The sequence below is a fragment of the Macaca thibetana genome, chromosome 7, assembly GCF_024542745.1.
Source record: "Macaca thibetana thibetana isolate TM-01 chromosome 7, ASM2454274v1, whole genome shotgun sequence".
Lineage (NCBI taxonomy): Eukaryota > Metazoa > Chordata > Mammalia > Primates > Cercopithecidae > Macaca > Macaca thibetana.
In genome coordinates, this window is record NC_065584.1 from 893607 (window position 1) to 1853606 (window position 960000).

Consider the following 960000-nt stretch of genomic DNA (forward strand, 5'->3'; position numbering starts at 1 on the left):
TCAAAACCATGTCATATTAAGTAATCCGAGGTTTCTCACTGTGAATTAAGGTTTCTAAACATTAGAATAGTAAGAGAGTATAATGAAATTTTTGTGAAGTTTATAAAGAAAGATGAGGATATGTTTTTTGCTTTAGATTATTTTGTTTTCCAGTTTACAGGGCATTTCTACTGGTTTTAAATTAACAACCACTGTTTACGTCTCACCCCTTTTTAAAAACAACTGCTGAGATTTTATTAATATTCCATAGCTGGAGTTTTGAAGTAAAAGCTCTAGTATCTTTGTATTAGTGTGAATGTGTGCTGGTATGTATGTGTTAATATGTAGGTATATATATGTTGTTATGCGTTGTGGCTACAAGGTACAAAATTGCCTTTAAAATAAGTAACTATTTTTAAATAAAGGAGCCGTAAATACATGTTAAGTACCTGTGACATAAATTAATAGTTAATAAATGAGCTGGCTTTAAAATCATTGTTAGAGCAAAATTAGAGATATTTTCAGAATTATCAGCTTACCTTATTGTTTATATTAATTGATCAAGTGATTTTCTATTTAAAATCACAGCTAGATATTATATGGTGTGCAAACTTTTTATAAAGATTATGAAATTATAAACCTAGTTAAACCCAGAATGATTTTTGTTATTTGGCAAATAATATGTTTAATATTGCTGTTTTAATAAAAAACAGGTAAATAGTTATTAGAAAAACAACCATTTAATTAAACATAAGATTTTTACTTAGGTAAATACATGAAATTCATGGGTTATAACATGGTTAACAAGGAAAAGACTTTAAAGTGTGAGTATTATAGCTTTCGTAAATAATCTAGGTAAACTCCTTAAAAATAAACTACATAAATGTAATAAAGTAAACCTTTTGCATAAACTTGTTCTACAATTTAAAATTGTAAAGTTTAATTAAGTAATAAATATTGACTAAATGTTTAAGTCATTACTAATTGTTTTAAAATATATATACTATAAAAACTTATTTTTTAAAAAAGTTTGTTCTTACAAAAAGAACTTATTTAATTCAAAGATTTCTTATAAAACATCATAAACATAACCAGTAAATAAGAGAGATTTAAAGAAAGTTACAGAAATAGAGAAATATTTTTGATAAGGAAAGTTGAAAAAATTATATGAGAAAGAATCTTGTATGATAACATTTATCCTGAAATAAAAATGACTTTAAGGAAGAGTGATGTTTAGAATAAAACAATATGTTCAAGTATGCCACACACTATTTGTGGCATACTTGAATTGTTCAAGTATGCCACAATGTTCCATTGTACAATGTATGTGCAATGGAACAACGCCACAACGATACTCCTCGAGAAGAACAACTCCAAGACACATAATTGTCAGATTCAACAAAGTTGAAATGAAGGAAAAAATGTTAAGGGCATCCAGAGAGAAAGGTCGGGATACACATAAAGGGAAGCCCATCAGACTAACAGCAGATCTCTCGGCAGAAACTCTCCAAGCCAGAACAGAGTGGGGGCCAATATTCAACATTCTTAAAGAAAAGGATTTTCAACCCAGAATTTCATATCCAACCAAACTAAGTTTCATAAGTGAAGGAGAAATAAAATTCTTTACAGACAAGCAAATGCTTAGAGATTTTGTCACCATCAGGCCTGCCCTACAAGAGATCCTAAAGGAAGCACTAAACATGGAAAGGAACAACAGGTACTAGCCATTGCAAAAACATGTCAAAATGTAAAGTCAATTTCCACTGTCATATTAGCCATGAATGTGGGATAGATGGGTGCTCCTAAGAGATCCATAACTTGCCCATTTTGATGGGTTTTCCAGAAGATGTGAGAAGCCACTTTGTTTGCAAAGCATCCCAGAGCCATGCCCTGCTCCACACACATGAGTGCTCATTTCCTGGTCTTTGGTTAACTGTAAAACGCTCATCAGTGCACCTGGGCTAATTTCACATCAGGTAGAGGAATGTGTTCTAAAGGAAAGCTAAAGTTGCAATAGCAAGTCCTGCTCAGTAACCTTCAGCTTCATTGATTTTGTGTGACCCATCAACTAATTACATTACATCAAGGTTCTCAATGGGAGTTTCTAAGAAGTATAAGGGATGTACAGAGTTCCCTAATTAAAATAATACAATTGTGAACACAACCTCAGTATTCAACCATGTTTCCACCCTTCACACCCTTCACCACAAAGGAATTTTCATCTCTTCTGGAAGTTGGGTTCGTTTTGAAATTAGTGATTGTTTTTCATTTTAATATCTCAAGATTATCATATGTGACTATTTTATCAGAAAGTGAGTATGGGAACTTGAACTAAACAACTGAAAACAAATTCACAACTAATTAAGCAAGATGACAGAATGTGATTGGCTCCGGGCTTTGATAATTCAGCAGTTTATGTACCTAGACGTTAAACTTACCCATCTTCCTGTTACCTTCATGATACAGTCAACTCCCATTATCAAAGAAATGGTGACTGCATTCCCAAGGGTTATGCACAGTTACAAAAATGGACTGGGTAAGCTGAGGAGTTGATTGTTTAAATTCCCGTTTGAAGACGTGGAATCAGCTATTTCTTGAATGGCTCACAATGACTCCAGCTCCCTCACAGAGCTCAGACAGAAACCTCACTTGAGGGTAGGAGCTGGGCTGCAGGGAGCACTCAGTACTCATAAAGGTGAAAATGAGCTGTCAGATGGAACTTCACTGTCACCTCAACATGGAATATATTGTTTCATTTCATTAGCACTCTTTACATAACGATTCATTTGTTTTGGTCTGTTCGTTACTTGTATTTTTCAAAGGAATCTCACTTGAATCTTTACTCTTTTGTATTTTGTCTCCAGGACAAGTTTGGGAAGTGTTACCTCCAGCATCATAACATGATCTAGTGACCTGACACATTTGTGGCAAAGAATACCTACCAATTCAGAAGCTCTTTGGTTTTCCTTCCATGAAATAGAATTATTTCTTCTGTTCTGTGTATGAGTGTATCCTAGCAATCCTGTACACACCCCCATAGATGTCTACAAGCCTATGAATTATTCTCTGTAAATAAAAATTTATATCAATTTCCCTCAATGTTCATAATTCTCATGAAGGTGAGGAATGTCTTTCTGGATCTGTTTAAACAAAATGTCCAGAGACCACCTGGTAGGTAAGGAGTTCACCTGACTCTGGATGTTGGGTCTGTGTCTTTCCCTCTCTTGTTCCACAGGTCAGCTCACTTGTTCAGTCCTAACAAGAGAGCCCAGGTTTGTCCTTATGTTAAAACACACCCAACTTCTGATGACTCTCCTGTTTCCCATATCCATGGAGATAGATTATTTATTATATAATTCACCAAATGACCAAGATGCAATACCGCAAACTCTAAGGTATTTTCATGCAATTCAATGAAGCAGAAAGTCTTTCAGACACAAGTGTACCTGACACGATAAATATGTGGGTGAGGACTCTGGGCTTGAGTGTCATTGTCCAGCCATTCTTCAGAAGTGTGACTTGCCAGGGAAGAACCAGAGTTCCTTGTGCTCTCAGAGGGGAGGGCTCACAGATGTCCTCTCTTGTTCCCAGGAAAGGCGATTGCACTAATCTTGATGATGAGACTATGCTCCTGTGCTGACCTATTATAGTTTTTGACTGAAATTGTCACTGTGATCCCCAATCTACATCTATTCACACAGAAGTGTATAAAGGTCAGGCCACATTCTCAGCATCATACATTGACATGGTTGGAGATACGTCCCACTACCTTCTCCTGAGATGCAGACAGAATCCCAAACTTCAAACGTTCACAAAATGTAAGGTCTCCGATTTTTTTCTTCTTTTTTATGACGCACTCTCTAGGACAGATATATTCCCTCTAACCATGATGGATATTCTGAATTACAATAAACATTGCATGGATGTAGGTTTATATAAATTCACTATGACGAATATATTTTTCTGCTGCCCTAATGTTTTGAATGGAGATTTGACAATTTAGATAACCTGGATGTTTGGTTGGTTTCATATAAATCTTCACGGGTAGAACAGCATTGAACCTATTCCAAAATCTGTCCTCGATCCATGATCACACTCATCTCCCAGACCAGCTCCTTGAGCACATCTCCCTACCTGGAAGAAGAGGACTCTGGGCTTGGTGAGGGGAGGCCCCAGGAAGAGAACTGAGTTCTCAGAGTGCACAGCCAGCATCCTCCTCTCAGGGTGAGCCCTGAGACTGGGACCTCCCTCATCCCTTTTCACCTCTCCATACAAAGGCACCACCCACATGCAAATCTTCACTTAGGCACCCACAGGAAACCACCACACATTTCCTTAAATTCAGGCTCCAGCTCACATGGGAAATGTTCTCTGAGAGTCACGGACCTCCTGGGCAAGAACATGAAGCATCTGTGGTTCTTCCTCCTCCTGGTGGCAGCTCCCAGATGTGAGTGTCTCGGGGATGCAGATATGACGATATGGGAGGCTGTCTCTGATCCCAGGGCTCACTGTGGGTCTCTCTGTTCACAGGGGTCCTGTCCCAGGTGCAGCTGCAGGAGTCGGGCCCAGGACTGTTGAAGCCTTCAGACACCCTGTCCCTCACCTGCGCTGTCTCTGGTGGCTCCATCAGCGGTGGTTATGGCTGGGGCTGGATCCGCCAGCCCCCAGGGAAGGGGCTGGAGTGGATTGGGAGTATCTATAGTAGTAGTGGGAACACCTACTACAACCCCTCCCTCAAGAGTCGAGTCACCATTTCAACAGACACGTCCAAGAACCAGTTCTCCCTGAAGCTGAGCTCTGTGACCGCCGCGGACACGGCCGTGTATTACTGTGCGAGAGACACAGTGAGGGGAGGTGAGTGTGAGCCCAGACACAAACCTCCCTGCAGGGAGGCGGAGGGGGCGGGCGCAGGTGCCGCTCAGGACCAGCAGGGGGCGCGCGGGGCCCACAGAGCAGGAGGCCGGGTCAGGAGCAGGTGCAGGGAGGGCGGGGCTTCCTCATCTGCTCAGTGCTCTCCCTCCTCACCAGCACCTCAGCTGTCCCCGGGGCTCCTCTTTCTTTGATATCTGTGGTTCTGCTTCCTCACATTCTTCTGCCAGAAAAGAAAGGAGGAAGGCACATTTTCCGCTTACAATTGAGGTTTCACCGATTACTAGGAACTTTCCTACAAGTTCCTGCATGGCCCATTATTCCTTAGTGATTAAAAATATATATATTCTAATGCTTCTCACCATCTCTTGGTTTGTGTCATCAATCGAATTGTGCCCTCTTTGGAATTCATATACTGAAACCTTAAATTCAATGGATCTATATTGGAATTTTAATGATACAATTAAGGTTAAATGTGGTCAGAAGTGTGAGACCTAATGCAATAGACGTGCTGTCTTTATAAGAAGAGGAAATGACACCAGAGACCTCTCACTTTTCACGTGCACGCAGAGAAGAGGCCATGTGGAGACGCAGTGTATTAGAAGGTGCCCCAGTGCATGCCAGGAAGAAGCCGCACCAAGAACCAACCCTGCCAGCACCTTGATCTTCAACATTCAGACTTCAGAATTGTAAGAAAATCAATATTTGTTGTTTAAGCCACCCACTCCGTGTTGTCTTCTTAGGAAGACCCAGACAGACTAATAACACATAACTCATAACACTGTTAGCACTGTACCCTGGATGGAGAATCAGCCCACTGAGGCTGGGCACATCTCTCAGATTTCTACATAAAGTAGGCAAAAAATAGTAGCTGTAGTATGAAAACTTGTCATGTTCCTGTTGACCAATTTCTGGGCAAAGTGTTTTAATGAAGCCCTTGGGGCTTTGTCACAAAAGTTGTCTTTTATCTTTTCTGATGACCTAATTAATGGACAATGGGTACCAGCTGGATGGAAACTGACCACTGACCATCTTCTGTTGTCTCCTTAGTATGCCACAGAAAAGCTAAGCAACATCACTCTATGTCTTCAACTTTCTAAATTTGCACTGAATCTATTGCTAAATGAGGAGTTACATGAGGTCTGAGTTTTGTTCCCTTCTTCCCAGTCTTCCTCAATTACCAACGGAAGAAGAGACTTTCAATGAAAATTGGCTGTGAATGCCCCCAATGCACATCACTTTTTTAGGTCCAGGAACTTTATTTGGGGGATAGTGGAATACACTTTTAAATAGAAAGCCCTAAAGCACATACAACAGCTGAAGGAATGGCCACTGTGCACCTGAAGGCTGATGATGCAGATGGTAGGGTACCTTTCTCCAAGATGGTCCTGGGTGTGTGATGGTTGGATGCATCATGCATATGGAATTAAGGACTGGACTGAAGTAGAAACAAGGGACATATCCCATAGGAAAACAAGAAAAGAACAGATGAGCATCCGTGAAGACAGGTAATTAAATTTGTTGAGTTTAAGATGAAATATTTTTCTGAAGTTTATAATGTTCTTAGCTAAATATGAATCTTTTCAACAAACTGAGGATTAAAAGAAGAATGGAGTTAGAAGATGATATTGAAAAAATGTCCTGAGAGAGCAGAAAGAAAATTCACACAAAACTGTCACATGGCAGAGGCCAGAGTGGAGCTGATGCAGCAATGTCATTTTTCTGCAGACCTAATTGAGACCCTTTGGTGTTTAAGGCAGGCCCAGAGTTGAAGAACTCCTTTAGTTTTTGCTTCTCTGGGAAAGGTCTTACCTATCCTTTATTTTACAAAAAGATTTACATGGCAAAGTTTCTTGGTTGGCAGAGTTTTGTTTGTTTTTCATTCTTTTTCCCCCAGCAATTTGAATACAGTCATGGGCCACCTAAGAATGATTCAGTCAGCAATAGACCACATATATGTTTGTGGCCACATAACATTGTAATACCGTATTTTCACTAAGGATGTTCCATATTTAGATGTGTTTAGATAGAGAGATACTTACCACGGCGTTTCAGTTCCCTGCAGTGTTTGGTGCAGTAACACTCTGTACAGGTTAGTTGTCTGGAAACATTGTGCTATTCCACATAGTCTATGTGTAGTAGGATATTCCTTGTAGGTTTGTGTAAGTTCTCCCTGTGATGCTTGCACAATGATGACATTGACTAGAAATACATTTCTCAGAAATAATCTCTATCAATAAACCATACATTATCTAATATAATTCCGCTCCATTCTGAACTGAAAATCTTTTACTGAGAAATCTGCTAAATCTGCTCTTTTACTTTCTGTTTTCAAAAACCTTTCCTTTAATAATGTGGTTTCAAACTATCTTTGATTTTTCTCATTTGGCTTACCTTATTTAAAATATATAGAGCTTCATGGATGTGGACGAATATTTGCTTCTCCAGATTTAGAAAGTTTCTATGCTATTACTTCTTTAAAAACCTTTCTGCCTCTCTTGCTCTGTCTCTCTTTCTCTGTCTCTCTCTCTCTGTCTCTCACCCTCTTTCTTCACTACCCCTTTTGTCTTATCTTTGCATAACTCCTCAATGCATAAAATTTCATTTTCACTGTGCTTCCTGACTCATAAGTCTTTAACTCTTTTTTATTTCTTTCATTTAAGTTTTTCTTCTCTGTCTCTACTATTTCAAATGATCTTTCTTTGAGTTTACTGTTTCTTCTATTACTTGATCTAGTCTGGTCTAAAATCCTCTGTTAAAAATTTTGTCTGACTTATTGTATTCTTCAGCATCAATATTTTTGTTTAGTCATCTTTTAAATGTTTTATCTCTATTAAAATTCTCACATTGTTCTTGCGTGATGCCACTAGCTCATTGAACATGTTTCTAACATTTATTTTAAATTTTCTTCCAGGTAATCCATATGCTTCCTTTTTGTTGATGTCAGTTTCTGGATCTTTATGTTGTTCTTCTGTTTGGACCATGTGCCCCTCCTCCTTCATTTTCCTTGACTATCTTTGTTGCTACCTGTTCATTATAACAAAAGCCACCATACACTCTTCAAAGACGAGGCTTATAGAGATCATCCTCACCAATCAGTCCAGGCAGTTATTTAGATCTCTGAAAACTTCATAGTATTCAAACTTCTGTCTCTGTTCTTAATGGTCCCTGGGTTTTAGAGGATGATAGATTCTGCCAGAAATCACAGGTAGGGGAGGTAGAAACTATTTAATCAAGCAGCCCCTTGAAAATTTGGACCACTGGACAAAGTTTTGTTCTTCATGTATGATTCATCAAGATAATGTTAGTTCAAGCTTCTCTCAACCAGTCACTAAACATTGAAATTTTATCATTTCTTATTTGAATCTGGGGTTTATTCTTTGAGTATTTAGGTAAAATTACAAACTAGTTTAAATCTGCCTATTTGGCAAACTGATCTGTTGCTGAATTTCCCTTTTCTGTGTTCTCTCTGTGCATTTAAATCTAAATCTGTATTAGACATGCATCTAGAATGTGGAAAAGTGTCTTAAAGTTCTTTAATTTATTTAATTTAATGGGGTTTCCAGAAGATTTGAAAATCTCCGTTGTTTATAAAACACTTGACTATCGGTCAATACTTTTCTCTTTAATTTTTCTCTCTCCTCTTCCATTATGTATAATAAGCAAGGAGAAATGAAGACACACCATCGACAGTTTGCTTAGACATCCCACCACCTAAAATTCTAACTGTCACCTACTAATTCTTACTTCATCCAATGTAACATAACTAAGATATAAATTCTATAACCAGGTACACATAGTTTCCAATTCTAATACCACGTTTGTGACAGAAACAAAGCAGATGTGCTCTCTGCGAGGTGGTCATCTGAGGTCTGAGATGAGGGGTCACACAGGTATTTTTATGATATTTAAGGGATTGGGCAACAACAGTGATAACAATTCTGATCATCACTAACTCTTACCGGAAAGTTTACAGGTAAAGTTACTGCTGTTATTTGATTTTAACACCTAATTAGAATGAAGCTCAGAGGAAGAGGTCACATCCTAGGTCACACAGTGAGGAGGAATGGAGCTGTGCTCTGCTCTCCACACTACGCACAAGATCCCAGGCATGAGCCCAGGTTCCACTGACACGTGGCATCTGGAGGGCAGTTCTCGGGGGATGATCTTAGCGCACCTACTTCCTGGGGCAGGCCGCTTCCTTCTTTCAGTTGTGCACTTGCTCGTTCTACCAGCTCTGAAGTGCATTGCCTTGAATTATTCATATTCTCTCCCTTACTATGGCAAAAAGTGTAGATATTAAATTTTCAATTCATTCTCTCTGAAGCACACTGCTTTAGCAGAAAAGAATAAATCATATTCCTTCATCTCCCTCACAGTCCAAGATTCCTGAAGACAGAGCCGATGTGATGTACTCATAGGGGTATCTCTGCTCCACCTATGAGGAGGTGGCCTTGGTCTTCAAGTTTCAGCAATTCTGGGAAGTCTAGGATAACTCCATCCCCTCCTCACTGCTCTGCAGCTCACCTGAGAACAACTTTCTCATTTGAATATCATCTGTTTAAGGAATACAAGTCCCTGCTTTAGGATTTGGGGCCTGAGTGCACCTACTGGATCCAGCCCAGGACTGGAGATACTTTCCAGAACACAACTTCACCGGAGACATGTCCAGTCACACTGTTTTACTTGCACAATTTCAGCTTCCTCAGAAGAAAATTAAAATTGCTGAGACTTTTTCATAAACGTTGTGCCATGTCCTTTTTCTGTTTCCTTGCCTGTTCATGTACGTCAGACCACGTACCACTTATATGTAATGAGATCAGAATTCTGCCTCCAGTAACACATCTGAGGTGACACTTGATTGTACTTTCGGTTTAGGCTCCAAAATGTAGATTATAAAATTCATCAACCTCATTTTTATGTCAAAAGAAATCTGCATAATCTGAATGTCAACATTTTTTGGAATCTATTAAATAACTGAAGTAGCAAGAAATCATTTTAAATGCCTGTGGTGTATTTAGGTGTCCTATTAATAATCATTTTAAAAACTAGCTAAAAGGTTTTTAGACTTTTACTTTTGGTTCAGGGGTACATGTGCAGGGTTTGTTATATAGGTAAATTGTGAGTTATGTGGGTTTGATATACAGATTGTTTTGCCACTAAGGTAATAAGTATAGTGCTTAATGGGTAGTTTTTCAGTTCTCACCCTTCTCCTATCCTCCACACTTGTGTAGGTCCCAATGTGTGTTGTTTTCTTCTTTATGTCAATATGATTAGCTCCCACATGTAAGTGAGAACAGGTGGTATATAGTTGTCTGTTACTCTGTTAATTTGCTTAGGATAATGACCTCCAGATCCAACTACGTTGCTGCAAAGAACATGTTCTTATTCTTGTTATGACTGTGTTGTATTTCACACTCAAACATACAGAAATCAATGTGTTGGGAAAAAGCCAAGTGTTGGTAAAGAAGCTGAGGCAGGGCTTGCATATCTGATGTAATATCCAGGGATCAGGGCATAAAACCCCTCGTGGCCTTTGGAATGTGTCTAGACTTGCTGGTTCTTGCTTCTAGCCCTCCCAGGCTCCTAGATCAATTGTATTCCCATTATCTCAAGCAGCAGAACATGTTCCATATAAATATTAAACCATCACAGCTGTAGATCGTGTGCTTGCCCTTTCGACCCCTACATTCTCACCACCTGTTTCTTTGTTTGATCACCAATAAATAGTCTGGGCTTCCAGCGCTTGGGCCTTCACAGGCTCCACACTCGCCATGGTCCCCTGGTCACACTTTCTCTCTCAAACTGTCTTTTTCTCTTTTCTTTGACTCTGTTGGACTTCGTCGTCCCAATGCCCTGGTGTTGTGCTTGATCACCCCAACATTTCTGGCACCCAATGTGGGGTGACAAAGACCCCGGTGAAGGAATGGCAGAGCATGTAAAAGTGGAGGCTGCATCATCAAAGGACACCTGATCATGATTAAAACCATCTCGGAGGGAAAGCTGAGAGCTCAGCAGAACCAGGGTAACAATGGAACAAAGTGAAAGCAAACGTTCTGCTTATTTAAATTTCTTAAGGCATTTATTACGAAGAAGGGAAGTGAAAGTTAGTACTCAGAATATGTTATCACTGATTAGTAGAGGAAGGCAGTTTTTGCCCATGATTCCCAGAACAAGGGACTATGGAGTTGGATGAATGGGAGAGAATTGGCAGATATTTTTTAAAAAGCATATAAAGATGGAGCAAAATTCCAGTCTGTTTGGTCAATGTAGGCACTAATAAAGGCAGCTTATGAGCCATTTCAAACAGATGATGAGGCGCATTCAGATGAGAAAGAGGAGGACAAGTTTAAAAAAACTACAGATTCTGAATGTGAAGAATAGAAACCAGAGGAAAATAAAGGAAAACTAAAAAGTATGTTTTACTAGCCCATCAGCTCAACTGCTGAATTAAGTGAATGGCCACCTCCTCTCTCTCCCCTTAATGGGCGAGAAAAAGTATTAGCTACAAAACTTACTGCTCCTGTAGTTACAACATTAAAACCTGGAGCAATTGGTGGTGCTGTACAAAATTCCATTCAAAAGGCTAGAGCTGACAGACACCTTGAAGCATGGCAATTCCAGTTTCTCTAATTGAACCACCTTTCCATTTAAACTGTTAAAGGTATTCACACAGGCCATTAGTCAATATGGGCCTACTCTCCTTTTGTGCAAAGTTTGTTAAAAAATGTGACTCTTGATAATAGGTTAATACCATATGATTGGCATACTTTGATAAAATCTGTTGTCACTCCATCTCAGTACTTGCAGTTTAAAACCTGGTGGTCTGATGAAGCTCAAACTCGGGGAAGGGAAAATACACAAGCACAGCCACCTGTGCCAGTTTCCTTTGAACAGACAATGGGAGTCGGCCCTAATTGGGGTCCATTAAAAATCAAGCGGTAATGTTGGATGTTGCCATTGTTCAGCTGCACTCTGTGTGCTTACGGACATGGGAAAGGATAAATGTTACAGGGGAATAATATCCTCAGTTCTGTCCAACACGGAGCTAAAGAACCAATATTGATTTTTATTGCTCGGCTCCAAGAGGCTGTAAATAAAGCCATAACTGATAAAACAGATGAAGATGTAATGCAGCTTCTTGCATATGATAATGCTAATGCAGAGTGTCAAACTGCTATTAGACCCCTGAGAGGGAAGCCTCACTTAGCTGAATATATTAAGGCTTGCAATGGCATTGGAGGTAACTTACATAAGGCTACTCTTTTAGCTCAGGCTATGGCTGGATTAAGAGTTGGAAAAATTATGCCCCATTTCTCAGGCTCTTGCTTTAATTGTGGGCAATTTGGACACAAAAAAAGGAATGTAGAAAAGGAAGTCAAAAGGCAAGAACTACTACCACCAAACAACAGAAAAGCCCCAGTGTGTGCCCCTGTTGTGAAAAAGGCCATCACTGGGCAAGTCAGTGTCATTCTAAATTTAACAAAGATGGACAACCTCTTTTGGGAAACGGCATAGAGAAACTAGAAAGCATCTGTAAATTGAACATCAGCAATAAAAAAAAAAAAAAAAAAAGTGACCGATACATAAACCATTACTGGTGAACTCCAGACATGATGCTAAGTGAGAAAAGTCAGTCTCAAAGATCAAAGGGACACAGCTGTAAGCACCACGGTCATCCTCAGGTGTCAGTGGTTTGGGCTGGGCTTTCTCTGTCCCTTTCTTGACCAGGCCCGGATGTTGAGCTCCGCCACTTGCCAATGGAAAAATCCCACTATTTTCAATCATGCACTGAGGTTTCAAGTGCTTCACACAGACTGGAACAAACACGGGCTCCTTTGAACAGTGTCTGGCATTTGTTCCAACCACAAGAGAACGTCCCCCCGCTCTCTCCCTCCTCGTTTCTCTCCTGCAAGCCAGCAGCCCTGCAGTTTAGTCTGCATCTCCCATACATCCACCCATCTTGTTCCAAGGGCCTTCCACTACACCCTCCACTGTTTTTGAGAGCACTGGCAGACTTTGAACTTTTCCACAGTCTGTTATTGAAGTTAGGATGATTAGGACCAAATTAAGGATGATATTTTGTGACTGAATTCCAGCACTCCCTCTCCCCTGGGACAGAGCGCATAACCACGATTCTGCAGGTGGAGACAAAGTTGAGGGTTTTTCTTCCTCAGCATAGGAAATGAGCTCTAAGTGGAGGGTTGGGCAGAAGCTTCCCACCTTCCCAACACTTTGGTTATGCTGGAGCGGAACCTCTGCCTAAGGACAGAGCTAGAAATCAGGGACCCAATGTTTCCAGTGGCACTGGACCCAGGGCAGAGCCCCCATCCATGAATGGGGCTCCATGGAAGAAGTGAGTCTCTGGCTCTCAGTAGCTCTTGTCCAGAACTGAGCCTCAGCATCACGTGCTGTGGGCAGGGTCAGAGGGCCAATGTCCTGGCCCCTGGGGAAGAGTTTCCTCTGGTGGGAGCTGGTAGAAGGTGTCCTGCCTTCTTGGCTGCATCTTCTGTAGTGGAGGTTACATCATGCTGAGCTTGGATGTGGAAGGAAGTAGGAACATCTTAGATCAAATATAATGACTGACCTTACTGAGTTTTCTAGATTTTCCTGAATAAATGTTTCTTCACTTGCTGTATGCTGTCAGAGCCTTTCCAAACCCTGTAATTTTCCAAAATAATTTTCACTGGTCTCCTGAGGGCAGGGATTCATTGAGCCCCTCATGCTGTCAAAGAGAAATAAAACTTTTTTCACTTTTTAGAGAACATCCATGGGCTATAAAATAATGGATTGGCTTTTCCTCCAACACTTTACAGACAACATCACTTTTCCTCTTGCTTGTAAGGTTTTAACCAGAAGAATGCTGTCATCATCTTTTCTCTTCTTTTGGAAGGAATTTCTATTTGTCTTTGATTTTCAGCATGTACTTCTATTTGTCTCTGATTTTCAGCAGTTTTAATAAGATTTACCTAAATGTGTGTGTGTGTGTCGAGGGGTGTTATCATGCTGTTCTGTGTTCTCTGAGATACATGGATTCTTTGTTTACTCTGTCTCCATTTTTGTGAAAACAATTAGAAAGAAAATCTGTATAATCCCAGAAAGGAGCCTCCCTGATGTGAGTGGAGAACCGCGTGGGGGCGCTCAGAACCCACTGAGCACAAGAGCCAGCCTCAGGGCAGGTGCAGATGGGGGTTAAGGTCTGGTTTCCTGTCAGCACTGTGGCTTCCTCTCCATAAAACAGATTCCTCTGGGGCACCTTTCTAGATTCTTTATCCTGCTCTTCCTATGAAGTCTCTGAAGAAGAAGTATTTGTCATAACAAGAGAAAACCTTTCTCACATGCACCAAAGGCAGAGTCACCTGCAGTCATTTACTCCTGTTTCTCAACATCAATAAGCTATCAGTGCTTCTGAAGTTAATCAGTTAAATCTATAAAGATGCTGTGTTTAACTCAGCATTGCAGCCCAGCTCAACAGAACTCCAAGGGCCAGTCAGCAGCAGGCAGGATAACGTGCATGCTGGGCATTGGGGCAGAGGGGGTTAGCATCCAGTGCAAGAGAAGAAAGGCCGCGTGGTGGTCACTGTCAGGACTCCAAGCCCACAGTTCCAATTGTAGGTGATCCCTGGCAAAGGAAGAGAGACCCCACCAATGTTTAGTGTGGATGTCGAGTCTGATGGTTCCACACTCACACCCCAGGTGAATATAAAAAGTTTTATTAACTCTATTTTTGGGGTGTCTGCTGAGAGCAGCACAGGCTTCTCAAGAAATTACAAACTGGAATTTCCTCATTAGAGCAGGAAAGGAGGCTGGCTCAGGGCTTTCTAATGATTTGGTGGTGGGGTCAGGGGGTGTGTTTCTACTCAGGAGAAGGAGCTTGTATGATTTAAACCTCACACGGGCATCAGATAAGGGAGCTTCCGTGATTTCTTAACTAGATTTACCACATGCAGAGGACAAGGAGGAGGAAGAATAAACCTTAATTCATTAGTATTGAGGCACCAAAAATAGGACCTGACACTTTATTCTCCCTAGCAGCTTAAGAAAATGAGTGAAAAAGAGAAATAAGAGTCTACTATGTGTGAAAAGCAAACAGGTCTAAAGAAAATAAAAATTTTTTTACTGTAAGCACATAATAAAAAGAAAGAGAAGAAGGAATGAGACAGGCAGAGGTGCTGAATCAATGCCCTGTGTGGGGTCTTTTCATTATCCACAGTCATCAGTTTATTCTGAAGGTCTCAGGTCAGCTTCCTGCTTCAAAATATCACAGGCCCTTACAGTATATGTGAAAACGCTCGGTTTGTCGTTCTTCACTAAAGTAGCCTTATAATTAGATGAACTTCTGAATTTAATCTCCAGTTATGTTAAATACAAAACAAAACACAATCTACAATTTAGGAAAGTGAGAGTTTATCTTTTATCAAGGGTTACAGCCATCCCGTATGCTGGAAAGCATAGCTTTTGGTAAAGATGAGAGAAAGGCACTCCCACGAAGAAGGGGTTGGGCAGAAGCTTTATGCTGAAGGGTTTGGTTAAACAGACACAATCGACAGGTTATAGGAGGGGCTATGGATGTTCATGGAGGTGGTCCTGACATATATATACTGGACACACATGCATGTAACTTATGACCCCTATTTACTTACTAGTGAAGACTTAGCATTTAAATTCATTACAGTCAGGCCCTATGTGCCAAAAGCAGAAGCAGAGACACAAAGGTACTCAGTGTGCAGCCTCTGTAAACGGCCAGAGCCAGGCCACGGTCAGTGGTCTCTGATCAGGAGAAAGGTCCTGATATGAGTCTAGTGTTCAAGCAAAGCTGGGGTTATGACTTGTGGAACTGGGGTCAGTTCATCAGGGGATGGGCTGCAGTTGTCTTCACAGTGCTTGTCTCAGTGCCCGTGCTTACTGAGCCACTAGAGATAAAGAATCACCTATTGGCAGTTAGAACATAGTTTATCTTTCAAGTGTAGGAGTGAGTGGCAAAACCCTTGCCTGACATGGCTTTAGGTCTTATTTATAATTTGACATCTTATTGCCACAGGGAGTCTGTTCTGTCAGTCTTATGATCTCTATTTTAACATTAGTGTTGGTCATTGTTGTGTCTAAACCGCAAAGGGGAGTGGGTATAAGAGGCGTGTCTGATCTTGTCATGGCTGGGAACTCAGTTTTAGGCTCTTCTGAAGTCCCTTAGACAAACAGATGGACTATTTAGTCAGTTGGGGCACTTAGGATTTTATTTTTAGTTTACAGTTCATCAATATGAACCCAAGTATTGACATTGTGCAAATTCACTGCTGGGTTGTGGTTGAAATCACCTGGTAAGATTCCTTCCAAAGTAGTTCAAGAGCAGTGTTCCACGCTGATGTTTCTTCCAATAGATATAATTCCCTGTTTTAATGTCGTTAGAGGCTATTGAAAAGATGTAGGAAAATGGTAGCTTTAATCTGTTGATGAATGGAGTGTGTAAAATACAGTCATCACTTTCAATACTTTGTCATGTGTGCATGTACTAGGAAGAGGGGAGCACTGCAGGTAAATTTCTAAGTGTATGTGTCTTCCAGCTACCAAACCATAGGCTAATAACTGATATCTCCCTGAGGGACTTGACTATAATGCTCTGATGCTAGGGAGAGAACATTTGGCCAAGGAAGTTCAAGATTTTCTTAAGGTTTTGACAATGTTAGTTCAAGGATGACAATTTTCTTCATCGTCTTCAGAAGATTGTGGATGGGACAGATGCTGAGTTACATGAGTAATGCTGATGACTTCTGAGTTTAGATAGTATTATAAACAAGACTGTTTGGTGTGATGATCCACTACAATACGTATTCTTTTAGTTGTTTTGCCATTTCAGTTTCCTTTAGGATTTTACTTTCTAAGTTACATTTGTCAGGTTCCTAAAATGTAGTCATGCATCTGAAATTTATTCTTTTGTTAAGAATTTTTACATGTTCCAGAAGATGTGAGAAGCTTCTTTGTGTGAAGAGCATCCCAAAGTCAGGCACTCCTCTAAAACATGTACTTAATCCTTGCTTTGGCTTATTGATGAGCTCTGTTGACCACAATAACTTCTGTCATATGGGCTGACTTTACATCAGGTGGAAGAACACATTCTGAATGCACTACTATTTGAGTGCATAACCTCCAGTTCTGTTACTGACGTATGATTCATCAGAGATGATATTAGATCAAGGATTTCCATGGGAATCTAATCTAAAAGATGTAAACAAACTTTCCTAGTTTAGATAACATTGCTGTGAGCTCACTGCTCGTATTCAGCCAAGTCTCCTGCCTATCACACTGAATCCACACTAACTTTAACCTAAAAGTTAGCACTTGTTCTAATGTTCAGATATGTTATTTTTTATTTTAATGTCTCTAGATTATAATGTGTGGCTATTTTAGCCAAGAGTGAAGGAAAGCAATGATAACTGACTATAAATGAGAAAAGCACAACCTAATGATATGAAAGTCAGGACATGAGTGTCTTCAGACTTGTCTATTTCAAGAGTTCATGTACCCAGGGGATTTGTTTTCTCAATTTTACACAGAGCAACACCCAAAATGTCCATTTCCCCTCCCATTGACTCTTATCATCTGTTGCTATGTCAGTTTGCTTAGAATTTTGGTCTCCAGCTCCACCCAATTTGCTGCAAAAACAGGATTTCATTCTTTTTTACAGCTGCATAGTATTGCACTGTATATAAGTACCATGTTTTTTATCCAGTCTATAACCGATGGGCATATAGGTTGATCCCATGTCTGTGGTACTGTGAACTGTGCAGTGAAACACACATGAGTGGATGTGTCTTTTTGTTACAATAATTTGTTTTTTCTTGGGCATATACCCAGTAATGAGATTGCTGAGCGGAATGGTAGCTCTGCTTTAATTTATTCATGAAATCTCCACACTGATTGCCACAGTGCTTGGAGCAAGTTACATTTTCACCAAAAGTATGTAAGTGTTCCCTTTTCTCTATAGCTTTGCCTGCATCTGTTAATTTCTGATCTTTTACTGATAGTAATTCTGACAGGTGTCAGACAGTATCTCCTTTGGTGTTGATTTGCACTTATCTCACAATTGATGATGCTGTGCATTTTTATATGTTATTTATTCACTTGTATGTCAGTGTTTGAGAAGCTTCTGTGCATGTCCTTTCCCCATTTTTAATAGGGTTATCTAGTTTATACTGATGATTTAAGTTCCCTATAGATTACCATGTTACACACACTAAGATAACCAGTATTCAAAAATGAATAGAAAAACATAATCACTTGTAGGCAAAGACACATTGAATTTGGAATGGTCATGGTTGCCAGTTGGTATTGAAATGGGACAGCAACTTTGGAAAATGGTCTTCATGGAAAACCTCATACAAAAATGTACCTAGTGTCACCACTCACAGTAGTTAAATGGAGAATACAGCTCAAGTGCCCATCGACTGCCACATGGATGAAGGTGCTGCAGTGTCTCTGTGTGTTTCTAACCCACAGGGATGAAGATGCTACGGTGTGTCTGTGTGTCTGTAACCCACAGGGATGAAGATGCTGCAGTGTGTCTGTGTGTCTGTAACCCACAGAGATGAAGACGCTGCAGTGTGTCCGTGTGGCTGTAACCCACAGGGATGAAGATGCTGCGGTGTGTCTGTGTGTCTGTAACCCACACGGGTGAAGATGCTGCGGTGTGTCTGTGTGTCTGTAACCCACACGGGTGAAGATGCTGCGGTGTGTCTGTGTGTCTGTAACCCACAGGGATGAAGACGCTGTGGTGTGTCTGTGTGGCTGTAACCCACACGGGTGAAGATGCTGCGGTGTGTCTGTGTGTCTGTAACCCACAAGGATGAAGACGCTGCGGTGTGTCTGTGTGTCTGTAACCCACACGGGTGAAGATGCTGTGGTGTGTCTGTGTGGCTGTAACCCACACGGGTGAAGATGCTGTGGTGTGTCTGTGTGGCTGTAACCCAGCTTTAAAGAGGAGTGAAGCACTGACATAGGCTGCAACTTGGATGAACTTTGAAAACATTGACTGAGTGAACTGAGGTAGACACAGAAGTCCGCATCCCAAATTGTCTCATGGATATGAAGTATGGAGAGCAGGAAATCCCCAAGAGACGGATCTTAGGAGGTGAGTGGAGGGGAAACAGAGAGTGACTGCTTAATGGAAGTGAGGTTTCCTTTTTGGTGAACAAAATGTTCCAAAACCAAATAGTGGTGATACTTGCACAGCATTGCGAATATGTAAAGTATCACTGGCTATACACATACCGAGGGCTAAAATGGTAAATTTTATGTTATGTGTATCTTAACACAGTAAAAATGAGTGCCACATTTTGTTTAGTGAATCAACAACAATAACATCTCGGTTTAAACGCTGGATTCCACAACAGAACCAGGACTTCCTCCTGGAGCTGGATCCATCAGCCCCCAGGGAAGGGACTGGAGTGGGTCAGGTGCACAGGTTATGAAGGGAGCACAAATTCCAACCCACTCCTCGAGAGTCCAGTCACCACCTCCAGATCTATATCCAAAAACAGGTCTTCCTATGACTGAGCTACGGGAGCAACAAGCACACATCCATGTTTGTTTGTTTGTTTTTCAGAGAGAGTCTTGCTGTGTCACCCAGGCTGGAGTGCAGTGGGACAATCTTGGTTCAATACAACCTCCACATCATGGGTTCAAACGATTATCCAGCCTCAGCCTCCAAGAAGCTGGGACCACAGGCACCCATCACCACACTTGGCTAATTTTTGTATTTTTGGTAGAGATGGGTTTTCACTATGCTGGCCAGGCTGGTCTTGAACTCCTGACCTTGTGATCCACCTGCCTTGGCCTCCAAAAGTGCTGGGATTTCAGGTGTGAGCCACTGTGCCCAGCCACAAACAAGTATTTTTTAAACAAAAGACACAGTGAGGAGACATCAGTGTGAGCCCACACACAAACCTTCCTGTTGGGGTTTACAAGACAGCAGAGGGTGCTGAGGACAGAAGCCAGCACCCAGGAACCAGCAGGGAAACCCAGGGGGCACATAGCACCGCATGAGGTCTCAGGACCACTGTGGGGCTCAGTGGTCAGGCAGGCTCAAGGGTCAGCCTCAGAGCAGGTGTAGCAGGTGGGGAAAGGCCTGAAGACAGGTTTTAGTGTCACCTTCTCATTCCACCACTAGACACTACATCTATTCTAATGTGTATGAGTGTTTATGTATTTAGAGAATAACATTTATATTATGAATCTATAGCCATATGTGGGTGCATCAAGTTACCCTCTTCAACCTATGTGGACTCTGTTCATTAGGAATCAGTCCATGCATTTGAGGACCTCACGAATTAATACTTACATAGAATCACTTTATTTTCAGTCTCCTTTCCTCCCTCTTTCTTTCTTTCTCTCTCACACACTGACATACGCACGGGGTGCCGTAAGGTTAATTATCTGAGGTATTACAGACTATTGATTCATTTGCAACTTGACCACTTTAGCTGCTGTTCATGTTGCTGTAAGATCTAGAACATGTTTCTCTGCTGTGTACTCCTCTAAGCTGAGGAGCAGCTTTATTTCAAATACACAGAAACTGAAAACAATCCAAATACCAATCAGCACCTTTATCAGTAAACAAATTGTGGAAAAGTCGTTTATTGGAATAGTACCCACTACTACAGTCAGTTAATGTTGGATCCGATCTATCAATTCACAAGTACATGCAATGAGTATAATGAGCCAAAGCACATACATATGATTCCGTTTTATAAACTGTACAAAGTGAATACTCATTTGAAGTTACATAACAAAGATCACTAACTGACTTCTCCATGGTAAGAGAAGTGAAGGTATAGGAAGGAGAAATTGCGGGAGACAAAGACAAATTTGAGAGGCGAATTGATTTGTTTTCTCTGTGAATGGTGATTAGGTCAATGTCTGTCAAATGGTGAACATACTATGTGAAGATTATGTCAGTATTCCTTCATTAAAACTATTAAAAATAAAAGTATAATGTGGTAGAAGATGAGGACAGAAATAAAAATAATACAAGAAAAGTCATGAACTCCTGAATACTCACATGAATTAACCCTCAGTTTTTCTATATTACTTAGAAGGACACCAAGATACAGCCAAATAATATCACAGTATCATTATAAGAAGATTGTTTTGTAAACCTCACTTGGAATTTCTAGCTCTTTCCTAGAGTTAATTTAGGGAACAGTTGGATTCAATTGTGAGAAACATAGGCCAGACACCGAGACTGGCTCTTACCAGATGTGAGCTCTTAGACATGTCACATGGCCCCTCTATACTTGGGGGTTTACATTCACATCTGTAAATGAAGGAAGCATTGACTCGCAAAGAACATATTTCATGTGCATGTAAAAGTATGAAGGCTAATGAGAATTAATTACTTATGAAGTATAATCACCCACATCCACTCTTGGACACAGCGCACTGTGATGCATCCCTTACAGATCTCATTATATAGTAGGAGACATGCAAATAGGGTCCTCCCTCTGCTTATATGAAAACTAACCTAGCCCTGACCCTGCAGCCCTGGGAGAGGAGCCCCAGCCCTGAGATTCCCAGGTGTTTCCATTCGGTGATCAACACTGAACACAGAGGACTCACCATGGAGTTTGGACTGAGCTGGGTTTTCCTTGTTGCTATTTTAAAAGGTGATTCATGGAGAAATAGAGATGTTGAGTGTGAATGAACATGAGTGAGAGAAACAGTGGATCTGTGTGGCAGTTTCTGACCAGGGTGTATCTCTGTTTGCAGGTGTCCAGTGTGAAGTGCAGCTGGTGGAGTCTGGGGGAGGCGTGGTACAGCCTGGGGGGTCCCTGAGACTCTCGTGTGCAGCCTCTGGATTCACCTTTGATGATTACGCCATGGGCTGGGTCCGCCAAGCTCCAGGGAAGGGTCTGGAGTGAGTCTCTGGTATTAGCTGGAGTGGTGATAGCACAGGCTATGCAGACTCCATCAAGGGCCGATTCACCATCTCCACAGACAACGCCAAGAACTCCCTGTATCTGCAAATGGGCAGCCTGAGAGCTGAGGACACAGCCTTGTATTACTGTGCGAGAGACACGGTGAGGGGAAGTCAGTGAGAGCCCAGACAAAAACGTCCCTGCAGGAAGACAGGAGGGGCCTGGGCTGCAGACGGCACTCAAGACCCACTGAGCACAGGGTTCGTTCTGGGACAAGTTGCTCAGGAAGATTAAGGGCTGGTTTCTTTTCAGAGTCTTAGCAATTTCTCCATCTAACAGTTTCCCCAGGAACCCTGTCTAGATCTGTGATCTGGATCTACTGAGACTGCCTGTGTCACCTTCCTCATCTGTGACTTTGGGGGAGCTGATCGTGGACACTCCAGTGTGTAGGATTTCTTGGTGACAGCAATTGTGTCTTCTGTCTAGGCATGTCTAGGGCAGCAGGCCTGAATTGGTCAAACCCTGCGCATTCCTAAAAAAGTAAATAACTAAAAATTTTAAAAGAAAACTTTTCTTCATTTATGGCTCTCTCTTACCTCCTGGGATGAGGTGTCCAAGTCCATAAAATATTCCACCTGATAACAGTGTCTGTGGATGTCTGCAGCCTTGGAACATGCGGTACGAGTTCAATCACAGGGATTTAGAGTGAGTGCCTGCTGTTGTTATGCTGGGGAGGGCTGTTGTCTGAGTACTGTGGTCAGTTACCCAGGTGTTCCATAGTCTATGATTCATTCCCAAAACACAGCCGTGGACAAGAAAGCTCGGGGCACTCCCCTGGGTATCAACACTTGACACATGTCATCTTACAGCACAGCTGGACAATTACACATGTGCAGGAGGCTCCCCTGTGGGAGGACCCCTGAGAGCTTGTGCCTGGATTCTCCAGGGCTTCACTCCTTGTGCCTTTTTTTCATGTATTATCAATTGTATCATTTTGCTGTAATAAACTGTTCCTGTGAATATGACAGTTCTCAGGAGTCCTGTGTTTTTACTGAGTTTTGAGCCTGAGGGTGGCAGATGCAACCTCTCAATGCAGTTGTATCAGAAGAAGGATTTCCTAGAGAGACCCTGAATCAATGACACGTGGCTGAAGCATTGTTTGGAAACATAAATACTCAGGTGTGAAGTGACAGAATCTGATACCTGGGTGGAAACAGAATTACCTGATCTGAGACAACAGCTGAACCGAAGTAGATGTCTGGAGGTAAATGCAATTTAGAAATGATAACTCATACTCCCATAGAGCTGGCTCAATCGATACATAAGGAAACATAAAATGATAAGAATCAGCCTAAATATGCAATTATTATTTGTGAGAATTAAGTGAACATCTGGGAGAGTGACTGCAGGGAAGTGGCAACGCGCCGACCTCAGATTTTGGCCAATCTCATTTCTGGCTGATGGGCTCACGTGCACTACCTAAGGGGGCAATTATGCTGGGATGACAGAACGAAGCTTCACAAACTCTATCCACCCAGAAGGTGGCTCAGGTGGTGATGTGGGGAAACATCACCATAAAACAACTAAAATGAGGGAGGATAGTGACAAGGGGCTCTGCTTTTGAGCTTTAGCTTAATATTTTTTGTTAATCTGGACTTGGACAATGTCTAATGTAAAAGTGGACTTTGCTTTGAGTGCCTTAGAATGGAGGAGAATGCAGGGGTCAATGTTGCGCCCAGAGATTACTATAGAACAACAGTAGATGGTTGAACATGACCCAAACACAAAGCCTCTTGTTGCTGATGGGACACCGCCCTCCTCTACCGCACAAGAGCTTCTCCAAAGTGTGTTTACCCTGAGAATTGAGATTGCCTTTCTCTTGTAAGTGAAAAAAAAATAGAACACTCCAAATAAAGAAGTTGTAATGCTGTATATGTAAGACATTCTAATACGGGTTAATGATAACTTGGAATATGCATCCACTTATCTTTGTATTTGTATAAATTCATGGGAGAAAGTGCAATTTTGTTAGATGGATTTATTGTTCAGTGATGAAGTCAGGGCTTTAAGGGGAGTCATCACTTGGATGGTGTATGTTGTACTCATTAAGTATTTTCTCATCCCACACACCGCTCCCACCCTCCAGACCACCAAGTCTCCAATATTTATTATTCCACACTCTGTATTCGTGTGTACATATTATTTAGTTCTTACTTACGTAAGTGAGAACATGTGGTATTCAACTTTACTCTTCTAAGTTATTTAACTTAAGATGGTGGTCTAAAGTTTCATCCATGCTACTGTAAAATACATAATTTCATTTTTTGTTATTGAGTAGTAATTAAATGTGTGTTCATATATATTCACAAATATATATAGTGTATTTGCGAGGGTGTATATGTGTGTCTATATATATGTACATAGACATGTACAGCATGTTTTCTTTATCTAATCATTCAGTAATAGACACTGAGTTTGGCACCAAATATGTGCTACTGTGAATAATGCAACAATAAACATAAATGCAGGCATTTGTCTAATATAAAATTTACTTTCCTTTGAGACGATACCAAGTAGTGGGGTTGCAGAATCAAATATTAGTTCGATTAATAGTTCTTTGAGAAATTTCCATACTGTTTTCCATATAGCTTGTACTAATTTACATTTTCTCCAACAGTGTATATGCACTACTGTTTCTCTGTATCCTCACCAACATCTGTTTTCTGTTCAGTTTAGTTTTTATTTTTAACTTTTTAATAATAGCTAGTCTGACTGGTCTAATATGGTTTCTCATTGTGACTTTAAATTGCATTTCTGTGATGATTAATGCCATTGATTATTTTTTCGTATGCTGGTGGATGATTTTTATCTCCTGTTTTGAAAAATAAATGTCGGTTATTTGCTCACTTTAAAATGAGGTTATTTGTGTTTTCTTGTGTTGTTTTTGTTTCTTGCACATTCCAAATATTAGCTGTCAGACGTAGTGTTTACAAATATTTTTTGTCATTCTGTAGGTTTTCTGTTAACTTTGTTGATTTTTTTATTTTGCTGATACATGCGTTGCTTCTTATTTGTATGAAGCCTAAATTGTCTATTTTGGTTTAGTTCTGTTTACTTTTAAGGTCATAGTCATGAATTCTTTGCCTAGGACAATGTCCAGAAAAACATTTCCTAGGATTTCATCTACAACCTTCAGACTCTCAGGTCTCCCAGTTAAGTCTTTTATAGGTTTTGGCTTAACTTTTGCACATAGTGAGAGATATGGGTCCAGTTTTATTCTTCTGCAAAGAGCCTTTCAGTTTTTGCTGCACAATTTATTGAACAAGGTGACGTTTTCCCAGGATATGCTTTTTGTCTAGTTGGTCACAGTCAGTTGGCTGCAGGCTTGTGACTTTATTTCTGGAATGTCCATCCTGTTCCACGCATCTATGGTTCTCTGCTTGTTACGTGTGTATAAAAATAGTACTGTCTTTTGTATGTTTTTTCCATCATTTTAAAACTTTGCTGAATTAACACATCAATTCTAGGAGTATTTCTAAAGAATATTAGTTTTTTAAGTATAACATCATATTATCAGCAAACACAAAATAATTTGACTTTCTCTTTTCCAATTTGGGTGTCTTTATTTCTTTCTCCTGCCTGACTACTCTGGCCAAGGTTTCAAGTTCTATATGGATTAAGAGTGGTGAAAGTGGGCATCCTTGATGTGTTCTGAGTCTTACGAGGAATACTTTCAACATATTCCTATTCAGTATAATGTTGGATGTGAGTTTGTCATATATAATTTCTATTCATTTGAGGTATTTTTTCCTTCTATTCTAATTTTGTTGAGGGTTTTTATCATAAAGAAATCCTAAATGTTATCAATTGCTTCTTTGTTTTGGACCTATTGACATGATTATATGTTTCTTTGTTTTGCATTTTGTTTATGTGGTGGATCACAGTTATTGATACATGAATGTTGAGCCACCCTTGCTCCCTGAAACAAAACTTAGTAGATTGTGGCATTTTATCTTTTTGATATGTGATTGGATTCAATTTTCTTGTGTCTTGTTGAGGATTTTTACATCTATAGTCATCAGTGATATTGATCTGTAGTATTCCTTTTTGAGTCCTGGCATGGATGTGGTATCAGGCTGTTAGTGGCTTTGTGGAATGAGTTAGGGAGAAACACCCTCTACTCAATTTTTTGAAAAAGTTTCGGTAGAATTGCTAGCAGATCTTTTTGTATATTGGGCAGAATTCACCATTTAAAATCATCTGTTTTAGGGCTTCTTTGTTGAGACTTTTTAAAATTACTGCTTGAATATCACTAATTTTTGTTAGTCTCTTCAGGATTTTTATTTCTTCCTGTTTCAATCTTGGGAGATTGCATGTTTTCAGACATTTATCTGTTCACCCTAAATTTTCTAGATTGTTAGCCTGGAGATGTTCATAGTAGTCTATGTTGATCATTTATATTTCTATGGCATCAGTTGTAATCTTTTCTTGTTTGTTTCTCCTTCTGCTTATTTAAATTGTCTGTCTACTTGCCTAATCTAGCTAGTGGTCTGTAAGTTTTGTTTATCATCTCAAAAACCCAATGTTTTATTTTGTTGGTTCTTTGTATTTCTTGGTTCTTAACTTTATCTAGTTCTGCTCTGGTCTTTGTTATTTGTTTTCTTCTACTGTGTGTTTGGTTTGTTGTGGTTTTTCTAATTCTTTGATATGTAATGTTAGGTTGTTAATTTGTAATCTTTGGATCTTTTTGATGAGGTCATTTAACACTATAATCTTCCCCCTTAGCACAGGTTTTTGCTGCAAAGGTTTTGGTATGCTGCTTCTCTATTTTTATAGATTTCAAAGCATGTTACAATATCCTTTTTAATTTTATCATTGACCCAAATTTCATTCAGTAGCAGGATGTTTAATTTTCGTGTGTGTGTGTGTGTAGTTTTGAGTATTCTTCTAGGGTTTGATTTCTAGCTTTATATTACTGTGGTCTGACAAGATAATTCATTTTTTAAAAAGTTGAGACTTTTATTTCTGGCAGAGTATATAATCCATCTTAGAAAATATTCCTTGCTAATGGGAAAAATGTATATTCTGCAGTCATCAGAATTGAATGTTCTGTTAATATCTTTCGGGTTTATTTGGTCTAGAGTCCAATTTCAGTCTAGTGTTTCCTTGTTGATTTTCTTTCTCAATGATTTCTCTAGGATTGTCAGATGGGCATTGAAGTCCATCACAATTGTATTGTTATCTATGTTCTTCCTTAGGTCTAATAGTATTTGTTTTATGAACATGCGTTTTCTGGTGTAGAGCGCTTATATATTTAGAACTCGTATTTTTAATCAATCATTTTATCATTATGTAATGACTTTCTTTGTCTTTAATTACTGGTGTTTACTGAAAGTTTGTTTTTATGATATAAGCATAGCTACTCTTGCTTGCTTTTGGTTTCCATTTGCATGAAATATCTTTTTTCACCCTCTTGATCTTGAATCTCTGATTTTTTACCAATTAAGGGAGTTTCACGTCAGCAGCATAAATTTCAAAACTCTTTTTTATTCTTTCTACCAATGTATATATTTTAGGTGAAGAATTTAACTTATTTATATCCAAACTTAATAGTGATATGTGAGGTTTGGATCCTGTTGTCATGTTAATCATTAACTAGTGGCTTTGTAGTCTTAATTGTGTAATAGTTTTGTGAGTGAATTTTATAATTTTGTGTTGTTTATGATGGTGAGTATTGACCTATGGCTTCCATATTTAGGACTCCCTTGAGCATTTCTTGTAGTTCTGGTCTAGTGTAAATAAATATCCTTAGCATTTTCTTACCTTAGAAATACTTTATTTCTCCTTCATTTATGAAGCTTGGTTTAGCAGGATACAAAATGAATTATTGACATAGAATTTTTTTCCTTTATTTTTTCTTTAAGTAGTCTGAAACTGAGAGTTCAATCTTTTCTATCTTATAAGTTTATGTTGAGAAGTGCATTGTTAGTTTAATAGAATTTCAGATAAATAGACACTTTTTTTGTGAATTTTAGAATGTTTTTCTTCCTATTTACTTTAGATAGACTGAGGACTGTAGATCTTGGTTATGTCTGTTTTCCAGTGTCTTGTCATGGAGTTTTCTGAACTTCTTTTATCTGCATGTGAAAATCTCTAGCAAGACTAGGGATATTTTCCTCAATTATTTCATCAATTTGGTCTTCTAAAAATTTTTGCTAATTTTCTCCCTCAGGAATATCCACGATCCACTGTTTCAATTGTTTTACATAATCCTATACTTCCTAATGATTTTGTTCACTTTTATCTGACTGAGTTAACTTGAAATATCTGCTGTTAGGTTTGATGTTCTTCCTTTAGTTTAGTATAGTCCATTGTTCAAGTTTTAAAATGTATTTTCTAATTATAATTCAATGAAGTTTTTATTCCCTGAAGATTATTTTTTAAAAATCAAAGTCTTAAGTTAAACTTGAATTTTTCTGATTTTTGGTTTTTGTTTTTTGTTTTTTGACACAGAGTCTTGCAGTGTCACCTGGACAGGAGTGCAATGGTGTGATCTTGGCTCACTGCAACCTCCGCCTCCCGGGTCCATGCAATTCTGCCTCAGCCTCCTGAGTAGCAGGGATTACAGGCACACACCACCACACCAAGCCAATGGTTTGTATTTTTAGTAGAGATGGCTCTTCACTATGTCGGCCAGACTGGTCTAGAACTTCTGACCTCATGATCTCCCCTCCTCGGCCTCCCAAAGTGCTAGGATTACAGGCATGAGCCACAATGCCTGGCCTGAGTAGTTCTGATTTATTTGTATTGGTTCTCGAATCTCTTTTGGATTTAAATGAGATTCTTTAAAATAAATGTTTTGAATTATCTGAGATTTCAAATATATCATGTTGTTTAGATTCTATTGCTGGAGAGCTAAGGTGATATCTGGGGTCTTATAATTCTGCTTTTTCATACTTCCAGAATTGCTTATCTGCTTGCTTTTCATTGGCTAACTATCTGTTACTATTTTTGAACTTATTTTGATTTTAATGAAAATTTCATTCCCTTTAGAATGTGAATATCATGCATATTGGGTGGGTCTTTTTACTAGGTCTTGGTTTACTCAGTGGCAAAGACTCGGTAATTGTTTCTCACCTATAGATGGTCATTATTTAGAGACTTTCTGAAATGATGGTTGTAAAATAATGTACTGGGCCTGTGAACAGGCTCACTGCCTCCTGCAGGTCCTAGATAGTGGAGGCCTCAGGAACTGTTTCTCATTTGGGATGCATTTGTTTCAGCAGATTTTATATTGGGTTGTTAAGTTTACCCTTCACGTTAGTAGGTGGTCTTACAGGTTTGAGCTGACTGTGGCAGAAGCAGATGAGTACAAGCTTGATATCTGTGCACAGGGAGAAGCTCTCCGTTGCCTCAGGCAATGGGTTGGTCCAAGAAATGCACAGTGACCTGAGTTATCTGCTGAGCTCCTGACAGGGTGACAAACATGAGCCACTCAGCCTGGCAAGCAAAAGCACCAGTCGTGATGGAAATGACCAGGTGAGGGGCATCTACTCAGTGTGATTTATTTTGTTATTAATAGTTTTAGTGTTGTGCCTTTTCCAAATTCCAGCTTTAGTAGTAACATACTGAGCATGTGAGCAGGCCCGTGGTCTTTTGCGGAGCTGGAATCACAGAAGTATTGAGAAGCTAATCTCATTTTCAACTGCTGTACACTGGTGGTAGCGGCTTTGTATTAGGTCATGCAGTTTGAACACCAGGCCAGTAGGTGGCGCGTGCAGGTAAGAGCCGGCTATGGGGGCAGCAGAAGGATTTACGCTTTACCAGTGGTTAAAGTGGGAAATTTGTCACGTTCCAGATCTTAGAGAAAAGACTTTTAGTTGTTTCTCATTCATTATAATACTACCTGAAAGTCTCTGGAACACAACTTTTTATTATGTAGAGATGCGTTCTTTCTATACCCATTTTTATTTTTTTCCTGAGAGGATGTTGAGTTTCATCAAATGCTTTTTCAGCATCAATTGAAAAAATAATATTTGAATTAAAGATCTAAATGCAAAACCTAAGACTATAGAAACTCCGGATAATACCCTAGGCAATACAATTTAGTACATAAGAACTGGCAAAGACTTTATTCTGAAAATGATAGAAGCAATTTTAACAAAATCAAAAATTGACAAATGGAACCTAAGTAAACTAAAGAGCTTCTGCATAGCAAGATATACTATCAACAGAGTAAACAGGCAACCTCTAGAATGGGAAGTAAAGTATTTGCCACCTATACATCTGACAAAGGTCTAACATTTATAATATACACGGAATTAAACAAACATACAAGAAAGAAAAAGTGGTCAAAGGACATGAAAAGACACTTACAAAAAGACCTACATGTGGCCAAATAGCATAGGAAAACATGCTGAATATCACTATCTTTGGAGAAACACATATTAAAACTACAGTGACGTACCATCTCACATCAGTCAGAATGGCTAATCTTAAAAAAAGTAGTAACAGATGCTGGTAAGGTTGCAAGAAAAAGGGAACATTTATACACTTTTGGTGGGAATATAAATTAGTTCAACCATTGTGGAAAGCAGTGTGGTGATCCCTCCAATAACTTAAAACTGAAGTTTCATTTGACCCAACAATCCCACAGCCGGACAGACACCTAAAGGAATATAAACATGTAGGTTCACTGCAACACTATTCACAATAGCACACACATGGAATTTACCTAAATGCTCACAGTGGCAGGGACTGAAAATCCTCCATTAGCTGCCTGTCTGTAGCACTGAGTTGATTGACAATCTTCAGAGTCATCCATGAAGAAGAGTTCTGAGGTTCATCAGATACTTGTAGACACTCAGGTGAACCAAAGGAATTAACTGAATTGAGGGCTGCCAGCCAATTCCATGTCACTAAGAATAATTGCCATCTTAGTGTAAAGGTCTGAATACCCTGTATGACAGGCTGATTCAAAAAAATCCAATCCCACGGAGGCTCCACAGCAACGCTTACAGTTCTTTCAAGGAAGAAATAATCTCCAAGTTAAGTGAGTCATTACAGATGTTCTGAGCTACGGTAAACATTGGATTAGGACCAGATTTGTCTGAGTTCAATGTAATTATTATACTCAGCTGCTGGTCCCATATGGCCTGAATATGGATAATTTAAATGAGCCTGGCTGTGTGATTTGTTATATGAAAATCTGAACTAAATAAACATAAAGAGCATGTCTGGACTAGCATGAGGCTGAGAGATCCTGGGAGCCCCCCCCCCCCATACTCTTATCGCCCTTTCCTCCAGGAACATCCCGGTTCTCAGGGTGTGAATCCACTTAGATGCCTGCATGGCTGTATTACCAGGAGACCAAATCTCTGATAAAACACTGAGACCTTCTTCAGGCAGACAACCCGTTTTTACATCCTTATGTATGTGGGGAAAGGTAATCCATCCCCATTACAAGCCCATACCTACAGGCTTCCTTTATCATGAAAATAGCTACAATTAGCCAAAAGGGGCACATTTACAAAAATTTTCCTGTGATGTTCCATCGAGAAAAGAGCAAAAATCAGCTTCACACCTGGAGACTTCCTGTATCGGGCACAGTCCAGAGAAAGAAGATCACCAGAGTATTAAGATTCATCTGTAAGAACTTGTAATGCTTCCGTGTTCCACACATTTACCACACATTCACCAGTTTAGTCAATACGGATTAAATATGAGAGTGTGGCAATGCACAAACTCTATCTGAGGAGGAAAATAGGATAAAAAAAAGTTCAGGAAAATAGAGCAATTTGAAGCCTCTGACAACAGCAACTTCAGCACCAAGGAAATGATTTCACCCTCACTGGCCTCAAATTTACTTTTCATGGCACGTCTGCAGGGTTCAAAAGTGAGACCAGGTGAATTCAATGTGCATGCAATTCCCAGGTGTCTACTTGTATTCTGTTTTCTTTACTTCTGTTTCCAGAAAGTAGACACATACCATCCTTAGTGCCAGTGTAGGGAGTGTTTTCCTTGACATGGATACCAGAAAAGAAAGGAAAAAAGTGGGCCGATTAATGTTAAAATTAGCCACAGTGTGTGTGTGTGTGTGTGTGTGTGTGTGTTGTGTGTGTGTGTGTTATTTGAATACTAGAGTTGAGTTGGGCTTCTGTCCACGTGCAACTGCACCTGCAGGTATTCTCAGGTGCAATAATCAACTGCAGGACCCTAAAGAAAATAAGAATCCCCCACCAAATCCCTGAAGAGTTTTTGGGTTCACCATATGTCAAACGATTCAGTGCCTCTGGAGCTCCAGGAAAGGGTTCCCCAGTGATGCATGAGATCTTTTCTTTGGGTCTCCCTGTACAGTTCTCTGGGGTTCCTAAGGCCAATTCAGTATTTCAAATCATGGTGTGAGAAGCATGTTGTGTCACGAAAGAAGAATTCTGAGCCAGGGCACAGCCACTTTATACCGGGCTAGAGACACTGGTAGGAATATACTCTCTAAGTTCAGACAGAAATGCTCCTGCTGGGTAGGAGCTGGGTTGCAGGGGGTGCTCTGGATAAACCCAGCACAGGTTCCCGCCCCAGAACAGGTGCACAGCAGACTGGGGAGGGGTTCCTCTCAGGGCCCCGGACTTCCTTTAAAAATATCTAATATAAGTATTTCACAAGAACTTCTGATGTTTGTATAAATATTCCATTCAATTTGGGAGCATTTATCAAACTAGAAGTTGTAATGAGAACCACTTTCACAATGGGGATTTCAAACTCTGCTAGTTATCTTAATAGTAAGCAGCTGGAGGTCAGGAAGAGCTCCTTTCTTTCAAATCAGTGCAATTTTTGGACAAACACACTCATTCCCAAAATAACGCATTCACATATTAAGGTCTAGAAATGGTTCAAGTTGTCCCTGATTCATTCAAATGTGGATTCAAAGTGAGGTGCATGTCCTGGGGGAGCTTGTTCTCCAGTGGGGGAAGCTCTGTCAATACAGAGTTCAGGGATGTGTAGGGGACACATGGCCTCTAAGAGGATTACGGCTTGAACTCTCAGCTTCTACAACTGTGTCGTCCATGTGTCATGTATTTGCTCTTTCTCATACTGGGTCAGGAATTGGGCTATTAAATAGCATCCTTCAAGAATATGCAAATCACTGAGGCTAATACAGATAACTCTGTGCCCTGAGAGCATCACCCAACAACCACACCCCTCCTCGTGACCACACCCTACCATGGACAGGACCTACAGGATCCTCTTCTTGGTGTCAGCAGCAAAACTTAAGGGGCTCCCCAGTCCCAGGGCTGACAGAGAAACCAGGCCAGTCGAGTGAGACTTCCCGCGATCCTGTTTCCTCTTCACCGGTGCCGACTACCAGGTGCAGCTGGTGCAGTTTGGGCCTGAGGTGAAGCAGCCTGTGGCCTCAGTGAAGGTCTTCTGCAAGGCTTCTGGTTACAGCTTTACCACCTATGGTATGAATTGGGTGAGACAGGTCCCTGGAGAAGGGCTTGAGTGGCCAGTACACTCAAAATTCACCAAACTAAGGTCAAATGCCCAAGTTGCAATGCTGCAAACTCTAAGGTATGTTCATGGAATTCAATGAAGGAGAAAGTCTTTCAGACACAGGTGTACCTGACATGATAAATATGTGGGTGAGGACTCTGGGCTTGAGTGTCATTGTCCAGCCATGTTTCAGAAGTGTGACCTGTCAGGAAAGAACCAGAGTTCCTTGTGCTCTCAGAGGGGAGGGCTCACAGATGTCCTCTCTTGTTCCCAGGAAAGGCAATTGAACTAATCTTGATGATGAGACTATGCTCCTGTGCTGACCTATTATTGTTTTTGACTGAAATTGTCACTGTGATCCCCAATCTACATCTATTCACACAGAAGTGTATAAAGGTCAGGCCACATTCTCAGCATCACACATTGACACGATTGGAGATACGTCCCACTACCTTCTCCTGAGATGGCAGACAGAATCCCAAATTTCAAACGGTCACAAAAGGGAAGGTCTCAGATTTTTATTTTTTTTATGACGCACTTTCTGGGACAGACATATTCCCTCTAACCATGATGGATATTCTGAATTACAATAAACATGGCATGGATGTAGGCTTGAATAAATTCACTGTGACGAATATATTTAACTGCTGCCCTAATGTTTTGAATGGAGATTTGACAATTTAGATAACCTGGATGTTTGGTTGGTTTCATATAAATCTTCACGGGTGGAACAGCATTGAACCTATTCCAAAATCTGTCTTCGATCCATAATCACACTCATCTCCCAGACCAGCTCCTTGAGCACATCTCCCTACCTGGAAGAAGAGGACTCTGGGCTTGGTGAGGGGAGGCCCCAGGAAGAGAACTGAGTTCTCAGAGGGCACAGCCAGCATCCTCCTCTCAGGGTGAGCCCTGAGACTGGGACCTCCCTCATCCCTTTTCACCTCTCCATAGCAAGGCACCACCCACATGCAAATCCTCACTTAGGCACCCACAGGAAACCACCACACATTTCCTTAAATTCAGGGTCCAGCTCACATGGGAAATGCTCTCTGAGAGTCATGGACCTCCTGTGCAAGAACATGAAGCACCTGTGGTTCTTCCTCCTCCTGGTGGCAGCTCCCAGATGTGAGTGTCTTGGGGATGCAGATATGACGATATGGGAGGCTGTCTCTGATCCCAGGGCTCACTGTGGGTCTCTCTGTTCACAGGGGTCCTGTCCCAGGTGCAGCTGCAGGAGTCGGGCCCAGGACTGGTGAAGCCTTCGGGAGACCCTGTCCCTCACCTGCGCTGTCTCTGGTTACTCCATCAGCAGTGGTTATGGCTGGAGCTGGATCCGCCAGTCCCCAGGGAAGGGGCTGGAGTGGATTGAGTATATCGGTGGTAGTAGTGGGAGCACCAACTACAACCCCTCCCTCAAGAGTCGAGTCACCATTTCAAAAGACACGTCCAAGAACCAGTTCTCCCTGAAACTGAGCTCTGTGACCGCCGCGGACACGGCCGTGTATTACTGTGCGAGAGACACAGTGAGGGGAGGTGAGTGTGAGCCCAGACACAAACCTCCCTGCAGGGAGGCGGAGGGGGCGGGCGCAGGTGCCGCTCAGGACCAGCAGGGGGCGCGCGGGGCCCACAGAGCAGGAGGCCGGGTCAGGAGCAGGTGCAGGGAGGGCGGGGCTTCCTCATCTGCTCAGTGCTCTCCCTCCTCACCAGCACCTCAGCTGTCCCCAGGGCTCCTCCTTCTTTATTATCTGTGGTTCTGCTTCCTCACATTCTTCTGCCAGAAAAGAAAGGAGGAAGGCACATTTTCCTCTTACAATTGAAGTTTCGCCGATTACTAGGAACTTTCCTACAAGTTCCTGCATGGTCCATTAGTCCTTAGTGATTAAAAATATATATATTCTAATGCTTCTCACCACCTCTTGGTTTATGTCATCAACTGAATTGTGCCCTCTTTGAAATTCATATGCTGAAACCTTAAATTCAATGGATCTATATTGGAATTTTAATGATACAATTAAGGTTAAATGTGGTCAGAAGTGTGAGAACCTAATGCAATAGACGTGCTGTCTTTATAAGAAGAGGAAGAGACACCAGAGACCTCTCACTTTTCACGTGCACGCAGAGAAGAGGCCATGTGGGGACGCAGTGTATTAGAAGGTGCCCCAGTGCATGCCAGGAAGAAGCCGCACCAAGAACCAACCCTGCCAGCACCTTGATCTTCAATAGTCAGACTTCAGAATTGTAAGAAAATCAATATTTGTTGTTTAAGCCACCCACTCCGTGTTGTCTTCTTAGGAAGACCCAGACAGACTAATAACACATAACTCATAACTCTGTTAGCGCTGTCCCCTGGATGGAGAATCAGCCCCCTGAGGCTGGGCACATCTCTCAGATTTCTACATAAAGTAGGCAAAAAATAGTAGCTGTAATATAAAAACTTGTCATGTCCCTGTTGACCAATTTCTGGGCAAAGTGTTTTAATGAAGACCTTGGGGCTTTGTCACAAAAGTTGTCTTTTATCTTTTCTTATGACCTAACTAATGGACAATGGGTACCAGCTGGATGGAGACTGACCACTGACCATCTTCTGCTGTCTCCTTAGTATGCCACAGAAAACCACACCAACATTACTCAATGTCTTCAACTTTCTAAATTTGCACTGAATGTATTGCTAAATGAGGAGCTACATGAGGTCTGAGTTTTGTTCCCTTCTTCCCAGTCTTCCTCAATTACCAAGGGCAGAAGACACTTTCAATGAAATTTGGCTGTCAATGCCCCCAACACCACATCACTTTTTAAAGTCCAGGAACTTTATTTGGGGGATAGCGAAATACACTTTTAAATGGAAAGCCCTAAAGCACATACAACAGCTGAAGGAATGGCCACTGTGCACCTGAAGGCTGATGAGGCACATGGTGGGGTCCCTTCCTCCAAGATGTTCCTGGGTGTGTGATGGTTGGATGCCTCATGCATATGGAATTAAGGACTGAACTGAAGTAGAAACAAGGGACATATCCCATAGGAAAACAAGAAAAAAACAGATGAGCATCCGTGAAGACAGGTAATTAAATTTGTTGGGTTTAAGATGAATTTTTTTTCCAAAATTTTTAATGTTCTTATCTAAATATGAATCTTTTCAACAAACTGAGAATTAAAAGGAGAATGGAGTTAGAAGTTGAGAGAAAAAAGTCCTGAGAGAGTAGAAAGAAAATTCACACAAAAGTGTCACATGGCAGAGGCCAGAATGGAGCCGATGCAGCAATGTCATTATTCTGCAGACTTAGTTGAGACTCTTTGGTATTTAAGGCAGGCCCAGCGGTGAAGAACTCCTTTAGCTTTTGCTTCTCTGGGAAAGGTCTTACCTATCCTTTGTTTTACAAAAAGATTTACATGGTAAAGTTTCTTGGTTGGCAGAGTTTTGTTTGTTTTTCAGCTATTTGAATACAGTCATGGGCCACCTAACAATGTTTCAGTCAACAATAGACCACATATATGTTTGTGGCCACATAACATTGTAATACCATATTTTCATTAAGGGTGTTCCATATTTAGATGTGTTTAGATAGAGAGATACTTACCATGGCGTTTCAGTTCCCTGCAGTGTTTGGTGCAGTAACACTCTGTACAGGTGAGTTGTCTGGAAACATTGTGCTATTCCACATAGTCTATGTGTAATAGGATATTCCTTGTAGGTTTGTGTAAGTTCTCCCTATGATGTTTGCACAATGATGACATTGACTAGAAATATATTTCTCAGAAATAATCTCTATCACTAAACCATACATCATCGAATGTAATTCCTCTCCATTCTGACCTGAAAATCTTCTGCTGAGAAATCTGCTAAATCTGCTCTTTTTCTTTCTGTTTTCAAAAACCTTTCCTTTAGCAATGTGGTTTCAAACTATCTCTGATTTTTCTCCTTTGGTTTACATTATTTGAAATGTATAGAGCTTCATGGATGTGGACGAATATTTGCTTCTCCAGATTTAGAAAGTTTCTATGCTATTACTTTTTTAAAAAAATCCTTTCTGCCTCTCTCGCTCTGTCTATCTCTGTGTGTCTCTCTCGGTCTCTCTCTCATTCTTCCTTCACTACCCCTTTTGTCTTATCTTTGCATAACTCCTCAATGCATAATTTCATTTTCAGTGTGCTTCCTGACTCATGAGTCTTTAACTCTTTATTTCTTTCTTTGAAATTTTTCTTCTCTGTCTCTACTGTTTCAAATGATCTTTCTTTGAGTTTACTGTTTCTTCTATTACTTGATCTAGTCTGGTCTAAAATCCTCTGTTAAAAATTTTGTCTGACTTATAGTATTCTTCAGCATCAATATTTTTGTTTAGTCATCTTTTAAACTTTTTATCTCTATTAAAATTCTCTCATTGTTCTTGCCTGATGCCACTAGCTCATTGAACATGTTTCTAATATTTATTTTAAATTTTCTGCCAGGTAATCCATATGCTTCCTTTTCATTGATATCAGTTGCTGGATCTTTATGTTGTTCTTCTGTTTGGACCATGTTCCCCTCATCCTTCATTTTCCTTCACTGTCTTTGTTACTACCTGTTCATTATAACAAAAGCCACCATACACTCTTCAAAGACGAGGCTTATAGAGATCATCCTCACCAATCAGTCCAGGCAGTAATTTGGGTTTCTCAAAACTTCATAGTATACAAACTTCTGTCTCTGTTCTCAATGGTCCCCAGGTTTTAGAGGATGATAGACTTTGCCAGTAGTCACAGATAGGGGAGGTAGAAACTATTTACTCAAGCAGCCCCTAGAAAATTTGGACCACTGGATAAAGTTTTATTATTGATGAATGATTCATCAAAATAATGTTACTTCAGGCTTCTCTCAACCAGTCATTAAACATTGAAATTTTATCATTTCTTATTTGAATCTGGGGTTTAATCTTTGAGTATTTAGGTAAAATTACAAACTAGTTTAAATCTGCCTATTTGGCAAAATGGTCTACTGCCGAATTTCCATTTTCTGTGTTATCTCTTTTTGCATTTAAATCTAAGTCTGTATTAGACATGCATCCAGAATGTGGAAAAATGTCTTAAAGTTCCTTAATTTATTTAGTTTAATGGGGTTTCCAGAAGATGTGAAAACCTCCTTTGTTTATCAAACACTGACTATTGGTCAATAGTTTTCTCTTTGATTTTTCTCTCTCCTCTCACATTATCTATAATAAGCAGTGAGAAATGAAGACACACCATCGACAGTTTGTTTAGACATCCCAACACCTAAAATTCTAACTGTCACTAATTCTAACTTCATCCAATGTAACATAAATAAGATAAACTCTATAACAAGGTACACATAGTTTCCAGTTCTAATACCACGTTTGTGACAGAAACAAAGCAGGTGTGCTCTCTGCGAGGTGGTCATCTGAGGTCTGAGATGAGGGGTCACGCAGGTATTTTTATGATATTTAAGGGATCGGGCAACAACAGTGATAACAATTCTGATCATCACTGGCTCTTACCGGAAAATTTACAAGTAAAGTTACTGCTGTTATTTCATTTTAACACCTGGTGAGAATGAAGCTCAGAGGAAGAGGTCACATCCTAGGTCACACAGTGAGGAGGAATGGAGCTGTGCTCTGCTCTCCACACTACGCACAAGATCCCAGGCACGGGCCCAGGTTCCGCTGACACGTGGCATCTAGAGGGCAGTTCTCAGAGGATGGTCTTAGCACACCTGATTCCTGGGGCAGGGCGCTTCCTTCTCTCAGTTGTGCACTTGCTCCTTCTGCCAGCTCTGAAATGACCACTTGCATTGCCATGAATTATTCATATTCTCTCCTTTATTATGGCAAAAAGCATATTTATTAAATTTTCAGTTCATTTTCTCTGAAGCACACTGTGTTAGCAGAAAGGAATAAATCACATTCCTTCACTTCCTACACAGCCAAAGATTCCTGAAGACAAAGCTGATGTGCTGTACTCATAGGTGGATTTCTGCTCCACGGAGGTGGCCTTGGTCTTCAAGTTTCAGCAATTCTGGGAAGCCAAGGACTCTCCATCTCCTCCTCCCTGCTCTGCAGCTCACCTGAGAACAGCTTTCTCATTGGAATATCATCCTTTTAAGGAATAAAAGTCCCTGCTTTAGGTTTGGGGGCCTGAGTCCACCTACTGGATCCAGCCCAGGACTGGAGATATTTTCCAGAACATAACATCATCTGAGACGTGTCCAGTCACACTGTTTTACTTTCACAATTTCAGTTTCCTCAGAAGAAAATTAAAATTGCCGAGACTTTTTCATAAGCATTGTGACATGTCCTTTTTCTGTTTCCTTGCCTGTTCATTTATGTCCAACCAGGTGCCACATCTATGTAATCAGATTAGAATCCTGCCTCAAATAACACATGAAGAGGACCTTTGGTTGTACTTTTGGTCTTTGCTCCAAAATGTAAAGATTACAAAAGCCATCACCTCATTCTTACGTCAAGAGGTGTCTGCACAATCTGATCTTCAATACCTTCAGGATTTCATCAAAGGAATGAAATTCCAATCAAAAATTTCCCACTCCCAAAACGGGAGAGACAGGCATGTCCAGAATGACAGTTGGCTCTTGCTTTACTGGAACAGAACCTGCGGAAGAATATATATACACACACACACACACATGTACATATACACATACATACATACATATATGTACATACATATATACACATACATATATATGTATACATATATACATGCATATACACACATATATATATTTTTAAAAAGCTGTTGAGGGCACTTACATGGTAAGCACTATAGACGTCTGAAAGACAGATGTGGACTATGGTGAAGTGACAGTTCCAGAGTCCTCAGTCTTCTGGACTTTCCCTCCAGAAACCTCCAGATTCGAAAACATACAATCCAAATATGTTTCCTTTCGGTCAGAAGTGAGGAAGTTATAATTGCTGAAAAATATACCAAGAGCCTTCTCCAAAAGATCTTACAGGGAAGAACTTTTCCAGCACCTTGTCCTATGTGAAGAAAGGCAAATCTGCCATTCCAGATCCCTCCCCCATTCTTCCATGATTATATGAAAATGTAAGTAAATAGTGCATAGACAGGTAAGATGTAAGTAAATAGCCTAGGTAAGATGTAAACAAATAGTTAGTCCAGGTAAGATGTAAGCAAATCCAGGCAAATAGTCTAGGGAAGATGTAAGCAAATAGTCCAGGGACACTGAAACCACAAAAGGGAGTAAAGATGAAAGTTGAGCTTTTCCTGTGGAGACGCCTGGTCAAGGTCACAGCCACTGCAGAAACCTCACTGCAAGGCAAGGCGGGGCTGGAGGGGGCGCTCAGGAGCCACCAAGCACAGGTTCCAACCCCAGAGCAGGTGTACGGAAGGATGGGGAGGAAGTTTCCTCTCAGGTGTCTTCCTTTGTCAACAACAACAACAACAACAAAAACTATGTGTTCAAGATGTTGCTGATGTGCCTTCAAACATCCTGTTACATCAGAACCATTCATATAATTTAAGGCAATGAGAACTATTTTTTAAAGTGGGTTTCTAAGACTATAAATATCTTAATAGTGATGATATAAAGAATAGGAATAGTTTTACTAATTGAATGGATACAGAATTGTGGGAACCACTGTATTCCTGTGAATAAAAAGGTCAGATTTCAGTGTTCAGTAATGTTGCCTACATTGTGCATTTGACAGGGCAGTGATGGATCTGAGAGTGTGGCAGGTACACAGACGCAGTGAGTAAGAAACCAATACGTAAAGATGAGGATCTATGGATATGAACTGAAAGTACATAAAAACTTCATGAAATTCTATTAAATGGAGTAGGAAATAAAACCAAGATTTATTCAAAACACAAATTCCTTGCCAATTTTTTTTGGAGTAGTGAATTCATAAAGAACTCCAAATATCTCTTCCATCTTTTGATTCCTATTGTCCGTGAGATGAGAAAATCAACTCTATTTATGCATCACAGGGCAAATCTGTAAATCAAGGGTGGTTCTGTTGAAGATCCTGGTGGATCAGGATGTCAGGCAGGTGCCGGAGACACTGTCTCAGGAGCGCCCAGATGATCTCAGAGGGACCTGCTGGACACTCACGTGGGACATCAGCACTCACTTTCTCAGAGTCAACGTGAGCTGTGGTTGATGCCTGATGGGACCAGGATGGGGTCAAAGCACCTGGTCAGTGTCATGAAGAGTGATGGTTCCAGAATCATCCATGTGGTCTCCATGCTAATCAAATGTGGGTTCACAGTGAGGAGCATGTCCTCTGGGTGCTTGCATTTCAGTGAAAGGATGTCTGGCCACAAAAAGTTTGTAAATGGAGTAGGGCATCCATTTCTTCAAGCAGGATTAGGGCTTGGACCATCAGAATCCCACTCGTGTAAGGCTGATGTGCCATTCATCTACTGTTTCTTATCCTGAATCAGGGTCTTGAGTTATGAAATGCTCTGACTCATGAATATATGAATAACCTGAGATCCACGGAGGTAATTATGGATATGTCTCAGCCCTGAGAGCATCACCCAATAACCACATCCCTCTCCCAGAGAAGCCCCTGAGAGCACAGCTCCTCATTATGGACCAGACCTAGAGGATCCTCTTCTTGGTGGCTGCAGCTACAGGTAAGGGGTTACCAAGTCCCAGTGATGAAAAGGGGATTGAGTTCAGTCAAGTGGGCTTTCATCCATTCCTGTGTCCTCCCCACAGGTGCCCACTCCCAGGTGCAGCTGGTGCAGTCTGGGGCTGAGGTGAAGAAGTCTGGGTCCTCAGTGAAGGTCTCCTGGAAGGCTTCCAGATACACCTTTACCAGCTATGTTATGCACTGGGTGCGACAGAACTTTGGACAAGGGCTTGAGTGGATGGGATTTTAGTTATTTGAGAGATTTTTCAAATAGCATTTATTCCATAAGCAAATTTCAGAGATTGTAGAATGAATCAAATTAAGATACCTGATACAGAACTTCCTCTGAATCGATCTTTGTAAACATCAATTTCTGAATCAATGTTGTAAATATTTTGGAACACAAACACAAGTTCACATTTTAACTCTACTTTTATCTCTATTTTAAAAATGCCAAAAACTATCATTTTGTGCGTGTAACATTTTGAATTCCTACCATCAATGCATGATATTTCCTGTTTTTCCACATTCATACTGCCATTTATCCTCATGAGATTTGTGAGTTTTAACCATGCTAATAGGTGAGTAATTGTATCTAATTTTTCTTTAAATGCACATGTTCTTAATAAAAAAATCATATTTAACAATTTTTATATAATTTTTGGTGAGATGCCTCTCCCGATATTTGGTTGATTTTTAACTGCATTGTTTTCTTTTGATTAGTTGTAAGTTTACTTGCATATTGATTATAAAAGTCATTTAACAAATTTAAAAAATTGGCCGGGGTGGGTGGCTCACAGCTGTAATCCCAGCACTTTGGGAGGCTGAGATGGGCGGATCACGAGGTTAGGAGATCGAGACCATCCTGGCTAACACAGTGAAACCCCGTCTCTACTAAAAATAAAATTAAATTGAAAATCAGCCAGGTGTAGTGGCGGGCGCCTGTAGTCTCAGCTACTCCAAAGGCTGAGGCAGGTGAATCGCATGAACCCAGGAGACGGAGCTTGCAGTGAACTGAGATCGCGCCACTGCACTCCAGCCTGGGCAACTGAGCAAGACTCTGTCTCCAAACAAACAAACAAACAAAACAAAACAAATGAAAAGGATTGATTTAACAAACATATGACTTGGAAGTATTTTCTCCCAGTCTGTGGTTGCCTTTTTCTCCCTTATCAGTGGATATTGAAGAAAAATGTTTGTGTGTGTGTGTGTGTTTAAACAAATTTAGACCAAAAAAAATTATTCTTTCGTAGATCATGTATTTGGCATTATATGTGAAGTCTCACTATAAAATACACTATTCGTGATTTTTTTTTTCCCCGTGTCTCTAATCTCAGGCCACAATCAACTCGTGAGTGTTTAGCCTTCACCTATTGATTGGAGGACTATCCTCCTGAGATATTTGGAACACTTCTGTAAGGAGATGTGTTCTTCTTCCCATTGTTTGTTTATTTAATCATCTATTAATATCCGTATTGATTTATGGATGTCAATTCCATAGTCTGAAAAAGATCCATGCTACATTATTCATTTTATTGTTCAAATCGCCACAGCTTTATTAGGTGCTGGGCGCTGATTTAGTTTGCATCCTGCATCCTTACAGCACAGCTCATCCTTTTGTTTTTGAACACTTCCCTGTTTCCTGGATATTATAATAAATTCTAAGCTCATTTTCCATATTACCTTTTTCATACATAGAATTAGCCATTTTTATAAAGAGTGCTTATTTCTGATTTTAAAGTATAATATTACAATAAAATATTGTGATACTGGGTATGTGTGTTGTTAATGAGGTGTAAGTACTTCTGGGACCTCTCAATGAATTGGCCTAGTAAATGTGCATGTTTATATGAACCCATGTTTATGGACACTTCAAAACTGTTTATGTATCTAATCTTCTGTAACTTGATTACATTAAAAATGAGAAGACACTGGACTCTCCACCCAACTATGCTACAACATGGACCTTTCTAGTCTTCCTTCCTTGACTGTCTATAACCACCCACTGCAAAGTGAGGAACCCCATCCCACCATATGCCATTTTATTACTTAGCTGCACAATTTCAGGACACATGCAGAGCAGCATCAGAAATGTAATGTTGTACCATTGTAGGAAACATGTTTATCTATTAGAATAGAGTGCTTATGTGTGGTTTGTTTACAATTAAAACTTACAGAATCTCCTCATTTTCAAAGTTACTTATGTCAGCAACTTCATTTTCCACTTTCTTCTGTGAAGTCATTTCAATTACACGATATCGTTTCATTTGTTTGAAATTCTGTAAAAGCCAAAACTATAGTCAAGTAAACAGGATATTCCAGGAATTTAGAGGGTGGGTGTAAAATAAGTAAAACAGGCTCTGTTTAAGAAGAGTAAGAATATTCTAGTGATATGCAATGGTTGAGACGTGACACAATTAATTTGTCTAAGCTCATAATTTTGTGATGGGAAATATAAACCTAAATATATACAATGAAAATATATTTAGCAGTTCATTAACCTCTGGATTAAATGCATACTCTATAAAATTATCTAATAACGTATTTGGGACCATGGGAATGTTACGAGATACATGCAGCAAAGAATGAAGTGATTTTCCTGACTTGCATATATGATGTTTCCATTCAATGAAGACCTTTAATTAAGACGAAATCTACTTTCTATGTGGCCCAGACTTTTTCTTCCTGACAAGCAAACAACCCAGAACATTCTTTTCTTTCTTTGAGAAAAGTTTTCCCCAAACTTCAGCTCAGTTCAGACATACACTGTCCCTGAATGGACATTTACCCTCAGATGGGTACACACACCTGTCAATGTGTGGGCTCTTCTGTCAGAAAAACACACCTTTCCTCATGTGGATTCTTCCCTCAGACAAACCCACATGTCCCCACATGGACTCTTTCCTCAGACCACCACATATGTCCTTACAATTACTCAGGAAACAGACATTTCCTCATGTGGACTCTTGTCTCAGACAAACATGTCTCCTTGTGAACTCTTCACTCAGATAAGTACACACATTTCCACATTGACTGTTTGCTGACATAAGAACATATATCCAATGTTGAATAATTTTGTGGCAAAATGATACCAAGATAATTATAATTATAAAACTCCTTCCAGACAAGATGTAGATACACATTTTTTTTTTTTTTCATTTTAACTTAACTTTGCCTCATTGTCAGGAACAGTGGTTTCCAACTCTAAATGTACTGATCACAGACAGATGCCTGTTTTCTCTGGAAACATATTTCTTATGTTCTTACTGGTCTTATTTGTTGATAATGTTTGCTGCTATGAAGATACCTGGACAGTGTCCACATTAGAGACTGAGAAAGAGCGATGAGCAGATTAACCCTGTGCATCCAGACCCAAGAATCCTTTGACCCTGCCATCTCTGAAATGTAGACACAGAGGATGGATGAGCAATGCTGAGCGGTGCACCCATGACCACAAAAAGAAATACATGGAAATGTGTCCCCTCCCCTCCTTATGAAAGACAACTCATCCCCTGTTCCTTCAGGCCCTGGTGAGGAGCCACTCCATGTCTGTGCCCTTCCTCAGTGTCCTCACCATGGGGTCTGCACTGATCTGGGCTTCCCTTCTCATCACCCTCAATATTAGTGTCCCTTGTGAATCAGGTCCAGCTATGGCTGCTCCACACGGGGCTGTTCTCAGTCTGTTCCTTCTGTGTTTGCAGAAGACCTGTGTGAAGCTCACTGGTGGAGTCTGAGGTGGAAAAATTGTACAGCCCAGTGGTTCACTGAGCATCTCCTGCAAAGCCTCTGGATTCACCTTCACTGACTGCAGTATCAGCTTGGTCCAGCAGGCTCCATGACCAGGGCTGGTGTGGGTGGCAAGAGGAAGAAATTCAAGAGGAAGTTTTTACGTGCACTCTTACGTGCACGGTCTGACTGACATCTTTACTTCTGTTATCACGTTTGTTCTGTAAATCACAACGAATGGTGCATTCTTCATCTATTATACATTTGTTAAGTCTTTTTTGGTGTCTTTCAAAAAAACTGGTAACTTTATCCTATGTAATACCTGTTAAGTCCTAAAAGTGTTTTTTGATGTCTACTTTGTCTGAAATTTACACAGCTACTATAGCTTTCTTTTGGTTCATATTTTCATAATCCATGTTTTCTCATCTTTATCTTTTCTATTTGTGAATATGTAGGATAACTTTCTTGTACAAAGCTAACAGTTGGGTCTTGCTTTTTTTAAGCAACTATAACAAATTCTATTTTAAAACTAATATTATTTTTTCTTTTAGTTTTGTTTAAATTAGCATTTTATGATGTTTATTTCTCTATTAACAGATTATATAATTCACATTTTATAAATATGGTATTGATTACCATAACTTTTACAATAAGAATTGTATATAATAAGATTATAATGTAAATACTGTGATGGCCTTGATCTGAAGTACAGAGATAGTGTAACTGTGTACTTTGAATTCCTCCTTCCAACTGGTCTGTCAGTTTGCACTTATATATTCTATAAAATATAATATGTAATTTTGCATCACTTTATACCCATACATTATAACAATTACAAAGATAAAAATTACAATTCATCTTGATGTTCCCTTTTTTTTACAATCTTAATTTCTTTGTATAGATCTATGTTTTTAGTGCATATCACATGGTTATTAGCAGATAAACTTTGTAAAATGTGCCCTGAAATATGAATGTGTTGACAAATTGTCTCAAGATCTTTTTTTTAAATGATATAATTTTACTTGCCTTTCACTTTTAATGAAATTGTAATGTATGTAGAATTCCAGTTTGCATTTCCCTTGTTACTTATTTTCTTGTATTTATTTTCTTCCTGGAGACAATCACATATTACATTCTGCTGGGCCTTCATTAACCACATTTCTGTGAATCCAGTCAGGGCTGGGTTTCAAGTGTATGGTTACCCCAGCTAAGGGAGTTGAAGTCAGCTTCTACTGTTCACAAAAACTTCAGATTCCTCTGGTGATACCTGCTTTTGTTTCCCTGTTTTGCTTTGGGTTTTCACATGTCATTCTTCCCAGAGAGAGCCTGTCTCTTTTAGTTGTGGCAGATGCATCCTGCTGACACATTTACTTGGTGATTGTTTGTGTGGTGAAAGGGCTTGGACACAGGGGCACATTCTCCAACCTTCTGACCTAGTCTCCTTCTTAGCTATGGGTGGTGAGACTGGCTCTGAAGCATGGCCTTACAAGCGTTCCTGTTCCTTCCCTTTGCCAAGTGTCAGAGTGTCTCTTCCCAGTCGCAGTGGTTGTCAGTGTCCTCAGCTTCTGACCCACTGTCCTTACCCCACAGATTCAGGATTTCATTCTGCAGGAAAGAGATGGGAGGTGTTTCTGGGTAGAGTTTCCTTGGTGTCCTCTGTTTCCTTGTGTTCTAGTTGATTCTACCAGTGTCCACAGGACACAAGATTTAATAAATGTCTCCTTCATACAGTGAAGGGGGACTCAGCATTGAACAGAGCTGCTGTTCTTCCTCCCTAGTCCACACCACAGGACAGCAGGTAGGTGAGTTGTCTGGGGATTTCCTCAATTCTGTAGGAAAAGCCTTGAAGTGCCCAGAGTTTCACATTCTCACACCATTAGCACGCATGACCTCAAGCAACTCATTAAACTTTTCCAGGTTAGATTTTTCCATCTTAAATACCAGGCCATGAGTGGCACCTGACCCAGGTACTGTAATAGATGGACTCAAGGTCTCTCTGCAGGCCCATATTTTCTCAGATTTCAGGGGGATTTTTTCTCTGTGACATCAACTCAGATATGTTGAAGGGTTTATTTTTTGTAGTCGTTCAAGTTTTTTGTTAATGAGGTCAGAATAAGATCATCGTTTTCTCATTTATTCCATTCCCATGCTTAGTATCTGCTTTCTAAACAAAATTCAGAAGCTAAGACAACAAATCAAATACCCATTACTTGGTGCATTGTTAAACAATTTGAGAAATATTCATGTCTGAAATACAATGAACCGCTGAAATCAAGGCATGCCTCCTTCACATAAGAACATGGGGACATTATCAAATAATTGTGCTGAGTGAAGGAAGCTAAAGAATTCACAGGAAATTTCATGTTACATAATTTGTATAAAATTAACATGGAGATCTAAATTTTTCTGAGAATAGGGTGGTGAGAATAACAAGGTGGTGAAATAAAATTACAGAGAAGTGAAAGAAAAAATAAGAGGGCTAATTCAATTGCTAACAACATGATCGAAGTGCGGATTCAATGACTGCACACATATATCAACATTTTCCAAATGCTGCACTGTCAATTTGATTTCATTATTGATGGATGTTTTGAATAAAGCAGCAACAAAAATGAATATATTTGCTGAGAAATAACAAGAGATGAATATTGACACTTGAATTATCACAGACTCCTGAAAATACACCCATGGGAACACTGATTGCATATTTCAGGAAAACACTAGAAAAAGCAAAATTACATAAAGTTGTTATGACAGGTGAGACATCCTGAAAACCTCTCTAGACATATCCCACACTGCCCTGGAGTTGTCTCATAGGAGCAGTCTCCTCCAGTGTTTGGAGGCACAGACAGAGATAATAGGGCTAACTCTGGCCAGATGTGTGTTATCAGACACATTGCACAACTGCTCTGTTCTGTGTGTAATTTATCTTCTCTAAAAATGTAACATTGACACTTGCATTAAATATATTCTGCAAATATGTAACAATTAAATAAGCTGATGTGTGCTAAATGATTATCAAGGCACAATCACATAATCTGAAGCTATATTTTCCAGAGGTAGGATTACCCCCAGTGTTTTCCAGGACACACTCATCTGCTCTGGGCACTGCCTTCTCCTCAGTTGTCCCACCCCTGAGCTTGCTATATAGCAGGAGACATGCAAATAGGGCCCTCCCTCTACTGATAAAAACCAGGACAGCTCTGACCCTGCAGCTCTGAGAGAGGAGCCCAGCCCCAGAATTCCCAGGTGTTTTCATTCAGTGATCAGCACCAAACACAGAGGATTCACCATGGATTTTGTGCTGAGATGGGTTTTGCTTGTTGCTATTTTGAAAGGCGATTTATGGAAAATGAGAGATGTTGAGTGTGAGGGGACATGAGTGAAAGAAACAGTGGATATGTGCGGCAGTTTCTGACCAGGGTGTCTGTGTTTGCAGGTGTCCAGTGTGAGGTGCAGCTGGTGGAGTATGGGGGAGGCTTGGCAAAGCCTGGTGGGGGTCCCTGAGACTCTCCTGTGCAGGCTCTCAATTCACCTTCAGTAGCTACTACATGAACTGTGTCCACCAGGCTCCAGGAATGGCCTGGAGTGGGTTGGACAAGTTAATCCTAAGGGTGGTAGTACATATCTCACAGACTCCGGAAGGGCCGATTCACCATCTCCAGAGAAAATGCCAAGAACACGCTTCATCTGCAAATGAACAGCCTGAAAACCAAGGACACAGCCTTGTATTGTACCAGAGACACAGTGAGGGGAGTACAGTGTGAGCCCAGACACAAACCTCCCTGCAGGGCCATGCAGGGAGGTTTCCTTTCTCAGGTGCAAGAGGCAGGCTTGTTTTTGCAGGACTCTGGAGTCTTATTAGGTTGCGATATTTTACTATGGTTATTTGTCATGAATTTTTTTATTGAGAATTGTGTTTTAGTATTTTTTAAATTTATATGTAAGGGTATTTTTTAAAAATACACACCTTCAAGGAATAATTCTTCCTAATAATTTGCACTTGTTCTTTTAGAATTCTGTTAACATCTGTTGATATCAGCTATTACGTAGCTATAGAGACATTAATTTATATCTATAGACATATGTGTAAATACACAAAGTTATGCATACATGTGTAGTCTTTGTATTTATTGTAATAAAATAACAGAAAATATATAAAATAATTATAGAATATGTCCTAAAGAATGAAGCTCAATGATTAACTTAATATAAATTATAGTAATCCATAACTCCTTTTGATCATTCTCTATAGTTTACATAAATTGATGTCTATTTGTAAGCTTAAACATAGTGTATTGGTCTTTTTGAAATAGCCAAGAACAAATTTCAAATGCCCCTGTCACACACACACACAAAAATAAGGATTTGAGACGATATATATGTCAACTAGCTCGATTCAATTATTCTGATTTGCAATCATAAATCATGACATAGCTTTATTCCCTATAAATATATACAATCAAAATGTCTCAATTTTCAGTGAAGTTTTAACTACGTATTTTCTAATCCGTCCTAGGTCATTAATGTTTTCTCCCAGTCAGGATGCGATTAGATTATCCTGAGAAACTCATTTACCCTCCTGCCTCCTGAAGGCTTCAGGAAGCAGCTCCTAGATGGGCAGAAGCCGGCAAATGTGTGTGTCCACACAGGAACTAGAGCCTCTCTCGCGGATTAGGTCTCCTCCTCACGATTACAGGGCTCTTCAGTTTTCTTAACCAGGCTGTTGTACTAGATAAGCACAAAACAATTTCATTATGCTTTGCTTCAATTTTTCAAAACAACATAAAGGTAGTAATTTTAACAATAAACATATTACAAACTACTTATACATGAGACCTTCCTGTGCTTCAAGGTTTTTTCTCAGGACTTTGTATGTATTACATAATTTCCATTTTTTTTCTGAGATGGAATTCTGATGTCTCCTTATTACATATTATTCTTTTAATTTAATTCTTAGAATGATTCTTTCCAGAGCCCCCGCCCGGCCCACCTGGCGGAATGGAGTGGCGCCAGAGCTGAGCCAGGCGCACAGGGGTCGCCACATGTGCTGCGCAGGGAGCGATGCACAGCGGGCGGAGAGCGAGCACCAGAGGCCTGGTCGGAGAGGCTGCCTGAGCAGCGCCAGAGATGGGAGAACAGCCCATTTTCACCCCGCAGGGCAGGTCTTCCAGATTGACCCCAACACCAAGAGCCACAGGCGGTCACCGTTTCCTGCTTCTATGATGTCACAAGGAACAGCTTTCGGATGGTTAGTGTGGACGGAGCCAAGGTGCCCATAAAGAGCACAATCGCACCAAGTATGACCTTCACCAACACGTCACACACGTCTGGGCAGTGGGCCGACAGCAGAGCCAACATGGCGTTTGGTTTGGGGATTTCCACTGAGTAGCAGCTGACAAAGTTTGCAGAGAAATTCCGGGAGGTGGAAGAAGCTGCCAAGATAGGCAAAAACAAGACCCAGGAGAACATGGAGCCCTCGAGTGATCACCCCTGAGAACCCGGGCGTGGAGCCTCATCTTCTACTCCGGCATCCAGTGTCAACGGGACGGACGATGGAAAGGCCTCTCATGCCGCTGCAGCCGACCGGCACCTGCAGTCTGGGAACCACAAGCTGAAGGCGGCCTCGATGCAGGGCGCTGCCCACGGGAAGAGGCGGGAGATGGAGCTGCAGGCCCGGCGGGAGAGCGACGCCCGGCTGCCCACGGCGCTGCAGGAGTCGGCGGCCAGCGCGGAGCAGAGGAAGAGGCCGTGAGATCCACAGAGAGAAGGAGAAGAACACGCAGCTGAGGAGGAGGATGGAGGAGCTGGAGGCCGAGCTCCGAGAAAAGGAAGCAGAGCTGGAAGATCTCCGGAAACAAAGTGAACTCACACCTCAGCTCAGGTCAGAGCGCGACGGCGTCTCTGAGAAGATTGAGGCGGCAGAGAGAGGATCAAAACCAGGAAGACAAAGCGCGTTCCCTAAAGACAGAGGCTGAGGAGAGCAAATCCCGACAGCGCCACCTGGAGGTGGAGGTGAAGAGCTTCCTGGAGGTGCTGGACCGGAAGATCCACGACCTGCATGACTTCTGCCCAGGCCTCTCAAGCTGGCCACTGACAACTAGGGCTGTCCGAGGCCGGGGTCCCCCACCATGAGTCCCAAGCGTGTGTGCGAGACCAGATGGCGCTAGAACGTTCCCTGTGTGCGTTGCTTCTGTAAATGCAGGCGCAGTTTGTCGTGTCTCCAAACCAGTTGTGCCGTCCACTCACTCCTTTCCAGAATAGAAATCTCCTGTCGCTTCTCTGGCCTTGTGGGCGTGTGGACAACTGGAAGATTCTGACTCAGGAATCCAGAACCAGGTCTACCTTCAACATTTACGCAGTCAGGCCAGGGATGTTTATATCTTTCATAAGGGCTGTTGCAACCATATGAACTGAAAAAAAGCACTTTGTCGTATACACAAAGTTCTAAAAATAATTGTTTTAATTATTATAGAAAAAGAAAATTAGGCCAAGCTTGTTTCCTCTTAGATTTTCTTGTTTTATATTACTCTATCTATACATATGTATTTTATACATATATAAATATATGTGTATATATAAGTATATAATATATATGCATATACAAACATATTATTTATTTATTAATTCTCTTAACTTTTATTTTAAGTTCAGGGGTATATGTGTAGGATGTACAGGTTTGTTACATAGATAAATTGTGTCATGGAGGTTTGTTGTACAGATTATTTCATCACCCAGTGAAATGGTTCAGCTGTGTCTCCACCCAAATCTCAACTTGAATTCCCACGTGTAGTGGGAGGAACCTGATGGAGGTAATTGAATCAAGGGGGCAGTCCTTTCCCATGCTGTTCTCATGATAGTTAATAAGTCTCATGAGATGTGCTGGTTTTGTAACAAGGAGTTTCTCTGCACAAGTTCTCTCTTTGCCTGCTGCTATCCATATAAGATGTGACTTAGTCCTACTTCCCTTATGCCATGAATGTAAGGCCTCCGTAGCCATGTGGAACTGTGAGTCCAATAAACCTTTCGACTGTATAAATTACCCTGTCTCAGATATGTCTTCATTAGCAGAGTGAGAAAAGACTAATACAGTAATTGGTACCAGTAGATGACTCACTGCTGTAGATACCTGAAAATGTGGAAGTGGCTTGGAGACTGGTTCACAGACAGGGGTTGAAATAGTTTGGAGTGCTCAGAAGAAGACAGAATAGGTAGTAAAGTTTGGAAAGACTTGGTGAATGGCTTTGCCCAAAATGCTGATAGGGATATAAACAATTAAGTCCAGGCTGGGATGGTCTCAGTTGGGGATGAGGAACTTATTGGGAACTGGAGCAAAGATGACTCTTATGTATGAGCAAAAAGACTGGTAGCATTTTGCCCCTGCCCTAGAGATTTGTGGAAATTTAAACTTGAAAGAGATGATTTAGGGTATCTGGTGGAAGAAATTTCTAAGCAGCAAAGCATTCCTGAGGTGACTTGGGTGCTGTTAAAGGCATTCAGTTTTATAAGGAAAGCAGACCATAAAAACTTGAAAAATTTACAGCCTGACAATGAGATAAAAAAGAAAATCCTGCATGAGTTACCAGGAAACAAATGTTAATCTTCAAGACAATGGGGAAAATGTCTCCAGGGCATGTCAGCCGTCTTCACAGCAGCCCATCCCAGTAGAGCCCTAAAGGTCTAGCAGAAAAAAATTCTTATGGGAACCAAACCAAGGGCAATCCCAGCCTTAGCAGCCCTGGGACCTGAAGCCCTGCATCCCAGCAACTCCAGCAATGACTAAATGGGGCCAAGGTATATCTTGAGCTGTTGCTTCAGAGGGTGCAAACCCCAAGCCTTGGTAGCTTCCATGTGGTGTTTGGCCTGCGGGTGCATGGAATACAGGGATTGCAGTTTGGGAACCTCCACTTAGATTTCAGAGGATGTATGGAAATGCCTGGATGCCCAAGCAGAAGTTTGCTGCATGGGTGGGACCCTCAGGGAGAACCTCTGCTAGGGTAGTGTGGAAGGGAAATATGGGGTTTGAACCCTGCCACAGAGTCCCTACTAGGGAATGACCTAGCAGAGCTTCGAGAAGAGGGCCGCCATCCTCCAGACCCCAGAATGATATATCCACCAACAGCTTGCATTCCGTGCCTGGAAAAGCTGCAGATACTCATCACCAGCCTGTAAAAGCAGCTGTGAGGCAGGCTGTACCCTGCAAAGCCACAGGGCCAGAGCTACTCAAGACCATGGGAACCCACCTTTTGCATCAGCATGACCTGAATTTGGGACATGAAATCAAAAGAGATCATTTTGAAGCTATAAGATTTGACTACCCTGCTGGATTTGGACTTGCATGGGGTCTGTAGCTCCTTTGTTGTGGCCCATTTCTCCCATGTGGAATGGCTGTATTTACCCAATACCTATACCCCCATCGTATCTAGGAAGTAACTAACTTGCTTTTAATTTTTACAGGCTCATAGGAGGAAGAGACTTGTCATGTTTCAGATGAGACTTTGAACTGTGGACTTTCAAGTTAACACTGAAATGAGTTAAAACTTTAGGGGAACTGTTGGGAAGGCATGATTGGTTCTGAAATATGAGGACTTGAGATTTTGGAGGGGGCAGGGACATAATGATATGGTTTAGTTGTGTCCCCACCAAAATCTCATCTTGAATTCTGACACATTGTGGGAGGGACCCAGTGGGAGGTAATTTAACCATGGGGGCAGGTCTTTCCCTTGCTGTGCTCATCATGGTAAATAAGTCTCACGAAAACTGATGGTTTTATAAGGGGACATTTCCCAGCATATGCTCTCTGTTTGCCTGCTGCCATCCATGTAAAAAATGACTTGCTCATCCTAGACCTCTGCCATGATTGTGAGGCCTCCCCAGCCATGTTGAACTGTGAGTTCATTAAACTTTTTATTCTGTATAAATTTCCCAGTCTCAGGTATGTCTTTATGAGCTGTGTGAAAACAAACTAATACACCCAGTATTAATCTCAGTGCTTATTAGTAATTTTTAGTTATTTTTCCTCATTCTCTTTCTCCTCCCACCCTCCAGCCTCCAAGAGGCCCCAGTGTGTGTTGTTTCCCTCTGTGTCCATGTGTTCTCATCATTTAGCTCCCACTTATAAGTGAGAACATGTAGTATTTGGTTTTCTGTTCCTGTGTTAGTTTGCTGAGAATAATGGTCTCCAGCTCCATCTATGTCTCTGCAAAGGACATGATCTCATTTCTGTTTATGGCTACTTAGTAGTTCATGGTGTATGTGTCCCACCTGTCATAGCCTGGGAAGTTCTTGCAACTCTCCTATGCAGCCTCTGGATTCACCTTCAGTAGCTACTGAATGAGGTGAGTCCACCAGGTTCCAGGAAAGGGGCTGAATTGAGTAGTAGATATAAAGTATAATGGAAGTCAGATATACTATGCACACTCTCTGAAGGGTAGATTCACTGTATCCAAATAAAATTTCGAGAACTTGCTATGAGAGTAAATGGCCGTGTATCACTGTATTTAAGAAACTAAGTGATGGGAAGTCAGTGTGAGACAAGACACAAAATTTCCTGCAGAGACGTGAGGAGGCTGGGCTGAAGGGGAAACTCAGCACCTAAATGAGACAGGGGCAGCCCTGGGACAGGTGCAGATGGAGGTCAAGGATTGCTTTTCTTCAGGTCTGTAGCTTCCTCTGCATGTAAAATACAAAATTGCAGATAAAAATTATTTACCAAGTTTAAAAAATGCCATTTACCAAATATGTGATTTGCAAATGTGTTCTCCAAGTCTGTGGTTGTCTTTTCACTGCCTCATCAGTGTATACTGCAGAAACATTTATATTTATCTCTGTGTCTGTGTGTGTGCATGTGTGTGTAAATTTGGATAAAGTAACATGTAAAGTTTTATTATTTCTTCAATCATGTTTTTGCATTATGTCTGAAAACTCAGAATAAAATCCACTAACACTGAAAATATTTTCCATTCTCTAATCTCATGCGACAATTAACTAATGAGTATTTAAACTTCACTCACTTGATGAGAGGACTATCAACTTAAGTCATTTGGATTATTCTATAAGGGAGATGTGTCCTTCTTTCTATTTGTCCTTGATTTAATTACCTAGTAATTTCAGAAATTGTTCAGGGGTGTTTACTTCATACTCTGGTGTAGATCCATGCTACATTATTCATTTTATTGCTCAAGTAACCAGACTTTAATTTAGAGGATGTGAGCTCATTTACTTTGCACTCTGTATCTTTATGATACAAACCATCCTTTTGTTTCTTAACATTTCCCCATTTCCTAGTATTACAAGAAATTCTAAACTCATTTTCCTGTATTATATTTTCCATACATAGAATCAGCCATTTCTCCAAGGATTTCTGGCTTCTGGTTTGAAGAATTGTATTAAAGTACAACATTATGATGTTGGGTGTGTGTACCGTTAATGTGGTGTCGGGGATTCTAGGGACTCTAAGCTAACAGTAGCATTTGAATATTAACCCACGTTTATGGGCACATGGAAACTATTTATATATCTAATCTTCTGTACCTATATTGCATTAAACATGAGAACACACCAATGTACTTACCTTACTGTCATACCACATATAGACTTTTAACTTTTCTTCCTTGCCTGCTCATAACCATCCACTCCAATATGAAGAATTCCACTCCATCACATGTCATTGAATTATTTAGTTGCACAATCTCAGGTCACATGCACAGCGGTATCAGATTTAAGCTGTACTTGTTTGGAAGCATGTTTATCTACTAAAGCACGGTGCTTCTACGCAGTTTCATTACAGTTTAGTCTTACAGAATCCCCTAATTACCAACGTTATTTAGGTGAGAGATTGTGTGTGTCACCTTTCAAAGTGTAGTTATTTCAAATACACTATATAATTTTATTTCAAATTTCATAAAACTAACTTATAGATAAAGTAAGCGTATGAAGATTTTCCAGGAATTTAGAAAGAGGGTATCATGCAAGTGAATTGAGCACTGATTAAGGGTGGTGATACTTATTTTAAATCATATGCAATGTTGGACACATGACACACTTAATTTGTCAACACTTAGAATTTAATGACACCAGGTGTGAACCTAAATATATACAACTTTTAAAAAGTACGTAGCTTGTCATGAACTCCAAAATGAAATGCAGACTGTATAGAAGTCTCTGGCAACTTTACTCAGTGTGGGCAGCGATGGCATGAGATGCAGGCAATGAAGAATAAGGTAACTTTCCCCATTTCCATATAAGTTGTTTCCCTTCACGAGATACCTTTCTTTCAGCAGGCTCCCATGTGAGTCAGTTTCCTTCCTCACAAGCAGGTCACCCAGAGGATTCTCATCTTCCCTTAACTGAGAAGTTTTCCCCAAACTCCAGTTCAGACTAGCTCACACTGTCCCTAAATGGGCAATTACTTTTAGATATGTGCCCACATCTGTCCCTGCACGTACTCCTCCCTCAGACAAGCACACGCATTGCTTTGTGGACTCTTCCCTCAGAAAACCACAAATGTCCCCACAATGACTCCTTCACATAAGCATGCCTGTCTGATGCTGAACTGCTGTGTGGCAAAATTAGCTCAGAATACAAGCAGTATGGACTCCAGCCCTAATAACGTGCAGGTCTGCATTTTATTTTTAATTCTAACTGAAGACTTTGCCTTCTTGTTAAAAGCAGTGGTTTATAGTTCTACATGCAGAGACTACAGGCAGACATATGACTCCTCTGGAAAAGTTTATTTTAGTGTATTTACTGGGTTATTTTGTTAATTAACATTCACTCTATAGAGACACCTGAAAAGGGCCCTCATCAGGGAACAAGAAAGTGTAGTTTGCAGATTAACTCTGAGCATCCAGTCCCAGGAATCCCTTGACCTGCCCTTCCTGAAATCCAAAGGCAGAGGGGGGATGACAACTGCTGAGTAGCAAACTTATGTCCACAGGGAGGAGACATGGAAATGTGGTCATTCCCATGCTCATGAGGAGCAGCTCATCCCCTGTCTCTAGTGGCCTGGTGAAGAGCCACCCCACACCTGCACCTTCCTCTGTGTCCACACCATGGGGACTGTGCTGATCTGGGCTTTCCTTCTAATCACTCTCAATATTAGGGCCCTTGTGGATCAGGCTCAGTTTTGGTTGATCCAGATGGGGCTGTTCTCAGTCTGTTCCCTCTGTGTTTGCAGAAGCCCTGTGTGAAGTTCTCTGAAGGAGACAGCGGGAATAATGGTACAGCCAGGGGTTCTGTGAGTCTCTCCTGCAAACACTCTGGATTCACCTTCACTGACTGCAGCATCAGCCTGATCCAGCAGGCCTCAGGATCAGGATTGGTGTGGGCAGCTGCAGGGAGAAATTCAAGAGGAAGTTCTCAGTGGTGCCCTCCATGACTACAAAGAAGGTTCACAGTCCCCAGGACACTCTTACGTGCATGGTCCAACTGACATCTTTACTTCTTTATCATGTTTGTTCTGTAAATCACAACGAATGGTGCATTCTTCATCTATTATACATTTGTTAAGTCTTTTTTGGTGTCTTTCGAAAAAACTGGTAACTTTATCCTATGTAATACCTGTTAAGTCCTAAAAGTGTTTTTTGATGTCTACTTTGTCTGAAATTTACACAGCTACTATAGCTTTCTTTTGGTTTATGTTTTCATAATCTGTGCTTTCCCATCTTTATCTTTTCTATTTGTGAATATATAGGATAACTTTCTTGTACAAAGCTAATAGTTGGGTCTTGTTTTATCAAATCAACTATAATAAATTCTATTTTAAAAGTAATATTATTTTTTCTGTTATTTTTTGTTTAAATTCGTAGTTTATAATGATGTTTATTTCTCTATTAACAGATTATTTAATTCATTTTTTATAAATATGGTATTGGTTGCCATAGGGTTTACAATAAGAATTGCATATAATTAGATTCTAATGCAGATACTGTGATGGCCTTGATGTGAAGTACAGAGATAGTGTAACTGTGTGCTTTGAATTCCTCCTTCTCCCCAGTCATTCTTGTTTATCCTCAGTTGGCACTTACATATAAAATATAATATATATTTTATTGCTTTATATAGTTATATGCTATAGCAATTACAACGATAATAACTGCACTTCCTCTTGATTTTCCCTTTTTTTACAATCTTAATTTCTTTGTATAGATCTATGTTTTGAGTGCATGTCACATGGCTACTCACAGAGAAACTTTGCTAACATGTGCCCTGAAACATGAATCTGCTGACAAATTGTCTCAGGATCTTTTTTAATGACATAATTTTATTTGCTTTCACATTTTTATAAAAATGAAATGCATGTATAATTTCAGTTTGCATTTCGCTTGTAATTTATTTTCTTACATTTATTTTTTTTTCCAGGAGATGATCACATATTACATTCTGCTGGGCCTTTATTAGCCACGTTTCTGTGAATCTACTCAGGGTTGGATTTCAAGTGTATGGTTGCCACAGCTGTCAGAGTTGAAGTCAGCTTCTCCTGTTCACAAGAGCTTCAAGTTACTCCAGTGATACCTGCTTCTGTGTCCCTGTTTGGCTTTGGGTTTTCACATTTCATTCTCCCCAGAGACAGCCTCTTTCAGCTGTGACAGGTGCATCCTGCTGACACTTTTACTTGGTGATTGTTTGTGTGGTGAAGGGGCTTGGACACAGGGGCACATTCTCCAACCTTCTGACCTAGTCTCCTTCTTAGCTATGGGTGGTGTGACTGGCTCTGAAGCATGGCCTTACAAGTGTTTCTGTTCCTTCCCTTCCCCAGTGTCAGAGTGTCTCTTCCCAGCCACAGTGTATTTTCATCAGTATCCTCAGCTTCTGACCCACTGTCCTTACCCCACAGATTCAGGATTTCATTCTGCAGGAAAGAGATGGGAGGTGTTTCTGGGTAGAGTTTCCGTGGTGTCCTCTGTTTCTTTGTGTTCTAGTTGATTCTACCAGTGCCCACAGGACACAAGATTTAATAAATGTCTCCTTCATACAGTGAGGGGGGACTCAGCATTGAACAGAGCTGCTGTTCTTCCTCCCCAGTCCACACCACAGGACAGCAGGTGGGTGAGTTGTCTGGGTATTTCCCCAATTCTGTAGGAAAAGCCTGCAAGTGCCGGGAGTTTCACACTCACACCATTAGCACACACATCCTCAAAACTCATGAAACATTTCCAGGTTAGCTTTTTCCTTCTTCAATATGATGCAGTGAGTGGCACCTGCCCCAGTTACTCTAATAAGTGGACCCTAGTTCTCTCTGCAGGCCCCGATTTTCTCAGAATACAGGGATGTTTTTTTCTCTGTGACATCAACTCAGATATGTTGAAGGGTTTATTTTTTGTAGTTATTCATGGTTTTTGTTAACGAGGTCAGAAAAAGATTATTTTCTCAATTTTTACATTATAATGCTTAGTATCTAATTTCTAAATAAAATTCAGAAAGTGAGACAACATATCAGGTATCCATTATTTCGTGCATTGTCAAATAATTTGAGAAATATTAATGTACCAGAATACGATGAACCGTTGAAATCAAGGCATGCCTCATTCACATAAGAACATGAGGATATTATAAAATAATTGTGGTGAGTGAAGGAAGCTGAAGAATTCACAGAAAATCTAAAGTGATTTTATTTGTATGAATTGTAGAAGATGCAACTACTGTAAATTAACATGAAGAAGATCTGAATTTTCTGAGAAAAGGGTGGTAAGAGTAACAAGGTGGTGAAATGAAATTACAGATAAGTGAGAGAAAAAAATAGAGTTTAATTTAATTGCTAACAGCATGATTGAAGTGCTGATTCAATGACTGCACACATATATCAACATTTCCCAAATGCTGCACTATCAATTTGTTTTCATTATTAATTGATTTTAATAAAGTAGTAACAAAAATGAATATATTGGCTGAGAAAAAGCAAGAAAGAGATAAATATTGACACTTGAATAATCACAGACTCCTGACAATACACACATGTGAACACTGATTGTATATTTCAGGTAAACACTACAAATGGTAAAATTACATAAAGTGTTATGACAGGTGGGACATCCTGAAACCCCCTCTAGGCATGTCCCACACCACCCTGGAGCTGTCTCAGGGGAGCCGACTCCTCCAGTGTTCAGCGTCACAGGCACAGATAATAGGGCTAACTCTGTCCAGATGTGTGATATTGGACATATTGCACAGCTGCTCTGTTCTGCATGTAATCATCTTCTCTAAAAATGTGACATTCACACTTGCATTAAGTACATTCTACAAGTATGTAAAAATTAAATAAGACGATGAATACTAAATGATTATCAAGACACAATCACATAATCTGAAGTTATATTTCCTGAGAGATAGAATTGACTCCAGTGTTTTCCGGGACACTCTCATCTGCTCTGAGCACTGCCTTCTCCTCAGCCGGCCCACCTAGAGCTTGCTATATAGCAAGAGACATGCAAATAGGTCCCTCCCTCTTCTGATGAAAAGCAGCCCAGCCGTGACCCTGCAGCTCTGGGAGAGGAGCCCAGCCCCAGAATTCCCAGGTGTTTCTATTCGGCGATCAGCACTAAACACAGAACACACCATGGAGTTTGTGCTGAGCTGGGTTTTCCTTGTTGCTCTTTTGAAAGGTAATTGAGAGTGAAGTAGAAATACTGTGTGTGAGTGGACATGAGTGAGAGGAACAGTGGATATGTGTGGCAGTTTCTGACCTTGGTGTCTTTTTGTTTGCAGGTGTCCAGGGTGAGGTGCAGCTGGTGGAGTCCGGGGGCGGCTTGGCAAAGCCTGGGGGGTCCCTGAGACTCTCCTGCGCAGCCTCCGGATTCACCTTCAGTGACTACAACATGCACTGGGTCCGCCAGGCTTCAGGGAAGGGGCTGGAGTGGGTCTCAGGTATTAGTTATACTGGTGGTAGCACATGGTACGCTGACTCCGTGAAGGGCAGATTCACCATCTCCAGAGAGAACGCCAAGAACACACTGTATCTTCAAATGGACAGCCTGAGAGCTGAGGACACGGCCGTGTATTACTGTGCGAAAGACACAGTGAGGGGAAGTCAGTGTGAGCCCAGACACAAACCTCCCTGCAGGAACGCCGGGGAAATCAGCGGCAGGGGGCGCTCGGGACCCACTGATCAGAGTCAACCCGGAAGCCGGTGCACACGGAGGCTGATTTCCTGTCAGGATGTGGGACGTCATCTTTCTACAGTTCCTCTAGTGAACCTCTCTGAGTTCAGAATTCTCTGATTACCAATGTCATCTCTACATATTTTTTAAACGACTATTTATTATGATAACCTATTTTCATATGCACAAAATGCAGATTGTTGCTTACAGAGATGAAAAGTCCTCACCAGGATCAGAGTCCTGAGGAAGCTCAGCGGTGCCTGGTGAGTTTTCTCCAATCAGACCCAGGACAGAAACCTCAGGGAGATTCCTGGACTAGAACAGTCTTTGGAATTCTGATCGCAGTCAATAGAGAGGCTGGGCCAGGGTCAGTGTCATGTAGAAGCTCACAGGTTTCTCGTCTGACCCTTCTCCTGACACTAAAGCCAGTCAGTATCAGCACTGACCTAGTGCTGCTTTTGCTCACAGACTTCGTTCTTTCTTTGTAGTGTTTGTTCTTCCTTTTAAATTTTATTTTCCTGCTTTCTGAAAAAGAAAAAGGTGGTCTCAATGGTCTCCATTCCAGGGCTCAAGGCATTTTCTTGGAGCTCAGGTGGGGCTCAGGCTGTGTCTCCTGCAGCAACGTGGGAGAGGTTGATGGAACTTCGTTCTCTCCCCATTTTCTCAGGACCCTCCACTGTGTTGTGTGTAGACTCATCTGGGAATGCAACTGGTCGTTAATAGTGAAAGGGATAAACTTATTTGATCAAAATGGGATGTGGATGTGGAATTAACCCTGTTCTGTGCAAACTATCAGACTCATCTGCTTCAGCAGTAGTGTTAGAAAGAGGTTGTAAAATTTATCGGAATCAAAACGGAGCCACTTATGAAGCTGGGGAAGGCGATGAAGCTGGGAAAGGCCATGAAGGTTCTAACACCCATATTCCTGGTAACAAGAACTATCATAAATAGACTCTGCACAACCACAACTTTGCACCGAAGCCACCACAACCATAAAATAATTACTTTTCCAAGAATATCTGCCCATCAAACTGCCTGTACAACCTTATACCAATGTCACCCCTGTTACTGATCCTTCTACCCCAGGATAATTGTCTCAAAACAACTGATGTAATACTCCTCATTTTTCCTTAATTTTTTTTCTTTCCATACCAACCTGAATGCACCCATACATATTTCAATTGCAATACACATCCTAGAATAAATATTATTATATTTTAATAATATAATATTATTATATTGTATTTTAGAGTCTCTTTCTGCCTGTTATTCAGTTGACAAGCTACAGATGGACATGCCACATTTCTGTGAGATGTAGAGAATGACACTTTTTAGACATGGCTAGGAATATCCAATTTCCCTAAGTGATCCCTCAATAAATGCAGGCTGGAAGTCCCGGAGAGAGATGAAGCTGCTGAATCACCATGGAATTTCATTTTCTCCAGTTCTGCTCTGAGGCCCACCCATTTTATCAATGATAATCTACTTAACCTAGAGTCAGCTGATGACAGGTTTAATAGCATCTATTAAGTAAATTCACAACAAGATATATATATACACACACACATATATGTGTGTGTGTATGTGTGAGTGTATATATATATGATATATATTTAAGATGGAGTCTCACTCTGTCACCCAGGCTGGAGTGCAATGACATGATCTCGGCTCACTGTAACCTCTGACTCCCAGGTTCAAGCAATTCTTCTGTATCAGCCTCCCCAGTAGCTGGGACTACAGGCACACGCTACCACATCTGGCTAATTTTTGTGTTTTTAGTAGAGACGGGGTATCACCATATTGGTGAGGCTGGTCTCAAACTCCTGACCTCGGATGATCCACCCGCCTCAGCCTCCCAAAGTGCTGGGATTACAGGCATGCACCACTGCAACTGGCTAACACCGCACATATTAATATTGGATTGAATAACTACATAGTCTACCATCAAACTTACCATTACCCAGAGGGAAGAATCTCTAAAATGACATCTATATTTTTATGGTGTAAAACTGACCACTTTACAATCAGGCAATTATGATTTTGCTAATGAGTTGTAGTTGTGTGTGTATTTTGGATATAATCCCTTTTTCAGATGCCTGGCTTGTAATTATATTCTCCCATTCTGTAGGTTGGAATTATTTCCACGCTTTGCAGACTCTTTTTGTTGTGTTGTAATTCCACTTGTTCAATTCTGCTTTTGTTGTCTGTGCCTTTAATTTGAAATATAGGAAATCATTCTTAGTATTATTTTCTGGGTGGGGGAAATTTTACAATTGCAAGCCACACGTTTAACTATTTAACCCATTTAGAGTTGATTTTTGTGTTTATTCCAAACTAAAATTCTTAATTCTTTGTAAGCATAGATCCAGTTTTTCTAAAAGCGAGACATCAGAAAGACTAGAATATTCTAAATTGACCACAAAGTTTCATTTAAGTGGTTTGTTTATTTAGTTCATCAAATTTGACATAATCCCTTGTTGCAAGAAATCCAAGTGAAATAATAGTAGTCGTCCAAGTTTGGTGTGTCTAAAAAGGCTTATAATAAATAAATATTTAAAAGTACAAATATAGATATGATGATCATATTGTGTTGCTATGTGCTATAATGTCTTTTTATAAAGTTTTTTAATTTGGAATATTTTGTTTTTATTTAAATATTAAATATATACCAAAGATATTTCATGATTAATACTGGATAAAATACAACAATAAAATTAATACAGATGAATACACCCTCCCACAAACACACACCCACACAGAAAAAAGTGAAGATTTTAAACCAACTGTGTATCTGATCCTATCTCACTCTCTGTGTACTCAGGAAGAAGTAATTTTGCTAACTTTTATGCTCATTTTTCAATTGCTTTTAGATGTATTACACATAAATATGTAACCTTAAACAAAATGCTACTGAGCTTTATATATCTTTGAATATTATTTAAGTGGAATTATATATATAAATAATAGGTAGCAAAAATTTTTTCATTCCTTGTTGTGAAACACTTGGGTTGATTCCATTTATTGCTGTAATAAACATTTCTGTTGTGAACTTTATTATTCAAGTACCTTTACATTCATTTGTGTACTAGTTTGCTTCCTATGCATTATGTTTAGATTTTTAAAAATTTTTTAATTGCTTTTAATGGGTTTATAAAATTTACATTTTTTTCCAGCAATGTATGAAATTTCCATTATGGTAATCTTTACCAACCTTTGAACTAACCAGAACTTAAACATTTGTTTGACTGGAGTATGTAATTTATTGATTTTTGATTTTCATTTTCCGCATTGTTGATGTTTTCAGTATAGTTTCCAGGAGGTTGTTGGCTATTCAGATTTCCTCTTCCATAAAATGACTATTTAAAAATTTTGCCCACTTATTTTCTATGTCATTCGTTGGTTATTTAAAAGAGTTCTTTATATATATTTTTATTAAAACCTTTAACACTGTTTATATATATATATATTTATATATATATTTCTAGTTGGTAGCCTTTCTGTTTTCTGCATAGTAAATACTGATGAATTCTTAGTGAGACATATCAATCTTTTATTTAAAACCTCATGGTTTTTTATTCCTAGGATTTCCTTTTTCATACTAATCATAAACATATAACCTGCAATGTTTCATAATTTTTTTTTTGTTTTCATGAGTTTTTAACACATTTAGAATTGCTTTCTCTGTGTGAAATGAAATAGAGATAAAATTATATTTTTATATGAATTAAAAGTAGCAGGGGCTGGGCGCGTTGGCTCACGCCTGTAATCCCAGCACTTTGGGAGGCTGAGGAGGGTGGATCACAAGGTCAGGAGTTCAAGACCAGCCCGACCAATATGGTGAAACCCCGTCTCTACTAAAAATACAAAAATTAGCTGGGTCTGGTGTTGTGCACCTGTAATCCCAGCTACTCAGGAGGCTGAGGCAGGAAAATTGCTTGAATAGCCTGGGCAACAGAGCGAGACTCCGTCTCAAAAAAAACCCCACACAAGTTCCCCTGGGATCAATCAATAAATATTTCTTTCCAAGCCCTATTACTCCTGTTGTTAAAGATTCGTGGTGTTTTTCAAAGTTTGGGGAAATTATAGCCTTTTGGCTTTGACTGCAGCAGAAAAGTAAATGTGAAGCTATGAAATCACTCAGCGAATTTATTGTTTTGACAATTAATATAATGTATTTTAAATGAAAAAACCTGCCCATTAAATATTTTTGTTTGTGCCTGAAATATATTGAGTTTGCCACATTGATCCATTAAATTATGCTATATAGTTAGAATAAATTTAAAAAATTTTTTGTTTTATAGTATGGGATACAAGTTTTTTAAGAAAGTAAATTAATACAGAAGTACATGAATGATTACTCAATATGACATTTGTATCTTAATTCAGCATTTGAGCATAATTTTATACTCAAATAACTTATAAGTGGAAGACTAATCACACTCTAACTTTCCTGATTTTTAATAATTTTGCTAGCTTCATAAGTTAGAAAAATAATCACAAAATTTCTCTTTCTATTTTACATAACATAGATCAAATTTAAAATAGTAACATTTTGTGTTTATTTTATACTACAATTTTTGTCTGTGATAAACTAGATGATCTCTCAACCACTTAGAGAAGTTCATGCTGACTTTTATATACATTTTGTTTCAATATAAATTCTTGCCATGAATCAAAAGTACCTTCAAGAGAAAATGATTTGAACTAAACAACTCATATGATTTGGAAACACTTTTATTGTAAGCCTTTAATCTAAACTTTCTGACTCAAACAGAAAGAGATTTTTAACAGTCCACTCCATTATTATTTCTACTGGGTCCCTATCTTAAAATTGAGAATATGTATTCCCCAAAGTAAAATGTATACATATAGAAAGTACATATTTATCTTTAGAAAGCATTCTTCCTTGATACTTTTATAGGGCTTCTTTTAGACTAAATGCAGGCAGTGATTTGTTTTTAATTTGGTGACAATATTAAACCGATATCTGAATTATTATAAAATACATTTTCTCTGTATTAAAATATCTATCTTTATTTTCTATGAGAGTTCTACTAAAACTATTAAGACAATTAGAATGGATTATTGTTTCATAGTACAAATTTGCATTTAGGAAAGAAAGGAAAACTAAAAGTGTTGACATTTGACTCTATTTTTGTTGTTGTGGTTGTTGTCGTTGTTGTTGTTCGAGTCAGGGTCTTGCTCTTGCTCTGCTGCCCAGGGTGGAATGCAGTGTTGAATCATCGCTCAACAGTCTCCACCTGCTGGGCTCAAGCCATCCTCCCACCTCAGCCTCCTGTACAGCTGTGACTACAGGCAGGTGCTCACTACTCAGCCTGGATAAATTTTTGTATTTTCTGTAGAGATGGGATTTTGCTATGTTGCCCAAGCTGGTGTCCAACTCCTGGGCTCAAGCGATCCACCCGCCTTGGCCTCACAAAGTGTTGGGAATACAGCTGTTTCCGGGAGGCTTTTTTTTATTGTTTTTTAAATTATTTTTCTTGCAAAGTAGGTGATACCATTTGACCCAGCAATCCCGTTACGGGGTATATACCCAAAGGATTTTAAATCATTCTACTATGAAGACACATGTGCACATATGTTTATTGCAGTACTCTTAACAATAGCAAAGACTTGGAACAACCCAAATGCCCATCAAGGATAGACTGGATTAAGAAAATATGGCACATATACACCATGGAATACTATGCAGCCATAAAAAAGGATGAGTTCATGTCCTTTCCAGGGACATGGATGAAGCTGGAAACTATTATTCTCAGCAACCTAACACAGGAACAGAAAACTAAACACCACATGCTCTCACTCATAAGTGGGAGTTGAACAATGAGAACCTGTGAACATGGGGAGGGAAACATCACACACTGGGGCTTGTTGGGGGGTGAGGGGCTAGGGGAGGGATGGCATTAGGAGAAATACCTAATGTGGATGATGGGTTGACGGATGCAGCCAACCACCATGGCACCTGTATACCCATGTATCCCAGAACTTAAAGTATAATGATAATAATAATAAAAGATCCTGCAAAAAAGTACCAAAACATGTGTGACAGTAGGGAAAGAAGTCTGAGTGGAATCTGCCTCTGATTCCAGGACATTTCACCTTGTATGAGTGGTGACGTTCTACTGATTGAGTCAGGGCCTTATTTCAACCTTCGCACAGCAGGGGCTGCACACAAAGTAGCAGGGAAGAAGGACCTGTCACCTTATCTGCTCTGCGCTGTTACCACATCCCCACTAAAAAGAAACCTTACATTTGTTTATTAAAATGTGCTGCTCTGTGCATGGAAGAAAAAGAAAAAAATTAAAATCTAACATGTATGTGCATATTGGTAGGGGCTTCACAGTAGTTACTCACTGCTTAGAAAGTGTCTCTCTTTAAACTTTCATCACTTTATTTCCTTTGAACATTTGCCTTCAATTAGAAAATTAGTTATTTATAAAATTTTTGTTGGTACATAATAGGTGTATATATTTACCAGCTCCATGAGATGTTTTCATACAATATGAAATAGGCACATGATGGAGAATGAGGTGTCCATCCCCTCAATATTTTATTCTTTGAAATACAAAAAAAAATTCCAATTACATTCTTTAAATTTCTTTAAAATATACCATTAAGTTATTATTGACTATAGGCACCTATTGTGCTTTCAAAAAGTAGGTCTTATTAGTGTTGACCCAGTAGTGGATTTGCTGGGTAAAACGCTACCTCTGTTTTATGTTCTTTGAGAAATCTCCACTCTGCTTCCCAAAGTGGCAAGACTAATTTTCCATGTGTGGTTTACTTCCACATCTGTACATGAAGAAACATTGATTCCAACAAAATGTAATTTACACAAATAAGTAAAACTAAAATAGTGTAATCAGTTCAAAGTGCTTATCACAGCAAAATTTTATAATAAGAGTATTTTCCAAATACCATCATTGTCACCAAACTCCTGCAAGGCACAGTCACCTTATCTGGACCCATCTTTTCCTCAGGCGTCCCACCCCAGAGCTTACTATATAGTAGGAGATATGCAAATAGGGCCCTCCCTCTGCTGATAAATCCAGCCCAGCCCTGACCCTGCAGCTCTGGGAGAGGAGCTCAGCCCTGGGATACCCAGGAGTTTCCACTTGGTGATCAGCACTGAACACAGACCACCAACCATGGAGTTTGGGCTGAGCTGGGTTTTCCTTGTTGCTATTTTAAAAGGTAATTCATGGAGATCTAGAGATGTTGAGTGTGAGGGGACATGAGTGAGAGAAACAGTGGATATTTGTGGCAGTTTCTGACCTTGGTGTCTCTTTGTTTGCAGGTGTCAAGTGTGAGGCGCAGCTGATGGAAACTGGCGGAGGCTTGGTACAGCCTGGGGGGTCCCTGAGACTCTCCTGTGCAGCCTCTGGATTCACCTTCAGTGACCACTACATGCAGTGGGTCCGCCAGGCTCCAGGGAAGGGGTTGGAGTGGGTAGGATTAATTAGAAACAAAGCTGATGGTGAGACAACAGACTACGCTTTATCTGTGAAAGGCAGATTCACCATCTCCAGAGATGATTCGAAAAGCATCACCTATCTGCAAATGAACAACCTGAAAACCGAGGACACGGCCGTGAATTACTGTGCGAGGAACACAGTGAGGGGAGATCAGTGTGAGCCCAGACACAAACCTCTCTGCAGGGGCGCGCGCGGCCACCAGGGGGCTCTCGGGACCCACTGCGGACAGGACCAGTCCCAGGAGCAGGTGCAGGGGGAGGTTTCCTTTCTCCTCAGCTGGAAAAAAAGTTAGGTTTGTATTTGCAGAACTCTGGAGCATTCTAGGCTGTGTTATTTTATTACTCGTATTTATTATAAATTTATTATTAAATTTTAGGAATTACTAAAATTCTGTATATATGTATCATTTAAGTATATACTTTCAAGAAATAAACATTCCTAATTATTTTCACTGATTCTTGCAGAGTTTTAGTAACATTTGTTGACATCAGCAACTATATAGCTATAGGGACATAAATTTATACTCATAGACATATGTGCGGACCAGGTGTGGTGCTTCACACCGTTCACCACAAAGGAATTTTCAACTCTCTTGGAAGTCGGGTTCATTTTAAAATTAGTTATTTTTTTCATTTCAATATCTGAAGATTATTGTATCTGACTATTTTAGCAGAAAGTGAATTATGGGAACTCGAACTAACCAACTGAAAATAAATTCACAACTAACTAAACAAGATGCCAGAATGTGATTGGCTCTAGGCTTTGTTAATTCAGCAGATTATGTACCCAGGCTTTAAATTTACCCATATTCTTGTTTCCTTCATGGCACAGTCAACTCCCGTTATTTAAGAAATCGTGACTGCATTCCCAAGGTTCATGCACAGTTATAAAAATAGACTGGGTGAGATGAGGAGTTGACTGTTTAAATTCCCCTCTGAAGAAGCAACATCAACTCAACAAACCACCTCTTTTCCCCCTGTGTCTAGAGCTATGTCACAGGCCACATGGACCTAAGTCCTTGATGAAGATAGCAGGACTACATAAATTGGGCTGATCGTTTTTATGCTATGAAATTAGTAGACAGCACTGCACTCCAGCCTAGGCAAGGGAACAAGTCTTTGCCTGTAAAATAAAAAAGAAAGATACATTAAGAGACACTGACTTTGACATTTTGGATAATAATATTTTCACGACCCAAATTTAATCACACCCACATTGTTACCTACATCTTCACTGAAAAGTTCCTAGTCATGCTGATTTCCATCAACATTCCACGTGTTCAAATCTGAACATCCAAGACAATCTGGAGAATAAAATACACTGAGGGCAGCGATACAGGTGTATATTCAGCACCTCTTAACTCAGGAGGACTCAATACACTCTGGCACACTGCTACCTTTCTGAATGGCTCACAACGACTCCAGCTCACTCTCCATCCTCCTCAAATATCTGGTCCCTGTTTGCCCTATGTTCACTCTCTGCTCTTAGTCTATGCTCTGAAGTCTTCGCAGAGGTGAAAATGAGCTGTCAGATGGAATTTACTATTTCATTTAATGACCACTCTTCCCATATGGCTGATTTCTTTTGGACTGTTCATTACTGTTGATTTTCAAAGAAACTTCACTTGAATCTTTACTCTTTTGCATTTTGTCTCTATAACACTGTTGGGAAGTTTTACCTCTAGCATTATAACATGATCTAGCCACCTGCCATATTTGCGGCAAACAATACCTACAAATTCAGAAGCTCTTTGGTTGTCTTTCCACCAAATACAATTCTTTCTGTTCTCTGTGTGAGCATATCCTAGCATCCCTGTACACACCCTCATAGATGTTTACAAGCCTGTGAATTATTCTCCATAAATAAAAATGTATCTCAATTACCCTCAATGTTCATAATTCTGAGGGTGAGGAAGGTCTTTCTGGATCTGTTCAAACAAAAGGCCCAGAGATCCCCTGGGAGACAAGGAGTTCACGTGGCTCTGGGATGTTAGGTCTCTTTCCCTCTGTTGTCCCACAGGTCAGCTCACTTGTTCAGCTCCTCAGGAGAGAGCCCAGGTTTATCCTGATTATACAACACTCCCAACTTCTGGTGATTCTCCTGCTACCCACATCCATGGAGACAGATTATTTATTATATAATTCACAAAACTAATGTCAAATGCCCAAGTTGCAATACCGCACACCATAGGGTATGTTCATGCAAATCAATGGAGGAGAAAGTCTTTCAGAGACAGATGGATCTGAATTGGTAAATATGTAGGTAAGGACTCTGGACTTGAGTATAATTTTCCAGCCATGTTTCACAGGTATGACCTATCAGGGAAGGACCAGAGTTCCATGTGCTCTCAGAGAGGAGGGCTCACAGATGTCCTCTCTGGTTCCCAGGAAAGGTAATTGCACTAAACTTGGTGATGAGACTATCCTCCTGTGCTGACCTATTACAGTTTTTGACTGAAATTGTCACTGCAATCCCCAATCTGCATATTTTCACAGAGAAGTGTTTACAGGCCAGGCCACATTCTCAGGGTCACACATTGAGAACGATGGAGACATGTGCCACCACCTTCTCCTGAGATCTCAGACAGAATCCCAAATTTCAAAAGGTCCCAGAAGAGCAGCTCTCAGATTTTTTTTTTCCTTAAATGACGCACTCTCTGGGACAGATATTTTCCCGCTACCTATGATGGATGTTCTGAATTGCAATAAAAAATTGCATGGATTTAGATTTGTATGAACTCACTGTGATTAACATATTCAGCTGCGGCCCTAATATTTTTGAATGGAGATTTGACAGTTTAGATAACCTGGATGTTTGGTTGGTTTCATATAAATCTTCAAGGGTAGAACAGCATTGAACCTATTCCAAAATCTGTCCTTGATCCATGATCACACTCATCTCACAGACCAGCTTCTTCAGCACATCTCCCTACCTGGAAGAAGACGAATCTGGGCTTGGTGAGGGGAGGCCCCAGGAAGACAACTGGGTTCTCAGAGGGCACAGCCAGCAACCTCCTCACAGTGTGAACCCAAAAGACTGGGGCCTCCCTCATCCCTTTTCACCTCTCCATACAAAGGCACCACCCACATGCAAATCTTCACTTAGGGACCCACAGGAAACCACCACACATTTCCTTAAATTCAGGCTCCTGCTCACATGGGAAATGCTCTCTGAGAGTCACGGACATCCTGTGCAAGAACATGAAGCATCTGTGGTTCTTCCTCCTCCTGGTGGCAGCTCCCAGATGTGAGTGTCTCGGGATGCAGATATGACGATTTGGGAGGCTGTCTCTGATCCCAGGGCTCACTGTGGGTCTCTCTGTTCACAGGGGTCCTGTCCCAGCTGCAGCTGCAGGAGTCGGGCGCAGGACTGGTGAAGCCTTCGGAGACCCTGTCCCTCACCTGCGCTGTCTCTGGTGGCTCTATCAGCAGTTACTACTGGAGCTGGATCCGCCAGCCCCCAGGGAAGGGACTGGAGTGGATTGGACGTATTTCTGGTAATAGTGGGAGCACCGACTACAACCCCTCCCTCAAGAGTGGAGTCACCATTTCAACAGACACGTCCAAGAACCAGTTCTCCCTGAAGCTGAGCTCTGTGACCGCCGCGGACACGGCCGTGTATTACTGTGCGAGACACACAGTGAGGGGAGGTGAGTGTGAGCCCAGACACAAACCTCCCTGCAGGGAGGCGGAGGGGGCGGGCGCAGGTGCCGCTCAGGACCAGCAGGGGGCGCGCGGGGCCCACAGAGCAGGAGGCCGGGTCAGGAGCAGGTGCAGGGAGGGCGGGGCTTCCTCATCTGCTCAGTGCTCTCCCTCCTCACCAGCACCTCAGCTGTCCCCAGGGCTCCTCTTTCTTTGATATCTGTGGTTCTGCTTCCTCATATTCTTCTGCCAGAAAAGAAAGGAGGAAGGCACATTCGCAAATAACTGCTGAGTGAAAGTAGCTGAAGAATTAAGAGAGCACTTCATAACTTCTATTTGTATAAACTTCAGAAGGTACAATTATTCTCAAGTAGTAAAGAAGATTTGAAATTGGTGAGAATTGGGTGTTGAAAGTAATGGGGTAGTGAGATGAAATTACAGGGAAGTGACAGAAAGATTTAGGGGTCAAATGAATTGTACACAACTTAATTGAAGCCCTGATCAAAGGGTTGCACACACACATTAACATTTTCCAAATTGTGCAGTATATGTTTGAATTAATGATTTATTAATTGTACTTAAAGCAGTAGCAAAGGAAAAAATCAGTATGTTGGTTGAGGAGGAGCAAAAAATAGATGGGTATGAACACTCAAAACGTCTCAGACTCTTGAAAATGCACATGCATGAACAGTGGTTCTCTCTAGATATTTTAGGAAAATAGCAGAATACAAAAAAAGAAAAGAGAGATGTCCTGGCAGGGGTGGAATCCTGCAGACCTCACTAGGCATGTCCCACACTGCCCTGGAGTTGTCTCAGGAGAGGAGTCTCCTCTAGGGGCACAGAGGCACAGGCAGAGATAATGGGGCGAACTCTATCCAGCTGTGTGACCTGGAATGCATTGTACAACCACTCTATTCTGTATGTAATTTATCTTCCTTAAAATGTAACATTCACACTTGCATTAAAAGTACTCTGTAAATATGTAAAAATGAAATAAGATGATGACTGCTAAATGATTATCAAGGCACAATCATATAATATAAAATGATGTTTTCCTGAGTGATAAGATTACTACCAATCTCCCCCAGGGCACTTTATCTGCTCTGAGCCCTGCCCCTCCTCAGGATTCCCATCCCAGAGCTTTCTATTCAGTAGGAGACATGCAAATAGGTTTCTCCCTCTGCTGATGAAAACCAGCCCAGTCCGGACCCTGCAGCTCTGGGAGAGAAGCCCCAGCCCTGGGATTCCCAGGGGTTTCCATTTGGTGAACAGGACTAAATACAGAGGACTCACCATGGAGTTTGGGCTGAGCTGGGTTTTCACTGTCCTTGTTTTAAAAGGTGAACTAGAGAGATTGAGTGTGAGTGAATAAATTTGAGGGAAACAGTGGATATGTCCGGCAGTTTCTGACCAGGATGTCTATATGTTTGCAGGTGTCCAGTGTGAGGTACAACTGGTGGAGTCTGGAGAGGACCCAAGACAACCTCGGGGGTCCCTGACACTCTCCTGTGCAGACTCTGGATTAACCTTCAGTAGCTACTGAATGAACTTGGTTTCCCAGGCTCCAGGGAAGGGGCTGGAGTGAGTAGTAGATGTATAGTATGATGGTAATCAGATATGTTATGCACAATCTGTGAAGAGCAGATTCACTGTCTCCAAAGAAAGTGCCAAAAGTCACTGTATTTGCAGGTGAACAGTCTGAGAGCAGAGGGCGTGGCTGTGTATTACTGCATGTGAAGCACGAGGCACGAGGCAAGAAGACGTCAGTGTGAACACAGACACAGAATTTCCTGCAATGATATGGGAGGAGGCTGGGCTAAAGGGGGCACTCAGAACCCACAGAAAACTAGGGCAGGTGCAGATGGTTGTCACGGGCTGCTTTCCTTCAGGGTCTGTGGCTTCCTCTGCATGCAACAGTTTCCCTGTGAGCCTCTCTACATTTATGATTCTGTGGCTACCCCTGAGGTCTCTGGATTAGAAAAGTTTATTATAAGAAGAGGAAACATTCTCATTTGTCACCAAGGCACATGTAAGTAATGGAGGCATAAAAATGCGCAGGAGCTGGGTGAGGCTCTAGACTCCGTCACCCAAGGATGCCAGTCTCTCAGCTAGTGCTGGAGATGGGTAGGAATTTGATGGAGCTTCCCTAACTACCTCGTGGTCTAAGTTAAGTCCAGAGAGGCCATTGGTACCTCCCAGAGCACAGTTGTCCATCAGGAATCTTTCTCCCATGTGTCCCAGCAGCAGCCACGCCTCAGTATCTCCACTGTGCACAGCCATTGTCTGGGAGGAGCTCCCCGGATGGGTGTCTTTGGCACACACCAGGTGACGGGTGTCAGAGTGCAGTGCAGCAGCTGGCGGCCTGGTCTATTGGGCTCCCTGATGCTGGAGGGACGGGAGGTGCATTTTCAGGGCCAGCACCCTTTTTATGGGTTTTTATATAAAAACAATTATTTTAAATCATTTTCTCAGATGACATAGATAACTAAGAACATAATCTGCAAAGAAATCGTAATTTTCAATGTTACCCCAAATGTATAGTTTCCTGATTCTGTGTAAGATCCAGACATATTATTGCCTTCCTCATGAGAAATTGTGCTAGTAAGTCTGAAATCAGTTTTTTCTCATATTCTTTGTTTTCTGCCCAAGTACAGAGATCTTGATTAAAGTAAGTTAGGTTCTTTCCACACACTAACGCTCACTTCCCACAGAGAAAGAGCAGAGGTTGTCCTCACTCTGAGTCTGAGGGAGGAGCTGTTCCTGTACAACTCAGAGCCTGAAGAGACCTCCAGGTGCAGCTTCAGAGAGTCAGGTATTTCTCCGTGTAAGTGACCTCCAATGCCTGTGATTGCTGCTCAGGTCTAATTGTGGGTTCAGAATTAGGACACCCTTTATATGATCCCATCTGAATCCTAATCTTAAAATCACAATTATCATGGACAGAGATAGTTCAATGCCCATTCTCCTGACATCAGTTTCTCTTTATTATAGGGTTCCAAGTATGGAGAAAATGTGAAAATATATTTGTGTGAATCTAACATCACAATCCACTGCATTACTCTAGGAAACACAAAAATTGAACACAAGTAAGCTCTTCATTCTCATAAAAATGTGTGTATTTTGGGAATTTCAATGTGTTATCCAGAACCTGTACATGCAAACAACTGTGTTTCTCAGTGCAGGCTTGGCCTGGTGAAGCTCTCACAGACCCTCTCCATCACCTGCGCTGTCTCTGGATTCTCCATCATAAATAGTGCTTCCTGCTGGAGCTGGATCCATCAGCCCCCCGTGGGAGGTACTGGAGTGGATCAGGTGCATAGGTCATGAAGGGAGCACGCATTACCTCCCTCTCCTCAAGAGTCCAGTCACCAACCCCAGATCCATATCCATAAATCAGTTCTTCCAACAGCTGAGCTACGTGAGCAGCAAGCACATAGCCGTGCATTTTTAAAACAAGACACAGTGAGGGAACAACTGTGTGAGCTCACACACAAACCTCCCTGTAGGGGTGCATAGGACAGCCGGGCTTGCTCAGGACCCCAGAGTCCCTCAGGAAACCAGGCAGCACTCAAGACCATTGCAGAGGCACTCAGGTCACCAGGGGCTCTCAGGAACCATCGAAGAAAAACAGGACACCAGAGGGCGCTCTGTACAGCAGGATGACTGTGGTCCTGGAGTAGTGAGCCTTAAGTCATCAGCAGTTGTGCACCAAAAAATAGTGTGACAACTTATTCTACATAGTAAGAATAAAAATAATGAATAAGAAAGAAGATAAGGGTTCAGTATGGGTGGACAACACCCAGGTCTACAGAAATGAGATGACTTTAAAAATATAAGCAAAGACTAATGAGAAAAAGAAGGAGGGGATGGGGAATTAGACAGGGTCCTGGTCTAATGTCTTGGGTAGAAGTTTCTCACAATCAAGGACTATCAGCTTATTCTGCAGGTCTTAGGTCAGCCATCTGCTTAAAAACATCAGAAATGCCAGAGGATCTATGAGGGTGCTCAGTTTAACATCTCCTATTTGAGTAGCTTTACAGTTGTGTAAAATTCTTAATTGATTCTTTTTTGTTTGTTTTTAGGGACAGGCTCTCATTCTGTTGCACAAAGTATGGTTGTGTGATCATAGCTCACTGTAAATTTGAGCTCCTGACTCACATAACTTTTCCATCTTAGCTTCCTGAGTATCTCCAAGTAGATGGGCACACCACCCCTACCCTCCTTATTTTTTAAACATTTTTTCATAGAAATAGCGTCTCTTTATGCTGCCCAGGCTGGCTGCGATTGCCAGGTCTCGTGGGGGTTCCCTCACTTTGCTTCTGAAAGTGGTGTGATTATACGGATGATCCACTGCATCTGGCCTGCATTGAGTCTTCAGTTGTAAAATATGAACCCGATAATTAACTGCCTGAATGTTTTCTGAAGTGAATTAGTTTAAAGTATCTGATAAGATTCCTTCTGATATGATTCAAGAGCAGTATTTTCTGCTGATGTTCCTTCTAATTCCCTTGCTGAAGATCACAGGGGATTCTGGACAAAACGTAGTAAAAAGGCCGCCTTAAACTCTTCATTATTAGAGTGGCTATCACACAGGAATCACTTTCAGTATTTTGTAACACATGCATGCAATAGAACAAACATGATCTCTGGGGGTAGAGTCTATAAACGGATGGGCCTTTTAGCTGCCAAGTCATAGGGTAATAACTGATGCACCCTGAGGGGTGGACCATGATTCCACAGTACTAGTGAGAGAACCCTGGGCCAAGAAAGTTTTACATTTTATACAAATTGATAATTTTTATGTAGAGATGCCATTTTTTAAACATTCCCAGAAGTTTGTGAGTGGGATTGACTGTCTTGTATGAACAATGACAATGCCCTCCTTGATTAGATAATATTGTAAACTAGGCCGAGCTAGCGTGTTTGCTGTATTGAATCACTGTATATTTTTTAGCTCCATGTTAGCTTTTTGTTTGCCTGTTAGCATTTGCTTGAACATGATATTTATCAGCTTGAAATTCTCTCAGCCCCGAAGAAGGGGCTAGATTTTCTTTTATACTTTGGATTAGAGAGGGGAGGGGGATTCTAGCTGTAGCAATCTTACAGAAGTAAAACAGATAAAAAGTTAAAAAGACAAATGGTTACAGGAAAACAAACAATTCCGGGTGCAGGGGCTTTGAATTCATCACAAGGTGACAGGTGTGGGGGCTCTGAGGGACACAAACGCAGGGGCTTTATGGTGCTATCTCCCTAGCGAATTCCTGGGAACTGTGGACATTGCTTGCCACGGTACCTGATCAGTGAATGGGACTCTTTGATGTGCTGAGAGTCAGCTTACACAAGTTAACTCCTTGAGGAAGGGGGTGGGTAAGGAGTCCTTGATGTCTTGCAAATGAAGGAGCCAAATGGAGTCTGTCGGTTTTCTCAGCTAAGGGGGAGTCTATTCATATTAAAACAAGGTTAGGTAGCTGAGGGAGAGTCTATTCATGTTAAAACAAGGTTAGGTATTACAACTATTTTATGAGAGACAAGACAACTTTAACAATTTTCACTGCAGGCATGTCTAGGCAAGTCCCCTGTGCACAATGACCTTGATGTGTTGGAGATTCTATGGGGACCCTCTCCTGTCTGCCTAGGAGAATACTCTGCCTCCTACCTCTATCATTTTCCTCTTTGAAGAAGTACATCTAACTGTCCTTAGAATACAGCCAAAGACCAATCTTAATTGCTTCCAGCTGATGGGGGATGCTGTTTGGGGGAAGATCTCTCTTGGAGGCCTATCTAAGTGACCCCAGGAAAAGGGAGCCATTATCCCAGGCTTCAGTTGCATGACCATTTGGAATTTGATGGTTTGAAAATGAGAAGAGACAAATCGGGTTATTAGAAGACATGTATCAGAACCAAACAAGTTGGTAAAGAGTTTGAAAAACAATTCCAAAGCTGCTGACACGCCCAGATAACTGGTGACTGTAGTTATGCCTGCGAAATGTGGGTGCATGGGGCTTGGCTTTTTTGATAGCTCCCTGGGATTTATTTTCCCAAAGAAACCACCAGGTTAGGGGCACCCTATTTATTCCCATCACCTGGCATGATTTGAAGGATAATTGCTTAGAATTAAAATATTGATCCAGATTTTTTATATTCCCCACCGCTTTTTGTTTCTTCTGGGCTGTAGCCAGAGATCATTGACTGCCCCTCAGGAATAAGCAGAGTTACTCTAAAATGCAGGCAAATGCTTAAACAACTGAGGAGATTCGAGTTTAAAGACAAGTGTGTGATATGTTTTGAAATACAACGTTTCTCCTTCCAGTTTTGGTTTTTGTTAGAAGCAAATAATGATAAGACTGAGTTGTTTGCAAAATAAACTTTAGTCTTAAACTTGGCCTGTTTATTTGCATGAAGTCCAGCAGGAATATTAATAATAATTCTGTAGAAAAATTCTTCAAGCACTAGCAGCTTCAAAGTCTAACACTAAGAGCATATGCATCCTCAAGCAACTCACTGAATATTTCCAAGCCAGCCTGTTCCAATCTTAGATACCATCCAGTGATATCTGCCCCAGGTACACTAATATATGGGTCCCGGTTCTCTCTGCAGCCTCCTCTCGCCTCAGATTTCAGGTTGTGTTTATTGTTTGCTTTCTCTCTGATTTCAACTCAGATATGTTGAAGATTTTTTTTTTTATTTGTAGTTGTCCAGGTTTGTTGTTTTTTTTTTTTTTTTTTTTTTTTTTTTTTGAGACGGAGTTGTCCAGGTTGTTGTTAATGAGGCCTCAGAAGCCTCCCGAGTAGCTAACAGAGCATAGTTTACTCGGGGTTTTTACATTCCGATCTCCCGTGGTTCCGCCCGTCTCGGCCTCCCAGTAGCTGAGCTTTTCTCTATCAAATCCATTAACTGCTTTTCTCTATCAAATCCATTAACTGAGAGAACAAATCACATTTGGTTACAGGTGAATAATTAAATAGTTTGGCATATATTTATGTACTAGAATCTAATGCAGCTTGAAATCAAGGCATGCCTCACTCATATAAAAACGTGGCTAAATTCTCAAGTAATTGTGCTTACTGAAAGAAACTAAGGAATTAAGAGTAAATTTTACATGACACATTTGTAGAAATTTTAGAAGTTGCCACTATTGTAAATTAACATGGAGAAGATTTCAGTTTTTCTGAGAATATGCTGTTAGGAGTAATGGGGATGTGAGTTGAATTTCAGAGAAATAAGAGAAAGATTTCAGGATTAATTTAATTATTCAAAACCTGGTTGAAGTGCTGAGTAAATGGTTGCAAACATAGGTCAACATTTTTCAAATCATTCACTATACATTTGAATTAATTATTTATTAATTGCACTTGAATAAAGCAATAACAAACTGATGAAATAATATTTGACTAAAATGGAGCAATAAACAGATCAACATAGATCAACATTAACACAAAGAATATGACTGACTTCTGAAAACATACACATGAAACGTGATTCACTCTACATATTTAGGTAAATTACAGAAAGTTGACATAACAGATGGGGAATCATGCAGACCTCACTAGGTGTGGGCCACACTGCCCTGGAGTTGTCTCAGGAGAGCAGCCTCCTCTGGTGAATAGAGCACAGTCCCAGATAATAGGACTAATTTTTTTTAGATGTGTAATCTTAAACATACTGCACAACTGCTGTGTTCTCTATGTAAATTATCTTCTATAAAATATAACATTGAAACATGCATTAAATATATAGTGTAAATATGTAAGAATAAAATAAGATTATGAGAGCTAAATGTTAATCAATCCACAATCACATAATATAAAATTATATGTTCCTGAATGATATAATTATTCCAGTCTCCCCCAGGACACTTCATCTGCACTGAGCCCGGCCTCTCCTCCGATGTCCCACCCCAGAGCCTGCTATATAGTGGGGGACATGCAAATAGGGCCCTCCCTCTGCTGATGAAAACCAGCCCAGCCCTGACCCTGCAGCTCTGGGAGAGGAGCCCAGCCCTGGAAGTCCGTGGTGTTCCATTCGGTGATCAGCACAGAACACAGAAAATTCACCATGAAGTTTGGGCTGAGCTAGGTTTTCCTTGTTGCTATTTTAAGAGGTGATTCATGGAGAAATAGAGAGATTGAGTGGGAGTGGACATGAGTAAGAGAAACAGTGGATATGTGTGGCAGTTTCTGACCTTGGTGTCTCTCTGTTTGCAGGTGTCCAGTGTGAGGTGCAGCTGGTGGAGTCTGGAGGAGGCTTGGTTCAGCCTGGGGGGTCCCTGAGACTCTCCTGTGCAGCCTCTGGATTCACCTTCAGTAGCTATGGCATGGACTGGGTCCGCCAGGCTCCAGGGAAGGGGCTGGAGTGGGTGGCAGTTATATGGTATGATGGAAGTAAGAAATACTACGCAGACTCTGTGAAGGACCGATTCACCATCTCCAGAGACAATTCCAAGAACATGCTATATCTTCAAATGAACAACCTGAAATTGGAGGACACGGCCGTGTATTACTGTGCGAGAGACACAGTGAGGGGAAGTCAGTGTGAGCCCAGACACAAACCTCCCTGCAAGAACGTGGGGGGAAATCAGCTGCAGCGGCTGCTCAGGACCCACTGATCAGAGTCAACCCAGAGGCCAGTGCACACGGAGGCTGATTTCCTGTCAGGATGTGGGACGTCATCTTCTGACAGTTCCCCAGGGAACCTCTTAAGTTTAGAAATCTGTGCCTAACAACGTCTTCTCTATGTATTTGAAAGAAATTATTTTAATATGGGGACCTATTCTCACCGGCACAAAATGCAGATTGATGCTTACAGGGATGAAAATTCTTCAACCACGGTCACCAGGATCAGAGTAGTGAGTAAGCTCAGGGCTTCCTAGTGAGTCTTCTCCAGTGAGACCCAGGACAGGGACTTCAGTGAGGTTCCCTGACTAGAACAGTCTTTACGGATCCTGGTCACAGACAATAGAGAGGTTGGGCCAGGGTCAGTGTCATGCACAACCTCACAGGTTTCACGTCTGGCCCTTCTCCTGACACTGAAGGATGCAAATCAGCATCTGCACTGATCTGGTGCTTCTTTTGTCCCTAATCCATTTACTTTCTTTTGTAGTCGTTGTTCTCATTTTTCCATTTGCTTTTCCTGCTTTCTGGAAAAGGAAGATATTTTCCCTGTGGTCAAAATTCCAGGCCTCAAGCCCTTTCCTGGCGCTCAGGTGGGTCTCAGGCTGTGGCTGCCACAGTCACGCGGGAGAGGCTGGTGGGACTTTCTTCACTCCTCCTCACTCAGGACCCTCCACCGTGTTGCATGGAGACTCATCTGGAAATGCAAGTTGCCAGTGGGGACTGAAGGGGACAAGCTTGTTTGGTTAACGTGGGATGTGGATGTGTTTCTAATCCTGTTCTGAAAAATCTTCACACAGTAACGTTCTTCACTAGTGGTGTGAGGAAGAGGGTGTGAAAGTTGTCAGAATCAAAATGGAGCCACTTGTGTTATAATCTTTACAGGTGAAGCTGGAGAAGGTCATGAATAGAGGGTTCTCATGAACATATCCCTGATAACAAGAATGGATATTGTGGGGATATCTGCCCTGCCAGTCCCTGTCCATCTTTAAACTGATTCCACCTTTTTTATTCTTCTATCCCAGGATAATTGTCTCAAAACAGCTCGTGTAAGCCTCCTCGATTTTCTTTTAAAACACTTGTCTTCATTTGCCTGCTTAAATATGCCCATGCATATTCCCATTGCAATGCTCATTTTCAAATAAATATTATTTGATTTTGGGGAGTCTCTTTCTGTCTGATATTTAGGTGTGACAAGCTGCAGTGGGACACACCACTTTCCTGTGAGATGTAGAGGATGACGATTTTGGGGGATGGCTGGAAACATCCAATATCCTCAGGGCCGGCCATCAGTAAGTGCAGGCTGGCAGTCAAAGAAACAGCTGAAGCTGCTTAATCACTATAGAGTTTTACCTTCTCCAGGTCTGCTCTGATGGAATCAGGGCCAAGCAGGTTAGCAATGATAATCTGCCTAACACAGAGTCAACTGATTACGTTTTAATAACCTCTATTACAAAATTCACAACACCGCCTGGATTAGTGTTTGATCAAATAACTACAAAGCATTGTCCAGCCAAGTACACCATAAGACGGACCGTTACCCATGGAGGAAAACACTTAATATGAGTTCTAGGTTCTTACATTGTTAAAGGTGTAAAACGGATTATTTTTAAATGAGGCGATTTTTATTTTTGCTATTGAGTTGTAAAAGTTTCTTTTATATTTGAACATTTAAACTTTTTCAGATATATGGCATATTATCCAATTCTGTAAGTTGTAATTATTTTGTTGCTTTGCAGAATCTTCTTTAAAATCTATTCTTCCAGTTGTTCAATTCTGCTTTTTTTGTAGGGGCTTTGAATGTAAAATCCTGAAAAAGATTGCTAATTTTTAAAGGTTGGGAGTTTTACAATTACAGGTATTACATTTAAATATTTAAAACATTTAGAGTGTAATTTTGGGAGGCCGAGGCGGGCGGATCACAAGGTCAGGAGATCGAGACCACGTGAAAACCCCGTTCTAAAAATACTAAAAATTAGCTTAATCCCAGCTACTCGGGAGGCTGAGGCAGGAGAATGGCGTGAACCCGGGAGGCGGAGCTTTGAGCCGAGATCACAGAGCGAGACTCCGTCTCAAAAAAAAAAAAAAAAAAAAAAAAAAAAAAAAAAAAAAAAAAAAACATTTAGAGTGAAATTCTACCAGTTTCTTAATTATTTTCATGTGAAAACCAGTTTTCATAACATCCTCTTTCAAAGACACTATAATTTAGTCATTTTATATTGATAGTTCTCATGCTGAAAATCAGTTTGTCATCAATATGTGGGTTTATATCGAATCTCTCTATATGCATTTATGCCAATATCTTTCGATGTTTGTAAATAAATGTTGAGGCCTGGAAGTGAAATGCTCAAGCTTTATTCTCGCCTTGTTACAGATATTAGACCAAAACATTGTAACCTTTTACTATTAAGCATAATAACAGCTGTGACTTTTCTTAATGGCTTTTATTATGCACAAGTTGTTTTCTTGTCTTCCTACTTTGTTCAGAGTTTTTATAATGAAACCCCGATTTTTTCAATTTTTTTCCTGTGTCTGATGAAATGTTACTGAGATATTTTTTCTTTAGTTTTTTAATGTGGTATACCAAGTTGATTGATTTGAGGATGTTGAATCAACTGTGCATCTCAAGAATAAATTTGAGTAGCTCACGGTGTATGGTCTTTTAAAAGACTTTAGAATTTAGTTTACTAACATTGGGGATTAAGTTATGTCTACTAATGATATTGGTCTGTAGTTTTCTTTTATCGTGATGCCTTTGTCTATTACTGGTAAAACTATAATGGTAGCCTGCTAGAGTTTAGAAGGTATACTGCAGACTGCCTTTAAAATACATTTCATCAGTGGAGAAATGGTGATAGTTTTTTCTTCAGTTTTCTCTTGGGAAGAATTTCATGTTGTTTAAAAGATATTTAGAATGACTTAACCTTGCTTATGGGCTTACATTTTATTCCTTTCTTTCATTCTTTTTGAAGAACCGCTTACCTTTCCTATTTAATTTTAGGTTTATTTTTATATTTGTGCAACATATTTTGAGGTGAAACTTGGTGGATTTTTTTCTAATAAGTTAGAAAAAATAAATCATTTAATTGACTACTTTATTCAGGTTGATTTGTTGAGTATTTGCGAAAGGCCAGTTCTTTAACCTATGACATGTAACAAATCCCAAATGGCAGTACCTCATTGTTTACTTAGCTTTTGTACTTATATTTTTCAGAGGAAAAATCGCTACTGTAATTTGTAAATAGCCAATACATAATTGTATTGTATGCATATCTGTGACTGTTTGCAGTGTTATCTCCGAGAAACAGATAAATAAAGTTTCTTTAGATGTATAAAAAAAAGAATTTGGAAGGTTGACCCTTCACAATTTTTAAAGGAGTTAGAGAAGGGCTGGCATTACTTCTTTAAATGTTAAGTCTCACTTTATGATGTAACATACAACATATCACAGAGAATGTTCAATGTGTGCCTGAGAAAGATGTGAATTATGTGGCTCTTGGTTGGAAGATTCTATACATGTCTTTCAGGTAAAATTGTTCAATAGTGTTGTTCAAGTTCAGAGGCATGTTAAGAATTTTCTTTCTGGATTTGCTATACATTATGATCATGAGGTATTAAGGTCTTTGCTTTTTTTTATTGTTTTCTATTTCTCTATATCTCTTACAGTTTCCTTAATGCAGTTATATTTGTAGTTGTACACATGTGTAAAAACTAAAATCATAGTTGCTAAATGAGTTTTATGGCACAGTCAATTTATAAGTAATATTTTTCCAAATGCTACCATTGCCACTAAACAATGGCAGTCTGCCATCTGCTCTGGGCACTGCCTTCTTGTCAGGCGTCCCACAGCGGAGCTTACTATAGAGGAGGACGCATGAAAACAGGACTCTCCCTCTCCTGGTGAAAACAATTCCTGACCTGCAGCTCTGGGAGAAGAGCCGCAGCCCTGGGATTCCCAGGGGTTTCCATTTGGTAATCAGGACTGAACACAGAGGACTCTATGGGGATTGAGCTAAGCTGAATTTTTCTTGTTGCTGTTTTAAAAGGTGACTCATAGAGAAATAGAGTGAGTGAGAATGATATGAGTGGATATGAGTGAGAGAAACAGTGGATATGTTTGGCAGTTTCTGACCAGGATGTGTGCGTATTTTCAGGTTTTCAGTGTGAGGTGCAGCTGATTCAGTCCACAGAGGACCTGAGACAACCTGGGAAGTTCCTGAGTCTCTCCTGTGTAGCCTCCAGATTCGCCTTCAGTAGCTACTGAATGAGCTGAGTTCACAAGACTCCAGGGAAGGGGCTGGAGGGAGTAATAGATATAAAATATGATGGAAGTCGGATATACCATGTAGACTGTGTGAAGGGCAGATTCTCGATCTCCAAAGACAACACTAAGAACTCGCTGTATCTGAAAATGAACAGTTGGAGAGCTGAGGACATGGCCCTCTATGGCTGTACAGAAGGTCCCAAGTGAGGACGCATCAGTGTGAGTCCAGACACAAAATTTCCTGCAAAAGAAGGAGTCTGGGCTGAAGGGGACAATCAGCACTCACAAACCAGGAGCAGCCCCAGGGCAGGTGCAGATGGAGGGAGGGCAAGGGCTGCTTTCCTTCGGGGTCTGTAGTTTCCTCTGCTTCTAACATTTCTCCTCTGAGCCCCTGTACCCTTTGTGCCCACCGTGAGTCCCTGGATTAGAAAACTAATTTTCTAATTAGTTTTCTAATAGTTATATGTTCCAAAAACAGAGGTAAATATTGGAGGCAGAAAAATGCACAGGCGGCCGGGTGAGGCTGTAGACACTGTCACCCCACAATGCCAGACTCACAACTAGTGCTGGAGAATGGTAGGAGTTTGATGGAGCTTCCCTAACAACCCTGCTGTCCAAGATAAATCCAGCAAGGCCACTGGTGCCTCCCTGAGCACAGTTGTCCATCAGGGATCTCCCACGTGTCCCAGCAGCAGCCATGCCTTAGTGCCTCCACCAAGCACCATCACTGCCTTGGAGGAGCTCCCAGGATGGGTGACTTTGGCACACACCAGGTGACGGGTGTTAGAGTGCAGTCCAGCAGCTGGCAGCCTGGGCTATTGGGCTCCCTGATGTTGGAGGGATTGGAGGTGCATTCTCAGGGCCAGCACGCTGCGGATTTTTATACAAAAAACATGATTTTACTTCGTTTTCTCAGATAACATAGATAATAACACAGTCCGCAAACAATTGTAATTTTCAACTTTACCTCAAATTCATTATTTCTTAATTCTGTGCAGGATCCAGACATGGCATTGCCCTTCTTATGAGAAATTGTTCAATCTAAACTGAAACTAGTTGTTTCTCATATGCTTTGCTTTCTCTCCATGTGCAGAGATCTTGATTAGAGTAACTTTGATATTTTCCACACACTCACCCTCACCTCCCCAGATAAAGACCAGAAATTGTCCTTACTCTGAGTCTGAGGGAGGAGCTGTTCCTGTAAAACTTTGGGCCTGCAGAGACCCCCAGGGGCAGCTTCACTGAGTCAGGTGTTTCACTCCCTGTGATTGCTGCTCATGTCTAATTGTGGGCTAAGAATTAGGACACTCTAGGTTATCACAGGTCAAGCCTATTCTAAAAATCATTATCGCACACAGTGATAATAATTCAATGTTCACTTTTCTAACAGAAGTTTGTCTTTTTTATTTGGTTGCAAGTTTGAGAAAAATATGTGATAATTTTTTTTTGAATTTAACCTCAAAATCTACTGAATTGTTCTAGGAGACTCACAAATTGGACAAAAGTGAGCTCTTTATTCTCATAAAAATATGTGTATTTGGGAATTTCACCATGTTGTCCAGAACCTGTTGACATCACCACCTATGTTTCTCAGAGCACTTTTGGCTTGAGACGTCCTTGCAGACCCTCTCCTTCACCTGCACTGTCTCTGGATTCCCCATCATAACCAGTGCTTCCTGCTAGAATTATATCTGCCCCTAGAAGATGGGCAGGAGTGGATCAGGTGCATGGGTTGTGAAGGGAGCACAAATTACAACCCACTTCTCAAGAGTCCATATCTATATTCAAGAAAAAATTTTTCTTACAGCTGAGCTCTGTGTTTAGTGAATACATAACTATGCATTTTTAAGCAAAAGAAACAATGAGGGGACTTCATTGTGAGCATAGACACAAACCTTCCTGCAGAGGTGCATAGGACCAGCAGGGGGGACTCGGGGAAACTCAGGGTCTTAGGATGATTGTTGGGACTTAGGATGAGCAGGATCAAGGCTCAACATCAGGGCAGGTGAAGCAGGGCAGAAAAGGGGCTGTAGATGTGGGTTGTTTTCACCATCATATTTCACCACCAGACCCCTCCACTACATCTTTTCTAATCTGTCTGACTGTTTATGTGATTAGAAAATGGCATTTATGTAAACACTAATATATACCCATATGGGGGTGCATCAAGTTGTCCTCTCCATCTTATGTGGACCTTGTCCATCAAGCACTAAATCCCTGTATTTACTAGAGTACCTCATATGTTATGGTCTAAACATGTAAGGTTTCTTTGTTTCTTGGTCTCTCCTCCATTCTCTCTCTTTCACACAAAAACACAAGGACTGACACACACACACAGAGCTCCCCAACTTTAATTATCTGATGTATTGAAGCAAACTGATTAACGTGCAACTTTTCCACTTTGACTCCCATTAATGTTGTGGTAAAAATAAGAACCATGCGTTTCTCAGCTGGGCACTTCTCTAAGCTAAGTAGCAGCTTGCTTTATTATAACCAGAGACCAAAAGTGATCCAAGTGTTAGTCAGCAGCTTAACTGGTAAACAAATTATGCAAAATTCATTTACTGGAATAATACCCACTGTTACAATCAAGTACTGCTGGATGCACTCAACACCATGCCTAAAATAACAAGTACCTGAATAAGTAAAATAAGGCAAACAAATACAAGTTCATACATATAATTCCAGTTCTATAATTTCTATAGAGTAAAAATGAATTTAAAGTTACATAAAAAGATCCATAGTTGACTGTGGATGTGGTACAAGAAGAGAAGGTATAGAAAGGAGAAACTGCAGGAGAACAAAAGGAAATTTCTAGGGTAATTGATTTTTTCTGTGTTAATAAAAGTGAGTATTATGTCAATATTTGTAAAATTGTACAATTTATGTAAAGATTATTTGCTAATTTCACCTCATTAAAATATTGCAAATTTTAAAATGTATAATTTGGTAGAAAAGGTGCTAGAGATGAATAAAACACGTAAAAATTCAGAGACTCCTGAATATACACATGAATGAACCCTGGACCTCGCTATACTTTTAGGGAAACACTAGAATAAAAAAACATCATGACAGGATTTCAGTACATGAAGGGAGCTTCTCAAACCCCAGGAGGCATGTCCAACTGTGTCCTGGAGTTAACTCAGGGAGCAGGCATGTCCTTTGGAAGGAGCCATGACACCAAGCTCCCAGCATCCGTTGTAGATGACACCATGCAAATGCCAAGAGATCTCGACTAAAATTTTACATGGATGTTGAGTCTGATTATGGAACACACTCACACCAAGTGAGTATGGAAAGGTTAATTACCTACATCCTTGAGGTGTCTTCTGAGAGCAGGGCAGGCCTCTCATGAAGCTCCCAAATGGCTTGGTAGAGCAGGGAAGGAGACTGGCTCAGGGTTTTTATCATGGTTTGTTGGGGGACTGGGGAGAGCATCCTACTTGCAGGAAGGGTTTTGTGGGGTTTCAAGGTCCAAATGGCATCAAATGAGGGAGCTCCTGTGATTTCTAACTAGATTTACCTTGTGTGCTTAAAAAAAAGCAAATGATGGAGGAAAGAGATCTGAATTTATCAGCAGTCAGGCACAAAAATAAGAGTCTGATGACGTACTCTAGCAAGTATAAAAATGATGAGTAAGAAAAGAGTCAAGAGTCCAATATGGGTGAACAAACAGGTCTGCAGAAAATGCGAAGATTTTTTTTTTTTTTTTTGAGATGGAGTCTCGCTCTGTCGCCCAGGTTGGAGTGCAGTGGTGCGATCTCGGCTCACTGCCAGCTCCACCTCCCGGGTTCACGCCATTCTCCTGCCTCAGCCTCCCGAGTAGCTGGGACTACAGGCGCCCACCACCATGCCTGGCTAATTTTTTGTATTTTTAGTAGAGACAGGGTTTCACCGTGTTAGCCAGGATGGTCTCGATCTCCTGACCTCGTGATCCACCCGTCTCAGCCTCCCAAAGTGCTGGGATTACAGGCGTGAGCCACCACGCCAGGCCGCGAAGGTTGTTTATAAACGAAGAATAATGAGTAGGAGGAGGATGTGAAGAAGGATTCTGGTACAATGTCTTGTGTGAAAGGTTCTCACGATTCATGATCATCAGTTTATTCTGAAGGTCTTAGGTCAACTGTCTTCTTCAAAGTATCAGAAGTGCCAGAGGATATGTGAGGACACACAGTTTAACTTCCTCTAGTTGAGTAGCTTTACAATTGTGTAAAATTTTTAATTCTTTTTGTTTGTTTGTTTGTTTTTGAGACAGGATCTCACTGTTTCACAGGTTGAACTGCAGTGGTGTGATCATAGTTCACTGTGATTTTAAATTTCTGGCTCATAGAATCCTCCCACCTTAGCCTGCTGAGTAGCAAGTTGCTATGTTTAGAGGGCCTTCATCTACACCCATCTGATTATTTTTATTCATTTTCTCATAGAAACTAGGTCTGCATGTGTTGCCCAAGCTGCTTTTGAACACCTTGTCTCATGCAATTCTGCAGGCTTGGCCCCTCAAAGTGTTGGGACTACAAGTGTGAGCCGCCTCATTCAGCCTGAATTGATTTTTTGATGTAAAATATGAACCCAATAATTGATTCCCTGGATGTTTTCTGCAGTGTTTTGGTTAAAAATACCTTAACAGACTCCTTCCAATGTGGTTGAAGAACAGTATTTTTCCCGAATGTTTCTTCCAACAGACATGATTTCCTGGTTGAAGGTCACAAGAAACAGTTAAAAAGTTATAGTAAAAAGGCAGCCTTAAACTGTTGGTGATTGCAGTGTGTATGGTACAGGAATGACTTTTAATAATTTGTAACACATGCATGCAGCAGGAAAAAGGTGAGTGATGAGGGTCAAATCTCTGCATGTATGGGTCTCCTAGCTACCAACTCATAGGGTAATAACTGATGTGCCCTGAGGAGTGAACCATGATGCCACACGTGCTAACAGGAGAACACTTGGCCAAGGAAGTTCAACATTTTATTAGTTTTTATAATTTCTATTTAAAAATGTTATTTTTTTCAACCTTTCCAGAAAATTGTAAGCAGGACTGATTCTGTATTAGATGAACAATGGCAATGACTCCCATGCTTAGATAACATTATGAGGTCGGTAAGATTCTGGTTTGATGTACTGATCCACCGACTACAACATTATTTCAGTTTCCATGCTAGGTTATTGTATGTTTCTTTGCATTTACTTTCAAAGTTATATTAAACTGGACTCTATAATGTAATAATTCATCCGAATGTTTCTTCCTCTGCTGTATATTTTGAGGGGTTTCTAGAAGATGTAAGAATCCCCTTTGCTTGCAAAATATTCCAAAGTCATGCAGTGCTCTAAAACATGTATTTAATTCGCCCTACTAAATACAATAACTTCTGCCTTCTGGGCTGATTTTACATCGTGTAGAGAAATACATCCTAAAATAAGTTTGTACTACCAATATGAATTACTGGATAATAACCTTCAGTTTTTTTTTTGAAGTGTTATCCATCAATATATAATCTTAAATCAAGGATCTTAACAGAAATCTTACCTAAGGGATATTTAATTGTTTAAAATATTTACATAATAGAGATGTGAGCCCAAAGTATCCAGTCATGTCTTCTGTCTATCACATTACGAACTACACAGTAACTTTGACTACATTTGGGACTTGTTATAATTTTCAAATTAGTTATTTATTTATCTTAATGCCTCTAGATTATTATATGTGCCTATTTTAGCAGAGCATGAACAAAGACAATATAGGCTAACTAAATAATTAGAAAAATCACAATCTAATGAAACAAGAAGCCTGGATATGAGAGGCTCCAGGCTTGGTTAATTTGACAGCTCATGTATCAAGGTAATTTCTTGTCTCAATTTTCCACACTGATGCATCCAGAAAGTCAGCTTCACTCCCGCAGTGACTCCAGTCATGCAGAGACATAGGGACAACATTCCCAAGGGTCACATATTGTCTGGAAGTGGGGAATAGACAATACTGAAACTCTCCTCTGAAGGACCACGAAAGCCCCAACAGATCATCTCCCCTGCCTCCATGACTAGAACTGCACCACGTGCCCATGTGGACAGTCATCCCTGATGGGGATAATAAGACTCCATTGATGAGGCCAACAATTTTATCATATAAATTACTAAAGACTGATATAAAGGTTTCAAAATTTAATCTAACTGTGTTCTTCCATGTCCACCACATCCGCCAGTGATCCTGTGATACCTTGTTTTTTTTTTCTGCTTGACTTTGTCTCTTCACCTTGTTCTGCCCTCCAGAGAATATCTTTCAGCTTCATCGGGTGCATTCCATTGTTATATTTATCTGCCATTTGCTAAATTAGTGGAATGCATTAGACTAAAGGGGGAGTCTCTGATCCCTCCTGGGTCTGTATTCCTAGGAAGGCATTGTGACCTGAGTCTGAATGTGACTGTATTAATCAGGGTTCTCTTAGGGGAACAGAATTAATACATATATATCTCATATATATATTTACTTTATATATATACACACACACACAGAACTTATATATATATATCTCTTATATATACTTAATAAACCCATACAAATTTATGGGTTTATTTATAAACCCATATTTATGTATGGGTTTATTAGGTATACATAATAAAAGAGGGTTCTCTTAGGGGGACAGAACTAATAAATATATATCTCAGATATATTTACTATATATATCTACAGAACTAATATATGTATCTTATTATATATACTTAATAAACCTATGGGTTTATTAACTACAAACTTACACAATTGCAAGGTTCCACAATAGGCTGTCTGTAAGCTGAGGATTAAGGAGCGTCAGTCCGAATCCCAGAACTGAAGAACTTGGAATCTGATGTTTGAGCATCCAGCACAGGAGAAATGTGTAGCCTGGGAGATTAGGCCAGTCTCTTCTATGCTAATTTGTCACCTAGTAAGGCTAGCAGTTATTGTAAGAATAATAACATATTTTCATAGAATACCTACATCTTCAAGGTGAGTAGTACCTTTATTTGTAATAATTAGAAATGAGAAACAATAGAAATATCAAGATTTATAGATGAACAGTAATGATATGCTAATTTACTGTAATAATATCCATAATTAGAATAAATACATTGTTGATGCTCAACATGGTTAATCACCAGTAGTTATGATGAGTGAGAGGCAACACAAATAAAACACATACTATATAATTCCTGTATAATAAATTCATGAAACTCAAAACTAAATAATAAATATGAAGGATGGACTCCGAATATTGTTTTCGTAAATGAACAGGTGAGCACAAGTAGAATTACATTTTGTTTTGTTTGCCTTTTTTGAAGAAAACAAAAAATAGGAAAACATTCCATGCTCATGAATAGGAAGAATAAATTATCATGAAAATGGCCATACTGGCCAGGCGTGGTGGCTGACGCCTGTAATCCCAGCACTTTGTGAGGCCGAAGCGGGTAGATCACAAGGTTGGGAGATCGAGACCATCCTGGTGAACACGGTGAAACCCCGTCTCTACTAAAAATACAACAAAATAAAAAATAGCTGGGCGTGGTGGTGGGCACCTGGAGTCCCAGCTTCTCTGGAGGCTGAGGCAGGAGAATGGTGTGAACCCGGGAGGCAGCGGAGCTTGTAGTGAGCGGAGATTGCATCACTGCACTCCAGCCTGGGCTACAGAGTGTGACTCAGTCTCGAAAGAAAGCAAGAAAGAAGAAAAGAAAAGAAAAGAAAAGAAAAGAAGGAAGGAAAGAAAGAAAGAAAAGAAGGAAAGAAAGAAAAGAAAGAAAACAAAGAAAGAAAGAAAAGAAAGAAAAAAAAAAAGAAAGAAAGAAAGAAAGAAAGAAAGAAAGAAAGAAAGAAAGAAAGAAAGAAAGAGAGAGAGAGAGAGAGAGAGAGAGAATGGCCATACTGCCCAAAGTAACGTATAGACTCTATGCTATTCCCATCAAGCTATCATTGACTAGCCTCACAGAATTAGAAAAAACTACTTTAAATTTCATATGAAACCAAAAAGACCCCTGATAGCCAATACAATCCTAAGCAAAAAGAACAAATCTGGAGACATCACCCTATCCAACTTCAAACTATACTACAAGGCTGCAGTAATTGAAACAGCGTGGTACTGGTACCAAAGCAGATATATAGACTAATGGAACAGAACAGAGGCCTCAGAAATAACACCACACATCTACAACCATCTGATATTTGACAAACCTAACAAAAGCAAACAATAGAGAAAGGATTCCCTATTCAATAAATGGTGTTGGGAAAAATGGCTAGTCATATGCAGACAACTGAAACTGAACCCATTCCTTACACCTCACACAAAAATTAACTCAAGATGGATTATAGACTTAAACATAAGGTCTAAAACCATAAAAACCCTAGAAGAAAACCTAGGCAATATCATTCAATACACAGGCATGGGCAAAGACTTCATGACTAAAACACCAAAAGCTATGGCATCAAAAGCCAAAATTGACAAATGGGATCTAATTAAACTAAAGAGCTTGTGCACAGCAAAAGAAACTATTATCAGAGTGAACAGGCAACCTACAAAATGGGAGAAAATTTTGGAATCTCTTCATCTGACAAAGGGCTAATATCCAGAATCTACAAGGAACTTAAAGAAACTTACAAGAAAGAAACTAACAACCCCATCAGAAAGTGGGTGAAGGATATGAACCGACACTCCTCAAAAGAAGACATTTATGCAGCCAATAAATGTATGAAAAAAGGCTCATCACCACTGGTCATTAGAGAAATGCAAATCAAAATCACAACGAGATACCATCTCACGCCAGTTAGAATGGGAATCATTAAAAAGTCAGGAAATTACAGATGGTGGAGAGGATGTGGAGAAATAGGAATGCTTTTACACTGTTGGTGGGAGTTTAAATTAGTTCAACCATTGTGGAAAACAGCGTGGCGATTCCTCAAGGCTCTACAACCAGAAATATCCATTTGACCCAACAATCCCATTACTGGGTATACACCCAAAGGATTATAAATCATTCTACTATAAAGACATACACAGATGTATGTTTTTGGCAGTGCTAATCACAATAGTAAAGACTTGGAACCAATCTAAATGCCCATCAGTGATAGACTGGATAAAGAAAATGTGGCACATATACACCATGGTATACTATGCAGCCATAAAAAAAGATGAGTTCGTGTCCTTTGCAGGGACATGGAGGAAGCTGGAAACCATCATTCTCAGCAACCTAACACACGAACAGAAAACCAAGCACTGTATGTTCTCACTCATAAGTGGGAGCTGAACAATGTGAACACATGGACACAGGGAGGAGAACATCACACAACCGGGCCTGTCAGGGGGTGGAGGGTAGGGAAGTGATGGCATTCAGAGAAATACCTAATATAGGTTACAGATTGATGGGTGCAGCAAACTACCATGGCATGTGTATACCTATGTAACAAACCTACACGTTCTGCACATGTATCCCAAAACTTAAAGTATAATTAATAATAAATATTAAAAATTGCAAATGGCATAGATGATCACTATCTAATGATGAAGGGATCAATTCAACAAGACAACATCACAATTCTAAATTTATATGCACCAAACACTGGAGGAACTAGATTCATGAAACAAGTACTACTTGATCTAATAAATGAGATAGATAGCAAAACAATAATAGTGGGAGACTTTAATACACTACTCCCAGCACTAGACATATCTTTGAGACAGAAAGTCAACAGAGAAACAATGGACTTAAATGACTCACTGGAACAAACAGATGTAGCAGATATTTACAAAACATTCTGTCCAGAATCTACAGAATAAACATCCTTCTAATCAGCACATGCAACATTTTCAAGATAGAACATACAATAGACCACAAAATTAATCTCAATATATTTTTAAAACAATTAAATTATATCAAGAATCTTCTCAGACCACAGCAGAGTAACACTAAAAGTCAACTCTCTAAAGAACCCTCCAAACTGAATACATAGAAATTAAGACATCTGTTCCTGAATAATATCTGGATTAACAATGACATCAAGATGAAAATTTAAAAGTTATTTTAATTAAATGATAATAAGGAGACAAGTTATGGAAACCTCAAGAAATACAGTGAAATCAGTGGTAAGAGGAAAGTTTATAGTGCCAGTTGCCTACGTCAAAAAGTCTGAAAGAGCACAAATTGACAACCTAATGTCATGCCTAAAGAAACAGGACAAACAAGAACAAACTAAACCTAAAACCAGAAGGAGAAAAGAAATAACAAAGACCAGAGCAGACCTAAATGAAATTCAAACAAAAAATACAAAAAAAAAAAAAAAAAACAAAAAATTGGTTATTTGAAAAATAAGCAAATTCATGGACCATTAGCTAAAGTAACCAAGAAAAAAAGAGCAAAGATCCAAATAAGCTCAATTAGAAATGAAATGAACATTAAAATCTACATCACTAATATAAAAATAAGTTGAGACTACTATGTACACCTTCATGTACACAATCTAGAAGGCTTAAAGGAAATGGACAAATTTCTAGAAACCTACAACACTCCTAGATTAAATCAAGAAAAAACAGTAACTTTCCATAGACAAATAACAAACAGTGAGATTGAATCAGTAATTTAAGAATTGCCAACAATAACAGCAACGAAATAGGGTCAGGTGAATTCAAAGCTGAATTCTATCAAAAATTCAAAGAAAAATCGCTACCAATTCTATGGAAACATTTTTTTTAATTTAGAAAAAAAAACTTCCTAAATTATCCAATGAAAATAGTGTAATCCAGATTCCAAAACCAGGAAAGAACACACACACACACACACACACACACACACACACACACACCAGATGAATTTTGCTGATAAATACATATTTAAAAATACTAATAAAAATAGCTCACCAGGTCCAACAGCACATCAAAAAGCTAAATCACCATGATCAAGTGGGTTTCGTGTCAGAAATGCAGGGATTATTTGAACATACACAACTCAATAAAGGTGATAAATCACATAAACAATTAAAAACAGAAACCATATTATTAGTTCAATAGACGCAGAAAAAGCATTTAACAAAACTCAGCATTCTATAAACAAACTAGGCATGGAAGGAGCCTACCTCAAAATAATAAAAGTTATACATGAAAAATCCACAGCCAGCATCATACTGAATGGGAAAAGTTAAAAGCATTCCCCGCGTGAACACAAAAAATACAACAATGCACATGTTCACCACTTCTGTTAAATAGAGTTCTGGAAGTTCTAGGCAGAGCAATTAGTCAGGAGAAAAAAATAAGGGCATCTAAATTGGAAAGAGATAGTCAAACTATCACTGTTTACAGATGAAGTGATTATATACCTAGAAAATCCTAAAGAGTGTTCCAAAATACTCTTAGTTTTAATAAATGAATTGTCAGTGTAAAAAATAAATGTATACAAATTAGTAGCACTGCTATACATGAAAAACAACAAAGCTGAGAATCAAATCAATAACTTCATCCCTTTTACAGCAGCTACAAGAAGATAGAATTCTTAGGAATATGCTTAACCAGAGAATTGAAAGATCTCTTCAAGGAGAACTACAAAACACTGCTGAAAGAAATCACAGATGACATGAACAAATGGAAATGCACCCCATGCTCAATGATCAAAAGAATGAATATTGTGAAAATGACCATAGTGCACAAAGCAATCTGCAGATTCAATGCAATTCTTATGAAAATACCCTCATTATTTTTTACAGAATTTTAAAAAATGCTAACATTTATATGAAACAAAAAGGAGCCCAAATAGCCATCAAAATCCTAATTTAAAAACTGAGGCATCACATTACTAAACCTCAAATTATACCACAAGGCTAAAGTTACCAAAATAACATGTTACTGAAATAAAAGTAGGCACATAGACCATTGTAACAAAATGGAGAACCTAGAAATAAAGCCAAATGTTTAAAACCAACTGATGTTTTGCAAAGCATATAAAAATATAAATTGGAAAATAGGCACTTTATTTAATATCTGGTACTGGGAAAATTAGCAAGCCATATGTAAATCGATAAAACTGGATTTCTATCTGTCACCATATAAAAGATCAACTCAAGACGAGTCAGATACTTAAATATAAGACATTAAACTCTAAAAATCCAAGAAAGCAATATGCAAAAACACTTTTAGACATCAGGGTAGGCAAAGAATTTACAGCTAAGACCCCAACAGCAAATGCAACAAAAACAAAAATAAATTTATGTAATCTATTTAAACTAAAATGCTTTTGCACAGCACAATTAATAGTCAACAGAGTGAAAAGATAACCCAAGAATGGGAGAAAATATGTGCAAACTACACATCTGACTAAAGATTCATATCCAGAATCTACACAAGACTTAAGTTGCTGAGAAAGAGACAAATAATTCTATTTAAAAGTGGACAAGGGACATACATAGATATTTCTCATAAGAATATATACAAATGGCCAACAAACATGAAAAACTGTGTAACATCACTAATCATCAGGAAAATACAAATTAAAACCACAATCAAACATCACCTTATCCTGCAGGAATGGCCATTATAAAAAGTCAAAAAAAAAAAATGGAATACTTGTACTCTGCTGCTGAAAATGTAATTTAGTACAACCTCTATGGAAAACTCTATTGAGGTTACTTAAAAAGCAAAAAAGTAGATCTACTATTTGATCCAACAATCTTACCGCAGGATATCTCCCCAAATAAAACAAAGTCATTATATGAAAAAGACACGCATATATGTATGTTTATAGCAGCACAATTCAAAATTGAAAAGATGTGGAACCAATTTAAGTGTCCATTCACTAATGAGTTCATAAGGAAAATATGGCATATAGACACCATGAAATATTACTAACTCATTAAAGGGAATGACATAATGTCTTTTGCAACAACTTGGATGAGGCTGGAGACAATTACTGTAAGTGAAGTTACACAGGAGTAGAAAACCAAAAACCGTGTGTTGTCACTTGTAAGTGGGAGCTAGGCTATGAGCTTGCAAAGGCATACAGAGTGATTTAGTAGACTTCAGAGACTCAGAAGTTAAAGAATAGGTTAGAGACTACAGAGAAAATAACTACACTTTAGATACAGAGTGCACTATTCAGGTGATGAGTCTATTAAACTCTCAGAATTTACTAGTATGTAATTTATCCATCTAACAAAAAAACACCTTTAACCCAAAAGCTATTGAAATTTTAAAAAATCAACCCACAATATCTTTTGTATACACTAAGAAATTTTTATTCAAAATTAAAATCAAGAAAACAATTATAATTAGGACAGCTTATAATTTATAAAATAAATGTTACAGAAACAAATTTAACATGACAAAAAAATCTGCACAATGAAAGTTATAATGTATTGATGAAAATTGAAAAAAACAAATAAATGGAAGGCTACCTTATGTTCATGTGTTGGAGGAACTTATCTCGTGAATATATTCACACTAAGCATTTACAGATTCAATAAAATCCCATACAAAATTCCAAAGACATCCATTTACATAAATTGGAAAAAAAATCTCTATAATGTGTATGGCTGGGTTGATTGACCCGGACTATCAAGGTGAAATCAGACTACTACTCCACAATGCAGGTAAGGAACATAATGTCTGGAATACAGGAGATTCCTTTGGGTATCTCTTAGTATTACTTTGCCATGTTATTAAGGTCAATGGGAAACTACAACAACCCATTGAAGGCTGGACTACAAATGGCCCAGATTCTTTAGGAATAAAAGTTTGGGTCACTTTACCAGGTAAAAACAAACATGACCAGCCAAGTTACTTGGTGAAGGCAAAGAAAATGCAGAATGGGCAGTAGAAGATGGTAGTTATCAAAAACAGGTATGACTATGTGACCAGTTGCAGAAATGAGGACTGTAATTGTCATGAGCATTTCCTCCTTATTTTGTTAAGAATATATTTGTGCAAGTATATAACTATACTAAGAAAATAGCTTGACTATATTATTATTTTCTTTGAGCATTTTTTCCTTATTTTGTTAAGAATATATTTGTGCAAGTATATAACGATACTAAGAAAATTTTGACTATATTATTATTTTCTTTATCATGTAACATAAGATTTGTTCACTTAATATCAGCATTTAAATGTTAACTTTATGTAGTGACATCTAGGTTAAGAATAAGTGCACTTTCAGTTGTATGAAGGATAGATGTATTATGTTAAGCATAATTATGACCTTATCATTGTCTTTATTTGGATATCAAGCATGATTTCACGTGATGTGTAAGGTGCTAAGTTGACAAGGGGTAGGCTAGTGATAGTTAATATTAGTTGTCAACTTGATTGGATTAAAGGGTGCCCAGGAGGCTGAAAAAGTATTGATTCTGAGTATGTCTCTGGGGGTGTTGCCAGAGGAGGCTGACATTGGAGTTAGTGGACTGCAAGAAGAAGACCCAGCCTCAATGTGGTTGGGCAACATCTAATCAGCTGCCAGCACAGCTAGGATAAAGCAGGTGGAAGAAGATGAGATAACATTGCTTGCTTCACCTTATGTTTTTGTTTTGTTTGTTTTGTTTTCCATACTGGCTGCTTTTTTCCACTCCTCCTGCCCTTGGAGATAAGACTTCAGACTCTTTGGCGGTTGGACTCTGGAGCTTGCACCACGGGCTTGCTGAGGTCTTTTAGGCCCTCGGCCAGAGACTAAAGGCTGCACTGTTGACTTTTTGGTTTTGAGACTTTTGGACTCAGACTGAGCCACTACCAGTTTCTCTCTTCCCAAGCTTGTAGAAAGACTATCATGTAATTTTCATCTTGTAATTGTGTGAGAAAATTATTTCTAATAAACTATACATATATATACATATATATATGTTATATTAGTTCTATTTCTCTGGAGAACACTAACACAACTTTGATACACAAAACAACATTGTTGTAGTCACAAAAATTTTGCTAACTAAAATAAGCCAACACATACAAGTGCATAAAGTATGATTCTATTTCTACAATTTATAAAAAATTAAAATGAATCTAAAGTAACAAAAAAGATCAGTAGTTGCTTAAGGACAGAGTGGAAAGTTATGTATTTCCAAATGTTACAAATGACACTCTTATCTACTGTGGGCATTGCTCTCTCCTCAGGAATTTCACCCCAGAACTGACTCTAAAGCAGGAGACATGCAAATCGGTTCCTGTTCATGTACTAACTAACACTTCCTAACACTTCCTTTTCATGTACTTCCTTGACTTACTTGTTGATGAAGGTTAATAAAATATCTAAACCAGGTTCACATTAAAGAAAAAGAAAAGAGTGATGAGAAAATTAAGACAGAGCACCCAGTTCCAGTGATTCTGTGATCCTGCACTCCCTGAAATCTAGAGGCAGAGGGATGAGCCCTGCTGAGCAGTGCAGTTATCCACGGGGAGTAAGAGGAGAAAGAGGTGAAAATGTGCCAGCCCACGCTCATAAAATGAAGCTAATTCCCTCTCCACAAATGTCCTGGTGGGAAGCCACCTGATGTCTGTGCCCTTCCTCAGTGTCCACACCTTAGGGTCTGTGGTGATCTGGGCTTCCCTTCTAATCACTCTCAGAGGTAAGGTCCCTGTGCATCAATGCAGTTGTGGCTGCTTCTCAGCCTGTTCCCTCTGTTTGTAGGAGTCTTACATGAAGTTCACTGGTGGAATGTGGGAGAGAAATGGCACAGCCCAATAATTCTCAGAGCCTTCCTTACAAAGCCTCTGGATTCAAATTCAATGACTCTAGCATGAGCTCAGCCCAGCAGGCTTCAGGACAAAGGTTGGGGTGGGCAGCAACAGTGAGTGTTTCAAGTGGAATTTGTTAGTGGTACCCTCAATTGATACAAAGAAGATTCATATTCTACAGGGACACCCTTCTGAGCACAGTGTCCCTCAAAATGGCAAACCTGAGATCCGAGGACAAGGCCGTGTATTACTGTTAGAGAGACAGTTAGGGGACATCTGTGTGAGCCCAGACAAAAAACCTCCCTGCAGAGAGACAGAAGGGGACTGTGAGGTAGGCACTGCTCAGAACCACAAGGGGGTGATGCGGATGCCAGGGAGGGCTTAGGAGACACCAGGGGGCGCTCAGGAACCACAACGGGGTTCTCATAACCACAAGGGGGTGCTCAGGATATGAGGGGGCCACTCAGAACCACCAGAGGGCACTCAGGACACCAGGGGATGCTCAGGACACCAGGGGACACTCAGGACCACCAGGGGGTGCTCAAGACAAAAGGGGATGGTCATAACCACCAGGGGGCGCTCAGGACACCAGGGGATATTCAGAACCACCAGGGGGCGCCCAGGACACCAGGGGGGCACTGATAACCAGGAGGGGGTGCTCAGGACACCAAGGGACACTCAGAACCACCAGGGGGCGCTCAGGGCACCAGGGGACACTCAGAACCACCAGAGGGTGCTCAAGACAAAAGGGGATGGTCATAACCACCAGAGGGCGCTCAGGACACCAGGGGAGGCTCAGGACACCAGGGGACACTCAGAACCACCAGGGGGCGCTCAAGACAACAGGGGACGACCATAACCACTAGGGGACGCTCAGGACGCCCGGGGATATTCAGAACCACCAGGGGGTGCCCAGGACACCAGGGGACACTCAGAACCACCAGGGGGCGCTCAGGACACCAGGGGAGGCTCAGGACAACAAGGGATGCTCAGGACACCAGGGGACACTCAGAACCACCAGGGGGCGCTCAGGACACCAGGGGAGGCTCAGGACAACAAGGGATGCTCAGGACACCAGGGGACACTCAGAACCACCAGGGGGCACTCAGGACACCAGGGGAGGCTCAGGACAACAAGGGATGCTCAGGACACCAGGGGACACTCAGAACCACCAGGGGGCGCTCAAGACAACAGGGGACGACCATAACCACTAGGGGACGCTCAGGACGCCCGGGGATATTCAGAACCACCAGGGGGTGCCCAGGACACCAGGGGACACTCAGAACCACCAGGGGGCACTCAGGACACCAGGGGAGGTTCAGGACACCAGGGCACGCTCAGAACCACCAGAGGGCGCTCAAGACAAAAGGGGATGGTCATAACCACCAGGGGGCGCTCAGGACACCAACGGGTGCTGATAACCAGCAGGGGGTGCTCAGGACACCAGGGGATGCTCAGGACACCGGAGGACTCAGAACCACCAGGTGGTCACAAAGGAAACCAGGGGACATTCATAACCACCAGGGGCGCTCATAACAACAAGGGGTGCTCAGGACACCAGGAGGCTCTCAGAACCACCAGGGGACGCTCAGGACCATAATAAGGGAGTGCTCAGGACACCAGGGTTCGCTCAGGATAGCAGGGAACGCTCAGAACCACCAGGGGGCGCTCAGGACACAAGGGGGCACTCAGGTCGCAGGGATTTTCTTGGGAGGCAGCTCTCTATCAAGTGCTTGAGGATGGTGTGGGGATGGTGTGTTTGTTTTTTTAGACCTTGTGATCTCTTACCTGGTGAAGCAAAAGTCTTCCCAGGATCTCTTGCCATTTCTTCCTTGGAATGTATGTTTTTCTCGTCTACAAAATCTTAACTTAGAACCATAATTCAATTAAACTTGTAATTCTTTATATTTTTGTAATAATAATAGCAATAATATATAAGTAAATTTTAAAATGAAGAAATTGTGTGTGTTTACTTTAAGCTATTTCCACAAACAGATTTCTGTTTTCTGCACTGTGTCACTCACACTATTTTGAATGCTTTTCTACCAATAACTCAGCATATGAATGTGTTGAGTTTATTTTCCTTTCATCTGCTGTTTATGGAGATGAAACATCACTTTAACTGTTTCTGTCCTCCACTTTGGTGGCTCCTGGGGTTCTGACCCTCAGTCTATTTCTCCACCTTCCCTTCTTCTGTTCACACCTTTTATATTCCTCAGTTTCCACTCAAGGAATCGGCAAGTCCATTTACTTTGTCTCATCCATGTCTGGTGAATCAGTTCCCTTCTCTTCATGATCACTGAAGCCAACCAAGTCTGGGTAGGTAACAGTCCTTAGAATATGCTCATCTACCTGCAGACTCCTTGCTTTCCTCACCTTTTTCTAGGGTCCTGCAGACATCACCCCCTTCCATCCCCCGCTTCCCTAAGTACCCCACAGTGGGCTCTGCAGCTCCTGCTGCCCTCTGTGTGCTCAGCCCTTGGGCTCACTACGGCTTTGATGATAAAGCCCAAATCCCTATTGTCTTCGCACACTTTCTGACCACCGTCTAGCAAGCTGCCATTGTGAGTGAATCCTGGGAACCCTGGGCTGCCTTTAGTTCTACATTAATGGATATTCTCTAGCATCCAGGAATACTGTCAAATAAACAACATATAGAGTTTATGTTAAAAATTCATGTAAAACAATTGCAGAATAAAAAAATTATTTAAAGTTGAAAATGTTATCTTTTAAGTTTAATACTTAATATTTTATTTTAAGATTTAAATGTAATTTAAATTGGAAAAAGATGACAAATTTTAAAAAATACAATGTTATTTCAACAAATTGTGTAATAAAATTTTAATAGAGATGTTTGCCTTATTATTACATTTATTTATAATGTATAATGTATTATTACATGTAATTAAAAAGTATGCTGCTAGCAAAAATGAGAAATAAGCCATAAGAGAATATATAAGGAATACCATTGTATATTTCAATGATGCCTTTTCCAATAATGGCAGTTACAGTTTTACTAAAACATACATTTACATATATTTCTTAATTTATATTGAAATAGACATTCATAGAAGAATATTATTTTGGACTAAAACCTCAAACTATAAATACAAACAAATTCAAATCAATTAATTAGAATAATATAGAAACAAATGTATGTTGCTTGCTTTGGTGTTCAGAAATGTGTTTCATTGCTGTGTATGTTTGTATTTGTGTGTGACCATAAAATTTTAAAATACATTATTTAACTTACATAGTCGTAGAAATCTAAGTTTTTCTTTTTTTCACGTTCATTAAAAATTAACAGAAAACACACACACACAAAATCCTAGGCCAGGTGCAGTGGCTCAGGTCTGTAATTTCAGCACTTTGGGAGGGTGAAGTGAGTGCATCACCTGAGGTCAGGAATTTGAGACCATCCTGACCAACATGGTGAAACCCCATCTCTAGTAAAAATATAAAAATTTGCTGGATGTGGTGGCAGCAGCAATCCTAGCCACTGGGGAGGCTGAGGCAGGAGAACTGCTTGAACCTGGAGGCAGAGTTTTTAGTGAGCCAAGATCACGCCTCTGCACTTTAGCCTGGGCAACAAGAACAAAATGCTGTTTAAAAAAAAAAAAAAAAAAAAATTCTGGAGAGCATTTGAAATGCCTGTGGTGTATTCAGGTGTCCTAATAAACAAAATAAAAATAAATTTAAAAAAATTTTTAAAAAAACTAGCTAAAATGTTTTTAAACTTTTGTTTTTGGTTCAGGGATACATGTGCAGGGTTTGTTATATAGTTAAATTGTGAGTTATGTGGGTTTGATATGTGTTGCCACTAAGGTAATAATTGTAGTGCCTAATGGGTAGTTTTTCAGTTCTCACCCTTTTCCCACCCCCCACAATCGAGTAGGTCCCAGTGTGTGTTGTTTTCTTCTTTAAGTCAATATGATTACATCCCACTTATAAGTGAGAACAAGTGGTAGTTTTCTGTTACTGTGTTAGTTTGCTTAGGATAATGACCTTCAGATCCATCTATGCTGCTGCAAAGAACGTGTCCTTATTCTTGTTATGACTGTGTTGTATTTCATGCTCAAACACACAGAAATCAATGTGTTGGGAAAAAGCTGAGTGTTGGGAAAAAAGCAGAGCCAGGGCTTGCATATATGACATAATGTCCAGAGCTCAGGGCATAAAAACCCTCCTGGCCTTTGGAATGTGTCTAGTCTTGCTGGCTCCTTGCTTCCAGCCCTCCCAGGCTCCTAGATCAATTGTATTCCCATTATCTCAACTAGCAGAACATGTTTCATATAAATGCTAAACCATTACAGCTGTAGATCATGTGCTTGCCCTTTAGACCCCTACATTCTCACCACCTGTTTCTCTGTTTGATCAACAATAAATAGTCTGGGCTTCCAGAGCTCGGGGCCTTCACAGGCTCCAACACTTGAAATGGCTCCCTCGTCAAACTTTCTCTCTCAAACTGTCATTTTCTCATTCCTTTGACTCTGCCGGACTTTGTTGCCCCCATTGACCTTGTGTTGGGTCTGATTACCCCAACATTCCTGGTGCCAAATGTGGGGCGACAAAGACCCTGGTGAAGAAACGCCAGAACATGTAAAAGTGGAGGATGCATTGTCAAAGGACACCCGATCATGATTAGAAGAATCTCAGAGGGGAAGCTGAGAGCTTAGAATGAACCAGGGTAACAATGGGACAGAGTGAAAGCAAACATTCTACTTATTTAAATTTCTTAAGGCGGTTATTATGAAGAGAGGAACTGAAAGTTAGTACTCAGAATATGTTATCACTCTTTAGTATAGGAAAGCAGTTTTTGCCCATGGTTCCCGGAACAAGGGATTATGGAGTTGGATGAATGGGAGAGAACTGGCAGATACTTTTTAAAAAGCATCTAAAGATGGAGCAAAATTCCAGTCTCCATTTGGTCAAAGTGGGCGCAATAAAGGCAACTCTTGAGCTGTTTCAAACAGATGATGAGGCAGATTCAGATGAGGAAGAGGAGGATGAGTGTACAAAACTAACTTCAGATTCTGAATGTGAAGAATAGAAACCAGAGGAAAATTAAAAGAAAGGAAAACTAAAAAAATATATGTTCTACTAGCCCGTCGGCTCCACCTGCTGAATTAAGTGAATGGCCACCTCCTCGCTCTCCCCTTAATGGGCAAGAAAATGTATTAGCTACAAAACTTCTCCTGTAGTTACAACATTAAAACCTGGAGCAATTGGTGGTGCTATACAAAATTCTATTCAAAAGGCTAGAGTCAACGGAGACTTTGAAGCTTGGCAATTCTAGTTACTCTAATTGAACCACCTTTCCATTCAAGCAGGCCATTAGTCGATATGGACCGAACTCTCCTTTTGTGCAAACTTTGTTAAAAACGATGTGGCTCTTGATAATAGGTTAATACCATATGATTGGGATACTTTGACAAAATCTGTTCTCACTCCATCTCATCCAGGTTAAAACCTGGTGTGCTGATGAAGCTCAAACTCGGGCAAGGGAAAATACACAAGCACGGTCACCTGTGCCTGTTTCCTTTGAACAGTTAATGGGAATCGGCCCTAATAGGGGTCGATTAGGGGTCAAGCAGTAATGGAGAATTTTGCCATTGTTCAGCTGCACTCTGTGTGCTTACCGGCATGGGAAAGGACAAATTTTACAGGGGAAAAATATCCTCCTTTCAGTTCTGTCCGACAAGGACCTAAAGTACCATATATTGATTTTTATTGCTCAGCTCCAAGAGGCTGTGTATAAAGCCATAACTGATAAAACAGCTCAAGATGTTGTAATACAGCTGCTTGCATATGATAATGCTAATGCAGAGTGTCAAACTGCTATTAGACCCCTGAGAGGGAAGGTTCATTTTGCTGAATATATTAAGGCTTGCAATGGCATTGGAGGTAACTTACATGAGACTACTCTTTTGCTCGGGCTATAGCTGGATTAAGAGTCAGAAAAAATATGCCCCTTTTCTCAGGCTCTTACTTTAATTGTGGGCAATTTGGACACACAAGGAATGTAGAAAAGGAAGTCAAAAGGCAAGAACTACTACCATCAAACAACGGAAAAGCCCTGGTGTATGCCCCCATTGTGAAAAAAGGCCATCACTGGGCAAGTCAGTGTCATCTAAATTTAGCAAAGATGGACAACCTCTTTTGGGAAATGGGAAGAGGGGCCTGCCTGAAGCCCCTCAGCAAATCAAGGCATACCTGGCACAGCCAGTGCCCTTACAAATGTACAACAATTGTCCCCCACCACAGCAGACAGTGCTGTCGTAGAACTTTGCAGCACAATTCCCATCTCCTTGCTTCCTGAGAACCACCAAAAAAGGTCTCTATGGGAGTTAGGGGACCCTTACCCTCCAGAACAGTTGATCTATTACTTGAAAGATCTAGAGGTGTCGCTGTGCATATTGGAGTAATTTGTTATGATTACATCGGAAAAATTCAATTAGTTATTAGTTCCTCAGCTCTGTGGTCTTCCTCCCGAGGAGAAATAATTCCTAAATTGTTGCTGTTACCTTACGTAAAACTGTGAAGCAGCACAGTGAAAAGAAAAGGAGGCTTTGGTAGTACTAATCCAACAGGAAAGACTGTATATTGGGTTAATCAAGTGTCTGACAAAAGACCTATTTTTACAATAGACCTGCTGTTGGATGCTTACAGATTGACACATAGGCCTGGTTGGTTGTAGTCCCTGGAAAAAATAAATTATGGGCTGCCTTGTATAGGGCAAATAGTCATCTTGAAGCTTCAGTTTCATGATTAACCTGCCTCTCCTAGAGAAAAACAGATTTAATGAGCACACAGGCATGATACGGGCTGTGTGGGCGGCAAGCCACCCAGGTGCCAAGGCAAGAGCCTGAGGCCACGAGCTTTTCCAGTATAATAAAATATATAAAATAACAAGAGTTATACTAGATAGAGATCATAGACATGATTATATATAAGTATCATTAATCATTAGTTTGTAGTAATTACTCTTTATTCCAATATTATAATAATCTTCTCTACAATCATAACCTGGGCAAAACCAGGCCATACAGAGATAGGAGCTGAAGGGACATGGTGAGAAGTGACCAGACAAGGGTGTGATCCTTCTGTTATGCCCGGACAGGGCCACCAGAGGGCTCCCTGGTCTAGCAGTAATGCCAGTGTCTGGAAAGGGAGACTGAAGGGACCCATGGATCCCAACCATGGATCAGGTTCCCCCCAGTAAGAGCTATGAGACAGTTGAATTTTAATGCAAAGATGGAACGAGCTCGGACCGGAGTCATACTGACATCAACCCCCATAACATGGGGACAGATCAAGAAAACCACACAGGAAACAAACTGCTGGAGCGCCAGGGTTTTACCTTTGCTGGGATTCAGAGATACAATAGATGCTTAACAGACCAATGTTTTCTGACTGAGCTCCTCTCTACACTGAATACGAGAGACCCTAATTGGCAGGAATATCATCGCCCCTATTCAGCATGAAGAAGTTACAGAAGACGGTCCTTCATCCTTCTGCAACCCCTAGGATGAAGGGTCCTCTTGTAAAAGGGAAAGGGGAGGTTGTGGGAAGCATTCAAACCAGAGCAACTCCATTTTGAATAAGGGATACGAAAAATGAAGCCGGATCACCAACCAGCAATTAAGGGCCGCAGAGCCTGCAATTGCCTTGCTCAATTAAAAGAGGCTACCTTTTATGCTAGTAATAATGATAGCTGTGGCGGTTTTACAAAAAAGAGAAGGGGGCATTTTGGGAAAAAGCTGTGTTGGGAAAGAAGCTGAAGCAGGGCTTGCATATCTGACATAATGTCCAGGGCTCAGGGCATAAAATCCCTCGTGGCCTTTGGAATGTGTCTAGACTTGCTGGCTCCTTGCTTCTAGCCCTCCCAGGCTCCTAGATTGATTGTATTCCCATTATCTCAAGTAGCAGAACATGTTCCATATAAATGCTAAACCATCACAGCTGTAGATCGTGTGCTTGCCCTCTTGACCCCCTACATTCTCACCACCTGTTTCTTAGTTTGATCACCAATAAATAGTCTGGGCTTCCAGAGCTCAGGGCCTTCACAGGCTCCACACGCGGGATGGTCCCCTGGTCACACTTTCTCTCTCAAACTGTCTTTTTCTCATTCCTTTGACTCTGCTGGACTTCGTCGCCCCAATGACCTGGTGTTGGGTCTGATCACACCAACATCAGTGATTGTGATTCATCACATAAACCGAAGGAAAAAAAATGCAATAATCTTATTGATCAATATTATTTTCCGTGTAAATCTCCCCCAGGAAATCTTTCATCTGCTCTTGATCCTCCTCTCTCCCCAGGCATGCCAACCCAGAGCTTGCTATATAGTAGGAGACAGGAAAATATGACCCTCCCTTAACTGATGAAAACCAGCCTAGCCCTGATTCTGCAGCTCTGGGAGGGAAGCCCCAGCCCTGGAATACCAAGGTGCTTCCACTCAGTGATCAGCGCTGCACAATGAAGACCATGCCATGGAGTTGGGGCTGCACTGGGTTTTGCTGTTCTAAAAGGTGATTCAAGAAGAACTAGAAATATTGAGTGTGAGTGGAGGCGAGTGAGAGAAACAGTGCAGTTGTGTGGCAGTTTCTAACAGAATGTCTCTGTGTCCACTGGTGTTCAATGTGAGGTGCAGCTGGTGTAGTCTGGGGGAGGCTTGGCACATCCTGGGGGTCCCCGAGACTCTCCTGTGCAGCTTCTGGATTCACCTTCAGTAGCTATGGCATGCGCTAGGTGCGCCAAGCTCCAGGGAAGGGATTGGAATGGGTCTCACATTAATCCTACTGGTGGAGGCACATACTACCCAGACTCCGTGAAAGGCCGATTCACCATCTCCAGAGAAAACACCAAGAACTCACTGTATCTGCAAATAAACAGTTTGAAAGCTAACGACACAGCTGTCTATTACAGTGCGAGAGATCCAATGAGGAAAAGTCAGTGTGAGCCCAGACACAAACCTCCTTATAGGAACGCTGCCAGGAAATCAGCTGCAGGGGACACTCAGGACCCAGTGATCAGAGTCAACCCCAGAGGCAAGTGCACATGGAGGTTAGGGGCTGGTTTCCTTTCAGGATGTGAGACTTCATCTTCTTCTGGCACTTTCACTACAGAATCCCTCTAACTTTAGAATTCTGTGCCTACCACTGTCATTTCTCTCTGTGTGTGTGTGCATGTGTATATATATGGACATATTTTCCCATGCACAAAATGTATATTGACACTTATAGAGAAGAAAAATTATCAACCATTGTCAACAAGATCAGAGTCCTGAAAAATTTTAGGGGTTCTAGCGAGCCTTCTCCAATCAGACTCAGAAGAGGAACCTCAGTGAGATTCCCTGATTTGAATCCTATTTATGGATTCTGATCATATGATCATAGCCAAGGGAGAGTCTGCACCAGAGTCAGTGTCATATAAAACCCCACAGCTTCCATATATGAACCTTCTCTTGACAGTGAAATATAAAATACAGTATCAGCGCTGAGTTAATTTTTTTTTTTTTTTTTTGCTTTTGACATTATTATGGTGAGTCACTTTTCTCACCACAATGTTAGACTGTGAAAGTTGTCAGAATCCAGATGGAACAATTTGTGTTAAAACCCTGGGAAATGGAACTGGGAAGGCCTTGAGGGAGGGTTCTCACACACGTCTTCCATAACAAGAAGTGTCATCGATTCTGCAAAACCACAACCTTGCAAAAAGGCCAGCACAACCTTAAAATAATTACTTCTCCAAGTACATCTGCCCAGCACTGCCTGTCCAATATTAGGCTGATGCCACCCCGTTATTGGTCATATTCTCACAGGTTAATTTTCTCAAAACCGCATATGTAGCCCTCCTCATTTTTCCTTTAAAACACTTGCCTCATTTACCCACCCAAATGTGCCCTTGCACATTCCCATTGCTATGCTTATTCTCAAGTAAATATAATTTTATTTTAGAGTTTCTTTCTGACTGATATTCAGGCTTAATCTGCAGACGGACATGCCAATTTCTCTGAGATATAGGGGATAATAATTATGAGAGGTGTCTAGGGATGTTCATTATTTGTAAGACCAATCGTAAACAAATGCAGGCTGGAAGACTCAGCTGAACCTGCTGAAACACCATGGCATTTTACCTTCTCCCATTCTGCGCTGATTGGAATCAGATCCAACCAGGATATCAATGCCAAGCTACCCAAGCTAGAGCCAACTGATTACAGCCTTAATAGCAACAATGGGGTTTTCATTTCTGCTTGCCTTTGTATTGTCACCTTGTTCCATCCTCTAGAGGATCTATTTAAGCCCTTCGGATATTGGTTTTAGAGGCTTGCCCCTAAAGTTTAATTTCTTAGTTCTGTAGTGGTGATAAGGGAGGTGGGTCTGGATGTGTTTAGAAGTGCGGGCTCTCATTCTCTCCCAGATAGATACATTGGTACAGAATGATTTATGTGACTGCCCACTTTCTAGGGGACAGATGTTCAAGAGAACAGGAAGGCTCTTCACTATTTGGTCCCTGAGAATTTTACTCTGGAGCACATTCACCACCCTTGACTTCAAGCAATCCAAAATAAATTTGAAGCCTTATGTTGTAGTTGACTATATTTCATATGGCAGGCTCTGCCTCAGGTAATCTCATACCCTGACTTTGTTACTCTCTACAAGAACTTGTCTCTCCCTAAATTTCAGATTTGTTGTTTGTCTTAAAACTTCTATTATCTGAAGTGTTAAAGACAATTTGCCAAATTTTATATTTTTGTTTGTTATTGTTGTCGTTGTTGTAAAATACAAAATAAAAAATTCTTATCTATGTACTTCTCCAAGTGGAGTAGCAGATATTTTTGGTAAAACCCAGAGTAACAGAAGATTCCACATATTAATTAGTTGCTTAATAGGAAAAATGATTACATTGAATTCATTTACTGAAATAATACACATCAGTTTTAATCAAATATCTGATACACATAACAATAAGGTAAAATATCTAAGTACTTATGCTGAGTAAAATAAGACAAATAACTGTAATTACAAAATTCTTCCATTTCTATAAATTCTGGAAAATAAAAACTCATCTACAATAATCTAATGAAGGTCAGTTGTTGCCTGAGGAAATGGTAGAAGGGAAAGGGAAAGGAGGAGGAAATGTCAAACAGGACAAAAAATTGAGGGGACTCACTTGTCCACCTTATTTGATAGTGGTGAAAGTTATGTGATGTTTATCAATTGGATACTTTAAATATGTGAAGTTAAAATCTCAAATCTCATCAAATTTATTAAAAGTAAACAAATGAAAAAATTAGACAAGAACTCATAGAACATGGATAACAGTATTAAATGCCAGTCACACCTGAAAATTTATCTGCATGAACCTTAGTTCTCGTCATAATTTTAGGTGAACACTAGAGTGTAACAGAATCACAATGTTCTCATTATAGGCAATGAGTTTTGCAAACCACACTAGACATGTCCAGCTCTGTCCTGGTTCAGGGAGCACAGTCATGAGGAGCACAGGTTCAGATACCGGAACTCACTCATCTCAGACATGAGCACTTAGACACAGACATAGGCACTCTGTGACCTGGTTTACTTTCACATCTGTAAACGGAAAAAACCTTGAGTGTCACAGACATAATTTACACACATATTTAAAGCTAAGTGTTTATCACAGCACAATTTCTTAGTAAGAGAGCATATTTTCCAAATACCATCAGTCACCAAACTCCTGCAGGACACCATCAGCTTCTCTGGGCAATGCCTTCTCCTCTGGTGTCCCACCCCAGACTTTTTATTTAGTAGGAGGTATGCAAAGGACCCTCCTTCTCTGGTGAAAACCAGCCCAGGCCTCACCCTGCAGTTCTGAGAGAGGAGCCTCAGCACTGGAATTCTAAGGTTTTTCCACTTGGTAATCAGTACTGAACACAGAGGACTCACCATGGGGTTTGGGCTAACCTGGGATTTACTTATTACTATTTTAAAAGTGGATTCAGGGTGAACTAGAGATTTTGAGTGTGAGTGGATAAAGGTTAAAGAAACTGAAAATATATGCCAGTTTCTGACCAGGATACCTCTGTGTTTTCAGTCGTCTAGTGTGAGGTGCAGTTGCTGAAGTCTGGGGGAGACTTGGAACAGCCTGGGGGGTCCCTGAGACTCTCCTGTACAGTATCTGGGTTCACTTTCAGTAGCAACTGGATGTACTGGGTCTGCCAGGCTCCAGGGAAAGGACTTGAGTGGGTCTCATGTGTTAGTAGTGATTGGAGTAGCACACGCTACACACATTCTGTGAAGTTCTGATTCACCATCCCCAGAAACAATGCCAAGAACACCCTCTATCTGGAAATGAACAGTTTGAGAGCTGAGGACACGACCATGTATTACTGTGCCAGACAGTGCAGGGAAGTCAGGGTAAGCCCAGACACAAACCTCTGTGCTGAAACACATGGAGGAAATAGACTACAGGGGGCGCTCAGGTCCCACTGATCAGATTCAACCTCAGATGCAGATGCAGATAGAGGGTAGGAGCTGGTTTTCTTACAGTGTTTGGAACTTCTTTCTCCATCTGACGGTTTCCCCGAGAACCTCACTAATTTACAGTTCTCCAAATATACACCTTGTAAAAACAAATCTCCAAATATATACCTTGTAAAAAGTTGCAATATAAAGGCCTAGTCTCACAGGCACAAAATGCATATCACCACTTCCAGGCATGAGACGTCTTCAACCATAGTCACCAGGATCAGAGACATGAGGAAGCTCAGTGGTGCCTGGTGGGTCTTCTCCAATCAGACTCGGGACAGGAAACTAAGTTTAATTCCCTGATTAGAAAAGGCTTTGGAGATTCTGATTTCAGCCAAGAGAGAGGCTGGGCCAGAGTTAGTGTTATATAGATCCTTCTAGCTTTCACGTCTGACTCTTCTCCTGATATTAAAGTATGCAAAGCTGTATCAACACTCATCTCTTGCACCTTTTGCTATCAATCCATTTTCATTCTTTTTAGTTGTTCTCACTTTTTCACTTTTTTTCTGCTCCATGAAAAAGAAAGATGTGATCGATATGGTCTATATTCCAGGGCTCAAGTTTTTTCGCTGGAGCTCAGGTGGGCTCAGGCTGTGGCTCCTGCAGCCACGTGGGGAGAGGATGATGGGACTTTCTTCTTTCCCCAGTGCTTGGGACCCTCCACTGTGTTGCGGGAAGGGTCATCTGGAAGTTTGAACGGCCCAGGGGGACTGAAGGGCATACGCTTGCTTGTTCAGAATGAGATGTGGATGTTGAATTGATTCTGTGTTGTGCAAACCAGAAGAGTTTTTGAACATTGTCGGAATCAAACAATTACGGGTTTTGCATTTAAATATTTAAAGCATTTAGAATTAAGTTTTGTGTTTATTCTAACCTAAAATTCTTAGCTCTTCACATGTGAAAATCCAGTTTTCATAACTCGCTCTTTGAAAGGCAATATAATTTAGCCATTGTATATCGATGGTTCTCACACTGAAAATCAGCTGGCCATCAATATGGGGGTTTGTATCTAAGCTGTCTGTATGCATTTATGCCACTGCCATTCTGATTTATTACTCTGTTTGTACTAAATGATGAGGCCTGGAAGTGAAATCCCTAAAGCTTTATTCTTACCTTGTTACAGATAATAGACCCAAATATTCTAACCTTTTACTATTGAGTATAATAGCTGTGACTTTTCTTAATGACTTTTATTATATTCAAGTTGTTTTCTTGTCTTTCTAATTTATCCAGAGTTTTATAATGAAACCCTGAATTTTTTCAAATTTTTTTCTATGTCTGATTAAAAGTGAGGTTTTTTTAGTTTTTTTGATGTGGGTGTACCAAATTGATTTGAGGATGTTGAATCATCCGTGCATCTTAGAATAAATTTGAGTTGGTCATGGTGTATGGCCTTCTAAAAAACTTTATAATTTAGTTTACTATTTTGGGGGTGGTTAATTTATGTCTACTGATGATATGGATCTATAGTTTTCTTTTTTTCTTATGCCTTTGACTATTACTGGTACTACTGTAATGGTAGCCTCAAAAAAAAGAGTTTGGAAGGTTGACTCCTCACCAATTTTTGAAAGAGTTAGAGAATGGTTGGCATTACTTCTTTGAATGTGTTAAGGCTAATTTTATTATGTAACATATCACGGAGAATGTTCAATGTGTGCTTGAGAAGTATGTGTATTATATGGGTTTTGGTTGGAAGGTTCTATAAATGTCTTTCAGGTAAATTTGTTCAATAGTGTTGTTCAAGTTCAGAGGCTTAAGAATTTTCTTTCTGTATTTGCTATATATTATTGTGATGAGGTATTAAGGTCTTCTCTCTTTTGTATCATTTTCTATTTCTCCCTTTATATCTCTTAAAGTTTGCTTAAAGTAGTCATATTTGTATTTGTACACAGGTGTAAAAAATAATAATTGCTAAGTGAGTTTCATGGCACAGTCACATTATAAGTCATCCTATTTTCCCAAATGCTGCCATTGCCACTAAACTCCAGGAGTCTCACATCTGCTCTGGGCACTGCCCTCTCCTCAGGCATCCCACATCAGATCTTGCAATGGAGGAGGAGACGTGAAAACCATGCCCTCCCTCTCCTGGTGAAAACAAGCCCAGACCTGGTCCTGTAGCTCTGGGAGAAGAGCCACAGCCCTGGGATTCCCAGGGTTTTCCATTTGGTAACCAGCACTGAACACAGAGGACTCACTATGGGGTTTGAACAAAGCTGAATTTTTCTTGTTGTTATTTTCAAAGGTGACTCACAGAGAACTAGAGTGAGTGGATATGAGTCAGAGAAACAGTGGATATGTTTGGCAGTTTCTGACTGAGATGTTCGTGCATTTGCAGGTTTTCAGTGTGAGGTGCAGCTGATTGAGTCCATAGAGGACCTGAGACAACCTGGGAAGCTCCTGAGACTCTCCTGTGTAGCCTCCAGATTCGCCTGCAGTAGCTTGTGAATTAGCCAAGTTCACCAGTGTCCAGGGAAAGGGCTGCAGTGAGTAATAGGTATAAAATATGATGGAAGTCAGATATGCCATGGAGACTATGTGAAGGGCAGATTCTCCATCTCCAAGGACAATGCTAAGAACTCGCTGTATCTGCAAATGAATAGTCTCAGAGCTGAGGACATGGCCCTCTATGGCTGTACATAAGGTCCCAAGTGAGGAAACATCAGTGTGAGTCCAGACACAAAATTTCCTGCAAAAAGAAGAAAGGAGTCTGGGCTGAAGGGGACACGCAGCACTCACAAAACAGGTGCAGCCCCAGGGCAGGTGCAGATGGAGGGAGGGCAAGGGCTACTTTCCTTCAGTGTCTGTGGTTTCATCTGCTTCTAACATTTCCCCTCTGAGCCTCTGCACATTTCTGTTTTGTGCCCACGTGAGGTCCCTGGATCAGAAAACTAATTTAAAAGAGGAAGCATTCTCATATGTCCCAAAAACAGATGTAAGTATTGGAGGCAGAAAAATGCACAGGCGGCCATGTGAGTCTGTGGATACTGCTACCCCACAATGCCAGACTCACAAGTAGTGCCAGACTCACAAACTCCCACCGGAGAAGGGTGGGAGTTTGATGGAGCTTCCCTAATGACCCTGTTCTCCAAGTTATCTCCAGCAAAGCCATTGGTGCCTCACTGAGCACAGTTCTCCATCAGGGATCTCCACTGTGTCCCAGCAGCAGCCATGCGTTAGTGTCTCCACTGTGCACCATCATTGTCTGGGAGAGGCTCCCAGGATGGGTGTCTTTGGCACACACCAGGTGACAGGTGTTAGAGTGCAGCCCAGTAGCTGGCGGCCTGGTCTACTGGGCTTCCCTGATTTTGGAGGGATTTGGAGGTGCATTCTCAGGGCCAGCACACTGTGGATTTTTATATAAAAACCACGATTTTACTTCGTTTTCTCAGATGACATTTAATTAATAACACAATCTGCAAACAATTGTAATTTTCTACTTTACCCCAAATTCATTGTTTCTTAATTCTGTGCAGGATCCAGACATGGTATTGCCCTTCTCATAAGAAATTGTTCGATCTAAACCGAAGCCAGTCATTTCTCCTATTCTTTGGTTTCTCTCCATGTGTAGAGATCTTGATTAGAGTAAGTTTCATTCTTTCCACACACTCACTTTCACCTCCTCAGATAAAGAGCAGAAATTGTCCTCACTCTGAGTCTGAGGGAGGAGCTGTTCCTGTACCACTCGGGGCCTGCAGAGACCGCTAGGTGCAGCTTCACTGAGTTAGATGTTTCACTCCCTGTGATTGCTTTTCAGGTCTAATTGTGGGCTCAGAATTAGGACACTCTTAAGTTATCACAGGTCACTCCATTTCTAAAAATCATCATTATCACACAGAGTGATAATAATTCAATGTTCATTTTTCTAACAGCAGTTTCTCTTTTTTGTTTGGTTGCAAGTTTGAGAAAAGAAACGTGCTAATATTTTTTAATCTAACCTCAAAATCTACTGAATTGTTCTAGGAGACTCACAAATTGGACAAAAGTGAGCTCTTTATTCTCATAAAAATGTGTGTATTTGGGAATTTCACCGTGTTGTCCAGAACCCGTTAACATCAACAACTGTGTTTCTCAGCACACTTCTGGCTTGAGACATCCTCACAGACCCTCTCCCTCACCTGCACTGTCTCTGGATTCCACATCATAACCAGTGTTTCCTGCTAGAATTGTATCTGCCCCTAGAAGATGGACAGGAGTGGATCAGGTTCATGGGTTGTGAAGGGAGCACAAATTACAACCCATTTCTCAAGAGTCCATATCCACATCCAAGAACCAATTCTTACAGCTGAGCTTTTGTCTACTTGAATACACAAGTATGCATTTTTAAGGAAAAGAAGCAATGAGGGGACTTCGTTGTGAGCCTAGACACAAACCTCCCTGCAGGGGTGCATAGGACCAGCAGGGGGCACTCGGGCAGTACGGGGGCTTAGGATGATTGTCAGGGGTCAGGATGAGCAGGATCAACGCTCAGCATCGGGGCAGATGCAACAGGGCAGAAAAGGGGCTGTAGATGTGGGTTGTTTTCACCATCATTTTTCACCACCAGACCCCTCCACTACATCTTTTCTAATGTGTCTGTTTCTATGATTAGAAAATTGTGTTTATGTAAACACTAATATATACCCATATGGAGGTGCATCAAGTTGTCCTCTCCATCTTATGTGGACCTTGTCCATCAGGCACCAAGTCCCTGTATTTACTTGAGTACCTCATACATTATGGTCCAAACATGTGGGGTCTCTTTTTTCTTGGTCTCTCCTCCTTTCTCTCTGTGTCACACAAAAGCACATGAACTGACACATGCAGAGAGCTCCCCAACTTTTACTATCTGATGTATTGAAGCAAACTGATTAGTGTGCAGCTTTTCTGCTTTGCCTGCTATTCATGTCATGTAAAAATAAGAACCATGTGTTTCTTAGTTGGTTACTTCAATAAGCTAAGTAGCATCTTTGTTTATTATACCCAGAGACCAAAAGCGATCCAAGTGTTAGTCAGCAGCTTAACTGGTAAAAAAATTGTGGAAAATTCATTTACTGGAATAATACCCACTGTTACAATCAGGTACTGCCAGATACACTCAACACCATGCTTAAAGTAACAAGTACCTGAATGAGAAAAATAAGGCAAAAAAATACAAGCGCATATGTATGATTCCACTTCTATAATTTCTATAAAGTAAAAATGAACTTAAAGTTACATAAAAAGATCTGTAGTTGACTGGACATGGTACAAGAAAGGAAGGTGTAGAAAGGAGAAACTACACGAGAGCAAAAGGAAATTTCTAGGATAATTTATTTTTTCTGTTAGGAAAAGTGAGGATTATGTCTACTTGTAAAATTGTACACTTTATGTAAAGATTCTTATTTGCTAATTTCATCTCATTAAAATATTGCAACTTTTAAAATGTATAATTTGGTAGAAAAAGTGGTAGAGAGAGAGATTAATAAAATATATAAAAATCAGAGTCCTGAATATACACATGAATGAATCCTGGATCTCACTATAATTTTAGGGAAACACTAGAATACAAAAACATAATGACAGGATTTCAGTACATGAAGGGAGCTTCTCAAACCCCAGGAGGCACGTCCAACTGTGTCCTGGAGTCAACTCGGGAGCAGGCATGTCCTTTGGAAGTTGCCGTGACACCAAGCTCCCAGCATCCGTTGTAGCTGACACCATGCAAAAGCAGAGATCTCGACTAAAATTTTCTGTGGATATTGAGTCTGGTAATGCTACACACTCACACCAAGTGAGTATGGAAATGTTAGTTACCGGCATCCTTGGAGTCTGCTGAGAGCAGGGCAGGTCTCTCATGAAGGTCCAAAGTGGCTTGATAGAGCAGGGAGGGAGACTGGCTCAGGGTTTTTATCACGGTTTGGTGGGGGGCTGGGGAACCATCCTACTTGCAGGAAGGGTTCTGTGGGGTTTCAAGGTCAAACTGGCATCACATGAGGGAGCTCCTGTGATTTCTAACTAGATTTTCCTTGTATGCTTAAAAAAAAAAAAAAAAAAGATGGAGGAAAGAGCCTTAAGTGGTCAGCAGTCAGGCCTAAACACGGAGTCTGAAGATTTACTCTAAATAGCAACTATACAACTGATGAGTAAGAAACGAGACAAGACTCCAACATGGATGGACAACAGCCAGGTCTGCAGAATATGAGAAGACTGTTTATAAGCAAAGAATAATGTGTAGAACGAGGATATGGAGAAGGATTCTGGTCCAATGTCTTGTGTGGAAGCTTTTCATGATTTGAGATCATCAGCTTGTTCTGAAGGTCTTAGGTCACCTGTCTTCTTCAAAATATCAGAAGTGCCAGAGGATACATGAGGATGTGCAGTTTAACTTCTATTTCAGTAGCTTTACAATTGTGTAAAATACTTAATTCTTTTTTTTTTTTTTGAGACGGGGTCTCACTCTGCTGTGCAGGTTGGACTGCAGTGGTGTGATCATAGCTCACTGTGATTTTGAATTCCTGGCTCATAGAATCCTCCCACCTCAGCCTCCTGAGTAGCAAGTAGCTAGGTTTCCAGGGCTCTTTATCTACACTCAGCTGATTCTTTTCATTCTTCTTTTTTTTCGTTCTTTTTTTTTTTCTTTTTTTTCTTTTTTTTTTTTTTTTTTTGAGATGGAGTTTCTCTCTTCTTGCTGGAGTGCAGTGGCATGATCTCAGCTCACTGCAATCTCTGCCTCACAGGTTCAAGCGATTCTCCTACCTCAGCCTCCCGAGTAGCTGGGATCACAGGCATGTGCCACCACGCCAGGCTAATTTTGTATTTTTAGTAGAGATGGGGTTTCTCCATGTTGGTCAGACTGGTCTTTAACTCCCTACCTCAGGTGATCCTCCTGCCTTGGCATCCCAGAGTGGCTTGGATTACAGGCATGAGCCATCACACCTGACCTCTTCATTTTTATTCATATGTTCATTCAGCAACCCCTATGTCTTCCCACTGATTTCTTCAGTTTCCTCTTTACTGCCTTTTCCTTTTGAATAAGGTTGTCACTCCTGAGGGAAGATGGGAGGTGGGCCTGGACAGGGATTTGGTGCATTCCTCTGTCCCCTCCCAGTTCTGATTGGTTTCTCCAGTGTCTGTAGAAGAGCAGTTTTGATGGCTTTACCTCTGCAGATAATTTCTCTTGCAAGGTAGTGGTGATGGGGAGGTGTGTCTGGATGCATTTCAGCTGTAGTTGCTGTTTTGCTTTCCCAGACAGCACCGTCCCAAGGGGGGGTAGAGGCTGGAGCATTTTGTGATGTGTCCCCAGGACTGAAGAAAAAAGTTCAAGAGCAGGAGGAATTCCTCAACTGTATACACTCTGAGAATTTAAACAATAACTTCACTATCACACAGAATTGAAACCATCCAAAGAATATGTCTACTTTAATCTTGTGCTAGCTTAAATGACATTTGGCAGCCTCTGCCCCAGAAAGATTATCATCTGCTCCTGTTTATTTCCCTGCAAGTCCTTATCTCTCTTCAGATTTCAGATATCTTGTTTGTCCTATAACATCAAAAATCTGATGTATTTAAGAAAAATGTGCTAATTTGCAGATCAGTAAGTTTAGTGTTGCTGTAAGAATAATAACACATTTTTTATGGGATGCCTACATCTCCAAGCTGAGTAGCACCTCTGTGTGTAATACTCAGAAACTAGAAATGATTCAAGAAGATATATATACATATATATATATATATATATCACTAATGACATGCTAATGTACTGTAATAATATCCATCACTAGAATCAAGACATTGTTGATGCTCAACTTGGTTGCATCACAAGTAGTTATGATGAGTGAGAAGCCACACAAATAAAACACATACTATATAATTCCCGTATAGTAAATTCTTGAAACTCAAAACCAAAGTATTTAATGTGAAGGATTGACTCAAAATATGGCGAGGGAAGAAAATAATTGGGAAGAAGGAATTGCACAGGAACACAAGGAAACTTTTAAGTGTCATTTATTTGTTCATTATCTGAATGTTTCTTGTGGATGCACAGATGAGCACACGTGGAATTACATTTTGTTTTGTTTGTTTGTTTCTGAAGAGATGTGGTCCTACTCTGTGACCCAGGCTGGAGTGCAGTGGTGGGATCATAGTTCAATGTAGCCTCCAACTTCTGGTCTCCAACAATCCTGCTGCATCTGCCATCTAAGTAGCTGAAACTACCGTTGTGTGCCACCAGGATCGGCTTGAGCACTTGTTAAACCAAACATTTCATGCAATATTTACTGTATAGTAATGATGTCTCAATAAGAGTATTACAAATCAATGAATGAATAATTTGTTCAGTACAGATTCATGGAAAAATAGACACTAACATGATGAATGTCTGACATTTATGAAAATACAACCGCATAAAATGTGTTCTCTTTACATTCATTAGGTAAACACAATAGTGCATACACATCACACCATGCTTTCATTACAGGAAGAAAGTTCTGAAAATATCACTGGGGTGACCCACACTGTGTTGGGCTTGATTCAGGGAGCAGCCAGGCCCAGTGGTGAGAAGCACAGACCCAGGTATCTGGGCTCACTCTGACCAAATGTGATCTCTGGGAACATTGTACCACCCATCTGTGCTTCTGCTGCTAATTTTCCATCTTTAACATGGAAATAACATTGATACTACATACCATTGATTTCTCCACATATGTAAAAATTAAATAAGATGATTGCTGATAAGTTTAAATATATGCAGTTTTCACAGGTCCATTGTACTTCAGTAAAACTATTTTAAAATAAGTTACAAATACAATTGTAGGTTTAAAGAGTTTATCACAAAACAAATTTATAATAAGAAACTACATTTTCCAAAATCGTATCAATATCTCTAAACTCCTGCAGAACACTCATCTGCTCTGGGCCCTGCCCTCTCCTCAGGCGCCCCACCCCAGAGCTTGCTATACAGTTGGAGACATGCAAATAGGTCCCTCCCTCTGCTGATGAAAAGCAGCCCAGCCCTGACCCTGCAGCTCTAGGAGCTCCAGCCCTAGAATTCCCAGGTGTTTCTATTCGGTGATCAACACTGAACACACAGGACTCGCCATGGAGTTTGGACTGAGCTGGGTTTTCCTTGTTGCTATTTTCAAAGGTGATTCATGGAGAATGAGTTGAATGTACGTGAATATGAGTGAGAGAAACTGGGAATATGTGTGGCAGTTTCTGACCAGGGTGTCTCTGTTTGCAGGTGTCCAGTGTGAGGTGCAGCTGGTGGAGTCTGGGGGAGGCTTGGTACAGCCTGGGGGGTCCCTGAGACTCTCCTGTGCAGCCTCTGGATTCACCTTCAGTAGCACCAGGATGAACTGGATCCGACAGGCTCCAGGGAAGAGGCTGGAGTGGGTGGCCGACATAAAGTATGATGGAAGTGAGAAATACTATGTAGACTCTGTGAAGGGCCGATTCACCATCTCCAGAGACAATGCCAAGAACTCCCTCTATCTGCAAATGAACAGCCTGAGAGCTGAGGACACAGCCGTGTATTACTGTGTGAGAGACACAGTGAGGGGAGGTCAGTGTGAGTCCAGACACAAACCTCCCTGCAGGGGCGTATGGAACCACCAGGGGGTGCTCAGGTTACACAGAGGGCAGGGGCAGCCCCAGGGCAGGTGCAGCCCCAGGGCAGGTGCAGCCCCAGGGCAGGTGCAGCCCCAGGGCAGGTGCAGGTGGAAGTCAAGGGCTGCTCTCCTTCAGGGTCTCTGGCTTCCTCTCATCTAACAGTTCCCCAGAGGGCCTCGTATATTTACAGTTATATACCTACTACTGAGGTTTCTAAGTTTGTAAAGTTTATTATAAGAGGAACCGCTATCAAACACCCCTAAAGCAGGTGTCACAGATGGAGAAAGAAAAGGGGACAAGAAGCCGGGTGAGGCTGTGGACACTGTCTGCCCAGGATTCAAGTTTCACAAGCAGTGAGGGAGAAATGGGGAGTCTGATGGAGCTCCCTAAGTACCATGTGGTCCAAACTAAGTCCAGCAGGGCCATCAGGCCTCCTTGAGCTCTAGGTGCCCATCAGGGATCCGCCACGTGAGCGGCAGCTGCCGTGCCTTTTCATCTCCGCTGTGCCCACTCACTGTCTGGGATGAGCTTCCAGGACGTGTGTGTTTAGCACCAACCAGATGATGGACCTCAGAGGGCAGCAGCTGGTGCCCGGACCATGGGCTCCCTAATGCTGGAGGAATGGGAGGTGCATTCTCAGGGACAAGGCACTGTTGATGGATTTTTATATAGAAACCACGATTTTACTTGCTTCTCTCAGGAGACACAGAGGATGCCATTAGGCTATCATGCCTCACTTCTATTCTGAAAATCACCCTCTTTATAGTAAAAGAAAATTCAATATCCGTTCCACTGAAAGTAGTTTCTTTTTAATTTGGTTGCAAGTTTACCACATATGTGCCTGAATTTATTCTCAGAATCTGCTGAATTGTCTAGAAATCTCACAAATTGAACAAAAGTGAATTCTTCATTCCTACCAAAATGTGTGTATGTAGGAATTTCAGTTAGTTTTCCAGAACCCGTGCACACCGACCACCGTGTTTCATGGTCATTTATTGGCCTGGTGAGGCCCTCACTGACCCCCTCCCTCACCTGTGCTGTCTCTGGATTCTCCATCACAGCCAGCGCTTCCTGCTGGAGCTGGATCCGCCAGTCCTCAGTCAAGGGGAGTGGATCAGGGGCATAGGTCACGAGGGAGCACAAATTCTAACCCACTCCTCACGAGCTCAGTCACCATCTCCAGATCCATGTCCAAGTGTCAAATTTTCTTGCAGCTGAGTTCTGTGACCAACTGCCACAAACTTGTGTTCTTGTGAGAGGAACAGAGAAGACGTCAGTGTGATCCCAGACACAAACTTCCCTGGAGAGGGGCCCAGGACCAACAAAGGGCACTCCGGCTCCATGAAAACCCGGCCCAAGTTGGAGAATGGGTTGCCCGTAACCCTCACATTTCACCATTAGATACTCTACGCTATGCCTATGCTAAGGTGCGTGTATAATTAGAGTATGTTATTTATATACGTGTATAATCACATCTAGTGTAAGAATTTGTTGCTTCTGCCTTATGTGACCATTAAAGACCACATCTCTCACCTTATTCAATGCCTTGTAAAGTATAATACTTTTATGTAAGATTTATCTCCTTGTGTTTCTTCTTCTGTCTGTATTCTCTCTCTTTCTCTCTCTCTCTCTCTCTCTCTCTCTCTATCTCTCTATCTCTATGTCTCTCTCACACACACAAATATACAAACACACAGTGGTTGGCAGTATATAGGCTAATTAAGAATACATTCCCATATGCTTTAAAAACAGCAGTTTTACAATATGTGACTTTAATTTTTCAAAGAAAACTAAATCCAACTGCCAGTGATTTATGTGATTTTAAAAATTTAAATTGTTAATTTTTGTTTTCATCAATCCTCGTATGTGTACTATTGTATTCTCTCAGGTTATCTGCTGCCTTCATAGAATTGAACATGTGAAACTCTGCATTTAAATTTCTGTGACTCGAGACCGGTGAGCAGTAAGTAAGAAGTCAGTCTCCTGACCCTTCCCGGCAGCCGCAGATTCCTGAAGGCAGAGCAGGTGTAATGACCTCGCAGTGGACCAAGGCCCTCAAAGGTGACGTTGGACCTTGAGTTCCAGCATATCTTGGGAGGTCAAGTGGATGCTTGTGAAAGAAATAGTGGCTATGTGACAGTTTCTAACCAGAATGTCTCTGTGTTTGCAGGTGTCCAGTGTGAGGCGCAGCTCACAGAGTCTGGGGGAGACTTGGTACAGCTTAGAGGGGTCCCTGAGGCTCTCCTGTGCATCCTCTTGATTCTCGTTCAGTAGCTATGGGATTCACTGGGTTTGCAGGCCTCAGGGAAGGGGCTGGAATGGGCTGCAGTTACATGGTGTTGTGAAACTCATCAATACGATGCAGCCTATGTTAGGGGCAGACTCACCATCTCCAGAGACAACACCAAGTACATGCTGTACAAGCAAATGAACAGCCTGAGAACCCAGAACACGGCAGCGTAATACAGTGCAGGAGACACCATGATGGGAAGTCCACGTGGGCTCAGAGACAGACCGCCCTGCAGGACACGGGGGATGGCTTGGCTGCAGGGGGCACTCTGCACCCACAGGAGACAGGAACAGCCCAGGGCAGGGGCAGGTGGAGTTCAAGGACTGCTTTCCTGTCAGGCCCTGTGGCTTCTTTTGCACCAAATGTGTTCTCCTGGGAGCCTCTCTGTATTTATGGTTATCTGCCTACCACTGAGGCCTCTGGATTGGAAAAGGTTACTACTAGAAAAAAATTTCTCATATACCCCTATGGAATGAATCACTAATTGAGGGAGAAGATGTCACAGGAGGCCAGGGAGGCTGTGGAAACTGTCGGACGTGGATGCAGATCTGATGACAAAGACATGAGAAATCAGGGAACTCTGATCAAACCTCCTAATTACACCATGGTCCACTCTAAGTCTAGTAAAGCCATTGATGCCTCCCTGGGCCAAACCCACCCATCAGGGATCTCTCCTGTGTCCCAGCAGCAGACACGACTTACAATCTCCACTGTGTATAATCACTGTCTGGGAGGGGCTCCCGGAACACGTGATTTGCATTAACCGGGTGATGGATGTCAGAGAACAGCAGCTGGGTGCCTGGTCTGTGGGTTCCCAGATGTTGGAGAAATGGGAGGTGTGTTCTCAGGGGAAACACACTGTTTATGCATTTTTATATAGAAACCATGATTTTTCTTGCTTCTCTCAGACGACATAGAGAATCAAAAGAATCTGTAAACAACTGTCCACATTTCTCCTGAACTACATGCATTATTTCTTAATTCTGAGTAGGAATTTGGCAGAGCATTGCCTTTCTCCTAAGAAATTGTTCAATCCAGGCTGAAACCACATGGTGATCACATTCTTTGGTTTCGTTCAGGTGCAGAGATCTTGAATAGAGCAGATTTGGTCCTTTCCACACACTAAGCCTCACCTTCCTCAGAGAAAGAGCAGAGATGGATCCAACTGTGTCTGAGGTGGGAGCTGCTTCTCCACACCTTGGAGCTTGCAGAGACCCCCAGGTGCAGCTTTATTGAGTCAGGTGTGTCTCCATGTGGGGGACCCTGCTGCCAGTGATTGCTGCTCAGTTCTAAATGTGGGTTCAGAATTAGGACACTTAGGTTATCACGCCTCAAATATTACCATCATTGTAGATAGAAATAATAATACAAGGCCAATTGTTGTCACTTGTTTCTTATTACCATCAAAGTTTGAAGAGACAAATTGTTACCATATATTTGCATAAATCTAATGTCAGAATCTCTCTTGAATTGCTCTTGAATCCTTGCAAACTGGATAGAAGCAGATTCTTTTTTTTTCCTATACTAGTGTATTTTGGGATATCAACGTTTTGTCCAGAACCTGTGAGTACCAATAACTGTGTGTTTCAGAAATGACTGTGAGATTCAGTCATTGTGATCGAGTGGGAAAACCAGTTCACTTTATCTTAGATATATGGATGGAAGCCCAAGGTAGAGGCTTGTCATTGTTTCTGTACCTGCTGCCTTGGGAGTGTCTGCATTTCTTATGCTGTGTCCTGGGTCTCTACCCCAAAGGCTCCCCTACACCATGGCACTCACCTGTGCCTGTGCATGCCCCTGCCCGTGCCCTCCATGAAATATCTGCTTTGGCTCAGGAAGAACCGCCCTGCCTTTTTTTCCTCCTGCCGCTGGTCCACATTCTTCTCCACCCACAGGCTCTCAGCAGCACCTCCCATCCACACTGACCCTACATGGGGTCATACCTTGTTCACCACTTCTCTTTTCTTCTGAGCCTTGCCTTTTATTCCAACAGCCTGTTTCCATCTCACCTGGACTTGTGTACAGGAAAGTGTTTACCGAGCAGGCTTGGGTTGTGCAAACCCTGAAAATTCCCAAAAAAGTGCTTTCTCAAGCCAGGTCCATATTCAGCTCCTGGGAGATGATATCTGCCTTTTTGGCAAACTCCTCCTGGTAGTGTTATTAAAGCACTTGATTAAGGTAAGGTTCACATCTGTAAAACTACACATGATTTAACATAGTTAACTCAGTGAGTTCGGAGTCAAGTGTACATCTATCTGCAAAGTTGTCCCCACCATCAAGGTGATAACCATAGCAATCACTTCCAAGACATTCCTCTTATCCCTCTTAATATTATGATTATTTTATTAGTTAAAATGTATTTTTGTTTGTGTTTGTCTGTGTCTCTCTGTGTGTAGCCTGGGTGCACACTATACTAGCTGTTTTCATAATGACTTATGGTGAATGCCTGTTATTGCTCAAGGGGCCGGCATCTGAGCACTGGAGGTCAGTCGTGCAGGTGCCACACACATCTGTGACGGGCCCCAATAAACAGCACTGGGTCCCAGCACTCAGGTGAGTTTCTCTGGTGGACAATGCTTCACACGTGGTGTCATACATCACTGCTGGGAGAATTAGGGACAAGAGACTCCTCAGGGAAAGAACACCTGAGTGCTTGTGCTTGGATTCTCAGGGCCTTCTCCCTAGTGCCTTTGCTTGTTTTAATTCATATTCATTTGCTATAATAAAGCTGCACCCATGAGAATAACAGCTTGTCTTGAGTCCTTTATTTCTATTGATTATGGGGCCTGAGGATGACCCTGGGACACTCAACACAATTACATCAGAGGTGGAGAATGCTAGAAAGTTCCTGACTTGTGACACATGGCTAGAGGACTGTTTATAATATCAAAGGATGAGAAAGTGTGGGATAAAAGACATTCAATGCCCAGATGGCTATGGAATCATATGGCATGAGATGGCATGGCTGCTCCAATAAGCAGCAGGAAGTAAAAGTGATCCATGGAATTTAGAAATGACAGACACAGCTTCCCAGGAGTTGTTTCCTGAATAAGGAAATGTAAAGGTAATGAAGAACAACCCAAATATGCAATTAATATTTGTGACAGCTAAAATAATAGTAAAAAGATGCATATCTAGCCCTGCACTGTGCTCTGTGAGCCGAGGCTGCTAGACTCCCATTCACCACCAAAGGGTACAGTTGTCCAGAAACAACACCAACACACAAGAGCCACACAGAAGGTAGCCCAGGAGTGGAAACTGGCTTCATTTTGTGATATGATTGATATCATTAATTGATATCATCGGATTGTGAACAAAGTTAGCCAATGGACTGTGAGAATGACTGACATAGCAGTGTCACTGGCTTCCTGTGCTGCAGATGAGAGGAGAATGTTTGGGAGGATGCTGGACCCACAGTTCAAAACAGACACATGACAGATGGCTGTCTCTGATCCCAACCTCAAGTAGGATGTTCCTGATGCACTGGATCCCCGATCCTGTATAGCTTTAGAACCTGTGTAGTTTGTGTTTCCTTGGCTTCTCCTTTGGATCTTTTAGGTGCTAAGGAAATGAGAATGGTTCACCATAAAACAGGGCAGGCAAAGGGGATAATTAAGGGCCTCTTCCAAGCAACGTTGGTATCATAAAATAAAAGTTAAAGAATGAAAGAACTAAACAAGAAGGTGCTGGGGTTGACACAAAGGACTTAAAACAGCACTACCAGGAGTTGGGTGGAGCAATGGGGATCCCTTCAGGTCCATCAGCAATTCAGAGACCTAAACAACTATTCCCTATTCATGTTGAATTGGCAGAGTGTGAAATCTAGAAGACAAAATGGCCAGGAAAATTGTGTGATTTTTGCATGGGTGAAGGTCTGGCAAGTTAATCAATTTGAGGACTGTTGAAGGCCTGAGGTGGTCCTGCCCTTGCTTGGTGCCAAGACCATAGTCCAACTCGTGAAACTGCCAGGGAAGAGAGAGTAGTTTTTTTGGTAGTTCTTGTTATCAGGCATATGTGCATTTGAATTTTCTCTTCATGGCCTTTCTTGGCTCTATTTCTCATTTTTTTAACATACATAGTTTCATCTAGATTAATTACCTTCACAGGGTCACAGAGAAGGGTGGAAGAAGGCAGGCCCTGGGATGAGTCTCAAAGAAACATGGAAAATTGTGGAGAGGGACAATAGCAGGGTGTAAGGAATTATTGAGACCTTATTCTGCCCCCTCCCAGGAGGCTCAGGCCAGTCTTTTTCTGCATTTGAGGTTCTGGGTTATAAACCCTGTAGACTCTTCCCTTCAGGGCAGGGTGACAACTATGCAAATCCAAGTGGGGGCCTCCCCACTTAAACCAAGGGCTCCCCTTCACAGTGAGTCTCCCTCACCGCACAGCTGGGATCTCAGTGCTTCATTTCTGTCCTCCACCACGATGGGGTCAACTGCCATCCTCGCCCTCCTCCTGGCTGTTCTCCAAGGTCAGTCCTGCCCAGGGTTTGAGGTCACAGAAAAGAATGGGGAGAAAGGAGCCCCAATTCAAATTTTGTATCTCCCCCACAGGAGTCTGTGCCGAGGTGCAGCTGGTGCAGTCTGGAGCAGAGGTGAAAAGGCCCGGGGAGTCTCTGAGGATCTCCTGTAAGACTTCTGGATACAGCTTTACCAGCAGCTGGATCAGCTGGGTGCGCCAGATGCCCGGGAAAGGCCTGGAGTGGATGGGGAGCATCTATCCTGGTGATTCTGATACCAGATACAACCCGTCCTTCCAAGGCCACGTCACTATCTCAGCCGACAAGTCCATCAGCACCACCTACCTGCAGTGGAGCAGCCTGAAGGCCTCGGACACCGCCACGTATTACTGTGCGAAAGTCACAGTGAGAGAAACCAGCACTGAGAGCACCAAAAACCCTCCACAGTGCAGGTGCAGAGTGAGCTGCCAGAGACTCCCTCCCCAGGGACCTCTCTATCATCCGCGGAGGAAACACTTTTTGTCCTCAGGAGCCAGAACCAGAGAACAACGTGGGAGGGTTCCCAGCCCCTAAGGCAACTGGATAGGGGACCTAACCATGGGAGGTGGATTCTCTGAGCGGGCTCTTGTGTGTTCTACAAGGTTGTTCATGGTGAATATTACATAGTTAACACCAAAAGCCTGCCTAACAGGCACCTCTTCAATATGACAGTATTTTAATTAGTGAAAATTTTACACAGTTAATCATTGCTTGCTTGCCTTCCTCCCTCCTATCCGCTCTCACTCCCTCCTTTTATTTTCTACTTAGTTTTACAAAGTCATTTAATCACTTTTTGAAATATTAATAGGTTCTCTTGTTTTTGTTATTGTTTTCATTAATAATATGCCCTGAATAATTCATCTTTGTGCCAATTCATAAGTATTCGGTATAACAAAGACTTCCTTCATAAGTAGATTTCCTGCAAATATTTTAGAACCTGTTTGGTTTAGGATAAATTAAAATAAATAGATAGGTTGTATGTTTTTTAAAATTTATCAAAACTGAACCACTAAGAAATAAAAAATCTGGGCTGGGCGTGGTTGCTCATGCCTGTACTCGCAGCACTTTGGGAGGCCCATGCGGGTGGATCACCTGAGGTCAGGAGTTCGAGATCAGTGTGACCAACATGGCGAAACCCCATCTCTACTAAAAATATGAAAATTAGTTAGGCTTTGTGGTGTTCCCCTGTAGTCCCATAGTCCCAGCTACTCGGAAGACTGAGGCAGGAGAAGGACTTGAACCTGGGAGGCAGAGGTTGCAGAAAGCTAAAATTGAGCCACTGCACTCCAGACTGGGCAACAGAGTGAGACTTCAATTCAAAAAAAAAAAAAAAAAAAAAAAAAAATTCTGAACAGACCAGTGAGTAAAGAGATTGAGTCAGTGGTTTTTCAAACATCTCAAATCAAAGAAAAGTCAAGAACTTCATGGATTCATTACTGAATTTTATCAAAAAAAAAAAAAATAGAATCTCTACTGAAATTTCCAACAAAATAAAAAGGAATACATCCAAGCTTGTTTTGGAAGGCCCTATTTCCAAAGCAAGGAAAAGAAACTACAAATAAATGAAATTACAGGCTAATACCCCTGATTATCATAGTTTCAAAAACTCTCAAGAGTGATGACAAACAAAATTCAACAGCACGTTAACAATAGAATTCACCATGATCAGGTGTGGTTTATCTCTAGGATGCAATGAAGTTTCAGCCTGCACAAATAAAGGTGATATATCAAAATACTGAACGACTAAAACTATATGTCCATATCAATAGATTCAGAAAGAGCCGCTGACAGAATCCACCACACTCTCATTATAAAGAATCTGAACAAATGCATAAAATATATACCTCAACACAATAAAGACAACATAAAACAAACCCACATCTAACATTATACTCGATGAGGAAAATTTTGTCTTCCTCTAAGACTAGAAACTAGACAAGATCCTCACCACCACTAATATTATTCAACATAGCACAGGGGGTTTTAGACAGAAGAGTTAGGCAGGAATAAGATACAGAAGTCATCCATACAGTAATGAATAAATGTAAGACATATTTTTTCATATTATATGCTCTTATTTATAAAAAGTCCGAAAGACTCCACGGAAGAAGGTTGGAAGCAATGAAGAGATTCAATAAGTTTCCAGAATAAAAAAATCAAACTTATATTCCAAGATGGCAGGTTAGAGGCACTGCTAGCATCCCTCTTCCACTTGGAAGGACAAACTAATTGGAGAGATGAACATTGTGGACTTATTTTCAAGAAGCAATGCAGGAACTGAACAGAAAGACTGAAATAATCTGCAGATTTTCTGAAAAAAGCAGGAAGCTGCAGCACACACTGTGAGTCAGGTGAAGGGCTGGGAGTCCCCAGAGTTTGAGGGGAGAGTTTGCCTCTGGGATACACACGCCCACCTGGGATCCTGAAAGTCCAGGCCACAGGAGAAGGCTCTAAACTCACCCCGTGCCAGCACCCACTCTTGGAGGGTCGTGGAATGTAAAAGTAAGGGCAGTGGCAGGAAGACCCTTCCATAAGCCCCCAGATCTCATTGCAGTCTGAGGACAGCTATTTCCTAATGGTCTTCACAGAGGACCCTGGGGAAAACAGCCAAAACTTTCAGGCACTGGTCACAGGTTGAAAGAAGCTCTCAACAGGGGTGTGTGATGTAACCTCGGGTGGGGACGAACTCCCTTGGCCAGGGCCCGGGCAGGGAAGAGCGCTGGTGCCCGGCTTTGCAGCAGACAGGAAGGGGCATGGCATGAAACCCACGGCTGCAGTCTCCATGGGGACAGCTTATGACTCCTGGCATTTGCAGATACTGATCACAGGTTGACTGGAACTGATCTCGTTGCTGCCAGTGGAAAACCACGGGGATGCATCTGCGTCACCAAGTGTGTGGGAAGTGTGTGGGGCTTACCACCAGCTGCCACTCCCCACTCCCAGAACAAACTTCTGTGCAGCAGAGGAAGACATGGTCCCCTCTGGAACATCAACCCAGCGGCCTGTGAAGCACCCCTGTCCCCACACCCACAGAGGCTGCTGCTTGCCCTGCACACGGATACTCAGTGCAGAAACCCACTTGGGCCAGCCCTCACCTTGCTTTGTGCAGCCACCTGCCCTGGCAGCTTAACACAAAGGACGGCATCTTTTGGAAGCTACATGGCCACACCCACTGCCTGAGGATACACAGTAGCCCCTATTCCTGGGCAACATAAGCCAAGCAAAACCCCTTTGTTAATACCGTAACTGGTGCTCTTTTGCAAGCAACACCTCCAAGCAGGAGTCCAATCAACAGTCCATCACAGTATCTCCTGGTAGATAACACTGCACCCAGAAAGGAGGAAATGACTGTGTGATCTCAGGACACCTTATCCCCTGTCCATGAAGGGGATACCACCTGATGTCTGTGCCCTTCCTCAGTGTCCACACCTTAGGGTCTGTGCTAATCTGGGCTTCTCTTCTTATCATTCTCAGAGGTAGGGTCCCTGTGGATCCAGCCTAGCTGTGGCTGCTTCTCAGCCTGTTCCCTCTGTGTTTTTATGAGTCCTACATGAGGTTCACTGGTGGAATCTGGAAGAGAAATGGTACAGCCCAACAATTCTCAGAGCATTTTATACAAAGCCTCTGAATTAATCTTCGTTGACTTTAGCATGAGCTCAGCCCAGCAGAATTCAGGACAGGAGTTGGTGTAGGAAGCAACAGGGAGTCATTCAAGTGGAATTTGCCAGTGGTACCTTCTATGAATTCAAAGAAAAATCATAATCCTCAGGGACACCCTTGTCAGCACAATCTCCCTCAAAATGACTAACCTGAGAGCCAAGGACAAAGCCATGTATTACCATGAGAGACTCAGTTAGGGGACATCTGTGTGATGAGCCCAGACACAAATCTCGCTGTAGAAAGACAGGAGGGGACTGTGTGGTACACACTGATCAGAAACATGAAGGGAAGCTCAGAACCAGTAGGAGGCTGACAAAGGAGGGCTCAGAAGTCACCAGGGGGTGCTGAAAACCACCTGGGGGTGGTGAAGACACCAGGGGGGGGTGCTGAGGACACAAGGGGGTGCTCAGGACACCAGAGTCTGCTGAGAACCTCCAGGGGGTGCTCAGGACACCAGAGTCTGCTGAGAACCTCCAGGGGGTGCTCAGGACATGAGGTGGTGCTCAGGACACAAGAGGGAACTCAGAACCACCAGGGGGCGCTCAGGACACTAGGGAAAGCTAAGGACACCAGAGGGAACTCAGAACCACCAGGGGGCGCTCAGGACACCAGCGGTCGCTCATTACCACCATGGGGCGCTCAGGACATGAGTTGACACTCAGGACACAAGGGGGAGCTCAGAACCACCAGGGGGCACTCAGGACACCAGGGGACACTCAGGACACTCAGGGGTTGCTCAGAACCACCAGGGGGTGCTCAGGATATGACGTGATGCTCAGGACAAAAGGGGGAGCTCAGAACACCACATGGCTGTCAGGACACCAGGGTTCTCTTAGGAAGCAGTCCCTCATCAGGTCACGGTGGCTTTCTTTAATCCTTATGATTCCTGACCTGGTGAAGCCAAAGTATCCCAGGATCTCTTGCCATTTCTTCCTTGGAATCCATGTTTCTCTTACCTACAAAATCTTAACTTAGAACAGGAATTCAATTAAACTTCATATTAATTAATCTTTATATTCTTTATATTTTTGTAATAATACTAGCAATAATATCTCAGTAAACTTTTAAAATGAAGAAATTGTGTATGCTTACTTCAAACTATTTCCACAAACAGATTTTTGTTACTGTACTGTGTCAGTCACACTATGTAAATGTTTTCTAACAATAACTCTGCATATGCATGATGTTGAGTTTCTTGCTCTTTCATCTGCTAATTGTGAAGATGAAACACCACTTTAAGGGCTCCTGTCTTCCACTTTGGTGGTTCCTGGTGTTTTGCCCCTCCGTCTGTTTCTCCACCTTCCCTTCTTCCATCCAAACCTTTTATATTCCTCAATTTCCATTCAAGGAAACATCAAGTCCATTTACTTTGTCTCATCTACGTCTGGTGAATGAATTCACTTTCCTTTATGATCGCTGAAGCCAACCAAGTATAGGCAGGCAACAGTTCTAATATGATCATCTACCTGCAAATGCTCTGCCCTCTTCACCCCTTTCTAGGGTCCTGCAGACATCCGCCCAACACATCCCCCCCCACCCATCCCCCCCACACATCCCCTCCCTTCCGTAAGTACCACAGAGTGGGCTCTGCAGCCCCTGCTGCCCCCTGTGTGCTCAGTCCTGGGGCTCACTAGTGCTTTGATGATAAAGCCCAAATCCCCATGTGTTTGCACACTCTCAGACCACCCTCCAGCCAGCTGTCACTGTGAGTGAATCCCTGGGAACCCTGGGTTGATTTTAGTTCTATATTTATGGATATTCTCTAGCATCCAGGAATGTTGTCAAATAAACAACCTATCGAGTTTATGTTAAAAATTTGTGTGAAGCCATTGCAAAAGAAAAAACAATCTTTAAACTGGAAATTGCTATTTTTAACTTAACACTTAATGTTATTTTAATTTAATATTTAAATGCTATTTAAATGTTGATGATTTTTTTTTTTTTTTTTTTTTTTTTGGAACGGAGTTCGCTAATATGGCCAGATTCAGCTCAAATGCCTATTTAAATGGAAAAAGGCGCCTGCCACCTCGCTGATTTTTTGTATTTTTGTAAAGTACAGGTTAGCCAGGATGTTATTTCCTCGTGAATGCGGGTTACAGGCTTGAGCCACCGCGCCCAGCCAAGCTGATGACTTTTGTAAAGTACAATGTTATTTCAACCAATCGTGTAATAAAATTTTAATAGAGATATTTGTATTATATTTATAATAAATGCATTAAAACATTTATTTAAAAAGTATGCTGTTAGTAAAAATGGGAAATAAGCCAGCACAGAGTATATAAAGAATACCATTGTATATTTCAATGTTACATTTGTCAGTAATGGCAGTTACAGTAAGCTTTACTAAAACATGTGTTTACATATATTTCTTAATTTACAGTGGAATAGACAGACTTACTCGTTGAAGAACGTTACTTTGGACCGAAACCTTAAACTGTAAATACAAATAAATACATACAAATTCAATAGAATAACATAGAAACAAATGCATTTATATTTGCCTGTGCACATATATGTTTCATTGCTAGGTGTCTGTATATATGGGTGTGACTATGAAGTTTCAAAATACATTATTGTATAGTTACATAAATTTAAGTTTTTTATGTTAGATAATAATAGAAAACACACACAAAAATATTCTAGAGAGCATTTGCAATAACTAAGGTGTATTCAGGTATTGTATTAATGAAGAAAAACTAGCCAAAATGTTTTTAAACTTTCATTTTAGATTCAGAAGTACTTGTGCAAGTTCTGTTTAGTAGGTAAATTGTGAGTTATGTTGGTTAGATGTACAGATTATTTTGTCACCAAGGAAATAAGCATAGTACCTGGTAGGTAGATTTTCAATTCTCACCCTCCTCCCACCCTCCACACTCAAGTAGGACCTCATGTCTGTTGTTTTCTTTGTGTCAATATGATTAGCTCCCACTTACACATGAGAACAGATGGTATGGATTTTCTGTTACTGTGTTAGTTTCCTTAGGATAACAACCTCCAGCTCCATCTATGTTGCTGCAAAGAACATGATCTTATTCTTCTTATGACTGTGTTGTATTCCATTCTCAAACTTACAGAAATCAATAAACGTGATTCATCACATAAACACAAGTAAAAATAAAAACCACATAATCATCTCATTGATCAATATTAACATTCAATGTAAATCTAAATCTCCCCTAGGAATCTTTCATCTTCTCTTGGCCCTCCCCTCTCCTCAGGCATCCCAAACCAGCGCTTTCTATATATTAGGAGACATGAAAATAGGGCCCTCTCTCAGCTGATGAAAAACAGCCCAGCCCTGACTCCGCAGCTCTGGGACAGAAGCCCCAGCCCTGGAATACCAAGGTGCTTCCATTCAGTCATCAGCACTGAACACTGAACACATGCCATGGAGTTGAGGCTGCGCTGGGTTTTGTTTGTTGTTGTTCTAAAAGGTGATCAAGAAGAACTAGAAATATTGAGTGTCAGTGAATATGAGTGAGAGAAACAGTGGCAGTTTCTGACCAGAATTTCTGTGTGTTTGCAGGTATCCAATGTGAGGTGCAGCTGGTAGAGTCTGGGTGAGGAGTGACACAGCCTTGGGGGTCCCTGCGACTGTCCTGTGCAGCCTCTGGATTCACCTTCAGAAGCTATGGCATGCACTAGGTGGACCAAGCTCCAGGGAAGGGGCTGGAGTCAGTCTTACATGAATGCAAGTGGTGGAGGCACATACTACTCAGATTCTGTGAAGGGCTGATACACCATCTCCAGAGAAAACACCAAGAACTCACTGTATCTGCAGATAAACAGCTTGATTGTTGATGCCATGGCTGTCTATTACTGTAAGAGACACAGTGAGGAGAAGTCAGTGTGAGCCCAGACGGAAACCTCCCTGCAGGAGCGCTGGGGAGAAATCAGGTGCAGGGGTCCGTCAGAGGCCACTCCAGAGGCAGGTTCACATGAAGGTTAGAGGTTGGTTTTCTCTCACGATGTGGGACTTCATCATCTTCTTCTGTCACTTTCTTTAGGGAGCCTCTTCATTTTAGAATTCTGTGTGCACCACTGTTATATATATACACACACACATATATATAATCATGATAATATGAGGACATATTTTCCCATGCACAAAATGTAGATTGACAGAGAAGAAAAATTATCAACCAATGTCAAACATATCAGAGTCCTGAAAAAGCCTAGGTGTTCTGGTGGGTATCGCCAATCAGACTCAGTACAGTTAACCTCAGTGAAATTCCATGATTCAAATACTATTTATGGATTCTGATCATACCCAAGAGACAGTCTGCACCAGAGTGAGTGTCATATAGAACCTCACAACTTCCTTATATGACCCTTCTCTTGACAATGAAGTATGCAATTGAGTATCAGCAGTGATTTGATTTTTCTTTTGCTTTCCATATTCTTTCCTTTTAGTTATTGTTTAGTCATTTCTTTTGCTATATCTATTTTTTTTCTTAGTTGTGGCTTTCACTTTTTCATTTGCTTTTCCTGCTTCCTGATAAAGGAAGACATACTTTCTGTGGTCTAAATTCCAGGGCTCAAGCCTTTTCCTGGGGGCTCAGGTGAGTCTCAGGCTGTGGCCCCTGCAGCCACGTGAGAGAGGCTGATGGGACTTTCTTCCCTTCTCATGACTCAGAGCCCTCCATGGTGCTGTGGAGAATCATCTGAGATGCCTGTGGCCATTAGTGGTGAAGGTGATGAAATGTGGATGTGGATGTGGATTTGATCCTGTGCTGTGCAAACAGTCATAGAGTCACTTTTCTCACCATAGTGTTAGAAAGAGACTGTGAAAGTTGTCAGAATCCAAATGGAACAATTTGTGTTAAAACCCTGGGAAATGGAGCTGGGAAGGCCATGAGGGAGGGTCTCATTACACACGTCTTCCCTAACAAGAACTGTCATAGATTCAGCCAAACCACAACATTGCACAAAGGCCAGCACAACTTTAAAATAATTACTTCTCCAAGTACATCTGCCCAGAGCTGCCTGCACAATATTAGCCTGATGCCACCCTGGTTATTGATCATTTTATCCCTGGTTAACTGTCTCAAAACCGTATATGTGGCCCTCCTCATTTTTTCTTTAAAACACTTTCCTTATTTAACTACCCAAATGTGCCCATGCACATTCCCATTGCAATGCTTATTCTCAAATAAATATCACTTTACTTTAGAGTCTTTTTCTGTCTGATATTCAGGTTTGACACGCTGCAGATGGACTTGCCAATTTTCTGTGGGATACAGGGGATAATAATTATGAGAGATGTCTAAGCATGTTCAATGTTCATAAGACCAGCCGTAAATAAATGCAGGCTGGAAGTCTCGGAGAGAGCTGAACCTGCTGAAACACCATGGCATTTTACCTTCTCCCATTCTGCTCTGACTGGAATCAGACCCAACCCAGGTTATCAATGACAATCTACCTAAGCTAGAGGCAACTGATACAGTATTAACAGCAACAATGGGTTTTCCTTTTCTGCCTGGCTTTGTATTGTCACCTTGTTCCATCCTCTAGAGTATCTATTTCAGCCCTTCGGATGCTGGTTTTAGAGTCCTGCCCCTAAAGTGTAATTTCTTAGTTCTATAGTGGTGATAAAGGAGAAAGAGGTGGGTCTGGATTTGTTTTAGAAGTTCAGGCTCTCATTCTCTTCCAGACACTCTGGTACAGAATGATTTATGGGATTGTCCCCTTTCTAGGGGAAAGATATTCAAGAGAATAGGAAAGCTCTTCAGTATTTGGTCCCTGAGAATTTTACACTAGAGCACATTCACCACTCTTGACTTCAAGCAATCCAATATGTATTTGAAGTATCTCATATGGCAGACTCTGCCTCAGGTAATCTCATACCCTGACTTTGTTACTCTCTGCAAGAACTTGTCTCTCCCCAAATTTCAGATTTGTTGTTTTTCTTAAATCTTTGATTATCTGAAGTATGAAAGACAATTTGCCAAATTTCTTATTTTCTGTTTATCTGTTATTGCTGATGTTGTTGTTGTAAAATACAAAATGTATATATATTTCTTATCTATGTACTTCTCCAAGCTGAGGAGCAGATATTTTTGGTAAAACCCAGAATAACATAAGCTTCCTCATATTAATTAGCTTCTCAATAGGAAAAATAATTATAGTACATTTGTTCACTGTAATATTCCCCATCATTTATAATGTATAAATATCTGATACACACAATGACAAGCTAAAACATCTAGGTATTTATGGTGAGTAAAATAAGCCAAACGAATAAGTGTATATACTACATTATTCCATTTCTATCAATTCTGGAAAATGAAAACTAATCTATAATAATTTAATGAAGAACAGTTGTTGCTTGAGGAAATGGCAGAAGAAGGGAAAGGGATAGGAGGAGGAAATGTGGAACAGGAGAAAAAATTGAGGGGAATTCACTTGCCCACTTTCTTGACAATAGTGATAGTTATGTCATGTTTATCAATGTATACTTTAAGGATATGAAGTTTATTGTCTCTCAATTAAACTTTTAAAGTTTATTACAAGCAAACAAATAAAAAATTAGACAAAAAGAACTGATAGAAAATGGATAACATATGTTAAATGCCAATTACCTGAAAATATATCTGCGTGAACCTTAGTTCTCTCCATAATTTTAGGTGAACGCTAGAGTGTAGCGGAATCACAATGTTCTCATTACAGGCAGTGAGTTCTGCAAACCGCAGTAGACATGTCCAGCTCTGTGCTGCAGTTGGTTCAGGGAGCACAGTGATGAGAAGCACAGGCTCAGATACTGGAACTCGGTCATCTCAGACGTGAGCACTTAGACACAGACATAGACTCTCTGTGTGTGGGTTTACATTCACATCCGTAAATGGAGAAAACTGAGTCTCACAGACATAATTTACACACATATTTAAAAATATAATGCGGTGTTTGGTGCTAAGTGTTTATCACAGCACAATTTCCTAATAAAAGTGCAAATCTTCCAAATACCATAAGTCACCAAACTCCTGCAGGAGACTCCATCATCTTCTCTCGGCAATGCCTTCTCATCATGTATCCCACCCTAGAGTTTTTTATGTAGTTGGAAATATGCAAAGGACCCTCCTTCTCTGGTGAAAACCGGCCCTGCCCTCACCCTACAGTTCTGGGATAGGAGCCCCAGCCCTGGAATTCCAAGGTTTTTCCACATGGTGATCAGCAGTGAACACAGAGAACTCACCATGGGGTTTGTGCTGACCTGGCATTTACTTGTTACTATTTTAAAAGTGGACTCAGGGTGAACTAGAGATTTTGAGTGTGAGTGGATAACAGTTAAGGAAACACTGAAAATATGTGCCAGTTTCTGACCAGGATGCCTCTGTGTTTTTGGGTGTCCAGTGTGAGGCACAGTTGGTGGAGCCTGGGGTAGACTTGGTACACCCTGGAGTGGGGTCCCTGAGACTCTCCTCTGCAGCCTCTGGATTCACCTTCAGGAGCCACTGGATGCACTGAGTGTGCCAGGCTCCAGGGAACAGACTGAAATGGATCTCATGTATTAGCAATGATGGGAGTAGCACACGTTACGCACATTCTGTGAAGTTCTGATTCCCCATCTCCAGAAGCAATGTCAAGAACAAGAACACACTATATCTGGAAATGAACAGTTTGAGACCTGAGTACACAGCCATGTATTACTGTGCCAGACACACAGTGAAGGGAAGTCAGGTTGAACCCAGACACAAACCTCTCTGCAGAAACACATGGAGGAAATCGGCTACAGGGGGCGCTCAGGACGCACTGTCAGATTCAACCTCAGAGGCCGGTGCAGATAGAGGGTAGGAGCTGGTTTTCTCAGTGTTTGGAACTTCCCTCTCCATCTGACAGTTTCCCAGAGAACCTCACTAATTTAGAGTCCTGTGCCTACCAAACAAATCTCCAAATATATACCTTTTAAAAGGTTGTAGTATAAAGGCCTAGTCTCACATGTACAAAAACCACTTCCAGGCATGAGAAGTCCTCAACCATGGTCACCAAGATCAGAGTCCTGAGGAAGCTCAGGGGTGCCTTGTGGGTCTTCTCCAATCAGACTCAGGACAGGAAACTAATTTTAATCCCCTGATTAGAAAAGGCTTTAGGGATTCTGATTCCAGCCAAGAGAGAGGCTGGGCCAGAGTCAGTGTCACGTAGAACCTCACATGTTTCCTGGATGCCCCTTCTCTTGATATTAAAATATGCAAAGCCGTATCAGCACTCATCTGGTGCCCCTTTTGCTGTCAATCAATTTTCTTTCTTTTTATTTGTTCTCACTTTTTCATTTTCTTTTCTGCTCCCTGAAAAACAAAGATGGGGTCCATATGGTGTAAATTCCAGGGCTCACGTTCCTTGGCTGGAGCTCAGGTGGGGCTCAGTCTGTGGCTCCTGCAGCCACATGTGGGAGGATGATGGGACTTTCTTCTTTCCCCAATGCTTGGGACCCTCCACTGTGTTTCATGGAGACCCGTCTGGAAATTTGAGTGGCCCAGGGGAACTGAAGGGCATAAGCTTGTTTGGTGACAATGAAATGCAGCTGTGGAATTGATTCTGTGTTGTGCGAACCAGAAGAGCTTTTGAATGTTGTCAGAATCAAAACGGAGTCACTTTTGTTAAAACTTTTAGAAATGGGACTGGGAAAAGCCATAGAGAGAGGGTTCTCACACACTTATACTTGGTAACAAGAACTACCACAAATAGAGCCTTAAAAAGCACAGCCTTGCCCCAAATCCACCACAACTTTAGGAAAAAGTTACTCCCGCAAAGATATGTCCTCATGTACTGTGTGTCCAACTTTCCCCTGTTGCCACCCTGTTATTAATCTTTGCAGCCCAGGAAAATTGTCTCAAAGCAACTTACTTAACCCTTCTCATTTTAACTTTAACAGCCTAAGAATTTACACCCTGAAGTAATTGCCTCATTTAATATTAGTGTTAATATTAGCGCCCTTCTGACAATCTTTGAAGCTGTTTTTCTGTTTTTGTCTGATGTTTCTTGCAACATAAAAAATGGGAATGCGAGGTTTTTTGTTTTGTTTTGTTTTGTTTTTTTACCATATAAAGGACTTTTAGGAAGATATGATGGAAAGGCAACCTTAATGTATTGTTCAGTGTTTCTGCCTAACACATCAATCTCTTAAAATATATTGCTGTGTCTTCATGTGATAAAGCAGACACCGACACTGAAGATAAAAGAAAAAATGTGCGTGCCTTCCACATTCCAAATCATAAAGTGGTGCTGGAGGTGTTTCTGATGAAGTGAATCACGGGTCATAAGTGCTAGTGCAAGTAGCTTTGGAAAATGGAGTTCATAGGTTTCTTAAAGATTTGCTAGTTTTAATTTAAGAATATTATTTACTATTTATTTTTAGTTCAAGCTTTCCAGAGGATTCTTGGTGGTAATGGCAGTGTAGTATTTAAGAATGACGAATGGACTCACAGCGTTATTTTGTAATATTTTCTGTAGGGTGTACATGTCAGTCACTTGACATAAAAGCTCATGTTGGAGCAGTGTGAAGAAGAGGCGAGAACGACCCCCAGACCGACCAAAGCCCGGGCGCGCTGCATCCCGCGTCCAGCACCTACGTCCCGCCGCCGTCGCCACTATGCTCAAGAGAAAGGCTGAAGGGGATGCTAATGGAGATAAAGCCAAGGTGAAGGACGAACCACAGAGAAGATCCGCGAGGTTGTCTGCTAAACCTGCTCCTCCAGAGCCCAAGCCTAAAAAGGCCCTGCAAAGAAGGGAGAGAAGGTACCCAAAGGGAAAAGGGGAAAAGCTGATGCTGGCAAGGAGAGGAATAACCCTGCAGAAAATGGAGATGCCAAAACAGAGCAGGCACAGAAAGCTGAAGGTGCTGCAGATGCCAAGTGAAGTGTGTGCATTTTTGATAACTGTGTACTTCTGGTGACTGTACAGTTTGAAATACTATTTTTTATCAAGTTTTATTAAAATGCGGAATTTTACTTTTTTTTTTTTTTTTTTTTTTGAGAAGCTATGTTGTTAGTGCACACACTGAACACTTCCCGGGTTCACGCCATTGTTGTTTTTGGGGTACAGAAGGGGCATATTTTAGTCACTAATAGAAAGTCTCCAAAGCTGAATTGATGTGGGGAAAAGGCGCCTTTCCCTTGCATTGTTGTTTTTGGGGGAAGGGGCATATAGTTTTCTCAAAGCTGACTTCCACCTTTCCCTTCTAGTTTTGAGCTCCCTTGGAGGAGGGAGTCCCTGACTTTAACACACACGGCCACCTTGGCACAAAAGCCTTGTGGTATGGAAAAACAAATTTGTTTTTATGTCCTCTTCTCCCTTTCCATCTTTCGGTATAGACTCAACTCCCTTAAGCCCAGACATCTGTTGGGACCTGACCCCTAGTCATTGGTTACCAGTGTGTCAAGCAATCTGGACTTTCCAGTGATGCCACTGAGATGGCACCTGTCAAAACAGCAGTGGTTCCATTTCTAGATTGTGGATCTTCAGATAAATTCTGCCATTTTCATTTCACTTCAAGAAAGTCAGAGTCGGCTTGTGAAAAGTTGTTAAACAACATGCTAAATGTGAAATGTCAACCCTCACTCTAAACTTTCCCTGTTCAGAGCATCAGATGAAGACTTCATTGGGTTTTATAGTGGCTTTCTGATTTTTGGTAGTCCATTGAAGAAGGGAGTTTTAAAGTTGTTGTATACTGTTAACGATTATCTGCCCATGTCCTGCCTGAAATACCATGATTGTTTATGGAAAGTATCTTTAATAAAGCTGGATACAGTTTGGCTTGGGAAAAAAAAAAAAGCTCATGTCACTGATAGAAAAATGAAAATTCAGCCGATTTTAATAACTGCACTGGAAATAGTCCTTGGCAATGAGTGCTTCAAGACAACCACAAAATAAATAGACAAAATACTAAAATACAGCAGGAATCTGATCTCAATTTCTCTGACTTATATGGACAAGCCTGTTCCACATCCAAATTATTGTTCAAACTCCAGGAAAAAATACACTTTTGGATTCTGGAAGCTAAAAGCTCTCTCGTTAGATAGTGCTAAAGTACCTGTGAAATGCAGAATTGTGTTCATGAAGAAGATGACTTCACTGTGATTTTTTTTCTTTTTGTTTTTGCCTGTTGACAGCTTCCCAATCTGTCTCAGATGTCAAGCCCTGATCTATGGGGTGAATGTGGTTGCACATGACTAGCAGAGACTGATTCTTCATCTCCCAGTGCCCTGTCTTTGGAGCAGCTACAAAGTCAGCCCTAGACTAGAAGAGTCCACACGGACCTTCTGCATCACTTATGTCTCTGGTCACTCGGCTACAAACAGTGCTTATGACTGGGCCTGAATCTGCCAGCTCAGGAAAGGGCTGGAATGGATGGAGTGCATTGGTAGTGATGGTGGGGGTCCTACCAGCCTGTGGCAAATGGAAGCATCTCTTTTTTATCAGGCTGAATAACGTTGTCGTGTTTTCTTATACCACTTTTACTTCATCCCTTTGTCCATTACCAAACACTTAGATTGTTTTTATATATTGGCTGCCATAAATAGAGCTGCAATTAACATTAGAGTGCAGGTGTTTTTACAAGTTTATTTCCTTTGGCTCTATTCCCAGAAGAGGTTTGCTGAGTCATATTGTATTTCCATTTTTGATGTATTTATGAGCTGCTATACTGTTTTTCATAATGGTGGGACTAAAAATAGTATAGTTATCATGAAAAACAGTTTCAGTTTTGACATGATCCAAACACAATGTTTGATCCTGGATATCTATAGGAGTTTTTAATAAAATTGGTGAATAAATTAAAAAGCAGTAAGCAAAATCAGCAATTCAGAAATAGTGTACCCAGATGGTCTTTCTCTCAGAAATGAAAGAGAAATAAGATATTTCTCAGGTGAGATAAACTAAGATGTTTTCTTTACACTTGATGGATCATACAAGAAATATTTAAGGGAATTTTTGTATAAAAGCCAGCATGAAAACCATCACCTTGGAAAAAAACACACAAAAATTATATTTCAATGGTAGAAACAATAAAAAAGAGAAAAGAAACATTATTACTACAAAACAACATCAAATCATAAAACCAAACAGAAAGAGAATAAACAAAGATAGAATAGTGAGCCCCACAGACGGCAGGAGAGAGACCCAGGCTTGGTAGAGTGTGGACCAGTGAGGGGGAACCAGGGCAAGTTGTACATGAGAACACGCCCTACTACGGGGAGCTCTCCTTAAAATCCAAAACTATCCTAAATTTTAAACATATTTACTTACAAATTTTAAAACATACAGAAAGACACCACGATAACAAAAGATAAAGGAAAGGTGGATTTGCATATTAAAATATAAAAAATGTGTATTTCTGAATAAATGATAATACTTATGAGGGGGGACAAGTTTATTCTATCATGGGAAATGATTTAAGAGAAGAACATTCAAAATGCTTATGGCCCTAATGAGGAAGCTTCAATTATGAATATGAATAGAGTTATCTCACTACAAGGGTGATGGCTTGAGAAACTTCAAGTTTTGCAAAGAAACAACCTCATCTGGTAAAAATTATAAAAACTCAGCCTTTAATATCAAAGCAAATTATTCTAAGAACATGCAGTAAATAAAAATCATTGATTGTTATAATGTGCTCCTACTGACTGAATGGTTATGACCCCCATAAGGCATATGTTGGAATCTCAACTCCAGTGTGATGGTGGTAGAGGTGGGGTCTTCATTCTCCTTTGAAAGTTTTGAGGCACCGTCTCCTGAGTGGAATTGGTGCCCTGATAAGATACCCCAGAGAGCTCCTCTTTCTTTCCACCAGGTATGGAAGAAGGTGGGACATCACCAGATACGAATCTCTAACGCATCTTTATCTTGAACTTCCCAGCCTTGAAAATCGGGACATATACATTTATGTTACTTCTGGGTCACCCAGTCCGTGGTATTCTCTCACAGCAGTTCAGTCTCAGCAAGTGCAGTGAGGACCCAGAATACTTGAGAGAAGAGCATTACCCTCTTCTTTACATCTCAGGATCACAGAATCTTGACTTTGGGCTGAACTGAGCAGAAGGTGGTGCTTCCCTCTCCCCCAGATCTCAGTTGACGTCATGGTGTCGGGTCTTTATGGCGGAGACTAAATTCCAGTCTGTGATTTGGTGGATGCCTTTCTCCTCCCAGCCTCACTTACAAGACAGAGTTTCTATGCCATGTATTATAGGCCATAAACTGGTGTACCCCAGTGATTCTCACACCAGCTCACCTGTGGGGCAGAGGTTCTGGGGAGCTTCCTGGGAGAGGCACAATGAGATCATAGGAGTCCACCACTCCCACGCAGTTTTCTGTACTTAAAGCAGGAATGTCCCTCTGAGATACTTGAACCCTTTCTTCTGCACCAAGATAGAGTCTGGTATATTTTTATAGTGATAGAGGCAGGGCATAAAAACAGTGATACAAAGCTCTCTCTAAAGGCTGTGCCTTGATTTGCAGTTGAATGAGAGTATTTTCAACCCTAAAGTTCACCTAAAATGTTAGTGGTTTTCATGGTAAGTAATTAATAGAAAGCTGATACCTCCATGAGAGCAATATAGAAAACAACAGTCCACTCATTTTTAACAGACAGAATAAGAAAAACTGTAATTGAAGAATAACCAGCTGGGCACCGTGGCACAGCCTCGAGTTCCATTTACTTGGGAGTTTGAGGTGAGAGGATCACTTGAGCCAAGGATTTCAAGCCTAGCCTGAAAACACAGCTAGACTCCATTTCCTCAAAAAAATAACATTTTGGGGTCAGGACAAACCTCAAAAACTGCCCCAAAAAGAAGCCAAATTTAATTGCATCAGATTGTTGATCAATTTATGTTACAAAACAATGTCTTCATTCCAGAAATGAGCACAGTGTAACATCTAGATGGGATGTTAAGAGACACAAATGGTCAAGTAGAATTAGGCTGTCAAAGGCAACACTGCCAAATGACAGCGTTTCCATGGAAACTGTGTGTACATCCAGGACTGCCCCTGTGAACGATGACATCAGACTCTTCACAGTGTCAGTGTCGAGGACAGAGACATCACTCAGACAAGCCAAGGGACTTCAGAAATATATAAGCAGAAATACAGTGTGCAAGTATGTAAAAATGAAATTAGATGATGACTGCTAAATGATTATCGAGATATGATCACATACTATGAAATAATATTTTCCTGAATGACAGGATTGCTACCAATCTCCCCCAGGACACTCTCTACTCTGTGCACAGCCCTCTCGTCAGGCATCCCACCCTGAGCTTGCCATATAGTAGGAGACATGCAAATAATATCCCCCTTGGTGCTGATGAAAAGCAGCCCAGCCCTGACCCTGCAGCTCTGGGAGAGGAGCCCCAGCCTTGGGATTCCCAGCACTGAATACAGGAGACTCGCCATGGAGTTTGGGCTGAGCTGGGTTTTCCTTGTTACTATTTTAAAAGGTGATTCATGGAAAACTAGAGATATTGAGTGTGAGTGGATATGAGTGAGAGAAACAGTGGTTATTTGTGGCAGTTTCTGACCAGGGTGTCTCTGTGTTTGCAGGTGTCCAGTGTGAGGTGCAGCTGGTGGAGTCTGGGGGAGGCTTGGTCCAGCCTGGGGGGTCCCTGAGACCCTCCTGTGCAGCCTCTGGATTCACCTTCAGTAGTTCTGCTATGCACTGGGTCCGCCAGGCTTCTGGGAAAGGACTGGAGTGGGTTGGCCGTATTAGAAGCAAATCTAACAGTTACCCGACAGAATACGCCGCGTCTGTGAAAGGCTGATTCACCATCTCAAGAGATGATTCAAAGAACCCGGTGTATCTGCAAATGAACAGCCTGAAAACCGAGGACACGGCCGTGTATTACTGTGCTAGAGACACAGTGAGGGGAGGTCAGTGTGAGCCCAGATGCAAACCTCCCTGCAGGGGCGCTCGGGACCCACTGAAGACGGGACCGTTCCCAGGAGCAGGTGCCAGGGGGAGGTTTCCTTTCTTCTCAACTGGAGAAGTCAGGTTTGTGTTTTCAGAACTTTGGAATCTTACAGGTTGTTACATTTTTATACTGTTATTTAGTATGTATTTATTATCATTTGTATTTAAGTTTTAATAATTTTGAACATTGTATGTAGTGTTATTTTTTAAAAACATATACTTTCAAGGAATAATTATTCCTAATTATTTGCAGTTATTCTTCCAGAGTTTTATTAACATATCTTGCTATCAACAACTACATAGCTATGGGAACATAAATTTACACCTCTAGACATAGGTCTGAATACCACAAACCTGTGCATAAATGTGTAGTCATTTATATTTAACATTATAATAAAGTAATTTTAAAAATATGTCCTAAATGGTCAAACTTATTGAGAACTAAACATAAATTATTGGAATAATCCATAATTGATTTCAAAAATGTTACATTGTTGATATTAATTAATATCTATTTCTTTACTTAAACATTATATATTGGTCATTTCAAAATAGATAAATTTCAAATGGCCTTGATGCAAAAAATGAAAAGATTTTGAGGTGATGAATAAGCTGATTAGTTATATTTAATTATTCCATATTGTATTAATATATCACAGCATTGCTTTGTACCTCATATATATATAACCATAATTTATCATTTTTCAAAACAATTATTTAATCCATCCTAGGTCATAATCTTTTTTTCCCTGACCAGGTCTGATTGGATTGTCCTGAGAAACCCATCCACACGCCTGCCTCCTGCAGGCTTCTGAGAGGAGCTCCATGAAGGACAGAAGCAGGTCCCCTGTGTTGAGTCCACACGACCTGCAGCCTCCCTCTCCTTGGATTAGGGCATCTCCTCGGGATCACAGGGGTCTTCATTTTGTTGGAAATCCAGGGCACAATTAGAAATTTCAGCAGTAATAGCTGGAAAAACATTGAGACCATATTTAACTTAGTACTTGTGCTCTCAAATACCTTATTTCCCCAAAGGGTGTTCCCAGTTACTATTTTACACATGATATTTGTAATTAATACTAATAAGATAGGTTAAAATATTATCTCAATTATTTAATGACTTTTGATTATAACAAAATACATGTTCCACATCTTTTTGACCAGTTTGTTTTCTCTATGAAATGCATGTTTATTAAGTTATTATAACTGGATGTCACCCTTATCTTTCTGATTTCTGGGATTTAATACTAGCAGGTATTGTTGAGTATATTTTATTAATTCATATTATATTGTTCACATTTTCAGTATTTTATTATTTGCATTATTTACTGATTTTTAAACTAGTTCTTATACAGTATTTTTAATTTTCCATTTTTATGAGATGTAATTTCTATATAAGGAATAATGCATAGATCTGCAATGTACCATTAGAGGATTTCTGGCAAATAAAAACACACTTGTCTCCAACAGCCAAGGTCGGATGAAGAGGAGGCCCATCCCCCAGCACAAGTGGCCTTCTCTGTGCTTCCAGTCAGCTCCCACATTTAACACAATGTTTTGATTTCTGCCACTGTAGATTCATTGTTCATGTTTTGAGCTTCATATAAATGGACTCAACCATTATAGACCCCTTTTCTGGTAAAGGGCTACTTTTTTATGTTTGATGTTTATTTAGGCTATTTCATATGTAAAACTGCATCTGTATATTGACATTTAGTCACTTAACAGACTGCCTCTGATATAAAACCTCAAAGTTTTGATATATATGGAGAAAGAGAGAGAAACAGAGAGAGACAGCGAGAGAGAAATTTTATACTTGAGTCAGTCCATTTAGCAATAAATGACAATAAGCTGATCCATTTTCCTGTCAATGTACTTTGAATTTCTTTCTGGTTTATTAACATCATAAGCAAAGCTGCTACAAATATTTTTTTCTATTTATCTTTTCTCACTTTTTATTGAGAAAATGTGGAAATATACATTTCTTCATCATAAAACTAAGCTTAATTCATTCAGCTTTATGGAACTATAATTGACAATAAAACTGTATAATTTAAGGTGCACCAGTTGATGTTTTGGTATAAACTGTAAAATTTTCACTATGACCAAGGAGATAGCATATCTATTACCTCACAGTTACCATTTTCCTCCTTTATTATGTATGTGTCCGATGAGAACAACTGAGATCTATCCCTTTTCCAGAGATCAAGTTTGCAATACAGTGTTGATAACTATAGTCCCAGCGCTTTACATTAGATCTCCAGAACCCATTCAACCTGCACAACTGAAACTTTATGCCCTTGACAAGCATCACTCTGCTTCTCCTCCTCCCAGCCCTGGAAACTACTTTCCTACTCTCTGCTTCTAAGAATTTGAATATTTTAGATTCCACATGTAAATGAGATAATGCAGCATTTGTCTTTCTGTGTCTGGCTTATTCCACTCGGTATTATGTCCTCCAGGCCCATCCAAGTTGTTGGAAATGTTATAATTTCATCATTGTTACAGGTCATGTAATATTCCATTGTATGTATATACATTTCCTTTATACACTCATTTGCCTATGGTCATTAACTTTAAAAAATTCTAGACCATTGTGAATAACGTTGTAATAAACATATTTTTTACTTACTGATTTTATTTCCTTTGAATACACAGCCAGAAGTGGGATCACCAGATCACATAATAGTTTTACTTTCAATTTATAAAATAACCTCTACTACCACTCCACTGAATAATTCCCTTTTCACCAGCCAACTGTCAGCATTTTATCTTTTGTCTTTATGATAATAGTCATGGTAACTAATGTGAGGTGATATCTCATTGTGGTTTTGAGTTGGATTCCCCTGATAAATAGCAATGTGGAGCACCTTTCCATGTCCTGCTGGCCATGCATATGTCTTCCCTTGAATACAATGTCTATGTACAGTTTTGCCATCTTAATCAAGTTATTTTTTGCTATTGTATGGGTTCTTTACACATTTATGTAGATCCATTTGTCAGATACATAGTTCCACATATTTTTCTGTGATTTTGGTATCAAATCCAAATAAATCATTTTCCAGATCAATTCCAGGAAGCTTTTTTTTTCTCTATTTTCTTCTATAAGTTCACAATTTTAGATTTCATATTATATTCAAGCCTTGAGTGCATTTTTAGGTGATTTTTGTATATGATATGAAATAAAGTCTCATTTTTTTCTGCATATGTATGCCCAGTTTTTACACCAAAATCTGGCAGAGACACAAAAGCGGGAAATTTTAAACCAGTATTCCTGATGATAGACCTAAAAATGTTCAAGAAAATACTAGCAAATTGAATATAGCAGCACATTAAAAAGTTATTACATTATGATCAAGTAGATTTTACTCCTTTCATGCAAGGCTACTTCAACATACACAAATCAATAAAGGTGATTCACCACATAAGCAGAATCAAAAGCAAAAACTATATGATTATCTCAATCGATCCAGAGAAACTTTTGGTAAGATTCAACATTCTTCATGATAAAAACCCTCAACAGACTAGACATCAAAGAAACTTACCTTAAAATGACAAAAACCATGTATGACAAACCCACAATTAACATCATACTTGAATCAACAAAAGCTCAAATCATTCCCCTTCATAATTGAACAAAACAAGAATACCCACTCTCGCCACTCCTATTCTTTTTTTTTTTTTGAGACGGAGTCTCGCTCAGTTGCCCAGGCTGGAGTGCGTGGCCGGATCTCAGCTCACTGCAAGCTCCGCCTCCCGGGTTTACGCCATTCTCCTGCCTCAGCCTCCCGAGTAGCTGGGACTACAGGCACCCACCACCTCGCCCGGCTAGTTTTTTGTATTTTTTAGTAGAGATGGGGTTTCACCGTGTTAGCCAGGATGGTCTCGATCTCCTGACCTCGTGATCCGCCCGTTTCGGCCTCCCAAAGTGCTGGGACTGCAGGCTTGAGCCACCGTGCCCGGCCTTGCCACTCCTATTCAACATTGTACTGGATGTTCTAGCCAGAGAAATCAGACAAGAGAAAGAAATAGAAGACATTCACATAAGTAAATAAGACTTCAAACTGTCTCTTTTTGCTGTTGATAGGATCCTATGCATAGAAAAGTCTAGACTCTGCCAAAAGAATCCTAGAATTGCTAAACAACTTTGGTGATGTTTCAGGACACATAAAAAATATACAAAAATCAGTAGCTTCTTTATACACCAACGACATCCAGGCAGAGAAAAATAAATGACACAGTACCACTTACAACATCTACAAAAATAGAAATACCTAGGAATACAGCTAACCAAGGAGGTGAAAGATCTCTACAAGAAGAACTATAAAACACTTCAGAAAGAAATCAGAGAGGAAACAAAGAAATTGAAAAAAATTCCATGCTCATGGATTGGAAGAAATAATATCACAAAATGGCAATATTATCCTTCAAATTTTACAGATTCAATGTTATTACTATCAATATACCAGTTTTATTCTTCGAGAAATATAAGAAAATATTCTAAAATTTGTATGTAACCAAAAAAGAACCAAAATAGCCAGAGTAATCCTCAGCCAAAATAACAATGCCAGGGATATCACACTATTTGACTTAAACTCTACTATAAAGCCACAGTAACAAAAACTTTTTGGTACTGGTACAAGAACAAACACATACACCAATGAAGTAGAATAGAAAACTCAGAAATAAAGCTGAAAACCTACAACTCTGTTTTTTGACAATCCTTAAAAAAATAAACAAGCAATGGGGAAAATACAACCTAGTCAATAAATGGTGCTGAGATAACCTGCTAGCCATATGCAGAAGACGGGAACTTGACTCCTAACTATCACCACATGAAAAAGAAAATTAACTCAAAATGGATTATAGCTTTAAACTAAGACTTCAAACTACAAAAAAATCTAGAAAGACAACCTAGGAATACTCTTCTCTGCATTGGCCATGGCAAATTACTGGCTCTGAGACTTGTCGCTACACTACTACATAAGAGTGTTTTTCATATAATTAAACAAAATGTTGACCCTGTGAAATTTTCTACTTTTTCTTCATGTTTTGGTATTATATCTAAAATTTCAGAAGTTTAAAGCGAGCAAGAATTTTTATCATGTGCCAAAGCCTATGCCATAATTCACAGATGCAGGTTAAACTCCAACTCTTTGAATGAAGAAATACCAACAAAATTTTGTGTAATTATACTGTTTTAGATAAACATCCTTTTTCTCTCATATATTTTAATTATTCATTTATTAACAGTATGTTTTTATAAATATTTAATACTTTGGTCAAAATCAAATTCCGTGTTATATTATTCAAATTTTTCCAGCTCTTTGGAAAATGGGAGCTTCTTCCAGTTGCCCCCTTCATCTTTTTGACATATCCCAATTTTTTTGTGTTTTTTTTGCATTTTTAAGTTTTTTTTTTCTTTTTTTAAAATTATGCTTAATGTTCTAGGGTACATGTGCACAACGTGTGATTTGTTGCATATGTATACATGTGCCATGCTAGTGTTCTGCACCCATTATGCTAGTGTTCTGCACCCATTAACAACAGGCCCCATCATTTACATTAGGTATTTCTCCTAATGCGGTATGCCCTCCCCCATTGCCCCCGGACCCCAAAAGTGAGGAAGAAGAAGCCCCAGTGTGTGATGTTCCCCCTCCTGTTTCCAAGTGATCTCATTGTTCAGTTCCCACCTATGAGTGAGAATATATGGTGTTTGGTTTTCTGTTCTTGTGATAGTTTGCTGAGAATGATGGTTTCCAGCTGCATCCATGTCCCTACAAAGGACATGAATGCATTCTTTTTTATGGATGCATAGTATTCCATGGTATATATGTGCCACATTTTCTTAATCCAGTCTGTCATTGATGGACATTTGGGTTGGTTCCAAGTCTTTGCTGTTGTGAATGGTGCCACAATAAACATACGTGTGCATGTGTCTTTATAGCAGCATGATTTATAATCCTTTGGGTATATCACCAGTAATGGGATGGCTGGGTCAAATGGTATTTCTTGTTCTAGATCCTTGAGGAATTGCCACACTGTCTTCCACAATGGTCGAACTAGTTTACAGTACCACCAATGTGTAAAAGTGTTCCTATTTCTCCACATCCTCTCCAGCACCTGTTGTTTCCTGACTTTTTAATGATTGCCATTCTAACTGGTGTGAGATGGTATCTCATTGTGGTTTTGATTTGCATTTCTCTGATGGCCAGTGATGATAAGCATTTTTTCATGTGTCTTTTGGCTGCATAAATGTCTTCTTTTGAGAAGTGTCTGTCCACATCCTTTGCCCACTTTTTGATGGGGTTGTTTTTTTCTTGTAAATTTGTTTGAGTTCTTTGTAGGTTCCAGATATTAGGATTCCCTATTTAATAAATGGTGCTGGGAAAACTGGCTAGCCATAAGTAGAAAGCTGAAACTGGATCCCTTCCTTACTCCTTATATAAAAATTAATTCAAGATGGTTTAGAGGCTTAAATGTTAGACCTAAAACCATAAAATCCCTAGAAAAAAACCTAGGCAATACCATTCAGGACACAGGCATGGGCAAGGACTTCATGTCTAAAACACCAAAAGCAAAGGCAACAAAAACCAAAATTGACAAACGGTATCTAATTAAACTAAAGAGCTTCTGCACAGCACAAGAAACTACCATCAGAGTGAAAAGACAACCTACAGAATGGGAGAAAATTTTTGCAATCTACTCATCTGACAAAGGGCTAATAGTCTTTTTAAGTTTTTAAATAATTATGTGGGATACATTTGTGTTACATAAATATATTGCATAGTGATGAAGTCTGAGTTTTTAAAGTAAGCTCACCAGATATAGTACCTTGGAACCATTAAGTGATCATTGATCTCATTCTCAAATCTTATGAGTCTCCCATGTCTATTATTCAATTCTCTGTGTCTATGTGTACCCATTATTTGGCTCCTACTGATAAGTGAGAAAAAGACATATTTGGCTTTCTGTTTATGAGTTGTTAGACTTAAGACAATGACCTCCAGTTCCATCCATATTGCTGCTGGAGATATAATTTCATGCTTTTTTATGATGAAATTATTTTTCATTGTGTATATACACCACATCCTCTTTATCCAATTATCCATTCCTAGACACTTAGGTTAACTCTATATCTTTGTTATTGTAAACAGTGCTGCAATGAACATAAGAGTGCAGGCATTTTTTGACACAATGATTTATTTTCTTGGGTACATATCATGGAGTGGGATTGCTGATTGATACATCTGTTTTTAGTAGAGAAGTCTTTGCAATTTTTTTCACACAGTTTGCACTAATTTACATTATCAACAAGTGTATAAATGTGATTTCTCTGAATTCTCATCCATATCTATAATTTTTTGACTTCATAATAATAGGCACTTTGATGTAAAGTGTGTCTCACTGTTGATTTAATATTCATTTATCTGATGATTAGTGTTGTTCAGCTTTTTTTTTTTTTTTTTTTTTTTGAGACGGAGTCTCGCTCTGTAGCCCGGGCTGGAGTGCAGTGGCCGGATCTCAGCTCACTGCAAGCTCCGCCTCCCAGGTTTACGCCATTCTCCTGCCTCAGCCTCCGGAGTAGCTGGGACTACAGGCGCCCGCCACCTCGCCCGGCTAGTTTTTTGTATTTTTTAGTAGAGACGGGGTTTCACGGTGTTCGCCAGGATGGTCTCGATCTCCTGACCTCGTGATCCGCCCGTCTCGGCCTCCCAAAGTGCTGGGATTACAGGCTTGAGCCACCGTGCCCGGCCAAGTATTTTTTAGTAGAGACGGAGTTTCACCGTGTTAGCCAGGATGGTCTCGATCTCCTGACCTCGTGATCCGCCCGTCTCGGCCTCCCAAAGTGCTGGGATTACAGGCTTGAGCCACCGCGCCCGGCCTCAGCTTTTTATTTCCATGTGCTTTTTTGCCATTTGAATATCTTCTTCACAAAATGTCTATTGATGTCTTTTGCCCACATTTTAATGGTATAATTTATTTATTTGTTGCTGTTGTTGAGTTGTTTGTGTTCTTGTTAGATTCTAGATGTTCTTTATTGCACAGTAATGGAATAAATCTAAAAATCAATTGCAAAAAACTGTTGAAACTAAAAATATGAGGCAATTTAACAACACAATTTTGACCAATCATTGGCTCACCAATAAAATTAAGATATTAATTTTTAAAAATACAAAGAAAAATGAAGATACAACATACCAAACCCTCTGAGATACAGGAAAACCAGTACTAAGAGGGAAGCTTATGGTTCTAAATGTCTACTAAAAAATAGATTACAAACTGCAGTCTACTGATTTACTTCAAAGGAACTAGATAAATTAGAACAAACCAACCCCAGAGCTAGAAGAAGAAAATAAATAAAGATCATAGCAGAATTAAAAAAGATTGAAACAAAAAAGCAAAATATAAGAAATCAACAAAATAAAATGTGGTTATTTTAAAAGATGAACACAATTGATAGAGCACTAACGAGGTCAACCAAAAAAAAAAAAAAAAAAAACCACAGAAGATTCAGATAAGCACAAGCAGAAACGATAAAGCTGGTATTACAACTGACCCAACGAAAATACAAAAGATTATCAAAATATACTGAATATCTCTATGCTCACAAGCTAGAAAATCTAGAAGAAATCAATAAATTTCTGGAAATATTCAACACCCCCCACAATTAAATGAGGAAGGAAAATAAATCCTAAATTAACCAATACTGGTAATAAGATTGAATCAGAAATTGAAAATCTCCCAACCCCCAAAGCCCAGAACCAGATAAATTCAAGGTCTAATTTTACCAGATGTACCATTCTTACTGGAAATATTCCAAAAGATTAAAGAGATTATTTCCCAGCTTTGTCTAAAAAACTCGTATCACTTGATACCAAAATCAGGCAAGGATACAACTACAACAACAAAAAGCTACAGGGAAATGTCCCTAATGAACGTAGACACAAAATAGTAAACAAAATACTAGCTAACTGAAAACAACAGCACAATAAAAAGATAATACCTCATGACCAACTGGCTTTTATTCTGGGGATGCAAATCTTGTCTCAAATAGACACATCAATTAATATGATTCAACATACAACATAATTAAAAACAAAAAACATAAGACCATCTCAATGGATGCAAAAAAGTCATTCAATAAAATTCAATGTCCCTTCGTGAAAAATTCCTCAACAAGCTTAGCATCAAAGAAACCTAACTAAAAATAATAAAAGCCACATACAAAAACCAACAAAAACTCTTAAATCAATAGAACAGGGATCTTCTTAAATTTTGTAATAACCTATGCAACTGATTTATTCAATGTGCTGGACTTGGTAGTGAAGGAATGAATGACTTTAACTGGAAAAAAAAAGCCACGTACAACAAAACAACATCATACAGAATGAGAAAAAGTTGCAAAAATATTCCTGAAGAATGTGAACAAGAATGCACACTTTCACCACTCCTATTCGACATATTACTGAAAGTCCTAGCCAGAATAATCAGAAAAGAAAAAAGAAATGTACGTTTCAAGTTCCAAGCTGAGGAATCCAGGAGTGGAGTACCCAGAGACTCATTTTTTAATCAATGGATAACATCCAAACTCCTGGCATATCCCTTAGAACACAGGACTTACAGGTGATAGAGGCTGTTTATTTTGGGTTAAATGGAGTTGATAGATGGAGGGTGTTAAGTAAAAATGACTACATAAGCTGCATGCTTTGTGTCAAATGGTTGTAGTTTTCTTGTCCAGCCTGCTGTTTCTGAGCCACACTGTATGAAAGTCCTCAATAAACTCTATGTCTTGTTCACTGATCTGGGTTTATTTCCTCGGTCTGTTGTACATGATGCCAGTCCTATTGGAGTCAATATTGGTCTGGTGTGACACCCAGTGAACCTGGAAAACACGTCAAAAAAATCACATGATCACCCAGAAAATGGAAATCTAAAAAGAGGAGACCCCTGCAAAAACCCTGTGCAGGCTGTTAATTTCTATGTAGGGCCCAACATCTATCCATGATGGATGGGGCCCAGTGCGTGAGTATGGGGATCCTGCCAAACACCAAAAGTCCTGGAAGAACCACTTCAGTGGGTGCATCTTACAAAGTGAAAGTCAGATGCCCAAGATGTTGCGTTTTCAGGTGGCTGGTTCCTCCTGACTCCACTCTGAGTAGCCACTGACAGCTCACCGTGTAGGCTACAGTGTATCAGTCATAAGAAGAGCTACTCCTAGAAAAACATGCCACACCAGCTCAGACTAATCAAGAGACTTTCTGTCCTGCCTATGGAAGCAGAATGGTGAATTGGGGACTGCGGCTTGTTGAGTAGCACATTTGAAGGATTTCTGACCATACGCAAATTAGTTAGGGCTATGATGACTAAATTGTCATGGGACTCTAAGACCCAGTTCCCATGAAGAGCTCTACGGGGAGGAGGATGAAGATTGGGATAAGTCCATGGGGGTCCCTGTCCTCTCTACACATCTGCTGGCTACCACCAAGGTAAAAATGGGCCAAATGTACCAGCAGAGACTAGCCTCCGAAGACGTTTCCTCACCTGAAATAAGGAAACACACCACAATGTGGATTCCACCACTGCAGAATTGCTGACACTTAGAAATGCACTCAGACAGAAGTAGAGAGTTGATCACAGGATGGCTTCTTCATCTGTGAGGCATGCGGGGGGGGAAGGGCATTATACTCCCAGAACTCAACATTAGTAAACTGACATCCATCACAAACCATCTGGGCCTGAGGCAGCACCTCGATGGTGTCAGTGATGGAGATTGGACCATCCCCCTCCTTAGCTGGGGGGTTGCAGGCTGCGGGGAACCCTGGTGAAATGAGGGAGATTTCCAGTTTACTTGTGTGTTCTCACATTGCTAGAAAGAAATACCTGAAACTGAGCAATTCATGTAGAAAATAGGTTTAATGTATTCATGATTCTGCTGGCTGTACAGGAAGCATGATGATAAATCTGTTTAGCTTCTGGAGAGGCCTCAGGAAATTTACAATGACAGTGAAAGGCAAAAGGGGAGCAGCCATTTTATATGGTGGGAGCAGAAGCAAAGAAAGAGTGAGCGTGGAGCTGCTACACACTGTTAAACAACCAAAGCTCATGCGAACTCATTTACTATCACAGCAAGGGGATGGTGCTAACCATTAATTATAAATCCACCCCCATGCTACAACCACCAGGCCCCACCTCAAAAATTAGGGAAGCAAAATCACATAAAGTTGTTATGACAGGCATGTCCCACAGCGCCCTGGAGTTGTCTCAGGGGAGCAGTCTCCTCCAGTGTTTAGAGGCACAGGCACAGACAACAGGGCTAACTCTGGCCAGATGTGTGATATTGGACACATTGCACAACTGTTCTGTTCTGTATGTAATTTATCTTCTTTAAAGTGTAACACTGACACTTCAATTAATATATTCTGCAAATATGTAAAAATAAAATAAGATGATGACTGCTAAATGATTATCAAGGCACAATCACATAATCTGAAGTTATACTTTCCTGAGAGATAGGATTAGTGCCCATGTTTTCCAGGACACTCTCATCCGCTCTGGACACTGCCTTCTCCTCTCAGGCGTCCCACCCCAGAGCTTGCTATATAGCAGGAGATATGCAAATAGGGTCCTCCCTCTGCTGATAAAATCCAGCCCAGCCCTGACCCTGCAGCTCTGAGGGCAGAGTCCAGCCCCGAATTCTCAGGTGTTTTCATTTGGTGATCAGCACCAAACACAGAAGACTCACCATGGAGTTTGTGCTGAGCTGGGTTTTCCTTGTTGCTATGTTAAAAGGTGATTTAGGGAGAACTAGAGATATTGAGTGTGAGTGGATATGAGTGAGAGAAACAGTGGCTACGGGTGGCAGTTTCTGACCAGGGTGTCTCTGTGTTTGCAGGTGTCCAGTGTGAGGTGCAGCTGGTGGAGTCTGGGGGCGGCTTGGCAAAGCCTGGGGGGTCCCTGAGACTCTCCTGTGCAGCCTCTGGATTCACCTTCAGTGACCACTACATGGACTGGGTCCGCCAGGCTCCAGGGAAGGGCCTGGAGTGGGTTGGCCGTATTAGAAACAAAGCTAACAGTTACACGACAGAATACGCCGCGTCTGTGAAAGGCAGATTCACCATCTCAAGGGATGATTCAAAGAACACACTGTATCTGCAAATGAGCAGCCTGAAAACCGAGGACACGGCCGTGTATTACTGTGCTAGAGACACAGTGAGGCGAGGTCAGTGTGAGCCCAGATACAAACCTCCCTGCAGGGGTGCGCGTGGCCACCAGGGGGCGCGGGGAACCCACTGAGGACGGGACCTGTGCAGGGGAAGGATTGATTTCCTTTCTCAGCTGCCGGAGGCGGGTTTGTGTTTGCAGGACTCTGGAGTCTTATAAGGTTGCAATATTGTGTATTGGTCATTTCAAAACAGCCAAGAACAAATTTCAAATGTTCTTGTCACCAAAGTAAGTATTTGAGGACTTGAGGTGATATATATGTCAATTAGCTCGATTCAATTATTCTATATTGCATTTATAAGTCATAACATAGCTTTGTACCCCATCAACATATGGAGTACAACCAAAATTTCTCAATTTCCAATGAAATTTTAATTACGTATTTTTTAATCTGAGGCTTCTCCTTGGATTAGGCCATCTCCTCAGGATTACAAGGCTGTTCAGTTTTCTCTACATGCTGTTGTAACAGATAAGCACAAAACACTTAATTTCATTATGCTTTGCTTTAGTTTTTCAAAACAACATAAAGACAATTTTTTTTTTTTTTTTTTTTTTTGAGGTGGAGTCTCGCTCTGTCCCCCAGGCTGGAGTGCAGTGGCCGGATCTCAGCTCCCTGCAAGCTCCGCCTCCCGAGTTCACGCCCTTCCCCCATCAGCTCCCGAGTACAGGCACCGCCACCACGCCCGGCTAATTTTTTGTATTTTTTAGTAGAGACGGGGTTTCACCGTGTTAGCCAGGATGGTCTCAATCTCCTGACCTCGTGATCCGCCCGTCTCGGCCTCCCAAAGTGCTGGGATTACAGGCTTGAGCCACCGCGCCCGGCCAAGATAATAATTTTAACAACAAACACATTACAGCCTACTATACATGAGATGCTTCTCATGCCTCAAGGTTTCTATTCAGGACTTTATATGTATTACATATTTTCAATTTTTTTCTGACATGGAATGCCAACGCCTCTGTATTACAGATTATTCTTTTAATTTATCCCTTAAAAATAATTTTTCCAAAGTCCCATTCAAAACCAGGGTATCATTAGAACTTTGAGGTGTAAGCGTTGGACCAGCATTGAGAATGCATTCAATTTAGTTCATGTGCTCTCAAATATCCTTTTCTTCTTTAAAAGTTGTTCTCAGTTATAATACCGCACAAAATATTAACAATTTATACTAATGATACAGGTTAGATATTGTATAAATAATTTAATGACATATGATTGGAAAAAACTACATGTTCCATCTGTCTTGACTATTTTTTCTTCTCTATGAAATGTATGCTAATTAATTATTAAGTTTCTGGTGTTACTGTTATCTTTTCTTATTTCTGGGATTTAATTTTAGGAGGTATACTGAAATACATTTTACTAATTCATATAATAATGTTCATGTTTTGGATAGGGTTTTAATATTCATTGTATTATTTACTGAATTTTGAACTATTCTACACTTTTTTTGTTTTTATGAGATAAAATTTACATATGAGAAAAAATGCATAGATCTGAAATGTGTCACTAGAGAGTTTCTGGCAAATGTGAATCCCCTTGTCCCGAACACCTAAGGCAGCCTGAAGAGCAAGTCCATCCCCCCAACATGTGTCTTTTTCGTGCCTGTGGTCCACACCTATATGGGGAAATGTTTTGATTTATGACACTATATATCCATTTTTTTCTGTTTTGAGCTTCATATAAATGGATTCAAACATTATAGACCTTTTTTTGGTAAGGGGCTACTTTGCTATTTTTTAGGTTAATTCATGTTATTTAATGTATGAAATTAGATCAACATAGTGTCATTCATTCAATTAATGGGCTCACTCTGATATGAAACCTCAAAGTCTTCATGTGTATATGGAGAGAGAGAGAGGGAGGAAGGACAGAGATTTTATATCTGAGACAGTCCATTAAGTAAATATATGACAATACATTGATCTATTTTTTGTCAATGGACTTTATATTTGTTTCCAGTATATGAATATTATAAGCAAAGCTGTTATAAGTACCTTAGTGTAAGTTTTTCTATGTTGTCTCACTTTTGTTGAGAAAATATGAAATACGTTTTTCTTTGTTGTAAGAGTAAGTTTAAATTTTGTCAGTTTTATTGAGGTAGAAATAAAATTTTTAAAAAAATGTATAGGTTTAAGGTGCACCACTTCTTGTTTTGGTATCTATTAGTCCATTCTCACCCTGCTATATAAAATGCCTGAGACTGAGTAATTTGAAAAAAAAAACCGGATGTTTAATTGGCTCACGGTTCTGCAGGCTGTACAGGAAGTGCAGTGGCTTCTCCTTCTGGGGAGACTCAGGAAAGTTAGAATCATGGCAGAACACAAAGGGGATAGGCACATCACATGGCCAGAGTAGTAGCCACAGGAAGCAGGCAGGCGTGTGGGGGGGACTACACACTGTTAGACAACCAGATCTTGTGATTACTCATGCACATCCATGAGAACAACACCAGGAGTCCGTGCTGAACCATTATTAATGAAAGCCCCGCCCCATGACCCAGTCATCTCCCACCAGGTTCCACTTCAGGATTTAAGATTATAATACAACATGAGATTTGGGCCAGGACACAGATTCAAACCATATCAGATACATATTGTAAAATGTTCATCATAGTCAAGGTAATTTGTATATTCATCTTCTCACAGAGCTACCATTTTTTGCTTGCTTGTTTGTTTTTTGAGACAGACTTTTGCTCTTGTCGCCCAGGCTGGAGTTCAATGGCACCACCTCGGCTCACTGCAACCTCCAACTCCTGGGTTCAAGTGATTCTCCTGCCTCAGCCTCCCGAGTAGCTGGGATTACAGGAGCCCACCACCACACCTGGCTATTTTTTTTTTTTTTTTTTTTTTTTTTTTTTTTTTTTTTTTGTACTTTTAGTAGAGACAGTTTCGCCATGTTGGCCAGGCTGGTCTTGAACACTTGACCTCAAGAGATCTGTCTGCCTTGGCCTCCCAAAGTGTTGGGATTACAGAAGTGAGCCACCACGCCCAGAACATTTTATTATTTTAAAAATGTACTGCATGTGAGTTTGTGTGTGTGTGTGTGTGTCTCATGAGAACACCTAAGATCTACCCTTTTAGCAAAAATCACTTTTACAATACGGTAGTAAATACAGGAAAATTGGCGTACATTAGATCTCCGGAACTCATTCACCCACACAGCTAAAACTCTGTACCCTTTGACCAACATCACCCGATTTCCCTCTCCTCCCAGGTCCTGGGACCCACTAATCTACTCTCTGCTTTCAAGAGCTTGGATATTTTAGATCCCGCATGTAAATGAGATCATGCAGCATTTGTCTTCCTGCATCTGGCACATTCCACTTAGCATCATGTCCTCCAGGCCCATCCGTGTTGCTGCAAATGCCAGAATTTCCTTCTTTTCAAAGCTGAATAAAATTCGGGTTTTATGTGTACACATTTTCCTTAAACATTCATTAATCTATGGTCATTAAACTCTTACACAAATAATCTGGCAGGGAATGTGTGTTTAACATAATAATTTTATTTCATTTGGATATATAACAAGAAGTGGGATCACCAGATCATATGATAACTTTATTTTTCAATTTATTGAGTAACCAATCCTACCACACCATATGAGTATTCCCTTTCCCCACATTCTTGCAAACACTCGTTATATTTTGTCTTCCTGATAATAGCCATTTTAAGTGGTTTGAGGAAATATTTCACTGTGCTTTAGATTTGAATTTCTCTGAAAATTAGTAATGTTGAGAACCTTTTTAGGCTCAGTTTTTTATGAGTGTGTTATCTGAAAAAAAAGTCTATCAAGGTTTTTTCCCTTTTATCAGGTCGTTTAATATTTGCGCATATTTTTTTTCCTGTGCTTTTGCTATTAAATTCAAATAATCATTTCTGAATCACTGACAGGAAGTTTTTTCCATGTTGTCTGTGAGTTTGTGGTTTCAGGTTATGTTCATTTTTAGTTGATTTTTGTACATGGTGTAAGAGAAGGTCTAATTTTATTTCTTTTGTGTATGGATGTCCAGTTATACATCATTTACTGAGGAGACTGTCTTTCTTCACTATTTCCTCTTGGCATACAAAATCAGCAAGATACATAATTTAAAAAGAAAACATCATATGAATATTCCTGATGAACACAGACCTAAAAGTTCTCAACAAAATACTATCAAATGGAATCCAGAAGCATTTTAAAATGTAATACATCATGATCAAGTGGGTTTTACCGCTGGGATGCAAGGTTTATTCAACATCCACAAATCAATAACTGATTCATTGTGTAAGCAGAATAAAGGCAAAAACCATGTTATCTCAATAGATGCTGAGAAAGCTTTTGATGTGATCCAACACTCACTTGTAATGAAAACCCTCAGCAGAGTAGGCATCAAAAAACACACCCCAAAATAATAAGAGCCATCTATGACAAACCTACAGTCAACATTATACTGAATGAGTAAAAGCTCAAACCCCATGAGAACTGAAACAAGACAAGGATTCCCTCTCTCACCACTCCTATTGACCATAGCACTGAAAATCCTAGTCACAGCAACCAGGTAATAGCAAAAATAAAAGGCAGCTGATATGGTTTGTACTAGTGCCCCTACTCAAATTTCATGTCGAATTGTAATTCCCAGTGTTGGGGGTGGGGCTTGGTGAAAGATGATTCTATCATGAGGATGGGTCTCCATCTCTTGTGCTGTTCTGGTGATAGTCCTCAGGAGATCTGGTTTCAAAGTATGTGTCACCTCATTCCTCTCTCTTCCTCCTTCTCCTGCTCTGTAAGACATGATGCTTTCCTTTCTGTCATGATTGTTGGGTTCCTGAGGCCACCCTCAGTCATACTTCCTGTACAGCCTGCAGAACCATGAGACAATTAAAAATCTTTATACATTACAGTCTCAGGTGTTTCTTTAGAGTGTGCGAATGGACTAATACAGAATCCAAATAAGAAAAGAAGTCAATGTATCTGTCCAAATTGATGATATAATTATATACCTAGAAAATTCTAAAGACTCTGCCAAAATAATTCTAGAATAGATAAACAACTTTGGTAAAATGTCGAGATATAAAATCAATGTACAGAAATCACTAGCATTTCTATATCCCAACTACATCCAAGCTGAGAGTGAAATCAAGAACACAATCCTATTCCACTTGCAATATCCACAAAGAAAAGGAAATGCCTGGAATACAGATAACAAACAAGGTGAAAGATCCTTACAATATGAACTACAAAACACAGCAGAAATAAGTCATAAATGACATAAAAAATGGGAAAACATTTCATGCTCATGATTGGAATAATCAATATTGTAAAAATTGTCATACTGCCAATAGAAATTTACAGATTCAATACTATTTATGTAAAACTATCACCATCATTCTTCACAGAATTAGACAAAAATGTATATATATTCTAAAAGTTATATGGAATCAAAAAGCCCCTGAGTAGCCTAAGCAATTCTAAGCAGAAAGAATCATGACAGAAGCACCCTGATACCTGACTTTACACCATAAAGTCACAGTAACCAAAACAGCCTGGTACTGGTACATAAGCAGACACGCAGAAAAATGGAACAAAATAGAAAATAGAAATAAACCTGCACACATAAACCATCTGATATTTGATAAGGCTGACAAAAACAAGCAATGGGGAAAAAACTCTGTATTCAGTAAATGGTGCTGCGATAACTGGATTTGTCAGATATACAGAATGCAAAAGTGAAGGAGGCTGGGCAGCTTCGACTTAGATTTCAGAGGATATGCAGAGGGCCCTGCAGGCCCAGCAAGAAGCCTGCTACAGCAGTGGAGCCACCACAGACAGCCTCTACTAGGGCAGTGCCAAAGATGGGGAAAGAGAGGGTTGGAGCCCCAGTTCACAATCCCCACTAGGGCATTTTAAATTAAAGCTGTGGGAATATGGCCATGACCCTCAAGGTCTCAGAATGATAGAGCCAAAGGCAGCTTGCACTCTCAGCCTGGAAAAACTTCGGGTACTTGACTCTAACCTGTGAAGGCGGCCCCATAAGCTGTGCTCGGCTATAAGGATGAAATGCCTGAGGTTTCTGGGACCCCTTCAGCCCAGGGTGCCCTGGTTGAAGTACATCAAGTAAAGTGAGATTATTTTGTAGTTTTAAGATTTAATATCTGCTCTGCTAGGCTTTAGGTGTGTGGGAGGACTACTGGATATTCCTTTGGACATTTTTTTCCTTCTGTATTAACGATATTTAACCAATGCCTGTGGCACTCTTACACACTGGAAGTAAATCACTCTTTAAAACATTTGCCAGGCCGGGCGCGGTGGCTCAAGCCTGTAATCCCAGCACTTTGGGAGGCCGAGGCGGGCGGATCACGAGGTCAGGAGATCGAGACCATCCTGGCTAACACAATGAAACCCCGTCTCCACTAAAAATACAAAAAAATTAGCCGGGCGTGGTGGCGGCGCCTGTAGTCCGGGCTACTCGGGAGGCTGAGGCAGGAGAATGGCGGGAACCCGGGAGGCGGAGCTTGCAGTGAGCCGAGATCGCGCCACTGCACTCCAGCCTGGGCGACAGAGCGAGACTCCGCCTCAAAAAAAAAAAAAAAAACCTTTGCCAGCTCATAGCTGGAAGGAAATTACCTTAAGACTCAGATGAGACTTTGGAATTTTCAGTTGGAGGTTGACCAAGTTAAGACTTTTGGAAACTATTAAAAAAAAAAAAAAAGATCATTTTGTAACTTATGAAGGGCATAAGATCAGGGGCACAAGAGTGAAATGATACAGTTTAGATGATTGTCCCCTCCAAATCTCATGGCAAAATGTGATCCACAATATTTGAGGTGGGGCCAAGCAGGAGGTTTTGGGACATGGGGAAAGATTCCTCAGGAATGGCTTGGTAACCACCCCATGGAAATAGGTGAATTATTACTGTATTAGCTACGGTGAGATCTGATTATTAAAAGGAGTCTGATGACCCTCCTCCCCTCTCATGTTTCCCCCTCACCATGTGACATAGCCTCCTTCCCCTTTGCCTTCCACCATGATCGTAAGCCTTCTGAGGCCCTCACAAGAAACAGATGTGGGTGCCATGCTCCTCACACAGCCTGCAGAACTGTAAGCCAAATAAGCATCTTTTATTTGTAAATCACTTGGCCTCAGGCATTAATATACAGCAATGCAGAATAGACTGAAATACACTGCCCAAAGCAATATACAGAGTCAATGCAATTTCCATCAAGTAACCAATAAAATTAATTACATTTTTTTAAATATCCTAAAATTTATATGGAAGCAAAAAAGAGCCTTTTGATTCCATATAATAGCAAAAGCCATCCTAAGAAAAGGAAACCCCGCTGGAAGGATCACATTCCCTGACATCGAATTATACTATACAGATATAGTAAGAAAGACAGCATGGTACTGGTACCAAAACAAAACAAAAAATATTAGACCAGGTACGTGGTGGCTTATGCCTGTAATTCCAGCACTTCAGGTGGTAGAGGCTGGTGGAGCACCTGAGGTCAGGAGTTCAAGACCAGCCTGACCAACATGGTGAACCCCTGTCTCTACTAAAAATGTGAAAAACTAGCTGGGCCTAGTGGCCCATGCCTGTAATCTCAGCTACATTGCAAGCTGAGGCAGGAGAATTGCTTGAACCCGGGAGGTGGAGGTTGTAGTGAGCCAAGATCGTGCCATTGCACTCCAGCCTGGGTGACAAGAGCAAAACTTCATCTCAAAAAAAAAAAAAAAACTAATGTAACAGAATAGAGAGCCCAGAAATAAAGCCAAATAACTACAACCACCTGTTCTTTGGCAAAACTGACAAAAATATGCACTGGAGAAACAACCCTGTATTCAATAAGTGGTGCTGGGAAAATTGGACAGCCACACGTAGAAGAATCAAACCAGACTTCTATCTCACCATAGACAAAAATTAACTGAATATGGATTCAATAATTAAATGTATAAACTGAAACTATAAAAATACTTGAGGAGAATGTAGGGAAAATTATCCAGACATTGGACTAGGCAAATAAAATATGACTAAGACTTCAAAAGCAAATGCAGTGAAAACAAAAATAGACAGAGAAAACTTAATTGAACTAAAGATTTTCTGCACAGAAAAAGAAATAATCAACATGGTACACAAACAGCCTACAGAATGGTAGAAGGTATCACTTCACCTCAGTTAAGATGGCTCTTATTAAAAAAGAAAAAAGAAAAAAAGCAAGGTGTGGTGGCTCATGCCTGAATCCCAGCACTTTGGGAGGCCAAGACAGGTGGATCACTCGACATCAGGAGTTTAAGACCAACCTGTCCAACATGGTGAAAACCCATCCCTCCTAAAAATGCAACAATTAGCTGGGCATGTTGACTGGCACCTGTAGTCCCAGCTACTTGGTAGGTTGAGGCAGAAGAATCGATTGAACCTGGGAGTTGGAAGTTGCAGTGAGGTGAGATGACGCCACTACACTCCAGCCTGGGTGACAGGAGTGAAACTCTGTCTCAAAAATGAAGGAAGAAAGGAAGGGGGAGGGAGGGAGGGAGAGAGAGAGAAAGAAAGAAAGAAAAGAAAGAAAGAGAGAAAGAAAGAAAACTAACAAATGCTGGCAAGGTTGGGGAGAAGGTGAACTAGTACAGTCAGTCACTATGGAAAGCAGTGTGGACATACCTCAAAGAACTACAAATAAAATTGCCAAATGACCCAGAAATTTCACTACTGCAAGTTTATCCAAAAGCATGAAAATAATTATATCAGAGATTTCTTACTCCCAGTGTATATGACAGGACCTTTCGCAATAGCCAAGATATGGAATCAAACCAGGTGTCGGACAGCAGATGAATGGTTAAAGATGATGTGGTGCAGATACGTGATGAGATACTAGTCATCCGTAAGAAAGGAAATCCTGTTATTTTTGGCAATGAGGATGGAACTGGAGGACATTATGTGAAATGAAATAAGCCAGGAACAGCAAGTAATACACCTTGTTTTCTCACTCATATATGGTAGAACAGAGGATACTAGAGTCTGGGAACGGTAGGGGAAGAGATAGGCAGAGATTTGTGAAAGAATACATTAGAATTAGATAGGAGGAATAGATTATAATGTTCTTTACCACTGTGGGATAAATGTATTTAACAATTATATGCAGTTTCAAATAGTAAGAAGAAGGATATTGAGTGTTCCCAACAAAAAGAAAACGTTTCAGATGATGGATATATTAATTATCCTTATCTGACCCCTAAACACTGTTTCAAAACATTGCTATGTACCTCATGAATATTTACAATCATTATTTGTCTATTAAAATTATATTAGAAAACACAAACTTCACTCGAAGTAATGTAAATGGAGGCTTTGGAATACACCTGGAGATAAGGGGAGGGAATGGAATACATTACAGACCTAGCATTCAATGGCAAGAGGAGCTCCCATTGGCTTTTTGTATTTGCAGCACTGAGTAAATCTAACATTTATCAAAGCTTCCCTCTACAATAAAGACCTGAGTCTAGGGAAATCTTGCAGATAGTCAGATATGCAGAGGGAAGAAGCAGTAGTAGAGGGTTGCTGGCCCATTTAACAATAGCTGGAATGATAATTATGCATGTAGAGAAGCCAACATTGATTTAAATAAGTTGCATCACTGAATGACATAAAAAAAAATCCAAGGGAAATCTTTAAATAAAATTGATAGTGAAACTATTTTGGGTGAAGAAATGTTCACTGAAGTTAAGTGAGCCATTAAAGCTGTTAACTACAGTAACCACTGGATTGGATCCAGCTTTGTCTGAATTCAGGGTGATTATTACTGGCTCAGGGAGGGGTCAGAAATCAAGATGGATAGGTGGTACCAACCCAGAAAAGTCAGGGACCAGAAAGATTCATAGCTGAATTTTTTCAGATGTACAAAGAAGTGTTGCTACCAATCCTAGTGTAACTATTTCCCAAAAATGAGGATAAAGGACTCCACCCTAAGTTATTCTGTGAGATCAGCATTATTCTGATAACAAAACCTAGCAGAGACTTAATTTAAAAAGAAAACTTTAGGCCAATATATCTGATGCAAAAATGCTCAATGAAATACTCACAAACTGAACACAGCAGCACATCAAAAAGCCTAATCTACCAACACTTTGTTCCTGGGATGCAAAGTTGGTTCAATATATGCAAATCAGTAAATGTGATTCATCACATAAACAGAATGAAAAACAAAAACCATGTTAACCATAGACACAGAAAATGTTTTGAATAAACTTTAGCATTCTTTCATATTAAAAACCATCAACAAGGCATGAAGGAACACACCTCAAAATAATTAAGGGTCATCTTCGACAAACTCACAGCCAACATTATACTGACTGGGCAAAAGCTGGAAGCATTTTCCCCTGAAAACTGGAACAAGAAAAGGACACCCACTCTAACCACTCCTATTCATCATTGTCATGGAAGTCCTAGCCAGAGCATGCAGACAAGAGAAAGAAATAAAAAGCATCAAATCAGGAAGAGAGAGTGTCAAACTATCCCTGCAGATGAAATGATCATATTCCTGAGCCTGTAGTTTGGTGATTAACATTAATTTAGAAAACTTGTCAGTCATCATTGTTTAAATATTTCTTCTTAGCCTTTCTCTGTTTTTTTCTATTTCCCATTATGTGCATGTTATACCTCTGCAACTGTCCCACAGTTCTTGGGTAAGCTGTTCTGGTTTTATATGTAAGTTGTGTGTGTGTGTGTATCTGTGTGTCTCCGTGTGTGTATATTTGTATTTGTGTGTTTACTGTTCTAAAAATACATTTTTTCTTTTTGCTTTTCAGTTTGGGAAATTTCTATTGAGATAGTTTTAAGTTCAGGTTTTTGTCTGCAGCTATGCCCCATCTACATATAAGTCCATTGAAAGAATTACTTGATTCTGTTAGAAAATTCTTGATATCTACTTTTAGTTTCCTTTTTTAGAATTTGCATCATTCTACTTGCATGACACAGCTGTTCCTGCATGCTGTCTGCTTAATTCATTACAGCTCTTAGCATATTAATCATAGTGGTTTTAAATTCTTTGTTTGGTAATTCCAACTCAAATGGCATAGCTGAGTCTCATTTTAATGCTTGTTCTGTCATATCACATGATTATACATTTCTTTTAGTATATATCATTATTTTCACAGGCAGAATTTATGTAACAGGTGAAAGAAACTGCTGTAAAGAGGCCTTTAGTGATATCATTGTAACTTGTGGATGAAACGTGTTTCATAATCCTCTGGTTATGGCTTAATGTAGCAAGTTTAGGTCTTTGAAAATAAATCCTTACATGAGCATGAAAAGATAAGCCATAGATTTGGAGAATTTCCTCACAAATCAAATATTTGGAAAAGGACTTTTATCACGAATAATAAAAATTATCTTACAATTGAACAATAACAAAACCACACAATTTAATTTTAAAATAGACAAAGACCTGAATAGAAAGAAGCCTCATCCAAAAATAAATATAAAAAGTGATCTGCATGATTTTCAGGTATTTGTATGTTTAATATTCAAAAAATACTACTATCCTGTTACAATGGGTAAAACACACAGTATAGACAGTATCAAATTGTGATGAGGAAGCTGAAAAACAGAACATTCACTCCATGTTGGAGGGAAGGGGATGCTGAAGTGGCACATATACAACTACAGTTAATAATTTATTGTATATTTCAGAATAGCTAGAAAGATAAGATTTAGAATGTTCTTAACACAAAGAAATAATCAGGTACCTGGATTTGACTGCAAATAATATACTTTTATCAAAATATCATGCATATCCCTTAAAGGTTTTGAACCATTCTGTATCTATATAAATTAAACATTTTTTAAAAACAGTGCAGGGGAATCCAGCTAATTGCTGATTCCCATTAGATGTGATGTTCCGCATAATCTGTAAACTAATCAGAATCTGTGGGTTTGTAAAGGACTTTAGAAATCAACTAGACTAAACGTTTCTAAAGATAAGTCTCCCAAGTTTAATTATTTTCCTAATGGGTGGTGATTTTGAACATAGAAGAAATGTTAACAGTTGTTGCTGGTAAGTTTTCTTCTAGTCTCGGGGGAAAAGGTTTGTAGGGAGGAATCTGGGACAATCTTTTAAGTCTCAACTTCAATGTGATTATCTCAGTAAATATTTTCTGATACCCCTGAGTAGAAGTCTCATATATCTCCTATGAATTAAAAGTAGAATTCTAAGCACCCAGCTGACTGAATGGAACATTCCTCTTCAACAAGGAGTTCCATGGACACTAGAAAACCTAGTTTAGGCTGTGTTAGAAATAGAACATCAGAAATGCACATTATACATTCCTCCCTTTGGAATTTAAGCAGAAGTAACCAGCATTTTCATTAAAACAGATTTAAGGCTCAGAAAACAGGTTCCGTGTAGCAGTAAAATACCAAATTCTAACCTGACTCAAGAATAGCATCACATCACAGAGAGCAGGCCTGGAAAGGAATCAAAGTTATTCACCCTAAAATATATTTCTTTGAAATATTTTACAATCGCCCTGCATAGTTTTTTGCAAGAGAAATTTAAATTCTGTAGATAATCTGCTTCCCTTTCAAGGTGTCTGTATTATACTGAGGAGATTAGCTGAGAGTCTAGTATCTTTTAAATCTCTTAATTGAAAATATTTGCTGTCTATTGCCTCTAAGGGTGGTCACAAAAGAGGCTTCATCTACATAATAAGAATCTTGTTCTCCAAAACCCGTTATCTTAACCCAGACACTTTTTTTGTACTAGTTTCAGGTCTTTTGATAAAAATTTAAGTCTTTCAATCAATTGCCAATCAGAAAATCATTTAATTCACCTGTAAGCTGTAATCTCCTCCCTATACTGCCTCACTTCTAGCGGTTTTGTCTTTATGCAACAAGTTAACATATATCTCACGTGTATCAATTGATGTTATTAAATTTAACCTGCAATCAAGTCATTTTGGGCACATGTTCTCAAGATCTTCTGGGGCTGTGTCACAGGGCATGATCCTCACATTTGGCTCAGAATAAATCTCTCTAAATATTTTGCAAACTTGGCTTTTTATTAAGAGTTCTAACAGAACCTACTCTGTGGTCTTTGTTACATCCACAAGTATGATGTTAGTAAACATTAGTTATTAAAATAAGCACATGTTGGCAATTTCTTATGAAGTTACACAGAGACCTTCTATGGGATCAATTGTAAATGTTTCAAAGTATTTCTGCAGTTATTTCAAAATTTATGTTCCACAGATACTTCTATCAGATTCCTTACGTCAGCTAATTATTTGCTTTATGACTTTTGCATTTTTGTAGATGATCACAATTTGTTTTATGAGTTTTTTGTAGATGATCATGCCCTATCTCTTCTGGGCCTTTATTGTAGAAAACTGTATGAAACTACTCAGGACTACATCTGAAAGTCCTTACTGCAGTGGGTGCCCGAATTGCTGTGGGTTTCCTCTGCAGCCACCAGACACTCAGATTCATTCAGTGAAATCTTAATTTTGTTTCCTGCTTGGCTTTGGGCCTTAATCTTGTGCCATCCTGAAAGACTCTGTCTTTCAGGTCCCCGTGGTCATCCCAGAGCCACAAGGACCTGACAATTGTCAATGTGGTGGGAGGGGTTGCACTGAACGGACACTCTCTGTCCTTCTGAGGGAGCCATACTCCAGGCAGACATCACAGTCCCGACTCGGTGTGTCCTTCCAAGTATCCCTGCGCCTCCTGCAGGTGTGATGCTGATCCAGAAATCTTCCTCTCATTCCTGGGTAGAGGGTCTTCTTGTTTGTTCCCAGATCTTCTTCCAGCAGCCACTATGTCTTCCCACTGATGTCTTCAGCTTCCTCTTTTCTGCCCTTCCCAGCAGGATGAGGCTGTTTTTCCAGAGGGAAGAGAGAGGAGATGGGAGATGAGGCTGTTATTCCTGAGAGAATGGACAGAGCTTTGGAGCTTTTCTTCCTTCCGTCCCAGTTTCTATGAGTTCCTCCAGTGGCTGTAACACAGAGGTGTTAGTGGCTTTGCCCCAGTATGTTAATTCTTTGGTAATGTCGTGGTGGCAGGGGAGGTGGGTCTGGATGCATTTCAGCCACAGCTGCTGTTCCACTTTCCCACACAGAAACATCTTGGGAGGGAGAGGCTGGAGATTTTTGTGATGTCTCCTCAGTCCTGGCAGAAAAGGTTTCAATAGCAGTAGGAATCCTCAGTTGTATGTCCTCTGATAATTTAAACAATAACTTCTTTACTATACTCAACTCTAAACAATCTAAAGAATATGTCTAAGTTAATCCTGCATTAGCTTATATGACATTTGCTGGCCTCTACCCCAGATAAGTTCATATTCTCTTCCTGTTTGTTCCTGCAGGTCACTGAGTTTCACAAGATGTAAGGTCCCTTGTTTGTCCTATAACATCAATAATCTGATGTTTTAAAGAAAATGTGCTAATTTCCAGCTCAGTAAGGTTAGTTGTTGTAAAAGTAATACAATGTTTTCTGGGATGCCTGCATCTCCAGGCTGAGTAGAAGCTTTATTTGTAACACTCAGAAACTGGAAGTAACAAAAATATTAAGGAGCTTTATAAATAGCAGGGGTGCACTCATTAACTGGAATACTGTTCCTCATTACAATGAACACATTCTTCATACACAACCAAATTACTGACTCGCAAGTAATTATGCTGAACAAGAAGCCACACAAATGAAATAGAAACCGTAAGATTTCACTTTAACCAAATCTTGAAAAATAGATCTGAAGTAACAAACATGAGGGACTGACTCAGTACGGTGAGAGAAAAATGACTGGGAGGCAGGAATTGGAGGAACCCAGGGAAACTTTTAAGTGTGATGCATTGTTATCTTGACTGTTATCTTGTTATTTGGGAAGTACAAGTGAGCACATTTGAAATTGCATTTTTTTCCTTTGGAGACATGATCTTGCTTTGTCACCCAGGCTGGAGCTCAGTGGTGAGATCATATAGCTCTCTGCAGCCTCAGACCCTGGGTCTCCAGCAGTCCTCCTCCCGCTACCGTACGTAGCTGGGACTACTGGTATGTAAGACAATGCTCGGCTTCAGAGCTTATTAAAATGCACACATTAATTAAGCAATACTTATTACACAGCAATAATGCCTCAATAAGACTATTGCAAATAAGTGGATAATTTGTTCAATAAACATTGATGGAAAGATAGATGCTAACATGAGAAAATGCGTGACACCCAAGAAAATGAAACTGTAGGAAATGTGCTTTTCTTTACAATTATTAGGTAATCACAACAGTGCATACACATCACACCGTGTTCTCATTACAGAGAAGAGGTTCTGCAAACCTCACTAGCTGCGACCCCTATGTACTGGGCTTGGTTCAGGGAGCAGTCAGGTCCAGTGGTGAGAAGCACAGGCCCAGATACTCAGGCTCACTCTGACCAAATGTGAGGTCTGGGGACATTGTACCACCCATCTGTGCTTTTGTTGGTAATTTTTCATCTGTAACATGGACATGGCATTGATACCACATACCATGTTTCCTCTACATATGTAAAAATAAAAGATGATTGGTGCTAACTTTAAATATACACAGCTTATGTAGATTGATTGTACCTCAATACCACTGTTTTAAAATAGAAATTACAAAATTGTAAGTTTTATAGGTTTTAACATTTTATCACAGAACAAACTTTCAATAAGTAACCACAATTTCCAAAATGCTATCAATATCAAATATCTCCCCCAGGACACTCTCACATGCTCTGAGCCCCACTCTCTCCTCAGGCCTCTCACCCCAGAGCTTGCTAAATAGTAGGAGACATGCAAATAGAGCCCTCCCTCTGCTGATGAAAACCAGCCCAGCCCTGACCCTGCAGCTCTGGGAGAGGAGGCCCAGACCTGGCATTTTCAGGTGTTTTCATTTGGTGATCAGGACTGAACACACAGGACTCACCATGGAGCCATGGCTGAGCTGGGTTTTTCTTGTTGCTATTTTAAAAGGTAATACATAGAGAAATAGAAAAAGTTGAGTGTGAGTGAATCAGAGTGAGATAAACTGGATATGTGTGGCAGTTTCTGACCAGGGTTTCTTTTTGTTTGCAGGTGTCCAGTGTGAGGTGCAGCTGGTAGAGTCTGGGGGAGGCTTGGTCCAGCCTGGCGGGTCCCTGAGGCTCTCCTGTGCAACCTCTGGATTCACCTTCAGTAACTACTGGATGTTCTGGGTCCGCCAGGCTCCAGGGAAGGGGCTGGAGTGGGTCTCAAGTATTAGTGGTAGCAGTAGTAGCACATACTACCCAGACTCTGTCAAGGGCCGATTCACCATCTCCAGAGACAACGCCAAGAACACGCTGTATCTGCAAATGAACAGCCCGAGAGCCGAGGACACAGCTGTCTATTACTGTGCGAGAGACACAGTGAGGGGAAGTCAGTGTGAGCCCAGACACAAACCTCCCTGCAGAAACGTTCAGGCGAAATCAGTGGCAGGGGGTGCTCAGGACCCACTGATCAGAGTCAACCCAGAGGCCGGTGCTATAGAGGCTGATTTCCTGTCAGGATGTGGGACCTCGTCTTCTCCTCACGGTTTCTCCAGTGAACCTCTCTAAGTTTAGAATTCTGTGCTTCCTAATGTCATCTCTACATATTTTTAAAAATATCATTTTAATATGAGGACCTATTCTCACATGCACAAAATGCAGATTGATGTTTACAGAGATGAAAAGGCCTCAACCATGGCCACCAAGATCAGAGTCCTGAGGAAAGTGAGCAGTGCCTGGTGAGTCTTCTCCGATCAGACCCAGGACAGAAACTTCAGGGAGATTCCAGGACTAGAACAGTCTTTGGGATTCTGATCACAGCCAATAGAGAGGCTGGGCCAGGATCAGTGTCATGTAGAAGCTCACAGGTTTCTCGTCTGACCCTTCTCCTGACACTAAAGCCAATCAGTATCAGCACTGACCTGGTGCTCCTTTTGTTCCCAATCCATGTTCTTTCTTTGGAGTGTTTGTTCTCCCTTTTTATTTGCTTTTCCTGCTTCCTGAAAAAGAAACAGATGACCTCTGTAGTCTACCTTCCAGGGCTCAAGGCATTTTCTTGGAGCTCAGGTGGGGCTCAGCCTGTGGCTCCTGCAGCCACGTGGGAGAGGCTGATGGGACTTCCTTCCCTCCCCATTTTTTCAGGACCCTCCACTGTGTTGTGTATAGACTCATGTGGGAATGCAATTGGCCATTAACAGTGAAGGGGATAAACTTATTTTATCAAATGGGATGTGGATGTAGAATTAACCCTGTTCAAGCCGTCAGAGTCATCTGCTTCAGAAGTAGTGTTAGAAAGAGCTTGGGAAATTTATTAGAATCAAGATGGAGCCACTTGTGTTAAAATCCTAATGAATGAATCTGGGGAAGGTCATAAAGGAGGGTTCTAACGCACATGTTCCTGATAACAAGAACTATCATAGACTCTGCACCGCCACAACCTTGCAAAAAACCCATCACAACCTTAAAAGAATTATGTCTCCAAGTATATCTGCCCAGCAACTGCTTGTTCATCCTCACACCGATGTCACCTCTGTTACTGATCCTTCTAGTCCAGGATAATTGTCTCAAAACAGCTGATGTAACTCTCCTTATTTTTCCTTCATTCTTTTATCTTCCTTTACCAACCTGAATGTACCCATACATATTTCAAATGCAATACACATCCTAGAATAAATATTATTACATTTTATAATCTCTTTGTTATTCAGGGTTGACAAATTACAGGGGGACATGCCACATTTCTGTGAGGCGTAGAGGATGACAGATTTTGGAGATATCTAGGAATATCCAATGTCCAGAAGATCATCTATCAAGAAGTTCAGGCTGAAAGTCCCAGAGAGAGGTGAAGCTGCTGAATTACCATGGCATTTAATTGTATCCAGTTCTGCTCTGATGGAATCTGGCCCACTCATTTTATCATTGACAATCTACCTAACCTAGAGTCAACTGATGACAGTTTTAATAACATATATTAAGTAAATTCAGACCCATATATATATCTGTTTATATTTGAGACGGAGTCTCACTCTGTCGCCCAGGTTAGAGTTCAATTGCACGATCTCAGCTCATTGCAACCTCCACCTCCGGTGTTCAAGCAATTCTCCTGTCTCAGCCTCCAGAGTTAGAACCATATATATATACACACACACACACGTGTGTAGAAATATATATACATATGTGTGTGTGTGTGTGTGTGTGTGTATATATATATATTTGAGACGGAGTCTCACTCTGTCACCCAGGCTGGAGTACAATGGCATGATCTCAGCTTATTGCAACCTCTGCCTCCCGGGTTCAAGCAATTCTCCTGCCTCAGCCTCCCAAGTAGCAGGGACTACAGGCACAGGCCACCGCGTCTGGCTAATTTTTGTATTTTTAGTGGAGACAGAGTTTCACCATATTGGTCAGGCTGGTCTCAAACTCCTGACCTCAGGGGATCCACCCAACACAGCCTTTCAAAGTGCTGGGATTACAGATGTGAACCACCACGCCCTGCTAACCCTACATATATTAATTTTGGATTGAATAACTACAAAGTCTACCCTAACCGAGTGTACCATAAAACTTTCCATTACCCAGAGGGAAGAATCTTTAACATGAGATCTATGTTCTTCATTTTTTTAAGATGTAAAACTGACCATTTTACAATCAGACGATTATGATTTTGATAATGAGGTGTAGAAGTTGCATGTATATTGTGGATATTAACACTTTTTCAGATGTATGAATTGAAATTATATTCTCCCATTCTGTCTGTTGGAATTTTTTCCACGCTTTGCCAGCATCTTTTTGTTGTGATGTAGTTTCACTTGTTCAATTCTGCTTTTGTTGTCTGTGACTTTAATTTGAAATACAGGAAATCATTCTTATTATTATTTTCTGGGTAGGGAAATTTTACAATTGAAAGCCATACATTTAACTGCATATCCCATTTAGAGTTGATTTTTTGTGTTTACTGTAAACTAAAATTCTTAATTCTTTGCATGTGTAGATCCAGTTTTTCTAACCCTCTCTTAGAGAGAGACTATGATTTATCCATTGTATATTGTTGGTTGTCATGTTGAAAATCAGTTTGCCATCGATATATCAGTTTATTTCTGAGCTCTTTCTATATATTATTGCCAATGCAGTCCTGTTTTTATTTACGTATCAAAATGTGCATATTTTGTGAATTTCAACGTGCTGTTCAGAACCTGTGCATGCCGACAACTGTGTTTCTCATTGCCCTCTTGGGCTTGTGAAGCCCTCACAGACCCTCTCCCTCATCTGTGCCGTCTCTGCATTCTCCATCACAACCAGTGCTCCCTGCTGGATCTGGATCCATCAGCCCACAGGGAAGAAACCGGACTGGATCAGGTGCACAGCTCATGAGGGAGTGCACAACCTAACCCACTCCTCAAGAGGAGTCCAGGCACCATCTCCAAATCCACATGCAAAAAAACAGTTTTTCCTACAGCTGAGCTACCTGAACAACGAGTACACATTAATAAGTACAGCCATTAATTTTTATAAAATAAAACACAGTGAGGGGAAATCATTGTGAGTTCAGAAGCAAACTTCCCTGCAGGGGCGCTCAGGAGCAACAGGAGACGCTCCTGACACCAGGGGGCGCTCAGGACACACATCAAGGCAGGTGCAATTAGGGGGAAAAGGTGCTGTAGATGGGATTTGGCATCACCATCATATTTCACCACTGGACACCCAGTTTATTCTCATGTACGTGATTCTTTATATTATTAGAAAGTGGCATTTATATAAATATATAACCATATGTAGGTGCATCAAGTCGTCTTCTCCATCTTACGTGGACCTTTTCCCTTAAGACTCTGAGTCCCTGTACTTATTTGAGCACCTCATAAATTATGGTCAGTTATGTACAATCTCTTTCTCTTCTTTCTGCCTTCTTCTCTCCTACTCTCTCAGTCACAATCTCACACACACACACAATTCTACAACTTCGATTGCCTGATGTGTTGAAAACCATTGATTAAAGTGCAGTTTTTCCAGCTTACCTGCTGTTCTAAGAATAAGAACGTTGTGTTTCTCAGCTATGTACTTTTCTAAGATAATAGTACTTTAAAAAAAAAAATAGCCAGATACTGAAAGCAATCCAAATATCAATCAGCAGCTTAATAAACACATTGTGGTAAATTCATTCACCGGAAAAAAACACCTATTGTTACAATAAGGTACTGCTGACTACACTCAAAAGTAAGGGTAAATTCACAAGTATGTATGATGAGTAAAATAAGACAAACACATACAAGTCCATACATACTATTCAACTTTTATAAATTCTATGAAATTAAAGCTAATCTAATGTTACATAAATAAAACCAGTAGTTGACTCTGGACATGGTGTGAGAAGGGGAGGTTAGGAAGCAGGAATTATAGGAAAACAAAAGGAAATGTTGAGCATAGTCGGGTTTTTTCTATGTTGAGAAAGGTGATGGTTATGTCACTATTTTTCAAATTGTACACATTATGGGAGGGCCACTATTTGCTATTTTCACCTCATTAAACTATTACAAATTTAAACACATATAATATGGTAGAAAATGAGTTAGACAGAGATGAATGAAATATAGAATAGAAAAAGAAAATCACAGAACAATGGCATAAGAACTTCACTCATCAAACTGAATAAATTTTAAATTTCTCAACACAGAATTAAATATTTTATTAAATATATATGAGAAATCAAAGACTCCAGAATATGCACATGAATAAACCCTAAGTCTACCTATATTCCTAGGGAAACACTAGAATACAACAAAATAATGTCATGATTTCATTACATAACGGGGGTAAACAAACCATACCAGGCATGCCAACTCTCTTCTGGAGTTGGGTCAGGGAACAGGTGTATCCTGTGGTTAGGAGCAGTGGCACCAAGCTCACAGCATCAGTTCTAGTTGACACTATAAATAGGCCAAGAGATCACAACTAAAATGCAGTATCGATGTCATATCTGGGGGTGCCGCACACTCCCCCATGTGAATATGGAAAGGTTAATTACCTCTTGGAGTGTCTGCCGAGAGTAGTGCTGGTCTCTCAGGAATTTCCAAAATGGCTTGGTCGAGCAAGATAGGAGACTGGCTCAGGGATCCTATAGTGGCTTGGTGGTGAAGGCAGAGTGAGGGGTCTCACTCACAGAAAGGAGTTTGTGGGGTTTGAACCTCCAAATGGCTTCAAATAGGGAATTCCTGTGATTCCTGACTAGATTTACCTCATTTGGGAAAGAAAAGAGATGAGGGAGGAATGAGCGTTATCAGCAGTTAGACATCAGAACAATAGTCTGATGACTTACTCTATGTAGAAACTATAAAAATCATGAATAAAAAAAGATCAGGCTGGGCGCAGTGGCTCACGCCTGTAATCCCAGCACTTTGGGAGGCTGAGACGGGCAGATCACGAGGTCAGGAGATCGAGACCATCCTGGCTAACACAGTGAAATCCCGTCTCTACTAAAAATACAAAAATTAGCTGGGTGTGATGTAATCCCAGCTACATGGGAGGCTGAGGCAGGAGAATGGCGTGAACCCGGAAGGCAGAGCTTGCAGTGAGCCGAGATCGCGCCACTGCACACCAGCCTGGGTGACAGAGCGAGACTCCGTCTCAAAAAAAAAAAAAAAAAAAAAAAGATCAGTCCAATATGGGTGGACAATAACCAGGGTTTACACAAAATGAGAAGACTGATTTTAGAATAAGCAAATAATAACGAAAAGAAGGAGGAAAATGAAGAGAAAGAGGTGAAAGGTACGGGACAGGGGATTAGACAAGCATCGTGTTCCAATGACTTTTGTGGAGAATTTTCACTATCTAAGATCATCCGCCTATTCTGAATGTCTTAGGTGAGATGCTGGCTCCAAAACATCAGAAGTACCAGAGGATTTCTGAGGATTCTCAGTTTAGTATCTTCTATTTGAGTAGCCTTACAATAGTGTACAATTCTTGCTTATTACTATTACAATTAGAGATAGGGTCTTACTCTTTCACACAGGTTGGAGTGCAGTTCACTGTTACCTTGAACTTCTGGCCGTAACAATCCTTCTGTTTCAGCCTCTTGAGTATGTAGGACTAGAGGTGTGCATCACCAAACCCAGCTGAGTTTTTTAAAAAGTTCTTCCATAGAAATGGGATCTCTCTATATTGCCCAGGCTGGTCTCAAACTCCTAGTCTCATATAAATCCCCTTCTTCTGTTTTGCTTCTCAAAGTAGTGGAATTAAAGGCATGAGCTACCACATCTGGTCTGAACTGACTATTTAGTTGCAAAATATCAACCCAAGAATACTCCCTGAATTTTTTTCTGCAGTATTTTGGTTAATAGTGCCTGATAATATTTATTCCAATATGTTTCAACAGTAGATTTTTTTCCTGAGGTTTCTTCCAATGGACACAATTTGGTGGTTGAAGATCACAAAATACTGTTAAAAGATGACTTGAAAGGCAACATTAAACTTTTGGTGATTGGAGTATAATACAAAAATTACTTTCAATATTGTGTAACACATGCATGCAATAGGACAAAGGTGAACAATGAGGACAAAATTTCTAAATGAATGAATCTTCCAGCTCCCGAGTCATAGGGCAGTAACTGATATGTCCTGAGGGAGGGACCCTGATGCCATAGTGCTAGTGGGACAACTCTTGGCCAAGAGAGTTTCCATATTTTATTAAAGTTTTATAATTTTTTATTTAAAGATGCCAAGTTATCAACATATCCAGAATATTGTGATTGGGATTGATTCTGTATGATGTGAACAACGGCGATGCCTTCCATATTTAGATAATATTACACACCAGCTTAAGATTGAGTGTTTGATGTAATGATGCACCCGAACATTATTCCAGTTTTCATACTAGTGTTTCATTTTTCTCTTTATTTTCATTTGGTTTCAAATTCATATGTCAGGTCTCTAACATGTAGGAATTCATTTAAAAGTGTCTTTTCTTGTTGTCTATTTTGATGGGGCTTCCAGAAGATTTAAAAACTTCCTCTGCCTGCAGCACATTTTAGATTCTGCGCTACTGTAGAACATCTGTATTTAATCCTGGTCTTTAGTTAATTTACAAGCTCTAATAAGTGCAATAACTTCTGCCTTCTGAGCTGATTTACATCAGGTAGGAGACTATATCCTAAATGAAAATTTGTATTAGTGATATAAATTATTATTTCATAACCACCACTTTTATTATTTAAGTGTTATTCATTAAGAAACAAGTGTATTCAAGTGTTTTATTTACTGACAATTTCTCAATTGGTGAAGGGCATTAGTCTAAAGGGTCCATATTCCTGGGTCTGTATTCCTAGGAAGGCATCATGACCCTGAGTCTGGGCGTGACCTTGCGAGTATTTCTCACCCTCCGCCAGATGAGATGCTGGTCTGTGTGTTCTTCCTCCTTCCCCTGGGGTAGTGTCCTCCTGCTTTCCCCAGGTGCTCCCTCCCACAGCTCCAGTGTTGTCCACTGACACCACCACCTTCCAGTTCTGCTGCTCTGCCCTGCAGACTAAGGCTCTGATTCCATAATATAGAGAGAGGAGCTGCTTCTCAACGGACCTTTGGTGGGGACCTCTGTTCCCATCTCAACTTCTGAGGGGTTGAAACAGTGTCCCTAGGATTCTGGTTTCAATGGTTTGCCTTGGCAGAGCAAATTCTTAGTTCTGTAGTGGAAATAAAGGAATTGGATCTGAATACATTTTAGAAGTGTAGGCTCTTCTTTTCTCCCAGACAGACACTTCGAGAAAGGATTTTTATGACTGTCCCCTTCTTCGGGGAAAGGGTTTCAGGAGGATAAGTTAGCTTTTAATATGTGGTTCCTTAAAATCTCACACTACAAAACACCACACTCAATTTCAAGCAATCCAATATACATTTGTATTTTTTTTTATTGGAAGAGCTTATATTTCATATTCCAGACTCTGCCACAGGTAATTTCAAACCCTGGCTTTGTTAATCACTATGAGAACTTACTTCTCCCTAAACTTGAGATTTATTGTTGGTTTTGAAACTGTAATTACCCAAAGTATTAAAGAAAATTTGCAAAGTTTCATCTTCCATGTTTATCTGTTATTGCTGATGCAGTTTAAAAAATAAGACAAATATATTCATTTTCTATATACATTTCCAAGTTTAGTAGTAGATTTTTTAAGACCCAGAATGATAAAAAAAAATTCAAATATTGTTCAGCTGCTTAATAAAAAAAAATTAGGGTAAATGTTTGCTAGAATACTACCCAGCATTTATAATAAGTAAATGTCTGATATACATAACTACAAGGTAAAATATCTAATTATTTATGCTAACTAAAATAAGCCAAACAAATAAGAATATATACTATATTTCATTTTTTAAGTTCTGATGAATTAAATTGAATCTGCAGCAATGTAAAGATCAGTAGTTGTCAGGGAAATGAGTAGAAGAAAGAAAGGGAAAAGGAGGAAGAATATAGAAGAACAAAAGGAAATGTTGAGAATTTTCTTGTCCACCTTGATAACGATGATGGTTACATCATGTTTATCAACTGTACACTTTATATATGTGAAAGTTTATTTTCTCCAAACTAAAACTTATAAAATTCATTACAAGGAACACATGGAAACTTAGACAAAGAAGGAGTGACAGAATAATAGAAAAAATGTACATTAAATTTCAGAAATACTTAAGAATTTATCTGCCTGAACCCTGGTTCTCACCATATTTTTAGGTGAATGCTAGAATGCAGCAAAATCACACATGTTCTCAACACAGGAAATAGGTTCCACAAATCACACTAGGTACGTCCACCTCTGTCCTGGAGTTGGTTCAGGGAGTAATTGGGGCCAGTGATGAGGAGCACAGGCCCAGATACTAGGGTTTAACCCATCCCAGATATCAGCTCTTAGACACATACTGAGCATACATGGAGAAACCATTGGCTCTGATGAAACATAATTTACACAAATATGTAAAAATAAAATAGGGTGATCATTTCAAAGTGTTTATCACAGCATAATTTTATAAGACAGCATATTTTCCAAATACCATCATTGTCACCAAACTCCTGCAAGGGACAGTCATCTCATCTGGGGACCGTCTTCTCAGGCGTCCCATCCCAGTGCTTGCTATATAGTAGCAGACATGCAAATACTATCCTCCCTCTCCTGATGAAAACTAGCCCAGCCCTGACTGCAGCTCTGGGAGAGGAGCCCTAGCCTGGGATTCCCAGTAGTTTCCACTTGGTGATCAGCACTGAACACAGACCACTAAGCATGGAATTTGGGCTGAGCTGGGTTTTCCTTGTTGCTATTTTGAAAGGTAATTCATGAAGAACTAGAGATAATGAGTGTGAGTGGACATGAGTGACAGAAACAGTGGTTATGTGTGGCAGTTTCTGACCTTGGTGTCTCTGTGTTTGCAGGTGTCCAGTGTGAGGTGCAGCTGGTGGCGTATGGGGGAGGCTTGGAACAGCCTGGGGGGTCCCTGAGACTCTCCTGTGGATTCACCTTCAGTGACCATTACATGAGCTGGGTCCGCCAGGCTCCAGGGAAGGGGCCGGAGTGGGTAGGTTTCATGAGAAACAAAGCTAATGGTGGAACAACAGAATACGCCACGTCTGTGAAAGGCAGATTCACTATCTCAAGAGCTGATTCCAAAAGCATGGCCAGTCTGCAAATGAGCAGCCTGAACACCGAGGACACGGCCGTGTATTACTGTGCCAGAAGCACAGTGAGCGGAACTCAGTGTGAGCGCAGAAACAAACCTTCCTACAGGGGCGCGTGGATCCCCCAGGCGGCGGTTGGGACCCACTGAGGACGGGACAGGTTCCAGGAGCCGGTGCAGGGAGAGGTTTCCTTTCTCATTAGCTGGAGAAGTCAGGTTTGTGTTTGCAGGACTCTGGAGAATTCTAGGCTGTGACGTTTTATTACTTGTATTTATTATGAATTTATTATTAGTATTTAAATTTTAGTAATTTTTAAAATAATATATATATATTTAAGTATACACCTTCATGAAATAAACATTTCTAATTATTTGCACTGATTCTTCCAGAATTTTATTAACATGTGCTGACATCAGCAGCTATAAAGCCATAGGGACATAAATTTATAATCATAGAAAGATGTATAGGCCGGGCGCGGTGGCTCAGCCATGTAATTTCACCACCTTGGAAGGCCTAGGTGGGCGGATCACATGAGGCCAAGAGTTCGAGACCAGCCTGAGCAACACGGTGAAACTCTGTCTCTACTAAAAATACCAAAATTAGCCGGGCGTGTTGGCACGTGCCTTTAATCCCAGCTACTTGGTAGGCTGAAGCAGGAGAATCACTTGAATCTGGAATGCATAGATTGCAGTGACCTAAGATGGCACCACTGCACTCCAGCCTGAGCGACAGAGCAAGATTCCATCTCAAAAAATAAAAATAAACAAATAAAAACAAAGAAAAATGTATAAATGCACAGACCTACTCATAATGTGTAGGAATTAATAAACATTACAATAAAATAATTCTAAAAAATGTCCTAAAGAATCAAATTTAATGATGAGCTAAATATAAAATATCAGAATATTTCATTATTGATTTTATTTTTAATTGTTTACATCAATTGATTTATATTTGTTCATTTAACTACTGTTAAATAACGGTCATTTTAAATGTGGTTGTCACAATAAATGATAAGAATTTGAGGTGACGAATAATTATCTTAATCATTTCTTAGTAATTGTATACAGTATTCACAAATCATAACATTACTTCTTACCTTGTAAATATAAGGCGCTGCAGGAGTCGGCGGCCAGCGCGGAGCAGAGGAAGAGGCCGTGACATCCACAGAGAGAAGGAGAAGAACACGCAGCTGAGGAGGAGGAGCGAGGAGCTGGAGGCCGAGCTCCGAGAAAAGGAGGCAGAGCTGGAAGATCTCCCAAAACAAAGTGAACTCACACCTCAGCTCACGTCAGAGCGCGACGGTGTCTCTGAGAAGATGGAGGCCGCAGAGAGACGATCAAAACCTGGAAGACAAAGCGCGTTCCCTAAAGACAGGCGCTGAGGAGAGTAAATCCCGACAGCGCCACCTGGAGGTGGAGGTGAAGAGCTTCCTGGAGGTGCTGGACAGGAAGATCCACCACCTGCATGACTTCCGCCCAGGCCTCCTAAGCTGGGTACAGACAACTAGGGTTGGCCAAGGCCCGGGTACCCGCCGGTGAGTCCCAGGCGTGTGTGTGAGACCAGATGGCGCTAGGACGTTCCCTGTGTGCGTTGCTTCTGTAAATGCAGGCGCAGTTTGTCGTGTCTCCAAACCAGTTGTGCCGTCCACTCACTCCTTTCCAGAATAGAAATCTCCTCTGGCTTCTCGGCCTTGTGGGCGTGTGGACAACTGGAAGATTCTGACTCGGGAATCCAGAACCAGGTCTACCTTCAACATTTACGCAGTCAGGCCAGGGATGTTTATATCGTTCATAAGGGCTGTTGCAACCATATGAACTGAACAAAAAATTTTTCTAATCCAAATACTGATATTCTTTTCACCAAGCCACCGGAGTCCTTTTATCAAATAGCATTCAGAGTATTTGAACGCCCACCAGGCGCCAACCCCGGAGGGAGCAGAGAGAAAACAACATTCCTCTCCGTCAACATCGAGAGGCTTTAGTGGAGACTTACCGAGAAATGGAAAACAGGTTTCTGGTGGCTGCATTTTCTGGCCTGGGAATCGCCTCCATCCCCAATCCTGCCCCCTGCCCCCCAGTTTGTGTGGTTGCGACAATGTTCCTTTTTCGGTTTTAATTTCTGAGCAGATGATTGTGGTGTGGGAACAGCACACAGTGAGGGTGTCTAGCACAATGCGTGGCACAAAGTAGGTGCTTAATAAATATTTGTGTGGCTCCTGCCTGTAATCCCAGCACGTTGGGAGGCTGAGGGAGGCAGAACACCTGCCTTAAAAAAATTATATTTTTCAAAGCCCCACTCAAAACCAGGGTATTATTAGAGGTGTAATAGTTGGACCAATATTGAAAATACATTCAATTTAGTTCATGTGATCTCAAATATCCTTTTTTTTAAAGTTGTTCTCAGTTGTAATATCATACAAAATATTAGTAATTTACACTGATGACACAGGTTACAATATTGTATACACAATTTAGTGGCATTTGATTGGAAAAAATACATGTTCTTCTTGTCTTGACTATTTTTTCCTTCCGTATGAAATGCTTATTAATTATTAAGTTTCAGATGTTACCGTTATCTTTTTGATTTCTGGGATTTAATTTTAGTAGGTATACTTGAATGCATTTTATTAATTCATACAACAATGTTCACATTTTGGAGAGGTTTTAATATTAATTTTACTGTTTACTGAATTTCAAACTACTCTACATTTTATTTTTATCAGATAAAATTTACACATAAGAAAAAATGCATAGATCTGAAATGTGTCACTATAGAGTTTCTGGCAAATGTGAATACCCTTGTCCCCAACACCTAAGGCAACCCGAAGAGCAAGTCCATCCCCACAACATGCGTCTTTCTCTGTGCCTGCGGTCAACTCCTGTATGGGGAAAGGTTTGGATTTCTGACACTATAGATTTCTTTTTCTCTGCTTTGAACTTGTATAAATGGAATCAAACATTATAGACATTTTATTGGTAAGGGATTTCTTTGCTATTTTTGAGGTTAATTCATGATATTTAATATATAAAATTACATCAACATATTGACATTTATTCAATTAATGGAGTGACTCTGATATGAAACCTCAAAATGTTCATGTACATATGGAGAGAGAGTGAGAGAGAGGAAGCAGAGAGATTTTATATCTGAGTCAGCGCATTATGTAAGTAAATGACAACATTTTGATTGATTTTCCTGTCAATAGACTTTAAATTTGTTTCCAGTTTATGAATGTTATAAGCAGAGCTGTTACACATATTTTAGTGTAAGTTTTCCTACGTTCTCTTCATTTTTATTGAGAAAATATAAAGTATGTATTTCTTTATTCTAAGAGTAAGTTTAATTTTTTTCAGTAGTATTGAGGTATAATTGAAATGTTTTAATAATGTATATGTTTCAGGTACGCCGCTTGATGTTTTGAAATTGTATTGGCCCATTCTCATATTGCTATAAAGAAATACCTGAGACTGAGTAATTTGAAAAAAAAAAAAAAGATGTTTAATTGGCTCACAGTTCTACAGGCTGTACAGGAAATGCAGTGACTTCTCCTTCTGGGGAGACTCAGGAAAGTTATAATCATGGCAGAAGACAAAGGGGAGTAGGCACATCACATGGCCAGAGCAGAAACCACAGGAAGTAGGAGGGGGTGTCTACACACTGTTAGACAACCAGATCTTGTGAGAACTCACACACTGTTGTGAGAACAGTACCAGGAGTTGATTCTAAACCATTCATGAAAGACTCACACCGTGACCCAGTCATCACACACCAGGTCCCACCTTCACAATTGAGGATTATAATATAACATGAGATTTGGGACAGGACACAGATCCAAACCATGTCAGATATACATTGTGAAATGCCCATCAGCCCTTGTTATCATGTCATTTGATATTTGCTATTGGGTTGTATGGGTTATTTATACATTTGGATAGAACTTCTTGTCAGATACATAATTGCACATTGGTTTTCCTATGCTTCTGGTATTAGATTCAAATAAATCATTTCTGAATCAATGACAGAAAGATTTTTCCATGTTGACTGTGAGTTTATGGTTTCAGGTTATGTTCACTTTTAATTTATTTTTGTATATGGTGTTAAAGATGGTCTAATTTTATTTATTTTACAATTTTTTTTTTAGTTTTTACATCATTTATTGATGAGACTGTCCTTCCTTCACTGTATGTTCTTGGCATACAAAATCAGGAAGACATTTAATTTAAAAAGAAAGTATCATATGAATATATAAACAACTTTGGTAAAATGTCGGGATACAAAATCAATATATAAAAATCACTAGCATTTCTATACCCCAAGTATATCCAAGCTGAGAATGAAATCAAGAACACAATCCTACCCCACCTATGATATTCACAGAAAAAATGAAATGCCTGGAAATACAGGTAACAAACAAGGTGAAAGATCTCTACAAGGCGAACTACAAAACACAGCAGAAACAATTAATAAATGACACAAATAAATGGGAAAACATTTCTTGCTTATGGTTTGGATGAATTCATATCATAAAAATTGTCATATTGCCCAAAACAATGTACATATTCAATACTATTTGCATTAAAACTATCACCATAATTCATCAAAGAATTAGAAAAAGAAATCTATTCTAAAAATCATATGGAATCAAATAGCCAGAGCAATCCTAAGCAAAAAGAACAATGCCAGAAGCATCATGATACCTGAATTTAAACTACATCATAAAGTCACGGTAGCAAAAACAGCTTGGTAGTGGTACAAGAGCAGACATGCAGACAAAAATGGAACAAAATAGAAATCAGAAATAAAGCTTCACACCTACAACTATCTGATAATTGACAAGTCTGACAAAAACAAGCAATGGGGAAAAAACTCTGCATTCAGTAAATGATGCTGGGATAACTGGATTCTGGCAGATAGGTAGAATGCAAGAGTTAAGGAAGCTGGGCAACTTCTTCATAGATTTTGGAAGATGTGTAGAGAACCCTTAATCCCCAGGAAAAAGCCTGCTGCATGTATGGAGCCACTACAGAGAGCCTCTAATAGGGCAGTGCCAAAGATGGGGAAAGATAGGATTGGAGGCCCCAGTTCAGAGTCCCCACTAGGGAACTTCATAGTAAAGCTGTGGGAATGTGGCCACAACCCTCAAGATCCCAGAATGGTAGAGCCAAAGGCAGCTTGCACTCTCAGCCTGGAAACACTTCTGGCACTTGACACTAACCCAAGAAAGTAGCCTCTTGGGCTGCGCCCACCTATAGGGATAAGATGCATGAGGTTTCGGGGACCCCTTTGTTCCAGTGTGCCCTGGTTGATGTACATCAAGTAAAGGGATTATTTTTGTAGCTTTAAGATTTAATATCTGTCCTGCAAGGCTTTAGATGTGTGTGGGGCCTGTTGCCAGTTCCTTTGGCCAATTTATTCCCTTTGGATTGACAATAATTACCCAATGCCTGTGGCACTCTTGCCCCTTGGAATTAAAAAACTCTTTAAAACATTTTTCAAACTCACAGATGGAGGGAAATTGCCTTAAGACTCAGATGAGTCTTTGAAATTTTCAGTTGGATGTTGATAAAGCTAAAAGCTAAGGCTTTGGAGAACTATTGAAAAAAGAGGATTTTGAAATATAAGACAGACATGAGAGCAGGAGGCACAAGAGGTAAATGATATAGTTTAGATGATTGTCACTCCCAAATATCATGGTGAAATGTGATCCACAATATTTGAGGTAGGGCCTACTGGGAGGTTTTGAGTCATGGGGAGAGATCCGTCAGAAATGGCTTGGTGTTCACCCCATAGTAATTAGTGAATTCTTTACGTATTAGCTACTGTGATATCTGATTATTCAAAAGAGTCTGGCAACCCTCCTCCCCTCTTATGTCCTCCATCTCACCATATGACACAGCCTGCTTCCCCTTTGCCTTCCACCATGATTGTAAGCTTCCTGAGGCCCTCACAAGAAACAGATGCTGGTGCCATGCTTCTCATACAGCCTGCAGAACTGTCAACCAAATAAGCCTCTTTTCTTCATAAATTACTTGGCCTCAAGTATTAATTTATAGCAATGAAAAATAGACTAATACACTGCCCAAAGCAATATATAGGTTCAACACAATTTTTATCAAGGAAACAATAAAATTGATTATATATACTTTTAAATCCTGAAATTTATATGGAATCACAGAAGAGCCTGAATAGCAAAAGCAATCCTAAGAAAAAGGAATGAAGCTGCAAGTACCACATCCCCTGACTTCCAATTATACTACAAAGATATAGTGAGAAAGACAGCATGGTACTGGTACAAAAACAAACAAACAAACAAACAAAAAAAAAACCAGATTAATGTAACAACATAGAAAGCCCAGAAATAAACCCAAATATCTACAACCAACTGTTCTTTGACAAAACTGGAAAAGATATACATTGCAGAAACAACCCTGTATTCAATAAGTGGTGCTGGGAAAATTGGATAGCCACATGTAGAAGAATAAAACCAGACTTCTATCTCACCATAGACAAAAATTAACTGAATATGGATGCAATATTTAAATGTATAAGCTGAAACTGTAAAAATACTTGAAGAAAATGTAGGAGAAAGTTCTCTGGACATTGGCCTAGGCAAATAAAATATGACTAAGACCTCAAAAGCAAATGCAATGAAAACAAAAATAGACAAACAGGACTTAACTGAACTAAAGATCTTCTGCACAGAAAAAGAAATCATCAACATGGTGAACAAAAAACCTGCAGAATGGTAGAAGGTATCATCTCACCTCAGTTAAGATGGCTTTTATCAAAGAAGAAAAATAAACACTAACAAATGCTGGTAAGGATACAGAGAAAAGAAAACTTTTATGCATTATTGGGGAGAATATAAACTAGTACAGTCACTATGAAGAGCAGGGTGGAGATACCTCAAAAAAACTACAAATAGTACTAACATATGATCCAGCAATTCTACTACTTGCAAAATTATCCAATGGAATGAAAATCATATCATATCAGAGATTTCTTATATGATAATCACAGTACCAGAGATTTCTGTGCCCCAATGTATATGGCAGGACCTTTCATGATAGCCAAGTTATGGAATCAACCCATTTGTTGGACAAGAGATGAATGGTTAAAGATAATGTGGTGCAGATACATGATGAGGTATTGTCAGCTTTAAGAAAGGAAATCCTGTTATTTGTGACAATGAGGATGGAATTGGAGGACATTATGTGGAATGAAATAAGCCAGGAACAGAAAGTAATATGCCCTATTTTCTCACTCATATGTGGAAGCGAAAAGAAAATTAGTCTCATAGAAGTAAAGAGTAGAACAGAGGATACTAGATGCCGGTAAGGATAGGGCAAGAGGGCAAGATAAGCAGAGATTTGTGACAGAATACAACATTACAGTTAGGTAGGAGGAATAGATTGTAATGTTCTTTACAACTGCAGGATGAATATAGTTAACAATAATATGTAGTTTCAAATAGTTAGAAGAAGGATATTGAGAGTTCCCAACAAAAAGAAAATGTTTGAGATGAAGGATATATTAATTATCCTAATCTGATCCCTATATATTTTATATATCAAAATATCACTATGTACCTCATGAATATTTACAGTTATTTTTGTCTATTAAAATAATATTTAAAAATAACAAAAAATTCATTGGACGTGTAATAAATGGAGGTTCTAGGATAGGTCTTGGGATAAATAAAGGCTCTGGGATAGGTGTGGGGATAAAGGGAGGCTCTGGGATACATTACCGGCATAACATGTCAATGGGCAGAGGAGCTTGCAACAGATTTTTCTATTTGTAGCACTGAGTAGATCAGACATTTCTCAAAACTTCTCTCTACAATAGAGAGCTGAGGTCCAGAGGGGTCTTGCAGACAGGTATGCAAAGGGAAGAGTCAGGAGTAGAGGTTTGCTGGCCCATTCAACAATAGTAGGAATGATCATTATGCATGTAGGGAAGTCAAGATTGTTTTAAAATAAATTGCATCATTGAATGAAGTGTAAAAAAACCAAATTCAACAGAAATCCTTAAATATTATTCATAGTAAAACTGTTTTGGGTGAAGAAATGTTCTCTGAAGTTAAGTAAGCCAGTAAATCTGTTAAGGACTACAATAAACATTGAAATGGATTCAGCTTTGTCTGAGTTCAATGTGATTATTACTGGCTCAGGCAGGGTCAGAAATCAAGATGGATGGGTGGTACCAACCCAAAAAAGCCATGGCCCAGAAAGATTCACAGCCGAATTTATTCAGATGTATAAAGAAGAGTTGCTACCAATCCTAGTGTACCTATTCCCCCAAAACAAGGAGGAAGAAATCCTCCTTGAATTATTCTATGAGACCAGCATTATGCTGATAACAAAATGTGGCAGAGACTTAATAAAAAGGGATACCTTTAGGCCAATGTTCCTGATGCAAAAATGCTCAGTGAAATACAGGCAAACTGAACACAGCAGCACATCAAAAAGCTAATCCACCATGATCATGTAGGCTTCGTTCCTCGGATGCAAGGTTGGTTCAACATACGCAAAACAGAAAATGTGATTCATCACTAAACAAAACTAAAAACAAACAAACAAACAAACAAAAAAAACACCATGTTGTCAATAGACACAGAAAAGTTGTTCCATAAAATGTGACATTCTTTCATATTAAAAACCCTCAACTAGGCCTGAAGGAAAATACCTTAAAATAATAAGAGCCATCTATGACAAACCCACAGCCAACATCATACTGAATGGGCAAAAGCTGGAAGCATTTTCGCCTGAAAACTGGAACAAGAAAAGGACACCCACTCTAACTGTTCCTGTTCATAATAGTCCTGGAAGTCCCAGCCAGAGTATGCAGGCAAGAGAAAGAAACAAGCATCAAATCAGGAAAAGAGGGTTTCAAACTATCCCTGCAGATGAAATGATCATAGTCCTGAGTCTGTAGTTTGGTGACTGACATTAATTTGGAAAAAGTGTCAGTCATCAGTGTTTTAAATATTTTTTCTTAGCTTTTCTCTGTTCCTTCTCTTTCCTATTGTGGTCATGTTATACTTTTGTAATTGCCTCATAATTCTTGGATAAACTGTTCTTTTTTTATGGGTTCGTGTGAGTGTGCTTGTATGTGTATCTTTGTGAGTTTACTTTTTAAAATATATATAGACTTTTCTCTTTGTTTTTCAGTTTGGGAGACTTGTATTTAGATATTTTTAAGTTCAAGGTTTTTCCTCAGCCATGCCCTGTATACATATAAGTCTATTGAAAGCATTACTTAATTATGTTACAATATTCTTGATATCTACATCTTTCTTAGAGTTTGCATTTTTCTACTTGCATGACACAGCTGTTCCTGCATGCTGTCTGCTTAATTCATTACAGCCCTTAGCATATTATTCATAGCAGTCTTAAATTATTTGTTTGCTAATTCCAACTTATATGGCATAGCTGAGTCTCATTTAATGCTTGTTCTGTCTTACCACACTGTGATATAGTATGACTCATGATATTTTTTTAGCCAGAAATTATGTAAAGGTGACAGAAACTGCTGTAAAGAGGCCTTTAGTAATATCATTGTAGGGTGTGGAGAGAAAGGTGTTTCATAATCCTATGGCCACGGATTAATCTAGCAAGCTTAGGCCTTTGAAAATAAACCCTTACATGGCAGTAAAAATATAAGCCATATATTTGGAGAATTTCCTTGCAGATCAAATGTTTGGAAAGGGACTTTTATCACAAATATACAAATTACCTTAGAATTGAACAACAAAACCACATAATTTAATTTTAAAATAGGTAAAGTCCTGAATTGAAACCACATCTAAAAATAAATATAAAAATGTGATCAGCTTGATTTACATTAGGTATATGAATGTTTACTATTCAAAAATACTGGTAACCTATCAGAATGGGTAAAATACACAATATAGACAGTACCAAATGCTGATCAAGAAGCTGAAAATTAGGAGCTTTCACCCCTTGCTGGTGGGAATACTAAAATGGCACATAGACCACTACAGTTAATAATTTAATGTGGGTTTCAGAATAGCTGGAGGATCAAATTTAGAATGTTCCTAACACAAAGAAATAATCAATTATTCAGATGAAGGATATCCCAGTTGTCCAGATTTGATCACTGCCATAATATTCTTTTATCAAAATATCACATATACCACATAAAGGTTTTGAACTATTGTGTATCTATATGAACTAAACATAAAAAAATACAAATGCAGAGGAATCCAGCTAATTGCAGATTCCCATTAGATGGGATGTTCTGCATAATCTGTAAACGAACCAGAATCTTTGGGTTTGTAAAGGACTTTAGAAATCAGCTAGACTACTTGCTTCTAAAGAGAAGTCCCCCAAGTTTAATTATTTTCCTAACGGGTGGCTATTTTGAACACACAAGAAATGTTAACATTTGTTCCTGGTAAGTTTTCTTCTTCTACTGTCAGGTGGAAAGGTTTGCAGGGAGGAATCTGGTGTCATCTTTCAACTCTCAACTTCAATGTGATTACCACAGTAAATATTTTCTCATACCCCTGTCTAGAATAAGTCTCATATATGTCCTATGAATGAAAAGTAGAATTCCAAGCACCCCAACTGACTGGATGGACCCTTTCTCTTCAAAAAGGAGTTCCAGAGACTTGAAAACCTAGTTCACGCCATGTTAGAAACGGAAGATCAGAAATGCCTCATACCGTCCTCCCTTTGGAATTCAAGCACAACTAACCAGCATTTTCATTAAAACCAACCTTAAACCTCAGAAAACAGATCCGTAGTAGCAGTAAGATACCAAATTCCAACCTGACTCAAGAATAGCATCACATGACAGGTAACAGGCTTGGAAAGGAATCAAAGTCTTTTACCCTAAAATATATTTCTTTGACATATTTTTAAATTGTCTTTCACAGTTATCTTTTGTGAGAGAAATTTACATTTTATAGACAGTCTCCTTCCCTTTCCTGGTATTTTTGTTATACTGAGGAGATTAGCTGAGAGTCTAGAATCTCTTAAATGTCTTAATAGAAAACATTTTCCATCTATTCCCTCTAAGGGTGGCCATCTAAGAGGCTTCATCCTCATAAGAAGTATCTTGTTCTCTAAAACCAGTTATCTTAACCCAGACACTTTTTTTTCCAGGTCTTTAGATTAAAACTTAAGTCTTTCAATCAATTGCCAATCAGAAAATCTTTGAATCCAGCTATAAGCTGTAATCCCCTCCCCACACTGCCTCCCTTCTAGCTGTCTTGTCTTTATGGAGCAAATCAACATATATCTCACATGTATTGATTGATGTCTGTCTCTCTAGGACATTAAATTTAAGCTGCAATCAAACCACTTTGGGCATATGTTCTCAAGATCTTGTGGGGCTGTGTCACAGGGCACGGGCCTCACATTTGGCCCATAATAAATCTAAGAATTTTCCATTTGGAAGGCCGAGACTGGAAGATAACCTGAGGTTGGGAGTTCGAGGTCAGCCTGACCAACATGGAGAAACCCTGTCTCTACTAAAAGTACAAAATTAGCCGGGCATGGTGATGCATGACTGTAATCCAAGCTACTCAGGAGGCTGAGGCAGGAGAATGGCTTGAACCTAGGAGGTGGAGGTTGCAGTGAACCGAGATTATGCCATTGCACTCCAACCTGGGCAACAAGAGCAAAACTCTGTCTCCAAAAAAAAAAAATTCCAAAGTTGATTTTTTATCAGTAGTTCTAATAGAACCTACTGTGTGATGGTTGTTATATTCACAAGCATAATAGTAAAAAAGTATTAGTTATTAAAAATAAACACTTGTTGGCAATTTCTTATGAAGGTACACAGAGATGAACTATGGAATCAAATGTAAATGTTTCAAAGTATTTATGCAGTTATTTCAAAATTTATGTTCCACAGATACTTAGATTCCTTATATCAGCTAATTACTTGGTTTATGGTTTCTTCATTTTTTGTAGATGATCATACACTATCTTTTCTAGGACTTTATTGTAGAAAATTGTGTGAAACTAGTCAGGGCTACAAATTTGAAAGTCATTGTCGCAGTGGCTGCCGGAATTGAACTGCGTTTCCTCTGCAGTCACCAGACACTCAGATTCCTCCAGTGACAACTTAATCTTGTTTCCTGCTTGCCTTTGGGTCTTAATCTTGTGCTATCCAGCAAAACTCTGTCTTCCAGATTCCCCAGCTCATCCCAAAGCCACATGGACCTGACAATTGTCAATATGGTGGGAAGGGTTGCACTGAACGGGCACTTTCTGTCCTTCTTAGGGAGCCATACTGTAGGCAGACATTGCAGTCCTGGCTCAGGGTGTGTCCTTCCAAGTATCTCTGCCACTCCTGCAAGTGCAATGCTGATCCATGCATCTTCCTCCCGTTTCTGGGTAGAAGGTCTACTTGTTTTTTCCCAGATCTTCTTCCAGCAACCACTATGTCTTCCCACTGATGTCCTCAGCTTCCTCTTTTCTGCCCTTCCCAGCAGGATGAGACTGTTATTAACAAGGGAAGAAAGAGGAGATGGGAGATGAGGCTGTTATTCCTGAGAGAATGGACAGAACTTTTGAGCTTTTATTTCTTCTGTCCCAGTTTCTATGAGTTCCTCCAGTGCCAGTAACACAGAGATGTTAGTGGTTTTGCCCCTGCGTGTTAATTCTTTGGTAAAGTCGTGGTGGCACGGGAGGTGGGTCTGGATACATTTCAGCCACAGCTGCTGTTCCACTTTCTCACACAGAACCATCTTGGGAGAAAGAGGGTGGAGATTTTTGTGATGTGTCCTCAATCCTGGGAGAAAAGTTTTCAATAGCGATAGGAATCCCCGTCAATCGTACGTCTTCTGAGAATTTAAGCAATAACCTCTTTATTATACTCAACTCTAAACAATCTAAAGAATATGTCTAATTTAATCCTGCATTAGGTTATATGACATTTGCTTACCTCTACCCCAGATAAGGTCATATTCTTCCTGTTTATTCTGGCAAGTCATTGACTTTCTCAAAATGTAAGGTCTATTTTTCATCCTATAACATTAACCTTTCTTACTAAAGAAAATGTGCTATTTTGCAGCTCGGTAAGGTTAGTTGTTGTTTTAAAAATAATATATATATATTTTTTTGGGATGCCTACATCTCCAGGCTAACTAATACTCAGAAACTGGTAATCATACAAATATTAAGGAGCTTTATAAATAAATGGTAGGGGTGCAGTCATTAACTGAAATACTGTTCCTCATTAGAATCAACACATTGTTTATACACAGCCAAATTACTGACTCACAAGTAATTATGCTGAGCAAGAAGCCACACAAATGATATGGAAACTATAAGATTTCACTTTAACAAAATCTTAGAAAATATATCTGAAGTAACAAAGATGAGAGATTGACTCAGTATGGTGAGAAGGAAATGACTGGGAGGCAATAAGCAGAGAAATAGGGGGACGCTTTTAAGTGTAAGTCGTCATTATCTTGACTGTTATTTTGGATGCACAGGTGAGCACATGTGAAATTACATTTATTTTTCCTTTGGAGACATGGTCTTGTTTTGTCATCCAGGCTGGAGCTCAGTGGTGAGATCATAGTTCTCTGCAGCCTCAGAACCTGGGTCTCCAGCAATCCTCCTCTGTCTGCCCTATGTAGCTGGGACTACGGGCATGCACCACCATGCTCGGCTTCAGTGCTTATTAAAATTTTATTTTATAGCAATAATGCCTCAATAAGCGTTTGGCAAATGAGTGGGTAATTTGTTCAATAAAGATTTATAGAAAGACACTCACATGAGAAATGTATGACACTTGAAATAAAACTGTAGAAAATGTGCTTTTCTTAACATTTGATAGGCAATTACAACAGTGCATACACATCACACCATGTTCTCATTACAGAGAAAAGGTTCTGCAAACTTCACCAGGTGCGACACCCTGAAGTCGGACCCAGTGGTAAGAAGCACAGGCCCAGATACCCAGGCTCACTCTGACCAAATGTGAGCTCTGGGGACATGGTAGAAACCATCTGTGATTTTGCTGGTAATTTTTCATCTGTAACATGGAAATAAAATCGATACAACATACCATGTTTTCTCTGCATATGTAAAAATAAAAGATGATTGGTGCTAACTTTAAATACATGCAGTTTATGTACATCTATTGTACCTCAATACAACACGTTTTAAAAAAGAAATTACAAAATTATAACTTTTATTACATTTTAAGGTTTTATTACAGAAAAAACTGACAATAAGAAACAACAATTTCCAAAATGTTATCAATATCACAAATCTCCCCCAGGACATTTTCACGTGCTCTGAGCCCCACTCTCTCCAAAGACCTCTCACCCCAGAGCTTGCTATATAGTAGGAGACATGCAAATAGAGCCCTCCCTCTGCTTATGATAACCAGCCCAGCCCTGACCCTGCAGCTCTGGGAGAGGAGACCCAGACCTGGCATTTTCAGGTGTTTTCATTTGGTGATCAGGACTGAACACACAGGACTCACCATGGAGCCATGGCTGAGCTGGGTTTTTCTTGTTGCTATTTTAAAAGGTAATACATAGAGAAATAGAAAAAGTTGAGTGTGAGTGAATCAGAGTGAGATAAACTGGATATGTGTGGCAGTTTCTGACCAGGGTTTCTTTTTGTTTGCAGGTGTCCAGTGTGAGGTGCAGCTGGTAGAGTCTGGGGGAGGCTTGGTCCAGCCTGGCGGGTCCCTGAGACTCTCCTGTGCAGCCTCTGGATTCACCTTCAGTAACTACTGGATGTTCAGGTTCCGCCAGGCTCCAGGGAAGGGGCTGGAGTGGGTCTCAAGTATTAGTGGTAGCAGTAGTAGCACATACTACCCAGACTCTGTCAAGGGCCGATTCACCATCTCCAGAGACAACGCCAAGAACACGCTGTATCTGCAAATGAACAGCCTGAGAGCTGAGGACACGGCTGTCCATTACTGTGCGAGAGACACAGTGAGGGGAAGTCAGTGTGAGCCCAGACACAAACCTCCCTGCAGAAACGCTCAGGGAAAATCAGCTGCAGGGGGCACTCAGGACCCACTGATCAGAGTCAATCCCAGAGGCAAGTGCAGATGGAGGCTGATTTCCTGTCAGGATGTGGGACTTCATCTTCTCACAGTTTCTCTAGTTAACCTCTCTAAGTTTATAATGCTGTGCTTACTAATGTCATCTCTACTTGTTTTTAAAAAGATCTTTTTAATATGAGGACCTATTCTCGCATGCAAGAAATGCAGATTGATGCTTAGAGAGATGAAAAATGCTCAACCATGGTCACCAAGGATCAGACTCCTGAGGAAACTCAGCAGTGCCTGGTGAGTCTTTTCCAATCAGGCCCAGACAGAAACCTCAAGGAGATCCCTTGACTAGAAGTCTATGAATTTTTATCACAGTCAAGAGAGAGGCTGGGCCAGGGACAGTGTCATGTAGAACCTCACAGGTTTCACGTCTGACCCTTCTCCTGACACTAAATCCAATCAGTATCAGCACTGACCTGGTGCTCCTTTTGCTCCCAATCCATGTTCTTTCTTTGGAGTGTTTGTTCTCCCTTTTTTATTTGCTTTTCCTGCTTCCTGAAAAAGAAACAGAATGGTCTCCACGGTGTACATTCCAGGGCTCAAGGCATTTTCTTGGAGCTCAGGTGGGGCTCAGCCTGTGGCTCCTGCAGCCACGTGGGAGAGGCTGATGGTACTGCCTTCTCTCCCCATTTTCTCAGGACCCTCTACTGTGTTGTGTGTAGACTCATCTGGGAATGCAACTGGCTGTTAATAATGAAGGGGATAAACTTATTTGGTCAAAATGAGATGTGGAATTAACCCTGTTCCATGCACACTGTCAGAGTCATCTGCTTCAGAAGTAGTGTTAGAAAGAGCTGGTGAAATTCATTAGAATCAAGATGGAGCCACTTGTGTTAAAACCCTAATGAATGAAGCTGGGGAAGGCTATGAAGGAGGGTTCTAGCGCACATATCCCTGATAACAAGAACTATCAAAAAGAGACTCTGCACAACCATAACCTTGCACAAAGGCCACCACAACATTAAAAGAATTACTTCTCCCAGTGTATCTGCCCAGCAACTGCCTGTTCAACTTTACACCGATATCCCAGCCCAGGAAAATTTTCTTTAACATCTGATGTAACCCTCCTCATTTTTCCTTTATTCTTTATCTTCCTACACCAACCTGAATGCACCCATACACATTTCAATTGCAGTGCACATCCTAGAATAAATATTATTATATTTTAGAGTCTCTGTCTGTTTTTCAGGGTTGACAGGCTACAGAAGGACATGACACTTTTCTGTGAGATATAGAGGATAACCATTTTGGGAGATGTCTGGGAATATAAAATGTCCGTAAGATCATCCATCAATAAGTGCAGGCTGGAAGTCCCAGAGAGAGGCTAAGCTGCTGAATCACCAAGGAATTTCATTTTCTCCAGTTCTGCTTTGAGGGAATCAGGCCCACCCATTTTACTTGTCTTAAGTAAATTCACAGTGTTGGAGTGAGTAAATACAAAGTCTACCCTAACCAAGTGTACCATAGAACTTACCATTACCCAGAGGGAAGAATCTTTAACATGAGATCTATGTTCTTAAATTTTTTAAGTGAAAAACTGATCACTATCCAATCAGGCAAATATGATTTTGCTAATGAGTTGCAGATGTTGCATGTATATTTTGGATATCAACCCTTTTTCAGATGCATGACTTACAATTGTATTTTCCCATTCCGTAGGTTGGAATTTTTTGGATGCTTTGCAGAATCTTTTTCTTTTGATGTAGTTCCACTTGTTTAATTCTGCTTTTGTTTTATGTGTCTTTAATGTGAAATATAGGAAATCATTGTTAATATTTTCTGGGTGGGGGAAGTTTTACAATTGCAGACCATATGTTTAAATATTTAGCCCTTCAGAGTGATTTTTGTGTATATTCTAATCTAAAATTCTCAATTCTTTGCATATGTAGATCCAGCTTTCCTAACACACTCTTAGGGAGAGACTTGGTTTATCCATTGTATATTGTCGGTTCTCATGCTGAAAATCAGTTTGCCATTGATATATCAGTTTATTTCTGAGCTCTTTCTGCATATTTATGCCAATGCCATCCTATTTTTATTATTCTATTTTTGTTATTGCTTTTGAAATCTGGAAGTAAAGTGTCACCAAGTTTATTTTTTTCCTTTTTACAGATACTATAGCAAAATATTTTAACCTTTCACTCTTCCGTATGATAAAAATATGGCTTTAAATATGAATAATTTTATTATGTACAGGTTATATTCTCGTATCTCTACTTTTTAGAGGCTTTATCATGAAATCTTGAATTTTTATATGTTATTTTCTGTGGTGAGAAGTTGATTCTTTTCCTTTATTCTCTTAATTTAACGCATCAAATTTATTGATTTGAAGATGTTGAATCATCAGTGCATCTCAAGAATAACTTTGAGCTTGTCATGGTGCAGAATCCTTTTAAAGTCTAATAGAACTTAGTTGACTATGATTTGGGAGTAGTTTATTTATATATACTAAGAGCATTTGTCAGAAGTTTGATTTTCTTCTTTTGCCTTTGTCTAGTACTGGTAATACACTGATTAGAGACTCTTAGAAAGAGTTTAGAAGGTGGGCACCTCACAAATTTTTTAAAAAGTTGGAGAATCATTGGCATTACTCTTTTAAGTGCTGAAAGTCATTTTTTATCTAACATATAACCCATCATGAAGAATATTTATAGTGTGCTTGGGAAGCATGCATGTTTACACTGCTGTTGGTTGGAATGTTCTGTAGATGTCTATTAGGTCAGTTTGTTCAACAGTGCTTGAGTCCACGGGCTTCCTAAGAATGTTTCTGTGGATGTTCTATACATTATTGAGGGTGAGGTGTTGAAGTCTCCTCAGTTTTTTATTGTTTTCTAGTTCTCCTCTTATATGTCTTAATGTTTCATAAATGTAGTTATATTTCTATTGTTTCAAATATGTGAAAGAGAAATAAAATAATAATTGCTAGTCATTTTAATGAGAAAATCACCTAACAGGAAATTATATTTTCCAAATGCTGCCATCAACAGTAAACTCCCCCAGGAGTCTCACATCGGCCCTGGGCTCTGCTCTCTCCTCAGGCGTCCCACCTGAGCATTTGCTACAGAGGAGGGGAAGTGAAAATAGGGCCCTCCCTCTCCTGATGACAACCAGTAAAGCCCTGACCCTGCAGCTCTGGGAGAAGAGCCCCAGTCCAGCATTACCTGGAGATTCGATTTGATGATCAGCTCTGAACACACGTGGCTCACCATAGAGTTAGGGCTGAGCTGGGTTTTCTTGTTGCTATTTTAAAAGGCAAAAAAATGGAGAACTAGCGATATTGAGTGTGAGTGGATGTGAGTGAAAAAACAGTGATTATATGTGGCAGTTTCTGACCAAAATGTCCCTAGTTTGTAGGTGTCTAGTGTGAGGTGCAGGTGATGGAGTCTGGGGGAGAGGCAAGAGGAGAAAAGTGCGCAGGAGGTCGGTTGTGACTGTAGGCACTGTCAGCCCACTATGCCAATCTCACAACCAGTGCTGGAGAAGGGTGGGATTCTGATGGAGCTTCCTAACAACCCTGTGGTCCAAGCTAATTCCATCAAGGCCATTGGTTCCTCCTGGAGCATAGTTTCCCATCAGGAATCCCCCATGTGCCCAGCAACAGCCACACCTTCGCATCTTCACTGTGCACAGTCATTGTTTGGGAGGAGCTCCAGGATGTGTCTCTTTGTCAAAAACTGGGTGATAGATGTCAGAGAGCTGTGCTGGGTTCCTGGTCCAGGTGCTCCCTGATGTTGGTGGTATCGGAGGTGTGTTATCAGGATGGAAATACCGTTTATGGATATGTACATAAGAAAACATGATTTTCCTTGGTTCTCTTAGATGACATAAAGAAGCAAGAGTGCAGCCTGCAAACAATTGTAATTTCCTACTTTACACCAAGTTCATAATTTCTTGTAAACTTTGGTTTCTGTCCAAGTACAGAGATATTGATTAGAGTGAGTTTGCTTCTTTCCACACACTCACCTTCACCTCCCCCAGATAAAGAACAACCTGTCCGCACTCTGAGTCTGAGGGAGGAGCTGTTCCTGTACAACTAAGGGCCTGCAGAGACCCCCATGTGCAGCTGTGCAGTCAGATGTTTCCTCATGTAGGGAGACCTCCACTGCCTGTGATTGCTGCTTAGGTCTAATTGTGGATTCGGGATTACGACACACTTTAGGCTATCACAGGACAATCTGATTCTGAAAAATCGCCATTATCATAGATTGAGCTAACAACCCAATGCCCATTCTTCTGTCAGCACTTTGTCTTTCTTATTTGGTTGAAAGTTTGAAGAAAAAATGTGACCATATACTTGTCTCATTCTAACTTCAGAATCTGCTATTTGCACTTGGGGACCCACAAATTGCAAAACAGGGAGCTCCTCATTCTCATCCACACAGGGAGCTCCTCATTCTCATCCACACAGGGAGCTCCTCCTTCTCATCCACACAGGGAGTTCTTCATTTTCATCAAAAGGTGCTTATTTGTGAATTTCAGCATGTTGTTCAGAACCTGTGCATGCCGACAACTATGATTCCCGGTGCACTCCTGGCCTGGTGAAGCCCTCACAGACCCTCTCCCCCACCTATGCCATGCCTGCATTCTCCATCACAACCAGTGCTTCCTGCTAGAGCTGCATCATCAGCCCCCCAGGGAAGGGACTGGAGTGAATCAGGTGCACAGGTCATGAGGGAGTGCACAATTCCAACCCACTCCTCAAGAGTCCAGTCACCATCTCCAGATCCACATCCAAAAAACAGTTTTTCCTACAGCTGAGCTCCCTGAGCAACGTGTACACAACCATGGATTTTTACACAAAAGACACAACGAGGGGAAAACATTGTGAGCCCAGACAAATCTCCCTGCAGGGAAGCTCGGGAACAGCAGGAGACGCTCAGGACACCAGGGGGCGCTCAGGACACACATCAAGGCAGATGCAATCGGGGGAAAAGGTGCTGGAGATGGGGTTTGGCATCACCATCATATTTCACCACTGGACACCCTCCACTATGTTTGTTCTCATGTACGTGATTATTTGTATTATTAGAAAATGGCATTTATAGAAATATATAACCATATGTAGGTGCATCGAGTCGTCCTCTCCATGTAATGTGGACCTTATCCATTAAGACTCTGAGTCCCTGTATTTATTTGAGCTCCTCATAAATTATGGTCAATTATGTAGGATCTCTTTTACTTCTTTCTCCCTTTTTCCCTCCTCCTCTCTCACTCACAAACTCTCTCTCTCTCTCACACACACTCACACACACACACAGAAAGAGAATTCTATAACTTCAACTACCTGATGTATTGAAGACAATTGATTAAACTTCAGCTTTTCCAGTTTAGCTGCTGTTCATATTGCTGTAAGAATAAGAACATTGTGTTTCTCAGCTGTGTACTTCTCTAAGATGAGTAGCAGCTTTTAAAATAATACCCAGATACTGAAAGCAATCCAAATATCAATCAGAAGCTGAATCAGTAAACAAATTGTGGTAAATTCATTCACTGGAAAAACACCCACTGTTACAATCAGGTACTGCTGGATACGCTCAACAGCGAGGGTAAATTCACAAGTACATATGATGAGTAACATAAGACAAACAAATATAAGCCCATACGTATTATTCCACTTTTATAAACTCTATAAAATGAAAACTAATGTTACATAAAGAAAAGCAGTAGTTGACTCTGAACGTGGTGTGAGAAGGGAAGGTGGAGGAAGCAGGAGTTATATGAAAACGAGGAAATTTTGAGGGTAGCTGATTTTTTTCTGTGTTGAGAAAGGTAATGGTTATGTCACTATTTTCAAATTGTACACGTTATGGGATGGCTATTATTTGCTAATTTTACCTCATTAAAATATTACAAATTTAAACACATATAATTTGGTAGAAAATCAGTTAGACAGATGAATAAAATAAGTGAGAAATGGAAAAAAGAAAATCACAGAACAAAGGCATTAAGGACTTCACTCAACAAACTAAAGAAATTTTAAATTTCTCAACACTGAATTAAAGATTTAATTAAATATATATGAGAAATCAAAGAATCCGGAATATACACGTGAATAAACCCTATGACTACCTATATTTTTAGGGAAAAACTAGAATACAACAAAATAATGTCATGATTTCATAACATAAAGGGGGTTAATCAACTACACCAGGCATGTCCAGCTCTGTCCTGGAGTTCACTGAGGGAACAGGTGTGTCCTGTGGTTAGGAATCGTGGCACCAAGCTCACAGCATCAGTTCTAGTTGAAAGAATGCAAAGGCCAAGAGATCTCAACTCAAATGTAGTGTGGATTTCACATCCAGGGGTGCCACCCATTCCCCCATGTAAATATGGAAAGATTAATTACCTCTTGATGTGTCTGCCAAGATTAGTGCTCGTATCTCAGGAATGTCCAAAATGACTAAATACAGCAAGAAAGGAGACTGGCTCACGGTTCCTATAGTGGCTTGGTAGTGGAGGCAAAGTGAGGGTTCTCACAGAAAGGAGTTTGTGGAACTTGAACATCCAAATGGCATAAAATGAGGGAGTTCCCATGATTCCTAACTAGATGATTCATCTCGTGTGAGAAAGAAAAGAGATGATGCAGGAATGAGCCTTAACTTATCAACAGTCAGGCTCAAAACAATAGTCTGATGATTTATTCTATGCAGCAACTACAAAAATCATGAGTATGGGTTGACCAGGTCTACAAAAAAATGAGAAGACTGTTTAAAAGAATAAGCAAATAATAATGAAAAGGAAAAACGAGGAGAACGAGGTGAAAGACACGGTGCAGGGGATTAGACAAGGGTCCTGTCCCAATGTCTTGTGTGGAGACTTTTGACTCTCTAAAATCATCTGCTTATTCTGAATGTCTTAGGCGAGCTGTCTGCTCCAAAACATCAGAAGCCCAGAGGATTCCTGAGCATACTCACTCTAATATCTTCTAATTGAGTAGCCTTACAATTGTGAAATATCCTTAGTTATTGTTATTATAATTAGAAATAGGCTCTCACTCTGTTGTACAGGTTGGAGCGCAGTGGCACAATCATAGCTCACTGTATCCTTGAACTCCTGGCTCACACAATCCTTCTGTCTCAGCTTCCTGAGTAGCTATGACAAGAGGGGTACACCACCACAACCAGATGATTTAAAAAAAATCTTTCATAAAAATGGGGTCTCCAACAGAGCGAGACTCTGTCTCAGAAAAAAAAGAAAAAGAAAAAGAAATGGAGTCACTGTGTTGCCCAGCCTGGTCTTGAACTCCTAGTCTCATATGATTTGCCTGGTTTCGCTTCTCAAAGCAGTGGAATTATAGGCATGAGCCACCACGTCTGGTCTGAACTGATTCTTTAAGCACAAAATATCAACACAAGAATTGATTCCCTAAATTTTTTCTGCGGAGTTTTGGTCAGTAGTGCCTGATAAGATTTATTGCAATATGTTTCAACAGCAGATTGTTTTTCCTAATGTTTCCTCTGGTATACATAATTCCATGGCTGAAGATCACAAAACACTGTTAAAAGATGACATAAGAAGGCCACCTTAAACTTTTGGTGATTGAAGTGAGTATAATACAAAAATTACGTTCAATATTGTGTAACACATGCACGCAACAGGACGGAGGTGAGCAATGAGGGTCAAATTTTTCAATGTATGAATCCTACAGCTTCAGAGTCATAGAGTAGTAACTGATGTGTCCTAAGGGAGGGACAAGAGTGCCATAGTGCTAGTGGGATAACTCTTGGCCAAGAGAGTTTTCATATTTTAGCTGGGCGCAGTGGCTCACGCCTGTAATTGCAGCACTGGAAGGCCTAGGCGGGTGGATCACGAGGTCAGGAGATTGAGACCATCCTGGCTAATATGGTGAAACCCCATCTCTACTAAAAATACACACACACACACAAAAATAGATGGATGTGGCGGCGGGCGCCTGTAGTCCCAGCTACTTGGGAGGCTGAGGCAGGAGAATGGTGTGAACCCGGGAGGCTGAGCTTGCAGTGATCAGAGATCCCGCCACTGCACTCCAGCCTGGGCAACAGAGTGAGACTCCATCTTAAAAAATAGAGAGAGAAAGACAGAGTGAGAGAGAGAGAGAGAGAGTTCATATTTTATTAGAAGTTTTTGTATTTTTTACTTAAAGATGCCATTTTTCAACATATCCAGAATATTGTGAGTGGGGTTGATTCTGTACGATATGAACAATGGCAATGCCTTCTATGTTTAGATAATATTACAAACCAGGTTAAGACTGCGTGTTTCATGTAATGATGCACCTGAATATTATTCTAGCTTCCATACTAGTGCTTTGTTATTCTCTTAGTTTGCATTTGGTTTCAAATTTACATGTCAGGTCTCTAGAATGTAGGAATTTATTTAAGGGTGTCTTTTCTTGTTGTTCATTTTGATGGAGTTTCCAGAAAATTTAAGTAGAGCAAATAAAATATGCTCTGCCTGCAGCATGTTTTAGAATTCTGCACTACTGTAGAGCATCTGTATTTAATCCTGGTCTTTGGTTAATTGACAAACTCTAGTAAGTGTAATGACTTCTGCCTTATGGGCTGATTTTACATCAGGTGGAGGAATATATCCCAAATGAAAGTTTGTACTGGTAATATAAATTATTACTTAATAACCACCACATGTATTATTTAGGGGTTACTCATCAAGAATTAATGTTAAATCAAGGGTCTCAATGAGAATAGTACTTAATGGATATACAAAATATTTTGCTAATCTAGATAAAATAGATGTGAACACACTCTTAGAATCCGGCAAGGTCTCCTGTCTACCACATTATTAACCACACAGTAACTGACATCACTTGGGGCTTTTTCTAATTATCCAGTTAGTTACTTATTTATCTCAAGGCCTCTGGATTATTATGTGCGACTACTTCAGCAGAAAGTGAAGAAACACAACTTAGGCTGACTAAACAATGAGGAAAATCACAACCTAATGAAACAAGAAGCCTGGATGTGAGCAGGCCCAGGATTGAATAATTTGACAGCTCATGTGCCCAGGAAGTTTCTTTTCTCAATTCTCCACACTGATGCATCCAGAAAGTCACCTTCACCACCGCCCCCCTCCCAGTGACTCCCATCATGCAGTAACACGGTGACAACAGTCCCAAGGGTCACACACATATATATTGACTGGAAAAGGGGCAGAGACAGTTCTGCAATTCTCTTTTCCTGAAGGAAAAGGAACAACTCAGCAGACCGTCTCCCCTGCCTCCATGACTAGAACTGTACCAGGTGCCCAGGTGGACACTCGTCCCTGATGGGGATAATAAGACGCCATTGAAGAGGCTGACAATTTTATCATAGAATTTACTAAAGACTGAGATAAGGGTTTCAAAAACTAATTGAAGTCTGTCCTACTATGTCCACCAGAGACTACAGATCATCCAATGATACCTTCTTTGTCTTTTCTGCTTGACTTTGTCTCTTCACCTTGTTTCATCCTCCAGAGAATCTCTTTCAGCTCCCTCGGGTGCACTCAAGTGTTTTAATTACTGACAATTTCTCAATTGGTGAAAGACATTAGACTAAAGGGTCCATATTCCTAGGTCCATATTTCTTAGTCCACATTCCTAGGAAGGCGTTGTGACCCTGGGTCTGGGTGTGACTTTCTGATTGTTTCTGACCCTCTTCCAGATGAGATGCTGGTCTGTGTGTTCTTGCCCCTTCCCCTAGGGATAGAGTCCTCCTGTTTTCCCTGGGTGTTCCCTCCCGCAGCTCCAGCGTTCTCCATCGGTGTCATCACCTTGCAGATCTGCTGCCCTGCCCTGCAGACTAAGGCTCTGATTCCATAAGAATGACAGGGGAGCTGCTTCTCAATAGATCTTTGGTGGGGATGTCTGTTCTCATCTCAATTCCTGAGGGGTTGAACCAGTGTCCCTAGGATTCTGGTTTCAGTGGTTTTCCTTTCAAGAGTAAATTCTTAGTTCTGTGTGGGAATAAGGGAATTGGGCCTGAATACATTTTAGCAGTGTGGGCTCTTCTTTTCTTCCAGACAGACACTTTGAGAAAGGAAGATTTTTGTGACTGTCCCCTTTCTTGGGGAAAGGATTTCAAGAGGATAGGTTAGCTTTTCAGTATGTGGTCCCTTAAAATTTCACACCACAAAACAACACATTCTATTTCAAGCAATCCAATATATATTTTTATTTTTTATTGGAATAGCCTATATTTAATATTCCAGACTCTGCCTTAGGTAATTTCATACCCTGACTTTGCTCCTGTCTACAAGAACTTGCTTCTTCCTAAACTTCAGCTTTATTGTTTTTTTGAAACTGTAATTATCGGAAGCCTTAAAGAAAATTTGCAAAATTCCATATTCCATGTTTACCTGTTATTGTTGATGCATTTTTAAAATGTATTCATTTCCAAGTTTAATAGCAGATTTTTAAGACCCAGAATAATAAAAAATTCAAATATTATTCAGCTGCTTAATAAAAAACAAATTCTGATAAATTTTGTTTGCTGGAACACTATCCAGAATTTACAATAAGTAAATGTCTGATATATACAACTACGAGGTAAAATATCTAATTATTTATGCTAACTAAAATAAGCCAAACAAATAAGAATATATACTATGTTAGTTCATTTTTATAAATTCTAATAAAATCAAATGAATCTGCAGCAATATAAAGATTTGTAGTTGCCAGGGAAATGGTAGAATAAAGAAAAGGAAAAGTAGGAAGAATATAGAAGAACAAAAGGAAATGTTGAGAATTCTCTTGTCCACCTTGATAAGGATGATGATTACATCATATTTATTAATTGTATACTTTAAATATGTGAAAGTTTATTATCTGTAACTAAAACTTATAAAATTTATTACAAGCAACAAATGGAAACTTAGACAAGGAAGGAGTGACAGAAAGACAGAAAAAAACGTATATTAAATTTGAGAAATACTTAGGAATGTATCTGCCTGAACCGTTGTTCTCACCATATTTTTAGGTGAACGCTAGAATGCAGCAAAGTCACACACGTTCTCAGTACAGGAAATGGGTTCCACAAACCACACTAGGCACATCAACCTCTGTCCTGGAGTTGGTTCAGGGAGTAATTGGGGCCAGTGATGAGGAGCACAGGCCAAGATGCTGGAGCTTACTCATCCCAGATATCAGCTCTTAGACATATACTGAGCATCTGTACATAGAGAAACCATTGGCTCCAACAAAACATAATTTACACAATTATGTAAAAAGAAAATAAGGTGATCTTTCCAAAGTGTTTATCACAGCTTAATTTTATAACAAGACAGCATATTTTCCAAATACCACCATTGAGAGCAAACTTCTGCAAGGCACAGTCATCCTGTCTGGGCCTGTCCTCTCCTCAGGCGTCCCACCCCAGAACTTGCCATATAGTAGGAGACATGCAAATACCGTCCTCCCTCTGCTGATGAAAACCAGCCCAGCCCTGACTCTGCAGCTCTGGGAGAGGAGCCCCAGCCTGGGATAGCCAGGAGTTTCCACTTGGTGACCAGCACTGAACACAGACCACCAACCATGGAGTTTGGGCTGAGCTGGGTTTTCCTTGTTGCTCTTTTAAAAGGTGATTCATGGAGAGCTAGAGAGATTGACTGTGAGGGGACGTGAGTGAGAGAAACAGTGGATTTGTGTGGCAGTTTCTGACCAGGGTGTCTCTGTGTTTGCAGGTGTCCAGTGTGAGGTGCAGCTGGTGGAGTCTGGGGGAGGCTTGGTACAGCCTGGGGGGTCCCTGAGACTCTCCTGTGCAGCCTCCGGATTCACCTCGGGTAACTCTGACTTGATCTGGATCCGCCAGGCTCCAGGGAAGGGTCTGGAGTGGGTCTCATACATTAGTAGTGGTGGTAGCATATACTACTCAGACTCTGTGAAGGGCCGATTCACCATCTCCAGAGACAACGCCAAGAACACGCTGTATCTGCAAATGAGCAGCCTGAGAGTGGAGGACACGGCTGTGTATTACTGTGCAAAAGACACAGTGAGGGGAAGTCATTGTGTGCCCAGACACAAACCTCCCTGCAGGAACGCTGGGGAGAAATCAGCTGCAGGGGGCGCTCAGGAGCCACTGATCAGAGTCAATCCCAGAGGCAGGTGCAATGGAGGCTGATTTCCTGTCAGGATGTGGGACTTCATCTTCTTCCGACAGTTTCTCTAATGAACTTCTCTAATTTTAGGATTCTGTGCTTCCTAATGTCATCTCTACATATTTTCAAAAGATCATTTTAATATGAGGACATAACCTCTCATGCACCAAATGCACAATGATGCTTACAGAGATGAAAAGTTCTCAACCATTGTCACCAGGATCAGAGACCTGAGGAAGCTCACGGGTGCCTGGTGAGTGTCTTCCAATCATGCCCAGGACAGAAACCTCAGGGAGATTCCTGGACTAGAACAGTCTTTAGGGATTCTGATCGCAGCCAATAGCAAGGCTGGGTGAGGGTCAGTGTCATGTAGAAGCTCACAGGTTTCTCGTCTGACCCTTCTCCTGACACTAAATCCAATCAGCGTCAGCACTGACCTGGTGCTCCTTCGCTCCCTATCTATGTTCTTTCTTTGGAGTGTTTGTTCTCCCTTTTTTTATTTGCTTTTCGTGCTTCCTGAAAAAGAAACAGATGGCCTCCGTGGTCTACCATCCAGGGCTCAAGGCATTTTCTTGGAGCTCAGGTAGGGCTCCACCTGTGGCTCCTGCAGCCACGTGGGAGAGGCTGATGGGACTTCCTTCCCTCCCCATTTGCTCAGGACCCTCCACTGTGTTGTGTGTAGACTCATCTGTGAATGCAGTTGGCTGTTAATAGTGAAGGGGATAAACTTATTTTATTAAAATGGGATGAGGATGTGGAATTAACCCTGTTCAAACTGTCAGTCATCTGCTTCAGAAGTAGTGTTAGAAAGAGCTGGTGAAATTTATTAGAATCAAGATGGAGCCACTTGTGTTAAAACCCTAATGAATGAAGCTGGGGAAGGCCATGAAGGAGGGTTCTAACACACATGTTCCTGATAACAAGAACAATCATAAATAGACTCTGCACAGCCACAACCTTGCAAAAAAGCCATCACAACCTTAAAAGAATTACTTCTCCAAGTATATCTGCCCAGCAACTGCTTGTTCAACCTCACACTGATGTTACCTCTATTACTGATCCTTCTAGTCCAGGATAATTGTCTCAAAACAGCTGATGTAACCCTCCTCATTTTTCCTTATTTCTTTATCTTCCTTTACCAACCTGAATGCACCCATACATATTTCCATTGCAGTGCACATCCTAGAATAAATATTATCACATTTTAGAGTCTCTTTCTGCCTGTTATTCAGGGTTGACAAGCTACAGGTGGACATGCCACATTTCTGTGAGACGTAGAGGATGACAGATTTTGGAGATGGCTGGGAATATCCAATGTCCAGAAGATCATCCATCAGTAAGTGCAGGCTGGAAGTCCCAGAGAGAGGCGAAGCTGCCGAATTACCATGGCATTTAATTGTATCCAGTTCTGCTCTGATGGAATCAGGCCCACCCATTTTATCATTGATAATCTACCTGACCTAGAATCAACTGATGACAGTTTTCTAACATATATTAAGTAAAATCAGAAAAAAAATATATATATATATATACACACACATACATACATATATATGACCATTTCTGGCTAATTTTTGTATTTTTAGTGGAGATGGGGTTTCACCATGTTGGTCAGGCTAGTCTCAAACTCCTGACCTCAGATGATCCACCCAACTCAGCCTTTCAGAGTGCTGGGATTACAGGTGTGAGCAACCGCGCCCGGCTAACACCGCATATATTAATTTTGGATTGAATAACTACAAGTCTACCCAACCAAGTGTACCACAAAACTTTCCATTACCCAGAGGCAAGAATCTATGTTCGTAATTTTTTAAGGTGTAAAACTGACCATTTTACAATCAGACGATTATGATTTTGCTAATGAGTTGTAGAAGTTGCATGTATATTGTGGATATTAACACTTTTTCAGATGCATGACTTGAAATTATATTCTCCCATTCTGTCTGTTGGAATTTTTTCCACGCTTTGCCAGCATCTTTTTGTTGTGATGTAGTTTCACTTGTTCAATTCTGCTTTTGTTGTCTGTAACTTTAATTTGAAATACAGGAAATCATTCTTAATATTATTTTCTGGGTGGGGAAATTTTACAATTGAAAGCCATACATTTAACCATATATCCCATTTAGAGTTGATTTTTTGTGTTTATCGTAAACTAAAATTCTTAATTCTTTGCATGTGTAGATCCAGTTTTTCTAACACCCTCTTAGGGAGAGACTTTGATTTATCCATTGTGTATTGTTGGTTTTCAGGCTGAAAATCAGTTCGCCATCTATATATCAGTTTATTTCAGAGCTCTTTCTATATATTATTGCCAATACAATCCTATTTTTATTTATGTATCAAAATGTGCATATCTCTAAATTTCAACATGTTGTTCAGAACCTGTGCATGCCACAGCTGTGTATATCAGTGCACTCTTGGCCTGGCGAAGCCCTCACAAGACCCTCTTCCTCACCTGTGCTGTCTCTGAATTTCCCATCACAACCAGTGCTTCCTGCTGGAGTGGGATCCATCAGCTCCCCAGGGAAGGGACTGGAGCGAATCAGGTGCACAGGTCATGAGGGGAGTGCACATTCCAACCCACTCCTCAAAGTCCAGTCACCATCTCCAGATCCACATCCAAATAAACAGTTTCTCCTACAGCTGAGCTACCTGAGCAACGAGTCCACAACCATGATTTTTATAGAAAAGTGACAGCGAGGGAAAGACGTTGTGAGCCCAGACACAAACCTCCCTGCCGGGAAGCTCAGGAGCAGCACGAGGCGCTGAGGACACCAGGGGGCGCTCAGGACACATCAAGGCAGGTGGAAGAGGGAAAAGGTGCAGGAGATGGGGTTTGGCATCACCATCATATTTCACCACTGGACACCCGCCACTATGTTTATTCTCATGCACGTGATTCTCTGTATTATTAGAAAATGGCATTTATATAAATATATAACCATATGTAGGTGCATCAAGTCGTCCTCTCCATCTTCTGTGGACCTTTTCCAAAAAGAATCTGAGTCCCTGTTTGAGTACCTCATAAGTTATGGTCAATTATGTAGGATCTCTTTCTCTTCTTTCTCTCTTCTTTCCTCCTCTCTCACTCACAAACTCACTCTCACACACAGAATTCTACAACTTCAGTCACGTGATGTGTTGAAGATAATTGGTTAAAGGGCAACTTTTCCAGTTTAGCTCCTGTTCATATTGCTGTAAGAATAAGAACGTTGTTTCTCAGCTGCGTATTTCTCTACGATGAGTATCAGGTTTTAAATAATACCCAGACACTGAAATCAATACAAATATCAATCAGCAGCTTAATCAGTAAACAAATTGTGGTAAATTCATTCACTGGAGAAACACTCACTGTTGCAATAAGGTACAGCTGGATACACTAAACAGCCAGGGTGAATTCACAAGTACGTATGATAAGTAAAATAAGACAAATGAATAAAAGTACATACATACAAGTCCTCTTTTATAAATTCTATAAAATGAAAAGTAATCTAAAGTTACATAAAGAAAACCAGTAGCTGACTCTAGGCGTGGTGTGAGAAGGGAAAGTGTAGGACCCAGAAATTGTAGGAAAATGAGGAAATTTTGAGCATAGTTGATTTTTTCTATGTTGAGAAAAGTAATGGTTATGTCACTATTTGTCAAATTGTACACATCACAGGATGGGTATTATTTGTTAATTTCACCTCATTAAAATATTACAAATTTAAACACGTATAATTTGGTAGAAAATGAGGTAGACAGAGATGAATAAAATATATGATAAATAAAAAAGAAAATAATAGAACGTTGGTTTAAGGACTTCACTCATAAACTGAAGAAATTTAAAATTTATCAACACAGAATTAAAGATTTAGTTAAATACATATATGAAATCAAAGACTCCTGAATATACACATTAATAAACCCTAAGCCTAACTCTATCTTTAGGGAAACACTAGAATACAACAAAATAATGTCATGATTTCATTACGTAACAGGGGTTAATCAAACCACACCAGGCATGTCCAGCTGTGTCCTGGGGTTGGTTCAGGGAACAGGTGTGTCCTGTGGTTAGGAACCATGACACCAAGCTCACCGCATTTGTTCTAGTTGACACCATAAAAAGACCAAGAGATCTCAACTAAACTGTAGTGTGGATGTCACATCTGTGGGTGCCGCACACTCCCCCATGTGAATACAGAAAGGTTAATTACCTCTGGAGGTGTCTGCCGAGAGTAGAGCTGGTATCTCAGGAATGTCCAAAATGGCTTGATGGAGCAAGAAAGGAGACTGGCTCAGGGTTGCTCTAGTGGTTTGGTGGTGGAGGCAGAGTGAGGGTTCTCTCTCACAGAAAGGAGTTTGTGGGGTTTCAACCTCCAGATGGCATCAAATGAGGGAGTTCCTGTGATTCCTAACAAGATTCACCTTGTGTTGGAAAGAAAGGAGGTGACGGAGGAATGAGCATTAAGTTATCAACAGTCAGACATCAAAACAATAGTGTGATGACTTATTCTATGTAGCAACTATAAAAATCGTGAATAAAAAGATCAGTGTCCAATATGGGTGGACAACAAGCAAGTCTACAAAAAAATGTGAAGTCTGCTTATAAGAATAAACAAATAATGAAAAGTAGGCCTGAAATGAGGAGAAAGGGGTGAAAGGCATGGGGCAGGGGATTAGACATGGGTCCTGTTCCAATGTCTTGTGTGGAGTCATTTCACCATCTAAGATCATGCGCTTATTCTGAATGTCTTAGGTCTGCTCCAAAACATCACAAGCACCAGAGGATTCCTGAGGATATTCATTTTAATATCTTCTATTTGAGTAGCCTTACAATTATGTAAAATTCTTAGTTATTGTTATTATAATTAGAGAATAGGGTCTCACTCTATCACACAGGTTGGAGTGCAGTGGCACAATCATAGCTCACTGTAACCTTGAACTCCTGGCTCACATAATCCTTCTGCCTCAACCTCCAGAGTAGCTAAGACTAGATGGATGCACCATCACACACAGCTTATTTTTTTTAATCTTTCATTGAAATGGGGTCTCTCTATGTTGCCCAGGCTGGTCTCAAACACATGGTCTCATGTGATTCCCCTGGTTTTGCTTCTCAAACTGCTGGAATTATAGGCATGAGTCACCATATCTGGACTAAACTGATTCTGTAGTTGCAAAATATCAACCCAAGAACTGACTCCCTGAATTTTTTTTTCTGCAGTGTTTTGGTTAATCATGCCTGAAAAGATTTATCCGAATATGTTCCAACAGCAGAATTTTTTCAGATGTTTCTTCCAATAGACATAATTTCTTGGTTGAAGATCGCAAAATACAGTTAAAAGATGATATAAAAAGGCAACCTTAAAATTTTGGTGGTTGGAGTGAGTATAAAAATTGCTTTCAGTATTGTGTAACACACACCTCCTGCAGTAGGACGATGGTGAGCAATGAATGTAAAATTTCTAAATGTATGAATCTTCCAGCTCCCGAGTCATAGGGCAATAATGGATGTGTCCTGAGGGCGGGACCAGAATGTCTTAGTGTCAGAGGGATAACTCTTGGCCAAGAAATTTTCCATAATTTTTAAAGTTTTTATATATTTTTATTTAAAGATGCCATTTTTCAACATATCCAGAATATTGCTCATAGGACTGATTTCTGTATGATATGTACAACGGCAATGCCTTCTATGTTTAGATAATATTAAAACCAGGTTAACACGCACTGTTTCCTGTAATGATGCACCAGAACATTATTCGAGTTTCCATATTAGTTTTTTTTTTCTCTTTGTTCCCATTTGGTTTCACATTTATATGTCAGGTCTCTAGAATGTATGATTTTATGTAAAACTGTCGTTTCTTGCTGCACATTTTGATAGGGTTTCCAGAAGATTTTAAAACCTCTGCTTGCAGCACATTTTAAAATTCTGCACTGCAGTAGAACATCTGTATTTAATCCCAGTCTTCTGTTAATTGACAAGGTCTAATAAGTGCAGTAACTTCTGCCTTCTTGGATGATTTTACATCAGGTAGAGGAATATATCATAAATGAATGTACTAGTAATATAAATTATTAGTTAATAACCACCACTTTTATTAGGCATTAGTCATCAAGAAATAATGCTAAATCAAGGGTCTCAATGGGAATGTTACTTAAGGCATATACAAAATATTTTGTGAATCTAGACAAAATAGATGTGAACACACACTTAGTATCCAGCCATGTCTCCCGTCTATCACATTATTAACCACACAGTAACTGTCTTCACTTGGGACTTGTTCTAATTTTCAAATTCATTACTTATTTATGTTAATACTTCTAAGTTATGATGTGCGACCATTTTAGTAGAGAGTGAAGAAAGACAACCTAGGCTGACTAAACAATGAGGAAAATCACAACCTGATGAAACAGGAAGCCTGGAAGTGAGTGGCTCCAGGATTGAATAATTTGACAGCTCATCTTCCCAGGCAGTTTCTTTTCTCAATTTTCCACACTGATACATCCAGAAAGTCAGCTTCTACCCCCAGGGGACTCCCATCATACAGTGACATGGTGACAACATTCCCAAGAGTCACACACATATGTTAAATATTGTCTGGAATTGGGGATGAGACATTTCTGCAATTCTCCTCTGAAGGACCAGGAACACCTCAACTGACCACTTCCCCTGCCTCCATGACTAGAACTGCACCACATGCCCACATGGACCTTCATCCCTGATGGGGATAATAAGACACCATTGATGAGGTTGACTGTTTTATCATATAAATTACTAAAGACTGATATAAAGGTTTCAAAAACGAATTGAAGTCTGCCCTACTATGTCCACCAGAGACTACAGATCCTCCAATGATACCTTGTCTTTTCTGCTTGACTTTGTCTCTTCACCTTGTTCTGTCCTCCAGAGAATCTCTTTCAGCTCCCTCAGGCGCATTCAAGTGTTTTATTTAACTGACAATTTCTAAATTGGTGAAAGACATTAGACTAAAGGGTCCATATTCCTAGGTCCACATTCCTTGGTCCATATTCCTAGGAAGGCATAGTGACCCTGGGTCTGTGTATGACCTTGTGAGTGTTCCTGACCATCTTCCAGATGAGATGCTGGTCTGTGTGTTCTTGCCCTTCCCCTGGGGTAGAGTCCTCCTGTTTTCCCCAGGTGTTTGCTCCCACAGCTCCAGTGTTCTCCATCAGTGTCATCACCTTGCAGATCTGCTGCCCTGCCCTGCAGACTAAGGCTCTGATTCCATAAGAAAGACAGGCGAGCTGCTTCTCAATAGATCTTTGGCGTTACCATCTCAATTCCTGAAGCATTGAACAAGTGCACCTAGGATTCTGGTTTCAGTGACTTGCCCCTGCAGGGTAAATTCTTAGTTCTTTTGTGGGAATAAGGAAAATGGGTCTGAATACATTTCAGAAGTGTGGGCTCTTGTTATTTCCTAGACAGACACTTGGGGAAAGAAAGATTTTTGTGACTGTCCCCTTTCTTGGGGAAAGGGATTCAAGAGGATAGAATAGTTCTTGAGCATATGATCCCTTACAATTTCACACTACAACATGCTTACCACACACAATTTCTAGCAATCCAATATATATATATGTGTATATATATGTGTGTGTGTGTATATATACACATATATATTTCTCTTGTAATAGGTTATATGTCATATTCCAGACTCTGCCATAGAAATATATAATTTCAAATCCTGTCTTTGTTACGCTCTACAAGAACTTGCTTCTCCTTAAACTCCAGATTTGTTGTTTGCTTGAAACTTTAAATATTGAAAGTGTTAAATAAAATTTTCAAAATTCCATCTTCTCTGTTTATCTGTTATTATTGATGCAGTTGTTAAAACAAGAAAAATATATTCCTTTTCTATGTACATTTCCAGGCTTAATAGCAGATCTTTAGTAAAACCTAGAAAAATTTAAAAAATCAAATATTGTTCAGCTGCTTAATAGAAAAACAAATTACGGTAAATTTGTCTGCTAGAATACTACCCCATATTTATAATAAAAAAGTCTGTTATACCAAACTGACAGGTAAAGCATCTAATTATTTATGTTAAGTAAAGTAAGCTAAATAAATAAGAATATATACTATGTTATTTCATTTATATACATTCTGATAAATTCAAATGAGTCTGCAGCAATATAAAGATCAGTCGTTGCCAGGGAAATGGGTAGAAGAAAGAAAGAAAGGGAAAAGGATAAAGAATATAGAAGAACAAAAGGAAATATTGAGAATTATCTTGTCCACCTTGATAATGATGACGGCTCCATCATGTTTATCAACTGTACAATATAAATATGCAAAAGATTATTATATGTAAACTAAAACTTATAAAACTTATTACAAGCAAACGGATACTTAGACAAGAAAGGAATGATAGAAAGATACAAAAAGTGTGTAATAAATTTCAAAAATGACTAAGAATTTATCTGCCTATATCCTAGTTCTCACCATATTTTAGGTGAATGCTAGAATGCAGCAAAAATCACACAAGTTCTCACTACAGAAATTGGGCTTCACAACCATCCTAGGCATCCCCAGCTCTGTCCTAGAGTCGGTTCAGGGAGTAACTGGGGCCAGTGATGAGGAGCACAGGCCCAGATACCGGGGCTTGCCCATCCAGACATGAGCTCTTAGATACATCCTTAGCCCATTTTCTATGTGTGGTTTACTTTCATATCTGTACATAGAGAAACACTGTGACAAAACATAATTTACACATACATGTAAAAATAAAATAGAGTGATCAGTTCAAAGTGTTTATCACAGCATAATTTTATAAGACAGCATATTTTCCAAATACCATCATTGTCATCAAACCTCTGCAAGGCACAGTCATCTTATCTGGGCCCTGTCCTCTCCTCAGGCGTCCCACCCTATAGCTTCCTATATAGCAGGACACATGCAAATAGGGTCCTCCCTCTGCTGATGAAAACCAGCCCAGCCCTGACTCTGCAGCTCTGGGAAAGGAGCCCCAGCCTGGGATTGCCAGGAGTTTCCACTTGGTGACCAGCACTGAACACAGAAGACCAGCCATGGAGTTGGGGCTGAGCTGGGTTTTCCTTGTTGCTCTTTTAAAAGGTGGAGAACTAGAGATACTGAGTGTGAGGGGACATGAGTGAGAGAAACAGTGGATATGTGTGGCTGTTTCTAATCACGATGTCTTTGTGTTTGCAGGTGTGCAGTGTGAGGTGCAGCTGGTGGAGTCTGGGGGAGGCTTGGTCCAGCCTGGGGGGTCCCTGAGGCTCTCCTGTGCAGCCTCTGGATTCACCTTCAGTAACTCCTGGATGAGCTGGGTCCGCCAGGCTCCAGGGAAGGGGCTAGAGTGGGTTGCCCGTATTAAAAGCAAAGCTGATGGTGGAACAGCAGATTACGCCGCGTCTGTGAAAGGCAGATTCACCATCTCAAGAGACGATTCAAAGAACACACTGTATCTGCAAATGAACAGCCTGAAAACCGAGGACACGGCCGTGTATTACTGCACCACAGACACAGTGAGGCGAGGTCAGTGTGAGCCCAGACACAAACCCCCCTGCAGGGGTGTGCGGGGCCACCAGGGGGCGCGCGGGACCCACTAAGGACAGGAAAGGTCCCAGGAGCAAGTGCTCGGGGAGGTTTCCTTTCTCCTCAGCTGGAAAAGTCAGGATTGTATTTGCAGAACTCTGGAGCATTCTAGGCTGTGATATTGTATTACTCGTATTTATTATGAATTTATTATCAATAGTATTTAATAACTATTAAAATTCTGTATATAAGTATTTTTAAGTATACACTTTCAAGAAATAAACATTCCTAATTATTTGCACTGATTCCTTTAGAGTTTTATTAACATGTGTTGACATCAGCAACTACATAACTATAGGGACATAAATCTATGGCCATAGAAATATGTACCCGCCAGGCGCGGTGGCTCATGCCTGTAATCCCAGGTTTTTGGGAGGCCGAGGCAGATGAATTACTTGAGGTTATGAGTTCGAGTCCAGCCTGGCCAACATGGCAAAAGCCCCTCTCTACTAAAAATACAAACAGTATCCGGGTGTGGTAGCACACACCCGTAATCACAGCTACCCGGGAGGCTGAGGTAGAAGAATTGCTTGAACCCAATAGACGGAGGTTTCAGTGAGTCGAGATTGTGCCACTGTATTCCAGCCTGGGCAACAGGGCAATACACCATCTTACAAAAAAAAAAAAAAGAAAAAGAGAGAAAGATGTATAAATACACAGACCTATGCATATATGCTAGGCATTCATATTAAACATTAAAATAAAATAATTCCAAACATATATCCTGAAGAATCAAACTTAATGATGGACTAAGTGTAAATTATTAGAGTAATTTCTAATTGATTTCAGTTGTTTTTATTTGTTTACATGAATTGATTTCTAGTTGTTCATTTAAAAGTAGTGTATTGATCATTTCAAAAGAGCTCAGAGTAAATTTCAAATGTCAATAAATGATAAGAATTTGAGGTGTTTAATGACAGTTATCTTAATTCTTAATTATCATAGTTATTCCATATTACATTCACAAATCATAACATTGCTTCTTACCTTGTAAATACAAACAACCATAATTTATGAATTTAAAATAAATTTTATTTTAACTTTTTAAATTTATCCCAGATTATTATCTTTTCTTGTCTTCCAGATCTCATTGGATCATCTCAAGGGCCCACCCACACCCCTGTCTCCTGAAGGCTTCTGGGAGTGGCTGAGGGATGTGCAGAAGCAGGATCCCCATGTGAGTCCACATGACCTGGAGCCTCCCTCTCCTTGGATTAGGCCATCTCCTCGGGATCACAGGGCTCTCCATTATCCTCACCTCGCTGTTTTTTTTTTTTTTTTTTTTTTTGGTTTTTGTTTTTTTTTTTTTTTGAGACGGAGTCTCGCTCTGTCGCCCAGGCTGGAGTGCAGTGGCCGGATCTCAGCTCACTGCAAGCTCCGCCTCCCAGGTTTATGCCATTCTCCTGCCTCAGCCTCCCGAGTAGCTGGGACTACAGGCGCCCGCCACCTCGCCCGGCTAGTTTTTTGTATTTTTTAGTAGAGATGGGGTTTCACCGTGCTAGCCAGGATGGTCTCGATCTCCTGACCTCGTGATCCGCCCGTCTCGGCCTCCCAAAGTGCTGGGATTACAGGCGTGAGCCACCGCGCCCGGCCATCACCTCGCTGTTGTACCAAACAAGCAACATCACACTTCAATTCACTATGCTTTGTTTTAATTTTCCAAAATGACATGAAGGCAATAAATTTAACAGTAAGTTGATCAGAAGCTAATAGGTCGAGGCTTTTTCCATATGCCAGGCTTCTTCTCAGGACTTTCCATGTGTTAGGTATTTTCCATTTCTTTATGAGACGAGATACTAACATATCCACATTGGAGATTCTCCTTCTAAGTAGGCTCTGGGTCACTCACTCCTTTTATAGTAATCACCAGACAAGTCCCATAGAGAAGGAGTTGGAAAATCCCGGGGTGAACCAAGATCGCATGGAGCCCTGTAGTGTTTAATAATGTCATGGAGTTAAAGTCAGTGAGAAACAGCTTTAGTTGTGCACGGTGACTGAATTTGCACATTACTCTAGCAAAGCGTCCTTCACATGACAAATACAAAGGTCAATTATTGGATTAATATGAATGGCATCACAGTAGGAAAACTGATGTCAAAACCTGACACCCTTTAAATTAAATTCTGTCTTATACAAGGTGGGGATGGATTGACACCCAAGTGAATGTTGCTCTTCAGGGCCCGGCACTTGGAAGAGCCCCTCTAGGGCACAGTGAAGGCCCCTATAAACGTGGCTGAAATCACCACATTCAATGAGTTTTGTAGAATAATTGCTGAAGAAGTCAGCTGGAAGTGCCCTGAAATCTCACACCTTCTGCATAGAGAACTCCAAAATAATTGTTATGCGCTTGAAAAACACGAACATGGAATTAGCACTAATGAGTTTTGACGATGAAATAGCTCTCTTCCAAGTTGCGGGTCTATCTTTCTCTCCTGCCAGCAAAGTCAACATGATTGCTTTCTTGTCTTAGACAAAGGAGTTACAACAGCTCCTTCTCTTCTGAGTCACAGGCTTGTGAACTCTCTCCCCAACAGCTGGGTTGTCAACTACAATATTTCCTAAAAATAAATAAAATACTTCATGAAACTAAATTCAAGGGGAACAAAATCATTTTGTTTCCTTCATAATTTTTGTTTAAAGTGCTAACTAGTAAAGAAAGACTATTATATTTTATAAATTTGTATCTATAATTAATTATTTTGAAGGAGAAATCATTTATAGGGCCATTACATTGTCTTAAATAACACACGTAGTGTTTTAAAGATCAAATTCCCTCCAAATGCAGAAATACATACTATGAAAGCTCCAGAGAAGAGATGCCCCCCAAGGGTCATGGCAGTCTCAGGAAAGCCTGAAATCAGTCTCTCCCCTGTTGCTAGGACAGGGCTCCAAACATGCAAATTACCCTTCAATCTCTTGGGTAAAATTTCACTCTCATCATGTGGGAGCTGATGAATCTCTTCTCAGACAAGACAGAAAATCTCTGGAGAAGGCAGAGCTGTGGTCTCAAAGAAAATGAGATGGCCTGTCTTCTCCTGTGCATGTTGACAGCTACCCAAGGTGAGTGTTTCAGATATCACATCTAGGTCTTTGAAATATTTGTGACTGCAGGTGACTGACAGAAACTGATTGTCCTTGTCCCTAGGTATCCTGTCTCAGGTGCAGTTGCAGGAGTTGGGTCCTGGACTGGTGAAGCCCTCTCAGACCCTCTTCCTCCCCTGCACTGTCTCTGGTTTCTCCATAACAACCAGTGGCACCTACTGGCATTGGATTCAAAAGCCACTGGGAAAAGGGCTGTAGTGGCTGGGAGAAATAGGTTATTCTAGAGTCACCAGATACAACCCATCCTTCTGGAGCCACAGCAGCATCTCCTGTGACACATTGAAAACACCGTTATTCCTCCAGCTGAGCTCTGTGACCTCGGAGGACACAGCTCTGTGTTATTGTGTGAGAGGCACATTGAGGGAACATCAGTGTGAGCCCAGACACAAACCTCCCTGAAGGATAGTGGAGGACACCAGAAACACTCAGGACACACCACGAATGGGGTCTAGACCCAGGGGAAGGTACATGTGGTGACATTTTTTAAGGTATTGTTTTTTTAAATTACTATGTAGAAAAAAATATATACTTATTTTAGAGTATACATTAATCATGTCTCCATGACACTGCTTGAGGGATAGACACACAGATCAATGGAAAAGAATATGAGTGACTTTGGACAAGAACAGAAACTGTAAAACTTCTAAATATAGGGGACAAGCTGTAAGACAGTGGACTGAGCAACAATTTTCTGGATATTATTGCCCAAACATAGGCAACAAAAGCAAAGATAGGCAAATGGAATTGCATCAGACTACGAACTTCTGCAGATCAAAGAAAATAATTAACAGAATGAAGAAACAATCCACAGGTTTGGCAAAAAATTTACAAAATTAGGCATCTGATAAGGGGAATGTATCCAAAATATATAAGAGAGCCAAACCACTTCATAACAACAACAACAACAACAAAAATGACAACAACAAGTGACCTTTTTAAAAATAACCAAAAGATTTGAATATACATTTTTCAGAAGAGTAAATACAATTAGAAAACAGATACATAAAGAAGCTAAACATGACTAATAATTAGAGAAATTTAAATTTAATCCACAATTAAGTATCACCTCATAGATGTTCGAATGACTATCTTCAAAGAGATGAAAAATGACAAGTATCTTTGAGGAAGATGTGAAGAAAAGAGAATTTTTGCACACTGTTAGTGAAAATGCAAATTATAAGGTGATTATAAATAACATATAAAAGCCTTTCAAAAAATAGAAATAGATCTATGATAGTATCCAGCAATGCCACTACTGACCATGTATTTTTTAAAAAATGAAATCGGCATGTCAATGATATATCCACACATCCATATTCCTTGCAGCATTATTTACAATAGTAATAATATGGAAACATCTTAAATTCCCATCACTGGGTGAATGAATAAAGACAACAAGTATATACACATTGGAGTGATGTTCATCCTTTAAAAAAAAGGAAATTCTGCATTTGTGACAACATGCATGAATCTAATGGACCTTAATCTGAGTGCAACAAACCAGACACGGGAATACAATAATTCCTAAGTTGACTGTAGTGTATCAAATTGTAAAATCATAGAAATAGGGGGTAGAATGTTGGTTACAAGATACTGGAGGGATGGACTGGGAAAGGGGAAGTTTTGATCAAAGTGTAAAATTTTCCAACTGGACAGAAGGAGTAAGTTATGCACAGACTAACAACAATACCCGCAAGGTATTATATAGTTCAGAATTGCTAAAAATGTAGATATTAAAGTTTTTCCCACTGAGAAATGATAAAATTTTGAGGTGTTGGACATGTTAGGTAGCTTGACTTACCCATTCCAAAATGTACACCTGTAGCAAACTACATATCATATTCCATAAACACATACAATAAATATTAGTCATTTATCATTAAATAATTTTTATATTTAAATAATTGTATTAAGAAAATGAAGAGAACAGAGTACAATTGCAAGAATATAGTTTATACTTACGTGTCTTATCATGAATTTGCAAAATAATATAGAAAGAACTTTTAACATTCAATAAAAAGACAATTCAACAAAAAGTGGTTTAAAAAAACAGTTGTATCATCACAGAAGATTCAGAAATGATACATAAGCATATAAAGAGTTTCATTCTCTTAAAATTAGAATTCCATATGACAAGCAATTCCTCCTGATCTGCCTGGGTGGGAGGCACAATAAAGAACGCTAATAGTGATTTACTGAGCTTTATAGCTGTGTGTTCATCTGTGCTCGCTCAGAGGAAGGAATGGAAAAGAAGAAGGAAAAAGCAAAGGATGTAAACGGGAAAAGAAAGGGGAAAGGAAAGGGAAGAAGGAAGGAAGGAAGGAAAAAAGGAAGGAAGGAAGGAAGGAAGGAAGGAAGGAAGGAAGGAAGGAAGGAAGGAAGGAAGGAAGGCAGGCAGGCAGGCAGGCAGGCAGGCAGGCAGGCAGGCATTGGAAGTCATTTTATTGTGTGCAGAGGCAAGCCTCCGACTCTTCCACGTCCATTTCTACTCCAGTCCAATCAAAGTCCAATGAATATATTTTCTAAGTTAAAGAATTTTAAGCTTTTTAAGTATTGCTAAAAAAACGACTCAGCTGTTTAAATTTTGTCAAATTACTTCAATTAATGAAGTCAGTCTAGTTTTGGGGGTCTATCAAGGCCATCAGCAAAAATAACACATGAAGATATGACATTAAGACATATGAAAACTTTCTGAAAGCTCCATAAATCAAATCCGCATTCCCATTTTTTCCAAGCCCAGATCATCAAATACAGACCCAGAGCGAACGGGCCTTGCTCCTGGACATGGACAGAGCCCAGGACACCCGGCCACATGGACCTGGGCATCCGGGGGCGGAGCGGCCTCTGTCCTGCAGGGGGCGACATAGGCCCTCTGAGCCCAGGGGCGGCCCAGAGGCCGCGCACAGGAAGGCGGGGAAGGGACTTCCGATCAAAGCCAGGGTCTGCTTCTCCCTGCCAGGTGAAAATAATAGTCTTCCAACCACTGAGACCTCCTCACTCGCTTGACTTTGTGGGACAAGTGACCTCTTTGTGGCCCACACTTGCAAAGCAGATTGAAAAGCATGGGCCTGGAGCAGAACCCAAGTGTGGGGTTGGCCACATGACGCCTCCTCGTTTGTTTATTTCATCTTCTCTCACAGCCTATCACTCAAAGGACTCTGTGAATTAAGTGGTTGTCTCATGTGAAGGACAGTTCTCCAGGTGGCCTTGAGCACCCCAGTTCTCCTTCCTCTTCAATGTAGTTCTCAAAAATAACCATAGAATGTTCTGGAAATGCAGCATCCTGAGATAGGGAGGAACTGCCTGGAAAAGCCCAGGCCTTGCTTCTGTTCTTCCCAAAGGATGAACCATCTTGAGTTAGGGAGAAACTGCCAGGGACATCCCAGTCTTTGTTCTTTTCTCTTCTGGAAGCAGGATGTCCTACAGAGCTTTATCAAAGGGGGTCACTTAGTCCGTGGAGGTACACCACAGGGTGGTCTCTTGTCAGGGCTCTCAACTGTGACACAAGTGGGGCACAGGCTGACAAGGCTCCATCCACTGTAGGGAGATGTCTTGAGCCTTGGGAGACCAGCTCACAACAGATCCCAGGCTTCTGTTGTCCCATGCTGCCTTCCTATAAGTAAGAATCCAATTAATGTAACGTGCTGCATAAGAGTGTGTTCTCCCTTGCTGAACTCAGACACATTGGTCAATTTTTAATGGTGAGCCTGCTTTGTACCATGGCTTACAATATGCATGCGTAACTAGTCTGTCTCCCCTGTCAAATGACATTACTCCACATCAAATCTAGCTCAGGTGCCTTATACAGAACATTCGCAATTACCCTCTTCATTCATAAAATTGACTCCATTAATTTCAATTATCTATATGCTATGCTCACCTAATATGGTGTTATTCTCATGGTTTTAAACAGATTATGTTTAAATCAACTAAAATAACAATCATAAAAAATATATTTTGAAGTCAGGTAATGTGTGTCTTCATATATCTATGTATGCTTAGGATACCTTTGGCTATTTTGGGTATTCTGTGTATATGTCTATATATAAACACGTATATATGTGTATATATATGTGTATATACATTCATATATATCCATATACATACATATATATGGATTTTCTTTTTATTTCTGTGGAGAACATCATTGTAGTATTCATGAGAATTGCATTGATTCTGTAGATTGCTTTGTCTGCATGGACATTTTAACATGGTTGATTCTTCCAGAACACTAACCAGGAATATTTTTCCACTTTGTGTCCACTTTAATTTATTAATCAATGTTTTATACATTTTATGGTAAAGTTTTTTTTACATTGATGATCACACATTATATGCCTGTATAAAAACATCACATACATCTCAGAAATAGAAATATATACAACTATCATGAGGGCATAATAATAGAAACGTGTGTGTGTGTGTGAATACATATATAGCTAATTTATTTAAAGTCAGACACATACTTTTTACTGCTTGGAAGGTCTTGTGTCTAGACTGTACAAAAAACCTGTAAAAAATCATCTTAAATAATACTAAAAACAGAATTATAAAGTAATTGAAAATCTTAACAAATACTTCCCCAAAGTAAATGCATAACTGAAAAACAAAAATCTGAAAAGATGTCCAATGTCAATAGTCATAATTAATACAATTGCCAAATAAAAGAGCAATTATGATGTATTTAAACAGGTAAGTAGGTCCTCAAAATGTGCTATACTCCTACAATTAACACTATTCAGCCATAAAAACAAAGTGGCAATTAATTCAGGAATAACTACTTATTTTTTGTTAGGTTAAAGCAGATGGGCAAAAGTGACTATGTACTGTATAATTCCATTCATGAGACCTTCAAGAAAAGGTAAAGTTAAAGTGATAAAAATAGATTAGTGGTTGGTAGGACTTTTAGAGAAAGAGAATAATTTGACTTTGGAAAGCTCAGGGGATTTCATTTAGAGTAGTACAAACTCTGACATTGTGACATGGCTAATTTCTTAGTATGTTTGTTCTGAATTAACAACGTAAGTTTCAACCAATTCATGGTGATTTTATATGTTCTGCTTGCTGAAGGAGATGTGTTCATTTTGTAAAACACTTTGCTAAGATGCAGCTGAGAGGCTGTTGAAATGGGCACTGAGCAAATTTATTAACTAAATGTACAAGAACAAATTATTTAGCAATTGGTGATTGAGTGGAGTCAGGCATTTCCTTGAGATTGGGTGTAGGGATGTTATTCTGTAAGTTCACGATGTTAAGGTTGCAATGCTCCCTGGTGAGAGACCACTAATTTTTCAGGAATTTACTGAAATACAGGTAGGGGCAGAAGAAGGGTCTTAGTCACACTTCTGAGCTTTCCTGAACAGACAAACGTTCCAGAAAACAAAGTTGATGTGATGTCCTCACAGGGACCACAGCCTCTCAGAGGTAACCTTGTCCTGGAGTTCCACCATGTCCTGGGAAAACAGGAACACATCTGTCTCCGATTCCTTGTTCTGCACTTCCCCTGGGAATGACTTCCTTATTAGAGTGTCTTCTGTTTAAGGAATAAAAGTTCCAGTTCCTGGTGTCAGGGCCCAGATGAACCTAATGGATCCAGCCCAGGGGAAAGAATAACCTCCCAGAACATGACCTCTATTAGATGTAACTGGCTCTCAACTGGTGTACTTTCTGAATGGCCATTTTCTCAGAAGAAAATTAAAATTGTTGAGAATTTCTCATAAGGGTTCTGCTGTGTCATTCTTCATTGTCCTTGCATGTTCGGTTATGTCTATCCAGATTCCACTTATATGTAGACAGATTAGAGTTCTGCTTCCAGTAACAGGTCAAAGATTACCATTGAGAAAACTTTGGGACTTTGCTCAACCATGTCAAAATCTTGAAAGTCACTGCCCCCATTTTTACAAGAAACATCCACACAATCTGAACATGGATTATTTTTTGAATTCACCAAGTGTATTAGTCCATTTTCACGTGTCTGATAAAGAAATAATCGAGACTCTGCAATTTACAAAAGTAAAAGTTTTAATTGATTAACAGTTCCACCTGGCTGGGGAGGCCTCACAATCGTGGTGGAAGGCAAGGAGGAGAAAGTCACATTTTACATGGATGGCAGAAGGCAAAGAGAGCTTGTGCAGGCAAAGTCCCATAATTTTGAAGCCATCAGATTTCACGAAACTATTCCAATTAAGAGAAACTGTCCAAAATGAAGGGGCTAAAGGCAAACATGCAACTCCAAATTTCAGCAAGGCAGTAAAATCTGAAAGCTCCAAAATAATCTCCCTTGATGCTTTGTTTCACATCTAGGTCATGCTGATGCACGAGGTGGGTTCCCATGGTCTTGGGCAGCTCCACCCCTGTGACTTTGCAGGGTATAGCCTTCCTCCTGGCTGTTTTCACAGGCTGGCATTGAAAATCTGTGGGTTTTCCAGGTGCATGGTGCAATCTGTAAGTGAACCTACCATTCTAGGGTCTCGGGAATGGTGGCCATCTTCTCACAGTGCCACTAGGCAGAGCCCCAGGTGGAACTCTGTATGGGGGCTACAACCCCACATTTCCCTTCTGCACTCCCTTAGCAGATGTTCTCCATGAGTGCCTGACCCTGCAGCAAACTTCTGCCTGGATATCCAGACATTTTAATGCATCTGCTAAAATGTAGGTGGAGGCTCCCACACCGGGATTCTTGACTTCTGTACACCCACAAGCTCAACACCAAGTGGCAGTTGCCTAGGCTTCGGGCTGGAATGCTCTGAAGCCATGGCCTGAGCTATACCTTGGCCTCATTGAGTCACAGCTGGAGCAGCTAGGATGCAGGGCTACTACATGAGAAGCACAGGACTGGATGGAGGTTGGTTGCCCTCTTTGGCAGTGACTGACATCTGGAAGGACATTCTCCATCACATCTGGGGAATGCATATAATGGTATGTGGATATGGATGCCTCCACATCTATGCTACCATGAAGTCACCAGGCAGAGAAGCTAGCCTGCATTCAGCTCCTCCAGGATGTCTCCCCACAGAAAATGTGGCCCACTGGCTACATAAGAGGATAGGACATTGGTGACAGGATATCCTTTGAAACATAATGCAGGATTGGGGCGTACCCCTACAATAAAATGGCACAGTACTCATGTGTCAGCAGTGCCCTATTTATGTGCAGGAATGCCCCAGACCCTTGCTGCATGACACAGGACAGATCACCCAGGGCTGGAACCCATGACAGTGGTGGAAGGTAGACTACGTAGGGCCTTTTCCTCTATCTGAGGGCTCCTGCTGTGCTTGCACTTGTGCAGACAGCTGAACAGGCTCATGCAGGCGTATCCCAGCAAGGCTGCCACCCAAAAGACCACCATAAAAATACTGGAGCAGTGAAGTGAGCCTACTGCATCTCCACCAAAATCAACAGTGACTGGGACTTATGCTTCACTAGACACAAAGTTCAGGAATGGATGGAGGCCCTGGATATCAACAGGCATTTCCACCTGCCAAACAACCCACAGCAACAGGGCTGATTGAAGAAGTAGAGAAACCTCCAGTAACAACTCCAGAAGGAGACATGCTCTCTAGCTGTCACCGCTCACCAACAGCCATTCACACCCTGAATGAACATGGGCATTCCCATTGCTCCAATGCATATACTTTTCTGATGCAAGGACATGATGCCACCATCGGGATCCAGGTTGACAATATAAGGGACAGTATATTTTGCCCTCATGTGGGAGTCAAAGTAACATGCTCTTGCCCTTGACACAGGATCTTCCTGTGTTCAGGTGAGTAGATTATTACATGGCCCTGGACATGGCAAACCAGCCTCTGATGGTTTAGTTTTTCTACTCCATGGAGGAAGGGCCTATAACAGGAGATACAGGTCACATTATTTTACACCCTACTCCTCCTCATGCTTCTAAATAAGGAGTCCTTGTCTTCCCTTATGGAAGGGATCATCTTTTCATTATGGACTCACAATGGGGGACAGTTCATTCAGTGTTGTAAACCAGGCACTGGGCCCCACCAGGGGTGGTGGTCTCTCAGAACAATACAACTTCCTGTGCCTTGTTAAGTGGCCGTGACATGACTTGCCCTTTCTTGTGCCCACTACACATCTTACCTTCCACCCACAGAAGGAGTGCAGCAAACTTCTTCACTGACTGAGTGGTGGCAGATGGTAGCCTTTCTTAAGAACAAAATGAACAATTAGATATGTGGAGAGCAGCCTCTCTTCTCCACTGTGGACCTGCCATGGTGCATTCAAGTAGCTACAGCTAAACTGAGACCCTGGAACCTTTTCTGTACTCGGCATAATGATCTTCACCTATTCCCATTAGAAACAACTGCAGTTCATGCAATGAGTTTCCCATCAAGGAGATGAGGTGACGTATTTTCCGTGTAGTACAGGATCAGGTTAATGTTACCCCACTGTGAAGTGGGCTGTACATGATGGGCTACAGTTGATGAGGGCAGTGCAGATGCAGACAGTGGTTCGTGCACCCTTATGTATTTAAAGAAGTGATAATAGCATGCCTCAAGCTAAACCCCATAATATGGGATGGCTCCCCCCACAGCAATGTAACCCACCTCTCCAGATAACCACAGATGTGTGACTGGCGTGGCAGTGTGACTCTCTCCAGATGTCAGCCCACTCCTCACTTCGGGGATGCCTATGGGCACACAACACCCATGGCTGGCCTTATCTACCCTCTAATTGGACTGGTAGTTTGTTGCCAGGATCACTGTGTTCCATTCAGACACCAGCTCTACTAACTGGGAGAATGTAAATGTCAGACACCACCACAAGCATGAAGCCTGGTGGATTTACCCATTGTTTGCATTTGCCTCCCAGATGGCTGGCAACAACTGATGAACAGTTGCCAGTTAAGTCCCTGGCTAAACACACGGCCATGGCCTTCAGTGATACCTACAATGCTATTCCTCTTCTCTCTGAAGACACCACCCAAATCAGACACATTAGTTTCCAAAAATCTCGTGGCCTAGATATCTTCACTGCTGCTCACAACAAAAGCTGCACATTAAAACAGAATGCTGTGCACATATCCCTGATAACGCTCGGAAGATAACCCCAGCCATAGTGGCCCTGGGTACCCATATTTCAGCTACAGAATCTCTGTCTTATGACCCTATAACCGTGTGGTTGAACCAACTCCCAAGTGCTTGGGAAAGCTTTCCATAGGGCGTGACTGCTGTTATGCTCTTTATTCTCTTTTGTTGTGGTCTGGATTGCGGCTGTAGCACGTGGTAGCAATGCCCCTCCACACACCTGGCCCCAAGGAAATCGGGGAAGAAGGGCCTGATAAGAAAGTGATGGCCATTCAACAGTATGCCGGGGTGGAATCTACAGGAGGTGGACCTAACAGAAATAACTCAACCATATCCTGAAGTCAATCCAATGGTCTAAGAAGAATGCCTGTCTGGAGTTCAGACCTAAGGAATCCAGGAATAGCCAACCTGGGGATGAGCTCCTTATCTGTGAAGGACACCCAAGAGAGGTCGTGGTAGGTGGGTCACTTGAGCTTAGCAGTTTGACAGCAACTTTGGCAAAATCACAAAACCCCATCTCAATAGAAAATACAAAGAATCAGCCAGTCATGGTGGTCATGTGTCTGTAGTTCCAGCTACGTGGGAGGCTGATGTGGGAGGCTCACCTGAGCCAGGGCTGGGAGGTCGAAACTGCAGTAAGCTCTGTTGGTGTCAACATAGACAGACCCTGTCAAAAAAAAAAAAAAAAGAGAAACAAGGTCCGAGGTCATCGGAAACCCAGTTTTATCTTCTGAAATGTTGACATGCAGGACATATAGGGAATCCAGGCTCTTTTTCTTATGTAAAATGGAGATTTTCAGGGAGATGGTGGTAAGTAAAAATTGCTCTATAAACTGCATGCGGCCGGGCGCGGTGGCTCAAGCCTGTAATCCCAGCACTTTGGGAGGCCGAGACGGGCGGATCACGGGTTCAGGAGATCGAGACCATCCTGGCTAACACGGTGAAACCCCGTCTCTACTAAAAATACAAAAAAATTAGCCGGGCGTGGTGGTGCATGCCTGTAGTCCCAGCTACTCGGAGGCTGAGGCAGGAGAATGGCGTGAACCCAGGAGGCGGAGCTTGCAGTGAGCCAAGATGGTGCCACTGCACTCCAGCCTGGGCGACAAAGCGAGACTCTGTCTCAAAAAACAAACAAACAAAAAAATGCATGCTTTTAGAAATGGTAGTGGTTTTCCTGTGTATCTCCTGCCTCTCAGACATGGTGCCGCCCCTATTTTAGTCAATAGAGGTCTAGAAGGACAATCTCATTATTTAATTCATGTGTTTGTTTTATCACTGTTCTGTCTTGAAAATCCTGGTATATTCTCTGTACAAGTTCTTTAACAAACATACAATTTTCAAATATTCTCTCCAAATCTGTGCCTTTTTAAAAATTCGCTCAACAGCATTTCTTTTTTTTCACATAAAAACTTAAATTTTGGATGCAGTGATTTTTCTTTCATATTTTAGTGGTGTTTTTGGTATTATATCTAAAAACTCATTGCTCAATCCAAAGCCATAACCTAAGTTTTCCATATTCTAAGTGAAGGCCACTCTCAAGTGAGGAGTTTTAAGTTTCACTGATTTGAAAAAGGGGGAATCACCGCAAGTGTTTCGAGTTATTGTTTAAGGGATACTTTTCTATTTTCCCACATTTGTCTTAGTTATTAAATCACCTGTTAATATCAATATGTACTCATGGATATTTACTTTACACTTTGGATTAAAACAAAATATGAATGTTATTAATATTTTTCTTAAAATTATTTTAGTACCTTTATTCAAACATAAGTGATATATTAAAGAGACGTACATATTTGATGTATGCAACTCAATAAATTTGAGGATAAGCATACACCCATAAAACCACCACCACCATAAAGGCTGTAAACACATTCAACATCTCAAAATATTTTTTAGCCTCTTTATTATTTGTGTGTGCGTATGTGTAAGAATACTAAATATAAGATCTAAATCCTTACCAATTTTAAGTATACAGCACGTATTGTTGGTCATAAGCATGGTGCAATACAGTAGATCTCCAGAACTTATTTAACTTGTAGATCTCCAAAATGTATTTAAGTTTCACAGCTGAAAATGCATGCCCTTTTACCATCAACTGATCATTTCACTGTGAAAAATTATTGAATGAACATAACAGTGCAGATATCTCTTTAAGATTCTGATTTCAATTATTTTGGTTGCATCGCCCAAAGTAGAATTCCTTGGTCATATGGTGGTTCTATTTCGAATTTTCTGAGGAGCCTCCATACCGTTTCTCACAAAGATTTACATTTCATAGGAAGTGTACATAGGTTCTTTATTTTCTATTTTCTTACTAAAATGTGTTATCATTTGTGGTTTTCATAATAGTCATTCTAACAGGTATGATGAGATAGCTCATTGTGACTTGGACTTGCATTTTACTAATTATTAGTGATGTTGAGAACCTTTTAACATACATTTTCATCATTTGTATGTTAATTTTAAAATGTATATTCAGGTTCTTTCCCGTGTTTAATCAAGTTATGTATGTTTATATGTATGTGTGTATATATGTATTAGCTCTCTGTTACTGAATAATGAGATTCTGCTACATAGTTTGTATGTTAACCCTTATCAGATATGTTGTTTGTTAATATGTTTCCCACATCATACTGAGCCCTCTCATTTTGGTACTTATTTTCTTTGTTGTGCAGAAAGATTATAGCTGGATAATATCCCACTGACTTATTCTTGATTTTATTACCTGAACTGTCAGTGTTTTATGTGAAAAATTGTATCCAAGACAAATATCAAAGATATTGTTCTTACATTTTTTCTGTAAGTATCATGATTTCTGGTCTTATGTTTGCCTTTAATACATGTGAAGTTTTATGTATGATGTATGATAGGGACTGTTTCATTCCACTGCATATGAATATCCAGTTTTTCAAAAAAATGAATAGATTACCTTTTCTCCTTTGCATATTTTGCTTGCTTATTGAGGAATAGTTGAGCATCTATTTTTGAATTTATTTTAAGTTCTGTATTCTGTTCCATTGATTGAAGTATCTGTCCTTTTTTTCAGTGAAATACTTGTATTAGTCCATTTTCACACTGCTGACAAGGACATACCCTAGACTGGGCAATGTACAAAACAAAGAGGCTCAATTTGACTTACAGTTCCATGTGGCTAGGGAAGCCCCACAATCAGGGTGGAAGGCAAGCAGGAGCAAGTCACATCTTACATGGATGGCAGCAGGCAAACAGAGAACTTGTCCAGGGGAACTTCTCTTTTTAAACCATAAGCTCTCCTGAGACTTATTCACTATCACAAGAATAGCATGAGATAGACTTGCCCCAGTGATTCATTTACCTACCACAACACCTGGAAATTCAAGATGAGATTTGGATGGGCCACAGCCAAATCATATCATTACTTCTCTGATTATTATACATTTGTACTAGAATATAAACAAAGTGTGATACTTCCACCATGTTCTTAGTCAGGATTGCTTAGGCTAGCTGGGGTCTTTGTGATTCCATATAAATTTTAGAATGTTTCCTCTGTATTTGTAAAGCATGCCATTGGGATTTTGATACAAATTGCTTTGAATCTGTAGATTACTTTGGTTCTATTGACATTTTAACACTATTAATTGTTCTTATTCATTAACATAGGTTCCTTTCCATTTATGTGCTCTTTCGTTAATTTTCTTCTTCAGCATTTTCTTATTTTCAGGATAAAAATATCTTAACCTTGTGCTTAAATTTGTTCACATGTATGTTATTATTTTTATTACTATTGAGAATTAGCTTGCTTTATTAAATTTCCTGTTAGATGACTTGTGGTTAATGTAAAAAAATGCAATTTATTTTTGTATGCTGTTTATGTATCATCCAAATTTACTTAATTTATTTATAATTCTAATGTCTTTGTTGGAGCCCTTAAGGTTCTGCATATGCAAAATCATTAAAAAGATAATGAAGGTAAGAAAGTATCCCTTCAAACAAAAAATCATGCTATTTGCGGAAATAATTTTGTTTCTTAATTAAATGAATTTTATGTTCTTCTATTGCTTAATTACTCCAGTTTTGACTAGAAGTTCTATGAGGAATAGAAATTTTGAGAGTGGGCATACTTTTCTATTTTCTGACCTTATATATGTCTTATCTTTTTTTTTTTTTTTTTTTTTTTTTGCCTTTGCATATGTTGTGATCAGTGGGCTTTCATACAGGACTTTTATTATGTTGAGGTGTGCTCTTTTCATACCTGAGAGATTTTATCATAAAAGGCTTGAATTATCTTAGATGCTTTTGTGTAACTATTGATATGACCACACCGTTTTTTTCTACATTTTCTTAATGTGGTGTATTTATTTCTGGAGGTGATTCAGCAAGTGCACGTTGGCTGATTTGCACTTGTTGAATCACATCCAGAAATAAATCTAACTTCATTATGTTTTTCTTCCTTTTCAAATTTTAATTTTAAGTTCTGAGGTACATGCGCAGTATGTGCAGGTTTATTCCATAGGTAAATATGTGCCATGGTGGTTGGATACACCTATCAACCCATTACTTAGGTATTAAGCCCAGTTTTATATCTTATCATACACTATCAAAATTGGTTTACTAACATTCTTTTTCAGTATTTTCACATCTTTGTTTATTATATCCTTGGCTTCTAATTTTCATTTTTTATAACTTATGTCACTAACTTGGCATCGTGGTAATGCTAGTTGCATAAAATGGGGTCAGTACTGTTACTTGTGCTTCAATGTCTCATACAAGTTTCAAAGGAATTGATGATAACTTTTAAATATGTAATAAAATTCTCAAATGAAGCCATCTAATCTTGGTCTTTCCTTTTTGGGGAGCTTTGTGACAGTTGATTCAATCTCTTTACCTATTAGTCTGCTCATTTTTTAAATTTATAATTCAGTCTTGATAGGTTGCATGTTATGCTCTGATCTGTATTATTTTCTCATTTTTTTCTCAGTTTCTACTTACATATGCTATAAAAATGTAGTATTGGCATTTTATAATTGCTTTACACACTTTATAAAGAAAATAAAAATGTAAAAACTGAATTTCAACCTAGTTTTTCCATTTTTGACAATCTGTATTTTTTTTTATAGATTCAGGTATTGGATGTATTTCATATGGCTACTCACCTGGAAACTCTGCTAATATGTCTACTGAAGAAATAATGTGCTGGAAATAGTTTTTTTCAGGATCTATTGGTCTGACAGAATATTTATTTGTCTTAGATTTATCATCTCCAGAGACAATATAAAGAAGATGCTGTATCAGTAAATGGGCAATCTGCAAACCAAGAACACATCACTACATTACAGTGCAAGAGAAGCACCTAAGGAAAAGCCGGTGTGAGCCCAGATTCAAACCTCCAGGGACACATGGGGGAAATCAGCTGCAGGGCATGCTCAGGACCCACTGATCAGAGTCAACCCCAGAGGCAGGTGCACAAAAAGGTTAACAGCTGCTTTCCTGCTTGGTTCTTTCTACAAGAACTCGTTTCCCCCAAGATTTCCTTGTGCATGAAAGGAAAATAAATTTTGAGACCCAGAATCACAAGCCCAAGGGCAAAGTGCAGCTGGAAACAGCTGGGCAAACACGCCTCTGTTCCTTCCCTCAAATGACAGCTACTAAGGTTTTAAAAAGCTGCATGCCTCCTTCAGAATTTCACCACAAGGAAAACCCTTGTGAACCAACAACAGGCAGAATAATTTCTCTGCTCACGTCAGTCAAATGCAATTCTGATTGTTACCTTTGCTCTATTGTTTCTCTGCATGAATAGTAGGCCTATGTGACTATTCCTGCAAATTGTGCATTTGGTTAAAGGCTAATCAAAAACTCAAAAGAATGCAACCAGGCCGGGCGCGGTGGCTCACGCCTGTAATCCCAGCACTTTGGGAGGCCGAGGCGGGCGGATCACAAGGTCAGGAGATCGAGACCATGGTGAAACCCCGTCTCTACTAAAAATAGAAAAAATTAACCGGGCGCAGTGGCGGGCGCCTGTAGTCCCAGCTACTCGGGAGGCTGAGGCAGGAGAATGGCGTGAACCCGGGAGGCGGAGCTTGCAGTGAGCCGAGATTGCGCCACTGCACTCCAGCCTGGGCGACACAGCAAGACTCCGTCTCAAAGAAGAAAAAAAAAAAAAAAAAAAAAAAAGAATGCAACCATTTTTCTCACATCTAACTATGATCTGTAAGCTCTCTCCCCACTTCAAGTTGTCCTGCCTTTCTGAACCAAACCAATGTACTTCTTACATATATTGATTAATGTCTCATGTCCCCCTAAACTGTATATAACCAAGCTGTGCCCCACAATCTGGGGCACATATCCTCAGGACTCCCTGAGGCTGTGTCACTGGCATGTCCTTAATCTTGGAAAAATGAACTTCCTAAATCTATTGAGATTAGTCAACGATACTCTTTGGTTTACAGGTTTCTTTTTTTATCTCATAACTTCAATGATCTGAAATATTAAAGAAAATTTGCCAAACTGCTCATTCTCTTGTTTAATCTGTTATTGTATTTGTAAAGGGAAACATATTTATATAAGTTATGTATAATTAATAATTTATGTACATTATGAAGCTGAGTAGCAGAATTATTAATAAGACCTAGAGTAATAAAAAATTCAAGTATCAATTAGCAGCTTAATAGAAAAACAAATTATGCTATATCTGTTTGCTGAAATGCTACCCAATATTTATAAGAAATAAACACACACAATAAAACGGTTTAATTCTCAGTATTTCTACTGAGAAAAATAAGCCAAATAGATAAGAGTACATACTATATTATTTCATTCTTATAAATTCTAGAAAATAAATGCTGGCCTAAAGAAATATGAAAACATCAGTAGTTTTATAAAGAAATGGTAGAATAAGGGAAGGAGGAAAAACAAAAAAAGTAAGAGAACAAGAGGAAAGTTGAGGGGAGTTGACTTGTCACTTTCTTGAAAATAGGGGTTTTTTCCAATGTTTTCTATTGTACAGGTTAAATATTTGAATTTTATTTTCTGTCAATTAAAACTTATAAAATTTATTACAAGTAAACAACTGACATTTTCAACAAAAAAAAGAAATATAGCAAGGAACAAATAAATATGTTAAATGTCAGGTATACCTAAATATTTATATGTCTGAACATTGTCTCCATATTTTCAGGTAAATGCAGCAAAATAAGACAGGTTTGCGTGACAGGAAGTGGATTTTACAAACCACACTAGGCACGTTTAGCTGTGTCCCAGAGGTAGTTAAAAGAGCAATGGAGGTCTGCTATGAGGAGCATAGGCCCAGATTCTAGCACTCACTCATGCCAGATATAAGCCCTCAGACACATACAGAGACCCTCCATGTGTGGGTTCACTTTTACATCTATAAATGAAGAAACCATTGACTCCTAAACACCATAATTTATACACACAGGTAAACATAATTAAAAATGTGATAGTTATTAAATGTTTATCAACAGAACATTTTCACAGTAAGACAGCATTTTCCCAAATGCAATCATTGTCATCAAATCCCCAGGGACACTCTCATCTGCCCCAGGCCCTGCCCTCTCCTCAGGCGTCCCACCCCAGAGCTTGCTATATAGTAGGAGACATGCAAATAGGTCCCTCCCTCTCCTGATGAAAACCAGCCCAGCTCTGACTCTGCAGCTCTAGGAGAGGAGCCCAGCCCTGGGATTCCCAGGTGTTTTCATTTGTGATCAGCACTGAACACAGAAGACTCATCATGGAGTTTGGCCTGAGCTGGGTTTTCCTTGTTGCTATTTTAAAAGGTGATTCATGAGGAAATAGAGATATTGAGTGTGAGTGGACATGAGTGAGAGAAACAGTGGATATTTGTGGCAGTTTCTGACCTTGGTGTCTTTTTGTTTGCAGGTGTCCAGGGTGAGGTGCAGCTGGTGGAGTCTGGGGGCGGCTTGGCAAAGCCTGGGGGGTCCCTGAGACTCTCCTGTGCAGCCTCTGGATTCACCTTCAGTAACTACTGGATGTACTGGGTTCGCCAGGCACCAGGGAAGGGGCTGGAGTGGATCTCAGCTATTAATAGTGGTGGTGGTAGCACATACTATGCAGACTCCGTGAAGGGCAGATTCACCATCTCCAGAGAGAACGCCAAGAACACACTGTATCTTCAAATGAACAGCCTGAGAGCTGAGGACACGGCTGTCTATTACTGTGCGAGAGACACAGTGAGGGGAGGTCAGTGTGAGCCCAGACACAAACCTCCCTGCAGGAACGCCGGGGAAATCAGCGGCAGGGGGCGCTCGGGACCCACTGATCAGAGTCAACCCAGAGGCCGGTGCACACGGAGGCTGATTTCCTGTCAGGATGTGGGACGTCATCTTTCTACAGTTCCTCTAGTGAACCTCTCTGAGTTCAGGATTCTCTGATTACCAATGTCATCTCTACATATTTTTTAAATGATTGTTTTACTCTGAAAACCTATTCTCATATGTACAAAATGCAGATGATCCTTACCGAGGAGATGAGTTCCCAGCCATGGTCGCCACCATCAGAGTCCTGAGGAAGCTCAGGCTTCCTGGTGAGTCTTCTCCAGTCAGACTCAGGACAGGAACCTGAGGAAGATTCCTGACTAGAACTGAGTATGGCTCCTCACAAGAGGGCGCTAGCTGCGGGCGGCTGTTCCTGCAGACCCCTGATTCGGCGGCGGGTGACTAAAACGTACACTGACACAGGTATTCCGCTTTGCCAGTTCAGCTGAGGGTCCGAGGCCGCTGACTGACTCCAAGGAGAGTCCTGTAAAGAATGGCAGCAGCGGCCCTGAGCAGCTCGCGCTCCAGGCGTTTATTTAGTATAGAATTCAAAACAGAAGCTCTGAGTCAACACACTTGTGGATAATTAACATGATTAAGAGAGTAATTCTATGAAGGAGTAAAGCTCAGGGACTGCGGTCTAAAGTAAATACCATTAGGGTGCGATATCCTTGGTCGACCTCCCCCGAGAGGTTCATCAACCCTAGTATTTACCCTATGCCTAATGCTCTAAGGTTAGAACCGGCCGCCTTCAGCCTGTTCAATTATTACAAGCTATGTAACCTTTCAGCCTTCCAAAAGGTTTGTGAATATTCCCTATAACTTTCCCTAATATGTCCCTTTAATATTTCTGCCACCACCCTGAGTGATTCCCAACAGGAACAGTCTTTAGGGATTCTGATTACAGCAAAAAGGGAGGGTGGGCCAGGGTCAGTGTCATGTAGAACCTCACAGGTTTCTCGTTGGACCCTTCTCCTGACACTGAAGTATGCAAATCAGCATCGATACTGATCTGGAGCTTCTTTTCCTAATTCATGTACTGTCTTTTTTAGTTGTTGTTCTCATTTTTCCATTTGCCTTTCCTGCTTTCTGGAAAAGGAAGATATTTTCCCTGTGGTTAAAATTCCAGGCCTACAGCCCTTTCCCTGGAGCTCAGGTGGGTCTCAGGCTGTGGCTGCTGCAGTCACACAGGAGAGGCTGGTGGGACTTTCTTCACTCCTCCTCACTCAGGACCCTCCACCGTGTTGCATGGAGACTCATCTGTAAATACAAGTTGCCAGTGGGAACTGAAGGGGACAAGCTTGTTTGGTTAACACAGGATATGGATGTGTTTCTAATCCTGTTCTGATAAACTTTCACAGAGTAATGTTCTTTACTAGTGGTGTGAGGAAAAGGGTGTGAAAGTTGTCAGAATCAAAATGGAGCCACTTGTGTTATAATCTTTACAGGTGAAGCTGGAGAAGGTCATGAATAGTGAGTTCTCATGCACACATCCCTGATAACAAGAACTACAATAATTGTCTCAAAATAGCTCATGTAAGCCTCCTCAGTTATCTTTTAAAACACTTGTCTTCATTTACCTACTTAAATGTGCCCACGCATATTCTCATTGCAATGCTCATTTTAAAATAAATATTATTTGATTTTGAGGAGTCTCTTTCTGTCTGATATTTAGGTTTGACAAGCTGCAGATGGACACACCGCTTTCCTGTGAGATGGAGGGGATGACAATTTTGGGGGATGGCTGAAAACATCCAATATCCTGAGGGCCAGCCATCAGTAAGTATAGGCTGGAAGTCTCAGAAAGAGCTGAAACAGCGTAACCACCATGGAGTTTTACCTTCTCCAATTCTGCTCTGATGGAATCAGGGCCAAGCAGGTTAGCAATGATAATCTACCTAACATAGAATCAACTGATAACTTACACCTTTAATGATGTCTATTAAAAAATTTACAACACAACCTGGATTAGTGTTTGATCAAATAACTACAAAGTATTGCCCAGCCAAATACACCATAAGACGGACCACTACCCATGGAGAAAAACATTTAACATGAGATCTAGGTTGTCACATAGTTCAAGGTATAAAACTGATTATTTTAAAATGAGGCTATTTTTCTTGTTGCTATTGAGTTGTAAAAGTTTCTTTTACATTTGGACATTAAAACTTTTCAGATATATGGCATGTTATCCAATTCTGTAAGTTGTAATTATTTTGTTGCTTTGCACAGTCTTTTTTATAATCTATTCCCACTTGTTCAATTCTGCTTTATTTTGCAGGTGCTTTGAATGTAAAATCCAGAAAAAGATTGCTAATTTTTAAGGGTTGGGAGTTTTACAATTGCAGGTATTACATTTAAATATTTAAAGCATTTAGAGTGAATTTTTGTGTTTATTCTAACCTAAAATTCTTAATTCTTTTTATGTGAAAATCCAGTTTTCATAACACCCTCTTTGGAAGACACTATAATTTAGCCATTTTATATTGATGGTTCTCATGCTGAAAATCAGTTCGTCATCAATATGTTGGTTTATATCTAAGCTCTCTATATGCATTTATGCCCATACCTTTCTATGTTTGTAATAAATATTGAGGCCTAGAAGTGAAATGCTCAAGCTTTGTTCTTGCCTTGTTACAGATATTAGACCAAAACATTCTAACCTTTTACTGTTAAGTACAATAACAGCCGTGACTTTTCTTAATGGTTTTTATTGTGTAAATGTTGTTTTCTTGTCTTCCTACTTTGTACAGAGTTTTTATAACGAAACCCTGATTTTTTCATTTTTTTTCCTGTGTCTGATGATATGTTACTGAGATATTTTTTCATTAGGTTTTTAATGTGGTGTACCAAATTGATTGATTTGAGGATGTTGAATCAACTGTGCATCTCAGGAGTGAATTTGAGTTGCTCATGGTGTATGGTCTTTTAAAAGACTTTAGAATTTAGTTTACTATCGTTGGGGATTAAGTTATGTCTACTAATGATATTGGTCTGTAGTTTTCTTTTATTGTGATGCCTTTGTCTATTACTGGTAAAACTATAATGGTATCCTCATAGAAAGAGTTTAGAAGGTATACTGCAGACTGCCTTTAAAATACATTTTATCAGCGGAGAGATGGTGATAGTTTTTTCCTCAGTTTTCTCTTGGGAAGAATTTTATGTTGCTTAAAAGATATTTAGAATGACTTAACATGGTTTATGGGCTTACATTATATTCCTTTCTTTCATTCTTTTTGAAGAAGTGCTTAACTTTCCTATTTATTTTTAGGTTTATTTTTAGACTTGTGCAACACATTTTGAGGTGAAACTTAGTGGATTTTTTTCTAATAAATTAGAAAGAATAAATCATTTAATTGACTATTTTATTCAGGTTGATTTGTTGAATATTTGCTAAAAGCCAGTTCTTTTTTTTTTTTTTTTTTTTTTTTTTTTTTGAGACGGAGTCTCGCTCTGTCGCCCAGGCTGGAGTGCAGTGGCTGGATCTCAGCTCACTGCAAGCTCCGCCTCCCGGGTTCATGCCATTCTCCTGCCTCAGCCTCCCGAGCAGCTGGGACTACAGGCGCCAGCCACCTCGCCCGGCTAGTTTTTTTGTTTTTTGTTTTTGTATTTTTTAGTAGAGACGGGGTTTCACCGTGTTAGCCAGGATGGTCTCCATCTCCTGACCTCGTGATCCGCCCACCTCGGCGTCCCAAAGTGCTGGGATTACAGGCTTGAGCCACCGCGCCCGGCCTAAAAGCCAGTTCTTTAAGCCATGACACACAATAAATCGCAAATGGCAGTACCTCATTGTTTACTTAGCTTTTGTACTTATATTTTTCAGATGAAAAATCGCTACTGTAAATTGTAAATAGCCAACACATAATTGTATTGTATGCAAATCTGTGACTGCCGGTTATCTCCAAGAAACAGATACATTTCTTTACTATATATAAAAAAAGAGTTTGGAAGGGTGACTCCTCACCAATTTTTGAAATACAGAAGGGCTGGCATTCCTTCTTTAAATATTAAGACTCATTTTATGATGTAACATACAATGTATCACAGAGAATGTTCAATGTGTGCTTGAGAAGGATGTGTATTACATGGCTCTTGGTCGGAAGGTTCTGTAAATGTCTTTCAGGTAAAATTGTTCAATAGTGTTATTCAAACTCAGAGGCATATTAAGAATTTTCTTTCTGGATTTGCTATACATTATTCATGAGGTATTAAGGTCTTCTCTTATTTTTATGTTGTTTTTTATTTCTCTCTTTACATCTCTTACAGTTTCCTTAATGCAGTTATATCGGTATTTGTACACATGTGTAAAAAATAAAATCATAATTGTTAAGTGAGTTTTATGGCACGGTCACATTATAAGTAATATATTTCCAAATGCTACCATTGCCACTAAACTCCTCCTGGAGTCTGCCATCTGCTCTGGGCACTGCCTTCTTCTCAAGCATCCCACGCTGGAGCTTGCTATAGAGGAGGAGACATGAAAACGGCCCTCCCCCTCCTGGTGAAAACAAGCCCAGACCTGGCTCTCCAGCTCTGGGAGAAGAGCCACAACCCTGGGATTCCCAAGGTTTTCCATTTGGTAATCAGGACTGAACACAGAGGACCTACTATGGGGTTTGAACTAAGCTGAATTCTTCTTGTTGCTATTTTCAAAGGTGACTCATAGAGAAATTGAGTGAGAGTGAGTGGATACGAGCGAGAGAAACAGTGGATATGTTTGGCAGTTTCTGACCGAGATGTCCATGCATTTGCAGGTTTTCAGTGTGAGGTGCAGCTGATTGAGTCCATAGAGGATCTGAGACAACCTGGGAAGTTCCTGAGACTCTCCTGTGTAGCCTCCAGATTCGCCTGCAGTAGCTTCTGAATTAGCTGAGTTCACCAGTCTCCAGGGAAGGGGCTGGAGTAAGTAATAGATATGATATATGATGGAAGTCAGATATACCATGCAGACTTTGTGAAGGGCAGATTCTCAATCTCCAAAACAATGCTAAGAACTCGCTGTATCTGCAAATGAACAGTCTAAGAGATGAGGACATGGCATGTATGGCTGTACATAAGGTCCCAAATGAGGAAACATCAGTGTGAGTCCAGACACAAAATGTCCTGCAGTAGGAAGAAAGGAGTCTGGGCTGAAGGGGACACTCAACACTCACGAAAGAGGTGCAGCCCCAGGGCAGGTGCAGATGGAGGGAAGGCAAGGGCTGCTTTCCTTCAGGGTCTGTGGTTTCCTCTGCTTCTACCATATCCCATTTGAGCCCCTGTACATTTATGCTTTGTGCCCACCATGAGGCCCTGGATTAGAAAACTAATTTAAAAGAGGAAACATTCTCATATGTCCCCAAAACAGATGTAAGTATTGAAGGCATAAAAATGCACAGGCGGCCGGGTAAGGCTGTAGACACTGCCATGTCACATTGCCAGAGTCACAACTAGTGGTGGGGAAAGGTGGGAGTTTGATGGAGCTTCCCTAATGACCCTGTGGTCCAAGCTAAATCCAGCAAGGCCATTGGTGCCTCCTGAGCACAGTTGTCCATCAGGGATCTTCCATGTGTCCCAGCAGCAGCCATGCCTCCGATCTCCACTGTGCACAGCCGTTGTCTGGGAGGGGCTCCCAGGATGGGTGTCTTCGGCACACACCAGCGGATGGGTGTCAGAGTGCAGTGAGGCAGCTGGTGGCCTGGTCTATTGGTCTTCCTGATGTTGGAGGGATGGGAGGTGCATTCTCAGGGCCAGCACCCTGCTTGTGGATTTTCATATAAAAACCATGATTTTACTTCGTTTTCTCAGATAACATAGATAATTAATAACACAATCTGCAAACAATTGTAATTTTCAACTTTAACCCAAATTTATTGTTACTTAATTCTGTGCAGGATCCAGACATGGTATTGCCCTTCTCATGAGAAATTGCTCGATCTAAACCAAAACCAGTTGTTTCTCATATTCTTTGGTTTCTCTCCATGTGCAGAGATCTTGATTAGAGGAAGTTTGGGACTTCCCACACACTCACCCTCACCTCCCCAAGCAAAGAGCAGAAATCGTCCTTAAACTAAGTCTAAGGGAGGAGCTGTTCCTGTACCACTCAGGGCCTGCAGAGACCCCCAGGTGCAGCTTCATTGAGTCACGTGTTTCACTCCCTGTGATTGCGGCTGAGGTCTAATTGTGGGCTCAGAATTAGGACACTCTAGGTTATCACAGGTCAATCCTATTCTAAAAATCATTATCACACATAGTGGTAATAATTCAGTGTTCATTTTTTCTAATAGCAGTTTGTCTTTTATATTTGGTTGCATGTTTGAGAAAAGAAATGTGATAATATTTTTTGAATTTAACCTCAAAATCTAAATTGTTCTAGGACACTCACAAATTGGACAAAAGAGAGCTCTTTATTCTCATAAAAGTGTGTGTATTGGGGAATTTCACCGCATTTTCCAGAACCTGTTAACATCAACTATGTTTCTCAGTGCACTTTTGGCTTGAGACGTCCTCGCAGACCCTCTCCCTCACCTGCACTGTCTCTGAATTCCCCACCACTACCAGTGCTTCCTGCTAGAGTGTATCTGCTTACCCCTTGAAGATGGACAGGAGTGGGTCAGGTGCATGGGTTGTGAAGGGAGCACAAATTACAACCCATTTCTCAAGAGTCCATATCCCTATCCAAGAAAAATTCTTACAGCTGAGCGCTTGTCTAGTGAATACACAATTATGCATTTTTAAGCAAAAGAAACAATGAGGGGACTTCATTGTGAGCATAGACACAAACCTCCCTGCAGGGGTGGATAGGACCAGCAGGGGGCACTCGGGGCACCTTGGGGCTTAGATGATTGTTGCGGCTTAAGATGAGCAGGATCAAGGCTCAACATCAGGGCGGGTGAAACAGGGCAGAAAAGGGGCTGTAGATATCAGTTGTTTTCACCATCATATTTCACCACCAGACACCCTCCACTACATCTCTTCTAATGTGTCTGAGTGTTTATATGATTAGAAAATGGCATTTATGTAAACACTAATATATACCCATATGGAGGTGCATCAAGTTGTCCTCTCCATCTTATGTGGACCTTGTCCATCAAGCACTAAGTGCCTGTATTTACTACAGTGCCTCATACATTATGGTCCAAACATGTAAGGCTTCTTTTTTTTTTCATCTCTCCTCCTCCATTCTCTCTCTCTTTCACACAAAAACACATGAACTGACACAACTTTAATTATCTGATGTATTGAAGCAAATTGGTTAATGTGCAGCTTTTCCACTTTGGCACCCATTTATGTTGTAAAAATAAGAACCGTGTGTTTCTCAGCTGGGCACTTCTCTAAGTAGCAGCTTTATTTATTATAACCAGAGACCAAAAGTGATCCAAGTGTTAGCAGCTTAACTGGTAAACAAATTGTGGAAAATTCATTTACTGGAATAATACCCACTGTTACAATCAAGCACTGTGGGAATCACTCAACACCATGCTTAAAATAACAAGTACCTGGCCGGGCGCGGTGGCTCAAGCCTGTAATCCCAGCACTTTGGGAGGCCGAGACGGGCGGATCACGAGGCCAGGAGATCGAGACCATCCTGGCTAACACGGTGAAACCCCGTCTCTACTAAAAAATACAAAAAACTAGCCGGGCGCGGTGGCAGGCGCCTGTAGTCCCAGCTACTTGGGAGGCTGAGGCAGGAGAATGGCGTAAACCCGGGAGGCGGAGCTTGCAGTGAGCTGAGATCCGGCCACTGCACTCCAGCCTGGGCGGCAGAGCGAGACTCCCTCTCAAAAAAAAAAAAAAAAAAAAAAAAAAAAAAACAAGTACCTGAATAAGTAAAATAAGGCAAAAAAAAAAAAAAATCCAAGTTCATACATATAATTCCAGTTCTATAATTTCTATAAAGCAAAAATGAATTTAAAGTTGCATAAAAAGATCCATAGTTGACTGTGGATGTGGTACAAGAAGAGAAGGTGTAGAAAGGAGAAACTGTAGGAGAACAAAAGGAAATTTCTAGAGTAATTGATTTTTTCTGTGTTAATAAAAGTGAGTATTATGTCAATATTTGTAAAATTGTACAATTTATGTAAAGATTCTTATTTGCTAATTTCACATCATTATTGCAAATTTTATACTGTATAATTTCGTAGAAAAGGTGGTAGAGATGAACAAAATACGTAAAAAGCCAGAGACTCCTGAATATACACATGAATGAACCCTGGATCTCACTATACTTTTAGGGAAACACTAGAATACAAAAATGTAATGACAGGATTTCAGTACATGAAGGGAGCTTCTCAAACCCCAGGAGGCATGTCCAACTGTGTCCTGGAGTTAACTCAGGGAGCAGGCATGTCCTTTGGAAGGAGCCATGACACCAAGCTCCCAGCATCCGTTGTAGATGACACCATGCAAATGCCAAGAGATCTCAACTAAAATTTTACGTGGATGTTGAGTCTGATTATGGAACACACTCACACCAAGTGAGTATGGAAAGGTTAATTACCTACATCCTTGAGGTGTCTGCTGAGAGCAGGGCAGGCCTCTCATGAAGCTCCCAAATGGCTTGGTAGAGCAGGGAAGGAGACTGGCTCAGGGTTTTTATCATGGTTTGGTGGGGGGCTGGGGAGAGCATCCTACTTGCAGGAAGGGTTTTGTGGGGTTTCAAGGTCCAAATGGCATCAAATGAGGGAGCTCCTGTGATTTCTAACTAGATTTACCTTGTGTGCTTAAAAAAAAGCAAATGAGGGAGGAAAGAGATTTGAATTTATCAGCAGTCAGGCACAAAAATAGAGTCTGATGACTTACTCTAAATAGCAAGTATAAAAATGATGAGTAAGAAAAGAGACAAGAGTCCAATATGGGCGAACAAACAGGCCTGCAGAAAATGCGAAGACTATTTATAAGCAAAAGAATAATGAGTAGGAGGAGTATGCGGAGAAGGATTCTGGTCCAATGTCTTGTGTGGAAGCTTTTCACGATTCGAGATCATCAGCTTATTCTGAAGGTCTCAGGTCAACTGTCTTCTTCAAAATATCAGAAGTGCCAGAGAATATGTGAGGATGCACAGTTTAACTTCCTCTATTTGAGTAGCTTTACAATTGTGTAAAATTTTTAATTAATTCTTTTTGTTCGTTTGTTTGTTTTTGAGATAGGATCTCACTCTGTTGCACAGGTTGAACTGCAGTGGTGTGATCATAGGTCACTGTGATTTTAAATTTCTGGCTCGTAGAATCCTCCCACCTCAGCTTGCTGGGTAGCATGTTGCTAGGTTTAGAGGGCCCTTCATCTACACCTAGCTGATTCTTTTTATTCATTTCTTCATAGAAACTAGGTCTGCCTATGTTGCCCAAGCTGCTTTTGAACACCTTGTCTCATGCAATTCTGCAGGCTTGGCCCCTCAAAGTGTGGGGACTACAAGTGTGAGCCACCTCATCCAGCCTGAATTGGTTTTTTGTTGTAAAACATGAACCCAATAATTGATTCCCTGGATTTTTTCTGCAGTGTTTTGGTTAAAAGTACCTTAACAGACTCCTTCCAATGTGGTTGAAGAACAGTATTTTTCCTGAATGTTTCTTCCAATAGACATGATTTCCTGGTTGAAGGTCACAAGAAACAGTTAAAAAGTTATAGTAAAATGGCAGCCTTAAACTGTTGGTGATTGCAGTGTGTATGGTACACGAATGACTTTTAATAATTTGTAACACATGCATGCAGCAGGAAAAAGGTGAGTGATGAGGGTCAAATCTCTGCATGTATGGGTCTCCTAGCTACCAACTCATAGGGTAATAACTGACGTTCCCTGAGGAGTGAACCATGATGCCACACGTGCTAGCAGGAGAAGACTTGGCCAAGGAAGTTCAACATTTTATTACAGTTTTTATAATTTCTATTAAAAATGTTATTTTTTTTTCAACCTTTCCAGAAAATTGTAAGCAGGATTGATTCTGTATTAGATGCACAATGGCAATGCCTCCCATGCTTAGATGACATTATAAGGTACGGTAAGATTCTGGGTTTGACGTACTGATCCACTGACTACAACGTTATTTTAGCTTCCATGCTAGGTTATTGTTTGTTTGTTTGCATTTACTTTCAAAGTTATATTAAACTGATCTCTATAATGTAATAATTCATCCAAATGTTTCTTCCTCTGCTGTATATTTTGAGGGGTTTCTAGAAGATGTAAGAATCCCCTTTGCTTGCAAAATATTCCGAAGTCATGCACTACTCTAAAACATATGTATTTAATTCCGGTATGTGACTTGCTGAAAAGCTCTACTAAATACAATAACTTCTGCCTTCTGGACTGATTTTACATCATGTAGAGAAATACATCCTAAAATAAGTTTGTACTACCAACATGAATTACTGGATAATAACCTTCAGTTTTATTTTTGAAGTATGATCCGTCAATATATGATCTTAAATCAAGGATCTTAACAGAAATCTTACCTAAGGGATATATAATTGTTAAAAATATTTATATAAGAGAGATGTGAGCCCAAAGTATCCAGCTATGTCTTCTATGACATTATGAACTACACAGTAACTTGGACTTCATTTGGGACTTGTTCTAATTTTCAAATTAGTTTTTTAGGGCCGGGCGCTGTGGCTCACGCCTGTAATCCCAGCACTTTGGGAGGCCAAGGCGGGCGGATCACGAGGTCAGGAGATCGAGACCATCCTGGCTAACACGGTGAAACCCCGTCTCTACTAAAAATACAAAAAATTAGCCGGGCGAGGTGGCGGGTGCCTGTAGTTCCAGCTACTTGGGAGGCTGAGGCAGGAGAATGGCGTGAACCTGGAAGGCGGAGCTTGCAGTGAGCTGAGATCCGGCCACTGCACTCCAGCCTGGGTGACAGAGCGAGACTCCGTCTGAAAAAAAAAAAAGAAAGAAAAAATAATTATTTATTTAGCTTAATGCCTCTAGATTATTATATGTGGCTATTTTAGCAGAGAGTGAACAAAGACAACCTAGACTGACTAAATAGAAAAATCACAATCTAATGAAACAAGAAGCCTGGATATGAGAGGCTCCAGGCTTGGCTAATTTGACAGCTCATGTATCAAGGTAATGTCTTATCTCAGTTTTCCACACTGATGCATCCAGAAAGTCAGCTTCACTCCCGCAGTGACTCCAGTCATGCAGAGACATAGGGACAACATTCCCAAGGGTCACATACGTATATTAAATATTGTCTGGAAGTGGGGAATAGACAATACTGAAACTCTCCTCTGAAGGACCAGGAAATCCCCAACAGATCATCTCCCCTGCCTCCATGACTAGAACTGCACCACGTGCCCATGTGGACAGTCGTCCCTGATGGGGATAATAAGACTCCATTGATGAGGCCAACAATTTTATCATATAAATTACTAAAGACTGATATAAAGGTTTCAAAATTTAATCGAATTCTGTTCTTTCATGTCCACCAGATCCGCCAGTGATCCTGTGATACCTTGTTTTAGTTTTCTGCTTGACTTTGTCTCTTCACCTTGTTCTGCCCTCCAGAGAATCTCTTTCAGCTTCATCGGGTGCATTCCATTGTTACATTTATCTGACATTTGCTAAATTGGTGGAATGCATTAGACTAAAGGGAGAGTCTCTGACCCCTCCTGGGTCTGTATTCCTAGGAAGGCATTGTGACCTTGAGTCTGAATGTGACTGTATTAATCAGGGTTCTCTTAGGGGAACAGACTAATACATATATATCTCGTATATATATTTACTTTATATATATACACACACAAACAGAACTAATATATATATCTTATATATACTTAATAAACCCATACATATATATGGGTATATAAACACCACACATCTACATATATATGTATGGGTGTATTAAGTATATATAATAAAAAAGGGTTCTCTTAGGGGGACAGAACTAATAAATATATATCCATATCTCATATATTTATTATATATATACAGAACTAATATATATATATCTTATATATACTTAATAAACCATATATATGTAGATGTGTGGTGCTTATAAACCCATATATACATGTGTGTTTATTAAGTATTAACTTACATAATTGCAAGGTTCCACAATAGCCTGTCTGCAAGCTGAGGAGTAAGGAGAGCCAGTGCGAATCTCCAAACTGAAGAACTTGGAATTTGATATTTGAGCATCCAGCACAGGAGAAATATGTAGCCTGGGAGCCTAGGCCAGTTTCTCCTATACTAATTTGTCACTCAGTAAGGCTAGTAGTTATTGTAAGAATAATAACATTTTCATGGAATACCTACATCTTCAACCTGAGTAGTACCTTTATTTGTAATAATTAGAAATGAGAAACAATAGAAATATCAAGATTTATAGATGAACAGTAATAATATGCTAATTTACTGCAATATCCATAATTAGAATAAATACATTGTTGATGCTCAACATGGTTAATCACAGTAGTTATGATGAGTGAGAAGCAACACAAATAAAACACATACTATATAATTCCTGTATAATAAATTCATGAAACTCAAAACTAAAGTAATAGATATGAAAGATGGACTCCAAATATTGTTTTTGTGGATGCACAGGTGAGCACAAGTAAAATTACATTTTGGCTTTTTTTGCCTTTTTTGAAGGAAACAACAAATGGAAAAACATTTGATACTCATGGATAGGAAGAATAAATTATCATGAAAATGGCCATACTGCCCAAAGTAACTTATAGACTCTATGCTATTCCCATCAAGCTATCATTGACTAGCCTCATAGAATTAGCAAAAACTACTTTAAATGTCATATGAAACCAAAAAAGACCCCTGATAGCCAATACAATCTTAGCAAAAAGAACAAAGCTGGAGGCATCACCCTATCTGACTTCAAACTACAAGGCTGCAGTAATTGAAACAGCGTGGTACTGATACCAAAGCAGATATATAGACTAATGGAACAGAACAGAGTCCTCAGAAATAACACCACACATCTACAACCATCTGATATTTGACAAACCTAACAAAAGCAAACAATAGAGAAAGGATTCCCTATTCAATAAATGGTGTTGGGAAAACTGGTTAGTCATATGTAGAAAACTGAAACTGGACCCCTTCCTTACACCTTATACAAAAATTAACTCAAGTTACAGACTTAAACATAAGGTCTAAAACCATAAAAACCCTGGAGGAAAACCTAGGCAATATCATTCAATACACAAGCATAGGCAAAGACTTCATGACTAAAACACCAAAAGCTGTGGCATCAAAAGCCAAAATTGACAAATGGGATCTAATTAAACTAAAGAGCTTCTGCACAGCAAAAGAAACTATTATCAGATTGAACAGGCAACCTAGAAAATGGGAGAAAATTTTGGAATCTCTCCATCTGACGAAGGGTTAATATCCAGACTCTAAAAGGAACTTAAAGAAACAAGAAAGAAACTAACAACTCCATCAGAAAGTGGATAAAGGATATGAACTGACACTTCTCAAAAGAAGACATTTATGTAGCCAACAAATATATGAAAAAAGACTCATAATCACTGGTCATTAGAGAAATGCAAATCGAAATCACAACGAGATATCATCTCACGCCAGTTACAATGGGAATCATTAAAATTCAGGAAATTACAGATGGTGGAGAGGATGTGGAGAAATAGGAACGCTTTTACACTGTTGGTGGAAGTGTAAATTAGTTCAACCATTGTGGAAAACAGTGTGGCGATTCCTCAAGGCTCTATGACCAGAAATATCCATTTGATCCAGCAATCCCATTACAGGGTATATACCCAAAGGATTATAAATCATTCTACTCTAAAGACATATGCAGACGTATGTTTATGGCAGCACTAATCACAATATTAAAGACTTGGAACCAATCTAAATGCCCATCAATGATAGACTGGATAAAGAAAATGTGGCACATATACACCATGGTATACTATGCAGCCATAAAAAAAGATGAGTTCATGTCCTTTGCAGGGACATGGAGGAAGCTGGAAACCATCATTCTCAGCAACCTAACACACGAACAGAAAACCAAGCACTGCATGTTCTCACTCATAAGTGGGAGTTTAACAATGTGAACACACGGACACAGAGAGGAGAATATCACACAACCGGGCCTGTCAAGGGGTGGGGCATAGGGGAGTGATAGCATTTGGAGAAATACCTAATATAGGTTACGGATTGATGGGTGCAGCAAACCACTATGGCATGTGTATACCTACGTAACAAACATGCACGTTTTGCACATGTATCCCAAAACTTAAAGTATAATTAATAATATTAAAAACTGCAAATGGCATAGATGATCATTATCTAATGATGAAGGGATCAATTCAACATGACAACATCACAATTCTAAATTTATATGTACCAAACACTAGAGGAACTAGATTCATGAAACAAGTGCTACTAGAGCTAAGAAATGAGATAGATAGCAAAACAATAATAGTGGGAGACTTTAATACACTACTTCCAGCACTAGACATATCTTTGAGACAGAAAGTCAACAGAGAAACAATGAACTTAAATGACTCACTGGAACAAATAGATGTAGCAGATATTTACAAAACAGTCTGTCCAGAATCTGCAGAATAATTAATCAGCACATGCAACATTTTCAATATAGAACATACAATAGGCCACAAAATAAATCTCAATATATTTTTAAAACAATTAAATGATATCAAGTATCTTCTCAGACCACAGCAGAGTAACACTAAAAATCCACTCTCTAAAGAACCCTCGAAACTGAACAAATACATAGAAATTAAGACGTCTGTTCCTGAATAATATCTGGATTAACAATGACATCAAGATGAAAATTTAAAAATTATCTTAATTAAATGATAATAATGTGACAAGTTATGGAAACCTCAAAAAATACAGTGAAATCAGTGGTAAGAGGAAAGTTTATAGTGCCAGCTGCCTATGTCAAAAAGTCTGAAAGAGCACAAAGTGACAACCTAATGTCATGCCTAAAGAAACAGGACAAACAAGAACAAACTAAACCTGAAACCAGAAGGAGAAAAGAAATAACAAAGATCAGAGCAGGCCTAAATGAAATTCAAACAAAAAATACAAAAAAAAAAAAAAAAAAAAAGAAACAAAAAGTTGGTTATTTGAAAAATAGGCAAATTCATTAGTTACAGTAATCAAGAAAAAAAGAGCAAAGAACCAAACAAGCTCAATTAGAAATGAAATGAGACATTAAAATCTACATCACTAATATAAAAATAAGTTGAGACTACTATGTACACCTTCATGTGCACAATCTAGAAGGCTTAAAGAAAATGGACAAATTTCTAGAAACCTACAACACTCCTAGATTAAATCAAGAAAAAACAGTAACTTTGCATAGACAAATAACAAACAGTGAGATTGAATCAGTAATTTAAGAATTGCAAACAATAACGGCAACGAAATAGGGTCAGGTGAATTCAAAGCTGAATTCTATCAAAAATTCAAAGAAGAATTGCTACCAATTCTATGGAAACTTTTTTTTAGTTTAGAAAAAAAATCCTTCCTAAATTATCCAATGAATATAGTATAATCCAGATACCAAAACCAGCAAAGAATACACACACATACACACACACACACACTCTACAGATGAATTTTGCTGATAAATACATATTTCAAAATACTAATAAAAATAGCTAACCGGCTCTGAAAGCAGATCAAAAAGATAAATCACCATGATCAAGTGGGTTTCATCTCAGAAATGCAGGGATTATTTGAACATACTCAAGTCAATAAAGGTTATAAATCACATAAACAGAATTAAAAACAGAAACCATATTATTAGCTCAACAGATGCAGAAAAAGCATTTAACAAAATTCAGTACTCTTTAAAGATAAAACTCTAAACAAACTAGGAATAGAAGGAGCCTACCTCAAAATAATAAAAGTTATACATGGAAACCCCACAGCTAGCATCATACTGAATGGGAAAAGTTAAAAGCATACCCTGCGTGAACACAAACAATACAAGAACGCACATGTTCACTACTTCTGTTAAACATAGTTCTGGAAGGTCTAGCCAGAGCAATTAGTCAGGAGAAAAAAAATAAGGGCATCTAAATTGGAAAGAGAGAGTCAAACTATCACTGTTTACAGATGAAGTGATTATATACCTAGAAAATCCTAAAGAGTGTTCCAAAATACTCTTAGTTTTAATAAATGAATTGTCAGTGTAAAAAATAAATGTACACAAATTAGTAGCACTGCTATACATGAAAAACAACAAAGCTGAGAATCAAATCAATAACTTCATCCCTTTTACAGCAGCTACAAGAAGATAGAATTCTTAGGAATATATTTAACCTAAGAGTTGAGGATCTCTGCAAGGAGAACTACAAAACGCTGCTGAAAGAAATCACAGATGACATGAACAATGTAAATGCACCCCATACTCAACGATTGAAAGAATGAATATTATGAAAATGACCATAGTGCACAAAGCAATCTGCAGATTCAATGCAATTCTTATGAAAATACCTGCATTATTATTTTACAGAATTTTTAAAAATGCTAAAATTTATATGAAACAAAAAAGATCCCAAATAGCCATAGAAATCCTAATTTAAAAATTGAGGCATCACATTACTAAACCTCAAATTATACCACAAGGCTAAAGTTACCAAAATAACATGTTACTGAAACAAAAGTAGGCACATAGATCATTGTAACAAAATAGAGAACCTAGAAATAGAGCCAAATATTTAGCCAACTGATGTTTTGCAAAGCATATAAATATATAAATTGGAAAATAGGCACTTTGTTTAACTGGGAAAATTAGCAAACCACACATAAAACAATAAAACTGTCTTTCTATATGTCACCATATAAAACATCAACTCAAGATGAGTCAGATACTTAATTATAAGACATTAAAAATCTAAGAAAGCAATATTGTAAAAACACTTTTAGATATCAGGGTAGCAAAGAATTTATAGCTAAGACCCCAAAAGCAAATGCAACAAAAACAAAAATTTATGGAATCTATTTAAACTAAAATGCTTTTGCACAACACAATTAATAGTCAACAGAGTGAAAAGATAACCCACAGAATGGGAGAAAATATGTGCAAACTATACATCTGACAAAAGATTCATATCCAGAATCTACACAAGACTTAAGTTGCTGAGAAAGAGACACATAATTCCATTTAAAAGTGGACAAGGGATATACATAGATATTTCTCATAAGAATATATACACAAGGCCAACAAACATGAAAAACTGTGTAACATCGTAATCATCGGAAAATATAAATTAAAACCACAATCAAATACCACCTTATCCTCCAGGAATGACTATTATAAAAAGTCAAAAAACAAAATGGAATGCTTGTACACTGCTGCTGAAAATGTAATTTAGTACAACCTCTATGGAAAACAGTATTGAGGTAACTTAAAAAGCAAAAAAGTAGATCTACTATTTGATCCAATAACCTTACCGCTGGCTATCTACCCCAAAAAACCAAAGTCATTATATGAAAAAGACAAAGTCGTTATATGAAAAAGACACGTGTATATGTATGTTTATAGCAGCACAATTCAAAATTGAAAAGATGTGGAACCAATTTAAGTGTCCATTCACTAATGAGTTCATAAGGAAAACATGGCATATAGACACCATGGAATATTACTAACCATTAAAGGGAATGACATAATGTCTTTTGCAGCACCTTGGATGAGGCTGGAGACAATTATTTTAAGTGAAGTTACACAGGAGTAGAAAACCAAAAACCATGTGTTCTCACTTATAAGTGGGAGCTAGGCTATGAGTTTGCAAAGGCCTACAGAGTAATTTAGTGGACTCTAGAGACTCAGAAGGGAAAGAATAGGTGAGAGACTACAGAGAAATTACCTACATTTTAGATACAGTGTGCGCTATTCAGGTGATGAGTCTATTAAACTCTCAGAATTTACTGCTATGTAATTTATCCATCTAACTTTTAAAAAACACCTTTAACCCAAAAGCTATTGAAATTTTAAAAAATCAACCTACAATAATATCTTTTGTATACACTAAGAAATTTTTATTCAAAATTGAAATCAAGAAAACAATTATAATTAGGACAGCTTATAATTTATAAAATAAATGTTACAGAAATAAATTTAACAGGATAAAAAATCCACACAATGAAAGTTACAATTTATTGATTAAAATTGAAAAAAAACAAATGGAAGGCTACCTTATGTTCATGTGTTAGAGGAACTTATATCGTGAATATATTCACACTAATTTACAGATTCAATAAAATCCCATACAAAATTCCAAAGACACGCATTTACATAAATTGGAAAAAATATCTCTATAATGTGTATGGCTGGGTTGATTGACCCGGACTATCAAGATGAAATCAGACTACTACTCCACAATGCAGGTAAGAAACATAATGTCTGGAATACAGGAGATTCCTTAGGGCATCTCTTAGTATTACTTTGCCATGTGATTAAAGTCAATGGGAAACTACAACAACCCATTGAAGACTGGAATACAAATGGCCCAGATTCTTTAGGAATAAAAGTTTGGGTCACTTTACCAGGTAAAAACAAAACATGACCAGCCAAGTTACTTAGTGAAGGCAAATAAAATGCAGAATGGGCAGTAGAAGAAGGTAGTTATCAGTAACAGGTATGACCATGTGACCAGTTGCAGAAATGAGGACTATAACTGTCATGAGCATTTCCTCCTTATTTTGTTAAGAATATATTTGTGCAAGTATATAACTATACTAAAAAAAAGCTTGACTATATTATTATTTTCTTTATCATACAACATAAGATTTGTTCACTTAATATCAGTATTTGAATGTTGTAAACTTTATGTAGTGACATCTAGGTTAAGGATTAGTGCACTTTCAGTTGTATGAAGGATAGATGTATTATGTTAAGCATAATTATGACCTTATTACTGTCTTTATTTGGAGATCAAGCATGATTTTAGGTGATGTGTAAGGTGCTAAGTTGACAAGGGGTAGGCTAGTGATAGTTAATATTAGTTGTCATCTTGATTGGATTAAAGGGTGCCCAGGAGGCTGAAAAAGTATTGATTCTGAGTATGTCTCTGGGGGTGTTGCCAGAGGAGGCTGACATTTGAGTTAGTGGATTGCAAGAAGAAGACCCAGCCTCAATGTGGTTGGGCATCATCTAATCAGCTGCCAGCACAGCTAGGATAAAGCAGGTGGAAGAAGATGAGATAACATTGCTTGCTTCACCTTATGTTTTTGTTTTGTTTGTTTTGTTTTCCATACTGGCTGCTTTTTTCCGCTCCCCCTGCCTTTGGACATAAGACTTCAGGCTCTTTGGTGGTTGGACCGTGGAGCTTGAACCACGGGCTTGCTGAGGTCTCTTAGGCCCTTGGCCAGAGACTAAAGGCTGCCCTGTTGGCTTTTCTGGTTCTGAGACTTTTGGACTCAGACTGAGCCACTACCAGTTTCTCTCTTCCCAAGCTTGTAGAAAGCCTATCATGGAATTTTTGTCTTGTAATTGTGTGAGAAAATTATTTCTAATAAACTATTTTTATATATACATATTATATATTAGTTCTATTTCTCTGGAGAACACTAACACAACTTTGATCCACAAAACAACATTGTTTTATTCACAAAAATTATGCTAACTGAAGTAAGCCAACACTTACAAGTGCACAAAGTATGATTCTATTTCTACAATTTATACAAAATTAAAATGAATCTAAAGTAACAAAAAAGATCCATAGTTGCTTAAGGACAGAGTGGAAAATTATGTATTTCCAAATGCTACAAATGACACTCTTATCTACTGTGGGCATTGCTCTCTCCTCAGGAATTTCACCTCAGAACTGACTCTAAAGCAGGAGACATGCAAATCGGTTCCTGTTCATGTACTAACTAACACTTCCCAACAGTTCCTTTTCATGTACTTCCTTGACTTACTTGTTGATGAAGGTTGATACCTTAAAAATATCTAAGCCAGATTCACATTAGAGAAAAATAAAAGAGGGAGGGGAAAATTAAGCTAGAGCACCCAGTTCCAGAGATTTTTTGACCCTGCACTCCCTGAAATCTAGAGGCAGAGGGATGTGCCCTGCTGAGCAGTGCACAGTTATCCACGGGGAGAAAGAGGAGAAAGAGGTGTAAACGTGCCACCCCACGCTCATAAAATGAAGCTAATTCCCTCTCCTCAAAGGTCCTGGTGGGAAGCCACCTGATGTCTCTGCCCTTCCTCAGTGTCCACACCTTAGGGTCTGTGGTGATCTGGGCTTCCCTTTTAATCAGTCTCAGAGGTAAGCTCCCTGTGGATCAATGCAGCTGTGGCTGTTTCTCCACCTGTTCCCTCTGTTTGTAAGAGTCCTACATGAAGTTCACTGGTGGAATCTGGGAAAGAAATGGCACAGCCCAATAATTCTCAGAGCCTTCCTTACAAAGCCTCTGGATTCAAATTCATTGACTCTAGCATGAGCTCAGCCCAGCAGGCTTCAGGACAAAGGTTGGGGTGGGCGGAACAGTGAGTGTTTCAAGGGAAATTTGTTAGTGGTACCCTCCACTGATATAAAGAAGGTTCATCTTCTACAGGGATACCCTTCTGAGCACAGTGTCCCTCAAAATGACAAACCTGAGATCTGAGAACAAGGCTGTGTATTACTATTAGAGAGATAGGAGACATCTGTGTGAGCCCAGACAAAAAACCTCCCTGCAGAGAGACAGAAGGGGACTGTGTGGTAGGCACTGCTCAGAACCACAATGGGGTGATGCAGATGCCAGGGAGGGCTTAGGAGACACCAGGGGGTGCTCAGGAACCACGAGGGGGTGCTCATAACCACAAGGGGGTGCTCAGGACACGAGGGGCCACTCAGAACCACCAGAGGGCACTCAGGACACCAGGGGAGGCTCAGGAAACCAGGGGACGCTCAGAACCACCAAAGGGTGCTCAAGACAAAAGGGGATGGTCACAACCATCAGGGGTGCTCAGGACACCAGGGGACATTCATAACCACCAGGGGCGCTCAGGACACCAGGGGGCGCTCAGGACACCAGGAGGCTCTCAGGACACAAGAGTTTTCTTGAGAGGCAGCTCTCTATCAAGTGCTTGGGGATGGTGTGTTTGTTTTTTTAGACCTTGTGATTTCTTACCTGGTGAAGCAAAAGTCTTCCCAGGATCTCTTGCCATTTCTTCCTTGGAATGTATGTTTCTCTCGCCTACAAAATCTTAACTTAGAACTAGAATTCAATTAAACTTGTAATTCTTTATATTTTTGTAATAATAATAGCAATAATATCTAAGTAAATTAGAAATGGAGAAATTGTGTATGTTTAAGCTATTTCCACAGACAGAGTTCTGTTTTCTGCACTGTGTCAGTCACACTATTTTGAATGCTTTTCTACCAATAACTCAGCATATGAATGTGTTGAGTTTATTTTCCTTTCATCTGCTGTTTATAGAGATGAAACATCACTTTAAGGGCTTCTGTCTTCCACTTTGGTGGCTTCCGGGGTTCTGACCCTCAGTCTATTTCTCCACCTTCCCTTCTTCTGTTCACACCTTTTATATTCCTCAGTTTCCACTCAAGGAATCAGCAAGTCCATTTACTTTGTCTCATCCATGTCTGGTGAATCAGTTCCCTTCCCTTCATGATCACTGAAGCCAACCAAGTATGGGTAGGTAACAGTCCTTAGAATATGCTCATCTACCTGCAGACTCCCTGCTCTCCTCACCGTTTTCCAGGGTCCAACAGACAGCACCCCATTCCATCCCCCCTCCTTATGTACCAAACAGTGGGCTCTGCAGCTCCTGCTGCCCCATGTGTGCTCAGCCCTGGGGCTCACTAGGGCTTGGATGATAAAGCCCAAATCCCTATTGTGTTCGCACACTTTCTGACCACCCTCTAGCAAGCTGCCATTGTGAGTGAATCCTGGGAACCCTGGGCTGATGTTAGTTCTATATTAATGGATATTCTTTAGCATGCAGGAATATTGTCAAATAAACAACATATAGAGTTTATGTTAAAAATTCGTGTAAAACAATTGCAGAATAAAAAACATTATTTAAATTTGAAAAAGTTTTCTTTTAAATTTAATACTTAATATTTTAATTTAATTTAATATTTAAATGTAATTTAAATTGGAAAAAGCTGACAATTTTTTTAAATGCAATGTTATTTCAACAAATTGTGTAATAAAATTTTAATAGAGATGTTTGCCTTATTGATTGCTACATTTATTTATAATGTATAATGTATTATTACATGTATTTAAAAAGTATGCTGCTAGCAAAAATGAGAAACAAGCCTTAATATATAAGGTATACCATTGTATATTTCAGTGATGCCTTTTCCAATAATGGCAGTGACAGTATGTTTTACTAAAACTTACACTTACATATATTTCTTAATTTATATTGGAATAAACAGACATTCATAGAAGAGTATTATTTTGGACTAAAACCACAAACTATAAATACAAACAAATTCAAATCAATTAATTAATTAGAATAATTTAGAAACAAATGTATGTTGCTTGCTTTGGTGTTCAGAAATGTGTTCACTTTTGCCCCTGCACATATATGTTTCATTGCTGTGTGTGTTTGTATTTGTGTGTGACTATAAACTTTTAAAATACATTAACTTACATAGTCATAGAAATCTAAGTTTTTCCTCTTTTCACGTTCTTTAAAAATTAACAGAAAACTCACAAATAAAAAAAAAAATCCTATGCCAGGTGCAGTGGCTCAGGCCTGTACTTTCAGCACTTTGGGAGGGTGAAGTGAGTGCATCACGTAAGGTCAGGAGTTGGAGACCAGCCTGGCCAACATGGTGAAACCCCATCTCTAGTGAAAATATAAAAATTAACCAGATGTGGTGGCAGCTGCCTGTAATCCTAGCTACTGGGGAGGCTGAGGCAGGAGAATTGCTTGAACCTGGAGGCAGAGTTTTCAGTGAGCCAAGTTCGTGCCACTATACTTCAGCCTGGGCAACAAGAACAAAATGCTGTTTAAAAAAAAAAAATTCTGGAGAGCATTTGAAACGCCTGTGGTGTATTCAGGTGTCCTAGTAATCATCATCATCATCATCTAGCTAAAATGTTTTTAAACTTTTGTTTTTGGTTCAGGGATACATGTGCAGGGTTTGGTATACAGTTAAATTGTGAGTTATGTGTGTTTGATATACAGATTGTTTTGCCACTAAGGTAATAATTGTAGTGCCTAATGGGTAGTTTTTCAGTTCTCACCCTTTTGCCACCCTCCACAATCGAGTAGGTCCCAGTGTGTGTTGTTTTCTTTTTTAAGTCAATATGATTACATCCCACTTATAAGTGAGAACAAGTGGTAGTTTTCTGTTACTGTGTTAGTTTGCTTAGGATAATGACCTTCAGATCCATCTACGCTGCTGCAAAGAACATGTTCTTATTCTTGTTATGACCGTGTTGTATTTCATGCTCAAACATAGAGAAATCAATGTGTTGGGAAAAAGCTTAGTGTTGGGAAAAAGGCCGAGACAGGGCTTGCATATATGACGTAATGTCCAGGGCTCAGGGCATAAAAACCCTCATGGCCTTTGGAATGTGTCTAGTCTTGCTGGCTCCTTGCTTCCAGCCCTCCCAGGCTCCTAGGTCAATTGTATTCCCATTATCTCAACTAGCAGAACATGTTCCATATAAATGCTAAACCATCACAGCTGTAGATCATGTGCTTGCCCTTTCGACCCCTACATTCTCACCACCTGTTTCTTTGTTTGATCACCAATAAATAGTCTGGGCTTCCAGAGCTTGGGGCCTTCACAGGCTCCACACTTGAAATGGTTCCCTCGTCAAACTTTCTCTCAAACTGTCTTTTTCTCTATTCCTTTGACTCCGCCGGACTTTGTCACCCCCATGACCTTGTGTTGGGTCTGATTACCCCAACATTCCTGGCGCCAAATGTGGGGCGACAAAGACCCTGGTGAAGAAACGCCAGAACATGTAAAAGTTGGAGGATGCATTGTCAGAGGACACCCGATCATGATTAGAAGAATCTTGGAGGGAAAGCTGAGAGCTCAGCAGAACCAGGGTAACAATGGGACAGAGTGAAAGCAAACATTCTGCTTATTTAAATTTCTTAAAACAGTTATTATGAAGAGGGGAAGTGAAAGTTAGTACTCAGAATATGTTATCACTCTTTAGAAAAGCAGTTTTTGTCCATGGTTCCTGGAACAAGGGATTATGGAGTTGGATGAATGGGAGAGAATTGGCAGAGATTTTTAAAAAGCATGTAAAGATGGAGCAAAATTCCACTCTGTTTGGTCAAGGTGGGCGCTAATAAAGGCAACTCTTGAGCCATTTCAAACAAATGATGAGGCAGATTCAGATGAGGAAAAGGAGGACGAGTGTGCAAAACTAACTTCAGATTCTGAATGTGAAGAATAGAAACCAGAGGCAAAAGGAAGATACATGTTTTAAACTTGTATTTAAAAAAATACATGTTTTACTAGTCCATCGGCTCCACCTGCTGAATTAAGTGAATGGCCACCCCCTCTCTCTCCCCTTAATGGGCAAGAAAATGTATCAGCTACAAAACTTCTCCTGTAGTTACAACATGAAAACCTGGAGCAATTGGTGGTGCTATACAAAATTCCATTCAAAAGGCTAGAGCCAACAGAGACCTTGAAGCTTGGCAATTCCAGTTACTCTAATTGAACCACCTTTCCATTTAAGCTGTTAAAGGTATTCACGCAGGTCATTGGTCAATATGAACCGAACTCTCCTTTTGTGCAAACTTTGTTAAAAAAGATGTGGCTCTTGATAATAGGTTAATACCACATGATTGCGATACTTTGACAAAATCTGTTCTCACTCCATCTCATCCAGTTTAAAACCTGTTGTGCTGATGAAGCTCAAACTCAGGCAAGGGAAAATACACAAACACAGCCACCTGTGCTGGTTTCCTTTGAACAGTTAATGGGAATCGGCCCTAATAGGGGTCGATTAGAAAATCAAGCAGTAATGGAGAATATTGTCATTGTTCAGCTGCACTCTGTGTGTTTATGGGCATGGGAAAGGACAAATGTTACAGGGGAAAAATATCCTTTCAGGTCTGTCCGACAAGGACCTAAAGTACCATATATTGATTTTTATTGCTCAGCTCCAAGATGCTGTGTATAAAGTTGTAACTGATAAAACATCTCAAGATGTTGTAACACAGCTTCTTGCATATGATAATGCTAATGCAGAGTGTCAAACTGCTATTAGACACCTGAGAGGAAAGGCTCATATTGCTGAATATATTAAGGCTTGCAATGGCATTGGAGGTAACTTACATAAGGCTACTCTTTTAGCTCAGGCTATAACTGGATTAAGAGTCAGAAAAAATATGCCCCATTTCTCAGGCTCTTACTTTAATTGTGGGCAATTTGGACACACAAGGAATGTAGAAAAGGAAGTCAAAAGGCAAGAACAGGCTCAAGCCTGTAATCCCAGCACTTTGGGAGGCCGAGACGGGCGGATCACAAGGTCAGGAGATCAAGACCATCCTGGCGAACACGGTGAAACCCCGTCTCTACTAAAAATCCAAAAAACTAGCTGGGGCGAGGTGGCGGGCGCCTGTAGTTTCAGCTACTCGGGAGGCTGAGGCAGGAAAATGGCGTAAACCCGGGAGGCGGAGCTTGCAGTGAGCTGCGATCTGGTCACTGCAGTCCAGCCTGGGGGCAGAGCGAGACTCCATCTCAAAAAAAAAAAAAAAAAAAAAAAAGGCAAGAACTACTACCATCAAACAACCGAAAAGCCCCAGTGTATGCTCCCGTTGTGAAAAAGGCCATCATGGGCAAGTCAGTGTCATTCTAAGTTTAGCAAAGATGGACAACCTCTTTCAGGAAATGGGAAGAGGGGCCCACCTGGAGCCCCTCAACAAACCGAGGTGTACCTGGCACAGCCAGAGCTCTTACAAATGTACAACAATTGTCCCCCACCACAGCAGACAGTGCTATCATAGACCTTTGCAGCACAATTCCCATCTCCTTGTTTCCTGGAGAACCACCAAAAAAGGTCTCTATGGGAGTTAGGGGACCCCTTACCCTCCAGAACAGTTGATCTATTACTTGAAAGATCTAGAGGTGTCACTGTGCATATGGGAGTAATTTTTTGATTACATCGGAAAAATTCAATTAGTTATTAGTTCCTCAGCTCTGTGATCTTCCTCCCCAGAAGGAACAATTCCTCAGTTGTTGCTGTTACCTTACATAAAACTGGGAAGCAGCACAGTGAAAAGAAAAGGAGGCTTTGGTGTAGTACTAATCCAACAGGAAAGGCTGTATATTGAGTTAATCAAGTGTCTGACAAAAGACCTATTTTTACAGTAGACCTGCTGTTGGATGCTTACAGATTGACACACAGGCCTGGTTGGTTGTAGTCCCTGGAAAAAATAATGGGCTGCCTTGCATAGGGCAAATAGTCATCTTGAAGCTTCAGTTTCATGATTAACCTGCCTCTCCTAGAGAAAAATAGATTTAATGAGCACACAGGCATGACATGGGCTGTGTGGGTGGCAAGCCACCCAGGTGCCGAGGCAAGAGCCCGAGCCCATGAGCTGTCCCAGTATAACAAAATATATCAAATAACAAGAGTTATACTAGATATAGATCATAGACATGATTATAAGTATCATTAATCATTAGTTTGTCATAATTACTCTTTATTCCAATATTATAATAGTCTTCACTCTACAATCATAACCTAGGCAAAACCAGGCCATACAGAGATAGGAACTGAAGGGACATGGTGAGAAGTGACTAGAAGACAAGGGTGTGATCCTCCTGTTATGCCCGGACAGGGCCACCAGAGGGCTCCCTGGTCTAGTGGTAACCCCAGTGTCTGGGAAGATGCCCATTACTAAGTAGACGATGATCTAGTGGTAGCATCAGTGCCAAGGAAAAGCACCCACTGCTTAGACTGGGAAAGGGAGTCTCCCTTACCTCGGGGAAGTTTAGAGAAGATTCTACTCCACCACCTCTTGTGGAGGGCCTGTCATCACTCAAGCCTGCCCACAGTTATCCAGAGGCCTGTCTCCCTGTGATGCTGTGCTTCAGCAGTCACGCTCCTGGTCTGCTTTCATGTTCCACCCTGTACACCTGGCTCTGCCTTCTAGATAGCAGTAGCAAAATTAGTGAAAGTATTAAAAGCCTCTGATATGCAGAAATATGGCATAAGCTGTCTCGCTCTCTCTCCTCCTCAGCTTCCAAACAGGAAAGGGGCCCCCTGTCCAGTGGACACATGACCCACATGACCTTACCTATAATTGGAGATGGCTCACACTCCTTACCCTGCCCCCTTGTCTTGTATCCAATAAATAGCAGTGCAGCCTGCCATAGGGGCCACTACCGGTCTCAGTGTCTTGGTGGTAGTGGTCGCCTGGGCCCAGCTGTCTTTTCTTTTATCTCTTTGTCTTGTGTCTTTATTTCTATGATCTCTCATCTCCACACACAGGGAGAAAAACCCACAGACCCTGTAGGGCTGGCCCCTACAGGGCTGAATGTGTTCATTGTGGTGTTTGTGGCTTTTATGATTGGAATGTTCAACCTCTACTCCTACTGCATTGGTGGAAAACCAAATGAAGCCTTCACAGTAGTTTAAGAGAGTTTTAAGACACTGTTCTGGGCTATCTTTGGGCTTTCTGAAGTGAAATCAGTAGTCATCAACTATAGCCACAAATTCATTGAAAACATTGGTTATGTTCTTTATGAAGTCAATAATGTTACAATGGTCATTGTTTTGCTAAATATGTTAATTGCCATGATCAACAGTTCATTGCAGGACATTGAGGATGATGCTGATGGGGAGTTGAAGTTTGCAGGGGCCACGGTCTGGTTTTCCTGATTTGGGGAGGGGAGAGCACTTCCTGTTCCCTTCAATCTGGTGCCAGGTCCGGGGTCCCTGTTTTGTCTTTTGCTGAAGCTTAAAGGGTGGATTCTGAGCTCTAACCAGGGTTATCGGTAAGGTTTCCAGGAAGATATAGAGATAAGTAAGTCGAGATAAGTAAGGAAAGACAGGAACTTGCAGGAACTAACAGGTACCACAGGGATAGATAGGGATAGGAGAAGACTAGCAATATAAGGTCAGTGACCTAAGGTACAAAAGTAAAGACTAGCAATATAAGGTCAGTGCCCTAAAGAGGTACAAGAGACTAGCAAAGACTAGCAGAGATTTGTAGGGACAGACATGAACATTCTGAATTATGGAAATTAGCTATGGCTCTCAAAGTCCAATCAAAATCTGAGAGGGCAAATACAAAAGGAATAGAGGGGAGGGAGGTAAGGATAAAAATGCTCTTTCTTTTCTCTCCAACAGGACCTTTTGGTCTTTTAATTAATCAAAGGGTGGATACATTGGTGTCTGCAGTCTTTGCTGATGCACAAACATTCCATTCTTTAATCTTAATGCTGCAGGCCTTAGAAAAAGATATGGTCACATACAAAGAGCTGGGAAAAAGGAAAGATAATTATATGGGGAAGAGGATTTGCTTGTATCTCTCCAGGTGACCATCAGGTGCCTTTGTGGGTGCCCACCAAATATCTGAAGATCTATCATGAGCCACAGCATCTAGTGGACCCACCTGTATAGGGCAAATTGAAGGTTTGAGAAGCTTCAATTTGCTTTCTTTGTGCCTTCTGTTAGAAAGGGCCTGTTTCTCATTATCAATGGCTTCCTGGCTATAGCCACAGAAGTTTTTGCATCTGTTTTCCTAGATTTACTAATGTGGGGTTGAGGGTATGCTTGTGTTTTTGCAGGAGATGAATGAACAGTTTGGGTGCCCTCAAGATGTGTACAACTGTGGAATGAGAGACTGGAGGGGACCCATGGATCCCAACCATGGATCAGTTCCCCCAGTAAGAGCCATGAGCCAGTTGAATTTGAATGAGAAGATGGAACGAGGACCAACTGGGAGTCACACTGACATCAACCCCCATAACATGGGCACAGATCAAGAAAACCACACAGGAAACTGAGAAACTGCTGGAGCGCCAGGGTTTTACCTTTGCTGGGATTCAGCGATACCATAGATGCTTAACAGACCAATGCTTTCTGACTGAGCTCCTCTCTACACTGAATACAAGAGATCCTAATTGGCAGGAATATTATTGTCCCTATTCAGCATGAAGAAGTTACAGAAGACGGTCCTTCATCCTTCTGCAACCCCTAGGATGAAGGGTTCTCTTGTTAAAGGGGGGGAGATATGTGGGAAGCATTCAAACCAGAGCGACTCCATTTTGAATAAGGGATACGAAAAATGAAGCCGGATCACCAACCGGCAATTAAGGGCTGCACAGCCTGCAATTGCCTCGCTCAATTAAAAGAAGCTACCTTTTTTGCTAGTAATAATAGCTGTGGCAGTTTTACAAAAAAGAGAAGGGGGCATTTTGGGAAAAAGCTGTGTTGGGAAAAAAGCTGAGGCAGGGCTTGCATATCTGACATAATGTCCAGGGCTCAGGGCATAAAAACCCTCGTGGCCTTTGGAATGTGTCTAGACTTGCTGGCTCCTTGCTTCTAGCCCTCCTAGGCTCCCAGATGAATTGTATTCCCATTATCTCAAGTAGCAGAACATGTTCCATATAAATGCTAAACCATCACAGCTGTAGATCGTGTGCTTGCCCTTTCGACCCCTACATTCTCACCACCTGTTTCTTTTGATCTCACCATCTGTTTCGTTTGATCACCAAGAAATAGTCTGGGCTTCCAGAGCTCAGGGCCTTCACAGGCTCCACACTCGTGATGGTCCCCTGGTCACACTTTCTCTCTCAAACTGTCTTTTTCTCATTCCTTTGACTCCGCTGGACTTCATCACCCCCATGACGTGTTGGGCCTGATCACTCCACATCAGTGATTGTGATTTATCACATAAACCGAAGAAAAAAACGCAATCATCTTATTCATCAATATTATTTTCCGTGTAAATCTCCCCCAGGAAATCTTTCATCTGCTCTTCATCCTCCCCTCTCCCCGGGCATGCCAACCCAGAGCTCGCTGTACAGTAGGAGACATGAAAATAGGACCCTCCCTTAGCTGATGAAAACCAGCCCAGCCCTGACTCTGCAGCTCTGGGAGGGAAGCCCCAGCCCTGGAATACCAAGGTGCTTCCATTCAGTGATCAGCACTGAACACTGAAGACATGCCATGGAGTTGGGGCTGCACTGGGTTTCGTTGTTCTAAAAGGTGACTCAAGAAGAACTAGAAATATTGAGTGTGAGTGGAGGCGAGTGAGAGAACAGTGCAGATGTGTGGCAGTTTCTAACAGAATGTCTCTGTGTCCACTGGTGTTCAATGTGAGGTGTAGCTGGTGTAGTCTGGGGCAGGCTTGGCACATCCTGGGGGTCCCCGAGACTCTCCTGTGCAGCTTCTGGATTCACCTTCAGTAGCTATGGCATGCGCTAGGTGCGCCAAGCTCCAGGGAAGGGATTGGAATGGGGCTCACATTAATCCTACCGGTGGAGGCACATACTACCCAGACTCCGTGAAAGGCCGATTCACCATCTCCAGAGAAAACACCAAGAACTCACTGTATCTGCAAATAAACAGTTTGAAAGCTAACGACACAGCTCTCTATTACAGTGCGAGAGATCCAATGAGGAAAAGTCAGTGTGAGCCCAGACACAAACCTCCTTATAGGAACGCTGCCAGGAAATCAGCTGCAGGGGTCACTCAGGACCCACTGATCATGTACATGAATATGAGTGAGAGAAACAGTGGATATGGGTGGCATATCCACAGTGGATATGGGTGGCAGTTTCTGACCAGGGTGTCTCTATGTTTGCAGGTGTCCAGTGTGAGGTGCAGCTGGTGGAGTCTGGGGGAGCCTCGGTACAGCCTGGGGCGTCCCTGAGACTCTGCTGTGCAGCCTCTGGATTCACCTTCAGTAGCACCAGGATGAACTGGATCCGACAGGCTCCAGGGAAGAAGCTGGAGTGGGTGACTGACATAAAGTAGGATGGAAGTGAGAAATACTATGTAGACTCTGTGAAGGGCCGATTCACCATCTCCAGAGACAATGCCAAGAACTCCCTCTATCTGCAAATGAACAGCCTGAGAGCTGAGGACACAGCCGTGTATTACTGTGTGAGAGACACAGTGAGGGGAGGTCAGTGTGAGTCCAGACACAAACCTCCCTGCAGGGGCGTATGGAACCACCAGGGGGTGCTCAGGATACACAGAGGGCAGGGGCAGCCCCAGGGCAGGTGCAGCCCCAGGGCAGGTGCAGCCCCAGGGCAGGTGCAGGTGGAGGTCAAGGGCTGCTCTCCTTCAGGGTCTGTGGCTTCCTCTCATCTAACAGTTTCCCAGGGAGCCTCTGTGCATTTACAGTTATGTGCCTGCTACTGAGGTTCTAAGTTTGTAAAGTTTATTACTACAGGAAGGACCATTACGAAACATCCCTGGCAGGTGTCACTGAGAAAGAAAAGTTCACAGAAGGCCAGGCGAGGCTGTGGACACTGTCCACCCAGGATTCAAGTTTCACAAGCAGTGAGGGAGAAATGGGGAGTTTGATGGAGCTCCCCCACCACCATATAGTCTAAACTAAGTCCGGCAAGGCCATCAGGCCTCCCTGAGCTCTAGGTGCCCATCAGGGATCCGCCATGTGCTCGGCAGCTGCCCTGTCTTTTTATCTCCGCTGCGCCCAGTCACTGTCTGGGACGAGCTTCCAGGACGTGTGTGTTTGGCACCAACCGGATGATGGACCTCAGAGAGCAGCAGCTGGTGCCCGGACCATGGGCTCCCTAATGCTGGAGGAATGGGAGGTGCATTCTCAGGGACAAGGCACTGTTGATGGATTTTTATATAGAAATCATAATTTTGCTTCCTTCTCTCAGGAGACATAGAGAATCAAGCATGCAGTCTGCAAATAATTATAATCTGTACAATTACCCCCAGTGGGTTATTCCTTAATTCTGTGTAGGGTCCCACCATAGAGTCGCCTATCTCATGAGGAATGGTTGAATCTAGAGTGAGTCCATATGTATTTCATGTTTTGGCTTCTGTCCATGTTCAGAGATGTAGAGTAGAGTAAGTTTGGACCTTTCCACACACTAAGCCTCGCCTCCCCCACAGAAAGAGCAGAGACTTTGAGTATTCTTGAGTGTGGGGTAGGGGCTGGTCTTGCACACCTCAGCCTGCGGAGAAGCCACAGGCAGTGTTATAGACTTGGGTGTTTTCTCATTCAGGAGGGGTGACATCCACGGCCTCTGATTTCTGCTGAGATATAAGTGTGATTGCAGAATTAGGATGCCATTAGGCTATCATGCCTCGCTTCTGTTCTGAAAAATCACCCTCTTTATAGTAAAAGAAAACAATTCAATGTCCATTCCCCTAAAAGGAGTTTCTTTTTAACTTGGTTGCAAGTTTACCATATATGTGCCTGAATTTATTCTCAGAATCTACTGAATTGTCTAGAAATCTCACAAATTGAACAAAAGCGAATTCTTCATTCCTACCAAAATGTGTGTATGTAGGAATTTCAGTGTGTTTTCCAGAACCCGTGCACACCGACCACTGTGTTTCATGGTCATTTATTGGCCTGGTGAGGCCCTCACTGACCCCCTCCCTCACCTGTGCTGTCTCTGGATTCTCCATCACAGCCAGCGCTTCCTGCTGGAGCTGGATCCGCCAGTCCTCAGTCAAGGGAGTGGATCGGGGCATAGGTCACGAGGGAGCACAAATTCTAACCCACTCCTCACGAGCTCAGTCACCATCTCCAGATCCGTGTCCGAGTATCGAATTTTCTTGCAGCTGAGTTCTATGACCAACTGCCACAAACTTGTGTTCTTGTGAGAGGAACAGAGAAGACGTCAGTGTGATCCCAGACACAAACTTCCCTGGGGAGGGGCCCAGGACCAACAAAGGGCACTCAGACTCCATGAAAACCCGGCCCAAGTTGGAGAATGGGTTTCCCGTAACCCTCACATTTCACCATTAGATACTCTACACTATGCCTATGCTGAGGTGTGCGTATAATATAATTAGAAAATGGTATTTATATACGTGCATAATCATATCTAGTGTAAGAATTTGTTGCTTCTGCCTTATGTGACCATTAAAGACCACATATCTCACCTTATTCAATGACCTTATAAAGTATAATACTTTTATGTAACATTTATCTCCTTTTTTGTGTTTCTCCTTCTGTCTGTATTCTCTCTCTTTCTCTCTCTCTCTCTCTATCTCTCTATCTCTGTCTCTCTCACACACACAAATATACAAACACACAGTGGTTGGCAGTATATAGGCTAATTAAGACTATATTCCCATATGCTTTAAAAACAGCAGTTTTACAATATGTGCCTTTAATTTTTCAAAGAAAATTAAATCGAACTGCTAGTGATTTTTATGTGATTTTTAAAATTTAAATTGTTAATTTTTGTTTTCATCAATCCTCGTATGTGTACTATTGTATTCTCTCAGGTTATCTGCTGCCTTCATAGAATTGAACATGTGAAACTCTGCATTTAAATTTCTGTGACTCGGGACCGGTGAGCAGTAAGTAAGAAGTCAGTTTCCTGACCCTTCCCCGCAGCCGCAGATTCCTGAAGGCAGAGCAGGTGTAATGACCTCGCAGTAGACCAAGGCCCTCAAAGGTGACGTTGGACCTTGAGTTCCAGCATATCTTGGGAGGTCAAGTGGATGCTTGTGAAAGAAACAGTGGCTATGTGACAGTTTCTAACCAGAATGTCTCTGTGTTTGCAGGTGTCCAGTGTGAGGCGCAGCTCACAGTCTGGGGGAGACTTGGTACAGCTTAGAGGGGTCCCTGAGGCTCTCCTGTGCATCCTCTTGATTCTCGTTCAGTAGCTATGGGATTCACTGGGTTTGCAGGCCTCAGGGAAGGGGCTGGAATGGGCTGCAGTTACATGGTGTTGTGAAACTCATCAATACGATGCAGACTATGTTAGGAGTAGACTCACCATCTCCAGAGACAACACCAAGTACATGCTGTACAAGCAAATGAACAGCCTGAGAACCCAGAACATGGCAGCGTAAAACTCTGCAGGACACACTGTGATGGGAAGTCCACGTGGGCTCAGAGACAGACCGCCCTGCGGGATGGGGGGGGTGGCTTGGCTGCAGGGGGCACTCTGCACCCACAGGAGACAGGAGCAGCCCAGGGCAGGGGCAGGTGGAGTTCAAGGGCTGCTTTCCTGTCAGGCCCTGTGGCTTCTTCTGCACCAAATGCATTCTCCTGGGAGCCTCTCTGTATTTATGGTTCTCTGCCTACCACTGAGGCCTCTGGTTTGGAAAAGGTTACTACTAGAAAAAAATTTATCATATGCCCCTAAGGAATGAATCACTAATTGAGGGAGAAGATGTCACAGGAGGCCAGGGAGGCTGTGGAAACTGTCAGATGTGGATGCAGATCTGATGACAAAGACATGAGAAATCAGGGAACTCTGATCAAACCTCCTAATTACACCATGGTCCACTCTAAGTCTAGTAAAGCCATTGATGCCTCCCTTGGCCAAACCCACCCATCAGGGATCTCTCCTGTGTCCCAGCAGCAGACACGACTTACAATCTCCACTGTGTATAATCACTGTCTGGAAGGAGCTCCCGGAACACGTGATTTGCATTAACCGGGTGATGGATGTCAGAGAACAGCAGCTGGGTGCCTGGTCTGTGGGTTCCCAGATGTTGGAGAAATGTGAGGTGCGTTCTCAGGGGAAACACACTGTTTATGCATTTTTATATAGAAACCATAATTTTTTCTTCTCTCAGAGGACCTAGGGGATCAAGAAAACAAGCCTGTAAACAACTGTAATGTTCGCATTTCTCCTGAATTACATGCATTATTTCTTAATTCTGAGGGGATTTGACAGCATTGCCTTTCTCCTAAGAAATTCTTCAACTCCAGCCTGAAACCAGATGGTGATCACATTCTTTGGTTTCGTTCAGGTGCAGAGATCTTGAGTCAAGCAAATTTGGTCCTTTCCACACACTAAGCCTCACCTTCCTCAGAGAAGGATCAGAGATTGATCCAACTGTGTCTGAGGTGGGAGCTGTTTCTCCACACCTTGGAGCTTGCAGAGACCCCCAGGTGCAGCTTTATTGAGTCAGGTGTGTCTCCATGTGGGGGACCCTGCTGCCAGTGATTGCTGCTCAGTTCTAAATGTGGGTTCAGAATTAGGACACTTAGGTTATCACGCCTCAAATGTTACCATCATAGTAGATAGAAATAATAATACAAGTCCAATTGTTGTCTGTTGTTTCTTATTACTATTGGAGTATAAGTTTGAAGAGACAAATTGTTACCATATATTTGCATAAATGTCAGAATCTCTTGAATTGCTCTTGAATCCTTGCAAACTGGATAGAAGCAGATTCTTATTTTTTTTCTATACTCGTGTATTTTGGGATGTCAACATTTTGTCCAGAACCTGTGAGTACCAATAACTGTGTGTTTCAGAAATGACTGTGAGATTCAGTCATTGTGATCGAGTGGGAAAATCAGTTCACTTTATCTTAGATACATGGATGGAAGCCCAAGGTAGAGGCTTGTCATTGTTTCTGTGCCTGCTGCCTTGGGAGTGTCTGCATTTCTTATGCTGTGTCCTGAGTCTATACCCCAATGGCTCCCCTACTCCATGGCACCCGTCTGTGCCTGTGCATGCCCCTGCCCATGCCCTCCGTGAAATATCTGCTTTGGCTCAGGAAGAACCCCCCTGCCTTTTTTTCCTCCTGCCCCTGGTCCACATTCTTCTCCACCCACAGGCTCTCAGCAGCACCTCCCATCCACACTGACCCTACATGGGGTCATACCTTGTTCACCACTTCTCTCTTTTCTTCTGAGCCTTGCCTTTTACTCCAAGAGCCTGTTTCCTTCTCAGCTGGACTTGTGTACAGGAAATGGTTTATGGAGCAGGTTTGGGTTGTGCCCTGAAAGTTCCTGAAAACGTGCTTTCTCAAGCCAGGTCCATATTCAGCTCCTGGGAGATGATATCTGACTTTCTGGCAAACTCCCCCTGGTAGTGTTATTAAAGCACTTGATTAAGGTAAGGTTCACATCTGTAAAACTATACATGATTTAACATAGTTAACTCAGTGAGTTTGGAGTCAGTGTACATCTGCAAAGTTGTGTCCACCATCAAGGTCATAACCATAGCAATTACTTCCAAAACATTCCTCTTATCTCTCAATATTATGATTATTTTATTAGTTAAAATGTATTTTTGTTTGTGTTTGTCTGTGTCTCTGTGCGTGTAGCCTGGGTGCACACTATACTAGCTGATTCCATAATGACTTATGGTGAATGCCTGTTATTGCTCAAGGGGCTGGCATCTGAGCACTGGAGGTCAGTCGTGCAGGTGCCGCACACATCTGTGATGGGCCCCAGCACTCAGGTGAGCTTCCCTGGTGGACAACGCTTCACATGTGGTGTCATTCATCACTGCGGGGGAAAATGGGGACAAGAGACTCCTCAGGGAAAGAACATCTGGGAGCTTGTGCCTGGATTCTCAGGACCTTCTCTCTGGTGCCTTTGCTCATTTTAATTCATATTCATTTGCTATAATAAAGCTGCACCCATGAGAATAACAGCTTGTCTTGAGTCCTTTATTTCTATTGATTATGGGGCCTGAGGATGACCTTGGGACACTCAACACAATTACATCAGAGGTGGAGAATGCTAGAAAGTTCCTGACTTCTGACACATGGCTAGAGGATAGTTTATAACATCAAAGGATGAGAAAGTGTGGGATAAAAGACATTCAATGCCAGACTGGCTACAGAATCATATGGCATGAGATGGCGTGTGTGCTCCAATAAGGAGCAGGAAGTGAAAGTAATCCATGGAATTTAGAAATGACAGACACAGCTTCCTAAGAGTTGTTCCCTGAATAAGGAAAAGTAAAAATAATGAACAACTCGAATATGCAATTCATATCTGTGATAGCTAAAAATAAAAGTAAAAAGATGCACATCCAGCCCTGCACTGTGCTCTGTGAGCTGAGGCTGCTAGACTCCCATTCACCACCAAAGGGTACAGTTGTCCAGAAACAACACACAACACACAAGAGCCACACAGAAGGTAGCCCAGGGGTTGGGCTGGCAAGGAGAATCCACTAGACAACTAGAACAAGGAGGACAGTATGGAAAGTGGCATCATTTGGTGATATGATTGGTATCATTAATTGATATTATCGGATTGTGAACAACGTTAACCAATGGACTGTGAGAGTGACTGACTGGCAGCCTCTCTTGCTTCCTGTGCTGCAGATGAGAGGATAATGTCTGGGAGGATGCTGGACCCACAGCTCACAACAGACACATGACAGATGGCTGTCTCTGATCCCAACCTCAAGTAGGATGTTCCTAATGAGACAGCTTTCCTGGTGCACTGGATCCCAGATCCTGTATAGCTTTAGAACCTGTGTAGTTTGTGTTGCTTTGGCTTTTCCTTTGGATCTTTTAGGTGCTAATGAAATGAGAGTGGTTCACAAGAAAATGGGGCAGACAAAGGGGATAGTTAAGGGCCTCCTCCAAGCAATGTGGATGTCATAAAATAAAAGTTAAAGAATGAAAGAAACAAGAAGGTGCTGGGGTTGACACAAAGGACTTGAAACAGCACTACCAGGAGTTGGGTGCAGCAACGGGGATCCCTTCAGGTCCCTCAGCAATTCAGAGACCTAAACAACTATTCCCTATTCATGTTGAAATGGCAGAATGCGGAAATCTAGAAGACAAAACGGCCAGGAAAAAATGTGTGATTTTGCATGGGTGAAGGTCTGGCAAGTTAATCAACTTGAGGACTGTAGAAGGCCTGAAGTGGTCCTGCCCTTGCTTGGTGCCCAGGCCATAGTCCAACTCATGTGAAATTGCCAGGGAATAGAGAGTAGTTTTCTTGGTAGTTACTGTTATCAGATATACATGTATTTGAATTTTCTCTTCGTCGCCTTTCCTGGCTCTATTTCTCATTTTTTAACATACCTAGTTTCATCTAGATTTGTCACCTTCACAGGGTCACAGAGAAGGGTGGAAGAAGGAAGGCCCTGGGATGGGTCTCGAAGAAACATGGAAAATTGTGAGGGACAATAGCAGGGTGTAAGGAATTACTGAGACCTTATTCTGCCCCTCCCAGGAGGCTCAGGCCAGTCTTTTTCTGCATTTGAGGTTCTGGGTTATAAACCCTGTAGACTCTTCCCTTCAGGGCAGGGTGATAACTATGCAAATTCAACTGGCGGCCTCCCCACTTAAACCCAGGGCTCCCCTTCACAGTGAGTCTCCCTCACCGCACAGCTGGGATCTCAGTGCTTCCTTTTCTGTCCTCCACCACGATGGGGTCAACTGCCATCCTCACCCTCCTACTGGCTGTTCTCCAAGGTCAGTTCTGCCCAGGGGTTGAGGTCACAGAAAAGAATGGTGAGAAAGGAGCCCCAATTCAAATTTTGTATCTCCCCCACAGGAGTCTGTGCCGAGGTGCAGCTGGTGCAGTCTGGAGCAGAGGTGAAAAGGCCCGGGGAGTCTCTGAAGATCTCCTGTAAGACTTCTGGATACAGCTTTACCAGCTACTGGATCAGCTGGGTGCGCCAGATGCCCGGAAAAGGCCTGGAGTGGATGGGGGCGATTGATCCTAGTGATTCTGATACCAGATACAGCCCGTCCTTCCAAGGCCAGGTCACCATCTCAGCCGACAAGTCCATCAGCACCGCCTACCTGCAGTGGAGCAGCCTGAAGGCCTCGGACACTGCCACGTATTACTGTGCGAAAGACACAGTGAGAGAAACCAGCACTGAGCCCATCTAAAACCCTCCACAACGCAGGTGCTGAATGAGCTGCCAGAGACTCCCTCCCCAGGGACCTCTCTATTCATCCGGGGAGGAAACACTGGCTGTGTGTGTCCCCAGGAGCCAGAGCCAGAGAACAACATGGGAGGGTTCCCAGCCCCTAACACAACTGGATGGGGGACTTGAATGTGGGAGGTGGATTCTCTGACGGTGTTCTTGTGTGTTCTACAAGGTTGTTCATGGTGAATATTACATGGTTAACATCAAAAGCCTGCCTAATAGGCACCTCTTCAATATGACAGTCTTTTAATTAGTGAAAGTTTTACACAGTTCATCCTTGCTTGCTTTCCTCCCACCTATCCACTCTCACTCCCTCTTTTATTTTCTATTTCATTTTCCAAAATCATTTAATCCCTTTTTGAACTATTCATAGATTCTCTTTGGTTGGTTGTTGTTTTCCTTTCAATATGTACTGAATAATTCATCTTTGTGCCAATTCATAAGTATTTTTGTATAATAAAGACTTCTTTCATAAAAATTGGATAAATTAAAATAAATAGGTAAATTTTTAAAAACATACCACCTATCAAAACTGAACCATTTAGAAATAAAAAATCTGGGCTGGGCATGGTTGTTCATTCCTGTAATCCCAGCACTTTGAGAGGCCATGGCTGGTGGATCACCTGAGATCAAGGGTTTGACATCAGTCTGGCAAACATGGTGAAACCTCATCTCCACTAAAAAAACCAAAAATTAGCTGGACATAGTGATGCTTGCCTGTAGTTCTGAATACTCAGGAGCCTGAGGCCAGAGAATGGATTGAACTGGGAGGCAGAGGTCGCAGTAAGTTGAAATCAAGTCACTGCACTCCAGACTGGGCAATAGAGTGAGACTCCATCTCGAAAAAAAAAATCTGAACAGACCAATGAGTAAAGAGATTGAGTCAGTGATTTTTCAAACATCTCAAATCAAAGTCAAGAACTTCATGGCTTCACTACTGAATTTTATCAAACATTAAAAAAAACCTAGAATCTCTATTCAAATTTCCAACAAAATAAAGAGGAAAAAATATATCCAAGCTTATTTTGGAAGTCCCTATTTCCAAAGCAAGGAAAAGACACTACAATAAATAAAACTACAGGCTAATATCCCTGATTATCATAGTTTCAAAAACTCTCAAGGGTGATGACAAGCAAAATTCAACAGCACATTAACAATAGAATTCACCATGGTCAGGTACGGTTTATCTCTAGGATGCAATGAAGTTTCAACCTGCAGAAATAAATGTGATATATCAAATAAAAATATTGAAGGACTAAAACCATATGTACCATATGTCCATGTCAACAGATGCAGAAAAAGCCTCTGTCGAAATCCACTACACTCTCATTTTTAAAAATCTGAACAACTTATGCATAACAGATATATACCTCAACATCATAGAGAACACATATCACAAGCCCACATCTAACATTATACTCAGTGATGAAAATTTTATTTTCCTCTAAGACTAGAAACTAGACAAGCCGCTCCCTATCACCAATATTATTAAACACAGCACTGGGCGATCTAGACAAAATAGGCAAGAAGAAAAAAATAGAAGTCATCCACATAGTAATGAATACGTTTAAAATATATTTTTACATATTATATGCTCTTATTTATAAAAGCCTTAAAGACTCCACCAAAAAAGATTGAAACTAATGAAGAAATTCAATAAAGTTGCAGAATCCAAAATCAAACTCATATTTCAAGATGGCAGGTTAGAGGCATTGCGAGCATCCCTCTTCCACCTGGAAGGACAAACTAATGTGGAGAGATGAACACTGTGGACTTATTTCCAAGAAGCAATGCAGGAACTGAACAGAAACACTGAAATAATCTACAAACTTTCTGAAAAAGCAGGAAGCTGCAGCGTATGCTGTGAGTCAGGTGAAGGGCTGGGAATACCCAGCATTTGAGGGAGAATAGCCAAAAATTTCAGGCAGTGGTCGCAGGTTGAAAGTAGCTCTCAACAGGGGTGTGTAATATAACCTAGGGTAGGGATGAACTACCTTGGCCAGGGCCTGGGCAGGGAAGTGTTAAAAGTGGGCTGCAAGGTCAGGAGCCATGGGTGCAGGAGCTGGTGCCCGACTTTGCAGCAGACAGGAAGGGGCATGGCATGAAACTCATGGCTGCATTCTCCACGGGGACAGTTATGACTCCTGGCATTTCCAGGTATTGATCACAGGCTGACTGGAACTCATCTCACTGCTGCCAGTGGAACAACATGGGAGTGGCTCCGCCTCATCAAGGATGTGGAAACTGTGGGGGCTACCACCACCTGCCATTCCCCACCCCCTGCCCAAACTTCTATGCAGCAGATGCAGGTGTGCTCTCCTCTGGAACATCATCCCAGTGGCCTGAGAATCATCCCTGTCCCCACACCCACAGCAGCTGCTGCTTGTCCTGCACACAGAGACTCAGAGCAGAAACCCACCTGGCCCAGCCCTCACCTTGCTTTGTGCAGCCACCTGCCCTGGCAGCTTAACGCAAAGGACGGCATCTTTTGGAAGCTACATAGCCACACCCACTACCTGAGAATCCATAGTAGCCCCCGTTCCTGGGCAACATAAGGCATGCAAAAATCCCACCGCTAATAATGCAGCTGGTGCTCTTTTGCAAGCACCACCTCTTAGCTGGAGGCCAACCAACCGTCCATTATAGTATCTCCTGGTAGACTAACAGTGCATCCCGGAAGGAGAAAATGACTGTGCGATCTCAGTTATCACCATGACCTGCACCACTCTGGATGACCAGGAGGTCATGAGTCTCTCCATGTGACCACTGCATTACTACCATAACCAGCATTCAAGAAAGCCAGCACAAGAAGGCCATCAATATCCAAGGAATTTCATAGAGTCTCCATCACTGTCCTGCCTGCCACTCCCATCAGACCTGGTTCTGCTGCTCACTGGTGAAAAATGTGAGGACAGTTCACATCACCGGATCACTTACAGACATTTGCCAACACCAGCCTGAATTGTGTCAACTTTGCTGGGCAGCTAGACTTAGAGGAGAAACAACACTCACAGTACTATGGATCCCAGGTTCTCCTCCTCTTAGGGGAAGGGAGTGCACCACATCGAGGGAACACCCCATGGGACAAGAGAATCTGGATGGCAGGCCTTGAACACCAGATCCCTCCACTGGTGGGAAACTTCTTCTAGCAGAAGTACAGTTGCAGCGCTGGGCTCAGCTGGGAAAGTCTTCAGTTCTGTCTCAACAGTCAGACAGTCCTATTGCTTATGAAGAATCTTGAAGAGGAGGAAGTCTTTCCCCCTTGTACACCACTGTAGGCACACTTGGGGCCTCTCCCACAAGACCTCAGCATGGGCGCAACTATAGACAGCCTTTCTGGAACACATCATGGTGACTGCATTCCCCAGAAAGAGCACTTTCTAGGTTCAGGCTTGCACGAGACACAGAGTCACAATTCCTCTCTGTTTGGCACATCAACATTTGTACAGATGAAAAAACATGCCTGTCTTATCTGAATCGCTGGAATACTGGGACAGCAGTGTGTCTGAGAGGTGGACAAATTTCCTACTGACCTGACAAGAGAGCTGAGGTGGCTCCAAATCTTCCCCCGATAAGACCTCAGTGTGACTCACTAAAAACTCTTCCAGCCAACTCTGTAAAGGCTGGGACTTAATTTTCCCACATGCTTTAGCCACAACTGGTTTCTACCCAGGGACAAGTCCCCCACTGATCTGAAGCCTGAACCACCAAACAAGTAAATAAATCACTTGGGGGAAAATAAAATAAATATGTGCATGCCACAGAGGAATGAGACATGGATTAAGAGACCTTTCCCATTCTAACCCCATAGAAGATAGTGAACTTGCTCACACACTAAGCAGATTTCTACTACAACCAACACACAGGAAAGCCATCATGCAAAGACTCTGTATAACCATGGAATTCTGACAGAGTCTTCACCCCTCTGAGCACTGGAAACCAAATCAGATTCTAATTAAATATAAGCATTAAAGTCTAATTCTTACAGGAAAAAATACATTTAAAAACAAACACAAGAAACAGTCAAATCAAACATAAATTCAATAACAATTAGAACACCTACCAAAATGAGAGAAAATGAGAAAAATAACTCAGGAAATATGAGCAAACAGGGTGCTATGACAGTGCAAAAAGATCACACTACCTCTCCAGCAATAACCCTTAACCAAAATGTAGTCTTTAAAATACTAGAAAAGAAAATCTGAATGTTGATTAATAAGCTACTCAAGAAGATAACAGAAAAAAGGTGAAAATCATCATAAATTTATAAAATAGTTCAGAATATAAATACACATTTTTATAGAGAGATATCTATCCTAAAGAGAAACCAATCAGAACTTTTGAAAATTAAAAAAAATGCAGGGAATTGGAAAGGGAATTACAAACTGCCATGGAACATTTGGAAAATAGACTAGCAAAAAGTAGAAGAAACAACAATAGACTAGAAACAGTACAAAATAAAAGTAGAAGTAAAATATTCAGGGGAAAAAAGGAAACAGTAGAAGAAAAAAAGAATCCAAAAGTAGGAAGACTAGACTATTTTTGAAATAACCCAATCAGACAAAAATAAATTTAAAAAGAGTCAAAAGAAGTGAACAAAGTGTCCAGGAAATATGGGATTATGTAAAATGAATAAACTTAAGAATAATTGGTGTTCCCGAAGAAGAAAAAAATAATAAGTTTGGAAAACTTCTTTAAAGGAATAATTGAAAACTACTTCTCTGGCCTGACTAAAGACCTAGATATCCAAATCCAAAAAGTTCAAGGAACTCCCGGGAAATTCATTGCAAAAATACCTGCACCAAGCATATACAGTCATCAGGCTACCTAAAGTCTACATGAAGGAAATAATTCTAAGAGCAGTAAAACAAAACAAAACAAAACAAAAGAAACCCATCAGATTAATGGAAGACTTCTAAGCAGAAACTTCACAAGACAGACAGATTAAGGTTCCATCTATAAACTCCTTAAACAAAACCACTTTCAACCAAGAATTTTTTTATCCCGACAAATTGTTTCATAAACAAAAAATAAAGTCATTTTCAGAAAAACAAATGCTGAGGGAATTCATCACTACCAAACCAGCACTACAAGAAATGCTAAAAGAAGTTCTAAAACTTGAAACAAAAGGCCAATATGGACAAAAATGGAACCTTTTAAAAATTAAAAACTCACAAGGTCTATAAAACAATAATACAATATCAAAGAATAAACAAAACTAGGTAACAACATGACAAAGAGAAGAGTAACTCATATCTAAATATTCACGTTGAATGTAAATGGTAAAACAAAGCAATGGCATGATAGATAAAAAATCACAATGTAAAATCTGATGTCTTTAAGAGACTCACCTAACACACAAAGATTTATGTAAACTCAAGACAAAAGCATGGAAAAAGGAATTTCACAAAAATAGAAACCAAGAGGGAGCAGGACTGGCTATTCTGATATCAGACAAAATGGAATTCAAAGCAAAAACAATTTAAAAAGACATAGATGATCACTATACAATGATAAAAGGATAAATTCAACAAAAAATTACAATTATACATTTATATGCAGCAAACACTGGAGGAACTAGATTCATAAAACAAGTACTGCTAGACCTAAAAAACTGAGAGAGTTAGCAAAACAATCATAGTGGGAGACTTTAATACAATAACGACAGCACTAAACAGATCTTTGAGACAGAAAGTCAACTGATAAACAATGCACTTAAATGACTCACTGGAACAAATGGATGCAGCAGATATTTACAGAACATTCTATCCAAGATCTGCAGAACATACATTCTTCTAATCAGCACATGCAACATTCTCTAAGGTACAGCATATACTAGGCCACAAAAGAAGTCTCAATAAAATTTTAAAACAATGAAATCATATCAAGTATCTTCTTAGACCACAGCAGAATAAAACTAAAAATCGACTCGCTAAAGAACTGTCGAATATGAACAAATACATAGAAATTAAGAAATCTGCTTCTGGGTCTCTACTAAAAATATAAAAATATTAGCCGGACATGGTGGTGGGCACCTGTAGTCCCTGCTACTCTGGAGGCTGAGGCAGGAGAATGGCATGAACCCAGGAGGCGGAGCTTGCAGTGAGCCGAGATCGCGCCACTGCACTCCAGCCTGGGTGCAGAGTGAGACTCTGTCTCAAAAAAAAAAAAAAAAGTCATCTGCTTCTGAATACTATCTGGGTTTACAATGATATCATGATGAAAATTTAAAATTTATCTTAATTAAATGATAACAATGAGACAAGTTATTGAAACCTCAAAAATAAGGCGAAAGCAGTGACAAGAGGGAAGTTTATAGTGCCAACTGCCTACATCAAAAAGTCTGAAATAGCACATATTGACAACCTAATGTCACACCTCAAGAAACTGGAGAAATAAGAACTAAACCAAGACCCAGAAGAAGAAAAGAAATAACAAAGATCAGAGCAGAACTAAATGAAATTCAAACCAAAAAAAAAAAAAAAAAAAAAAAGAAAAAAATCAATGAAACAAAAAGCTGGTTATTTGAAAAAATAAACAAATTCATGGGTCATTATCTAGATTAACCAAGTTAAGAAGAGCAAAGATCCAAATAAACTCAATTAGAAATAAACGGAGACATTACAATCTACACCACTGATATAAAAAATAATTTGAGACTACCAAGTACACCTTCATGTGCACAATGTAGAAGACTTATTTCTAGAAACCTACAACTCTCCTAGATTAAATAAAAAAGAAACAGTTACTTTGAATAGACACATAACAAACAGTGAGATTGAATCAGTAATTCAAGAATTGCCAACAATAACAACAATGAAATAGGGCCGGGTGAATTCACAGCTGAATTCTATCAAAAATTTAAAGAACAGTTGCTACCAATTTTGCTGCAACTATTTTTTTAAATTTAGATAAAAAATAATCCTCCCTAAATTATTCTATGAAGCTAGTATAACCAAGATACCAAAACCAGGGAAACACACACACACACACACACACACACACTCTACAGATGAATTTCCCTGATAAATATAGATGCAAAAATACACAAAAAGTAATAGCTAACTGAGTTCAACAGCACATCAAAAAGATAATTCCTCATGATCGAGCAGGTTTCATCTCAGAATTGCAGGGATTATTTGAACATACACAAGTTAATAAATGTAATACATCACATAAACAGCATTACAAACAAAAACCTTTTGATTGTCTCAATAGATGCAGAAAAAGCAACAAAATTCAAAATTTTTTAATGATAAAAACTGTAAATAAATGAAACATGGAAGAAACCTGCCTCAAACTAATACAATTTACATATGAAAAACCCATAGCCAACATCATGCTGAATGCGAAAAAGTTAAAAGCATTTCCCCCTGAGAACACAAACAATACAAGAATGCCAATGTTCACCAATTCTATTCAACATAGTTCTGGAAGTTCTAGCCAGAGCAGTTAGTCAGGAGAAAAAAAAATAAGGGTATCCAAATTTAAAAAGAGAACGTCAAACTATCACTGTTTACAGATCAAGTGATTATATACCTAGAAAATCCTAGACGCCTCCAAAATACTATTAGGTTTAGTAAATGTTACAAAATAAATGTACACAAGTTAGTAGCACCACTGTACATCAACAACAACAAAGCTGAGAATTAAATCAAGAACTCCATCCCTTTTACAGAAGCTGCAAAAAAGATAGTATATTTACCAATATACTTAACAGAAAGGGTAAAAGATCTCTACAAGGAGAACTACAAAACATTGCTGAAAGAAATCATAGATGACACAAACAAATGGAAATGTATCCCCTGATCATGGATTGGAAGAATCAGTGTTGTGAAAATGACCATACTGCCCAAAGCAATCTACAGAATCAATGCAATTCTTATGAAAATACCCACATTATTTTCTACAGAATTAAAAAATAATAAAGCTAAAATTTATATGAAACCAAAAAAAGCCCAAATAGCCAAATAAATACTAGTAAGATAATAAAAGTTGGAGCCATACATTACTGAACTTCAAATTATACCACAAGGCTGTAGTTACCAAAACAACATGGTACTGATATAATGTAGGCTCATAGACCATTGCAACAAAATAGAGAACCCAGAAATAAAGCCACATATGTAAAGCCAACTGATGTTTTGCAAAATGTACCAAAATATAAATTGGAAAACAGACATCAAATTTAATAAATGGCACAAGGAAACCTAGCAAGCCACATGTAAAAGAATAAAACTGGATTTCTATCTGTCACCATAAAAAAGATCAACTCAAGATGAATCAGATACTTAAATATAAGACAATAAATTCAAAAATTCTAGAAAACAATATTGGAAAAACACTTTTAGACGTCAGGGTAGGCAAAGAATTTATAACTAAAACCCCAAAAGCAAATGCAACAAAAACAAAAATAAATGTATGGAACCTAGTCAAACAAAAGTGTTTCTGCACAGCAGAAATAATAGTCAACAGAGTAAAAAGACGACTCACACAATGGGAGAAATTATGTACAACCTTCACATCTGAAAAAAGATTAGTATCCAGAATCTACAAAATATTAAAACAGGTCACTAAGAAAGAAACAAATAATCCCATTTAAAAGTGGACAAGGGACATAAATAGATAGGTCTCAGAAGAAGATATACAAATGGCCAACAAGCATACGAAAAACTGTGTAACATCACTAATTATCAGGAAAATACAAACTAAAACCACAATCAAGTAACACCTAATCCTGCAAGAATAGCTATCATAAAAAGTCAAAAAACAAAAGGGAATGCTTATACACTACTGGTGAAAATGTAATTTGTTATAACCACTATGGAATACACTATTGAGATTTCTTGAAAAGCCAAAAAGTAGATCTACTATTTTTTTTTCTTTTTTGAGATGGAGTCTCACTCAGTCACCCAGGCTGGAGGGCAGTGGCACAATCTTGTCTCACTGCAACCTCCACCTCCCATATTCAAGCGATTCTCCCGCCTCAGCCTCCGGAGTAGCTGGGATTACAGGCACCCACCATCATGCTAGGCTAATTTTTTTTTGAATTTTTGTAGAGATGGGGTTTCACTATGTTGGCCAGGCTGGTCTTGAACTCCTGACCTCAGCTGACCCTCCCGCCTCGGCCTCCCAAAGTGCCTGTGCCCGACCAGATCTACTGTTTTATCCAGCAATCTCACTACTGGATATCTACCCAAAGGAAATAAAGTCATTATATGAAAAAGACATGTATATGTATGTTTATAGCAGTAGAATTCAAAACTGAAAAGATGTGAAATAAATTTAAGTGCCCATTGACTAATGAGTTCCTAAAGAAAATATGACATCACCTGTAATCCCAGCACTTTGGGAGGCCAAGGAGGGCGGATCACGATGTCAGGAGATCGAAACCATCCTGGCCAACATGGTGAAACCCTGTCTCTAGTAAAAATAGAAAAAAAATTAGCCAGTCCTGTTGGCATGCACCTGGAGTCCCAGCTATGCAGGAGGCTGAGGCAGGAGAATCACTTGAACCCAGGAGGTGGAGGCTGCAGTGAACCGAGTTCATGATACTGCACTCCAGCCTGGGGAACAGAGCAAGACTCTGTCTCAAAAAAAAAAAAAAGAAAAAGAAAGAAAAGAAAAAGAAAATGTGACATATATCCGTTATGGAATACTACTAAACCATTAAAGGGAATGACATAATGTCTTTTGCAGCAACTTGGATGAAGCTGGAGGCAATTATTATAAGTAAAATTACACGGGAGTAGAAAAGTAAAAACTGTGTTTTCTCACTTATAAGTGGGAGCTGGGCTATGAACTTGCAAAGGCATGCAGAGTGATATAAGGGACTTTAGAGACTCAGAAGGGAAAGAATAGGAGGGAGACTAGAGAGAAAATAAATACACTTTAGGTAGAGTGTACACTATTCAGGTGGTGAGTGTACTAAAATCTCACAATTTAATGCTATATAATTCCTCCAAAAATATTTACCCCAAAAGCTCTTGAAATTAAACAAAAATCAACCTACAAATATAAGTATCTTCTGTATACACTAAGAAATGATTATTCAAAATTAAAATCAAGAAAATAATTCTAAATACAACAGCTTAAAATTCATAAAATAAATTTTACTGAAATTAACAAGGATACAAAATATCTGCACGTTGAAAATTATAATATATTGATTAAAATGGAATAAAACAGAAATAAATGGAAGGCTATCTTGCGTTCTTGTGTTGGTGGAACTTATATTGTTAACATGTCCACCCTAACCTAAGCATTTACAGATTCAATGTAATCCCATTCAAAATTTCAAAGACATGCATTTACATAAATTGGGGGAAAAAAAAAGCTATCTAACTTCAATGGCTAGGGTGATTGACCTGGACTCTCAAGTTGAAATCAGACGACTTACTCCACAATGGAAGTCAGAAAGGGTATGTCTGGATTACAGGAGATTTCTTAGGGCATCTCTTTGTATTACTTTGCCATGGGATTAAAGTCAAAGGGAAACCACAACAACCTAATTCAGGCAGGAATGCAAATGGCCCAGAATCTTCAGGAATAAAAGCTTGGGTCACTCAATCTGGTTAACAAACCCTGACCAGCCAAGATACTTGCTGAAGCCCAAACAAACAAACACAAACAAACAAACAAACAGAATGAGTAGTAGAAGAAGGTAGTTATCCATACCAGGAACGACCATGCGACCAGAAGTTAGGACTATAATTGTAATGAGTATTTCCTCCTTATCTTAAGAATATATTTCTACATGTATATAACTGTACTAAGAAAATATCTTCATTGTGCCAGACTCAGTGGCTTACACCTGTAATCCCAGCACATTGGGAGGCCAAGGTGGGTGGATCACCTGAGGTCTGGAGGTCGAGACCAGCTTGAACCCGGGAGGTGGAAGACAAATACAAAGATTAGCCTGGTGTGGTGGCAGGCGCCTGTAATCCCAGCTTCTTGGGAAGCTGAGACAAGAGAATATCTTGAACCCTGAACCCTGGAGGTGGAGGTTGACAGTGAGCCAAGATTGCGCCACTGCACTCTAGCCTGGGCGACAGACTGAGTGTCCATCTCAAAAACAAACAAGCAAACAAACAAAAATATATTCATTTGAATTTGTTTTCTTTTTATCCTGTATCATAAGATGTATTGACTTCATATCAGCATTTAAATGTTGTTAACCGTATGTAGTGGCATTTAGGTTAAGGATTAGTGACTTTCAGCTGTATGAAGGATAGCTGTATTACGTTAGGCATAACTACGACCTTATTATTGTCTTTATTTGGAGATCAAGCATGATTGCAGCTAGATATGCAGGGGTACTAAGTTGACAAGAGGTGGGCTTGTGATGGTTAATACTAGGTGTCAACTTGACTGGATTAAAGGATGCCTAGAAGGTTGGGAAAGTATTGTTTTTTGGTGTGTCTCTGGGGGTTTTGCCAGAGGAGGCTGACATTTGAGTCAATGGACTGGAAGAGAAAACCCTCCCTCGATGTGACTCGGCACCATCCAATCAGGTACCAGCACAGCTAGAATAAAGCCGGCGGAAGAAGATGAGATAACATTGGTTCCTTTGCCTTCTGTTTTTGTTTTGCTTACCTTACTGGCTGCCTTTTGGTCTCCTCCTGCCCTTGGACATAAGACTTCAGGCTGTTTGGCGGTTGGATTCTGCGGCTTGAAGCAGGGGCTTGCTGAGGGCTCTTGGGCCCTTGGTTAGAGACTGAAGGCTGCGCTGTTGGTTTTTCTGGTTTTGAGACTTTTGAACTTACACTGAGCCACTACCAGTTTCTCTCTTCCCAAGCTTTTAGAAAGCCTATATGGAACTTTCTTCTTGCAATTTTTGTGAGAAAATTCTAATAAGCTATTTTTCCTATGTACATATGTTATATTAGTTCTGTTTCTCTGGAGAACCCTGAGTAATGCAACTTTGATACACAAAACAACATTGTTGTATTCACAAAACTTTATGCTAACTAAAATAAGCCAACATAAAAGTGCATAAAGTATGATTCTATTTCTACAAACCATAAAAAATGAAAATGAATCTAAAGTAACAAAAAAGATTAGTAGCTGCTTAGGGACAGAGTGGAAAATTATATTTCTTCAAATGCTAAAAATAACATTCTCATCTACTATGGGCATTGCTCTCTCCTAAGGAATTTCACCCCAGAACTGACTCTATAGCAGTAGACATGCAAACAGGTTCCCGTTCGTGTACTAACTAACACTTCCTAATACTTTCTTTTTGTGTACTTCCTTGACTTATTTGTTGATGAATGTTGATACCATGAAAATATCTAAACAGGGTTCACCTTAGAGAAAAAAAAGAGAGTGACAGGAAGATTATGCCAGAGCATCTAGTTCCAGTGATTCTTTGACCCTGCCCTCCCTGAATTCTAGAGACAGAAGGATGATCCCTGCTGAGCAGTGCACACTTGTCCAGGGAGAAAGAGGAGAAAGAGGTGTAAATGTGCCCTTCCCATGCTCATATAATGGCCTATGGACAGTTCATTCCCTGTCCATAAAGCGAATGTCAACTGATGTCTGTGCCCTTCCTCAGTGTCCACAACATAGGTTCTGTGCTAATCTGGGCTTCTCTTTTATCATTCTCAGAGACAGGGTCTCTGTGGATCAAGTCCAGCTGTGGCTGCTTCTCAGCTTGTTCGCTCTGTGTTTGTAAGAGTCCTACATGAAGTTCACTGGTGGAATCTGGAAGATAAATGGTACAGCCCAATAATTCTCAGATACTTTTTTACAAAGCCTCTGAATTTACCTTCATTGACTCTATCATGAACTCAGTCCAGCAGGCTTCAGGACAGGGGTTGGTGTGGGGGGCGACAGTGAGTCTTTCAAGTGCAATTTTTTAGTGGTACCCTCCATCAATACAAAGAAAAATCATAATCTTCAGGGACACCCTTATCAGCACAGTCTCCCTCGAAATGACCAACCTGAGAGCCGAGAACAAGGTCATATGCTACTCTGAGAGACACAGTTAGGGAACATCAGCGTGGTGAGTCCAGACACAAACCTCCCTGCAGGGAGACAGGAGGGGACTGCCAGGTAGACACGCTCAGAACCGCCAGGGGGCGATGGAGAAACACAGGATTGCTCAGGAACCAGCAGGGGACTCTCAGAACAACCAGGAGGCACTCAGAACACCAGGGGTTGCTCAGGAACCGCCAGGAGATGCTCAGAACCAGCAGGGGGAGCTCAGGAACCACTGGGAGGTGCTCAGGAATAACCACGAGTCGCTGAGGAATGACGAGAGGGCGCTAAGAACCGTCAGGGGACATTCAGAACTATCAGGTGGTGCTCAGGACACCAGGGGATGTTCACGACACCACGGGGTGCTCAGGAACAACCACGGGGTGCTTAGATCCACCAGGGGGCGCTCAGGACACGAGGGGGAGCTCAGAACCACCAGGAGGCGATCAGAACAACAGAGGGCGTTCAGGACACCAGGATTTTGTTAGGAGGCAGCTCCTCATCAGGTCGCTGGGGAGGGTGGGTTTCTTTATTTCGGCCTTGTGATTCCTGACCTGGTGAAGCAAAAATCTTCCAGGATCTTTATTTATTTCTTCTTTAGAATCTATGGTTTCTCTCACCTACAAAACCTTAACTTAGAACCGAAGTTCAATTAAACATTTAATTCTTAATATTGTTATAATAATACTATAATATCTCAGCACAACTTTAAAATGAAGAAATTGTATATGCTACTTCAAACTATTTCCACAAACAGATTTTTGTTTCTGTGCTGTGTCAGCCACACTATTGTAAAGGTTTTCTAACAATAACTCAGCATATGCGTGGTGTTGAGTTTCTTTCTCTTTCATCTACTGATTGTGAAAATGAAACACCACTTTAAGGGCTCCTGTCCTCCACTTTGGTGGCTCCTGGTGTTCTACCCCTCAGTCTGTTTCTCCACCTTCGCTTCTTCTGTCCAAACTTTCATATTCCTCAATTTCCATTCAAGGAATCAACAAGTCCATTTACTTTGCCTCATCTATGTCTGGTGAATCAGTTCACTTCCCTTCATGATCACTGAAGCCAATCAAGTATAGGCAGGCAACAGTTCTTAGAATATGTTCATCCAGACTCATTGCCCCCCTCAGCCCTTTCTAGGGTCCTGCAGACATCACCCCCCCCCATCCCCTCCCTTCCCTGATTACCACAGAGTGGGCTCTGCAGCTCCTACTGCTCTCTGTGTGCTCAACCCTGGGGCTCCCTAGGGCTTTGATGATGAAGTCCACGTCTCTAAAGTATTTGTACACTCTCAGACCACCCTCTAGCAATCTGCTGTTGTGAATGAATCCTGAGCATCCTGGGCAGATTTCGGTTTCACATTGCTGAATGTTCTCTAACATTCAGGAGTATTAGCAAATAAACACCAGTGTGAAATTTGATGCAAAAAATATTTAAAGGAATACTTTCCAGTAGAAATATTTTAATATGAGTTTTATGAAAATACAATAATACAATCAATAATATAATAAAATTTTAATAGTAACGTTTATTACTTATTCAATTTATAAATAACTGACTGATATTCAAAAAGGATGTTGCTAACACACATGAGAAATAAACCAACACAGAGTTCATAAGTAAATACCATTGTACATTTAAATAATATAATTTTCAAGAATGGCATTTATGTTAACTTTTACCAGAACATGCATTGAAATGTATTTGTTTATTGACATTGGAATAGACAGAAATATATATAGAACATTATTTTAGACTAAAATCTCAATTACTATAAACACAATAATTTCAGTTCAATAATTAAAATATGCAAAAGGTATGTATTCTTTTTGTGTTTGAATATGCATTCATTTTTGCTTTTGCACATGTATGTATCGTTGCTGAGCATGTGTGGTTTTTTTGGTGTGTGTGTGTGTGATTATGAAGTAGAAAATACATCATTAACTTACAAAGTTATAATAATCAAAGTTTTGCCATGTTGAAAGATAATAGAGAACACACGAGTAAAAAATCATAGAGTACTTCCAACGCTTCAGACTTCTACAGGAGTCGTATCAATAATGAACCTACTAGTTCAAGGTTTTTAAAAAGACAGATATAAAATAAGCTATGTCAAATTGAATTAATAGAATACTGCTATGCAGTTGAGAGAAACATCATACAATCAGGCTCACTACTGGCCACACAAATGCTTATGATAATAATATCTGTAATCAATCATATTGTACAAAATAAAATAAGTATATAAATATCACTTCCATTACTGGAATTTAGTATTAGTATTAGATACTTCTAGTATTTTCCTGATACAAATAAACATTTGTCAATGTCTTAGACATTTCAAAATTATTTTAAAAAATAATTTGCCATAATGTTATGTAATAATATCATTTTCAATAACCTATTCCATAAATTCTTATGCTTTTTATTTTTATCATAGTACTTTTACAGTTTACACACTTTTGATTTGGAATAATTATAGATGAGCAGAACAATTTTAGAAGAAATACGTACTGTGGTCCCTTCCATCTCCAAGTTTCTTCTAAGATTAACATTTACATAAACATGGACATTCTACTAACATATTTATACCTATACATTTATATTCATTAGACTCCAGACATTATTGGAACTTCAACAATTTTCCAGTATTTTTCTCTTTTCTTTTCCTTTTTTTTTTTAAATATGAGGTTTGACTCCACACTTGCTTTTGTTTGTTTCTTTGTTCCAAGGTTCAACCCCAGTCACCACATTGAATTCAATCACTCTTTACCTCTAATCTTTCCTGGTTAATTGGAATCTGTATTCCTGCTGTTTTCCAGTTGAACATTTTATAAATGAAAATTAGCCAAGTAGGTTTATACTGCCATTTAGGTCACTTACATCTTTTTGTAATTTTTAACTGTCTGTTCTTTCAATCACAATTAGTATTGAATTTTACATTTACTATAAATACTAGTTTATGTTCTGAAACATTTGTTAGATCTTTTTGGATGTCTTTTAGAAAAGTAAACCCTTCATTCTGTGTAACATTTTTCTTCAGTAGTAACAGTATATTTCCTAATGAGTACTTTGTCTGAAATTAAAATAACTTCTTAATAATTCTTTTCATTCATATTTTCATGGAACATGTCATCCCACATTTAACTTTGTATTTGTGAAAATATAGAGTAATTTTCTTGTAAAAAGCTAAAAGTTAACTCTTTCCTTTTTAAAGAAACTATGACAAATTATCATTTTTAACTTGTATCTCCTCTTTTTGGTTATGATTATTATTATTGTTTTGAGATGGAGTCTCGCTCTTGTTGCCCAGGCTGGAGCGCAATGGTGAGATCTCGGCTTACTGCAACCTCAGCCTCCTGGGTTCAAGCGATTCTCCTGTCTCAGCCTCCCAAGTAGCTGAGATTACAGGCATGCGCCGCCACACCCAGCTAATTTTGTATTTTTAGTAGAGACAGGGTTTCACCATGTTGGTCAGGCTGGTCTCGAAGCCCCGACGTCAGGTGATACCCCTGCCTCAGCCTCCCAAAGTGCTGGGATTACAGGTGTGAGCCACTGTGCCCAGCCTGTTAATTATTGTTTCAATTTGGCATTTTATTGTAAAGTTTATCCTTTTTATTAACTTACTTTATGACTTAATTTATTTTTATTAATATTTTCTTGGCTACCACAAGGTTTACGATAATAATTTCATATCATCAGATTCTAACTCAGATAATATTTTTGTATGTAGTACAGAGATATTAAAACTATGTACTTTTAATTCCTCTTTCTAATTTCTTGTTCTTTCCTCTGTTGCTTTTTTATATGCAATAGGATATAATATGTCAATTTTTATTACTGCTTCACATAGTTATATGTTAGAATAATCACAAATATTAAACATAAATTTCTACTTTATTTTTTCCATTTTTGACCATTTATGTTTTTTTGGATAGATTGATGCTTAGATTCTATATTGTGTGGCTGCTTGCCTGGAAAATTGACTAAAACATCTCCTGAATGATGATTGTGCTAGCTATGCATTTTCTCATTGTCTATATGTCTGACAGAGTATTTGTCTTTGAATTTAAATGAAAACAAATTTTTTTGAGATGGAGTTGCCCAGGCTGGAGTGCAATGGCTCGATCTTGGCTCACTGCGACATCCACCTGCCCGGTTCAAGTGATTTTCTTGTCGCAGCTTCCTGAGTATCTGGGATTACAGGCACGCACCACCACGACTGGCTAATTTTTGTATTTTTAGTAGAGGTGGGGTTTTACCATGTTTGGCCAGGATGGTCTCGAACTCCTGACCTTGTGATCTGTTGGGAGCAAGCCCCCAAAATCTGGCCATAAACTGACCCCAAAACTGACCATAAATAAAATCTCTGCAGCACTATAACATGTTCTTAATGGCCCTAACGCCCAAGCTGGAAGGTTGTGGGTTTACGGGAATGAGGGCAAGGAACCCCTGGCCCACCCAGGGCGGAAAAGCGCTTAAAGGCATTCTTAAGCCACAAACAATTAGTATGAGCGACCTGTGTCTTAAGGGCATGTTCCTGCTGCAATTAATTCAGCGCATCACTTCGTTTCCCATAAGGGATACTTTTAGTTAATTTAGTATCTATGGAAACAACGCTAATGACTGGTTTGATGTTAATAAATATGTGGGTAAATCTCTGTTCAGGGCTCTCAGCTCTGAAGGCTGTGAGACCCCTGATTTCCCACTTCACACCTCTATATTTCTGTGTGTGTGTCTTTAATTCCTCTAATGCCGCTGGCTTAGGGTCTCCCTGACCGAGCTGGTCTGGGCAGTGATCTGCCGGCCTCAGCCTCCCAAAGTGCTGGTATTACTGGCGTGAGCCACCCTGCCTGGCTTTGTATTTTTTTGGAACTCCACGAACGCCCACAGGGCACAGCTTTGGTTGATTTTCCCTGCAAGTAGGAAAGGGGGATCCAGATATGTGACAGTGACTGCAGCTCATTTCCCCTAATAAACCCCGCAGGACAGAAGAGGAGTTCTATAGATTTTCCCCAATTCTGTAGAAAGAGCATGCAAACACTAGGAGCTTCACACTCTAGAAAGATTAGCACCACCGTCCTCAAACAACTCATTGAAGATTTTCAAGGTAGTCTTTTTTTATCTTAAATGCCATTCAGTAGCTCCTACCCCATGTGAAGGAGTATGTGGGTCCTGGTTCTCTCTGCAGGCCCCGAGCTCCTTAGATGTCAGGAGGGATTTGTTTGTTTGTTTGTTTGTTTTTTACCCATGATATCAATTCTGATACAATAAGTTTTTCTTTTTATCTTTATCTGTAGTTGTCCAGGATTAGGTAAAAATAATATTATACTTATATGATTTTTACATTCCCTCACTGAGAAGCTGCTTTCTATATAAAAGACGGAAACTGAGAGTATAGTTCAAAAATCCACATCAGGTGAATAGTTGAATAACTTGAGATGTGTTCACATACTGGAATACAACTCAGCGTTAAAATCCAGGCATGTCTGATCCACATAGAAGCATTGCTACATCCTCAAATAATTATAGTCAGTGCAAAAACTAAATAAGTGTACATGTCATATAGTTTCATTTGTGTAAATTATACAACTATTCAAAAATAACATGAGGAAGATTTTACTTTGAGAATAGGCTGGTGGGCACAGTGTAGTGGAGAGAGAAAACCACAGAGCAGTGTGAGGAAAATTCAGGAGTTACTTCAATTGTTAACAACTTCTTGAAGTGTTTGTTGAATAATTGCAAATCGAGTTCAACATTTTCCACATGGAACGCTCTAAACTTGAATTAATTACTTATTATAATTAAATAAAGCAGCAAAAATGAAGAAATGAATATATTAGTAGAGAAGGAAAAATAAGAGGAGGGATGTAAAAATTTAAGCGATCAGAGTCCTGAAAATACACGTGCATGAACCCTGATACTCTCTATATATTTCACATAAATTCCAGAATACAGAAAATTACACAAAGTTGCTATGACAGGTGGGGAATCCTGCAAACCTCACCAGGCATGTCCCTTGCTGCTCTGGAGTTGTCTCAGTGGAGCAGTCTCCTCCAGTGTTAGGAGAGCGGTGCAGATAGTGGGCAAACTCTGTATGTGTGATCTTGGACACATTGCACAACCTTTCTGCTCTGTATGTAACTTATCGTCTGTAAAATATAACATTGATACTGACAGTACATATATATTCATATATGCATATAAATAAATATGTATATATGTACATATAGTTTAGATGCATAAAAAATAAAATGATGAATGATAAATGCTTATTAAGGCACTATCAGGCAATATAAAATTATATTTTCCTGAATGATGTGATTACTTTAATCTCCCCCCAAGACACTGTCATCTGATCTGGGCAATGTCCCTTTCTCAGACATCCCACCCCAGAACTTGCTATATAGTAGGAGACATTCAAATAGGTTCCTCCCTCTGCTGATATGAAACAGCCCAGCCCTGACCCTGCAGCTCTGAAAAGGAAGCCCCAGCCCTGGGATGCCCAGGTGTTTCTATTTAATGATAGAGACTGAATTCAAACAACTTACAATGGAATCCAGGCTGAGCTGGGGTTTCCTTGCTGCTACTTTAAAAAGGCGATTCATGAAGAACTAGAGATATTGAGTGTGAGTGGATATGAGTGAGAGAAACAGTGGTTGCATCTGGCAATTTCTGACCAGGATGTCTCCGTGTTTGCAGGTGTCCAGGGTGAGGTGCAGCTGGTGGAGTCTGAGGGAAATTTCGTGCAGCCTGGAGGGTCCCTGAGACTCTCCTCTGCAGTCTCTGGATTCACCTTTAGCAGCTATGATTTGGACTGGATTCGCCATGCTCCAGGAAAGGGGCTGGAGTGGGTCTCTGGTATTAGTATTGCTGGTAGCACATATTATGCAAACTCTGTAAAAGGCCGATTTGCCATCTCCAGAGACAATGCCAAAAACACACTATATCTTCAAATGAACAGTCTGATAGCTGAGGACACAGCCATTTATTACTGTGTGAATGAAGCACAGTGAGGGGAAGTCAGTGTGAGCCCAGACACAAACCTCCCTGCAGGAACGCTGGGGGGAAATCAGCTGTAGGGGGTGCTCAGGGCCCACTGATAAGAGCCAACCCCAGAGGCAGGTGCGGATAGAGACTGACTTCCTGTCAGGATGTGGGACTTCATCTTCTTCTGACAGTTTCTCTAGCGAACCTAAGTTTAGAATTATGTGCTTCTTCATGTCATCTTTACATATTTTTAAAAATATCATTTTAATATGAAGACCTATTCTCACATGCACCAAATGCAGATTGACGCTCACAGAGATGAAAAGGCCTCAACCATGACCACCAAGATCAGAGTCCTGAGGAAACTCAGCGGTGCCTGGTGAGTCTTCTCCAATCAGACCCAGGACAGAAACCTCAGGGAGATTCCCTGACGAAGTCTTTATGAATTTTGATCACAGCCAACAGAGAGTCTGGGCCAGGGTCAGTGTCTTTCAGAACTCACAGTTTGCACGCCTGATCCTTTTCTTGACACTAAAGCCAATCAGCATGAGCACTGACCTGGTGCTCCTTTTGCTCGCAATCCATGTTCTTTCTTTGTAATCTTTGTTCTCCCTTTTTGATTTGCTTTTCCTGCTTCCTGAAAAAGAAACAGATGGTCTCCGTGGTCTACATTCCAAGGATCAAGGCATTTTCTTGGAGCTCAGTGGGGCTTAGGCTTGCTCCTGTAGCCAGGTGGGAGAGGTTGATGGGATTTCCTTCTCTCCCCATTTTCTCAGGAACCCCCTCTGTGTTGTGTGTAGAATCATCTGAGAATGCAATTGGCCATCAATAGTGAAGGGGACAAACTTATTTGATCAAAATGGGTTTTGGATGTGGAATTAACTCTGTTCTATGCACATTGTCAGAGTCATCTTCTTCAGAAGTAGTGTTAGAAAGAGCTTGTGAAATATCAGAATCTAAATGGAGCCACTTGTGTTAAAACCCTAATGAATGAAACTGGGGAAGGCCATGAAGGAGGGTTCTAACACACATATTCCTGATAACAGGAACTCTCATAAATAGACTCTGCACAGCCACAACCTTGCACAAAGGCCACCACAACCTTAAAAGAATTAATTCTCCAAGTGTATCTGCCCAGCAACTGCTTTTTCAACCTTACACTGATGTCACCCTTGTTATTGATTCTTCTAGCCCAGGATAGTTATCTCGAAACAACTTGTGTAAACCTTCTCATCTTTTCTTAATTCTTTATCTTCCTATACCAACCCGAATGCACCCATATATATTTCAATCACAATGCACATCCTAGAATAAATATTATATTTTAGAGTCTCTCTCTGTCCATTATTCAGGGTTGACAAGCTACAGGTGGACATGCCACATTTCTGTGAGATGTAGAGGATGACAGCTTTTGGAGATGGCTGGGAATATCCAATGTCCAGAAGATCATCCATCAGTAAGTGCAGGCTGCAAGTTCCAGAAAGAGGTGAAGCTGCTGAATCACCATGGAATTTTATTTTCCCGAGTTCTCTGACGGAATCAGGCCCACCCATTTTTATCAATGACAGTATACCTAACACAGAGTCAGCTGATGACAGTTTTTGTTTTGTTTTGTTTTGTTTTTGAGATGGAGTCTCACTCTTTTGCCAAGGCTGGAGTGCAGTGGCACGATCTCAACTCACTGCCACTTCTGCCTCCTGGTTTCGAGCAATTCTCCTGCCTCAGCCTCTGGAGTAACTGAGTTTACAGGCATGTACTACCATGCCCAGCTAATTTTTGTATTTTTAGTAGAGACGGGGTTTCACCATGTTGGCCAGGTTGGTCTCCAACCACTGATCTCAGGTGATCTGCCTGCCTGGGCCTCCCAAAGTCCTAGGATTACAGGTGTGAGCCACCATTCCAGGCCGATGACAGTTTTAATAACATCTGTTAAGTAAATTCACCAACACCACCTATATTAGTGCTGGATCGAATAACTACAAAATCTATCCTAACCAGATGTACCATAAAACTTACAATAACCCATAGAAAACAATAACATGAGATCTATGTTCCTAATTTTTCTAAGGTGAAATACTGACAACTTTACTATCAGGCAATTATGATTTTGCTAATGAGTTGTAGAAGTTGCATGTATATTTGGGATTTTAACACTTTTTCAGATGCATGACTGCAATTAATATTCTCCCATTCTGTAGGTTGTAATTTTTTCCACTTTGCAGAATGTTTTTGTTTTGATGGAATTCCACTTGTTCAATTCTGCTTTTGTTGTGTATGTCTTTAATGTGAAATATAGGAAATCATTGCTAATATTATTTTTGGTGGGGGAAATTTTACAAATTCCACTGGCTTCCTAATAATTATTTTGTGGATGTTCTATATATTATTGAGGGTGAGGTGTTGAAATCTCTTTTTTATTGTTTTCAATTTATCCCTTCATATCTCTTAAAGTTGGTTAGTGCAGTTATATTTCTATTTAATGTAGTTATATTTCTCTTCTATTTCTATTTTTACAAATATGTAAAATAGAAATAAAATAATATTTGCTTAGTATTTTTAAAGGGAAAATCACATAATAATAAATTATATTTTCCCAAATGCTGCCATCACCACTAAACTCCTCCAGGAGTCTCACATCTGCTCTGGGCTCTGTCTGTCCTTTGGAGTCACACCTCAGTGTTTGCTGCAGAGGAGGAGACATGAAAATAGGGCCCTCCCTCTCCTGATGAAAGTCATCCCAGCCCTGATCCTACAGCTCTGGGAGAAGAGCCCCAGTCCAGAATTACCAGGAGTTTTGATTTGATGATCATCTCTGAATGCACGGGGCTCACCACAGAATTAGAGCTGAGCTGGGTTTTTCTTGTTGCAATTTTAAAAGGCAAATAATGGAGAACTAGGGTTATTGAGTGTGAGTGGATATGAGTGAAAAAACAGTGATAATGTGTGGCAGTTTCTTACCAAAATGTCCCTATGTTTGTAGGTGTCTAGTGTGAGGTGCAGGTGGTGGAGTCTGCAGGAGAGGCAAGAGGCAGAAAAGTGCACAGGAGGCCGGGTGAGATTGTAGCCACTGTCAGCCCACTATGCCAATCTCATACCTAGTGCTGGAGAAGGGTGGGAGTCTGATGGAGCTTCCTAACAACCTGTGGTTCAAGCTAAGTCCATTAAGGCCATTGGTTCTTCCCATTGCATAGTTGCCCATCAGGAATCTGCTATGTGCACAGTTATTTTGTGGGAGGAGCTCGAGCCTTTGTCTCTTTGTCAAAAATTGGGTGAAGGTGTCAGAGAGCTGTCCTGCGTGCCTGGTACAGTTGCTCCGTGATGTTGGAGGTATGGGAGGTCCATTGTCAGGGTGGAAAAACCATTTATGGATATGTGCATGAGAAAACTTGATTGTACTTGGTTCTTTTAGATGACATGGAGAAGCAAGCACGCTGCCTGCAAACAATTGTAATTTCCTACTTTACCCAAGTTCATGGTTTCTTGTAAACTTTGGTTTCTGCCTAAGTACGAAAATACTGATTAGAGTGAGTTGGGTTATTTCCACACACTAACCTTCACCTCCTCCAGGTAAAGAGTACATTGTCCTTACTCTGAGTCTGAGGGAGGAGAGGGTCCTGTACAACTAAGGACCTGCAGAGACCCCCATGTGCAGCTTTGCAGAGTCAGATGTTTCCTCATGTAAAGAGACCTCCACTGCCAATGATTGCTGCTCAAGTCTAATGTTGGATTCAGTATTAGGACATCCTTTAGGCTATCACAGGTCAACCTTATTCTGAAAATCACCATTATCATAGATAGAACTGATAACCCAGTGCCCATTCTCCTGACAGCACTTTCTCTTTCTTATTTGGTTGAAAGTTTGAAGAAAAAACGGGGCCATTATTTGTCTAAATTTAACTTCAGAATCTACTATTTTCTTTAGTGGACCAAGAAATTTCAAAACAAGTGAACTCTTCATTTTCATCAAAATGTGCATATTTGTGAATTTCAACGTGTTGTTCAGAACCTGTGCATGCCAACTACTGTGTTTCCCGCTCACTCTTGGTCTGGTGAAGCCCTCACAGACAATCTCCCTCAACTGTGCCGTCTCTGTATTTGCCATCACAACCAGTGCTTCCTGTTTGGGCTGGATCCATCAGTCCCCCAGGGAAGGGACTGGAGTGAATCTGGTGCACAGTTCATGAGGGAGTGCACATTCCAAACCAATCCTCAAGAGGAGTCCAGTCACCATCTCCAGATCCACATCCAAAAAACCGTTTTTCCTACAGCTGAGCTACCTGAGCAAAGAGTACACAACCATGAGTATTTATACAGAAGCCACCGCGAGGGAAAGACGTTGTGAGCCCAGATACAAACCTCCCTACCGGGAAGCTCAGGAGCAGCACCAGGCCCTGAGGACACCAGGGGGCACTCAGGACATACATAGCAAGGCAGGTGGAAGAAGGAAAAGGTGCTGGAGATGCGGTTTGGCATCACCATCATATTTCACCGCTGGACACCCGCCACTATGTTTATTTTCAGGTACATTATTCTCTGTATTATTAGAAAATGGCATTTATATAAATACATAACAATATGTAGGTGCATCAAGCTGTCCTCTATCTTATATGGACCTTTTCCAAAAAGAATCTGAGTCCCTGTGTTTATTTGATCACCTCATAAATTATGGTCAATTATGTAGGATCTCTTTCTCTTCCTTCTCTCTTCTTTCCTCCTCCTCTCTCACAAACTCACTCTCACACACAGAATTCTACAACTTCAGTCACGTGATGTGTTGAAGACAATTGGTTAAAGGGCAGCTTTTCCAGTTTAGTTTCTGTTCATATTACTGTAAGAAGAAAAACGTTGTTTCTCAGCTGTGTATTTCTCTAAGATGAGTATTAGGTTTTAAATAATACCCAGACACTGAAAGTAATCCAAATATCAATCAGCAGCTAAATCAGTAAACAAATTGTGCTGGAAAAACAGCCACTGTTACAATAAGGTACAGCTGGATATGCTCAACAGTGAGGGTATCGTCACAAGTACGTATGATGAGTAAAATAAGACAAATGAATACAAGTACATGCATACAAGTCCTCTTCTATAAATTCTACAAAATGAAAAGTCATCTAAAGTTACATAAAAAAACCCAGTAGTTGACTCTAGACGTGGTGTGAGAAGGGAAGGTGTAGGAACCAGACATTTTAGGAAAACGAGGAAATTTTGAGTGCAGTTGATTTTTTCTATGTTGAGAAAAGTAATGGTTATGTCACTATTTGTCAAATGGTACACGTCACGGGATGGGTATTATTTGCTAATTTCACCTCATTAAAATATTACAAATTTAAACACGTATAATTTGGTAGAAAATGAGGTAGACAGAGGTGAATAAAATATATGATAAATAAAGAAAATCATAGAACGTTGGCTTGAGGACTTCACTCATAAACTGAAGAAATTTTAAATTTCTCAACACGGAATTAAATATTTATTTAAATACATACACGAAATCAAAGACTCCTGAATATACACATGAATAAACCCTAAGCCTAACTATATCTTTAGGGAAACACTAGAATACAACAAAATAATGTCATGATTTCATTACATAATGGGGGCTAATCAAACCACACCAGGCATGTCCAGCTCTGTCCTGGAGTTGGTCCAGGGAACAGGTGTGTCCTGTGGTTAGGAACCATGACACCAAGCTCACAGCATTTGTTCTATTTGACACCATAAAAAGACCAAGAGATCTCAACTAAAATGTAGTGTTGATGTCACATCTGTGGGTGCCGCACACTCCCCCATGTGAATACAGAAAGGTTAATTACCTCTGGAGGTGTCTGCTGAGAGTAGAGCTGGTATCTCAGGAATGTCCAAAATGGCTTGATCGAGTAAGAAAGGAGACTGGCTCAGGGTTGCTCTAGTGGTTTGACGGTGGAGGCAGAGTGAGGGTTCTCACTCACAGAAAGGAGTTTGTGGGGTTTCAACCTCCAGATGGCATCAAATGAGGGAGTTCCTGTGATTCCTAACGAGATTCACCTTGTGTTGGAAAGAAAGGAGATGATGGAGGAATGAGCATTAAGTTATCAACAGTCAGACATCAAAACAATAGTGTGATGACTTATTCTATGTAGCAACTATAAAAATCGTGAATAAAAAGAAAAGATCAGTGTCCAATATGGGTGGACAACAACCAAGTCTACAAAAAAAGAGAAGACTGCTTATAAGAATAAGCAAATAATAATTAAAAGTAGGACTGAAACGAGGAGAAAGGGGTGAAAGGCACGGGGCAGGGAATTAGACATGGGTCCTGTTCCAATGTCTTCTGTGGAGACATTTCACTATCTAAGATCATCCGCTTATTCTGAATGTATTAGGTCTTCTCCAAAACATCACAAGTGCCAGAGGATTCCTCAGGATATTCATTTTAATATCTTCTATTTGAGTAGCCTTACAATTGTGTAAAATTCTTAGTTATTATTATAATTAGAGTATAGGGTCTCACTCTGTCACACAGGTTGGAGTGCAGGGGCACAATCATAGCTCACTGCAACCTTGAACTCCTGGCTCACATAATCCTTCTGCCTCAACCTCCTGAGTAGCTAGGACTAGACGGATGCACCATCACATGCAGCTGATTTTTTTTAAATCTTTCATGGAAATGGGGTCTCTCTATGTGCCCAGGCTGGTCTCAAACACAAGGTCTCATGTGATTCCTCTGGTTTTGCTTCTCAACGTGGTGGAATTATAGCCATGAGCCAACATATCTGGACTGAACTGATTCTTTAGTTGCAACATATCAACCCAAGAACTGACTCCCTGAATTTTTTTTCTGTAGTGTTTTGGTCAATAGCGACTGAAAAGACGTATCCTAATATGTTCCAACAGCAGAACTTTTTTTCCCGATGTTTCTTCCGATAGACATAATTTCTTGGTTGAAGATCGCAAAATACTGTTAAAAGATGACATAAAAAGGCAACCTTAAAATGTTGGTGATTGGAGTGAGCATAAAAATTGCTTTCAATATTGTGTTACACACACCTCCTGCAGTAGGATAAAGGTGAGCAATGAAGGTAACATTTCTAAATGTATGAATCTTCCAGCTCCCAACTCATAGGGCAATAACGGATGTGTCCTGAGGGAGGCACCAGAATGTCTTAGTGCTAGTGGGATAACTCTTGGCCAAGAGATTTTCCATATTTTTAAAAGTTTTTTTTTATTTAATGATGCTATTTTTCAACATATCCAGAATATTAATAGGACTGATTTCTATATGATATGAACAATGGCAATGCCTTCTATGTTTAGATATTACAAACCAGGTTAAGACTCAATGTCTCCTGTAATGATGCACCAGAACATTATTCTTGTTTCCATATTCGTTTTTTTCTCTTTGCATTTGGTTTCACATTTGTGTGTCAGGTCTCTAGAATGTATGATTTTAAAACTGTCATGTCTTGCTGTCCATTTTGATAGGGCTTCCAGAAGATTAAAAAACCTCTGCTTGCAGCACATTTTAAAATTCTGCACTACCGTAGAACATCTGTATTTAATCCTGGTCTTTTGTTAATTGATAAGGTCTATTAAGTGCAATAACTTCTGCCTTCTTGGATGGTTTTAGATCAGGCAGAGGAATATATCATAAATGAATGTACTAATAGTATAAATTATTACTTAATAACCACCACTTTTATTACTTAGGTGTTATTCATCAAGAAATAATGCTAAATCAAGGGCCTCAAAGGGAATATTATTTAAGGGATATACAAAATATTTTGTGAATCTAGACAAAATAAATGTGAACACACACTTAGTATCCAGCCATGTCTCCCGTCTATCTCATTATGAACCACACAGTAACTGACTTCACTTGGGACTTATTCTAATTTTCAAATTCATTACTTATTTATGTTAATACTTCTAGGTTATGATGTGTGACTATTTTAGCAGAGAGTGAAGAAAGACAACCTAGGCTGACTAAACAATGAGGAAAATCACAACATGATGAAACAGGAAGCCTGGAAGTGAGTGGCTCCGGGATTGAATAATTTGACAGCTTGTCTTCCCAGGTAGTTTCTTTTCTCAATTTTCCACACTGATGCATCCAGAAAGTCAGCTTCACACCCCAGGGGACTCCCATCATATAGTGACATGGTGACAACATTCCCAAGAGTCACACACATATATTAAATATTGGCTGGAGCTGGGGAAGAACCATTTCTGCAATTCTCCTCTGAAGGACCAGGAACACCTCAACTGACCACTTCCCCTGCCTCCATGACTAGAACTACACCATGTGCCTACATGGACCTGAATCCCTGATGGGGATAATAAGACACCATTGATGAGGTTGACTATTTTATCATATAAATTACTAAAGTCTGATATAAAGGTTTCAAAAACGAATTGAAGTCTGTCCTACTATGTCCACCAGAGACTACAGATCCTCCAATGATACCTTGTCTTTTCTGCTTGACTTTGTCTCTTCACCTTGTTCTGTCCTCCAGAGAATCTCTTTCAGCTCCCTCGGGTGCATTCAAGTGTTTTATTTACTGACAATTTCTCAGTTGGTGAAAGGTATTAGACTAAAGGGTCCATATTCGTAGGTCCATATTCTTTGGTCCATATTCCTAGGAAGGCATCATGACCCTGGGTCTGTGTATAACCTTGCGAGTGTTCCTGACCCTCCTACAGATGAGATGCTGGTCTGTGTGTTCTTTCCCCTTCCCCTGGGGTAGAGTCCTCCTGTTTTCCCCAGGTGTTTGCTCCCGCAGCTCCAGTGTTCTCCATCGGTGTCATCACCTTGCAGATCTGCTGCCCTGCCCTGCAGACTAAGGCTCTGATTCCATAAGAAAGACAGGCGAGCTGCTTCTCAATAGATCTTTGGTGTTACCATCTCAATTCCTGAGGCATTGAACAAGTGCACCTAGGATTCTGGTTTCAGTGACTTGCCCCTGCAGGGTAAATTCTTAGTTCTGTAGTGGGAATAAGGGAGCTGGGTCTGAATACATTTCAGAAGTGTGGGCTCTTGTTCTTTCCTAGACAGACACTTGGGGAAAGGAAGATTTTTGTGACTGTCCCCTTTCTTGGGGAAAGGGATTCAAGAGAATAGGATAGTTCTTGAGCATATGATCCCTTACAATTTCACACTACAACATGCTTACCACACACAATTTCAAGCAATCCAATATGTACTTATATTTTCTCTTGTAATAGGTTATATATCATACTCCAGACTCTGCCATAGAAATACGTAATTTCAAACCCTGCCTTTGTTACTCTGTACAAGAACTTGCTTCTCCTTAAACTCCAGATTTGTTGTTTGCTAGGAACTTTAAATATTGGAAGTATTAAACAAAATTTTCAAAATTCCATCTTCTCTGTTTATCTGTTATGGTTGATACAGTTGTAAAAATAAGAAAAATATATATCTTTTCTATGTACATTTCCAAGCTTAATATCAGATCTTTAGTAAAACCTAGAAAAATAAAAAAAATCAAATATTGTCCAGCTGCTTAATAGAAAAACAAATTATGGTAAATTTGTCTGCTAGAATACTACCCAATATTTATCATAAAAAATTATGTTATACCAAACTATCAGGAAAAGTAGCTAATTGTTTTTGTTAAGTAAAGTAAGCCAAACAAATCAGAATATATACTATGTTATTTCATTTATATACATTCTGATAAATTAAAATGAATCTGCAGCAATGTAAAGATCAGTAGTTGCCAAGGAAAAAGGTAGAAGAAAGAAAGGGAAAACAACAAAGTATACAGAAGAACAAAAGGGAATATTGAGAATTCTCTTGTCCCCCTTGATAATGACGGTTCCATCATGTTTATCAACTGTACAATATAAACATGCAAAAGATTATCATACGTAAACTAAAACTTATAAAATTTATTACAAGCAAACACATGGATAATTAGACGAGAAAGGAATGATAGAAAGATAGAAAAAAATGTATATTGAATTTCAAAAATACCTAAGAATTAATCTGCCTAAATTCTAGTTCTCACCATATTTTAGGTGAATGCTAGAATGCAGCAAAATCACACAAGTTCTCACTACAGAAACTGGGCTTCACAACCATCCTAGGCATCCCCAGCTCTGTCCTGGAGTTGGTTCAGGGAGTAACTGGGGCCAGTGATGAGGAGCACAGGCCCAGATACCAGGGCTTACTCATCTAGACATGAGCTCTTAAATACACCCTTAGCCCATTTTCCACATGTGGTTTACTTTCACATCCGTACAGGGAGAAATACTGACTGCGACAAAACATAATTTACACATACATGTAAAAATAAAATAGGGTGATCAGTTCAAAGTGTTTATCACAGCATAATTTTATAAGACAGCATATTTTCCAAATACCATCATTGTCACCAAACCTCTGCAAGGCACAGTCATCTTATCTGGGCCCTGTCCTCTCCTCAGGCGTCCCACCCCAGAACTTCCTATATAGTAGGAGACATGCAAATGGGGTCCTCCCTCTGCTGATGAAAACCAGCCCAGCCCTGACTCTGCAGCTCTGGGAGAGGAGCCCAGCCCTGGGATTCCCAGGAGTTTCCACTTGGTGACCAGCACTGAACACAGACCACCAGCCATGGAGCTGGGGCTGAGCTGGGTTTTCCTTGTTGCTCTTTTAAAAGGTGATTCATGGAGAGCTAGAGATACTGAGTGTGAGGGGACATGAGTGAGAGAAACAGTGGGTATATGTGCTGTTTCTAATCACGATGTCTTTGTGTTTGCAGGTGTGCAGTGTGAGGTGCAGCTGGTGGAGTCTGGGGGAGGCTTGGTCCAGCCTGGGGGTTCCCTGAGACTCTCCTGTGCAGCCTCCGGATTCACCTTCAGTAACTCCTGGATGAGCTGGGTCCGCCAGGCTCCAGGGAAGGGGCTGGAGTGGGTTGGATTTATTAAAAACAAAGCCGATGGTGGAACAGCAGCATACGCCGAATCTGTGAAAGGCAGATTCACTATCTCAAGAGATGATTCAAAGAACACACTGTATCTGCAAATGAACAGCCTGAAAACCGAGGACACGGCCGTGTATTACTGTACTAGAGACACAGTGAGGGGAGGTCAGTGTGAGCCCAGACACAAACCTCCCTGCAGGGGCGCGCGGGGCCACCAGGGGGCGCTCGGGACCCACTGAGGACGGGACAGGTCCCAGGAGCAGGTGCAGGGGGAGGTTTCCTTTCTACTCAACTGGAAAAGTCAGGATTGTATTTGCGGAACTCTGGAGCATTCTAGGCTGTGATATTATATTACTTGTATTTATTATGAATTTATTATCGTTAGTATTTAAATTTTAATAATTATTAAAATTCTGTAAGTATTTTTAAGTATATACTTTCAAGAAATAAACATTCCTAATTATTTGCACTAATTCCCCCAGAATTTTATGAACATTTGTTGACATCAGCAACTACATAGCTATAGGGACATAAATCTATGGTCATAGAAATATGTACACGCCGGGCGCGGTGGTTCGTGCCTGTAATCCCAGGTCTTTGGGAGACTGAGGCAGGTGAATTACTTGAGGTTAGGAGTTCGAGACAAGCCTGGCCAACATGGCAAAAGCCCGTCTCTTTTAAAAATGCAAAATGTATCCGGGTGTGGTAGCACACACCTGTAATCCCAGCTACCCGGGAGGCTGAGGTAGAAGAATTGCTTCAAGCCAGCAGATGGAGGTTGCAGTGAGCCGAGATGGTGCCACTGTACTCCAGTCTGGGCAACAGGGCAATTCACCATCTCACAAAAAAAAAAAAAGAAATAAAAAGAGAGAAAGATGTATAAATACACAGACCTATGCATATATACTAGGCATTCATATTAAACATTAAAACAAAATAATTCCAAATATTTTCTGAAGAATCAAACTAATGATGGACTAAGTGTAAATCTTTAAATTCCTAATTGATTTCAGTTGCTTTTATTTGTTTACATGAATTGATTTCTAGTTGTTCATTTAAAAATAGCATATTGGTCATTTCCAAAGAGCTCAGAGTAAATTTCAAATGTCACAATAAATGATAAGAATTTGAGGTGATTAATGAAAACTATCTTAAATCTTAATTATCATAGTTATTCCATATTACATTCACAAATCATAACATTGTTTCTTACCTTGTAAATCTAAACAACCATAATTTGTGAATTTAAAAGAAATTTTAAAAAAAATTTATCCCAGATCATTCTTTTCTTGACTTCCAGTTCTCACTGGATCGTCTCAAGGGCCCACCCACACCCCTGTCTCCTGAAGGCTTCTGGGAGTGGCTGATGGATGCGCAGAAGCAGGATCCCCATGTGAGTCCACATGTCCTGGAGCCTCCCTCTCCTTGGATTAGGCCATCTCCTCGGGATCACAGGGCTCTTCATTATCCTCACCCCGCTGTTGTACCAAACAAGCAACATCACACTTCAATTCACCATGCTTTGTTTTAATTTTCCAAAATGACATGAAGGCAATAAATTTAACAGTAAGTTGATCAGAAGCTAATAGGTCGAGGCTTTTTTCATATGCCAGGTTTCTTCTCAAGACTTTCCCTTTGATAGGTATTTTCCATTTCTTTATGAGATGACATACTAATATATTCATACTGGAGATTCTCCTTCTAAGTAGGCTCTGGGTCACTCACTCCTTTTATAGTAATCACCATACAAGTCCCATATAGAAGGAGTTGGAAAATCCTGGGTTGAACCAAGATTGTGTACAGCCCTGTGGTCTTTAATGTCATGGAGTTAAAGTCAGTGAGAAACAGCTTTAGTTGTGCATGGTGACTGAATTTGCACATTACTCTAGCAAAGTTGCCTTCCCATGACAAATGTGAATGCCAATTATCAGATTAATATGAATGGCTTCACAGTAGGAAAACTGATATCAAAACCTTACATCCTTTAAATTAAATTCTATCTTTGACAAGATGGGGATGGATCAACACCCATGTGAATGTTGCACTTCAGGGTCCGGCACTTGGAAGAGCCCCTCTAGGGCACAGTGAAGGCCCCTATAAACGTGGCTGAAATCACCACATTCAATGAGTTTTGTAGAATAATTGCTGAAGAAGTCAGCTGGAAGTGCCCTGAAATCTCACACCTTCTGCATAGGGGACTCCAAACAAATTGTCATGCGCTTGAAAAACATGAACATGGAATTAGCACTCATGAGTTGTGACGATGAAACAGCTCTCTTCCAAGTTGCGGGTCTCTTTCTCTCCTGCCAGCAAAGTCAACATTTCTGCTTTCTTGTCTTAGACAAAGGAGTTACAACAGCTCCTTTTCTTTGAGTCACAGGCTTGTGAAGTCTCTCCCCAACAGCTGGGTTGTCAACTACAATATTTCCTAAAAATAAATAAAATACTTCATGAAACTAAATTCAAGGGGAACAAAATCAGTTTGTTTCCTTCATAATTTTTGTTTAAAGTGCTAACTAGTAAAGAAAGACTATTATATTTTATAAATTTTTGTTTATAATTAATTATTTTGAAGGGGAAATAATTTAGGGTCATTACATTGTATTAAATAACACATGTAGTGTTTTCAAAATAAATTCCCTCCAAATGCAGAAACACATTCTATGTAAGCTCCAGAGAAGAAATGCCCTCCAAGGGCCACGGCAGTCTCAGGAAAGCCTGAAATCGGTCTCTCCCCAGTTGCTAGGACAGGGGTCCAAACATGCAAATTTCCCTTCAATCTCTTGGGTAAAATTTCACTCTCATCATGTGGGAACTGATGAATCCCTTCTCAGACAAGACAGAAAATCTCTGGAGAAGGCAGAGCTGTGGTCTCACAGAAAATGAGATGTGCATGTTGACAGCTACCCAAGGTGAGTGTTTCAGATGTCACACCTAGGTCTTTGAAATATTTGTGACTGCAGGTGACTGACAGAAACTGATTGTCCTTGTCCCTAGGTATCCTGTCTCAGGTGCAGTTGCAGGAGTTGGGTCCTGGACTAGTGAAGCCCTCTCAGACCGTCTCCCTCCCCTGCACTGTCTCTGGTTTCTCCATAACAACCAGTAGTACCTACTGGCATTGGATTCAAAAGCCACTGGGAAAAGGGCTGTAGTGGCTGGGAGAAATAGGTTATTCTGGAGTCACCAGATACAACCCATCCTTCTGGAGCCACAGCAGCATCTCCTGTGACACATTGAAAAAACCGTTATTCCTCCAGCTGAGCTCTGTGACCTCAGAGGATACAACTCTGTGTTACTGTGTGAGAGGCACATTGAGGGAACATCAGTGTGAGCCCAGACACCTCCCTGAAGGATAGTGGAGCACACCAGGAACACTCAGGACACACCACGAATGGGGCCTAGACCCAGGGGAAGGTTTACGTGGTGACATTTTTTAAGGTATTGATATTTTCAATTACTATTTGGAAAAAAAGTAACATACTTATTTTAGGGCATGCATTAATCACGTCTCCATGATACTGCTTGAGGGATAGACACACAGATCAATGGAACAGAATAAGAGTGACTTTGGACAAGAACAGAAACTGTAAAACTTCTAAAGAAACATAGGGGACAAGCTCCAAGACAGTAGTCTGAGCAACAATTTTCTGGATATTATTGCCCAAACATAGGCAACAAAAGCAAAGATAGCAAATGGGGTTGCATCAGACTACAAACTTCTGCAGATCAAAGAAAATAATTCACAGAATGAAGAAAAATCCACAGGTTTGGCAAAAATTTTACAAAATTAGGCATCTGATAAGGGGAATGTATCCAAAATATATAAGAGAGCCAAACCACTCCATAACAACAACAACAACAAAAACAACAATAACAACTAGTGACCCTATTAAAAATAACCAAAATATTTGAATATACCTTTTTCAGAAGAGTAAATACAATTTGAAAACAGATATATAAAAAAGCTAAACATGACTAATAATTAGAGAAATTTAAATTTAATCCACAATTATCACCTCATAGAATGACTATCTTCAAAGAGATGAAAAATGGTAAGTATCTTTGAGGAAGATGTGAAGAAAAGGGAATTTTTGTACACTGTGAGTGAAAATGCATATTATTAAGGTGATTATAAATAACATATAAAAGCCTTTCAAAAAATAGATCTATTATAACATGCAGCAATGCCACTACTGACCATGTATTGTTTTAAAAATGAAATCAGCATGTCAATGAGATATCCACACATCCATATTCCTTGCAGCATTATTTACAATAGTAATAATATGGAAACATCTTAAATTCCCATCACTGGATAAATGAATAAACAAAACACAGTATATGCACATTGGAGAGATATTCATCCTTTAAAATAAAAGGAAACCCTGCATTTGTGACAGCATGCATGAATCTAATGGACCTTACTCTAAGTGCAACAAACCAGACACAGGAGTACAATAATTCCTAAGTTGACTGTAGTGTATTAAATTGTAGAATCACAGAAATAGGGAGTATAATGTTGGTTTCAAGGTACTGGAGGGATGGACTGGGAAAGGGGAGGTTTTAATCAAAGTGTAAAATGTTCCAATTGGACAGAAGGAGTAAGTTATGCACAGACTAACAACAATAGCCACAAGGTATTATGTATTTCAGAATTGCTAAAAAAGTACATATTAATGTTTTTCTCACTAAGAAGTGATAAAATTTTGAGGCGATGGACATGTTAGGTAGCTTGATTTACCCATTCCAAAATGTATACCCGTAGCAAAACTACATATCATATTCCATAAACACACACAATAAATACTTGTCATTTTTCATTAAATAATTTTTAAGTTAAATAATTGTATTAAGAAAACAGAGAACAGAGTACAATTGTAAGAAAATAGTTTATACTTATGTGCCTTATCATGAATTTGCAAAATAATATAGAAAGAACTTTTAACATTCAATAAAAAAGACAAGTCAACAAAAAGTGGTGTTAAAAAAGTTGTATCATCACAGAAGCTTCAGAAATGATATATAAGCATACAAAGAATTTCACTCTCTTAAAATTAGAATTCCATATGACAAGCAACTCCTCCTGACCTGCCTGGGTGGGAGGCACAATAAAGAACGCTAACAGTGATTTACTGAGCTTTATAGCTGTGTGTTCATCTGTGCTCGCTCAGTGGAAGGAATGGAAAAGAAAAAGGAAAAAGCAAAAGATGTAAGGGGGAAAAGAAGGAAAACAGAGAGAAAAACAGGAAAGTAAATGAGAAAGGAAAGGGAAAAAGGAAGGAAGGAAGGCAGGCATTAGAAGTCATTGCATTATGTGCAGAGGCAATCCTTGGACTCCTCCACATCCATCTCTACTCCAGTCCAATCAAAGTCCAATGAATACATTTTCTAAGTTAAAGAATTTTAAGCTTTTTAAGTATTGCTAGAAAAAACCACTCAGCTGTTTAAATTTTGTCATATCACTTCCATTATTGAAGTCAGTCTAGTTTTGGGGGTCTATCAATGCCATCAGCAAAAATAACACATGAAGAAATGACATTAAAACATACGAAAACTTTCTGAAAGCTCCATAATTCAAATCTGCATTCCCACTTTTTCCAAGCCCAGATCACTAAATATAGACCCAGAGTGAGCAGACCTTGCTCCTGGACATGGACAGAGCCCAGGACTCCCGGCAACTTGGACCTGGGCATCTGGTGGCGGGGCAGCCTCTGTCCTGAAGGGGGCGACATAGGCCCTCTGAGCCCAGGGGTGGCCCAGAGGCCACTCACAGGAAGGCGGGGAAGGGACTTCCTGTCAAAGTCAGGTGCTTTTTCTCCCTTCCTGGTGAAATTGATCGTCTTCCAACCACTGAGACCTCCTCACTCGATTGACTTTGTGGGACAAGTGACCTCTTTGTGGCCCACACTTGCAAAGCAGATTGAAAAGCATGGGCCTGGAGCAGAACCCAAGTGTGGGGTTGGCCACATGATGCCTCCTCGTTTGTTTATTTCATCTTCACTCTGAGCATATCACTCACAGGGCTCTGTGAGTTAAGTGGTTGTTCCATGTGCAGGACTGTTCTCCAGGTGGCCTCGAATACCCCAGTTCTCCTTCTTCCTTAATGTAGTTCTCAAAAATAACCATAGAATGTTCTGGAAATGCAGCATCCTGAGATAGGGAAGAACTGCCTGGAAAAGCCCAGGCCTTGCTTCTGTTCCTCCCAAAGGATGAAACATCTTGAGTTAGGGAGAAACTGCCAGGGACATCCTGGGCTTTGTTCTTTTCTCTTCTGGAAGCAGGATGTCCTACAGAGCTTTATCCCAGGGGGTCACTTAGTCCGTGGAGGTACACCACAGGGTGGTCTCCTGTCAGGGCCCTCGACTGTGACACAAGTGGGGCACAGGCTGACAAGGCTCCATCCACTGTAGGGAGATGTCTTGAGCCTTGGGAGACCAGCTCACAACAGATCCCAGGCTTCTGTTGTCCCATGCTGCCTTTCTATAAGTAAGAATCCAATTAATATAACGTGTTGCATAAGAGTGTGTTCTCCCTTGCTGAACTCAGACACATTGGTCAATTTTTAATGGTGAGCCTGATTTGTACCATGGCTTACAATATGCATGTGTAACTAGTCGGTCTCCCCCGTCAAATGATATTACTCCACATCAAATCTAGCTCAGGTGCCTTATACAGAACATTCTCAATTACCCTCTTCATTCATAAAATTGACTCCATTAATTTCAATTATCTATATGCTATGCTCACCTAATATGGTGTTATTCTCATGGTTTTAAACAGATTATGTTTAAATCCACTAAAATAACAATCATAAAAATTATATTTTGAAGTCAGGTAACATGTGTCTTCATATATATATATGCTTAGGATAGATTTGGCTATTTTGGGTTCTTTGTGTATATATATAAACACATATATATGTATATACATTCATCTATATATCCAAGTGTATGTGCGTGTGTGTGTGTGTATATATATATATGGATTTTCTTTTTATTTCTGTGGAGAATATCATTATAGTTTTCATGAGAACTGGATTGATTCTGTAGATTGCTTTGTCCAAGTGGATATTTTAACACTGTTGATTCTTCCAAAACATTAACAAGGAATATTTTTCCACTTTGTTGTGTCTACTTTAATTTATTTAATCAATGTTTTATACATTTTATTGTAAAGTTTTTTTTACATTGATGATCACACATTGTATGCCTGTATAAAAACATCACATGTATCTCAGAAATAGAAATATATACAACTATCATGAGGGCATAATAATAGAAAATTATGTGTGTGTGTGTGTGTGTGAATACATATATAATTAATTTATTTAAAGTCAGACGCATTCTTTTACTGCTTGGAAGGTCTTGTGTCTAGAGTATACAAAAAAGTTGTAAAAATCATCTTAAATAATACTAAAAATAGAATTATAAAATAATTGGAAATCTTAACACTTCCTCAAAGTAAATGCATGATTGACAAACAAAAATCTGAAAAGATGTCTAATATCAATACTCATGATTAACATTCAAAATTGCCAAAAAAAGAGCAATTATGATGCATTTAAACAGGTCAGCAGGTTCTCAAAATGTGCTATACCCGTACAATTAACACTATTCAGCCATAAAAACAAAGTGGCAATTAATTCAGGAAGAACAACTTATTTTTGTTAAGTTAAAGCAGATGGGCAAAAGAGACTATGTACTGTAAACTTCCATTCATGAGACCTTCGAGAAAAGATAAAGTGATAAAAATAGATTAGTGGTTGGCAGGACTTTTAGGGAAAGAGAATAATTTGACTTTGGAAAGCTCAGGGGATTTCGTTTAGAGTAGTACAAACTGTATGACATTGTGACATGGCTAATTTCTTAGTATGTTTGTTCTGGATTAACAACATGAGTTTCAACCAATTCATGGTGATTTTATATTTTCTGTTTGCTGAAGGAGACATGTTCATTTTGTAAAACACTTTGCTAAGATGCAGCTGAGAGGCTGTTGAAATGGGCACTGAACAAATTTATTAACTAAATTTACAAGAACAAATTATTTAGCAATTGGTGATTGAGTGGAGTCAGAAATTTCAATGAGATTGGGTGTAGGGATGTTATTCTGTAGGATCACGATGTTAAGGTTGTAATGCTCCCTGGTGAGAGACCACTAATTTTTCATGAATTTACTGAAATACAGGTAGGGGCAGAAGAAGAGTCTTAGTCACACTTCTGAGCTTTCCTGAACAGACAAAGGTTCCAGAAAACAAAGTTGATGTGATGTCCTCACAGGGACCACAGCCTCTCAGAGGTAACCTTGTCCTGGAGTTCCAGCACATCCTGGAAAGACAAGAACATCTGTCTCTGATTCTTTGTTCTGCACTTCCCCTGGGAATAACTTCCTCATTGGAATGTCTTCTGTTTAAGGAATAAAAGTTCCAGTTCCTGGTGTCAGGGCCCAGATCTACCTACTGGATCCAGCCCAGGGGAAAGAATATAACCTCCCAGAACATGATCTCTATTAGATATAACTGGCTCTCACCTGGTGTACTTTCTGAATGGCCATTTTCTCAGAAGAAAATTAAAATTGTTGAGAATTTCTCATAAGTGTTTCGCTGTGTCATTCCTCCTTGTCCTTGCATGTTCAGTTATGTCTGTCCAGATTCAACTTATATGTAGAGAGGTAACAGTTCTGCTTCCAGTAACAGGTGAAAGATTATGTCTGAGAAAACTTTGGGACTTTGCTCAAACATGTAAAGATCTTGAAAGTCATTGCCCCCATTTCTACAATGAGAAACAGCCACATAATCTGAACATCAGTTGTTTTTTTTTTTTATTCACCAAGTGTATTAAACCTTTTTCACGCATCTGATAAAGACATGACAGAGACTCTGCAATTTACAAATGTAAAAGTTTTAATAGACTAACAGTTTCACGTGGCTGGGGAGGCCTCACAATCATGGTGGAAGGCAAGGAGGAGAAAGTCACATTTTACATGGATGGCAGAAGGCAAAGAGAGCTTGTGCAGGCAAAGTCTCGTAATTTTGAATCCATCAGATTTCATGAAACTATTCCAATTAACAGAAATTGTCCAAAATGAAAGGGCCAAAGGCAAACATGTAACTTCAAATTTCAGCAAGGCAGTAAAATCTGAAAGCTCCAAAATAATCTCCTTTGATGCTGTCTCACATCTAGGTCATGCTGATGCATGAGGTGGGTTCCCATGGCCTTGGGAAGCTCCACCCCTGTGACTTTGCAGGGTACAGCCTTCCTCCTGGCTGTTTTCACAGGCTGGCATTGAGAATCTGTGGTTTTTCCAGGTGCATGGTACAATCTGTAAGTGGATCTACCATTCCAGGGTCTGGGGAATGGTGACCATCTTCTCACAGTGCCGCTAGGCAGAGCCCCAGTGGGAACTCTGTATGGGGGCTTCGACCCCACATTTCCCTTCCGCACTCCCCTAGCAGATGTTCTCCATGAGTGCCCAACCCTGCAGCAAACTTCTGCCTGGACATCCAGACATTTTAACGCATCTGCTAAAATGTAGGTGGAGGCTCCCACACCTGGATTCTTGACTTCCGTACACCCACAAGCTCAACACCAAGTGGAAGTTGCTTAGGCTTCAGGCTTGAACCCTCTGAAGCCATGGCCTGAGCTGTACCTTGGCCCCATTGAGTCACAGCTGGAGCAGCTAGGATTCAGGGCTACTACATGAGCAGCACAGGATTGGATGGTGGTTGGCTGCCCTCTTTGGCAGTGACTGACATCTGGAAGGACATTCTCCATCACATCTGGGGAATGCATAAAATGGTATGTGGATGTGGATGCCCATACCACACCTATGCTACCTTGAAGTCACCAGACAGAGAAGCTAGCCTGCATTCAGCTCCTCCAGAATGTCTCCCTATAGAAAATGCGGCCCACTGGCTACATAAGAGGATAGGACATCCTCTTGTTTTATCACTGTTCTGTCTTGAAAATCCTACTATATTCTCTCTACAAGTTCTTTAACGAACATGCAATTTTCAAATATTCTCTCCAAATCTGTGGCTTTTAAAAAATTTGCTTAACACAGCGTCTTATTTTTTTTACATAAAAACTTAAATTTTTATGTTTGAGTGGTGTTTTTTCATATTTGAGTGGTGTTTTTTTCATATTTGAGTGGTGTTTTTGGTATTACATCTAAAAACTCACTGCTCAATCCAAAGCCATCACCGTAAGTTTTCCATATTCTAAGTGCAGGCCACACTCAAGTGAGGAGTTTTAAGGTTCACTGATTTGAAAAAGGGGGAATCACAAGTGTTTCAAGTTATTCTTTGAGGGATACTTGTCTATTTTCCCACATGTGTCTTAGTTATTAAACCACTTCTTAATATTAATATGTATTCTTGGATATTTACTTTATACTTTGGGTTAAAACAAATGTTATTAATATTTTGTTAAAATTATTTTAGTACCTTTAGAAATGCTAGTGATTTTTGCACATTGATTTTGTATCCTGAGACTTTGCTGAAGTTGCTTATCAACTTACGCTTTTGGGATGAGACAATGGGGTTTTCTAGATATAGAATCATGTCGTCTGAAAATAAAAATAGTTTGACTTTCTCTCCTACTATTTGAATGCACTTTATTCCTTTTGGTGCTGGATTCCCCTGGCCAGAATTTCCAACACTACGTTGAATAGAAGTGGTGAGAATGAGCATCCTTGTCTTGTGCGGGATTTCAAGAGGAATGCTCCCATTTTATATTAGCCACTGATAGTCTTGAACAAATGTTTAATATACTTTTTCAATAGGATAATTCCTTAAATTGAATATGTATTTATATGGATAATATTTTCTGGCTTCCCCTTCATCCCTGCATGTCCCTGTGTGATTGTTCTTTTCAGTGGAACATGGACATAATCGATGTTCTTATTAACTATTTCCTCGCAATCTGTTGCAGAAATTAATATATGTGTGTATCACAGACCTTAATCTTTGGTGGACAAGAGCTAACAAAGAAAGGTACCAATTTTTTTTTTTTTTTTTTTTTTTTTTTTTTTTTTTTTTTTTTTTTTTTTTTTTGAGATGGAGTCTCGCTCTGTCACCCAGGCTGGAGTGCAGTAGCACGATCTCGGCTCACTGCAAGCTCCGCCTCCTGGGTTCATGCCATTCTCCTGCCTCAGCCTCCCCAGTAGCTGGGACTACAGGCGTCCGCCACCACCCCCGACTAATTTTTTGTATTTTTAGTAGAGACGGGGTTTCACCATGGTCTTGATCTCCTGACCTTGTGATCCGCCCGCCTCGGCCTCCCAAAGCTCTGGGATTACAGGCGTGAGCCACCGCGCCCGGCCAAAAGGCACCAAATTTTAACAGCCAGTACATCCCAGGACAACCTATAGAGTTACCATCTCCTCCAAACTCTAGTTTCAAGATAGCTCCTGAGTGATTTTTAACATGTGCCGAGCACAGGTCTTCCCGATTGACCCCAACACCAAGAAGAACTGGATGCCTGCAAGTAATAGGCGGTCACTGTTTCCTGCTTGTATGATGTCACAAGGAAGAGCCATCGGATCGTTAGTGTGAACGGAGCCAAGGTGACCATAAACAGCACAAGCACACCAAACACGACCTTCACCAACATGTCACAGAAGTCTGGGCAGTGGGCCGACAGCAGAGCCAACACGGTGTTTGGTTTGGGGTTTTCCTCTGAGCAGCAGCCGACAAAGTTTGCAGAGAAATTCCAGGAGGTGGAAGAAGCGGCCAAGACAGCCAAAGACAAGAACCAGGAGAAAATGGAGCCCTCGAGTAATCAACCCTAAGAATCCTGGTGTGGATTCTTCTACTCTGGCATCCAGTGTCAACGGGATGGAGGATGAAAAGGCCTCGCACCCTGCAGTACAGGAACAACAAGCTGAAGGCGGCCAGGACGCAGAGCGCTGCCCACGGGAAGAGGTGGTAGATGGAGCTGCAGGCCCGGCGGGAGAGCGACTCCGGCTGCCCACGGCGCTGCAGGAGTCGGCGGTCAGCGCGGAGCAGAGGAAGAGGCCGTGACATCCACAGAGAGAAGGAGAAGAACACGCAGCTGAGGAGGAAGATTGAGGAGCTGGAGGCGGAGCTCCAAGAAAAGGAGACAGAGCTGGAAGATCTCCGAAAACGAAGTGAACTCACACCTCAGCTCAGGTCAGAGCGCGAGTGTGTCTCCGAAGATGGAGGCCGCAGAGAGAAGATCAAAACCTGACAAAAGTGCGTTCCCTAAAGACAGAAGCTGAGGCGAGCCAATCCCGACAGCGCCACCTGGAGGTGGAGGTGAAGAGCTTCCTGGAGGTGCTGGACAGGAAGATCCATGACGTGCGTGATTTCCGCCCAGGCCTCGCCAAGCTGGGCACCAGTAACGAGGTCTAGACGAGGCTCACCACCCGACCGTGAGTGCCAAGTGTGTTTGTGAGACCAGATGGCGCTAGGATGCTTTGAAACAATTGCTTAATGGAGACTTATCAAGAGATAGAAAACAGGTTTCTGGTGGGTGTATTTTCTGGCCTGGGAATCGCCTCCATCCACGATATTGCCCCCTGCCACCCAATTTGTATGGTTGCGACAATATTCCTTCTCTTGGTTTTAATTTCTGAGCAGATGATTGTGGTGTGGGAACAGCACACAGTGAGGGTGCCTAGCACAATGCGTGACGCAAGGTATTTGCTTAATAAATATTTGTTCAATAAAAAAAAGAATTATTTTTTTCCAAAGCCCCAATCAAAACCGGGGCATTATTAGCGGTATAATAGTTGAGCCAACATTGAAAATACATTCAATTTAGTTCATGTGCTCTCAAATATCCTTTTTTCTTTTAAAGTTGTTCTCAGTTGTAATATCACACAAAATATTAGTAATTTATACTAATTACACAGTTTAAAATATTGTATAAATAATTTAGTGACATTTGATTGAAAAAATACATGTTCCACATGTCTTGACTATTTTTTCCTTCTATATGAAATGTATGTTTATTAATTATTAAGTTTCAGGTGTTACCATATTTTTGATTTCTAGTATTTAACTTTAGTAGGTATGCTTGAATGCACTTTATTAATTCATGTACTAAAGTTCATATTTTGGATAGGGTTTTAATATTAATTGTACTATTTGGTGAATTTTAAACTATTCACTTTTTTTAATGAGATAAAATTTACACATAAGAAAAAAATTCATAGATCTGAAATATATCACTAGAGAGTTTCTGGCAAATGTGAATACCCTTGTCCCCAACACCTAAGGTAGCCTAAAGAGCAAGTCCATACCCACAACACATCTTTCTCTGTGCCTGCGGTCCACTCCTACATGGGGGAAAGGTTTTGATTTCTGACACTATAGATCTAATTTTTTTCTATTTTGAACTTCATAGAAATTTAATCAAACATTATAGACCTTTTATTAGTAAGGGGCTACTTTTCTATTTTTGAGGTTAATTCATGCTATTTAATGTATTAAATTAGATCAACATATTGTCATTTATTCAATTAATGGACTGACTCTGATGTGTAACCTCAAAGTTTTCTTGTATGTATGGAGAGAAAGAGAGAAATGAGAGAGATTTTATATCTAAATCAGTCCATTAAGTAAATAAATGACAATGATTTATTTTCCTGTCAATGAACTTTAAATTTATTTCCAGTTTGTGACTATTATAAGCGGAGCTGTTACAAATATCTTACTGTAAATTTTCCTATGTTCTCTCATTTTTATTGAAAAAATATGAAGTATATTTATTTATATAAATATAAAGGGACCACCAGGTCCCACCTTCACAATTGAGGATTATAATACAACATGAGATTTGGGACAGGATACAGACCCAAACCACATCAGATATACATTGTAAAATGTTCATCATAGTCAAGGTAATTTGTATATCCACCTCCTCACCAAGCTACCATTTTATTTTTTTTAAATCTACTACGTGTATGTATATGTGTGACTGATGTGTGTATACATATATGCATATATATATATATATGTTTTTGTTTTTTGAGACCAAGTCTCGCTCTGTCACCCAGGCTGGAGTGCAGTGGCGTGATCTCAGCTCACCGCAAGGTCCGCCTCAAGGGTTCACACCATTCTCCTCCCTCAGCCTCCCAAGTAGCTGGGAATGCAGGTGCCCGCCACCACGCCAGGCTAATTTTTTGTAATTTTAGTATAGAGGGGGTTACACCGTGTTAGTCAGGATGGTCTCATCTCCTGACCTCGTGATCTGCCCACTTCGGCCTCCCAAAGTGCTGGGATTACAGGTATGAGCCATTGCGCCCAGCCTAAAGTATGTATTTATTCTAAGGGTAAGTTTAAATTTTTTCAGTTGCATTGAGGTATGATTAAAATATTTTAATAATATATATGTTTAAGATGCCCCGCTTGATGTTTTGATGTTGTATTAGTTCATTCGTACACTAGTATAAAGAAATGCCTGAGACTGATTAATTAAAAAAAGATATTTAATTGGCTCAAAGTTCTGCAGGCTTTACAGGAAGTGCAGTGGCTTCTTCTTCTGAGGAGACTCAGGAAAGTTAGAATTATGGCAGAAGACAAGGGGGAGTAGGCACATTACATGGCCAGAGCCGAAGCCCGTAGGACGTTGCGGGGGAGCGGGGGTGGTGTCTATACTTTGTTAGACAAACAGATCTTGTGAGAACTCATGTACTGTTGTGAGAATAGAACCAGGAATTGGTTCTAAATCATACATAAAAGACCCACCCCATGACCCACTCATCTCCCACGAGGTCCCACCTTCACAATTGAGGATTATAATACATGAGATTGGGAGAGGACACAGATCTAAACCATATCAGATATACATTGTAAAATGCTCATCACAGTCATGGTAATTTGCATATCAATCTTCTCACAGAGCTACCATTTTTGTTTTTTAATATACTATGTGTGTGTATATGTGTGTGTCTGATGAGAACACCTAAGATCTACCCTTTTAGCGAAAATCACTTTTACAATACAGTATTAAATACAGGAACACTGCTGTAGATCAGATCTCCAGAACTCATTCAACGTGCACAACTGAAACTCTGACAGTTTAGCCAACATCACCCGATTTCCCTCTCCTCCCAGGTCTGGTACCCGCTATTCTACTCTCTGCTTTCAAGAGCTTGAATATTTTAGATCCCACATGTAAATGAGGTCATGAAGCCTTTGTCTTTCTGCATCTGGCTTATGCCACATATTTCAGGCCCACCCATGTTGTTGCAAATGTCAGAATTGCCTTCTTTCCAAGGTGAATAAACTTCAGTTTTATGTACACACATTTTTTATACATTCATCAATATAAGGTCATTAAATTATTTTACAAATTTATACTTTTATAAATTACCTTGCAGAGAACATGTGTTTGACAGCTCCACCTCCTGAGTTCAATACATTCTTCTGCCTCAGCCTCCCGAGTAGCTGGGACTACAGGCGCCCGCCACCATGCCTGGCTAATTTTGTTTTTTTTTTTTGTATTTTTAGTAGAGACCGGGTTTTACCATGTTTGCCAGGATAGTCTCTATCTCCTGACCTCGTGATCCGCCCGCCTCAGCCTCCCAAAGTGCTGGGATTACAGAGGTGAGCCACCGTACCTGGCATGACATCAAAATTTTATTTCCTTTGAATATAAAACAAAAAGTGGGATCACCAGATCATATGATAGCTTTATTTTTCAATTTATTGAGCAGCCAATCCTACCACACCATATAAGGATTCCCTTTTCACCACATTCTTGCAAACATTTATTCTCTTTTGTCTTGATGATAATAGCCATTTTAAGTGGTGAAAGGTGACATCCCAGTGTGCTTTTCATTTGAATTTCTCTGATAATTAGTAATGTTGAGAATTTTTATGCTCTGCCTTTCATGTGTATGTCTCTGAAAATAAATCTATCCAGGTTTTTGCCCTATTTATCAGGTCATTTGACATTTGCTATTGAGTTGTATGGGTTATTTATAAATGTGGCTAGAACTTCTTGTCAGTTACATAATTTCACATAGTTTTTCCTCTGCTTTTGGTATTAAATTCAAATAAATCATTTCTGAATCAATGACAGAAAGTTTTTTCCATGTTTTCTATGAGTTTATGGCTTCAGGTTATGTTCATTTTTAGTTGATTTTTGTATATGGTGTTACAGAAGGTCTAACTTTATTGATTTTACAATTGGATTTTTAGTTTTTACCTCATTTATTGAGGAGACTGTCCCTTTCTTCACTGAGTGTTGTTAGCATGCAAAATCAGGGAGACATTTAATTTAAAAAGAAAATATGAGATGAATATTCCTGATGAACATAGACCTAAAAGTTCTCAACAAAATACTTGCAAATAGAATCCAGAAGCACTTTAAAATGTGATCAAGTGGGCCTTAGCCCTGGAAGGCCAAGATCATTCAACATCCACAATTCAGTAACTGTGATTCACCATGTAAGCAGAATAAAAGCAAAAGCCATATGATTATCTCAAGAGATGCTGAGAAAGCTTTGATAGGATCCGATATCCACTCATAATAAAAACTCTCAACAAGCTAGGTATCAAAAAATACCTCAAAATTATAAGAGCCATCTATGACAAGCCAATAGTCAATATTATACTGAATCAGCAAAAGCTCAAACCCCTTGAGAACTTGAACAAGATGAGGATGTCCTCTCACCACTCCTATTGAGCATAGCACTGGAAATCCTAGTTAAAGCAACCAGGCAATAACAAAAATAAAAGGGAGCTGATATGGTTTGTATTTGTGTCCCCAACCAAATTTCATGACAGATTGTAATTCCCAGTGTTGGAGGTGGTATCTGGACAAAGGTGATTCTGTCATGTGAATGGGTTTCCCTCTCCTGGGCTGCTTTCATGATAGAGCTCTCAGGACATCTGGTTTCAAAGTACGTGGCACCTCCTCTTTCTTTCTCCTGCTCCAGCCATGTAAGACATGATGCTTCCCTTTCTGTCACGTTTGTCGGGTTCGTGAGGCCTCGCCAGCCATGTTTCCTGTACAGCCTGCAGAACTTGAGATAATTAAAAATCTTTATAAATTACACAGTCTCGGGTGTTACTTTATAGTGTGAAAATGGACTAATACAGCATCCAAATAGGAAAAGAAGTCAATGTGTCTGTCCAAACTGATGATATAATTCTATGCCTAGAAAATTTTAAAGTCTCTGCCAAAATAATTCTAGAATAGATAAACAACTTTGGTAAAGTGTCTGGATACAAAATCAATGTACAAAAATCACTAGCATTTCTATACCCCAACTACTTCCAAGCTGGGAGTGAAATCAAGAATACAATCCTACCCCATTTACAGTATTCACACACAAACAGTGAAAAGCCTGGAAACACAGGTAACAAACAATTGAAAGATCTCTACAAGGTGAACTATAAAACACAGCAGAAACAAATAATAAATGACACAAATAAATGGGAAAACATTTCATGATCATGGATTGGAAGAATCAATATTGTAAAAATTGTCATACTGTCCAAAGCAATTTACAGATTCAATACTATTTGCATAAAATAGGGAGGTTTTGGGTCATGGGGAAAGGTTCTTCAGAAATGGCTTGGTGTCCACCCTATGGTAATTAGTTAATTGTTTATGTATTAGCTAATGTGACATCTGATTGTTCAAAAGGGTCTGGCAACCTTCCTTCCCTCTCATGCTCCCCCTTTCACCACGTGACATAGCCTGCTTCCCCTTTGCCTTCCACCATGATTGTAAGTTTCCTGAGACCCTCACAAGAAGCAGATGCTGGTGCCACGCTTCTCATACAGCTTGCAGAACTGTCAGATAAATAAGTCTCTTTTCTTATAAATTAACCTCAATTATTAATTTATAGCAATGCAAAATAGACTAATACACTGCCCAAAGCAATATATAGATTCAACGCAATTTCTATCAAGGAAACAAAATAATTGATTCTATATATTTTTTAATATCCTAAAATTTATACAGAATCAAAAAAGCCTAAATAGCAAAAGCAATCCTAAGAAATAGAAACGAAGCTGGAAGTACTACATTCTTTGACTTCAAATTGTACTACACAGATATAGCAAGAAAGACAGCTTAATACTGGTATTAAAAAAAAAAAAAAGATTAATGTAACCGCATACAGAGCCCAGAAATAAAGCTAAATGTGTACAACCTACTGCTCTTTGACAAAACTGGAAAAAATATACATTGGAGAAACAACCCTGTATTCAATAAGTGGTGCTGGGAAAATTGGATATCCACATGTAGAAGAAGAAAACCAGACTTGTATCTCACCATAGACAAAAATTAACTGAATATGGATGTGATATTTAAATGTATAAACTGAAACTATAAAAATACTTGAAGAAAATGTAGGAAAAAGGATAATTGACCTAGGAAAAAAAAAAAAAGACTAAGACTTCAAAAGCAACTGGAATGAAAACAAAAATAGACAAATGGGATTTAACTGAACTAAAAATCTGCACAGAAAATCAAATAATCAACATGGTGAACAACCAACCTGCAGAATGGTAGAAGGTATCATCTCACCTCAGTTAAAATGTCTGTTATCAAAAAAGAAAAATAAACACTAACATGCTGGTAAGGATTCAGAGAAAAGAAAACTTTTATGCATTGTTGGAGAAAATGTAAACTAGTACAGTCACTATGGAGAGCAGTGTGGAGGTACCTCAGAAAACTGCAAACACAACTACTATATGATCCAGCAATTCCACTACTGCAAATTGATCCAAAGAACATCATTATATCAGAGATTTCTGCACCCAGATGTATATGGCAGGACCTTTCACAAGAGCCAAGATATGAAATCAAACCAGGTGTTGGAAAAGAGATGAATGGTTAAAGATAGTGTGGTGCAGATACATGATGAAATACTATCATTCATAAGAAGGGAAATCCTGTCATTTGTGGCAATGAGGATGGAACTAGAGGACATTATGCAAAATGAAATAAGCCAGGAACAGAAAGTAACACACTTTGTTTTCTCACTCATACGTGGAAGCAAAAAGATTAGTTTCATAGAAGTAAAGATTACAACAGGATACTAGAGGCTGGGAAGTGTGGGGGAAGAGGGCAAGATAGGCAGAGATTTGTAAAAGAATACAACATTAGAGTTAGGTAGGAGGGTTGAGATTATAATGTTCTTTACCACTGTGGGATAAATATAATTAATAATAGCATGTGGTATCAAATAGTTAGAAGGATATTGAGTGTTCCCAATTAAAAAAAGTTTGAGATGAAGGATATGTTAATTATCCTAATCTGAATCCTATACACTATATGTATCAAAACATCACTATGTACCTCATGAATATTTACAATTATTATTTGTCTATTAAAATTATATTTTAAAATAACACAAAATTCATTGTTAGTGACATAAATGGAGGATCTGGGATAGGCCTGGGGATAAACGAAGGCTTTGGGATAGGTGTGGGGATAAAGGGAGGGCTCCGGAATACATTAACGGCATAACATGTCAACGGGTAGAGGAGCTTGCATTCGATGTTTCTATTTGTAGCACTGAGTAGATAAGACATTTCTCAAAGCTTCTCTCTACAATAGAGACCTGAGGTCCTAGCGCTTTATGCAGTGGCGGCTGAATACAGTGACACTGGGCGCGTGGTGAGAAGCAGTGCAAGGTCAGCTCACTGGACCCTCCGCCCTGAACTGCAGATGAGCCGGGGGCCCCCAGACAGGCCTGGCTTCTGCACTGCAGACACTGGAGACTTCGCTGTGGCCGCCACCCAGGAGCCCTGACCTCAAAGCAGCGGGAACCTCTCTGCCCACCTTGGGAAACTGAGGGCAGCAGTGGCCTCTCCTAGCCAGGACCCCGCAGATCCCGGGTCTCCAGCCCCAAACCTGCGCAATGTAAAGGAAGTCCCCGCTGAGCTACAGGGACCCAGCACCTCTGGGTGGGCGTGGCGGGGCGGGAAGCACGGGGGCAGCTGCGACAGAGATGCGCGGGGGCTACTGGGAAGTGGGCGGTCCGAAAGGCGCAGGGCTGATGGGACGTGGGCTGACCGGGGACGCGTCGGGGCCGGCGGGACGTGGGGGATCCGGGGATGCCAGGGGGCAGCTGGGGCGTGCGCGGTCCAGAGACGCCCCAGTCGCCAGGAAGCGGGGTTAGGACTTAACGCCTCCTTCTCTTCTGTCCCAGTTGGAAGAGACCCACCCAGTCCTGACAAGGGACAAAGGCCTTAGGGCAAGAAAGGTAAGCAGAGTCCTGGAAGATGATGTGGGGAATAGGGAGCAGCCACCGGATGGTTATCATTCTTCTACCAGACCTTGACATGGATGGGGAGAAACAGAGAAGAACCTTCCACGTTTGTCCCACTGGACATGCCCACCACCCTTTACCAGCCCTTTCTAGAAGGCCTGTGCGTAACACATGAAAAAGCTGCTCTTGACCGTCCCCTGACCTTTTAAAAGAACACATTTGCTGCATCGAACCCGCCTAGATGTAACGAGGTTTGCAATGTATGATAGAGTCAGAAAATTGCACGTCTTGTAAGTTACCATGTGCTTTGCTTATTTATTTATTTATTTATTTATTTATTTATTCATTCATTCATTTATTCATTCTTGAGACGGAGTCTCATTCTGTCGCCCAGGCTAGAGTGCAGTGGCAGGATCTTGGCTCACTGCAACCTCTGCTTCCTGGGTTGTAACAATTCTACTGCCTTAGCCTCCAGGGTAGCTGGAATTACAGGTGTGCACTGCCACGCCTGACTAATTTTTGTATTTTTTGGTAGAGATGGGGTTTCGCCATGCTGGCCATCCTGACCTCAGGTGATCCACCTGCCTTGGCCTCTCAAAGTGCTGGTATTACAGGTGTGAGCCACCGTGCCCGGCCACCAATTACCATGTGCTTTTTACAAAATCATAGCATAGGGGTGTCTTCTGGAAATGGCATTTTGAAGTGGAGTTATTGAACCACCCCTGGAAGGGACACAGGAACCACACGTCTACGTTAATTCCGTGGGTGAAAGGACACGGAGGGGAGACCTGGGCAGGAAAAGAAGAGGGTTCCATATGCCAGGCTGCTCATATTTAGAAGACATTTTCATATCGTTGTCATTGTTTTCTTGTGTGTTTTCTTGTGTGCATTTGATTCCTCGCTATTGTATACATCATTGGCAATGCTAAGTATTCTTTTGAAATATCTAGTCTTTCTAGATGTTCTGAAGTGCCTGATATATGTTAAAATTACAGATAGTAAAATAATAAATTTTGTAAGTATCTGTTTGTTAAAATTCATACGCAGTGTTTTATTTTATTTTGATGTTGGTGGGGGGAATGGCCAAATCCCTGCTTGAGTAGCACACATTGTGTTTGTGCTCTGGTTCAGGGGAGGAGAGAAGAGGAGAAAGTGCAGAGTTCTAGGCCTCTGTGTGCACCAGGAGGCGAGATTAATGGTCATCTCTTCTGTATGTGTGTTTTTATTTACCTATGGATATTGTGTGTATAAAGGATGAACAAGTCCTATTTATAACATCTAATCTTTCCAGGTGTTAAACAGGTTGCCAGTGTATGACGGAAGTAGAGTTAATGAATGAACACAGCTTGTACATATTGTGTTAAAATTCATAAAAAGCCTGTCTTCTGAAAAGGACCCTTGGGACCTCCCGCTGCGCCCTCTGGCCCCAGCTTCAGGAAGACCTGGCCAGGGGAAGGTGGGCGGCATGAGCTGCTGCTGGCTACCGGGAAGGTGGAGGAGCCCGGGCCGCATCCGCCCCGGCCACCGCCGCCGCAGGCTCGCGCTGTTCTGGTTGCTGGGCTCTGCGCGGGCCGCGTCGGGGCGCCTGCTGGGAGCGAGGAGGCGCCATCCTGGCTGGCCTCCTCCAGGAGGAGGCTCGGGCCTGCACATGCTCAGTTCTCGCGGATGGGCGCGGGCGCTGGGGCGACGCCCTGCTAGGGGGAGCTGCTGGGGTGCGGGGCTGCTGGGGCGCCGCCCTGTTGGGGCGCCGCTGAGTCGCCTGGGTGTGAGGACCTCGCGCTGGCGCCTCTGGGGAAGGACACGGAGCCACCAACGGGGAGCCAAGGGCTGCAGCTGGTGCCCGACGCCCCCGGGAAGGCCCTTCCGCCAGCGCCTGCGGGTCCGAGCTTGGAGCGGCTGCTGCCCGCTGAGGCGCCAGCGACGTCGGGAGCTCCTGGGAGTCAGTGTTTTGTGCTGGTCTTGCCACGTCCTCTGAAAACTCGGGATTTTGTCACTGGATTGGTGACAGGAGGTGAGAAGGTTTTTAGATGTTGCCTTCGCTGGCCGGGCGCGGGGCTCAGGCCTGGAATCCCAGCACTTTGGGTGGCCGAGGCGGGCGGATCTCTTAAGCTCAGGAGTTGGAGAAGCTGCCTTTGCAGTAATTGTGGTCTTAGGTTCAGCTGAGTAAGAAAAAGGGCTTTTCTTTGAATTAGCTGCTTTTGTGATTTCTCTCAGGCTCATCTTTTGTCAGTTAAAAATCCAGTGGTAGGTGTAGCTTAGTGACGGGAAATTTTTGGTTTAGTTTTGGCTGTACGTAAGACTTGGAAATTTTTTTTTTTTATATTCTAGTGTCAGCAAATCCAGAAGGATGTCAGATTAAACACGAATTTAACAAATTTGGCTGGGCGCGGTGGCTCATGCCTGTAATCCCAGCATTTTGAGAGGCTGAGGCGGCGGATCACGAGGTCAGGAGTTGGAGAACATCCTGACCAACATAGTGAAACTCTGTCTCTACTAAAAATACAAAAATTACTGGGCGTTGTGGCGGATGCTGTAATCCCAGCTACTCAGGAGGCCGAGGCGGAAGAATCGCTTGTAACTGGGAGGCAGAATTTGCAGTGAGCCGAGATTGCGCCACTGCACTCCAGCGTGGCCGACAGAGTGAGACTTCGTCTCAAAAAAACAAACAAACAAAAAAAGTTTTTTTTCATTGGAACGCTGCTCATCATTTTAAATAACAAAAGTTTGATAGACTCATAAAGGAACTAAATTCACAAGTACATATAAGTAAAATAAGCCAAAAAATACTACATCCTGTATGACTGCATTCTTATACATTCTACAAAATAGAAGCTAAAGTAACATGAAGGTCGGTAGTTGAATGGCGAAAAGGTGAGAGAAAAGAGGGAGGAAGGAGGAGTTGCAAGAGAACAAGAAAAAATGTTGAGGGTAATTGATTTGTTTTCTATCTTAATAATTGTGATGGTTACATCAATAATTTCCAAATTGTACATTTCGTGTGTTATTAAAATTTTATATTATTCAAGCTATTACAAATAAATACATGTATAAATCACATAAAAAGTCAGATATTTCTGAATGTACAATGAATAAACCCCAGGTCTATCTCAATTTTTTGGAAGATTCTAAAATGCAGCAGTTAGTTTGCTTAATGCAGTTATATTTCTATTTGTACAAATATGTAAAAAATGAAATAATACTTGCTAAGTAATTTTAATGGCAAAATCACATAATAAGAAATTATATTTTCTCAGATGCTGTCATTGACACTAAGCTGCTCCAGGAGTCTCACATCTGCTCTGGACATGGCTCTCTCCTCTGGTGTCCCAACCCAGAGCTTGCTATAGAGGAGGAGACACACAAATAGGGCCCTCCCTGTCCTGATGAAAACCAACCTTGCCTGTGTCTATGGGAGAAGAGCCCCAGTCCAGAAGTACCGGGAGTTTCCTTTTGGTGGTCAGGTCTCTGAACACAGAGGACTCACTATGGAGTTTGGTCTCAGCTGGGTTTTCCTTATTGCTACTTTAAAAGATGGCTCATGGAGAACTAGCGATATTGAGTGTGAGTGGTCATGAGTGAGAGAAACAGTGGATATGTGTGGCAGGTTCTGACCAGGTTGTCTCCGTATTTGCAGGTGTCCAGTGTGACATGCAGCTGGTGGAGTCTTTGGGAAGCTTGTTGTAGCCTGGGGCATACGTGAGACTTTCCCTTGCAGCCTCTGGATTCACCTTTTGTAGGTACTGGATGAGCTGGGTCCACCAGGCTCCAGGGAAAGGGCTGGAGTAGGTCTCATTTTTGAGTAGTAGTGGAGGCAGCACAAGCTATGCGGACTCTGTGAAGGGTCCATTCACCATCTCCAGAGATGATGCCAAGAAATCACTGTATCTACAAGTGAACAGCCTGAGAGCTGAAGATAGTGCTATGTATTACCGTGGTGGCACTGTGTGCATCTCTGGCTTCAGGGACATGCAGAGATGCTGCTTTGGTGTGTTCCCGGGCTCCTGTTTTGGGGACACCAATTTTGGAATTTGCAGTATCCTTGAGTCCAGTGCATTCATGGTGGCATTGTATCTGTGTTGTGCATTGGCAATGAGTCCAGGATACATGCAGCTGATGCTGTGTCTTGTGAGGACAACAACTACCAAATGATCCTATTAATAAATAGGCAAATGACTTGAATACACATTTTTCAAAAAATATGTACAAATGACATATAGATATATAAAAATGTTAAATAGAAGTAATAATTTTAAAAATTCAAATTTAATCTACAATAAATTATCACCCCATACCTGTTAGAATAGCTATTTTTAAAGAAGATGAAAGATAACCAGTATTGGGGCAGATGTGGAGTAAAGGGAGCCCATGTATACTATTACTGAAAACGTCAATTAGTACAGACATGATGAAGAATACTATGAAGTTCCTCAAAACATAAAAAAAAAACCTACCATAGTATCCATCAACCCCACTGTTGGCCATGTATCCAAAGGAAGTAAAATCAGTATGAGAAAGAGACATCTGCACCCCTATGTTCATTGCAGGAATATTTATGATAGTAACGATGTGGAAACATCCTAAATTACCATCAATGGATGAATTACTAAAGAAAATGCAGTATGTACCCAATGGAGTAATGTTCATTTGCAACAGCATGCATGACTCTAGAGGACCATATGTGAAGTGCAACAAGCAGGCGCAGAAGACAAGTAATTCGTGTATTTCATTGTAGTCTATTTAAATGGTAGACACCCCATTTCCATGGATAGGGTGATTCTAACCTTCTATAAACCTGCTCCAGCCTTTCAGTTAAATCACTATCATAGGGCGGATTAGTGGGCCAGAGAGATGGGGCCTGTGAACATGAGTGATTCTGGCCCGTACAATCATAATATAATTGGCCTCGAGGGGCCCAGTCTATAATAGTTCCAAATTCGTTTTTTCGTAATACCACCGCAGTATCAGCCACACGTTCTTCCCAAACTAAGACTTCTGGGTCTTTTGATTCTTTGGGAATTTCCTTGTGGCAAGGTTTTCCCTTAGGCCTAAATTTTAATGATCTTTGATAAGAAGAGTCCTGTAAATTATTTATTTGTGACCCAAGTGACATTCCATTTACCATGTGATAAGTCAATTTACTGGTGGGACTGACAGTGGGTACTTCTACCAACCAATTTTGGGTTGTAGGCATTAAGCATTCCAGTGCCTTCCCAGGCAAATAGGATGATAATGATACCCAATGGAAATGTTTATCATCATTCCTTCTTCTTCAGGTTGGCCAGGGCCACTGTCATCTGTGGGGCCTGGTACCCATGCACTATTATTAGCATATATTTCAATAGGATTATCCATCCAAATGACTGCCCGGATTAAGGGTGGGAAAGGCACATAGGCCCAGTAAGTATAATTAGCTGCAGCTGCTTCTGCAGACATAGGGAGACTTACCACTGTTGATACAATCATTAAACCTGCAAGCAGCATATTCTCTGGAGCTTGTGTTACCCTTGTGTTCATCGGGCTTTTTTCAGCTAACTGTGTCAGCTTCTTTAGTTGGGCCCAGGTCAGCAGCTCCACTTTCTTGGTCGATGGCAACTTCATCTGTTCTTCTGATATCACCATTTTGTTCACCTGGGGAGTTGATGATGCTCGATTGCAGGTTTTCCGTCTCTGCGGAGGCACTTTTCTTTGCATCTCTGATGGGTTCATTGTAGAACTTTAAATGTCTAGTGGGTATCCAAACAGGAAGCTGATTTTCTCCTGGTGAAACACAAGCAAAACCTCTCCCCCATGTTATAACCTTCCCTATTTCCCATGTCTTAATTTTGATGTCTTTCCACCAGATCAGTTTTCCCTCATGTGGGCTGTTCTTTTTACCTGTAAAATGTTCTGCAGAAGTAGTGGTCTGATTTCTATAAATGTTTAAAAAATTTAAAGTACAGAGTGCTAGATTAAGTTGCATCTGGGGAGTGTTATACTCCTTACTCTCTTTTTCCTTTTTTTTTTTTTTTTTTTTTTTTTTTTTGGAGACGGAGTCTTGCTCTGTCGCCCAGGCTGGAGTGCAGTGGCCGGATCTCAGCTCACTGCAAGCTCCGCCTCCCGGGTCTACGCCATTCTCCTGCCTCAGCCTCCCGAGTAGCTGGGACTACAGGCGCCCGCCACCTCGCCCGGCTAGTTTTTTTTTTTTTGTATTTTTTAGTAGAGACGGGGTTTCACCGGGTTAGCCAGGATGGTCTCGATCTCCTGACCTCGTGATCCGCCCGTCTCGGCCTCCCAAAGTGCTGGGATTATAGGCTTGAGCCACCGCGCCCGGCCTTTTTTTCCTTTTTTTGTTTAACCAATTGAGCTTTGAATGTTCTATTACTTCTTTCAACTATGGCCTATCCTTGGGAATTATAAGGGATTCTTGTATGGTAATTTTCCACTGATTTAAGAATTTTTGAAATGCTTTATTACAGTATCTTGGCCCATTATCTGTTTTAATTTTTTCTGGAACTCCCATGACAGCAAAACAAGATAAGAAGTATCTTTTAGCATGGGAATTACTTTCTCCTGTCTGGCAGGTTGCCCATATGAAATGTGAATAAGTATCAACTGTCACATGGACAAATGACAGTTTTGCAAATGAAGGTACGTGTGTGACATCCATTTGCCGTAACGCATTAGGACATAGACCTCTGGGATTAACTCCTACCTCCTGAGTGGGCAGGTGTAGGACTTGACACTGAGGACAGTGTTGTACAATATTTTTTGCCTGTTTCCACGTGATATCCAATTTATTTTTTAGTCCTGTTGCATTTACATGAGTCAGGGCATGAAGTTCTTGTGCTTCCATGAAGGCAGATGATACTAGCAAGTCAGCTTGTTCATTTACCTTAGTTAAAGGCCCTGGTGAATTAGTATGTGCTCAAATATCAGTAATATAAAATGAGAAATTTCTTTTTCTTACAGTTTTTTGTAACGGATTAAACAACTGATTTAACTGATCATCCATACTATATTTGATTAGGGCTGTCTCGACATCCTTTGTAGCCTGTACTACATATGCAGAATATGAAACAATGTTAATAGGCTGATTAAAATCTTGTAACACTGAAATGACAGCAACCATCTCTGCTCTTTGAGCTGAGTGATCTTGAGTTTCAGTGACCTGTTCTTTCGGCCCGGTGTAAGCAGCTTTTCCATTGCTGGAACCATCAGTAAACACCGTCAGAGCATTTTCTAAAGGTTTATGTCTGGTAATTTTAGGTAAAATCCAAGTAGACAATTTTAAAAACTGGAAGATTTTTGGTTTTGGGTAATGATTGTCAATGATTCCCACAAAATCAGCAAGACCAATCTGCCATGCAGCAGAATTGATAGAGGCTTGTCTAAGCTGTTCCTTATTTAAAGAAACAATGATTTTTATCTGGGTCACTTCCACACAATTTTACTATTCGTAGTCTTGTCTGACCAATTAATGTAGCCATTTGATCTAAGTACAATGTAAAAGTCTTAATTGTACTGTGAGGAAGGAAGGACCACTCCACAAGATCTGCATTTTGAACAATAATACCTGTTGAAGAATTTACAGTAGCAAAAATCAAAAGTTGGAGTGGAGCTAAGTGATCTATTTACTTGTGCAGACCGAATTTTTTCTTCAACTAATTCAATTTCTTTAGATGCCTCTGGAGTTAATGTTCTTTTACTATTCGAGTCCGGATCTCCTCTCAAGATAGAGAACAAATTTGACATGGCATAAGTAGGGGTGCCTAGAGTTGGCCGAATCCAATTAGTATCTCCTAGCAATTTTTGAAAGTCACTTAATGTTTTTAATGTGTCTTTTCTTATTTCTATTTTTTGTGGTTTAATTTTTCTTTCCTCTACCTGCATTCCCAAGTAATGGAAAGGAGTGGAGGTTTGAATCTTACCAGATGCTATTGTCAGTCCTGGGTTTGCAACCTCTGTCTGCAGAAATGTGTGACGGTCAATTAATTTGTCTCTCGTTTCCGCAGCACACAAAATATCATCAACACAATGAATGATGTAACAGTCTGAAAACCCGCCTCTAACTGGCTGAAGAACTTGAGCTGCAAAAGTCTGACAAATAGTTGGACTATGAAGCATTCCCTGAGGTGAGACTATCCACTGAAACCTGGTGGCTAGTTCTTTATTATTTATGGCTGGTATAGTAAAAGCAAAATTTTCAAAATCCTGTTTTTCCAGACGAATGGTAAAAAAAAGCAATCCTTTAAATCAATTATAATTAAAGGCCAATCTTTGGGGATCATGGCCGGAGAGGGCAGCCCAGGTTGGAGAGGCCCCGTAGGTTGAATTACTGCATTAACGACTCTTAAGTCAGTTAGTATGCGCCATCTGCCAGATTTTTTCTGCAATATAAACACAGGAGAATTCCAAGGTGAAAATGAAGGCTCAATACATCCCTTTTCTAATTGTTCCTTTGCTGATAATGTAAAGCCTCCAGCTTTTGTTTTGGTAGTGGCCACTGATTTACCCACACAGGCTTTTCTGTTTTCCAAGTTAATGGAATGGGTTTTGGAGGCTCTACAGTGGCCACTCTTAAAAAGGATGCCATATCCTTTTCTTTCTGAATTTCCCTCAGCCTCAATTGGGACGTTTTAATGCCTTCTCCATTCTTCCCTAGTCCTTTGCCAGGTTGATATCCCATTTTAGCCATGATTCTTTGACTGGTGGGCTGTATAGGGAGACTGGAATAGTAATCTCTGCATGCCACCGTTGTAACAAGTCTCAGCCCCATAAATTAATTGGAATATAAATAATCACAGGCTGGACTGTACTCTCTTGATTATCAGGTCCTAGAAGATGTAAAATCATGGCACTGTGATACACTTCTGAGGCGGTGCCCACACTGACAAGTCCTGTAACAGGCTTTTGTTTAGGCCAATTTTTTGGCCACTGATTTAAGGCAGTGATAGAAACATCAGCCCCAGTATCCACTAATTCTTCAGCTGCTTTCCCTGAATAGTGACTGTGCACACAGGTCTATTCTCTGAGACCTGACTAGCCCAGTAAGCAGCTTTTCCAGCAGGATTGGTACTTCCAAACCCTTCTATTCTTTTTGTTTTGCTATCCCCAATTTTAATATAAGGCAAAAGCAGTAATTGAGCAAGTCTATCGCCTGGATTGGCACTTCAGGGAACAGTGGAGCTGATCACTAACTGAATTTCCCCTTTATAATCTGAATCAATTACCCCAGTACGAATTCGGACTCCCTTCAGATTTAGACTTGAAGGCCTACCATCCCTTCTGGCAGTGGGCCATATATCCCTGTAGGAATCTTTTGTGGGGGCTCTCCAGGGAGCAAAGAAACCCTTTGAGTAGAACATAAATCTCCTGCTGCGCTGCCTGCTGTGGCAGGGGACAGCAGTTGTATTGTTGTAATTGGCTGACTCCCTGAGATGGTGATATTTGCTGTGGAGGTTGTTGTCCCTGAAAACCCTGAGGAACAAACGGCTGAATCAGAAATGCCCCACTTTGTTGCAGGACCTGAGGCTGGCCCCTCTTCCTGTTCCAACAACGGTTGCCCATTTTTATCAAATTTAGAATGACATTCCTTAGCCCAATGTTTTCCTTCTCCACATCTTGGACATAGGTCAGGTGGCTCTTTATTTTAACTCTGTTTATTTAAGACTGGTCAATTCTTTTTTAGATGACCAATTTGACCACAATTATAACATTTTCCCCCAAACGTTCTAACTTGTCCTCCTAAAGCAATGCCTGTAATTGCTTGAGCCATTAGCATTGCCTTATGCATAGCTCCTCCAATCCCATCACAAGCCTTCACATATTCTGTAATTACATCAGCTCCTGCTGGAACTTTTCCTCTTAATGGTTTTATGGCCGATTGAAATTCTGGATTTGCATTTTGATAAGCCATTATTTCTACAACAACAACTTTTTGGGCATTATCATCTGCAATAGATTTTTGAACGGCATCTTGCAACCTTGCTACAAAGTCTGGATGTGGCTTTTTAGAGCCTCGTCTGATTGAATTAAAAGAAGGGCAGGTGGCTCCTGGGTCCTGAATTTTTTCCCAGGCCCTGAGGCACATAGCCCTTAGTTGTTCAGTAGCCTCATTCTGCATTACTGATTGTTGGTTAATAGTGCTCCAATTTGGACCTGTTCCTAGCAATTGGTCTGCATCTATATTAACAACAGGATAAGTGACCTGATTTTTCCGTACCTGTTCTTGTACTCCATCCATCCACCGGGTTTTAAACTGTAGAAACTGAGAGGGTGAAATGGAAGATTTAGCCAAAATTTCCCAATCATAAGGAATAAGTCTATTTCCATGAGCAATGGAATCTAATAATGTTCTCATATAAGGAGAGTTGAGTCCATGTTGTTTAACTCCTTCCTTCATATCTTTTAACATTTTCATGGTGAAAGATTCATATCTAGGCTCAGTTGGGGCAGACGCTCCTGCTTGACTCCCTTTCCCAGCCGGTATCAGTTGTAAAGTTACCGAGTACTGCCATGCCTCCAGATCTCCCTGTTTTCCGGCAGTATCAATGGTTTCATGCAGTGTACTACCTTGTCCACTAGGGGGTGCTGTAGGATCAAACGCCGTCGCCGTGGGTTGCTGATACAGTGCCTTGCTATTTGGCACAGGACACACCGCCTGAGATCTATACTGAACCTCTGGAGGCGGCCGATACTGAAATTCGGCTGGCGGCCAGTATTGATAACCTACCAGTGGTTGGGTTTTATTTTCTACCGACTGATATTGTGGATACTGTGTCCGGACGGGCATTGCTGGGATAGAAACTCTATCCTTTTCTACTTGATATTCTCTTGGGGTTTGTACTTGTCTAAACTGCATTTGAGATTTTAATGTCACAGGCATCTGAACTGCGGGAGGAGGAGTCGATGGCCATCGTGGTTTCGACTCTGATGGCCCAAATAATTCTGGACCTCCTTCCCTCAATTTTGATGATTCAGGATATATCACCTCCTGTAATTGATTATAGTCAACATTTTGCATTGATCAAGCCATCACCGGCTCTGCTACATTTTTACAATGTGAAATTTCCATTCCTTTCTTGAAGTCTGTCCCTGCCTCTTCACAATCTATTACACAGCTTTTAGGGGCATCAGAAACTGAAACGCTATCTTCTTCTATTTGAAACGGTACTAAAGTTGCTTTAATGATGGCCCAATCATTCCATACTGTAAGTGGGATGATTTTACCTTCTCTACTTGCTTGTTTTAATTCTTTGCCAATTTGTTCCCAATCTTTTAGATCTAAAGTTCCCTGTTCTGGAAACCATGGGTAGAATTGTTCTATTGTGTGAAATAGCGTAATTAGATTTTCTGTAGAAGCTTTAACTCCCCCTCTTCCTAAGAGAACTTTAATGAAGCTGAGACAAGAGGCACATTTACTTTCAGTTCGCCCCATTGTTACCCTGGATTCCCCTGAGTGCACAAGCTTACCGCAAGGCTCACCGTGGACATACTCGGGAATCTCTCGTCGACTGTCCTCAATGCTCATGTTCTTAGCGTACCTTCACCCTAGAGAAAGGCACCCACATTCGGTGACAGATGAAGGGGTGGCCTGCCCCTCCACACCTGTGGGTATATCTCATCAGGTGTGATGAATGACTGAGAAAAGAAATAAGACACAGAGACAAAGTATAGAGAAACAACAGTGGGCCCAGGAGACTGATACTCAGCATACGGAGGACCTGCACCAGCACCGGTCTCTGAGTTCCCTCAGTCTTTATTATTATTTTCATTATCTCAGCAAGAGAAATGTGGTAGGAGAGCAGGGTGATAATAAGAAGAAGGTCAGCAAAAAAAATGTGAGCAAAAGAATCAATGTCATAATTAAGTTCAAGGGGAGGTACTATGCCTGGATGCGCACATAGGCCAGATTTGTGTTTCCTTCTTGCCCAAACATCTTAGTGGAGTAAAGAATAACAAAGCAGCATTGCTGCCAACATGTCTCATCTCCCGCCATAGGGCGGCTTTTCTCCTATCTCAGAAGTGAAGAAATGTACAATCGGGGTTTATACCTAGACATTCAGTTCCCAGGGGCAGGCAGGAGACAGTGACCTTCCTCTAACTCAACTGCAAGAGGTTTTCCTCTTTCACTAATCCACCTCGGCACAGACCCTTTATGGGTGTCAGGCTGGGGGATGGGCAGGTCTTTCTCGTCCCATGAGGCCATATTTCAGACTATCACATGGGGAGAAACCTTGGATAATACCCAGCTTTCCAAGGCAGAGGTCCCTGCAGCTTTTCACAGTACATTGTGCCTCTGGTTTATTGAGACTAGAGAATGGCGAAGACTTTTATCAGGCATACTGCTTGTAAGCATTTTGTTAACAAGGCACGTCCTGCACAGCCCTTAAACCTTGATTCCATACAACACATGTTTTTGTGAGCTCAAAGTTGGGGCAAAGTGGCTGAGGCAAAGTGACTGGGGCAAAGTTACAAATTAACCTCATCTTAGCAAAGCAATTGTTCAAGGTACAGGTCAAAATGGAATTTCTTATGTCTTTCCTTTCTACGTAGATACAGTAATGGTCTGATCTCTCTTTTCCCTACATGAGTGTTTTTGTGTTTAGAGAATAATATTTATATTATAAATATATAGCCATATGTTAGGCTCTTCAACCTCAACTTGAACTTAAGTGGAGCCCATTCATTAGGAATAAAGTCCCTGTACTTGAAGATTTCATAAATTAATAATTATCTTTTTTCAGTCTCCTTTCCTCCCTCTTTCTCTCGCATACACTGACAAACACGCAGGTGCTATAACTAATTACCTGATATATTAAAGCAAATTGGTTCTTTTGCAACTTAACCAGTTTAGCTGTTGTTCATGTTGTTGTAAGATTAAGAACATGTTTCTCAGCTGTGTGCTTCTCTAAGCTGGGCAGCAGCTTTATTTGAAATACACAAACTGAAAATCTAAATATTAATCAGCAGCTTTATCAGTAAACAAATTGTGGAAAAGTCGTTTATTGGAATAGTACCTACTACTGCAATCAATTAGTGTTGGATATGATCAACAGCGTGGTTCAGTTCACAAGTACATATGATGAGTATAATTAATCAAATCACATACATGTGATTATGTTTTATAAACTGTACACAGTGAATACTCATTGCAAGTTACATAGAAAAGATCCCTAACTGACTTCTCAATGGTAAGAGGAGGGAAGGTGGAGGAAGGGGAAATTGCAGGAGAAAAAGAGAAAATTGTGAGGTGAATTGGTTTGTTTTCTCTGTGAATGGTGATGATTATGTCAGTATTTGTCAAATTGAGAACATATTAGGTGAAGATTATAATTTGCCAATATTACCTTATTAAAAATAAAAGTATAATTTTGTAGAAAAAGACTGAGAAAAATAATACAAGAAAAGCCATAGACTTCTGAATACACATGCAAATTAATCCTCAGTTTTTCTGTATTGTTTAGAAAAACACTAAGATACAACCAAATTATATCATGATATCATTATATTAAGAAGATTTTGTAAACCTCACTGGAAATTTCTTGCTGTGTCCTAGAGTTAATTTAGGGAGCAGTTGGATCCAGCCCTGAGAAACACAGGCCAGACACTGAGAATAGCTCTTACCAGATTGAGCTCTTAGACATGTCACATGACCCCTCCATGCTTGGGGGTTTACATTCATATCTGTAAATGAAGGAAAATTTGACTCTCACGGAGCATAATTCATGTGCATCTAAAAGTAGACATGTCAATGAGAATTAATTATTTATGACATATAATCACTCACATCCACTCTGGGACACAGCCCACTCTGAGGCATCCCTTCCAGAACTCACTATATAGTAGGAGACATGCAAATGGGGTCCCTCCCATTGCTGATGAAAAGCAGCCCAGCCCTGACCCTGCAGCTCTGGGAGAGGAGCCCCAGCCCCGGGATTCCCAGGCGTTTCCACTCAGTGATCAGCACTAAACACAGAGGACTCACCATGGAGTTTGGGCTGAGCTGGATTTTCCTTGTTGCTATTCTAAAAGGTGATTCATGGAGAAATAGATTGGGTGTGAATGGACATGAGTGAGAGAAACAGTGGATATGTGTGGCGGTTTCTGACCTTGGTGTTTCTGTGTTTGCAGGTGTCCAGTGTGAGGTGCAGCTGGTGGAGTCTGGGGGAGGCTTGGTCCAGCCTGGCGGGTCCCTGAGACTCTCCTGTGCAGCCTCTGGATTCACCTTCAGTAACTACTACATGCACTGGGTCCGCCAGGCTCAAGGGAAAGGGCTAGAGTGGGTAGGTTTAATAAGAAACAAAGCTAACAGTTACACGACAGAATATGCTGCGGCTGTGAAAGGCAGATTCACCATCTCAAGAGATGATTCAAAGAACACGCTGTATCTGCAAATGAGCAGCCTGAAAACCGAGGACACAGCCCTGTATTACTGTACTAAACACACAGTGAGGGGAGGTCAGTGTGAGCCCAGACACAAACCACCTTGCAGGGGTGCGCGTGGCCACCAGGGGGCGCCCGGGACCCACTGAAGATAGGACAGGTCCCGGGTAACTGAAGAGCAAGTCCATCCCCCAACACAGGTCTTCCGCTGTGCCTGCGGTCAACACCTGCATGGGAAAATGTTTTGATTTCTGGCACTGTAGACCCATGTTTTTCTGCTTTGAACTTCATATAAATGGAATCTAACATTATAGACTTTTTTTTTTGGTCATGGCTACTTTTGCTATATTTGAGGTTAATTCATGCTATTTAATGTATAAAATTAGATCAACATATTGTCATTTATTCAATTAATGAACTGACTCTGATATGAAACCTCAAAGTTTTCATCTATATATGGAGACACAGAGAAAGGACAGAGATTTTATATCTGAGTCAGCCCATTAAGTAAATAAATGACAGTACATTGATCTGTTTTCCTGTTGATGGACTTTAAATTTGTTTCCATTTTATGAATATTGTAAGCAAAGCTGTTGCAAGTATCTTAAGTTTTTCTATGTTCTCTCATTTTTATTGAGAAAATATGAAGTATGCATTTCTTTATTATAAGTTTAATTTTTTTCACTTGTATTGAGGTATAATAGAAGATTTTTTAAAAGTATATATTTAAGGCGCTCCACTTGATGTTTTGATGTGTTATTGGTCCATTCTCACATGGCTAAAAAGAAATGCCTGAGACTCAGAAATTAAAAAAAATAAAAAGATATTTAATTGGCTCACAGTTTTGCAGGCTGTACAGGAAGTGCAGTGGCTTCTCCTTCGGGGAGAATCAGGAAAGTTAGAATCATGGCAGAAGACAAAGAGGGGCAGGCACATCACATGACCAGAGTGGAAGCCACAGGAAGTGGGGGAGGTCTACACACTGTTAGACGCCCAGATCTTGTGAGAACCCACGCACTGTAATGAGAACAGCACCAGGAGTTGGTGCTGAACCATTCATGAAAGACCCACCCCATGACCCAGTCACTTCCCACCAGGTCCCACCTTCAGGATTGAGGATTATAATACAACATGAAATTTGGTCCAGGACACAGATCCAAACCATATCAGATACACATTGAAAAATGCTCATCATGGTCGGGGTAATTTGTATATCTATCATCTCATAGAACTACCATTTTATTTTTACTGTGTGTGTGTGTATGTGTCTTATGAGAACACCTAAGATCTACCCTTTTAGCAAATCTCATTTTTACAATACAGTATTAACTATAGGAACATTGCTGTATATTAGATCTCCAGGACTCATTCACCCTGCACTACTGAAACTGTAACCTTTGACCAACATCACCTGATTTCCCTCTCCTCACAGGCCTGGGACCCACTATCCTACCCTCTGCTTTCAAGAACTTGGATAGTTTAGATCCCACATGTAAATGAGGTCATGAAGCATTTGTCTTTCTGCATCTGGCTTATTCCACTTAGCATCATGTCCTCCAGGCCCATCCGTGTTGCTGCAAATGTCAGAATTTCCTTGTTTTCAAAGCCAAATAAAATTCCTATTTAAGTATACACATTTTCTTTATACATTCATCCAATTTACAGTCATTAATTTATTTTACAAATCCACACTGTTATTTATAATCTTGCAATAAATATGTCTGGCAAAATAATTTTATTTCCCTTGAATATATAACAAGAAGTGGAATCATCAGATGACATGATAGCTTTATTTTCAACTTGTAATCAATCACACCACAAAATGTTCCCTTTTCCCCACATTCTTGCTAACATTTGTTGTCTTTTTCATTTCTGATAATAGCCATATTAACTTGTGTGAGGTGATATCGCATTGTGCTTTTGATTTGAATTCCCCTGATAATGAGGAATGTTGAGAGCCTTTTCATTTACTATTAGCTATGTGTTTGTCTTCTGAAAAAAAATCTATCCAGGTTTTTGCCCTTTTTTATCAGGTCATTTGCTATTTGCTATTGAGTTGTATGGTTTATTTATACATTTGGATAGAACTTCTTGTCAGATACATAATTGCATATAGTTTTTCCTGTGCTTTGGTATTAAATTCAAAGAAATCAGTTCCGAATCAATGGCAGGAAGATTTTTTTTTCCTCCTTGTCATTTATGAGTTTATGTTTTCAGGTATTATACCCATTATTAGTTGATTTTTATATGGAGTTAGAGAAGGCTTAATTTTATTTCTTTTGCATATGGATGCCTGGTTGTTACACCATTATTGAAAAGACTGTCTTTCCTCTACTGTGTGTCCTTGGCACACAAAATCAGGAAGAGACACAATGACAAAAGAAAATATCAGATGAATATTCCTGATGAACATAGACCTAAAAGTCCTCAACAAAATACTAGCAAATGGAATCCAGAAGCACTTTAAAATACAATACATCATGATCAACCGGGCTTTTCCCCTGGGATGCAAGGCTGGTTCAATATCCACAGTGACTGTGATTCACCATATACACAGAATAAACGCAAAAACCATATGATTACGTCAATAGATGCTGAGAAAGCTTTTGATAGGATCCAATATCCACTCATGATAAAAACCCTCAACAGACTAGCCATCAAAGAATCATACGTCAGAATAGTAAGAGCCATCTATGACAAACCCACAGTCAACATCATACTAAGTGAGCCAATTAAAACACTTGTCTTTATAAATTACCCAGTCTCAGGTGTTTCTTTACAGTGTGAGAATGGACTCATACAGGATCCAAATAGGAAAGGAAGTCAATCCGTCCGTCTTCGCTGATGATACAATTCTACACCGAGAAAATCCTAAAAACTCTGCCGAAATAATTCTAGAATAAACAACTTTATTAAAGTGTCAGGATACAAAATCAAGGGACAAAAGTTACCAGCATTTCTAAACCCCAACCACATCCAAGCTGAGAGTAAAATCAAGAACACAATCCTATCCCACTTACAATATCCACAAAGAAAATGAAATGCCTGAGAATACAGATAATAAAAAAGGTGAAAGATCCCTACAAGGGGAACTACAAAACACAGCTGAAATAAATCATAAATGACACAGATAAATGGGAAAACATTTCATGCTCATGGATTGGAAGAATTAATATTGTAAAAATTGTCATACTGCCCAAAGGAATTCATGGATTCAATGCTATTTACATAAAACTGTCACCATTGTTCTTCACAGAATCAGAAAAAAATCTAATTGAAAATTTATATGGAACCAAAAAAGATCCTGAATGGCTAAAGCAATGCTAAGCAGAAGGAACAATGCCAGAGGCATCATGATACCGACTTTACACCGTAATGTCATGGTAACAAAACCAGCTTGGTACTAGTACAAGAGCAGACATGCAGAAAAAAATTGATCAAAATAGAAAACAGAAATATAACAATTTAGTATTTTGTTAAGGGTGGCGAAAACAAGCAATTGGGAAAAAACACTCTATATTCAGTAAATGGTGCCTGGATAAGTGCATTCTGATAGACATGCAGAATGCAAGAGTGAAGGAGGCTGGGCAGCTTCTACCTAGATTTCAGATATGTAGAGAGCCCTGCATGCCCAGGAACAAGCCTGCTGCAGAAGTGGAGCCACCACAGACAGCCTTTACTAGGACAGTGTCAAAGATGGGGAAAGATGGAGTTGGAACCCCCATTCAGAGTCCCCACTAGGGCACTTCATAGTAGAGCTGTGGGAATGCAGCCACAACCCTCAAGATTCCAGAATGGTAGAGCCAAAGGCAGCTTGCACCTCAGCCTGGAAAAGCTTCTGGCACTTGACTCTAACCTGTGAAAGCAGCACCATAGGCTGTGCCCAGCTATAGGGATGAGATGCCTGAGGTTATTGGGACCGCCTTTGTCCCAGTGTGCTCTGGTTGAAGAACATAAAGTCAAGTGAGATTATTTTGTAGCTTTAAGATTTAATATCTGCCCTAATAGGCTTTAGGTGTGTGTGTGGGGGTGGGGTGCTGTTGGCCATCCCTTTCACCAATTTATTCCTTTTGTGTTGACAATATTTACCCAATGCCTGTGGCACTATTGCACCTTGGAAGTAAATAATTATTTAAAACATTTTGCAAGCTCACAGCTTGGGGGAAGTTACCTTAAGGCTCACATGAGACTTTGGAACTTTCAGGTTGAGGCTGACCAAGTTAAGACTTTTGGGAACTATATATATTTTTTAAAAAGATGATTTTGCAACCTAAGAAGGACATAAGATCAGGGGACACAAGAGTGAAATGATACAGCTTAGATGATTGTTGCCTGCAAATCTCATGGTGAAATGTGATCCACAGTGTTGGAGTTGGGGCATACTGGGAGGTTTTGGGTCATGGGGAAAGATCTTTCAGGAATGTCTTGGTATCTACCCCATGGCCATTAGTAAATTATTTCTGTATTAGGTAGTTTGCGATCCAGTTATTAAAAAGGGTCTGGCAATCCTCCAAATCTCTCATGTCTCCTGTCTTACCATGTGACACAGCCTGCTTCCTCTTTCCCCTCCACCATGATTGTAAGCTCCCTAAGGCCCTCACAAGAAGCGGATGCTGGTGCCATGCTTCTCACACAGCCTGCAGAACTGTCAGCCAAAGAAGCCTCTTTTTTATAAATAACTTGGCTTCAGATATTAATTTATAGCAATGCAAAATGAACTAATACACTGCCCAAAGCAATATACAGGTTCAATGAAATTTCTATCAAGTAACCAACATAATTGATTACATATATTTTTTTAAATCCTAAAATGTATATGGAATCAAAAAAGAGCCTGAATAGCAAAGTAAATCATAAGAAAAAGGAACAAACCTGGAAGCACCACATTCCCTGACTTCAAATTACACTACACAGATATAGTAAGAAAGACAGTATGGTACTGTTACAGAAAAAGAGTGATGTTATAGAATACAGAGCACAGAAATAAAGCCGAATACCTACAACCCATTGTTCTTTGAGAAAAATGACAAAAAATATACACTGGAGAAACAACCTTCTATTCAGTAAGTGGTGCTGGGAGAATTGGACAGCCACATGTAGAAGAATAAAACCAGACTTCCATCTTACCATAGACAACAATTAACTGAATATGGATTCAATATTTAAATGTATTAACTGAATCTATAAAAATACTTGAAGAAAATATAGGGGACAGTTCTCGGGACATTGGCCTAGGTAAACAAAATATGACTAAGACTTCAAAAGGAAATGCAATGAAAAAAAGTAGACAAACAGGACTCAACTGAACTAAAGATCTTCTGCAAAGAAAAAGAAATAATCAACTTGGTGAACAAACAGCCTGCAGAATTGTAGAAAGTATCATCTCACATCAGTTAAGATGGCTGTTGTCAAAAAAGAAAAACATGCTAACAAATGCTGGTAAGGACACAGAGAAAAGAAAACTCGTATGCATTGCTGGAGTGAATGTAAACTAGTACAGTCACTGTGAAGAGCAGTGTGGAGGTGCCTCAAAAGTACAAACAGAACTAACAAATGATCCATCAGTTCCACTACTGCATTTTTTTTTTATACATATACTTTAAAATCTGGGATACATGTGCAGAACATGCAGCTTTGTTACACAGGTATACAGGTGCCATAGTGGTTTGATGTACCCATCAACCTGTCATCTGCATTAGGTATTCCTCTAATTCTACCCTTCCCCTTGGCCCCCACCCCCACCTTCTGATATGCCCCAGTGTGTGATGTTCACCTCCCTGTGTCCATGTGTTCTCATTGTTCAACTCCCTCTTATGAATGAGAACATACGGTGTTTGGTTTTCTGTTCTTGTGATAGTTTGCTGAGAATGATGGTTTCCACATTTTCTCCAGCATCTGTTGTTTCCTGACTTTTGTAATGATTGCCATTCTAACTGGTGTGAGATGGTATCTTATTGTGGTTTTGATTTGCATTTGTCTAATGACCAGTGATGGTGAACTTTTTTCATATGTTTGTTGGCTGCATAAATGTCTTCTTTTAAGAAGTGTCTGTTCATATCTTTTGCCACCTTTTTTGGGGGTTGTTGGGTTTTTTCTTATAAATTTGTTTAAGTTCTTTGTAGATTCTGGATATTAGTCCTTTGTCAGATGGATAGATTGCAAAAATTTTCTCCCATTCTGTAGGTTGCCTGTTCACTCTGATGGTAGTTTCTTTTGTTGTGCAGAGACTCTTTATTTTAATTAGATCCCATTTGTCAATTTTGGCTTTTGTTGCCATTGCTTTTTGTGTTTTAGTCATGAAGTCTTTGCCCATGCCTATGTCCTGAATGGTATTGCCCATGTTTTCTTCTAGGGTTTTTATGGTTTTAGGTCTTATGTTTAAGTCTTTAATCCACCTTGAGTTAATTTTTGTGTAAGGTGTAAGGAAGGAGTCCAGTTACTGTTTTCTGCATATTGCTTGCCAGTTTTCCCAACACCATTTATTAAATAGGGAATTATTTCAGCGTTGCTTGTTTTTGTCAGGTTTGTCAAAGATCAGATGGTTGTAGATGTGTGGCATTATTTCTGAGTTCTATGTTCTGTTCCCTTGGTCTATATATCTGTTTTGGTACTAGTACCATGGGATTTTGGCTACTGCAGCTTTGTAGTATAGATTGAAGTCAGATAGCATGATGCCTCCGGCTTTGTTCTTTTTGCTTAGTTGGCTATACAGGCTCTTTTTGGTTCCATATGACATTTAAAGTAGTTTTTTTCTAATTCTGTGAAGAATGTCAGTGGTAGCTTGAGGGGATAGCATTGAATCTATAAATTACTTTGGGCAACATGGCCATTTTCACAACACTGGTTTTTCCTATCCATGAACATGGAATATTTTTCCATTTGTTTGTGTCCTCTCTTATTTCCTTGAGCAGTGGTTTGTAATTCTCCTTGAAGAGGTCCTTCACATCCCTCATAAGTTGGATTCCTAGGTATTTAATTATCTTTGTAGCAATTGTGAATGGGAGTTCACTCATGATTTGGCTCTCTGTTTGTCTGTTATTGGTATATAGGAATGCTTGTGATTTTTGCACATTGATTTTGTATCCTGAATCTTTGCTGAAGTTGCTTACTAGCTTAAGGAGATTTTGTGCTGAGACAATGGGGTTTTCTAAATATACAATATACATCTGCAAACAGAGACAGTTTGACTTCCTCTCCTCCTATTTGAATACCCTTTATTACTTTGTCTTGCCTGATTGCCCTTGCCAGAACTTTCAATACTATGTTGAATAGGAGTGGTGACAGACGGCATCCTTGTTATGTGCCGGCTTTCAAAGAGAATGCTTCCAGCTTTTGCCCATTCAGTATGATATTGACTGTGGGTTTGTCATAAATAACTCTTATTATTTTGAGATACGTTCCTTTGATACCAAGTTTATTGAGAAGTTTTAGCATGAAGGCTTGTTGAATTTTATCGAAGGCCTTTTCTGCCTCTATTGAGATAATCATGTGGTTTTTGACATTGGTTCTGTTTATGTGATGGATTATGTTTATTGATTTGCATATTAACATATGCCAGCCTTGCATCCCAGGGATGAAGCCGATATGATCGTGGTGGATAAGCTTTTTGATGTGCTGCTGGATTTGGTTTGCCATTGTTTTATTCAGGATTTTCGCATCATTGTTCTTCTGGGATATTGGCCTGAAATTTTCTTTGGTGGTTGTGTCTTATGCAGAGTCTTGACTTTTCCTTTTTTTTTTTTTTTATGGAGTCTCGCTCTGTCGCCCAGGCTGGAGTGCAGTGGTGCGGTCTCAGCTCACTGCAACCTCTGCCTCCTGGGTTCAAGGGATTCTACTACCTCAGCCTCCCGAGCAGCTGGGACTACAGGCGCAAACCACCATGCCAGGGTAATTTTTGTGTTTTTATTAGAGATGGTGTTTCACCATATTGGCCAGGCTGCTCTCAAACTCCTGCCCTAGTGATCCACCTACCTTGGCCTCCCAAAGTGCTGGAATTATAGGCATGAGCCACTGCGCCCGACCAGTGTAATTCTTAATTCTGCAGTGGGAATACAGGAAGTGAGTCTGAGTGGATTTCAGAAGTGTGGGCTCTTTTTTCTTTCCCAGACAGACACATTGGGACAGAAAGATTTCTGTGACTGTCCCCATTTTTGGGAAAAGGGATTCAAGAGAATATGAAAGCTCTTCATGATGTGGTTCTTTAGATATTCATACTGCAACATGTTGACCACACTCGACTTTAAGCAATCCAATATATACTTGTGTTTTTAGTTATACCTTACATTTTACATGCCAGGCTCTGCTTCAGTTCAGCTCATACCCTGGCATTGTTACTCTCTACATGAAATTGCCTCCAGCTAGATTTCAGATTTAATGTTTGTCTTAAAACTTCGAGCATCTATAGTATTAAAAAATTTGCAAAATTCTGCCTTCTCGGCTTGTGTTATTGTTGATGTTATGGTAAAAAAAAAAATAAGTAAAATATATTCTTCATATATGTACATTTCCAAGCTGAGTAGCAGATTTTTTTAGTAAGACCAAGAGTAAGAAAAGAAATATTTGTAAGCTGTTTAATAGAAAAACAAATTATTGTAAAATTGTTCACTGAAATAGTACACATCATTTATAATAAATAAATACCTGATATACAGAATAGCAAAGTAAAATATCTAAGTATTTGTGTTGAGTAAAATAAGCCAAACAAATAAGAGTATATACTACGTTATTTCATGTTTATACATTCTTATAAGTAAAAATGCATTTAAAGTAATATAATGAAGATCAGTAGTTGCCAGGAGCGATGATAGAAGAAGGGAAGGGGAAAGGAGGAGGAATATTGCAGAACAAGAGGAAATGTTGAGAAGAATTCACTTGTCCACTTTCTTGATAATGATGACAGTTACATCATGTTTATTAATTGTGCATTTTAAATATGTGAAGTTTATTATCTTTCAATTAAGCCTCATAAAATGTATTACAAGCAAACAAATGGAAACCTAGACAGGGAAAGAGTAACCAAAAGATACAAAAATATGTTAAATGTCACAAGTACCTGAAAATTAGTGTGGCTGGACCCTAGTTCTCTCCATATTTTCAGGTGAGAGCTGGAGTGCGGCAACATCACACATGCTCTTATTACACAAAGTGGGTTCTGAAAACCACACTAAGGACATCCAGCTTTGTACTGAAGTTGGTTTAGGGAGCAGTCAGAGCCGGTGATGAGGAGCACAGGGCCAGATACCGGGGTTCACTCAACCCAGACATGAGCTCCTAGATGCATACAGAGCCCCCTCCATGTGTGGGTTCACTTCTACATCCATAAATGGAGAAAATATTGACTCCTATAGAACATAATTTACACAATTATTTAAACAGGAAATAGATTCATCAGAGCAAAGTGTTTATCACAGCACAATTTCATAATAATGTGGCATAATTTCCAAATAACATCATTATCAGCAAACTTCTTCAGAGCACGGTCTTTTTATCTGGGTACAGCCTACTCCTCAAGCGTCGCACCCTAGAGTTCGTTATATATTAGGAGACATGCAAATAGGGTCCTCCTTCTACTGATGAAAACCAACCCAACCCTGACCCTGCAGCTCCGAGAGAGGAGCCTTAGCCCTGGATTCCAAGAACTTCCTCTTGGTGATCAGCCCTGAACACAGATCGCCAACCATGGAGTTTGGACTGAGCTTGGTTTTCCTTGTTGCTATTTTAGAAGGTGATTCATGGAAAACTAGAGAGATCGAGTGTGAGTGCATATGACTGAGAGAAACAGTGGATATGTGTGGCAGTTTCTGACCAGGATGTCTCTTTGTTTGCAGGTGTCCAGTGTGAGGTGCAGCTGGTGGAGTCTGCGGGAGGCTTGGTCCAGCCTGGCCGGTCCCTGAGACCCTCCTGTGCAGCCTCTGGATTCACTTTCAGTAGCTATGGCATGCACTGGGTCCGCCAGGCTCCGGAAGAGGGGCTGGTGTGGGTTTCATACATTGGTAGTAGTACCATGTACTACGCAGACTCCATGAAGGGCCGATTCACCATCTCCAGAGACAATGCCAAGAACTCGCTGTATCTGCAAATGAACAGCCTGAGAGCCGAGGACACGGCTGTGTATTACTGTGTGAGAGACACGGTGAGGGGAGGTCAGTGTGAGCCCAGACACAAACCTCCCTGCAATGATCCCCGGGACCATCAGGGGGCACCCGGGACACTGTGCTTGGGGCTGTCTCCAGGCCCAGTGCAGGTGCTGCTAAGAGTTGGCTTTTCTGTCTTGGTCTGGTGATGCCTCATTGTCAAATTTCCCCGGGGAACTTCTCTAGATTTGTAATTCTGTACTAACATTTCATGTCTCTAAATGCAAAACTTTTTTTCCAATTCTGTTTCTGTTTTGTTTTTTTGTTTGTTGTTGTTGTTGTTACAGAAGGACACATCCTCACCTCCACAGAAACCAGAGTGTCACTCTGGGGTCAACAGGATGAGAGTTCTGAGGATGCCCCCAGAATCTGGAGAGTGTTTTCTATTTAGACTCAGGGCAGAGACCTCCATGGGAATTTCTGATTAGAACAGGCTTTGAGTTCTGATAGGAGCCAAGAGAGAGGCTCACCCAGGGCCAGGGTCCTTAAAACCTTATGGTTTTCATGGCTATCCCTCCTCGTCTTGTAAAACTAGGCACGTCTGACTCAGACTGATTCAGTTGACCCTCTTTCTGCAAATCCATTTTCCTTCTCTGTAGACTTGATTCTCACAGTCTACTTTCTTCTTCTCTTCCCTGAAAACAGAGGATGTGTTTTCTGTAGTGAAATTCCCAGGGCTTGGGTCTGCAGGACCTGGGTAGGCTGAGGGAACTTTCTCACTCACCATTGCCTGGACACTCCTGCTGTCTTCTGTGCATGGAGGCATTTGGAAAATGGGGTGGACATTAGCCAAGAAGGGAATAATACTAGTTTTGTCCAATGGAATACGGATGTAGCGGTGATATTGGGCTTCTCACACTGTCACATATTTGCACTCTCACCTGTGACTTTGAGGAGAGCTGAGGATGGACACTCCATTGTACCCTGAGCTCTGGGTAACAGTAATTGTAGGATCCGGCTAGGCATGCCGAAGGTCAATACTGCTGGCCATCGGGAAAGACGGGTTAGAATTCCTAATCTAGAAGTAACCAGAAAAATGGACACCCAGCAGCCCATGCCACTGCTCTGCCTATGGAGTAGCCATTCTTTATTCTCTTACTTTCCTAACAAACTTGCTTTCATTTTACTTTGTGGATTCACCCGAATTGGGACCCCTTTCTGGTAACATTTGTGTTATTATTGGTTTTCTAAACAGAAAACTCCAAGAAGGGATGAAGATTCCCTGCATTTTTTAATAACTACATCCACCCCTCGGAGAGAAAATGCACAGGGGGTGGAATGAGCCTGGGAAGCTGAAGGCATATGATGGAAGCCTGTGTCTGAGTGAAGGAGAGAGAGAGGGTGGATTGGATGGAAGTTTCTTACATTGCTGTGCTGTGCAAGGAAGATGCAAAATATAATTAAGTCCTGTGCAAGTCAGTGCTACCTCTCAGGGAATCCTCATGACTCCCAGAAATGGCTCTGCTTAGGAATAGCTGTGGAGTCAGTCCTTTCATTGGAGTAGACCACAGGACATGGGCCTCAGCACACGACATGCCACAGATGTCAGAAAGCAGCTGCTGGAAACCTGATCCACCTGCATTTTGCTGCCTGTAGGATGATGGAGGGAGGTGCATTCTCAGAGTCAACGCAGTGTTTGTGGATTTTTATAGAGAACACCTGCTTTTACTGTATTTTATTGGAAAATATATGAACAAGCGTGCACCTGTGAACAATTGTACTTTTCACATTTATTTCCCTTGCATTATTTATTAATTCTACATGAGGCTTTGGCACAGAGTTGAGTTTTTTCATGGGTATTGTTCAAAGGATCGAGAACATGCATTTTCCACTTTCACTGGTTTTTCTTGATGTGCAGACACCTTGAGTAGAGCACATCTGGCCCTTATCCACACTACCTCTTGTGTCCTCCGGGAAAGAGCAGAGATTTGTCTGACTGCAGAATCTGGGGTAGGAGTCTGCACACCTCTGAGCCTGCAGAGAAGCCCAGAGAAGTTTTATGGAGTCAGAGGGCTATCCCATGTAGGGGAACCTCTAGCTTCCCCACTGCCAGAGATTGCTGGTCAGCTGTAATTGAGGGGTTCAGTATTAGAGCACCTGGGAGCCTATCTCAACACAGCTCCGTTATGTAACTTATCACCATTAGACTGCAGGTAGTAACTCAATCTTGATTTTTCTGACCTGATTTTCTCATTTATTTGTAAGTTTGGTTATAGAAAATGTTATCTTTTGGTTTATGATTAAAACCTCGGAATTTTTTGAACTTTTCAGGAATAATACCAAATGTGTCCAGTTTGGGGGAAATGTAAATGAATGTCCATGTAATATGTGTGTGTGTGTGTGTGTCTGTGTGTGTGTATGTCAGCCAATTACACCCCAATGAACATAATTGCTTAGTTATACAGTCAAACTACAATGAGATTTGCTGAAAATTGCCTGCAGTGTTGTCTGTGACGCTGACCCTGTCACCTTACTGTGATGAAGCTCAGTGTACAGGCAAGTACGCATGGGAGAGCTAACAGGTTCAGCCCCCAGGACAGGCTGAGCTCCTGAACTGGAGCCAGACATAGGACTGGGCATCTCAGAAGCAGATCCCCCAGCCCTCCTTTATCTGGGCTGCATGGGCAGCAGAGGACCAGCAGGAGATGCTCAGAACTCACAAAAGGCAGAGCCCCAGTGAGGAGCAAATGCAGCGAGGAACCAGCCAGGGAGCCTCTGACTACCATCAAGGGTTGTCTTATTTGCTTAACAGCATCCAACCCTCAGGAGACCATTCATCATGTTCCTTAGACCTCATGCCCTTCATGTCCCAAAGAAAAACAGACATAAAAATGACTGTGCAGTTAGCTCTTTGAACCTGGGTTATTTTTCTTAGAACGTCATCTTCATCATCAGCATCATGGTCATCATGTCAAATTCAACACGCAAATCTAGTCACTGTAAAGACAGTTTCATGGAGTGATTCATGTAAAATCATGCCATTCTACAGAGAATCTATTTCAGATTCCGAAAGTGGATTAAACTGTTGTATTTAACTGCCAATTGTGAAATTGGTGGAAGTCATTAGACAAAAGGAAAAGTCTCTGACCTCTCATGGGGCCATGTTTCTAGAAAATCATTGTGATCCTGAGCCTGAGTGTGACATTCCAAGTGTTCCTGACCCTCCTTCAGATGAGATGCTGGTCTGTGTGTTCTTGACCCTTCCACTGGGGTAGAGTTCTCCTGTTTTCTTCAGTTCTTCCCTCCCACTGCTCTAATGTTCCCTATTGATGTCACCATCTTCCAGATCTGCTGCCATGACCAGCAGATTAAGGCTCTGATTTCATAAGAGAGGGGAGATGCTTCTCAATAGATCAGTGAGTTCCTCATCTCCACATGAGACCACCTCAGCCTGGACATCATTGTTCAAAAAATATCAGCATTTTTGTCAAAGCCAAGTAAGTCTCTAGGAAGTTCCAAACTATCCCACATTTTCCTGTCTTCTTCTGAGTCCTGGAGACTGTTCCAATCTCTGCCCATTACCCAGTTCCAAAGTCGCTTCCACATTTTTGGTTATCTTTTTCAGCAATGTCTCACTCTACTGGTACCAATTTACTGTATTAGTCTGTTATCATGCTGGTTCCAACACTGGACAATTTACAAAAGAGGTTTATTGGACTTACAGTTCCATGTGACTGGGGAGGCCTCACAATCATGGCAGAAGGTGAAAAGCACATCTGGCATGGTGGCAGGCAGGAGAAGAGAGATCGTGCAGGAAAACTCCCCTTTTAAAACCATCAGATCTCGTGAAACTCATTCACTATCACGAGAACAGCACAGGAGAGACCCGCCCCCATATTTCAATCACCTTCCACCAGGTTCCTCCCACGACATGGGGACTGTGGGAGTTACAACTCAAGATGAGATTTGCATGGGGACACAGACAAACCATATCACTGACCCTTCTTCACATCATCTCTCATGACCCCAGGGAAAGAGCAGAGATTTGACTGACTGCAGAATCTGGGGTAGGAGCTGCTCCTTCCGAACTTAAAGCATTCAGAGGCGCCCAGCCCAGTTTTATGGAGTAATAGAGTTTTCCCATGTCTGGGGACCCCTAGTGTACCCATGGCCCATTGCTGGTTGGGTATGATTGAGGGGTTCAGAATTAGAGCACTTGCTAGCCTATCTCACCGCAGCCCCATTATGTAACTTACCACCATCAGACTTCAGGCAAGGGCTCCATATTAATTTTTCTGACACAATTTTCTTACCTCATTTATTTGTAAGTTTGTTTATAGAATTTTATTTTACTTTAAGTTCTGGGATACATGTGCTGAACCTGCAGGGTTCAGTTCCTTATTCAAGTCTTAGAATTGCTCAACTCATCAAGAATAATACAAAATGTGTCCATTTTTGGGGAAATGTAAGTGAACATCCAAGCACAATTTTTTGTGTGGATATATCAGTTACACCCCTATGAACATAATTGCTGGTCCTCACCAATCTCAAAAGCATCTAGATCTTCAACTTCCTAGCCTTGAGAATTCAGAAAAATATGTTTATGATATTTCTGAGCCACCCATTTTATGGAGTTCTGTTATAGCAGCTGAAACAGACTAAAAGATTTGCCAAGTGTCATTAAGGGCAGTGAGATTCCACCATACTTGAGAGACGAGCATTACTCTCTCATTTGCAGCTCAGGATGACAGAAACTTGACCTTGAGCTGATCTGAAAAGAAGATGGTGCTTCCTCTCCCTCAGATCTCAGTTGAAGCCATGGTGTCAGATCTCTACGGTGGAGACTAAATTCCAGTCTGTGAGGTGATGGATGCCTGTCTCCTCCCAGCCTCACTTATGAGACAGAGTTTTCTTGCCATGCACTATAGACCAAGAACAGACGGACCCCAATTATTCTCACCCCTGCTCACTTATATGGCAGAGGTTCTGGGAAGTTTCCTGGGAGAGGTATAATGAGACTATGTGAGTCCATGACTCTCCTACAGTTTTCTGCTCTTAAAGCAGGACTGTCACTCTGAGATGTATGAATAATTTCGTGTGCACCAAGGCAAAGGCTGTTATATTTTTATAGGTAAAGATGCAGGGCACAAAAACAGAGATACAGCACGCTCTAAATTGTGTGACTATATTTGCAGTCCAATGTGAATAATTTCTACACTAAAGTTATCCTAAAACACACAATGTATTTTTATTGTAAGTAACTAATGAAAAGGTGACAGCTCCATGAGAGCAATAATACAGTTGGTTTAGCAGAGAGAATGAGAAATAGCATAATTTAAGAATAATCAGATGGACACTGTGCCATGTGCCTGTATGTTCAACTAGTCAGGATGCTAATGTGGGAAGATCACCTGAGCCCAGGATTTCAAGGCCAGCCTGCAAAATATTTCTAGACCCATTTTATTGAAAAATAACATAACGTTCTGGGTCATGACAAACCTCAAAAACTGATCCTCCAAATAGGAATGAATTTAATTGCATTAGATTGTGGATCGATTTTTTACACAAAACAGTGACACCATGCCAGCAGTGAGTACAGAATAACATCCAGTTGTTATTTGAAGAGATATAGACTCCCAAACAGAGACATGAAGTAGAGACTGTCAAAGGCAACAGTGCCAAATGACTGCTTTTCCACTGACGCTGTGTGTATATCCAGGAATGCACCTGTGAGTGACGACATCACGTCCTTCATAGTGTGAGATAAAGAGACATTGCTACCCATCTGACTAAGGATTAATAACCAGAATATACCAGGATCTCAGACAACTCCAGAGGAAAATCACCTAGTAATCTGAATAAAAAGTAGGCAATAATTATTTCTCAAAATAAGACTTTCAAATTGCAAACAGACATATAAAAATGTGTTGTACAACACTGATCATTAGAAAAATGCAAAACAAAACTACAGTGAAATATCATCTCATCTGATTTTAAAATGATTTTAACCGAAAGCCAGACAGAAACAAATACTGGCAGGGACATGGAGAAATGGGAACACTCATAAACTATTGGTGGGCATTTAAATTAATACAACCACTATGGAGAACAGTTTAGAGTTTCCTCAAACCTAATAATAGCGTTATAGAATCTAGCAATCTTGCTGCTGGCAAGTACCCTCCACCCACAAAGAAAAATGTTTTTTGCACTACCATGTTTGTTACAGCACTGTTCATAATAGCCAAAATTTGAAAGCAACCTAAGTGCCTATTAACAGATGAATGGATAAATAAAAACTGGTACATATAGGATGTGGATTAATGTTACACCGTGAAAAGAATGAGATTTTGTCATTTGCAACAACATGGATGAAACTGGAGTTCATTATATTAATTGAAATAAGCCCAAAACCAAAACACAAACTTCACATATTCTCATTTATTTGTGAAAGTTAAAAATTAAGACAATTGAACTCATGGAAATAGAGAGTGAAAGGATGGTCACCAGAGTCTGGGAAGGTCTATGGTGGATGGGGATTACTGGGGATGCTCAATGGGTAGAAAAAGTGGTTAGAAATAATAAATAATACAGAATATTTGATAACAACAGACTAAGCATAGTCCTTAATAACATAATTATAGATTGTAAAATAACTAAATGTGTGTAAATGGAATGTAGGTAAATAAAATAATACTTGAGAGGATGTATAAACCATTCATCACAATGTGTTTATTATGCATTTCATGCTGTATCAGTCAGGTACCCCATAAATATACACATATATCATTTACCCACGAAAATTCAAAATTAAAGTGTTTATGAATCTAATCCTCTGTATCTATATTACCTTACACCTAAGAACATACTGGTTTCTTCATGCTACTGAGATCCACATAGACATTCATAGCCTTCTTTCTTTGCCTGTCCATAATCCCACACTCCAAATTGAGGAAACCTCTTCTACCATATGAAATTAATTTACTTAGTGCACAATTTCAAAATACACAAAATGTGTTAGAATTGTTAAACTGACCCTTGTTGAAAATATGTTTATCAACTACTGTCCAGTGCTTATGTGCAGCATATTTATATTTTACAATCACAACATCAAATTCTTACCAAAGATACTTGATTATTTTATTCGTGCCCTACCTTCTACAGTGAAATTAGTTCAAACTTTTTTTTTATCATTGTTAGATATTGTATATAGATTTCATTTTATTCTGTGTTTCATGACCAGCTAAATACTTTTGAAGTTGCATGCATTTAGGTTAACACTTTGTTTCAAAAAATTATGAGTTTTCACAAATTATTTAAGACATGTGTTTATCATTGGACATCATGAAAATAGTTTCATTGTGATTTAAAAGTATGTGTTTCACCTAATCCACACACCTTCTCTCCAAATTCCTCAAAGGTTTACTGGATCTATATTTTTGTGTTTGGCAAAATAGCCTGGCTATTCTCTTAGCCTTTTTTGCAAAGCATCAAGATTCACTTTCACTGACTACAGCATGAATTGGGCCCAGATGGCTGGAGGAGAGGGGCTGGAGTGGGTGGTAGCAGCTCTGCACCAACACGAAGAAGATTTACAATACCCAGGGATAACACTTAATATCACAATCACCTTTAAAATGATCTACGTGAGATCTGAGGAGTAGGTAGTGTGTTACTGTGAAAGACACAGCGAGGGCCATCTATGTGTCTAGAGGCAAACTTTCCTGCAGGAAGACAAGAGGGGACTTTGTGGTGAATGGGCTCAGAACCACCAGGTGGCGCTCAGGATGGTAGGGTGTGCTCAGGACACCATGGGGTGCTCAGAACACTAGGGGGCGGTCAAGACCAGCAGGAGGCATTCAGAATAACAGGGGACACTCAGGACAGCAGGGGGCACTCAGGACACCAGGGGGTGCTCAGGACACCAGGGAACACTCAGGACCAGCAGATGGGGACCCCAGGCGGTGCTCAGGATGCCAGGGGGCGCTCAGCACAAGCAAGGGGCACAGAATCATGAGGGTGCAATTCCAGACCACCAGGAAACCCTCAGGACCACCAAGAGGTTCTCAGAATCCACCCGGGGTAACACGACAACCTAAAGGCACAGAAGACCACCAGGAGACACTCATGACCACTGAAGAACATTGAGGACACCAGGGGTTCAGGACCAACAGAGAGTGCTCGGGCCACCATGGGGCTCTCTGCAACCACCAGGGAATCAATTGTTCAGGACACTAGGGTTCTCTTAGGAGGAAGATCCACATTGGTGCCTGGGAAGGATGAGGTTTGCTTTTAGACATTGCTGATTCCTGAGCTGGTCAAGCAAAAGTCTTCCCAGGATCTCTCACCATTTCTTCCTTGTAACATATGGTTTCTTTCACATACAAACCCTTAACTTAGAACAGGAATTCAATTCAACTTTTAACCCTGCATATTTTTAGAATAATGCTAGCAATAGTAATTCAATGTGTTTTAATAATAAGAAATGGTGTATGCCTAATTCAAACTTTGGTTCCATGCATGGGTTTTGTTTTTTGTGCTGTGTCAGTCACACAATAGTAAATCCTTTTCTAACAATAACTCAGCAGTTTCATGGTGTTAAGTTTCTTTTCCTTTTGTCTCCCTTTTGTGGAGGTGAAAAACCACTTTCAGGGGTCAGTTCCTCCACCTTTGTTGAGTTCTGGGGTTCTACTCTTCACACTGTTTCTCCTCCTTCTCTTCTTCCATCAAATCCTTTTGTCTTCCTCAGTCTTCCAGTAAGGAAACAACAAGTCCCTTTATTTTGTCTCCTCCATGTCTGGTGAATCTGTTCACTTCTCTTGGTGATAACTGAAGCCAAACAAGTTTAGGAGGATAACAGTTCTTATAATATGCTCATCTAGGCCGGGCATGGTGTCTCATGCCTGTAATCCCAGCATTTTGGGAGGCTGAGGCGGGTGGATAACTGAGGTTGGGAGTTCGAGACCAGCCTGGCCAACATGGCAAAACCCTGTCTCTACTAAGAATGCAAAATTAGTCAGGCATGGTGGCAGACACCTGTAATCCCAGCTACTTGGGAGGCTGAGGCAGGAGAATGGCTTGAACCCCAGGGCAGGAGGTTGCAGTGAGTTGAAATCATGCCACTTCACTCCAGCCTGGGTGACAGAAAGAAACTGTGAAAAGAAAGACCGACAGGCAGATGGAAAGAAGAAAGATGAAGGAAGGAAGGGAGGGAGGGAGGGAGGGAGGGAGGGAGGAAGGAAGAGAAGGGAAAGAGAGAAAGAGGAGAGGAGAAGAAAAGCGAAAAAAGAAAAGAAAAGAAAAGAAAAAGAATATACTCATCTACCTGCAGACTCTCTGACCTCCTCACCCTTTTCTAGGTTCCTGCAGACCCCACAACATCAAGTCTTTTTCCTAAGTACCTCAGAGTGGGCTCTGCTGCTCCTGCTGCTCCCTGTGTGCTCAGCACTGAGGCTCACGAGCGCTTTGATGATGAAGTTCAAACCCCTAAAGTGTTTGCAAACTCTCAGACCACCCTCTAGCAAGCTGCCATTGTGAGTGAATTCTGGGAATCCCGGGCTGATTTCAGTTCCATATTGCTGGATGTTCTCTAGCATCCAGGAGTATTGGCAAACAAACATCTAGAATTTGCATTGAAACTTTATGCAATATCAATGGTAGAAAACAATCCTAATTTCTAAATAAGAACATTTTATCCTGACTTTTATAAAAATATAATGTGAAGGGCCGGGCACGGTGGCTCACAGCTGTAATCCCAGCACTTTGGGAGGCCTAGGCGGGCCGATCACGAGGACAGGAGATCGAGACCATCCTGGCTAACACGGTGAAACTCCGTCTCTAATAAAAATACAAAACAATTAGCCGGGCGTGGTAGTGGGCGCCTGTAATCTCAGCTTCCTGGGTGGCTGAGGCAGGAGAATGGCATGAACCCAGGAGGCAGAGCTTGCAGTGAGCCGAGATCGTGCCACTGTACTCCAGTCTGGGCAACAGAGCGAGACTTCGTCTCAAAAAAACAAAAACAAAAATTATATATATATATATATAATGTGAATTTTACAATAATGTAATAAAATTTTTAAAGTGATGTTTCTTATATTTTATTAAATGTATTAATAATTGACTGATATTTAAAGCATACTAATAGCATAAATGACAAATAAACCAACACAGAAAAGCTATACATAAATACCATTGTACATTATTTAATTTGGCAAGAATGGTATTTACTTTAAGTTCTGCCAAAACTTGCCTATAAATATATTTGTTTACAGGCATTAGGATAGAGAAGCAATCACACAGAACAACAACATTTTGGAATACTACATTATACTATAAAACAGTAAATTCAATTCAATTAAATAATTAAAATAATATTAAATAAATTCGTGTTCTGTTTTGGTATTTGGATATGTGTTCATTTTTGTATTTTCTTTTTTGTATCTTTAGTAGAGATGGGGTTTCACCATGTTGGCCAGGCTCGTCTCAAACTCCTAACCTCAGGTGATCCACCCACCTCGGCCTCCCAAGGTGCTGGGATTACAGGCGTGAGCCACCGCACCCAACCCATTTTTGTATTTTCACATGTATGTTTCAGTACTGAGCATATGTGTGTATGTGTATGTGGGATTATAAACTTATAAAATACTTTATTCATCTATATAGTTATGCAAATTAAAGAGTTTCATGTGAAGAGACAGTAGAAAACACAAAAGGAGAAGAGTTATAGAAAGCATTTGCAATACCTAGGGCCTACAGAGGAGTTGTATTAATATGAAAAATAGTAGCTTAATATTTTGGAAATGACACACACAGTAACAAATATCTATATGAAATTAATAAGATATTGGCACGAAGTTAAGAAAAAATTAACATAAGTATGCTCACTATTGGTCTATAAAATGCCTATAATAATAACACTTTTTATTTATCATATTATAGAAAATAAAATAACTATATAAATAGCACTCTTTTTGCTTGATAGCATTAGGTAATTCACATGTTTTTTGATACAAATAAACATTGGTCATTTTTTATGGTAATTTCAATATTTTCTTCTAGAATATATGTTCATAATTATAATTGAAATTATAGAATTTCCAGAAACTTATTTTTTCAGTTGTGACATGTATTCTTATGATTGTCTTTTTACATTAATATACCTTTGATTCAGAGTAATAATAGACAAACAAAATAATTATAAAGTTGATACAGTGTGTTCCCACCTCCAAGTATCTCCTAAGATCAATATCCTCCATCATCATAAGACATGGTGTTAACATATTTACATTGATAAGTTGAAAATTATTCCATGCCAGACCTTATTTTATTTTTTCAATAATTTCTTTTGTAAACTAAAAACAAAATTCTAAGCTTCCTCAAGCAACTGAATGAACCCAACCTTCAGCCAAGGGGATTTCAAAGTAAATTCTAAAACTTGTTCCAGCAATGATGGGAAAGTGAGAGGTCAGACATGACTCATTAATTCTCCTCTCATTGGAATTAAGGCGCCAGTGGCCAGCATTAGCACTAAAACAAAGATCTTAAGACTGACAAAACTACATTTTTGCTATAAACACTCTTTATAGAAAAAAGACACAAAATTACAACCTGATTCTAGCATAACATCACATGACAAACAGGAAGACCTAATGATCTATTCTCTATGAAGTCTGCTACCTGGAGGCTTCATCTACATAATAAGAACTATAATCTCCACAAACCCTTGTCTTAATCTAGACACTCATTTGTGAGGAGTGTATTACCTTACATTTCAACCAATTACCAATCAGAAAATCTTTAAATTCACCTATGTCCTGAAAGCCCAGGCATCATCTTTTCCTGCCTTTCTGGACTGCATAAATGGTATAGCTCACATGTGTTGATTAACATCTACCTGTAACTTCTGACCCACTAAAATATATAAAATCAAGCTGTAACCAAACCATTTTGGACACATATTCTCAGGAACTCCTGGAGTGGTGTCATGGGCCTTGGCCACTCATATATATCTCAAAATGAACTATTTTAAATATTTCATAGTTTGTCCCTTTTAGTGGATATCTTGTTTTTCTTTTCTTTTTCTTTCTTTCTTTCTTTCTTTTTTTTTTCTTTTTGAGACGGAATCTCTCTTTGCTGTTGCTTTTGTATATTTGTTTGTTCCCAGACTCCATCAAGTTCATCACTTTGAATTCAGTTGTCATGTTCCTTTATTCTCTTCTGGTAAATCACAGTTTGTATTTCTGAAGTTTTCCAGGTGAATATTTTATAGATACAAATGTATCAAGTAGGTTGAAAGTGCCATTTGGGACACTCCTATCTTTATTATTTAATCATTGCTTGTTTTGTCGATCACAGTGAGTGCTGATTTCTCCATCTTCTATGTATGTTAGTCTATTTTCTGTTCCAAATCCATTTTAAATGTATTTTGGAAAGTTGATCCTATTATTCTATGTAATATTTCACTTGAGTCACAAAGGTATTCATTTTATGATTATTTGGTCTGAAATTCATATAGCTATTCAAGTTTTCTTTGGTTTATATTTTCATGGTATATATTTTTCTATCCTTATTTTTTCTATTCATGAATATCTAAAGAAGTTTTCTTGGAGAGAGAGAATTGCTGGGTCCTAATTTTTTAGTTGACTATGAGGAATTATTTCTTAATGATATTACTCTTTTATCCAATTATTCTTGTTTTAATTTTGTTTCTATTAACTTATTATTAATTATTACATGACTAATATTTTATAGGTTATCATAAGGGTAACAATAAGACATTTCTATGATTGAATTCTAATTCAAAAATGTAATACCCCTTTACATATAGAACAGAGATATTATAACCGTATTTGTCTATTTTCTCTTTTCTATCCCTTTTAAATTTTCTCAATTTGTAGTAATGTATGCTATAAAAATGGAGTATTGGAATTTTATCATTGCTTTACACATTTATATAATAAAAGAAATACAAATGCAAAAACAAAATTTAAACCTCATTTTTCCATTGTTGACAATCTTTATTTTTTTTGGATAGATTCAGGTAATGGATATATATAATATGGCTAGTCACCTAGAAAGTCTGCTAAAATGTCTATGGAAAGATTATTGTGCTGGGAATAGATTTTCTCAGGATTTATTTGTCCTACAAAATATTTATTTTTCTTTGATTTGTCATCTCCACAGACAATGTCAAGAAGATGCTGTATCTGCAAATGGGCAATCTGCAAACCAAGAACACATCACTATATTACTGTGCAACAGAAGTGCATGAGGAAAGGCCAGTGTGAGCACAGACGCAAACCTCCAGGGACACATGGGCAAATTAGCTGCAGGGGGCGCTCAGGACTCACTGATCAGAATCAATCCCAGAGGGAGGTGCACAGAAAGTTTAGGACTGCTTTCCTGCAAGGATGGAAAAAAAAACTTTCTCCATCTGAGAGTTTCTCCAGGGAACTTCTCTAATTTCAGAATTCTGTGCCTACCTACCAATGCCATCTCTAAATTTTTTAAAAATATTGTGTTATGAGGACATATTCTCCCATGGACAAAATGCAAACTGACACAGAGATGAAAAGCACTGAACCATGGTCGCCAGAAATGGAGACGTGTAGAAGCTCAGTGGGACCTGTTGAATCTTCTCCAATCACACTCACAGCAGAGAACTTACTGGGTCTCCCTGACTAGAATAGTCTTTAGGGATGGTGATACCAGCCTAAAGATGGTGGACTATGGTCAGAGTCATATAGAATATGGGGACCACTACAGTTTTTATGTCTGACCCTTCTCCTGACGCTAAAGTATGCAAATTAATATCAACACTGATCTGGTGCTTCTTTTGATTCTAATTGATTTTCTTTCTTTTTAGTTGTCATTCTCACTATTCTTTGGATTTTCCTGCTCCCTGGAAAAGGTAAACGTGATCACCATGATCTCAACTCCAGGGCTGAAGCCCCTTCCCTGTAATCAGTTTGGGCTCAGGCTGTGGCTACTGCAGCCATGTGGAAGAGGCTGAAGGTACTTTCGGCTTCCCTGGAAATGCAGTAGCCATTTGTAGTGAAAGAAATAAGCTTGGCTGGTTAAAATGGGAGGTGGATGTAGAATTAATTGGTTACTACGTAAACTGTCCTTCTTCACCAGTGCTTTTAGGACAAGATTGTGAAATTTGTAAGAATCAAAATGGAGTTGCATGTGTTAAAATCCTGACAAACGGAGTCAGGGAAGTGTAGGGAGAATTCTCACACACATATCCCTGATAACAAGACTATCATAAAATAATTCTTGCACAAAGGCCAACACAACCTCCCAATCATGACTTCTGCCAAGGCATCTCCTCAAAACTACTTGTCCAGCCTTAGATTAATGCCATCTGAATTACACTGATCGTGTTACTATCACTGCTCCTCACCACAGATGCACTACCCTACTGAGTCCTGAAACCTGACTCCATCCCATAGAGTAGGGCAGAGATGAGGGCAATGCAAATCTCCACCAGCTCCACCCTCCTCTGGGTTGAAAAGCAGAGCACAGGGCCTGGCTCAGTGACTCCTGTGCCCCACCATGGACACGCTTTGCTCCACGCTCCTGCTGCTGACCGTCCCTTCATGTGAGTGCTGTGATCAGGGACTCACTCAGGGATAAAACATCTGTTCTCTCCTTTGTGGGCTTCATCTTCTTCTGCTTTCTCCACAGGGGTCTTCTCCCAGGTCACCTTGAAGGAGTCTGGTCCTGCGCTAGTGAAACCCACACAGACCCTCACGCTGACCTGCACCTTCTCTGGGTTCTCACTCAGCACTTCTGGAATGCGTGTGAGCTGGATCCGTCAGCCCCCAGGAAAGGCCCTGGAGTGGCTTGCACGCATTGATTGGGATGATGATAAATACTATAGCACATCTCTGAAGAGCAGACTCACCATCTCCAAGGACACCTCCAAGAACCAGGTTGTCCTTACAATGACCAACATGGACCCTGTGGACACAGCCACATATTACTGTGCACGGAGACCACAGAGACACAGCCCAGGGCACCTCCTGTACAAGAACCCAGGCTGCTTCTTATTGGTGCTCCCTCCCCACCAATGCAGAACAGGAAAGTGCGGCTGAGATGCCATTTCCTGCTAGGGCCTGGGTTTCCCATCACCACTAGACTCAGAGCCCTGTCTTCCTCCTTCTTGCATGTCTCCTGTTAATGGTTCATGTCTCCTGTTAATGGTTCATGCAAGCAGCAGCTGTATCCTGTTTGACAGATTCAGCATGAAATATCTCTGTTACTTGGGCCAGATGCATCACTGTTATGTGGCCACCAGATTCTTGGGCTCATACCACCCCAAAGGGCAGAATACAAATCAGCAGAACATATGCCTTTATTAAACTGCAGGAAATGACATTGGAGAAAAATGTAGGGATAAGAGAGCAGGAGGAATTGTGAAAATCCAGATAATAGCTTTTCTTGTAGAGAGAAAGTTGCAATCATAAAGTAATTTTATAAAACAATAAAATAGATGGAATATGTCCTCATCATGGAGTGTCTCACAGTGTCAGTGCACAAATAAATTTCTAAAAATGTCACAGGGTAGGTGTGACACAGGAGGCTTATTTCCACACAAGGAGCCCATAAATATTTCCACACAAGGAGCCCAGGTAAGTGAAAATCCAACTCTTAGAAAGGGAAGTGCCTCAATTCGACTTCAGAAACCCACCTCAGTGAGTCTGAGGAGCAATGTGGAAAAGAAATGGGAAATCCAACAATATCTTTCTTATGAAAATCCTAGCTCATGTTTGAACACGAAACACAACTGTCCACAATTTTAGGAAAATCATCCCATGGCAACAAATGACTATACTCAAAAGCTACTAAACTAAGAGAGTTTCAGCAATGAGCAGGTCAGTGCTGATATCCCGGGAGAATCAAGGCTCTCAGGCACATTGTGCAAAACCCAGAATTGAGCCACACAATCTACGGCCAAGTGATCTTTGACAAAGGTAACAAAAATATGCACGGGGAGGAGCACACGCTCTTCATGCCATGTTGCTGGGACAATTGGACTGCCATATGCGGAAGAATGAAACTGGACCCCAACATCTCAACATATACATAACCAACAGAAAATGGACTGAAGGCTTGATTATAGGACCTCAGACTACAAACGTACTTGAAGGAAACCCCAGGAGAACTCCTCTGGACATTGGGCTTAGTAAATAATTTATGACTAAAACCTCAAAAGCACAAGCAATAACATAAAAAAATAGACAAATGGAACTTAAACTAAAGAGCTTCCACACAGAAACCGAGTGAACAGACAAATTACAGAATGATAAAAAATATTTGCACACATTGCATCTGGCAGGGGACTGATAGGCAGAATTTACATGGAACTGAAACAACTTCACCACAACAACAGGTACGAAAAACAACCTCATTAGAAAGGACACGAGTAGGAATTTTTTTAAACAACACATAAAACTGGACCATAGATATGTAAACAATACTAAACACCACTAATTATCAGGGAGATGCAATTGAAACAGCAAAGAGATATCTTACTCCAGTCAGACTGGCTCTTATTAAAGAGGCAAAAATAAGAGACATTGGTGAGGATTGAAGGCAAAGGGAACTGTCAGTCACTGTTGGTGAGGATGTAGATGAGCACAGCCTCTGTGGAAAACAGTATGGAGATTTTTCAAAGAAATAAAAGTAGGACTACCTTTGATTCAGTAACCCCACCACTGCGTAACTACCCAAAGGAAAAATAAATCATTATATCAGAATGATAATCAGACTTTTGTTTTCCTGCAGAACTATTCACAATAGCACAGACATCAATCTAAGGAATTATCCTGTGTCTAACAAAAGATAATTTTATAAAGAAAATGTCACATATATACAATTAAATACTATCCAGCCATATTAAGGAATGAAATCATGTGTTTTGCAGCTACATGGATGGAACTCGAGGTCATTATTTTAAGTGTAATAACTGAGAAACAGAAGAGTACATACTACATGTTCTCACTTACAAATGGGAGCTAAGTAATATCTGCACAGGGACACAAAGAAAGCAATGATGCACGTTGAAGTCTCAGAAAGAGAGGAGAGCAAAAGGTGGGAGAATGGTGGGAAATTACTTAAGGGGTACGATGTACATTATTTGGATCATGAATACATTAAAGCCAAGACTACTATGCAATATATATGTAACAAAATTGCAGTCACTCCCCATAAATTTATACATATAAAATAAAAACAAATACAATTAAAATATGAAATTATTAACAGTTGATCAATAATCCTGAAAATTAAAATTTATGATCAATAAATGAAAATAATATTAGTTGAACTTCATCGAATTTTAAAACATTGTCTACTCAAGTGACTATCAAGAAAATGAAGGACAAGCTTCAGAGGAGAAAATATTTGCAAATCATGTATCTACCAATGTAATTATAATAAGAACCTGCAAAACTCAACAGTAAAAAGAAGCAATCTGTTTAAAAATAGGCAAAGGTTTGTGCAAACCTTTTATCAAAGAAGATGTATAGATGACACATCAGCATATGAATGTGATTTTCTATTAGAGAAATGCAAATAAAGATCAAAAGGAGACACGACTCTAGGCTTTAGAATGACAAAAAATAAAGAAGAAATGCTGGCAGTACCAGTGTCAGTGAGCATGCCAGGACCCTAGAGACTAAAATATTGCTAGTACAAAATGAAACAGGTTCTGGGGAAAACTATTTACAGTTTCTTATCAAATTAAACATGTCCTTAATCTATGACCTAGGAATCTCACTCCTGAGTATGTGCTACAAAGGATTAAAATCATATGTTCACACACGTGTATTCAGATATTTAACATTGTGTGTGTGTGTGTGTGTGTGTGTTAGAAACTAAAAACAACATGAATGTCTTTCAATATTTGACACAAAGCATTGGAGGTGAACTCCAGACTTTCTCCTGAGTGAGAGAAGCCCTGCCTGAAAGATCCCCAGAAACACAGTCACGGATATCACTGTCACCCTCGCATGTCACTGATTTGGGCTGGGCTCTCTCTGTCTCTTCCCTGATCAGGACCAGATGTTAAGCTCCACCACTTGCAGTTGCAAATTTATATTTTCAACAATGCACTGAGGTCTAAATTGCTCTACAGACTCAACCAGACAAACATGGGTGCCTTTGAACAAACAGTGCCTGACACTTGTACTGACCCCAGGAGAACTCTTCCCCACTCTCTTTCTTCTTGGTTCTCTCCTGCAAGCCAGGAGCCCTGCAGTTTAGCCTGGATCTCCCCTGCATCCATCCATCTCCTTCCAAGCGCATTTGACCACAGCCTCCACTGTTTTTGAGAGCATTTGTGGGCTTTGTAATTCTCCACACTGTTGTAAATGAAATCAGATCCTTCAAGACCACATTTAGGACTCTATTTTATGACTAAATTTTAGCAACCACACCCCCTGCTCCTGAGACAGACAGAGCTCCTAAATAAGGTTCTGCAGGTGGAGATTAGGAGCATTTTTCATCTTTAATGTAGGAGCTGAGTGCTCAGTGGAGGGATGAGGAGAAGCTTTCCACTTTATCAGCATGCAGATCCTGCTGGGGTGGACCCTCTGCCATAGGGGTAGGGCTGGGAACCAGGCAGCCCATGTCCTCCGTGGGGCTGCACCCAGGGCAGAGGCTCCATCCATGAGTGGGGATGTGTGGAAGAAGTGAGTCTCTGGTTCTCAGTAAGTCTTGTCAAGGACTGAACCTCAGCAGCATGACCTGTGGGCAAGGTCAGAGGGCCAATGTCCTGGCCCCGGGGGAAGAGTATGCTCTGGTGGGAGCTGGGCAGAAGGAGTCCTGTCTACTTGGCTGCAGCCATCTGTGGTGGAATTTACATCATGCTGAGCTGGGGCATAGAAGGAAGGAAAAGAATCTTTGATCAAATATGAATATCATGGCTGACCTTACTGAGTTTTTGTAGATTATCTCGAATAAATGTTCCTTCACTTTCTGTATGCTGATAGGGCCTTTCCAAACCTGTCAATTTTTCAAAATAAGTCTCACCAGTTTCATGGAGGCATGAATATGTCGAACTCCTTATACTGTCATGTGAGATGTGGAACTGTTTCCTTCACTGATTATAAAATAATGGGTTGACTTTTTTTCCAACACTTACACATACCATCAATTGTCCTATTGCTTATATGGTTACAACCAAAGCAATGCTGATATTATTCACATCTGTTCTATTGCAAGGTACGCCCTCTACTCGCGTCCACTTGCTGGCATGTATTTCCATTTGTCTGTGTGTTTTAGTAATTTGAAAATGATTGACCTAAGAGTGTGTGTGCGTGTATGTGTGTGTCGTGTGTGTGTGTGTGTGTGTGTATGTCAAGGACTTATCCTGCTATTTGCTATTCTCTGACCTGCACTGATCTATGACTTAAAATTTCTCTAATTTTGAGGAAAAAAGTATAGGGAAAGTGAGTTTGAGTCCAGACACAAACCTCACTGAAGTGGGCACAGGATTCTAACCCCAGGGGTGCTCAGGACACACTGATCACAAGAGCCAGCCTCAGGGGCAGGTGCAGATGGAGGCTAAGGTCTGGCTTCCTGTCAGCACTGTGGCTTTTTCTCCACAAAACATCCTCCCTTGAGGAATTCATCTGGACTCATGATTCTTTGCTTATCTCCAAAGTCTCTGAAATGAAAATGTTTGTTTTAATAAGAGAAAAACTTTCCCACATGTGCAAAAGACAGTCTCCTATGGTCACTTAATCTTGTCTTTAAATGTCAATTAATTATCAATGCTTCTGAAGTAAATCAGCTAAATCTATAAAATACACTTCGTTTAACTCAACCCTGCAGCCCAGCATGACAGCACTGACAGGGCCAGCAAGCAGCAGGCAGGTTACGGTGCATGCTGAACAATGGGGCGGAGGGAGTTAGCATCCAGTGCAAGAGAAGAAAGTGCCCGTGGTGGTCACCATCAGGACCCAAACTCACAGCTCCAATTGTAGATGACCCCGTGCAAAGGAAGAGATACCCTCACCAATGTTTAGTGTGGATGTCGAGTCTGATGGTGCCACACTCACACACCACGTGAATATGGAAAGATTTACCAACTCCAATTTTGAGATGTCTGCTGAGGGCAGTACAGGCCTTTCAAGAAAGTCCAAACTGGCTCAGTAGAGCAGGAAAGAAGGCTGTCTCAGGGTTTTTATAATGGTTTGGTGTTGAAGGAATGGTGGGGCTTCCTACTAAGGGGAAGGAACTTGTGTAATTTGAACCTAGTACTGGCATCCAGTGAGGGCACTTCCATGATTTTCTACTAGATTTCCCATGTGCGGGGGACAAAGGTGAAGGAAGAGGATAAATCCTGTCATCAGTAGTGAGGCATCAAAATAGAGTCTGATGACTTATTCTACTTAGCGACTTCAGAAAATGAGTGAAAAATAAGGTAAGTGTTCACTCTGGGTGGACAGCAAATAGGTCTACAGAAAATACTTTTTTTAAGTATAAGCACGTAATAAAAAGAAGGAGAAGAACAAATTGAACAGGGATCTTGGCCCAATGTCCTGATCTCACTCTGTGAGATCATCAGCTTGCTCAGGGGGTCTCAGGTCAGGTCCTTCTTCAATAGATCTCAGGCCTTACAGGATATATGGGAATGTCCTTTCCTGGAGCAGCCTGACAACTGGGCGGGTTTATGAGCTTATTCCTCGGTTGCAGTACATGAAAAATCATTCAATCTACAAATTTGGAAAAATAAGCCTGTAGTTTTTATAAAAGATTACAGCCATTTCACAGGCTGGGAACACAGCCCTCAGTAAAGACAAGAGACAGGCACTCCCGAGGAGGAGCGGTGCGGCAGAAACTTTATGCTGAACGTGTTGGATAAACAGACATAATCAATAGGTTACAGGAGGGGCTACGCATGTTCATAAAGGTGGTCATGACACATGAATATGGGAACAAACATACATGTAACATGTGACCCCTGTTCACTTAGCAGTGGGGGCTTAGCATTTAAATGTGCTGCAGTTAGGCCCTGTGTGCCAAAAGCTGGAGCAGAGGCACAAAGGCCCTCAGAGCGCAGCCTCCATAAATGGCCAGAACCAGGCCGTGGTCAAAGGTCTTTGATCAGGAGAAAGTTCCTGAAATCAGTCTCGTGTCCAGTCAAAGCTGGGGTTATGGCTGTGGAACAGGGGTCAGTTAGTCAGGGGATGAGCTGCAATTGATTAAATCGTGCTTGTCTCAGGGTCAGTGCTTATTTAGCTGCTAGAAAAAAAATAACCTACTGGCAGTTAGAGCACAGTTTATTCTTTTATAAGAGTTGGGGTGAGGAACATAACCCCCTCCTGGCATGGCCTTAGGTCTTGCTTGTAACTTGGCATCTTATTGCCCCAGAGAGTCTGTTCCGTCAGTCTTATGATCTCCATTTTAACGTTAGTGTTGGTCCGTGTTGTCTCTGAACTGCCAAGGGGAGTGGGTATAATGTGGTGTGTCTGATCCATTGTTCTGTACAGCTGGGAACTCAATTTTTAGGTGTTTTTGGTGCCCCCTTGGCCAAGAGGGGGATCATTCCATCTCGTGGGATGACTACAATTTTACTTTTAGTTTAAAGTTTATAAATATGAACCTAAGTATTGACATTCTAAAAGTCACTCCTTTGTTTTGGCTAAAAGTACCTGGCAAGAGTCAGTTTCAAGAGAAATGAGGTTCAAGAACAGTATTTTCTGATAACTTTATTTGCGATAGACACATGAGAGACTGTTGAAAAGATGTAGTACCAAAGCAACCTTAACCTGTTGATAAATAGAGTTGGTATAATACAGAAATCACTTTCAATATTTTGTAACACATGCAAACATGCAATAAGACAGCAGTGAGCACTGAGTGCAAAGTCTCGAAAGGTATGATCTTTCAGCTACCAAATAATAGGGTAATAACGGACGTATTCTGGAGGAGTTGACTATAGTACCATAACACTAGGGGGAGAACTTTTGGCCAAGGAAGTCCAAGATTTTCTTAAATTTTTTTTTTTTAATTGTTTGAGACAGAGTCTCACTCTGTTGCCCAGGCTGGAGTGTGGTGGTGCAATCTCGACTCACTGTGACCTCCGTCTCTTTGATTCAAGCGATTCCTGCCTCGGCCTCTTGAGAAGCTGATGTTACAGGCGTGTGCCACCATACCCAGCTCATTTTTTGTATTTTTAGTAGAGACAGGGTTTGCCATGTTGGCCACAATGGTCTTGCATTCCTGACCTCAAGTGATCCTCCCACCTTGGCGTCCCGAAATGCTGGTATTACAGGCGTGAGCCACCACACCCAGCCGAGATTTTCTTAAAGTTTTGAAAATTTTAACTTATGGGTTACAATTTTCTTCACATTTCCAGAAAGTTGTAGACAGTATTTATTCTGTGTTATATGAGTAATTGTAATTCCTTCCATTTTATATAGTATTATAAACAATTTTAAGGCTGCTTGCTTTGTATAATGATCCACTACTATAGATAAGTAGACAGATGATAGATGGATAGATAGATACATACATACATATGTACGTACCTCCTTAGAGATATAGACGCACACATAAATACATAGATAGATAGAGTTACAGATATATTTTAGTTATTATGCTACTTTTTTCTTTGCCTTTACTTCCTATGTTGTATTAGTCAGGTCTCTAGGACTTAGGAGTGCATTTACAATTCCTTCCCTTGTCCGTTTTGATGTGTTCTAGAAGATGTGAGAATCCTTTTGTGTGCAGATCACTTCAAAGTCATGCACTACCCTTGCAATATATGTGTTTATCTATGTCTTTGCCTTACTGACAAGCTCTGCTGAGTGCAGTTATTTCTGCCATCTGAGCTAACTTTACACTTGGTAGAGAAATATATTCTAAATGGAGGATTCCACTATTAATTTAAATTACTAATTCATAACCTCCAGCTTAATTGTTGAGGTATAATCTATCAGAGATGATATTAGATCAAAGGTTTCCAATGAAATCTAATATAAGGGATGTGAACAAATTTTCCTAATTTAGGTAAAACAACTCTGAGCCCATTCTTAGTATCCAGCCATGTCTCCTATCTATCACACTGAATCCCACACTAACTTTGACCTAACATGTGACTTGTAAGCTTCAAATATAACGTTTTGATTGTAATGCCTCTAAATCAGGATGTGTGGTTATTTTAGCCAAGAGTAAAGAAAAGCAATTTAACTTACTATAAATGAGGAAGATTAAAACCTAATTAAAGAGAAACTGGGATATGAGTGGCTCAAGACTTGGCTCTTTTAAGAGTCTATGCACCCAGATAATTTCTTTTCTCAATTTTACACACAGGCACACCCAGAATGTCAGCGTCATCTCCCATTGACTCACATCATCTCTTTCTTCATCAGCTTGCTTAGAATTTTGGCTTCCAGCTGCATCCATGTTGCCACAAAAGACATGATTTTATTCTTTTTCCATGAATGCATAGTATTCCATGGTGTAAATGTGCCATATTTTCTTGATCCAATTCACCATTAATGGACACATAGGTTGGATTTATGTCTTAGGTATTAAGAGTAGCATAGCAATGAGCATATACGTGGGTATATTATTTGGTAGAATGATTTATTTTCTTTTGTGTATATACCCAGTTATGAGACGGCTGGGCCAAATGGCAACTCTGCTTTAAATACTTTGCAAATCTCCAGACTGCTTTCCACAGTGCTTGGACTAATTCACATTCCACCCAACAATGTATGAGTGTTTCCTGTTCTCCGCAGCCTCGCCAGCATCTGTTTTTGTTTTGTTTTGTTTTTTTAATTTTTAGTAATACTGATTTTGACTGGTATGAGATGGCATCTCATTGTGGTTTTGATTGATTAGCATTTCTCTGATGATTAGTGAGGCTAAACGTTTTTTTCATATGTCCTGGCCACTTTGTGTATTTTTGACAAGTTTACACTCATGTCATTTGCCTATTTTTAAAATGTGGTTATTATTTTTTCTTGCTTGTTGATTTATATTTCTTATAGAATCTGGATATTGGACTTTCATCAGATACATAGTTTGTGAATAGCCTCTCCCATTCTGAAGGACCTCTGCTTACTCTCTTGATAGTTTCTTTTGCTCTGTAGAAGCTCCTTAGTTTTATAAGGTACCACAGACAGAATTTTGACTTGCTTCAATTGCTCTTGAGGACTTTGCCAAAATTTTCTTGCCAAAAACAATTTTTAGACAAGCATTTCTTAGGTTGTATCCCAACATTTTTATAGTTTGAGGTCTTATACTTAAATTTTTACTCCATTTTTTGTTGATTTTTGTTAATGGTGAGAGGTAGCCATCTAGCTTCCATCTTCTGCATATGGCTAACCAGTTATCCCAGCACCATTTATTAAATAGTGATACATTTCCTCATTGCCTGTTTTTAGTGTGCTGGTGTACGATCTGATGGTTGTAGGTGTGCAACTTTATTTCAGAATTTTCTATTCTCTTTCAGTGGCCTATGTGTCTGTTTTTGTACAGGTACCAAGCTATTTGGTTCCTGTGGCTTTGTAGTATAATTTGATGTCTTATAGTGGAATACCTTTGACTATATTCTTGTTATTTAAGATTGCTTTTGTTTTTAAAACTCTTTTTTGATTCCATATAAATTTTGAAATAGTATTTCTTCTAATGCTTTAAAATAATATTGTAGTTTGATAGTAATAAGCATTGAATCTGGTAATTTATTTGAGCACCACAAAAGTTGATAGCCATAAATGACTTCATCAAGGAGTTAGAAAGATCTCAAATTACTAATCTTAACCTTCCACCTAAAGGAACTAAAATAATCTCAAAGCTATCAGAGAAAAACAAAATTAGAGAAGAACTTAATGAAATTCAGATACAAAAATGCATATGAAATATCAATAAGCCCAAGAGTTTCTTCTTTGTAAAATAAAGAAGATTGACTGATAGACCCCTGGCTGGTTTTAGAAAAATAAAGAAAAAGAAGCTCCAAATAAGTACAATCAGAAATAATAAAGTACAATCAGAAATTACAACTGCTCCCAGAAGAATACACAGAATCTCAGGCTACTTTATGAACACATATTAGAGAATCTGGAGAAAATGAATAAATTTTGGAAAGCACAAAATCTCCCAGGATTGAATCAGGAAGAGATTGAAACCCTAAATAGAGCAATACCAACTTCTAAAATTGAGTCAGTAATAAAGAACCTACCAAGAAAAAGAAACCTTGACAAGATGAATTCACGGCTGAATTCCACCAGACATACAAAGAAGAACTGATGGCAGTTCTACCGAAACTACTCTAAGAAAATCAAGGCATAGAGGCTCCTTCTCAACTAATTCTATGAAGCCAGCATCAGCCTTATACCAAAATATGGCAGAGACACAACAAGAGATGAAAACTCAAGACAAATAGTTCTCATGATCATCGGCTTCAAAATTCTCAATGTAGGAAATCAAATTCAGTAGTTTATCAAAAAGTTAACACACCACAACCAAGTAGGCTTTATTCTGCAGGTGAAAGACTGGTTTAACCTATGCAAAGCAATAAATATGATTCTCTACTAAAGAGAATCAAAAGCAAAAACCATGTGAGTATCCCAGCAGATGCAGGAAAAAAGCTTTCGATAAAATCTAACAACCTTCATGAAAAAAACCCCTCAAAATTATAGACATTGAACGAGCACACCTCAATCGAATGAGCCATCTATGACAAGCCCACAGCCAACATCATACTGAATGGGCAAACACTGGAACTATTTTACTTAAGAACAGAAACAAGACAAGGATGCCCGCTCTCACCACTTCTCTTCAGTGTAGTACTGGAAGTATTTACCAAATCAGGCAAGAGAAAGAAATAAAAGGCATGTAAATAAAAGGAAAAGAAGAATGCAAGCCATCTGCTTTCACTGATGATATGATTCTATACCTAGAACATATTGAAGGCTCTGCCAAAATCTTATAGTATTGATACATTAGGAATGTTTCAGGATACAACATCAATGTACGAAAATCACGGTAACATTTCTATTCACCAACAACGTTCTGGCTGAGAGTGGAATCAAGAACTTGCTCTCCCAAGAGCCACCAAGACAATGGAATACCTAGGAATACAGCTAAGCCAATAAGATGAAATATCTCTACTAGAAAAACAGCAAAACACTGGTGAAAATATCAGAGATAAAACAAATAAATGGAAAAATAACCATTCCATGCTTATGAATTTAAAGAATAAATATAAGAAAAAGTTTTAAAATTTGTGACTAATTCTACATGGCAATGCGATTTTTTTCAACATCTGCAGAATATTGTGGATGGTAATAGCGGTTCAGCATTTGAGTAATGGAAATACCTTACAGAATCGCTTTGTAACAATTGCTTCCTGTAGTGGGTGTGCTTCAGTTACCTGATGAGAACATCAGCATGCCACAGGTTGAAAACAAAATCTGTTTATCAATTGAAAAGGCTGTAGGCTTTTGTCAAGTAATTACTTCAAGTCATTCAGAAAAACAGCAGACAGTAAATGAAACTTGTTCAAATTCCATGGATAGTAGAAGCTGAAGAAAATCCACCTAAAAGTGTCCAAAGGCCCCCGAGCCTGGGTTCCTTGGCAAGTCCCACCTTCACAAATTTTCCAGGATTTTGTTTTTAACTGATTTATACATGAGCAGGACATAACCTCAGGTGTCTTAAAATTTCCCGCACGTGTTGATTTAAGACTGTATTCAATTCAGCAATCCCATATAGAAGAGTTTAACAAAGAAATTGAATTAGTATTCATTTGAAATTATCTGACACAGATTATCTGAGTGAAGTAGATTGTCAAGAGTTTTCCATTATTTTAACTTAAAATCAGGGGCTAAGTGTCGATATTTGATAAAGACATCTTTGAATCTCTCAGGAAATTTACCTCCTGAGGGTTCAGATAAGATCGTACACTAGGTTAAAATGACATGTTTGGCGCAATGAACTGGAACAACACTCACTTTAGCTTTCATGTTACCTCTTTTTCTGCACTGACTTCCACCTTTTCCTTACTCAAGCATATGGGATGGAAGAGTGCTTCTAACAGGTCCTTAACTTGCCCATTTCAATGGATTTTCCAGAAGACATGAGAAACCACTTTGTTTGCAAAGCATCCCAAAGCCATGTCCTGCTCCAGAAACATGTGATCTCATTTCCTGGTCGTTTCTTAACCGCCACACTCTAATCAGTGCATCTGGGCCAATTTCAAATGAGGTAGGACAATGTGTGCTAAAGTGAAGCTAACATGGTAATAGGAACTCCTGTTTGAAAACCTTTCGTTTTATTATTGGGTAGGATCCATCAACATATCGCATTAGTTGAAGTTTCTCAACGGGAGTTTAATAAATATAAGGAATGCACAGAAGTGTTTCCTAATTAAAATAAAACATAACAATTACCTAGGTTGTGAGTTCAGGCTCGGTAGTCTGCTATGTCCATGCCCATCACTCTGTGCACCACAAACTAATTTTGACCTCAGCAGAAGTGGGGTTAATTTTCAAATTAGTAATTTTTTTCCAATTTATTTAGATGATTATGAATGACTATTCTAGCAGAAAGAGAATCAAGGGAACTTGAATTAAATAACCAGAATTTAAAATGACAAACAATTGATCCAGATGTCAGGATGTGAGTGGCTCCAGGCCCAGTTAATTCAAAATTTCATGTGCCCAGGTTCTGTAGTTTCCCAAAATTACACATCTCCATTCCACCTTCATGCCACAGTTGAATCCCACCATGTAAGACATGGCGACAGCATTCCCAGAGGTCATATGCAATTCTGAAAATGGAATAAGCAAAGTGAGGAGATGATCGTTTATATTCTCCTCTAAGGAGGAAGAATTGCCTCAACAGACCACCTCTCCCGCATCTGTGACTGGAACTATGTCACAGGCACACGTGGAGCTAAATCCCTCAAGGAGATAATAGGGCAACATTAATCAGGGTGATCATTTTTATACTACAAAATTCATAGATGCCCCTGCATTTCAGCCTGGGAGACAGAGCAAGACCCTGTCTCTAAGAAAAAAAGAACAACAAATTAATAGATACTGACACCAACATTTTACATAATGAAGTTTTCATAACCTAATTTTAAATACACTCACATCATTACATAAATCTTCCCAGAAATATTCCTAGTCATGTTGAGTTTCATCAACATTTCCAGTGTTCAAATCTGGACATCCAAGAGTTTGAGGATAAAGCAAAATGAGGACAGTGAAACTGGTGTCTATTCAGCACCTGTTAACTCTGGAGTACTTAATACACCCTGGTACACTGCTGCTTCTCTGAATGGTTCACAAAGACTCCAGCTCACTCTCCATCCTCCTCAAACATCTGGCCCCTGCTTGCCCTAAGTTCACCCTCTGCTCTTAGTCTGTGCTCTGAAGTCTTCACAGAGGTGAAAGTGAGCTGTCAGATGGAACTTCCCTCTCACTTCAACATGGAATTTACTGGTACATATAAATATCACTCTTTCCATGATAGTTGATTTCTCTTGACCTGTTCATTATGGGTGATTCTCAAAGGGATCTCATTTGAATCTTTATTTCTTTGCATTTTCTCTCCATGACAATGTTGGGAGGTTTTACCACCAGCATTATAACATGATGTAGTGAACTTACACGTGTGTGGTTAACAACATCTACAAATTCAGAGCTCTTCGGTTTTATTTCCAGCAAATATAATTGCTTTCCTTCTGTGTATGAGCACATCCTAGAAACCTGTACACACCCACATAGATATATACATGTCTGTAATATTTTCTTCTCTGTAAGTGAAAATTGATCTCAATTTCATACCAAGTTCATCATTTCCCTGAAGGTGAGGGCAGGTTCATTTGCATCTGTTCAAACAAAAGGCCCAGACACCAGCTGGTGAGGAGCTTGCCTGCTTCTGGGTTTTGGATCTCTCTCTTTCCCTTTGCTTACAGATAGGTACATCAATGGGACCACCAACTACAACCCGTCCCTCAAGAGTCGAGTCACCATTTCAATAGACACGTCCAAGAACCAGTTCTCCCTGAAGCTGAGCTCTGTGACCGCCGCGGACACGGCCGTGTATTACTGTGCGAGCGACACAGTGAGGGGAGGTGAGTGTGAGCCCAGACACAAACCTCCCTGCAGGGAGGCGGAGGGGGCGGGCGCAGGTGCCGCTCAGGACCAGCAGGGGGCGCGCGGGGACCAGAAAGCAGGAGGCCGGGTCAGGAGCAGGTGCAGGGAGGGCGGGGCTTCCTCATCTGCTCAGTGCTCTCCCTCCTCACCAGCACCTCAGCTGTCCCCAGGGCTCCTCTTTCCTTATTATCTGTGGTTTTTCTTCCTCACATCCTCACTGCAGGCAAGAAAGGAGGGAGAAATTTATCTGTTTACCATTGAGGTTTTAACAGTCACTGGCACCTTTTTTTTTTTTTTTTTTTTCCGACAAATTCCCACAAGGCCCATTTTACATTCTTGAAAAGCAAAATATTCCAAGGCTTCTTGCCATCCCTTGATTGGTGTCATCGACTGCATCGTGTCCTGCTCATAAATTCATATGCTGAAACCCCAGTCCCAGTGGCTCTGTATTTGGAGAGAGTGATTTTTTAGAGGGCAAAAACCCTAATCCAGTAGGACTCTTGTCCTTATGAGAAGTGGAAGACATCAGAGACCTCTCTCTCCACATGCACACAGAGGAGAGGCCATGTGAGGACGCGCTGCACGAGAGGGTGGCCCTTTGCAAGCCTGGAAGAGGCCTTTCAAAAAAATAACCCTTTCTGCACCCAGATCTTGGACGTCAAGACTCCAGAACAGTAAGAAAATTAATATTTATCTCAAACAACCTAGTCTGTGGTATCTTCTGATGGAAAGCCAAGCAGATTCACAGATACAATTGTGTTAGCTCCGTCTCCTGGAGGGAGAAGCAGCCCACCAAGGCTGGACACATCTCTCAAATTATTTTTATAAAGAAAAATATGGCCGGGCGCGGTGGCTCAAGCCTGTAATCCCAGCACTTTGGGAGGCCGAGTCGGGCGGATCACGAGGTCAGGAGATTGAGACCATCCTGGCTAACACGGTGAAACCCCGTCTCTACTAAAAAATACAAAAAACTAGCCGGGCGAGGTGGCGGGCGCCTGTAGTCCCAGCTACTCGGGAGGCTGAGGCAGGAGAATGGCGTAAACCCGGGAGGCGGAGCTTGCAGTGAGCTGAGATCCGGCCACTGCACTCCCGCCTGGGCGACAGAGCAAGACTCCGTCTCAAAAAAAAAAAAAAAAAAAAAAAAAAGAAAAGAAAAATATATCCAAGAAAACCCCACCACATATCTGCTGAGTCATTTACTTAGCAGGTGTCTTCTGATATCAGCCCTGGGGCCTGTGTTCTAGGTCATGTCTCTCACTTTCCACTCTGAGAATCCATGTAGATAATGAGAACCAGACAGATGGAGTCCTGATTCCTGCCCACCTTCTGCTTCCCCCAAAGTATCCCACAGGAAACTACTCCAGCATCATCCCTGTGTCTTCTACTCTCTAAAATCCCACTAAAGCTGACCCTAAACCAGGAGCTGTTGGGGGCTGGACTCTTGTTCTCTTCTTCTTAGTCTTCCATAAGGTCCAGGTGCAGAGTAGAGCCTCAATAAAGATGGAGCATCAATTCCCCTAACCACATCATTCCCTTACATCCTTGTCATGCATCTTTCCTCTGTGGGCGCCCAGGGCACGTTACACAAGAATTGCCTCAAACTGGCCTCAGCTGATCTTCTGAGACCACAGGTCATGCACATGTACCATTCCAGGTCATGCAGGCTCTACTGCAGGACAGACCTGTGTCCTGTGGGGCACAGACACCTGCTGACCCCGGGTCTTCTCTAATAACTCACACACCTGGTGTCAGTGTATGTTCAGATGGCCCCTCAGTGCAGCACACTAGGGTGATCAGCCTCACAGGTGGCCTTGTCAGTCAGTGGACAGAAAATAGGATGGGCAGGCTGGTCCCTCCCATCATTGATGATGTCCTAGTGAATTTTAAATAAATGAAACGAAATTAACAGCAAAGGGGAGGAATAAGTACCTGCATCTGGGAAGTATACAGGGTCCCAGAACTGTACTGGGAGTGGGTGTGAGAGGCCCTTCTGGGTGTGAAAGCTGAAGGAATGATCACTGTGCAGGTGGAGGCTGATGGGGCAGCTGGCAGCTTACATTTCCTGAAGCTGTTCCTGGGTGCGTGATGGTTGGATAGTCCATGTACATGAAAAGGAGGGCTGGACTCATGTAGCAACAAGGAAATTATCCCATGGGAATGGAAGGAAAAAACGGAGATGTACAACCCTGGAGACAGCTCATTAGATTTAGAAAAAAAAGTTTAGATAGTTAGGATAAAAAAAGCCTCTGGCAAAAACATTTCTTCTAACAAAAATCAGCTCAAAAGTTACTTCTTTTCTAATCACACACAGTTCAACAAAATCACTTCTAGCAAAGAGCAGCCTGAAAGATCAGGCTCCAAAACACAGATAAGTGACTCTGCCACAGAGAGGGTGTGTCTGGGTGTAATCTCCAAACTTCACACACATAGGATGGGTCCCAGTAAAAATAGTGAGCCTTGTGAGCACGGGCCTTTCCTTTTCTGGGGGCATGCTAAGATAGGAAAGCCGGAACCTTGCACAGGGTTTGGGATGCCTGCAACTACAAGAGGTACCTGGGACCAGGCACAGAAACCCCTCCTGCCCTTTTAGCACATGCATGGTGGAAGGAGATAAGCAGCATGGAGTAGTGCTCCCCTGCATAACAAAAGCATGAGGTGGGGCTGCCAGAGACTTCATGCTATGCAGATGGCACACCTGGTACTAATTGCTTTTGCACCCTATGTTGATAAGATACACTTTCCCCAGTAGCACATTTATAAAAATCCTTACATCTGGCCGGGTGCAATTACTCACGCCTGTAATCCCAGCACTTTGGGAAGCCAAGGCGGGTGGATCATGAGGTCAGAAGATCAAGACCATCCTGGCTAATATGGTGAGACCCCGTCTCTACTAAAAACACAAAATATTAGCTGAGAGTGGTGGCGGGTGCCTGTAGTCCAGCTATTCGGGAGGCTGAGGCAGGAGAATGGTGTGAACCCGGGAGGCGGAGCTTGCAGTGAGCCAAGATCACACCACTGCACTCCAACCTGGGCAACAGAGCGAGACTCTGTCTCAAAAATAAAAATAAAAATAAAAATCCTTAAATTTTACTGTGGCACAGCAACCTATTTGGGAGTCCTCTCTGTGACAGAGAGTTTTTTTTTTCTTTTACCTATTGAAGTTCTGCTCTAACCTCACCCTTCGTGTGTCTGCATCCCTGATTTTTACGACCATGACACAAAGAACCTTGGATGATATTACAGACAATGAGGCTGCTATATGGGAAAGTGCTTTGGGCAAACCTGCCTCCCATTCTATTCAAAGTCATTCCTCTGAGCCTCACCTGAGACAAATACATATCTGATTGCTTCCTCTTCACTATCATTTATGTAAAAATGAAGATTCACTGAGTCAGACTAAATTGTGTATTCAGTGGAAGGCTAATAAATGACTCAAAAGAATGCAACCTATTGTCTCTTATCTACTTCTAACCTGCAAGCCCCCATTTTGATTTGTCCCGCCTTACAGGAAAAAACTGATGTACATTATGCATATATTGATTGATGTCTCATGTCTCTCTAAAATGTATAAAAGCAAGCTGTACTTCAATCACCTTGGGCACATGTCTCAGGACTTCCTGAATGTGGAATATCATAAGGTTTCTCTTCAAATAGCCTGATCAATCCTTTATTCTTTAATCCACAGTACCCCTCCCCTTCCCTTTACTTCTCTTTTTCTTTCTTTCTGCCTTTACTACATGCCCAGGCATGCCACAGCACGAGTGGCTTATCAGTACTAGCTCACATTCTGTTCCATATCTGGGGAGAAAACCAGCTCTTTAGCTCACCACAGATGACCCCTTTCCCTCTTCCCTCTCTGCCTTACATGCACACTAACAAAAAGTTCAAATGTTTAGCCAATCGGTCCTATATTAGATTGTGTAGTCTGACCCCAGCCAATGGGAAAAGGCACAAGGGCAGGATTTGTATGAGGATTAAAAGTTTTCGTCCTCTGTTGTGCTGTGTGCTCTTGTGGTGACTGCCCAAAGAGAAGCACCCCTCTGTGCAGAAGTAAATTTGCTTTGCTGAAAAATCCTTTTTCTGAGTGCTCGTTGTCCTTAAGACTGCGAGCTTTATTTCCAACACTGAGGCTAGATCATAGGTGGATTCTTAACTTTGGCAAAATAAATGTATTAGTCTGTTCTCCTGCTCCTAATAAAAACATAACCAAGACTGGGTAATTTATAAAGGAAAGAGGGTTTAATTGACTCACAGTTCCACATGGATTGGGACGCTTCAGAATCATGTCAGAAAAGCAAGGGACATCTTACATGGTGGCAGACAAGCGAGAGCTTGTGCAGGGGAACTCCCCTTTATAAAACCATCAGATCCAATGAGACTTACTCACTTTCATGAGAACAGCATGGGAAAGACTTGCCCCTATGATTCAATTACCTCTCACTGGGTCCTTCCCGTGACACACAGGAATTGTGGGAATACAATTCAAGATGAGATTTGGAGGGGGACACAGCCAAACCATATTAATAAGCTTCCTAAATTGACTGAGACCTGACTCAGATATTTGTTGTTTATCCTACTAACGTACAGCCTCCAGAGTTGCAAGGCCTATATCAGTTTTCAGGATTTTTCCCCTTTGGGTTGTTTGTTGTTTCCTCCTTTATTTTCTATGTTTTACTTCTCTTTTTCTCCCACAGTTTTCTTATTAATGGGATGTGAGACTTCCCAACATTGGAAACACAGGAAACAGTGAACTATACTAACAACATAGAACCTGCTTGTCTAGGACTACTACCTCCTACCCATGAAAGATAAAACAAAACAGGAGACCAGAAACTCATTTGGTTGTAAAATGCTTCCTCTGAAAGATTTTGAAAAGGAAAAGGTGGGGAAAATATGAAAGGAAAATAAAAACTTGTGATCTCAATTCATTACGTCATGGCGGGGGGACGTAAAGATGATCTACACAAGAAACCGATTTTCCTTTCATTCTTAAGAAAATAGTTATAGATAAAAAAGTTAAATGTCTTCACAGATAGTTACTCTTAGTTCCTTTTATTTATGTAAAGTGCTGACTTAGTGCAGGAAAAGTACATAATTTTCTATTTCCCTGTGTGCTTCTTTTTCATAACATATAAATTTTCATCCCATCCCTCTTTCCTCTCTAGCCAGCTTTTCTCCCCCTTTTTGTATTGAAAGCCCTAAAAATCATCTTTGGGGAACAGCATTAACCACACACTCTTTTGTGTGATTACTTTAATTTTCATTCCAGGCATGCCCTAACTTTGGCAAAATTTATTTTAATTTGATTGTGATCTGTCTCAGAAATCTTTGGTTGCTACTAGGAAATATCCCAAATTAGGAGTCAATAACTGTAAGAATCAGATATACTACTGTGTGCGTGTGCTTGTGTGTGTGTGTGTGTGCATGTGTGTACAAGTATGTTTTAATTTTCGTGGGCTTTGAGCCATGTAGTTCTCTCTGTGAAGATACTGTTTGGCATGACCTTTGAATAGAGTATTCTAAAAGAAATGAGGCTCTTATGAATTCTCTGAAAGTTTCTGGACTCCTCGTGGCCCTTGACTGTGTCATTGCATCTGACAGTCCCAGGGAAGAGACTCTCTGGTGGTTTCATAGAATCTGTGCTTGGGCTCTCCCTGCAGTTTACTGGGTATAGTAATGACAAGTCACTGTTTCAAGAGATAATTTCAAAAGCATAAGATGCTGCTGAAAGAGCATTGTGAACAGGGGACAGCCCCTTCATTCTGGGAGAGCAACATTGGGAGAATATGCTCTGTGAGCCCAAACAGCACCCTCCCCTGCAGGGTGAGGGCAGAGCTGCAGGGCAGGCCCAGAACCCACTCAACACAGAAGTCAGCCCTGGAGCTGCTGCAGAGGAGTCTGAAGGGAAAATTTTTTCCAGCACCTGAATTACACTCATTTCAGGAAAAAAATGCTATTAAAAAGTTAAAATAAGTAATTAATGTTCAGGAACAGTGGTTAACACCTATAATCCTAGCAATTTGAGAGGCTGAGGTGGGAAGATTACTCGAACCTAGGAGTTTGAGATCAGCCTGTGAAACATAGTGAGGCTTCATCTTTATTTTTGAAAATAAAATAAAAATAAAATAAAATATAAAAAATTTAGCAAAAACTACTGATGTGTCTTTCCATATCCCATCATACTTGGAGCGTTTACCTAACCCAGTGAGTCAATGAGAACCAAACTTGAAAGGAGAAAATTTTAGAGTTTTCAGATATCTTAGGAGTTGGAAGATGTAGAACAAAAATAATTTTATCAATTCAATGTGCACAAATATTGAGAGACACACTCATGCCAGGAGTTCAACCTGCAGAGGGCAAAACCCAAAAAAGGTTGAGGCTTGAAGGTGAGATCATTTTGAGGACCATGTCCTGTGGGAGTTTGTTTCTCTGTTAGAGGAGTTCTGTCCTCATGAAATTCTGGACATGCCAGGGGACAAGTATCAGTAAATAAACATCAGAACTTGAACCTCAGCTTCCCACTGTTGCATTCTCCATGTGTCATCTCTCTGTTATTTCTCATGATCGATCAGGTCTTTAGCTATGAAATATTCTGCCTAATTAACATGTAAATAGCTTGAAGTCTACTGAGTTAAACATGTATATTTTCTCCTGTTTTTCCCAGTTGTTCCCTCCCACAGCTCCAATATTCTCCACTGTTATCATCTCATTCTAGATCTGCTGCCATGCCCTGCAGTTTAAGGATTTGATTCCATGACAGAATGGAGGTGACTCTCGATGAAACTTTGGTCAGAACCTCGATTTTTATTTCATTTCCTCTGGGGCTCCACCAGTGCCTCTGGAATAATGGTTTCAGTGGCTGGCCCTTGCAGGGTAGGTAATTCCTCAGTTCTGTAGTGCTGATGAGGGAGGTGGGTCTGAATGCATTTCAGAAGTATGGGCTCTCCCTCTCTCTCTTACACACTTTGGGAAAGGAGCACTCTTCTGACTGTCCCCATTCTAGGGCAAAGGGATTCAACAGAATAGGAATGCTGATCAAAGAAAACCTTCAGCCGAATTAAATTTAAAGAAGTTTAACAGAGCAACAGATGATTCGTGAATCAGGCAGCCCCCCAGAATCACAGTAGATTCAAAAAGACTTTAGTTCAGCCACGTGGTGGAAGAAGATTTATAGATTTAAAAAAAAATGATGTACAGAAATCGGAAGTGAGGTACAGAAACAGCTGGATTGGTTACAGGTTGGAATTTGCCTTATTTAAACACAGTTTGCACACTCGAGAGTGTATGAGTGGTTGAGGTATGGCTGCTGGAATTGGCCAAGACTCAGCTATTGTTACAGGTGCATACTCCTACGTCAGGTTTTCAATGTTGTCTCCCTATTCAGGCAGGTTATGGTTTGTCCACAAAGACTCAAACATAGAAGTACGGAGTCCTTCTCAGGCCGTATATAATTCACTTTATCAGTGCCCTTCAGTATGTGGTTGCTGAGAATTTCACACGGCAACACGTTTACCACGCTGAAATTTAAGCAATCCAACACATGTTTATAGCTTTATCTTGTAATAGGCTATATGTCATATGGCAGCCTCTGACTCAGTTTAACACCATAGCTTTGTTTCTCTCTACAAGAACTTGTTTCTCCCAAGATTTCCATATTTGTGAAAGGAAAATAAATCTTTGGGACCCCCAAATCACTAAGCCAAAGGGAAAAGTCAAGCTGGAAACTGTTTGGGGCAAACCCCCTCCATTATTTCCCTAAAATGATAGCTGCTAAGGTTTTACAAAGCTACACACCTCCTTCAAAATTTGACCACAAGGAAAACCCTTGTGGACCAAGGACAGACACAGTGATTTTTCTGCTCACGTAAGTCAAATGCACATCTGATTGCTATGTTTGCTCTATTGTTTTGCCAACGTAGACTATGGTCTATGTGACTATTCCTGTAAATTGTGCATTCAGTTAAAGGCTAATCAGAAACTTAAAAGAATGCAACCGTTTGTCTCATAACTACCTATGATCTAGAAGCTCTCTCCCCACTTCGAGTTGTCCTGCCTTTCTGAACCAAACCAATGTACATCTTACATATATCGATTAATGTCTCCTGTCTCCCTAAATTGTATAAAACCAAGCTGTGCCCCACAACCTTGGGCACATATCATCAGGACTCCCTGAGGCTGTGTCACTAGCATGTCCTTAATCTTGGAAAAATGAACTTCCTAAATCTATTGAGATTAGTCTTGGATAGTCTTTGGTTTACAGGTTTGTTTTCTATCACATAACTTTAATTATCTGAAAAACTAAAGAAAATTTGCCAAACAGCACATTCTCTTGTTTAATCTGTTATTGTTTTGTAAAAAGAAATATATTTATATAATTTATATATAATTTTCCATCGATGTACATTACCAAGCTGAGTAGCACACTTATTAGTAAGACTCAGAGTAATAAAAAATACAAGTTCAGTTAGCAACTTAATGGAAAAACAAATTATGCTACATTTGTTTGCTGAAATGCTATACACTATATATAAGAAATAAACAAACACCACCAAAAGCTTTAATTCTCAATATTTCTATTGAGAAAAATAAGCCAAATAGATAAGAGTATATACTATATTGCTTTATTCTTATAAATTCTAGAAAATGAAAGCTAGTTTAAAGACATATGAAAACATTAGTAGTTTTATAAAGAAATGGTAGAAGAAGGGAAGGAGAGAAAACAAAAATCATATAAAAGACCAAGAGGAATGCTGAGGGGAGCTGACTTGTCACCTTCTTTAAAATAGGAATTTTTTTTCAACGTTTACTATTGTACAGGTTAAATGTGAATTTTATTATCTGTCAATTAAAACTTATAAAATTTATTACAAGTAAACAACTGAAATTTTAGACAAAGAAGGAATGATAGGAAGGAACAAATAAATATGTTAAATGTCAGGTATACCTAAACATTTACCTGCCTGAACCTTTTCTCCATATTTTTAGGTAAATGCAGCAAAATCACACAGGTTCTTGTGACAGGAAGTGGATTCTGCAAGCCACACTAGGCACTTTTAGCTCTTTCCTGGAGTTGATTAAGAGAACAACTGAGGCCAGCTGTGAGGAGCATAGGTCGGGATACTAGGACTCACTCATGCCAGATATAAGCCCTTAGACACATACACAGCCCCTCCATGTGTGGGTTCACTTTCACATCTGTAAATGAAGAAACCACTGACTCCTACAAAACATAATATATACACATAGGTAAACATAAGTAAAAACGTGACGGTTGTTAAATATTTATCACAGAACAATTTCACAATAAGACAGCATTTTCATAAATATAATCATTGTCATCAAAACCCCCACGGACACTCTCATCCGCCCTGGGCCCTGCCCTCTCCTCAGGCGTCCCACCCCAGAGCTTGCTATATAGTAGGAGACATGCAAATAGGTCCCTCCCTCTCCTGATGAAAACCAGCCCAGCCCTGACCCTGCTGCTCTGGGAAAGGAACCCCAGTCTTGGGATTCCCAGGGATTTTCATTCGGTGATCAGCACTGAAGACAGAAGACTCACCATGGAATTTAGGCTGAGCTGGGTTTTCCTTGTTGCTGTTTTAAAAGGTGACTCATGGAGAACTAGAGATATTGAGTGTGAGGGGACATGAGTGAGAGAAACAGTGGATATGGGTGGCAGTTTCTGACCTTGGTGTTTCTGTGTTTGCAGGTGTCCAGTGTGAGGTGCAGCTGGTGGAGTCTGGGGGAGGCTTGGTCCAGCCTGGGGGCTCCCTGAGACTCTCTTGTACAGGCTCTGGATTCACCTTCAGTAGCTACTACATGTACTGGGTCCGCCAGGCTCCAGGGAAGGGGCTGGAGTGGGTCTCAGCTATTAATACTGGTGGGGGTAGCACATGGTACACAGACTCCGTGAAGGGCAGATTCACCATCTCCAAAGAGAATGCCAAGAACACACTGTATCTTCAAATGGACAGCCTGAGAGCTGAGGACACGGCTGTCTATTACTGTGCGAGAGACACACAATGAGGAGAAGTCAGTGTGAGCCCAGACACAAACCTCCCTGCAGGAACGCTGGGGAAATCAGCGGCAGGGGGCGCTCGGGACCCACTGATCAGAGTCAACCCCAGAGGCAGGTGCAGACGGAGGCTGATTTTCTGTCAGGATGTGGGACTTTCTTTTTGCAGTTTCTCTGGTGAACGTCTCTAAGTTCGAAATTCTGTGCTTACCAATGTCATCTCTACATATTTTTAAAATGATTATTTTACTATGAGAACCTATTCTCATATGCACAAAATGCAGACTGATGCTTACAGAGATGAAAACTTCTCAACCATGGTTGCCTTGCAGGGCTTCCTGGTGAGCCTTCTCCAGTCAGACTCAGGACAGGAACTTCAGAAAGATTCCCTCATGAGAATAGTCTTTAGGATTCTGATTACAACAAAGAGAGAGGCTGGGCCAGGGGTCTGCATCATGTAGAACCTCACAGGTTTCATGTCTGATCCTTCTCCTGACACTGAAGTATGTAAATCAGAATCAGCACGGATCTAGTGTTGCGTTTGCCTGCCATCTATGGTTTTTTTTTTTTTTTTTTTTTTAGTTTTAGTTGTTGTTCTTCCTCTTTCATTGGCTTTTCCTGCTCCCTGAAAAAATAAAATGTGGTTTCTGTGGTCTAAATTCCAGGGCTCAAGCTCTTTTCTTGGAGCTCAGGTGGGTCTCAGGCTGTGGCTCCTGCAGCTATGTGGGGGAGACTGATGAGACTGTCTTCACTCCCATTGCTCAGGACCCCACACTGTGTTGTGTGTAGACTCATCTGGGAATGCAAATGGCCAGTGGGAACTGCAGGCGATAAGCTTGCTTGGTCAACATGAGATGTGGATGCGGAATTGATCCTGTGCTGTGCAAACTGCCATGGGGTCACCTTCTTCAGCAGCAGTGGTATAAAGTGGGTGTCAAAGTTGCCAGAATAAAAACGGAGCCACTAGTGTTAAAACCCTGATGAATGAAGCTGGAGAAGGCCATGAGGGGGGGTTCTCACACTCATCCCTGATAACAAGAACTATCGTAAATAGACTGAAAAACCACAACCTTGCACAAAGGCCACTTGCACAAAGGCCACTGCAACCATAAACCAGTTACTTCTCCAAGTGCATCCGCCCAGCATCTGCCTGTTCAACCTTACACTGATGTCACCCTTGTTGTTCATTCTTCTAGCCTAGAATAATTGTTTCAAAACTGCTCATCTAACCCTTCTCATTTTTCTTTCAAAACCCTCGTCTTCCTTTACCTACCTGAATGCAAACATGCATATTCCCATTGTGACGGCCATCCTCAAATAAATATTATTTTATTTTAGAGTTTATTTCTGTTTGTTTTTCAGGTTTGACAAGCTACAGATGGACAGGCCACCTTTCTGTGAGATGTAGAGGATGACAATTTTGGGGGGTGGCTAGGGATGTACAATGTCCATGAGATAAGTCATCAGTAGGAGAAAGCTCGAAGTGTCAGAGAGAGCTGAAGTGTGAATCACCATGGAGTTTCACCTACTCCGGTTCTGCTCTGATGGAATCAGGCACACCCAGGTTATCAGTGACAATTTACCTAACCTAGAGGCAACCAATGACATTTTAATAACATGTATAAAGTATATTTACAACACCCCCTAGGTTAGTATTGGATCGAATAACTGCAAAATGTAACTTAGCCAATTGCACCATAAAACGTACACTTGCCCATGGAGAAGGACCTTCAACATGAGATCTATGGTCTTAAAATTTTTTAAGTTGTAAAACTGAGCATTTTACAATTAGGCTATTATAATTTTGCTGAGTTTTACAATCTACATGTATATTTTGGCTATTCTCACTTTTTCAGATGCATGGCTTGCAACTATATTCTCCCATTCTGTAGGTTGGAAATTTTTCCTTGTGTTGCGGGATCTTTCTATTTTGATGTTGTCCCACTTGTTCAACTCTGCTTTTGTTGTCCATGCTTTTAATGTAAAATCTAGAAAACCATTTCTAATTTTTTTGAGGGAAAGAAAATTTTACAATTGCAGTCCATACATTTAACACTTTAACCCATTTAGAGTGTTTTTAAAATTAAATCTGACGTAAAATTCTTAATTCTTTGCATGTGTAAATCCAGTTTTTCTGACCCCCTCTTTGGGAGAGACTATGATTTAGCCATTATATATTCTTGGATATAGTCCTATTTAGCCATTGTATTTTCTTACGTATTTATTTCACACTGAAAATTTGTTTGCCATCAATATATCAGTTTATTTCTGAGCTTTCTACATGAATTTATGCCAATAACATCCAGTTTTTATTACTCAATTTTTAAATTAATTTTGAAATTTAAAAGTAAGATGACTCCAAGTTTGTTCTTGCCTTGTTACAGATATTGGGACAAAATATTTTAATCTTTCACCATTAAGTAGGATAATAGCTATGGCTTCTCATAATGACTTTTATTATTTACAGGCTATTATCTTGTATTACTACTGTGTTTAGAGTTTTTATCATGAAACTTTGCATTTTAAAATGTAATTTTCTGTGTTTGGTGAGAAGTTAATGAAATTTTTTCTTTTATTCTCTTTATTTGGTATACCACATACATTGATTCGAGGACATTGAATTATTGCTGCATCTCAAAAGTAAATTTGAGTTGGTAATAGTGCACAATTCCTTTAGTCTTGTGGAATATAGTTGATAATTATTGGGCAGGTGGTTTATTTTTGTATATTAGGAATATTGGTCTGTAGTTTATTTTTCTGCTCTTGCCCTTGTCTATTAGTGGTAATTTGGTAATTGTAGCCTTATAGAAAGCGTTTGAAAGGTGGGTGCCACACCAATTTTTGAGAAAGTTAGAGAACTTTAGCATTACTTACGTAAATGTTGAGACTTATTTTTTTCCTTTAACATATAACCTATCATGGAGAATATTTAGTCTGTGCTTGGGAAGCGTGCATATTATGCTGCTGTTGGTTGAAATTATCTGTAGATGTCTGTTAGGTTACTTTGGTTAATAGTGTTGTTCAAGTCCACTGTTTTCTTAACAATTTTTTTTCTGGATGTTCTATGCATTATTGAAAGTAAGACATTGAAGTCTTCTATTTTCTTATTGTTTCTTATTTATTTCTTTATAACTCTTAAAGTTTGCTTAATGCAGTTATATTTCTATTTGTATAATACAAATATGTAAAAAAAATAATAATTGCTTAGTAATTTTAATGGCACAGTCGCATAATAAGAATTTAAACTTTCCCAAACGCTGCCATTGCCTCTAAACTCCTCCAGGAGTCTCCCATCTGCTCTGGGCCCTCCTCTCCCCTCAGGCGTCCATCCCCAGATCCTGCTATAGAGGAGGAGACCAGCAAAGAGGGCCTTCCCTTTTCTGATGAAAACCGGCCCAGCCCATGTTCTGTAGCTCGGAAAGAAGAGCCCCAGCCTTGTTCCCAGGTGCTTCCACTTGGTGATCAGGAGTGAACACAAGTGACTCACAATGGGATTTTGACAGAGCTGGGTTTTCCTTGTTGTTGTTTTTAAAGGTGATAGATGGAGAACTGGAGATATTGAGTGTGAGTAGATAGGAGTGACAGAAAGGGTGGAATACGTGGCAGCTTCTGATCACAGTGTCTCTTTGTTTGCAGGTGTCCAGTGTGAGTTGCTGCTGGTGGAGATTTGGTATAGCCCATGGGGGTCCCTGAGACTCTCCTGTGCAGCCTCTGGATCCACCTTCAGTAGTTGCTGGATCAGCTGAATAGGCCAGGCTGCAGGGAAGGGGCTGCAGTGAGTAATAGATGTAAAGTACAATGGAAGAAAGACATACTAAGCAGACTCTGGGAAGGGCAGATTCACCGTCTCCAGAGACAACGCCAACAACTCGCTGTATCTGCAAATGAATAGTCTGAGAGCCGGACTTGGCCCTGTATTGTTGTGTGAAAGATGCCAAGTGATGGGACATCAGTGTGAGCCCAGACACACAATTTCCTGCAGGGAGAAAGAAGGAGGCTGGGCTGCAGGGGGCACTCAGCACCCAAATAACACAGGGGCAGTTCCAGGCTCAGGTGAAGATCAAGGTTAAGGTCTGCTTTTTCGGGGAGGGCCTGTGGATTTCTCCGACTCTAACAGTTCTCCTGGAATCCTCTGTTTATTTGTGGTTCTGCTCCTACCATGAAGTTTCTGAGTTAGAAAAGTTTGCTATTATAGGAGGAAATACTCTCACATATCACAAAGGCAGTTTTAATTGATGAAGGTAGGAAAATGCAGAGGAGACCAGGTGAGGCTGTAGACACTGTCAGCCCATGATGCCAATCGTACAACTAGTGATGCAGAAGGGTGGGAAGCTGATGGAGCTTCCTAACTACCCAGTGTTCCAAGCTAAGCCCATCAGTGCCATTGATTCCTCCCTGAGCACAGTCGCCCGCCAGGAGTCCCCCATGTGCCCAGCAGCAACCACACCTCAGTATCTTCGCTGTGCACAGTCATTATCTGGTAGGAGCTTCCAAGATGGTTGTCTTTGGCACAAACCGGTTGATGACTGTCACAGAGTGGCAGCTGAGTACCTGCCTGGTCCATGGGACTCCTCGATGTTGAAGAGATGGGTGGTGCATTCTCTGGGCCAACACACTGTTGATGCATTTTCGTATAAAAACCATGATTTTACTTGATTCTCTTAGATAACATAGGAAAGCAAGAATGCAGCCTGCAAACAATTGTAATTTTCTACTTTATCCCAGGTTTATTGTTTCTGAATTCTATCTAGGATCCAGGCACAGTATTGCCTTTCTTATAAGGAATTCTTCTACCTATGCTGAAGCCATTTATTTCTTATATTCTTTGGTTTCTGTCCAGGCACCAAAATCTTAAGTAGGAAAATTCTTTTTTTTCCACACACTAATATTCACCTCCTGAAGATAAAGGACAGTCTGTCCTTACTTTGAATCTGAAGTAGGAGCTGTTCCTGTACAACTCAGGGCCCTCAGAGATGCAAATGTTCAGAGTCAGATGTTTCTCCTTGTGGGGTGACCTCCCCTGCCAGTGATTGCCGCTCAGGTCTAATTGTGGATTCAGAATTAGGACACCTTTAGGTTATCATGGGTCACCCTTGTTCTGAAAATCACCATTATCATAGATAGAGGTAATAATCCAATGCCCATTCTCCTGACAGCAGTTTCTCTTTTTTATTTGGTTGAAAGTTTGGGGGGGAATGTGACCATATATTTATCTGATTCTAACCTCAGAATCTACGATTTGCTTTAGGATACCCATAAATTGGGCAAAGGGAGCTCTTTATTCTCATCAAAATGCGTATTTCTGTGAATTTCAACATGTTGTTTAGAATCCATTCATGCCAACAATGTTTCTCAGTGCACTGTTGGCCTGGTGAAGACCTCACAGAGAGCCACTCCCTCACCTGTGCTGTCTCTGAATTCTCCATCACAACCAGTGCTTCCTGCTGCAGCTGGATCCGCCAGTCCCCGGGGAAGGGGCTGGAGTGGATCAGGTGGACAGGTCGTGAGGGAGCACAAATTCCAACCCACTCTTCGGAGTCCAGTCACCATCTCCAGACCCATGTCCAAAAAAACAGGTTTCTTTTACAGTTAAGCTGCCTGAGCAAGAAGTACACAACCATGGATTTTTAGACAAAAGACAAAGTGCGGGAAAGTCATTGTGAGTCCAGACACAAAGCTCCCTGCAGGGCAGCTCAGGAACATCAGGGGATGCTCAGATCACCAAGGGGAACTCAGGACACCAGGGGGCGCTCAGAACACATCAAGGCAGGTGCAATAGGAGGGAAAAGGTGCTGCAGATGGGGTTTTGCATCACCGTCGTATTTCACCACTGAACACCCGCCACTATGTTTATCCTAATGTATGTGATTGTTTGTCTTATCACAAAATGATATTTCTAAAAATATAAAACCTTATGTAGGTGCATGAAGTTGTCCTTTCCTTCTTATGCAGACTTTTTACATTAAAACTAAGTTCCTGTTTTTACTTGAGCACCTCATAAATTATGGTCAGTTATGTAGGATCTCTGTTCTTTTCTGTCTCCTTTTCTCTCTGCTTCTCTCTCACACACAAACTGACATACACAGAGTTCTATAACTTCAATGACCTGATGTACTGAAGACATCAGGTTTAAAGTGCAGCTTTTCTTGTTTAGCTGTTGTTCATGTTGAAAGAATAAGAACATGTTTCTAAGCTGTATACTTCTCTAAGCTGAGTAGCTGAGTAGCAGCTTTCTTTTGTTTCTTGTTTGTTTGTTTTTGTTTTTGTTTTTTGGGACAGAGTCTTGCTCTGTCTCCCGGGCTGGAGTGCAGTGGCACAATCTTGGCTCACTGCAAGCTCCGCCCGCCTCCCGGGTTCACGCCATTCTCCTGCCTCAGCCTCCCGAGTAGCTGGGACTACAGGCGCTGCCACCAGGCCCAGCTAACGTTTTGTATTTTTAGTGGAGACGGGGTTTCACCATGTTAGCCAGGATGGTCTTGATCTCCTGACCTCGTGATCTGCCCGCCTTGGCCTCCCAAAGTGCTGTAATTACAGGTGTGAGCCACCGCGCCCGGCCGCAGCTTTCTTTATAATACTCAAATACTGGAAGCAATCCAAATACTGATCAGCAGCGTAATCAGTAAACAAACTGTGGTAAATTCATTCATTGGAACAACACCCTCTATTCCAGTCACGTACTGTTGGATATGCTCAGCAGTGTGGGTAAATTCACATGTAGTTATGATGAAAAAAGTAAGCTAAACAAAAGTACACATATGATCCCACTTTTATAAATTCTATAAAATGTGAACTACAGTTTCATAAAGATCAGTTGTTGACTATAAACCTGGTGTGAAAAAGGGAAGGTGTAAAAAACAAGAATTACGGAAAAACAAGAGAAAATTTTGAGAGCAATTGACTTTTTCTATGTTAATAAAGGTAATACTTATGTCATTATTTGTCAAATTGCACACATTATGGAATAATTATTATTTGCTCATTTCACCTCATTAAAATATTAAAAATTCAAACGTATAATTTGGTAGAAAATGAGTTAGACAAAGACAGATAAAATATATGAGAAATAAAAAAGGAAAATCACAGAAGAATGGCATGGTGACTTCACTCATCAACCTGAAAAATTTTTAAATTTCTCAACACAGAATTAAAGGTTTAGTTAATTATATATAACATGTATAAAATATATGTGATATAGCTATGTATTATACATCATATATAATATATTGTACATAATTATGTATTATATATTCTCTTTATATATAACATATGAAAAATCAGACCCTTCTGAATATACACATGAATGAACTCTGACACTCCTTATATTTTTAGGGAAACACTAGCATACAGCACAATAATTTTGTTATTTTGTTACATGACGGAGATTTATGAAATCACACCAGGCATGTCCAGCTCTGACCTGGAGGTGGTTCAGGAATTAGGTGTGTCCTGCCGATAGGAGCTGTGACACAAAGCTCACAGAATTAGTTGTATATGATGCTATATAAAGGCCAAGAGATCTCAACTAAAATGCAATGTGAATGTCACATCTGTGGGTGCTGCACACTCCCCCATGTGACTATGAAAAGGTTAATTACCTCAAGAGGTAATTACCTCAAGAGGTAATTAACCTGCCAAGGGTAGTGAGGGTCTCTCATGAATGTCTAAATTGGCTTAATATGGCAAAAAAAAAAAAAAAAAAAAGAGACGGATTCAGTGGATTTAGTGTTTTTTAGTGGTTTGGTAGTCCAGGAAGAGTTAAGTTTCTCATTCATACGAAGGGGTTTGTGGGATTTGAACCTCCAAACAGCATCAAATGAGTGATTTCTAACTAGATTCACATTGTTTGGTTTAAGAAAAAGAAGATAATTGAGGAATGAGCCTTAAGTTATCAGCAGTCAGGCATCAAAAAAATAATCTGATGATTAATTCTGTGTAGCAACTATAAAAATAGTGAATAAAAAAGAGATCAATGTCCAATATGGGTGGGCAACCAGCAGGTCTACAAATAATGAGAAGACTGTTCATAAGCATGCGAAAACAATGAAAAGAAGGAGAAAAAGAGAAGAACATGAAAGAGGATGGTGGGAGTTAGACAGAGGTCCTGTTTCAATGTCGTGTGTGCAGACTTTTTACTATCTAAGAGCATCAGCCTCTTCTGGATGTCTGAGGTAAGCTGCCTGCTCGGAAACATCAGAAGCACCAGAGGATCTCTGAGGATGCTCAATTCAATATCTTGTATTGGAGTAATCTTACGATTGTGTGAAATTCTTAACTGAGTTTTGTTTTCGTTTATGTTTAGAGACAGGGTCTCGCTTTGTCACAAAGGTTGGAGTGCAGTGACACAATCATAGCTCACTGTAATCACAAAATTCTCGCTCACACAATTCTCCTGCCTCAGCCTCCTGAGTATCCAGGACTAGAGAGGTGCACCACCATACCCAGCTGATTTAAAAAGTTTATTATCACAGAAATGGACTCTCCCAAAGTTTCCCTGGCTGATCTTGAACTCCTGGTCTCATGTGCTTCTCCTTGTTTTACTTCTTGAAGTGATGAAATTATAGGCATGAGCCACCACATCTGTTCTGAATTGATTTGTAGTTGTGAAATATTAACCCAATAATTAACTCCCTGGGTTTTGTTTTGTTTTGTTTTGTTTTTTCAGTGTTTTTGTTAAAAGCATCTGATAAAGGCCTGGCAAGGCGGCTCATTCCTGTAATCCTAGCACTTTGGGAGGCTGAGGTAAGCAGATCACTTGAGGTCAGAAGTTCGAGACCAGCCTGGCCAATATGGCAAAACCCTATCTCTACTAAAAATACAAACATTAGCTGGGCGTGGTGGCCCATGCCTGTAGTCCCAGTTACTTGGGAGGCTGAAGCAGGAGAATCACTTGAACCAGGGAGGTGGAGGTTTGCAGTGAGCTGAGATGGGGCCACTGTACTCCAGCCTGGGTGAGAGCTGCGAGACTCTGCCTCAAAAAAAAAAAAAAAATTACTGATAAGATATCTTATCAGTAGTTAAACAGCACAATTTTGTCCTGATGTTTCTTCCAATAGACATAATTTCATGGCTGAAGATCACAAAATACTATTAAAAAGATGTAGTAAAAAGGCAACCTTAGACTCTTAGTGATTCTCTTGAATATAACACAGTAATCACTTTAAATATTTTGCAACATATGCATGCAATATAACAAAATCTTTAAATGTATGGACCTTCCAGCTACCAAGCCTTAGGATAGTAACTGATGTGACCTTAGAAGTGGACCGTAATGCCATAGTGCTAGTGGGATAACCCTTGGCCAAGAGAGTTTTGATATTTTATTAAAATTTTTATAATTTTTTAATTTAAAGATGTCTTTTTAACAACATATCCAGAATATTGTGAGTGGGATTGATTCTGTATGATATGAACAATGGCAACGCCTTTTTGTTTAGATAATATCATACACCAGGTTAAGACTGAATGTTTGGTGTAATCATGCATCAGATCATTATTCTAGTTTCCGTACTACATTGTTGTTTTTCTCTTTCCTTGCATTTGGTTTCAAATTTATATGTCAGGTCTCTAGAATGTAGGAATTCATTTAAAGTGTCTTTTCTTGTTGTGCATTTTGATGGAGCTTCCAGAGGATTTGAAAACTTCTCTGCCTGCAGCACAGTTTAAGATTCTGACTATTGTAGAACATCTGTATTAAATCCTGGTCTTTGGTTAATTGACAAGCCCCAATAAGTGCAATAATTTCTGCCGTATGGGCTGATTTTACATCAGGTAGAGGAATTTATCCTAAATGAAAATTTGTACTAGTGATATAAATTATTAGTTAATAGCCACCACGTTTATTATTTAAGCGTTATTCATCAAGAAACAATGTTAAATCAAGACTCTCAAGGGGAACAGTACCTAAGAGATAAACAAAATATTTTGGTAATCTAATAAAATAGATGTGAACACACTCTTAGTATCCAGCCACGTCCCCTCTCTATCACATTATTAACCATGCAGTAACTGACTTCATTTGGGACTTGTTCTAATTTTCAAATTAGTTACTTGTTAATCTTCATGCCTCTAGATTATTATGTGTAACTCTTTTAGCAGAGAGTGAAGAAGACAACCTAGGCTGACCAAACAATGAGGAAAATCACAACCTGATGAAACAAGAAACCTGGATGTAGGTGGCTGCAGGATTGAATAATCTGACAGCTCATGTGCCCAGGAAGTTTCTTTTCTCAATTTTCCACACTGATGCATCCAGAAAGTCAGCTTCACAACCCCAGGTGACCCCCATCATGCAGTGACATGGTGACAACATTCCCAAGGGTCACACATACATATTAAATATTGTCTGGAAGTGAGGAAGACACATTTTTGCAATTCTCATCTGAAGGACAAGGAGCACTTCAACAGACCATCTGCCCTGCCTCCATGACTAGAACTGCACCACATGGCCCCATGGACACTCTTCCCTGATGAAGATAATAAATATCCTTTAATGAGACTGATCACTTTATCATATAAATTACTAAAGACTGATATAAAGATTTCAAAAACTAATTGAAGTCTGCTCTTCTATGTTCACCAGAAACTACAGATCCTCCAATTATACCTTCTTTGTCTTTTCCATTTGACTTTGTCTCTTCACCTTGTTCCGTCCTTGAGAGAATCTCCTTCAGCTCCCTCAGGTGCATTCAAGTGTTTTATTTAACTGATAATATCTAAATCGGTGAATCGCATTAGAGAAAAGAGTATATACTCCTAGGTCTGTACTCCTTGATCCATATTCCTAGGAAGGCATTGTGGCCCGGAGTCTGGGCATGACCTTCCGAGTGTTCCTGACCCTCCTCCAGAAGAGATGCTGGTCTGTGTGTTCTTGCCTCTTCCCCTGGGGTAGAGTCCTGTTTTCCACAGTTGTTCCCCACCCAGCTCCAGTGTTCTCCATTGGTGTCATCACCCTCCAGATATGCTGCCCTGCCCTGCAGATTAAGGCTCTGATTCCATAAGAAAGACAGGGGAGCTGCTTCTCAATAGATCTTTGGTGGGGACCTCTGTTCCCATCTCAGTTCCTGAGGGATTGAAACAGTGCCCCTACGATTCTGGTTTCTGTGGCTTGCCTTTGCAGAGTCAATTCTTCATTCTGTAGTGGAAATAAGGGAATTGGGTCTGAATACATTTTAGAAGTGTGGGTTCTTATTTACTCCCAGACAGAAGAAAGGAAGATTTTTGTGACTGTCCCCTTTCTTGGGGAAAGGGTTTCAAGAGAATAGGTTAGTTTTCCAGTATATGGTCCCTTAAAATTTCACACTACAAAACACTTAGCACAGTCAATTTCAAGCAATATAATATAGATTTGTATTTTTTCTTGCAATAACCTGTATTTCATATTCTAGATTCTGCCTTAGGTAATTTCAAACCCTGGCTTTGTTACTCTCTAAAACAACTTGCTTCTTCCTAAACTTCAGATTTATTGTTTGTTTTGAAACTATAATTATCAGAAGTATTAAAGAAAATTTCCAAAATTCCATCTTCCATTTTTATCTGTTATTGTTGATGCAGTTTCAAAAATAAGAAAAATATATTCATTTTCTATGTACATATCCAAGCATAATAGCAGATTTTTTTAAGACCCAGAATAATAAAACATTGAAATATTGTTCAGTTGCTTAGTAAAAAAATTATGGTAAAATTTGTTTGCTAGAATACTACCCAACATTTACAATAAGTAAATGTCTGATATACACAACTATAAGGTAAAATATCAAATTATTTATGCTAGCTAAAATAAGCCAAACAAATAAGAATATATACTATGTTATTTCATTTTTATAAATTCTGATAAATTCAAATGAATCTGCAACAATATAAAGATTAGTAGTGACCAGGGAAATTATAGAAGAAAGAAAGGGAAAAGGAGGAAGAATACAGAAGAATAAAAGGAAATGTTGAGAATTTTCTTGTCCACCTTGATTACGATGCCGGTTACGTCATGTTTATCAACTGTACACTTTAAATATGTGGAAGTTTATCTGTAAACTAAAACTTACACAATTTACTGCAAGCAACAAATGGAAACTTAGGCATAGAAGAAGTGATAGAAAGATAGAAAAAAGTATGTTACATTTCGGAAATATTTAAGAATTTATCTACCTGAACCCTAGTTCTCACCATATTTTTGGGTGAACGCTAGAATGCAGCAAAATCACACTTGTTCTCACTACAGAAAGTAGGATCCACAAACCACACTAGGCACCTCCAGCTCTGTCCTGGAGTTGGTTCAGGGAGTAGTTGTGCCCAGTGATGAGGAGCACAGTTCCAGATATCAGGGCTTACTCATCCCAGACATGAGCTCTTAGACACATCCTGAGCATCTGTAGTTGGAGAAACTATTCGCTCCAACAAAACATAATTTACACAAATATGTAAAACTAAAAAAGGATGATCCGTTCAAAGTGTTTATCACAGCATAGTTTTATAATGATACAGCATATTTTCCAAATATCATCCTTGTCAGCAAACTCCTGCAAGGCACAGTCAACTTATCTGGGCCCCGTGCTCTCCTCAGGCGTCCCACCCCAGAGCTTGCTATATAGTAGGAGACATGCAAATACGGTTCTCCCTCTTCTGATGAAAACCAGCCCAGCCCTACAGCTCTGGGAGAAGAGCCCCTGCCTGGGATTCCCAGGAGTTTCCACGTGGTGACCAGCACTGAACACAGACCACCAACCATGGAGTTTGGGCCGAGCTGGGTTTTCCTTGTTGCTATTTTAAAAGGTTAATTCATGGAGAAGTAAAGACACTGAGTGTAAGGGGACATGAGTGAGAGAAACAGTGGTTATGCGTGACACTCATATCCACTGTTTCTCTGTCTCTGTGTTTGCAGGTGTCCAGTGTGAGATGCAGCTGGTGGAGTCTGGGGGAGGCTTGGTCCAGCCTGGCGGGTCCCTGAGAGTCTCCTGTGCAGCCTCTGGATTCACCTTCAGTGACCACTACATGGAGTGGTTCCGCCAGGCTCCAGGGAAGGGGCTGGAGTGGGTAGGTTTCATTAGAAATAAAGCTAAAGGTGGGACAATAGAATACGCCGCGTCTGTGAAAGGCAGATTCACTATCTCAAGAGATGATTCCAAAAACGTCACCTATCTGCAAATGAACAGCCTGAACACCGAGGACACGGCCGTGTATTACTGCACCACAGACACAGTGAGGGGAGGTCAGTGTGAGCCCAGACACAAACCTCCCTGCAGGGGCGCGCGGGGCCACCAGGGGGCGCTCGGGACCCACTGAGGAAGGGACAGGTCCCAGGAGCAGGTGCAGGGGGAGGTTTCCTTTCTCATTAGCTGGAGAAGTCAGATTTGTGTTTGCCGGACTCTGGAGCATTCTAGGCTGTGATATTTTATTACTTGTGTTTATTATGAATTTATTATAGTTATTATTTAAACTTTAGTAATTTAAAAATTACATATATGTATACACTTTCAAGAAATAAACATTCTTAATTATTTGCACTGATTTTCCAGAGTTTTATTAACATTTGTTGACATCAGCAGCTACATAGCTATAGGGACATGAATTTAAACCCATAGAAAGATGTACAGGCCGGGTGCGATGGCTCACACCTGTAATCCCAGCACCTTGGAAGGCCTGGGTGGGCAGATCACTTGAGGCCAGGAGTTCGAGACCAGCATGGGCAACATAGTGAAACTCCGTCTCTACTAAAAATACAAAAATTAGTCGGGCACAGTGGTGCGCGTCTGTAATCCCAGGTACTCGGTAGGCTGAAGCAGGAGAATCGCTTGAACCTGGAAGGCAAAGATTGCAGTGAGCTGAGATGGTGCCACTGCACTCCAGCCTGGGCAACAGAGCAAACAAAAAACAAAACAAATAAAGAAAATGTATAAATACAATACGCACATGTGTGTAGACATTCATATTAAACATTACAATAAAATGATTCTAAAAATATGTCATAAAGGATCAAACTTAATGATGACCTAAATATAAATTATTAGAGTATTTCACAATTGATTTTGGTTATTTTTAATTGTTTACATGAATTGATTTATATTTGTTCATTTAACTACTGTTAAATATTGGTCATTTCAAATGAGGTTGTCACAACAAATGATAAGAATTTGAGGTGATGAATGATAATTATCTCAATTATTTCTTAATTATCTTAGTTATTCCATATTGTATTCACAAATCATAACCTTGCTTCTTACCTTGTAAATATAAACAACCACAATTTGTGAATTTACAATAAGTTTTTTTACTTTAATTTTTAAAATTTATCCCAGATCATTAAGTTTTTCTTCACTCCCAGATCTCATTGGGTCGTCTCAGGGGCCCATCCCCACCCCTGTATCCTGAAGGCTTCTGGGAGTGGCTGCGGGACAGGCAGAAGCAGGCGACCCATGTGAGTCCACAGCACCTGTCCTTGGATTAGGCCATCTCCTCAGGATCACAGGGCTCTTCATTATCCTCATCCCGCTGTTGTACCAAACAAGCAACATCACACTTCAATTCATCATGCTTTGCTTTACTTTTCTAAAACATCGTGAAGGTGATAATTTTAACAGTAAATGTATCACAACCAAATAGGATAAGCCCTTTTCCGTGGGACAGAGTTTCTTATCAGGACTTTACATGTACTATCTGTTTTCAATTTCTTTGCAGAAGAGATACTAGTTGCTCCATATTGGAGATGATTACTCTAAGTCATCTCTTAAAATTAATTTTTCCAAGGACTCAAACAAGTCCACGATATAATTACAAATTTGAGGTGTAAGACCTGGACCAACATTGAGAATATATTAACATTTAGATCATGTGCTTGCAAATATTGTTATTTTCCTGTCGGCTGTCCCAGTTATGATTTTACACAAAATATTAGTAATTTAATAAACCAGGTTAAAATATTATATCACTAGTTTAACTAATAAGTAATAATATAAAATGTTATATTATGCATAACTAATAATATAAAATGTATATATAATATATAACTAATAATATAAAATGTATAACTAATAATATAAAATGTTCCACATTTTTTTAGCCATGTTTTACTTATCTGTGACATGTGCGTTTATTAATTTTTCATTTCCATATGTCCACTTTATCTTTTTTATTTCTGGGATTTTATTTTAGTAGATATAGGTGAATGCATTTTAATAATTATTGTAATAGTCACATTTACATTTTCTATTTGAATTTTCTTTACATTTTATTAAGATTTTAATTTCAATATAAAATATTTTCATGCAAATGTCTATTTTCTATATTTATGAAATAAAATTAACATATACAAAAATGCAGAGATCTTCAATGTACAGTTTGAAGGTTTCTGACACACGTGCACACATTTATCTCCAGCACCTAAGTTAGGATGAGGAGCAGGTCCATCTCCAAAACAAGTATCCTCTTCAGTGCTTCCAGTCAGCTCTCACATAAGGATTTTGTTTTCAAATTTAATTTAGATACAGAGGGTTCATGCGTGGACTCGTCACCTGGGATTATTGAGTGATGATGAGGTTTAGAATACAGACTCCATCACCCCCTCCCACCACTCTCCAGCAGTCCACAGTGTCTATCATTCCCGTATTTACGTCCATGTGTGCTCAATGCTGAGGTCCCACTTAGGAGAATATATGGTATTCGGTTTTCTGTTCCTGCATTAATTTGTTTAGGATTAAGTGTTCCAGCTCCATTCATTTTGCTGCAAAGGACATTATTTCATTATTTTTTCATGGCTGTGCAGTACTATATATTGCAAATGCACTACGGTTTGTGTATTCAGTCTACCATTGATGTGCATCTGGGTTGATCTATGTCTTCACCACTGTGAATAGCACAGCAATGAACATACACACGCATGTGTCTTTTTGGTAGAATTATTTGCTTACTTTATAGCGTATACCCAGTAGTGGGATTGCTGGGTAAAATGAGATCTCTGTTTTAAGTTCTTTGAGAAATCTCCAGTCTGCTTTTCATAGTGGCAACACTAATTTATATTCCCCTCATCAGTGTATAAGTGTTGTCTTTTCTCCACAGCCCCACCAGCATCCACTGTTTTTTGACTTTTTAGTGATATCCATTCTGAGTGGTGTGTGGCTGCTCACCTATGATCACCTCATCTTTGATAAGACTGATAAAAATAAGCAATGAGGAAAGGACTCCCTGTTCAATAAATGGTGGTAGGACAACTGGCTAGCCGTATAATGAAGATTGAAGCTAGATGTCTACTTTCAACATATATAAAATTAACTCAAAATTGATGAAAGTTTTAAATGTAAGACCTCAAACCATAAAAATCCTTGAAGACAACCTAGGAAATACTCTTCTCGACACCAGCTTTGACAAAAATAAATTTGACTAAGTATCCAAAAGCAATTGCAACAAAAAAATAGACGAGTGGGACCTAATTAATGAGTTTCTGCACAGCAAGATAAACAAACAGGCAAACAAAATTATCAGCAGGGTAAGCAGACAACCTACAGAATGTGAGAAGATATTCACAAACATTGCATCCAACAAAGCCGCAATGCCTAGAATCTATAGGGAACTAAAACAAATCAAGAAGCAAAAAACGAACAACTCCATTAAAAATGGGCCAATTCATTAAAAACGGTTTGGCTCTGTCCCCACTCAAATGTCAACCATAATTATATCTCCCAGAATTCCCAGGTGTTGTGAGAGGGACCGAGGGGGAGGTAATTGAATCATGGGGGCCGATATTTCCCATGTTGTTCTCTTGATAGTGAATAAGTCTCACAAGATCTGATGGGCTTATCAGGGATTTCCGCTTTTGCTTCTGCCTCATTTTCTCTTGCCACCGCCAGATGAGGAGTGACTTTTGCCTCCCACCATGATTCTGAGGCCTCTCCACCCATGTGGAACTGTAAGTCCAATTAAACCGCTTTTTGTTCCCAATTTCGGGTATGTCTCTATCAGCAATTTGAAATTGGACTAATACGTGGGCAAATGACATAGACACTTCTCAAACGAATACATGCAAGTGACCAGCAAATATATTTTTTAAATGTTTAGTATCACTAATTGTTACAGGCTGAAGAGAAAATGGGGGTCGTGACCAAATTAGTATACCACTGGAGACTGTACGAGTAAACAGAAAACTGTTCTCATGAAAGCAGGATGATGGAAAGCCGACAAACTGCGTCTGCCGCCAGAACCATTGCTGAGGCTTGTCACTCCCACCAGCGCAGTGTTCCTTGTGATTATCTGTAGGAACATCTGAAGGCTGTTGTACAAAAAGCAATTATGTATAACTGTGATAAATCAAGCAGCTGACCAACCGTTACCTCTCTTCCCCGCTCTTTCTACCTAATAAAAAAGAAGGGCTGTGGAAGCTCATGGCTGCCTCTGTTCACTAGAAGAAAGGAGCCCCTGACCCCTTCTTTCAAAACATATCTTTTTGTCTTTGTCTTCATTTCTGCGTTCGTCTCACTTTGTTCACCTCGTAGTAACTGACAACAACAACTCATCATCAGAGAAATGCAAATAGAAAAATGTTCTGATTTCTGTTGGTATAGGTCCATTTTTCTTGTTTTGAATTTCATATAAATGGAATAAAATATTGTAGATCATTCTTGTAAGTCACTACTTTTGCTATGTGTGAGATTCATTCATGTAATTGCATCTATCAAGGTTTTGTCATCCTATATATACAAATGTATGTACTCATGGACAGATAGATATTTCATCTCTGCATCAGTCTATAACATTAATAAATGACAGTTTATTAAGTAAATAAATCAGTTCATTAAGTGAATGAGTAACGATATGTATATCTATTTTCCTGTTGATGGAATTTAAATTTGTTTCCAATATAAATCTCACAAACAAATCTGTTATACATACCTTCGTACAAGTTCTTCTGTTTATATTCTCATGTTTATATTAAATATGTAGAAACATAAGTATGCATTATAACTTTTCAGCCTTATGGAGCTATCTCTGACAAATAAAATTGTATATATTTAAGGTACACCACTTACTGTATTGACGTACTTGGGGAAATGCACGTCGTGATCACGGTAATTGGCATGCCTATCATCTCAGAGAGTGATCATTTTATGCCTTCAATTTACTGTGTGTGTGAAAAAATCACCTAAGATCTACTCTCTGGCAAAAGATATGTTTATAATACAATATTCGTTAGTATAGTCACATTTCTGTATGTTTGATCTCCAGAACTGTTTAAACCCATGTATTAATACATTCTCACACTAACATTAAGGAACTACCTGAGACTGGGAAATTTATGAAGAAAAGTGGTTTAGTTGACTCAGAGTTCCACCGGCTTAACAGGAAGCATTACTGGGAGGCATCAGGAAACTTACAGTCATTATGGAAAGTGAAGGGGAAACAAGGACCTTCTTCACATGTTGGCAGGGGAGAGAGAAAGAGCAAGAGGAGATGCACCAAACTTTTTTTTTTTTTTGAGGCAGAGTCTAGCTCTGTTGCCCAGGCTGGAGGGGTGCAGTGGCACGATCTCAGCTCACTGCAACCTCCACCTCTTGGTGGACGCAGCATTTCTCTTTCTGTGTCTGGCTTATTATTCTTAGCATAATGTTCTCTATGTTGTTGCAAATGTAAGAATTTCCTTCTTTTCAAAGGCTGAATAATATTCAATTTTCTGTATATATAACCCACATTTTATCTGTTCATTCGTAGATTGACTTTGACTTATTTTCCGTATCTAGGCTATTATGAACAATCTCACAATCAACATATATTTGTCATACTTACTTTATTTTCCTTAGATGTATATGCAGAAGTGGGTATACTCTTATGTTCAATTCATTGCATAATCTTCATGTTGTTTATTTATAATGGCTGTACTAATTTACATTTTCTTCCAAACCATACATAGATACCTTTATATCACATTTTCAGGTCTATGTTGAAGTCTTGAATCTATTTTTAGCTGATTTCTGTATTGTGTGAGATAAGGCCCCTTTTATTTCTGCTGCCTATGGATATCCTGTTTTCACACCACTTGTTGAAGAAAGTGTCATTTCTCTATTGTGTGTTCTTGGCAACTTGCCAAAGATCAGTTTACTGAAAACAAATGGGTTGATTTCCAAGTTGTCTACAATGTTGCATTGGTTTATATGTCTTTTTAAATATCAAGTTTTGATTTTTATAGATTTGATTTTGAAATTATAGATTATGACATATTCAGCTCTGTTACTTTTGTCCAAAATTACTTAGGCTATTTGAAGTCTTCATATTTTTGTATAAATTGGACCCTTTTTTACATTTCTGTAAAATCATTCCGTGGAGATTATTTTATTGGCACATAATAGATAAACCTAATTATGGGAACGTGTAATATATTGATACATTTATAAATGTGTAAAGATCAGATCAGGATTGGTATATCTATCACATTAAACATGGATATTTTCTTTATGCTAGGCACACTGGAATTACTTTCTTCCAGCTATTTTAACGTGTACATTAGATTATTGTTAGCTATAGTCACCTTACTGATCAATGAAACACTTAGATTTTATTTCTCCTATGTAACTGTATGTTTTTATTCAGTAATCAACCTCTCTTTATCTCATTTTCTCTTGTATCCATCCAGGCTTCTGGTAACCAATAATCTAGTCTCTATCTTCAGGAAATCCAATTTTTTAGTTTTCACATAAAAATAAGAAGATGCAATATTTGCCTTTCTTTACGTGGCTTATTAACCTAACATAATGACTTCCAGTTCCATTCACATTGTTGCAAATGACAGCATATCATGTTTTATGGCTGAGTAATATTCTATTGCATACACAGATTACATTTTCTCTATCCTTTTGTCTACCTACAGACAACTGAGGTTGCTTTCATATCTGGGCTATTGTGAATGGAGCTGCAAAGAACATGGAGTGCACATGTCTTTATGAGGTGTTGATTTTATCTTCTTTAGTACATACTCAGAAGAGAAATTGCCGAGTCATAAGGTATTTCTATGTTTAATTTATTTTGGAGTCTTCATATTACTTTGCACAATAGTGGAAACACAAATGGAGTAACCATTATAAAAGCAGTTTCAGATTTTAAATATGATCCAAAAACAAATAATGTTTGATCATGACTCTCATTGAGAGTCTCTAATGGATCTGCTGGAAATGCAGGAATTTTTTTAACCTTGTTGAGAAAATTATGAGTTTGCACCTTTCTTTTAAGGCTGAAAATTGTCATGATTCAGGATGCATACTGTTGGTAGTTTTCAGAATGGTACAGCAAAAATCATAATGAGAAGGCAACAGAATGAGGGAGAGAGAATGAGAGTGAGAGTCTGGACAACAGAAAGAAAAAATACATTTCGCGAGAGGAGAAACTGCTGGACATCAGTGTTGGGTTTTTGGACATAGACACATATGTACTGAGTGAGAAACAGTGATGTCAAGGGAGGAGTCTAGGATTTGTTCACAGCATGGTTCTATGGTAAAGAAATAATCCAGGTACACTGTGAAGCAACCACTTGCTGGAAAGATTAGCTTGACTAAAAAGGAGCTGACTGTGAAAATTGAAAATAAGGGGAAAATGGCCTCAAAGTCATTCTCCCATTACAGGCTGAGGTATAGAAGTACAGAATGTTTTCTTGGGTAAGACCTAGGGGTGTCAATGTGCTGCAACAACTCAGAAGGCTGCTCACCACATCTCCACTATTCCAGCTCTAGACAGTGCTCAAAGGTACAACTCAGTTCACCACCTCTGATCGTGCAAGCTGTTATACTTGGTGGCTTACATGTGGAATAAACCTGGGTATGCACAGTATGCAAGAGTGAACATGGCTTAGTGTCTTGCTTGCTGTCTTGTTTTTTTTGGGGGGGGGGTTTGTTTTTGTTTTTTTTTTGGAGATGGAGTGTTGCTCTGTCACCAGGCTCGAGTGCATTGGCATGATCTTGGATGACTGCAACCTCTGCCTCCTGGGTTCAAGCAATTCTCTTGCCTCAGCCTCCCGAGTAGCTGGGACTACAGGTGCATGCCGCCACACCCAGCTAATTTTTTTTTTTTGTATTTTAGTAGAGATGGGGTTTCACCATGTTGCCCAAGCTGATCTTGAACTCCTGAGCTCAGGCAATGTGCCTGCCTCAGCCTCCCAAAGAGCTAGGATTACAGGCATGAGCCACCGCGCCTGGCTGGCTTGGTGGCTTTCATATAGATTTCAAAGGATGTATGATGAAAGCTGGCTGCCAAGGAAAGAGTATACCTCAGGTTCAGAGTACACACAAAGTAACTTTTTCAGGGCAATGCTGAGGTGAAATGAAGAGTTAAATCCCTCACAAAAGGTTTCCACCAGAACACTGTCCAGTGAAGCCGTGGAAAGAAGGCCACTGCCCTCTAGAACCCAGAATAATAAATCCAATAGCAGCTTGCATCTGAAGCCTAGAAAAGCCAAAGGCACCTATCTCTAAATTGTGAGAGCAGCCACATTGGCTGCACTGAAAAAAGCCACATAAGTAAGGTTGGTTACAGCTTTGGGAGCCCATACCTCGCAGAAGACTGCAAGACGTGGAGTCACTGGTCACTTTGGAGGTTTACGATTGACTGCCTGTCCTGCTAGGTTTTAGACTTGCATAGAGCCTATTACCCATTCATTTAGCAAATTTCCCTCTTTTAAAATGGAACTGTTTACTGAATGTCTGTACCAACATTTTATATTTAAATTAAATAACTTGTTTCTAATTTTACAGACTCATAGGTAGAAGAAATGTGGACTTGAGCCTCAGATGAGACTTTGGACTTTGGACTTTAAGTTAATGCTGGAACAAGTTCAGATTTGAGGGGCAAATTTGGAGGGGCGGGACTATTGGAAAGGAATGATTGCATTTTGCAATATGAGCAAGATACAATATTTTGGATGACAGAAGAGGAACTATGTGATTTCTATGTATGTCCATTCAAAGTCTCATGTTTGACTGTTATTCCCAATGTTGGTTGGAGGTTTTGCATTATGGGGGCAGATTCCTCGTGAATGACTTAGCGCCGTCCACTTGGTGATGAGTGAGTTCTCGCTTAGTTCACACAGGATCTGATTGTTTAAGAGAACTTTGGATCTCCCCCTTTCCTTTTTCCCCTGCTCACCATGTGACGCTCCTGCTTCCCTTTGCCTGTAATTATAACCATAATTATAAGGTTTTCGAGACCCTCACCAGAAGCAGATGGCAGCAGCACACTTCCTGTACAACCTTCAAAACCATCAGCCAAATTAAAACCTATTTTTAAAAAATTACTCATCTATAAAGGTATTCTTTTATAGCAATTATGGAATTGTTATAAGAAAGAAAGTACTGAATTTTAAAGGAGATGATGAGGGTGGAACATCAGAATGAAATTACTGTCCTCATAAGAAAACACACCAAAGACTCTCTCTCTTTCTCTCTCTCTCACACACACACACACACACATCCCACAATGAAAAGGTCGTATGATCAAGTAACAATATGATGGCTGCTAGGAGCCAAAAGTGGGGCTCTCAAAATAAAACCTATCTTGTCAACATCTTGATCTTGGAGTTCCCAGCATTGAGAACTGAGATAAAGTTAATGTTGCATAAGTCACCAAGTATGATAGTTTGTAATGGCAGCTTAAACTGACTAAAGAAAATTTGGGATTAAGAAGGGGGATTCTGATGTTATAATTATGTCAATATCACGAAAGTAGCTTGGAATTGGGTTATGTATACAAGGATGGATACCTTTGACATACATGAAGAAATTTGTATATTAAGGGTCATTCTAATAGGCAGAAATGAGTAGAGTGGTACTGGAAAATGGAGGAATAGTGATCCTTATCATAAAGTTGTTAAAAAGAACTTGGCTGGACTGTATTATAATATTTAGTGAAAGAGAACTTGTGAGTAGTGAGAACTTGTGAGTAGCTGAGAATAATTCTAAATAAAGTGTTGAAGATATTCCTTGGTTCCTCCTGAGTGCTTATAATAAGAGAGAAAGATAAATTAATATCAGAAAAAAAAAACAAAAAGAATACAAAAATTGAGGGTTTAGAAAGATCTCAACCTATCCATATTATAAAAATTAAAAAGTATACTTTACAAAGAACACTAAGTATGTGGCTTGAATATCACTCAGTAAGAAGCTTATGTTATTATATGATAGAAACATTTCAGGTTTTAAAGAATGAGGATTGACACAAGACATATTTGATGAATATGGTTAGATTTTTCAGATTTAACAGAGTAGGATGATAGAGCTACTTGGCTGCAAATGTGCGCCATTCTTCCAGAAAGGAGAAAAATAAACTTTAAATTTATTTAGAACCATCATGACCACTGCCTTTATTTCATCAGGCCAGAAAGACTGTTTCCAAAACCTTGGGGAAGAAACCACCCAACAGAGGCTTGGGTTGGGAGCACCCAGCATGCCCTGTGTGTAGGGCTGCATGAGGCCTTTGAGATAGGCCCTTGGTCTAGCAGTGCCTCAGGAGCGGTGCCTCTGCCTGAAGCCTTGGAGGTGATTCTGCTGCCCCAGTAAGCTGGGAAGGAAAAAGGAAAAAGATTGTTCCAGAGAAGATTACACTGGAGACTTAAAGCCTACAGCAATTTGTTTTTCTATGTATTGTATTTGCTGGGGACATACTACCCATTTTTCCCTATTTTTCCTTTGGCAATGAAACTGTCTATTCCATGCCCAATTCACCATTAAAATTTGAAATTACATAACATTTCTGGTTCTCTGAACTGAACATGTATATCAGCCCAAAATTCGTATTGTATAATCCTAATCCCCAATGTGATGGTATTAAAAGTGTGGGCCATTGAGAGATGATTAGGTGAAAAGAATGAAGACATCATAAATGGAATTAGTACTCTAATAAAAATATATGAGAAAGATTTTCTGTCTTGAGGTATTCCATCATGAGATAATACAATAAATATACAACCATCTGCAAACCAGGAAGGAAGCCCGGAGCAGACACCTGATCATCTGTCTTGGGCTTCCCAGTCTTCAGAACTGCTAGTAATACATGTGTATTGGTTAAGTCACTCATTCTATAATAGTGTGTTATCACAGTCAAAATAAAATACCTCGTTTTAAAGGTTCCAAGTAGATGAGGAATTTGTTTCAAAAATAATTATACCTCAAACCTCACTTATATCTGATTCAGTTTAAAGTTTAAGATATGGTTTAAATATTGAGTTTAAAGTTGATGCTTGGATGAGTTAAAAACAATGAAACTGTTAGAATGGAATAAATAAATTGTGAATGTCAAATCAGCATGAATTTCTGGGAGAAGTAGATAAAGAATATTATGGACCGAATTGTGTTTCCCCAAATTTATATTATAAATCCTTAACCTCCAGGGAGTTGATATTTCAACATGTCTTTGGAAGGCAATTATTTCTAGTTGAGGTAATGAGGAAGGATACCTCATGATGTGATTCCTACCTTTATGAGAAGAGATACCAGAGAGTTCACTGACCAATGTCCTTTAGTGTTTCATAAAGGTTTTTTTCTAGTTGTTTCTTAGTTTCAGATCTTAGTTAAAGCCTTTAAATCATATCCATTTGATTTTTATATATGGTGAGAAATAGTAATTTACTTTCATTCTTCTGCAAAAGCATTTCCAGTATTCTCAGAATCACTTACTGATGAGACTGTCCCTTTCTCAATGTATGTCTGGGAACTTTGTTGAAAATAAATTGGATTTTAATGTATGAATTAATTTCTGGATTTTCTATTATGTTCCAATGGTCTATGTGGGTTTTTTTGTGTATGTGTCACTACCATACCGCTTTGGTTATTGAATATTTGTACCACAATTTGAGGTTATATAGTATGAAGCCTTCCATTTTGTTGCTTTTGCTCAAAATGGCTTTGGCTATTCTGGGTCTTTTGTGTCTCCCTGTAAATTTTAGAAATGCTTTTTCTATGTTTGTGCAGAGTGCCATTAGTATTTTAATAGAGAATTAATCTAATTTGTAAATAATATTGGGGAATATGGACACTTTAAAACTATTAATTCCTCTGAACCATGAACATGGAATATTTCAGATATATTTTCAATTTGTTTGTGTCCACTTTATTTTTAATCATCCATCATTTCTGGTTTTCTTTAGAAATCTTTCACTTATTTGGTAACACTCATTCCTAAGTATATTTTTTTAGCTACTATAAAAGAAACGCTTTTTTGATTTCTTACTCGGATGTTTTGCTGTTGTCATTTAGCAATGCCACCAATTCTTGTATGTAGATGTTGTATTCTGCAACTTTACAATTATAATAGTTTTTTGAGGAGTGTTTAATTTATTATTATTATATAATATCATATGGTCTACAGACAGACAATTTTATTTCCCCTATTCCAAATGTCAGGCCATTTCTTTTTTTATCTTGTCTAATTGCTGTGGCTAGAATTACGGTACTATGTAGAAGTGGTGGAAAAGAGCATTTTTGTCTTGTACCACATCTCAGAGGAAAGGCTTTCAATTTTTCCAGTCCTGGTATAATGCAAGCTGTGGGATTTGCATATCTGGACATTATTATTTTGAGATACGTTTCTTGTATAGAAAGTTTGTTGAGAATTTCTATAAGAAATGGAGGTTGAATTTTTTCGATGACTTTCTAGAACCAATTAATCATAAAGTAATACAATAATAAGCAGGTCAGTACAAGATTCATAAATTAGTGGAAGCTGATGATTTGCACCGCTGCCATAGAGTAGGATCATTATACAACTCATAATGTTGATGGAAAACCATAATGCTGCAATAATTAAAGGCTGGTGATTCACACCGGGCTCTATTGAGAGATTTGGTTGTCAACTGCAAAAAGCAAGACTAAGGGGCACTGAGAAACATGATTCAGTTAGCCAAATTTCACTTCATATCATCTTAACTTCTAATATTAATTTTTAGTACTAGCACAGTCCTATTTTCTCAGTATATTTACTCACAGGTTATAGTACATATCTTAGATAATTCATGGTTGTTTTACTCTAAAAATTAACTCAAGAAAATTCATTTCCTAGTATGGATGGCAAATGTAAATTCATACACCTTAGCCCAATCTTAATAATTTCCCATACTCCGAAACACTATTACAGCCAAAGGCAAGAGAAAGGCAGTTATAGATGAGCTTTTCTGAGGTCAGTTATGTAAAAACCCAATGACTATTGTCTATAAACTTGAATGTCACTTTCTTCTGAAGGGGTGGCCTGCCCCTCCACACCTGTGGGTGTTTCTCATTTGGGGGAATGAGAGACTTGAGAAAAGAAATGAGACACAGAGACGAAGTATAGAGAAAGAAAAAGTGGGCCCAGCGGACCGGCGCTCAGCATTCAGAGGACCCGCGCTGGCACCGGTCTCTGAGTTCCCTCAGTATTTATTGATAATTATCTTTACCATCTTTTAGAAAAAGAGAAGTGGCAGGACAATAGGGTCACAGCAGGGAGAAGGTCAGCAGAAAAACATATGAATAAAGATCTCTGTGACATGAATAAGTTTAAGGAAAAGTGCTGTGCCTTGATGTGCATATGCAAACATCTCCATAATCATTTTTAGTGCATAAAGAGCAGCATTGCCGATAGCACATCCCACCTCCGGCCCTAAGGCGGTTTTCTCCTTTCTTGGTAAATAGAACATACAATCGGGTTTTACACCGAGAGGTTCCATTGCCCAGGGACGGGCAGGAGACAGATGCTTTTCTCTATCTCAACTGTCAAGAGGCCTTCTTTCCTCTTATACTAGTCCTCCTCAGCACAGACCCTTCACGGGTGTCAGGTTGGGGGACGATCAGGTCTTTCCCTTCCCACGAGGCCATGTTTCAGACTATCACATGGGGAGAAACCTTGGACAATACCTAGCTTTCCTAGGCAGAGGTCCCCGCGACCTTCCACAGTGTACGTGTCCCTGGGTACTTGAGATTAAGAGAATGGTGACGACTTTTACCAAGCTTACTGCCTTCAGGCACTTGTTTAACAAAGCACACCCTGCACAGCCCCAAATCCATTAAACCTTGAGTCACCACAGCAAAGGTCTCTTGCAAGGACAGGGTTGGGGGTAGGGTCACAGATTAACAGCATCTCAAATACAGAACAAAATGGAGTCTCTTATGTCTACTTCTTTCTATATAGACACAGTAACAGTCTGATCTCTCTTTTCCGCACATTCTTCCCTTCCATGAGCTACATCTAGGCCATTCTCTGAATCTGAGAAGGTTGTGCGTGTGTAATTATTTCATCTCACTGCCCCTTAGTCTTGTTTTCTCCAGTCGACAACCAAATATCTCGACAATAGAGCCCAGCGTAAATCCCCAGACTTCAATTATTGCAGAACTATGGTTTCCCAACAAGGCTATGAGTTATAGAATGATACTACTTTATGGCAGCACTGCAAATGACTATCTTCCACTAATTTATGAATCTCAGAATGGCTAGCATGGAGGTGTGTATGTGTTAGTGCATTGCTCTCGAAATGTTCAGTGTCTGTCCACTATTTTATGTAGTAATGAGGACAATGTGAACTGAAGGGAGTCCCCATGGCCTTATGAGCACGGAGACCACATCCAGTGCAGGTGCAGAGCGAGGCTGTAACAACCAGTCAGCTGCTCCCTCAAGAAGCTTCCAATTCCCTTGTTCAAAGCATCTGCTCAATCATGGGTTGAGAAAAGGGAAGTCATGCCTGCAGGCTACTCTCTCTACAGAGCTGACAGGGCACAAGGACAACATTGATTATTCTTGGAACATGCCTATAGGAATGCAGTTGTGTGCAGACACACTGATAAGCACACAATTCTTTACACAGTATATTTTTAAATGTTTTCTTTTTATTTATCCTCTCCAATTAAAAAATCATCACTTTTTCCCCTAATCAAAGAGGATTTTGATCAGAATGCTTGTGAGGACTCCCCTGCTCTCCCAGATGCCCACCCTCATTTCTCTTGAAGGGAGGAAAAACATCAGCTCTCTTGATTTCTACTCTCATCCTCTAGGACTAAAACCAGAAGGATACATGCCCCCTGGGTGAGCATCCAAGAAGACCCCGTCTCTGGGAGCAGGAGCCTCAAGCCTTGACTGAGAACCATGGTCCTGAAATGAGACGATGTCCCCCATGGAGAGCACATGTGGACGCCCACACCTGAGGGCTCACTGCGCCTCACCACAGATGCACTCCCCTACTGAGTCCTGAGACCTGAGTGCACCCCATAGAGTAGGGCTCGGATGAGGAGATGGAAATATCCACCAGCTCCACCCTCCTCTGGGCTGAAAAGCAGAGCACAAGGCCTGGCTCAGTGACTCCTGTGCCCCACCATGGACACGCTTTGCTCCACGCTCCTGCTGCTGACCGTCCTGTCCTGTGAGTGCTGTGGTCAGGGACTCCTTCAGGGGTGAAACATCTGTTCTTTCCTTTATGGGCTTCATCTTTTTATGCTTTCCCCACAGGGGTTTTGTCCCAGGTGACCTTGAAGGAGTCTGGTCCTGCGCTGGTGAAACCCACACAGACCCTCATGCTGACCTGCACCTTCTCTGGGTTCTCACTCAGCACTTCTGGAATGGGTGTGGGCTGGATCCGTCAGCCCCCAGGGAAGGCCCTGGAGTGGCTGGCACGCATTGATTGGGATAATGATAAATACTACAGCACATCTCTGAAGAGCAGACTCACCATCTCCAAGGACACCTCCAAGAACCAAGTGGTTCTAACAATAACCAACGTAGACCCTGTGGACACAGCCACATATTACTGTGCACGGAGACCACAGAGACACAGCCCAGGGCGCCTCCTGTACAAGAACCCAGACTGCTTCTCAGGGGTGCTCCCTTCCCACCAATGCAGAACAGGAAAGAGTGGCTGAGATACCATTTCCTGCCAGGGCCTGGGTTTCCTATCCCCATCTCACTCAGAGCCTTGTCTTCCCCCCTCTTCTTTACTAAGGAATGGCATGTTGCCTGTTAGTGGTTCATGCAAGTAGAGGCTGTATCCTGTTTGACAAAGATTCAGCATGAAAAGTTCCTGTTACCTGAGCCAGATGCATCACTGGTATGTGGCCACCAGTTTCTCAGGCTCATACCACTTTATGGGACCAAATACAAATGCCTATAGGATATGCCATTCTTAAACTGCAGACATTATGTCAAAGAAGAATGTGGAGATAAGAGAGCAGGAGGAATTGTGAAAATCCAGATAACATCTTTTCTTGTAGAGTGGAAGTTCCTTAGTCAAGTATTTTCATGAAACAATAAGACAGATGGAATGTGCCCTCACCATGGATTGTCTCACACTGGCAGTGCACAAATACATTTCTAAAAATTTCATCGGATATGTGTGATGCATGAGGCTTATTTCCACACAGGGAGCCCATAAATACCCAGATAAGTTAAAAATCCGACACTTGGAAAGAAAAATGCCTCATCTTGACATCACAAACCCATCTTAGTAAGTCTGAGGAGCAATGTGGAAAAGAAATGGAAAATTCAATGGCACATTTCTTATGAAATTTTTAGCTCAATGTTGAACATAAAAACAGAATTGTCCACAGTTTTAGGAAAGCCATCGCATGACAACGAATCACTACACTCAGAAACACCACTGAGTCTATAGAGTTCGAACTGTGAGCAGGTCAGTACCGAGGCCTCAGGAGAATCAAGGCTCTTGGGTACAGTGTGCAGAACCTAGAATTCAGCCACACAATCTATAGCCAAGTGATCTTTGACAAAGTTAACAAAAATTAACAAAAACAACAAACTAACAAAAATAATAATAAAATTTAAAAGAATATATCCAATGCTGGGGAAATTGGATAGCAACATGCAGAAGAACAAAAGTAGACCCCCACCCTCAACACATACATACTCAACACAAAATGAATTAAAGACTTACATGTAAGACCTTAACTATAAATGTACTCAAAGAAAACACCAGGGCAACTCTTCTGGTCATTGACCTGGGTAAAGAATTTACGACCAAGCCCCCAAAAGCACATGCAAAGAAAAAAAATAGACAAATGAGCTTAATTAACCTAAAGCATTGTTTACACAGCAGCAGAGTGAACAGGCAAATTGCAGAATGACAGAAAATTTTTGCACAGCTTGTCTGTGACAAGGAACTAATATGAAGAATTTGCAAGCAACTCAACTCGACAACAACAACAGCAACAAGAACCAAATAACCTCATTAAAATTAGCAAATGACATGAATAGATACTTTCAAAAGAACACATAAAATGGATACTAAATATATAAACAATGCTCAGCATCACTAATCATCAGGGAAATGCAAATTAAAACCACAGTAAGATATCATTGTACACCAGTCACAATGACTATTACTGAAATTTCAAAAATATCAGATGTTGGTGAAGATGGAAAGGAAAAACAACCCTTAGACACGTTGATGAGGATGTAGACAAGGACAACCTCTATGGAAAATGGTATGGAGATTTCCCAGAAAAAAACAAGAAATGGAACTGCCATTTGCTTTTGTTTTTGTTTTTGAGACGGAGTCTTGCTCTGTCTCCAGGCTAGAGTGCAGTGGTACAATGTTGGTTCACTGCGACCTTTGACTCCCTGGTTCAAGCAATTCTTCTGCCTCAGCCTCCAGAGTAGCTGGGACTAAAAGCATGAACCATTCACGCCCAGTTAATTTTTGTATTTTTAGTAGGGGCAGAGTTTCACCACGTTGGCCAGGATGGCCTTGATCTCTTGACTTCCTGATCCACCCACCTCAGCCTCCCAAAGTGCTGGGATTACAGCCATGAGCAACCTCACCTGGCTAGAACTGCCTTTTGATCCAACAATCCCACTATTGGGTAAATACCCAAAGCAAAATAAACCATTATTTCAAAAAGATACCCACACTTCTATGTTTATCACAAAACTATTCTCAGTAGCACATATATCAACCTGAGTGTCCACCAACAGATGATTTTATGAAAGAATACAGCATGTGTGCACAATTCAATACTAGTCAGCCACAATAAGGAATGAAATTGTGTCTTTTGCAGCAAGATGCATAGAACTGGGGGACAATATAACTAGTGAACTAATTCACAAACAGAAGGTCACATGCACACATTATTACTTATAAGTGGGAGGTAACAATGTGTCCACAAGGATATGGAGAGAGAAATGATGAACATAGAGACTTAGAAGGATGGGAGGGTGGAAGGTGGGAGCATGATGAGACATTACCTAATGGGTACAATGTAGATTATTTGGGTGATAGTACACTAAAAGCCAAGACCACTATGTAATATATCCATGTGTAAAAGTTGCATTCATAGCCCTTAAATTTATACAAATAAATATGCAAACAAATAAAATGAAAAATACAAAATAGTTAACAGTTGACCTATGATCTTAAAAATTAAAACTTAAAATATGATTCGTAAATGAAGTTAATATCAGTTGGACCCCAGTACATTTAAAAACTTTTTCGACTCAAGTGACTATAAGAAAATTAATGTCAAGTTTCAGATGAGAAACTGTTTGCAAATCATATACCACCAATGTAATTATAATAAGAACTTTCAGAACTCAACCGTGAAAAAACAAACAAACAAACAAACAAACAAGAAACAACCCGTGGATAAAATAGGCAAAGGTGTGCGCAGACATTTCATCAAAGACGATGTGCGGATGACATATGAGCATATAAACAGGCTCTCAACAGGATTTTCCATTAGAGAAATTCAAGTCAAGCCCACAATGCGACACCACTATACACTTTTTAGAATGGCTGAAATTAAGAAGAAATACAGATAATACTAATGCTGGTGAGCGTACCAGGTTCCTAGAGTCTGAAACATTGCTAATGGGAATGCAAAATGAAATAGTTACTCCATAAAGTAATTTTTAGTTTTTTCTAAAATCAAACATACCCTTAACACACGACCTCAATATCCCACTCCTGAATATTTGCTTCAGAGAAATACAATCTTATATTCACACAAAACTTCTTTTCAAGTATTCAAGATATTGTGCATGTGTGTCTGTGTTAGAAACTAAAAGTAACATAAATGTATAAAATTTGAATGGGTAAACAAAGTAGGAAGCATCTATAAATTGAATACCATCAGCAATAAAAAATAACAAATGACCCATACACAAACCATTACAGGTGAACTCCAGACATGACGCTAAGTGAGAGAAGCCAGTCTCAAAGATCAAAGAGACACAGCTGTCAGCACCACAGTCATCCTCAGGTGTCAGTGGTTTAGGCTGGGCTTTCTCTGTCTCTTTCCTGACCAGGCCCAGATGTTGAGCTCCGCCACTTGCAGATGGAAAATCCTACTATTTTCAGTCACGAACTGAGGTTTGAATTGCTTCACTGACTGAACCAAACAAACATGGGCTCCTTTGAACAGTGTCCGGCATTTGTTCCAACCACAAGAGAACGTTCCTTAGCTCTCCCCTTCCTTGGTTCTCTCCTGCCAGCCAGCAGCCCTGCAGTTTAGCCTGCATCTCCCATGCATCAACCCATCTCCTTCCAAGGACCTTCCACCACACCCTCCACTGTCTTTGAGAGCACTGGCAGGCTTTGAACTTTTCCACAGTTTGTTGTAAATGAGTTAGGATGTTTGTGACCACGTTCAGAACCATATTTTATGACTAAATTTCAGTCCCCTTCTCTCCTGGGACAGAGTCCCTCCCCAAGGTTCTGCAGGTGATAACAAAAGCGAGCATTTTCCTCCCTTAGTGTAGGAGCTGAGAGCTCAGTGGAGGGCGGGGGACAGACTTCTCACCTTCTCAGAACACCACTCCTGTTTGGCTGGGGTAGGCGGAATTGCTGCCGTAGGAGCAGGGCTGAGACCCAGGGACACAGTGTTCTCAGTGGTTCTGTGCCCAGGGCAGAGCCTCCATCCATGAGTGGGGCTGCATGGAAGAAGTGAGTCTCTGCTTCTTAGTAGCTGTCGTCCAGAACTGAGCTGCAGCAATGAATCGCTGTGCGCAGGGTCAGAGGACCAATGTCTGGCCCCGGGGAACAGCGTTCTCAAACGGGAGCCAAGGAGAAGAATGCCGGTCTTTTTGGCTGTACCCGTCTGTGGTGAAGTATATGTCATCCTGAGCTGGGCTGGGGAAGAAAGGGAGAATATCTTGGAACAAATATAATGGCTGACCTAACTAAATTTTTGTAGATTTTTTGTGTGTAAGTGTTTTATTTTTTTGCTTCATGTTATTAAAACCCTTCCAAATTGTATACTTTTTCAAATTAATTTTCCAGGTTTTATGAGGCTATAGACTCATGCTGACGTAACAAATAGAACTCTTTAACTTTTTAGGGAACCTTCACTGGTTGTAAAATGATGAGTTTTTTTCTTCCAACATTTTACAGATACCATCAACTGTCCTCTTGCTTGTAAGATTTTCAACAGAAAAATGCTGTCATTATTTTCTTCTGTTCTTTTGCAAAGCATGCCTTCTCTGCTAACCTTTACTTGCTGTCGTGCATTTCTGTTTGTCTTTAGTTTTCAGCAGGTTGAAAATAGTTGGCCTAAGGGTAGTGTGTGTGTGTGTGTGTGTGTGAGAGAGAGAGAGAGAGAGAGTGAGTTATCCTGCTGTTCTGAGTTCTCTGAGATGCACGGATCCACGGTTTACTCTGTCTGCAATTTGGGAAAAACACCTAGAGAAAAAGTCAGTGTGCACCTAGACACAAACCTCCGTGAGATGGGCACAGGACCACATGGGGGCACTGAAGATTCACTGAGCAGGACAGCCAGCCTCAGAGGCAGGTGCAGATGGACGTGAAGGTCTACTTTCCTGGCGGTGCTGTGAGTTCCTCTCCACATGACAGTTTCCTCTTGGGGAACTCCACTGGATTCATTATTCTTTGGTTACCTCCAAAATTTCTGATTTAGAAATGTTTGTTTTAATAAAAGAAAAACTTTCTTATATGCACCAAAGGCGGAATCACCTCTAGTCACTTTTGTCCCAAAATGTCTATAAATTATCAATGCTTCTGAAGTAAATTAGCCAAATGTATAGAGGCTGCAGTGTCAGACTCAACACTGTAGCCCAGCTCAACAGGACTCAAAGGACCAGGGTGAAGCAGGCAAGATAAAGTGCATGCTGGGCATCAGGGCTTAGGGAGTTACGTCCAGTGAGAGAGAAGAAAAGCCCCATGGTGGTCCTTGTCGGGACTCCAAGCTCACAGCTCCAAATGTAGTTGACAACGTACAAAGGAAGGGAGACCCCCACCCATGTTTAGTGTGGATGTTGAGTCTGATGGTGCCACACTCACACCCCAAGTGAAACTGGATTCACCAACTTTATTATTGAGGTGTCTGCTTGGAGAGATAAAGGCATCTTAAGAAAGTCCAAGCTGGCTCAATAGAGCAGGAAACAAGGCTGGCTGAGAATTTTATCACAATTGTCTGGTGGGAAAAGGGTGAGAGTTATTGCTCAAGTAATATGGAAAAAGGCAAATCGAAAAAGGCAAAGAAGGAGGAATAAGCCTTAAGTAATCAGTAGTGAGGCATGTAAAATATCTATCAACTTATTTCACTTCGCAGCTTAAGAAAGTGAGTGAACAATAAAAGATAAGGGTCCAGTATGGTGGACAGAAAACATGTCTGCAAAAAATAAGAATTTGTTTGACTCTAAGCACATATACAATAAAAATTCAGATGAGGAAATGGAGAAGGAATTAGACAGGAGTCTTGGACCAACGTCCTGGGTGGAAGCTTTTCACTATTCAAGATCATCAGCTTGTTCTGAACGTCTTAAGTCAGTTACCTGCATCAATGTGTCCAGGCCTCATAAGATCTATGAGAATGTTAGCCTTACCCTGGTAAAGCTACTTAACCAGAGTAGCCTTAAAATTGGGTGGGATTCTGAATTTATTCTTTACTTGTGTTACCTGTAATATCACATAATATATAAATTTGGAAAGTGAGACTATATATTTTTATAAAGGGTTATAGTCATCCCACAAGCTGGGAAGCTTTGCCTCCTGCAAAGACCAGAGACAGGCACTTCCGTGGAGGAAGGAGATGGGAAGGTTTATGCTTAACGGGTTGGAGACATATTCAACAGGTTACAGAAGGAGCTATGGCTATTCATGGAGGTGGTCCTGACACATGCATACTGAACACACATGCATGTGACATGTGACCCCTGTTCACTTAGCAGTGGGGACTTAGCATTTAAATGCATTACAATTAGGCCCTATGTGCCAAAAGCTGAAGCAGGGACACCAAGGCCCTCAGTGTGCACCCTCCGTAAATGGCCAGAACCAGGCCGTGGTCAGTGGTCTCTGATCAGGAGAAAGTTCTTGAAATCAGTCTGACGTCCAATCAAAGCTGGGGTTATGGCTGTGGAACAGGGGTCAGTTAGTCAGGGGATGAGCTGCAATTGGATAAATCGTGCTTGTCTCAGGGTCAGTGCTCATTTCACTGCTAGGGAAAAATAATACCCTATTGGCAGTTAGAGCACAGTTTATTCTTTTATAAGAGTTGGGGTGAGGATAGTAACCCCCACCTGGCATGGCCTTAGGTCTTGTTTGTAACTTGGCATCTTATTGCCACAGAGAGTCTGTTCCGTCAGTCTTATGATCTCCATTTTAACATGTTGGTCCGTGTTGTCTCTGAACCGCAAAGGGGAGTGGGTATAACGTGGTGTGTCTGATCTCTCGTTCTGCCCAGCTGGGAACTCAGCTTTTAGGTGTTTTTGGTGCCCCCTTGGCCAAGAGGGGGACCATTCAATCTCGTGGGGTGTCTGCAATTTTACTTTTAGTTCAAAGTTTATAAATATGACCGTAAGTATTGACATTCCAAAAGTCACTCCTTTGTTTTGGCTAAAAGTACCTGGCAAGAGTCCTTGCAATGAGGTTCAGGAGCAGTATTTTCTCCTGACTTTATTTGCAATAGACACAGGAGAGACTGTTGAAAAGATGTAGTACCAAAGCAGCCTTAGTCTGTTGGTGAATGGAATTGGTATAATACAGAAACCATTTTCAATATTTTGTAACACATGTATGCATGCAGTAAGACAGCAGTGAGCCAGCAGTGAGCACGGAGTGTAAAGTCTCTAAAAGTGTGATCCTTTCAGCCACCAAATAATAGGGTAATAACCGATGTATTCGGAAGGAGTTGACTCCAATACCATAACACTAGGGGGAGAATCTTTGGCCAAGGAAGTTCAAGACTTTCTTAAATTGTTGTTCTTGTTGTTGTTTGAGACAGAGTCTTACTCTGTTGCACAGGCTGGAGTGCGGTGGTGCAATCTCGGCTCACTGTGACCTCTGCCTCCCTGGTTCAAGTGATTCCTTCCCCAGCCTCCCAAGTAGCTGGCATTACAAGCATGCACCATCATGTTCAGCTAATTTTTTGTATTTTTTTAGTAGAGATGGGGTTTCATCATGTTGGCCAGGCTGGTCTCACACTCCTGACCTCAAGTGATCCTCCTGCCTCGGCCTCCCGAAGTGCTGGATTACAGGTGTGAGTCACCACACTCGGTCGAGATTTTCTTAAAGTATTGAAAATTTTAATTTAAGGGTTACAGTTTTCATCAACATTTCCAGAAAATTGTAGACAGGATATATTCTGCATTGTCTGAGTAATGGTAATTCCTTCCATTTTTAGACAGCATTATAAAAAATTTTAAGGCTGTTTGCTTTGTATAATGATCCACTACTATAGATAATTAGATAGGTGACAGATAGATAACTAGATAGATAGACATACACACATACATACATAGGTACATAGATAGTGTTATAGATGCACAGATAGATATATAGACAGATATAGTTACAGATATATTTTAGTTTTTATGCTACTTTTTTATTGCCTTTACTTCCAATGATATATTAGTCAGGTCTATAGGATGTAGTAGTGCATCTAAAATTCCTTCCCTTCTTGTCCATTTTGGTGTGTTCTGAAAGATGTGAGAAATCTTTTGTGTGCAGATCACTTCAAAGTCATGCACTACTGTTGAAATATATGTTTTTAGTCTATATCTTGGACTCATTGAAAGCTCTGCTGAGTGCAATAATTTCTGCCATTTGAGCTAACTTTACACTAGGTAGAGAAATATATTCTAAATGGAGTTTACACTATTAATATAAATTACTGATTCATAGCCTCCAGCTTAATTATTGAGGCATAATCGATCAGAAATGATATTACATCAAAGGTTTCCATGGAAGTCTAAACAAGGGATGTGAACAAATTTTCCTAATTTAGGTAAAATAACTCTGAGCCCATTCTTAGTATCCAGCCATGTCTCCTATCAATCACACTGAATCCCATGCTAACATTGACCTAACTTGGGACTTGTAAGTCTCAAATATGACGTTTTGATTGTAATGCTTCTAAATCAGGATGTGTGGCTCTTTTAGCCAAGAGTAAAGAAAAGCAAATTTAGCTTACTAAAAATGAGGAAGATTAAAACCTAATTAAATGGAAACTGGGATACGAGTGGCTCCAGATTTGGCTATATTAATAGTCTATGTGTCCAGATGATTTCTTTTCTCATTTTACACACAGATACACCCACAACGTCAGCTTCATCTCCCATTAACCCTCATCATTTCTTTCTTCATCAGTTTGCTTAGAATTTTGGCTTCCAGCTGCACCCATGTTTCACAAAAGACATGATCTTATTCTTTTTCTATGACTACATAGTACTCCATGGTGTACATGTACCATATTTTCTTTATCCACCATTAATGGACATGTAGGTTGCTTTTTTGGTCTTATGTATTAAGAATACCATAGCAATGTAAGTGGGTGTATTTTTTTTGGAAGAATGATTTATCTTCTTGTGTGTATATACCCACTTACGAGATGGCTGGGTCAAATGATAGCTCTGCTTTAAGTACTTTTCAAATCTCCAGACTGCTTTCTATGGTGCTTGGACTAATTCACATTCCACCCAACACTGTATAAGTGTTTCCTGTTCTCCACAGTCTCGCCAGCATCCATTTTTTTTTTAATTTTTTAGTAGTACTGATTTTGACTAGTGTGAGATGGCATCTCATTGCGGTTTTGATTTGCATTTCTCTGATGATTAGTGATGCTAAATATTTTTTCATATGTTCTGGCCACTCTATGTATTTTTGAGAAGTTTATGCTCATGTAATTTGCCTATTTTTAAAATGTGGTTATTTTGTTGTTACTTGTTGATTTCCATTTCTTATAGAATCTGGATAATGGCCCTTTGTCAGATGCATAGTTTGTGAATATCTTCTCCCATTCTGTAGGCTCTGTTTATTCTCTTGATAGTTTCTTTTACTCTGTTGAAGCTCCTTAGTTTTATCAGGTGCCACATACAGAATTTCCTGCCACATACAGAATTTCCATTTTTTGTAATTGATTTGGGGGACTTTGCCAAAAATTTCTTGCCAAAAAAATTTTTGGGAAGAGTATTTCTTAGGTTGTCTTCATGATTTTTTATATCTTGAGGTCTTATACTTAAATCTTTAATCGATTATGTGTTTATTTTTGTTAATGGTGAAAGTTAGACATCCAGGTTGCATCTTCTGCATATGGCTAGCCAGTTATCCCAGCACCAATTAATGAATATGGATACATTTCCTCATTGCAGGTTATTAGTGTCCTGGTGTAAGATCAGATGGTTGTAGGTGTGCAGCTTTATTTCTGAGTTTTCTACTCTCTTTCAGTGGTCTATGTGTCTGTTTTTGTGCAGGTACCAAGCTATTTTGGTTCCTGTAGCTTTAAAGTATAATTTGATGCCTTATAGTGGGATACCTTTGACTACATTCTTGTTGCTTAAGATTGCTTTGGCTTTTAAAGTTCTTTTTTGATTCCATATAAATTTTAAAATAGTGTTTTTCTGATGCTATAAAAATAATGTTGGTAGTTTGATAGGAATATCATTGAATCTGATCATTTCTTTGGTTACCATCAAAGTGTATAGCCATAAATGACTTGATCAAGAAGTTAGAAAGGTCTCAAATTAGTAATCTTAACTTTCCACCTAAAAAAACTAAAAAAGTCCTCAAAGCTAGCAGAAAAAAATAATAAAATTAGAGAATAACCTAATCACATTCAGATAAAAATGCATACAAAATATCAATAAACCTAAGAGTTTCTTCTTTGTTAAATAGATAAAATTGATTGATAGACCACCTAGCTGGATTAACAAAGATAAAGAAAAAGAAGATCCAAATAAGTAGAATCAGAAATGACAAAGATGATACTACAACTGATCCCAGAAGCATACAAAAATTCTCAGACTACTATCAACTTTATGCACACATATTAGAGAATCTGGAGTAAATGAATAAATTTTGGGAAGCACAGGATCTTCCAAGATTGAATCAGGAAGAGATTGAAACCCTAAATAGAGCAATATCAACTTCTAAAATTGAGTCAGTAGCAAAGAACCTACGAAGAAAAAGAGACCTGGACAAGATGAATTTACAGCTGAATTCTACCAGACATACAAAGAAGAACTGATGCCAATTCTACTGAAACTACAAAGAAAATCAAGGCATAGGGGCTCCTTCTCAACTAATTCTACGAAGCCAGCATCAGTCTTATGCAAAAATATGGCAGAGACAGAACAAGAGGTGAAAACTCAATAAGAATATTTCTCATGATGATCGGCTTAAAAATTCTCAACATAGGAAATCACATCCAGTAGTATATCAAAAAGTTGACACAACACAACCAAGTAGGTTTTATTCTGCAGATGCAAGGCTGCTTTAACTTATGCAAAGCAATAAATATCATTCTCTACTAAACAGAATCAAAAGCAAAAACCATGTGAGTATCCCAGCAGATGCAGGAAAAAAGCTTTTGATAAAAATCTAACAACCATTGGTCTATATCTCTGTTTTGGTACCAGTACCATGCTGTTTTGGTTACTGTAGCCTTGTAGTATAGTTTGAAGTCAGGTAGGTTGATGCCTCCAGCTTTGTTCTTTTGACTTAGGATTGTCTTGGCAATGCGGGCTCTTTTTTGATTCCATATGAACTTTAAAGCAGTTTTTTCCAATTCTGTGAAGAAAGTCATCAGTAGCTTGATGGGGATGGCACTGAATCTATAAATTACCTCAGGCAGTGTGGCCATTTTCATGATATTGATTCTTCCTATCCATGAGCATGGTATGTTCTTCCATTGAGATATAGACTAATGGAACAGAACAGAGTCCTCAGAAATAATACCACACATCTACAGCCATCTGATCTTTGATAAACCTGAGAAAAACAAGAAACGGGGAAAGGATTCCCTATGTAATAAATGGTGCTGGGAAAATTGGCTAGCCATAAGTAGAAAGCTGAAACTGGATCCTTTCCTTACTCCTTATACGAAAATTAATTCAAGATGAATTAGAGACTTAAATGTTAGACCTAATACCATAAAAACCCTAGAAGAAAACCTAGGTAATACCATTCAGGACATAGGCATGGGCAAGGACTTCATGTCTAAAACACCAAAAGCAATGGCAACAAAAGCCAAAATTGACAAATGGGATCTAATTAAACTAAAGAGCTTCTGCACAGCAAAAGAAACTACCATCAGAGTGAACAGGCAACCTACAGAATGGGAGAAAATTTTTGCAATCTACTCATCTGACAAAGGGCTAATATCCAGAACCTACAAAGAACCCAAACAAATTTACAAGAAAAAAACAAACAACCCCATCAAAAAGTGGGCAAAGGATATGAACAGACATTTCTCAAAAGAAGACATGCATACAGCCAACAGAAAAAGCCAACATGAAAAAATGCTCGTCATCACTGGCCATCAGAGAAATGCAAATCAAAACCACAATGAGATACCATCTCACACCAGTTAGAATGGCGATCATTAAAAAATCAGGAAACAACAGGTGCTGGAGAGGATGTGGAGAAATAGGAACACTTTTACACTGTTGGTGGGATTGTAAACTAGTTCAACCATTATGGAAAACAGTATGGTGATTCCTCAAGGATCTAGAACTAGAAGTACCATTTGACCCAGCCATCCCATTACTGGGTATATACCCAAAGGATTATAAATCATGCTGCTATAAAGACACATGCACATGTATGTTCATTGTGGCACTAATCACAATAGCAAAGCCTTGGAATCAACCCAAATGTCCATCAGTGACAGACTGGATTAAGAAAATGTGGCACATATACACCGTGGAATACTATGCAGCCATAAAAAAGGATGAGTTTGTGTCCTTTGTAGGGACATGGATGCAGCTGGAAACCATCATTCTCAGCAAACTATCGCAAGAACAGAAAACCAAACACCGCATGTTCTCACTCATAGGTGGGAATTGAACAATGAGATCACTTGGACTCGGGAAGGGGAACATCATACACTGGGGCCTATTATGGGGAGTGGGGAGGGGGGAGGGATTGCATTGGGAGTTATACCTGATGTAAATGACGAGTTGATGGGTGCTGACGAGTTGATGGGTGCAGCACACCAACACGGCACAAGTATACATATGTAACAAACCTGCACGTTATGCACATGTACCCTAGAACTTAAAGTATAATAATAATAATTAAAAAAAAGAAAATTAAAAAAAAATCTAACAACCCTTCATGATAAAAACTCTCAAAAGTCTAGGCATTGAAGGAGCACACCTCAATCTAATGAGCCATCTATGACAACGCACAGCCAACATCATACTGAATGGGCAAACACTGGAACTATTATCCTTAAGAACAGAAACAAAACAAGGATGCCCACTCTCATCACTTCTATTCATCATAGTACTGGAAGTATTCACCAGATCAGGCAAGAGAAAGAAATAAAAGCCATCAAGAAAAAAAAAGAAAAATGCAAACCCTCTGTTTTCACTGATGATATGATTCTATACCTAGAAAATATTGAAGACTCTGCCAAAAGTCTCCTAGTATAGATACATTAGTTTAGGAATGTTTCAGGATATGACATCAATGTATGAAAATCACAGTAATATTTCTACACACCAACAACATTCTGGCTGAGAGTGGGATCAAGAACATGCTCTCCCAAGAGCCACCAAGACAATGGAATACCTAGGAATACAGACAGCTAAGCCAATGAGATGAAATATCTCTACTAGAAAATCAGCAAAACACTGGTGAAAAATATCAGAGATAAAACAAATAAATGGAAAAATAAACATTCCATGCTTATGAATTTAAAGACTAAATGTAAGAAAATGTTTTAAAATTTGTGATTAATTCAATGTAGCAATGCCATTTTTTTCAACATTTGCAGAATATTGTTGAAGGTAATAGCGGTTTGGCATTTGAGTAATGGAAACACCTTACAGAATTGCTTTGTAACAATTGCTTCCTGTAGTGGGTGTGCTTCAGTTACCTGATGAAAACATCAGCATGCCACAGGTTGAAAACATAAAATCTGTTTATCAATTGAAAAGGCTGTAGGCTTTTGTGAAAGAATTACTTCAAGTCACTCACAAAAACAGCACACAGTAAATGAAACTTGTTCAAATTCCATGGAGAGTGGAAGCTGAAGAAAATCCACCTAAAAGTGTCCAAAGGCCCCCAAGCCTGGGTTCCTCGGCAGGTCCCAACTTCACAGATTTTCCAGGATTTTGTTTTTAACTGATTTACACATGAGCAGGACATAACCTCAGGTGTCTTAAAGTTTCCCACAAGTGTTGATTTAAGACTGTATTCACTGACTAACACGGTGAAACCCCGTCTCTACTGAAAAATACAAAAATCTAGCTGGGCGAGGTGGCGGGCGCCTGTAGTCCCAGCTACTCAGGAGGCTGAGGCAGGAGAATGGCGTGAACCCGGGAGGCGGAGCTTGCAGTGAGCTGAGATCCGGCCACTGCACTCCAGCCTGGGCGACAGAGCGAGACTCCGTCTCAAAAAAAAAAGACTGTATTCAATTCAGCTATCCTATGTAAAAGAGTTCAACAGAGAAATTGAATTAGCATTCATTTGAAATTATCTGACACAGATTATTTGGGTGAAGTAGATAACCAAGAGTTTTCCAATTTTTAACCTAAAATCGGGGGCTAAGTGTTGATAATTTATAAAGATATCTTTGAATCTCTCAGGAAATTTACCTCCTGAGGGTTCAGATAAGATGGTACACTAGGTTAAGATGACAGGTTTGGCGCAATGAACTGGTACAGCATTCTCTTTAGCTTTCATGTTATCTCTTTTTCTGCACTGAATTCCATCTTTATATTAGTCAAGAATATGGGATGCAAAAGTGCTTCTAAGAGGTTCTTAACTTGCCCATTTCAATGTTTTCTTTTTTTTTTCCAGGAGACGTGAGAAACCACTTAGTTTGCAAAGCATCCCAAAGCCATGTCCTTCTCCAGAAACATGTGATCTCATTTACTGGTCTTTTCTTAAGTGACACTCTCTAATCAGTGCATCTGGGCCAATTTCAAATAAGGTGAAGAAATGTGTCCTAAAGTAAAGACAACATTGTGTAATAGGAATTCCTGTTTGAAAACCTTTCGTTTTATTATTGGGTAGGATCCATCAACATATCGCATTAGTTGAAGTTTCTCAACGGGAGTTTAATAAATATAAAGAACGCACAGAAGTGTTTCCTAATTAAAATAAAACATAACAATTACCTAGGCTGTGAGTTCAGGCTCGGTAATCTGCTATGTCCGTGCCCATCACTCTGCACCACAAACTAATTTTGACCTCAGCAGAAATGGGGTTAGTTTTCAAATTAGTAACTTTTTTCCAATTTAATTTATTTAGATGATTATGAATGAATATTTTAGCAGAAAGGGAATCAAGGAAATTTCAACTAAATAACCAGAATTTAAAATGACAAACAATTGAACCAGATGCCAGGATGTGAGTGGCTCCAGGCCCAGTTAATTCAAAACTTTATGTGCCCAGGTTCTGTATTTTCCAAAATTACACATCTCCATTCCACCTTCATGCCACAGTCGACTCCCATCATGTAAGACATGGCAACAGCATTCCCAAAGGTCGTATGCAATTCTGAAAATGGAATAAGCAAGGAGAGGAGATGATCGTTTATATTCTCCTCTGTGGAGGAAGAATTGCCTCAACAGACCACCTCTCCTGTATCTGTGACTGGAACTATGTCACAGGCAAACATGGACCGAAATCCCTCAAGGGGATAATAGGGTAACATTAATCAGGGTGATCATTTTTATACTACAAAATTCATAGATGACACTGCATTCCAACTGGGGAGACACAGCAAGACCCTGTCTCTAAGAAAAAGAAAAAAAGAAGAGCAAATTAATAGATACTGACACTAACATTTTAGATAATGAAATTTTCATAACCTAATTTTAACCACACTCACATCATAACATAAATCTTCCCTGAAATATTCCTAGTCATGCTGAGTTTCATCAACATTTCCAGGTTCAAATCTGAAATTCAAGAGAGTCTTGAGGATAAAACAAAATTAGGGCAGTGAAACTGGTATCTATTGAGTACCTGCTAACTCAGGAGGACTCAATATACCCTGGCACACTGCTGCTTCTCCGAATGGCTCACAAGGACTCCAGCTCTCTCTCTATCTTCCTCAAACATCTGGCCCCCACTTGCCCTAAGTTCACACTCTACTCTTAGTCTGTGCTCTGAAGTCTTCGCAGACGTGAAAATGAGCTGTCAGATGGCACTTCCCTCTCACCTCAGGATGGAATTACTGCTACATTTAACTATCACTCTTTCCATAATGGTTGATTTCTCTTGGTCTGTTCATTACGGATCAAAGGCATCTGATTTGAATCTTTATTTCTTTGCATTTGTCTCCATGACAATGTTGGGAGGTTTTACTGCCAGCATTATAACATGGTGTAGTGACCTGACACGTGTGTGGTTAACAACACCTACAAATTCATAAGCTCTTTGGTTCTCTTTCCAGCAAATATAATTGCTCCCTTTCTGTGTATGAGCACATCCTAGAAAGAAACCCGTACACACCCACATAGATATATACAGGTCTATGGCATTTCCTCCTCTGTAAGTGAAAAATAATCTCCATTTCATACCAAGTTCATCATTTCTCTGAAGGTGAGGGCAGCTCCTTTTGCATCTGTTCAAACCAAAGGCCCAGACACCAGCTGGTAAGTGAGGAGCTACCCTGTTTCTGGGTGTTGGGTCTGTCTCTTCCCCTTTGCTTTCCCACAGAAGATTGGCCACTTGTCCAGGTCCCAAGAAGAGAGTCCAGGTTTGTCCTGATACTATGACTCATCCAACTTCTGATGACTCTCCTGTTACACACATTCATGGAGGTAGCCTGTTAATTATATAATTCACTAAACAAATACCAAATACCCACATTGCAATACCCCATACCCAAGGGTATGTTCATGCAATTCAGTTAAGAAAAAGGCTTTTTAGAGACAGACAGATCAGGCTAGCTTGGTCAATATATGGGTGAAAACACTGGATTTGAATGTCTCTGTCTTCCCCCATGTCACATGTGTGGCCTGTCAGACAGGACCAGGGTTCCTCGTGCTCTCAGAGGTGAGGGGTCACATTGTTCCTCTCTGGTTTCCAGGAAAGGTAACTGCAGTAATCTTGGTGATGAGACTATCCTCCAGTGCTGACCTATTATAGAGTTTACAAATGAAATTTTCACTGCAATTCACAATCTACTCTTTCACACTGAAGTGTACAGAGATCAGGGCACATCCTCAGGGTCACACATTGATATGTCCCACGAGTTTTTCCTAAGGTCTCAGAAAGAATTCTAGGATTCAAAAGGTCTCAGAGGGCAGCTCCCAGTGCTTGAGTTAAAATGGTGGCTCAGGTCTGTAATCCCAGCACTTTGGGAGGCCAAGGCGGGTGGATCACCTGAGGTCGGGATGTTGAGACTAGCTTGGCCAACATGGTGAAACTTTGTCTCTAGTAAAAATACAAAAATTAGCCAGGGGTGGTTGTGCATGCCTGTACTCCCAGCTACTCGGCAGGCTGAGGCAGGAGAATCATTTGAACCCAGGAGGCGGAGGTTGAGCCAATATCGGGCCACTGCACTCCAGCCTGGCCAAAGGAGTGAAAGTTCATCTAAAAAAATAAATTTTATTTAATTTAAACATTTTTTTAAAATGCCCCACTCCCTAGAACAGAGAGATTCCCTCTAAACATGATGGATGTCCTGAACTATAAATTACATTAAGTGAATCCTGGTGTGTCTGAACTCACATGATCGTTACGTTAAACTGCTGTTCCAATCTACTTCCTCACCTGGAAAAAGAGGAGCCAGGACATGGCAAGTTGAGGTCCCAGGAAGAGAACTGAGTTCTCAAAGGGCAAAACTAGCATCCTCATCCCAGGGTGAGCCTAAAAGACTGGGACCTCCCTCATCCCTTTTCACCTCTTTATACAAAGGCACCACCCACATGCAAATCCTCACTTAGGCACCCACAGGAAACCACCACACATTTCCTTAAATTCAGGCTCCTGCTCACATGGGAAATGCTCTCTGAGAGTTACGGACATCCTGTGCAAGAACATGAAGCACCTGTGGTTCTTCCTCCTCCTGGTGGCAGCTCCCAGATGTGAGTGTCTCGGGGATGCAGATATGACGACATGGGAGGCTGTCTCTGATCCCAGAGCTCACCGTGGGTCTCTCTGTTCACAGGGGTCCTGTCCCAGGTGCAGCTGCAGGAGTCGGGCCCAGGACTGGTGAAGCCTTCGGAGACCCTGCCCCTCACCTGCACTGTCTCTGGTGGCTCCTTCAGCAGTTACTGGTGGGGCTGGATCCGCCAGCCCCCAGGGAAGGGGCTGGAGTGGATTGGGAGTATCTATGGTAGTAGTGGGAGCACCGAATACAACCCCTCCCTCAAAAGTCGAGTCACCATTTCAAGAGACACATCCAAGAACCAGTTCTCCCTGAAGCTGAGCTCTGTGACCGCCGCGGACACGGCCGTGTATTACTGTGCGAGACACACAGTGAGGGGAGGTGAGTGTGAGCCCAGACACAAACCTCCCTGCAGGGAGGCGGAGGGGGCGGGCGCAGGTGCCGCTCAGGACCAGCAGGGGGCGCGCGGGGCCCACAGAGCAGGAGGCCGGGTCAGGAGCAGGTGCAGGGAGGGCGGGGCTTCCTCATCTGCTCAGTGCTCTCCCTCCTCACCAGCACCTCAGCTGTCCCCAGGGCTCCTCTTTCTTTGATATCTGTGGTTCTGCTTCCTCATATCCTTGCTACAGGCAAGAAAGGAGGGAGAAATTTCCCTGTTTACCATTGAGCTTTTAATAGTCACTGGCACCTTTTTTTCAACAAATTCCCATAACGCCCATTTTACCTTCTTGACAAGCAAAATATTCTAAGGCTTCTCACCATCCCTTGATTGGCGTCATCGACTGCATCGTGTCCTGCTCTTCAGTTCATATGCTGAAACCCCAATCCCAGTGGCTCTGTATTTGGAGAGAGGGATTTTAAACGGCAAATAAGTTAACCGCGGCCATAAATGTGGGACCCTAATCCAGTAGGACTCTTCTCCTTATGAGAAGTGGAAGACATCAGATACCTCTCTCTCCACATGCACACAGAGGAGAGGCCATGTGAGGACGCACTGCATGAGAAGCTGGCCCTTTGCAAGCCTGGATAAGGCCTCTCAAAAATATAACCCTTTCTGCACCTAGATCTTGGACTTTAAGACTCCAGAACAATAAGAAAATTAGTATTTGTTATTTGAAACAACCTAGTCTGTGGTATCTTCTGATGGAAAGCCAAGCAGATTCACAGATACAATTGTGTTAGCTCCGTCTCCTGGAGGGAGAAGCAGCCCACCAAGGCTGGACACATCTCTCAAATTATTTTTATAAAGAAAAATATATCCAAGAAGAAAACCCCACCACATATCTGCTGAGTCATTTACTTAGCAGGTGTCTCTGATATCAGCCCTGGGGCCTGTGTTCTAGGTCATGTCTCTCACTTTCCACTATGGGAATCCATGTAGATAATGAGAACCAGACAGATGGAGTCCTGATTCCTGCCCACCTTCTGCTTCCCCCAAAGTATCCCACAGGAAACTACTCCAGCATCATCCCTGTGTCTTCTACTCTCTAAAATCCCACTAAAGCTGACCCTAAACCAGGAGCTATTGGGGGCTGGACTCTTGTTCTCTTCTTTGTAGTCTTCCATAAGGTCCAGGTGCAGAGTAGAGCCTCAAAAAAAATTGAACATCACTTCCCCTAACCCACATCATTCCCTTACATCCTTGTCATGCATCTGTCCTCTGTGGGCACCCAGGGCAGGTTACCAGGAATTGCCTGAAGCTGACCTCAGCTGATCTGCTGAGACCACGGGTCATGCACACATACGATTCCAGGTCATGCAGGCTCTACTGCAGGACAGACCTGTGTCCTGTGGGGCACAGTCACCTGCTGACCCTGGGCTCCTCTAATAACTCACACATCTGGTGTTTATGTGTGTCCAGATGGCCCCGTCAGCACAGCACACTAGGGTGGTCAACCGCACAGGTGGCTCTGTCAGGCGGTGGACAGAAAGGGAATGGACAGGCTGGTCACTCCCATCATCAGTGATTTCCCAGTGAATTTTAAATAAATGAAACAAAATTAACAACAAAGGGCATGGATATGTACCTGTATCTGGAAGGTATACAAGGTCCCAGCACTGTACTGGGAGTGGGTGTGAAAGGCCCTTTTGGGTGAAAAGCCCTCCAGCGTGAGTGAAAGCTGAAGGAATGATCAGTGTGCAGGTGGAGGCTGATAGGCAGCTGGCAGCTTCCATTTCCTGAAGATGTTCCTGGGTGTGTGATGGTTGGATAGTTCATGTATGTGAAGATGAGGGCTGGACTCATGTAGGAACAAGGAAATTATCCCATGGGAATGGCAGAAAAGAAAATGGAGATGGATGCCCCTGGAGACAGCTCATTAGATTTGGTGGAGGAAAAATAGAAATTTATTCCAATGACCCCAGCATGTTCAGCTAAATATGAGTTGCTTTAGTAGACAGAATTACAAAGGGAAGGGTGATGGAATTTATAGAAGGAAATAACATAGGATAAATGAAAATAAATCTACACAAATCTATCAAAAGACAGATGCCAGAGTGGAGCAGATGCAGCTACTTCATTGCTCGGGGAACCTACCAGAGACACGTGGCATACCTCTAAGGCAGGTCTAGTGGTGATGAACTTGTCCACTTTTTGCTTTTTTGGGAAACTTCTCAAACATCCTGCATTACTGAAGAAAAGCTTTAACCAGTGTAATACATTTATTTGGAAGTTTTTTGGCTTTGTTTTTATTTTCAGCAACTTGAATAGAATCGTGCACATCATGATATTTCGGTGAACAACAGGCCACATACAGGACAAAGGTCTCATTAGATTATAATACTGTATTTCACTGCATTTTTTCCATGCTTAGATATGTTCATCTGTATAAACATCTACTATGGTGATTCAACTGCCCACAGTATTCACTACACTTACAAGACATACAGATTTGTTACCTAGGAGCACTATGCTTTCCCACACAGCCTGGGTGTAGCAGGGTATTTCATGTAGGTTTGTGTAAGCACGCTCTATGATCCTTGCACACTGACAAAAGTGCTGAAGGACACATTGCTCAGATGTATCCTTACAGTTTTTTATTTATTTATTTATTTTTTTGAGACTCACTCCGTCACCCAGGCTGGAGTGCAGCGGCACAATCTTGGCTCACTGCAACCTCCGCTGCCCAAGCTCAAGCGATTCTCCTGCCTCAGCCTTCCGAGTAGTTGGGATTACAGGCATGGAGCACTATGCCAAGCTAATTTTTCTTTTCTTTTTTAGTAAAGAAGAGGTTTCACCATGTTGCCCAGGCTGGTCTTGAACTCCTGACCTAGGTGATCCACCCAGTTTGACCTCTCAAAGTGCTGGGAGTACAGGTGTGAGCCACTGCACCTGGACAATGTGTCCCTACTGGTCAGCCACAAATCATTGTATCTCATCTCTCTCCCTTTTTTGTCTCTGTTAATATTCTTACGTTGTTTGTGAATTCTTCTCCTAGCTCAATGAACATATTTATAAGGTTTACATTGAATTTTCTAGTAGGTAATCAATATATCTCCTTTAAATTTGTGTCAGTTCCTAGTGCTTTTTTGTTAAATAATTTGGACCACTTTTTTCTGTTTCTTGATTATTATTTTTATTATTATTATACTTTAAGTTCTAGGGTACATGTGCACAACGTGCAGGTTTTTTACATATGTATACATGTGTCATGTTGGTGTGCTGCACCCATTAACTCGTCATTTACATTAGGTATATCTCCTAATGCTATCCCTCCCCACTCCCCACCTCCCCACAATAGACCCCGGTGTGTGATGTTCCCCTTCCTGTGTCCAAGTGATCTCATTGTTCAATTCCCACCTATGAGTGAGAACATGCGGTGTTTGGTTTTCTGTTCTTGCGATAGTTTGCTGAGAATGATGGTTTCCAGCTGCATCCATGTCCCTACAAAGGACACAAACTCATCCTTCTTTATGGCTGCATAGTATTCCATGGTGTATATGTGCCACGTTTTCTTAATCCAGTCTGTGACTGATGGACATTTGGGTTGATTCCAAGTCTTTGCTATTGTAAATAGTGCTGCAATAAACATAAGTGTGCATGTGTCTTTATAGCAGCATGATTTATAATCCTTTGGGTATATACCCAGTAATGGGATGGCTGGGTCAAATGGTATTTCTAGTTCTAGATCCTTGAGGAGTCGCCACACTGTCTTCCACAATGGTCAAACTAGTTTACAGTCCCACCAACAGTGTAAAAGTGTTCCTATTTCTCCACATCCTCTCCAGCACCTGTTGTTTCCTGATTTTTTAATGATTGCCATTCTAACTGGTGTGAGATGGTATCTCACTGTGGTTTTGATTTGCCTTTCTCTGAAGGCGAGTGATGATGAGCATTTTTTCATGTGTCTGTTGGCTGTATGAATGTCTTCCTTTGAGAAGTGTCTGTTCATATCCTTTGCCCACTTTTCGATGGAGTTGTTTGTTTTTTTCTTGTAAATTTGTTTGGGTTCTTTGTAGGATCTGGATATTAGTCCTTTGTCAGATGAGTAGATTGCAAAAATTTTTTCCCATTCTGTAGGTTGCCTGTTCACTCTGATGGTAGTTTCTTTTGCTGTGCAGAAGCTCTTTAGTTTAATTACATCCCATTTGTCAATTTTGGCTTTTGTTGCCATTGCTTTTGGTGTTTTAGACATGAAGTCCTTGCCCATGCCTATGTCCTGAATGGTATTACCTAGGCTTTCTTCTAGGGTTTTTATAGTTTTAGGTCTAACATTTAAGTCTCTAATCCATCTTGAATTAATCTTTGTATAAGGAGTAAGGAAAGGATCCAGTTTCAGCTTTCTACTTATGGCTAGCCAATTTTCCCAGCACCATTTTTTAAATAGGGAATCCTTTCCCCATATCTTGCTTTTGTCAGGTTTGTCAAAGATCAGATGGCTGTAGATGTGTGGTATTATTTCTGAGAGCTGTGTTCTGTTCCATTGGTCTATATCTCTGTTTTGGTACCAGTACCATGCTGTTTTGGTTACTGTAGCCTTGTAGTATAGTTTGAAGTCAGGTAACGTGATGCCTCCAGCTTTGTTCTTTTGGCTTAGGATTGTCTTGGCAATGCGGGGTCGTTTTTGGTTCCATATGAACTTTAAAGTAGATTTTTCCAATTCTGTGAAGAAAGTCATTGGTAGCTTAATGGGGATGGCATTGAATCCATAAATTACCTTGGGCAATATGGCCATTTTCACAATATTGATTCTTCCTATCCATGAGCATGGTATGTTCTTCCATTTGTTTGTGTCCTCTTTTATTTCACTGAGCAGTGGTTTGTAGTTCTCCTTGAAGAGGTCCTTCACATCCCTTGTAAGTTGGATTCCTAGGTATTTTATTCTCTTTGAAGCTATTGTGAATGACAGTTCATACATGATTTGGCTCTATGTTTGTCTGTTACTGGTGTATAAGAATGCTTGTGATTTTTGCACATTGATTTTGTATCCTGAGAGTTTGCGGAAGTTGCTTATTAGCTTAAGGAGATTTTGGGCTGAGACGATGGGGTTTTCTAAATATACAATTATGTCATCTGCAAACAGGGACAATTTGACTTCTTCCTTTCCTAACTGAATACTCTTTATTTCTTTCTCTTGCCTGATTGCCCTAGCCAGAACTTCCAACATTATGTTGAATAGGAATGGTGAGAGACGGCATCCCTGTCTTGTGCCAGTTTTCAAAGGGAATGCTTCCAGTTTTTGCCCATTCAGTATGATATTGGCTATAGGTTTGTCATAAATAGTTATTATTTTGAGATACGTTCCATCAGTGCCGAATTTTTTGAGAGTTTTTAGCATGAAAGGCTGTTGAATTTTGTCAAAGGCCTTTTCTGCGTCTATTGAGATAATCATGTGGTTTTTGTCTTTGGTTCTGTTTATATGCTGGATTAAGTTTATTGATTTGCATATGTTGAACCAGCCTTGCATCCCAGGGATGAAGCCCACTTGGTCATGGTGGATAAGCTTTTTGATGTGCTGCTGGATTCGGTTTGCCAGTATTTTATTGAGGATTTTTGTATCGATGTTCTTCAGGGATATTGGTCTAAAATTCTCTTTTTTTGTTGTGTCTCTGCCAGGCTTTGGTGTCAGGATGATTTTGGCCTCATAAAATGAGTTAGGGAGGATTCCCTCTTTTTCTATTGATTGGAGTAGTTTCAGAAGGAATGTTTCATAAGTGAAGGAGAAATAAAATCCTTTACAGACAAGCAAATACCGAGACATTTTGTCACTACCAGGCCTGCCCTACAAGAGATCCTGAAGGAAGCACTAAACATGGAAAGGAACAACTGGTACCAGCCATTGCAAAAACATGTCAAAATGTAAAGACCAACGATGTTAGGAAGAAACTGCATCAACTAATGAGCAAAATAACCAGCTAATATCATAATGACAGGAGCAAGTTCACACATAACAATATTAACCTTAAATGTAAATGGACTAAATGATCCAATTAAAGGACACAGACTGGCAAATTGGATAAAGAGCCATGACCCATCAGTTTGCTGTATTCAGGAGACCCATCTCACAAGCAGAGACACACATAGGGTCAAAATAAAGGGATGCAGGAAGATCTGCCAAGCAAATGGAAAAAAAAAAAAAAAAAAAAAAAAAGCAGGGGTTGCAATCCTAGTCTCTGATAAAACAGACTTTAAACCAACAAAGATCAAAACAAAGAAGGCCTTTAAATATGGTAAAGGGATCAGTTCATCAGGAAGAGCTAAGTATCCTAAATATATATGCACCCAATACAGGAGCACCCAGATTCATAAAGCAAGTCCTTAGAGACTTACAAAGAGACTTAGACTCCCATACAATAACAATGGGAGACTTTAACACCCCACTGTCAACATTCGACAAATCAACGCGACAGAAAGTTAACAAAGATATCCAGGAATTGAACTCAACTCTGCACCAAGGGAACCTAATAGACATCTACAGAACTCTTCACCCCAAATCAACAGAATATACATTCTTCTCAGCACCACATCGCACTTATTCCAGAATACACATTCTTCTCAGCACCACATCGTACTTATTCAAAATTGACCACATAGTTGGAAGTAAAGCACTCCTCAGCAAATGTAAAAGAACAGAAATTATAACAAACTGTCTCTCAGACCACAGTGCAATCAAACTAGAACTCAGGACTAAGGAACTCAATCAAAACTATTTAACTACATGGAAACTGAACAACCTGCTCCTGAACGACTCCTGGGTACATAACAACATGAAGGCAGAAATAAAGATGTTCTTTGAAACCAATGAGGACAAAGATACAACATACCAGAATCTCTGGGACACATTTAAAGCAGTGTGTAGAGGGAAATTTATAGCACTAAATGCCCACAAGAGAAAGCAGGAAAGATCTAAACTTGACACCCTAAAATCACAATTAAAAGAACCAGAGAAGCAAGAGCAAACACCTTCAAAAGCTAGCAGAAGGCAAGAAATAACTAAGATCAGAGCAGAACTGAAGGAGATAGAGACACAAAAAAACCCTCCAAAAAATCAATGAATCCAGGAGCTGGTTTTTTGAAAAGATCAACACAATTGATAGACTGCTAGCAAGACTAATAAAGATTATTAGTTTCTACTTTCTCTGTTGCCTTCTGCTCATTAGAAGGAAAAGCCACCATAACCACTCTTCACAGAATATGCTCAGGGAAAATACCATCACCTATGAGCCCACGCTGTGATTGTGGCATCTCTTAGAACTTCATAATGGCCAAATTTTTTTTTTTGGTTGTTGGTGGCACTCAGACCTATAGATGATTTTAAGTTTTGCCCCTACTCTAAACTAGGTGGCATCAAAATTCATCCTGTGATAAAGTGGAGAAATTGGACAAAGTTTTGTTATGCATATGTTTCATAAAATAATACGAGTTGAAGGTTTTCTCAGCGAAGTGCTACATACTGATATTTCATAATTACTTCCTTGAATCTCTCTTGAGTTTATCTTTTGAAGGTGGGTGCTCAGAACCACCAGGGGGCTCTCAGGACAACAGGATGCACTCAGAACAACCAGGGGACAGGACTGCCAGAGGACATTCACCACACCATGGGGAGCTCAGGACACTAAGGGGCACTCAGAACCATCAGGGGGCACTCAGGACACCAGGGGGAACTCAGGGCACTAGGGGGTGCTCAGAACCACCAGGGGGAACTCAGGACCGCAGGGGTCACTCAGAACACTAGGGGGCACTGAGAACCACCAGGGAGCCCTCAGGACACCAGTGGGTGCTCAGAACCTCCAGGGGGCACTGAGGACATAAGGAGGGCTCAGGACACCAGGGATTGCTCCGGACCTACAGGGGCTGTCAGAACACCAAGGTGTGCTCAGAACACCAGGGGGCTCAGAACATCAGGGGGCTCAGAACATCAGGGTGTGCTCAGAACAGCAAGGGGTTATCAGGACACCAGTGTGTGCTCAGTAAACCAGGGGTTGCTCACAACCACCAGGGGGCATTCAGGACACCAGGGGACACTCAGGACACACTGAAGACACCAGGAGGCACTGAGGACACCACTGTTCCTTTAAGAGACAGCTACACATCAGGTGCCTGGGTGGGGGCGGGGAGGGCAGTTCCTTTCGGATCTTGCCACTAACCTGTTGGGAGTTTTCATGCTTCCTTTGTGGTTTCAAGAATCACTGGCAGATTCTTCTCAGGTATAAAGCTCTGTTTTCTTGTATTATGTAATGTTTTTGGCTTTGGAGGCTACCAGAATTACATTGTACTGTGAGAGGATTCATTCTTGGTGTGTGCAATAGTGAATGAAAGCTGCAATGTTAGGGGTGGCTTTGAAAGCTGCGTTAGGGGTGGCTGAGGGTAGTTCACAGGAAATGGTCATTACTATAGAAGGCTTCTAATTTCTTTGCACATTTCCATACACAATTGTAGTTTATATACTAAAAACTGCATGCTTTTTTGGCCCTTTTTCTTAAATGGCTCCATTCTATAGCCAGTAATCTAATCAACCACCAATCAACTTAAGTCTGTTTAATGAACCACTTTGTAAAAATATGTGCATCTATTTTTTTGAGTCAGCTTTAAATTGTACATGCTTTACAAATATTAATTTGGTAAATTTAGTCTCATAATTATCTTCAGTAATTTAAAATCTTAAACTCATGTCTTGTTAAATTAAGTAATCCTAGGTTTCTCACTGTGAATTACGGTTACTAAGAATTAGAATAGTAAGAGAGTATAATAAGTTTTTGGTGACATTTATAAAGAAAGATAAGGATATGTTTTTGCTTAAAAATATTTTGTTTTCCAGTTTACAGAGCTTTTCTACTGGTTTTAAGATAACAATCACTGTTTACATTAAATTTTTTTTAAACACCTGCTGAGTTTTTATTAATAATCTATAGCTAGAGTTGCCATTCAAAAGCTTTAGTATCTTTGTGTTAGTGTGTATGTGTGCTTAGATGTGCTAATATGTCTGTATATGTATTTTGCTATGTGTTGTGGCTACAAGGTACAAAATTGGCTTTAAAATAAATAACATTTTTTTAATTAAGTAAATGAGCCCCAATGCATTTGAAGCACATGTGACTTAAGTAAATATTTAATAAATAAGTTGGTTTTAAAATTATTGGTAAAAAATGAGATATTTTGACAATTTTCAGCATACCTTGTTGTTTGTATTAATTGATCAAGTGATTTTATATTTAAAATCACAGCTAGATATTATACAATGTCAAGTTTTTATAAAGATTATAAAATTATAAACCTAGTTAAAACCAGAATGATCACTGTAATTTGACAAATAAGATGTTTAATATTGTTGTTTTAATAAAAAACAGGTGAATAGTTATTAGAAAATAATCATTTATTTAATCATAAGGTTTTTACTTAAACACCTGAAATTCATGGGTTATAACATGGTTAACAGGGAAAAGTACCTTAAAGGATGAGTATTACAGTTTTTGTAAATAATCTAAGTAAGCTATTTAAAAAATAAATTTGGTAAATGAAATAAAATAAACCTTTTAAATGAACTTGTTCTGAAATTTAAAAATCTAAAGTTTAAATAATAGATATTGACTAAATGTTTGGGTCATTACTAATTGTTTTACAAAATATATACTGTAAGAAAATATTTTTCTAAAAAATTTGTTCTTACAAAAAGAATTTATTTAATTCGGAGGTTGATTATAAAACATCATAAAAATAACCAGTAAATAAGAATGATTTAAAGAAAGTGACAGACATACAGGAGTACTTTTGGTAAGAAAGGTTAAAATAATAAAAGAATCTTGCATGGTAACTTTTTACCCTAAAATAAAAATGACTGTGCTTATTTAAGAAACAGTGATGTTTAGAATAAAACAAGATGTTCAAATATGCTATAAACGGTTTGTGTAAGTCAAAATAAGGTTTGTAAAAAGCTAATTTATTAAAGTAAACTTCATATTATCGAGTTGACTATAATTAAAAGGGAAGTATTTGTAATAGTCCTTATAGGGATCTGGCTTTCATATGAAAATGTACTAATACACTAAAGATTGGTTAGAACGAGATTGTCTTGAAGTATTGATTTACTCAATAAAATTGTAAGATATTTTAATTTTTTAACCCAAAAGCTTAACTTTTATTGCATCTTGCCATTTTTTTCCCCTTTGAGAAGGCTTGAGAGAGTCTCAACTCTTTCATCAGCTCCTTTAAAATTTTTGTTCTTACAGCAGTTAGCCTCTGAGTTAACTTCTAACTATTGTTAACTTCTAACTGCTATTATTGCCTGATGCTAAAAATCCTTTATCTTAAAGTTCTAAATAAAATGTTTTCTTTCAGTATAACATTCTGCACTCTTGGCTTTTCTTTAAATGTCTAAATTTTTCTATGAAACCAAAATCTTCACTTGCAATCCAAGACACATTCTTCGCCTGTCTAATTAATTCAAATACTTTTTTTCACTAGATCTGACTTTCGGGTTATCTACTTGGAGTTCCCCGTAGGGAAAAACAGTCACACTGCGGAAGGTTTTTCTGTTGCCATTTGGTAACCGGCATAAAACAAATTTTATATTTCATTGAAATAATTCCTATGTAACTGTTATTAAGTTTTCCAATTATTTAGGAATACTGAGTTTGTAAGAAAATACAAATTAATGTTATTACATTCATGTAACTATCTGCAAAACTTTTTTTTTTTTTTTTTTGAGACAGAGTCTCGCTCTGTCACCAGACTGGAGGGCAGTGGCGTGATCTCAGCTCACTGCAACCTCAGGCTCCCAGTTTCAAGCGATTCCCCTGCCTCAGCCTCCCGAGTAGCTGGAATTACAGGCACGTGCCACCATGCCTGGCTAATTTTTTATTTTTAGTAGAGATAGGGTTTTACCATGTTGGCCAGGATGATCTTGATCTCCTGACCTCATATTCTGCCTGCCTTGGCCTCCCAAAGTGCTGGGATTACAGGCATGAGCTACCATCACCAGTCCAGTATCTGCATAACTTTTAAAGGCCTTGTGCTGCTACATTACTGAGCTTTGACTCCTAGGTCTAAAAAGGACACACACCACTTTGGGAGGCCAAGGTGGGCGGAATATCTGAGGTCAGGAGTTAGAGATCAGCCTGGCCAACATGGCAAAACCTCAACTTTACTAAAAAATACAAAAGTTAGCCAGGCATGGTGGCTGACGCCTATACTCAGCTACTTTGGAGCCTGAGGCAGGGAGAATTGCTTGAACCTGGGAGGCAGAGGTTGCAATAAGCCGAGATTGTACCACGGCACTCCAGCCTGGGTGACAGAACGAGATTCTGTCTCAGAAAAAATATGTAAATATAATAAAAAATAAAAAGTACATCGAGTCCTGCTGAATCTTAAACACTGATAGCAATTAAAGCCCCGTCTACAGACATAGAAGAAAATGACAATAAAAATTAATCACACTTTTAAGACACAAGGCCAGAAATGGAAACTACTTAAACCACTCCAGGCCCAGGGACTATTACAGAAGAAGTGGCTTTGTAAGATTGTAAAAGCTAATTTTGAGAGATAAAATTACTTGATAGTTTCTTTATAAATTAAACATTAATATTAAATGCACTTTAATACAAGGCTAGCATCTGGGTCCCTGTGTCAGATTTACAATGGTTTCTTGAAGAATTAATCTGCTTTTTAATTTAAAAAACTGATAAAACTTTGTAAAAGATCTATGGAAATTTTATTTTACAGTAAAAGTAATCATAATTTCATAGATTTATTTTTCCAAATTGAGAGACAGTTTTAACTTTTCTCATGCTGTTCTTACAAGGGATTATTTTTTAGAAAACTAATTCTTCTCTTTCAAAATAAATTTTTTTTTTTGCTTTTTTATAAATGACTGAGTTTTCACTTGGCTAAATAAATACTTTACAATAATTTGTAATCCTATTTTATAATATCAAGTGTTGTAAACTTTTGATATTTGACAAACTTCACAAAATAAAATTCTAAATTCAGTCATTTGACCTCATTATGCTTTTTTGATATTAGGTCCTGTGAAGCTGAAAACAAACGTATTTAGCTTATTTGGTATAATTAAATTATACAGGAAGAAATGTGAAATTTGCAGTGGTATTCGACTATATTTAAATAAATGTGGACTATATAATTGGAGTATATTTATACAAATTAAGGAGTATATGTTTCAAAATTGTATGTGATTCAAGTGATTTTGATATGTCAGTATATTTTATCAGTAGTACTTGTGACTGTTATGTAAAATGTTTGTTTATCACAGAAATAACCAAATTTTCTCCTCAATTCTGTCTTCATGGCTATTCCAAAACTTCAGTCATCCACAATTGTTGTTTTACTTTGATTCTTTATCAGGTGGCTTATAATATTCTATAGAACTTTGAGGAGTACTCTTAAATACATGATTGTGACAATTTTATAAATTGTGCCATTGGTATAGAGAGTAAAACTTCCATATTTCTCATGAGACCTGACACATTTCTGATTATTGTTAATCTAATATCAACCTGGACAGGACTTAATTGCATGAACTGAACTAACAGGAGACTGAAATAATTTTTATGGCTTATTCTTTAAAGCGTTTGCTAATTACTTATGTTTTGGTTTTCAGAATCAAGAAAACTTTGTCTTTTAAGCTATTCACAGTTTTTAACAATTGAGTATAATATACTCTAGTGAGAAAAATTAAAAACATTATTTCTTCTTCTCTACATAATTCTCCAAAAATTGGAAACTGAGTATTCTTATATCAAAATAGTTATTTGCGTAGCTTCAATAAAAATCTGCTTTATTCCACAACAGGGCAAAATTGGAGACAATGATCATTTTACTAAGGCTTTAAATTGAATGACATATTTTTCAGATTTACTTTATAAAATGAACCTACCTGTAGAGCTGATAAAAGCCCGTTGGGAAAACTGGCATTTAATCTTTTTTTTTTTTTTTTTTTTTTTTTTTTTTTTTAACAGGACTCTGAACTGTAGTAAGTAAGTAATTTTACTTTCTGACAGACCCAGGAATCCCAAGTTCTCTTGGAAACTTGAAGAAAGAGAACATGACCCAACTTGTATAGGTATCTGATGGCACAGATAAAACATTGGCTGGGCTTGAGGCTTTTAAAGTTTCTACCCTTAGATTCCTTATAAAAAATTTCCAGCAAAGTCAATTTATGAATAAAATAGCCTATGTACAAACAAACAAACAAACAAAAAAACCAAAAAGAGAGCTAATATGTTAAATGATTATTTTTGCTGCATCTTATACAAAAAATCAGGGCAAGTATAATAAGCCTAAAACTTATTTTACAAATAAATTGGTCCTACTATAATTTTGTCTCTAATAAAATTAGGGAATTATAGAGAGAAACTATTCTTTCAAAATAAACTACAGTGCATCTGTTATTAGAGTCTAACCTTGTCCACTTGTTTTTCAGTTTATATTATTTTCTACAATTTGGACTGCATTTAAAAATTTTTCTTTGCACAAGTCGCCAAAATAACGTTTTCAGTTATTTTCATTTTAAAATATTTTTCCTGATTTGAAATCAGCAGAAGATAAACTGTGCTTTCTTACAGCTGGACAACTTAAACTCTAAAAAAAATAATAAAATCAGGCTGGGCATGGTGGCTCACACCTGTAATCCCAGCACTTTGGAAGGCCAAGGCGGGCAGATCACGAGGTCAGGAGACCGAGATCATCCTGGCTAACACAGTGAAACCCCTTCTCTACTAAAAATACAAAAAATTAGCCAGGTGTGGTGGCGGGTGCCTGTAGTCCCAGCTACTTGGGAGGCTGAGGCAGGAGAATGGCATGAACCCAGGAGGCAGAGCTTGCAGTGAGCTGAGATCGTGTCACTGCACTCCAGCCTGGGTGACAGAGCAAGACTCCGTCTCAATGAATGAATGAATGAATAAATAAATAAATAAATAAATAATAGATAGATAGATAAATAAAATACAATCAGTGGGATGGTTTGGCTCTGTATCCCACCCAAATTTCAACTTGTTTTGTAATAATTCCCACATGTCAAGGGTGGAACGAGGTGGAGATAATGGAATCATGGGGGCTCTTTTCTCCACACTTTTCTCCTGTTGGTGAGCGAGTTCTCACAAGATCTGATGCTTTTATAAGGAGCTTCCCTCTTCACTTGGCACTTCTCTCTCCTGCAGCCACATGAAGAAGCACGTGTTTGCTACCCCTTCCATCGTGATTGTAAGTTTCTTGTGTCCTCCCCAGCCATGCAGAACTATGAGTCAAACCTTTTTCTTTTATAAATTATCCAGCCTCAGGTATGTCCTTATAGCAGCATGAAACTTGACTAATACAAGCAACTTAATTATATACACGAACTCCTTTTATACCTGCCTATTGTGAAAGGAAAATTAATCTTGAGATCCCAAAATAACTAAGCTAAAGAGAAGAGTCAAGCTGGTGTTACAGTAGATAGAAATAAATTATTTAGGTTGATAGTTGGGAATAAAGAGTCTCTGGAAAAAACTATTCTTCTAACGAAAATCAGCTCAGAAATTACCTCCTTTCTAATCACACACAGTTCAAAGAAATCACTTCTAACAAAGAGCAGCCTGAAAGATGGGCTGTGAAACACAGATAAGCAACTCTGCCACAGAGAAGGTATTTCTGGGTGTAATCACCAAACTTCACAAACATAGGATGGGTCCCAGTAAAAACAGTGGGCCTTAATGAGCACATTCTTCTCCTTTTCTTGGGGGGCACACTAAGATAAGAAAGCTGGAACCTTGCATTGGGTTTGGGATGCCTGTAACTGCCAGGAGGTACTTGGGACCAGACAAGGAAACCCCTCCTCCCCTTTTTAACACGTTCATGGTGAAGGGAGACAAGCAGCATGGAGGAGACCAAGATAAGTGCCCACCTGCATAATAAAAGCATGAAGTGGGGCTGCCAGAGACTTGGTCCTATGCAGATGGCACACCTGGTATTGTTTTTGCACCCTATGTTGATAAGATACCCTCTCCCCACTAGCACATTTATAACAATCCTTACATTTTACTGTAGCTTGGCAACCCATTTGGGATCCCTCTGTGTGACAGAGAACTATTTTTTTTCTTTTACCTATTAAACTTCTGCTCTAACCTCACCCTTCGTGTATCTACGTCTTTGATTTTCATGGCCACAAGATGAAGAACCTTGAGTGATGTTCCAGACAATGAGGCTGCTATACTGGAAAGTGCTCTGGGCAAACCTGCCTCCCATTCTATTCAAAGTCATTCCTCTGAGGCTCACCTGAGACAAATACATATCTGATTGCTTCCTCTTCACTATCATTTATGTAAAAATGAAGATTCACTGAGTCAAACTAAATTGTGTATTCAGTGGAAGGCTAATAAATGACTGAAAATAATTCAACCTATTGTTTCTTATCTACTTCTAACCTGCAAGCCCCCATTTTGATTTGTCCTGCCTTACAGGAAAAAACCAATGTACATTATACATATATTGATTTGTGTCTCATGTCTCTCTAAAATGTACAAAAGCAAGCTGTACTTCAATCACCTTGGGCACATGTCCTTCCTGAGGCTGGTCTTGGGCAGGTTCTAAACTGTGGCAAAATAACTGTATTAGTCTGTTGTGCTGCTGCTAATAAAAGCATAACTAAGACTGGGTAATTCATAAAGAAAAGAGATTTAATTGACTCACCATTCCACATGGCTGGGGACATTTCACAATCATGTCAGAAAAGCAAGGGACATCTTACATGGTGGCAGACAAGAGAGAGCTTGTGCAGGGGAACTCCCCTTTATAAAACCAGGATATCTAATGAGACTTATTCAATATCATGAGAACAGCATGGGAAACACCTGCCCCTGTGATTCAATTACCTCTCCTTTGGTCCTTCCAATGACACACAGGAATTGTGGGACTACAATTCAAGATGAGATTTGCATGGGGACACAGACAAACCATATTAATAAACTTCCTAAATTGACTGAGACCTGTCTCAGATATTGTTGCTTACCCTACTCATGTACAGCCTTCAGAGTTACAAGGCCTGTATCAGTTTTCCAGGATTGTTTCCCCTTTATTATTGTTTGTTATTTCCCCCTTGGTTTTCTATGTTCTACTTTTCTTTTTCTCCCACTATTTTCTTATTAATGGGATGTGAAACTTCCCGACATTTGAAAGATAGGTAACAATGAGCTATACTAACAACATGGGACCTGTTTACCTAGGAATAATCCGTCCTACCCATGAAAGATAAAACAAAACAGGAGACCAGAAACTCATTTGGTTGTAAAATGCTCCCTCTGAAAGATTTTGAAAAGGAAAATGTGGGGAAAATATGAAAGGAAAATAAAACTTGTGACTCAATTCATTGCGACACGAGGAGGAAAAAAACCTAAAGGATGATCCATGCAAGAAACTGATTTTCCTTTCATTCCTGAGACAATAGCCACAGATAAAAAGTTAAATATCTTCACAGATAGCTACTCTTTGTTCATTTTATTTTATGTAAAATGCTGACATAATTTTCTATTTCCCTATGCACTTCTTTTTCATTATAACATGTAGATTTTCATACCATCCCTCTTTCCCCTCTAGCCAACTTTTCCCTTTTATGTATTGAAAGACCTAAAAATTGTCTTTGGGAAATGGCACAGACCACACAGTTTCTGTGATTACTTTTATTTTCATTCCAGGCATGCCGTAACTTTGGCAAAATTAATTTTAATTTGATTGAGATCTGTCTCAGAAACCTTTGGTTTACACTAGGAAAGATCCCAAATTAGGAGCCAATTACTGTAAAAATCAGCCATACCAATGTGTGTGTGTGTGTGTGTGTGTGTGTGTGTGTGTGTGTACATGTGTGTTTTAATTTTTGTGGGCTTTGAGCCATGTAGTTCTCTCTGTGGAGATACTGTTTGGTGTGACATTTGAATAGAGAATTCTAAAAGAAATAAGAGGATGCTCCAAATTCTATCAGTTTCTGGACTCACCATGGATCTTGACTGTGTCGTTGCTTCTGACAGTCCCAGGGAAGAGACTCTTTGGTGGTTTTGTGAAATCTGTGTTGGGCTCTCCCTGCAGTTTACTGGGTATAGTGATGCCAAATGTCTGCTTCAAGAGACAATTTTAAAAGTACTAGATGCTGCTGAAAGAGCATTGTGAACAGGGGACAGCCCCTTCATTCTGGGAGAGCGACATTGGGAGACCATGCTCTGTGAGCCCAAACAGCATCGTCCCCAGCAGGGTGAGGGCAGAGCTGCAGGGCAGGCCCAGAGTCCACGCAACACAGATTTCAGTCCTGGAGCTGCTGCAGAGGAGTCTGAGGAGAAAATTTTTCCAGCACCTGAATTACACTTATTTCAAAACAAAAATGCAATTAAAAAAGTTAAAGTAAGTAATCAATGTCCAGGCACAGTGGCTTACACCTATAATCCGAGAAATTTGAGAGGCTGCGGTGGGAAGATTTTGTGAACTCACGAGTGTGAGATCAGCCTGTGAAACATAGTGAGGCTTCATCTTTATTTTTTAAAATAAAAATAAAATAAAACATAAATAATTTAGCAAAAACTACCAATGTGTCTTTCCATATCCTACCATACCTGGAGCATTTACCTAACCCAATGAGTCAATGAGAACCAAATTTGAAAGGAGAAAATTTTAGAGTTTTAGTGTGTGCAAGCATTGAGAGACACAGTCATGCCAGGAGTTCAACCTGCAGAGGGCAAAACCCAAAAAAGGTTGAGGTTGTTAATGTGCCATTTGAAGATCATTTTGAGGACCATGTCCTGTGAGGGTTTGTTTCTCTATTAGAGGAGTTCTTTACTCATGAAGTTCTGGACATGCCAGGGACAAATATCAGTAAACAAACATTAGAACTTGAACCTCAGCTTCCCACTGTTGCATTCTCCATGTGTCATCTCTCTGTTATTTCTCATGCTAGATCAGGTCTTTAGCTATGAAATATTCCACCTAATTAACATGTAAATAGCTTGAAGTCTACTGAGTTAAACATGTATATTTTCTCCTGTTTTTCCCAGTTGTTCCCTCCCACAGCTCCAATATCCACTGTTAACATCACCTTCCAGATCTGCTGCCATGCCCTGCAGATTAAGAATCTGATCCCATGACAGGTGGAGGTGCATCTCTATGGAACTTTGGTGAGAATCTTGGTTTTTATCTTATTTCCTCTATGGCTCTACCAGTGCCTCTGGAATAATGGTTTCAGTAGCAGGCCCCTGCAGGGTAGGTAATTCCTCAGTTCTGTAATGTTGATGAGGGAGGTGGGTCTGAATGCATTTCAGAAGTATGGGCTCTCCCTCTCTCTTAGACACTTTGGGAAAGGAAGATTTTTCTGACTGTCCCCATTCTAGGGCAAAGGGATTCAACAGGATAGGAATGCTGATCAAAGAAAACCTTCGGCTGAATTAAATTTAAAGGAGTTTAATTGAGCAGTGAATGATTCATGAATCAGGCAGCCCCAGAATTACAGCAGATTCAAAGAGACTTTAGTTCAGCCATGTGGTGGAAGAAGATTTGTAGATTTAAAAAATGATATACAGAAATTAGAAGTGAGGTATAGAAATAGCTGGATTGGTTACAGGTTGAATTTGCCTTATTTAAACACAGTTTGCACACTCGAGAGTGTATGAGTGGTTGAGGTATGGCTGCTGGAATTGGCCAAGACTCAGCTATTGTTACAGGTGCATGCTCCTACGTCAGGTTTTCAATGTTGTCTCCCTATTCAGGCAGGTTACGGTTTGTCCACAAAGACTCAAACATAGAAGTACGGAGTCCTTCTCAGGCCGTATATAATTCACTTTATCAGTGCCCTTCAGTATGTGGTTCTTGAGAATTTCACACGACAACACGTTTACCACGCTGAAATTTAAGCAATCCAACACATGTTTATAGCTCTATCTTGTAATAGGCTATATGTCATATGGCAGCCTCTGACTCAGTTTAACACCATAGCTTTGTTTCTCTCTACAAGAACTTGTTTCTCCCAAGATTTCCATGTTTGTGAAAGGAAAATAAATTTTTGAAACTCCCAAGTCACTAAGCCAAAGGGAATAGTCAAACTGGAAACTGTTTGGGGCAAACCCACCCCCCATTCTTTCCCTAAAATGATAGTTACTACGATTTTTAAAACCACACCTCCTTCAAAATTTGACCACAAGGAAGATCCTTTTGTACCAAGGACAGAGTCGTCTCCCTGCTCATGTAAGTCAAATGTGTACATGATTGCTCCCTTTGCTCTATTGTTTCACTAAGCCAGACTAAGGCCTATGTGACTATTCCTACAAATTGTGTGTTCAGTTAAAGGCTAATCAGAAATCCAAAAGAATGCAAGCATTTGTCTCATACTTACCTATGATCTGGAAGCACTCACTGCACTTCAAGTTGTCCTGCCTTTCTGAACCAAACCAATGTACATCTTACATATATTAGTTAATGTCCCATGTCTCCCTAAATTGTATAAAACCAAGCTGTGCCCCACAACCTTGGGCATATATTGTCAGGACTCCCTGAGGCTGTGTCACTGGCACGTCCTTAATCTTGGAAAAATGAACTTCCTAAATCTATTGAGATTAGTCTCAGACACTCTTTGGTTTACAGGTCTGTTTTCTTTCTCATAACTTCAATTTCTGAAATACTAAAGAAAATGTGCCAAACTGTACATTCCCTTGTTTAATCTGTTATTGTTGTAAAAAGAAATATATTTATATAATTTATATATAATTTTTCATGTATGTATATTACCAAGCTGAGTAGCAGTCTTATTAGTAAGACAGAGAAATTTAAAAATGCAAGTATCAATTAGCAACTTAATAGTAAAACAAATTATGCTACATTTGTTTTCTGAAATGCTACCCATCATTTATAAGAAATGAACACATATAACATAAAAAGTTCAATTCTCAGTATTTCTATTGAGAAAAAATAAGCCAAATAGATAAGGGTATATACTATATTATTTTATTCTTACAAATTCTAGAAAATAAAAAGTAGTCTAAAGAAATGTGAAAACATCAGTAGTTTTATAAAGAAATCGAAGATGAAGGGAAGAAGAAGGAAAAAATATATATGTATTTTTATATATATAAAAGAGCAAGAGGAATGCGAGGGGAGCTGACTTGTCACCTTCTTGAAAATAGACCTTTTTTTAACATTTACTATTGTACAGGTTAAATATGTGAATTTTATTATCTGTCAATTAAAACTTATAAAATTTATTACAAGTAAACAACTGAAATTTTAGACAAAAAAATGAATGACAGGAAGGAACAAATAAATATGTTAAATATCAGGGATACCTAAACATTTATCTGCCTGAACCTTGTCTCCATATTTTTAGGTAAATGCAGCAAAATCACACAGGTTCTCGTGACTGAAGCGGATTCTGCAAACCACACTAGGCACATTTAGCTCTGTCCTAGAGTTGGTTAAGAGAGGAATTGAGGCTAATTGTGAAGAGCATAGGCCCAGATACTAGGACTCACTCATGCCAGATGTCAGCCCTTAGACACATACACAGCCCCTCCATGTGTGGGTTCACTTTTACATCTGTACATGAAGAAACCACCGACTCCTAAATAACATAATTTATACACATTGGTAAACATAATTAAAAATGTGATAGTTGTTAAATGTTTATCACAGAACAATTTCACAAGACAGCACATTTTCCCAAACACAATCATTGTCATCAAAATCCCCCAGGACTCTCTCATCTGCTCTGGGCCCTGCCCTCTACTCAGCGACCCACCCCAGAGCTTGCTATATAGTAGGAGATATGCAAATAGGTCCCTCCCTCTGCTGATGAAAACCAGCCCAGCCCTGACCCTGCAGCCCTGGGAGAGGAGCCCCAGCCTGGGATTCCCAGGTGTTGCCATTCGGTGATCAGCACTGAACACAGAGGACTCACCATGGAATTTAGGCTGAGCTGGGTTTTCCTTGTTGCTATTTTAAAAGGTGATTCATGGAGAACTAGAGATATTGAGTGTGAGGGGACATGAGTGAAAGTGGTTATGTGTGGCAGTTTCTGACCTTGGTGTTTCTGTGTTTGCAGGTGTCCAGTGTGAGGTGCAGCTGGTGGAGTCTGGGGGAGGCTTGGTCCAGCCTGGCGGGTCCCTGAGACTCTCCTGTGCAGCCTCTGGATTCACCTTCGGTAGCTATGGCATGCACTGGGCCCGCCAGGCTCCAGGGAAGGGGCTGGAGTGGGTCTCAGCTATTAATACTGGTGGGGGTAGCACATGGTACACAGACTCTGTAAAGGGCAGATTCACCATCTCCAGAGAGAACGCCAAGAACACACTGTATCTTCAAATGGACAGCCTGAGAGCTGAGGACACGGCTGTCTATTACTGTGCGAGAGACACAGTGAGGGGAGGTCAGTGTGAGCCCAGACACAAACCTCCCTGCAGGAACGCGGGGGGAAATCAGTTGCAGGGGGTGCTCAGGACCCACTGATCAGAGTCAACCCCAGAGGCAGGTGCAGATGGAGGCTGATTTCCTGTCAGGATGTGGGACTTCATCTTTTTACAGTTCCTCTAGTGAACCTCTCTAAGTTTGGAATTCTGTTCTTACAAAATATCATCTCTACATATTTTTAAATGATTATTTTAATATGAGAATCTTCTCAGATGCACAAAATGCAGATTGATGCTTACAGAAATGAAAAGTCCTCAACCATGGCCACCAGAATCAGAGTCCTGAGGAAGCTCAGGGCTTCCTGGTGAGCCTTCTCCAATCAGACTCAGGACAGGAACTTCAGAAAGATTCCCTCATGAGAACAGTCTTTAGAATCCTGATTACAACAAAGAGAGAGGCTGGGCCGGGGTCAGTGTCATGTAGAATGTCACAGGTTTTATGCCTGATCCTTCTTCTGACACTAAAGTATGTAAATCAGAATCAGCACTGATCTATCGTTGCTTTTGCCTGCAATTCATTTTTTTTTTTTTCGCTTTTTAGTTGTCGTTCTTCCTTTTTCATTGGCTTTTCCTGCTCCCTGAAAAGTAAAATGTGATTTCTGTGGTCTAAATTCCAGGGCTCAAGCTCTTTTCCTGGAGCTCAGGTGGGTCTCAGGCTGTGGCTCCTGCAGCTATGTGGGGGAGACTGATGAGACTGTCTTCACTCCCATTGCTCAGGACCCCACACTGTGTTGTGTGTAGACTCATCTGGGAATGCAAATGGCCGTGGGAACTGCAGGGGATAAGTTTGCTTGGTCAACATGAGATGTGGATGCGGAATTGATCCTGTGCTGTGCAAACTGCCATGGGGTCACCTTCTTCAGCAGCAGAGGTATAAAGTGGGTGTCAAAGTTGCCAGAATAAAAACGGAGCCACTAGTGTTAAAACCCTGATGAATGAAGCTGGAGAAGGCCATGAGGGGGGGTTCTCACACTCATCCCTGATAACAAGAACTATCGTAAATAGACTGAAAAACCACAACCTTGCACAAAGGCCACTTGCACAAAGGCCACTGCAACCATAAACCAGTTACTTCTCCAAGTGCATCTGCCCAGCATCTGCCTGTTCAACCTTACACTGATGTCACCCTTGTTGTTCATTCTTCTAGCCTAGAATAATTGTTTCAAAACTGCTCATCTAACCCTTCTCATTTTTCTTTCAAAACCCTCGTCTTCCTTTACCTACCTGAATGCAACCATGCATATTCCCATTGTGATGGCCATCCTCAAATAAACATTATTTTATTTTAGACTCTCTTTCTGTCTCTTTTTCAGGTTTGACAAGCTACAGATGGACAGGCCACCTTTCTGTGAGATGTAGAAGATGACAGTTTGGAGGGATGGCTAGGGATGTACAATGTCCATGAGATAAGTCATCAGTAAGTGCAGGCTGGAAGTCTCAGAGAGAGCAGAAGTGTGAATCACCATGGAATTTCACCTACTCCGGTTCTGCTCTGATGGAATCAGGCCCACCCAGGTTATCAGTGACAATCTACCTAACCTAGAGGCAACTGATGACACTTTTAATAAAATTTATAAAGGATATTTACAACACTCCCTAGATTAGTGTTGGATTGAATAATTACAAAGTATAGCCTCGCCCGTTTTACCATAAAACATGTAATTGCCCATGGAGAACAATGTTTAACATGAGATCTATGTTGTTAAAAACTTTTAAGGGGTAAAACTGAGCATTTTACAATTAGGCTTTTATAATTTTGCTAATGAGTGTTATAATTTACATGTATATTTTGCATATCCTTACTTTTTCAGATGCATGGCTTGCAACTATATTCTCCCATTCTATAAGTTGGAATTTTTTCCTTGCTTTGCAGGATCTATTTTGATGCTGTCCCACTTGTTCAATTCTGCTTTTGTTGTCTGTGCTTTTAATATAAAATCTAGAAAAATCATTCCTAATTTTTTTGCAGGAGAGAAAATTTTACAATTGCAGGCCATACATTTAACAGTTTAACCCATTTAGAGTTCATTTTCGTATTAATTCTAACCTAAAATTCTTCATTCTTTGCATGTATAAATACACTTTTTCTAACACCCTCTTTGGAAGAGACTATGATTTAGCCATTGTATATTGTCGTTTTTCACATTGAAAATTAGTTTGCCATCAATATATCATCTTATTTCTGAGCTCTCTGTATGTATTTATACCAATAGCATCCTGTTTTTATTGCTCAATTTTTGTAATTAGCTTTGAAATTTAGAAGTAAGATAACTCCAAGTTTATTCTTTCCTTATTACAGATATCGGGACAAAATATTTTAATCTTTCACCATTAAGTAGTTGATGGCTTTTCATAAGTAGCTATGGCTTTTCATAAGACTTTTATTATTTACATGTTATTTTCTTGTATTACTACTTTGTTTGAAGTTTTTATCATGAAACTTTGCATTTTAAAAATGTAATTTTCTGTGTCTGGCGAGAAGTTAATGGGATTTTTTATTTTGTTCTCTTAATTTGGCATACCACATTTATCGATTCGAGGACATTGAATTATCGCTGCATCTCAAAAGTAAATTTGAGTTGAATGGTGTATGATTCTTTTAAAGTCTTGTGGAATATAGGTGGTAATTATTGGGCAGTAGGTTTATTTATGTGTATTGGAAATATTGGTCTGTAGTTTATTTTTCTGCTTTTGCCCTTGTCTGTTAGTGGTAATATGGTAATTGTAGCCTTATAGAAAGCGTTTGAAAGGTGGGTGCCACACCAATTTTTGAGAAAGTTAGAGAACTTTAGCATTACTTATGTAAATGTTGAGACTTATTTTTTTCATCTAACATATAACCTATCATGGAGAATATTTAGTCTGTACTTGGGAAGCGTGCATATTATGCTGCGGTTGGTTGAAATTATCTGTAAATTTCTATTAGGTTACTTTGATTAATAGCGTGGTTCAAGTCCACTGTCTTCTTAAGATTTTTTTTTTCTAGATGTTCTATACATTATTGAAAGTAAGGTGTTGAAGGCTCCTATTTTCTTATTGTTTCCTATTTATCTCTTTATAACTCTTAAAATTTGCTTAATGCAGTTATATTTCTATTTGTATAATACAGATGTATAAAAATAATAATAATTGCTTAGTAATTTTCATGGTGCAATCACATAATAAGAAATTATATTGTCCCAAATGCTGCCATTGCCTCTAAACTCCTCCAGGAGTCTCACATCTGCTCTGGGCCCTGCTCTCCCCTCAGGCATCCATCCCCAGATCTTCCTATAGAGGAGGAGACCAGCAAAGAGGGCCTTCCCTCTTCTGATGAAAACCAGCCCAGCCCATTTTCTGTAGCTCGGAAAGAGGAGCGCCAGCTTGATTCCCAGGTGCTTCCACTTGGTGATCAGGAGTGAATACAAGCGACTCACGGTGGGGTTTGGGCTAAGCTAGGCTTTCCTTGTTGCTGTTTTTAAAGGTGATATTTGAAGACCTAGAGATGCTGAGTATGACTGGATGTGAATGAAACAAAGAGTGGATATGTGTGGCAGCTTCTAACCACAGTGTCTCTTTGTTTGCAGGTGTCCAGTGTGAGTTGCTGCTGGTGGAGTCTGGTGGAGACTTAGTACAGCCCGTGGGGTCCTGAGACTCTCCTGTGCAGCCTCTGGATCCACCTTCAGTAGTTACTGGATCAGCTGAATAGACAAGGCTCCAGGGAAGGGGCTGCAGTGAGTAACAGGTATGAAGTGCAATGGAAGAAAGACTTACTAAGCAGACTCTGGGAAGGGCAGATTCACCATCTCCAGAGACAATGCCAACAACTCGCTGTATCTGCAAATGAATAGTCTGAGAGCCGGACTTGGCCCTGTATTATTGTGTGAAAGGTACCAAGTGATGGGACATCAGTTTGAGCCCAGACACACAATTTCCTGCAGGGAGAAAGAAGGAGGCTGGGCTGCAGGGGGCACTCATCACCCAAATAAGACAGGGGCAGTTCCAGGCTCAGGTGAAGATGAAGGTTAAGGTCTGCTTTTTCGGGGAGGGTCTGTGGATTTCTCTGACTCTAACAGTTCTCCTGGAATCCTCTGTTTACTTGTGGTTCTGCTCCTACTACTGAAGTTTCTGGGTTAGAAAAGTTTGTTATTATAGGAGGAAATATTCTCACATATCACAAAGGCAGTTTTAACTAATGAAGGCAGAAAAATGCACAGGAGGCCGGGTGAGGCTGTAGACACTGTCAGCCCACAATGCCAATCTCACAACTAGTGATGGAGAAGGGTGGGAAGCTGATGGAGCTTCCTAACTACCCAGCGTTCCATGCTAGGTCCGTCAGGTCCATTGGTTCCTCCCTGAGCACAGTTAACCACCGGGAGTCCCCCATGTGCCCAGCAGCAGCCATACCTTAGTATCTTCACTGTCCACAGTCACTATCCTGGAGGAGTTTCCAGGATGGATGTCTTTGGCACAAACCAGGTGCTGAATGTCAGAGAGCAGCAGCTGGGTGCCTGCCTGGTCTGTGGGACTCGCTGATGTTAAGGAGATGCGTGGGTTCATTCTCTGGGCCAGCACTGAGATATTAAGTAGGAAAATTCTGGTTTTCCACACACTAAGCCTTGTCTCCTGCAGATAAAGGATAGATTGTTCTCACTCTGAACCTGAAGTAGGAGCTGTTCTTGTACAACTCAAGGACCTCAGAGACACCTATGTGCAGCTTTACTGAGTCAGGTGTTTCTCTGTGTGGGGTGACCTCCCCTGCCAGTGATTGCCGCTCAGGTCTAATTGTGGATTCAGAATTAGGACACCTTTAGGTTATCATGGGTCACCCTTGTTCTGAAAATCACCATTATCATAGATAGAGGTAATAATCCAATGCCCATTCTCCTAACAGCAGTTTCTCTTTTTCATTTGGTTGAAAGTTTGTGGGGGAATGTGACCATATATTTGTCTGATTCTAACCTCAGAATCTACTATTTGCTCTAGGATACCCACAAATTGGGCAAAGGGAGCTCTTCATTCTCCTCAAAATGCATATTTCTGTCAATTTCAACATGTTGTTTAGAATCCATGCATGCTAACAACTGTTTCTCAGTGCACTGTTGGCCTGGTGAAGACCTCACAGAGAGCCACTCCCTCACCTGTGCTGTCTCTGAACTCTTCATCACAACCAGTGCTTTCTGCTGGAGCTGGATCTGCCAGTCCCCAGGGAAGGGACTGGAGTGGATCAGGTGGACAGGTCGTGAGGGAGCACAAATTCCAACCCACTCTTCGGAGTCCAGTCACCATCTCCAGACCCATGTCCAAAAAAACAGGTTTCTTTTACAGTGAAGCTGCCTGAGCAAGGAGTACACAACCATGGAGTTTTAGACAAAAGACAAAGTGCGGGAAAGTCATTGTGAGTCCAGACACAAAGCTCCCTGCAGGGCAGCTCAGGAACATCAGGGGATGCTCAGATCACCAAAGGGCACTCAGGACACCAGGGGGCGCTCAGAACACATCAAGGCAGGTGCAATAGGAGGGAAAAGGTGCTGGAGATGGGGTTTTGCATCACCGTCGTATTTCACCACTGTACGCCCGCCACTATGTTTATCCTAATGTGTGTGGTTGTTTGTCTTATCACAAAATGATATTTATATAAATATAAAACCATATGCAGGTGCATCAAGTTGTCCTTTCCATCTTATGCAGACCTTTTACATTAAAACTAAGTTCCTGTTTTTACTTGAGCGCCTCATAAATTTTGGTCAATTATGTAGGATCTCTGTTCTTTTCTGTCTCCTTTTCTCTCTGCTTCTCTCTCACACACAAACTGACATACACAGAGTTCTTTAACTTCAATTACCTGATGTACTGAAGACATCGGGTTTCAAGTGCAGCTTTTCTAATTTAGCTGCTGTTCATGTTGAAACAATAAGAACATGTTTCTAAGCTGTGTACTTCTCTAAGCTGAGTAGCTGAGTAGCAGCTTTCTTTATAATACTCAGATACTGAAAGCAATGCAAATATTGATCAGCAGCTTAATCAGTAAATAAACTGTGGTAAATTCATTCATTGGAACAATACGCACTGTTCCAGTCACATACTGTTGGATATGCTCAACAGTGTGGGTAAATTCGCATGTACTTATGATGAGTAAAATAAGCCAAACAAAAGTACACATATGATCCCACTTTTATAAATTCTATAAAATGTAAACTAATCTAAATTTACATAAAGAAGATCAGTTGCTGATTATAAACGTGATGTGAGAAGGGAAGGTGTAAAAAACAAGAATTACAGAAAAATGAGGAAATTTTGAGGGTAATTGATTCTTTCTGTGTTAATAAAGGTAATGTTTATGTCATTATTTGTCAAAATGGACACGTTATGGCAAGATTATTATTTGTTAACTTCACCTCATTAAAATATTAAAAATTCAAACATGTATAATTTGGTAGAAAATGAGTTAGACAGACATGGATAAAATATATGAGAAATTAAAAAAAGAAAATCACAGAACAATGGCATGGTGATTTCACTCATCAACCTGAAAAATTTTTAAATTTCTCAACACAGAATTAAAGGTTTAATTAATTATATAAATATATATGATATATATAAGTATTATATATTATGTGTAATATATAATTATGCATTATATATTATGTTTATATATAACATATGAAAAATTAGACCCTTCTGAATATACACATGAATGAACCCTGGCTCTCCTTTTATTTTTAGGGAAACACTAGTATACAGCACAATAATTTTATTTTTTCGTTACATGATGGGGATTAATCAAATCACACCAGGCATGTCCGTCTCTGTCCTGGAATTGGTTCAGGAATTAGGTATGTCCTGTTGACAGGAGCTGTGATACAAAGCTCACAGCATTAGTTGTCCTTGATGCCATGCAAAGGCCAAGAAATCTCAGCTAAAATGTAGTGTGGATGTCACATCTGTTGGTGCCTCACACTCCCCCCATGTGAATATGAAAAGGTTAATTATCTCTTGAGGTATCTGCCAAGAGCAGTGCAGGTCTCTCATGAATGTCTAAAATGACTTGATAGGGCAAAAAAAAAAAAAAAAAAAAAATAGTTCAGTGCCAAACCATCCCTACACACATACATACGTGTACAATTATCATATTCTGTCATCTGTGAGTAATAAGTTACATCATTCTCTCTTCAAATTATTTAGCCCCCAGAAGGCCAAGAAAAACTCTTCTGAATCTGTTCAAACCATTGACCCAGAAATCACATGATGAGCAACGGCTCAGGTGGTTCTAGGTGTTGAGTTCGTCTCTTCCCCTCCAATGTCCCACAGCCCCTGAGCCCCCCTCTCCAGGTTCTATCAAGAAATCCCAGCTCAGGCACAGTAAAGAAAACAACTGACAGAGTGAAGAGGCAACCTGCAGGATGAGAGACAATATTTACCAACTATATGACAAGGGATCAATATCAAAAATATAAAAGAAATGCAAACTACTGAATAGTAATAAAATATGATTAAAAATAAGCAAATAAGACCACCAAACACCTCTCAGAAGACATACAAAGGACCAACAAGTATATATAAAATTCTGAAAATAAATAATATACAGGAAAATGCAAATCCTCAATGAGATATCATTTCATCCTTGTTAGAAAGGCTGTTACTGGCCAGGTGTGGTGGCTCAAGCCTGTAATCCCAGCACTTTGCGAGGCTGAGGTGGGCGGATCACGAGGTCAGGAGATCGAGACCATCCTAGCTAACACGGTGAAACCCCGTCTCTACTAAAAATACAAAAAAATTAGCCGGGTGTGGTGGCAGGCGCTTGTAGTTCCAGCTACTCGGGAGGCTAAGGCAGGAGAATGGCGTGAACCAGGGAGGTCGAGCTTGCAGTGAGCCGAGATCGTGTCACTGCACTCCAGCCTGGGTGACAGAGCAAGACTCCGTCTCAAAAAAAAAAAAAAAAAAAAAAAAAAAACGAAAGAAAAAAAAAAGAAAGAAAGGGTATTATCAGTAAAACGAAAAATAATAAAGACTGGCTAGGATGCATAGAAAGGGATACTCATACATCATTGGTGGGAATGTAAGTTAATAAAGCCATGATGGAAAGTAAAGTTAGAACTCAATATGATTCAGCGATTCAGCAATTCAGCTGTTGAATATATATTTAAAAGAATGAAAATCCCAATATTTAAGAAATGTCTGCACCCCCATATTCGCTGCAACACTATTCTATTACAATAGTTACATGAAATCAACCTATACATCCATCAACAGAAAAATGGATAAAGAATATGTGGTATATTTACACACTGGAATATTATTCACCCTTAAGAAAGGAATGAAATTCTAGCATTCACAGCAACACAGATGGAAGTGTACACCATTGTGTTGAGAGAAATAAGAGGCATATGTTCTCAATCTTATGTGGAAGCTAAAAAATTTGATTTTATAGAAATAAAAAGTAGAATAATAGATACAAGAGGCTGAAAAGGAGATGAAATTGAGTGATGGGGAAAATACTTGTTTATAAATACAAAATTACAGCTAGACAAGGGGAATATGCTCTTATGTTATACAGCACGGTAGGTTGACTAAATTTACAATTTATTTTACATTGTTTGTTTGCAAGATGCTAGAAAGAGAATTTTCAATGCTATTTACACAAAGAAATGTTAATATTTGAGTTGATAAATTTGCTAGTTACTCTGATTTCGTTATCATATATTGCACACATGTATTAAGCTATCACACTGTACCTCACACATATTAACAGTTATTATGTGCCAACTTAAGAAAAAGTTCCTGTTAATTAGAAAGGATGATATTGGCACACATTACAAATGAATAAACACAGAGCCAGAAATAAATGCCAGTTTTCTTTGAAATAGTATATTTCCTAACAGCAATTACATTAATTTACATCAAATCATGAATCTGATTGTGGTAGGAATAGAAAGGCCTATGCATAGAAATTTTTAATTTCAATTTTAGCTTTCTGTTTCATACTATAAAAACAAATACTTTTCAAACAACTAATAAAAACAATAATGTGGAGAAAATGCATGGGTGGTGTGCGAGCTTTTGCTTGTACACAAGTCTGTGCCCATGGAGGATGTGTGGTGTGTGTGTCTGTGTGCATTTACTTTATGGGGGGTTCTCTGTTCTTTGTAGTTCTGTGTTACTGTGTCTCTCACAAAATTTGGAACATTCTTAACCATCATTTCTTCAAATATTTTTTTCTGTATCTCTAACTTTTATTTTTGATAATTAAAATATATCTAAACTATACTTTTTGATATTTTGTTTAGTATCTTCACTATTTTTTTCTTTGAAATTAACTTTCTGTAATTTCTAGTAACATATTTTAAGTCCATGGTTTTATTCAAAAGCTGAGCCATGTCTACTGATGAGCGTGCCTAAGGCTTGCTCAGTTTCATATTTCATTGCTTTTGATTATTTTATGCATTTCCATTTGATTCGTTTTTAGTATTTGCACCTCTCAGTTACCTAATTTTACGTTATGTCCACATTTGACTTCACACATTTTTAAAATATAAATGTTAATCACTTTAAATATCATATTTAATTAGATAGTTCTTGTATTTGTGTTATTTACAAATCTCATTCTGATGATTTTTTCATTATGACTTTGGTCTTTCTCATTGATATATCTTATAATTTTTGTTGCTGGCCAGACACGTTTGGTTGAACAATTGATATTGGCTTACGACTTTATTTTATGCATTTTCTGCCTGTATTTAACCACATCCTGTCTTGATGGGCCTTTCTTATTGAGGTGTCTGTGAATCTCCTCAGAGCTACATTTGACATTTACTTTTGCAGTGGATGTCAAGGGTTGAAGTCTGTTCTTCCATGTCCACCAGAGACATCAGATACTCCAGTGACACCTTGTTTTTCTTTCCTGCTTGGCTTTGCATCTTCACCTTGTTCCATTCTACAGAGGATTTCTTGTAACTTCCTCAGGTGGATTAAAGTGTTGTATTTAACTGACAATTGTGAAATTGGTGGAAGGCATTGGACTAAAAGAAGATTCTCATCCTTCTCATGAGGCTATGTTCCTAGGAAGGTATTGTGGCCCTGGGTCTCGTTGTGACCATCAGAGTGTTCCTGACACTTACCTAGATGAGATACTGGTCTATGTGTTCTTTTCCCTTCTCCTTGGGAAGAGTTTGCAGTCGTTTTCTCCCACAGCTCCAGTGCTCTCCAACGGTGTCATCACCTTCCAGATACGCTGCCCTGCCTTGCAGATTAAGACTGATTCTGTAAGAAAGAGAGGGGAGCTGCTTCTCAAGAGAACGTCAGTGGGGACCTCTGTTCCCATCTCAAGACCTGAGAGTTTGCACCAATATCCCTAGGATTCTGGTTTCAGTGACTTGTCCCTGCAGAGTAATTCATTAGTCCTGTAGAGGGGATATGGAAGGTGGGTCTAGATGTGTTTCGGAAGCGTGGGATTTCATTCTCTCTCAGACACTTTGGGAAATAAAATTTTTATGTGAATGTCCCCATTCTAGCAGAAAAATATTAAAGATGGTAGAACATCGCTTTGGTATTTTGTCCCTGAGAGTTTTACACTACAACACACAACCCACTATTTATTTGTATTTTTATCTTGTTACAACCTGCATTTCATATGCCAAACTCCGCCTCTGGTAATCTCATACCCTGACTTTGCCTCTCCCTAGATTTCAGGTTTGTTATTTGTCTTAAAACTTCATTATATAAAGTATTAAAAAATTGCAAAATGCTGTATTCTCTCTTTATATGTTATAGTTGATGTTGCTATGAAAAATAAGAAAAATGTATTTCTGATCTATGTACACTTCCAAGCTGAGTGGCAGATTTTGTTAGTAAGACCTAAAATAGTAAAAGAATCTAAATATTGTTCAGCTGCTTAATAGAAAAACAAATTAAGGTAAACTTGTCAACTCAAATACTCCCCATCATTTATAATTAATAAATGTCTAATACACACAACAGCGAGGTAAAATACATAAGCATTTATGTTGAGCAAAATAAACCAACCTAATAATAATATATGCTATATTATTTTATTTTTACCAATTTTGATAAATAAAAATGTATCTGAAGTATAAAGAAGATCAATATGTTACTGAAGAAATGGTAGAAGATGAGAATGAGAAAGGAGAAAGTATATAGAAGAACAAGAGGAAATGTTGAGAGGAATTCACTTATCCATTTTCTTGGTAAGTATGACAGTTACATCATGCTTATTATTTGTACACTTTAAATATGTGAAGTTTATTATCCTTCAATTAAACCTCGCAGTGTTTATTACAAGGAAACACATGGAAACTTAGACAAGGAAGGAGTGATAGAAAGGTATAAAAATATATTAAATGTCAGAAATACCTAAAAATTCATCTACCTGAAGTCTAGTTCTCTCCATATTTTCAGGTGAGTGCTGGAGTGCAGCAAAGTCACACAAGTTCTCAATGCCGGAAGTGAATCCTGCAAACCACACTAGGCACATCCAGCTCTGTCCTGGAGTTGGTTTAGGGAGCAGTCAGAGCCAGTGATGAGGAGCACATGCCCAGATACCGGGGTTCACTTATCCCAGACATGAGCTCTTAGACACATCCTTAGCCCCTCCATGTGTGGGTTTACTTCCACTTTTGTAATTGGTGAAAACATTGACTCTTGCAGAACATAATTTACACAAGTATTTAAAAATAAAACTGGAAGATCAGTGCAAAGTGTTTATTACAGCACAATTTCATAAGAAGACAGCATTTTTACTTTCTTTTGAGACAGGGTCTCACTCTGTCACCCAGACTGGAGTGCAGAGGTGTGATCTCAGCTCACTGCAGCCTCGGACTCCCAGGCTCAAGTGATTCTCCTGCCTCAGACTCCCAAGTAGCTAGGATTACAGGCGCACACCACTACCACCCAGCTAATTTTTGTAGTTTTAGTAGAGATGGGGTTTCACCATGTTAGCCAGGCTTGTCTCAAACTCCTGACCTCACATATGATCAACCCCGCTCAGCCTCCCAAAGTGCTGGGATTACAAGTGTGAGCTACGATGCCCGGCTACATTTTTTTAACCATTATTTTCACCAAACTCCTGCAGGTCACGGTCATTTTATCGGGGTGCTGCCTTCTTCTCAGGCATCCAACCCCAGAGCTTGCTATATAGTAGGAGACATGCAAATAAGGCACTTCCTCTGCTGACGAAAACCGTCCAGCCCTGACCCTGCAGCCCGGGAGAGGAGCCCCAGCCTTGGGATTCCCAGGTGTTTCCATTTGGTGATCGGGACTAAACACACAGGACTCACCACGGAGTTTGGGGCGAGCTGGGTTTTCCTTGTTGCTATTTTAAAAGGTGGCTCATGGAGAAGTAGGGATATTTGCTGTGAGTGGATATAAATGAGATAAACAGTGGATGTATGTGGCAGTTTATGATCATGGTGCCTCTTTGTTTGCAGGTGTCCAGTGTGAGGTGCAGCTGGTGGAGTCTGGAGGAGGCCTGGCAAAGCCTGGGGGGTCCCTGAGACTCTCCTGTGCAGCATTTGGATTCACCTTCAGTAGCTACTAGATGCACTGGGTTCACCAGGCTCCAGGGAAGTGGCTAAAGTGGGTCTCAGCTATCAGTAATGGTGGTATTAACACATACTACCCAGATTCTATGAAGGGCCAATTCACCATCTCCAGAGACACCACCAAGAACTCACTGTATCTGCAAATGAACAGCCTGAGAGTGGAGGACACGGCTGTGTATTACTGCATGAGAGACACAGTGAGGAGAAGTCAGTGTGAGCCCAGAGAGAAACCTCACTGCAGAAGTTCCTAGAACCACCAGAGAGCATCCTAGTCACTGTGCACTGGGCTGTCCCCAGGGTTAAGTAAGGTGGTCCTAAGGGCTGTCTTCCTGTGAGGGACTGGGGCTGCCTCATTATCAAATTCTTCTAGGTAACTTCTCCAGATTTAACATCTCCAAATGTTACAATTCTGTACTAATATTTTGATGTCTTTGAATGCAAAACTGTTTTCCTTTTTTCTTTTCTTATCTATCTATCTATTTATTTATTTATTTATTTTTGCAACAAGAGGACACATCCTCACCTTCACAGGAGCCAGACTGCCATGTTGGGGGCAGAAATGACCCTGCCTTGGTCATCAAAATCAGAGTCCTGAGGAAGCCCAGGGGAATCTTGGGACTATTTTCTAATCAGACTCGGGGTGAAGACCACTGTGGAAATCTCTTTTGGTCTCAGATTGGAGCCAAGAGGGAGGCTCACCCAGGGCCAGAATCTTTAAAATCTGACAGTTTTCACAGCTAACCCCTCTCCTTTTTAAAAACTAAGCACATCTGACTCATAAGAGATCCAGTTGGCTCTTTCCCATTTCTCCTCTCTCCAGACTTCGTCTCACAGTTCCCTTGTCTCCTTTTCTTCCTGAAAACAGAGGGTGTGTATTCTTTGGTCTAAATCCTAGGATTCAGGTTTGTTGCCTGGAACTCAGGTGTGGCCCAGGCTGTGATTCCTGCAGGACCTGTGAAGGCTGAGGGGACTTTTTCACTCACCGTTGCCTGGCCCCTCCTGTTGTCTTCTGTGCATAGACACATTTGGGAAATGAAGTGGACTTTAGTCACCAAGGAAATAATGGTAGTTTTCTCAAATGGGATATTAATGTAGAAGTGATCTTGTGCTTCTCATACTCACAGAGTCCCCTTTCTCACCTACCACTTTGGGCAGAGTTGAGGATTGACACTTTATTGTGCTTTGAGCTCCTCGTGACAGCAAAGGTAAGGCCTGCCTAAGCATCGCCAATGTCAAGAATGCTGATCATCAGGAAGGATAGGCTGGAATTCCTGGGAAGACCAGCAACTGTGGTCCACCCTTACATCAGCTTCTCATTGCTCTGATTGAATCAACCCCGCCTAGGTTATCTAGGACAATCTTCCAGACTTAGGAAAAAATGATGACAGGCTTTTCTTTTCTTTTTTTCTTTTTTTGAGATAGAGTCTTGCTTTATCCCCAGGATGTAGTGCAGTGGCACAACCTCAGCACACTGCAACCTCCACCTCCCAGGCTCAGGTGATTCTCCTGCCTCAGCCTCCTGAGTAGCTGGGAGTACAGGCTCAAGCCAACACACCTAGTTAATTTTTGTATTTCTATAGAGATGGGGATTCACCATGTTGGCCAGGCTGGTCTCCACCTCGTGACCTCAGGTGATCTGCCTGCCTTGGCCTCCCAAAGTGCAGAGATTACAGGTGTGAGCCACTGTGCCCAGTCTGATGACAGGTTTTTCTAACACCTGTGTTATTCCACTGGAGCAACACCTGGGTTAGTGTGTGGTTAAATAACTGAGACTATAGTCTAGACAAAGTGACACAAAAAATTGTTGCCATGGCAGCACATCAAAAAACTTATCCACCATGATCAAGTTGGCCTCATCCCTGGGATGCAAGGTTGGTTCAACATACACAAATAAATAAACATAATCCAGCATATAAACAGAACCAAAGACAAAAACCACATGATCATCTCAATAGATGCAGAAAAGGCCTTTGACAAAATTCAACAGCCTTTCATGCTAAAAACTCTCAATAAACTAGGTATTGATGGGACGTATCTCAATAAGAGCTATTTATGACAAAACCACAGCCAGTATCACACTGAATGGGCAAAAACTGAAAGCACTTCCTTTGAAAACTGGCATAAGACAGGGATGCCCTCTCTCACCACTCCTATTCAACATAGTGTTAGAAGTTCTGGCCAGGGCAATCAGGCAAGAGAAAGAAATAAAGGGCATTCAATTAGAAAAAGAGGAAGTCAAATTGTCCCTGTTTGCACATGACATAATTGTATATTTAGAAAACCCCATCATCTCAGACCAAAATACCCTTAAGCTGATAAGCAACTTCTGCAAACTCTCAGGATACAAAATCAATGTGCAAAAATCACATTCCTATACACCAATAACAGACAAACAGAGAGCCAAATCATGAGTGAACTCCCATTCACAACTGCTTCAAAGAGAATAAAATACCTAGGAATCCAACTTACAAGGGATGTGAAGGACCTCTTCAAGAAGAACTACAAACCACTGCTCAATGAAATAAAAGAGGACACAAACAAATGGAAGAACATTCCATGCTCATGGATAGGAAGAATCAATATCATGAAAATGGCCATACTGCCCAAGGTAATTTATAGATTCAATGCCATCCCCATCAAGCTACCAGTGACTTTCTTCACAGAATTGGAAAAAACTACTTTAAAGTTCATATAGAACCAAAAAAGAGCCCTCATTGCCAAGACAATCCTAAGCCAAAAGAACAAAGTTGGAGGCATCACGCTTACCTGACTTCAAACTATACTACAAGGTTACAGTAACCAAAACAGCATGGTGCTGGTACCAAAACAGAAATATAGACCAATGGAACAGAACACAGCTCTCAGAAATAATACCACACATCTACAATTATGTGATCTTTGATAAACCTGACAAAAACAAGAAATGGGGAAAAGATTCCCTATTTAATAAATGGTGCTGGGAAAACTGGCGAGCCATATGTAGAAAGTTGAAACTGGATCCCTTCCTTACACCTTACACAAAAATTAATTCAAGATGGATTAGAGACTTACATGTTAGACCTAAAACCATGGAAACCCTAGGAGAAAACCAAGGCAATACCATTCAGGACATAGGCATGGGCAAGGACTTCATGTCTAAAACACCAAAAGCAATGGCAACAAAATCGAAAATAGACAAATGGGATTTAATTAATCTAAATAGTTTATGCACAGCAAAAGAAACTACCGTCAGAGTGAACAGGCAACCCACAGAATGGGAGAAAATTTTTGCAATCTACCCATCTGACAAAGGGCTAATATCCAGAATCTGCAGAGAACTTAAACAAATTTACAAGAAAAAGGCAAAACAACCCCATCAAAAAGTGGGCAAAGGATGTGAACAAACACTTCTCAAAAGAAGACATTTATACAGCCAACAGACACATGAAAAAATGCTCATCATCACTGACCATCAGAGAAATGCAAATCAAAACCACAATAAGATACCATCTCACACCATTTAGAATGGCAACCATTAAAAAGTCAGGAAACAACAGGTGCTGGAGAGGATGTGGAGAAATAGGAACACTTTTACACAGCTGGTGGGACTTTAAACTAGTTCAACCATTGTGGAAGACAGTGTGGTGATTCCTCAAGGATCTAGAACTAGAAATACCATTTGACCCAGCCATCCCATTACTGGGTATATACCCAAAGGATTATAAATCATGCTGCTCTAAAGACACATGCACACGTATGTTCATAGCAGCACTATTCACAATAGCAAAGACTTGGAACCAACCCAAATGTCCATCAATGGTAGACTGGATTATGAAAATGTGTCAAATGTACACCATGGAATACTATGCAGCCATAAAAAAGGATGAGTTTATGTCCTTTGTAGGGACATGGATGAAGCTTGAAAGTATCATTCTGAGCAAACTATTGCAAGGACAGAAAACCAAACACCACATGTTCTCACTCATAGGTGGGAATTGAACAATGAGAACACTCTGACACAGGGTGGGGAACATCATACACTGGGGTCTTTCGTGGGGTGGGGGGATGGGGGAGAGATAGCATTAGGAGAAATACCTAATGTAAATGACAAGTTAATGGGTGCAGCACACCAACATGGCACATGTATACATATGTAACAAACCTGCACGTTGTGCACATGTACCCTAGAACTTAAACTATAATTCAAAAAAATTGTTGCCATGATTTTTTAAAATTTTATTTCTAGCAATACAATCATGTTCATATTATAAATAACTTTGCTAAAATATAAGTGCTATTATTGGTCTTCTGAGCAGAAAACTTCAAAACAGGATTAGGTTTTCATGCATTTGTATGAGAAGTATGTCCACCTTTTTGAGGGGAAATGCATAGGTGGTGGAATGAGGCTGGGAAGCTGACACATGAGATCTGATGGTTTTATTGATGTGTGGTGGTTCCTCCTTCATTCTCTCTCTCTCTTTTTCTCTCTCTCCCTCTCTGTCTCTCACCTGCTGCCATGTGTCACATGCCTGCTTCCACTTGTATCATTATTGCAAGTTTCCTGAGTCCCCAATCCTAACCACAGAACTGTGAGTCAATTAAACCTTTACAAACTACCTTTACAAATTACCCACAAACAAACCTTTACAAATTACCCACTTTCAGGCAGTTCTTTATAGCAGTGTGAAAACAGACTAATATAGTAAATTGGTACCAGGAGTGGGGAACTTCTGTAAAGATAACTCAAAATCTCGAAGCAGGTTTGGAACTGAGTTCCCCATGGCAGAGGTTGGAATAGTTTGAAGAAATTGAAAGAAGACAGGAAGATGTGGGAAAGTTTGGAACTTCCTAGAGACTTGTTGAGTGGTTTTGATCAAAATGCTGATAGTGACATGAATAGTGTAGTCCAAAATGAGATGGTCTTAGGTGGTGAGGACTAAACTGATTTTTTTATCTTGCCCGAGTTCCTATCTAAGGAGTCTGGGGTGTCACACTCTACAAATCATATATTATTATCAGATGGGTTTTATTTAAACCTATATATCATGATTTACTTTCCAAAGTAACTCTGGCATAACATTATGAGACAAATAAGAAAATCAAAATATTTTACCCCAAAAGATGTTTCTTTGCCCTACTCTGAGATGACCCTGCAGGCTGGGCATGGTGGGTCTTGCCTGTAATCCCAGCACTTTGGGAGGCTGAGGCTGGTGGATCACCTGAGGTTGGGAGTTCGAGACCAGCCTGACCAACATGGGGAAACCCCGTGTCTAATAAAAATACAAAATCAGCCAAGTGTGGTGGCACATGCTTGTAATCCTAGCTACTTGGGAGACTGAGGCAGGAGAATTGCTTGAACCCAGGAGGTGGAGCTTGTGGTGAGCTGGAATAGTGCCATTGTATTCCAGCCTGGGCAACTAGAGCAAAATTCCATCAAGATAAGAAAGAAAGAAAGAAAGAAAGCAAGAAAGCAAGAGAGAGAGAGAGAGAGAGAGAAAAAAGAAAGAAAGAAAGAAAGAAAGAAAGAAAAAGAAAGAAAGAAAGAAAGAAAGAAAGAAAGAAGAAAGAAAAAGAAGGAAGGAAGGAAGGAAGGAAGGAAGGGAAGGAAGGAAGGAAGGAAGGAAGGAAGGAAGGAAAGAAAGAAAGAGAAAGAAAGAAAGAAAGAAAGAAAGAAAGAAGGAAAGAAAGAAGAGAGAGAGAAAGAGAGAAAGAGAGAGAAAAGACAGAAAGAGAGGGAGAGGAGGGAGGGAGGGAAGAAAGGAAGGAAGGAAGGAAAGGAGGAAAAGAGGAAAGAAAGAAAAGAAAGAAAGAAATGGCCCGGCAAAGTCATTCTTTGTAGGGGAAAATTTGCATCTGTAAAGAATCTCTATCAATATAGCTAGATCTTTTGCATCTAGAACCTCCCAATCCTAAAGAGATGAACTAAGATCTGAATAGGAAACATTTGTCACCTATTGTCTCTAAGGGCAACCACTAAAGGCCATCAGAGAAATGCAAATCAAAACCACAATGAGATACCATCTCACACCAGTTAGAATGGCGATCATTAAAAAGTCAGGAAACAACAGGTGCTGGAGAGGATGTGGAGAAATAGGAACACTTTTACACTGTTGGTGGGATTGTAAACTAGTTCAACCATTATGGAAAACAGTATGGCGATTCCTCAAGGATCTAGAACTAGATGTACCATATGACCCAGCCATCCCATTACTGGGTATATACCCAAAGGATTATAAATTATGCTGCTATAAAGACACATGCACACGTATGTTTATTGCGGCACTATTCACAATAGCAAAGACTTGGAATCAACCCAAATGTCCATCAGTGACAGATTGGATTAAGAAAATGTGGCACATATACACCATGGAATACTATGCAGCCATCAAAAAGGATGAGTTTGTGTCCTTTGTAGGGACATGGATGCAGCTGGAAACCATCATTCTTAGCAAACTATCACAAGAACAGAAAACCAAACACCGCATGTTCTCACTCATAGGTGGGAACTGAACAATGAGATCACTCGGACTCAGGAAGGGGAACATCACACACCGGGGCCTATTATGGGGAGGGGGGAGGGGGGAGGGGGGAGGGATTGCATTGGGAGTTATACCTGATGTAAATGACGAGTTGATGGGTGCAGCACACCAACAAGGCACAAGTATACATATGTAACAAACCTGCACGTTATGCACATGTACCCTACAACTTAAAGTATAATAATAATAAATAAATTAAAAAAAAAAAAAAAAGACTTCAAAAGAATTTTGGACTTAACATTACCTTTCTATCTATCCCAGGTCTTTAGAAAAACTCAACCGATTGTCAACCAGAAAATGTTTAAATTCACCTATACCCTGGAAGCGCTCGCTTTGAGTTGTTCCACCATTCTGGACCAAACCAATGGTTCTGTTAAATGTATTTGATTGATGTCTCATGCCTCTCTAAAATGTATTAAACCAAACTTGATGGAATTTTGTCCCTGCCCTAGAAATTTGTGGAACTTTTGCACTTGAGAGAGATGATCTGAAATAGTAACTTATGTTTAAAAGGGAAACAGAGCATAAAAGTTTGGAAAATTCGCAGCCTAGCCATGTGGTAGTAAAACAAAACACATTTTCTAGGGAGAAATTCAACTTGGCTGCAGAAATTTGCATAAGTAATGAGGAGATGAATATTAATAACCAAGACAATGGGGAAAACATTTTCAGGGCATGTCAGAGATCTTTGGAGCAGCCCTTCCAATCACAGGCCTGGAGGCCTATCAGGGAAACGTGGTTTCATGGGCTGGGTCCAGGGCCCAGCTGCTCTGTGGAGCCATGGGACTTGGTGCCCTGTGTTCCCAGCTGCTCCAGCTCTAGCTGTGGCTAAAAAAGTCCAACGTGCAGCTCAGGCCATTGCTTCAGAAGGTACAAGCCCCAATCCTTGGTGGCTTCCACATGATGTTGGGCTGATGGGTGTGCAGAAGAGACGAGTTCAGCTTTGTGATCCTCCGCCTAGATCTCAGAGGATTTATAGACATGACTGGATGTCCAGCCAGAAGTCTGCTCCAGGAGCAAAGCCTTCATGGAGAGCCTCTGCTAGGGCAGTGCAGAAGGGAAATGGGGGGTTGGAGCCCCCACACAGAGTCCCAATCGGGGCAGTGACTAATGGGGCTGTGAGAAGAGGGCCACCATCCTTCAGACCCCAGAATGGTAGATCCATTAACAGCTTGCACTGTGCACCTGGAAAAGCTGCAGGCACTCAATGAGAGCAGCCAGGAGGGCTGAAATCTGCAAAGCCCATGAGAGCAGCCACAGGATCAGAGCTGCAAAGCCTGCAAAGTCACAGGGTGAGAGCTTCCCAAGGTTTGGAAGCCCCCACTTTGCATTAGCATGCCCTGAATGTGAGAAATGGAGTCAAAGGAGATTATTTGGGAGCTTTAAGATTTAATGACTGCCCCACTGGATTCTGGGCTTGCATGTGACCTGTAGCCCCTTTATTTTGGCCCATTTCTCCCATCTGAAATGGGAGCATTTATCTAATGTCTCTACCCCCATTGTTTCTTGGAAGTAACTGACTTCCTTCTCATTTTACAGGTTCATAGACGGAAGGGACTTGCCTTGTCTCTAATATGAATTTGGACTCGGACTTTTGAGTTAATGCTGAAATGAGTTAAGAAGTTTGGGTACTGTTGGGAAGGCATGATTGGTTTTGAAATGCAAAGAGAACATGAGATTGGAGAGGGGTTGGGGTGGCGTGATATGGTTTGGCTCTGTGTCTCTACCCAAATGGCATCATTCCTCAGGGTGATCAGCCAGCTACCTGGTGGCAGGCTGGATTATATTGGACCTCCTCCACCCTGGAAAGGGCAGAGGTTTGTCCTCACTGAAATACACACTGACTCCAGATATGGGTTTGCCTATCCTGCATGCAATGCTTCTGCCAATACTACCATCTGTGGACTCATGGAATGCCTTATCCACTGTCACGGTATTCCACATAGCATTGCCTCTGACCAAGGCACTCCCTTGATGGCTAAAGAAGTGTGGCAGTGGGCTCATGCTCATGGGATTCACTTGTCTTACCATGTTCCCCATCATCCTGAAGCAGCTGGATTGACGGAAAAATGGAATGGCCTTTCGAAGTCACAATTATAATGCCAACTAGGTGACAATACTTTGCAGGGCTGGGGCAAAGCTCTCCAGAAGGCCGTGTGTGCTCTGAATCAGCATCCAATATATGGTCCTGTTTCTCCCATAGCCATAACTCGTGTGCAGGAGTCAAGGGTGGAAGTGGAAGTGGCACCATTCACCATCGCCCCCAGTGATCCACTAGCAAAATTTTTGCTTCCTGTTCCCATGACATTACATTCTGGTGGCCTAGAGGTCTTAGATCCAGTGGGAATAATGCTGCTGTCAGGAGACACAACAATAATTCCATTAAACTGGAAGTTAAGATTGCCACCTGGACACTTTGGGCCCCTCCTACCTTTAAGTCCACAGGCTAAGAAGGGAGTTACAGTGTTGGCTGGGTGGCCGACTTGGACTATCAAGATGCAATCAGTCTATTACTCCACAATGGAGGTAAGGAAGAGTATGTATGGAATACAGGAGATCCATTAGGGCGTCTCTTAGCATTCCCATGCCCTGTCATTAAGGTCAATAGGAGACTATCACAGCCCAATCCAGGCAGGACTATGAATGGCCCAGACCCTTCAGGAATGAAGGTTTGTGTCACTCCACTAGGAAAAAAACCACGACCCGCTGCAATGCTTGCTGAAGGCAAAGGGAATACAGAATGGGTAGTAGAAGAAGGTGGTCATCAATACCAGCTACAACCACGTGATCAGTTGCCAAAATGAGGACTGTAATTGTCATCAGTATTTCCTTCTTTTTTTGTTAAAAACATTTTGTGCATGTATACCCTTGTACTCAGAAAATTCCTTCATTTTATTTCTTTTTTCCTTTATCATGTGACATAAAATTTATTGACTTCATATCAGCATTTAAGTGTTCTTAACTTTATGTAATAGCATTTGGATTGGGGATTGGTACATTTCTGGTTGTACAAAAGATAGTTGTATTACATTAGGTGTAATTATGACCTTATTATTGTCTTTGTTTGAAGATTATGTATGATCTCAGGAGATTCATGTGGGTTCAAGTTGACAAGCGGTGGACTTGTGATGGTTACTACTGAGTGTCAACTTGATTGGACTGAAGCATGCAAAGGATTGATCCTGGGTGTGTCTGTGAGGCTGTTGCCAAAGGAGATTAACATTTGAGCCAGTGGGCTGGGAAAGGCAGACCTGCCCTTAATCTAGGTGGGTACCATCTAATCAGCTGCCAGTGTGGCCAGGATATAAAGCAGGCAGAAAAACATGAAAAGACTAGACTGGCTTAGTCTCCCAGCCGACATCTTTCTCCTGTGCTGGATGCTTCCTGCCCTCAAACATTGGACTTCAAGTTCTTCAGCCTTGGGAATTGGACTGGCTTCCTTGCTCCTCAGCTTGCAGGTGGCCTACTGTGGGACCTTGTAACTGTGTGAATTTAATACTCCTTAATAAACTCTTATATATATATATATAACATATATAATATATATTATGTATTAAATATATCTTATATATTATGTATTATATATAATGTCGTATATATAATATATATTATGTATTATATATAAATATTAGGGTTGTCTAGAGGGACAGAACTATGTCTCTCTCTCTCTATCTATCTATCTATCTATCTATCTATCTATCTATCTATCTATCTGTAGTTTCCATAGTCTGTGGCGTAGACTAGGTGAAATGGACTTTACAACCTCCTGAAGGATAACACCCAGACTCTCACCTAAACTCTCTGAAATCTTGTGCCCTGGGGATTGGAGAAACCTTCAAACCAAAGCCAGTGTTAAGTTAGCTCAGTCTTTGATTGAGCATGCAATCTTCCTATACTTGGCTTCCAGGGGTGGGTGAGGGAGAATTCCTGCCTGGAACAAGGTCACATTACAAAGAATCTTCACAATGCTCATGACATTTCAGACCTTCCATCAGAAGCGTTCAGGATGGCAGGAGACAGGACATGATGGGCAAACATGGGGATAGGAGGAAGGAAACAGAGAATGGAAGGAGGTGACAGCTGACAAGGCCTTGTGTTCTCAGATGCTGAGCATGAAATGAAGCATTTATGATTGAAGGAAACAGAACAGATGTATGGTACAATATTAAATATACAACAGTAAATTACAGCAGGTGGCTTCACAGCAGCTTAGACACAGCAGAAGAGAAGAGGATGGAATTGGAAGCTCAATGCCCAGGACGGATGCAGAGTTGCAGACTCTGGGAGTGGACCCACCCCAGAAAGAGGAGGAGGGGGATTGGAGGAAGAAGGAACGTTTGAAAGTATCCCACTGAGAACCAGGACACCCCCTTGGACCAAGCAGCCCATGACCCTTGCAGCCTCAGAGGTCCAGACTCCAGCCTGGCCTCACATGCTGGTTGGTCTTGTCCCTGCCAGGCCAGAATCCTCCTCAGAACCCAGAGCCCCCACGGCTCTCCCTCACCCTATGCCCAGGACGTGTCTCCTGTGCACTCTTCCCTGGCCCACAGGTGGGAGTTTATACCTGCTCGGGCGGCCTCGGCATCCACACCAGCAACCTGGTAGCAATTGCCCTGCTGCCTCCACCTGGCACAGCTCGGATTTCCCACAGTGCAGGCCCCGTGGTCAGGAGTGATTAGAACACACAGGAGGGCAGCTCAAGACAACAGGTGCTGAGGCATGCAGATTTCAAGGATTTAAGTGCTGATGCCCTTGGAAGACCATTTCCATGGGGTTAATCATGGTTTCTCTTGGTGAACTGTTGGCTTGTGTTTTTGATGTTGTTGTTGCTCTAAATAGTGTTTACCTGACTTTGAACTCGATTGATCACGTTCTTTGTTAAAATATGTGTCATTCTAAAAGTTCACATGGCATTAGATTTTTTGCTCAAACTACCTATACTATTTCTCCAACAAAATGCACATTTGCCTTTCTTCCACGCATACCTCCGCTCCCTGCCCTGAGCAGTGCCCCTGCTGGTCCCATCTGCTTAGGGGGTGGGGCAGGGGACACAGGCCCTGACACGAGGTGGGGCCGTGCCAAGCATGGTGGTCTTGCAAGGGCACCAAGTGAGTGGGCTCTTGAGAGAGGGGATATCATTGCCTCCGGGGAACCCCCTAGGCCACAGGAGAGAGATCAGCTGGAGTGTGAGGTGGGGGGTGGAGATGCAAGAAGGCTGGGATGGGGCCTGCTGCTCTATCAGCAAAACCCCTCACACCCGAAGGGCACACAGCAGGAGGGCATCATATTCACTGACCTCATAGGTAACTGTCCATTAGCGTTCACCCACAAAATAATAAAATACACTGAGAGGGGCACAGGAATGGATTGCTTGCATCTTTATGTCGGCTGAATGGAGGAAATTTCTAAGCAGGTTGAGAGAAAGGATATCAAGCTGTGTTTGGAGAAAGGGGTGGGAATTCTAAACAATGTTATGGAAGCAGGGCAGCTAGAACCACAGGTGTATTCAGAAGAATGCTAGATCTCAGTACTACTCTAGAACATCAGCAGTTTTCTGTGGACGGTATGGGAAGTGTGATTTCTTCTGTTTGTGGGTTTTGCGTTTCACATTCTCTGTGACATATCTACACTGCATTTTAAAAGCAAAAATTATTGTGAATTTCAATTGAAATTGAATTTCAATTGAAAATAAAATGTTATCTCATTCAGATCTTTATACATTTAACTTCCACGTTCCTTTACAATAACTTAGCAACACAACTTAGCAACACAACTAGCCCTGTTTTCACCCGGACCAGCCTGTGCTGCTACAAGCCTGGTTTCTCTTCCTCATCACAACATACTCAGCTTCCCTTCCCGTTTCAGTTCGAGGAAATGTGGGGCGGGAAGGGAGGGGCAGCTGCCACTCACACAGCTCACACTGAATGCCAGAGAGCTTGCCCCGCACCTCTGCCTATTTTTCTAGTTGAATTTCATTGCATGCAGCAATCAACCTCAGGAATTCATTTTCCCACATACGGGAAGCTCAGCCCCAGGTAGGGGGATTTGCTTGGTGGGGGATTTGAACCCAAATCCCTCTCACTGCAAAACCCACAGCATCCCCGTGAGGGAGAGACAGGGAACAGGGAGTAGCCCTGGGTCACCCTAAACTGACTTCAGGCTCAGAGAAGGACAGATTACCGGGGAAGTGAGGAGGCTCATTGCTCTGGAGCTCACTTCTGGAGAAATGTCATGAAGGGGCCCTGTAAGGAGCTGGTGGTAAATTCTGTTAATTCTGGGACCAGCAACCTCACGTCAAGACCTGCCTGCTCACTTAGGTCTCTCCAGACCAGAGGCTCTGGCCAAGTTTGGGCTCCCAACAGAGTCTAAGAAAATGTGGAGAGCACCAATACGTGTTCTTGAAGATTTATTCCAGAGTGAGCATCAGTGAACTACAAGAACCTGAGACAGAAGCCAACACCTCCCGTTTCCCCATGATGTGAGACAGGACCCTGTGCCTCCTGCAGACTTCAAGAAGTGTGGACTTGAGCTTTGGCATCCCCCTCAGTGATCCTGTTCCATAGATTTTGCTGTTATATTCTCTGTATCTTTACCGGGGTCGGGAGGCTGACTTAGTCTTATTCTGGGTCAGTAACTGTCACTTTCTCAACTGTGGTGGTCCTGAGAATTCGCGCATTTGTGGCCATCCCAAAGAGCAGTGCAATTACGAAGGTGTAAATACGACCAAAGACCACTCTCAGATACAGCACTGACTGCTGGCTTTGTTTGACCGAACGTGTTCTTCTTGGAGGTGGCCCGCTGTCGACACTCCCACCAGCACCTCTTCTTAGGCACAGTGGAGGATCCCAGCCTATATGGCAATGGCAGTTCCTTCTGTTGTTGCAGACCCCTCTATGACTGCACTTCTCAGGGTGACAGTCATAGCCCAGTGAAGTGATAGTTGCATTGCACTGGCTGTTATTACAGAAGATTCCATCAGCACAAGGAGTGCCGTCTATCACATGTCCAACATCAGTTGTGTCTGTTGCACGGTGTTCATCCAATCCAAAACACTGAAACCCTGCTCTCACTGAGTGATGGAATGAAACATGTTCCTGCAGCCGGGGAAGATGGGTCACGTTGGTACACTGCAGTCTTCCACAAAACTTATCTATTAATGCACAAGCCTCATAGGCGATAGCTGTTCGTGCTCGAGTACAATGTCCGAATCGGTGATTTTCAAGATTGATGTCATAGCAGTCCTCAGGAGCATCCTCAGCACTGACACCAAAGATCGCCTTGCAGAGCACATTACGGTCAGTGCAGTTCCCATGATAGCAGTAGCCTTCTTCAGTGCACGGGGTTCCATCTTGCAAATAAAAGTCTGGGGGGCATGTCAAGGTGGTCCCATGACAGTACTCTGGAAGGTCACATATATTTTGGATAGGTCTGCAGAGAGTCCCTTGTGCGGAGAAGCTGCAGTTTGTACAGCAGTCTCCTAGATGACAGATGCTCCCCGGTGTGAAGTGACAGTCACTTTGGCAGCAATGATTGGCATAACACTGCTTGAAGGAGCCACAGTCACATTCCTCCTTCCCTTCCACGATTAGGTTTCCACAGAGAACCGTTGTCATGGTTTCGTTATACACTGGAGTGAGTGCTTCGAAAATACACCGGCCTGTACTTACAAAACAATTTTGTATATGTCCATAAGAACAGTTACTGAATGCATCTGTCATCCCAGGATATCGCTGCATAATGCAGGAGGTCCTTCTCTGACATGTGCAGTATTTATAATCATAAGCCACACCCAAACTTCTCATCAGTATATGGGTTGTTATGACGGCTACCAATAAATAATGTCTGTCTAGAGTACCAATGTGTATAAGGCTTAAATATGAACAGAAGCTATATCTTCTTGGTTCATAGTTAGATTCATGTGGCGCGTCTTTAATAAGTAGTGTGGATGAATGAACACGAAAAGTATCAAAAAAGGTTCTTCTAAAATAGTTAAGTATTGGACTACGATATCGATAGTCATTCACAGGGGCTGGGTCACGACTATTGTATATGGTCAAAAGATAAATATAGTACCGCAGATCAATATTTTGAACAATGCTGTCAATGACACTGAACATCTGGACCACCTCTTTGGAACAAGTTGTAATATTGTCATATATACGATAATATGAATTGGAACATTGAACGTGGCCTTTTATATTGCCTCTATGAGAACTATACAGCGAAGGAGATAACCTGGGATTCATGCTGTCATTTGCTTCAGAGAACAGGGGGTCTGTCTCCTCATTGTCACCATCTCTAAATGTGGGCCCCGTTGCGTTGGGCTCGGCCACTATCTGAGAAACAACATGTTCAAACCTGCGGGAATCCTGGAGGGGTTTGATTTCGTAGGCAAGGTCGTCCAGCTTCATGATGCCTCTGAGGCCCCCATAGCAGGTGTCGACGGTGACCATGGACAGAGGCACCTCCTCCAGGTAGCCGAGGTAGTAGCAGTCTGGAGGGATGTAGGGGTCATCCACCTGCAAGGCCCCTTGGTCATCCTGAGTTGTCATCAGCAGATGTCTGGGCCAAAGAAGGTGTTTTCTCCGCATGTGAACGACGTGTCTTTGACCCCCAAAACGCAGGCTGTAGGACAGCCAGCCGGGAAACTGAACGCCTTTGCCATGGTGCGTCTCCTTCCTGGGAATCACCACCTCAGAGGATGCGTAGTGCCACAAGGGACGGCCTTGAGAACACCAGACTGGAGCCAGGAGTGCCCAGAGCCCCAGCAGCAAGACGGGGGCCCTAAGGGTGACCCGCGCCTCTGCTGGCCTCATGCCCCAGCCCAGGGATAGTCATCCAAAGAGAGTGGGAAAGGAAAGGACTGTCCTTGGGGAAGCCAGGCCCCAACCAGCTACGGTGGCTGCGTCCCTCCCAGGGCGACCCTGACATAGAACAAAGGACCTCCCCAGGCTCCTGCACCACACCCTGGGGGCACCTGGGCTCCGGGAGGGAATGAGGTAACAGTCCCAGGGCGGGGCAGGGGTGGACCCAGAGAGGATGGCAGCTGCTGCACACAGGATGAGGCTGAGGGTCCTGGCTGTGAGGATTCATTGGGAAGGGAAAAGGGAGAGGGAAGCAGGGCTGTGTCTCTTTTACCACCGTCAAACTTTTCTGTTGCTTTCTGAATCTGCAAAACACAATGATGTGTTCAATGCCCTCGCATCAGGCGTGTTATTCTCGGTCGCTCTGTGGGTTAATATTGCTCCTTTCTGTGGGTCACATTGCTTACTCCGTTGCCATGTGGAGGTAGACACTGTCAATACTTTCCTTGCGGGTTGAATGTTTTTCTCGTTTTAGTAAGTACCCATGTCTTATTCTCTTTGTTGTTGTTTCGTTTTGTTTTGGTTTTGAAGTTTTGTTTGAAGTTACCAGATTGTGAAAGGAAAATATCCTGGGCCCCGTCAAGCTGGGAACCACTCAGGGAAAATCTGCCTCCCAGTCTATTTAAAGCTGTCCCTCTGGTCACAAAGATAGACGCATATTCTGAAGGCCTCCTCTGCAAACACTTATCACAAACTCAAAAGAATGCAACCATCTGTCTCTCACCTACCTGTGACCTGGAAGCCCTAAGTGGGGAGGACTTGCTTTGAGTTGTCTCAGCCTTTCTGGGTGGAACTAATGTCCTTCTTACTTATATTCACTGGTGTCTCATGTCTCCCTGAAGTGCATCAATCAAGCTGTGCCTGACCACCCTGGGCACATGTCATCAGGACTTCCTGAGGCCGTGTCACAGGCGTGTCCTCAACTCTGGCAAAGGAAACTTGCTAAATTAACTGAGATCTGTCTCAGAGTTCCTGGGTTCACAAGATCAACAGTTGAAATAGGGTAACTCTTTCTTCTGTGCTGTGTAAAACCCTTGTGAATTAGGGTACTTTTTACTTAGTCCATCCACTGGGGGCAGACGCTATTCCTGACCCCATGAGAGCCCCAGGTGCTGCCCCTCCGATGCTTCTGTGTGGTTCTCTCCTGGTCTTTGGTCATTTCTTCAGATGCACGAGCCAATCAGTTCTCAGGGAAGGACACAGGGGGCCCTCTGTGGGTGTCTCATATCTGAGAACAAATATTTCGCATATTTCTGCCAATTCTGTCATTGCTTATGAGGGGAGGGAAAATCCAAGGCCAGATCGTTATCAGAAACACAAATTACTGTTTCCTCAAAAGTGTAAATATTTACCTTTCCTGGCAAATGTGGTCACTCTATTTAAACTTAACGTGACCGTGGTGTGTTTCGAAGGCTGTGTTGTGTGGCACTTTGTCTTCCAATGTCCCGTACTCCCATCTTCCATCCCTTTGAATCCCGCCATTTTACCACAGATGTACAATTATGGATGAAGCCGTTTTCCCCTCTATGAGTGTGCAGTTTGGACGCCCTTTCCCTGCCCCTTCAGGGTTTTCACAGGGAGGAGAAGGAGGATATTTGACCTCCCTGAAGAATTCTGCTATGGGAGACTGTGTCCCTCCTAAATTCATGTGTTGAAGTCCCAACCCTTGGTCCTTCAGAATGAAATCATACTTGGATGATTGTCCTTTAAAGAGATGAATAAGTTAAAGTGATATTTCTGGAGTGGGGCCCTAATGCAATCTGACTGTTGTTATAAGAAGGGGAAGCAGGAGGGACGGTGCACACGCCCCGACGGATGGTCATGTTACCACAGAACAGCAGGAAGGCACCGTCTGCACACCAGGGAGCGAGACCTCAGAGGAAACCCACCAGCTGGCAGCTTGATCTTAGGCTTTCATCCTCCACAACTGTGAGGAAATCGGTTTTGTATTGTAAGCCATTCAATATGTGGTATTTTGTTATATAAAATGAATACAGTAGGTAACAGGAGATCTTCTATACATTGAAAAAGTCGGATGGCCAGAGAAACCTGGACCCTCCTTTTCAGACCTGAGCAGGGTGATGGACCCGCTTTGGGACAGGAGAGGGGAAGAGATGAACCCAGCACCTGGACCCAGGTGAGCCATTCCTCAGCAGGCCGTCGCTGGGCCGGCCGTCGCTGGGCCGGAGCTTGCACAGGTGTGAAAGAGCGTGTCTTGGTCTTCAGGGGCCCGTTGGAGTTGGAGGGAGGATGCTGTAAACTCTCGCTCACAGAAGAACCCGTCATCGCTGTGCCCGTGTTTATGTGAATGGGGATGTGTTTCCTGGGTGTGCTCATCCCCAAAGAAGAATTAATCAGGTCTCTAGGACTAGAAGGAGGTTGTGGCATTTGTGTGTATTAAAATCTGTGGCTGGACCATAAATTACATTAAAATGCTCATGGGAAGGCACAATGGAAAGAAACACTTTGTTACAGAAGGGAAAAAATGGTAATTATTTAAATGAGATGCCTTTGGAGTCACCGGGCCGAGAGGAGCCGATCACATGAGAGTGCTGGGTTTCATGTTCAGGAGATCAGGAGTGTCCGTCTGCTGGCTTTTACGATACTCAGAAAGAGCTGAGAGTATAATCTATGAATGGAGGGCACGTAGAGAAAGGGGAGGCCAAATGTTTGATGGGAATGGAGGGTCACTATTGGAGCCATTAGGAAATATAGAAGCTGAATTATGCTGAAGCACAGAACAGTGTTCCTGGGTAATTCTGTGTTGCTTTGGGAGCTGCTGAACATACAGAAGTTTCACTGTTCTTAGTCCTCGAATTCTCTAGAATCTCTTGAAAGCCCAGTTTTAAATATTGGGAATGTAGGTAAGACACATTCACGGTTAAAAATTCTTAAGAGAGGATGTAGGAAGAAATGTAAAGTAATCAATTTAGGTTATGAAAATTTAGTTATGGCGAACTGTGATGTCCGTTTCTCACTTGGAATAATGGAATGTGAGTCATTAATCATCCCAACGGCTCATTTTTCCATAGCCATCGATTACAAAACTGCTGGATAATTTCCTGAATTGCCCATCCTAGAAGCTGACCTCACATTTCCTCAGTGAGAAACCGCCAGTCCCGTTGATCCAGACTCGTTTTTCCCATCAGGGATTTTGTATTTCTGTGGACCCATGGTACAGTGCTGGTGAGGGCGGCAGAGGGGAGGATCTGAAGAAGCCATTCTTGAGCCATTCTTCAGCAGAGGAGAGAAGAAGCATTGCAGTCTTCCCATTTACCTGTTGGCCTTGCATCTGCATATGACCTCGGGAATGCTGCTAGCCTATCCACGCATGATGTAGCTTATTTAGGGGATGAAGGTGGCATGCTGGTTGTGCCAGTGCCGGCAGCCAAGAGAATCAACTGCCTGGTGCATGCTGCTTTTATGAAAGCAAGCCCAGGGTCACTTGCTTTCTTCTGTATTAGATTCTCTGTTGAAAATCTAATTCTTCTGTATTAAATTCTCTTTCTTCTGTATTAGATTCTCTGGTGAAGATTTTTCTTTGTTTCTGCCTGAAATTGCCACACATAGTTACCTAGAGGCATTACAATAAACTGATCTGAGAATTCACTGACTTCCTGGTGAGGTTAAAATGAGTGTCAGGTGCATAGTGAGACAGACAGGAGACATGGGTGCATAGCAAGCTTGTGTTCACCATGGTTTGTATCTTAATTAGGGAAATTTTTGTACCTTCCTTAGATGTTCAGGCACTCCATTAAGGACCCTGACATAACATGATTTATTGACAGACCATAGCTGAAAATATAGAACTGGATATAACAAGGAGAATGTACTATTACTATTTTATCTTTGTCTTAAAATACACTCTTCCATCTGAGGTGAAAATTAATCCAGATGGTACAACTTATTGCAGTTATTACAGCATTTTAGCAAATCAAAAGCCACAGAACAAACATATGGACAGATAGTAGGTATGTTTTTGGAATCATAAACAAGTTTGTGATGATTTTAAAACCAAAAGATGTCTCACGACGGCTGGAAACCTCTCAAAATGAAACAACACACTGAGGATCTTTGAGAAGTACTCTGACCTCCTAGCGAACTGACTGATACGTTGGCTGAGCTCCATGTAGAAAGCCAAAGGAATTTCTGCAGACTCCGTCATGTCAAGCACAACCGTAACATGGGTCCCAGGCCTTTTCACACATTCAAGGGTTAGATCTTGGGAGGGAATCAAAGAAGCCTTTGTAAAATACCAAAATTTAAACACCGATTTCGATTTAAAAAGTGTTAAAATATGCTTGTGGCCTACACTCAGAAAATCTGTGTCCTTCAGATGGTGGCATCAGATGGTTTCAAGTGGCTATTCGGTAAGTTTCTCAGTGAAACTACCAGATATAGAATAAATAAATTGCCACTGTCTTAAATCAACCCGTGGGAAAGGAAAACTATGTAAATACAGCAGAGAGGAAACATTGTCCAAGGAAAAAACAATCTCCAGAAACTCTTGTTGAAGAAACAGAGGCATCACAGTTACTAGAAAAATATATTGCATTTCATTATATTATGGGGTACAACGTGATGTTTTGATATATGCGTGCATTGTGAAATTATTAAATCAAGTAAATAAACATGTCCATCACCTCACATACTGCTTTTTTTATGGTGTAAATGTGTAAAAGCTACTCTCTTATCAGTTTTCAAGTATATGTAGTACATTAATATCCCTGAGGTCACCATGCTGTGCAATAGATCTTCAAAAGAATTCCTTTTGTCTAACCAAAACTCTGTACCCTTTCACCAACGTCTCAGCTTTCACATGCTCCTGACACCAGCCCCTGGTAGGCAACATGCTACTCTCTACTTCTCTGAGTTCAGCATTTTTAGATTGCATGTATAAGTGAGATCATGGAGTATTTTTTTATACTAGGCTTATTTCACTCAACATAAAGACATTCAAACACTCAGCATCACTAATCATCAGGGAAATGCAAATTAAAACCACGATGAGGTATCACCTCACACATGTTACAATGTCTTAGTCTCAGTCTGTCTTTGTGTTGCTATAACAGAATACCAGAGACTGGGCAATTTTTTTTTTCTTTTTTGAGACAGAGTCTCACTCTGTTGCCCAGGCTGGAGTGCAGTGGCGTGATCTCCGCTCTCTGCCAGCTCCGCCTCCCAGGTTCACACCATTCTCCTACCTCAGCCTCCCGAGTAGCTGGGACTACAGATGCCCACCACATGGAGAATGGGCAATATTTTAAAAAAAGGAATTTATACTTAATGGTACTTGAGTCAGAGAAGTCCAATATCAAGGCGCTGGCATCTAAAAAGGGCCTTCTCACTGCGTCATCTCACAGCACAGGAGGATAAGCAAGAGACCACTTGTCTGTGAGAGAAAGGAGACCATCTTTTATTAGAAATTCAATCCTGTAATAACTAGCCCACTCCCATGATAGTGACAGTAATCCATTCATGAGGACAGAGCCTTCATGACCTAATCACATAAGAAAGTCCCACCTCTCAACACTGTTGCATTAAAGATTTTTTCCAAATCCTAAACTTTGGGTGACACATTTAAACCATAGCATTCCATTCCTAATACCAAAGTTTATGTCCTTATCACAATGTACACTACATTCATTCCATCCCAATTATCTCCAAAGTCTTAACTCATTCAGCATCAGTGCAAAAGTATGAAGTCCAAAGTCTCATTTAAATCGGATATGAGTGAGACGGAAGGCACAATTTAGCCTGATACAAATTGTTTCCATCTGTGAGCCTATAAAGTGAAAACGAGTTATCTACTTTCAAATACAGTGAACGATGGGGCAGGTATGGGATAGAAATTCCCATTTCAAAGGGGAGAGATAGGCAAGGAGAAGGGGAGCCTAGTCCAAAATCTAACAGGGAAAACAACATTAAGCCTTAAAGCTGGAAAATCATCCTCCTTGACTGCATCTTGTGCACGCTGGGGTGGCAGATGGGCACCCAAGGCCTCCGACAGTCTTGCCCCTATGGATTTGCTGGGTTCAGTCCACTCAGCTGTTCCCACAGGTGGGACTCTCATCCCTCTAGCTCTCCTAGGCTGACTGGAAACTCTTTGTTGTGCCTCTGAATCCACATTTCTGTTTGGCATTGTGCTAAGGGCCCAGTGTGGTGACTCCATCTCTGCAACAACTCACTACCTGAGACCTTAGGCTGTCCACAGCATTCTTTGAAATCTAGGTGGAGAAAGCCATGCCCTCGTGGTTCTTGCATTCTGCACACCTGCAGAATTAGCAACACTTGGATGCCATGGAAGTTGATGATTTGTACCATTAAAGTGATGGCTTGAGCCACTCCTAGGTCCTCCTGAGCCACAGCATGGGCAGTCAAGGAGTGCTGTGCCTGAACACAGGAATCCTAAAGTGCATGCTAGAAGTGAGGCCATAGATTTGCCTCAAATTTCTTCCACCATATATCCTTGTTCATGGCTCTGAACTTCCACCTTACAGAAAGGCCTGGGGATGAGAACAATTCAGCCATGTTCTTTGCTACTTTATAGCAAGGATAGCCTTTGCTCCATTTTCTGATAAGCTATTCTTCTTTTTCTTCTGATTCCTTATCAGAACGGACTTTATTGTCCACGGTTCTACCAACATTCTAATGGTCATCACTTCAATAATCTCTAAGAAGTTTCAGAATTTCCTCACAGCTCTCTTCTTCCAAGTGCTCAAAAGAATCACCCCTCGTGTTCTATTCAGGGCAATGTAGACTTTTTATAGTCTGATCCTCCAAATTATTCCAGTCTCTGTGCATTACTACTTCCTCTTCTACATTTTGGGGTATTTGTTATAACAACAGCCCCAACCCTTGATACTGATTTCTTTGTCTTAGTCCACTTTGTGGTGCAATGAGTGAATAGTACAGACTGGCTAATGTATAAGTAAAATAAATTTATGTTCTCACAGTTCTAGGAAGTCCAATATCAAGGTGCTAGTATCTTGCAAGGGCCTTCTTGCTGTAACACCTATGTGGGAGGCAGGAAAGCATGTGTGAAGGAGAGAAAAGGGGCTAAATTCATCTTTTAATGAGGAACCCAGGCCTGTAGTAACTAATCTACTCCCTCAATGAGTAACCCACTCTGGCAATAATGGCATTAATTGCTTCATGAGGGCAGAGCCCTCATGACCTAATCATTTTTTAAAGTTCCCACCTCTGGACACTATTGAATTTGGGATTAAGTTTCCAATATACATTCTTTCTGAATAGCAGGGGCTTTTTAATAGGTTTACCATCCAAGGCTGCAGCAGGCTCTGAAGCAGTGGCCTGAGCGTGGCTGTCCTTTGTGAGAATGGAGAGAAGTGAACTGACTCATGGAGACACTAGTTGATGAAGTCAAGGGACTCATTGCTTCATTACATGGATAGCAAGGGCGATTGAAGGCATTAACAGATTATTGATGGTGGCAAAACCGTCTGAGGTGGAGACCATGGGGAGTCAACCAGAAAAAGAGGACACATCCCATTAAATGGTGCTTCATCTCCTTGCAAAACAGATGAAAGGAAAGTGAAACACAACGCCATAGTGTATACCAGACAGTGAACTGAGGGAAGAGTTTCCTAAGGCATAACTGATAAAGTGAAGAAATCATACGAATCTTTGCATGGTACTAACATGTGGACTGTGGCTTCATTATTTCTTATTACAATTTTACTGAGATATTATTTCTAGAAGGAGACTGAAAATGAAGTGTGAAAAGTTAAATGGGATTTCTATTCTAAGTCCTTTTCAGATGAGAGGAACTAAGGAGTTACAGGGGAGAAACAATAATAGCTGCTGAGCAAGACTTTTGCAGGACAGGACAAGGAATCACCAAGGAGAAAAAGGAAACATCAGCTTCACTTCTCATCTACTCCTGAGCCAGGTCCTGAGCGCCCCCTGCTGGTGCTGATCGTCCCCTGGTGTCTGAGCACCCCCTGGTGGTGTCTGAGCCACCCTACTGGAGTCTGATCCCCTATGCCTGCCCTTAGCGCCCCCTGGTGGTGCCTGAGCTGCCCTGGTGGTGTCTGAGCCGCCCTGGTATTGTCTGAGCCTCGCTGGTGGTGTCCTGAGCTCCATTCGTTTCTGAGCTTTCCTGGTGGGTCCTGAGCCGCGTTGGTGGCATCTGAGACCCCTGGTTTCGAGCCCCCCGCTGGGTCCTAAGCCCTCCTGGTAGTGTCTGAGTGTTCTTTTCACCATAGACTCAAATAAGATTGAGCAGTGATTCTTTCATCTGTGGTGGTCATTCCAGGTGAGCTGTCTCAGGGCACATGGGGACTCTATCCCTAGGACCACTTGTCCCCACAGGAGGAGAGACCACAGTAGCAGCATCAAGGGTAGGTCACAGCATTGTCACCGGAAGACCCCATATTTTTCTTCCAGATGCAGTGAACCTTGTTACCCTCTTCCCACACTGCACGGGGGTCCTACAGAGAGGCATCTTGGGGTGACCTGACCCTGGGATGTTATGGAAAAGGAGACAGCCTGAGCTCATGACTCCCAGAATTACATGTTCCAGTCATGGCTATATACAGACCTGCAATTCTGTTCCTTTTACTCAGGCACTTTGCCTTCTGGGAGAGGACAGTGGAGATCTACAGCCCTCTCCAGTGTACTAGAGCCGACTAGAGCTGAATTGCCACTTTCTTTGTGCAAGTTTCCTTTCTGTGACTTTACTGGATTTCACTGCTAGTAAGAGTTCATCCAGACAGATTCCCAGGCAGTGTCCACATGAAAGGAAAGGAAAGGCCGATGGGCAGAGACGCCTTGAGCATCCAGTCCCAGGGTACCTTTGCCAGCTGCCCTTCCTAACATCCAGAGGCAGGGAAGGGAGGAGCCCTGCTGAGCAGTACACACGTGTCCGCAGAGAGAATGTCATAGAAATGCAGCTCCACTCCCGCTCATGAGAAGTAGCTCATCCGCTTCCTGTAGGCCCTGGTGAGGAGCCAGTCCATGTCTGGGTCCCTCCTCAGCATCCCCACCATGAAGCCTGTGCCTGCTCATCACTATTGAGGGAGCATCCCTCCTGCAGCAGGCTCACCTGTGACTGCCCCACACAGGGCTGCTCTCGGTGTGTTTTCTCTGTGCTTGCAGGCCTCCCTTGTGAAGTTCAGCTGAGGGAGGCCGAGGATATGCAAGTCTGCCTTGGGCATTCTCTGAGCCTTCTGTAAAGACTGGTTCCACCTTCACTAAAAATAGCTTAAGCTGGGTCCAGCAGGCTGGAGTGGGTGGCACAAGTGTGTGATCCAGCTGGAAAAAATCAGTCCATTCTCCATCAGACAAGGAAGAACTCAAAAGACTTCTTGCTGTTTAATAGGGAGCTGAGCAAGAGTAAGGTGTAGAAAGCTTACTTAAAGAAATAATAACAGATAAATTTCCAAAACTTGAGAAAGATATAAATATCCAGGTACAGGAAGGCATTACAACACCAAACAGAATCAACAAAAATAAGACTACTACAAGACATACAATAATCAACTTTTCAAAGGCAAGGACAAAAATTGGATCATAAAACCAGCAAGAGGAAAGAAACAAATAACATATGAAGGCATTCCAATTCCTCTGGCAACAGGCTTCTCAATGGAAATGACACAGGCCAGGAGGGAGTGGATTGAAATTTTTTAAATGCTCAAAAGAAAAAAAATCTGCCATCCAAGAATATTTTCTTCAGCAAATTATCCCTCCAATTCAAAGAAGAGATAAAGACTTTCCTAAACATACAAAAGATGAGAGAATTCACCACCCTCGGACCCGTCGTACAAGAAATGCTAAAGGGAGTTCTTAAATCTGAAAGAAAAAAGTACTGAAGAACAAAACAAAACTTTTATAAATATAAAACCCACTGGTAAAATTAGGCACATGGAGAAACCCAGAGGATGGAGTCCAAATGTAGAATTTTTGCGTGTCTTTTTTGCCTTTGCTTGTTTCTGTTCTTTCATTTGAGTTGTCATCTCCTTTAAGTAACTTCTTATATCTGTAATGTGTTTCTTCTAAGACTCATGATGACCACAGCACAAATTACCTATAACAGATTCACTAAAAATCAGAAGCAACAAATTCTACCAGAGTAAATCACATAACCGCAGAGAAAGACAAGAAAAAGAAGAAAGAAGGAAAGAAAGAAAGAAAGAAAGAAAGAAAGAAAGAAAGAAAGAAAGAAAGAAAGAAAGAAAGAAGGAAGGAAGGAAGGAAGGAAAGAGGGAGGGAGGGAGGGAGGGAAGGAGGGAGAGAAGGAAGGAAGGAGGGAAGGGAAGGAAGGAAAAATAAAGAAAGGAAGGAAGGAAGAAAGAAAGAAAGAAAGAGAAAGGAGTCTCAAAACTGCCAGAAAATGGGCAACAAAATGGCAGTGGTTGCTCCTTCCTTCTCTTTTCTCCCAATCAGACAGCATCGCTCCCCACACTGTGCTACTTGGTGTTGGGAAAGGAGTGACACAGGTAATGCTAAACTGTTATTCTTATTCTCTTCAGTGTGTCTTATTTTTAGACTGTAAACAGGTATGGGGATCTCTCACTTGGCTTCCTTAGCTCTTGTGACAGTATTTTTGGACATAGATAATTGTTCAGATTAATGTTCCTGCAGGGAACGATCACTGGAGAGTCCTATTCCGCCATCTTGCTCCTGGAAGATCACTCAAGACTGTCAGACTAAAGGACACACATACACTGAAACTGAAAAGAGGGAATGAAAGAAGACATTTCATGCAAACATTAACCAAAAGAGAGTGAGGTGCGAGTATCTACATATATATCAGAAAAAAATAGATTTTAAGTAAAAAGCTCTCACAAAAGACAAAGATCTTTGTCTTATATAATTATTATATGTGATACGAAGTTTCACTTATCAGAAAGACACAGTTATACACACACACACAAATGCATCCAACATCAAAGTACCTAGACATATAAAACTATCATTTACAGATCAGAGAGGAGACACAGAAAGCAATACAATACAACTAGAAGATTTCAACACCCCACATTCATCAATAGATAGAACATACAGACAGAAAATCAGTAGGGCAACAGCAGACGTGAATAGCCATAGAGACCGAATTGACCTAACAGATAGATACAGAACATTCAATTCAAGTCCAGCAGAGCATGCATTCTCTCCAAATGCACAGGAAACGGTCTTCAGGATAGATCACGTGCTAGGTACTACACATGACCTCAGCCAAAAGGCTGAGGAGCAATTACATCACATGTTAGGTCACAAAGAAGACTCAACAAAATTAAGAAGACTGAAATCATATCAAGTATCATTTCTGACAATGGATTGAAACCAGAAATCAATAATAGGGAAAAAACTGAAAATTAACAAAGAAGCGTAAGCTAAGCAAACTTAAAAGATAAGGTAGAAAATATTTTGAAATAAATGACAGTGAAAACGTACTACATTGAAACATGGGATACTGCAAAAGCAGTACTAAGAGGGAAATTCATAATGATGCACACCTGCATTAAAAGAGGAGCAAGGGGCCAAACACAGTGGCTCTCACCTGTAATCCTAGCACTTTGGGAGGCTGAAGTTGGTAGATCATTTGAGGTCAGGAGCTCAAGACCAGCCTGGCCAACATGGTGAAACCCTGTCTCCAATAAAAATACAAAAACACAAAAATTACCTGGGTGTGGTGATGCATACCTGTAATCCAAACTACTCAGGAGGTGGAGGTTGTGGTGAGCCCAGACTGCACCACTGCACTCGAGTCTGGGCGACAGAGTGAGATCCTGTCTCAAAAAACAAAAACAAGAACAAAAAAAAGAGGAGAAAGAACCTAAATTAACCTTATTAATCTCACACCTCTGGATTTAGAGAAAGAATAAGTCTAAAGTTAGAAAGAAATAATAAACATTAGAGTGGAAATTAATGAAATAGAAAACAGAAAAACAATAGGAAAATCAACAAACTAAGGGCTTTTGAGAAAAAGACAAAATTGACAAAACTTTAGCTAGACTATGAAAAAAGAATACTCAAATAGCATCAGAACTGATCAAGGAGACATTACAACTGATGCTACAGAAATAAAAATGATCATGATGTGATATGATCTGGATCTGTGTCCCCAGCCAAATGTCATGTTCAGTTGTAATCCTCAGTGTTGGAGGTTGGGGCCTGGCGGGAGGTGACTGGATCATGGGAGTGGGTTTCTCACGGTTTAACACCATGCCCCTTGGTGCTGTCCTCCGATAGTGAGTTCTCCTGAGATCTGGTTGTTTAAAAGCATGTAGCACGGTCGGGCAAGGTGGCTCACGCCTGTAATCCCAGCACTCTGGGAGACCGTGGCGGGCAGATCACAAGGTCAGGAGATGGAGACCATCCTGGCTAATACGGTGAAATCTCGTCTCTACTAAAAAATACAAAAAACTAGCCGGGTGAGGTGGTGGCGCCTGTAGTCCCAGCTACTCGGGAGGCTGAGGCAGGAAAATGGCGGGAACCCGGGAGGCGGAGCTTGCAGTGAGCTGAGATCCGGCCACTGCACTCCAGCCTGGGTGACAGAGCGAGACTCCGTCTCAAACAAACAAACAAACAAACAAACAAACAAACAAAAGCATGTAACACCTCCCATTCTCTCTCTTGCTCCTGCTTCGGCCATGGAAGATGTACCTGCTTCCCCTTTACCTTCCACGATGACTGAGTTTCCTGAGGCCTCCCCAGACGCAGAACTTGCCATGCTTTCTGCACAGCCTGCAGAACCTCTTTTTTTTTAAATAAATTATCCTGACTCAGGTATTTATAGTAGTGCGAAAACAGACTAGTACATGGAAACTATTATAAATCATTATTGAATAAACACCAACACATTGGATAATCTAGAAGTGTGTAAATTCCTCAAAACATACATTCTACCAAGACTGAATTATAAAGAAATAGAAAACCTGAACAGACCAAAAAGGAACAAGGAGTTTGAAACAGTAATCAAAAATCTTCCAATCAAGAGGATTTTAAAATCAAGTTCAAGTGGTTTCTCCAGTGAATTCTACCAAATGTTTAAAGAACTAAAATCAGTAACTCTAAACTCTCCTAGAAAGTAAAAGGAACACTTTCAAAATATTTTTATGTGAACACTATCTGATACCAAAGCCAGGAAAAGACCATTTAAGAAAAGAGAACTACAGTTCAGATCTCTAATTTGTATAGGTACAAAAATCGCCAAAACCCAGCAAATAAAATTCAACAGCACAATAAAAGGAACGTATACCACCACCAGAAATGCATGATAAAGTGAGATGTTCCTGTTTGGAAACACAAAATCAAACATCTTTGTAGCAACTCTAAGAGCTGTAGCCTGGCTTGACATGGTGGCTCAAGCCTGTAATCCCAGCACTTTGGGATGCCAGGACAGGCAGATCACCTGAGGTTGGGAGTTTGAGACCAGCCTGACCAACACGGAGAAACCCCGTCTCTACTAAAAATACAAAATTAGCTGGGCATGGTGGCACATGCCTGTAATCACAGCTACTTGGATTGCTAAGGCAGGAGAATTGCTTGAACCAGGGAGGTGGAGGTTGCAGTGAGCAGATATCTTGCCATTGCGCTCCAGCCTGGGCAACTCCGTCTCAAAAAACAAACAAACAAACAAAAAAAAACAAACACTGTAGCCTTTTGACAAGGAAATGCTTCAAACCTTTCTGAAAATAGATGCACCATAAAAGACACATATCCAAACCCCAAGTGGTTCATTCTTGGGTTAAATCGTTTTAACTGTGTTCAAAATATTTTTGAGTTTTGGTTTCTTCCCAGGGTTCCCATCACTCTTTCACCAGCATGATGTTGTTGACTGGTGACAAATTATCCAACAACAACCACAGCTGTGACTTCAAATTTTACCATCAGATGTTGATTGGAGAGAATAATCAATTACCATACAGCAAGATTCACGGAGAAATCATAGTTTCGTGGAGAAATCGAGCTAACATCCACTTGAGCTCATCTGGTGCCACCAAGCATGTATCTTGAGAGCTTCAGAAAACATCGGAGTTAGTTGCACAACCAGATTTTTCTATTATTTTAAATTTAAAATCAGGAGTTGAACATTCATATTTTATAATGGCTTTCTGAATGCCTCCAGAGCTTGATCACTTGAATGTTTAAACAGGATTATAACCTGGGTTGTGGGGACTAGTTTTGAATGATAATCTGCTAGAGTGTGCTCTTTTGCTTCCTTGTTACCTAATTTGTGTGGATGTCAATCTTCATATCAGCCAGCACAGAGAAAGGAGGTGTGCGTTTAAAGGTTCCTTAACGTTGTCCATCTTTTTTGGTGATGATTATATTCTACTTGTTTTCAGTGTTTTCTGCTGTGTACATTAAGAGCGTACCACCTGATATTTAAATATACACATGCATAGTAAAAAGGTTACCACAGCCTAGCAGCAAATTAACCAATCAATTACCTTTCATGGTTACTGTTTTGTAGTAGAAGAAACTAAATTCTACTCTTTTAGCAAATGTTCAGTGTACAATAAAATATAACTACAGCCCACCTGCTGAGCGCAAGAGCTCTTGATTTCATAACTGCAAACTCTTTCTTGTGTAGCTTCTGCATACCTGCAAACTCTAACTTGTGTAGATTCTGTGTGACCGCAAATTTGTTCACTTTGACCTGTTTCTCCCCATTTCCTACCTCTCCACACCCCTGGTAGCCATCATTTCACTCTGTTTCTATGGATTTCATATTTTTAAAGATTTTGCATGTAAATGAGAACTTGCTGTGTTTTTATCTTGTGTCTGGCTTATTTCACTTAGCACTATGTCCTTTGGATCTATCCATGTTGTTGTAAATGACAGTCGATCTCCTTCCTTCTTGTCTGGTATTGGTGTATATTTCATCAAATCTTCTTTTTCCCTGAAAACCTCCCCAAATCATGCACTATTTCAACACTTACCTTCTAGATATCCGTCTGTCTGTCTATTCTTGAGATTTGGCTAGCTTACGTGTTCTAGTCAGTGCCTTAAATTTTGCTATTAAGGGTGGGTTTACTTCAGCTGATGGTGATGGTACCTCCTTCTCCATAATACACAGTTTCAGTTTTGAGCTGGGATCTATCAGCACATATTGTGAGGCTCACACTACCAATGGGAGTCTGTAATACATCTAAGCAATATGCAGGCAGTTTCCCCACTAAGATGAGACAGTGGTGAGCACAGCTTGATACTCAGCCACGCCCCCTGCCTGTCTCACTACTCACTACACACTAATTTTGAACTCACATGGATCTGCCAAGATTGAATCATGAAATAGTAGAAACAGAACTATTACTAGTAAAAGACTGAATCGGTAATAAAAAACGAGCTTGGAACCACTTCCAAAAGTTTGTTGTTGTTGTTTTTATTTTGAGAGGAGTCTCGCTCTGTCGCCCAGGCTGGAGTGCAGTGGCGCGATCTTGGCTCACTGCAAGCTCTGCCTCCCGGGTTCACGCCATTCTCCTGCCTCAGCCTCCTGAGTAGCTGGGACTACAGGCACCCACCACCACATCCAGCTATTTTTTTTTTTTTGTATTTCTAGTAGAGACAGGATTTCACTGTGTTAGCCAGGATGGTCTCGATCTTCTGACCTCGTGATCTGCCTGGCCTCCCAAAAGTTTTAAGATGAGGAAATACTTCTAAATGTATTTTATAAAGCCAACATTGCCCTGAAATCAAAACCAGGCAAACACCAAAAGAACGTAAATCACAGACCACTCTTCCTGAAACACAAAGATGCAAAAGTACTCAACAAAATACTGGTAAACCAAACTGAACAGCACATTGCAAGGATCATTTGCCATGATCCAGTGGAATGTCTGTCTGGAATATTAGGACGGTACAACATCTAAACATCCCTAAATCTGATGGATCACATTAACATAACGAAGGACTAAAATATTATCTCATCAGATGCATCATCAGATGCATAAAAATCATTTGACAAATTTCAACATCTTTCCATGATAAAACCTCTTAACAAACTACAATTAAAGGGAAATTATCTGGATATATTGAAGGCCCTATTTAAAAACCCACAGTTAGCATCATACCCAATGGTGAAAAACTGAACATGCTTCCACTCAAATGATGAAGAAGACAAGGATGCCCTATCTCACCAATTCTATTCTACATAGTATTCTAAGTCCTAGCCAGAGAAATTAGGCAAGAAAAAAAAGTTGTCTAAATTAGAAAGAGAGGAGTAAAAGTGTCACTGGTTACAGATGACATGTCTTGTATATAGAAAATCCTAAAAACTGCCCCCCAACATCAAAGCAAAACCAAAACAAAACAGCTCTAAGTTGCTAATTTGTGTGTATAAAATTGGTGTTATGCAAGATGAATAAGTTCTGGAGATTGGATGCACAGAATCCCGACTCTAGATAACTTGACTGCACAGTACACTTCAAAAATTTGTTAAGAGAGTAAATCTCATGGTAGGTATTCTTATCACACTGCAAACTTTAGAAGTTGTATATTAGGACCTTGTTACCGCTTTCTTGTTATTTATTTTGAATGAGTTTCAAAAAGAAGTGGCAATGAGTTGAGGAATTCATATGCAGGAATAGCCTCAAGAGAACAAGAGGAGGAGATGCATTTAGGTTAGAAATCCTCACATTTTAGATGCGTTTTAAATGCCTAGATAATGGGATACTTAAAAAGGGGTGTGTCTGTCTCTTCCCTCAACTATTGAGAATTAGTTCCAGAGTAAATCACAGAACATCGTTTTAGCCAGTCCCGGTAGGTCCTGAGGTCCTTGTCTCTGGCATCACAGAATGGGTTAGTGTGCAGGGCTCGCCTAGAGCTCCTGAGACAATAATGTGATGATGTCTGAAGCTCCACAGGTGAGGAGAGCCACGCCACAGGCGGGGCCCAAGGAAAGAGCACAGAAGCTGTGCTGGGCTCAGCACTGATGAAGCAAGACCTGGGCCTGTGGATGGGGAGAGCTGCGCTAGAAACAAGGAAGGGCAGGAGGGAGGAGGGGTTGGAAGGAAAGTAGCCCTGGGATCAGAATGGCGGGGCCATCCTTTACCCATTCCCATCGGCCTCGCAGACAAGGTGTCCTCCAAACACAGACATGCGTGCCACATGAGTGTAGGAGGAAAGACACCTGCACAACCCTCAACTACCAGGATGTGGGGCCGTATCTCAACTCTTTTCTACTTATAAAAAGAGTCACCTAGGCTGGGCGCGGTGGCTCATGCCTATAATCCCAGCACTTTGGGAGGCCGAGGCAGGCAGATCACTTGAGGTCAGGAGTTCAAGACCAGCCTGGCCACATGGCAAAATCCTGTCTCTACTAAAATTACAAAAATTAGTCATGCATGCTGCTGGGCACCTGTAATCCCAGCTACTCAGGAGGCTGAGGCAGGAGAATCACTTCAACCCAGTAGAAGGAGGTTGCAGTGAGCCGAGATTGCACCACTGCACTCCAGCCTGAGTGACAGAGCGAGACTCCGCCTCAAAATAAATAAATAAATAAAGAGTCATCCACCCTGTGTAATTTTTTCTTTCAGCTCTGGGGTAAAATTTACCCCTGGGCTGTGGAAGCGTCCAGTCACTCCTCAGACTGGGATGGTGTCTCTGGGGAAGACAGAGGTGGGTTCAGAAGAAGATGAGATTGCTGGGCCTTTTCCTGTGCCTGGAGACAGCTCCCGAAGGTAAGCATCTCAGATGCCAGACATGGGCTGTGGCGATAACTGTGATGTCCCATGACTGACAGGGACCGATTGTTCTTGTTTCCAGCTGTCCTGTCCCAGGTGCAGCAGCAGGAGTGAGGCCCAAGACTGAAGAAGGCCTGGCCGCCCCCTCCCTCACCTGGAACGACTCCGGATTCTCCATCACAGCCAGTGGTTACTGAGGAGGCCAGGTCCACCGGCCCCTAGATGAGGGGCTACACTGGCCAAGGAGCATCGATTGTAAAGGAAGCACAAACCACTGCCGCCTCTCAAGAGCCTCATCTCCATCCAGAGACTCATCCAACAAGCAGCGCTCCCTGAGGCCGAGGTCCAGGACCGCACAAGACAGCCGGGTATTCCTGTGGGAGACACAGTGAGGGGATGCGGTGGGAGCCCAGACAGGACCCTCCCTCCTGGGGACCTGAGATGTGCAGGACGCACTGGACACTTGGGTCCACTGAAGAGTACGCTCAGATGGGAAGCGGTGAGGACTTCTCTTTAGAGTCTGAGGCTTTCTTTCCTCTGCTAATTCTCAGATGTCCTCAGGGACATTTCATTCTCTTCTCCATGGCTCTGATTTCCCCCATTCTCACTGCAGGCAAAAAAAGATGAAATAACTTTCTCCACTGGCAGATAGGCTGTTTCAATTTCATAGAAACCTTCCCTTCATCCGGCTCCCACGTGGTCTGCTTTTTCCTTCATCTGCTCCCATGTGGTCTTCTTTCCTTCCTGAAAAACAAGTATTGTTCAGGATTCTCAAACACTTGCTGGAGAAGTTCTTCCCTCAAACTCCAGTTCAGACCAGGCACACCCTCTCCCACCTCTGTCCCCACGTTGACCTTTCCATGAGATGAGCCCACCTGTCCCCATGTGGTCCCTTCTCTCAGATAAGCACACGTGTCCCCAGGTGGACCCTTCCCTCAGATGAGCTCACCTGTCCCCAGGAGGACTCTTCCCTGAGGCAAGCACACCTGCCCCATGTGGACCCTTCCCTCAGACGAGCTCATCTGCTACCAAATGGACCCTTCCCTGAGACAAGTACACCTGTCCCCACTTGGACCCTTCCCTCAGAGGAGCACAGCTCTTCCCTGAGAAGGTGGACTCTTCCCTGAGGTGAGCACACCTGTCCCCAAGTGCACCCTTCTCTCAGATGAGCGCACGTGTCCCCACATGCACCCTTCCCTGGGACAAGCACACCTGTCCCTACGTGGACCCTTTCTTAAGACTAGCACACCTGTCCCCACGTGCACCCTTCTCTCAGATGAGCACACCTGTCCCCATGTGGACCCTTCCCCGAGACAAGCACACCTGTCCCCATGTGAACCCTTCTCTCAGATGAGCTCACCTATCCCCATGTGGTCCCTTCCCTGAGACGAGCTCACCTGTCCCTACGTGGATTTTTGCCTTAGATGAACACCTCTGTCCCCACGTGGACCCTTCCTTTAGACAAGCTCACCTGTCCCCGCATGGACCCTTCCCTGAGACTAGCACATCTGTCCCTACGTGGACTCTTCTCTCAGACGAGCACACCTGTCCCCACCTGGACCCTTCCCTGAGACAAGCTCACCTGTCCCTACGTAGATTCTTGCCTTAGACGAGCACCTCTGTCCCCACATGGACCCTTCCCTGAGACATGCTCACCTGTCCCCAGGTGGACACTTATCTCAGACAAGCCCACCTGTCCCCATGAGGACCCTTCCTTGAGACAAGCACTCCTATCCCCACATGGACCCTTCCCTCAGAGGAGCTCACCTGTCCCCACGTAGACCCTTCCCTGAGACACTTGTCTCCATGTGGAACCTTCCTTGAGACAAGCACACCCATCCCCATGTGGACTCTTCCTTCACCTGCGCTCAGACACCACCAGGGGGCCTCAGACACTAGCAGAGGTGCTCAGACACCACCAGGGAGGATCAGACACAAGGTGGGGCTCAGAAACCACCAGCGGGGCTTAGACACCAGGGGGTCTCAGGCACCATCAGAGGGGCTGAGACACCACCAGAGGGCGGTGGAGGCACAAATTATGAAGCCACAGTCCAAATCTTAGCACCTGGCAAAGATTCGTGTGTCTTCTCAACTTTGTCAGTTACGCCTTAGGAAACTCTTCCCTCAATCCACTGCTCAGTATACACTATGGCGTTGTGTTTTGTTCTTTCCTTTCTTCTGCTTTGCAAGGAGATGAAGCATCATTTATTGGGATGTATCCTCCATTTCTGAAGGTCTCCCCGTAGTCTCCACCTCAGACGGTTTTGCCACCATCATTAACCCATTAATGCCTTCAATCGCCCTCACTATCCATGTAATGAAGCGATGAGTCCCTTTACTTCATCTACTTGTGCCTCCATAAGTCAGTTCACTTTTCTCCATTCTTGCAAAGTACAGTCACCCTCAGGCCACTGCTTCAGAGCCTTCTGCAGCCTTGGGTGGTAAACCTATTAAAAAGCCCCCACTATTTAGAAAGGATGTGTATTGGAAACTTAATCCCAAATTCCATAGTGTCCAGAAGTGGGAATGTTAAGAAATGATTCGGTCATGAGGGGTCTGCCCTCATGGAGCAATTAATGCCATTACCATCAGAGTAGGTTACTTATTGCGGGAGTGGATTAGTTACTGTAGGCCTGGGTTCCTCATTAAAAAATGAGTTTAGCCCCCTTTCCATCCTTTGCACATGCTCTCCTGCCTTCCACTTGGGCATCACAGTAAGAAGGCTCTTGCCAGATGTTAACACCTTGATATTGGACTTCCCAGCCTCTAGAACTGTGAGAAAATAAATTTATTTTACTTATACATTAGCCAGACTGTGGTATTCTCTCATTGCACCACAAAGTGGACTAAGACAAAAAAACATTATCAAGAGGTAGGAGTGTTGCTGTAACAAATACCCCAAAATGTAGAAATGGAAGTAGTAATGCATAGAGACTGGAATAATTTGGAGGATCAGGCTATAAAAAGTCTAGATTGCCCTGAATAGAACAGGAGGGTGATTCTTTTGAGGACTCAGAAGAAGAGAGCTGTGAGGAAATTTGAAACTTCTTAGAGATTATTTAAGTGGTGACCATTAGAATGTTGGTAGAACTGTGGACAATAAAGACCGTTTTGATGAGGTCTCAGGAGAAAAGGAAGAATAGCTCATCGGAAAATGGAGCAAAGGCCATCTTTGCTATAAAGTGGCAAAGAACATGGCTGAATTGTTCTCATCCCTAGGTCTTTCTGTAAGGTGGAAGTTCAGAGCCATGAACGAGGATATATGGTGGAAGAAGAAATTTGAAGTAAATCTATGGCCTCACTTCTAGCATGCACTTTAGGACTCTGTTCCCTGTGTCCAGGCACAGCACTCCTTGACTGCCCATGCTGTGGCTCAGGAGGACCTAGGAGTGGCTCAAGCCATCACTTTAATGGTACAAGTCATCAACTTCCATGGCATCCATGTGTTGTTAATTTTGCAGGTGTGCAGAATACAAGAACCGTGAGGGCACGGCTTTCTCCACCTAGATTTCAAAGAATGCTGTGGACAGGCTAAGGTCTCGGGCAGTGAGTTGTTGCAGAGACAAGAGTCACCACACTGGGCCCTTAGCACCATGCCAAGCTGAAATGTGGGTTTGGAGGCACCACAAAGAGTTTCCAGTCAGCCTAGGAGAGCGAGAGGCATGAGAGTCCCACCTGTGAGAGCGGCTGAGTGGACTGAACCCAGAAAATCCATAGAGACAAGACTGCCGGAGGCCTTGGGTGACCATCCCCGACCCAAGTGTGCACAAGATGCAGTCAAGGAGGATGATTTTCCAGCTTTAAGGCTTAATGTTGTTTTCCCTGTTGGGTTTTGCACTAGGCACCCCTTTCTCCTTGCCTATCTCTCCCCTTTGAAATGGGAATTTCTATCCCATACCTGCCCCATCGTTCACTGTATTTGAAAGTAGATAACTCGTTTTGACTTTATAGGCTCACAGATGGAAACAATATGTATCAGGCTAAATTGTGCCTTGAGTCACACTCATATCTGATTTAGATGAGACTTTGGACTTCAGACTTTTGCACTGATGCTGGATAAGACTCTTTGGAGACACTTGGGATGGAATGAATATAGTTTGCATTGTGATAAGGTCGTAAATTTTGGTATTAGGAATGAAATGCTATGGTTTAAATGTGTTGCCCAAAAGTTAGGATTTGGAAAAAATCTTTAATGCAACAGTGTTGAGAGGTGGGACCTTTATTATGTGATCAGGTCATGAAGTCTCTGTCCTCATGAATGGATTAATGTCACTATCATTGGAGTGGGTTAGTTATTACAGGATTGAGTTTCTAATAAAAATTGGCCTCCTTTCTCTCACGGACAAATGGTTTCTTGCTCATCCACTTTGCTGTGAGATGATACAGCGAGTGGGCCCTTGTCAGATGCCAGCGCCTTGATATTAGACTTCTCTGACTCAAGCACCATAAAGTAGCAATTCTTTTTCTTTAGAAATTGCCTAGTCTCTGGTATTCTGTTATAGCAACACAAAGACAGACTGAGACTAAGGCATTGTAACATGTGTGAGGTGATATCTCATCGTGGTTTTAATTTGCATTTCCCTGATGATTAGTGATGTTGAAGGTTTGAATGTCTTTATGTTGAGTGAAATAAGCCTGGTATAAAAAATTACTCCATCTCACTTATACATGCAATCTAAAAATGTTGAACTCAGAGAAGTAGAGAGTAGAATGTTGCCTACCAGGGACTGGCATCAGGAGGATGAGAAATCTGAGACGTTGGTGAAAGGGTACAGAGTTAGAAGGAATTCATTTGAAGATCTGCTGCACAGCATAGTGGCTTCAGTGATACTAACGTACTATACACTTGAAAACTGAGAAGAGAGTAGCTTTTACACATTTACACCATAAAAAATAAGTATGTGAGGTGATGGACATGTTTATTTACTTGATTTAATAATTTCACAATGCACGCATGTATCAAAACATCACGTTGTACCCCATAATATATGAAATAGAATATGTTTTTCTAGTAAGTGTGAGGCCTCTGATTCTTTAACAACAGTTTCTGGAAATTGTTTTTCCCTCAAGCAATGGTTCCTCTCTGCTGTCTTTATACAGTTTTCCTTTCTCAAGGGTTGATTTAAGATAGTGACAGTTTATCTATTATGTATCTGGTAGTTTCACTAGGAACTTAACAAACAGCCACTTGAAACCATCTGGTGCCACCGAGAAACCATCTGAAGGACACAGATTTTCTGAGTGTAGGCCACAAGTATATTTTAACACTTTTTAAATTCAAAATCAGAATTTAAATTTTGATATTTTACAATGGTTTCTTTGATTCCCTCCCAAGATCTAACCATTGAGTGTGTGAAAAGGGCTGGGACCCAGGTTATGGCTGTGCTTGGCATGACGGCGTCCTGCAGAAATTCCTTTGTCTTTCTACATGGAGCTCAGCCTCTGTATCAGTCAGTTCGCTAGGAGGTCAGAGTACTTTCAAAGATCCTCAGTGTGTTGTTTCATTTTGAGAGGTTTCCAGCTCTTGTGAGACACCCGTTGGTTTTACAATCATCACAAAGTTGTTTATGATTCCAAAAACATACCTGCTATCTGTCCATATGTTTGTTCTGTGGCTTTTGATTTGCTAAAATGCTGTAATAACTGCAATAAGTTGTACCATCTGGATTAATTTTCACCTCAGATGGAAGAGTGTATTTTAAGACAAAGATAAAATAGTAATAGTACATTCTCCTTGTTATATCCAGTTCTATATTTTGAGCTATGGTCCGTCAATAAATCATGTTATGTCAGGGTCCTTAATGGAGTATCTGAACATCTAAGAAAGGTACAGAAGTTTCCCTAATTAAGATACAAACCATGGTGAACACAAGCTTGCTATGCACCCATGTCTCCTGTCTGTCTCGCTGTACACCTGAAACTCATTTTAACCTCACCAGGAAGTCAGTGAAGTCTCAGATCAGTTTACTGTAATGCCTCTAGGTAACTATGTGTGGCAGTTTTAACAAAAATGAAGAAACAGCTTCATCAGAGAATCTAATACAGAAGAAAGCAAGTGACCCTGGGCTTGCTTTCATAAAAGCAGCATGCACCAGGCAGTTGATTCTCTTGGCTGTCGGCACTGGCACAACCAGCATGCCGCCTTCATCCCCTAAATAAGCTTCATCATGCGTGGATAGGCTAGCAGCATTCCCGAGGCCATATGCAGATGCAAGGCCAACAGGTAAATGGGAAGACTGCAATGCTTCTTCTCTCCTCTGCTGAAGAATGGCTCAAGAATGGCTTCTTCAGATCCTCCCCCCTGCCGCCCTCACCAGCACTGTACCATGGGTCCACAGAGATACAAAATCCCTGATGGGAAAAACGAGTCTGGATCAATGGGCTGGCGGTTTCTACTGAGGAAATGTGAGGTCAGCTTCTAGGGTGGGCAATTCAGGAAATTATCCAGCAGTTTTGTAATCGATGGCTATGGAAAAATGAGCCATTGAGATGATTAATGACTCACATTCCATTATTCCAAGTGAGAAACGGACATCACAGTTCGCCATAACTAAATTTTCATAACCTAAATTGATTACTTTACATTTCTTCCTACATCCTCTCTTAAGAATTTTTAACCGTGAATGTGTCTTACCTACATTCCCAATATTTAAAACTGGGCTTTCAAGAGATTCTAGAGAATTCGAGGACTAAGAACAGTGAAACTTCTGTATGTTCAGCAGCTCCCAAAGCAACACAGAATTACCCAGGAACACTGTTCTGTGCTTCAGCATAATTCAGCTTCTATATTTCCTAATGGCTCCAATAGTGACCCTCCATTCCCATCAAACATTTGGCCTCCCCTTTCTCTACGTGCCCTCCATTCATAGATTATACTCTCAGCTCTTTCTGAGTATCGTAAAAGCCAGCAGACGGACACTCCTGATCTCCTGAACATGAAACCCAGCACTCTCATGTGATCGGCTGCTCTCGGCGTGGTGACTCCAAAGGCATCTCATTTAAATAATTACCATTTTTTCCCTTCTGTAACAAAGTGTTTCTTTCCATTGTGCCTTCCCATGAGCATTTTAATGTAATTTATGGTCCAGCCACAGATTTTAATACACACAAATGCCACAACCTCCTTCTAGTCCTAGAGACCTGATTAATTCTTCTTTGGGGATGAGCACACCCAGGAAACACATCCCCATTCACATAAACACGGGCACAGCGATGACGGGTTCTTCTGTGAGCGAGAGTTTACAGCATCCTCCCTCCAACTCCAACGGGCCCCTGAAGACCAAGACATGCTCTTTCACACCTGTGCAAGCTCCGGCCCAGCGACGGCCGGCCCAGCGACGGCCTGCTGAGGAATGGCTCACCTGGGTCCGGGTGCTGGGTTCATCTCTTCCCCTCTCTTGTCCCAAAGCAGGTCCATCACCCTGCTCAGGTCTGAAAAGGAGGGTCCAGGTTTCTCTGGCCATCCGACTTTTTCAATGTATAGAAGATCTCCTGTTACCTACTGTATTCATTTTATATAACAAAATACCACATATTGAATGGCTTACAATACAAAACCGATTTCCTCACAGTTGTGGAGGATGAAAGCCTAAGATCAAGCTGCCAGCTGGTGGGTTTCCTCTGAGGTCTTGCTCCCTGGTGTGCAGACGGTGCCTTCCTGCTGTTCTGTGGTAACATGACCATCCGTCGGGGCGTGTGCACCGTCCCTCCTGCTTCCCCTTCTTATAACAACAGTCAGATTGCATTAGGGTCCCACTCCAGAAATATCACTTTAACTTATTCATCTCTTTAAAGGACAATCATCCAAGTATGATTTCATTCTGAACGACCAAGGGTTGGGACTTCAACACATGAATTTAGGAGGGACACAGTCTCCCATAGCAGCCTCCTTCAGGAAGGTCAAATATCCTCCTTCTCCCTGTGAAAACCCTGAAGGGGCAGGGAAAGGGCGTCCAAACTGCACACTCGTAGAGGGGAAAACGGCTTCATCCATAATCGTACATCTGTGGTAAAATGGCGGGATTCAAAGGGATGGAAGATGGGAGTACGGGACATTGGAAGACAAAGTGCCACACAACACAGCCTTCGAAACACACCACGGTCACGTTAAGTTTAAATAGAGTGACCACATTTGCCAGGAAAGGTAAATATTTACACTTTTGAGGAAACAGTAATTTGTGTTTCTGATAACGATCTGGCCTTGGATTTTCCCTCCCCTCATGAGCAATGACAGAATTGGCAGAAATATGCGAAATATTTGTTCTCAGATATGAGACACCCACAGAGGGCCCCCTGTGTCCTTCCCTGAGAACTGATTGGCTCGTGCATCTGAAGAAATGACCAAAGACCAGGAGAGAACCACACAGAAGCATCAGAGGGGCAGCACCTGGGGCTCTCATGGGGTCAGGAATAGCGTCTGCCCCCAGTGGATGGACTAAGTAAAAAGTACCCTAATTCACAAGGGTTTTACACAGCACAGAAGAAAGAGTTACCCTATTTCAACTGTTGATCTTGTGAACCCAGGAACTCTGAGACAGATCTCAGTTAATTTAGCAAGTTTCCTTTGCCAGGGTTGAGGACACGCCTGTGACACGGCCTCAGGAAGTCCTGATGACATGTGCCCAGGGTGGTCAGGCACAGCTTGATTGACGCACTTCAGGGAGACATGAGACACCAGTGAATATAAGTAAGAAGGACATTAGTTCCACCCAGAAAGGCTGAGACAGCTCAAAGCAAGTCCTCCCCACTTAGGGCTTCCAGGTCACAGGTAGGTGAGAGACAGATGGTTGCATTCTTTTGAGTTTGTGATAAGTGTTTGCAAAGGAGGCCTTCAGAATATGCATCTATCTCTGTGAATAGAGGGACAACTTTAAATAGACTGGAAGGCAGGTTTTCCCTGAGTGGTTCCCAGCTTGACAGGGCCCAAGATACTTCCCTTTCACAGTCTGGTAACTTCAAACCAAACTTCAAAGCCACAACAAATGAAACAACAAGAAAAAGAATAAGACATGGGTACTTACTAAGACGAGAAAAACATTCAATCCGCAAGGAAAGTATTGGCAGTGTCTACCTCCACATGGCAACGGAGTAAGCAATGTGACCCACAGAAAGGAGCAATATTAACCCACAGAGCGACCGAGAATAACACACCTGATGCGAGGGCATTGAACACATCATTGTATTTTGCAGATTCAGAAAGCAACAGAAAAGATTGACGGTGGTAAAAGAGACAGAGCCCTGCTTCCCTCTCCCTTTTCCCTTCCCAATGAATCCTCACAGCCAGGACCCTCAGCCTTATCCCGCAGCGCAGCAGCTGCCATCCTGTCCAGGCCCACCCTCTGCCCCACCCTGGGACTGTTACCTCATTCCCTCCCGGAGCCCAGGTGCCCCCAGGGTGTGGTGCAGGAGCCTGGGGAGGTCCTTTGTTCTATGTCAGGGTCTCCCTGGGAGGGACGCAGCCACCGCAGCTGGTGGGGGCCTGGCTTCCCCAAGGACAGTCCTTTCCTTTCCCACTCTCTTTGGATGACTATCCCTGGGCTGGGGCATGAGGCAGCAGAGGCGCCAGTCACCCTTAGGGCCCCCGTCTTGCTGCTGGGGCTCTGGGCACTCCTGGCTCCAGTCTGGTGTTCTCAAGGCCGTCCCTTGTGGCACTACGCATCCTCTGAGGTGGTGATTCCCAGGAAGGAGACGCACCACGGCAAAGGCGTTCAGTTTCCCGGCTGGCTGTCCTACAGCCTGCGTTTTGGGGGTCAAAGACACGTCGTTCACATGCGGAGAAAACACCTTCTTTGGCCCAGACATCTGCTGATGACAACTCAGGATGACCAAGGGGCCTTGCAGGTGGATGACCCCTACATCCCTCCAGACTGCTACTACCTCGGCTACCTGGAGGAGGTGCCTCTGTCCATGGTCACCGTCGACACCTGCTATGGGGGCCTCAGAGGCATCATGAAGCTGGACGACCTTGCCTACGAAATCAAACCCCTCCAGGATTCCCGCAGGTTTGAACATGTTGTTTCTCAGATAGTGGCCGAGCCCAACGCAACGGGGCCCACATTTAGAGATGGTGACAATGAGGAGACAGACCCCCTGTTCTCTGAAGCAAATGACAGCATGAATCCCAGGATATCTACTTTGCTGTATAGTTCTCATAGAGGCAATATAAAAGGCCACGTTCAATGTTCCAACACATATTATCGTATATATGGCAATATTACAACTTGTTACATAGCGGTGGTCCAGATGTTCAGTGTCATTGACAGCATTGTTCAAAATACTGATCTGCGGTACTATATTTATCTTTTGACCATATATAATAATCATGACCCAGCTCCTGTGAATCAGTATCGAGTTCGTAGTGCGATGTTTACCTATTTTAAAAGAACATTTTTTGATACTTTTCGTGTTCATTCATCCACACTACTTATTAAAGAGGCGCCACATGAATCTAACTATGAACCAAGAAGATATAGCTTTTGTTCACATTTAAGCCTTATACACATTGGTACTCTAGACAGACATTATTTATTGGTAGCCGTCATAACAACCCATATACTGATGAGAAGTTTGGGTGTGGCTTATGATTATAAATACTGCACATGTCAGAGAAGGACCTCCTGCATTATGCAGCGATATTCTGAGATGACAGATGCGTTCGGTAACTGTTCATATGGACATTTACAAAATTGTTTTGTAAATTCAGCCCGGTGCATTTTCGAAGCACTCCCTCCAGTGTATAACGAAACCATGACAACAGTTCTCTGTGGAAACCTCATCGTGGAAGGGAAGGAGGAATGTGACTGTGGCTCCTTCAAGCAGTGTTATGCCAGTCATTGCTGCCAAAGTGACTGTCACTTCACACCGGGGAGCATCTGTCATCTAGGAGACTGCTGTACAAACTGCAGCTTCTCCCCACTAGGGACTCTCTGCAGACCTATCCAAAATATATGTGACCTTCCAGAGTACTGTCATGGGACCACCTTGACATGCCCCCCAGACTTTTATTTGCAAGATGGAACCCCGTGCACTGAAGAAGGCTACTGCTATCATGGGAACTGCACTGACCGCAATGTGCTCTGCAAGGCGATCTTTGGTGTCAGTGCTGAGGATGCTCCTGAGGACTGCTATGACATCAATCTTGAAAATCACCGATTCGGACATTGTACTCGAAAACGAACAGCTATCGCCTATGAGGCTTGTGCATTAATAGATAAGTTTTGTGGAAGACTGCAGTGTACCAACATGACCCATCTTCCCCGGATGGAAGAAAGGCAAATGTGCATTCTGTTGGAGAAATATTATAGGTAGTTTGAGCAAAAAATCTAATGCCGTGTGAACTTATAGAATGACACATATTTTAACAAAGAACGTGACCAATCGAGTTCATGTTGAAGTCAGGTAAACACTATTTAGAGCAACAACAATATCAAAAACACAAGCCAACAGTTCACCAAGAGAAACCATGATTAACCCCATGGAAATGGTCTTCCAAGGGCATCAACACTTAAATCCTCGAAATCTGCATGCCTCAGCACCTGTTGTCTTGAGCTGCCCTCCTGTGTGTTCTAATCACTCCTGACCACGGGGCCTGCACTGTGGGAAATCCGAGCTGTGCCAGGTGGAGGCAGCAGGGCAATTGCTACCAGGTTGCTGGTGTGGATGCCGAGGCCGCCCGAGCAGGTATAAACTCCCACCTGTGGGCCAGGGAAGAGTGCACAGGAGACACGTCCTGGGCATAGGGTGAGGGAGAGCCGTGGGGGCTCTGGGTTCTGAGGAGGGTTCTGGCCTGGCAGGGACAAGACCAACCAGCATGTGAGGCCACGCTGGAGTCTAGACCTCTGAGGCTGCAAGGGTCATGGGCTGCTTGGTCCAAGGGGGTGTCCTGGTTCTCAGTGGGGTACTTTCAAACGTTCCTTCTTCCTCCAATCCCCCTCCTCCTCTGTTTCTGGGGTGGGTCCACTCCCAGAGTCTGCAACTCTGCATCCGTCCTGGGCATTGAGCTTCCAATTCCATCCTCTTCTCTTCTGCTGTGTCTAAGCTGCTGTGAAGCCACCTGCTGTAATTTACTGTTGTATATTTAATATTGTACCATACATCTGTTCTGTTTTTTTCATCATAAATGCTTCATTTCATGCTCAGCATCTGAGAACACAAGGCCTTGTCAGCTGTCACCTCCTTCTATTCTCTCTTTCCTTCCTCCTATCCCCATGTTTGCCCATCATGTCCAGTCTCCTGCCATCCTGAACGCTTCTGATGGAAGGTCTGAAATGTCATGAGCATTGTGAAGATTCTTTGTAATATGACCTTGTTCCAGGCAGGAATTCTCCCTCACCCACCCCTGGAAGCCAAGTATAGGAAGATTGCATGCTCAATCAAAGACTGAGCTAACTTAACACTGGCTTTGGTTTGAAGGTTTCTCCAATCCCCAGGGCACAGGATTTCAGGGAGTTTAGGTGAGAGTCTGGGTGTTACCCTTCAGGAGGTTGTAAAGTCCATTTCACCTAGTCTACGCCACAGACTATGGAAACTATATATATATATAGTTCTGTCATACATATATGTGTGTGTGTATATATATAGTTCTGTCCCTCTAGAGAACCCTAATATGTGTATATATATCATATTATATACATGTATATACATACATATATCATATTATATATCATATTATATATATAGGAGTTTATTAATGAGTATTAAGCTCACACAATCACAAGGTCCCCCAGTAGGCCACTAGCAAGCTGAGGAGCAAGGAACCCAGTCCGAGTCTCAAACTTGAAGAACTTGGAGTCCGATGTTTGAGGGCAGGAAGCATCCAGCACAGGAGAAAGATGTAGGCTGGGAGGCTAAGCCAGTCTAGTCTTTTCACGTTTTCTGCCTGCTTTATATCCTGGCCACACGGGCAGCTGATTAGATGGTGCCCACTTCGATTAAAGGTGGGTCTGCCTTTCCGAGCCCACTGGCTCAAATGTTAATCTCCTTTGGCAACAGCCTCACAGACACACCCAGGATCAATCCTTTGCATGCTTCAGTCCAATCAAGTTGACACAGTATTAACCGTCACAAGTCCACCCCTTGTCAACTTGAACCCATACAAATCTCCTGAGATCATAAATAATCTTCAAATAAAGATAATAATAAGGTCATAATTACACCTAATGTAATACAACTATGTTTTGTACAACCAGAAATGCACCAATCCCCAACCCAAATGCTATTACGTAAAGTTAAGAACACTTAAATGCTGATATGAAGTCAATAAATTTTATGTCACATGATAAAGGAAAAAAGAAACAAAATGAAGGAACTTTCTTAGTACAAGTGGATACATGCACAAAATGTTTTTAACAAAAAAAGAAGGAAATACTGATGACAATTACAGTCCTCATTTTGGCAACTGATCACGTGGTTGTAGCTGGTATTGATGACCACCTTCTTCTACTACCCATTCTGTATTCCCTTTGCCTTCAGCAAGCATCGCAGCGGGTCGTGGTTTTTTTCTTAGTGGAGTGATGCAACCTTTCATCCCTGAAGGGTCTGGGCCATTCATAGTCCTGCCTGGATTGGGTTGTTGTAGTTTCCCATTGGCCTTAATGACAGGGCATGGGAATGCTAAGAGACGCCCTAATGGATCTCCTGTATTCCATACATATTCTTCCTTACCTCCATTGTGGAGTAATAGACTGATTGCATCTTGATAGTCCAGGTCAGCCACCCAGCCAACACTGTAACTACCTTCCTAGCCTGTGGACTTAAAGGTAGGAGGGGCCAAAGTGTCCAGGTGGCAATCTTAACTTCCCGTTTAATTGAATTATTGTTGTGTCTCCTGATGGCAGCATTATTCCCATTGGAACTAAGACCTCTAGGCCAACAGAATGTAATGTCATGGGAACAGGAAGCAAAAATTTGCTAGTGGATCACTGGGGGCGATGGTGAATGGTGCCACTTCCACTTCCACCCTTGACTCCTGCACACGAGTTATGGCTATGGGAGAAGCAGGACCATATATTGGATGCTGATTCAGAGCATACACGGCCTTCTGGAGAACTTTGCCCCAGCCCTGCAAAGTATTGTCACCTAGTTGGCATTATAATTGTGACTTTGAAAGGCCATTCCATTTTTCTGTGAATCCAGCTGCTTCAGGATGATGGGGAGCATGGTAAGACAAGTGAATCCCATGAGCATGAGCCCACTGCCACACTTCTTCAGCCATCAAGGGAGTGCCTTGGTCAGAGGCAATGCTATGTGGAATCCTGTGACAGTGGATAAGGCATTCCATGAGTCCACAGATGGTAGTCTTGGCAGAAGCATTGCATGCAGCATAGGCAAACCCATATCTGGAGTCAGTGTATATTTCAGTGAGGACAAACCTCTGCCCTTTCCAGGATGGAAGAGGTCCAATATAATCTAACCTGCCACCATGTAGCTGGCTGATCACCCTGAGGAATGGTGCCATTTGGGTAGAGACACAGAGCCAAACCATACCATGCCACCCAGGCCCTCCCAAATCTCATGTCCTCTTTGCATTTCAAAACCAATCATGCCTTCCCAACAGTACCCCATCTTAAATTATTTCAGCATTAACTCAAAAGTCCAAGTCCAAAGTCACATTGGAGACAAGGCAAGTCCCTTCCATCTATGAACCTGTAAAATGAAAAACAAGTCAATTATTTCCAAGAAACAATGGGGGTAGAGACATTAGATAAATGCTCCCATTTCAGATGGGAGAAATGGGCCAAAATAAAGGGGCTACAGGTCACATGCAAGCCCAAAAATCCAGTGGGGCAGTCATTAAATCTTAAAGCTCCCAAATAATCTCCTTTGACTCCATTTCTCACATTCAGGGCATGCTAATGCAAAGTGGGGGCTCCCACAACCTTGGGAAGCTCTCACCCTGTGACTTTGCAGGCTTTGCAGCTCTGATCCCGTGGCTGCTCTCATGGGCTTTGCAGAGTTCAGCCCTCCTGGCTGCTCTCATTGAGTGCCTGCAGCTTTTCCAGGTGCACAGTGCAAGCTGTTAATGGATCTACCATTCTGGGGTCTGAAGGATGGTGGCCCTCTTTTCACAGCCCCATTAGTCACTGTCCTCGGTGGGGACTCTGTGTGGGGGCTCCAATCCCCCATTTCCTTTCTGTACTGCCCTAGCAGAGGCTCTCCATGAAGGCTTTGCTCCTGGAGCAGACTTCTGGCTGGACATCCAGTCATGTCTATAAATCCTCTGAGATCTAGGCGGAGGATCACAAAGCTGAACTCTTCTCTTCTGCACACCCATCAGCCCAACATCATGTGGAAGCCACCAAGGATTGGGGCTTGTACCCTCTGAAGCAATGGCCTGAGCTGCACGTTGGACTTTTTTAGCCACAGCTAGAGCTGGAGCAGCTGGGACACAGGGCACCAAGTCCCAAGGCTCCACAGAGCAGCTGGGCCCTGCACCCAGCCCATGAAATCACGTTTCCCTGATAGGCCTCCAGGCCTGTGATTGGAAGGGCTGCTGCAAAGATCTCTGACATGCCCTGGAAACATTTTCCCCATTGTCTTGGTTATTAATATTCATATCCTCATTACTTATGCAAATTTTTGCAGCCAACTTGAATTTCTCCCTAGAAAATGCGTTTTTCTTTCCTATCACATGCCCAGGCTGCAAATTTTCCAAACTTTGATGCTCTGTTTCCCTTTTAAACATAAGTTCCTAGTTCAAATCATCTCTCTCAAGTGCAAAGTTCCACAGATTTCTAGGGCAGGGACAAAATTCCATCAAACTTTGTTTTATACATTTTAGAGAGGCATGAGACATGAATAAAATACATTTAAGAGATACATTTGTTTGGTCCAGAAAGGTATAACAACTCAAAGTGAGGGCTTCCAGGGTATAGGTGAATTTAAACATTTTCTGGTTGACAATTGGTTGAGTTTGTCTAAAGACCTGGGATAGATAGAAAGGTAATGTTCAGGTTAAGATAAAGATTGTAGTGTCTAAAGTTCTTTTGAAGTCTTATAGTGGCTGCACTTAGAGACAATAGGTGACAAATGTTTCCTCTTCAGATCTTAGTTCATCTCTTTGGGAATGGGAGGTTCTAGAAGAAAAAGATCTGGCTATGCTGATAGAGATTCTTTACAGATGCAAATTTTCCCCCACAAAGAATGGCGTTGCAGAGCCCTTTCTTTCTTTCTCTTTCTTTCTTTCTTTCTTTCTTTCTTTCTTTCTTTCTTTCTTTCTTTCTTTCTTTCTCTTTCTTTCTTTCTCTCTCTTTCTCCCTTTCTTTCTTTCTCTTTCTTTCTTTCTCTCTCTCTCTCCCTTTCTTTCTTTCTTTCTTTCTTTCTTTCTTTCTTTCTTTCTTTCTTTCTTTCTTTCTTTCTTTTTTTCTTTCTTTCTTTCTTTCTTTCTTCTTTCTTTCTTTCTTTCTTTCTTTCTTTCTTTCTTTCTCTCTCTTCTCTCTCTCTCTCTCTCTCTCTTTCTTTTCTTTCTTTCTTTCTTTCTTTCTTTCTTTCTTTCTTTCTTTCTTTCTTTCTTTCTTTCTTTCTTTCTTTCTTTCTTTCTGTCTCTCTCTCTTTCTTTCTGGTGGAGCTTTCCTCTTGTTGCCCAGGTTGGAGTACAATGGCATGATCTCGGCTCACCACAACCTCCACCTCCTGGGTTCAAGCAGTTCTCCTGCCTCAGCCTCCTGAGTAGCTAGGATTACAGGCATGTGCCACCACACCTGGCTAATTTTGTGTTTTTAGTAGACACAGGGTTTCTCCATGCTGGTCAGGCTGGTCTCGAACTCACGACCTCAGGTGATCCTCCTGCCTCAGCCTCCCAAAGTGCTGCGATTACAGGCATGAGCCACCATGCCAGGCCTGCAGGGCCATCTCAGACTAGGGCAAAGAAACATGTTTTGGGGTAAAAATATTTTGATTTTCTTATTTGTCTCATAATGTTATGCCAGAGTCAGTTTGGAAAATAAATCATGATAGATAGGTTTAAATAAAACCCATCTGATGATAATTTATGATTTGTAGAGCATGACTCCCCAGACTCCTTAAATAGCAATTTGGGCAAGATAAAAAATATCAGAGTTTAGCCCTCACCACCAAAGAAAATCTCAGCTTGGACGTTCATGTCACTATCAGCATTTTGGTCAAAACCACTCAACAAGTCTCTGGAAGTTCCAAACTTTCCCACATCTTCTTGTCTTCTTTCAAGTGCTCAAAACTGTTCCAACTTCTGCCTGGAGGAACCCAGTTCCAAAGTTGCTTCCAGATTTCAAGTTATCTTTTTAGCAGTTCCCCACTCCTGGTACCAATTTACCATATTAGTCTGTTTTCACACTGCTATAAAGAACTGCCTGAAAGTGGGTAATTTGTAAAGAAAAGAGGTTTAATTGACTCACAGTTCTGTGTGGTTAGGTTCGGGGACTCAAGAAACTTGCAATCATGGTGGAAGTGGAAGCAGGCATGTGACACATGGCAGCAGACGAGAGACAGAGAGACAGAGAGATAGAGAGAATGAAGGAGGAACCACTACACATTGATAAAACCATCAGATCTCATGAGTACTCACTCACTATCATGAGAACATGAGGACAGCATGGGGGAAACCACCCCCATGACCCAGTTACCTTCCACCAGGTCCATCCCTTGTCACATGAGGATTACTATTTGAGATGAGATTTGGTTGACGACACAGAGCCAAACCATATCAGCATGTGAGAAGGGTCTGATATCAAGAATCTACAAGGAACTTAAATAAATCAACAAGCAAAAACCAAACAACCTTATTAAAAAATGGGCAAACAACACGAACAGACACTTCTCAAGTGAAGACATATGTGTAGCCAAGAAGCATATGAAGAAATGTTCAACACCACCAACCATTAAAGCAATGCAAATCAAAACCACAGAGAGATACCATCTCAAACCAGTCAGAATGGCTATCCTTAAAAAGTCAAAAAAACAACAGATGTTGGTGAGGCTGCAGAGAAAACAGAACACTTATGTACTGTTAGTAGTGTGAAAGGAAAATAAATCTTGGGATCCCAAAATCATGAAGCTAGAGGAAAAAGTCAAGCTGGGAACTGCTTAGGGCAAACTTGCCTCCCATTCTATTCAAAGGCATCCCTCTGAGGCGCACGTGAGACAAATGAATGTCTGATTGCTTCCTCTTTTCTAATGTTTGTGTAAAAATGAAGATTCACTGAGCCAGACTAAGTTGTATATTCAGTGGAAGGTTTATCAAGGACTCAAAAGAATGCAAAATTTTGTCACTTATCTACCTCTAACCTAGTGGAAGCCCCCACTTCGGGTTGTCCTGCCTTACCAGACTGAACCAATGTACATCTTTCACATATTGATTGATGTCTCATATCTCCCTAAAATGTATAAAAGCAAACTGTACCCCTAACTACCTTGGACGCATGTCATCAGGACTTCCTGGGGCTGTGTCACAGGTGCATCCTTAACTTTCCAAATTGACTGAGACCTGTCTTAGATATTCGGGGCTCACTGTAGAAAGGTAATGTAGTTCAGCCACTATGGAAAGCAATTTGGAGATTTCTCAAAGAACTTGAAATAGAACTACCACTTGACACAGGAATCCCAGTATTTATATTCCTTTCTTCCCAAAGGAATATAAATTGTTCTACCAAAAGGCACACGCACTCATATGTTCACTACAGCACTATTCAAAATAGCAAAAGCAAGGATCCAACCTAGATACTCATCAGCAGAAGAGTGGATAAAGAAAATGTGGTATATATACACTGTGGAACACTATGCAGTCATGAAAAATAATGAAATCATGTCCTTCGTAGCAACATGGATGCAGCAGCTGGAGTTAATTATCCTAAGTGAATTAATGCAGAAACAGAGAATGAAATACCACATGTTCTCATTTATAAGTGGGAGCTTGACCTTGAGTACCTATGGACACAATGCAGGGAACGACAGACATCAGGGCCTACTAGAAGCTGAAGGGTGGGAGGAAGGTGAAGATTGAAAAACTAGCTATTGCGTACTATGCTTATTACCTCAGTATGAAATCATTTGTAATTGTGACATGTAATTTACACGTGTAACAAACCTGAACGTGTTCAGTCTGAACCTAAAAAAAAGTTGGAAATGGAAAAAAAAATATTTCAAACAGGGAGAATTAGAGCCTTTCTTATTGAAATACCACATTTTTAAAAAAGAGATAGAGTCCCTCTTTGTTACCCAGTCTAGAGTGCAGTGCTACAATCATAGCTCACTGCAGCCACAAATTCCTGGGCTCAAGTGATCCTCCTACCTCAGCCTCCCAAGAAGCTGGGACTTCCAGCTAATTATTGTTGTAATTTATTGTAGAGACAGGGGCTCACTATGTTGCTCAGGTTGGTCTCAAACTCCTGGGCTCAAGCAATCCTCCTGCCTACAGGTGTGAACCACCTCACCTGGCCTCAAAATACCAGATTCATTATGGGTAAGCTCTTGCTCAGACATGGGAAGAATTAAGTTAGCACTTCCCTCCATGTAAACAGAGATAACTTTAAACCTCTGCCAAACTTTAAACAATATCTCCTTAGACCTGGAGTCTTACTAGGAATTAAACCAGTCTTTCAGGACTATTTAGACAAAGGACTCCTAACACCTTCCACTAATCTTGCAATACACTAATCCTCCCAGTATAAAAAGCTAAACAGAAAAGGCTGGAGAATTGTTCAAGACCTAAGAGCACAAATAAAATAAGAATTCTTAGACATCCTGTTGCTCCTAACCCCCATACCTTGCTGTCTGATATTCCCATCACTGTCATTGACTTACACAGTGCTTTCTCCAGCATACCTGTAGAAGAAACAGTCAATATTGTTTAGCATTCACTTGTCAAATTGCCAATATACATGGACAGTCTGGCCCCTGGGCTACTCAGAGAGTCCTGCCTAATTTTGTCAAATATTATGGGCAGATTTTGGCAACAGTGAATATCCCAGTGGATCTATCCCAATTCCATATGTGGACTATGTGTTGTTGTGTTCATCCTTCCTGCCAAAATGCAGAGAAGATGCTGTCCACCTGTTACAACAGCTTGCTTTGAAGGGACACAAAGTGTCCAGAGACAAACTGCAGTTTTGCCGCCCTCTAGTTAAGTACTTAGGACATATGATTTCCCTGAGAGGGCTACTACTAATCCCTGAGAGAATCTCTACCATCATGACATTTACCCTTCCCAAATAAAAAGACAAGAGGGTTATCAGGGTTAACAGGCTACTGTAGAAGTTGGTATCCAAATTACTCATTAGTGGCTCAGCCTTTAAATTAAAAACTAACCAGCAGGTCAAATCTGCTGGGAAGAAAAGAAAAAGCAACACGTAGAAGATTTAGAACAGACTCCCACCCAAGAGGCTGCCTTAGCCATCCCAACCACAGCCTTTGCTTTATCCTTTTCAAACACAAAATAAATAGAAATGCTCTAGGAATATTGACTCAAAAACACAGTGATGACCACAGGCCAATTGTTTATTTCAGTCAACAATTAGATGCGGTGGCAAGAGGGCACCTCCTTGCATAGCAGCTGCAGCCATCTTATGGAAGAATGTTGAAGAATTTGTCCTAGGGTCTCTGTTCACCATCCATGTCTCCCACTCTGTGGACTCTCTCCTAAGCTCTCACCACACTCAACACTGTTCTGACAGCCACCTCGCTTCTTATGACGTGCTCCTGCTTTCTGCCCCTAACATGACTCAGAAGCACTGTAACACTCTGACTCTGCTCCCTGCTTCCTCTTCCAGATAAGCAGTGAGAGGAGGAACATGACTGCGCTCAGCTAAGGGATATCTTACTCTCCCCTAGGGAGGATTTACAGGAACTCTGCATGGAAAATGCTGAATTAATTTGACTCACAGAGGGTTCTCATTTGGGAGTAGTGCATGTGCATTACCAGGCAGTATATGCCACCACTTCCACGGTAGACACCATCAAAATGACCAACTGCAAAGAAGTGCAATCAGCCCAGATGGCTGAGTTAGTAGTGTTAACTGGAGCTTGACAATTGGCTAAAGAAAAGGTGGCAGATATATACAATGAGAGCTAATATGCCTTTGGAGTAGTCCATGGTTTTCATGCTGTGGAAACAGAAGGACTTTCTCACCTCATCCGGGCAACTTATAGGCAGCAAGCATCAAGTTTCTCGGAGTCCTTAGAAGCAGTTCACATGCCAAGGCAGCTGACAATCATCAAGATCCCTGGACATCCAAAAGATAACAGAAGAAGCAGAAGGAAATAACTGAGCTGATGTTACAGCAAAGAATGCCACCCTAGGAAAGATGGCCTGTGCACTCGAGCATGCTCCCTCCTTCTTACCATTGCCCTCACCAACATTCTTTTACAATACCAGGTATCAATCCCTCAAGAGAAACAAATTTGATAACAAAAGGGATCTCCCTTTTGACCCAAGTAGATAATTGTTGGTAGGCTGTAATAACAACAAAACCATAGTTCCCAGAGGTGCACAGTTACCCCTCCTTCAATTTATCCATGAAAAGACTCCTTGGACCCTTGAAAAAATTGTAGCATGGGGAAGTCAATATTTCTGGACACCATCTCCCACTAGAGCCCAAGTGGTGTGCTCTTGGTGTAGCATATGCCCAAAGCATAGCACTGGCAAGCATTTACATGGCTCCCAAGGTCCCTGTGCTTTGCCAACAGGACCCTCTTAAGCATGGAAACTGAATTTTATCAAGATGCTGCCTTCTCAAAATACTAAATATGTATTGAACTTGATTTCTGTGTTTTCTCATTGAGAGGAAGCATTGATCTGTTGTAGGGATGTCTTAATGCTTGGCAAAGTTTTGTTAGAATCATTCCGGTTTAGGGAATCCTCTCTCTGAGCTACACAGTGATTGTGGGACTCATTTGACTGGACACCTCGTTGAATCCATTTGCAAAGTCTGGCTGATAATACAACATTAACATTGTCTTGATCATCCCTAAACCTCTTAAACCATGGCAGAGGGCAAAAGGCACATCTTAAATAGCAGCAGACAAAAGAGAAAATGAGAGCCAAGTGAAAGGGAAAACCCCTTATATCATCCTCAGATCTCGTGAGATGTGTTTTCACTGCCACGAGAACAATATGGGGAAACTGACCCCATGATCCAATTATCTCCCACCAGGTCCCTCCCACAACAAGTGGGAATTATCGGAGTTAAATTCAAGATGAGATTTGGGTGGGGACACAGCCAAACCATATAGTTCTGCACCGGCCCCTCCCAAACCTCATGTCCTCAGATTTCAAAACCAATCAGGTTGGTAGTAGGGACAAATGGTACAATAAAAATTCAACTGGCTAAGTTAACAGAGGCTTTGAACCTCCCTTAGCCAAAAGCCCTCCCACTGGTCCTACTTAATCCTAGGCCCACTCCTTTTGGAAAACATTGCTTTCCAATGAAATAATAACAGGAAGACCTATGAGGCTAGACAAGGGCTCACACGAGCTAGCCTTACTCTAGGGGTAAACGCTGCATTATTGCCAGAGACTTCTTAAAATGTTAATAAACAGTTAAAAAAAAAAAAAAGCCAGTAGCAGAGTCTTTCCCCAGTGAGTGTGTGGGGGCCGAAGACTCCCAGGATCACAGATCACAGCCAGGTGACTTTGAGTAATGGAAAAGACACCAACTGAAAGACCCTCTAGAGCCCCGCTGGAAAGGACCTCAACAGGTACTTGTAACCAACTCTTGTTCTGCAATATAAAAGGAAGTCACCTCTTGTTTTCATATTTCACACCTAAAACAGGTGCCCAACCACATTCCTGACCGAACCTAGAGTTTCAATCCAATCTCTGACACCCACTTGCAATTTCGGAAAACACCCAAGAATCAGCTGGTCTATAGTACAACAACCAGAGCAGACATTCTTCCAGAGACATCTGACCAGGCCAGTCCTCATGACCCTTGTATAATTCTCAGTCTTACTTTTCTTGCTATCAAATACATGGTTCAAAACCCTCAATGTTTTATCCAAGACACTCAAGAGGCAGTTTGGAATCTATGGAAGGAATCTCTCTTGGTATATCTTTCTGTATTAGTCCATTTTCATACTGCTGATAAAGACATACCTGAGACTGGATGACTTATAAAGAAAAAAAAGGTTTAAGGGACTCACAGTTCCACATGGCTGGGGAGGACTCACAATCATGATGGAAGGTGAAAGTCACATCTTAAACAGCAGTAGACCAGAGAGAAAATGAGAGCCAAGTGAATGGGAAAATACCTTATAAAATCATCAGATCTCATAAGACATATTAATTGACATGAGAACAATACAGGGGAAACTGTCCCCATGATTCAATTATCTCCCACCAGGTTCTTTCCACAAGTGGGAATTATGGGAGCTACAATTCAAGATTTGGGTGAGGACACAGTCAAACCATATCATTTCACCCCTGGCTTCTCCCAAATCTCATGTCCTCAGATTTCAAAAACCAATCATACCTTCCCAACAGTCCCCCAAAATTTTAACTCATTTCAACATTAACTCATAAGTCCACAGTCCAAAGTCTCATCTGAGAAAAGGCAAACCCCTTCTGCCTATGAACCTGTCAAATCAAAAAGCAAGTTGTTCCTTCCTAGATACAATGGGGATACAGGAATTTGATAAGCACACCTATTTCAAATCAGAGAAATTGGCCAAAATGAAAGGGCTAAAGGCCCCAAACAAGTCTGAAATCGAGTAGGGCATTCAAATCTTAAAGCTCCAAAATGATCTCCTTTGACTCCATGTCCCACATCCGGGTCACGCTGATGCAAGAGGAGGGTTCCCAGGGTCTTGGGCAGCTCTGCCCCTGTGCCTTTGCAGGGTACAGCCTCCTCTCCTGGCTACTTTCATGGGCTTATGTTGAGTGTCTGCAGCTTTTCCAAGTGCATGATTCAAGCTGTTGGTGGATCTACCATTCTGGGTCTGGACGATGGTGGCCATCTTCTCACAGCTACACTAGGCAGTGCCCCAGTGGGAACTCTGTGTGGGAGCCCCAACCTCACATTTCCCTTCTGCACTTCCCTAGAAGAGGTTCTCCATATGGGCTCAGTCCCTGTAGCAAGCTCCTGTCTGGACATCCAGGTATTTCCATACATCCTCTGAAATCTATGTGGAGGTTCCCAAAGCTCAATTTTTGACTTCTGTGCACCTGCAGGCTCAACACCACAAGGATACTGACAAGGCTTGGGGCTTGCACCCTCTGAAGCCATGGCTCAACCTGTACGTTGGCTGCACAGAGCAGCCAGGCCCTGCGCCTGACCCCAGGAAACCATTTCTTCCTCCTAGGCCTTCAGGTCTGTGAAGGGAGGGGCTGCTGCAAAGGTCTCTGACATGCCCTGGAGACATTTTCCCCATTGTCTTGGCAATTAACATCTGGCTTCTTGTTACTTATGCAAATTTCTGCAGCCAGCTTGAATTTCTCCTCAGAAAATGAGATTTTCTTTTCTATGGCATCTTTGGGCTGCACATTTTTTGAACCTCTATGCTCTTTTTCCCTTTTAAAACTGAATGCCTTTAACAGCACTCAAGTCACCTCTCGAATACTTTGCTGCTTAGAAATTTCTTCCACCAGATACCCAAAATCATTTCCCTCAAGTTCAAAGTTCCACAAATCTCTAGGGCAGGGGCAAAATGCCACCAGTCTCTTTGCTAAATCATAGCAAGAGTCACCTTTACTCCAGTTCCCAAGAAGTTCCTCATCTCCATCTGAGAGCATCTCAGCCTGGATTTCATTGCCCATATCACTATCAGCGTTTTGGACAAAGCCATTCAACAAATCTCTAGGAAGTTCCAAACTTTTCCATATTTTCCTGTGTTCTTCTGAGCCCTCCAAACTGTTCCAATCTCTGTCTGTTTCCCAGTTCCAAAGTCACTTTCACATTTTCAGGTATCTTTACAGCAATGCCCCACTCTACCAGTACCAATTTACTGTATTAGTTCGTTTTCATGCTGCTGATAAAGACATAGCTAAGACTGGGTGATTTATAAAGGAAAGGAGGTTTAATGGACTCACAGTTCCAGGTGGCTGGGGATGCCTCACAATCATGGTGGAAGACAAAAGGCACTTCTTAAATGGCAGCAGAAAAGAGAGAAAATGAGAGCCAAGCGAAAGGGAAAAGCCTTTATAAAATCATCAGATCTCATGAGACTTATTCACTACCACAAGAACAGTATGGGAAAAACTGCCCATATGATTCAATTATCTCCCACTGGGTCCCTCCCACAACACGTGGGAATTGTGAGAGCTACAATTCAAGATGAGATTTGGGTGAAAACAGCCAACCATATCACTCAGTCTCCTCTAACTGCCTGCCCCACACTCCCTTCCTCTTCAAACCTGAAAACTTCGCATGGTTTCCCCAAAACCTCACTGACTTGCCTGCAGATAGAGCCCACACAATTTAGTGGGCATAGATCAGGATAATTGAAGGCTACTAAATGGGACAGTTCCACCCTAAACGTTCCCCAATGTGCCCCTTTTCAGGGTTTCTCTATGATAAGGCTCTCACAAATTATAACACCCTGCAAGAATATTGGCCTAAAGACGCCTCAGGATAATTACTGAGGGAGGCTAGTCAGAGGACATTGTCTAACAATAGATATTGGTGATGACAGGCTTAGACAATTGCCTAGATATGGTGGAAGAAATCTAGGTGCCTTCTGTGTAAACTGCTGCAGCAAACTCTACCCAAATGACCGCAATTCTGTGCTTGGGGTGGATGCCTTTATCCTGCACCAACAACACTGACACTGCCCTCAGGGAACCACTGCTTATGGGAGTCAGCTGGTGGACAGAGGACCCTGAGAGCACAAATTCCAACCTAAGGTCAGGATGCCTCTGGGAAGCATTATGGAATACCCACACAAGGATATACATAGACGTAACATCTGCTCACCTGACAATCGCTTGGGATACTCAATAGTTCTAGGCTGACTCCATTTATTCAAATTATACTGATGCCATTAGCCTATGATGGCAACTGCCCTTCTGGTGGATGGAACAAAAGAGGCCACCCAAAAAGCTAAAACGCAAACTCATTGGAGGAATTAAAACTGGGCTACATGTGTTGGGGAAAGCTGAGTTCACAGATATTGAAGAAAGGCATTCCTTAGAGAAAAATCCCCTGCCCAAAATAGTTCACAGAGAAGGAATGCTACTCCAGGAAGAGTGAGAGGGATGAGAAGCTGCCCTAAAAAATGATGCAGCTCTCATCTAATGGATATAAGCCAGACAAACCATGAAAACATACTCCCAAACTCAATGGTGGGAACAGGCATGTGCTCTCACCTAACAAGGGCTCATGTCCATGTTATTAATATTACAAATAGAATCTGAGGTGGCTGTGAAGCAATGGCCTGCCATCCTCAGTGCCGAGGCACAGTCCAAACACCTGTGGAAGGTGTAGCGTTTCCCCCAAATTTGTGGAAAATTTTCAATGGCAAATGGGACCCCAGACACTATATTCTTAAAGCCCAGGTACCAAAGTTGAATGAGGCTCAAAAGAATTCTGATGTTCAACTAGTAGGCATTGGGAGTTTGGGAAATAATATGAGGATACTCCCCAGGGGAAGCCAGGGGCTATTTTAGCTAGTAATAGATACATGGCACCCCATTCCTCTCTCAGATTGAAAAAATAGAAAAGGAGAATGGTTATGCTCACAAACCACTTGGAACCCTGATATCTCCCTAATTTGTTCCCTAATATTCACCACTATGGGACACAACATTTGGTATGTGGGAAAGAGGCATTTTATTGGGGAGAACAACAAAATGACACAATAGAATTATATGACTTCTCCTATAGTAAAACCTTTTTCTGTCCTAAGTATCAGTGTATGGTGCAACACAAAAGCGGTGGGAAAAATATATTTGTCAACTGTAAGCAAGTCCTGTGACAATTTAGACATGGAGGACCAGATTTGCTCAAATTAGATTCATACTCTCCTTGGGATGCTTTACCTATGGAGACCAATTGGCCAGAATAAAACTTAAATTTATTGGATTCTGATTTGGTGTTGGTCCTACAACCCTCAGGTAAGATTTACCATAGGCTCAAATGCCCATTGATAAGAAAGATAAACAGCCTATAGGTCGGATTAAAGAATATGATGATGCAGGCAGGGGACTTTTTGGCTAGGAGGTTGTTTACTGCTCTCTGATTCTACCTTTAAACTTCTTGGCACCTAATCCTCACTATTTTCGTGGCACGTCTTTCTATTTTATAATTCTGTGCCTCTTGTAAATGCTATGTCAGATACAGGAAAAGAAAAAAGACACAATCAAAGATCCACATCATGGTGGCCTACAGCGTAGATCTGATCCAGAATGTTTTGTTCAGACTGAATCCTAGGCCTAACTCTCTCGCCTCTTAAACAATTGGCTATTAAATCAGGCCAGGTCATGTCCTTTCCTTATGACTTGACATCACTGATATAAAAACTACCATTACCAATGACCGATGACCAATAAACAACCCTAAGAATGGGCTTTTCTAGCACCATAGGACCTCCTGCTTGGTGTTGGCCTGCATGTGCATTCCATGGAATGATCTTTGGCCAAGAGTGGAAACTGAGGACTAAACTCTCACCTTTCTTTTATCTTGCCCAAATTCCTATTTGAGAGGTCTGAGAAGCCATGACCTACAAGCCACAACACTCATTAGAGGGGTTTTTATTAACCTGATATAATGTGGCTAACTTTCCAACCTGACTCTGGTATAGCGTTGCATGACAGATGGCAGACCCTGATGTAAATCAAAATATTTTACCCCAATATATATTTATTTGACATGTTTTGAGATGGCTGCCACACGACCCACAGATTAAAATGGCCCTGCAAAGCTGTCTTTTGTGCAGGAAATTTGCATCTCAAGAGAACCCCCAATAATGCAGGCAGGGCTTCCTTTTCTGGGCCAATCCAGGAAGTAGGATAGCTTAACCGGGAGCCTGACATCTTTTAGTGTCTGAAAAGAGAATTTATCATCTATTCTCTCTGAGGACTACTACCTAGGAGACTTCATCTACATAACAGGAACCATGGCCTCCACAACCCCCTTATCTTAACTCAGGCATTTCTTTCTACTGACATCAAGTCTTACACAATATTTTAATTCTCTCAACCAACGGTCCATTAAGAATCCCTGAAACCCACCCACTTGTAAGCCTCCACTTTGAGATGTCCCAGCTTTTCAGGATGAACAAATGTACACCTTCCACATATTGATTTATGATTTTACCTGCAATTTCTGTCTTCCTGAAATGCATAAAACCCAATTGCAACCCAACCGTCTCAGGTGCACTTTCTCAGGACCTCTTGAGATTGTGTAACCCTATGCCCTGGTCACTCATATTGGCTCAAAATAAGCCTCTTTAACAATATATTTGGCAGAAACCAGTTTTTTCCCCATCTACCACATACAAATGAGATTTAAAGCATCTCATGAATTTACACACAGCCCCATATTCACATATGCAGGTACTGGAAGACCAGGTTAGGAGATTTAAGAAGGTGAGATGTCCACTGAGATTCTTCTTCAACAATATACCTAAAATATGTTTCTCATATTAATACTCCTTATTGGAAAAGAATTACAAACACGTTACTCTCAGCTTTCAGAATGAAATAAAATTCACCCCTTTAGCAAAATGATAAAAGAAAAGAAAGAAAGAAAACAGCTAAGGAAGCACATGAGCACCAGAATTTTGTTTCAGTTTCCTCCCGTGTGTTTCATGAGTATGGCTGTTAGTGGAAAGAGATGGAGGCTGTGGCTGAGATCAACCTGTGGTAAGGTTGTGACCATCTGACTAGATTCTTTCACTGGAAGTGGTTATTTCTTTCCATGTCATGTCACGTGTTTGTGATTTTTTAAATCTCCCTAAATTCAATTGGATCCACAATTTAGTGTGTGAAATGGGTAATTAGGCTAATGGGTAATTAGGTAATTAAGCTAATGGGTAATTAGGTAATTCGGTACTTTGGGTCCAAATTAAACTGACACTGCTTTGCTAAGAAACTTTCAATCTTTTAAGACATAAACAAAGTACAAAAACAAGTTCAGAGTTTCCAAATGATTTGCCTCATAGTAGGGCAGGTAGAATGGCAGGATTCTCAGACTGGCTGCTCCCAACACAGAGTCATTTGGATAATTTATGTCTCCTGACCTCAGGAGATACACCCACATTGGCCTCCCAAAGTGCTAGGATTACAGGCATGAGCCAAAACAATTAGCCAGGTATGGTGGTGGGCGCCTGTAATCCTAGCTACTCGGGAGGCTGAGGCAGAAGAATCACTGGAACTCAAGAGGCAGAGGTTGTCGTGAACTGAGATCATGCCATTGCACTCCAGCCTGAGCAACAGAGCGAAACTCTCTCTCAAAAAAAGGGATAATTTATGCCTCATGTCTTCTAGCGTCCCTTCCATGCTAAACATTTGTGAACATAATCACACCTCAAACAAGCAAAATAATGTCTACATACCGCAGTGGCTAGGAATGGCATTGCACTGTGTTTGATAGCTGGTCTGAAGACTCTCCTTGACCAAACTCTAGTCAGATTCATCTGAGCTCTCTTCTCAATGAGGCCTATGACTTTGGGCTTCTGTTTCTGTCCTTAGAGTGGGTGCTAGAGTTAGCAAGAATCATACTAAGTCAGTTTAGAGAAAATGACCCACATTGACATCTGATCATCCTCCATATCTTATAAAATTCCTTATCCTTTACACTTCATATCTGATCACAATGGCCTGCCTTCAGCAAGAATCTCATTAAGTGGGTTTAGCAGAAGCCTCCTATCCTTGATGGCTCTCTGAGTAATTTCCATCCACTGACCCACTCATTCTGCTCTTTACTCTAAATCCCTATGTGATTTACTATTTCCTGGGTCGAGACTGGTCACTAAGAGGACCATTATGTTTAAAAAATAATTGAGTGCCCATATACATATACACATAAACACCTACCAACATAAATGCATACAAGCACACATACATGCATATAACACATACATGCATATAACACATACATATATAACAGGTACATATACATGCATGTACATAAACTAACATCTGAAAGACATGACAGTGAGGGGATATTTTATTAATCAGACCTCATATTTAAGTGCCTAGTTTATATTTTCTCAGAAAATAATGAAATATATTGAGAGAGGTACATGGATGGACTACAAGTATCTTAAATGTAGGCTGAATGACAGAAATCTTGAAGACTCAAAGGCAGGATACCAAGATGTGTTTGGAGAAGGGGATGAGTTTTATAAACCATGTATGTAGAAGAATAGCCTTTTTATTTTTAATGCATAAACACGTCTTTTAATGTTTGAATGCTTCTAAGGGTGGAGAATTATAACTCTTGTGCTTTGTTAAATGATTCACTTATTAATGTTCAAATACATCAAATGATTGACATTCCATTAACGCTAAATGTTTTGTATTTCTCCAGATGCTGACACAATATGTACACGGTTGTAAATCAAACTTTATTGACTTAAATTCAATTTCCCCAATTAATGACTCATTGAGTGAAATTTTTAATCTTCAGGACATTGATTGAGGTTATTTAATCTTCTTTACATAGTAAAATAACAAATACATTATACCAGATTTTCTTAAATGCTTCAAATCCTTTAAGAAACAAAACTCCCCAAATATCACAGTAATTAGCAACCTAATTATTAAACATACTAAAACTCTTTCAGAAAGTCTTAGTACCTGAATTCATTTGTTATATTTATTTGTAATTGACACATAATAATTTTACCTATTTATGGTGTACAGGCTGATATTTCGAGAAATGTACACAATGTGTAGTGATCAAATCACAGTCATTAGCATGTTCATCTCCTTAGACATTCATAATTTTTCTGTATTGAAACAATTCAAAATCCTCTCCAGCCTGTTGGAAATATTCAACAAAGTATTGTTAACTGTAGTGAGCCTACGATGCCATAGAACACTAGAACTATTCCTCCTATCTACCTGTAATTTTGTAACTGTTAACCAACCCCTCCCCAAAATTGACATGGAGTTCAACCAGCATCAGCAGCTCAGCCAGGAGGCCAGAGGGCTTGAAACCCCACTGAGGTCCCTCCCCCAGTTTCAGGCCTCCTCACCAGGAGCCCAGAAATCTCTGAGGTCCTGGAAAGACCTGCTCTCTCTCCACTCCCCAGACTCACAGCCTCACTACATCTTTCTGAGTTGGGACTATCATGACCTATTCACCAGGCATTTCCACTGTCCTTGACTGTCCCCCAAAAGCCCAGGATTTCCCATGAACTCTCCCTTCCTCAGGGATCTCACACTCACAAGACACACAGGACTCCTTGCCTGCTTCCCTCCTGGGCTCTCCCACTTTATAAATTCCTGTGCCTTCTACAGTCCTCAGCAAGGAAGAACACAAGTCTCATACAGCCTCAAGTTCACGTGTGATCATGCTCTCATACCAGCCTATTCTAACTGCAATCTAAATCCCACTGGGACACTGCTCTGCAACCTCACGAACAGGGGCTTTTTCTCCCTAACATCCCTCATACCACCTAGAGGCTTTACTAGTCCCTGATCATTGCCATTGCCATCAAAGATAACCAAAGGAAGGGGAATTTGTTTGCAAAGTAAGTTTAGTCTCATTAAACTTGGCTTGATTATTTACATAAGTGTAGCCAGAAGAGTGACTGACCACATGGGCTCTCTTTAAGTTTGTTTTGCCAGAACTTTTAATAAGAGATCTCACATTAAATTTTCAAAAGCCTCTCCAGGCTAGGAAGTCAAGGCAAGGACTTGTCATCAGACTTTGCCTGAATACATACAGATTTGGATGAATTCTTCTCTTCTTGAGGCCTCCCAAACCTCCTGAGGTTCTGGGGCCAACCAGGAGGTGACATCCCTTACTCACTTGTAAGAAAACCTTGGGAACCATATAAGGCAGTCATGTACTCAAGGCAGCAGGCCAGTATTTTTTCCAAGGATTTTTATTGGTTCTATGAAGTCAACCTTAGTTCCTTAGAGTTGTACACTTATATATGGAAAGATGACATTCCAGTCAATGTCTCGGTAATATAACCAGTGTTTCTACTTGCATCCTGTTACACAGAGAACAGATTCTTATTGACCTTATTGACCACATTCTTAAATAACCATATTGTAATAAAAATAAGAATATTCACCAATGGTTTCTAAACTCGGGAGGGATCAAGTAAGGAGAAAATGTAATTATTTTATTTTTGTTCACAGAGGTATACTTTGCCAATTGCTATAAGCTACACACAGTTTAAGATAAAAGAAAAAAAAAGTTTCTTTAAATTCGGTTGGGAAAAAACATTAAACAACCCAGCAATGTTTCAAGACAAAAAGTCGTAAAAAATTATCCTCATCATTTCATTCATTCCATTGTGATAAATACCTAGTTTTTGGTGAGTTTTTATCATGAATGGGTGTTAAATTTTGTCAAATGTCTTTTCTACATCTACTGAGATGATCATATGGTTTTTTCCTTCATTCTGTTTATGTGATATATTTGCATATATTTTTATTTGCATATGTTAAAACATCCTTGAAGCCCTGGGATTAATCTCACTGGATCATGGTGCATCACCTTTTTTAATGTGTTGTTGGATTCTATAACTGCAAGTATTTTGTTGAGGATTTTTGTGTCTATGTTTATCAGGGATACTGGCCTGTAATATGTCTTCTTTGTTGTGTCCTTGTTTGGTTGAGGCATCAGGGTAATGTCAGTCTCTTAGAAGAGTCTGGAAGAGCTCCCTTCTTTCCATTTTTTAAAGAATAGTTTGCGAGAAATTGGCATTAGTTCTTCTTGAAATGTTTTGTAGAATTCAGCAGTGAAATCGTCAGTCCTGGATTTTTTCTTTGATAGTAGACTTGTTATGACCGCTTCAACCTCTTTACTCATTATTGATCTGTTCAGATTTTCTTTCTCTTCTTCATTCAATCTTAGTAGTTTCTATGTGTCCAGGAATCCATCCATTTCTTCTAGGCTTTCCAATTTGTTGCCATATAAATGTTCCCAGTAGTTTCTGATTATCCTTTTTATTTAGGTGGTATCAGTTGTAATGTCTTCTTTTTCATCTTTGACTTTATTTATTTGAGTATTCTCTCTTTTTCTTAGTTAATCTGGCTAAAGTTAATCTTTTAAAAAAACAACCTTCATTTTACTGATCTTTTGTATTTTTAAGTCTGTAATTTTTACTGTGAGATTTGATCATCACTATTTATTTTCTTTTACTAATTTTGGGTTTAGTTTGTTCTTATTTTTCCAGTTGCTTGAGATGCATCATTAGATTGTTACTTCATACCTTCTTCAATTTCAACGTAGGCATTTTTTTTTTCTATAACTTTCCCTCTAAGGATTGCTCTAGTTTTATTCCCTAAGGTTTGGTATGTTGTGTTTCCATTTTCATTTTTCTCAAAAAAAATTTTATTTTCTCATTCAATTTCTTCATTGAGTCATTGATAGTTCAGGAGCATGTTGTTTAATTTCCAATTATTTGTAGAGTTTCTAACACTCCTCTTGTTATTGATTTCTAGTTTTATCCCATTATATTCAGAAAAGACACTTGACTTGATTTTGATGTTTTGAATTTGTTAAGACTTGCTTTGTGAGCTACCATATTACCTATCCTGGAGAATTTTCTATCTGTAACTGAGAAGAATGTTAATTCTGCAGTTGTTGGATGTTCTGTAAATGTCTGTTACTTCCATTTTCTCTAGATTAATATTTAAATTTGATTTTTCTTTGTTGATTATCTATTGATTTTCCTGGGTGATATGTCCAATGCTGAAAGTGGTGTACTGAAGACCCCTAATATTACTGTATTGTAGTTTATCTCTCCCTTTGTATCTAGTAACATTTGCTTTACATATTTAGGTATTTTGATACTGAGTCCATATATACTTATGACTATTAAATTCTCTTGTTTATTGACACTTTTATCATTATGTAACGTCCCTGTTTGTGTCATTTTAGAGTTTTTTACTTGAATTCTGTCTTATGTACATACAGCTACTCCTGCTTTCTTTTGATATCCACTTGCTTTGGATTTCTTTTTGCATCCCTTCACTTTTTATCTATGTGTGTCTTTAAAGGTGTGGTGAGTTTCTTGTAGGCAGCATATAGTTGGGTCTTAATTTTGTAATCCATTCAGTTATTCTATATTTTTTAATTATAGAATTTAATCCATAATAAATCATTATCATGATTGATAGGTAAGAAATTTTTACTGCCATATCATTACTTATTTTTTAGTTGATGTGCTGCTGGGCCTTTCTTCCTTTCTTCTTCCTACTCCCTGTCTCCTTTTGTGGTTAAGTGATTTTCTCTCAGTATGTTTGAATTTCTTGCCTTTTATTTTTAGTGTATTCATTAAAGATGTTTGCTATGCAGTCACCAGGTGGCTTACAAAGAGCATCTCATAGTTATACCAGGTTATTTTGGACTGATAAAAACTTAATTTCTCTTTTTTTCTGAGATGGAGTCTTGCTCTGTCACCTAGGCTGGAGTGCAGTGGCACGATCTCTGCTCACTGCAAGCTCCACTTCCCGGGTTCACGCCATTGTCCTGCCTCAGCCTCCTCCTGAGTAGCTGAGACTACAGCCGCCCACTACCATACCCAGCTAATTTTTTGCATTTTTAGTAAAGATGGGGTTCCACCATGTTAGCCAGGATGGTCTCAATCTCCTGATCTCGAGATCCATCCACCTCAGCCTCCCAAAGTGCTTGGATTACAAGTGTGAGCCACTGTGCCTGGCCTAAAAACTTAATTTTTATTGTGAGTAAAGAGAAACAAAACCATGCTACATTTTAACTCCATCACTTCCTCACATAGATGTCACAATTTTCATTTTTATGTCAATTATCCCTTAATAAATTATTATTTGTATTTATTTTCTCTTATAACCTTTCTACTAAGGGTATAAGTGGTTTAAATTCCCTGATGACCATATTAAAGTATTCTGAATGTTTTTGGATACTTATTTTTACCTGTGGGTTTCATACCTCCAGATTTTTTTTTCTATTGCAAATTAGTGTTCTTTTCTTTGCATTTGAAGAACTCTCTTTAGTTTTTCCTGTAAGGGAGGTCGGATTGCAGTGAATTCACTGAGTTTTTGTTTGTCTGATAATGTTTTTATCTCTTTGTTTCTGAAGGATACCTTTGCTGGGCAGAGTATTTTTGATTGCCAGTTTTTCCTCTTCAGCACTCTGAATATATCATCCTCCTCCCTCACGGTCTTTAGGGTTTCTGCTGAGAAGTCTGATTCCAGGTGTATTGAGATTTCCTTATGTGGTATTTATGTTTTTTCTCTTACTGCCTTCATGATCCTCTCTTTTTCTTTGATCTTCGAGTTTGATCATATGTCTGTGGGCAGTTTTACTTGGGTTGAGTCTAATTGGTGACCTTTGACCTTCCTGTACCTAGATATTTGTATCTTTCTTTGGGTTTGGAAAGTTTAATGTTATTATTTGTCATAATAAACGTTTTACCGATTTTTTTAATTCTCTAGGCCCTCTTGAATGCTAATGATAAATAAATTTGCTCTTTTGATGGTGTCCCATAAATGCCATAAGATTTCTTTGTTCTTTCTCATTTTTTTTTTCTGCTCTGGCTATATATTCATATAGTCTGCCTTCAAGGTCACTGATTCTTTCTTCTGCTTAATCAATTCTGTTGTTGATGCCCTCTGTTGCATTTTTAAAATTTCATTTACTGTACTTTTCAGCTTCAGGATATCCGTTTGATTTTTTATTATTATTTCAATTTCTCTTTTGAATTTATCTGATAAATTTCTGAATTGTTTCCCTGTGTTTCATTAACACTAGTTGAGTTTTCTGAAAACAGCTATTTTGAATTCTTTGTGTGACAGATTACTTATCTGTATGTCTTTAGGTTCAGTTGCTGACTACTTGTTTTGTCCATTTGGGAGGATCTCTTTCCTAGGCAATTCTTATTTCTTACAGATGTGCATCTCTTTCTACACACTGATTAATTACATATTTTTTCCAGACTTTGTAGTCTCAGTTGGTTTATCACCATGTTATTTCAGTGGGCTTGTTTAGAATTACGAAAAAATTGACTGTTATGTTCCATTTCAGCACTGGCAGATGCCTGAAACTCAGGATAAACATGAGTCTCACCAACAGTGTAAAAGTGTTCCTATTTCTCCACATCCTCTCCAGCACCTGTTGTTTCCTGACTTTTTAATGATCGCCATTCTAACTGGTGTGAGATGGTATCTCATTGTGGTTTTGATTTGCATTTCTCTGATGGCCAGTGATGATGAGCATTTTTTCATGTGTCTGTTGGCTGTATGAATGTCTTCTTTTGAGAAATGTCTGTTCATATCCTTTGCCCACTTTTTGATGGGGTTGTTTGTTTTTTTCTTGTAAATTTGTTTGAGTTCTTTGTAGGTTCTGGATATTAGCCCTTTGTCAGATGAGTAGATTGCAAAAATTTTCTCCCATTCTGTAGGTTGCCTGTTCACTCTGATGGTAGTTTCTTTTGCTGTGCAGAAGCTCTTTAGTTTAATGAGATCCCATTTGTCAATTTTGGCTTTTGCTGCCGTTGCTTTTGGTGTTTTAGACATGAAGTCTTTGCCCATGCCTATGTCCTGAATGGTACTACCTAGGTTTTCCTCTAGGATTTTTATGGTATTAGGTCTAACATTTAAGTCTCTAATCCATCTTGAATTAATTTTCGTATAAGGAGTAAGGAAAGGATCCAGTTTCAGCTTTCTACTTACGGCTAGCCAATTTTCCCAGCAGCTGGAAACCATCATTCTTAGCAAACTATCACAAGAACAGAAAACCAAACACCGCATGTTCTCACTCATAGGTGGGAACTGAACAATGAGATCACTCGGACTCAGGAAGGGGAACATCACACACTGGGGCCTATCATGGGGAGGGGGGAAGGGGGAGGGGGGAGGGATTGCATTGGGAGTTATACCTGATGTAAATGACGAGTTGATGGGTGCAGCACACCAACAAGGCACAAGTATACATATGTAACAAACCTGCACGTTATGCACATGTACCCTACAACTTAAAGTATAATAATAATAAATAAATTAAAAAAAAAAAAGATACTATCATAGAAAACTGAGAATTACTATAAAAAAAAAAAAAAAAAAAAAAAAAAAAACATGAGTCTCATGATGGCTCCACTACTGATGCAGTGTCCAACCAGGATGGGCCTATGGGAGAGCCACAGAGGGAACCTGGGCCTTGTGGGAGAGCTGATCAGGACACAGGCAAATGGGTACATCCTGGCCTGCAGGGAGCTTACTGACCTGTAGAGAGATTAATATCATCTATTCTCAGAAAGAGGAAAATATAATAGACGTGAGGTGCATATATTTATGTGGGTAGTAATGCATTGCTATGAAATGCCCCCCAAGTCCAGAGGTTCTGTGGAACATGATTCCCAAAAATGGCCTCTCGTGCTTGATGTCTCCTCTGGCAGGGATGGTGAACCGCTGCTAAGTTCTGAGTGCTGGCTCACTCCACCTATTCTCTTTTTCCTATCTGGCTTCAGGTAGTTCAGCCCATGAATAATCAGGCTACTCCCTGTGGGCCAATGCAAGCGCCAGTCTTCTAAAGAGGAACCTAAGATGACAAGCTGAATGTCTGCCTCTAGCTCACTGTTTCAAGTATACAGACCAAGAGTCCAGGGAGACTTTCCACATGTGATACCTCAATGGCTTGGCATCTGGGCAAAGCTAGGGCCCAGAGACCACCTGGTGATGAACAGCTTGCCTGGGTTCCGCATGTGGATTCTGTCCTTTTCCCTCCACTCACTCACAGCATCAGCCCTCTCTTCCATGTCACAAGCAGGTGATAGGCCCTAGTCATGTGATTCTGGCTCATCCACTTCTGGTGGCTCTCCAATTACCTACACACAGACACCCAGAGTATATGTGATTTAATTCACCTAACCGGTATTGAATAGCCAGTGTATTAGTCCATTTTCACACTGCTGACAAAGACATACCCGAGACTGGGGAGAAAAAGAGGTTTAATGGACTTACGGTTCCACAAGGCTGGGGAGGCCTCACAATCATGGCGGAAGTCATGTAGTGGTGAGGACACTGGTCTGAGGTGGGACCTGTCCCCATCCCACAGGGGTGACCTGTCTGGAGCATAATGAGAGCCGGTGTCCCTAGTAAGATCAGAGATGAGGCTCCATGGGGCCTTCCTGGGTCCTGGGGTGATGTCACTGTGACAGTAATCATAACACTGAGCAGCACTGGATTCCTGTTGTCAGGCTCACACACAACGTTGCTGCTTTGATCTCCAGTGTATGTCCTTTCAGCCTGGAGGTCAGAAGGCTGAGGTCACATCCTAAGAGTGGCTCAATGAGGCGGGCTGGAGCTGGGCTATGCTCTTCACCCCACTACTTACATCAGCAACAACGCAGGGGCTGGGGCCAGGGGCCGCAGGAGGAAGCTCCCAGGTGGACTATTTACAGGGCCCTACTCTCTAGAGCAGAGAGCTTCCCTCCACCCATGGGAAAGTGTCCTCTTCTCAAATCCATTCACTGTGCAGTTCTATTGCCAAGAATCAAGTGTTTTCTCACTATTAAAGTAGCGGAAACCATTTTTTCTATGATCTAAAATTCAGTGTGGGTGAGCTAGAGAGCATGAAATGGGCACTTCCAGGATAGGTGATTCTGTACATGATGACTCGTTTATCAGAGAACCACACTTCAGCTAGCCCAGGAGCTTCCACTGCCTGTCTCTGTGTGTAGTCCTGAGGGTTGTTTGCACTCCTCAGTGTTATTCCTCAAGGAGAGAGCATTCTTGCCGTCAGGTGTGCTCAAGTGAGTAGCAAGACTAGGAGGCCTCTGGCTAAGTCCACAATGCTGGAAGGATTACCATCTAAACAGAAATGCGTACCTTGTTCCAAATCAAACTGCATGATTGGCTGACATGAGTATACCCAAATCCACACCAACACTTGAGAAAATGTACTTATGAAGCTATTTCAGATAAGGAAATGTTCTCCCAAGTTAATTGAACCAGCAAAGCTGTTCTGGTTTACAAGAAACATTGCATTGTACCCAGCTTTGTCTGAAATCAGTATGATTATTACATTTAGCTGGTGCCTTAAAACTTGCAGATATTCGATAATTTGAACATAACTTAATGAAGAATGGGGATGGGTTGGAATGGGTAACCAACAATTTAGAAGGCCCTGAGCATTTGGCAGGATTTGAGAAGTCAACAAATATTCCTGTTGTTAGGGCATTGACTCTCTTCTCAAAGCCTCCCTTGATCCTGGGCCACATTCAGCTTCCGGGCCAGCTCCATCACACATTTCCTGGCGTGGAGGAAAAGGAAACCAGATGTGGTGATGGAGGATCCCACAGAGAACATCAAGTTCTCCACAGGGCACAGCCAGCACCCTCCTGCCATGAAGAGCCCCAGACACCAGAACCTCCCCTTCCCTCCTTATGCCTTTACATTTAAAGTTGCTCCCACATGCCAGTCCCCACATAGAAACCAGGTGAAACCACAGCACACATTTGCTTGAATTCCTGCTCCTGCTCACCCTGTGATAGAGTTTCTGCGAGTCATGGACCACTGGCTCTCATTATGCTCCAGTGATCAGTGTCAAGGCCAACAGTGATGTCCCGTGACATCAGGTGCCCTTGATATGCTACAAGGAAAAGGACCCTTTACCACCTTCCAAAACCCACAGCACACTTGTAAGCAAGAGAACAACATCAGACAAACCCAAATTGTAGAACATTCTACTAAATACAAGAACAATAGGTCTCAAAACTGTCACCGAGAACAAGGAAAGTATGGTAAAGTGTCACGGCCCAGAGGAAGCTAAGGAGACGTGAAGAACTCATGTCGTGTGGAGAGCTGGATGGGGCTCAGGACAGGGATGGGACGTGAGCATCACCAAAGACCTCTGAATAAAATCGAGGCATGGATTAATTTTAATGTATCAATATTGGTCCATTAGTTGTGACAAAGGCATTATGCAGTAAGCCTGCACAACATGGCCTACAGGTTCTTGGAAATTTGGCATTAAGTGAGACGATGTATAAAGAAACCAAATTTTACCACAGGGGGATTGATAGCAACAAGGTTAACTTCCTCTGGTTTATTTCCGTCGCAATGCACCAGTACACTTCTACATAAAAACCAAAGCACTTCTACTATTAAGTATTGCAATAAATGTCAGCTGTACACACTCTCAGGAAGATTAGTAAAACAAGTAAGATGAGTTTCACCCACTTATTCCACTTCAGAGCGGTGAGTGGTGGGAACCTGTCCCTGCAGCTCAGGGCACCACATGGCCCCGAGCCTGGACAGGATACCGTTCCACAGCAGGACACACTCGCACACACCTATGCTCTCCCCCAGGGGGAATGTAGATGCGCCCGCGGAAGGACGCACTCTCACACACACATACTCTCCTATGAGGGGGAATGTAGATGCGCCAGGTAAGCTAAGGAGCATGTCCTTGGGATGCAGGGAGAACCAGTGCCTGGAGAAGACCCACACAGGCGTGGGGGGAACGTGCAGATCCGACAGAGACAGAGGCCCCAGACAGGAGCTGATTTCTTTCCTCATTCTCACCAAAGGCCTTGAAGGAAAGCACTAGAAGAGCTGCTGTGCTCACGTAAGATGTCAACGACAGGGAAACGGGGTGTGGAGGGCACGGAAAGTCACACTTCTATCTTCCCGATTTTTCTGTAACTCAGAAACTTTTCAAAAGAATTGTTTTATTTAAATAAAAGCTCTGGAAAGAACTGAGTCAGTGAATTATTTCTCTGCCTAACTTTGTTAAACGTTTTGGAGAAACTGGCTGAAGTTCCTTAGAGCTCGTCATTGGCTCCTTCCTAAGAAACCTTTGGTCATATAGAGACCTCTGATGTTTTCCACAAATTCCTTGAATCATTTCAGGGGAGCAGTTTCACACAGCCTGAGAGGAAACCTGGGCCGCACCTACCAAAGCAGCCACTCTCAGCCGGATGTATCCAGGACCCAGTTATGCAGAGAAAAATGTCAAAGGCACTTAATTTTCAAGTTGAACAAGCCCAGAAGGGACTGAAGTGGGTTGAGATCATATTCATTCCGTGTATTGGTGGCTAAAACCTTCCTGTTCAAGTGAAATTGTGGTTTCAAAAGTGAGCAATGGGGATATTTTCACACATCTTCTTTGCATGGGGAATTCACTACAGTGTTCAATTTGTGATCCTCAGAATGAAAATGCTGGGAGTTGCTCTTCCAACACAGCACTGAACGCTGCATCAATCATGTTGCTTTTCTCCTATCACTTCTATCTATAGCCATTCACCTTTAGGCCAAAGCATCTTCAGATCTGTGCTGTTCCATCCTGGGTCTTGCAGAAACCATTTCAAGGTGACCTCTGTCTGGGGCTGTGCTGCTGGTGGGATCACCAGCCCTTGTGCAGGACCAGCTGCTTGGACTCAGGCATGAGGCTCAGGGGCCCTGTGTCCTGGGTGACTCCTCCTATACCCTGATTTCCAGGGACAAGTTGTAAAGGATGCAACCAAAGCCAACATGAGGATAAAGTCATTATGACATCAAATAATATTTCACAGACCAGATCCCAAGAATTGTGATTACATATAATGTGACACTAGAAAGATAGACTGTCACTTTCAGTAACAAGCGTAGAGAGGGTCTTTAGAAGAAATGAGACTTACTCAGGAATAGCACCTTGCAATGGGAAACGTGTGCCATAGTGAACTATGTGCATGTTCAGGGAGGTAAACGGGGAACAAGGTTTTCAAAGAAAAAAGAAGGAGGATTACATCATTGTTTTGAGATAATTATCCTTGGTGACAAGGACCAAAGGCCAGGGTGATGCCAGTCCGAGGCTGGATAGGCAGCTGCCAGGCAGATGTCCTCACAGAAGGCCCTTCTGTGGGAGGTTGCTGCAGCTTCTGTGCAGGCTGTGGTTCCTGCAGAGCCTTTTGTGAGCATTGTTGTTATCCAGCACTCCTGCATGAGGACCCTGCTTTCCAGGCCTTCCTCAGCTTGATTGGTCAGTATTTTCTTAAGACAAGAAATTCCATCTAAATTCTGACCACTTTCACAGATCCTTTCTACAAGAAGAAAGGACTGAAAACTCACATTTACAATAGAAAGGTTTAGTAAACTGAGATGGAGCACCCAGGACCATCAAGGGGTTCTCAGGGCCCACCAAGCCCCCAAGGGAAGTGTTTAGTGACTGGAGGAGAGTTTTGTCTCTTTCCCAAAATATGCTTCTTCCTTGAGAAACAAATTCACCTCCTTGGTTGCAGCTCCTCCTTCCCTCCTTTCCCTCTTGCTTCTTCTCCTGGAACACAGAGGAAGGTGTGAGAGGCTGGGAGTCATTCCTCTCCTGACCTTGCAGTTACCGATTTAGAAGTCATCTCAAAACCCTGAAGGGTCCTTCTTGCCTCTCCTTAGAGAGGTAATGCAGGGAAATCTGCCCGATGCCTTGGAGGGTCTCAGGGTAGGGAGTGGCCAGAGCTGGAGACAGACAATCTCAAAAGGAAACCCTGGAGAGGAACTTGGTTAGAATCTCCTCCAGGACCCACATCTGACTAAGGTAGAGGATGAGCTGCCCAGACATATGGGCCAAAGACTGAGAATCTGCAAAACTACCCTGAATACCACCTCTAGGAACAGTATTCCCGGAAATTAAAATTGTAGCCCACAGCTTGACAGCCTGAGGACTAAAAGAAACCTTCCACATTTTCCTTCCATTCTCATAGACGAGAGCACACGTCCCCTCGATGTCACAGTGCAGACAACAGCACGGCCAGGGCTGAAACCCACATCCCAAGGCCAGTCTCAGCAGCTCCCCACAGCACCCAGCACTGGGCTACCAGTAGCCAGTGACAGTCACCCTCACTCAGCCTCTTATACCCCTGGAAATCACATGCAAATCACCCTGGGCTCTGGCAGAAGAAATTCCCGTCCCTAGTTAGGGCAAGTGTACTGGTGTCATCCTCTTTTGCTGCAGACACCATGCAGACACTGTGGCCCCTCCTCTGCCTGATGGCAGCGCCTCTGGGTGAGGGTCTAGGGTGAGGGCCTGGGGGGTCCAGGTGTTTACATGGCCTTGCTGTGGAGTGGGGCACACTCACTGTGCCTTTCCTTGTCTCCATGTGTCCTGTCCAAGCTGACACTGCAGGAGTCGGGCCCAGGACTACTGATGCCCTCGCAGACCCTGTCCCTCACCTACGCTGTCTCTGGAGGGCTGTGTCACCAGCAGGTATTACAGGAACTAGATGCGCTAGCATCCCAGGAACGTGCTGGGGTGGATGGGGTACTGGGCAGGGAGCACAAGCTGCAACCTGGCTTTCCAGGGCTCCATCTCTATCGCTGCTGACACATCCAAGAACCAGTTCTCCCTGCAGGTGAGTTCTGTGACCCCCGAGGACACGGCCGTGTATTACTGTGTGAGACACCATGAGAGGACATGAGTGTGAGCCCAGACACAAACCTCCCTGCAGGGGCGTGTGAGACCACCAACTGCAGGGACCAGCCCCAGGAGCAGGTGCAGAGGAGGACGTGGGGAGTGGGGGACTCCTGTCAGGGACTTGGGCCTCCCTATTCTCCCAGCCACTTTCCCTGAGGACTTCCATTCTTTCTCCTTTATTTCCCCTTTATCACAGTGGGGTATCAGAGTCATTCAAAGTCCACATTTCTTAAAAATTAAACCCAAATTAGGGAAATTGTCACCCAACATTTTCTTTTTTGAATAGATTGTATTGTTTAAAATTATTATAGGTTTACTCAAGTATTAAGAAAAATATACAAGGCAGGTGCAGTGGCTCACAACTATAATCCCAGCACTTTGGGAGGCTGAGGCAGACAGATCACGTGATGTCAGGAGCTTGAGACCTGCCTGGCCAACATGGTGAAACCCCGTCTCTACTAAAAACACAGAAATTACCTGGTTGTGGTGGCGTGTGCCTGTGGTCCCAGCTACTCGGGAGGCTGAGGCCAGAGAATTGCTTGAGTCCAAGACGCAGAGGTTGCAGTGAACCGAGACTGTGCCACTGCACTCCAGCCTAGGCAACAGAGCGAGACTATGTCTTGAAACAAACAAACAAACAAACAAACAAATTAAAAGTGTATGTGTGTATACACACACACACACACACACACACACACACAAAGAGTTCCCATATACCCTGGACCCAGTTTTCCCTATTATTAACATCTCACAGTAGTATGGTACATTTCTTTTTTAATATAATTTCAACTTTTACTTTTGATTCGGGGGTTCATGTGCAGGTTTGTTACCTGGTATATTACATGATTTTGAGGTTTGGGGTACGATTAATCCTGTCACCCAGGTGCTGAGCCTAGTACTCAATAGTTAGCTTTTTATTCTTTGACTCCCCTTCCCCCAGTGTCTGTCGTTCCCATCTTTATGTCCATGAGCACCCCGTGTGTAGCTCCTACTTATAAGTGAAAAACATGCTGTATCTGGCTTTCTGTTCCTGCCTTAGTTCATTTGGGATAATGGCCCTAACTGCATCCATGTTGCTGCAAAGGATATGATTTTGTTCTTTTCATGGCTCTATAGTATTCCATGGCTGTATAGGATTGCGTGTTTTCTTCATCCCATCCTCTGTTGACGCATACCTAGGTTGAGTCCATGTATTTGATATTGTGAATGGTTCTGCCATGAACATCCAAGTGCTCGTGTCTTCTTGGTAGAATGATTTCTTTTCTTTTGGATGTACGTCCAATAATGGGATTGCTGGGAGAATGGCAGTTCTGTTTTAAATCCTTTGAGAAATCTCCAAACTGCTTTCCACAATGGCTGAACTAACTTACATTCCCACCAAGAGTGCAAATCATTCCCTTTTCTCCACAGCCTTACCACCATCTGTTATTTTTTACTTTTTAACAATAGTCATTCTGACTAGTGGGAGGTAGTATCTCATTTTGGCTTTGATTTGCATTTCTCTGATGATTTGTGAAGTTGAGTGATTTTTCGTATGCTTGTTGGCCACATGAATGTCTTCTTTTGAGAAGTGTCTGTTCATGTCTTTGACTCCCTTTAACGGAGTGATTTGTCCTTTTTCTTGTTGAATCACATAAGTCTCTAATACGTTCTGGATATTAGACCTTTGTCAGATGCATAGTTTGTGAATATGTCCTCCCATTCTGTAGGTGGTCTGTTTATTCTGTTGATAGTTTCTTTTGCTTTGCAGAAGCTCTTTAGTTTAATTTGGTCCCAAATGTTTATTTTTGATTGTGTTGCAATTGCTTTTGAGGACTTAGTCATAAATTCTTTCCCAAATCCAATATCTGGAATGATATTTCCTAAGTTTTCTCTTAGGACTCTTATAGTTTGAGGTCTTACATTTAAATCTTTAATTCATCTTGAGTTAATTGTTCTATACAGTGAAAGGTCGGGATCCAGGTTCCCATATCATCTGCTGTGGCTAGCCAGTTATTCCAGCACCATTTATTGAACAGGGGATCATTTCCATTTCGCTTATTTTTGTCAATGATGTCAAAGCTCAGAAGGCTGTAGGTGTCCAGCTTTATTTCTGGGTTCTCTATTCTGTTCCTTTGGTCTATGTGTCTGTTGTTGTACCAGTAACATTCTGTTTCTGTTTTGGTTACTGTAGCCTTGCAGTATATTTTGAAGTTGGGTAATGTGATGCCTCCAGCTTTGTTCTTTTTGCTTAAAATTTATTGGCTATTCAGGCTCTTTTTGGTTCCATGTGAATTTTAGAATAGTACTTCATAATTCTGTGAAAAATAATGTTGGTAATTTGATAGGAATAGTGTTGAATCTATAGATTACTTTGGGCACTATGACTATTTTAACAATATTGATCCTTCCAATCCATGCACGTCGAATGGTTTTCCATTTGTTTTGTCATCTATGATTTCTTTCAACAGAGTTTTGTAGTTCTCTTTGTACAGATCTTTCAGATCTCATTGGTTAGATGCATTCCTAGGTATTTTTTTGTGACTATTGTAAATGGAATTGCATGCATGATTTAGCTCTTAGCTTGAACATTATTGGTGTACAGAAATGCTGCTGATTTCTGTCATTGATTTTATATTCTAAAACTTAACTGAAGTCATTGATTAGTTCCAGGAGCCTTTTGGTGGAATCTTTAGTGTTCTCTACGTATAGAATTACATCGTCTGTGAAGAGAGATGGTTTAACTCCTTCTTTCCCTACTTGGATGCCTTTTATTCCTTTCTCCTGCCTGATTGCTCTGGTTAGGACTTCCAGTGCTATACTGAATAGGAGTAGTCAGTATGGTCATCCTCATCATGTGCCAGTTCTCATGGGGATGCTACCAGCTTTTGTTCATTCGGTATGAAGCTAGCTGTAGGTTTGTCATAGATGGCTCTTATTATTTTGAGATACACCTTTTTTATGCCTAATTTGTTGAGGGTTTTCATCATGAAGCAACATTGGATTTTGTTGAAGGCTTTTTCTGTGTCTATTGAGATGATCTGTGGATTTGTTTTTAATTCTGTTTATGTGATGAATCACACTTATTGATTTGCATCTGTTGAACTGACTGTGCATCCCAGCAATGAAGCCAATGGTCTCAAACTTCTGACCTCATGATCCACCCACCTCGGTCTCCCAGAGTGCTGGGATTATAGGCATGAGCCATGGCGCCTGGTCAACATCTGTTATTTTTTTATTCTTTGAGAACAGCCATTCTGATTGGTGTGAAATGGTATCTCATTGTGGCTTTGATTTGCACTTCTCTAATCATTAGTGATATTGAGCATGTTTTAATATGCTTGTTAGCCACATCTGTGCCTTCTTTTGAGAAATATCTGTTCACGTCCTTTGCCCACTTTTTAATGGGACTGTTTGGTCTTCGTTTGATGATCTGCTTATGTTCCCCATAGGTTCTAAATATTAGGCCTTTGTTGGATGCATAGTTTGCAAATATTTTCTTCCATTCTGTAGGTTGTTTGTTTACTCTATTCATCATTTTTGTTTGTTTGTTTTGCTATGCAGAAGCTCTCTAGTTTAATTAGGTCCCACTATTGATTTCTGTTTTTGTCGCAATTGCTTTTTAAGTCTTCATCATTCAGACTTTTCCAGGGCTAGTGTCCAGAATGGTATTTCTTAGGTATTCTTCTAGGGATTTCATAATTTTAGATTTCATATTTAAGTCTTTAATCCATCTTGAGTTTATTTTTGCATATAGTGAAAAGTAAGCATCCAGTTTCAATCTTCTGCGTATGGCTAACCAGTTATCCCAGCACCATTTATTGAGCAGAGAGTCCTTTCAGGTGGCTGTAATTGTGCAGCTTTATGTCTGAGTTTTGTATTCTGTTCCATTGGTCTGTGTGTCTGTTCTTGTAATAGTATCAAGCTGTTTTTGTTATTGTGGCTTTATGGTATAATTTGAAATCAAGTAGTGTGGTGTTTCCAGCATTATTCTTTTTGCTTAGGATTGTTTTGGCTATTTGGGCTGTTTCTCAGTTCCATATAAATTTTAGAATAGTTTTTTTCTATTTCTGTGAAGAATGATGGTGGTGGTTCTATAGGAATTGCATTTAATTTGTAAATTGCTTTGGGTAGTACAGACACTTTAACAATATTGATTCCTCTTATCCATGAATATGGAACGTTTTTCCATTTGTTTGTGTTGTCTCTGACTTCTTACAGCCATGTTTTATAATTCTCATTGTAGAGATCTTTCACTTCCCTTGTTAGCTCTAGTCCTAGGTATTTTATTCTTTTTGTGGCTATTAAGAATGGGATTACATTCTTGATTTGGCTCTCAGCTTGGACATTATTGGTGTATAAAATTCTTCTGATTTTTGTACGTTCATTTTGTGTCCAGTAACTTTGCTAAAGTTGTTTATCAGTTCTAGGAGGATTTGGACAGAGACTATGGGGTTTTCTAGGTATAGACTTATATCATCTGTGAAGAGAGATAGATCAACTTATTTTCCTCCTATTTGGATGGCATTTATTTCTTTCTCTTGCCTGATTGCTCTGGCGAGGAATTCCAGTACTATGTTGAATAGGAGTGGTAAGAGTGGGCATCCTTGTCTTGTTCTGATTCACAAGGCGAATGCTTCCAGCTTTTGTCCATTCAGTATGATATTGGCTGTGGATTTGGCACAAATGTCTCTGATTTTTTTGAAGTATGTTTCTTTGATAACTAGTTTGTTGAGGGCTTTTTCATGAAGGGATATTGAATTTTATTGAAAGCTTTTTCTGTCTATTGAGATGATCATGTGGTTTTTGTTTTTAGTTCTGTTCGTGTGATGAATCACATTTATTGATTTATATATGTTGAACCAACTTTGCATCTGAGAAATAAAACTTACTTAATTGTAGTGGATTAGCTTTTGGCTGTGCTGCTGGATTTGATTTGCTAGCATTTTGTTGAGGATTTTTGTGTCTATGTTCATCAGGGATATTGGCCTGAAGTTTTCTTTTTTGTTGTGTCTCTGCTGGGTTTTGGTATCAGAATGATGCTGGTCTCATAGACTGAGTTAGGGAGGAGTCCTTCATCCTAAGTTTTTGGAATAGTTTCTGTAGGATTGGTACCAGCTCTTCTTTATATGTCTGGTAGAGTTCAACTGTGAATCCATCTCTTCTAGAGCTTTTTCTGGTTGGTAGGTTTTTCATTACTGGTTCAATTTTGGAACTCATTATTGATCTGTTCAGGTATTCAATATGTTCCTGGTTAAATCTTAAGAGGTTGTATGTTTCCAGGAATTTATTCATTTCTTCTAGGTTTTCTATTCTGTGTACATAGAGGTATTCCTAGTAGTCTCTGACGATATTTCTGTGGGGTTGGTGGTAATGTCCCCTTTGTCATTTCTTTTATTTATTTTTTTCCTGAGACAGAGTCTTGCTCAGTTGCCCAGACTGGAGTGCAGTGGTGTGATCTTGGCTCACTGCAATGTCTGCCTCTTGGGTTCAAGCAATTCTTCTGTCTCAGCCTCCCAAGTGGCTGGGGCTACGGGCATGCGCCACCATGCCCAGCTAACTTTTGTATTTTTATTAGAGATGGGGTTCACCGAGCTGGCCAGGCTGGTCTTGAACTCCTGACTTCAAGTGATCTTCCTATCTTGGACTCCCCAAGTGCTGGGATTACAGGAGTGAGCCACCATACCCAGCCATCCATTTGCCAATTTTTATTGTGGTTATTTGGATCTTCTCTCTTTTATTCTCTATCCAGCAGTCTGTCAATCTTATTTATTCTTTTCAGAACTAACTTCTGGTTTCATTGATCTTTTATATGGTTTTTAGCATCTCAATTTCATTTAGTGCAGCTCTAATTTTTATTATTTCTCATCTTCTGCTAGCTTTGAAATTGGTTTTCCTTGGTTTTCTAGCTTCTCTAGCTGTGATGTTAAGTTGTTAATTTGAGATCTTTCTAACTTTTTGATACGGGTGTTTAGTGCTATAAATTTCCCTCTTAACACTACTTTAGCTGTGCCCAAGACATTCTGGTATGTTATATCTTTGCTCTCATTAGTTTCAAAGAATTTCTTTGTTTCTGCCTTAATTTTACTGTTTACACAAAAGTCATTCCAGAGCAGGTTGTTTAATTTCCATGTAATTCTATGGCTTTGAGCAACTTTCTTGGTGTTAATTTCTATTGTATTGTTCTGTGGTCCAAGAGTGTGCGTGGTATGATTTTGTTTTCTTTTTTTCAGTTTGCTGAGAATTATTTTATGACTGATCATGTGGTCATTTCAGAGGACTTGCCATGTGCAGAAGAGAAGAATGCATATTCTGTTGTTTGGGGGTGGAGAGTTTGTAGATGTCTTTTAGGTCCATTTGATCAAGTGTTGAGTTCAGGTCCCAAATATCATTGTTAGTTTTCTGTCCTGATGATCTGTCTACTACTGTCAATGGAGTGTTGAAGTCTCCCACCATTATTGTGTGGCTATCTAAATCTGTCTCTTTGTAGATCTCTGAGAACTTTTTTTTTGAATCTGGGTGCTCCTTTGTTGGATACATATATATTTAGGATAGTTAAGTCTTCTTGTTGAATTGAACCCTTTACCATTATGTAATGCCCTTGTCTTTATCATTCTTGGTTTAAAGTCTGTTTTGTCTGACATTGGAATAGAAACATCTACTTTTTCCTGTTTTCCATTTGCTTAGTAGATTTTTTTCTCCATCCTTTTACTTTGAGCCTGTGGATGTCATTGCATGTGAGATGGGTCTCTTGAAGACAGCATATATTTGGGTCTTGCTTCTTTATCCAACATGGCAATTCTATGCCCTTTAATTGGGGCATTTAGTCCATTTACATTCAAGGTTAACATTGATCTGTGCATATATGATTCTGTTATGTTGTTAGCTGCTTAATATGCAGATTCGATTGTATAGTTGATTTATAGTGGCAATCGCTAGGTACTTAAGTGGGTTTTTGTGGTGGCCAGTAACATTCTTCCATTATCATATTTAGCAATCCCTCAAGGACTTCTTGTAAGGCAGATCTAGTGGTGATGAATACCCTTAGCATTTGCTTGTCTGAAAAGGATCTTATTTCTCCTTTACTTAAGAAGCTTTGTTTGACTGGATATGAAATTCTTGCTTGGAATTTCTTTTCTTAAGAATGCTGAATGTAGGCCCCCAATCTTTTCTGACTTGTACAGTTTCTGCTGAAACATCCACTGTTAGCCTCATGGCATTCCCTTTGTATGTGACCTGAACCTTCTCTCTAGCTGCCTCTAGTGTGTGTGTGTGTGTCTCTATATATATATAGAGACACACACACACATACTTTTTTTGCCTTTCAACCTTTAAGAGTCTGATGGCTATGTGTCTTAGGGATGGTTGTCATGTATAGTATCTTGCCAAGGTTCTTTGCATTTGTTGAATTTGAATGTTGGCCTCTCTGTCAAAGTTGGAGAAATTTTCATGGAGGATAGCCTCAAATGTTTTTCAAGTTGCTTTGTTTCTCTTTCTCTTTTTAAGGGATACCAATGAGTCATAGGTCTGGTCTTTTTACATAATCCCACATTTCTCTGAGGTTTTGTGCCTTCTTTTTTATTCTTTTTTCTTTATTTTTGTCTGACTGAGTTAATTCAGAGAATCAGTTTTTAAGCTCTGCGATTCTTTGCTATTAATACTTGTAATTGTATTCTGAAATTCTTGAAGTGAGTTTTTTAGCTCTATCAAATCACTTTAGTTCTTTCTTAAAATGGCCATTTCATCTTTCAGCTTCTGTATCATTTTATTTTATTTCTTAGCTCCTTTGGATTGGGTTTCAATATTCTCCTGAATATCAGTTATCTTCATTTCTATTCATATTCTGAATTCTATGTCTGTCATTTCAGCCATTTCAGTCAGGTTAAGAACTATTGCTGGGAAACCAGCGTGGTCATTTGGAGGTAAGAAGACATGCTGGATTTTACAGTTGCAGAGTTTCTTGCATTAATTCTTTCTCATCTTTGTGGGCTGTCTCTTTAATCTTTGAAGTGGCTGTCCTTTGGATGGTTTTTTTCTTTTTTGTTTTTTTGTGGTTTTTTTTGGTGTGGTTTTGTTAGCTTGTTTGTTTTTTGCTTTTATCTTCTTTGATACTCTTGCAGGCTTGATTGTGGCATAAAGTGGGTTCAGTTAGCTGTGTTTCTTGAAAATATTAGGGGGTCCAGGCTCACCTCAGCACTCTTATGGTGTGTGCTCTGCTCTGGGACTGGGCCCCTGGCTTTATTCTCTTGCCCCTTGAGTTTAGAAACTTGCTACATTAGAGGGGCTGAGGTGTTCCCAGTCCATTGGCCACAACACTATGATAGGGGGTGCCGGCCAAAGCACTTCATTAGAGTGGTCGCAGTGGGATCCATTCTCACTCATGTATACCAGTAGTTGTGGTGTCATGGCAGGGTGCACATGCATCTGCTGGGGTGGGGTACTGGCAGGAGCAGGGTGGCAGCATCCCTACATAGGTTCCTGCTGGCAGTCACAGTACAGTGAGGTGCCCATGTGTTGGTGGGGACAGGGTGGCAGGGTGCACATGAATATGCTTGCTGGTGGTGGAGGGAGTTATGATCCATCTTGCACTCATGTCAGCAAAGCAGTTGGGAGGTGCTATGGGTGGATTGGTGCACATCAGCAGGGGCTGGCCTGCTGGAGCTCTCCAATGGTTAGGCATGGTCTGCTGGCAAAGGAGCTATGATGAGGGCACCCAGGAAACACCCTGGTTGGGCTTCCAAGGCTGTACTGCAAGCAGGCACAGCCAGCCTGGGGCCCCAGGAGAGGCCAGAAGGCAAGGAAATGCTCATTTCAGATGGGCCCTGTCCCATGGACAAGACCACCCTGCTTTACTCAGGTCCAATAGTCACTCTAAGGCTAAAACCTCCTAGAGGAGCTCCTCCTAGAGGAACGTGGTGAGCCGTGGTGAGCCTTGGGGGATGGCTGGCTGTGCTCCACTGCAGCCATTCACGTGTCAACACTCTGGGCTTTACACAGGCTGGAGTCCTGCCCCTGCCATCTCTCTAGGCAGCTGTCCCTGCCAGCACATGTGTCCATGGGGGTCATGGGGTCTCCTGCTGCTAGGATTCTGGAGGCCCATGTCAAGAGTGGGCCACTCCTCACCTGTTCAACCCAACCTTTCCCCTGGAGTTGCTGGGAGATAGGAATGAGTCCTGGTGCTTGGCATCCCCATGCAGGGTTCCCAGCTTCCTCCACCTTCAGCCCAGCATCTGTGTCCTTCCCCATCCACTCTCAATCCACTCTCAATGCCTTCCCTTCAAAGATCTGCTTGGAAAGCACCAGTCTTCCCAATGTCTCACTCCCTCCGTGGCAGATGTTCCTCCTGGCTGCATCTAGTCAGCCATCTTGACTCACCTCCAAAGTCTTTTGAATTACCACTTTGGTTAAATTAGTAACTATCATTTTACAATGGCCTGTGATTCTGTTTTGATCAAATATTTTGAGCCTTTTAGTATCTATAACAAATGTTCTCAAAAATCAAAATCCTAAATCAAGTCTCTGACTTAGTCTTATTTCTGGAGCTTATTAAAGCTAAAAAAACTAATCACCATAAAGTTGTAGAAGCTTTTTCCAGCTTCCAGTCAGGCTATGAACTCCAGTATCACCACCTCCAGCCTGATAATTACATATATTGGAAGATAATCAGTTAAAGGACTCCCTCTAGACCCTTGAAAGGGTGTGAGAGACAACATGGTTTCGCCTGCCTTCATGTGTCCCAGCCCATCCCTGTGGCTGCCTCTGTCCACCCCAGCTTGCCCACTGTCTTTCCTTCCCAACTGTCTGCCCTGCTGACTTCTGGCCTCAGTGACAGATGCAAAGACAAGGCGACAGCCTCACATAGACCGTTTAACCAGCCCCACATTTGCATAAACTAAATGGTCATGTAACACTCTGTTGCCCAGACTGGTCTCAAACTCCTGGGCTCAACTGATCCACCCACCTTGACCTCCCAAGGTGCTAGGATTACAGGCGTGAGCCAGAGTGCCCAGCCAAGAACGCTTTTTTGACTGGGTACCGTGGCACACACCTGTAGGCGCAACACTTTGGGAGGCCAAGGTGGGAGGGTGGCTTGAGGCCAGGAGGTTGAGGCTGCAGTGAGCTATGACAGCACCACCTCACTCCAGCATGGGTGGCAGAGTGAGATCCTTTCTTAAAAAAAAACAAAAAAGCAAACTTGTTTTCTCTGTAGCCGGGCTCCATGACCAAACACAAACACAAACTTCCCCTCAAGAGGGTCCAGGAGGAGCTGGGCTGCAGGAGGGGCTTAGGGCCTCTTAGGGAATGGTAAGTGACCACCCAACCAGGCACTCAGCCCCAGGGACATATGCAGAGCGAGGCTGGGAGGACCCTTTCAGTGACTGGGGTTACAAACCCGAACTATAAGCCATTGCTGGCTCTGTGAGCGGATGCCCCCAGAAATCTCCCGCTTAGTTATTAACAGTCATCCACTCTTCACTTTTTCCTATTCTCAATCCCTAGAGGATGCCTTCCTTTCTCAGGCTCAGATCAACCTATCAGCTCCACTCTAGACCTGAACACACAACTCCTCCTTGTGTCTCCACCTGGAAATCTCATCAGCGCCTCACATTTATACACCTGAAAATCAGGTCCTGCCCACCCACCTTCTTGCTCCACCTGATTCCTGCTGGGTCTCAGCCAGAGACCTTGCAGTCTCCTTTAACTCTCAAACCCACACAAGTCGTGTGAGCATACCGACTGTGTTTTATGTGAGAAAGAACTGTTTCTTGGTGGTCCTGTGGTGTTTTGTTTGTTTGTTTGTTTGTTTTGAGACGGAGTCTCGCTCTGTTGCCCAGGCTGGAGTGCAGTGGTGTGATCTCTGCTCACTGCAAGCTCCGCCTCCTGGGTTCACGCCATTCTCCTGCCTCAGCCTCCTGAGTAGCTGGGACTACAGGCACCCACCACCACGCCCGGCTAATTTTTTGTATTTTTAGTAGATACAGGGTTTCACTGTGTTAGCCAGGATAGTCTCGATCTCCTGACCTCGTGATCCACCCGCCTCAGTTTCCCAATGTGCTGGGATTACAGGCTTGAGGCACCATGCCAGGCTTCTCCTGCCGTTTTATTAGTCTAAAGGCAAAATGTTGGCAGAGCTGGTTCCTTCCAAACCCTAGGAGGGAGATTCTGTTTTCACTCCTTTTCCCGATTCTAGAACCCATATTCCTTGTTCTGAACCCCCTTCTTCCATCTTCAAAGGCCGTCCTCTCATCTCTGTGTCCCTTGTCACATCACCCTTCCTCTGACTCTGGCTCTCCTGCTTCCACTTATAAGCACCCTTGTGATTACATCATACCCACCCAGATAATGTGAGGTCGTATTCTCCCCTCTCCAGATCAATGTAATCACATCTACAAAGTTCCTCGTGCCATACGAGGTCACAAATCCACATGTTCTGGGGGTTCGAATGTAAACATCTGGGGGTGGGTTATTCAGCCACCCACAAGCACTGCTCCCCACTGGCCACACACTGCACAGCCGAGGTCCTGCATGTGAAGCACACTCAGCAGCAGCAGCTTCAGCAAAAACTATATGCTCCACTCTCCTGCCATTTGTATCTGGAATTTGTTTTCACTATCATTGTAGAAAGAGTGGTATTGTAAAATTAAAGATGGATTATTTTCTTCCTAGAGCACTTTGGCAATCTATCCAACATTATTTATCCCCTTCTGAGTGTCAAGTGTGAGGTCATTCTTTCACTGAGAGCTCAATGCCTACAATTACAATAATGCATATTGGGTTCTTTCACACATCAGAAAGTTCTCCTTTCTTAAAATCTGTTCTTGAATTATTCATTCTTCTCTAGCTTTTATTGATCTATTTTATAATTTTAGAAAAATCAGAAAGCAACTTGAAGTAGCTGTCATCTCTACAGATTTACCTCCCTCTTTGGGGCCTTCAGAATGCCGTAACACGCTTTTTCCTTGCTCATCACATGGTTTATATGTGTGAGACCTCATCACAGGAGCTGCGGTCCTCCGGGAGCAGGCACCTGTGGATGGCGCCTTGCTCCTGGCTGCTGGGACCCATGTGCTGCCAGTGGCACTCCACGACGGCGATTTCCTAGCTCAGCGTCGCAGCTCCAGATGGTGGGTGAGACCCTAGGACCACTTTGTGAACAGTGGGGGCTTGGGGTTTGCTCTTCTACCATATCCAGGGCTGCTCTTCATGAGAGAATGTTTCTCACCTGGCATCGTGGCTGAAGCCAGCTTGGAACCTTTCTAACCGTATGGGGAGTATGTGAGTGAAACAGATGTTAATTAGCTCAGTGGAGCCACTCCCCTGTGTAGACAAGTTTCAAAACATTATGCTGCACAAAATAAATACAGGTCATTTGTATGTGTCAATCAAAAAAGAAACTAATTATTATTTTTTTAAAAAAAAAAAAACCTCTCTACTCGAGCAGAAACCTCAGCTCCAGTCTCACAAGTCACACAAGGCTGCTCCTGTCCTGTGTATGTTAAACCTACCCCAGAACTGCGAGGGGCATTCAGGTTTCATTCTCAGTTCAAATGCACTATTTAATTGTGTCTATTCCAAGCACCTGGCAACATCCAGCTCTTTTTTTCAGGCTCATTCATTTAAACTATATATAATTTTTCACCCAACATTCTAACACATGTAGTACTGTACAGAATCCTTCCCTAGGAGGATCCACAGCATTAGAAAAGAATTAAGAAGTCCAATATTTACAAGAAGGAAAAAGCAAAGAGGAGATCAAAAAATGGGCATCTTCTAGAAACAGAAAACCCCCATGAGTATGAAGAGAAATCGCTGGCACACGTGTGAATAGTTACTTGATGCTTATAGTGATGTCTCGGAAAATAACATGAAATACTTATCATCTGTTTCTCACTCATGTAATTCAAAAGATTAGAGAAAAGATGATTTGAAATATTCTTAAGTTTGTAGGAAAGAAGCTACTTCCACATGGATAATTGCATGTATTTTGATACAGCCATTATTAAGAACTATCTAAAGGGTCCATTAAAAATAAAATTTCTTGGCCGGGCACGGTGGCTCACGCCTGTATCCCAGCACTTTGGGAGGCCGAGGCAGGTGGATCACCTGAGGTCAGGAGTTCAAAACCAGTCTGGCCAACATGGTGAAACCCTGTCTCTACCAAAAACACAAAAATTAGCTGGGCGTGGTGGTGTGCACCTGTAGCCTGAGATACTTGTGAGGCTGAGGCAGGATAATCGTTTGAACCCAAGAGGTGTAGGTTGCAGTGAGCGGACATCACATCACTGCACTCCAGGCTGAGTGACAAAGTGAGACGCTGTCTCAAAAATATTAAAATAAAATTTCTCATTCCTATTACAGAGTAATTTAATTCATTAATGCCCTGCCCTGTTACAAAACTCATTTGTAAAACATGAATTATAATTGTGAAAAAATGGCAATTGATACTAATTTTAAATTCTAAAACAGGGCACCCATATTAAAGAGTATTTTGCAGTAAGAGAATTAGCTATAACATTCTGTAATAAGGTGGAGAAAACATTCTCCAGCTTATAATGGTTGGTGAGAAGAAAGTTTCCAGCACAGTAGATGGACCCTAAGAACTTTTGTTGAAATAATAAGACAAAAAGATATACAAAGAGATGGGCCAGATGAAGGGAGATGGAGAGAGAGATAGAGACAGAAATGAGAGACGCAAGTCTGCTTTGTTTATTCTAACATAAAAGCAGTGGTGAGTCATCAATGTATTCAGAGTTTGCACAATCACTATGGAACACAGACAGACACACAGGGTAAGAGGAGAAATACAGGGCAGTTGCTGGCCCTTGGACTGTTCTCAGTTCCTCAAAACACAGCAGCTTTGCCCAACCTAAGGGAACTTTCAGCAGCTGCTCTTCTGCCATAGGCCCCTTTCCTGCCCTGTTTTCACATGGCTGACTGTTTCTGCTCCTGCAGGTCTTAGCTCATCAGACAGGCCTTTATTACCTCTGTGTCAACAGCAGGAGCTTCCATTACTCTCTAGCATGACACTCCCCCTCCTCTTTTAGGAAACTTAACGTGTCAGTGAGTTTGCCATCAGCCTTCTCCCCACAGTGTTAACAGTGGTGAGGAAGCCAGCCTGTTGCACCTTGCCCCTCCCATGATTCCAATACCAAGTTCAGACTTGTCACATGGAACTTATCCTTGCATGTTGGCAGCACAGACAGATGGACCCAACCATGGATTAGTGGATGGATGGGTGGAGGCATAGATGGATGGATGGATGGATGACTGAGTAGGTACGTGGATGGAAGAGTGAAAAGATAGATGGATGCATGTATGGATGGATGAGTAGGTTGATGGATGCGTGGGTGGGTGGATGGGTGGGTGAGTGGATGGATGGGTGGGTAGGTGGGTGGCTACATGCATGGATGAGTACATGGATAGATAAGTGAGTGGATGGGTGGATGGATGGATGGACGGACGGATGTACATGGATAGATAAGTGAGTGGATGGGTGGATGGATGGATGGACGGACGGACGGATGGATGGATGGATGGATGGATGAATGGGTAGGTGAAGGGATGGATGTATTAGAGTGGGTAGTTAGGCAAGCATAAGCTGATAGTCAAGTGGTTGTTAAACTGCCTCTCTAAAATAATAATTGGTCTCAGCCGGGCACGGTGGCTCACGCCTATAACTCCAGCACTTTGGGAGGCTGAGGCTGGTGGACCACAAGGTCAAGAGATCAAGACCATCCTGGCCAACATGGTGAAACCCTGTCTCTACTAAAAATACAAAAATTAGCTGGGTGGGGTGGCATGCATCTGTAGTTCCAGCTACTTGGGAGGCTGAGGCAGGAGAATTGCTTGAACCTGGGAGGCAGAGGTTGCAGTGAGCCAAGATTGCGCCACTGCACTCCAGCCTGGTGACAGAGCAAAGCTCTGTCTCAAGTAATAATAATAATAATGGTATTAATAATAATAATAATAATTGAGCTCAGCCAGCGCCAAGAAAAGGCAGTCTCCCAATAGATAGAAAACACCTGAAACTGGTAATCAGCAGCTTCCTGATAAGTTCTCGGGAGTTGGGTGAGTGGCGTCAAGCATAGGCACTAAGAGGCAAAATGGCAGAGTTTAACTGATATATGATCTTCCTCTAGGAACACTCTACTAATAAGAGAAAAACACCTCAAATGAGCATGTGCACAACTTCAGTAAACCCACTGTGTATGCAGCCCCTCCCAAGTGCTGGCAGGCCACTGTACATGTGGACAGCCCACCCCAAGGGAAGAATCAAGGGAGAAGAAATACAAATCCCAGAACTATGCCAATGTGTAAAACCCCAATTCAAGGGCTGGACAGAACACTTAGATCTTTCAAGTCACCCACTTAGGCCTCTTCCAAGTAAACTTTACTTCCTTTCATTCCCGCTCTAAAAGTTTTTAATAAACGTTTACTCCTGCTCTAAAACTTGTCTGTGTCTCTCACTCTTCTGTATGTCCCTCGGCCAAATTCTTTCTTCCAAGGAGGCGGCAATTAAGTTGCTGCAGACCTCTACGGATTCGCTGCTGCTAACAGATGGGTGGATAGGTGGACAGATGCATGAATTAGTGGATAGATGGTTGGATGTGTGGGTGGGTGGGTGGATTGGGGGATGGCTGGATGAATGGATGGCTGGGTGGGTGGATGGATGCATGGATAAGTGATGGATGGATGGATGGGTGAATGGATGGGTGGGTGTGTGTGTGGATGGGTGGATGCGAAACCCCTTTAACTGATTACAGGGCTCAGTGTGTGCTTCAACATCATGATGCCATCATCACATTGTTCCCTGTATGACGCAGTTGGGGAGGAGAGTGTACCGGGGGGCAGGAATGACTTTTCTCCATAATCAACCTCTCCCACCCTGCAGCCTGGGCTGTGCAGGCCACACTGGAGAAGGTGGGGTCGACTACTCCTAAATGTTGTTGTGTCCAATGGCTTGTTGACGTTGATGTAGGAATGAGGCTACGTCTCCACCACAGATGGAACTGTTTGGGTCCCCAAAGCAGAAAGCCTGTTCTGTTGCAGGTGCTGAAGTTTCCATCTTCTTCTGCTTATACAGAAGCTCATGCATCCCTCGGGTGGCAGGGGTCAGGTTCGCGTGCGCCCTGAGCTCCTCCCTGACATGCTTTGGACAAAAGTGTGAGACACACAAGATTGCGGCAGGAAGTCCACCTGTGGGGATGCTGCAACTTCTCCAGCAAGAACGCAATCTGCTCATTGACCGTCACCACACATAACCAATTAAGTGTCCCATTTTTAATAACATGTCATTGTTTCACAGAGTATTCTCTTAAAGTGTATAAGTTGCAGTTATTATTTTTTACTTCTGCTACTCATTTACTCATAATTAGGCACAATTTACACTTAAGACATTTCTTAATAGTTTTCTCTTCCTTAAGGTGAACTGTAGTCAGACGACGCACTTATCAATTGTCTCTAGCTCTTGTCAGAAAAAAATACAGGGGTGTGTGTGTGTGTGTGTGTGTGTGTGTGTCTTGGCCTTTGCAATGATGAATTAAGATGTGCACTGAGAAGGTGTTCACTTTATTTGACGTTAAGGAAGTACCAAGAAGACCCTCTCCACAGACCCTGGGAAAGCCAGAAGCTGCACCCTGAGGCTGTGCCAGGCAGGGAACAAGGAGGCAGCACCACCTGCTGGACAGGGATAATGCCCTCCCAGTCCCTGCCACTTGTCTGCAGAGGCACAAGGAGCCGCCCCTTCTCCTGGGCTGATGAGATTGCTCCCCTATATGCCAAATTAGGGTTGTGTGTCTGAGGCTCTCCCTAGACTCTCAGCTCCTTCCTACTCCTGCAAAGTGAAGTAAACAATGCCAAGCGTTCCCGGAGGCCTCTCTTCCCCTGGAGAGTTTGGACTCCCTTCAATGGTCTCCACTACCCAGCCCTCACTCCATGTCCTCCTTTTCTCCCTAAAGCGGTGCCCAGTCTGATTCCACTGTGGCAGGGATAACGAGGGCCCCGGACACGAGGGGAGAGAAGTTTCTACCTGAGTCACAGCAGTGGTTGCCCTGCAGACTCCTGAAGACGCAAGACACATTTCCATCCCAGAGACCCAGTGAAATGCAACCTCAGCCTAGAGACAGCCTGTTATTTTTTCTTGTTCTGTCCTGGAGAGGCCAGTGGGAAAGTCGTGCCCCTTGTTGAGGAGAACATGAGATTTCTGTGTGTCATCCTCTGCCTGATGGCTGTACCTCCATGTGACTGTCTGAGAGATTTCAGAACTGGGGCTTTGGGCTATGATGTCTGTTTGTGACTCATCTCTTTGCTTCTTGTCCCTGAGCGTCCTGCACCAGGTGCAGCTACTAGAGCCATGCCCAGGGCTGGTGAGGTCCTCACAGACCTCTGGGCCTGAACCCAGCAGCACTCTGGGAAGGCGCTGGGGCACCTCAGCTCCAGGCGCAGCACACACTTCAGCCCACCCTTCCAGGCCAGCTCTCCATCTGCAGAGATACATCCAAGGCCCAGTTATCTCTGCAGCTGAGTTCTGTGATGGCCAAGGGCACGGCCACATATTCCCGTGGGAGGCACAGAATGGGGACCCAGTGTGAGCCCAGACACAAACCTCCCTGCAGGGAAGCACAGGACCACCAGGCGGCGATCCAGACCACAGAGCGGCCCCAGAAGCAGGGGCTTGAGTCCGCGTTGAGTCAGGTCATTGGTTTTATTTTCCCTGAGCAAACTGCACCTCTCACCCTCAGAGTTGTTGCTTTTTTATTTATTTATTTATTTATTTATTTATTTATTTATTTATTGAGACGGAGTCTCGCTCTGTCGCCCAGGCTGGAGTGCAGTGGCCGGATCTCAGCTCACTGCAAGCTCCGCCTCCCGGGTTCCCGCCATTCTCCTGCCTCAGCCTCCCGAGTAGCTGGGACTACAGGCGCCCGCCACCTCGCCCGGCTAATTTTTTGTATTTTTAGTAGAGACGGGGTTTCGCCGTGTTAGCCAGGATGGTCTCGATCTCCTGACCTCCTGATCCGCCCGCCTCGGCCTCCCAAAGTGCTGGGATTACAGGCGTGAGCCACCGCGCCCGGCCAGAGTTGTTGTTGTTTTTTTTAATCACCATGTAGGGAAAGTCATTCCTTGCCTCTTGCTAACTAATTTAAATATTGAGGAGTGCTTCCTGCTTCCTTGGGCCTCTGCTTGTAGAAACACTGCAATTGTAAGGCGGCACGTGGGAAGTCCCCGCTCAGTAACCGGGACCTGCTGTTGTGGCCCTGGCAAGAGGGCCTCGGCCGCAGCAACAGAGGTCCAGGCTGTAACCTAACAAAAAAAGAATCTCGGTGTAACTGTCCTGCATTTGAGTTTGTGATCAGTTTTACACTTTGTCTTTAACAGGTTCTAAGAAAAAATTTTAATGCTGGTTCAAGCTATGTGGGTAAAATGCGCTTACCCACATTCCTTAAACAAACAGAACGCTGAGGTGGAAATGTTTTTAAAAAGTAGTTTTCAGACATTTGGAAACAAGCATCACAGGATGGTAACCCCTGAGAAAAGAAAAACAAACTAACGAATCCTGCTATTGCCTGAAAGCAGCTGCCAGGACACAGGGAAAGGCTCGGTGAGCTGAGCGCACAGAGAGCAGAGTTCAAGGCAGCAGCGGCCTGTGGGGAGGAGCACCAGGGAGCAGGCTGCTGTGTAGCCAGGATGGGCAGGGGGCGCGGGGAAGAGCAGCTGGAGACTTGCAGCAGACAGGGGGATCCCTGAAGTTTGAGGCTGATAACTGACCTATGCCTGCATGAAAGGATCTACTCAACATCAGGGAGAAATCACCAGAAACCTGTGGACCCAAAACTACACAGCGTCTACACAAGGAAAGCATTGTTTGTGTTGCTCCCAGCCAGGGTGAAAAGATCTTGAGATATGTAAAGCTTCAAGCAATCTTCCGAAGTAATCTCGTGAGTACCGGTGCCACATTAATTCAGGACTAAAGGCTGCTGTGAACTGAACCTAAGAAATGCTTAAAGTGTAGCCTGGAGCCCGGGTGCAATGGCTCACACCTGTAATCCCAGCACTGTGAGAGGCCGAGGCAGGTGGATCACTTGAGGTCAGGATTTGAGACCAGCCTGGCCAACACGGCAAAACCTGTCTCTACTAAAAATACAAAAATTAGCTGGGCGTGGTGGCAGACGCCTGTAATCACCCCCGACCTGGACTCTCCCTCGATACATGGGAATTACAATTCGAGATGAGATTGGGGTAGGGACACAGAGCCAAACCATATCACAGAGGAACCTAAAGGATAATAAAGTAGGAAAACTTCCCACATCAGTAACCCTTTAGTAACCCTTTATCAGGTGGTAATTCCAATCTGCAAAATAAAATGGTGTGATTTTACTAAGATAACAGAATCTTCTCTACAGAATGACTTTCCAGTGCAAAAGCTCCCCACCACCACTGTGAAATCCATGTGACCATTACCCATTTGTGTGAAGTCCTCAAGTTAGAATGGGGACTTCTGAAGGTCAGAAATCCCTTTGCTCACGCTACATGGTCTGGACGAGACGTAAGAATTATTAGCTAATAGACATGCAACAACTTTTGTGTGAAAGATGTTATAAGACGTTTAAGGTATTTGCTCATGATTACTAAGCATTCATTGTATCATTGGAGCACATGTACTTATATACCCTGGAGAAATTCCAGTAATGGAATTGCTGGGTTGAACAGGATTTTGATTTGGATTAAACTATAGATTTGATTTAGGGAAAACTGGCATCTTAATCACACTGAGTTTTCCGATCCATGCATCCAGTTTGTGTGTATCTCTTCATGTGCTCACAGCCTCTGAGCAATGTTTTCCAATTTTCAGTGTAAAGATCTCCACATCGTTTGATATTTCTTCTAAGGTATATCCTGATTGCTTTTTATGTCTTCACAAGTTTTTTCCTTTCAAAATTAATTTTCCAATTGTTTGGTGCTTATATGCTCAAATTCTTAGTTTGAGCAGTCTCTGTTTTTGTTTGGGGGAATTTTTTTTTTTTTTTTTCAGATTCTTTAAGATTTTCTGTGTCTACAACCATGTAATCTCTGAACAGAGACAGTTTTGCTTTTACCTTTCAACTTGAGGTAGGCTTTCTGGGTAGTTCCAGGACCTGCAGACACTGAGTGGGTGGTGTGAGTAGCTGTAGAATGCCTTGGGGAGGACACTCTCAGGGGGACTGTGGCCGCAGCTCAACTGTGACCATTCTTATAGCCCCAGCAACTGCGGCCACTATTCTTATCCAATTTCCAAAGCCACACCACAGGCCCTGTCAAGAATGAGGGGTGGAGGCTATGCCCTCTCCTGGGCACATCATCATTCCTAAGCCCCACGATGTGGGCCCCATGGGACACACCCCTCTGTCTGTCCAGACCTCAGTCCCACCTCCTCATCCTGCACCAGAACTCTTCAGAGCCCAGTGCGTGAAATGGGCTACCAAGGAAATGAGGGTAGGTTCCTGAGAGGAAACTGGCCTTGCATCTGAGAGCTAGGAGTCTGCTAATTCACCTGGCAGCCCTGGGCAGCCCGCTGTGGTGACAGTCCACCCCGTGCCCATCAGTGCCTCCTTCCTGTGCAAGCCTGGACCTCGCCCTGGGCTCAGGATGGGCTGTAGACTGAGAATGCAGGTGGGAAAGTCTTTGTCTTTCAGGGCCATAGTCAGACCCTACAGTGAGTCCGGAAGAGGCCTGTGGAGGTGTGGTTGAGGACAATGAGTCTACCATCGACAGGAGGACACAGGTTCGACCCCTTGCAGAGGCACAGCCCCACACTGCTGGGAGGCAGCCACACTCACTGCCTTGCCCTCTCCTCACACAGTGCAGGGTTTCCACATTCACAGTCCCAGCCAGTCACCAGGAATGCCCTGGGAGCCGCCTTTCCCCAGTGCACTCTGAGCCCTCTGCCCTGACTGTGCAGTGAGCTCCATGCCCAGGAGATAGCCACTCATGGTCCTCTGGAAAGCAGCTGACCTCCATGCCCTGGAACCACAAACCCCCACAAATCAGCCAGCCTGCGGTGGCCCTCGGATATGGTGAGAAGTGGTGGCACCCCTGTTCCCACACCCCAGATGCAGTGTCTGTGGGTGACACAAGTGAGTACTGAGGAGTAGAGGGTAGAACTGTAGACCCCGAGAACCACAGGAACTAGGGTGTTACACTTCAGGGCCACATATGGAGAAAGTGTCACCGGACAGAAACAGGCCCCTCCTATACTCTGTGTGCGCCATGCTCACCTGTCATTAGCCCTCACTCCTGCAGATTCATGATTGAGGCTATTAAAAAAAAAAAAAGAGCTCCTACTCACCCATCCAACCCCATCCTGGGGCGTTTCCACCACCCTGGGGGTTTGGGATGAGCTGCCCTTGTCCATTGTGCTCTGTGGACCTCCCTTTAGAAGCTCACAGCTCCCTGCACTCAGCTCCATCCTGCCCCACCACACGGAAGCAAAATCCGTCTCCCTTCCACTGCAGGCTTTTCCAGGACCAGGATGCTGACCTGCTGCCCTTCACTCCCAAAGCAGTGGGACTGCCTGGGGTGGTGTGGGTGTGGAGCCTTCTTTCTCTAGGGACCTGGCACCTGGCCCCAGGAGCACAGGGATGGTGCATCTGTCTTAGCGATGCCTCCTCATGCCTGGGGGTGGAGCAGAGTATCATCGGCCCTCAGGGTTTGTTGCATCAATGAATGAATGGTGAATTAATGAAGGGGATCTAATCCATTAAAAAGGGTATATAGATTTTGGTTGGTGTAAGATGCCAAATGCTGGAATTCCAGAGTCATCACACCCGGGGGTCCTGCCTCTGAACTCCTCTTTTGGGTCCAATCTGCTGAAGAAAATGGCTTTAGGGAAACCCCGTTGTAGACCTGAGGGCCCCCACTCTTCAATGGACCATCTCCTTCCTGGGGCCTTATATCAGCAAGTGGTGCACACAAGCAAATGCCGGGGTGTGGTTTCCTGTTTAAATGCAGCCTCCCCCGCTGCAGAACTGCAGAGCCTGCTGAATTCCGGCTAACCAGGGCAGTCAGCAGAGCTCCAGGCAATGTCTGTCTCCTTCCTCATCGTCCTCCCCGTGCTGGGCCTCCCATGGGGTCAGTGTCAGGGCGATGCCGTATTCACAGCAGCATTAACAGAGTGAGGGGTGTTTAACTTTGCTGTTTCCTTTCGTCTCCAGGTGTCCTGTCACAGGTGCAGCTGCAGGAGTCAGGTCCAGGACTGGTGAAGCCCTCACAGACCCTGTCACTCACCTGTGCCATCTCCGGGGACAGTGTCTCTAGCAACAGTGCTACTTGGAACTGGATCAGGCAGTCGCCATCGAGAGGCCTTGAGTGGCTGGGAAGGACATACTACAGGTCCAAGTGGTATAATGATTATGCACAATCTGTGCAAAATCGAATAAGCATCAACCCAGACACATCCAAGAACCAGTTCTCCCTGCAGCTGAACTCTGTGACCCCCGAGGACATGGCCGTGTATTACTGTGCAAGAGACTCAGGACCCCAGAGGGCACCCAGCACTACCAGCCCAGGGCCCAGACCAGGAGCAGGTGTGGAGTTAAGCAAAAATGGAACTTCTTGCCGTGTCTTACATTGTTTTTTCGGCTCAGCAACAGAGATCACAGAAAACCCTTTTTCATATTTTTGAAATCTGTTCTTAGTCTAATGCAGATGCCCTTATATGTGACTTAATGCTTTTCTCTTGCTGGTTTTGGAATTCTTTCTCTTTGACTTTTGACAATTGGACTTTTGACAGTGTGCCTCAAAAAGGTTCTATTTCAGGTTCTTTGAGCCTCCTGGATCTGGATGCCCATCTCTCTCCAAAGACAGAAAGTTTTCAGCTATTATTTCATTAAATGTGTTTTCTACACCATTTCCCTTCTCTTTTGGAATACCCATAATGCAAATATTTGTTCACTTAATTGTGCCCGTAAATCCTGGGGATTTTCTTCATTCCTTTTTACTCTTTTTTTCTTTTTATTCATCTGCCTGAATTATTTCATAAGATCTGTCTTCAACTTCAGAAATTCTCTTTTGCTTGGCCTACTCTAACCTTGAAGTTCTCAGTTGTACTTTTAATTTCATTCATTTAATTCTTCAACTCTGGAATTTCTGTTGGTTCTTTTTTATGATACTTATTTCTTTGTTGAATTCCTCATTCAAATCATAAATTGTTTTCCCAATTTCATTGAATTTTCTATCGGTACACTATTGTGTCTCGCTGAGTTTCTTTAAGACTATCATTTTGAATTATTTTTCTGACTTTCTGTATATTTCCTTACGATTGGGGTCTGCTACTGGAGAATTACTGTTGTCTTTTTCAGGTGTCATGTTTCCTTGCCTTTTCATGTTTTATGTGTTCCTACGTTGATTTCTACACATCTGGTAGACCAGTCATCCCTTCCGATTTAATGGAGTAGGTTTTGTAGGAAAAGACTTGCTAGTACAGATGGGTCTCAGGGTGTCAGTTTGGTGGGGTGCATTGGCTTTAGTTCTAGGTCGATGCAGTAGTGTAGTCTCCATGTAGTTTCTTCAGCTGCAGTCCACATTAGTGACATTTGCAAGTGTCTCAGTGGCCTAAGCTGAGAGGTTTGTGGCAGTGGTAGTGCAACGTTGCTAGAAATGGACTCACCAGGCTGTTTCTGAGGTCAGGGGCACATGCATGCACATGGTGGATTGACCAACTTGGTGCCAGGCTCACTAGGGTTGGGGACATGGGGCTGTTTCTGATGCCCAGGACCCAAGCACAAGTCTCTTTGGCTGGCCTGGGGCTGTGGCTTCTGAGGGCAATCCACAGGGCTGTTTCTCAGGTTCAGGACACAAGTGCATGGCTGCTCAACTGGCCTGGGCATGTGTCTCCTGGGGCCACCCCATGGGCTCTTTCTCAGACCCAGGACATGGCCACATGGCTTCCTCAGCTGGCCTGGGTGTGTGTCTGCTGGGGGGCTGGGGTGGCACAGGGTTGTTTCTCAGGCCTGAGTCATGGGGGCACAGCTGCTTGCTGGCTTATAGGAGTGTCTGCCAGGGGTGGCCCATGATGCCGTTTCTCAGGCCTAATTGCAGGTGTAGAGCCTTTGGGCAGGTCAGCGGCGTATCTGTGGGAATTTGACTGGATGCCACAAGGCTACTTCTGAGGCCCCAAATGTGGGCACATATCCATTCTGCCAGCCTGGAGCTAGTGTCAGGGGCTCAGTGGTTCAGGGGCCTCTCCTGCTCAGGGGAGGGCACTCAGCAGGTTGACCAAATCAATGGTGGATTCACCCTGGGAAGGACTGGCTGGCTTTTCCTCCAGCTGGATGTGCAGCAGCAGGGGTTGGGATTTTTGCTGTGCAGGGCCAGAGTCACTGCCAATCCTCAGCCCAGGCTCTGCACAGCCAGGGTTGTGGCATTCAACCACCCAGATATGGGCATCATGAAGATGGAGCCCCAGTGCTAGAAAGGGGCAGTGGCTACTGGCCTCAGGGCAGGATGCACTCCAGAGGTGGCTTCGGTCTCAAGATGGCACTGGGCTGCAGCAGCTTGGCTCACAGTGGATGAATGGCGGCAGGAGTATGCACCTTGTGCTCCTAATCTTGGATCATTCCTGGCAGCTCCCAAACTTGGCTGAGGGCTTGCAAAGACTGTGGAATTCTCCTGTTGTAAGGGCTGCAGATGTTTGCAGTGGCAGTGGTGCTGGTGGGAAATCTGCTTACCTTTTCTCTACATGGGAAGTCCCTCCTGTGTCCAGGGCAATCCCATCTGGGTGGGGAAGACAAGGCTGCAAAGGCCAAGTGCCTCCATGCTGCATTCGGATCACCACAGGTGCGTTTCCACACCTCTGCTGCACTCCGTCAGTCTCCCTTCAACACTCCAGTCGAACCTTAGCTGTTTCTTCTTTGCCTTGTTCCTTTCTTGTGGGGAGGGTGGGGGTGAACACCAGGCTTTTCTAAGTTCATCCATCTTGCTGATGTCATTCTCCATCCATGCATGGGTTTTTAAGAAGTAGTGAATACTGAGATTTCAGCAGAGGACACCTCTCTAGAAATTCTGCAACTGGGGCAAGGTATCGCCTCACCTGGGAAGTGCAAGGGGGAAGGGAATCCCTTTTCCTAGCCAGGGGAACTGAGACACACAACACCTGGAAAATCGGATAACTCCCACCCCAATACTGCGCTCTACCAAGGATCTTATCAAACGGGCACACCAGGAGATTATATCCCACACCTGGCCAGGAGGGTCCCACGCCCACGGAGACTCCCTCATTGCTAGCACAGCAGTCTGCGATCTAACCGCAAGGCAGCAGCGAGGCTGGGGGAGGGGCACCCGCCATTGCTGAGGCTTAAGTAGATAAACCAAGCAGCTGGGAAGCTCGAACGGGGTGGAGCTCACAGCAGCTCAAGGAGTCCTGCCTGTCTCTGTAGACTCCACCTCTGGGGACAGGGCACAACTAAACAACAACAACAAAAAAAAAGCAGCTGAAACCTCTGCAGACGCAAACGACTCTGTCTGACAGCTTTGAAGGGAGCAGTGGATCTCCCAACACGGAGGCTGAGATCTGAGAACAGACAGACTGCCTGCTCAAGTGGGTCCCTGACCCCTAAGTAGCCTAACTGGGAGACATCCCCCACTAGGGGCAGACCAACACTCCACACCTCATGCAGTGGAGTACACCCCTGAGAGGAAGCTTCCAAAGCAAGAATCAGACAGGTACACTCACTGTTCAGCAATATTCTATCTTCTGCAACCTCTGCTGCTGATACCCAGGCAAACAGGGTCTGGAGTGGACCTCAAGCAACCTCCAACAGACCTACAGCTGAGGGTCCTGACTGTTAGAAGGAAAACTAACAAACAGGAAGGACACCCACACCAAAACCCCATCAGTACGTCACCATCATCAAAGACCAGAGGCAGATAAAACCACAAAGATGGGGAAAAAGCAGGGCAGAAAAGCTGGAAATTCAAAAAATAAGAGCACATCGCCCCCTGCAAAGGAACACAGCTCATCGCCAGCAACGGATCAAAGCTGGACGGAGAATGACTTTGACGAGATGAGAGAAGAAGGCTCCAGTCCATCAAACTTCTCAGAGCTAAAGGAGGAATTATGTACCCAGCGCAAAGAAACTAAAAATCTTGAAAAAAGAGTGGAAGAATTGATAACTAGAATAATTAATGCAGAGAAGGCCATAAACAAATTGACAGAGATGAAAACCATGACACGAGAAATACGTGACAAATGCACAAGCTCCAGTAACCGACTCGATCAACTGGAAGGAAGAGTATCAGTGATTGAGGATCAAATGAATGAAATGAAGCGAGAAGAGAAACCTAAAGAAAAAAGAAGAAAAAGAAATGAACAAAGCCTGCAAGAAGTATGGGATTATGTAAAAAGACCAAATCTACGTCTGATTGGGGTGCCTGAAAGTGAGGGGGAAGATGGAACCAAGTTGGAAAACACTCTTCAGGATATCATCCAGGAGAACTTCCCCAACCTAGTAGGGCAGGCCAACATTCAAATCCAGGAAATACAGAGAATGCCACAAAGATACTCCTCGAGAAGAGCAACTCCAAGACACATAATTGCCAGATTCACCAAAGTTGAAATGAAGGAAAAAATCTTAAGGGCAGCCAGAGAGAAAGGTCGGGTTACCCACAAAGGGAAGCCCATCAGACTAACAGCAGATCTCTCGGCAGAAACTCTACAAGCCAGAAGAGAGTGGGGACCAATATTCAACATTCTTAAAGAAAAGAATTTTAAACTCAGAATTTCATATCCAGCCAAACTAAGTTTCATAAGTGAAGGAGAAATAAAATCCTTTACAGGTAAGCAAATGCTTAGAGATTTTGTCACCACCAGGCCTGCCTTACAAGAGACCCTGAAGGAAGCACTAAACATGGAAAGGAACAACCGGTACCTGCCATTGCAAAAACATGCCAAAATGTAAAGACCATCAAGGCTAGGAACAAACTGCATCAACTAATGAGCAAAATAACCAGTTAATATCATAATGGCAGGATCAAGTTCACACATAACAATATTAACCTTAAATATAAATGGACTAAATGGTCCAATTAAAAGACACAGACTGGCAAACTGGATAAAGAGTCAAGACCTATCAGTCTGCTGTATTCAGGACACCCATCTCACATGCAGAGACATACATAGACTCAAAATAAAGGGATGGAGGAAGATCTACCAAGCAAATGGAGAACAAAAAAAAGCAGGGGTTGCAATACTAGTCTCTGATAAAACAGACTTTAAACCATCAAAGATCAAAAGAGACAAACAAGGCCATTACATAATGGTAAAGGAATCAATTCAACAAGAAGAGCTAACTATCCTAAATATATATGCACCCAATACAGGAGCACCCAGATTCATAAAGCAAGTCCTTAGAGACTTACAAAGAGACTTAGACTCCCATACAATAATAATGGGAGACTTCAACACCCCACTGTCAACATTAGACAGATCAACAAGACAGAAAGTTAACAAGGATATCCAGGAATTGAACTCATCTCTGCAGCAAGCAGACCTAATAGACATCTACAGAACTCTCCACCCCAAATCAACAGAATATACATTCTACTCAGCACCACATCACACTTATTCCAAAATTGACCACATAATTGGAAGTAAAGCACTCCTCAGCAAATGTACAAGAACAGAAATTATAACAAACTCTCTCTCAGACCACAATGCAATCAAACTAGAACTCAGGACTAAGAAACTCAATCAAAACCGTTCAACTACATGGAAACTGAATAACTTGCTCCTGAATGACTACTGGGTACATAACGAAATGAAGGCAGAAATAAAGATATTATTTGAAACCAATGAGGACAAAGATACAACGTACCAGAATCTCTGGGGCACATTTAAAGCAGTGTGTAGAGGGAAATTTATAGCACTAAATGCCCACAAGAGAAAGCTGGAAAGATCTAAAATTGACACTCTAACATCACAATTAAAAGAACTACAGAAGCAAGAGCAAACACATTCAAAAGCTAGCAGAAGGCAAGAAATAACTAAGATCAGAGCAGAACTGAAGGAGATAGAGACACAAAAAACCCTCCAAAAAATCAATGAATCCAGGAGCTGGTTTTTTGAAAAGATCAACAAAATTGATAGACTGCTAGCAAGACTAATAAAGAAGAAAAGAGAGAAGAATCAAACAGACACAATAAAAAATGATAAAGGGGATATCACCACCGACCCCACAGAAATACAAACTACCATCAGAGAATACTATAAACACCTCTACACAAATAAACTAGAAAATCTAGAAGAAATGGATAACTTCCTGGACACTTATACTCTCCCAAGACTAAACCAGGAAGAAGCGGAATTCCTGAATAGACCAATAGCAGGCTCTGAAATTGAGGCAATAATTAATAGCCTACCAACCAAAAAAAGTCCAGGACCAGATGGATTCACAGCTGAACTCTACCAGAGGTACAAGGAGGAGTTGGTACCATTCCTTCTGAAACTATTCCAATCAATAGAAAAAGAGGGAATCCTCCCTAACTCATTTTATGAGGCCAACATCATCCTGATACCAAAGCCTGACAGAGATACAACAACAAAACAAAGAGAATTTTAGATCAATATCCCTGATGAACATCGATGCAAAAATCCTCAATAAAATACTGGCAAACCGGATCCAGCAGCACATCAAAAAGCTTATCCACCATGATCAAGTGGGCTTCATCCCTGGGATGCAAGGCTGGTTCAACATACGCAAATCAATAAACGTAATCCAGCATATAAACAGAACCAAAGACAAAAACCACATGATTATCTCAATAGATGCAGAAAAGGCCTTTGACAAAATTCAACAGCCCTTCATGCTAAAAACTCTCAATAAATTTGGTATTGATGGAACGTATCTCAAAATAATAAGAGCTATTTATGACAAACCCACAGCCAATATCATACTGAATGGGCAAAAACTGGAAAAATTCCCTTTGAAAACTGGCACAAGACAGGGATGCCCTCTCTCACCGCTCCTATTCAACATAGTGTTGGAAGTTCTGGCTAGGGCAATCAGGCAAGAGAAAGAAATAAAGGGTATTCAGTTAGGAAAAGAAGAAGTCAAATTGTCCCTGTTTGCAGATGACATGATTGTATATTTAGAAAACCCCATTGTCTCAGCCCAAAATCTCCTTAAGCTGATAAGAAACTTCGGCAAAGTCTCAGGATACAAAATTAATGTGCAAAAATCACAAGCATTCTTATACACCAGTAATAGACAAACAGAGAGCCAAATCATGAATGAACTTCCATTCACAATTGCTTCAAAGAGAATAAAATACCTAGGAATCCAATTTACAAGGGATGTAAAGGACCTCTTCGAGGAGAACTACAAACCACTGCTCAGTGAAATAAAAGAGGACACAAACAAATGGAAGAAACAATATCGTGAAAATGGCCATACTGCCCAAGGTAATTTATAGATTCAATGCCATCCCCATCAAGCTACCAATGAGTTTCTTCACAGAATTGGAAAAGACTGCTTTAAAGTTCATATGGAACCAGAAAAGAGCCCGCATTGCCAAGACAATCCTAAGTCAAAAGAACAAAGCGGGAGGCATCACGCTACCTGACTTCAAACTATACCACAAGGCTACAGTAACCAAAACACCATGGTACTGGTACCAAAACAGAGATATAGACCAATGGAACAGAACAGAGTCCTCAGAAATAATACCACACATCTACAGCCATCTGCTCTTTGACAAACCTGAGAAAAACAAGAAATGGGGAAAGGATTCCCTATTTAATAAATGGTGCTGGGAAAATTGGCTAGCCATAAGTAGAAAGCTGAAACTGGATCCTTTCCTTACTCCTTATACGAAAATTAATTCAAGATGGATTAGAGACTTAAATGTTAGACCTAATACCATAAAAACCCTAGAAGAAAACCTAGGTAATACCATTCAGGACATAGGCATGGGCAAGGACTTCATGTCTAAAACACCAAAAGCAACGGCAACAAAAGCCAAAATTGACAAATGGAATCTAATTAAACTAAAGAGCTTCTGCACAGCAAAATAAACTACCATCAGAGTGAACAGGCAACCTACAGAATGGGAGAAAATTTTTGCAATCTACTCATCTGACAAAGGGCTAATATCCAGAACCTACAAAGAACTCAAACAAATTTACAAGAAAAAAACAAACCACCCCATCAAAAAGTGGGCAAAGGATATGAACAGACAGTTCTCAAAAGAAGACATTCATACAGCCAACAGACACAAGAAAAAATGCTCCTCATCACTGGCCATCAGAGAAATGCAAATCAAAACCACAATGAGATACCATCTCACACCAGTTAGAATGGCAATCATTAAAAAGTCAGGAAACGACAGGTGCTGGAGAGGATGTGAAGAAATAGGAACACTTTTACACTGTTGGTGGGACTGTAAACTAGTTCAACCATTATGGAAAACAGTATGGCGATTCCTCAAGGATCTAGAACTAGAAGTACCATATGACCCAGCCATCCCATTACTGGGTATATACCCAAAGGATTATAAATCATGCTGCTATAAAGACACATGCACACGTATGTTTACTGCGGCACTATTCACAATAGCAAAGACTTGGAATCAACCCAAATGTTCATCAGTGACAGACTGGATTAAGAAAATGTGGCACATATACACCATGGAATACTATGCAGCCATAAAAAAGGATGAGTTTGTGTCCTTTGTAGGGACATGGATGCAGCTGGAAACCATCATTCTCAGCAAACTATCTCAAGAACAGAAATCCAAACACCACATGTTCTCACTCATAGGTGGGAATTGAACAATGAGATCACCTGGACTCGGGAAGGGGAACATCATACACCGGGGCCTATCATAGGGAGGGGGGAGGGGGGAGGGATTGCATTGGGAGTTATACCTGATGTAAATGACGAGTTGATGGGTGCTCACGAGTTGATGGGTGCAGCACACCAACATGGCACAAGTATACATATGTAACAAACCTGCACGTTATGCACATGTACCCCTAGAACTTAAAGTATAATAATAATAATAATAAAAAGAAATTCTTCAACTGAAAAACCTCCTTAAATTGGCTGATTATCATTACAATTGGAGGAAAACTGCCAATAATTTCAAATTTAGAAGCCTAAGACTCTATAAACAAAGATTAACAATATGTTTTCTGATCTTTTTCCCCAAAATAATATTTTTCCAAGATGGAAATTTTTCCAGGGTATATAAGTACATGTGCTCCAATGATACAATGAATACTTACTAATCATAAGCAAATACCTTAAATGTCTTGTAACATCTTTCACACAAAAGCTGTTTCATGTCTATTAGCTAACACTTCTTACATCTCGTCCTGACCATGCAGCATGAGCCAAGGAATTTCTGACCTTCAGAAGTCTCAGTACTAACTGAGGACTCTACACAAATGGGAAATGGTCACATGGATTTCATAGTGAGGTCGGGGAGCTTTTGCACCAGAAAGTCATTCTGTATAGAAGATTCCATTATCTTAGTAAAATTACATAGTTTTATTTTGCAGATTGGAATTACCAACTGATAAAGGGTTACTGATGTGGGAAGTTTTCCTACTTTATTCTTCTCTTAGGTTCCTATGTGATATGGTTTGGCTCTGTGTCCCCACCCCAATCTCATCTCGAATTGTAATGTTCATGTGTCCAGGGAGGCTCCAGGTGGGAGTGATCAGATCAAGGGGTGCTTTTTCCCAGGCTGTTTTCATGATAGTGAGGGAGTTATCGTGAGATCTGATGGTTTAAAAGTGGCAGGTTCCCCTGCTCTCTCTCTCTCGCCTGCTGCCACGTAAGACATCCCTTGCTTTCCCTTCACCTTCTGCCATGATTGTAAGTTGCCTGAGGCCTCCCCAGCCATGAGGAACTGTGAGTTAATTAAACCTCCTCTCTTTGTAAATTACCCAGTCTCAGGTAGTATCTTTATAGTGGTGTGAAAACGGACTAATACACTAATGTCTTTGAATTAATAATTTAAAATTTGTTGGCTTGGCAATAAAACATCCCTTTGAGATTTATTTATTTAGGTAATATTTTAAATTGGCAGTTTCATTCGCGTTTTTACAAATTTTAATTTTCAGGGTGTTTAAGGCCTTTGCTTTGAACTTGGTGGTTCCTTACACTCCACGCTGTTAGTAACGAGGGACCATGTTGGAAGGCATTGGTTCGGGTGGCGGTCAGGAAGGGCAGAGTGATTTGAGTAGGGTCTGAGTGGATAATAGCTCATCAGTTTGGAATTTATAAATGACCAGGGCTGATTTAAGGAGATTTCTCCCAAACACCTACACCATGGCCATGCCCCATCTGGATCCCCAGCCATGAGATGAGAACCCATGCGGGGGGGCCTGCTCAATGTTGTAAGTGGCACATGCTATTGGATAATGTAGAGTTGAATGGATATCATTTTATTATTATAATTTACAGACTTCGTACAATAAACTTATCGCCTTTATACAAAGAAACAAATATATGTACATTTACCCTCCCCATTGTCATTTTGAGCCCCTCTCTCCAAACCATCCTCCCACTCTGTGACCCCACTGTTCCAGCATTTGCCTATGCCCTGGCAAGTTCCTACTTAGACAAGCACTCACCAGACCACTCTACTCAGCCTCCCCTTCAGCACCCACCTGGCCCACCTGCTAGAATACATGTTGAGTGATCACACATGTGGACTGAACACCATCTATTCCATGCACTGACCTGGTGACAGCACTGAGCAGCAAGACAGAAAGGAAGCATTAGCTATCAAGGATGCCAATTCAAATGCTGGAGTCTTTCTCAGATATTTTTCAATATTCAAGAAGTGTTGATTGTGAATTCTATACCCAATGAAACTATCCTTCAAAAATGAGTATAAAATGAATATGTTCTTAAATAACCAAAAACTAAAAGAATTTTTGCTACCAGATGTACTCTTAAAGACTGACTAAGGAAGTTCTTCAAACAGCAAGGAAATTGAATTGATCTTATATCCTGCGCACTTGCTAAATTTCCTCTTAATTTTAGCAGCACTTTTTAGATTCCACAGGATTTTCCATACAAATAGTCATGTGGTCTATATAGACAGACAGATTTTCTTCTTTTCCAGTGAGGATAAATTTATGTCTTTTTCTTTCTCTATCACACTCGGTAGGACCTCCAGTACACTGTTAAACAGAAGTGGTGAAAACAGACATTCTTGCCTTTTTCCTGACCTTGGAGTTTGATCTTTTACTCTGGTGTCAGATGTTAGCTGTAGGGTTTTTATAAATGCCCTTTATCACATTGAGGAAGTTTGCTCCTATGCCTAATTTTCTGATAGTTGTTTAACCAGACACTCAAGCTAGAATTTATTAAATGCTTCCTATTGATTATGCAGTTCTTATATTAACATGAATTAATTACATTTATTTATTCTTTAATATCAAGCCAATTTTGCATTCCTGAGACAAACTCCATTTGGTCATCATGTGTTGTTATTGTTACATATTGTTGGATTCAATTTTCTCAAAATTTGTTAAGAATTGTTACATCTACATTTACAAGGAAGATCAGTCTGTAGGGTGTTTTGTCTTATAATAACTTTGCCTAGTTTTGGAATCAGGGTAATGCTGGACTCATAGAATGAGTTGGGAATGTATTTCCTCTTCTTCATTTTTCTGAAAGAATTTGTATAAAATTGGCATTGTATCTTCCTTAAAGGTTTGCAAGATTTCATAATGAAGTCATTGGCCTGGAGTTTTCTTTGTGGGGAAGTTTTTCTTTTTTTCATGGTTTGGGTTTTTTTTAAGAGACAGAGTCTCACTCTGTTGCTGAGGCTGGAATGCAGTGGTATGATCATAGCTCACAGCAGCCTCAACCTCCTGGGCTCAAGAAATCCCCCTACCTTAGCCTTCTGAGTAGCTGGGACTACAGGCGTGCACCACCACACCCAGCTGTTTTGTTGTTGTTGTTGTTTTATCGCTTTGTCTTGTTTTTGAGGTCTTATTGTGTTGCCCAGTCTGGTCTTGAACTCCTGGACTCAAGTAATCCTCATGCTTCAGCCTCCCACAGTGCTGGAATTACAGGCATGAGTCACTGCACACAGACTACGGGAAAGTTTTTAACTAAAAATTCAATTTTCTGTTCCTTTTCCAGTGAGCTTTCCCGTGTCTTTCAATTAATGTATCTATTTTATCTAAGCTGTTGAATTTATTGTGAAAAATTTTTTTAAACAACATTCCCCTTTTAGAGGTTGAACATCTGTAGAATCTGTAGTGATGGCACTTCTTAAATCCCTGATCTTGCTCATCTGTGTCTTCTCTGTTTTTCTAATCAGTATGCCTAAAGTTTAATTTCACTGATTTTCTCGAAAAACTGGTTTTGGTTTTGATTTTTTTCCTAGTTTGTGTGTGTGTGTGTGTGTGTGTGTGTGTGTGTGTGTGTTACATTTCATTGACTTCTGCTCTGGTATTTATTATTTCCTTTCTACTGCCCACAGTAAGTTTAATTTGCTATTTTCTTAGTTTCCTAAGGTGGAAGCTGAGTTTATTGACTTGAGGCCTTTCCTCTGTCTGGATGTGGATATTTGCTGCTAAACATTTCCCTCCAACACCAAGCTGTGAGTTTTAGTTAAAGCAGTCTTGGAACTGGTCTGAGAAGTTCTACTTAAACAGCTGCACCTATCACGTAAGTGACAAATGATGTACCTGCCTGGCCCTCACCCCGGACGATGAGTGGGATGTACTAATGAGCAATGTTGCTGCACAGCTGTGGCCCTCACCCCGGACGATGAGTGGGATGTACTAATAAGCAATGTTGCTGCACGGCTGTGGCCCTCACCTCGGACGATGAATGGGATGTACTAATGAGCAATGTTGCTGCATAGCTGTGGCCCTCACCCCAGACGATGAATGGGATGTACTAATGAGCAATGTTGCTGCATAGCTGTGGCCCTCACCCCGGACGATGAGTGGGATGTACTAATGAGCAATGTTGCTGCATAGCTGTGGATTTCAAGGTCTTTTCTCTGTGGTTTTATCATCAGCATTGGTTGTTGATGACTGTAAGACCGATGATTTGCGCCTGGCCTCAGTGAGACCCCCAAAAGACCCTGCAGTTGGGCTGGTTACTTAGAAGAAAATATGTCTACGTGGCCAGCAGGATACAGGAAGGTACGATCGGCTGCAGGTGAGCTGTTGGAAATGAGTTCCAATTTTCCTATTTTGTGTTTGCATTTTAATAGTGAGACTTCGTGCTTCTGTTATTTGTGTGAAACAGTTTTATTCATCGCACTTAATTTAAAGAGAAAATACATTCACGGGAACAACAAACAACCTAGACACCAAGGTAGCTCATGCCGTCCAAGGCTACATTGTGCAGTGATTGGGAAAACGGGCACTGGTCCCAAAAGTCTGATCCACACTCGGCCACTGGTAAGTCCCATGCTGGTGGGCGAGGACAGAGACTCTGGAGAACCAGCGTCTCAAATCCTTCATACAGATGACACTCTTACCTCACAGGGTGTTGTGAAGATTTAAATAGAGAACCCACACCATATTCTTTGACTGGTGCTTTACATATACTGAGAGATCGTAGGAGTTCATTATTATTATTTATGAAGTGAATTAGAAAGCACATGTGAAGACAAGAAAACCTGAAAAAACATGATCTATCCCATTTTCCTCAGTAGAAAACTTTCACACTCTGAAGGTACACAAATTAGCCTACGAATTTAATGTAAAGCAAATACACTGTTTTAGGTACCAATTCTCAATGTCACAGTGTTATACGGAAAGTAAAATATACAAGAACAGCCCAAAAGATGGAAACAATGGATGTGGTCAAATTGACATCAGTACAATATCCGTACAGTCCTACGTAGCCATCTTCAAAATGGGTTAGAAATGCCTTCAATCACTCACACACATGCGTTGAACAGATTCTAAGAAACGTTCTTACACGGGAAAAGCAAGTTACAGAAACGTGGGCATGATATGGATGTAGATGTGTGTATGTGCATCCCACTCATACACAAAATGCCCAGCATTACCCACATGCATGCTGTGTGTGTGTGAGTGTGTGCAAGTGCACAGACAACAGCGTGCGGAAATTCAAACCACGCTGTGGGTACTGGTTACCACTGGGAAGGGAGTTGGTCACAGAGGGAAAGAGAAACAGGACATCGGCCTTTGACCTCAGAACTGTTCCTGCCTTTTCACATCCTGAGCTGTTTTCAGCATCATCGGAGCACTTAACACACATCACAGGAGTAAGAGTGTGTTGGAGGGAGCGTTCGGTGGGACAGATATTGTCATGGCTTGTGGATAAAGTTTACAGTCCTTAATAAGCCCCGAGATGGCAGCCAAGAGCTACGTTCTGAACAACGCAGCTTCACCCCAGAAACTAAGAGAAACCCAACAACCCAAAGGTGTCCATTCTGACAGCCACAGCCTGTGCTGACTCAGATTAGCAAAAATGTATATAAATTAATAATGATGCTGATTTGAAGAGTACATAAGGGTGTATACGTGATAAGGGTCCAAATTTTTACCTTAAAAAGAAATACATTTACTTTTCAATCGTCCACATAACTATCATTTCTTTTAAACTGATCGAATTTGGTGTTACAAGAGCATGTTGCAAATTCTTCTGGCTACGTTTCTCTGACTATTCTAATTACGTTACCGTGGTTTTTCGTGTACGTGCCCATTCATGTGAATGTCATCCAGGCAGATTTCCCAAATCTGGCTTCCTGTAACCAAGGGCTTTGAAAGAGGGAATGGTTCCCTGGGAAGTCTTTTTGCAGTTTATTTTACCTGGTAGCAGGAGCCCACGGTTCCATGAAGTGTCTGTTGCTCTCCCCTCTCTCCTTTTTATGTCTCTATTTTTAATTGACAAAAAACAAACGTGAAAATTCCTGGGGTGCAATGTGAAGTGACAATACCTGTCTATATTGTGGGATGATCAAAACAAGGCAAGTGGCATATCCATCACCTCACACACTTATCATTTCGTGGTGAGAATATTTAAAAGCTCATCGTTTAGCAATCTTGAAATAGACATTATTGTTAACTGTAGTCACCATGTTGTGCAACAGATCAAAAGACCTGACTCCTCCCATCTAGCAGAAACTTCATGCCCTTTGACCAACATCCCTCCTTTCCCTGTCCACCACTAACCCCCAGCCCAAGAGAACAGCCAACACCCACCTCGCTGCTGCCACACAAAGTGTCGGGCTTTGATGGGATGGAGGTGAGGGTGGGGAAGACAATTTCAAAGCTGGAGCACTGGCCTCACAGCTCAGACACTCTTGTACTTATCCTGAGAGAATGATGTGCTGAGACCAACTAAACCTCCCCTGCTCTTCCCACATGGCAGAAAAGAGGCAAGCCAGGGAAGCCATAGCCAGGACATCATGGTCACCTAACCTTGTGCAGAAAGGAAGCACCTGTCCAGGATGCCATGGCACCCAACCCTCATCCCTAAGGAAACACAGCCCAGGTCACGATGGACACCCAACCCTCATCCCCAGGGGAGGACACAGCCCAGTGCATCATGGACACCCAACCCTCATCCCCATAAGAGCATGCAGCCCAGGCCACCATGGACATTCAACCCTCATCCCTAGGGGAGGACACAGCCCAGTGCATCATGGACACCCAACCCTCATCCCCATAAGAGCATGCAGCCCAGGCCACCATGGACATCCCAACCTTCATCCCCAGGGGAGGACACAGCCCAGGCCACCATGAACACCCAATCATGTGCAGGGAGGGTGTCCTTGGAGCCTTGGACTCTTGCTAGTGAACAGGTGGACAAGAAACTGAGGATGCGATCAGCCACAGAAATCTCAGGCAGCTTAGGACACACAGGGCCTCTCACGCCTGGGAACGCTGAGCAGCCACCAGGAGCCCACACCTTGAGGTACAGCAGGAGCCATGTGCTCTCGCTCTTGCACACTCATACTCCTGCACACAGCCCCTGGCACACTCCCTCGTGCATGTTGCAGACTATCTCCACTGGCCTTGCACTTACAACGCTGGAGGCTGAGAGGGATCAGCAGGTTCTTTTGTCATGAGAGGGGCGGGCTGACTTTCACTCTCCTCCATGTGCTAGAGGCAGCTCCATGAATACTGGCTGCCCTGAGTGGATGCACCTGGCTCTGGAATTCCTGTCATTTGCTTTGGATCCAGGAGCCCCTGCCTCACGTAGCTACTTAACAGAAAGGAGGAATCCACCCAGGACATGCCCAGACGGGAGCCTCACAGGATGGACAGTGGTGTCTGGGTCACGGGCAGCCCTGACCCTGCAGCGCCAGCACAGGGACACCCAGTGGGGAAGGCGGGGAGGCCCAAATGTCACCCACAGTTACTTCACTGGGTGGGACCCAGCCCACCTGCCTTCCTGACACCCTGGAATCCCTGCCTCCTCCTAGAGCCCCCAAGCCCATCTCCCTCAGAGCCTCCAGAGACAGACCTGGGGAGGCAGTTCCTCAGGCCCTGGACGAGGAAACAGGGAGATCCAGGTCATGGGTGCCTGGGGCGGGTCTCAGGCAGGTGCTGGGAACCAGAGAGAGGGGTCACCGCGAGGCCTCAGGCCTGGCACCAGCACTCTGAGCCTCAGTTAACCAGCCCACGAGGTGCTGAGTCTAGACTGGATGACCCTTCCCACCCCCAGTGACCTCTGCCCTTTCCCGAGCATGTCAGCTCTGCTCCAGCTTCCCGGTGTGAGCACAATGCCACTTTTTTTCTCAACAAATAAGAGGAAGGTGCCCCCAGGGCCCTGGACCCTGACGATGCCTGTGTGGAGGAGTCCGCTTCGTCACTGGTGTCACTCACAGGAAGGGACGATGGAGTAAGCTGCCTTGACAGAGCTTACTCCACCTCCGCAGAAGGCCAGGGAGGTCCCTCCCAGCGAACCTGAGGCCCCGCAGGCTGCAGAGGTGCTGGCAGAGAACAACTGCTCAGACACCCAGGGCCGGCAGAGAGGACGGATGTGGGGGAGGTGCACACTGAGCTGCCCCAGCTCTGAGGGAGGAGGGCATCCACCAGGGCTTCCCTCTGCTGGGGGCACCAGCCCAGCCCAGCGGCTCTGCAGGACTCTGCACCCCTACTTCACGGCCAGGACTTTCTGGGTGTATCTTGAGGACTCCACATCAGGGACCACACAAGACCAGGGTCCCGGATATGGGGGTTGAGGGTGAGCGTGTCACCGGGATGGGCTGTGGCATCACTCCGCTGCTTCATCTGGACAGCCAGGGACCGAGGTGTGGGCCAGCACGGGGAGTGGAGGTGGGGGCGTGCCTGGGCCCGCACACCAGACATCCAGGCCTCTGTGCAGCTGGGAGGCCACGGCCACTGTCCCTGGGCAGCCCGTGTTCTGGGGGCCACAGGGCGTCAGGGGTGAGGGGGCCAGAGCAAGTCCAGGGCCCTCGACACACAAGCTGATCCCTTGGCCCCGTGGTCCAGCAGATCCCACGGAACCAGCAAAGTCTGGAACATAGGCGGCACTGCAGGGCCTCCTCTACCACTGAAGACCTCAGTGATGACTGCAAGGAGTGCTGTGCGTCTGCCAGCCACAGTCACCATGTGAGGGCAGAGGGGGCCTGCCAGAGTCCCGCACCCAGTCAAGGGCCCAGAGGAATCCCGGATGGGAATGGATTATGTGCCTCTCACCATCCCATCCCTGGGCTCCAGGGACTGGGGGGCAGAAAAGAGCATCTGAGTGGGTGGGCAGGGCAGCAGCCAGCTGTAGGCATCTGGACTCAGGTAGCTTCAGCTCCCTCTGCCTCCCCAGTCCCGCCCCAAGCCCCACCCCACCCTGCCTTCAGCCCTGCCCCCGTCCTGCCCCACTCAACCCTCAGCCAAGCTCCACCCTCAGTCCCATCCCCATCACTGACCCCCACAGCCACACCCCCCATCCACGCCCTCAGCCACACCCCATCCACGCCTTCAGCCATACCACCCCTCACAGCCACATACCCCTCAGCCACACCCTTAGTATGCCACCCCAGCCACACCCTTGGGCACACACCCCTCAGCCAGGCCACATCCATACCCTGAGCTCCGCCTCACCCTCAGCCCTGCCCCACCCCTTCCTCACGTGGCAACCCAGGGGCTGCAGATGTGCCCGGAGAGGGCAGGAGGGTAGAAACGTAGGTATCTTGGGAGAATAGCCAGGTAGACTACAGGACCCGAGCTGGGGCTGGGCCCCTCCCTGTCTAGCCAGAGCATTGCCTGTGAGGCTGCAGGTGGCTTGGTGTGTGCTGCAGGCTCAAGGTCCTGCCCCGGGGAGCATGACATTCAGGCCCAGAAATTGCATCGTGCTGCACACAGCCCGAGGGGATAACCCTGTGATGTCCAGGTCACCAGCAGGTTTGGTGTCAAGACCGAGCTGCCAAGGACAGGTTTCTGGAAGGCACAGCATCATAGGTGGAGAGACTTGGAGTGAGGTCCTCAGCCCTGGAACCAGTGAATGTGTGCCCTTATTGGGAAAGGGGGTCTTTGCAGAAGCAAGTTAGCTGAAAATAATGAAGTGGAGAGGGGCTCCTGGGTTAAAGGGGTGAGCCCTAATGTAATCACAAGTGTCCTAGGAGGATGGCAGAGGGAGACTGACACAGAAGAAGCCAGGTGAGGTTGGAAGCAGAGGCAGAGGCCGAGCAAGCAGACGCTACTCCCTGGGCCTGAAGATGGCGGAGGAGCTGAGAGTTCAGGGATGCAGAGACTGGAGGAGGCAGGGAAGGTTCTCCCCACAAGCCTTGAGGGAGCACGGCCTCCAGCACACCTAGACCTTGGCCCTGTAGGATTCATCCGGACCTGTGGTATAAATGTGTGGTGTTTAAGCCACTGGGCTGTGCAAATTGTCAGAGCAGCCACGGCGCGTTCCTAGAAGGAGCCGTTGAGGGGATTCAACAGGCAGTGATGGGGTCCTCACAAGCCTGTGAGCCACTCAGAGCCATGAGAGTGGCTAGGCTTGGTGAGGTGCAGGCCATGCCCACCTCCTCTAAGGCAGCCTTACAGCCGACACCTTTTCTCTTTCTCTCTTTCTCTCTCTCTCTCTCTCTCTCTCTCTCTCTCTCTCTCCGGGTTGGACTGCTCTCCATCGTCCCCCAGGGCATGACTGCCTCCCAAGGCTGTGCTGGGGTGCTTTGCTTGAGGTGAGCACTGATATCCCGGGGGGTGTGAGAGGCACCTGCCCAGTGGCCCCGTGTGCAGGATGGGCAGTGGGCCCTGGCTGGCTGAGCATGTGGCCTGGCTGGTGCCCGCAGGCTGCAGCCTTCCTGGGGTGGCCAGGATCAGTGAAGGCCCACAAAGTCTGGGCCTGGGATCCCTGCAGCGCTGGCTGAGGACCGGCAGGGCTGGGCAGTGAGGGCACCGGGTCACTGTCACCACCCGCGGTTTATTACTTCACTGGGTGGGACCCGGCACACCTGCCTTCCCGACACCCTGGAATCCCTGCCTCCTCCTAGAGCCCCCAAGCCCATCTCCCTCAGAGCCTCCAGAGACAGACCTGGGGAGGCATTTCTTCTGCCCCCAGCACAAGCCCAGGCGGCCAGGAAGGCACTGTGGGTCTAAAGGAGAGGATCCCGGGACTGCCTGAGAGGTGACTCTGACGAGGCAAGCACGGAGCCCACTGAGAAGGGGGATGGGAGCCCCACTAGGGATGGGCTAGCTCCTCATGAAGGACAAGGGCCCAGGAAGGACAAGGGGGCCTGCTGGGGTAGGATCTGCTATGCTGGAGTTCCTGTGAACCTGGCCCAGAGCTGCCTCTCCTTTTCCTCATCGGTCCTCACAGGTCCACAGTGGTTGCCGTATTGGGAGGTCCCGTGGTGGCAGGGATGGGACACCTGGTATACGCCTGCCAGGTGTATCTGATAGGCTTATGCTCACACCTTCGCCTGGCACCTAGGCACAGCCTGAGCACCTGGGCACTGAAGTGAGGGCAAGGCCTAGGGAACCCACAGGATGGCCGAGGAGGCAACTGCAGGGCGCCTGGGACCCCTGTGCTCAGGAGGTAGAAGGATGCAGCCTGAAGACCCACACCACAGGCTCCCCGGGCAGTGCAGCCCACAGAGCTCGAGGAGGCAGCCCTGAGCCTCCCAGGGAGAGACGCTCTGTGCACGCCGGCACGGGCCCAGAGTTACAAGCCCTAGGACAGCCAGGGAGAGGCCCAGGCCCCAGGCCAGCAAAGGGGTGCGGGAAGCAAGAGGCCCCGGCCACAGCATGAGGTGAGCCCATCAAGCCGGGGCCGGGTGGGCAATGGGAGGCAGGCAGGGCTTGGGGTGGGACCCTGCTGCAGCGCCATCCACTGTCAACCAGAGGAGTTTCTTCCCTGTGCAGAGTCCACGGGCCTCCTGTGAGTGTGTGCATGGGCACACGTGTGTGTGTGCCTCTGCTGTGTGTCTGTACACACGTATGTTTTGGGTTCTTTTGTGTCTCAGACCATAGAGTCTGCCCCTCCCACCAAAGTCCAGGCAGAAGGATGAACTCACGCCCCTGGGGCCCAGGTGTCAGCAGCCTTTGCCGGATCATCGTTTCCGGTTGTCATTTGCCTTTGCCCACAACCCTATTTCTCCACCATTCCTTAAAGGCCTCAACATGCATTTAAGGCATAAAGGTGAAAATGCCCAGAAACATCTGACTCCACCGTGGAACCTAGGAGCAAGCTGGGGTAGCTGAGGAGCGGGGCCGTTGGCAGAGGCTGGGGTCTAGGCGGAACTTTGGCGGAGGCACGTCCCGGTACGGGCTCCTGACTTCGTCCTCCTGGGACAAGCCCAAACCCGCTCTTTAAATATGGGAGGGACTTTGCTGACCCTGGCCCTGATCCCAGCACTTGGAAACTAAGGAGTGGTCGCCTCCCTCCTGTCACAGCCGCCCGTTCATCATCACAGAAGCGACTCTGTCGCCCCTATGGGCCCCTCTGTGACTGCTGCCTGGGTCCAAGCTGAGCTCAGCTGCCCAGGCCCAGAAGGAAAGCCCAGGCCAGGCACCCAGCACCGGGGAGAGCCACAGCAAGCAGCCAATGTTGCCCAGGAGAAGAGTAGCCGGCAAGGCAGAACGTGAGCTGCCACTGGCTCAAGAGGCTTTGCTGGTCGTCCTGGGGCTCTGGACATGACCTGGAGGAGCAAGGGGAGAAGTCACATGGTGGTCCCATCCCGGGGCCTGATGGCAGGTGGCCACCCATCCCAGAGTGGTAGCCAGACGCCAGCGCCATTCCCACAGTCACATCGTTGGTCACAGACTGCAGGACAGAGTGTCTTCTCTCCATCGCAGTGCTGTCCAAACCCATAGCCTAGGGTAGACCTGGAAGATTCATTGTCCACACCCGGGTCTGGAGCACAGCCATGAGCCTCGCCAGCTGCCTGTGCATGGAAAGCCAGTCCAAGCCCTGCTCCATCCCTAGCCAATGTCAGTGTCCTTTCCCCTTCTCCCAAGTGAGCTCTAGCCACCTGCCTACCCTGCCATCTGAGGATGACAACCTTCATTCAATTGGAACCCGGCTGTGCCACCAGCTGGCCTGCAGTCCTGGGCAGACTCCGTCACCTCGCTATGCCTTAGCCTCTCCATCTGCACAGGAGGAGGATGATGATGGTGGTGATGGTGGTGATGGCTTCCTTTTGCATCTGAGGCAAGGACTCAATGAGATGATACACATCAGGCACTGGGTATGGTGCCGGTCCTTCCTGAACACTCATCTATGTGAGCTGTCCTTGTGAAACGGGTGTCACCACATTTCCCCATGCAGAACATCCTTTGTCTGCCATACTTGAAACGTCTGCCCCAATACTAACAGCTCCTTATGGAAGATGTGCACACACCCACCTACCCTCATACTCCCAAAGGTTCTCATGCCTTATCAAGCCAAAGTCCAGCCAGGAACTTTACAGCAGCATCCCTTTCCCTCTCCATGCACCAAGGAGCAAGGCAAAGCACTACATCTTCCATCTGGGGGTAATGCTGCCCTCTTGTCCCATTTTCACTGCCATGCCTAAGAGGCAGTGCTTTCCCCCACAAGGTTCCATGGCAGCCTACCTACAGCAACTCTGTTCACATGAGTTTCAGCATCCTTGCAGTGGCTCCCCTGCCATGCTGTGGCTCTTCATTCACACTCGCCTCCTGCTCCCTGTGGCAGGCATAGATTCTGAATGATCTGGATACATTGCTTTGTTAATGACAGTACACCTCCTGTGCTGGGGAAGACACAGCAGATACAGAAGGCAATTGTTGGGCACAAAATAATGACAGCAGAGATGATGGCAAGTTGGCATTTTTCTAGCAATAAAACTTAAAACTGACTCAAGAAGAAAAGGAAATCATAATTGGAACAATAATCCTCAAGGAAGCATTAAGATTATTAAATAATTGTCCTCACGGATGACTTCAGGCCAAGATGGCTTTATGGGTGAAGTTTAGACTTTCAGAAAACTAATCAGTTCCCATAAGAATTGCTCCAGGATTTGGAGGAACATGGAAAAGTCCATTAAAGGAATCACACTCCACAGTTCCCAGAGTAAAACATGGGCTAACTTGCGTTTCGGTAAAGAGCCAAATGTTATAAACAACACCCTAGAAAGCCAAATTCTGTCCATCTCATTGAAGAACAACTTACACCGGGAATTAAGAACTATTTCTAGCTCATCCCACTACTCAGGCCAATGATGACATCCTTCTCCATCCCTTCCCAATGTCTGTGCATTTCCTGTGACACAGGAGGTCTGGGGTAGGGAGGGCTCCTGCCTTAGGTCCGAGGCCCTGTCTGAAGAGGGGTAGGTGAGGAGGCCACTTGATGGTCTGGGCCAAGACAGCCATAGGATGCATCATTCATTATCAAGGAGGCTGAGGGCTGGGTCTCCAGGTCCAAGGAACTCCCCACAAGGTGGGAACCCTGCCCAGCCCCACACAGCCTCTGCTGGGGGACCCTGCTCTGGCACAGAGCCTGGGGACAGGTCCTGAGCTCAGGCAGAGTCTGCCTCCCTGTCATTTAGGAACTAAACCTAGTGGCAAGATGCTGGAGCCCAGCCCCCATCTGACCTTACAGGGCCAAGGCTGGGGCCCTGGGTTCCCCTCAAGGCGCAGCAGGACTAGAGAGGCCCAGGCAGTGCAGGAGTGACCAAGGCCGGGGCTTCCTCCAGAGCCCTCAAGCATCACGGCATCAGGAAGGGTAGGACCCTGGCGGCAGGAATTGGCACCAAAGCTCCAGAAGCTACCCTGGACACCATGGAGAGAGGCCTGGAGGGAAAGTGCCAGGCACTGCCTCCCCTTCTGATCCCACCTGAGGTGGCTGCCAAGCCCAGAGAGCGGCTCTGATGTCCCCCAGCCCTGCAGCCCACTGACACCTGTACTGTGCCCCTGTGAGACCCCTGTGCAAAGAAGTCACCACCCTACACTCAAAGACAGTGGGGGGCCTTGCCCCACATCCTCAGAGCATGGCCCGCTGCTGCAGGGATGGTCTCCTCGAGGCCCCCCAGAGCTCTATCATAAGGGCTCCCTCCACCCCCTGCACCAAGAGACAGCCAGACCCCAGCAGGGCTTCCAGTGGCTTCAGGGCACACCCCTAGGCTGACCCCAGCCCCATCAACACCTGTCTGAGAAAGCTCCACGCACCAGAACTGACCGTTTGCTCCAACTCCCGACCTCCGGTTCTCAGGGCGTCTGCTGAAAAGGCTGCAACTGCACGTCCTTCCTCCGTCCGTTCCCGATGTCTGTGCATCTCCTGTGGCCAGGAGGGTCTTTCTCGGGACTTGAGAGCCGCTCCCTGAAGTGTCCCCGCTAGGAAGGATGGGGCCGGTATCTCCAGGCTCTGGGAGGACAGAATCCTGACCTCAACAGTGGCCGGCGCGGACACAGCGGGCCCCATCCCAGGGACGCTGACCAGCGCTGGGCAACTTTTCCCTTCGCTGATGACTAGGCCCCGAGCACCCTCCCTGCTCCCTGTACCACCTCCCTTTACAAGGCTGTCGCTTCTGCACAGATGATAATGGAGCTTGGCTCATTCCCCTAGAGTCAGTAGGGAGTGAATGACAAAACTCAGTTTCCTCCGCCTGAACTCAAGTCTGCCTGCGTTTACCTGACCACACCTGGTGGACAGTTTGGACAAATTTGCACACTCAGAGACACAGACCCTTCTAGAAATCATTATCTCCCCATCCCTGGGACCCCTCTCCTGGGGAAGTCGGCTAGGCACTGGCCTGGGCCCTCCTGCTGTCCTAGGAGGCTGCTGACCTCCTGGCCTGGCTCCTGTCCCCAGCTCCAGAGCCAGAGCAGACGACAGGGACGCTGCAGGCTAGGAAGCCGCCCCCTCCAGGCCAGGGTCTAGTGCAGGTGCCCAGGTCAAGAAAGATTGTGAACGCAGGAATGACTGGGCCACACCCCTCCCGTGCCCGCCCCCTCCTGCCCTGCACCCCACAGCCCAGGCCCACATGCTGGATGCCCCTCCACAGCAGAGGTGCAGTTCTGTGATCCCCTGGGAAAGACGCCCTCAGCCTCCACCCTGTCCCACGGCCCAAGGAAGACAAGACACAGGCCCTCTCCCCACAGTCTCCCACCCAGCTCCTGCTGGGACCCTCAAGGTGTCCCGCCCGCCTCTGCGGGAAATCCGGGACTCACCAGCAACCCTCAGGAAGCAGAGCGTGGCCCCATTTCATAGGAGGCTTTGTCACAATGAAATTCTTAGAAAGCCTTGACTACGATGATGACCGTGGCGTGGCCGTGAATACTGTCAGCTCCCACAGTTGCTGCAGCAAAAATGTCCTCAGACAGGGTGGGGGCCCTGGGTCGTCTGTCGTCCTGCTCAACCCAGAGCACGCAGGAGGATCTGAGGTGCCACACCCGACACCCAGGCCAGAACATGCCTCCCTCCAGGGTGACCTGCCATGTCTTGCATTGCTGGAGGGACAGGGGCAGCCTAAGGGGGTCTGCGGCCAGGAGATGAATCCCATTAACCCAAAGGAAAACGAGCAGGACCCAACCACCCTCCCCGTTGAGGCCGACCTGCCCAGAGGGGCCTGAGCCACCCATACACCGGGCGGAACATGTACAGGCCCCGGTCTCTGCGGGTGCTCCACTAGCTGGGCTCCCACTCCTCGCCCCACACCTAAAACGAGCCACAGCCTCAGAGCCCCTGAAGGAGACCCCGCCCAGCAGCCCAGCCCCACCCCGGAGGCCCCAGAGCTCAGGGAGCCTGGGCGGATTCTGAACAGCCCTGAGTCACGGTGGGTATAGCTGGAACTATCACTGTGAGAAAAGCTATGTCCAAAACTGTCTCCTGGCCACTGCCGGAGGCCTAGCCAGAGAGGGGAGCAGCCGCCCCAAACCTCGGTCCTACCCAGCTCGCATGATCCCCAGCACCCGGAGCACAACGCAGTCCCCACTGAATGGTGAGCACGGGGACCGGGGCTCTGGGGGGTCAGGGAAGGGGCTGGACCCCATCCTACTGCCCTGGCCCCAGTGCCCCTGGCCAGAACTGACCCTACCACCACCAACAGTCCCTCAGGGAAACAGGGGTCACCGGCACCTCCCAACATCAACGCCAGGCAGCCCAGGCACAAACCCCACATCCAGAGCCGACTCCAGGAGCTCATTCACCCCAGTACCCTGGGGGACCCCAACCCTGATGACTCCCCCACTGGAATCCGCCCCAGAGGCCACCAGGACCAAAGACCCCGCCCTGTCTCTGTCCCTCACTCAGGGCCTGCTGCGGGGCGAGCACGTGAAGCAGAGTCGGGCTTAGGGGACACCACTGTGGGCCCGACCTCGACCAGGCCACAGGCCCTTCCTCCCTGCCCTGGTGCAGCACGGACTCTGGGGTCTGGGCCGGGAGGAACTTCTGGCAGGTCGCCAAGCACAGAGCCCCCGGGCTGCAGTGGTCCCAGGAGGATCCCAAGGAGGTGGCCCACGCCCCTTCCTCCCAGCTGGACCCCATGTCCTCCCCAAGATAGGGGTGTCATCCAAGGCAGTTCCTCCATGGAGCCCCATTCAGGCTCCTCCCCAGACCCCACTGGGCCTCAGTCCCGGCTCTGGGAATGCAGCCACCTCAGGCACCCCAGGCAGCCCAGGCCCAGCCACCCTGCAGCGCCCAAGCACACACCTTGGAGCAGAGCAGGGTGCATCTGGGAGGGCCCGGGCTCCCCACCCCCACCCCCACCCGCACACCCCACCCACCCCTGTCCAGCGGCTCTACAGGAAGGTCAGAGCCCCCATGGGGTATGGACTTAGGGTCTCACTCACGCGCTTTCCCTCCTGGGAGAAGGGTCCTCATGCCCAGATCCCCACAGCAATGCTGGTCACAAGTGGAGGCAGTGGCCCCAGGGACACACTGATCTGCCCCTCAGGTTCATCCAGCCCCGGCTGCCCTGCTGTCCCTGGGAGGCCTGGGCTCCACCAGACCACAGGTCCGGGACACCGCACACAGGAGCCACCAACACAGCTCACAGGAAGAAGATAAGCCCCAGATCCGCAGGGTGAGGACCTGCCTTGCTACCACCGCTTCCTGCCCCAGACGTCAGCGCCCTCCCCCTTCCTCTTACACCAGGCCAGGAAGCTGTTCCCACACAGTTCAACCCCAAACCGGGACCACCTGGCACTCAGGTCACTGCCGTTTCCTTCTCCGTTTACTCCCAGCGCCTCTGTGCTCCCTCCCTCCTCCCTCCTTCGGGGGAGCACCCTGTGCAGCCCCTCCCTGCAGCCCACACCCTCGGGAGACCCGACCCTGCCTTCGGCCCTTTCTACCCCACTGTTCTTGCCGCCCACACAGACAACCCTGGGGTCCTGTCCCTGCAGCCCACACCCTGGGGAGACCCGACCCTGCCTCCAGCCCTTTCTCCCCCGCTGTTCTTGCCGCCCACACAGACAACCCTGGGGTCCCGTCCCTGCAGTCCCCACCCTGGTCTCCACCCAGACCCCTGTCCCTCCCTCCAGACACCCCTACTAGGCCAACCCTACACCTGCAGGCCCTCCCCTGTTCTGCTGCAGAGCATCAGTTTCTCCTGCCTGTGCCCATCTCGTGCCCTCTCCTGTCCACAACTTGAGCTCTTCCTCTCCTGGGGCCCCTGAGCCATGGCACTGACCCTGCATTCCCACCTACACACTGCCCATGCCCTCACCTTCCTCCGGCCACGCTCCCCTCTCAGGCCCAGCTGTTGTATTTCCAGGACAAAGGCTCACCCAAGTCTTTGCCATGCAGGCCTGGGCCCTTGCCCTCACTGCCCATTTACAGGGCAGCATCCTGAGCACAGAAGCAGGGAGCTCAGCCCTTCCACAGGCAGAAGGCACTGAAACAAATCGGCCTCCAACACCTTGACGCATGTCCGCCTGTGTCTGTCACTGCCCGCACCTGCAGGGAGGCTCGGCTCTCCCTTCAAAGATGAGGGATCCAGGCAGCAACATCACGGGAGAATGCAGGGCTCCCAGACATCCTGGTCCTCTCACAGGCCTCTCCTGGGAAGAGACCTGCAGCCACCACGGAACACCCATGGAGGCCGCTGGATAGTAACTGAGTCAGTGACCGACCTGGAGGGCAGGGGAGCTGTGAGCCCGAGCCCAGACCGCAGGGACAGAGACCAGCTGCTGACGTCCCGAGCCCCTCACTGGCGGACGAACCACACCCTGTGGAAACAGAACAGACCCACAGTCCCACCTGGAACGGGGCAGACTCTGCCGAGCCCCCAGAACCAGCCCTGAGAAACACCAGGCAACAGCATCAGCGGGGGCTCCCGAGAAAGAGAGGAGGGAAGGTCTCCTCCACCAGCAAGCGCTTCCCTTGACCAAAAACAGGGTCCACGCAACTCCCCCAGGACAAAGGAGGAGCCCCCTGTACAGCAATGGGCTCAGAGTCCTCTCCAAGACACACGAGTTTCAGACAAAAACCCCCTGGAAATCACAGTCTCAGCAGGATAACTGGCCAGAGACAGCAAGGGGGGACTTGTTGACACCTGCAGGGACAGGAGGATTTTGTGGGGGCTCGTGTCACTGTGAGGATATTGTACTAGTACTACTTGCTATGCCCACAGTGACACAGCCCCAGTCCCAAAACCCTGCTGTAAAGGCTCCTACTTCTGGGGCTGAGGGGCTGGGGGAAGCGTCTGAGAAGTAGGGCCTAGGGGTGTCCATCAACACCCAAAACACACCAGACTCCTCCCCATATATCATCCGCACCGGGCAGCGAGCAGAGTAAACAGAAAATGAGAGGCAGCTGGGAAGCTTGCATAGGCCCCAGGGAAACAGCTTTGGTGGGTATGAAAGAGGGGATGCAGGCAGAGCCTGAGCAGGGCCCTTTGCTGTTTCTGCTTTCCCGTGCAGAGAGTTCCATAAACTGGTGTTTGGGATCAATAGCTGGGAGTGAGCCCTGGAGGACAGTCTGTGGAAAGGGCAGAGGGAAGGAGGAGCAGCCGCTATCCTATGCTGTCATCATTCGAAAGTTTGCCCTGTGCCCACACGGCTGCATCATGGGATGCTTAACAGCTGATGTAGACACAGCTGAAGAAAGAATCAGTGAGGTGAATTTGCAGCACAGATCTGAATAAATTCTCCTGAATGTGGGGCAGCACAGAAACAAGCACACAGAAAGTGCCTGATGCAAGAGCAAAGTTCAGTGGGCACCTTCAGGCATTGCTGCTGGGCACACACACTCTGAAAAGCACTGGCAGGAACTCCCTGTGACAAAGCAGAACCCTACAGGCAATGCCAGCCCTAGAGCCCTCCCTGAGAGCCTCATAGGCAAAGATGTGCAGAACATCTGATTGTCATAGCCCCAAACTGAGAACGAAGCAAATGTCCACCTGAAGGAAAACAGGCATATAAAAGATGGCAGGTTCATGCAATGCGAACCCAGTCACGAGGACAATAGAGGTTGCAGGCAACTCTGCAGATGAGTTCATGACAATGCTGAGTAATTGGAGTAACAACAGAAACTCCAAAAAATACTTTCACTATGACTTCTTCTGAATAAAATTTACACATGGCACAAGGAACTATCTTCTTAAGTGATAAACTTTCCACTAGAAAAACTACAAGGAAAATGAAGAAAATGAAGATCACATAAACACAGTTGTGGTTACTTCCACCGGGGAAGGAAGAGGGCATGAACTGAGATGCACAGGGTTGGCAAGTCTCCTAACAAAAATAGAACAAATTTACTACAGTACCTTAAAAACAGCAGTTAAACTTCTAAATCGCAGGAAGAGGAAAATGCACACAGCTGTGTTTAGAAAATTCTCACTCCGGCACTGTTCATAATAGCAAAGACATTAACCCAGGTTGGATAAATAAATAATGACACAGGCAATTGCACAATGATACAGACATATATTTAGTATATGAGACATCGATGATGTATCCCCAAAGAAATGACTTTAAAGAGAAAAGGCCTGATGTGTGGAGCACTCACCTCCCTGGGCATCCACGGACAGGTTGCAGGCTCACCCTGTGGCAGGGCAGGCTGGTACCTGCTGGCAGCTCCTGGGGCCTGACGTGGAGCAAGCACAGAGCCATATCCCCCAGAGGACGTATACCGCCGAGGATGGCACTGTCAGTGCATTCTGGAGACAAGCAGCTCAGCGACACTCCCAGGCCAGAGCCCGAGAGGGACGCTCATGCACAGGGAGGCAGAGCCCAGCTCCTCCACAGCCTGCAGCACCACCTGTGCAGGGGGCACCATCTGGCAGGCACAGAGCAGGCGCTGGGAGGAGGAGCAGGGACACCAGGCAGGGTTGGCACTCACTGAAAATTACAGAAGTCTCATACATCCACCTCAGCCTCACCTAACCCGGACCTCACTTGACCTGGACCTCACCTGGCCTGGGCCTCACCTGGCCTGGACCTCACCTATAGGCTTCAGCTGACCTCAGCCTCACCTGACTGGGACCTCACCTGTCCTGAGCTCACATGATCTGGGCCTCACCTGACCTGGACCTCACTTGGCCTGGACCTCACCTGGCCTGGGCTTCACCTGACCTCGGGCCTCAGCTGCACCTCCTCCAGGTCTTGCTGGAACCTGAGTAGCACTGAGGCTGCAGGGGCCCATCCGGGGTTGGGGAATGTCTCTGGAACTCTCCCACATCTCACCTTTCTGGGTGGAGGCACCTGGTGGGCCAGGGAATACAAAAAGCCCCAGAATGATACCTGCATGATTTGGAGGCAATTTATACAACCAAAAGGACAAGGCCATGGGGCGGGTAGGGACAGTACAGACAGATACCAGCCTGAGGTGGAGCCTCAGGACACAGGTGGGCACGGACACTGTCCACCACAGCGAGGGGCAGACCTGAGTGTCCCCGCAGCAGACCTGAGAGCGCTGGGCCCACAGCCTCCCCTCTGGGCCTTGCTGCCTTCTCAGGTCAGCTCTGGACATTCCAGGTTTCACCAGGCCTGGCAGTAGGTTTGAAGTGAGGTCTGTGTCACTGTGGTATTACAATATTTGGACTGGTTATTATACCCACAGTGTCACAGAGTCCATCAAAAACCCATCCCTGGGAGCCTCCCGCCACAGCCCTCCCTGCAGAGGACCGCGGCGTGCCATGTTAGGATTTTGATCAAGGACACAGCACCATGGGTGTGGTGGCCACCACAGCAGTGCAGCCCGTGACCCAGACACACAGGGCGGCAGGCACGATGGACAGGCCCACGAGTGACCACCCTGAGATCCTGCCTGCCAGCCATAGAGACCATGAAGCAGATGGCCAGGATCATCCCACAGGTCAACCAGACCTGACTCCAATGGGTCTGCATCGCTGCTGCCCTCCAACCCCAGTCCAGACGGGGACAGGGCCGGCCCCACGGCACCATCTGCTTCTGTCGGGCTGGAAGCCCCTCCCCTAAGGCTGGGCCACATGTGTGGACCCTGCGAGCACCCCATGTCAGAGTAGGGGCACCAGGAGGGTGGCGCTGGCCCTGTGCACTGTTTTTTGGTCCCTGGCCTGCCTGGCCCTGACACCTGAGCCTCTCCTGGGTCTTTTCTAAGACAGAAGACATTTCCGGGGACAACCGGAGCTGGGCGTCACTCATCCTGCCCGACTGTCCTGAGTCCTGCTCCTTTCCAGATCTCACCGGGGAGGCCAACAGAGGACTCACCCCCACAGTCAGAGACAAAGAACCTTCCAGAAATCCCTGTCTCTCTCCCCAGTGGCCACCCTCTTCCAGGACAGTCCTTGGTGGCATCACAGCAGGAATCCACATCTGGATCGGGACGGCCCCCAGAACACAAGATGGCCCGTGGGGACAGCCCCACAGTCCAGCACTTCCCAGCCCCTAAAAGGTGTCCCACCCCCTGCATCTGCCCCAGGGCTCAAACTCCAGGAGACCTGACTCCTGCACACCCTCTGGCCGGACGTCACCTCAGCCCCTCCTGTAGGGGACAGGAGCCCGGCAGGGTGAGTCAGACCCTCCTGCCCTCTATGGCAGGCGGAGAAGATTCAGAAAGGCCTGAGATCCCCAGGACGCAGCACCACTGTCAATGGAGGCCCCAGACACTGGACCAGGGCCTGCGTGGGAAAGGCCTCTGGCCACACTCACGGGCTTTTTGTGAAGGGCCCTCCTACTGTGTGACTATGGTAGCTACCACAGTGATGAAACCAGAGACAAAAACTGACCAGACACCCAGGGGCCATGCACACTCCTCGGCTCAGAGCTCTCCAGGACCACAAAAGCCAGGCCTGAGGGTTTGTGCCCAGACCCTCGGATTCTAGGGACACCCGGGACATCTCAGCCCATGGGCTGGTGCCCCGCACACCGTGTGCCCCCAAACAGGGGCTGCAGAGGGCTCTGAGGTGACCTCACTGATGTCCGCAGGTGTCCTGGTCCCTTCCCTGCCAGCTGTGCCAGACCCTGTCCCGACAGATACCCCGATTCTAACAGCCAATTCCTGGGGCCTGGAATCCCTGTAGACACCAGTGTCGTTCCAACACCTCCTGCCAATTGCCTGGATTCCCATCCTGGCTGGAATCAAGAGGACAGCGTCCCCCAGGCTCCCAACAGGCAGGACTCCCACACACCCTCCTCTGAGAGGCCACTGTGCTCCGTAGGGCCAGGTCCCGGAAAGTCCCCCTCACCTGCCCATGTAGAAACTCCTGCCATTGTCATCCCCACCTGGCAAAGACCACTCATGGAGCCCCCAGCCCCAGGTATAGCCGTAGAGTCTCCGAGGCCCCTAAGAAGGCGCCCATATCCAGTTCTGCCTGGACCCTCAGCCAGGCTGACAGGAGTGGACGCTGGAGCTGGGCCTGCACTGGGTTGCATAGGAGCTCACCAGTGAGGAGACAGGAGAGCACGTGCTGGGGGAGCACCCAGCCTCCTGCTGACCGGAGGCCTGTCCCAGAGCCCAGGAGGCTGCAGAAGCCTCTCCAAGGGGGACACTGTGCACATCTGGTACCTGAGCAGCCCCCCTTAATCCCCAGCCCTGGGGGCCCCTGGCACAGCTGTCTGGGCCCGCCCTGTTCCCTGGGAAGCTCCTCCTGACAGCCCCGCCTCCAGTTCCAGGTGTGGTTATTGTCAGGGGGTGTCAGGCTGTGGGGGATATAGTGGGTACAGTTACCACAGTGGTGCCACCCATAGCAGCAACCAGGCCAAGTAGATGGGTCCCTGCCGTGCAGCCCCAGGCCTCCAGCTCACCTGCTTCTCCTGGGGCTCTCAAGGCTGCCACCGTCTGCCCTCTGGCCCTCTGTGGGGAGGCTCCCTCAGTGGGAAGTCTGTGCTCCAGGGCAGGGATGACTGAGATAGAAACCAAAGGCTGGCAGGGACAGGCAGCTTCCAGCCCTGAGAGGTGCAGGCAGCACCACGGAGTCACAGAGCCACGGAGCCCCCAGTGTGGGCACGTGAGGGTGCTGTGCCCCTGGCAGACCCAGCCCTGATGGGGAAGCCTGCCCGTCCCACAGTCCAGGTCCGCAGGGACAGCGGGCACAGAAGCTGCCAGGCTGTGCTCTATGATCCTCATCCCTCCAGCAACATCCCCTCCATGGTGGGGAAACTGAGGCTTGGAGCACCACCCAACCCCCTGGAAACGAGGCTGTGAGCCCAGGCATTGTGTGTACCCTGGCAGAACCTGGTCACGGGGATCAGCCAGAGATGCCAAACCTGGGTTGCAGCCTGCAGGAGGACCTGGCCCCACCCAGGCCATTCGATTAAGCGCCATCCCTCTGCCCTGGACACCTCTCCCCAGCGCCACCAACAGCTCGGCTTCCCAGAGCCTCAGCCATTCAAGGAAGGAAAAAGGCTGGGCCTGCCAGGGGCACAGCAATCTCCCTTGTCCCGGCTAAGACAGGGTGGGCAGACGGCTGTGGACACGACGTATTGCTGGGGCATCTGGCTCTGTGACTACTGGGTACTGGCTCTCAGTGCAGACCCTGCCAAAATCCCACTGCCTCCCCTGCGAGGGGCTGGCCTGGTCTCCTCCTGCTGTCCTGGGAGGCTGCTGACCTCCAGGATGACTCCCGTCCTCAGTTCCAGGCCCAGAGCAGATCCCAGGCAGGCTGCAGGCTGAGAAGCCACCCCTGTCCTTGACGGGGTTCAGTGCAGTTACCCAGGGCAGGAAATGGCATGAACACAGGGATGACCGGGCCATGCCCCACCTGAGTCCGCCCCTCCTGCTCTGCACCCCCCACTCCCCAGGCCAGCCCATGACATCCAATAACCCAGCATCAGAGTCACTGCCTGGCACTGCCCTGGGGAGGATCCCTCAGCCACCACCCTGTCTAGAGGACTGGGGAGGACAGGACACAGGCCCTCTCCTTACCGTTCTCCCATCTGGCTCCTGCCGGGAGCCAGGGTGTGGACAGAAAGGACGCCTGCCTGATTGGCCTCCAGGAGCTAGGAACTTCTCTCCAGGGACCCCAGCCCGAGAGCCCCCTAACCCAGGACCCAGCCCTGCCCCTCCTCCCCTCTGCTCTCCTCTCATCACCCCATTCGAATCCTGAATCCCCAGGAAGCCATCAATCAGGAAGGACTGAGGGAGGAAGCGGGCTGCCGCACCACTGGGTGGGGAGGCTCCGTCTTCGTGAATCCAGGGAAGTGCCAGCCTCCTAGAGGGTAGGCTCCACCCTGCCGAGGGGTCCCACAGTGGCAGGCTGTGGGGAAACACCAGCGACAGTGTCGGGGAGGGCTCAGGGCAGGTGCTCCTCTGTCCTCAGTGAGCAACCGCCACCCTGGACCCATGGACCCACCCACCTCCTCTCCACCCAGGTAGCACACTGGCCACAGGTCGTCCACACCATCCTAAGTCTCACCTACAACAGAGCCAGCAGAGCCAGTGCACACAGAGGCTGGGGTGCAGTGGGGGACAACAGGGCAGCTTGGGGAAGGCAAGGATGGGGGAGGGGAAGTCAGTGAAGAGGCCCCCCTCCAGGATCCTCCTCTGGGAACCCCGGATCCCCCCGCTCCAGGCTCTGGGAGAACAAGCAGGATGGGAGATTCTCTGCGGGACCCTCTCACAGTGGAATACCCCCACAGCGGCCCAGGCCAGACCCAAAAGCCCCTCAGTGAGCTCTGCACTGCAGTGCCGGACCTGGGGGCAGCCCCTCCCAAACAGGACAAACCCAGTACCGTGAGGAGGTCCTGCCAGAGGGAGCTCAGAGCCATGGAGGAAGGATAGGGGGCCCCCGATACAGGATACAGGCAGACTTCAGCTCCATGCAGGACCGCCCAGCCCCCGGCCTGACAGGAAGGCCTGTCTGCAGCCCCTGCAGGCCCGGAGGCAGCTGGCCTCTGCCTCAGACCCCCCACTCCAAACACCAGACAGAGGGGCAGGCCCCCCAGAGCCAGGATTGAGGGACGCCCCATCAAGGCCAGACCAGACCAAGGGGCTCTGAGCCCAGCAAGGGAAGGCCCCCAAACAGACCAGGAGGTTTCTGAAGGTATCTGTGTCACAGTGGGGTATAGCAGCGGCTGGTACCACAGTGACACTCGCCAGGGCGGAAACCCCGTCCCAAGTCAGCAGAACCCAGAGAGAGCAGGGACACGTTTAGGATCTGAGGCCGCACCTGACACCCAGGCCAGCAGACATCTCCCCTCCAGGGCGCCCTGCCCTGTCCGGAATTTCTGCAAGAACAAGGGCAGCCTGAGGGGGTCTGGGGCCAGGAGATGGGTCCCCTCCACCCTGAGAAGTAGTTAGGCAGGACCCAAGCACCCTCCCCTTTGAGGCTGACCTGCCCAGAGGGGCCTGGGCCCACACCACACACAGGGGCGGAATGTGTACAGGCCCCGGTCTCTGTGGGTGCTCCACTAGCTGGGCCCCCACTCCTCACCCCACACCTAAAATGAGCCACAGCCTCAGAGCCCCTGAAGGAGACCCCGCCCAGCAGCCCAGCCCCCACCCCGGAGGCCCCAGAGCTCAGGGAGCCTGGGCAGATTCTGAACAGCCCCGAGTCACGGTGGGTATAACTGGAATGACCACTGTGAGAAAAGCTGCGTCCAAAACTGTCCTGTGGCCACTGCCGGAGGCCCAGCCAGGGAGGGGAGCAGCCGCCCGAACCCACGTCCTGCCGGCTCCCGTGACCCCCAGCACCCGGAGCCCCACGGTGTCCCCACTGGATGGGAGGACAAGGGCCGGGGCTCCGGCGGGTCGGGGAAGGGGCTTGATCCCATCCTTCTGCCCTGGCCCAGGGACCCCGGCTGGAGCTGACCCTTTTGCAAGTGTCCTCAGAGAGACGGGGATCAGCAGCTCCTCCCAACATCAACCCCAGGCAGCCCAGGCACAAACCCACATCCAGAGCCGACTCCAGGAGCAGAGACGCCCCTATACCCTGGGGGACCCGACGCTGATGACTCCCCACTGGAATCCGCCCCAGAGTCCACCAGGACCAAAGACCCCGCCCCTGTCTCTGTCCTCACTCAGGGCCTGCTGCGGGGCGAGCACGTGAAGCAGAGTCGGGCTTAGGGGACACCACTGTGGCCCCAACCTCGCCCAGGCCACAGGCCCTTCCTCCCTGCCCTGGTGCAGCACAGACTCTGGGGTCTGGGCCGGGAGGAACTTCTGGCAGGTCGCCAAGCACAGAGCCCCCCGGGCTGAGGTGGCCCCAGGAAGACCCCCAGGAGGTGGCCCACGCCCCTTCCTCCCAGCTGGACCCCATGTCCTCCCCAAGAGAGGGGTGTCATCCGAGGCAGTTCCTCCATGGAGCCCCATTCAGGCTCCTCCCCAGACCCCACTGGGCCTCAGTCCCGGCTCTGGGAATGCAGCCACCTCAGGCACCCCAGGCAGCCCAGGCCCAGCCACCCTGCAGTGCCCATGCACACACTCTGGAGCAGAGCACGGTGCGTCTGGGAGGGTCTGGGCTCCCCACCCCCACCCCCACCTGCACACCCCACCCACCCCTGCCCAGCGACTCTACAGGAAGGTCAGAGCCCCCATGGGGTATGGACTTAGGGTCTCACTCACGTGCTTCCCCTGAAGGGTCCTCATGCCCAGATCCCCACAGCAATGCTGGTCACAAGTGGACTCAGTGGCCCCAGGGACACACTGATCTGCCCCTCAGGTTCATCCAGCCCCGGCTGCCCTGCTGTCCCTGGGAGGCCTGGGCTCCACCAGACCACAGGTCCGGGACACCGCACACAGGAGCCACCAACACAGCTCACAGGAAGAAGAGAAGCCCCAGACCCACAGGGCCAGGACCTGCCTTGCTACCACTGCTTCCTGCCCCAGACCTCAGCGCCCTTCCCCTTCCCCTTACACACAGGCCTGGAAGCTGTTCCCATACAGTTCAACCCCAAACCGGGACCATCTGGCACTCAGGTCACTGCCATTTCCTTCTCCGTTTACTCCCAGCGCCTCTGTGCTCCCTCCCTCCTCCCTCCTTCGGGGGAGCACCCTGTGCAGCCCCTCCCTGCAGCCCACACCCTGGGGAGACCGAACCCTGCCCCCAGCCCTTTCTCTCCCGCTGTTCTTGCCGCCCACACAGACAACCCTGGGGTCCTGTCCCTGCAGTCCCCACCCTGGTCTCCACCCAGACCCCTGTCCCTCCCTCCAGACACCCCTACCAGGCCAACCCTGCACCTGCAGCCCTCCCCTCTTCTGCTATGACAGCCTCAGCTTCTCCGGCCTGTGCCCACCCCCTGCCTCCTCCTGCCCACAACTCAAGTTCTTTGTCTCCTGGGGCCCCTGAGCCATGACACTGACCCTGCACTCCCACCCACACACTGCCCATGCCCTCACCTTCCACCGGCCACTCCGGCCCCGCTCCCCTCTCAGGCCTGGCCCTTGTACTTCCAGGACAAAGGCTCACCCAAGTCTTTCCCATGCAGGCCTGGGCCCTTGCCCTCACTGCCCGTTTACAGGGCAGCCTCCTATGCACAGAAGCAGGGAGCTCAGCCCTTCCACAGGCAGAAGGCACTGAAACAAATTGGCCTCCAACACCTTGACGCATGTCCGCCTGTGTCTGTCACCGCCCACACCTACAGGGAGGCTCGGCTCTCCCTTCAAAGACGAGGGATCCAGGCAGCAACATCACGGGAGAATGCAGGGCTCCCAGACATCCCGGTCCTCTCACAGGCCTCTCCTGGGAAGAGACCTGCAGCCACCACGGAACAGCCATGGAGGCCGCTGGATAGTAACTGAGTCAGTGACCAACCTGGAGGGCAGGGGAGCTGTGAGCCCGAGCCCAGACCGCAGGGACAGAGACCAGCTGCTGACGTCCCGAGCCCCTCACTGGCGGACGAACCACACCCTGTGGAAACAGAACAGACCCACAGTCCCACCTGGAACAGGGCAGACACTGCCGAGCCCCCAGAACCAGCCCTGAGAAACACCAGGCAACAGCATCAGCGGGGGCTCCCGAGAAAGAGAGGAGGGAAGGTCTCCTCCACCAGCAAGCGCTTCCCTTGACCAAAAACAGGGTCCACGCAACTCCCCCAGGACAAAGGAGGAGCCCCCTGTACAGCACTGGGCTCAGAGTCCTCTCCAAGACACCCTGAGTTTCAGACAAAAACCCCCTGGGAGGCACAGTCTCAGCAGGAGAGCCGGGCCAGAGCCAGAAAGACGGGACTCAGTGACACCCGCAGGGACAGGAGGATTTTGTGAAGGCTCGTGTCACTGTGAGAATATTGTAGTGGTTGCTACGCCCACAGTGACACAGCCCCATTCCCAAAGCCCTACTGCAAACGCACCCACTTCTGGGGCTGAGGGGCTGGGGGCAGCGTCTGGGAAGTAGGGCCTAGGGGTGGCCATCAAGTTCAAAACACACCAGACTCCCCCCAAGACATCACCCCACCGGCCGGCGAGCAGAGTAAACAGAAAATGAGAGGCAGCTGGGGAAGCTGGCACAGGCCCCAAGGAAAGAGCTTTGGCCGGTGTGCAAGAGGGGATGCAGGCAGAGCCTGAGCAGGGCCTTTTGCTGTTTCTGCTTTCCTGTGAAGAGAATTCCATAAACTGGAGTTTGGGATCAATGGCTGGGAGTGAGCCCAGGAGGACAGACTGTGGGAAGGGCAGGGAGAAGGAGGAGCAGCCACTCTCCTACGCTGTCATCATTCAAAAGTTTGCCCTGTGCCCACACTGCTGCATCATGGGATGCTTAACAGCTGGTGTAGACACAGCTGAAGATGGAATCCGTGAGATGGATTTGCAGCACAGATCTGAATAAATTCTCCAGAACATGGGGCAGCACAGAAACAAGCACACAGAAAGTGCCTGATGCCAGGGCAAAGTTCAGTGGGCACCTTCAGGCATTGCTGCTGGGCACACACACTCTGAAAAGCACTGGCAGGAACTCCCTGTGACAAAGCAGAACCCTGCAGGCAATGCCAGCCCCAGAGCCCTCCCTGAGAGCCTCATGGGCAAAGATGTGCAGAAAAACTGATTGTCATAGCCCCAAACTGAGAACAAAGCAAACGTCCATCTGAAGGAGAACAGATGAATAAACGATGGCAGGTTCATGCAACGCAAACTAGGACAGTCACAAGGATAAGAGTACAGGGCTATGAGCGACTCTTTGGTTGAGTTCATGACTATGCTGAGTAATTAGAGTAACAATGGAAACTCCAAAAAATACTTTCAATATGATTTCTTCTAAATAAAATTTACACCCGGCAAAATGAACTCTTCTTAAAGGATACGTTAAAAAACGTTTTTTTAATCCCAGTTAAAAAACGGTTTTTTAATCCCAGTTAAAAAACCATAAAAGAAACCAAGAACATGATAATCACATAATCAAAGTAGTGGTTACTTCTACTGCGGAAGGAAGAGGGTATGAACTGAGACGCACAGGGTTGGCAAGTCTCCTAACAAGAACAGAACAAATACATGACAGTACCTTGAAAACAGCAGTTAAACTTCTAAATCGCAAGAAGAGGAAAATGCACACAGGTGTGTTTAGAAAATTCTCACTCCAGCACTGTTCACAATAGCAAAGACATTAACCCAGGTTGGGGAAATAAACAATGATGCAGGCAATTGCACAACGATACAGACATATATTTAGTATATGAGACATCTAAGATGTTTCCCTGAAGAAAAGACTTTAAAGAGGAAAGGCCTGATGTGTGGTAGCACTCACCTCCCCGGGCATCCACAACAGGCTGCAGGCTCACCGTGTGGCAGGGCAGGGCGGTACCTGCTGGCAGCTCCTGGGGCCTGATGTGGAGCAAGCGTAGGACCATATACCCCCGAGGACAGCACAGTCGGTGCATTCTGGAGAGAAGCAACTCAGCCACACTCCCGGCCAGAGCCCGAGAGGGACACCCATGCACAGGGAGGCAGAGCCCAGCTCCTCCACAGCCAGCACCACCTGTGCAGCGGCTGCCATCTGGCAGGCACAGAGCGGGGGCTGGGAGGAGGGGCAGGGACACCAGGAAGGATTTGCACCAAGAGAAAACTACAGAAGCCTCACATATCAACCTCAGCCTTTCCTGACCTGGGCCTCAGCTGACCTGGGCTTCACCTAAGCTCGGCCTCGCCTATCACCTATTAGGAGCTTCACCTGACCTGGACCTCAACTCACCTGGACCTCTCCTGACCTGGGTTTAACCTGGCCTGAAACTCACCTGTCCCGAATTTCACCTGTCCTGGGCCTCACCTGTCCGGGGCCTCATTGGACTGGAACTCACCTGGCCTGGACTTCACCTGGCCTCGGGCCTCAACTGCACCTCCTCCAGGTCTTGCTGAAACCTGAGTAGCACTGAGGCTGCAGAAGCTCGTCCAGGGTTGGGGAATGACTCTGGAACTCTCCCACATCTCACCTTTCTGGGTGGAGGCACCTGGTGGCCCTGGGAATATAAAAAGCGCCAGAATGATGCCTGTGTGATTTGGGGGCAATTTATGGACTCGAAAGGACATGGCCATGGGGCGGGCAGGGACAGATGCCAGCCTGAGGTGGACCCTCAGGACACAGGTGGGCATGGACACTGTCCACATAAGCGAGGGGCAGACCAGAGGGTCCCTGCAGCAGACCTGAGAGGGCTGGGCCCACAGCCTCCCCTCAGGGCCCTGCTGCCTCCTCAGGTCAGCCCTGGACATCTCAGGTATCCCCAGGCCTAGCAGTAGGATTGGAGTGAGGTCTGTGTCACTGTGGTATTACGAGGATGATTACGGGTTACTATTACACACACAGCGTCACAGAGTCCATCAAAAACCCATTCCCGGGAGCCTCCCGCCACAGCCCTCCTGGCAGGGGACCGCCACGTGCCATGTTAGGATTTTGATCAAGGACACAGCACCATGGGTGTGGTGGCCACCACAGTAGTGCAGCCCGTGACCCAAACACACAGGGCGGCAGGCACGATGGACAGGCCCACGAGTGACCACCGTGAGATCCTGCCCGCCAGCCCCAGAGACCATGAAACAGATGGCCAAGGTCACCCCACAGGTCAGCCAGACCTGACTCCAATGGGTCCGTACAGCTGCTGCCCTCCAACACCAGTCCAGATGGGGACAGGGCCGGCCCCACAGCACCATCTGCTGCTGTCCGGCCAGTGGTCCCAGAAGCCCCTCTCTCAAGGCTGGGCCACATGAGTGGACCCTGTGAGCCCCCCATGTCTGAGTAGGGGCACCAGGAGAGCAGGGCTGATCCTGTGCACTGTCGCTGCCCCTGTGGTCCCTGGCCTGCCTGGCCCTGACGCCTGAGCCTCTCCTGGGTCACTTCCAACACAGAAGACATTCCCAGGGACAGACGGAGCTGGGCGTCACTCATCCTGCCCGGCCATCCTGAGTCCTGCTCGTTTCCAGATCTCAATGGGGAGGCCAACAGAGGACTCACCCTCACAGTCAGAGACAAAGAACCTTCCAGAAATCCCTCTCTCCCCAGTGGGCACCCTCTTCCAGGACAGTCCTTGGTGGCATCACAGTGGGAACCCACATCTGGATCAGGACGGCCCCCAGAACACAAGATGGCCCATGAGGACAGCCCCACAGCCCAGCCCTTCCCAGACCCCTAAAAGGAGTCCCACCCCCTGCACCTGCCCCAGGGCTCAAACTCCAGGAGGCCTGACTCCTGCACAACCTCTGGCCGGACGTCATCTCAGCCCCTCCTGGAGGGGACAGTGAGTCAGATCCACCTGCCCTGGATTGCAGGCAGGGAAGATTCAGAAAGGCCTGAGATCCCCAGGACGCAGCACCACTGTCAATGGGGGCCCCAGACGCCTGGACCAGGGCCTGCGTAGGAAAGGCCTCTCTGGCCACACTCAGGGGCTTTTTTGATGGGCCCTCCTACTATGTGACTACCATAACTACCACAGTGATGAACCCAGTGGCAGAAACTGGCCAGAAACGCAAGGTTTATGCACTCTTCTCGGCTCAGAGCTCTCCAGGACCAGAAAAGCCAGGTCTGAGGGTTTGTGCCCAGACCCTCTAGGGACACCCGGGCCATCTCAGCCCATGGGCTGGTGCCCCGCACACCGTGTGCCTCCAAACAGGGGCTTCAGAGGGCTCTGAGGTGACCTCACTGATGACCACAGGTACCCTGGTCCCTTCCCTGCCAGCTGCACCAGACCCTGTCCCGACAGCTGTCCCGGTTCCAACAGCCAATTCCTGGGACCCGGAATCCCTGTAGACACCAGCCTTGTTCCAGCACCTCCTGCCAATTGCCTGGATTCCCATCCTGGCTGGAATCAACAGGGCAGCACCCCCCAGGATCCCAACAGGCAGGACTCCCACACACCCTCCTCCGAGAGGACACTGTGTTCCGTAGGGCCAGGCCCCAGACAGTCCCCCTCACCTGCCACTATAGAAATGTCTGCCTTTGACGTCCCCACCTCGCAAAGACCATTTATAGAGTCCCCAGCCCCTGATACAATCCAGTCATAGAGAGAGTCCCTGAGGGACCTAAGAAGGGACCCATGCCCAGTTCTGCCTGGACCCTCGGCCAGGCTGACAGGAGTGGACACTGGAGCTGGGCCTGCACTGGGTCGCATATGAGCTCACCAGTGAGGAAGACAGGAGAGCACATGACGGGTGAGCACCCAGCCTCCTGCTGACCGGAGGCCTGTCCCGGAGCCCAGGAGGCTGCAAAGGCCTCTCCAGGGGAACACTGTGCATCTGGTACTTAAGCAGCCCCCCGCCTCCCCAGCCGTGGGGGCTCCTGGCACAGCTGTCTGGGACCTCCCTGTTCCCTGCTCCATAGGAAGCTCCTCCTGACAGCTCCGCCTCCAGTTCCAGGTGTGGTTATTGTCAGGGGGTGTCAGACTGTGGGGGATACAGCTACGGTTACCACAGTGGTGCCGCCCATAGCAGCAACCAGGCCAAGTAGATGGGCCCCTGCCGCACAGCCTCAGGCCTCCAGCTCACCTGCCTCTCCTGGGGCTCTCAAGGCTGCTGTTGTCTGCACTTTGCCCTCTGTGGGGAGGGTTCCCCCAGTGGGAGGTCTGTTCTCAGCATCCCAGGGCCTCATTCCTGCAAGGAAGGTCAAGGGCTGGGCACCCTCACATGCCGTAGCTAAGATACGGTGGGTAGCCTGGCAGCAGACAGGACATATTGCTGGGGCATCTTTCACTGTCCCTATTGGGGCACTGGCTCCCAAACAATGCAGTCCTTGCCAAAATCCCCACTGCCTCCCCTGATAGGGGTTGGCCTGGTGTCCTGCTGTCCTAGGAGGCTGCTGACCTCCAGAATGGCTCCTGTCACGAGTTCCAGGGACAGAGCAGATCCCAGGCAGGCTGCAGGCTGGGAGGCAACCCCTACCTTGCCCGGGCTCACTGCAGGTGACCAGGGCAGGAAATGGCATGAATACAGGGATGACCAGGCCTTGCCCCACCTGAGTCCGCCCCCTCCTGCTCTGCACCCCACACCCCCCTGGCCAGTCCACCATGACCAGGGCCCCACATCAGAGCGACTGCCTGACCTGCCCTGGGGAGGACCCCTCATCCCCCACCCTGTCTAGAGGACCTGGGGGGACAGGACACAGGCCCTCTCCTTATGGTTCCCCCACCTGACTCTTACCGGGACCTTTGTGGGGGTGGACAGAAAGGACGCCTGCCTGATTGGCCTCGAGGAGCCCAGAGCTCTCCAGGGACCCCAGCCTGAGCGCCCCCTTCTCCAGGACACAGTCCTGCCCCTCCTCCCTCTGCTCTCCTCTCATCACCCCATGGGAATCAGGAATCCCCAGGAAGCCATGAGGAAGGGCTGAGGGAGGACGCAGGGCTGCTGCACCACTGGGCGGGAGGCTCCGTCTTCGTGAACCCAGGGAAGTGCCAGCCTCCTAGAGGTATGGTCCACCCTGCCGAGGGCTCCCACAGTGGCAGGCTGCGGGGAAAGACCAGCGATAGTATGTGAGAGGGCTCAGGGCCCCACAGGTGCTCCATCTTGGATGAGCCCACCCCTCTCACCCATGGATCCGCCCACCTCCTTTCTACCCATTCAACGCCCTGGTCACACGTCGTCCACACCATCCTAAGTCCCACCTACACCAGAGCCGGCAGAGCCAGTGCAGACAGAGGCTGGGGTGCAGGGGGGCCGCCAGGGCAGCTTCAGGGAGGGAAGGATGGAGGGAGGGGAGGTCAGTGAAGAGGCCCCCCTCCCCTGAGTCCAGGATCCTCCTCTGGGAACCCTGGATCCCGCCTCTCCAGGCTCTGGGAGGACAAGCAGGATGGGAGATTCTCTGCAGGACCCTCTCACAGTGGAATGCCCCCACAGCGGCCCAGGCCAGACCCAAAAGCCCCTCAGTGAGCCCTCCACTGCAGTGCCGGGCCTGTGGGGCAGCCCCTCCCAGGCAGGATGAACCCAGCACCCCAAGGAGGTCCTGCCAGCGGGAGCTCAGAGCCATGGAGGAGCAGGATATTGGGCCCCGATACAGGCACAGACCTCAGCTCCATTCAGGACTGCCCGGTCCTGCCCTGCGAGGAACCCCGTTCTCCGGTCCCTGCAGACCAGGAGGCAGCTGACCTCTGACTTGGACCCCCATTCCAGACACCAGACAGAGGAGCAGGCCCCCAGAACCAGGGTTGAGGACACCCTGTCAAGGCCAGACAAACCCAAGGGGCGCTGAGCTCAGTAAGGGAAGGCCCCCAAACAGACTAGGAGGTTTCTGAAGGTGTCTGTGTCACAGTGGGGTATAGCAGCTGGTCCCACAGTGACACTCACCGGGCCAGAAACCCCATTCCAAGTCAGTGGAATGCAGAGAGAGCAGGAAGGAAACATTTAATATCTGAGGCCACACCTGACACCCAGGTCAGCAGACGTCTCCCCTCCACGGCGCCCTGCCATGTCCTGTGTTTCTGCAAGAACAGGGGCAGCCTGAGGGGGTCCAGGGCCAGGAAATGGGTCCCCTCTACCCAGAGAAGGAGCCAGGTAGGATCCCAGTACCCTCCCCTTTGAGGCTGAACTGCCAGAGGGGCCTGGGCCCGCACCACACAGTGGGATGGAATGTGTACAGGCCCCGGTCTCCGTGGGTGCTCCTCTAGCTGGGGTTCCCGGTGCTCACCCACACCTAAAATGAGCCACAGCATCAGAGTCCCTGAAGCAGTCCCCGCCCAGCAGCCCAGCCCCCACCCCGGAGGCCCCAGAGCTCAGGGACCCTGGGCAGATTCTGAACAGCCCCAAGTCACGGTGGGTATAGCTGGAACGACCACTGTGAGAAAAGCTGCGTCCAAAACTGTCCCATGGCCACTGCCAGAGGCCCAGCCAGAGAGGGGAGCAGGCGCCCGAACCCATGTCCTGCCGGCTCCCGTGACCCCCGGCACCCGGAGCCCCACGGTGTCCCCACTGGATGGGAGGACAAGGGCCGGGGGCTCCGGCAGGTCGGGCAGGGGCTTGATCCCATCCTTCTGCCCTGGGCCCAGTGCCCCCGGCTGGAGTTGACCCTTCTGACAAGTGTCCTCAGAGAGACGGGGATCAGCGGCATCTCCCAACATCAACCCCAGGCAGCCCAGGCACAAACCCACATCCAGAGCCGACTCCAGGAAGAGAGACGCCCCAATACCCTGAGGGACCTGACGCTGATGACTCCCGTCCCATCTCTGTCCTCACTCGGGGCCTGCTGCGGGGCGAGCGCTTGGGAGCAGACTCGGGCTTAGGGGACACCACTGTGGGCCCGACCTCGAGCAGGCCACAGACCCTTCCTTCCTGCCCTGGTGCAGCACGGACTTTGGGGTCTGGGCCGGGAGGAACTTCTGGGAGGTCACCAAGCACAGAGCCCCCAGGCTGAGGTGGCCGCAGGAGGATCCCCAGGAGGTGGCCCCCTCCCCTTCCTTCCAGCTGGACCCCCAAGAGAGGGGTGTCATCGGAGGCAGGTCCTCCACGGAGCCCCCTTCAGGCTCCTCCCCGGACCCCACTGGGCCTCAGTCCCCACTATGGAAATGCAGCCACCTCGGGTGCCCCAGGCCGCCCAGACCCAGCCACCCTGCGGTGCCCAAGCACACACCGTGGAGCAGAGCAGGGTGCGTCTGGGAGGGTCTGGGCTCCCCACCCCCACCCCCACCTACACACCCCACCCACCCCTGTCCAGTGGCTCTGCAGGGGGGACAAGCCCCCATGGGGTATGGACTTAGGGTCTCACTCACGTGCCTCCCCTCCTCGGAAAAGGGGTCTCATGCCGAGATCCCCACAGCAGCCCTGGTCACAGGTGGAGGCAGTGGTTCAGGGCCGCCCTGACCTGGCCCCTAAGGTTCCTCCAGCCCAGGCTGCCCTGCTGTCCCTGGGAGGCCTGGGCTCCACCAGACCACAGGTCCAGGGCACCACCCGCAGGAGCCACCAACACAGCTCACAGGAAGAAGAGAAGCCCCAGACCCGCAGGGCCAGGACCTGCCTTGCTACCACTGCTTCCTGCCCCAGACCTCAGCGCCCTCCCCCTTCCACTTACACCAGGCCAGGAAGCTGTTCCCATACAGTTCAACCCCAAACCGGGACCATCTGGCACTCAGGTCACTGCCGTTTCCTTCCCCGTTTACTCCCAGTGCCTCTGTGCTCCCTCCCTCCTCCCTCCTTCGGGGGAGCACCCTGTGCAGCCCCTCCCTGCAGCCCACACCCTGGGGAGACCCGACCCTGCCTTCGGCCCTTTCTTCCCCGCTGTTCTTGCCGCCCACACAGACAACCCTGGGGTCCTGTCCCTGCAGTCCCCACCCTGGTCTCCACCCAGACCCCTGTCCCTCCCTCCAGACACCCCTACCAGGCCAACCCTGCACCTGCAGACCCTCCCCTCTTCTGCCGCGACAGCCTCAGTTTCTCCCGCCTGTGCCCATCCCCTGCCTCCTCCTGCCCACAACTCAAGTTCTTTGTCTACTGGGGCCCCTGAGCCATGACACTGACCCTGCACTCCCACCCACACACTGCCCATGCCCTCACCTTCCTCCTGGCCACTCCGGCCCCGCTCCCCTCTCAGGCCCGGCTGTTGTATTTCCAGGACAAAGGCTCACCCAAGTCTTTCCCATGCAGGCCTGGGCCCTTGCCCTCACTGCCCGTTTACAGGGCAGCCTCCTGTGCACAGAAGCAGGGAGCTCAGCCCTTCCACAGGCTGAAGGCACTGAAACAAATTGGCCTCCAGCACCTTGACGCACGTCTGCCTGTGTCTCTCACCACCCGCACCTACAGGGAGGCTCGGCTCTCCCTTCAAAGACGAGGGATCCAGGCAGCAACATCACGGGAGAATGCAGGGCTCCCAGACATCCCAGCCCTCTCACAGGCCTCTCCTGGGAAGAGACCTGCAGCCATCCCGTCAACGGAGTCTAACACCAAACATCCCTGGAGGTGGATGATACTAACGGAGTCACTGCCAGACCCTGGGCAGGGGAGCAGTGAGCTGGAGCCCAGACTATACGGCCACAGACCAGCCGCTGACATCCCGAGCCCCTCACTGGTGGCCCCACAACACCCGTGTAAACAGGACAGACCCACAGTCCCAGCTGGACCAGGGCGGAGACTGCTGAGCCCCCAGCACCAGTACCAAGAAACAGCAGGTAACGGCATCAGCGGGGGCTCCTGCAGAACAGAAGAAGGGAGGTCTCCTTCACCAGCAAGCGCTTGCCTTGACCAAAATCAGGGTCCATGAAACTCCCCCAGGACAAAGGAGGAGCCCCCTGTACAGCGCTGGGCTCAGAGTCCTCTCCAAGACACACGAGTTTCAGACAAAAACCCCCTGGAATGCACAGTCTCAGCAGGAGAGCCGGGCCAGAGCCAGCAAGACGGGACTCGGTGACACCCGCAGAAACAGGAGGATTTTGTGGGGGCTCGTGTCACTGTGAGAATATTGTAGTAGTACTTACTGCTCCTCCCACAGTGACACAGCCCCAGTCCCAAAGCCCTACTGCAAACGTACCCACTTCTGGGGATGAGAGGCTGGGGCAGCAACTGGGAAGTAGGACCTGGGGTGTCCACAAATGTCCAAAACATACCGCACTCCCCCTGAGGCATCATCCAGCGAGCAGAGTAAACGGAAAATGAGACGAAAGCTGGGGAAGTGGGGAAGATGGCACAGGCCCCAGGGAAAGAGCTTTGGCAGGAGTGCAAGAGGGGATGCTGGCAGAGCCTGAGCAGGGCCTTTTGCTGTTTCTGCTTTCCTGTGCAGAGAGTTCCATAAACTGGTGTTTGGGATCAATAGCTGGGAGTGAGCCCAGGAGGACAGTCTGTGGGAAGGGCAGGGGGAAGGAGGAGCAGCCGCTATCCTACGCTGTCATCTTTCGAAAGTTTGCCCTGTGCCCACACTGCTGCATCATGGGATGCTTAACAGCTGATGTAGACACAGCTAAAGAGAGAATCAGCAAGATGGATTTGCAGCACAGAACTGAATAAATTCTCCTGAATGTGGAGCAGCACAGAAGCGAGCACACAGAAAGTGCCTGATGCCAGGGCAAAGTTCAGTGGGCACTTTCAGGCATTGCTGCTGGGCACAGACACTCTGAAAAGCACTGGCAGGAACTCCCCGTGACAAAGCAGAACCCTGCAGGCAATGCCAGCCCCAGAGCCCTCCCTGAGAGCCTCATGGGCAAAGATGTGCAGAACAGGTGCTTCTCCTAGCCCCAAACTGAGGGTGAAGCAAATGTCCATCTGAAGGAGAACAGGCAAATAAACAGTGGCAGGTTCATGCAATGCAAACCCAGACAGCCACGAGGACAACAGTACAGGGTTATGAGCGATTCTGCGGTTAAGTTCATGACAATGCTGAATAATTGGAGTAACAATGGAAACTCCAATAAAAATTTTCAATGTGATTTCTTCTAAATAAAATGTACAGCCAGCAAAATGAACTGTCTTCCTGAGGGATACATTTCCCAGTTAGAAAACCATAAAGAAAACCAAGAAAATGATAATCACATAATCAAAGTAGTGGTTACTTCTACTGGGAAAGGAAGAGGGTATGAACTGAGACGCACAGGGTTGGCAAGTCTCCTAACAAGAACAGAACAAATACATGACAGTACCTTGAAAACAGCAGTTAAACTTCTAAATCGCAAGAAGAGGAAAATGCACACAGCTGTGTTTAGAAAATTCTCACTCCAGCACTGTTCACAATAGCAAAGACATTAACCCAGATTGGAGAAATAAACGATGACGCAGGCAATTGCACAATGATACAGACATATATTTAGTATATGAGACATCGATGATGTATCCCCCAAAGAAATGACTTTAAAGAGAAAAGGTCTGATGTGTGGTAGCACTCTCCTCTCTGGGCATCTCTGGACAGGCTGCAGGTTCACTGCACGGCAGGGCAGCCCGTTACCTGCTGGCAGCTCCTATGGCCTGACGTGGAGTAAGCACAGAGCCCCGAGGACATATACCCCTGAGGACGGCACAGTCAGTGAATTCCAGAGAGAAGCAACTCAGCCACACTCCCCCGCCAGAGCCCGAGAGGGACGCCCATCTCGTCCCTCTCGAGAGAGAGCAGGGAGGCAGAGCCCAGCTCCTCCACAGCCAGCACCACCTGGGCAGCGGCTGCCATCTGGCAGGCACAGAGCAGGGGCTGGGAGGAGGGGCAGGGACACCAGGCAGGGTCAGCACCCAGAGAAAACTGTAGAAACCTCACACATCCACCTGGGCCTCCCCTGACCTGGACCTCACCTGGCCTGGGCCTCACCTGGCCTGGACCTCACTTGACCTGAGCTTCACCTGACCCAGGCCTCACCTGGCCTGGACCTGGCCTGTACCGAGCTTCACCTGACCTGGGCCTCAACTCACCTGGACCTCTCCTGACCTGGGTTTAACCTGTGCTGGAACTCACCTGGCATGGGCCTCACCGGACTGGAACTCACCTGGCCTTGGGCCTCACTTGTATCAGTTCCAGGTCTTGCTGGAACCTGAGTAGCACTGAGGCTGCAGAAGCTCGTCCAGGGTTGGGGAATGACTCTGGAACTCTCCCACATCTCACCTTTCTGGGTGGAGGCACCTGGTGGCCCTGGGAATATAAAAAGCCCCAGAATGACGCCTGCGTGATTTGGGGGCAATTTATGAACCCGAAAGGACGAGGCCATGAGGTGGGTAGGGACAGTAGGAACAGATGTCAGCCTGAAATGCAGCCTCAGGACACAGGTGGGCACGGACACTGTCCACCACAGCGAGGGGCAGACCCGGGTGTCCCCGCAGCAGACCTGAGAACGCTGGGCCCACAGCCTCCCCTCAGGGCTCCGCTGCCTCCTCAGGTCAGCCCTGAACATCCTGGGTTTCCCTAGGCCTGGGTAGGTTTGAAGTGAGGTCTGTGTCACTGTGGTATTACTATAGTGGTAGTTATTACTACCACAGCGTCACAGAGTCTATCAAAAACCCATCCCTGGGAGCCTCCCGCCACAGCCCTCCCTGCAGGGGACCGCCGCGTGCCATGTTAAGATTTTGATCGAGGACACAGCACCATGGGTGTGGTGGCCACCACAGCAGTGCAGCCTGTGACCCAAACGCACAGGGCAGCAGGCACAATGGACAGGCCCACGAGTGACCACGCTGGACTCCAGCCTGCCAGCCCCAGAGACCATGAAACAGATGGTCAAGGTCACCCCACAGGTCAGCCAGACCTTGCTCCAAGGGGTCCGCACCGCTGCTGCCCTCCAACACCAGTCCAGATGGGGACAGGGCTGGCCCCACAGCACCATCTGCTGCCGTCCGGCCAGTGGTCCCGGAAGCCCCTCCCTCAAGGCTGGGCCACATGTGTGGACCCTGAGAGGCCCCCATGTCTGAGTACGGGCACCAGGATGGGGGAGATGGTCCTGTGCACTGTTCCTGCCCTGGTGGTCCCTGGCCTGCCTGGCCCTGATGCCTGAGCCTCTCCCGGGTCATTTCCAACACAGAAGACATTCCTGGGGACAGCCGGAGCTGGGCGTCCCTCATCCTGCCCGGCCGTCCTGAGTCCTGCTCGTTTCCTGACCTCACCGGGGAGGCCAACAGAGGACTCACCTCCCACAGTCAGAGACAAAGAACCTTCCAGAAATCTCTGTGTCACTCCCCAGTGGCCTCTTCTAGGACAGTCCTCGGTGGCATCACAGCGGGAACCCACATCTGGATCGGGACGGCCCCCAGAACACAAGATGGCCCATGGGGACAGCCCCACAGCCCAGCCCTTCCCAGACCCCTAAAAGGCGTCCCACCCCCTGTACCTGCCCCAGGGCTCAAACTCCAGGAGGCCTGACTCCTGCACACCCTCTGGCTGGACATCACCTCAGCCTTCCTGGAGGGGACAGTGAGTCAGATCCACCTGCCCTCGATGGCAGGCGGGGAAGATTCAGAAAGGCCCGAGATCCCCAGGAAGCAGCACCACTGTCAGTGGGGACCCCAGACGCCTGGACCAGGGCCTGCGTGGGAAAGGCCTCTGGCCACACTCAAGGGCTTTTTTGAAGGGCCCTCTGTGTGACTGTCACCATGTGACTATGGTAACTACCACAGTGATGAACCCAGCGGCAGAAACTGGCCGGACACCCAGGGCCATGCAAACTCCTCAGCTCTGAGCTCTCCAGGACCAGAAGAGCCCGGTCTGAGCGTTTGTGCCCAGACCATCTCAGCCCATGGGCTGGTGTCCCGCACACTGTCTGCCTCCAAACAGGGGCTTCAGAGGGCTCTGAGGTGACCTCACTGATGACCACAGGTGCCTGGCCCCTTCCCCAACAGCTGCACCAGACCCTGTCCTGATAGCTGCCCCAGTTCCATCAGCCAATTCCTGGGGCCCAGAATCACTGTAGACACCAGCCTTGTTCCAGCACCTTCTGCCAATTGCCTGGATTCCCATCCTGGCTGGAATCAACAGGGCAGCGTCCCCCAGGATCCCAACAGGCAGGACTCCCACACACCCTCCTCTGAGAGGCCACTCTGTTCCGAAGGGCCAGGCCCTGGACAGTCCCCCTCACCTGCCACTATAGAAATGCCTGCCGTTGACATCCCCACCTGTCAAAGACCACTTATGGAGCCCCCAGCCCATGATATATTTGTAGAGAGTCCCTGAGGGATCTAAGAAGGAGCCATGCCCAGTTCTGCCTGGACCCTCGGCCAGGCTGACAGGAGTGGACGCTGGAGCTGGGCCGGCACTGGGCCGCATAGTAGCTCACTGGTGAGGAGGACAGGAGAGCACAGGCCCGTCCCAGAGCCCAGGTGGCTGCAGATGCCTCTCCAGGGGGACCCTGTGCATGTCTGGTCCCTGAGCAGTCCCCCACATCCCCAGTCCTGGGGGCCCCTGGCACAGCTGTCTGTACCCTCCCTGCTCCCTGGGAAGCTCCTCCTTGAAGGGGTGGCTGCCCCTCCACACCTGTGGGCATTTCTCGTTAGGTGGAGCAAGAGACTTGAGAAAAGAAATGAGACACAGAGACAAAGTATAGAGAAAGAAAAAGTGGGCCCAGGGGACTGGCGCTCAGCATACAGAGGACCCACGCCGGCACCAGTCTCTGAGTTCCCTCAGTATTTATTAATTATTATCTTTACCACCTTAGAAAAGGGGAAGTGGCAAGATAATAGGATCATCGTAGGGAGAAGGTCAGCAGTAAGACATGTGAATAAAGATCTATGTGACATGAATAAGTTTAAGGAAAAGTGCTGTGTCTTGATATGCATATATAAACATCTCCATAAACCTTTTTAGTGCATAAAGAGCAGCATTGCCGCTAGCACGTCCCACCTTCAGCCCTAAGGCAGTTTTCTCCTTTCTCAGTAAATAGAACATACAATCGGGTTTTACACCAAGATGTTCCATTGCCCAGGGACCGGCAGGAGACAGATGCCTTTCTCTATCTCAACTGCCAAGAGGCCTTCTTTCCTCTTGTACTAGTCCTCCTCAGCACAGACCCTTCACGCGTGTCAGGCTGGGGGACGATCAGGTCTTTCCCTTCCCACGAGGCCATACTTCAGACTATCGCATGGGGAGAAACCTTGGACAATACCTAGCTTTCCTAGGCAGAGGTCCCTGTGACCTTTGGCAGTGTACGTGTCCCTGGGTACTTGAGATTAAGAGAATGGTGATGACTTTTCACAAGCAAGCTGCCTTCAGGCACTTGTTTAACAAAGCACACCCTGCACAGCCCCAAATCCATTAAACCTTGAGTCACCACAGCACATGTCTCTTGCAAAGACAGGGTTGGGGATAGGGTCACAGATTAACAGCATCTCAAATACAGAACAAAATGGAGTCTCTTATGTCTGCTTCTTTCTATATAGACACAGTAACAGGCTGATCTCTCTTTTCCCCACACCTGACAGTCCCGCCTCCAGTTCCAGCTGCGGTTATTGTCAGGGGATGTCAGGTTGTGGTGGATACAGCTACAGTTACCACAGTTTTGCCACCCACAGCAGAAAACAGGCCAACCAGATTGGCCCCTAACTTGCAGCCTCAGGCCTCCAGCTCACCTGCTTCTCCTGGGGCTCTCAAGGCTGCTGTTGTCTGCACTCTGCCCTCTGTGGGGAGGTTCCCTCAGTGGGAGGTCTGTTCTCAGCATCCCAGGGCTTCATTCCCGCACAGAAGGCCAAAGGCTGGGCCTGCCAGGAGCACAGCACCCTCACATGCCACGGCCAAGACAGGGTGGGCAGCCTGGCTGGGGACAGGATATACTCCTGGGGTATCTGTCACTGTGCCTAGTGGGGCACTGGCTCCCAAACAATGCAGTCCTTGCCAAAATCCACACTGCCTCCCTTGCTAGGGGCTGGCCTGGTCTGCTGTCCTTGGAGGCTGCTGACCTCCAGGATGGCTCCTGTCCCCAGTTCTAGGGCCAGAGCAGATCCCAGGCAGGCTGCAGGCTGGGAGGCCACCCCCTCCTTGCCAGGGCTCACTGCAGGTGATGAGGGCAGGAAATGGCATAAACACAGGGATGACTGTGCCATCCCCCAACAGAGTCCACCCACTCCTGCTCTGCACCGCGCAGCCCCCAGGCCAGTCCACGACAACCAGGTCCCCACATCAGAGTCACTGCCTGGCCTTAACCTGGGGAGGACCCCTCAGTCCCTACTCTGCCTAAGGGACTGAGAGGCACAGGCCCTCTCCCTTACGGTTCCCCCACCTGTCTCCGGCCGGGATCCTCAGGGGGTGGACAGAAAGGACACCCGCCTGGTTGGCCCCCAGGAACCCAGAACTCTCTCCAGGGAACCCAGCCTGGGCACCCCCTTCTGCAGGACCCAGCCCTGCCCCTCCTCCCTTCTGTCCACCTCTCATCACCCCATGGGAATCCGGAATCCCCAGGAAGCCATCAGGAAGGGCTGAGTGAGGAAGCGGGACCGCTGCATCACCGGGCGGGAGGCTCCGTCTTCGTGAATCCAGGGAAGTGCCAGCCTCCTAAAGGGTCCACTCTGCCGAGGGCTCCCACAGTGGCCGGCTGCGGGGAAAGACCAGCAACGGTGTGGGGGAGGGCTCAGGGCCCCGCGGTGCTCCATCTTGGATAAGACCAGCCCACCTCCTCTCCACCTGGACACCACCCTGGCCACAGGTCATCCACACCATCCTAAGTCCCACCTACACCAGAGCTGGCAGTGCCAGTGCAGACAGACGCTGGGGTGCAGGGGGACCTCCAGGGCAGCTTGGTGCAGGGAGGGAGAGGAGGTCAGTGAAGAGACCCCCTCACCTGGGTCCAGGATCTTCCTCTGGGACCCCCAGATCCTACCCGCTCGCCCGCTCCAGGCTCTGGGAGGACAAGCAGGATGGGAAATTCTGTGCGGGACCCTCTCACAGTGGAATACCCCCACAGTGGCCCAGGACAGACCCAAAAGCCCCTCAGTGAGCCCTCCACTGCAGTGCAGGCCTAAGGGGCAGCTCCTCCCACAAAGGACAGACCCAGCACCCCGAGGAGGGGGAGCTCAGAGCCGTGGAGGAACAGGATATGGGGCCCCTGATACAGGCACAGACCTCAGCTCCATCCAGGACCACCAGGTCCCGCCCTGGGAGGAACCCCTTTCTCCAGTCCCTGCAGGCCAGGAGGCAGGTGACCTCTGCCTCAGACCCCCACTCCAGTCACCAGACAGAGGGGCCGGCCCCCCAGAACCAAAGTTGAGGGACGCCCCGTCAAGGAGAGACCAGACCAAGGGATGCTGAGCCCAGCACGGGAAGGTCCCCAGATAGATCAGGAGGTTTTTGGAGGTGTCTGTGTCACAGTGGGGTATAGCAGCAGATCCCACAGTGACACTTCAGGCCAGATACCCCGTCCCAAGTCAACAGAACAGTAAGAAAGCAGAGCCACGTTTAGGATCCGAGGCCGCACCTGACACCCAGGCCAGCAGAAGTCTCCCTTCCAGGTCACCCTGCCCAGTCCTGCATTTCTGCAACAACAGGGGCAGCCTGAGGGGTCCAGGGCCAGGAAATGGGTCCCCTCCACCCTGAGAAGTAGTTAGGCAGGACCCAAGCACCCTCCCCTTTGAGGTTGACCTGCCCAGAGGGGCCTGGGCCCGCACCACACACTGGGCGGAATGTGTGCAGGCCCCGGTCTCTGTGGGTGCTCCGCTAGCTGGGGTTCCCAGTGCTCACCCCACACCTAAAACGAGCCACAGCCTCAGAGCCCCTGAAGGAGACCCCGCCCAGCAGCCCAGCACCCACCCCAGAGGCCCCAGAGCTCAGGGAGCCTGGACGGATTCTGAACAGCCCCGAGTCACAGTGGGTATAGCTGGAACAACCACTGTGAGAAAAGCTGTGTCCAAAACTGTCTCCTGGCCGCTGCCGGAGGCCCAGCCAGAGAGGGGAGCAGCCGCCCGAACCCATGTCCTGCCGGCTCCCGTGACCCCCGGCACCCGGAGCCCCATGGTGTCCCCATTGGATGGGAGGACAAGGGCCAGGGGCTCCGGCAGTTTGGGGCAGGGGCTTGATCCCATCCTTCTGCCCTGGCCCAGGGCCCCCGGCTGGAGCTGACCCTTCTGACAAGTGTCCTCAGAGACACGGGGATCAGCAGCGCCTCCCAACATCAACCCCAGGCAGCCCAGGCACAAACCCACATCCAGAGCCAACTCCAGGAGCAGAGACGCCCCAGTACCCTGGGGGACCCGACACTGATGACTCCCCACTGGAATCCGCCCCAGAGTCCACCAGGACCAAAGGCCCTGCCCCATCTCTGTCCCTCACTCAGGGCCTGCTGCAGGGCGAGCACTTGGGAGCAGACTCGGGCTTAGGGGACACCACTGTGTGCCCAACCTCGAGCAGGCCCTTCCTTCCTGCCTTTGGGCAGCAAATACTCTGGAGTCTGGGCAGGGAGGAACTTCTGGAAGGTCGCCGAGTACAGAGCCCCCGGGCTGAGGTGGCCCCAGGAAGACCCCCGGGAGGTGGTCCATGCCCCTTCCGCCCAGCTGGACCCCATGCCTCCCCAAGAGAGTGGTGTCATGCAAGGCAGGTCCTCTATGGAGCCCCCTTCAGATTCCTCCCAGGTCCCCACTGGGCCTCAGTCCCAGCTCTGGGAATGCAGACGCCTCGGGCACACCAGGCCCAGCCACCCTGTAGTGCCCAAGCTCATACCCTGGAGCGGAGCAGGGTGCGTCTGGGAGGGGCCGGGCTCCCACCCCCACCCCCCATCTGCACACAGCCACCCTCTGCAGGAGGGTCAGAGCCCCCATGGGGTATGGACTTAGGGTCTCACTCACGCGCCTCCCCACCTGGGTGAAGGGGCCTCATGCCCAGATCCCCACAGCAGTGCTAGTCACAAGTGGAGGGACCACCCTGACCTGGCCCCTCAGGCTTCTCCAGCCCCAGCTGCCCTGCTCTCCCTGGGAGGCCTGGGCTCCACCAGGCCACAGGTCCATGGCACAGCCCACAGGAGCCGACCACACACAGCTCACAGGAAGAAGATAAGCTCCAGACCCCCAGGACCGGGACCTGCCTTCCTACCACTGCTTCCTGCCCCAGACCTCCGCGCCCTCCCCCATCCACTTACAGACAGGTCGGGAAGCTGTTCCCACACAGTCCAACCCCAAACCGGGACCATCTGGCACTCAGGTCGCTGCCATTTCCTTCTCCATTTGCTCCCAGTGCCTCTGTGCTCCCTCCCTCCTCCCTCCTCCCTCCTTCAGGGGAACACCCTGTGCAGCCCCTTCCTGCAGCCCACACCCTGGGGAGACCCGCCCTGAACCCCACGCCCTGGGGAGACCCGCCCTGCACCCCACGCCCTGGGGAGACCCGCCCTGCACCCCACGCCCTGGGGAGACCTGACTCTGCACCCCACGCCCTGGGGAGACCTGCCCTGCACCCCACACCCAGGGAGACCCGCCCTGCACCCCATGCCCTGGGGAGACCCGCCCTGCACCCCACACCCTGGGGAGACCCGACCCTGCACCCCACATCCTGTGCAGCCCCTTCCTGCACCCCACACCCTGGGGAGATGCGACCCTGCATCCCACATCCTGGGGAGACCCGACCCTGAACCCCACATCCTGGGGAGACCCGCCCTGCACCCCACACCCTGGGGAGACCCGACCCTGCACCCCACATCCTGGGGAGACCCAACCCTGCACCCCACATCCTGGGGAGACCCGACCCTGCACCCCACATCCTGGGGAGACCCACCCTGCACCCCACACCCTGGGGAAAACTGACCCTGCCTCCAGCCCTTTCTACCCCACTGCTCTTGCCACCCACCCAGACAACCCTGGGGTCCTGTCCCTATAACCCTCACCCAAGTCTCTACCTAGACCCGTCTCCCTCCCTCTAAACACCCCTCCCAGGCCAACTCTGCACCTGCAGGCCCACTCCTTTACTGCCAACACAGCCTCAGTTTCTCCTGCCTGTGCCCACCCCTTACCTCCTCCTGCAAACAACTCGAGCTCCTCCTCTCCTGGGGCCCCTGAGCCATGGCACTGACCCTGCACTCCCCACCCACACACTGCCCATGCCCTCATCTTCCTCCGGCCACTCCAGCCCCCATCTCCTCTCAGGCCAGGCTGTTGTATTTCCAGGACAAAAGTTCACCCAAGTCTTTGCCATGCAGGCCTGGGCCCTTGCCCTCACTGCCCATTTACAGGGCAACCTCCTGTGCACAGAAGCAGGGAGCTCAGCCCTTCCACAGGCAGAAGGCACTGAAACAAATCGGCCTCCAGCGCCTTGTCTGCCTGTGTCTGTCACCGCCCACACCTGCAGGGAGGCTCGGCTCTCCCTTTAAAGACGAGGGTCCAGGCAGCAACATCACGGGAGAATGCAGGGCTCCCAGACATCCCAGCCCTCTCACAGGCCTCTCCTGGGAAGAGACCTGCAGCCACCACCGAACCGCCATGGAGGCCACTGTATAGTAACTGAGTCAGTGACCGACCTGGAGGGCAGGGGAGCTGTGAGCCCGAGCCCAGACCGCAGGGACAGAGACCAGCCGCTGACGTCCCGAGCCCCTCACTGGTGGCTCCACAACACCCTGTGGAAACAGAACAGACCCGCAGTCCCACCAGGAACAGGGTAGACTCTGCCAAGTCCCCAGAACCAGCCCTGAGAAACACCAGGCAACACCATCAGAGGGGGCTTCTGAGAAAGAGAGGAGGGAAGGTCTCCTCCACCAGCAAGCGCTTCCCTTGACCAAAAACAGGGCCCACACAACTCCCCTAAGACAAAGGAGAAGCCCCCTGTACAGCACTGGGCTCAGAGTCCTCTCCAAGACACCCTGAGTTTCAGACAAAAACCCCCTGGAAATCACAGTCTCAGCACGAGAAAAGGCCAAAGTCAGAAAGAGTGGACTTGGGGACACCCGCGGGGACTGGAGGATTTTGTGGGGGCTCGTGTCACTGTGAGAATACTGTACTGGTAGTGGTTGCTACGCCCACAGTGACACAGCCCCATTCCCAAAGCCCTGCAGCAAACGCACCTGCTTCTGGGGCTGAAGGGCTGGGGCAGCACCTGGGAAGTAGGACCTGGAGTGGCCATCAATGTCCCAAATGCCACAGACTCCCCCCATATATCACCCCACCAGCCAGTGAGCAGAGTAAACGGAAAATGAGAGGCAGCTGGGGAAGTTGGCACAGGCCCCAAGGAAAGAGCTTTGGTGAGTGTGCAAGAGGGGATGCAGGCAGAGCCTGAGCAGGGCCTTTTGCTGTTTCTGCTTTCCTGTGCAGATAATTCCATAAACTGGTGGTTGGGATCAATGGCTGGGAGTGAGCCCAGGAGGACAGTCTATGGGAAGAGCACAGGGAAGGAGGAGCAGCCACTATCCTACGCTGTCATCATTCAAAAGTTTGCCCTGTGCCCACACTGCTGCATCATGGGATGCTTAACACCTAGTGTAGACACAGCTGAAGAGAGAATCAGTGAGATGGATTTGCAGCACAGATCTGAATAAATTCTCCAGAATGTGGAGCAGCACAGAAGCAAGCACACAGAAAGTGCCTGATGCCAGGGCAAAGTTCAGTGCGCACCTTCAGGCATTGCTGCTGGGCACAGACACTCTGAAAAGCACTGGCAGGAGCTGCCTGTGACAAAGCAGAACCCTGCAGGCAATGCCAGCCCCAGAGCCCTCCCTGAGAGCTTCATGGGCAAAGATGTGCAGAACATCTGATTGTCATAACCCCAAACTGAGAACGAAGCAAATGTCCATCTGAAGGAGAACAGGCAAATAAACAATGGCAGGTTCGTGCAACGCAAACCCAGACAGCCACGAGGACAACAGTACAGGGTTGCAGGCAGCTCTGCAGATGAGTTCATGATAATGCTGAGTAACTAGGGTAACAAAAGAAAGTCCAAAAAAAATAATTTCAATGTGATTTCTTCTAAATAAAATTTACACCCGGCAAAATGAACTATCTTCTTAAGGGATAAACTTTCCACTAGAAAAACTACAAGGAAAATCAAGAAAATGAGGATCACATAAACATAGTTGTGGTTACTTCTACTGGGCACAGAAGAGGGTATGAACTGAGACGCACAGGGTTGGCAAGTCTCCTAACAAGAACAGAACAAATATATGACAGTACCTTGAAAACAGCAGTTAAACTTCTAAATCGCAAGAAGAGGAAAATGCACACAGCTGTGTTTAGAAAATTCTCACTCCAGCACTGTTTACAATAGCAAAGACATTAACCCAGGTTGGAGAAATAAACGATGGCACAGGCAATTGCACAATGATACAGACATATATTTAATATATGAGACATCGATGATGTATCCCTGAAGAAACGACTTTAAAGAGAAAAGGCCTGATGTGTGGTAGCACTCACCTCCCTGGGCATCCCCGGACAGGCTGCAGGCTCACCGTGTGGCAGGGCAGCCCGGTACCTGCTGGCAGCTCCTGCGGCCTGTTGTGGAACAAGCACAGAGCTGTATCCCCCCAAGGACGTATACCGCCGAGGACGGCACAGTCGGTGCATTCTGGAGAGAAGCAACTCAGCCACACTCCCCCGCCAGAACCTGAGAGGGACGCCCATGCACAGGGAGGCAGAACCCAGCTCCTCCACAGCCAGCACCACCTGTGCAGTGGCTGCCATCTGGCAGGCACAGAGCGGGGGCTGGGAGGAGGGGCAGGGACACCAGAAAGGCTCGGCACCGAGGTAAACTGCAGAAGCCTCGCACGGCCACCTGGCCTCCCCTGACCTGGACCTCACGTGGCTTGGGCCTCACCTGACATGGGCTTAAGCTGACCTTGGCCTCACCTGTCCTGGGCCTCACCTGGCTGGGACCTTACCTGGCCTGGACATCACCTGACCTGGGCCTCACTGGCCTGGACCTCACCTGGCCTGGGATTCACCTTGCCTGGGGCCTCACCTGCACATGCTCCAGGTCTGGCTGGAATCTGAGTAGCACTGAGGCTGCAGGGGTCCATCCAGGGTGGGAAATGACTCTGGAACTCTCCTACATCTGACCTTTCTGGGTGGAGGCACCTGGTTCCCTGGGAACATAAAAAGCCCCAGAGCGATGCCTGCGTGACTTGTGGGCAATTTAGGAACCCGAAAGGACACGGCAACAGGGCGGGTAGTGACTGACGCAAGACTGAGGAGGAACCCCAGGACACAGGTGGCCACGGACACCGTCCACCTAAGCGAGGGGCAGATCTGAGTGTCCCCGAAGCAGACCTGAGAGCGCTGGGCCCACAGCCTCCCCTCAGGGCCTTGCTGCCTCCTCAGGTCAGCCCTGGACATCCTGGGTTTCCCCAGGCCTGGGTGGGTTTGGAGTGAGGTCTGTGTCACTGTGGTACTGGGGTGATTATTATGACCACAGTGTCACGGAGTCCATCAAAAACCCATCCCTGGGAGCCTCCCGCCACAGCCCTCCCTGCAGGGCACCGCCGCGTGCCTTCGTCACAGGATGTTTTATCGGGGCCACAGCACCACAGGTGTGGTGGCTGCCAAAGCAGTACAAGACATGACCCAAACCCACAGGGCAGCAGGCATGACAGACAGGCCCACGAGTGGCCACGCTGGGCTCCAGTCCACCAGCCCCAGAGACCAGGAAACAGATGGCCAGGTCACCCTAAAGGTCAGCCAGACCTGGCTGCGAGGGGTCCGCACAGCTGCTGCCCTCCAACCCCAGTCCAGATGCGGACAGGGTCGACCCCACAGCACCATCAGCAGCTGTCCGGCCAGTGGTCCTAGAAGCCCCGCCCTCAAGGCTGGGCCACATGTCTGGACCCTGACAGCCCCCCATGTCTGAGTACAACAGGAACGGGGGGTGGCCCTGTGCACTGTCCCTGCCCCGGTGGTCCCTGGCCTGCCTGGCCCTGAGGCCTGAGCCTCTCCTGGGTCATTTCCAACACAGAAGACATTCCCGGGGACAGCTGGAGCTGGGCGTCACTCATCCTACCTGGCTGTCCTGAGTCCTGCTGGTTTCCAGATCTCACCAGGGAAGCCAACAGAGGACTCACCCCCACAGTCAGAGACAAAGAACCTTCCAGAATTCTGTGTCTCACTCACCAGTGGCCACCCTCTTCCAGGACAGTCCTTGGTGGCATCACAGTGGGAACCCACATCTGGATCGGGACGGCCCCAGAGCACAAGATGGCCCATGGGGACAGCTCCACAGCCCAGCCCTTCCCAGACCCCTAAAAGGCATCCCACCCCCTGCACCTGCCCCAGGGCTCAAACTCCAGGAGGCCTGACTCCTACACACTCTCCTGACAGACGTCACCTCAGCCCCTCCTGGAGGGGACAGGAGCCCAGGAGGGTGAATCAGCTCCACCTACCCTGGATGGCAGGTGTGGAAGATTCAGAAAGGCCTGAGATCCCCAGGACGCAGCACCACGGTCAATGGGGGCCTCAGACGCCTGGACCAGGGCCTGTGTGGGAAAGGCCTGTGGCCACACTCAGGGGCTTTTTGTGAAGGGCCCTCCTACTGTGTGAATACAGTAACTACCACAGTGATGAACCCAGAGACAAAAACTGGCCGGACACCCAGGGGCCATGCACACTCCTTGGCTCAGAGCTCTCCGGGACCACGATAGCCGGGCCCGACGGTTTGTGCCCAGACCCTCAGCCTCTAGGGACACTTGGGCCATCACAGCCCCTGGGTTGGTGCCCCACATACCGTGTACCCCCAAACAGGGGCTTCAGAGGACTCTGAGGTAACCTCACTGATAACAGGTGTCCTGGCCCCTTTCCCTCCACCTGTAACAGACCCTGTCCCGAGAGCTGGCCCGGTTCCAACAGCCAACTCCTGGGGCCTGGAATTGCTATAGACACCAACCATCTTCCAGCACCTCCTGCCAATTGTCTGGATTCCCATCCTGGCTGGAATCAAGAGGACAGCATCCCCCAGGCTCCCAACAGGCAGGACTCCCACACTCCCTCCTCTGAGAGGACACTGTGCTCCGTAGGGTCAGGCCCCAGACAGTCCCCCTCACCTACCACTACAGACACACCTGCCACTGATGTCCCCACCTGGCAAAGACCACTCATGGAGCCCCCAGCCCCAGGTAGAGCCATAGAGAGTCTCCGAGGCTCCTAAGAAGGACCCATGCCCAGTTCTGCCTGGACCCTTGGCTGGGCTGACAGGAGTGGAGGCTGACGACTGGAGCTGGGCCCGCTCTGGGTCGCATATGAGCTCACCAGTGAAGAGACAGGAGATCACATGCCGGGGGAGCACCCAGCCTCTTGCTGAACGGAGGCCCGTCCCAGAGCCCAGGAGGCTGCAGAGGCCTCTCCAGGGGGACACTGTGCACATCTGGTACCTGAGCAGCCCCCCACCTCCCCAGCTCTAGGGGCTCCTGGCACAGCTGTCTGGACTCTCCCTGTTCCCTGGGAAGCTCCTCCTGACAGCCCCGCCTCCAGTTCCAGGTGTGGTTATTGTCAGGGGGTGTCAGGCTGTGGGGGATACAGCGGGTACAGTTACCACAGTGGTGCCACCCATAGCAGCAACCAGGCCAAGTAGACAGGCCCCTGCCCCGCAGCCCCAGGCCTCCAGCTCACCTGCTTCTCCTGGGGCTCTCAAGGCTGCTGCTGTCTGCCCTCTGGCCCTCTGTGGGGAGGTTCCCTCAGTGGGAGGTCTGTGCCCCAGGGCAGGGATGACTGAGATAGAAACCAAAGGCTGGCGGGGACAGGCAGCTTCCAGCCCTGAGAGGTGCAGGCAGCACCACGGAGTCAGAGCCACGGAGCCCCCAGTGTGGGCACGTGAGGGTGCAGTGCCCCTGGCAGGCCCTGCCCTGATGGGGAAACCCGCCCGTCCCACAGCCCAGGTCCACAGGGACAGCGGGCACAGAAGCTGCCAGGCTGTGCTCTATGATCCTCATCCCTCCAGCAGCATCCCCTCCACAGTGGGGAAACTGAGGCTTGGAGCACCACCCAACCCCCTGGAAACGAGGCTGTGAGCCCAGGCAGTGGGCCTGGAGCATTGTACCCGGCAGTACCTGGGTGCAGGGATCAGCCAGAGATGCCAAACCCTGAGTGGCAGAAGGGTCCAACCCCACCCAGGCCACTCGATTAATCCCATCCCCCTGCCCTGAAGACCTCTTCGAGAACCACCAGCAGCTCAGCTTCTCAGGGCCTCATCCCTGCAAGGAAGGTCAAGGGCTGGGCCTGCCAGAAACACAGCACCTCCCAGGCCGTGGCTGAGACAGGGTGGGCAGGCGGCTGTGGACAGGACGTACGGCTGGGGCATCTGTCACTGTACCTCCTGGGTATTGGCTCCCACAACACAGACCCTGCCAAAATCCCCACTGCCTCCCCTGCTGGGGTTGTCCTGGTCTCCTCCCGCTGTCCCAGGAGGCTGCTGACCTCCAGGATGGCTCCCGTCCCCAGTTCCAGGCCCAGAGCAGATCCCAGGCAGGCTGCAGGCTGGGAGGCCACCCCCATCCTTGCTGCAGTTCAGTGCAGGTGCCCAGGCAGGAAATGGCATGAACACAGGGATGACCGGGCCATCCCACACCTGAGTCCGCCCCTCCTGCTCTGCACCCCGCACCCCCCAGGCCAGTCCACAACGTCCGACAACCCCACACCACAGTCACTGCTTGGTGCTGCCCTGGGGAGGACCCCTCAGCCCCCACCCTGTCTGGAGGACTGGGGAGGACAAGACAGAGGCCCTCTCCTTACCATTCCCCCACCTGGCTCCTGCCGGGACCCTCAGGGTGTGGACAGAAAGGACGCCTACCTGGCTGACCTCCAGGAACCAGGAACTTCTCTCCAGGGACCCCAGCCCGAACGCCCCCTAACCCAGGACCCAGCCTGCCCCTCCTCCCCTCTGCCCTCCTCATCTCCCCAAGGGAATCTGGAATCCCCAGGAAGCCATCAGGAAGGGCGGAGGGAGGAAGCGGGGCTGCCGCACCACTGTGCGGGAGGCTCTGTCTTCGTGAACCCAGGGAAGTGCCAGCCTCCTGGAGGGTATGTCCACCCTGCCAAGGGCTCCCACCGTAGCAGTCTGCGGGGAAAGACCAGCAACAATGTGCAGGAGGGCTCAGGGCTCCACGGGTGCTCCTCCGTCCTCAGTGAACCCCCATCGCTGGTGACCCACTGACTCTCCCACCTCCAGGTTGTCCAACCTTCCTAAGCCCCACCTACACCAGAGCTGGTAGAGCCAGTGCAGACAGAGGCTGGGGTGCAGGGGGGCCGCCAGGGCAGCTTCGGGGAGGGAAGGATGGAGGGACGGGAGGTCAGTGAACATGGCCTCCTCCCCTGGGTCCAGGATCCTCCTATGGGACCCCTGGGTCCCGCCTCCTCCAGGCTCTGGGAGGTCAGAGGGGGAGATTCTCTGCGGGACCCTCTCACAGTGGAATACCCCACAGCGGCTCAGGCCAGACCCAAAAGCCCCTCAGTGAGCTCTCCACTAGAGTCCTGGGCCTGGGCAGCAGCCCCTCCCAGACAGGACAGACTCAGCACCCCGAGGAGGTCCTGCCAGGGGGTGCTCAGAGCCATGGAGGAGCAGGATATGGGGCCCCCAGTACAAACACAGACGTCACCACCCAGCCCACACCCTGAGAGGAACGCCTGTCTCCAGCCTCTGCAGGCCCGGAGGCAGCTGGCCTCTGCCTCTGACCCCTACTGCAGACACCAGACAGAGGGGCAGGACCCCAGAGCCAGGGTTGAGGGACACCCTCGTCAAGGCCAAACAAGACCAAGGGGCACAGCTCAGCAAGGGAAGGCCCCCAAACAGACCAAGAGGTTTCTGAAGGTGTCTGTGTCACAGTGGGGTATAGCGGCAGCTGGAACCACAGTGACACTCGCCGGGCCAGAAACCCTATTCCAAGTGAGCGGAACGCAGAGAGAGCAGGGAGGACAGGTTTAGGATCTGAGACCGCATCTGACACCCAGGCATCAGACGTCTCCCCTCTAGGGCACCACACCCTGTCCTGCATTTCTGCAAGAACAGGGGCAGCCTGGGGGGGATCTAGGGCGAGGAGATGGGTCCCCTCTACCCCAAGGAGGAGCTGGCAGGGCCCGAGCACCCTCCCCATTGAGGCTGACCTGCCCGGAGGGGCCTGGGCCAACTGCACACACTGGGGCGGAATGTGTGCGGGCCCCGGTCTCTGTGGGTCTCCAGCTAGCTGGGGCCCCCAGTGCTCACCCCACACCTAAAACAAGCCACAGCCTCCAAAGCCCACAAAGGAGACCCCACCCAGCAGCCCAGTCCCCACAGGAGGCCCCAAAGCTCAGGTCATCTGGTTGGATTCTGAACAGTCTCGAGTCATGGTGGGTATAACTGGAACTACCCCTATGAGAAAAGTTGCGTCCAAAACTGTCCCGTGACCACTGCCGGAGGCCCAGCCAGAGAGGGGAGCAGCCGCCCGAACCCACGTCCTGCCGGCTCCAGTGACCCCCAGCACTCAGAGCCCCACGGTGTCCCCACTGGATGGGAGGACAAGGGCCGGGGACTCCGGCGGGTCAGGGCAGGGGCTTGATCCCATCCTTCTGCCCTGGGCCCAGGGCCCCTGGCTGGAGCTGACCCTTCTGACAAGTGTCCTCAGAGAGATGGGGATCAGCGGCTCCTCCCAACATCAACCCCAGGCAGCCCAGGCACAAACCCACATCCAGAGCTAACTCCAGGAAGAGAGACGCCCCTATACCCTGGGGGACCCCGACGCTGATGTCTCCCCACTGGAATCCGCCCCAGAGTCCACCAGGACCAAAGACCCCGCCCCGTCTCTGTCCCTCACTCAGGGCCTGCTGCGGGGCGAGCACTTGGGAGCAGACTCGGGCTTAGGGGACACCACTGTGGGCCCGACCTCGAGCAGGCCACAGGCCCTTCCTTCCTGCCCTGGTGCAGCACAGACTCTGGGGTCTGGGCCGGGAGGAACTTCTGGCAGGTCGCCAAGCACAGAGCCCCCGGGCTGAGGTGGCCCCAGGAAGACTCCCAGGAGGTGGCCCACGCCCCTTCCTCACAGCTGGACCCCATGTCCTCTCCAAGAGAGGGGTGTCATCCGAGGCAGGTCCTCCACAGAGCCCCCTTCAGGCTCCTCCCCAGACCCCACTGGGCCTCAGTCCCCACTATGGAAATGCAGCTGCCTCGGGCACCCCAGGCAGCCCAGGCCCAGCCACCCTGCAGTGCCCAAGCACACACTCTGGAGCAGAGCAGGGTGCATCTGGGAGGGTCTGGGCTCCCCACCCCCAACCCACCTGCACACCCCACCCACCCCTGTCCAGCGACTCTGCATGGGGGACAAGCCCCCATGGGGTATGGACTTAGGGTCTCACTCACGTGCCTCCCCTCCTCGGAAAAGGGGTCTCATGCCGAGATCCCCACAGCAGCCCTGGTCACAGGTGGAGGCAGTGGTTCAGGGCCACCCTGACCTGGCCCCTAAGGTTCCTCCAGCCCAGGCTGCCCTGCTGTCCCTGGGAGGCCTGGGCTCCACCAGACCACAGGTCCAGGGCACCACCCGCAGGAGCCACCAACACAGCTCACAGGAAGAAGAGAAGCCCCAGACCCCCAGGGCCAGGACCTGCCTTGCTACCACTGCTTCCTGCCCCAGACCTCGGCGCCCTCCCCCTTCCACTTACACACAGGCCAGGAAGCTGTTCCCACACAGTTCAACCCCAAACCGGGACCACCTGACACTCAGGTCACTGCCGTTTCCTTCTCCGTTTGCTCCCAGTGCCTCTGTGCTCCCTCCCTCCTCCCTCCTTCGGGGGAGCACCCTGTGCAGCCCCTCCCTGCAGCCCACACCCTGGGGAGACCCGACCCTGCCCCCAGCCCTTTCTACCCCACTGCTCTTGCCACCCACCCAGACAACCCTGGGGTCCTGTCCCTGTAATCCCCACCCTGGTCTCCACCCAGACCCCTGTCCCTCTCTCCAGACACTCCCACTAGGCCAACCCTGCACTTGCAGGCCCTCCCCTCTTCTGCTGCAGAGCCTCAGTTTCTCCCGCCTGTGCCCATCCCGTGCCCCCACCTGTCCACAACTCAAGCTCTTCCTCTCCTGGGGCCCCTGAGCCATGGCACTGACCCTGCACTCCCACCCACACACTGCCCATGCCCTCACCTTCCTCCGGCCACTCCAGCCCCGATCCCCTCTCAGCCCGGCTGTTGTATTTCCAAGACAAAGCCTCGCCCAAGTCTTTCCCATGTAGGCCTGGGCCCTTGCCCTCACTGCCCGGTTACAGGGCAGCCCCCTGTGCACAGAAGCAGGGAGCTCAGCCCTTCCACAGGCAGAAGGCACTGAAACAAATCGGCCTCCAGCGCCTTGACGCACGTCCGCCTGTGTCTGTCACCGCCCGCACCTGCAGGGAGGCTCGGCTCTCCCTTCAAAGACGAGGGACCCAGGCAGCAACATCACGGGAGAATGCAGGGCTCCCAGACATCCCGGTCCTCTCACAGGCCTCTCCTGGGAAGAGACCTGCAGCCATCCAGTCAACGGAGTCTAACACCAAAAAACATCCCCGGAGATGGATGGTACTAACGGAGTCTAACACGATGATACTAACGGAGTCTAACACCAAAAAACATCTCCGGAGATGGATGATACTAACGGAGTCACTGCCAGACCCTGGGCAGGGGAGCAGTGAGCTGGAGCCCAGACTATACGGACAGAGACCAGCCGCTGACATCCCGAGCCCCTCACTGGTGGCCCCACAACACCCGTGTAAACAGGACAGACCCACAGTCCCAGCTGGACCAGGGCGGAGACTGCTGAGCCCCCAGCACCAGTACCAAGAAACAGCAGGTAACGGCATCAGCGGGGGCTCCTGCAGAACAGAGGAGGGGAGGTCTCCTTCATCAGCAAGCGCTTGCCTTGACCAGAAACAGGGTCCATGAAACTCCCCCAGGACAAAGGAGGAGCCCCCTGTACAGCGCTGGGCTCAGAGTCCTCTCCAAGACACACGAGTTTCAGACAAAAACCCCCTGGAATGCACAGTCTCAGCAGGAGAGCCGGGCCAGAGCCAGCAAGACGGGACTCGGTGACACCAGCAGAAACAGGAGGATTTTGTGGGGGCTCGTGTCACTGTGAGAATATTGTAGTGGTATTTACTGCTATGCCCACAGTGACACAGCCCCAGGCCCAAAGTCCTACTGCAAACTCACCCACTTCTGGGGCTGAGGGGCTGGGGGCAGCTTCTGGGAAGTAGGGTCTAGGGGTGGCCATCAATGCCCAAAACACACCAGACTCCCCCCCACATATCACCCCCACCAGCCAGCGAGCAAACAGAAAATGAGAGGCACCTGGGGAAGACGGCACAGGCCCCAAGGAAGGTTTGGTGAGTGTGCAAGAGGGGATGCTGGCAGAGCCTGAGCAGGGCCTTTTGCTGCTTCTGCTTTCCTGTGCAGATAATTCCATAAACTGCAGTTTGGGATCAATGACTGAGAGTGAGCCCAGGAGGACAGTCTGTGGGAAGGGCAGGGGGAAGGAGGAGCAGCCACTCTCCTACGCTGTCATCATTCAAAAGTTTGCCCTGTGCCCACACTGCTGCATCATGGGATGCTTAACAGCTGATGTAGACACAGCTGAAGAGAGAATCAGTGAGGTGGATTTGCAGCACAGATCTGAATAAATTCTCCTCAATGTGGAGCAGCACAGAAGCAAGCACACAGAAAGTGCCTGATGCAACAGCAAAGTTCAGTGGGCACCTTCAGGCATTGCTGCTGGGCACAGACACTCTGAAAAGCACTGGCAGGAGCTGCCTGTGACAAAGCAGAACCCTGCAGGCAATGCCAGCCCCAGAGCCCTCCCTAAGAGCCTCATGGGCAAAGATGTGCAGAACATCTGATTGTCATAGCCCCAAACTGAGAACAAAGCAAACATTCATCTGAAGGAGAACAGGCAAATAAACAATGGCAGGTTCATGCAATGCAAACCCAGACAGCCACGAGGACAACAGTACAGGCTTATGAGCGACTCTGCAGTTGAGTTCACGACAATGCTGAGTAATTGGAGTAACAACAGAAACTCCAAAAAAATACTTTCAATGTGATTTCTTCTAAATAAAATGTACGCCCAGCTAAATGAACTATCTTCTTAAGGGATACATTTTCCAGTTAGAAAATCATAAAGAAAACCAAGAACATAATAATCACATAATCAAAGTAGTGGTTACTTCCACTGGGGAAGGAAGAGGGTATGAACTGAGACATAGGGTTGGCAAGTCTCCTAACAAGAACAGAACAATTACATTACAGTATCTGAAAATAGTAGTTAAATTTCTAAATTGCAAGAGGAAAATGCACACAGCTGTGTTTAGAAAATTCTCACTCCAGCACTGTTCATAATAAAGACATTAACCCAGGCTGGATAAACAAATGATGACACAGGCAATTGTACAATGATACAGACGTATATTTAGTACATGAGTCATCGATGATGTATCCCCCAAAGAAACGACTTTAAAGAGAAAAGGCCTGATGTGTGGCAACACTCACCTCCCTGGGCATCCCCGGACAGGCTGCAGGCTCACCGTGTGGCAGGGCAGCCCGGTACCTGCTGGCAGCTCCTGGGGACTGACGTGGAGCAAGCGCAGAGCCCTGAGGATGTATATCCCCGAGGACGGCACAGTCAGTGAACTCCAGAGAGAAGCAACTCAGCCACACTCCCCCGCCAGAGCCCGAGAGGGACGCCCGTGCACAGGGAGGCAGAGCCCAGCTCCTCCACAGCCAGCACCACCTGGGCAGGGGCCACCATCTGGCAAGCACAGAGCAGGGGCTGGGAGGAGGGGCAGGGACACCAGGCAGGGTCAGCACCCAGAGAAAACTGCAGAAACCTCACACATCCACCTCAGCCTCCCCTGACCTGGACCTCACTTGACATGGGCTTCACCTGACCTGGGCCTCACCTGGCCTGGACCTTGCCTGTCCCGAGCTTCACCTGACCTGGGCCTCAACTCACCTGGACCTCTCCGGACCTGTGTTTAACCTGTCCTGGAACTCACCTGGCATGGGCCTCACCGGACTGGAACTCACCTGGCCTCGGGCCTCACCTGCACATGCTCCAGGTCTTGCTGGAACCTGAGTAGCACTGAGGCTGCAGAAGCTCGTCCAGGGTTGGGGAATGACTCTGGAACTCTCCCACATCTCACCTTTCTGCGTGGAGGCACCTGGTGGCCCTCGGAATATAAAAAGCCCCAGAATGATGCCTGCATGATTTGTGGGCAATTTATGAACCCAAAAGGACAAGGCCATGGGGTGGGTAGGGACAGTAGGAACAGATGTCAGCCTGAAATGGAGCCTCAGGACACAGGTGGGCACAGACACTGTCCACCACAGCGAGGGGCAGTCCCGGGTGTCCCCGCAGCAGACCTGAGAAAGCTGGGCCCACAGCCTCCCCTCAGGGCTCCGCTGCCTCCTCAGGTCAGCCCTGGACATCCTGGGTTTCCTCGGGCCTGGCGGTAGGTTTGGAGTAAGGTCTGTGTCACAGTGGTATTACTATGATAGTGGTTATTACACCCACAGCGTCACAGAGTCCATCAAAAACCCAACCCTGGGAGCCTCCCGCCACAGCCCTCCCCGCGGGGGACCGCCGCATGCCATGTTAGGGTTTTGATCAAGGACACAGCACCATGGGTGTGGTGGCCACCATAGCAGTGCAGCCTGTGACCCAAACCCACAGGGCGGCAGGCACGATGGACAGGCCCACGAGTGACCACACTGGGCTCCAGCCCGCCAGCCCCGGAGACCATGAAACAGATGGTCAAGGTCACCCCACAGGTCAGCCAGACCTTGCTCCAAGGGGTCCGCACCGCTGCTGCCCTCCAACCCCAGTCCAGATGGGGACAGGCTCGGCCCCACAGCACCATCTGCTGCCGTTCGGCCATCGGTCCTGGAAGCCCCTCCCTCAAGGCTGGGCCACATGTGTGGACCCTGAGAGGCCCCCATGTCTGAGCAGGGGCACCAGGAGGGTGGGGCTGGCCCTGTGCACTGTCCCTGCCCCTGTGGTCCCCGGCCTGCCTGGCCCTGAGGCCTGAGCCTCTCCTGGGTCATTTCCAACACAGAAGACATTCCCGGGGACAGCCGGAGCTGGGCGTCACTCATCCTGCCCGGCCGTCCTGAGTCCTGCTGCTTTCCAGATCTCACCGGGGAGGCCAACAGAGGACTCACCCCCACAGTCAGAGACAAAGAACCTTCCAGAAATCCCTGTCTCTCTCCCCAGTGGTCACCCTCTTCTAGGACAGTCCTCAGTGGCATCACAGCGGGAACCCACATCTGGATCGGGACGGCCGCAGAGCACAAGATGGCCCATGGGGACAGCCCCACCGCCCAGCCCTTCCCAGCCCCTAAAAGGCATCCCATCCCCTGCACCTGCCCCAGGGCTCAAACTCCAGGAGGCCTGACTCTTGCACACTCTCCACTGGACGTCACCTCAGCCTCTCCTGGAGGGGACAGGAGCTCGGGAGGTGAGTCAGATCCACCTGCCCTCGATGGCAGACGGAAAAGATTCAGAAAGGTCTGAGATCCCCAGGATGCAGCACCACTGTCAATGAGGGCCCCGGACACCTGGAAGAAGGCCTGGGTGGGAAAGGCCTCTCGCCACACTCAGGGGCTTTTTGTGAAAGGCCTTCTTACTGTGTGACTACGGTAGCAGCTACCACAGTGATGAACCCAGTGGCAAAAACCAGCCGGACACCCAGGGTTTACGCACACTCCTCGGCTCGGAGCTGTCCAGGACCAGAAGAGCCGGGTCTGAGAGTTTTGCCCAGACCCTCGGCCTCTAGGGACACCCGGGTCATCTCAGCCCATGGGCTGGTGCCCCGCACACCGTATGCCCCCAAACAGGGGCTTCAGAGGGCTCTGAGGTGACCTCACTGATGACCACAGGTGTCCTGGCCCTTCCCTGCCAGCTGCACCAGACCCTGTCCTGAGAGCTGGCCCGGTTCCAACAGCCAACTCCTGGGGCCTGGAATTGCTATAGACACCAGCCCGCTTTCAGCAGCTCCTGTCAATTGCCTGGATTCCCATCCTGGCTGGAATCAAGAGGACAGCGTCCTCCAGGCTCCCAACAGGCAGGACTCCCACACACCCTCCTCTGAGAGGCCACTGTGCTCCGTAGGGCCAGGTCCCGGAAAGTCCCCCTCACCTGCCCATGTAGAAACTCCTGCCATTGTCATCCCCACCTGGCAAAGACCACTCATGGAGCCCCCAGCCCCAGGTAGAGCCGTAGAGAGTCTCCGAGGCCCCTAAAATGGAGTTCACGCCCAGTTCTGCCTGGACCCTCAGCCAGGCTGACAGGAGTGGACACTGGAGCTGGGCCCGCACTGGGCTGCATAGGAGCTCACCGGTGAGGAGACAGGAGAGCACGTGCTGGGGGAGCACCCAGCCTCCTGCTGACCAGAGGCCTGTCCCAGAGCCCAGAAAGCTGTAGAGGCCTCTCCAGGGGGACACCATGCATGTCTGGTACCTGAGCAGCCCCCCACCTCCCCAGCCCTGGGGGCCCCTGGCACAGCTGTCTGGATCCTCCCCGTTCCCTGGGAAGCTCCTCCTGACAGCCCCGCCTCCAGTGCCAGGTGTGGTTATTGTCAGGGGGTGTCAGGCTGTGGTGGATACAGTGGGTACAGTTACCACAGTGGTGCCACCCATAACAGCAACCAGGCCAAGTAGATGGGCCCCTGCCGCGCAGCCCCAGGCCTCCAGCTCACCTGCTTCTCCTGGGGCTCTCAAGGCTGCCGCTGTCTGCCCTCTGGCCCTCTGTGGGGAGGTTCCCTCAGTGGGAGGTCTGTGCTCCAGGGCAGGGATGACTGAGATAGAAACCAAAGGCTGGCGGGACAGGCAGCTTCCAGCCCTGAGAGGTGCAGGCAGCACCATGGAGTCACAGAGCCACGGAGTCCCCAGTGTGGGCATGTGAGGGTGCTGTGCCCCTGGCAGGCCCAGCCCTGATGGGGAAGCCTGCCCGTCCCACAGACCAGGTCCGCAGGGCCAGCGGGCACAGAAGCTGCCAGGCTGTGCTCTATGATCCTCATCCCTCCAGCAGCATCCCCTCCACAGTGGGGAAACTGAGGCTTGGAGCACCACCCAACCCCCTGGAAATGAGGCTGTGAGCCCAGGCAGTGGGCCTGGAGCATTGTACCCGGCAGTACCTGGGTACAGGGATCAGCCAGAGATGCCAAACCCTGAGTGGCAGAAGGGTCCGACCCCACCCTGGCCACTCGATTAATCCCATCCCCCTACCCTGGAGACCTCTTCGAGAACCACCAGCAGCTCAGCTTCTCAGGGCCTCATCCCTGCAAGGAAGGTCAAGGGCTGGGCCTGCCAGAAACACAGCACCCTCCCAGGCCGTGGCTAAGACAAGGTGGGCAGACGGCTGTGGACAGGACGTATTGCTGGGGCATCTGTCACTGTACCTTCTGGGTATTGGCTCCCATAACACAGTCCCTGCCAAAATCTCCACTGCCTCCCCTGCTAGGGGTTGTCCTGGTCTCCTCCTGCTGTCTGAGGAGGCTGCTGACCTCCAGGATGGCTCCCATCCCCAGTTCCAGGCCCAGAGCAGATCCCAGGCAGGCTGCAGGCTGGGAGGACACCCCCATCCTTGCTGCAGTTCAGTGCAGGTGCCCAGGGCAGGAAATGGCATGAACACAGGGATGACCGGGCCATCCCACACCTGAGTCCGCCCCTCTTGCTATGCACCCCGCACCCCCCAGGCCAGTGCACAACGTCCAACAACCCCACACCAGAGTCAGTGCCTGGCCCTGCCCTGGGGAGGACCCCTCAGCCCCCACCCTGTCTGGAGGACTGGGGAGGACAGGACAGAGGCCCTCTCCTTACCATTCCCCCACGTGGCTCCTGCTGGGACCCTCAGGGTGTGGACAGAAAGGACGCCTGCCTGATTGGCCCCCAGGAACCAGGAACTTCTTTCCAGGGACCCCAGCCCGAGCGCCCCCTAACCCAGGACCCAGTCCTGTCCCTCCTCCCCTCTGCTCTCCCCTCATCAACCCATGGGAATCCGGAATCCCCAGGGAGCCATCAGGAAGGGCGGAGGGATGAAGCCTCCTGCACCAATGGGCGGGAGGCTCTGACTTCATGAACCCAGGGAAGTACCAGCCTCCTAGAGGGTATGTCCACCCTGCCGAGGGCTCCCACAGTGGCAGGCTGCGGAGAAAGACCAGGGATGGTGTCGGGAGGGCTCAGGGCTCCACGGGTGCTCCACCATCCTGGATGAGCCCACTCCACGGCCGGTGACCCACTGACCTGCCCACCTCCTTTCCACCCTAGCCACAAGTCATCCACACCTTCCTAAGTCCCACCCACACCAGAGCCAGCAGAGCCAGTGCAGACAGAGGCTGGGGTGCAGGGGGGCCGCCAGGGCAGCTTGGGGAAGGGAAGGATGGAGGGAGGGGAGGTCAGTGAAGAGGCCCCCCTCCCCTGGGTCCAGGATCCTCCTCTCGGATCCCCAGATCCAGCCCCCTCCAGGCTCTGAGAGGACAAGCAGGATGGGAGATTCTCTGTGGGACCCTCTCACAGTGGAATGCCCCCACAGCAGCCCAGGCCAGACCCAAAAGCCCCTCAGCGAGCTTTCCGCTAGAGTCTTGGGACTGGGGGGCAGCCCCTCCCAAACAGGATGAACCCAGCACCCCAAGGAGGTCCTGCCAGGGGGAGCTCAGAGCCATGAAGGAGCAGGATATGGGGCCCCGATACAGGCACAGACCTCAGCTCCATCCAGGACCGCTGGTCCTGCCCTGGGAGGAAGGCCTGTCTCCAGTCCCTGCAGGCAATTAGGCAGCTGGCCTCTGCCTCAGACCCCCCACTCCAGACACCAGACAGAGGGGCAGGCCCCCCAGAGCCAGGATTGAGGGACGCCCCGTCAAGGCCAGACCAGACCGGGGGTGCTGAGCCCAGCAAGGGAAGGTCCCCAAACAGACCAGGAGGTTTCTGAAGGTGTCTGTGTCACAGTGGGGTATAGCAGCGGCTGGTCCCACAGTGACACTCGCCAGGGCGGAAACCCCGTCCCAAGTCAGCAGAACCCAGAGAGAGCAGGGACACGTTTAGGATCTGAGGCCGCACCTGACACCCAGGCCAGCAGACGTCTCCCCTCCGGGGCACTCTCCACCGTCCTGCATTTCTGCAAGAACAGGGGCAGCCTGACGAGGTCCAGGGCCAGGAGATGGGGCCCCTCTACCCCCGGGAGGAGCCAGGCAGGACCTGAGCACCCTCCCCGTTGAGGCCGACCTGCCCAGAGGGGCCTGGGCCCAGCCCACACACTGGGCGGAATGTGTGCAGGTCCCAGTTCTGTGGGTGTTCCGCTAGCTGGGGTTCCCAGTGGTCACCCCATACTTAAAACGAGTCACAGCCTCTGGAGCCCCCACAGGAGACCCCGCCCACAAGCCCAGCCCCCACCCAGAAGGCCCCAGAGCTCAGGGCGCCTCGTCAGGTTCTGAACAGCCCCGAGTCACAGTGGGTATAACTGGAATGACCCCTGTGCGAAAAGCTGTGTCCAAAACTGTCCCGTGGCCACTGCCAGAGGCCCAGCCAGAGAGGGGAGCAGCCACCCGAGCCCATGTCCTGCCGGCTCCCATGACCCCCAGCACCCGGAGCCCCACGATGTCCCCACTGGATGGGAGGACAAGGGCCGGGGGCTCCGGCGGGTCAGGGCAGGGGCTTGATCCCATCCTTCTGCCCTGGCCCCCGTGCCCCTGGCTGGAGCTGACCTTTCTGCAAGTGTCCTCAGAGAGACGGGGATCAGCGGCGCCTCCCAACATCAACCCCAGGCAGAACAAGCACAAACCCACATCCAGAGCTGACTCCAGGAGCAGGGACGCCCTAATACCCTGGGGGACCCCAACGCTGATGACTCCCCACTTCTGGGGAACTTCTGGGAGGTCGCCAAGCACAGAGCCCCCAGGCTGAGAGGGTCCCAGGAAGACGCTCACACTCACCTTCCTCCCAGCTGGACCCCACGTCTTCCCCAAGATAGGAGTGTCATCCAAGGCAGGTCCGCCGCGGAGCCCCCTTCAGATTCCTCCACGGACCCCACTGGGCCTCAGTCCCAGTTCTGGGAATGCAACCACCACGTGCACACGAGGCAGCCCAGGCCCAGCCACCCTGCAGTGCCCGAGCACATACCCTGGAGCAGAGCAGGGTGCGTCTGGGAAGGACTGGGCTCCCCACCTCACCTGCACCCAGCCACCCACCCCTGCCCAGCCCCTCTGCAGGAGGGTCAGAGCCCCCCATGGGGTACGGACTTAGGGTCTCACTCACGCCTCCTGAGTGAAGGGGCCTCATGCCCAGATCCCCACAGCAGCACTATTCACAGGTGGAGGCAGTGCCCCAGGGCTACCCTGACCTGATCCCTCAGGCTCCTCCAGCCCCGGCTGTCCTGCTGTCCCTGGGAGGCCTGGGCTCCACCAGACCACAGGTCCAGGGCACCTCCCGCAGGTGCCGCCCACACACAGCTCACAGGAAGAAGATAAGCTCCAGACCCCCAGGGCCGGGACCTGGTTACTATCCCGGCTTCCTGCCCCAGACCTCGGCACCCTCCCCCTTTCACTTACACACAGGCCAGGAAGCCATTCCCACACAGTTCAATCCCAAACCGGGACCGCCTGGCCATCAGGTCACTGCTGTTTCCTTCTCCATTTGCTCCCAGCACCTCTGTGCTCCCTCCCTCCTCCCTCCTTCAGGAGAACACCCTGTGCAGCCCCTCCCTGAACCCCACATCTCAGGCCCGGCTGTTGTATTTCCAGGACGAAGGCTCACCCAAGTCTTTGCCATGCAGGCCTGGGCCCTTGCCCTCACTGCCCGGTTACAGGGCAGCCTCCTGTGCACAGAAGCAGGGAGCTCAGCCCTTCCACAGGCAGAAGGCACTGAAACAAATCGGCCTCCAGCGCCTTGACGCACGTCCGCCTGTGTCTGTCACCGCCCGCACCTGCAGGGAGGCTCGGCTCTCCCTTCAAAGACGAGGGTCCAGGCAGCAACATCACGGGAGAATGCAGGGCTCCCAGACATCCCGGTCCTCTCACAGGCCTCTCCTGGGAAAAGACCTGCAGCCACCACAGAACAGTCATGGAGCTGGATAGTAACTGAGTCAGTGACCGACCTGGAGGGCAGGGGAGCTGTGAGCTGGAGCCCAGACCGCAGGGACAGAGATCAGCCGCTGACGTCCCAAGCCCCTCACTAGTGGCCCCACAACACCTCAAGGAGACAGAACAGACCCCCACAGTCCCAACTGGAACAGGGCAGACACTGCTGAGTCCCCAGAACCAGCCCTGAGAAACACCAAGCAACAGCATCAGCGGGGGCTCCTGAGAAAGAGAGGAGGGAAGGTCTCCTCCACCAGCAAGCGCTTCCCTTGACCAGAAACAGGGTCCACGCAACTCCCCCAGGACAAAGGAGGAGCCCCTGTACAGCACTGGGCTCAGAGTCCTCTCCAAGACACCCTGAGTTTCAGACAAAAATCCTCTGGGAGGCACAGTCTCAGCAGGAGAGCCGGGCCAGAGCCAGAAAGAGGGGACTCGGTGACACCCGAAGGGACAGGAGGATTTTGTGGGGGCTCGTGTCACTGTGAGCACACTGTAGTGATAGTGGCTGCTCCTCCCACAGTGACACAGCTCCAGTCCCTAAGCCCTACTGCAAACTCACCCACTTCTGGGGCTGAGGGGCTGGGGGCAGCATCTTAGAAGTAGGGCCTGGGGTGTCCATCAATGTCCAAAATGCACCATACCCCCCCGATACATTACCCCCACCGGTCATCGACAGAGTAAACAGAAAATGAGAGGCAGCTGGGAAGCTTGCACAGGCCCCAAGGAAAGAGCCTTGGTGAGTGTGCAAGAGGGGATGCTGGCAGAGCCTGAGCAGGGCCTTTTGCTGTTTCTGCTTTCCTGTGCAGATAATTGCATAAACTGGAGTTTGGGATCAATGGCTGGGAGTGAACCCAGACAGTCTGTGGGAAGGGCAGAGGGAAGGAGGAGCAGCCTCTATCCTACACTGTCATCATTCGAAAGTTTGCCCTGTGCCCACACTGCTGCATCATGGGATGCTTAACAGCTGGTGTAGACACAGCTAAAGAGAGAATCAGTGGGATGGATTTGCAGCACAGACCTGAATAAATTCTCCTGAATGTGGAGCAGCACAGAAGCAAGCACACAGAAAGTGCCTGATGCAAGGGCAAAGTTCAGTGGGCACCTTCAGGCATTGCTGCTGGGCACAGACACTCTGAAAAGCACTGGCAGGAACTCCCCCTGACAAAGCAGAACCCTGCAGGCAATGCCAGCCCCAGAGCCCTCCCTGAGAGCCTCATGGGCAAAGATGTGCAGAAAAATTGACTGTCACAGGCCCAAACTGAGAACGAAGCAAACGTCCATCTGAAGGAAAACAGGCAAATAAACGATGGCAGGTTCATGCAACGCAAACTAGGACAGCGACAATGACAAGAGTAGAGAGTTACGTGTGACTCTGTGGTTGAGTTCATGACAATGCTGAGTAATTGGAGTAACAAAGGAAACTCCAAAAAATACTTTCAATATGATTTCTTCTAAATAAAATTTACACCCGGCAAAATGAATTACTTTCTTAAGGGATAAACTTTCCACTAGAAAAACTACAAGGAAAATCAAGAAAATGAGGATCACATAAACACAGTTGTGGTTACTTCTACTGGGGAAGGAAGAGGGTATGAACTGAGACGCACAGGGTTGGCAAGTCTCCTAACAAGAACAGAACAAATATATTAGAGTACCTCAAAAACAGCAGTTAAACTTCTAAATCACAAGAAGAGGAAAATGCACACAGCTGTGTTTAGAAAATTCTCACTCCGGCACTGTTCACAATAGCAAAGACATTAACCCAGGTGGGATAAATAAAATGATGACACAGGCAATTGCACAACGATACAGACATATATTTAATATATGAGACATCTATGATGCATCCCTGAAGAAAGGACTTTAAAGAGAAAAGGCCTGATGTGTGGTAGCACTCACCTCCCTGGGCATCCCCGGACAGGCTGCAGGCTCACCGTGTGGCAGGGCAGCCCGGTACCTGCTGGCAGCTCCTGCGGCCTGATGTGGAGCAAGCACAGAGCTGTATCCCCCTGATGACGGCACAGTCGGTGCATTCTGGAGAGAAGCAGCTCAGCCACACTCCCGGCCAGAGCCCGATAGGGACACCCATGCACAGGGAGGCAGAGCCCAGCTCCTCCACAGCCAGCACCACCTGGGCAGGGGCTGCCATCTGGCAGGCACAGAGCGGGGGCTGGGAGGAGGGGCAGGGACACCAGAAAGGCTCGGCACCGAGGTAAACTACAGAAGCCTCGCACGTCCACCTGGCCTCCCCTGACCTGGACCTCACATGGCTTGGGCCTCACCTGACATGGGCTTAAGCTGACCTTGGCCTCACCTGTCCTGGGCCTCACCTGGCTGGGACCTTACCTGGCCTGGACATCACCTGACCTGGGCCTCACTGGCCTGGACCTCACCTGGCCTGGGATTCACCTTGCCTGGGGCCTCACCTGCACATGCTCCAGGTCTGCCTGGAACCTGAGTAGCACTGAGGCTGCAGGGGTCCATCCAGGGTTGGGGAATGACTCTGGAACTCCCCTACATCTGACCTTTCTGGGTGGAGGCACCTGGTTCCCTGGGAACATAAAAAGCCCCAGAGTGATGCCTGCGTGACTTGTGGGCAATTTATGAACCGGAAAGGACACAGCAACAGGGCGGGTAGCGACTGACGCAAGACTGAGGAGGAACACCAGGACACAGGTGGCCACGGACACTGTCCACCTAAGCGAGGGGCAGACCCGAGTGTCCCCGCAGCAGACCTGAGAGTGCTGGGCCCACAGCCTCCCCTCGGGGCCTTGCTGCCTCCTCAGGTCAGCCCTGGACATCCTGGGTTTCCCCAGGCCTGGGTGGGTTTGGAGTGAGGTCTGTGTCACTGTGGTACTGGGGTGATTATTATGACCACAGTGTCACGGAGTCCATCAAAATCCCATCCCTGGGAGCTTCCCGCCACAGCCCTCCCTGCGGGGCACTGCCGCGTGCCTTTGTCACAGAATGTTTTATCGGGGTCACAGCACCACAGGTGTGGTGGCTGCCAAAGCAGTACAAGACATGACCCAAAACCACAGGGCAGCAGGCATGACAGACAGGCCCACGAGTGGCCATGCTGGGCTCCAGCCCACCAGCCCCAGAGACCAGGAAACAGATGGCCAGGTCACCCTAAAGGTCAGCCAGACCTGGCTGCGAGGGGTCCGCACAGCTGCTGCCCTCCAACACCGATCCAGATGGGGACAGGGTCGACCCCACAGCACCATCAGCAGCTGTCCGGCCAGCGGTCCTGGAAGCCCCTCCCTCAAGGCTGGGCCACATGTCTGGACCCTGAGAGACCCCCATGTCTGAGTACAACAGGAATGGGGGACTGGCCCTGTGCACTGTCCCTGCCCCGGTGGTCCCTGGCCTGCCTGGCCCTGAGGCCTGAGCCTCTCCTGGGTCATTTCCAACACAGAAGACATTCCCGGGGACAGCCGGAACTGGGCATCACTCAGCCTGCCTGGCCGTCCTGAGTCCTGCTGGTTTCCAGATCTCACCGGGGAGGCCAACAGAGGACTCACCTCCACAGTCAGAGACAAAGAACCTTCCAGAAATCCCTGTCTCTCTCCCCAGTGGCCACCCTCTTCCAGGACAGTCCTCGGTGGCATCACAGCAGGAACCCACATCTGGATCGGGACGGCCCCAGAGCACAAGATGGCCCATGGGGACAGCCCCACAGCCCAGCCCTTCCCAGACCCCTAAAAGGCGTCCCACCCCCTGTACCTGCCCCAGGGCTCAAACTCCAGGAGGCCTGACTCCTGCACACCCTCTGGCCGGATGTCACCTCAGCCCCTCCTGGAGGGAACAGGAGCCTGGGAGGTGAGTCAGATCCACCTGCCCTGGATGGCAGGTGTGGAAGATTCAGAAAGGCCTGAGATCCCCAGGACACAGCACCACTCTTAGTGGGGGCCCCAGACGCCTGGACCAGGGCCTGCGTGGGAAAGGCCTCTAGCCACACTCAGGGGCTTTTTGTGAAGGGCCCTCCTACTGTGTGACTACGGTAACTACCACAGTGATGAACCCAGCGGCAAAAACTGTCCGGACACCCAGGGGCCATGCACACTCCTCAGCTCGGAGCTCTCCGGGACCACGATAGCCAGGCCCAACGGTTTGTGCCCAGACCCTCGGCCTCTAGGGACACCCAGGCCATCTCAGCCCACAGGCTGGTGCCCCGCACACCGTGTACCCCCAAACAGGGGCTTCAGAGGACTCTGAGGTGACCTCACTGATGACCACAGGTGCCCTGGTCCCTTCCCTGCCAGCTGCACCAGACCCTGTCCCAACGGCTGGCCCGGTTCCAACAGTCAATTCCTGGGGCCCAGAATCATTGTAGACACCAGCCTTGTTCCAGAACCTCCTACCAATTGCCTGGCTGGAATCAACAGGGCAGCGTCCCCCAGGCTCCCAACAGGCAGGACTCCCACACACCCTCCTCTGAGAGGCCACTGTGCTCCGTAGGGCCAGGCCCCGGAAAGTCCCCCTCACCTGCCACTATAGAAATGTCTGCCTTTGACGTCCCCACCTCGCAAAGACCATTTATGGAGCCCCCAGCCCCAGGTACAACCGTAGAGAGTCTCTGAGGGACCTAAGAAGGAGCCATGCCCAGTTCTGCCTGGACCCTCGGCCAGGCTGACAGGAGTGGATGCTGGAGCTGGGCCCGCACTGGGTCGCATAGGAGCTCACTGGTGAGGAGGACAGGAGAGCACATCCTGGTGGAGCACCCAGCCTCTTGCTGACCGGAGGCCTGTCCCGGAGCCCAGGAGGCTGCAGAGGCCTCTCCAGGGGGACACTGTGCATCTGGTACCTAAGCAGCCCCCCGCCTCCCCAGCCCTGGGGGCTCCTGGCACAGCTGTCTGGACCCTCCCTGTTCCCTGGGAAGCTCCTCCTCACAGCCCTGCCTCCAGTTCCAGGTGTGGTTATTGTCAGGGGGTGTCAGACTGTGGTGGATATAGCTACGGTTACCACAGTGGTGCCGCCCATAGCAGCAACCAGGCCAGGTAGATGGGCCCCTGCCGCGCAGCCCCAGGCCTCCAGCTCACCCGCCTCTCCTGGGGCTCTCAAGGCTGCTGTTGTCTGCCCTTTGGCCCTCTGTGGGGAGGGTTCCCTCAGTGGGAGGTCTGTTTTCAGTTTCCCAGGGCCTCATTCCTGCATGGAAGGTCAAGGGCTGGGCCTGCCAGGGGCACAGCACCCTTACACACTGTGGCTAAGATAGGGTGGGCAGCCTGGTGGGGGAAAGGACATACTCTTGGGGTATCTGTCACTGTGCCTAGTGGGGCACTGGCTCCCAAACCACGCAGTCCTTGCCAAAATCCCCACTGCCTCCCCTGATAGGGGCTGGCCTGGTGTCCTGCTGTCCTAGGAGGCTGCTGACCACCAGGATGGCTCCCATCCCCAGTTCTAGGGCCAGAGCAGATCCCAGGCAGGCTGCAGGCTGGGAGGCCAGCCCCTCCTTGCCAGGGTTCACTGCTGGTGACCAGGACAGGAAATGGCATGAACACAGGGATGACCAGGCCATCCCCCAACAGAGTCTGCACCCCCTGCTCTGCACCCTGCACCCCCCAAGCCAGTCCACCACGACCAGGGCCCCACATCAGAGTCACTGCCTGGCGCTGCCCTGGGGAGGATCCCTCAGCCCCCACCCTGTCTAGAGGACTGGGGAGGACAGGACACAGGCCCTCTCCTTACTGTTCTCCCATCTGGCTCCTGCCGGGAGCCAGTGTGTGGACACAAAGGACGCCTGCCTGATTGGCCCCCAGGAACCCAGAACTTCTCTCCAGGGACCCCAACCCGAGCGTCCCCTTCCCCAGGACACAGTCCTGCCCCTTCTCCCCTCTGCTCTCCTCTCATCACCCCATGGGTATCGGGAATCCCCAGGAAGCCATCAGAAAGGGCTGAGGGAAGAAGCAGGGCTGCCGCACCACCAGGCGGGAGGCTCCGTCTTTGTGAACCCACGGAAGTGCCAGCCTCCTAGAGGGTATGCTCCACCCTGCCAAGGGCTCCCACAGTGGCAGGCTGCGGGGATGGACCAGGGACGGTGTGGGGAAGGGCTCAGGGCCCCACGGAGTGCTCCTCCATCCTCACTGAGCCTCCCCCTTTACCCATCTCCTCTCCCACCTGCCTACCTCCTCTCCACCCTGGCCACAGGTTGTCCATACATCCTAAGTCCCACCTACACCAGAGCCAGCAGAGCCAGTGCAGACAGAGGCTGGGGTGCAGGAGGGCTGAACAGGCCAGCTTGCGGGGGGAGGGATGGAAGGAGAGGAGGTCAGTGAAGAGGGCCCCCTCCCCTGGGTCCAGGATCCTCCTCTCGGATCCCCAGATCCAGCCCCCTCCAGGCTCTGGGAGGACAATCAGGATGGGAGATTCTCTGCGGGACCCTCTCACAGTGGAATACCCCCACAGCGGCTCAGGCCAGACCCAAAAGCCCTTCAGTGAGGCCTGCACTGCAGTGCCGGGCCTGGAAGCAGGCCCTCCCAAACAGGATGAACCCAGCACCCCTATGATGTCCTGCCAGGGGGAGCTCAGAGCCATGAAGGAGCAGGATATGGGGCCCCTGATACAGGCACAGACCTCAGCTCCATCCAGGACCTCCGGTCCCACCCTGGGAGGAACACCTGTCTCTGGCCCCTGCAGGCTGGGAGGCAGTTGGCCTCTGCCTTGGACCCCCACTCCAGACACCAGACAGAGGGGCAGGCCCCCCAGAACCAGGGTTGTGGGACGCTCCGTCAAGGCCAGACAAGACCAAGTGGCGCTGAGCCCAGCAAGGGAAGGCCTCCAAACAGACTAGAAGGTTTCCGAAGGTATCTGTGTCACAGTGGGGTATAGTGGTGGCTGGTCCCACAGTGACACTTGCTGGGCCAGAAACCCCGTCCCTAGTCAGCGGAGGCAGAGAGAGCAGGGAGGACATGGTCAGGGTCTGAGGCCGCACCTGACACCCAGGCCAGCAGACGTCTCCCCTCCAGGGCACCCTCCACTGTCCTGCGTTCCTGCAAGAACAGGTGCAGCCTGAGGGAGTCCAGGGCCAGGAGATGGGCCCCCTCTACCCCAAGGAGGAGCCAGGCAGGACCTGAGCACCCTCCTCATTGAGGCTGACCTGCCTGGAGGGGCCTGGGCCCACACACTGGGGCGGAATGTGTGCAGGTCTCTGTGGGTGTTCTGTGAGCTGGGGCTCCCAGTGCTCACCCCACACCTAAAATGAGCCCCTGAAGGAGACCCCGCCCAGCAGCCCAGCCCCCACCCAGGAGGCCCCAGAGCTCAGGGCAGCTCCTCGGATTCTCAACAGCCCCGAGTCACAGCAGGAACACCTGGAACGACCCCTGTGAGAAAAGCTGTGTCCAAAACTGTCTCCCGGCCACTGCCGGAGGCCCAGCCAGAGAGGGGAGCAGCCGCCCAAACCCATGTCCTGCCGGCTCCCATGACCCCCGGCACCCAGAGCCCCACGGTGTCCCCACTGGAAGGGAGGACAAGGGCCGGGGGCTCTGGCAGGTCCGGGCAGGGGCTTGATCCCATCCTTCTGCCCTGGCCCAGGGCCCCTGGCTGGAGCTGACCCTTCTGACAAACATCCTCAGAGAGTCAGAGATCAGCAGCGCCTCCCAACATCAACCCCAGGCAGCCCAGGCACAAACCCACATCCAGAGCCGACTCCAGGAAGAGAGACGCCCCTATACCCTGGGGGACCTGACGCTGATGTCTCCCCACTGGAATCCGCCCCAGAGTCCACCAGGACCAAAGGCCCTGCCCCATCTCTGTCCCTTACTCAGGGCCTCCTGTGGGGTCAGCACTTGGGAGCAGACTCGGGCTTAGGGGACACCACTGTGGGCCCCGACTTTGACAAGGCCACAGACCCTTCCTTCCTTTCCTGAGGCAGCACAGACTTTGGGGTCTGCCCGGGGAAGAACTACTGGCTGGTGGCCAAGCACAGAGCCCCCAGGCTGAAGTGGCCCCAGGAAGGCCCCCAGGAGGTGGTCCACGCCTGTTCCTCCCAACTGGATCCCAGGTCCTCCTCAAGATAGGGGTGCCGTCCACGGCACGTCCTCCATGGAGCCCCCTTCAGACTCCTCCCCGGACCCCACTGGGCCTCAGTCCCGGCTCTGGGAATGCAGCCACCTCAGGCACCCCAGGCAGGCCAGGCCCAGCCATCCTGCAGCGCCCAAGCACACACCCTGGAGCAGAGCCGGGTGCGTCTTCGAGGGGCTGAGCTCCCCACCTCCCACCCCCCATCTGCACACAGCCACGTACCACTGCTCAGCCCCTCTGCAGGAGGCTCAAGCCCCCATGGGGTATGGACTTAGGGTCTCACTCACGCACCTCCCATCCTGGGAGAAGAGGCCTCATGCCCAGATCCCTGCAGCGCTAGACACAGCTGGAGGCAGTGGCCCCAGGGCTACCCTGACCTGGCCCCTAAGGCTGCTGCAGCCCAGTCAGCACTGCCATTCCTGGGAAGCCTGGGCTCCACCAGACCACAGGTCAGGGCACTGCCCACAAGAGCCACCCACACCCAGCTCACAGGAGGAAGATGAGCTCCAGACCTCGAGGGCCAGGACCTGGCTTCCTGCCACTGCTTGTAGCCCAGACCTCCATGCCTCCCCTGACCACTTACACACAGCTCAGCGAGCTGTTCCCACACAGTCCAACCCCAAACCGGGACCACTTGGCTCTCAGGTCACTGCCATCTCCTTCTCCATTCGCTCCCAGTGCCTCTGTGCTCCCTCCCTCCTCCCTCCTTCAGGGGAACACCCGGTGCAGCCCCTCCCTGCAGCCCACACCCTGGGGAGACCCGACCCTGCCTCGGCCCTTCCAACCCTGCTGCTCTTACTGCCAACCCAGACAACCCTGCGGCCCGGTGCCTGCAGTCCCCACCCGGGTCCCCACCCAGACCCCGTCCCTCACTCCAGACACCCCTACTAGGCCAACCCTGCCCCTGCAGGCCCTCCTCTCTCCTGCTGCCAGAGCCTCAGTTTCTCCCGCCTGTGCCCACCCCTGCCCCCACCTGCCCACAAAGTGATCTCTTCGTCTTCTGGGGCCCCTGAGCCATGGCACTGACTCTGCACTCCCACCCACACACTGCCCATGCCCTCACCTTCCTCCGGCCACTCCGGCCCCGATCCCCTCTCAGGCCCGGCCCTGGTACTTCAAAGACAAAGCCTCGCCCAAGTCTTTGCCATGCAGGCCTGGGCCCTTGCCTTCACTACTTGGATACAGGGCAGCCTCCTGTGCACAGAAGCAGGGAGCTCAGACTTGCCACAGGCAGAAGGCACTGAAAGAAATCGGCCTCCAGTGCCTTGACGCACGTCCGCCTGTGTCTGTCACCGCCCACACCTGCAGGGAGGCTCGGCTCTCCCTTCAAAGACGAGGGATCCAGGCAGCAACATCACGGGAGAATGCAGGGCTCCCAGACATCCCAGCCCTCTCACAGGCCTCGCCTGGGAAGAGACCTGCAGCCACCACGGAACAGCCATGGAGGCCGCTGGATAGTAACTGAGTCAGTGACCGACCTGGAGGGCAGGGGAGCTGTGAGCCGGAGCCTACACCATAGGGGCAGAGACCAGCTGCTAACATCCTGAGCCCCTCACTGGCGGACGAACCACACCCTGTGGAAACAGAACAGACCCACAGTCCCACCTGGAACGGGGCAGACTCTGCCGAGCCCCCAGAACCAGCCCTGAGAAACACCAGGCAACACCATCAGAGGGGGCTCCCGAGAAAGAGAGGAGGGGAGGTCTCCTCCACCAGCAAACACTTTCCTTGACCAAAAACAGGGTCCACGCAACTGCCCCAGGACAAAGGAAGAGCCCCCTGTACAGCACTGGGCTCAGAGTCCTCTCCAAGACACCCTGAGTTTCAGACAAAAACCCCCTGGGAGGCACAGTCTCGGCAGGAGAGCCGGGCCAGAGCCAGCAAGACGGGACTCGGTGACACCGCAGGGACAGGAGGATTTTGTGGGGGCTCGTGTCACTGTGAGCATATTGTAGTGGTGGTGTCTGCTACACCCACAGTGACACAGCCCCAGTCCCAAAGCCCTACTCAAACGCACCCACTCTGGGACTTAGGGGCTGGGGCAGCATCTGGGAAATAGGGCCTAGGGGTGTCCATCAATGTACAAAATGCCCCAGACTCCCCCCCAAGACATCAACCCACCAGCTGGCGAGCAGAGTAAACAGAAAATAAGAAGCAGCTGGGAAGCTTGCACAGGCCTCAAGAAAAGAGCTTTGGCTGGTGTGCAAGAGGGGATGCAGGCAGAGCTGAGAAGGGCCTTTTGCTGTTTCTGCTTTCCTGTGAAGAGAATTCCATAAACTGGTGTTTGGGATCAATGGCTGGGAGTGAGCCCAGGAGGACAGTCTGTGGGAAGGGCAGAGGGAAGGAGGAGCAGCCTCTATCCTACACTGTCATCATTCGAAAGTTTGCCCTGTACCCACACTGCTGCATCACGGGATGCTTAACAGCTGGTGTAGACACAGCTAAAGAGAGAATCAGTGAGATGGATTTGCAGCACAGATCTGAATAAATTCTCCAGAAGGTGGAGCAGCACAGAAGCAAGCACACAGAAAGTGCCTGATGCCAGGGCAAAGTTCAGTGGGCACCTCCAGGCATTGCTGCTGGGCACAGACACTCTGAAAAGCACTGGCAGGAGCTGCCTGTGACAAAGCAGAACCCTGCAGGCAATGCCAGCCCTAAAGCCCTCCCTGAGAGCCTCATGGGCAAAGATGTGCAGAACATCTGATTATCATACCCCAAACTGAGAACGAAGCAAACGTCCACCTGAAGGAGAACAGGCAAATAAACAATGGCAGGTTCGTGCAACGCAAACCCAGACAGCCACGAGGACAACAGTACAGGGTTGCAGGCAGCTCTGCAGATGAGTTCATGATAATGCTGAGTAACTGGGGTAACAAAAGAAAGTCCAAAAAAATAATTTCAATGTGATTTCTTCTAAATAAAATTTACACATGGCACAAGGAACTATCTTCTTAAGGGATAAACTTTCCACTAGAAAAACTACAAGGAAAATCAAGAAAATGAGGATCACAGAAACACAGTTGTGGTTACTTCTACTGGGGAAGGAAGAGGGTATGAACTGAGACGCACAGGGTTGGCAAGTCTCCTAACAAGAACAGAACAAATATATTAGAGTACCTCGAAAACAGCAGTTAAACTTCTAAATCGCAAGAAGAGGAAAATGCACACAGCTGTGTTTAGAAAATTCTCACTCCGGCACTGTTCACAATAGCAAAGACATTAACCCAGGCTGGAGAAATAAACGATGGCACAGGCAATTGCACAATGATACAGACATATATTTAGTATATGAGACACCGATGATGTATCCCCCAAAGAAACAACTTTAAAGACAAAAAGGCCTGATGTGTGGTAGAACTCACCTCCCTGGGCATCCACGACAGGCTGCGGGCTCACTGCTCAGCAGGGCATGCTGGTACCTGCTGGCAGCTCCTGTGGCCTGATGTGGAGCAAGGACGTATACCCCCGAGGATGGCACACTCAGTGATTTCCAGAGAGGAGCAACTCAGCCACACTCCCCGGCCAGAGCCCGAGAGGGACGCCCATGCACAGCCCAGCTCCTCCACAGCCAGCACTTCCTGTGCAGGGGCTGCCACCTTGCAGGAACAGCGCGGGGGCTGGGAGGAGGGGCAGGGACACCAGGCAGGGTCAGCACCCAGAGAAAACTGCAGAAGCCTCACACATCCACCTCAGCCTCCCCTGACCTGGGCCTCACCTGGCCTGGACCTCACCTGGCCTGGACCTCACCTGGACTTGGGCCTCACCTGCACCTGCTCTAGGTCTTGCTGGAACCTGAGTAGCACCCAAGCTGCAGGGGCTCATCCAGGATTAAGGAATGACTCTGGAACTCTCCCAGATCTCACCTTTCGGGGTGGAGGCACCGAGCTCCCTGGGAACATAAAAAGCCCCAGAATGATGCCTACATAATTTGGGGGCATTTTATGAACCCAGAAGGACGTGGCCATGTGGTGGGTAGGGACAGTAGGGACAGATGCCAGCCTGAGGTGGAGCCTCAGGACACAAGTGGGCACGGACACTGTCCACCACAGCGAGGGGCAGACCAGAGTGTCCCCACAGCACACCTGAGAGGGCTGGGCCCACAGCTTCCCCCTGGATCCCTGCTGCCTCTTTAGGTCAACCCTGGACATTCCGGGTTTCCTCAGGCCTGGGTAGGTTTGGAGTGAGGTCTGTGTCACTGTGGTATTACGATTACGATATTAGTAGTCGATATTAAACCCATAGTGTCACAGAGTCCATCAAAAACCCATCCCTAGGAGCCTCCCGCCAGAGCCCTCCCGGGGGACCGCCGCGTGCCATGTTAGGATTTTGATCAAGGACACAGCACCATGGGTGTGGTGGCCACCACAGCAGTGCAGCCCGTGACCCAGACACACAGGGTGGCAGGCACGATGGACAGGCCCAGGAGTGACCATGCTGGGCTCCAGCCCGCCAGCCCCAGAGACCATGAAACAGATGGTCAAGGTCACCCCACAGGTCAGCCAGACCTTGCTCCAAGGAGTCCACACCACTGCTGCCCTCCAACACCAGTCCAGATGGGGACAGGGCCGGCCCCACAGCACTATCTGCTGCTGTCCGGCTGGTGGTCCTAAAAGCCTCGCCCTCAAAACTGGGCCACATGTGTGGACCCTGTGAGCCCCCCATGTCTGAGTAGGGGCATCAGGAGGGTGGGGCTGGCCCTGTGCACTGTCCCTGCCCCTGTGGTCCCCGGCCTGCCTGGCCCTGAGGCCTGAGCCTCTCCTGGGTCATTTCCAACACAGAAGACATTCCCAGGGACAGCCGGAACTGGGCGTCCCTCATCCTGCCCGGGCGTCCTGAGTCCTGCTGCTTTCCAGACCTCACCGGGGAGGCCAACAGAGGACTCACCCCCACAGTCAGAGACAAAGAACCTTCCAGAAATCCCTGTCTCTCTCCCCAGTGGCCACCCTCTTCCAGGACAGTCCTCGGTGGCATCACAGCGGGAACCCACATCTGGATCGGGACGGCCGCAGAGCACAAGATGGCCCATGGGGACAGCCCCACAGCCCAGCCCTTCCCAGACCCCTAAAAGACATCCCACCCCTGCACCTGCCCCAGGGCTCAAACTCCAGGAGGCCTGACTCCTACACACTCTCCTGACAGACGTCACCTCAGCCCCTCCTGGAGGGAACAGGAGCCCGGGAAGTGAGTCAGATCCACCTGCCCTCAATGGCAAGTGGGGAAGATTCAGAAAGGCCTGAGATCCCCAGGACACAGCACCACTGTCAATGGGGGCCCCAGATGACTGGAAGAAGGCCTGGGTGGGAAAAGCCTGTGGCCACACTCAGGGGCTTTTTGTGAAGGGCCCTCCTACTGTGTGAATACAGTAACTACCACAGTGATGAACCCAGTTGCAAAAACTAACCTGACACCCAGGATTTATGCATATTCCTCGGCTCGGAGTTCTCCAGGACCACAAGAGCCAGGCCCAAGGGCTTGTGCCCAGACCCTTGGCCTCTAGGGACACCTCGGCCATCTCAGCCCATGGGCTGGTGCCCCACACACCCTGTGCCTCCAAACAGGGCCTTCAGAGGGCTCTGAGGTGACCTCACTGATGACCACAGGTGCCCTGGTCCCTTCCCTGTCAGCTGCACCAGACCCTGTCCCAACAGATGCCCCAGTTCCAAAAGCCAATTCCTGGGGCCTGGAATCCCTGTAGAAACGAGCGTTGTTCCAGCACCTCCTGCCAATTGTCTGGATTCCCATCCTGGTTGGAATCAACAGGGAAGCGTCCCCCAGGCTCCCAACAGGCAGGACTCCCACACACCCTCCTCCGAGAGGACACTGTGCTCCGCAGGGCCAGGCCCCAGACAGTCCCCCTCACCTGCCCACGTAGAAACTCCTGCCTTTGATGTCCCCACCTGACAAACACCACTTATGGAGCCCCTAGCTCCAGGTACAACCATAGAGTCTCCGAGGGACCTAAGAAGGAGCCCATATCCAGTTCTGCCTGGACCCTCGGCCAGGCTGACAGGAGTGGACGCTGGAGCTGGGCCCGCACTGGGTTGCATAGGAGCTCACTGGTGAGGAGCACAGGAGAGCACATGCCGGGGGCGCACCCAGCCTCCTGCTGACCAGAGGCCTGTTCCAGAGCCCAGGAGGCTGCAGAGGCCTCTCCAGGGGGACACTGTGCACATCTGGTACCTGAGCAGCCCCCCCGCCTCCCCAGCACTGGGGGCTCCTGGCACAGCTGTCTGGACCCTCCCCATTCCCTGGGAAGCTCCTCCTGACAGCCCCGCCTCCAGTTCCAGGTGTGGTTATTGTCAGGGGGTGTCAGGCTGTGGGGGATACAGTGGGTACAGTTACCACAGTGGTGCCACCATAGCAGCAACCAGGCCAACTAGACAGGCCCCTGCCCCGCAGCCCCAGGCCTCCAGCTCACCTGCTTCTCCTGGGCTCTCAAGGCTGCCGCTGTCTGCCCTCTGGCCCTCTGTGGGGAGGTTCCCTCAGTGGGAGGTCTGTGCTCCAGGGCAGGGATGACTGAGATAGAAACCAAAGGCTTGCAGGGAAAGGCAGCTTCCAGCCCTGAGAGGTGCAGGCAGCACCACGGAGTCACAGAGCCACGGAGCCCCCAGTGTGGGCATGTGAGGGTGCTGTGCCCCTGGCAGGCCCAGCCCTGATGGGGAAAACCGCCCGTCCCACAGCCCAAGTCCGCAGGGATAGCAGGCACAGAAGCTGCCAGGCTGTGCTCTATGATCCTCATCCCTCCAGCAGCATCCCCTCCACAGTGGGGAAACTGAGGCTTGGAGCACCACCCAACCCCCTGGAAACAAGGCGGGGAGCCCAGGCAGTGGGCCCAGAGCACTGTGTGTATCCTGGCACCAGCTGCAGGACCACCCAGAGACGTCCATCACTGAGTGGCCAACCTGCAGGAGGACCCAACCCCACCCAGGCTGCTCGATTAAGCCCTATCCCCCTGCCCTGGGGACTTCTCCCAGCACCAACAGCTCAGCTTCCCAGGGCCTCATCCCTGCAAGGAAGGCCAAAGGCTGGCCCTGCCAGGGGCACAGCACCCTCCCTTGTCCCGGCTAAGACAGGGTGGGCTGTCGGCTGCGGACAGGACATATTGTTGGGGCATCGGGCTTTGTGACTCCCGGGTAGGGGCTTTCAACGCAGACCCTGCCAAAATCCCCACTGCTTCCCCTGATAGGGGCTGGCCTGGTCTCCTGCTGTCCTAGGAGGCTGCTGACCTCCAGGATGGCTCCCATCCCCAGTTCCAGTGCCAGAGCAGACCCCAGGCAGGCAGCAGGCTGGGAGGCCACCCCCATCCTTGCCGGGGTTCACTGCAGGTGACCAGGGCGGGAAATGGCAGGAACACAGGGATGACCGGCCCATCCCCCACCTGAGTCCACCCCCTCCTGCTCTGCACCCCCCCCCACTCCCCAGGCCAGTCCACGAAGACCAACAACCCAATACCAGAGTCACTGCCTGGCGCTGCCATGGGAGGATCCCTTATTCCCTCCCTGTCTAGAGAACTGGGAAGACAGGACACAGGCCCTCCCCTTACGGGTCCCCCACCTGGCTCTGGACGGGACCCTCGGGGCGGGGGTGGACAGAAAGGACGCCTGCTTGATTGGTGCCCAGGAGCCCAGAACTTCTCTCCAGGGACACCAGATCGATCGCCCCCTTCCCCAGGACCCAGCCCTGCCCCTCCTGCCCTCTGTTCTCCTCTCATCACCCCATGGGAATCTGGAATCCCCAGGAAGCCATCAGGAAGGGCTGAAGGAGGAAGCGGGGCCACCGGGCAGGAGGCTCCATCTTCATGAACCCAGGGAAGTGCCAGCCTCCTAGAGGGTATGGTCCACCCTGCCAAGGGCTCCCACAGTGGCAGGCTGCGAGGAAAGAACAGGGATGGTGTGGGAGAGGGCTCAGGGCCCCACGGGTGCTCCACAGTCCTGGATGAGCCCACCCCTCTCACCCACAGACCCGCCCACCTCCTCTCCACCCGGGCACCACCCTGGTACACCAGAGCCGGCAGAGCCAGTGCAGACAGAGGCTGGGGTGCAGGGGGGCCGACAGGGCAGCTTGGGGAAGGGAGGGATGCAGGGAGGGGAGGTGAGTGAAGAGGCCCCCCTCCCCTGGGTCCAGGATTCTCCTCTGGGATCCCCAGATCCAGCCCCCTCCAGGCTCTGAGAGGACAAGCAGGATGGGAGATTCTCTGCGGGACCCTCTCACAGTGGAATGCCCCCACAGCGGCCCAGGCCAGACCCAAAAGCCCCTCAGTGAGCTCTCCGCTAGAGTCCTGGGACTGGGGGGCAGCCCCTCCCAGACAGGATGAACCCAGCACCCTGAGGAGGTCCTGCCAGCGGGAGCTCAGAGCCATGGAGGAGCAGGATATGGGGCCCCGATACAGGCACAGACCTCAGCTCCATCCAGGACCGCCCGGCCCCTGCCCTGGGAGGAATGCCTGTCTCCAGCCCCTGCAGGCAATTAGGCAGCTGGTCTCCGCCTCGGACGCCGATTCCAGACACCAGACAGACGGGCAGGCCCCCCAGAGCCAGTGTTGACGGATGCCCCTGTCCAGGCCAGCCAAGTCCAAGAGGCGCTGAGCCCAGCAAGGGAAGGCCCCCAAACAAACCAGGAGGTTTCTGAAGGTGTCTGTGTCACAGTGGGGTATAGCAGCAGCTACCACAATGACACTGGCCAGGACAGAAACCCCGTCCCAAGTCAGCCGGAGGCAGAGAGAGCAGGCAGGACATGTTTAGGATATGAGGCCGCACCTGACACCCAGGCCAGTAGATGTCTCCCCTCCAGGGCGCTCTGCCCTGTTCGGTGTTCCTGAGAAAACAGGGGCAGCCTGAGGGGATCCAGGGCCAGGAGATGGGTCCCCTCTACCCCGAGGAGGAGCCAGGCGGCAACCCTAGCCCCCTTCCCATTGAGGCTGACCTGTCCAGAGAGGCCTGGACCCACCCCACACACCCAGGCAGAATGTGTGCAGGCCTCAGGTTCTGTGGGTGTGCCGCTAGCTGGGGCTCCCGGCGCTCACGCCACACCTCACGTGAGCCACAGCCTCCAGAGCCCCCACAGGAGACCCCGCCCAGCAGCCCAGCCCCCACCCAGGAGGCCCCAGAACTCAGGGCACCTGGGGGGATTCTGAACAGCCCCGAGTCACGGTGGGTATAGTGGGAACTACAACCACTGTGAGAAAAGCTGCGTCCAAAACTGTCTCCCGGCCGCTGCTGGAGGCCCAACCAGAGGGGGAGCAGCCGCCTGAACCTACGACCTTCCCAGCCCTCGTGACCCCCAGCACCGGGAGCCCCACGGTGTCCCCACTGGATGGTGAGGATGGGGGCCGGGGGCCATCTGCACCTCCCAACATCACCCCTAGGCAGCACAGGCACAAACCCAAATCCAGAGCTGACACCTGAACACAGACACCCCAACACCCTGGAGGACCCCAGCCCTGGTGACTTCCCACTGGAATCCAACCCCATGTCCATCTGGATCAAAGAGCCCACCCCTGTCTCTGTCGCTCACTCAGGGCCTGCTGAGGGGCGAGCGCTTTGGAGCCAACTCAGGGCCTGCTGAGGGGCGAGCGCTTTGGAGCCGACTCAGGGCCTGCTGAGGGGCGAGCCCTTTGGCGCCGACTCAGGGCCTGCTGAGGAGCGAGCGCTTTGGAGCGACTCAGGTTTAGGGGGCACCACTGTGGGGCCCAACTTCGACCAGGCCACAGATTTTTCTTTCCTGCCCTGGGGCAGCACAGACTTTGGAGTCTGGGCAGGGAGGACCTTCTGGCAAGTCACCAGGCACAGAGCCCCGGACTGAGGTGGCCTCAGGAAGACCCCCAGGAGGGGTTTGTGCCCTCTTCTCTCATGTGGACCCCACGCCCCTCAAGATAGCGGCGTCATGCAGGCAGGTCCTCCATGCAGCCACCACCAGGCACCTCCCTGGCACCGGTCCCACTGCGCCTCCATCGCGGTTCTGGGGATGCAGCCACGTTGGCCACACCAGGCACCCCGTGCCCAGCCACCTGCAGTGCCCAAGCCCTTGGCAGGATTCCCAGAGGCTGGAGCCCACCCCTCCTCATCCCCCCACACCTATACACAAATACCCACCCCCTGCCCAGTCGCCCTCCAGGAGGGTTGGAGCTGCCCATAGGGTGGGGGCTCCAGGTCTCACTCACTCGCTTCCCTTCCTGGGCAAAGGCGCCTCGTGCCCCGGTCCCCCCTGCCAGCGCTGGTCACAGGTGTGGGTACTGGGCCCCAGGGCTCCTCCAGCCCCAGCTGCCCTGCTGTCCCTGGGAGACCTGGACTCCACCAGACCACCAGACCAAGGCACAGCCCCAGGGAGCCACCCACCGCCAGCTCACAGGAAGAAGATAAGCTCCAGACCCCCAGGGCTGGGAGCTGCCTTCCTGCCACCCCTTCCTGCCCCAGACCTCCATGCCCTCCCCCATCCACTTACACACGGGCCAGGGACTGTTTCCACACAGTCCAACCCCAAACCAGGACCGCCTGGCTCTCGGGTCGCTGCCATTTCCCTCTCCATTTGCTCCCAGCACCCCTGTGTTCCCTCCCTCCTCCCTCCTTCCTTTCTTCCTGCATTGGGTTCATACCCCGGAGTGCCGGGTGCAGGTCAGCCCTGAGCTGGGGGCCACCTCCTCACGGAAGGCAGCCTCAGGATGCCTGGGGGCAGGCAGGGTGGGGGTGAGCTTCCAGCTCCAGCCACTCCACTAGCCAGGACCAAGGAAGTAAGAGGCAGCCAGAAATCCAGACCATTCCGTAACAAATGGATGTCATTAAAGTTACCAGACTTCAGTGTAAATAACATGAGCCCCTGGGCAACAATCCCTTATGAAGGGAAAGTCAGTGTCACCTCAGATTTCTCAAAAAATGCATAAATTTATCAATGCCTGTAAAAGTCTGTTGGAAAGAAAATATGATTCAAATGTTATGCCAACGAAGCTGGCATATTTTCCACACGGACACACTCGGGGAATGTGGCCCCTTGAGTGCTTCTCTCACTGCGTAAATCTTACATGGTGTTTAAGCACATTCATAAATGTATATGTCTATTTTTATGTGTAAGATGGTTCATTTTTATTTTATTTATTCAATATGTACAATAAAGAACATTGACAAATAGGCCGGACACGGTGGCTCCCACCTGTAATCCCAGCACTTTGGGAGGCCGAGGCAGGCAGATCACCTGAGGTCAGGAGTTTGAGACCAGCCTGGCCAACATGATGAAACTCCATCTCTACTAAAAATACAAAGATTAGCCAGGCGTGGTGGTGCATGCCTGTAATCCCAGCTACTCAGGAGGCTGAGACAGGAGAATCGCTTGAACCCAGGAGGCGGAGGTTACAGTGAGCCAAGATCACACCACTGCACTCCAGCCTGGCGACAGAGCAAGATTCCATCAAAAAAAAAAAAAAAGACAAAGAAATTTATTTTTGGATAAAGACAAATTTCATCACGCGGAGACAAAGATGCAAAGCTCCAGACAGGAAGGCAAGGCCAGCACAGTGAAGCCCGGCATGGGCGCTGGGCGGCCAGGCACATGGCAGGAGTGCCAGCATCTCTCAGTGCCCACCATGGCCACTCCGGCCTCAGCGTTCTCACGAGGCTGGCTGTGCAAGGCAAAGAGCGTGTTACAAGCTCTAGGGCAACCACTGGAAGTGAGGCGGAGGAGCAGAGCCCAGAGGCCCGTGGAGCTGATGAAAACAAAGCTAAAGAAAGTGCTGCCTCCCAACATGGTAGGAAAAGAGAGAGAGCAGACTGCAAAGGGAGCTTGCTGAGGGGACTCTTTACAATGCTGTACACTCAGCTCAGGGGATCTGGGAGGCTAGGGCCCTGCACAAAGCAGTCTCCCCAGCCTGCTGACCAAGGTTTGCTGCAGGGAGCTCAGCGGTGGCTGAGGCGCGGTCCCTGGAGCCATCCCTCAAGGGAACGAGGCAAACAGAGTGGGCCAAGGCCCAGGTCAGCTGCAAGGCTGCCCAGGACTTGCAGTCCTTACACCAGCAGCCACTAATGCAGCTGGCCCAGAGAGAGGCGCCAAGCAGGTTGCCTCCAGGGGACAAAACAGGTTGGAGAGGGTGAGGCAGTGGATGGAGTCACAACAACCCCCGGCCCGGGCAAAAAGTGCGTTCATGCACCTCTGACCCTTCCTCCCTCACAAAACTGTTTCCCCCTGCCTTCCCCATGGTTGCGAAAAAGCAAAATGTAGATGGTTTTTCTTTTTTTAATTAATGTTTTAATTGACAAATGAAGCCATATCTATTTATTGTGTACAACATGATGTTTTAAAATATGTACACACCGTGGGACGGCAACATCGAGCTAATTAACATGCATTACTTCACAAACTTGTCATCTTTTGTGGCAAGAATGCTTAAAATCCACTCCCTTAGTATTTTTTAAGAATGCAGTACATTGTTATCAACCGTGGTCACTGTGATGCGCAGCCAAGCTCCCAAACTCACCCTCCTGCCAGCTGAGGCTGTGCATCCTCTCACCAGCATCCCCCACCCCAGCCCCTGGCCCTGGTAACTACCACTCTATCCTCCACTTGTATGAGTTCAGCTTTTTAAGATTCCACAGATGAATGAGATCATACAGCATTTGCTTTCTATGCCTGGCTTATTTTAGTTAACACACTGTCCTCCAGATTCATCCATGTGGTTGCAAGTGACAGGGTTTCATTCTTTTTAAAGTCTAAACAGTATTCCACTGTGTAAACGAACCTCATTTTCTTTATCCATGCATCAACTGATGGACATTTAGGTTGACTCCGTTTCGTAGCTGTTGTGGATGGTGCCGCAATAAACATGGGGTGCGGATGTCTCTTCAACGTACTGACTTCATGTCCTTTGGACAAACACCCAGCAGTGGGATCGCTAGAACACAATGTACAGGTTTTTTTTTTTAGTGGAAACTTTTATTTTTTAGTGAAACTAGGAAAAGAGATAAACCCCACAGAATCCAAAATATATGTGAAGATGCCAAAAACAGCTGACATTGGGCAGAGGTCACATGGGAGGAAGTGAATACACGACAACGGTACGAGGGCCCAGAGGCAGCTAAAATACACTTTCTAAACATGAGGACCTCTTCTGAGCGTGCAGAAGCTTTATCCTGCACATACAATGACCAGCACAGGAGCCAGAATAAAGAGAGTTGCCGGCGGACACCCGGTGTCCATGTGTCCAGGTGAATTTAAGATGCAGACGGCGCTGGGGCAGCCAGTCACACCCTAAGTCGCTTTTGCTGCATGCATTTGTCTTTGCCAAAGCAGAAAACGAGAAACCCTTTGGGCTGCAGAGCTTCACAGGCTCCTCTTCTCCCACCTCCACAGAAACACCTACAAACAGCAGGCCCGGCGCAGCTTAATTCATGAAAATGAGTAATAAACCTGAACTGGAACAGTATCGACGTTTTACAAACAGCAACAGAGTGTATAAAAAACATTCACCAGAGGAATATTTCCAAACAATGAGATGAGAATTTCAGCCAAGTAATTCTCCTTGGATAGAAAATAATGAAGGGGGCCGGGCGCGGTGGCTCAAGCCTGTAATCCCAGCACTTTGGGAGGCCGAGACGGGTGGATCACGAGGTCAGGAGATCGAGACCATCCTGGCGAACACAGTGAAACCCCGTCTCTACTAAAACTACAAAAAAACTAGCCGGGCGAGGTGGTGGGCGCCTGTAGTCCCAGCTACTTGGGAGGCTGAGGCAGGAGAATGGCGGGAACCCGGAAGGCGGAGCTTGCAGTGAGCTGAGATCCGGCCACTGCACTCCAGCCTGGGCAACAGAGCGAGACTCCGTCTCAAAAAAAAAAAAAAAGAAAATAATGAAGGGATTGAGTTTATGAATGAAAATCATGAGGCTCAAATACAAGAGAAGAGAATCAAAAATGAACAGAAGGAGATAAAGTAGGGTCTGGTCGAAGTTACAAAATAAATTTTTTTAAAAAACCTTCATTGGGCTGGGCACAGTGGCTCACACCTGTAATCCCAGAACTTTGGGAGGCCAAGGAGGGCGAATCATGAGGTCAGGAGATCAAGACCATCCTGGCTAACACGCTGAAACCCCATCTCTACTAAAAAGAGAAAAATTAGCTGGGCGTGGTGGCAAGCACCTGTAGTCCCAGCTACTCGGGAGGCTGAGGCAGGACAATCGCGTGAACCTGGGAGGCAGAGCTTGCAGTGAGCTGAGATGGCGCCATTGCACTCCAGTCTCGGCGACAGAGCAAGACTCCATCAAAAAAAAAAAGCCTTCATCATGGCAAGTAGAAAGAGCAAGAGGAAAATAGATCCCATGGAAGACACAAATAGGACACAGGGAGAAAAATAAACGAGACGAAACACAGAGCAGAAATAAAATTTTACAGAACTAAAGACAAGTGATCTGAACTTGTCTGGGGCCTGGGGGACCTTGCCACCCTGAAGGGAAAGACACAGGCTTGGCTGTCTTTGCCACCTACTAATCGTAGAGCCCCACAGATTGGAACAAACATAGGTAGTAGCCAGGGAGTAGTTACAGTAGGCCTTGAGCAAGACCCAGTGTTGTGCTGACTTCAGGTCTGACCCAGCACAGTCATAGTGGTGGTGTCCATAGTGGTGGTGGGGGTGCTTGTGTCACTCCAACCCCAAATCCAGGAGGCTCAGAACAGAGAGAGAGAGAGAGACTCCACTTGTTTGGAAGAAAGTAAGGGACGAGAACAAGTCTCTGCCTGGTAATCCAGAGAATTATTCTAGATCTTGGCCAAGATGATCAAAGCAGTACCTCTATGAGTCTGCAAGAACCATAATGCTTCTGGGCTTGGAGTCCCCCTAAAGCAGATATAGCTAAGATGACAACACCCAAGTCCTTTTGAATATCTGGGAAGCCTTCCCAAGGACAGGAGAAAACAAACAAACACAGACTACAAAAACCTACAATAAATACCTCACTCTTCAATGCCCAGACACTGAAGAACATCTCCTAGCAGCAACACCATCCAGGAAAACATGGCCTCAACCAATGAACTACATAAGGCACCAGGGACCAGTCTTTGAGAAATAGAGATATGTTACCTTTCAGAGAATTCAAAGCAGCTGTGTTGAGGCAACTCGAAGTAATTCAAGATAGTACAGTGAAGGAATTCAGAATCCTATCAGATAAATTTAACAGAGATTGAGACAATTAAAAAGAATTAAGCAGAAATTATGGAGCTCAAAAATGCAATTGGCATACTGAAAAATGCATCAGAGTACTTTAATATCATCATATATCAAGGAGAAGAAAAATTAGTGAGCTTGAAAACAGGCTGTTTGAAAAAGCACAATAAAAGGAAACAAAAGAAAAAAGAATAAATAACAATGAAGCCTATCTACAGGACCTAGAAAATAGCCTCAAAAAGCCAAATCTAAGAATTATTAGCCTTAAAGAGGAGGTAGAGAAAGAGAGATGGAGAGGTTACTCAAAGGGATAATAACAGAAAACTTCCCAAACCTAGAGAAAGATATCAATATCCAAATGCAAGAAGGATGCAGTACACCAAACAGATCTAACGCAAAGACGACTACCTCAAGGCATTCAATACTCAAACTCCCACATGACAAGGATTTTAAAAAGATCCTAAAAGCAGCAAGAGAAAAGAAATGAATAAAATGCTATGGAGCTCCAATATGTCTGGCAGCAGACTTCTCAGTGAAGACCTTACAGGACAGGACAGAGTGGCATAATGGATTTAAAGTGCTGAAGGAAAAAACTTTTACCCTCAAATAGTATAGCTGGTGAAATTACCCTTCAAACATGAAGGAGAAATAATTTGTTTCCAGACAAACAAATGTTGAGGGATTTCATGAACATCAGACATGTCTTACAAGAAATGCTAAAGGGAGTATTTCAATCAGAAAGAAACAGATGTTAGTGAACAATAAGAAATCATCTGAAGGCATAAAACTCACTGGTAATATTAAATACACAGAAAAACACAGAACATTATAACACTGTAACTGTAGTGTGTAAACTCCTTTTTTTGTTAGTTTGTTTTTTGTTTTGAGATGGAGTTTCGCTCCAGCCCAGACTGGAGTGCAATGGCGCAATCTCGGCTCACCGCAACTTCTGCCTCCTGGGTTCAAGCAATTCTCCTGCCTCAGCCTCCCAAGTAGCTGGGATTACAGGCATGTGCCACCATGTCCAGCTAATTTTGTATTTTAGTAGAGATGGGGTTTCACCATGTTGGTCAGGCTAGTCTTATCTTGAGTAGAAAAACAAAATGATGAAGCAATGAAAAATAGTAACCACAACTTTTCAAGACACAGTACAGTAAGATAAAAATCATAACAAAAAGTTAAAAAGTGGAGGGATGAAGTTAAGGCATAAAGTCTTAATTAGTCTTCTTTTTACTTCTTTGTTTATGCAAACAGTGTTAAGTTGTTATCAGCTTAAAATAATGGGTCATAAGATACTATTTGCAAGCCTCATGGTAACATCAAACCAAAAACAGTACAACAGATACACAAAAAACAAAAAGCAAGAAGCTAAATCATGTCAACAGAGAAAATGACCTTCAATAAAAGGAAGATGGAGAAAAGAAAGAAGAGAGAGAAGACCAAAAGCAATTAGCAAAATGGCAGGAGTAAGTCCTTACTTATCAATAATAACATTGAATGTAAATGGACTAAACTCTCCAATCAAAAGACATAGAGTGGCTGAATCAATTAAAGAAAAAACAAGACCTATTGATCTGTTGTCTACAAGAAACACACAGCATCTATAAAGACACATATCGACTGAAAACAAAGGGATGGAAGAAGATACTCCATGCCAATGGAAACCAAAGAAAGAGACACAGTAGCTACACTTACATCAGACAAAATAGATTTCAAGACAAAACTATAAGAAGAGACAAGGTCACTAATGATAAACAGGTCAATTCAGCAAGGGGCTATAACAATTGTAAATACATATGCACCCAATGCTGGAGCACCCAGATATATAAAGCAAGTATTTACTAGAGCTAAAGAGAGAAATAGACTCCAATGCAATAATAGCCAGAGATTTCAACATCCCACTTCCAACACTGAACAGATCCTCCAGATAGAAAATCAACAAACAAATACTGGACTTAATATGCACTATCAACCAAATGGATCTAACAGATATTTACAGAACATTTAATCCAACAGCTGCAGAACACACATTCTTTTCCTCAGCACATAGATCATTCTCAAGGATAGACCATATGTTGGGTTACAAAACAAGTTTTAAAATATTCAAAGAAATTTATATAATATCAAGCATCTTCTCTGACCACAATGGAATAAAACTAGAAATCAATAACAAGAGGAATTTTGGAAACTCTATCAATATATGGAAATTAAACAATGAATGCTGAGTAGGTCAATGAAGAAATTAAGAAGGAAACTGAAAATTTTCTTGGAACAAATGATCATGGAAACACAAAATACCAAAACCTGTGGGATACAGCAAAACCAGTACTGAGAGGGAAGTTTACAGCTACAAATGCTTACATAAAAAAGAAGAGAAACTTCAAATAAAAAACATAACAATGCATCTTAAAGAACTAGAAAAGCAAGAAAATCAAACCCAAAATTTGTGGAAGAAAACAAATAGTAAAGGTCAGAGCAGACATAAGTAAAATTGAAATGAAGAAAACAATACAAAAGATTAATAAAACAAAAAGTTGTTTTCTTGAAATGTTAAATGAAATTGACAAACCTTTAGCCAGACTAAGAAAAGACAGAAGGCACGCGAGTCAGGCAACCCCGGGCTCCCTCGCTGCCCTGCGATCCGCGGGTGCGGCAGGGTAGCCCCGACGCTCTCGTCTCTTTCCTCGCGCGCTCGCTCCCTCCCCATGCCCCCACCCCCCCAGTCCCTGGCAGGTCCCTCCCCCAAGTCTGCTCCCGCGGCCGCCGCTGCTACCGGAGGCGCAGGAGCCTCGCGATAGTGTTTGCACAGGCGGCACGTGACGCCACCGCCGCCTGTAACCGATATAGGGGTTACCCCGCCGCCTCAGCCGCCACCCACCGCCCGCCGCCGCCTGTAACCGATGCAGGGGTTACCTCGCCGCCTCAGCCGCCACCCACCGCCCGCCGCCGCCTGTAACCGATGCAGGGGTTACCCCGCCGCCTCAGCGGCCACCCACCGCCCGCCGCCCCCTCAGCCGCCACCCACCGCCCGCCGCCCCGAGGCACCCACCGCCCGAGCCGCCGGCAGCCGCCCCGCCGCCCGCGGAACCTCAGTCTCCTCGGCCGGCGCAGCCCGCGCTCTGATGCCGGCCTCAGGGCACCCCTTCGACGCCTCCGCCGCCGCGCCCTTTTTCTCCGCCTCTTCTCCGGCGCGCCCGCCCGCCCGCTCCCTGGCTTTTCTCCCTTTCACTCCTCCCTGACCTCTATCCTTCCTTCACCTCTTTCCTCACCACCTCTCCTCTTCTCGGTTTCCTCCCCCATCCCCTTGACTCTCCCCTCCCAGCCCTCGCTCTCTAGCTCGCCCTTAGCGCGGCCCCCGCCATGACGGAGGCGGGTGCCGCCGGTGCCCTTGCCGCCGCTGCCGTCGCAGGGGGGGAGTTGGGTTCCCAGAAAGTAGCTTGATGAGTGTCCAAAGTAGCAGTGGAAGTTTGGAGGGGCCGCCATCTTGGTCCCAGCCCTCCGTGTCTCCAACCCGGGGCTCGGCGGCGGCGGCGGCCAGGTCCCTCCTGAATCGCACGCCGCCATCCGGGAGGCCCAGGGAAGGTGCAGTGGATGAGCTTCATAGTCTGGATCCAAGAAGGCAAGAGTTATCGAAAGCTAGATTTTCTGGAGTTGCAAGTGGGAGCACTGCGAGTGCAGGCAGTTGCAGTGTTGGAGCTAAAGCTTCAACAAATAACGAAAGCTCTAATCACAGTTTTGGAAGCTTGGGATCTTTAAGTGACAAAGAATCAGAGACACCAGAGAAGAAACAATCAGAATCATCCAGGGGAAGAAAGAGAAAAGCAGAAAACCGGAATGAAAGTAATCAGGGAAAAAGTATTGGGGGATGTGGCCACAAAATTAGCGACTATTTTGAATACCAGGGTGGAAATGGCTCAAGTCCAGTAAGAGGCATACCTCCTGCAATCCGTTCTCCTCAAAATTCACATTCACGTTCCACTCCTTCCTCATCTGTTGGACCCAACAGCCATTCTCCTACTGCATTAGCATTTGGGGACCACCCTATTGTACAACCAAAGCAGTTATCCTTTAAAATTATTCAGACAGATCTCACAATGCTGAAATTAGCAGCATTAGAAAGTAATAAAATCCAGGACCTGGAAAAGAAGGAGGGACGTATAGATGATTTTCTCAGGGCTAACTGTGATCTCAGATGGCAAATAGATGAACAACAAAAATTACTTGAAAAATACAAAGAACGATTAAGTAAGTGCATATCAATGAGCAAGAAACTTCTTATTGAAAAGAGTACACAAGAAAAATTGTCAAGCAGAGAGAAGAGTATGCAAGATCGATTACCCCTTGAGCACTTTACAACAGTTAGACATGGCGCTTCATTTACTGAACAATAGACAGATGGTTTTGCATTTCAGAATCTTGTGAAGCAACAAGAATGGGTGAATCAGCAAAGGGAAGATATTGAAAGGCAAAGGAAACTTTTAGCCAAACCCTAACCTCCCACAGCTAATAATTCTCAGGCACCCTCTACCGATTCTGAGCCAAAATAAAGGAAAAACAAAGCAGTCAATGGAGCAGAGAATGATCCCTTTGTTAGACCAAATTTACCCCAACTGTTGACTTTGGCAGAATATCATGAACAGGAAGAAATTTTCAAACTTAGACTAGGACATCTCAAAAAGGAAGAGACAGAAATCCAGGCAGAACTTGAACGTTTGGAAAGAGTCAGAAGTCTTCACACACATGAGCTGAAAAGAATAAACAATGAAGATAATTCACAGTTCAAAGATCACCCAACATTAAATGAAAGATATTTATTACTTCATCTACTTGGTAGAGGTGGCTTTAGTGAAGTATATAAGGCTTTTGACCTTTATGAACAAAGATGTGCTGCTGTGAAGATACATCAGCTTAAAAAAAGCTGGAGAGATGAGAAGAAAGAAAACTACCACAAACATGCCTGCAGAGAGTATAGAATACACAAAGAAATGGATCACCCCTGAATAGTTAAACTCTATGATTATTTCTCCTTGGATACAGATACGTTTTGTATAGTGTTAGAATACTGTGAAGGCAATGACTTGGATTTCTATCTGAAGCAACACAAGTTAATGTCAGAGAAAGAAGCTAGGTCTATTGTAATGCAGATTGTAAATGCACCAAGATATCTCAATGAGATCAAACCCCCTATTATACATTATGATCTTAAGCCAGGGGCTGGGTGCAGTGGCTCAAGCCTGTAATCCCAGCACTTTGGGAGGCCGAGACGGGCGGATCACGAGGTCAGGAGATCGAGACCATCCTGGCTGACACAGTGAAACCCCGTCTCTACTAAAAATACAAAAAAACTAGCCGGGCGAGGTGGCGGGCGCCTGTAGTTCCAGCTACTCGGGAGGCTGAGCCAGGAGAATGGCGTAAACCCAGGAGGCGGAGCTTGCAGTGAGCTGAGATCCAGCCACTGCACCCCAGCCTGGGCGACAGAGCCAGACTCCATCTCAAAAAAAAAAAAAAAAACCTATTATACATTATGATCTTAAGCCAGGAAACATCCAGCTGGTAGATGGATCAGCATGTGGTGAAATCAAAATCACTGATTTTGGTCTGCCCAGGATTATGGACAGTGATAGCTATGGTGTAGATGGAATGGATCTAACTTCCCAGGGGGCAGGCACTTACTGGTATTTACCTCCTGAGTATTTTGTAGTTGGAAAAGAGCCACCAAAGATTTCCAACAAGGTTGATGTATGGTCAGTTGGAGTCATCTTCTTTCAGTGTCTTTATGGTAGAAAGCCATTTGGTCACAATCAATCTCAATGAGGCATTCTTCAAGAAAATACAATATTAAAAGCCACAGAAGTTCAGTTCCCTGTAAAACCTGTTGTAAGCGATGAAGCCAAGGCCTTTACAAGACGCTGTTTGGCATATCGAAAAGAAGATCAATTTGATGTGCACCAGCTGGCAAATGACCCATACCTTCTCCCACATATGAGAAGATCAAATTCTTCAGGAAACCTACACATGGCTGGGCTGACAGCATCCCCTACGCCCCCTTCTTCAAGCATAATTACTTACTGACTTTCCTCCAAGACTGGCATGATATCTTTGAATTGCTTCCAGATGCACACTTGAGTTTGAGAGCATTTGAGTGTTGTTTTTTTGTTTGTTTGTTTTTTACACAAGACATGGTTAAGAACTGTTTGTGAACATAGTTCCTCATAGTGTCATTTGTATGAGAGTGGATCATGGACAATGAATAAATGCACACTTCTGACTATAATTTTGAGCAGTGAAGGATGACCGCCTGTTACACAGAAACAGGAATACCATGTTAAGATAGAAGAAAAAAATTTTGTTTATTTGGGGGAACACTGTAAATAACGTTTATAATACTTAAACACATTTGGTTGTTACTAGAGAGTTCTAATATGAAGGGTAATTTTTCATTATTTAAAAACACATGGAAAAATAAGAGACATATTTCTAACATATGAACTATAGTGCCTGGATACATTCTTCAGCATTTGGCAGTTAATCTGCTGAAAGCAAAGTAAGAACTGAATGACAGTGACAGTTGTGTTTTATAGTAATAGAATGTGAGAGTTAGAATCTTTGGACAAAGTTAGGCTTTGTCATTTGCCTATTCTGGCTTTTACCAAGTTGTTCCTCAAGATCACATGTCCGTTTTCTTTCACTGGTTATATTAAAGGGAAAGCTATTATTTCTAAATACTTTACACTTTTGACAAAATGAGCTGCTTGTTTTGAAATCAGTTAAATTCACTAAATTACAATATTGCCAGTGTTTTCAACATGTTAGAATTGATAACAGGTATTTTTCTTTTGTTACTAGGCCTTGTTCATCAAAACAGGTGACAGTATGTAACCAAATGCAGACCAGTTCTATGCAAGATAATGATAAATTCCCTTCTAGCTCTATTGTAAATTGTTGTACAGATGTCACATTTCAATTACTAAGTTTCAGCAGCTTATTCTTGTACAAATGTCTAAAGTATGACTTTTCTAATTGGATACTGTATTTTTTTAAGTCTTCTTGAAGGTGCTCTAATTGCTGCTCTAATTGCTGCTAAATGATGTTGCTTCTTTGCTAAAAAATTAAATGACCTAGAAGGTGCAAGTTGACTGTACATCATAGATATTAAAAAGCATACAGTCATTAACAATGAAGACGTGAAAGTGATCCATGTTGGACATAATTGAATTTTTAAAATCAGTTGATTGGGTTCTAGGGCTGTGGAGCACATAGATACTAGATTTATACTTTGTTCATGGTTATTCTACATTTCTAGAAAGTTCTTATCAGCAAGATGGTCCCATAAACAAATTTCTTGTGGTTTGTACAGATTTGTTAAAATGTGAACATTTTCTAACTGCCTCGTAGGGTAGAAACCAATATTTTTCAGGATGCTGTATTTCACTCCTGGAAGGACTTTTTCTTTATTGTCACATTCATAATGCTGATACTTACTTGTAAGTTGTTCATATTGCAGAAAAAGGAGGTTATACTTACCACGGATTCTCTTTAATATTGTACAGTTAAACTGTATTTCTGATGTTGCAAGCCGTTTTGTTTTTTCATTGTACATAGACACATTGTCTCTTTAAAATGCTGCTGAAATTGTAGAGAATATAGCCAAATGGTAATAAACAATGACAGTTAAAATGTAAAGACTATGAAAATTACGTTGGAAGGGAGCTTTCAAGATGGTAGGATATTGACTGACTGAGCTCCTTTACTTAAAAATCAGCTGAATAAATTCCTTAAGTATACTTCAAAAAAAAAAAGAAAAAAAGGAAAAAAGACAGAAGATCCAAATAATAAAATCAGAAACGAAAAAGGTGACATTACAACTTAAACCACAGAAACTCAAAGGATCATTAGTGGCTACTATAAGCAACTACATGGCAATAAATTGGAAAATCTAGAAGAAATGCACAAATTCCTAGACACATACAACCTCCCAAGATTGAACCAAGAAGAAATTCAAAACCCAAACAGACTGATAACAAGTATTGAGATCAAAGCCATAATAAAAAGTCTCCCAGTAAAGAGAAGCCCAGGACCCAATGGCTTCACTGCTGAATTCTACCAAACATTTAAAGTAGAACTAATGCCAATCCTACTCAGATTATTCCAGAAAATAGAGGAGGAGGGAATACTTCGAAATTCATTATACAAGGCCAGTATTAACCTCATACCAAAACTAAACAAAGACACATCAAAAAAAGAAAACTACAGGCCAATATGTCTGATGAATATTGACACAAAAATCCTCAGCAAAATACTAGCAAACCAAATTCAACTACACATTAGAAAGATCACTTATCATGACCAAGTGGAATTTATCCAACTTGGGATGCAAGGATAGTTCAACATATATGAATCAATCAATGAGACACATCATATCAACAGAATGAATGACAAAAACCATTTGATCATTTTGATTGATGCTGAAAAAGCATTTGATAAAATTCAACATTCCTTCATAGTAAAAATTCTCTTCTATAGTAGGTATGGAAGAAATTTACCTCAACATAATAAAGCCATATATGACAGTGCCACAGTATGATACTAAATGAGGAAAAACTGAGAGCCTTTCCTCTAAGATCCGGAACATGACAAAGATGCCCACTTTCACCACTGTTATTCAGCATCGTAGTGGAAGTCCTAGCTAGAGTAATCAGACAAGAGAAAGATATAAAAGGCTTCCGAATTGGAAAGGAAGAAGTCAAATTATCCTCATTTGCCTATGGTATGATCTTCTAATTAGAACTAACTAAAGACTCCACCAAAAATAAGTTATTAGAACTGGTAAACAAATTCAGTAAAGTTGCAGGATACAAAATCAACATACAAAAATCAGTAGCATTTCTATATGCCAACAATGAACAATCTGAAAAAGAAATTAAAAAGTAACCCTATTTACAATAACCACAAATAAACACCTAGGAATTAACCAAAGAGGTAAAAGATCTCTATAATGAAAATTATAAAACACTGATGAAAGAAATTGAAGAGTACACCAAAAAAAAATGGAAAGATATTGCATGTTCATGGATGGATTAGAAGAATCAATGTTGTTACAATGTCCATACTATCCAAAGCAATCTACAGATTCGATGCAATCCCTATCAAAATACCAATGACATCAATGACATCATTCACAGAAATAGAAAAAAAACACCCTAAAATTTACATGGAACCACAAAGACCCAGGATAGCCAAAGTTCTCCTAAGCGAAAAGAACAAAACTGTAGGAATGACATTGCCTATCTGCAAATTGTACTACAGAGCTATAGAAGTAACCAACACAGCATGGTACTGGCATAAAAACAGACACAGAGATGAACAGAATAAAATTAAAAACCCAGAAATAAATCCACACACCTACAGCGAACTCATTTTTGACAAAGTTGCCAAGAACACACACTAAGGAAAAGATAATGATATCTCTTCAATAAATGGTGCCGGGAAAACTGGATATCCATATATATAACAGTGAAACTAGACCCCTCTCTTTCACTGTATATAAAAATCAAATCAAAATGGATTAAGAACTTAAATCTAAGACCTCATACTATGAAACTACTGTAAGACAACCTTGGCGGAAACTCTCCAAGACATCAATCCAGGCAAAGATTTCTTGAGTAATATCTCACAAGCACAGACAACTAAAGTAAAAATGGACAAATGGGATCATATCGAGTTAAAAAGCTTCTGCACAGTAAAGGAAACAATCAACAAAATGAAAAGACAGCACACAGAATGGGAGCAAATATTTGAAAAATACCCATCTGGCAAAGGATTAATAACCAGAATATATACAGAATAAATAAGGAGTTCAAATAGTGCTATAGAAAAAAATCTAATAATCTTATTTAAAAATGGGAAAGATGTTAGAATAGATAGTTCTTAAAATAAGACATACAGATGGCAAACTGACATGGAAAAGTGCTCAACATCATGGATTATCAGAGAAACAAAATCAAAACTAAAACTAAAATGTGCTATCATCTCACCCCAGTTAAAATGGCTAATATCCAAAAGACAGGCAAGAACAAATGCTGGCAAGGATATGGAGAAAAGGGAACCCTCATACACTGTTGGTGGGAATGTAAATTAGTACAACCACTATGGAGAACAGCATGAAAGTTCCTCAAAAAACTAAAAAGAGAGCTACCACAGGATCCAGCAATCCCACTGCTGCGTATGTACCCCAAAAGAAAGGAAGTCTGTATATTAAGAGGTATCTGCACTCCCATGTTTGTTGCATCCCTGTTCACAACAGCCAAGATTTGGAAGCAACCTAAGTGTTCATCAGCAGTTGAATGTATAAAGAAAATGTGGTGCATATACACAATGTACTATTCAATCATAAAGAAGAATGAGTTGAGTTATTTGCAACAACATGGATGGAACTGGAGATCATTATGTTAAGTGAAATAAGCCAGGCACAGAAAGACAAACATTACATGTTCTAACTTATTAATGAGATCTAAAAATCAAAACAATTGCACCTATGTTCATAAAGAGTAAAAGGATGGTTACCAGAGGCTGGGAACGGTAATGGGGGGATACGGAAATATGGGAATGGTTAATAGGTACAAAAAAATAGAATGAATAAGACTTACTATTTGATAGCACAACAAGGTGGCTATAGTCAATAGTTTAGTTCTACAGTTTTAATAACCAAAAGTGTATAATTGGATTGTTTGTAACACAAAGGGTAATGCTTGAAGGGATGGATACCTCATTTTCCATGATGTGATTATTTCATATTGCATGCCTGTATCAAAACATCCCATGTACCCCATAAATATATACATCTTCTATGTACCCATAAAAGTTCTGAAAAATAAAATATATAAAAAGAGGTGACAGATATGGAAGACAGGCAAAGAAGAGATGACATCCACACAATCCGAGTCCCTAGGAAAGAATGGAGTCCAGTGCATTTGCTAGTAGACATCTCAGGAGCCACCATTCTGAGCCAATTTTCTCTAGCTCTTATTGCCCACCAATACGGGGGCAATCTTGTTTTATGTCAGGATACAGTTTTTGAATTAGATGTAAGTATGCTTTCTGTTCTATTACTTTTGGTAATTAATTTTAGGAAGAACTAATTTGGGCACAAATTCAAAAAAATCTAAATCAAAAAAAAAAAAAAAAAAACACACACACACACACACAATCATCTATAAGGTAGTTGATGACCAGTCCCAGATTTCTCACCAGCCACATTCAAGATCAGTAAATGGTAGGACAACACCTGTAGGGTTCTCAAGGGGGGAAGAAGTGGTGGATAGTCCAGAGTCTATATACAGCCAACTGTTCTTCAAGAACAAAGGCTGCTGAAAAGGAGTTCCAAACATTCTATAGTCCATAATCTCATGATAAAACTACTAGAGGAAGACCGCCAGCCACCAAAGGTGCTTGGAGAACTCAGGGCCAAGAACTAAAAGTAAATATTAAGTGTCCTTAACTGCAAGACTAAGACAGAAATGACTGTGGGGGACTGTGTGACCTCAACAGAGGTGAAATGGTGTCTGCCTGACAAAGTGGACATTTTACAATGATCAAAACACAGAATATGAGATAGCACTTCTGAATTACTGCCCCACTCCAAATAACTCTCATCCAAAGGACATCAGTAAAATCAAATCTGGCATATTAGACAGTACAAACAAATTTTAAGAAAATAATATTACTGACTACAATCATATGATGCTAGAGATGGAGGAGAAAAGGAAGAGGAAACCAGGTAATTTCATACCTGTATATGGTAAAGAACTAAAGTATACTATCCAAAGAAGAACAAAGAATATTTTGGAAAGTTATAAAGGTAGCCACTACACGTAGAAGCTATCAAAGAATAAGAAAACTTAAGATGGAAAACTTTTGAAAGTATAAAAATAGAGAACATAAACTACTAAGATTGAAGCCAAACAGATCTATGAAAACAACAAACGTGAATGGTCTTAACTTGCCTATTAAAAGGAAGAGACATTCAAATTGGACCCCAAGATTATTACACATAAAATAGGGAAAGCTGAAAAAACTTGGGCAAAATTCACCCCAAGCAAATTCCACTGTTTCCTCTGGGACAAAATGTCAAGCTCCATGCCAGGGAAGATGATTCTCCTCAGACCTTCTCCTCACTCTCCCAGTCCTCTTAGAGAAGGAATTGGGTGGCAGTGGAGGGAAACTGTAGATTCACCAGCTGTAGCAGCGGTGTGCTCCTGCATTGCTTCTGACCTGGGAAATGAAACAGCAAGACTTTTTCCACTGTGGCTTTACCCGGAAGGGCCTTCCTCCCAGAGCAGAGTGCCGGGCTGGAGGAGCAGCAGTGGAAGCGTGGAAACCACATCTCTAGCAGCAGAGACCATCAGAAGCAGAGCCTCGGATATAAGGGATACAACGCGCTCTCCCCAGCCTGGGAGTGACAGATGCGTCATTCCTCACAGTGATACCCCTGTGTTCTAGCCATCTGGCCCACCACAGAGCCAGCCCAGAGCCAGCCCAGAGCCAGCCCCTCGCCAACCTGGAGCCTGGCCAGCTCGCCAAGCTGCACCGTAGGCCTGGAAGGCATGGAGACCTGCTGCAGTGCCCTGTCCTCCAGTGAGGCCTGCCATCCCTGCCAAGGGTCGCCTCTGGCTTCTCCTTCTCCAGGATGGCACAGTCCAGAGACTCAGTGCCCAGAGTAGGTGTTGCCCCCCTGCTTCTGGGCCCAGACCCTCCCTTGTTGCTGACCCCTGGCCTTTCCCTCTGGCTTGGATGTCCAGGACCCTGTCACAGCCGGGGAGCTGCTCCTGCTCAAGGACTTTCTTCAGCAGGATCGAAAGGCTATGTCCTGAACAATGCATGGGCCACGTGAGCAGAGCAGGATCAAAAGGCTGCATCCTAAACAGTGCATGGGCCATGTGAGCAGAGTGCCCTCTCCACTGCCCTTGGGGCTGCAGCTCTCAGCTCAGCTCCCAGCCCTGCTCAGGGCAGCCAGGCCAGGAAGTGCCATCCAGGCTAAGTGACCCTGAGGGGGACAGGTACCCCAGGAGATGCCAGCTGTGGGCAGAGGCTGGGGGCCAACTCGACCTGGCCTGTGGGCCCTGCCCTGGCCACCCATTGCACAATCCAGCCACCATGTCTGTGACACTCGTGTGCTTTCCCTGGTGTGTCCTTGTGGCAGGTGGGGGCAGAGGGTGTGCTCCCAGGACTCAGCCACAGGGTGCTGTGGAAGGAGCTGGGCCCAGACACCTGCAAAGCTATGGGCATGGGGGTCTCTGGCCCCTCCACAGATCTGCACACAGGGACCATATACAGGGGCCTCACGTGCCTGCGCGTCTGCTGGAGCTGAACGGGCCTCTGAAGTGTGTGAAAAGGCAGGGCCAGGGCAGGGCTGGATGCGGGCAAGGGCTGGAGCCAGTGCTTCTGGAGGGACCTGGAAACCCCACCCCTCACCCCTGCAAAGGATGCAGGAGGCCCCAGAGCTGAGACCATCAGAGGAAGAGCCTTGGGAAAGGGTCTGGGGGCTCAAGGAGTCCTACCACGAACTGTGAGCCCAAGTGAGTCTCAAAGGGCAGCTCAGAACCCCACTGCTTCCTCAGACAGCAGGACCCCAGTGCAGGAGGAGAGGGAAGGCCAGGCCCTCCCTCCCCCAGCCCAAGGATCCAGAGGCCCAGGCATGGGGGCGTGAGGCACAGCCCACCCTCAGCCTGCTCCCTCGACCCTTGACCCTGCCTGCGCCCCCCAGGGCCAGAAGTCCTAAGCCAGAGAACCACTCCCCCAGCGCCAGACCACCCTCCTCCTCACTCCCCGACCTCGCCCCCTCACAGGTGCCTCCCTGGCCATCAGGGCCCAACCACCCCTAATCAAATGGGTTCTCAGCCCCTCATGGCTAGAGACGGGTTATCTCACCATTCCCAGCCTAAGACTCCGTCCCCATACTGGCAACTGTTCAACCATGTCTAGAGAGATCCACTGCCCCAGACAGTACCTCAGAGTCCCCCGTCCTGCCTGGACCCCTGTAGGAAACCCCACAAACCACCGCCATTCTGTCCACACCCCTACAGGAGCCCCAACCCTCTCCCCCCATCCAGGCTTCCCTCCCAGACCCCTCATCCCTGCCCGCACAGTGCCTGAGCGAGTCTTCTTGAGCAGCCTCTAAGCAAGCCCCCAGCACCCTTCAGCCCCTTCAAGGCACTCAGGCCCCCTTTCCACCCCACCTCAGCAAACCACCTGCGACCTCCAATGACAGGTCCCAGCCTCCCAGCCTTTACCTTGCCTATTCCTCTCCCTGGAACTCTGCCCCGACATAGATCCTCCCCAGCAAGCCTGCAGGGGCAACTCCCCTCCCCCAGACACCCTGTGCCCATCAGTTCACCCAGCAGAGGCCCTCGCAGGGCACACCCCCATGCTCACACCTGGCCACGGGCCTCGGCCTCCCCGAGGGCCCCACCCAGCCCGCGTCTGGCCAGTGGTGCCTGCAAAGCCCCTCACCCAGACTCGGCGGAAGGCAGCCAGTGCGGGCCTGGGGAGGGGCTCCCTGTAGACCACCTTGCACCTTCCCTGGCACCCGCCATGGGAAGAGCTGAGACCTCATTGAGGACCAGCTGAGGCGCAGGGAAGGGACCTAACACTGGTGGACACACAGGGAGCCCACGCCAGGGCTCTGTGGTGAGTGAGACCCAGCGCCACCCGCTGAGGCCTCCCGTTCAGTGGAACATCGGTGAATAGGTGGAACCAGCCAGGCAACCCACGCCGGGCCCCACAGACGGGATCAGAGCAGGAAAGGCTCCCTGCCCCTGCGGGCCAGCGAGGAGCCCTCGGGGGGCCGTGGCCCTGCAGGCCAGGAGGCTCCCCCAGCCACTGCCACCCGGGTCTCTCTGCAGCTGGGAAAACAACTCAGAAAGCAAGCAATGAGAGGTGGCGTGACTGACCCAGCTTCAGATCTGCTCTAATTTACATGAGAAAAAGAAAAACACAATCGGCAGCCTTCAGCACTCTAATGATTCTCAACGGCAGCAAATGACTGGCACGAGACTCAAGAGGGACTGGCAGGGTTGAGGGCTGGGGTCTCCCGCATGTTCTGGGGCTAACAGCGGAAGGGAGAGCACTGCCAAAGGTGCTGGGGGCCCCTGGACCCGACCCACCCTGGGGACCGCAGCCAGACCAGCCCCAGGCCCCGCAGGCCCCCTACCAGCCGCAGGGTTTTGGCTGAGCTGGGAACCACTGTGCTAACTGGGGACACAGTGATAGGAAGCTCTGCAAAAACCATGCCCTCCAGGGACCCCGGCTGTGGGTTTCTGCAGCCCCTGGCTCAGGGCTGACTCACTGTGGCTGAATACTTCGAGTTCTGGGGCCAGGGCGCCCTGGTCACCGTCTCCTCAGGTGAGTCTGCTGTCTGGGGATAGTGGGGAGCCAGGTGTACTGGGCCAGGCAAGGGCTTTGGCCTCAGACTTGGGGACAGGTGCTCAGCAAAGGAGGCTGGCAGGAGGGCGGAGGGTGTGTTTTTGTATGGGAGAAGCAGGAGGGCAGAGGCTGTGCTACTGGTACTTCGATCTCTGGGGCCCTGGCACCCCAATCACCATCTCCTCAGGTGAGTCCCCCTGCAGCCCCCTCCCAGTCTTCTCTGTCCAGGCACCAGGCCAGGTCTCTGGGGTCTGCAGCTGGTCTAGGTCTGGCCTGAGGCCACACCAGCTGCCATCCCTGGGATCTCTGCCATGGGCTGCATGCCAGAGCCCTGCTGTCACTTAGCCCTGGGGCCAGCTAGAGCCCCCAAGGACAGTCAGGGACCCCGCTGGGCTTCAGCCCCATCAGGGACCCTCCACAGATGGCAAGCAGGCCGAGGGCAGGGATGGGAAGGAGAAGTTGTGGGCAGAGCTGGGGCCAGGGCTGGGAACATCACCCCTCCCAGCCTGGGTCTCAGCCTGGTGATCTGTGTGACTGGGGACAGGGACACCGGCTGCCTCTGCTCTGTGCTTGGGCCATGTGAGCCATTCGAGTGTCCCGCATGGGGACGGGTTTGTGTCTGGGCAGGAACAGGGACTGTGTCCCTGTGTGATGCTTTTGATTTCTGGGGCCAAGGGCTCAGGGTCACCGTCTCTTCAGGTAAGATGGCTTTCTTTCTGCCTCCTTGCTCTGGGTCCAGCGTCCTCTGTCCTGGAGCTGGGAGATAATGTCCAGTGGCTCCTTGGTCTGTGCAGGGCCACGTTCAGCAGAAGGCCTTTCTTTGGGAATCGGGACTCTGCTCCTGGGACAAAGGGTGGGCAGAGTCATGCTTGTGCTGGGGACAGAATGACCTTGGGACACGGGGCTGGCTGCCACAGCTGGCCCAGAACAGTCGGAGAGTAGGGTTTTTGTGCACCCCTTAACGGGGCCTCCCACAATGTGACTACTTTGACTACTGGGGCCAGGGAGTCCTGGTCACCGTCTCCTCAGGTGAGTCCTCACAACCTCTCTCCTGCTTTAACTCTGAGGGGTTTTGCTGCATTTTTGGGGGAAAACAAGTGTGCCTGGGTCTCCTGCCAAGAAAGCCCTGGAGCAGCCGGGGGGGGCTCAGGAGGACGCCCTGAGGCGACAGCGGCCACACAGACAAGGGGCAAGGGCTCCAGACGCTCCCTCCTCCTGAGCCCAGGCAGCAGGGGTCTCTCTGTGGTCAGGGCCACCCTGGGCCTCTGGGGTCCCTTAGCCCAACAACCCCTGGGCCCTCCAAGGGCTCCGTCTGAGAGGGTCCCAGGGACTTAGCGGGTGCCAGTTCTTGCCTGGGGTCCTGGCATTGTTGTCACAATGTGACAACTGGTTCGATGTCTGGGGCTCGGGAGTCCTGGTCACCGTCTCCTCAGGTGAGTCCTCACAACCTCTCTCCTGCTTTAACTCTGAGGGGTTTTGCTGCATTTTTGGGGGAAAACAAGTGTGCCTGGGTCTCCTGCCAAGAAAGCCCTGGAGCAGCCGGGGGGGCTCAGGAGGACGCCCTGAGGCGACAGCGGCCACACAGACAAGGGGCAAGGGCTCCAGACGCTCCCTCCTCCTGAGCCCAGGCAGCAGGGGTCTCTCTCTGGTCAGGGCCACCCTGGGCCTCTGGGGTCCCTTAGCCCAACAACCCCCGGGCCCTCCATGGGCTCTGTCTGAGAGAGTCCCAGGGACTTAGCGGGTGCCAGTTCTTGCCTGGGGTCCTGGCATTGTTGTCACAATGTGACAACTCATTGGATGTCTGGGGCCGGGGAGTTCTGGTCACCGTCTCCTCAGGTGAGTCCTCACCACCCCCTCTCCGAGTCCACTTAGGGAGACTCGGCTTGCCGGGGTCTCAGGGTCAGAGGCCTGGAGGCACTTTGGAGGTCAGGAAAGAAAGCCAGGGAGAGGGTCCCTTCAAATGGGAACCCAGCGTCTCCTCCCCAAGTCCAGCCACAGATGTCGGCAGCTGGGGGGTTCCTTTGGCTGGTCTGGGGTGACCACTCTCTGCTTCATTTGGAGCATTCTCAGGGGCTGTGGTGACGATTGTGTGGTAGGACTCTGTCCCGCTCCAAGGCACCCGCTCTCTGGGATGGGTGCCCGCCGGGGTGTTTGGACTCCTGGGGGTGACTTGTCAGCCGTCTGCTTGCAGTTGGATGTCCCAGGCCGACAGTGGTCTGGCTTCTGAGGGGTCAGGCCAGAATGTGGGGTACGTGGGAGGCCAGCGGAGGGTTCCATGAGAAGGGCAGGACAGGGACACGGACAGTCGGCTTCCATGTGACGCCTGGAGACAGAAGGTCTCTGGGTGGCTGGGAACAACGCGAGCCGGGCGCCCAGGGTTTTTGTGGGGTGAGGATGGACATTCTGCCATTGTGATTACTACGGTTTGGATTCCTGGGGCCAAGGGGTCGTCGTCACCGTCTCCTCAGGTAAGAATGGCCACTCTAGAGCCTTTGTTTTCTGCTATTGCCTGTGGGGTTTTCTGAGCATTGCAGGCTGGTCCTCGGGACATGTTCCAAGGGGACCTGGGCGGACTGGCCAGGAAGGGACGGGCACTGGGGTGCCTTGGGGATCTGGGAGCCTCTGGATTTTCCGATGCCTTTGGAAAATGGGACTTAGGTTGGATGTGTCTGATGGAGTAACTGAGCCTGGGGGCTTGGGGAGCCACATTTGGATGAGATGCCAGAGCAAACCAGGGGTCTTAGTGATGGCTGAGGAATGTGTCTCAGGTGCGGTGTCTGTAGGACTGCAAGATCGCTGCACACACAGCGAATCATGAAACATTTTCTTTAGAATTATGAGGTGCGCTGTGTGCCAACCTGCATCTTAAATTCTTTGTTGGCTGGAAAGAGAACTGTCAGAGTGGGTGAATCCAGCCAGGACGGATGCGTAGCCTTGGTCTTGATGAGAGCAGGGTCGGGGCACGGGTAGTCCAGAAAGGGTGGCTGCTGTCCTGACAGAGGCTTAGGGAGGCCTCAGGAGCTCAGTGCCCTGAAGTTGGTTTCCAAGAGAAAAGGATTGTTCATCTTAAGAGGCGTGCTTATTAAATGTTAAAAGACAGGATATGTTTGAAGTGGCTCCAGAGAAAAATGGTTAAGACAATTATGACTTAAAAATGTGAAAGATTTTGAAGTATATTAATTTTTTTAACTGTCCAAGTATTTGAAATTCTTATCATTTGATTAACACCCATGAGTGGTATGTCTCTGGAATTAGGGCCAAAGTAAGTTTAGCTAAGAAATACTAGCACAGTGCTGTCGGCTCTGATGCAGGACTGAGTTTTGAGCATCATAAATCAAGTTTATTTTTTTAATTAATTGAGTGAAGCTGGGAGCGGATGATGAGTTAGAGTCAAGATGGCTGCATGGGGGTCTTGGGCACCCACAGCAGGTGGCAGGAAGCAGGTCACCGCAAGAGTCTATTTTAGGAAGCAAAAAAACACAATTGGTAAATTTATCACTTCTGGTTGTGAAGAGGTGGTTTCGCCTGGGCCCAGATCTGAAAGTGCTCTACTGAGCAAAACAACACCTGGACGATTTGCGTTTCTAAAATAAGGCAAGGCTGACCGAAACTGGAAAGGCTCTTTTTTTTTAACTATCAGAATTTCATTTCCAATCTTAGCTTATCAACTGCTAGTTTGTGCAAACAGGATATCAACTTCTAAACTGCATTCATTTTTACAGTAAGATGTTTAAGAAATTAAACAGTCTTAGGGAGAGTTTATGACTGCATTCAAAAAACTTTTAAAATTAGTCTGTTATCCCTTCATGTGATAATTAATCTCAAACACGTTTTCAGTACCTCAGAGCATTATTTTTATAATAACTATGTTCACAATCTTTTTAGGTTAACTCGTTTTCTCTTTGTGATTAAGGAGAAACACTTTGATATTCTGATAGAGTGGCCTTCATTTTAGTTGTTTTTCAAGACCACTTTTCAACTACTCACTTTAGGATAAGTTTTAGGTAAAATATGCATCATTATCCTGAATTATTTCAGTTAAACATGTTAGTTTGTGGCTTAAGAGAAAACTCAGTCAGATAGTGCTGAAGACAGGACTGTGGAGACACCTTAGAAGGACGGGTTCTGTTGGGAATCACCGATTCGGCTTCAGCCAGACTGGCCTAGCGGAGGCTCTGGGAGGCTGCCTGCCAGGCCCGGGCTGGGCTTTGGGTCTCCCCGGACTACCCAGAGCTGGGATGCGTGGCTTCTGCCACCAGGCCAACTGGCTGCTCAGGACCCAGCCCTTGTTAATGGACTTGGAGGAATGATTCCATGCCAAAGCCTTGCAAGGCTCGCAGTGACTACACACCCGACATGGTAAGAGACAGGCAGCCGCCGCTGCTGCATTCGCTTCTCTTAAACCTTTGTATTTGATGTCTTATTTGCACTAGAAGGGGAATTGGTCTTTGCTTGATGAAGAGCAGGAGACTCATTCGTGTGAGTCTTTTGACTGACCATTGTCTGGGTCACTCCCATTTAACTTTCCCTAAAGCCCATTCGAAGGAGAGGTCACCCGAGCTCTTTCGCAACCTCTGAATGCGGATGGCATGAGTCATGATGCTTCAGCCCCACTGGCATCGCCCTTGTCTAAATCATTGACTTAGGTCATCGCGCCCTTGAAAGTAGCCCATGCCTTCCAAAGCGATTTGCGGTAAATGGCAGAATTTTAAGTGGCAAATTCAGATAAAATGCATTTCTTGGTTGTTTCCAATGATGACTGTTATCTAGAGGGAATTTAAAGGCAGGGGTTTATTTCAGACTCAGAAGGGAGGAGATGCTCTGAGAAGGTGGAGGCTTTGAGCATTTCAGTACCCTCCTCTCGGTGCAGAAGCTATGCTGCCGATTCTAGAGCAAGGGGAGCTCCTCATTTTTATCACAGTACAGGCTCCTAAATTCTCGGTCTAATTCTGAAGATGTTCTAATAACTTTAAAGCAGCAAAGAAATATTCCACCCAGGTAGTGGAGGGTGGTAATGATTGGTACTGCTTTGGAACCAAAACCCAGGTGGTGCTAGGGCAGGACTGCAGGAAACTGGGGTATCAAGTAGAGGGAGACAAAAGATGAAAGCCGGCCTGTGCAGGAACCTAGCAATGAGACGGCCTTAGCTGAGACAAGCAGGTCTGGTGGGCTGACCGTTTCCAGCCATGACAACTCCATCCAGCTTTCAGAAATGGCCTTGGATGGGCAAAACTGACCTAAGCTGACCTAGACTAAACAAGGCTGAACTGCGCTGAGCTGAGCTGGGTTGAGCTGAGCTGAGCTGGGCTAAGTTGCACTAGCTGAGCTAAGCTGGGCTGGGCTGCACTAAGCTGGGCTGAGCCGGGCAGGGCTGAGCTGTGCTGAGCTGGGCTGAGCTGAGCTATGCTATGCCGGGCTGACCTGGGCTGAGTTATGCTTTGCTGGGCTGGGCTGGGCTGGGCTAGGCTGGGCTGAGCTGGGCTGAGCTGAGCTGAGCTGAGCAAGGCTAGGCTGAGCTGGGCTGGGCTGGGCTGAACTGAGCTGAGCTGAGCAAGGCTAGGCTGAGCTGAGCAAGGCTAGGCTGAGCTGGGCTGGGCTAGGCTGAGCTGGGCTGGGCTGGGCTGGGCTGGGCTGGGCTGAGCTGAGCTGAACCAGGCTGAGCCAAGCTAGGCTGAGCCGAGCTGAGTTGAGCTTAGCTGGGCTGAGCTAACCGGGGCAGGGGCTGAGCTGGGCTGAGCTAACCTGGGCTGGGGCTGAGCTAACCTGGGCTGGGCTGAGCTGAGCTGAGCTAGGTTGGGCTGGGCTGAGCAGGCTGTGTTGGGCTGACCCAAGCTGGGCTGAGCTCATCAGAGCTGAGCCGAGCTGAGTTTAGCTGGGCTGAGCTAACCAGGGCTGGGCTGAGCTGGGCTGAGCTGAGCAGAGCTAAGCCTGCTAGAGAACTAAGAGCTAAGCTATGCTGGGCTGAACTAGGCTGAGCTATGCTTTGCTGGGCTGGGTTGGGCTGAGCTGGGCTGAGCTGAGCTGAGTTGAGCAAGGCTAGGCTAAGCTGAGCTGAGATGAGCTGAGCGGAGCTGAGCTGGGCTGGGCCGCGCTGAGATGGGCTGGGCCGCGCTGAGATGGGCTGGGCCGTGCTGAGCTGGGCCGGGCCGGGCTGAACTGGGCTGAGCCAAGCTGAACCAGGCTGAGCCGAGCTGAACCGGATTGAGCGTGCTGTGTTGGGCTGAGCCAAGCTAGGCTGAGCTGAGCCGAGTTGAGCTTAGCTGGGCTGAGCTAACCTGGGTAGGGATGAGCTGGGCTGAGCTAACCTGGGTAGGGATGAGCTGGGCTGAGCTAACCTGGGTAGGGATGAGCTGGGCTGAGCTAACCTGGGTAGGGATGAGCTGGGCTGAGCTAACCTGGGCTGGGCTGATCTGAGCTGGGCTGGGCTGATCTGAGCTGGGCTGGGCTGGGCTGAGCTAAGCTGAGCTAGGGTGAGCTGGGCTTCGCTGGGGTCAGTCAGGTTGGATTGGGCTGAGTTGAGCTGACCTCAACTGAGCTGACCTAGGCTGAGCTGAACTGAGCTGAAGCGGGATGTGTTGGGCTGAGCTGGGATGAGCTGGGCTGGCCTGAGCTGATTTGGGCTGGGCTGAGCGGACCTGGGCTGAGCTCAGTCAAGCTAAGCTGAACCAGGATGAGCTGGGCTGGGCAGTACGGGCTGGACTGACCTGGACCAGGCTGGGCCAGGTTGAGCTGGGCTGAGCCGAGCTGGGCTGAGCTGAGCTGGGATGATCTGGGTTGAGCTTAACTGACCTGGGCTGGGCTGGGCTGGGCTGAGCTGAGCTGAGCTGAGCTGAGCTGGGCTGGGCTGGGCTGGGCTGGGCTGAGGTGAGCTGAGCTGAGCTGGGCTGGGCTGGGCTGAGCTGAGCTGAGGTGAGCTGACCTGGGCTGGGCTGGGCTGGGCTGGGCTGGGCTGACCTGACCTGGACTGGGCTGGGCTGAGCTGGGCTGGGCTGAGCTGAGCTGAACTGAGCTGAGCTGACCTGGGCTGGGCTGGGCTGACCTGACCTGGACTGGGCTGAGCTGAGCTGAGCTGAACTAGGCTGGGCTGAGCTGAGCTGAGGTGAGCTGAGCTGGGCTGAGCTGGGCTGAGCTGGGCTGAGTGGGGCTGGGCTGGGCTGGGCTGAGTGGGGCTGGGCTGGGCTGGGCTGAGCTGGGCTGAGCTGGGCTGAGCTGAGCTGGGCTGAGCTGGGCTGGGTTGGGTTGAGCTGAGCTGGGTTGGGTTGAGCTGAGCTGAGCTGAGCTGGGTTGGGCTGTCCTGGGATGACCTGGGCTGAGCTGAGCTGAGCTGAGCTGAGCTGGGCTGTGCTGGGCTGAACTGGACTGAGCTGTGCTGTGCTGTGCTGTGCTGGGCTGGGCTGGGCTGAGCTGGGCTGAGCTGAATTGGTCCGGGCTGGGCTGAACCGAGCTGGGTTGAGCCAAACTAGGCTGAGCTGGGGTGAGCTGGGCTGAGCTGGGCTGAACTGGGCTGAACTGGACTGGGTTGAACAGAGCTGGGTTGAGCTGGGCTGGACTGGGCTGAGTTGAACCAGGCTGACCTGGGCTGAGCCGAGCTGGGTTGAGCTGAACCGGGCTGGGCTGGGCTGTGATGAGCTGAGCTGAGCTGAGCTGAACTGAGCTGGGCTGAGCTGAGCTGGTCCGGGCTGGGCTGAGCTGGGCTGAGCTGGGTTGAGCCAAGTTAGGCTGGGCTGAGCTGAGCTGAACTGAGCTGGGCTGAGCTGAGCTGGTCCGGGCTGGGCTGGACTGAGCTGGGCTGAGCTGGGCTGGGTTGAGCGGAGCGGAGCTGGGCTGGGCTGAGTTGAGCCAGGTTGACCTGGGCTGAGCTCAGTTGGGTTGAGCCGAGCCGGGCTGGGCTAGGCCGCGCTGAGCCAGGCTAGGTTGAGCTGAGCTGGGCTGGGCTGGGCTAAGCTACGCTGTGCTGAGCTGGGCTGAGCCGAGCTGGGTTGAGCGAGCTGGGCTGGGCTGGGTTGGGCTGAGCTGGGCTGTGCTGAGCTGGGCTGAACTGTGCTGAGCTGGGCTGTGTTGAACTGTGCTTAACTGGGCTGGGCTATACTGGGCTTAGCTGGGCTGAGCTGAGATGGTCTTAGGTGGTCTGAGCTCAGCTAGGCTGGGCTGAGCTGGTCTGAGCTCATCTGAGTTGGGTTGAGCTGAGCTTGGCTTTGCTGAGATGGGCTTGGCTGAGCTGGATTGAGCTGGCCTGGGCTGGGATGAACTGGAAGACATGGCACTGGGCCAGTCTTCATGATCTTGTCGGACACAGATGGATAGCCTCAGCTGAGTCTACACTGCGTTCCCCATCACATCCACCATCCCTATACTCACTCCCAGGCCTGGGTTGTCTGCCTGGGGAGACTTCAGGGTAGCTGGAGTGTGGCTGAGATGGGGGCAGCATAAGCTGGGTTGGAGGGACCAAGCTCTCTATTGGCTGCCTGCAGGGTGTGTGGCTCCAGACTTCCCATTCAGGTATGCAACCTGGGCCCTCCAGCTGCATGTGCTGGGAGCTGAGTGTATGCAGCACCTACCTGCTGCTGCCTCAGGGGAAAGCAGGCCTGGTCCACCCAAACCTGAGCCCTCAGCCATTCTGAGCAGGGAGCCAGGGGCAGGCAGGCCTCAGAGTGCAGCCAACTGAATGGTGGCAGGGGTGGCTCCACCTGCTCCAGGAGACCCCAGGTCTGCCCAGGTGTTCAGCGCTGGGCCCTGCAGCAGGACGGGCTGAGGCCTGCAGCCCCGACAGCCTTGGACAAAGACCCGAGGCCTCGCCACGGCCCCACCACCCGTTAGCCATGATAATCTGGGCTTTGGAGGCCTGCAGGTGGCCTTGGCTTTGGTGGGGCAGCCACAGTGGGACACAAGTAGAGAGGGCCACTCAGAACGCCACTCAGCCCCGACAGGCAGGGCACAAGGAGGCAGCTCCTCACCCCTCCCTTTCTCTTTTGTCCTGCGGGTCCTCAGGGAGTGCATCCGCCCCAACCCTTTTCCCCCTCGTCTCCTGTGAGAATGCCCCGTTGGATACAAACGAAGTGGCCGTTGGCTGCCTCGCACAGGACTTCCTTCCCGACTCCATCACTTTCTCCTGGAAATTCAAGAACAACTCTGACATCAGCAAAGGCGTCTGGGGCTTCCCATCAGTCCTGAGAGGGGGCAAGTACGCGGCCACCTCGCAGGTGCTGCTGGCTTCCAAGGACGTCATGCAGGGCACAGACGAACACGTGGTATGCAAAGTCCAGCACCCCAATGGCAACAAAGAACAGAACGTGCCTCTTCCAGGTGAGGGCGGGGCCCACCCACCAGGGGCAGAGAGGGAGCCAAAGGGGGCGGGAGTGGCGGGCACCGGGCTGATGTGTGTCCCTCACTGCAGTGCTTGCCGAGCGGCCTCCCAACGTGAGTGTCTTCGTCCCACCCCGAGACGGCTTCGTCGGCAACCCCCGCGAGTCCAAGCTCATCTGCCAGGCCACAGGTTTCAGCCCCCGGCAGATTGAGGTGTCCTGGCTGCGCGAGGGGAAGCAGGTGGGGTCTGGCATCACCACGGACCGGGTGGAGGCTGAAGCCAAAGAGTCTGGGCCCACGACCTTCAAGGTGACCAGCACACTGACCGTCAGCGAGAGAGACTGGCTCAGCCAGAGCGTGTTCACCTGCCGCGTGGATCACAGGGGCCTGACCTTCCAGAAGAACGTGTCCTCCGTGTGTGGCCCCAGTGAGTGACCTGTCCCCGAGGGCGGCACCCACCGACACACAGGGGTCCACCTGGGTCTGGCATTCACCACCCAGACGCAGCCGTCTGCTCCCTGAGCCTTGGCTTCCCAGAGCGGCCAAGGGCAGGGGCTCGGCAGAGGCTGTTGCTACTCTTTGGGTGGGAACCACGCCTCCGCCCGCATCCACACCTGCCCCACCTCTGACTCCCTTCTCTTGACTTCAGATTCAGACACAGCCATCCGGGTCTTCGCCATCCCCCCATCCTTTGCCAGCATCTTCCTCACCAAGTCCACCAAGTTGACCTGCCTGGTCACAGACCTGGCCACCTACGACAGTGTGACCATCACCTGGACCCGCCAGAATGGCGAAGCTCTGAAAACCCACACCAACATCTCCGAGAGCCACCCCAATGGCACCTTCAGCGCTGTGGGTGAGGCCAGCATCTGCGAGGACGACTGGAACTCCGGGGAGAGGTTCAGGTGCACCGTGACCCACACGGACCTGCCCTCGCCGCTGAAGCAGACCATCTCCAGGCCCAAGGGTAGGCCCCACTCTTGCCCCTCTTCCTGCACTCCCTGGGACCCTCCCTTGGCCTCTGGGGCATGGTGGAGAGCACCCCTCACTCCCCCGTTGTCTGGGCAACTGGGGAAAAGGGGACTTGCCCCCAGCCCACAGGCCGGTCCCCTCACTGCCCCGCCCTCACCACTATCTCTTCTCACAGGGGTGGCCATGCACAGGCCCGATGTCTACTTGCTGCCACCAGCCCGGGAACAGCTGAACCTGCGGGAGTCGGCCACCATCACCTGCCTGGTGACGGGCTTCTCTCCCGCGGACATCTTCGTGCAGTGGATGCAGAGGGGGCAGCCTTTGTCCCCGGAGAAGTATGTGACCAGTGCCCCAATGCCTGAGCCCCAGGCCCCAGGCCGGTACTTCGCCCACAGCATCCTGACCGTGTCTGAAGAGGACTGGAACACGGGGGAGACCTACACCTGCGTCGTGGCTCATGAGGCCCTGCCCAACAGGGTCACCGAGAGGACCGTGGACAAGTCCACCGGTAAACCCACCCTGTACAACGTGTCCCTCGTCATGTCCGACACAGCTGGCACCTGCTACTGACCCTGCTGGCCTGCCCACAGGCTCAGGGCGGCCGGCCACCCTGGGTGTGTGCACGCAAACTAACCGTGTCAACGGGGTGAGATGTTGCATCTTATAAAATTAGAAATAAAAAGATCCATTCAAAAGATACTGGTCCTGAGTGCACAATGCTCTAGCCTGCTGGGGTGGTGGCTGTGCTGCACCCACTCTGCACCTCCCCTACACACCACCTTCCTCCACAGCCTCCACCCCTGCCTCACCCACCTGCGTGCCACAGTGGCTTCTAGAAACCCCTGAACTCCCTGCAGCTGCTCACAGCAGGCTGACCTCAGACTTGCCATTCCTCCTACTGCTTCCAGGAAGAAAGCTGAAAGCAAGGCCACACGTATACAGGCAGCACACAGGCATGTGTGGACACACATGGACAGACACGGATACACACAGACACATGGACACACAGAGATGTGCTAACCCATGGGCACACACATACACAGACATGGACACATGCATACACAAACATACGTGGACACACATGTACAACCATGCACAGGCACACAAAGAGAACACTAACTACAGGCATGGACACATGGACGTATGCACACATGGACACATACATGTGCAGGACGTGCACACACACAGACACACTAGCACAGAGGCATACACACACAGACACACATCCACAAACACACAGGTGCATGCACACACACACATACAGACACAAGTACATGGACACGTGCACACACACAGACACACCGACAGACACGCAGGAGCACGTGCATACACTAACACGTGGACACACGCATGTCTACCCACAGGCACACAACAGACGGACACGTGCACACAGACATGCACACACCCACAGATACAACATGTGCACATGCTGGCCAGCCTCCGCCCGCATTCTCCCGGTGCCCTGTCATACACTCTGTCCCTGCAGCAGTTTGCTCTCTGTGCTATGCTGGCCCCGGGGCTTTGGGCCCAGGCTCTGCTTGTCCTTCTGTCTCTGCTTGGAGGTGCTGCCGTGGCACCCAGCTTGGACTCTACCTGGGGAGCAGCGGCCCCAGGGATAGCATGTGAACCCTGCTGAGGCCAGGCTCTTGATGAAGGCAGTAGATAGCCCCACACCCACCGGTGAGCAGAACCAGGGCCTGTGCCATGTGCTGAGGGCAGGCAGTGACTACGCATGGGCCCAGAGGGCAGGGCGGCTGCTCTGGCGGCTGTTCCTCTTACAGGAGGCCTCAGGAGATGAGCTGGAGCAAGTCTGCCCCTGCAAAGACCACCTGCTCCCCAGCCCACAGCAGGGAGCAGGCGAGGTCAGACAGCAGCAGCCCAGGAAGGACCGAGCCCAAGCAGGGAAGGCAGGGCCCAAGTGAGGTCTCCACACCCAACACACAGTGCTGTCCCTAACTGGGGAGTCCCCACCACACTCTTGGCCCTTTGGGGTCCTGGGCTCCAGGTGTCTCCAGGGGCCCATCTGTGCAGGGGATGTAGCCCCCCGAATGTCCTCATTCCACTGTGGAGCTCAGGTCTCCGTCTGCCCCCTGGGTCCTGGCAGGGTAGGACAAGTCTGCCAGGATGTCCCCACGAAGACTCTGCTCCAAAAGGGAGCTGGAGAGTCAGGGCCTTGGTGAGGGGGTGAAGATCGGGCACCTCCCAGCTTAGTCCTCCCACCTGCCCACCCCCACAGCACAAGGGCAGGGCCACACCCCCTGCTTCCCCCTCCAGGAGAGTGAGGACATGCTGGCCGCCGCTCCGCTAGGGCCCCAACCTCCGGCCCCCGCCTGTGTCTGTGTGCTGCATCCCCCACGCTCCCTCCGCCACCCCAGGGCTCCTGGGAAGAGACCTCAGGGTCCCAGCCCTGCCCAGCCTCGGCCTGTGCCCCCGCTGCATCAGGCTTTCAGGGACCCAGCCCAGACCCTGAACAGTGCCCAAGCCCCCCTGCACTTGCTCTCCCTGCCCCCGCCCCGGGTGCAGCACAGCCTCGGGGCCAAGGGTAGGCTTAGAGGATGGGCCCCAGGGGCAGGCTTTGCTGGGTGCCACCCCAGCCTGACCCTATTCCCCTGTGCTGTGTCTCCTGCAGAGGGGGAGGTGAGTGCTGACGAGGAGGGCTTTGAGAACCTGTGGGCCACTGCCTCCACCTTCATCGTCCTCTTCCTCTTGAGCCTCTTCTACAGTACCACTGTCACCTTGTTCAAGGTAGCACGGCTGTGGCACAGGGATGAGGGCACAGGGGGAGTGTGGGACCCGGGGAGCATGGAGCCCGGGGAGCAGCCTGGGCTGGACGTCTACCCCGGAGGCCCCCATACCACCCTGCTGGGTCACCTCTGCCCCAGCTCCCTTCCCAACCATGGGGAAAGCACTTCACCCTGTCTCTGTTGCCCACAGGTGAAATGATCCCAACAGAAGAACATCGGAAACCAGAGACAGGAACTCAAAGGGGCGCTGCCTCCGGGTCTGGGGTCCCGGCCTGTGTGGCCTGTTGGCGCGTGTTTCTCTTCCCTGCCCAGCCTCCAGCTATGTGCTCTAACACAGGATTCCTTCTAGAGAGGCAGGGGCGGGCTGGCGTGCGGACCACGACGGGGGCTCCACCCCACACCGCTTTGCTGTGTATACGCTTGTTGCCCTGAAATAAATATGCACATTTTATCCATGAAACTGCTTTCTCGTGAGGGTTTTTGTTTCTTTTTCAAAACTTTCATGCTTCTCAAGGGCATCTCAAAGGCAGCTGTGGAAAAGAGCGCTGGGTCAGTGCAGGGGGTTTCGAGGAAAGCCATGTGCCCAGGAAAGGGGCCGCAGGAGCAGGTGGTCCAGACTCAGACTCGGGGCATGCCCAGCCTGATGGAAGGAGGGCAACTGAGCAGGAGAGGACTCCAGGCCTGGTCCCCCAAGCACAGCCTGAATTGGGAGACTGGGGCTCAGGCCTCGGCGGCCTCTGTGTGTGCTCCACGAGCCTATAACTGCCCGGGTCACCTTGCCGCCGTTCCTAGCAAGCCCAGATAGGTCTTGGCCTTGCCCCAAACCTTCGTGACGTCTGGTGCATGCCACCAGGATCCAGGAGGCATGGGCTGAGCCCTCGAGAGCAGGTGGCCCTGTCTGCACAGTGTGGGGGCCTCTTGCACCCCACAGAAGCACAGGGGTGGGTTGGCTGCAGCCACGCCCGTGGCAGGGGTGTGGAAGTTGGAGCAAAAATTTTGGGTGACGCAGTGTCTTACTCCAATTGGGCGACTATCACAAAACACTATCGGCTGGGAAGCTTGAGCAATAGACATTTGCCTCCCACAGCTCTGGAGGCTGGAAGTCTAAGATCAAGGCGCCGGCAACTTCAGCGTCTAGTGAAGGCCAGTTCCCGGCTCAGATACGCACCTTCTCACTGCATCCTCACGTGGCAGAAGTGGGTGAAGGAGCTCTCGGGGTCTCTTTCATACGGGCGCTAAGCCCATCACGAGGGCCTCATCATTTCCCAGATGCTCAGGCTCCCTATGTTATCCCCTTGTGGGTGAGGACTGGGGGGCATGACCGTGTGGTCCTTAGGAACCATTAGGGAATACATGGTGGGGAGGGTAAGTCTCCACCATCACCCTGAAGATGGGCAGGTGGTGGTCAGGCTTTGGGCAGTGCCAAAAAATGACTCCCCAGGTTGGTAGGAGCAGGATCAAAGAACAGGGGATTTTTTCAGAGATGGCAGCCAAGCAGAACTTGGGGGCTCATGCCAGGAGGCTCACTTGGCCATGGTGCAGCCAGCCAGAGGCGACCCACAGTCCATGGCAAAGTCAAGGACAGCAGTGGTTGTGAGACCAGGCTGGAGTCAGGTGGTTGAGGGGAAAGGACCAGGCTGGAGGACTGGGCAGACCCCAAGGCCATAGAAGTGTCCTGGAGGAAGCATCCAGGATGGCGTCTTGGGAGGGCTCAAAAGCTGGGGGCCCAGAAGGAGGCCATTTCAGGTTCTGAGGAGCAGCCTGGCACTTGCTCTGAGCCAGCTGTCACGGACATCTGGGGGCTGCTGGGTACAACTTGTGTCCCTCCCACTGTGCTCTCCACAAGGACCTGGCTCGCCCTTGTGACCCTGCTGGATCCCCGAGTTGGCACCAGCCCTGCCCTCAGAGAGAATGTACAGGAGGCAGGTAGAGATGCACATGTGGGTCCCTGGGGAAATCCATCCTCCGGCCGTGGGCTCCCAGTTGGCTCCTAGCCTCCGGCTCCAGCTTCACCCCATATAGTTTACCATGGGCTAAACCTCCCATGCTGGGGGAGGACGGAGTGAGGGGTCCCACACTGCCCATGGCACACCCAGGGGGCTAGGGAGACTGCGCTGGGCTCGGGCAGGGAGGCCTCGTGCAGGCCGTGGGGCTGGCAGCTCAGAACAACACCCATATCCATTAGCTGTGGCCCTGGCAACACAGCACCCCAGACTGTGTGGCTTAAACAACAGAAGTTTATTCTGTCCTGCTTCTGGAGGCCGGGCATCTGGGATGGAGGCCTCGGTGAGGCTGACTCCTCTGTGTGACAGGGGACTCTGTCCCAGGCTCTCTCCTGGCTGCTGGGTGTTGCCAGCTGTCTCTGCTGCTCCTGGCTTGTGGAAGCAGCGCCATCTTCACAGGGCATTCTCCCCACGTGCTGTCTGTGCCCAGATTCCCCCTTTTGATGAGGACAGCAGTCATATCAGATCAGAGGCTCGCCCTACTCCAGGGTGACCTCATCTGAACTTGATTGCACTTGCAAAGACTGTTTCCAAACAAGGTCACATTCTGAGGTCCTGGGGGTTAGGACTTCAATACATGAATTTATAGGGGAACACACTTTAACCCATGACACTTTGCCTCTGCTCCCCTCATAATCATGTCCTTCTCACATGTAAAACTTCTGAATCCCATAGCAGCATCTCCAAGATGGCTAACCCCTTCTAGCACCAACTCTTAGTCCACAATCTCAGCTAAATATCACCTGCATCAAGTGTGGGAGAAACCCAGGGTGAGATTCATTCTGGGGTGAAATTCCTCTCCATCTGTGGACCTTTGTAACTGGACAAGAAGCTACCTGCTTCCAAAGTGCAATGATGGGACAGGCATAGGATAGACATTCCCATTCTGAAAGGTATACATCAAAAGGGAGTAATGAGCCATGGGTCCCAAGCAAGCCCAAAACCCAGCAGGGAAAACTGCATTAGATTTAAGACTCAAGGCTCATCCTCCTGGGTCAATGCTCCATTTTCCAGGTCCACTGGGGTGACCACATGCTCTTGGCCCATGGTGGTCAGAGCCCCCACAGCCTCCTCATCCTTGGCTCTGATCTCAAAGTCACCCTTCCTTCATTGTGTCTGGTCTCCTTCCCCTTCCATCCAACCTGGCATTGTTTCTGCTGTTTTATAATTCACAAAAGCCTTGTCAGCTTCCCATGAAATTCATCGGGGTTCGAGTCATCAGACAAGAGAGCCCTGTACAGTTATATCCTCAATAACCTCATCTCTACTCCTGGTTTCTGCTGAGATGTTTGATTGGATCCATAAGTCATGATTCCAATCTCTTTAACAAATTATTGCCCAGACACATCCTTGGCCTTGTTTCCAGAGCACACAATTGGACAGGCTGAGAATTTGCCAGCTGTTCAAGTTGTGGGTCCTGTTTACTGAACACTTTCTTCTTCAACTGATCTCTCTCCTCTCACATTTTACTATAAGCAGTTGGGAGAAATCAGGTTGTGCCTTCAACACTTTTCTTAGAAATATCCTCAGCTAAACATCCAAGTTCATCACTTGTAAGTCCTACTTACCGTAAAAAGAATGTGATTCAGCAAAGTCCTTTGCCACTATAACAAAGTTCACCTTTCCTCAAATTTTCAATAACATGTTGCCTTACCAGAGGCATCTTTAACATTCACGTTTCTAGCAACATTCTGTTTGTGACAATTTATGTATTCTCTAAGATGACAGACGTTTTCTCTATAGCTCTCTTTCTTTCTGAGCCCCTACCAGGATCACCTTTAATGTCCAAATCTCTACCAATAGTCTTCAAGGAAACCTAGGCTTTTTCTAATATGCACCTCAAAACTCTTCTCACCTCTACACATTACCCTATCCCAAATTCATTTCCACAGTTTTAGGTGTCGATTAAATCAGCACCCCACTTCTAAAGCCAAATCTGTTTTAGTTTCTTTTGAGCTATTGTAACAAAGTACCACAACTGCATGGCTGAAACAACAGAAATGTATTCTCTCTCATTTCTGGAGGCCAGGTGTCTGAGATCAAGCTGTGGGCAGGGTTGGTTCCTCCGGGTTGGCAAGGAGAACCTGTTCCAGGCTTCTGTCCTGAATTGTGTTGGTTTGCTGGGAAACTTTGGTGTTCCTTGGCTTTTGGAAACAGCTCCTCCATCTCCACCTTTACCTTCATTTGGCATTCTGCCTGTGTGCATGTCTGTCTAAGTTTCCCCTTTGCATAAGGACACCAGCCATATTGGATCAGAGGCTCACCCGCCTCCAGCGTGACCTCATCTTAACTTGATTGCATCTGCAAAAGTCTACTTCCAAAGAAGGGCACATTCTGAGGCCCTACAGGTCAAAGCTTCAACACGTCCATTTATTTGAAGACACAACTCAACCCAAAACAAGACCCATCCTTAGTGTCTCACCAGTGGTGCTGTAGAGGGAGGCCTGGCAGGGCTGACATCCCAGAACCTCAGGGAAAAGTGAAAATAGCACAGAGAAGTCCAAGAGGTGGCTCAAGGAAGGGAATTAGGAAGGGAGTTTTGAGGTGCATGTTAGAAAAAGTCTCGGTTTCCTTGAAGACTATTGGTAGAAACTTGGACATTAAAGGTGATCCTGGTGGGGGCTCAGAAAGAAAGAGGAGAGCTATAGAGAAAACGTCTGTCATCTTAGAGAATACATAAATTGTCATAAACAGAATGTTGCTAGAAATGTGAATGTTAAAGGTGCCTCTGGTAAGGCCCCAGAGGTGGAAGATTCTGTTCAGGTGGAAGACTCTGAGGTGGGCCATGAATACTGCCTAGGATGTGGAGGGTTGACAATGGGTTGACAATCCTGCTCAGAAAATCCCAGGAAAAAGGATGTAAATGGGGAAAAGAAGAGGGTCATCCAGTGTTTGGGAAAGCAGGGCAGCAGGTTCTGCCCCAAGGGAGAAGGGAAGGAGGATGGGGCCACCGCCACACCGGATGACCTTGTGTACCAGGCTGAAGAACGGGAACAACTGGCCCCACCTGAGCAGTGACAGTCAGTGTGGTGGTGGGAAAACGTGGGTGGAGGCAGGGGGTGAGTAGAAGGTTAGACTAAGACGGAGCACCTGGGCCCACCAGGGACCCAGGCAAGAACTCTGCACTTGCTCAGCTGCCCTGGGTACCCAGGTCTCCAGGAAAGTGAGGCTGAGAGTCAAGCCCAGCAGGCAGCCACACATTCTGGGACCTGCCACCCTACAGCCTGCTGTCCATGAATAACACCCCTTACAAGGGGCCAGGCCAGCTCATGGGTTTGTCCCAGGCAGCAGAGCCCCTGGGGCCAGGTATTAGGGAGAGAAGGATCCAATCCCACCAGCTCCTCTGGAGCCACTCAGAGGACCAGACGCATGGCCCTCCACAGGGACCCCATGGCCCCTGCGGAGCAGCTGAGGACCCACGGCTGGAGGCCTGGGCAGGGGGGCCACACAGCCCTAGGCCCATTACTCCCAGGCTTGAGGGCCCCTCCTCCCCTCAGGGGCCCAAGGGAAGTGGTTCCCAGATAGACTAGGGGTAGCAGGGAAGGTGGAGGTCCCAGGAATGCCCAGAGGGGTACCAAAGCCTCTGGAAGGAAGACCTCTCCCTTCCAAGGGCTCTCAGCAACAGCAGCCCAGTGTCCGCAAAGCCACGGGTCCCACTCAGTTATGCTGATAGGAGCAGCAGTCGGGACATTCGCGTGCACAGGCCACCTGGCCAGCCCTGCTCAACCTGGGAACTCCTCCTGGACCCCTTCTCCCTGGCTCCCCTGTCATTCTGCTGCCAGGGACCTCTGCCCTGCCCTGCCCCTTGTCCTCAGAGCCTCCAACCTCAGACTCCCACTGTGTCTGTCTTCCAGCATCCACCAAGGCTCCGGATGTGTTCCCCATCACATCAGCGTGCCAACTCCCAAAGGATAACAGCCCTGTGGTCCTGGCATGCTTGATAACTGGGTACAACCCAAAGTCCGTGACTGTCACCTGGCACCTGGGGACACAGATCCAGAACCAGATTATGTTCCCTGAGACAGAGAGAGAGGGCAGCTACACGACAAGCAGCCAGCTCGCCCCCACCCCACCCCTCTCCCAACAGCACCAAGGCGAGTACAAATGCACCGTCAAGCACACCCCCAGCGGTACAAGCAAGGAGAAGACCTTCCACTGGCCAGGTAGGTAGCACCGGAGAGCACCTAGAAGGGTCCCCCAGGATCCCCAGCACCTTCCACTCAGGGCCCGACCACAAAGACAGAAGCAAGGGCTGGGCTGTGAGGCAACCCCCACCTCTCCCCTCGGGGTACATCCTTCCCCCCTTACCCTGTATCCACCCCACTGGACCTCCCCTTCCCTCTCCCTCAGCCCCTCCGCTCCCTCTCTCTGCAGCCCCATCTCCCAACATTCAGATCCCTTTCCTTCCAGACCTTTCCCCCAGTATGCACGGAGGCAGCTTGCCCAGCAAAGGTGGCTGTCGAGTGGGCTTCCCACAGCCAAGCTCCCACCCCATGCTGTGGCCCCTGCCTTCTGCCTGCCTGGCTCCCTGTGCCCCCCACCTACCTGTCCACAACCCAGCCTATGGGTTGTGGCATGGGCAGAGGGCATGGGCAGATCCATGCCCTCTGCCCTCACCCTCACCTGCACTGTTCCTTGGATTTCAGAGTCTCCAAAGGCACAGTACCCCTCAGTGCCCACTGTACAGCCCCAAGCAGAGGGCGGCCTCTCCAAGGCAACCAGACCCCCGGCCACCAACAGGAACACAGGTGAGAAGCCCTTTCCCTGCACCCCACCCCCACCCACCTGCTCATTCCTCAGCTGCCTCCTGCAGGCAGCCCTTCATAACTCCTTGTCTGAGTCTCCAAGTCACACTTTGGGTAAGGAAAGGAACATTGAACTGACCTCTAACAAACACCTACAGCCAGTCAGTCTGTGGGACAGCAGATGCCAAACAGCCAGCAGACTCCCAGAGCAGACCTGAGCCGGCTCCCTGGCCCATGGACCCAGCTCTGCCTCGCTGGGCTGAGGCATGGGCTCTTAGTGCAGCCTCACACAGAGCCACCCTGCCGAGGCAGTCTGGCTCGCAGACTCACAGGTGACTTGGGCTGCAGCAGCCCCTCCCCGTGACCCTCGCCTCCTGCCTGCCCCAGGCCTGGCTCTCTGCAAGTGTTAGGTCCTGATGGCCAGCCTGCTTCTCACCCTCACCCTGCCTGCCACCTCAGAATGGCAAAGGAAAGAGGGTCCTCACCAGGAACTTTATCTGAGAAGTCTGAGGCTTGTGACTCTGACCCACCTGAGATGTCCATGTGGCCAGGGGGACGGGTTCAGTGTTCGGGAGAACCCAGGTACGTGCCTGACCTTCTCTGAGTAGGGCAGGAGGCTGTTAGGAGAAGCAGCAGTAGGTGGGCTGGACCAACAGGCAGAATGACTATCCCTCACCCACCCTCTGGGGTGTGGGTCAAGCTCTGACAAGGGCATGGCACAGCCATGGTGGCCCCTGCCTGGATGAGTGGCCACAGTGCCCTCACCCTGAGCAAGAATCTGCCTCCACTCTGCAGGTGCAGAAACACGACATTCCCATCTCTAAACATACCTAGCTCCCAGGCTTGGGGTGGGTCAATTGCATGCAGGGAGATGGACACAGCACAGGGGCCAGAGCTTCCCGTGAGAAAGGTGAGGGCAGCTGCTCCCTGACCCAGGCATCTGCACTTGTCCCTCTCCACCCTCCTCATGGGCAGTGGAGACTCAGCAACAAAACAAGCTGAGTGCATTGGCGACCAGCTCTGGAGCCAAGTCACTCACCCCACCGCCTTTTCTGCTGTTGGAGGGGCCTTCCCCTGGGCAGCCTTCAAGAAGACAGCCAAGTGCTCTTACTCAGACCACAGTGCTACTTCCTGGCACCTCGATTTCCCACAACAATACGGGGTACAGACAGGCGAGGGCCTCCTGCCCTGGGGCCTGGAGAGCATCCAGTTAAAGATGACCCTTCATAGGTGGCCTGAGATGTGCTGACCTCAGCAGCTGAGCCCTCAGGTCTGGTCTGCACTGCCCCACCTGGAGGACCCAATTGACCCAGACACAGCCAGGGTTATGGCATGACCCCGTGGACAGTGACCCACAGGCCAGATACAGCCAGGGCCTGTTTTGTGTGGCCTAGAAATGTCTTTATTTTAGTGGGATGGAGGAGGAAGAGAAAGAGGGGAGGGAGAGAGAAAAACAGGGAAGAGGAAGAAGAGGAGTTCAATGCAGTCTCTACCAAAATTTCAATGACATTCTTCACAGAAGTGGAAAAGACCATCCTAACGCACATATGTAGCCACAGAAGACCCCAAAAGCCAAAACAATTTTGAGCAGAAAGAACAATGCAGGAAAAATCCCAGTACCTGAATTCAAAACATACTGTAAAGCAGTTGTAATCAAAACAGGATGGTACATCATAAAAACAGACACACAGACCCATGGAACACACAAGCGAGCCAAGAAATAAATCTACATGTTTGCAGTCCATTGATTTTCAACAAAGGCACCAGGAAAACACAATGCGGAGAGGACAGTTTCCTCAATAAATAGTGCTGTTCAGGAAACTGGATATCCATGTGCAGACCACTGAAACTACACAAAAATCAATTGAAAACAGTCTAGGCCAGTGGCTCACGCCTGCAACCCCAGCACTTTGGGAGGCCGAGGCAAGGCGCATCACCTGAGGTCAGGAGTTTGAGACCAGCTTGGCCAACATGGCAAAACCCTGTCTCTACTAAAAATACAAAATTTAGCACATGGTGGCCCACACCTGTTATCCCAACTTTTCGGGAAGCTGAGGCAGGAGAATCACTTGAATCCAGGAGGTAGAGGTTGCAGGGAGCCGAGATTGTGCCACTGCATTTCAGCCTGGACAACAGAGTGAGACTGTGTCTCAAAAAGAAAAAAAAAAAAAAGAAAAGAGTCTAAAGGTTTAACTGAACAGATAAAGCTACTAGAAGAAAACATAGGGAGAAAACTCCATGACATTAGTCTGAGCAACAATTTTTCAGTATGATCCCAAAAGCTCAGGCAGCCGAAGCAAAAATACACAAATGGGATTACGTCAAACTTCAAAGCTTCTGCACAGCAGAGGGAACAATCAACAGTGAAGAGACAACCTATGGAATGGGAGAAAATTCTTTGCAAACCCTACAACTGAGAAGGAACTAATATCCAAAATGTATAAGGAACTCAACAACTCAGTACTAAGAAAACAAATAACTCAATTTAAAAATGGGTGAAGTATCTCAGTAGACATTTATGAAAAGAAGACCTTAATGGCCAATACATGCACGAAAAAGTGCTCAACCTCACTAACCCTCAGAGGAATTAAGATTAAAACCATAATGAGATATCATTTCATAGCTGTTAGGATTCCTATCACCAAAAAGACAGAACTTAACATATGTTCGTGGGGCTGTGGAGGAAAGGAACCCTGGTGCACTATTGGTGGGAATGTAATTAGTACGGCCATCTTGGAAAACAGTATGGAGCTTCCTCAGAAAACAAAACATGGAAGTACCGTCCCACCTGGTAATCCCACTGCTGGCGACAGAGCCAAAGGGCAAGAAGTCACTATTTAGAAGAGACATCTGCATTCATGCTCATGGCAGCACCAGTAACAAAAGCCAAGATATGGAACCAACCTAAGCACCCTCAGCATATGCACGGGTAAAGAAAATGTGGTATATATGGGGCGCAATGGAATACTACTCAGCCTTTAAATTTTTAAAGAGTGAAATTCTGTCATTGGCAACAATGTAGATGAACCTGAAGGGCATTTAGGCTAAGCGAAATAAGCCAGGCACAGAAAGAGCAATACTGCATGATTGCACTTACATTTGGAATGCTAAAAAGGCAAATTCTTAGAGGCAGAGAGTAGAGAGGTGGGTGCCAGGGAGCAGGCACTGGTGACTGCGGAGATGTTGGTCAAAGGGCACAAAACTTCAGTTGGGAGGAATTAGTTCAGGACATTCCTTGTACATGGGGACTGTAGTTAGTAACAATGGATTGTATTCTTGAAAACCACTAAGAAAATAGATTTTAAGTGTTCTTGCCACAAAAAGTGACAAGTATGTGAGATAATGCATGGTCATTAGCTTGATTTAGCCATTCCACAATGTACACATATTTCAAACATTGTGTTGTACATGATAAACATATATAATTTTTGTCAATTAAAAATTTTTAGGAAGAAGAGAAAAGGAGGACGAGGAGAAGAAAGAACAACAAGAGGGAGAGACAAAGACCCCAGGTTTTTTCTGACCCCTGGGTTGTCAAAACACCTATGACCCAATAACTAGTTGGCCATTGGCACCCTAAACTATAGAAGTGATTGCTGTTGTGTGGATGGGCCCTGGACACTTAGAAGCTCATGACCCCTGAGGACCCCCACGAGGACAGTCAGAGTCCCCCCGAACTCAGGGAGCACTGAGGAAGGAGCTCTTAGAAGCGTGGGGCCTCTCAAGCCCCTCAGGGGGCTCTGCCACATGGGTCGGGGGCAGGCTGAGGAGGAGTCCCAGGCTCCATGGGCAGCCTCTGTGCCTCTGACCAGGGTGTCCCCCACACTGCCACCTCCCCAGTGCCCTCCACTAGCCACACCTGGCCAGAAGCTGGCGGGAGGAGAGCCCAGTGGTTAAGTCAGTCCCTGCAGGGAGACGGCACCAGAAAAAAACCCGGCCTGTGGATGAGTCCCGGCCTGGCAGCCACAGAGCAGAGAGCTCTGGAAGCAACGAAGCCCCAAGTCTGCTCAGGGAAGAGCCGGCAGCAGCCTTGGGGCCAGACAGTGACCAAGAGTGCACCGCCCATGGCCCAACGGGTCTTTGCCCATGGACCCCCCAGCTCCTGGAGACAGGGTCGGTGCACGTGGCCATGCAGGCAGGCCCCACACTCATGGGGAGGCTGCTGTGGAGCTCTGTGCAGCGCCCGGGGCGGGAGCCAGCTGCTCTTGAGGGTCCAGCCACAGCTGTTCTCCTTTGGTCTCCCCCGCAGAGTGTCCAAGCCACACCCAGCCTCTCGGCGTCTACCTGCTGCCCCCGGCCCTGCAGGACCTGTGGTTCCAAGACAAAGTCACCTTCACCTGCTTCGTGGTGGGCAGTGACCTGCAGGATGCCCACCTGTCCTGGGAGGTGGCCGGGAAGGTCCCCAAAGGGGGCATGGAGGAGGGGCCGCTGGAGCAGCACAGCAACGGCTCCCAGAGCCAGCACAGCCGCCTGGCCCTACCCAGGTCCTTGTGGAATGCGGGGACCTCCGTCACCTGCACACTGAACCATCCCAGCCTCCCATCCCAGAAGCTGATGGCGCTGAGAGAACCCGGTGAGGCCGGCTCCCAGGTGGGGAGATGAGGGTGCCCGCAGCCTGCCGACCCCCACGCCTGCCCCAGGGCCACGACCCCAGCTGGGCCCCAGCAGCACCCATCATCTTTCACAGGAAAGGAGAAGGGAGGCACCAGCACCCTGGCCGGCCCCGCTTCTCTCCCAGTGCCCCCTGTGGCCTGAGCCCGACAGCCTCCCCCGCCTCCCCGCAGTGCCCCCTGTGGCCACAGCCTGACAGCCTCCCCCGCCTCCCCGCAGCGCCCCCTGTGGCCACAGCCTGACAGCCTCCCCTGCCTCCCTGCAGCTGCCCAGGCACCCGTCAGGCTTTCCCTGAACCTGTTGGCCTCGTCTGACCCTCCGGAAGCAGCCTCATGGCTCCTGTGTGAGGTGTCTGACTTCTCGCCCCCCAACATCCTCCTGATGTGGCTGGAGAACCAGCGCGAGGTGAACACTTCTTGGTTTGCCACCACGCACCCCACTCCACAGCCCGGGAGCACCATGTTCTGGGCCTGGAGTGTGCTGCGTGTCCCAGGCCCGACCAGCCCTCAGCCAGCCACCTACACGTGTGTGGTCAGCCACGAGGACTCCAGGACTCTGCTCAACGCCAGCCGGAGCCTGGATGTCAGCTGTAAGTCACCCCTAGGCCCAGGGTTGGGAGGGGGACTCTGTGGGGGACCATAAGGAGCTGGACTCCGTACTGGGCAGGGGTGGGGCACTGGGCAGGGGCAGGGCTATGCTGCCCGGGGCACACAGGCTCCTTCTCGGTGTCTGGCAGGAGCAAAGGCTTCCCAGTACTCCTGGGCCATGGGTGTCCCAGCGCCCATCCTCACTGGCCACACCACATGCTGGCCCAGGCTGGCTAGCACAGTAAGAGATGGATACGACCCTTCGCCATGCCCTGAGGAGTGGTGGTTTCCTGCCAAGACGCTCCTCATGGCTGGGTGCTGGGCACAGGCCTTCCTTGGTGTGACCGTGAATGTGGTCATCCTGAGCAGCTGCCCTCCCTGGGGACATCTGACTGTCAAGACCACAGTCAGCACCTCTGGGAGCCAGAGGGGATCTCCAGAGACCCCCAGATGTCAGGTTTGGGCTCAGTGCCCAGTGAAAGGTCAGCCCCACACATACCCACAGTGGGCGCCAACCCAGAGTGACAGCTCCCAGCCTCCTGCCAGGCCCACCCTTTGCCACCCCCTTGAGGCATAGCACCCAGACCAGTGCAGCCCCTGCCCGAGCATGGCCCCAGCGGGACATGGTGGCCATGAGGGGCTGTGCACACAGCAAGAGGGTGTCCGCTCTGCTCAGGGCCTGCTGCCGGTGCCCCAGCTGTCTAGCCAAGGGAGGCGCAGAAGGGCCCCAGGTGTGAGCTGTAGCCAGGCGCCCAGCCGCTCTGCAGAGCCAGGGAAAGGAAGACACCCAAGTCAATCAGGGGCAGGGCTGAGGGCTGTCCCAGGCTCTGTTGGCCCCAGGGGCTGCCAGCAGCCCTGACCCAGCATGGGCCTTCCCGAAGAGTGACCCTGTGAGGTGGCCTCACAGAGAACCCCCTCCGAGGACAGTGTCTGATCCTGCCTGCCTCACACAGATGGGCCCCACAGCAGTGGGTGGCCTGTGGGGCAGCAGCCCCACCTGACCCTTCAGGCACGCCCCCTGCAGCAGCAGCTGCTTCTCAGTCCCCCAACCTCCCTGTCCCCAACAGATGGTCTCCCCTGAAGCTGCAGCCCCAGCCCATGGCTGCCCACCAGGGGCCAGGACTCCCTGTCCACTGCCCCGTCCCCTTCGGGGCACCATCTGTGCTGGGGCCCAGGTTTGGCCTACAGATTCCCATCATTGCTATGGCCTCCTGACCTTGCCTGTCCACCCCCCACTATGGGCTCCACGCTGACCCTCCCCCAGGCTCCCAAGCCCAGCTGTCCAGTCATCTCCAGGCACAGTCTGAGATCTCACAGGTGAGCTGGACCATCCACCTGGCCAGACCTGGGAGAGACTGGAAGCTGCCCTGCCACCACACACCAGGGCCCCAGCTTGCAGTACTATGGGGGGTGTGTGTGTGTGTGTACCCGTGTGTACCTAGGATATCTGAGTGAACTCTTATGCCCCCAAGCACAAGTCTCCCTCCCAAGCAGTGAGGCCCAGACGGTGCAGTGGTTAGAGCTAAGGCTTATCCCGGAGAACCCTGGCGCCTTGGTCCAAGGAAGCCCCTGTGCTTTTCTTGCCTCGATTTCCCCTCTTGTCTGCTGAGCCAGCAGGGGCCACGTCCTGGGCTGCTGTGAGGAGGAAGTGAGTTGGTGCTAGGAGGGGCTCCTGTATGTGCGTGGGCAGGCGGGGTGCAGGTATGTGAGCACCCCGGCCTCCACCTGAGAGAGCAGGGCAGGAGCTCTCTGACCCACCCAGACCACACATGGTGTGTTCCACGTGTCTCACGTTATCTGTGGCAGAGAATCCAGCTTCTTTCTAAATTTCCAGTTCTTCACAAAACAATGCCTTTGTAAAATGCAGTAAGAAATACTAGAAAAATGATATGAACAGAAAGACACGCCAATTTTTTGTTATTAGATTTAACAGACCGTGGCCCCGTGAAATGATCCCTGGAACAGATCCGTCCACACCCGCCACTCAGCAGCCCTGGCTGAGCTCACAGTACAACCACAATAAACGCTTGTTGAATGAACACTAGGAAATCTGTGACGTGGCTGGTTCTTGTCAATGCTTCCTGCCCGCCCACAGGCTCTTCCTCATGGAGGGGGCTGTGCTGGCCACGGAAGTGTTTTTCCCAGCCTGGGCTTGCCTTGGGCCCCACTACCGTCTCCAGCTGCAGATTACCTTTTACACACACATTTGTTCGTGACAGACCCTTGCTTAGCCCCTTCCATGGCTCCCTCCTGCTGCTGGGATAAAATCGCCTTGCCTGGATCTCCCCTCCTGGGCCCCTTTCCACCCTCCTGGGTCAGCCCCTCCAGTTCAGGGCATCTGCTTTCCCCCCCGTGGAGAAGCCACTCTGTCCTTGTTGCCTGGCTGTGTCTTGCCTTCCACACCTTGTCACAGTGGCCACTTCCTAAAGAAGGCCTCCAAGTGTGCAGGTGTGCAGAAGTGCCCCAGCCTCCCATCACCCTTGTCACAGGAGCCCAAACCACGAGAGTCTATGGTTCTGTCTGTCTGCCCCACTCAGGGCAGCGACATGTCCAGGCGGGGAGGACCCAGTGGGCAGAGGCTTGTCAAGGGGGCAGATGAGCAAGAGGGCGAGGCTGGGAGCTCCCTGGAGATAACCATGCCTCCTGGAAAGACTCACCGTCATTTCAGCTCCACCCTGTGTGGGGCGGGTGGAGGAGTAGCCTGGCCCTCAGGACCAGGGAGCTTCTCACTCAGCCCCTGTTCCTCCCCAGACCTGGCCACAACCCCCCCGATCCCTCAGAGCAAGGATGAGAACAGCGATGACTACACGACCTTGGATGACATGGGCAGCCTGTGGACCACCCTGTCCACGTTCGTGGCCCTCTTCATCCTCACCCTCCTCTATAGCGGCATTGTCACTTTCATCAAGGTCAGGGGAGCCGCCAGGCTCTCGGTGCCCCTCGGGGTGGGTACGGGGCAAGGTGCCCTTCCGGGGGACATGCCGGAGCTGGTCCGGGGATCTTGGACCAGGCAGAGGCAGGGCTGAGGGAGCCTAGAGGACATGCAGGCCCACTGTGGGCTGTGGACACTGCCGAAGGCCCTCTTGACCCTGTGGATAAAGGACAGCACCCCCTCCCCTGCTCCTCTGTCTCCCCTGCCCCTGCACCCCTCAGGCTTCTAGCCCCCGTCTGACCCCAGGGGCTGTCTTGCAGGTGAAGTAGCCCTAGAAGAGCAGGACGCCCTGTACCTGCAGAAAAGGGAAGCAACCTCTGTGCCTCATCCGTGGATGCCAGAGAGCAGAAAGGACCCACCCTGGACTCTGCTGTACGCAGCAAAATGCACCAGCCCCTGCCTCCAGCTCCCCTCTGTCCGCCACAGAACCCAGTCTTCTAGACCAGGGGAACGGGCACCCATCACTCCGCAGGTGAAGCGGAGCACCCCTGCCCTGGCCCTAACCCCTGTGCCTCCTTCCTGTGCTTCCCCCAGAGCCAGCTAGTCCCATCTGCACCCCCCGGCCTCCCCATAAACACGCTTTGGTTCATTTCACCTGCCTCCTGTGCTTTGTCCCAGCGGCCTGGATTCACCTGAAGTTAAAGGACACAGGGAGCTGAAGGCAATAGGCAGGGAGTTTGGGGTGTCAGCAGCAACAGGGAACACAATAGCCAAAGCTGTCACAGCAAGAACTGAGCAGAGACCCTGCTCTGAAGTTATGGGCTAAGAAACGCCCCTCCACACACCAAACACAAACATGCGCGCTCACCTGTACATGCACACCCATGCACACACACATCTATGTGCACATACACATATGCACAGCTCACAAACACATATGCACACACATGCAGTACACCCACATGCGTGCAAACAGGCAGATGCACAGGCATGGGCACACACGCACAAGGCATGCATGTGCTGGTCTGCAGACACACACATCTGCATGCACATACACGGACGTGCACCTGCACACACACAAGTGCACATAGGCATCAAAAACACATATGGTCATTCACACACATACACACAGACATGCACACTTACACATGCACACACCATGAGAAGATGGCACAGGAACAACCTTGCATATGGAGCTCTTTCTGTGTGTATCTGCCTGCACCTCTTACTGTCTGCATGACTGTGGGCAAGAGCCTGAACCCTGTACCTCCCTTTCCTCATCAGAATGGGGTGAAAATACCTGTCAAGTAGAGTGAGGTGACAAGTGAGTAAAATTCTATCTGAAAGGGGCTCAGCAAGGATCCGGGTATTGGTCGGCCCTCCTGTTATCGTCTGCTGTGAGCTGAACATGTGTGTCCTCCTGGAATTCATACATTCATATATTCATACATTTCTCCCTGAAATCCTAACCTCCAATGTAATGGTATTAGAAGATGGGGTTTTTAGGGGTGCTGAGGTCATAAAAGTGGGGCCCTCATGAAGAAGATTAGCGCCCTTATAAGAGAGGCCCCAGAGAGCTCCCTCACCCTTTCTCCCTTGTGAGGAGATGCTGTCTATGAACTAGGATGCAGGCCTCACCTGACACCCGTCTGCTGGAGCCTTGGTCTGGGACATTCAGCCTCCAGAACGGTGAGAAATCAGTTTCTGTTGTTTATGAGCCACTATGTCTATAGTATGTGGAAGTCATCAGAATCAAAATTGAGTCACCTATTTTTTTTTAATCCCTGACAAATAGAGCCTAGGAAGACCAAGAAGAAAAGTGGGTTCTCATCCATAAACACTTGATAACAAAAATTACTATAAAAGACTCTACAAAAACTGCAACTGGCACAAAGGCTATCACAACCTTACACAGAAAATATTTCTGTGAGGACATCTTCCCAGCAACGGCCTGTCCAACCTCCGACTGGCATTGCCTTTGTTATTGGTCCTTGTAGCAAGGGTAATTATCTCAAAACAATCATGTAATCCTCCTCACTTTTCCTTTGAAAGCCTTGATCTCCCTTTGCCTCCCTGAATACATACATAGTTGACTATGGCAGGCATATCCCATTGCAATGCTCTATCCGCAAATAGATATATTTTTCTTTTAGAGGGCCTTTCTCTGTTATTTAGGTTGAGATAAATGGAGTCAGAAGTGGGATGTGGAGAAGGATCACTGCTGGAAGGAATCAGCAGTTCCTGGGGCCGGTGTGCATATTCACTTGAGCCCTTTGAGCTCTCAGCTTCCACGGCTTGCTTTTTCTGACCTACTCAATCTTCTCTCAGGCCAAACCCTCCCTCTTTTTAGAAAATGCTTTTTTAATATTAGGTCGGGTTTGTTTTGGTTATTGGACTGCCTTCATAAAGGACTGTATGTCCCTCCTGGAATGATAAAAGACTTTTTGTGTTTTCTGGCAAGTCCTGTTTGGCATAAAGACATTCCGGTCTGAGTACTCTGGTTTCTACAGAGTTTGCATTCTGTCTCTGAGGGATGTCTTCTCTGGCGAGGTGACTTTGGCTCTTTCTGTATGCCTCATTTAATATTTTGTTGGATATGCATGCTTGGGTTAACATTTTTGTGAGCACCGTTATCTTGCCTTTTTTTTTTTTTTTTTGCTGTGGTTGTGTGTATCTGTCAATGATTTGGCTCTTTTCCTCTGCTTGTTTCTAAAAATCTTTTGAGAGCAAAACAAACATTCTAAATGGTGGGCACAGGCTGGCTCATTAAAAGCTGCTACAGCAGTCACCACCATCTAAAGCACCAGTCCAAACTGCCAGCGTGGCCTCATAGCATCTGTAGAATGTTCTTTACTGTAAAAAGATTATTAAGACGGGGAATGGTTTTTAAATATTAAGGCATGCCAAGTTTTCTGGGACTCCCACTGGCTACATCCTTGTGCACATTTTTAAACTAATGGGCAAATTACATCAAGGAAAACTTAGAGTTCAAATGGTCATTGTTCCAACTCTCTAACAAAAACCCTGCAACTGTAGTCACCATGTAGAGCCTCCTAACTCCTCTGTCTCTCTATTTTTTTTTTTCTGCCGACTTTAAACCTGCTGATGTTTTTACTCATGTTGCAATAAAACTCACTGGTTACGGCATTCCAGTCAAGATTTTTTGTTTTTTGTTTGTTTGTTTGTTTTTTGAGCTGGAGTCTTGCTCTGTCACCTAGGCTGGAATGCAGTGGTTCCCTTCTTGGCTCACTGCAACCTCTGCCTCCCGGGTTCAAGTGATTCTCCCGCCTTAGCCTCCTGAGTAGCTGATTACAGGCGCTCACCACCATGCCCAGCTAGTTTTTGTATTTTAGTAGAGATGGGTTTTCACTCTGTTGGCCAAGCTCGTCTGGAACTCCTGACCTCAAGTGATCCGCCTGCTTTGGCCTCCCAAAGTGCTAAAACTATAGGCCTGAGCCACCGCGCCTGGCCCAAGATGTTTTAAAGTTTCTTAAAGGTTTTAAATTAATGGCTTTACAAATTACAACAGCTTTATGGTAACCAATGACCTAGATCTAAGAGTCATTTCTGTTGAAAATGTAAATTTAGGTTTGCCTGGCTAACAATTGCTTAGGCTGATGGAATAGCTAACTGAAGGACTGACAGTCTAAAAGAAAATAACTAGGTAAATATTTATAGAAATTAGGCTCTCAGATAGAACAGGCCAAAATCTCGAGCTTAGAGCAGTAATACAAGGTATCTCTGTCTGCCATAAAAATTTTGCTTTGCCACACAGGTGCCAGAAAAAGGAAAAACACTGCTAAAATGCTTCCCTGCATGCATTGTCTAGTCCAGAAAATCAGACTAGCAACCAAAATATAGATCTGTTACTAGTATAGACTAGCTGAAGATTTTTGTTTCTCATATGGAATTCAGCCAGTCCTAGCTAAAACACAATCACTGAAAATTTAACCTTAAATTCATTTAAAACTGAAAAAGGTCTTTTGAAATCAAACTAATGCAGACACTGTTTTAATGCAGTTTTCTGCTTTAATGCAGAAACCCAAAATTCTGATCCATGGCCCTCATTAGATTACCTATCAGGACAAATAAAGTTTAGCATGTGAACAAGTCCCAGTTTTGTCAAAAACATAATTTGGATTGACGTGTCTTTTAGAAACTGATAGATTTGTGTTATTATCTCATGACCAAAATTCTAAAATGAAAGCTATAATGTCTTTATTTGTGTGTGTATGTGGTTAAGTGTGTTTATGCATATGTATGTGTATTATGTTGTATGTTGTATCTACATGGTAAAATCTGGCATCATCAACAAAAAATCTATTAAGGGATTCTATTTAGATTGGCTTAAATAAATGAGAATTCATAAAAACTATATACTAATTAACCCAAATGCCTTTTAGTTCATGTGACTTAAGTATATCTTTAATAAATAAATCACTTTTTAAATTGTTGGTAAAATAAAAATACAAATATTCTCAGAATTGTCAGCATACATTTTTGCCTGAGTTTACTGATCAGGCAGTTTTATATTTGTCTCTAATAGATGTTTTAAGATGTCAGGGTTTGACACAAAGATGATAAAACTATAAACCCATCCTAAAACAGAATAATCTTTATATGATCTTTGATAAATAAGACTAATTTGGTTGGATGCGATGGCTCAGGCCTGTAATTCCAGCACTTTGGGAGGCCAAGGTGGGCAGATCACTTGAGGTCAGGACTTTGAGACCAGCCTGGCCAACACAGCAAAATCCCATCTCTACTAAAAATACAAAATTAGCAAGGCATGGTGGTGTGCATAATCCCAGCTACTTGGGAGCCTGAGGCAGGAAAATCACTTGAACCTGGGAGGCAGAGGTTGCAGTGAGCCAAGATAGCGCCACTGCACTCCAGCCTGAGCAGCAGAGCGAGACTCCATCTCAAAAAGAAAAAAGACTAATTTAATATGACTGGCTTAATAAAAACAGCTGTATCTTCTGAGTTATCGACAAAATACCCATACACTTAACTAAGTTTCTTACTTAAGTGAACATCTAATAATCACAGGCTATAAGAATGGTTAAAAGGGAAATAAATTTCAGTGATGGCTAGCTTTGTCTAATATCTCAATTTTCATAAGTAATCTAGGTAAATTGTTAAAAATAAATTAATTAAGCCTGGTGACATGGCACACGCCTATAGTCCTAGCTACTCAGGAGGCTGAGGTGGGAGGATTGCTTGAGCCCAGTTCAGGCCATCCTGAGCAATGCAACAAGACCCCCAACTAAAAAATAAATAAATAAATAAGATAAATGTCAATAAAATAAATGTTTATAAATAAGATTTTCATATAATTTACAGTCTTTTTTTTTTCAGACGGAGTCTCACTCTGTCACCAAGGCTGGAGTGCAGTGGCGTGATCTCGGCTCACTGCAAGCTCCATCTCCCGGGTTCATGCCATTCTCCTGCCTCAGCCTCCTGAGTAGCTGGGACTACAGGCACCTGCCACTACGCCCGGCTAATGTTTTTTGTATTTTTAGTAGAGATGGGGTTTCACCGTGTTAGCCAGGATGGTCTCAATCTCCTGACCTTGTGATCCACCTGCCTCAGCCTCCCAAAGTGCTAGGATTACAGGCGTGAGCCACCATACCCAGCCATGTAATTTAAAATCTTAAAGTTACGTTATCTTCAGTCAAATAATAGATACTCATTAAATGTCCGGGTCATTTCCAAATAAGATTTTTAAACCTAAAACAACTTATGGAACATAAATGTTTGTTCTTGGCTTCTTAAATTTTACACAAATTTTGTAGAAAGACTAAATTTATTTGGGTCTATTAATATATGTAAAAACTATGGAAATATGTTTTCAAAAATTATAAAATGTTTCTCATCTATAAAATAGTGATATGTGACAAATGGTTAAAACTCGCTAGAAATTAAACTTATGAAGAGTTAAAATTCTAATTAATATATATAATTCTGTCTACAAAGTATACCAAAAAAAAGATGTGATTTTTATTTCTAAAATTTATAAGAAAGGCATTTCTAACTTATTTTTATTTCAAAAAATAATTTTATCTAATTTGGAGTTTGTTTAAAGGTCGTTTCAAAGCACAGATTTAGGAAAAACCTAAAAACAAGATAGAAAAGAACCACTCTCATCTGCCGCCATGTAAGACGTACCTGCTCCCCTTCCACCACAATTGTGTTTCCCAAGGCCTCCCCAGTCATGCAGAAACGAATTTAATCTACAAATAGAGTTGAGCAAGTAACTTTAAGGTATATGCACAATAATACCCTTTGCAACATAAAGACCTGAAAACAAACTAAAGGCCCATCAGTGGGAAATTGTTTCAATGAACCACGGAACACTCAGTGGAAAACTCCACAGCCATTAAAAAAGAATGAAGGCGGAGAGACCATCATGGTGGACAGGAGGCAGGGCTAGATTGCAGCTCCGACTGGGACGGACAGAGCACATGTGGAGGCTCGCGTCATGAATTTTAGCTCCAGAACAACTGCAGGAATAAATCAGGAATCCTAAGAGGACCCACAGACCATCTGAAGGAAGCAGGCTGCTCCTGCAGGACCCAGAGACACCCCAAATACTGTGAGTGCCCAAACAGTGGAAGTGGGAATGGGAGATCCTCTGTCCTGCACACACACCCTCACTAGAGAAACTGAAGGTCCAACCTTACCTGGAGCTGAGTCAATTTAGAAAGTCAAGTGAAATGCAGGAGTAGAGGGAGCAGCAGGAAAGGCCCTGGGAGCTTGCTGGGTCCCCAAGCAGGACATTCCTGCTTGGCACCATATGAATACTTTGGGAGGGTGGCCAGAGGCACAGGGAAAATGTCACAGGGAGAAGGAAGTCTCCAGCTGAACTCAGGGGAGGGCACGAATCCGGAGTGCAGACTCCACCAGTGGAGGAACAAAGTCCTGTTCTTTCAGAGCTGGGAAGCAGGTAGTCTGGGGCAAGTTCTCTGCTTGCCCAATGCCTGGAAACAGACTCGGTGCTGTTGGCGAGGGGCATGGTGTGAGTGAGACCCACCCTTCGGATTGCATGGGAGCTGGGTGAGGCCTGTGACTGCCAGCTTTCCCCACTTCCCTGACAAACTCCATGACTCAGCAGAGGCAGTCATAATCCTCCTAGGTTCACAACTCATTGACCTGGGAACCTCACAGCCATCCCCCAAAGCAGCCACAGCAAGATCCATCCAAGGAGACTCTGTGAGCTCAGACACACCTAGCCCTGCCTGCATCTGATGGTCCTTCCCTACCCATCCTGGTAGTTGAAGACAAAGGGCATATACTCTTAGGAGTTCTAGGGCCCCACCCACCGCTGGTTCCTCTCCATACTACCACAACTGATGCTCTCTGGAAAACGCCATTTCCCGGCAAGAGGCCAACCAGCACAAAAATAGAGCATTAAACCACTAAAGCTAATGGACTCCTCATGGAGTCCATTTCACACCCCTGCCACCTCCACTGGGACAGTTGCTGGTATGCATGGCTGAGAAACCCACAGACGTTTCACATCACAGGACTCTGTGCAGACAACCCCCAGTACCAGCCTGGAGCCTGGTAGACTTGCTGGGTGGCTAGACCCAGAAGAGAGTTGACAATCACTACAGCTCGGCTCTCAGGAAGCCACATCCATAGGAAATGGGGGAGAGGGCTACATTAAGGGAACACCCCGTGGGACAAAAGAATCTGAACAACAGCCTTCAGTCCTAGACCTTCCCTCAGACAGAACCTACTCAAATGAGAAGAAGCCAGAAAACCAGCTCTGGTAATATGACAAAACAAAGCTCTTTAACGCCCCCAACAAATTACACTAGCTCACCAGCAATGGATCCAAACCAAGAAGAAATCCCTGATTTACCTAAAAAAGAATTCAGGAGGTTGGTTATTAAGCTAATCATGGAGGTACCACATCAATGTAAAGCCCAATGCAAGGAAATAAAAAAAAAAAAACAATACAAGAAGTGAAGGGAGAAATGTTCAAGGAAATAGATAGCATAAAGAAAAAACAATAAAAACTTCAGAAAACATTGGACACACTTACAGCAATGCAAAATGTTCTGGAAAGTCTCAGCAATAAAATTGAACAAGTAGAAGAAAGAAATCCAGAGCTTGAAGACAAGGTCTTTGAATTAACCCAACAAAGACAAAGAAAAAAGAATAAGAAAAAATATGAACAAAGCCTCCAAGAAGTCTAGGATTATGTTAAATGAACAAACCTAAGAATAATTAGTGTTCCCGAGGAAAAAGAGAAATCTAAAAGTTTGGAAAACATATATGAGGGAATAATTAAGGAAAATTCCCCGGCCTTGTGAGAGACCTAGACATCCAAATACAAGAGGCACAAAGAACGCCGGGAAAATTCATCACAAAAAGATCTTTAAAACTAAAACTAAAACAAGCAATCTACAAAACCTAGGCACATTGTCATCAGGTTATCTAAAGTTAAGATGAAGGAAAGAATCTTAACAGCTGTGAGACAAACGCACCACATGCTTAGTTTCACTGGATACAAAATTCTCCGCTGATAATTGTTCCATTTGAGGAAGGTGAAGATAGGTCCCCAATCTCTTCTAGCTTGTAGTGCTTCTGTTGAGAAATCTGCTATTAATTTGACAGGTTTTCCTTTATAGGTTACCCGGTACTTTCGGTTCGAAAATTTCTTTAATTTCCATCTTGATTTCGTTTTTGACCCAATAATCATTCAAGAGCAGGTTATTTAAATTTCCATGTATGTGTATGCTTTTGAAGGTTCCTTTTGCAGTTGGTTTCCAGTTTTATTCCACCGTGGTCTGAGAGAGTGCTTGATATCATTTCAATTTTCTTAAATTTATTGAGGCTTGTTTTGTGGCCTATCGTACGGTCTGTCTAGGAGAATGTTCCATACGCTGTTGAATAGAATGTGACCACATGATAGGAAATCAACTCCAAAAGGAACCGAATGACAACAGCGACACAACCAGTCAAAACCTCTGGAATACAGCAAAGGCGGTGCTAAGAGGAAAGGTCATACCCCTAAATGCCTACATCAAAAAGACTGAAAAAGCCCAAACTGACATTCTAAGGTCACAACTCATGGAACTAGAGAAATAAGAACAAACCAAATCCAAACTCAGCAGAAGAAAGGAAATAATCAAGATCAGAGCAAACCTAAAGGAAATTGAGACAAAAAAAATACAAAAGATAAAAGAAACAGAAAGCTGGTTCTTTGAAAAGATAAATAAAATTGATAGACCATTAGCAAGATTAACCAAGAAAAGAAGAAAGTCCAAATCACCTCAATAGGAAATGAAACAGGAAATATTACAACTGACAACACAGAAATACAAAAGATCATTCAAGGCTGCTATGAACACCTTTATGCACATAAACTAGAAAACTTAGAAGAGATGGATAAATTCCTAGAAAAATACAACCCTCCTAGCTTAAATCAGGAAAAATTATATACCCTGAAGAAACCAATAACAAGCTGCAAGATTGAAATGATAATTTTAAAATTACCAACAACAAAGAAAGTCCAGGACCAGATTCACAGTAGAATTCTACCAGACATTCAAAGAAGAATTATTACCAATCCTATTGGTACTATTCCACAAGATAGAGAAAGTGGGAAGCCTCCCTAATTCATTCTATGAAGCCAGCATCACCCTATTACCAAAACCAGGAAAGGACATAACCAAAAACAAAACTACAGACCAATATCCTTGATGAACACAGATGCTAAAATCCTTAACAAAATGCTAGCTAACCAAGTCCAAAAACATATCAAAAAGATAATCCACCATGATCAAGTGGGTTTCATACCAGGGATGCAGGGATGGTTTAAAATATGCAAGTCAGTAAATGTGATACACCACATAAATAGAATTAAAAACAAAAATCACATGATCATCTCAATAGATGCAGAAACAGCATTTGACAAAATCCAGCATAGCTTTATGATTAAAACTCTCACCAAAATTGACATACCAAAGGACACACTCAATGTAAAAAAAAGCTATCCATGACAAACCCACAGCCAACATAATTCTGAATGGGGAAAAGTTGAAAGCATTCCCTCTGAGAACTGGAAAAAGACAAGGATGCCCACTGTCACCACTCCTCTTCAACATAGTATTGGACATAGTATTAGAAGTCCTAGACAGAGTAATCAGACAAGGGAAAGAAATAAAGGGCATCCAAATTAATAAAGAGGAAGTCAAACTGTCACTACTGATGATATGATTGTTTACCTGGAAAACCCTAAAGACTCCTCCAGAAAGCTCCTAGGACGGAAAAAAAATTCAGCAAAGTTTCCAGATAGAAGATTAACGTACACAAATCAGTAGCTATTCTATACACCAACAGCAATTAAGCAGAGAATCAAATCAAGAACTCAACCCCTTTTACAATAGCTGCAAAAAAAAGTAGAATAGGGGCGCACCCAAGATGGCCGAATAGGAACAGCTCCAGCCTCCAGCTCCCAGCGTGAGCGACACAGAAGATGGGTGATTTCTATATTTTCAACTGAGGTACCAGGTTAATCTTACCGGGGCATGTCGGACAGTTGGTGCTGGACTGTGCGTGCAGCCTGAGCAGCGAGAGCTGAAGCAGGGTGAGGCATCACCTCACCTGGGAAGCTCAAGGGGGAAGGAAATTCCTTTTCCTAGCCAAAGAAAATTGAGACACACCACACCTGGAAAATCAGGTAACTCTCACCCTAATACTGCACTTTACCAAGTGTCTTAGCAAACGGCACACCAGGACATTATATCCCACACCTGGCCTAGAGAGTCCCACGCCCACAGAGCCTCCCTCATTGCTAGCACAGCAGTCTGAGATCTAACTGCAAGGCAGCAGCGAGGCTGGGGAAGGGGTGCCCGCCATTGCTGAGGCTTAAGTAGGTAAACAAAGCTGCCCACAAGCTCGAATTGGGTGGAACCCACCGCAGCTCAAGGAGGCCAGCCTGCCTCTGTAGACTCCTCCTCTGGGGACAAGGTGTAGCTAAAGAAAAAGCAGCAGAAACCTCTGCAGAGGTAAATGCCCCTGTCTGACAGCTTCGAAGAGAGCAGTGGATCTCCCAGCATGGAGGTTGAGATCTGAGAACAGACAGACTGCCTGCTCAAGTGGGTTCCTGACCCCTGAGTAGCCTAACAGGGAGACATCCCCCACTAGATTCTTCCAGAGCAAGAATCAGACATCAACACTCGCTGTTCAGCAATATTCAACCTTCTGCAGCCTCCGCTACTGATACCCAGGCAAACAGGGTCTGGAGTGGAGCTCAAGCAAACTCCAACAGACCTACAGCTGAGGGTCCTGACTGTTAGAAGGAAAACTAACAAACAGAAAGGACACCCACACCAAAACCCCATCAGTATGGGGTGCAATCAAACTAGAACTCAGGACTAAGAAACTCAATCAAAACCGCTCAACTACATGGAAACTGAACAACCTGCTCCTGAATGACTACTGGGTACATAACGAAATGAAGGCAGAAATAAAGATGTTCTTTGAGACCAATGAGAACAAAGATACAACATACCAGAATCTCTGGGACACATTTAAAGCAGTGTGTAGAGGGAAATTTATAGCACTAAATGCCCACAAGAGAAAGCAGGAAACATTTAAAATTGACACCCTAACATCACAATTAAAAGAACTAGAGAAGCAAGAGCAAATACATTCAAAAGCTACCAGAAGGCAAGAAATAACTAAGATCACAGCAGAACTGAAGGAGATAGAGACACAAAAAATCCTCCAAGAAATCAATGAATCCAGGAGCTGGTTTTTTGAAAAGATCAACACAATTGATAGACTGCTAGCAACACTAATAAAGAAGAAAAGAGAGAAGAATCAAATAGACACAATAAAAAATGATAAAGGGGATATCACCACTGACCCCATAGAAATACAAACTACCATCAGAGAATACTATAAACACCTCTATGCAAATAAACTAGAAAATCTAGAAGAAATGGATAATTTCCTGGACACTTACGATCTCCCAAGACTAAACCAGGAAGAAGTTGAATCCCTGAATAGACCAATAGCAGGCTCTGAAATTGTGGCAATAATTAATAGCCTACAAACCAAAAAAGTCCAGGACCAGACGGATTCACAGCCGAATTCTACCAGAGGTACAGGGAGGAGTTGGTACCATTCCTTCTGAAACTATTCCATTGAATAGAAAAAGAGGGAATCCTCCCTAACTCATTTTACGAGGCCAACATCATCCTGATACCAAAGCCTGACAGAGATACAACAAAAAAAAGAGAATTTTATACCAATATCCCTGATGAACATCGATGCAAAAATCCTCAATAAAATACTGGCAAACCGCACCCAGCAGCACATCAAAAAGCTTATCCACCATGATCAAGTGGGCTTCATCCCTGGGATGCAAGGCTGGTTCAACATACACAAATCAATAAACGTAAACCAGCATATAAACAGAACCAAAGACAAAAACCACATGATTATCTCAATAGATGCAGAAAAGGCCTTTAACAAAATTCAACAGCCCTTCATGCAAAAACTCTCAATAAATTCGGTATTGATGGAACGTATCTCATAATCATAAGAGCTATTTATGACAAACCCACAGTCAATATCATACTGAATGGGCAAAAACTGGAAGCATTCCCTTTGAAAACTGGCACAAGACAGGGATGCCCCCTCTCACCACTCCTATTCAACATTGTGTTGGAAGTTCTGGCTAGGGCAAGAGAAAGATAAAGAGAATCAGGCAAGAGAAAGAATCAGGCAAGAGAAAGAAATAAATGGTATTCAATTAGGAAAAGAAGTCGTCAAATTTTTCCTGTTTGCAGATGACATGATTGTATATTTAGAAAATCCGATCATCTCAGCCCCAAATCTCCTTAAGCTGATAAGCAACTTCAGGAGAGTCTCAGGATAAAAAATCAATGTGCAAAAATCACAAGCATTCTTATACACCAATAACAGACAGAGAGCCAAATCATGAATGAACTCCCATTCACAACTGCTTCAAAGAGAATAAAATACCTAGGAATCCAACTTACAAGGGATGTGAAGGACGTCTTCAAAGAGAACTACAAACCACTGATCAGTGAAATAAAAGAGGACACAAACAAATGGAAGAACATATCATGCTCATGGATAGGAAGAATCAATATTGTGAAAATGGCCATACTGCCCAAGGTAATTTATAGATTCAATGCCATCCTCATTAAGCTACCAAAGACTTTCTTCACAAAATTGGAAAAAACTGATTTAAAGTTCATATGGAACTAAAAAAAAGCCTGCATTGCCAAGACAATCCTAAGTCAAAAGAACAAAGCGGGAGGCATCACGCTACCTGACTTCAAACTATACTACAAGGCTACAGTAACCAAAACAGCATGGTACTGGTACCAAAACAGAGATACAGACCAATGGAACAGAACAGAGCCCCAGAAATAATAGCACACATCTGCAGCCATCTGATCTTTGACAAACCTGACAAAAGCAAGAAATGGGGAAAGGATTCCCTATTTAACAACTGGTGCTGGGAAAATTGGCTAGCCGTAAGTAGAAAGCTGAAACTGGATCCTTGGTTTACTCCTTATATGAAAATTAATTCAAGATGGATTAGAGACTTAAATATTAGACCTAAAACCATAAAAACCCTAGAAGAAAACCGAGGTAATACCATTCAGGACATAGGCATGGGCAACAACTTCATGTCTAAAACAGCAAAAGCAATAGCAACAAAAGCCAAAATTGACAAATGGGATCTAATTAAACTGAAGAGCTTCTGCACAGCAAAAGAAACTACCATCAGAGTGAACAGGCAACCTACCGAATGGGAGAACACTTTTGCAATCTACTCATCTGACAAAGGGCTAATATCCAGAACCTATAAAGAACTCAAACAAATTTACAAGAAAAAAACAACCCCATCAAAAAGCAAGCAAAGGATATGAACAGACACTTCTCAAAAGAAGACATTCATACAGCCAACAGACACATGAAAAAATGCTCATCATCACTTGCCATCAGAGAAATGCAAATCAAAACCACAATGAGATACCATCTCACACCAGTTAGAATGGCAATCATTAAAAAACCAGGAAAACAACAGGTGCTGGAGAGGATGTGGAGAAATAGGAACACTTTTACACTGTTGGTGGGATGTAAACTAGTTCAACCATTGCGGAAAACAGTGTGGCGATTCCTCAAAGACCTAGAACTAGAAATACCATTTGACCCAGCCATCCCATTAGTGGGGATATACCCAAAGGATTATAAGTCATGCTGCTATAAAGACACATGCACACATATGTTTATTATGGCACTATTCACAATAGCAAAGACTTGGAATCAACCCAAATGTCCATCAGTGACAGACTGGATTTAAAAATTGTGGCACATATACACAATGGAATACTATGTAGTCATAAAAAAGGATGAGTTCGTGTCCTTTGTAGGGACATGGATGCAGCTGGAAACCATCATTCTCAGCAAACTATCACAAGAACAGAAAACCAAACACCGCATGTTCTCACTCATAGGTGGGAATTGAACAAGGAGATCACTTGGACACAGGAAGGGGAACATCACACACTGGGGCCTATTGTGGGGTTGGGGGAGGAGGGAGGGATAGCATTAGGAGATATACCTAATGTAAATGACGAGTTAATGGGTGCAGCACACCAACATGGCACATGTATACATATGTAACAAACCTGCACGTTGTGCACATGCACCCTAGAACTTAAAGTATAATTTAAAAAAAAAAGAAAAAAAAATCCCATCAAAAAGTGAGCTAAGGACATGAATAGACAGTTCTCAAAAGAAGATATCAAAAGGCCAACAAATATATGAAACATCACTAATGATTAGGGAAATGCAAATCAAAACCACAGTGCGATACCACCTTAGCCCTGTAAGAATGGCCATAATCAAAAAATCAAAAAACAGTAGATGTTAGTGTGGATGCAGTGATCAGGAAACACTTCTACACTGCTGGTGGGAATGTAAACTAGTACAGCCGCTATGGAAAACAGTGTGGAGATCCCATAAAGAACTAAAAGTAGAACTGCTATTTGATCCTGCAATCCCACTACTGGGTATCTACCCAGAGGAAAAGAAGTCATTATACGAAAAAGATTCTTGCACACTCATGTTTATAGCACCACAATTTGCAGCTGCAAACTTGTGGAACCAACCCAAATGCCCATCAATCAACAAGTGGATAAAGAAACTGTAGTATGTATATATGGTGGAATACTACACAGCCACAAAAAGGAATGAATTAATGGCATTCACAGTGACCTGGATGAGATTGGAGACTATTATTCTAAGTGACGTAACTCAGGAATGGAAAACCAAACATCTTATGTTCTTACTGACATGTGGGAGCTAAGCTATGATGCAAAGGCATAAGAATGATACAACAGACTTTGGGAACTTGGGGGTAAGGGTGAGAGAGGAATGAGGGATAAAAGACTACAAATATGGTGCAGTGTATACTGCTCAGGTGACGGGTGCACCAAAATCTCACAAATCACCACTAAAGAACTTATTCATGTAACCAAATACCACCTGTATTCCAGTGACCTATAGAAAAATAAAAATTAAAAGAATTAAGAAGACAAAAAAATTTTAAAAACAGTAAGTAGAAGGGAGGTATGTGAAGGAAGTTATCGGTATGAGGATGTATTTTTGGTAAGGAAGGTTAAAAAGAAAAGAGAATAATTTTTAAAAAAGAAAGAATCTTGTGTGATAAATTTTTGTCATAAAGTAAAATGACTGCTTACTTGAAAAAAGGAGGTATCAAACAAAGCAGAATGTCTCAACATGTCATAATATCTGAGTAAGTCATAATAAGGTTTGCAAATAATGAATTTATGAAAGGAATTTTGCGTGTGATCAAGATGGCTATGATTAGAAGGGAATTATTTATAAGTCTAAAGACTGAGCTTTGCTATTAAAAATACACTAATATAAAACTAAAGATTTGGTTTCCTGTGTTAGAACAACAAGGTTATCTTGAAGTATTGATCTGTTCTTAAAACTACAAGAAGTTTTTATTCTGAATCCTAAAATCTGTTTAACAGACCATTTCTATTGCTTCCTGGGATCCATTTACTTTCCCTAGTTTCAGGTTGGAAATGATGTCCTCTTCATGTAAAATGGGAATTTCATTTCTTGACATAGACTTTTCCCCTAAAGCTTCTCAGATTTAGATTTCAGAAGTTCAACTTCTGTTGTATCTCACAGCACATGATTTATAGATCATGTCTATAAATAAGGATTTATAGATCATATCTATAAATACAGATTTATCCATCAGCGCCTTCAGCTCTTCCTCCCCATGAGATGGCCTGGGGTGATAACTCTCTTTTTCAACTTTTTTATCAACTCCTATCACATTTTTTCTCCCATTAAAACTCGGCTGTCATGGCTTGATGCCGAAATGTTTATCCTGAAAGTCTAGAAAACAAATTTCTCTCCAGTATAATTCCCGTATAATTGAATTGTCCCATGTAACCAGGAAACTTCTCATGCTCTTGCTTTTTCTATGTGTTCCCCTGCTCAGGTACTAGTTATCTTGTTTACATTTCTCTACTAATGGTTCACACTCATAGCGTGGACATACTCTTTCTCGGCCTAATTAAACTCAGTGTCTTTTTCATCAGGTTTGACTGCCAGTTGATCCACATGGGCTTCCCATGAGGGGACACAATCACACTGCAGGAGGTGTTTCTCTAACTTTTGGGTAAGTGGCCTAAAAAAAACAAAGATTTTGTATTTTACTAGTATAATTTTTTGCGTTGTCTTTATGAGGTTTTTGGTTACTTAGGAAACTTGAGCTTTAAAGAAGTTAGGTCCTTTTAATCCATGTAACTTTCTGTATTACTTTTAAAGTCTTTTGATGATCACTGGTTCAATACATGGCCATATTTAATAATGACCTGTGATTCTGCTTTCATCAACCATGTTGATCCTGTTGACATCTTTGGCAGGCTTCCTCAGGATCAAACTTCTAAAGTAAGTCTTTTTTATCTAGAATTGACTTAGGGATTTTACAGTTAGACCCCTGGAAAGCCTCAAATAATTTCTCTCTCATCCCATAGAGAAAATAAATGAACTAGGCTTATTTGGTAAATTATATGGGAAACATTGTCAAATCATAAGTGATATTAGATCTTCTTTTAGTTACATTTATGGGTATGCTATTGACATGATGTTTCAAAAATTATATAAATTCATATAAGTCTATAATGTTATCAGCCATGATTTTGGTTATGGTACATCTTCTTTAAAGCTATATTTGTATGGAGATGTTATTGATGTGAGTACTCTAAAGATTATGTGAAATTTATAAAACCCTGATGGTTCTGATGTGATGCTATCAGTCACAGTCATGATTCTGTTTGTTACCTTAACACGCTATAGTAATTTTTAAAAAGTAAATTTCCTTATCAATTGCTTATTATAATGAATTTTCATCAGCTGTTTCACCATGACTATTTTGTTTTTGTGACCCAGTTATTGTTTAGATTTTTCTCCAAGAGCATTTGCCATCAGCTATTGTCCAAAATGGCTTTTCATGGAAAAGACTCAAACAAGAACTCTTCAATACAGTTTCCTGATAAAAGATCAATGGACTCAATAAAAAATTTTCAGAACTCTATTAAACACACTGAGAAATTCAAAAATCTCTAATCAAGCTCAAGCAGGAAAACTAACTTCATGATATTGAAGAGTTGATGAGGGAAATATTTTCATGAATTTTATTTGAAGCATTGTTGGTTCTTTAGTTAAATGTTTTGTATACCAACCCCTGCTCATGCTGTTGGCGAGCTTATCAATATTGTGGTTTCCAACAGCATCTGTTCATCATTTCAACTCATATCTGTCCCTAAGTGTGGAATTTTATTGCATGTGTTGGCACTGGCAGTCAGATGTGTGCCTCCTACTCAAGACATCCGAAACTGAAGTGGGGTAGTCGGCTAAGTCAGGCCCCAAAAGTGTCCTCATCCAGATTCCCAGAACCGTGACTCTGAGATCTTACGTGGCAAACGGGACTTTGCAGATGAGATTAAGTGAACGATCTTGAGATGAGGAGAGGAGCCTGGGTTATGTGGGTGGCTCCGAATGTGATCACAGGTGTCATATGAGGGAGGCAGAGGGAGACGTGAGACGAAGGAGAAAGTGCTATGACTCCAAAGCCAGAGGCTCCTGCTGATCCTCCGGCCCCAACCCCACCCCACGGACCATGTGGTCTTTTTAAAATATGAATCTGTCAGGGCAGCCCATTCAAACCCACAGAGACGTTCCCACTGCACCAAGAACAAAGTCAGAACTCTCAGGCCTGACCCACTGCCCTCAGCCAGCCTGGATCCCCAGTGCCAGCAGGCCTGCTCCTGGCCTCAGAGTGTAACAGGCTCCCTCCCACCACCCATCTGCATGGCAGGGGCCTTGCCATCGCCTCCCCTCTGAGAGCACAGACAGCCACAGCTGGCCTCCGTGTGAAAGGATGGATGAACAGTCAGGCCGGGGGAGGGCACTCAGAGCCTGCTGGCCAACGGAGGGAGCAGCTCAGGCATCTGCCACGAAGCCCCCCAGGTGTGATCACAGTTGCCACCCAGCTGTCCCCAAGGAGGGGACAGCTTGGCTTTTCCCCTGGGCCTTGAATCTGCAGGGAGCCCCATCCACAGGCCCCTGGGAGGCGGGAAGACATCTCGGGCTCCAAAGCCAGTCACCTGTGATTCCCCTGAGGACGGTGAGAACCCAATCTGACGGTGTGGGGCAGATGGTCTGTATTTGAGCTTTGCTTCTCTCTAGCAATCATACCTAGGAAATGCCCTAAAGTGCACGATGCGATGCACTTTGTCCCCAGCAAACTCCCCACCCTGCGCCTGTTTCTAGTGCCGGGGCTGGTCCAGCACAGCCTGTGCACTTGCCCGAATGTCTACAGCCCTGGCCCTCAGCCGCACTGTGTTGTTTTCATGCACCTTCATCCAACAGACTTGCTCCGACAGAGTGATTCAGGGAGCTGCCCTCCAGCGCCACTTCCCCTTTTCATGTTACATAAATGTCCGTTGAGTCCTGACCAACTACAGAAATCTGTCTGCTGGGGGCATGTGACGGCCCCAGGTGGCCCAGGGCCTCGCACAGGAATGTGTTTACAGCGTTCCCATCACTGAAGCCACAGTCATAACTCAGCCTCGTGACATGGGCCAGGGCCCTCGCCCCTACATGCTCTGCAGCTCACCCGTGTCGCCGCAGCCTCCTGGGCCTGGACGCCACCCTCTGAGGGGGCACTCGGGGCAGAAACATCTGTTTCCAGCTTGTAACAAACAGGACATGTGTGCCTCGCACACCTAAATCAATGCTTGACAAGCCTGGCCTGGTCTTGGGGCACTCAGCACCAGCTATCTGCCTGGGCCCAGCCGATCTCCTCTCCCTTGGTATTCTGAGGGAAGGGTCTGAGCCCTTTCTGCCCCGCTAGACTTATGGACAGAGGCCCCCCAAGACCTGGACAGAAATCAGGCCATAGTCTCCAGCCCCAAAGAGCCTTCCAGAAGCCTGCACCTCTCCTCCCCAGCCGAGGCCCTGATGTCTGTGGCTGTGGCCACAGCCGGCTCTGTACTTGCCAAACATGGTTTGGAAAAGACCTCAAAACAGAATTGGGGAAATGAAAGAGAAAAGAGAAAGGATTTCTGCTCTCATTGTAAGGACAAAAAGCAATTAAGGACCAGCACTGATACAGATCAATAATCAGACCAGAAAAAAATATGGCAAAATATCTATATTCTCTTACGGTGAATAAGTGTTTTCTCAGAATGAGGCTAAGGCCAGGAACAGTGAAAAGTAAGACTGATGAATTTGTCCACAGGGAAAAAAATAAAGTGACTCTAAGGACAAAGCCTCCGTAAACAAAGCAAACAACACAGGAAAGAAAGTGACCAAAGTATCTAACATCAGAGAGAGTCTGTATTCACATGAGTTCCAGAGAGACAGAACCCACAGGATGTGGATGTGGATATCGACAGAAATAGGAATCAACACGGACACAGGCTATGGCCACAGGTATGGATAGAGGGAGAGATGCGAGAGAGAGATTTTAAGGAATTGGCTCACACAATTGTGGAGACGAATGTCCAAAATCTGCAGGGCAAACCAGCAGGCTGGAGACCCAGAGAAGAGCTGAGGCTGCTGCTCCCGTCCAAAGTTCAGCCTGCTGGCAGAACTCCCTCCTCCTTGGGGACTGCCGTCTGTTTTCTCTTAAGGCCTCCATCTGCCTGGATAAAACCCACCCACATGATGGATGATGATCTGCCTTACGCCAAGTCCACTGGTTGAAATGGTAATAACATCTAAAAATTACCTGCACTATCTAGACTGCTGCGTGGCCAAATATCTGGGTACTATGGCCTGCCCAAGTTAACACCTAAAATTAACTATCATGGAGTCCAAGTAAATCAATGTAAAAAAAAAAAAAAAAATGAATGACACAAACTCGACCTTGAAGAAGTTTTCAGTGGAACATGGGGAAGAGTTCACTTTAGCAAGCTGCAGGCACAAACAGCCAATAGAACACATGGAGATTATTAAAAGTCACAAATCGTCAATGGAAAGCAACTTACAATGTGATGTTCATTGAATACCTACTGTGTGCCAGGCAAGAGCTAAGGTGGACACATGCAGTGTGCCTGCATTGCAGCACTAAGATCCTGGCGGGGAATGGATAATACAATTAAAAACAAATCACAAAGAAAACAGAAGAGGAAATAAAGCAATTAAAAACAAATAAATGCTCCATAAAGGACAACACTGCCACATGAGGGTGTGGCCATCGATGCCAGGCATCCAGAATGTGTCCTTGGGGACATGGACCACTGGGAGGTGCATCCCAGGCAGAAGGAGCAGGAGGGGAAGGGTCCAGGCCAGAAAAGTGCTTGCCAAGTTCAAGAGCAGCGGGAAGGCCAGTGGGCTTGGGAAGGAGTGGGCTGGAAGCACATGCCGGAGGCCAGACTGCACGGGGTCAGACCGGCCCAATTCCAGCCTTGGACTTCACTCTATGGTGATAGGTCCTCGGAGGGACTTGGGGAGGGGTTGTGTGTTTTCCTGGGAGCCACAGGAAAGTGAGTGGCACTGGGCTGAGGAGGGGAGTCACAGGGCCCACAGTATCTATGCAGGAGTCCCAGTGGAAGAGCAGAAAAAATCCAGAAGAATATACAAAAGTATTCAAAAGTAATTCAAAATAACAAAAATCCAAAATATTCAATAATTTAAATGCTATTACTTAAAATAGTACTATAAATAATAAGAAACATATTATTAAATATAATAGATCACTGGCTATAATGCCAATGTACAGAAATTCGTTTTATTTCTATAGAACAGCAACAAACAGAAAATGTGGTTCTTATAAAGATGGCAGATGTCTGCTTCTATTAAGGGCATACAGAGAACTCAGACCAGTTAGCAAATCTGAAAGAAATACTTTAAAAATCTGTCTGAAGGTAATGGAGAGATACCAAAGTGGTGAATAATAGCCACCAAAGTAGCTGTCATTTGCGGCCACTTCCCCCTAAGCCACTCCCCAAAAGCATTTGCTGATTCTGGGATAGTCAGCGAGAAGCTCAGCAGAAATCCTGACAATCTTAGAGCTAGGGAGAAAAAACTCAGAAGCCAGGACTCACCAGGAGAAAGGCACTTGGGAACTCCATGTACTTCGGATTAGAAACCCATAGACTTTCCTCATGGGAACAAAGATGAAGGAAATCATCCCTCACATGAACTGCAACCAGATGCACGTCATCCAGGTCCTTAGAAAAGCTCAACCTCTGCCACTGGGTTAAGTTGACCTCAGATTTTGAATTCCACCAGGAACCAGCCAGAAGCATATGAAAATCATCTCTGGAAAATTATAACATCACTTTAGGCTCAATTGCTCAACCCAATCCTTCTGAATACAATATCCAGCACACAATCGCAAAGAACCACACATACAAGGAGATGAAGCAACATGAGGAAGAACAACAAAAACGGAAGATCAACAGGGACTCCAGACCTCAGCTATGGGAATCATCAAATGAAGACTTTCCTAATATTTTTTACTTCGGTAGCTTTGGGGATACAAGTAGTTTTTGGTTACATGGATGAATTATATAGTGGTGAATTCTGAGATTTTAGGGAATCCATCATCCAACTAGTGTACACTATATCCAATATGTAGTTTTTTATTCTTCACCTCCCCCACCCACCCTCATCCTGTAAGAGGCCAGGCAGGGTGGCTCACACTTGTAATCCCAGTACTTCAGGAGGCAGGAGGTTTGGGACCAGCCTGGGCAACATGGCAAGACCCTATCTCTACAAAAAATGTTTAATAATTACCTGGGCATAGTGATACACATCTGTAGCCCCCACTATCTGAGAGGGTAAGGTGGGATGATCGCTTGAGCCAGAAGTTTGGGGCTACAGGGAGCTGTGATTGAATCACTGCACTCCAGCATGGGTGACAGAGTGAAGCCCTGTCTCCTGAAAAGAATAAAAATAAGTAATATTTTAAAACTAATAAAATAACAGTGCTACTAGGTTTGAAGAGTTTAAACGCAATCTGAAAATTTCATCATAAATTGAAAACTATAAAACACACATAACAGATCTTTTTTAGTTTAGAATTTTAGAACAGAAGTGTACAATTAAGAGCTCACATGATGGGTTTAAGAGCAGACTTAACACAGCTGAAGAAAGAATTAGTGAACCAGAAGCTGGATCAGAAGAAAATATCTAGAATGAAGGACAGACAAAAACACAAGCATGGAACTGGAGGGTTAAAAGAAGAGAGTGTCCACTGGTAAGGTCTAACATATAGGTAGTTAGAGTCCCAGAAGGAAAAGTGAGAAAGAAAAGAAGAAACATTTTTAAAGAGGCAATTGCAGAAATCTCTCTAAACTTAAGGAAATATCCACCCCATCATTCATATAGAATAAAATACATAGAAAATCTCATCTGGGCCTGGCATGGTGGTTCATGCCTGCAATCTCAGCACTCTGAGAGGCTGAGGCAGGCATATCACTTGAGGACAGGAGCTTCGGACCAACCTGGCCAACATGGTGAAACCCTGTCTCTAGTAAAAATACAAAAATTAGCCTGGCTTGGTGGTGCTCACCTGTAATTCCAGCTGCTTGGGAAGCTAAGCCGGGAGAATCTCTTGAACTCAGGAGGTGGAGGTTGCAGTGAGCCAAGATCACACCCCTGCACTCCAGCCTGGGTGACAGCAAGACGGGAAGGGCAGGGCAGGGCAGGGCAGGGCAGGGCAGGGCAGGGCAGGGCAGGGAAGGGAAGGGAAGGGAAGGGAAGGGAAGGGAAGGGAAGGGAACCACATCCATCCATAACATTATAAAACTCCTGAATACTGAAAAAAAAAAAAAAAAAAAAAGTCTATCTTAAAAGTAGCCAAGGGCAGGGAAGCTCACAGTAGCTTTAAAGGAGGACCAGTGAGGCTGGCAGCTAATGTCATAACAGAAACAAAGAGAATGAGATGCTATCTTTACAATGCTAAAAGAAATACCTGCTAAGCCAGAGAAACTATCTTTTGAAAATAAAGATGACTTTTATTTTTCTCTTCTTTTCTGTTTTCATTCCCTAGGGCTATCCTAAAAAGGACCATAAAGAACAGAAGTATATTCTTGCACAGCTCTGGAAGCTGGAAGTCTAAACTCAAAGTGTCAGAAGGGCTGGGCTCTCTCTAAAGCCTGTAGGGTAGGATCCTTTCTTGCCCCTTCTAGCTTCTTTTTTTAAATTTCTAAAAACAACTGTATTGCTAAGAACCATGATTATTACTTAAAATAGATTTTCAGTTACTGACATAAAATATGTTGCTTTTGAGAACACATGGACACATAGAGGGGAACGACACACACTGGCGCCTATTGGAGGGTGGAGGCCGGGAGGAGGGAGAGGGACGGGAAAAATAACTAAGGGGCACTAGGCTTAATACTTGGGTGATTAAATCATCTGTACGACAGACTCCCATGGCACACGTTTACCTGTGTAACAAACCTGCATATGTACCCCTGAACTCAAAATAAAGGGTTTTTAGAAAAATGTTCTTTGTGCCTCTAAAAATGTCTGAATGATCCTATATGCATTTTTTTCTTATTTGCCTCTTATGCACAGCTTATAGATTTAAAAGTACAATGTTGCTTGTTTTGTATGCACCTTGGTGGATCTAATAATTTACAAATAGGACAAAAGCATGCTGATAAAGCCAGCAGTCAATTGCTCCTTCTGACAGCAGGGTCCAAATATACAACAAGCAATGTGTGCAAGTGGAGAGACATAGAGGATTTTTTTTTTTTTTCTTTTTCTTTTGAGATGGAATTTCTCTCTTGTTGCCCAGGCTGGAGTGCAATGGCCTGATCTCGGCTCACTGCAACCTCCCTCTCCTGGGTTCAAGCGATTCTCCTGCCTCAGCCTCTTGAGTAACTGGGATTACAAGCATGCGCCACCACGCCTGGCTAATTTTGTATGTTTAAAGATGGGGTTTCACCACGTTGGTCAGGCTGGTCTCGAACTCCGGACCACAAGTGATCTGCCCACCTCGGCCTCCCGAAGCGCTGAGATTACAGGTGTGAGCCACCACGCCTTGCACAAAGTTTTAGGTCATCTGTGATTCGCAAATGTCAGGCTTCCAGAAGCTCTGGAACGTGCCAAACAAGGCACTGTGGGGTAGTTTGGCTCCATGTGACCTAAGAGAGGAAAATCCGTTGTCTTTGGGAACATTACACAATTCAGGTAACATATGTGCATATTCTCAAGGCAAATTTAAGGTCCTCATACTCAGTAAATCAACACGAGAGTAGCATTCGCAGATAATATTCAGAGAGACAGAAGCTTCTTCATACCTGACGTGGTGGAAAGACCACTGGATGACCAGACGCTGAGATGGGTGGTTGACAGTCTTGTCTCTGAAATACATGATTTTAGTTTTGAGATTAGATACTTGTTTTTCTCCAGCATCAGTTTTTTTCATCAGTAAAACAATAATAATAATGCTATTGATACCTGACAAAGTGCTAGCAGCCCTCACTCTCAGGGCCTCCTCGGCCTCAACGTCCACTCTGGCGGTGCTTGAGGGGCCCTTCAGCCTGCCGAGGCACCGTGGGAGCCCCTCTCTGGGCTGGCTGAGGCCGGAGCCCCCTCCCTCTGCTTGTCGGGAGGTGTGGAGGGAGAGGAGCACGCGGGAACCGCGGCTGCGCACTGCGTGCTCGCGAGCCAGTGTGAGTTCTGGCGGGCGCGGGCGCGGGCTCGGGCTCGGGCTCGGGCTCGGGCTCGGGCTCGGGCTCCGGCTCGGGCTCGGGCTCGGTGGGCCCCGCACACTGAGCGGCTGGTTGGCACCGCCGGCCCAGGGCGGTGAGGGGCTTAGCACCCGGGCCAGCAGCTGCGGAGGTTGTGCTGGGTCCCCCAGCAGTGCCAGTCTGCCAGCGATGCACTCAAATTCTCACCAGGTTTGGCCGCCTCCTGGCGTGGCAGGGCTCGGGACCTACAGCCCGCCTTGTCTGAACTCCTCCCCCTGCGGTGGACTCCTGCAGCCTGAGCTTCTCCCACGGGTGCCGCCCCCTGCTCTGTGGCGCCTGGTCCTATCCACAGCCCAAGGGCTGAAGAGTGCAGGCGTGGCTCGGTACTGGCGGGCAGCTCTGCCTGCAGCCCTCGTGCAGGACTCACTGTGTGAAAGGGCTCCTGAACTGGGTGGGGAATTGAAGAACTTTTATATCTACCCGGAGGATGGTATATACAGCAATCAGCACTCTGTGTCTAGCTCAGGGTTTGTAAATGCACCAATCAGCACTCTGTGTCTACCTCAAGGATTGTAAATGCACCAATCAGCACTCTGTGTCTAGCTCAAGGATTGTAAATGCACCAATCAGCACTCTGTGTCTAGCTCAAGGTTTGTGAATACACCAATCAGCACTCTGTGTCTAGCTCAGGGTTTGTAAATGCACCAATCAGCACTCTGTGTCTACCTCAAGGATTGTAAATGCACCAATCAGCACTCTGTGTCTAGCTCAAGGATTGTAAATGCACCAATCAGCACTCTGTGTCTAGCTCAAGGTTTGTGAATACACCAATCAGCACTCTGTGTCTAGCTCAAGGTTTGTAAATACACCAATTGGTACTCTGTATCCAGCTAACCTAGTGGAGACTTGCAGGACTAGCAGTCTGACTCTGTGTCTAGCTCAAGGATTGTAAATGCACCAATCAGCACTCTGTGTCTAACTCAAGGTTTGTAAATACACCAATCAGTACTCTGTGTATAGCTCAAAGTTTGTAAATACACCAATTGGTACTCTATATCTAGCTAACTCTGTATCTAGCTAACTAGCTCTCTGTGACTCTGTGTCTAGCTGAAGGATTGTAAACGTACCAATCAGCACTCTGTCAAATCAGGCCAATCAGCTCTCTGCAAAATGGCCCAATCAGCAGGATGTAGGTGGGGCCAGATAAGGGAATAAAAGCAGGCTGCGGGAGCCAGCAGTGGCAACCAGCTGGGGTTGGCTTCCAGGCTGTGGAAGCTTAGTTTTTTTGCTCTTTGTAGTAAATCTTGCTGCTGCTCACTCTTTGGGTCTATTCTAACTTTATGAGCTGTAACACACCCCGTGAAGGTCTGCAGCTTCATTCCTGAAGCCAGTGAGACCACGAATCCACCGGGAAGAACGGACAACTCCAGACGAGTGCTGCCTTTAAAAGCTGTAACACCACAAAAGTCTGCAGCTTCATTCCTGATAGTGAGACCACGAACCCACCAGAAGGAAGAAGCTCCAGACACATCTGAATGTCTGAAGGAACAAACTCCAGACACCCCATCTTCAGGAACTATAACACTCACCTTGAGGGTCCGCGGCTTCATTCTTGAAGTCAGTGAGACCAAGAACCCACCAATTCCCGACAGACTATGACTACACCAACATCATTAGGAAGATCACTTTAAATGGTGTATATAAAAGGCTCTGTCAACTTTAAAGCCAGTACCCAATATACACTCATAGATATCAGCATATTACAGAAAAATAGTATTTCTTTTGTGGTCAAGCATATCTGGATTCTAATCCCAATTCTACTAATTACTCCCTTACTTTTTGTGTGCTGTGATAATCAATGTTTTTATCATTAGAATCTTGATAATATTTAGCTTACCATGTTTTTCTGGAAATCATATGAGATAACATGCAAAGGACTTAGTGCAGCACCAAATGTGACTGTTCCAGCTCCTGTGGTTGTCGACTGCCCTGGGCACTCCTGGGCCTGCAGATGCATTGCTCCAGCCTCTGCCTCTGTCTTCACACAGTGTTCTCCCTATATCTGTGTCTCAATGTTTCTCTTCTTATAATGGCACTGACCATAGTGGATCTAGGACCCACTCTACTGTAGAGTGGCCTCATGTTACCTTGATTACATCTGCCAAGTCTCTCTTTCCAAATAAGGCCACATTCTCAAGTTCTGGGTGGACATAAATTTGGGAGTGACTCTATTCAACTCAGTATACTCTCTCTTCCTGAGAAGAGCAGTTTGGACTCAAAGCTGTTCAGTGGGCAGATCAAGGGTTGGGGGGGGGTGTCTGCATGGTGGGGGTGGGAGGAGAGATGCAGGGGCCCAGAGTGGGAAGCCAGTGTGGAGTCCAGGCTCAGAGCACCCACAGGAGCAGGAGTGGGCAGCCTCATGTGGAAAGTCAGATCTTAAGCGGGGTGAGAAGGGTTCCAGATGGGGAGGGAGTGCAGACTAGAATGGAGGGGGAGCCGGAATGGCAGATGGGAAGAGAATACTGGCAGAGAGGGCAGATTGGTCACACAAGGGGATTGGTCAAGAAAGTAAATATACTGAAAAGAGTAGAAAAGAGAGAAGATAGTTCCAAATACCAAAAGGGAGTGATGGTTTGGATCTGTGTCCCCACCCAAATCTCATGTCGAATTGTAATCCCCGGTGTTGGAGGTGGGGCCTGGTGGTAGGTGGTTGGATCATGGGGGCAGGTTCTCTTGAATGGTTTAGCACAATCCCCCTAGTGCTGTTTTCCTTAGAGTCCTCCTGAGATCTGGCTGTTTAGAAGCACGTGGCACCTCCCTGGTCTCTTTTTCTCCTACTCTGGGCATGTAAGATATGCCTGCTTCCCTTCACCTTCAACCATCATTTTAAGTTGCCTCAGGCCTCCCCAGAAGCCAGGCAGAAGCTACTATGCTTCCTGGATAGCTTGCAGAACCATGAGTCAATTAAACCTCTTTTCTTTATAAATTACCCAGTCTCAGGTATTTATTTATAGCAGTTCAAGAACAGACTACAGAGAGAAACTGGCATGAATCCTATGGTACTGGAATGGAATTTGATCCAGTTTGAATACATGGTTTCTAACATAAATAGCCATTATACAGGAGCTGTCCTGATTTGTAGAAAACACACTAAAATATTTATGAAGGAGGAGGTGGCAGGTCAGAAAAATACTCTCTTGAATGATTCAGATAAAAATTCTTTGTACTTTTCTTGCAACTTCCAATTTTTGGCTGAAGCTAAAGAAATATTTTCAGACAAAACAGAACATTTGTTGCCAGAGGACACACACTAAAGGAACTACTTAAAGATAGGCTTAAGAAAGAAGGAAAATGACCCCAGAGGAAACCTCAGAGATGAAAAAAAGAATTGAAGAGTGTAAAGTACACAGGTGAGTACATTTTAAGAGTTATTAACTAATAACAATGATGAGGTGATGTCTAGTGAGGATAGAAAATTAAAACAATTTAGATACATAGCAATAACATACAAGTAATGAAGGGCTAATAACACTGCATCATCTTATCTGAAAAGAAGATCAAAGAATTCGTGACAAATTTTTTTATAAATTAAACTAATAGAAAAAAAATGCAACTGTAAGAAACTCCATCCAAAGGGAGGCAAGAAAAAAGGGATAAAGAAGACGAACAAGAACAGCATTATCTCACTTATTTGTGGAAACTAAAAAGAGCTGAGCTCATAGAAGTAGAGAATAGAATGGTGGTTACCAGAGGCTAGGGGTGGAGAGGGAGGGAATGGAGCATGGTTAGTCAAAGGGTACAAAGTCTCAGATACACAGGAGGAATAAGTTCTGAGATCTATTGCATGACAGAGTGACTATACTCAATAATAATGTATATTTTGAGATAACTGAGAGAGTAAATTGAAAGGGTCTCTCCACAAAAAATAAGTAAATGAGGTAACAGATACATTAATTAGCTTTATTCAATCATTCCACATTGTTTACATGTACCAAAATATTGTGGCCCGGTGCGGGGGCTCACGCCTGTAATCCCAGCAATTTTGGAGGCCAAAGTAGGTGGATCACTTGAGGTCAGGAATTCAAGACTAGCCTGGCCAACATGGTGAAACCTAGTCTCCACTAAAAATACAAAAATCAGCTGGGCGTGGTGGTACATGCCTGTAATCCAAGCTACTTGGGAGGCTGAGGCAGGAGAATCACTTGAACCCGGGAGGCAGAGGTTGTAGTGAGCTGAGATGATGCCACTGCACTCTAGGCTGGGCAACAGAGCCAGACTCTGTCTCAAAGAAACAAACAAACAAAAACATTGCATTGAACTCCATAAATATATCTAATTATGATTTGTCAATTGAAAATTATATTAATTTTAAAACCACATGGCTAGACGGGAGATTTAGGCTCAAATATATCAGTATTTACATTAAATGTAAATGGTCTGGGAGTAATGTCACTGAAAATGGCAGCTCCAAAAACGTGTCCCTTCACAAAAACAACAATTAAGCTGGCAAAAAACTGACAGAATTCATTTTTTCATAACTCTAGAATATAACCAAAAACTTAAATCAAAGGATGCTTAATGAAGAAAGAAACTGCTAAATTTGGGTAAAAGAGAATTGTAGAATTTTCTTACCTGCCTATAAACTCCTCATGACCTGGCTCAGAAGCAGCCAGGGCAACAGCAGCTCATCTTCCCAGTGTGGTTTGCTGGTGCCAGAGGGAGTAAAAAAGCTGTTGTCATCAAAGAATTGTGCTTGCGAATCTCGACCTATCTGACAGCTCTCTGAGGGATCAGCTCAGGAGCTTGCCTTTGTTTTGCTCACCCTGCCCCTGCCCTCCCTCCCCCGTGTCCTACCCCTAACAAACACATACACAGAATTCTCTGCAGGATCGAACAGCCTCCTGGGCAGCATACATGGAAAGTATTTAAAGGCATTTACTTGTCACAACCATCTAGGTCAACAGATAATAGAAGGGGAAAACAGTAGACAGGCTCAAACACCTAGGAAGAAAAAGGCTAAGGAAGGAAACATGTGGGGAAATGAGAACTTTAAAAAACTCCCACACATACTAAGGAATTCAAACAGCCACATGTATTTCTAAATGTATGCTCAGATGAGACCTGAGAACACCCTAAGCTTTCACCTCTGGCTGATGGTTAGGCTTCACGTGAGCAGGAAGTAAAAGCTAAGGCAGAGTTGTAAATGACCTGGCTAAGTGTTGCAGCAGTGCTCTAAGTAACCCAGAGCCAGCCTGCAAAGAACAGGAGTGTCTTTTCTCTCTTTCTCTCTTTCTCTCTTTCTTTCTTTTGGCTTAAGGAATTTAAGAAAGTCTGTCAAAACACTAGCTGACCACTAAACTAACATAACAAAGATTTCTGTGGCCACATATGACAAAGGTCTTTACAAAAGTCTTTACAAAAGTAGTTTAGAAAAGTCACTAAACAACTATAACACATAACGAGCAGCAACAACAAACCCTAGGGAGAAGAACTTAGTCTCCCATATTATAATATTTATTCAAATTTTCCAGTTTTTAACAAAGAAGTATGAGACACACAGAAAAGCAAGAAGTATGACCCTTTCACAGGAAAAGGTAAATTAACAGAAACTTTCCCTAAGGAAGCCCAGACTGCGGATATACTAGACAAAGACTTAAATCAACTGTCTTAAATATTCTCAAAGAGCTAAAGGAAACCAGGAGAACAATGCCTCAGAACTAGAGAATATCAATAAAGAGATAGAAATTATAAAATAGGGCCAAATAGAATTCTTGAAATGCAAAGTACTGTAACTAAAATGAAAACTTCACCACAGGATCAAGATGAAACTTGAGCAGGTAGAATAATCAGTGAACTTGAAGGTAAGTCAATTAAAATTCTTCTGACTAAACAGCAGAAAAAAGGATAAGGAAAATGAGCTTAATTTGAACAATATGATCAATAAATTCGATCTACTAGGCATATACAGATCTTAGAAAGAGCAGCTACAGAATGCACCTTCATTTCAAGGTGGAATATTCACAATTTATACCATTTATGACCACAAAGGAAGACTTAACACATTTTGAAAGACTAAAAGTATTTAGTGATGATGTGACCACAGTGCTAAGTCAGAAATAAATGGCAAAGAGGTAAGTTAAAATACACATATGTTTGGAAAGTAAGATATAAACTACTAAATAATCCTGAAGCTAAAGGAGAAATCATAATGGAAATGTTAAAATTAAAATAAGTTTAAAATATTTTTAACTGAATGATAACGGAAATATTACATATGAAAACATGGTGAGATGCAGCCTAAATAGTGCTTAGAGGAAAACTGATAGCCTTAAAAGCATATATTATGAAAGATAAAAGCCTGAAAGTTGATGAACTGAAAATTCATCTCAAGAAGTTAAAAAAGAATGTAAAACCAACTGAAAATAGAAAGAAAGAGATCATTAAAATAATATAAGAAAATGACTAAACTGAGGATAATAAAGCAAAGAAATGATCCACCAAGGGAATTAATAAAACTGGTAAACCCCTGATAACACTTGTTGGGGAAGAAAAGAAAAAAAGCAAATAACTAATGTCAGAAATAAAAAGTGACATCACACACATCCTACAGATGTTTAAATGTAACAAAGAATATTTGGGAAAGCTTTAAGGCACTAAGTGTGAATAATTGGATGAACTCTAAGTGGATAAATATAAGTATTTAAAAAGTTTAATCTACAATTTATAACCTTACCCCAGAGAAAACTGTGAACCAGACATGATTTTTAGGGGATTTCTGATAATTATTTAGGGAAATATCAACATTCTTAGACAAACTCTTCCAGGGAGCTGAAGAAGAGTCCATGCCCTAAAAGCCACTGTATAAAGCCATTGTAATCTGAGTGTGACCTCTGTTTTCCATTGGGACTGCCACTGATAAAGTAATTCATCACAGAAATGACCTCAGGAAACTGACTTTCAAAACGGGCTTCTGGAAAGTTGTCTCACATATTTGAGGACCACAGGCATAATTGATTGCCTGCAGGAAATGGGGTGGCCATCCATGACACATGGTGGCACCATGATGTCTCAGACAGTCCCTGACAGGAGTGCAGGCAAAGTACAAGGAGAGAAAAAGGCATGGGCAGGTCAAGGTGCAGTGGCACTTTGTTGTCATGGCAACAAGAGGGATGCTAAAGATTATGGAGTCACCAACTTTTTCTCATGACCATACAGAGTGTACACAGGAGAAAAGAAGCAGTGAAAGCTATGAACGTAGCAAAAAGAATACATACAGAGAGCCATGGAAGCTTGAAGGAGTCCCTTACTTCCTGGTCATGACAGAGATAGAGCTGAGACCCAGCCAATTCACTGCAGATGAAAGTCTCAGAAATTGTGGGGCTACAACATGCAAAGGTTTATCATCATCCCACATAACACCAAACAGTAGGCCCTAACTGCAATCTTGTTAGACATGTATCCAATTTCAGAATTGTGTTCCAAGAATCTGCTTCCCAGGACCACTTTTGTCTGTGTTGGGGATCCCCAGAAGCTGATTTTGAGAGAATATTTTAAGTGTACAGTTTGCTTGAGAGGTGATGCCAGGAAACAATGGTGGAAGAGTTGGGGATGAAAGGAAGCCAATAAAAAGTGCACTAATAAGCATGTTACCATGGAAATAACTGTAGCTGAAACTTACCAGGGGCCTCAGGAAGCCAGTGTCAAACAAACACCTTCCCAGTACTTCCCCCAACACACACACCCTAGCAGCAAGGGAGCTGGGGTATTTATATGCTAACTTGTTAGTCATTTGTTGATGGCAGCTTGTGCAGAGCAAAATCCTGTGCAACTACAGGCCTGTTGTGCACAGAAACCCTGACTACCACAGAAAACCCTCAGGCAAGAAGATGCAGATGCTAGCAGTTACAGGTTACACCAATATACACTAAAGTGTAAAGGCCCAGGGCACCTGAAGGGCCCCAAAAATTACTGCCACGGGTGTACGAATGTTTAAATTAACAAGATAATGCCATGTCATCCTCCAAAGTCTTGGCACCAATTCACATTCCCATCAGCAAATCTGAGACCTTATCCAATACCCATGTCCTGACCTGAAACTAGATCATCAATTATTTGCATCTGTGTTTCCTTCTTTTGTGTATCCTTTTGTCTCTTGATCAGAGGTAGCCACACTCTTTATTTTTGTATGCATCATTCCCTCCCTTTCCATAATAAAAATTTATCAAATATGGCTGGGCTCTATGGCTCACATCTGTAATCCCAGCACGGTGGGAGGCCAAGGCAGGCAGATCACCTGAGATCAGGAGTTCAAGACCAGCCTGGCCAACATGGAGAAACCCTGTCTCTACTAAAAATACAAAAAATAGCTGGGTGTCATGGCATACACCTGTAGCCCCAGCTACTCAGGAGCCTGATGCAGGACAATCTCTTGAACCTTGGATGTGGAGATTGCAGTAAGCCAAGATGGCACCACTGCACTCCAGCCTGGGTGACAGAGGCAGACTCTGTCTCAAAAAAAAAAAAAAAAAATTATCGAAATTATCGAATATGTATGTATATCTGAACTTGTCTGATTCTGTTTGCCTTTGAGCTATATAAAATTATATCATACTATATGCAGTTGTCTGTGATTGGCATTTTTTACCAATTTTGATACATCTTGTTTCCAAGATTCATCTATGTTGTTGTGGGGTGTTGTATTTTTTTCACTTTTACTGCTGTACAGGATTCCAGAATTTCTTTTCCTTGGATAATTTTCAACATTTTTCTATTATTAGCTGGCTTACTATTACAGTCTTGTTCCTGCCTATTGAGATCCTGTTATGGACTGAATATGTCCTCACCTCTCCCCAAATTCATATATTGAAGCCCTAATCCTCAATGTGATGGATTTGGAGATGTGGCCTTTGGGGAGTGATTTAGTAAACTACTGAAATCTGTAGTTTACCTTAGGGTTCACTACTTGTGTTGTACAGTTCATGAGTTTTGACAAATGCGCAATGCCACGTATCCATCATGGCAGTTTTATGCAGAATAGTATCCCCTGTATTTCACTATTCATTCCAAACCCTGACTACCAGAGAAAATCCTCAGGCAAGAAGAAGAAGAAGAAGTTGCCAAACCCTGGCAACTGCTGATCTTTCTACTCTCTCTGTAGTTTTGCCTTTCCAAATATATAGCTTGGAAACATAAAGTATTTAGCCTTCTCCAACTGGCTGCTTTCACTTAGCAATATGTATTTAAGATTCCTCCATGTGTTTTGTGGTTTAATAATTTTTTGTTTTTTGTTTGTTTGTTTGTTTTTTGGTTTTGATAGGGTCTTGTTCTGTCAGCCAGGCTGGAGTGCAGTGGTGCAATCATATTTCACTACAGCCTCAGCCTCCCAGGCTCAAGTGATCCTCTTGCCTTAGCCTCCCACACAGCTGGGATTACAGGCACCACCATCATGCCCACTTTTTAAATTTTTGTAGAGATGGTATCTGGCTATATTGCCCATGCTGATCTAGAACTCTTGGGCTCAAATGATCCTCCTGTCTCAACCTCCCAAAGTGCTGGGATCACAGGTGTGAGCCATCATGCCTGCCCTTGATAGCTCACTTTTTACTGCTGAATAATATTCCACTGTCCGGATGTACCACAGTTAACTGATCCATTCACCTGTGAATGGTATCTTAATTGCTTCCAAGTTTGGCAATTGCGAACAAAGCTGCTATAAAAACTGATGCAGATTTTTACATGGACATAAGTTTTCAATCCATTGATTGTATGGTAAGATAAGATTTAGCTTTTAAAACTGTCAAACTGTCTTCCAAAGTGGCTGCACCATTTGTATTCCCACCAGCAATGAAAGAGAGTTCTTTTTGCCCCACATCCTCCACAGCATTCGGCGTTGAGAGTTTTTTGTCTCATTTGTTCTGTTTGGGATTTTCTCCATTCTAGTAGCTGGTGGTGGTAGCTCATTGTTGTTTTCATTTGCCATCCCAATGGCACATCACGTGGAGCATATTTTCATGTGCTTATTTGCCATCTGCAAGCCTCCTTTGGTGAGGTGTCTGTTCAGACGTTTTCCCCATGTTTTAATTGGGTTGTTTTCTTATTGTTTAAATTTAATAATGGTTCTTTACGTGTTTTAGATACAAGTCGTTTATCACATATACACTTTCTCCTCCCACTCTGTGGCCTGACTTTTTCATTCTCTTGACAGTGTCTTTCACATGTAGACATTTTTTCATTTTAATAAAACTCAGTTAACTAATTTTATGTTTTTTACAAATTGTGCTTTTTGTATTATATCTAAAAACTCATTGCCAAGACCAACATCATCTGGATTTTCTTCTATTATCTTCTAAAAGTTTCATAGTTTTATGCTGTACATTTGGGCCTATGATCCACTTTGAGTTAATTTTTGTGAAAAGCATAGGGCCTATAAGGCCTGTCTCTAGATTCCTTTAGTGAAAAGATGACGTTTTCTCCATTGAACTGCCTTTGCTCCTTTGTTGAAGATCAGTTGACTATGGTTATGGGGGTCTATTTTCAGACAATTTTGTTCTATCAATTTATTTGTCTGTCCTTTCACCAATTCCACACTGTCCTGATTATTGTGACTTTACAGTAAGTCTTGCATAAAAGTTGGGAAGAGTCAGTCCTCTAATTTTGTTCTTCGTCAATATTGTGTTGTCTCTTCTGAGTATTTTCCCTTTCCATATAAACTGTAGAATCAGTTTGCCAACATCCACAAAATAAAGTGATGGGAATTTATTAGGACTGCGTTAAATCTATAGACAAAGTTGGGAAGAACTGACATCTTAAGAATATTGTCTTTCTTTTCATGAACGTGGAATATCTCTCAACTGATTTAGATCTTCTTTCATTTCTTCAGAGTTTTACAGTTTTCCTAATATATATCTTGTATATGTTTTATTAGATTTACACCCAAGTATTTCAGATTCTGGTGCTAATGTAAATGGTATTCGGTTTTCCACTTTAAATCCCAATTGTTCATTGCTGGTATATAGGGGGAACAAATGGCTTTTGCCTGGTAAACTTAACATCCTTCAAATTTGCTGTTAGGACATGCTTGCATTGCTATAAAGAAATACTTGAGATTGGGTAATTTATTTTTTTAAAAAAAGAGGTCTAATTGGCTCATGGTTCTACAGGCTATACAGAAAGCATGGCAGCCTCTGCTTCTGGGGAGGCCTCAGGAAGCTTCCAATCATGGCAAACAGCAAAGTGGCAGAAGCCATATCATATGGCCGAAGCAGAAGCAAGAAAGACTCTGTGGAGGGGGAGGTGGAACACACTACTAACGACTAGATCTCATCTGAACTCTGAGCGAGAGCTCACTCATCACCAACGGGCTGGCCCAAGCCATTCATGAGGATCCGCCCCCATGACTAAAACACCTCCCAGCAGGCCCCACCTCCAGCATTGAGGATTACATTTCAACATGAGATTTGGGCAGGAACAAATATCCAAACTATATCATTGCTATAATCACTTATTAGTTCCAGGAGGTTTTTGGTCGATTATTTGGGATTGACATGACATAGATATCATATCATCCGATGACCAACGCAGCTTCATTTCTTCTCCTCCAATCTGTATACCTTATACTTGCTTTTCATGTTTTAACGCGTTAGTTAGGACTTCCAGCATGGTGTTAATCAGGAGTGGTAAGGGGACCTGTTCAACTGTTGCTTCTCACCATGAAGTACAATGTTACCAATAGGTTTTTTTGTAGATGTCCTTTATCTATTTGAGGGTATTCCCCTTTATTCAAAGGTTGCTGGGAGTTTTTATGATAAATGGAGCTGTATTTTGTCAAATACTTTTTTCCTATCTATTGATATGACCACATGAGTTTTCTTTCATCTTTTCCGGAGATGGATTATGTTAATTGACTTTTAAGGGGAAAGCTTATATTAATTGATTTTGAATGTCCAATCAGCCTTGTTTGTATTACTGAGAGTTCTCCAGATAAACAGAACCAATAGGATAAGGGGTGTGTGTGTGTGTGTGTGTGTGTGTGTGTGTCACAGAGAGAGAGAGAGAAATTTTAAGGAATTGGTTCACGTGGGTGTGGAGGCCGGCAAGTCCAAAATCAAATCTACAGTGTGGAAGCTGACCTAGGAAAGAGACGATGTTCCAGCTTGAGTCCAAATATAATCTGGAGGCACAATTCCGTCTTCCTTAGGGGACCTCAGTCTGTCTTTTCTTATGGTCTTCAGCTGATTGGCTGAGGCCCACCCACATTTTGGAGGATGATCTGCTTTACTTAAAGTCTAACAACTTAAATGTTAATCATGTCTAAAAAAAATAACTTCACAACATCCAGACCGATGTTTGACCAAATATTGGGTTCCAAGACCTAGCCAAGTTGACAAGTAAAATCAGCCATCACATTTGCATGCCTGGGATAAATCTCAATGGGTATATTATTTTTTATACATGGTTGGATTTCATTTGCTATTATTTCATTAACATTAGATTTTACACTGTCAGTGTAGAAGGTAAGGAATCTTTGAAAAAGACAACTATAACTCATCCATACCTGTTTTTCTCCTTCCTTTGAACTCCTGCTAGACAGTGTTTCCCAGTGCCATCACATGTGGATGGAGACCTGTTACAGTTCTGTTCAATGAGTAATGTGAATAAGTCAAACAGTACTTTGAAGAGATGTGATGTTGTAACAAAAAATATTATTATGTGGTTCATGCCTGTAATCCCAGCACTTTGGGAGGCTGAGGCAGGAGGATCGCGTGAACCCAGTAATGTAAGATCAGCCTGGGCAACAAAGCAAAACTCCATCTCTAGAAAAAAAATTAAAAATTAGCCAAACATGGAGGCACACGCCTGTAGTCCCAGCCACCAGGGAGGCTGAGGTGGAAGGATCACCTGAGCCTGCAGAAGTGGAGGCTGCAGTGAGCTGAGATCATACCACTGCACCCCAGCTTAGGCAACAAAGTGAGACTCTAGCTCAAAAAATAAAATAAAAAACTTGCCTTAGAAGACGAGAGGCAGTTAGTGAGGAACCTGGTGTCAGGCTGGAGGGCTGCAGACCCTTGTCACGCCTTAATAAATCAGTTGTTAAAATTTGGAAGGCAGAGTCCCTGCCTATTCAGCCTGCAGCTCTAGGGTAAGAGATTGTAAAATCGAGTATTAAGAGTTTGTTGGCTACTATTAGCTCCCTTCATTAATTAACCAGAGAAAAGAGGTTAGGTCAGAGAATTGGTGGTTTTGCAAGCAAAAATTTTAAAGAATAGAGAATATCCAAAAATCACAGGGAAGGAGTGGAAAAGCTGACTTCTTCTAGAGCCCAAACAAGACTGGACACCAAGAAAGGTTTTGGATGACAAGGAGGATGGCCAAGGTCTGACTGGCAGTGTGGCCTTCCCATCCATGGCCTCTTTCATAGATTACCTAATTTTTAATTGATTGTTTTTGTGGATACATAATAATTTTATATTAATGTATTTATGGGGTACACGTGATATTTTGATACATGCCTAGAATGTGTAATGATCAAATCGGGGTAGTTAAAATATCCATCACCTCAAAATTTATCATTTCTTTGTGTTGGGAATTTCAAATCTTCTCTTCTAGCTATTTGGAAATATAAAATAAATTATTGTTAACTCTAGTCACCACACTGTGCTATTAAACACTAGAACTTATTCTTTCTATCCAACTGTTTTTTTGTTTTGTTTTGTTTTGTTTTTTGAGATGGAGTCTTGCTCTGTCATCCAGGCTGAAGTCCAGTGGTGCAATCTCAGCTCACTGCAGCCTCTGCCACTCAGGTTCAAGCAATTCTCCTGCCTCAGCCTCCCAAGCAGGTGGGATTATAGGCACATGCCACCATGTCCTGATATTTTTTTGTATTTTTACTAGAAACAGGTTTCACCATGTTGTCCAGACTGGTCTTGAACTCCTGATGTCAGGTGATCCACTCACCTCAGCCTCAAAGTGCTGGGATTACAGGCTTCAGCCACAACACCCAACCTACCCAACTGTATTTTTGTATCCGTTAACCAACCTCTCTTATCTCCTCCCCCACCCCAGTGATCCTTCCCAGCCTCTGGTAACCACCTCCATGAGATCCACATTTATAGCTCCCACAAATGAAAGAGGACACATGATCTTTGACTTTCTGTGCCTGGCTTATTTCACTTTAACATAATAACCTCCCATTCCATCAATGTTGCTGGAAGTGATAGGATTTCATTCTTTTTTATGGCTGAATAGTATTCCATTATGTATATATACCACATTTTCTTTGTCTATTTATCCACTGATAGACCCTTAGGTTGATACCCTATCTTAGCTATTGTGAACAGTGCTGCGATGAATATGGGAGTGCAGATATATCTCCAAAATATTGATTTCCTCTCTTTTGGATATATATGCATCAGTGAAATTGCTGAATTACATGGTAGTTCTATTTTTAATTTTTTGAAGAACTTCTACACTGTTTTCAATAATGGTTGTACTAATTTACATTCCAACTAGCAGGGAATGAGTATTCCCCTTTCTTCACATCCTCACCAGAATGTGTTTAGTTTTTGTCTTTGGTAATAACCATTCTAACTGGGGTAAGATAATACCTCATTGTGATTTTGATTTACATTTCCCAGATCATTAGTAATGTTGCACATTTTTTCATGTAAATGTTGGTCACACTTGCACGTCTTCTTTTGAGATATGCATATTCATGTCTTTTGTCAATTTTAATGGGATTTTTGTTGTTGTTGAGTTCCTTGTATATTCTGAATATTAGTCCCTTGTTGGATGAATTTTATCCCATCAAAAAGGTTGACTCTTCACTCTGTTGACTGTTTCCTTGTTGTGCAAAAGTTTTGTAGTTTAATATAGTCCCATTTGTCTATTTTTGTTCCTGTTGCCAGTCCTTTTGAGGTGTTAACCATAAAATATTTGTCTATGACAATGTCCTGTAATGTGTTCCCTATGTTTTCTTCTAGTAGTTTCATAATTTTTAGTCTTATGTTTAAGTCTTTAATACATTTTAGTTTTTTTTTTATTATATCAGGACCTAGTTTTATTCTTCTGCATATGAATATCCAGTTTTCCTAGCATCATTTATTGAAGAGGCTGTCCTTTCCTAGCACTTTCAATGAAAATCACTAGGCTGTAAATATGCAGTTGTTTTGTTTCTAGATTCTCAATTCTGTTCCATTGGTCTGTGTCTGTTTTTATACCAATGTCATGCTGTTTTGTTTCCTATATCCTTGTGATATATTTTGAGTCAGGTAGTATGATGCTTCTAGCTTTATTCTTTTTCCTAAGGGTTGCTTTGGCTATTCAAGCTCTTTTTTTGGTTTCATACTAATTTTAGGATTGTTTTTCCATTTCTGTGAAAAAATGACATTGCCATTTTAATAGCAATTACATTGAATCTTTAGATTGCTTTGGATAGTACGGTCATTTTCACAATATTAATTCTTCCAATTTATGAGCCTGAAAGGTCTTTTGATTTGTTTGTGTCCTCCTCAATTTCTTTCATCAGTGTCTTGTAGTTTTCCTTGCAGAAGTCTTCCACCTTCTTGGTGAAATTCATTTATATGGATTTTTGTAGCTATTGTACATTGGATTGCCCTCTTGGTTTCTTTCTCAGCTAGTTCATTATCAGGGTAGAGAAATACTACTGACTTTCATATATTGATTTTGTATCTTGCAACTTTACTAAATTTATTTGTCAGATCTAAGAGTTTTTGGTGGAGTCTTTGGGTTTTTTTCTGTTCAGCCAGAATATATCTTTTAAGTGGAAAGTTCTATCTGTTTACGTTCAAGGTTATTATTGACACATAAGGACTTATTTCTGTCATTTTGTTGGTTGTTTTCTTGTTGTTTTGTCTATCCTGTGTTCCTTTCTTTCTCTCTTATCCTTTATCATTGTGGCTTGGTGGTTCTCTGTAGTGGTGACATTTGAGTCTTTTCTCATCCTCATTTTTTGTATTTGCTGTGCTGCTATAAGTTTTATACATTTATGTGTTTTCATGATGGTGGAGATAATCCTTTTGCATCCAGGTATAGAACTCCCTTAAGCATTTCGTGTGAGACCAATATAGTGGCGATGAATTTCCCCAGGCTCCAGTGGCTCACATAGATGCTGGCTGTGGTGGGCAGGATGGGGTGATCACTTGACCCCTCCAGTAGCAGTAGCAGTGTGATGGGAGAGCCTGTCCTCAGAGCATGTGAAGTGCACAGTGGCCCTGCTATGGGGTCACTGCCCGAGGCATGTACTTCAGCCCTGGAAGCAGCAGCAACTTCATCATAGCTTATTTAATTCAGTGGACCAAGAGCATAAACACATGAGCTTCCTCTTTTTATCTGCTCATTCTGTTTCCCGAGTTCTCAAGGACTTATGTGGACAGCCTTCCTGCACTTGCCAAAAACTCAGTTCATTCTGTTATAAATCTCAGTGCCTCTACCTGCTACAGACACAGAGCTCACCCCCTCAGTGGCACCCCTTCTGACCCAGAAGTGTCCTTGGGTGTCTTTGTGGCCTCTGCCATGGGTGCTGGGACACCATCGTGGGAGGTGGGAGGCAGTGGGAGTCAGGAGGCTGCTCCTCTGGGAGGAGCTGCCTGCCAATCAAGATCCTGACTCTACTTCCACCCCATGTGACCAGGCCGCAGGGGCAGGGCTGAGTGGGCACTGCTGCTGACCTGGTCACAAGACACCCTGGAGGTGAAGGGGGCCTTCCAATTCTAAAGATGTAGCTGCAGACTTGGGCAGTACAAATCCTGTCAAGACAAAACACCAAATTCCATCACGCACTCAGGCTTGAAGTTAAATGGGAGGGAGAGAGTCCCTGAAGGACCCTTTCTACAGTTGGATGTTTGTCCCCCAAGACTTCATGTTGAAATTTGATCCCCAGTGTTGGAGACGGGGCCCGGTAGAAGGTGTTTGGATTTTGGCTGCAGATCCCTCATGAGTAGATTAATGCTCTCCTTTGAAGGTGAGTTATCACTCTTACTCCTGCTAGAACTGGCTGTTGAAAAGAGCCTGGCATCTCCCCTCTCTCTTGCTTCCTCTCTCCCCATGTGATCTCTGCACATACCATGGTTCTTGTACAGCCTGCAGAACAATGAGCCAAATAAACCTCTTTTCTTTATAAATTACCCAGTTTCAGGAATTCCCTTATAGCAACTTAATGGACAAAGACGATGCCTGACAGCCACTCTCCCACGTGCCTCCAGCAATACTCTGTGGGTTTGCACCTCCAACTAAATCATTTAGGAAGGATTTAATGGAAGGACACCTTGCTGACACAGGTCTGGGCTTGATGCAAGAGCCCCTGGGACACTGAGGCCTCCAGAGCCGGCCCCGGCAGAGTGAAGAGTAGCAGAATGTGCCACTTTCAAACAAGAATAATTTTGAGCTGAAGACAATTATAAAGAAGCATACCCAAGAAGAAAATCTCTGCCCACTCCCTTTCTACCAGGAAAAGCAGAGGATTCTTAATCCTTGGAGACAACCGTAGATGCTTATCAGCCCAGAGAAGGCACTAGAGGAATCTACACAACAAACTATCAAGTTATCTTCTGTTAGCTTCACCTATATATTTACTTCCCAGAATTTGCTGCCCTACAGGTTGAAAGCCCCTTTGCTTTGTCTTGCCAATTCTGTAAAAATGATTGCCCATTTGCTAAGATGCTCCGTAAGCTCACATTCCAACCGCTCCTTTGAGTTCCTCATCTCTGACGGCTCCGGCATGGAGGCATAATGCACATGTTAGTAAACTTCTGTTTGTTTTTCTCTTGTTGATATCTTGTTAATCTAATTGACAAGACCCCAGTTAATGAACCTAAGATGGGTTGAAGGGGGGAAGATGTTTCTTCCCCTACAAAAGCAAGCACCATTCCCACACACACTGGAGGAGGAGAGCGAGCCACTCTGAGATCTGCAGGAACAGAGGCTCCTTGGGCTGTCTGTTGAGGAAGGCAATAAAGTCCAGGCCACCCTGCAAGGAGACACCCAGTGTCACCATTTAGCATCAGTATCTCCTCCCTCTGATCTCCTGCAGGCAGCCAGCCCACCCAAGGAGCTGACCATCCAGCTCCCAAGGAGTGAGGCAGGCCAGAGTCCACTCCAAGGACAGAGGCTGTGGGGCACGTGGGGTGCCAGCCTGGAGGATGTTGGCAGAGCCAGGTGGGTCATGGCACCCACAGCCCGGGGACCCCAGCTGGAGAGAGACCCTGAGGGCCAGGCTTGTCAGAGCTGATAACAGAGGAGTTGTGATGACAGGGCTCATTGTCAGACACCATAGGCTATAAGGCTGTCAACCTGAGCAGACTACCAAGTCTTCCCATCTGCAAGACAGCTCACCCCAGCTATCAGGGGTGGGCACCAGGAGGAGAGGCCATTCTCATCTCCACCTGAGCTCCTTTGGTGCTCCTAGAACATTCTGATGCTGAAGAGGAGTGTAGAATCAGATAAAAACAATTCCTCTTCTAGCCTCCATGATGGGGTGGTAAAGTACAACTGGCTTTGTTCATTCATTTTGCATTGCTGTAGAGGAATACCTGAGGCTCGGTAACTTATAAAACAAAGAAGTTTATTTGGCTCAGGGTTTTGCAGGCCATACAAGAACCCTCGTGCCAGCATCTGCTTCTCGTGAGGGCATCAGGGAGCTTACAACCATGGCAGAAGGTGATGAGGGAGAGAGCATGTGACATGGTGAGAGAGAGAGCAAGAGAGGGAAGGAGGAGATGCCAAGCTCTTTTAAACACCAGCGCTTGTGTGAACCAACAGAGCAAAACTCACTCATCACCAAGAGGATGGCAGCAAGCCATTCATGAGGGATCCATGGCATGACCCAAACATTTCCCACTAGGCCCTACCTCCAACATTGGGGATCACATTTCAACAGGAGATTTGGAGGGGACAAATATCCAAACCATGTCATTCCACACTGTCCCCACAAATGTCATGTCCCTCTCACATTGCAAAATATAATCATCCCTTCCCAATAGTGCCCAAAAATCTCAACTTGCTCTAGCATCTACTCAATCAAAACTCCGAAGTTTCATCTGAGACTCAAGGCATGCTCCTACCTATGAGGCTGTACAATCAAAAACAAGTTGCTACTTCCAAGATACAGTGATGGTACAGGCATTGGGTAAACATTTCCATTCCAAAAGAGATAAATCAGCCAAAAAAGGGAGTGGGGAGAAGCAACAGGCCCCACACAATTCTGAGAGAAAAACATTAAACTTTAAAGCTCCAAAATAATCATTGACTCCATGTACTGCATCCAGGGCACACTGGTGTGAGGAGCAGGCTCCCAAGGCCTTGGGCAAATCAGCCCCCATGGCTTTGCAGAGTGCAGCCCACATGGCTGCTCTCATGGGTTGGAGTTGAGTGCCTGAATCTTTTCCAGGCTCTGGGTGCAAATTGCTGGTGGTTCTACCATTCTTGCGTCTGGAGGGCAGCAGCCCCATTCCCAGAGCTCCACTAGGCATTGCCCCAGTGGGGACTCTGCGAAGGGGCTCCAACCCTACATTTTCCCTCCACATTGCCCTAGTGGAGGCTCTGTGGGAGAACTCCACCCCGTGGCAAGTTTCTGTCTGTGCTCCCAGGCTTTCTTTATTGTCTCTCTCTCTTTTTTTATTTTTATTTCAATAGTTTTAGGGAAATAGGTGGTTTTTTGTTACATAGATAAGTTATTTCATGGTAATTTCTGAGATCTTGGCACACTCATCACCCAAGCAGTGTATGCTGTACCCAGTATGTAATCTTTTATCCCTCACCTCCATCCTCCACTTGCCCTCAAGTATCCAAAGTCCATTACACCATTCTTATGCCTTTTTATCCTTATAGCTTAGCTCCCACTTATAAGTGAGAACACATGATGTTTGTTTTGCCATTCCTGAGTTACTTCACTTAGAATAATGGCCTCCAACTCCATCCAGCTTGCTGCAAATGCTGCTATTTTATTCCTTTTTAAGGCTGAGTAGTATTCCACGGTGTATATATGCCACATTTTTTACCCACTCATTGGTCAATGGGCATTTAGGCAGGTTCCATATTTTTGCAACTGTAAGGAGTTGCAATTGCACTGCTGTAAATATGTGTGTGCAAGTGTCTTCTTCATATAATGACTTATTTTTTTCTGGATACCCAATAGTGATGCTGCTGGATCAAATGGTTGTTCTACTTTTAGTTATTTAAGGAATCTCCATACTGTTTTCCAAAGTGGTTGTACTAGTTTACATTCCCAACCAGCAGTATAAAAGTGTTCCCTTTTCACCATATTCATGACAACATCTATCAGTTTTTAATTTTTAATTATAGTCATTCTTACAGGAGTGAGGTGGTATCTCATTGCAGTTTTAATCTGAATTTCCCAGAAAATTAGTGATGTTGAGCATTTCTTTATATGTTTGTTGGCCATTTGTATATCTTCTTTTGAGAATTGTCTATTCACGTCATTTGCCCACTTTTTGATGGTATTATTTGGTTTATTGATTGTTTGAATTCCTTGTAGATTCTCAATATTAGTCCTTTATCAGATGCATAGTTTGCAAATATTTTCTCTTACTCTGTGGGCTGTCTGTTTACTCTCTGATTATTCCTTTTGCTGTACAGAACCATTTTTGTCTGATTAGGTCACATTTATTTATTTATTTTTCTTTTTGTTGCACTTGCTTTTGGGTTCTTGATTATGAAGTCTTTGCCTAAGCCAATGTCTAGAAGAGTTTTACCACTGTTATCTTCTACAATTTTCATAGTTTCAGGTCTTAGATTTAAGCCTTTCATCCATCTTGAGTTGATTTTTGTATAAAGTGAGAGATGAGGATCCAGTTTCATTCTTCTACATATGACTTGCCAATTATCCCAGCACCATTTGTTGAATAGGGTGTCCTTTTCCCCGCTTTACGTTTTTGTTTGCTTTGTCAAAGATCAGTTGGATGTAAGTATTTGACTTCATTTCTGGATACTCTGTTCTGTTCCATTGGTCTAAGGCCTATTTTTATACCAGTACCATGCTGTTTTGATAACTATAGCCTTGTAGTATAGTATGAATTTCAGTAATGTAATGCCTCCAGATTTGTTCCCTTTGCTTAGTCTTGCTTTGGCTATGTGGAGTCTTTTTTGGTTCCAAATGAATTTTAGGATTGTTTTTTATATTTCTGTGAAGAATGATGGTGGAACTTTGATGGCAATTGCTTTAAATCTGTAGATTGCTTTTTGCAGTATGGTCATTTTCACAATATTGATTCTACCCATCCATGAGCATGGGATGTGTCTCCATTTGTTTGTGTCATTGATGATTGCTTTCAGCAGTGTTTTGTAGTTTTTCTTGTACAGATCTTTTACCTACTTGGTTAGGTATACTCCAAAGTATTTTATTTTTTGCAGGTGTTGTAAAAGGGATTGAGTTCTTAATTTGTTTCTCAGCTTGGTCATTCTTGGTGTATAGCAGTGCTACTAGTTTATGTACATTGATTTTGTATCCTGAAACTTTACTGAATTAATTTAACAGATCTAGAAGCTTTTTTGGATGAACTTTAGGTTTTCTAGGTATGCAATCATATCATCAGTGAACAGCGACAGTCTGACTTCCTCTTTACTGATTTGGATGGGCACCCAGACTTTCTTATACATCCTCTGAAATGTATGTAGGAGCTGCCATGCCTCCTTCACTCTTGTATTCTGCAAACCTGTGGGCTTAGCACCATGCGGAAGCTACCAAGGCTTCCAGCTTACACCTCTGGAGTGGAGCCTGAGCTGCAGCTGGGACTCTTTGAGCCTTGGCTGAACCTGGAGCAGCAACCTTCCAAGATACCACAAGGAAGCAAGACCCCAGCCCTGGCCCCCATAACCATTTCATCCTCCTAGGCCTCTGGGCCTGTGATGGGAGAGACTGTCCAAAGACTTCTGAAATGCCTTCAAGACCTTTTTCTCATTGTCTTTGCTATTAGCACTTAGTTCCCTTTTAGTTATGCTAATCTCTCTAGCAAGTGGTTGCTCCATAAGGCATTTGGGTCCCTTGCCTGAAAAGGCTCTTTTCTTCTCAACCTCATGGCCAGCTGCAAATTTTCCAAATGTTTATCCTCTGCTTACCTTTTAATTATGAATACTAACTTTAAGTCATTTTTTGCTCCCATATTTACTTTAGGCCATTTGAAGCAGCCAGGTTACTTCTTGGATGCTTTGCTACTTAGAAATTTCTTCTACCAAATAACTTAGGTCATCACTGTTAATTTCAGCCTTTCACAAGGCCCTAGAACATGGACACAATACAGCCAAGCTCCTTACTGGGGGCATAACAGGCATCACCTTTACTCCAGTTCCCAATAAATTCCTCATTTCTACCTGAGACCTCATCAGCCTGGCCTTCACTGTCTGTATTTCTATCAGCACTTTGGTCACAACTATTTAACCAGTCTCTAAAAAGTTCCAAATTTCCCCCCATCTTCCTATCTTCTTCCTGGGCCCTCCAAACTCTTCCAACCTCTGCCCATTACCCAGTTCCAAAGCCACTTTCACATTTTCAGGTATCTTTATAGCAACACCCCACTCCTTGCTACCGATTTTCTGTTTTCATCCATTTTGCATTGCTATAAAAGAATATCTGAAGCGGATAATTTATAAAGAAAAAGAGTTTATTTGGCTCACTACAAACTGTACAAGAAGCATAACGCCAGTATCTCCATCTGGTGAGGCCTCTGGAAGCTTACCATCAAGGCAGAAGGCAAAAAAAGGAGCCAGCATAGGCCAGGCATGGTGGCTTACACATGTAATTCCAGCACTTTGGGAGGCCAAGGCAGATGGATCACTTGAGGTCAGGAGGGAGTTCAAGACTAGCTTGACCAACATGGGGAAGCCCCATCTCTACTAAAAGTGCAAAATTAGCTGGGTATGGTGGTGCATGCCTGTAGTCCCAGCTACTAGGGAGGCTGATGCAGGAGAATTGCTTGAACACAGGAGACAGAGGTTGCAGTGAGTGAGCCGAGATCACACCATTGCAATCCAGCCTGGACAACAAGAGTGAAACTCCATATCCAAAAAAATAAATAGGAGCCAGCATGTCACATGGTGAGAATGGTGACAGAGGGAGAAAGAGAGATAAGAAGGAGGCATCATGCTTTTTTAAACAACCAGCTCTTGTATGAACTAATACAGTGAAAAATCACCCATCACCAAGGGGATGGCACCAAACCATTCATGAGAGATCTTCCCCCATGACCCAAACACCTCCCACCAGGCCCCATCTCCAACACTGGGGATCATATTTCAATATGGAATTTGGAGGGGACAAACATCTAAATCATATCAGGAACGCCATATTATTGCTCACCCCCAAATCTCTAGGGGTGACATTGAGTGACATGCACGGTACTGAAAGATACTTGTTTAGGCTCTCCCAGTGAAGCCCAAGCGCCCACAGGGTACAGCGCTGGGAGGCCCAATCACACCAGCTGAGCACAGGATTTGGCTGAGGCTGCCCCAGCATTACAAGATAGCAGGCCTACAACTGGGTTGAACAAGACCAGGCCACTTTGTGCATGTTGCCAAAAAAAAACTGAAGAATCAGAAGTGAGCAGTAAGTTTTCAGTGAACCCAGGGGTCATAAGTAGCAAAAACGTGGAATTCAGTAAGGGGTAGAAGCTGGAAGAGTTTTAAGGTGTGTGTTAGAAAAAGCCTAGGTTTCCTTGAAGACTATTGGAAGAAATTTGGACATTAAAGGTGATCCCAGTGGGGGCTCAGAAACAAAGAGGAGAGCTGTAGAGAAAACATCTGTCATCTTAGAGAATACATGAATTGTCACAAACAGAATGTTGCTAGAAATGTGAATGTTAAAGGTGCCTCTGATGAGGCTACAGACAGAAGTGAGGAACGTGTTATCGAAAACTAGAAGAAAGGTGACCCTTGTTAAAAAGTGGCAAAGCACTTGGCTGAACTGTCTTCTCCTGTCTTGTGGAAAGTAGAAATTATACATGATGAACTTAGATGTTTAGCTGAGGAAGTTCCTAAGAAAATTGTTGAAGGCATTCCTGATTTCTCCTTGCAGCTTACAGTAAAATGTGAGAAGAGAGAGACCAGCTGAAGAGGGAAGTGCTGAGGTGGCTGGGTCAGCTGACCCAAGGGCCCTTCGAGCGGATGTAGGCTGCTCACCTCGGTCTCAGAGTCACCACGGCCATGGCCAGTCAGTCACAGGCGATCCAGCAGCTGCTGCAGGCCGAGAGGCAGGCTACCAAGAAGGTGTCCTGGGCCCACAAGCAAAAGAAGCAGAGGCTGAAGCAGCCCAAAGCAGCAGCTCAGGCTGAAATTGAACAGCACTGCCTGCAGAAGGAGAAACAGTTCAAGGCCAAGGAAGCTGCAGCACTAGGATCTCACAGACCCAGGATGACCATCCTCCAGACCTACTTCCAGCAGAGCAGGGAAGAAGTCTTAGATCAACTTTTGGCCTTTGTCTGAGGCATCCAGCCAGAAATCCCTGAAAACTATCGCATAAATGGGTAAGAAAAGAGAAGCACCTGTTCCATGGATTGGCATTTTAGATGCCCTCATGGAATAAGAAGCTCTAGTTATATTCTCATAAGAAGACATTACCTTATCTCTGTATATTATATAGTAGGCCCATTCACTTTTTGGAGAGAAACAAATCTAGTTTCTTTGTACAGACTTAGAATTTATCTAGGCTGGGCATGGTGGTTCACGCCTGTAATCCCAGCACTTTCGGGAGCCAAGGCGGGCAGATGGCTTGAGCTCAGGGGTTTGAGACCAGCCTGAACCACATAGTGAGATCGTGTCTCGACAATAAAATATAAAATTAGCCAGATTTGGTGGTACATGCCTATAGTCCTAGCTACTTGGAAGGGTGAGGCAGGAGGATCACTTGGGCCCAGAAGGCAGAGGTTATAGTGCGCCAAGATCATGCCACTGCACTCCAGCCTGGGTGCTAGAGTGAGACCCTGTCTCAAAAAAAAACTTTTCTAAAGATTTCATCTTTTTACCTCATGTTTCTTAGGAATATAATGGGTAAATATTGTCTATTTATTATGCAATTTGGCTCAAGCTATATACATATATACATACATATATGTATACATACACAAATATATATATCACTGTTGACTTTTTCTTTATCAAGTTTAAAAGAAAAAACAAAACAAAACAATCCTTTAAAGAAAGGAAGGAATTAAATCATTTTCTCCTTAATGCTTTTTTGAAGGTCAGGGGCTTTATCTATGAAAAAGTAGCAGTTTTTATAACCTGTGTGAAGCATCAGCCAGCCTTAAAGTAGTCCATTCCTGCTAATAACTAGAACAGTGAATACTACTAGTATAATTGCTTCAGCTTCTTAATCAAAATTACTAGATGATAGAATTCAAGAACTTGTTACATCTTATTACTCAGTGTAGTAATAATCATTTAAAAGTAAAGACTGGCATGAAAAAAAAAAAACAAAAAAAAAATTGAGACCAGACAAAATGAAGAAAGAGAGACTTTGAGATCAGAGCCACAGGTGAGGAGGCTGTTGGGGCTGCTGTGGCCACCATGGCCCAGAGCGTGGGGCCACCCCAGTGGGCCTGGAAGATGGAGCATTAACTGAGGAGGATGAATCTTGAGCCTTAAATCTAATAAAGGGCCAACTAGAAGCCGCTAGTGCTCATCATCCTCGTAAAGACAGCCAGAACAGTGACTACACAACTCTATTTTAATGAAAATAACTGAGGGAGAGCACTGAGTGCATCAGAGGAGTAAGAGAAACCCTGATACGCACAGAGATGTGGGCTGGCCACATAGACAACAGAAGGAAACACACGGCCTCCACTACTCCTTCGCCCAACCAGGATTATCTGGGAATCCGGAGGAACTTCTGACATGAGGAGGTAAGCAAGAGGATCCCAGCGGCACCCACTAACACCCTGGACACCTGCAGACCTCGCCACTGCGGTCCCCTGCAGTTTGCACTAGAGGGAGTTGCCAGGAGACCACACAGCTGTGCTCCCCAAAAAAGGTGCTGACACCGTACCCCACTCCCACATGGCTACTGCTTCACTACACGGGAATAGGAACTTTGGCTGGAGTGTGTCTTACTCGAGGAGTGAGTAGCCACAGCTCCTCATCATCCCTGAAGCTAAGCTGCCACTGAACAACCCAGACTAGTGGCCCGATGTCTCCAAGTCAAGGTATGGGCATCTATTAAACCCTTCCTCACAGAGTCAAGTGGATCAGCTCTACCCACCCCTCCCCCGACCCTTTGAGTCGAAGCTAAAGCAGTTTCTTGTCTCCTAGCAAAACAGGACTTTGGCCATGCAGAGGAATCATGCCTTTCTAGTGTCTACATTGAAGCATCACCCTGCATCCCAGGAAATAATGCCTTGGCCACCCAGAAGGTCACACGTTGCAGTACCTAGGCTGAAGCAGCAACCTGTATCCTACGGAAATGGTGCCTGGAACACTCAGAACAATCACACCCACTGATACGTAAATGCAGGCCTTTCCTTACAGTGGAGAAGGCCTGAGCTGAAGCCACACATCACCCTCTAGGGAATCAGTGCCCTGGCTTAAGCTGAGCAGCAGCACATCCCAAGGCTGAGCTGATATAGCACCCTATGTCCCAGGGAAACAGAGCAGTGGCTAAGATGAGACATCTCACCTGACAGGGCAAACAACTGTGGTGCCCTGCTTCCCTGGAGCTTGCCTAGGCCCCTAGAGTCTGAGCTGCTGAGGCACCCTCTCCCTGGGAAGTAGAATCAGCACTGTGCTGTTCCCTGCCTGCCCCCTACCAAGGCCCAAATTACAGCTATGCTCTGCCATCTTGGGATACCTGCTGTCACTGTACCTGGTCTCACAGAGTCTGGGGTCCTGCTGAGCCCCACCATCCTAGGGTCTACAGTCAATACCACACAGTGCCTCATCCCCTGGGACCAAAGTTTACATTGTTTGGTTCAGTTTCCCGAATTGCAGCCATCCCTTATTCCCCAGGTCCACACCTCCAGAACACCCCTTCTTTCCCAGAGTTGGATCAATGATGCACCCCCCAGGAATAGACTCACAGCTGCAACCTGACCCCTTGAGCAAAAACTGTTAAGGGGTGCCTCAAAGTCACAGATCCTAGCACTGTGAGCAACCTAATCTAACCTTGCCACAGAAACTGAACCTACACCCCAAGACCCAGGTGCCACAGTAGATTCTTGAAACCAGGAGACTAGGACCCCAGCTGCACAGCTACTCTAATTTTCTGCACCTGGAACCCAGCACCATTGCAGCTGCACATTGGTCACATTAGACCTGCCACCGAGAGAGAGCCCCTTGACTAAGTCTCCTCATTGTGCAGAAACAAGAAGAAGAGGACTCCAAAAGCCCTGGACACTGAGTACATTAAAAACCTATGCCACCACTACATCCACAGCCTAGGCCACTGAAGTGCCCACAGTTATTGCTGAGGCTGAATGCAGTTGAAGAAGATGCACGGAGGCTCTGCCACTGCACCTATTCAGAAACAGAGTCATCACACTTTCCCAACCAAAACACTAAACCCAACTGCAGGTGAAATTCTTTTTCTAAAATCCCACTCTTGAAAGTTTGGAAGATGTGACTATTTCGCCAGATGCACAGACATCCATGCAGGAACACAATAAACATGAGAAAGCAAGGAAATATAACACCACCAAAGGAACATGACTCTCATTAATAGACCTCGATGAAAAAGAAATCAATGTATTGCTGGAAAAGGAATTCAAAATAATGATCTTCAGATAACTCAATAAGATACATGAAAACAGATAAACAATTCAATGAATTCAGGAAAGTAATTTATAGTATGAATCAAAAACTCAACAAAGATAGAAATAAAACAGAACCAAACTAAAATTCTGCAGGTGAAGAATTCAATGAATAAAATTTAAAAATATAGTGATGAGCTTCAACAGCAGATTTGATCAAGCAGAAGAAAGGAAGAGATAGATCCCAATACAATAGTAATTGAGAACTTAACACCACTTTCAGCACTGAACAGATAATCTAGACAGAAAGTCAACAAAAAAGCATTCAATTTAAAAAGCACTTTAGACCAAATGCATCTGACAGATATTTACACAACATTTCATCCAACAGCTGTGAAATACACATTCTTTTCATCAGCACATCAGAACATTCTCTAGGATAGACCATATGGTAAGTAACAAAACAAGTCTCAACAAATTTAAAAGAACTAAAATTAAATTATATCAAATATCATTTATGACCACAATAAAACTCGAAATCAATAAAAGGAAGTTTTAAGACTGTACAAAGACATGGGAAATTAAACAATATACTCCTGAATGACCAATAGGAATTAAGAAGGGAATTTTAGAATGTCAACAAAGAAAATGAAAATAGAAATGCAAAGTACTAGAATTTATAAGATACAGCAAAAAGCAGCATTAAGATGGAGGTTAATGGCAATAAATACCTACACAAAAAATAGAGAGATTTCAAATAAATCTCATCATTGAAAATGCATGTCAAGGAACTAGGAAATCAAGAACAAACCAAACCCAAAATTAGTAGAAAGAAAGAAATAATAAAGATCAGAGCAGAAATAAATGACATTCAGACTAAAAAAAAAAAAGATCAACAAAAGGAAAAATTGAATTTTTCAAAAGGTAAACAAAAATGACAAATAATTAGCTAGACTAAACAAAAAAGACCCAAGTGAATGAAATCAGAAATGAAAAAGGAACATTACAACTCATACCACAGAAACACAAAGGATCATTAGAGACTGTACACCAACAGATTAGAAAACCTAGCATAAACAGACCGTACACCAACAGATTAGAAAACCTAGAAACAGGTATATTTCTGGACAGTACAAACTACCAAGACTGAACCAAGAAAAAATAGAAAGCCTGAACAAACCAGTCATGAGCATTGAGATTGAATCCGTAGTAAAAAGCTCCCATCAAAGGAAAGCCCAAAGAAATTCCTATTGAAATACCAATGACATTCCAATCAAAATGTCAATTCGACTGTAATCCAATGGCTTTACTGGGGAATTCTACCAAACACTAAAAAAACTAATACATACTCTTCTGAAAAATCTTCCAGAAAATTGAAGAGGAGGGAATTCTTCTAAATTCCTTATATGAGGCCACTATTATGGTGATTATGATTATGATTATGATTATGTGATTATTATGATTCCAAAACCAGACAAGGACACACAAAAAAAGAAAACTATAGGCTAATTACTCTGATGAAGATAATAGATGAAAACCTTAAACCAAATACTAGCAAATTGAATCCAGCGGCACATTAAAAACATATTTACCATGATCAAGTGAGATTTATCCCAGGAATGCAAGGATGATTCAACATATGCAAATCACATCAACAGAATGAAGGACAAAAACCATATTATCATCATAACAGACACAGAAAAAGTATTTCATAAAATCCATTGTCCCTTCATAAAAATTCTCAGCAAATTAGGTATGGAAGGAGTATACCTCAACACAATAAGAGCTATATGTGACAAACCCATAGCCAACATCATACTGAACATGCAAGAGTTGAAGGCTTTTCTCTAAATTCTGGAGCAAGCCAATGATACCAGGCCAGATGCAGTGGCTTACGCCTCCAATTCCAGCACTTTGGGAGGCCAAGGCAGGAGGATCACTTGAGCAGGAGGAAACAATCAACAGAGTGAAAAGACAATCTACAGAATGTTAGAAAATATTTGCAAACTCTCCATCCAACAACGGATATTCTAAATATTTAGAAAATATTAGAAACTCAAACAACTAAACAGAAAAGAAAACAAATATTTTTATTAAAAAAGGCAAATGAAAAAATATTTAAAATTTTTTAAAATCAAAAAAGGAACTGAATAGACATCTCTAAAAGGAAGATATATGAATGGCCAACAGACATATGAGAAAATGCTCAGCATTACTAAACATAAGCAAAAAGCAAATAGAAACCACAATAAGATATAATCTCTCCCCAGTTAGAATGGCTATTACTAAAAAGACAAAAAAAAAAAAACTGCTGTCAAAGATTCAGAGAAAGGGGAGCTTGAATGCACTATTGGTTGAAATCTTGCCTTTGGAATTAGCACAGCCATTGAAAAACAGTAAAGAGCTTCCTCAAAAAATCGAAATGAGTACTGTCCCATGATCCAGCCATCCTCTACTGGGTATTTATCCAAAGGAAAGGAAATCTATGTCAAAGAGATATCTGCACTCCATGTTCATTGCAGTACTATTCACAATGCCAGTGTTGGAATCAACCTACATGTCCATCAACAGACAAATGCATAAAGAAAATGTAGTATTTATACACACACACACACACACACACACACACAGAGGAATTCTATTCAGCCATGAAAAGGAATGAAATCTTGTCATTTGAGGCAACATGGATGAGCTTGGAGGACATGTTAAGTGAAATAAAGCTAGACACAGACAGTCAAATATCACATGTTCTCACTCATATATGGAAGCTAAATAAGTTGATCTCATAGAAATAGGGAGTAGAATAGTGGTAACCAGAGGCTGGGAATGGGACCGGATGGGGATAGCTAGAGGTTGGTTAATAAATACAAAATTACAGTCAGCTAGGCAGAATAGGTCCAGGTGTTCTCTAACTCCACAGGGTGACTATAACTAACAACAATTTATTGTATATTTTCATATGGCTAGAAGAGCAGATTTTGAATGTTCCCAGCACAAAGAAGTGATAAACGTTTGAGGTGATGGATATGCTAATTGTTGCAGGAAGTCAGGGACCCTGAATGGAGGGACCGGCTGGAGCCGCAGCAGAGGAACATAAATTGTGAAGATTTCATGGATGTTTATCAGTTCCCAAATAATACTTTTATAATTTCTTATGCCTGTCTTTACTTTAATCTCTTAATCCTGTTAGCTTCATAAGCTGAGGCTGTACATCACTTCGGGGCCACTGTGATAACTGTGTTAACTGTACAAATGGATTGTAAAACATGTGCATTTGAACAATATGAAATCAGTGTACCTTGAAAAAGAACAGAATAACAGCAATTTTTAGGGAACAAGGGAAGACAACCATAAGGTCTATCTGCCTGTGGGGTCGGGCAAAAGGAGCCATATTTTTCTTCTTGCAGAGAGCCTATAAATGGATGTGCAAGTAGGGAAGATATCACTAAACTCTTTTCCCAACAAGGAATATTAATATTAATACCCTAGAAAAGGAATGCATTCCTGGGGGGTGGTCCATAAATGGCCGCTCTGGGAATGTCTGTCTTATGCGGTTGAGATAAGGACTGAGATACACCCTCATCTGCTGCAGTAGGCTTATTAGGGTGGGGAACAACTCAGCCCTGGTAAATTTGTGGTCAGACTGGTTCCCTGCTCTCGAACCCTGTTTTCTGTTGTTTAAGATGCTTATCAAAACAATACTTGCACTGCTGAACATAGACCCTTGTAAATAGTTCTGCTTTTGCCCTTTGCCTTGTGATCTTTGTTGGATCCTTATCAGTAGTTCTGCTTTTGCCCTTTGTCCTGTTCCCTCAGAAGCATGTGATCTTTGTTGGACCCTTATTAGTAGTTCTGATTTTGCCCTTTGAAGCATATGATCTTTGTACCTACTCCCCGTTCTTACATTCCCTCCCTTTTCGAAACCCTTAACAAAAAACTTGCTGGTTTGAAACTCAAGTAGGCATCACAGTCCTACCGATATGTGACGTCACCCCCGGCAGCCCAGCTGTAAAATTCCTCTCTTTTTATTTCTTTATTTGTCTGTCTTTATTTCTCAGCCAGCCAACAATTATGGAAAACACAAAGAACCTATGTTGAAATATTGGGGGTGCATTCCCCCAATACTAATTACCCTGATGTGATCATCACCCATTGTATCCAAATATCACAATATACCCCAAAATGTATACAATTATTATGTGTCAATTAAAAACAATAATAAAAAATGTTTTAAACAGGTAAAATAAAAGTATATTGTTTTCTTTAAAAAAAAATCTAATGCAGTTTTCCCTACTGGGTTTTGGGCTTGCTTGGGACCCATGGCTCCTCTCTCCCTCCCAATGTATCCCTTTTGGAATGGGAATGTCCAGCCTATGCCTGTCCCATCATTCTACTTTGGAAGCAGATAACTTCTTGTCCAGTTACAAAGGTCCACATACGGAGAGGAATTTCACCCCAGAATAAATCTCCGCCTGGGTTTCTCCCATACTTGATGCAGGTGACATTTAGCTGAGATTTTGAGATTTTGGACTAAGAGTTGGTGCTGGAAGGGGTTAGCCATCTTGGAGGTGTTGCTATGGGATGCAGGGATTTTGCATGTGAGAAGGACATGATTATGGGGGGAGCAGAGGGCAAACTGTCATGGGTTAAACTGTTCATGTGTTGAAGTCCTAACCCCCAGGACCTCAGAATGTGACCTTGTTTGGAAACAGAGTCTTTGCAGGTGCAATCAAGTTCAGATGAGGTTACCCTGGAGTAGGGCAAGCCTCTGACCCGATATGACTGCTGTCCTCATCAAAAGGGTGAATCTGGGCACAGACAGCACGTGGGGAGAATGCCCTGTGAAGAGGCGCTGCTCCCACAAGCCAGGAGCGGCAGAGAAGGCCGGCAAAGCCCAGCAGCCAGGAGAGAGCCTGGGACAGAGTCTCCCATGACACACAGGAGTCAGCCTCACCAAGCCAACCATCTCAGATACCTGGCCTCCAGAACCAGGACAGAATAAACTTCTGTTTTTTAAGCCATGCAGTCTGGGGTGCTATGCTGCCAGGGACTTAGCTAAGGGATATGAGTGTTGTCCTGAGCTGCCAGCCCCATGGCCGACATAAGGCCTCCCCACTCGAGCCCAGTGCAGTCTCCCCAGCCCCCTGGGTGTGCCATGGGCATTGTGGGGCCCCTCACTCCATCCTCCCACAGGCTGGGAGGTTGAGCCCGTGATGAGTTCCATGGCGTGAAGCCAGAACCAGAGACTGGGAGCCAACTGGGAGCTGGTGGCTGGAGGATGGATTTCCTCACGGACCCACACGTGCACCTCCACCTGTCTCCTGGACATTCTCTCTGAGGGCAGGAATGGTGCCAGCTCAGGGATCCAGCAGGGACAGAGGTGAGGGCCAGGTCCTTGTGGAGAGCACATTTAGTGGGAGGGACACAATTTCCCCTTTGCAGGTGCCCATTCTGGACGCTTCCTGTTACACTCTGGATGCTTCCTGTTCCATTCTGGATGCTTCCTACTCCATTCCGGACACTTCCTGTTACATTCAGGACACTTCCTGTGTGACACCTCCTCAGGCTTTTGGTCTGCCCAGTCCTCTGGCCTCATCCCATCCCTTGCTACCTCGCACCTCCACGTTCGTCCTCGCCCAGCTCCTCCCTCTCTCCAGAGCTTCCGCTTGCCAAGGTCCCTGCAGAGCTCAGTCCAGGTTCCCCCAGCACAAGTAGGAGCCTTGCACCTGACCTTGGCCCTCCCCACCCTGCATGGTGCCAGCATCCCCAGCACAACGGAGACCCTATTTCTCTCTCTGCTGGTAGTCCAGTGGCCCTGGAGTCTCACTGCAGGTGGGATGTGCCCCTGGCCTTTGAGGAAGCTAAGTGCCCTGCCCCTAGCCAGGCCATCCCCTCTGCTCAGTCCCAGGGCCCTGCCCCGACCCCTTCCCCTCACCTGCACCACAGGCTCTGGCCGAGTCTGCCCAGGCCCTGAATGGGTCCCTCTGGCTCCCCTCTGCTTGTACACTGCCCTGTACCACCTCCACTCAGCTTCAGTGTGTTCATCCATCTCCACAACCCCTCGGCCCCCAGGAGCAGAGCTGGTGGCCCTGGCCCCTGGCAGCCCATTTTGTTCCTTCTGGAACACCAGCCTCAGAGGACTTCCTACACAGTGCCCACTTGGGCCAGCCCTGGGACCTCCTGGTCTCAAGCACACGTTTCCCCTGCAGCCCAACCCGCCCCTGCCTGTGAGCTCAGCCCTGAGCCCTGGAGCGCCTTCCCTTCTCCGTCCCAGCTCGCCCTTGCCAGCTGCTCAGCGGGATGGGCTGACACTCCCCTCCCTGCACCATGAGTGAGGGCCACCTGGAGAGACACCCAGGCAAAAGCAGCCACCAGGGCCCAGTGGGGACCAGAAGGCTCAGGTGAGAGGCCCAGGTATTGAGAGACTCAGGCCATGGGCAGAATGGTCATAATCACTGCCAGTCTCAGTCCAGCCCCAGGGACTCAGAGACAGAGAAAAGAGCAGCGCACAAGGTCCAGGCTCCCCACCTTCTCCCATGAGTATAGGGGCACCCACCACCCCCATCCCCACACACCCAGGAGGCAGCCTCGGCTGTGTCTGGACTCCCCCTCGCCCTCTGACACACAAACCACCAGAAGAAAAGGGAACTTCAGGAAGTAAGCGGTGCCCCCGGTTTCAATCCTGTTCTTAGTCTTTGCAGGGTGCAGGGGTGGAGTTCCCACCTCTGGGGACCTGGGGGCCGAGCTGTGATTTCCTAGGAAGACAAATAGCGGCTGACAGCGGGGGCGGGGCCGCCCACATGTACCATGACGGAGCAGGAAGGGCTGGGACCCCCACCTCGATGAGCGGGGTCAGCACAGGGCAGGAGCACAGGCTTGGGAGGAGAAGGACAGAGCCTGGGCGCAGCCGTGGGTCTCCTGGACCTGAGCTGCCGAACAGGCTGCAAGGGGCTGGGGAGACGCTGGGGCGAGGCCGGCCCCACATGGAGGCCCAAGCAGAGCCAGCATGCGGGAGGTGGGCAGGATTCAGGCACCGATGCCCACCCAGTGCCAGATGACGGGGCCCGTGGGCAGGGGTTTCCCAGTCAACAGGGCAGGACGCACAAGAGGCTGACGGAGGCCTCCAGGACCACCGGGCTGGGATCACGAGGAACACACAGGATGCGGCAGAGCTGGCCATGGGGTGGTATCAGCATGAGCAGGACTGACCTGAGCTGAGGAGGCAGCAGAGCGAGGGAGGAGGAGAGGCCGCAGGTGAACGGAGGGGCTTGTCCAGGCCGGCAGCATCACCGGAGCCCAGGGCAGGGTCAGCAGTGCTGGCCGTGGGGCCCTCTTCTCAGCCAGGACCAAGGACAGCAGGTGAGCCGGGAGCAGAGCAGGGAGGGTGATGTGGCAGCAGCACGGGAGGGTGGAAGTGAAGGAGCCCAGAGGCAGACACAGGGACAGGGAAGGGACAGGGGCTGGGCTCAGAGCCAGCTGATGGGGCTGGGGCACCTGCTGGCAGGGAGCAGGGCTGTGGTCAGCAGCGGAGAAGAGGAGAGAGTGGTGCTGAGTGCATGGGTGGGAGAAGGGAAGAGTCCAGGGAGGCCCAGAAAGGCCCAGAGCACAGCAGGCCTGGAGTGAGAGAAGGGGCTGAGACTCCATGGGTTCAGGGAGCTGACAGGGAGTAATGGACAGGCTTCCAGAGCAGGAGCAGTGCCAGGACAGGAGGATGCAGGAGCTCATCCAGGAGGGGGACATGGGAAAGAGCAAGGGGCTCTGCTGGGGAGACCTGACTGGACACAGGGTGGCTCCACAGTGTAGGGAACAAGCCAAGTGCCGCAAAAACAAAAATGAGGCCAGAAAAAAGAGCCCAAACCTGGACACAGGGTGCCAGGACAGGCAGGGGGCAACAGTGGCCTGAGTGATGTTGCTGCCCCAGGTTGAGGGAGGGTAGAATGAGCAGGGGGCAGGCATTGGAGTTCAAGGGACCAGGACCGAGCCGCTGCAGGTGCATAGGGCAGGTGGGAGCAGGAGGACCAGGGCGCAGCTCCTGGAACTCAGGGGACCAGGACAGAGCATCTGAAGGTGAACAGGGGCTGGTGGGGGGCAGGATGCACAGGGGGAAGCCCCTGAAGCTCATAGAGCCAGGGCAGAGCAGTCGCAGATGAGAAGGGTTCAGTGGGAGATGGGCAAGCAGGGAGCAGCTCCTGGAGCTCAGGGGACCAGGGCAGAGCAGCCGCAGGTGAGCAGGAGCTGGAGGGAGGCAGGAGGAGCAGGAGGCAGCACCTGGAGCTCAGGGGACCAGGGGAGGGCATCTGAAGGTGAGCAGGGGCTGGTGGGAGGCAGGACAAGCAGGGGGCAGCCCCTGGAGCTCAGGGAACCATGGCAGAGCAGCCGCAGGTGAGGAGGGGCAGGTGGGAGGCAGGACGAGCAGGGGGCAGCCCCTGGAGCTCATAGAGCCAGGGCAGAGCAGTCGCAGATAAGAAGGGTTCAGTGGGAGATGGGTAAGCAGGGGCAGCCCCTGGAGCTCAGGGGACCAGGGCTGAGCAGCCGCAGGTAAGGAGGGGCAGGTGGGAGGCAGGAGGAGCAGGAGCCAGCCCCTGGAGCTCAGGGAACCAGGGGAGGGCATCTGAAGGTGAGCATGGCTGGTAGGAGGTGGACAAGCAGTGGGCTGCCCCTGGAGCTCAGGTGACCAGGGCACAGCAGCTGCAGGTGAGCAAGGGCTGGTGAGAGGCAAGACAAGCAGGGGGCAGCCCCTGGAGCTCAGGGGATCAGGGCAGAGCAGCCTCAGGTGAGCAGGGCAGGTGGGAGGTAGGAGGAGTAGGGGACAGCTTCTGGAGCTCAGGGGAGCGGGGGAGGGCATCTGAAGGTGAACGGGGGCCAGTGGCGGGCAGGATGACCAGGGGGAAGGCCCCAGAACTCGGGATCAGGGCGGAGCAGCCGCAGGTGAGCAGGGCTCAGGGGGAGGTGGGCAAGCAGAGGGCAGCTCCTGGAGCTCAGGGGATCAGGGCAGAGCATCAGAAGGTGAGCATGGCTGGTGGGAGTTGGGGGAGCAGGAGGCAGTCCCTGGAGCTCAGGGGACCAGGTAGAGCAGCCGCAGGTGAGCAGGGGCTGGTGGGAAGCAGGAGGAGCAGGAGGCAGCTTCTGGAGCTCAGAGCACCAGGGCACAGCAGCCTCAGGTGAGCAGGGGCTGGTGGGAGGCAGGAGGAGCAGAGGGCAGCCCCTGGAGCTCAGGGAACCAGGGCAGATCATCTGCTGGTGAGCAGGGGCTGGTGGGAAGCAGGAAGAGGAGGGGGCAGCTCCTGGAGCTCAAGGGACCAGGGCTGAGCAGCCGCAGGTGAGAAGGGGCAGGTGGGAGGCAGGAGGAGCAGAAGCCAGCCCCTGGAGCTCAGAGAACCAGGGCAGAGCAGTCGTAGATGAGCAGGGCTCAGGGGGAGGTGGGCAAGCAGAGGGCAGCTCCTGGAGCTCAGGGGATCAGGGCAGAGCATCAGAAGGTGAGCATGGCTGGCGGGAGGCAGGACGAGCAGGGGGCAGCCCCTGGAGCTCCGGGAGCCAGGGCAGATCGTCCACAGGTGAGCAGGGGCTGGTGGGAAGCAGGAGGAGCAGGGGGCAGCTTCGGGAGCTCAGAGCACCAGGGCACAGCAGTCTCAGGTGAGCAGGGGTAGGTGGGAGTCAGGAGGAGCAGGAGGCAGCCCCTGGAGCTCAGGGGACCAGGTAGAGCAGCTGCAGGTGAGCAGGCACCGGTGGGAGGTAGAACAAGTAGGGGTTAGCTCCTGGAGCTCAGGGGACAAGGGGATAGCATCGGAAGGTAAGCAGGACTGAGGCTCAGCCTCAGGGAGCCAGGACAGAGCAGCTGCAGGTGAGCAGGGCCGGTGGGAAGCAGGGGGAGGAGGTGGGCAGCCCCTGGAGCTCAGAGAGCCAAGGCAGATCACCCGCATGTGAGCAGGGGCTGGTGGAAATCAGGAGAAGCAAGGGACAGGCACTGGAGCTCAGAGGACCAGGGCAGAGCAGCCGCAGGTGAGGAAGGGCAGGTGGGAGGCAGAATGAGCAGGGGGCAGCTCTTGGAGCTCAGGAGACCAGGGCAGAGCAGATGCAGCTGAACAGGGGCAGGTCAGGGCAGGAGGAGCAGGCGGCAGCTCCTGGAGCTCTGGGGAACAGGGCAGACCCGCTGCAGGTGAGCAGGGCTGGTGGGAAGCAGGGGGAGCAGGTGGGCAGCCCCTGGATCTCAGAGAGCCAAGGCAGATCACCCGAATGTGAGCATGGGCTGGTGGGAATCAGGAGAAGCAAGGGGCAGGCACTGGAGCTCAGAGGACCAGGGCAGAGCAGCCGCAGGTGAGGAAGGGCAGGTGGGAGGCAGAATGAGCAGGGGGCAGCTCTTGGAGCTCAAGAGACCAGGGCAGAGCAGATGCAGCTGAACAGGGGCAGGTCGGGGACAGGAGGAGCAGGCGGCAGCTCCTGAAGCTCTGGGGACCAGGGCAGACCCGCTGCAGATGAGCAGGGCCGATGGGAGGCAGGACAAGCATGGGACAGGCAGCAGAGCTCAGGGACAGCAGCCACAGGTGAGCAGGCCGGTGGGAGGCAGCACTCAGCTTCTACACTTTGGCAGGAGCTGGGCAGTTGCTGGCAGCCAACAGCTGAGGGCTGCTGAAAGCACAGTGCAGCCTCCTGGTGCAGGGAAGCGGGTGTGAGCCCATCCCACTGAGCAGTTGGCAAGGGTGAGCTGGGATGGAGAAGGGAAAGCATTCCAGGGCTCAGGGCTCAGCTCACAGGCAGAGGCAGGTCTGGATGCAGGGGAACGTGTGCTGAGACCAGGGCTGGCCCCAGTGGACCTGAGGTTGGTGCTCCGGAAGGAACAAGATGGGCTGCCAGGAGCCAGGGCCACCAGCACAATGAAGCTGAGTGGAGGTGGTGCAGGGCAGTGTACTAGCACAGGGGAGCCAGAGGGGCCCGTTCACAGCCTGGGCAGAGTCAGCCAGAGCCTGTGGTGCAGGTGAGGGGAAGGGTAGTGAGCAGGACCCTGGGGCTGAGCAGAGGGGATGTCCTGGCTGGGGGCAGGGCACTTAGCTTCCTCAGAGGTCAGGGCACACCTGACCTGCTGTGGGACTCCAGGGCCACTGGGCCAGCGGCAGAGAGAAATGGGGCTTCCCTGTGGCCTGGGGGTCCTGGCGCCATGCAGGGTGGGGAGGGCCAAGGGCAGGTGCAAGGTTCCTACCTGTGCCGGGGGGACTGGGCTGAGCCCAGCAGGGACCTTGCCGGGGGAAGCTCTGGAGAGAGGGAGGAGGTGGGCTGGTGGCCGAGAAGGCCAGGCCAGGGCTGGGAGGGTGAGGGTGTGGGGACTCAGCCTCCGGAAGTAATGGAGGACACTGGGGAGGCAGGGGGCATCGATGCACTCAGGGCCCTGACCTGGGCTGGTGCACACTGGGGCTAAGGGGAAAGGGGGGAGATGCTGAGGAGGGGGCTCCCGGGGGCTATTCCAAGGCAGGAGGTTCCAGGGCCCTGGGGCTGAGGGTCCCAACCCTATGCAGTGTCTGGCCCCTCTGCTGCACAGAAAAACAGGGCCCTGGAGGGCAGAGGGCAGGCTATGACCAGGGCCCTGGGCAAGTCAGGCCCACTCACTAGGGGAGGGCCACGCTGGGGCGGCAGGGTCAGGGGCTGCAGGGGCCTCGGGGGACCCACGAGAAGCCCTCTGAGAACAGTGGCCACTGGTCAAGCCAGGCACCCATAAAAGGCTGGAGTGGGGCCGACGGGCATGAGCCGTTCCTGAGGTGGCACCGATGGCCAGAGCCGAGGCCAAGCTAGAGGCCCTGCGCTGTGCTGACTCCCTGCAGACACAGAGCACTAACCCGGCTGCCCAGCCCCGCCTCCTAGGCTGCAGGGGTGCCTGCAGAAGGGCACCGCAGGGCCGCCACTCCTGCAAGCCTTCTGGGGCAGGCTGGGCCTGACCTTGCCTTTGGGGCAGGGAGGGGGCCAAGGTGAGGCAGGTGGCACCAGCCAGGTGCACACCCAATACCCATGAGCCCAGACACTGGACCCTCGCTGAGAGACAAGAACGGAGGGGCCTCTGCGCCCTGGGCCCAGCTCTGTCCCACACCGCAGTCACATGGCGCCACGTCTCTTGCAGCCTCCACCAAGGGCCCATCGGTCTTCCCCCTGGCGCCCTCCTCCAGGAGCACCTCCGAGAGCACAGCGGCCCTGGGCTGCCTGGTCAAGGACTACTTCCCTGAACCCGTGACCGTGTCGTGGAACTCAGGCTCCCTGACCAGCGGCGTGCACACCTTCCCGGCTGTCCTACAGTCCTCAGGGCTCTACTCCCTCAGCAGCGTGGTGACCGTGCCCTCCAGCAGCTTGGGCACCCAGACCTACGTCTGCAACGTAAACCACAAGCCCAGCAACACCAAGGTGGACAAGAGAGTTGGTGAGAGGCCAGCGAGGGAGGGGGGCTGTTTGCTGGAAGCCAGGCTCGGCCCTTCTACCTGGACAAACCCTGGCTGTGCAGCCCCAGCCCAGGGCAGCAGGGCAGGCCCCGTCTGTCTCCTCACCCAGAGGCCTCTGCCCACCCCACTCGTGCTCAGGGAGACGGTCTTCTGGCTTTTTCCACCAGGCTCTGGGGAGCCACAGGCTGGATGCCCCTACCCCAGGCCCTGCACACACAGGGGCAGGAGCTGTCCTCAGACCTGCCAAGAGCCATATCTGAGAGGACCCTGTCACTGACCTAAGCCCACCCCAAAGGCCAAATTCTCCACTCCCTCAGCTCAGACACCTTCTCCCCTCCCAGATCCCAGTAACTCCCAATCTTCTCTCTGCAGAGATAAAAACATGTGGTGGTGGCAGCAAACCTCCCACGTGCCCACCGTGCCCAGGTAAGCCAGCCCAGACCTCGCCCTCCAGCTCAAGGTGGGACAGGTGCCATAGAGTGGCCTGAGTCCAGGGACAGGCCCCGCCTGGGTGCTGACATGCCCACTTCCATCTCTTCCTCAGCACCTGAACTCCTGGGGGGACCGTCAGTCTTCCTCTTCCCCCCAAAACCCAAGGACACCCTCATGATCTCCCGGACCCCTGAGGTCACATGCGTGGTGGTAGACGTGAGCCAGGAAGACCCCGATGTCAAGTTCAACTGGTACGTAAACGGCGCGGAGGTGCATCATGCCCAGACGAAGCCACGGGAGACGCAGTACAACAGCACATATCGTGTGGTCAGCGTCCTCACCGTCACGCACCAGGACTGGCTGAACGGCAAGGAATACACGTGCAAGGTCTCCAACAAAGCCCTCCCGGCCCCCATCCAGAAAACCATCTCCAAAGACAAAGGTGGGACCCGCGGGGCGCGAGGGCCATGTGGACAGAGGCCGGCTCGGCCCACCCTCTGCCCTGGGAGTGACCGCTGTGCCAACCTCTGTCCCTACAGGGCAGCCCCGAGAGCCTCAGGTGTACACCCTGCCCCCGTCCCGGGAGGAGCTGACCAAGAACCAGGTCAGCCTGACCTGCCTGGTCAAAGGCTTCTACCCCAGCGACATCGTCGTGGAGTGGGAGAGCAGCGGGCAGCCGGAGAACACCTACAAGACCACCCCGCCCGTGCTGGACTCCGACGGCTCCTACTTCCTCTACAGCAAGCTCACCGTGGACAAGAGCAGGTGGCAGCAGGGGAACGTCTTCTCATGCTCCGTGATGCATGAGGCTCTGCACAACCACTACACCCAGAAGAGCCTCTCCGTGTCTCCGGGTAAATGAGTGCGACACCCGGCAAGCCCCCGCCCCCCGGGCTCTCGGGGTGGCACGAGGATGCTTGGCCCGCACCCCGTGTACATACTTCCCAGGCGCCCGGCATGGAAATAAAGCACCCAGCGCTGCCCTGGGCCCCTGCGAGACTCTGATGGTTCTTTCCGCGGGTCAGGCCGAGTCTGAGGCCTGAGGGGCACGAGGGAGGCACAGCGGGTCCCACTGACCCCACACTGGCCCAGGCTGTGCACGTGTGCCTGGGCCACCTAGGGTGGGGCTCAGCCAGGGGCCGCCCTCGGTGGGGCTGGGGGCTTTGCCAGCGAGGCCCTCCTTCCAGCAGCAGCTGCCCTGGGCTGGGCCACCAGAAGCCTAGGAGCCCCCTGGGGACAGGCACACAGCCCCTGCCTCTGTAGGAGACTGTCCTGATCTGTGAGCTCCCTGTCCTCAGACCCCCTGCCCACTCGGGGGCATACCTAGTCCATGTGCGTAGGGACAGGCCCTCCCTCACCCATCTGCCCCCACGGCACTAACCCCTGGCAGCCCTGCCCAGTCTTACACTCGCATGGGGACATAACCGACTCCTGGGGACATGCACTCTCGGGCCCTGTGGAGGGACTGGTCCAGATGCCCACACACACACACTCAGCCCAGACCCATTAAACCCCGCACTGAAGTTGGCCAGCCACACAGCCACCACACACACACACACACGCACACGCCTCGCACAGAGCCTCACACGGGCGACCTGCACAGCACCCAGACCACAGCAAGGTCCCCGCACACGTGAACACTCCGCGGACACAGGCCCCCACGAGCCCCACGCAGCACCTCAAGGCCCACGAGCCACTCAGCAGCTTGTCCACACGCTGACCAGCTCACACAAACCCAGCCCTCCTCTCACAGCAGAGACCCTGCAGCCGCCGCACACACACAGGCCCCCACACACAGGGGAACCCACGCCACATCGCGTCCCTGGCTCTGGCCCACTTCCCAGTACCGCCCTTCCCTGCAGCTGGGGTCACCTGAGGGGTGGGCTTCACCATCCTCCTGCCCTCTGGGCCTCAGGGAGGGACACGGGAGACGGGGAGTGGGTCCTGCTGAGGGCCGGGTCGCTACCTAGGGCCGGGTGTCTGGCGGAGCCCCGGGGCCAAAGCTGGTGCACAGGGCGGGCAGCTGCGGGGAGCTGACCTCAGGACACTGTTGGCCCATCCCGGCCAGGCCCTACATCCTGGGCCCCGCCACAGAGGGAATTGCCCCCAGAGGCCCGAGCCCAGCGGGACACAGCACTGACCACCCCCTTCCTGTCCAGAGCTGCAACTGGAGGAGAGCTGTGCAGAGGCGCAGGACGGGGAGCTGGACGGGCTGTGGACGACCATCACCATCTTCATCACACTCTTCCTGCTAAGCGTGTGCTACAGTGCCACCGTCACCTTCTTCAAGGTCGGCGCACATTGTCCCCAGCTGTCCCTGATACTGTCCCCCATGCTGTCACAAACTGTCCCTGGCACTGTCCCCCAGTCTCTCAAACTGTCCCTGGCACTGTCCCCCATGTAGTCCCCACCTGTCCAACAGTGTCCCCCAGGCTGTCTCCACCTGTCCCTGACACTGTCCCCCATGCTGTCCCCACCTGTCCCTGATACTGTCCCCCATGCTGTCACAAACTGTCTCCTACACTCTCCCACAGGCTGTCCCCACCTGTCCCTGACGCTGTCCCCCACTGTCTCACAAACGGTCCCTGGCACTGTCCCCCACGCTGTCCCCACCTGTCCAACAGTGTCCCCCAGGCTGTCTCCACCTGTCCCTGACACTGTCCCCCATGCTGTCCCCACCTGTCCCTGATACTGTCCCCTATGCTGTCCCCATCTGTCCCTGACACTGTCCCCCACACTGTCATAAACTGTCCATGACATTGTCCCCCACTGTGTCCCCAGCTGTCTCTGACACTGTGCCCCAGGCTGTACCCACCTGTCCAACAGTGTCCCCCATGCTGTCTCCACATGTCCCTGATGCTGTCCGTCATCCCTGACACTGTCCCCCATGCTGTCCCCACCTGTCCCTGACACTGTCCCCCATGCTGTCCCCACCTTTCCCTGATGCTGTCCCCCACACTGTCCCCACCTATCCGCAACACTATCCCCCATGCTCTCCCCACCTGTCCCCAACCCTGTCCAACACACTGTGCCCACCAGTCCCAGACACTGTAGGCCACACTATCCCCACCTGTCCCCAACACTGTCCCCACGCTGTTTCCTCCTGTCCCTGACACTGTCCCCATGCTATCTTCTCCTGTCTCCTCCTATCCCTGACACTGTCCCCCATGCTGTCCCCACCTGTCCCCAATACTATCCCCCACACTGTCTCCACCTGTCCCTGATGCTGTCCCCCACACTGTCCCCGGTCTCTGACACTGTCCCCCATGCTGTCCCTACCTGTCCCCGACACTGTCCCCCATGCTGTCCCCAACACTGTCCCCCATGCTGTCCCCACCTGTCCCCAACACTGTCCCCTCCTCTCCCTGTGTCCCCCACACTGTCCCCACCTGTCCCCACTGTCCCCCACACTGTCCCCCATCCCCGACAATGTCCCCCACGCTGTTTCCTCCTGTCCCCTCCTATCCCCAACACTGTCACCCATGCTGTCCCCACCTGTCCCCCACACAGTCTCCACCTATCCCTGACACTGTCTCCCACTCTGTCCCCTAAAATCCCTGACACTGTCCCCCATGCTGTCCCCAACACTGTCCCCCATGCTGTCCCCACCTGTCCCCAACACTGTCCCCTCCTCTCCCTGACAGTGTCCCCCACACTGTCCCCACCTGTCCCCAACACTGTCCCCCATGCTGTCTCCTCCTGTCCCCAACACTGTCCCCCACACTGTCCCCACCTGTCCCCAACACTGTCCCCCATGCTGTCCCCATCTGTCCCCAACACTGTCCCCCACACTGTCCCCACCTGTCCCTCTGACACTATCCCCCATGCTGTCCCCTCCTGTCCCCACCTGTCCCCTACACTGTCCCCCATGCTGTCCCCACCTGTCCCCACTGTCCCCCACACTGTCCCCCATCCCCGACAATGTCCCACACGCTGTTTCCTCCTGTCCCCTCCTATCCCCAACACTGTCACCCATGCTGTCCCCACCTGTCCCCCACACAGTCTCCACCTGTCCCTGACACTGTCTCCCACTCCGTCCCCTACAATCCCTGACACTGTCTCCCATTCTGTCACCTACAGTCCCTGACACTATCCCCCATGCTGTCCCCTCCTATATGCAACACTGTCCCCCACACGGTCCCCACCTGTCCCCGACACTCTCCTCCATGCTGTCCTCACCTGACACTCTCCCCCACACTGTCTCCACCTGTCCCTGACATTGTCCCCCATGCTGTCCCTACCTGTCCCCAACACTCTCCTCCACACTGTCCTCACCTGTCTCTGACACTCTCCCCCACAGTGTCTCCACCTGTTCCTGACACTATCCCCCACGCTGTTGCCTCCTGTACGCAACACTGTCCCCCACGATGTCCCAGCCTGTCCCCGACACTCTCCTCCATGCTGTCCTCACCTGTCTCTGACATTCTCCCCCACACTGTCTCCACCTGTCCCTGACACTTTCCCCCAGGCTGTCCCCACCTGTCCCCGACACTGTCCCCCATGGTGTCTCCGCCTGTCCCCGACACTGTCCCCAGTGTAATCTCCACCTGTCTCTGGCACTGTCCCCCATGCTGTCTCTACCAGTCCCTGACGCTGTCCCCACGCTGTCCCTGACACTGTCTTCTGTATTGTCCACATGATGTCGGTGCCCTGGCTCTGCTCTCCATGTCCAACCCTCAGAGTAGGCAGTGGTGTGGCTCTGGCAACTGGGTGCCCTGAAGGGCGGATGGGCCTCGGGGGCAGGGCTGTGGCCTGGGTAGCCTGAGGGATGGGTGGGCCCCCGGGGGCAAGGCCGTGGCCTCACTCACCCCTGTGCTGTGCCTTGCCTACAGGTGAAGTGGATCTTCTCCTCGGTGGTGGACCTGAAACAGACCATCATCCCCGACTACAGGAACATGATCGGGCAGGGGGCCTAGGGTCACCCTCTGTGGGGTGTCCAGGGCCACCCAGACCCCACACAGGAGTCATGGGCCATGCTCAGCCACCACCCAGGCCACACCTGCCCCCTGACCTCACCACCCTCAACCCCATGGCTCTCTGGCCTAGCAGTCACCCTCTGACCCCTGACACGCCCCCCTTCCAGACCCTGTGCATAGCAGGTCTACCCCAGACCTCCACTGCTTGGTGCATGCAGGGCACTGGGGGCCAGGTGTCCCCTCAGCAGGACATTCCTACCCTCTGGCCTGCCAGGTGCTCACACAAAAGGAGGCAGCGGCCGGCATACCAGGCGCCCACCCAGGCAGGAGCTGGCCCTGGAGCCACCCCATCCACGCCAGTCTCCTGAACACAGGTGTGGTTTCCAGATGGTGAGTGGGAGCATCAGCCACCAAGGCGGGGAAGCCACAGCACCATCAGGCCCTGTTGGGGAGGCTTCGGAGAGCTGCGAAGGCTCAGTCAGACGGCCTTCCTCCCAGCCCGCAGCCAGCCGCCTCCATTCTGGGCACTCCTGGGAACAGACATGAGGAATGAGGTTGTTCTTATTTCAAGCCACGCACGCTGCTCTCCGGCTCCTGGGAAGAAGCCTCCCACGGAACAGGGTCTCGGTGCCAGCACCGCCCCTTGGCTGCCGGCCCACGCTGCTGGATTCTTGGGTGGAACTCGACCCACAGGGACAGCCAGCCCCAGAGTCTGCACTGGGAGAGGAGGGACCGGGACCAGGGCCAGGCCCAGGACACGGCCACCTCCCACCCACTCCACTCTGCCAAGATCACTCAGAGAAGAGCCTGGGCCACGTGGCTGCTGCAGGAGCCCTACAGGGCAAGGGTGAGGACAGCCCAAGAAAGGGGTGGGCATCTGCCCAGACAGGTCTGCCAGAGGAGGCCTGGTGACCAGGTCCCAGGCAGGCAAGACTCAGCCTTGGTGGGTCCTGAGGACAGAGGCGGCCCCAGAGCACTGGGGAGAGAGGTGGAGGGACACCAGGAGAGCCAGGAGCGTGAACACGGCAGAACTCATCACAGAGGCTTAAGTCCAGCCCCAAGTCACGTGCAGCAGGAACAAGCAGCCACTCTGGGGCATGAGCTGGAGGCGAGACGGCAAAGAGGGTGCCCGCGGCCTGGGGAGAGCGGGGCTGCTGGCCACGACTGCTGGACAGAAGCTCCCACACTCTGCTGCCCGCGTCACGCCGTTCGGTGAATGTCACGCAGAGTCTGCAGACAGGAAGGGAGGCATGAGCGGGAGCACGGCAAGCGCCTGCCTCGGCCGTCAGGGAGGACTCCCGGGCTCACTGGAAGGAGGTGCCACGATTTCAGCTTTGGTAGCTTTTTTCTTCTTTTAAATTTTCTAAAGCTCATGAATTGTCTTTAATGTTTCTCGTTTTTGATGACAATAAAATATCCTTTTTAAGTCTTGTACTTTGTGATGGGAGCAGCCTTCCTGTGTTCACGCGCGTCCTGCGCCCGGTGGGAAGCAGAGTCAGGAGGCAGCTGGTCGAGCTGCACCTCGGGGGCTCCCTGCACACGGCCCCCGCCTCCTGCGGCCACACGCACTGCCCACGCGGCCCTCCCTGGCCCCGTCACTACATGGACCCCGGGGCTTCTCCTCTTGCCTACTTGGATGCAGTTTCTCCTCCTGCTGGGCATGGTGCTGCCTGCCCTGGTCACTCTGCATGGGGCAGGGCTTCCAGGACAAGCTGGGTTGGGGCCTGGGAGCTGGCTCAGACTGGCCAGACAGAGCCACACAGAGGGCCTTCCAGAATCAAGAGGTGGGTGTCAGATCTGTGTGAGTCAGCTCAGGACCACAGAGGGGCGGCTCGCACCGCAGACCTGGATCCTCCCAGGCCTAGAGACCAGGAATCTGAGATGGGGATGCAGGCAGGGCTGGTTTCTCTCAAGCCCTCTCTCCTTGGCTTATACACACCGTCTCCTCCCTGGGTCCTCACATGGCCATCCCTCTGTGTGCCTGTGTCCTAAGCTTCTCTTCTCAGAAGAACACACATCAGATTAGATTAATGACCTCATAGGAACTTAATTACCTCTGCAAAGACCCCATCTCCAAATACAGTCACATTGCGAGGCTGGGGATTAAGACTTCAATATATGAATTTGTAGGGGTCACAATGTAACTCATAACAGTCCATAGTCTGGCCCCCCAAAATTCATGTTTTTCTCACATGCAAAATACATTCATCCTAATCTCAGCATCCCCCAAACTTAGCCCTTTCAGCATCAATTCTCAGCCTGAAATCTCATCAAAATATCACCTTAATCAGGTATGGGTGAAACCTGGTGTGATTCATTCCGGGGTAAGATTCAGCCCATAAGAGACATGTTGGGTGCCAGAAACAAGGACCAGGCAGGAGAGGCAGAGGTGGAGACAGGCATTTTCAAAGATAAAGCTGGGCACTAGGTCGTGTAGCAAGGACAGATTTTCAACAGAAATAACTATTGCAACAGAAGAAAGAGTCCGGCAAGACCTGAACTCACCTCCATCTGTGCAGAGGCGACAGCCTTGTAAAGGGAGACGGTACGGGGAGCAGCGAGGGTGCTCGGGGCTCAGGCGTCGGGGAAGGGAAAAGTTGCCCAGCGCTGGTCAGCGTCCCTGGGATGGGGCCCGCTGTGTCCGCGCCGGCCACTGTTGAGGTCAGGATTCTGTCCTCCCAGAGCCTGGAGACACCGGCCCATCTTCCCAATGGGGACACTTCAGGGAGTGGCTCCCAGGTCCCGAGAAAGACCCTCCTGGGTCACAGGAAATGCACAGACATCGGGAACGGACAGAAGGACGTGTGGTTGCAGCCCTTTCAGCAGACGCCCTGAGAAAGGCAGGTCGGGGTTGGAGCAAACAGTCAGTTCTGGTGCACGGAGCTTTCTCACGCAGGTGTTGACGGGGCAGGGGTCGGCCTAGGGGTGCGGCCAGAAGCTGTTAGACACTGTTAGTGTCTGCTCAAGTCTTTACGAGCCAAAGCTGAGGCCGAGTGGAGAAGCTCCAAGGAGCCTGGCTGGAACTCAGTCAAGGACATGGTCTTGTTACTGAGGTGGCTGCGGTGGCTGGGCTGGGAAATGCCATCGGAGTTTCCTGTGGCAGGAGAGAGACCATCTCACCCAGGAAAAGGGGAGTGGTTGGATTCGTTGGTGTGGCATCGAGCAGCAGGAGCTGCACCAAACACAGAGTTGGGGTGAAATCCCCAGACTCCAGGCCCTGCGGTGCCGTGGGAGGCCTCACCGCTGGAGGGTGGGCTCCAGGGGGCCTGGCCTCAACTGGGTGCTGAAGCCCAGCCCTTTAACTCCCAGGACACACTGCTGCAGCCGCGAGGGGGTGAGGGAGACAGCACCTGGGGTCAGGGCGGGCAGCTGCTGCCTCACCGGCTCTATCCGAAGCCCAAGGATGGCGTCCCAGAGATGCAGGAGAGCTTTGCCCAGAGAACGAGCCAGCCTGCAGGGACCCTGCTGGACAGGTCTCCACCCTCTGCCCTTCAAGCTGGTGCTCTGGTGGGGTGGGCTCCAGTCCACCATCTGATGACAGACGGCCTGGCCAGGCTAAGGAAGGGAAACCCAGGGCAGTGCTGGGCGCTGCATCATTCCGTGCCCTGAGCAGGCCAAGTTGGGAAGAAGCAAATGCTCCCTGCAGCTCCTGCCCAGTGCAGGGCCTGGCACCTGGAACAGGTTCCCTGGGGAAATTGGGCCCCTCCCTGAGGCACCCGGGCCCTACCTCCCACTTTCTACCTGGGACTGAGCATCCTCCAGAGGGCCGGCCCTCCTGGAACAGCCCTCCTGTAGGAACACCATGGCCAGCCCCAAGACACCCCCTCAACTCTCCAGAAAGGCTGCACTGTTGGCGGCCCCCGCACACCCCCCAGCCATCCATGCCGTGATGTAACATGACATGGTTTGACGTGGTGTGATGTCCCTGGTGTGACAGGGTGTAATGTGGCGTGATGTGACAGGACATGGTGTGATGTGCTATGATGTGGTATGACAGAGTGTGACATCCCTGGTGTGACGTTGTGTGATGTAGTGTGACATGGTGTAACGTCCCTGGTGTGACGTGGTGTGATGTTACATGGTTGGACATGGCGTGATGTGGTGTGACATAGTGGGTTCAGGTATGACATCCCTGGTATGATAGGGTATGATATGGTGTAAAGTGGTATGGTGTGATGTGGTGTGATGTCCTATGACACTGTGACATCCCTGGTGTGATGTGGTGTGACATAGTGTGATGTGGTGTGACAGACTGTGACATCCCTGGTGTGATGTGTGTGAGGTAGTGTGATGGGGTATGACATCCATGGCATGATGGGGTATAATATGGGATGACGTGGTATGGTGTGACATGATGTGATGTGATGGGACAGGGTGTGACATCCCTGGTGTAATGTGGTGTGATGCAGTGTAACAGTGTGACGTAGTGTGATGTGGTGTGGTGTGACATGATGTGATGTGGTTTGACATAATGTGATGGTGGGTGACATCCCTGGTGTGAATGGGTGTGATGTCGTTTGTTGGGGATGACGTAATGTGACGTGGTGTGATGATGTGCAACATTCTTGGTGTGATGGGGTGTGTTGTGGTCTGACATAATGTGATGTGGCATAACATCCCTGGTGTGATGGGGCATGATGTCGTTTGATGGGTGTGACGTAATGTGATGTGGTGGGATGGAGTGTGACATCTCTGGTGTGACGGGATGTGATGTGGTGTGACATGCGTGATGTGCTTGACACGGTGTCACATCCTTGGTGTGACATGATGCAGGTTACTAAGAGTTAAAATTCTAATTAATATATATAATTCTGTCTACAAAGTATACCACAAAAAAAAGATGTTTTTTATTTTTAAAAATTATAAGAAAGGCATTTATAAATTATTTTTATTTCAAAAAATAATTATCTAATTTGGAGTTTGTTTAAAGGTTGTTTCAAAGCACAGATTTAGGAAAAACCTAAAAACAAGATAGAAAAGAACCACTCTCATCTGCCGCCATGTAAGATGTACCTGCTCCCCTTCCACCACGATTGTGTTTCCCAAGGCCTCCCCAGCCACGTGGAACTGAATTTAATCTACAAATAGAGTTGAGCAAGTAACTTTAAGGTATATGGACAATAATACCCTTTGCAGCATAAAGACCTGAAAACAAACTAAAGGCCCATCAGTGGGAATTGTTTCAATGAACCACAGAACACTCAGTGGAAAACTCCACAGCCATTAAAAAAGAATGAAGGGGGAGAGACCATCATGGTGGACAAGAGGCAGGGTTAGATTGCAGCTCCGACTGGGACGGACAGAGCACATGTGGAGGCTCGCGTCATGAATTTTAGCTCCAGAACAACTGCAGGAATAAATCAGGAATCCTAAGAGGACCCACAGACCATCTGAAGGAAGCACGCTGCTCCTGCAGGACCCGGAGACACCCCAAATACTGTGAGTTCCCAAACAGTGGAAGTGGGAATGAGAGATCCTCCGTCCTGCACACACACCCTCACTAGAGAAACTGAAGGTCCAACCTTATCTGGAGCTGAGTCAATTTAGAAAGTCAAGTGAAATGCAGGAGTAGAGGGAGCAGCAGGAAAGGCCCTGAGAGCTTGCTGGGTCCCCAAGCAGGACATTCCTGCTTGGCACCATATGAATACTTTGGGAGGGTGGCCAGAGGCACAGGGAAAATGTCACAGGGAGAAGGAAGTCTCCAGCTGAACTCAGGGGAGGGCATGAATCCGGAGTGCAGACTCCACCAGTGGAGGAACAAAGTCCTGTTCTTTCAGAGCTGGGAAGCAGGTAGTCTGGGGCAAGTTCTCTGCTTGCTTGCGCAATGCCTGGAAACAGACTCGGTGCTGTTGGCAAGGGGCATGGTGTGAGTGAGACCCACCCTTCGGATTGCATGGGAGCTGGGTGAGGCCTGTGACTGCCAGCTTTCCCCACTTCCCTGACAACCTCCATGACTCAGCAGAGGCAGTCATAATCCTCCTAGGTTCACAACTCATTGACCTGGGAACCTCACAGCCATCCCCCACAGCAGCCGCAGCAAGACCCATCCAAGGAGACTCTGTGAGCTCAGACACACCTAGCCCTGCCTGCATCTGATGGTCCTTCCCTACCCATCCTGGTAGTTGAAGACAAAGGGCATATACTCTTAGGAGTTCTAGGGCCCCACCCACCGCTGGTTCCTCTCCATACTACCACAACTGATGCTCTCTGGAAAACGCCATTTCCCGGCAAGAGGCCAACCAGCACAAAAATAGAGCATTAAACCACTAAAGCTAATGGACTCCTCATGGAGTCCATTTCACACCCCTGCCACCTCCACTGGGACAGTTGCTGGTATGCACGGCTGAGAAACCCACAGACGTTTCACATCACAGGACTCTGTGCAGACAACCCCCAGTACCAGCCTGGAGCCTGGTAGACTTGCTGGGTGGCTAGACCCAGAAGAGAGTTGACAATCACTACAGCTCGGCTCTCAGGAAGCCACATCCATAGGAAACGGGGCAGAGGGCTACATTAAGGGAACACCCCGTGGGACAAAAGAATCTGAACAACAGCCTTCAGTCCTAGACCTTCCCTCAGACAGAACCTACTCAAATGAGAAGGAGCCAGAAAACCAGCTCTGGTAATATGACAAAACAAAGCTCTTTAACGCCCCCAACAAATTACACTAGCTCACCAGCAATGGATCCAAACCAAGAAGAAATCCCTGATTTACCTAAAAAAGAATTCAGGAGGTTGGTTATTAAGCTAATCATGGAGGCACTACATCAATACAAAGCCCAATGCAAGGAAATTTAAAAAAAAATACAAGAAATGAAGGGAGAAATGTTCAAGGAAATAGATAGCATAAAGAAAAAACAATAAAAACTTCAGGAAACATTGGACACACTTATAGAAATGCAAAATGCTCTGGAAAGTCTCAGCAATAGAATTGAACAAGTAGAAGAAAGAAATTCAGAGCCTGAAGACAACATCTTTGAATTAACCCAATCCAACAAAGACAAAGAAAAAAGAATAAGAAAATATGAACGAAGCCTCCAAGAAGTCCAGGATTATGTTAAATGAACAAACCTAAGAATAATTTGTGTTCCTGAGGAAGAAGAGAAATATAAAAGTTTAGAAAACGTATCTGGGGGAATAATTGAGGAAAACTTCCACGATCTTGTGAGAGACCTAGACATCCAAATACAAGAGGCACAAAGAACACCGGGAAAATTCATCACAAAAAGAACTTTAAAACTAAAACTAAAGCAAGCAATCTACAAAACCTAGGCACATTGTCATCAGGTTACCTAAAGTTAAGATGAAGGAAAGAATCTTAACAGCTGTGAGACAAACGTACCACATGCTTAGTTTCACTGGATACAAAATTCTCAGCTGATAATTGTTCCATTTGAGGAAGATGAAGATAGGTCCCCAATCTCTTCTAGCTTGTAGTGTTTCTGTTGAGAAACCTGCTATTAATCTGACAGGTTTTCCTTTATAGGTTACCCGGTACTTTCGGTTCGAAAATTTCTTTAATTTCCATCTTGATTTCGTTTTTGACCCAATAATCATTCAAGAGCAGGTTATTTAAATTTCCATGTATGTGCATGGTTTTGAAGGTTCCTTTTGCAGTTGGTTTCCAGTTTTATTCCACCGTGGTCTGAGAGAGTGCTTGATATCATTTCAATTTTCTTAAATTTATTGAGGCTTGTTTTGTGGCCTATCGTACAGTCTGTCTAGGAGAATGTTCCATACGCTGTTGAATAGAATGTGACCGCATGATAGGAAATCAATTCCAAAAGGAACCGAATGACAACAGCGACACAACCAGTCAAAACCTCTGGAATACAGCAAAGGCGGTGCTAAGAGGAAAGGTCATACCCCTAAATGCCTACGTCAAAAAGACTGAAAAAGCCCAAACTGACATTCTAAGGTCACAACTCATGGAACTAGAGAAATAAGAACAAACCAAATCCAAACTCAGCAGAAGAAAGGAAATAATCAAGATCAGAGCAAACCTAAAGGAAATTGAGACAAAAAAAATACAAAAGATAAAAGAAACAGAAAGCTGGTTCTTTGAAAAGATAAATAAAATTGATAGACCATTAGCAAGATTAACCAAGAAAAGAAGAAAGTCCAAATCACCTCAATAGGAAATGAAACAGGAAATATTACAACTGACAACACAGAAATACAAAAGATCATTCAAGGCTACTATGAACACCTCTATGCACATAAACTAGAACACCTAGAAGAGATGGATAAATTCCTAGAAAAATACAACCCTCCTAGCTTAAATCAGGAAGAATTGTATGCCCTGAAGAGACCAATAACAAGCAGTGAGATTGAAATGGTAATTTTAAAATTACCAACAACGTAAAAAGTCCAGGACCAGATTCACAGTAGAATTCTACCAGACATTCAAAGAATTGGTACCAATCCTATTGGAGCTATTCCACAAGATAGAGAAAGTGGGAAGCCTCCCTAATTCATTCTATGAAGCCAGCATCACCCTAATACCAAAATCAGGAAAGGACATAACCAAAAAAGAAAACTACAGACCAATATCCTTGATGAACACAGATGCTAAAATCCTTAACAAAATGCTAGCTAACCAAGTCCAAAAACATATCAAAAAGATAATCCACCATGATCAAGTGGATTTCATACCAGGGATGCAGGGATGGTTTGACATATGCAAGTCAGTAAATGTGATACACTACATAAACAGAATTAAAAACAAAAATCACATGATCATCTCAATAGATGCAGAAACAGCATTTGACAAAATCCAGCATAGCTTTATGATTAAAACTCTCAGCAAAATTGACATACCAAGAGACATACCTCAATGTAAAAAAAGCTATCCATGACAAACCCACAGCCAACATAATTCTGAATGGGGAAAAGTTGAAAGCATTCCCTCTGAGAACTGGAAAAAGACAAGGATGCCCACTGTCACCACTCCTCTTCAACATAGTATTGGACATAGTATTAGAAGTCCTAGCCAGAGCAATCAAACAAGGGAAAGAAATAAAGGGCATTCAAATTAATAAAGAGGAAGTCAAACTGTCACTACTGATGATATGATTCTTTACCTGGAAAACCCTAAAGACTCTTCCAGAAAGCTCCTAGGACTGAAAAAAAATTCAGCAAAGTTTTTGGATAGAAGATTAATGTACACAAATCAGTAACTATTCTATACATTAACAGCAATTAAGCAGAGAATCAAATCAAGAACTCAACCCCTTTTACAATAGCCACAAAAAAAAAAAAAAAAAAGAATACTTAGGAATATACCTAACCAAGGAAGGGAAAGATCTCTACAAGGAAAACTACAAAACACTGCTGAAAGAAATCATAGATGACACAAACAAATGGAAACACATACCACGTTCATGGATGGGTAGAATCAATATTGTGAAAATTACCACACTGCCAAAAGCAATCTACAAATTCAATGCAATCCCTATCAAAATACCACCATCATTCTTCACAGAATTAGAAAAACTAATTCTAAAATTCATATGGAGGCCAGGCACGGTGGCTCATGCCTGTAATCCCAGCACTTTGGGAGGCCAAGGCAGTAGGATCTCTTGAGGTCAGGAGTTCAAGACCAGCCTGGCCAACATGGTGAAACCCCATCTCTACTAAAAATACAAAAACTATCCAGGTGTGGTGGCATGCGCCTGTAATTCCAGCTACTCAGAAGGCTGAGGCAGGAGAATCACTTGAACCTGGAAGATTTGCAGTGAGCCTAAATTGTGCCATTGTATACTAGTCTGGCCCAAAGAATGAGAACCTGTCTCAAAAAAAAAAATTCAAATTCATTTCCAAAAAACAGTCTGCATAACCAAGGCAAGACTGAGCAAAAAGAACAAATCTGGAGGCATCACACAGCCGTATTCCAAACCATACTGTGAGGCCATAGTCACCAAAACAGCATGGTACTGGTTTAAAAATAGGCAAATAGACCAATGGAACAGAACAGAGAACCCAGAAATAAACCCAAATACTTACAGTCAACTGATCTTTGACAAAGCAAACAAAAACACAAAGTGGGGAAAGGACACCCTATTCAAAAAATGGTGCTGGGATAATTGGCTAGCCACATGTAGGAGAATGAAACTGGATCCTCATCTCTCACCTTATACAAAAATCAACTCAAGATGGATCAAAGACTTAAATCTAAGACTTGAAACTATTAAAATTCTAGAAACTACAAAAATTTCCAATAACATTGGAAAACCCCTTCCAGACATTGGCTTAGGCAAGGACTTCATGACCAAGAACCCAAAAGCAAATGCAATAAAAACAAAGATAAAGAGCTGGGACATAATTAAACCAAAGAGCTTCTGCATGGCGAAAGGAACAGTCAGCAGAATAAACAGACAACCCACAGAGTGAGAGAAAATCTTCACAATCTATACATCTGACAAAGGACTAATATCCAGAATCTACAACAAACTCAAACAAATCAGCAAGAAAAAAACAATCCCAGGGGCACCCAAGATGGCCAAATAGGAACAGCTCCAGCCTCCAGCTCCCAGCGTGAGTGACACAGGAGACAGGTGATTTCTGCATTTTCAACTGAGGTACCGGGTTCGTCTCACTGCAGCATGTCAGACAGTCGGTGCTGGTCAGTGGGTGCACTCCAACAAGCGAGAGCTGAAGCAGGGTGAGGCATCGCCTCACCTGGGAAGCACAATGGGGAAGGGAATTCCTTTTCTTAGCCAAGGGAAACTGAGACACACAACACCTGGAAAATCAGGTAACTCCCCCCCAATACTGTGCTTTACCAAGGATCTTAGCAAACAGCACACCAGGATATTATATCCCACGCCTGGCCTGGACGGTCCAACGCCCATGGAGCCTCCCTGATTGCTAGCACAGCAGTCTGAGATCTAACTGCAAAGCGGCAGCGAAGCTGTGGGAGGGGCGCCCACCATTGCTGAGGCTTAAGTAGGTAAACAAAGCCACTGGGAAGCTCAAACTGAGTGGAGCCCACCTCAGCTCAAGGAGGCCTGCCTACCTCTGTAAACTCTACCTCTGGGGACAGGACATAACTAAACAAAAACCAGCAGAAATATCTGCAGATGTAAATGTCCCTGTCTGACAGCTTTGAAGAGAGCAGTGGTTCTCCCAGCATGGAGGCTGAGATCTGAGAACAGATGAACTGCCTGCTCAAGTGGGTCCCTGACCCCTGAGTAGCCAAACTGGGAGACATCCCCCACTAGGTGCACACTGACACGTCACACCTCACACGGCTGGGTACACCTCTGAGACGAAGCTTCCAGAGCAAGAATCAGACATCAACACTTGCTGTACAGCAATATTCTATCTTCTGCAGCCTCTGCTGCTGATACCCAGGCAAACAGGGTCTGCAGTGGACCTCAAGCAAGCTCCAACAGACCTGCAGCTGAGGGTCCTGACTGTTAGAAGGAAAACTAACAGAAAGGACACCCACACCAAAACCCCATCAGTGTGTCACCATCATCAAAGACCAAAGGCAGATAAAACCACAAAGATGAGGAAAAAGCAGTGCAGAAAAGCTGAAAATTAAAAAAATCAGAGCACATCTCCCCCTCCAAAGGAATGCAGCTCATTGCCAGCAATGGAACAAAGCTGGACAGAGAATGACTTTGACAAGTTGAAAGAAGAAGTCTTCAGTCAATCAAACTTCTCAGAGCTAAAGGAGGAACTACGTACCCAGCACAAAGAAGCTAAAAACCTTGCAAACAGAAGGGAAGAATGAATAACTATAGTAACCAATGCAGAGAAGTCCATAAATCGAACTGATAGAGATGAAAACCATGACACAAGAACTATGTGACAAATGCACAAGCTTCAGTAACCGACTTGATCAACTGGAAGAAAGAGTGTCAGTGACTGAAGATCAAATGAATGAAATGAAGTTGAGAAGAGAAATTTAGAGAAAAAAGAGTAAAAAGAAATGAACAAAGCCTCCAAGAAATATGAGATTATGTGAAAAGACCAAATCTACATCTGATTGGTGTGCCTGAAAGTGACGGGGAGAATGGAACCAAGTTGGAAAACTTTCTGCAGGATATTATCCAGGAGACCTTCCCCAACCTAGCAAGGCAGGCCAACATTAATATTCAGGAAATACAGAAAACGCCACAAAGATACTCCTCGAGAAGAGCAACTCCAAGACACATAATTGTCAGATTCACCAAAGTTGAAATGCAGGAAAACATGTTAAGGGCAGCCAGAGAGAAAGGTCAGGTTACACACAAAGGGAAACCCATCAGACTAACAGCAGATCTCTCGGCAGAAACTCTACAAGCCAGAAGAGAGTGGGGGCCAATATTCAACATTCTTAAAGAAAAGAATTTTCAACCCAGAATTTCATATCCAGCCAAACAAAGTTTCATAAGTGAAGGAGAAATAAAATCCTTAACAGAGAAGCAAATGCTTAGACATTTTGTCACCACCAGGCCTGCCCTACAAGAGATCCTGAAGGAAGCCCTAAACATGGAAAGGAACAACCAGTACTAGCCATTGCAGAAACATGCCAAAATGTAAATACCATTGATGCTAGGAAGAAACTGCATCAACTAACGAGCAAAATAACCAGCTAATACCATGATGACAGGATCAAGTTCACACATAACAATATTAACCTTAAATGTAAATGGACTAAATGGTCCAATTAAAAGACACAGACTGGTAAACTGGATAAAGAGTCAAGACCCATCAGTTTGCTGTATTCAGGAGACTCATCTCACATGCAGAGATACACATAGGCTCAAAAGAAAGGGATGGAGGAAGATCTACCAAGCAAATGGAAAACAAAAAGAGGCAGGGGTTGCAATCCTAGTCTCTGATAAAACAGACTTTAAACCAACAAAGATCAAAAGAGACAAAGAAGGCCACTACATAACGGTAAAGGGATCAATTCAACAAGAAGAGCTAACTATCCTAAATATATATGCACCCAATACAGGAGCACCCAGATTCATAAAGCAAGTCCTTAGAGACTTACAAAGAGACTTAGACTCCCATACAATAATAATGGGAGATTTTAACACCCCACTGTCAACATTTGACAAATCAACAAGACAGAAAGTTAACAAGGATATCCAGGAATTGAACTCAATTCTGCACCAAGCAGACCTAATAGACATCCACAGAACTCTCCACCCCAAATCAACAGAATATACATTCTTCTCAGCACCACATCACACTTATTCCAGAATATACATTCTTCTCAGCACCACATCGCAATGATTCCAAAATTGACCACATAGTTGGAAGTAAAGCACTCCTCAGCAAATGTAAAAGAACAGAAATTATAACAAACTGTCTCTCACAACACAGTGCAATCAAACTAGAACTCAGGACTAAGAAACTCAATCAAAACCGCTCAACTACATGGAAACTGAACAACCTGCTCCTGAACGACTACTGGGTACATAATGAAATGAAGGCAGAAATAAAGATGTTCTTTGAAACCAATGATAACAAAGATATGACATACCAGAATCTCTGGGATACATTTAAAGCAGTGTGTAGAAGGAAATTTATAGAACTAAATGTCCGAAGTGAAAGCAGGAAAGATCTAAAATTGATACCCTAACATCACAATTAAAAGAGCTAGAGAAGCAAGAGCAAACACATTCAAAAGCTAGCAGAAGGCAAGAAATTACTAAGATCACAGCAGAACTGAAGGAGATAGAGACACAAAAAACCCTCCAAAAAATCAATGAATCCAGGAGCCAGATTTTTGAAAAGATCAACAAAATTGATAGATGTCTAGCAAGACTAATAAAGAAGAAAAGAGAGAAGAATCAAATAGACGCAATAAAAAATGATAAAGGGGATATCACCATCGATCCCACAGAAATACAAACTACCATCAGAGAACACTATAAACAACTCTATGCAAATAAACTAGAAAACCTAGAAGAACTGGGTAATGTCCTGGACACTTATGCTCTCCCAAGACTAAACCAGGAAGAAGTTCAATGCCTGAATAGACCAATAGCAGGCTCTGAAATTGAGGCAATAATTAATAGCCTACTAACCAAAAAAGTCCAGGACCAGATGGATTCACAACTGAATTCTACCAGAGATACAAGGAGGAGTTGGTACCATTCCTTCTGAAACTATTCCAATGAATAGAAAAAGAGGGAATTCCTCCCTAACTCATTTTACAAAGCCAACATCATCCTGATACCAAAGCCTGGCAGAGGCACAACAAAAAAAGAGAATTTTAGACTAATATCACTGATGAACATCGATGCAAAAATTCTCAATAAAATACTGGCAAACCGAATCCAGCAGCACATCAAAAAGCTTATCCACCATGAACAAGTGGGCTTCATCCCTGGGATGCAAGGCTGGTTCAACATACACAAATCAGTAAACGTAAATCCAGCATATAAACAGAACCAAAGACAAAATCCACATGATTGTCTCAATAGATGCAGAAAAGGCCTTTGACAAAATTCAACAGCCCTGCATGCTAAAAACTCTCAATAAATTTGGTATTGATGGAACGTATCTCAAAATAATAAGAGCTATTTATGACAAACCCACAGCCAATATCATTCTGAATGGGCAAAAACTGGAAGCATTTCCTTTGAAAACTGGCACAAGACAGGGATGCCCTCTCTCACCACTCCTATCAACATAGTGTTGGAAGTTCTGGCTAGGGCAATCAGGCAAGAGAGAGAAATAAAGAGTATTCAGTTAGGAAAAGAAGAAGTCAAATTGTCCCTGTTTGCAGATGACATAATTGTATGTTTAGAAAACCCCATCGTCTCAGCCCAAAAACTTCTTAAGCTGATAAGGAACTTCAGCAAAGTCTCAGGATACAAAATCAATGTGCAAAAATCACAAGCATTCTTACACACCAATAATGGACAAACAGAGAGCCAAATCATAAATGAACTCCCATTAACAATTGCTTCAAAGACAATAAAATACGTAGGAATCCAACTTACAAGGGATGTGAAGGACCTCTTCAAGGAGAACTACAAACCACTGCTCAGTGAAATAAAAGAGGACACAAACAAATGGAAGAACATACCATGCTCATGGATAGGAAGAATCAATATCATGAAAATGGCCATACTGCCCAAGGTAATTTATAGATTCAATGCCATCCCCATTAAGCTACCAATGAGTTTCTTCACAGAATTGGGAAAAAATGCTTTAAAGTTCATATGGAATCAAAAAAGAGCCTGCATTGCCAAGACAATCCTAAGCCAAAAGAACAAAGCTGGAGGCATCATGCTACCTGACTTCAAACTATACTACAAGACTACAGTAACCAAAACAGCATGGTACTGGTACCAAAACAGAGATATAGACCAATGGAACAGAACAGAGCCCTCAGAAATAATACCACACATCTGCAGCCGTCTGATCTTTGACAAACCTGACAACAGCAAGAAATGGGGAAAGGATTCCCCATTTAATAAATGATTCTGGGAAAATTGGCTAACCATAAGTAGAAAGCTGATACTGGATCCTTTCCTTACTCCTTATACAAAAATTAATTCAAGATGGATTAGAGACTTAAATGTTAGACCTAAAACCATAAAAAACCCTAGAAGAAAAACTAGGTAATACCATTCAGGACATAGGCATGGGCAAGGACTTCATGTCTAAAACAGCAAAAGTAATGGCAACAAAAACCAAAATTGACAAATGAGATTGAATTAAACTAAAGAGCTTCTGCACAGAGTAGATTTTTGCAATCTACTCATCTGACAAAGGGCTAATATCCAGAACCTACAAAGAACTCAAACAAATTCACAAGAAAAAACAAACAACCCCATCAAAAAGTGGGCAAAGGATATGAACAAACACTTCTCACAAGAAGACATTCATACAGCCAACAGACACATGAAAAAATGCTCATCATCACTGGCCATCAGAGAAATGCAAATCAAAACCACAATGAGATACCATCTCACACCAGTTAGAATGGCAATCATTAAAAAATCAGGAAACAACAGGTGCTGGAGAGGATATGGAGAAATAGGGACACTTTTACACTGTTGGTGGGACTGTAAACTAGTTCAACCATTGTGGAAAACAGTGTGGCGATTCCTCAAGGATCTAGAACTAGAAATACCATTTGACCCAGCCATCCCACTACTGGGGATACACCCAAAGGATTATAAATCATGCTGCTATAAAGACACATGCACACGTATGTTTATTGTGGCACTATTCACAATAGCAAAGACTTGGAATCAACCCAAATGTCAGTCAGTGACAGACTGGATTAAGAAAATGTGGCACATATACACAATGGAATACTATGCAGCCATAAAAAAGGATGGATTCATGTCCTTTGTAGGGACATGGATGCAGCTGGAAACCATCATTCTCAGCAAACTATCGCAAGAACAGAAAACCAAACACCACATGTTCTCACTCAGGTGGGAATTGAACAAGGAGATCACTTGGACACAGGAAGGGGAACATCACACACCAGGGTCTATTGTGGGGAGGGCGGATGGGGGAGGGATAGCATTAGGAGATATACCTAATGTAAATGACGAGTTAATGGGTGCAGCACACCAACATGGCACATGTATACATATGTAACAAACTTGCACGTTGTGCACATGTACCCTAGAACTTAAAGTATAATAAAAAAAAGAAAAAAGAAAAAACAATCCCATCAAAAAGTGGACTAAGGTCATGAATAGAAAATTCTCAAAAGAAGATATGCCAATGGCCAACAAATATATGAAAAAATGCTCAGCATCACTAATGATTAGGGAAACGCAAAGCAAAACCACAATGCAATACCACCTTACCCCTGCAAGAATGGCCATAAACAAAAAATCAAAAAACAGTAGATGTTAGTGTGGATGCAGTGATCAGGGAACACTTCTACACTGCTGGTGGGAATGTAAACTAGTACAGCCGCTATGGAAAACAGTGCAGCGATTCCATAAGGAACTGAAAGTAGAACTGCTATTTGATCCTGCAATCCCACTACTGGGTATCTACCCAGAGGAAAAGAAGTCATTATATGAAAAGGATACTTGCACATTCACGTTTATAGCACTACAATTTGCAGCTGCAAACTTGTGGAACCAACCCAAATGCCCATTAATCAACAAGTGGATAAAGAAACTGTAGTATGTATATATGATGGAATACTACACAGCCACAAAAAGGAATGAATTAATGGCATCAACAGCGACCTGGATGAGATTGGAGACTATTATTCTAAGTGACGTAACTCAGGAATGGAAAACCAAACATCTTATGTTCTTACTGACATGTGGGAGCTAAGCTATGAGGATGCAAAGGCATAAGAATGATACAATAGACTTTGGGAACTTGGGGGTAAGGGTGAGAGAGGAATGAGGGATAAAAGACTACAAACATGGTGCAGTGTATACTGCTCGGGTGACGGGTGCACCAAAATCTCACAAATCACCACTAAAGAACTTATTCATGTAACCAAATACCACCTGTATTCAAATAACCTATAGAAAAATAAAAATTAAAAGAATTAAGAAGACAAAAACATTTTAAAAACAGTAAGTAGAAGAGAGGTATGTGAAGGAAGTTATGGGTATGAAGATGTATTTTTGGTAACAAAGGTTAAAAAGAAAAGAGAATAATTTTTTAAAAAGGAAGATTCTTGTGTGATAAATTTTTGTCATAAAGTAAAATGACTGCTTACTTGAAAAAAGGAGGTATCAAACAAAGCAGAATGTCTCAACATGTCATAAAATATCTCAGTAAGTCATAATAAGATGTGTAAATAATGAATTTATGAAAGGAATTTTGCGTGTGATCAAGATGGCTATGATTAGAAGAGAATTATTTGTAAGTCTAAAGACTGAGCTTTGCTATTAAAAATACACTAATATAAAACTAAAGATTTAGTTTCGTGTGTTAGAACAACAAGGTTATCTTGAAGTATTGATCTGTTCTTAAAACTACAAGAAGTTTTTATTTTTAATCCTAAAATCTCTTCTTTAACAGACCATTTCTATTGCTTCCTGGGATCCATTTACTTTCCCTAGTTTCAGGTTGGAAATGATGTCCTCTTCGTGTAAAATGGGAATTTCATTTCTTGACATAGACTTTTCCCCTAAAGCTTCTCAGATTTAGATTTCAGAAGTTCAACTTCTGTTGTATCTCACAGCACATGATTTATAGATCATGTCTATAAATACAGATTTATCCATCAGTGCCTTCAGCTCTTCCTCCCCATGAGATGGCCTGGGGTGATAACTCTCTCTTTCAACTTTTTTATCAACTCCTATCACATTTTTTCTCCCATTAAAACTCGGCTGTCATGGCTTGATGCCGAAATGTTTATCCTGAAAGTCTAGAAAACAAATTTCTCTCCAGTATAATTCCAGTATAACTGAATTGTCCCATGTAACCAGGAAACTTCTCATGCTCTTACTTTTCCTATGTGTTCCCCTGCTCAGGTACTAGTTATCTTGTTTACATTTCTCTACTAATGGTTCACACTTACAGCCTTGGACACACTCTTTCTCTGCCTAATTAAACTCAGTGTCTTTTTCATCAGGTTTGACTGCCAGTTGATCTACATGGGCTTCCCATGAGGGGACACAATCACACTGCAGGAGGCATTTCTCTAACTTTTGCGTAAGTGGCCTAAAAAAACAAAGATTTTGTATTTTACTAGTATGATTTTTTGTGTTGTCTTTATGAGGTTTTTGGTTACTTAGGAAACTTAAGCTTTGAAGAAGTTAGGTCCTTTTAATCCATGTAACTTTCCGTATTACTTTTAAAGTCTTTTGATGATCACTAGTTAAATACATGGCCATATTTAATAGTGACCTGTGATTCTGCTTTCATCAACCATGTTGATCCTGTTGACATCTTTGGCAGGCTTCCTCAGGATCAAACTTCTAAAGTAAGTCTTTTTTATCTAGAATTGACTTAGGGATTTTACAGTTAGACCCCTGGAAAGCCTCAAATAATTTCTCTCTCATCCCATAGAGAAAATAAATGATTAGGCTTATATGGTAAATTATATGGGAAACATTGTCAAATCATAAGTGATATTAAATCTTCTTTCAGTTACGTATATGGGTATTCTATGGATATGATGTTTCAAAACTTATATAAATTCATATAAGTCTATAATGTTATCAGCCATAATTTTGGTTATGGTACATCTTCTTTAAAGCTATATTTGTATGGAGCTGTTATTGATGTGCGTATTCTAAAGATTACGTGAAATTTATAAAACCCTGACGGTTCTGATGTGATGCTATCAGTCACAGTCATGATTCTGTTTGTTACCTTAAAACGCTACAGTAATTTTTAAAAAGTAAATTTCCTTATCAATTGCTGATTATAATGAATTTTCATCAGCTGTTTAACCATGACTGTTTTGTTTTTGTGACCCAGAGTTATTGTTTAGATTTTTCTCCAAGAGCATTTGTCATCAGCTATTGTCCAAAATGGCTTTTCATGGAAGAGACTCAAACAGGAACTCTTCAATACAGTTTCCTGATAAAAGATCAATGGACTCAATAAAAAATTTTCAGAACTCTAATAAGACACTGAGAAACTCAAAAACCCCTGATCAAGCTCAAGCAGAAAAACTAACTTCATGATATTGAAGAGCTGATGAGGGGAATATTTTCATGAATTTTATTTGAAGCATTGTTAGTTCTTTACTTAAATGTTTTCTTTGCCAGATTAGAGGAAATTTTCTCTCTAAGGTTGTCTATAGTTTACAGTAATTTAATAAAGTATACTTTTTGTGAACAAAGATGAAAGCATTTATTTTCCCCCCTACTTGATTCCTCCAAAATTCCGAAACTATTCATGAGTGTTCTTATGATGATGTGGCTATTTGTGTAAGTCCAAATAAAAACTTGTCTCCTTACTGCAGGATATAATTGGAAACATCAGGCATAATACTAAGGCTTTGGCTGAAATATCATATTTGAAAACTTTGGAAGGCCCATACATAGACCAGCCTGGCCAACATGACAAAACCCCATCTCAACCCCATCTCTACTAAAAATACAAAAATTAGCCAGGTGTGGTGGTGGGCACCTATAATCCCAGCCATGGGAGGCAGAGCAGTCTGTATGAGGTATTGAAGTATGAGATTCCTATTTGATCAGTGTACAGAGGAACAGTAATGCTTCTAAAGAAAAGCTATAACACACCTGTTTATAGATTGTAGCTATGTGCATTATTTTCAAGTTCTTGTTTTCTACCTACAGACTAGATCCTGAATTCTTCTAGATTCTTCCAATCCAACTTTCTTCCATGGAGGAAAATGAAAGCTATTCTGTTCCTGAAGCCCTATAAGCTGAAGCTAGATAAATGTTAAGAAACAAGTCTCCTGCTTGATGCCCAAGTCAGACAGAAAGTGCACCAGACCGCCCAATGTCACGGCTAGAGACATTCAAACTGCAAACCAGGATGAGAATTTCACAATTTCACTCTGTAGACAGCTTCTCCCGAGTCATGGGAACAAGACTCCATATCATAATGGGACTCTTACCTGTCCTAGGATTTATTCAAGTAATTGCAAAGTAATTAATTGCCTTTAATCCTAGACATTGCATAATCCTATTATGCAAACTAGGATTGTCATATTATTACTAATTTTACTTCTTATTTTCCCTTTTTAAACTTTGTATCTGTTACTTGCTGAATTTTTTCAGAAGTACAACTTCTAATGGAATAATGCTAGCCCAGCACTTTGAGATGATAGCAAAAGACTACAGCACAACAAAATCGAACTTAATCATGTACTCCAGGTAGACTTAGCCTGAAAGCCATTCTCTTCAAACCTCCTTTGTTACTCAAATGTGGCTAAAAGGATTTTGACACTGACTCCTAGACATCAATCACTCCTTCAAACATGTGATGAGACCAGAAACCTGGCACAGGCCCATCCAGGTACTGAGGGACATCAGAACCTACCACAGCATGGTCCATCAGTGAGAATTCCAGAGAAAGACCTTGACCAAAAGGAGAAAATATGATGAAAGTGGTCAGAATCAAAATGGAGTCACTTGTGTTAAAAAACCAACAAATAAAAGAAACTCTGACATATAAACCCAGAGAAGGATAAGAAAAGAAGCGTTTTCATGCATAAACACCTGCTAGCAAAAACTATCACAAAAGACTATAAAAAACACAGCCTCGCACAAAGACCATTGCAACCTCACACAAAAATACTTCTGCGAGGACATCTGCCCAGCAACTTCTTGTGAGCCTCATACTGGCATCACCCTTGTTATTGATCCTTGTAGCCAAAGATTACCTCGAAACGATCATGTAATCGTCCTCATTTTTCCTTTAAAAACCTTTGTTGTCCCTTACCTCCCCGAATATACACGTAGTTTATGATGGTACGTGCGCTCCCACTGCAATGCTTGGGGACCAAGTTCCCGCCACACCTCACTCTTCCCCAGTAAATATCATTTTCTGTTAGAGTCTCTCTCTGTTCGTTATTTAGCTTGACAGGTATTTGGTACAGCAGCCAAAACAGGCCAAGACGTTGTCCGGAATCTTCCAGCAGTGGACGGGGGGCCTGGATTTGACCCTGTCAGTTGGACACAGGCTTCTCTCACTCCACCAGATGAGGAAACAATAGTGGGGTGTGGCGGGAGCTTGCTCCCCAAACAGGTCCTCCCGCCACGTGCCCTCCCCACCCACGGATCAGAGACGGGATGAGGGTGAGCCCGGGTGTCAGCCATGTGTCCCCAACCCGGTGCCTCATTTGCTCCTAGGATGTGCCCTGTAGGTCGTCTTCTTGCAGCTGTCCCGCTCAGTCTCCCCTCAACCCCTGCTCGTGCTCTTGGCGAGCTTATCAAGATTGTGGTTTCCAACAGCAACTGTTCATGGTTTCAACTCGTATCTGTCCCTAAGTGTGGACTTTTATTCCATGCGTTGGCACTGGCAATCAGCTGTGTGCCTCCTACTCAAGACATCCGAAACTAAAGGGGGATAGTCGGCTAAGTCAGGCCCCAAAAGTGTCCTCATCCAGATTCCCAGGACCGTGACTCTGAGATCTTACATGGCAAATGGGACTTGTGTCCTCATCCAGATTCCCAAAACCGTGACTCTGAGATCCTACGTGGCAAACGGGACTTTGCAGATGAGATTAAGTGAACGATCTTGAGATGAGGAGAGGAGCCTGGGTTATGTGGGTGGCTCCGAATGTGATCACAGGTGTCATATGAGGGAGGCAGAGGGAGACGTGAGACGAAGGAGAAAGCGCTATCACTTCAAAGCCAGAGGTTCCTGCTGATCCTCCGGCCCCAGCCCCACCCCACGGACCACGTGGTCTTTTTAAAACATGAATCTGTCAGGGCAGCCCATTCAAACCCTCAGAGACGTTCCCACTGCACCAAGAACAAAGTCAGAACTCTCAGGCCTGACCCACTGCCCTCAGCCAGCCTGGATCCCCAGTGCCCGCAGGCCTGCCCCTGGCCTCAGAGTGTAACAGGCTCCCTCCCACCACCCATCTGCATGGCGGGCGCTTTGTCATTGCCTCCCCTCTGAGAGCACAGACAGCCACAGCTGACCTCCGTGTGAAAGGATGGATGAACAGTCAGGCCGGGCGAGGGCTCTCAGAGCCTGCTGGCCAACGGAGGGAGCAGCTCAGGCCTCTGCCACGAAGCCCCCCAGGTGTGATCACAGTTGCCGCCCAGCTGTCCCCAAGGAGGCAGCTCTCGGCTTTTCCCCTGGGCCTTGAATCTGCAGGGAGCCCCATCCACAGGCCCCTGGGAGGCGGGAAGACATCTCGGGCTCCAAAGCCAGTCACCTGTGATTCCCCTGAGGACGGTGAGAACCCAATCTGACGGTGTGGGGCAGATGGTCTGTATTTGAGCTTTGCTTCTCTCTAGCAATCATACCTAGGAAATGCCCTAAAGTGCATGACGCGACGCACTTTGTCCCCAGCAAACTCCCCACCCTGCGCCTGTTTCTAGTGCCGGGGCTGGTCCAGCACAGCCTGTGCACTTGCCCGAATGTCTACAGCCCTGGCCCTCAGCCGCACTGTGTTGTTTTCATGCACCTTCATCCAACAGACTTGCTCCGACAGAGTGATTCAGGGAGCTGCCCTCCAGCACCACTTACCCTTTTCATGTTACATAAATGTCCGTTGAGTCCTGACCAACTACAGAAATCTGTCTGCTGGGGGCATGTGACGGCCCCAGGTGGCCCAGGGCCTCGCACAGGAATGTGTTTACAGCGTTCCCATCACTGAAGCCACAGTCATAACTCAGCCTCGTGACATGGGCCAGGGCCCTCGCCCCTACATGCTCTGCAGCTCACCCGTGTCGCCGCAGCCTCCTGGGCCTGGACGCCACCCTCTGAGGGGGCACTCGGGGCAGAAACATCTGTTTCCAGCTTGTAACAAACAGGACATGTGTGCCTCGCACACCTAAATCAATGCTTGACAAGCCTGGCCTGGTCTCGGGGCACTCAGCACCAGCTACCTGCCTGGGCCCAGCCGATCTCCTCTCCCTTGGTATTCTGAGGGAAGAGTCTGAGCCCTTTCTGCCCTGCTAGACTTATGGACAGAGGCCCCCCAAGACCTGGACAGAAATCAGGCCATAGTCTCCAGCCCCAAAGAGCCTTCCAGAGGCCTGCACCTATCCTCCCCAGCCGAGGCCCTGATGTCTGTGGCTGTGGCCACAGCCAGCTCTGTACTTGCCAAGTTTATTCTAGAAAACATTGGTTTGGACAAGACCTCAAAACAGAATTGGGGAAATGAAAGAGAAAAGAAAAAGCATTTCTGCTCTCATTGTAAGGACAAAAAGCAATTAAAGACCAGCACAGAAACAGATCAATAATCAGACCAGAAAAAAATATGGCAAAATATCTATATTCTCTTAAGGTGAATAAGTGTTTTCTCAGAATGAGGCTAAGGCCAGGAACAGTGAAAAGTAAGACTGATGAATTTGCCCACAGGAAAAAAGTAAAGAGTCTCCAAGGACAAAGCCTCCGTAAACAAAGCAAACAACACAGGAAAGAAAGTGACCAAAGTATCTAACATCAGAGAGAGTCTGCATTCACATGAGTTCCAGAGAGACAGAACCTACAGGATGTGGATGTGGATATCGACAGAAATAGGAATCAACACGGACACAGGCTATGGCCACAGGTATGGATAGAGGGAGAGATGTGAGAGAGAGATTTTAAGGAATTGGCTCACACAATTGTGGAGACGATTGTCCAAAATCTGCAGGGCAAACCAGCAGGCTGGAGACCCAGAGAAGAGCTGAGGCTGCTGCTTCCGTCCAAAGTTCAGCCTGCTGGCAGAACTCCCTCCTCCTTGGGGACTGCCGTCTGTTTTCTCTTAAGGCCTCCATCTGCCTGGATAAAATCCACCCACATGATGGATGATGATCTGCCTTACGCCAAGTCCACTGGTTGAAATGTTAATAACATCTAAAAATTACCTGCACTATCTAGACTGCTGCGTGGCCAAATATCTGGGTACCACGGCCTGCCCAAGTTAACATCTAAAATTAACTCTCACGGAGTCCAAGTAAATGAATGTAAAAAAAAAAAAAAAAAATGATGAATGAGACAAACTCAACCTTGGAGAAGTCTTCAGTGGAACATGGGGAAGAAGAGTTCAGTTTAGCAAGCTGCAGACACAAATAGCCAATAGAACTCCATTTAATAATGGAGATTATTAAAAGTCACAAATCGTCAATGGAAAGCAACTTACAATGTGATGTTCCTTGAACACCTACTGTGTGCCAGGCAAGAGCTAAGGTGGACACATGCAGTGTGCCTGCACTGCAGCACTAAGATCCTGGCGGGGAATGGATAATACAATTAAAACCCAATCACAAAGAAAACAGAAGGGAAAAAAAGCAATTAAAAACAAATAAATGCTCCATAAAGGACAACAGTGCCACGTGAGGGTGTGGTCATCAATGTCAGGCATCCAGAATGTGTCCTTGAGGACATGGACCACTGGGAGATGCATCCCAGGCAGACGGAGCAGGAGGGGAAGGGTCCGGGCCAGAAACGTGCTTGCCAAGTTCAAGAGCAGTGGGAAGGCCAGTGGGCTTGGGAAGGAATTGGCTGGAAGGACAGGCCTGAGGCCAGACTGCACGGGGCCAGACCGGCCCGATTCCAGCCTTGGACTTCACTTCATGGTGACAGATCCTCGGAGGGACTTGAGGAGGGGTTGTGTGTTTTCCTGGGAGCCACAGGAAAGTGAGTGGCACTGGGCTGAGGAGGGGAGTCACAGGACCCACCAGTGTCTACGCAGGGTCCCAGTGGAAGAGCAGAAAAAATCCAGAAGAATATATAAAAGTATTCAAAAGTAATTCAAAATAACAAAAATCCAAAATATTCAATAATTTAAATGTTATTACTTAAAATAGTACTACAAATAATAAAAACATATATTATTAAATATAATAGATCACTGGCTATAATGCCAATGTACAGAAATCCGTTTTATTACTATAGAACAGCAACAAACAGAAAATGTGATTCTTATAAAGATGGCAGACGTCTGCTTCTATTAAGGGCATACAGGGAACTCGGACCAGTTAGCAAATCTGAAAGAAATACTTTAAAAATCTGTCTGAAGGTAATGGAGAGATATCAAAGTGGTGAATAATAGCCACCAAAGTAGTTGTCATTTGTGGCCACTTCCCCCTAAGCCACCCCCCGAAAGCATTTGCTGATTCTGGGATAGTCAGCGAGAAGCTCAGCAGAAATCCTGACAATCTTAGAGCTAGGGAGAAAAAACTCAGAAGCCAGGACTCACCAGGAGAAAGGCACTTGGGAACTCCCTGTACTTTGGATTAGAAACCCATAGACTTTCCTCATGGGAACAAAGATGAAGGAAATCATCCCTCACATGAACTGCAACCAGATGCACATCATCCAGGTCCTTAGAAAAGCTCAACCTCTGCCACTGGGTTAAGTTGACCTCAGATTTTGAATTCCACCAGGAACCAGCCAGAAGCATATGAAAATCATCTCTGGAAAATTATAACATCACTTTAGGCTCAATTGCTCAACCCAATACTTCTGAATACAATATCCAGCACACAATCACAAAGAACCACACATACAAGGAGATGAAGCAACATGAGGAAGAACAACAAAAACGGAAGATCAACAGGGACTCCAGACCTCAGCTATGGGAATCATCAAATGAAGACTTTCCTAATATTTTTTACTTCGGTAGCTTTGGGGATACAAGTAGTTTTTGGTTACATGGATGAATTATATAGTGGTGAATTCTGAGATTTTAGGGAACCCATCATCCAAGTAGTGTACACTATACCCAATATATAGTTTTTTATTCTTCACCTCCCCCACCCACCCTCATCCTGTAAGAGGCCAGGCAGGGTGGCTCACACTTGTAATCCCAGTACTTCAGGAGGCAGGAGGTTTGGGACCAGCCTGGGCAACATGGCAAGACCCTATCTCTACAAAAAATGTTTAATAATTACCTGGGCATAGTGATACACATCTGTAGCCCCCACTATCTGAGAGGCTGAGGTGGGATGATCGCTTGAGCCAGAAGTTTGGGGCTACAGGGAGCTGTGATTGAATCACTGCACTCCAGCCTGGATGACAGAGTGAGGCCCTGTCTCCTGAAAAGAATAAAAATAAATAAAATATTAAAACTAATAAAATAACAGTGCTACTAGGTTTGAAGAGTTTAAATGCAATCTGAAAATTTCATCATAAATTGAAAACTATAAAACACACATAACAGATCTTTTTTAGTTTAGAATTTTAGAACAGAAGTGTACAATTAAGAGCTCACATGATGGGTTTAAGAGCAGACTTAACACAGCTGAAGAAAGAATTAGTGAACCAGAAGCTGGATCAGAAGAAAATATCTAGAATGAAGGATAGACAAAAACACAAGCATGGAACTGGAGGGTTAAAAGAAGAGAGTGTCCACTGGTAAGGTCTAACATATAGGTAGTTAAGAGTCCCAGAAGGAAAAGTGAGAAAGAAAAGAAGAAACATTTTTAAAGAGACAATTGCAGAAATCTCTCTAAACTTAAGGAAATATCCACCCCATCATTCATATAGAATAAAATACGTAGAAAATCTCATCTGGGCCTGGCATGGTGGTTCATGCCTGCAATCTCAGCACTCTGGGAGGCTGAGGCAGGCATATCACTTGAGGACAGGAGCTTCGGACCAACCTGGCCAACATGGTGAAACCCTCTCTCTAGTAAAAATACAAAAATAAGCCTGGCGTGGTGGTGCTCACCTGTAATTCCAGCTGCTTGGGAAGCTGAGGCGGGAGAATCTCTTGAATTCAGGAGGTGGAGATTGCAGTGAGCCAAGATCACACCCCTGCACTCCAGCCTGGGTGACAGCAAGACTCTGAAGAAAAGAAGAAAAAAAAAGAAAAGGAAAGGAAAGGAAAGAAAAGGAAAGGAAACCACATCCATCCATAACATTATAAAACTCCTGAATACAGAAAAAAAAAAAAAAAAAAAAAGAGGCTACCTTAAAAGTAGCCAAGGGCAGGGAAGCTCACAGTAGCTTTAAAGGAGGACCAGCAAGGCTGGCAGCTATCTATTGCATGACAGAGTGACTATACTCAATAATAATGTATATTTTGAGATAACTGAGAGAGTTAATTGAAAGGGTCTCTCCACAAAAAATAAGTAAATGAGGTAACAGATACATTAATTAGCTTTATTCAATCATTCCACATTGTTTACATGTATCAAAATATTGCGGCCAGGTGCGGGGACTCACGCCTGTAATCCCAGCACTTTTGGAGGCCAAGGTGGGTGGATCACTTGAGGTCAGGAATTCAAGACCAGCCTGGCCAACATGGTGAAACCTAATCTCCACTAAAAATACAAAAATCATCTGGGCATAGTGGTACATGCCTGTAATCCAAGCTACTTGGGAGGCTGAGGCAGGAGAATCACTTGAACCCGGGAGGCAGAGGTTGTAGTGAGCTGAGATGATGCCACCGCACTCCAGCCTGGGCAACAGAGCCAGACTCTGTCTCAAAGAAATAAAGAAACAAACAAACAAAAAACATTGCATTGAACTCCATAAGTATATCTAATTATGATTTGTCAATTGAAAATTATATTAATTTTAAAACCACATGGCTAGACAGGAGATTTAGGCTCAAATATATCAGTATTTACATTAAATGTAAATGGTCTGGGAGTAATGTCACTGAAAATGGCAGCTCCAAAAACGTGTCCCTTCACAAAAACAACAATTAAGCTGGCAAAAAACTGACAGAATTCATTTTTTCATAACTCTAGAATATAACCAAAAACTTAAATCAAAGGATGCTTAATGAAGAAAGAAACTGCTAAATTTGGGTAAAAGAGAATTGTAGAATTTTCTTACCTGCCTATAAACTCCTCATGACCTGGCTCAGAAGCATCCAGGGCAACAGCAGCTCATCTTCCCAGTGTGGTTTGCTGGTGCCAGAGGGAGTAAAAAAGCTGTTGTCATCAAAGAATTGTGCTTGCGAATCTCAACCTATCTGACAGCTCTCTGAGGGATCAGCTCAGGAGCTTGCCTTTGTTTTGCTCACCCTGCCCCTGCCCTCCCTCCCCCGTGTCCTACCCCCAACAAACACAAACACAGAATTCTCTGCAGGATCAAACAGCCTCCTGGGCAGCATATATGGAAAGTATTTAAAGGCATTTACTTGTCACAACCATCTAGGTCAACAGATAATAGAAGGGGAAAACAGTAGACAGGCTGAAACACCTAGGAAGAAAAAGGCTAAGGAAGGAAACGTGGGGAAATGAGAACTTTAAAAAACTCCCACATATACTAAGGAATTCAAACAGTCACATGTATTTCTACATGTATGCTCAGATGAGACCTGAGAACACCCTAAGCTTTCACCTCTGGCTGATGGTTAGGCTTCACATGAGCAGGAAGTAAAAGCTAAGGCAGAGTTGTAAATGACCTGGCTAAGTGTTGCCGCAGTGCTCTAAGTAACCCAGAGCCAGCCTGCAAAGAACAGGAGGGTCTTCTTTCTCTTTGTGTTTCTTTCTTTCTTTCTTTCCTTCTTTCTTTCTTTCTTTCTTTTGGCTTAAGGAATTTAAGAAAGTCTGTCAAAACATTAGCTGACCACGAAACTAACATAACAAAGATTTCTGTGGCTACATATGACAAAGGTCTTTACAAAAGTCTTTACAAAAGTAGTTTAGAAAAGTCACTAAACAACTATAACACATAAGGAGCAACAACAACAAACCCTAGGGAGAAAAAGAACCTAGTCTCCCATATTATAATATTTATTCAAATTTTCCAGTTTTTAACAAAGAAGTATGAGACATGCAGAAAAACAAGAAGTATGACCCTTTCACAGGAAAAGGTAAATTAACAGAAACTTTCCCTAAGGAAGCCCAGACTGTGGATTTACTAGACAAAGACATTAAATCAACTGTCTTAAATATTCTCAAAGAGCTAAAGGAAACCAGGAGAACAATGCCTCAGAACTAGAGAATATCAATAAAGAGATAGAAATTATAAAATAGGGCCAAATAGAATTCTTGAAATGCAAAGTACTGTAACTAAAATGAAAACTTCACCACAGGATCAAGATGAAACTTGAGCAGGTAGAATAATCAGTGAACTTGAAGGCAGGTCAATTAAAATTCTCCTGACTAAACAGCAGAAAAAAAGATAAGGAAAATGAGCTTAATTTGAACAATATGATCAATAAATTCGATCTACTAGGCATATACAGATCTTAGAAAGAGCAGCTACAGAATGCACCTTCATTTCAAGCCAGGTGGAATATTCACAATTTATACCATTTATGACCACAAAGGAAGATTTAACACCTTTTGAAAGACTGAAAGTATTTAGTGATGATGTGACCACAGTGCTAAGTCAGAAATAAATAGCAAAGAGGTAAGTTAAAATACATATATGTTTGGAAAGTAAGATATAAACTACTAAATAACCCTGAAGCTAAAGGAGAAATCATAATGGAAACGTTAAAATTAAAATAAGTTTAAAATATTTTTAACTGAATGATAAGGGAAATATTACATATGAAAACATGGTGAGATGCAGCCTAAACAGTGCTTAGAGGAAAACTGATAGCCTTAAAAGCATATATTATGAAAGATAAAAGCCTGAAAGTTGATGAACTAAAACCTCATCTCAAGCAATGAAAGAGAGTTCTTTTTGCCCCACATCCTCCACAGCATTCGGCGTTGAGAGTTTTTTGTTTCATTTGTTTTGTTTGGGATTTTCTCCACTCTAGTAGCTGGTTGTGGTACCTCATTGTTGTTTTCATTTGCCATCCCAATGGCACAGCACGTGGAGCATATTTTCATGTGCTTATTTGCCATCTACAAGCCTCCTTTGGTGAGGTGTCTGTTCAGATCTTTTGCCTATGTTTTAATTGGGTTGTTTGTTTTCTTATTGTTTAAATTTAATAATGGTTCTTTAAGTGCTTAGATACAAGTCGTTTATCAGATATACATTTTCTCCTCCCTGTCTGTGGCCTGACTTTTTCATTCTCTTGACAGTGTCTTTCACATGTAGACATTTTTTCATTTTAATAAAACTCAGTTAACTAATTTTTCTATTTCTACAAATCGTGCTTTTTGTATTATATCTAAAAACTCATTGACAGCCCAAGGTCATCTGGATTTTCTCCTATTGTCTTCTAAAAGTTTCATAGATTTATGCTGTACATTTAGGCCTGTGATCCACTTTGAGTTAATTTTTGTGAAAAGCATAGGGCCTATAAGGCCTGTCTCTAGATTCCTTTTTTTATTTTTTTTTTTTTATTTTTTTTTTTTTTTTTTTGCTTTGGTGCCGTTTAGTGAAAAGATGAGGTTTTTTCCATTGAACTGCCTTTGCTCTTTTGTTGAAGATCAGTTGACTATGTTTATGGGGGTCTATTTTCAGACAATTTTGTTCTGTCAATTTATTTGTCTATCCTTTCACCAATTCCACACTGTCCTGATTATTGTGGCTTTACAGTAAGTCTTGCATAAAAGTTGGGAAGAGTCAGTACACTAACTTTGTTGTTTGTCAATATTGTGCTGTCTCCTCCGGGTATTTTCCCTTTCCATATAAACTGTAGAATCAGTTTGCCAACATCCACAAAATAAAATGGTGGGAATTTGATTAGGATTGTGTTAAATCTATAGATAAAGTTGGGAAGAACTGACATCTTAAGAATATTGTCTTTCTTTTCATGAATGTGGAATATCTGTCGACTGATTTAGATCTTCTTTCATTTCTTCAGAGTTTTATAGTTTTCCTAATATATATCTTGTATATGTTTTATTAGATTTACACCCAAGTATTTCAGTTTCTGGTGCTAATATAAATAGTATTCGGTTTTCCACTTTAAATCCCAATTGTTCATTGCTGGTATACAGGGGAGAAAAATGGCTTTTGCCTGGTAAACTTAACATCCTTCAAATATGCTGTTAGGACATGCTTGCATTGCTATAAAGAAATACTTGAGATTGGGTAATTTATTTAAAAAAAAAAAAGAGGTCTAATTGGCTCATGGTTCTACAGGCTGTACAGAAAGCATGGCAGCCTCTGCTTCTAGGGAGGCCTCAGGAAGCTTCCAATCATGGCAAACAGCAAAGTGGCAGAAGCCATATCACATGGCCGAAGCAGAAGCAAGAAAGAGACTCTGTGGAGGGGGAGGTGGAACACACTACTAACGACTAGATCTCATCTGAACTCTGAGCGAGAGCTCACTCATCACCAACGGGCTGGCCCAAGCCATTCATGAGGATCCGCCCCATGACTAAAACACCTCCCAGCAGGCCCCACCTCCAGCATTGAGGATTACATTTCAACATGAGATTTGGGCAGGAACAAATATCCAAACTATATCATTGCTATAATCACTTATTAGTTCCAGGAGGTTTTTGGTCGATTATTTGGGATTTTCTGCATAGATATCATGTCATCTGATGACAAATGCAGCTTTATTTCTTCTCCTCCAATCTGTGTATCTTATACTTTCTTTTCATGTTTCAACACATTAGCTAGGACTTCCAGCATGGTGTTAATTGGGAGCGGTAAGGGGACCTGCTCACCTGTTGCTTCTCACCATGAAGTATGATGTTAGTAGCAGGTTTTTTGTAGATGTCCTTTATCAATTTGAGGGTATTCCCCTTTATTCAAAGTTTGCTGAGAGTTTTTATGATGAACGGAGTTGTATTTTGTCAAATACTTTTTTGTTTTCTATTGATATGACCACATGAGTTTTCTTTAATCTCTTCCAGAGATGGAATATGTTAATTGACTTTTAAGGGGAAAGCTTATATTAATTGACTTTGAATGTCCAATCAGCCTTGTTTGTATTACTGAGAGTTCTCCAGATAAACAGAACTAATAGGATAGGGTGTGTGTGTGTGTGTGTGTGTGTGTGTGTGTGTGTGTGTGTGTGTGTGTGTGTGTGTGTGTGTGTGTGAGAGAGAGAGAGAGAGAGAAAGAGGGAAATTTTAAGGAATTGGTTCACGTGGGTGGGGAGGCTGGCAAGTCCAAATCAAATCCACAGTGTGGAAGCTGAGCTAGGGAAAAGATGATGTTCCAGCTTGAGTCCAAATATAATCTGGAGGCACAATTCCATCTTCCTCAGGGGACCTCAGTCTGTCTTTTCTTATGGTCTTCAGCTGATTGGATGAGGCCCACCCACATTTTGGAGGATGATCTGCTTTACTTAAAGTCTAACAACTTAAATGTTAATCCTGTCCAAAAAAAAAAAGTAACTTCACAACATCCAGACTGATGTTTGACCAAATATTGGGTTCCAAGACCTAGCCAAGTTGACAAGTAAAATCAGCCATCACATTTGCATACCTGGGATAAATATCAATGGGTATATTATTTTTTATACATGGTTGGATTTCATTTGCTATTATTTCATTAACATTAGATTTTACACTGTCAATGTCAAAGGTAAGGAATCTTTGAAAAAGATGACAACAACTCATCCATACCTGTTTTTCTCCTTCCTTTGGACTCCTGTTAGACAGTGTTTCCCAGTGCCATCACATGTGGATGGAGAACTGTTACCAGTTCTGTTCAATGAGTAATGTGAATAAGTCAAACAGTACCTTGAAGAGATGTGATGCTGTAACAAAAAATAATATTATGTGGTTCATGCCTGTAATCCCAGCACTTTGGGAGGCCGAGGCAGGAGGATCACTTGAACCCAGTAATTCAAGATCAGCCCGGGCAACAAAGCAAAATTCCATCTCTAGAAAAAAATTAAAAATTAGCCAAGCATGGAGACAGATACCTGTAGTCCCAGCCACCAGGGAGGCTGAGGTGGAAGGATCACCTGAGCCTGCAGAAGTGGAGGCTGCAGCGAGCTGAGATCATACCACTGCACCCCAGCTTAGGCAACAAAGTGAGACTCTAGCTCAAAAAAATAAAATAAAAAACTTGCTTTAGAAGATGACGGGCAGTTAGTGAGGAACCTGGTGTCAGGCTGGAGGGCTGCAGACGCTTGTCATGCCTTAATAAATCAGTTATTAAACTTTGGAAGGCAGAGTCCCTGCCTATTCAGCCTGCAGCTCTAGGGTAAGGGATGGCAAAATCGAGTATTAAGAGTTTGTTGGCTACTATTAGCTCCCTTCATTAATTAACCAGAGAAAAGAGGTTAGGTCAGAGAATTGGTGGTTTTGCAAGCAAAAATTTTAAAGAATAGAGAATATCCAAAAATCACAAGGAAGGAGTGGAAAAGCTGACTTCTTCTAGAGCCCAAACAAGACTGGACACCAAGAAAGGTTTTGGATGACGAGGAGGATGGCCAAGGTCTGACTGGCAATATGGCCTTTCCATCCATGGCCTCTTTCATAGATAACCTAATTTTTAATTGATTATTTTTGTGGACACATAATAATTTTATATTAATGTACTGATGGGGTATGCATGATATTTTGATACATGCCTAGAATGTGTAGTGATCAAATCGGGGTAGTTAAAATATCCATCATCTCAAAATTTATCATTTCTTTGTGTTGGGAACATTTCAAATCTTCTCTTCTAGCTATTTGGAAATATAAAATAAATTCTTGTTAAGGAGGGCATGCCCAAGATGGCCAAACAGGAACAGCTCCAGCCTTCAGCTCCCAGCGTGAGCGACACAGAAGATGGGTGATTTCTACATTTTCAACTGAGGTACCGGGTTCATCTCACTGGGGTGTGTCGGACAGTTGGCGCTGCTCCGTGGGTGTAGCTCGACCAGTGAGAGCTGAAGCAGGGCGAGGCATCGCCTCACCTGGGAAGCGCAAGGGGGAAGGGAAGACTAACAGCAGATCTCTCAGCAGAAACTCTCCAAGTCAGAAGAGAGTCAGGGCCAATATTCAACATTCTTAAAGAAAAGAATTTTCAAACCAGAATTTCATATCCAGCCAAACTAAGTTTCATAAGTGAAGGAGAAATAAAATCCTTTACAGACAAGCAAATGCTTAGACATTTGGTCACCACCAGGCCTGCCCTACAAGAGATCCTGAAGGAAGCACCAAACATGGAAAGGAACAATAGGTACAAGCCATTGCAAAAACATGTCAAAATGTAAAGTCCATTGATGCTAGGAAGAAACTGCATCAAGTAGCAAGCAAAATAACCAGCTAATATCATGACAGGATCAAGTTCACACATAAAAATATTAACCTTAAATGTAAATGGACTAAATGCTCCAATTAAAAGACACAGACTGGCAAACTGCATAAAGAGTCAAGACCCATCAGTTTGCTGTATTCAGGAGACCCATCTCACATGCAGAGACACACATAGGCTCAAAAGAAAAGGATGGAGGAAGATCTACCAAGCAAATGGAGAACAAAAAAAAGCAGAGGTTGCAATCCTAGTCTCTGATAAAACAGACTTTAAACCAACAAAGATCAAAAGAGACAAAGAAGGCCACTACATAATGATAAAGGGATCAATCCAACAAGAAGAGCTAACTATACTAAATATATATGCATCCAATACAGGAGCACCCAGATTCATAAAGCAAGTCCTTAGAGACTTACAAAGAGACTTAGACTCCCATACAATAATAATGGGAGATTTTAACACCCCACTGTCAACATTAGACAGATCAATGAGACAGAAAGTTAACAAGGATATCTAGGAATTGAACTCAACTCTGCACCAGGTGGACCTACTACACATCCACAGAACTCTCCACCCCAAATCAACAGAATATACATTCTTCTCAGCACCACATCACACTTATTCCAAAATTGACCACATAGTTGGAAGTAAAGCACTCCTCAGCAAATGTAAAAGAACAGAAATTATAACAAACTCTCTCTCAGACTACAGTGCAATCAAACTAGAACTCAGGACTAAGAAACTCAATCAAAATTGCTCAACTACATGGAAACTGAACAACCTGCTCCTGAATGACTACTGGGTACATAACGAAATGAAGGCAGAAATAAAGATGTTCTTTGAAACCAATGAGAACAAAGATACAACATACCAGAATCTCTGGGACACATTTAAAGCAGTGTGTAGAGGGAAATTTATAGCACTAAATGCCCACAAGAGAAAGCAGGAAACATTTAAAATTGACACCCTAATATCACAATTAAAAGAACTAGAGAAGCAAGAGCAAACACATTCAAAAGCTACCAGAAGGCAAGAAATAACAGATCAGAGCAGAACTGAAGGAGATAGAGACACAAAAAACCCTCCAAAAAATCAATGAATCCAGGAGCTGGTTCTTTGAACAGATCAACAAAATTGATAGACCGCTAGCAAGACTAATAAAGAAGAAAAGAGAGAAGAATCAAATAGATGCAATAAAAAATGATAAAGGAGATATCACCACCAACCCCACAGAAATACAAACTACCATCAGAAAATACTATAAACACTTCTATGCTAATAAACTAGAAAACCTAGAAGAAATGGTAATTTCCTTGACACTTATACTCTCCCAAGCCTAGAAAAAGAGGGAATTCCTCCCTAACTCATTTTACAAAGCCAACATCATCCTGATACCAAAGTCTGACAGAGATACAACAAAAAAAAGAGAATTTTAGACCAATATCCCTGATGAACATCGATGCAACAATCCTCAATAAAATACTGGCAAACCGAATCCAGCAGCACATCAAAAAGCTTATCCACCATGATCAAGTGGGCTTCATCCCTGGGACGCAAGACTGGTTCAACATACACAAATCAATAAACGTAAACCACTATATAAACAGAACCAAAGACAAAAACCACATGATTATCTCAATAGATGCAGAAAAGGCCTTCAACAAAATTCAACAGCCCTGCATGCTAAAAACTCTCAATAAATTCGGTATTGATGGAACGTATCTCAAAATAATAAGAGCTATTTATGACAAACCCACAGCCAATATCATACTGAATGGGCAAAAACCGGAAGCATTTCCTTTGAAAATTGGCACAAGACAGGGATGCCCTCTCTCACCATTCCTATTCAACATAATGTTGGAAGTTCTGGCTAGGGCAATCAGGCAAGAGAAAGAAATAAAGAGTATTCAGTTAGGAAAAGAAGAAGTCAAATTGTCCCTGTTTGCAGATGATATGATTGTATATTTAGAAAACCCCATTGTCTCAGCCCAAAATCTCCTTAAGTTGATAAGCAACTTCTGCAAAGTCTCAGGATACAAAATCAATGTGCAAAAATCACAAGCATTCTTACACACCAGTAACAGACAAACAGAGAGCCAAATCATAAATGAACTCCCATTCACAATAGTTTCAAAGAGAATAAAATACCTAGGAATCCAACTTACAAGGGATGTAAAGGACCTCTTCAAGGAGAACTACAAACCACTGCTCAGTGAAGTAAGAGGACACAAACAAATGGAAGAACATACCATGCTCATGGATAGGAAGAATCAATATCGTGAAAATGGCCATACTGCCCGAAGTAATTTATAGATTCAATGCCATGACCATTAAGTTACCAATGACTTTCTTCCCAGAATTGGAAAAAACTGCTTTAAAGATCGTGTGGAATCAAAAAAGGGCCCACATTGCCAAGACAATCCTAAGCCAAAAGAACAAAGCTGGAGGCATCACGCTACCTGACTTCAACCTATACTACAAGGCTACAGTAACCAAAACAGCATGGTACTGGTACCAAAACAGAGATATAGACCAATGGAACAGAACAGAGCCCTCAGAAATAATGTCACACATCTACAGCCATCTGATCTTTGACAAACCTGACAAAAGGAAGAAATGGGGAAAGGATTCCCTATTTAATAAAAGATACTGGGAGAATTGGCTAGCCATGAGTAGAAAGCTGATACTGGATCCTTTCCTAACTCCCTATATGAAAATTAATTTAAGATGGATTAGAGACTTATTAGACCTAAAACCATAAAAACCCTAGAAGAAAACCTAGGTAATACCATTCAGGACATAAGCATGGGCAACGACTTCATGTCTAAAACAGCAAAAGCAACAGCAACAAAAGCCAAAATTGACAATGGGATCTAATCAAACTAAAGAACTTCTGCACAGCAAAAGAAACTATCATCAGAGTGAACAGGCAACTTACAGAATGGGAGAAAATTTTTGCAATCTACTCATCTTACAAAGGGCTAATATCCAGAACCTATAAAGAACTCAAACAAATTTACAAAAAAAAACAAACAAACAACCCCATCAAAAAGTGGGCAAAGGATATGAACAAACACTTCTCACAAGAAGACATTCATACAGCCAACAGACACATGAAAAAATGCTCATCATCGCTGGCCATCAGAGAAAGGCAAATCAAAACCACAATGAGATACCATCTCACACCAGTTAGAATGGCAATCATTAAAAACTCAGGAAACAACAGGTGCTGGAGAGGATGTGGAGAAATAGGAACACTTTTACACTGTTGGTGGGATGTAAACTAGTTCAACCATTGTGGAAAACAGTGTGGCGATTCCTCAAGGATCTAGAACTAGAAATACCATTTGACCCAGCTATCCCATTACTGGGGATATACCCAAAGGATTATAAGTCATGCTGCTATAAAGACACATGCACACGTATGTTTATTGCGGCACTGTTCAAAATAGCGAAGACTTGGAATCAACCCAACCATCATTCTCAGCAAACTATCGCAAGAACAGAAAACCAAATACCACATGTTCTCACTCATAGGTGGGAATTGAACAATGAGATCACTTGGACACAGGAAGGGAAACATCACACACCAGGTCCTATTGTGGTGGGGGGGAGGGATAGCATTAGGAGATATACCTAATGTAAATGACGAGTTAATGGGTGCAGCACACCAACATGGCACATGTATACTTATGTAACAAACCTGCACATTGTGCACGTGTACCCTAGAACTTAAAGTATAAAAAAAAAAAAAATAGAAGCCAGATGTCACACAGTGAGAATGGTGAGAGAGGGAGAAAGAGAGATAAGAAAGAGGCGTCAGGCTTTTTTAAACAACCAGCTCTTGTATGAACTAATACAGTGAGAAATCACCCATCACCAAGGGGATGGCACCAAACCATTCATGAGAGATCTGCCCCCATGACCCAAACACCTCCCATCAGGCCTCACCTCCAACACTGGGGATCATATTTCAATATGGAATTTGGAGGGGACAAACATCTAAATCATATCAGGAACTCCATGTTATTGCTCACCCCCAAATCTTTAGGGGTGACATTGAGTGACATGCACGGTACTGAAAGATACTTGGTCAGGCTCTCCCAGTGAAGCCCAAGCGCCCTCAGGGTACAGGGCTGGGAGGCCCAATCACACCAGCTGAGCCCAGGATTTGGCTGAGGCTGCCCCGGAATTACAAGATAACAGGCCTAGAACTGGGTTGAACAAGACCAGGCCACTTTGTGCATGTTATCAAAAGAGAAACTGAAGAATCAGAAGTGAGCAGTAAGTTTTCAGTGAACCCAGGGGTCACAAGTAGCAAAAATGTGGAATTCAGTAAGGGGTAGAAGCTGGAAGAGTTTTAAGGTGTGTGTTAGAAAAAGCCTAGGTTTCCTTGAAGACTATTGGTAGAAATTTGGACATTAAAGGTGATCCCAGTGGGGGCTCAGAAAGAAAGAGGAGAGCTGTAGAGAAAACATCTGTCATCTTAGAGAATACATGAATTGTCACAAACAGAATGTTGCTAGAAATGTGAATGTTAAAGGTGCCTCTGATGAGGCTCCAGACAGAAGTGAGGAACGTGTTATCGAAAACTAGAAAAAAGGTGACCCTTGTTAAAAAGTGGCAAAGCACTTGGCTGAACTGTCTTCTCCCGTCTTATGGAAAGTAGAAATTATACATGATGAACTTAGATGTTTAGCTGAGGAAGTGCCTAAGAAAATTGTTGAAGGCATTCCTGATTTCTCCTTGCAGCTTACAGTAAAATGTGAGAAGAGAGAGACCAGCTGAAGAGGGAAGTGCTGAGGTGGCTGGGTCAGCTGACCCAAGGGCCCTTCGAGCGGATGTAGGCTGCTCACCTCGGTCTCAGAGTCACCACGGCCATGGCCAGTCAGTCACAGGCGATCCAGCAGCTGCTGCAGGCCGAGAGGCAGGCTACCAAGAAGGTGTCCTGGGCCCACAAGCAAAAGAAGCAGAGGCTGAAGCAGCCCAAAGCAGCAGCTCAGGCTGAAATTGAACAGCACTGCCTGCAGAAGGAGAAACAGTTCAAGGCCAAGGAAGCTGCAGCACTAGGATCTCACAGACCCAGGATGACCATCCTCCAGACCTACTTCCAGCAGAGCAGGGAAGAAGTCTTAGATCAACTTTTGGCCTTTGTCTGAGGCATCCAGCCAGAAATCCCTGAAAACTATCGCATAAATGGATAGGAAAAGAGAAGCACCTGTTCCATGGATTGGCATTTTAGATGCCCTCATGGAATAAGAAGCTCTAGTTACATTCTTAGAAGAAGACATTAACTTATTATATAGTAGACCCATTCACTTTTTGGAGAGAAACAAATCTAGTTTCTTTGTACAGACTTAGAATTTATCTAGGCTGGGCATGGTGGTTCACGCCTGTAATCCCAGCACTTTCGGGAGCCAAGGCGGGCAGATGGCTTGAGCTCAGGGGTTTGAGACCAGCCTGAACCACATAGTGAGATCGTGTCTCGACAATAAAATATAAAATTAGCCAGATTTGGTGGTACATGCCTATAGTCCTAGCTACTTGGAAGGGTGAGGCAGGAGGATCACTTGGGCCCAGAAGGCAGAGGTTATAGTGCGCCAAGATCATGCCACTGCACTCCAGCCTGGGTGCTAGAGTGAGACCCTGTCTCAAAAAAAAACTTTTCTAAAGATTTCATCTTTTTACCTCATGTTTCTTAGGAATATAATGGGTAAATATTGTCTATTTTATTATGCAATTTGGCTCAAGCTATATACATATATACATACATATATGTATACATACACAAATATATATATCACTGTTGACTTTTTCTTTTTATATCAAGTTTAAAAGAAAAAACAAAACAATCCTTTGAAGAAAGGAAGGAATTAAATCATTTTCTCCTTAATGCTTTTTTGAAGGTCAGGGGCTTTATCTACGAAAAAGTAGTAGTTTTCGTAACCTGTGTGAAGCATCAGCCAGCCTTAAAGTAGTCCATTCCTGCTAATAACTAGAACAGTGAATACCACTAGTATAATTGCTTCAGCTTCTTAATCAAAATTCCTAGATGATAGAATTCAAGAACTTGTTACATCTTATTACTCAGTGTACTAATAATCATTTAAAAGTAAAGACTGGCATGCAAAAAAAAAAAATGAGACCAGACAAAATAAAGAAAGAGAGACTTTGAGATCAGAGCCACAGGTGAGGAGGCTGTTGGGGCTGCTGTGGCCACCATGGCCCAGAGCGTGGGGCCACCCCAGTGGGCCTGGAAGATGGAGCATTAACTGAGGAGGATGAATCTTGAGCCTTAAATCTAATAAAGGGCCAACTAGAAGCCGCTAGTGCTCATCATCCTCATAAAGACAGCCAGAACAGTGACTACACAACTCTATTTTAATGAAAATAACTGAGGGAGAGCACTGAGTGCATCAGAGGAGTAACAGAAATCCTGATACGCACAGAGATGTGGGCTGGCCACATAGACAACAGAAGGAAACACACGGCCTCCACTACTCCTTCGCCCAACCAGGATTATCTGGGAATCCGGAGGAACTTCTGACATGAGGAGGTAAGCAAGAGGATCCCAGCGGCACCCACTAACACCCTGGACACCTGCAGACCTCGCCACTGCGGTCCCCTGCAGTTTGCACTAGAGGGAGTTGCTGGGAGGCCACACAGCTGTGCTCCCCAAAAAAGGTGCTGACACCGTACCCCACTCCCACATGGCTACTGCTTCACTACACTGGAAAAGGAACTTTGGCTGGAGTGTGTCTTACTCGAGGAGTCAGTAGCCACAGCTCCCCTTCATCCCTGAAGCTAAGCTGCCACTGAACAACCCAGACTAGTGGCCCGATGTCTCCAAGTCAAGGTATGGGCATCTATTAAACCCTTCCTCACAGAGTCAAGTGGATCAGCTCCACCCACCCCTCCCCCGACCCTTTGAGTCGAAGCTAAAGCAGTTTCTTGTCTCCTAGCAAAACAGGACTTTGGCCATGCAGAGGAATCATGCCTTTCTAGTGTCTACATTGAAGCATCACCCTGCATCCCAGGAAATAATGCCTTGGCCACCCAGAAGGTCACACGTTGCAGTACCTAGGCTGAAGCAGCAACCTGTATCCTACGGAAATGGTGCCTGGAACACTCAGAACAATCACACCCACTGATACGTAAATGCAGGCCTTTCCTTACAGTGGAGAAGGCCTGAGCTGAAGCCACACATCACCCTCTAGGGAATCAGTGCCCTGGCTTAAGCTGAGCAGCAGCACATCCCAAGGCTGAGCTGATATAGCACCCTATGTCCCAGGGAAACAGAGCAGTGGCTAAGATGAGACATCTCACCTGACAGGGCAAACAGCTGTGGTGCCCTGCTTCCCTGGAGCTTGCCTAGGCCCCTAGAGTCTGAGCTGCTGAGGCACCCTCTCCCTGGGAAGTAGAATCAGCACTGTGCTGTTCCCTGCCTGCCCCCTACCAAGGCCCAAATTACAGCTATGCTCTGCCATCCTGGGATACCTGCTGCCACTGTACCTGGTCTCACAGAGTCTGGGATCCTGCTGAGCCCCACCATTCTAGGGTCTACAGTCAATACCACACAGTGCCTCATCCCCTGGGACCAAAGTTTACATTGTGCCCTATTGGCTCAGTTTCCCAAATTGCAGCCATCCCCTACTCCCCAGGTCCACACCTCCAGAACACCCCTTCTTTCCCCGAGTTGGACCAATGATGCACCCCCCAGGAATAGACTCACAGCTGCAACCTGACCCCTTGAGCAAAAACTGTTAAGGGGTGCCTCAAAGTCACAGATCCTAGCACTGTGAGCACTGTGAGCAACCTAATCCAACCTTGCCACAGAAAATGAACCTACACCCCAAGACCCAGGTGCCACAGTAGATTCTTGAAACCAGAAGACTAGGATCCCAGCTGCACAGCTACTCTAATTTTCTGCACCTGGAACCCAGCACCATTGCAGCTGCACATTGGTCACATTAGACCTGCCACCGAGAGAGAGCCCCTTGACTAAGTCTCCTCATTGTGGGGAAACAAGAAGAGGAGGACTCCAAAAGCCCTGGACACTGAGTACACTAAAAACCTATGCCACTGCTACATCCACAAACGTCTACAGCCTAGGCCACTGAAGTGCCCACAGTTATTGCTGAGGCTGAATGCAGTTGAAGAAGATGCACGGAGGCAATGCCACTGCACCTATTCAGAAACAGAGTCCTCACACTTTCCCAACCAAAACACTAAACCCAACTGCAGGTGAAATTCTTTTTCTAAAATCCCACTCTTGAAAGTTTGGAAGAGGTGACTGTTTCACCAGATGCACAGACATCAATGCAGGAACACAATAAACAAGAGAAAGCAAGGAAATATGACACCACCAAAGGAACATGACTCTCATTAATAGACCTCAATGAAAAAGAAATCAATATATTGCTGGAAAAAGAATTCAAAATAATGGTCTTCAGATAACTTTGATCTTCAGATAACTCAATAAGATACAAGATACAAGAAAACAGATAAACAATTCAATGAATTCAGGAAAGTAATTTACAGTATGAACCAAAAATTCAACAGAGATAGAAATAAAAGAGAACAAAACTAAAATTCTGCAGGTGAAGAATTCAATGAATAAAATTTAGAAATACAGTGATGAGCTTCAACAGCAGATTTGATCAAGCAGAAGAAAGGAAGAGATAGATCCCAATACAATGGTAGTTGAGAACTTCAACACCACTTTCAGCACTGAACAGATAATCTGGACAGAAAATCAACAAAGAAGCATTCAATTTAAAAAGCACTTTAGACCAAATGCATCTGACAGATATTTACACAACATTTCATCCAACCGCTGTGAAATACACATTCTTTTGTCTCATTTTGCCCCGTGCCATGAAGACCGGGCTGTTAATTTATATTGTCAGGGTGAAGGAGGCCACCTAGGGAGACTTGGCCTATCTGCTGCTGCTATCAGTTCAGAAACAAAAGGACAGGCACGACTTTCATTCTTTTTTATTATTATTATTATTTTCCATGACTCAGCTTCCCAGCTCAACTTTTCTTTTTGGCATAATGAGTTTGGAGTCTTGAGATTTTATTTCCCTTTCACAATGGTCAAGGTCACACCCTCTGTATTCATAGGCTGGTCCACACCCGGACCCCTGCCATCCCTGGATGCTTTTCAAATGCATACTGCAGTCTCTGGCACTCTTTCACCATTGTAGAAACTGAGGCCTTGGGGAGCCTGCAGCCCGTGCTCATGGGGACAATGCCAGGCTGGAACCCGCATTTCTGACCCCAAAACTCCTGTTCCTTTCACTCACCCCACACCACTTCTATGAGTCCAGAACATTGTCCTTGCCTGAGTCCTACCCTCCGGGACAGGGGCTCAACCCAGCCAGCAACACATCACACCCTGAGAAGGTCCCTTGAGCCCAGACAGGTTTGGAGAGCACAGAAGCCCTGGAAGCTCTGTGGAGGGGCTGCACAGTTATCTATTCAACACATACTCACCAGGTGGCCACCAGCAGAAATGTCACACGGCATGGAGCTCACCTGGGCCAACAGGACAGGTGTGGGGTTGGGAGGCATTCCCAGGGCACTGGCTGAAGCACAGCTATGGGGAAAAGTTGTGGCCAACCTCAGATCTGCTCGTCAACACCTGGTCCCCTGCCCTCCGGGGCCACAGAACACTAAGCTTCCTGGATACTGAGGCTGGGTGGGGCCATGGGGGAGAAGAAATCTCAATGAGTTAAAAGGTCATTTTAAAAAAAATTATGATCATGACTCACATAAACATGATGACACATTTCAGAGATGCTCTTTATCTCATTAATTAAGGTGCTACAACCAGTTAAAAGAGGAAATCAAATTACTACACTTATATAATTGATTAAAGAATGGTAAAAGGCGTTCATAAATAGATGCAAAATGGCCCTTTTCCCTGGAAGGTGAGGAGGAATCCATTGTCCTTCCAAAGATGAGAATTTGAACTTCTACCAATTCAAAGAGTTTTGCATCGCTATCAATTATCTACAGCTTCGAGCAGTGGTCCCCAACCTTTTTGGCACTAGGAACTAGTTCCATGGAAGACGATTTTTCCACAGACCAGGATAGGGGGATGGCTTGGGGACAAAGCTGTTCCACCTCACATCATTGGGCATTAGGGTCTCATAAGGAGTGTGCAATGTAGATCGCATGAATCTGCAGTTTGCAATAGTGTTTGCTGCTACGAGAATCTAATGCTGCCACTGATCTGACAGGAGGTGGAGCTCAGACAGTAATGCTCACTCACCCCTCTCCTCCTGCTATGTGGCCCAGTTCCTAACAGGCCACGAACCGGTTCCAGTGCATGACCCAGGGGTTGGGGACCCCTAGCTTATAGAGTTGTAAAATAGTTCAAAGAAAATAAAAGATGCAGAGTTTCACAGAATGAAATAACCTGGAAGAGTGTACAAGACAATGTCTTGCTTTCCATTGAAGGCACCTAGTAGTCTTTTGGTCCATTTCAGTTTTTCTCAATGTTTCCTATAAACATTTATAACTAACTGACAGAAACAGATCCATAATATGGAGAAGATCCCTGTAAACAAACCAAAAAAACTCAAACAATTCAACAGAGGCATAGGAAAGAGAACTGAACAGATGTTTTACGGAAGATATCCAAATAGCCACTAAACATATGAAAAGATGTTGAACCACACTAGTCAACAGGGAAATGAAAACAAAAAACCACATGAGAGAAAGTCGTTCTGATTCCAATAATGCTGGAGCAGCTAATATCAGACCAGTCCTTTGGCAGATGGCAATTATAAACACTGGAAAAACTGTAAGCACACACAACACACACACACCAACTGCAGGCACTGGAACATGACCAAAAGTAGACAAACACTAGTAAGGATTATTCCTTGAAATGTTTGTCTGAAGTCACACCCCAGTGCATGTAACAGGTGCAGCTAGAGTTCAAGCAGGAAACTGCAGCCCTCCTGCTGAGGAGTGGAATGCAGGGCTGCATTTTCAGAGCAGCTGGAAATGAAGAGAAGATGTCCATAAAGGAGAAGGTCACTGAAGGGAAACCCCACAATCTGCAGGTAAACTCCATGGAAACCTCTGGCTGATCCCTTAGGTGTGCAGGGGTAAGGAAAACTCCAAAGGGCCCAGCAGAAAGCAACACCTGTAAGGTTGAGAGAACTGAGATTCCAGCTACTGCCAACTGCTGGGCAGACAGACTTTGGAGTTTGAGTCAACTCAAGCTAACTGCTTCCTAACATTGAAAAACACAATCAATGCTCTGCTAAGGAAGAATGAAAAGCCCAACGTCAGTACCACATGTTATCAACAACATTGGGCGCACATTCAAAATTACCATGTATGCAAAGAAATACGAAAAGGTGATCCATAGTCAAAAGAAAAACAGGTCAATGGAGATCAACTCCAAGGTGACCTAGATGCAGACTCAGTTATCAGACAAGGACTTTAAAGAATTTATGTTAAATATGTTCAAAGACTTAAAGGAAAATATGGTTGTAATGAGAGATTAGATGGGGAATCTCTATAAGAAACTGAAAATATTTACAAGAACCGAATGAAAATTCTACAACTGAAAGTATGATTCTGAAATGAAAAACATCATTTGGCCAGGCACAGTGGCTCATGCCTGTAATCCTCACACTTTGGGAGGCCAAAAAGGAAGCATCGCTTGATCCCAGGAGTTTGAGACTAGCCTGGGCAACATGATAAAACCCCATCTCTATTTTATTAACAAAGAAAAGAAAGAGAAAAACATTACTCAAGTTTAATAACAGATTGCTGCAGACATGAGAAGGAACTGAAAACTTAAAGATGCATCAATAGAATATGTCAATTCTTTTTAATCCAATCCAAAGAAGAGAGAGAAAAATACTAAAAAATGAAAAGAGACTCATCCTGCTGGACAAGGTGAAGCATTCCAAAACATGTGAAACTAGAGTCCGGAGGTAATGTATAAGGGTAACGTATATGGGAAAGAGGTTGAATCGGCTCACAGTTCTGCAGGCTGTATAGGAAGCCTGACACCAGCATCTGCTTCTGGTAAGGACCTCAGAAAACTTGCAATCATAGCAGAAGTGCAGGTATGTCACATGGCAAGAATGGCAGCAAGAGGCTGAGGGGGGTCCCAGACTTAAACAACTAGATTCTGTGTAAGCTCACTAGGGGAGAACTCCCTCATCACCAAGGGGATGATGCAAAATCATACATGAGGGATCTGCCCTCACGATCTAATCACCTCCTACCAGGCCCCACCTCCAACACTGGGAATCATATTTCAACATGAGATTTTGAGGGGACAAATATATAAATCATATCCTTCCACCCCTGGCCCCCCAAATCTCATGTCCTTCTCACTTTGCAAAATACAATCATGCCTTCTCAACAGTCCCCCAAAGCCTTACCTCATTCCAGAATCAACCCAAAATTCCCAAGATCCATGTCTCATCTGAAGATGACTCCCTTCCACCTATCAGCCTATGAAATCAAAGACAAATTATTGACTCCCAAAATACAATGAGAGTGCAGACATTGGGGTAAACATGCCCATTCCAAAAGGGAGAAGTTGGCAAAAAGAAAGGATCTATATGCCCCATACAGGTCAGACATCTGGCAGGGCAGTCATTAAATCTTAAAACTCCAAGGTAATCTCCTTTGACATCATGGCCCATATCCAGGACACAGTGGTGCAGGAGGTGGGCTCCCAAGGCCTTGGACACCTCTATCCCTCTGGCTTTGGAAGATGTAGCCCCTGTGACTTCTCTCACAGGATAAAGTTGAGTGCCTGTGGCTTTTCCAGATTCAGGGTGCAAGCTGCCAGTGGATCTACCATTCTGGGGTCTGGAGGACTGTGGCCACCTTCCCACAGCTCCACTACACAGTGCCCTGGTCAGGACATTATATGGGGGTTCAACCCCACATTCCCTTTGGCACCGCTCTAGTAGAGGCTCTCTGTGAGGGCTCCATGCTGGCAGTCAGCTTCTGTCTGGACACCTAGGCTTTCTCATACATTTCTCAAATCTAGGGGGAAGATGCCAAACCTCCTTCACTCTTGCATTCTTGGGCCCTACAGGCTTAACACCAGGTGGAAGTCACCAAGGCTTATAGTGGCTTGTACTCTCCAAAGAAGCAAGCTGAGATATTCTTGGGGCCATCTGAGCCAAGACTGGAGTCAGAGCAGCCAGGATGTGGAAAGCAGTGTCCCAAGGCTGAACAGGAAGCAGTGGCCATGGGCATGGCCCACAAAACCATTCTTTCCTCCTTGGCCTCTGGGCCTGTGATGGGAAAGACCGCCTCAGAGATTTCTGAAATGCCTTCAAGGCCTTTTTCCCTTTGTTCTGGATATGAGCACTTAGCTCTCTTTTAGTTATGCTAATCTCTCTAGTAAGTGGCTGCTCCACAACCTGCTTATATTTCTCTCCTGAAAATACCTTTTCTTTCCTAACACATGGCCAGGATGTGAATTTTCCAAATTGTTTATGCTCTGCTTCCCTTTGTTGATGAAAAAAGCCAAACTCTATAAAACACTTGAAGACATGGATTCTGAGCCAAATGTGAGAGCCATGAACTGTGGCATGGCCTCAAAGTGTCCTGAGAACATGTGTGCAAGGTGGTTGGGTTACAGCTTGGTTTATATTTTAGGGAGACATAACACGTCAATCAAAACATGTAAAGTATACATTGGTTTGCTTTGGAATGGCAGAACAATTTAAAGTGGGGAATTGCAAATCACAGGTGGATTTGAAAATTTTCTGATTGGCAATTGGCTGAAAAAGTTAAATTACCTAAAAAGTTTAAGTCAGCAAAAAGTAATGCTTAAGATAAAGGGGATTGTGGAAGCCAAGGTTCTTCTCATGTAGATGAAGCCTCCAGGTTTCAGAAAGAAGAGATGGCAAATGTCTCTCATCAGACCCTAAAAGGTGCTAGACTCACATAAATCTCTCCTGAATCAGGAAGAGACCTGGAAAGGGAAGAAGATTCTCTAGAGAATATAAATTTCCTCCACAAGAGACAGCTTTGCAGGGCCATTCCAAAATGTGTCAGAGAAATAGATTCTGGGATAAAATACTTTAATTTCCTTCCATGCCTGCCACCTGTCATGTGATGCTATACCAGACTCAGGTTGGAATTTGATATCTTATTGCTACAAAGAGTCTGCTTTGTCAGTCTTAAGCTCCTTGTTTTAATGTTAATACTGGTCAGCTGAGCCTAAACTCTAAAAGGGGAAGGTTATAGTGAGGTACCTCCAACCCCTCCCCTTCCTGTCATGGCCTGAACTGGCTTTTCAGGTTTCTTTGGAATGCCCTTGGATTAGCATTTCATTTTTTTATTTACACCTTTTAAATATAAGTTCTAACTTTAAGTCATTTCTTTGCTTCCCTATTTTATAGACTATTAGAAGCAACCAGGTCACATCTTAGAAATGTCTGCTTAGAAATGTCTTCCACCAGATGCCCTAAGTCATCACTCTTAAGGTCAAACTTCCACAGATCCCTAGGGCATGAACACGATGCAGCCAAGTTGTTTCTTAGGATTTAACAAGGGTGACCTTTACCCCAGTTGCCAATAAGTTCCTCATTTCCATCCGAGATTACATCAGCCTGGCTTTCGCAGTCCATATGTCTATCAGCATTTTGGTGACAGCCATTTAATCAGTCTCTAAGAAATTCCAAACTTTCCCTCATCTTCCTGTCTTCTGAGTCCTCCAAATTCTTCTAACCTCTCTGCCTGTTACCTAATTCCAAAGCTGCTTCCACATTTTCAGGAATCTTTATAGCAACGTTCCACTCCTCAATACCAATTTTCTGTGTTAGTTTGTGTTACTAGAAGAAAAAATAATAATAATACGTGAGGCTGGTAATTTATAAAGAAAAGAGGTTTGCACCAGGTACTGTGGCTCATACCTGTAATCCCAGCATTTTGGGAGGCCAAAGCAGGAGCATCAGTTGAGCTCAGAAGTTTGAGCTCAGAAGTTTGAGATCAGCCTGGGCAACATAGTGAGAACTTGTCTTGAAAAGACCAGAAGGGAAGGGCAGGGGAGGGTGGGGAAGGGTGGGGGAGGGCAGAAGTGCAGGGCAGAAGGGAAGCACAGGGCAGAAGGGAAGGGCATGGAAGGGAGAAGAGAAGGAAGGAAGGGAGGTTTAATTAGCTCACAGTTCTGCAGGCCATTCCAGAAACATGGCCCAGGCATCTGCTTCTGGCGAGGCCTCAGGGAGATTGCAATCACGGCAAAAGGCGAAGGGGAAGCAGGCATGTCACATGGTAAGAGGGAGCAAGAGAAGAGAAGTGGCATGTCCCAGACTTTTAAACAACCAGTTGTCACATGGACTAACTGAGGGAGAACTCATTCATCACCTGGGGGATGGTGCTAAACCATTCATGAGGGGTCCAGCCCTGTGATCTAATCACCTCCCACCAGGCCCCACCTCCAACACTGGGCATCACATCTCCACATGAAATTTGGAGGGACACATGTCCAACCCATTTCACCACAGGAAGCTGAAAGAGGCGGAGGGTCCTCTCCTGGAGCACTCAGAGAGAGACAGCCACCAACACCTTGGTCTCCAACACTTGATCTCAGACTCCTGACTTCCAGAACTCTGAAGACATTAATTTTTCTTGTTTGAAGCCACATTTGTGATATTTTGTTACAGCAGCCACAGCACGGATGTAGCTGGTAACAGAGTTCTCTAGCCTCCAAAATACAAGCCTCGGGTAAATAACTATTGAATTTGACCACATGGAAATCAGGAAGAATGTAATAAGCATCATCAATAGACGGGATGACCTGGGAGATCGTGGCAAGTTTAAAGCTAATCGGAAGTTGGCAACCAAAAAATCCTGTCTTGCGAATTTCCAGGAAATTGCCACGAAAACCTTTAGAAAACATGGTTAGAGAAAAGATGGAGAAACCCGGATGACTCCCTGGTTTCTGAAGAGGTGCTTAGGCATTTAAGTGAGACCGACGAGACTCCACACTGTACCCTTCAGAAGGGCAGACACTCATGAGATCATTAACCACGGCTCCCTCGCTGGGAGGCAGACACAGAGCTGGAGGCGGCGGCCACAGTTTAAACTAGGTGGACAAAGAAGTGTCAGCACCGGGACTTGCAGGAGGCCTGGGAAGGAGCAGGCGGCTGTGGGGCCTGGACAGCCCTGGGGAAAGGAAGTTACTCGGAGGAGACAAGGGACTTGCATTCGGGCCAAAACCAAGGACAAGAGGTCAGCTGGTCCCAGGGAACTCTGGAGCCCAGCACCCCACCATGGGTGCAGGCCCTGACAACCCCACAGAGGGCTGTGGGCACCGGGCACCAGCCTGCGGGGGGTCTGAAGGCTGCTGCCCAGCCACACACGTCCTGTCTCTGAACAAAGGGTCCAAGAGGCAGCTGCAAACTCGCCCTCCTCAGAGCAGCCTCTTAGCCTCAGCTGGTGTTGGCCCCTGGTCACCACACATGCCCTGACAGTGGGGCCTGGCCTCAGAAAGGGGCCCCTCCATTTGTATTTTCTGTCTGATCCTTGACAAAATGCGGACACCAAAGACCAAACCCTAATCTTGATTCACATACTCTGCAAAGAAATGACTAAGACTAGTTCTTCCAGAGGTCAGTTTTAGAACATGTTTATTCTAATTCTGCCTTATCTCTGTGCACCAAGAAAAATATCTGCACGTCTGTAGTAAAATGGGAAGGTACCTTCATTTTGTTTGTGTACTAAAGAAAACTTTTAAACTATATCATGTTTTAAAACTTGGTTTTGTGTGTTTTGTATGCTTATAACATTTTCCATAATAGATCATTTTAATGATGAAGTCAGCGTATTCTGACAGAAAGCAGATCAATGGATTCCTGGCAATCAGGGAGGCGTTGATTGCAAAGGGGAGAGACTCTTCTTGTTACAACTGTTCGTCTGGATTACAGTGGTGGTTGCAAGACTCTGCATTTGTTGAAACTCACATGTAACAGGATGCATTATACTGAATGTAAACTACACTTGAATAAATACGACATTTAAAACTTTAAAAAGTTGGGGGGTGGTTCACTGCCCCGGCTTGAGGCCCCCCCGGCCACACTGCCTGGCCAGCCAGCCCCCAGCCCTACCAGCGCTTGCCTCCAGCATCCCAACAGCCTCCTGACCCCCAGCATAGACAGCCCTGGGCCGCTCGGCACCCTCAGGAGTGCAGCCATCCGGGAGCAGCTCGATGGAGATGTGGAGCCCGAGACTGGTGCCGCATCACGTCCTCCCGCCCCCACCAGCCACACACAGACGTCAAAGCTGCACTGTCCTCACACACGCTGCCCCCACCCACCCTGGTAGGGCCATTCCAGGCCTGGGGCAGGAGGGCAGACTCTCCCCCTGCCCGAACAAGCATACCTGCACATACCCCAGCGCACACACACACACACACACACACACACACACAGGTGTGTACAGCTGAGACACAGCCCGTTCTCGTGCAGTCTAGTCCCTGTCACTGAGGGAAAGGGGCAGCACTGTGGGCCACAGGAGAGGCAGCTGGACACAGAGCCAGGCCCTGGTGAAGGCCCAGGCCACTGGGGGAGACTGCCAGCATGGCTGGGCATGAAGGCCAGAAGAGGGCAGGAGGGGCTGGGGCACTGTGCCTGTTGCGTCTACATGGGAACACGCCGGGCAGGAGAGGAACAGCCCGGTCCCTCACACAGGAAGAGGTGGAGGCAAGAGCAATTTCTGGAGGCCAGGGCAGGGCCACCACCTCAAGGAAAAGCAGACCAGGGTGAGAACGGACATGGGACTCGGAGCTGAGCAGACCTGGTGGGCCCCAGGAGGGAGACACAGAGGACTGGGGGATCTCAAGGTTGGCAAAGGCCAGAGATGGAGCCCCAGCTGGGACTGGACCTGGGCTTATGGGAGCTGCAGGTGACCTGTTCCCCTTCCTGGGGGCCCACCCTGCCCAGAACCTGCAGCCCAGCACAGCCTGGGGCATTGGATAGAACCAGGAGAGAGCTGACCAGGCACTGAGGCCCCTGCCCCAAATGCCCATAGCCTGGGGGAAATGAGCAGATAGATGGGGCCGGGGGGGCAAGTGGAGCCCCAGCCACACCCACACAGTGCACACAGACACACCAGGGCTGGAGGGGGCAGGAAGCGTGCCACCCCTGCGTGGTTTCTCTCCTAATCTCACCCTGGGTTTCTCCCACACTTGATGCAGGTGATGTTTAGCCGAGATTGTGGACGAAGAGTTGGTGCTGGAAGGGGTTAGCCATCTGGGAGGTGTTGCTATGGGATGCAGGGATTTTGCATGTGAGAAGGACGTGATCATGGGGGAACTGAGGGCAGACTCTCACGGGTTAAAATGTGTTCCCCTATAAATTCATGTGTTGAAGTCCTAACCACCAGGACCTCGGAATGTGACCTTGTTTGGAAACAGAGTCTTTGCAGGTGCAATCAAGTTCAGATGAGGTCACCCTGGAGTAGGACGAGCCTCTGATCTGATATCACTGCTGTCCCCATCAAAAGGGGGAATCTGGGCACAGACAGCACGTGGGGAGAACGCCCTGTGAAGATGGCGCTGCTTCCACAAGCCAGGATCGGCAGAGACAGCTGGCAACACCCAGCAGCCAGGAGAGAGCCTGGGACAGAGTCTCCCGTCACACAGAGAAGTCAGCCTCACTGAGGCCTCCATCCCAGATGCCCGGCCTCCAGAAGCAGGACGGAATAAACTTCTATTGCTTAAGCCACGCAGTCTGGGGTGCCGTGTTGCCAGGGACACAGCTAACAGGTACGGGTGTTGTCCTGAGCCACCAGCCCCACAGGCTGCGCGAGAACTCCCTGCCCTAGCCCAGCACAGTCTTCCTGGCCCCCTAGGTGTGCCATGGGCAGTGTGGGGCCCCTCACTCCGTCCTCTCCCAGTCTGGGAGGTTGAGCCCATAATGAGTTCCATGGGGTGAAGCCAGAGCTGGAGGCTGGGAGCCAACTGGGAGCGCATGGCCGGAGGATGGATTTACCCAGGGACCCACACGTGCACCTCCACCTGCCTCCTAGACATTCTCTCTGAGGGCAGGGCTGGTGCCAGCTCAGGGATCCAGCAGGGACACAAGGGAGGGACGTATCCTTGTGGAGAGCACATTTAGGAGGAGGGACATGATTTCCCCTCGAAATGTCCATTCTGCATTCTGCCTATTCCATGCTGGATACTTCCTCTTCCATGCTGGATACTTCCTCTTCCATGCTGGATACTTCCTCTTCCATGCTGGATGCTTCCTGTTTCATTCTGGATACTTCCTCTTCCATGCTGGATGCTTCCTGTTTCATTCTGGATACTTCCTGTGCGACACCTCCTCAGGCTTTTGGTCTGCCCAGTCCCTCTGCCTTCATCCTGTCCCCTCCTACCTCCCACCTCCACATCAGTCCTTGCCCAGCTCCTCCCTCTCTCCAGAGCTTCCGCCTGGCAAGGTCCCTGCTGAACTCAGTCCAGGCTCCCCCAGCACAGATGGGACCCTTGCACCTGCCCTTGGCCCTCCCCACTTTGCATGATACCAGCACCCCCAGCACCAGGAAGACCCCATTTCTCTCTCTACTGCTGGGCCAGTGGCCCTGGAGTCCCACTGCAACTCAGGTGTGCCCTGGCCTCTGAGGAAGCTGAGTGCCCTGCCCCTAGCCAGGCCATCCCCTCTGCTCAGTCCCAGGGCCCTGTTCACTACCGCTTCCCCTCACCTGCACCAAAGGCTCTGGCTGACTCTGCCCAGGCCATGAATGGGCCCCTCTGACTCCCCTCTGCTGGTACACTGCCCTGCACCACCTCCACTCAGCTTCAGTGTGTTCATCCAGCTGTCCCATGTCCCCTCGGTCCCTAGGAGCAGAGCTGGTGGCCCTGGTTCCTGGCAGTCCATCTTGTTCCTTCTGGAGCGCCAGCCTCAGGGGCCTTCCTGCCCAGGGTACACTCGAACCAGCCCTGGGACCCTCCTGGTCTCAAGCACACGTTCCCCCTGCAGCCCGACCCACCCCTGCCTGTGAGGTCAGCCCTGAGCCCTGGAGCGCCTTCCCTTCTCCGTCCCAGCTCGCCCTTGCCAGCTGCTCAGCGGGATGGGCTGACACTCCCCTCCCCGCACCATGAGTGAGGGCCACCTGGAGGGATGCTCAGGCAAAAGAAGCCACCAGGGCCCAGTGGGGGCCAGAAGGCTCAGGTGGGAGGCCCAGGTATTAAGAGGCTGAGACCATAGGCGGAATGGGCATGATCCTTGCCAGTCTCAGTCCAGCCCCAGGGAATCAGGGACAGAGAAAAGAGCAGCGCACAAGGTCCAGGCTCCCCACCTTCTCCCGTGAGTATGGGGGCACCCACCACCCCCATCCCCACACACCCAGGAGGCAGCCTCGGCTGTGTCTGGACTCCCCCTCGCCCTCTGACACACAAACCACCAGAAGAAAAGGGAACTTCAGGAAGTAAGCGGTGCCCCCGGTTTCAATCCTGTTCTTAGTCTTTGCAGGGTGCAGGGGTGGAGTTCCCACCTCTGGGGACCTGGGACCTGAGCTGTGATTTCCTAGGAAGACAAATAGCGGCTGACAGCGGGGGCGGGGCCGCCCACATGTACCATGACGGAGCAGGAAGGGCTGGGACCCCCACCTCGATGAGTGGGGTCAGCACAGGGCAGGAGCACAGGCTTGGGAGGAGAAGGACAGAGCCTGGGGGCAGCCATGGATCTCCTGGACCTGAGCTGCCGAACAGGCTGCAAGAGGTTGGGGAGATGCTGGGGCGAGGCTGGCCCCACATGGAGGCCCAAGCGGAGCCAGCATGGGGGAGGTGGGCAGGCTTCAGGCACCGATGCCCACCCAGTGCCAGATGATGGGGCCCGCGGGCAGAGGTTTCTCAGCCAACAGGGCAGGACGCACTAGAGGCTGACTGAGGCCTCCAGGACCACCGGGCTGGGATCACGAGGAACATGACGGGATGCGGCAGAGCCGGCCGTGGGGTGATGCTAGGATGGCCAGGACCGACTTGAGCTGAGGAGGCAGCAGAGCGAGGGAGGAGGAGAGGCCCCAGGGAGGGGTTGTCCAGGCCGGCAGCAGCACCGGAGCCCAGGGCAGGGTCAGCAGTGCTGGCTGTGGGGCCCTCTTCTCAGCCAGGACCAAGGACAGCAGGTGAGCCGGGAGCAGAGCAGGGAGGGTGATGTGGCAGCAGGACGGGAGGGTGGAAGTGAAGGATCCCAGAGGCAGAGGCAGGGACAGGGGATGGACAGGGGCTGGGCTCAGAGCCAGCTGACGGGGCTGGGGCACCTGCTGGCGGGGAGCAGGGCTGTGGTCAGCAGCGGAGAGGAGCGGAGAGCTGTGCTGAGTGCATGGGCGGGAGAAGGGAAGAGCCCAGGGAGGCCCAGAAAGGCCCAGAGCACAGCAGGCCTGGGGCGAGGAAAGGGGCTGAGGCTCTGTGGGTTCCGGGAGCTGACCCAGCAGAGCAGAGGCCACTGAGGAGCTGAGGTTCAGGAGAGGCTTCCAGAGCAGGAGCAGTGCCGGGACGGGAGGATCCAGGAGCTCATCCAGGAGGGGGACATGGGCAAGAGCAAGGGGCTCTGCTGGGGAGACCTGACTGGACACGGGGTGCTCCACAGCGTAGGGAACAAGCCAAGTGCCACAAAAACAAAAATGAGGCCAGAAAAAAGAGCCCAAACCTGGACAGAGGGTGCCAGGACAGGCAGGGGGCAACAGTGGTCTGAGTGATGTTGCTGCCCCAGGTTGAGGGAGGGTAGAATGAGCAGGGGGCAGACTTTGGAGCTCAGGGGACCAGGACGGAGCAGCCGCAGGTGCACAGGGCAGGTGGGGGCAGGAGGAGCAAGGGGCAGCTCCTGGAGCTCAGGGTACCAGGACAGAGCATCTGAAGGTGAACAGGGGCCGGTGGGGGGACAGGATGAGCAGGGGGCAGCTCCTGGAGCTCAGGGGACCGGGACCAAGCAGCCGAAGGTGAGCAGGGGCTGGTGAGGGGCAGGATGAGCAGGGAGCAGCTCCTGGAGCTCTTAGAGCCAGGGCAGAGCCGTCGCAGGTGAGAAGGGCTCAGTGGGAGGTGAGCAAGCAGGGGCAGCTCCAGGAGCTCTGGGAACCAGGGCAGAGCAGCCCCAGGTGAGCAGGGGCACGGGGGAGGCAGGACGCGCAGGGTGTAGCCCCTGGAGCTCAAGGAACCAGGGCAGAACAGCCTCAGGTGAGCAAGGCAGGGGGGAGACAGGAGGAGCAGGGGGCAGCTCCTGGAGCTCAGGGGACGAGGACAGAGCAGCCACAGGTGAGCAGGGGCCGGTGAGGGGCAGGATGAGCAGGGGGAAGCCCCCTGGAGCTCATAGAGCCAGGGCACAGCCTCACAGGTGAGAAGGGCTCAGTGGGAGATGAGCAAGCAGAGGCAGCTCCCAGAGCTCTGGGAAGCAAGGCAGAGCAGCCGCAAGTGAGCAGGGGCTCCTGGGAGGCAGGACGCGCAGGGGGTAGCCTCTGGAGCTCAGGGAATCAGGGCAGAACAGCCTCAGGTGAGCAAGGCAGGTAGGAGACAGGGGGAGCAGGGGACGGCTTCTAGAGCTCAGGGAATGAGGGGAGGGCATCTGAAGGTGAGCAGGGGCTGGTGGGAGGCAGGACGCGCAAGGGCCAGCCCGTGGAGCTCAGAGGACCAGGGCAGAGCAGTCACAGATGAGCAGGGCTCAGGGGGAGGTGGGCAGCAGGGGGCAGCTCCTGGAGCTCAGGGGACCGGGACCAAGCAGCCGAAGGTGAGCAGGGGCTGGTGAGGGGCAGGATGAGCAGGGAGCAGCTCCTGGAGCTCTTAGAGCCAGGGCAGAGCCGTCGCAGGTGAGAAGGGCTCAGTGGGAGGTGAGCAAGCAGGGGCAGCTCCAGGAGCTCTGGGAACCAGGGCAGAGCAGCCCCAGGTGAGCAGGGGCTGGTGGGAGGCAGGACAAGCAGCGGGCAGCCCCTGGAGCTCAGAGAACCAACGCAGATCACCCACATGTGAGCAGCGGCTGGTGGGAAGCAGGAGAAGCAAGGGACAGGCACTGGAGCTCAGAGGACCAAGGCAGAGCAGATGCAGGTGAACAGGGCCGATGAGAGGCAGGACAAGCAGGGGACAGGCACTGGAGCTCAGAGGACCAGGGCAGAGCAGCCGCAGGTGAACAGGGGCAGGTCAGGGGCAGGAGGAGGAGGCGGCAGCTCCTGGAGCTCTGGGGACCAGGGCAGACCCGCTGCAGGTGAGCAGGGCTGGTGGGAGGCAGGACAAGCAGGGAACAGGAACTAGAGCTCAGGGCACAGCAGCCACAGGTGAGCAGGCCGGTGGGAGGCAGCACTCAGCTTCTACACGTTGGCAGGATCTAGGCAGTTGCTGGCAGCTGACAGCTGAGGGCTGGTGAAAGCACAGTGCAGCCTCCTGGTGCAGGGAAGCGGGTGTGAGCCCATCCCACTGAGCAGTTGGCAAGGGTGAGCTGGGATGGAGAAGGGAAGGCATTCCAGGGCTCAGGGCTCAGTTCACAGGCAAGGGCAGGTCTGGATGCAGGGGGAACATGTGATGAGACCAGGGCTGGCCCCAGTGGACCTGAGGTTGGTGCTCCGGAAGGAACAAGATGGGCTGCCAGGAGCCAGGGCCACCAGCACAATGAAGCTGAGTGGAGGTGGTGCAGGGCAGTGCACCAGCACAGGGGAGCCAGAGGGACCCCTTCAGGGCCTGGGCAGAGTTGGCCAGAGCCCGTGATACAGGTGAGGGGAACAGGTAGTGAGCAGGGCCCTGGAGCTGAGCAGAGGGGATGGCCTGGCTGGGGGCAGGGAACTTAGCTTCCTCAGAGGTCAGGGGCACACCTGACCTGCAGTGGGACTCCAGGGTCACTGGGCCAGCGGCAGAGAGAAATGGGGCCTCCCTGTGGCCTGGGGGTCTTGGTGCCATGCAAGGTGCGGAGGGCCAAGGGCAGGTGCAAGGCTCCTACCTGTGCCGGGGGGCTTGGGCTGAGCCCAGCAGGGACCTTGCCGGGGGAAGCTCTGGAGAGAGGGAGGAGGTGGGCTGGTGGCCGAGAAGGCCAGGCCAGGGCTGGGAGGGTGAGGGTGTGGTGACTCAGCCTCCGGAAGTAATGGAGAACACTGGGGAGGCAGGGGGCATCGATGCACTCAGGGCCCTGACCTGGGCTGGTGCACACTGAGGCTAAGGGGAAACGGGGGAGACGCTGAGGAGGGGGCTCCCGGGGGCTATTCCAAGGCAGGAGGTTCCAGGGCCCTGGGGCTGAGGGTCCCAACCCTATGCAGTGTCTGGCCCCTCTGCTGCACAGAAAAACAGGGCCCTGGAGGGCAGAGGGCAGGCTATGACCAGGGCCCTGGGGAAGTCAGGCCCACTCACTAGGGGAGGGCCACGATGGGGCGGCAGGGTCAGGGGCTTCAGGGGGCTCGGGGGACCCACGAGAAGCCATCTGAGAACAGTGGCCACTGGTCAAGCCAGGCACCCATAAAAGGCTGGAGTGGGGCCGACGGGCATGAGCCATTCCTGAGGTGGCACCGATGGCCAGAGCCGAGGCCAAGCTAGAGGCCCTGGGCTGTGCTGACTCCCTGCAGACACAGAGCACTAACCCGGCTGCCCAGCCCCGCCTCCTAGGCTGCAGGGGTGCCTGCAGAAGGGCACCGCAGGGCCGCCACTCCTGCAAGCCTTCTGGGGCAGGCTGGGCCTGACCTTGCCTTTGGGGCAGGGAGGGGGCCAAGGTGAGGCAGGTGGCACCAGCCAGGTGCACACCCAATGCCCGTGAGCCCAGACATGGACCCTCGCTGAGAGACAAGAACGGAGGGGCCTCTGCGCCCTGGGCCCAGCTCTGTCCCACACAGCAGTCACATGGCGCCACGTCTCTTGCAGCCTCCACCAAGGGCCCATCGGTCTTCCCCCTGGCGTCCTGCTCCAGGAGCACCTCCCAGAGCACAGCGGCCCTGGGCTGCCTGGTCAAGGACTACTTCCCCGAACCCGTGACCGTGTCGTGGAACTCAGGCGCCCTGACCAGCGGCGTGCACACCTTCCCGGCTGTCCTACAGTCCTCAGGGCTCTACTCCCTCAGCAGCGTGGTGACCGTGCCCTCCAGCAGCTTGGGCACCCAGACCTACGTCTGCAACGTCGTTCATGAGCCCAGCAACACCAAGGTGGACAAGACAGTTGGTGAGAGGCCAGCGAGGGAGGGGGGGTGTCTGCTGGAAGGCAGGCTCGGCCCTCCTGCCTGGACAAACCCTGGCTGTGCAGCCCCAGCCCAGGGCATCAGGGCAGGCCCCGTCTGTCTCCTCACCCAGAGGCCTCTGCCCACCCCACTCATGCTCAGGGAGCCAGTCTTCTGGCTTTTTCCACCAGGCTCCGAGCAAGCACAGGCTGAATGCCCCTACCCCAGGCCCTGCACACACAGGGGCAGGTGCTGGGCTCAGACCTGCCAAGAGCCATATCTGGGAGGACCCTGCCCTGACCTAAGCCCACCCCAAAGGCCAAACTCCACTCCCTCAGCTCAGACACCTTCTCGCCTCCCACATCCCAGTAACTCCCAATCTTCTCTCTGCAGGGCTCCCATGTCGTTCCACGTGCCCACCGTGCCCAGGTAAGCCAGCCCAGGCCTCACCCTCCAGCTGAAGGTGGGACAAGCGCCCTAGAGTGGCCTGTGTCCAGGGACAGGCCCCGCCCGGGTGCTGACATGCCCACCTCCATCTCTTCCTCAGCTGAACTCCTGGGGGGACCGTTAGTCTTCCTCTTCCCCCCAAAACCCAAGGACACCCTCATGATTTCCCGGACCCCTGAGGTCACGTGCGTGGTGGTGGACGTGAGCCAGGAAGAACCCGATGTCAAGTTCAACTGGTACGTGGACGGCGTGGAGGTGCACAATGCCCAGACGAAGCCACGGGAGGAGCAGTTCAACAGCACGTACCGCGTGGTCAGCGTCCTCACCGTCACGCACCAGGACTGGCTGAACGGCAAGGAGTACACGTGCAAGGTCTCCAACAAAGCCCTCCCGGCCCCAAGGCAGAAAACTGTCTCCAAAACCAAAGGTGGGACCCGCGGGGCACGAGGGCCACGTGGACAGAGGCCGGCTCAGCCCACCTTCTGCCCTGGGAGTGACCGCTGTGCCAACCTCTGTCCCTACAGGGCAGCCCCGAGAGCCGCAGGTGTACACCCTGCCCCCGCCCCGGGAGGAGCTGACCAAGAACCAGGTCAGCCTGACCTGCCTGATCAAAGGCTTCTACCCCAGCGACATCGTCGTGGAGTGGGAGAGCAGCGGGCAGCCGGAGAACACCTACAAGACCACCCCGCCCGTGCTGGACTCCGACGGCTCCTACTTCCTCTACAGCAAGCTCACCGTGGACAAGAGCAGGTGGCAGCAGGGGAACACCTTCTCATGCTCCGTGATGCATGAGGCTCTGCACAACCACTACACCCAGAAGAGCCTCTCCGTGTCTCCGGGTAAATGAGTGCGACACCCGGCAAGCCCCCGCCCCCCGGGCTCTCGGGGTGGCACGAGGATGCTTGGCCCGCACCCCGTGTACATACTTCCCAGGCGCCCGGCATGGAAATAAAGCACCCAGCGCTGCCCTGGGCCCCTGCGAGACTCTGATGGTTCTTTCCGCGGGTCAGGCTGAGTCTGAAGCCTGAGGGGCACGAGGGAGGCACAGCGGGTCCCACTGACCCCACACTGTGGGGTGGGGCTCAGCCAGGGGCCGCCCTCGGTGGGGCTGGGGGCTTTGCCAGCGAGGCCCTCCCTCCAGCAGCAGCTGCCCTGGGCTGGGCCACCAGAAGCCTAGGAGCCCCCTGGGGACAGGCACACAGCCCCTGCCTCTGTAGGAGACTGTCCTGATCTGTGAGCTCCCTGTCCTCAGACCCCCTGCCCACTCGGGGGCATACCTAGTCCATGTGCGTAGGGACAGGCCCTCCCTCACCCATCTGCCCCCACGGCACTAACCCCTGGCAGCCCTGCCCAGCCTCACACCCGCATGGGGACATAACCGACTCCTGGGGACATGCACTCTCGGGCCCTGTGGAGGGACTGGTCCAGATGCCCACACACACACTCAGCCCAGACCCATTAAACCCGGCACTGAAGTTGGCCGGCCACACAGCCTCCACACACACACACACACGCGCGCACGCCTCACACAGAGCCTCACACGGGCGACCTGCACAGCACCCAGACCACAGCAAGGTCCCCACACACGTGAACACTCCGCGGACACAGGCCCCCACGAGCCCCACGCAGCACCTCAAGGCCCACGAGCCACTCAGCAGCTTGTCCACACGCTGACCAGCTCACACAAACCCAGCCCTCCTCTCACAGCGGAGCCCCTGCAGCCGCCGCACACACACAGGCCCCCACACACAGGGGAACCCACGCCACATCGCGTCCCTGGCTCTGGCCCACTTCCCAGTACCGCCCTTCCCTGCAGCTGGGGTCACCTGAGGGGTGGGCTTCACCATCCTCCTGCCCTCTGGGCCTCAGGGAGGGACACGGGAGACGGGGAGTGGGTCCTGCTGAGGGCCGGGTCGCTACCTAGGGCCGGGTGTCTGGCGGAGCCCCGGGGCCAAAGCTGGTGCACAGGGCGGGCAGCTGCGGGGAGCTGACCTCAGGACACTGTTGGCCCATCCCGGCCGGGCCCTACATCCTGGGCCCCGCCACAGAGGGAATCGCCCCCAGAGGCCCGAGCCCAGCGGGACACGGCACTGACCACCCCCTTCCTGTCCAGAGCTGCAACTGGAGGAGAGCTGTGCGGAGGCGCAGGACGGGGAGCTGGACGGGCTGTGGACGACCATCACCATCTTCATCACACTCTTCCTGCTAAGCGTGTGCTACAGTGCCACCGTCACCTTCTTCAAGGTCGGCGCACATTGTCCCCAGCTGTCCCTGACACTGTCCCCCATGCTGTCACAAACTGTCCCTGACACTCTCCCCCAGGCTGTCTCCACCTGTCCCTGACGCTGTCCCCCACTGTCTCACAAACTGTCCCTGGCACTGTCCCCCACGCTGTCCCCACCTGTCCAACAGTGTCCCCCAGGCTGTCCCCACATGTCCCTGAGACTATCCCCCATGCTGTTCCCCATTCCTGACACTGTCCCCCATGCTGTCCCCACCTGTCCCTGATGCTGTCCCCCACTCTCTTACAAACTGTCCCTGACACTGTTCCCCACGCTGCCCCTACCTGTTCTCGACAATGTCCCCCATGCTGTCTCCACCTGTCCCCTTGCTGTCCCACCTGCTGTCCCCTATTCCTGACACTGTCCCCCCACTATCCCTGACGCTCTCCCACGCTGTCCCCCACATGGTCTCCACCTGTCCCTGATGCTGTCCCCAACACTGTCCCACATGCTATCCCCTATTCCAGAGACTGTGCCCCACACTGTCCCCACCTGTCCCCGATGCTGTTCCCACTTGTCCCCAACACTGTCTCACATGCTTTCCCCACCTGTCCCTGATGCTGTACCCCAAGATCTCCCCACCTCTCCCTAACACTGTCCCCCACACGGTCTCTGCGTGTCCCTGATGCTGTTCCACATGCTGTCTCCCATTCCTGGCACTTTCCCCTATGCTGTCCCCACCTGTCCCCGATGTTGTTCCCCAGGCTGTACCCACCAGTCCCCAACACTGTCCCCCATGCTGTCCCCTCCTGTCCCCGACACTGTCCCTGACACTGTCCCCCACGCTGTCACCTGTCCCCAACAGTCACCGACACTTCCCCACCTGTCCCTGTTGCTGTCTCCAACGCTCTCCCCACCTCTCCCTGACACTGCCCCCACACTGTCCCTACCTGTCCCTCACACTGTCCCTCACACTGTCCCTACCTGTCCCCTCCTGTCCTGACACTGTCACCCACACTCTCCCCACCTCTCCTTAACACTGTCCGCCACTCTGCCCACCTGTCCCTGACACTGTCCCCGACACTGTCCCCCATACTGTCCCCCACACTCTCCCCACCTCTCCCTAACACTGTCCCCACCTCTCCCTAACAGTGTCCAACACTCTCCCCACCTGTCCCTGACACTGTCCCCCACTCTCCCCACCTCTCCCTGACACTGTCCCCCACGCTGTACCCACCTGTCCCTGACACTGTCTTCTGTGTTGTCCCACATGCTGTCACTACCCTGGCCCTGCTCTCCATGTCCAGGCCTGGGGGCAGGCAGTGTAGACACCCTGGCACCTGGGTGGCCTGAAAAGCAGATGGGCCTCAGGGGCAGGGCTGTGGCCTAAGTGACCTGAGAGGTAGATGGACCTCAGGGGCAGGGCTGTGGCCTCAGTGGCCTGAGGGGCGAGTAGGACTTGGGGACAGGACTATGGCCTCAGTGGCCTGAGGGGTGGGAGGGCCTCGGGGACAGTGCTATAGCCTCAGTGGCCTGAGGGGTGGGTGGGACTGGGGGCAGGGCTGTGGCCTCAGTGGCCTGAAGGGTGGGTGGGCCTCGGGGGCAGGGCTGTGGCCTCAGTAGCCTGAGGGATGGGTGGGCCTCGGGGGCAGGGCCGTGGCCTCACTCACTCCTGTGCTGTGCCTTGCCTACAGGTGAAGTGGATCTTCTCCTCGGTGGTGGACCTGAAGCAGACCATCATCCCCGACTACAGGAACATGATCGGGCAGGGGCCCTAGGGTCAACCTCTGTGGGGTATCCAGGGCCACCCAGACCCCACACAGGAGCCAAGGGCCATGCTTAGCCACCACCCAGGCCACTGGTGCCCCCTGACCTCACCGCCCTCAACCCCATGGCTCTCTGGCCTAGCAGTTGCCCTCTGACCCTGCTATACCAGACACGTCCCCCTTCCAGACCCTGTGCATAGCAGGTCTACCCCAAACCTCCGCTGCTTGGTGCATGCAGGGCGCTGGGGGCCAGCTGTCCCCTCAGCAGGACATTCCTACCCTCTGGCCTGCCAGATGCTCACAAAAAGGAGGCAGCGGCCGGCATACCAGGCGCCCACCCAGGCAGGAGCTGGCCCTGGAGCCACCCCGTCCACGCCAGCCTCCTGAACACAGGTGTGCTTTCCACATGGTGAGTGGGAGCATCAGCCACCAAGGCGGGGAAGCCACAGCACCATCAGGCCCTGTTGGGGAGGCTTCGGAGAGCTGCGAAGGCTCAGTCAGACGGCCTTCCTCCCAGCCCGCAGCCAGCCGCCTCCATTCTGGGCACTCCTGGGAACAGACATGAGGAATGAGGTTGTTCTTATTTCAAGCCACGCACGCTGCTCTCCGGCTCCTGGGAAGAAGCCTCCCATGGAACAGGGTCTCGGTGCCAGCACCGCCCCTTGGCTGCCTGCCCACGCTGCTGGATTCTCGGGTGGAACTCGACCCACAGGGACAGCCAGCCCCACAGTCTGCACTGGGAGAGGAGGGACCAGGGCCAGGCCCAGGACACGGCCACCTCCCACCCACTCCACTCCGCCAAGATCACTCAGAGAAGAGCCCGGGACACGGGTCGCTACAGGAGCCCTACAGGGCAAGGGTGAGGACAGCCCAAGGAAGGAGTGAGCATCTGCCCAGACAGGTCTGCCAGAGGAGGCCTGGTGACCAGGTCCCAGGCAGGCAAGACTCAGCCTTGGTGGGTCCTTGGGACAGAGGAGGCCCAGGAGCACCGGGGAGAGAGGTGGAGGGACACCAGGAGAGCCAGGAGCGTGAACACAGCGGAACTCATCACAGAGGCTTAAGTCCAGCCCCAAGTCACGTGCAGCAGGAACAAGCAGCCACTCTGGGGCAGGAGCTGGAGGCGAGACGGCAAAGAGGGTGCCCGCGGCCTGGGGAGAGCGGGGCTGCCGGCCACGACTGCTGGACAGAGGCTGCCACGCTCTGCTGCCCGCGTCACGCCGTTCGGTGAATGTCACGCAGAGTCTGCAGACAGGAAGGGAGGCACGAGCGGGAGCGCAGCAAGCGCCTGCCTCGGCCGTCAGGGAGGACTCCCGGGCTCACTGGGAGGAGGTGCCATGATTTCAGCTTTGGTAGCTTTTTTCTTCTTTTAAATTTTCTAAAGCTCATTAATTCTCTTTAATGTTTCTCGTTTTTGATGACAATAAAATATCCTTTTTAAGTCTTGTACTTTGTGATGGGAGCAGCCTTCCTGTGTTCACGCGTGTCCTGCGCCCGGTGGGAAGCAGAGTCAGGAGGCAGCTGGTCGAGCTGCACCTCGGGGGCTCCCTGCACACGCCCCCGCCTCCTGCGGCCACACGCACTGTCCACGCGGCCCTCCCTGGCCCCGTCACTACATGGACCCCGGGGCTTCTCCTCTTGCCTACGTGGATGCAGTTTCTCCTCCTGCTGGGCATGGTGCTGCCTGCCCTGGTCACTCTGCATGGGGCAGGGCTTCCAGGACAAGCTGGGTTGGGGCCTGGGAGCTGGCTCAGACTGGCCAGGCAGAGCCACACAGAGGGCCTTCCAGAATCAAGAGGTGGGTGTCAGATCTGTGTGAGTCAGCTCAGGACCACAGAGGGGCGGCTCGCACCGCAGACCTGGATCCTCCCAGGCCTAGGGACCAGGAATCTGAGATGGGGATGCAGGCAGGGCTGGTTTCTCTCAAGCCCTCTCTCCTTGGCTTATACACACCGTCTCCTCCCTAGGTCCTCACATGGCCATCCCTCTGTGTGCCTGTGTCCTAAGCTTCTCTTCTCAGAAGAACACACATCAGATTAGATTCACCTCATAGGAACGTAATGACCTCTGTAAAGGCCCCATCTCCAAATACAGTCACATTGCGAGGCCAGGGATTAAGACTTCAATATATGAATTTGTAGCGGTCACAATGTAACTCATAACAGTCCATACTCTGGCCCCCCAAAATTCATGTTCTTCTCACATGCAAAATACATTGATCCTATCTCAGCATCCCCCAGACTTAGCCCTTTCAGCATCAATTCTCAGCCTGAAATCTCATCAAAATATCACCTTGATCAGGTATGGGTGAAACCTGGTGTGATTCATTCCGGGGTAAGATTCAGCCCATAAGAGACACGTTGGGTGCCAGAAACAAGGACCAGGCAGGAGACGCAGAGGTGAAGACAGACATTTTCAAAGATAAAGCTGGGCACTAGATCATGTAGCAAGGACAGATTTTCAACAGAAATAACTATTGCAACAGAAGAAAGAGTCCGGCAAGACCTGAACTCACCTCCATCTGTGCAGAGGCGACAGCCTTGTAAAGGGAGACGGTACGGGGAGCAGCGAGGGTGCTCGGGGCTCAGGCGTCGGGGAAGGGAAAAGTTGCCCAGCGCTGGTCAGCGTCCCTGGGATGGGGCCCGCTGTGTCCGCGCCGGCCACTGTTGAGGTCAGGATTCTGTCCTCCCAGAGCCTGGAGACACCGGCCCATCTTCCCAATGGGGACACTTCAGGGAGTGGCTCCCAGGTCCCGAGAAAGACCCTCCTGGGTCACAGGAAATGCACAGACATCGGGAACGGACAGAAGGACGTGTGGTTGCAGCCCTTTCAGCAGACGCCCTGAGAAAGGCAGGTCGGGGTTGGAGCAAACAGTCAGTTCTGGTGCACGGAGCTTTCTCACGCAGGTGTTGACGGGGCAGGGGGCGGCCTAGGGGTGCGGCCAGAAGCTGTTAGACACTGTTAGTGTCTGCTCAAGTCTTTACGAGCCAAAGCTGAGGCCGAGTGGAGAGGCTCCAAGGAGCCTGGCTGGAACTCAGTCAAGGACATGGTCTTGTTACCAAGGTGGCTGCGGTGGCTGGGCTGGGAAATGCCATCGGAGTTTCCTGTGGCAGGAGAGAGACCATCTCACCCAGGAAAAGGGGAGTGGTTGGATTCGTTGGTGTGGCATCGAGCAGCAGGAGCTGCACCAAACACAGAGTTGGGGTGAAATCCCCAGACTCCAGGCCCTGCGGTGCCGTGGGAGGCCTCACCGCTGGAGGGTGGGCTCCAGGGGGCCTGGCCTGAACCGGGTGCTGAAGCCCAGCCCTTTAACTCCCAGGACACACTGCTGCAGCCGCGAGGGGGTGAGGGAGACAGCACCTGGGGTCAGGGCGGGCAGCTGCTGCCTCACCGGCTCTATCCGAAGCCCAAGGATGGCGTCCCAGAGATGCAGGAGAGCTTTGCCCAGAGAACGAGCCAGCCTGCAGGGACCCTGCTGGACAGGTCTCCACCCTCTGCCCTTCAGGCGGCCCTCGGGGCCTCTGGGTGCTCTGATGGGATGCGCTCCAGTCCACTATCTGATGACAGACGGCCCGGCCAAGCTAAGGAAGGGAAACCCAGGACAGTGCTGGGCGCTGCGTCATTCCGTGCCCTGAGCAGGCTGAGTTGGGAACAAGCAGATGCTCCCTGCAGCTCCTGCCCCCTTCAGGGCCTGGTGCCTGGACCAGGTTCCCTGGGGAAATTGGGCCCCTCCCTGAGGCACCCAGGCCCCACCTCCCCCTTTCCACCTGGGACCGAGCATCCTCCAGAGGGCCAGCCTTCCTGGAACAGCCCTCCTGCAGGAACACCACGCCCAGCCCCAGGACCCTCCCTCAACTCTCCAGCAAGGCTGCACTTGGGTGACCCCTGCACACCCTCCAGCCATCCATGCTGCGATGTAACACAACATGGTGTGACGTGGTGTGATGTCCGTGGTGTGACAGGGTGTAATGTGGTGTGATGTGACAGGACATGGTGTGATGTGCTACGATGTGGTATGACAGAGTGTGACATCCCTGGTGTGATGTGATGTGGTGTGATGTGGTGCAATGTCCCTGGTGTGATGTGATGTGACATGACTGGACATGGTGTGATGTGATGTGATGCAGTCGGATGGGGTATGACATCCCTGGTATGATGGGGTATGACATGGTGTGATGTGGTGTGACAGAGTGTAACATCCCTGGTGTGATGTGGTGTGATGTAGTGTGATGGGGTATGGTATGGTGTGATGTGTTGTGACAGAGTATGACATCCCTGGTGTGATGTGGTGTGATGTGGTGTGATGGGGTATGATATGGTGTGATGTGGTGTGACAGAGTGTGACATCCCTGGTGTGATGTGGTGTGATGTGGTGTGATGGGGTATGACATGGTGTGATGTGGTAAGGTGTGACATGATGTGATGTGCTGTGACTCGGTGTGACATCCCTGGTGTAATGTGGTGTGATGAAGTGTAACTAGGGGTGATATAGTGTGATGTGGTGTGACATGTGATGTGGTGTGACATGATGTGATGTGATGAGGTGTGATGTGGTGTAACATGTGATGTGATGTGGTGTGACATTCCTGATGTGATGAGGTATGATGTGGTATGATGTGGTGTGACATAATGTGATCCAGTGTGATGTGATGGAGAGTGATGGGGTGCAACACTCCTGGTGTGATGTGGTGTGATGTGGTGTGACAGGGTGTAACATCCCTGGTGTGATGGGGTAAGATGTGTTGTGACATGGTGTGACAATGTGATGAGTGTGCCTCCCTGGTGTGATGTGGTGTAACATATGTGATGTGGCATAACATCCCTGGTGTGATGGGGTATGATGTAGCTAATGTGGTGTAATGTGATGTGTTGTGATGGGGTGTGATGTGGTTTGACATAATTCGATGTAGTATGTTGCAGTGTGACAATGTGCTGTGGTGCGACATCCCTGGTGTGATGTAGTATGATGTAGTTTGACATGGTGTGACGTAATGTGATGTGGTGTAATGGGATGTGACATCTCTCGTGTGATGGGGTGTGATGGGGTGTGGTGTGACATGATGTGACATGAGATGTGCTGTGACAGGGTATCACATCCTTGGTGTGATGTGATGCAGTGGGACATGGTGTGATGTGGCATGATGGGGTGTGACAGGGTACGACATCCCCAGTGTGATGATTTCCATGGTGGGATGTGGCGTGACATCCCTGGTGTGACATAGTGTGATGTGGTGTGACATGTGACATGGTGTGACTTTCCTGGTGTGACTCTTGTGTTGACATTTGTGGTCAGCCCAGGATACAGAGGTCCCTGTGGCCGAGGGAAGGGGGAGAATGGAACCATCTGAGCATGTTGACCTGGAGGAATTGGTGGCCCTTGAATCCACGAAGCCCACCCTGCCAGGTGCCCCTGCCCCACGGGACCCAAGTGGGCTTGCAGAGCAGCAAGCAGGACTCTGGTTAGACTGGAGGAAGGACCTGCCACCACGTGGCCTTGTGAGGGGACACAGAGCGAGGCTGTGACCTCAGCGTCCGCCCAGCACAGGGTGCTGCTGAAGCGCCTCCTGTCCTCTCAGCAGGGGTCCCAGAGCAAGGCCCGAGGCAGGCTGAAGAGGGGCAGAGAGAGGATGCTGGGGAGGCAGGGGTGAGGGGAGTGAGAGCCCAGGTTTCAGCTGAGCCCCTGCACAGGGAAGGAACCTAGCTGAACCCCCGTCTCCCAACATGCTCCTGACCCTGCCCCTGCCCAACCACCTCCCAGAGGGCACCTCGGCCCCTCTGCTACCCACACCCAGCAAGGGGTGTGGGGTCCCCACCGAGCCCAACCAGCGAGGCCCGGCACGGCCACACCTGTGCTCACCACTCCCATGGCCAAGATACCTGCTAACATGGCAGGCCAGGGCCAGGCCTGGAGGAGATGGAACATCAGTCCCATGGCCAAGCTCCCTGCTCAAATGGCAGGGCTGGGCCTGGAGGAGACAGAAAGCCCAGTCTGGCATGGTACTAAGGCTGCACATGTCTGCCAAGTGTGAGGACCACACGACAATGCCTGCCACGCGTGGGGGCCACGTGACAATGCCTGCCATGCATGGGAGCCACGTGACACAAACGTGTACTCACACAGGCCTCGCACAGGGACACAAGCCTGTGCGACTCCAGCACTCACCCTGCAAACTCAGGCACGGGCTTCCCGGGCAGGTCACAGCCTCACGCCTTCAGCTGCTCCATGTGCCAGGCCCTTCACCCACGTTCCCGTCCCCAGTGCTGGCTGCTGAGCCACACCGTCTTCTCTGTGGATCCCTCCCAGCCCGCTCAGCACAATGGACATGCTCTCTCCCGTCCTGCGACTGCACCGGCCTCTTCCCCTCAGCACCCACGTCTGGCTGTCTCCCAGGAAACGCGGACCACCACGGTCAGGGACCACCTTCCTAGCTGTCCACGTGGACCACACCACACCTGACCCCAGGTGGAATCACACTGTGTCCTGCTTCAATATTGAAAAGGGGAAAAGCTGGAGGAGGGGAAAGATGAAAGAGAAAAAATCAGGAGGGGAGGGTCACATTCTTGTGAGGCTTTGATTGGAGGTCACTGAGCACCCACGTTGCATGGAAAAGAGGAGTTGAGGGAGCACTTACCCGTTCACCTTGTGCTCAGTAAATCTCCACTGGATAAGAAAATAAACAGAAGACGTCAAATACGCATTCGTCTCAGGGGCGGGAGGGACGATGTCTTGTCTCCTTTTGTCCCACGTCATGAAGACCGGGCTGTTAATTTATATTGTCAGGCTGAGGGAGGCCACCTGGGGACACCTGGCCTATCTGCTGCTTCTATCAGTTTAGAAACAAAAGGAAAGGTGTGATTTTTGTTCTTTTTTTATTTTTATTTTTTCCATGACCCAGCTTCCAAGCTCAGCTTTTCTTTGTGGCATAATGAGTTTGGAGTTCTGAGATTTTATTTTTCTTTCACAATCATCAAGGTCAGTGGTGTGACGAAGGTCACACCCTCAGTATTCAAGATGTGATGTCGCATAACATCCCTGCTGTGATGGGTTATGGTCAGGAGGGCTGGTCCACACCCAGAACCCTGCCATCCCTAGATGCTTTTCAAATGCGTACTGTGGTCTCTGACACTTTCACCATTGGAGAAACAGAAATGGACCAAAAGATTACTAGGTGAGTAATCTTATAATTATTGGTGAGGCTGCAGCCCGTGCTCATGGGGACAATGCCAGGCTGGAACCTGCATTTCTGACCCCAAAGCTCCTGTTCCTTTCACTCGCCCCACACCACCTCTGAGTCCAAAGCTTTGTCCTTGCCTGAGTCCTACCCCCAGGGACAGGGGCTCAACACAGCCACCAACACATCACACCCTGAGAAGGTCCCTTGAGCCCAGACAGGTTTGGAGAGCACAGAGCCCTGGAAGCTCTGTGGAGGGGCTGCACAGTTCTCTATTCAACACATACTCACCAGGTGGTCACCAGCAGAGATGCCACATGGCACGGAGCTCGCCTGGGCCAACAGGACAGGTGTGGGGTTGGGAGGCGTTCCCAGGGCACTGGTTGAAGCAGAGCTGTGGGGAAAAGTTGTGGCCAACCTCAGATCTGCTCATCAACACCTGGTCTCCCGCCCTCCGGGGCCACAGAACACTAAGCTTCCTGGATACTGTGGCTGGGTGGGGCCATGGGGGAGAATAAATCTCAACGAGTTAAAAGGTCATTTTAAAAAAATATTATGATCATGACTCACATAAACATGATGACACATTTCAGAGATGCTCTTTATCTCATTAATTAAGGGGCTACAACCAGTTCAAAGAGGAATTCAAACTACTACACTTATATAATTGATTAAAGCATGGTAAAAGGTGTTCATAAATAGATGCAAAATGGCCCTTTTCCCTGGGAGATGAGGAGGAATCCATTGTCCTTCCAAAGATGAGAATTTGAACTTCTACCAATTCAAAGAGTTTTGAATCGCTATCAATTATCTACAGCTTCGAGCAGTGGTCCCCAACTTTTTGCCACCAGGAACTAGTTCCATGGAAGACAATTTTTCCACAGACCAGGATCGGGGGATGACTTGGGGACAAAGCTGTTCCATCTCACATCATTAGGCATTAGGGTCTCATAAGGAGTGTGCAACGTAGACCACATGAATCTGCAGTTTGCAATAGTGTTCGCTGCTATGAGAATCTAATGCTGCCACTGATCTGACAGGAGGTGGAGTTCAGACAGTAATGCTCACTCACCCCTCTCCTCCTGCTATGTGGCCCAGGTCCTAACAGGCCATGAACCAGTTCCAGTGCACGAACCAGGGGTTGGAGACCCCTGGCTTATAGAGTTGTAAAATAGTTCAAAGAAAATGAAAGATACAGAGCTCCATAGAATGAAATAACCTGGAAGAGTGTACAAGATGATGCCTTGCTTTCCATTGAAGGCACCTAGTAATCTTTTGGTCCATTTCAGTTTTTCTCACTGTTTCCTATAAACATATATAACTAACTGACAGAAACAGATCCATAATATAGAGAAGATCCCTGTAAACCAACCAAAAAATTTCAAATATTCAACAGAGGAATAGGAAAGAGAATTCAACAGATGTTTTACAGAAGATATCCAAATAGCCACTAAACTTATGAAAAGATGTTGAACCACACTAGTCAACAGGGAAATGAAAATGAAAAACCACATGAGAGAAAGTCGTTCTGATTCCAATAATGCTGGAGCAGCTAATATCAGACCAGTCCTTTGGCAGATGGCAATTATAAACACTGGAAAAACTAAGCACACACAACACACACACACCAATTATAGGCACTAGAACATAAGCAAAAGTATGCAAATACGAGTAAGGATTATTCCTTGAAATATTTGTCTGAAGTCACACCCCAGCGCATGTAACAGGTGCAGCTAGAGTTCAAGCAGGAAACTGCAGCCCTCCTGGTGAGGAGTGGGATGCAGGGCTGCATTTTTAGAGCAGCTGGAAATGAAAAGAAGATGTCCATAAAGGAGAAGGTCACTGAAGGGAAACCCCACAATCTGCAGGTAAACTCCACAGAAACCTCTGGCTGATCCCTTAGGTGTGCGTGGGTAGGGAAAACTCCAAAGGGCCCAGCAGAAAGCAACACCTGTAAGGTTGAGAGAACTGAGATTCCAGCTACTGACAACTGCTGGGCAGACAGACTTTGGAGTTTGAGTCAACTCAAGCTAACTGCTTCCTAACATTGAAAAAAACAATCAATGCTCTGCTAAGGAAGAATGCAAAACCCAACGTCAGTACCACATGTTATCAACAACATCAGGTGCACATCCAAAATTACCATGTATGCAAAGAAATACGAAAAGGTGATCCATAGTCAAAAGAAAAACAGGTCAATGGAGATCAACTCCAAGGTGACCTAGATGCAGACTCAGTTATCAGACAAGGACTTTAAAGAAGTTATGTTAAATGTGTTCAAAGACTTAAAGGAAAATATGGTTGTAATGAGTGACTAGATGGGAATCTCTATAAGAAACTGAAAATATTTACAAGAACCGAATGAAAATTCTACAACTGAAAGTATGATTCTGAAATGAAAAACATCATTTGGCCAGGCACAGTGGCTCATGCCTGTAATCCTCGCACTTTGGGAGGCCAAAAAGGAAGCATCGCTTGATCCCAGGAGTTGGAGACCAGCCTGGGCAACATGGTGAAACTCCATCTCTATTTTATTAAAAAAGAAAAGAAAGAGAAAAACATTACTCAAGTTTAATAACAGATTGCAGCAGACATGAGAAGGAACCGAAAACTTAAAGATGCATCTATAGAATATGTCAATTCTTTTTAATCCAATCCAAAGAAGAGAGAGAAAAATACTAGAAAATGAAAAGAGACTCATCCTGCTGGACAAGGTGAAGCATTCCAAAACATGTGAAACTGGAGTCCAGAGGGGGATGTAATACTTCCATGGGAAAGGTCAACCCTAAGCTGTATGCAAATGTACCTGCATAGGCTGCTGTGGCAGGCTGATGGCATCTCCCTGGCCAAATGTATGCCCACCTGGAACCTCAGAATGTGACTGCATGTAGAAATGGAGTCTTCACAAATTAGGGTAAGGACTTGAGATGACACCATACTAAATTTTGGATGGGTCCCAAGTCTAAAGACTGGTGTTCTCATGAGAGGAGAGGACCCAGACACACATGGAAGTAAGCCATATGATGGCAAAGGAGAAGATGAGGGGTATCATCTTTTGCATTACTGTAAAGAAACACATGAGGCTGGGTAACTTATAAAGGAAAGAGGTTGAATCGGCTCACAGTTCTGCAGGCTGTATAGGAAGCCTGGCACCAGCATCTGCTTCTGGCGAGGACCTCAGAAAACTTGCAATCATAGCAGAAGAGCAGGTATGTCACATGGCAAGAATGGCAGTAAGAGGCTGAGGGGAGTCCCAGACTCAAACAACTAGATTGTGTGTGAGCTCACTGGGGGAGAACTCACTCATCACCAAGGGGATGATGCAAAATCATACATGAGGGATCTGCCCTCATGATCTAATCACCTCCTACCAGGCCCCACCTCCAACACTGGGAATCATATTTCAACATGAGATTCGGAGGGGACAAACATATAAATCATATCCTTCCACCCCTGGCCCCCCAGATCTCATGTCCTTCTCACTTTGCAAAATACAATCATGCCTTCAGTCCCCCAAAGCTTTACCTCATTCCAGAATCACCCCAAAATTCCCAAGATCCACGTCTCATCTGAAGATGACTCCCTTCCACCTATCAGCCTATGAAATCAAAGACAAATTATTGACTCCCAAAATACAATGAGTGTGCAGACATTGGGGTAAACATGCCCATTCCAAAAGGGAGAAGTTGGCAAAAAGAAAGGATCTATATGCCCCATACAGGTCAGACATCTGGCAGGGCAGTCATTAAATCTTAAAGCTCCAAGGTAATCTCTTTTGACTTCAAGGCCCATACCCAGGGCACACTGGGTGTAGCAGGTGGGCTCCCAAGACTTTGGACACCTCTACCCCTGTGGCTTTGGAGGATGTAGCCCCTGTGACTTCTCTCACAGGATAAAGTTGAGTGCCTGTGGCTTTTCCAGATTCAGGGTGCAAGCTGCCAGTGGATCTACCATCCTGGCGTCTGGAGGACAGTGTCCACTTTCCCGCAGCTCCACTATGCAGTGCCCTGGTCAGGACATTATATGGGTGTTCAACCCCACATTCCAACCAAAAAAATCTTGTCTTGCAAGTTCCCAGGAAATTGCCAAGAAAATTCTTAGAAAACAGGGTTAGAGAAAAGATGGAGAAACCCCCATGACTCACTGGCTTCTGAAGAGGTGCTTAGGCATTTAAGTGAGACCGACGAAACTCCACACTGTAACCTTCAGAAGGTCAGACACTCACGAGATCGTCAACCACAGCTCCCTCGCTGGGAGGCAGACACAGAGCTGGAGGCGGCGGCCACAGTTTAAACGAGGTGGACAAAAAGGCATCAGCACCGGGACTTGTAAGAGGCCTGGGAAGGAGCAGGCGGCAGTGGAGGCTGCACAGCCTTGGGAAAATAAATTTACTTGGAAGAGACCAGGGACTTGCATTTGGGCCAAAACCAAGGACAAGAGGTCAGCTGGTCCCAGGGAACTCTGGATCCCAGCACCCCACCATGGGTGCAGGGGCCTGACAACCCCACAGAGGGCTGTGGGCACCGGGCACCAGCCTGCGGGGGGTCTGAAGGCTGCTGCCCAGCCACACATGTCCTGTCCCTGAACAAAGGGTCCAAGAGGCAGCTGCAAACCCGCCCTCCTCAGAGCAGCCTCTTAGCCTCAGCTGGTGTTGGCCCCTGGTCACCACACATGCCCTGACAGTGGGGCCTGGCCTCAGAAAGGGGCCCCTCCATTTGTATTTTCTGTCTGATCCTTGACAAAATGCGGACACCAAAGACCAAACCCTAATCTTGATTCACATACTCTGCAAAGAAATGACAAAGACTAGTTCTTCCAGAGGTCAGTTTTAGAACATGTTTATTCTAATTCTGCCTTATCTCTGTGCACCAAGAAAAATATCTGCACGTCTGTAGTAAAATGGGAAGGTCCCTTCATTTTGTTTGTATGCTAAAGAAAACTTTTTACATATGTCACTTTTTAAAACTTGGTTTTGTGTGTTTTGTATCCTTATAACATTTTCCATAATAGATCATTTGGATGATGAAGTCAGAGTCTTCTGACAGAAAGCAGATCAATGGATTCCTAGTGATCAGGGGCTGGTGGAATTTTTGGAGAGATTCTTCATCTTCTTACAACTGTTTATCTGCATTACAGTGGCGGTTGCATGACTGCATTTGTTGAAACTTACATGTAACAGGATGGATTATACTGAATATAAACTACACTTGAATAAATATGACTTTCAAACTTAAAAAAGTTGCGGGGGTGGTTCACTGCCCTGGCTCAAAGCACCCTGGCCACGCTGCCTGTCCAGCCCACCCCATCCCTGCCAATGCTTGACTCCAGCGTCCCGACAGCCTCCTGACCCCCAGGGCTGCTCTGCACCCTGAGGAGTGCGGCCATCCGGGAGCGGCTGGATGGAGATGCGGAACCCAAGACTCGACTCGTGCCACACCATGTCCTCCCGCCCCCACCAGCCACACGCAAACACCGAAGCAGCACTGTCCTCACACACGCTGCCCCCACCCACCCTGGCAGGGCCACTCCAGGCCTGAGGTAGGAAAGCAGATGCTCCCCCTTCCCCCAGAAACAAGTATACCTTCACACACACCCCAGCACACACACACACTCACATGCACACACCGACACACACACAGGTGCGTACAGCTAAGACACAGCCCATTCCCATGCAGTCTAGCCCCTGTCACTGAGGGAAAGGGGCAGCACCGTGGGACCACGGGAGGGGCAGCTGGACACAGAGCCAGGCCCTGGTGAAGGCCCAGGCCACTGGGGGAGACTGCCAGCATGGCTAGGCATGAAGGCCAGAAGAGGGCAGGAGGGGCTGGGGCACTGTGCCTGTTGGGCTTAGGTGGGAACACGCCGGGCAGGAGAGGAACAGCCCGGCCCCTCACACAGGAAGGGGTGGGGGCAAGGGCAATTTCTGGAGGCCAGGGCAGGGCCACCACCCCAAGGAAAAGCAGAGCAGGGTGAGTACGGACATGGGACTCGGAGCTGAGCAGGCCTGGTGGGCCCCAGGAGGGAGACACAGAGGACCTGGGGATCTCAAGGTTGGCAGAGGCCAGAGATGGAGCACCAGCTGGGACTGGACCTGGGCTTATGGGAGCAGCAGGTGACCTGTTCTCCTTCCTGAGGGCCCACCCTGCCCAGAACCTGCAGCCCAGCACAGCTTGGGGCATTGAATAGAACTGGGAGAGAGCAGGATGGGCACTGAGGTCCCTGCCCCAAATGCCCACAGCCTGGGGAAAATGAGCAGGTAGATAGGGGAGCAGGTGGATCCCCATACACACCCACACAGTGCACACAGACTCACCGGGGCCGGAGGGGACAGGAGACTCTCCACCACTGCATGGTTTCTCTCCTCATCTCATCCTGGGTTTCTACCACACTTGATGCAGGTGATATTCAGCCGAGATTGTGGACGAAGAGTTGGTGCTGGAAGGGATTAGCCATCTGGGAGGTGTTGCTATGGGATGCAAGGATTTTGCATGTGAGAAGGACGTGATCATGGGGGAGCAGAGGGCAAACTCTCATGGGTTAAAATGTGTTCCCCTATAAATTCGTGTGTTGAAGTCCTAACCCCCAGGACCTCAGAATGTGACCTTGTTTGGAAACAGAGTCTTTGCAGGTGCAATCAAGTTCAGATGAGGTCACCCTGGAGTAGGGCGAGCCTCTGATCTGATATCACTGCTGTCCCCATCAAAAGGGGAAATCTGGGCACAGACAGCACGTGGGGAGAACGCCCTGTGAAGATGGCGCTGCTTCCACAAGCCAGGAGCGGCAGAGACAGCTGGCAACACCCAGCAGCCAGGAAAGAGCCTGGGACAGAGTCTCCCGTCACACAGAGGAGTCAGCCTCACCGAGGCCTCCATCCCAGATACCCGGCCTCCAGAAGCAGGACGGAATAAACTTCTGTTTCTTAAGCCACACACTCGGGGGTGCTGTGTTACCAGGGACACAGCTAACAGATACGGGTGTTATCCTGAGCCGTCAGCCCCACAGGCTGCGCGAGAACTCCCTGCCCTAGCCCAGCACAGTCTCCCCGGCCCCCTGGGTGTGCCATGGGCAGTGTGGGGCTCCTCACTCCGTCCTCCCCCAGTCTGGGAGGTTGAGCCCATAATGAGTTCCATGGGGTGAAGCCAGAGCCGGAGGCTAGGAGCCAACTGGGAGCCCACGGCCGGAGGATGGATTTCCCCAGGGACCCACACGTGCACCTCCACCTGCCTCCTAGACATTCTCTCTGAGGGCAGGGCTGGTGCCAGCTCAGGGATCCAGCAGGGTCACAGGAGTGAGCCGGGTCCTTGTGGAGAGCACACTTAGTTGGGGGGACATGATTTCCCCTCGCAAGTGTCCATTCTAGATGCTTCCTGTTCCATTCTAGATGCTTCCTGTTCCATGCTGGATGCTTCCTGTTCCATTCTAGATGCTTCCCGTTCCATTCTAGATGCTTCCTGTTCCATGCTGGATGCTTCCTGTTCCATGCTGGATGCTTCCTGTTCCATGCTGGATGCTTCCTGTTTCATTCTGGATGCTTCCTGTTCCATTCTGGACACTTCCTGTGCTACACCTCCTCAGGCTTTTGGTCTTCCCACTCCCTCTGGCTTCAACCCGTCCCCTGCTACCTCCCACCTCCAAGTCAACCCTTGCCCAGCTCCTCCCTCTCTCCAGAGCTTCTGCCTGGCAAGGTCCCTGCTGAACTCAGTCCAGGCTCCCCCAGCACAGATGGGACCCTTGCACCTGCCCTTGGCCCTCCCCACTTTGCATGATACCAGCACCCGCAGGCCCCAGGGAGACCCCATTTCTCACTCTACTGCTGGCCCAGTGGCCCTGGAGTCCCACTGCAACTCAGGTGTGCCCCTGGCCTCTCAGGAAGCTGAGTGCCCTGCCCCTAGCCAGGCCATCCCCTCTGCTCAGTCCCAGGGCCCTGCCCCGACCCCATCCCGTCACCTGCACCACAGACTCTGGCCGACTCTGCCCAGGCCCTGAAGAGGCCGCTCTGACTCCCCTCTGCTGGTACACTGCCCTGCACCACCTCCACTCAGCTTCAGTGTGTTCATCCACCTGTCCCATGTCCCTCAGTCCCCAGGAGCAGAGCTGGTGGCCCTGGTTCCTGGCAGTCCATCTTGTTCCTTCTGGAGCGCCAGCCTTAGGGGCCTTCCTGCCCAGGGTCCACTCGAACCAGCCCTGGGACCCTCCCGGCCTCAAGCACACGTTCCCCCTGCAGCCCGACCTACCCCTGCCTGTGAGCTTGGCCCTGAGCCCTGGAGCGCCTTCCCTTCTCCGTCCCAGCTCGCCCTTGCCAGCTGCTCAGCGGGATGGGCTGACACTCCCCTCCCTGCACCATGAGTGAGGGCCACCTGGAGAGACGCCCAGGCAAAAGCAGCCACCAGGGCCCAGTGGGGGCCAGAAGGCTCAGGTGACAGGCCCAGGTATTGAGAGGCTGAGACCATGGGTGGAATGGGCATGATCCTTGCCAGTCTCAGTCCAGCCCCAGGGAATCAGGGACAGAGAAAAGAGCAGCGCACAAGGTCCAGGCTCCCCACCTTCTCCCGTGAGTATGGGGGCACCCACCACCCCCATCCCCACACACCCAGGAGGCAGCCTCAGCTGTGTCTGGACTCCCCCTCACCCTCTGACACACAAACCACCAGAAGAAAAGGGAACTTCAGGAAGTAAGCGGTGCCCCCGGTTTCAATCCTGTTCTTAGTCTTTGCAGGGTGCAGGGGTGGAGTTCCCACCTCTGGGGACCTGGGACTTGAGCTGTGTTTTCCTAGGAAGACAAATAGCAGCTGACAGTGGGGGCGGGGCCGCCCACATGAACCACGACAGAGCAGGAAGGGCTGGGACCCCCACCTCGATGAGTGGGGTCAGCACAGGGCAGGAGCACAGGCTTGGGAGGAGAAGGACAGAGCCTGGGTGCAGCCGTGGGTCTCCTGGACCTGAGCTGCCGAACAGGCTGCAAGAGGTTGGGGAGACGCTGGGGCGAGGCCGGCCCCACATGGAGGCCCAAGTGGAGCCAGCATGGGGGAGGTGGGCAGGCTTCAGGCACCAATGCCCACCCAGTGCCAGACGATGGGGCCCGCGGGCAGGTGCTTCCCAGCCAACAGGGAAGGACACACTAGAGGCTGACGGAGGCCTCAGGACCACCGGGCTGGGATCACGAGGAACATGACGGGATGCGGCAGAGCCGGCCGTGGGGTGATGCTAGGATGGCCAGGACCGACTTGAGCTGAGGAGGCAGCAGAGCGAGGGAGGAGGAGAGGCCCCAGGGAGGGGTTGTCCAGGCCGGCAGCAGCACCGGAGCCCAGGGCAGGGTCAGCAGTGCTGGCTGTGGGGCCCTCTTCTCAGCCAGGACCAAGGACAGCAGGTGAGCCGGGAGCAGAGCAGGGAGGGTGATGTGGCAGCAGGACGGGAGGGTGGAAGTGAAGGATCCCAGAGGCAGAGGCAGGGACAGGGGATGGACAGGGGCTGGGCTCAGAGCCAGCTGACGGGGCTGGGGCACCTGCTGGCGGGGAGCAGGGCTGTGGTCAGCAGCGGAGAGGAGCGGAGAGCTGTGCTGAGTGCATGGGCGCGAGGAGGGAAGAGCCCAGGGAGGCCCAGAAAGGCCCAGAGCACAGCAGGCCTGGGGCGAGGAAAGGGGCTGAGGCTCTGTGGGTTCCGGGAGCTGACCCAGCAGAGCAGAGGCCACTGAGGAGCTGGGGTTCAGGAGAGGCTTCCAGAGCAGGAGCAGTGCCGGGATGGGAGGATCCAGGAGCTCATCCAGGAGGGGGACATGGGAAAGAGCAAGGGGCTCTGCTGGGGAGACCTGACTGGACACAGGGGTGCTCCACAGCGTAGGGAACAAGCCAAATGCCGCAAAAACAAAAATGAGGCCAGAAAAAAGAGCCCAAACCTGGACACAGGGTGCCAGGACAGTCAGGGGGCAACAGTGGCCTGAGTGACGTTGCTGCCCCGGGTTGAGGGAGGGTAGAATGAGCAGGGGGCAGGCATCGGAGCTCAGGGGACCAGGACCGAGCAGCCGCAGGTGAGCAGGGGCTGGTGGGGGCAGGAGGAGCTGGGGGCAGCTCCTGGAGCCCAGGGGACCAGGACCGAGCAGCCGAAGATGACAGGGGCCGGTGGGGGGGACAGGATGAGCAGGGGGAAGCCCCTGGAGCTCATAGAGCCAGGGCAGAGCCGTCGCAGGTGAGAAGGGCTCAGTGGGAGATGGGCAAGCAGGCAGCAGCCTCTGGAGCTCAGAGAACCAGGGCAGAGCAGCCTCAGGTGAACAGGGGCTGGTGGGAGGCAGGACACGCAGGGGTCAGCTCCAGGAGCTCAGGGAGCCGGGGCAGAGTAGCCTCAGGTGAGCAGGGCAGGTGGGAGACAGGAGGAGCAAGGGGCATCTTCTAGAGCTCAGGGGACCAGTGGAGGGCAGCCGCAGGTGAGGAGGGCCAAGTGGGAGGTAAGACAAGGAGGGGGCAGCCCCTAGAGCTCAGGGGACCAGGGCACAGCAGCCTCAGGTGGGCAGGGCAGGTGGGAGACAGGAGGAACAGGGCCATCTCCTGGAGCTCAGGGGACCAGGGGAGAGCATCCGAAGGTGAACAGGGCCAGTGGGAGGCAGGACGAGCAGGGGGCAGCCCCTGGAGCTCAGGGGACCAGGACAGATCATCTGCAGGTGAGCAGGGTCTGGTGGGAGGCAGGAAGAGCAGGGGGCAGCCCCTGGAGCTCAGAGCACCAGGGCACAGCAGCCTCAGGTGAGGAGGGGTAGGTAGGAGGCAGAATGAGCAGGGGGCAGCCCCAGGAGCTCAGGGGACAAGGCAAGAGCATCGGAAGGTGAGCAGGACTGAGGCTCACCCTCAGGAAGCCAGGACAGAGCAGCTGCAGGTGAGCAGGGCCGGTGGGAAGCAGGAGGAGGAGGTGGGTAGCCCCTGGAGCTCAGAGAGCCAAGGCAGATCACCCGCACGTGAGCAGGGGCAGGAGGAGCAAGGGACAGGCACTGGAGCTCAGAGGACCAGGGCAGAGCAGCCGCAGGTGAACAGGTGCAGGTCGGGGGCAGGAGGAGCAGGCGGCAGCTCCTGGAGCTCTGGGGACCAGGGTAGACCCGCTGCAGATGCGTAGGGCCGGTGGGAGGCAGGACCAGCAGGGGACAGACACTAGAGCTCAGGGTACAGCCGCCACAGGTGAGCAGGCCGGTGGGAGGCAGCACTCAGCCCCTACACTTTGGCAGGATCTAGGCAGTTGCTGGCAGCTGACAGCTGAGGGCTGGTGAAAGCACAGTGCAGCCTCCTGGTGCAGGGAAGTGGGTGTGAGCCCATCCCACTGAACAGTTGGTCGAGCAGCCGCAGGTGCACAGGGCAGGTGGGGGCAGGAGGAGCAGGAGGCAGCTTCTGGAGCTCAGGAGACCAGGACAGAGCATCTGAAGGTGAACAGGGGCCGGTAGGGGGACAGGATGTGCAGGGGGAAGCCCCTGGAGCTCATAGAGCCAGGGCAGAGCAGTCGCAGATGAGAAGGGTTCAGTGGGAGATGGGCAAGCAGGGAGCGGCTCCTGGAGATTAGGGAACCAGGGCAGAGCAGCCGCAGGTGAGCAGGGGCTGGTGGGAGGCAGGAGGAGCAGGAGGCAGCACCTGGAGCTCAGGGGACCAGGGGAGGGCATCTGAAGGTAAACAGGGGCTGGTGGGAGGCAGGACAAGTAGGGGGCAGCTCTTGGAGCTCAGGGGACCAGGGCAGAGCAGCTGCAGTTGAGGAGGGGCAGGTGGGAGGCAGGACGCGCAGGGGGCAGCCCCTGGAGCTCAGGGAACCAGGGCAGAGCAGTCACAGATGAGAAGGGTTCAGTGGGAGATGGGCAAGCAGGGGCAGCCCCTGGAGCTCAGGTGAGCAGGGCACAGCAGCTGCTAGGTGAGCAAGGGCTGGTGAGAGGCAAGATGAGCAGGGGGCAGCCCCTGGAGCTCAGGGAATCAGGACAGAGCAGCCTCAGGTGAGCAGAGCAGGTGGGAGGCAGGACAAGCAGGAGGCAGCTCCTAGAGCTCAGGGAGCCAGGGCAGAGCAGCCTCAGGTGAGCAGGGCAGGTGGGAGACAGGAGGAGCAGGGGACAGCTTCTGGAGCTCAGGGGAGCAGGGGAGGGCATCTGAAGGTGAACAGGGGCCAGTGGCGGGCAGGATGAGCAGGGGGAAGGCCCCGGAACTCAGGGGACCAGGCAGAGCAGCCGCAGGTGAGCAGGTCCTGGTGGGAGGTAGAACAAGTAGGGGTTAGCTCCTGGAGCTCAGGGGACAAGGGGAGAGCATCAGGTGAGCAGAACTGAGGCTCACCCTCAGGGAGCCAGGACAGAGCAGCTGCAGGTGAGCAGGGCCGGTGAGAAGCAGAGGGAGCAGGTGGGCAGCCCCTGGAGCTCAGAGAGCCAAGGCAGATCACACGCACATGAGCAGGGGCTGGTGGGAAGCAGGAGAAGCAAGCGGCAGGCACTGGAGCTCAGAGGACCAGGGCAGAGCAGATGCAGCTGAACAGGGGCAGGTGGGGGCAGGAGGACCAGGCGGCAGTTCCTGGAGCTCTGGGGACAAGGGCAGACCCGCTGCAGGTGAGCAGGGCGGTGGGAGGCAGAACAAGCAGGGAACAGGCACTACAGCTCAGGACACAGCAGCCACAGGTGAGCAGGCCGGTGGGAGGCAGCACTCAGTTCCTACACTTTGGCAGGGGCTGGGCAGTTGCTGGCAGCCGACAGCTGAGGGCTGGTGAAAGCACAGTGCAGCCTCCTGGTGCAGGGAAGCGGGTGTGAGCCCATCCCACTGAGCACCTGGGTGAGCTAGGATGGAGAAGGGAAGGCATTCCAGGGCTCAGGGCTCAGCTCACAGGCAGGGGCAGGTCTGGATGCAGGGGGAACGTGTGCTGAGACCAGGGCTGGCCCCAGTGGACCCTGGGCAGGAAGGCCTCTGAGGCTGGCGCTCCAGAAGGAACAAGATAGGCTGCCAGGAGCCAGGGCCACCAGCATAATGAAGCTGAGTGGAGGTGGTGCAGGGCAGTGCACCAGCACAGGGGAGCCAGAGGGTCCCGTTCACAGCCTGGGCCGAGTCGGCCAGAGCCTGTGGTGCAGGTAGGGGAAGGGGTAGTGAGCAGGGCCCTGGAGCTGAGCAGAGGGGATGGGCTGGCTGGGGGCAGGGCACTTAGCTTCCTCAGAGGTCAGGGCACACCTGACCTGCCGTGGGACTCCAGGGCCACTGGGCCAGCGGCAGAGACATGGGGCCTCCCTGTGGCCTGAGGGTCCTGGCGCCATGCAGGGTGGGGAGGGCCAAGGGCAGGTGCAAGGCTCCTACCTGTGCGGGGGGGACTGGGCTGAGCCCAGCAGGGACCTTGCCGGGTGAAGCTCTGGAGGAGGAGGAGGTGGGCTGGTGGCCGAGAAGGCCAGGCCAGGGCTGGGAGGGTGAGGCTGTGGTGACTCAGCCTCCGGAAGTAATGGAGGACACTGGGGAGGCAGGGGGCATCGATGCACTCAGGGCCCTGACCTGGGCTGGTGCACACTGGGGCTAAGGGGAAAGGGGGGAGACGCTGAGGAGGGGCTCCCGGGGGCTATTCCAAGGCAGGAGGTTCCGGGGCCCTGGGGCTGAGGGTGCCGACCCTATGCAGTGTCTGGCCCCTCTGCTGCACAGAAAAACAGGGCCCTGGAGGGCAGAGGGCAGGCTATGACCAGGGCCCTGGGCAAGTCAGGCCCACTCACTAGAGGAGGGCCACGCTGGGGCGGCAGGGTCAGGGGCTTCAGGGGCCTCGGGGGACCCACGAGAAGCCATCTGAGAACAGTGGCCACTGGTCAAGCCAGGCACCCATAAAAGGCTGGAGTGGGGCCGACGGGCATGAGCCGTTCCTGAGGTGGCACCGATGGCCAAAGCCTAGGCCAAGCTAGAGGCCCTGGGCTGTGCTGACTCCCTGCAGACACAGAGCACTAACCCGGCTGCCCAGCCCCGCCTCCTAGGCTGCAGGGGTGCCTGCAGAAGGGCACCGCAGGGCCGCCACTCCTGCAAGCCTTCTGGGGCAGGCTGGGCCTGACCTTGCCTTTGGGGCAGGGAGGGGGCCAAGGTGAGGCAGGTGGCACCAGCCAGGTGCACACCCAATGCCCGTGAGCCCAGACACTGGACCCTCGCTGAGAGACAAGAACGGAGGGGCCTCTGCGCCCTGGGCCCAGCTCTGTCCCACACCGCAGTCACATGGCGCCACGTCTCTTGCAGCCTCCACCAAGGGCCCATCGGTCTTCCCCCTGGCGTCCTGCTCCAGGAGCACCTCCCAGAGCACAGCGGCCCTGGGCTGCCTGGTCAAGGACTACTTCCCCGAACCCGTGACCGTGTCGTGGAACTCAGGCGCCCTGACCAGCGGCGTGCACACCTTCCCGGCTGTCCTACAGTCCTCAGGGCTCTACTCCCTCAGCAGCGTGGTGACCGTGCCCTCCAGCAGCTTGGGCACCCAGACCTACGTCTGCAACGTCGTTCATGAGCCCAGCAACACCAAGGTGGACAAGAGAGTTGGTGAGAGGCCAGTGAGGGAGGGGGGGTGTCTGCTGGAAGCCATGCTCAGCCCTCCTGCCTGGACAAACCCTGGCTGTGCAGCCCCAGCCCAGGGCAGCAGGGCAGGCCCCATCTGTCTCCTCACCCAGAGGCCTCTGCCCACCCCACTCATGCTCAGGGAGCCAGTCTTCTGGCTTTTTCCACCAGACTCTGAGCAGGCACAGGCTGGATGCCCCTACCCCAGGCCCTGCACACACAGGGGCAGGTGCTGGGCTCAGACCTGTCAAGAGCCATATCTGGGAGGACCCTGCTCCTGACCTAAGCCCACCCCAAAGGCCAAACTCCACTCCCTCAGCTCAGACACCTTCTCGCCTCCCACATCCCAGTAACTCCCAATCTTCTCTCTGCAGAGTTCACACCCCCAAGCCCACCGTGCCCAGGTAAGCCAGCCCAGGCCTCGCCCTCCAGCTCAAGGTGGGACAAGTGCCCTAGAGTGGCCTGTGTCCAGGGACAGGCCCCGCCCGGGTGCTGACATGCCCACCTCCATCTCTTCCTCAGCACCTGAACTCCTGGGGGGACCGTCAGTTTTCCTCTTCCCCCCAAAACCCAAGGACACCCTCATGATCTCCCGGATCCCTGAGGTCACGTGCGTGGTGGTGGACGTGAGCCAGGAAGACCCCGAGGTCCAGTTCAACTGGTACGTGGACGGCGTGGAGGTGCATCATGCCCAGACAAAGCCGCGGGAGAGGCAGTTCAACAGCACGTACCGCGTGGTCAGCGTCCTCACCGTCACACACCAGGACTGGCTGAACGGCAAGGAGTACACGTGCAAGGTCTCCAACAAAGGCCTCCCGGCCCCCATCCAGAAAACCATCTCCAAAGCCAAAGGTGGGACCCGCGGGGTCGGAGGGCCACGTGGACAGAGGCCAGCTCGGCCCACCCTCTGCCCTGGGAGTGACCGCTGTGTCAACCTCTGTCCCTACAGGGCAGCCCCGAGAGCCGCAGGTGTACATCCTGCCCCCGCCCCGGGAGGAGCTGACCAAGAACCAGGTCAGCCTGACCTGCCTGGTCACAGGCTTCTACCCCAGCGACATCGCCGTGGAGTGGGAGAGCAACGGGCAGCCGGAGAACACCTACAAGACCACCCCGCCCGTGCTGGACTCCGACGGCTCCTACTTCCTCTACAGCAAGCTCACCGTGGACAAGAGCAGGTGGCAGCAGGGGAACACCTTCTCATGCTCCGTGATGCATGAGGCTCTGCACAACCACTACACCCAGAAGAGCCTCTCCATGTCTCCGGGTAAATGAGTGCGACACCCGGCAAGCCCCCGCCCCCCGGGCTCTCGGGGTGGCGCGAGGATGCTTGGCCCGCACCCCGTGTACATACTTCCCAGGTGCCCGGCATGGAAATAAAGCACCCAGCGCTGCCCTGGGCCCCTGCGAGACTCTGATGGTTCTTTCCGCGGGTCAGGCTGAGTCTGAGGCCTGAGGGGCACGAGGGAGGCACAGCGGGTCCCACTGACCCCACACTGGCCCAGGCTGTGCACGTGTGCCTGGGCCACCTAGGGTGGGGCTCAGCCAGGAGCCACCCTCGGCGGGGTGGGGGGCTTTCAGCGAGGCCCTCCCTCCAGCAGCAGCTGCCCTGGGCTGGGCCACCAGAAGCCTAGGAGCCCCCTGGGGACAGGCACACAGCCCCCGCCTCTGTAGGAGACTGTCCTGATCTGTGAGCTCCCTGTCCTCAGACCCCCTGCCCACTCGGGGGCATGCCTAGTCCATGTGCGTAGGGACAGGCCCTCCCTCACCCATCTGCCCCCACGGCACTAACCCCTGGCAGCCCTGCCCAGCCTCACACCCGCATGGGGACATAACCGACTCCTGGGGACATGCACTCTCGGGCCCTGTGGAGGGACTGGTCCAGATGCCCACACACACACACTCAGCCCAGACCCATTAAACCCCGCACTGAAGTTGGCCGACCACACAGCCACCACACACACACACACACGCACACGCCTCGCACAGAGCCTCACACAGGCGACCTGCACAGCACCCAGACCACAGCAAGGTCCCCGCACACGTGAACACTCCGCGGACACAGGCCCCCACGAGCCCCACGCAGCACCTCAAGGCCCACGAGCCACTCAGCAGCTTGTCCACACGCTGACCAGCTCACACAAACCCAGCCCTCCTCTCACAGCGGAGCCCCTGCAGCCGCCGCACACACACAGGCCCCCACACACAGGGGAACCCACGCCACATCGCGTCCCTGGCTCTGGCCCACTTCCCAGTACCGCCCTTCCCTGCAGCTGGGGTCACCTGAGGGGTGGGCTTCACCATCCTCCTGCCCTCTGGGCCTCAGGGAGGGACACGGGAGACGGGGAGTGGGTCCTGCTGAGGGCCGGGTCGCTATCTAGGGCCAGGTGTCTGGCGGAGCCCCGGGGCCAAAGCTGGTGCACAGGGCGGGCAGCTGCGGGGAGCTGACCTCAGGACACTGTTGGCCCATCCCGGCCGGGCCCTACATCCTGGGCCCCGCCACAGAGGGAATTGCCCCCAGAGGCCCGAGCCCAGCGGGACACGGCACTGACCACCCCCTTCCTGTCCAGAGCTGCAACTGGAGGAGAGCTGTGCGGAGGCGCAGGACGGGGAGCTGGACGGGCTGTGGACGACCATCACCATCTTCATCACACTCTTCCTGCTAAGCGTGTGCTACAGTGCCACCGTCACCTTCTTCAAGGTCGGCGCACGTTGTCCCCAGCTGTCCCTGACACTGTCCCCCATGCTGTCACAAACTGTCCCTGACACTGTCCCCCATGTAGTCCCCACCTGTCCAACAGTGTCCCCCAGGCTGTCTCCACCTGTCCCTGACACTGTCCCCCATGCTGTCCCCACCTGTCCCTGATACTGTCCCCCATGCTGTCACAAACTGTCTCCTACACTCTCCCACAGGCTGTCCCCACCTGTCCCTGACGCTGTCCCCCACTGTCTCACAAACGGTCCCTGGCACTGTCCCCCATGCTGTCCCCACCTGTCCAACAGTGTCCTCCAGGCTGTCGCCACATGTCCCTGACACTGTGCCCCATGCTGTTCCCTATTCCTGACACTGTCCCCCATGCTGTCCCCTATGCTGTCCCCATCTGTCCCCAACACTGTCCCCCACAGTCTCCACCTGTCCCTGACACTGTCCCCCACTCTGTCCCCTACAGTCCTTGGCACTATTCCCCATGCTGTCCCCTCCTGTAGGCAAACCTGTCCACCATGCTCTCTCCTCCTGTTCCTGATACTGTCCCCCATGCTGTCCCCACCTGTCCCTGACACTGTCCCCCAAGCTGTCCCCACTGTCCCCAACACTGTCCCTCACACTGTCCCCCACACTCTACCCACCTTTCCCCAACACCGTCCCTCACACTGTCCCCACCTCTCCCTGACACTGTCCTCCATGCTGTCCCCACCTGTCCCTGACACTGTCCCCCACGCTGTCCTCACCTGTCCCTGACACTGCCCCCACGCTGCCTCCTGTCCCTGACACTCTCCTCAATGCTGTCCCCACCTGTCCCTGACACTATCCCCCACGCTGTCCTCACCTGTCCCTGACACTGCCCCCATGCGGTCCCCACCTGTCCCCGACACTATCTCCTGAACTGTACCTACCAGTCCAACACTGTCCCCCACACTGTCCCCTCCTGTACCTGACACTGTCCCCTACACTATCCCCACCTCTCCCCTATACTGTCCCCCATGCTGTCCCCACCAGTCCCCAACACTGTCCTCCATGCTGTCCCCACCTGTCCCCAACACTGTCCCCCATGCCATCCCCAATCCCCAACAATGACCCCCATGCTGTTTACTCCTGTCCCCTCCTATCCCTGACACTGTCCCCCATGCTGTCCCTATCTGTCACCCTCATGGTCTCCACCTGTCCCTGACACTGTCTTCCACTCTGTCCCCTACAATCCCTGACACTATCCCCCATGCTGTTCCCTCCTGTCCCCAACACTATCCCCCATGCTGTCCCCACCTGTCCCAGACACTATCCCCCACGCTGTCCCACCTGTCCCCAACACTGTCCCCACCTGTCCCCAACACTCTCCTCAATGCTGTCCTCACCTGTCCCTGACACTGTCCCCCACACTGTCCCCACCTGTCCCCGACACTGTCCTCCACGCTGTCCCCAACACTGTCCCCCATGCTGTCCCCTCCTGTCCCTGACACTGTCCCCCACACTATCCCCACCTCTGCCCTACACTGTCCCCATGCTGTCCCCACCAGTCCCCAACACTGTCCTCCACACTGTCGCCACCTGTCCCCAACACTGTCCCCCATGCTCTCTCCCCATCCCGGACAATGTCCCCCATGCTGTTTCCTCCTGTCCCCTCCTATCCCTGACACTGTCACCCATGCTGTCTCCACCTGTCCCCCACATAGTCTCCACCTATCCCTGACACTGTCTCCCACTCTGTCCCCTATAATCCCTGGCACTGTCCCCCACGCTGTCCCACCTGTCCCTGACACTGTCCCTCATGCTGTCCCCTCCTGTCCCTGACACTGTCCCCCACACTATCCCCACCTGTCCCCAACACTATCCCCATGCTGTCTCCTCCTGTCCCCACCTGTCCCCTACACTGTCCCCCATGCTGTCCCCACCAGTCCCCAACACTATCCTCACCTGTCCCCAACACTGTCCCCCATGCCATCCCCAATCCCCAACAATGACCCCCATGCTGTTTACTCCTGTCCCCTCCTATCCCGACACTGTCCCCCATGCTGTCCCCACCAGTCCCCAACACTGTCCTCTATGCTGTCCCCACCTGTCCCCAACACTGTTCCCCATGCCATCCCCAATCCCCAACAATGACCCCCATGCTGTTTACTCGTTTCCCCTCCTATCCCTGACACTGTCCCCTGTGCTGTCCCCACCTGTCCCCCTCATGGTCTCCACCTGTCCCTGACACTGTCTTCCACTCTGTCCCCTACAATCCCTGACACTATCCCCCATGCTGTTCCCTCCTGGCCCCGACACTGTCCCCCACGCTGTTCCCTCCTGTCCCTGACACTGACCCCACGCTGACCCACCTGTCCCCGACACTGTCCACCATGCTGTCTCCTCCTGTCCCCAACACTGTCCCCCACGCTGTTCCCACCTGTCCCTAACACTGTCCCCCACGCTGTCCCACCTGTCCCCAACACTGTCCCACATGCTGTCCCCATCTGTCCCTGACACTGTCCCCCACGCTGTCCCCACCTGTCCCTCACACTGTCCCCCATGTTGTCCCCTCCTGTCCCTAACACTGTCCCCCACGCTGTCCCCATCTGTCCCTGACACTGTCCCCCACACTATCTCCAACTGTCCCCAACACTATCCCCCATGCTGTCTCCTGTCCCCACCTGTCCCCTACACTGTCCCCCATGCTGTCCCCAGCTGTCCCCAACACTGTCCCCCATGCTGTTCCCAATTCCCAACAATGACCCCCATGCTATTTTCTCCTGTCCCTTCCTATCCCCAACACTGTCCCCCACGTTGTCCCCACCTGTCCCCCTCATGGTCTCCACCTGTCCCTGACACTCTCTGTGTCCCCTACAATCCCTGACACTATCCCCCATGCTGTTCCCTCCTGTATGCAACACTGTCCCGTACACTGTCCCTGATGCCGTCCTCCACACTGTCCCCACCTCTCCCTGACACTGTCCCTCATGCTGTCCCCACCTGTCTCTGACACTCTCCTCCACACTGTCCCCACCTCTCCCTGACACTGTCCCCCATGCTGTCCCCACCTGTCCCTGACACTCTCCTCCACACTGTCCCCACCTCTCCCTGACACTGTCCCCCATGCTGTCCCCACCTGTCTCCTCCACACTGTCCCCACCTCTCCCTGACACTGTCCCCCATGCTGTCCCCACCTGTCTCTGACACTCTCCTCCACACTGTCCTCACCTGTCTCTGACACTGTCCCCCATGCTGTCCCCATATGTCCCTGACACTGTCCCCCACACTGTCCCCACCTGTCCCTGACGCTGTCTTCTGTGCTGTCCACGTGCTATTGATGCCCTGGCTCTGCTCTCCATGTCTAAGCCTCAGAACAGGCAATGGTGAGGCCCTGGCACCCGGGTGGCCTGAAGGGCGGATGTGCCTTAGGGGCAGGGCTGTGGCCTGGGTGGCCTAGGGGTGGGTGGGCCTTGGGGGCAGGGCAATGACCTTGGTAGTCTGAGGGGTGGGTGGGCCTCGGGGGCAAGGCCGTGGCCTCACTCACCCCTGTGCTGTGCCTTGCCTACAGGTGAAGTGGATCTTCTCCTCGGTGGTGGACCTGAAGCAGACCATCGTCCCCGACTACAGGAACATGATTGGGCAGGGACCCTAGGGCCACCCTCTGTGGGGTGTCCAGGGCTGCCCAGACCCCAAACAGGAGCCGTGGGCAATGCTCAGCCACCACCCAGGCCACGCCTGACCCCTGACCTCACCACCCTCAACCCCATGGCTCTCTGGCCTAGCAGTTGCCCTCTGACCCTGCCATACCAGACACACCCCCCTTCCAGACCCTGTGCATAGCAGGTCTACCCCAGACCTCCGCTGCTTGGTGCATGCAGGGCCCTGGGGGCCAGCTGTCCCCTCAGCAGGACATACCTGCCCTCCGGCCCGCCAGGTGCTCACACAAAAGGAGGCAGCGGCCGACATACCAGGCGCCCACCCAGGCAGGAGCTGGCCCTGGAGCCACCCCGTCCACGCCAGCCTCCTGAACACAGGTGTGCTTTCCACATGGTGAGTGGGAGCATCAGCCACCAAGGCGGGGAAGCCACAGCACCATCAGGCCCTGTTGGGGAGGCTTCGGAGAGCTGCGAAGGCTCAGTCAGACGGCCTTCCTCCCAGCCCGCAGCCAGCCGCCTCCATTCTGGGCACTCCTGGGAACAGAATGAGGAATGAGGTTGTTCTTATTTCAAGCCACGCACGCTGCTCTCCGGCTCCTGGGAAGAAGCCTCCCATGGAACAGGGTCTCGGTGCCAGCACCGCCCCTTGGCTGCCTGCCCACGCTGCTGGATTCTCGCGTGGAACTCGACCCACAGGGACAGCCAGCCCCAGAGTCTGCACTGGGAGAGGAGGGACCAGGGCCAGGCCCAGGACACGGCCACCTCCCACCCACTCCACTCCGCCAAGATCACTCAGAGAAGAGCCCGGGACACGTGGTTGCTACAGGAGCCCTACAGGGCAAGGGTGAGGACAGCCCAAGGAAGGGGTGGGCATCTGCCCAGACAGGTCTGCCAGAGGAGGCCTGGTGACCAGGTCCCAGGCAGGCAAGACTCAGCCTTGGTGGGTCCTGAGGACAGAGGCGGCCCCAGAGCACCGGGGAGAGAGGTGGAGGGACACCAGGAGAGCCAGGAGCGTGAACACGGCGGAACTCATCACAGAGGCTTAAGTCCAGCCCCAAGTCACGTGCAGCAGGAACAAGCAGCCACTCTGGGGCATGAGCTGGAGGCGAGACGGCAAAGAGGGTGCCCGCGGCCTGGGGAGAGCGGGGCTACCGGCCACGACTGCTGGACAGAGGCTGCCACGCTCTGCTGCCCGCGTCACGCCGTTCGGTGAATGTCACGCAGAGTCTGCAGACAGGAAGGGAGGCACGAGCGGGAGCGCGGCAAGCGCCTGCCTCGGCCGTCAGGGAGGACTCCCGGGCTCACTGGGAGGAGGTGCCACGATTTCAGCTTTGGTAGCTTTTCTCTTCTTTTAAATTTTCTAAAGCTCATGAATTGTCTTTAATGTTTCTCGTTTTTGATGACAATAAAATATCCTTTTAAAGTCTTGTACTTTGTGATGGGAGCAGCCTTCCTGTGTTCACGCACGTCCTGCGCCCGGTGGGAAGCAGAGTCAGGAGGCAGCTGGTCGAGCTGCACCTCGGGGGCTCCCTGCACACGCCCCCGCCTCCTGCGGCCACACGCACTGCCCACGCGGCCCTCCCTGGCCCCTGTCACTACATGGACCCCGGGGCTTCTCCTCTTGCCTACGTGGATGCAGTTTCTCCTCCTGCTGGGCACGGTGCTGCCTGCCCTGGTCACTCTGCATGGGGCAGGGCTTCCAGGACAAGCTGGGTTGAGGCCTGGGAGCTGGCTCAGGCTGGTTTCAGCTGAGCCACTGCACAGGGAAGGAACCTAGCTGAACACCCATCTCCCAATATGCTCCCGACCCTGCCCCTGCCCGACCACCTCCCAGAGGGTACCTCGACCCTTCTGCTACCCACACCCAGCAAGGGGTGTAGTGTCCCCACCGAGCCCAGCCAGTGGGGCCTGGCACAGTCACACCTGTGCTCACCATTCCCAAGGCCAAGCTCCCTGCTAACATGGCAGGCCAGGGCCAGGCCTGGAGGAGACGGAACATCAGTCCCATGGCCAAGCTCCCTGCTCACATGGCAGGGCTGGGCCTGGAGGAGACAGAAAGTCCAGTCTGGCATGGTACTCAGGCTGCACATGCCTTCCACGCGTGGGGGCCACGCGACAATGCCTGCCACACACAGGGGCCATGTGACACACATGTGTACTTACACGGGCTTCACGCAGGGATACACACATTTGCAACCCCAGCACCCACCCAGAACGCTCAGGCACGGGCTCCCCGGGCGGGTCACAGTTCTCTCGCCTTGAGCTGCTCCATGTGCCAGGCCCTTCACCCACGTTCCCGTCCCCAGTGCTGGCTGCTGAGCCACACCGTCTTCTCTGTGGATCCCTCCCAGCCCGCTCAGCACAATGGACATGCTCTCTCCCGTCCTGCGACTGCACCGGCCTCTTCCCCTCAGCACCCACGTCTGCCCGTCTCCCAGGAAACCTGGACCACCACGGTCAGGGACCACCCCACACCTGACCCCAGGTGGAGTCACACTGTGTCCTCCTTCAATATTGAAAAGGGGAAAAGCTGGAGGAGGGGAAAGATAAAGGAGAAAAAATCAGGAGAGGAGGGTCACATTCTTGTGAGGCTTTGATTAGAGCTCACTGAGCCCCCACGTTGCATGAAAAGGAGGGGTGGAGGAAGCAATTACTCGTTCGCCTTGTGCTCAGAGAATCTCCACTTGATAAGAAAATAAACAGAGTAGAAGACGTCAAATATGCATTTTTCTCAGGGGCAGGAGGGACGATTTCTTGTCTCATTTTGCCCCATGCCATGAAGACCGGGCTGTTAATTTATATTGTCAGGGTGAGGGAGGCCACCTGGGGACACCCGGCCTACCTGCTGCTGCTATCAGTTTAGAAACAAGAGGAAATGCATGACTTTTGTTCTTTTTTTATTATTATTTTTTCCATGACTCAGCTTCCAAGCTCAGCTTTTCTTTGGGGCAAAATGAGTTTGGAGTACTCAGATTTTATTTTTCTTTCACAATCGTCAAGGTCAGTGGTACGACCAAGGTCACACCCTCAGTATTCAGAAGGGCTGGCCACACCTAGACCCCTGCCATCCCTGATGCTTATCAAATACGTGCTGCGGTCTCTGACACTCTCTCACCATTGTAGAAACTGAGGCCTTGGGGAGGCTGCAGCCCCTGCTCATGGGGACAATGCCAGGCTGGAACCCACATTTCTGACTCCAAAGCTCCTGTACCTTTCACGCACCCCACACCTCCTCCTTGAGTCCAGAACATTGTCCTTGCCTGACTCCCACCCTCAGGGACAAGGGCTCAACACAGTCACCAACACATCACACCCTGAGAAGGTCCCTTGAGCCCAGACAGGTTTGGAGAGCACAGAAGCCCTGGAAGCTCTGTGAAGGGGCTGCACAGTTCTCTATTCAACACATACTCACAAGGTGGCCACCAGCAGAGATGCCACATGGCACGGAGCTCTCCTGGGCCAACAGGACAGGTGTGGGGCTGGGAGGCGTTCCCAGGGCACTGGTTGAAGCAGAGCTGTGGGGACAAGTTGCACCAACCTCACATCTGCTCGTCAACACCTGGTCTCCTGCCCTCCGGGGCCACAGAACACTAAGTTTCCTGGATACTGAGGCTGGGTGGGGCCATGGGGAAGAAGAAATCGCAGTGAGTTAAAAGATCATTTTTAAAAAATATTATGATCATGACTCACATAAACATGATGACACATTTCAGAGATGCTCTTTATCTCATTAATTAAGGTGCTACAACCAGTTCAAAGAGGAATTCAAATGACTACACTTATATAATTGATTAAGGAATGCTAAAAGGAGTTCATAAATAGATGCAAAATTGCCCTTTTCCCTGGGAGGTGAGGAGGAATCCATTGTCCTTCCAAAGATGAGAACTTGAATTTCTACCAATTCAAAGAGTTTTTGCATCGCTATCAATTATCTACAGCTTCGAGCAGTGGTCCCCAACATTTTGGCACCAGGAACCGGTTCCATGGACGACAATTTTTCCACAGACCAGGATCGGGGGATGGCTTGGGGACAAGGCTGTTCCATCTCACATCATTAGGCATTAGGGTCTCATAAGGAGTGTACAACGTAGATCACATGAATCTGCAGTTTGCAATAGTGTTCGCTGCTATGATAATCTAATACTGCCACTGATCTGACAGGAGGTGGAGCTCAGACAGTAATGCTCACTCACCCCTCTCCTCCTGCTATGTGGCCCAGGTCCTAACAGGCCACGAACCGGTTCCAGTGCATGACCCAGGGGTTGGGGACTCCTGGCTTATAGAGTTGTAAAATAGTTCAAAGAAAATGAAAGATGCAGAGCTCCATAGAATGAAATAACCTGGAAGAGTGTACAAGACGATGCCTTGCTTTCCATTGAAGGCACCTAGTAATCTTTTGGTCCATTTCAGTTTTTCTCAACGTTTCCTATAAACATATATAACTAACTGACAGAAACAGATCCATAATATAGAGAAGATATCTGTAAACCAACCCAAAAAATTCAAATATTCAATAGAGGAATAGGAAAGAGAATTGAACAGATGTTTTACAGAAGATATCCAAATAGCCACTAAACATTTGAAAAGATGTTGAACCACACAAGTCAACAGGGAAATGAAAATGAAAAACCACATGAGAGAAAGTCGTTCTGATTCCAATAATGCTGGAGCAGCTAACATCAGACCAGTCCTTCGGCAGATGGCAATTATAAACACTGGAAAAACTGTAAGCACACACAACACACACACACCAATTGCAGGCACTGGAACATGACCAAAAGTAGACAAACACCGGTAAGGATTATTCCTTGAAATATTTGTCTGAAGTCACACCCCAGCGCATGTAACACGTGCAGCTAGAGTTCAAGCAGGAAACTGCAGCCCTCCTGCTGAGGATTGGGATGCAGGGCTGCATTTTCAGAGCAGCTGGAAATGAAGAGAAGATGTCCATAAAGGAGAAGATCACTGAAGGGAAACCCCACAATCTGCAGGTAAACTCCACGGAAACCTCTGGCTGATCCCTTAGGTGTGCGTGGGTAGGGAAAACTCTAAAGGGCCCAGCAGAAAACAATACCTGTAAGGTTGAGAGAACTGAGATTCCAGCTACTGACAACTGCTGGGCAGACAGACTTTGGGGTCTGAGTCAACTCAAGCTAACTGCTTCCTAACATTGAAAAACACAATCAATGCTCTGCTAAGGAAGAATGAAAAATCCAACGTCAGTACCACATGTTATCAACAACATCGAGTGCACATCCAAAATTACCATGTATGCAAAGAAATATGAAAAGGTGATCCATAGTCGAAAGAAAAAGGGGTCAATGGAGATCAATGCCAAGATGACCTAGATGCAGAGTCAGTTATCAGACAAGGACTTTAAAGAAGTTATGTTAAATATGTTCAAAGACTTAAAGGAAAATATGGTTGTAATGAGTGACTAGATGGGGAATCTCTCTAAAAAACTGAAAATATTTACAAGAACCAAATGAAAATTCTACAACTGAAAGTATGATTCTGAAATGAAAAACATCATTTGGCCAGGCACAGTGGCTCATGCCTGTAATCCTTGCACTTTGGGAGGCCAAAAAGGAGGCATCACTTGATTCCAGGAGTTGGAGACCAGCCTGGGCAACATGGTGAAACCCCATCTCTATTTTATTAAAAAGAAAAGAAAGAGAAAAATATTACTCAAGTTTAATAACAGATTGCAGCAGACATGAGAAGGAACTGAACACTTAAAGAAGCATCAATAAAATATGTCAATTCTTTTTAATTCAGTCCAAAGAAGAGAGAGAAAAATACTGAAAAATGAAAAGAGACTCATTCTGCTGGACAAGGTGAAGAAGCATTCCAAAACATGTGAAACCAGAGTCCAGAGGGGGATGTAATACTTCCATGGAAAGGTCAACCCTAAGCTGTATGCAAATGTACCTGCATAGGCTGCTGTGGCAGGCTGATGGCATCTCCCTGGCCAAATGTATGCCCACCTGGAACCTCAGAATGTGACTGTATTTAGAAATGGAGTCTTCACAAATTAGGGTAAGGACTTGAGATGACACCATACTAAATTTTGGATGGTTCCCAAGTCTAAACACTGGTGTCCTCATGAGAGGAGAGGACCCAGACACACATGGAAGTAAGCCATATGATGACAAAGGAGAAGATGAGGGGTATCTTGAGCCACCTGTATTTGTCCATTTGCATTACTGTAAAGAAATACATGAGGCTGGGTAACTTATAAAGGAAAGAGGTTGAATCAGCTCACAGTTCTGCAGGCTGTATAGGAAGCCTGGCACCAGCATCTGCTTCTGGAGAGGACCTCACAAAACTAGCAATCATAACAGAAGAGCAGGTATGTCACATGGCAAGAATGGCAGCAAGAGGCTGAGGGGAGTCCCAGACTCAAACAACTAGATTGTGTGTGAGCTCACTGGGGGAGAACTCACTCATCACCAAGGGGATGATGCAAAATCATACATGAGGGATCTGCCCTCATGATCTAATCACCTCCTACCAGGCCCCACCTCCAACACTAGGAATTATATTTCAACATGAGATTCGGAGGGGACAAACATATAAATCATATCCTTCCACCCCTGGCCCCCCAAATCTCATGTCCTTCTCACTTTGCAAAATACAATCATGCCTTCTCAAAAGTCCCCCAAAGCCTTACCTCATTCCAGAATCAACCCAAAATTCCCAAGATTCACGTCTCATCTGAAGATGACTCCCTTCCACCTATCAGCCTATGAAATCAAAGACAAATTATTGACTCCCAAAATACAATGAGAGTGCAGACATTGGGGTAAACATGCCCATTCCAAAAGGGAGAAGTTGGCAAAAAGAAAGGATCTATATGCCCCATACAGGTCAGATATCTGGCAGGGCAGTCATTAAATCTTAAAGCTCCAAAGTAATCTCCTTTGACTTCAAGGCCCATACCCAGGGCACACTGGTGCAGGGGGTGGGCTCCCAAGGCCTTGGACAACTCTACCCCTGTGGCTTTGGAGGATATATCCACTGTGGATTTTCTCACAGGATAAAGTTGAGTGCCTGCAGATTTTCCAGATTCAGGGTGCAAGCTGCCAGTGGATCTACCATCCTGGCATCTGGAGGACAGTGGCCACTTTCCTACAGCTCCACTACGCAGTGTCCTGGTGGGGACATTATATGGGGGTTCAACCCCACATTCCCTTTGGCACCGCTCTAGTAGAGGCTCTCTGTGAGGGCTCCATGCTGCCAGTAGGCTTCTGTCTGGACACCTAGGCTTTCTCATACATTTCTCAAATCTAGAGGGAAGATGCCAAGCCTCCATCACTCTTGCATTCTTGGGCCTTACAGGCTTAACACCAGGTGGAAGTCACCAAGGCTTATAGTGGCTTGTACTCTCCAAAGAAGCAAGCTGAGATATTCTTGGGGCCATCTGAGCCAAGGCTGGAGTCAGAGCAGCCAGGATGTGGAAAGCAGTGTCCCAAGGCTGAACAGGAAGCAGTGGCCATGGGCATGGCCCACAAAACCATTCTTTCCTCCTTGGCCTCTGGGCCTGTGATGGGAAAGATCGCCTCAGAGATTTCTGAAATGTCTTCAAGGCCTTTTCCATTTGTTCTCGATATGAGCACTTAGCTCCCTTTTAGCTACGCTAATCTCTCTAGCAAGTGGCTGCTCCACAGCCTGCTTATATTTCTCTCCTGAAAATACCTTTTCTTTTCTAACACATGGCCAGGATGTGAATTTTCCAAATTTTTTATGTTCTGTTTCCCTTTGTTGATGAAAAAAGCCAAACTGTATAAAACACTTGAAGACATTGATTCTGAGCCAAATGTGAGAGCCATGAACGGTGGCATGGCCTCAAAGTGTCCTGAGAACATGTGTGCAAGGTGGTTGGGTTACAGATTCGTTTATGTTTTAGGGAGACATAACACATCAATCAAAACATGTAAAGTATACATTGGTTTGCTTTGGAATAGCAGAACAGTTCAAAGTGGGGAATTGCAAATCACAGGTAGATTTGAAGATTTTCTGATTGGCAATTGGCTGAAAAAGTTAAATTACCTAAAAAGTTGAAGTCAACAAAAAGCAATGCTTAAGATAAAGGGGGTTGTGGAAGCCAAGGTTCTTCTTATATAGATGAAGCCTCCAGGTTTCAGAGAGAAGAGATGGCAAACATCTCTTATCAGACCCTAAAAGGTGCCAGACTCAGATAAATCTCCCCTGAATCAGGAAGAGACCTGGAAAGGGGTGAAGATTCTCTACAGAATATAAATTTCCTCCACAAGAGACAGCTTTGCAGGGCCATTCCAAAATGTGTCAGAGAAATATATTCTGGGATAAAATACTTTAATTTCCTTCCATGCCTGCCACCTGTCATGTGATGCTATACCAGAGTGAGATTAGAATTTGATATCTTATTGCTACAAGGAGTCTGCTTTGTCAGTCTTAAGCTCCCTGTTTTAATGTTAATACTGGTCAGCTGAGCCTAAACTCCAAAAGGGGGAGGTTATAGTGAGGTACCTCCAACCCCTCCCCTTCCTGTCATGGCCTGAACTGGCTTTTCAGGTTTCTTTAGAATGCCCTTGGATTAGCATTTCATTTTTTCATTGACACCTTTTAAATATAAGTTCTAACTTTAAGTCATTTCTTTGCTTTCCTATCTTATAGACTATTAGAAGCAACCAGGTCACATCTTAGAAGTGTCTGCTTAGAAATGTCTTCCACCAGATGCCCTAAGTCATCACTCTTAAGGTCAAACTTCCACAGATCCCTAGGGCATGAACACGATGCAGCCAAGTTGTTTCTTAGGATTTAACAAGGGTGACCCTTACCCCAGTTCCCAATAACTTCCTCATTTCCATCTGAGATTTCATCAGCCTGGCCTTCGCAGTCCATATGTCTACCAGCATTTTGGTGACAACCATGTAATCAGTCTCTAAGAAATTCCAAACTTTCCCTCATCTTCCTGTCTTCTGAGTCCTCCAAATTCTTCTAACCTCTCTGCCTGTTACCTAATTCCAAAGCTGCTTCCACATTTTCAGGAATCTTTATAGCAATGTTCCACTCCTCAATACCAATTTTCTGTGTTAGTTTGTGTTACTAGAAAAAAAAAAAAATACATGAGGCTGGTAATTTATAAAGAAAAGAGGTTTGCACCAGGCACTGTGGCTCATACCTGTAATCCCAGCATTTTGAGAGGCCAAAGCAGGTGGATCACTTGAGCTCAGAAGTTTGAGGTCAGCCTGGGCAACATAGTGAGAACTTGTCTTGAAAAGACCAGAAGAAGGGAAGGGCAGGGGATGGTGGGGAAGGGTGGGGGAGGGCAGAAGTGCAGGGCAGAAGGGAAGCACAGGGCAGAAGGGAAGGGCAGGGAAGGGAGAAGAGAAGGAAGGAAGGGAGGTTTAATTAGCTCACAGTTCTGCAGGCCATTCCAGAAACATGGCCCTGGCATCTGCTTCTGGCGAGGCCTCAGGGAGATTGCAATCACGGCAAAAGGCGAAGGGGAAGCAGGCATGTCACATGGTAAGAGGGAGCAAGAGAAGAGAAGTGGCATGTCCCAGACTTTTAAACACCAGTTGTCACATGGACTAACTGAGGGAGAACTCATTCATCACCTGGGGGATGGTGCTAAACCATTCATGAGGGGTCCAGCCCTGTGATCTAATCACCTCCCACCAGGCCCCACCTCCAACACTGGGCATCACATCTCCACATGAAATTTGGAGGGACACATGTCCAACCCATTTCACCACAGGAAGCTGAAAGAGGCGGAGGGTCCTCTCCTGGAGCACTCAGAGAGAGACAGCCACCAACACCTTGGTCTCCAACACTTAATCTCAGACTCCTGACTTCCAGAACTCTGAAGACATTAATTTTTCTTGTTTGAAGCCACATTTGTGATATTTTGTTGCAGCAGCCACAGCACGGATGTAGCTGGTAACAGAGTTCTCTAGCCTCCAAAATACAAGCCTCGGGTAAATAACTATTGAATTTGACCACATGGAAATCAGGAAGAATGTAATGAGCATCATCAATAGACGGGATGACCTGGGAGATCGTGGCAAGTTTAAAGCTAATCGGAAGTTGGCAACCAAAAAATCCTGTCTTGCAAATTGCCAGGAAATTACCACGAAAAACTTTAGAAAACAGGGTTAGAGAAAAGATGGAGAAACCCGGATGACTCCCTGGTTTCTGAAGAGGTGCTTAGGCATTTAAGTGAGACTGACGAGACTCCACACTGTACCCTTCAGAAGGGCAGAGACTCATGAGATCATTAACCACGGCTCCCTCGCTGGGAGGCAGACACAGAGCTGGAGGCGGCGGCCACAGTTTAAACTAGGTGGACAAAGAAGTGTCAGCACCGGGACTTGCAGGAGGCCTGGGAAGGAGCAGGCGGCTGTGGGGCCTGGACAGCCCTGGGGAAAGGAAGTTACTCGGAGGAGACAAGGGACTTGCATTCGGGCCAAAACCAAGGACAAGAGGCCAGCTGGTCTCAGGGAACTCTGGAGCCCAGCACCCCACCATGGGTGCAGGGGCCTGACAACCCCACAGAGGGCTGTGGGCACCGGGCACCAGCCTGCGGGGGGTCTGAAGGCTGCTGCCCAGCCACACACGTCCTGTCTCTGAACAAAGGGTCCAAGAGGCAGCTGCAAACTCGCCCTCCTCAGAGCAGCCCGTTAGCTTCAGCTGGTGTTGGCCCCCGGTCACCACACATGCCCTGACAGTGGGGTCTGGCCTCAGAATGGGGCCCCTCCATTTGTATTTTCTGTCTGATCCTTGACACAGTGCGGACACCAAAGACCAAACCCTAATCTTGATTCACATACTCTGCAAAGAAATGACTAAGACTAGTTCTTCCAGAGGTCAGTTTTAGAACATGTTTATTCTAATTCTGCCTTATCTCTATGCACCAAGAAAAATATCTGCACGTCTGTAGTAAAATGGGAAGGTACCTTCATTTTGTTTGTATATTAAAGAAAACTTTTAAACTATATCACGTTTTAAAACTTGGTTTTGTGTGTTTTGGATGCTTATAACATTTTCCATAATAGATCATTTGGATGATGCAGTCAGAGTCTTCTGACAGAAAGCAGATCAATGGATTCCTGGCAATCAGGGAGGCGTTGATTGCAAAGGGGAGAGACTCTTCTTGTTACAACTGTTCGTCTGGATTACGGTGGTGGTTGCAAGACTCTGCATTTGTTGAAACTCACATGTAACAGGATGCATTATACTGAATGCAAACTACACTTGAATAAATATGACTTTTAAAACTTAAAAAAGTTGGAGAGTGGTTCACTGCCCCGGCTTGAGGCCCCCTGGCCACACTGCCTGGCCAGCCAGCCCCCACCCCAACCAGCGCTTGCCTCCAGCATCCCGACAGCCTCCTGACCCCCAGCTTTGTCAGCCCTGGGCCGCTCGGCACCCTCAGGAGTGCAGCCATCCGGGAGCAGCTCGATGAAGATGTGGAGCCCAAAACTGGTGCCGCATCACGTCCTCCTGCCCCCACCAGCCACACACAGACGTCAAAGCTGCACTGTCCTCACACACGCTGCCCCCACCCACCCTGGCAGGGCCATTCCAGGCCTGCGGCAGGAGGGCAGATTCTCCCCTGTCACGACAAGCATACCTGCACACACCCCAACACACACCCCAGCACGCGCGCGCGCGCGCACACACACACACACACACACACACAGGTGTGTACAGCTGAGACACAGCCCGTTCTCATGCAGTCTAGTCCCTGTCACTGAGGGAAAGGGGCAGCACTGTGGGCCACGGGAGAGGCAGCTGGACACAGAGCCAGGCCCTGGTGAAGGCCCAGGCCACTGGGGGAGACTGCCAGCATGGCTGGGTGTGAAGGCCAGAAGAGGGCAGGAGGGGCTGGGACACTGTGCCTGTTGGGCCTAGGTGGGAACACGCCGGGCAGGAGAGGAACAGCCCGGCCCCTCACACAGGAAGGGGTGGGGGCAAGGGCAATTTCTGGAGGCCAGGGCAGGGCCACCACCCCAAGGAAAAGCAGAGCAGGGTGAGTATGGACATGGGACTCGGAGCTGAGCAGGCCTGGTGGGCCCCAGGAGGGAGACACAGAGGACTGGGGGATCTCAAGGTTGGCAGAGGCCAGAGATGGAGCCCCAGCTGGGACTGGACCTGGGCTTATGGGAGCAGCAGGTGACCTGTTCTCCTTCCTGGGGGCCCACCCTGCCCATCCCCTGCAGCCCAGCACAGCTTGGGGCATTGGATAGAACCAGGAGAGAGCTGACCAGGCACTGAGGCCCCTGCCCCAAATGCCCATAGCCTGGGGAAAATGAGCAGGTAGATGTGGGTGGGGGGGCAAGTGGAGCCCCAACCACACCCACACAGTGCACACAGAGTCACCGGGACTGGAGGGGGCAGGAAGCGCGCCACCCCTGTGTGGTTTCTCTCCTAATGTCACCCTGGGTTTCTCCCACACTTGATGCAGGTGATGTTTAGCCGAGATTGTGGACGAAGAGTTGGTGCTGGAAGGGGTTAGCCATCTGGGAGGTGTTGCTATGGGATGCAAGGATTTTGCATGTGAGAAGGATGTGATCATGGGGGAGCGGAGGGCAAACTCTCACGGGTTAAAATGTGTTCCCGTATAAATTCATGTGGTGAAGTCCTAACCACCAGGATCGCAGAATGTGACCTTGTTTGCAAACAGAGTCTTTGCAGGTGCAATCAAGTTCAGATGAGGTCACCCTGGAGTAGGGCGAGCCTCTGATCTGATATGACTGCTGTCCTCATCAAAAGGGGGAATCTGGGCACAGACAGCATGTGGGGAGAACGCCCTGTGAAGATGGCGCTGCTTCCACAAGCCAAGAGCAGCAGAGATGGCCGGGAACGCCCAGCAGCCAGGAGAGAGCCTGGGACAGAGTCTCCTGTCACACAGAGGAGTCAGCCTCCATCCCACATGCCTGGCCTCCAGAAGCAGGACAGAATAAACTTCTGTTGTTTCAGCCACGCAGTCGGGGGTGCTGTGTTGCCAGGGCCGCAACTAACAGATACGGGTGTTGTCCTGATCCGCCAGCCCCAGAGGCTGCACAAGAACTCCCTACCCTAGCCCAGCACAGTCTCCCCGGCCCCCTGGGTGTGCCATGGGCAGTGTGGGGCCCCTCACTCCGTCCTCCCCCAGTCTGGGAGGTTGAGCCCATAATGAGTTCCATGGGGTGAAGCCAGAGCTGGAGGCTGGGAGCCAACTGGGAGCGCACAGCCAGAGGATGGATTTCCCCAGGGACCCACACGTGCACCTCCACCTGCCTCCTAGACATTCTCTCTGAGGGCACGGCTGGTGCCAGCTCGGGGATCCAGCAGGGACACAAGGGAGGGATGGATCCCTGTGGAGAGCACATTTCGTGGGAGCGACATGATTTCCCCTCGAAGTGTCCATTCTAGATGCTTCCTGTTCCATGCTGGATGCTTCCTGTTTCATTCTGGATGCTTCCTGTTCCATTCTAGATGCTTCCTGTTCCATGCTGGACACTTCCTGTGCGACACCTCCTCAGGCTTTTGGTCTTCCCACTCCCTCTGGCTTCATCCCGTCCCCTCCTACCTCCCACCTCCACATCAGTCCTCGCCCAGCTCCTCCCTCTCTCCAGAGCTTCCGCCTGGCAAGGTCCCTGCTGAACTCAGTCCAGGCTCCCCCAGCACAGATGGGACCCTTGCACCTGCCCTTGGCCCTCCCCACCTCACATGATGCCAGCATCCCCAGACCCCAGGGAGACCCCATTTCTCACTCTACTGCTGGCCCAGTGGCCCTGGAGTCCCACTGCAACTCAGGTGTGCCCCTGGCCTCTCAGGAAGCTGAGTGCCCTGCCCCTAGCCAGGCCATCCCCTCTGCTCAGTCCCAGGGCCCTGCCCTGACCCCGTCCCCTTACCTGCACCACAGACTCTGGCCGACTCTGCCCAGGCCCTGAATGGGCCCCTCTGACTCCCCTCTGCTGGTACACTGCCCTGCACCACCTCCACTCAGCTTCAGTGTGTTCATCCACCTGTTCCATGTCCCCTCGGTCCCTAGGAGCAGAGCTGGTGGCCCTGGTTCCTGGCAATCCATCTTGTTCCTTCTGGAGCGCCAGCCTCAGGGGCCTTCCTGCCCAGGGTACACTCGAACCAGCCCTGGGACCCTCCTGGTCTCAAGCACACATTTCCCCTGCAGCCCGACCCACCCCTGCCTGTGAGCTCAGCCCTGAGCCCTGGAGCGCCTTCCCTTCTCCGTCCCAGCTCGCCCTTGCCAGCTGCTCAGCGGGATGGGCTGACACTCCCCTCCCTGCACCATGAGTGAGGGCCACCTGGATAGACGCCCAGGCAAAAGCAGCCACCAGGGCCCAGTGGGGGCCAGAAGGCTCAGGTGGGAGGCCCACGTATTGAGAGGCTGAGACCATGGGCGGAATGGGCATGATCCTAGCCAGTCTCAGTCCAGCCCCAGGGAATCAGGGACAGAGAAAAGAGCAGCGCACAAGGTCCAGGCTCCCCACCTTCTCCCGTGAGTATGGGGGCACCCACCACCCCCATCCCCACACACCCAGGAGGCAGCCTCGGCTGTGTCTGGACTCCCCCTCACCCTCTGACACACAAACCACCAGAAGAAAAGGGAACTTCAGGAAGTAAGCGGTGCCCACGGTTTCAATCCTGTTCTTAGTCTTTGCAGGGTGCAGGGGTGGAGTTCCCACCCCTGGGGACCTGGGACCTGAGCTGTGATTTCCTAGGAAGACAAATAGCGGCTGACAGTGGGGGCGGGGCCGCCCACATGAACCACGACAGAGCAGGAAGGGCTGGGACCCCCACCTCGATGAGTGGGGTCAGCACAGGGCAGGAGCACAGGCTTGGGAGGAGAAGGACAGAGCCTGGGCGCAGCCGTGGGTCTCCTGGACCTGAGCTGCCGAACAGGCTGCAAGAGGTTGGGGAGACGCTGGGGCGAGGCCGGCCCCACATGGAGGCCCAAGCAGAGCCAGCATGCGGGAGGTGGGCAGGCTTCAGGCACCGATGCCCACCCAGTGCCAGACGATGGGGCCTGCGGGCAGGTGCTTCCCAGCCAACAGGGCAGGACGCACTAGAGGCTGACGGAGGCCTCCAGGACCACCGGGCTGGGATCACGAGGAACATGACGGGATGCGGCAGAGCCGGCCGTGGGGCGATGCTAGGATGGCCAGGACCGACTTGAGCTGAGGAGGCAGCAGAGCGAGGGAGGAGGAGAGGCCCCAGGGAGGAGTTGTCCAGGCCGGCAGCATCACCGGAGCCCAGGGCAGGGTCAGCAGTGCTGGCTGTGGGGCCCTCTTCTCAGCCAGGACCAAGGACAGCAGGTGAGCCGGGAGCAGAGCAGGGAGGGTGATGTGGCAGCAGGACGGGAGGGTGGAAGTGAAGGATCCCAGAGGCAGAGGCAGGGACAGGGGACGGACAGGGGCTGGACTCAGAGCCAGCTGACGGGGCTGGGGCACCTGCTGGCGGGGAGCAGGGCTGTGGTCAGCAGCGGAGAGGAGCGGAGAGCTGTGCTGAGTGCATGGGCGCGAGGAGGGAAGAGCCCAGGGAGGCCCAGAAAGGCCCAGAGCACAGCAGGCCTGGGGCGAGGAAAGGGGCTGAGGCTCTGTGGGTTCCGGGAGCTGACCCAGCAGAGCAGAGGCCACTGAGGAGCTGAGGTTCAGGAGAGGCTTCCAGAGCAGGAGCAGTGCCGGGACGGGAGGATCCAGGAGCTCATCCAGGAGGGGGACATGGGCAAGGGCAAGGGGCTCTGCTGGGGAGACCTGACTGGACACGGGGTGCTCCACAGCGTAGGGAACAAGCCAAGTGCCACAAAAACAAAAATGAGGCCAGAAAAAAGGGCCCAAACCTGGACACAGGGTGCCAGGACAGGCAGGGGGCAACAGTGGCCTGAGTGACGTTGCTGCCCCGGGTTGAGGGAGGGTAGAATGAGCAGGGGGCAGGCATTGGAGCTCAGGGGACCGGGACCGAGCAGCCGCAGGTGAGCAGGGGCTGGTGGGGGGCAGGATGAGCAGGGAGCAGCTCCTGGAGCTCTTAGAGCCAGGGCAGAGCAGTTGCAGGTGAGAAGGGCTCAGTGGGAGGTGAGCAAGCAGGGGCAGCTCCAGGAGCTCTGGGAACTAGGGCAGAGCAGCCCCAGGTGAGCAGGGGCAGGGGGGAGGCAGGACGCGCAGGGTGTAGCCCCTGGAGCTCAAGGAACCAGGGCAGAACAGCCTCAGGTGAGCAAGGCAGGTGGGAGACTGGAGGAGCAGGTGGCAGCTCCTGGAGCTCAGGGGACCAAGGCTGAGCAGCTGCAGGTGAGGAGGGGCAGGTGGGAGGCAGGAGGAGCAGAAGCCAGCCCCTGGAGCTCAGGGAACCAGGGCAGAGCAGTCGCAGATGAGCAGGGCTCAGGGGGAGGTGGGCAAGCAGACGGCAGCTCCTGGAGCTCAGGGGATCAGGGCAGAGCATCAGAAGGTGAGCATGGCTGGTGGGAGGTAGGTGAGCAAGAGGCAGTCCCTGGAGCTCAGAGGATGAGGTAGAGCAGCTGCAGGTCAGCAGGGGCTGGTGGGAGGCAGAATGAGCAGGAGGCAGCCCCAGGAGCTCAGGGGACAAGGCAAGAGCATCGGAAGGTGAGCAGAACTGAGGCTCAGCCTCAGGGAGCCAGGACAGAGCAGCTGCAGGTGAGCAGGGCCGGTGGGAAGCAGGAGGATTAGGTGGGCAGCCCCTGGAGCTCAGAGAGCCAAGGCAGATCACCCGCACATCAGCAGGGGCTGGTGAGAAGCAGGAGAAGCAAGGGGCAGGCACTGGAGCTCAGAGGACCAGGGCAGAGCAGCCACAGGTGAACAGGGGCAGGTGGGGGCAGGAGGAACAGGCGGCAGCTCCTGGAGCTCTGGGGACCAGGGCAGACCTGCTGCAGGTGAGCAGGGTGGTGGGAGGCAGGACAGGCAGGGAACAGGCACTAGAGCTCAGGACACAGCAGCCAGAGATGAGCAGGCCGGTGGGAGGCAGCTCCTACACTTTGGCAGGAGCTGGGCAGTTGCTGGCAGCCGACAGCTGAGGGCTGGTGAAAGCACAGTGCAGCTTCCTGGTGCAGGGAAGCGGGTGTGAGCCCATCCCACTGAGCAGTTGGCAAGGGTGAGCTGCGATGGAGAAGGGAAAGCATTCCAGGGCTCAGGGCTCAGCTCACAGGCAGAGGCAGGTCTGGATGCAGGGGGAACGTGTGCTGAGACCAGGGCTGGCCCCAGTGGACCCTGGGCAGGAAGGCCTCTGAGGCTGGCGCTCCAGAAGGAACAAAACAGGCTGCCAGGAGCCAGGGCCACCAGCATAATGAAGCTGAGTGGAGGTGGTGCAGAGCAGTGTACTAGCACAGGGGAGCCAGAGGGTCCCGTTCACAGCCTGGGCCGAGTCGGCCAGAGCCTGTGGTGCAGGTGAGGGGAAGGGGTAGTGAGCAGGGCCCTGCGGCTGAGCAGAGGGGATGGCCTGGCTGGGGGCAGGGCACTTAGCTTCCTCAGAGGTCAGGGCACACCTGACCTGCCGTGGGAAATCAGGGCCACTGGGCCAGCGGCAGAGAGAAATGGGGCTTCCCTGTGGCCTGGGGGTCCTGGCGCCATGCAAGGTAAGGAGGGCCAAGGGCAGGTGCAAGGCTCCTACCTATGCGGGGGGGCCTGGGCTGAGCCCAGCAGGGACCTTGCCGGGTGAAGCTCTGGAGGAGGAGGAGGTGGGCTGGTGGCCGAGAAGGCCAGGCCAGGGCTGGGAGGGTGAGGGTGTGGTGACTCAGCCTCCGGAAGTAATGGAGGACACTGGGGAGGCAGGGGGCATCGATGCACTCGATGACCTGGGCTGGTACACACTGGGGCTAAGGGGAAAGGGGGGAGATGCTGAGGAGGGGGCTCCCAGGGGCTATTCCAAGGCAGGAGGTTCCGGGGCCCTGGGGCTGAGGGTGCCGACCCTATGCAGTGTCTGGCCCCTCTGCTGCACAGAAACACAGGGCCCTGGAGGGCAGAGGGCAGGCTATGACCAGGGCCCTGGGGAAGTCAGACCCACTCACTAGGGGAGGGCCACGCTGGGGCGGCAGGGTCAGGGGCTGCAGGGGCCTCGGGGGACCCACGAGAAGCCATCTGAGAACAGTGGCCACTGGTCAAGCCAGGCACCCATAAAAGGCTGGAGTGGGGCCTATGGGCATGAGCCGTTCCTGAGGTGGCACCGATGGCCAGAGCCGAGGCCAAGCTAGAGGCCCTGGGCTGTGCTGACTCCCTGCAGACACAGAGCACTAACCCGGCTGCCCAGCCCCGCCTCCTAGGCTGCAGGGGTGCCTGCAGAAGGGCACCGAAGGGCCGCCACTCCTGCAAGCCTTCTGGGGCAGGCTGGGCCTGACCTTGCCTTTGGGGCAGGGAGGGGGCCAAGGTGAGGCAGGTGGCACCAGCCAGGTGCACACCCAATGCCCGTGAGCCCAGACACTGGACCCTCGCTGAGAGACAAGAACGGAGGGGCCTCTGCGCCCTGGGCCCAGCTCTGTCCCACACCGCAGTCACATGGCGCCACGTCTCTTGCAGCCTCCACCAAGGGCCCATCGGTCTTCCCCCTGGCGTCCTGCTCCAGGAGCACCTCCCAGAGCACAGCGGCCCTGGGCTGCCTGGTCAAGGACTACTTCCCCGAACCCGTGACCGTGTCGTGGAACTCAGGCGCCCTGACCAGCGGCGTGCACACCTTCCCGGCTGTCCTACAGTCCTCAGGGCTCTACTCCTTCAGCAGCATGGTGACCGTGCCCTCCAGCAGCTTGGGCACCCAGACCTACGTCTGCAACGTCGTTCATGAGCCCAGCAACACCAAGGTGGACAAGAGAGTTGGTGAGAGGCCAACGAGGGAGGGGGGGTGTCTGCTGGAAGCCATGCTCAGCCCTCCTGCCTGGACAAACTCTGGCTGTGCAGCCCCAGCCCAGGGCAGCAGGGCAGGCCCCATCTGTCTCCTCACCCAGAGGCCTCTGCCCACCCCACTCATGCTCAGGGAGACAGTCTTCTGGCTTTTTCCACTAGGCTCTGAGCAGGCACAGGCTGGATGCCCTAACCCCAGGCCCTGCACACACACGGGCAGGTGCTGGGCTCAGACCTGTCAAGAGCCATATCTGGGAGGACCCTGCTCCTGACCTAAGCCCACCCCAAAGGCCAAACTCCACTCCCTCAGCTCCGAAACCTTCTCTCCTACCAGATCCCAGTAACTCCCAATCTTCTCTCTGCAGAGTTCACACCCCCAAGCCCACCGTGCCCAGGTAAGCCAGCCCAGGCCTCGCCCTCCAGCTCAAGGTGGGACAAGTGCCCTAGAGTGGCCTGTGTCCAGGGACAGGCCCCGCCCGGGTGCTGACATGTCCACCTCCATCTCTTCCTCAGCACCTGAACTCCTGGGGGGACCATCAGTCTTCCTCTTCCCCCCAAAACCCAAGGACACCCTCATGATTTCCCGGACCCCTGAGGTCACGTGCGTGGTGGTGGACGTGAGCCAGGAAGACCCCGAGGTCCAGTTCAACTGGTACGTGGACGGCGTGGAGGTGCATCATGCCCAGACAAAGCCGCGGGAGAGGCAGTTCAACAGCACGTACCGCGTGGTCAGCGTCCTCACCGTCACACACCAGGACTGGCTGAACGGCAAGGAGTACACGTGCAAGGTCTCCAACAAAGCCCTCCCGGCCCCCATCGAGAAAACCATCTCCAAAGCCAAAGGTGGGACCCGCGGGGCCCGAGGGCCACGTGGACAGAGGCCGGCTCGGCCCACCCTCCGCCCTGGGAGTGACCGCTGTGTCAACCTCTGTCCCTACAGGGCAGCCCCGAGAGCCGCAGGTGTACATCCTGCCCCCGCCCCAGGAGGAGCTGACCAAGAACCAGGTCAGCCTGACCTGCCTGGTCACAGGCTTCTACCCCAGCGACATCGCCGTGGAGTGGGAGAGCAACGGGCAGCCGGAGAACACCTACAAGACCACACCGCCCATGCTGGACTCCGACGGCTCCTACTTGCTGTACAGCAAGCTCACCGTGAACAAGAGCAGGTGGCAACCGGGGAACATCTTCACATGCTCCGTGATGCATGAGGCTCTGCACAACCACTACACCCAGAAGAGCCTCTCCGTGTCTCCGGGTAAATGAGTGCGACACCCGGCAAGCCCCCGCCCCCCGGGCTCTCGGGGTGGCGTGAAGATGCTTGGCCCGCACCCCGTGTACATACTTCCCAGGCGCCCGGCATGGAAATAAAGCACCCAGCGCTGCCCTGGGCCCCTGCGAGACTCTGATGGTTCTTTCCGCGGGTCAGGCCGAGTCTGAGGCCTGAGGGGCACGAGGGAGGCACAGCAGGTCCCACCGACCCCACGCTGGCCCAGGCTGTGCACGTGTGCCTGGGCCACCTAGGGTGGGGCTCAGCCAGGGGCCGCCCTCGGTGGGGCTGGGGGCTTTGCCAGCGAGGCCCTCCCTCCAGCAGCAGCTGCCCTGGGCTGGGCCACCAGAAGCCTAGGAGCCCCCTGGGGACAGGCACACAGCCCCCGCCTCTGTAGGAGACTGTCCTGATCTGTGAGCTCCCTGTCCTCAGAACCCCTGCCCACTCGGGGGCATGCCTAGTCCATGTGCGTAGGGACAGGCCCTCCCTCACCCATCTGCCCTCATGGCACTAACCCCTGGCAGCCCTGCCCAGCCTCACACCTGCATGGGGACATAACCGACTCCTGGGGACATGCACTCTCGGGCCCTGTGGAGGGACTGGTCCAGATGCCCACACACACACACTCAGCCCAGACCCATTAAACCCCGCACTGAAGTTGGCCAGCCACACAGCCACCACACACACACACACGCACACGCCTCGCACAGAGCCTCACACAGGCAACCTGCACGGCACCCAGACCACAGCAAGGTCCCCGTACACGTGAACACTCCGCGGACACAGGCCCCCACGAGCCCCACGCAGCACCTCAAGGCCCACGAGCCACTCAGCAGCTTGTCCACACGCTGACCAGCTCACACAAACCCAGCCCTCCTCTCACAGCAGAGACCCTGCAGCCGCCGCACACACACAGGCCCCCACACACAGGGGAACCCACGCCACATCGCGTCCCTGGCTCTGGCCCACTTCCCAGTACCGCCCTTCCCTGCAGCTGGGGTCACCTGAGGGGTGGGCTTCACCATCCTCCTGCCCTCTGGGCCTCAGGGAGGGACACGGGAGACGGGGAGTGGGCCCTGCTGAGGGCCGGGTTGCTATCTAGGGCCGGGTGTCTGGCGGAGCCCCGGGGCCAAAGCTGGTGCACAGGGCGGGCAGCTGCGGGGAGCTGACCTCAGGACACTGTTGGCCCATCCCGGCCGGGCCCTACATCCTGGGCCCCGCCACAGAGGGAATCGCCCCCAGAGGCCCGAGCCCAGCGGGACACGGCACTGACCACCCCCTTCCTGTCCAGAGCTGCAACTGGAGGAGAGCTGTGCGGAGGCGCAGGACGGGGAGCTGGACGGGCTGTGGACGACCATCACCATCTTCATCACACTCTTCCTGCTAAGCGTGTGCTACAGTGCCACCGTCACCTTCTTCAAGGTCGGCGCACATTGTCCCCAGCTGTCCCTGACACTGTCCCCCATGCTGTCACAAACTGTCCCTGGCACTGTCCCCCATGCTGTCACAAACTGTCCCTGGCACTGTCCCCCACGCTGTCCCCACCTGTCCAACAGTGTCCCCCAGGCTGTCTCCACATGTCCCTGACACTGTCCCCCATGCTGTTCCCAGCTGTCCCTGACACTGTCCCCCACTGTGTCCCCAGCTGTCTCTGACACTGTCCCCCAGGCTGTCCCCACCTGTCCCTTATGCTATCCCCTACTCTCACAAACTCTCCCTGGCATAGTCCCCCACGCTGTCCCCACCTGTCCAACAGTGTCCCCCAGGCTTTCGCCATATGTCCCTGACACTGTCCCCCATGCTGTTCCCCATTCCTGACACTGTCCCCTATGCTGTCCCCATCTGTCCCCAACACTGTCCCCCACACAGTCTCTACCTGTCCCTGACACTGTCCCTCCCATTCCTGACACTGTCCCCCACTCTGTCCCCTACAGTCCTTGGCACTGTCCCCCATGCTGTCCCCTCCTGTAGGCAAACCTGTCCCCCACGCTGTCTCCACCTGTCCCCTTGCTGTCCCACATGCTGTCCCCTATTCCTGACACTGTCCCCAACACCGTCACCAAAGCTCTCCCCCATGCTGTCCCCCACATAGTCTCCACCTGTCCCCTATTCCTGACACTGTCCCCACCTGTCCCTGTTGCTGTCCCTCCATGCTCTCCCCACCTCTCCCTGACACTGTCCCCGACACTGTCCCTCACGCTCTCCCTACCTGTCCCCGACACTGTCCCCCACACTCTCCCCACCTCTCCCTGACACTGTCCCCCACACTCTCCCCACCTCTCCCCACCTCTCCCCGACACTGTCCCCCACACTCTCCCCACCTCTCCCCACCTCTCCCCGACACTGTCCCCCACACTCTCCCCACCTCTCCCCCACCTCTCCCCACCTCTCCCCGACACTGTCCCTCACACTCTCCCCACTCTCCCCACCTCTCCCCGACACTGTCCCCCACTCTCCCCACCTCTCCCCACCTCTCCCCGACACTGTCCCCCACATTCTCCCCACCTCTCCCCACCTCTCCCTGACACTGTCCCCCACTCTCCCCACCTCTCCCCGACACTGTCCCCCACACTCTCCCCACCTCTCCCCGACACTGTCCCCCACACTCTCCCCACCTCTCCCCACCTCTCCCTGACACTGTCCCCCACTCTCCCCACCTGTCCCTGACACTGTCCCCCACACTCTCCCCACCTCTCCCTGACACTGTCCCCCACTCTCCCCACCTCTCCCCGACACTGTCCCCCACTCTCCCCACCTGTCCCTGACACTGTCCCCCACACTCTCCCCACCTCTCCCCGACACTGTCCCCCACACTCTCCCCACCTCTCCCCACCTCTCCCCACCTCTCCCCGACACTGTCCCCCACTCTCCCACCTCCCCACCTCCCCCACCTCTCCTCTCCCTGACACTGTCCCCCACTCTCCCCACCTCTCCCCGACACTGTCCCCCACACTCTCCCCACCTCTCCCTGACACTGTCCCCCACTCTCCCCACCTCTCCCCGACACTGTCCCCCACTCTCCCCACCTGTCCCCGACACTGTCCCCCACACTCTCCCCACCTCTCCCCTGACACTGTCCCCCACTCTCCCCACCTCTCCCCGACACTGTCCCCCCCACACTCTCCCCCACCTCTCCCCACCTCTCCCCGACACTGTCCCCCACACTCTCCCCACCTGTCCCCGACACTGTCCCCCACACTCTCCCCACCTCTCCCCGACACTGTCCCCCACACTCTCCCCACCTCTCCCCACCTCTCCCCACCTCTCCCCGACACTGTCCCTCACACTCTCCCCACCTCTCCCCACCTCTCCCCGACACTGTCCCCCACTCTCCCCACCTCTCCCACCTCTCCCCGACACTGTCCCCCACATTCTCCCCACCTCTCCCCACCTCTCCCTGACACTGTCCCCCACTCTCCCCCACCTCTCCCCGACACTGTCCCCCACACTCTCCCCACCTCTCCCCGACACTGTCCCCCACACTCTCCCCACCTCTCCCCACCTCTCCCTGACACTGTCCCCCACTCTCCCCACCTGTCCCTGACACTGTCCCCCACACTCTCCCCACATCTCCCTGACACTGTCCCCCACACTCTCCCCACCTCTCCCCGACACTGTCCCCCACTCTCCCCACCTGTCCCTGACACTGTCCCCCACACTCTCCCCACCTCCCCACACTCCCCCGACACTGTCCCCCACTCTCTCCCACCTCTCCCCACACTGTCCCCCACTCCCCCACCTGTCCCTGACACTGTCCCCCACTCTCCCCCACCTCTCCCCGACACTGTCCCCCACACTCTCCCCACCTCTCCCCACCTCTCCCCGACACTGTCCCCCACTCCCCCACCTCTCCCCGACACTGTCCCCCACACTCCCCACCTCCCCCGACACTGTCCCCCACACTCTCCCCACACTGTCCCCCACTCTCCCCACCTCTCCCCGACACTGTCCCCCACACTCTCCCCACCTCTCCCCCACTCTCCCCACCTCTCCCCGACACTGTCCCCCACTCTCCCCACCTCTCCCCACTGTCCCCCACACTCTCCCCACCTCTCCCCACACTGTCCCCCCACACTCTCCCCCGACACTGTCCCCCACACTGTCCCCACACTCTCCCCACCTCCCCCGACACTGTCCCCCACACTCTCCCCACCTCTCCCCGACACTGTCCCCCACACTCTCCCCACCTGTCCCTGACACTGTCCCCCACACTCTCCCCACCTCTCCCCGACACTGTCCCCCACACTCTCCCCACCTCTCCCCGACACTGTCCCCCACACTCTCCCCACCTCTCCCCGACACTGTCCCCCACACTCTCCCCACCTCTCCCCGACACTGTCCCCCACTCTCCCCACCTCTCCCCGACACTGTCCCCCACACTCTCCCCACCTGTCCCCCACACTGTCCCCCACACTCTCCCCACCTCTCCCCGACACTGTCCCCCACACTCTCCCCACCTGTCCCTGACACTGTCCCCCACACTCTCCCCCACCTCTCCCTAACACTGTCCCCCACTCTCCCCACCTCTCCCTGACACTGTCCCCGACACTCTCCCCACCTGTCCCTGACACTGTCCCCCACACTCTCCCCACCTCTCCCCGACACTGTCCCCCACACTCTCCCCACCTCTCCCCACCTCTCCCCGACACTGTCCCCCACTCTCCCCACCTCTCCCCACCTCTCCCTGACACTGTCCCCCACTCTCCCCACCTCTCCCCGACACTGTCCCCCACACTCTCCCCACCTCTCCCTGACACTGTCCCCCACACTCTCCCCACCTCTCCCCGACACTGTCCCCCACTCTCCCCACCTCTCCCCCCACCTCTCCCCGACACTGTCCCCCACTCTCCCCACCTCTCCCCACCTCTCCCGACACTGTCCCCCACTCTCCCCACCTGTCCCTGACACTGTCCCCCACACTCTCCCCACCTCTCCCCGACACTGTCCCCCACACTCTCCCCACCTCTCCCTGACACTGTCCCCCACACTCTCCCCACCTCTCCCTGACACTGTCCCCCACACTCTCCCCACCTCTCCCTGACACTGTCCCCCACTCTCCCCACCTGTCCCTGACACTGTCCCCCACACTCTCCCCACCTTCCCTGACACTGTCCCCCACTCTCCCCACCTGTCCCTGACACTGTCCCCCACACTCTCCCCACCTCTCCCCGACACTGTCCCCCACACTCTCCCCACCTCTCCCTGACACTGTCCCCCACACTCTCCCCACCTCTCCCTGACACTGTCCCCCACTCTCCCCACCTGTCCCTGACACTGTCCCCCACACTCTCCCCACCTTTCCCTGACACTGTCCCCCACTCTCCCCACCTGTCCCTGACACTGTCCCCCACACTCTCCCCACCTCTCCCTGACACTGTCCCCCACTCTCCCCACCTGTCCCTGACAGTGTCCCCCACACTCTCCCCACCTCTCCCTGACACTGTCCCCCACACTCTCCCCACCTCTCCCCGACACTGTCCCCCACACTCTCCCCACCTCTCCCCACCTCTCCCCGACACTGTCCCCCACACTCTCCCCACCTCTCCCTGACACTGTCCCCCACTCTCCCCACCTCTCCCCGACACTGTCCCCCACACTCTCCCCACCTCTCCCCACCTCTCCCCGACACTGTCCCCCACACTCTCCCCACCTCTCCCCGACACTGTCCCCCACACTCTCCCCACCTCTCCCCACCTCTCCCCGACACTGTCCCCCACACTCTCCCCACCTCTCCCTGACACTGTCCCCCACACTCTCCCCACCTCTCCCTGACACTGTCCCCCACTCTCCCCACCTGTCCCTGACACTGTCCCCCACGCTGTACCCACATGTCCCTGACACTGTCCCCCACGCTGTACCCACATGTCCCTGACACTGTCCCCCATGCTGTACCCACATGTCCCTGACACTGTCCCCCATGCTGTACCCACATATCCCTGACACTGTCTTCTGTGTTGTCCCACATGCTGTCACTACCCTGGGCCTGCTCTCCATGTCCAGGCCTGGGGGCAGGCAGTGTAGACACCCTGGCACCTGGGTGGCCTGAAAAGCAGATGGGCCTCAGGGGCAGGGCTGTGGCCTCGGCAGTCTGAGGGGTGGGTGGGACTGGGGGCAGGGCTGTGGCCTCAGTGGCCTGAGGGGTGGGTTGACACAGGGGCAGGGCTGTGGTCTCAGTGGCCTGAGGGGTGGGTGGGACTGGGGGCAGGGCTGTGGCCTCAGTGGCCTGAGGGGTGGGTTGACACATGGGCAGGGCTGTGGTCTCAGTGGTCTGAGGGGTGGGTGGGACTGGGGGCAGGGCTGTGGTCTCAGTGGCCTGAGGGATGGGTGGGCCTCGGGGGCAGGGCCGTGGCCTCACTCACTCCTGTGCTGTGCCTTGCCTACAGGTGAAGTGGATCTTCTCCTCGGTGGTGGACCTGAAGCAGACCATCGTCCCCGACTATAGGAACATGATCGGGCAGGGGCCCTAGGGTCAACCTCTGTGGGGTATCCAGGGCCACCCAGACCCCACACAGGAGCCAAGGGCCATGCTCAGCCACCACCCAGGCCACTGGTGCCCCCTGACCTCACCGCCCTCAACCCCATGGCTCTCTGGCCTAGCAGGTGCCCTCTGACCCTGCCATACCAGACACGACCCCCTTCCAGACCCTGTGCATAGCAGGTCTACCCCAGACCTCCGCTGCTTGGTGCATGCAGGGCGCTGGGGGCCAGCTGTCCCCTCAGCAGGACATCCCTGCCCTCCAGCCCGCCAGGTGCTCACACAAAAGGAGGCAGCGGCCGGCATACCAGGCGCCCACCCAGGCAGGAGCTGGCCCTGGAGCCAACCCCGTCCACGCCAGCCTCCTGAACACAGGTGTGCTTTCCACATGGTGAGTGGGAGCATCAGCCACCAAGGCGGGGAAGCCACAGCACCATCAGGCCCTGTTGGGGAGGCTTCGGAGAGCTGCGAAGGCTCAGTCAGACGGCCTTCCTCCCAGCCCGCAGCCAGCCGCCTCCATTCTGGGCACTCCTGGGAACAGACATGAGGAATGAGGTTGTTCTTATTTCAAGCCACGCACGCTGCTCTCCGGCTCCTGGGAAGAAGCCTCCCATGGAACAGGGTCTCGGTGCCAGCACCGCCCCTTGGCTGCCTGCCCACGCTGCTGGATTCTCGCGTGGAACTCGACCCACAGGGACAGCCAGCCCCAGAGTCTGCACTGGGAGAGGAGTGACCAGGGCCAGGCCCAGGACACGGCCACCTCCCACCCACTCCACTCCGCCAAGATCACTCAGAGAAGAGCCCAGGCCAAGTGGTCGCTACAGGAGCCCTACAGGGCAAGGGTGAGGACAGCCCAAGAAAGGGGTGGGCATCTGCCCAGACAGGTCTGCCAGAGGAGGCCTGGTGACCAGGTCCCAGGCAGGCAAGACTCAGCCTTGGTGGGTCCTGAGGACAGAGGCGGCCCCGGAGCACCGGGGAGAGAGGTGGAGGGACACCAGGAGAGCCAGGAGCGTGAACACGGCGGTACTCATCACAGAGGCTTAAGTCCAGCCCCAAGTCACGTGCAGCAGGAACAAGCAGCCACTCTGGGGCATGAGCTGGAGGCGAGACGGCAAAGAGGGTGCCCGCGGCCTGGGGAGAGCGGGGCTGCCGGCCACGACTGCTGGACAGAGGCTCCCACGCTCTGCTGCCCGCGTCACGCCGTTCGGTGAATGTCACGCAGAGTCTGCAGACAGGAAGGGAGGCACGAGCGGGAGCGCGGCAAGCGCCTGCCTCGGCCGTCAGGGAGGACTCCCGGGCTCACTGGGAGGAGGTGCCACGATTTCAGCTTTGGTAGCTTTTCTCTTCTTTTAAATTTTCTAAAGCTCATTAACTGTCTTTAATGTTTCTCATTTTTGATGACAATAAAATATCCTTTTTAAGTCTTGTACTTTGTGATGGGAGCAGCCTTCCTGTGTTCACGCGCGTCCTGCGCCCGGTGGGAAGCAGAGTCAGGAGGCAGCTGGTCGAGCTGCACCTCGGGGGCTCCCTGCACACGGCCCCCGCCTCCTGCGGCCACACGCACTGCCCACGCGGCCCTCCCTGGCCCCTATCACTACATGGACCCCGGGGCTTCTCCTCTTGCCTACGTGGATGCAGTTTCTCCTCCTGCTGGGCACGGTGCTGCCTGCCCTGGTCACTCTGCATGGGGCAGGGCTTCCAGGACAAGCTGGGTTGGGGCCTGGGAGCTGGCTCAGACTGGCCAGGCAGAGCCACACAGAGGGCCTTCCAGAATCAAGAGGTGGGTGTCAGATCTGTGTGAGTCAGCTCAGGACCACAGAGGGGCGGCTCGCACCGCAGACCTGGATCCTCCCAGGCCTAGAGACCAGGAATCTGAGATGGGGATGCAGGCAGGGCTGGTTTCTCTCAAGCCCTCTCTCCTTGGCTTATACACACCGTCTCCTCCCTAGGTCCTCACATGGCCATCCCTCTGTGTGCCTGTGTCCTAAGCTTCTCTTCTCAGAAGAACACACATCAGATTAGATTCACCTCATAGGAATGTAATGACCTCTGTAAAGACCCCATCTCCAAATACAGTCACATTTCGAGGCCGGGGATTAAGACTTCAATATATGAATTTGTAGCGGTCACAATGTAACTCATAACAGTCCATACTCTGGCCCCCCAAAATTCATGTTCTTCTCACATGCAAAATACATTCATCCTAATCTCAGCATCCCCCAAACTTAGCCCTTTCAGCATCAATTCTCAGCCTGAAATCTCATCAAAATATCACCTTGATCAGGTATGGGTGAAACCTGGTGTGATTCATTCCGGGGTAAGATTCAGCCCATAAGAGACACGTTGGGTGCCAGAAACAAGGACCAGGCAGGAGAGGCAGAGGTGGAGACAGGCATTTTCAAAGATAAAGCTGGGCACTAGGTCATGTAGCAAGGACCGATTTTCAACAGAAATAACTATTGCAACAGAAGAAAGAGTCCGGCAAGACCTGAACTCACCTCCATCTGTGCAGAGGCGACAGCCTTGTAAAGGGAGACGGTACGGGGAGCAGCGAGGGTGCTCGGGGCTCAGGCGTCGGGGAAGGGAAAAGTTGCCCAGCGCTGGTCAGCGTCCCTGGGATGGGGCCCGCTGTGTCCGCGCCGGCCACTGTTGAGGTCAGGATTCTGTCCTCCCAGAGCCTGGAGACACCGGCCCATCTTCCCAATGGGGACACTTCAGGGAGTGGCTCTCAGGTCCCGAGAAAGACCCTCCTGGGTCACAGGAAATGCACAGACATCGGGAACGGACAGAAGGACGTGTGGCTGCAGCCCTTTCAGCAGACGCCCTGAGAAAGGGAGGTCGGGGTTGGAGCAGTCAGTCAGTCTGGTGCACGGAGCTTTCTCAGGCAGTGTTGACGGGGCAGGGGTCGGCCTAGGGGTGCGGCCAGAAGCTGTTAGACACTGTTAGTGTCTGCTCAAGTCTTTACGAGCCAAAGCTGAGGCCGAGTGGAGAGGCTCCAAGGAGCCTGGCTGGAACTCAGTCAAGGACATGGTCTTGTTACCGAGGTGGCTGCGGTGGCTGGGCTGGGAAATGCCATCGGAGTTTCCTGTGGCAGGAGAGAGACCATCTCACCCAGGAAAAGGGGAGTGGTTGGATTCGTTGGTGTGGCATCGAGCAGCAGGAGCTGCACCAAACACAGAGTTGGGGTGAAATCCCCAGACTCCAGGCCCTGCGGTGCCGTGGGAGGCCTCACCGCTGGAGGGTGGGCTCCAGGGGGCCTGGCCTCAACTGGGTGCTGAAGCCCAGCCCTTTAACTCCCAGGACACACTGCTGCAGCCGCGAGGGGGTGAGGGAGACAGCACCTGGGGTCAGGGCGGGCAGCTGCTGCCTCACCGGCTCTATCCGAAGCCCAAGGATGGCGTCCCAGAGATGCAGGAGAGCTTTGCCCAGAGAACGAGTCAGCCTGCAGGGACCCTGCTGGACAGGTCTCCACCCTCTGCCCTTCAGGCGGCCCTCGGGGCCTCCGGGTGCTCTGGTGGGGTGCGCTCCAGTCCACTATCTGATGACAGACGGCCCGGCCAAGCTAAGGAAAGGAAACCCAGGGCAGTGCTGGGCGCTGCGTCATTCCGTGCCCTGAGCAGGCTGAGTTGGGAAGAAGCAGATGCTCCCTGCAGCTCCTGCCCCCTTCAGGGCCTGGCGCCTGGACCAGGTTCCCTGGGGAAATTGGGCCCCTCCCTGAGGCACCCAGGCCCCACCTGCCCCTTTCCACCTGGGACCGAGCATCCTCCAGAGGGCCAGCCCTCCTGGAACAGCCCTCCTGCAGGAACACCACGCCCAGCCCCAGGACCCTCCCTCAACTCTCCAGCAAGTCTGCACTTGGGTGACCCCTGCACACCCTCCAGCCACCCATGCTGCGATGTAACACAACATGGTGTGACGTGGTGTGATGTCCGTGGTGTGACAGGGTGTAATGTGGTGTGATGTGACAGGACATGGTGTGATGTGCTACGATGTGGTATGACAGAGTGTGACATCCCTGGCGTGATGTGATGTGGTGTGATGTGGTGCAATGTCCCTGGTGTGATGTGATGTGACATGACTGGACATGGTGTGATGTGATGTGGTGTGATGCAGTGGGATGGAGTATGACATCCCTGGTATGATGGGGTATGACATGTGATGTGGTGTGACAGAGTGTGACATCCCTGGTGTGATGTGGTGTGATGGGGTATGACATGGTGTGATGTGGTAAGGTGTGACATGATATGATGTGCTGTGACTGGGTGTGACATCCCTGGTGTAATATGGTGTGAAGTGTAACTAGGGGTGATATAGTGTGATGTGGTGTGACATGTGACGTGGTGAGACATGATGTGATATGATGGGGTGTGATGTGGTGTAACATGTGATGTGGTGTGACATTCCTGATGTGACAAGGTATGATGTGGTATGATGTGGTGTGACATAATGTGATGCAGTGTGATGTGATGGAGAGTGATGGGGTGCAACACTCCTGGTGTGATGTAGTGTGATGTGGTGTGACATAATGTGATGGAATGTGATGAGGTGTGATGGGGTGTGACATGTGACATGGTGTGACATGATGTGATATGATGGGGTGTGATGTGGTGTAACATGTGATGTGGTGTGATGGGGTGTGACATCTCTGGTGTGATGGGGTATGATGTGGTGTGACGTAATGTGATGCAATGTGATGTGGTGTGACAGGGTGTGACATCCCTGGTGTGATAGAGTATGATGTGGTGTGACAGGGTGTGACATCCCTGGTGTGATGGGGTATGTGTTGTGACATGGTGTGACAATGTGATGAGTGTGCCTCCCTGGTATGATGTGGTGTGATGTGGTGTGACATATATGATGTGGCATAACATCCCTGGTGTGATGGGGTATGATGTAGCTGATGTGGTGTAATGTGATATGTTGTGATGGGGTGTGATGTGGTGTGACATAATTCGAAGTGGTATGTTACGGTGTGACAATGTGCTGTGGTGCGACATCCCTGGTGTGATGGAGTATGATATAGCTTGATATGGTGTGACGTAATGTGATGTGGTGTAATGGGATGTGACATCTCTCGTGTGATGGGGTGTGATGGGGTGTGGTGTGACATGATGTGACGTGAGATGTGCTGTGACAGGGTGTCACATCCTTGGTGTGATGTGATGTAGTGGGAGATGGTGTGATGTGGCATGATGGGGTGTGACAGGGTACGACATCCCCAGTGTGATGATTTCCATGGTGTGATGTGGCGTGACATCCCTGGTGTGACATAGTGTGATGTGCGACATGTGACATGGTGTGACATTCCTGGTGTGACTCTTGTGTTGACATTTGTGGTCAGCCCAAGATACAGAGGTCCCTGTGGCCGAGGGAAGGGGGAGAATGGAACCATCTGAGCATGTTGACCTGGAGGAATCGGTGGCCCTTGAATCCACGAAGCCCACCCTGCCAGGTGCCCCTGCCCCACGGGACCCAAGTGGGCTTGCAGAGCAGCAAGCAGGACTCTGGTTAGACTGGAGGAAGGACCTGCCACCACGTGGCCTTGTGAGGGGACACAGAGCGAGGCTGTGACCTCAGCGTCCGCCCAGCACAGGGTGCTGCTGAAGCGCCTCCTGTCCTCTCAGCAGGGGTCCCAGAGCAAGGCCCGAGGCAGGCTGAAGAGAGGGGCAGAGGGAGGATGCTGGGGAGGCAGGGGTGAGGGGAGTGAGAGCCCAGGTTTCAGCTGAGCCCCTGCACAGGGAAGGAGCCTAGCTGAACCCCCATCTCCCAACACGCTCCCGACCCTGCCCCTGCCCAACCACCTCCCAGAGGGCACCTCGGCCCCTCTGCTACCCACACCCAGCAAGGGGTGTGGGGTCCCGACCGAGCCCAGCCAGCGAGGCCCGGCACGGCCACACCTGTGCTCACCACTCCCATGGCCAAGATCCCTGCTAACATGGCAGGGCTGGGCCTCGAGGAGACAGAACGCCCAGTCTGGCATGGCACTCCACGCGTGGGGGCCACGTGACAATGCCTGCCATGCATGGGAGCCACGTGACACAAACGTGTACTCACACAGGCCTCGCACAGGGACACAAGCCTGTGCGACTCCAGCACTCACCCTGCAAACTCAGGCACGGGCTCCCCAGGCAGGTCACAGCCTCACGCCTTCAGCTGCTCCATGTGCCAGGCCCTCCACCCACGTTCCCGTCCCCAGTGCTGGCTGCTGAGCCACACCGTCTTCTCTGTGGATCCCTCCCAGCCCGCTCAGCACAATGGACATGCTCTCTCCCGTCCTGCGACTGCACCGGCCTCTTCCCCTCAGCACCCACGTCTGGCTGTCTCCCAGGAAACGCGGACCACCACGGTCAGGGACCACCTTCCTAGCTGTCCACGTGGACCACACCACACCTGACCCCAGGTGGAGTCACACTGTGTCCTGCTTCAATATTGAAAAGGGGAAAAGCTGGAGGAGGGGAAAGATAAGGGAGAAAAAATCAGGAGGGGAGGGTCACATTCTTGTGAGGCTTTGATTAGAGCTCACTGAGCCCCCACGTTGCATGAAAAGGAGGGGTGGAGGAAGCAATTACTCGTTCGCCTTGTGCTCAGTAAATCTCCACTGGATAAGAAAATAAACAGAGTAGAAGACGTCAAATATGCGTTCGTCTCAGGGGCGGGAAGGACGATGTCTTGTCTCCTTTTGTCCCACGTCATGAAGACCGGGCTGTTAATTTATATTGTCAGGCTGAGGGAGGCCACCTGGGGAGACCCAGCCTACATGCTGCTGCTATCAGTTTAGAAACAAAAGGATATTGGTCTAAAATTCTCTTTTTTTGTTGTGTCTCTGCCAGGCTTTGGTATCAGGATGATGTTGGCCTCATAAAATGAGTTAGGGAGGATTCCCTCTTTTTCTATTGATTGGAATAGTTTCAGAAGGAATGCTACCAGCTCCTCCTTGTACCTCTGGCAGAATTTGGCTGTGAATCCGTCTGGTCCTGGACTTTTTTTGATTGGTAGGCTATTAATTATTGCCTCAATTTCAGAGCCTGCTACTGGTCTATTCGGGGATTCAACTTCTTCCTGGTTTAGTCTTGGGAGAGTGTAAGTGTCCAGGAATTTATCCATTTCTTCTAGGTTTTCTAGTTTATTTGCGTAGAAGTGTTTATAGTATTCTCTGATGGCAGTTTGGAAAACAGTGTGGCGATTCCTCAAGGATCTAAAACTAGAAATACCATTTGACCCAGCCATCCCATTACTGGGGATATACCTGAAGGATTATAAATCATGCTACTATAAAGACACATGCACACGTATGTTTATTGCGGCACTATTCACAATAGCAAAGACTTGGAATCAACCCAAATATCCATCAGTGACAGACTGGATTAAGAAAATGTGGCACATATACACCATGGAATACTATGCAGCCATAAAACAGGATGAGTTCATGTCCTTTGTAGGGACATGGATGCAGCTGGAAACCATCATTCTCAGCAAACTATCACAAGAACAGAAAAGCAAACACCGCATGTTCTCACTCATAGGTGGGAATTGAACAATGAGATCACTTGGACACAGGAAGGGGAAGATCACACACCGGGGCCTATTATGGGGAGGAGGGTCGAGGGATAGCATTAGGAGATATACCTAATGTAAATGATGAGTTAATGGATGCAGCACACCAACATGGCATGTGTATACATATGCAATAAACCTGCACGTTGTGCACATGTACCCTAGAACTTAAATAAAAAAAAAAAAAAAAGAAACAAAAGGCAAAGCATGACTTTTGTGTTTTCTTTTTCTTTTTTTCTTCCCATGACTCAGCTTCCCAGCTCAACTTTTCTTTTTGGCATGGTGAGTTTGGGTTCCTGAGATTTTACTTTGCTTTCACAATGGTCAAGGTCACGCCCTCAGTATTCAGGAGAGCTGGTCCACACGCAGACCCCTGCCATCCCTGGACACTTTTCAAATGCATGCTGCAGTCTCTGACACTCTCTTACTACTACAGAAACTGAGGCCTTGGTGAGGCTGCAGCCCGTGCTCATGGGGACAATGCCAGGCTGGAACCCGCATTTCTGACCCCAAAGCTCCTGTTCCTTTCACTCGCCCCACACCACCTCTGAGTCCAAAGCTTTGTCCTTGCCTGAGTCCTATCCTCAGGGACAGGGGCTCAACACAGCCACCAACACATCACACCCTGAGAAGGTCCCTTGAGCCCAGACAGGTTTGGAGAGCACAGAAGCCCTGGAAGCTCTGTGGAGGGGCTGCACAGTTCTCTATTCAACACATACTCACCAGGTGGTCACCAGCAGAGATGCCACATGGCACGGAGCTCGCCTGGGCCAACAGGACAGGTGTGGGGTTGGGCGGCGTTCCCAGGGCACTCCTTGAAGCAGAGCTGTGGGGAAAAGTTGTGGCCAACCTCAGATCTGCTCGTCAACACCTGGTCTCCCGCCCTCCGGGGCCACAGAACACTAAGCTTCCTGGATACTGAGGCTGGGTGAGGCCATGGGGGAGAAGAAATCTCAACGAGATAAAAGATCATTTTTTTAAAATATGAGGATCATGACTCACATAAACATATGATGACACATTTCAGAGGTGTTCTTTATCTCATTAATTAAGGTGTTACAACCAGTTCAAAGTGGAATTCAAAGTACTACACTGACATAATTGATTCAGGAATGCTATACGGAGTTCATAGATGCAAAACTGGCCTTTTCCCTGGGAGGTGAGGAGGAATCCATTGTCCTTCCAAAGACGAGAACTTGAACTTCTACCAATTCAAAGAGTTTTTGCATCGCTATCAATTATCTACAGCTTCGAGCAGTGGTCCCCAACTTTTTGGCACCAGGAACCGGTTCCATGGACGACAATTTTTCCACAGACCAGGATCGGGGGATGGCTTGGGGACAAAGCTGTTCCATCTCACATCATTAGGCATTAGGGTCTCATAAGGAGTGTACAACGTAGATCACATGAATCTGCAGTTTGCAATAGTGTTCGCTGCTATGATAATCTAATACTGCCACTGATCTGACAGGAGGTGGAGCTCAGACAGTAATGCTCACTCACCCCTCTCCTCCTGCTATGTGGCCCAGGTCCTAACAGGCCACGAACCGGTTCCAGTGCATGACCCAGGGGTTGGGGACTCCTGGCTTATAGAGTTGTAAAATAGTTCAAAGAAAATGAAAGATGCAGAGCTCCATAGAATGAAATAGCCTAGAAGAGTGTATAAGACGATGCCTTGCTTTCCATTGAAGGCACCTAGTAATCTTTTGGTCCATTTCAGTTTTTCTCAATGTTTCCCATAAACATATATAACTGACTGACAGAAACACATCCATAATATAGAGAAGACCCCTGTAAACCAATGAGAAAAAATCAAGTAATTCAACAGAGGAATAGGAAAGAGACGTGAACAGATGTTTTACAGAAGATATCCAAATAGCCACTAAATGTATGAAAAGATGTTGAACCACACTAGTCAACAGGGAAATGAAAACGAAAAACCACATGAGAGAAAGTTGTTCTGATTCCAATAATGCTGGAGCAGCTAATATCAGACCAGCCCTTCGGCAGATGGCAATTATAAACACTGGAAAAACTGTAAGCACACACAACACACACACACCAATTGCAAGCACTGGAACATGAGCAAAAGTAGGCAAACACCAGTAAGGATTATTCCTTGAAATATTTGTCTGAAGTCACACCCCAGTGCATGTAACACGTGCAGCTAGAGTTCAAGCAGGAAACTGCAGCCCTCCTGCTGAGGAGTGGGATGCAGGGCTGCATTTTCAGAGCAGCTGGAAATGAAGAGAAGATGTCCATAAAGGAGAAGGTCACCAAAGGGAAACCCCACAATCTGCAGGTAAACTCCACGGAAACCTCTGGCTGATCCCTTAGGTGTGCGTGGGTAGGGAAAACTCCAAAGGGCCCAGCAGAAAACAACACTTGTAAGGTTGAGAGAACTGAGATTCCAGCTACTGACAACTGCCAGGCAGACAGACTTTGGAGTTCGAGTCAACTCAAGCTAACTGCTTCCTAACATTGAAAAAAACAATCGATGCCCTGTTAAGGAAGAATGAAAAACCCATAATCTGTACCACATTATCGACAACACAAGGAGCACATCCAAAATTACCATGTATGCAAAGAAATATGGAAAGGTGATCCATAGTCAAAAGAAAAAGGGGTCAGTGGAGATCAATGCCAAGATGACCTAGATGCAGACTCAGTTATCAGACAAGGACTTTAAAGAAGTTATGGGAAATATGTTCAAAGACTTAAAGGAAAATAGTTATAATGAATGATTAGATGAGGTATCTCTAAAAAACTGAAAATATTTACAAGAACCCAATGAAGATTCTAGAACTAAAAGTATGATTCTGAAATGAAAAACATCATTTGGCCAGGCACAGTGGCTCATGCCTGTAATCCTAGCACTTTGGGAGGCCAACAAGGAAGGATAACTTAATCTCAGGAGTTTGAGACCAGGTTGGGCAACATGGTGAAACCCCATCTCTATTTTATTAAAAAAGAAAAGAAAGAGAAAAACATTACTCAAGTTTAATAACAGATTGGAGAAGACACAGACGGAACTGAGAACTTAAAGATGCATCAATAGAATATATCAATTCTTTTTAATCCAATCCAAAGGAGAGAGAGAAAAATGCTAAAAAATGAAGAGAGACTCTTCCTGCTGGACAAGGTGAAGCATTCTAAAGCATGTGAAACTGAAGTCCAGAGGGAGATGTGATATTTCCATGGGAAAGGTCAACCCTAAGCTATATGCAAATGTACCAGCCTAGGCTGGTGTGGTGGGCTAATAGCATCTCCCTGGCCAAATATATGCCCACCTGGAACCTCAGAATGTGACCTTATTTGGAAATAGGGTCTTCACCAATTAGGTTAAGGACTTGAGATGATATACTAAATTTTAGATGGGTCCCAAGTCCAAAGACTGGTGCCCTCATAAGAGGACAGGACATAGATACACATGGAGGTAAGCCATACAATGACAAAAGAGAAGATGAGGGGTGTCAGGAGCCACCTGTGTTTTTCCATTTGCATTACTGTAAAGGAATACATGAGGCTGGGTAACTTATAAAGGAAAGAGGTTGAATTGGCTCACAGTTCTGCAGGCTGCATAGGAAGCCTGGCACCAGCATCTGCTTCTGGTGAGGGCCTCAGGAAACTTACAATCATCACAAAAGGTGAAGGGAGAGCAGGTATGTCACATGGCAAGAATGGGAGCAAGAGGCTGAGGGGGGGCCTCAGACTTAAACAACTAGATTGTGTGTGAACTAACTGGGGGAAAACTCACTCATCACCAAGGGGATGATGTTAAATCATTCATGAGGGATCGGCCCTCATGATCTAATCACCTACCGGGCCCCACCTCCAACACTGGGAATCATATTGCAACATGAGATTTGGAGGGGACAAATATATAAATCATATCCTTCAACCCCTGGCCCCCCAAATCTCATATCCTTCTCACATTGCAAAATACAATCATGCCTTCTCAACAGTCCCCCAAAGTCTTACCTGATTCCAGAATCAACCCAAATTTCCCAAGTCCCAAGACTCATCTGAAGATGACTCCCTTCCACCTATCAGCATATGAAATCAAAGACAAATTATTGACTCCCAAAATACAATGAGTGTGCAGACATTGGGGTAAACATGCCCATTCCAAAAGGGAGAAGTTGGCAAAAAGAAAGGATCTACATGCCCCATACAGGTCAGAAATTCAGCAGGGCAGTCATTAACTCTTAAAGCTCCAAGGTAATCTCCTTTGACTTCATGGCCCATATCCAGGGAACACTGGTGCAAGGGGTGGGCTCCCAAGACCTTGGACAACTCCACCCCTGTGGCTTCTCTGACAGGATAAAGTTGAGTGCCTGTGGCTTTTCCAGATTCAGGGTGCAAGCTGCCAGTGGATCTACCATTCTGGGGTCTGAGGACAGTGGCCCCCTTCACACAGCTCCACTAGGCAGTGCCCTGGTCAGGACATTATATGGGGGTTCAACTCCACATTTCCCTTTGGCACTGCTCTAGTAGAGGTTCTCTGTGAGGGCTCCATGCTGTTGGTAGGCTTCTGTCTGGGCACCAACACTTTCTCATACATTTCTGAAACCAAGAGAGAAGATGCCAAGCCTCTTTCACTCTTGCATTCTGGGGGCCTACAGGCTTAACACCAGGTGGAAGTTGCCAAGGCTTATAGTGGCTTGCACTCTCCAAAGCAGCAGCCTAAGCTATACTTGGGGCCCTTTGAGCCAAGGCTAGAGCCAGAGCAGCCAGGATGTGGAGAGCAGTGACCCAAGGCTGCACAGGGCAGTGGTGGCCATGAGCATGGCCCAAAAAACCATTCTTTCCTCCTTGGCCTCTGGGACTGTGATGGGAAAGACCACCTCAGAGATTTCTGAAATGCCCTTCAAGGCCTTTTTCCCTTTGTTCTGGATATGAGCTCTTAGCTCCCTTTTAGTTATGCTAATCTCTACCAAGTGGTACAGCCTGCTTATATTTCTCTCCTGAAAATACCTTTTTCTTTTCTATCACATGGCCAGGATGTGAATTTTCCAAATTTTTTATGCTCTGCTTCCCTTTCTTGATGAAAAAAGACAAATTCTATAAAACACTTGAAAAGATTTATTCTGAGCCAAATGTGAGAGCCATGAACTATGGCACAGCCTCAAAAGGTCCTGAGAACATGTGTGCAAGGTAGTTGGGTTACAGATTGGTTTTATGTTTTAGGGAGACATAAGACATCAATCAATACATGTAAAGTATACATTGGTTTGGTTTGGAATGGCAGAACAATTCAAAGTGGGGAATTCCAAATCACAGGTGGATTTGAAGATTTTCTGATTGGCAATTGGCTGGAAAAGTTGTTACCTAAAAAGCTGAAGTCAGCAAAAAGCAAAGCTTAAGATAAAGGGGGTTGTGGAAGCCAAGGTTCTTCTTATATAGATGAAGCCTCCAGGTTTCAGAGAGAAGAGATGGTAAATGTCTCTTATCAGACCCTAAAAGGTGCCAGACTCAAATAAATATCTCCTGAATCAGGAAGAGGTCTGAAAAGGGAAGAAGATTCTCTACAGGATATAAATTTCCTCCACAAGAGACAGCTTTGCAGGGCCATTCCAAAATGTGTCAGAGAAATAGATTCTGGGATAAAATACTTCAATGTTCTTCCATGCCTGCCACCTGTCATGTGATGCTATACCAGAGTGAGATTAGAATTTGATATCTTATTGCTACAAGGAGTCTGCTTTGTCAGTCTTAAGCTCCTTGTTTTAATGTTAATACTGGTCAGCTGAGCCTAAATTCCAAAAGGGGGAGGTTATAGTGAGGTACCTCCAACTCCTCCCCTTCCTGTCATGGCCTGAACTGGTTTTTCAGGTTTCTTTGGAATCCCCTTGGATTAGCATTTTATTTTTTCGTTTACACCTTTTAAATATAAGTTCCAACTTTAAGTTATTTCTTTGCTCCCACATCTTATCATAGACTGTTAGAAGCAACCAGGTCACCTCTTAGAAATGTCTGCTTAGAAACGTCTTCCACCGGCCAGGCACGGTGGCTCACGCCTGTAATCCCAGCACTTTGGGAGGCCGAGACGGGCAGATCACAAGGTCAGGAGATCGAGACCATCCTGGCTAACACGGTGAAACCCCGTCTCTACTACAAAAAATACAAAAAACTAGCTGGGCGTGGTGGTGGGCACCTGTAGTCCCAGCTACTCAGGAGGCTGAGGCAGGAGAATGGCATAAACCCAGGATGCGGAGCTTGCAGTGAGCTGAGATCTGGCCACTGCACTCCAGCCCGGGCGACAGAGCAAGACTCCGTCTCAAAAAAAAAAAAAAAAGAAAAGGAAAAAAAAAGAAAAAAGAAATGTCTTCCACCAGATGCCCTAAGTCATCACTCTTAAGGTCAAACTTCCACAGATCCCTAGGGCATGAACACAATGCAGCCAAGTTGTTTCTTAGGATTTAACAAGGGTGACCCTTACCCTAGTTCCCAATAACTTCCTCATTTCCATCCGAGATTTCATCAGCCTGGCTTTCGCAGTCCATATGTCTATCAGCATTTTGGTGACAACCATGTAATCAGTCTCTAAGAAATTCCAAACTTTCCCTCATCTTCCTGTCTTCTGAGTCCTCCAAATTCTTCTAACCTCTCTGCCTGTTACCTAATTCCAAAGCTGCTTCCACATTTTCAGGAATCTTTATAGCAATGTTCCATTCCTCAATACCAATTTTCTGTGTTAGTTTGTGTTATTAGAAGAAAAAAAAAATATGTGAGGCTGGTAATTTATAAAGAAAAGAGGTTTGCGCCAGGCACTGTGGCTCATACCTGTAATCCCAGCATTTTGGGAGGCCAAAGCAGGAGGATCACCTGAGCTCAGAAGTTTGAGACCACCCTGGGCAACATAGTGAGAACTTGTCTCAAAAAGAAGGGAAGGGCAGGGAAGGGAGAAGAGAAGGAAGGAAAGGAGGTTTAATTAGCTCACAGTTCTGCAGGCCATTCCAGAAACATGGCCCCGGCATCTGCTTCAAGGCCTCAGGGAGATTGCAGTCACGGCAGAAGGCGAAGTGGGAGCAGGCATGTCACATGGCAAGAGGGAGTAAAAGAGAAGTGGCATGTCCCAGACTTTTAAACAACCAGTTGCCGCATGGACTAACTGAGGGAGAACTCACTCATCACCTGGGGGATGGTGCTAAACCATTTATGAGGGGTCCAGCCCTGTGATCTAATCACCTCCCACAAGGCCCCACCTCCAACACTGGGCATCACATCTCAACATGAAATTTAGAGGCACATGCATCCAAACCATTTCACCACAGGAAGCTGGAAGAGATGGAGGGTCCTCCCCTGGAGCACTCAGAGACAGCCACCAACACCTTGATCTCAGACTCCTGACTTCCAAAACTGAAAAAAATTTTTGTTTTAAGCCACATTTGTGATATTTTGTTACAGCAGCCACAGCATAGATATAGCTGGTAACAGAGTTCTCTAGACTCCAAAATACAAGCCTGGGGTAAATAACTATTGAATTTGACCACATGGAAATCAGGAAGAATGTAATGAGCATCATCAATAGACGGGATGACCTGGGAGATCGTGGCAAGTTTAAAGCTAATCAGAAGTTGGCAACCAAAAAATCCTGTCTTGCAAATTGCCAGGAAATTGCCACGAAAAACTTTAGAAAACATGAGAAAAGATGGAGAAACCCGGATGACTCCCTGGTTTCTGAAGAGGTGCTTAGGCATTTAAGTGAGACCGACGAGACTCCACACTGTACCCTTCAGAAGGGCAGACACTCATGAGATCGTCAACCACGGCTCCCTCGCTGGGAGGCAGACACAGAGCTGGAGGCGGCGGCCACAGTTTAAACTAGGTGGACAAAGAAGTGTCAGCATCGGGACTTGCAGGAGGCCCTGGGAAGGAGCAGGCGGCAGTGGGGCCTGGACAGCCCTGGGGAAAGGAAGTTACTCGGAGGAGACAAGGGACTTGCATTCGGGCCAAAACCAAGGACAAGAGGTCAGCTGGTCCCAGGGAACTCTGGAGCCCAGCACCCCACCATGGGTGCAGGGGCCTGACAACCCCACAGAGGGCTGTGGGCACCGGGCACCAGCCTGCGGGGGTCTGAAGGCTGCTGCCCAGCCACACATGTCCTGGTCCTGAACAAAGGGTCCAAGAGGCAGCTGCAAACTCGCCCTCCTCAGAGTAGCCCGTTAGCCTCAGCAGGTGTTGGCCCCTGGTCACCACACATGCCCTGACAGTGGGGCCTGGCCTCAGAAAGGGGCCCCTCCATTTGTATTTTCTGTCTGATCCTTGACACAGTGCTGACACCAAAGACCAAACCCTAATCTTGATTCACATACGCCAAAGAAATGACTAAGACTAGTTCTTCCGGAGGTCAGTTTTAGAACGTGTTTATTCTAATTCTGCCTTATCTCTATGCACCAAGAAAAATATCTGCACGTCTGTAGTAAAATGGGAAGGTACCTTCATTTTGTTTGTATGCTAAAGAAAACTTTTAAAATATCTCACTTTTTAAAACGGTTTTGTGTGTTTTGTATGCTAATAACATTTTCCATAATAGATCATTTGGATGATGCAGTCAGAGTCTTCTGACAGAAAGCAGATCAATGGATTCCTAGTGATCAGGAAGGCGTTGTTTGCAAAGGGGCTGGTGGAATTTTCGGAGAGATTCTACATCTTCCTACAACTGTTTATCTGCATTACAGTGGTGGTTGCATGACTCTGCATTTGTTGAAACTCACATGTAACAGGATGTATTATACTGCATATAAACTACACTTGAATAAATATGACTTTCAAAACTTAAAATAATTGAGGGGTGGTTCACTGCCCTGGCTCAAAGCCCCCTGGCCACGCTGCCTGTCCAGCCCACCCCCATCCCTGCCAATGCTTGACTCCAGTGTCCTGACAGCCTCCTGACCCCCAGGGCTGCTCTGCACCCTGAGGAGTGCGGCCATCCGGAAGCAGCTGGATGCAGATGGGGAACCCGAGACTCATGCCACACCATGTCCTCCCGCCCCCACCAGACACACACAGATGTCTAAAGCTGCACTGTCCTCACACACGCTGCCCCCACCCACCCTGGTAGGGCCATTCCAGGCCTGGGGCAGGAGGGCAGACTCTCCCCCTGCCCCGACAAGCATACCTGCACACACACCCCAGCACACACACACACACACACACAGTGTGTACAGCTGAGACACAGCCCACTCTAGTGCAAAGTCTAGCCCCCGTCACTGAGGGAAAGGCGCAGCACTGTGGGGCCACAGGAGCGGCAGCTGGACACAGACCAAGGCCTTGGCAAAGGCCCAGGCCACTGGCTGGGCATGAAGGCCAGAAGAGGGCAGGAGGGGCTGGGGCACTGTGCCTGTTGGGCCTAGGTGGGCACATGCTGGGCAGGAGAGGAACAGGCCGGCCCCTCACACAGGAAGGGGTGGGGGCAAAGGCAATTTCTGGAGGCCAGGGCAGGGCCACTGCCCCAAGGAAAAGCAGAGCAGGGTGAGAACGGACATGGGGCTCGGAGCTGAGCAGGCCTGGTGGGCCCCAAGAGGGAGACACAGAGAACCTGGGGATCTCGAGGCTGGCAGGGGCCAGAGATGGAGCCCCAGCTGGGATGCCATCCTCCTTCCTGGGGACCCACTCTGCCCAGCCCTTGCAGCCTAGCACAGCTTGGGGCATTGGATAGAACTGGGAGAGAGCAGGCCAGGAGGGTCTCACTGAGGCCCCTGCCCCAAATGCCCACAGCCTGGGGAAAATTAGCAGGTAGATGGGGGGGCAAGTGGAGCCCCAGCCACACCCACACAGTGCACACAGCCTCACTGGGGCCGGAGGGGGCAGGAGGCTCGCCACCCCTGCTGTGGTTTCTCAGAATCATGGGTCCTTCCAGGGAACTCAGCGTTTCCTCCTCACCCTCCCACACGGCACCTTTCCCCAGGGCCACGAGCAGGGCATGGGGGCCTTGGACAGCCTGGGAACAGGACACTCACACCCAGCCTGGATTCCCTGAGCCTCACATCATAGCCCTCCAGGGCTCTGGCAGCCAACAGCCCTTCCAGGGTCTTCCACACGTGCTGAACATCCCTCTGAGGGTGCCAAGCCTGACAGCCCCTCTCCCTCCACAGGACCACCAGCCCTGGGAACCCGGGGTCCTGGGGGCAGGGTCCAGTGTCTCCCTCCCCAAAGGTTCTATACACCCCACCCCTCCCCGGTGGCCACTCCACGCATGCTGGCCTTCGGGGGACAGGCAGGCCAACGGTGTGAAGGAAATCATCTCGCTCAGGGCTGCAACCAGGGACAAATGCCATGGGCGCCTCCAGGAAGACCACTGAGTCCGAGCCCAGCCTTCATGTGCCCACACCCATCCACGGCATAGATGGGGCATGGCATCCCCAGCCTCCAGCAGCTGCAGGGACCTTGCAGAGCCACCAGCCACCTCCGCCCAGCTCCCTGCCAGCCCGTGGCCAGGCCCCCGCCTTCGTGTGCTTGCCTTGAGGAGCAGCCCAGCTGGGGACCCCCGGCTGCAGGACGGTGACCTGGGAGTGAGTACAAGGTGAGGCCACCGTGCAGGGTGCCAGCTCCAAGCGGGTCATGGGGACAAGGGCTGTGGCCATCAGGAAGCCCTGCACGCACACCTTGGACACGCGGCCCTTGAGTTCACCTTAGTGCGCCTCATTCTCCTGCACAAAAGAGCCCCCATCCTTTCTTCACAAGGCTTTTGTGGGAGCAGAGGTGGCATTGCCCAGTACCCTCTCCCTTTCCCAGGCAGCGGGACCCTGAGTTTGCTGACCGGCACCACCAAGCCCAGGCATGCATCAAGAGTGACAGTCTGGGAGCTGGGCAGGGGCCCCAGGGTGGGGGCTGAGAGGGCAGAGAACCTCCCCCAGCACTCGGTGTGCGTCCGTAGTAAAGGAGCCTTACCTGAGCCCCCACTGTTGCTCAATCGACTTCCCAAGAACAGAGAGAAAAGGGAATTTCCAGGGCGGCCCGGGCCTCCGGGGGTTCCCACCCCATTTTTAGCTGAAAGCACTGAGGCAGAGCTCCCCCTACCCAGGCTCCATTGCCTGGCATAAAAATAACCACCATGGTTACTGATCATCTGGGAGCTATCCAGGAACGCGACAGGGAGCCGGATGGGCCATACCAGCCACAGGCACCAAATGGAGGACCCGGCACTTCAGGTATCCCAGGCCACAGGGAACCCCAATCGAGGGGCTGGCCCAGGCAGCAGTGAGGGAGAAGCTGCCTGGGCCCCTGACAGGGAGGGGACTCCTGGGCCACCCTCACAGCATAAACCAAGCTTCTTGGTCACTGCATGGACTCTAGGCACCCCTTCCCTGCATGGGGACACAGGAAAGCTAGAAACAGCCTAACACCGACCTGGAGAAGGCAAGGGGCTGGGAATCTTGGCTGGGACAGAGCTGGGCCCAAGACTAAAAAGGTCAGAGGCCCCACACTGGGCAAGGCTAGGCTGGGTGCAGACTGCCACCCCCAGGACAGGGATAGCTAACCCAGAGCCGGGAGGGAGGGTGGGTAGGCGGCAGCAGGGATCCGTCCTGAGCTGCACTGCACAACTGGCAGATCTGGGCAAGTCTGAGCTGGATGGACTGAACGGGGCTTGGCTGAGTGGACTAGACAGACAGGGACTGAATGGGGCTTGGCTGAGTGGACTAGACAGGCAGAACATACTGAGCTGAGGCAAGCTGGGTGGGCTGAGAGGGCTACCCTGTCCCTTTAGAGGATAGGCTGGCCAAGCTGATCTGTACTGAGCCAGGGCGATCGGGGCTGGCCTGGGCCAGGTGGGTTTAGCTGAGTTGAGTGAGTGGACTGGGTAGAGTGAAATGATCTACCCTCAGTTGAGCCAGGTTTGAGCTGGGTTATTCTAAGCCCTAAGGTGGACTGAGCTGGGCTGAGCTGGACTTATCTGGGGGGCAGGGCAAAATCAGGCTGAGCTGAGGTGGCCTGCACTGAGTGGTCCAGGATTGGATTAAGCTAAATTAGGCTGACCTGGACTCGGCAGGACTTGGTTGAAATAAGCTGGGCCGACACAGGAGTAGGGACAAGCTACAGTTCTCTACTTAGGATAAAAGGGGTGTTCATGGACTATCTGGACTGAATGACACCAAGCTAGAGTATTACCTGTTGAGCTTACCTGACCTGGCCTGGGCTTAGCAGGGCTGCACTGAGCCGGGCTGAGCTGAGCTGAATAGACCTGAGCCAAGCTTAGCTGGTTAGGCTAAGTTGGACTGAGCTAAATTGGATTGAGCTGAGGAGGGCTAGGCTGGATGAGAGACCTGATGATGGACAGGGTTAAAAGCTGGAGTGAGCAGGGCTTAAATTATTGAACTAAATTGGGCTGGGGTGATCTAAGTGAGTTCAGCTGGGATGAGCTGGGCTGGGCTGAACTGTGCCAAAGTGAACTGGGCTAAACTAGGCTCACCTGAGTGGACTAAGCTGGGCTGGGCTCAATTGGGTTCAGCTGAACTGTGTTGGGTTAGACTAAACTGGGTTCAGCTGGGCTGAGTCAAGCTGAACTGGACTAAGCTGTGATTGGAAGGGCTGAGCTGAGCTGGGTTGAGCTGGACAGACCTGAGCCAAGCTCAGCTGGTTAGGCTAAGCTGAGCTAAGCTAAATTGGGTTGACCTGTGGAGGGCTAGGCTGAGTGAGGGATCTGAGATGGACAGGGTTAGAAGCTGGACTCAGCTGGGCTTAGATTGCTGAAGTGAGTTGAGGTGGGGTGAACTAAACTGGGTTTAGCTGGGATGAGCTGATCTGAGCTGGGCTGAACTGAACTGAGCCAAAGTGAACTGGACTGAACCAGGCTAGCCCTGAGTGGTCTGGGCTGGGCTAACCTAGGTTCAGCTAGGCTCATATGGGCTGGGCCAGGCTAAGGTGAACTGAACTGAGCTGAGCTGCGCCAAACTGGGTTCAGCTGGGCTGTGCTGAACTGACCAGAAGTGGACCTGGATGGGCTGAGCTGGGCTGAGCTAGGCTAGCCTGAGTGGGCTGAGCTAGGTTGGACTGGGGTGAACTGAGCTGAGCTGAGCTGGGCTGGGCTAGGCTAGGCTAACCTAACCCAATCTAACCTGGGTTCAGCTGGCCTAGATTGGGCTGGGCTGGACTAAACTGGGTTCACCTGAGATGTGCTAATATGGGCTGGGCTGGGTCAGGTTGAGGTTAACTGAACTGGGCTGACCTGGGCTGGGCTCAATTGAGTTCACATGGGCTGGGCTGGCCTGGTCTAAACTGGGTTTGGCTGGGCCAGGCCAACTGGGCTGAGGTGGATGGAGTGGAGCGGAGCTGAGCTGGCCTGGCTGGGCCTGAGCTGTGACTGGAAGACCTGGGCTGAGCTGGACAGACCTGAGCCAAGCTTAGCTGGTTGGGCTAAGCTGGGTTGAGCCAAATTGGGTTGAGCTGGGGAAAGCTAGGCTGAGTGAGTGACCTGAGATGGACGGGGTAGAAGCTGGAGTGAGCTGGGCTTAGATTATTGAACTGAATTGGGATAGGGTGATCTAAACTGGGTTCTGCTGGGATGAGCTGATTAGGGCTGGGCTGAAATAGGCTAGCCCTGAGTGGGCTGGGCTGGACTAACCTAGGTTCAGCTGGGCTCATATGGGCTGGGCCAGGCAAAAGTGAACTGAACTGAGCTGAGATGTGCTAAACTGGTTTCAGCCGGGCTGAACTAAGCTAGCCCAAGCGGGCTGAGCTAGGTTGGACTGGGGCGGGCTGGGCTGGGCTAACCTAACCTGGGTTCAGCTGGCCTAGGTTGGGCTGGGCTGGGCTACACTGGGTTCAGCTGAGATGTGCTCATATGGGCTGGGCTGGGTCAGGTTGAGGTTAACTGAACTGGGATGAGCTGAGCTGGGCTCAACAGAGTTCACATGGGCTGGGCTGGCCTGGCCTAAATTGGATTTGGCTGGGCCGGGCCAACTGGGCTGAGGTAGATGGAGCTGAGCTGGCCTGGCTTGAGCTGTGACTGGAAGACCTGGGCTGAGCTGGACTGTCCTAAGCCAAGCTTAGCTAGTTGGGCTAAGCTGGGTTGAGCTGAATTGAGTTGAGCTGGGGAGGGCTAGGCTGGGTGAGGGACCTGTGAGATGAACAGGGTTAGAAGCTGGACTGAGCTGGGCTTAGATTGCTGAACTGAGTTGAGCTAAACAGGGTTTAGCTGGGATGAGCTGATCTGAGCTGGGCTGAACTGAACTGTGCCAAAGGGAACTGGACTGAACCAAGCTAGCCCTGAGTGGGCTGGGCTGGGCTAACCAAGGTTCAGCTGGGCTCACATGGGCTGGGCCCGACTAAGATGAACTAAAGTGAGCTGAGCTGTGCTAAACTGGGTTCAGCTGGGCTCATATGGGCTGGGCCAGGCTAAGGTGAACTGAACTGAGCCGAGCTGTGCTAACCTGGGTTCAGTTGGGCTGGGGTGGGCTGAACTGACCAGAATTGAACTGGGCTGGGCTGGGCTGAACTAGGCTAGCCTGAGCAGACTGAGCTAGGTTGGACTGGGGCGAGCTGGGCTAGGCTGGGCTGGGCTAGGCTAGGCTAAGCTAACCTAACCTGGGTTCAGCTGGCCTAGGTTGGGCTGGGCTAAACTGAGTTCAGCTGAGATGTGCTAATATGGGCTGGGCTGGGTCAGGTTGAGGTTAACTTAACTGGGCTGACCTGAGCTGGGTTCAGCTGAGTTCACATGGACTGGGCTGGCCTGGCCTAAACAGGGTTTGTCTGGGCCAGGCCAACTGGGCTGAGGTGGATGGAGCTGGGCTGAGCTGGACAGACCTGAGCCAAGCTTAGCTGATTGGGCTGACTAAGCTGGGTTGAGCTAAATTGGGTTGAGCTGGGGAGGGCTAGGCTGGGTGAGTGACCTGAGATGGACAGGGCAAGAGAAGCTGGAGTGAGTTGGGCTTAGATTATTGAACTGAATTGGGCTGGGGTGATCTAAACTGGGTTCTGCTGGGATAAGCTGATCTTGGCTGGGCTGAACTGAGCAGAGCTGAACCTAGGTGGGCTGGGCTGAATTGGGCTGCTGGGCTGGACTGGGTAAGCTGGGCTGAGCTGAGCTAGGCTAAACTGAGTTGGGATGGGCTAGGCTGGGCCAAACTGGTTTCAGCTGAGATGGGCTAATATGAGCTGGGCTGGGCCAGGCTGAGCTCAACTAAACTGGGCTGTGCTGGACTGGGCTGAGCTGGACTGAACTGTATTCAGCTGGGCTGGCCTGGCCTGAGCTAAACGGAGTTCGGCTGGGCTGGGCTGAGCTGAGTAGGATTAGTTGAGCTGGTCATAACTGGATTTAACTAGCTAGGCTAGACTTAGCTGACTAAGCTGGTCTGGACTGTATTCATCTGTGTGAAGTTGGGGTGAGGTGGCTATTTTAAGTCCAGCTTTGCTGAGCTAAACTGGACTGGGCTAAATTGAGCTGGACTGACCATTCTCACCTGGCTGACTAAGAGGAGCTGAGACAGAAGCAAAATGGTTGAGCTGGCTGGACTGAAATAAGAGTTTGCTGCCTGCAAGGGGAGGTCCTGGGCTGACCTGGGCCAGGCTGAGCCAGGTTGGTCTAGAGTGCACTCCAGAGGGTGCCTCCTGCAGTGGGCCAGTCTCAGCTGAACTTGGCTGTCCCGGTGGGCAGAGTGGGACTGGATACTGTGATTTTCAGGGTGCCCAGAGCAGACTTCAAGACCAAGCTAAACTGGGCTCCAGGGGCAGGATGGGCTGGCGACTTGGGGCTCTGGGCCAGGGGCGAAGGGCCACGCTGTGCAGACCACAATGTCTGGGCCAGGGTTCTGTTGTGGGAGGGACTGCCCGGGGCATCAGGGCAGGTCTTCCCGCCCTCCCCTAGAGGTCAAGGGTAGGCAGAGCACCAGGGGCGCCTGGCAGGTCAGGGGAGGGCTGCCGTGATGGGGAGATGGGGGCTCGGCACTCGAGAGCCCGAGGAGCTGAGACCACAGCCTCGGGGGATGGGAGTCGGGGTTGGAGGGCAGGCAGACCATCCACCATGAGCCCAGAGAGAGTGTGAAGGGGGAGGGCTCTGGTGTTCCATGTCCCATGGGGTCCCCGGGCTTCAGCCTAGGGGCATGGCCCAGTGCCTCTGCTTCTGAGTGCCCACGCTGCAGCGGCCTTGATGGGGACGCTGGGGTCATCCTGGAGGCACCCCCTTCCTGAGCCCATCCTGAGGATAGTGGCTGAGCAACAGCTTCTGGTGGGGGAACGGCGGCCCTGGGAGGTGCCCTGGGCCGGGGGCTTGTGGGGATAAAGGCCCAGAATGAGCCTGGCCATCTGGATCCCTGGGCTGCCACGGGGTCCCTAGCTCCTCCATCCAGACCCCCAGGCCTGATGGGCCCTGGCCCGAGGCTGGCACTGACTAGGTTCTGTCTTCACAGCCTCCATACAGAGCCCCTTCGTCTTCCCCTTGATCCCCTGCTGCAAACACATTACCTCTGATGCCACCTCCGTGACCCTGGGCTGCCTGGCCACGGGCTACTTCCCGGAGCCGGTGATGGTGACCTGGGACGCAGGCTCCCTCAACAGGAGCACTATGACCTTACCAGCCACCACCTTCACGCCCTCCGGTCACTATGCCACCATCAGCTTGCTGACCGTCTCGGGTGCGTGGGCCAAGCAGACGTTCACCTGCCATGTGGTGCACACTCCATCGTCCGCAGACAAAGAGGTCAACAAAACCTTTGGCGGTAAGAGAGGGCCAAGCTCAGAGACCACAGTTCCCAGGAGTGCCAGGCTGAGGGCTGCAGAGCGGGCAGGGGGTGAGGGGGTGGGTGGGAACACCCAGCATGCTTGGGGACCCGGGCCAGGAACGTGGGGGCAAGAGGGAGGGCGCACAGAGCTCAGGGAGGCCAACAACCCTCATGACCATCAGCTCTCCCCCAGTCTGCTCCAGGAACTTCACCCCACCTACCGTGAAGATCTTACAGTCATCCTGCGATGACGACGGGCACTTTCCCCCGACCATCCAGCTCCTGTGCCTCATCTCCGGGTACACCCCAGGGGCCATCAATGTCACCTGGCTGGAGAACGGGCAGGTCATGAAAGTGAACTCGCCCACCCCTCCTGCCACGCAGGAGGGTGAGCTGGCCTCCACACAAAGTGAGTTCACCCTCGCCCAGAAGCACTGGCTGTCAGACCGCACTTACACCTGCCAGGTCACCTATCAAGGTGCCACCTATAACGACAGCACCAAGAAGTGTGCAGGTACGTTCCCACCTGCCCTGGTGGCCAACACAGAGGCCAGAGAAGGTGGCAGGCGGGCCTCACACAGTCCTCCGGTGTACCACAGATTCCAACCCGAGAGGGGTGAGTGCCTACCTAAGCCGGCCCAGCCCGTTTGACCTGTTCATCAGCAAGTCGCCCACGATCACCTGTCTGGTGGTGGACCTGGCACCCAGCAAGGAGACCGTGAACCTGACCTGGTCCCGGGCCAGTGGGAAGCCTGTGCCCCACATCCCCGCAACGGAGAAGAAGCAGCAGCGCAATGGCACGTTAACCGTTACGTCCATCCTGCCGGTGGTCACCCAAGACTGGATCGAGGGGGAGACCTACCAGTGCAGGGTGACCCACCCCCACCTCCCCAGGGCCCTCGTGCGGTCCATGACCAAGACCAGCGGTGAGCCACAGGCAGGCCAGGGTCGTGGGGGAGGAGGGAGGGAGCGAGCGAGCGGAGCCTGGGCTTGACCCCACGTCTGGCCACAGGCCCGCGTGCTGCCCCAGAAGTCTATGTGTTTGCAACGCCAGAGAAGCTAGAGAGCCGGGACAAGCGCACCCTCGCCTGCCTGATCCAGAACTTCATGCCTGAGGACATATCGGTGCAGTGGCTGCACAGCGACGTGCAGCTCCCGGACGCCCGGCACAGCGTGACGCAGCCCCGCAAGACCAAGGGCTCCGGCTTCTTCGTCTTCAGCCGCCTGGAGGTGACCAAGGCCGAATGGGAGCAGAAAGACGAGTTCATCTGCCGTGCAGTCCATGAGGCAGCGAGCCCCTCATGGATCGTCCAGCAAGCGGTGTCTGTAAATCCCGGTAAATGATGCACTCCTGCCTCCCTCCCTCTCAGGGCTCCATCCAGCTGTGCAGTGGGGAGGGCTGGCCTGTCCACTGTTGCAACCACTCCAGGAAGCCACCCCCAATAAACCGTGCCTGCTGAGAGCCCTGGGTACACCCATTCTTGGCAGCGGGCAGGGCTGTGGGCAGGGGATCTTGGCACAGGAATGGGCCCCCCAGGAGGGGCAGTGGGAAGAGGTGGGCAGGGCTGAGTCCCCCCAGGAGAGGTGGTGGGAGGAGGTGGGCAGGGCTGAGGCACCATGTCATCCATCTGTCTTCATGTCGGGGGTATTTGTCAAACAGTGTATCTGCAGGGACTCATCACAGATACCCTGGGCCCTCTCTGCCCCTACTCTGGATTCTCCCCCTCCAAGGAGTCCAAAGACCCAGGAGAGGTCCTCAGGGAAGGGGGCAAGGGAGCCTAGCCCCCACAGCCCTCTCTCTTGGGGACTTGGCTTCTACCCCCCTGGACAGGAGCCCCTGAACCCCTAGGTGTAGATGGGCACACAGGCCCCTCCAGGTGGAAAAACAGCCCTAAGTGAAACCCCCACACAGGCACACAGGACCCCAGACAGCCCTCCCCCGAGTCTGTGCCACTGCGGTTCGCCTCTCTGCCCTGTCCCGCCTTGCAGAGCCCTGGCCCCAGCACAGGGGCCAGTGGGGCCGAGCCCACTCACACCCCACAGCCTCCGCCACCCTGCCCTGTGGGCACACCAGGCCCAGGCCAGCACCCAGGCCCCCTCTCCTACTGCCCCTCCCCTGCCCCTCGGTCCATCCTGAGTCGGCCCCCAGGGAACTGCCAGCCTCACACACCCAGTCACACCCAGTCACGCCCACTCAAGGCACAGTTGCGCATGTACCAGGCCCCATAGCAACTCCACAGCGCCCTGCACCACCACCAGGATGCCAAAGGCACCCCACACATGGTCACATGTGGCCCACACTCTGCCTCCCATGCTGCCTCCAGCCAGGCTACTCCCAAGCACTTCCTCTGAATCATGCCTGGGCCGCTGGATCCCAGACAGAAATGGAGAGGCCCTCACATGGTCTCCTCCAGTCCAACCCTCCCTGTCACCCTGTCAAACACAGGATGGATGCACCCCAGGACCTGGGCTCCATCCCACTCCCCCTCTCACCCACACCAGAATCCCAGAGCAGGCTACATGCCCCTCCCAGGCCTCAAACCCACGGGTGCATCTGACACCCCCGATCCAAACGCTCCCCGTGGTCATGCATACCAAGTGCACAGCACCCACCAAATCCACACAAACACAGGCGCCGGGCACCCCGTGAGCACAAAGCCCCTCCATGTCTGAAGACAGTCCCTGCACACCATCACAGCCACGCACTCAGCTTCACTCTCACATCCCGGCCCACCTGCACCCAGCTCCGGGCCGGGAGCAGCAGAAAGAGGTGTGAGGGGCCGAGGCTGGACCTGCGCCTGCTGGTGGCCCGTGACCAGCAGGCAACTCAGGGCATTGGGGAAGGGAGTGGAGGGGACCCAGGGCAAGAGGATCCAGAGGGACCAGGCTGGTAGGTGGGGCCGGGCCAGGGTAGGGCCAGGAGGCCGTTCTGGACTCCCACAGGCCTGGGCTCATAGTCTACACCAGGACAGCCCCTTAGAGCACCCACGCAGTGAGTCCCAGGTCTTGGGAGCCAGGCTGCAGAGCTCACGCATCCTTCCGAGAGCCCTGAGTGAGGGGGCCACTCCTGTGCCAAGGGGCTGGGTCCTTCTCTGGGGGAGGGGAGGGGTGGGGTCTAGAGAGAGGTGGAGTAGAGGTAACCAGAGAAGCCATAAGGAACAGAGGGAAAATGGGGCCAGAGTGGGTCCCACAGACGAGAGGTCAGGAGTGGTCAGCCTGGTCCTGGGCTGTTGACTGACTCGGGACCTGGGTCCCCACCCTCAGGGTTGGCTGGCGGCTCTGCGCAGTCCCAGAGGGCCCCGGATAGGGTACTCTGCCACTCCGAACAGCAGCAAGGGCTGCCGAGAGCAGCAAGGGGCTCTGTGCCTGACCACCACTGCCACTGTGGAGCCGGGAGGGCTGACTGGCCAGGTCTCCCAGAGCTGGACGTGTGCGTGGAGGAGGCCGAGAGTGAGGTGCTGTGGACGTGGACTGGCCTCTGCATCTTCGCCACACTCTTCCTGCTCAGTGTGAGCTACAGCGCTGCCATCACACTCCTCATGGTGGGCACCCACCTCCAGGGGCCAGGCCAGGGCAGGGGGCTGGGCAGAGCCAGCAGAGCGCCCTGACCCACGCCCTCCCCTCAGGTGCAGCGGTTCCTCTCAGCCACGCGGCAGGGGAGGCCCCAGACCTCCCTCGACTACACCAACATCCTCCAGCCCCACGCCTAGGCCACGGGCCACTCGCGCTCCACCAGGCCTAGCTGCTTCTCTGCCGGCACCCGAGCCTCCCTCGGGCTGTGCCCTGCCCTGGGTGGGAAAAGGGAAGCAGACAAGAAAAGGGGGTGCAAGGTCACTACTGTGGGCTGATGGCCAGTGAATCTGAGCCCAGAGGGGCCCACTCAGCCGCAAGGTTAAAGATTCGGACAGAACCACCAGTCGCAGCCCCCACCCCAAAACAGTGTCCGTCCCTTCAACGGAGTCATCGAGGAGGGGGTGGCTGCTAGCCGTTCTGAGCTCATCCCAGGCCCCTGGGTCTCAGGGTCACTCCCATTCTGACTGTACAATCACCAAAAGCCAAGGAGGGCCCAGCACCCAGCCCAGGACACAGCTGAGTCTGCGTCCAGCCCAACACCAGCCCACAGCCTCGCTCTGAGTCTGCGTCCAGCCCAACGCCAGCCCACGGCCTCACTCTGAGTCTGCGTCCAGCCCAACGCCACGGCCTCACTCCCCAGCCTTGCTCTGACCCTTCTACCCCTGAGGTCCAAGTGCCTGGCATCCCCGTCCCCCAGGCCTCACCCACCCTCTTTCCCTTCACCCACCCCTCCATCCATCCACAGCCCCCATCCCTGCAGCGTGAAGGAACAGGGAAGCCCTCTGAGGCCAGGCCACAGGACTGCTGGGGACTTCGGCCCCTGGAGTGGGTAGAGGGGCTTCCACAGCCAGAGGAGGGGTTTCCCGCAGGGACAGCGCTGCTGACCTCATCCCTGTGACCTCGTCCAGCCTCTGGCTTCAGCAGTCCTATTTCTTTCCCTCTGGGTTTCCTAGTAAAGTTCCTTTTCACAAATCCCACGTCTCCAGAGTGCTCTTTGGGAGGTGTCTGTGGCCCTGGAGTGGCTGGTGGGAGGCAGGACCCCTGAGGATGTGGAGGAGGAGCCAGAGGGGAAGGAAGGGCAGGGGCCATTCTGGAGTCCTGAGAGCCAAAGTGTCCAAGCAGTGGTTCCCATCAGTCACCCCTCAGCACCCCAGAGACTCCCCAGCTCGGCCCTGTCATACCTGGTCTGCTGGTCTCCAGCCCAGAATCATGCCTCTTCTCAGGTAAAGTCAAAGCAACAATCAACATCAACCCCTTTGTGGGCAAAACCAGAAGAGGGGCCCATGCTGTGGTCAGCACAGGAGGCTCCAAGAATGTGGCTGCACAGTCACCAAGGTGGAGGCTGGTGGCGGCCCCCAGGACCACTGGCCACACGCCCTGATCCACCACCCACTGAGCACAGACAAAGTTGACTCCCCATCCCACAGCTGTCCACCAGCCTGGACCTCCTGAAGAGCTGAGAGATGACACAGGAGCAGGCTAGGGCCCCAGAACCATCGGGGTCACAGGTGGGCATGACCCATACCTGGCCTCAGGGCAAACATGCAGCTTCCCTGGCTGGAGAGGCCTGCTCACAAGGGTGTCCACAATATCCTAAAAATGGGAGAGAATACACAATAGGCATGACAAAGGTCAGGGTTCCCTCATATACAAAGAGCACTCAGGGATCAATAAGAAGAAAGGTGAGCAATAGGTTCTTCATGGAAAGGAAAAACTCAGTGGCCGATAATACAAAGAACCCATTTTAACAATTAGAAAAGTGAAAGTAAGGAGGAAGGGATGAAGAGGGTGGAGGTGCTTCTTGGCCCTGACTGAGGGCACGTGAATTGCTAAGACCACTTTTTAGGGCAAGTTGGCAAAATGCCCCAATGCAAGAGAGTTCTCTCACAGTGATGGCCCCACAGGGAGAGCCTCGCTCTGTGCCAGGAGACCCACATCACATGGAGTCTGGCACAAAACGGAATGAAGCAAGCCTGCCACAGTCTGACAGCAGCACTTGGGTCCCCCGCCCTGTCCTCCACTGGGACCTCAGAGCAGCTGGGCACAGGGGAGAAGGTGAGGAGCGACAGCTCCCTATGGGGTAGAAAACTCCAAAGTAGGCAGTGCTGAGGCCGACTGGGTCCAAACAACACCAGAGGAGGGGGCGTCACAGGACATGGCCAAGGCCACAGCCACTGCCCAGCTCTCCTCACACACTCCCTCGTTCACAGACACACACACAGGCACACACTCGCACATGCAAAAACACACAGGTTCACACACACAGACTCAACCTCTCCTACACATTTGCACTCACACACCAATCATGCACTCACAAACACACACTGACATGCTCAGGCGTGCTCACACCCACACTCACACAGTCTCAGGAAGCCAGGCCCTCAGTCTACCCCATCACCAGCCCAGGGTCTCGCACACCCATGTCTCCTACAGCAGACCGGCCCTCCGCAGCCAAGGTCCCCTGGACCGGGAGCCCCTCCAGCGGGCAGGGCTCAGTGACTCCTTTCTCTGCCCTCTAGATCACGAGACCCCCGTGGCCCCACAGCAAGGGCAACAAGGAGCCAGCTCACTGCCCCACTGTGTGGCAGATATCCTCACACACAGAAAACTCCCCCTCAAAGGCCTGAGAGGAAGGCGAGATGAGCACCCACATAGAGGAGACAGACGGGGCCCGTGGGGAGGGCAGAGGCCTGGATTCACACCCAGGCTCAGAATAGCGCCCCTGCCTTCCACATGGCCTGGCCTCCTGGAAGCAAGAGGATGCTGTCTCCGGGTTCCTCCATCCCCCTCTTTATTCCCCTATTAACCCACCGGTGGGTACAACCATGGACCCCAAAAGATAGAGCCACATCCTGGCCCCTGGGGCCATTGAGTGCAGCATTATTTGTCAAAAGGGCCTTTGCAGATCCCATCAAGGTAAGGATTTCGAGATGAGGGCACCCTGGATTATCAAGGAGGCTAGGTTCAAGGACAAGTGTCCTAGCTGGAGACAGACGAGGAGACACAGGGATGGGGAGAGGCAGAGGCCGACAGGGGCGGTGCTATGGACTGAGCGTCTGTATCTGCCCAAAACTCATGTGTGACAGCCCTAATCCCAGAGTGAGAGCATGCAGAGCTGGGGCCTTGGGGAGGTGGTTAGAGCCTGAGGGGGGAACCCTCAAAAATGTGATTCGTTCCCTAATCTCACTAGAGACCCTAAAGAAAAGGGACCGCAGACAGCAGCCCTGCCCTCTTTCTGCCACCCGAGGACACAGCGAAAAGACCGGGGTCTGTGAACCAGGAAGCGGCCCTTACTGGAACTTGACCCTGCTGCCATCCTGACGTTGAACTTCCAGCTTCGAGAACTGTGAGAAATGAATGTTGCTGATGAACCCACCCGTCTATGGTATTTTTGTTATTGCAGCCAGAAATGACTAAGACTCAGCAGCCACGTCCCGCTGGTGAGGGCTGAGGCATCCCAAGGTTCATAAAAGCTCCAGAGCTTCCTTGAACCGCCAGGATGTGTCTTCCCAGGACCCTGGGGCAGCCCCAGGCTACCTCTCTCCTCCTCTGCCCCCCACCTGCCCTGATCCGGCCTCACTGACACTCCCTGGATTTCACCCAATAGCCTCCACCGGGGCGGCCCGGCGCCATGGCCAGGGCATCTTCCATTCACGCCCACACTTTCCAGGACTCCGCGGCAGCAGCTCCTCTGTGAAGCGCCCCTGGCCTCCCATTGCCAGTGCCACCCGAGCCCCCAGAAAGAGCTGGCCTCCCCTGACTCCAGGACCAGCGTCACTGGCGGGATCTCTCCAACGCCACGGCCGGCTCCCCAGTGATCCACAGTAGGAGTGCCACCTGGGCAGCGCTGGACAGGGTAGAGCAGGCACCTTGGCCAACCTGACCTGCAGGGCTGCAGCTAGGAGACGGGGTGCCCCCCATGCCCCCACCCTGGGCTGCAGTCTGGGACCCCCCGTGGCCCATGGGGCAGGCTGAGGGAGGCCAGGCCGGAGTGGCTCCAACCCAGCAGCACAAGACTCACTCTCCCCAGCCGGATGCCCACCCTGGGGCCCCAAGGCCCCTCACTGGGGGTCCACTCACAGGCGCCCTTCCCCTGCGGGCGGTGGGGGACCCTCTGTGGCCCTGTGTCTCCCCTTGCCATCTCTGTCTCAGGGTCTCTGAGCCTCCAACCGTGTCTGTTCCTGTTTCCCTGAATTGTGGCCCCCACCCTGCCCTGTGGAGCCATGTGGAGCCGTGAAGCTCCATGGCCGGTGGGGTCACAGAGCCCTGGCCATACACACCTGGCCCCACCACAGCCAGACCACAGACCAGACATGACGTGGAGCCGCACGGCCGTGTCTGCTGGGGCAGGAAGTGGGCGAGTGACCCCATCTGTAGGCCAGACATACAGGCATGCAGGCCCTCCCCTCCAGCCCCTCAGCATCCAGCCACATCTGTGGACACAGGCAGAGCGGCGGAGCAGGGGTCTGCTAAGGACAGACGGCCATCAGGGCAGGGCCTGGGCCGGGCCTGGGCACCCTCCCCACAGCAGCCCCTCTTCGCCACACGCCTGTGAGGGTGCACCTGCCATGACGGCCTGCACACCGGAGGCCACCCACTCAGCCCGGTGGGTCCTCCAACAGCCTGACCAGGTAGGTCTTGGAGGTCTCCAGGCCCGCATCTCCTCCTCTGCACATTGAAGAGTCCAGCCAGGCTGGTCCTGGCCCCTTCTGGAAGCAAAAGGTGGATAACAGGCACCAAGATAAGAGGGAAGGACAAAAGAGGCCACCACAGAGACTCTGGAACCACAGGACAGGACTTCCTAACCAGGCAGGAAGGATCTGGGCACTGGGGCTAAGCCAGGCTGGCCAGGCCTAAACTGGGATGACCCAGCCCTTCCTGGGATACAAGGTGAACAGCTTTCATGGCTGAGCTGAGGCCTAGGCTGAGCAGAGCCAGAGGGCAGAGGAGAAGATGACCTGGAGCCAGTTGATACACGTCCATGTGGGCTGCCCTGCGCTGCCCTGGGCTGAGCTAGGCTGGGTTGGACGGGGCTGAGCTGAACTGGGCTGAGCTGGGCTAGGCTGAGCTGAGCTGAGGCTGGGCTGAGCTAAGCTGGGCTGAGGCTGAGCTGAGCTGAGCTGAGGCTGGGCTGAGCTGGACTGGGCTGAGGCTGGGCTGGGGCTGAGCTGGACTGGGCTGGGCTGAGCTGGGCTGGGCTGGGCTGGGCTGAGCTGGACTGGGCTGGACTGGGCTGGGCTGGGCTGAGCTAGGCTGGGCTGAGGCTGAGCTGGGCTGAGGCTGAGCTGGGCTGAGCTGGACTGGACCAGGCTGGGTTGGGCTGGGCTGGACTGGGCTGGACTGGGCTGGGCTGGGCTGAGCTGAGCTGGGCTGAGTCAGGCTGAGCTGAGCTGGACTGGGCTGGGCTGGGCTGGGCTGGGCTGGGCTGAGCTAGGCTGACCTGGGCTGTGCTAAGCTAGGCTGGGCTGAGCTGATCTGGCCTGAGCTAGGCTGGGCTGGGCTAAGCTGGACTGGGCTGGGCTGAGCTGGGCTGAGCTGGGCTGGGCTGGGCTGGGCTGGGCTGGGCTGGGCTGGGCTGGGCTGAGCTGGGTAAGCTTAGGTGGACTAAGCTGGGCTGAGCTGGGCTGAGTTGAGCTGAGCTGAGCTGAGCTGAGTTGAGCTGGGCTGGGCTGAGCTAGGCTGGGCTGAGCTGGGCTGGGCTGAGCTGAGCTGGACTGGGATGGGCTGAGCTGGGCTGAGTTGAGCTGAGCTGAGTTGAGCTGAGCTGGGCTGAGCTGAGCTGATCTGGGCTGGGCTGAGCCAGGCTGAACTGGACCAGGCTGGGCTGAGCTAGGCTGGGCTGGGCTGAGCTGGGCTGGGCTGAGCTGGGCTGGGCTGAGCTGAGCTGGACTGGGATGGGCTGGGCTGAGCCAGGCTGGGGTGAGCTAGGCTGGGCTGAGCTAGGCTGGGCTGGGCTGAGCCAGGCTGGGGTGAGCTAGGCTGGGCTAAGCTAGGCTGGGCTAGGCTGAGCTGAGCTGGGTTGAGCTGGGCTGGGCTGAGCTGAGCTGGACTGGGATGGGCTGAGCTGAGCTGAGCTGAGCTGAACCAGGCTGGGGTGAGCTACGCTGGGCTGGACTGGGCTAGGCTGAGCTGGGCTGGGCTGGGCTGAGCTGGGCTGGGCTGGGCTGGGCTGAGCTGGGATGGGCTGGGCTGGGCTGAGCTGGGCTGGGCTGAGCTAGGCTAAGCTGAGCTACACTGGGCCGAACTGGGCTGGACTGAGCTGGGTTGGGTTGGGTTGATCTGGGTTGAGCTGGGTTCAGTTCGGCTAGGCTAAGCTGGGCTAGGCTGAGCTTGGGCTGGGTTGGGCTGAGCTGAGCTGGGCTGGGCTACGCTGGGGTAGGCTGAGTTGGGCTGGGCTGGGCTGGGCTGGGCTGAGCTGAGCTGAGCTGAGTTGAGCTGGACCCGGCGGGGCTGGGCTGGGCTGTGCTGGACTGGGCTGGACTAGGCTGGACTGAGCTAGGCTGGGCTGGGCTGGGCTAGGCTGAGCTGAGCTAGACTGACCTGGACTGTGCTGAGCTGGGCTGGGCTGAGCTGGGCTGGGTTGAGTTGACCCAGGCTGAGCTGAACTGGGTTGGGTTGACCTGGGCTGAGCTGGGTTCAGCTGGGCTAGGCTAAGCTGGGCTGGGCTGGACTGAGCTGGGTTGGGCTGAGCTGAACTGGGCTGGATTGGACTGAACTGGGCTGAGCTGAACTGGGCTGGATTGGACTGAACTGGGCTGAGCTGGGCTGGGCTGAGCTAGACTTAGCAGAGCTGGGTTGGTTTGGGTTGACCTGGGTTGAGCTGGGTTCAGCTGGGCTAGGCTAAGCTGGGCTGGGCTGAGCTGGGCTGGGCTGGGCTGGGCTGGGTGAGCTTAGGTGGACTGAGCTGGACTGGGCTGACCTGAGCTGAGCTAGGCTAAGCTGAGCTACACTGGGCTGAGCTGGGCTGGGCTGATCTAGACTGAGCTGAGCTGGGTTGGGTTGACCTGGGCTGAGCCAGGTTCAGCTGGGCTAGGCTAAGCTGGGCTGGGCTGGGCTAAGCTTGGGCTGGGTTGAGCTGGACCCGGTGGGGCTGGGCTGGGCTGGGCTGGGCTGGGCTGGGCTGGGCTGAGCTGAGCTGGGCTGAGTTGGTCTGAGCTGAGCTAAGCTGGACTGGGCCGGGCTGGGCTAAGCTAGACTGACCTGGACTGTGCTGAGCTGGGTTGGGCTGAGCTAGACTGGGCTGAGCTGGGCTGGGCTGGGCTGGGCTGGGCTGAGCTGAGCTGAGCTGAGCTGGACTGGGCTGAGCTGGGTGAGCTTAGGTGGACTGAGCTGGGCTGTTCTGAGCTGAGCTGAGCTGAGCTGGGTTAGCGTAGGTGGACTGAGCTGGGCTGGGCTGGGCTGAGCTGAGCTGAGCTGGACTGGGCTGGGCTAAGCTGGGTGAGCTTAGGTGGACTGAGCTGGGCTGGGCTGGGCTGAGCTGAGCTGAGCTGAGCTGAGCTGAGCTGGGTTAGTGTAGGTGGACTGAGTTGGGCTGGGGTGGGCTGAGCTGAGCTGAGCTGGACTGAGCTGAGCTGGGCTGGGCTGGGTTGGGCTGGGCTGGGCTGGATTGGGCTGGATTGGGCTGGATTGGGCTGGGCTGGGCTGGGCTGGGCTGGGCTGAGCTGGACTGAGCTGGACTGGGCTGAGCTGGGTGAGCTTAGGTGGACTGAGCTGGGCTGTTCTGAGCTGAGCTGAGCTGAGCTGGGTTAGCGTAGGTGGACTGAGCTGGGCTGGGTTGGGCTGGGCTGAGCTGGGCTGGGCTGGGCTGGGCTGGGCTGGGCTGGGCTGGGCTGGGCTGGGTGAGCTTAGGTGGACTGGGCTGAGCTGGGCTGGACTGGGCTGAGCTGGGTGAGCTTAGGTGGACTGAGCTGGGCTGGGCTAAGCTGAGCTGAGCTGGGCTGGGCTGAGCTGGGTTGGGTTGACCTGGAACTAGGCTGGGGTGAGCTAGACTGGGCTGGACTGAGCTGGGCTGAGCTGAGCTGGGTTGAGCTGAGCTGGATTTGGCTGAGCTCAGCTGAGCTGGGTTGGGCTGGACTGGGTTAGACTGGGCTGGGCTGGGCTGAGCTGAGCTGAGCTGAGCTGTACTGAGCTAGGCTGTACTGAGCTAGGCTGCCCTGGGCTAGGCTGACCTGGGTTGAGCTGGGCTGACCTGGGTTGAGCTGGGCTGAGCTGAGCTAGGCTGACTTGGGCTGGACTGGACTGGACTGAGCTGGACTGGCCTGGGCTGGGCTGGATGGGCTGAGGTGGCTGCTAATGTGGGAAGGAGGCTGTGGGTTGAGTGTGACTCCACCTGCAGAGCCCTGAGCCCAGGTGTGTTCTTAGGGTTCTGAGGGCCATGCAGCTCTGTTGCACCATGATTCTGTCTTTCCTCTTGCCCATTGCCTGAAGGAAATTTGGAATGGGCTCGGTCCAGAGCTCCCTGGTGTAGCAGGCCCTGCCCTGGAGGGCCTGGCGGGGACATGGCTTAGCCTGTTGGCCTCTGGTCCTGAGACCTCATAGGCCACAGGGGTCCACTGTGGCTTGTTTGGGCCTGGGGTGGGGCTCGTGGAGTGGTGGGTGTTGGACTGAGACCCTGACTGGGGACAGGGAGGTGGGGTCACAGCCAAGCCGTCCCACCCCTACCCCAAGCACACAGCACTCAGAGCCCAGGCTACCTCCTCAGAGCCCCCGCCAAGATCCTCTCTAGCTTCAGAGGAGAGAGCAAGATATGTCCCCCACCCAGAGCAGGAGCTGCAGTCAGGGAGCTCAGGGGACTCGGCCACTCCATAGCAGAGCCCTGTTTAATACAACTTGTGTCTGGGATGGCCTGGGTCAGAGGCCCTATCTGAGGAGCATGTTCAGAAACCGTGTCGCTGGGATCAGACAGCCAGGTCCAAATGCAGGCCTGTGGTGCAGGAGCTGTGTGACCTTGGGGCCGTCACCAGGCCTCTCTGTGCTGGGTTCCTCCAGTGTAGAGGAGAGGCAGGCGCAGCCTGTTCTCCTGGGGACATGGCATGAGGGCCGCGTCCTCACAGCGCATTCTGTGTTCCAGCATCCCCGACCAGACCCAAGGTCTTCCCGCTGAGCCTCGAGGGCACCCAGTCAGATAACGTGGTCGTCGCCTGCCTGGTCCAGGGCTTCTTCCCCCAGGAGCCACTCAACGTGACCTGGAGCAAAAGCGGAGCGGGCGTGACCGTCATAAACTTCCCGCCCAGGCAGGACGCCTCCGGGGGCCTGTACACCACGAGCAGCCAGCTGACCCTGCCAGCTGCACAGTGCCCAGCCAGCGAGTCCGTGACATGCCACGTGGACCACTACACAAATGCCAGACAGGATGTGGCTGTGCCCTGCAGAGGTCAGAGGGCAGGCTGGGGAGTGGGGCGGGGCCACCCCAGCCTGCCCTGACACTGCGCCTGGACCCGTGTTCCCCACAGGGAGCCGCCCCTTCACTCACACCAGAGTGGACTGTGGGCAGAGCCCCAGGAGGTGGTGGTAGACAGGCCAGGAGGGGCAAGGCGGGGGCACGGGGAAGGGCGTGCTGACCAGCTGAGGCCATCTCTCCACTGCAGTTCCCCCACCCAAGCCTTGCTTATGTGACAAACCCCGACTGTCACTGCGCCGGCCGGCCCTCGAGGACCTGCTCCTAGGTTCCGAGGCGAACCTCACGTGCACACTGACCGGCCTGAGAGATCCCTCGGGTGCCACCTTCACCTGGACGCCCTCAAGTGGGAAGAACGCTGTCCAACAGTCACCTGAGCATGACCCCTGTGGCTGCTACAGTGTGTCCAGTGTCCTGCCCGGCTGTGCCGAGCCATGGAACAATAGGGAGACCTTCACCTGCACTGCTAATCACCCTGAGTTGGAGACCCAACTAACTGCCACCATCTCAAAACCCGGTGGGTCCAGACCCTGCTCGGGGCTCTGGTTTGCAAAGCATATTCCCAGCCTGCCTCCTCCCTCCCGGTCCTGGGCTTGGGTGCTCATGCCAAGTGCAGAGGGAAACTGAGGCAGGCTGAGGGGGCCAGGACACAGCCCGGGGTGCCCACCAGAGCAGTAGAGGCTCTCTCATCCCCTGCCCATCCCCCTGACCTGGCTCTCTACCTCCAGGAAACACGTTCCGGCCCGAGGTCCACCTGCTGCCGCCGCCGTCGGAGGAGCTGGCCCTGAACGAGCTGGTGACGCTGACGTGCCTGGCACGCGGCTTCAGCCCCGAGGACGTGCTGATTCGCTGGCTGAAGGGAACAGAACAGCTGCCCCGTGACAAGTACCTGACTTGGGAATCCCGGCAGGAGCCCAGCCAGGGCACCACCACCTTCGCCGTGACCAGCATACTGCGCGTGGCAGCCGAGGACTGGAAGAAGGGGGACACCTTCTCCTGCATGGTGGGCCACGAGGCCCTGCCGCTGGCCTTCACACAGAAGACCATCGACCGCCTGGCGGGTAAACCCACCCACGTCAATGTGTCTGTGGTCATGGCGGAAGTGGACGGCACCTGCTACTGAGCCGCCCGCCTGTCCCCACCCCTGAATAAACTCCATGCTCCCCCAAGCAGCCCCACGCTTCCATCCGGCGCCTCTGTCCATCCTCAGGGTCTCAGCACGTGGGAAAGGGCCAGGGCACGGAGAGGGAAGAACACCCCTGCCCTGAGCCTCGGGGGGCCCTGGCACCCCCATGAGCCTTTCCACCCTGGTGTGAGTGTGAGTTGTGAGTGTGAGAGTGTGTGGTGCAGGAGGCCTCGCTGGTGTGAAATCTTAGGTCTGCCGAGGCAGGCACCGCCCAGGGTGGGTTCTGAGAGACGCACATGCCCCGGAGAGTTCTGAGTGGGCAGCAGCATGGCCGTTTGTCCCTGAGAGAGCTGCCTGTGGCTGCAGCTGGGAGGGAATAGAGAGTGTGAGAAGAGCAGGCTGGCCGAGAAAGAGGCAGGTAGCGGGAGGAGCAGCGAGGGAGTGAGGGGCTGGACTCCAGGGCCCCCCTGGGAGGACAAGCTCCAGGAGGGCCCCACTACCCTAGTAGGTGGGCCTCAGGATGTCCCCACTGACACATACAGAAAGGGGCACCTCCCCTTAACCACACTGCTCTGTACGGGGCACACGGACACACGTGCACACTCACACCCACATATACGCCTGAGCCCTGCAGGAGCAGAATGTTCACAGTCCAGACCCAGCTCCAGAAAAGCCAGGGGAGTCCCCTCCCAAGCCCCCAGCGGGCATTCCCAGGCTCAGCCTGCTGCCCCAGGCCCCTCTGGCCTCCCTGTGTTTCGACTGTACACAGCTCAGGGACCAACTCCACAGACCCCCTCCCAGGCAGCCCCTGCTCCCTGCCTGGCCATCCCTTCCTAAGCCCAACTAGGACCCTAAGCATAGACAGGGAGGGGCCGCGTGGGGTAGCATCAGAAGCAGGCCAGTGAAACAGGGCCTGCCCAGGGCCCCTCTGCATGTCTCTGGCTTCTGCTTGGGGCTCCCAGGAGTGGAAGAACTGTGCCACAACCACTGTGGGGACACCTGGCACCAGGACTCCCACAAGGGGGCAGTGGGGCCCCTGCTCTTGCCTTAGACATCTTCCGGGCCTCCCCAGGCACCCCCGCCTTCTGGCTGCCTCTCTGCTCTCAGGGCCAAGGTGAGGTGGAGGTTACTGTCACCCTTGAGGGTCCAGTCACCAGAGGGTGAGAGCAACAGGTCACCCAAGAAAGCCCTGCCACAGAGAAGCCTTCCAGCCCATAGGACCCAGGACCTGGCCCAGAGGAGGGGCTTTTAAAGAGACAGGGAAAGAGGGAGAATCAATAGATGAGGGGCTGAACCAGCAGACAGAGATCAGGCAGACACATGGGTAGATCCTAGAACATATAGTGAATGAATGGGCGGATGGGGATTGGTAGATGGAGGATGGATGGGTGGTAAAATGGATGGGTGGGTAAATGGCTGGATGGAGGGTGGATGGATGGATATATGATGGATGGATAGATGAAGGATAGGTGGACAGGTGGATGGGGAATGGATGAGTGGATGAATGAAGGATGGAAGATGGATGGATGGATGGATGGATGGATGGATGGATGGATGGATGGATGGATGATGGATGGGTGGGCGGATGGAGGATGGATGGGTGGATGGAGGACGGAAGATAGATGGAGGGGTGAATGAAGGATGGGTGGATGGATGGAGGATTGAGGATAGATGGGTGGGTGGGTAGATCTATGGAGGATAGGTGGATGGAAGATAAATGGATGGAGAATTGCTTTATGGATGGATGAGTGAATGGATGGAAAATAGCTTTATAGATGGATGGGTGGATGGATGGATGGATGGATGGAAGAAGGATGAATGGATGGAAAATAGCTTTATAGATATATGGGTGGATATTTAAATGATAGCCTTATATTAATAGATGAAAGGAGGATGAATGGATGGGTGAGTGGGTAAGAGTGTTATCGATGGAGGGGTGGATATACAGATAATAGCTCTGTAGATGGATGGATGGATAGATGGACGGAAGGATCGAAAGATAGGTGAATGACTGGATGTATCAGCATGTGACAAGCAGGTACAGCTGTACGAGGGAGGTCTATGCCCTGAGACCCTGAGGAAAATAAGAATGCCCGTGCTGGTAGCCCTCACCTGGCCCTCCCTTGTAACCCCTCAGCCACATTCCCTGGGAAGGCAACAGAGGTCTCTGGTCTTGACCATTCAATCTTTGGCACACTGAATGTCAGACCCAGGTCTCCGTCTTGGATCCAGATATCCCTGAGCGGGGGTGTATCTGGTCCTCTCTGGCCCCAGGACCCAGTCACTGAATACATGGCTGGGACTGAGAGGGGGTGGGAGTTGGGGGGGTGGGGGGGTGGGAGGGTACCTTGGGCTCAAACTACTCTTGGAGAAGCAGATGGTGTCCACTTTCTGCCCTGCTGAGTCTCTCCCTGAAGTGCCCTAAGAACCTCAAAGACAGAAAGTCCCAGCCCCTCACCTGGGACCCTGCCTCCTCATCCTCCCTGGGGGAGTCTCAGGCCTTAGATGGGGACCCAGACCCCACTGTCCCCAGACCCCAAGGAAGCATACCCACTATTCACATGAGTCTGGGCCTGGAAGGCTCTTGCTGTGTTACAGATTGGCAGATGCTGCCTCCCTATGTGGTGCTGGACTTGCCGCAGGAGACCCTGGAGGAGGAGACCCCTGGTGCCAACCTGTGGCCCACCACCATCACCTTCCTCACCCTCTTCCTGCTGAGCCTGTTCTATAGCACAGCACTGACCGTGACCAGCGTCCGGGGTCCATCTGGCAACAGGGAGGGCCCCCAGTACTGAGCGAGAGCCAGCAAGGCACAGGTAGGAGCCCAGGAGAGGGATGAGCCCACAGTGGATGGGGTGGGCTGCAGTGCTTGGCTGTGAGGAGAGCACCACCTGCTCCCACTGTGGGGCACATGCTCTCCTGGGGGGCCCTTCACAGACACTGAGGACACAGGCAGGCCCAGGGTCAGGGCTGAGCTTCCCTCCAGTACAGTAACCAGGATTCCGTCCAGGCTCCCATGAGCCAGGCCAGGGCTAGGACAGAGGGCATTGGCAAGGGTGCTGCTCCTTCAGGCTGTGACCCCTCTGTCTTTGCAGGGAGGAAGTGTGGAGGAACCTCTTGGAGAAGCCAGCTATGCTTGCCAGAACTCAGCCCTTTCAGAAATCACCTACCCGCCCTTACTCACATCCCTTCCAGGTGCAATAAAGTGGTCCCAAGGAAAATGTTCACAGACTCCGAATGAGGAGATGGGGGTCAGGGAAATGGTGGCGGCTTTAGACCGGAGGACGCCTGCTTCAAAGTCCCCCTGGGTGTCATGGTGGTCATGGTGGGCATGGACAGAGGTTACCCCTAGTCCCAAAATCAAGAAACAACCTGATCTTGCATGAGGCTGAGGCCCAAGGATGAATGCTGGATTCACCAGAGACCATGGCAAAGAAGCCTGCTCCCAAGAACTATGTGGGATCCCTGTTCCCCATAACCTAGATAGCCCTAGTCCTCCTCACTAAGTCCTCATCCTGATCACAAGGCCCTGGTCCTGACCAGTGGGCCCTTTTACCGATCACTGAGCTCTGGTCCTACTACTTGGGCCCTGTTCCTGATCACTCAATTCTAGCCTTGATCACTGAGCCTTAGTCCTGATCACTAAGTCCTACTCCTGTTTTTGACCCTGGACCTGATCACTCAGCCCTGGTCCTGGTCACTCAGCCCTGGTCTCTCAGCCCTGGTCCAGATCACACAGCCTGGGTCGTGGTCACTCAGCCCTGGTCCTCATCACTCAGCCCTGTTCCTGGTGACTCAGCCCTAGTCCTGATCACTCAGCCCTGGTCCTGGTCACTCAGCCCTGGTCCAGATCACACAGCACTGGTCCTGATCACTCAGTCCTGGTCCAGATCACACAGCACTGGTCCTGATCACTCCATCCTGGTCCTCATCACTCAGCCCTAGACCTGATCACTCAGCCCTGGTCCTGATTATTAGACCCTGATCCTGGTCACTGGGCCCTGGTCCTGATTACTGAGCCCTGATCCTAATCACTGAACCCTGCTCCTGATCAATGAACCCTGGCCCTGATCAAAGGGCCTTGTTTCTGATCACTGGGCCCTGGTCATGCTAACTGTGCTCTGGTCCTTACCCCTGAGCCCTGGTCCTGATTACTGAGTCTTGGTCCTGATCACTCAGTCTTGGTCCTGATCCCTGAGTCCTAGACTTGATCACTCAATTCTGGTCCTGATCACTGGGCCCTGGTCATGATCACTGAGCCCTGGTCTGGATCACTAGGCTCTGGTCCTAATAACTCAGTCCTGGCTGGATTGCTGAGTCTTGATCCTGATCTCTGGGCAATGTTCTGGATCAATGAGCCCTGGCCCTGATCACTGGGCCCTGGTCCTGCTAACTATGCTCTGGTCCTCACCACTGAGCCCTTGTCCCAGTCAACACTCAATAACTGAGCTCTGGTCCTAGTCAATAGTCAATCACTGAGCCCTGGTCCTGATCACTGGGTCCTGGTCCTGATCATTGAGCTCTGGCCCTCATCACTGAGCCCTGGTCCTAATCACTGGGCCCTGGACCAGATCACTGGGCCCTGGTCCTGGTCACTCAGTCCTGGTCTTATCACTGAGCCCTAGTTATGATCACTGAGCCCTGGTCCTGATCACTGGGTACTAGTCCTGATTTTTGAGCTCTGGCCCTGATCACTGTGCCCTGGTCCTGATCACTGGGTCCTGTTCTTATCCCTGAATCTTGGTCCTGACCACTAAGCCCTGGCCCTCATCACTGGGTCTTGTTCCTAATCACTGGGCTCTGGTTCTGACCAATGGTCCCTGGTTCTGGTCCCTGAATCCCGTTCCTGATCGATGGGCTCTGCTCTTGACTTCTGAGTCCTGGTGCTGATCATCCAGTCCTGGTCCTGATCACTGGGCCCTGATTCTAATCACTCAGTCCTACTTTTGATCACTGAACCCTGGTATTTATCACTGAGCCCTGACCCTGATTGTTGGGCCCTATTTCTGGTAACCGAGCTCTGATCCTGACCACTGACCTCTGTTTCTAATCACTGAGCCCTGGACAGATCACTGGCCCCTGGTCCTGATAACTGACCACTGTTCCCAATCGTGGAGCCCCAGACCCGATCACTGGGCCCTGTTCCTGATCACTGAGCCCTGGTTCTGATCACTGAACCCCAGACCCGATCACTGGGTCCTGTTCCCGATCACTGAGCCCCGGACCCAATCACTGGGCCCTGTTCCTGATCACTGAGCCCCGGACCCAATCACTGAGCCCCGGACCTGATCACTGAGCCCCAGACCCGATCACTGGGCCCTGTTCCCGATCACTGAGCCCTGGTTCTGATCACTGAACCCCAGACCCGATCACTGGGTCCTGTTCCCGATCACTGAGCCCCGGACCCGATCACTGGGCCCTGTTCCTGATCACTGAGCCCTGGTTCTGATCACTGAACCCCAGACCCGATCACTGGGCCCTGTTCCTGATCACTGAGCCCCGGACCCAATCACTGAGCCCCGGACCTGATCACTGAGCCCCAGACCCAATCACTGAGCCCCAGACCCAATCACTGAGCACTGGTCCTGATCACTGAGCCCTGGTCCTGATCACTGAGCCCTGTTCCTGATCACTGGGCTCTGGTCCTGATCACTGGGCCCTGTTCCTGATCACTGAGCCCCGGGCCCAATCACTGAGTGCTGGTCCTGATCACTGAGCCCTGTTCCTGATCACTGAGCCCTGGTCCTGATCACTGGGCCCTGTTCCTGATCACTGAGCCCTGGTCCTGATCACTGGGCCCTGTTCCTGATCACTGAGCCCCGGGCCCAATCACTGAGTGCTGGTCCTGATCACTGAACCCTGTTCCTGATCACTGAGCCCTCATCCTGATTACTGAGCCCTGGTCCCAGTCACTGACCCCTGTTCCTGATCACTGAGCCCTGGACCAAATCACTGAGCCCTGGACCAGATCACTGGGCCCTGGTCCTGATCACTGAGCCCTGGTCCTGATCACTGAGCCCTGTTCCTGATCACTGAGCCCTGGTCCTGATCACTGAGTCCTGTTCCTGATCACTAACCCCTGTTCCTGATCACTGAACCCTGTTCCTGATCACTGAGCCCTCATCCTGACTACTGAGCCCTGGACCCAGTCACTGACCCCTGTTCCTGATCACTGAGCCCTGGACCAAATCACTGAGCCCTGGACCAGATCACTGGGCCCTGGTCCTGATCACTGAGCCCTGTTCCTGATCACTGAGCCCTGTTCCTGATCACTGAGCCCTGGTCCTGATCACTGAGTCCTGTTCCTGATCACTAACCCCTGTTCCTGATCACTGAGCCCTGGACCCTATCGCTGGGTCCTGGTCCTGATCACTGGGCCCTAGTCCTGATTACTGAGCCCTGGTCCTGATCACTGGGCCCTGATCCTGACCACTGAGCCCTGGACCAGATCATGAATCCCTGTCCCTGATCACTGATTCCTGATCCTTTTCTTATACATATTCATTTTGAAGTCTTACTCCTTTTCTGAGCCTGTATCAGTCTGTCTAGACACTGAGTCCTGTCTGATTTCTGAACCTTTGCCCTCATTAGTGAGTGACCTGCAGCAGTGGAGGGAGGTCTCCAGGGAAGCCGAGACCCTCTCAATGCATGCACTTGGTGGTAGATGAAGAAATGACCCCCATGACTTGCTCCATTTTTTTCTAGGCTCAGAGGGGTGTGTAGGCCCCAGGAGGACTTGGTGGGAAGAGGACCAGCCCAGGCCCCATGATCTACACCCCCAGCCCCTAAGGGGTCCCCAGGTCTGGATTTACCACTGGGGAGGGAGTACAGTACAGGAGTGGGTACAGGAAGGTGGGGGGAGGACATGCTGTTTGTATTCTCTTGTTTTTCTCTTTCTCCTGAAGCCTCTTGTACCCCATCACCTGCAGAAATACCCAAAATAGCCCTGTGGGGCGGCTGAGTCATTGTGAACACAGCCCAGGCAGGTGTACCAGCCAGAGAACTGCTGTTCTGAGAAACATGCCCCAAAACCGAGACCTGGCCAGGTGCGCCTGGGGCCTGAGCAAGGGGCTGCAGCCACAGGGAGGCCCCGCCCCAAGCCACCCAGGGTCAGCCAGGGCTTTCCAGGTCCAAGGTTGGCAGAGGTTAGCCAGGGTCAACTATGGTCTATCTGAGATCATCCAGGGTCAGACAGGATCAGCCAGGGTCAGCCAGGGTCAGCTGGGGCCAGCCAGAGCCAACTAGGGCCAGCCAGGGTCAGCCAAGATCAGCCTGGTTTCTGCCAGGGTCAGCCAGGGTCATCTGGGGTCAGCCAGGGTCAGCCAGGGTCATCTGGGGTCAGCCAGGGTCAGCCAGGGCCATCCAGGGTCATCTGGGGCTAGCCAGGGCCAGCCTAGCTTCTGCCAGCATCAGCCAGGGCTATCTGGGGTCATCTGGGACCAGCCAGGGCCAGCCTGGGTCCGCCAGCATCAGCCAGGGCCATCCAGGGTCATCTGGGACCATCCGGGGCCAGCCTGGGTTCCTCCAGGGTCAGCCAGGGCTATCCGGGGTCATCTGGGACCAGCCAGGGCCAGTCTGGGTTCTGCCAGGGTCAGCCAGGACCATCTGGGGTCATCTGGGACCAGCCAGGGCCAGCCTGGGTTCCTCCAGGGTCTGCACAGGTCATTGTCCACCTGTCCAGGCTCTCCAGGAGGCAGGCGTCCTCCATGGGCAGCCCTCATGAGGGCTGTGCCCACCACACAGCAGACCAAGGGAGGCACTGGCACTGAGCATCTGGCAGTGACCATGGTGGGCCCCACACCCTGCATGCACCTCCCTCAGCTCTCCCCAGGGCCCTTGGCCAGAGCCAGGATGCAGTGCCCAGTCCTGGGGCTTGAGCAGCTGCCCCAGCAGGCTGTGTCCAGCACAGGCACAGCCCACAGGGCCACAGCAAGACCTGCACCCCACACCAGGGAAACAGGGGTTCTGGGAAGGGGACATTGGACCAGGGACCCAGAGAGACACAGAGACATAGACAGATACAGGGATGGGGAGAGATAAGAGACACAGACAGAGAGAGAGACAGGGATGGGGAGAGACAAGAGACACAGACAGAGAGAGAGACAGGGATGGGGAGAGACAAGAGACACAGAGACATAGACAGAGAGAGACAGGATGGGGAGAGACAAGAGACACAGAGACATAGACAGAGAGAGACAGGGATGGGGAGAGACACAGAGACCTAGACAGAGAGAGACAGGGATGGGGAGAGACACAGAGACATAGACAGAGAGAGACAGGGATGGGGAGAGACACAGAGACATAGACAGAGAGAGACAGGGATGGGGAGAGACAAGAGACACAGAGACATAGACAGAGAGAGACAGGGATGGGGAGAGACAAGAGACACAGAGACATAGACAGAGAGAGACAGGGATGGGGAGAGAAGAGACACAGACAGGAAAGGAGAGACAAAGACAAACACAGAGAGAGAGACAGGGATGGGGAGAGAGAAGAGACAGGGACAGGGAGGGACAGAGGCGAGAACAGTGAGACACAGAGACACAAGAGACAAAGAGAGAGATGAGGTGAGAGAGATAAGAAGAAACAGAGACAGGGAGAGACAGAGATGGAAGAAAAAGAGAGGAGATGGGAACAAGGAAAAGGAGACACGGACACAGAAATACAGAGAGAACACAACAGAGGCGGAGAACACAACAGAGGCGGAGAACACAACAGAGGCGGAGAACACAACAGAGGCGGAGAACACAGGGAGAAAGAGGCAGCAAGCTGGGCCCAGGAACTCAGGGGCAAGCCCCCTCACACACTCACACAAACACACACCACACACTGCAGCTATTATACAACATTCACACACACACACACACAGAAACATACCCCACACACACACCCCCATACACATTCACACCCTCACCCACGCTCACACCCACACACTAAGTCACTGTCACATTCATATCCACACTCACACCCAAACACACATGGCCCAGGAGCAAATGGGCAGAGTTCAGCTTGCAGCTGGGAGCGGCCGAGCGGGTGATGGGACAGAGTCGGGGCCTCTCTGTGGGTGGGGGGCATGGCAGCTCGGGCCCATCTGCACCTCCAAGGCCTGGCCCCCGAGGTCACTGGGCCACCACCCAGCCCTCGCCCTGTTCCCTGTCTGTGCTGGCCAGGGCAGGCCTCTGAGCCTCAGGGAAACCCACAGACCCACACGGGACCCCGAACATCGGGCTGGGGAGCCTGGGGTGGGTAACAACATGCCAGAGGCAGGAGCAAGAGATCCCGGGCCCCTGGGCACTGCGACCCCAGCCCTGGGCGCTGAGGCCTGGGACAGCCTCGGGTCCCAGGAGGGACTAGACAATGGGGGATGGTCAGAGAACAGGACAGCCAGCAGGGTGCAGCCCGAGGACAGGGATGGACGCTGGGAGGTCGACAGGACAGGGGCAGGGGCAGGAGCTGTGGAGTGGGTGGAGGGCCTGGAGGGCCTGGAGGGCCTGGAGAACCTGTGGGTCCGTGTCTGTGGGAAGGGGGCCAGGAGCAGCCCAGAGTTCCCAGACTTGCAGAGGTGAGGCGGTGGGGGCCGTGAGGTGAGGGTGACCGAGCCAGTGAGGCCTCTGGCCAGGGAGGGGACCTTGGCTGGACTCTGACTGAACCCAGGGCTCCTGGAGAAGGGGCCCCAGGCGAGGATGAGGATGTGGGCATCTGATCCCATCAACACTGGGACTTCCAACACACACAGCCTGGGCCTCGGAGACCTGGGCCCTGACCCGCCTCCCCCTGGCACTGGGCCGGGCACCTTGCGTGGTCCCCAGTCCCCGCAGCACCTCCCTCACCCTGGTCACGTTCCAAGGCCCCTCTGAAGCACCTGCTGTGAGGGGATGTGGGTTGGGGGACAGGGACTTGGGCCTGAACTGTCGGGTGTTGGGGGGTCGGGAACTCAGGCTGAGAGTGTGGCTGGGGACCAGACAGATGAGGACGGAGGAGGACATGCCGTGTACCCACTGCCTGCTGAGGGGCTGGACCCACGCCCAGTCTAGGCCATGTCCCCTGAGGCCTGTGAACCTTCACTGTGACCCACTAAAACATTCGGGAGCTTTGAAAGCAGCCCCCGTCCTTGTCACTACACAATGACTCTGAGCGTCACGCCGTCCCTGCTGGATCCACCCTCCAGCCCCAGCGAGGCAGGCTGGGCCCCGGGCAGCAGGTGGTGAGGGCAGCGGGCACAGCCACCCTACAGCACACACAGGGTCACGGGGACGCGCCCACCACACCCTGTGCACACGCTCCTCACGGCACTGAGTTCACTGAGGGCGCTGGCCGTTTGTCTTCAGGAGTCCCACTGTGCCCCCCACCCTCACCCCTGTCCTGCTGGGGCTGCAGCTGGGTCCCGGGGCACAGGGCGGCCCTGGGCACCTTGTCATCTTGGTCCCTGTCGGGTGAGCTGCTGGCTCTCTGTGGAGCTGGCAGAGCTGCGGTTCAGCCTTGGAGGCCGGTCCTGGGGCCCAGCAGCCGTGGGGAGCACTGCCCGGTCCCGTGCCCACAGGGAATCACCTGGGCTGAGGAAGGGCCCACACACCGATGGGATCGGGGTCAGGCAGCGCACACCTGGCACTGAGATCCCGTGTCCCAAAGTGGGGACACGGCCCAGGGGCACCGTTCCGTGAGGGTCTCAAGATGGGGTCTCCTATTTCAATTTTCACTCCTTCTGCACCTGTTAGCTGGGAACCTTCTAGAAGGAGGCGTGTCCTCAATCATGGAGTGGTTGTGAGCTGAGCACAGATCATGCCGGAAGGTACATGGCTTCTCCTTCACCAGGAACCCAGTGCGGAGACACAGAGACAGAGTAACCGAGAAACAGAGACAGAGAGACGCAGAGACAGAGACAGAGTAACAGAGATAGACAGAGACAGAGAGAAAGACAGGGCCACAGAGACACAGAGACAGAGAGAGACAGAGACACAGAGACACAGAGAGAAAGACACAGAGATACAGACACAGAGAGACAGAGACACAGAGACACAGAGACACAGAGAGAAAGACACAGAGAGACAGACAGAGAAAGAAACAGAGACACAGAGAGACACACAGACACAAATAGACACAGAGACAAAGATGAGGAGTTAGAGACAGAGACAGAGACAGAGAGAAAGAAACACAGACAGATACAGAAAGAGACATTGGCAGAGACAGAGAGAAAAACAGGCAGAGACAGAGAAAGAGACAGAGAGAGAAAAACCGAGACACACAGACAGAGACAAAGACAGAGATAGTTACAGAGAGACAGAGACACACAGAGACAGACAAAGAGAGACAGAGATATAGACAGAGACAGACAGAGAAAACCAGAGATAGAAACAGAGAGACAGAGACAAAGTTACAGAGAGACAGAGACGAAGACAGAGATAAAGAGAGACAGAGACAGTGAGAGAAACAGGCAGGAAGAGATAAAGAGAGTTACAGAGACAGAGACAGAGTGAGAGAGATAGAGATAGGGGCAGAGAGACGAGATGTAGAGACAGAGAGAGATCCAGACAGATTGGCAGAGATAGATAGACAGAGAGAGATAGACAGAGAGACAGAGAGTCACCGTCACGTTCACACCCACGCGCACACACTCACGCCCTCACACACTCACACTCACACACTCACACTCACACACCCACGCGCACACACTCACGCCCTCACACACTCACACTCACACACTCACACTCACACACCCACGCGCACACACTCACGCCCTCACACACTCACACTCACACACTCACACTCACACACCCACGCGCACACACTCACGCCCTCACACACTCACACTCACACACTCACACTCACACACCCACGCGCACACACTCACGCCCTCACACACTCACACTGAGGTTCCCTCAAGCCCTGTCACTTCCTATGGGGCCCACAGCATGTCCAAGCCTCTGGGCCACCAGCCCCATGGCTCACGGGTGTGTGCCCACCACACCCCGCCTCAGAG

At 45.7% G+C, this 960000-nt stretch overlaps 3 protein-coding genes, 2 long non-coding RNA genes, 5 pseudogenes and 20 gene segments (V, D, J or C); 27 read left to right on the top strand and 3 right to left on the bottom strand.

The window, feature by feature from the left end:
- Positions 1-39369, top strand: part of LOC126958595 (immunoglobulin heavy variable 4-59-like) — a 319776-nt gene extending 280407 nt beyond the window's left edge. The window contains exon 4 of the V gene segment in view: positions 39163-39369.
- Positions 4363-4827, top strand: LOC126958404 (immunoglobulin heavy variable 4-38-2-like; annotated as a pseudogene). Its single transcript, XR_007727181.1, has 2 exons — positions 4363-4426; positions 4510-4827. The product of XR_007727181.1 is annotated as an immunoglobulin heavy variable 4-38-2-like (transcript).
- Positions 21393-81501, top strand: LOC126958591 (immunoglobulin heavy variable 3-33-like). The segment is given in 2 exon segments: positions 21393-21506; positions 81019-81501. Coding segments are annotated over 2 exon segments (447 nt in total).
- Positions 34284-35086, top strand: LOC126958576 (immunoglobulin heavy variable 4-38-2-like; annotated as a pseudogene). Its single transcript, XR_007727232.1, has 2 exons — positions 34284-34376; positions 34460-35086. The product of XR_007727232.1 is annotated as an immunoglobulin heavy variable 4-38-2-like (transcript).
- LOC126958573 (homer protein homolog 2-like) lies at positions 50711-52079 on the top strand (annotated as a pseudogene).
- Positions 81502-122852: 41351 nt separating the features above from the next.
- On the top strand, positions 122853-123584 carry LOC126958405 (immunoglobulin heavy variable 3-7-like). The segment is given in 2 exon segments: positions 122853-122961; positions 123058-123584. Coding segments are annotated over 2 exon segments (573 nt in total).
- Positions 123585-130028: 6444 nt separating this feature from the next.
- On the top strand, positions 130029-131120 carry LOC126958579 (immunoglobulin heavy variable 5-51-like). The segment is given in 2 exon segments: positions 130029-130186; positions 130269-131120. Coding segments are annotated over 2 exon segments (636 nt in total).
- Positions 131121-160435: 29315 nt separating this feature from the next.
- On the top strand, positions 160436-161066 carry LOC126958407 (immunoglobulin heavy variable 3-72-like). The segment is given in 2 exon segments: positions 160436-160562; positions 160666-161066. Coding segments are annotated over 2 exon segments (447 nt in total).
- Positions 161067-213018: 51952 nt separating this feature from the next.
- Positions 213019-213862, top strand: LOC126958586 (immunoglobulin heavy variable 3-23-like). The segment is given in 2 exon segments: positions 213019-213239; positions 213343-213862. Coding segments are annotated over 2 exon segments (483 nt in total).
- Positions 213863-243131: 29269 nt separating this feature from the next.
- On the top strand, positions 243132-243742 carry LOC126958408 (immunoglobulin heavy variable 3-74-like). The segment is given in 2 exon segments: positions 243132-243239; positions 243343-243742. Coding segments are annotated over 2 exon segments (446 nt in total).
- A 38067-nt stretch (positions 243743-281809) lies between these two features.
- Positions 281810-792479, top strand: LOC126958568 (immunoglobulin heavy constant gamma 1-like). The segment is given in 9 exon segments: positions 281810-281979; positions 282062-282372; positions 692418-692454; positions 785385-785678; positions 786070-786123; positions 786242-786571; positions 786669-786983; positions 788289-788419; positions 790962-792479. Coding segments are annotated over 9 exon segments (1602 nt in total).
- LOC126958618 (immunoglobulin heavy variable 3-15-like) lies at positions 312924-313583 on the top strand. The segment is given in 2 exon segments: positions 312924-313054; positions 313157-313583. Coding segments are annotated over 2 exon segments (447 nt in total).
- LOC126959957 (homer protein homolog 2-like) lies at positions 316125-326064 on the top strand (annotated as a pseudogene).
- LOC126958580 (immunoglobulin heavy variable 3-73-like) lies at positions 347159-348080 on the top strand. The segment is given in 2 exon segments: positions 347159-347530; positions 347630-348080. Coding segments are annotated over 2 exon segments (582 nt in total).
- On the top strand, positions 372427-373088 carry LOC126958589 (immunoglobulin heavy variable 2-70D-like). The segment is given in 2 exon segments: positions 372427-372553; positions 372640-373088. Coding segments are annotated over 2 exon segments (456 nt in total).
- On the top strand, positions 396575-397106 carry LOC126958607 (immunoglobulin heavy variable 3-23-like). The segment is given in 2 exon segments: positions 396575-396686; positions 396790-397106. Coding segments are annotated over 2 exon segments (363 nt in total).
- On the top strand, positions 464825-465458 carry LOC126958592 (immunoglobulin heavy variable 3-23-like). The segment is given in 2 exon segments: positions 464825-464934; positions 465032-465458. Coding segments are annotated over 2 exon segments (447 nt in total).
- Positions 490836-493395, bottom strand: LOC126958566 (disintegrin and metalloproteinase domain-containing protein 21-like). The gene has a single exon (XM_050796961.1). It carries the CDS (start codon positions 493260-493262, stop codon positions 491064-491066), a length of 2199 nt encoding a protein of 732 aa, XP_050652918.1. The 5' UTR covers positions 493263-493395; the 3' UTR covers positions 490836-491063.
- On the top strand, positions 576404-577513 carry LOC126958584 (immunoglobulin heavy variable 6-1-like). The segment is given in 2 exon segments: positions 576404-576504; positions 576588-577513. Coding segments are annotated over 2 exon segments (519 nt in total).
- LOC126958620 (uncharacterized) lies at positions 594216-602518 on the bottom strand. The gene is made up of 5 exons (XR_007727240.1): positions 600986-602518; positions 599984-600179; positions 599411-599587; positions 597837-598569; positions 594216-597495 (listed from the first exon to the last, which is right to left on the bottom strand). It is a non-coding gene; the product is annotated as an uncharacterized LOC126958620 (long non-coding RNA).
- LOC126958619 (serine/threonine-protein kinase tousled-like 1) lies at positions 680479-683476 on the top strand (annotated as a pseudogene). Its single transcript, XR_007727239.1, has 2 exons — positions 680479-682248; positions 682577-683476. The product of XR_007727239.1 is annotated as a serine/threonine-protein kinase tousled-like 1 (transcript).
- On the top strand, positions 692772-879692 carry LOC126958570 (immunoglobulin heavy constant gamma 2-like). The segment is given in 6 exon segments: positions 692772-693174; positions 850432-850725; positions 851114-851149; positions 851268-851594; positions 851692-852006; positions 879387-879692. Coding segments are annotated over 6 exon segments (1656 nt in total).
- Positions 694950-719484, top strand: LOC126958571 (immunoglobulin heavy constant delta-like). The segment is given in 7 exon segments: positions 694950-696834; positions 711352-711660; positions 712144-712245; positions 715692-715754; positions 716492-716815; positions 717119-717442; positions 719365-719484. Coding segments are annotated over 6 exon segments (996 nt in total).
- LOC126958621 (uncharacterized) lies at positions 707716-857987 on the bottom strand. Of its 3 annotated transcripts, none has more exons than XR_007727242.1 (7): positions 857668-857987; positions 745185-745247; positions 744880-745028; positions 743447-743544; positions 742669-742812; positions 741975-742191; positions 707716-707934 (listed from the first exon to the last, which is right to left on the bottom strand). It is a non-coding gene; the product is annotated as an uncharacterized LOC126958621 (long non-coding RNA). The 3 variants fall into 3 exon arrangements; XR_007727241.1 differs by lacking the exon at positions 857668-857987 and adding an exon at positions 793551-793875; XR_007727243.1 differs by lacking the exons at positions 743447-743544; positions 857668-857987 and adding an exon at positions 793551-793875.
- LOC126958613 (V-type proton ATPase subunit G 1-like) lies at positions 769746-770024 on the top strand. The gene has a single exon (XM_050796968.1). It carries the CDS (start codon positions 769746-769748, stop codon positions 770022-770024), a length of 279 nt encoding a protein of 92 aa, XP_050652925.1.
- LOC126958612 (V-type proton ATPase subunit G 1-like) lies at positions 830486-830764 on the top strand. Its single transcript, XM_050796967.1, has one exon. It carries the CDS (start codon positions 830486-830488, stop codon positions 830762-830764), a length of 279 nt encoding a protein of 92 aa, XP_050652924.1.
- On the top strand, positions 877224-903366 carry LOC126958575 (immunoglobulin heavy constant gamma 1-like). The segment is given in 3 exon segments: positions 877224-877671; positions 877769-878177; positions 903320-903366. Coding segments are annotated over 2 exon segments (678 nt in total).
- Positions 902459-909704, top strand: LOC126958409 (Ig gamma-3 chain C region-like). The segment is given in 4 exon segments: positions 902459-902813; positions 902911-903225; positions 904529-904659; positions 909621-909704. Coding segments are annotated over 4 exon segments (885 nt in total).
- Positions 909705-932105: 22401 nt separating this feature from the next.
- LOC126958574 (immunoglobulin heavy constant epsilon-like) lies at positions 932106-937637 on the top strand. The segment is given in 7 exon segments: positions 932106-932129; positions 933616-933924; positions 934121-934441; positions 934527-934853; positions 934940-935263; positions 937348-937469; positions 937554-937637. Coding segments are annotated over 6 exon segments (1371 nt in total).
- A 4176-nt stretch (positions 937638-941813) lies between these two features.
- LOC126958410 (immunoglobulin heavy constant alpha 2-like) lies at positions 941814-948069 on the top strand. The segment is given in 4 exon segments: positions 941814-941853; positions 946538-946865; positions 947083-947414; positions 947626-948069. Coding segments are annotated over 4 exon segments (1095 nt in total).
- Positions 948070-960000: the final 11931 nt, after the last annotated feature.

Excerpts from the sequence above, each read along its gene's own strand:
- LOC126958612 (XM_050796967.1), top strand. The coding sequence starts at position 830,486 with ATGGCCAGTCAGTCACAGGCGATCCAGCAGCTGCTGCAGGCCGAGAGG.
- LOC126958613 (XM_050796968.1), top strand. The coding sequence starts at position 769,746 with ATGGCCAGTCAGTCACAGGCGATCCAGCAGCTGCTGCAGGCCGAGAGG.
- LOC126958566 (XM_050796961.1), bottom strand. The coding sequence starts at position 493,262 with ATGAGGCCAGCAGAGGCGCGGGTCACCCTTAGGGCCCCCGTCTTGCTG.